The following is a 1,153,433-nucleotide window of genomic DNA, read 5'->3' as shown; positions in this document are numbered from 1 at the left end:
CTGGGGGAGCTGGGGGTGTTGACGACCGACAGGAGGCTCTGGCGTGGGCTGGTCCATGAAGTCACAAAGAGTCGGAAGCGACTGAATGAATAAACAACAAAACTTTCAAGTGTATTCCAGAACTTTCAGAATATGCTTTCTACAGTTTAGTTGCTGAAAAGGCTGGTTTTTGCATGTAAAAGAAAGAAATGGTTTTGGGAAAAACAAAAACATGGTTTCCTGAGCTTGAAAAGAAGGCATGGATGCCATGCTAAAGTGCTAATAGAAACTTTATTAAAAAGCTAATAAGGAAGCCTGAAATTCCAGGTAAGGTACGTCCGAATGAGATGGGGGTTATATCTATTTCTTGGAAATGGCTCACTTGCCTGGCCGCACTCTGAATATAAACATAGGACTGACTTTTGTGTTTGCCTCCTTCAAGCCAGTGGGAGTCTCGTTCCGCTTCAGACCTCCCCCAGAGGAGGCAAGCACAGCGCCACAGGCGCCAAATTTCCCCCGTCTTTTTCTTTCCATGCGCAGCAGTTTTGAGGAGATGAAGCTTATTCCAGAACACAGGGATCAGTCACCAGATAGTACATTCAGAGTTAAGGAACCTGTAGCAAAGGCTTACTACAAGATACTGTACATGAGAACACAGGACAGGTCAACCACCTACTGGAGTTTGTAGCATGCGATGGAATATAAATCACATCAGTAAACATTGTCTTCTGTCCCCTCTTGGGCCAAAGTGGTATGGTTCCACCCTGCACCAACCCAGTCATTTACAGAAGTAGGAGAGAGCATTGATGACATGATGGGAAGAGCCAGCCTTGGTCTGCCAGATCTTAAAGGCTCCTCTGACGGGGTTTCCTCATCCAACCTAGTGGACGTAATAATGTGAAGGACATAGAGAACGTTGTAGTAAGCCTGCTGTAGTAGTAGTAGTAGCTGGAGTAAGGCTGTTGTGATATCTGTTGAATGCTGCAGCAGTTAAAAGGTATCCTGTTACTGTTGAAGCTCAGGCACCAGTAGCTGATCTGAGGAGATGAAGGATATTCCAGGACACAGTGAACCATCCCCAGAAAGGCACTGCCACTACCCGCGGGCGCTGGAAGCTCTAAAGTCGCAAGGAAGCTTGTCGCAGAGGTTTACTACGAAATGTCTCACATTCTGAGCCATTTCTGACCTTGCAACGAATATGCGCCGGAGCGTCACAAGCAGAGTGGCCTTCAGGGCATACTGAATGGTCTTGAGCCTGACAAAAGAGAGAAGGAAGAGGAGGCCTGACAGAGATACTGAAAAGAAATAATATTCCATTCCACTGGGAAAAATCAGAGGGGGTGAGTTTTACTTTTCAAGAAAGAAGGTGCAAATTAAATTCAATACATAAAGTAAAAGATTTCCTGGAAAGACACAGAAGGGAACTAGAACAAAAGAAGACAAAAGAGAAAAAGATTCAGAGACAGGAGTCAGCTACGAATTCTAAGGAATATGAGGAGTTACTGGCGTGATGGTAATGAAATATACAACTTGGAATATAAATGGAGCTAACGCTCCACAAAAAAGGATTTTTTTTTCATTATTTTAAAAAAATTAAATCATGATATTTGTTTGCAAGAAACGCATATTAAAAAAAGAGGTAAAATATTTAGTGAACAAAAATTTAGGAAAAGAATTTGTAACAGCTAATGAGAAGAAAATAAATGGAATTGTATTATATGTGAAACCCTATCTGAAGCCAGATTTATTATTTTCGGATGAACAAGGAAGATTGAGTTAGAAATACAAGGGATCAAATGATTGGAGTGGGTGTACATGCCCCACATGAAAACAGAAATAATTTCCATGTGAAACTAATGGAGGAACTATACAGACACAAGCTGGATATTGATGGGGGACTGGAATGGGGTTACAATACCATTGTTAGATAGGAAATCAGGAAAAATTAAAAATAAGGGAAACTCCCAAAATCATTTTTTGAATTAATGGAAAATTTAACATTGGTGGATTCCTGGAGACATAAAAATGGATTAGTGAAGGATTATACATCCTATTCAGAAAGATTTAAATCTTTTTCAGGATTAGACATGATCTGGATTTCAAAGGATTTAGCAAATAAAATCTCTAAAGCTGAAATTTTACCAAAAACATTTTCAAATCACAATCCAGAAAATATAATAATTAGGTAAAATTTCAGAAATATTAAATGGAGATTGAATGAAAATATCTTAAAAAAAGAGGAAGTAGTGGAAGAGTGTAAAAATAAAGGAATTTTTTGAAATAAATTTGAATAATGAAGTGGACATTAGAACAGTTTGGGATGCCAGTAAGGCAGTAATGAGGGGACATTTTATATCTTTAAATCAAACGATTAAAAAATATCAACAAAAATTACAAATAATTATGAATCAGATTAAATTAAAGGAAAGAGAATTGCAGAAAAAACCCTCAGATGATAATTTATTATATCAAATTAAATTATTACAGCAACAAATTTCGCTGCTGACAACAAAGGAAATAGAAATGAAATTAAGATATGCAAATCAAAGACACTTGGATTTGCTAATAAACCAGGAAAATGGCTGGCTTATAAAATAAGGAAAGATAGGGAGTAGAAAATGATTATTAAAATCAGGGAAAATGATTATTAAAATCATGGAAAATAATGAAGACTTAGTCAATAATAAAAGAATCAAAAAAGCATTTTATAATTTTTTTTCACATTTATATGAAAAACAAGAAATTTCATTAGATAAAATTGAGGAATATTTAAATAAGCAAAATCTTCCCAAACTCTCCCAAACTCAACAAGTAATAATTAACAGTCCAATATCAAATCAGGAAATAATAGAAGCTATAAGGAAACTTAAAATAGGAAAAACACCGGGACCTGATGGTATATTAGCAGGATATTACAAACACTTTACAGAACAAATTATAAACCCATTTAGAGACTTATTGAATTCATTATAGATGGATCAAAAATACCAGAGACTGAAGCTAATATAACACTTATACCAAAAGAAGAAGACCCAACTCTAACCAAAAATTATAGACCAATATCATTGTTAAATAATGATTATAAATTTTTTACTTCAATATTAGCAGAAAGATTTAAAACAATCCTACAGTGAATTATTGATGAAGATCAAAGTGGTTTTTTATCAAAAAAAATTGAAAGATAATATACGAACCGTGATCGACATTTTGGAATATGCACATCATCATAACAAATGCCAAATAGCTTTAATATTTTTAGATGCTGAAAAAGCATTTGACAATTTGAATTGGTCTTTTATGATTAAAGTTTTAGAGAAAATGGAATTTGGGAAATCATTTGTGAAAGGGATTGAAGAAATATACTCAACACAGAGGTACATACCTTGTTTCTCTTCCTCTGCCAAATTCGATGTCAGTGTGTGTGTGTGTGTGTGTCTATAACTTGACTCAGAACCATATTGTTGCACACATTCCATTAATGGTATTAAAGAGCCTTTAGGTTGACAATAATATTGTACAATAATATTGGCAAATAATTTTAATTTCTGTTCTTGTATGGCTAGTTTGACTCCTGAATTTTTTTGTTTTTTGTTTTACATATTTGAATTGCCAGTTGTTTTAATGCCAGTAAAAAAGAAAGGAGGAGGGAGTTGGACTTTTGGCTTTTTGTTCTTTGTAAATACTCTGTATCCACTGAAGGTATTTGCAGCCACAACCCAATCATTTTTCAATACCGCAGACATAAAAAGCCACTCTGTATTGTCAAAGGCTTTTCCTATGTTAAGAAAAATTATGGCTGATTCTTAATATGTTTTCATTTATCTTGTTGATAACATTTAGAATATGTCTAATATTATTTCTCATATATCTCTTTGGAACAAAGCCAGTCTGATCCATATGTACCATTTTAATTAGGAAACTGTTTATTCTCTTTTTTAAATTGCCTCTTTAGCGTCATCTTTTGTTATAGCACTCTGATTTAAAACTTCTCTTGAGAGCCAGTTTGGTGTAGTGGTTAGGGCCCCAGGCTAGAAACCGGGAGACCCCGAGTTCTCATCCCACCTTAGGCTCAAAGCCAGTGGGTGACCGTGGGCTGGTCACTTTCATTCAGCCCTGGGAAGGATGTAAGGGCAAACCACTTCCGAAATCTTTCCAAGAAAACTGCAGGGACTTCTCTGGACAGTCTCCAGGAGTCAAGGCTGATTGAAGGCACCCCACCCCCGCAAAATAAAGGACTTCTCTTGGATGATTTTTGTAAGTTGTGTTTCAGCTGGGTGCTCTTCAATCTTTTCCAGATTAGATTCCAGTTCAAATAAATTTCTTAGAAGTTGCATCTTCTGAGGCATTCAGGATCAGGTGACTGCCCTCCAGGAATAAGGCAAAGAACCTTATCAAAACCTTCTTAAAGAGCATCGACCCTGAAATCTGCAGTGGGCAGCCAGATGTCTGCAACTGTTTCTGCCTGCCCAGTACATTCTGGCAGGGTGGGTGCACTCCAGGTCCCCTCCACTGTACATTGCCTTCTTGTGGGTCCAAGGAAGCATGCTTTCTCTGTTGTGGCCCCCACACTCTGGAACAGCCTCCCCCACAGACAAGGACAGCACCCTCACTCCTGGGGTTCCAGAAAGTTTTGAAAACCTGGCTCTGGTCCCAGGCCTGGGGTGGATGTTTATGATTTGTTTAAGACCCATTTTGTTTTGTTGATTATCAGATGACTTAAGCCTGGGCTGTCTATTTGATTTCACGTTTTTAGCTGTTTTTATGTTTTCTCTAGTTTTGTATGCCTCCCAGAGACCACTGGAGTTGGGCAGCCAATAAATATAACAACAACAACAATAGTCCTCACTTAGCGACAGCATCAAACAGCAACAGTTTGCAGTTACAACAGTGATGGAAAAGAAACTTTGCGGCCAATCCTGGCATCTACAACCTTTGCAGGTCCGTAAAGACAAGGAAAGCTGAAGGAAGGCTGCAAGCACAGTCTTGGTTTCTCTTACAAACTGCTTTGCTTAATGACTGGGTTGCCAATCCCCATTATGGTTGCTAAGCCAGGACTATCTGTACAACGTCCCCCCCGCCAGTCCTGTCATCTGAGATCATTGCTCTCTCCTGCAAATAGCTGCAGGGAAATCACAACCTCTCTGAGAATCTATGAGATGCCATACCAATCCCTACTTTGGCATAAATCATGGCTAAGGCTGTTTCCGGCTTGTACGCTTGCTGTCACTCAGTTCCTATGAGGCACATCACCTTAGGAGAAAAATGACCTGGCCAAGATGGTTCTGAGAACGCTCTCTCTACCCCACTCCTCCCCTCAATATGCGGTTAGGAGTTCAGATGACTCCTTGGCAAATCTAAGACTCAATCTCTTACACCCCTCTGCCTATCAAGAGGGCCAACGATAAGCCATCCCATGTTATTGGTGCAAAACATTCTTCCTCATCTACCTGGCCTTGAAGACCAATGGACGTCCCTTGCCTTCAGCGGGGAAGGTCTTCTGCTCATCCAGGTTAGAAAAACTCCCCAGCCCACTCACAGGGAAGCATTTTGTACATGGTAATTTATTTATCGTTTCCATTTTCAGGCCGCCTGGTTCCTTATTGACTCGGTGGCTTACAATTAAAAGGAGAAAAACAACACATATAGAAAAAGTCACAACCAACCAGAAGGTTAACTCAGTAACTGTAAAACAACAAGAACAGAACCCTTACTTACCAGACGTAAATGGAACTTTTTAAGCTTATAGTATTGTATCTGGGAAGAATGACAGAGAATCTATAACGTGTTCTCCACAGTTCAATCTCTAAATCCTCATTCATATAACAGCTGTGCTGGCTGAACATGAAATGGGCCAAACCAAGATCATCATAGGTGCTATTCCTGATTTCAAAATTGATGTCATTTCAAAATTTAGAAGAAAATAAAAGGCTTTTGGAATGAGCTAATTAGTTGTGGCAGAAGCTTCAATCAGCTAGTCTCTTCAAGGTTACATCATTATCCTCTTCAGGTGTCCATAATCCCAACAAGGGCTATTTGCAAGTCAAATGCGTCTTGCCACACTAACTGAGGCCTTTCAAGATGTGTACACTGACAAGTAAGGGGATGAACATAGGGGATGAACATAGGCATGGTCCCCTAAGGCACAATACAATAAAAGCAATAATGAGGTCAGTTCAGTTTGTTTATAGTTCAGGATCATTCATAAAAGTACATCAGATACGGCAAATATATGCGGCTTCTGGGGAAGATGGCCGACTGAAGACAGCTTCGCAGAGTAGTGGAGGCTGACGATTTGCAGCATAGGATAAGAGAGCCGAAGCAGATCAGTTCCCTTTGATCAAAGAGTAAGACAGAAGTTATAGACAGAGTGTTGGAAAGAAAATTAGATAATCTGGCTTTATTGGAATTGAAAGAGAAAGAATTTTGTTTGAGATTCAGCGCTGTTCCAGAGGTTTCAGATGAAGATATTAGAGAATGGATTATTAAAGTCTTGGTAAATTTTCTGGATTGGGAAGGGGAAAATATGGAGACAAAAACTGATAAAGCTTATAGAATAAATTCCAGATTTGCCATCACAAGAAATCTCCCAAGGGATATTTTGGTGCATTTTGTTAGAAAGAAGACAAGGGATCAAGTCCTGCAGCATCATTTTAATACAAGATTGAAAATGGATGATACAGATATAATTGTTTTGAAAGAGATTCTCATTAGAATTTTACATAAGAGAAGAGAATACACCTTCTTGGCTGAAAAATTAAAACAGAAAAAGATCCCATTTCGATGGGATCAATTGGAAGGTGTGATTTTTACTTTTAAACAGCAGAGATTTAGACTGAATTCTGTTCAGAAGGCGAGATAATGTTGAGAAACTTTCTAAACAAAGGTTCTATTTCATCCTTTGTTGCTTTGGTAATGAAGCTTGCATATCTCTGTCAAGGCCATTTCCTCTATTTCAACATCTTTCCCCCTTCATCCCAGCAAGTAAAAGTAATTTTAATAGCTTATCACCATTTCTAAATACAATATAATCTCTCTTCTCCCTATAGCTCATCTCTTGTAAAAAAACAAAACCCAAATGCTCTGTCAATCATTCTTTGTCAGCAAGGGCCATCAGATATAACTATTTTCCTCCTTTAGCCCCAATTAAGCAAGCTAACCTTGTATTCCTTCCCTGAGTTTTTAAAATATTCTTTAAGCCCTTCAAAAAGAATCCCCGAAGTAGTTTGCTGGTCATCTGTGTTTCATGGCAAAAATCTTTCAAAACTTTTAAAATATTTCTTTTGTATATCCAATAAGTAAAGTTTATTCTTTTGCTTGTCACTTCTAGCAAAGTTCTTCAAAACCTTAACAGAGCTCATTTGTATATCAAATAAGAAAAAATTATCCAAATCAAATTCCTGGTTTGATATCTGTATTATTTCTTTTAGGGAATAAGTAATCCATCAGATCCATTTGCATTACATTTCAGGGTAATTTCACAAACATCCATTGCAACTTGTTCTTGTTCTATATCTTCATTATAACACGCTATGTCCATCTTGTCAAGCAATTGATCCATTCTATCAAGAAGCTTAGCAGATAAATATTCAGAAACATGCAATATAGATTTCTGTTCTATATTCTTTATCCTCCAGCTCCCTCTAGTGTCCAACTTCAAGGTCTCCTTATCATGAAGAAGCCAAAGCAATTGCCATGTTCCCATGAGAAAATACCTTCTAATTAATTCAGAGTTATAATTCCAAATCCCACTGGCCCCGTAATCCATTGTTAACTTTCCAAAATCCATAAACTAAGCACCCTTTTTCTGCATAGTCCCAAAAAACCCATATATTTTCAAAGCTTTTAAAACCAAATTTACACCATCATTCTCTAGCGAGGAGGGAATTCACCCGATGAATATAGTAAAACCTTGCTGATCCAAAGAGTCTTAATCTCTCCAGTAAACAAACAAACAAACAAACAATCCAAAAAGTGATTAAGAAATGAGGCTCGGTCAAGCTTAATGTCCATAAGGCTGCTTTGTGAGTGTGAGCTTGATGAAATCCTGACCGCCAGCCACTTGGCTCACAAGCCAATCACAAAACGGCAGTTTCTGCAGTCTACTCATGAATAGCAGCAGTCTGGAGTTATGTGGATAACCTCAAGGATCTCTCCTTCTTCTGGAGAGATTTCATCAGTCCAGATCCAGCATCCAGCCGTGATTCTCCTCACAAAGCTGTCCTGTAATCAGCAGGATGTCAGCTTGCCATGGAACTCCAAGAAAGTTTCCATATGCACTTTGTACGTGATGAACTCTATTTAAATCTGCATTTAATTTCTAGGCTTTGAAAATGTCAAACCATGAAAAAAATGGAAAAGAGGGGAGCTCCCACCCCAAAAGCAGCCATCATTGCTCAGTCTATTTCATGTTGGTTTCATCTTCAAACTGAGTGAAAGAGATCCCAGCACCTTATTTATAAAAACAAAGTCTTTAGCCCTGTTGGTTCAACGCCATAGGAATCTATGGAGTACAAATCTGTTCACACACAATATGAAGTGTCTGAAAATTATACTATTTCTGGGTATTTCTGGGTAGAAGATTTCCAGTGCCAATTCTCATGCTTCAGCTGGGCACTGAGATGAAACAACACTGGAACTGAAAGATATTACAGTGAAAAGTGGCAGCGTCACAGGGATGATGTGATGGATGTACAGACAGGAAGTCAATGTCCATTGCCGAAGCAGTTTAGCAGTAGTTACAGTGAGCTAGCGTCATATCTGTGAAATGCTGCAGCAGTTAAAAAGTGTCTTGTTATGTTGAAGTCCAGGCACCAGTAGTTGATTTGAGGAGATGATGGTTATTCCAGGACATAGTGAACCGTCCCCAGAAGCGCACCATCAATACCTGAGGGAAGCTGGAAGCTCTAAAGTCGCGAAGAACCTTGTCGCAGAGGTTTACTACAAAACACCATACATTCTGAGCCATTTCTGACTTTGCAACGAATATGCGCCAGAGGATCACAAGCAGAGTGGCCTTCAGGGCATACTGGATGGTCTTGAGCCTGACAAAAGAGAGAAGAGAAGGAAGAGGAGCTGAAATATCAGCGCCAAATGGCTCACAACACAAAACAGATCAACCACCCGCTGGAATTCGTAGAGTGAGATGGAATATAAATCCACCCCACACCATCCCAGTCCTTTAGGGAAATAGGAGGGAGGGTGGATGACATGATCAGAAGAGTCAGCCTTGGTCTCCCAGATCTTAAAGACTCCTCTGACGGGGTTTCCCCATCCAACCTAGATAGGAGGCTTGATCAGTCCAGCTCCAGATATCAATTTCAGTTTCCACCCAGCACTTCCCATTCAAAATATTGTAAGACTGAATCTCATGGGAATAAAAACCACACCTATGTTATTATCTAAGTATCAGACAGGACGCATAGCTGGATAACGCAAGGAGCCCTGGATTAATTTACTTTTAATCATGTGTAACTATCAATCAGATTCAGCTCTTTTCCTGGCTCTGCCTGCTTCTTTGTCCTGGACTGCTCTTCTTTTGGAGGAAAGACCTCAAGACCTTGCTCTGAGCTATGTGTGGCTTTCAGCCCAGAAGTGTTTCATAGCCCTGCTTTGTGGTGACCAAACACCATTTCATTCCCTGAAAGCGTTCGGCCCCCAGGTAGTGGAAGTTACTGCAAAGGATGGTATGTGGCTTACTTTCTGAGATGCTGTTTGGCTGCAGGAATTCCAGCCATGTCTTCATTCAGCAGATACTTCTTAATTCCTAAGCAGTAATTTTGTATGTATTCTGACCAAGTCAGCTGACAGATGTCAAAGCAGAATAACTGGAATCAAGCGGGAAGAAGAATATCAAAGTTGGGTGGAAGGACTAATGGATTCTTGAAGTTACACTGAACTTTATATGAAATGACTTCTGAATAATACATTTTACTTTGGAGGAAAATTCCTCATTAGTCTAGCTGATCCCCATCAACCAGAGCAGGACTGTGGGCCTTGGGCATCCCTGCTTGTTCATATCTGAGGAACCAAAGTGCTGCACTGGGTTTTCTCCAAGGGCCTGCAGAGAGGAAGCCTGTTGTAAAGGAGGGAGGGAGTCTTTTCCCCTGGGGCCAACTTGCTCTGAGTCTGTTGGGCTCTGCCTTCAGCCCCTGGTTTTGCTGAGATGTGCTTCTGTGAAGCCTGAGCCCTTTGAACTGCTATTGGTGGGATCTGCTATTGGCTTGGCTCTCTGGGTCTGGAAGGGAGAGGCCTCCAGGAAGAGCTTCCCAGTTGCACTCTGTCTTTGCGTGGTTGCTCTGTTCAGTAATGCCGCTGAATGGATGTCACAGAAGTGGCGATTTGGGAGAGCTGAAGGCCATCTCACTGGCCTTCAGGAGGAGCTTTCTAGTTACAAGAGGACAGTGTGGATTTCTCAAGAACAAATCTCACCAGACCAACCTCATCTCGGTTTTCTTGGGCCCTTTTCTTAATACGAGAAGGGGTGGTGATCGCACAGCCATAAACGGCCGTGATCTGACTAGCGAGCAAGTGTGGGATGGATGGCAGAACCATTAACTGGAAGCCCAACTGGGTCAGAATCTAACTCATGGAATCCCCACCCAGGGTTCCTTATCGAATTGGGAAAAGGTATCAACTGGGGATCATAAGAATCAGTTCTGGCTCTGTACACTTCAACGTTTGTATTAACGATTTGGAAGCAGAGGCGTTATAGAGAGCCTGTTTGTCACATTTCCCGGTGATATAAAATTGGGTGGGATAATTACTGTAAGAGAGAAATATAACTGAAAGTGATCTCGTTAGATTGGAGGAATGGGCTGAAAACAGCAGAATGGTAATGACAGTTTTCACTGTCACTCCCAGAACACCCCAGGTCACCATGATCTCACCCAGAATAGGGCTTGCCCAGACTTGACCTAAAGTAGAAACCCTATAATCAGTATCAGTAATGGCAGACAGCTGATCAGAAATGGGCTTCAGGCAGTGCACGCTGTTCAGATCCTATTTTATCAGAAAAGTTCTACTTGGCCTTAACATTCAACTGGGTTTGATTCTAGACGTCTGAACACTCAAATGGCATTATACCAAGTGGGAATTGTTCATAAAACGTTCCAACGTGTCCTTGTCCCTGAATTCTGGGACGGGCCACTTGCATAGGGCTCTGAGGAAAGAGGTTCGCTTTTTGGAAATCAGTCTCAATCTAGCTTGAATACACATTTGAATGATTTAATTTTGATTGATGGAATCTGTGAGGAGGAGGTGGTTCAATAACATGCTTACGTTTTTGTCTTTTGGACTGAGCTCTTTCATTAACGTGTTCGTATTGTCGGAGCTCCAATCCCAGGAATGGCTAGTAAAATATTCAAGAAGACTCATGGTCTTGTTCAAGCGACTGAAAAGCTTCATCATCCTGAAAGACAGAATAGAGACCTCTCAAACAGATAGGATTATAGCATCACTCCTCAAAATGGCTGAGCAGAGGGTACTTTGCGGAATATGTTGGTGTCACGGTCCTCAAATATCTAAGGTGGGCTATCCTCTAGGAGTTCAGCTCAAGGCTTGGAGGCCTTTCCCAGAGGCATCTACAGACCCCTTTCTGATGGGACTGCTGGAGAACCAAGGAAGTCTTGTATCTTGAGGGCCACTGCCACCACCTACACATTAATTTGGTTAATTGCATTTTTATTTACAGTCATTTCTATTGTTTGTAAGTTGTTGGAGGATTATTATCCTGAAAGATGTGGAGGACTTTGTGGTGTATGTATTTACAACAATGACTAAAGTTGCAAATCAATCTTTCTTTGACCCTGTTCCTAATAAATCCCCGAAGTGGTCAAATCGGTGGAAAAGGGGATCCTCCTTGGAAAAAGATCTTCTGTATTCTTAAGGGCATGTTCCTTAAAATGGCCATCTTGACATTTTTGACACCATCGCCCGGCCAACAATGTATGCCCAGTCTCACCGTGGCTTCTTTCCAGTCAGCCGCAGATACACATCATAGAGAAAAGCAGGGGTTGTGTGACAGACAAATATCCAGTACTGATGGACCAAGGAGCTCGAGGTCAGGGTGGCTTCAGGTACTCTGAAGGGTTTCTCCAGTGGATTCTTTTCAAATGTATTTCTCGCATGAATTTCTGCACAATGGTGGAAAACAGAGACGTCCATCAAAGATGAAATCATATGGAAAGCATCCATGCAGAAGGATATTGCTTTGGTGATGGTGAAAGTCAAGCTAGATGGCCTGCCTGTCAGTGGCATCAGGTGAAGGGTCATGAAAAAAAGGGGCAGCACTTTGGTCATGGGGTGGCCGTCTTGGCTTATTAGACACGCACACCGCCAACATGATCACCCCTGCCTCCAGTGAGGTCATTCCAGACAAGAAGCTCACCCAGAAGTACTACTTGTAACTTTTTGCAGGGTTACATTAACAGAATCTTGCAAGTCTGAAAGCACATCTCTCCCTGTCAAATGTTTGACCAAGGAGCACTCTAACGACCCCTCCCACTTATGGAGAGCCATTGGCCCACCTTCCAGGGAAGCGGAGTTTGGGAGGCTAGAGTGGCATCTCCATTTCAGACTGAAGGCAATGCACAGAGGAATTTTGGTGAGCTGTTTCCTGGTGAGGAGCAGCCACGAAGAAGCAGCCCGATGCCTCTTCCAACTCCTGCCCCTTTCAGCCCTTGATGTTGGTAAAGGGTAACATAGCAGACAACATCTCTGTGCATTTGCTAGGTGAGAGCAGTAGGACATCTTCTCATTCTTGCATGGAGATGGAAGTCAGAAGAATCCCACACTGTGCTCTCTTACCCACAGTGAGAATGTGGGGTCTTGAAATCCCCGTGGATGAGGCAAGCTGTTAAGGCTCACTTCTAAAACCCACCCCAAAAAGTCTGGTGGAATTTTCTGGGCACCTTGCAAGAAAACTCACCCAAGTCTCCCCAGCAAAATGGGTTGAGGCCACCTGAGGTACAGTTGTAGATCAGTGGTGATTTGGGTCTGAGAAGAATGGAAATGAAAGACAACTCAGAATTCAGAAAATGCACCAGCTATATTAATATTATATTTGTTATAGGGGCATATAATTGGGAATATATACATGCAAAAATACAGCAAATTGGAGGTGCCCAACAGCAGGCCAAAAAGGATAAGATAATGGCTGCTGATTGAAACTCCACCATGCTGTATATGGCAGTCTCAACACACAAAAAAAGGGGCAGGTTGCTGGTCACAGCCATTTTCCTGGGATTCCACACCCTTGCTGGGTCTGACTCAACCTCTCCCATTCACACATGTGCCTCCCCTCCCCCCAATATGTCTCCCCAACATAAAGTCTCTTTTAGAGCCAGCAGAGTCCTTGAAAATGTGATTGCAGGCTTTGAGATGCAGGCTGAGCAGAACAAGAAGGACAAGAAGGCCTTCTCTTCCCAGCAGGGATTTCTCCTCCTGAAGCTATTCCTGGCTGCTTTAATACTGCTGACCATAAGCTGTGTTCAGGGGCTCCCCACAACATTGTCCAAAATGGCCGCATTTGCCTGTCCCCAGGAGAGAAACCCCAGCACTGAAAATTGTAAGTGGCTGGCTTCTCTCACAAGGCCATGGGAAGAAGTCAAGGAATGGTGCCTGAGATTGCATCACTGCCTGCAGGAGGCAGACGTCATTGTTGGCCTTTCATGAGGCTTTAAAGACCTGGATGACGATATGGGGAATTGAAACACTGGCAGCTCCTGACAACTCACAATCTTGAAATATCATTCTAGTTCCATAGAGGCCCTACCTTTGAACTGCAGTGTACCACCCAGCAGTGATGGTTAAGTTGACAGCAAGGTCTACTGGGATGATATCTGCTACTGCATCTGTGTTGCATTTTACAACCTGTAAAATCCCTTTTGCAGCCTAGGAAACAGAGAAGAAGCTAATTAACATATATAACCTGACTTCCTTATTTAGCATAGAGTTTGCGTACTCTGAGATTTGAATTCAGTAACAGTTGAATGGGATGGGATGAGTTCTCCTGAATTAAACTTGGAAGAAAACTTTAGGGACTTGTGGAACACCTCCCAAATGAGAAAACTGATGATATGATCTGGCTCGGATGAAATTAGAAACCAAAAAATTTCCAGTTGTCCCTCTTTCCAGAAAAATTTCCAGAAGCCCCGTCCTTCCCAACCTCAACAGCCGAGCAGAGCTGAGCCGAGCTGAGTAGAAAGACCCTGAGTTGGGTGGGTGGGTGCAAACCATACAGGGTGGCGGACCTTAGAAGAACAGGAGTTCAACTGACGTCTCCCATGATGCCTTGTGGTTCAGCACTTTCCACCTCTGCCCTCCCCAGAATCTGGGCTTCCACTGCTGTGGTGCATATACAGTAATGGTCAGTTCTGAGCTGTTGGGCTGGTCCAGGACTCACCAGGCATGGTGCACCTGCTTCTCAGTCAGCCTGGGCTATGCTCTGTCAGAATCACAAGACTCTGCCCTGGTCTCTTCAGCTGAGCTTCATGCTTTGCTTCCCATGTTTCCTGCCCCTAAGATTCAGGAGACCCGAGTCCTATTTTCATCTCTACCTACCGCAGTAAGGAAGCCACTTGTGCCATTGAAGTTGTCGACCCAACCCTGGAAAATGAAACACAGAAAAACAATTGTTGTGGAGTCTGTGGCATGTGTATATTAAGATTATGCAAGGCTCATTTCAGCCAGCTAAGGGGCAAAACCACCTTTCAGACTGGGAATCAAGATTCTCATTCAGAATTTTGCTGCTCACAGGATGATTGAGAAACTGTTAAAAGCAAGATACTGATACTTGCTAAGGGCTAACAAACCAGAAAGAATTTAGGGCTGCTAGCTCTTAGAACACGTGGGGCAGAGCTGCCATCTAAGTCTACCAGGGGAACTGGTTTCCTATACCTGAATTGCTGTGGCATGCTGTTCTTGTTGATTAGGCGGCTAGTATTAATTCATTAGCTCATAGTCTTTTAGGCTGGGTGGCTGCGAGCAAATATTGGTGTTCCACCCAAAGCACATGGAAGGGAAATGTGGCTGGCCAATATGGCTGTATGTCTCAGTAGCTTTGGCCATAAACTGTGAGAGGAAGTGGTTTTCTGTTACTTTCTCTTCTGAAAGTGCTCTGTAGTATTATTATTCACTTTACAGCCCAGTTTTTCTACTTAAGTGAGTCCTCAAGGTAGCTAACCAAATCTTGTAGATCATTCTGAGGAATCCACATAATGCAGTTAAATGTAGGAAGTATAGTTTGAGAAATGCCCAGTGTGTAGCTCTAGATGTGTGTTTCTGTAAAATGAAGCTTTATAGGTATAAATAATTGGAAGGGCTTGACTCTAAACAAGGGATTTTGTCATGTTTTCTGGACGAAGAGTAGACACATGTCCCTCTGTGCTGATTGCCTGTTTTTCAGTGTTGCAGTGGTGTCCATAAAACTAATCTAAGCCTTAAGGGTGAGGCCCACCTTGCTGAGGTTCTTTTGGAATCACGTGACCTCATAGCCTCCTGACCATGAGGCCAGACGATAGATCAACATCCATGAGCCTCAGCTTCAATCTCAGGAGGCAAGCCATAGCTTTAGAACTCACTGAAGGTGGCTTCTGCCAAAAGCATGAGAAAGGTATTCTTATTTCCTGGGATTGGCTCTAAACCAACCATTTTGGCAGAAATGGATGAGAGCCAAGCAACGGGAGAGCAAACATGCTTACTGGGAAGGGCTCCCGCCAACTGGCTCCCAGGATGGAGGGTCGGACGATGGCAACATTCAAGTCCCCTTTCTCCTGCTGAATCAGATGCTCGGTCAGAGCTTTGGAGAACGTGTAGGTGTTGGGCCAGTCTCCAATCAACTTGGGGGTGATTGCTTCAATGATGGACTCGTCCATCCACCTAACAGGATTTAAAAAAAAAAAAAAAAAAATATATATCCATGGAAAATAAAACTTTAACCATTGTTCTTACACATTTTTATCTATATATCCTTGGAAAAATTAACTTTCTGTGTTTGTGGCAGATTTTCTAATAAGCAGCTAAGTGAAAATCAATTTAAGAAGCCAAGAGTACACAGCCAAAGAGTTGCTCCCTTTTAAACAAGCGTTATTTCTGTGATATGCATACAAAAGGACTTTAATCCCACAGTGCTGGTCATCATCCTGGCTGTTTTTAAGTTCCCACTCAGACACCCTGTATGTCTTCCTGTTCATCTCAGACCTAACAGATATTCTTATATATCTCAGTGCAGAGCTATATTAATAATTTGACTATGTATAGGCTATGTTGTGTTGATTGATTTTTCAATCCTTTGATAGGTGAACTCACAAGAGATTTGTCTCTAGCAAAGAGGACAAAAAAACCAGTGTGGCTCAGAGGATGAGCTAGAGGAAAGTCACGAATTCTGAAAGACCCCACCCTCCCCCAGGAGAGACAGATGTCTTGGAAAATGTGATGGAGTTCTTCAACCAGAAAGAGTGCCAAGAGGCCACTTTTTAATTTTTTTTTTATTTTTAATGATTTTTATTAAAGTTTAAAATACAAAGATAACAAACCTAATACATACTAAGAAAAAAATTAAAAGTAAAAGAAAATGAAAAGTGCAGAGAAGAGAAGAAAAAAATGTGGAAAGAAAGAAAAGAAATGACTTTCCCCTCCATCAAGATAAGTACAAACAATCTCAGTAATGAACTTATCACCTTCTCTGGCATTTCAGCTAAAGTTCTCTTCTTCCCATATCTCATCTCCCATCTATAAACAAATTATAAAGCCTTGTCATTCAGTCTTAATCAGCTAAATTCCATTAAGAGTTATGAGAAATAATGTCAGAGGTTTGGCCTCAGAAGCCATAAAAGCCCCTTCTGATCCCTCTCCTCTGTCATGGGTTGTAAAGGAGGGAGGGGGGAAACTTGATTACTGTGAGTGAGAACCAGAGACGTCAGAGACATCACAGAGCCAGCAAGCTGATGCCACATGTTGTGGCTAAAGTGTTATCTGCAAACGGGCAGTGAAGAATGTTGCTGGGAATCATGTTGTAAAACTAACAGCAGCTGTAAATATTCAATTTCAAAAGAAGGCGGGAACTTGAGGCTGGTAAAAGAAGGGAACTCTCCCTTTTGAGAGAGATGGGTGATGATATAAATTTGAAGAATGAATGAATGAATAAATAAATGAATAAATAAATAAATAAATTTCAGTTACTTGAGTCTCTAGATGTAGATGGCGATGTTACTGTATCTTTCAATAAACGAAATACTTTACTGAGACCTCACCGGTTCCAGAGAGGTTTCTTACTACTGGGATATCTGAACCTACAATCCTCACAAATAACAACATCTATATTTTAACCTCAATCAAATAAGCCAACTTCATAATCCTTTCCTTTTAACACCATAGCTTATCACTTTCTCTGAAAATGCAAAAAAAAAAAACCCTCTTCTTCCCATATCTGATCTATAAAAAAAATCTTTAAAGCCTTGCCATTCAATCCTGGTCAAGAAAAAGCCATCTAAGAGCTACTAGAAAGAACAGCATATATATTTTTAACCTTGATCAAATAAGCAACTTTATGTTCCTTCGCTTTTAAAAATCTTGATGTTTATTCCCTTTAAATAGTATCCCAGAAGTTGATTTCTCTTCATTTTCTGTCTCTCAGGAACTCCTTCATGAGTATAACGCATTTCTTTTGTAAGTCCAAGATAAGAAAGTTGTCCAAGTAACTCTTCTGATTTATTATTTGTGTGTCTCTTTTAGTTATTAAGACATCAGCCAGTTTCATTTGTAACATCTTTTTCCATATTATTCTTGTATCTTGTCATTTTTAAATCCAAATTCAAAACAGCCTGGTTCTCAGTTGTATCCTCTTCTATCTCCTCTTTTAAACTCATTTTTATGGTAGCAGACAATCTAAAGAGAAATTTCTGAGTGCATTGTTGCCAAATATCCTTGAATTCTTCCAAAGTTAAAATACTTTTCTCCATTCTGTTATTAGTGGGTCTCTACTTTAATTATAATTTTTAGTTCTTTCTGGTTCTCTCTGTTGTCCAGTATCTTTATGCATATATTTTAGTATTAGATTTTCCATTACGTTCATTTATTTTATTGTATTTTCTATTTTGTTTTATATTGTCAACTGCCCAGTTTTAATTAGAAGTTGGGTGACAATGTAATCCAAATCAATCAATCAAGAGTACCCACCCCTGAGTGTGAGACAGGAGGTGGGTAGGAGTGGATGGGGTGCCCCCCCCCCATGACCAGTGAGAGAGGTGGTGGGGGCATAGTGAGTAAGTGGATGGGGGGCAGGTCCTAACAGCACCAAGAGCAGTAGCTGGTGTGCTGGGGGGCCTGCCATCACCAGGTGTTGATTGAGTATGGGAGGATGTGTGGGGGGAGGGGAACTTTGTGTCATCCCAGGGTGGCTGGTGGTTTGGGAATGGAGGCAAATGGACCTGGCAACTCTGGGGGCTACAGGGTGGGTTACACTATTGAGGTAGTGACGGGCCAGGGATATTATGACAGGAACCGGAGGGCAGGCCATCTTCGGGGAAGACGTCCCCAGTGTTTGTTACCAGTGGTATGTTCTAGCCCTCCGGGTTCATACCCATGCCCTGGACAGCAGATCCTTGAGGGCCCTGGTCTCCAGCTGCTGCTTTTGAACACCAGGTCAGTTAACAAGGCCCCCCTTATAAGTGATTTGATCACAGAGGAGGGGGCAGACCTGGTGTGTATCACTGAGACCTGGCTGGGCCAGGAAGGGGGGGGATAGCCCTTTCAGAAATGTGCCCAACCAGGTTTCAGGTGTGGCATCAGCCATGACACTGGGGCAGGGGTGGCAGTTGTCATCTGAGAGTCTCTAGTGGCCTTCAGGGGCAACGCTCCACAGGTGGCCGGTTGTGAGACCCTGTTCTTCAAGTTGGGTTCCCAAGAACAGTTGCAGGTGTTGCTGCTGTACCAGCCTCCCTGCTGCGTGGCAACCTCCCTGCCTGAGCTGCTAGAGGCTGTCTCGGGGCTGGTGGTAGAGTTCCCCAGGCTTATGGTCTTGGGGGACTTCAACCTGCCATCCCTGGGGCATGCCTTGGACGTGGCTTGGGAGTTCATGGCTACCATGGCAGCCATGGGCCTGTCCCAGATTATTTGGGACCCAACTCAAGACAGTGGCCTCATCTTGGTTTTTTTGCCAGAGCAATGGCAATGTGATCTAAGGGGAGATCTAGATCTGTCCCCATTGTCATGGTCAGACCATGCCCTGGTGGCCCTGAGATTCTCTTGTGCTGCCCCCCTCTGCAGGGAGGCAGGACCAATTCAGTTGGTCCACCCCCAGTGACATGAAGGACCTGGTAGGGTTTCAGAAGGAGCTGAGGGATTATACCTGGGGATCTGCTGCACAGTCCAGTGTAGGTCCTGGCTGCAACCTGGAATAGGGAGGTGGCTGGGGCCTTGGATGGGATCACGTTTATGCGGCCTCTCTTGCCCGATTCTACCCGACACTCCCTATGGTTCATGGAGGAGGTGCGGGTTTTGAAGAGGGTTAAGAGAAGCCTAGAGCACCACTGGAGGAAGACAAAGACCGAATCTAACCGAACACAGGCTAGAGCCACTATTAAGGTCTACCTTGTGGCGGTAAGAGTGGCGAAACGCCAATATTTCTCCGCTCTTATTGCGTCCACAGAATGCCACCCGACGGCCCTGTTTAAAATTACTTGATCTTTATTAGGTAAGGGGGGCTCAGTCCCCCACCCACAGGGCCATGTGGAGGAGTTTGCTGAGCATCTACAGGATAAAATCACTCAGATTCATTCCAAGTTGGACTCTAAGCATGGGGCAGAGTCTGAGGAGATGCTGAGGGAACCTACTTATCTGGGAACAGTTTGATCCTGTTGGGCCCAAGGAAGTGGACACGATCCTCCAGACTGTAAATGCCACATGTCACCTAGACCCATGCCCCTCCTGGCTGGTTAAGGCAGCCCGGGAGGTGACATGTGGTTGGGTCCAGGTGATGGTTAATGCATCCTTGAGAGAGGAGGTGGTTCTGGTTGCCTTTAAGGAGGTGCTGGTGCGTCCTCTCCTCAAGAAACCATCACTGGACCCTACTGTTCTGGACAATTCTCATCCAGTCTCCCACCTCCCCTTTTTGGGGAAGGTGGTTGAGAAAGTGGTGGCGTTACAACTTCAGAGGATTCTGGATGAAGCGGATTATCTAGACCCCTTTCAGTCAAGTTTCAGGCCGGGATATGGGACAGAGACTGCATTGGTCGCACTTATGGATGATCTCTGGCGGGAGCGGAATGGAGGCAGTGCATCCATCCTGGCTCTTCTGGATCTCTCAGCAGCCTTTACCACAGTATCCTTCTGGGGTGGCTCAGGGGTTTGCGGGTGGGCGGTGTAGTTTTGTGCTGGTTTACTTCCTTCCTCTGGGGCCGGTCCCCGTTGGTGGTGGTAGGAGATGAGAGATCTGACCCTCGACCTCTGCCACAGGGTTCGGTTCTCCCTCCACTCCTTTTCAACATCTACATGAAACCGCTGGGTGAGATCATCCCTCACCACGGGATGAGGTACCATCAGTATGCTGATGATACTCAGATATATATCCCTATCCTGGGTGAGGTAAGTGATGTGGTAGCTGCCCTTTCTCAGTGCCTGGGGGCTGTGGGGGTCTGGATGGGGAACAACAGGCTTCAGTTGAACCCTGGTAAGACGGAGTGGCTGTGGATTGATGGCTCCTCAGTATCCAGGAAGTTGTCATCTCTAGTTCTGGATGTGGTGGCACTGCCCCATTCAGAACCAGTGTGTAACTTGGGGGTCCTCCTGGACTCACGACTCCTGCTCAAAGAGCAGGTGGCAGTCGTGGCCAGGAGGGCCTTTGTGCAACTTCATGTTGTGTGCCAGTTATGCCCTTTCCTGGATCGAGATGTCCTCTGGACAGTCATTCATGCCCTGGTCATCCTCCACATAGACTATTGCAATGCGCAGTGATGAGTGCCCCAAGATCAGCACGTGACACCACTGCTGTGCAAGCTGCACTGGGTGCCAGTTTGCTTCTGGGTCCAATTCAAGGTGTTGGTTATGACCTTTAAAGCCCTACATGGCATGGGGCCAGGCCACCTGAGGGACCGTCTCATCCCCATAACATTGATCCATCCCACCCAGTCATGCAGAGAGGGCAATGCTATGGTTCCCGTTGGCAAGGGAGTTTCACTTGGTGGGATCCAGGAAGCGAGCCTTCTCTGCAGTGGCCCCCACCCTCTGGAACATTCTGCCCCCCGAAGTGAGGCAGGCCCCTTCACTCCCAACCTTCCGGAAGGGTCTGAAGACCTGGTTCTGCCGCCTCGCCTGGGATGGGAAGGGCAACAGCTCTTCCTGGGGGTGGCTGGTGACGTAAAGTTCTCCCTACTGAATGGAAATTTTCCCACTTGGATTTTATATTTATATTTTAGTATTGTAGACATTATTTTTGTAATTTTATGTGCTGAAGTTTTTAAAGGATTATTTTATTGTAAACTGCCCAGAGTCACCCTCTTTGCAGGGAGATGGCGGTAATAGAAATTTGAATAATAAAATCAATCAATCAATCTTCCTCAAGAGGTCTATAATGCAAAGAAAAGTGGGACGAAAGAGAAAAGGGGGATGATCTCTTTTGCAAGATCAATGGACTCAGTTACAAAGGCAATGAGATCTGAAGGATCAGGTTGGGGACAAAACAGATCCTCCACTTCAATATAAAAAGCAGATGATTGAGACTGATGATTCTTTTCCCTCTGAACAATTGTCTCAAATACATCAGACAATTGCTGGAGTTAATTATTATGCCTTGTGATTCTCTCTCTCTCTCTCTCTCTCTCTCTCTCGTGAGTCTCCCCCATCTCGTTACCATTTACGAGGAGGCAGACAGACAATTATGTCAGAAAGGATCACACATCAGATTCTTCTTATGGGGCATCTCCACAAAGATCGCACATTTTTGGGATCTCACTAGAACGAATCATCTCTCTCTTGGAAGGAAGTGCATGGGATGAGGCAATAAGTATTGCTTGAAAAATACTCCTACATCTCAGAGGAGGAAGGGTTGTTTCCATTACTCACGCCACCAGGTCCAAAAGCTTCTTTGGCTCCACAGGAACAGGATAGAGGGCCTCCTCTATGTGCCTCCGGTTACAGTTTGCGTAGGCAGTCGAAACGTGGATGAGGGCTTCCAGAGTCTTCATCTGGTGGGCCAGAGCCAGGAGCTGCTGGGTGCCCATGACGTTCAGGAGAAGGGCCTCCCTGCTCAAGAAAGCACAAGCAGCTAGGGTGGGCCCCAGCAGGTGTGAGAGCAGGTCCAAACCAGCCCTCTTTGCTCTCCCGAGAGCTGCTTCAGGCATCGGAGAGGAACACGGTTTCACAGAGGAAAAGCTGCGCTTCTGCGCTTGGGAATCTCTCCTCGCTGCAGAGAGTTCAACAGTATCTCGCTTGGTGTGGGGAAGGCCACCGGTGCAATGCACCTCGCCTTACAAGGGGTCTCTGCTAGTAGAATTGGAGAGGGCCCCGGCTTGGCTGAATTTACAGATTAGTGGACAAAATTAAGCACAACAGCATCATCAACTTGCCTCAGCCTACAGTGGAGACAAACCCCATCCAGCCCCTGGACCCCGATTTTCAGGGCCATTTGCCTTTTGGCAGCGGGAGAGTCAGAGCTCCCCCGTTGTTCCTAAAAGCCACATTTTCTGTTTCTATTTGGAGGACGCCTATGGGCAAAACTGGAATTACAGCCCTTTTGAACCTCCAGGACTGTTGCTATCAGCTCACTAGGTCTGAAGAACTACAAGAATAAAGTATCAGCAATGTTCTCTACAGGGTATCAGAGAGAAGCAGCAGTTTTCAGATGAAATGTTCCTCTGTTTCTTTGAAACTTCCCTCTGAGAATGTCTCGGGGAAAGGTCGGAGGGTTGTTGTGCCACAGCGGTGGCCTGCAGTGCCCCCAGGGAGAAAGCCAGGAGAATATACCTCAGGGGCTCGTCAAAGCGAACCGTCGCAGCACAATGGAAGATCATGTTGACCTCAGAGAGCAGCTCCTTGGTGTCTTCAGAAGAGATGGCCAGGTTGGGCTGGGTGAGCTCCGCACTGATGGGCTTAACCTTCTCATGGAAACTGGGCCATTCTTCGCGGACTCTGTCAAACACCTGGAGTGCAGCAGACAATATTCACTTATCAAAAGGAGGAAAATGCTCAGGTTCCTGATGCTGAAATTCACCAGGATTTAATTCATCTTTCATTTTTAACGGCAACATCAAGTGCTAGCAGATAGAGCCAAATGGCTGCTGAGCAGACTTTTGAAAGGTATGAATCAACTTTGGGTATAATTTTTTTAAAAATCCTTCTTACTCCTTTCTGAAAATTAACTGCTGACGTTGCCTCTGATTACTCAAGTTCAATAGCTGCATCTCTCACCCAACATTGATCATTAATACCTGATTATTTACTTCACGTTTAAAAGATCCAGTTAGAGAGCCAGTTTGGCCTAGTGGTTAAGGTGCTGTGCTAGAAACCAGGAGGCGGTGAGCTCTAGTCCCTCCTTAGGCATGAAAACCGGCTGGGTGGTCTTGGGCCAGTCCCTCTCTCTCAGCCCAACCCACCTCACAGGGTTGTTGTTATGGGGAAAATAGGAGGAGGAAGGAGTATGAGGTATGTTCGCCACATTGAGCTATTTATCAAAATAATAAAGGCAGGATAAAAATTAAAAAAAAAAACCACCTTTGTGATATTCCCTCAAAAGAATATCAAAAGCAGGGGAGAAGTTTAATTCAGAACAGTGAAACCAGCCAGACCATTTCCACAGTGACTGATTTCCGTACTGCCTTATTACGAAACCCGGACTGGTTGGCTGCCCAGGACTCCCGCTTGGCAGGGAGTTGGAGGGGAGCTCCTCTCGGTTCCCCACTCAGTCAAGAATCTGTGCTTGGCTGACCTGAGACGCCGAACAAGGAAGAAGGAAGGAAAGCCCTCCTACTGGTGGTGCCCTAAGAAGCTAGAGGGAAGATGAAAGGACAGGAGTTTGGAACCTTCCACTGCAAGGCTTGTGTTATGTTTGTCTTCCGGCTTTAAAGTACTCTGGGGTAGGTTTGTGGCATGCTCGTAGCAGTCTTGAAAGAAAGCTGTAAAGAAAAGACCACCGGGGTTTTCAATTTCTTTTGAGTGCAATGAAGGAGTCCCCATGACGTATCAAGCCCACTCACAATTCTTACTTCCTGCCGGTACACCTGGGAGCTGCAATGAACAGCTACTGCCAAATTTGCATCTCACACTAGCCCTTTTTAATTTCTATTTTATTCTATTTTCCATGCATTGATTGGCCTATTTACATTAACAGCTGTAGCTACTCACTTCACAGCATAATCTTGATTAAGTATTTTATATTAACACAGCTTCAATTAGCGTTATCTTAGCAAATAGTCTACTGTTTCCCATGGTGGTGTCATTGTCAAATTTTAATGTTAGATTTAGTAACATATGTTACTCAAGTTGTATCAGATAGCATTTAGATGATATAAGATAAGAGAGATGAAGCTCTTCATATTCCAAATGGGGAGTCTGCATGTCACTCTACCCCTGTTGATCTATCTTCCTGTGGCTGGCATCTATTAACCTATTTATGTTAATAGCCCACCAACTGCAGAAGGAAGCCCAGCAGTCTCCCAGCAGATGGCCTTCAGAGGCAGTCCCACTGCCAGCAAGGTGTTAGGTAGTCCAGACAAAAAGCACGCCCAGAAGTACTAGCTCTAACTTTATTGTAAGGTTACATTAACAGAACCCTGCAAATCTGGAAATACGTATCTCCCCTGCTCCCTTTACAGTCCAAGAAACGAGGAAGGGTCCCTTCTGAGACGTTTGCCATATCTCCATTCTTTCTGCGGGCTCAGCTGCCTCTTACCAGACTGTTGCCTAGTCTGTGGCTCTTCCTCCTGTTTCCCAAGGTCATTCCCACATACCATTACACAAGGCGACTAGCCATTAGTCCCCATGAATTGGTCCAACCCTTTTTTGAAGCCAGTGAAGCTGGGAGACAGTCCCACATCTCATACTAGTAAATGTCAAAGTTGAATTACGCATCGTCTGTCCTGATTCTTCCAGGAGTCAATGTCATGGGGTGACCTCTGGTTCTAATATTTTAGGAAGGGGAAAACAGCTTTTCCTTGTCCACTTTAACCATACCATCAGCAACTCCACAACTCTTTTTACCTTGCCTTTCTTTATGTTCCTCACCATCTCCTCATTCTCTACAACTCACATCTGTTTTGAGCCAAAAGGATAATTATTTGCATTTCTAATGTTTGTAGGTTAATCCCTTTAGCTCCTCTGTGCTATAAAGCAATAAGCTTATTTTGAAGTGTAAGAAAGCACTGGAATGGCATGAGTTCAGCCTCTGCTAAATGGGACTTAAAGATATATTTCTCATGATAATGGTTCATCAAGCAATGCCCCTTCCCCATCTGTTATTGTCTTCCAAACTCCCATCCAAACTATTTGGAGAACACTAGTTTGGGAAAAGATGATTTAAAACTTTTATCGCTGTTATATCATCTACTTGGGTTATAAGCAATTGGTTTACATTTTGAGGGGTGCTAAATCATTCAGCTTTGGAAGGAAAAGGGATTAATATCTGTACAGAAAAAGAATTAAATAACCTTGTTCAAGGAGCTTCTGAGATGTTATAAAAATTCTGACCCATTTTATCTGGACCGGAAAGACATTTATAGTTGTTTTTACTATGTTCCCTTTGATTTTCATTGCTTAAGCAAAACTCCAGTTTTCTGAAGGAATTATTCTTGTTCCTCACATCTTTCTTGTTGGGCTTGTTAACCTTGCAAGTATTGTAAAGGCATCAGCTCTGGGAAGTATGCTCCCCTTTTACTGCTTTGAGAAAAACAAAACACTCTTTCTACAAAGAAAAGATGAACAAACCACATATTAATTACAAGATGGCAATTCCTGGACACTTTCTCCCCACACCTCAAGGGTGTGGGTAATAATTTGCCGCTTTACTCCTATTCTGGAAGCACTTCTCGTCTATAATGGAGAAAAAACAATCGGCTGGATCAGACTACAGGTCTGAGTGAAGACATAAGTCTTCAGGTCGCACCTATGACAAAATGGTAGGTGTCTTGTGAGTATCAGGGGTGGTTGGGGATACATTCCTAAGAACAGGGGCCACCAGAAAGATGGTTGCCTGTGAGTATCTCCAAGGTAGCACTCTTATCAGGCATGGCATACTCTGAAGGATCCCATCATCCAGGTCTGTGGCAGCCAAGGTGACCTGCTAGGCATCCTGCCAAACCTTCTATCCACTTGAGAGTTAACTGGCAGTCGCTTCAGCAGAAGTGGAACCTCTGCCTGGTCAAATGCCCAATCAGCAAGATTCTATGCCAGATCAAGTCCTAGGATAGCCCAGCTTGAGCACGTTATAATATCTAAGTTGAACCTGCCCGGAAAAGCCATGGCTGGTTTTCAATTGTAATGAGGGCAGGCTTATGCCATGATCATCAGCCTGAGACTGGCCCAGGCTTTGGGCAGTCCATCAAAGGCTACACTTCACAGGTGGCAAAGCCAGGGTCCCTTCTGGGGAGCATTTCAGAACTCGTAAGGGGTGAAATGGATGACTTCAGCGACTCATGTTTCCTCCTAGCATCTTCTGCCTTTCTTGGGCACGCTTTGCTAACTGCTATCACACTCCTACTCCAAGGTCATCTCTCTGGTTTTCTGCAATCACAGACTGACCATCTATTGCACTTAAAAGCATCTACAAGAGCAACAACAAGGCATCCCAGCCCTCACCTTGGACTGGAACGCCAATACTTTGGAACAAGGCAGGAGCAATGAAAAAAAACTACATTTTATTTATTTATTTATATTTCAAATTCCATCACTGCCCATCTCCCTCAAAACATCTTCCCCATGAAATCATCCCTTGTTCACCTCTGCTATACCTGTCTGGAGAAACACAACAGAAACAACACCTATATTTTTTCTCCAACAGAGGTAAACTGCTTTCCCCAAAGATCCCTAGGAAAGGTCCTGTGGCGTGCGCGCACGTGCATGTCTGTGTGTGTGTGTGTGAGATGGGCCCACAGGAAGGGCCATATTTTCACCAGCTTCCAAAAAGCCATGAGGATGGGGGACACACAGTACGTGTTTCAGGGGGCCAGATCTTCCAGAGGAGCAGGGCTGCTCCAGAGAACAGGTTAAGTGTCCAAAGAGCCAGGAGTTGCAGAGGAATTGCTGTAAAGCCTGACCCAAACAATGAAAAATAAAAACCAAATATAAACTGCATGCCTTAGAATACAGATAGTCCTCACTTAACAGCCATTTGTTTAGCAACGGTTTGGACTTATGATGGTGTTGAAAAAGCCAACTTACAATTGGTACTCACCACAGCACCGAACACACAAGAACATGGTAACTCTTGCCGGCTTGGCAAAACCTTACCAGCTGCTCCCCATTTCTGCCCACCTTTGAATTCCCTACCTTGCATTTCAGCAGATTCTCCACTCGAGTTTGCATGGAACAGCCATCCTTGGGCCGCACAAGCACATAGACAGCTTTCACATCGTGGCAGGAGTGGAGAAGCTTTTCGACCAGGACTTTGCCCAAAAACCCAGTGGCGCCTGTCACCAGGACTGACTTTCCCCTGTAGTAAGCGCCAACCGAAGACATGGTACTCTTCATTTCCAAGCTCTTGATGGCAGGATCTAATGGGAAGATACAGAAAATTGCCACACTCAATGTTCAAATCTCCAGGAACATCCTTTGCAACAGCCCTACGATGAGCAGCACATCCGTATGGTCAGTTTGCTGAATTGTGTTGGTGCCTCTTCCGACTGTAAAACTGAGGGCTAGCCTATTGTGGCATAACTTCTGTTCATCAAATATGCATAACACTTTTGAACATTTAAGGAGAGAATCCTGTCAAACAACCAGTTTCTTGTGTATGTTTAAGATTCAGAAAATCTTAAAATTTGAATTGAAACCACAAACATTTTTATGAGGAATAATTCCAGAATGAAAAGTATCGCTATCTACTATGAGACATGCTGACAGCAGCAAGAACTAGTTTGGCCCAACCTTGGAAAAGTAAAACTTGGCTGATAGGGAGACCAAAACTGGGGAATGCCCAACAATGGGAAAATTGACCATATATCCTTAACTAAATTTAAGCAGCACTGGCTCCCCTTCATATGACACATCACAGAACAAGACAAGTTTAGACATTTAGAATATGGTTTCCAAGAAAAAGAGTTAAGAGACTAATAAAAAACAATAGATGAAACAATTTGAACAGATAAAGTACAAGCAACAATCTCCAAAGTTCAAAGAATAGTATGAACATTTAAGTAGTGGTTAGCGCTTGGGAAAAATGGAAACAATGTGCTATGTGATGGAGTTTTTAAAGGTTAATAAAAGAACTCCAAGCAGCTAAGAACAATCTTGCAGAGTAGAAGCATGAACCAAAAAAGAACTTGCACATTAAGCTTAATTTCGTTCAGAAATAAATTCAGTCTTCACACTGTAGTTAGATGAGGAAAAATAGAGATAGCTTACTTTTATTCAGTAGATCTGGATACAGGCAGGTTCACAGTAGAAAGCACTTAATCATCACTGGCTCTTTGTAGACACTTTCTATGTGGAATAGAAAGGGCAAGGAGCTGCATTGTGCAGCCCTCTGCTTGCATGTGTGCCAGAAGTGTAATGGAGACTGTTAATCCCCAAGCCCAAGAAGGAGGAGGAAGAGGAAATCAGGTGACCCATGTGACATCCCACAAGCACAATAGAGATGTGTTTGCTAGAGAGACCCCCTTATGCTTACGAGACAATGCTGAGTTGACCCCTGATAATTCCAACACTACGGAAAGTTCCTTCTTATGATGTTCCTCTATTTTCAAACTTCTATTTTTTATCTTGCATCCATTTTTTATCCTCAACTTGAAGAATCAAAAGTGATTAGATGCTTATGATGAAGTTTTTTTCAACGTAAAAAAGATCATAACCACAAAACTTCTGTGCTACTTTTTATTAGGCATTGGGGTGGTGGGGGGAGATGGCCCAAGCTGCTGTTGATGTGTTTTCCTATGCCTGGGGTGGCTGTTCTGGTCCTTGGATGCCAGGGATTGTATGACCAGGTTTTTGCATTTTGATCTTTGTACACCACCCAAAACCGTTACTGTGAGATTAATGGCCATATAAATCATGTAGTCAAAGAAAGATCATTTACTATTTGATTAAAATTTCTAGGCCACCCAACTTCAAATGCACACTGGAGAGCTTCATAAGATGAAAAAAAATTACAGTAAAAATGACAAACTTAAAACTCCATATAATAAAAACAAAATGTAATAAATATATCAGTATATTTTGAGTTCTGGGATTGCTCTTGCATTAAGAAATGACAGTATTACTTCAGCACACTGTTTACTGTTACTAAGCACATTATAAAAATTGTAAATCTACTCTAAAAATGGAAGGTTCTATCACACAATATGCTTTTATAATGGAACATAAAGATACATTGCTTTTTAAAAAATATTAAATAATATAACCTTAATGGTTACACACTAACATTTAGAAAGTTTACTTTCACAACTCAGGAAATGCAAACTACTTTTTTCATCTTTCTACATACAGTATCAAAATACAAAAAAAAAAAGTGTTTTTCCCACCCTCAGACCCGCTCCTGTGACTAATTTAAACATTTTGGTCTCTCTCGTTGTTTCTGCATTGCACAAACTACATTCCATGTCTAGAAAGCCTAATTTATTGGCATACTGGCATTCCCGGAAACAGGGCCAATAATATATAGATGCTATCATACACTAATTTATCTGGGTAATCAAAGCTACCTTTACCTCTTATTATAGGTAGAATAAAAACACAGCAAGCTTAGGTTCAGGTTTAGATGAACTTGGTGTTCTACCAGTGCCTGGCTTGATCGAGGCAGACTTCCACATCAACATTAGGCTTGTACAAATTGAGGCAGCCCTGGGGCCAGAGATTAGATTAGGAAGCAATAAAACATCTAAGAGATGGTCATACCAAAGCATTACCATGCAGTTGCCAAGAAAATCGCCCTGGTGGGTTTATTTGGTGAGCAAGTTGACTGAACAGAGACTTTTGGAATTTGCAAAACTGCTTGTCACCATGCCATGAAGGTCAAATTAGTACATTCTGCTAATTATATTCAAGAAAAAAAAACATTTGTTGCATCAATTAATTGATTTTAATTCAAGACTAGCATTCTTTGCTTTCATCAAATACTTAACCAGTTGCTACATGCACATTCTTTCACCTGGTCCCAAACCTGCATCCATTCATCAAGCCAAGCTTCAAGGGCACCTACAATCCATGTGACTGCCAAGACAAAGCAACGTGTCATCAACACTCATGCACACATGTGCACACACGCATGTGCACGCGCACACACACAGTCCAAATACAAGAGACTCTGAGGATTCATTCCATTTCTCCTTACAGTTCCCCCCACCACAATCCCAACACATCTGAGATCATTGCTCACACCTACAAGTAGCTGCAGGGAAATCACGACCTCTGTGAGAATCTTTGAGATGCCATACCAACCCCTACTTTGGCATAAATCATGGCTAAGTCTGTTTGCAGCTTCTACCCTTGCTGTCACTCAGTTCTTATGAGGCACGTCACCTTAGGAGAAAAATGACCTGGCCAAGATGGTTCTGAGAAGGGTCTCTCCACCCCACCCCTCAATATGCAGTTAGGAGTTCGGATGTCTCCCTGGCAAATCCAAGACTCAATCTCTTACACCCTTCTGCCTATCAAGAGGGCCAACGATAAGCCATCCCATGTTATTGGTGCAAAACATTCTTCCTCATCTACCTGGCCTTGAAGACCAATGGACGTCCCTTGCCTTCAGCAGGGAAGGTCTTCTGCTCATCCAGGTTAGAAAAACTCCCCAGCCCACTCACAGGGAAGCATTTTGTACATGGTAATTTATTTATCATTTCCATTTTCAGGCCTCCTGGTTCCTTATCGACTCGGTGGCTTACAATTAAAAGGAGAAAAACAACACATATAGAAAAAGTCACAACCAACCAGAAGGTTAACTCAATAACTGTAAAACAACAACAACACAAAGAACACAACCCTTACTTACCAGATGTAAGTGGATCTTTTTAAGCTTATAGTACTGTATCTGGGAAGAATGACAGAGAATCTATAACACACTCTCCAAAGTTCAATTTCTAAATCCCCATTTATATAACAGGTGTGCTGGCTGAACATGAAATGGGCCAAGCCAAGATCATCATAGGTGCTATTACTCTGATAATTACTGATTACAAAATCTCTGGAATGACAAAAGTTTGTTTTTTAAAAAAACAGGCTCATGGAATGGGCCGATTAGCCAATCAGTTGTAGTACAAGCTTTCATAAGCAAAATAATTATTCTAAGGAATCATCATTATTCTAAGGAATCTTCAGCTGTCAGTAATCTTTGAAATCCTGAACCTCAATTGATAGACAACCAAAGGAATTATGGAATGAAATTAAAGACATCATTAAGGATGAATGTGAAAAGAAAATGCCAGAAATGAAGAAAGAGAAGAAAGCAAACTGGATGTCAGAACAAACTGTGGAAATTGAAAAGAAGAGAAGACAAGCCAAAGCCAAGAAAAACAAAAATCTTAGAAAGGAACTTAACTAAGGGTTCAGAGAGTTGTTAGAGGAGACAAGAAGTATTACAGCAACATCTACAGTATAAAGACATTGAAGATGGAAACAGACAGGGAAAAACTAGGGAAATCTTTCGAAAGATCTCTGAATTCAGGAGGCGGTTTCAACCTTGAATTGGTATGCTGAAGGACACCAGTGGACAGATAGTAACTGATTCAAAGGAGATCAAACACAGATGGAAGGAGTATACTGAAACACCATACGGTAGAGATGTCAACATCCAAGATTCCTTAGAAGATATTCCTTCCTTACAAGAACCTCTAGTACCAGAAGGTGATGTCAGTTCAGCACTCTGGTCATCACCAAGTCGGAAGGCTGCAGGAACTGATGGAAGGAAGACCCATGAAATTGGGCAAGGCAGAGACAAGAAGAATCAGTAAATGTCTTAACCAAGCTATGGCAGCAAATCTGGAGAAGAACACAGTGGCCAACCGATTGGGAGAGGTCAGTATACATTCCAATACCAAAAACAGGAGACTTAACAGAGTGTGCAAACTATCATACAATATTCTTAGTTTCACATGCTAGGAAAATAATGCTTAGGATCATCCAGTTCTACACGGAAAAAGAGATGCCAGACGTTCAAACTGGCTTCAGAAAAGGCCAAGGAACATGAGACATTATTGCTGATGCACACTGAGAAAGCCAAAGAATACTAAAAAAGAAGTCAGTATGTGCTTAACTGATTATAGAAAAGCCTTTGATTGTGTTGATCATGTCAAGCTGTGGCAAGTGCTCAGAAACATGGGAATCCTAGAACATCTCATTGTCCTCATGAGAAACTTACATACAGGTCAGGATACCACAGTATTGACAGAACATGGTGACCCCAGGGTGGCGAAGGAGTGCGACAAGGCTGTATACTCTCCCTGTATTTATTCAACCTATATGCTGAATATACATTAAGGGGAGCTTGATTGGCAGAAGATGAGTGTGGTTTTAAAATTAGAGGAAGAAACATCAATAACTTACACTATGCTGATGATACTACACTGTTGGCTGAAAATGCAAAGATTTGCAAGCTCAAGTAATAATAGTCAAGGAGCACAACAAGAAAAATGGGACTAAAATTAATGCTGTGATGTGATTAAAGCTATAAAGATCAGAACCATGCAAGGCATGCTATTGCCTGTGACATTCTCTGGAAGTGAAAGTTGGACTTTGAAGAAGCCAGATAGGAAGAGAATTGATGCCTTTGAAGTTTGGAGTTGGAGAAGACTCCTGAGAATACCACGGACAGCCGAGAAAACAAACCGATGGATCACTGAACAAATCAGCCCAGAGCTCTCACTTGAGGCACAAATGACCAGGCTCAAATTATCTTACTAAGGACACATGATGTCAAGACTCGGCTCTCTGAAGGAGGCCCTAATGCTGGGAAGGAGGAAGGAAGGAAGGAAGGAAGGAAGGAAGGAAGGAAGGAAGGAAGGAAGGAAGGAGGAGGAGGGGGAGGAGATCAGCAACGTGGATGGACTCAGTTGTGCTGGTGATGGGTGCAGCATTAGAAGACCTGAAGTACCAGGTTGGGGACAGATCCTTCTAGTCAAAATTTATCTATGTGGTTACTAAGAGTCGACACCGAGTTGATGGCACATAATCAATCAATCAAAATATTTCAATATGCTGAAATTATTTCTGATTTTTTCAGATGCCAGTTTGTGTATTTTTTTTATTTGATTTAGATAGCCGCCATCTCGCTACATGTCCCTCTTTAAACTCTGGTGCAGAGGCATGGCTGGAAACCGCTCTGGTGCAAGAGAGAGCTCTTGCCAAAGGGATCACCTAGAGAGACAACGCATTTTTCAGAAGGGTGCCTCACTCTGTTTGAGACGGCATGGTCTTGCTCTCTTTCAGCCACGAGATGCAATCCAATGGCTGTGCAATGGCTGCTGCACAGGGGTCTGTGTGCAAAGCCCTTCTCTTTTTTTACACCCACAGTGCATGCAACTGAGGGCAGAGCTTTCATCGCACGGTGGCAGCTGCCATCTGGACCCGTTTGATCCCCCACCGGGGCTTTGGTTTGTTGTTTATTCGTTTAGTCGCTTCCGACTCTTCGTGACTTCATGGACCAGCCCACGCCAGAGCTTCCTGTCGGTCGTCAACACCCCCAGCTCCCCCAGGGACGAGTCCGTCACCTCTAGAATATCATCCATCCATCTTGCCCTTGGTCAGCCCCTCTTCCTTTTGCCTTCCACTCTCCCCAGCATCAGCATCTTCTCCAGGGTGTCCTGTCTTCTCATTATGTGGCCAAAGTACTTCAGTTTTGCCTTTAATATCATTCCCTCAAGCGAGCAGTCTGGCTTTAGGAATATTAGTGAGCTCATATCTAGGTGGTCTGTGGGTCTTGCCTAATCTCTTTAGTCTGATCCTAAATTGTGCAAGAAGAAGTTCGTGATCGGAACTACAGTCAGCTCCAGGTCTTGTTTTTACCGACTGTACAGGCGGGGGCTTAAGATAGTGCTCAGATTCCTTTAGGAGCACTGAGCTGCTCTACCGCCTCTGTCCCCCTTTGTTAATCTGATTAGCCTAATGCCGCCGTCGCCTTGAGTGATGGGCGGCCCTGTGAAACCGGAGCATGGGTGGGCGTTGAGCCAAGGTGTTCTGATGCCCTGGAGCTGGGCACAGACACACGCCTTCCTTGGGCTTAGCGGAGATCCTTCCCCAACTGCCTTACGACATGGGACTCAGAACAACATGAAAACAATACACTGCAATGAGTACTGTTAGCTCATCAACAGGACAACCGTGCTCAGAGAGACCAGGAATAAAATAAGGATGGATTGGTTGCTTAGTGCCATCAAGTCAGAGTCAATTCTTAGCGATCACACAGACGGATTTTCTTCAGGACGATCTGCCCCTGACGTGGCCTTTCAGATCTTCCAAGGGTGCCCCATCGCCACTTGGCTGCTGGTCCCCCTCTTCTTCTCTTCCCTTCCACCTTTCCCAGCATTGTGGACTTCTCAAGGGAGCTCGGTCTTTGTATAACTATCCTGTCTGAAGTAGGATAATTTGAACTGGAAAATAAGAATATTTTCATCCAATAAAACAACCAAACCTCTCTACTGACGAAACTATTGGTAGTGCAGGGGGGGTCCACAGGGTATGGTGAAAACAGTCGAGATGGTGGCTGTGGCAGTGTGATAGAAGCGCTGCCTGATTTTTATGTCTGTCACACATTGTTAACCATACCCTGTGGACACCACTGAGTAGAACACAGTTGTGGGGGATGAAGTCCATTTACGTCCACTGTCTCTAGCAAGAGTCTTCAAGCATACCATTGCACCATTCCAAATTCTGGAATTTAAAACTCTCTTGTCCGACTGGAAAAGGCCTTACAGTACTGGTTATAGGGAGGGAAGCTACTTCTTGCCATGCCTCACCACACAAATACACTCAAGAATAACCTTTTGCTAATGTTCAGTTGGATTTAGCATCCCTTGTAGGTTCACCTGTTCCGCCCAGCTCAAGGGTCTGTTAATGAGAAAGGGGACAGGGGATCAGGCTGGAAGCAACTGCACGGGACATCCTCAGGTTACAAAGACCAATCATCGCTTCAGCCAAAATTCCAAACCCACCACATGATAAACTTTCCAAAGGGGCCTAGAATCCTTCAGAATCTATTGATCACCAGGGCCTGAACATCATAGGAGAATCTGCAGTTTTGCAGAGGGGCATAGCTGCTGGGGAGTCTAAATCTCCACAGAAAGTCATTACTAAAAGTGATAATAAGAAAGGAATGTTGGAAATCTCTAGATTATTTTCCACCAACACAATAACAAAAAGCAGATTTAAACCTTAGTTCTCCCGTAGTGCAAGCACAGAATTTGAGGTTCCCCTGAATATCAAGACAATCTTCCCAGGAACCCACTTCTGAGCCCATTCCTGTTAGCTCAGAAGGATGCTGGTGGCAGATGAGAGGATGCATCAGGAGAATCCGTAGCCTGTCTGTGTTGGGATGGACCTATTGTTTGGTGGTAAGGATTAGGAAATGTTTAAGTAAATTGCTTCAGCGTTGCAGAGGACTGAACCAAGGAAATTATTGGTTCAGCTCCTCATGCAGAGGAACATACAGAGTTGCAGAGAGGGAAATAAGAGGTGTTTAGCTTCTGAACGTATAAGAAAAAAAATACTGTAATGTGGAATATTCAGGCAGTAACTACAGCAGAACTGTTCCAGCAAAGCACCGTCCCATGGTGAAAGTATGATGTGGTGTGGGGCTAATAGGTTGCTAAAGCAGGAAAAGAACAGAATAAACTAGAGTGTGAAGGCACAGAGCTCAATAGCTATGGAGTGATGCAGTACAATGAACAATCTAAGTAGATCCAAAAGTGGCATACAAAAAATTCATGATCAAAACATTCAGGGTTTTTTTGTGTGTGTGTGAATGGAACCACAATTGCTGTTCACTTAGGACAACAGCTGATGGATGGGAGGTTTGGATGCCAAAGACACACAAGACCAAGGAATGCTTTGGAAATCCTCCTGTGATTATTGTGTTCAGCTGAACAAAAGAGTTGAGGACCCCCATTTTTATTAAGTTATCTACATCCCAGGCCTGTGTGGTATGTCTGCCAGCTGCTGTTCATCAGACACGTTGATATGTTGCCATCACAGGAGGCTTTCTCCTGTAATTCATCTTGGGGAAATGTACAATGTTTCCCCAATCCAAGATCTTCTGTGAAGACATCTTGTGCACCTTTTATGTTGCTGCCAGGGAGAAAAAGGAAAGCTTTGGTTCAAAGGAAAACTCAGTGTGCAAGCTCAAACACTTCTATTGTGCATTAAGCACATCATGAAACTTCACAAAGATAAGTCCTACTTCCTAATTAACTTTCCTAAACAAAGTTTCACCAATCCCCTGCTGGCTTACTCTTTACAGCATTACCTGTTGGATTGGGAGGGATCTGGCAGACAAGGCTCTCTCCTGTTTAGTCATCTAATGACCGCCTTTACATCAATCATCCCAAGTTTATACATTCCAGAATTGGCCATTGCTACTGCTGGGGAAGGTGATGGCTGGGGAAGGCAACGGCAAACCACCCCGCTCTATAGTCTGCCAAGGAAAACTTCACGAAAGCAGCGTCCCCCAAAGGGCCAGACATGACTCGGTGCTGGCACAGGGGACCTTTTCACTGATCAAGGACAAGCAGAGAATGTCCTCACATGAGCATGGCAAGACCAAATGAGCAAGCTGGAACCCATTCCAATGGCTGAAATGTTCCTCTCCACTCAGCTGAATTTTCTCCACCCTTGATCAGATGCCAGGTTTAGCCTAAGTTGTGCCATGTTTATTTCAGACCAAGTCAGGTATTGTCCTATAAGCTGATGAAAGGTTTTGCCTAATTTGACCCCTATGTTTGCTTCCAGATATATTCATAAATGTAGAACTGCAGAAATTCAGACTGAAAGAAGGTGGCCAGATTGCGAATTATATCCGTTTATAGCACTTGTTTGTTAGATTTGTTCACTACAGCGGTGCCCTCAGGGTATGGTAAAAAAAGTCAAGGTGGAAGCCACAATGGTGCACTTGAAGCTCTGCCCAGTGGTGGCGCTTTAATCACACCATCATGGCTACCTTTTTGATTTTTTTGACCACATCCTGTCTAATTTGTTTAATTAGATTTGTATCTTGCTTTTCCTCCAGAAGCTCAAGGTGGTATACATTTGCCCTCCTTCTTCCTATTGGATTAAAAAAGAAGGGCTGGCCCCAAGCCATCTAGTGAGCTGGGGAATGGCTGAGGATAGTCTTCAACCTGGATTCCCCCAGCCTTAGTCCAGCAATGGTTCTCTTTCTGTCCATAAAACGTCAGGCAACTCAAATAAGAAGGGTGTTCAACATGCAACGAGGAGGTCCCTATTTCAGACTTTTGAGGGATATCAGTTAAGAAAGACATGCCCATATGTTAAGAAGTCATTTTTCCTCTTCTTTTCCTCTTCTTTTCCTCATCTGACCTCCCCTCTTCCACAGCAAGTTGCCTTATACCTTTACATTCTCTCTTAGTTTGAAAAATGATAGAAGAAAAAGAATTAATTTCTCTGTACCCTGTGATACAGCCCAGTCCAATTCATCCCCTCACCATGACCCTGTAATTAGTCATTACCTTTTGCAATAGCCCAAGATCCTGGGCATCTATTGGATGGGTCATGTCTGACCACCCTACGATATCTGATGAAATGAGGGTTGCAACCAGAAAGTTGGCTTATTAAAATAGGAGAAAATGCTGCAAGCATGCTATACAGTGTTAATCTCTGTACACACTAATTAGAAAGGAAAGGATCCAAAAACAACAACAACAACAACAAGTTATTTCAGGAAAATAATAAGAGATGTATGTTCATTGAGGAAAAATAAAAGTATGTGTAGAAAATAATGATGGGGAGAGAGTGAGAGAAAGTCTATTGGTCTTGTGAGTGAAGCGAATGAGAAGCCATGAAGTACAGAAGGACAGAAGACAAGATGCCTTGCAGACATCGTCCTTGATGGTTCCTTGATTAGGTTATTGTTTCTTCCCTGATCATTTATCTGTTTCTTGCTTATCTGGCTATTGGCTGCTCAGGAGAATGGACTCTGGGCTGTTTCCTTCCTTCCTTGACCTTTGGACAAGACCTTTGTCCTAGTGGTGATCTTCTTCTTCTTTTGTACCCAGATCAAACCTTAAGCTGCCAATATGATGCCACCTTCTTGGCTTTGTCACTGGCCAAAACCAAGTCATTTCCACTGCACGCTACTGGTAACAATCAGCAGGTCAGCAGGTGGGCCGGATTCGGTGTCTCTCCACATTCACACAGCGTCAGCAACCCCCACTTGAGCGTATTAGTCTTGCACTTAGGCATTCCAACCCTCAGCCTGTTCAGAGTCCTCCAAATGACATAAGGGAGGTCAAATCCCTCGGCCACGTTCTCCTCTGGGACCCTTCCTTGGTCAGAGATTTCTCTCCTCCACCCTCCAGTTCGGTTCTGCTCTTGCTTGCCCTCGAGAGCATTTGTTCTTGCCATGAAACTCTTCCCAGGTTTTAGTCAATGCATCTGAGGCTTGTGCCCATCCAGAGGGTGCCGGGGATCCTTCCCTCGTTTTGTTCACTCAGCATCTGCTGCTGCTTCTTCCCTGATCTTGGGCGGTGCAGTACCAACCAGGGGTGCATTTTCTCAACTGGTGCAGGTTTAAGGCACCCTGTCACTATTCGTACGGCTCCATTTGCGGTGATGTCAGCTTGTTTGGCGTGTGTAGACGCACTCCAGGCTGGAGCAGCGTACTCTGCTGCAGCGACCCTCAAGGCCAAAGCTGGTGTTCGTAACGTGGGTGGCCGGGCTCCCCACGTGTAATCTGTCAGTTTCCTAATAATGTCACTCCTCGCACAAACCTTGGCCTTGATGTTCCGGCAGTGCCGTCCAAAGGAAAGCGCTTGATCAAGTGTCACCCTGAGATACTTCGGTGTAGGGCAGTTCGGTAATTGGTTCCCTTGCTGTGTAACGTTCAGTTTAGCCCCGGAGTCTCAATTTCGAAGACAGAAAGTCCCCACTCGGGTCTTACTTGGAGTAGGCCTCAAATGATTAGGAGCGTAATATTGCCCTAATTTTTCAAGTGCTACAGGGAGTCTTCCAGCTACCTCACCAAAACGTGATCCTTGTGTAGCCACTGCTGTATCATCTGCGTAGATAAACAGTCGTGTGTTGTCGGGAACTGGTTGATCATCTGCATATACATTATATAATACCGGGGACAGTACGCTCCCTTGGGGCAGTCCCTTCTTCTGCAACCCCCGTCTCCTATTCTTTCCATTCAACGCCACACAGAATCCCCGATTCTGTGATAGACTGCCAATAACCCTCGTGAGCCCCCTGTCTCTGGTGAGACTATCTATCTTGCATAGCAGTATCCTATGATTAATGGTATCACACGCTGCAGTTCAGTCAATAAAAGCCACTCCAGTAATCGTCTTTCGTTCCTGGCCATCTTCAACATGCTGTGTAAGGTTAAGTATTTGGCCACAGCCTGACCTCCCCGGTCTGAAACCAGCTCGCTCCTGCATGATTTTTCCATCAATAGTACCCACAATTTGGGTAAGGATCATCCGTTCCGACACCTTGTAGAGATGGCAAAGGAGTGACAGCGGTCGATAGTTTTTCGGGACATCCGGGTCTTCACCAGGTTTCAGTAAAGTGGCAACTCTAGCCTGCCTCCACTGTTTGGGGATCTTAAACTCATCAGTACAATTATTCATCAACTGTAAAAGCCACTCCAGTGTACGAGGGCCGAATGTTTTATCTGCTCTGTTCTTATTTCATCTGTACCTGCTGCTTTATTTAGTTCCATATTCCTTATGGCGTTGCTCCAGTTCAGATATCACAAATAACAATCCCTCCCTTTGTTCCCCTGCTTGAATGACTTGTTCCCTTATCTTTTTCCTTTGTGTTTTCCCATTCTTCAGCAGCTGGCTGGCTACATGGTCTGCTGTTACACCAACATGCTTATTCTGACAGAAGTGGTTATGACAGAAGCAGCTTGTTGTTGTTTATTCATTCATGAATCGCATTTAGTCTGACCTCTCTGTCACGACTTTCCCACCTTGGGTGGCCCTTCACGGTTTAGCTCATGGCATCATTGAGGTGCTCAAGCTCCAGCACCATGACAAGGTAACGATCCTTTGCTGAAGGACAGAAGCAGCAGCAATATCCTAATCCAGGAACTGTCAAGGAAGAAACTGATGAGGTTGCCTAGCCTGGTAACAAGATGTCTGTAGGGAAACCGCCAAGCTGAGAGGGCAATCGGAATGCAAGAGAACTGATTAAATCACACTGCTTTGCCTACTGATTAGGGATTTGTCTGTATCTGGTGATGTATATCAGAACTGAGCACGCAGTTCATTGTCCTTTCCCTTTGTCTCACAATTATAAGAATATTTATCATTTTTATCATTTGTCGAAGGCTATGTAAGAGTTGGTTCCCAGACTGCTATATTATACACCCAGCTGCAAACATCCCTGTTATCATTCCTAGATCGTAGGAAATTTGCTAGAAAGAGAAACAGAAAGTCTCTCTCCTAATAAAGATGGGTGTATATCAGTTCTAAGCTGACAGTGGTTTGGCGGCTGGAATTCTTGTAACCTGATCCCATCCATCTCAATAAATCCTGTGAAAGAAAACTGAAAAATGGGTATAGCCCCTTTAAACTAAATGATAGACCGAATCTTGTTGAAACAACAGTGGCATTTCAAGAGCAGAGAGTAGGTGTGATGGTTGCCTTATTCAGAAAAAACACAGACTCACCAGCCAGGGCTAAGGATATCTGGTTTATTAAGAATAGAATGCAGACACGGAGAAAGACGGGAATGAGCACATGGTGTGCGAGGTAGCCGGTAAATACCCGCGGTGCGGACCTGATCCTTCCCCACCCCCCATTGTCCCAAAGTCCTGACCGACGGTGACCCTGGAGTCTCGATGGGCGATCAGGGGGCGATTCTGGGGTCTCGATGGGCGATCAGGGGGATTAGCACTGATTACCTCTGTCCTCTTCCTGTGTCCGGAGCAGGTGTGTCCCTCGTGGTAATGCAGAGATGTCAGGGAGATAGGATGATGGCTTCCTGGGTCAGGGCCAAGGTATGGCTCCTTTGTCCTTTATCTGTATTGTCTTTCAGTGCTTATGGGAATAGCACTGATTCTTTCCTCCCCCCTCCCCTCCACCGGAAAGGCATGTTCCCCGTTGTGATGTATGTATACATTGCAACAGGGGACATGACAGTAGGGATTTTCAGACTGCAATCTTTTACCTTTGAAGCTGATCAGGGATTCTTAAATTACGAGTTGTCAGAAGATGGCAGTGCAATAAAATGTCAGCCTTGTTTCATTCTCATCAAGTGACAAAACTTGTTTGTCCCAAACCATCACTGCTTCATATTAAACAATGTAACTCAAATAATCCTTCCAGCTAATAACCAAAGCTTTACTGATTATACAGTGTGGAAAACTACCCCAATGAAGAATTATTTCTGCAAAGCCGCCTCTACGCTATTAGGAAATGCAGGGTAATCTGTGACCTGGAATTATGAGTCAAGGTGTACATGTGATAATTAAGACATCACTAATGTCAGTTATGAAATACCTGAAGATGAAGAGTAACATCTGTTGAAGTCTAATGCTGGGAGACAAAGTATTAGTGAAATAACAATGAACAATCAGCAATTGTTGGAAATACTTTTTCTTCAGGGAGATATTCACCTCACTTTCCAGAACACTTCGTTGCATTTGTGTGTGAGTGCGTGTGTGTGTGTGTGTGTGTAAAAAGTCAAGACAGCAGGTGCAACCTTAGAGAAAAGATATTGACTAACTTTATGGGGAATTGGAACCTTTTGGACTTTTTTGCGTGAAACAGAAAAGAATGAAATTATGATAAACAGATTTGATGATTAATAATATTAGTTGGCAGTAGAAAAATGGATGTAATGTAACCTTAGAGAAAAAGCTTAATGTAAGTTTTACTTATGTCTGTTGTAAAAGGAGTTGGGAGTTATTCCTTTTTCTATTTCTCTTCTCTTCTTTTTCTTTTTTTTTCTGCACTTCTGTTCTCTTTCTGTCTTAGTTTCTGATAGATTTTATCTCTTTGTTTTAAAGTTTAATAAAGTTATTATAAAAAAAAGATAGCAGGCACAACCACGTGATTGAAGCCCCACCCCCTTTTTAAGTGTACCATGAGGCACATAAAATGGGGTGGGGCTTTGATTACATGGTTGTAGCCACCATCATGACTTTTTTGACTCCTTGTGGAAACCTCTGCTTCACTGCAAACGTTCTATTCAAGTGGAAAATAGGAGACCAGAGGAATGAAATTTCTTTCAAACGCCATGATATGATTACCAGTCACATTGGATGATGGCGTCGCTGTCTTCTTTGAGATTTGGATGTTGGATTGTTCCACATATCGGGAAGAAAGTTCTGTGCCAGGTGTAGAGAACCTAAAATGTTGCTCAGGGGGGTTATGACTGAAGCAGCATATAAGCATGGTGAAACAACTAAGTAAAAACAACATTTCCAACAGCTTCTCTCAGGCTGGCCAGTGGTGAAGAATTGTTAGGGAGAACCCTGGCGAGGAAGAAGGGGGCGCCTTCCAGGGGGAAAAACGCATGCACAGTGTGGAGGATCTTGGGCGCCCGGCCAGGAAGGTCAGGCAGGACCCACCTTAGAGTTTCTGGGAGTTTTCCCTTACAGCCTGCTAGTTTTGCTCAGTTTGGGAAGATTCTGTTGTATGGTAGAAACAATAAAGACTAGAGCTTCATTCCTGGCTCAGCATTGCTCCTTCGCCTTATCCCTGACAAGAATGAAGGTAGCTGAGCAACTTCTCTTGGTTCTCCCTCAGGGTAATGTTGTAACTCCCTCAAAGGTTACAGCATTACATCCATTTTCTCCCTCTGCTTTATGGTGTGATTTACAGACATCTGTCTTCAGCAAAGGATCGTTACCTTGTCGTGGTGCTGGAGCTTGAGCACCTCAATGATGCCATGAGCTAAACCGTGAAGGGCCACCCAAGACGGGAAGGTCATGACAGAGAGGTCAGACTAAATGCGATCCCTGGGGAAGGTAATGGCAACCCACCCCAGTATTCTTGCCGTGAAAACTAAATGGATCAGTACAACCAGAGATATGTCGGTATACCATCGGAAGGTGAGACCCCCAGGTCGGAAGATGGTCAAAATGCTACTGGGGAGGAACAGAGGATGAGCTCAACTAGCCCCAGACGTGATGACGCAGCTAGCTCAAAGCCGAAAGGACGGCTAGCGGCCGACGGTGCTGGTGGTGAACAGCGAATCCGATGTTCTAAGGATCAACACACCATTGGAACCTGGAATGTAAGATCTATGAGCCAGGGCAAATTGGATGTGGTTATTGGTGAGATGTCAAGATTAAAGATAGACATTTTGGGCGTCAGTGAACTGAAATGGACTGGAATGGGCCACTTCACATCAAATGACCACCAGATCTACTACTGCGGACAAGAGGACCACAGAAGAAATGGAGTAGCCTTCATAATTAATAGTAAAGTGGCTAAAGCAGTGCTTGGATACAACCCAAAAAACGACAGAATGATCTCAATTCGAATTCAGGGCAAGCCATCTAACATCACAGTGATCCAAATATACGCCCCAACCACAAATGCTGAAGAAGCTGAAGTAGAGCAGTTCTATGAGGATCTGCAGCACCTACTGGACAACACGCCTAAAAGAGATGTTATTTTCATCACAGGAGACTGGAATGCTAAGGTGGGCAGTCAAATGACACCTCGAATTACAGGTACGTATGGCCTGGGAGAACAAAATGAAGCAGGACATAGGCTGATAGAATGTTGCCAAGACAATTCACTCTGCATAACAAACACTCTCTTCCAACAACCTAAGAGACGGCTTTCTACATGGACTTCCCCAGATGGACAACACCGAAATCAGATTGATTACATCCTTTGCAGCCAAAGGTGGCGGACATCTGTACAGTCGGTAAAAACAAGGCCTGGAGCTGACTGTAGTTCAGATCACGAACTTCTTCTTGCACAATTTAGGATCAGACTAAAGAGATTAGGGAAGACCCACAGATCAGCTAGATATGAGCTCACTAATATTCCTAAGGAATATGCAGTGGAGGTGAAGAATCGATTTAAGGGACTGGACTTAGTAGATAGGGTCCCGGAAGAACTCTGGACAGAAGTTGGCAGCATTGTTCAGGAGGCGGCAACAAAATACATCCCAAAGAAAGAGAAAACCAAGAAGGCAAAATGGCTGTCTGCTGAGACACTAGAAGTAGCCCAAGAAAGAAGGAAAGCAAAAGGCAACAGTGATAGGGGGAGATATGCCCAATTAAATGCAAAATTCCAGAGGTTAGCCAGAAGAGATAAGGAATTATTTTTAAACAAGCAATGTGCGGAAGTGGAAGAAGACAATAGAATAGGAAGGACAAGAGACCTCTTCCAGAAAATTAGAAACATTGGAGGTAAATTCCAGGCCAAAATGGGTATGATCAAAAACAAAGATGGCAAGGACCTAACAGAAGAAGAAGAGATCAAGAAAAGGTGGCAAGAATATACAGAAGACCTGTATAGGAAGGATAACAATATCGGGGATAGCTTTGATGGTGTGGTCAGTGAGCTAGAGCCAGACATCCTGAAGAGTGAGGTTGAATGGGCCTTAAGAAGCATTGCTAATAACAAGGCAACAGGAGACGACGGCATCCCAGCTGAACTGTTCAAAATCTTGCGTGATGATGCTGTCAAGGTAATGCATGCTATATGCCAGCAAATTTGGAAAACACAAGAATGGCCATCAGACTGGAAAAAATCAACTTATATCCCCATACCAAAAAAGGGAAACACTAAAGAATGTTCAAACTATCGAACAGTGGCACTCATTTCACATGCCAGTAAGGTAATGCTCAAGATCCTGCAAGGTAGACTTCAGCAGTTCATGGAGCGAGAATTGCCAGATGTACAAGCTGGGTTTAGAAAAGGCAGAGGAACTAGAGACCAAATTGCCAATATCCACTGGATAATGGAAAAAGCCAGGGAGTTTCAGAAAAACATCTATTTCTGTTTTATTGACTATTCTAAAGCCTTTGACTGTGTGGACCATAATAAATTGTGGCAAGTTCTTAGTGGTATGGGGATACCAAGTCATCTTGTATGCCTCCTGAAGAATCTGTATAACGACCAAGTAGCAACAGTAAGAACAGACCACGGAACAACAGACTGGTTTAAGATTGGGAAAGGAGTACGGCAGGGCTGTATCCTCTCACCCTACCTATTCAACTTGTACGCAGAACACATCATGCGACAAGCTGGCCTTGAGGAATCCAAGGCTGGAGTTAAAATCTCTGGAAGAAACATTAACAATCTCAGATATGCAGATGATACCACTTTGATGGCTGAAAGCGAAGAGGAACTGAGGAGCCTTATGATGAAGGTGAAAGAAGAAAGTGCAAAAGCTGGCTTGCAGCTAAACCTCAAAAAAACCAAGATTATGGCAACCAGCTTGATTGATAACTGGCAAATAGAGGGAGAAAATGTAGAAGCAGTGAAAGACTTTGTATTCCTAGGTGTGAAGATTACTGCAGATGCTGACTGCAGTCAGGAAATCAGAAGACGCTTAATCCTTGGAAGAAGAGCAATGAAAAATCTCGATAAAATAGTTAAGAGCAGAGACATCACACTGACAACAAAGGTCCGCATAGTTAAAGCAATGGTGTTCCCCGTAGTAACATATGGCTGCGAGAGCTGGACCATAAGGAAGGCTGAGCGAAGGAAGATCGATGCTTTTGAACTGTGGTGTTGGAGGAAAATTCTGAGAGTGCCTTGGACTGCAAGAAGATCAAACCAGTCCATCCTCCAAGAAATAAAGCCAGACTGCTCACTTGAGGGAATGATATTAAAGGCCAAACTGAAATACTTTGGCCACATAATGAGAAGACAGGACACCCTGGAGAAGATGCTGATGCTAGGGAGAGTGGAAGGCAAAAGGAAGAGGGGCCGACCAAGGGCAAGGTGGATGGATGATATTCTAGAGGTGACGGAATCGTCCCTGAGGGAGCTGGGGGTGTTGACGACCGACAGGAAGCTCTGGCGTGGGCTGGTCCATGAAGTCACGAAGAGTCGGAAGCGACTAAACGAATAAACAACAAACAGACATCTGTAGTTTCTATCTTTTAGAATTTTGCCTGTCTTTATTATTTATATTCATTCTTAGAGCTTACCAAGGATCAATGCTAAAATTAAAAATTGAAAGAATTTCTAAGAGGCACAGTAATAACATGTTGCAACATGGCATCTCCTTTTTCCTGCAGCTAGCTAGCCACGTTCTTGAGGGTTTTCTTTATCTGTCATACCATATTCTAGTCCAGGGTTTCTCAGCCAGGGTTCTATGGCATCCTCGGGTTCCACAAGAGGTCACTAGGGGTTCCCTGGGAGATCACAATTTATTTGAAAAATTATCTCAAATTTGCTTCAGCAAAGGATCATTACCTTGTCGTGGTGCTGGAGCTTGAGCACCTCAATGATGCCATGAGCTACACCGTGAAGGGCCACCCAAGACGGGAAGGTCATGACAGAGAGGTCAGACTAAATGCGATCCCTGGGGAACGTAATGGCAACCCACCCCAGTATTCTTGCCGTGAAAACTAAATGGATCAGTACAACCAGAGATATGTCGGTATGCCATCGGAAGATGAGACCCTCAGGTCGGAAGATGGTCAGAATGCTACTGGGGAGGAACAGAGGATGAGTTCAACTAGCCCCAGACGTGATGACCCAGCTAGCTCAAAGCCGAAAGGACGGCTAGCGGCTGATGGTGCTGGTGGTGAACGGCGAATCCGATGTTCTAAGGATCAACACACCATTGGAACCTGGAATGTAAGATCTATGAGCCAGGGCAAACTGGATGTGGTTATTGGTGAGATGTCAAGATTAAACATAGACATTCTGGGCGTCAGTGAACTGAAATGGACTGGAATGGGCCACTTCACATCAAATGACCACCAGATCTACTACTGTGGACAAGAGGACCACAGAAGAAATGGAGTAGCCTTCATAATTAATAGTAAAGTGGCTAAAGCAGTGCTTGGATACAACCCAAAAAACGACAGAATGATCTCAATTCGAATTCAGGGCAAGCCATCTAACATCACAGTGATCCAAATATACGCCCCAACCACAAATGCTGAAGAAGCTGAAGTAGAGCAGTTCTATGAGGATCTGCAGCACCTACTGGACAACACGCCTAAAAGAGATGTTATTTTCATCACAGGAGACTGGAATGCTAAGGTGGGCAGTCAAATGACACCTCGAATTACAGGTACGTATGGCCTGGGAGAACAAAATGAAGCAGGACATAGGCTGATAGAATGTTGCCAAGACAATTCACTCTGCATAACAAACACTCTCTTCCAACAACCTAAGAGACGGCTTTCTACATGGACTTCCCCAGATGGACAACACCGAAATCAGATTGATTACATCCTTTGCAGCCAAAGGTGGCGGACATCTGTACAGTCGGTAAAACAAGGCCTGGAGCTGACTGTAGTTCAGATCACGAACTTCTTCTTGCACAATTTAGGATCAGACTAAAGAGATTAGGGAAGACCCACAGATCAGCTAGATATGAGCTCACTAATATTCCTAAGGAATATGCAGTGGAGGTGAAGAATCGATTTAAGGGACTGGACTTAGTAGATAGGGTCCCGGAAGAACTCTGGACAGAAGTTGGCAGCATTGTTCAGGAGGCGGCAACAAAATACATCCCAAAGAAAGAGAAAACCAAGAAGGCAAAATGGCTGTCTGCTGAGACACTAGAAGTAGCCCAAGAAAGAAGGAAAGCAAAAGGCAACAGTGATAGGGGGAGATATGCCCAATTAAATGCAAAATTCCAGAGGTTAGCCAGAAGAGATAAGGAATTATTTTTAAACAAGCAATGTGCGGAAGTGGAAGAAGACAATAGAATAGGAAGGACAAGAGACCTCTTCCAGAAAATTAGAAACATTGGAGGTAAATTCCAGGCCAAAATGGGTATGATCAAAAACAAAGATGGCAAGGACCTAACAGAAGAAGAAGAGATCAAGAAAAGGTGGCAAGAATATACAGAAGACCTGTATAGGAAGGATAACAATATCGGGGATAGCTTTGATGGTGTGGTCAGTGAGCTAGAGCCAGACATCCTGAAGAGTGAGGTTGAATGGGCCTTAAGAAGCATTGCTAATAACAAGGCAACAGGAGACGACGGCATCCCAGCTGAACTGTTCAAAATCTTGCGTGATGATGCTGTCAAGGTAATGCATGCTATATGCCAGCAAATTTGGAAAACACAAGAATGGCCATCAGACTGGAAAAAATCAACTTATATCCCCATACCAAAAAAGGGAAACACTAAAGAATGTTCAAACTATCGAACAGTGGCACTCATTTCACATGCCAGTAAGGTAATGCTCAAGATCCTGCAAGGTAGACTTCAGCAGTTCATGGAGCGAGAATTGCCAGATGTACAAGCTGGGTTTAGAAAAGGCAGAGGAACTAGAGACCAAATTGCCAATATCCACTGGATAATGGAAAAAGCCAGGGAGTTTCAGAAAAACATCTATTTCTGTTTTATTGACTATTCTAAAGCCTTTGACTGTGTGGACCATAATAAATTGTGGCAAGTTCTTAGTGGTATGGGGATACCAAGTCATCTTGTATGCCTCCTGAAGAATCTGTATAACGACCAAGTAGCAACAGTAAGAACAGACCACGGAACAACAGACTGGTTTAAGATTGGGAAAGGAGTACGGCAGGGCTGTATCCTCTCACCCTACCTATTCAACTTGTACGCAGAACACATCATGCGACAAGCTGGCCTTGAGGAATCCAAGGCTGGAGTTAAAATCTCTGGAAGAAACATTAACAATCTCAGATATGCAGATGATACCACTTTGATGGCTGAAAGCGAAGAGGAACTGAGGAGCCTTATGATGAAGGTGAAAGAAGAAAGTGCAAAAGCTGGCTTGCAGCTAAACCTCAAAAAAACCAAGATTATGGCAACCAGCTTGATTGATAACTGGCAAATAGAGGGAGAAAATGTAGAAGCAGTGAAAGACTTTGTATTCCTAGGTGCGAAGATTACTGCAGATGCTGACTGCAGTCAGGAAATCAGAAGACGCTTAATCCTTGGAAGAAGAGCAATGACAAATCTCGATAAAATAGTTAAGAGCAGAGACATCACACTGACAACAAAGGTCCGCATAGTTAAAGCAATGGTGTTCCCCGTAGTAACATATGGCTGCGAGAGCTGGACCATAAGGAAGGCTGAGCGAAGGAAGATCGATGCTTTTGAACTGTGGTGTTGGAGGAAAATTCTGAGAGTGCCTTGGACTGCAAGAAGATCAAACCAGTCCATCCTCCAAGAAATAAAGCCAGACTGCTCACTTGAGGGAATGATATTAAAGGCCAAACTGAAATACTTTGGCCACATAATGAGAAGACAGGACACCCTGGAGAAGATGCTGATGCTAGGGAGAGTGGAAGGCAAAAGGAAGAGGGGCCGACCAAGGGCAAGGTGGATGGATGATATTCTAGAGGTGACGGAATCGTCCCTGAGGGAGCTGGGGGTGTTGACGACCGACAGGAAGCTCTGGCGTGGGCTGGTCCATGAAGTCACGAAGAGTCGGAAGCGACTAAACGAATAAACAACAAACAGACATCTGTAGTTTCTATCTTTTAGAATTTTGCCTGTCTTTATTATTTATATTCATTCTTAGAGCTTACCAAGGATCAATGCTAAAATTAAAAATTGAAAGAATTTCTAAGAGGCACAGTAATAACATGTTGCAACATGGCATCTCCTTTTTCCTGCAGCTAGCTAGCCACGTTCTTGAGGGTTTTCTTTATCTGTCATACCATATTCTAGTCCAGGGTTTCTCAGCCAGGGTTCTATGGCATCCTCGGGTTCCACAAGAGGTCACTAGGGGTTCCCTGGGAGATCACAATTTATTTGAAAAATTATCTCAAATTTGCTTCAGCAAAGGATCATTACCTTGTCGTGGTGCTGGAGCTTGAGCACCTCAATGATGCCATGAGCTACACCGTGAAGGGCCACCCAAGACGGGAAGGTCATGACAGAGAGGTCAGACTAAATGCGATCCCTGGGGAACGTAATGGCAACCCACCCCAGTATTCTTGCCGTGAAAACTAAATGGATCAGTACAACCAGAGATATGTCGGTATGCCATCGGAAGATGAGACCCTCAGGTCGGAAGATGGTCAGAATGCTACTGGGGAGGAACAGAGGATGAGTTCAACTAGCCCCAGACGTGATGACCCAGCTAGCTCAAAGCCGAAAGGACGGCTAGCGGCTGATGGTGCTGGTGGTGAACGGCGAATCCGATGTTCTAAGGATCAACACACCATTGGAACCTGGAATGTAAGATCTATGAGCCAGGGCAAACTGGATGTGGTTATTGGTGAGATGTCAAGATTAAACATAGACATTCTGGGCGTCAGTGAACTGAAATGGACTGGAATGGGCCACTTCACATCAAATGACCACCAGATCTACTACTGTGGACAAGAGGACCACAGAAGAAATGGAGTAGCCTTCATAATTAATAGTAAAGTGGCTAAAGCAGTGCTTGGATACAACCCAAAAAACGACAGAATGATCTCAATTCGAATTCAGGGCAAGCCATCTAACATCACAGTGATCCAAATATACGCCCCAACCACAAATGCTGAAGAAGCTGAAGTAGAGCAGTTCTATGAGGATCTGCAGCACCTACTGGACAACACGCCTAAAAGAGATGTTATTTTCATCACAGGAGACTGGAATGCTAAGGTGGGCAGTCAAATGACACCTCGAATTACAGGTACGTATGGCCTGGGAGAACAAAATGAAGCAGGACATAGGCTGATAGAATGTTGCCAAGACAATTCACTCTGCATAACAAACACTCTCTTCCAACAACCTAAGAGACGGCTTTCTACATGGACTTCCCCAGATGGACAACACCGAAATCAGATTGATTACATCCTTTGCAGCCAAAGGTGGCGGACATCTGTACAGTCGGTAAAAACAAGGCCTGGAGCTGACTGTAGTTCAGATCACGAACTTCTTCTTGCACAATTTAGGATCAGACTAAAGAGATTAGGGAAGACCCACAGATCAGCTAGATATGAGCTCACTAATATTCCTAAGGAATATGCAGTGGAGGTGAAGAATCGATTTAAGGGACTGGACTTAGTAGATAGGGTCCCGGAAGAACTCTGGACAGAAGTTGGCAGCATTGTTCAGGAGGCGGCAACAAAATACATCCCAAAGAAAGAGAAAACCAAGAAGGCAAAATGGCTGTCTGCTGAGACACTAGAAGTAGCCCAAGAAAGAAGGAAAGCAAAAGGCAACAGTGATAGGGGGAGATATGCCCAATTAAATGCAAAATTCCAGAGGTTAGCCAGAAGAGATAAGGAATTATTTTTAAACAAGCAATGTGCGGAAGTGGAAGAAGACAATAGAATAGGAAGGACAAGAGACCTCTTCCAGAAAATTAGAAACATTGGAGGTAAATTCCAGGCCAAAATGGGTATGATCAAAAACAAAGATGGCAAGGACCTAACAGAAGAAGAAGAGATCAAGAAAAGGTGGCAAGAATATACAGAAGACCTGTATAGGAAGGATAACAATATCGGGGATAGCTTTGATGGTGTGGTCAGTGAGCTAGAGCCAGACATCCTGAAGAGTGAGGTTGAATGGGCCTTAAGAAGCATTGCTAATAACAAGGCAACAGGAGACGACGGCATCCCAGCTGAACTGTTCAAAATCTTGCGTGATGATGCTGTCAAGGTAATGCATGCTATATGCCAGCAAATTTGGAAAACACAAGAATGGCCATCAGACTGGAAAAAATCAACTTATATCCCCATACCAAAAAAGGGAAACACTAAAGAATGTTCAAACTATCGAACAGTGGCACTCATTTCACATGCCAGTAAGGTAATGCTCAAGATCCTGCAAGGTAGACTTCAGCAGTTCATGGAGCGAGAATTGCCAGATGTACAAGCTGGGTTTAGAAAAGGCAGAGGAACTAGAGACCAAATTGCCAATATCCACTGGATAATGGAAAAAGCCAGGGAGTTTCAGAAAAACATCTATTTCTGTTTTATTGACTATTCTAAAGCCTTTGACTGTGTGGACCATAATAAATTGTGGCAAGTTCTTAGTGGTATGGGGATACCAAGTCATCTTGTATGCCTCCTGAAGAATCTGTATAACGACCAAGTAGCAACAGTAAGAACAGACCACGGAACAACAGACTGGTTTAAGATTGGGAAAGGAGTACGGCAGGGCTGTATCCTCTCACCCTACCTATTCAACTTGTACGCAGAACACATCATGCGACAAGCTGGCCTTGAGGAATCCAAGGCTGGAGTTAAAATCTCTGGAAGAAACATTAACAATCTCAGATATGCAGATGATACCACTTTGATGGCTGAAAGCGAAGAGGAACTGAGGAGCCTTATGATGAAGGTGAAAGAAGAAAGTGCAAAAGCTGGCTTGCAGCTAAACCTCAAAAAAACCAAGATTATGGCAACCAGCTTGATTGATAACTGGCAAATAGAGGGAGAAAATGTAGAAGCAGTGAAAGACTTTGTATTCCTAGGTGCGAAGATTACTGCAGATGCTGACTGCAGTCAGGAAATCAGAAGACGCTTAATCCTTGGAAGAAGAGCAATGACAAATCTCGATAAAATAGTTAAGAGCAGAGACATCACACTGACAACAAAGGTCCGCATAGTTAAAGCAATGGTGTTCCCCGTAGTAACATATGGCTGCGAGAGCTGGACCATAAGGAAGGCTGAGCGAAGGAAGATCGATGCTTTTGAACTGTGGTGTTGGAGGAAAATTCTGAGAGTGCCTTGGACTGCAAGAAGATCAAACCAGTCCATCCTCCAAGAAATAAAGCCAGACTGCTCACTTGAGGGAATGATATTAAAGGCCAAACTGAAATACTTTGGCCACATAATGAGAAGACAGGACACCCTGGAGAAGATGCTGATGCTAGGGAGAGTGGAAGGCAAAAGGAAGAGGGGCCGACCAAGGGCAAGGTGGATGGATGATATTCTAGAGGTGACGGAATCGTCCCTGAGGGAGCTGGGGGTGTTGACGACCGACAGGAAGCTCTGGCGTGGGCTGGTCCATGAAGTCACGAAGAGTCGGAAGCGACTAAACGAATAAACAACAAACAGACATCTGTAGTTTCTATCTTTTAGAATTTTGCCTGTCTTTATTATTTATATTCATTCTTAGAGCTTACCAAGGATCAATGCTAAAATTAAAAATTGAAAGAATTTCTAAGAGGCACAGTAATAACATGTTGCAACATGGCATCTCCTTTTTCCTGCAGCTAGCTAGCCACGTTCTTGAGGGTTTTCTTTATCTGTCATACCATATTCTAGTCCAGGGTTTCTCAGCCAGGGTTCTATGGCATCCTCGGGTTCCACAAGAGGTCACTAGGGGTTCCCTGGGAGATCACAATTTATTTGAAAAATTATCTCAAATTTGCTTCAGCAAAGGATCATTACCTTGTCGTGGTGCTGGAGCTTGAGCACCTCAATGATGCCATGAGCTACACCGTGAAGGGCCACCCAAGACGGGAAGGTCATGACAGAGAGGTCAGACTAAATGCGATCCCTGGGGAACGTAATGGCAACCCACCCCAGTATTCTTGCCGTGAAAACTAAATGGATCAGTACAACCAGAGATATGTCGGTATGCCATCGGAAGATGAGACCCTCAGGTCGGAAGATGGTCAGAATGCTACTGGGGAGGAACAGAGGATGAGTTCAACTAGCCCCAGACGTGATGACCCAGCTAGCTCAAAGCCGAAAGGACGGCTAGCGGCTGATGGTGCTGGTGGTGAACGGCGAATCCGATGTTCTAAGGATCAACACACCATTGGAACCTGGAATGTAAGATCTATGAGCCAGGGCAAACTGGATGTGGTTATTGGTGAGATGTCAAGATTAAACATAGACATTCTGGGCGTCAGTGAACTGAAATGGACTGGAATGGGCCACTTCACATCAAATGACCACCAGATCTACTACTGTGGACAAGAGGACCACAGAAGAAATGGAGTAGCCTTCATAATTAATAGTAAAGTGGCTAAAGCAGTGCTTGGATACAACCCAAAAAACGACAGAATGATCTCAATTCGAATTCAGGGCAAGCCATCTAACATCACAGTGATCCAAATATACGCCCCAACCACAAATGCTGAAGAAGCTGAAGTAGAGCAGTTCTATGAGGATCTGCAGCACCTACTGGACAACACGCCTAAAAGAGATGTTATTTTCATCACAGGAGACTGGAATGCTAAGGTGGGCAGTCAAATGACACCTCGAATTACAGGTACGTATGGCCTGGGAGAACAAAATGAAGCAGGACATAGGCTGATAGAATGTTGCCAAGACAATTCACTCTGCATAACAAACACTCTCTTCCAACAACCTAAGAGACGGCTTTCTACATGGACTTCCCCAGATGGACAACACCGAAATCAGATTGATTACATCCTTTGCAGCCAAAGGTGGCGGACATCTGTACAGTCGGTAAAAACAAGGCCTGGAGCTGACTGTAGTTCAGATCACGAACTTCTTCTTGCACAATTTAGGATCAGACTAAAGAGATTAGGGAAGACCCACAGATCAGCTAGATATGAGCTCACTAATATTCCTAAGGAATATGCAGTGGAGGTGAAGAATCGATTTAAGGGACTGGACTTAGTAGATAGGGTCCCGGAAGAACTCTGGACAGAAGTTGGCAGCATTGTTCAGGAGGCGGCAACAAAATACATCCCAAAGAAAGAGAAAACCAAGAAGGCAAAATGGCTGTCTGCTGAGACACTAGAAGTAGCCCAAGAAAGAAGGAAAGCAAAAGGCAACAGTGATAGGGGGAGATATGCCCAATTAAATGCAAAATTCCAGAGGTTAGCCAGAAGAGATAAGGAATTATTTTTAAACAAGCAATGTGCGGAAGTGGAAGAAGACAATAGAATAGGAAGGACAAGAGACCTCTTCCAGAAAATTAGAAACATTGGAGGTAAATTCCAGGCCAAAATGGGTATGATCAAAAACAAAGATGGCAAGGACCTAACAGAAGAAGAAGAGATCAAGAAAAGGTGGCAAGAATATACAGAAGACCTGTATAGGAAGGATAACAATATCGGGGATAGCTTTGATGGTGTGGTCAGTGAGCTAGAGCCAGACATCCTGAAGAGTGAGGTTGAATGGGCCTTAAGAAGCATTGCTAATAACAAGGCAACAGGAGACGACGGCATCCCAGCTGAACTGTTCAAAATCTTGCGTGATGATGCTGTCAAGGTAATGCATGCTATATGCCAGCAAATTTGGAAAACACAAGAATGGCCATCAGACTGGAAAAAATCAACTTATATCCCCATACCAAAAAAGGGAAACACTAAAGAATGTTCAAACTATCGAACAGTGGCACTCATTTCACATGCCAGTAAGGTAATGCTCAAGATCCTGCAAGGTAGACTTCAGCAGTTCATGGAGCGAGAATTGCCAGATGTACAAGCTGGGTTTAGAAAAGGCAGAGGAACTAGAGACCAAATTGCCAATATCCACTGGATAATGGAAAAAGCCAGGGAGTTTCAGAAAAACATCTATTTCTGTTTTATTGACTATTCTAAAGCCTTTGACTGTGTGGACCATAATAAATTGTGGCAAGTTCTTAGTGGTATGGGGATACCAAGTCATCTTGTATGCCTCCTGAAGAATCTGTATAACGACCAAGTAGCAACAGTAAGAACAGACCACGGAACAACAGACTGGTTTAAGATTGGGAAAGGAGTACGGCAGGGCTGTATCCTCTCACCCTACCTATTCAACTTGTACGCAGAACACATCATGCGACAAGCTGGCCTTGAGGAATCCAAGGCTGGAGTTAAAATCTCTGGAAGAAACATTAACAATCTCAGATATGCAGATGATACCACTTTGATGGCTGAAAGCGAAGAGGAACTGAGGAGCCTTATGATGAAGGTGAAAGAAGAAAGTGCAAAAGCTGGCTTGCAGCTAAACCTCAAAAAAACCAAGATTATGGCAACCAGCTTGATTGATAACTGGCAAATAGAGGGAGAAAATGTAGAAGCAGTGAAAGACTTTGTATTCCTAGGTGCGAAGATTACTGCAGATGCTGACTGCAGTCAGGAAATCAGAAGACGCTTAATCCTTGGAAGAAGAGCAATGACAAATCTCGATAAAATAGTTAAGAGCAGAGACATCACACTGACAACAAAGGTCCGCATAGTTAAAGCAATGGTGTTCCCCGTAGTAACATATGGCTGCGAGAGCTGGACCATAAGGAAGGCTGAGCGAAGGAAGATCGATGCTTTTGAACTGTGGTGTTGGAGGAAAATTCTGAGAGTGCCTTGGACTGCAAGAAGATCAAACCAGTCCATCCTCCAAGAAATAAAGCCAGACTGCTCACTTGAGGGAATGATATTAAAGGCCAAACTGAAATACTTTGGCCACATAATGAGAAGACAGGACACCCTGGAGAAGATGCTGATGCTAGGGAGAGTGGAAGGCAAAAGGAAGAGGGGCCGACCAAGGGCAAGGTGGATGGATGATATTCTAGAGGTGACGGAATCGTCCCTGAGGGAGCTGGGGGTGTTGACGACCGACAGGAAGCTCTGGCGTGGGCTGGTCCATGAAGTCACGAAGAGTCGGAAGCGACTAAACGAATAAACAACAAACAGACATCTGTAGTTTCTATCTTTTAGAATTTTGCCTGTCTTTATTATTTATATTCATTCTTAGAGCTTACCAAGGATCAATGCTAAAATTAAAAATTGAAAGAATTTCTAAGAGGCACAGTAATAACATGTTGCAACATGGCATCTCCTTTTTCCTGCAGCTAGCTAGCCACGTTCTTGAGGGTTTTCTTTATCTGTCATACCATATTCTAGTCCAGGGTTTCTCAGCCAGGGTTCTATGGCATCCTCGGGTTCCACAAGAGGTCACTAGGGGTTCCCTGGGAGATCACAATTTATTTGAAAAATTATCTCAAATTTGCTTCAGCAAAGGATCATTACCTTGTCGTGGTGCTGGAGCTTGAGCACCTCAATGATGCCATGAGCTACACCGTGAAGGGCCACCCAAGACGGGAAGGTCATGACAGAGAGGTCAGACTAAATGCGATCCCTGGGGAACGTAATGGCAACCCACCCCAGTATTCTTGCCGTGAAAACTAAATGGATCAGTACAACCAGAGATATGTCGGTATGCCATCGGAAGATGAGACCCTCAGGTCGGAAGATGGTCAGAATGCTACTGGGGAGGAACAGAGGATGAGTTCAACTAGCCCCAGACGTGATGACCCAGCTAGCTCAAAGCCGAAAGGACGGCTAGCGGCTGATGGTGCTGGTGGTGAACGGCGAATCCGATGTTCTAAGGATCAACACACCATTGGAACCTGGAATGTAAGATCTATGAGCCAGGGCAAACTGGATGTGGTTATTGGTGAGATGTCAAGATTAAACATAGACATTCTGGGCGTCAGTGAACTGAAATGGACTGGAATGGGCCACTTCACATCAAATGACCACCAGATCTACTACTGTGGACAAGAGGACCACAGAAGAAATGGAGTAGCCTTCATAATTAATAGTAAAGTGGCTAAAGCAGTGCTTGGATACAACCCAAAAAACGACAGAATGATCTCAATTCGAATTCAGGGCAAGCCATCTAACATCACAGTGATCCAAATATACGCCCCAACCACAAATGCTGAAGAAGCTGAAGTAGAGCAGTTCTATGAGGATCTGCAGCACCTACTGGACAACACGCCTAAAAGAGATGTTATTTTCATCACAGGAGACTGGAATGCTAAGGTGGGCAGTCAAATGACACCTCGAATTACAGGTACGTATGGCCTGGGAGAACAAAATGAAGCAGGACATAGGCTGATAGAATGTTGCCAAGACAATTCACTCTGCATAACAAACACTCTCTTCCAACAACCTAAGAGACGGCTTTCTACATGGACTTCCCCAGATGGACAACACCGAAATCAGATTGATTACATCCTTTGCAGCCAAAGGTGGCGGACATCTGTACAGTCGGTAAAAACAAGGCCTGGAGCTGACTGTAGTTCAGATCACGAACTTCTTCTTGCACAATTTAGGATCAGACTAAAGAGATTAGGGAAGACCCACAGATCAGCTAGATATGAGCTCACTAATATTCCTAAGGAATATGCAGTGGAGGTGAAGAATCGATTTAAGGGACTGGACTTAGTAGATAGGGTCCCGGAAGAACTCTGGACAGAAGTTGGCAGCATTGTTCAGGAGGCGGCAACAAAATACATCCCAAAGAAAGAGAAAACCAAGAAGGCAAAATGGCTGTCTGCTGAGACACTAGAAGTAGCCCAAGAAAGAAGGAAAGCAAAAGGCAACAGTGATAGGGGGAGATATGCCCAATTAAATGCAAAATTCCAGAGGTTAGCCAGAAGAGATAAGGAATTATTTTTAAACAAGCAATGCGCGGAAGTGGAAGAAGACAATAGAATAGGAAGGACAAGAGACCTCTTCCAGAAAATTAGAAACATTGGAGGTAAATTCCAGGCCAAAATGGGTATGATCAAAAACAAAGATGGCAAGGACCTAACAGAAGAAGAAGAGATCAAGAAAAGGTGGTAAGAATATACAGAAGACCTGTATAGGAAGGATAACAATATCGGGGATAGCTTTGACAGTGTGGTCAGTGAGCTAGAGCCAGACATCCTGAAGAGTGAGGTTGAATGGGCCTTAAGAAGCATTGCTAATAACAAGGCAGCAGGAGACGACGGCATCCCAGCTGAACTGTTCAAAATCTTGCAAGATGATGCTGTCAAGGTAATGCATGCTATATGCCAGCAAATTTGGAAAACACAAGAATGGCCATCAGACTGGAAAAAATCAACTTATATCCCCATACCAAAAAAGGGAAACACTAAAGAATGTTCAAACTATCGAACAGTGGCACTCATTTCACATGCCAGTAAGGTAATGCTCAAGATCCTGCAAGGTAGACTTCAGCAGTTCATGGAGCGAGAATTGCCAGATGTACAAGCTGGGTTTAGAAAAGGCAGAGGAACTAGGGACCAAATTGCCAATATCCGCTGGATAATGGAAAAAGCCAGGGAGTTTCAGAAAAACATCTATTTCTTTTTTATTGACTATTCTAAAGCCTTTGACTATGTGGACCATAACAAATTGTGGCAAGTTCTTAGCGGTATGGGGATACCAAGTCATCTTGTCTGCCTCCTGAAGAATCTGTATAACGACCAAGTAGCAACAGTAAGAACAGACCACGGAACAACTGACTGGTTTAGGATTGGGAAAGGAGTACGGCAGGGCTGTATACTCTCACCCTACCTATTCAACTTGTATGCAGAACACATCATGCGACAAGCTGGCCTTGAGGAATCCAAGGCTGGAGTTAAAATCTCTGGAAGAAACATTAACAATCTCAGATATGCAGATAATACCACTTTGATGGCTGAAAGTGAAGAGGAACTGAGGAGCCTTATGATGAAGGTGAAAGAAGAAAGTGCAAAAGCTGGTTTGCAGCTAAACCTCAAAAAAACCAAGATTATGGCAACCAGCTTGATTGCTAACTGGCAAATAGAGGGAGAAAATGTAGAAGCAGTGAAAGACTTTGTATTCCTAGGTGCAAAGATTACTGCAGATGCTGACTGCAGTCAGGAAATCAGAAGACGCTTAATCCTTGGCAGAAGAGCAATGACAAATCTCGATCAAATAGTTAAGAGCAGAGACATCACACTGACAACAAAGGCCTGCATAGTTAAAGCAATGGTGTTCCCCGTAGTAACATATGGCTGCGAGAGCTGGACCATAAGGAAGGCTGAGCGAAGGAAGATCGATGCTTTTGAACTGTGGTGTTGGAGGAAAATTCTGAGAGTGCCTTGGACTGCCAGAAGATCAAACCAGTCCATCCTCCAGGAAATAAAGCCAGACTGCTCACTTGAGGGAATGATATTAAAGGCCAAACTGAAATACTTTGGCCACATAATGAGAAGACAGGACACCCTGGAGAAGATGCTGATGCTAGGGAGAGTGGAAGGCAAAAGGAAGAGGGGCCAACCAAGGGCAAGGTGGATGGATGATATTCTAGAGGTGACGGACTCGTCCCTGGGGGAGCTGGGGGTGTTGACGACCGACAGGAAGCTCTGGCGTGGGCTGGTCCATGAAGTCACGAAGAGTCGGAAGCAACTAAACGAATAAACAACAACAAACAACATCTCAAATTTGGGCAACTTCACATTAAAGAGGAAAGTTTCATTCTTTATTTTCAGTTTAAGAACACTGTTAGTGCACACAGGCAGGCCTACCCATGCAATGGATATAATAATTTTGTAACCTGTGGCCTCTATTTGAGCCTGAATGGGCAGGGGGTCCCCCAGGCCTGAAAAATATTTCAAGGGTTCCTCCAGGGTCAGAAAGTTGAGAAAGGCTGTTCTAGACTATCCCTGTATACTCAGTTGCCATCAGGCTATGATGGGGCTGGTTGATCCCTAGAATATTTTCCTGAAGGTTAGTTTTTTTTTTTAAAGATGTTTAAAAGTTTTTTTAAAAAAACTTCTTCAAACTTTGGTTTTCTCCCATCCATGCATATTGATCTCTCTTTCTCTTGTTTCCTAACAACTCATTCTGGCAATTCTGCTTACACTATTCAAGTTTGTTAGCAAACAGACTGATAATTTCAGAAAGGAGGACAAAAAATATAATGCTGGGAAAGATGGAATGAGAGAGAAGAGGAGGATCAGCAGCAAGGTGGATGGACACAGTTACAGTGGCGGTGGGGTCACTGTTGGAAGACCTGAAGAACCAGGTTAGGGACAGATCGTCCCAAAGAAAATCTATCTACACGGTCACTAAGAGGCAACAAAAACTTGATGGCACATAATCAATCAGTCAATTGATCAATCAATCAATCCAGAAGTCAGGCTGGAATGCAACTGACTCAAAGTACAGAGAATATGTTTGAAGGTAACCAGAAATATTTGATTTCCAGTGCCTGCAACTGCACAGCTATTCATAACAAGCTTGATTCCTGGATAAGTCGGTAAAAGTCTGCCACCTTATGGACATTATGGAGTTAGTTTCTTGGTGCTTCCAACTCCCCGTGAACATGAAGGCTGCATCTGTAGAATCCCAGAACTGTCAGAGGACCCTGCTGCTCTTTCCTTGTTAAAATTAGGGCGTCTCTAAATGTCTTGCCTGCATCTCTGGCAGGGAAGCTGAAATCTCAGAAGGAAAAGTGCTCAGCCCAGCTCACCCAAGTCCCTTGCTTTCTGACTCATGTTGTCAGCATGTATCCTTTCTCTTCTGGGCTGGTCTTGCTGTTTTCTCATGTTCCTTTTTTTGTTTTTAAAAAGGGTAGGCTTATAACTCCTCTGAGCCTACATTTCCTCTGAGCTGTGCCCATGTATGTGCACACATTACTCATCAAACTCATGCACAAGGTAAAAAGTCGAGGGCACACAGAATTAAGTTTCCCCCAAACAACAACAACAACAATAACAACAACACCTTTAGGTACCAACGAACTCCAGCCTCACGACTGGTGAGGCACAGACACAAGAATGGGCAGAGCTTCCATCCCATTGACATGGCCAGCATCACACCTTTTTTTTTACCCCCACAAAGGTTAAGCCCTATTGGTGCAAATTTTAGAGTTTTACTACCAGGATACCTCATGCTGCCATGATCTAGTAGAAAAGCCAAGAATGCGTTCTCTGTGTGTGAGTGTGTGTGTGAGAGAGAGGTGGGGGGGAGAATACAAGAATAAATTATAAGAGAAAAATGGTGGTGCATAAACAACTTGCCCATTTGAGTGAAGAAGAACAGTCTGTACAGGTTTGGTGAACAGGCATCTAACGTATCTTGAGCTTTTTGGAGGTCTACTTGGGCGTAACCCCCCCTCCACTCCTCCTCACATCTTTCCACTCTTTCCCTGTTTGTATGACTTTCCTGCCAGAAACCATAGGTCCCCCTCCTACACGTGTCAGTTAATTCTGGGTTCTAAGCACTTACCAAGAAGAACTTCCACCTCGGCCATCAAAAAGGAACAAAGCAGGATGGAGTCTGAGTAGGAAGGACACTTTGCAGGTGGGGTGCTCTCTGGGGGGTCTTCATGGAACTGACGCAGGCTCTTTTCCTGAGCTTTCAGGGTGAGGAGAGTCTATCAACATCACTTCTGGACAATTTTGCAAGAGCTAAGTACAGAAGTAGCATCAATTTCCATCCTACACCAAGGGGAAACATCACTAATGGCACTGCAAGTCAGTGAGCGATTCTGGAGCCTTAGTCAGAGCCAACTGCTCACTGGTGTTCTGGCACCATTGTCCCACACCAAGGAAGCTTCAGTCCTGCAACCAGCCTGCAAACTGGACTGAGCAGTTTCAGGACTTAGAAGCATATTTTTGCACCCACCCATCTTCCAGGGTTCTTCAGGAGAACCCGGAAGCTTCTCTCTTCTGATCCATGAAGTGTCCCAAGGTGGACAGTGGAAAGCATTCTCCCCACACTCTTTGGCAACCCTCCTCCAGTCCATCAGTCAGCTCTGCCAGAAGGGCAAACTTTCTGTGCACACTTGGCCACACTTGGTCTAAGGGCGTTTTGGGCAGGCCAGGACAATAACCACATTTGTACAATTTCAGGGACCCTGAACTTTAATTTAAATTAAATACAGCTGATCCAATTCCTCTCCAGCCATTATTTCATAACTGCCTGTTGTCCAAGTAAGGCTGATATGTTGGTGACAACTTTGGGGAGCTAACGTAAGCTTTCTGGAGTCTAGAGGGTACCACTTTTTAAATGCAGCCTTGGTCCCACGGGATGAATGGAATGGTTGGTGAGGATGATGGAATTTGCTGAGATGGCCAGACTGACTTCTCTGATTATAGAAAAGATAACTACATTTATTGCTGACTGGAAACCCCTGATGGACTTTTCGCATGAAACAGAAAAAAAATGAACTTATGATTTATGGTTTGGATGATTAGAAAGGATAGATTATAGAAAGAAGAGAGCCATGATGTAACTTTAAAGAAAGAGGTAAATTTATAATTATAACTGCTGTAAAGAAGATCGGAAGCTACTTCTTTGTATCTTTTTTCTCTCTTTTCTATTTTTCTTTTCTTTTTTCTTCCTTTCTTGCACTTTTAGCTTTCTCTTTGATTTCTTTCTTTTTCCTTTTTCTTCTTTACTTTATATTAGTTTGCATTAGTTTTTACCTTTGCTTTTAAAACTTCTAATAAAATTATTTTTTTAAAAAAAGGATGATCAAACTAGGCTGACTGGGGGTAAAAAATGCCAGCCACTGGGTATTTTCCATAGTTATATTATCCGATGAAATATTAAACAGCCGTGTCTTAATCACACCACCCACAGCTGACATCACAAATGCATTCTTTCCTAAACGGCTTCTTTATACATGCACATTCAGAATAAGACATAAGGGATTAAAAGAGGCCTAAATTGAAAGGTGCTGACTCCTCAGCACCTCATGGCTTACTAACCACAAGAGGGGAGCCAGGTGGAAACTGAGGATGGAGAACTTACTCTGTGCTTCCTCTCTACCTTCTCTTTGTCAGTGAGTTTGATCCTCTGAGGACACTTCCTCTTGCCTTTCTTCCAAGGTGTGCATGCACTTGCTCACACACACACACAGCACACACGCGCTTGGAACTTCTCCTGGTAGGATGCAGTTAGGTAGGTGCTGAGCTTTGCCTAGCCATATAATGTACAGCATTTCTGTCAGGCCCAGCCCACGAACAACACAGAAGCAATGCTGCCAGAGTTCCGTTCTTTATTAGCTCACACCGCATAGACAGAATCTTGCCAGATTCAACCTGTATGAGGTTATACAACCGAGTGGACGTACCCTGGGAGATTCTAGGGAGGGGCCATCCTAGATCTCTTCCTCTTCCCACGGCCCAACTCAGGACTGCGTTGTCTCTTGTCTGGCCCCCCTCCTTGGAATGTGCTCCTTCCTTCTGGAGAACCTGCTGTGTTACTGTAGTTCATCACGTCACCTCCTTCCTAGACACATTCAGGCCCACAACTAGGGTCTGTGTCACCCAGGGCAAACATGGATTCCGCGCCCATTTTGGCGCCCAACCCAGTGTTCATTTTGGCACCCCCCCCCAGCACTGCGCCTGGGGCACATGCCCCACTTGCTCCCCCCTCCAGTTGCGACCCTGGACACATTCCATCACAATTCAATTCCATCACAATTTTGTTACACTTAATATGCATATTTTAGTTCACCAATCCTTGCTCAGTCAGATTCCTGCTCTCAGAGTGCTTCCATCTTCACCATACCCACCTTAGATCTCAGCAAGAGTCCAACTCAACTGCATTTTGGAATTGCAGCTGTACCTGGCATCCTGAAGGAACAGGAGTTCCTTCTTGACATTCTTATCCCAGCCTCAATAATGCGAGGAATACTACGGTAATTTGTTGAGCAATTCTAATCAGGGTCCTTCTTCAAACCCGAAACCAGAACTTCTCACTTTTGACATACTTCCTGCCTGGCCACCAGTATTGTTGGCAGAAATTAAACATATCATACATTCTTTGAAATCCAAAAAGGTGCCTAGAGAAGAGTTTCTGCCTGCTGAGCTTTTTAAGTCACATACTGACTGGTGGCCTTCATTATTGGCAAGTCTGTTCTCTCATATAAACACCACCACCATATTCCTGTAGGATGGATACTTTCCATTACAGTCCCCTCTTCTTTTCATCGCATCCAAAATAGCTTGTCTTTTCTCTTGCCTCCTCTTTTTAAGTTCACTATTATGTTGTATAAAGCTTTGCTTGCATCTCAAACCATTCTTACAACTGTACCTTTATTACAATTATTTTCAAAAAACTCTTTTAATTTCTTTTTGCAATCCTCCACTATTGCTTCTTTCAGTAACAGCATTTCATTTAATCTCCATCTAATAGAACTGGGTTTCCGTTTAAAAACCAAACTCACTGGATTATGACCTGAAAAGGTATTTGGTAATATCTCTACTTTATGAAATGTAGTAGTCAAATTCTTTGAAATCCAGATCATATCTATTCTTGAAAAAGATCTTTGACTTTCAGAAAAATAAGTATACTCTTTTTAATTGCCATTTTTATGTCTCCATGGATCAACAAGCTCTAAATTATCCATCAGATAATAAAGAAAACCTTTTGGTAGTTGACTTTGTGTAATTTTAATATTTTTCTCAGAAATTCTGTCTACTTGAGGGGAGATCACTCCATTCCAATCTCCCATTAAATATCAATCTTCATAAGAAAAACCCATTAGTCTGTCCATAGGTCTTTTTTAGAACATTGCTTTATCCTCATTTGGGGCATAAATTCTCAATATCAGAGCCTTTAACCCCATGCAAATTAATTTCCACCCCAACATATCTACTATGCTCATCAGGCAATATAAGTTCTGGTTGTAGTTTGGGGTTTATATACAAAACAACTCTTTCTTTCTTTCTTTCTTTCTTTCTTTCATTCATTCATTCTTTCATTCCTGCTGAGATAAATTCTTCACCCAATTTTTTAATGTGAAATATTTTATATCCTTTTCTCTAATATGTGTTTCTTCTAAGCAAATTACGTCTTGTTTTAATTTTTTCATATAATGATTTTTTTTCTTTTTTGAGGAGCATTTACTCCACTTATATTCCACATTAAGCATTTGTAATCTGTGATCAGGCTGAAAATGCAGAAAAGTCAATCCCTGTAGCACCTAATTCAGTATCACCCCTTTCACTGTCCTGTTGCACCTGTAAAGGCTTCTGTGTAGTCTCATCTCATCCATTTGTACTGTCTCCAGTTTTCCTTTATTTTTTTCTAGAAATTCTCTCGCTTTCTGCACAGAATTCAGTCAAAACCTCTGGTATTTGAAAGTAAAAATTACTCCTCCCAGTCTGTCCCATTGAAATGGAATCTTTTTCTGTTTAAGTCTATCAGTCTTAGAAAGAAGTACTCTTTGCTCTCACACAGTATTCTAACCTGAAATTCTTTAAGCACAACTACATCTATATTATCAGTCTTCAATCCTGTATTAAAATGCTGCTGCAGAACTTGGTCTCTTGTCTTCTTCCTGACAAAGCACACCAGGACATTCTTTGGAAGTTTTTGTGATTTTGCAAATCTTGTATTTATTCTATAAACTTTATCTATTTCTGCCTCTGTATCCTCTTCATCTCATTCCAAAAAAAGAAAAAAGATAAAGATAAAGCTTTAATTACCTTTTCTCTAATGTCTTCACCAGAATCCTCTGGGATCGCTCTGAATCTCAAGCAAAATTTCTTCTCTCTCAACTCCAGTAATGCCAGATCATCCAAACCTCTTTCCATCTCTCTATTTATAACATCTGTCTTACTTCCCCAAATTTCCACTTTGTCATTAATTTATTTTGTATCTCCAGTCACTTGTTTTACAGAGTTTTCCATCTTCTTAATGTCTTCTTTCATCTCCTCTTTCATCTTTACAAGTCTTTCATCCATTCTCTCTTCAAAAGCTGTCAGTTTAGTATTAATTGATCAGACATCTTTTTACCCAACTCCTCAAACATTTTCTGAAGCAATTCTGTGTAATTCCTCTTTCTGCAGGTTGCTCTAACGATCCCCTCCTCCCTTCTCCTGTTTTTTGCTGCTTTTCTATTTATTTATTTATTTATTTATTTATTTATTTATTTATCTATCTATCTATCATATTTTTATCACCGCCCATCTCCCCCACGCGGGGGACCATTAGTTGCCATTCTAATGCCTTAATCCAAAAGTGAAAGTGTCTCAATTACAAAAGAGAAAGTAAAAAGCAGTCTCCCCCCCTTTTTTTCCTGTTTTGTCTTTCTGTGTCCTTAATACTTCCATCTCAAATGGCACTCTGTAGTTATAGTCACTGTCACAATCTGGCTCATATTATCTTTATCTTTGTTTTGTCTACACTCTTTCATGCTAAACAACTAACATTCCCACAAAGGTCAGGTCCATTTGTCTGTTTAATTCCAATATTTTAAAAAACGCTTTCACCAAGAATTAATCTTTCAAAATTACTGCCCCCTTTATCTGTTTTAAACTTTCTTACATCCAATTCTTGCTAAGCTTTTTGCTAAAAATTTAAGCCCTTTATAGTCTTTTTCTTTGTTTTCCTCCTTCTTTAGTCCAGAAAGAATGTTGTCTCACCTATTGGAATTCTCTTATCCTGCCGCTCAGAAAATATCTGTCTGTCTTACTTATCCTGAGACCTTCTTTGGATTGGAGGGTGGCAATATGGACACACTGAAGGATCCCAAAAACAGCCCACAGGAATTTAGATTGAACTGCCTCCAAAAGGCTTGTAGTTACAGGTCTGGCCACCGTGTACCATCTTGGCAATTGCTTTACTATGAAAGAACCTGAGAATCAGGACCATCTTTCTCTGGATAGCACATGGAATCTGCGCCTTCCCAGAAGACAAGGTCTGGAAAGCCACACCCATGTAGCTGAACATTTCATGGCCACCCACATTCCACTGAATGTTTAAATTGTTGGCAGAGTGCTAGAAAGCCTTTGTCCCAGGAGAGATCAGAAAAGTCACACACCAGGCATTTCTATAAAAATAATTTTATTTACAGAAAGCAAACATATTTAAAGGCTGTTTGCTGAGAGGAGAGATTTCTCTCAGCTGCAAGCCTACACAGAAGGGAAACTGAAACTAAAACAAGTCTAGGCAAGTTCCTCCCTTAGGCAATGCAACCATTAACACGTGAAAAGGGGACAATTAAATTCAACCTCTTCACCTGGCCCAAATGATTAGTTACCATAGTAACCTTAATCTGTAGTAGAAAAACATATTAACATAAATGAGACCATGGCTTTGGTCTCCAGATAATTTACAGCAAGCTTTTATTCAAAACATCAGGAAGCAACTGTGAGAAAGAATGGCTGCATCCTCTGCACACAGCAATGCAGGAAGCCATCCCATGGTCATTGCTGGGAGAGCAAAAACTAGGATTAGATCCTGCTTGGACCAATGAGTTGATTTCAACAAATGGGGGCAACTATACTCCCTTGCTTTAACTCATGTGTTTGTGTGTGGTTTGTTTGTTTGTTTGTTTAAGTGGGCATATAAAAAGATTCTGAGGGGTACAACTAACCCTCAAGCAGGTGTTGCCTGTGGCCCCCAAATAAAGCTGAGGAGCTGATGATCCACCACAGGCTTAGCATTCCATCCTCTCAGCCAAATGCTGTGGAATTAACCTTTGGCCAGTTGTCCCAAAGTCTGCTCTTTGTATGACTTTTTTTGCTAACCAGCTGGTCTCAGAGCTTCCAGCAAAAATGCAACTTGCATAAATTTAACTGCACTAAGTAGCAAATTGGCTGATAATCTGACAGGTCCACCTTATTCCCATTTTATATATGGGGTTGATAATTGTAGGTCCCCAATCATCAGGCATCTCCAAGGGCTGGTCAATGCTGATGTAAAGGAATGTCAAAACTGCCCCCCCCCCCAGTCACGGTTATTTTGATCAAATGGAGGTGAAATATATCCCCCTCCAGGTGCTTTCCCCACCTTAAAGTGTGATAGTTGTTTGTTTGTTTTTAATTATTATTTCAGTCAAAAGGACTAGAGGACATCTGGTAGGTCCATTAAATTTGGGTGTGTTGCCAGGTTCGAGGTAGGCTCTGCATTATGCATGGCTGGGGAACAAAATCCAAAAAATGGATCGGGACATAACTGTTGAGGTTTTCCTACTAATAGATTAAGACTGCTATTGTATCAAAGCATTTTGGCCAGGTGAAGGGGTTGTATTAGATTGTCTCCTCTCACGTGCTTCATGCAAATAGCCTGGGGGGAGGGGAGGAGCTGCCCGGACTTGTCTTCTCACTTCTTCTTTTTCTCTCTGCTGGAAATGTAGCTCAGCAAGGCTTGCTCCAAAGGGAGCTAAGTCCTTTAAATGTTTTGTTTTTGTTTTTGCTTTCTGTAAATAAATTATTTTTATAGAAATGCTTGGTGTGTGACTTTTTTGACCTCTCCTGGGCTAAAGGCTTTCCCAGCATCTGCCAACAATAACAGTCCACCCAGGAAGCATTTGTCTGTGGCCTTCCTGCTGAACTAAGTTGCATGGTGCTGACTGGTTATCTGGGGTCTTACAGAGTTTCATTGCTTGAGGAGGGAAGTCTGGTGGCTACTCAAAACTGGTCAAAACGTAGCTTTGACTTCCATCGTTGCAGTAGGCCAAGAACATGGGTCTTGGTTCCTGGGATAAGAACTTCTGGAGATGTGGAATCAACTTCTAGAATAGCTGAATGCCATGTCCACCGTTTCTGCTTTAAGACTTCAGAATGAAAAAGGAGTCACTTCTTTCGCATTCAAGGCGATAAACAGGTTGTGCCATGTTTTGTTCCAAATCTCTGCAAGTTTGCCCCCCTCTGCCATTGTCTGCCCATCAAGCTCACTTCTCCTCTTTGGCCCTGTTGCCACAAGCTCTGATACATTTCTCTGGTCAAAAATCAAAACGGTGGGTGTTTTCCTTCTGAAAATGCCTATTTCTTCACCCATGCTGCCCATCAGCACTCTAATTTCAGTAAATGTCTGCTTGAAGAGGGCCTACAACCTCTTCCACTTGTTGAAATGTTTGGCGGCTTTTCCATGGTTATTCAGAGTTGCTGAGCATATGCAGATGGCCTTTCGAGCATTTTTCATGAGCAAAGAGGTTTGCGGCAAAACTGGATTCACCGTCAAGATTTGCCGGTTCTGCAAAGAAGTCTTGGAAGAAAGAAGCTGCAGTGAGAAAAAGTGGTTTGCTATTCATAACAGATTCCCAACCGAAACACACATTCCCCAGTCCTGCACTCCCTTGCTCTGACTTCATGAGTCTATGATACAAGCGGAGCATCAGGACGTTGTTTTATGCAGACCTTCAGCTTGAATAATGCTTTTGCTTGCTGAAGATGGATATGCCTGAAAACATCTAAAGCAGGGGTTCTCAGCCAGGTTCTGTGGAACCCTCGGGTTCCCAGGAGGTCACAATTTATTTAAGAAGCTGTTTCAAATTTGGGCAACTTCACATTGAAGAGGTAAGTTTTGTTCTTTATCTTTAGTTTAAGAACACTGTTCACGCACATAGACAGGCCTACATGTGAAACAAATAGAATAATTTTGTAACTTCTGGCCTATACTTGAGCCTGAATGTGCAGGGGGTCCCCGAGGACTGAAGCATATTTGAAGGGTTCCTCCAGGGTCAAAAAGTTGAGAAAGGCTGGTCTAAAGGCTGCAGATTCAGCAAAATGTGTTAAAGTTTCTACTTCACTCAGCATTATCAGACAACTTTGTATTCTAAAATTACTGAAACATCAAGACAATTGAAATCTCCTCAGTGTGTCCGTGAGATTATTCTTTTTCTCATTCTCTGGTCAATTCACAACTGGTCTTAATTGTTACATTTGGGGCGGTGGGGGGAACATAATAAGATTTGCCATCTTCCCAGGGAAGAGGTGGAAAGACACAACAGTGTCTCTGCAAAACAGCAACCTAAGCTGTTGCTAAATTCACTAGAACTCCATGAGCAGAGCCAGACAGGGCATGAAAGAAATGCTAGAGACACCAGAATCTGGCTAGAAAACCAAACAGCTTAACTTTACATATCTTCTGCATAGAGCATAAGTGTGTAACGTTAAGCTGACCGGTCTTCTAGCCAAATTCTGTTACGCTGTATGCAGAAGATTTATGCTACTCTCCTTTTTCATTTTCATGTTAAACTATCTGACATATGGTTGATTTCCTGAATGTGCGACTATTTTGAGGCAAAAAAATGTGCAGAAGAAGAACGGAGCGTGCTCTTTTCCTTTCCATTGTTCAGAAGTGCTTTCCTTTGGTGAATGGAATTGTGAGCAGGCTGCTGGTTCTGAAAGTCAGTGAGGGCTGCTCAGCTGTTGTAGGCAACGGGCATTCAACTCCGTTCCTCTTTTTCTTGAATGCGGGAGAAGAGCTGGAAGTGTTGAATCAGCCTTGGCCCTTCTTTGCAGTGGAAAACAGCCAGAACAAATGAAGCTCAGTCCGGGCCAGATGGTGATACTGTGGATGAGTGGCATGGGTTAGCTGCCCTGAATAAGGTATCACACTTGCCAGACCAGGGATGGGCCATAGGACCTGGCTGGAGGGAAAAACATCCGCCAGGCGTCTCTCGGGGCCTGCAGGATGTCAATGGTCAGGAGCCAGGACACCCTCCTTTCCTGAAAACCTGCTTCCCGACCTCATGTAGCCCTTGGACATAAGGTGTGGCTTCCAGAGTGCCAGCTTGGGAACGCCAGCAGCAGCTGCCTAGGAGCCCCCTCGGCTTCCAAAGGGGGAAGGGGAGCGGGAGGGGGAGGCCTGCTTCCCATTTGGAGGGGAGGGGCTGATTCAAGCCCTGTGAAGCCTCCCCCAAAGGCCCTGCCCTGGATGGTGCCAAATGGCCACGGGAAATTATGACAAGAGTTTTGAACTCTGCCCAAATCAAAACACTTGCATTGGTAAATGTTAGTAATTCTGAGGAATGTTCACAGAGATGTGGTTCCTGGGGATTATTTCTAAGGAGGTAAATCTGTTTTGATGCAATAAAGCAAAAGTGATTAGGGGTCTTTAGGCACCATCTCTAAAGAGAGGAGGCCCAAAATGGGATTCCAGAATTTTCTGGGATCATTTGTGTGCTTAGCCATCCACGTCTTCTCTGTTCACAGACCGTGTCTTCCTCCAGGACCAATCCTGTTTAGGTGGCCCAAGCTGCTTTTCCACCCACAGTTGTACTTCCTGAGCAGCATCCAGGCATTTCTCTCCCTCGTTTGGAACTGGGCTGTAGCAGTGGAGCTGGGTTCAACCATGCCCTTTGGAAGGGGTGGTGGTTTTGGCCAACAGTAAGCTATTTACCTTTCTGCTTGGATGGCAGCTACTTTGGAACAAGATCTACAGACTGGATTTTCCACTGGAGGTGGGTAAGGATGGACTGAAAAGCTAATATCCAAAATAAGACAGGTCCTCCATTATTTGTAAGCGGGACTAATTACTCTTCGTGATTAATTGATTTCTGGGATCAAATTGAGCAGAATTTCCCTAGAACTCAAATCCTTGTGTGTGGTCCTTTCAAAGTAAGATTAAGCACTAAATCTGAAGGGACTTATTTGAAAATACTTTTCTGTCGCTAACAGTTACATATATCTACAGGCAGTCCTCAAGTTACAACCACTTGTTCAACAACTGTTCCAAGTTCTGACGGCACTGAATGAGGGGGACTTACAACTGGTCCATGAAGTTGCAGCTGTCATGGTGTCCCCGCAGTCATGTGATCATGATTTGGGCACTTGGCAACCAGCTCGCCCTTATGATGGCTGCAGAGTCCCATGGTCACGTGATTTCCATTTGCAACCTTCCCTGCTGGCTTCCTACATGCAAAGTCAATGAGGAGGCCAACAGGGAAGGTTGCCAGTTGCTCCTGCAAGTTGCTCCCACTGCTTTTTCTTCCAAGGAACCCCGCTATGGAGTACAAGATCCCAGAGATCTTGTACTTTGTAGTGCATGCCCTCCACAGCAGCCCCCTGCCAGCACTCTCTAGCACACACCTGCCTGCCCATGCTTGTACCATGCCATAGCACACCCTCCCTGCCCACACTCATGCTGCACCACAGCACCCCTCTGTCCGGCCGTCCTTGCGCTAGGCCGCAGCACCCGCCCCCTGCCTACCCACCCCCTGCAGCACCCCCTGGTTGCACTTGTGCTAGGCCGCAGCACCACCACCCCCCACAGACACCTGCCCACATTTGCACATTTGCACCCACCCCCTGCCTGGCCACACTCCATAGCACTCACCTGCCTGCTGGCCTGCTTGTGAGCCACCTAAGGAAAGGCTTGTTGTGACTGGGACATGCAACTTCTTACTGGGTTCCCCACTGACTTTGCTTGTTGGAAACCAGCAGGAAGTCACAAGTTGCGGTCACATGAGGTCCTTGGTTAATGACTTGTGATCCTTACTTAATGACAGCAATGGGGACTGCTGAGATTGCCGCTGCTAAGCAATGTGGTCCTGTGATGTCGCACTTTATGATTGCATTGCTTAGCAATGGAAATTCCAGTCCCAGTTGCTGTTGTGACCCAAGGACTACCTGTATATGGATGAGGTGGTGATTCCACCTACATTAGGCTGACCATACATCCCGTTTTGAATGGGACAGTCCCATTTTTTTAACATTTCCAGATCCCGTTGTTTTAATATAAATGTCCATTTTGTCCCATTTTCTTAAAAACCTTACTTAAAAATTTGAAAATTCCCACAAACCTGTCAGAATGCAGTCTGACTTTGGGTGGAAGGAGGGGGAGCTCAGCAGAAATGGCGGGAAAAAAGCCATAGAGCTCAACCCGCCAGGAAACCTAAAAAGAAAAAAACAGGATCAGCTGATAGGCGGTGATCAAAGGGCGAGCCGATTGGCTCCTGCCTTGAAATGGGGGGAAGAAAAGAACATAAAAGCACGGCCAGAGGAGGAACGGCTTGTTGGGGACACCCGTTCACTAGACTCTCCAGCCCAGCCTTGCCTCTCACAAACGGAGGAATCCAAAGATTCCCAGCCCGAGAAAACCGGGGAAGTTCCTGCCTGCCGATCTAGCCTGTCACCCAGCCCTGCCCTGTTTTGCCATCCCAGTGTCCCATTTTTGTCTCAAGGAAATATGGTCAGCCTAACCTACATTCTGTTAGAAGTTCTGGCAAATCCAGCATGCCTCATTTGCATGTGAATTAACATGTAAATTAAGTTGTCCCACAATGCAACTCTGAGGAAGCTGTTTTTTGCCACTCCAACTCCCTCTTTCTCTCTTCCTTCTTCTCCACCAGAAGCAAGCACACGGATGTGTGCTGCTCTCCTCCATTCGGGGCACCATGTGGTGGGCCTGGAATTCCCCTTTCTTCCATGCAGCTCTTGGCAGCTGTAGGGCTGAGAGTTTAGGGCAAAACTAAGTATTTAGAAAGGAAAGAAGAACAAAGGAACTTCATCTTTTCACCAAGACGGATGTAACAGAAGCAACAGTAAAGTCAGTAAGAATTCTTTTACTTATCTTAACCTAATATGTCTAAGCGTGTGATTCTTTATGCTTGGGAGGGCTGAATGTGTAAGAGCAATAATCTGTGTTTCTCTGGCATGCTCATTGAAGCTATCTAAGATAATTTTCTTTTTCTGTGCAGCTTCTCAGCTGCATTATAAGCTCTGTTCCACTTCAGTGGTTCTAGCAGGCCACTAAATTGGCTTCACATTCTACCCTAAAATCACTGGGCTTTGGGGTCCAAACAGATCAGAAAATGATTGCTTTATTAAAAATATGATTTTGAGTTCTCCATTTAATTGCCCTATAGTTTCTCTACATTAGGGGAAATGGCCATTTTAAGCCAAACAAATGCAATGTTATTTAGACAAGACTATGCGACTACCTAGCTGTCCTTTTCTTTTTCTAAGTTTATCTTCTTTTTAAAAAATAAAGTTGAAGTAGGAGAACAAGTTATCAATTTCTGCCTACGCAATAATTTTTTCACTGCTAATAGTCTTCAAACTGTCCTGTTCAGACTATGAGGTGGCCAGACAGGATTATTATCAAAACTACTCTTTATTAAGACAACTATTTACAACAATAAGTCCATGTGAGAGATGGGGTAAGACTGTTTCCGATCAAGACCACCCAGGCAACAATGGAAGACCAGGCAAGGTTGCAGGATCACACCGTGGCAGAACCGCAGGGCAGGATTCGCTGACCAGAGCTGTGGGACTGGATGATTCTAGGAAGTGTGGCAAGGCTGGAACTGAAGGCGAGAGTCCGCAATCTGGAACACCGACCCAACTGGACTGGCACCTGGAGGCTAGGCGAGACCGAACTGGAAACACTGGACAAGACTTGGCACTGCCATACATCAGAAACATCTCAGAAACCAACAGAGACTGTTACAACCGCATGGCATCACCATAGCATATAAACAAACTAAAGCTCTTCAAAACATATTAAGCAGCCCAAAATATGTCAGATGCCCCCCATCAAAGGTTTCACAGAAACCCTTATCAGAGCATCTCCCATCATTTCCTTCTCCAAGGAATGGAATCCGTGTCGCCAGATGGGAGGGGGAGTGAAGTTGGAGTGTGAAGTGGTTTATTATGGCTATGGAGGACATCAAGGACACGGGGTTGAGATATGCCAGGAATACCATCTGGATGGGAGGGGGGGTGAAATGGTTTCATGGGTAAGGGGACTAACTAAGAGAATGTAGTTTTTGAGTTAGGTTTGAGCGGGAAATCTTTATTCGCAGCTTGCCTTCTGTACCGTTCATTACGCTTCATTTAAACAGTTAAAGGAATCCTGACTGTGATTGTGTGAATGCTCGAATGATCAGGTGCTGACACAATAGCCCAAGAAGAAAAAACAGGAGTTATTTATAACATACAATGCAAAGACTGTAACAGCCACTATGTAGGACAGACAGGCAGAAGTCTAGCAGAGTGCATCCACGAACACCAACTGGCAGTCAGAAGACACAGTGAGAACTCCTTAATCTCACAGCACATGGACAGACTCAACCATAGTTTCAACTGGGAAACTGTGAGCACCCTAAACCAAGACAAATCCAAAAATGCCAGAGAATTCCTGGAAGCCTGGCACTCAGACAAAGCAGCCATCAACAGACACATAGAGGCAAACAACATTTACATACCTTTCAAAAGAGACAATAGAAAAGCCAAAAGACAGTACACTCCCTTGCCAGCAATCAACACCCAGATATGCAAAAATCAACACTAGGATTAACACCAGATGAACAATGAAACAGCACAATACACCCCAATCAAGGAACTGTTAACTCTGGCAGTCAACCAAGCAGCAAACAACAGCCCAGTCAAGGAACCCCCAAGGAGAGAACAACACCCCCACCAACACAAGCAGGGCAAGCCACCGGATATAAACTGAGAGCAAGGCCCACTCCCCCTTTGCGCTGAAGATGTTGCCTAGTCTGGCAATGAAACGTCTGCAAGAAAACAAGGCTCAGAGAGCAGCAAGGACTCCACAGTTCAACCCTGAGCTACAAATATTCGCTTTGATTGGTACCATTCATTTTTTGTTAGTTAACTTACTTTGAGGACACTTACCTCAAGTAAATACTACTTGTTTGATGATATCGACGTTCCCACCCAGAGACACTGGGGACTCCAAAATCTCTAAATGCTTTCTGTGTGTGTGTGTGTGTGTGTGTGTGTGTCTCCTCACAAAGGAAAAGGCTACTATTCATTGTCTTGCCTTTGTTATGGTGCTGAATATGGATTTTCTAATTTTGAATGGCTTTATTCAAAATTATACCACATCTTTGGGATTATTTTGATGACAAACAGACTGAAATTGCCAGTCCATCATCCATCCATCCATTCAGGGGTGTCCACAGGGTATGTTCAAAAAAGCCAGGATAGCAGCCATCCTGTGTCCCTCCCTCCCCCCGTCGCAGGTGACAGCCAAAGGTTTTGCTGTGGATCATGGCTTGTCCAAGGCTGAAACTTCATTTGAATCCAGGTGTTCCAGCCAAAAGGATTTACTGGATGATTCCAAAGAACCTGGGGTAAGAAGTATCTTAAAATGAATGTTTAAAACTGTTTTGTTCATTATGTAAAAACTCTGATTGGTCTATGGGCATTATAATGATATTTACCATCCCCTCCCACACAAATGCTATTGCAAGATTTTAGCAGTTTCTAAGATTTATTTTTAGCTGGCACAGCATTGTTTCCACAGTTGGTACTTGCCCATGTTTACTGAAATATGGTAAATATGGTCTTTGGCTGCAATCCTGCAGGAGACATCTGCAAAACCTGATCCCTTCTGGGGAAACACACACACACACACACATACAGGTTCTGCAAAAAGCACCCCTGTGCACATGACTGAACCTCCATCCTACGGGACAATTAGCTGTGGAGTTCCACAAAACCAGTTCGGGAAGGTTCATGCATTTTCCTGAGGAGTTTAAATTAAATCAGCAAGGCTGTCTAAATAGGGTAAAGTAATCTTGAGAGTGATGCTATGTGGAAAAAAGTATACATGTATATGTGGTGTATAGGGATGTATGTGTTCATGTGCACTTGCTTACACCTGTGAGTGTGCATGTGTGTGTGTGTGTAAGGGTTCTATGGCAGGGATTCAATGTTTTCTGGAGCAATACCTGTGCCACTGTCCTGTTCTCTGTACCCAACCGCTGTGTATTCAGTCCAGGGTGAAGAATTTAGAAAACATAATCTCACCCCTGAGCTTGTTGAGGACAAAGTCAGAAGAGATTCTTAACACATGTTGTTTCTCCCTTAAAATTAGATCTCTTTCTGTATCATCCCCCTGACGTCTCTGGAGGACACGAAGGTAACCTGAACATCTTTAGAAACAAATTGCCCAGTCTTTTAAATCTGCACTTTTCTGAATTATGCAGTGCAATTTGCCAATTAAAAAAATGTATGCGTAAAACTGCACAAACACTCCTACATTAGTTAGAAACAGGCATAGGTATATTACTGCAAAATATGTATGCATTTTTATGTAACTGTTCTTTTGAAAACCTCATTGAGAAAAACTGAGCTGAAGATTGGAAAAAGAAGAAGCTGAAACCAATATTGACAGATTTATTCAGTGTTCTAGACCAGGGCAAAGAAGGCATCAGCTGCCTCTGGGGGCACCTTCTACAGCTGCACAGAACAGAAGGAGCAGCCCCTTGCCTGGTGGAGAAAACCGGGGATGGGCATTTCAGCCATCTGAAGAGCATATTTCTGCATTTGATGCATCTACAGCCCATAATAAAAGTTCCTGCCAGGATGACATGCCAAGCAATCCCTCTTGGGTAAATATTCTAGGGCAGATGCTTTGTTCACCTTGGATGGTGGACCGGCCTGCTGATTGACTTCTTTGAACTGTATAGCTGAATGTTCCAGCATATCCATCATTCAAACACTCACCACTGTCACAGCAGGAAAAAACCATAGTGTGTAGCTGTATTTCAGAAAAAACAGATTGCTGTTATTTATTTTCTCATTGAGGGACCTTCTGTAAATAAGTAAGAACCTACTCAGTGTGAAAACTTTCATTCCAGTGAATATTGACCCTTGAAAGAGGATTCTGCTTTACACCGTCCCCCAATGTTATTTGCTTTCACTGCCAATAGAGGGCGATCTTGGCTCAGGAATCCTCCATGAACATCCTTCTTCAAGATAGGTGGTCCCGCTACCCAAATTCTAAGCAAGGTGAGCAGTAGCCTAATAAAACAGGGCAGCATTTCTTATTTTTCTTGTCCTACAAGGCAGAGGAACTATAGACATCCAAGATCAAGAGAAGGAACTGTGGAAAAAAAAACCTGCTTTGGAACTTCTAATTTAAGAGATGTTGGGCAGAGCCACACCAGTCATTAATGCTGCTTTTGATGAATTTTCTTTAAAGAAAGGAGAAGGAAAAGAGCATTTTTCTTCACTCACATTAAGCCCCCCACTTGCTACCAGAAGAATGACCAGAGGGAACATTTCAAGGTTAGGTTTCCAATCCAAATCATATCAGGACGGGAAGGTCCAAAGAATGCTGAACGCGAGAGGGTTCTGTTCCCCTTCCCCTCCTTTGTGGGGCCTGATGGAGTTGCTGCCAGCGCCTCTGCTTTCCCAGTGGAAGCGGGAACCTGATGGCCATGCCGCTCTATGAAGCTGTGGATGGCTTTGCTGTTCCTGCTCTCGCCCGAGAAAGCTGGGAAGGGGGGTCCCTCCAAGTGGCAAGAGAGAGGAGAAACAGGGAGTGACTGTTGCTTTCAGAGTTGTACACATTTGTACATTTGTAATCAGTCAAATATTCTGAAGTTGGTCCTGCCAAATATATAGGAGAACTCAAAACACTAGAGTTTTCTGACATGTTTCTAAATGAGAAAATACTTTATTTGAAGTTCATTGGAGGAAATGTCTGTACTAGAAAAAAACCTATTCAGAGATGCATTTTCTGCCAAAAATGGGCATGCCGGGAAATCTTTGTGATGTTTTGTCTCTGCTTAAACTTTAAAACATTGAGTTAGTTTAGAATTTCTTGAGAACATGATCCTGCTTTTCACAGATCAGATAGACATCTCGGCTGAGAGATAAGTTCACAGCAAGGACATGAACTTTGCTCCGCGACAGGAAGAACTGCAGCTTCATTATTTCAGGGCATGATTCTATTCTAACCCAAATAAGCCATAACTCCTGTGTTGCAGTAGTGACTAATTGTACCAGTTACCCATCTATGTGAAAAGACATAACTGAATTATGATTGTACCATCAGAAACTGCTAGAAACTAAATGTGAAATATTAAATGTAATCTTTTCACTACATATTAAATGAGGCATACTGTATCTGGGCTGCAAAACCTAGAAAGACCACTTAATGGTAGCAAAGGATTTTTGGAACCTGCCCCGAGGTGAGGCAGGCCCCTTCGCTCCCGACCTTCCGGAAGGGTTTGAAGACCTGGTTCTGCCGCCTCGCCTGGGATGGGAAGGGCAACAGGGGGTGGCTGGTGATGTAGAGTTCTCCCTACCGAATGGAAATTTCCCACTTGGATTCCATATTCCATATCACATCCCAGAGTCCCCTTTTCAGGGGAGATGGGCAGTGATGGAGATTTGAAATGTAAATAAAATAAATATTTAATATTTAATAAATAAATATTTAAAATTATTTATTATTTAGTATTGTAGGTGTTGATTTCAGTGATTTTATGATGTTGAGGTTTTAAGGAGAATTTTATTATAAACTGCCCAGAGTCCACCTTTTGAGGGGAGGTGGGTGGTAATAGAAATGTGAAAAATAAATAAATAAAGAAAGAAAGAAAGAAAGAAAGAAAGAAAGAAAGTCAAGATGGTGGCCATGACTGTGCAATCAAAGCTCTGCCTCCTTTTCACTTTGATTGCACCCACCATCTTGACTTGGTTGACCCCTGTGGTGGACAGCTCTGCAAAGCCCATACACCCATGCACCTGATGAAGTGTTCAAGGTTTGTCCATAAAAAACATGTTAAATATTTATCTGCTGCTACAAGGCCAGTTTGGCGTAGTGGTCAAGGCTTCAGGCTAGAAACCAGGAGACTGTGAGTTCTAGTCCTGCCTTGGGCACAATGCCAGCTGGATGACCTTGGGCCAGTCACTCTCTCTCAGCCCTGGGAAGCAGGCAATGGCAAACCACTTCTGAAATCTTGCCAAGAAAGCTGCAGGGACTTGTCCAGGTAGTTGCCAGGAGTCAACACTGATTTGAAGGCACACACAGACAAAAAACCACCTAGACTTTTTATTGTGTTTGCTACAAAAATAGCTTGAAACCTGCCCGTGAAAGTTCAGGATGCAGAGCCAACCGAATGGCCCTCCCTTGCCAAAGATGCCCCCTCCAGCTCTCAGCTTCTGTGGGGAGAGCAGAATTACACACAGTGACCCATTCTGTTTCTCCTGCAATTAGCTGAAGAGCGTACGGCACTGCCAGGTATTTTTAAATATTCTTTTTGGCAGAATCACCAGCTGGAAGATAGAAAGCATATACTGTGCACACAGAGAGGACCTTGCCAAAATCACGCACGTGGGAAAGAGGTCGTGGGCCAATGCTGTGATCCGACTTGGTCCCAGGGGTGGCTTTAGCAGGAGAAAAACTGGGCAGTCGCTCTGGGCTTGGCACGGCACCAGGAGGGTGACCTCATTACACTGTTGTGGTAATGAACGAGGGTGCAAGCCCAGCCATGTCTGAAGCTCAGCCCCAGGACAACCACCCCAGCTCAGGCTCAGCTGATCTGAAGAGAGGACAGGAGCCTTTTCAGAAATATTTTGGGGTTCCCTCCACTTTCAACCTCACCTCCTGCATTTCTCTGGGGCTGTTGTTGAGAAGAGGCAAAGCATAAGCTCACCTGCAATGTTAACCTCCCCAAGCCTTTTCCGCTTTCATTACCTGGTAGAATATGGAATAGAAATGCGCACTGGAGTGTCCTGGTTCAGGACACCGTGTATTTGATGTCCTTCAGATTCCGCTGTTTCTTTCTCCTCAAATTTCCTCCCAGGCCTGAAGAGACAGATGATCCTTGTAGACTTCAGCATGTTGGGCAGGAAGTGGTTTGTCTCATCTTGCAATTTCTGTTCTAAGGGCAACGTTTGCACCAGATCAGCATTGTGCCAGCCTCTTTGGACACCTTTACTTCCACCGGACAGCAGAGCCAACTAAATTCTGCCTCCACTGTGGGATACTTGAAACCTCTGCAAAGACCACTTTGCAGCCCAAATGCTGACCGTTAGGACGATGGTTTCTCCTTGGCAGGCATTCTCACGTCAAACTCTTCCCTTGCCCTCTGTTGAGCTTAAGGCACCACGGTTCCCTGCCAGCCTTTATCCATCCCTTTTAAAAGGAGCAGAGAAGTAGCGATAAAGACCCTTTTGTGGCCACCAGCTGAATTGTTCTGAAGTAGCCAAGGAAATCAACAGAAGAAGGATGAGAATGGGCCAAGAGAGGATGCTTGGCCAGATGCTGACCTTTGCACTCCCCAGTTGACCACCTAGAAAAAAACTCCTCTGGGCTTCTCTGGGTTTGGAGGAGGGTGGTGGCACCGGTAACCAGGACCCAGTTTGAAAATGTGTCTCAGGAGGGGGAAGAAATCATGTCTGCAAGGAAGTACCTTAAATATCAGTGCTCGTTTCCATTTCACAAAGCAGAGACAGGAAAAAAACACCTCTTTTTGTAGGGCAAAATACTGCTTACACATGTATATAATTTGCAAAAAAACGAAAGGATAGTCCTATGGAGCCAAAATGGGGTGGAGATGGGAAATTTCATGAAAACATTAATCTTGGCACTTTTTCATTGCATAAAGGTTGAGAAAAGGTTTGATACTCTGAATGATGCTTGAACATCTAGATCGGTGCCTCTCAACCACGGCAGCTTGAAGATGTTTGGACTTCAACTCCCAGAATTCCCCAGCCAGCATGCACACATCTTCAAGCTGCCAAGGTTGAGAGGCACCGATCTTGCTCATCCAAGTCTACTAAGAATGATCCAAGGCAAAGGCGTTTCATTTGCCCAGGGAGGCATCAATGCATCCCTAAGCATTCTGACAGTAGCAACATCTTCAAGCAGCGTCTCTATGGCTCTGGCTGCAGCAACTTAAGGAGAAAACACATTGGAACCAATGAGCTGGAAGACTGTTATCACAGCGAGGGCAATGTGATTACGCTGCGCTCAGACCAGTGAGAAGCTCAGAATCTGCTTGGTGCAAAATCGGCTGATCCATGAACTTCCCTGCCCTCCCCCTGCCATCGTAAGGCCCAGCTGTTCCTTTCCCCTCCCCCACAGTCTACTTCTTCATCAGTCTCTGATGGGAAGAGAAAGTCATTCAGATGAGAAAACTCAGCTGGCATTTCTTTCCTATTCCCCATACAGTGACCCACCTGTAGGAGGAGGAGTACCAGAAGTAATGGGAGTGAGGTCGATCTCCAAAACTAGTGATATACAAGGAAAAGCCATGGACAGGAGTTCAAGGGTGGTTGAGAATCCTTCTGCTGGGGGTGCAGAGCAAGGAGTTGCAACTCTCAAACCTTTTGCCATGGGCTAATGCAGGAGAGACCAGACATTGCTAACACAGTGGCATCTGCCCACATAAGGCCTTGCCGGTCCTTCCTGAAGCTCTTCTCAAATCCTATGCAAGCTCTTCATAAACACATGTTTAGCACCCTCTTGAAAGACCATGTTTTAAAAAGCAAGGTAGAACTAGTGCTCCACAGAAGGTTGATTAAAATTAGGAAAGGGAGTCAGGTCCTATCATCTGGGTGTTGATGGTTCTGTCATCAGTGATGGCTCTCCACCGTTCCTGCCAACAAGAAGTTTTGTGTGGCCATTCTCGCTACTGCTTTTATTACTTTGATTGGTGGCCTCTACTCTACTGGCTATTCTGGAATCCACCAGACAGACAGGTGGAGAAGGCAACTCACAACCTGCACTGTCATTCCCTTGCAGTATTAAAGGATGGAGCTCCCTATTTCCTCCAAACTCTTTTGTAAGTTTTCTGGTCACCCTTATCACCTCACTTAACCATGGTGCCAGTCCCAGTATGCCCAATTTACTCAACTGGGAAGGTGGGGGAAAGGATTGAGCAACTCTGTGGTGACCATCGTTTCTCCACATTCTCTGTCCATGTCTTCAAGATGTACAAGTTGAGAAGAACCTTAACTCTATCTTGCCCGCCTTCTGCTAAAGAAAAAACCTTAGAGTGAGCTGTTGTGAAGGCAGCAACGGCACCATCCTATATCACAGCTTAGTACAAATGAGGGCTTGGTTGGAAATCTTTGGGAATCACATCATTGTGCTCATGGATGTTCTTATCAAGAATTCTCATGGAAATGCAGCCATGAAGTCTAACAAGTTGTAACATTGGAATGTCCTTCCTTTTCTAAATCCCTCGTCCATTTCTGGAGAGAATCACAGCTATTAGGTGACAAATGGGTTCTCACGTTTCCTCTGGCATCTGTCAATTGCCTCTCCATCATGAGTCCTTTTTAGGAACTGATAATGAGAATCATACCCTATAGCAATGTTTCTCAACCTAGCAACTTGAAGATGTATGGACTTCAACTCCCAGAATTCCCCAACTGCCCTATAGACTACGGACCTCAGAAGCTTGATCATAATGAAATATTTCCTATGATTACATTAAACTTTTTTGTAAACTTCTCCATCTCTAAAAAATTATAATTTTCATATGTTCTCATAGAGTGTTTTTTGCCCTTTAATTTTTTTTTTAAAAATAGTACTAAACGCCAAAAGTTAAATTAAATAAACTGGCATTGTACCTAAAAGGGGATAAAAAAGACAAATTTGTGGTATAGTAAAAACTAACAAATGTATTAAGGCTCAAGCATTCATGGACTACAGTCCAAGGAGAGAAGATTTGGGAGGTAAGTCGGTAAGGGTTTAAACCTCACAAAGCTTAGCCTTTCCTTCAGGGATTCCCTGAACTGGACCATAGCTTGGGCAGAAGGAAAACGTAGTCTTCCTCTGTTTTTCAGATCTAAATCACTCCTACAACCTGTCACCTCTTCAGGGTAGACTAGACTAGAAAACCAAAGTTAAGAATGCTAATGCCACTTTTATTATAAAATTACAGTAGCAGAATCTTGGAAGTTTGAATGTGCTCCCCCTCCCTCCCTTTATCTTAATGAGAACTAGGGAAGGTCTTGTCTAGGATGCTTACATGGATTACACTTCTGGCCCAGACTCAGGTTTCTTTTATCTGGCTGTTGTCTTGGTAGCAGCTATTCCGCTTGTCCCTCAAGGTCATTCTGTCTGCCCATTACCGAACCTAAAGCCACTCCCTGCCCCCATGTGGGGTGGGGGAAAAAGAGGAGGGGAACAACAGAGATATGTATCATAAAAGCCAAGTCTTCTTTGAGTTGACTTCAACTCCTAGTGGCCTCAAGGACACTTCCATGGGGTTTTCTTGGCTTCAATACAGAAGTGGTTTCCCAACTTCTCAGTTTAGCCTACAGCCCTGCATTTCTCTGGTGGCCTCCCATCCAAATACTAATCAAGCCTAGCCCCATTTAGCTTCTGAGCCAAAATCATCTAGGAGCTCCCACTTGTCAAGGCATAGGACAGGTTCATAGTTCTGCTACTCTGGCCTTTAGCCTAATTGGATGCTTTGAATTTCTCCTAGAGATGCCTTGCACAGCAAGTGGGTTCGATAAATATTTCAGCTTACTAAGGAGATTAGGCATTGATTGATCACTTCTTTTTCATTCAGCAAATAAACAAATTAAAAATGCCACAATCTTCTTTTATCTTGCCAGAAGCTAGAAAGCAGCTTTTGACTTCCACATCCCTCAAATGTATTATGCAAAATTCAGAGAAATATCTATCATGAAACCAGATTACTCAAAAAAGCAGTGTACTAATGGGTTTGATAACTCTAGTTTTAGATGTATCACTGATTCCGAGGCCAATGTGGGCAACACTAGGTGTCCTGTGGAATGTGGAACCACACTCTAAAATAACCCAGAGAACACTAAATTACATGAGACGAGCAGAAATCTGGAAGGATGTGTTGAGCCCATTAGAGTTCCCTTTCCCCTTCTCATCTGTTCTGGCAAATGGATGTTTCATAAACATTTCCAAGCACCTTTGCAAACGAGCAGCATTACTTCAGTACTCAAACCCCAGGAGTTTGAGTATTGCCATTGGAAAATGGCCTTCTCTGCTTACTCCAAACATTTTATCCTGCTTATCAGATTGGGAGGAGGCCCAGAGCAACACCATTTGATGTGTGGTGGGTTTTGTGTTGATCTGTCCCCATAGATTTGCAGTGACTAGTGCCCTAGCAGATGATCCAACTGGCTTGACTTCTCACAAAGAGAAGCTTGGATGCAATCCGTCTTTCTTGCGTCTCGCCATGTTTCATAAAAATGCATTGTTTTAAAAAAGTGCAAGCAGCGATCAAGGCTGGTCTCAGAGATCTCATAGAGAGATTCAGAGCCAAAACAAACCAGCTGAACATAAAACATTTTCTTCATCTGATTCACCCCTAATCAACCATTCTTTGATATCACCGGGGGGAGGAAGGAGAACACACAGGGTGGGACCGCATCCTGTCTTCATTTCCCTGCTCTTTAGCCACGATTTCTGATTTCATGCCATTTAGACTCCTTTTTTCCTAATTGGTGGCCTCGACGTCTCATTTCTAGCCAGTTATCTTCAACACTCATTTTGGTAATTAGTCCTGACTAGGTCAACACCACCTCCCCACATTGACAGGCAGAGCTCAAGGTGTTTGGCTGCGGAGCCAAAAAGTGCCTCTGATGACCTCAGCAAAATGTCAGCTTTGGCTCAGAGTCCACCGGAGAAGTGTCCAGCACCAGCAGATGGACGCGGAGCCTCTCGCCTCGTCTAGCAACATGCTGTGTTTGGGCCTGTCTTGGCAGGGAGGGAGAGATTACTAATAGGGATTTTCCATCTCTGGTGGATGTGAACGGTTGCTCTCAGCTGCATGTTAAGCCCAGGTTAGGGTCTGCTTTGCTGCTGCTCCCATTGTTCAACTGACTCCATTGTGGCTGAGCAAGAAGTCAACCTCCTAATCCAGATACGGTAGTCCAAGCACAACGAAAGCCTTCCACCGCACCGGTTAGCTAAATGCCAGACCCAGTGGGAAAGCTTAGTTCACACGGCTTTTTGCCCCTGAAGCTGATGAAACAGAAGGAAGAAAATGAAGCAAAAGGAATTCAGAAACAGCTGGGCTGTTGTCAGGAAGATGCCTGTTGTCTTTGCCCACACATGGCCCTCAAAATAAGGGGTACTGTTTTAAAGTTGGATTGACAGGCCAAACAATGAGAGCCAGCTTACAAAATTGCCTCCTGCCCTCTGCAACCTCTCTTCTGAAGTCAGCGGTATCGGGCACAGGACGTGCGGGGCGTCCTTGTGGCTTGCCAGCTGAGACTCTTCGTGCAAAATAGTTCCCCTACCTTTCCCTTTTCTTCTCTTAGACTTTCAGTTTCTTTTGCTTGTCGCTGCTTTCCTTTTCTGCACTTTGCATAATGTTGCTTACCCCCAAAGCCAGGAGATTGATGAGTATGCGGGTAGTAGGTTATAGCTGCCATTACAGTGAATTATCTCACAGAAATGTCCCCAGTTTCTGCAGAGTTTGTAGGATGTTTATATGAATTGTAAGAGAAATGGACTGAAAACAATGGGATGAAATTTAGAAGCGGTACGTGCAAAGTCCTTCAGTTTGGAAAAACAAAAAACAAATGCAGAGGTACTAAATGAAGGGGTGGGTGCCTGTCTTGGTAATAGACCTTGTGAAAAAGATCTTAGAACAGAGTTTGATCCCAGGCTGAACATCTGCCAGCGGTGTGACATTCTTTGTTGTTGCCATGTGCCAGACACAGAGAAATGGATTTAAGTCACAGGTAAAGGTAAAGGTTTCCCTTGACATTAAGTCCAGTCGTGTCCGACTCTAGGGGGTGGTGCTCATCTCCGTTTCAAAGCCGAAGAGCTGGCGCTTGTCCGAAGACACTTCCGTGGTCATGTGGCCGGCAGGACTACACGGAATGCCGTTACCTGCCCACTGAAGCGGTGCCTATTAATCTACTCACATTTGCATGTTTTCGAACTGCTAGGTTGGCAGGAGCTGGGACTAGCAACGGGAGCTCACCCCGTCATGCGGATTCGAACCGCCGACCTTCTGATCGGCCAGCTCAGTGGTTTAACCCGCAGCGCCACTGCGTCCCTCTCCCCTTCATCCTAGGAATCTACAAATTATTGCAACATCAACTAAAGCTCTTCATGAGATTGTCCTTAGTGCATACGCACCAAATATCTGTTTACCAAATCACTGTCTTAAATATACATGACTTAAATACTAGATGTGCTCTTAAATTTTACAGGAAGCCCTTCTCATGCACTCAGATCAAGAACAGATCCTATTCCCCTCGGGTTTGAAAGCTAAGGTCCCATAAGGAACAAGTAACTGCATTCTTTTGGAGAAAAAATAAATAAAAGGTGACTGGATGCAGATAATTATGCATGAAATAGCTTCCCAGTCACAAAGACCATGGACATTTTAGGCCAAACGTTCTTCCCTTTTCCTCAGAACCAAAGAACTGGATTCAGGAATGCAAATATTTCCACTTGCAACTGGGAGTGGCTACCGTATCTCCATATTTTGAACATATTTTGGAAGGGAGGAGATGGAGACATAACTCCATTGTGTGTTCATAACAACTGCAATTATGTATATATTGCACATACAGGTATCATCATCATCATCATCATTCAGTTGTAGATCCACTCATAGCCATGGGCAATTACAGAGGGAGATCAGGATAATCAAGACGGTTGCTGGACCTGTGTGGGGGGTGGGGTGTCCATCACACAGTTGCTGCTGCCATCTTGACTTGTTCACAAATTCCACAGATGTCCCTGCTTATACTACTATGCATTTTATTTTTATGGCCACCAGTTGAAAATAAATATATCTTATGATGCCCAAAGTTAACAGAAATTGGTAAATTTTCAAGAAAACTGTTGTTTTCCTGTGCTGCCTTACTAATTTTAACAATTGTGGTAGCGTTAAACATAAAAAACGATTCCCTAATTAATATACACAGTTCAACTTTGCTTTCATTAGCAGTGATTCTAGCAAGTATGAACTAACTGATGATCATTTCCCAATCTTCTTGAGATATTTCATCCCTTGTATCTCCAAAAGGAGAATAATAAATGAGTCATATATTGAGCTTTACCTTGTTATTCTACTAATAATCCTTTTAGGGGATCAGATGTCATCTAAAGATCAGTTTATAAAAACACTGTAAAATTCAAGAGAAGATTTCTTTGGAAGTGTACAAATGTTTCTCAGATCTCTTCCATCTTTGTCCTAACGATTGATATAAATTTTGGTGTACCAATAGCATATTCTTGCATAATAAAACTTCTGTTTAACATCATAAAAATATTAATTTACCGCATTAACTGTCCAGATCAAACTTTCAATAAATTAGTCACTTATTGATCTTGAAAGTGGAAAATCATGTAATATATAACTGCCCATGAATACTGCCCAGAAACATTATTATATGTCTGCATTATTCCACTTGGTACCATCTCCTCAGGAAAACTGGTTGCTTTTTCCTGCATCTTCATTTCCGCTGAGCCCTGAGTGTGGCAGCGGATGTGGATATGATGCAGCTCTGTCATAATGTGCATGTTGTCATTTGGTCTCCCGCCCTGAACAGGAGTGTGGACTGAGGATTCTGAGATATCAGAGGGGCCAAGTTTCTTAGATCCTTTGGTTTGGGTGTCTGAGGTTCTGGAGGGCAGTGTCAGTCAAAATGGATCCACAAAGTCTCCATGAGATTAAAAATGCTGATTTGGGGTCTTGTCAAAAAGGTGGGGAAGTGTATCACTATAAACCTTCATTTTGCTGCCAAATTTCAGCAGCACAAACTTAAGGGACTCTGGAGGGCAGAAAATGGGGCTGGATCCAATTTAGAAGATAGGGGTCGCAGACCTCTGACTTATTCTTGTTTAGCAATTGCTTTAGAGGGCATGCAACCACTTGGACATCTAAGGACAGGGATATTTCTACAGGCCCTCTCAAGGTATTACATACATCTTGAGGAGTCCTTCTTGTGTCATGGACCCAGGAAGTAACTACCCACAGGCCCTTCCTGTTACCCAGATGTCCTCATACAAATGATACAACTGACACAAATTTCATAATTGCCATCATTGCATGATGACATCATTTGGTCTCATCATGGCTTCAAATGGATGCCTAGGGTTAGTATGAAAGCATCCTATGCCCAAATCCTCCTAAATCTTTGCTGGATTGGTTCTAATCTTCTGCAGATGCAAAAAAGAAAAAAAAAAGTACCAATTCTTGGCTATCCCCAATATCAAATAATGATCCCATTCTTGTGGATTATAATGAAGTCATGCATCAATTACGACATTGCTCTCCAAAGATCTGTGGGAGTTTACCCATTCAGGTCTCCTGGGCTCCATAGAATATCCAAATAAGGATACTCTGCCAGTATTTTATTTATTTTGCTAAAAGAAAAAGAAAGTTTCTAATTTGTATTTGGGACCAAACACACCACAAAAGTGTCTTATTACACTTGGTTGCCCAGTTCTAAATGCACAAAATCCGTCTTTTTTTTTAATTAATCGGACAGAACAAATGATATATTGTCTTTCATTATTACTGCCGCCCCTTCCATTTTTATCCTTTCCCATGAAGGATAAACTTTCTCCAGTTTCATCATTTCCAAACAAACAAATTATTCTCCAGTTTGCATAGAACTTTCTGGCAAAGATAAAGTCACCTAGAACTCGGGTGAGACATTAAGCCAAATTTAATGCGTGAGGTTGAAGAAAGATGCAAGATATCAAAATAGAGATCCTTTGCAGATTTCCCAAGACAGTCAAAGTCTGCAGTGATCAAAATGAAACTCAAAACATGGATCAGGTTGAGACCCAACCCACATTTAAGCCCTTCAGACATGCCAGTCTTTAGGACACTGGGAAAACATTCACCTGCAAGCAGACCTGCTTCTCAATCCCACATCACAGCCAATCCAATTGATATGATTGACCAACCCTCAATCACTTTATAGCAGTGTTTCTCAACCTTGGCCACTTTAAGATGTGTGGACTTCAACTCCCAGAATTCCTCAGCCAGCTATGCTATGCTGGCTGGGGAATTCTGGGAGTTGAAGTCCACACATCTTAAAGTGGCCAAGGTTGAGAAACAAAGCTTTATAGTTGATCCAGCTGCTGAAGGCTGCCATTTCCTGTTCTACTTTGCTTTTTGTCTTTTTCCTAAATCAGAGCAAAAAAAAAAAAAAATCAAGGAAGAATACACCATGGTATATCACCACAAACAGTTTGAAGTATGGCTGACCTACCTTCAACACATTCCTGCTTGTTACCACACTCCGTTGTGGCTGAGAAGATGAAGCTACAGAGATAAAGTGCTCAAGGCCATTTTTTCAGGGTCCCTCTAGCGTTTTGTTTCAACCTTAGGAGAGGTAAGGTTAGCTGATTCCACAGTCAGCAATTCCCACTGACTCAAGGAGTCAGCTTAACCTTCAGCATCTCTGGAATTTTTTAGGATTACATCCACCTCTTTAGCTGATTAATCCCCTTTATGAGTTGCTGTGACACACTGTCCCACCCCAGTTGAATCAGATAAGCACCCACAGTGGTGTTAACTCAGCACATTTAATCAGACCAATTAAAAGCTGGCAGATGCATTCACACTGCCTGCTAAATTTGGCGAGTTTTACATTTTCTGTGGCTTGGTACGTTGTATAAGCACAGCCAGTCTGGTTAATTCTATAAACACAGAGAATGGGCCACTTAATCCGCACGGGCAGCCTGTGGTCCTATTGCAGTATCCCTGCAGTCAACCTTGAAAAGGCAGTTTCTTGCCTCAGAACTGTCTGAATTTGGGCCTCTAGGAGATCTGAACAACTGAGCTTTAATCCTGAACTTTGCAGAGCTTATTCCACATCTTTTGTCTGGAGGAGGACATGACATTTATTTCCAGAATTCAAGTCCGTTGCAGGCTAAGACATACACTTTGGGGCACAAGAGAGAAAAAGAAAAGGGAAGAAATAACCAAGTATCCCACCCCCCATATATAGAATGGGGGGGGGGGGAGAGCTAGAACCATGACTTTTAAATTTAAAGAATTCCTCAGATTTATTTTTAATCAAATGGTGAGGTGGGGAGTGGGAAAGAGAAGACTGCAAGGCAGAAAAAGTCTGCTATGGCAGTAATTTGCTAGCAGATTCCATGACTGAAATAACAGTGATGATGATAAAATAAAGCCAGTAAATCAGAGAGTCATGGCTGTTTACATCAAAACACTTGATAAAAAACTGTCAGGATACAAAAGGTATCAAAATTAAACAATGCTTTGGGGAAGTAGATAAAAACGTCTCAATCATCCTTCATCCCTATTCATTGTCTATTGAACGAATAGAAAACAGGAGATGGGTAAGCAAACCGTTTAGCCTCATAAAGTGGGCAGAAGATGCTCTCAGCAATAGAGTGACTTTAGGGACCAGAAAAAGGCCGTTAAGTTTACAGGCAACCAGAATGTTGCAGGAAATCAATGTATAGCTGGTCTTTTCAGTGGGGAGGAGATGAGACTTACAAGATTGTAAACAGACATAAAATTCATTTCAGCAGTAGACAGTTCACTCAGCCAGCTTAAAACCTCAACTCATTCCCCCACCCCCAATAAGCTTCCTTAAGGTCTTTGCGATGGATCACAAAAAGCAGAGTTTGTACTGCATTTTTTTCCTATACCTTGAACCCATGCTTGCCAGTTGGGTTTTGAAGCCATTAGTGGACAGCTAGGACCACTGAATGGAGCAGAGCTTAACACAAAAGAGAAGGCATGCACAGAAAAAGAGTATTATCTAAAACAGCTTTAATGAGCATGTTAGAGAAATACAGGTTATTGCTCTTACACACTTAGTCCACCCAAGCATAAAGAATTACACACTTAGACAAAGTAGGTTCAAAAAGTAAGGAAAAAGAGTCTTATTGATTTATTTGGTTCAGTTACATCCATCTTCGGTAGAAAAATGATGTTTCTTTCTTTCTTCTGTTCCCTAACCTGAATTGAACTCTTAGCCCTCATTGCTGCTAAGAGCTGTAAGCAGAAAGGGGAAAAATCCTTCCCTAGGCCCATGCATGTGGCCAAGATGGAGGGAGCTATAAAAGCATGCTGCCTCCTTAGATGGTGGAAGGAGGAAGGAAGAGGAAGCAGGAGAGACGACAAACAGCTTCCTCAAGAAACAGGGAGAATTGCAATCCTAGAGCAGACTCATTCACATGCTAATGAGGCATGCTGATTTGCTGAGATCTCCAACAGGTTTATCATAAGCCAGGAATTTGTTTTTTCTTCCTTCACCCGCCAACCTCCCAGTGGGGTCAGAATTCTTTTCTTGCCAGCCTGTGTTCTTCCTGTATTCCTTCTCTCCTCCCCGCATCCCTCAAGATGACCTGTTTCCTTCTTTTATTCTCTAACTGTGAAAGTGGTTGTGGGATCCCTTCTCCTCCTCCTTGGGCAGCCAGCTATCCTGAATTTCTCTAGGAGAATTCTGTATGGGCAGGCTGTAGCTGGCACTACCGAAGCTGCTCCCCCAGAAGCGTGATTCTGCAACGTTGCTCCAGTCTCCAGGGAGAAGTGGAACAGTCGGGTCACCTCTGCACAAAGGGCAGGGGGGGCCTCTTCCGAAGCCCCTTCGGAGCACCCAGTCTAGTGATAGCCACGCTGCTGTTTCCCCAGCTGGACTACCACTTTGGTCTGAATCAGGCATCACCTCCCGTTCTTTCTCTTTAGACCCTAGGGACTAATTGCTCCAGCCATTCCCGCTTCACTTCTTGATCTTCCTGGTGGACCCCTCTACTGTCCCTCACACCAGCAAGGCTCTGCCTGTGGTCACTCAATCTATCCCAAAGATGGAAACTGGAGTAACCAACTGGGTCTGACTTCATGGATCACTTCATTTTGATATAAGATAATTATGGAATCCAATATCACCGCTGAACATGAGCATGAGCATGAGCATGAGCATGAGCATGAGCATGAGCATGAGCAAATGCTAAAAAGGTCTTATTTCTCTCTCTCTCTCTCACACAGACACACTTTTTGAATGAGGACAAGGAAGATCAGAGCTACTTGCTCTGTTTTAGGAGGGTAAAAGTCAATCCTGAATTGTCCCGAAGGACATCAGATGTGGTCTTCATCCTGAGTTGGGACCCAATTCGACTCTCTCTCCTTGGGAAGCCATAGGAGTGACTGACAGATGGAGAAGGCAAGGCTGCTGCTACGTTCCTATCTACACCCCTCCTCTCCCACCTCAGAACCATTTCAGACTAGTCTGGCTCCTTAGTAATGGGTGTCAAATGCTTCTGAGCCATTTCTCAGTCCACTTGCTATGAAGTCATTTCCACCACTGACATTTTGGCCAGCACAAAATTAGAAGATAATTTATACTCTTATGGAGTGAATGTACAGTTTTTTCCTCGAAGAGTTTCTTGCATTCCTAGCTTATCCCCAAATTCCCCTCTCTGCGCCATGGTTTACAGTTTGCTGCTAGGCAGCAACATGGAGGGAGCCTTCTCTGCCATGGCCTTGAGTGGAATGAGCCCTTGTGCTGACACGTTTGAAGCACCTTTATAAAGTGGACCTTCTCAATCTTGTGTCTTTTAATATAATACTTTTCTTCTTGGTTTTGCTATATTGTTAAAGTGCTTCAGTTTTCAGAAGTAGCAGGAGGAGTGGGTAAGATGAGGCCACAGCTCCTTTGGTCCACGGTTAAAGTGCTTTGAAGATTGCACTCATGCTCCAAGGAAGCCTGACCCACCAACCATGGACCACAACAGGTCCTTCTATGAACCTTCCAGTTTGCTTCAACTGCCCGAATGTTGGTAGACTGCAGTCAGGGCCAGTGGCTGGGCTGAATTTGGTAAGGCCCCAATTGTGCAGGCTTCACTGTGGTTCCAGTCACAGGGATTTCAGCCCATCAGAAGCCAGTGGGCCACAAGCTGCTGAACTGAGGGTTGTTTAAGGAATGGGAGGTTGAGGGAAGATGGTTCTCTGCCTGAAATGCCCTGCCTTTGAAAGACGGAAAGGTATTACGTTACAAGACAGGATTTTTGCCTTTCCACTTCCCTTCATGCACGTGAATATGATCCAGGTTACTTCTGACACAAGGCCTGAAGCTACCGCTCGCCAGAAGGAGACCTTTCCAAAAAAGCAATTGGTTAATGTAAGTAGTCAGGAATTACCCTTTTATGAGCTAAAGACAGGAGAAGGGGCAGAGGATGCAATTCTGCCCTGAAGCCAGTTTTAAGGAGGGGGACTGAGCTTGGTTTGGCCTACTGTCATCACACACACTCAGTCTTCACCTGTGAAGCCCTGTAGACGTTAGAAAAACGCCTGCCATCCAGAATGACACAGACAGCCATTATGCTCAGGCCCCATCCTTCAGGAGTGACAGTGTCATTCAAAGCATTAACACTGAGGGCAGAATTTACCTGCTTTCCTTCAAGCCCTTTTCTAGCCATGGAAACATGGGTGTATTGTTTTCGGTTCAGTGGACATTCGTAAGGGAGACGATGCTGGGAAACTGAAATGGGGAGAAGAGAAGAAATCTGCTTAGGGTTCACCCCGGAAGTGCCCAGATGGGTTCCAGAGGAGGAAAAGGCATTTGAGTGGCCTTCAAAAGACTAGATGTGATTTCATTTCTTGTTCTGCTGTCCAATTGCAGCACGTCAGAATACCCCAATTTTGGAAAAACAAATCGTTCCACACAACCGATTCTTCAATCCACTCTTAACTAAGATTCGAATCTTTTTGTGATAAAGTTTTGTGAATCAGTTTTGTGATAAAGGAAAAAACTGATACCCCTGCTTTTAGCTGTGGTGCTGTAAAAATAAGCACAAAATCAAGGAGTTTTTTTTTTTTTCCTCCTCAATAAAGACCCACTTCTGTAAAAGTCAGAAAGGAGTGCAACCCATTCTGATTTCCTTTGCTCGTTGGTCATAACACTTTGGCTCAGCAGAATGGAGGTCAGCATTCAGTGGTCAGAAATAGGTTGACAGACTGAGGCCTTTGGCAACTTACGCATCTGGCTCCTCAGAAGAACTGTTACACCAGGGGAATATTCACAGCACCTAGATTATCCTGATCTATTGATTAGGACATGTTTTAAAGACAATACATATTCTAAACAGCTTGAAGGTCACATAAGGAACATAATGCCATCTGTGACATGGAACTGTGGTAAATAAACTCTGTTTTTTTCTATGTTTGGTCTGCTGGAGATGATAGTCAGGGGTTATGGGACTCTTTTGTTTACAGGACAAAAGTTCAGAGGTCTTAGGGCTCAACAATAGCCGTTGTGCAAGAAGTGCATCAAGTCACATTATCTGCTTTCAAATAATCCAGCAGAAAGAACCATGAATGAGGGGCTGAAGAAAGAACATGAGGCAGTTTAGAAAGTAAGCTGAGCTATTTTCTTTGAATTCTTCTGCTGTACTTCATCCCACTAAAGCAAAGTCACTACCTGAAATCCACTGGGTAGGAAATTACATCTGGACATGCTATATCCTGGTGAGGTTACTAAGGTATGTGAGAAGCAGAAAAAGAACAACCGCCCTGCAACTGACTTAGAAGACACCTGCAGTCTAAGACTTTCAACTTCTGGAATAGAAATTTTGGGTTGTCAGGTTATCTTGCAGCCCCCATTTTCCCCCAGGGATGTTGCAAGAGACATTTATGCCACTGCCGCTAAAGCTCACCAGGCAGAGTGCTCTCACCATGGCAGTGGGGGCTGGTGCTATACATTGCCAGATGGGAAAGCCCCTCCTCTTTAGGGTGGGGTGCCAAGATGGGGTCCAGACCAAGATGAAAAGAAAGCACAAAATAAAACCACAGTATGGTCACTTATTTAGTGAATAGTGTCTTAGCAAGTGGCTGATGTTGCTGTGGATCAGAAGTTAATTAGAGGCTGGCCTGGTTAGTCCTTAGAGGGGAGACCACCAGGGGATCCCAATGCTTTAGGCTAGATTGGAAGTCGAAAAACATTCCATGGCAAACTATGGCCCAGGAAATGGCAAAGCCATACGCAGGGCTGTGTATACTTTGAGAATGACTTGAAGTATTTTGCACTTTGGAGGAGGACAGTATCCCTTTGCTATTCATTAACCAGCTGGATGTTTTTCAGGTTTCTTTGCAAACCAGGTGTGTGTCTGTGTGTGTGTGTGTGTCTGTGTGTGTGTGTCTGTGAGAGAAAGAGAGAATAGGTCAAGCCCACATTGGCCTTGGGCTCCTAAATATCTCAGGAGGCTCCTGGTGAAGATGCAAAAAGATACCTTCGGTACTTTCCCCCTGACTGGAATCACAACATGCTGAAGCTTGTATGGTTGTGTGAACCCACTGGCGTTGCAAAGTACGGTTTGTCGCTTAGCAGAAGTCCCTGTATGTGTATATATATGCCTGAACATTGCTTAGGGACGGGTCTGGCTTTTGTGGTCCTGGAAATGTCTGTGTCTTAAAGCCGCGCTGCGGAAGGAGAGGCAGTCGGTGGGCTTCTCTCCCTCCGGGAGATCCGCGGACTTCGCCAACCCCCCTGAGCTTCTTCCAGAATGAAGGCGACTCGATCTGAATCCCTGGGAGTGCTCGGTGTAGCTCGAGAAGCCGAAGTTCAGGGCCCTTTGGCTGCACGGTTCCCCCGAATCGCTAGCCGTGCTTGCGAAGACAGCCCAGCCGTGGACGGGCAGAGAGGCGGTCGCTGCACGAGCGGGCTGGGCGTCTCCGCGTCCCTCGCCCGGCGCCTCCAGCAGCCCTGCCCTTGGGGCGCAAGGAGCGGCACCTCGTCGCCGCCGCCGGAGCCCCTTCCTCGCTCCCACGGGCCGCCGGTCCACCGACCCGCTCCTGGCCCCGGCGCGTCCTGAAGAGGACGGGGCGCCCAAAGGAGCGCAAAGACGGCCCCGCCGCCCGGCCGCCCGCGGACCGGCGCGCCCCCTTCGGCCCGGCTCGTTCGCGGCTGCCCTGCCCGCCTGCCCGGGACCCACCTCGGAGAACTCCTGTTTGCTTTGGCCGTTCCTCCCGCCCTGGGCCACGCAGGCGAGCCGAGGGCGGAGCCGTGCCCAGAGCTTTTACAGAAACAGGAACACACGTTTTTCTGTTTCCAGAGAGGTTGCTTAAAATAACTCTGTTTCTAGAAAGTTGGAGCTGAAACTGTATCCCCCCCCCGCCCCCCTTGCTTTCTCTCCTGCTCTCTCATCTTTGGACTGTGCATAAAACGGACCCTTCACGCACAGGGAAATTGCTGTCCTTTCCACACAGCCCATCATGTCAGGCCCAGCACCGAACTCACGCTGACTGGCAGTAGCCGCCACCTCGGCTTTTCTGACCGTACCCAACGGACGCCCCTGCCGTCTGTCTCTCTGTCTGCCCAGGTGTAGGACTGGCTTCCCGAATGTTACCACCAAGCATTTCACTTGTCTCAATCCATCACTTTTTCAGTCAGGCTGAGATTTTTGTTGAAAAGCGGATGACAGCTTTAAGGAACAAAGTCCTCCAGGTTTCAGATTTTCTTTTCATTTGCTTCTAAGAATGAAGCAAATCTTAATAAGTATGTACTACAAAAAAAGTTACTTGCTTCTAAAAAGATAATTTCAATGGCTTTATTAATCTTTACATCCTCTTTTTAGAGAGGCCAGCATCTACCTTTTTCTTCGCATAATTATCATTTGTTTTGATTCTGTGGATCCTTTTCCCAGGATTGAGATACTGTCCTCCTGTTGCTTTCCACTTGTATCACTACGCTGGTATTTTCTTGAGATGTCTTGCAATTTTCCTTGGCATGTTCTAACAGGCTTATTAAAACTCAGAACAGTAAAAAGAAATGCTGTAGAATATGCAGAGAAATGTGTTCCTGGACAGAGGCAAATCTGAGTCCTTGCAGAAGGCAGGTGTTTTGGAACAACTATGCAGCATTCCCAGGCAGAGGAAGTGTGAAAGGAGCTGGATCTGCTGACGGACAGGGATTCTCTCAAAGGAGAGTCTTCCACATGATGCGCAGGTACACGGTGGGCGGAACCAGGTCCAAGAGCTGCACTTGTGAGGAGGCTCTGAGGGTCCTGGTAGACCTCCAGTTACGCATGATCCAGCAGTATGCTGCAGCTGCCAAAGGATCGATGCAGTCTTGGACTGGATCAATAGAGGTATGATGACCTCCCATCTGGACTACTGTAATGTGTTCTACATGGGGCTGCCCTTGAAGAGCATTTGGAAGCTTCAACTGGTGCAGAATGCAGCTGCACGGATCGTAAATGGTGTCGGGTACTCGACACATGTAACACCGCTGCTATGGGAGCTGCACTGGTTGCCGGTGTGCTTCCGAGTGCAATTCAAGGTGCTGGTGGTCACCTCTAAAGCCCTTCATGGCTTGGGACTGGGTTACCTGAGGGACCACCTTCTCCCAGTTGTTTCTGCCCATCCAATTCGGTCTGGCAGGTTGGGCGTGCTGCGGGTCCCGTCAGCCTGGGCATGTCGGTTGGCGGGAACTAGGAGGCTGCCTTCTCTTCCGTAGCGCCTGCCCTCTGGAACATCCTCCCTCCAGAGATCAGGATGGCCCTGACCCTGCTGGCCTTCCGTAAGGCCGTGAAGGCCTGGCTTTGTGCCAGGGCCTGGGGCCTGGAGCGTGTGGATGGTCCCATCTCTTGGCTGTATTAACATCCATGCATTGCTCACTTGGCAGCCATGTATATTTATTCTGTATTTATTTTATATTTTAACTGTTTTAATTGTAATTGTTTTAAATGTTTTATAGTTTTATTGTTGTAAGCCGCCCAGAGTCACTCGCTGAGATGGGCGGCTATAGAAATCAAATAAACAAACAAACAAACAAACAAACAAAGTCAGGATCACAGGAAGTGATCATTCTCCTCTCTGCTGCACTGGTCAGACCACACCTGGGGTAGTGTGTCCAGTTTTGGTCACCACATACAAGAAGAAGGCTGAGGACCTGGAAAGAGTGCGGAGAAGAGCAACAAAGGTGGTAGGAAGCTTGGAGGCCAAATCCTCTGAGGAATGGTTGAAATAGCTGGAAATCTTTAGCCTAAAGAAGAGAAGGCCAAGGGATGACACGATAGCAGTCTTCCAATACTTGTCACAGGGAACAGGGTGTGGATTTATTCTCTATAATATCCGTGGGTAGGACAAGAACCAGTGGTAGAAACTCTACAGAGAAAAATCCAAACTTGAAATCAGGAGGAATTTTCTGGGTAGGAAGCAGTGGAACATCCTCCATCACTGGAGGTTTTCAAGCAAAGCTTGGATCGCCGTTGCTCTGGGATGGTCTGAGGATCCCTGCCCCTTTAAGGTCCCTTCCAACCTTATGTTTCTGTAACTGATTCAATCACATTTATTGCAGTGTTGGATGTTGATCTCTTTATTACAATCCACTCCATGTGTTTCTTCCTTATTTTTTGGCACTGTATGTTGTGAAAAATTGTGGTCTGAGATTCGCTCGGTAGCAGCTGTTAGACTTGGCTTGGTGCATAATATAAAATTTGATTTCCCCCCCCCCCAAAACTACCTCACCTTTTAGTTCAATTCTGCTTAAGTGACTGATTGTGGAAATCTGTCCTCATTCAGAGGAATCTTTTCGATAGCTGTCCCTCTACATCAGCTCTGCCACATTCAGGTGTCTTGGCAGACGAGATTAGGACACTTTTCCTTCACACCAGTCATTTTCTGCTGTTGTTAAAGACCCTTTCCATTCAAAGCAGAAGAATTTTAAGGACTGAAGCTTGAAAACTCGTGTGTCCAACTCTGCAAAATTTGGCAAGCTTTCTTTTCTCACACGGGTCTGCAAAATTTTCATGTTATAAAATAAACAAGTTAGACTCCATATTAGACAACAGTTTGGTCTAGTGGCTAAGGTTCTGGGCTAGAAACCAGGAGACTGTGAGTTCCAGTCCCGCCTTAGGCACGAAAGCCGGCTGGGTGACCTTGGGCCAGTCCCTCTCCCTCAGCCCAACTCGCCTCACAGGGTTGTTGATGTGAGGAAAAGAGGAGAAGAAAGGAGTATTAGGTATGTTCCCCGCCTTGAGTTATTTATGAAAATAATAAAGGTGGGATAGAAACTAAATAAATAATAATAATAATAGTAACAATAACAGGAGGAATGCAGTTCCATTTTCCAAATTTTGCTTTGGATTTGGATAAAGGATTGACGCCTATACAAGTGATTAGGCTTGGAAGCTAAGCAGGGTTGGACCTGACCTGATTAATATTGGATGGGAGACCACCAGAGAATTCCAGACAAGTAAACTAGACTGGAAAGTAAAAAAAAAAAATCTTCAGAGAAGATAATGGCTAACCATTTACATACTGTTGCCAAGAAAATAACATGGGTGTGTTCATGAAACTGGGAGTCAAGCTCTTTATCTTAAAAAGTTGAAGCAAACTGTCTCAAATCCAGTACAGCTTAAAGTAAGACATTTCTAAAGCAGGCCATCCCTGCCCTATGTATTGTGTACCCCTAATTTTGAGTGAATTTCTTTCTGTCTCTAAAAATGTCAGAGGCCGAAGGCTTTTGTGATACGATACTCCATTCCTTGGAAATTATGGAAAATTTGATAAGCTTCCTAAAGCAGAATGGTTGTTCGTCTTGTTTCTCACGTCCCATTACACTCTCCTTTCCTGGCATTATATACCTTTTCCTCCTGCTAATTTTTTACTAGGGATTCCACGTGGCTGAATGTTTGATCGTGCACAGGGACAAGAAAACATTACGGATTCAAACGGAGGTCAGCAGGTGTACAACCATGGAGAGAATTGACTCAAACTGAGAAGATGTTAATGGAAAAGAAGGGAATTTGGGTGAGGTGTGTGTTTGTGAAGCTAAGGACAATCATCGAGGTAGGACTTTGGATGGCTAAGAGGCTGTAAGGGGCAGAATTTTATCAGGAGGACATACCAGCAAGTTCATTTATGTTCTGAGCTTTCCCTGCAAAATCTTTTCCTATTAAGCCAACCATATATGTCAAGATCTATCTCTGTTCCTAGGTTTTTGTTATGGCATCCAGCCATGGATGGACATTTTGGGGACAATCCAGCCTGAAATTAAACCACAAGCATAAATAGATGTAAACTAAGCAATACTTAACTGCCTCAGATATTACCATTAATAGAAGAAAATGCTATCCGCAAAACTCACAAATGGCCTTGGGAATCTGCAGAGGGTGGTCAAAAAAGGCATCCTTGAATTTTTTGACTCCCCCCCCCTGCCAAATGGCCCTATTTGGGATCCAGCAGTATTTTTTTCCCTGGGAGGGACTTGAATTCATGTAATATGATAATCCAGTGGCAAAACTGCAGATCTATAAAAAGGATTACGGTGAGTCTACCTGGTTATATATATTTTGAGTCACAGTACAGAAGGAAGGATTAAACTCTGCCTCCTCAGAGAAAAAATGACATCCAATTTTAGTACATCTATTAAAATGTGGGGGGGAATCTTCCTGAGCCCTCTCCCAGCCTGTTTGCCTTCTGTTCTAAAATATCCTGTGACTTTCTCCTTAAATAACATCATAACGCTCTGACCAGCATCTCACAAGGAGATATTTCTATCTTAAATTGCTGGAAAAGTGGGTGACCGGGCCACTAGAAAACACTTTCAGACAAGGGATGCCTGCTGTTCCTGGCAATGCTCTTGCTTCACGAGCGAGGGATCCTTTAGCCTTCAGCTACGAAAGCTGTCTCACCTCACTGCATTCCAGAAACAGAACTCTCCTAAGTTCTCCAGCCGGAGGAGAAAAAGGAAATAAGCATAGATTCTGCTGGGTAACTGCGTTGGGAGGTAAACCCTAAGCAGCCCCCTGCCACTGCAGAGATCATGGGTTATTTTATCCTACCCCAGAATGGCTTTCTTCCCCAACCCCTCCTTTTCAGGAAAAGCCACAGGTCTCACGCTGACAGATTGACTGTCTGACTGACTACAAGACGTTTATTAGGGGGAACCCTGGCTACGTTTGCCAAAGCCCGAGGCATCTAAGAACCTGTTGAAAAGTCCTGTTCGTGTGGCTCCACAGCCCATTTTTAAGCACAACAGAGACCCTGTCTATACCCAGCAGAGCAACTGAACCAAAGAAGTTTAGAACAACTAATGAAACTTTCAACAAGACTTCTGAAGCCACAGAGTCAGACAATTGCGGGAGTAACCTAGATTTACTGTGACAGCAAAACTGACCCAATAATGGCATCCAGGCAGAGAAGACTGAAGAAGGGGAGAAATTAAAAGGGCAAAAAAAAAAAAAAAAATATGAAATCAGAACTCATCTGCTTCCATGCCCCTGAGACAATTACTGCTAATTAGCTATGTCATGGCTTAGACTTTGATCTGACTGATATAGTGGTGGAGGTCAACCATGTAAAGAAGCTGGACAAAAGCTTTGATCCCCACTCTGAAAATCAGCTATCTCAAGGGAGCAATGCGTGATTTGCCTTAAATCTGGACTAGGAGGACTTAACCCTCCCTTGTCTACAGCATGTCCGGACCAACCTTCAGGCTTTCGGAGCAACATCTAGTTCATATGTTTTATAAACAAAAACATATTTTCATGCAATTATTCTGAACATGGATATAATATGTATCACAATGCACTTTGCCCTTGGAAAGTGCTGCCCCAATCAAAGACAGTGGCTTTGAATAAATTGTTTGGAGCATCTGCTGATATTCATTTACCACCTCTTGTTTCCATGCATTGCTGGCAACAAGCCCTCACAGCAATCAGTCTGTGGCCATAGGTGCCTGTACCTGAGAATTAGGAATAGGTTAACCCACTGTTATTCATCTTAAAGTTCCCAAGGTTGAGAAGCACTGGGTTAAACCTTTAAAATTTAAATCTATGGACCATTTTATCAAGCTCTCAAACATGCTTAATAATAAGATAGCCATGAACATGGAATAAGCAATTAAAATTATGTCTCAAGAGTGGTTAAGGTAGTCAGAATCAGAAGATACAGCCAATGCCAAGGAAAACAAGTAAGCCTTTAATTAAAATGAGAACACTCCACCTTGGAAGCCTCCCTTACGTCAGAGAGGAGAGATTATTTCACATTGCAGGCACCCCAACAGGAATCCTTTCCCTCATGACAGGAACATCGGCAGGACCTCCTTTCTGAAGGTTCGCACAGCAAAAGAGCTGTGTAAAGCCTTGTAAACATAAAGACAGGCATGGAAATTGGTCCGTAGTTAACCGAGAGCAAACCAGAGTAAGATGATCATGGGAAAAGAGTTAGGGTTAGGTTAATAAGATAGCCCAGAACATGGAGTAAGCAATTAAAATTTAGGGTTAACCCTAACCTTAACCCAGCTGAGCCTCACTGCTTCTCTTTTAACTGCGGCTTCCAAACCACTCTTGGATGAAACTTGTAGGAATAGGAGTCCCTCATGAAGGGAGACAAATTTCAGACCAATAGTCACTGAGTCTTTTGTTGGATCAGCCGTTTCATTTTCTAAAGAGAATCCTTAATCACGTCTTTATTCCTTGGATGAAGTATGCAGACAACACCACCTTTCTTGAGAGTCAGATGATGAAGTCTGGCAAGTTTCCAATGATTTTCTGCAAGGGCAGAAGTTACATCATGAGAGGCTTTTGGTTGTCGTCGTTTGTTCATTCAGTCGCTTCCGACTCGTCGTGACTTCGTGGACCAGCCCACGCCACAGCCTCCTGTTGGTCGTCAACACCCCCAGCTCCCGCAGGGACGAGTCAGACAAGATGCAAGGGCAGAAGTTACATCATGAGAGATTTTTGGTAGGTGAATATTATTCTGCAAAGTTTCAGCAAGATCCTGGGGGTACTTCTTGGATGTAATGGGAGATTTCACACTGGGGGGGCAGGGAAAAGGAAAGCCTTCCCCCTTCTTTATTGTAATCATTTGGGCAGATTATAGGGAATTAGCATAAATCCTGGATATGTGTTTATTTCTCGGCATTGTTTGCAGGCATCGAAAATGGGCCAATGGCAAAAAAAACAAAACAAAATAAAATCCACAAACACTAATCAGAAAAACTGGTACAAGGTTAAGGGAGCCATGATAGAAAATAGCTTCAAGCACTGGCATGTGTCTTGATTGGCATCCAAGCTCCTAAAATGCCAGGTAATCTGGGTAGACAAACATTATAAGTCTAGCATTTTCCAAGCAAGCATCCAGCGCCATACTCTTGGATCCCATGAACTCCAAGAGCATTTTTGCTCTTCTTGATCCTGAGAAAACCCCAGAAATCTAGAACAATCCGCTGTCTTATTAATTCAACTCTCTCCCTCCAAAGACCAACAAGCCCTGTTAAAATAATTAACCCCAACTAGAAGTTATTAAGTGCAATCACAAAACTCCTTGGCTCCTCTTTCTGTACCCCTTCACCATCCCAGTGTTATTCTTCCATGGGCTGCTAGGGCAGGAAGTATCCCTTTCCACAGCCACTCTGTACTTCTGTTTCCTTACACATTTCCAAAAGAGTAACCGAACTATGGAAGGGTATGACTCGACAGCTGATCTGCTTCTGAAGGGCCTTGTGTCAATTCACCATTGAAAGTCAGCTGAATTCAGATTGGACTTGGCTACACCCAGTCCATCTCTGTAGATCATCAAGACGTTGAAGATCCACTTGCACTTTTTGCATCCTAGAAGAGAGACAACTTTCAGAGACAGCCCATCCAAAGAGAAGGGCAAGCCCAACAGATTTTGGCTTGGGACTCTTTAATCCTCTCTAATTCTTTTTAATCCTCTCAAACTAACAAGCATGAGCAGAATAACTAGATTTTCTCTCTAGCCAGAAGGAAAAAGGCTATCCTCTATAAACATTGTTGAGTCCCTAGTATGATCTGGGGTACAGTACGTGGAACTGATGAAGCCCAGGATCAGATTCAGTGGATTCAAGGTTGAATAATGTCTTGCTTATTCACCCCATTTCCCCCTTGTGTTACTACTTTATATTTGGCTGTGCTGGATGGGTGTTGGGATGGAAGTTGGGGTCAAGAGCTGAACCTTGATAAGGATCGGGGGCGGGGGGAATCCCTCTTTAAAAGGCTGTTTAAATCCCATCTCTTTGCATACTATATATATTGCTGCAACTTCCTGGCTGTCCCCGTGGGCTTGGCCAATGGGACTAATTTTATCTTCTGCTTATCCCTTTGGCCAAATACCTATTCTCTCTTTGGCTACTGCAGCCGCTGCCTAGTGAGTGGAATGAATCTCACAATGCTTTTTATGCAAATGTAAGTGAAACCCTTTTACAGAATAGGAAAAAGGAGATTGAGCTTCCCCCATTCCTTCATGCAATCAATCATTTGTTGCCCAGCTCCCAAAAACCAGTTTTCTTCTAAGGCCAAGCCAGTGATATTGGAAGTGCCGTCCTCTCAGTTAGAACTCTGCTCCCCGCAGTCCTGCTGAAGGTTCTCCACTCTGACCGGCAGCAATTTTTCAGCTTTCATGTCAGAGAGTTTCTCATCCTTCCTTTTGGATGAAACACTTGAGAAACTGCATGTGGGGTCTTGCATACGTCCTGCCTTGGCTTGGGCTTTGACAGTGAGAATATGGCTGGAAGCCTGGACTTGCGGCGCGAGAGGGTTACAAGTGAAGAGAAGACCAACTGCACGGGGACCCAGTTGGGAGCTGAAGCACGCATTCACTCTCTGTCCCTGAACAGGTGCCCATTCAAGAATGCACAGTAATATGCTTATATATTAGGACTGACCTCAGTAAGAAACAGTGCAAACCGCCCAGAGTTGCTTAGAGTGAGGTGGGCGGTGACGAAATTTGAAATATAAATGAACAAATAAATAAATAAAGCAACCTTCCTTGATTGCTATAGAAAGTTGGCACACAGTAGGAAGGTTGTTCTGAGAGCCGATGTGATGGACCATCAGCGAAGCCTCCTTTTATTCCTACCACCCAGACTATACAACCGTGCCCTGACGTGACAAGCCGAGATTCACATGATTAAAATGGCTTCTCTGTCTGTCTATGACTAAATCTCAGGAGAAACAGAAAGGACATTTCATCCCTCCAACAACAGCAAACAAACACAAAATCAGAATGAATAGTGGAGTTTTACAACATGGGAGTTGGAAGTGGTCCATGCACGCTGGGACAAATTTTTGAAATTATTTTTCCAAATATATTTCCTGTGGTCCTTTTTCTGAATTCGGCTCATAAAGTGGATCCCTGGATTCAGATCCCAGGCAAACCAGAGTGCCCTTTTTCGGCAGGACTACTTGAGGCTCCTAGGATTTGGTTGTCCTTCTTCTTGGAGTCTCCACCAGCATGCATAATGTGGACATCTTGGATAGATGTTTGGAGGCCACCCCAATTTGCTCTCAATCCAGTATTCCACATAGATTTTGAAGAAGAAAGGGCAGCTTTTCCTACAAAATCTATTCAGAAAGCATGTCCCTATCTTTTCCAGTGAGGAGAAAGAGGTGGGTGGTAGCCATGGCAATTGACCAGCTATGAGACAGCAAATCTTTGGCGCAAAAGGTGCTGTATTTATTTACACAGTTTTACTGGTACATACACCCAAACACACATGCTTTCATGGAAATTCCTGGTATATGGCTGTATTAACTTTGGCTGAAGATTTGAAACTATTTTCAGAAGCTTTCATACATTGCAGGAAGTACCTTTTCTTTTTTTAAAATTTATGTTCGTTGTTATTTTATGTATTAATTTTATGTATTAAATAAACAGAGAGTACGTTTAGCTTCACTTCCCCCAAACTTTGTGCCAAGCAAAAAAAAAAAGTGGGGTGAAAGGAAGCACTGAAATATAACGATTTTAAAAGAAACCCTAGAACTGCCTTGTTCTTTCTAGAGAAACCCTCCATGTATCTCCAACAAAATCTTCTGGCTTGCAACATGGCCGAAAGAAAAGCAAACAAACGGAGCAAAGTTTAGACAGCAAGTGTCCACTGAGAGATTCAGATCTCACTGTCTTCATGAGTAATGAAGTGGCTGACCACACAGACTTGGAACACGTGTAACGCTCGCATAGCCCATGGGCTTCCAAGCAGGCCGCGCACAGCCTTGTGGAGATGCATTTGGCAGGGCTGGAGAATCAATTAGAGGGGCCTTCAAGGGAGACCAGTCATTTTAGTAACCCACCCACCAGCTCCCAAAAAAATCCACACAGAGGAATAGCCAACAAATCTTCTTTCCTTGTAACCAGAAGTGTATGTGGGCAGGAACTTTAGTATACAAACTTATTCATAGCATATGTCTGGGAAGAAATGGACCTTGCCCGTTCCCCATCTTGAGTTTTCAAATCATGGAACACCTTAATGAGTCCAAATTTAATTTCCAGCAGCAGTGTGGACTGGTAAATCTGAACTCAGCAGATTGAAATAAATTACCCTAACCTGAGTAGTCTGTGGTCTTTAAAAACAGGGGCCATTTTATTGAGAAACAATAAAAATATAGAACAGAAGGAATGCTAACAAGCACAGATGATTCCTCCTCCTCCTCCTCCTCCTCCTCCTCTTCCTCCTCCTTTACTGCTATTGTTTCCACCATCTTTGTCACAAAACTTAAAAGTATTCATAATCATTTGCATAAACAAAATTTCCTTCAACTGTAATATGCATGATTTCTTCATACAAGAACATAAAATTGCCTTCTAGATCCATCTGGTATTGATGTAGAGAAGACGGTTGTTCTCTGTAGGGGTTGCCCTTCTGAAACATCCAGGATGCCACTGAAGAGCGATAACAGACCTGGTGCCACCCAGAGACTAAATTCTAACAAAATCGTGTCAGAGGTCCAGATCCGGCTCCTCCATCACTACTCATTTCTCCCTGTTCAAGGACGTGGCGATGCTTTTGGGAAAAGTGGGAAGGACAAAAATGGGTCATCCATGCATGCTCTTCCCCATAAGGTTCACATGCTCACCGTGAATGAATAGGAGACTCATTTTGTTAAGAGAATTTGTTTTTCAGACTGTTGGTCTCTGACTACAAACAAACACATAAATAAATTGGAATTCATTTGAAGAAGTCTATTAGAAGAAAATAGACAAAAGGAAGGATCGTGTCTTTGGCTGCATCCAGTCTAAACCAGTTTAATGCTTCCTTAAAGGTATCACAGAAAGTTCACATAGCACAAAGTGTGGCCACGGGAACACAGTTGGAAGCAAACACGTTACACTTACTCTCTACCAGCTACAGTGGTTGCCAACGCTCTTCCCACCGTAGTTCAAAATTCTGGTCATGAGTGTCAAAGCCAGGAAGAGCTATAGCAAATTATCAGGTCATTTAAAATGGCAGCTGATAATATTTTCATCATAACTGAGGTTTCTGGGTAGAAAAATTCTCAATTAGAAAATCAGTGGGTTTTTGTTTGTTTTATAAATGTATGTATTTTATATATTATACAATTTATGAAACACACACACACACAATAGCTGCAAAATGCAGAAGTCTGGGGCTGCCCTCTTAGCATAATTTGTCCACCCACAACTTTCACTAGAAGGGCTTTTCTGGAAGAAATGCACATTTTTCAGAAGACTGTCAGCTTCACACTGAAAGCCTCAACATATCGCTGCTCCCTTCTTGTGGAACTGCAGACCAGTTTCCACTTTTCAGTGTAAAATACTCTTTAAATATCTTTTGAAGCATGCCAAAAGAAAATGTAAATAGGCCAGAAAGTAGTCCTGCGTGATGATCTTTCCAGACTGCTTTCTATATATTTTTTAAAAAGTTACTCTTTATCATGCTTTGAATAATTGGTGATGAGAGTAATTGGAGTACTTTGAGCATGTGCAGATTGCTACCACTTCCAGTCCCCAGTCCCTTAAAGCAGTGGAGAGACAGTCTCTGGTCACCTTTTTCGCTGACTTTGTAATGCTGAGAAGAAAGAATTGCTGCCTTGTCTTAAGGCAATGTAGTCCTGGAGGAACAAAAATTCCTTCCTTCCATACAAAAAGCAAACACAGTAACTTGCAAACTCTTGGACACAGCCAGTGCCCCAGAAATATGGACACCAGGGGCTTGTTTTGAACTTGCACAGAGACTTCATGCAAAAGTGCCTTTTGTTCAGATTCCAGCAATTCTCGGAAGTGAATGAGAACTCTTCACAGTTAACCTGCTGCAAAAGATTACGGGTAGTCCTTGACTTACGACCACAATTGGGACTGGAACTTCTGTCGCTAAATGAGGCAGTCATTAAACAAGTCAAACCCAATTTTATGACCTTTTCTGCCTTGGTTGTTAAAGGAATCACCACAATTGTTAAGTGAATCATGGGGTTGCTAAGTGAATTTGGCTTCCCCCATTGACTTTGCTTGTTGGAAACCAGCTGGGAAGGTCAGAGATGGTGATCACTTGACCCTGGGACGCTACAACTGTCATAAATACATGCCAGTTGCCAAGTGCCCGAATTTTGATCATGTGACTGCAGGGATGCTGCAATGGTTGTAAGCGCAAGGACCGGTTGCAAATAACTTTTCTCAGTGCCGTTATAATTTCGAATGGTTGCTAAATGAATGGTCATAAGTCGAGGACTGCCTGTATGTTATCATTTTGGGCTGAACTGTTACTATCTTCCTGATAAACATCTCCATCTTTCTGCAGTCTCTCTGCTTTTTGTGATCCTAATCTGAAAAAGGCTCGCAGGAGGCATTCTCCAGGGGTGTAATTAAAGCATGGGGCTCCAGGGAAGCAGTGGGCTGTTGGGGGAATGAGCCACCCACTGAAAGATGGGGCTCAACCTCCTTGTAACAACAATGTAAAAATCCAATCCCCACCAGTGATAATTTTGTCATTTTTTAAAATCAAAATGAGTATGAATTATAAAAACGGAAAAAAGAAGAGGATAATTTAAGGCAGTTTTAATTTTTTTTCTTGTGTTCGTGTTTTTCGTATTGGTTATCTTCAAATATGATTCTGTATTGGTGACTGCCACTGGATATATCCCAGAGAAGGCTTTGATGTTTTCTGATTTTCCTGCTCTTTTCTGGTTCTGAGTCAGTTATATCTGTGGACTCCTTTATCTAGGACAGCCTTTCCATCCTGGATCATCATTCTCTTTTGGGCTCAGACTATATGCCCGTTTTCATTTGCGGGTAAGGCAAGAAGGGATGTCCACAGGGTGGGATAAAAAAGCCAAAGATGGTGACCAGGACAGTGTGATCAATGCTCTGCCTGTTTTTTTTTTTTTTTTTAATGTACTCAGGACTACAGGCTAGACTAGAAACTTAAAAACTAAAGAAATCCAGCAAGAAGGCAGCAGGAAACCGCATCTCTGCTACGGTCAAGATCACGGTGTGGACATGTCCATGAAACTATCAGAGCAGAGCTTAGCTCAAAGGAGACTCAACATTTAAAAACAGTTTATAGGAAGTTTTCTCATTTGCTATTTACATCTTTCATTCTCTTTGTGAAAATGAAATTTGATTTAGCTTTGTAGTTGCACAATTTTATTACATCTTTAGATTTAGAGAATACATCAGTTTAGTGCCAGGATTAAACTTAAATTTTAAGAGGTTTTCCTATCTTCTGTCTTGTATTTTATTTCAAGCAATGTGATATATGTCAATAATTTTCTTTAGCAAGGATAGTCATCAAGGAAGATGAGTTTACACTTCCACATTTACAGGTTTATAATTGGTGTGTATTTTAGCATTTCTTAAAATTAGAAGACAGAGCTCCAGAGTTCAGTTTTTATCAGAGCTCTTCATATTAATTGCTTCCACTGAAATCTTAGTAAGTACAAATTTTATTCATGCAGGAACTGTATCTTATTTACTCAGGGATCTCTTCAGTTATCTAATGGGTTCCAAAAAACGATCTCCTGGAAAATAAAATATGAATTGCCTAATCAGTTGGGAGGAAGCTATCAAAGATACACCAAGTGTTGGCAATAAAGAAATAAAGGGTTAGAAAAGAAAGAAAAAGGAAGGCAACAGTGGGTCAATCCTCTATCATCTATCTATCCATCTATCCATCCAACTATTTTCTGTTTGTAAAACTTCACCTTTAAAATCTAGAAAAGTTGGAAATAACTTCCAGATCTTTTTTTTCTCCTCCCATTCCTCAACTGCCTATTTGTTAACATAAATATATAATATATATTAGTATGTTATTTCTTTTCAGGCTAAGCAACAGTACCCAAAAATACGATGGAGTAAGAAATGTTGTTTATTCGTTCAGTCGCTTCTGACTCTTCGTGACTTCGTGGACCAGCCCACGCCAGAGCTTCCTGTTGGTCGTCAACACCCTCAGCTCCCCCAGGGACGAGTCCGTCACCTCTAGAATATCATCCATCCACCTTGCCCTTGGTTGGCCCCTCTTCCTTTTGCCTTCCACTCTCCCCAGCATCAGCATCTTCTCCAGGGTGTCCTGTCTTCTCATGATGTGGCCAAAGTATTTCAGTTTTGCCTTTCATATCATTCCCTCAAGGGAGCAGTCTGGCTTTATTTCCTGGAGGATGGACTGGTTTGATCTTCTGGCAGTCCAAGGCACTCTCAGAATTTTCCTCCAACACCACAGTTCCAAAGCATCGATCTTCCTTCTCTCAGCCTTCCTTATGGTCCAGCTCTCGCAGCCATATGTTACTACGGGGAACGCCATTGCTTTAACTATGCGGACCTTTGTTGTCAGTAAGAAATAGTAAGAGGCAATAGTAAATGCATGAATAGACTTATGCTTTAACCACATTTTTAAAACAAACAAGACCATTTTTTACCACACATTCATTCATTCCTGGGTCTCTGAACGGCCCCATCACTTTTTCTGTACCCTCTCAACTGTTTCATACCCACCCGTTCATGACATCTATGCTGTTATCCCAACTATTTACAGTCATGAATCACCTTCATTCAGAATTTTGCACAATTTTCCCCAACTCACCTCCAGCAGTTCCATTATGCCGAAGCTATGGATTCCTACATTCACAGCTATCTAGAAGGCACCGATTCATGCGTACGTTTCTGATACACATTTATTTATTTATTAGATTTATTAGATTGATATTACTGCCCCTCTCCCTCAATGGGGGACTCATTAACCTTTCGATTTATAATTAAACTTACACTTTCACTTTTATGCATTTACATTAATACTTCCACACACAAGAACTGGCCACCTTTGTATTAATTTATTCTTTCGTCCTGTTCTCTTTTGTTCTTGTTTACATATTTTCTTCAAAGGGTTTAATAAAAAAAAGATCAGACCACCTTCATTCAAATTTATTACATTACTCTCCTTTCATGGACACACAGTGTCCCCTGTTTTTCTTTCATTTCTTTCTTGAGTTCATGCTTTTTACAATACACTCATCTTGCATCAAAATTTGCAAATTTCAACAATGCAAGATCATCACCAGACAGAATGTAGAGTGTAAGGAAGGTGACTTTGACAGGGATATGCAGGCCCCATTACCAAAATGGCAAGGAGTGAAACATGTCTGAAGTCCACAACAGACAAATAATATTTGGAAGAGGATCAGACAGACACCTCCCTAATTCACAGGAATATAAGAAGAGGAGGAGGAGATACAACACAACACAATCAGGCAGGGAATTTACAATTGTCAGCCCCACTAAGTAGACCAGACCAGGAAGTCAACGTCACAAGAAGGTTAACACAACTTGTATTGAGATTGGCTACAATAACAGAATCTTGCAAGTCTGGACCCCACGTTAAAAACCCATGGATAGATTTAGGGGGTCTGTGAACTTAGATGGGAAAAAACAGCTTTATTTTCACTAACCTCTAATTGAAATTTAGCTTTTCATTCAGTAATGTACATAGGCAACAAAGTATAGTCTCTGTACTCCAAAAATGTTTGTTAACTTCAATCAAAGCCAGTACCTAAAACTATTATGCCCCAAAAGAGTGAATTGTCTTGCTTTATTTATTTAGTAAATTTATATAGCCACACATCTCGTGTATGTGACCCTGGGTGGCTCCCACAATTTAAACAAAACCCTTAAAAACTATTAAAACAATTGTTACTGATTGGATGGATTAATAAAGGAGTACATATATTACTTAAGGGATGCGGTGGCGCTGCGGGTTAAACCGCTGAGCTGTCGATCGGAAGGTCGGCGGTTCGAAACCGCGCGGCGGGGTGAGCTCCCGTTGCTCGTCCCAGCTTCTGCACACCAAGCAGTTCGAAAACATGCAAATGTGAGTAGATTAATTGGTACCGCTTCGGCGGGAAGGTAACGGCGTTCCGTGAGTCATGCTGGCCACATGACCCGGAAGTGTCCTATGGACAACGCCGGCTCCAAGGCTTTGAAACGGAGATGAGCACCGCCCCCTAGAGTCGGACACGACTGGACTTTACGTCAAGGGAAACCTTTACCTTTACCTTTACATATATTACTATATTACGTTTTTTATTTTTTAATATTTTGATAACTGTATTTGAGCATAATTGGTTTTCTTTGCGAGAAAATCTATATCTATGTATTTTATGCATTTAAATCCATTTTTCTCAAGGGTCCCTTGGCACAATAAAGTTAAAAATCCCTGGTCTAGAGTATATTCAGTCAAACTGGAATAAGGAGACTAAATCGAAACCGAGACTATTTCAACGGAAAGCCATCCAGCCGCCATAACAAGACTTTCTCAAGCCTGCCTCAGACTTAGCCAGTAGAAATAAGGAACCTTGTCCCAGTTACTCTGTTTGGGCATTCAAACAGATCCTGACAGCTGGAGATTGCTTACCCCACCTCTTCTGGACCAGCACTCTTATTTCCTCATTTTGGAAAGAAGTAGTAATGAGCATCAAGTTGATCTTATCCTAGTCTGTTACATTTCTCAAGGCTATCATAGAGCAGGAGCCTTTGAAATGTAGCAAGAGAAGTTGATTAGTTGGTTTCACAGGGTGATAGTCCTTGCCAAACCAACGTATTGGATTACAGAGATGGAAACCCACCAGATACCTTGATGTTAACCGTTGTGCAAAGACCTTCTGAAGCTTGGAGCTCATGCTTTACTTAAAAATAGGGAGGGAATATTCATTTCTGAATGTCTGGCATGAGATTTAAGAGCCCTGGATAATTCATTATTCACTCCTTCAATGCCATTTTGCTGTTTTATTTTTTCTTACTTTATTTTGAGGCTTCCTCTATTCCTTTTTCATCATTCTTTTCCTTCGTTTCTTTCTTCCAGAAATCCAGAACAGACAATCAGCAGGTGTGAAAGTGATCTTGTATGTAAGGCACAAAAATGAACATGTAAGTGGCCTAAATAAAGGGGCAAAGGAAGTAAAGGAAATGAATGGTATTTGTTTTGCAATTATATAACTGGGAAGGGAACAGGGGATTTTTCTGGCAAAAGGAAATAATACTGATCCCAGATTTCACTCCCTGCCAAGTTGCAAGAACTGAGAGCCCCCAAGTGGGGACCCTGGGGTAGAAATATCTTCACAGAAAAGTCAAGATGGCAGTTGCCACCATGTGCTCAAAGCCCTGCCCGCTTTTATGTGAGATGTGGCTGCCATAGTAACTTTTTTGACTCCCTGCTGAGGACACCTAAGGGAGCCTGTCTAGATTGGAAGGGTCCAAAGCCCTCCCGACCGGTGGCAAACCAGCTGCTCTTCCTGGCTTCTGGCTCGTCAGCAGACAAGACTCTCAATTCAGCAGGGCCTCTGTGCTGCCCCTTGGACTTAAATTTGGTCTCTGCTCAAGCTGACAACATAGAGGCCAAGTGAAAACTGAAAGTGAGCTAAGGAGAGCAGCTGGGCAAAGCAAGACACAAAATATTTCTTTTGAAGATGATTCAGAAAGGAGCTGGTACCCCCAAGCCACATTAGGTTCTCCCTCTATCCTCTGACATGTGTCATACCAGTACTCAGAATTGTGCCTCGCTGTCTACTGCTCACAGGCCTTGTGATTCGGGGGCTACTGGCAGACGTGGTGAAATGGCAACCGCATGATGGTGGGTGGCCAAGCAGAGACACCGAGGGGCCCACCAGCTTCACCCTCTGTGCTCTCTCCTGCTCCTTGTCCCCAAGACCGGCTTCTTTTCCTTCTTGCTGCTGATGGCAGACGCCCTAACCAGACATTGCTGCAAATGTCCTTTCTCCTCCTGCCCTCTCCTTTGTTGCCTTTCAGCCATGAAGAACAAAGGAGGCTTGTTGCAAGGCCCCTGTCCGTGGAGAAGAGCATTCTGGTTTGTCTTCCTTTCATAATATTATGCACAGCTGGATGTAGCAAAAAGTTGGATAGAAACCCAGTAACCAGTCCAAGTTCTGATGTGCTGCACCAGTTAGGCCCTTTGCGTGCCTTTGGCATGTTAGAATTTTCCACCCCAAATTGCCAAACTGTAAACTTAGCAGGAAAAGAGTAATCATTTCATCTTACTTGAAAAAATGAGGAGAAGCACAACATCAGCGCAACACGATGCCTCAAGTGAGAGATAATCTGTAATTATAAGCAAGATCCTTGAATATTTCCTGCATTAACTCTTTCATGGACTAATCCTCTTAATTCCAGCCGTAGGGGAAGAAGATACCTAACTGTTTCGCAGTGGAAGGAATATAAAATCAATAGCAATATTCCCAAAATGCTAAAAATAATGTAACGTAGTCTGTTGACGTGGGGAACTTTAGTCTGTGGTGTTATCACAGTCTGAGCTACCCCTTAGCAGTGGACATCTGGTGGCCCCCGTCCTGTCTGCCTACGGGGAACTGCCCCGAATGAGCTCTTCCAGAGGGCATTTGGGCATCTCAGTTTGGTTAGAATTTGGTTTGGTTAATTTTATTGTATCCTGTCTTGTCATTAGTTTGTGGGTCTTTATACTTTTTGCTAACTGTGTATTGATCCTTGTGTAGTTTTATCTTGTAAACTGCTAAGAGTCCTTAATAACTTAATAAATACAGCAAATGCCAAGTCTCCTCTTTTCAGCATGCCACGCGGCTCCCCACTCTTCTCTTACCAACCAGCAGCCCTTCAGGGCTTTGTGCTTCCCTTGGACATGCTGGGGAAGATGTTAATTGCAACTGCTTTGGGGTGCTGCTCCGTGCAACATCCCACCATCACTTCAAAAGAAAGGGCTTCCGTACCCCAAGACTTCCCACTGAATATTCCCTCATTCATATGTAACAGTGATACAGGTGGTCCTCACTTAACAACCATTCATTTAATGATGGTCCAAAGTTACGAAGGTCTCGGAAAAAGTGCTCACCTGTACTCACACTTATGACCATTGCAAACCGCCACACCATCCCTGCGGTCATGTGATCACAATTCAGGTACTTGGCAGCCAGCTTGCATTTATGACCAGTCGCAGCACCCTGAAGTCACATGATTCGCGACCTTTTTTGCCAGTTTCTGGCAAAAAACGTCCATTGGGGAAGTTAGATTCACTTAACAACCACAGTGATTCACTTAATGACTGTCATAAAAATAGTTTTAGGATTGGGTCTGGTTATGTGGTGACTCACTTAATGATTGCACTGCTTAACAACAATTTTCCAGTCCCTTCTGTGCTCATAAAGTGAACACGACCTGTAACTGCCTTGCCCCTGTGTTTTTCATCTTTGCTAACTAGCCTCTGTTCATAGGCACTGAAAATAGACAAATAAATATGAAGTTTCCTATATAAAAGCAATTCTGCATGAGACAAAATCTGTTCTAAGGCGATGGATCTCTGACTCAATTATGCTAGACAATGTCCAGATTACCAGGAAACACACTGAGACAATGACTTGGTCTCTAATATTTATTAGTAGTACTTAACAAGAATCCTAACAAACTGAGGAAGCGTGGGAAAACCCAGCCATATAAACCCCAAAGGTTAAGGCGGTCCCGATCTGTGTCTCTTTGAATGGCTGAACAGTTCCTCAGTGCTACGCATGTGCTTGACAGTCTGGGTGGGAGCCCCCTGCTCGCCATCCTTACTCATGACAGACAATGGTGTCTGCAAGGGGTCGGAAAAGTCAAGATGGTGACTGCAATGTATGATGCATCATATATCATGGTATACATAAAACGGGGGGGGGGGCTTCGATCACATAGCTGTAGCCCCCACCTTCATTTTTACCCCCTCCCTGCAGACACCCCTGATGCTAAACAAGCATCATGTGTATGTGTAACTGTTGAACTTTACAATTAAATTGTGGGCCATTATCTGTCTCATTAACAGTTTGTGGATTACTGTGTCTTACCAAAAAATGGCTTGCAGTTTTCCAGTGATATGTCCAACACTGAAATTATGTTGCTTACAATTTTCTGCCTAATGAAAAAACAGTCTTAGGGGTACAGTGACTTCCTTAATACTCAAACACAGGCATACCAAATTTGACATGCAAAATTCCAGAAGCCCACAGGATGGCAGCAGTGACATACATTAACCTCTAAAGCTCTGCTGCTATCTAGTTGTTACCTGTATTTTAGCAGTCTAGGTGCAGTTTTCCTCTTTGAACAGAGAGGTTCCCACTGTAGGTTAACAGTCTAAGAAATAGTAATGGTTGCTTGATATAATAGTACCAGTTCTTCTGATATACCACATGGTCCCTTAGACACATCTCAACATCTTCATAAGGACCTGGTCAATAAATTGCAGTAAACATCTGTCATTTACCTTTTCAATATCTCATGAATGTGTTACAACATTTTCTAACTCAAAGACTCTAGAATTAAGACTCCTCTAAAATACAAATCCAATGGACATAGTATTTTCCTCAAATCAGTTTTCTTTTCCATTAACTCCAACGTGACTGGCAAGGTTGTATCCACTTTCCTTGTCAAAACAGTTCATTCCCACAACTGATCTGAGACAGGACCTAATTTCCTTAACCCATGGACGTGAGCCTCATCCATTTCTCCATCCGAATCCTTTTGAGCTCTAATAGATGACTGTAACCCTGCATCAGCCAGCATGCGTTTATTTCCAGACTGATAATGCAGTTCAAAATCATATGTTTGCAACTGAAAGAAGAACCTCTGTAATTGTGAAAGAATCTGTGCCAAGTTCCTGTTTTTTAATGCTGAACAAAGACTTGTGATCATTTTCTGCTGCTAAATGAAAACCATCTTAACAAGAACAACAAACTTTAACAGCAACAGTTACACTAATAATAATCAAAGATGAAGATAAAAACAGCATTGTAATTCAAGCAAGCAAGCAATGGTTCAGTGGTGGTTTCTTCAGAAACGGCCTCACCAGAGTCTCCTTTAATGGAAAGAGGAGTCTATGACCTCTTGGATCCAGTTGATCATTCCTTCCCAAGTACCTTGTCTAGATCATCAGACCTTAAAAACTGAAGTTCATCAAAAGGAATCTGCACACACATTGAACTGCTGGAACAGGCAGAGTCTAGGTTATGGCAAATGACACTCACAAAGGATCTGGCCAGCAGGTCACAGGAAGCTACCAAGGGCTGGCCCTCAAAAGGCCTCCAACGGTATCTGTTGGGTGACACTGAGAAGATTCACTGCTGCAGGAGGGAAAAACACTCTTTTTGGTCCCATCCCTACTACAAAGTAGGCTCTTTAAGAGGCTGTTATTATTGTTCAATTAGATTCAAGGTAAGTTTTCCCTACCTGTATTCTAGATCTATGATTATATGATGGGATGCAAATATTTACAATCAATCTGTCTAAGGGGGCTGAGATGATAAGAGTGTCAATAGAAGTGCTTAAAGACATACTCCTTTAAAAGGAGTGTTTAATTGTGATTATCTATGATGAATGCTTGGAAATGCCAAGGACTATCTGGCCATTATTTATGCAACCCTGCAACTGCCACCTAGAGCTGACATTGCTACTGAGCTGGTTCAAATTCTCTTCCCTTGCAAAGGCTAAAAGCTGTTGCATAGACAACTACTTCTGAAAAGTGAAGGAGGAATCAATTCTAATATCCATTCATCTTCTCTTCTACGCCAGACAACATTATCTTCAGTTAAGGTATTGTATGATTAACAAGGAAAAACATCCCCCTTTTCTCATGGACTTCAGATGGATGGAGAATTCTAAGAAATCTGTCACAATTTTGCACATTTCCTTATGAAATATTGCTTCAGTTAAAAATCTCAAAAGGATTCAATCAATTAACTTTTTCTTGTACTTCATGGAAACATACCTATTTTCTCCTGAAAAAAAAAAGGTTTTTAGTGAGTTTGTGATAAATTGTATAATCGGGGTTAAAATGTTTCCCCAGTTTTCAGATGAAGTATCTAAGACTTAAAGATCTTAGAAGATCTCATGTGGTAGAGAAGAAACCATATTTTTAAACCAGTATTCAAAATACCATGACTTCTCAGTCCCTCACCAAAACTGAAAACATGAAATCATGATGAATATTTCAATTAATTATACAGTCTGAGACAGCTTGTGTTCAAGTACTCTTCATCAAGTTAATTAAAACTGCTTGCCAATTTATAATTCAATTTACAATTTACAAAATTCTTTGCCATATTATTTGCCTTTCCCTTTCTTCTGAGGTGATGATTTATAACTACTCAATTACTAATACATTAGAAAACCAGTTATCACATAAATACACCTTTGTGATGCTTGTGGAGACTTGCACTACGTGGACTAGGGTTGTAGGAAGCATAAACAATAGCATCTCAGATTTCCTGGAAATAATTCCCCTCATTCAACTGGTTTACTAACTCTTGTGCCTCAATTTCCAGTGGAGCCCGAATATATTCTTTCTCTGCAAATATTTCATTTTAGAACCTCATTTCTAAAGGGGTTGGAATGGTTTTTCCATCTTCCTTTGACTTCATCTGCCTCTGCTAGATCTCTTTCATTTTTGCTCTTGAGCAGTCTTACCTTAATTATAAAATATCCTGTGATTTCTCTGATCTTAATAACAATTCTCATTCTTGTCCTGTTCTTGTTAATGTTCTTGACTGAGGTATCTTTCCCTGGTTTTTCTTGCTTTCTTGTATTCAGCCATCCTATGTCCTTCTCATTCCGCAAAGCTTCCCTGCAATCTTTCTCTGGTTATTAGGATAGCTTGTTCACAAAATTTCTTTCACAAACTAAGTGTACTGATGTTAAATTTATATTCTGATTGAATGTCCTTCAGGTTAAATCCTGTTGATACATCTACTCTCTTTATCTGATAAAACAACACATGAGCTGTTCCAAATCAGAATTGCCTTGGCTGGCTAGACTACACTTATCCACCTTTTGTTTCCTATTTTGTGGTTCATTTGATTCCCATGTTGCCCACCCAAAAATGTCCATGTCTGGAAACTGTGTTTATGTTCCTCAAAGCACAGTTTGGCAATTTAACCACTGCCCATCAAGTGGCTTCATACCTTGCAACAACAAAAGTCTCCTCACTTTGTAGAAAAGGGAAAGAAGTGGTGGGAAGGGAAAGCCATCCCAGCAATGTGACACTCTGCATGTGTTCCTCTCTTGTCCAAGAAAAGGGAGAAAATGCCTTGCCTACTGAGGGGGAGATGAGAAGCTGCAAAGCCAGCGTGCCACTTGCAGGACCCAAAACTCAGACCTGGGAACTGAGATGTAGCAAAGCCAGAACTCCCCCTGATGGTAATGTGGCCCACCCCAGGCTCTACGTAGCGACTTTGTTTCCAGATGAACTGTGGCTTCAGAGGGGAAATCAGTGGACCAAAAAAGGCAAGATGGCATCCACAACCGTGTCACTTAAGCCCGCCCACTCCATGTTTTAACCCAAATCACATGCGCAAGGCACATAGAAGAGGAATGGGGCTTCATCACACAGTCATGGCCATTTGAGTCCTCTTGCAGATATCCTAGGAATACAGAAGTGCCTTTGTGTTTTAGGAAGAGCACATTTCTTCTAATTTTGTCTACATCACTGTTTAGGGAAAAGCATTTCATTATTCTCTTCTAAATTTCCCTATAAAAGTAAAGCACTTTTCCCCCAGTCTTTCCAAATCCTTTAAAAGAGTTCTATCTGTATATTTGCTTCTGACCCCAATCAAACAATTCTCTTGCTTGCTTTTTGGCACATCTTGCTGAAGATTTTTTTTTTTTGACAACCTTAATTAATGGGATTGCCTGTCAGTCTGTCAAGTGCTATCAGGAATCAAAGAATGGCATATTAATAAGGGAGTTATGTTTGGTATGACAATACCCCCTCTTGATTCTGTTTTCTGTGCTGCAGCAGCTACAGACAAGGCAACTTAAAAGTAGAACAAATGACATTTGGCAAGTCAATTCAAACACGCTTGATTGAAATAGGAATCGTAATGGCAATGGCTGGAAAGATTGACACTGGCCAGTTAACATGAGGATTGATGGATAGCATCATCTGATATATTTCTATCCAGCTGTGACACTGTTTGACAATACCTGGAACTGTGGAATCTACTCAGTTCTGTTAAAAGAGGTCTGGGTGTGTGTGTGGAAAACCCCCCTCATAATGACAGCTGCAGTTGCAGCATCCCACTCTCCATCTTGACTGCCCCTGTCCCCAGCAGATGTCCCTGCCTGCTTGTTTCCCACATTCACTCTCTTCTGCAGGGCAACCCCCTGTACAGAGTTTAGCTTCCTTGTTAGCTGCGTGTGTGTGTGTGTGTGTGTATGGTGATTCCCAAACCACCTTTCACTTCCCAAACCCCAGGCAATCTCCATAAATAGGTAGAGAGATGTGCCTCCACAGTGAAAAAAGTTGACATCAGGATTTCTTCACATGTTATCCTAATAAAGCTTGAAAGTGCAAAGTCTCCAGTCCAATCTGAGGTCGCTGCTCAGGACAGGGGAAGAAGAAAGCATAAAGCCAAACACTCAGGAGTTGAAAATCCAGCTGAATGTCCTTCTGAGCATGAGAATGCAGAGCACTTCCCAAGCCAGGCAGCATCTGTTCCTGGAGTCCAAACTGTGCCCACACGGAGGATGCTACGATGTTGCTGCTGGAAGGAAACCGTGCCATTTCTGGTCCTGCTCTTGATATCTCATCCCTGAGCAAGCCCCTCAGTCCTGTGGTTATATCGAAGAGGGACCCTGTCCATGGGTACCTGCTCACACCAAGGGCTTCCCACGGCTGGGAGACTAAATGCACAGAACGCTCAAGCTGCTTTACTTTTTGGCAGAACAGGATGAAAATAGTGGAGAAAGTCACCTTTTGGAGAATTGTAACCCTGCCAAGTTTCAGTTGCATACTCTTTTTCTCTAATATATATTCAGAATAACACACACACACACACCTCTTTTAGGACAAAGATATCAGAGATAAGGAAAAAATGGCCTCCAACAGAGAACAAAGGGTCCATAGAAAAGTTGGGTGAATAAATCTGGAAGGTGACCTAGATTTAGAACTAAACAGAATCAAATAATCCATGGCACATTGGGAAGACTTGATCCTTGTGAAATCTGACTGGCCTTAGCAAGATGGCTTGAATTTCCTGCTTCTGATAAGTGGTTGGCAAGTTGGTTAGTCCTTTTTCCTTAGAAAAAGCCCCCTCAACCCTGGCTTTGATATGGTGCCAGTCTGGGCAGAGTACCCTGACCTCATTGATGACCACTGATTTGCCCTTGTGGGGAGCTTAGCTTTCCTGATTCTGATCCTTGGGTCTTCTGGGGTACCAGCAAGTCAAGCTTCATCTTTCCTAGGAAGGGCCCGTCATGACCAGCAAGAATTGGTTGGATGAGAGAAATGGTTTGCTGACAAAAGAGTGAGATCTTGGGCAACAGAGATGGGCAAATGATAGGAAAGCACCTTGGTTCCCCAGCCCTGTTTTTAGAACCTTTTCCCTACTCACTGACCATCAAGAGAGTGAAAGGCAGCTTTTTCAGAGTGTTGCTGAGCTCCCAGTGGTCCAACTAGCCTGGAAGCAGAGCAGTCCATGAGCACAAGAGAGCCATGTGGAAGCCGGTAGCCCCAGTTCAGAAGCTGAGAGCAGAGGAAGGGAAGGGAAGGGAACTCAACGCAAGAATGGCCTTACGCCTCAGAGAGCTGTGATAGGCAGATTAATGAGGTGATCAGATTCTTTGGCTGGGTGCTTCTGTCAAGGTCCTCCACCTTGTTACACCCCTCAGCTTCCATCAGGATTCTCCATATGTGGAGAAGAAGTTACAACATTGTCAAAATCTTCAAAGCCACAGAAAAGCCATCAAATCTGCAAAGGTCCTGATTTGACTCACTGCTTCGGAGTGAGTTTGCAAGTCTGCTTTGACTGGATTGAAGCTCTGCAAAACAAATCTCTCATTCAAAGCTTTGTGCAACCCGATTTGATTCCAGAAAGGTGCTTGAGAGCATTTCCTAAGGCCTGCCCCTGCAGCTTGGTGCTATAATGATTTTCCCATTCACATACCCACCCACAGCACGGGACTCTTGTCTGTCCACAATACCAGTCCAATTCCCACTTTTTTTAGTAAATAAAGCTACAGCTGCCACCGTTTTCAGGAACATGATTTTACTGTTGTTTATCTCCTGGAATTGTATCTCCTTCTCATGCCTGAAGAAAGCCAATCAGCATCTTGAGTTTTGCCCAGACTCACTGTTGTGGTCAGAAGAACTGCAAACACAAACTTTTCAACTGTAACTTGTACCAAGCCAAGGTAAGGAGAGCTAAGGAAAGAGGAGGGAAAGCTCTCCGAGAAGTTTTAGCTTCTGGGACGTTTCACCTCCCGTCTTCTGGGAATGTCTGCATCCAAGCAAATGTATTTCAGAGAAAACCATAACCAAGGCACCACATAAATAAAACAAAAATTCCACTAAGCTCCACTTTCTCCCTACGTTTAAATAAAGCATTGTGTTTCCTTCTAGGTTTTGCTCTTTTGGCTTCAGAAAATATCTTTTTAGCAATCACATTAACAAACTGTTTGGCTTTGAGCCATGCTGTCCTGTTCTTTAGAGCCTTCCCCTTCCTTTGGTATCAGTGAGTCATCAACAACAAAGTCAGGTCAGTTGGAATCCAAGCTCTCAGCCTGGCTGTATCCAGGTGGTCCTCATGCCTAGGACACTCTCTGGGAGTCCCAACAATCTTCTCAAGAGCAGAAGTTCCTATTCATCCATGTTCAACGGAGGTGGGAGGGAGAACCCTTATATTGGGACTGTCCTGGAAAATGAGAGCCCTAAATGATGTCGCGCACTTCACCTCAACCATGTGGGAATCTTGAAGGGCCTCCATTACATGATCGTGAGGTCAAGGCTAAATATGCACTGGGCTTACATTGTCCTTTCCAGTCACTCATTCTATTATCTGAGCACTCTCTCTCACTTAACATCAACTGAGTTATGATTAAATAAAAATCAACTGAGTTATGATTAAATAAAAATCAACTGAGATCTTAAATGAATAATGAATGAAAGCTGGGAAGAGGTTCCCTCCCATTCCCACACACCCACCCGGCAAATTGCAGGGTTGTACCAAGCCAACTGATACATCTCTGTCTTGCTGTAGACCTTGTAGGAGGAGAGCTGTGTTAGTCAATGGTAGCCAAAGATCAGGATTCTGTAGCCCCTTCGCAGACTAACACCTTTTATTAAAAGGCAGAAGCTTTTGTGGGATTATGCCTTTTAATAAAATGGGTTTACCAGATCAGGTGATACCAGACTCTCCTGACCACTCTGTCGTTCACAAGTGAGACGAGCACTGCCAGTAGTGGGCTGGTCCTTTCCTTGAGCTGCATGGCAGAGGCCTTTCTTCCTTTGACTTTTGCTTGGTGGATTTTCCTCTGAGTCTGACAACTCCCCTCCCTCTTGGGCATGGATGGCCACTTGGGTCTATTCTAGCTTGCCCTTCCCTAGTCAGCATCAGAAACAGAGTTTGAATGTGCTCTTAGCGGAAGTAGTGTTGACTTACAGGGGCTGCTGATGAAGCCCAATGCTCCTGTGAGCACTCAAAGTTAGTCCCATCGTTTTGGATCACCGCCTGCATGCAACCTAGGCAGTTTCATGTCCCAACCAGTCTGCTTGGCTCAGACTGCGAGGAGGAAGGAAAAGCCACTGCATTTTCCTCTTTTGTTATAAGAACCTGGGATGATTGATCACTCTCTGCAGAATGGAAACATGAAATTATTCAAATGAGACTTAATAAGGTGTAAACTGAACAGATTGCTCAATTTGTAATAAGTGTAAGCTCTTTTAAACAAAGCAATCATAAATTGCAACTCAGGCATCTTCTTTATTTTTGGTTTATCTGTTCTTTATCTGATTTCTTTTAAAACATGAAGTTGACTCCTGGTGTACATTTCATCTTTGATACAACAGTCTTTTGCAGATCTAGAACTCTGATGTCAGATGCAATTTATCACTTGCTTTTGATGTTGGGTTTGCAGCTAGGCAGCTGTGTTGGCCATTTATACCTTATAATCAACAAATATTGAGGAAATGATTCATTAATAGCCATCACCTATTCCTTGAAGGAAAAATATTACTTCTGGGCAACAAGAGGAGGACAATTTGGAAACTAGAATAGTTTTCCTTCTTACAGTATTAGAGCAGAGCAGTGTTTCCCAACCTTGGCAACTTTAAGGCACGTGGACTTCAACTCCCAGATTTCCCCAGCCAGCTTGAATTCATCAGTTCATGCTGGCTGTGGAATTCTTGGAGTTGAAGTCCACACATCTTAAAGTTGCCAAGGTTGAGAAATACTCTATTAGAGTATTACATCTGAGCAACACAAGGTGGTTGTTGTTTTGGCAATGGAACAAAAAACTGACATTCAGTCAAAAGTTGCAGGAATAATTTCCAGAAACAAGAGGTGATCTGTGGGCCAATCTGAGATTATATTGCCTGTCTCCCCTGTGGAGGGATGAAACAAGCTGCCCACAATAACAAAATATTTCTGTGTTCCTTTATGAAGACAGGTGCTTGAAAACAACTTCCAAGGAAATATTAAGATCTCTCTGAGACGGACTGTGGTTAAAGCTATCCCTGGGGCCTCTGGATCAAGACATCTTAATCCAAAAAGGGATAGGATACCTAATGTCTTTTAGAATGGATGTCCCCTGAGGATACAAATTAGGGGGGGATGCATTTTAAAGACCCCACCCCCATCCAGATGTGTGCAGTAGGAGCATCTTGATCAAGGACATAAATAGGAATAAATGAAGAGGCTGGAGATGTAGAAGGATCTTCCAAGGAGTTTATGGATTACTATGAGAAGTCCTTTATCTATATGGATGTGGCCAAGAGATAGTCTAAAGGATATCTGAACTGAAGGATGGAGTGTGCACAGGATAATTTTTATTATTGTCGTGGAGTTCAGGGAAATAGCTATGTGTAACAGGCTATTTTTGGAAAAATCATCTCAGTTCTAAAACTAAGCTGAGCCTGCCCAATTGTCAGGGCTGCCTGCACAGATTTTGACAAGGAGGAGCAGTTGGTGTTTCTTCAGGACCAGGACACTTGGAAGGCAGGGGACCCACAGTCAGGAAAGAGATGGATGGAGGTGAATGTGGGAATGAATGGATAGGAGGAGCTGCTAGGAGTTGGCCTATCTTTTATTTGAGCTTAGAGAGCAAAGACAACTCAGTAGCTGAGGTTGGAAGGAGCTGATTTGCCTTGGATGGTTACTTAAGCAGCATCTGTGGGGAGATGGCAGATGTAATCTGGCTAACGTGGCAGATGTAACCAAGCTTGTTGTCTAATCTCATTGTGGGTTGTGACTGAAAAAACTATCCCAGCCCTTCCTGAATCTTCACTGTGCAATTCTAGAGCCATGTTCTTCAAAACTTTTGAACATCTAGCATGTCTTTTCTGGCATGCCCCTTGAGGCAACTTTTAGGTGGTTGAATGTTTGAAATCTAGATGAACCTCATCCTGGGCCTCTTGTCAAAGAAAGACAAGGGAATGGCCATTTCATGAGGGGACTTTACTGGCAAAAATTCCTTACAATTAGGGTTTACATATTCTGGACAGGTTCTTCAGACACCCCATCGATCAAAAAGAAGTTTGCAGATATAATCATGGCAAGCAAAATACTCAGCTGAAGATTGAAATGAATCACTTTAGATTATGTAGCAACTAAAAGAAGAGCAAAGTGCTGGTAACATAAGCTAATTCCAAGAATAAAGTGGAGATCATGCTAAATAAGAATCACAAAGAAAACATGAACTCCAGAACTCTCCCCTAAGCCAAGGTCTTAAGATCTCACCTTGGAGATACAATGAGCATCTAGCCTCAAGAAGGGGTCCCAGACCACATAGGATTCCAGAAAAGGACTTCAAAAGATTTAATGACTCAAGTATAGGCAACAGAAGTATTAAAAAAAGAGAACAAATGTGTAATCATTTGTTAAAGAGAAATTCTGGGCATCCGGATTATCTGTGAAACTAGTTCACAGACAAAAGGAGACTAGAAACAAAATAGGGCTGTTAAGGATACACCATTAGTTTATAATTGTGCTCATTAAAGTTGACAGTTGGACTCTAGATTGGCCTTTGTATGTGGGCATGTAGCTGCAAGGTGTGTCTCTGAATTAGATATGCAATACATGCTTCTATTATCTTTGAGGGAAATTCCCTTTCTCCTGGAATGAAATCTGTGATGGTATTGCAGATACTCAAATAAAGCAACCAAAAATTATCCTGTGCACACTCCATCCTTCAGTTCAGATATCCTTTAGACTATCTCTTGGCCACATCCATATAGATAAAGGGCTTCTCATAGCAATCCATAAACTCCTTAGAAGGTCCTTCTGCATCTCCAGCCTCTTCATTTATTCCTATTTATGTCCTTTTTCTTCCTGTCAAAAAGCACCAAAGTCTTTCTCTAGAAAACCAGCACATCTGAATGCTTCTAGAGCAGGCTGGGGGTGAGGTGGTGCTTACTTGGACAATCTGTAGTAAATACCATTAATATTGTTTATGTTCTTCTTGGAGCTCACAAAAGCTATGAACATTCATTAATGGTCAGCTTATGGCCCTTTGGGGATTTCATTTTGGGATTATACTGGATCCCAAAGGAAAGTCAACAAAAATTAGGGGGAAAAAGGGACAGCTGGTTGCCATTTGGAGTTACCCAGGTTAAAATTAATCTCTCCTCTCTCTCTCTCTCTTGAACTATTGGCCTGTTCTGTCCACAATAACAAAACAGTAAGCACACGGAGAAAGACAAACTGTATTATAAGGTTCTCCAAATATGTTTGTATATATTAATTTCAGCTTATCAGATCCACTGACTGACCTCGGTAATTGAATAATTTCTCTTATTTTAATAACAGAGGCACACACCATTATGAATGTTTAACCTCCAAAGGTCTTTTTCCCAAGAAGTCTCTCAGCTAACAGAGAGGTAAAATAATGTTTCTAAATAAAGTCTTCCCCTAGGACGGCATCCTTGCTTGCCAAAGAAAGCTTAACAAAAAAAACTCCTTTTGTTTCTCTAGCAAATGTCCTTCCCAAGAAAAATACACCTGCAGTGATCAGTCTTTGCCACAGGACTGCACACATCTAAATTTTTGTAGCATGTTAATTCACCAACATGGGATGAAGAAACCTCTTGATAGGATGGGTAAATCACCAGGCTTCAGGAATCACTCTGGTTCACATCATGCATGCAACTTTTTGATGGCATTGCAACCTAACCAGGCACACCATGGGTATGGAAGTCCCAGGCTTATCTTTTTCATAGTGGTTGCAAAGGAAGGAAGGAAGGAGAAAAAGAGGAAGGAAGGGAGGAAGGGAGGGAGGGAGGAAGAGAAAGAGAGGGAGGGATGGAGGAGAAAAAGAGGAAGGAAGGGAGGGAGGAGGAAAGGAGGAAAGGAGGGACAGAGGAAGAGAGGGAGGGAGGGAGGGAGGAAGAGAAAGAGAGGGAGGGAGGGAGGAGAAAAAGAGGAAGGAAGGGAGGAAGGGAGGAGGAAGGGAGGGAGGGAGGAAGAGAAAGAGAGGGAGGGATGGAGGAGAAAAAGAGGAAGGAAGGGAGGAAGGGAGGGAGGAGGAAAGGAGGAAAGGAGGGACAGAGGAAGAGAGGGAGGGAGGGAGGGAGGAGAAAAAAAGGAAGGGAGGAAGGGAGGAGGAAGGGAGGGAGGGAGGGAGGCAACAGTGACTTGGACTGGTCATGTTAACTATTACCAAACTCATGGGACTTAACAAAATTCCATAAGCCAAGGAGAAGCTTCAGCCCCACAGAGACCACAAACTCTATTTCAACTCTGCAGGAAGTACAGAGGAAGTTCTTGAGAAGGAAGGAGTTGGAGAAACAAAGATAATTTTTTATTCTGATCTTTCATATTTTTTTTCCTTTTTCAGCTGGAGCATGAAGCAGAAATATTGGAAAATCCCCTTTAAGCCATCTGCACGTCCAGTTATGGCTACAAATACTTGGAAGGCCTTTAATCCAATTGCTCAAACCAACCTTAATATTGCTTAAATTGATTTGCACATTATCAAGATGTCAGCTGAGGTGCTGTTTTGACATTTTGAAAAACATAAAGGTAACGTAAACATGGGTAACCAATAAGTGTCAGGAAAAATGCTATTTTAAATAAATTAAACATTAAAAAAAACTAAAAAGGTGGTGGAGGGAAAAAGAAATACATCTAAGACCGCAGCCAGCCCCTGAATTAAAACTGGCCCTCAATGAGTAACATTATTATTAATGTACCTATCAATTATATTTTAATTAATCCATATAGCAATTCTTCTATGTTGTGCAGCTGCTGATGGGGCAGAGGGCTTAACCATTTACAAGTTCCTCCTACAGTGAGGGTGCAACTGGAACGTTATGCAAGGGGGGTGGGTGTCAAAAATCAAGACTGTGGCCGCAACCGCATGGTCAGAGCCCCACCTCTTTTTAATATGCACATTAAAAGGGTCTGTAGTTGCAGCCACCATCCTGACTTTTTTGACCTCCCTTGCCCTGAAGATGGCCTTGGTCTCATACATGTACCGGGAGATGAGAACCCATAGGGTTAGGGCCTGGATGCCAATTTCTGCCCATTAGCCTTTGCCACAGAAGATAAGGGTGTGAAGATAGACGTTATCATTCTCGCTGCCTTGTTTAGTGTTGCGAGAGCAGAGATAATTTCTTGCTCACCAAGTAAGCATCAACCGCTAGAGCTACATGGCAGTTGCTTGGTAGCCAGGATGCCCAACACTTTTTGCACTTAGGGCTACACCTGCCTTTGAGATGTGGTGTTCAGGGGGAACTGCCCTCCAAAAGCAACTGAATGAAGCCAGGGCAAAAACTGTCATCGATTTCACTTAGTTTACACTCAAATGTCACTAAAATAAAATATCATTAATATTATTTCTCTCTTACATTAAGCATGAGGATCATAGAATCCTGGAGTTGGAAGGGGGGCATTCCTGCTGTTGAGTCCATGCTTCTGCTCAGTGCAAAAATCCAAGATAAAACCTCCTTGATAGAGACCTGTCCAGCTTCTGCTTGGAGACGGCTGTTTAAGAGGAACCCACCATCCATTTGAATAAGGGGGATTCTGAGACCATGATTCCAGGGAACCTGTTTGTATTATTCCCTCTTTCCATCTCCTATTTTTGTTTGCTCCAGATCTTCATTAAGTTTTCTGCAGCTAAATTGACTTCTTCAGATCCCCCCCCCCCATTTGTATTCTTTCTTTAGGAGCTCCAACCCATTTCGAGCTCCTGTAGCAATTGGTTTCTCCTGCCATGAGATTCTACCTATCATTGATAAGAGTTTATTAAAAGTTCAAGATATGGGTTTGGCTAAACCTCAGTCTGTTCCTTTGGCACAAATGGTACCTTTGACTGTTGTATCCCAGTTGCAGGAATCACCCAACAAGTCTCTGTTTTACCAGTTAAATCCTATATGCCTACTTTTACTATTTCCTGCACGTTCAGCATAGTATATAAACAATGAAGGGTATGAACTTTATGAGCGAATGTTCTTTCTCATTTTGAGTGGTTTAAAAAGCCCATTTCAGCATTAGTCCCACCTTCTATGGAGCATAGATGTTTATCTGAGGTCTTCCCTTCAGGTTTTTCATCTCCACCCCTCAAAAGTATTCAATTTAAAGCTTGCCTGATGAAGCATGTCATGAAGCACATCATACATTGGCTTTTCCCCCTCCCCCAACTTATTTTTACTGGATCTTGTGAGGTGCAACCCAGCGGTGCCAGCAGTTCATCATCTACAGGTAGTCCTCACTTAACAACCACAATTAGAATTTTGGTTGCTAAGCAAAGTGGTCATTAAGAGAATCTGTCCCAATTTTATGACCTTTTTGCAGCGGCTGTTAAGCGAATCACTGTGGGCGGCAAGCAAACCATGTGGTCATTAAGTGAATCACATGGTTTCCCCATTGATTTTGCTTGCCAGAAGCTGTCTGGGAAGGTCAAAAATGGTGACCACATGACCACGGGATGCTGCGACAGTCATAAATGTGAACCAGTTGCCAAGTGCCCAAATCATGATCACATGACCATGGGGATGCTGTGATGGTTGTAAGTGTGAGGCATCATTTTTCTCAGCACTGTTGTAAGTCCGAACCATCACTAAACAAATGGTTGTTAAGTGAGGACTACCTGTATTAAATTCAGATCCAGACACCAAGTGTCTCTTGCTTAGCTGCCCGCTGACTTGCTTCTTCCCCTTTCTGGTCCTTGTCCACAGGTTGTCCCACCAAAGCCCCAGAGTCCTGAGCTTCTTTCTGAAAGGTTCAAAGTTCATCATAGTATTATTGTAGCTTATTATTTGCAGTTTTATCTGCCACCACATGTGTTAGCAGGTAGGGATAATTGTTAGTGGACCTGATAAGTCTGGTTTAAATATGTAATTTAATTAATGAATCTTAAGCCAAAAGTTCTTCAGCAAAGGATCATTACCTTGTCATGGTGCTGGAGCTTGAGCACCTCAATGATGCCATGAGCTAAACCGTGAAGGGCCACCCAAGATGGGAAGGTCATGACAGAGAGGTCAGACTAAATGCGATCCCTGGGGAAGGTAATGGCAACCCACCCCAGTATTCTTGCCGTGAAAACTAAATGGATCAGTATACCATCGGAAGATGAGACCCCCAGGTCGGAAGATGGTCAGAACACTACTGGGGAGGAACAGAGGATGAGTTCAACTAGCCCCAGACGTGATGACGCAGCTAGCTCAAAGCCGAAAGGATGGCTAGCGGCCGACGGTGCTGGTGGGAACGGCGAATCCGATGTTCTAAGGATCAACACGCCATTGGAACCTGGAATGTAAGATCTATGAGCCAGGGCAAATTGGATGTGGTTATTGGTGAGATGTCAAGATTAAAGAGAGACATTTTCGGCATCAGTGAACTGAAATGGACTGGAATGGGCCACTTCACATCAAATGACCACCAGATCTACTACTGTGGACAAGAGGACCACAGAAGAAATGGAGTAGCCTTCATAATTAATAGTCAAGTGGCTAAAGCAGTGCTTGGATACAATCCAAAAAACGATAGAATGATCTCAATTCGAATTCAGGGCAAGCCATCTAACATCACAGTGATCCAAATATATGCCCCAACCACAGATGCTGAAGAAGCTGAAGTAGAGCAGTTCTATGAGGATCTGCAGCACCTACTAGACAACACGCCTAAAAGAGATGTTATTTTCATCACAGGAGACTGGAATGCTAAGGTGGGCAGTCAAATGACACCTGGAATTATAGGTAAGCATGGCCTGGGAGAACAAAACGAAGCAGGACATAGGCTGATAGAATGTTGCCAAGACAACTCACTCTGCATAACAAACACTCTCTTCGAACAACCTAAGAGACGGCTTTATACATGGACTTCACCAGATGGACAACACCGAAATCAGATTGACTACATCCTTTGCAGCCAACAGTGGCGGACATCTGTACAGTCAGTAAAAACAAGACATGGAGCTGACCGTAGTTCAGATCACGAACTTCTTCTTGCACAATTTAGGATCAGACTAAAGAGATTAGGGAAGACCCACAGATCAGCTAGATATGAGCTCACTAATATTCCTAAGGAATATGCAGTGGAGGTGAAGAATAGATTTAAGGGACTGGACTTAGTAGATAGGGTCCCAGAAGTTCACAACATTGTTCAGGAGGCGGCAACAAAATACATCCCAAAGAAAGAGAAAACCAAGAAGGCAAAATGGCTGTCTGCTGAGACACTAGAAGTAGCCCAAGAAAGAAGGAAAGCAAAAGGCAACAGTGATAGGGGGGGATATGCCCAATTAAATACAAAAGTCCAGAGGTTAGCCAGAGGAGATAAGGAATTATTTTTAAACAAGCAATGTGTGGAAATGGAAGAAGACAATAGAATAGGAAGGACAAGAGACCTCTTCCACAAAATTAGAAACATCGGAGGTAAATTCCAGGCAAAAATGGGTATGATCAAAAACAAAGATGGCAAGGACCTAACAGAAGAAGAAGAGATCAAGAAAAGGTGGCAAGAATATACGGAAGACCTGTATAGGAAGGATAACAATATCGGGGATAGCTTTCACAGTGTGGTCAGTGAGCTAGAGCCAGACATCCTGAAGAGTGAGGTTGAATGGGCCTTGAGAAGAATTGCTAATAACAAGGCAGCAGGAGACAACGGCATCCCAGCTGAACTGTTCAAAATCTTGCAAGATGATGCTGTCAAGGTAATGCATGCGATATGCCAGCAAATTTGGAAAACACAAGAATGGCCATCAGATTGGAAAAAATCAACTTATATCCCCATACCAAAAAAGGGAAACACTAAAGAATGTTCAAACTATTGAACAGTGGCACTCATTTCACATGCCAGTAAGGTAATGCTCAAGATCCTGCAAGGTAGACTCCAGCATTTCATGGAGCGAGAATTGCCAGATGTACAAGCTGGGTTTAGGAAAGGCAGAGGAACTAGGGACCAAATTGCCAATATCTGCTGGATACTGGAAAAAGCCAGGGAGTTTCAGAAAAACATTTATTTCTGTTTTGTTGACTATTCTAAAGCCTTTGACTGTGTGGACCATAACAAACTGTGGCAAGTTCTTAGCGGTATGGGGATACCAAGTCATCTTGTCTGCCTCCTGAAGAATCTGTATAACGACCAAGTAGCAACAGTAAGAACAGACCATGGAAAAACAGACTGGTTTAAGATTGGGAAAGGAGTACGGCAGGGCTGTATACTCTCACCCTACCTATTCAACTTGTACGCAGAACACATCATGTGACAAGCTGGGCTTGAGGAATCCAAGGCTGGAGTTAAAATCGCTGGAAGAAACATTAACAATCTCAGATATGCAGATGATACCACTTTGATGGCTGAAAGCGAAGAGGAACTGAGGAGCCTTATGATGAAGGTGAAAGAAGAAAGTGCAAAAGCTGGCTTGCAGCTAAACCTCAAAAAAACCAAGATTATGGCAACCAGCTTGATTGATAACTGGCAAATAGAGGGAGAAAATGTAGAAGCAGTGAAAGACTTTGTATTTCTAGGTGCAAAGATTACTGCAGATGCTGACTGCAGTCAGGAAATCAGAAGACGCTTAATCCTTGGGAGAAGAGCAATGACAAATCTCGATAAAATAGTTAAGAGCAGAGACATCACACTGACAACAAAGGCCCGCATAGTTAAAGCAATGGTGTTCCCCGTAGTAACATATGGCTGCGAGAGCTGGACCATAAGGAAGGCTGAGCGAAGGAAGATACATGCTTTTGAACTGTGGTATTGGAGGAAAATTCTGAGAGTGCCTTGGACTGCAAGAAGATCAAACCGGTCCATCCTCCAGGAAATAAAGCCAGACTGCTCCCTTGAGGGAACAATATTAAAGGCAGAACTGAAATACTTTGGCCACATAATGAGAAGACAGGACACCCTGGAGGAGATGCTGATGCTGGGGAGAGTGGAGGGCAAAAGGAAGAGGGGCCGACCAAGGGCAAGGTGGATGGATGATATTCTAGAGGTGACGGACTTGTCCCTGGGGGAGCTGGGGGTGTTGACGACCGACAGGAAGCTCTGGCGTGGGCTGGTCCATGAAGTCATGAAGAGTCGGAAGCGACTAAACGAATAAACAACAACAAACAAGCCAAAAGTTATATGACTTGGGGGTGGATATTTTCAGATTTTGTTAGATTCAGATGCGGTATTTTTCTAGGTTAGTCAGAGAGCAGGGGGGATGTATCCCCTGAATGGAAGGGATTTCTGAAGAAGCACCAGCAGATGTTTAGCACTGTCCAAGTGAATATTCCTTGGGGTTGTTTTCTTATTAATTTAAATCTCAGCCCTAAACTGCTTCCTTGAATATCCCCAAGAAGTCACGCAGCCCTGCCTTAAAAAATGATTTAGGTGCTGTTGTTTACACTGGTTTCGAACTTGTCGAAGGCTGAAGAGCCTCACCTTGTATTGACTCCACCACACGTACGGCATCAATTAAGATGGTTATCTAACAAAGGAAGCATTGTTTTCAAGGCAGAGGGTTGCCCTGTGAAGCTGAATTCATAGTGCCTGAAGCCATTGAAGAAAACCTGTGTGCTTCATCGCTGGAACAAGCAATCAGCCTTTGCCTGAAGGGTTTGGCTGCACATGATTTATCTGCACAGCCCAGCCTCCTTTCATTAAAAGTTGTACATAATTTAAAAAAGCATTGTTTCCGCTACAAAATTTGACCAAGGGCTGCACAAATGCTGGCTCAATGTGCATCTTTCAGCTTCCCTATTATGAGCTCTGGAAAGAACACGTTGAACTGCAGGATGAAAAGTTACCATCTTTTAGTTAAAAGACAAGGAAGGGAATTCTCCATGGGCTGATGTGTTTGGTAGTAATGCCGTGATTATTGTATCTGGCTAAAATTTCATTTAACTTCTTTAACTCCAAAACTTGGTTCTCATATACTGTATCTCTAAACAGAATTATGAGGGTAGGTCACAAAGGTTAAAGACCTATTTGAATTAAGCTCAATTTCTGGTGACTTCATGAATTCATCTCAGCAGCTTTCTTGGCAGTGATATGGAAACCGTATGCCCCGACAAAAATCTGACCAAAGCCTCACGTCACAAAGAATTTGCCTAGAAAACTGATGGGAGAGACATATATTAGGGAGCACTAATACATCCTCCAATCAACCAATGAAAGTGGTCCAATAAACCATAGATCACAGACACACAATCCTTGTGTTCCCCTGACACACTGAACCACAAACTAGCCAACCATATTTTAGCTTAGCATGTTGTGCAGACCCAGACTGTATGGTTAATTTATTGATGGCTGTGTGAACCCAGAAAACCAGTCTAAGGTGTTAAATTGATCCCAGAAAATTCTCAGTGATTGGAAATACGCATGCACATATCTGATAGCCATTTTTGTTTATGACATCTCGAGTTTGAAACCAGTAGGCATTCAAAAACTGAAAATGATCTGGGTAGTAACACACAAATTTATCCTTTCATTTGGAACACAGAACCTCTAATGAAAAGCAGAAAGAGAGCCAAAAGTTAAGTGGGTGTAACCATTTAAAATCATCTAAAATCTTAAGCAGACTTTCCCTGGGGACTGAGTCCCAAACTTGCTGAAATGATCAAGGGAAGTATGGTCTTTCTGAATATTAGGCCACGTCCTGTGAAGTAAAAGAAGACTGTTGTGACAGTGCAACTCCTGGAAGCCATTTTTTTCTAGCCAGTCTAAGAAATCCCAGAGTCAGTGCTGATGACCTCTAGCAAAGTCTAGTCAGAATTACAACAGAGAGGAGGGAAAGATCTCCTCAACATCTGATAAAATGTTGCACTTGTTTCCTTTATCACAGAGCATTAGATTTATTTAATAACTTGACCTTGGTGGGACCCACTCTGTTCTCCAGCCCAACTACACTAACAGTAGCCTTGCACCATCCCTCACTGGAAAGCTGCAGAAGAAGAAAGTACATCTTCTCCCTCAAGTTCTGCAAGCTTTGGGTGAAGATACTAATCCATTCCTAGCTCAAGGCAAGAGTAACTAACCACATGCATGATTTCCCACATGTTGACCCTCACACCCCAGTTTTCAGTGCCCATGGCTTAACCTCTGTTTCTCAAGCCTTTCTAGTTAATTGAGTGGCCATTCATCCTCATGATTTTGAGGGACAGAAGAGGGTAAGGTGGCCAAAGGAATTCCACACAGTGAGAGAGCTTCACCTGCCCTGAAATTTATAGATGGAAGCTCCCAAATGATGAACTTGGGGTGAATTAATATAATGCAAGAGTAGCCTGATCTCCAAAACTGGAATAAATTGGTCCCTATATAGGAGAGGCAGCTGAAATGGAACTGCACACCTTTTCTCTGAAATAGATTCAGGGTAAGGAAAAGTTCTCTCTGATGGCTGAAAGGCAGAGTTTTCATCAGTCTGTTCTTATTTTATTACTGCTGCCTTTAAAAAAAATCTACCCTTACTGCTGTTTGATAATCATAAGGTGACATCAGCATGTACCGCTTTTTGCCAAGGAACAGAGCAAAAACAGCTCTCTGCACCCAAAAGGCTTATAGACAGACAGGGTTCAACACTTATGGAAACGGGATGAAATGCATGAAGCGAGGAAGCAGCCGGTATGGTAAAATGTCTCCTGTTGTGGGGAAAATAGGAGGAGGAGGGAGTATTAGGTAGGTTCGCCACCTTGAGCTATTTATAAAAATAATAAAGGCAGGATGGAAAATAAATAATAAAATAAAATAAAATAAAATAAAATAAGGAAGGAAGCTAAAATGTGAAACAAGTTAAATGCAAAGAATGAAACTTGATCCCTCTTTTATATCCATGATTATAACCAAGTGGAACCGAAGCTGACTTGAAAGAAGAGGGGAGACCTAAGCCTCCTTCCACACTTGCTTCACAAAATCCACAATGTCTTTTAAAAAAAAAAGGGGGAAAAACATCCACTGGCACCTAAGCAAGTTGGTGGGTGGAGGCTAGAAAAAGGGCAGATATGCTACATATTTAATGTGGTGTGCAGCTTAATCCTCAGAGAGAGACAAAGGCAATAGATATGGAATATAAGCTGTCCAGTTAGTGCATGATTTGGATTCCTTCCTTCCTTCCTTCCTTTCGATGAGGGCTAGACTTTAGGGCAAGATGGAGAGTTGTGAAAAATACATGGATTTATCTAAATGGTGATAAAGGAAGACAGGAAATCATTTCAGACATCTTTTTTCCCCCTGGATTTTGGTTCTTAGGAATACAAAATTAATGAAACAAGCAAACACACGCACTGCGGGAAAAGCACTGCCTGGCTTTTCTTTTTCCCTGCCCTTATAATGTTGAGAGGAGGTTAAATTCATTGGAAAATTTCAGTGAACAGCCTCTGAGGGTAGCAGCCGCGTGACAAGGAGGGAGAAAAATATATCAGTAGATGAGAAGGGAGATAGAAAAGAAAAAAGACCTATTGACAGATGGCTGACCCAGCAGGGACACCGCAAACAGCCAGGCTGGCTGCCGAATGATTCGATGCGAAAGTTTCTGTCTGCAGAGATCTATTTATGATGCATCTGCCTCTTATTCACCACAAGAATGGCACTGGAACTCTTTATCCATTTATCAAATTTGCATTCCGCCAATCGCATTCCAACTCACGGCAGCTAACAGCCATTTCAATGCCCACGGTTCATCTAAAAATATACCACCACAAGGATTACCTGGAAAATATAAACCTCAAAGCAGTGGTGCAAATAATAAATGACAAAACATTCACAGCGGCAGCACCACAATCATCTCAGTATCTTAGTACCTTACTTAACGTACAACATGGTAATACAATAATCCTTACACAGTTGCACAACAGCCTATCATTAAACAAACCAAAGGCAACGTGACATTCAGCGACCAAAAACCTTCTGGAATAATTCAGTCTTGATCACTTTCTGGAGACCTCTGTGGTGAGGGCTAATCTAATGTCCACAGTGTTGGAGCCATGATGGAGAACCATTGTTCCCTCATTTCAGCTGAGATTCCCTGGAGTGAATTTATGCATTTACTTTATCCCAACCTTTTTTCCAGAAGCTCAAGGAAATTTTCATGAGATTAATAATCTGTATTTACAAAATAGTTTGGGCCAAAAGAGAATGACTGGCCCAAGGTCACTAGGGAGGGTGGATCTGAATCCAGGTTCCCTAGTCCTGATTGGGCACCAGCCTAGCTTTCACCTGAAATCCACTGTACACTGTGGGAAGAGATTGAAACTTAGACATGGTTTAGCAAGCTGACCCAGGATTCCAGAGAAGTTTGCTTATTATAAGCAATGTTGAGGGGTCACTGAGGACCCCCTACTTGTTTTCTGGGAACTCTGCATTTATGGGGGCTAGGTAGGAACTTGACATAGTGAACTAAAGTGTGTTAACCTGGCACCCAGTCCATGCATCGAAGGGTACCCCTGCGAAGAAGCTTCTGGGTATGATTTGCTGTGCCCGACAATCAACAATTTGTCCAACTTCTTGACCAGTGTTTCCCTGAAGCCTTCAATGGACCCTTCTTGAATTGACAGGACCAGTGGTGCTCCCTGACTTTCTCAAACAATTGACTTGGCTTTCCTTGGGCCAATTTGGTGGCCAAGCTAGGTGAGAGAGCTGGCAGCAGAATGTCCTTGGTGGAAGTTTCTTATGTTGACCTCGAGAAACTGTGTTTGCAAATGAAAATTTAACAGAAACCTGACAATGTTTCTAAGTAGCTCTCCAACTCATCATCTAAGTGACTCTTTTGGTGGTCAGTCCAAGACAAGCATCCCTTTGAACACCAAGCTCGAGGAAGCTGCTTTGTGGCTGAGGATCAGTTAGGTGTGCGTCCAGGAGGAAGCGGCTTCTAGGCATGTATCCGTTGCCAGTCTCCCTTCTTAGGCCCAGGAGTGCATTTTTCCAGGCTTAGCTCCAACACATGAATTAGGGTAATGTTATTTCTGCTTTAATTTCAGGCACATCCAGGAGAGATCAAATGCTCCAACCCCATTGTCCTCATTTGCATCACTGAGCAGCTGGTCCCTTTTCTGTTCAAGGAAGAAGACTGGGTGGTGGCCCACTTCCTGTTTTATCCCGAGGGAGAGAAGAGGGCTGGCTGGATTGGGTCAGAAGGGGGTGAAGAGGGGATTTCCTTTAGGGCTGAAAGTCCTGCTCTGTCTCAGGTGTGCTCAGGAACTGGCTTCTGGTTTCTGCTTCCCCATCTGCCCTTTATATTAAGGCAGGGTTTCTCAACCTTGGCAAGTTTAAGATGTGTGGACTTCAACTCCCAGAATTCCCCAGCCAGCACACTGGACAATTCCTTGAAATTCTTTATAGCGATAATTTTTTAGCATGTCACTCACAATTCAGAGAATGCTCAGTAGTTCCTTGGGCTGCAGCAAGGTGCAGTCCTGGATCCTCTATTCTTCTATATGTTTTACTTGGATGAAGACGGGGAGGGATGCTTATGAGATCTGCAAATGGGACCAAATTGGATCTGGTGTGAATGCTGTGAAAGACAGAAATAAATTCAAAACAATCTCAAGAAGCTAGAAGAATGGGCTGAAAAGAACAGAATGCAGCTGCCAAGATTTTACTTTGGAAACAGAAATCACACATGTAGGGATAGGAGGTGGGAGGGGACTCTTGGCCTGGTAACAATCCTTGTGAAAAAGGACCCCTGCTCTGAGCAGGACTTGGTACCAAAGTGGTCCCTTCCTCTGAAGAGCGAGGGAGTTATCCAGAAATAGAGGTGCTCTTTCGATACAATCTCGTGGCTGGTAGACTTCCAGAGGAAGAAATGGCAGACCAGAGATGGCTCCATGAAAAGCAGAGCTACGCCACGGTGGAATGAAGAGCCAGCAAGTGGATCGACTCTTCAATAATTCCTCTCTGGACAAGGAGAGGACCTGAGATTGCCCACAAGAGCTCCAGACAGCTGCTCCTCGTGCGCAGACCGCAAGGTAGTGGCCTTTGGTGGGTTTAGAGCTCTAGGAGATGAGGGAAGAGCCATCTTGCTCAAACCACAGTCAGTGCCTTTGAAAGGACACTAAGTTTGCCTACTGTTATGGAAACTCCCTCTGAAGGGGGAGGTGATGTGCTGGATTTCAGTAATGCTGCTGGTCCTCAAGAAGGAGGGAACTGTCATGCGCTGCCTCCCCCTGAATAACATTCAGACACTGGTTTGCGAATCAGGCTCTGGTTTATTGCAGGGCAGGTACAGCGTTGGTAGAAAAAAGCTGAGAGTGACAGGAGCGCGCCGGTGCGGGGTTTAAATACCCCGCGCCGGTCAGCGCCCCCTCGCTCACGGTCACGTCACCCCCCTTTGTCCCATGCGTTGCCCTGCCGGTGGGTGAGGGTTTCCGGGATCGCCCATCATCAGGTTTCCATTCCTCTGCTGATTGCTTTCAGCTGGGCGATCCCCGTTGTATTGCCGCTGATGGCTTGGGTGGCTCCGTGATCCGTTTGGCTATTGTTTGTTGGCCGTTAGTCGTTGTGGGTTGATGGCTACTTAACTTGTACCCCTTCACCTATTTCCTTGTCATTGTCATGTGTGCCATTGCGCTGATGACTTTAGCTCAACGGCACTCATGACATACTGCCCCCTTTTCGAATAGTGTTCTCCCCCGGTTTTCTGGGTTTTCCCCGTGGAGCTGTCAAAACGCCACATTTTTTTTTTTTTTTCAAAGTTCCCGCCGGAGTAGTTGTTGCCCCTCCCTTCGCTCCTCCCTCTACCACGTGCCTTCCCAGGGTGTGTCCATGGTGCGCATGCTCGGGTCCTGACCTGGCGTGCGCATGCTCCAGCCACACCCTGTTTGTTTGGCTCAGTTCGGCGAGGCGAGAGGCGTGGCTGGTCGGATGCTTCTCAGCTCCAGGTAGGGCCCTTCTTTTCTTATTTAGAGTGCGTCGCCTTTGTTGTGGCTCCTGGGCGTTGCCCCCAGGTTGCCCTGTTGACTTGCTTGCCACTCCCCCGCGGCCGGGGGGCGGGGGGAGGGTGCTGGCGATCGTTTGTCACCACCCCGTGGGCCCGGGGCGGGGGGAGTGAGTCCCGGGGGGGGGAAGGTCCACCCAAGTCACGGGCTTGGGGGGGGCCCTTTCCCTTGGGGCACGGGAGGCGGGGGGGGGGCCTGCGGGGGGGGGTTTAGTTTTGCTGACCTTGGTTGCGGTTTGTCGGGGTATGCCCAGTGAAATTCTCTGGTCAGGTCAGGCGCGTTAACGTTGTGCGCCGCCACCCATTCCGGGTGGGGGAAGTGTTTCCACCTGACCAGGTAGTGTAGAGTTCCTCGTTGCTTGCGGGAGTCGAGAATGTCCCTTATCTCGAAGTGGTGTTGCCCGTCGATCATTAGCGGTGCGGGCTGTGGCGTGCTTGGGTGCCATCGGGAGGTGGTTGCCGGTTTTAGGAGGCTGGTGTGGAACACCGGGTGGAGTCTCCGGAGGTTGTGTGGCAGGTCCAGGCGTATTGCTACCGGGTTCACTATTTGCGTGACTCGGAACGGCCCGATGTACTTAGGCCCCAGTTTTTTCGAGGGTTGGGTTGACTTTAGGAACTTGGTGGATAGATAGGCCATATCCCCCGCCTGGAACGTCGGTTGTTGGCGCCGGTGCTTGTCGGCCTGCTCTTTGTAGGCAGCCTGTGCCTCCTTCAGCGCCGCCGTGATTACTGGCCATGCTTCTGCGATCTTCCGTCCCCAGTCGCTAGCGTCCACCTGGGGTTCCGGGGGTTGAGGTAGCTCCGGTATGGGGACGAAGTCGCGCCCCGAGACTACTTCGAACGGAGTTTTCCCCGTGCTCGTGTGGACGGCGTTGTTGTATGCGACTTCGGCGAACGGGAGCAGTTCAGCCCAGTCGTCTTGGTGGTAGTTGGTATAAGATCGTATAAATTGCTCTAAGGTGGCATTAAGAACCTCAGTGGCTCCGTCCGTCTGAGGGTGCCAAGCCGTAGATAGGGCCTGTTGGGTCCCCGTCAGCTTCAGGAAGGCCCGCCAGAATTTGGAGGTGAACTGTGTGCCCCTGTCGGTCACCACACGTGCGGGACATCCGTGTAGCCTGTACACGTGGATGAGGAAGAGTTTGGCTAGCTGTTGTGAGGATGGGACCGATGTGCAGGGGATGAAGTGGGCCTGCTTTGAGAAGTAGTCCTTCACCACCCAAATGGCCGTTTTCTTCTGGCTGGGTGGGAGGTCCACTATAAAATCCATAGAGATTTCCTCCCATGGGCGGGAGGGTTCTGCCACCCGTTGCAATAGCCCCGCGGGTTTGCCTGGTGCCCGTTTGGCCCTAGCGCACGTTGGGCAGGACGCCACGTAGGTTTTTACGTCTCGCCTGAGCGCGGGCCACCAGAATTGACGCCGTGTTAGGTGTAGGGTCTTGAGGAACCCAAAGTGTCCCGCTTGCTTGGCGTCGTGTGACCTATGCAAGATCGCCTGGCGTTGCGAGTCCGGGACGTAGATTCTGCCTTCCCCCCATGCCAGGTCTTGCGCCATTGTTACCTTGTTGGGGTTCGCCAGGAACCAGGGGTCGGTTTTGAGGGCGGCAGCGAGGTCCGTGCGCATTCCCCCTGGTAGTTGCGGTTGGCTTCTTTCCGTCGCCGGTTGTCCCGCCGTCGGCTGCGCCGTAGAGTCGAGCTGCCTCCGTGCGCCGCTTCGGGTGGTCACGGCCATCCCCAGTTGCGAGGCGGATAGGACCGTCCCAATGGTGTCTGGGGCGGGCTCTTCGTCTTGGGGCAGTCGGGAGAGGGCGTCGGCCAGGAAGTTCTTCTTGCCCGGCATGAACTTCAGCTGGAAATCAAAGCGGCTGAAGAATTGGGCCCATCGGACCTGTTTTGGGCTAAGGCGTCTAGGCGTTCGTAGGGCCTCGAGGTTCCGGTGGTCCGTCCAGACCTCGAATGGTTGGGTGGCTCCCTCGAGTAGGTGTCGCCAAGTCTCTAGTGCCGATTTCACCGCGAAGGCTTCTTTCTCCCAGACGTGCCATCGCCTCTCTGTCTCGGAGAACTTCCTTGACAGGTAGGCGCATGGTTTCAGGAGTCCCGTGGGGTCTTTCTGTAGCAGGATGGCTCCCAGGGAGAAGTCTGAGGCGTCGGCTTGGACCACGAACGGCCGTTCTGGGTCCGGGTGCGCGAGGATTGGCTCCGTAGTGAACAGCGCTTTCAGCTTGTTGAATGCGGTCTGGCACGTGGGAGTCCAATTCAGCACTGTGCCTGGGTTCTTGGCGCGTCGGGTGTCCCCCACCCCTTTGGTTTTGAGGAGGTCCGTTAAGGGGAGGGCTATCTCAGCGAACCCCCGGGCGAATGACCTGTAGAAATTCGCGAATCCCAGGAAGCTCTGTAGTTGCCGTCTGTTGCGGGGCCGCTCCCAGTTTAGCACCGCTTCGACTTTTGCGGGGTCCATTTCGATGCCGTCCCCGGAGATTCGATACCCCAGATAGTCTAGGCGCTCTTTGTGAAACTCGCACTTTGTAGGCTTTGCATAGAGCTGCGCCCTTCTGAGCTTGTCGAGGACTTGCCTGACTAGGGTTACATGTTCCTCGTGCGTTTTTGTGTAAATAAGGACGTCGTCGATGTAGACCAGGACCCCTTTAAACAGATGTTCATGCAGTACCTCATTGATGAGCTGCATGAACACCCCAGGGGCCCCCGCGAGTCCGAAGGGCAGTACCTTGTACTGGAAAGCGCCTAGGGGGCAGTTAAACGCCGTCTTCCATTCGTCCCCCTCCCTGATTCGGATGCGATAGTACGCCTCGCGAAGGTCCAATTTGGAAAAGACTTTGCCCGTGGACAGGTGGGCGAGCATGTCCTTCACCAGGGGTAAGGGGTATTTGTTGGACAGGGAAGCCGCGTTTAGGCCCCGGTAGTCGGTGCAGAGCCGTAGGGTCCCGTCTTTCTTCTCCCGGAATAAGACGGGGGCTCCGACCGGTGAGCATGCTGGCTCTATGAATCCCCTGTCTAGGTTTTTATCGATGAACTCCCGGAGGGTTGCCATCTCCTTCGGGGTCATCGAATAGATCTTTGGTCGAGGTAAGGGGACGTCGGGCAGTAGGTCGATCCGGCAATCCGTCTTGCGGTGGGGGGGTAGTTGGTCAGCCTCTGCCTCTCCGAAGACCTCGGAGAAGTCGGCGTATTGTTCTGGTAGGTCTGCTGTGGTAGCGGCGTTGTCTTGTGTGGTCGCCTCCGCTCGTCCTACCGTGGGGTTGCTTCTGCCAGCTGGGACTGGTGCTCGATACTCGCCGTCGCCGAATGTGAAGGTGCGGGTCGCCCAGTTGATCCGCGGGTTGTTTGTCGCGAGCCATGGCATCCCCAGGACTGCAATGGGCCGTCCGATGTGCGTGACTACGAACGATGTGCGCTCGGTGTGAGTGCCCATTTGCAGGGTGACCGGCTCGGTTTGTAGCGTGGCTGGTTTCCCTCCCGCTGTAGAGCCGTCCAGCTGGTGGAATGCCAGCGGCGTGGGGAGGGGGAAGCAGCGGAGGTCGAGTTTGGCGACTAGGTCGGGGTGGATGAGGTTTTTTGAGCACCCCGAGTCCACTAGTGCCGCGGCCGTGGTGGCTCCGTTGCCGGCAGAGAGTTGAATTGCTGCCAATATTACTGAGCTTTTGTCGTTTCGTTGAGGTGGTCCGCGTTGCTGTCCCACCGCCTGCCTCGCCACGCGTCTCAGAGCAGGCGGGGAGCATTTCCCGCCGGCTGGTCGGGGTCGGTATTGTCCTCTTCCCCCCAGTAAGCGTCCCAGCCCTTTCGGTGTCGCTGTGGCCACGGTCATTCGGCGGTGAGGCGGCGGCCCCGGGTTGGGTGGTTTGGGGCTAATTTTCGGGGTGGGCTTGGGCGCGCTGGTCGGCGGTCGGTTGGCGAAGCAATCCGCCGTCTTGTGCCCTAATTTGCCACACCTCCTGCAGGGCTCCCGGTTGAACTTCTTTTTTGGGTATATGGGGCCGGCCATCCCCCCGTGTGGTGCGGGTACCTTTTTCCCGGCATCGTTTGTGTCTTCCGTGGTTGTCATGAGGAAGGTGCGGTGCGCGTGTTCGGCTTTCCCCGCGAGGTGGATCCACCCGTGTAACGTTTCTGGGTCGTCGCGGTAGAGGGCCCATTGGAGAACGTCGCGGTTGAGCCCCCTTTTGAAGATTTCCAGCAGGGTGGTCTCGGACCAGTCGCTGACCTTCCCCGCGAGGGCTTTGAACTCCAGGGCGTAGTCAGGGACCGTGCGGGTGCCCTGTTTAAGTCTTTGGAGTGCGCTTTTCGCCCGTACTTTGGCTAGGGGGTCTTCGAAGTAGTTTTTCATCTCTTTGATGAAAGCAGGGAAGGTGGCGAGGGCGGGGGAGCTGGACTCGTACAGTTGGACGTACCAGTCCGCCGCCCTGTCTTGGAGTTTGATCGCCACGGCGGCGATCTTGTCGGCCTCGGAGTCATAGGAGTGTCCGTGCCTCCCCATGAACTCCCTAGCGTTGGTCACAAAAAACGAGAGTTTTGTGGGGGTCCCATCGAAGAAGATGGGGAAGTCCTTTGGGGCCCGGGCGTTTTGTGCGGCCCCGCCTCTCGCTTCTCGGGGTGTGGTGTCGGCCGCCTGTGCCGTCTGCTGGCCCTCCGCTGGCCCGTGTGGGTTCGATGCTTCGCTCGGGGTGTGGGCTTGTGCGGGGACGTCGTTGGGTGGCGCGGGGGGCATAAGCGCCTGGAGCATGGTCCGGAGTTCCGTCAGCTGAGCCCGCATGGCCGCGAGTTCAGCTCGTGCCTCCTCGTCCACAGCCCGCGCCGCCGCTGGGGCCGGTTCCGTTGGCGCGTCCTCGGGGGTGGGTTGCCGGCGGGGTTCGTCGTCCCTCTGCCGCGGGTCCGCTTCCTCCGCCGTCTGATGGGTGTCTCCGTCGTCCTCCTCCGTGTTGAGCGCCGTGGGGCTGTCGCTCCACGCCCGTTGCTGGGGTGCGATGTGGGGCGCGGGGTCCTCCGCTGGTTTCGGAAGTCGTGCTGCTCCCTCCCGCGGTCGGGTTGCCTCCGTCGCCATCTCCCCTTGGGGTTGGAGCTGAGGCTCGGGTCGGGTGGGGTGGGCGTCCATGGCTCCGGGAGTCCGCGGTGCCTCTGGCCTTGGTCGGTCCTCCTCTGTCTCTTGCCGCGCGGCTCGCCCTCCTTGCCCGCGCCGTTCCGGCCTCATCTTGCTGGTCTTCTCGCCGTCTACTCCTCCCGCGGCTCGTTGTCGTCCGGTGGGGCTCGGCGAGGCTGAGTTTATGACTCTCAGCTTTATGTCATGCGCTGCCTCCCCCTGAATAACATTCAGACACTGGTTTGCGAATCAGGCTCTGGTTTATTGCAGGGCAGGTACAGCGTTGGTAGAAAAAAGCTGAGAGTGACAGGAGCGCGCCGGTGCGGGGTTTAAATACCCCGCGCCGGTCAGCGCCCCCTCGCTCACGGTCACGTCACCCCCCTTTGTCCCATGCGTTGCCCTGCCGGTGGGTGAGGGTTTCCGGGATCGCCCATCATCAGGTTTCCATTCCTCTGCTGATTGCTTTCAGCTGGGCGATCCCCGTTGTATTGCCGCTGATGGCTTGGGTGGCTCCGTGATCCGTTTGGCTATTGTTTGTTGGCCGTTAGTCGTTGTGGGTTGATGGCTACTTAACTTGTACCCCTTCACCTATTTCCTTGTCATTGTCATGTGTGCCATTGCGCTGATGACTTTAGCTCAACGGCACTCATGACAGGAACACATTCCAAGGAGGGCAAGATAAAAGAAAACGAAGTCCAGAAATGGAATGTGGGGAAACTAACAGGTTCAGAATAGCCCCGCCCTAGAGCCTTCCCAAGTTATTTCCCCTCAGGTGAGGTAGAGTTGCTTGACTCTGGCAAGATTCTGTCTATATGGTGTGAGCAAATAAAGAACTTGCGTTTGGCTGCATTGACTCTTTGTCAATCTTGGGTTGGGCCTGACACATACTTCCCTTTCTAACCACTTTCGGAAATTGCTTTTTAACTGCTTCTCAGCTATTAGGAACCTTTGGATTGACAAGTTTGACAGCACTGGTTGAGTTTCCTTCAATCCTTAGGAAAGGAAGTTTTAATTACAAGTTTAGGAACTTAAATATACATACATACATACGTGGAATAAACAGCAAAAGGGTGATTAGAACTTTGATTTTAGAAAGTTACAGCTGGACTAAGGGTCCAGATAAATTTGAAATAAAATTTTGGAATTAATTATAAGGAATCCTTCCTGTGGAAAAATGCTTTTGTTCTGAATTTTTTTTAAAAAAAACACCTAAGATTTAAAAAATTGGACACTAGAGAGAACTTGAAGGAACTAAAGATTACAATTAAAGAAGAAGAACACATAAACTTGACTTACAATTACAGAATGTAGCAAAATATTCTAACTTTGGACATATTGAAGGATATTTTTGAACAATGGACCCAGAAGTTAATTTTAAGAGTGCCAACAGAGACATCTGCCTCTATGAAAGGCTGTGTCTAAAAGATGTTATGGAAGAGGAACAAGTTCTACCTGGTAAGATCGAGAGTGAGTTGAAAGTGGATTTACGAATGGCAGGCTGTAAGAATGACATGGAAAAAGATGTTACACTGGACAAAGAAACTGGCTGATGTCTTAATAATTAAAAGCAATATACAAACAATAAAGCAAGACAGTGACCTGGATAATCTTCCTATATTGGATTTACAAAAGAGACTTGTTAAAGTTTTGAAGAATCTTGTGAGAAGAGACAAAGAAAAAATGAAAAGAAATGCAGTTCTACAACGTTATTTGAATGGACTAAAGATTAAGATTGTTAGAAGTAAAAGGAAGGAATATAAAGTTGGTTTATTTGATCAAGGTTAAAATAGATATGTTGTTATTGCTGGTAACCCTATATGGACTTTTGCTGACACCAGGACTGAAATGACGATGCTTTGTGGATTTGTTTATAGATAAGAGATGGGATATAGAAGAAGAGATCATTTGTTGTATTTTAAGAGGAGGTGATAAGTTACTAAAATTATTTATACTTGTGATAAAGGTGGGAAGTCACTTCTTTATATGTTTCTTTTATTTTTCTTTACTATATTCTTACTTTTCTTTCATTTCTATTTCTATTTCTACTTTCTTTTCTGGACCTTCTACTCTTTCTTTTTTATTTCTCTATCTTTTTTTAGTTTGCATTTTGCATTAGTTTTTACTGTTGTAATTATAATCTTTAATACAATCACTATATATAGAAAAAGGTATAATATCATGGCGGGGAGCGGGTGGGCACTTTCAGCCTTCTTGTCCCCCATAAATACCACGGTTGGAATCTTAGATAAACTATCACACGTTTCTCTGTGACTAAGAGCCACTGAATCCAGGAGAACTTCTCCTCTAAGAGATTTGCATCAAAGGCCTGCTAAAATCACAATCTCCTCTCTGAACATTGCATTGTATTAAAAAGAAGAAGGAAAAACTCTTCCTCCCCTGTCTGTAATTTGGGACCTCTAGGAAGGAGCCCAATAAACAGGGATCACAGACCTACATCCAGCAAATGTTTAACCCTGAGAGTCCCTTTGAGGAATATAAAGCAACCCAGTCCAACCCATACTGAAAAATGGCATGGTTTGCAGAAGTCAGCCCCTTTTCTAAGCCAGACTGCATTCATGGAAACAGCCCAACGTGCACTTCTCTCTGTCCGTGCCCATGACACACAAACTCAAGGACTTGTGGGTGGCTTTCAGTTCTACAGGAGAAGTTGTTTTCTCCAGACCTCCCTACTCTGGACCCTTCTATATACCGGAGATGCTTTATGTCCCAACTCTACCTCTGATCTTGTTCAGGGGAGGCCATGTCACTCCTAGACCTTGGGAGATTAGTGGTTCTACTGCCCCGGCCTCCCGTCTCAGCCAACCTTCTTCTGGCCAAGCATGTGCAGAGAGAAAAAGCACAGTGTTGCTCCTTGTTAGCGTTCACCCCATCGTCTCCAGAAAGACTTCCTCACCTTATAAATCAGTTTTGTTCTGTAAGACTGTTGACCTACTACTTTTTAGAACGTCTCCAATAAATTACAATCTGCTGGAGTGGCAAAACCACCTCTGAAAGACATAATGAATGGACTGTGGGCCATTATGTGAAGAGGAAACAGGAAAGGTAATAATAAAATTCTGAAAAATTATACAATAACTTTGTACAGTGATGCTCTTCAGATATATAAATAGAACTGCTAAGCATAACATTTGCCTGCACTACGCTTGATCATGCCAAAATTCAATTCCATGTGTGTGGGGAGGGAGTGTCTCAGCTTTTTTCACCATGCATTTTACACATTTCTACTTGTCCTCCCCCCCCCCATGCCCTTCTCCTCTTCCTCCCCTTCCTCTCCTTCCAAAACTTCATTGCATTCACTTACAGGGCAGCGCACCAGATGATTACATTCTCACCACGGTTTAAGCCCCATAAATCACACTGCAGAAGTGCACCCGCTTCCAGTAAGACAACTGTGCGTGACGTTGGACCACACAGAACTAAGTCTACAAAATTGCCATTGACTCACAGAGCTTTCCTAGAGCACGTTCAGTTCCAAAGGCTCAACTCAGCTTTCCTTTCGTCATGCGCCCATGTAACAGGTCTCTGATTCATGACTATGGGAGGAAGCGACGGATGTTTGCTGACTTGCTGTCCCCACAAACGTAAGTACCTCTGTCTGCCTGTCTCATCTACAAATAAAAGCAACAGAATTCCCCCACACCAATAAAGATTTCTTCCTTTCACCTCTGAACTGTTAGAGAATGCCTCAATTATAGGAAAAAAACCTTTAAAAGGGCAATTTGGTAGCAAAGTACTTTAAAATAGGATTTACCAAAATTGACTTCGCTTCAGTCTCTTCTTATCCCCAGTCTATTCATGTTGGCTTAAACCGAAGATAAGCAGCACGGCGTTCCTGGGCACCACTGTGTCGGTAGGACCTTTCCATGGTACGTGTTCCACTTCATTTTGCGTCTGCAGGACATTCCTGAGATGGCTGCAGCTCGCAGCACTATTTGGAAGTGTGTTCTCCAGCCCAGGAAAAGACAAAGCTAAACTGGAGTGAGAGCAGAAACCTCACCCGTCTGATTCTGGTAAATTGTTGTTTGGGGTCTGGTCATGTTCGTTATGGCAGCCAATTTCTAAGGGGTCCCAAGCCCAAAATAATGTGGCTTTCCCCAGACCTGAAAAAGTGGAGGGATCTCTTGAGGTCGCATCAGTTATCAGCTGGGCTGTTGCATCACTTGAATTGACTTCTAGGACGATCTATATTCTCTCTAATCCAAAGCTCAGCAACAGCTACCAAGTTCATTTTTGTGGCCTCCACAAAATTGATCTTGTTTGCCGGTATGTTTCCCCCCCTAGAATTTGGCCAAAATCAGGAGCAAAATGGCATCCTTTCCATTCCATTCCCTAACTCCCTCCGCTCTGCTGTCCAAAGACCTTGATTCCACAAGTAAGTTATCACTTGCTATACGCCCTGCGGCCCTTGGAGCCTTGTTCTACGTTAAGGTGTCTCATCAATGCTCCCTCTCAGTCTATCTCAGCCTCTGGAGTCACAGTTACCCCCAGGAAACACAAGTTCGGTTCCAACTGAGATCGATGAGCACTTTATCTCAGGAAAGATAGCTTGGCCCAGTCTCCGTCAGATCATCTCCTATTGTGACTACAAAGGGCAATGCGTTCTGCACGGAGATGCCTTTGAAGATTATCCAGAAACCTTGCACAAAGCGGGGTTGAATGGGGCTGGCCAGGTGGAGAATTGATTTCTTGGTGCTCTCTGAGCTTGGTTGTCTTCCTGAAGACATTTCATTACCAGGCAAGGTAACACCATCGGTGTGAGGAGAGTGGAGTCTGCTGGCTGTTTACACATAATAGCTTGCCCTGCCAGCCTTGGTGTGGATGTGGCTTCCTTCCTGATGGATCCCTGAGTAGAGTATTGTCTCATAACCAAGCTTAGAGAGCACCAAGAACCCAATAGTTCAACCCTGAGCTGCATACATTGCCTTCCGTTGGAGTTTGAGTGTTATAGATGAGAACTGGCTCACAATCATTTTCAAAGGCAGTGACATCACATCGGCTGGACTGGGAAGCGTTTCCTGGCTTGGCAGCAAAGAGTAAGAATGGCCAGCATGTCCATGGGGCATACCTGAGCTCTGAACTCTTGCCGAGAAACCCTTCTTTTGAGGGATGGGGTCTTCTCAGTAGCGATGCTCCGGCTTGATGCCTGCCCTGGCTCATTTGGACCCCGAGGGAAGGCTTGTCCTCCTTGATGTTCTAAAGTGTAATCTTTTCATTAGTTCAATTTTATGCCTTGTTCCCCATTTGATGTTATATATATTGTTGTTGTCCTTTTTAATTGTGGGATTTTAATATGATTTTATTCTTGTGCTAGGACTAGCAGAAGAAAAGGTCCCATACAGAGAACACATTTATATATTAATGTGCATACTACTTTGCATTACACAGCATACTTTCCATATTAATTTGTATACCACTTCTAATTGCTTGGTCTTAACAGTTTCAGCCTGTATCTTTGGTTTGTTTGACTATTTCTTGCTTTCAGTTACATGGAAGAGGTGGGCTGCTATGCTCACTCACAGCCTGCTTCTGCCAACCCTCAACATATGCTCAAGTTTCCCATGCCAGGTCAGTCAGCTTGGTTTTGAGATCTCCTTTCTCCCAAGAAGGATACTTTGGAGGCCTTGAAGTTCTGGGCCAGTCCAGACTTCCCTCAGCACGTGATAGGCTACACTGTGATAAATTTTACAGGTAGTCCTTGACTTATGACCACAGTTGGGACCAGAACTTTGGTTGCTAAGTGAGGCAGTCATTAAGTGAGTAGCACCTGATTTTATGACCTTTTTTGCCATGGTGGTTAAGTGAATCCAGCTTCCCCCATTGACTTTTCTTGTTAGAAGCTGGCTGGGAAGGTTGCAAATGGTGATCACGTGACCATGGGACACTGCAACCATCGTAAATACATGCCGGTTGCCAAGTGTCTGAATTTTGATCACATGACTGCAGGGACATTGTGATGGTTGTAAGTACAAGGCCTGGTGGCAAGTCACTTTTTTCAGCGCTGTCGTAACTTTGAACAGTCGCTAAACAAATGTTCGTAAGTCAAGGGCTACCTGTAATACATAAAAGTTAGATGATTGTAACTAGAAGCTTCCCCCCTCCCCTGCCATAAAAATCAATGCACAAACTTTTGAGATCCCTGGCTTTTTGACCATTGCTCAGCCTCTTTAGCAGGACAATCTGGCTGAGATATACTCCCTCTTCCTCAGTGTCTGTTTTAACTCTCCCCTTCTATGCCAACATACCAATACCTACCAGGACTAAAATAAAATGTGGGATGCTTGCAGAAGAAGAAGAATGGTATGTGCAGTGTTATATTATTTACAATTATTTACACAGTATTGGAAAAGAAGCTAGTAATAAGAACTAATGACTTGCAGGAGGAGGAAGTGAAAAGGGGGGTGAGGATTAATCAAAGAAAAAGTCTAGTAATTAGTGCGTTCTGATGGGGAAGAAGGAGAGAAAGGGAACAGCTGAGAGGAGAATGGGAAGTAAGATAAGGGAGCTGGGTGATAGAAGATGAAGGCAGATTAGAAATGAGGATGCTAAAAAGATAAATTGGTTGCCAGGACTGCCTGCAGAGCATGGTAAATACATTCTTTACTGTACATCCAAGAATCAACACCACCTTCCACAGAAATAATTTGGTAAGTGCATTCAATAATAAAGTAAATTCCTGTAAAACAGAACAAAACATATTGAAATACAGCAGTTGAAAGCAGAGTTCATTGAAACTGTGTGTTAAAAGCCAGTCTGGCCTGGAACAGTTGCTACTTTGCATGGATGAGCAAGTTGTTTCAAACAAGAAAAGAGGAGGGCTACCCCACTCTGGGAGAGGGGGCCCATAATCGAGCCTCGGCCCCAGAGAAGATGCTCCACCATGAGCAGAATCCAGAGGGAAATAATGAGCAAGACCTTTCCAGCTGATTGGAACAGACAGGTTGGGTGATGCTGAGGGTGAAACTAAATGCTTCATCTAGCCAACCTTTACTCCCGCTGATTTCACAACCTCGTAGTTTCTTGGCAGCAACACAGAAATAGTTTGCCATCATTGCCTTCTGCCTGGATGTTTCCAGCGTCCCTGGGTTTTCTCATGGTTTCCCATCCAATTATTAACCAGGCCCAACCCAGCTGAGTTTCAGAGACAGATGAGGACAGCGGTCTTCTAAGCAGTGGAATAGATAGCTGGATAGATTTGAGAAGAAGGAGCAGGAGAAGGGGAAGGGGTCCATCGTCCACAAAACAGACAATGAAATAATCTGGGGACAATTACAAGCAGCCATTTCAAAGAAAACTGACAGGCTCTTTTTTACTAATTCCTCCTGCTGATCAAAAAGCAGTAACACAGGGTTGAACTATAGGATGAAATGTCTGCGAACGTTATTGGGAAAGTCAGTGGGGCTTACAAGTGCATGCAAATTGACGTGACGGGCAATGTTTTTCTGGATTATCTCCGTGCAGAGTACCATTTCATTTTTCCTTCTTTCCACGGTAAAATAATTAGGACCAAACCTTGCAATGTGAGAATCTAAGACGGTTAGGAGGAGCAGGGATGGAAGGGATGGTGGAAGGGGAGGAGGGAATCAGCAGAATCAAGATGGTGGCCACAACCACGTGATCAAAGTCCCACTCCTTCTTTCGTCTAGATTGCTTCCAGCGACTTTCCTTTCCTTGACACCTGATTTTGTGTCAGGCAATGTGGAGCCAAACCCATCAGGAGATGAACGAATGAGTGACAATGGCAGCTGTGTGAAGCTCGTTCTTACATGTTTCAAAACATGCCCTCAATTCCATTGCAATGCTAAAGGCCATGGAGGATGATCCAGTCTGGAAGTGATGATGGGGAATTTGCAGTGAGGGAGATTTTGCCCCACTTCATATAAAGAACCTTCTGTCTGAAACAGCTCCACCCTTCTTTGCTTCATCAAGATTTCCAAACAATGTGCTGTGCTCCAGCCTGAAGACTTTGGCAGAACATAGTAAAAGTACTGTTGCCCTATTCCTGGAATCCACAGATTAATAGCAACTAATATTCTGTTATCGCAAATTAATGATCAGTAAATTGGGTCCTTCTGACAGGCCTGACTTCAGAATGAGGCCGTGAAAGGGAAGAGATGAATGTATCCCTATAAATAGAAAGGCTTCACTCATCAATCTTCCTGCGTTAGCCCTCTTCCCTCTTGGTCCCATCACACAAGACATTTGCCTCAACATCTGAGTTACTGCTGTATGTTTGTAAGATATCTCTCAAGGTGCCTGTCAGTCAACCAGCCATGGCAAAATACCTTTTCCCCTTCAACTTGGTCAGATCCAGTGTGATGAAGGGGTTGGACAAGGATGGACAAGTTCCTCCTAACTTCCTGGGAGACATTGAGCCAGTCCTTCTATATCAGCTCAACCTACCTCAGGGGTTTTAGAAAAGGAGGGGGACAACTCCACAAAAGTGCCTTGAGTTCCTACTGTAAATCAGTGTTTCTCAACCTTGGCAACTTTAAGATGTGTGGACTTCAACTACCTAAGGGACCGTCTTCTCCCAGTTGTTTCTACCTGTCCAATTCGACCTGGCAGGTTGGATAGGCTACGGGTCCTGTTGGCCAGGGAGTGTCAGTTGGTGGGAACTAGGAGGCATGCCTTCTCAGCCTTAGCACCTGCCCTTTGGAACATTCTCCCTCCAGAGATCAGGATGGCCCCGACCCTGTTGGCTTTCATAAGGCCATGAAGACCTGGCTATGTGCCTGGGCCTGGGGCCCTGTGTGTGTGAATGGTCCCGTTTCTTGGTTATATTAACATCCGCACATTGCTTACTTGGCAGCCATGTTGTCATGAGTACAGATGGTGAGCAGGAGGGGGCCCCTATCCAGGGGGGAAAATGCAAGCGTAGTTTAATGGTTTTGAGCTGTCCTTCAAAGAAACTCAGAGCAGACCCGCCTTGACTTTGGGGGTTTATCTGTCTGGGTTTCCCACGCTCCTTCAGTTTGGTAGGATTTTTGTCTACTAGAGCAGTCAATAAATACCAGAGACTAATTCCTTGTCTCAGCATGGATTTTTGCTTAAGTTAGGACATCAATCTTACCAAACTCAAGGAGCATGGGAAACCCAGACAAACCCCAAAACTCAAGGCGGGTCTGCTCTGAGTTTCTTTGAAGGACAGTTCAAAGCCTCTAAACTATGCATGCATTTTCCCCCCTGGATAGGGGCCCCCTCCTGCTCACCATCCATACTCATGACACATGTACATTTATTTGGTATTTTGTTTTAATTGTAATTGTTTTAACTGTTTTATAGTTTTATTGTTGTAAGCCACCCAGAGTCACTTGCTGAGATGGGCGGCTATAGAAATTGAATAAACAAACAAACAAACAAACTCCCAGAATCCCCCAGCCAGCACTGGAAAATAACACAAAGAGATGGTGTGTGTCACTCTTTCTGTACTACAGAGGTTTTTAATTGCTGCACTAATGCAAACTATTGAATACAGCTAGTCCTCACTTAATGACCATTCATTTAGTGATGGTTCAGACTTACGACAGTGCTAAAAAAACCGACTTACAACTGGTGCTCACACTTACGACCATTGCAGCATCCCCACAGTCATGTGATCATGATTTGGGTGCTTGGCAACCGGTTTGCCTTTATGACTGTTACAGCAACCTGTGGTCATGTGATCACCATTTTCGACCTTCCTGGCTGGCTTCTGGCAAGTGAAATCAATGGGGAACTGCGTGATTCACTTAACAACCACATCGTTCACTTAGTGACAGCAGTGATTTGCTTAGTGACTGCTGCAGAAAAGGTTGTAAAATTGGGTTGGATTCACTTAATGACTGCTTAGCTTAGCAACCGAAATTCCAGTCTCAGTTGTGGTTCTTAAGCAAGGACTGCCTGTAATGGACTCACACACCTATATGGCTCTGGTGAAGCGACTCCAAGTCTGAGATGATCCCCACCCAACACTCTTCAGTTAAGTAGCGTCTTGGATTCCCAACTCCATGCAATGAGAAACCGCATCAAGAAATCCCCAGAAGAGTTAGTTACCAGTTTGAACAGGAAAATAACGGTGGTGGACACAAACTAAACAGCAGCTTCTGGCTTCTGGCTTCTCTAGTAACAAACGGCAGGGAGAAATGTGCATCTGTAATGTGGCCTTAGGTGGGCCATTCTCAACAGGGGGTGGATTGGGATTGGTTGAGCTTGAATGCCAAGGAGGCCTCATCCGGCCCAGACCTCCCAGTCAATGTCTGAGTCAAATGCCCTTTTCCCTATGCCTGCTGGGTTTCAGGAGGCAAAGCCTTTGTGAAGCATGGTTAAAGCAACACAGGGTATGTTGAAGTTATCTCTGTCTCTGAAAGATCTGTGCTGATATTCATATTGCCACCAACATGAACGTGTTGACTGCTTGCCAAGGTTCAGGCTTGCAGGCACCCTCAATGAGTCAGGATCCGCTCCAGCTGCACTGGGTCAGACCAGTAGCTGACGGTCCTTTGGGCCTACCAATACTGCAGCTCTTGTTATGTCGCTTTGCACATTTATTTCATAAGTTTTCAAAATGTGTTGATATATTGTTGATTCTGAGCTTTCCTCATTTATAAAATGAAGAAAGATGAGTGGACTTCAACTCCCAGCATGGCTGGCTGGGGAATTCTGGGAGTTGAAGTCCACTCATCTTAAAGTTGCTAAAGTTGAAAAACACTGACCTAGACCCACCTTACATCAGGAATCATCTTAAAGCAGGAATTTTTCTTGTCAAATGAAGTATCTCTGGTACTGATAAAGATGGGGAAAAGAAAGAGTAATTTTGTAAGGTCATTCTTAAAAAATCCCACATATTTTTAAAGGGCCTTTTTTCAAACATCCACATGGAAACTGAACGGAGCAGATCTGCTAATGAATAAAAGCAAAACAGACACAAACTGGAAGAAGATTGTTCTGACCTTTCTTGGATAAAAGACAGATCCCTTGAGGGATCTAGAGGAGATGGAGAAGAAGTTCTAGTTTGGAGAGAAGGAAGCATAGATCCAGAGAAGAACCATTACTGAACGCATCTGGGAATCCATTGGAGGAGGAGGAGAAAGAAGAGGAGAAACAACCAACCATTTGTCACAGTCCCTTTTTTATTCAACATATTCATCTCAGCAACCCTGCCCATCCCTTACTGTTTGTTTTTCAGCAAAGGGATTTTGCTTTTGGCCTGCCCAGATCTACCCCAGTCTTCCAAGCAATGGAACTCCAAGTTAGCCTGAAAGTTTCCAGTTCCTGAAGAAACCTGTTCATAAAGAGGGCTGGCATGGCAGTGCCCCTTCTAACCGACCTCAACATGGCCTCGCACACTACAATAATCTCTCTCTCTACCCTCCCGCCCTCCTTCCTTGCTAAGCAACCTTACTAGCCTGAGGATGCAACTGCGTGTGAGGTAAGCAGGTTTACACAAGCCCTGTGTGGGGGGTCTCCAGAAACACAGGCTGTTAACATGTCACGGGCTTGTTAGGGTGAAGGCTTTGAAGCACAGGTGTGCTTGCCTCTCGGTTGCTCACCTGCCAATTTTACCAGCTCAGCTGGCCAGCAGATCCTCCAGCGAGAGAGTTGGGACACAGCCACACAGGAGAGTCTCAGCGGTGGGAAAAGGAATCTTGACAATGGAGCCCTTCATGGATTCTTCAGGAGTGAAGCTGAGGAAGAAGCCAAGTTTATGCAGGGTTCTATCTTCTGCCCCATAAGTTGGAGTTGTGCCTTTTTGTTTACTGCAGAGATTCAGGAATGGATATTCAGAGGCTTCCTTCAGCTCTGGCCTACTTTTTCCTTTCTCTTACAATGGCATCTGCTAGAAAATATGTGCTCAGTTAGCACCATAATGCCTACCAAATTCACATTTCCTGAGTTAACAGGAAGGAAGGAAGGAAGGAAGGAAGGAAGGAAGGATCTGCTTTCTATCACACCTTTCCTCCAAGTGGGTCTCCTGTGCTCAAAACCAAGATCCTAAGTGCCATTTCCCCTTGAGATGCTACAGTTCCCAAGGATCTAGTAAGAAGAAATGTACTAACATTAACATTCTAATGGAGAGAGAAGAAAGAAAGAGGATGAAATAAATAAATATTAATATTTTTAAAATGTTTAACTGGGGATTTATTTTATTTTATTTTTAAATAACCATTATTAAAGTATTAACATTTTGTTGAAAGATGCCAGGGCAAAAATGAAAAAAATGCAAATTAATTATTTACCATTGAGGCAAAATCCTGACAGCTGTATTTTAGACATAATTAAATAAGAGGAAAGTATTTGGACTGACATTGTCCTAAGCTTCGTTACTGCAGTGATTTATATATTGACTTACTCTCTCATGAATCTACTGTGCTTGATTTCCCTCAGAACCTGTCTAGGACATGAGTTTGTTCATTTGTTTTTTACAAAGACTCTTGTCTCCACAAGTCCATCCTGGAGCTGGGAGAGAACCTTCCTTCTATCCAGCTGTTCTAACAGTCTGTCTTCAGGGTTCTCATGGTGTGATCATCAACTTGATATAGTTGTGGAGCAAAGGAAAACGAGCAAGAGGAAAACAAGGGTTATGAGAAATGAATGTAAGAACATCTATTAGACAGAGTTTCTATTTTACTGGAATATGAGGACTATGGCATTAAGCCCAAAGTTCCATGACAAACGGATTGTGAGAAGGAATTTGAAGGAGAAGGGAACGGTCTTTCTTCTGTGATTTACTTCAGACACCCTCTTGATCAAGAGCTTATTTTCAATGAATCATGGGTTTGTAGAATAAGCTGTAATAGCTCCCATGTAACAGTAAACAATAAACAATCATTTACAGTTCTGAATGCATGGTTCCCAAAATTCCTCTGGGTAAAAAGAAAAGAACAGAAGTAAATATCTGTATTTGTAGGATTCAGATGTAAGAATACAGATGTTTCCAGCTGCTCTCATATGGCGTCCTACCTGATTTCCCCCATTTTCTCCACCCCAAGCAGTTTTGAATTATCCTAGTGATTGAAATATAATCAAACATAACATTCTCCACCTTGGAGCATAGAACAAGAGGTGATCAAGAGAATATCTCATTCATAATCTGAGTTCAAGGCTCCACATTTCAGAATCTTAGGTGGGTGTTAAACTACACTGTGCAAACAAACCAAAATTTCTGATTATACAGTATTTAACAGCTTCGGTAATTTTGTAACTTTTCCTGGACTGTTGCTTAGCTTGATTGTTTTCCCAATAGGCTTGGCTAGAATTTTTATAGAGAAAAGCTATGCATATGTATCAGTGAATAGTTCAGCAAAACTCTTAACCCTTGCAACCTTGGCATTTGACCCATCCTACATGGGAAGAATACAAAGGATGTGTTATTTGAAAGTTCAGGCTAGTGCAATTACATGGCCACTGTCGCACCTTGGCTTTCGCTTAGGGCCAAGGAGAAAAAAGAAGCTGAAAGATTTGTAATGGTTGGGAGGGGCAGTTCTGTAAAAAGACAATAAGAATCAACCTCAGCATTTTTTGATTTAAGACAGATGGGGGTGGGGGTGGGAAGCATAAACAAACACAAACTTCTTGTAGAATAGTGAGTCAACACATCCACGGGAAGAGAAAGCTAATAGCATCATATTGTAACTTGGAACTGATAGCATGCTGTTTCTGGGTGCCAACTGTCTCACAGATACCTCACTTTGTGACTTATTTTCAATTATGAAAAACAGGAAGCAGGCAGGAGGTAAAGCAAAACACCTGCCTGTAGCAGGATCTCCCCCCTTCTAGAATGATGAACCCCAAATGGGCAGCCCAGGGCTTGCTTTGGAGAACATCCATCTGCTCAAGAAGTGAACAAAGTTAGGGAGTGGGAGGGCACCAAAACAGTCAAGACAACATGTGGTTGAAGATCTTCCCCTTGTTGATGCATGTCACGAGTGGCCCATGTAAAAAAGGGGTGTGGCTAAGATTGCACAGTTGCGCTGCCGTATTGACTGTATTTTAAATCCTCCCCCCTCACATGCCCTAGGCAGCCAGCAGCATTTCAATAAATTACTGCTCTGTAACTGGTTATGCCTTTCATGGTAAAGCTTGTATAAATGGGATCTGTTTTGTGAGAAGGCATGCTATACCTTTTCAAAAATCTCACATTTTTGGCCCTCTAGGGCCAAACATCTTAGAGTACCAGTGTCATCTCCATCAAGTCATACAGAGGTCCTAAAAAATGATGTGATGCCCCTTGACTTTGCCATAATTCAGAAATGGCCATTTTTCTGTAGGGCTGGACTCTTTCCTTGTCAACATGGGGCCATGGTGGGCAGGCAGTGGCATGGCTGAAGCTGGTTAGAGGATTTCTCTCATTTTCTTTTCCAAATTTTCCATTTTATTTCCACTGAAATTCTGCAACCCACAATTACTACTACCTCTGGGCCTTTGAAGTTCACATCCTGTCCTCTGTCCTAGTACAGGCTTTGGAGAACCAGGTTGTGCAGTGGACCACATTTAACAGAAGAGAACATCTGTAGCTCAGGGTTGGACTGTGGAGAACTTGGTGCTCTCTGAGCTTGGTTGTTTGCTTGCAGATGTTTCAATACCTGACTAGGTAAGCAGAGGCAACCTTAACAAACTATAGTCTAATGGATACTTGGAAAAAAAAGAGAAGGTAGCAACAACAGAAATAATGCTAACTGAACACAATTAAAGCAATTGTCTAAAATCAGTTAAGGCTACCATCTAAGCTGCTGATTAGATACCTGGGTGATCAACTTCCATTTCTTTTCTCCCAAGATCATGGAGGGTTCAATCAACTGCTGAAAAGCATATTCCACATTGGTAACCTCTTGCACAAAATTACTTCCCAGGACTCCTGGAGGGGAGAGTAGATGGGTCAAAGTCTGTAACGAATGGCTGCGCCCGGAGCCTCAAAACGCTTCACTGTGGAAAGTGCTAACAAGTTCCTAAAAGAGACGTAACTAACAGGTGTTTTGTTACTGTATCATTTGGAACACAGGACTACAGGCCTCTTTTCATGTGGTGAACAGTCCTGGCATACCCCTGCACCGGATCTGTGGTAGTCTGATATTATCCAAGGTTGTTCAAAACCCAGCGTCCTTCAGATGGAACGATGTCATCCTTGTGTTTTTATTGTTCTGCAGCCAGGCTTAATCAACTTGAAAGGATTATTTTGTTTACGCAAGAACATTCTCCAGATGCTTTCAGGGCTTCAGAGCTTTAAACCCCAGCCATTTACAACAGATACTTCCACAGAGGAAGTACGGGTGATTCTCTACAGTTTCTGCTCAGAAGTCCTTGCTTTTCAGCTCCTGAGAAAGGCAAAGAGGAAGAGGAGGAGGAGGAGGAGAAGTGAGGGAGAAGTGTTTGCCACAAAAATGATGGTTGACAAAGACATTTGTTGCCCTATCTTTGTGTGAAGGTTCTCCTGGATGAGTCTTTTATTATCTGATATCCCATTTGCTGAACTTTGCAGAGGGTCAATGACATCAGCTCATTGTCTTCCATTCACAGCATGTTTTTCCACTATTTCTTTCTGGCAAATTACCTCCATTGTGTGTTTTGACTGCTGCTGATAGGACTTTTCCAGCTGGAGGCTGTCTGGGCATTACTCTGGATAAGCCTCTTTTGAGTCACCTTCTTCTGTCATTAGTAAAGGTCAGGAAGTTGCAATACCAGGGCCAAACTACGTCTGGAACACAGACACGACTTGCTGTTCCAGGGATCCACTGCTGGAATTGTCTGGATTGGGCCATTTCAGGTGTGAGGTGGGGACAGAACTTGCCAGCAGCAAATGGAATGTTCTGAAGATCAGTGCTCCATTTTGCACACCCCTACCAGGAGGCATCCAAACATTTGGAGCATTCCAGAATACGTTTTGTCCAGTCACACTCAGGAATAAAGACAAGGAAGATACCTCAGCAGGACTTTCCCCCTTGGCCTGCCAGAGCTTTACTGAAGAGGAAGCAAAAGAGGCAAAGTGGGATTAAAAAAAAAATGCAAAGCAGAATTGATGAAGGCAGAAGGAGTCCCAACCGTGTTCAACTCTCTATAATCATCTGTATTAACCATCTGCTTTATTGCCAGTTATAGCAACATTTCTGCTATGTGGCAATATATAAGTAGAATACCTGAATAAATACATACATTTTACATTATTCTACATTACAGTAAGACTGTTTAACTTAGGGCTGTGCTTATTGCAGAACAGAGTGCACTGAAAGGACTTTCCATGGGCAGCAGTGCGTAGATGTGGAGCTCCTCCTTATAGAGGAAACCTGTAAGGAATCAGCGGTTCCTGGGCCAGACCAACTCTGTTAATATTGAGCAGGTACCTCCCAATCTCAAGGCCAGGATGAAAAGGGCCAACTTTACACAGATTCATCAAGACAGGAAGAGGGTTAGAAAGCACTGGAGAAAAGTTACAGGCTCTGCTTTCTCTGTCCTGCACAAAACAAGACCAGCATATGTCTAGGTCTAGGTCTGGCTTCACTCAGCTGTAAGTTAAATCCAGACTCTACTTTTCTTTAGGAAAGTCCTAAGAAGGTGGCCTTTTTCAGCAGGTCACAGAGTCAGGCAATTCATGACCCCACATTGATCCTGGGAGATTTCCTTCCCTGATATAATATATATCGTTTTTGTTGATGATTACGGTTTCCTTTTGCATTAAAGTTATGTATACTGTACATTGCCCAGATCTGCTTTCATGATCAAAGTAGCTGATGAATTGAACAAATCAATCAATCAATCCCTGCCTTCTATAAAGGAGCTAATCTAGCCATGCGGTGCCTCTGAGCTTCTGCCATAGGCAAATTCCTGACAATAGGACTGTCTGGAGAGCTGAGATTTATTGCCATGTATGGCAAAAGACCTGGCTGAAATTTCAAAATAGGTGCATTTGTAGAACCAGGTAGAACTAGCCTGTATATGAACTCTCTTCTAAGGTATAGGAAGGATCATCTGAAGCCCCTAATCCCATTTAATGCTGAGATGCTTCAAAAAGACCTATCTTTAGAATCCATTCATTCATTAATAAGAAGCCAGTTTAAAGATTGCTGTTTCTAATTTGTGGCTGGCATTAAGTACGTATAAGTTGAACCCACCCCACAGTCAGTTGTATTGAGGTAGGAAAACACGATGTTTGTGGCTGTACCAGTTCAGACTGTCCGTGGCTGTGAGAGCATGTCTGTTTTACCAATGAACTTGTTGTTGTTTATTCTCTTAGTTGCTTCTGACTCTTCGTGACTTCGTGGACCAGCCCACGCCAGAGCTTCCTGTCGGTCGTCAACACCCCCAGCTCCCCCAGGGACAAGTCTGTCACCTCTAGAATATCATCCATCCACCTTGCCCTTGGTCGGCCCCTCTTCCTTTTGCCCTCCACTCTCCCTAGCATCAGCATCTTCTCCAGGGTGTCCTGTCTTCTCATTATGTGGCCAAAGTATTTCAGTTTTGCCTTTAATATCATTCCCTCAAGTGAGCAGTCTGGCTTTATTTCCTGGAGGATGGACCGGTTTGATCTTCTTGCAGTCCAAGGCACTCTCAGAATTTTCCTCCAACACCACAGTACAAAAGCATCTACCTTCCTTCTCTCAGCCTTCCTTATGGTCCAGCTCTCGCAGCCATATGTTACTACGGAGAACACCATCGCTTTAACTATGCGGACCTTTGTTGTCAGTGTGATGTCTCTGCTCTTAACTATTTTATTGAGATTTGTCATTGCTCTTCTCCCAAGGATTAAGCATCTTCTGATTCCTGACTGCAGTCAGCATCTGCAGTAATCTTCGCACCCAGAAATACGAAGTCTTTCACTGCTTCTACATTTTCTCCCTCTATTTGCCAGTTATCAATCAAGCTGGTTGCCATAATCTTGGTTTTTTTGAGGTTTAGCTGCAAGCCAGCTTTTGCACTTTCTTCTTTCACCTTCATCATAAGGCTCCTCAGTTCCTCTTCGCTTTCAGCCATCAAAGTGGTATCATCTGTATATCTGAGATTGTTAATGTTTCTTCCAGCAATTTTAACTCCAGCCTTGGATTCCTCAAGCCCAGCATGTCGCATGATGTGTTCTGCATACAAGTTGAATAGGTAGGGTGAGAGTATACAGCCCTGCCATACTCCTTTCCCAATCTTAAACCAGTCCGTTGTTCCATGGTCTTTTCTTACTGTTGCTACTTGGTCGTTATACAGATTCTTCAGGAGGCAGACAAGATGACTTGGTATCCCCATACCACGGAGAACTTGCCACAATTTGTTATGGTCCACACAGTCAAAGGCTTTAGAATAGTCAATAAAACAGAAATAGATGTTTTTCTGAAACTCCCTGGCTTTTTCCATTATCCAGCAGATATTGGCAATTTGGTCCCTAGTTCCTCTGCCTTTTCTAAACCCAGCTTGTCCATCTGGCAATTCTCGCTCCATGAATTGCTGGAGTCTACCTTGCAGGATCTTGAGCATTACCTTACTGGCATGTGAAATGAGTGCCACTGTTCAATAGTTTGAACATTCTTTAGTGTTTCCCTTTTTTGGTATGGGGATATAAGTTGATTTTTTCCACTCTGATGGCCATTCTTGTGTTTTCCAAATTTGCTGGCATATAGCATGCATTACCTTGACAGCATCATCTTGAAAGATTTTGAACAGTTCAGCTGGGATGCCGTCGTCTCCTGCTGCCTTATTAGCAATGCTCCTTAAGGCCCATTCAACCTCACTCTTCAGGATGTCTGGCTCTAGCTCCCTGACCACACCGTCAAAGCTATCCCCGATATTGTTATCCTTCCTATACAGGTCTTCCGTAGATTCTTGCCACCTTTTCTTGATCTCTCCTTCTTCTGTTAGGTCCTTGCCATCTTTGTTTTTGATCGTACCCATTTTTGCCTGGAATTTACCTCCAATGTTTCTAATTTTCTGGAAGAGGCCTCTTGTCCTTCCTATTCTATTGTTTTCTTCCACTTCCGTGCATTGCTTGTTTAAAAATAATTCCTTATCTCTTCTGGCTAACCTCTGGAATTTTGCATTTAATTGGGCATATCTCCCCCTATCACTGTTGCCTTTTGCTTTCCTTCTTTCTTGGGCTACTTCTAGTGTCTCAGCAGACAGCCATTTTGCCTTCTTGGTTTTCTCTTTCTTTGGGATGTATTTTGTTGCCGCCTCCCGAACAATGTTGCGAACTTCTGTCCAGAGTTCTTCCGGGACCCTATCTACTAAGTCCAGTCCCTTAAATCTATTCTTCACCTCCACTGCATATTCCTTAGCAATATTAGTGAGCTCATATCTAGCTGATCTGTGGGTCTTCCCTAATCTCTTTAGTCTGATCCTAAATTGTGCAAGAAGAAGTTCGTGATCGGAACTACAGTCAGCTCCAGGTCTTGTCTTTACTGACTGTATAGATGTCCGCCACCGTTGGCTGCAAAGGATGTAGTCAATCTGATTTCGGTGTTGTCCATCTGGGGAAGTCCATGTATAAAGCCGTCTCTTAGGTTGTTGGAAGAGAGTGTTTGTTATGCAGAGTGAGTTGTCTTGGCAACATTCTATCAGCCTATGTCCTGCTTCGTTTTGTTCTCCCAGGCCGTGTTTACCTGTAATTCCAGGTGTCATTTGACTGCCCACCTTAGCATTCCAGTCTCCTGTGATGAAAATAACATCTCTTTTAGGCGTGTTGTCCAGGAGGTGCTGCAGATCCTCATAGAACTGCTCTACTTCAGCTTCTTCAGCATCTATGGTTGGGGCATATATTTGGATCACTGTGATGTTAGATGGCTTGCCCTGAATTTGAATTGAGATCATTCTATTGTTTTTTGGATTGTATCCAAGCACTGCTTTAGCCACTTTACTATTAATTATGAAGGCTACTCCATTTCTTCTGTGGTCCTCTTGTCCACAGTAGTAGATCTGGTGGTCATTTGATGTGAAGTGGCCCATTCCAGTCCATTTCAGTTCACTGATGCCCAAAATGTCTATCTTTAGTCTTGACATCTCACCAATAACCACATCCAATTTGCCCTGGCTCATAGATCTTACATTCCAGGTTCCAATGGCGTGTTGATCCTTAGAACATCGGATTCGCCGTTTACCACCAGCACCGTCGGCCGCTAGCCGTCCTTTCGGCTTTGAGCTAGCTGCATCATCACATCTGGGGCTAGTTGAACTCATCCTCTGTTCCTCCCCAGTAGCATTTTGACCATCTTCTGACCTGGGGGTCTCATCTTCCGATGGTATACCGACATAGCTCTGGTTGTACTGATCCATTTAGTTTTCATGGCAAGAATACTGGGGTGGGTTGCCATTACCTTCCCCAGGGATCGCATTTAGTCTGACCTCTCTGTCATGACCTTCCCGTCTTGGGTGGCCCTTCACGGTTTGCTCATGGCATCATTGAGGTGCTCAAGCTCCAGCACCACGACAAGGTAACGATCCTTTGCTGAAGACCAATGAGCTGCTCCTCCCTAATACAGAAGTAAAAAGAAAATTATAGAAAGAAAAGTCTAATGCCCAGAGATAAAGTAAAGCTGGATGCCTTCTCCTTGATGCTCTGAATCTCTACATTAATTAAGGCATAAAGGTTGTTGTGCGACTGTAATTCAGCCACACTCAACTGTGTGCAACTGCTTCTACCTGACTCTTCAGCTCTTCCCACCCTCTTTGCTTTTATGCTTGGATAACAGATCTAGTTTATTTATTTGCCAGAAATATTTTTACGATGCTTCTTACGTCAAAGAAATCTGAAGCTGTTTACAATATCAGAATAGAAACAGAATTTTGAAAATTCCATTAAGAGTCCAACGTTAGGGGAAGTGAATGGCTAGAGAAGGTTCATACATGGTGGTGTAGAGAGGCAGAGTAGTTTTGTGGAGAAGGTGTTGGACCAAGACCCAGGTTCCAAGTCCACTTTTAGCAATGGAACCGTGTTAGCTGATATTGGGCCAGTCACTTTCACCCAACTGACCACAAGGTGGTTGTTATGGGAGGAAATTGGCAGGAAGAAGCAGTATGTCCATCACCTTGATCTGCTGAGGATTATGTATTGATCAACCAAACAATAAATACAAGGAAATCTAAGTTTTTGAAGGACCTCACATCAGCATTACACCCTGCCATACTCCAGGGGGAAGTCATTCCACAGGACATGGTTCACTGAAGAGAACCCCCCCCCCCCCGTGTTTCCCCCAAGCAACAGTTGGTTTCTCGGTGGATCACTTCACCACATGCACCCCAAATTCAGAAAACGTGAGGTAAAGAGGGGAATGCTGTCTTGAAAGCATTGTTAACCAGGAGGCCTGAGGATTTTCCAGTACTCTTTTGATCCGTGAGAGGGAACTAGTGCTGTGGGAATGTTTTATATGGTATATTTATGGTGCTAGGAGTCTTTGGAAGTCGGTGGTATAGAAATCCTGCCAATAAATAAATAAATAAAGCTTTATTGTGTGTGCTTCTGCATGCAGTATGATCCTAAAGCTGCATCTTGATAAGAACAAACAAGCCTAGAGCCAAAGGGTAACATGAGTGTCCGTGGAGGGCAGACCATTCTGCCATTCCTTCAGGACTAGTTAACTGAATGCTTCTGCCAGGAGTGTCCGTCAGATCCAGCAGAATCCCAAATCCTAACACAAATTATCATTTACAGATGTCTGAACAGAAGAATGCAAATCTGAAGCCTCCTGAATTCATCTCTCTGGTGGTTCGTACTGCACAGAGAATGTGTCTGTAGAAATTGCCCAAGGCCAGGAAAGAGGAAAGGAAGGAGGGAGGTCCCTCCCTCCCTTCAAATTCAACTCACAGAGAGTAATTTCACCCAGTTCTCCCACCAGTTCACTGGTTTCTAAGGAACATCAGAAGCGATCGGATGGCATTTGTGAGCTCTGTGAGCGTGTTACGTCAGGGGGCTTGCGTGAAAGATACGAAATGTTTAAGTCTTTCTTTCCCCACTATTGCTGCATATTCATCACCCATTCACGGAATGATTGATTACAAGTATTTCTGTGTCACATCGGTTGGCTGAATCTAAGTGGCCTGCAAGTATTGTAAAACACAAAAGATACGTCAAAGCAAATGGCAATACCATCTGTAGGTGTGTCTAATCTATAAAATTACTATATTTGTCCCACTTAATCCATAAGATCCTAATAATATGCTTCCTAGATATCTAATTTAATGTATCCTTAATTCCCAAATGCCCGTCTTAACAGCTTTTTAAATATGGATTTCCTTCACTTTATGCAAGTTTGCTGTATGTGAATTTGCTATTATTCTAGTGATCATTTTCATCCATGGATTCACTCCGTGCAAACAACAACAGCGGCCCAAACACTACTATGTTATTTGCACCAGCACAGTCCATTTTCACCAAAGGTCCGGAAACACGCCAAGATTTCTTCCTGCCAAACCCCTTTCTGCCCTTACTTGCGCATTTACTATCCTGTTGTGTGGTCTTTCCAGTAGTGCATCCTCTCTCTCCAATGTGTCTCTACCTACCGTAGCTGCTCTTGTTACTGCGAAGTCAAAATGGCCACCAACACCTTGTTCAACCCTTTTATCCACAATGAAGAAGACAAAGGAGTCCTCTTAATGCTAGAAGCAAAGTTGGACATACTACATCAGGATTCCTCAACCTTGGCAACTCTAAGCTGTGCGGACTTCAACTCCCAGAATTCCCCAGCCAGCAAAGCTTAGAGTTGCCAAGGTTGAGGAACCCTGTACTACATCATGCTGAAGCTGGTGAAAGATCCTCAGCCCAAAGATGAGCTTTTTAACCTGGGCAAATGTACTACTTGCAACATAACGAATAATGCCAATAAAATCCATTGGGCCATGCTGCGTCTGCCTCTCTCTCAGCCATAATAACTGCGTGCATTAGAAATCTACTACCTTGCTTCATGCAAATTTGCCTTGTGAGAGCTTCTCAGGGATGGTAACCCTGAGTGAGGACAACCTGCCTGCCCCTAAAAAAACAGAACAAAATTAGCATAAAGGAAGCAAGAAAACAAAATTTATCTCCCCACATAACTACAGACACCCTTTACCCTTCTGAACTGCAACTTCTTGTACATTTATTTAGTTACAAAAGTCTATGTTGTCTGGTAGCTTATCAGAATAATGTACACAATTCTAGAGAAGATTGTAATGTTCCAACCCTGCATTAAAAGAAAAGGCTAAATCATTTAAAACACAAAAACTTTAACCCTAAATCTTGGGCAGGGGGCTGGCCTAGAAGACCTCCAAGGTCCCTTCCATGCTATGATAAACCAAATGGCTTCCATGCTGATATAAGGCAGAGAGGGCTGGTTTCCATACCACTGATTTGGGATTTGGACTTAAACCAATGACACATCCCAGTTTCAGTTACACCCATTAAAAGGGAGAGGAGCAGAATTACACATTTTATTTATGTAAAAATTCTGTTCTGCCTTTCTGGCAGCTGCACACTGCTCAGGATGACAGACTGATGAGGGACTTTCTGCACATTTTTGTGACTATTCTACTTGTTCCGGTCAAACGACTTCCCAGACTGAGCCACAAGGTCTCAGAAGAATTGGACTCCCATTCCCCTGAATATAAATAGATGCTTTGCACAACTCTGAACCTAGGATGAAGTGTGGATGAGGAGAAGCCCACCGCTAAACGGGTGGAGATCAGGATCGGGCCTGGCAAACATCTTGTCCTATTATTAACATTGGGACCCTTAATTCTGGCACCTGAGCACAGAAATGCATCAAAGCACCCAGTCAAGTAAAGATACAGCTGGGAGCTCACCTTGAAGATGCAGGTAAGCCTTTAGGAGCCTTGAATTGTTTCAGGCATCTTCTAAGGGACTCGAATCATTGTCACACAGCAACAATGTCCAACTCATAGACTGGGAACTAAGAGTCTGGAAGACAGGGAGGAAACAACAAAAACTTCACTAGACACATTTACAAAGTAAATGTAAATTCACAGAGTATGTTTTAGACTCCATGGGGCATCTGTCCATTTTCCACTCTAATAAACACATCTTGATAGCTTTCCCCTGTTCTCGTGCTAGGGGGAGCCAGGGTCCTGCGTCTTGAACTCAGATTATATTGACATTCCAAGCCACACCAGGCTCTTGCAACTGGTCTTCTACCCCATACCTGGTTGGATACCAAGCTCCCTCTGAACATTTGGCCTACGTCCCAAAGACCTAGTGTTATTCCTTCCTTGAGTAGAGAGAAGCTAATTACTCATTCTGCAGAATAACAGGAAACCCACAGGATTTCTTACAATGATGAAGATGAAATTTACCATCTGTGGAAGTTTTGGAACAGCAGTGGTCGACACAAGATTTCGGAAGGCCAATTTTTATAAGCTGAAGCCTATAAAACCTGTGTTCCACTGAGTCTAGGCTGAAGAAAAACTAAATTATCCATGTGTTCTAAAAACTTAAAAAAAAAACTTTCAAGTCATTGTGGAAGCAAACCTTTTCACCAATAAGCTATACTCTCTAGTTGTTAATTATTTACCTCAATTGTCCTCACATCCAATTTCAGTTTGTTTTGTTAAAATGATATTTGCTGCCCTAAAGACTAACAAATGTGCTTATGTGGTTTAATAGCAAAATACGTTGCTTTCCAACCATTATTGCAATTTTGATTGTAACATAAATCCACTTCAAGCAAAAATGTGCTAAACTTAACAATTCACTTCCAAATAACCATATATTGCACAGAGTGAGTTAGACTAGGCTAAAGCAATCGGAAGAAGTGATTAAACTTTATTTAATATGCTGGAGATGTTTGGGTGAGATACATCAGACCTTATCACCCAACCTTTCTTGACAGAGTGTTCCTCCAAGTTCAGAATACTAACTCTGATGTCCAGGTCTTGGTCTATTTAATGGAATCAGTGTGAAAAGGGACTTCACTGATGCAGGGTAGCAAAATTGAGAGTATGCTGCATGAGGGAAGGTTGTTTTGTACATTTATACATTTGTCCATGAAAGTTGTCACTGTTATTGAACTCCTTAGCCTTGCTGATTGTATCTCGTGTTGCCTCTAGGCTTATGTCTCACAGCAGCTTAACTTTGAAGACCATCTGAAGAGTTTTGGAATAACAGATACTTTGTAAACCTCAGAAAATGACCTGCTTTCTTCTCAGAACATGAAACAGCTTCATCAGAATACAATGCATGGCATTTATTTATTTACTCTGTTTATATACCTCTTTCCAAGGAAGTTGTAGCATTCACGGGTGGCACTCACACTAAGCTAACCATAATCATGTCCCAATGAAATAAGTTAGTTGCAACTAATTGTGTCATTGGTTTCCATGGTGCTTCTCAGAATAACTTAGACTGAATGCTACCCCATAATCCCAATGGGAAAAAAAAGACACATAATATTAAAAAAGCAACAAAAACAACAGAGCTGGATAATGGTCAAACCTTAAACCGATTAAAGGGTTGACTTGTTAAATTAAAGCTGCATTTTGATCTTAATGGTTCATCTTTTCTTTTCCATGAATATTTCTGGTTATCTCTTGCAGCACAGAGAAGAGATTTGATACATATGTTTGTTATATTAAGATAGCATTTGAGGGATCAAAACCTACAAGGAATTCACTGTCCATTTCTTCTGCTGAACATCAACAGTGATTCTTATTTTACTTCTTTTGCATGTAAAGAAATATATATATGCAGCCTATCCTTTTTATTGCTATGCTATAACATATTCTTTATGGTATATTTTTTATTTGTCCACCTTGGGTTCTATAATCTACCTTTACTCTTTACTAGAAAAAAAGAGAGAAAATGTAATGCATCAATAAAAGTAGGAAGCTAAGCTGGAACTATTTTTTTAATATTAATTTTTATTGAAGAAACTTTTTACAGAGTAAAAACAATACAAATTTAAAGAAGAAAAAGAAAAGGAAAGGAAAGTAAGTAAATAAATAAATAAGAAAAAAAGGAGAAAAGAAAGAAAAAGGAAAATATATATATATAAAGAAGCGGCTTCCGATCTTCTTTTCAGCAGTTATAAATGCATTTATATTTTATCCCTCTGTCCATAGTTATACTGTGGCTTCCTTCTATCCATATTCTACCCTTTCTAATCGTCAAACTCATAAATCATATTTTTTTTCTGTCTTTAGCAAAAGGTCCATCTAAGCTGGAACTATCTAGGCACTCCAAAATATCACAGATGAAATCCTAATGTTTCTTAACACTTTTTACACTGTAGATTGGCAGTCCTTTTGCCTGAAATAAATATTTGATTGGCTCAATGCTCTTTCCTTTAACTGGCCAGCTAAGGGATTGTAAAAGGGGCACCTGATTTGCTTCTGATGAGTTGGCAATGACTTTGGTCGCTCTTCAAAGACTGCAGCTACGACCCTGCCTATCTACACAGCGTTTCACCGCATCCCCCTCCTTCCTCCGTGGGAAGCCAAGAAACTCTCTGGTGTCGTATCCTCTCATGGAGCTTTTGAAGGATTCCCATGTGCTTTTCATAACAGGAGAACATTTGTTTCTATGCTTTATGTTCTTTCCACATTCGCTAGCCTGACTTTTGATGGGGGTGTATTGGAAGAGGACTACAAATACAGCAGACAGTTGTAGAAGCAGGCAGGTCTTTACACGCTGGCTGCTCTGTGCTCCGCCAGATCTCTGCTCCCGCAGCTTCGCAGGTCCAGGCTTGGGTTCTCCAAGCCACCTGCAATGGGGGGTTACGGGACCTCCCATACAGCGAGTCGTTAGCTGGCCCTTGGCCTGCAAAGCAAGACCATCCTCTCCTTCCCCCCACCTTGCTTCCCCCAGAAGGAAGAACTGCTTTTCTTATTGATTAGAGTTAATTAATTATAGGCAAGGAGCAGGCTGCCGAGAGGAGGAACAGGGAGCAAGCCTAATCTTAATTTTTTTAAAAATACTTTGGAGTCCTTGGTGCTCTTTGAGCTTGGTTGTTTGCTTGCAAACGTTTCATTGCCAGACTAGGTAACTGATGAACAGCTATGATGATGATGATGATGATGATGAAGAAGAAGAACAACAACATCAGCACTGATGATGTTACCTAGTCAGGTAATGAAACATCTGCAAGCCAACAACCAAGCACAGGGAACACCAAGGCCTCCACAGTTCAACCCTGAGCTACAGAGACTCTCTTCTATTAAAAATACTTTTCTGGACTCATTGATTTTACTGATATTATTTGCTGACATTCTAACTTTTTAAAAATATTGTTGTTACTCCTCCTCCCCACCACCCCAAAAATGCACATGCATACCACACAGCTACATTTAAAGAGTGGGATACAAATGGAATAAACAAACGACACTATTGTCAAGATCTCTGCAAAATTATCGGTTTGGGTTTAATGTTCTGCGCTATGCAGACACTGTGGCATATTCAAGAAGCCATGGTTATAATACACCATGGTTTAACCCAACATCTGAGCCCAGTTGTATCACAAAAAATTAATCTGGTTTGTAGTCCAGTACTGTATATATTTGAAAAAAACCCATAGGCAGGTGTATGACATGGCATTTTTCATCTTTATCTACTTCAGATCTCCCTTGTTAGCTGCACACTTCAACAATTTTCAGATCTCAACATGCCAACCAGTCTCATCCACTCAGCAAGTCAACATCTCCAAAGCAACTCTAAATATTTCAAATTCCCAGGAGATATGCCATTGCTCTCAAAGGCAGGAGAGACTGCAACTATTCTTAAGCAAAATGGTTGCAAAGGAAGATTCTCTGGGAAAATAACTGGGTATAAATCTCCTATATGTGGGGTCAGATATCTCAATGGCAATAATCCTCACTATAAGCCATTTAGGTTTTAGGAAGGAAATTTTATTAAGACGCTGTCCCTTGCCATTCAAAAACAGAAGTGAATGAGATTCCCTGGATCCCTCCCTCAAACTCATCACGTCTTCCCACCTTTCTTTTGAAATTGAATCCTTGCAACTGCTTTGGGTTTTACAACTCAGTTCCCAGGCTGCATTCTTCAGGTTGGTGTCAATTGTAGATAAGGCGATCACCAAAACAGTTCAGTCCCATCTCCGCTGTGTCTGCTGGCGATGTCTCTGTTCCCAAGCAGCAATCAATCCACCCCCCTCCCTCCTGCATATTTCATGACAGAGGAGAAGAACCAGAAACATTTTATGGTTTCTGGGACAAGCCTCTGACACTATAAGAAATTGGCCTCTATTTTCTTCTGATCTTACCATAAGGGTTAATCAGCTCACTGATGCAAAAAATGTCTCTATATCCCAGTGTTTCTCAACCTTGGGAACTTTAAGACGTGTGGATTTCAACTCCCAGAATTCTCCAGCCAGCCACATCTTAAAGTTCCCAAAGTTGAGAAACACTGGGATATCCTATTTAACAAATGTTCATAAATGGCCAGTTCAATATCTCTGGGTAACTCTCATTTTATCTATCTATCTATCTATCTATCTATCTATCTATCTATCTATCTATCTATCTATCTATCTCTATTCAGTTTATATGGATGCCCATCTCAAATACATAACTCTGGGCAGCTTATAACAATTTAAAAACTATATAAAAGAACAAAAGGACAATATAAAAACCATACTAGAAAAACATACAACACAATCAGCAGCCAAGGTATAAAAAAAAACCTACAGCAACAATCAACAAAACCACTGTATGGACTCTACCACATTTCCAGATCCCCAAATCATGTTTTTAAGATCTTACAAAAAGTGAGTAGGGTCACAAAATGGTCTATCATCAACCAAAGATTATACAATTATTAATTAATATATCAAATGAAAAAAAAAAATCAACAAGTTGAATCCAAATGACGTTAGCCAATTTTTTTTCATATTGAACTCAGCAGGATAAGCTAGTGCTAATTAACATAAGTTTCATTGATTTCAGTAGGATTAAAGCATTACTAATTAAGTATGGATCCAACATGTGGAATCGGGAATGTTCAATTTCTTAAGATTTATCTTTGCCACATACAGGACATGATCATTATGACTTTATTGCTCCTGCAGGATTATATTGCTCTATCCTGGAGCATTCTGGATCCACACAGAATGACTTCAGTATCAAAATGTGAGACAATTCTAGCCCATCTTCTGCCTGTTACTCAACAGAGCCAAACAGCTAGTGACAAGACCTACCTTCTTCGTAGGGCTCAAGGAATAAGGATTTTCTTCCCGTTAAATTAAGTGAAATGGAATTGTTTGAGTTCAATACATTCAAATTAAGAGAAAGAAGGCTCAGACGAAATGTTAGGAGGAATTCCCTGAGAGTAAGAGATGTCAAGCAATGGAAGAGTCTTCCTAGAACAGTGGTGGGATCTCTATTGCTGGAGGCTGGATGGCTCCCTACACAGAGGCTTGGACAAGTTGGCCTACAAGGTCCATTCAACTTATACATTCTATGAATTGATTGCAAGAAAAATGTGCATAAATTCAGAAAAACCAGGACTTTCCCATCCAACTTCTGTATTTTAATCTCCTTCCCCTCCCTTCCCAGCCCATTCTCATTCACAGAGTCCTCAAGCAAGTTCATAAAACATTGCCTTCATTTTCTAGTCAATAAAATTTAGAAGATCAGGCCTCTACACTGGACCATTGTGATTGTAAAGCAGTTTACACTGTTATGAAACTAATCCTAACGTTGAATTTCACAGATAAAAGTTTCCTTACTTTGACTACCAATAGTAGGCCCCAGAATGTCAGTGCCCAGAATATCTCTAGCATTTCAGTATATATTTTGGCTGCTCTGTGTTCAATTTTTCAATTAAGGATAGAAACAGCTTAGGTAAATTTGCCAAACCGGACAATAAGTTTCTTGTCCTTTAGGTGGATTTTTTTAAAATTTAAGCTTTACATTGATGTTAATGTTTTCCTTCAAGAAAAGGGTACTGGATATGGAATTAGGCCATACTGTGTTTACACAAAAGAACCTGACAATCTTATTTTTAGTAGAGCAGAAAGCAATGGTTAAAAAAAGTAATAGGAAGAGAAAATATTGTTTACTGAGAATGGTGGTGTTTTGTTGATCCTTCAGGAGACTGTTGATCAAGGAACATATTTTTGTAAATGTTTTGTCTATATTTATTTGGAAAATGAAATTCTGCTTCTGTTTCCAAATCTTAGCTTGGCTTGAGTTTTGGAGAGCTTTCTTCAGAGAAGGGTGGCTGAGCTTCTGTGCAACGCCAATTTCTGCAATCTGCAACCAGGGATACCAGGAGAAAACCCTGGGGATTGAGACTGTTCTGGAGGAGGTCTGTCCTGTCTACAGAATGAAGTGGTCAGCCACTTCTCACAGTGATATTTCTGAAAATATATACTTCTGTACAATATATTCTAACATTCCTGAAAGTGTATTTATCCCCAATATTTCAAGAAACCATGAGCAGATTTAAGTTAATAAAACTGTTTTCTGCTGTTTCTTCATCATGTTTAGAGCCATTATTTTAAAACTAATTAAAACTATGATTAAGGAGGTTTATATCTGATTTGAGGGAGACGGTTTGGTGTCATGGTTGAGACGCCAGACTAGAAACTGGGAGACGGTGAGTTCTAGTCCGGCCTTAGGCACAAAGCCAGCTGGGTGACCTTGGGCCGGTCACTTTCTCTCAGCCCCAGGAAGGAGGCAATGGTAAACCATTTCTGAAAAACCTTGCCAATAAAACTGCAGGGAGTTGAGAACAGGACACAACTGAATGGAGTTTTTTTTTTAAAAATCTGATTTAACTCCAGGACTTCAAACTTAGCTCTTTTATTAATTAATCTGAAATATATTGTTTTAATTCCAGTCCTTTTAGGAATCTCCTAGAGCAGCTTTTCTCAACCTTTTGACCTGGAGGAACCCTTGAAATAACTTTGAGGCCTCAGGGAACCCCTGTACATTCAGGTTCAAATATAGGCCAGAAGTTACAAAATTATTACATTCGTTTCATGGGTAGGCCTGTCTATATGCACCAACAGTGTCCTTAGACTAAAAATAAAGAATGAAACTTACCTCTTTATTGTGAAGTTGCCTGAATTCGAAATATTTTTTAAAATAAATCCATGGAACCCTGGTCGAGAAACCCTGTCTTAGAGACTCAATCATTTTAAATGTGTTTAATTTGACAAGAACTTTCTGTTTGAGCTGAAGAGAACCTTCGTATATGAAAAGACCTTATTACTTTCTACAACTGTCTCTTTACTGAACAGTTTGGAACCAAATGCCAAATCCATACCCATAGGAAGAGATGTCTTCTAATTGTAATTACACAAGAGTCTGAAGAATCTTTGCCTTGCTGAGCTCTTTAGGAATAATGATGATGAAAAAGGAATTATCATATTAGATAAAGTTGGGAGGGTAGTATGTTAATTAACAAAATGTTCTAATACATGGGGAAAAGGTCAGGAAAACACAGAATAATGCAGTAGATGTTAAACTTTCCAAACATCACTAAAAATTGAAAATCAGAAATCATATTATTTATTACTTATTTATTATTCAAATTTAATTACCACTCATCTCCCCCAAAAGAGGGACTTATCCTCCCCACTTCCAGTTATAAACCTATACATTGCTTTTAATTGTTCTTAAATCAGTCCATTCCATAGTCTATCTTTAGATGATTCTTTCTGGATTTTTTTTTGGGGGGGGACTTTCTTATTTAAATATTTTTTAGCACTGAAAATGGAGAAATCTGACCTTCTTCCATCACTAAACTATTCTGTGGCTGACAGCTATAAACTATATTTTACAGTTTCCACATTTGTGGCAGAAGCTTTGTTTCTACTAAGTAGAAAACCTGCTCTGGGTGGAATTTAGCCATATTTCCTGCAAAGGCAAATTTGTATGTCCAGAAAAATTTGAATATTGCATACATTAATAAAGTAAGAGGGCACTAGAAGAACCTGCTTCAGAGAGTTTCTAGAAAAAAGCAGAATAAATGCACAAAGAGAAACCAATATATTCCCCCTCCCCGAAAAATAATGTACAGTTTTGCATTTGTGACATTGCTACATTGGATGACAGGCTATAGGGCTATCATGGTTTGGTGGCTGTAGTTTTGAATTAGTTCTGGATTCTCACACCATGTTCAGCCATGAATGTAGTACAGTAATAATCATGCTTTATTGGATAACTATGCATTACTGAATAGGGCTCCCATATTAGGGCTGCAGTACTCCCATTGGCCACTAGATGGTTCTGTTTATCTCTTTGTTACCACCTAGTGGTGGTCCAGAGATAGCAGAAAAAATCTGGTATGGAATAAGCCACAGTTGGCTGAATTTGCACTAGGTCAGAAGCAAGAAACAAACTCCCTAAACAGGGTGACTTACCTTGTGCTGTGGACCAAGCCCCTGGAGAACCCTGAGCTTGCCATCATGTCTCAGCCTTACCTTTCTCACGGGGCTGCTGTGAGGGTTCAAGGGGCAAAGTAAACTCATGTTTGTCTTTAGGGAAGAGCTATGAAAAAATCACGATCTAGTTTCGATTCCTCTCTTTCATAACCAAGCAGTAACAGTTTGATTGCACGTGTTTCAGGAAACCATAATTGACAGATTTTTCCAGTGTTTTAGAGAATCGCAGTGAGGGGGTGGAACCGGCACAATATTAAGGGCAATTATTTTCGTTTTTCTTTCCAGGGAAGTCATAATGGAGCCTCTAGAAATTGTGCACCCATTCAGTGGGCAGAGAACTTGGTGGGATTGTTATTAGGATGTAGATATGACCCATCTTCTACTCTGTTCCACAGTGGCTGGTTAGGAATTGAGTCTGTCAACACAATGCTGTACATTGAGCACAACCCAGAAGGTATCTATGAAGGACTTCTCTCCTTCTCTCTCAGGGGTCCAGAGAAGAAGGAATTTCCTAGGACAGTCCTGTGTTCATCAGTGAAATGGAGAAGATCTGCTTCTCTCTGATCCCCTCCAGTACGCCCAGAAAAAAGGGTGCTTCTGGTCTGGCTTTTTTTTTTTGTCCCAGCAGACATCCCAAAGAGTCAGTCTTGGAAAGGAACGCCTTTCATGATCTCGGTCCACAGCATCTGATATTCACAGCAAAATTACTTTCATCTTGTCTCAACATTCCTATCTTGCTTGTTCTTCCGACCTCTCCGGAGACCTTTGCTGAGAGGCAGAGCATAGTCTCTGCCTAGGCAGGATCCCAGGTTTCATACATGACTCAAGATCCCTTGGAAAAGAGGTTCAGTGTACAATGTCAGAGACCCTGATTGTTCAGGGTGTGAGAAATACCAAGGAGCTGGAATTTATTTATTTATTATTTATTAGTCAAATGTATCTAGGGAAGTGAAACAGTATGTGTGTGTGTGTGTCTAAGTAAATAAAAACAAGCATTAAAAATATAAAAATCAACATTAAAAATGATTAAACAGGAATATATACAAACCCCAAGCAGAGAAAGAATGAGTAAACCCATCTCAATGGTGGAGCCATCTCAACAGATCCCTGTTCCCTGGGACCACCAGGCCTGGTGGCATAGTCAGGTCTTGAGGGACTCCCAGAATGTCAAAAGAGATTGAGCTGAGTGTCTTTTGAATACGCTGCAAGGGCAGCACCATATAAGGTGCATTACAGTAGTCCAATCTGGAGGCGACCAGGGCATCAATGACTGTGAGCAGAGCCTCCCAATCCAGGGACAGGCACAACTGGCGCACAAGACGAAGCTGTGCAAAGGCCCTCCTAGCCACAACTGCCACCTGCTCCTTGAGCAGGAGTCATGAGTCTAGAAGGACCCCCAGATTGCACACCGGGTCTGTCTGGGGCAGTGCCACCCCATCCAGCACCAAAGATGGCATAGTCCTAGAACCAGTAGGCCCCCAAACCCAGAGCCACTCAGTCTTGCCTGGGTTCAGCTGAAGCCTGTTGTTCCCCATCCAGACCCATCCAGACCATCAGAGCCTTCAGATACCGGGATAAGGTGTTGATGGCATCACTTAATTCACCAAGGGCAGAGATGTACAGTTGGGTATCATCAGCGTATTGATGATAGCGCACCCCATGGCGATGGATGAGCTCACCCAGCAGCCTCACGTAGATGCTAAATTGCTGGAGAGAAGATTGTATCTCTCACCAGGTGATAGAACACCATGCTCCACCCATGACAGTATCTCCCAAAATCTCTTCACTTTTGAAATAATGTTAAAGCAATTCAAATTCTCTTTCATCCAGCTGAAAGAGGGGGAAAAGAAACTACAAACTGGATAAAATGTATTTATTTCTCAGTCCAGCCTAATTCATGCACAAGCAAGTGATGAACCGCGCATATAACTGCCTTCAACATGAATTCTGAGTGCAATTCATATCACATGTCACTATGTATGATCCCACTGGCTGAATTTTATTGCTCAATTCCATTGGCTTCCCCCGTCCCTCGTTCTTGTCCCCGCTGTCAAAGCAAATTCTTTATGCACCTCCATTGAAAGAATTAAAGAGAATAAACAAAAATTACAACCACAGGAAGCCCTTTCAAAACCTCCTCTGTGTTATCATTTCAAGTTTTATTGTACCTAAGGAACAAATTTTAAATAAATAAAATGATTCCTTGGAATAACACTTTTCCAATTCACTTTGACAGAGTGAAGGAATGTTTAAAGTCAATCATGTTCACAAATGAATTTCTCAGAAGTACAAAAAACATTCATGAGTTCTGCGAATCAGACTGCATGGCTCAAGTTTATGAGCTATAAACTCTCTTCTTGGAGCTCTGAGAATGATACTTGACCCCCTAAACTATCGTTGGTTACAGTCTGGCTGGGAAATAAAGGATCCGGCTGAGAGACAGATTCATTTGCATCTTAGATGTCCTTGGTCCTGGCATGCCACGTCTGAAACCCGCAGCCAAGATATAAACCAGACCATATTTCTGCAATCAGAGAGGACATGTTCATTCATTGTTTCTCTATTTTACTTTATAGACTACATGGGCATGCTGTGTGTCCTGTTAAAAACTACATCTTCCACGTCTAAACATGAGCTTAATAGGCTTTTTCTTGTCCAAGTTTTATTGACACTTTAGCTGCATTAAGTCCATTACCTCATATTCTTTGGAAGCAACACTTCGGACCAATCAAAGAATGTCTCTTCTATTTCTAGAATTTGAACTACATTGATTCAAAAACCAGAGTATTTCTAAGATGATTTCGTTTTTAACAAGAATGCTTATCATTCCAAGTTTTTGGTCCTTCTTTCTTCTGGCGCACAAGAGGGAAGTTGGTTCTGGACACCTGTCCATCTAGGGGCTTTTCACAGGCATATGGCTGCCTAGATAATCTGGCCATCAGGTCCAGCACCAAAGATCTTCACAAAGGCTGTTTATACTATACATTTACCATAAAGTACCGCTGAACTTTCTATTTTAGTTCAGCTTTTTTGAATGTATTATTTGACTTTCATTCTTATTTTCTTCTCTCCTCAGAGATATGAAAGATAGAAGGGGTTATAAGAACTGAGGCAGTGTGATCATTTTAAGAGCCGTAGAGAAATGGAAGACTTGAAGACTTGGAAGCATAAGGACAGGGAGAGGGTTACACCTTTTCTTCCTTAAGTTTGTTCAGAAAAACTAGGAAAGTTATCAGCATTAAGGGGAAGAATGCTGTTAATTCAAGAAATGATGGGTGAACATTCTTGTGGAATGGAAAAGCAAATCAGGTAGCTAGGTGGATGAGAAAGGGAGGGAGGGAGGGAGGGAGGCTCACAGATGAAAGAAATGAAGAAAGAAGATTCAAGGTCATAAGATGCTGTAGAGTATCAACAAGTCATAGTATGCTGATCTGTATATTTTAACTTATGTGTCAAACTTAGGATCTGTAAGTTATAGTCCTCCTACAGAATGCAGTTCAAAACATGTTAAAACTCTTGACAAAATGTTGGCTTGCAGCATCATCGTGTCTTGCCTTTGAGATGTTTCTTTGATGGTGGCTGTGCTCCACCTGATTTTAAGATCCTCTGATGATCAGCCGACAGAGCCCCTCCTTCCTTCTTACCCCTTTTGATAAGAACACTCAAAATATGTTCCTGTTATAACTCAAATCTAGGTGCTGCTTTTTAAAGTTCAGGAGACCAAGATTCCCCTTCACTAGCAGGTCCGGTGTGCCAGGAATGGATAAGACGCATGCCAAAATCTACAGGCTCCTGGCCGTGGGTTGTGGCTTCATCCCGCTGAGGAGCAATAATTTGACACCTCTGAAACAGCAAGGCCTCAGACTCTGACAACGCGGCCTTGTTCTATATCCCCAAAGCCATTCAAATCCATTACAAAAAAATCAGAGTCAGCAACATCCACAGTAGATTCCCCCACCCCTCCACCTTAGCAGGTCACTCACCTCTCTGATGTGGGCTGAGAGATAGACTCTGTGGTATCACTGGTAAGTTTTTCATTTATTTTTCCATGCTTACCTTACCTACACAGAATGAAACCCTCTCTTTTTTTAGACGCCAGTCCAAATTATTCAAGAATACTTTTGACAGCTGCCAAGTAATTTAGAACGATGCCTTCTTAACACCTTCTCAAAACAGACCTGACACCTCAAAGTAGAAAAGCTCTCTCCCTTTGCCTCTAACTATTATATAGAAAGGCTAAACCTGACCAGAAGTATTCATTTCACGGGGGTGTGGTGGATTTCTCCCCCTAACCCCCTTGTGAGGCTTCACAAGATTTCAGATGAGAAGGCAGAGGCCCACTTACCTTGGTCCTCCATCAAGTTTAGCTGCTCTTTTGGCTCCTGAACCCCATCAGATGAAATAACAGGACATATGACGGTCCCATTAATGGATGGGGACCTGCTTTTTCTTTGACTTTGAAAGGCAAGATATGGAAACAGCTAGAAAGAAGGAGACTATCAGAGGTTCGTGCTATTATTGTGGATCCCCCCCCCCCATTCTGAACAAGATTATTTTTAAAAGAGATGGGAAACGAACTACCTACTACCCTTCCTGGACATCCTCATCAGCAGAGGGAAGGACGGCAAATTAGAAACACAAGTCTATCGGAAAATGACCCACACTAACCAAGTGCTCCATTGCCAATGCAACAACCCAACCGCCCACAAGAGGAGCTGCATGAGAACATTATTCAGACGAGCACAAATGCCAAGCAGCAACCCAGAACACCGGAAAGTGGAAACAGCCCACCCATACAGCATCTTCCAGCAAAATGGATACCTGCTCAACTTTATCAAAAAGTGCCTGACCACCCAACCCACCCAACAGGAGCTATGAAAAGGATAACACTGCCATACATCGGAAACATCTCAGAAACCACCAACAGACTTGTTACGACTGCATGGCATCACCACAGCACATAAACCAACTAAAACTCTTCAAAACATCTTAAGCAACCCAAAAGACCCAATAGCCCAAGAAGAAAAAACAGGAGTTATTTACAACATACAGTGCAGAGACTGTAACAGCCACTATGTAGGACAGACAGGCAGAAGACCGGCAGAGCGCATCCACAAACACCAACTGGCCATCAGAAGACATGATGAAAACTCCCTAATCTCACAACGCATGGACAGACTCAACCACAGTTTCACCTGGGAAATGGTGAGCATCCTAGGCCAAGCCAAGTCCAGAAACACTAGGGAATTCCTGGAAGCTGGGCATTCAGACAAATCAGCCATTGACAGACACCTAGAGATAAACCACATCTGCACACCATTCAAAAGAGAAAAGAACAAAGCTAGGAAGGAAACCAAAAGACCAGAACACATCCTCTCCAGCAGCCAACGCCCAGAGAAGCAGGGATTAACACCAGACAAACAATTGGGCAGAGAACAATGCCCCAATCAAGGAACCACCAAGGAGAACACCGCACCCTCACTCGCACTGGCAGGGCAAGCGACTGCGTGTAAACAGGGAGCAAACCCCACGCTCCCTCATACTGGTGATGTCGCCTAGTGGGCAATGAATCGTCTGCAAGCCAACAGCCAGGCTCAGAGAGCACCAAGATTCCACATATGGAAAATTATTTAAGAAAACAATAAGTGTGAATCATAGTGACTCCCCGATACCCCGCCCTCCATCCTCCATTTCTCAGCAGAGTTTCCTTTTCATGGATGCAGTAGGTGAGAGGGGCGGGTCTAGGAACAGTCCTGCGCTTGCAGGTGACCAAGGACTGGTTCTTGTGCTTGCACAGGGCGAGGAGCACCCAGGAGCAAATCAGTTCCCCAGAGGGAACTGCAGATTCTGGAGTGGCATCTCCACATCCTCACCCGCCTTCTCTACCTTCTCGTTCTTATTTCCTATTTACCTTGCTGGAATTTTACCTGCCCCCCTGCCTGACTGACTCCAACAAGCGTGGTTTTTAGCTGTCCCTTAGCAATGGGGTTGCTTTGTGCTCGTCACTCGCTTGTAAATTACTCTTCTCTAAGCATAGTCATAATTTGACCCTGTGCTGGATGCACTGCTGAGGTAAGTAGGTGGTACCCTCTGAACCGGGAAGGCCTCAGCAAATCAGAGGGTCAAACTGCAAAGCTCCAGGCAAGCTTGGGGGGCTGACACACTGGTTCGCAACCAAGTACAAGCTCTGCTCACACCTGGTTGGGTGTCAGGATGTGGTACCTTCCAGTGTATAGCAGAAGTGTATAGTGATGGGTTTTGTAGTATTAGCATTAGCAGGCTTGCAGTGGCATTTGGGCCTGGGAGAGGAAAGATTGTTGAGAGGGCCTGAGGACCTCCAAGGTCAGTGTGACTGGCTTATCAGGGCTCCTTAGCAAGGAATTGCAGCTGAGGTAGAGAACCGTTAGAAGTTAGGAAGAGAGCAGAGGACTGTTTGAAGTTAGAATGGAGTTTGACTGTTAGAAAATATCCAGCATATTAGGAGGGGCTGTGACAAGGGAGAACTTAGCTGTTAGAAACTGTAGGGAGAATCAGCAGTTAGGGAAGAGTTAGAGAAAGGGGGATTTTTATCATAGCTTTTGTGCACGCTTTTCTTCAGACTGATCTTTGACTTGGACTTGAACACCTTTATTAATAAAGAATTCATCTACCTCGCCTGTTGGCAAGTGGTTGTGAGAATCTGAATTAATAATTAAGACGCAGTTCATCACCTTGGGCGCACACTGCAGAAGTGACTCCGTACTGGAGGAATGGAGATGGCCCACAGAACTCAATCCACACACCGTGGTTCATCTGACCCCTTGCGAGCCTGAACTGAACGAAGCTGTGGCCAGGTTGTTCCTCAACAGCCCTCAGTTGTCGTGCTATGCATTCCGTACAGTCGGCCCGTCTTGCTCCAAGCCTTGCTAGGCACGGCCTGCGCGAGAGAGACATGGCTGCCACCAGTCAGTCTCAGCCTGTAACAGCTGTTGTGCTGTTGCGGTATATATGCAGGCAGGAGAGCTATGCCCAGGCAGCTCATCAACCCTGCTGCATTATGCTACTTCTTGAACTTTTGCTGTTTAGCCATTCATGATATGCTTCACGAAGCATCTGCCACATTCTTCAGGAACATCCAACACAGCTACCTCCACCATCTTTTACTTCTTCCTCCCCAACGCTCTGGGAATTTTGATTATGAATTTTGGTTTTAGACATGAGAGGTGTAGGATAAGTGGGAGGCCTTCGCCTTTCTGCCAGTGGGGTGGGGGTGCAGAGGGTTCGTATTTGGGGTTTTATTTTTGTAAGCCATCTGGAGTCACCATGAGTAAGCTGGACGCCACATCAATCTCTTTAATACAATAATAAATAACAAGTAAAGTAGCAATCCTTAACCTTTTCCTCTTGGGAAAATCTCAAAGTATACTTAGTTGTCACTTAATGAGAGCCGAAGCAGGAATAGGCCAGATGAACAGGGATCTAAATGGCAGAAATATACAGGCAAGCAGTATATTTCAGGATGGTTGAAAGAACTGTATGGAGGGAGGTAAGGTGTGTACCTTCCAAGGATTGAAGAAAGCATCACAGTATTTTCGACATTTGCAAAGAACTAGCATCTAATAATGGGCAAATAATTAATTCAAGAAGTAGCTACCGGCTTAGATATCCATAAAAGGACATCTAACTTGTTGTCATTTGAGCAAGTAAGCAAGCCACAATCTCAGATAAGGACACCTGCCTTCAGTCCTCCGTTTTTTGCTGATGTCATTCCAGCAAGTGGTCCAGCTGCAGAGGAATCTTCTGTAAAATCTCTCCCAAAGATTTCAGGCACTGGAGGTGTTTAATTATCTGAAATGGTACTATTATGGTCTGCCCAATGTGAGAACTGTCACTGGATTAGTGCAGCCAGTCCCTGTTAGAAGCCCGGTGATTTCATCGCAGAGGAAATGTTGAAACATGAGCGCAAGAACACACACTTGGCTTGCGGAAGATCCCAGATTCAACCCCAGCATCTCCAAGTTGAGTTAGGAAAGACGTCTTCTGCCTGAGAACTGCCATTAATCAGTGCAGTGAACTAGAGAGAGGGAGAGCTAAGTGCGTCTACAGTATCTCCTGGGTCCGTTGGATTTGCCCACTCCCACTCTTCTTTTTAGTTGCTTGGTGGCAACCCATTTACTGCTTGCTGTATTACATCACAAGTTCTATTCTTTTTAAAAATTATTTATGGCAACCCAGTGGTTGAGTGTAGGTAGCAGAATGAGCTATGTGATGGTGATGGATAAACAGCCAAATCAGAGCTTTTCATTCTAAGCTACAATTTGGCTCACAACTGCCAATGAGGTCACTTTTCTCAACATCATTAATCCAGCCCTTCCTTCAGCTATGCACCATATTGACACAGAATTATATTTTATCCAGATTAGTTAAAGCTCAAGGCATTTCAATACTGCAACCCAACCTTTCTCCTTTGAAAATCTTGTTGGATTCATGCTGGGCAACCGAGCTGCAGCGGAAAGAAGCTGTAAGTGCTTTTAAGGAATGCTGGCTCTCCTTGTATGCTCTGGCAGGCACCTGGGATGGAATGAAGCTGTCACCCTTTGGGAATGGAAATCACAGCCAACCTGAACAGAGCCAAAGCTGATCTTCCCTGGCTGCTTCTAAAACAAAGCACACCAATCTGGTCTCATTCCTAGAAAACCAGCAGCAACCAGGGATCTCTCGCCATTCTGCAGTGGATTCTGATGCTCACTTTTCAGAGCTGATTGTTTTCCTAAGGCATGGGGGCAGCCGTTTTAGCAGCTCTTGAATATTTTTATGCTAAATAAAATGACAGCCTTCTAGCCTGAACATAACATTTGCTCCCAACTCATCTTTTTTTTTTTTGCCATTTGATAAACCTTTCACTTTCCAGTTCTGATGACCTTGATGTGGGCCCACCTTTCCTGCAGAAAGGAGGAACTCTGTGCAAAACAAGGGCCAATGATGTTGAGGGTGGGGTCTGGGGAACAGGAAACCCTCTCTGAATCCCTGTCTTCCCTCAACCCCTCTTCCTGTCCAAAAGAGGAGAGGATCTTCCTCTCTCAGTACAGCAAGAGGAGAATCTTCTCTGTGTAGCTTGAAGTTCTGGGCCTTCTGATTCTTACTGATGATGGGCAGATATCACCAGGCCTTCCCTGAACCTGCAAGCGCAGGATTAGATCTCTGAGCTGGAGAACCCTATTCTGTGCCCCTACTGCGGAGAAGAAAATCCAGGAAAAAGGTAGAGTTGCAAGGGGTCATTGAGTCCATGGGGCCCAGCTCCCTGCTCCATCCAGGAGCCCAAATGAAAGCTTCCCAGACAAGCGCTTGTCTACCCTCTGATTGAGCACATCTAACAAAGCGATCGTAGTATCCCGTGTCAAACTGCTCTAAGTTTTTGGATGCTTTTTCCAAACACTGGTGGACTCTGTTGCCCTGGGACTTAAATCCATTATTCTATGTCCTGCATTCTGAAACATGAGAGAACAGGTCTTGATCCGTTTCTTTGTGACATTCTGCAAAGCTGAAGAGGGCAATTCCACCACCACCACCACCAGTGGTCCTTCCTCAAGACTATACATAACCAGCTCCTTCAACCTATCTTCCATGGTCTTAGTTTCTACATGCGGCCTAATTCCACTTTGCCCGACTGAGCATTCGCCATTCAGCCCTTACCCGACCCTTGTAAATACCGGGTTAAATGACCCTAGATTAACTTGACAAGTGAAGTTCTCCCAACGCCGATGAGCAGGGAATTCCGAGATATATGCCAACCCATCAATGGTTGTCTCTGCTGCTTTCCATGTGCACCAATCAATGACTCTTCTTGCTTCAGTGGTTCTGAACATGATCTGATGCTGAGCACAAATGCAGCAGAGAAACCCTTTTGTTTTCTCCTAGGGCCAAGAATCCATTTACATCACTCTTCCCTCTTCTGTGGAACTACTGACTAGAACTGAAGCCATTTAGTGGCCTGCTAGAACCACCAAAATGGAGCAGAGCTTAACACAGCTGAGAAGCTGTACCCAGAAAAAGAATATTATCTTAGATAGCTTCGATGAGCACATTAGAGAAACACAGGTTATTAATCTTACACACCCAGCCCTCCCAAGCATAAAGAATCACATGCTTAGAGTAGGTTAAGAAGTAAACAGAATATCTTACTGACTTTATTCTTGGTTCAGTAACATCCACGTTTGGTGGAAAAGATGAAGTTCCTTATTTCTTCTGTTCTTTCCTAAGACTCAATTCACCCTTAGCCCTCATTGCTGCTAAGGGTTGCATGGAGGATAGGGGCAGAATCCTTTTCTTAGGCCTGACCCCATGGCCCAAGATGGAGATATGGAGCAGCACATAGTCGTGTGCTTCACTCCCGGTGGAAGGAGGGAGAGAGAGAGAGAGGAAGTGGGAGTAGCAACAAACAGCTTCCTCTCACATAGAGAATTGCATCATGGGATCAGCTCATCTATATGCTAATTGAAGCATGCTGATTTGTTAACACTTCCAACACCCTTTCTCAAATCAGATTCATGCATCAACGCCTGCACAAGATTTAACTCACTTCATAGGCCTTGATAGACACCCTTTGCAAGTGGCTTTGTTAGGATGTCAGTGATCATGTTCTCTGAGGGACAATACTCCAAATTTATTAGTCCTGTCTCCTGTGCCTCTCTAATCGTGTGGTAACAAACATCCATGTGCTTGGTCTGCCCTCCCACCTTCTTTGATAGAGAGAGTCTTACACAACTTTGGTTGTCCTCAAAGACTCTTACTGGAGCAGGATCACTTACCCCCAGATCCTCAAGTAAATACTTGAGCCATTGTACCTCTGCACATGTCTCAGCCACTGAGACATACTCCGCTTCAGTAGTTGAGCCTGCCAATATAGTCTGCTTGTGACTAGACCAGCTCACAGCCCCTCGCCGAAACAAAAACACATTCCCACTGGTGGATTTGTGATCAGCTGCATCTTCTGCCCAATCTGCATCGGTGTACCCCACCAGTTCAGGAGAATCAGTTGCTGGCAGCTTAAGCTTCAGGTCTGCAGTCCCCTTCAGGTATCTTGCCACCTGCCTAACAGCTGTCCAGTCCCTCTGGGTGGGTGCGCTGGTCTTTCTGCAGAGGATCCCCACTGCAGTCTAAATATCTGGCCTTGTTGTGGTTGACAGATATAACAGCTTCCCAATGGCCTCTTGCTGCATTCTTGATCTTCATCTCTCTCTGTCTTTCTTAACAGAAAGATGGAAATGAACATAAATTTGAGAAGAATCAGTTTTCAGTGAGGTGACTAAAATTCCTCCGATCAATGGCAAAACTTTTCAACCATGTGGAGCGAAGGTGGGACTGGTGGTGCCAGCTCAAAGTCTACTGTTCTGTTAGCTCAAAAATAAGCAGCCAGTTCTTAGGATGGCTTTTATCCTTGTGCGCAGGGACATTCTGTGAGAGGAACCCTTCGCTGTCATTTGAAGGCGCCAACTTGGAAAAAAAACATGCTTGAACATTAAATTTCATTGCTTATCCACGTAGCGTTCAGAGGCATGCAGGAATTCAAAATATAATAGTGCTATAAACAAGAAAGCAGAACTTTGGGAACTAGCTCTGTCTGCAAATTGAGAATGAATTATTATTTTCATCCTACACTTTGAAAGGCGTGTAATATTCTCATACTACCAACATATATCAACAACATTTACCAACTAGGCATGAAACTAGAAGTGTTAATGCTTAAAAAAAATCCTGTGCTTGGCTAAAAAGAAAATAAGAAAGCGAACCGAAACCGTCAGGAAATTGTGATTCCTGCCCCACTGAAATGAAGGAGACTCCTGTCTGTCTCGTTTTTTAATTGGGAACATTTTCCATGGGATTGTGCCTTTGCTAAGCAAACTATCTGCCTTTTCAAAAATTGCACTCCTTTCATAAAAGACCATAATTTAATTTTTGATGGCAGGGTAGAAAATCTGTAAATCGAGAATGCTAATCTGAACAGCTTTGTACTTGGTGGCTCTGCACACCCCATCAGAGATGCTTGGATCACAGATTCCATGGATTCTCTCTGAAGTGCAACATCCACACTCACACAGGGATTTTTCCACCTAGATCCGGCAAATGGAAAAATTCTCAGGATACCTTAAGGCACCCAGTGTGCCCTTTAAAACCTCCCCAGTGCCCAAAAATGCAAAGGGCCCCCAAAAAGGGTAACTGTCCAACCCCAGCAACATCCTGAGGGCTCAGGGGGTCTCTAAAAGGGTGGTTAGAAAAGGGTGGCACTTAATAGGCTGTCCACAGAAGAAAGCACCTCTCCGCAGACACCAATCTCCACCTGGGGCTCGTTGCTAGGACTTTTCTTTCTAAGTGAGAAGAAAAAATGAACCCACGTTTGGTTGTACATCGAGGTTTTTCTTTCTAAGTGAGAAGAAAAAATGAACCCATGTTTGGTTGTACATCGAGACTTGTTCTTCTTCTCAGTAACAGGTTTGCTCCTTCAGCAGAGTCTCTGATAGCTAAGACTACAGAGTGCATGGTTAGGTAATTTGGGGCCACTGCTGAACTGCAACTCCCAGTGCCCCCAGCCAGAGAACCAAGGCGAAGGGATGGATTCTACAATATAGCCCGCCTTGGTTGGAACAGACTGCTTTGCCAATTTTAAAGGACTTGTGAAAAGAAAAGGCAAATAAAGACGCCACACCCAGAGCAAATCCTTCTAGGAATTTGCAAAGATTGGGACTGTAGTGTTTGGAAGTTGTTCCACAAGGACCTTCGTGGATGGATGTGCATGTGTCAAAAAAGTCAAGATGGCATCTGCCACTGTGTGTGTGAGCAAAGCCCCAACCTCTACAGCTTCCAGGTAGATTCAAGCGTCTTGCAGAAAATGTGGGAGGACATTAATGCTACTGCCAGGGAGCGGAACCTCTCCAGTAAGGATCTTGTGTGTCTGAGAGGCACGGAGGAGAAACAGCTGCTTTGTTTATACTCTTAGGAGCTTCAAAAGCTGTTCAGCAGATTTGCAAAATGTCTCCAAAGCTCTAGACAAAGCGGGTAATGAAGCTGTTTGAGATATCCTATTAGTCAAGCTAAACATGGAATGCAACCATATCAGAGGTGAGAAAGAAATGTTTGGAAAGGGAGAGATGGATGGAGAAATTCTAACTGCCACCTGGGTATGTAAACAAAAATAGTGGATCTTAAAGAAAAATAGATGACTTCATTTCCTATTTAATAATTTTATTAAAGGGTATAAATGTGTCAGATGTTCTGGATTCCTTCATAGTGAAAAAACTGTATCTTTAAACAGTCTGTGTTTGTTTCCTTTTTTGGCTGCCACCAGTTCAAATCTCTTGAAAGTACCATTTAATCCCAAGGGTTTATTTTCCTCTTGACTTAAATGCCATGAATTACAAGCATTCTGCATTAATTCCTAAGGCTGACACTAACATTGACATGATTTGGAAGATGGGAAGGGTGACATCCTGTTGTGCTCTGGATCCTCTTGGTGAATAAGCTTAATCTTCAGCCATTTTGGCTCCCCAGTGTAGCCAGAGTCTTTTCTGACCTCATTCGCCCCTTTCTCTTTCAGCCTGCTGCCATACTCCATGTTTGCAACTATAAATGTAGTTACTCACTCACTTCTTAGTCACACCATGCACACTTCCATTACTGGTTCAACACCATCACGAAGAAGACAAGAATGAATTCAAAAGCTTTGGTGCCATTTTGTAGCACCTTCCTCTCCTTGCTTTGAGAACTTTGATTGATTTCTTGCCCTTCATCCCCCCCCCAATGTGTCGATTGCCTCTCAGCCACGGTCTCATGAACACAAGATTAACAAGCTCTAACCCATCTCCCTTTCCAATAACATTGTACTCAACACCATGCAAAACTTAACTGTAATATAAAATGCAAAATTATAATTAAAACACAATAGCCAAACACTTAAAGGTGCAGCAAAATACTACTACTAATAATAAAAAAACAGCATCCATGTGTTCAAGTCTGCTTTAGCAAACAGCTCATAAAGTCAAATGCCTAACTTGGAAAAAATGTCATTGCTTACCTGCAAAAGGAGAAAAGATGCTATTCCTTACTATCTCTCTAGAACTGATGCTGATGGTGATGGGGTAGAAAGAAGGAACTGCTTTCTCAAGGACTTAAAACCCAGGACAGCTGATCTGGAGAATGTTTCAAACATTTTGGTCTCACCTGGTGAAGGACTTGAACCAATACCTGGAACTGTATCCAGGGAAGCAATTTAAACTATGGAGCTATTATTTACACTCCTTACATTACTCCCTTAATTCCACAGCATCTGAATTTTCTTGGTTGTAGATTTAATGACTAAAAGCAAGTTCAGGTGAACCTCCAACATTCAATTTTTGTAATGTTAAAAAGAGAGGGTTTTTTTTCCTTGAAGGATGTTGACATGCCAAAGGAATGCCTGCTCTCTGGGGAGAATGTAATGTTCTCTAAGTAAGGTAGTTTGTCATGGGGAAACAAGGATGTCCCTCATAGGACTTCTGTGGCTGGAGTGGTGGTTAAGGGAAAACTGCAGCACACTCTTGGAAGAAAACATGGGCCAGAGCTGATTTCATGGAATCATGGGGCAAAACCTAGGTCAGGGGCAGAAGCCACCTTGGCCTTTTCGCTGAGTAGGATGCAAGCTTAGCAGCCCTGAAGCTTTTGCTTCAATCAACAGAAGGCAGACACCAGGCCAATGAGATGCAGGGAGGCATTCATTAAGGACAGATAAAGGCCATTCCTGAGTTCCAGCCCATCTCCGTACATTGAAACGGCCATTTGACCCAAATTCCTTATCGGCATGTGAATGTATAAATCTCCATATTTATTTTATGCACAAGTTTCCTTTAAAAGGCTTATTCTCTTCAGTTTTTCTCTCCACAACTTTCTTCACAAAGTCCCTTCCATACCATTCTCACCTGAGTCTGCTTTAAAAAAAAATCCAAAAAGCAACTGACGGTGGGTTTTGGACACATTTCCCCAATATACTTGTTGCCTCCAACACCTTTCTTAATGAAATGCATTTTTACCCACATTTCCTAATCCATGCTTTTTTCCTTCTTTTGTGCAGAAAAGTTTCTTGATGTGCTGCTTAGCCTGCAAAAGGGTTTGGCCAATTCCACCTTAAAGTGAACTTGGTGGAAAAGCCCCTTAGAGACCTGGGACACCTCTCGCCTCCAAGTGATCTGCTTGGGGTCCAAAGCAAATTTGCTGCCTGCAGGTGTGATGGAAGAGGCTTTCTGAAATCAGCAGTCTCTGGGAATGAGGTTGAGGTCAACAGGCACTGTCCTCGGGGCCTGGCCAAAGCCATTATGTCATGCTCACTGTGACATCATCAAACAGAAATGACACCAATTATGCCATTTGTGTGAGATGTCCCTTGCCCTTCCTAGGGAGACCTATGGCCACCACTATTCCACTTAGGCCTTGTGGAGACAGAATACAGATGTGAAAAGAAGATGGAACTTATGAAATAAACGAAAGACATGTTTGCAAGCTGCCTGTTGCAATGAAAAAGGCAATCCACCTAATCTCCAGAACATATAGAATTTACTACTATTCATGGATTGCCATATTCAGATCCTCCCAAAAGCAGGCTGGGCTATTTCAGACCAGACCATGTTTTGGAGACCTAACAGAGCCTTGAATCCCATCCTTAGTAGAGGTGGGAGCAGCTGAGTGAGGACTTCTCGGCTGCTTCCTACCAACTGGCAAACAGCTGATTGAGCTGTTGTTTCTTCACCACAGTAAAGCTGAAGCAAAGACACCATCAGGGAAGAAGAAGGATACTTCCTTTCCAGTTGATTCCCTTGGTGAAAGTTCAGGGCACCATGCTAGATGGAAGGTAAAGACGTCCTTGAACTGGGCTTGACTCCTGGTGCATGTCCATAAGTTTTCCTTGGCACTCCTTGGAAGTGATTTGCTACTACTCCTTCTGGAATCTTTTTTCCTACTTCCCAATTTGTTTACAGCTCTGGGATTTGTTGATAGCCTCCTGTCCAAGTGCTAACTAAGTCCAATCCTGCTTAGCTTCCAAGTCCAAACAAGATCCACCAGCTGGTGCTACCTGCTGAAACAATTAAATAAAAACACTACTTATTTATTTCTACTACATTTTCTTATCTCACTAACCACTATATTCCCATGATGGTTGGTAATGAAACCATAAAACATAAGTCATAAACATATCAAAATAATGGCTAAAGTCATCCTTTTATTAATGAAAGCTTGACAAAGAAGCTCCTGGACATTACCTGAATCTGGGACAACAGAGAAAGACCCAAATGTGGAAACATCCTAAGCAGTCTATCTGATATTTCTGATGCTGGAGAGAGAATGAAGCCCTGAGCATAAATACACCCTGTTGGTAAAGAAAAAAGAAAAATAACATCAAATACAAAAGCTAGAACATGCTTAAAATGAGTGAACCAAAGAAATCTCAGGAACTGTCCCATGGCAGAGTTTTGAAGAGACAACGCTGAGTTTCTCATGGATCCTTGTGTTGCTAGACTGCTGTTTTGATCACTGGAACGGATGTCTCCTTGACGCCACCTGCCTGATGCTGTTTTTCATTTTCCATTTTCATTCAAAATGCTCATTAGGAAGACCCGCTACGGTTTTTGTAGATCTCTTAAAGATCAGGCTTAAGACAAGACATGAACCTCCTTAAGATATAGGCTTCATGTACTGTACTGTCCAAATGGGCTCCCTCTTCTTCTCACCGCACAAGCAGATGGTTCTTTGCATGGAAGCTGGTTGACTGAACAGGCTAAAGTTGTCAATAAATGGTACGATCCCCTAAAAATGGTTTGTTTACTGTTCCCAGCCTGTTGCCACCCAGATACTTGAGCTTTCATGGGAGGGAGGTGGGCCACACAGACCTCACCCCCTGTAGCCACACTTTGCTTGGTGAAGAGGCCCATTCTGAGGAGAGACGGCTTATCTCAAAGTGTGTATTTACCACACTTTGGTACCAGCACGTCTCTCTTCAGAGTGCGGTTCATAAGCCAGTGGAGGAAACCACACGCTGTTAAGACTAAACATTCTCCAGTAAGCCTCCATTAGCGTGAGCTGTGGAGAGGGCAGTTACTGATTTTTTCCAAATAAATAAAGCAAACAAGTTACTTCAGGAAGAAAAATCATAGCTCCGTGATTTATAACCATGTGCTGGTCTGCTGAGCATAGAATGAACCCAGTGAATCAGCTGTCACAGGCCACCCAAGAGGTCTGGTCTGCCTCCGATTCCTTACCTCATTCTAAGTGGTGTACAACCACCAGCAGTCGAGGCCGGTCCTGGCATCACTCGTGTGGGCAGATTCCTCGCAAGTTCCACTCATCTGCAGTTTTCCTCAACCTCCAGAATGGACAGCTATTAAGGAGGGAATATAGGGATCCTATTTACAGCCTTCTGGCACTGGGTGTAGAAAGAGAAATTGGAAAAATCCTCCTCCAAAATCAATGTTTGCTCTGCTGAGGGGCTCCTTAGGTGTACATTGGAAACCATTTCATCTATGGTGCACAGTTAAGTCACTCGAACGCTGGGCGTGCCAGCTAGTAGTAGTTCCTGGTCCAGAATCAACAGCCTCATGCACTGAGCCTTAGCAGATCCCCTGCACAAACAGATGGAAAATAGCAGGGGTGTCACAGCACCTGATGCATTATTCTTATGGGCAACATAACGGAAGGCAACTTAATCTCTTGGCCGGCTTCCTCTTACACTTCTGACGTAAAATATCAGTTGACCTCATGGAGTTCAAGGATGTTTGAGAGGCCTTTCTCCTGCTCTCACCCAAGCTGTAAGCATGGTGTGTACATATAATCTCAGGCAGTGTGAAAGGTCAAAGGAGGTTCTAAGGATTTGTTTTTCTCTTCCAGCCTTCACATCTTTGTCATGCTTGAAACAATGACAGAAACACACACCACTTGGCTTACTAGGGCTGCTGCCTTAACAGGAAACGCCCCCATTGCAACCTGGGTGTATGCATCAACCACACTTGGTTACCCATCTCGCATGAACAGAAATGATTTTCAAATGTCCACCAGGCATCCTTGGAATCCCTGGGAGATGGGGCTTGGCTTGGATGTTCTTCTCACTATCTGTCTGGTTTTAAACTCTTGAAACTAGCGACAGAAATGCGTAATTTTACATGTGATATCGTTTAGTATTATTATTTTTTATTTATAGGGTAGAACTTGAGGTCCGCTGGGCAACATTTGGCCGATGTCTTCCGCCTCCTGTTTCCAATAGCAAAATTCAAGAAGGCGCAAGAGAGAGTGGGAATTAGATCCTGGTTTTTTTTAACCAGATTTTTGTTTCTATTGTTGTTTGGGGGTGTTGCCCTCTCTCTTTCACCAAAAAAGCACCTCTGCGAAGCCTTGAAAATGCCACAGATAGTTCCTGGCTGAGGCGCTTGGGAGATGCAGGGAAGGGGTCAACGAAGTCATGATGGCAGCCACAACCATGAGATCAAAGCCCCATCTTTTTTTTTACAGGTGTTTGTATTGCTCAGTTTCTGGAAGAGGAAAATGCAGGGTCCAAGGGATTTTACATGTAATAAATGGATCACTCACACTTTTTCTTTTTTAACTCATGTCTTTATGTGCAATGGTCGGCTAGATGCTGTGAATTCCAGAAGTGGCTTTGAATATTGTTCTTTATACTGTCTTCCCCTCCCGCAAGATTTGATTTGTTCCAAACTTTAATTGTCACAAACAATTATCTCAAGCATTAGTGTTAGGATTGCCAGGACAGGATAAGGGGTCCAACTTCTTATTCAAGGGATGGCATGGCTGATGAGAAAGCTGTTGCTGGTGTGATGGTGGCTGTAGACCGATTTTTCCCAATGTGACAGTAACTTAAAGTTGGTGAATCTAGAGGCAGAAGACATTATTCCTCTTCTTAGATGTTATATAATGGTAATGTATTGCAAAGTAGCCCAGGTATTTTTTTTCCCAAGTGGAGGGAAAATAGGGCAATAATTAAATATACTTGGGTGACCACCTTCTTGAGATGGTCCTGCCCACCATCCAGCATTCAGTGTGCATTGGTCTAAGCCCACTGAAATGTGATATCTGAAATTTGATTCTACACAGCCATAAAGCAGGGCACTGGCTGTCGAATCTAGCTTTCCGAACATTCTACCTGCTGAGCCTTCCCACAAACCTCTGTTCCAGAGCCTTGGGTCTTGAAAATATGTTTGAAAGTGTGGGGTCATCTACAAGCAGGAGGAGGTCTCCTTCATACGATTTGGACTTTAGCATGGACAGTGGCGAGGGACTGTGAGATTTGTAGTCCAAAACATCTGCACTATGTTATATTTCTTATCCCTAGCCAAGAGAAATCTCAAAAACCTGACTAAGATTTCTAGTTGCCTGGAAGTTAAGAGACCTGATTAACTTCTTCCTTTCCTTTCCCAAGAAGTAGAATGAAGAAGATAAGATTCTGTAAATTATATGCGTGATGCAATCCTATTTTTTAATAGACTGTTTGTTTTAAAGGCTGTAGAAAACACAGCAAGGTCTGGCTCACTTGTTACTATCATCATTATCATTACATATATTGCTATATTTCATAATAACAGAATCTTCAACCAGTTGGAGAAAGAGAGCTCAATGTCATTGGCACATTGGTGACAACGAGCCCCAAAACTTCAGAAACTCAGCCCCATCTGAGAAGGCAAATTATTCATTCTTATACAACTGTTAATTTCACTCTGCAAGAAACTGCTGAAATCTTGGCCCTGAAGGGGATTTAAAAACTGCAGGTCCTTCAAGCAAAATGTTCTTCGTTAAACAAAGTACTGCAACGGGCTTTCATGCAGCAGCTCTCCTTCATTAAATGAGCTTTCAGGAAGGAGAGGCTACACAATTTACCAATTTTGGCAGAGATATAGTCTGTTAAAGTAGACTCTTAGGATCATCATCATCAGATGTAAAACAAAATTCACCAACATCAAAGAATATTAGGGCAGTCAGCTAAACCAATTTTTCTTGGTTGCCATTTCTTCTGACAACTGTTTTATACTTAAATGGCCCAGGGGTGTCTGCAGAGTATGGCAGAAAAGTCAAGATGGCAGCCATAATGGTGCAGTTGAAACTCTGCCATTTTTATATGTAGTGCATGTTAAAAAAAGTGGATCTTTGATCGCACCACATTGGCCACCATCTTTTTTTTTTTTAAATCACATCCTGGGGACACCCCTGAAGTGACCACAGACCTGAGTTTGTCATCAACTCTGCAACAAACAAAAATGCTACCATTTATAGCCCTCTAACTCAAGTATCAAAACAATTCTTATTGTCAGAGATAATGTTGGGCACATTCACTTGGTACATTGATGAGTACCCTTTGGCATGACTCTTAAAAATACAGGTTGGATGGTAACTCCAAGATGAGTGAACCAGATTGTTAGGACAAACTTTTTCCTTATCATCCATCTACCTATCATTTTATCTTTATCTTTCTTTACCAAAAACAAACACAAATAATTTTTTGGCAGAATATGCATTCTAAATTTACCAGTTTGTTCTATCTGGGAAAAACAAAACTCTGTGTCTGTGTATACACACATAAATAACATTATTATTGAAATTGGAGCAAATTCCAAAGCCTTGCTGTTTATTTCTGCAGAAGTAAGTTTAGAAATGCAACCTGTGTGTTCTCCAAACACCAATGAAACCTCAGAAACTTGTGATGCTTTTAACTCTGCCTGTTGGTTTTCAGACTCAGATATCATTTGCCAATATCTGTTTCCCCGCACTGTGACTCCCCTGAAGCCAGACTGGTGTCTCTGTAGAAATATTGTTTCACTGCATGGTGTTAAGATGAAGTGGCAATGTAAATTTTAGTCAGGTTCCTCTCAGTTGCCATCAAAATTTACACAGAAGCTCATGAGCACTTAACAGTCCATTAAAATCTAAGAGGCACTATTTTTTATTCTTGACAGAATGTATCAGTGGCAGTCCAAAAGGCCATTGATTTAGCATTGCACACATTGAACATAAAATACAGTCCTACAAGAATGCAGTTCAACAACAGATGGCCTTTTTCTAAATCATTGGCTGGGCACAGAAAACAGCAGAGATGGTTTGAAAGGTTACATGAAGAACACAAATTCCTACTTTTATGCATGGCACAGAGAGACTGCAAGTTGTTCTTAGCAGTTCTTAGAAAACAGCACAAGCCATAATCCTGTGCCGCTCTTGGCTGGCCCATGGAAACACCCCAAGACACTGTTGCCTTTTGGCTTGTTCCATGGGATGTGATGTCAGATGACTGGCATCCTTAAGAAGCCACAACTACAGCTGTGTAGTTGCAAAGAGGTATATGTGAATTATCACACACACACACACCCTTTGGTTCCTTCCTACCTTTGTTCTTTCTGCATTCCTTGAAACCTCCAGCTGCCCAGTTCAAAGTCAAGAAGATGCTTATTCAATAGATTGTGATGCTAAAATTTTCTAGTAAGTTTTAAAAAAAGAATCTCCAGTATATAAAACAGAGCAGTGTTTCTCAACCTTGGCAACTATAAGTTGTCTGGACTTCAACTCCCAGAATTCCCTAGCCAGCTATGCTGGCTGGGGAATTCTGGGAGTTGAAGTCCACACAGCTTTAAGTTGCCAAGATTGAGAAACACCGAAATAGAGAATCACTACCCTGCACATTTTTTAATCTTCCTACTTTATGCAGCTTAGCATGGAGCAATTCTTTACCAGCTAGTGTTTACTTCTTACCACAAATGCTGTCAGAAATCTATTTTAAAGTTCTTTTAATTAACTTTTCTGACTCTTAAACTGGAAGCAGCTGTAATGAAGTCATTCGTGACACAGAGAGTTCAGGTGCCAAACAAAAGACTGTAAACCAAATTCCATAACCATGTAATAATGATCAAACATTGACCAAAATAACATTTAAACATGTTGCTGTATTATTTTTTTACTTTATCTTTTTAATCCAGCAAGTGGGAAGACTGTTTCCCCCCCATCCATTTATTTAAAATTGCTCTATTATCCTGATCCTCTCTCGAACCAGACTTGACATTGTCTCAGTATCTGCATTGAAGAGACTGATCCAATGTTGGCTGTGCTGGGACTGTGGACTTCGGTCGTATGAATTAGATCCGTACATAAATCAACCCGCAAAAGAGTGTCAGTCCCACCCTACATCCCAGAATTATTTCTGCATGTGCTTACAATAATCCCAGTATCCTCATTGGTCCCAGCTGTAACATGACCACCGTTAAGCACAACACGTCGTAGCAGCCAATTTGATGTCTGCATTGCACTCAGAAAAGGATGCAATTCATTTAATTCCTCTTCAGTCTGATTGGCTTAATAACTGGCCATTAAGTTGTTAATAATTGGCAGGGTCCAGGAGGAGGGCCTTCTCTGCTATAGCTCCCGCCCTCTGGAACAAGCCACCCCCAGAGATAAGGCAAGCCCCCACGCTCCCGGCCTTCTGAAAGGGGCCCAAGACATGGCTGTGCCGCCTGGCTTGGGGTGGGAGGGGGGATAGTTTGTCGTGGGGGTGGCTGGCACCTTGACGCGGCCCCGGGAAATTTTAACAAGACTGTGATTTCGCCATCTTGGGTTTTAGATTTCATATTTTATAGGGTTTTTACTATATTGGTATATTTATATTTTATAATGTATTTTTAATTGATGTTAATTTTTACTGTTTTAATTTGTTTGTAAACTGCCCAGAGTCGTTTTTGAGATAGGCAGTGGAAAAATACAATAAACAAAATAATAAATAAATAAGTAACAGGGAGGCTAATTCCAACTCGGGGGCGGGGGCATGGGCAGCAGCAACTTTTGAAGAGTCTATCAGAATACCGTATACAATCCACCTTCCCTTAAGCTGAGAGACAGACAGATACAGAGATGAGAGAGAGGGAGAGGGAGAGGGAGAGAGAGATCTCAGCTAGACTGTATCATGTACAAAGGTTTACATGAATTCCACCACCCCATTTGGAAGAAGACAAATTTCTCTAATTTTTACACAATGTATACCCTGCGTAGTGTGTTTTTACTGATGTAGGCCAAGAAGAGGCTGTACATTATTAGTTTCATCCTGCACTGGGCCTCATCAGATGTAGGTAGTCAGATCTTACTCTACGATCCTATCTGGTCATGCGTGTCTGACGAGTCCCAGGACATGGCAAAACTGCTCACACGCTGCTTCCTGTAACCTGTAACATCCAGGGCAGGCTGATGGGGGAACCAATAATGTGGAGGAGAGGTTGCACTGGACAGGTCCAGGCCATCTGTCTGGGAAGCTCTACCTAATTTGTAAGGGCATATTCAAAATGGAGGGCTGATATTATGTAAACCAGCAAAGTTCAAGGAACTAAAACTGGAAATCTCAGTATCGTGTCTTTTCCTTGTAAAACTGTTTGGCATTACTATCTATACTTTGTCTACTTGTTTCTATTGTTGTCATTTTGCAGTTTCAAAAAGTGGTCTTCCAATGGTGTGTCTCTGAATTTCTCTAAAGACGAGCACTTGGTATATTTTGGCAGGCTAAGTCCACGCTCTAACTTGGGAGATGTTAGCAAGAATTTTCCATATATATTGGTGTGCAGTATTAGAGTTGTGTGTGGTCATGAGACAAATTCACCCCACAACTTTGTTGCTGCTGCAAATAAAGTTCTTACCTTTATTAGAGCCAACTGTCAAATTGGCATTTAAAATATCACAGCGGGAAGATAGAGTAGCCCAAGTATTTATGCTTCAACATTCTTGTGCCTCATTATTCACAAAGTACAATGGAAAAAATGGAAAAAATGTGGGGTTTATAAAGAAGTTGGAAATGCGCAGAATTACAGATGAAGAAAAATCCAAAACCGGCACATATTAAAATGTCTATTTCTTTAGAGACAGTTTGCAAATCAGAAAAATAGGCTGGTGGTTTCTGTTATTGCAGAAAATTATTCATCTCAAAACAATGCCATGAACGTAAAACACTCCCTGTAAAATAAATATGGCTCCAAGAGAGGTAAAATTGCACAGTTTTGTTTTCTACATGCAGCTTCAAGGACAGCTTCAGTACAGATCAGAACTATCAAAACTTTGGACTCCTTATAAAAGAAGGAGTTCTAAACTATCCATAACATTGCTATTTTACGATACAGTTTTATGGGTATCCATGTGATTCTTTTCTGGGAAGTACCAAAGTGGAAATCTAGATTATAACTGCAATTTGCACGCACAGCAGGTACCACTACAAAACATCTATCTGCTCTTCCTGCATGCTTCTGTGTTGTTGTTGTTGTTATTAATTTTATTGGCTGCCCAACTTCAGTGGCCTCTTATTTAGTGTCATAATGCCTTATGGGTGCGTTGGATGGTTCTAGCAACAACAACTTTTCCCTTAGTTAGACCACCGCACACAATTCGCCAGGAAAATCCAAATGTGGAAAGCTGGCTTGTGTGCAATCAGAGAGAAGCTCTGATCCCCAGAGAAGGCCATTCAAGAGTCCTGGTGATTAGCTCAGTGCTTCTGTAGGCTGCTGCCTTTCCCAGCCATCCCTGGAGGGGCCAGGGAAGGGCCCTCCCTCCCTCCCTCCCTCCCTCTGGAGGTCACTGACATCTCTTGGGCCTCTCCTTGAAGTGGAGAGCCAGGAAAAAAGAATGGAGTTTAGACTGACATGAAAAGTCATTCATCTTTTTTCCATCAGGCAACGTAAAACAATGTTTGCCTTTCACATGGCACAAAAGCTTTTGGAATAAGACGTTTAGCGCTGGAATTACAGTTTTTGCCCTAATAATAATAATAATAATAATAATATGCATAAAGCGGCAATCGTGGTCCCAGTGGTTATTGGCATATTGGGTGCCATTCCAAAAAACCTTGGACAGCAGTTGGAAAATCTGCTCATTGACAAAATTTCCATCTGTCCATCACAAAAGGCCACACTGCTTGGGTCCACAATTACACTACGCCGATTCATTACGACCTCCGAGTTTTTTGGGAAGGACTTGATGAGAATGAAGGCCAACACCAGCTAAAGAACTGGCAGCTGTGATTTCACGTTGTTGTGCAAATACTACTACTAATAATAATAATGTCATCAGTGAACCAATTCTGACAATTCCGGATGCTTGGTTTTCAACAGGTGAACCTGGGATTCTGCCTAATTAATCTGGGACTCAATCCTAAGCAGGGGAGGTTCAAGGGGGGAGGTCAAAAAGATATCAACATCCATAAGATCAAGCATGTAAAAAAGGGAAAGTCTGATTGCGCAGTCCATCATCTTGAAATTTTGATCCTCCAGCAGATGCCCGTCCCCAAGCCTGAGAAACCAGCAGTTTTTTTAAACCTTTTTACCGTACGTAGAACCTCACATCTTGGAGGAAACAGGAGAAGGTTGTCAACCAGGTAAGAAAGATGCAAATTTTCCAAAGGGTGAGTTCTGGAAAAATAGAAAGTGGGAGTCTTCTTCCTTTAAGCAGATAAATTATGGACCTACTGTATATACATGAAATTGTTCATTTTGACACTATAGTGAGGTGGCCAAATCCAGGAGTCTGCTAACTGCTAAAGACCATACAAGGTCTGAAGGAGTTGGGATGGGGGTGAAGCAAAGCACCACTGCTTCTAGAGACCACGCAGGTTTCTTTCCAACCGTTCCTGCTACCAAGTCCATCTCACAGAAGACTAGGTATTAGTGTGGTTACTATCATGGACATAAACTCCTGAGCTGCTCTGTTGAACAGCCTCAATGAAGATGTTGAAATGCAGGAGCAGGGTGAAATTCTATGCCACCATCTAGTTCCTCCCAACTAGCTCAGGGAGGGATACTGCACAAGACCTTCTGTTCCATCATCCTATTGCAACAGTTCACTGACCACCAGGAGACCGTTAGTTGGATCAGCCAAGCAGGGCTCTCTCTGACTGTCATACGATGTCTCTTGCTTGCCCAATGCAGCCTGCTCAGCACAGAGCAGGCTTGGCCGATGGAGCTCAGAGAGGGAAATTCTCTCCTCCCAGATCTCTGGGATGCACACCATGTTGATATTTTCATCCTGAGTTAACTCCTGGAGAGGTGTCTTATCAGCAACTCACCTGGCACAAAGTATTTAAAGCTAGAAGCATTAGAGGTGAATAGAGGCAAATATTAGAGCTACATCACTGGTGCCAAGAACATCTGGGTATAAAAATAGTAGATGAATCTCCAATCTTTGATCACGTAAAGACCTTACCTGGCATTTGAGTGAATTAATCTTAAAACTCCAGAATATTCTGAATGTTTCTCCTGCCTGGAATCTTCTTCTAACCTTAGTACCATTTAAGGAGGCTTTGCATGGGCTAGTAAAGACGTGCCCTAAGGCCAGAAGAGGGCCCAGAACATTTGCAGTGTATCCAAAGCATTTCAGCTGCCCATTTGTCAGCTGGAAACTCTAGCTAATGAAGTTTTAACCCAAGGTAATTTTCCTGGCAGCAGATTAAAAAAACCTACAATATTCGGGACAACAAAAAAACATCAGGATAACTCTTTCCCTCTGCTCCTTTATCTGCTGAAGATCTCTTGCTATGAAATGGATAGAGGAAAGGTGTACAGCAGTTGGACTGATGGTCGTCAAGCCAAACATCTCTTTCTACTGAGCATGGAAACTGATGTCTGGATACAGAGTGGGCACTTCTTGCCTTCCAGTCTTTCCAAAAGACTCAGCAGAAGAAGTTGGGCAAACACTAGGCCCCTCTTTGCTCCTCAAATGAATCCAAAAAACCCAACAGTCTTCTTCATAAGGAAACAAGCTATTGCTTTCTATGGGCATATATATACACTCACACATGCACACACACAAACACACTTCATACATACATTTATAAGGAAATGTATTGATGCTGAACCCAGGATTACTTGGCAAGGAACAATTTTCACGGTCATAAGCATAAAAACACTAAGTTGCTCAATTATTTCATCATGTAAATCATTAACATTTTATTGTGGATAATATATTGGTAAATGCAAGAAAAAAAATTAAAATTTATGCCCCAAAGTGAATAATTACATTACTATTAGCTCCTCTGTTCCTGTTACACCACTGCAAAAAAGCCATGGAAATTTCAGAGATGGTTCCATTTCTATAACTTGATTGCATCATTGAAGGCAGGGGTGGACATGCCATGCAGAGACCAACTTGCCCTCTTTGGCTCCAGTGTACCCTGAGATCCTGCCACTGGAATTCAACAACGGTGTGGCCAGTTCTTAGCAGCGTCTTTTATTGTGCAGAACAGCCCAAACTAAGAGCACAGATCGGAGTGCGTGCAAAAGCCACCCCCATCAAATTCCCCCAAATTCCCTCCAAATCACAAAAAGCCCAAAACATTCAACACCTCCCCACACCCCTGCAAAAATCACTGTGTCATCAGAAATCTGAAAAGATTTCATTAGACTGATTCTACAGTCTAAGGGACACCTTTGTCCTCACACGTCTTACAAATTTAGACCCACTAAATGGATTCCCCAAATCTGCTGCTGCTTTCAAGTACCTTTATTTCCTTTCATAAATTAAGGTGATAATCCTAACTTGCTTTCGTAAGAACAGCAGCATAGCAACTGAGCAAACCCTGGGTTTCCCAGCTAGGGGAAGATCTCAAGACAAAAAGCTTATGAAACTTGACAGACTTTTTTCAGGAAAAGGCACAAACTCAGAGGATGCAAAAAGCTGTTTTGGAACGGATACAAGTAAATAATACAGTGCTTCAATTCCAGCTGTCATCCAGACATCTCCGATTAGTGCTTCAAATTCGGATGACCTTATGCTCTACTTTTATTTCCGGCATTAAACATTCCTTTATTCCATTTGATAAATGCCAGTTGGGTATGACATAAATGATAACGGCAATGCTGCCTCCATGCAACATTGTGAAAAATAAGCTTAGGCTTGTTAATAACAGGTACACAAACTCTGTTGCTGGAAATTTGTTACCAACATTGTTTTACTGAGATTTGCCAGTTACTGCATTTCTTGTTACAACTGAGGGAACCGTTGCCACTCATGACCTGTGCCAAGATTTCACACAATCATTAGTTTTACAAGTGCCGCAGCATGATTCTGAACATCTAAACGAAGCAAAATTAGACCAGCGGATTGATCCGAGGGCTCCACCCAGTCTCCAGGGTCTGAGAGAAGTGATCGGTGTTATGGATTCTTTCCTTCTGCCTCTGCTCCTGTGGTTTCTTCCTGCAATAAACAGCTCAGCTGCTTCTGTGCGCAAGAGAGGAACAGTTCCAAACTGGACAGGCTACGCTGACGGATCACTTGATCCAGCTATCAGGACAGAAAAAGCATACATTAAGCAAAATGCTGTTAATTCCACAGAAACGCTCCTTTACTTAAGCATACTGCATGCGAATACTTAGGAATTTGATAATGCACAATGCCTAATATAACGTATCACAATTGGCTTAATTACTTCTGGCTCCAAATGTTAAAAGGTAAACCAAAACTGAGGCTGTTTTATTCACCATCTTAGGAAGAAGTAGTTTCCAATAATCTCTGGACCGGTGCTTCTCAACCTCAGCAACCTTAAGATGTGTGGACGTCAAGACCCAGAATTCCCTGTTCCCCATCACCAACACCTGACGCATCACATGGTATCATGCTTCTTAGGTAGAACTGCAAGTTAGTTTAATAAAATACTAGGGAAAAAATGCCTTTTCCGTCTCCTCCTCCTTCGACTTTTTTGTCTTTTTGCTACTGAATCCCCGCAACTGAGGGATCTCAGAACAAATCAAACAGTTTTCTTAGGTAAAATACATTCAATTCCAGGGATTCTTGGAGACGTTTCTCTTTGGGGTCATTAATAATTGTCCATAATAGAAAAACATACAATAAAGATCGTTAATAAAATGACTTTCCTCTCACTGAGCAAAACCACTGAGTTGTTTTGGGACGTTTTCACAGAGTGCCTGGACAACATTTTGGATTCAACGGATTGCTCTGAACCCTTTAATGCGCAGGTATCTTATTTTGCTGGAATATATGAAGGTACCAGGCTGAAACCATCTACGGGACCTTGCGTTTCAGGAGTTCAGTCTAAGTGGGAAGTTTAATTTCCTGGCTGAAACTGGGGGAGGCTCCTGGGCCCACGTCTATAATCCCCAGGTTAGATGCCCTAACCTTTGAGCAGCCTCGGTCATCTTAATCAAAGACAGCTGCAAGGTAGTACTGTCTGTATATATGAGAACAGTGAAAAAGATGGCCATGCCAATTAAAGACCTATTGCTTTCAATGGTAAATTATATTAATCTTAGTAGGAAATCTTGGCTAGAGGACAACAAGGTGCTGAGCCCTGAAAAGGGTGGCATTCCAAAGCTTTATTCAATACCAGATCTCTATTTATAAGTCTGACCTAGCTGTCCTTGGTTGATCTAGAAAGCAACGCAATGCAATGCAAAGCTGACCTAGTTAGCACTTAGATGGGAGTCCCAGAGCTATAGTCTAGACTGGGAAGTCAAAAGGAGGCAATGGCAAGCTAGTGTGATTGTACCAAGAACACTGCATGGATGAGTCCATGTTGTGGGTTGACCTCAGTGAGACTTCGGTTTTTAATAGTAGAGAAATATTATGTCAGTATCGGCTAATGCACTACATGTTGGACTTGTGGACCAGATGTCTGCCCTTGATTCTGTTCCCAGGGAAAGATATGGGAGGAACTAAACAATGTTTCACAGACACTTTAGTCTGAAATTTCTGTATTTAATTTCCTGACTATGCCAGGATCATATAATTCAAGTAAGATATGGCATGGGGAAGGCTAACCAATCTCACACCTGTCTCCATAGAAGGCCAGTAGTCCACTTCTAGTGAAGCTTTCTCTCAAAATTTGAGTGGGGGTGGGCTGTGCCCTGCTCTTTGTTCGCCCAAATGATTAAACGTGGATTTCCCCTTATCCTTGTACACGGCCAGTGCAATTCTTCTTTCACGATCCAAGTTGGGATTGAAGCAATTTGGAAGTTCATTGATGGTTGTCCAACTACCTAATCACCAGCTGAGCAAATTGTGCAGTCTTCCAAACTGATCACAGCGGAATTTCTTCTACACTGTGGTCCTTGTAGTCTAAGACATTAATGAAAATGTTGAAGAATTCCAGACAAATCTTGTGGCCCCTCACCTGATACATCATTCCAGTCTGATGAGCAACTTGTGATGACAGCAAAGAAGAGTTTTACAGCTAGCTGCAAATCTAGTTAAAGACATGACAACTAACCCACGTTTAAGTAGCTTTCTAGTCAAAACCTCAAATGCTATAGTACCTATAGTATTCCCACAATCTACTAAGGAAGTTATCCAATCAAATAAGATAAGGTTAGGCTGTTCAGACTTGTTCTTGACAAATCCATCCTGACTTTTAGTAACCACTGCATTGTTTTTACTTTATGATAATGCTCTGGAATTCATGTCAAAGCAACTTCTTTAAGGTTTCCCAAGTCTTTATTTTTCCCTTTCTTCAAGATAGGGGCAACTACCCTCCTACACTCATCCATTCTCTAGATGTTCTCAAAGAGAAAGGATGGAAGTTCACTCAGGCTAACAACAAATTCCTTCAGTAGCTGGGATGCACTTTACCTAGCCATAGAGGTCACTCAAGATCAGCAGGTATTCTGTCACTTTCCAATTTCTCCTTCTTGGCACAGTGAAATGAGTCACATGTTGAGAACATGATGGAAGTTTTTCAAGTGGTTGCTATCCGAAACAGGGTGTAGACTAGACTAAGGAAGGTGACCTTGATGGAAATATGCAGGAACCATTACCTAGGCACAAGAGTCCAGAAGTACTTGATAACATTCAGAAGTGGTTCAGATAGACACCTCCTTGATCCAATGGAGTAAGAGGAGGAGGAGGAGGTACAACACAATCAGATTTGCAAGTGTCTGTTATTATGGCCAATCTCAATAAAAGTAGGTCTAGCCTTTCCGTGCAGTTGGTTTCCTGGCTGGCTCTGCCTAGTGGGACTGACAGAGGAGGAGGAGGAAAAGAGGGCTACGACACTGTAGAAAGAGCAAGAACTTTGTGCAAAGCTGGAGAGCTGTTCTCCCCTTTGTCCCAGCAAAAAGATGGATTTATTTTATGGGGAGATGGAATGAATGGCAACTAGCACAGAGGCACGCACACACATACAGAATTGGTTTTCTTTCCAGAGTGAAAACAAAGGCAGGTATTTCACAATACGTCCTTTACAAAGAAGGATTATTTGGTTTTCCCAAAGGCATCAAATCAATTTATTTTCCAAGGAAACACAGTTATTTTACAAGGGGATCCCCACAGTGTTTCCTTTGCGTTTCCTGAAAAGGCATTTCTCAAAATATGTTATGCTACTTAAGACGGAAATAAAAGATGTTCCTAAAACTGTTTGAGATACCAATCTTTTATTTCAGTTTATTAGAATTTTGTAAGTTTGCCCAATTTAGTGGTCATTTTATTTACTTCGCCTTTAAAGAAGGAAAAGGAGTGATTTTGCAAATGTCCCTCCCCATGGCGGCCATTTTGTCCTGGTGCCCGTGCCATTTTCTCGCAATTTAAAACATGCCCTTGGGTTCCCAAAGAGTGGTATTTTTCAAATATTCTCCTCTAGGAGGTCTCTGCCAGCTCGACCTGTCTTCTAAACAACTTGTGCTCGTGTCTGGGGTTAGGATGGACTGGACGATCCCAGCAGTATGACCTGGACAGGTCCCGCCACATGGCCTTGTGCTGGTCAGCTGCAGAGAATGACTGCTAGCGACCAGCCAGGCAGCTTTAATGTCTGTGTGCTTTCTAGCACTAATTAGGTCACCGAATAACCTTTCATACTTTGCACTTAACCTTTCACGGCCAAGAGCCAGAAAGCTTCTTAATAGCAGATCAATCATTCACAGATGAATCTAAAAAATCTGTATAACCAAATGCCTTTCATAGATTAGTTGACGCGTAGAAAGGAGCCATCAAAGCAAATGAGCTGTTAGGAATTAGCCACATGCTTCAGGGGAAAGGCAGCGTCTAGTCTTTTTCCATGGGCCTCCACCTATTTGGTTGCAGACTGGGGAGCTGCATGTACAGCATTTTAGTTTTGAGGAAAAAGGTAAGTGCCTTTCTATATGTCAGTAGAAAAGGTAGGTATCTGTGCTTTAATCATTCAGGTACCATCTCAAGGACTCTAGTGGAGGGGGAACTTGCAGCTGTCCTTCTCACTTCCATTGCAGACCTCCAGTTAACGCATGTCCGTATGCTTGTTCTTTAAGTTCTGATACTGCAGGGTCTGCACAGTGCCCTCCTTCTGAATGCTCAGTGAGGGACCGCAGCACCGGTGAGGGAAGGAAATAATATTCATTAACTTCACTGCAGACACAACTTCATTCAGGAAATGTCAGGAAATACTACACAATGATTTGCCCTTTTATCTTGTTTTGCAGGGAAGCATGGGAAATGAAGTGCAAGGTTAACTTCAAGTGTGTAGGGATGGGGGAGAAAGAGAAGATTATTTATTAAATTTATTCGTTAAACAAATGTATATGGCCACTCAACACACGCACGGAATCACACAGGCTGGGCACTGCTACTCAAAGGAGAGTATTTTAAAACCGCTTGGCCGTACTTCCAGGGTGGCCACAGAGTACAGGGCCAGGGCATGCAGCCTTCAGCGAAGGGGAGAGGGTAATTAGACTGGATCATTCACCCAAAGAGCAGCACGTAGCTTTGCCCCCAGTTCACAATTCCCCCACAAGGAACATGATGTGACATGCTGGGAAATGCAGGATCGACGCAGCACTGGGACAATGCTACTGTAACATCATTTATGCCATTCCCCATATTTTTCTGGATATGAAACAAGCAATGCTCACTGCTCTATCGCTGTGTTAGTGATGCACAGCTCTGCCCAATGAGAGGGAGGCGCCAACTCATCCCACACAAGGACTTCCTATAAATCCCTTCTTTAATCTTCTGAGTTGACTTGGTTTTTCAAGCAAGAGCAAGCAGTGGCGTGAAAATGCCCTTAGAATCTCCACGTAAATGTTTCTTTAATCCCATGAAAACCACAAAACAGGCCTGGCTGAACAAGCAGGAAAGTGAGCTCAAGAGCTCTTCATGACCTTGTCTGCACTGTCGCTCTTGGCACTGATTGGCTGGTCATGAGGTCACACTCCAAATGGTTAAGTGACAAACCCTGACTTGTTCAGCTGTATCGGTTGGACCAATCTGTGTTTTGCGGCACTGAATGTTTATAGTGCTTTGATCAGAAGGAATTGATACTGATCTCCAGGAGTGCAGAGAGATTACACAGCTCTTTGCAAGAATTTAAGTTCCCAACGTTTAGCACACCAAGACTCCTATGTGCTAGTTATTTATTGTTTTTATTCTAAAGTATTTGGAGAGTGGGTAAAAGGTAGAACTATGGGAAAGACCTGCAAGAAGACGAGAGAAGATGTTCTCTAAAAGCACTTGAGATGCCACCACACTCTTCAGAGAAACTAAGAAATGGGTCTTTTAGCATGTTCTGGTATCCAGAGTTGAGCTTGAAGGATTACCCTTAACATGGAGAATATGAACTTACTTTCTGAAATAGTCTTTCCCCCTCCAATAAAAATGAACAAATGATAAAGGCATTTTAAAGGGAAATACAGTTGGTTCTCACGTAGCCTTTTTGAAACACTTGGAACACTCAGGCCTCCATTTGCACTGTAACAGCTACTTCAGGACTAGATTTTTAAAAAAACAACTTCGCATTTTTATTGTTCTTTATTGAACTGTTGGGTTGAACTGTAGGGTTCTTGGTGCCATCAATAAACACATAGAGATAAAGTTCATTTACACACCATTTAAAAGAGACAATCAAATGCCAAGCAAGGAAACGAACAGTGTAGAACGCATCTCCTCCAGCAGCCAACACACAGATAAGCAGAAAACCACCAGGGAAGAAACACTACCTAATCAAGGAACCATCAAGAGGAAGCCCCTTCCCCATCAAGACTGGCAGGGCAAGCTACTATATATAAACAGCCAGGAAACCTCACTCTCCTTCACAGTGATGATGCTACCTCGCTGGGTGCTGAAATGTTTCCAGGAAAACAACCAAGCTAGGAGAACATCAAAAACCCAATGATTTACCTTCCCTCCCACCTAAACTGTTACTTAGTTCTATCTGTGGTACAGGCACCACAGTTAAAAGCCGCATCTCCATCACATAGAGATGAACTCACTTTGCAGAGTGCTGCAAAATTCTGCAATTTAGATTTCAAGACCCTGCAGCACTCAGTGCAATTGGGGCAAATTTGGAAATGATCCTGTAGTGGAGTTGTCTACATCGCCATGCAACCATCCCAGGAGCTTGAATGCATCTTGAAGGGCTTAGAATGGGTGGAGAATATTATCCTGTGGAAGTAGCTATGCTATGTGAACTCTCTGCGCTAACAGCCGGTGCCTTCCAATTACAAGACTTAGATAATTGGAGTGTGTAGCTATTTTTTTTAAAACACTGTTGTGGGATTTGCAAAGGAAAGACCCTCCAGATTTACGTAGTTATGGAATTACATTTCTTCCCTCCTGGGTTTGCTGTTATAGCCGTGCCCTTGGGGAGATAAATCTGGAGCCTGACTAGACTCTGTTCAACAGTGCGGTTAAGTGTGGGTCTGCCAAGATGTTAAAACTTTTCAGGTACGTGGCTGCCTGTAAATCCATGTTCTATGCAGAACCAGCCCTCTGCTTAGCCTGTGGACTTAGCCCAGCTCATACTATATCCAGAGAGCAATCCAAAGTCATCTAGAAGCAGGATGAGATTGGGTCTCTTATTTTATTTAGCCAAAGAAAGCCAAGCCGTGGGACATTTGGGGTTTCTGCCATCGAATGTGCTTTGGACTATGCTACAAAAAGGAACATTAGAAGAAAAATACCCTTGGTTGCAATAATCTTGAATTCAGTGAGATTTGCAGGATCTCATCTGGATCTTTAGCACCCAGTAGAACTGGGGAGAAAATCCAAAGGAATAATTCAGGGATATTTATTAACCAAATGCCTATTTTTAAATTATTATAACTGTTATTTTTCTGCAGCTGTGAAAAGTGACAGTTTTTGTTTTGTTTTGAAATCTGGACTGAGTTTCATTCAGTTCTCCAAATCATTATAATAATGTGATAAGTCTCCACTTACATGATGGACCAATGGAAAATTATTTCTCAAAATATATTTTCCTAGGCAGCTCTTTCCACCTATTAACCTACACTAAATTAACAAACCCACTTAAAATCCACTAAATTTCAGAAACGATTCCATTCCCATTTTTTTGCTTAATATAATATTTCTGACTGGCAAGGGTTCCCAGTTAATTCCTTTCTCCTGCCCTCCTGTAACATTTTGCTATGGCTTCCCTTGGCCTCTTCTTGTCTACACAGAGCATCTTTTAATGGTCTGTAGCTCTTTACTTCCATAACGATAGCTGCGTGGCCAGAATCCGGGTGAACATGCATGGCAAATAATGACTGGAGCAGCCCTAAGAACAACGGGGGGAAAGCCAGCCATCCCAAGGGTGGATCTGAGGAACTCTTGATAAAGGCCACAGGAGAGGGAAACTGGTTCAGAAGTGAAGCCCCAAAGGATGGGCACAACCCCAAATAGCTGATGAGCAGGAACCTGCAGGACCTTTTGTGGCAGAAGCCTCCCCAGGGTTAGGGTTTGAGTGCTAATGCTGCTACCACGTATAAAGAAAAGCGTTAACACAGCACTGTTTAGAAAACCCAGTTCTTTTGACAAGGGATTGCAATGGGCTTAAGAGCAAAGCATTTAAAATTCAGGGAGTACTTTGAGGGGGTTGTGATTCCAGAATGCTATTTTGGAGCGTGTCGGGTCGCAACTGCAGCGCCTGTCTACAACTCTGTCCCCTGGATTTGAATTGAATTGGAAGCCCCCCCCCCCCGCGCCCCCCAAGGCCCTGGGAGTGCCTACTTGGATTTCTATTGATGAATTTAAGGATAGGCACCAGGCATCTGTGTATATGTGTTAAAAAGTCAAGATGGTGGCCATGCATATATGAAGCCCATGATGCATGTAAAAAAGTGGCATGGCTTCCCTGTCACAGGTGCGACTGCCATGTTGACTTTTTTGACACCTCCGCCTCCCCACGGATGCCCTAGATGGGCACCTGTCTAAGAACAGAACTGCTGAATTACATGTGACCTGTTTAGGGGGCTCACCTGTCCTGATCTTAATAGATGCTGGAAGGGGCTTGACAAGCAACTGAATGCCTACGCACACACATGCATGCGCGCGCACAGACACACACACACAAACTACCAGTGCTTCTACTTAAAGGAAATTCTGCAAAAGGATCCCTGACTTATCCCTGATTAGGCTAACAGGAGGGGGAAAACCAGGGGCAAAAATGTACAAATATGCTTTTGAAGTGTGTTCTCTTATTTGGTGAATGTTATTCAATTGTTGTTTTTTTAAAAATCACATTCTCCCATGAACATGATAAGACTGGGCTCATGAGGAGCAGCACTGAATATAGTAACTTTGCTTACAGTTGACACAAAGCTTGGCCCAGGGATGAAACTAAAATCTAGAGGCATGCTAAATAAATAAATAAGGAGGCCAAATGATCAGGGCGCGCATGGACTAAAAACAAAAATAAACAGAATTTTTTTTAGAAAGCTTTTGAAAGTTTTTTTTTAAAAAAACACTAAAGACCATAAGATACTCTCTACTTTTGTTAGGAGTTCTTCAGTTATATCAAGACAGAATCAGTGTTCATTCCAACTAATTTTGTTGCAAGGAAATAGATGGCCTTTTATTACAGGAAGTTGGTTGTCACAGGGAACAGGGAAAACATTTCCTTTCTGCCATTGCTCCTGAACGCTGAAAGCCTGCTTATGAAGGCTTCACCATTTAGAGCAGTGTTTCTCAACCTTGGTGACTTGAAGCTGTGCGGACTTCAACTTGAAGTCCACACGGCTTCAAGCTGCCAAGGCTGAGAAACACTGCTTTAGAGTGTTTTATTTGGTTTAATTAGTTTGTTCAGAAGATCATTCATGCTCTTCTGCCACTGGTCCATTTTAATGTTTGGTTGGCCAGCTTATCCCCTTTTTGATGTGCAAAACACTAGAAGGAAATTACCATGAACACTCAAGAAACATTTCATGCTAATTTGTAACGCACATCTTTATTCCTGGGGCAGATGCCCAAATTTCTGATCTATTTACTCACTCAAGTCAGCTGTCCTAAAAGGAAGGAGATGAATTACTCATAAAATGTACCCAGTCCATTCCAAGTGGCCTGGGGTTGATGAAAGGTTGATGGATGGAGATATTGCTGGGGAATGGTAGAGATACTGGCCATCTGGGGCTGGCACTCGCTTGGTGGCCAGCAGATGTCTTTGGACAGTTATAAGGAATGCCCATGGCTAGGAGTATCCATTCCCTGCAGGGGCCAGGCTCAACCCTTGAGACACGTTCCCACTCTTTCCTTTAGGGTTGCCATTACTATTATTTGTATCTTTGGCCCAAAGAGACAATGTGTGGAGCAGCTGTGGAAAGGCAAACCCCAGAATATATAAATTAGTCCAATAAATGTTGTGAGTCTAATTATTTGCAGACCTCAGTCAGAGATTACTTTGAACATTTCCAGCATTCTTTGATTTAATGGGTTTTGATGGTTTACCTGTTTGGAAATGATCCCTAGATTCTGATGTGCAGGGAGGGGAGACTATAGAGCATTATCTGAACAAATCATTGTTTTGTAATCACTTATGAGAACAATGAATTTTCACTGATGTGATTTAGGGATGATCTGCAAACTCTTTTCCCACTTTCCTGTGGCTTTTCCCAATGAGCCAATGTATTTCAGGAGCCATCCTATGTCATCAAGCCTTCCTCTAAATCCATTCTATTGCTGTATTCTGATCCGAAATTTAGTATGTGAGTTGCCCTAATTGCTGGTTGCGTTAACTACTTTCCTAATGTTCTCCATTTATTATTTGTTGATGTGATTTTATTCTGGAGGCCACACTGGGAAGCCTTTTGCCCTTAAAGGTATATTAAAGGTAGAGATGGATGAGTATTTATGCCACCTAGATAAACTGATGAGCCAGTACATGAAATCAGGCTGCAACATAACATGATTTGTCTGCATAGCCATGTGCTAATGAAAAGCATGCTGAGTCAAAAAAGAATTCTTAGCAAACAACAGAGAGGAACGAGAAATCTGTTGACATGAAATATTGGAACAGCCAGCAAGCAATAACCTGAAGCTTGATTAATGACTAATAATAATAATAATAATAATAATAATAATTGAGAAACTGCTTTGAAATGGAAAAGCTTTAATACGAACTGATAGGAAAAGATCAGGATTTGCATGACATTTAGAGCTGCTTTATTTTATTCTGACTTCTTACAAGGAGGAAGCCAAATGAAAATATCATATTGTTAGGAAGCCTCTTGCCAAAAAAGCATTATTTCTGTTTGAATGATGTTTTCAACTGAAAGAGGGAGGAGAAAGAAAGGGCTGTTTGTGCCCACAAAACTGATGGTCCAGAGAAGAACATGGCTGTCAGGCAGGGCCAGATGGGAGGCAACGCCCTTTCTGTGGAGGAGAGGAAGGAAAAGACAACAGAAGCAGAAGGACTCGCTGTCCCGCAAGACACAAGCCCTCGCTGGCATTGCCAACCCAGAAGAAATTGGGGGGGCTGGTTTCTCAGCCAGGCATTCCTTCCCCAGCAGCAAAGATGGCACAAAGGAAGGGTGCCAATGAGACTGGGTTGAACGGGACAGGGAACAGGGGTGGGGGGCAGGCCTGCAAGTAGGGTCTGTGTCACCCAGGGCAAACATGGATTCTGCGCCCATTTTGGTGCCCCCCTAGCACTCATTTTGGTGCCCCTCAGTGCGGCACCTGGGGCACATGCCCTGCTTGCTCCCCCCAGTTGCAGCCCTGGGGGGGGGGGCAACATTAGCTTGGCTCTATCACCCTCCTCCTGCAGGCAAGACCAAGGTCACCTCAGAAGGGTCAGGGCCTCACAGCCGTGTCCCCATCAAGGCAGGAAGTGGATCTGCACTTCTGGACACCTTCCCACCTTACGTGAATGTAATTTATTCGGTTTTGCTTCTTTAGGAAACCGAAATCCCTCCTTTAATGGCTCTGGGAAGCTTACAAGTTGTAGTAAAAATAGAACATATAAAACAAATAATCTAGAACAGTAGCGTTCAAAGGTTGGGGAAAATAAATGTTGGGGGCCTCCTGTCAAAGTGTAATAACAAGGAGACATTTCTTCCATTGTATGGATTGCGTTATGGAGCCAGTCAAATTAGTTGACAAATGTGTCAATTAGAAGAGAAGATATCTAGCTCAGGGCTCAGAGAGCACCAAGGACTCCACAAATTTACCCGTGATGGGATTTTAAAAACGACACCATTAATAACATTAATTTCTGCCCCCGGAGGTGAGACAGGTCCGCTCACTCCTGGACTTCTGGAGGAACCTAAAAACCTGGTTCTGCCGCCTCGCTTGGGGTGGGAGGAGCACCAGTTCATCTTGGGGGGGGCTAGTGTCATAGATCTCTCCCCAACAAACAAGATCTGCGCTGCTTGGATTTTATATTTTCTACCTATTTTATTTTTACTGATCCATTTATATTGTAATTTATATGTTTTAATTGTGATATTATTGTAAACCGCCCAGAGTCCCCTTTTCGGGAGAGATGGGCGGTGATAGAAATTTGAAAAATAAACAAACAAACAAACATAAGGGTGGGGTGAATTGGTTTGCAGTAGACACCCTTGGAATCTAAGTTCCGGATCTCCGTATGACGTGAAGAAGGCCGTTTTGTTTTCTCAGCCATGATTTGTGGCTTAGCATGCTGCAGGCAATCGTGGTTTATTTAATAAACCAGAGCTTAGCAAAAGCCCTGCTGGGGAGCTACTCAATCCAGGTGGAAGGCTGTGATTGCAGTTGGCCCAACTGCTCCTGAAAGGCCTTTGCCGCTGGTGGACCACCTTTCTGCCCACAGAGCAAACGGGCCCCCGGCTTTCAAGGGGAAGGGTGATGGAGCAACTCTCCCCTCCAGCAATCTTCGCTGTGCGGGGAGGCAGCCAGGGATGTGAGTGCCCAACGCTTCTTCTGAAGCGCAACAAGCAGGCAGAGGGTTAAGAAGAAACGTGTTTGAAGCACAGGCCAGGACTTCGGCCAGGCCAAAGAACACAAGTCACAGAGCCAAAAGGCATAAACAAAAGCAAAGTCAGGTATAAACCAAGTCAGAGTCCGCAAAACTTGTCCAAAGAGTTTTCGGCAGCTATTTGGGGAGGCATAACAAATGGATGTTATTTCCAGCAATGGGCTACTTCCAAATGGCAAGTTATATAACCCAGACGCCAATCCCCATTCCAGTCCAGCTGCCTTGCGTTTCCTTGGCTCAAAACACTGGTCTACTCCAGGGCAACAAGAACCCCAAAGAGACATTTCTTGCAACACCCCCTTTCTCTACTGACAAGTCTTTGGATTCTTGACCTGACCTCACCAGCACACCTGCAGGCATGGAGGGACTTCCGCAGGTCCTGGTTTCCCCCGTTTGCCCCGCTGGGCTTGGCTCCTGGCTACCAGACGTGTCATGAGTACTGATGGCGAGCAGGAGGGGGCCTCTATCCAGGCGGGAAAACGCATGCGCAGTACTGAGGAATTAAGCAGCCATTCAAAGAGACACAGATCAGACCCGCCTTGACTTTTGGGGTTTATCTGTCTGGGTTTTCCCCACGCTTCTTCAGTTTGTTACGATTTTCTGTCTAATGTAGCAGTAATAAAGCACTAGAGACCTATTCCTCATCTCAGCGTGGTTCCTGGCTGTTAGGACAAGAAGCTCCAAGGCCTCTCAGAAGTTCTTCTCCTTGGGGACTAGGGGGGAAATCAGTGTGAGACCAGCGATCTTTGTGTTAGGAAAATACAGGTCTGTATTAGGCAGGTCTGAGGCTTTTGTCAGACCAAGTTCAAGCAATCTTGGTGTTATCACTGTAGCATGGCAACGTTTTCCTACCTAACTCTACTAGTTTTGCCAGCTTTTTCTAAAGTCTCTATTGATGAATATAATATTGTAACATTAGATTGGTAGCTGAATGCAAGATGGCGTTGTGCATGTATTTATTCTCTGCGAGAATGCCTGATTCCCGGAACTCAGCCTGGATTGCAGATCTTATCAGTCATCATCTGTTCCAGAAAAACATGGGAATGATTTTTTTTTTAATTGGGTGGTTATTATTAGACAATTTTCCCCTTTGAGAAAGTGGGTCAATGAAACCAGTAAAAGACATCTGCTTTGAAGGATGGCAGGCAGAGACTAGGCTTGGCCCCAGGGCATCCACAAGCGATGCCAAGTGACCTCATGTGTAATTTGCATACTGAGATCATAATGTGTATGGCATCATTGTGGCTTCCAAAGATGCCCAGCCTCCATATGCTCTGAAGCACTTCATTGCACAACCCTTGTAGTCACTGATTCCCACTGTAGATAATTTTCTATGGAACTTACATGATTACCTTCAACAAACCCCTTTTCATCCTATTTCTCCAAAACATCCTATTTAGCGGCAAATTTCCTTTTATTTTTTAATGCCACTTTTCCTCAAATACGACATATTTTCATATAATGTTCCCAATATATACTTTAGCAATCTTAGCAGGTCATGCATTTCAAAGTAAAAATGTAGTTTATCCTTTAATTAGGATCCCTACTGACTTCTGGTTTTCCTTTGGACTTCATTCAAAAATCTGGTTTTGACTTCTACAGCCCTAAATAGCTTGGGACCAGAGTACGCAAAGGACAGTGTTCTCTGTGTGATGCAACATTGGCAATCCAATGCAGGATTCCCCTGGCTTTCCAAATCAGGTAGGAGAGGGCTGTTGAGGTTTTGGAACCCCATAATTAAAACCTCTGGGGGGGTTCTAAGGAAGATGGCTTCTAGGTTCTTACAGCTGTGTTATTTATTTTATTTTATTTTACATATTTTGACTTAGTTATCAATCGTGGTAGAATGAATCTATTAGCTAAGTGTCAAGAAATGTGCTGGGTGCTACCATGGATAGGACCCTCATATCAGATGTTACCACATGTACCTATAGCGGAGAAAACGTCTACCAAGAGACTCTGCAATCACCATGTGTGTGAAAAACATAAGCTATTTTATATTTCTGCTATCCAAATGAGCCCAGTTTTCATGCTTTCAAATAAGTGTGTAAAACCACCAAAATGCTAAAAAGCGTTCATTTTAATACTGGATATGTTCAGTTCTTACCCCATGTATATGGGAGTTCTACATCTCTTTCCATTCGTTGCAAACACTATCCCCTTTGTAGAATAATGTTGGCATTTCTCAATATTGTCATACTTGGCGATCTTAGAAAGGTCTTAGAAATATTTTTAGCTGCTTGCCATATGCCAACAAAAGATGCAATTAGTTCCTTTAATGACCACACAAAAACATTATTAATAAGATCATCTAGTTGCTATGAACATGTCGCAAGCAAAACAATGACTAGAGTCATAACTTCAGTGAAAGAAATTTGCAGGAGGAAAATGTTGACTCCGCCTGTACCCAAGAACTTTGCGTGTTCTGCACCACATTGGTAAGAAGTCCCCCCTCATCCGCTGGGAGACATTTTTTATAGGTTGCAGGTGGCTACAGGGGGTGGGAGAGAATGGGAATCTCTTTCCATGAAGGCGCTTAATTGATCCAAGGCTAAATCAAAATCAATGTGTCTTATTTAGCTACAAAGTGAGCAGCTATTATTCCAGAATATAACGCCTGTATTTTGCAACACCCTTGCTTAATTTTCTTAACCAAATGGAAACTTCATATTTTTCTGGTGGTGGAATGGAGTCCTTTCCATTAAGAAATGGGGCATGCTGGTGTTTTAAACCCATTCATAGGACATTTGTATCATCCTGCATTTTCTGGAAGACCAACAACATGATTCTGCTGTAAATCACTGGAGAGATAACCTGATGTTCCAGCAGCTTGTGTGCATCACTGAAACAGGAGATGGCTGATGCAGCTCTGTGTCTCACCAAACTTCCATTCTAGTGGTACACACCATAGTTGTTTCTTGTTCTCTTTGGTGTTAGCAAGTATGTCATTCAGAGATGAAGCTGTCAAAAGAGATCTCGGATCTCTGACACAATGGGCCAACTCTGCTCTGAAAAGGGAAGTAAGATCCTGAAAAAGTCACTGATGGACTAGGGATCAACTAGCTCCCTCCCTCCCTCTAAGATAGCTTTGTATATAGCAGAGAGAAGAACTGCATGCACTTCACCACAAAATATCTCAACAAACAAACAAACAAATAAATGGGGAACTCTTCTCAACATCTCCTTTTATAATGGATAACAACCAAAAACTAAAAAGGGAATGAATATATTTCCTGGAACAAAATAACTTCCTTTACCATTTCTGCAAAATGATTTTTAAAAAGGCATTATTAATGGCTGCCCAACAACAAAATATTTCCTTAACGCTGAAGGCTTGGCAACAGCCAAGCCTGAACATTTTCCAGAAATTCTGTGAAATATTTGTTAGTTTGGCGCTAACCAGCATAGAAGAACTTCAATTTTACACATAATTCTTAGTGATTGTAGAGAGTATATATAGCCCAGAGTCGGACCTTTCTGAGCTTGGTTTTTCAGTAGTAGGCATTTCCTTACCTGCCTAAGTAATCTTCGGCGCTATGACCTCCAAGACGTTTTAATATTCATTTCATTAATGCTATGTTCAGTGTCTACACGCACATACAAACACATGCATATCCATCATACTATTTCCTTTTGGGCAGCAATGTTGTACAGAGTGCAGAAAAAGAATATGAAATAGTATGCCAAAAAAGATTAGAGGCATGAGATAAAAAAGGGAAGAGGAAATATAATTAATTCTTATTTACACCAACACTTCTCCATACCTTTCTGTCCTTTGCAAACCATCCTTGTTCCTATCATGTTCATATAATGCTTCATACAACGCCTTTTGGTTCTTTCAACTTCTAATCTCTCTTTTTGAAGATCTCTTCAATTCTATTGTTTTTCCTCCTTCCTCTCAACCCATCCTCTTTCCTTCCTTCCTTCCTTCCTTCCTTCCTTCCTTCCTTCCTTCCTTCCTTCCTTCCTTCCTTCCTTCCTTCCTTCCTTCCTTCCTTCTCTCTCCATCCATCCATCCATCCATCCATCCATCCATCCATCCATCCACATTCTTTCCCATTTACTCCTATTACATTCCTAGTCACAATCTGATCACGGGATGGTGATCACAAGATGAATATTTATTTAATTATTGCATTTTTATATCAGCAATTCCCACCTCCATCACTCACTGTGGGGTTGTCAGCTGAAGTGTTCATGTGACAGTTCTTACTAACATGGAGAAGATGGAGACCAGCCTTAATTGTACTGTACCACATGAAGTATTCCCTGCTGATGGTGAGGAGAGTAATGGCCAGTTTTGGCACATTTTTGCCAGTATGCTACAGTTTTGCCCCACACACTCTCCTGCTATTCCATGCAAGCCAGGCTCTCTAACCCAGAGACACTTTGCAAGTCAAAATACAGTTTCTTGCATCCTGCCAACTGCAGTGTAATGACAAGATCAGGATATCAGATATACATTTGAGTTGAGACCCAGTGCAAAGTTAGCTAAATGCTACATCTGGTACCCCGATACTTCATTTTATCAAGAGTCGGCAATCTCTGGGCCACAAGCAGACCTGGTGTCCCCTTTGGGGACCACTGGAACTACCTCTGGTCACAGCTGCTAAAAAACGAGGGCACCATTTTGAAGTGAGGAACACTTCACCATGTATATTTTAGGTATGCCCTAAACTAGTCATAACACCAGTTAAAAATAAAGACTGCCACTTCCCAAGTTCCCTAAAACAATCTCCCATGCTCATGTGCAAACGGTTTCACATACTTGGGTCTCCACCCAGCCCAAAATGGCTCCCCTTGCATTCTATTAATATTTGCAGACTGCTTCATGAAACTGACCCGTATTTGTGTAATGCATTTCCTGTAATAACCATTCAAAATTATGATAATCACCAAAAAGGAAAGAGGAGAAGTCAATCCAATTGATTTTGCTGGTTGAGAATTACAGAACTTGAAGCTCAAGTTGGGAAACTAGGTTAGCCTGCCCCTCCTATTTTAAGCAGCTGTTTCCATCCAAACCACTTAAGTTTAAAAGCATCATTTAGGATCAGATGAACAACACAGTATCTTGACCAGAAGATGAATGTATTCCAAAGAAAATATGGAAGCAGCTATCTGGTTTATAGGACTGCAAAGATCATTTAATGAGACATTTCATGCTATTGTAATAAATGCTGAGATTGTGACTCCTTGGTTAGGTGTTCACTAATGTTCTTTATCAACTTGAAAAGACAATACACAGACATATAAGCAAGAAGTTGAATGCAAGCGTGCAGGATACAAGCTTTGTTTCTGTTGGAAATGCCAGGTGACTTTTGTCCTTGATGAAACTTGACATTTATGCTAGCACAGTATGTCGTATCTATGCAAGCCATCACTTTTACTTAATTTCTGATCAACATGTGGCAGATATTCACAGGATGCCTTTCAATGCTCGAACACCTACCCAACCAAGCCACTCAGCAATTTTAAGCAAAGCTTAAGCTAACTCTTCAAATAATTTCTCTCTAGCTCCAACACTGGGCCTCTGTTGCCTAAAGGTGACACTTACCCTTTTCTGCTCCTTGATGTATCCCATCAGTTCTTCCCGTGTTTGCTTTACGGCTTCTTCTACAGCTTTCTCACTTTTCCTTTGTTCTTCTAGGATTGCTGCTTTTACCATTTCCTAATATTTCAATATATATATATATATATTTTAAAAAAGAATAGTTAGGATGACAGTGTACTTATTTTGCTTCAAATTTTTCAGCACCACTCAGGCTATATACATTTTTTCCTCCCCATGAATACCTACTTCAGCACAGGGCTACTTCAGACTGTAATGTTTAGAACCAATCTATGCCTTCCTCCTTCGGTGCCCTCAATCTAGAACATTAAAAATATTTTTTAAAACTGATTGTTCCTTAAAAATGTTAAATCCAACAAACTCTTACTGGAAGTAACATGGGAAAAGATCTTTAAAAGGGAAAAAAGCCCTCCACCTTTTTATAAATAGGGTATTCTGCAAACAGAAGCATTCACAGAGGGGACAAATGATGTTGGGAAGGTCATTGGGGTGATGATGTATGGGACACCATCATGGCTTGCAAGGAGACCCATGCATGAAACTGCTCCTACTGAGGACTTGGGACATCAGAGGTGGGTGTTCTGAGACCTACTTGCATCCTTCATGCCTTTGAGAGCCTTAATGAAGCCACTGCCATTGCAAGGAGAGAGACTAACAGGAGAATAAGATATGTAGAAGTTTGGAGATCAGTCTGCAGAGCATAAATGGAATTGTCTTTAAGAATCATGTATGCAAGGAGAGTACCCCCTTTAAAGAAAAATCATGGACAGGACACCACCACCCAGAAGACTGAAAAAAGAAAATGCAGTTGTGGTGAACCCTCATGCAAGACCTCTCAGTGTTTGTACAGCTACTGAGTGTATCCTAATTCCAGTAATCACTGGGATTTCTTGACCATTATTAAAGAATCTTTATTCCCTGATCATGCACATCATTGATTATTTCTTAAATGCAGTGTAAGCATTTTGCAGGATGAATGGGAAAATTCACAAGAACAAACAAGAGTGAGGTCATAAGGCTGCAAACAAAAGAAAGGTGTGAAGAAATGGGATCAGTTGGAAAGCTGAAAATCTAGGCTCTAAGCTGCAAAGAAGGAGGTAACATGAACAGGGAGATCTCTAGGAGAATGGCTTCATTTCTGCAAGCTAAACCATTTGCTGGAAGGCTTATGATAGAAGGAACAGCTGGGGGAATGCCAAGGGAAGCCAAGCTGATCACCATCAGGGAGGCCTCCCCAAAGCCCTGACTTCTGAAGAGCACCACCAGGCCTTGAGAGAAGGCCTCCTCTACTGAAGGAGTCCTTGCCCGAGAGGATCAGGAAGGAACCTGAACAATCAGGCTTGCAAAGCAGCTGAGAGGAATGCTTTGCCAACTGTCTTCGTGCCCGCAAAGTGTTAAAGCAGCTGCATCTTTGCAAGGCCCACACGGCAGTCTTCAAAGAAGCAGCACCACCAGCCTTCCAAAGGATGCTTGAGGACGTTCTCTCAGACAGGGCCTTCTCAGCAATGGCCCCAACATTTCCTGGGGAAAGTGCTCCACCCCTCCCGTCAGTGTTCAGAAGAAAGAAAAGGAAGTGCTTTATTTGTTCATTTCCGCCAGTTGCTTACATTTGCATGAATTATTTGTGAGCTCTTGGTAGATCTTTCTTCTTCAAAAAGTGAACTATAAAAACAACCCCAATGATATTTTCTGAGAAATTCCAATGATCTAAATATAACGGCACATTTACTTTTCTTTTTAGGGAGCACTGTTTTTCTTTCTTTCAGCATCGCTGAATTAGGATGCAGATTGTTTTCAACATCTACATCATATGTTACTATAATTTTATACCATACAGATGGAGTAAACATTTAATATATACAAACAATAAGAATGTGGATTACATTTGTTGGGTACACGCTGTATTCTTTTCAGGGAGCAGCACACAAATGGTTTGAATGAAAAATAATCAAGTTGAAGGAAGAATCCACAAATGATTTATTCCCACAGTGCAAGAAATTGGCCTTTGCATTTAAAGGTCCATGTCAAATCTAAGCAAGATGCTAAAAATAGAAGAGAAAGAGTGGAATTTCACCAGCAGCCCGTCCCAGCTGCACAGCAGGAAAAGGCCATAGCAAGGAGCTTTCTGTATCTGGTATACGTATCATGAAACAGTAGAAGAAACACCATCATATTGCTGTAATCAGAACCCTTCTTACTCTAGGAAGTTTATTTTATTTTTATTTATTTCTTTGTTTTTATCCCGCCTGTATTATTTTGATAAATAGCTCAAGGCGGCGAACATACCACATACTCCTTCCTCCTCCTATTTTCCCCACAACAGCAGCCCTTTCAGGTGAGTGGGGCTGAGAGAGAGGGACTGGCCCAGGGTCACCCAGCCGGCTTTCAGGCCTCAGGCGGGACTAGAACTCTCATACCACACCTGATTGGCTGTTGGGCTGAGAGAGGGACTGGCCCAGGGTCACCCAGCCAGCTTCATGCCTAAGGCAGGACTAGAACTCACGGACTCCTGGCTTCTAGGCCAGCACCTTAACCACTAGACCAAACTGGTTTCTTTCAACTTTATTACATTCCAGAAAGACTAAGGAGACAATCAAAGGCTTTCCTTTGAATAAAATAGGCTTCTTTTTATAATTTGCTCCGATCCACCTGGATAACATATGTTTCAAATGGAAATCACAGCAAAGGAAACAAACAGTCTTTTGGAATTACATTATACATCTGCTGCAGATTCTACTCTCAAAAATGTTCCACACTCCCGTGGTGATCTAATATAATTTATCTTTGTCATCTTTATTTCTCCCCAAGGAATATATTCAATTTATTAAGTTAGCTAGCAAATGTGGATTTACCTAACAGGCAAGATATCTTTAGAGAAAGTAAAGGTGTGTTTTTTGTTTCAGCAGGGAAAAGGTTACAGACCTAGAAGTTTTAAGAGTTGATATGAGTCATTATACATGTTGGCTTTGTTAAATGTAACAATAAATTGTTGTTAATCATAGCCATGCCATTCCCCTATCTATTCTCCTCTGTCATAATTGGTAGAACTCTGTTCATAAGTTTTTGTTTCCATTCGAGATGAACAACAATTAAGGGTTATGTCCAAATCTAGATAAAAGTGGTTAGTCTTTCTTACGGCGGTCTGAAATAAACCATATTCAAATCATTATTATTACAGTCCCCCAAGGCTAGCAATAACTTTTTGAATCTGCTTGTGATAAAGAGAACTGTTGTGCATTGTCTCCTTGGAGCAAAAGAGCTGGCTAATTTAGGGGCATGACATTCTGCAGGGCTATATTCAAATGGTTAAGACATAAATTAAGGAGAGAATGCAGGACTGTCTAATGCCTCTAATACGAGGAATGGATAGAAATCTGATTTTTCTATCCCCATCTGACTTGATTAGAGGTTGAGTTCTACAATGGCTTGGGAAGAAACAGCAAGTGTTGGTTTATGGAACTTCAGCTCAGTTTTAACCATCTCTTGACCTAAAGAACTGAAGCTTGTTTTTTCGGTCAAATGTGTTGCTACACAATCCCTGCCCACCACGGAGCAGTCTGCTCTAAAACCGTGATGCTCCTTTCCAATAATACTCTTCACTCAGCCCATGCAAGGAATTTATTGCTGAAGAACCTGGTATGTCATTTCCCTGCAGCTCAGAAGAGACAGGGAGGATGAGCCAGGTATTGCCAATTATCTCTTCTTTTGAAGATAAGGACTATTGCGTTCTTTCCCCAAAAAGCAGGCAGGTAGCCTTGTGAATAATAAAAGTAAAAAGAACTGAAAACATCTTCCCACATTTGTCTAGGACAACAGAAGGAGAGATAATTACAAAACTTCCCCCAAATTCTGATAGCAATTTGCCAAAATATATCAATAGTATTGTGTTAAGATGGCATGTATAGGAAGATACTCTCTTTTCCTTTAAACAAAGTCTGTGTTGCATTTTTGCTTATTTTGATAGTTGACCCCACTTTTCCATAAAATTACTATTAGGGATGGGGATATTATTTTCCCAGAGAACTATGTGAATCATACAACAATCCTTCTCCACGGACAAAACTTTACAGCTTTGATATGACCATGTACAAAGAAAAACAGGGCATCGCCACACACGTTCCTTTCATTGACTCAGTGGGGTAAGGCAGTGTCTAATGAAGAAAAAGGAGAAGATCAATGTTCTGTAGGTAGATGAGCAGATGATGATTCTTATGCCTGCACTTCATAAATGTTGAGAAATCAGGATAGTCTCATAAGCTATTCAGTAACCATGAGCCGAAGATAAATTCACCCATAAGATATCCGGATTTGCTTCCATTTTCAATTAATTTCAGCATGCAGTTACCACCAAAATTAATTACAAAATGTTTTTAATCACTGATATTGGATTATTGCTCTACAGCTGATTCTGTAGTGTGAAACCATCAGAATCATTTGGGCATTAAAGCCCCATGCTTTAACCGCATGTGCTCATGGCTCTAAAGCAGGGCTGCAATGGGGGGTGGGGGCAAGAGGGGCATGTACCTCGGGCGCCGTGCTGGGGGGGCACCAAACTGAGCACTGGGTGGGTCCCAAAATGGGCACGGAATCCATGTTTGCCTCGGGTGACACAGACCCTAGTTGCGGGCCTGCTCTAAAGCCTTGAAAATTAAAGTGGAAATACAACTGATAAATCAAGAGACTGACCTGGACAATTATTTTTAATTGGCTTAACAAAAGCGGTTTGCTAAAGCCTCAAAAAGGCCTTTGGGATGAGAAAAAGAAAAACTTGAAAAGAGAGCAAATCCTACGACAACATCAGCATGGACTAAAGATCAAGGTTGTTAGAAGGAAGGAATATACAGTTGGTTTCTCGGACCAAGGTTAAAATAAGACATGTTTCTATAAAGCTCTGGTAACCCTTCATGGAATTTTTGCTGACACCAGGACTGAAAAGTTGATGATTTATGGATTTGCATATGGATGAGGGATGGTTATGGGAAGAAGAGATATTTGTTTGTAACCTTATAGGGGGTGAAGAGTTATTAAGTTTGTTTATACTTGTTGTGATGAAGATTGGAAGTCCCTTCTTTATATGTTTCTTTTCTTTTTCTTTCTTTGCACTTTTTATTCTTTCTATTTCTCCTTCTCTGAGTTTAGTTTGTATTTGTTTTTACTATTGTAATTAAAATCTTCAGCAAAAATTATTTTTGAAAAAGAGCATGTGCTCATGGACATTTTACCTTGGAAGAGACTGGGTTCCTTCAAACCAACTGAAGTTCCCTTTCAAATTTAGACTGACAGGAAGGGAAGTAGGGATAATAAAAAATACAAAGTGGAAAAGGAATGGCGATTGTGATGCAGGAAGTCCTGCTGGCAAACAGAAGCATTGTTCCATAAGCTACCAGGCATGTTTCTCAAGTTGGGTTCTACCAACATGCAGGGTCTGCCACTCTTGTACCACTCTCCCTGCCATACAGTAGCATCCTTGCCCAAACAACTCACGCTCATTTGTAAGTTGGCGGCGGGTGACCCCAGGCTTGTGATACTCTATGGTTTCAACCATTCTATGGTATGCCATCTTGGGAGTGAGGTCAGAAACAGTCTGGAAATTCATGGCCACCACAAGCTTATCCCAGGTGAGACCTGGATTTTGCCTTGGAGCAGCTGCAACATGACCTGAGACTGGGGAACGTTAACAGCTATCTTCCATTGGGGTCAGATTGCCTTGATTGCTAATGGAGCTGGTTGGTGCCACCAGGTCTGCCTCAGGTGCTTAATGGAACCACTCAGTTTCCAGAGGCACTTGGGAATTTTCTGAAACTTTCTGCCAAGGCCTTGGCTGCTAACTGGAAGAGAGAGGCAGCTGTAGTCCTAGGAGCATTGCACCCAAGTGACCCCTCCCCACCCACTCTCTGAGGGGAGCTGGCAAAATGGCAACGTATTACAGCTCTTCCTTCACGCTGGACAGCTGGTCCAGCAGTCTTTCTGGTATGCTCTAGGTCCTATTGCAGAAATATACACCAGAAGAGCAATGGCTGGGTTGCTGTGAGGGGTTTGCAGGGCATCTGGAGAATAAAATCACTCAGGTTGACTTGTAGTTAGGTGCCAGCTGGGCAAGTCCAACAAAGGTGAAAGAGGCATGATCTTGTGAGATGATCTGGGGTGAGTTTGAATCTATTGGTCCTGAACAAACAGAGAGGGTCCCCAGCTTTGCCTCCTGAGGATTGGATCCCTGCCCTTCCTGTTTGGTGAAAACCTCAGAGAGGTGACGAGAGTCTTGGTCAAAGGAATGGTGAAGGTATCCTTGAATGAGGGGTAGTTCTACTTTTCTTGAAATAGGCAGTGGACCAGTCTTCCCACCTTCCCTTTCTGGGGAAGATAGTGACAGGTAGTTGCACAGGGATCTGGTTAAAGCAGATTACCTGGACCCTTCCTAATCAGGGTTCAGGCCTGGGTATAGAACTGAGACCAAGTTGACTGCTATTACAGATGACCTGAGGTGGGAATGAGGCATGAGAATGCAACCTTGCAGGTCCTTCTAGATCTCTCAGCGGCTTTTAATATCAGCTTTCTCACATGCTTTTAGGGTTGAAAGTGGGGGATGCTCTTTTGTTCTTCTCCTCCTGCAGGGATTGTACAGACTCTGTTTGATCTATCCCATCCTGAAATACTTCATGACAAACAATTAATTACAAAAGAGGGATTTCTATCAGTCCCTTCTCAATATCTTAATTCTCTTCCACAGTCAGAAAAATCTGCAGTGAATTAATGGAGCCTTTTTAAGAGTTGTTGACATCGAAGCTCAAAGCGTTCCAAATACTGGACAGCTTGTCCACCATCAGCAGTGTTGACAGTTTGGACTGAAAGCCTCCAAGCCTCCATGATGAAAGACTTCAGCCACTTTTCAGCAACTATTTGAAGTACGCTCTTCATCTTCCATGTGAAATGAAGAGGTTATCTCATAACATGAAAAGTTACTCTTTTATAGCAGCCTATGGAAACTTGGATTAAACAACCAGCAACCAGCCAGTGCAGATGCAAGCTCTTTAACGGTAGAAGAAATGTCCTTTTTTATTGTTCTAGGAGTTTAGGACAGTTGACTTGCTAACAGTTTCAAACTACCTGCATAGGGGTTTCCAGCTGATTATGTCAAAACTAGCCATACAAAACTTCTTCTTAGGGGTTATGCACACTGGGATATTGTAAACTGTATTTATTTACAGTTGGTGACCAGCAAAGTAGATGCTGGAATAACCCATATCCGTCCCAACCTGAATATCCTCCAAATGTGTTGGATTTCAAGCTCCCAGGATTCCTTGCCAGCATAACCACTGCCTACACTGGCTAAGGATTTGGGGTGATATTACTTTCTATGGATGTTTAGACAGAGCTGTACTGTCTCAAGGTCAATTTAGAACCCTTTCAATTACTAGCTATGAATATATGAAAAATAAAGAGATTTTCTTAGGCTGTGGAATGGGATGAAAACAAAATGAAACAAATCACACACAAAAAAACAAGTTTGGAATCTAAAACTTCAAGAAGACAAACCTATTTCATGTTATCAAGCCCCTGGGCTGTCTACAGGGCAGTATAAGCATAGTTTTATTTTATAATAATGTTAAAAGATGACAGTATCTTAGCCTTATATTCATACCTAATTTCCCCTGAGCAACAGGCAATGGCCCTGAATTGTCTGAATCAGTTGGGGCAAACTGAATTTTCTAACAGGAAAGTTAAAATTCTAATGCAGATGAAAGAGAGGTGAGAAGAAAAAGTGGGTCTTACTCTATTTCATTTAGGGACAATAAAACTGAGTTCAGCGTTAGTTCAACGTTTGGCTTTACCCACTTTAAGGAGAATAAATCACTTTTAAAATGCAAACGTGTGGACACACACCAAGACACCTTTATCCGCTAATGAAAAGCAACTATCAAAAGCAGTGTTTCTCAGCCTTAAACCTTAGGAGCCCCTCATGACCGCTTGCAGAACCCGAGGTGCCACGGAACCCTGGTTGAGGAATGCTGGTCTGTATGTTCCACAGTCCAAACACCACGCCCTCAGTCCCCTAAGCTACCCCTAAGAGGGGGACTGGGGCACTATCTCTCTACCCTGACATGGATCCAGTCCAGGGGCCTCCAGCATCACAAGAACCCAGCTCACTGCCAAATACCAAATGCACCCAAGATATCAGTCCTCTCTCAATGTCTTGGCGCCACAGAGAACTAGATGCACAGATGGCCCAAGGGCACCAGACAGCGCAGTGAAAGAGAGGGCATACTGGGGATGTCAGCAGGAAGGGTGACTCCTGGGACAGACCTGCCCGTCTCCCTCCCTCCCTCTGCATAAGGATTTGAACAAATCTGAAGCTCTACACGCAATGCAACGTGAGTGATAACTAAGAACGTAAAATTCACTAACTTGCGAGCTCTGCCTTTCCCATTCCGCTGCTGCTTCTACCGCTTGAGCAATCTTCTCACGGTCTTTGACTCTCTCTGCTTGCCATAATTCTTTTTCCTGGTCATGCAGTTTTTTCATGTTTTCTCTTTCTGCTGTGACTGCTGCTAGAATGGCAGCCTGCAAGGCCTCTTTCTCAATCTGCCCATCAAAGAACAAAGTCACTGTGAATCTAAGTACGAACGTTTCAGCAGTTTAGGTAAGTATCCAAAATGGTGTTTATGATCCCTAAATGTCAGAGGTAGTTTTAAAAAAAAGCCCTCGAGTTTATTTAAGCTAATTCCGAAAACTGGATTCATTTTAGAAACTGAAAATATTGTTCTCTTTAGTATTTGATTTCCAGTTTCCATCTTTTTTTAAAACAGTTTTTTCAGAAGTCCTCTGAATGGAGCCTTTACACTGAACACTTCTGCTGTAAAAACCAGAGTAACAAATTATGAATATAAGCCAAAGATCGCTTCCCCTTATGGGCTGTAACACGTATATTCTCTGTTCATACAGTATGATATTCTTTTCTTTCTACCCCAAAATAACAGGGCAGGGACAGGAAATACTATCTTCAGCACAGCTGCTGGTTGCTGTATGATAAGGCCAAATGAGGGCACCTTTTTTCCTCGTCTCACTTTCTCACCTACAAAAAAGGAGAAAAGATGCCAGAGAAAGGCAGGAGGCACGGCTGGTGTTACATCAGGACCAGAAAGTGTCAAAGAAGAAATAAAAATAAAGTAAAATTTAACAAAAATGGCACAAGGCAATAATAAAGCTCGGCCTTAACTGCTTTATCAAAATAACTTCTTCTCAAAATATCCACCAGATAAAGCTTCACGGGATGGACACCAACCATCTAAAGCTCTCAGTGCTTATTACAATGACTGAATGGAAATAGAACAAGCTTTCATGTGTTTGCAGCACTTTGTGTTTTAGATCTGATGCAGTTTGGTAAGACAATGGGTACCAAGAAGAATAAGGACTCAGCGTGACAATAAAAAAAATCCCTCTCATTAACAATTCCAGATTTCAGGTATTTACTTGGTACGTGACCATCTTCTTCTCCTCCTTGAAACCCAAAGCAACAACATGAAATGGAGCTTCAAAAGGCCGCCCAGGGACAATTTCTGCATGCTAACGTACCTCTGCAGCTGCTGCCAAGGCCTCCTTATTACGTTCCCTTTCCTTCTCCATACAGTTTTCCAACATTTCCTAGAAATACAACAGAAAGTATTACAGCTTGTAAAAAATATCTTCCAAAGAATAGGTATCCACAGAACCCAGAGGTTTTGTGCATCGTGGCATCTTGATGCAGGCTCTGCCCCTTCCATCTTTGTGTGTGACATCACAACGCAACTACAGAAGAGGCAGAGCCTGTGTCACAACACACATTTCATCATTTGTTCATCAACTTGCTTCCCTCACAAACACTCACATGTTCCAAAGAACTTAGCTTGCATTTTCTTTCTCAGACATCTAAGCCTTCTTAAGAGGACACTTCATCCCTTCCACATAGCATAATCCAGAAGGGCCACAGCTGAGCACATCTGGACAACCAGCTGCTGGAGCAGAATTTGGTATCTAGGATGCTCAAATCTGAAGTCAGCTGAAGTGAGAGAGATGGAACCCACTGGCAGTCCAGGGATGAACCAGAACAGGAAAATGAAGTTTGGTCCCTTCCCTTGACAAGCCAGAACTAGGAGAAGTCCCCCTAGAAAATATTCTGGATGCTGTTTCAGAATTTTATGCTGAAGAACGATACACCCAGCTGTCCTGCCACAGAGCTGAGATCACAAGAAATATCTTTGCTTTAATGCTTATTTTATTAACGCTTCACCCCAATTTTATATGTAAGCTATTTTTGGAGGCCCTCTGCCCTAAAAGGCTGCCTAGAAATATTTATATCAATTAAAAATGATATAAGTAAATAATGATTGACGAGGTGAGATTATCCTGCAGGGGTGGGTATGCAAACCACTCCCTCCTTTGTTCTTAAAAAGAAAACTAAAGTGAAGGAAAAAGAGAATAAGATATAAAGGTGCAAAACTTCTTAATGGCAGAAATAAATTATACCATGTTAGCTTTTACAACTGCATCTTAACTGCTCCATCTCTACTTCTTCTCTTAGATAAATCCAATCTGGGGAAATCTACTTTCTCCCTTGAACCCTCTTTATGGTTCAAGGCCTTCTGCCCAGATGTGGTGTCTTCCTGAAAGAAAAGATAGCCTAATCTCTGAATGACTCTTCTTGGTTCTCAATGACACCCCATTTTCAATGGTGAAAGAGCTGCAGACCTTACAGTACCTTATATTCCTGCAATTGCTGCAACAAGGATTCTTTTGTTTTTTCTTCTAAGATTTTCTGCTCTTTTTCCAACATATCAAGCATCCTTTGATGCTAAAGGAAGGAAGAAAGGAAGGAAGATTACATTTATATAAATGACAGACAGCAAGTAAAACCAACTTCTGTGTTCTTCAAACTGGTTATATTCATGGGCATCCACTGGGGTGGCAGTGGGGGAAGTGACATCACACCTGTCAGGGCATCATCAGGCAGACGACAACCTGAAGTGTGTGATGTCATTGTGGCTTGTACTGAGATCTCTATGGTCCTATCAATTGGTTAGATAGAATATACTTGAAAAGCACAGTACAATCCTTGATGTGCAGTTTCCTCAAGGAATGGCTCCCCAACCTGCATGCCACCCCCAAGAAGGCCATTATACCTCAGGTAACAGTAGCAGGAAGGGATTTTGGAAATCAAATAGAGTCTTCAAGAAAATTTGGGTGAAGACAGACTCAGAGATTGGGAATGACCTTTCAAACAAAATGTCAGATCCCCCGATCAAAGGTTTCATAGAAACCCTTATCAGGGCATCTCCCATCATTTCATTCTCTCATGTTGCCTGATGGGAGGTGTGTGTGAAGTTGGAGTGTAGAGTGGTTTATTATGGCTATGGAGCACATCAAGGACACGGGGTTGAGATATGCCAGGAATACCATCTGGATGGGAGGAGGAGTGACATGGTTTCATGGGAAAGGGGACTAACTAAGGGGATGTAGTTTTAAATTAGGTTTGAGCGGGAAATCTTTATTCGCAGCTTGCCTTCTGTACCGTTCATTACACTTCATTAAAACAGTTAAAGGAATCCCAGCCTCTTGACTGTGCATGTGTGAATGCTCGAATGATCAGGTGCTGACACAAAACAATATCCCGTGAGAATCATGGGCAATTATCCCCTAGACCCACTCAAAGTCTTGGCAGTTGTCCTCTGAACCTACTGAGCTGGCCAAGCTTCAGAGGTAACCCTATCATGATTTCAAGTTGCAAAAATGGCTTTCTATTGCGTATGAAGATGCTCAGTCACCCACGTGGAGCCTCGTCTGTTTCAGGGCAAGGAAGTAGAGCTCTTTCCCCAGGGATGACCTGAGCAAAAAAAGTCTAAGGCAAGCATGAATGGATGGGACAGGATGAGATGGGACAACAGAGAGAGGAGGAGGGGATGGCAAATATTCCACTCTTCTACCTACGTGCCCTCTTGGGAGTCATGATCTCACATATATTCTTATTCCTGAACAGGATAGAAACAAGAGTCCACAAACATGGTTATCCTCATGCTTTTCCCCAAGACAACCAAGGCAGATATGGCCACAGCCAACACATCTGTGAAAATTACAACTGATGAGAACATCTGACTTCAAAATGTTAAGAAAAATGGAATGATTCCTAATTAGAAAAAAAAAAGCAACTTATCATTTTTAATCATGAAAACAGCCATTATAATAACTAACATATGGATCTTTTCAAATAGAAATTTATACCAGTATACATAACAAGTTCCATCTGCATGTCTCTTCAGGATGGACAAAAAAGAGAAAGCATGGTTGGTCCTAAAATGCATAAACTTTTTGAACAAGAGAGGTACCACAAAAGGTTTCCAGGATTCACTGGCTATGTTCCACAGAATAATTTATACAAGATTTAGCTGTATAGATTTATAGCTCGTGTTCTTCAAGAACAAATACTCTTCTTCAGGCCAAATTGCCCAAACAATTTATAAAATTATTTTGCCCCAGCCACTGCAGTCTTCACAAGATGAATTCTCTGAATTTAATTTCTAAAAAAAAGAATTTCCTAAGGTTTGGCTTAAAAACCTATAGGAGAAAGGGGAGAGTTTACTGTAATGAGTCAATATGTAGACAGAAACATTGGCTAAAGTAATTCCAACTCCTTATTCTATATAACACGTGTATAACAAGCCATATATTTGTTTGAAAATTGATAAAATGTCTTCCGGAGGAAGGAATGACGGACTGAAGATGGACCTTCACAGCATCCCATGGTCACATTTTTGACCTTCCTGGCTGGCTTCTGGCAAGCAAAATCAATGGGGAACCACATGATTCACTTAACCACCATGTGGTTCGCTTAACCACCTGTGGTGATTCACTTAACAACTGCCACAAAAATGGTCATAAAATTGGGTTGGAGACGTTTAATGACCACTTCGCTTAGCAACCAAAAATCTGGTCCCAATTATGGTCATTTAGTGCTACCTGTATTTGTGGTACCTCAGCATTTGTCTCTGATAGTGTCATATATCTCTTACTCCTTCCTGGGGTCCTGACAATTTGCTTAGGGGTGTTAGTGTGGAAATGTGCTTTGCACAGATACATCATTTTCATAAGATGCATTCCACCATTGCAAGGTAACTGCACAAGATATCAGACCAATATTTACATACATTTATTATCTTTTGAGTCCAAGTAAGTAAGAAGCGCATATTACTGGTAATGTGATTGACAAATGAGAAGATTATTTCTTTTCCTCCTGACAAGTATGAAATCATAAAATTACTAGGATAAAGGTATATAAGACTCAGGACTCCTACAATTTCTGGAATATGCCCTCATTTCTTCTCTGCAAAAGGCAGAAAAAATGGCATTCCTGTCTCAGCCCCCTCTTCATTATAGAAGATTGCCCTGCATACATACAAGTTAGGAAAACAACTTTCTCTTGTAGCGAGAGAGATTCTTTGCAAATTGTTTATTTGGCGTCTTTGTATATATTAAACTAACAGCATCCTCTTTTCAGTTAGAACAGCATCCAAGTATTGAAAGTGCATAAAGAAAAATAAGTCATTGGAAGTGGCCCATGCAAAATAAAATATAAGCACACCCTTTTTCTCAGAATCCGATCTTCAGATCATTTGATTTATGTTTCTTTCTAAACATTGCAATAAACTGGAAACAGATACATTAATTTGGGAATGCGTGTAGATAACGCCTAGAATTGTAACCCAAACACTCAAGGCACTTCACATATAGCCACTCAATAATCTTTAACTCTCCTTACAAAATGGGTAATATTTTGCCCCCATCCTGACCGACTGACCATTTTACAGGCAGGCTATGACATGAAATTGCACGATCCCATTTGCGCTGAGCATCAGACTGAAAATGCCAAACTCGTCCTGCATATTCTTCACAGTTAGATCCAATGAGTGGCTTCAGCATTGGAAACGTTTAGTGCAGTTTGAGAATGGCACATCATGTTCAGGGGCTTCTGCAGGGAGGGGGGGTCAAAAGAGTGGCCGCGATGGCATGTCCGTCCCCCCCTTTCCGTGTGTCACATGCCCAGCAGCCATCACAAGGGGGTGTGGCTTTGATTCCAGGGAAGCCAACACCTTGGCTTTTGTGACCTCACCCTCTTTTGCAGATGCCCTGGTTGTATCGCTTTTGGTCAGAGCAAACAAATTTTACAGGCAAAGGATTTCCACGGTAATACCATGACATTGGGACGGAAATTGTATTGTGTCTGAAGCTCTTAATTCTCAGCCTCTCTCACCCCGGAATGCAGGACCATTGGCAGGTTCTGCTGCAACCAATCCATCCATTCTGCCCTTCCCTTTTCTGCAGCCACTGAGTTCCTTAGCTTCTCTGGGAAGAGACCTCCTGTTTTCCCTACATTATTCCAGGGCACCTCTCACCTGAATGGAATAACAACCTCAGAGCAGACTATAGAGAGGTTGACAAGGCAGGATCACTCACACCTGCAGCACTATTCAGACCTACCGAGGGGTCCATAATCTGCTGTCCCACGTGCTTGCCCTCCACCCGCGCCCTAACCTCCCATCTGAGTGAACAACTTGCAGAGATAATTAGCCCCATGACCTCTGATGAAACTGGATGCAGCAGAAGAAAGGGCTTCCGTCGTCTGTATTGTCTGTTTCTGTTAGACGGAAGGGGCTCACAGAGAAGAGCTATTTTGTAAAAAAGACTCTCCAGAAGAGAGTCTTTTTCCAGGGCCAGACCTACCTACCTACCTACCTACCTACCTACCTATTTGGATTTTGTTACCGCCTATCTCCCCCAAAAGAGGGACACTGGGTGGTTTACAATAAAATTAATACAATAACAATACATGTTAAAATCCCATAGAAATAAAAAAACAAGTTACAAATATAAAATACAATATAAATAAACATAAAATCCAAGTGGCTCTAAAGATGCCAATCCGGTGGGAGGGGCTCTAAGGCGCAAACCACCCCCACGAATGGCTGCCCACCTTCCCGCCCCAAGAGAGATGGCAGAACCAAGTCTTCAGGGCCCTCCTGAAGGTCAGGAGCAAAGGGGCCTTCCTCACCTCCGGGGGCAAGATGTTCCAGAGGGCGGGGGCCACTGCAGAGAAGGCCCGCCTCCTGGACCCCGCCAGATGGAATTTTCTTGCAGACGGGGTCCATAACGTGCCCTCTCTGCGTGATCGGGTGGGGCAGGTTGATGTGATGGGGATGCTATATAAGAGATTCTGGCCCCTGCAGATGCCCCTGTTTATTTGTCCTCCACCTTCGCCTGGTGAGGATGAGACCCAGTGAGGTCTGCCCCTCTCCTGGCCGCTATTGCTGGCCAAAGTGAGGAAAGGCATAGTGCGACAAGGAGATCGCCTCCTCCTGTGGGAGAAGCTGCCATATTCTTACGGGCAACAGCTTTACATGGCTGATGTTTTCAGCAAAGCTGCATGCAGACCTAATTGCTAATTCAACCAGTAATTCCTGCCCTAAGGTATCTTTTTATACAGTAAACTGCACACAAAATAAGTAAAACAATAGCCATCGGTGCAGTTGAAAACTCCTACAGTTATGCTTGAAAAAGCAACAGATCCTAGCTCAGGAAGGATGAAAATTTAGGTGGAACAACTTTTGTCTATGGAAAAAAAAGAACAGGGAAAAAAAAAAGCTCTGAAGGACAAGTTTGCAAAAAGAAGCCCAAGACAAAAGTTCAGACACAGGTTACGTTTTTCCTGCTAGCGTTTCGAGCAACTGCTCCAGATGAAAATGTCTGATGTAGAGTCAAAGATAAATACAGCCCTGTGGTTTTCCTTGATTCTAGTTAAAAAAGAAAAAGAAAAATCTATTTCCTGGAATGTGAGTCAAAGAGAATAATGTAAATAGATCGAATCATGTTCATAAGCAGGTACGTTTTTTAAAAATGAAGTCTGTGTTCGAGGAATCGTGACAAAGCACTCAGAGACCCAGCTGTGAAGTCACACTATTTCAGAGAACCCAGAAGTAAACCCAACAAATCACCTGAATAGCTTCCTCAAATCCAGTCCATAAACTTCTGCAACCTGTGTTTACTGAGTTCCAAATAAACACAACAAAAATGATCTCCGTCAAAAATAATAGCTTCACTGGAAAGATTCGTGCCAAGAAGTGTTTTTAAAAAAGCACTTCTACAATTATATTTAATAAGTCCCCAGATTCTGTGCCTTAATCTCATTGGCCTGACGCATGTGTAACAGTCCATAACCTCAGATGTCCAGATCCAGAGTCATGATGATGGCACGTGCTCCATGACATCACCAGGGAACATGCATGATCATGTCACAGTGCATGTGGCATCAAGTTCTTCCTTAGCCCCCTTCCCATCACAAATGCCCCTGCTGGCATCTGATTGGCTGTTTCCCACAATTGAGCTTATCTTCTATCCTTGCTCCTGAAATGGAGACTAATATATCTCCATTTCAGTTTTGGAGTTAAAGTTTTCCCTAAAATGTAGACATATATCTTCACAAATTCTAATGAGTAAAAATATACTTTGCAAATCTTGATTTAAGATGGCTGTGGTTAGCAAATGTCTAGATATTAGACATGTCAGTGCAGAGGCAGAGAAGAGAAGGGACAGAGGATCTGCATAGAAAGCCTTATTTATTAAATCAGGCTCTGCTTGTCCACTAAAGCAGAAGGACTACAGGACTGATTGGCAGGAGCAGGTCCCTGGAGGCAGATCCTTCCAACTGATGGGATCAGACATGGAGGACCTGCTTTGGGTTCCTACTCGCTGGGCCAGGTAGTGGGGGACAATCAAGCGCCTCTATTGCGGGCAAGAGACAAGTGATGAGCCTCTTCTGAAGATGTAAAAAATGGGGAGGCTCTTATGGAAAAATAATTTGGTTTTCAAATTCACTCTGCTCCTAACTGTCTACTGGATCTGGGCCACATTTTGCTCTCAGGCCTTTAGGCAAGAAGCCTCACTACTCCACAATTGTGTAAGATGAGTTTTAGTTCATCTGAATCCCAAAGATGGTTTGCTCGCTGGAGTACTGGGTGGAAAGAACCAACATGGTACTAAGGAAGGTGACCCCAGGTTGTGGTCCTTCTGCTACACAGGGATATCCTGGATGCTGAGGTTCTGCTTTGCTCTGCTCTGCTCTCATAGTGTCATGAGTACGGATGGCGAGCAGGAGGGGGCCCCTATCCAGGGGGGAGAACGCATGTGTAGTACTGAGGAGTTGAGCAGCCATTCAGAGACACAGATCAGGCCCACCTTAACTTTTGGGGTTTATCTGTCTGGGTTTTTCCCACGCTTCTTCAGTTTGTTAGGATTTTCTGTCTAATGTAGCAGTAATAAAACACTAGAGACCTATTCCTTGTCTCAGCATGGTTCCTGGCTGTTAGGACACGTAGTGGGCTGAGGTGAACCCAAAAGAACAAAGTGGTGGAGAACGAGGGGAGGCAGCAGCTGCAGCCCTCCAAGTCACAAGGCCGGTTGATGAGGGAGGGGTCATCTCCCCAGAAGGAAGGGGAGGAAGACACGGTTCACAACAGCACCAAGTCTGGGACCCGGTTTCTACCTCCTTCTTAAAGAGACCAGTTAGAACAAAAAGACAGTTGGCGAGTACAGAAGTTCTGCTCACCGATGCATTATTTTGCTGGCATTTCCTGTTAGCCTTGAAACGGGAAGAAAAACTGCTTTGAAAAAGTGTATTTGCTTATAATTTCTTGGCTTTTGTAGCTCTGGACTGAAGCAGCAAATAGTGAAGGTCTGGTCTCTTCCTTTCAGTACAGCGACTGACTCGTGAAGACAATTTCAAGTATATATCATTTGTGGGTACCTCCAGACATTTTTCCAGTTGTCAGGCACTTCACAGAATAATTGCACTCCTGCAGAGTTACCATTCTTCAAAATTCTCACAGCAGTTATGGCCATTTTCATCCATTCTTTCCTGACACCAGCATTTATAAGCACTCATTTCACTTCTACTTTCGGCACATCACTATCATTCTTCAATCTCCACAATGCCCCTACCATTATTCACTCATTTCAGTCATTGCTTTCATTCTTAATTCTGATAACTCTGCTGAAAGCTCCTTGTTTAGTCTTTTCATCCACTTCCATTTTTTTTTAATCACCATTAAAAAGGCTTTGCATTTTCTTTGCCTCTTTTAATCTTCATCACCCCTGATCTCTTTGACAATTTCCCCAGGAACTATCTTTTCTTCCTGGTCAAACAGTGTAAGATACCTTCCTCTCATCCTCATAATTTGCAGCCATCATTTCCTTAGGTCTGATTTTCTTCACCCAAAGCCTCTTCCCCTTCATTCCACCAAGTATCCCTTTTCATGTTTCCCATTAGCATTTGTATAACTCCACATACTTCTTGGCACAGTATATAACCTCACTTTGATCCCTGCAATTTCTGTATCTACCTTCTATCAGAAAACTAATCCATCTCCTCATATCCTTTCGAACAAGACACACACTTCTTACAGTTGTTTTATTTTTACTTTATTTTCTTTTACATCTTTCCTTTTCTTTCATGTCCTCTTTTCCCCAGAGACCCAGTCTACCAAAACAAGGTCTGCTCCACATTCAGAACCTCTCATCAGCCTTACGTCCTTCACTAATTCTCTCAATCTTTCAGTGATCCTTTGGATTTACAGTTACTCATTTGCCATGTGTACATACGAACACATTTATGTCTAAACCATGTCTCTGAAACAAGCATACTTTTCTCTAAGCAGCTAGTCACTTAACAATCCCTGTTCCATTCATGCTTGGGTCTCCAAATAGCCACATCACTTTGTCTGTACCCTCTTGGCTGATTCCCACACATCCATTCAGGTCATTAATGCTTTCTGACCTGGACTATATTAATTCAGAATATTGCACACACATTTCCCCCAAATTCATCTCTGGTGCTTCCATTATTACCATTCACAGGAACTGTAACATGCAGCTATCGCCAATCTAGGAATTCCTATTTTCATACACACACAAACACACACCCCAAGAAGACATCAGTCCATACTTTCTCACTTACATTTAGCCCTTTGCTCATAATTAATCTTCCACTTTCATGTCCCTGCATGTATTCATGAACTCTGTAAGATCAGACCACCTTCATTCAGATGTCACATCCTCCCCTTTTCTCTTTATGGCACAGACACACAACCTATCTCCTCCCTCCCTCCCTTTTTCTCTCTCTCCCCTCCCTTCCTCTTCATTTATTTATATACCCCCTTTACTCTTTACTCCATCTGCATCCCAAGTTGCAATCTTCCATATGCCATGATCATCCCTGGATGTGCCCATTGATATGGACTTCTACTGGCTTCCGGTGGGAATGGCAAACTGAACAGCTGTGCCCACTGGTTCAGCAGGTGGAGCTGACAATGCGGTAATTTTTGGGGGCTCAGGCAGGTTTTCCTGAAGCCCAGAAATGTTCTCCGGATCAAGGAGAATACCTGGAATCACCCCATTTGTCCTCCAGATGGCTGCTTGCAGCCAGAAGATCGCAAATAGCGTTTCGCTTGCGACTGGTAAGAGCCAGCTGGGAGGCGGGGACTTCATCAATTTCCAAGCTGCACTGGAGCCTTAAAGGGACACTAAGACCGGCCACCCCATTTCTAAGTCACCAATTTGTATTTTTTTTTAAGTATATGTACCCCAAGAGAGGCTTTCTACAGTGAGGAGAAGCTGGTTCTCTTGGTGCTTAACATTATTTTTGGGATTACTTTTAAAAAAAAAATTATTTTGAGTTTTGGATTTTGTTTTCCTTCCAAAGGAAATTCCAAACATTGAGAGTAAACAATTGTCTTCCTGTTATTACTTTTGTTCTAAATTTGAAGATACTAGCATTTTCCTACACGTTGAATCAGCTGATTTGAACCTTCAACTTTCTGTTTTCACTTTCCCTTGAGAACTGTCTGCTATCTCACTCTTACTTTATGTAAACACACTTCGGAGCTCCCCCATATCTTTGACTTTCGCTGGTTAAGCTCCTGGGGGTGCCATGATCTACAACTTTCTGACTTTCACCAGGATTTTAAACAGGATTTCTTCTGACTTCTATCAAGCTTTTATGCAAGATATCCAGGACATTGTGGAAACTATGAGATCTAAACTGTGCCATCGGGTTGGGGATGTGGTGGATGGAACTGAGGAATTTAAGAGCGATAGGAAGGTATTTTTCAAGACTGAGATTGGGATTTTTATGGAGATGCTGGATGAAGATTGGATAATGGAGTTGGAGAAATCTAAGGGAGAGAGTGATCTGCAAGCCATAAGTAAAATCCATCTCCTGGTGGAATGCCATGAAAAGAACCTGGAATCTTTGAGGGGGGCAGCTGGCTGTCTGGTTCTCTCAAGAGGAAAGCTCTGCGCACGTTGTGGGGATATGTAACTGCTTCGGTTTATTCTGAAGTGGGATAAGGGTTGAAGAATGTTCATCTGGTTTGCTTTAAGGATTTGATTGATGTTATTTGCCTTTAAAGATTTGGATTTCCTGTTTTGAATTGGCTTTGTTTTTTGGGTTTATTAAGATTAAAATTATTAAAACTGTTGTATTAGGGTTAAAGAATGTTTATCTGGTTTGCTTTAAGGATTTGATTGATGTTATTCCATTTTAAAGGTATGGAATTACTGTTTTGAATTGTCTTTGTTTTTTGGGTTTATTAAGATTGGGATTATTAAAATGGTTGTACTATTAAGTATAATAGCAGGCAACTTATGTGTTTTTTAATTTGATTCTTATTATAGTAGACAGAAATGTATAGAATTGTGGTAGGAAGGGAATAATTAAATACGTTTTATCTTCTGGAGGGGAGAAAGATGTTTAGGAGGTTTATATGAACTTTTTTTTTTAAATTTTAAGGGGAGGAGTAACTGTACTTAGTGATTTTTATTATGCGTTAAAATGGAATGACTTATAGAAATAATGTGGTGTTTGGTTTTAATATAGAGTAAGAAATTATGGAAATTTTTGCATATCCTTGCTGTTAAAAGTCGGAAGCCACGTCTTTTTGTAAATTTGAAAAAAAAAAAATCTTGTGTTTCTGCACTTTTTAAGTTTTCCCCCCTTTCTTTGTAGTTTTTATTCTTCTCTTGAAACCTAAATAAAATTTACTATTAAAAAAAAAGATACCGACTTCTGCCACCCATCGTGGCTTTGGTCAATTGAAGTTTTTACGCAACGCCTTCTAAGAGGAAGGCTCGGTCACCGGCCACAGTCGCACCTGTGCCCTGAGGAAGGGCAGCGCCAGGGAGTCTGGGACACATTTTGCACATATTCCAAAGCACCCACTGCGGTTTTGTTTCTGGTTGCAATTCAAGGTGCTTGCATTTATTTACAAAGCCATCCGGCCTGGACGCGCCCTTTGCCTTGACTCCAGGTGTGTTCCTGAATCGTGACCCCGGATCCTTTTCCTGTACCACCCTGCTAATGCTCGAGGGCTGCGGGATTCAGCCGAATACAAGTCGAAGAAAGAAGTGAATGAGCACATCAATTCACTGCACAGGAGAAAACACAGGTAGACCCTGCAGGTAAAGGGGTAAAAGTAAATGGCTCTGCAGGTTTTCCTGCCCTGGGGAAGGGTCGGAAAACCCAGACAGCACCAAGCCTTCCTCTTTGCCTTTCGAAGGAGCAATTCTGCAAATAAACTCGGGCATTACCTGAGCATCGAGCAGCTCTTCACACTTCCGAGCCTGTTTCTCCACCGCAGAGACATGCTGCTTCTCCAAGGCCCCTTCCTGCTCCTGGACCACAGCCTTCAGGAGGGCCTGGAAGAAAGAGAAGAGCAGACAACCAGCCGAGGCCTGCCATTTTGCCCCCGACACATTTTCAGTGAACAGCAAAGTGCGCATGAGCAGAGCTGTCTATCCCAGAGTGCCCAGAGATTAAATCGAGGCCACTTTTAAGAGGGATGTTAATGAGTCTCATTGAAGTCTGCAGCCAGCGTGTTTGCTTCTCGGGTCCCTGGTGAAAATCCTCGATTGGAGGGATGAGTAACAGATAGGGAAAGTGAAGAGTTTTCGGCTAAGCTCCGCATCCAGTTTCCTGGGACCACCCAAGCTGAAACGGAGAGACTGGGTTCGCAGGAGGGGAGTCAGACATATTTCACTGGCTGACAAAACTCCACATCCTCTCAGCAGACGCGGCTGGATCCCAGGGGCCAGGCAGGATCTCCACAACCACAAGTCAAGTAAAAACAGATGGAAATTATGACTTATTTGAAAGTATAGAAGCTATGCCCCCAAAACGCTTCTCACTCCAACGCAGAGAGATCAGGAATCCAAACTGGAAACCTGAACGGCAGCAACCAACGAGCCCATTAAAAAAGTGCAAAAGATGAGAAAGTGTTTTAACTGTGCGTGGCTCAGAGGAGTTCCTGCACGGGGAAGTGGGGGAACCAGCCAGTGAGAGAGACAGCATGCAAACACCACATTCATACTGCACTCATCCATTTCCTCTGGCTGAGTGAAAGCTTTACCAGTTTCTCACCCGCTTTCCATGCCAATAGCATAGAATCTTATTTCTAAAACTCTATGTCACTGTTTCTCAACCCTGGCAACTTGAAGATGCGTGGACGTCAACTCCCAGAATTCACATGCTGGCTGGGGAATTCTGGGAGTTGATAGTCCACCCATCTTCAAGTTGCCAGGGCTGAGAAACACTGCTTTGTGTGATTCAGTCACATTCTCTCTTTCTAAAAGCTGTTGACAGATATAGCATGATGCACAAAAGCCAGTGTTTAAATGCACTGGAGGACAAAAGTGTTTGAAATTGCAATTACGCTACCCAAATTTTGATATGTGCAGGCATATAAGCAGAGCATTTAAAACAACTTACTACTATTTTTAATGGTACGTGTTGTTGGGAAGTTTTAAAGAAGGTTCTGAAATATACAAAATGCTTGGAACAAGCTTTTTCTCTTAAGTCATCAAGTCTGCAGATAGCATGCTATAACTGCAATCTATATATAAATATAAATATTATAATTCCTATTAATGTAGCTGAACAACTAGGATTAAACTACACTTCCTTTTTTTTGTACACACAATGGTAGTACTTGAAAAGGCAGAAACAATATCCTGATAACACTTCATTCTATATTATAAAGAATAAAGTAAAATATTATAGCATATAATTTAGGAGTAGAAATTAATGTAATTTGCAAACATCAATATTCTTAAGAAAGATGTTGTTAGTCTAAAACTAAGGGGAATTACATTAACATTTCAAAACAAGCCACAGCAATAAAAAAAATAACTGAAAGTTGGAAACTATTGTGACATTTCACAACTAAGCTGATTCTTCCATTTCATTTTTATTTGCATTATTATTTATTAAAAATACACTAATCCCATTTTCAAATTAGACATTTCCAAGGCTTTTGCCAATATTGAAGTGAAAGCCAATTTTTTAAAAAAAATACCCAGGATATGATAAGCCAAAAAACTTAAAAAAACACAAACACCCTGGAATAAAAACACAACAGCAATTTTAACAAATTAGGACCAGACATTTCTTTCCAATAAACACCAACTTCATGGTTAGGAATTTGTGCAAGGTCTCCTAACGTTGCTATGTACGGGCAGTCCCAATGTGAAACCGAACCAAGAAGAGTTATTTCATTACTATTGTGTCTTTCTGCTGTGGTGGGGCTCCAAGTGGTAGCCACAGAAGGGAGAACATCATGAGCTCAATCGGGGACCAGAACCGGACAGATTCCTCCAGCCAGGCTGGGCTGTTCTGGGCCAACAGCCATGGATCTGGGCCAATGTCAACAGTACCTTTCCTCACACCATGGAAAACAAATAAATCTAGTAACAGAAAAAGCTTTTTCTATTCTCAGATTAGAGCTAATGTCTTAGGACTGCGAGCATGTAACCATGGTCTTCAAAACCGAGTGCTCCCCCACGGCGGCTAACAGAACTTGTTTATAATCTTGCAGTTCGTAGCTGGGTTGTGGGGCCCTCTCAGCTAGCTTCCACTTGCCCACTGTAACCCTTAAGCCTTTGAGAAACTTCCCTTGTGCCTCTGGAGACTCTGAAGTGCTGGGAGAGGGGAACTGTACTAAGCAGCAAGTCCTCCATTGATGTAGATGAAAACCCAGCTGCAAAGAGGCATGTGTGTATGTAAGCATGTGTGTACACACATGAGAATAGTGAGTAAATGAGAATGTCCTGTTACGATAGGGTCTAAATCTACAGAACAGCCTCTTCCCCTGCACCCACTGCCCCTTCCCACTGCCACTGTATGTCTCCCAATCACTTGCTCCCAAGCTACGCGGCTCTCAGAATGAAAATATCCACCACCACCCCATCCCTAGGTCAGTTCTTAAGGGTGGGCCATTAGCTGACTGTTGGCATCCTCATGGTCATCTTGCCACAGGACTAGCCTATAAAGCAGGCCATGAGCTTCTTCCATGAGACACATAGCCACAATATTTCCCTAGCAAGATACAGGACAGTTGGCACACTTGGTTCTCTTCCAGAGAGAACATTTGGGCCAGGCGAGGTGACGCTGCAAGCCATCTTCCCAATTTGGGCTCTATAGAAGCATGTATTTTCAATCCTCGACTTTTTTATGGAACACGTATTTCAAATGATTAATAAAAAATACTTCTTTGACATAAGTTCTTTATATAACCCCAAATTAACAAGCGATGGAGGCCAAGAGGCATATGAAATTCAACCATAGAGAAATGGAGCTTAATATTTATCTCCTTCTGTTATTTTACATACTTCAATGGGAAAAGCTCTCTTCCCTTCACCCATCACGTCCTTTCACCATAACTCTCTTTCTCACTGATGAACATCCCTTTTGCTTCTAGCTGAAAGGCCAACGTTTTCCTTGTTCCTTTCCAAACCTGACTGAGGTGCTCCTTATCGGCCAATAACCTCCAGACTCTGCTGGATGAAGACCACTGATCAGAGTCTAAACAACCCTGTTTCTGTCCCTAACTCCTCTTTCACTGTTCTGTGTTTCCCTTTTGTCTCGTAGTTACCCACCGAAAACATTTATTTTACCTTCAGCTGCTGAGGCAATTCAACTAGACTACTGCCTCATCTCACCACAGATATACCCTGAAGATCAATGCAAGCCTTTGCGTGCACCCAGACACAGCTACATGTGTGCGGGCAAGCATGTAAATCCTGCTCCACAGCATTCCTCAGGCAATGCCACCATCCTGAATAAGGCTCTGTAAACAAATCCTGCAACAAGAAAAAAAATTGCCTCCAAAGCCAAGAGCACAACGAATGGATCGAGCCAAAGGCTTTTGCACTGCTGTTTCAGTGAATGTGTGAATTTTGAAAGATTATCACTAAGAGCCTGCCCATATTCCGTAACCTTATTTCCATGCACAGATGAAGATTGACATAAACCTTTAGCTATAGACCAAACTGAAGATGTAGGGTTGTCAGGCCAATTCGAACGTACCTTCCGTTTCTCTTCAGCAAGCTTTTCTGGTTGTGTTGAAGTTTAAGTAGCTTAAGATAGCTTCTTAGAAGAATTTGCACCAGGAGAGGCTCAGAAAGACATTTTTTTAAAAAAAAATTATTATTCTAATGCAATGTTTTTCCGAACTTGGCAACTTTAAGATGTGTGGACTTCTGGGAGTTGAAGTCCACACATCTTAAGGTTGCCAAGTTTGGAAAACACTGTTCTAATCCGTATGCAACAAGATACATCGCTTTCTTTTCTTCTACTCTTCTCCAATTCACTTTACTCCATAAACTATCTTTTACTGATGCTGGATTTCATTTTCATTTGCTGTCATCAAACCCTGGATATTTGGTTCAAACAGTAATTGTTTATCTCAACTCTGCTATGGTCCTGATTCAAATTTTCTGGAATTTATTACAGACTATTGTTTCTCAGAGTTTCCTTTTTCTTAAACTCACATTCTCAGGAGCTCTTGCGGGAAAACCCACTGACTTTCTGGGGTTCAGGAAACAGAATGCCATAAAAAGAAATCAGTGGAGTGCACTTTCCCTGGCATGGAAATTCTATAAAACTTCAGTTGCTTTTCTGCTGTAACTGATACCCTTTTATGCTAAGCATGAGCTACCTTCACATCCAGCAAGATTCTGACCACTTGGGAATGTCCACTTCTCAACAGATTTCTTTCTCCTCTTTGTAACAAGGATTTGGCAGCTGTAACTCTAATTTCATGGCAAATCCAATTCTGCATCCAAAGAAGAATAGCTAAATATGGCTAAATCTTTTTGTTTCTATTAATTCAATTCAATTTTACAATATTGCAATTCAGAACTATCATCTTGAACAGTGATTTGCTGTGATCCAATCCTCTTCTCTGGTACATTTGGTTTCCATTTTATCTTAACAGGAGGGAAAAGGAAGAGGTGGGAAAAACCAAGATGGAGATTGGCTAATTTTTGCTCTAGAGGTAACTCTGATAAACTTAACTTGGCCCAGGCTTAAATAACTTGGCTGTCAAAAATATAATTCTGCCAAGTTTTCAATCTCATACTTCAATCTATAGTTACATACCGGCTTACAGATAATAGAAAATAAACTAAAAGTTTGAAACTTTGTGTGAATTTTTAAAAAGCTGTCTTCTGATCAGTGTGCCAATATTATCAGGGAGCTGAAAATGCATTTATGCTGAGCACCATTAGAGAAGTTATTCATACCCAAACACTGCTCATCCTGCACAGGGGTCAAAGCACAATATTCCTGCCACCGAAAAGAGAATGCCTGGTACAGGGTGGGTACAGAACTGCCTCTTGAACTTGCAAGGGAAGTCTCCGATGTTCCAGGACAGATAACCAGTTTACCGCTCATAAGGGTATCTTCTAGAGAGAGGCTCAACGTCATTAGATCCACCATCAGCTCATACCAAATGGCATTATTTACCATCAGTTTCTAAAGGTCAATCTCCCTACACAAGGATTCTGGCACATCTCGGTCACTAAAGTCTTCCATTCTTGCATTCAGTATCAGTTTTGGGGGTGGGAGGTCAGCTCTTTATTTTTCTTTTATTGAAGTGCAGATGAAAATGCTAAAAACAAACCACAGATAAGATGACCTTAGACTACCCACAGCACTGTGCCATAGGTAAAGGTAAAGGTTTCCCTTGACGTGTCCGACTCTAGGGGGCGGTGCTCATCTCCGTTTCTAAGCCTTTAGAGCTGGCGTCCATAGGACACTTCCGGGTCATGTGGCCAGCATGACTCACGGAACGCCGTTACCTTCCCGCCGAAGCGGTACCTATTGATCTACTCACATTTGCATGTTTTCGAACTGCTAGGTGAGCAGGAGCTGGGACGAGCAACGGGAGCTCACCCCGCCGCGCGGTTTCGAACCGCCGACCTTCCGATCGACAGCTCAGCGGTTTAACCCGCAGCGCCACTGCGTCCCTGTGCCATACATACCCTCAAATCAGGACAGAAGACCATATCCAGGGTGAAATGTAGGAGTGGGGCAATGTAGCCTACCGCTCCCAATTTGTACCACCCCAAGGACCTGGGGCGATCATGCTGCCAAAATATGCAGGGAAAATAGTCATGTTTAGGACGGCCATATTTTTTTTTGCCTGTTTCGAAGATCCAAGTAGGTGTGAATATCTGCAGGGGAGGGAGTGACATCACAGCTATCATTCCATTTACATGATGATGTCATGACACCTTTGTCTAGACATCTGTGGATATAAGGCTAACCATATCACTGTCATTGTTAAAACCATCCGCCAAAAAGATTGGCGTTTTTTAGCCCCATCCATCTGATGTCAGCAGGACGCTCCTCTGCACTCTTAGGAGGCCAAAATGTTTCTGGTTTTCCAAAGTGCAGCCCATCACTCAAAGAAGCCCCTAGTTTTATAAGATATAGAGCACCCTTATATCCAACACTTTGAGACCCCTTACCCTAAGGATTTTCCACTCCACTTTGAGAACCGTTTTTTTAGAATGGTGGAAATGGAAGATCTCCAATCTGTCTGTAATTTCTGGAAAACAGCAAGTATAATTCAAGGAAGGGTTTTAAGAGCTCTGTCTTTGGCTTAGTCACTTGGTTTAATGAATGTTATTAAAACATTTTAGGAATGCTCCACTGCAGTCCGTGTTATTCCCCTCAATCCTAAATCACTCCTTAGGTTTTGGACGTTCCAAGATTACCATAAAAGTCTTCCCTGTTTGGTCAGTCTGACATTTTCTAAGGTGAGACCAGCTTTTCTGAATCTTTGTTTTCGAACACTGGCTGTACCTCATGTCTGATACCATCTCAGGCTGATGTAGATATTGTTCTTCACTTGCTGAGAAAGAAATGCTCCCATACTACATTTCCTTTTGTCCCAGAAGAATGGCCCCATTGTCCTTTTCCAACACAGTCATAAAAACACTCTGCTTACACCACAGTGACATTTTTAAGCAGCTGCTATTTAAAAGCAAATGTGTTTCTTTGGGGATGAAAGAAGGGGAAGGGTCTGAGGGTCCAGGAAAGGAGGTGTGACCTTCTTAAACTTCTGGATGGTTGGATGGTTGGTTTCTCAAGCCAGGCGTTCCCCATTCCGAAGTCAAACCCTTTCAGTGAAGTAGCACCTATGAATGATAGTCTCAAATTCTTGAAATGTCAAAACAGCTCTTCCAAAACAAATCTGCCAAGAAAACCTATCCTTTCCGACTAGTTCTAGGACTGAAGTTGGATGAAAACCTGTAATAGCCATATCAACCCAATCAATCCTTGAGCAGGAAGCAACATTAAAAAATTGGTAGACTTCAAAGCAGCTGCTAATAAGAACACTGTAAATATTGTACCTGAAAGGAGGTCCCCATGAAGAAGCCCAAGACTTGTAACACACATTCCAGACACAGAATAACAGGTTTAAGTTACAAAAAGCAGATTCTGAAAATAAGCAGTTTGGCAGTGGGACCAGGGACCTCGAGAGGTGGGCATCAGGGACATCACTGATGTTTTATTTTATTTATTTGCTTTACACTGCCCAACTCCCAGTGACTTTGGGCTGTTCACAGAGAAACACGCACAGAACAATACAACAATACAACAATAAAAGCAGCTCAAGGATGATGTGCATGGTGTGTGTGTGGGTGTGTGTGGACAATGGTCTGTCAAGGGTGCCTTAGCTTGGATTCTTGGGCTGGAAGGGCCCTTTCCCATTCTGTCATTCAAGGATTTTACAACTGATGGAAACCTCTTTGGTACTGTAGCCACATGTGTGTGATCTGCATAATGCAGAACACAACATTAGTTACAAAACAAGTCCATCACTGGACTTGAGATTCTCAGAATTCCATGTTCCTTAAAAGGGTCCTGCTTTGTCTCAGTCTCAGGGGAAAAAAAAACCCAGGGTGCTATTTCCTGTAGTTGGTTTTTATGTTAGTTTGGATGCCTGCACTAAGGAGGGGAGTGGGCCAATCACCTGTTCCTCCACCTCGTCTGGAGCTGAGAAGTAGAGGGAAAAATGGATCCAAACAGAAGTAGGTTCACCTTCACCCTAACCTCATGGACATTACAGTCTGACAAAATCATCTGTGAAAGACCAGATGCCACACTGCACCTAATGAGATATTTTATTCGGCTCAAAGAAGAAGCCAGTTAGGAATTAACTTGGCTAGCAGATTAAGGAGGAGGAAATCAACCGCATCTCTGATGTTAAACGCTGTAGAATAAAAGGAATTAAAATTAAAAAGACAAAGGTAACCAGGAACTTAAAATCTGTAGTAGGTAGTTGGATATATATATATATATATATAGATAGAGAGAGAGAGAGAGAGATGGAGATGGAGATGGAGATGGAGATGGAGATGGAGATGGAGATGGAGATGGAGATGGAGATGGAGATGGAGATGGAGATACATATGGAGGGAGGGAGGGAGAGAGCGAGAGAGAGATCCGTATGTTAAAAAAATAGCTTGCAACTGACTAAATGTAGTTCTTCACACCTTGATGAACAAAGATCAAATTCACCATCACAAGTTGTGGCGATGAATGACAGACAATACACTTTGGACAAGGATTAGCGACTTCATGAAATAATTGAATAGAACATCCATGTTCAAACATCAGGACAACTTAGAGCAGTTTCATGTACTTGCGAGATTCTAGAGACTGGTTACTGTCGGAAATTAAATATCTGTACAGTGCAGATGATTACTGTATTTCATATTTATCAGAGTTTGCTACCCTTTTAAAAAAGGAAATACATCTGAGATTTTGAAAAAACCAAAATACCCAGTCAAGGTCAAGTCTATCCGCCTAGAATAACCATAATTCATGGGAACGGGAAACAAGTTTTCGTTCACTGACAAATTTAACTCTTTATCCAAAATGCTGTAAACAACCATCTTCATTCAAAATAAACCAGCTCTTCACCACCAAGCAAGCAAAGCACGCTGTGAAAATTCACCCATACTATTTAATTTTCTAAAAAGCTGTATTAATTTTCGAGGGGGACAAAGCAAGGGTTAAAAAAAAGTTTATCCCAATAAACTCTCTTTTCAAAGTTCAGTTCTAAGAGGAATTCTGAGAAAGTAGGTCAATTAATTTTAATTTAATTTAATTTAATGCCCTGTTTTCAGGAAGGAAAATAAAATATCCGTATGGAATGCCAGCAAGGGAAAAGTCAGAAGCATCCCAAAATCCAAGATGGCGGCTGCCACGGTGCAATCAAAGCCCCGCCCCTTTTTATGTGGATCCCCCTCCCAGAACGCCCCCTGAGCACAGCTCAGCTTTTCTTTCAAGAAGAAAAAGGTTAAACAGCAGTGGAACTCAGTGGAACATTAGGAGCCTACCCACAAAACATTCTTAAAAGCTTTTTAAACACACCCAGTAACCAATAACTCAAACAAGTGTGACTCCTTTCTGGTTTAAACACTGCACTTCTAAATTACTTCTAGGAACAGAACAGCAGCAGAGAGACCAAAAGATAAGTCCAAAGATATTGATGCTATTTCTTCCATCAATTAATCTGTAATTATAAATCAAGCAGAAATCTTAAAAGCTGGACTTGAGCAGGACGTTCATCAATCTATAACCTTTAAGGAGGCACGCCAACTATTTAAGACTCTCCCTGCCGGATCCAAATAGCCACAAGGTACACGATGCAAAAGCCAGAACCGTTTTACAGCAGTTTGACCGTCTTGCCTTCCTCCACCCCTGGCACGACTTAACTGAAATTTCTCCAGAATTATTAGAGCAGCAACAGACATGCATAAGCATCTAAATCGATTAAATAGGGAGGCGGTTAATCGACTGTATCTATGCAGAGATTTGCAATTGGTGATGGGCATCCCAGTCCACAGAACCCAGCCTAGCTACAAAGAAGTAAGTTTATAGTGGCCAACCGTGGTTTTAATTCTGCCTGAAGCAGCCCAAAATGTCAGCTTGCATTCGTTGTCCCACACGGCATCGTCAGGAGGTCTTTTCACCAATGAACAGAAGAAGTAAAGCCATCTTCTTCTCCCCTTTGCTGGAAAAAGAAGAGTGTAAGTTGAATGTTGCCCAACAAACTACTAATCAGCAGTCCAGAACTGATAATCAGATGTAGATTCCTCCTTCCAGTCTTGGATGATAATTTTTTGGCTATCCCATGTGAGTGGAAAGTCCATAATTCTTGACGTCTTGATTGGTTCCAAAGATGCAGCCAAGAAGAGCGCAGGAAACAGAAAGGGGGGACTGTCTTGTGGATTCCACATCAAAAGCCCAAACTAACTGGAACGATCTTCCAAGTGGGGGCGAGGGGGTCAACAAAACCCGCCTTGTGCAATGCACGTGTGAAACCTTGTGCTAAGGTAAGTCTCTTATCTCTGACTGAGGGTGAAGTGGGATGACTTTGAGGTGGAAGCAGATACAGAGCTGAGCATATTTTAAGAAGGGTTTTTCTGTTATTTTTAGCAAATGCAAGTACAAATGAGCCAAACTGGGATTTTGTGTGTGTGTGTGTGTATGAGTGTGTGTGTGAACGAGTGTGTGTGTGTGTGTGAACTTGGTTTTAAGTGGGATAAATAAAAACAAGATGTTCACTTGAATTTTCTGAACTTTTTCCACTCTTATTTAGACATGTTACTAAAGCTTTTAGACATGTTAGTACTTTGAACTTCAGCTCAGCTAGTATTTCCTTTGGAAAATTCTTCACAAAAATTATTAATGATGGAAACGAAAGCCTTATGTGGAATAAAGCTATGAAAACAGCATCTTCTATACAAAGTAAGCCTAAAATGTGCCATTATAGTGGGTTCTGGATTTGGCATCAAGATGTTTCAAATGAAAGTATAGGTAGAATCCAAATAACTTCACAGCTGGTTTCATATATCCAAGGAGGCTTTGGACCAGGTTTATTGAACGTGAATGTCTTTCCCATCCCACATAACAATTTACTTTCAAGGGATTATGAAAAGGGACCCTACGGTTTATAGTGGAGTACGTATGTTCCTTATTGCTACAATGCATTCTCCATCCGAATCTTTCATACGCACCACGAGAGTTTCTTGTTCTGTCTTAGGCGACATACAGCAAGATTCCTTCCACATAATTGACTTGATTTGCTCCCTCATCATTTTCAAAGAAGAACCAGCAGTCAGGAAATACGCTGCAGACTGGCACTCGGTAGGACAGCCAGGAAGGCCTCGGAAAAGATATTCAAATGCCACGATGTCTCCCTGTCTACAAAGATCAGAATCACGCAAGCCACGGTGTTCCTTGTGACGCTCTATGGAAGCAAAAGTTGGGACTTTGAAGAAGCCAGATAGGAGGAGAATTGATGCCTTTGAAGTTTGGAGTTGGAGAAGACTCCTGAGAATACCACGGACAGCCGAGAAAACAAACCGATGGATCACTGAACAAACCAGCCCAGAGCTCTCACTCGAGGCACAAATGACCAGGCTCAAATTATTTTATTTTGGACATGTTATGTGAAGACCTGGCTCCCTTATGCGAAGTCCCTAATAGTGGGAAAGGTGGAAGGAAAGAGAAGACCAGCAGCAAGATGGACAGACTCAGTTACAGTTACAGTGCTGTGGTTGCTAAGAGTCAACACCAACTTGATGGTGCATAATCAATCAATCAATATTACATTATAAATGAAACTGATATAATACAGTAACAATAACGTTATATAAGACAGCCAGTTTGATGTAGTGGTTAAGGCACGGGACTAGAAACCGGGAGACCGTGTGTTCTAGTCCTGCCTTGGGCACGAAGCCAGCTGGGGGACCTTGGGCCAGTCACTCTCTCCCAGCCCTGAGAAGGGGGCAATGGCAAACCACTCCTGAAATCTTGCCAAGAAAACTGCAGGGACTTGTCTAGGCACTTACCAGGCAAAAACAAACAACAAACAAAAGCATTATATAACCAGAGATAAAACCCATTCAGCCATGTCCTGATTGTCCTCATGTTACATTCTGTACATAGGTGGAAATAAATATGTCAGTGAACTATATTAGCAGCAGTTTAGGATTTGTGTAGCATTGTAAGAGGAGAGCTGCCTTAGTGTGTGGTGGCAAAAAATCAGGAATGTAGTAGCACCTTTTCCGACTAACCAATTTTATTAAAAGGCATATGCTTTTGTGAGCTGACGTTCTGCAGCAAAGGATTATCTTCTGGACTTCTAAAGGCACCACCAAGGGTTCTTACATGTTCTACCTATAAGGACATGGTTCATAGGCAGAGCTGCAGGCATCAATGTAAAGGTGAGATACTGGCACCGGAAGGAGTGGTTTAAATTTCCCACATACTGAAATTATTTGGGACTAGCCAAAGGCGACATCCTGCCTTATCTGAAACAGAACCTGTCTACTGACTGTTAAAATAAAAAAGTACTCAGAACTACAAAAAAGAAATAACATACAATTCTCAACAGATCAACCTCCGAACAGTCACTCATGCCCTGGTTATCTCCCATATAGACTACTGTAATGCGCTCTACATGGGGCCACCCTTGAAAAATATCCGGAAGCTACAGCCGGTCCAGAATGCGGCTGCGCGGACAATCTTGGGTGCTCCAAGATTTGCACACATAACACCTTTGCTGCGTGAGCTGCACTGGGTCCCAGTTTGCTTCCGGGTCCAATTCAAGGTGTTGGTTATCACCTTTAAAGCCCTACATGGCATGGGATCGGGTTACCTGAGGGACCGCCTCTTCCCCATTACATCGACCCGCCCCACCCGGTCATGCAGGGGGGGCATGTTACGGGCCCCAGCTATAAAAGAATTCCATCTGGCGGGGTCCCGGAAGCGTGCTTTCTCTGCTGTAGCTCCCGCCCTTTGGAACATCCTCCCCCCAGAGGTGAGACAAGCTCCCTCGCTCCTGGACTTCCGCAAAAGATTAAAGACCTGGTTTTGTAGGCAGGCTTGGAACAGGAGGGCGAATAGTTACACCTGGGGATGGCTAGCGCCATGAAGTGATCCGGAGGGACCTACCACACTGAAGGTCTGATTAAGATCTCTTCGCCATGCAGATTTTATTATATTTTTATTGTATTTTTAATTGTAACGGTTTTATATTTTAATTTTGTTTTATTGTAAGCCGCCCAGAGTCCCCCGGTTGGGGAGAGATGGGCGGTGAATAAATTTATAAATAAATAAATAAATAAATAAATAAATAAATAAATAAATAAATAAATAAATAAATAAATAAAACCTTCGGTGGGGGGGTTACAAATGAAATCCAGCAAAGCAGGATGGGCTAGAACTTAGCAATGGAGATCAAATATACAGTATGTGACAGCTGGTCAAAGAGACATGGAAGAAGATGCACCAATGGGGCCTATCTGAAAGAGACAAAATATCCTGGACTCCATGCATTGATGCTAGAATCTCTGAGCCAAGATAAGGGAAGCATCTGACTGAATAACTTGATACTGAATGAGACCAAGGAAGGTGGATAAAAAGAGTCACTAGGATGAGACTATCCCTGGCAGCCCCAGTTTCAGACACACTGGCTGAGTCTACCTGGGCTTTCCCCATGTGGAAGCACAGTCTTGCAGTTGCCAGTCTGTTTCTCGCCTGCCCTCATCTGTAGGCAACCTCACCCTGCTTGGCTCCCAAACCATCATACTGTGCTACTGCTACTGCTGCTGCTGCTGGGCAACCTGCTTACAGATGAGGAGGTGGAAGCGGACTTTTGCAACAGCAGAATGATTGCCAGAGCGATCAAGCAGTGTATTACCCTAAATAACCTGGCAGGGTCCGCCAAAATCCAGTGCCAGCCCTGACTCCTCAATACAAACTCTTCAGACTAAGGCAGCGGGGGAATGTTCACTCAGAGAAGATTCTGCAAGGGCTCTCTCCAATAAATCATCTGAAGACTGGCAGCCCTCCCAAAGAATTACTGTGGACTGTTTTAATAATTTGGTACTGTATCATGAACAGGATGATAGGATGGAAAGAGTAAATAGGGGCATAACCAGAGCAGAATGTTCTGTACTGTTTCAACTATCTTGGTACAGTCATGATGAACGCATGTTTACCTCACGGAGGACCACATTTTTAAACAGATGGCCATAGAAATGAGCATCAGGATTCTGACATTGGCCTTAAAATTCAGGTAGCTCTTAGACACCCCTGTACCAGCTGACTGGCATTAAGGATCACAGCAGCACCAAATGCAACATGGAGTTCTGGGGTGGGAAGGGACCCGCAACCCCATTTCAAGCCTCCCCTTGACCACCACCTCTCTGGGTCACTGGTTCCATGGCCAAGCTCTTCTTATTGTTAGGAATTTTTTTCCAAATATCCCTGAAACTTAAATCCATTATTCTGGGTCCTATAATCTGGAACATGACAGAACAGATCTTGACCTTCTTCTGTGTGACATCCTTTCAGGTATTTGGAAAGTGTTACTGTGACCCCTGTGGCTTTTGTTCAGCTTGTCACACATCCAGGCTTCCTTAAGGTCTTAAAAAAAATGCTACAGAAAAGACTGGAATGGAGGTATGGGAAATGGCTGGCAGCTTAAGTGGAGCAGGCAGGTTGCTGGTTTTAGTAAGGCACAATGGGCTGGAAAACCTGGTTTGGACTGGACAGCGTTTGCACTGCTAAGGTGAGTCATTGGGCACAATCTGAAGAAGTGCACTGAAGACCAGAAGAGGGTGAAGAATGCCAAGGGAAGTAACTAACCACCAGAGAGGTGGAATGGGCTGTGAGAACAACCTTCAGGAACTGGAGGAAGAGCTGCAGCCAAGGCAGAGGCACCCTCAGAGTTGCAAAGTTCTGTTCCTGTCACCCTGAAATAAAAGAAGATTTAGTATTCGTGACTCTGGGGCTCCAGGGTAGTCGACTGCAGAGGGCTGACATCAATCTTGCAAATCTGAATGGGCCTCCCTTCTCCCTGCCTTTACCCTAAAGAGATCTAGGGAGGGTCAAGTCCGAGATATTTTCTCAAATTTCATTCCTGCTTTGGATTTCTCTTAACTGACCATTGCCTTGGCTGCAGCTCTTCCCCTATTCCTCAAGGTCATTCTCACAGCCCATTATAAGAGGACTTGTTGGGGTGCCAGAAGACGATGCAAAATAAGATTTGCTAAGCTACCAGCTAGAGAAAGGCCCATTGCCAGGTCATCTGAGAGAGAGAGAGAGAGAGAGAGGGAGAGGGAGAGGGAGAGGGAGAGGGAGAGAGAGAGATTGGCATTAACTTATTTATTAAATTTCATCACCGTCCATCTCCCTCAAAAGAGGGACTCTGGGCGGAGTCCAGACTCCTTAATCTTGTAAATCCTTCCTTAACTCTGGAATTAGGACATAGGCAGTGTAAATATATGTTACTCTTGTATCAAAACAGAGTATGGAAATCCAGCAATCACATTTTGGGTCAGAAGAGGAAGCACGCAGAGAAAATACACAGGGAGTCATTATTCTGTTCACAAAAACAAATGGATAGCCAGCATAGTAAAACCAAGATCGAAACTGTATGCTCTGACCACTGGATAGGACTGGGGCTATTTTTATGGGCAAGAAGAAAGCCTTGTAACTTCTCTCTAGAGATGAGCAAATGTGGCTATGGAGCAGGTCTGAGTTCAGCAGTGCTTGCAACTGGCAAAGGGCAAAGTTGATGGAAGTTGCTCCTGGGAAATGCCACTTCTAGACCATCCAAGAGAATACTGGAGTCAGTAAACTCCTCTTGAGGGAGAGTTGCACAGCTTGTAAAGATAACCAGAATCTCTAACCAATCGCACCTTTCCTCACATCGGGATTATGTTTTAACTTGTCCATTCCCAAAGTATGGCCAGATAGCAACTTTCTCCTTTGCATCCTCCTGAGATTAGAGAAAAGGCAGAGGAGAGCTGTATGACTCATCGCCTGATGTCCCTTCAGCTCAATTCCCAGATAACCATTCATGCAGATATGACACAGTGTGATTCCCCGCAGGCTGGAGGCCAAGTGGTGAAACAGCAGTTTCCCAGCATCACTTTCAATGATTTAGTCCTCAGGAATCAACAGAGCCAGTGCAAAAGCACACCATGGTCCATGCTACTGAAAAAACTATACTTTTGTTCTGCCCCATTCTCCACAATGATGACTAAAGCAGTTAAATGCCAGACTGTATAGACTCAAGCAATTAAGTTTGTACTGGTCAGTGACCATAATAAAAAGCTGGGCTAAATAGTTAGTTTTATTTCCCAAATCCCTGGGGTTCAGAAGTGACCACATGTTCAAAGTGGTCAGTATTCTTGCTCAATTTTTTACACCGAGAATTGAAAAAAGGACAGATTGGTCCAGGATTCTATCCCCAGTCCAATCCACCATCTTGGTGCAAGGGAAAACAGTCTTCTTCTGTAAAAGAAGATTGAAGTAGCAGGTGGTCAACTGGACCACTCCAGGTAAATCATTGCTATTTCCTGCAAAGTTTCTTCCTTTCCATTATTCTCAGCAGAAAGGTCATCTGCTAGATATCACTGAAAAAGTCTTTTACACTTACATTTTTTTACCATCTCCCTACAGAATCAGCTTTAGGGTTGTGGCTACAAAAACAAACAAACAAAATTCAAGTTGCTAGTTTGCCTCCCACAAGAAAGAAAACTATCCCACAATCGGAACAGATCTAGAAGCCAATTCAAACACTGGAAAATAACACAGCCGTTACCTTGAATTCCTCCACAATAATAGACAGGGCCTCATGTCCAGCTTTTCTTAAATCTTCCAGCTCAAGCTTATGTTTCTCCTAGAAGCAAATATATATAAAAGACAAAAATGAGGAAACATGGTCAAGCCGTCTTCCAGTCCACTAAATCCAGACAGGAGTCACAGACATTTCTATCTCGAACCAAGAGGCATAAGCATGACCAAGTCTTCTTCTGCTTCCAGGTCAAGTGTTTTAATTCTAAGATGGGAGGATAAGAGACACAGCTCCTGTTGGCTGCTGCTGGGGAAAGGTGGGGCTGAACCTACTTCATAGTCTGATCACGATCTCTCTTTCATGCCAGCTAGGACTTGGTGAAGACCAATGTGAACCATGGAGGAAAAATAGCTCATTAGATACCAGCCTTCCCCAGAGTTAGCAGAAGGCACACCTTATTCCCAAAGTAGATTTTAACCTTATAGGAAACTTAAAGAGACAAGGGACCCATGCCAACCCATCGCCGGAATCCCCCAGCTACTGCTGTTTGACCACGCAGTAAGGCTCCCAGCATGGGCATCCATAGGGAGATGGCTAAGAGGCTAGGGCAGTTTTTAAAGAAAGGCTTTTAGACACTGAAGCCCAGGATGAAAGAGGACTCATCACAAATTCTGTCCAAACTCAGTTTAACCATGTCAGGTGGAAACCAGCCAACCATATCCACACACTTGCATGGGATCTCTCCAGCCCAACGAAGGTTCTCCTTCAGAGCTAGATATAATACTCTACCCTCAGTGCTTTTAGAGGGCAGATTTAATAAAACCGCCATGATTAACCGAACCTGCCAGTGGTGATGGTTCTGTTGAGTCTATTCTCCACATGCTGCTGCACAGCTCCTTCTACAATGAGACCTGAAGAAGACTTATCTTCCTTCTCTTGCTACGGACACAAAATTACCCTGAGGAACTTTGTGTCAACTTCCTCTTATCAGACAAGAATAGTGCTATCACCTATAGTGTAGCAAAGTTCTGTATAGTTGCTGTGAATGTGCCCAAATAATTGACTCCTGCACATGACTGACATCCTCATACCTGATTCACTTTTCTTATGGCTGTGTGGATGGCTGGCGGGTTGATTTTCTCCTCTCTCTCTGCTGTATTCGGTTTATATGTGTTCTGTTTTTTTTGGTCACTGACCAAACTAGGTATTGTCATGCTTCAAAAGATGGAATGTGTGTTACAATACAAGCTTTGCCCTTTGCACTTGCATCTTGATATCCCATGCAAGTACGCAAGAGTGAGCTTGCATCATGAGATCTCAACACACCTCTTTTTTATTTTTATGAAACCTCAGCCTGCCAGGGACGCCCTGGCCCTAGATCTGCTTACAACACATCTGAAATTTTTTAGGCCTTCTGCAAGAGACCTCTTCTAGGAAGCTAATCACTGATCTCACACTTCAAAGGAAAAGTATCTTACTATTCCTTTCTTTCTGCTCAATGGTGGAAGTGCCAAGCCCTAAAACATAGCCACCAATAATGAAGGCAGAAGGTGGACTTGGGTGATAGCACAGTTCACTATTCAAAAGCCATTTCTTCAAGGCAACCCCATTTTTCTCCTCTGCAATACAGTGTGAGTCTCTATGTCAGATGGCTACTACATCTTCTGAAAATCCAAAATCCAAGAGGTTGTGACCTTACATACTGTAGGTGTTGTCCCAGACAATCTCAATGTTCTCAAGACCACTCAATGTGTCTCTAGTTTGACACCACAGAGTGTTTAGCATCTTATGGTCTTTTAATCTTACTTACACTCAACTAGATAGATGATGGATGGATGGACAGATAAATATTTATTTATTTATTTATTTTATGCTGCCCATGCCCTTTTATACCACTATGCTCCTTTGTCTTTCTTTATTACTGAATTCCTTCCCCGCACCTTATACTGGTCTATGATCATAATAAAAATTGATCATGACTACCAAGCACTTTTCAGGAAAAAAAAATTGTCTGCTCCCCTGAATTCGTCCAGGATTCTGAAGGACTCATCTCAGACAGGCCTTATTTCCTGATTCTGGTTCTTAATCTTTGGTTAGATATGCAGGTTCTGCCTGTTCTCATTACCCAGACCAGATCTTCACCAGGCCTAAACACTGGACACCCAAGTTGTACGTGAAGGACATCAAGATCTAGGTCATAAGAATCAGCAACTGCACAAAAGTGAGCTCAGTGCATAGGACAACTTCCTAATAGGAGGCTTAAATGTCTGCAATTTGGGAAAATAAGTAGTCAGAGCTGGTCTCCACCTTTCACTGGATTAACACAGTGCAGCGTAGTTCTCTGTTTATCAGGGAAGGCAAACATTCCTGAAAGGGTGTTGAGTGAATCATAATTAAAATGGCCACAGGGGGATTTATCTGACAGCTGCAATCTTGTAAAGCATTTGCTAAGGTTAGATCTAGGAAATCTCCATCCTGAAGCTTGGCTGTAAACATCATTAGAGATAATATGTGAGTCTGAGCAAAATTCCAAAGGCTGAGGTGATAATGAAATAATAAGCTGTCATGAGAGCTGTTAAAATAAAATTATTGAAGTTTAAGAGAAGACCCTTTATTAGAAAATCCTCATACTGCCAATCTTCGCTTTCTCGGGAGAAAGGAGCAATGTTTCCCTGACTGAGGCCTTCAACGGGTTATAAAACTTTCTTTGGCCCAAGAGCTGAAATCTCTTCTGACTTACTTTCTAGTGGCCAAAAGTGTCATCATGCCACCAGCTAAAATGGCACGTGTGGGATTAATCCAATTTATTCTTTCTCCTCCTCATCCCTGCCTCAAAACCCCTTGTATGGACATACTAATCTACCATGCACACAAAATCCCCATATACTTTTTCACACACAGCATGACATATATGCACCCAAAAGGCAAAGACTTTAAAAAAAGCTCCAAATAATTCCAGCTAAAGACTTTTATAGATAGTCAGAAACAATTAATCCTTCCCTACTGAATTTAAATAACCCCCAGATTGCTCATACAAGCTGCAATCAAGTCTGAAATGAAGTTTTTGTTTACTGCAATGGCTTGGGTGGGGGGGACAAAGTTTGGCAAATTTTTTAAGCTCAGCTTCTCAGTCCGAGAGGGTCTAATAGTTCAGTTTTGGTCCATTCATACTCTTGAAATCTTCAGAGATGCCCAGTGAAGAATCGTTTTGGGAAACTTCAATGAGACAATGAAGAACAACTTCTAGATTTCTTCTGTTATTAAGCAGCCTCTTATTTAAATCCTATCTAACAACTAAGGAAGTGACAATATTGTGGCTCTTAACGCCAAATTCAACAATATCAACCATAATCAATCTAATTAAGTATTTCATATTCCTCCCTGTCCAGTCCAGTCCAGAATGGCCTGAGCTACTCTCTCTAACTGATGCATAACTCAGTCTATATGATGCTTAAACATCATGATGTACAGTAGCTAAGTACAAAGGTTGCTTTCAAAGAAATCGCCCTACCTACTTGTGAAACTATTTTTACCAAGCAATTCAGCACTGGCCTGAAAAATACACTTTCTGCTGAGCAAGAAATCTTGGAAATGATTGTTAGCACAGCAATTTGCTGGAAGGAATTACAATCAATTATATGTGACGCACGAGGCTAACTCAAGGCTATTGTAAAAATGCAGCATGCCTCCAATTTAAGGAGAACTAAGTGTAACTGAAATAACTGCAATTCAGTATGTTCTAGATGTGAATGTGGAGGTTGGCAACACAGCCCTGTCAGGTACACATGTGCATGCCAGGACCCAATGTATACCCTTGCACACATGCACACAAACCTACTCCTTCTCTTGGGAAAGAAAGTGAAGTCACTAGCAACGGTATGGCAATTTCCTCTCCCTTCACCAAAAGGAAGGAACAACCATGGAATCCCACTCTTTCCTTGTGGTAAAGGGACTACAAACCATTATTTGCTGTTACGCATCAGGAAGACCTGCCCAGTACTAGTACCTCTGGGTAGTTACATGTGACACAGTATGTAAAAGCAACACCAGTCCCCTGTGCAGACATAATGGAGGCACGGGGGGAAAAATAATAATATACTGTAGTTTCAATTTGTAGAGAATATGTGAAGCTCAGGGTCAACCTATTGGGTTCTTGATGTCCTCTGAGCTTGGGTGTTTTTCTGAAGACGTCTCATTACCAAGCTAGGTAACATCCCTATCACGCTCCGATAATGTTGCTTAGTGTGGTAATGACAGATCTGCAGGAAAAGAACAATGTTCTCAGAGAACACCAAGAACTCAGCCTCGGTTTCTCAAAATATATCCTCCGTTCCCACTTAAGCTGACATTCCTCTCTTCAACAGAGGTGACTCTTCCAAGTGTACCCACAGCAGCTCTTCTAAATCTGTCCACAGAGGACTCTTTCCACAATAGTTGCAGTCACTTCACCTTGAGTCGCTTTGCCCCAGACAAAAACCAAAATACTGTTGGAAAATACCCATCGTTGTCATAGCAGACACAAAAACCCAGCTAGTCTTGACTAAGCAACCTTGATATGGACACTGAAATCTCCCAGCAACTTCTTACAGCTCAGCATCTGCACCCAGAATTAGGTCCTGGATGAGAGACTGTTCCCATCAAATGATCTGGAATGAAAAAAGAAGGGATCTTAAATCATTTAGGGAATACCTTTCTTGCCTTTTCCCTCCTTAGTTTTTCTCATTCACTGGAAACAATATTTTTCTTTGCACCATGGCAGCTGGTATAGCTCTCTCCACCAGAAGAGAATCAACTTTTCTAGATGTATCAAAGACAGCCGAAAACCGTTTTCCTGTTTCATGGCTCAAATCATTTAGTTGGGTCAGACCAGTTCTCCACAGTAGGTGCTAAATGGCTTCAGCAGCCAAATTCTTGTATCTGAATGGCTCTGCTACACTAGATCTGCTCCCCAATATCACATTTATCTGAAAGGAAAGCAACCCTAAATCTGAGACAATCTCTTTCATCTCCATTCAAGGGTAAAAAGATGGGGAGAAGGTACAAACTCAGAAAAAAATGCAGTGCAAGGCCCAGCTGGCCCCCAGCTCCAGCTGTCATCAGTGCTGAAGACACATGTGGGCCATCTGGACATACACATACAGCTCAATATACGACTTGCCAGAAGCCACACTCCAAGCCAGAACTACACCAGGACTTTCTTGTGTATATAAAACAACCACTGCTAATTAAAACTAATTGCCCGTAAAACAGAGTACAACAATTATAAAATCAGTTCTGTCTCACACCCAAACCACTCTCCCAAAGACACCAACAAATCTTCCTCCAGCAGAAACAGCAAAAAGAAAGGTGGATGGAGATGGATTAAGGGGCAGGTAAGGGAGGTGCAAAGCCGGATGGAAATGCAGCAATGGAAGAAATGGCTGAACAAAGGAGGACGGGGAAAAAGCATTTATTTATTCTTTTGATTTCTACTATGGCAAAAGCACAACGTAGCTAAGAAAACATGGAGAAAGGTCATGCAAACCTGCAGCCCCAGATCCTAATTACCATTAAAAATAATACTAATAGAGAATTCTCGCACACACACACACACACACACACACATACACAGGGCAATACAATCATGTAACAGGTAAAAGCTTTGAGGTCAAGAGCCTAACTATCCAAGGGGAACTTGAGCCAGCTTCTTATTCCATTTAAAAGCAAAAATAGTTGTCTCTGTATGAATGAGGGTGGACGACACTTCATTTGGTATGCCTTTTTCGTAAGGTTTTGTAAAATCCTCACCCATTTATGTCCCCTTCTTTATGCCATTTACTCCTATGATTCTTCTATGTCTTTTTCTACACCTTTTATCAACTGTATTCCTTTCTTGGGGTTTATGCCGGACAATGACCACAACAAAGATTGATCAGAATCAGATCTTGTCTAAAAGCCGCTGAAACAGGTCCACAAAATGAGTGTGGCTCAGCTATATCTTGAGCGGCAAAGCCACTGCTGTCTCCGTCAGTTTTCCCGGAAAATGAGCCTGGTTGTAACTGTAGAGCTCTCACACGTAAGTGTCAATTCCTTTTCATAATCATGAGACCAATCCTGCCCTAGCCAATTTAATCTGCCAGGAGGGCCAACAGTTGAATCAGCAGGTGGTAACGTTGACTGCCTACGTTCCCACATCTCCAAGATCTACAAGCTGAAAAGATTCCAAAGAACCGGATAAACGATACAGCCCTACTGCCTGCCCCTAAACTGAAACTCAAGACTGATCCGATCAATCCCAATCACAAAGAATGATCCAAATTGCCTCACAGCGAACCATCAAGGGTTCCAGCTGCCTCCCTCCTTTCTTTGCAGGGCTTACAAGCTGCTGCAGTCAGAACTGACTCTTGTTAGAGGAGATACCACATAGTATGGAAACGCAGTGCCGGCCTGCTCGGTGTAGATGCAGTGGAGGCAGAGAAGGGAGCCCTTTTCGCCGGTCTTGCTATAGCAAGATAAAACTTCCACTGGTGCTTCGGATGGGCTTCACTCCGGACTCAGCTGATCTGTTATCATCAACTGATGATGCTCCAACTGCTGTCCCACCTGCTTCAGATTCCTCAGTAAGCCACGGCACTGATCTGGCTATGCGGGGTGCCTATGAGCCTCAGCGTCAACTACCCTGAATGCCTCCAGATTTGGGACACTGACAGTACCACTAATTTCCCAAGTCAATCAGAAAAGCATCCAGATGCTCAGGGGGGACCACTTCAAGTGGCCCTCCACTTCTAAAGAGGTTATGCCAGCCATCAGTCAGAAGAAAGAGAGTCCCTCTTTAAGTGTTACAGAAAAACTTCAATCCACCAGGCAGACAGGGTTCTTTCCAAGTAACAACTGACCTCCAGAGTCATCCAGGTCTGCAAAATCTGCCCCTCTTTGCTCCTTCCTTCGTCTTCAACAATTTTTTAAACCCTTTTCAGGGAATGTAAGTGGACCCCACTCCTATGTTCACAGGCTCCTTATTTGGGAAGGAAGCCTCAGTGAATAAAGTTTGAGTGGAATGGAAACCTCAGCCCTGATCTTCTCCCTTTTCTGGAGCGGTGTAATGGGTCTGAGGCCCCTCTTTAATAGCCAGTTTTGTGTTGCGGGGCATCACGCAGCAGCACACCTTTGACAAAGAGAAATGTTCACTTCCACTACCTTTGCGCACACACCAGCCAACTTGCTTTCCTCCATGTGGAGTTCTCTTCTACTGCAACATTAGCCCTTCCTCCTCCTCCAAGCTGCCACCAATCTCCCGTCGCTCCTGCCAACTGTGGCTTATGTAGTTGTGGGAATGAATTGGCCGTTATCACATGGGCATCAGCCAAAGTGCTTCGTTTCCAGTACAGCCATGCTTATACTTGGTTGGGCAGACTGCTCCATGGAGCTGCCAAGAAGCTCCACACAATTTGGTTTTTGACCCAAAAATTCTTATTGAAACATTTCTGTTAATTACCACCCTTCTTCATCTCTGCTCAGTGTGACAAAACTACAGCTGTGTCAGAGGGACCACAGGAAAACCAGTGAAAATCCATCTCCTAAAACGTGGAAGAAGTGAGGTGGTATCACTTTTTTCCCATGCCACCCTCCTCCAAAAGACCAAGTTATGTTCACTGTTTTGTTTAACACAATATTGGACCTAAATACTGACAGATACGTTCAAAGTAATAAAGCAGTCTGTGTCAACAGGTTTCTGCTAGCAATTTCGTTGTGGTTAAGAGGGTGTATTAACTTTAAAGTGGTGTTGCTGAATCCTAAGGAATTCTGATAATCTCAAAAAGTAACAGAACAATCTAAGGTTGACATGTAGCTTTTAACTGAATGCTTATGCTTTTTAAAGCAATTTACAGCAAGTTGATGAATTTATGCACCTTCAGAGAACATTTATTAAAGATGCAAAAATGGATGTGTATTCAGATGTAAAGATGTGCAAATGAAGTTTAAAAATTAGTGGGTAGAGTGTGGTCTCCTGCAAAGAACTATTGATAAAAGATGTGAAAATGGCTGTTTGCTTTTGCCCACTTGGTTTTATGGAAGTGAGACTCATAATAGTAAGTTGAAAGCAGTGGGAATGGGATACATAGGAAGAATGTGTGATAAAACAAGAAGAGATAGGATCAAGGATACATGGGTGCTGAATGGATGAAGACCGAACTTAAGAGTGAGTGGCCGCTGTGAGAGAAGGATGTTGATAGCTTGGCCATGTAGAAAGAATGAATGAGAATCAAGTTGCAAAACATATGAAGGAAGAGTGATCGGTTGGAGTGGAAGGGAAAAACCAAGGAAGTCATGGTTGGATGGAATCAATGAGTTCCTTAAGGAGAGAGATGAGAAGTTTTTATGAAAACAATATAGAGGCAAGGATAGTTTGCAAGCATCAAAAGGTATGGAAATGTATAGTGAATGTATTGCAGCAAACTAATTTTAACTACATTTCTTCTTTTTCATATCTCAGGCCTTTAATTTGTCTTACTATTTCTTATTCTTTTTCTGCAATCTGTTTAACAACACTTACCCCCCACCCCCCAAGGGGACAGTGTGATGGGTATGGATGAATGTATATTTAATTTTGAAATTAGTGGGTGAAGCTATGTAACCAAAAGGAATTTCTTTCTATAAGAGCTGAAATATATACTCCAGCTGGAACACTGACAAAGAATTGTTTCCATTCCTATTCATCTTCTTTTAAAATCAAAATGAGTATTAACTGTAGTGATGCAAAAAACACCCACCCTCCTTTTATTATTCAATGTATTTGTTGCATATAAAGCCCAGATGTTCTACATGGGGGATCCTTCAATGCTATAGTTAGGCAATTAGCACCTTATGATGCTTGGGGTACTTTCACAGAGCTGGGGTTGTGAAACACAGCTCATATATATTGCTCTGAATTTTACTGAAAACACTGTACTTTTTCTTTCCAAGTTCAGACACATTCAAAAATGCTCAAGGCAGAAGATCCATCAATATTTTGTTGTCTAAAGAGGGAAGTATAACAAGCTCAGTATTATATTTATGCCAAGTAGACTATAGTTTGAAAAAGGTGATTCTAAATCTCTGTTGTAATAGAAGTGTTAGAAAAACAGACAAGTTGTTATTGTGCAATGGAAGATTAATAGATCTGTCAGCTGGGTATTAGAGCATTCTTACATTAACACAGTTTAAGTAGTGACAGAATGAAAATGTGTTGACAATCTGAAGCACTATCCAAATGATTACAGCCTATTGTTAAGAACTTTTATTAACCATTCAGCCATCAAGTTTGGGGGGTACGGGGGAAACTATTAATGCTTCTATCTTTCATCCAGGATTTTTCACGCTTTACATAACTCCCTCCCATCCACCCTCTCAGCAATTATTAAGGGGGAAAAAATACAAATATTTAAAAGTCCGTATTCAATATTTATACCCGCACTGACATCTGTACAGAGAAATCTGTTAGGAAAAATGCTGCAAAATGCATCCTCTGAGTACCACCTGGTCCGTAAGACTTGCGAGGAAGTTGGACTTGGAAGAGTTAGACCCCTTTCATAGGATGTGTTCAAGCCAACTCTCCAGGATGTTTTCATTTGGATGCCTGCACAGAGCAAGGGGCTGGATTCCAGGACCAAGTGGCCCTTTGGTGATTCACGGTAATTGAAGTTCCATGCTGTTATTCATTCTAATTTCCCACAATTTTTTTTTCCAAAAAAGCACAACCTATGTCCTTTCGTTGGTTCAGCAGCTTGTACTAGACTGCAGCCATGCCTGCAGTGATTGTCTTCTATTTCTGTCTCTATATACTTTACACAGAAAAGCAAAGTGTCTGACAAAAAAACCCTCATATATTTAGCTTTAAGAAAACATAATTCTAGGCTTTAATGTATCATCTGCATTGTAACCAAATCTTCATTTTTTAAGAGATTATTTTAAAGGGCAGAAGATAACTGAAATTCAAGATTAAACGCCTTCCTGAAATAAAAGAAGTAAGATCTGCTTTAAATTTTATCATAAATTTTAAAGTGGCTTTTAAGCTATAGTCTAATTTTATTCATTATGATTCTAGCTTGAGGAAGCCTCTGAAATAATTGCATCCATCTTGAGACTGTTAATATCCAAATGTTTATGGAAGAATAAATAACTTTCTACACTTAGAAGAATGAGTCAGAATATTACTGAACATTTAAGTGTCTAGACACCTAATCCTTCAGCTACTATTCAGTAACCCCAAAGTGGAAGAAATGGAATCGTGGCCATCACATTTACGAGAGAGATAATGCCAAACCTCGGAGGAAGGATGCAGTCCTTGGAAGACACATCTGCAGCCTCCGTCTCAAAAGAATAATATGGAGCTGATGAGTATCATCTATTCACTGAAAAAACCACTCGTCCGTAGCGGGTTAATCTGGAGGAGCCACAGCAATTAAATCAGCACAAGAAGAAGGGATCTGCCAACAACCCCAGAGTACGGGGGGTGGGCTGGGGTGGGGGGTTCCCCTGACTTCCCACTGGGAAATGCTCAGCAGGTGACACAACAACGAATACCCCGTTATGAGGATTTCAGCCTCTCAATATGTACTCTTATCCAGACAACAAATGTCACGAAGAAGAATATTTTATACAACTTTTATAAATGTACATATAGGCCACTTATAAACGTACATATAGGGCATTCAGAAAAGAAATCAAAGCTTGTTTTACCATTCTGCGGTTTCACAGCAAAAGAAGTAATATTAGAGATCTGCCCATGTCCATATTAAATACAATCAGCTGTCTTTCTAGGACATATCATGCAGGCATAAGGTTGCTTTTATGCACCTGGCTTAAATGGTTAGAAATATGCACACATTTAACTCAGACAAAACAGAAAACCCTGAAAGTGGTAGTCCGGGAGATTCAACATTAATTTAGTTTGACCAGTTTTATCATGATGTTTACGAAGAAACCTCACACACAAAAAGCAATTTCTTCTTGTGATTTTCACGGCAGTTTACCGGAGGTGATTATCTGGTTGCATTCCACTCCTTCCTGTGGACATGAGCCTTTCTGAAGGTGCTGGAATCCAGCAGGAAATGAAAACTGAATGGGTCTAAGGCATTTCCCAACAAGGGGGCACATTCTCCAAGGTCCTGTCCCAGCACTCCTGATCCAAGGCTTGCAGTGCTATCGTGCCTGAGATGTTGCTTCAAGGACCACAGATCTCCCTTTCCAAGGACAGAGAAAAAGAGGGGGATCTGCTCCAGGAAGGGGAGTTCATCTCAGATGGCGTCCTCCAGACCTGCTAGGACCGTTCCCAGCTCTTTCTGCCATAATGGCAAAAGAAAGGGGTGGTGGTCCTTGGAACCCGTTGATACAAATGAACTGAAGTCAGGCCAACTAATAGGATTGCTTTATGAATTCTGATCTGTTTTGTTCAATTCCATTCTTGCTGGTTGAGCAATAGTTCCAAGTGGTTCAAAGAACAATGTTGTAGAGTAAAATGGGAAAAGGGAGGACAAAGAATTGACTGCAAAACCCCCGGCAGAAAAACCGAATGAGAATGGGCAGGAGGGTATTATCATAAACATAAATCTGTCCAAATAAACAGCCAAAAGCAGTTTTAGTGACTAAAAAAGTAAATTTCCGCCCACTGGCACAGCATCATTCCAAGCTCTTCCATAACCTGTAAACGTTCCAGGAATCTCATCTACAAATTCACAGGCAGATATAGTAGATTTTTAACACTATTTTACATTATTCGCATTCTGTCTCCTCTATGTCTGCACCTAAAACCAGCCTAAATATTTTGTTAGAAGATGATATTCAACAGGATGCAAGTCATATTACTTAAAAAAAAAACATACATTCTCTAGTATTTTTACCCACAGAAATCACCTACCTCTAAGATGCACTTCCAAACTACCTTACCAAGCAGCTTGCATTCACCTCTACCAACCTACAGAAGTTTATCGTACGTACTTTAGTTAGTGAGGACCAATCTAGGTGTGATGCCAGCAGACCCGCTTTTCAAAATATGCATCCGCTGGCATCACAACCCTAAAGGGGCAGAAGAATAAAACAGGCAACAAATCCTTCCGCTTTCATGGTCTCCCCTACGGTGTCCCGCCCCTTCAGAAGGAGCCTTGCACCCGGATTGCCAACTCAAACTCCTGTAAGTGGGAATAAGACAGACCTGGACCTCAAGAGAGGAGCTGTTTCACCAAGTTCACCTCTTAAAATTTTCTCAGCTCAGCACACAATGGCAAGGAATAACTTCACAAGGACAATGTTTCAATGGTTCTTAAGCACTAAACAGTGTTTTGTTGACTGGAGACACAGGAACACACTAAAAGCTACATGATACTATGCCATTATACCCTTCAATAAAGTTAAACCCATAGCTGTTGAAGGGGTGGGGGGAGGCAGGGGGCAGAAATAGTGTCCAAACGGGTTGTGACATAAAGCCTGTTTAGGGAAGTGAAGAGCTTGTGTTGTGAGGGCACAATGCATGCTTTGTCATTTTGATGTCCGCATGGTTGGCAATGGGCACTGTGGCGGATTTCAGCAGTTCTGCTGGTTCTCCGGAAGGAGGGAGCACATTCCAAGGAGGTGGAGGGGATAAGCGGAGGCACAGTCCAGGAGGTGATGGTGGGGAAATGAAGAGGTCCAGGACGGCCCCGCCCCAGAGTCTCCCAGGTTATCTCCCCTCAGGTGAGGTAGAGCAGCTGGACTCTGGCAAGACTCTGTCTGTACGGTGTGAGCAAATAAAGAACTGGCGTTTGAATTGACTGATTCTTCGTCGTTCTTGGGCTGGGCTGGGCCTGGCCGACACTGATATGTAAAATAATACATTAAATATTTGGGGACGGCTAGCGCCCTAATGTGACTTCTGATGGACCTGCTATTCTCACGGTCTGATAAAGAACTCTCGCCCATCTGGATTCCACTACATTCTTATTTTTATTGTATTTATTGTATTTGTAACTGTTTTGGTTTTTAATTCTATTTTATTGTAAACCGCCCAGAGTCCCTCCTTGGGAGGGAGAGAAGCTGTGACAAAATTTGATAAATAAATAAATCCACAAAGCACTAGTTGGAATATGTGTACGTGTGTATCCATATATCTATATATTCCTTTTGGAGGACATGTTATAATCATTACACTTATTAGTTAAGAGCAACACTTGTTTGGGGCAGGGGGGAGTTAAATTACTTCAGTTTGCTGGCCTCTATAACCAAGCTGATTTGACTGGATTCAATTTGAAACTCTTATTTCTGATACAGTATGTTAATATCATGCCATAATCTAAAAAGAAGTTAAATGAGTTTTAATTAACCTTCCTCTTAACAACAGTGTGGTTGTTCCAATTAATTAAATGATATGCTTCTTGTAATTATTTCAAGCATTGGTAACTTTTATTTATGTATATGTAATCAATTAATTAATCAATTTAAAATGATAAGCCATGACTGTTAACTAATTGGTTACTCTCAACTCTCATTCCAATTAGTTTCTTGACAGAATCATCTTTTAATGTGCTAAATTCTCTTTCTGTGGCATTCATTCTCTCTCCTGATCCAATCCCTATATTGTATTGATTATAGGATAATAGCGACTGTGGGAGACGATGCGATTCTTAATTCTTTAATTCCTTTTAAAAACTTAAGCTCTCCCATGAAAATATGGTCCCTTAAAACTTTGTGTGGTTGGCTGTACCTTCTATATATTATCAGTTAGTAACTCAATGCCTGAATGCATGTGATTGTTTGGAATAAAGAAAGCCAGGGCTATTTTTATCCTAAATGTCAGCAAAGATGATGCTCTTCTGAATCATTTCTTACCATTGTTTCCTAATTACAACTGGGATATAATGAACTGTAAAAAGAATTCTTCCAGCTTCAAGATATGAAAAAAAATGAGGGGTGGCAGGAGTATAAAGAAGCATTTAAGGCTTCAAAATCAAATCCAGGATTTGAGTTTAATTCAAAAAAGGAGACAATGATTGCCAATTCTAAAAGAAAGTATTGCAACTATGTTTGAAAGAGAAGCCCAAACCACATAAGTTGCATTGTTTTTCAAGAACATGATCTTACTGAGATTCTAAATATATCGGTTTTGGAACCGGCTTCACAATTGAAAAGTTATAATTAAAATTTTCCAATGCTCGTTCTGGGGGATGCAGGCGGACTATGCAAGCGCATGGTAAATGTTGGAGACCCAGTGGCTGGAGTAAGTATGCATGACCAACTCCTATCAGAACGAGCCACGTCTGTGCAACTGATTAGCTGAGTCCGAAAAGGGGAGTTCCCACATCTGAAAAGGGTTCAGTGGGCGCTTCCCACAAGAACCCTGACTTAATCCTGCATGATTTGGGGCTCTGCATGAAACCGAGACATGTCCTGTCAGAGTGAGCATCTTCTGATCCTACTGCTCACAAGAAACTATTTTCCTTGTTCTTCCTTTATATAATGGACTACTTAGAACAACATTTCCCACATGTTCCTTTGGCCCGTAAAAACTAATTCCACCACAATGCGTTGGCTACGTCTCCACCAGCGTCCTGAGAGCTCTTGCCCTTTATGCTAATTGCAATATCCCAAAGACTCCTTCAGGGAGAGAGAACTGAGTACCTACAGTTTCATCTGGAATAAAACCACTGATTCCTGTTGGTTTTCTCTCAGCTATTCAGTGCCAGAGCCAGCTGTTTTCGCCGAAAGGAAGTTGCTGACAAGTCGTACAGTTGTACTTTTCAGCTCACTGGCTCTGTGGTCACAGGTGCTGGTCCTAGCACCAGAGGAGGCAAAACCAAATGGGTATCAAGAACTGGCTAAGTAAAGACGCCCTACATTCTACTTCCATGAAGAAAACAGTAACAAAGCTCCTAAGAGTCTGACTCGCTTCTCCATCTGGACTCAAGCTTCATTCTGAACACAAAAAATAAAAAACAAAAACAGAAGAAAAAGGACAAGAGCCTTAGCAATGAAGGCTAAACTAGGTGAAAGTAGGAGCTTTGACTAAGTTTTTGGATTAAAAGCAATCCATCTTTCACGGCCATGCTGTGGTAACTTTCTGATATGGATCCATCTCCATATTTCTCATTTCTGTGCTCATTTTGTTTTTCTATATCAAGAAATTGGTCCCCAAAGAAATTTTTAGTTCTCAATCGATTGATGGGACTTAAAAATTGACGTATGAACACAATAAACATACAGAAGGGATACAACCAGCACAAATTGCAAGGTAAACTGAGTAACAGATACTAATCAGATCAGCTGTGCCCCTTACTTCTTTTTTAACAAATGCATTTTATTTTCATAGAAAAAGGAGCAGGTAAGTGAGTACACAATGGTTCAAAAATATTGCCTCTTTGACCTTCTTGTACTCTTGATATTAAGAAACCCAGGACTAATTCTCTACAGAAAGCGACTGGCTGGTTCTCACTACTAACCCATCTGCATAGCATGAAAGTGCATCGGTTGATAGCACTTCCATGAAAATTCACTGAAAATAATCCATTCTGGTGGTCACTAGAAACCTTTTCTTTATTCTAACCCTGGTTAGCAGGACTGAATTATAGGGATGTACAAAAAGAAACGGAAATCTGACTGTCCTGAGAATTCTGGACAACAAAATGGTTGAATGTTCCTCCACAGCAGCCTTTTTCCACCTTTTGACCCCGGAGGAACCCTTGAAATATTTCTCAGGCCTTGGGGACCCCCTGCACATTCAGGCTCAAATAGAGGCCAGAAGTTACAAAATTATTGTATTCGTTTCCTGGGTGGGCCTGTCTATATGCACTAACAGTGTTCTTAAACTAAAAATAAAGAATGAAACTTTCCTCTTTAATGTGAAATTGCCTGAATTTGAAATAATTTTTTACATATTGTGATCTCCCAGGGAACCCGAGGGTGCCACAGAGCCCTGGTGGAGAAACCCTGCTCCGTAGGCACAATGGGAGCTCAGTACAAGCCATTAGGCCCACTGTCTCTCACCCTATGGGAAACAGAGCTGGATGAGTTGTCCATATTGACTGCCACCTCCTACCCAACTTTCAACAGAATTAGCCAAGGAGAACATTTTTAAAAACTTTTAGAAACAATGGAAGCAACGGTTAATTAGTTTTATTTTCTATTCAATAAACAGCAGTCAGTGGAATTCTTTTGTAATGGCTGCTTAGCTTTTCTGCAAGAAATCAGGCATTCCTGCATCTTTGTGCCTCTCTCTATTTCTCCCCAGGAGAAGCCTGGCAGCTTACACAACTGAAAGGCTTTAATTTCGATTCCTGCCTTGAGTAGAGAGTAAAACTTGATGGCATTAGGGATCACTTCCAGCTTTACAACTCTCTGGCACTGACTCCGCTAACTGGTCCTTTTATATAAGAGAGGAAAGGTAACTATATAATTAAAAAGTATGTAGAACTATTATGCTGATCATACATCTCCATAATATTCCAAGAAGAAAATAAGTAAAGGATCTCCAGCAAATTTGGGCTGCCAAGCATATTTTGAAGTCATGTCCTGCTCTTTCAAAACGGCTCCCACGGGGGCTGGTCCCCCTGATCTGCCGGACTCTGGCCACCACCACCCCATTTTCTCCTCCAATACAGACACTGTCCCTGTTTATCTTTTTTTTTTTATGCAAAAGAATCATATTTTTATTTTACTTTAAGTTGATTATAAAAACCAAGTACAAGGCAGATGCATTGCGGTGAGCATTTACATCAGCCGAAAGGCAGAGCATAAATTTAATATAAAAAATAAGAAAATAGGACACGTTACAACCCCCCAGAAAAAAACATGAGACTTATTTTACTGGCCCAATTAATTCAGAAACTGTGCAAAGCTCTGAAAATAGATAGAAAAATGAGTTTACAAAATTGATGACAGGTAGTAGTGTCATGAGTACAAGTAGGGAGGGAAAGAAATGCTAACTGTTAAATACAACTTTTGTTTCAGTTATAACTCTCTATGATTAGACACCTTTATTGATTATGCTGAGGCCTGTAAGTTACCAGAGCAATCAAGAATATCCTGGGGGGCGGGGGGGAGAGGATCTTAAAACATTACCTGGAGCTTGTTGTATATATCCTGATGTGAAATTAATTTATCCTCCTTTTCTTTCAGGAAATCGGTTTCCAAAGACCTGTACTTTTCCAAAAAATCTTCTAATTCCTAAAAAAAATATATGAATTATATTAAAATATATCTCTCTTCTCATTATGGGCTACACTTGCCACTCAGGGTCCAATTTGTAGTAAACCTAAAAGGAGTAACTAAAAACATCCTTTTTTTCCCACCTTGTTCCCCAAAGCGCTGACGGCTTCCAGTCCAGATACCAAAAGGAAGGCTGAGCCCAACTCACAGTGATGGAAGACTTGGGCTCACCAGCTCTGTCCACAACAACACACACAGCAACGGGTGATTCTGTAGACTTGCAGCTATACCTTTTTTATTCTCTCTTTTTCTTCATCTGCTGTTTTAAGTTTACTTTCCAGAGCTGAAGGGGTTTGCTGAAGGTGCTTTTCAGACTCATTTACTCTCGGTTTTATATCGGCTTCGTCATAATCAGCAGATGCTGCCCCCAGCTCTTCAGTCAAAGGAGGATCGATTGATAAGGGAACCTATTTTATGGGAGACATAAAATACTGAAATGCACAGATGTCAGACTTAACAATGTGGTGTTGTTTTCACAGAAACCTACTTCTAAGTCCTGTTTTATATTCTAGCACATCTGAACATAAGTATACTTTGATGATTCTCAAAAGCACCTACTAAATTATCTGTCTAAACAACTGTGCCACTGGCAAGCCCAAAAGGATTTTAGATCAGCCTTTCTCCATTCCTAATGATCCACGATAGCATTTTTTTCCAATCTCGGAAAACACTGAAAAGCAAAATAGTTAAGTAACTCAACTATTATTTCCTCTTTAAAGGGGAAATATCCAACTCTTCTTATCCACATTCAACTCCTTACCCTTCCCTTAAGCTGCGCTTTGATTTCTAGTAATTCTGTTCATGACAGGAAATGTTTTGGTTAACTTTAGATAGATTACAATCTAAGTTTCAATCCTGACAACCGGATTTGGGGCAACACAGTACCTCTGGCAAGATATTTGGGTCACTGCATCTTATACATGATTGTTTCTAAGTAGGTCCCACGAAACCCACAGCGATCTACTCACAAGTCAGTGGGTACATTCGAAAAATATCCTTTCGTGCATAAAAAATAAACACGAGATAATTTTACCTGCTCTTTAACATCAGCTGCACTTAAAGTATTGGGTGGCAGTTGAGCGTCTACTGGTACATCAGCCCCTGAAGAAACGAAGGAGGCTAAAGCCTGTTTCGGGAGCAGCTCAGCAGAAATAGTTGGCGATGCAAGAATTTCAGGCACTGTTGTAAAGAGCAAGTAACAGAAAGGAATGCAAGCAAAAGGAGAAGAAATTCAATAGACCTATGTTTTCCAAAGTTCATATCTTGCTGTGAAGCTAAAAATGATAACTTGGTTTACCAACCAAAGAAATTCAACAAACTACCATGAATTATAAGATAAATACAATACAAAGTTGCTTACTAAAACTGCTGTGAGAAAAGTTAGGATAAAAATAGGTTAGTTCTGCATGCATTTACTTACCAAAAATAGTTTACCATTTACATATACATAATTTTTTTCAATAAAACAGTACCAGTTCTCATGGTTTTCCCTAATGCAACGGCATGATAGCAAGAAAGAAAACACTGTTTCAAATTGTTTTATTTGTAAAACAAGGTTTGTCGTAAATATTCTCATAATACAATGCATCTTTTACGCATATATTTTGGCAAGCACATGAGATGAATAGAGATTCTTCATAAAAATAATTGTCTGCTTTTAATTTGAACGGGGAATTGTACATGATTCTAGTTGACACGTTTAACCTACAAATTATAGCAGGAAAGATATGAAAGCAAAATAAATGTAGAGTAAGAATTCTGTATGTGCTGCAGTTATGCTGATTTGAAAAATGGCTTAGGCAATATGCCAAACTGATATTGGTTAATTGGCGTCTACCCTGCACAACCCTGAGTGAATTTGCACAGCGTCTAGTTTTCTGCACATTCCATGCAGACAGAAGCATAAATTGCACTATAGTAAATCCATAGATCAAATCTCTACTCATTCCAAAATCAGACATTTTATTCCTGACCTTTCCTCCACTATATAGCATCTCACTAAGTTGTTGTAAAGATTGGGTAAGGCATCTCGAGAACCTAAGACAAATACTATGTAATTTCATACTTATGGGAAAAAATGCATTGTAATAACCCTTATTATAAGACGGCATTGATTGAAAACATTATTTTATTAAAGTATTTATAAACAGGAGAATTTCAGTTTACTTCTGAAATGGTCAAGATGATTGAGGGGCCTCACTCATCTTTCTGGTCATATGGCTATTCCAATCAGTTCCAGTGAAGAAACTCTAAGCACACTGGGTCTTTCAAAAACTAAAGAAAGGTCTAAGACAGTGTTTTTCAAACTTGGCGACTTTAAGATGTGTGGACTTCAATTCCTGGCTGGGGAATTCTGGGAGTTGAAGTCCACGCATCTTCAAGTTGCCAAGTTTGAAAATCACTGGTTTAAGATGTTTCTCCTAAACTAAGTAAACTAACCTATCTCCATCATTGTATATGTGAGTATGAAATAAAAAGCAGGGCTAATGTCCCCTAACTTCATTTGAGCATTTGCCCCATCATGGACTTTCTCAAATTCTGCATTCAGGGATGTGCCCCCATCAAGATTCTTGATGGGGGCAAATTCCACATTCTTTCCCTTCTCTGTGCTTGCGTTTTTCTACACAATGATTCCAAAATATGGAAGAGTTCCAAGGTATTTTGCAACTTTTTGATCCGGAACAGAGTAACACCAAATAAACAAGAATCATCAGAATTATTCCGCATTTGCATAAATGCCAGAGCCCAAGAAGAGCTGAAATGCATTCAGCTTTGAAGCTGCCTTGGGAGGGCGGGACCCACCACTGGAATGTAGAACCAAAGCAAGTTTAGTTATAAATACAAGGATTATGTGCACAAGGATGTATCATTGCACGCAAAAGTTTAGGTCCGGGGGTCAGATTGTATGTTTTAATACAGTAAATCCCTCGCTGAACAGAAGCTGGCACAACCTCTCCATGGCACACAGTTAAACCCAACATCTTTCTGCAAATTTAAATGCCTATTTAATGTTTCTGTGCTAATGCTTAGAGATTCAAGAGAAGAAACCAGTGAAAATGACAGGTGCAAAAGTTTGGACACCCTTTCAGGCAGTGATTTATAGCATCACCTTGGCAGAAATATCAGCCTAATGTTTCCTGAAGTCTTTCAGTTCTTGCCTGCGAGGTTTTTCCTACTCTTCCTTGCAGAAAATTTCTATTTCGGAAATAGTCTTCAATCTCCTTGCATCTATTGCCTGTTTGAGATCCTCCCACAGATTTTCAACAATATTCAAGTCTGGGGAGTGAAAAAGCCATTCCAAAATCTATCTTTCTTTCTCCCCAGACTTGAATATTGTTGATCTGCTGAAATACCCCAATCTCATTTTTCAACTTCAATTTCTTCACTGGCCAACGACTAGCATTATGTATAATTCAACATGTCGAACTGACCTGTTTGCTATGAAACCAGTTTGAACAGCAATATATACACTATGAAATACATAGTTAAATCTCTTTATAGTTTCAATAGATTTCTGGAAGATGAGATTCTAGAAAATACTAGAATCATTTAGTCATGCTTAGTGCTGAGGCATGGTTACTTGCTGGAAGGAAGAATGATCAGAGCTGACAACCATGAAGAGTTGCTGCAGGCAGTTCCCCCTTTCGCCTTCCAGAAGCCCATCTCTCACCCGAACCCTCACTTCTGAGATTTCTAATGCAAATAAACTTCGGGTTCATAATGAGTGAAGGGCCATATAAGCCCAGTAAATTAATAAATAATGCCTCCAAGGAATTCTTGGAGGGGATTACTTGTGTATGATCCCCCAAACCTGGTATCCTCCAGATATTTTGAACTTGGCCAAGTGGATCAGTGGAAAAGAACTGTGGGAGTTACAGATCCAAACATAGGGACGTCCCCAGTTTGCCTACCTTTTTGTTACTCAAAGTTTCACACAAGCACCGAACAGAGATCCAGAAGGCAGTTACATATTTTCATTTGTCAACAAGAATACGTCAAAAAGGACAGTATTTAAATAAGTTACAAAATGATTGCAAAGCTTATTTCAGAGGTAAACACAAAACCAGAGCAAGTACAGTATGAATTTATGATTACATTTATGGTTATTTGGTTTATATGTTGGATGCTCCAAATTGAGCAGTAGAGTAGTAGGAGAAATGCATAAGAAGCCAACAAAAAAATTTACTGATATTTCTCTATACCTGTGGAAAATGCTGCCCAAGGAATAGCGGGAGACGTTGTCTGGGGTTCACCGTTTCCATCTTTAAAAAAAATTTCTGCTGCCTGAAAGTGCAAGACATATTGTCAAACTAGGCATCACCTTTTCTTCACTCCGGTCTCATCAGATACATTATTAATTCCAAGAATTTCCAAGGAGTCCCACTCAGTCCCCAGGTGGGCGCGCATGGCTCCAGTGTGCCCAGCTACACTTCCCTTGGCAGCTCCCTGGCCCACCAGATTTCTAAACGTTTAGGTTAATAATCTGTGGGAAGCTTGCATGCTGAAAGCCGCTTCAAACATAAATCTCCTTTCCATGAATGTCCCTGGGGCCCCACGTCCCCCAAAGGCTGCAGTTACAGTGTCTGAGAAGAGGGCTCTTCACATATTCTTGGACTTCCAAACGTGTCTGTTAGCCTGAAGAGGGGAGGATTCCCGAATTATACTCCCCTGAGTTAGTTAAGGGCTGCCTTGGTCACTCCCCTTGATGTGACCATGCAGAAATGCCCCAACCACCAAAAAACACTTCCCTAAATCAAGCTAGATGTATAGAGCGGAACATGCTTTTTTCTCCGACTAACTGCTAAAATTTATCTGTATTTTTTACTTGGATTCAGCTAAATCCAATCTAGTTTTTTTTTCCCTCAGCCTACTTACATTTTGCAATGTAGCCACACACGCAGCCCTCACCTCCCCAGATGCTGGGCATGGCTACTTCATGGCACCATTTTTATATGATTTGACAGAAAGGCACTTTCACAACATTTAAACTTCTCCCGAGACTGCAGTTTGGCTGACGTCGTACTTCCCATAATCCTTTTTTAAGGAATGCGTTCATCCTTACTAATGTGATCCTAAGGAAAACAATCCCACCAAAATCTGCCCGGCACCTTCAGCAAACGAATTCACACAGGCTACAGTACATAATCAAATACTGTGACATCTTCCACCTCTGTTTTACTAGTGCATGAACATATGAAAGTGCACTGTTACTTTATCCTGATTGGTTGTTTATTTATGTCAAAAATATTTTCTTTCAATATTATATAAAAATGTGAAGTTTGGCATAACTTTACATTAAACATTGGCCCAACGGTCAGGAAATTTGCTCTCTTGGCGTGACTCCACCAACCAGTATAAACCAGCTTCCTGTATTCCTAACTTCTGGCATGCTCTTAGGAAAAAGGGGGAAAAAAAGATGAAATGCCACCCCCACAGAAAAATGTAGCACCAGTGACTCCGTAGAACGCAATCCTGGGTTGGGTCAAACAGGCCCGATTTCACATTTCCCTCTGCAGCCAGGATCTGAGACGCTGAAGGGCCTCAAGAAGACCCCCTTCGGGAAAAGCACCACCGTATCAGGACGCGGAAATCCAGGCTTTGACAAAATAGATCAGTTTTAAAACACAAAAATAAGCCAATTCGGTAAGGAGGGTGAAAAAGTATGAGCTAGTTTCAAACTCTGTGAAAACAATCACTTACTAAGTATTCCTCAGACACGCTTAAAATTCCTGGTCCAGTTCTGAACACTTGGAGAAATTTTACCTACTGATATTCAGAGAAGTAGTTGCTGAAAACGTCCCAAGGGCATTTCATGTATAAAATGTATTTCCTTGACCTTCTTAACAACTGGTAAAACCATAATAAGTTACACATATTAGAATTTTACACATTACAGATTACTCTGAATAATTTACACACAACTATCAGTTGCTCTGCTTTCAAATGTAGAGTGCTGGAGTGCCTTAAAGTAAAGGTAAAGTCCAGTCGAGTCCGACTCTAGGGAGCGGTGCTCATCTCCGTTTCTAAGCCTTAGAGCCGGCGTTGTCCGCAGACACTTCCGGGTCATGTGGCCAGCATGACGACACGGAACGCCGTTACCTTCCCGCCGAAGCGGTACCTATTGATCTACTCACATTTGCATGTTTTCGAACTGCTAGGTGAGCAGGAGCTGGGACGAGCAACGGGAGCTCACCCCGCCGCGCGGTTTCGAACCGCCGACCTTCCGATCGGCAGCTCAGTGGTTTAACCCGCAGCGCCACCACGTCCCCACGCGGTGGAGTGCCTTACATAGCTTTAATTCCTTTAAAATATCATCGGCCAACACTTAAATATTCCTACTTCCGTACCTCAAATCCTCCAAAGTAATCATCATCCATTTTTCAGGAATACCTAGAGAACAACATAAAATAAGAATTTATGTCTCCTTCCCGCTCATAAATTATTTTCTTCTATATATTAGAAATTTACAAGAAATTTACTTGGACTGGTCTATTATAGCTGCCTTCAAAACCTAGATTTAAAATAGTAACAATACAATTACTAATGAAGCACAGAATAATTGGGGCAAACAGAGGGACAGGCTACATCCTATGAACATTGCCTTCTTACTATTTTTTTATCCAGGTACTTAATAAAGCTATATTAAAAAAAAACAAAACAAAACAGGGCACTAGGATGGGTTCAGTATGTTCAAAGAAAAATATAGGGGAGGGACATCCCTTTCTTCTTCAAGTATCTTTAGATCTCTTTCTAAAGATGTTTCTCAACCATGGCAACTTTAACATATGTGAACTTAACACCCAGATGCGATGCTGGCTGGGGAATTCTGGGAGTTGAAGTCCACATATCTTAAAATTGCCAAGGTTGAGAAATGCTGCTTTAGATGCTAACAAAATGTAAATACGCCACTGAGTTCAGCTCGGCTCCTGGTGACTGCATCTATGCTCTCTCTCTTGCAGGGGTTAGAGAAATGTCTTGCCACATTTTCCCCAGACAGTCTCTTGACTTTCCAGTCTAGCCCACAGCCATTAATTTCCAGATAGCTGCCCATCCAAGCACTAACCAGGGCCCACCCTGTTTAGCTCCAGAGCCCAGACAAGGCTGGTCAAGTGCTACCAAGATCTCAACATTCCCATCTCCTTCTACCTCTTCCCAGAACCTTTCATTTCTAGACCCCTGGCCATCTTGACTGCCGTTCTCTGAACTGTCCCCCTTCCTCTGAACCCTCCTTCAAATACCGTGTGCAGAATCCTCATGATAAGGTCCAACCTATGCAGAATAAAAGAGAAGCATCTTTGCTATCATTTGGAAGCTCCTGTTGATGTAGTCTAAAGTGTCATTGGTCATTGATGCAGCTGGGCCACCTGTCGGATTCATATTCAGCTTGCAATTGACTACTATTCCACCATTTTTTGGTAAGTGTCATGTTCACCGTTTCTGTCCTAACAGCCAGGAAACACGCTGAGACAAGGAACTGGTCTCTAATATTTATTGCTAGTACTTAACAGGAATCCTAACATACTGAAGAAGCGTGGGAAAACCCAGACATATAACCCCCAAGGGTTAAGGCGGTCCCAATCTCTGTCTCTTTGAATGGCTGACCAATTCCTCAGTGCTACGCATGCGCTTGACAGTCTGGATGGGAGCCCCCTGCTCGCCATCCTTACTCATGACAGTTTCAATGTTAAACGTATATCGTAACGTTTTGCATGTCATTTTGCTGATGCGTGTTTAGGTTGGGAGGGGAGGAGGATTCTGTCTCCTGGGATGTTATCTGTATTCAGCTGGATTGGAATGTGTTTGGGTTATTTCGTATGTTCAAGGTTTTCTTCCCAGGACACCAGCAGCAATTGTCACCAGCACCTGCGGTGGGGAATTTGAAACGGTTGGGTGAGGGGAGGGATTACATTCGCACCGAGGGTTTTTAGTTTGTATTTGGCGCGCTTTTGCTCATTCTCAGCTTTCTCTGTATTTGCATACTATTCTTTAATAAATCAGATATCATTAAGTTCCTGCTTGTGAGTCTGAGTCTATTAGGGTAGGCAATCATTACAGTAAGGGTTAGAAACCAGGAGACCATGAGTTCTAGTCCCAAAGCCAGCTGGGGGACCTTGGGCCAGTCACACTTTCTCAGCCCTAGGAAGGAGGCAATGGCAAACCATTTCTGAAAAACCTCGCCAAGAAAACTGCAGAGACTTTTCCAGGCAGTCTCTGAGAATCAGACGTGATTGAATGGAACACACACACACACACACACACAAACATACACCCCCCCCCCACCACCTGCATATTTGATTTCAATTTCCTAAAGAAAGAACTTTACATTTGACTCAGTTAAATTATATTCTTTTATTTTCAGCCCATGTTTCAAGTGAATCAAGATAGTTTTGAACTAAATTTCTCTTTTTTGAGGTTAGGGTTATTTTAGGGTCAGCGGTTATTTCACCCAATTCTGTGTTATCTGCAAATTGTAAGCATTCCCTCCACTTCACCCTTTCCAGCTGAGCACACCTGGAGTACAATAACAACAATTATGGTTGTTAATTCTTCGTTAGCATCCTTCTATGACAACAGCTACGCCTCTTACCAAACACTAAAAACTTCATTGCTTTTAGGTAGATACTGAACTATCTAAAGGGCTGTCTGGATCAAGTTTAAGTACTATAAGTCAACTTTGTGGGGTTCTAATTAAAAACAAGATTCCCCTGAGTCAAAATTAACTTCTGAGGATTTCATAGACATGATAAGGAAGCAGTCTGATACCACTGTTTTTTCGGGATTTGGTTTTTAGCCTTCCTAGTCTAGTAAAAGTCTTGGATTCTCAGGGGTGCCCCATCCAAATATTATCCAGCCAACCCTGCTTAGCTTTCAAAATCAAAGTATGTGAGTCTGTAATCCAGCAAGAACTCTGTCTTTAATTTTTAATTAATTTTTAATTAATTTTATTTTTATTTTCAAGCAGGATTGGTTCTTGAAGGTGTTGTATTCTTAGGAGCACTCTCTAAATCCATAACTTAAAAATGTCTATCTTCTTTTTCTTGTTCTTCCTTAATGTCCAATTTTAAGAAACATACATAGCCACTAAAATAAGAGCTGATTATTCATACTTCTCTTGTCATTCATGTGTCCTAATCTTTTTTCATCGTCCTTAAATTCATCAGTGCTTCCCTCCCTCAGATTAAGCCTCTTTACTTCTTCTTTATTCTTAAGAAAACAAAATATTTGTGACCTTCACTTCTTTACCATCAACTCTAAGCTCACTAAAGATGCTGGTTTACAATACTTTTGCCTTCTTAATATTTAACATTAACCCAGATTTTCATTATGAACTCTTCAAAGCCTTTCTTTCTTTCTTTTGGTTAAACAAAATGGCATTGTTAGCCACAACGTATTATTTCTACAATTAAGGATTCTCAAGGTGAAAAATGTAATGATGCCAATTCAAAAAAATGAACACAAATTTTATAGCCAGCTCTCTAATGCTGACTCAACAGTTCCTATGAATGTGAAGATTTTTTAACACAATAAAATAATGACTGCATTATCATCATTATGGGAACAGACACTATTAAATCCATGAAAATAGGGAATGCCCCTGTTCCAGATGGTTTTCTTATAGAACAGGGTGTTTTGCTTCTATATTGCTAGAAGTATATAATATTACTTTGGTGAACTGTTCCTTTTTTGTAAGATTTTTTTCTAACAGTAATGTAGAAGCTGGGTAAAGGCCCAGCAGAGCACAAATCTATTTCCCAATTTCTTTGCTAAATGTACTATAGATACTTTTTTAAAATAGTACAGGTTAAAGTGGATTTCCTGTTTTTATTAGATAGCTCAAAATGTGAAAACTTAATCCATCAGGTAGAGTTATTATAAATGGAATTATTTCTTCATCCACTAACAGGGGTCAAGGATGTTCTGTCTCCTCTTTTATTTATCTGACTATCAAATTTGTCACCGCCCATCTCCTCTGACCGGAGGGACTCTGGGCGGTTTACGATATAGAATAAATATACAACAAAAATTCGAATAAATGTACGATAAAATTCTAATAAAATCCCATTAAAACTAAAACAATTTCTTAACTACCCCAGCTCATAAAATCCAGATGGCTATGATCTCTTCAATCATTATGTAGGAGGGGCACTTCAAGGCACCAGCCAACCCCAAGTGTGTCGATTCTCCTCCCTGCCCCAAGCCCGGTGGCAGAGCCAGGTCTTCAACTTCCTCCGGAAGGCTAGGAGTGATGGGTCTAATCTCACCTCCGGGGGCAAGATGTTCCAAAGGGCGGGCGCTACTGCCGAGAAGGCCCGCCTCCTGGACCCCGCCAGATGGAATTCTCTTATTGACGGGGTCCGCAGCATGCCCTCTCTGCATGAGCGGGTGGGACGGGCTGATGATACGGGGAAGAGGCAGTCCCTCAGGTAACCCAATCCCATGCCATGTAGGGCTTTAAAGATGATAGCCAACACCTTGAATTGGACCCGGAAGCAAACTGGTATCCAATGCAGCTCATGTAGCAAAGGTGTTATGCGCACCCTTCTAGGGGCGCCGGAAATAGCCCGCGCGGCTGCATTCTGGACCAGCTGAAGCTTCCGGATACTCTTCAAGGGTACTGTACTGGATAATTTTACTCATGCTTTTGAATTATTGGCTTGTTTTATTAGACAATTTGTTATAATTTGGGTGGCAAGAGCTGAATGCAAATTGTTATTGTATACAGATGTTTTGAGGCTTACTGATAATTATCAATGTACTTCACCTAAATTTATAGCTATTATACAATGGTTTGGTAAATTATCAAGTTGTTCAATTAATTGGAATAAACCCAATGTATTTCCAATTAGATCATAGGTGTCTATGAAATTTGGAAAAATTGGGGGTTTATTGTACCTTAAATGTCCTGGAATAATTTTTCCTAGAAAAAAAAATCTTCCTTTGTTGATTGAAATATTTTAAATTGTTTAAATCAGATCAATATTGATATAAGCAGGGAGGTGCAGGCATTCAGATGCAAAACAGAGAAGGTACAGTCCTTCAGCTCCAGGAGTCCCAGGAAAACACTCCTTTGAGTTTGGGAGGCCTTTCGGAGGGGGGGACAGGGCAGTGTCATGAGACCAATCCATCTCTTATTTCCTGTATCGCTAAAAAGAGAGGCTCTCAAATAAAACTTTGCTGTGGGCTGGTAATCTGCAGATTCTCTTTTTTCCTTGACATTTCTTCCTCTTTGCTGCCATGGCATAGTCTCTCTTTGCAGTGATTCCTTGTCCTGAAAGTTCCTCTCCAAAATTCTGGGGTTTTCTTTTTCAGTCTTGATTTCCATGTCTTCCTTGTACAGATCTTATTTTCTGACTGTATCTCCCTCAGTTCAATTATCTTTGGCACAACTCTTTGACTTCTAAGTTTAACCTGCACATCTGACCCCAATACACAACTGGTGTTCAGTGTGCGCCCAGCGTATATCTTGAGCCTGTTCAAGTTTTGATTATTCAAGTGGTTCCAAGTCGCCACAGCTTCTCATTCAGTTACACAGAAAGAATAATACATTTCACTTACACTCTTTAAATAATCCACCCCTTAGCAACCAACAAAGCACCAAAGTCTATTTACTTTAGTCACAGCGAAGAACCATTCTCTAGAACTACCCAATTTCTAAAAAATACCAATCAGATCTACATAGGTCTGACAGGGATTTCCTGAAAATAAATAATCCATCTTCAAGTCCACCCTTGGTTGTAGAAGCTGACTGAGTGACCGTTCCCTCTCGGATCAACCTGTACTGCCATCAGAAAATATGTACAAAGCCTTCTCCTCTTAACAACTAGCCAGTTTGGTCTAGTGGTTAAGGCAACTAGCTAGACACCAGGCGACTGAGCGTTCTAGTCCTGCCTTAGGCATGAAAGCTGGCTGGGTGATCCTGGCATGAAAGTGACCTGGGTGACCCTCTCTCTCAGCCCAACTCACCTCACAGGGTTGTTGTGGTGGGGAAAAGAGGAGGGAAGAGTATTTGGTATGTTCACTGCCTTGAGTTATTTATAAAAATAATAAAGGCAGGATAGAAAATAAATAAATAAATAAATAAATGAAGAAATAAATCTAATGAAGAAATAAAATCAACACTATCTAATTTGGAAGTGTACCCACCTACTAAGAAAATAGATAATGGTAAGCTGGAATGTGAGAGACAACATTTTAGGTAGATTAAAAGGGCGGCAGGAACACCACTTTGCTTTCCTATAAACAGTTTGTGTTTATTCATGACTTCTGTGGCAGATATATTTAAATAAGCAACTTCCCACCAGCTGCCACTTTATAAAAACACAGAGATATTCCGTCAAAATTCCAGATGTGCACACCATTCTTAAAAGAATGACTAGTCCTTATTTAGCAAATGAAAATAGATGCTTATTTCTTTTCAGAAACTTAAACTTGTTTTGTTAATTTCTATGAAAAAATATTTCAAAAGCCAAGAATTTCAGTGATAGGTGGCCTGCTGCTATGTACATTTACAACGAAGTCAATCATGGTAATAAACTTTAGGAAGATAAAATTAACTCAGAGAAACATATATGTTACTTACAAAATATCAGTAATTTCAAAAGCCTTATTAAATAAAAATTTGCCCAGATAGATTGTGACGTAACGTTAATATTATAAAGCTCTATATTTAGATTTTTAAAGCTAAATATAATAGAAGGAGCAATTTTATTGTAAGCCGCCCAGAGTCCCCCCGTTGGGGAGAGATGGGCAGTGAATAAATTTATAAATAAATAAATAAATTTTAAAGATACACAGAAAGCATTTAACCAAGTTGAATGGTCTTTTCAACTTGGCCAAGTATTCACTATTCAGTATTGATGTATGCTCTGAATTTAGAAAAATATTCCTTCTCAGTATCACAAGCCAATAATAAAACAGTTGTACTAACAATTAATTGCAAGCACAATTGTATCTTTAAAGAGAGAATAGAAAGGGATGCTCTTTCTTTTTACCTAAGTACTAAGACACTTGTAACCACTCACAACTCTCTTAACATTGGATCCTATCCTATAAAATACCCTCTTAAGAAATATGCAAGAAAGAGAGATGGATATTATTAAGTCACTTCAAACTGCATCTATTTTTCTCAATCTCTCAGACATTTCTGTATGGCATTACAAAATATTTAGGTCTATGCCTAACTGTGGATCTATTTTAACTGAGTCACTTTAACTAATTAAGAGGACTTAAATTAAATGGATACATTTAAGACTGACCCACATTTAGGGGTGATACTAAAAACATATAGTTAGGACCTAACAAAAACCAAAATAGGAATTTAATCGAGGATGATATTGGAAAGTATTAGGAAAACATGGCCCATAAAGTAACAAATGTATAGAAGATAATGAATTTTCCTGATAATATAGTTTGTCTTTTGGTTGTTTTGAAAGCTGTATTATTAAATATTTAAGAATTTTTAACATTCCTACTCACAATATATTTCACATAACCTTTAAAGGTTAAAAAGCACATTAAGCGCACATCGTGTGGTTAAAATGTATTCTTAACTATTAACAAATAGACAGCTTTGCTTTCTCTTAATGTAATAGTATGACTTAACTATGTGTAAAATTCTGCCTCAACCCCCTCATTAATATGTAACTATTTGTCTTATGAATTTCTGTTCTGTACCCATGTAAAATATTTTGCCAGTTAGTTGAAAAGTTTAATGAAAAGTTCAAAACGAATGACTTAATATATCTATTTTTTTTAAAAATTCCCCAAAATTGAAGTCAGCTGGACCAAGGAACTGAACAGTTAACAGAAGCTTAAAACCATCTAGAGGAAAAAGGAAAAAAATATATGGTTACAAAAGAAAAAGTAACAAGAATGCCTAAAGGAAAAGGAGAAAGTGTAGGCAATTACAGGACAAGTATATATATGAATATATTAAGAAGAAACAAGTGGAGCCTGGGACAACAGCATTGCCAGATTTGAAATGATGCATGTTGTTGTATTCGTGAGTACAATTTTGTAGGGTACTTCATTGGCTGGAAATTTAACTGGAGTTAAAAGCCACCATTTGGACAGCAAAGATGAACCTTGCCCCCACCCCCAAGGTCCAGTGGTGATCTAGTCCTCCATGGGACCCTCCCTTTCAGCAAAAAGGTCTAGGGAGGGGCAAAGTAAGTGCTTCATTTCCATGCTCATCTGGAAACTTCTGAAACATCTGAATGGCCTAGGCATTGAGTATCCACAAGATGGTTTGTTAATTTATGACATAATAATTTCATGGCTGAGTTACATTCTAATTCCCCTGCTGGCTGGGTAATTCTGGGAGTTGAAGTCTACACAGCTTAAAGTCACTGAGGTTGAAAAACACTGATGGAGAGTATGCTGTTGGTCTTCCATGCTCTCTTCTATCCATTCTGCCTCGCCTCTTTTTCCTCCACCCTACATTTTGGTTCTTAGGACGGCACCAACGTCCTCTTCTTCCAGCTCTTCTCCAGCAGGCCCACTGGCCGGTAGAACTCCTGACTGCTATTTGCACATCTCTGCCCTTCTGAACTTTTCTTCAAACACTCCACTGTTGATTCATTGGGCATTGATGGGTTCAGGAGGGGAGCCTCATCTCTCATTCCCCCCCACAAAAAAATTAACAAGCAATGGGACATTCAGAGGGACTTTCCATGCCTCTGAATGTTTCACAGCCCTGAACAGGCTATTTGGTCAGACAGTTCAGAAAAAGCCATAAATAGGTAATTAAGTGGCAGTAAACTTGTTATCTTCAAATATTTTTTAGGACAACCACGCTGATGGAAAATACGTAACTCAGTATTTTCTGTTGCTTCAGGGAGAACCTTAATGAGATTGGTATTTTGGAAGTAGAATGATACCTCATGATGGCTTGGGGGGGGGAAATGTAGCATCAGCACATGGAAAAAGAAAATCTTTCATATTCTTCAGTTTTCAAACAGGACCATTGTTGTAGCTACGACTGTATATAAAAACATTGGATTTTATGATTGAAAGTCATCATCCTTCCATCTGGAGACTGCCACAAAAATAAATAAATAAATAATTTTTCAAGAATAGGAGTCCATACCTTCACAGTTGAAATTTAAACCATGCAGATAGTTTGCACCTGTCCAGTATTTTAAATAATCACAACTTTTAAAAGAAATCAAGGCTAATACTGTGAGGAGATTTGGGACAGTCACTGGTGTAACTTCCTGAAACTTTAGAACAACTGAGCTGATAGTCCATCTTCCCAGTCTAAGTTCAGAATCGTTCTGGGATGGGGTCTTTCCCAGGATAAGGGCACCATCTTGTGGACACATAAGCTCACTGGGGGAGTGGTATCTGTAGAACCTACAGAGTTGGAATGAAGCACCTTTCTCGCTATCTTCAGAAAGTGGCGGAATACTTTGCTTTTCCACTCCTTCACAATGGTAACATTTTCTCTTCTGTCAAACAATGGCCTTTGCAGGTTCTGGACCACACTTAAAAACTGTAGGCTCACAATCGAAGTGACCCAATCAAGTTCTTCTTATCCAATTGGTGTTCCCACCAACATTCAGATACACAGGAATATCTAGATACAATGGAAACACCTGTACTATACAACAGTAAAAGGAATCACACAACCCTTCTGCATCTCCTGGAAAGAAGATTAATGATCTCAACACAAAAACAGTCAAGAATTTTTGGCTTCTACATCATTCTCCCACAAGAGCAGTCATGTAATCATGTACCATTTAATAAGCATGTATCTTCTCAGAAGGTGACTAGTGGCTTTGGAAAAAAAATATGCTGGAAGAGTCTGGATTTACTGGGCCACCCAGCACCAGGTCCAAAAAAAGGGAGATACATCATGCAAGGGATCAGCAACAGTTGGGACTTCTGCTCCGTAGGACTCCTCCCTTTTCAATGGTCACCAGCCATCTCATCAGGCTGTCACCAAAGAAGAGTTTCAAGACAGATTCTTTCCACAGATCAGGCTACAGGGTCAACCCTCTTTGACTGCTTCTCTCCACACCTGAGTCAAATGCAGAACTACTTGCTTGTTTTCTTCTGTCCTCCTTACCCAAGTGTCTTGTGCACTTCATACTGTTAGTCTTGGGCTGGAACATCTTATTTTTAGACATTTGGATAAGCGCCTCAGGATGTAAGCGCACAGGGCACTTTCTTAAATACTCTGAAAGAGAGTCCAGTTTGCCTGCAAGCAACACACTGCTCCTCTGCTGTTGTTGGTATGGAGTTTATGCTTTATGCTAAGTTTTTTTTCTGCACTTTGATAGGTTATAATTTTTTTAAAAAATCATTACGTGCCATCTTGACTTGGATTTCATCACAGAAAAGTGGGAAAGCTGCAAATAGGTATTATTTTCTTCAACCAAAAGATGGGGCAATAAAAAAGCATTAAAGGAAAAATAATATGTTTCTCAGACAAATACTGCTTTCCTCTTCCCATCCTCAGGTCCACAGATTTCACTCTTAAGATGTTGCTCTCTTTTTAAAAAAAAACTTGCCCAGGTAAATGGAAATGCATGGCTGCCTTTTTCAGACTAGGTTATTCTGTCATGGAGATAAGCATCCCCATGTCTCAGAATAGGGGGGGAAAAATGACACAAGTTTATAATGAAACTCAATGGTGCATTTTGATTTTCAGCAACACCAAACATGGGAAAAATAAGAATTGCCTGCTACAGAATAAAGTTACTTCTAGCAAGCTATCCTTCATCCCTTTACCAACTCCAGATGTTTCATAATTATTTACAGCTTAGGCTGGCTAAATATAGATCTAAATGTTATTTTGTGTGATTTGACATACATCAAAAAAAAAATCCCCCCAAGACTTTTAAATGCTACAGTTAATTCTAAGGGATATAAACTACAAGTAAAATAACTCTCAGTGACAGCAAACTTCTGCTTATTATAAAGAGCCTTAATAAAGAATTATTGCAGGACAGCAACAGAAGAAAGTGCTTGTTATAAATATGCTGATTTATACCTTGATACTTTTGAGGCATTTTTCTGCATTTCTGAAATATTTTAGGTAAGGAGAACCACAAAAGAGATCATCATCAACAACAGAGCTTAGTAAAACCAACCATCGCTCAATCATAGCATATATATCAAGCAATGTGTTTATCTTTTTTCTTTAAAAAAAAACACAGAACAGCACTTTTTTCCCTATTTTGCAGAAACTTAATTCGCAAAATGTAAACATTCTGTCCCAACAAGCTACATCAACTCTTGAGGTTCTTTCCTTTAAAAAAAAACAGTATCAAAATAGATCTTGAACAATGCAGAGATATGTACCAGCATTTTTAATCCCCCCCCCAATTAATAAATTACACAATTCTGGAAATACAATTGCATTCTGAACTGAAAAATTACCATTACAATAAATAAGACATGCGTCAGCATGAATTTATTCTAAGTTTTCAAGTACATGAACTAGGATCCAACATGACGCATATTTTTCTTAGCACATATTCTTAAGGGCATCCCTAACAGAATATTACATCAAAAGCATTTGTCCCCTTGAAATAGACAAGCTCGATTTTATCCACCCATCGGATTGATGAGATTTCCTTTACACACTTATGCACCTGGATAACAGGTAAATTACATGACATCTCAAAAAGGCCATTTCACAAATGGTCGCATAATTGCTGGGTCTAGACAGCTTGCGAGGTTGAAGAATCAAACACTAGCTGGAAGCAAGAAGGAAGGACGGCTGGAAACGCATCTGCGGCCGGCTAGTCTGGTGAGGTTAAGGCCCTGGAAGCATTGTAGATACAGAGGACGGGGAGCTTCGAGCTCTCAAAAGAGGCGGCAGATTCCGCCAGACAGGTCCAGCTATCAAGCCAATTATCTCCAGTCGAGCGCATCAGATGACAGACAGTCATTGCAAGGCAAACCAGTTCACTACTAGCTTGTTCTAACTAACAAATCCTGGTCTGGAAGAAAGTACCCGTGATAAGCCCCGATGAAGTTCATTTTTCTTCCTTTATTGTTCTTCCTGAACATGTGATGTCAAAGTCTTTGAAACTAGGCAGGATACAAGCCTAGCAAATAAAAAGATCAGATTAGGCCAAATCAAGTAGAACAGGTTGAGCCGGTCACATCCTGCCAACTACGTCATCTCAGTCAATAGGATCACCAACAGCTTTGTCAGGTCAAGTTCAGGCAGTTTGCGACTGGCTTCTTCTTAATGAGTCCATGCAGACTGCTTCCACCGCACTCAGACAGGAGCTGGAAAAAGTGTCACCTTCGAATACGACTGCAGTCAAAGGAGGCAATAAAAGTGCTTAGCAGAGCTTGGTCTTGCAGTGACTCTAGCCCTCCAGACTATAAAAGAGCAACAGGAGAGAGTCTGAGGTTGATGATACAGATGCATCCTCCGGGCTGGAAGGTATATAAGAGGACAATGAGGGATCCCTCAAAGCAGAATGATCTGTATCCCATCTGAATTAGATGACAGATGTGCTCTGAAGGACCGCTGTATGTGAGTGGCAGTGAAGAACACAGTTACACCAAGTTTTTCCTTGAGGCGAACAGACTTCAAAGATGGATCAAGCAATGGGTTTCCTATGGTTGGGAAATTTTATTTATTCAATTTATTATTTATTTATTCAATTTATATTGCCGCCCATCTCAAACTAGTGCCTCTGGGTGGCTAACAACAAACTCAAAATAAACTCTGGCTCAAAATAAACTTCAGGCTATGATGGACAAACTAATACATAGCAGATCTAGGTCTTCTATAACTGGAGACCACCCTTCTTTCTTAACCAATAATGTAAGTCCAAACATCCCCAAATTTCTGCCCTATGTAACCACTATGTAACCACTATCATACAGATAAGCTTTTATGGCTGGTCCTCAGAGATTCAGAACGGGGCCAGTGCAGAACAATCCAAAGCAGGGAATGTAGGAAAAAATTAATGGCATGCTCCTATGGTGAATGTCATTAATGGTGTGAGAAAAAAAATCAAGAGACAAGGATGATTCAGCTACCCCAAACTATCATCACAAATAGCACCTTGTGTCTCAAGAACCCTGTTCAAGCCACACCAGAAAATGATTAAGGAGAAGCCAACTGGACTGCTGTGGGGGACAATCTGGAGCAGGCTCTAAGTCTTCTAAGTAGAAAAGCCAAGAAGCAGGATTCAAGGATGGTGTTGCTTTCCTCATCAGTTCCTCAACTGTTGCCATTCAGTTTCCAGGCCCAGCACAGATCAGGTGCTGTACTGGATCCCGATAGAAAAAACTTGGTAACATCAGGAAAGAAAACCAAGAACTGCAATTCTATTAAGTCTAAGAGTTTTGGCTGATGAACTGTAGGGTACCGATATGACCTCCACTGGAGAACCACTGCCTTACACAGCAGACCCATGGAGGAGACAGAAGGAAAATATAGCACGCCTCTTAACCGCTGCATCACACTTAAACTGACAGACTCCCTGTTGTGCAATCCCAAAGGCTGCTGGTCATTTTTAGCATTCTTCATGCTCATGCAGATAATACAGGTATTTGTGAAACCCTGTGAAGATGAGCAAAGTCGTGCTTCTACCTCACCCTTTACCAAACATTTGTTCAATAATGTTTTCGTGGATAATTCAGGCTGCCTGCAAACCAAAAGGGTCCTCCCCAGGGTGCACCTTTAACCATATGGTAGTGGTGCCCCCAGGGAGGGCTATTAATTTTTGTAGAGGGGTGCTAACATAGACATACAATCTTATCAAATTATGGACTACGCATGAAAAAAAAGTGCTCAACAAGAAAGCAAAATACATGAGCTCCGAGTATAATCTGTTCTCTGCTGAATGAGTTTCCAACAGTCTTGTCTGCTGATGTAAAAAGAATTTCCAGTTGCACATCATTACTAAGAAAACCTTCAGATGCTTTGATCAGGAACAGGATGAACTGATCTTCTGGCAGCTGACTAATTAGCTGAGACGAACTAGGCTAATTCTAATAAATGAAGAGAACCTTGTCTCATATCCCTTGAACAACACTGACAATCTATTAGGAAATAATCTAAGGAAGAGCATATATGCACTCCAAAATATGATAGCAATTTGCATTCCAAGATTATGTAAGTGCTGGAGAAGAATATGACATTTCCAAAAAAAAAAAGTCAGAGCTGCAGATCGGTACTGGTGCTTCTCATAAGAAAAAAACTCAGGAAGAGTACTTGTTATGTACAATTAGGATATTAAGATAAATCTGCAAGCCTGATAAATTCTCAAGGGTATGGAACTTCTGAGAGACTTACAACTCTCTTCCACTGCCTGATCTTATTGGCGAAATGAAATATAGGGAGATCACACCACACAATCTCTGACACCAGAACAGCCTTGATGGCCTTTGCAGAAAGCAGATCAAGTACAGCACCCAAAATTCCTTGTTGTTTTCTTAGGGAATCTGGACATAGGAAGGGCATAGTCCAAACCTGCACATCAAAAAAACGCTCCTAGCATCAAAATGGAAGCATTCAATTAAACAATGATTTGGCTGGGAGGCAAAACAAAACTGGCCAGCCTCACACAATATATATGCATCTGATGCAACCCTTCTCAAAATCTTATTTACCACCTACTTAGAAAATGGGCTGTACATTACAATTTAAAATTCATATTCCTGGTCCAGAAGGCGTTTATCCGTTTGTTTAAAAATCTCAGCTGCATCTGTTAGCATCCATATTAGCTGATATGCAACTTGCCCTAAGAACTGGCCTTGTTTGATTATTTTACCATAAAAGGGGACCCCAGAATTTCTGGATGAGTTACATAGCAGCTATTCTGGGTAAAGTGACTGGAATGCATTAAAACTGGCATTATTTATTTACTTCTGTAAAGCCTCTTAATTCCAAAAGGGCTCTGAGCAGTTTACGTTAACAAAAATAATAATAAAAAGAATGAAAAGGAAAATAATTAGAAAACCCCAAAGCCAAGCATACAGGAAAACAGGTTTTGCTGAGGAAAAGTCTGCATGGCTTCTGGAAGTCAATGACACTTGTTAATCATGGTTTGCAAACCACAAACAGCAGATCTGCATATCACACTAAGCAAAAACAAACCACAAAACTCCGCATGATGTGTGAGCCCACTGTTCAAAGGGATGCACAACTTCTTTTCCAATGAATCTTTATTTTGGTCTTTGACCACTGTTAAGGCTTCATATAAACCTTACAGCTCTACTCTCAAAATTATCAGCTACAGCTTAAAAACAGCCTTTGCTTAGAAGTGGCACCAAGAACTAAAGAATTATAACAAGAAAAAAAAGGTTATATATACATACACACATAGACACACCGACTCTGAAAAATTCCTACTAACTTAAGAGGATCAGCATACAGAACCAGAGATTGACACTATGGTGGGTCAGCTCCATCCAGATGTAAGTGCTGCCCTACAGGACTTGACCACACTGTGAGTTTTGAAACATCCTTTTATTGTAAAAATTAGAAGACAGAGCAGGAAGTTTCTGTATGCTCCAGATTTAATAATATTTAAACAAATAATTAAATAATTTAAATTAATTTAAATAATATTTAAGACAGCGTTTCCCAACCTTGGCAACTTTAAGACATGTGGACGTAAACTCCCAGAATTCCCCAGCCAGCCTTGCTTGCTGGGGAATTCTGGGAGTTGGCGTCCACATGTCTTAAAGTTGCCAAGGTTGGGAAAAGCTGCATTAGAGCATCACAGCAACAATTAAGATCCTGAACCAGGGGAAGTATTAACCTGCAAGGACAGAAAGGCTGAATGGCACTGGGGAAGGCTGGATGCCACTGTAATTCATGCTCTTTTCTCTCATTTCATTTTCATTTATATTCTTCACAAACTTCCTACACTTTTTCTGCACTTAACAAAATGTTGCTTGTTTTGAAGGTGACCACGTGATGAGTGTGTGTGTGTGTGTGGGGCACCACTAGATCAACTCCATACAACTCAGAGTAAATAACAACAGTATATAAAATTGTAGCAGGTTAAAAACACAACAAACACAACCAAAAGCTTGAATAAATGAGTTGAAACTGAAAAAGGAGGCCATTCTAGAATCAAAGTGGGCGTGTTCAGGATTTTTCTACCAAGTCCCGGGCAAACGCGGAACCCCAAGAGGGCACCTCCCCTGGATGCCAACAAGCAGGCTGGTTGATAAGGCGAAAGGCGATGCGTTGGCGAGCTGGATCGCGGATTAAGGGTTGCATCAACACTAACATTTTGAGCGTGGCTCTGGGGGCATCCAGGCGGCTGAGCTGACCTTCCAGAGGAGTCCACTGACTTAAGGCTTCGAGGAGACGGTTCACAGGGGCCACTGTGTTGCACCCTCCCAACGACTGGCGCAGGGCACTTGCAGTGGCACCAAAGCCCTTCTGATTCGGGGTGGCCGTGTCTGGCTGCTCTGTCTGTCTTGGCCCTTTCCGCTTTCCAGCGCACAAGCTGAGCGCCCCTGGAAGGGGTGGGCAGCCCCCATCGCTCCTTTCCAAGGAAGGCGACTGGCAGGCCTTCTCTTCATCTTTCCCCCCCTTTCTGCAAGCAGGTTCAGAGGTGAAGAAGGCGCTCACCCATCTCCCCAAAGGCAGCCGTGCCCACCAGGCCCCACCACCACCTCCAGGGCCACAGGGGCTCGTGGAGGGCCGCGGGCACACTCAGGAGGCAGCTGCCCAGTCCGGAACTCTACCGTCCCTCCCCTCCCGCGGGCGACGGGGTCCCGCGCCCACCGCCCCCCGCGTCTCCTCCCAGAAGGCGCCCAGCCGGAGAGCAGCTGCCCAGCGGGCGATCCCCTGCCGGGCCCTCCGAGCGAGCGAGCGAGCAAGCAGGCGCGGCCGCCCGCCGCCCAGAAAAGGGGCCCCCGGGAGGCCAAGCGCCCTAGGCCGGCCGGGGAGGGCCGCCGCCGGCCAGCCGCCGCTCCGGCCCCGGGCCCGCCAGCAGGCCGAGCGGAGCCCCGGGCGGCGCCGGAGCGGGCAGGCGGCGCCCGGCTGAGCCGCCCTCCCGGCAGGCGGCAGGAGCGCGGGGCACCAAGTGGGCAGCCCGCGGGCAGCCGCCCGCCGCTGCCCCGAACGCCGCCCTCCCGGCCCCGGCCCCGGCCCCGGCAGAGGCGCTCCCTCCGCGCCGGGCTGCCCGGGGCCGGGGCCGGGGCCGGGGCCGGGGCGGGCGCTGGCCGTCCAGCCCGGGCGGGGCAGCCCCAGCCCCCCGAGCGGCAAGCGGGAGACCCCGCCCGGGGCCGCCCGGCCCGGCCGCCCCCGCCGCCCCGGAGAGCCCGGCCGCCTCCCGCGCTCGCGAGCTGCCGCCCCCGCCCCCGCCCGGAGACCCCCGCCCGCCCGCGCGCCGCCGCCCCCTTACCTGCCGCCACGCCTCCCGCCTCCCGGGCGCCTGCGCGGCGGCGGGGCCTATCAGCGCGCGGGGGGGGGGCGGCCGCGCGAGGCTCCACCTGCCCTCCCTCGCGGTGCCCCCCGAGGACATGTAGTCGCGCCCGCCCGCGGGGGGGGGGGCAGCAGCCTCGGAGCTGAGCGCGGGGCGCGGAACAGCCACCTCCGAGCCCTTCCCCAGCGCCTCTCCCGACCGACGCCTGCAAGGCAGAAGGGTGAAAGGGGGCGCGAAGGGGCGCCGGGGGTCATTTAGGCCGGTCTTTCTCAACCTGCGCAGCTTTCCGATGGACTGCAATTCCCACAATCCCCCAGCCAGCATGCACGGACTACAACTCCCAGAATTCCTCGGCCAAGACGGTGGCTGGGGAATTCTGGGAGTTGCAGGCCACCCATCTGAACATGGCCCGGGTTGAGAAACCCCGCCCGGGACAGGGTCCAGGGAGCGTCTCTGGCCATCCACCCTCCGTCCTCGCGTGAGAAACCGCCAGCTCAGCCGCAGCATCACCCCGAGGGTGCGCGCACCCCCGCCTTCCTTGCAGCCGCGGCGCCCGAGCTCCGCTGGGGGCGGGAGGGCCGCCGACCCCTGCCGGGACGCGCTCGGAGGATCCCTCTCCTGTCCTGGCACCTCCCTTTAACCACAGTTGCCCCAGACGGCCACCGGCCGAAGCCCTGGAAACGGAGAAGCTGTGCATCGGAGGGCAACTGAACAGGTGAAGAAAGAGGTGCAGAGAGACCCACCGCATCAGCCCAGTTGTTCTGGAAAGGCGGGCCAAGGAGGCAGAAGGACCCCGAATGTTAAGGGGATTTCGAGCGCATTCATTAAAAGCGCTGGGAGATGCAGGCCAGGAGGTGAAGGCAAGCAGAGAAGGCAGGAATCTCCAGCACAACAAAGACCAGAATTCCCTGCCAGCCTTGCTCCAAAATTAATCCCGACAGCGATATTGGCTGCAACTGAACTAGAACATTTAAACAAACAAATGGTGCAATCCTAGCTCTATCTATCTATCTATCTATCTATCTATCTATCTATCTATCTATCTATCTATCTATCTATCTATCTATCATCTCTTCTATCTCTATCATCTATCTGTCTGTCTATCACCTCTTCTATCATCTATCATCTATCTCTATCATCTATCCATCATCTCTTCTATCTATATCATCTATCACTTCCATCTATCATCTATCTATCTATCACCTCATCTATCATCTCTATTTCTATCATCTATCTACAGTTGTAATCGAAATTATTCAACCCCCATTGCAAATCAGGTTGATTGTCAAAATGGTACAGACTTCCAGCTGTTTGCAGTGAACAAATCAAACAAAAGCAATTGAAACAGCTCAACACAACGAATGCTTCAAGTGGAGTCCCCAAAGTCAACTGAAAATGCAACTTCGAATGACTTTTCCAGTCTCAAAATTATTCAACCCCTTCATGGCAAGCATCTTCAGTACTTAGCAGAGCACCCTTTTGCTGTTGTGACCTCCTGCAAGCGAGATGCATAGCCAGACACCAGCTTCTGGCAGCATTCCTGAGGAATCGTAGCCCATTCCTCATGAGCAATGGCCTCCAGTTCAGTCATAGTCTTGGGTTTGCGTGCTGCAACCGCCTTCTTCAAATCCCACCAGAGATTTTCTATGGGGTTCAAGTCAGGTGACTGTGATGGTCACTGTAGAATCTTCCAGGACTTCTTCTGCATCCAAGCCCTAGTGGAATTTGAGGTATGCTCGGGATCATTGTCCTGTTGGAAGGGCCAATGACGCCCAAGCTTCAGCGTCCTTACAGACGGCATGATGTCTTCTCCTAGGGCTTCCTGATACTTCAATGAACCCATCTTGCCGTCCACACGCTGCAGGTTTCCAGTGCCAGAGGATGCAAAGCAGCCCCAGAACATCACTGAGCTGCCACCATGCTTAACTGTAGGCAGCGTGTTCTTTTCAGAGTATACTAAACACGGAAGGTTTCCATGCCAGAACTCCAAGATGTACACCACTACTGACCCAAAAGCACAAGAAAACTCGGCTCCAATATGCTCAAGATCATATCAATAAGCCACAAGTTTTGGGATTCTGTTCCCTGGAGCAATGAAACAAAACTGGAACTTTTCGGCCTGATGGATCAGCGGTATGTCTGGAGGAAGAAGAATGAAGCATACGCCGAAAAGAACAGTTGGAAACTGTCTAAAGATTTTTTGTGTCTCAGAGGCCCACTGGATCCTGGCAAAAAAAGCTAGCAGTATGTTTGCCATATCCAAGTTGCCATTTAGAAAATGTGGGTTACAAAGATGCTGTTTTGAAATTGCTTCTGAAGACTTTCCAGAATAAGATACATGAAGTTCTCGGGGGGGAAAAAATTGAAGATATAAAGTTATCATAAAGACATGGTAATCCTTAGCTCTACACAGAAGCATCCGTAAATCAATGGTGTGATTTTTACTAATCATGCTACTAAGAAGGGCAGACTTTCCCAGGTTGGGAAGCACAATGGATCAGGCAGAGCTGTGGTGGCCAGAACCTTGGCACCGGAGCTGTGCCAGCCCTCCAGCGGAGAGAATGACAATAAAGCAAGATGAATAAAACAAGAAATTTCAGCAGACAGAAAATGTTCAAAAATATTCTGTATAGCAACTCTGGGCAACTCCAAGGATTGCATCGATAACTTACGTGCCCTTGACCTGGTGCCACTGTTGCTGCCCGGGTTCCTCACCAGGGTGCTCCACTAGAGGGCTGGTACAGCTCAGGTGCCAAGGTTCTGGCCACCACAGCTCTGCCCGATCCGTTGCACTTCCCAATCTGGAAGAGTCACCAGATGCACCTCCTCTCCACCGATACTGGCCAACGCATGCCAGGCCTGGTCTGAAGCCCCAGTCTGAAAGTCTAAAAGCCACAGAGCGGCTTCCATGCCTCCTGGCACCTCTGCAGATGGGTGTCTCCCCTCTGATCTTAGTTCCATTTCTGCAGCCCCCCAGCACACTCTGTTGGCACTCGCATCTGCACCCACACCTATGCAAACTGCGTCAACATTCTCAGCTCTGTTAGCCACAAGAACGCAGCAGACACCCCATGCAATTCCCTTGGGTATTCTCCACCCCCCACCTTTTTTTTTTTTTTGAAAAGAGACACTTTACCATTACCCCTTCTTTATGGAAATTCCAGGCTACCCTGGTTGACTGCACCGTCAGGATACCTAATGGATTTGGGTATCATGGAGGCCTGGTTCAGTTGCAGCTGCCCCATCAGTCTCTCCGGGTGATCCAAGGCCAGCTACTTTGTCATAGGTTTGATGTGAACATAAAATAAGTTGGATGCCAGAGCTGAATGGCTGGATGAACACATGGCCCTGTGCCATATTTGGTTGGGCTTGGTTTTGGCTTAGCATATTCTATGAACCCGGTCACTGTAGAGTATTAACTATGGTTTATGGCCTTCATGGGAGCCTGGCCAACTGTGGTTTATTCAGCATTAAGCCACAGTTAGTTGGCTTAGCACAATCCGTGATCACTGTCCACAGGGGCCATCTTGAGGGCCAAGCTAGATACTTTACGGGCGGCTTTTAGATTGGAACCTCCCGACAGTTCTAGATGGGAAGTGACTCAGTTTATAATGTGCTGCAAGGCCTTACATGGTAGTTACTCAGCTTCAGAGGGAGCTGTCATCCTGAGCCTCACTTTGTCCAAGCTCCGTGGGAGGAGAGCTGAAAGCAAGGACGTGGAATGAACACCCCACCCACCCATCCCGGTGGGAGGGTGGAGAAAGACCTTCACTGTCTTTGGATTCTGCCTTCGTTGCAACACGTCTTAGTCTCAGTGGCTGAATCCGTTCAATGCCTACCTCCTGAGGAGAATTTCCTAGCGGAGGATCAAGATTTCAAGTGCGTCCCTGTTTTCTATAAATGCATGGCATATGTCTGGGGAAACCAGGTATTGATATCGCCCAGCCGCTTCGCAGAGATCTTTCCCACCCAGGACTGGAATGCCGGCGGCCCCTGCAGCTGGATCTTGCATCATCCTGGAGGGTCCCAGAAACTTTAGGCAGGATAATGCCCTGTTTCTTCAGGGAACATTCTTGCTTCCCCCTGCAGAAACAGGGCACTTCCATATCGGCAAAAAGATACTAGGAGTCGGGGAGAAGGTAAGAGGCACAGCAGTGTTTGTGCTCTTTAAGCCCCATGAATCGGTTCAGACTCCTGGGAATCAGTGTTATGCCAACAGATGCGTGAATAGGCCTGGCTCACCTGCCTCAGTCAGCATAAACAGATGTGGGAATGCAATTCCAAACATTATCCCTTTTCCTGGGGTTTTATTGCCAGCGGACTGCACACGTTTAACACACCTCTTCAAGGAGTCCTGAATGATTTTCTTCCCCTGCCCGGCTGCAGAGGGGAGCCTGCAAGGAGGGCGTATCTGCCAGGGCTGTTTTCACAGGCCCACCCACACACATTGTGGCAGCCCAGGGGTGAAGTGAGGACAGGCTCCTACCCCAATTCAGCCATTGCATGTGACTTGTTTATTTATTTTAATGCAGATTTCTTTATTTCAGTTATTTGTTTCAGTCGGCAGCCAACCATCAAGGTGTACGAGTGGACCAGCTGACCAGGACTTGCTACGTCATCAGTGCGTGAGCTAGGAGGTTGCCCTCAGTTAGTGGCATGTGTGGCTTACTATGTTGTCCAGGCGCAGTTGCGTAATTATTGGGAAGTGCATTTTCCTTAACTAGTTACTAAGAAAACTCACTTTGGCTCAAGTTAAAATTACATAATGCAAGCCCTTTAATGTAATAAAATTTGTAAGGAATCTGGCATCTGTTTTGCTTTGGGAAAAGCACCCTAGGGGAAAGGTTGGAGAAATCTGGGCTCTCATGGGTGAAAGATTTATTACCTCGTAAGGTAGGCCACATCCAAACAGATAGATCTACTGAGTTTCCGTGTCAGTTTCCATTATTAATTTGTAATGCAATTGTAGTCAAGTCTGCTCCAGGCAAGCCTCAGGGCTTTCAAAGGGGTTTCTTCTCCAGTGATTAAGTTTACATGATCCAGCAGAAATGACACAAAGATGCTTCATTTTCCTATGGAAAACAGAATGCAACAGCAATCAACCCAAATTAATGGGCTACCTGTTTTTCAAGAGTGCTCTGAATCCACCAAGCTCCATGTACTACAGGTAGTCCTCACTTAATGACCACAATTGGGACTAGAATTTTGGTTGCTAAGCAAAGCGGTCATTAAGAGAATCTGACCCAATTTTACGACCTTTTTCCAGCAGTTGTTAAGTGAATCACCACGGGTGTTAAGCGAACCACATGGTTGTTAAGCAAATCACACGGTTCCCCATTGATTTTGCGTGCCAGAAGCTGGCCAGGAAGGTCGAATGTGTTGATCACATGACCACAGGATGCTGCAACAGTCATAAATGTGAACTGGTTGCCAAGGGCCCAAATTGTGATCACGTGACCATGGGGATGCTGCAACGGTTCGAAGTGTGAGAATCAGTTATAAGCTGTTTTTTTCAGCACCATCGTAAGTCTGAACCATCATTAAACAAATGGTTGTTAAGTGAGGACAACCTGTATGTAAGAGAGGCGTAATTCTAACTTCAACCTTCATGGTATTAGAATGTGATTTTGAAATGTGTAGTACAGATGTCAAATAGTTGTGTAATATTCAGGAATTCTCCAGAAGATAATCTCTCTTCAAAGGTGTTTGGAAAACAGGAGAGTGAATAATAGATCTTTCTTACAAAGACTCAGATGTAAGAAATGATTAGTATTTAAATCCAGGTATTTCACCTTAACAACTCAAAATAAGTGGTTCTTTCCTGCCTATGAAGTGGGCTGGATACCAGTGATACAGGACCCTAGTATTTTTCACCTAGGTCTTCCATCCTTTTGCCATGTTGATAGAATTATGTTCAGCCTTCAGAGCTCTGAACTGCACTGTGCATTTCTTCAGTCAGCCAGACGTTGAAGATTCAAGACGCCTGTGAGACGCCCAAGCCTTTGACTCCTGAAAAGCCTTCATAGCTGTAGCGGCCCATAGGAAAAAATGAACAACTCCATAACTGAATGTTATCTTCATTTATACTTCACGATACCTGAGAAGACTCAGTTCTGAAGGACAAGATACACATTCTTCCAGTAAATAAGACTGCAGTGACACAAAATGATTTGCAGGCTTTTGAATTCTCTCCATAAGGAAAGCTGTTATCAAAACGAGGCCAAACCAGTCCCAAGCTGGACACGGGATTGAGTGCTTCCCTCGGTACTGCAAATGAAAAATGTAGGTCTGCAGTGCCTCTTGAAAGTGATGGAGAACACCAGCCCATCGGGCTGGCAGAGAAGAGACGCAAAGGAACGTTGCAGTCCATATATAATTATCATAGCTCCTGGCAGCACCTACCAACACTTGGCTGATCTTGAAGAGACTAAGATGGATCATGCCTCATTAGTACTTAGATGGGAGACCACAGGAGAACCTAGGGCTGTGGCCTGGAAAGTTGGAAAGAACACAGCACACACACACACACACACACACATCAGAAGAAGGGAGTGGCAAACCACTTTCAAATAATTGCCAAGAAAGTTACATAGATGTGTCCACACAGTCACCAAGAGCTGGGTTCAGGTCAAAGAAGCCTTTACCTTTTTAGACAATTATTTTGGTTGGTGCACTAGGTATAAAATGCACAACTTTAAATTGTGTGGTGCTTGGAAGGAATCAGCCTGTCAAAATATACAGTTGCTCCTTACTTCATATCATATCCTTTCTTCTGGAGGTAGAATCCATCCTGGATGAGAAATTGCGGTACTTCCAAGGCACATAGAAAGCTCTCATAGCTATACTGGTCCATAGAGAAAAATCTGAAATTCTTAGTTAGATGCACTTGAGTGCACCTTATTATACCTGAAAAATCCTCAGGAATGAATAGGAGGGAGGATGGGTGGATGGATGGAGGAGGCAAATGTCATTTCTTCATAAAGGCATCGGTGGATTCCACAGCAGTCAGTCTAACTTCTTCTGGTAAAATTCTAGAGCAGATCACAGGGACTGATTTGTAAGCATCCTGAAACAATGCATGGACTTGTCAAGATCAAGTCTTCCCAGAACTACCTCATCCTACCTTCCTTGGGAGATCAGGAGGATGCCATGGCCACCTCATAACTTGATCTCAGGAATGCCCATGACAAAGTCCCAGTTATGACCCACTTAGTAAGCAAGTTAAGTGTAGGCTGGATGGGGTGTTCATTCAGTGGATCTGCAGCTGGCTCATCAACAGTTCCTCATTCTGTTGGATAAATGAGCCCTCAGGTAGGGCACCAGAGGATTTGGTTGTGTGCCTGGTATGCTTCAACCCTTTTGTCAGTATCTTGGACAGAGAGGTGGAGATGACAGATCCAATCTTCAGGTAACATAAAAGGATGCAAAATCAAAATAATGCTAAGATTGGAGAAAGGAGTGCAAAGAAAGACATGATCAATGGACAATGCATTCTTAGAGTGTCAACAACTCTTCAACAATGTCTCTTATTGGCCCATGGGAGAAGAAGAAAGATGGTTCAAGGAACCTGAGAATGGAAATAAATCAGGATTGAGCAACCCTGAAGTGTTCCCTGAAGTCCTTTTTTTGTGACCTGTGATCATAGCTGCTAAAACAGGTGGCATCATTGCCTGCTATTTTGAGGGAGAAAACACTAAAAAACAGTGGGTTTGAGGTCTACAATAGACTTAGCATAATTAAAAGAAAAAGGTTGAACTTGTCAAAAGAACTGCTGGGCATCGAAATGGCAAAGAGGCTTTGCTATACATTCTGTATCAGGGTAGATTACAGTCAATGAAAATGTGAATCCAGCGTATGGTGGTATGAAAGAAGGGGCAAATGCCATGCTAGAAATCATTTGGAGGGGGCTTAAGATGAAGCTTGAATATAAAAATAGAAATCTGTTTATTTTTCTTTCCCTTTTTGAATGGCTCCTAAGCCAAATGTGTGGTCTTCTTCCCTGAGTTTCTCAAACCATGAAAGAGATCATTGTGATTAAATTACAGGCTTCTGAAGACTATGTGATATGAAAATTTATCACCAAAACAATAGGGAGCAATGTTGCATTCCTTCCAGTTAGTCAAAGACCACTATTAATGATCTGCAGCCTGGCATTTGCATACAAACATAACAGGGCTGAAACAGGCACAGAAATATTTGGAGCCGAGGCCAAAAGACTCTGATTTTTTAAAAATAAAACTAAACAAGTAAGTTGCCAAGGATATCTGCTCTTGCACACTTTCCCTTACTAAGTCAGAAAGGTATTCTGTGTTGAGAAGCCTGGTAAAAAAATTGGACTTCCCCCCTTAGCTTTTTTGGCTGAGATGATCTCACAGGCAGTTTTGTAACATGCCTCTTCTCAGCATCCTGGAAAGCTCATTGAGATGGGTTACTAAGGCACTGCTCTAGGGCAGGGTTCTTCAACCTTGGCAACTTTAAGATGGGTGGACTTCAACTCGCAGAATTCCCAGCCAGCCTTTTCCCCACAAGAAACCTTTTCCTTGCACAGTCTTTGCTTTACATTCAGTTAAAATCCCATTACTGTACTGACCCGTTTTTTCCTCCCCACCAAAAAGGTTTCTCCCTTCCATGTTAAACCAAGAGGCTCCCTTTCCTTACAGCTCAAGTCCTGATGGTGTCTTTCAGAAGCTGACCTGTGTTGCACAATCAAGCTTTCTATACATGATGAAATCATGTACAGGTTTCCATTGCATGGTCCTGGCTGCCATCTTGACTTCTTCGACTCCCTCTGAAGATGTCCTGGCATGATTCCCATCTGTGTTCATGATTAGAGAAGAAGAAAAAGAAAAAAAAAACCCTTGCATCATTCAAAACATGGTAGAACATTTGCCACAATTTATCTCTGGAGAAGGCAAGGTTCAACCATAGTGTAGAAAGGGAGGCTCAGCTTAGTGAAGACAGCAGAGCTGAGTGATCCTCCAACCTTTTGTGGGTTAATCTGGACTGAACACACAGCATCTCCCCACCTACTAGTCAGCCCACAGCAATTCATAAAATCCCAGCAGGCCCCACCACTCCTGGCACTTCCTCTGTGGATCTCCTCTCTCTCCTTTCCCAGCTAAATATCTCACACATCCTGATACAACATCTCTCAGAAGTGTGTCTCTTGAGAAACTGACCCTTCACACAGACACCTCAGGAGGCTTGGAGAAGCCAAGAGTGGGCCCAAACCTCTATGACTCTCCTTCAGAGGCCAGCTGAAGTATGAACTTAGTCAGCTGCAGAGAGGAACAGCCTACATGACAAAAGCAGAGCCTTGGTTGAGCAGGATCTGGAAAGAGTCAGTTAACGAAACAAGAAGATGCAAGTCTAAAATTGCCAATTAGTCATCCAACAAGACAGATATGCTTGGGCGGTAGGCTCACTAGCCAAGTAGCAACACTGTTTTGTGTTCTAGAGCAGTGTTTCTCAACCTTGGCAAATTTAAGATGGGTGGACTTCAACTCCCAGGATTCCCCAGCCAGCATGGCTGGCTGGGGAATTCTGGGAGTTGAAGTCCATGCATCTTCAAGCTGCCAAGGTTGAGAAACACTGCTTTAGATGTTGAGAGATGCATCCTCTCCACTTAAGTACTGGCACCCCCTCAAACAGTGAGCGTGTAAATTACTTAATTTAATGCTGCGTCTTACTTGAGCATCGATCAGAGGTTCAGAGAAAAATTGCATTAGCCCTCTCCATGTGTCTTAGAATCCCAAAAGAGCTTGGACAAGGTCTAGCCAAATCTCCTGTGACATCCTGGGATCACTGAAACACTCGTTTATGATCTAGTGCTCCTTAGTCAGGTCCTGTCCACACAGTACAGTAAAAAATGTCAAGATGATGGCCACAAGAGTATGATCAAAGCTCTGATTGTATTTTAGGTGTATTGAACATGCAATGCACATTAAAAAAAAAAAAGCCAGAGGTTCAACTGCACCATCACAACAGCCGTATCTACTTTTTTAATCACATCCTGCAGACACCCGTGGACTGTTGCCCCAAGATTCCCCCATCATACTCCTTTGGAAACCTGTCATTTGCAAGGACTTTCAAGACTAGAAATGGTCTCTCAGAGATCATCCAGACTCAACTTTCCCCCAGTTACATTATGACAATGCTACCTGTCCAACTTGCTGTTTTAATACTTCAAAGCAAAGGGTGACAGTTTTAGAAAGAAGCAAATCTGAACTTAGTAAGAATAACATTGTCAAGCTTTCTGATGTGTTTAAAAGGAATCGTTTTATCACCATGGCTTGAGATGCTGGACAGCAATTTAGTATTCTTCCGGCAATTTTTCAACTCCCTTAACAACTCTTAAGAGCTTTTGTCAAACTCCTTATGCAAGTCCTAATAAATCATGTCAGCTGGCTTCGTTGTTGCTAAATTCCAACATTAAATTTAATCTAAATCAGAGAAATACCAGGAAGACTAATAAACTGTGTGTGATTTATTTGTTTTTTAGTGCTTGGCGATAGTTAACCTGATTCTGGGTCTGGCCTTTAGCCAGTCCTCTTCTTGTCAATGAAATGAATTGTGTTTTGAGACTAGATTCTTTAGAACACAGAATGATTTCTAGCCTGTAATATCTCTGATGCAAGTGAAAACCCTGTATAGTCTGTCTGATCTGTCTGGAAACTTTGTTTGTTGAATGAACAAAAAGGCAGAAGACTTTGGCAACTACAAGACACAGGGCCAGGTGTGAAGCAGGACTTCCTCACCCTTTTTCCATGTAAACATAAGCTTCTGTGTGCCCCATACTGCTAGTATTTTCTTCATTCTCTAAGCTGCCATTTGCTAGATAGCAAAGTAGAGTAGAACAGTAGAACAAAATAAGGATGCATTGAAGAGAAGACTGCCTCAACAGAGTCTCCTCCCAAGCTCTTGGTGAGATGCCTGGCAGAATATGGGCATAAACAGCAGAAGGGACTAACTGAAGTTCTTCTTCATGCCTTGCGTAGGACACAGCATCATGGTGTGTTGCCTAAATTTTGCACTATTCTTGCTGCAATACATTCAGCTGCTGCTGAACCCAGAAGACTGAACCCTTAAGCCCTCTAATGCTGTCTGCCTAGCCACCTGTTTTGATTTACAGAGGCCTATTCTCCAGTCTTTGGATTTGAGTAAGGTCTTACTCTAGTGAGTAAGAAGTGTGCACTGAGGATTCTGGGCAGGTGCATCAATTGTGCAAAGCCGTAACACCACCTTTGGCTTCGCCTGCTGAGCAAACCAAGTCATGGTGGTTTGTAAACTGTAGTTGGAAGCTTTGCATGCTGTAAGGAATTGTGACAACTTGAGTGGGAGACTTCCTTGGAATGTGCTAGATGATCCTCAAGGTTGTGCCAAAAGCTAGAGAACAGGAAGACACCATTTCAATAAACAAACAATGTATTTAAGGCATTTCTCAACATTTTGTCATTAAAATGGTCCATAAGCTGTAGAAGTATGTTGAACAGAAATCTATTCCAGAGATATTTTTTATGGAAAAGCCATCCGTTTCCTGAAGGTTGTCTTCTTTGTTCATCATAACCTTTCCATGAGGTGCATGAGAGATTCAGCACCTGAATGCACATCCTCTTGGCCACCACGAGTTCCTTATTTATTTCTCCCCTTTCTTCCCTGACTTAGAGGGAAAAATACCCAGTAGCTCAAGATAACTTCCTGATGTCATATTCTTGTACACTGACCCACCCAGGGCCTGACCTTCTCCCCTTGCAACCATGAACTTTTCCCCCGGAGGTGTGGGAAAAGGAACTTGCTTTTAGCATCTACTTCTCCTCCACCTATTTCCTTCTCCGTTTTCTTAAGCTTGCTTTCCCTGTTTCGCTGCCTCTCAACAATAGCTTTGTTTCCACAGCTGCACCGATTCTGTTTCTCAGGACTTTTCATTTTTGGAACTACCAGGGTGGGATTTATTCATTTGTTTAACTTGGAAAGGCCCGGCGTAATATTGCCGTCTGATAACAGATGGAATAAGCGGAGGTCACTTTACTTCTTTCTGAGTTTCCAACACTGTAAGCTTGATCATCCCATTGGAGACTTATATAACAGAATGTTTGCTGGGCAGATTGTGGACAGGAAGACTGAAAAAGTCAAATGTCTGGCAGAGACATTCTTCAAGGATCAAAATGGGCTAATAATACTCTTAAGACTAGGCTTGCAAATCTTGCTGCGGGCTTTGTTTGTTTGTTTATTTGTGCAATGCCCTTCTCACATACTTTGTGACTCTGGGTGGCTCACAAAGTTAAAACACAAAAAACAGTACAAAAAATAACTGAAATCATATAACACAAAACACATTAAAATAATAAAAATGATTAAAACTATAAAAAACATAATCTGCAAGAGTGCAATCCAATTTACTAACAATGTAGAGATATAGGAGGCCCCACATCATGAATCAAATGCTTAGTGCATTAGACAAGACCAGCTAATTGTGGTGAACCATAGTTAAGGAAAGAATCTATCTTCCAGACCAGGCATATTTGTCTGTTGTTTCTATCTATCAGTAAACAGCAACTCAGTCCTGGGAAAATGGAAAACATGAGAAAGAGGCTCAAAATTATTGCACCCTACAACAATAAAGTAGTTTTCCTATGATCCTTGTGATGCCTGTTTCCTGACTTGGCCTGGCAAAGGCCTGGCACCATCCACCATCAGCCTGGATAATGCCCATATTGCCTCAGGAGAGTGAGAAGGCCAGCACGATGTGAAGACAGGCGCATCTACAGGATCCGACACACATGTCAAAATCATGAAAGCATCATTGCCCTGCAAGCTCTGCTCCTTGCATGGGCACATGACATCATAACACACACACAAAAGGGGTGGAGCTTGCAAAGCAATGACCCCACACTGCTTTCAGGATTCAGCCCCCTTGACTCTCCCTGCGGATGCCTCTATCTGAAGAGCAGTTTGTTTAGAAAAGCAGAGGGGTGTCAGGGGCACTCTGCCATCGCTGCAGGCAAGGGGTGTGCATGTGTGTTGCTGAACACACAAGGATGCTAGTGGTGGGTATGGAGTCAGGTCACTGCTGCCCACGTGCCAATCAGCTGTTTGGCAGCTGGCAGCACAGCAGCAGTGAAGAGAAAATAATGTCCCTTCAAGTCAGTTTTGGCTCAGGGCACTAGCCCCTGCAGTTTTCTTGGCAGAAGTGACAGTTCCTTCTTCCCAGGGCTGAGAGAAGTGACTGGCCCATGGTCAGCCAGCTGGCTTTATGCCCCAGGCAGGCCTGGAACTCAGTGAAGAACAGCAGGTCCTACATAAATGGGAAAATGAACCAACCAAACCAAAGCAAGAGCAAAGAGATGAATTTGGTACCTTGGTAAGATGTTGGAAACATAGAGAAAATATCAAGATCTGCAAATGCTGATAAAAAGGTAATGGAGCGTATGGGATCTATTGCAAAGAATGCATGTTTGTGGAAAGAAGCCCAAAGGTGTAAGCACAGGGCAAGCATCTGCCCATTTTGTGGCATGGAAGTGAGAACGAGGGTGTACCAGGAGAGACATAAAAAAGTTAAGTTGGAGGCAGTGGGAATGGGGTACTTAAGAGGTGCGTAGTAAAGCAAGAAGAGCTGGGCCAAGAATGAATGGGGGACGAGGGAACAAAGGTGAAATACAAGACGGACCAGTGCAAAAGAAGCACTTTGAGGTTCTGTGATCCTATGGAGAGAATGAATGAGGGTCAGATCTCAAGATCATCCTATGAAGGAAGAGTGAATGGGTTGAGAGGGTGAGGAAGACTGAGAAAGCTGCACTTGAATGAGGCTGTTGAGACCCTGAAAAAGAGAGGTGAGAAACTGGAGGAACAAAATGAAGAACGTGTGGAATGAAGAAATGTAAATGAAATGAAAAAGCATATGAAGAACGAGGGATGTGATGGAAGCAAAGACAGAAGGGTGTGGGATTGTGTTAATGGAAAGGCGAGTCTCTGCATCTGCCTTTCCAGTTGAAAGGCTCTCGAGTGACATTTTGGTCTCTGGCTGCTCTGCTGCTACTGGGAGGAACTCAGAGATATCCCACGGAGTGGGAAAAGGGGGTTCATCGCCCACCTAAACACTTTTAAAAGTCCACTATTTTTTCATCGGCCTCAGCTGCTGGAACACAGAGCCAAAACATACATGTTTAAAATGTAACACACATTGATACGAGGAACCCGACTGCCTGTCTCCCTGCAGAGAGCTGACTCATGGCCAGAAAGCTAGAAGGAAAGGGCGCATTCCAGGCCCACCACCATTCTGCCTTTTACACAATCAAATTGAGTGGAAAAAAGTTAGTGGGTCAGACTGGTGTCTCCCTGGATATGAAATCAGGGAGGAGAGCTTTCCTGAACAGAAACCAGTGACAGTCTCCATGCAAAATGACACCCATATCATTCAATAAAAGAAAATAGGATGTGTCTTGTTTGAGAAGGACTTGATCAAAAGGAAAGCGCTTTCTTCTCAGTCGCTGATAGGGAGTAATGCTTTGGGATCAGGTGTCCTGCCATAAGATTTTTGTTCATTTCAGAAATCAGCTAACACTGGATTATTCTGTCTAACTAACTGGAGCAAGCCTGGTGGAGATACCCATTTCTGACATAAACTAATCATGGTGCCTGGAATAATTCCAAAATCTCAAGAGCTGGGAAAAGTTTCCACTTGGGAAGCATAGATTGACATTGCATTTACCTTTCTAAAAAAAAGTCACCTCGCATGGCCAGTTGATACCCATTTTTCAGCCAATTACTTTTCCAGGTTCTTTTTCATAAGTACCATCATTAACTTCAGCAAAGGATCGTTACCTTGTCATGGTGCTGGAGCTTGAGCACCTCAATGATGCCATGAGCTAAACCGTGAAGGGCCACCCAAGACGGGAAGGTCATGACAGAAAGGTCAGACTAAATGCGATCCCTGGGGAAGGTCATGGCAACCCACGCCAGTATTCTTGCCGTGAAAACTAAATGGATCAGTACAACCAGAGATATGTTGGTATACCATCGGAAGATGAGACCCCCAGGTCGGAAGATGGTCAAAATGCTACTGGGGAGGAACAGAGGATGAGCTCAACTAGCCCCAGACGTGATGACGCAGCTAGCTCAAAGCCGAAAGGACGGCTAACGGCCGACGGTGCTGGTGGTGAACGGCGAATCCGATGTTCTAAGGATCAACACACCATTGGAACCTGGAATGTAAGATCTATGAGCCAGGGCAAATTGGATGTGGTTATTGGTGAGATGTCAAGATTAAAGAGAGACATTTTGGGCGTCAGTGAACTGCAATGGACTGGAATGGGCCACTTCACATCAAATGACCACCAGATCTACTACTGTGGACAAGAGGACCACAGAAGAAATGGAGTAGCCTTCATAATTAATAGTAAAGTGGCTAAAGCAGTGCTTGGATACAACCCAAAAAACGACAGAATGATCCCAATTCGAATTCAGGGCAAGCCATCTAACATCACAGTGATCCAAATATACGCCCCAACCACAGATGCTGAAGAAGCTGAAGTAGAGCAGTTCTATGAGGATCTGCAGCACCTACTGGACAACACGCCTAAAAGAGATGTTATTTTCATCACGGGAGACTGGAATGCTAAGGTGGGCAGGCAAATGACACCTCGAATTACAGGTAAGTATGGCCTGGGAGAACAAAACGAACCAGGACATAGGCTGATAGAATTTTGCCAAGACAACTCACTCTGCATAACGAACACTCTCTTCCAACAACCTAAGAGACAGCTTTATACATGGACTTCACCAGATGGACAACACCAAAATCAGATTGACTACATCCTTCGCAGCCAAAGGTGGCAGACATCCCTACAGTCGGTAAAAACAAGACCTGGAGCTGACTGTAGTTCTGATCACAAACTTCTTCTTGCACAATTTAGGATCAGACTAAAGAGATTAGGGAAGACCCACAGATCAGCTAGATATGAGCTCACTAATAACCCTCAGGAATATGCAGTGGAGGTAAAGAATCGATTTAAGGGACTGGACTTAGTAGGTAGGGTCCCGGAAGAACTCTGGACAGAAGTTCGCAACATTGTTCAGGAGGCGGCAACAAAATACATCCCAAAGAAAGAGAAAACCAAGAAGGCAAAGTGGCTATCTGGTGAGACACTAGAAATAGCCCAAGAAAGAAGGAAAGCAAAAGGCAAGAGCGATAGGGGGAGATATGCCCAATTAAATGCAAAATTCCAGAGGTTAGCCAGAAGAGATAAGGAATTATTTTTAAACAAGCAATGCGTGGAAGTGGAAGAAGACAATAGAATAGGAAGGACAAGAGACCTCTTCCAGAAAATTAGAAACATCGGAGGTAAATTCCAGGCAAAAATGGGTATGATCAAAAACAAAGATGGCAAGGACCTAACAGAAGAAGGAGAGATCAAGAAAAGGTGGCAAGAATATACGGAAGACCTGTATAGGAAGGATAACAATATCGGGGATAGCTTTGACGGTGTGGTCAGTGAGCTAGAGCCAGACATCCTGAAGAGTGAGGTTGAATGGGCCTTAAGAAGCATTGCTAATAACAAGGCAGCAGGAGACGACGGCATCCCAGCTGAACTGTTCAAAATCTTGCGAGATGATGCTGTCAAGGTAATGCATGCTATATGCCAGCAAATTTGGAAAACACAGGAATGGCCATCAGATTGGAAAAAATCAACTTACATCCCCATACCAAAAAAGGGAAACACTAAAGAATGTTCAAACTATCGAACAGTGGCACTCATTTCACATGCCAGTAAGGTAATGCTCAAGGTCCTGCAAGGTAGACTTCAGCAATTCATGGAGCGAGAATTGCCAGATGTACAAGCTGGGTTTAGAAAAGGCAGAGGAACTAGGGACCAAATTGCCAATATCCGCTGGATAATGGAAAAAGCCAGGGAGTTTCAGAAAAACATCTATTTCTGTTTTATTGACTATTCTAAAGCCTTTGACTGTGTGGACCATAACAAATTGTGGCAAGTTCTTAGTGGTATGGGGATACCAAGTCATCTTGTCTGCCTCCTGAAGAATCTGTATAACGACCACGTAGCAACAGTAAGAACAGACCACGGAACAACGGACTGGTTTAAGATTGGGAAAGGAGTACGGCAGGGCTGTATTCTCTCACCCTACCTATTCAACTTGTACTCAGAACACAGCATACGACAAGCTGGGCTTGAGGAATCCAAGGCTGGAGTTAAAATCACTGGAAGAAACATTAACTATCTCAGATATACAATGATACCACTTTGATGGCTGAAAGCGAAGAGGAACTGAGGAGCCTTATTAAGAAGGTGAAAGAAGAAAGTGCAAAAGTTGGCTTGCAACTAAACCTCAAAAAAACCAAGATTATGGCAACCAGCTTGATCGATAACTGGCAAATAGAGGGAGAAAACGTAGAGGCAGTGAAAGACTTTGTATTTCTAGGTGCCAAGATTACTGCAGATGCTGACTGCAGTCAGGAAATCAGAAGACGCTTAATCCTTGGGAGAAGAGCAATGACAAATCTCGATAAAACAGTTAAGAGCAGAGACATCACACTGACAACAAAGGCCCGCATAGTTAAAGCAATGGTGTTCCCCATAGTAACATATGGCTGCGAGAGCTGGACCATAAGGAAGGCTGAGAGAAGGAAGATAGATGCTTTTGAACTGTGGTGTTGGAGGAAAATTCTGAGAGTGCCTTGGACTGCCAGAAGATCAAACCAGTCCATCCTCCAGGAAATGAAGCCAGACTGCTCACTTGAGGGAATGATATTCAAGGCAAAACTGAAATACTTTGGCCACACAATGAGAAGACAGGACACCCTGGAGAAGATGCTGATGCTAGGAAGAGTGGAGGGCAAAAGGAAGAGGGGCCGACCAAGGGCAAGGTGGATGGATGATATTCTAGAGGTGACGGACTTGTCCCTGGGGGAGCTGGGGGTGTTGACGACCGACAGGAGGCTCTGGCGTGGGCTGGTCCACGAAGTCACGAAGAGTCCGAAGCGACTGAATGAATAAACAACAAAACCATCATTAAGCCAGATAACCCCCATCCTACACCTCTGCATTTGACTTCTCTTTCATGGGTGAAGAAACTTGCATTGGTTCTGTTAAATCTAGGCAAAATTATAATTCAACATAATTATTGTTGAATAATAATTCAATAATTTTGAATTGTATTTTTGCCCTCTAGAGTATTAGTTAATCTACCCTATTTTGTGTCATCTACAGATTTGCTAGGCTTCTCTTGAATCTTTCCAGGGACTGATGTCAGATTGGTCTGTAGTTTGCTATTTCTTCCTCTGCCCCAATGTTTTCTTTCTTTTTTTTCTGAAGATAAGGACTGCATTTACCTTCCTCCCGTCATTTGCCATCCTCCAGGATTTCTCAGAGATCATATAGAAGGGTTCACCCAGACCGTCAGCTTCTTCCTTCTGTGCCCAAGAATGCCGTTCATCTGATTTAAACTTGTTCAAGGCAGGGAGATATTCCTGACTAGGTTTCCCAGGCATCAGTCTTGCTCTTCACAATTTCCTGATGAAACACGGAGCTTTGAGAATATCTAAAGAAGCTTTTCTGGTTAGTCTCAGCATCCTTCACTAACCTCAGCACATTCTTTCACTTTTCTGACACTTTCCTTATGGCAGACATTAACAGTATTGCTGGCCTAGTTGGATGGGTACTTTGAATCCCAGAAATTGGGGGCTTGCTGAACCAAAAACAATCCATATTTGAACAGAGTGCAACCTCTTTGCAGGCTGGTCCAGCTAATAACTTCTTCTATTGACCACGATGGATAATAAGCTCTTTTGTTTATTGTTAAACACATGTCCACGCCAACACAGTAAAAAAGACTCTGGGTGGCTTACATAGAAGAAACAAACATGTAGAACCACCATGTTTTAAATAAAAAATAAAAACTCTATTTAAACACACCAATACAAAAGTAAAACCATGAAAAATAAAGATGGCAACATCCGGGAAGGCTGTCCAAAACATCCCGGTCTTTAAAAGCTCCGAATAACCAGCAAAGCGGGAGCCAGCCAGACCTCCACCGCATCGGCTCTGCCACAGAAATGCAGGGCATCCTCACTTCAGCCACCCCAGACTTAAAACTGTAGGATGAATGCTCAGTCTAACAAAGTACTGGGAACGCACGAGGTGCATGGCAGTGGAAAACCATCTTAGGGTGGATAAAAAAGAGCGATGTGCCAAAGATCCAGGGGAAGATCGAAGGAAGGCTGTTGCATAACAGCATCAAGAGTCAGGATGGGGACTTTCATGATCAGTTAGATGCCTCCTCAAATTGTCTTCTGAATTGTGAGAATATGCCATGACAAGAGTGATGGTCTAATACTTTTAGGTTATAAAATAGGAGACAAAGAGGAGCACTTGGATAAGCCAGGAGAAGTGGGTACAGTGTGTAAGAATGTACACGAGTGGGTGAGAGTTTCCCGAATCTATATTTTCTGTTCTGTTCTGTTCTTTGCTGCTTTTTTAAAGATTTTTTTTTATCCTGCCTTTATTATTTTTATAAATAACTCAAGGCTGGGAATATACCTAATACTCCTTCCTCCACCTATTTTTGTTTGCTGTTTGTCAGACTTTTCCACACTGGGGAATCCTTCTGGAACCAAGGCAGCTTTTGGTAACTATCTGATTACTACTCATGATTTTGATAAACTTTGTTGAGTGTATCTTGTTGTTTCTGTTTTTGCCTGTATACTGTGTGCAGATCCCATTTTGGCTTATACTGATTTTCTGGTATTATGTTGTGAACCACACAGAGTCAGCTAGAGTTGAGTGGTGCCAAATCAAATCAAATCAAATCAAAAAATGCAGCCACATCACTGAAATCACTTTGCAATCTCCTGCCATTCCAAGATTCCTTTTCCCGAAGTACCATTACCAAGGGAGGTAGATCCATGACGTACGTACTTGCTTGATTGCTATGTCCTAAATAAAGGACTCTGTTCTTGTCAGTGTTCAGTTGCATTTTGCACTGCACTTTAGCCCATTCCCCCCAAAGGATTCTTGGGGATACTCATGCTGCCCACAACTCCCTACACAAAGAAGTTGGGACTGTGTTGTAACTCAGAGCAGAATTCCAAAATTAGCCAAGGTCATCCAAGGGTTATAAAAAATACACGCTTATATTTGCAGTGTTGGCAGCTCATTTGCGATGCTCATCCTGGACTTCACCTTTAGCTACCCAGACATTTATAATGAAGCTGAGAAAACAAGTTATTTCCTGATACATGGACATCAAATCTGAAAAAAGAAGGGTAAAGTGTGTATTATTATATATAACACCACTTTACAGTTGGTGTGTAAACTTTCATATCCTACAGAATATCTATAACAAAAGGGGCAGTAGGCTTTGCAGTTTTTTTTTAAAAAAAAGAAAATATAAACCACAGTAATTCTGAGGAAATAGGTTTCCTGTCTGCCTTGTTTTTCTGTTCACATCTAATTAAGTGCAGACTTTTGGCTGGTTGATCGTTTTTTCCACAGATATCAGAAAGTAAAGTTTACAAACTTAGGAAAGGACAAAAGGTGCTTGATAAGATGGGAGTCAGCTAAATACTAAATCCCAGGTGCATTCCTTTTTATGTCATAGTAAAAGTGTCACATAGAGCAGCATGGTGCTGTGAGGGCAATGGGATGTTCACTGGACTTCCATGTGGAGCCCCAAGCCACCCATATATATATATATTTTTTTTCATCCAAAAAAAATAAAAATAAAAATAAAGAAATGCCCACTTCTAATGTGATTGTGAAATCTTGAGATTTATGAGTTCTCCTAAAATTTCGTGAACTTTGTTCAAGGTTCCACACAAGGTTTGGCAAACTGGCATAAGAGCTTGCAAAATCTTGCAAAATTCCAGCATCTTTGCAGAAGGGTCTGGGTTCTACCACAGGAATCCCCAGAAGAAGACAAGATGGCATTGGGCGTTGGTGGATACCTTGGCACCCAGCTCCTTAGCATTCTTTCAGGAGATCTTACAAGACTTTAGCTTTACTGTATTAGGACTCAAGAGATGTTGGATGATAGCAAAGAGGATTAAATTTTAGCCAGGATATGCTTTCATGCCCCAAGGTACCCTTCTGCCACCCCTGGCATGTAGTCTTCCATTTTCACCAGCTTTGTTAAAATAACTAAGCTTCCTTGTGGAGCAAATGCAGAGTTCTTATATGGGAATAAGCAAAGAGGAATGGGTTGTTCCCCAGACTGATATGAGACATGGTGACTCCATAAAAGTATCCAAAGGAGCTCACATTTTTTTGTCCTCAATCCTTTGGATTGCTGAATCTGTGATGCTTTTCAGCTTTGTGGAAAATGTGTTGTTGTGTCTGAACTGACACCTGGTAACCGGAAAGGGATGTCTCAGATGACTCTTTGATTGGTATCAGATGACTCAACGGTGATGATGGATTATCTTGTTGAAATCACCCTGCAGTGCTGCAACCAATGAGTAAAATGCCTGCACTTATGAATCAGCTGCAATTAGTCACCCTCCAAGCTATGAGCCATTCTCATATGAAAAGGGATGGTGAAAACTAATGAAGGCAAGCTTTTCAAGCATTTTGGTGGGAATGCAGTGACCAGCTTGAAACTATTTTGGCCAGTGATTCAAGACGCTGCATTTTGTGGTCTGGTTCTAGATTTGTCTAAGCTTTCCAGTTTGGTTTTGATTCAGGTCAGTAAAAGTTCAGTAATGATTTAGCACCCATGAACCAAATGGTTCAACTTCAGTTCACATAAGAACGTGTTAATCTAAGACAGATTATAAGGATTATTTCTAAATGAGTTCAAAACTTACTGACGATTGCTGTTCACCCTCCATTCACATGGTTAAATGAACTTGTGTGCGTTCACATGCATAGTTACATATTACAATGAAAAAATATTTTCATGGAATTGGGGTGTACACAAAATAAATATATGCACTGTTTTTTCACCAGTGTGAGGAATAACTACTTATAAAATCTGACTGGGGAATGATTAGCTTCACTCAAACTCACTGGGGAAGGAATATCGGGGAAGAACCAGTGGTCTCACAGACAATGGACAGAGTTACCTCAAAAGAGTACCAAGTTCAAAAATTTGGTTTAATTAGCAATTTGTACTAAACCAGTGGGCAAACTAGTATGCCCACACCAATTTCTTGGTTTTTTATCTTTTTTATCTTTATCTTTTTATGTATATACAGTGTATTTGGGGGGGGGATGTTATTTCATGTCAAGATTTAGCTACCCAGAACCTCTGGGAATGGGTGGAACACAAGGAAAGTAAATAAATCAATAGATACTGCTAGATAGGGGTTATTCTAACATGCAGCAGGAAAAAAAGTGCCAAGGGAAAACTAGCTCTTTGGAATATGGGCCTGAGAAAAAAAATGAAAGGAAGGGAAAATGATGATTGTTCCCTATCAGTCTATGTTATAGGCATTTGGTTCTTTTCAGTGAATATTATATATCATTTTTCTTTTCTGTTTCTGTGATTGGAATCAATTATCTGACTAGCCAAAAGCAATGTTTCACTGTGTAAATTGTGTATCCGCAGCTATCTAAGAATGAAGAATTCTCTGTTATAATTCCACATGCCACACCTCCTTGCACATCAACATTTCCCTTGTTTCAAGACCATCAGCGACCGAATAGGAGAAACGCTGGTGCTTACGAGCTTCTGAAAAAGGTTCATCTGACCCACCCGCTCTCTTGCTTTTTACCGTCTTCAGTTTGTGCTCTCATTTTGTTATCTGATGCCCTAGAAATGTAGTGAAGAGCGCCCTATTGAGGTAAATATCAATCCAAAGATAGTCATTTTCTGACTCAGCTGAGATTCTGGTTATAGGTTTCAACAGGGCATTTGTGCTAATGAGATCCAGCAGCCGCACTCTGAGGGCCAGCCTTGTCCTAAGGGACCGGCCATGAGGTTGTGGCCATTCTGCACTCATGGGATAATGCAAGAAAATGGACAAATTGAGGTAATGTCATCTTGTGAACTTCACCGATGCTGTCAAATTAAGTCTTTTCTGGTTCTAGTGACAGTTCTGCCATAACAGTATCTGTCAACTGCCTCCAGGTTTGCTGGAGGTTGGAAAGTGGCACAAGGCTCTATTTAACCACTTCGCAAGGACCATCAACATCCCTGCTGTCAGAGGGAGGACAAGAAGCATTGAAGAATCCTAACAGACTAGTGATGTCTCTCACATCTACACATGCCCTTTGTTGCTTGCTGAGTTCCTTCAAGCACCACTCTTAACGGTTCCATCTTGAAACTCTTCTTTCAGTGCTAATACCTTGGACTTGACCAACACTGTCAGCTCCTCTATATCAGAGATGGTAAGCCCATCTCCTGCATCTGCTTCTAGTACCTACTAAAGACAATAAATACATCAGCTAGCAAACAACAGCCCATCTTCATCACCTCATGCTGCTTTCACGAAAAGGACTAGAAAATGCCAGGAACTCTAAGATGGAAAGAAAGATGAAGGCACTTTCTGGAGGGTTCCAAAGTTTTCCAGTTATCAACCCTGGTACATACAAGTTGCAGGGTTAAATGCCCAACTTCACTAACTATGTTATTTGAACAACGGACGCCACACCAGATCTTCAACAAAGGGATGAAAGATTCCTGAACATTACTCATCATTTTAAATTGGAAGATGCTCCAGAAGCTGGACTTCTCACATCGGTGGCCCGTGAGGATGCATGAATATAGGTCCAGCTGCTGTGGGTCCAGTTGTCTTGCTGTGTTCATCTTCCACTGAATTCAACACTATTTTTTGATCCATGACTAGAGAAAAAATACATATTTTTCATCACCATATTTTGTTTTGATTCTCACCATTGCATAATCAATTCTGCTTCAGAACTGATGACCAATGTATATTCAGTCAATTTCCTGATGAGGCTGCTTGATCAGCAATTTTAAAGAGGCATCCCTTATTTTTCTCAATCGTTACTGAATGAAGAATTTGAAAAATCTGAATCTACCTTAGAACACACTTTAAACAACATTGCAAGAAGCACCGGAGGGTCCCGACAGAAAATTTAAAGAAGATTGGTAAGCTAGAGGTAAAAGCTTCAGGCATAACCCTGAATAAAATGATGAATAAAATGATACATTTAGGCAAGAAATAGCATGTTCAAGAATATAGAATTGAAAATACAGAAAAGAAATAAGAATATTTTGAAATAACTATCAAAACTGCCAAGAAAGAAAATAGGATATTTGGGAATGAATCTTAAATATTTATATATAGTCAATGTATCACTGAGCCGGCAGTGCCCAGGCCATAGGAGAAAGTTTTACGAAAGCATCTGAAGCTGTAGGCAGCTGTCCCAGGCTGGCTGCCCCATGCTCAATTTCTCCACAGATCAGCCGCAGGAGATAGTGGGGGAGAGAATTTAACTGTGGGGTGGAGATTTGGCTCCAGAGCCCTGTTTCTTCTGCTTCCCATGAAGTCAATGCTTCCTTAGTTTTGCTCCCACGTGGGATAACAACCCTCTAGAAGAGCCCAGAGCCACAGTGACTGGTTCATGTTATGTACTGAACCATAAACTATGGTTCAGAAACCATAATGGCTGGGTTCACATGCTGCATCCACCCATAATGTGGTTTGCACTTGGGATGTTGTGTGATGCCAGCCATTCTGTCTAAGCAAAATTAATTATAATATGACATTTTAATAAAAGGTATGATTTGAGAGTCCTTTCTAAATTAACCATTTCTATTAGGAAAAAAAGAGGTTCCCCTGAATACTTTTTTTTTGGAAAAAAAAATAGCTTCTAAAATGAGAACATTCAGAACTTCCAGAATATTTTGAGTGTTTTTATGTCTTATTTTTTTCTTTTATTCTTCTATTAATTATGTTAAAAAAATTTCCTTAACTATGAAAGCATTTAATTCCTCTAACAAAAGAGTTGTAAAAAAGGTGGTCTTGTATTTTCTCCAGGAAAAGCTGTTTTTTATTTTATTATAAATTGAATTAAATTTAAAATTAAAATACCTTGTGGGGGGGAGGAAAATAGCATTAAAAATAACTACATGGTTACAGTTGGCTCAACAGCCCTTTCTCACGTATCGAGTTCTCTGCTTAACCCCCAACTCCCACAGAGGGCAGACCATGAGACAATCCCAATCCAGCATTAAACACATCCAACCCTTTATCACAAGGTTAAACGTTTCAAAAGCAAATAACAAGGCCCAGAGAGACATGAAGGATCTTGACCATGAAAACAAGAGTTGGGAGGTAGACCAGAAGCACATGGAGCTAGCTAGCAAAGTATCGTGAAGAACAGCTCAGGAGATTAAGGATCCTTCTTGGGTCAAGTTAAATGTGGATGGAGAAAGTCTATGAAAGACGACTAAAGATGACACCAGTGTCAATATTCGAAGGAGAAGTTGGAACAAAGGATGGAATAGTGGAGAATCTATGTAGCTCTGGGTCAACCTGTTGGACTCTTGGTGTTCTCCTGCAGATGTTTCATTACCAATCTAGGTAACATGGTCAGTGCTTTGACACAAGGGAGTTGGGTTTGCTGGCTTTTTAGGTGTGGTAGTTTGTCCTACCTGGTTTGATCAGGGTTATTGCTTCCCTGTTTCTGATTGGCTTACCTGGCTTGGGTCATCTTTGGTTGTTCTTGCCTACTGTACTAGTTCTCATTTGCCTAAGTGTTGATTGCTGAGAGTGTCATAAAAGAGGATGTGCCCCAAGTTGTTTGCTTCATTCTTTGTTGCTTTTTGAATAGTTTATGGACTGGGTTTACCTCTGTGTGTCTGTTAATGGCTGGTCTATCAGAATGCCAGGCTTTTAGGAATTCTGTTGCATTTTTGGATTTGACTTGGTCTAAAATGATTACAGTTTCCCACTTGAATTCATGGTGATATTTGTCTGTGTGTTGTGAGCCTGAAGAATTGTCATCATGTCTTCTGACCACCACTGATGTTCCTGGATGCCTTCTGCTAATCTCCTGCCTATCTCCCACAGAGCAGCTTTCATAGTCCTTGCAGGGTACGCCATAAATAACCCTCTTCTGTCTTCTATACATCTTGATTTTTTGTGTTTACTTAAAATGCTTTGGAGGGATTTCACTGGTTTGTGGGCTACTGCGATGCCTAGTGGTTGAAGTAATCTGCTGGTGGTTTCTGAGGTATTTCTGATGTATTGGAGAATTATTATTTTCATGGCTTGTGGTAGTTGGCTGTGGAAATGGTCTTTTCTATAAAGTTGCATGGGCACCCACTGTGTTGAAGGGCGCTGTAGAGATAGTATATTTCTTCTCTTTCAAGTTCTGGACTGCTGCTGGGTGTTTTTGCTCATCTGAACAGTGTTCTTATTCAGCCTTTTTGTGAGCAACTGGATTGTTGATCTGGGAGTGCAGCACTTGGTTTGTACCTACTGTTTTCTGATATACCAAAGTTTGCCATCTAGCAAAGATTCCAAAGCAACAGAAGATAATTCAGACCAATTCTGCTTGTCTGTTTGTTTGTCTGTTTATTGAGAAACTGTCTACCATCTAGTCCTTTAATTGCTCTGGATGGTTTACAAGATACAGCAAAGCCTTCGTAAGAACAACAGTGAAACATAATGAATATAGAACAGAAAAGCTGAAGCAGAAGCATTAAAAGAGCAGGAGAAGTACTTTGAACCCTTCTTCAATTGTGGTTAGCACTCCAGTGGCAATTTAAACCATGAGAGGGACTCAAAACCTCTAAATCACACAAGGTTTTGGTGACCTCACTGCAGGATCTTACAAAAACACAATAGCATGTGAAATCCCAAGTGAGACGGATAAAAATCTAATTCATTTTAAAAGGCATTTTAAGTTAATGGGAGATCATTCTGGAGGGGAATGGACTTGTGACCCTGGGCGCCATATTGCCACCAACTGTTCTGAGGACCAGCTTATGCTTAATTTGCACCTTAAGTGTGACCCTTATTCAGACAACCTCTTTTAGTCTGCACCAGAAGAATATGTTCCAGATGCCCCTGTTAATTCAGTCTGTTATTTAGACAGGGAAAACGCTACCCAATTATTTAAATATCAGCCTTAAATTTACATTCTGTATCACAAAGGTTATGTTTGCCTATATTCAGCCCTTTTCCTGACATTTGATTTTAAAGATAGCCAAAAGCAAAATGTTTAGGGAAATCAGCCTTCTTCCCACAAAATTTTAGAATAATGAGGTTAGCTAGTGAATATATGGCAGAAAATCAGCGTGGAGGAGGAAACAAGAACACAAAAGAAGTCAGATGCTTCCAGAAATCTCTCTGAGTTTCTCGACAGTTTATCTCCTCTTCTTGGGGATTTAATGGTTCAACTGTCTTACTGCCAGATTTCTTGCTTCTAGTGTTCTGGAAAAAAGCAAAACAGAATTTTTAAAAACTGCTGTTCAGCCAGGATGCTTGTCAAATCCTTGTCCCTTCATCTACTTCCTTGGCTGGTATTTCTTGGAGAATCATCTTCTTGGGAGACAGTGTTCATCCAGTTTTGAAGCACTTCTCTAAAACAGGGGTTGGGGGCTGTATCCAATCCCTCACCTGCCTAGTGGGTCAGAAAAGAGTGGGTACAGCTTAAGGTAGTGTTGCCATATCTGGCCTGCAATCATCCATATGACTACAAGATGGCAGCAAAGAGAAACAAACAACATCCCTCTTTGGTGCCATCTAGTGGTGGTCACATTTTTTTCCAGCCCAGACATGGAAGCTCTCCTTGAGGAGCTTCACTGGCAAAGTTAATCACAAGTAGGTCAATCCGTCACTTGTTCGCTAAATCGGTAGCAGTTAATGGACTGTGAGAATAGAACTCCTAAGGAAGTTCTTTGTCCTAATGGAGGACAATGGGTGCCAGATGGGAAAGTTGTACAGAAGGGAAGAAATGTATTTATTCCCAAGGTTACTTTTATGAGTTTGCAGAGAAAAAGCCTCCTCAGATTGCTTGTTCCTACGTCTCATCCTATTTCTTCCCTGTTAGGTTCAGGATCTTGAAAGGTTTTAAGTTGCCTAGGGTTAACTTGTAGGTGCAGTAAGTGCCTGTTCCTTAGCTACTGAATTAGAAAAATCAGTATCGTAAGATCCATGTGACCTTCCTTCCCAACCTTTAAACAAACCTGCACCAGAAAGGCACCGTGCTTTGGCATTCTGTGGATATCCCCCTCCCTCCCCCAGGAAACTTTGCCTAAGACTGGGTTTTCTAAGGCTACCCTGCAAAAATCGAAAATGACCATGAGATGTTAGCAAAAGGGTAGAGTTCCCATGTATACGTTCATATATTCACATAGTTTTGCATATGAATGAATGGATAGACAGACAGACAGACAGATCTTCATTTTGCCTGTTCAAGGTCTCTCACCATCTCTGATTGAAACATCGAAAGGATGTGTCACTTTCTGAACTTTGGGGCCTTCCCATTTTCCTTTCTCTAACCATGACTCGAAAAGAGAGGGGAGCACGCCACGCTTGGATGAAATGGGCCGAATGAAAGTGCTTGTGTATAGCATGCCTCTCTATCTTCAGGAGAGATCTATTCAGAGGCCTTGATCAAAGAAAAAGAATCACTGTTGGTGTGTCCATGAACATAAATATCAATAGCAGAGGAGTGCAAGTGGCTGGAAAATGAAGAAAAAAAATATTTTCATAGTTTTCCCCAGTTCCTGTCTTTCCAACAGATCTACTTCAGGTTGAGGTTTTCAAAGTCATTATTTATGTTCTGTCCTTAGGCAGGGGATTTCCTGAAAGAAAAATTACGGTTTCAAATGGTTTGTCAGAAATTCAAACTCAGGTGAATAAGCTCCTTCAGGCGGCAGTTTTTTAAAAAGACAACTGATGTATTAAAAGGCCTCATTAAGTCAGTCAGTCAGTTTGGAGGGCATGCCATTTTTGTTGCTGGGCACAGCTGCGCTGGAATACAGGAAATTGGCCTACAGTTCTGGGGTCTGTTCGCAAACGGAAAGTCAAAGCCCAAAGGAGCCAGGTCTGTTCCAGATGTTTTTGCAAAATCCAAGGCCAAGGAGAAGTGGTATTCTGATCCAAACCCCCTCATGACTTCAGGAGGAAGCACTAAAATCTTGCAGGATTTGGTGATGATCTCATGAAATGTTGGCCATTTCAAAAGTAAATGATTTTTTGTTTAATTGTAATAGCATCAGTCAGCGGGGTTGTCTTATTGATGCCACCACGGCTTATGAGAATGTCCACAAAAGCTTTCAGGAGCAATGAAATGGTGCCATCAAGTTAGGATTGGAAACTCAGGGGTGTCTGCAAGAGGGACTGCTGAGGTAAACTAACCAAAGAGCTCTTAGTCAGCTAACATGTAGACTGCAGGAGTAAAATTGGTGAAATAACATTAGAACACCTGGCTAGATACCAGAAATTATTAGAAATAATAATGGACAACAGAAATCAGAGGCCAGCAAAGGGAAGTTTTGTTTGAAGCAGCCAACTGCTCATCCTAACAGGGGAGGACATCTGGAGAGGGACTTTGGACTTAGGGAAGAGGTAGGATCATAGGGGAGGAGGTTTCCATTTGATCCTTTGTTGAAGGACTTTGCAGGATGGATGACAGCAGTCTGAATTGAACTCAGGAACAAAATGTAAGCCAGTGAAGTAAAACACCAGGATATATGGCACTTGCCATATTCTGTACCAACTGAACAAAGTAACTGGTTTGTTCATGATCAAAGTATGATAATGCCTCCCTCCTATGCATGCACACACATATGTATCTATTTCTTTAATGACACCATTAGATTTTCAAGATAGAAAGATAAAACTAACAAAAAGTAATGATTGAGATAGAAAGTAAAAAAGAAGAACAGAGTGAAAAAGAAGAGAAAGAACAAAGTCAAAAGTGCAGAAAAAGAAATACAGAAAAAAGAATGGCTCCAGACTTTCTTTGCAACAGAAACTCTTTCCCTAACTTTACAACATAACTTTCATTATTTCTGTTGTCCGTTATTATTTCTAATCATCAAATCCATATATCGTAATTTCATTTTTTTTTGTTTGTTTCACGCAAAAAGTCCACATGCACATCTATGTATCTAAAGGACACTTGTGCCTCAGGGGATCAAGAAGGCTGGAGAAGCATCTTCTCATCTGTGGGTTTGATTAAACAGGGGAGTACCACCTCTTTTAGAAGAAGGCGAACGCCCCCCCCACCCACCCACCCAAGCAGGCCGGCGATTCATTAGCAGGCTGAACTAAGCTTTGCTTTGCTGGCCCTGATCCAGGCCATTGCAGCATCCCGGCACTGATGAAGCATTTCCACTTCCTCAGTTGGAAGTGATGAAACTGCGATGACACCACTCTCTAATTCTATGAATGAGCTCACTCAGCTGTTTCATACAGGTGTTAGGCAATGTGAATCCCATAGTCTGAACACCAGAGAGATGAGAAGAAATCCCCTTCTGAAGCCACGTAGGCGTGGATCCATCACTAAGCTCTTGACTCAGCCAGCCTGTCCAGAAGGATCCCATGGTCAGACTTCCTCTTGGTTCTTAGCTGAATCGTAGAAGAATCAAACGCCTCCAGCAGAGATAGCAGCTACTCTATGCGTGAGGCAACCTTAGTGGTGCCTTCTAAAGGTGTATGTAAGCCTGCAATTAGGGCTAATCCAGCTACATACCTCAATTATTATACATCTTACGGCAGGGAAATGCAGTGAATCATCTTTTTCTCCCTAAACAGTTTCTGGACTGGTCTTAAATCTCTGATCACCTACCATTATTTTCCAGCCAACAAAATCATAGGCATACTATCACATTCATTCCTAGCCAGAAGAGATTGGCTCAGATGGCATCTCTAATGCTGAACAGTTAAAAATAAGACAGGTTTTAAGGCATTTCACACCTCTATGTTGTCCCCTGTAAGCAGGAGTGTCTGCCAGGAGGAGGGCACTAAAGAGTCAAGGTGGCAGCTATCTCTGTCCCACTGAAGCCCATGTAAAAATTGGCAGGACTTTGGTCATGCAGTCACCAACTTGAATTTTTGGACCTTGCCTTGCAGATACCATCTGCACACAAATTATGGGCCATGCTGACTTCTCTGCTTAGCTAATTCCACAAATGGGACTGTTGTCCCGTTTTACTTTTAGGTTAAACCCAAGTGAGCCGCCTCTTCTTCTAGCTGGTTATATATCTGTTGATACCAAAGCAGCCTTCCACAGGAAACAAATGAACCTTCCCAGTCTCAACCGCTCCCAGCTCTCTGCTTTGCTAGTTGCCTAGTGGAAAGTTGAACAAAGACAGAGGGGTGTTCATTCTCTCCTTGCGATAACAAGGGACCCCTTGCCCAGCTGTCTTGCTGCAAGGGCTTGGCTTCACGACTTCCGTTTTGTTGCAAGAGCTGGAGATAGCAGTTCTGACTAAGGAAGGGGATAAGACATCAACGCCGATACGTTGGAGTTCCATTCACAGCATTCAATAAGAGACAGACGAGAAGCCTGTCTATAGTTCTTTATTTCTCCTTCGCTTCACAATAATTGGAGCTATTTGATTCTCATTTACTGCAGGAAGAGACCAGGGGCATGTTGTTCTCTTCTGCTCAAAAGTACGGAAAGATCCATCCGAGAGAACAAAAGGCTACTATGGGGAATGGCTGCATATTGGCTCAGAGTAGAAGAAGGTGGAAATTTGAAATGGATACAGAGGTTGCTTGCGCCAGCAGGGCAAGGCTAAAGATGCCACGCTCTACTTCTGCACCACAGGCTTTCAGAGAGTTGGAGGCTGCTCTCAAAGAGAAGGGACTTGGGGTATCAACCAGCTTTGCTCAGTTTGATCTTCCTATCTATTGTTTTGAGTCACTGTTGCCTCCTGGCAACTGCCTGGACAAGTCCCTGCGGTTTTCTTGGCAAGATTTTCGAAAATGGTACTTCCTGGGGCTGAGAGGGAGTGACTGGCCCAAGGTTACCCAGCTGGCTTTGTGTCTAAGGTGGCACTAGAACGCACAGCCTCCTGGTTTCTAGCCTGGTGCCTTAACCACCACCTCAACCTGGCTCCCTTTGATCATTGATCTCCCAAAAAGTTACCTTCTCCTACAGTGGTGCTTAAAAGTTTGTGAACCCTTTGGGATGTTCAATATTTCTGCATATATATGACCTAACATGTGATCTGTCCTTTTGCCACACACAGATACGTGGCTTTGGATCATTTCCTCAATAAATAAACAAGCACAATGTTTTTAACTCATTTGTTTAACTGGGTTCTCCTTATCTAGTTTTAGGACTTGCATGGAGAGTCATATTTATGCAGAAATATTGAACGTTCACAAGGGTTCACAAACTGTTAAGCATCACTGTATATGGCGGCCTAGATTTCTGAATGGCACATATGTAAAGCTTCCCTTAGATAATTAATTGGACTCCATTGCTTTTTGAAACAAAAAATAGCCTGCCAATAATATGCATACCATTTGTCAACATACAGATCCTCATTTTTTTTCCTATCTCTGCATAACTCACATAGTTAAATGTGCTACATGGTTTGGAAACCTTCTAATTCAATTCCTTATGGACTTTTTGCATAATACAGAAAAAAAATGAACGTATGATTTATGATTTTGATGATTAGACAGGATAAATTATAGAAAGAAAAAAGACATGTTGTAACTTTAGAGAAAGAGGTAAATTTATAATTGTACTTATAACTGCTGTAAAGAAGATTGGAAGGTACTTCTTTGTATCTTTTTTCTTTCTTTTCTATTTTTCTTTTTTCTTTCTCTCTTGCACTTTAGCTTTCTCTTTGATTTCTTTCTCTTTTTTCTTCCTTACTTTATATTAGCTTGTATTCATTTTTATCTTCCTTTTTTAAACTTTTAAATGAAAACCTAATATGAAAGGAAGGAAGGAAGGAAGGAAGGAAGGAAGGAAGGAAGGAAGGAAGGACATTTTGCATTATTTCATATTCCACCCTTAATGGAAAGTAGACTTGAGATCCTGAAAGAACCAACACAACTTGTGTTATGAACACTCTTCCGCCTGCTCAAGATTATTCCTTCTTCCCATTACAGTTTAGCCTGAAGTGCCCTCTCCTAAATGGACAGCAGCCTCAAGACTGTAACATGGAAAGGGATACTTCAGAAGTGGAACACAAAACATATCCTGAGGTTGTGTTGACACTGAGTGGGGGATTGATAGAGAGCGACTTTGTCCATTTCTCCCTTCCAGAAAGAGTTGCCTGCCCATTCCGGCAACGGGCAGTGTAGGTAGCCCCTCAGTTTTGCCATCTGGTTGAACGCTGGCATGCTGAAAGATAGCTAATGGATAACAAAGCTTTGGGCAAGAACTAATTCTACGTCTCCCCTCTACCCAAGAACTTAAAAAGTGGACAAATGTAGGAAGGACTAACAGGTGAGTCCGCCAACGCAGGTGGCTATTGCAATCTCTTTCTTTATGGAATATATCATGCTCCTTCCTTTCAAAACATGGGAACAAATAGGCTGCTAATGTGTTTCATTATTAATTCATTTAATACATTAATTCATTTAATGTAACACCAGGAAATGAAAAGATTTTTTTAAAAATGCCAATTGTCAACATTTCCCCTTTTTATTTGCTGCTGCCCTCTTTCCCTAAGACTTTCATGAAAACTGAAGCTGGAGTCACACATCATCCTAAGCATAATGAGTTTGGTTTGGTTTTGGTTTGGCTTGTTATGCTCTTGTGGTCTGTAAACCATGATTTATGTCTTGGTATCCAGAGGAAAAAGCCAAAGGAGAAAAGAAAGGAGAGAAAAAATCTCTTTAAGCGTTCTTTGAAACAGAGACTGTTCTTGGACTTTGGTGTTGTCTTGCTGGATGCAAGAAGGTGACACTTTAGTTCTTCCCCCATCATTCAGCTCCTGGCCCTTCATCCTGCCAGCGCTGGCCCCAGAGATATAGAGGAGCTGCAGATAACAGTCAACAGCAGCACATCAAAAGACTATCACGACTCCTGGATATAAATGCCATGGCAACCGGGATGCTGTTGAAGGAAGCCAGAGGAACCCCCTTGAGGTGGCCACGCATGGTCTTTTCTTAAAAGAAGCTGCTCTGGGAGTAGGTGGAAACAGAGATGAGGTGTCCAGGATCACTGGGTGCCATGGTAAAGAAGAGCCAGCTCTGAGGCTTGAACAGCCCTCACCTCAAATGGCCATCAGCCCCCAGATACAGGGAAGAGGAAGAGAAGACAAGCAGGGCATCTAGTCTGAGATGCAAAGCACATGATCGTGAAGCGGCTTCACCCTTTCTCTGCTCAAGTGATGGGAATCCCTTCCTTTGGGTCCACCCCGCTGGTGCGCGGTTTTGCCTTCGCTGCAGAGGCTTTCCTGGAGACCTGAACTCCGTGTGATTCAGCATCTGGGTTTTGCAGACAGGCTCCTCTCCCCTTTGGAACAACAAGCAAATGCCCAGTGGAAATATGATTCTCGACCCTTTCATACACTTAGTCCTCAACTTACAACCATTCATTGAACAATAGTCTGAAGTTACGACGGCCTCAGAATGGGTGCTTTATGGCCTGTAAAGCACTTCCAAATGTTGAAAAATGTCTCACCATCTCCCACAGTCACATGATTGCATTTCGGGCGCTTGGCAACCGGCTCACATTTACAACCAGTTGCAGCATCCTTTGGTCACATTATTGCATTTTGCAACGTTTTTTGCCCTTTTCCAGCAAAAAATGCCTATTGGGGAAGCTGGATTCAATTAATGACCCGTGATTCACTTAACGACCATAGTAAAAATGGTTGTAAAATCAGGTCCGGTCTCGTGGTGACTTGGCTTACAACCAATTGTGGTCATAAGTCAAGGACTACCTGTATTCACTTTCTTCCTTTATTTAACTGAATGTGAAAAAATAGGTTGTTAATCTGATATCTGAAGCCACTGATCAGCCACCAATTGTGCAAAGGACAGGGAGTATGTTTCAGTTATTACTTTGTTTTCTTAACTTATGTACCATGTTCCTTGGCCTCAAAACCAGAGACTCATAAACCATCCATCTCCTTTGGCCTCCCCGTCCGGGATACGCAAATCTTTGGGTCTGGTGGGCCCATCTGAAACCTGTTGGAGTTGTTCTCGCAAAATGGCTCTCTTGGGGCAGGCTTCTCTTCTCAAAATGGCTGCCATAATAGGCCTGGTTAGTCCCAAGGTGACTTTAGATAGAAGCTAAACTCTCCATAACAGCCTGGGATGCTCCCAATCACTCGACTTACGTTTGTCTCTGTCGGGCAGATCGACACATTCCAAGCACAGTACCAACCTGCAGCCACACACCATTTTTATTTTCTGAAAATAGCAGCGCAGCCCATTCTTGTAAATAAAGATCATGCTAAGGAGTGACACTTTGCATCACGATGCTACCATTAAACGTTGTTGTCGCTGTTGTTATTGCTATTTACACAAAATCAGTGATCTGGTACTCTTGACTATCAGATCCTTCCCAAAAATCTAGGCTAGTTAAAAATATCATCATACTCTATGTGCTGTTCCAAGTATTGCAACTTTTGGTAATTGATAAATCGAGATTCTATCCATTCCTATTGCGTCCAACTGCTTTTCCAGATCTTTTGTTACACACCAAGAACTCCTGGCACCCGCACACCTTTCTTTTTCCACGTTCTCTCAAGTTCTACTTGAAGGTCCTTATAGTTCCCTATTTTTTCTAGTTCTTTCTCATTGACCCTTCTATCTCCAGCTACTGCAAGGCCAAATATCCATCTTTGTTTCTTTGTAACTACTGTCATGTCTGACTTATTGTGGGCAAAATATATTTTATTTGGAAATCCCACAGTACCTTAATCACTTTGCTCTTGACCACTTTTTCAATATTGTGTTTCCACCAACTCTTTGTTGCTGGTAAGTTGTAACTCTTACTAAGGTTCCAGTGAATTAAGTGACCACTTTATTGCATCGATCAAATCCTCTGTCTGCAGTCTTCTTCCATTCCCATACTAGGTGTTCAACAGCCTCTTCCTGTTCTTCCTTTGCATAACTGGCATATACTATCATACTGAACTTCCTTGATTACAGTTTTTGTTACATATGTGCATAGTGACTGTTCTTGAACCATTATCACCATCATTATTATTACCATTACTTTAAAACAGTAATGGTCATGAACCTGGCAAATGCCACAGGAACATTAGTGCACATGGCTTGAAGGTAGAACAATTGAATGGCTTTGATATTTTAACTTCATGACAGTATCATATTTGTTGATACTGATTTTTCAAACCTATCGGTCTTCCTTGTGTTCCAACTTGTTGCTGAGTGTAAAACCCCATCAGAAATGAGGGTGATATTTCCCTGGGTAATATATCAGAAATAGCAAAGCAGCAGCATCAATTACAAAAGAAGTGATACGGTAAAAAGAGTGTTTCAACCAGTAAACCTCCAATTTCTTTGTTCAGAAAGCAGACATTTGCCATTGTTCTAAAATGTCATAAGGGAACAAGTGTGGTGAGTCTCCATACAAGGTCTCATCTGTGATCCTCCCCTGCTCTTTTTCCCCTGCTCTTTTTCCAAGACACTTGCCCACCTCTTAGTAGGACTGTCGATAATAAAGGCTATGTCTTGCTTAAAATACCACGCCTAAAAATAAAGGCACCTTTTTAATGCCAGAAATCTTTCACACAAGTTATACCCGGCCAAGGAAACTGACTGAACTCCATCTGGGAAATGTGATCTAGCCAGGAAGAAGCCTTTGGCCAAGCCACCCATTTTATTCCAATCGCTTTAATTACCCCTCTTGTAGCTCTGCTTTGTCTTCTCTTCAACTGCTCCCATGCTGTTTTCTCTTCAGCTTTATGAGTCATTGTGGCAGTCATTTATGCACATCATATTTTTATGCTTAACATTAAATCTGATATCATGCTCAGTTGATTTCATGACCTAACATGAACAAACTGGCAAGGCTGTAATTGCTTCAAAAAGCGGTTGACAATAGCTTACATTTTACACATCCTGAGAGTTGAACAATGTGCGTCGCTGGAAACATTCCTGCCAAGTACAGAAACAGCTTCAGTTAACCCTCCAGCAGTATTTATTGTCAAGAACTTGTATAAGTTTCGGATGCATCTCTAATGGAGGGGCGCCCTGAAGGTTTATTTTTCATAACCCTTTAGCAATCCGTTTTTAAATTGAATTAATATGTCCCTTCAGAAGACAGAAGGTTGAGGAGATGCCTCTTTCATCAGAATAACTTTAACAGGATAATGTTTCATGGGTACAGCTTCAGTAGATGAAACCAAAAGCCACCAGACTCTAAGCACAGAAGTGGTGAAAAAGTCAGAAAAATACTTTCTTTGACTCTAAAGCAGCTCTTTACAAAGGAGATATGGATTTTTTCCACCTCAAAGTGTGATGGTGGACACCCTATTTAGATGGCTTTTAAAAGCAGTCTTTCAAATTCATGGCAGAGAAGGTTATCAATAAAGTTTAGTCATGATATTACTTGTTGGGTCAAAGATAGCGTATACTTAAATATCAGGTTTTGGAGAACTTCTCTGAAAGAATCCTTTTGCTTTTCTGTAAGCAACTTGTTTGATGATATAGGAATTAGGATGCCAGGCTAAATGGACTTTCCTAATAATATGTTGGGGTCAACACCCAGCACTCCTGGATAGGAAAAGGAAGACGGGTGACAGGGAATCAAGCCTGTGGTTCCACTTGAACAGGTACAGCAAAACTTAATTGGGAACAGTGGACAGAACCTATCTCCTGCAATGAACACCAAAACTGCCATGCCATTTACAATGGACACCTGGAGGAACTGGAATGCAGAGAATGCAAGCAAGCATTCGTCATCCACTTAAGTCATGACAGTTAAAGGTAAGTGAAAATCCAAGTTTCTTTTTTTTTCTTTTTCTTTTCTTTTAGCAAGACTCTTATACGCTCAAAGATGGAGGGATGCACGAAAATCCAAGTCTCTTTAAAGAAGGCAGTGTGGCAAGAGGGTGTGGAAGGTCTGAGATACAACTCGAAGTATAATTTTCATTCAGAAATACTCTGCTCATCGCCTCTTATTAAAAATGTTTTGAGGATGAACTTTTGCAACCTTTACAACAAGCAATTAATATTATTTTACAGAATGGAAAGATTCCTGACAGCTGGAAAGAGGTCAATATAGCATTAATACCTGAAGAGGCCCAGGACCTGACTTTAACAAGAAATTATTGACAGGCATCTTGAATAACGACTATGTGTTGTTTACAATGACTTTGGCTGAAAGGTTGAAAATAGTTTTACAGGATTATTATAGTATATAATATTACTATATTTTAAAACCCATTCAGTGTGGGTTTTTACCCACAGACAATCATGAGATAATATTAGAAAAGTGTTGGATATTCTGGAGTATTTGGAGCAACACAGTGAAAAGCAAGCCGTGTTGACCTTCTTAGCTGCAGAGAAGGCCTTTGATAATTTGAACTGGGTTTTCTTGTGTAGAGTTCTGGAAGATATTAACTCTGGAGATAATTTTATTAAATGGGTAAGACTGATTTATACCTTACAGAAAGCACAAATAATTGTTAATGGAGAATTAACAAAACCTTGTGAAATTCAAAAAAGGACAAGATAAGGATTCCTGCTGTCTCCACTCTTGTTCATTTTAGTTCTTGAGGTACTAAATGGAGACATAAGACAACATGAGAGAATCATGGGAGTAAAGATTAAAAAAGAAGCTTAGAAGTTAAGGGTATTTGCTGATGACCTGTTGATAGTTATGGAAGATCCATTAGAGGGGATAGAAACAGTAATGGGAAAATTAAAGTACCTTGGTGTGCTAGCAGGTTTTAAGGTTAATAATCAGAAGATGAAGAAAAATATGAAAATAGAAGATCAGATAGAATGGATGGAGAAAACTGGTTTTAAGATTGAGAAAAAAGTAAAATACCTGAGCATTACTAGGACAGATATGAATTGTTTGTTCTTTCAAAATAATTATTTTAAGACATGAAACGGAATTAAGAAGAACATGTTGATATGGAAGAAATTAAAATTGGCACTGTTGGGGAGAATTTCTGTGGTGAAAAATGAATGCTTTGCCTAGATTGATGTTTATGTTTCAGACAGTACCACTTTTGACAACTGATGTAACATTTAAACAGTGGCAAAAGGATATATCTAAATTTGTATGGCAAGGGAAAAAACCATGAGTTAAATATACGGTATTACAAGATGCAAGGGGGAAAGGATGATTGGGTTTACTAGATTTGAAATTGTATTTTGCAGCTTGTTGTTTGGTCTGGACAATGAAGTTAATGTGGATTTTAAAAACCATTTTATAAGACATGACATAGAGTGAATATAAGTAGATATAAACCCAGGCTGTGCTTGAAAACACTTCTATGGATCTCAGCAGAAGCAGCATTTTACAGAAGAGAAACAACAGGCAAAGACAAATGGTTAACGAACCAGGAATTATTGGAGAATCACCAAGGGGAATATTAAATTAAATCAAGAGAGCAACTAACGGCAGAAGGATATAGTTGTCAATGGTTTTTTCAATTTACCTTTATCAGAAAGATTTAAAATGAATAAAAAGACTTAAGGTATGGAGCAAAGTAAAGCAGAATCTGAAGTGCACTTGTGTACTGATGAACATGTAATTGCTAAAATGTATAAACTTTTGTTGAAAATTGAAATGGAAGAAGAACAGATTGAAGAATGCATGATAAAGTGGGCTAAGAATTTTGGTTATAATATACAGATGGATCAGTGGGAAAATATGTGGTCAAAAGGGTTGAAATTTGCATTACATTGACATTTACTATATTTTTTTCTTTGAATGTATTTCTTATAATATATTTAAATCTTTTAATAAAAACTATTTAAAAAAAAGTACTCTGCTCATCAAGACAGGGCCGGTTGCAGTTTAAAGATGTTGATGTTTGCTGATAGTTTTTGATTATATTTTTGATTGTTTATTTTCAGTTTCATTTTAGTTTTGTCCTAGTGTCCATGGGGATTAGGGGTGATTATACATATTGTAAAATAAAGGAACAGATAATGAAATTAACTGTCGGCTGTTATGTCTATGGTGTCATAGAATACAAGGGGTGGGTGGGAGATAGAGATGATAGAGGTAGATGATAGAGATGAAAGGGAAAGATATAGAAATAGATGATAGAGAGAGAAAAAACTGTGTTCATCCTTGTGTCTATGAGCATCTGACAAGCACTGTGCTAAAGTTTTCGTATTAATACTACCTGCATTCCACTTTAAAAAAAAACAGTACTTGCACAGTCTACATATATATTTTAAATTTAGACATTTATAACTCCATTTTCTTTCAGATGGTGACTGGAGTGCTAGTGCCCTAAGCAGCAAGTGGAGAAGTGAAAAGAAGTTCCCTTCCTAAGCCAACATCCTTAGGCCTGCAGACTCACAGGGAGGAGTTGGACCAGGCTGGTCCCTGGGAGATTTGGACTCTGCACTTTGACCCCTGAGTTGGAAGTGTGCAAACAGAAGGGCAAGCAAAGTCCGCTCACTCCCCGTGAGCATGTCTGTTCTCTGTGCATAAAGTGGTTGTGGGATTCTGAGCAGGGATAAGTTAACTGAAGAGAAGTTAGTTGGGAGTCCTAAGTCACTCCCCACCTATGAGAGCCAAGCCATGTGGTCACTCAAGCTGGGAATGTCCTCTTCTCACATGCCCACTTCACCAAGAAAGATGTGAATTTAATCTCATGGCCATGAACTTTTTTCTCATGCCCACATGCACCATGGATACCTGTGATGGCAAGAGAAATGATACCTGTCAAGGGACATGTTCCCCAATAATAATTCACCAAATTAACCCTGAGTTTAACTAAGATAAGGTTAACTAATTGAACAGGACTTTTACCGTTGTTTCCACACTCATGGAAATGAAGCAGTAAAGTTTTTTTCTTAAATTACCCAGTAATTTGTTTCCCTCTTTGATGTTAAAAAGCATAAATTAGATATCAGTAAAGATCCTTTCATCACACTCCTGGATTCCTTCCGTCAAGTTGCAACTTGGCTTTCCAACATACATATTAATATGGGAAAGCTTTGTTTACTTAGGACAAGTCTAGGCTTGTGTGGGGAAGCAATTAGGATGGGCGAGACTTTGGTAAAAAAGCACATTTCCATACACTTCCTAGCCAGAACAACACTGAACTTGCCTTTCTTATGTTTTTATTACTAAGCATCAGCAACACAGGGAGTCTTCAGAGACTTTCCGATGAAATGCACATAATGCAAGATGGGAGGCTGGTGGAAAACATTGGTTTGCAGACCATGTTTCTCTTCCGTGTGTTTTACAAGCCCATGCATCTGCTTTGGGCAGGGGCTGGAAACCCCTCCCACGTACCCACATCCACTTAACTTGAAAGGAGAGTTACCACGTTCCCCCTCCCCAAAATGAAACAGCAGGGAGGCAAATTGAAGGAAATTGGTTTTCTTAACTTCTGCGGATTACTAAAAACCAGCAACAATTGGGGTTGTTTGGATTATTATTTTTGTGTTTTTTAAGGTTTTTTAAAAGCCTTTTAAAAGCCTTTTAAAAAGTTTTTAATTTTTTTAGCTTTATATTGTTGTTTTTAATGGGCTTGGCTTAGATGCCAAAGCTTCAATCCCATCACAGCTAGAAACCATCAAGCCTTGCCCCCAGTCTCCAGTCTAACCGGCCTTTATAATCTGAATGCTTAATTGGCAAAGGGGGGACAACTCCGGAATGGGTCTTCTAAGTGTTCAGAGCTTGGGGAAAAACACCCAAGAGTGTTCTAAGAACAAAACAATTATACATTTACTATTCCAAGCCCAGGATGAACGGGGAACACTTCAGGATTGTAGAACGTGAGTCTCCCAGTGCAACAAGAGCCTTACTATCTTCTAAACTGCAATTGGTTGGTTGTGCAAAATTGTTTCGCTTCCAGCATCTGCCCATACAACTGATTCCCCTGGGGTGAAGACAGCCCCATTGCTGGAGAACAATTTTGGACCCCATGTGACTCCTTCAGGCTTTTGCTGGAGTGGCTGAGTTTCTGTTGGCCTCAGGCAAACCCACCCCCATCCCTTTCTTCCCATAATTAACGGTAATAGGACGTACCTTCCTTTTAATTAGTTCGAGTTGCAGCAGAGTAGGGCTGTCAGACAAAAGAGAGAGGAGGATATTCCCTCTGCTTTTTTGGTTAATATCCCACCTCCCGTTCCTCATCCCTCCCAGGTAATGCCCAATAAGGCCTATTGGTTTATTTCAGGGTCAGCACCTGCACACAATGAATGCATGCCAGGGTCCGGAGCCACACACAGATAAGCATTTAAGTTCTTCTAAGTGAAGGGTGATCTTCAAGGTTTTCCTCCTCCTCATTTTCAAATTGAGGACTAGCATCACTGCCTCCACCTCCCCAAAATCTAACCTTGATTTGAAGAAATGGAGAGGTCAGTTCATGAGCATTGTATAGACCAATGTTTCTCAGCCTTGGCCACTTGAAGATGTGTGGACTTCAACTCCCAGAATTCCCCAGCCAACCTTGCTGGCTGGGGAATTCTGGGAGTTGAAGTCTACACATCTTCAAGCGGCCAAGGTTGAGAAACACTGATATAGACAGATCTACTTGCAAGGAATTTTCTTTACAGGTAGGTAGCAAGGTCAAAGCCGTACAATTTGCATGCATTGCCCAAATACTGCTAAGTATAATGCAGCTGAGACTTCAGGTTGTAACTTGAAAATGCAAGAACTATGTTGTTTTGTTGCTTGTTGAGCTTGAGGATGTGTACACTGTAAGCATATTATCCTTGGTGATGAGCTGTCAGGTTGTATGCTAAATGCAAAGGCAATGTTTGTTTGCTTTCTTGAAAATTGCCAGCAGGTTGCCAAATGTGGAAGTGCGTACTGTGCTTATGCTTATGAAGAAGTCTCACCACAATTGAAAGAAAAGGATGTGTTTTTCTTCTTGTTATGTTGTTCCTGAAGTCTGTTGAAGTAAATCCATACCGGACTTTTGTGGTTCTTCCTGTGAGCAGGATACAATATAAAAGCATACTGAAACTGTTGGCCTTGGAAATTATTTTTTTAAGAAAATAAGACACTTGGCCAATTTTTCTATAGGCTGGGTGGTAGATAGCACTATGGTGAAACTGGATTTATTTGGTCAGAAGCAGCATAAAATTATTTTGGGAATAAAAATATATACTTTAAAATCAGATTGCCAATACTCCAAAATTATAAACATGGAGTTCTTATACTACTGTTATCTTATCTTTTCACCTAGGTTAGTGAACCAATCCATTATTATGTAACGTCTTAGTCACAGTGAAGGTTATTCTCTCGTTTATTTATAAACAAAATGTTATTTGATAGTAACATCACATAAACAATTGTTGTTGTTTATTTGTTTAGTCGCTTCCGACTCTTCGTGACTTCATGGATCAGCCCACGCCAGAGCTTCCTGTCGGTCGTCAACACCCCCAGCTCCCCCAGGGACGAGTCCGTCACCTCTAGAATATCATCCATCCACCTTGCCCTTGGTCAGCCCCTCTTCCTTTTGCCCTCCACTCTCCCTAGCATCAGCATCTTCTCCAGGGTGTCCTGTCTTCTCATTATGTGGCCAGAGTATTTCAGTTTTGCCTTTAATATCGTTCCCTCAAGTGAGCAGTCTGGCCTTATTTCCTGGAGGATGGATTGGTTTGATCTTCTTGCAGTCCAAGGTACTCTCAGAATTTTCATCTGAATCACAGTTCCAAAGCATCGATCTTCCTTCTCTCAGCCTTCCTTATGATCCAGCTCTTGCAGCCATATGTTACCACGGGGAACACCATTGCTTTAACTATGCGGACCTTTGTTGTCAGTGTGATGTCTCTGCTCTTAACTATTTTATCGAGATTTGTCATTGCTCTTCTCCCAAGGATTAAGCGTCTTCTGATTTCCTGACTGCAGTCAGCATCTGCAGTAATCTTCGCACCTAGAAATACAAAGTCTTTCACTGCTTCTACATTTTCTCCCTCTATTTGCCAGTTATCAATCAAGTTGGTTGCCATAATCTTGGTTTTTTTGAGGTTTAGCTGCAAGTCAGCTTTTGCACTTTCTTCTTTCACCTTCATCATAAGGCTCCTCAGTTCCTCTTCGCTTTCAGCCATCAAAGTGGTATCATCTGCATATCTGAGATTGTTAATGTTTCTTCCAGCGATTTTAACTCCAGCCTTGGATTCCTCAAGCCCAGCATGTCGCATGATGTGTTCTGCGTACAAATTGAATAGGTAGGGTGAGAGTATACAGCCCTGCCGTACTCCTTTCCCAATCTTAAACCAGTCCATTGTTCCGTGGTCTGTTCTTACCGTTGCTACTTGGTCGTTATACAGATTCTTCAGAAGGCATACAAGATGACTTGGTATCCCCATACCACTAAGAACTTGCCACAATTTGTTATGGTCCACACAGTCAAAGGCTTTAGAATAGTCAATAAACCAGAAATAGATCTTTTTCTGAAACACCCTGGCTTTCTCCATTATCCAGCGGATATTGGCAATTTGGTCCCTAGTTCCTCTGCCTTTTCTAAACCCTGCTTGTACATCTGGCAATTCTCGCTCCATGAATTGCTGAAGTCTCCCTTGGAGGATCTTGAGCTTTACCTTACTGGCATGTGAAATGAGTGCCACTGTTCAATAGTTTGAACATTCTTTAGTGTTTCCCTTTTTTGGTATGAGGATATAAGTTGATTTTTTCCAGTCTGATGGCCATTCTTGTGTTTTCCAAATTTGCTGGCATATAGCATGCATTACCTTGACAGCATCATCTTGCAAGATTTTGAACAGTTCAGCTGGGATGCCGTCGTCTCCTGCTGCCTTGTTATTAGCAATGCTCCTTAAGGCCCATTCAACCTCACTCTTCAGGATGTCTGGCTCTAGCTCACTGACCACACCGTCAAAGCTATCCCCGATATTGTTATCCTTCCTATACAGGTCTTCTGTATATTCCTGCCACCTTTTCTTGATCTCTTCTTCTTCTGTTAGGTCCTTGCCATCTTTGTTTTTGATCATGCCCATTTTTGCCTGGAATTTACCTCCGATGTTTCTAATTTTCTGGAAGAGGTCTCTTGTCCTTCCTATTCTATTGTCTTCTTCCACTTCCGCGCATTGCTTGTTTAAAAATAATTCCTTATCTCTTCTGGCTAACCTCTGGAATTTTGCATTTAATTGGGCATATCTCCCCCTATCGCTGTTGCCTTTTGCTTTCCTTCTTTCTTGGGCTACTTCTAGCGTCTCAGCAGACAGACATTTTGCCTTCTTGGTTTTCTTTTTCTTTGGGTTGTATTTTGTTGCCGCCTCCTGAACTATGTTGCGAACTTCTGTCCATAGTTCTTCTGGGACCCTATCTACTAAGTCCAGTCCCTTAAAACTATTCTTCACCTCCACTACATATTCCTTAGCAATATTAGTGAGCTCATATCTAGCTGATCTGTGGGTCTTGCCTAATCTCTTTAGTCTGATCTTAAATTGTGCAAGAAGAAGCTCGTGATCAGAACTACAGTCAGCTCCAGGTCTTGTTTTTACCGACTGTATAGTCGTCTGCCACCTTTGGCTGCAAAGGATGTAGTCAATCTGATTTCGGTGTTGTCCATCTGGGGAAGTCCACGTATAAAGCCGTCTCTTAGGTTGTTGGAAGAGAGTGTTTGTTATGCAGAGTGAGTTGTCTTGGCAAAATTCTATCAGCCTATGTCCTGCTTCGTTTTGTTCTCCCAGGCCATGTTTACCTGTAATTCCAGGTGTCATTTGACTGCCCACCTTAGCGTTCCAGTCTCCCGTGATGAAAATAACATCTCTTTTAGGCGTGTTGTCCAGTTGGTGCTGCAGATCCTCACAGAACTGCTCTACTTCAGCTTCTTCAGCATTTGTGGTTGGGGCGTATATTTGGATCACGGTGATGTTAGATGGCTTGCCCTGAATTCGAATTGAGATCATTCTTTCATTTTTGGGGTTGTATCCAAGCACTGCTTTAGCCACTTTCCTATTAATTATGAAGGCTACTCCATTTCTTCTGTGGTCCTCTTGTCCACAGTAGTAGATCTGGTGGTCATTTGATGTGAAGTGGCCCATTCCAGTCCATTTCAGTTCACTGACGCCCAGAATGTCTATCTTTAATCTTGACATCTCACCAATAACCACATCCAATTTGCCCTGGCTCATAGATCTTACATTCCAGGTTCCGATGGTGTGTTGATCCTTAGAACATCGGATTCGCCGTTCACCACCAGCACCGTCGGCCACTAGCCGTCCTTTCAGCTTTGAGCTAGCTGTGTCATCACGTCTGGGGCTAGTTGAACACATCCTCTGTTCCTCCCCAGTAGCATTTTGACCATCTTCTGACCTGGGGGTCTCATCTTCCGATGGTATACCGACATATCTCTGGTTGCACTGATCCATTTAGTTTTCACGGCAAGAATACTGGGGTGGGTTGCCATTACCTTCCCCAGGGATCGCATTTAGTCTGACCTCTCTGTCACGACTTTCCCACCTTGGGTGGCCCTTCACAGTTTAGCTCATGGCATCATTGAGGTGCTCAAGCTCCAGCACCACGACAAGGTAACGATCCTTTGCTGTAGATCACATAAACAATAGTAAATAGTAAATAGTAAAATCGCATAAACAATATTATAGGATTTTCTCCCTTTGGAGGTTCAGAACTCTGGGCTTATTTACAGAATGCTAATTTATTTTTTTCAATGTCCACCTTGTTTTCAATATACTGATTGGTTCCTTTCACTTTGGCTTTCCTTCGTCACACCATCACAAGCCCCCTACTCTCTTCTCACACCTCCTTCTCAAAGTTCTCTTAGCTTTCTTCCCCCTACCCTATACAAAAGTGTCTCATTAATTGCTTGCCAACTCCAGAAGAATGCAAGCAATCAACCAATTCACCACAACCCCCAGGATAGTTTACTCCCTCATCCAGTTTGGTGGCTCAGGGGTCCCAAATGAGGGGACAGGATGCTGGTTCTGAATGCCCTTTGTTCTCTAAAGGCTCAGTTTTGTTCCATGTGGAGCACAAGACATTCAAAGGACTTTGAGCACTTTGAGTTTCATCCCACTGTAACAGAGCTGACTTGCAACATTCCCACACTGCAACTGAAGTTTTTTGTTCTGAGTCTGGAACAATTTTTTTTTGTGTCATGTAGACCCCTATTGGCAGTCTCTCTGTCAATGAAATAGGCACCCCTCAATGTGCAAGATCACTTGTTCTGTGCAAGGCTCAGGAGGGCTTTTACGCTTGTCAATATTGTGTATTAAGAGAAAAGGCAGCCAGGCGGTTCTTTCCAGATACACAGTGGCTCTGCATGGAGGACTGAATCGCATTCAATGCAGCCCCTCTAGATTACGCTGGGGGATTAAATGCAGGCTAAGGAACTAAGGGACACGGTGGCGCTGCGAGTTAAACCGCTGAGCTGCTGAGCTTGCCGATCGGAAGGTTGGCGTTTCAAATCCGCGTGACGGGGTGAGCTCCCGTTGCTAGTCCCAGCTCCTGCCAACCTAGCAGTTCGAAAACATGCAAATGTGAGTAGATTAATAGGTACCGATTCGGCGGGCAGGCAATGGCGTTCTGTTTAGTCATGCCGGCCACATGACCACGGAAGTGTCTGCGGACAAACGCCGGCTCTTCGGCTTTGAAATAGAGATGAGCACCGCCCCCTAGAGTCGGACACGACTGGACTTAATGTCAAGGGAAACCTTTACCATTACTAAGGAACTAATATGGTACCTGGTTTTATATGGGCTGTCAACACAAATAAGGGCTTTCCTCATCAAGAACAGAGAGAGGAATGTAGAAAGAATGGTCCAAAAAGTCAAGGTGGTGGCCACAACAGTACAATCAAAACTCTACCTGTTTTTTGTAAGCAGTACAGCTGGTAGAAAGCAATGGCTGGATCTTCATGAAGATCAGGGCTGAGTTTTTGTGAATTATCCAGAGATGGACATTCAGATAAACTTCTGAGATGCAAAGTTTTTTTTTTAAGCCAACTTATTTTGAATACTGTGAACCATCCTCACTTTACTAAAGCTCATTTATTTTCTTGAGAAAGAAAGCTGAGAAAGTGCTGCACTTGGACAAGTTATCAAAAGCCACAAATGCAATTCACACCCTGCACTTTTGTTCCTAATTTGATTAATATTCTTTCTTTCTTTCTTTTTTCTTCTTTTTTTGGTATTCAGTTTGTAAAAAAGACAGGAGAGAAACTTTTCACAAAAGGAATAAAAGGTTGACTCACTTCACCTTTTAAAGGTAGCGTAAGCTTTTAAGCCCCCTAAATTCCTACAGGCGGCATTAAATATCTTAATGGGTTCAACTCCTGAATTAGCTGATGCTCCAGTAACCCCTTCTGGAATTATTTAAACTTAAATATCACCACCTTTATTACCTGGCTTGGAGAAGTGAGTTGGAAGGGTTGCTAATCAGGGTTCCAAAGGACAGCAGTTAAAACAGGAGCCAAGATTTCGATCCAACTACAGTCATTGAAATTACTCATGGAGAAGTTGTCCTCTCAATAATCCAGCCACCCAGTGGTCTTTCACTTTCCACAGCAGAGACATTTTAAAGAACAGCACCCCAAAGAATTTAGGCCAAACTCTTTCATGCTATTCCCTTTGCAGGAACAATTCAGTCAGATTTTCATCATCTAGGATCAGAGGAAGGGGGAATGAAATGCCAGTTTTCATTTAAGAAATCTACTGATTGAGGACTGTTCCTTCCCCTTTTGTCATCTTAAATTGATGTATTTGAACTTTTCTTGTAGAATCCTTGAATGGAAGGGTTGGTAGGGATTTAACAGATCATCTACCGCTATAGAATTTATTTATTTATTTATTTATCAAATTTCGCCACTGCCCATCTCTCCCTGACAGAATCCCTGACAGATGGTCATCCAGCCTCCATTTAAATATCTCCAGCAACATGGAGTCCACCACGTTGTGGAACAGCTCTTGCCATTAGGAAATTCTTCCTGATGTCCAACCATCAATTTAAACCCTCTGCTTGTTGCCTTGTCTTCTGGAACAACTCTGAACGTTCCTACCTCATCTTCCACATGACAGCCTTTCAGAGACCGGAAAGGATTGGTCATGACTCCTGCAGTCTTCTCCTGGCTAAACTTAACAAGCACCGCCAGTGGTTCCTCATGGGTTTTTTCTTCCAGGCCTCTTCTCATCTCGGTTGCTGTCCTCTGCTGACCTCCAGCTTGGCCTTCCTAGCACAGCCTACAGAGGGACGACGACTTCTCTTGATCTTGACCCTGGGCTTATCCAGAGAGCCCCTTTAATGCACTTTCCTCCCATCCTAGGTAGGCAAAAACGTAAATCAGCCTAAATTATGCTGACTCCCTGGCTGGGCTTTACAGCAGCTTGGCAATGAGGCTGGCTAGCCTTGCGGTCTTTACCATTGTACCGTTGGCAGCTTTATGGCAGCAACTGGTTCAGTTCCTTCCCTTCCCTTCCCTTCCCTTCCCTTCCCCAAGTAGGAAAACCAACCATCCATCACATCCCTGATCTTATACAGAGAGGATTTGGGAATCAACCCTTCATCTTATTTATTTATTTTGCAAAGAACAGCATGCTTCACACAACAGGAAGGTGGAGCATCTTAAGCCAGAGGGCAGGCAAGTGCCACCTAGCTGTGATGGTGCCCCAGTGTGGGACTAGACCTTTCCTGGTGAGATCAGCAAGCCACCACCTTATGCCCCCAACTGCTCTCCTGCTGTGCATCTGGGTGGGGCACTTTTTCATTGTTCTGGGCCACCAGCAAGCTGGCACCCTCCTTTTTCCTCCCTCCTTGGCGCTTTCATTCTCTCTATCTAGTTTGATTTTGCATCAGTGCTGCCCTCCCTCCTCAGATGTGTGAAGAAAGAAACAAGGCAGCCTCCTTTTTTGGTTCGTTTTCACCGGCTCAGAGAGGCACGTTCTCCATGGCTTGCTCCTTGCCCAGAATTGCCATGGGCCACAGACGAAGGTACATATTCTAACTGACAAGCCAAGATAACGGTCAAGATCTGAGAAAACCTTAGAAAAGGGCTGGATGCACAGATTAATTAAAAGGGGTCCCTTGTTTCACAGGCAATTAATGTTATTAAACTGACATTATATTAATTTGATTAATGTTTTAAAAAGCCTTGCTCTGTTTTGGAGTGTAGCATCTGGAAGGTACACAAGGTTGCATATATGTGCCCATAGTTGTGACACAAACCAATTAAGAAGAAACGCCCAACCTTCAAGGAGGAGAAAGCTGGGCATTGCGTAGGCCTTTGGTCTTCCTTTTGGGGTGGAGGTCTTGAGTTCAGGCTCATATCACTTAGTGTCAAAATGGTATTTTGAAACTTAACTGAAACTCATCGATTGTGTTCAACGCACTTAACTAAGTTGGATAAAGACTGAGGAATGGCGTTGGCACCACTTCCTAAATTTGGTTGCGTTTTTGGACGTTAGCATGTTTCAAAGACTCATCCCTTTTGGTTAGTTTAAGATTCAAAGTTTTGCACAAAGCCAGAAATTGAGTTAATCCAGTAACTCGATGGAGGGTATTGCATCAACACAGCCACTGTTTAAGATTAAGGAACATAAATTACGAGTCCAAAGTCAAAACCAAGAATGTCGGAGAAGTTCATTTGTTGGTGGTGAAGTGTTTTTGTTTGTCACTCCTAGGTACTCATGTATCAAAAGTCACACACTTCTAGAAAGAATGCAGATAACAGGTCTGTCTCAGCTCGAGTGCTTCTCTGGTCTGTCCAGTTTTCCTGAACTGCATTTATAAGAAACAAAGCTGGCTTCTGTAAGTCTTTCTTTGGAAACTCTCTAAGATCACTTTGTCCTTTGTCCCTTTTCCTCTGAATGCCTCTTTGGCATAAAGTTTTTTTGAGGAAATTACTCTTCAGAAAAATACCGTGTTTCTAGAAAAATTATATACAGTACTGCACACTATGCAATGTATTTTTATATATTCCCTTTCTCAGGTAATGGCGTTATGAAAGGAACTTTATTTTCCAAGTCCCTGATTTTAGATTGTGAAGCTAGCCTACCCCCTAGGACGGTGGGCAAGGTAAATCCCTTGTACAGATAATATTTCACGCAACCTGGTGAACATAAAGTAGGCTATGCTATGCTTCGCTGCAGGGTGTGGAAATTTATCTCTAGGTAGCAAACTCAGCCTGCTCTGTGCCAAATGACTGGCAACAGGAAACACCTATTTAAGGCCCTAAGTCTCCGAGCATGACTTTCCCATTATGGCTGCCGGATGCCACTATGTGCCAAGCGGATTAAACTCTGCAGACTTCCCCCAGTGCATAACACAGAATTCCTTATGCAAGAAGTAAAACAAGTTCAGAATTCATTCTGCTGCACTTTCATCTCTGATGGGTGATGATAAGACCCACTTTTTGTACACTGTGTATTCAATTACCTTGACTGAGGAGCCTTTTTGCACCGGACAGTTAATGGGAAGGTGGTGACAGAATGTCCTGGTGGGCATGTGGAAGACAGACGGTTGGGTTTCCAGTACAACTTCATTGCCTAGTGAAGGCAGAGTTGAATTTTTCCTCCCTGAAAGTAGCTTCAGAGTTAGGCTATTTCAGAAACTGAAATTCTGCACTCCTGGTAGAACTTCCAGCTTCTCTCTCCTCTGTGTCCTCTTTGTGAAAGTCATAGCTATTCCATAGTTCTTTGTGCTTAAAACAGAAGTAAGGCTGGGGTGCCTGCCTGAAATCCAGCTGTAGAAGTTGCACAGCAGCTCCCTTTATTTAATCCTACAGTCACTTTTAGAAGCAGGTATGATCTGAAAGTGCCTGCACACCATCTCATTCTCTTCCAGCCTGGGTGACAACCTACCAAGAGCTTAGTAAATCCCCTGTGTTTGCTCCATGCCCAGTCTAACAAAGCAAGCGGAAAACAACACACATCTTGGGTGGAAAACAACACACATCTTGAAACCTGGAGTCAACTCAGTTGTGCACTAAGTGGTACAGTCTTGAAATCGTTTCCTTTAGAGCCTTGGGGCATGTGCGTAGTGGGTGGGGAGGAATGGGTTTAATCCTCCCCATGAAGCCTTCTCTCTATAGCTTTCCTCAATTTATATGCCAAGCATTTCCTTGGCTTGTTTGCAACTTCAAAATTCTTTTCTTTTGCACAATTCATTTTTACTTCCATTTCTCTTATTGTTAACAAAGACAACTAGAATATAAATTGAGCAAAGTAAAAGAGAAAACAATGATATTAAAACCACAAGAGGGAAATACCATAACAGTTGGTAATTTAAAGATGCAAAAAATATTTCATCAATATTACTCTAAATTATATAAAGGAGAAGAAATTCCCCTGGCAAAGGAAGATAAATACTTAAAGAAGCAAAATTTACCGAAGATCACAATAAAACAGAAACAATTAATGAATGGACCTATAACAATAAGGGACATTTGTGAAGCTATAAAAAAGATTAAATTAAGGAAAGCGCCTGGACCAGATGGATTGCCAGCCTCTTATTATAAACATTTTGAAGATGAATTATTCCAACTGTTGCAAAACATGGTGCATTCTATTTTACAGACTGGAAAGATACCAGATTGTTGGGTAGAAGCTAATAAAGCATTAATACCTAAAGAAGGTTAAGATTTGACCTCACCCCAAAATTACCGTCCAATATCATTGCTGAATAATGATTATAAGTTGTTGATGATTTTAGCTAAGAGAATGAAGATGGTTTTACAGGACTTTATTCATGAAAATCAGTGTGGGTTTTTATCTAAAAGACAGCTGAGGGATAATATTAGAAACATTTTTCATAGTTTGGAATACTTGGAACAACATAATGAAAAGCAAGCAGCATTGATTTTTCTTGATGAGGAAAAGGCCTTTGACAATTTGAACTGGACCTTTTGTTTAAAATTTTGGAGGATATGAACTTTGGTGAGAATTTTATCAAATGTGTAAAATCAATTCACACTTCACAAAAGGCACAGATAATTGTGAATGGGATTAGCAAAACCTTGTAAGATACAGAAAGGAACTAGACAAGGATGCCCACTGTTGCCACTGCTATTTATTTTAGCTTTGGAAGTATTGAATAGAGATATAAGATGGAGTGAAGATGAAAAGAGAAACCTATAACCTATGGGCGTTTGCTGGTGATAATTTTGAAAGATCCTCTGGAAGGAATAGAAAAATTAATGGAAACTAATAGAAACGAACAGACTTTGGGGTATTAGCTGGCTTTAAAATTAATAAACAAAAGACAAAGATGTTAACAAAGAATATGAACATCGAAAGGATGGAAAATATAAGATGAGTCAAGAGAGCAACTGGGTGCAGAGGGATTTAGTTTTCAATGGGTTTCTATGGACAGTTAAGATTTAAAGTAGACAATAGGACAGTTGGAATTGAGCAGCTGAAGACAGAATTTGAAGTTGAACTATGTACAAACAATGAACATGTAATTGCTAAAATATATAAACTTTTGCTAAAATTTGAAACAGAAGAACAACAAGTGAGAGACTGTATGGTAAAATGGGCTAAGAACTTTGCATACAATAGACTGATGGAACAGTGGGAAAATACGTGATTAAAAGGACTGAAATTTACATTATGTTATAAGTTAAAAGAGAATTTTTATAAAATGATACATCATTGGTGTATGACCCCAGAAAAATTGTCTAGAATGTATGTATGAATGTACTTCAAATTTATGTTGGAAATGTGGACAGCATGAAGGGTCATGTTATCATGCCTGGTGGACTTGTTAAAAAGCCAGAAATTTCTGGGTTCAAATACATATAATGATGCAAAGAATTTTAAAGATCAACATTCAATTGAAACCAGATTTTTTCTTGCTGGGATTAATGGACAGCCAATTAGAAAAGGGCCATGGAGGATCAGTTTTAGGTATGATGACTGCTGCGAGACTATTATATGAGCAAAAATGGAAAGATTCCGAAATACCCGCAGCGGAGGAAGGGTTGGCGAAGATGGGGGAACCAGAAGAGATGGGAAAACTAACTTGTTTGCTTAGAGAAAGATCTCAACAGCTACATTTATCTGTGACTGGAAACCCCTTATGGACTTTTTGCTGAACAAAGAAAAAAAAAATGAAGATGAGAAAGGGTGGCTTAAGGAAAGAAGGAAATTATGATGTAACTTTAGAGAGAGAGGGCAAAATATAAATGTATGTATAACCACTGTCAAAAAGATCGAAAGTCACTTCTTTATAACTTTTCTTTTCCTTTCTTTTTTCTTTTTTTTCCACTCTTTACTGTTTTCCTTTGTTATCTTTATGATTTTTATTTTGTGAAAGTTTCTTCAATAAAAATTATTTTTAAAAAGAAAAGAAAAGAAACGCTCTCTCTATAGCTCCTGCATTAGGATTAAAAAAGTTGGTGACCACAATGAAGGGATCAAAGCCCCAGTGTCCTAACAGCCAGGAACCACGCTGAGACAGGGAATAGGTCTCTAGTGTTTTATTACTGCTACATAACAGGAAATCCTAACAAACTGAAGAAGCGTGGGAAAAACCCAGACAGATAAACCCCAAAGGTTAAGGCGGGTCTGATCTGTGTCTCTCTGAAAGGCCACCCAATTCCTCAATACTACGCATGCGCTTTACAGCCTGGATGGGAGCCCCCTGCTCGCCATCCTTACTCATGACACCCAGCTATTCTTTGCATGTGACACATGTAAAAATGGGGCGGGGCTTTAATGGCATGGCTGTGGCTGCTACCTGGACTTTTTTGACCCCGTCCCTGCGGTCATCCCTGCAACAGCACTGAAAGTCACAACACACCCATTTTTTCTTCAATTCCTCATGAATCCTATATTCTCACTGTCATAACAGTCATTTATTTCTTCCTGTTCCTGTGACTGTCAGCTAAGTACATACTGCTTAAATAGAGGACATGATGTTAGGAACCTCCCCCTTCATTTCCCTGTTGAAGTCCACTGCCAAAGTCCTACCTGCATTCTCACTGGTCTTGCTTTCTGGAAATGACCACCTTATATATCCTTCATAAAGCCACCTCTGCTTGCTCAGCAGGAAGCCATCAAGGACCAGTCAAGCACACAGCCGCCCTGGTCATTCATTCTTCTCCTGGCCCTTTCTTTTCCAATACTGAGTGACAGTTTTGACTGATAAAATGTAGGTTCCCAAATTTTATTCAACCTCATAAAAAGGAATTGTCTTATTAATGTAATTCCAGATAAGGTGAATGCAAAATGCTTAAAACACTCAAATATTTCATACCAGTAATTCATTTGACTTGTAAATATTAACACTACAATCTAAAAGAAAATGGAGCTTTCTACCAGCAGCCGAGGGACGCAGTGGCGCTGCGGGTTAAACCGCTGAGCTGCCGATCGGAAGGTCAGCGGTTCGAAACCGCGCGGCGGGGTGAGCTCCCGTTGCTCGTCCCAGCTCCTGCTCACCTAGCAGTTCGAAAACATGCAAATGTGAGTAGATCAATAGGTACCGCTTCGGCGGGAAGGTAACGGCGTTCCGAGTCGTCATGCTGGCCACATGACCCGGAAGTGTCTATGACAACGCCGGCTCCAAGGCTTAGAAACGGAGATGAGCACCGCCCCCTAGAGTCGGACACGACTGGACTTTACGTCAAAGGAAACCTTTACCTTTACCTTTACCAGCAGCCAGTTAGGTGCCATATGTAGGGAATAGATCAAGCCCTTTTGTAAGACCATGAAACAGTGAATTATACCTACAATAGAATGTGCTACCATGCTTGGAAACTCTGGCTTGTTTGTTCAGACTTGTGGTTCAAGCTTGCCTGCCTTAAAACAAGCCCTTTATATTGGTTTGGACTAAGTTGCTTTCAACACTGATACAGATCACTGTGGATAATTGATAACCAGCTTAAACTCCACGCATGACAGTTTATCTGCCATCTGGAGTTCTTAATTCCTGGTGAATGTTGTTTCTTGACCCACATCCCAGAAATACTATTTTAAAATTTTGCAAAAGAAAATATTTTCTTCCAAACTATTCACAGGGGAGAGATGTGTAATAGATACACAGTTTTCTGCAAGTCTCTTTTTCTGGTCCATTTGAACCCTTTCAAATATGAAATGGGCTGCCTTACTGATTCTGTGTACCCAAAATACTGTGTGATATTCAGGGCAGATGGTCTCAACCTTGAGAAGCTTTCTCCCATAAGTCCTTAAAAACAGCCTTGCTCACAAAGCAAGTTCACGGGGGAATTCTCATTTTAAATAGATAGACTGATGGGTTGAAATAGATAACACAATTCAAAATTCCTCTTGTATTTTGACATGTGCATCTCCATGTGCAAAAGGAGCTCTATTCATGGCCTACTTGCCTGTAGGCATTTCTGCAAAGAGTCACAGATTGTCAAGCTAGTCACATCCTCTGAGAAGAAAGGGTTGAGGAGAAGCTCAGATCTCAGTGCATAAAGATCATGGTGGGCTTCACCAGCACAACCCCGACCCTCTTGATACAGATATTTTTGTGACCTGCATGCAAGTAACATGAACAGGGGTATATATTAATTGTGTGTTTCTGTGTGTATCAGAGAAAGGCTGATTCTGTTGCAGTGCCAGCCATCTTGAACATATTACCCTCAAGATCCAACTGACCTGTCTCTGATGACATTTTGTAAAGCCCTAAATATGTGGCTGTTTTCCCAGGCACGGGGGTCAGGAAGTCAACTGGGCCTGTGAGATGGATGTGTTATATTGTTGTCCTCAGCTACCATTACGTTTATTTACTATTATCTGGTTGTATTTAAGTTTCTAATTTTGTTAGCTGCCCAGAGTAGCTGTTGCAATCAAAATGAAGAATTTTCTTAATTTTTATTTATTATTCAAATTTTGTTACCGCCCATCTCCCCCAAAAGAGGGGAGATAAATATACACAGGTAGAATCAATCAATTTTATAAAAAGGGTAGCTCCTTTTACAGGGATTTAATTTTAATTAGTAGCTCTTAATTCAATTAAAAGATTTATACCGTGATCCTACCCCCTTCTTTAAAGTATGGCTTCTGTAAGGTATGTATGCATAGGTGTGGTACATACACACACAAACACACACACAAGAAATGCATTACATACATATAATGTCACTGCTTGAGTGAGATGGGCAGTGACTACATTTGAAGTGTAAATAAATATATTTATTGGGATAGTGGAAATGTCTGGTAACTACATGGATATGGAAGTGGTGGGCCACTGACATCTTCCAGAAAGTATTTGGGTCAACCGTTTAAAGCAAATTCATGGTACACAGTTTGACCCATAATATTACAGTGGCATATTACTAGCCTGTAATCAGCTTCTACGCCAAGCAACTTTTGTAAACAGCGATGGATTTTGGTAACCTCAGTGCAGAACAGATGTGAATACTGTAATCTGAGTGAATTCAGTGGAGATTTAAAATACTATGAAAATATCATTTTGACCAACAGATTTGCATAAGGGAATAAACGTATTCATAATTAGCCATATGTTCATTAATGATATAAGACACCTTTTCTTACTCTTTTTCCCCTGCGAAGGAAGTAACGTAGTGGAGGCACTTTATGGAATATACTTTCATACTCATCACTGACAAAACGAATGTCAAGAATTAGTCAGCATCTTGGTGCATGGAAATCAGGGGCATCCAAGGGGATGGGGGATCGGATCTTCTGGTAACTGAGCTCTATCAAATGTTCAGTCTTTTCCTAATTTTAAATATTGGGTATGAAGTATTTATTTGAACAAACACAGCTTAACACAACTGACAATCTTCCTGCTTCAGCTTTTCAAAAAAATAAATAAATCAGAAGTATGGAAAGTAGTACAGAGGCCCTCTGTATTTGTGGGTTCTATTCCAGGGTGCAACTGGGTATAATTGTGTGCAGATAATGGGACTGTGAGGCTATGGACATGAGGGTGAGATTCTGGATTCCTGGAAAATAACCAAGAATGTAAAAGTAAAGTAAAGAGGTATAATGGCTGGCTGTCTCAAGTCTGTTTCAGTCTCTGAATTCAGTCTTTCTCAACCTTGGGAACTTTAAGATGTGTGGACTTCAACTCCCAGAATTCCCCAGTGAGCACACATCTTAAAATTCCAAGGATGAGAAACCCTGTCTCCATGCATCCTGACGAACAGAAAGCCAGATGCTCTGGATTTTCTCCTTCAAAAACCAGAAGTTCAAAATGTAGCAAACTGTGTGAAAATGCCCCAAACTCAAGGGGTATCAGTGTGACCAAGATATGGGCACAGTCCATGAGAAACATTAGGATGCAAAATTCCCTTTTAAAACAATCTAACCAAAAATCTAGATGTGAAAGGATTTTTATGGGTGAAAAGGGGAAATCAGGAAAAATAAAGAAAAGCCCCATTAGCCAGAATTCCAAACACAATCATTCAGACATAGTCATCAAGCATCTTTACATGTTACATGCTCAAGCAGCATTTTGCATTTCAGAACATGCAGTGTTTATCGCAAAGGAATAAATGGTCTCCTGCTTAATATTATTTGGCAAGATCTTTTGTTTTCTTCGTGGAGGACAATAGGCTAACCATTTTATAGACATTGTAAATAAGAGACAGACAGACTGATCACTGTTTAGCCCAATTCATTCTCTTCCAGTTTAACATTTGCGGCCTCTTCCCGCACTGAAATCTGGCACGCTATTCACTTTGCTTATCGTAAGTCACCTATACAGCTTTATGGTACATAAATATGATCAAGCCATACATTAATAAAAATAAATCAGGACAGACAAAAGGACCGAAGGCGGCTAGACAACATCCAGAAAACGAATTATTGGATTCAGCAGGCTAAAATTACCCGTAAGGTGGCAAAGAAAATGGGTTGGATGCCTCTTAAGTTTCAGTGGTTTTGTTACACAATCTCTTGCAGCTCTTCCCCTGTCAAAGACAGATTTCCATCCCCAGTACTGTAGCTCCTGCCTTCATTTTCATCTAAAATAGGTCCAGATTGATTCATTATTTTCAAAGTTGTGAGGGACAGTTTCCTCAAAGACTTCCCAAGCCGCTGGTGACCTTGGAGATGACCTTCCCAACCCTTTTCTGGTCCAGCTCAACTACACATCCATGTAGCTTTCTTGGAAACATGCCTCGCCCTGTATTTTTATTTGTTTTCTAAGCAAAATAAAGGTAAATAAATGAATTTAAAAACAAAACATGGAAGTAGCTTGCCAATGCCTTCTTCCAAGTTGTTTTTTTCCTTCCAAGCCCTAGGATTTTTTTATTGTCTTCCACTCAACTATTAACCAGGACTGATGCTGTTTAGGTTTTTGTAATCAGCCAAAGATTCACCATCTACTTAGCTTGCTAACAATGACACACCCACTCACAAAAGACAAGATGGCCAGGAACTGAAGCTTTCACAGCGCAAATAGCACGGACAATACAATAACATTACAACCATCATAGCAGTATGCCAGCTCTCGCAGAATAGAAAGGAACCTCCCTCTGTCCCAAACTGGCATGAAAGGTAAAGCAGGAAGGAGCCAGCTTGGAAGGAGATATTAGTTGTTCTGCATTGATACGAGATTCATGACCAACTCCCCCAGTTTCTCAAGCTGAGCTCATGGATTGCTTGGATTGTTCACTACTCAGCGCTCTTCTCCGGCTGAGAAAAAGAGGCCCTGCAACATGAGCCACGGAGCTCAACAATTCTAGATTGGCATGGCCAGAAGAATTCCTAGAAACCCAGCCTTCTGCTGTTTCACATCAGGCTCTAATCACTCACCTCAAGCACCCTGGATTGGAAAAAGATCCATCTCCTAGTTGTGGACCACACTTTAGAAATGTCTGCTTTGAAATAACAGATTGATTCACCTCTTTGGGCCAAGGTAAATATACAAGTCTTTGGAGAACCTGCCTTCAGAATTGAGCTTTTTACATACTGGAGAATCAAGGAGTCCACTAGCATCAAATTTACCCTGGCTGCTTTTTTAAGTAGCATGTAACTGACAATTAGAATTAAAGTATACTGTTTCCTTTGAGAATGTCAGTCAAGACAAGATTAAAATAAACATATATTTTAAATTCAGGAGGGCAAAAGCAAAATTAGGATGAGGTCTGGAAGAAAAGTAAAAACAAATAAATCTCTCAGATTTCCATGTGGGTGGATCATGGCCAGAGGCACCTTATTTCCTTCTCCTCCTCTGAAGGAAAAATGATAATCCCTTCTAAAAGCAAATAAATATCTCGGTGAAAATCAAGCTTAGGCATGCAAACACTGACCTAGACAAAGAGTTTCTGGTAAATTATGGTTTAACTGACTGTTGAATCAAGCCGGATGTTATTAACATGCTAGAGATACTGAGGTAATGTCAGAAGGAAGAGAATTAAGAATTTAACACCATGGATTAAAAAATAAAGAATAAGTAATAAGTAGATGTTGTGGTTTGATTGAACTGGTCCAATCTTCTACAGAAGTCTCTAAATTCTTCATACCCTAGTGTAATTTCTGGTATAGCCTTGGAGAAGAACCAACGTGCCTTTTTGCAACAAAAATGAAATTAATCAATAATAAATGCATTTCTCTTTCCCTCCAGCACACATAAATACTCAACTGACATTTGCAATGTAACATTATTCTGAAATCTTTGAAATTAAAGGAAATGGTAAGGTATCTTTCCCACCCATTGTCTCTTTAGCTGTAGAGACAAGAGAGAAGAGACACCTACTCATATCAGCTTCTTCCAAAACATAAAAAGCCAGATTTAGGGACTGATTAACATGGGCTTTCCACAAAATCATCCACATCCAAGCTATCTGGTCCTTATTCTGTATTGCAGAAGACGTCCCTGAGGTTCACCAGAGGATGATTGGCCAAAGGGGCAGACCAGCTTGTTGGTTCTTGAACCACTAGTCACACTGAAATGGTTTGATCTGAAGGTAAAAGGAAGGTGGTTTCTACACTAGGAATTCACCATTTAAAGTTGAAGACTACTTTCCCACTAGCAAAAGTAATCAGGGCTATATGTTGCTATAGGATGGTGGAGAGGAAGGATAGAAGGGGTGGGCTCAAACAAGAAGTGGCCACAAAAGCCCCTTTTTCTCCTTTCTCCTATATTTATTTATAGATACAATTGATACCGTTGCCCACCTCATAGTAATGTGACTGTGAGTGGTAAATAAAGCCTTAAAACCCAAAAAAACATAGAATTAACACAACCAGCAATCCACATAACATACATCCAAGGTCAGGGAAGAGTCATTCCCAGCTTGCAAACAGAAAAGATGGCAATAGAACCAATGAATAGAGCCCGCTTAACCTCTAGTCTAAATGCTGGAGGGAATAGCCTGGTCTTTAGAGCCTTTTCCCATTTAGTTGTCTTTTCCAGCTATGCCCTTTCATCATAAGAAGAAAGTGTCCCCTGGATAAGTGGGATCGCCATTTTTTCCATAGCCACACAGTTCCTTCCCTGGCTGGTTAATATCCGTTCAAATCCAGCACGTCCATACTTGCGTGCCCATCGTGCTGTTTCCTTTATGGGTTATACAAAGGGCAGAGATAGAGTGGAATGCTAAGGTGGAATGCTAAAGTGGAATGCTAAGGTGGGCAGTCAAATGACACCTGGAATTACAGGTAAGCATGGCCTGGGAGAACAAAATGAAGCAGGACATAGACGGATAGAATTTTGCCAAAACAATTCACTCTGCATAACAAACACTCTCTTCCAACAACCTAAGAGACGGCTTTATACATGGACTTCCCCAGATGGACAACACCGAAATCAGATTGACTACATCCTTTGCAGCCAACGGTGGCGGACATCTATACAGTCGGTAAAAACAAGACCTGGAGCTGACTGTAGTTCCGATCACGAACTTCTTCTTGCACAATTTAGGATCAGACTAAAGAGATTAGGGAAGACCCACAGATCAGCTAGATATGAGCTCACTAATATTCCTAAGGAATATGCAGGGGAGGTGAAGAATAGATTTAAGGGACTGGACTTAGTAGATGGGGTCCCGGAAGAACTATGGACAGAAGTTCGCAACATTGTTCAGGAGGCGGCAACAAAATACATCCCAAAGAAAGAGAAAACCAAGAAGGCAAAATGTCTGTCTGCTGAGACCCTAGAAGTAGCCCAAGAAAGAAGGAAAGCAAAAGGCAACAGCGATAGGGGGAGATATGCCCAATTAAATGCAAAATTCCAGAGGTTAGCCAGAAGAGATAAGGAATTATTTTTAAACAAGCAATGCGTGGAAGTGGAAGAAGACAATAGAATAGGAAGGACAAGAGACCTCTTCCAGAAAATTAGAAACATCGGAGGTAAATTCCAGGCCAAAATGGGTATGATCAAAAACAAAGATGGCAAGGACCTAACAGAAGAAGAAGAGATCAAGAAAAGGTGGGAAGAATATATGGAAGACCTGTAAAGGAAGGAAAACAATATCGGGGATAGCTTTGACGGTGTGGTCAGTGAGCTAGAGCCAGACATCCTGAAGAGTGAGGTTGAATGGGCCTTAAGAAGCATTGCTAATAACAAGGCAGCAGGAGACGATGGCATCCTAGCTGAACTGTTCAAAATCTTTCAAGATGATGCTGTCAAGGTAATGCATGCTATATGCCAGCAAATTTGGAAAACTCAAGAATGGCCATCAGAGTGGAAAAAATCAACTTATATCCCCATACCAAAAAAGGGGAACACTAAAGAATGTTCAAACTATCGAACAGTGGCACTCATTTCACATGCCAGTAAGGTAATGCTCAAGATCCTGCAAGGTAGACTTCAGCAGTTCATGGAGCAAGAATTGCCAGATGTACAAGCTGGGTTTAGAAAAGGCAGAGGAACTAGGGACCAAATTGCCAATATCTGCTGGATAATGGAAAAAGCCAGGGAGTTTCAGAAAAACATCTATTTCTGTTTTATTGACTATTCTAAAGCCTTTGACTGTGTGGACCATAACAAATTGTGGCAAGTTCTCCGTGGTATGGGGATACCAAGTCATCTTGTATGCCTCCTGAAGAATCTGTATAACGACCAAGTAACAACAGTAAGAACAGACCACGGAACAACGGACTGGTTTAAGATTGGGAAAGGAGTACGGCAGGGCTGTATACTCTCACCCTACCTATTCAACTTGTACGCAGAACACATCATGCGACATGCTGGGCTTGAGGAATCCAAGGCTGGAGTTAAAATCGCTGGAAGAAACATTAACAATCTCAGATATGCAGATGATACCACTTTGATGGCTGAAAGCGAAGAGGAACTGAGGAGCCTTATGATGAAGGTGAAAGAAGAAAGTGCAAAAGCTGGCTTGCAGCTAAACCTCAAAAAAACCAAGATTATGGCAACCAGCTTGATTGATAACTGGCAAATAGAGGGAGAAAACGTAGAAGCAGTGAAAGACTTTGTATTTCTAGGTGCGAAGATTACTGCAGATGCTGACTGCAGTCAGGAAATCAGAAGACGCTTAATCCTTGGGAGAAGAGCAATGACAAATCTCAATAAAATAGTTAAGAGCAGAGACATCACGCTGACAACAAAGGTCTGCATAGTTAAAGCAATGGTGTTCCCTGTAGTAACATATGGCTGCGAGAGCTGGACCATAAGGAAGGCTGAGCGAAGGAAGATCGATGCTTTTGAACTGTGGTGTTGGAGGAAAATTCTGAGAGTGCCTTGGACTGCCAGAAGATCCAACCAGTCCATCCTCCAGGAAATAAAGCCAGACTGCTCACTTGAGGGAATGATATTAAAGGCAAAACTGAAGTACTTTGGCCACATAATGAGAAGACAGGACACCCTGGAGGAGATGCTGATGCTAGGGAGAGTGGAGGGCAAAAGGAAGAGGGGCCGACCAAGGGCAAGGTGGATGGATGATATTCCAGAGGTGATGGACTCGTCCCTGGGGGAGCTGGGGGTGTTGACGACCGACAGGGAGCTCTGGCGTGGGCTGATCCATGAAGTCACGAAGAGTCGGAAGCGACTAAATGAATAAAGAACAAGAGATAGAGTAAGAAGTAATAAGCAGAAGAAATTAGTGGAAGGAGATGAGGAGTAAGGAAAGCTAACTGGACCTACTTTACACTGTTTGCTATACCTCCCCATACCTTTCTGCCCTTGCAAATCCCATCCCTTTGTCCCTTGAGTTTTGCTTTTTAAGCTTCTCAGCTCTTTCACTTTGAAGATCTCATGGAGTCCATCCATCCATGCCTTTCTTGGTCTTCCCCTCCCTCTCATTCAATCCATGTTCATTCACTGCGGATTCATTCACGACCTCTCCTCTTGTTGGACCACTCGTTTCTTAGAAGGCCTGTTCAGCTTCCGACTTTCCCTATCTTCAGCTCTCAATTCCACACTTAAAAAATGGGCAATAACATGCTCTTATACACAACCATTTTCATTTCTTTCAAGAAACATTGATTCCTTGCTGCAGACTACCTATTACCTTTTTATTAGCTTTTAGACTTAACCTTTTTCCATCTATTTTTTCATATTAAGAAAAAATTATTCCAAGGTACAGAAATCCAACCATTTTGCTCGTGATATATGCATAACTTACAAACATTATTTCATTTTCCCCTGTCAGACACAACTACCTCAGTTTTTGATACACAGAGTTTCCTGTTTACCCTCCTTGTGGCATCACACAGTCTGTCCAAGATTTATTGAAAATAATTTGGGTTCTCGGGGAGTGCCACAGCATTGTCTGCATAATAAAACCCCCAACCAGCTCTAATTTACAGTAAACATTCTGTACACATTTCTCTGTAAATAAATTAAACAGCCAAGGGGACAGCATGCACCTACTTCCTCAAAAATTCACACATAAACATGCACATGCATGGTTTAGGTCCACCTTATGACACTCTTACTGCCCTGAGCAACCAACCTTCAACTCCATATTTGCACAAAACATTCTAAAATTCAAGCCTATTAGCATCACCATTCTTTAAATTAGTAAATGTACAATACATTTCTCAGTCACCTTCCAAACAGCCAAAATTTGGTTTGCATTCCCCTGGCCAGCATAAAATTGTACTGCACTTCCCAAGTTTTCTTCATTGTCAGCTTTTGTACTCTCAGTCAGAATTCTTCTGCCAAACACTTTCCTGGGGATACTTTACAAACTAGGCATAGCCCTGTTATTTTTGCATTCACCCTTATTCCCTTTCCCTTTGTGGAACAGAATCTCAACATTGTTCTTCCGATCATCAGACACAGATGTTGTCTTCACACCCAGATTATCAAAGTTGCACAGCCCGCCAGTAAACAAACCACATCTACTGTATATTTCAACCTTTCTCCAATTACCCAGTCTGCCTTACCATTTTTCAACATTTTCACAGCATTTATTACTTCCTTTTCATCATTTTTTTCTTGATTGCTGACATCTAGAGCATTCCTTTTCCATTCGTCCTATTGCTATCATTCCAGTCCAGATGTCTAAAAGTCTTTCAGCAAACCCTCATTTCCGTCTCATCCCAAACCATTTCATTGCTTTCATTCTTAAACCCGTTCACTTTTCCATGTGTGCCTGTGAATGAAATTACACTTAAATCATGTGTCCAAAACAGACAGAACTATTTCTAAAGCAAGTGGTCATCAGAAAGTCTCCACTCACTCTGCTCCATTCTTGGACCCAGACTCACTCACCTGATTCCCACCCATCCGCTCAAGTCACCCAGCAGAATATTCTGCAGTGGGGATGGCAGAATGAAGGGCTTTGTTTTTTCGTTTTGCTTTCGTTGGTGAGGATACGTACTTCTACACAGTCCTAATGGGAGCTCAGGTCTATGTTCCTAATTTCCTACCATCTGAATTTGCACAGACAGAAGTGTTTTCTGTTCATCATGTAAAGAATGGGTCCCCCATACCCACTTTTTGGCAAAAAGGTTATTTATTCTTCAAACATATATCCCTTTTTTCTTTAAATAAGAACATTGTGGCTTAAGCCAGTTCTCTCAATCTTTCATCACAAACAATCACGTTTCACTCTCTGGCCATGTGGACGCGTGAGTAGACTTACGCCCAAACCACTTATTCAGCATGAACAGTCCTTTTTCTAGGGAGGGACTCCCTTAATTGCTGCTATTCTCACTTATTCTTGGGTCTCCAAATGGCCCAGCGATGTCTTCTGTGCATTCAGAGCTTCTTCCCATCCCATTCACAGAACCCTTTCTAATTCTCTTAGAAGATACACGGCTGCTCTCTAGCTAAATTAGGAGTAGCTTTTTCAGTTCTCACAATGATGCCCTTATTATCTGATAAAGATAGTTGCACTGTGAATCCTTTTACGTCCATGTAGGACTTATTAGTAAACAACAATGTGTGCGTGTGTGTATAAATATATCCAACTCCTAACAACTCTGGGCGGTTCACAACAATCAAAACAAAGCGATTACAATAAAGCTGAAAAAAGGAAAAAAGATAAAAGCTGGCAAGAATCGTACAGTCGGAAAAGACCTTGGAGGTTCGAACAGGCGGCTTCCAGGTCCCCTTCCAACCCTATAATTTTATGATGCTAAGAATGACAGGCCAGATGGAAATGCAGGAAGGGGTCTGGCTCTCCCTTAATGAAGTCCTGGGTAAAGAGCCAGGTTTTCACAGCTCTTCTAAACAGCAGCAGAGTGAGAGCTATCTGGATCTCAGGGGGAACCTCGTTCCAGACGGCAGACACCACTACAGAAATGGCATGCTTCCGGAGACCCAATAGATGACAATATTTAATCGAAGGAACCCCAAGCGTGACAGTCCTGCAAGAACAAATCAGCCGGTCAGATACTGTGGAGGCCAGTGGTCCCTCCAGTAACCAGGCCCTCTGCCATGTACCGTCTATCTCCTACATACCCTTCCTTGCTTGATCTAGTGGCACAGCTGAATCCTGGCCACCTGGGGACGCACTCAGGGCACAAGGCACATTCCCCAAGAGTCCTGGTGTTGTAGGAGACCATTTACAATGGTCACTGAGTCCAAGCGCTGCTCAGGGTAGGATTCCAAATTAAAGCATCCCAAACTGATGGCTGGTGAGTGAGCAGAAGCTCATCCCTCCCTTGAATTGGTTCCACCTTAATTGGTAACTGGTTTCATCTCCCTTAGGAAGTAGATGTTAGCAGGATTAGCACACCTATTTCCTTCCCTTGTTTAGGTCCCTTCAACCTCCTGAGCCCATGGGCCACACTGCCATATTGTGGCGGGGATATATTTAAGAAGAGAAGCCAAGCCAGCCTATGGAAATTACTGTGTGGGCACGAAGCGCATGGGCACTATCAGTTGAAGCACCCTGGCATTTTCCTTCATTCAGACTTCATTAAAGGTCCTTAAACAGCAGGAGACCACCCTTAAAGCTAATGGAAGCTTCATGCCAAATTAGTCCACAGACTTTGGTGAAGCTGCCAAAGCAGGGAAAGCTATGCCTGAGTTCATAAAGCAGATATTCACCACCCACAGAGAAGCCATCTATTCATGGATTTATTCTATTTATTTTGTTACATCGTATCAGGTAAAGTTCCTTCCTGAAACCTTGTGCTGCAGCTGAAATACCTACAAACAACACGTTCCGATTTAAGTGGGATTTCTGTTACAGTCATTAAAATCTTACTCTCCACAGCCTCATGGTGAACACGGCAACAGCTTTCCCTTCAGGAGCTTTAAAAATATTTTCTAAGTGATACAGTCGTAAAACGATTATAGCCTATTATTTGATGCCATCACTCAATGGCACAATGTCAGTGAACGCCCCTTCTAGGAAAACCCTTTGCATCTCCTACTGAGACCATGTTAGGTAGCACCTCTGGAGAAGAATGTTAATGACAAGAGCAGCTCTCCAAGAAATTAGGTCATCCGGATGGCAGTGGACCAGTGGTTTGGCTTGGCTATATGACAATTTCACATGCTGATGTTCTAATAGAATTTAAATACACAGTTGGAGACTGGGCATTAAAATACACACAGGATCCTCCCCGAGATGATCTGAGGTACCTCCTCTGGGAAGCTGGTAAGAGGTCTGGGTTGTCAGGAAGCCAAGATGAACATGGGTCTCTTCACTGGGGTTCAGCTGACAAAGGGGGCAGCGACTCAAGGGTGGGCTTAGGCAAGCAGCCATCACCCTATAACTCATGGAGTGAAAAAGAGCAAATCAGAATGAAGACAAACACAACTTTACTGTAGGCAGAGTTGCAGTCCAGAAAGGAATAGTGTCAGAACGCAACCTCAGAAAGGGGATCTAGGATTTTATTCTTCTGCTTTGTTTCATTTTCTAGCTGCAGACACACAATTGGGGAAGGCGATCCATGCAGGTACTTTGCATCTGGCTTTACATCTCCATGGAGAACTGGATGGTCAGCAGCCAAGAGGGCTGGAAAAGTCCTGCAGGCCGCTCTACATTGAATTGGCAGTGGCCAATATCTTCTGTGGAGGCAAAGTCCTCCAAAGTCTGGGCCCTCTTCTGAATAAACCTGGAAAGACAGGAACAATGGCAAGGGCAACTGCCCACTAGCATCCCCTTGCGAAACTCACAGTGTTCTATGCTGCTGACTTAAATGGTATCATCAACCATTTCTGCTGTGGCTCCTGCAGCTATCGGTTGACTAAATAGGCATGAAAGCCAACTGGGTGACCCTGGGCCAGTCACTCTCTCAGCCCAACTCACCTCACAGGGTGGTTGTTGTGGGGAAAATAGGAGGAGGAAGGAGTATTTCGCTGCCTTGAGTTATTTATAAAAATAATAAAAGGCCGGATAGAAAATAAACAGAAGGGAGGGAAGGAGGGTTGGTTTTTGGCTCCTCCTACAAAGCAGAATTCCCAGAAGTCTTAGGGTGATAATAGAAGACCTGTCTTTGCTTAACAAAACACATGGAAGCACAGAACACGTGTCTCCTTCAGTGTCTCTGAATGAGAAAATGGCTGAAGCCAATAAGATTACATACAATGACCATTAAAGGCTTAGTCACTTACCTGCACACACCACACGTATTGTTCAACATTTGACTCATAGCTTTTAACGTTCAGCTGAGAACAATGAAAAACCTTGCAGTTTGATTAGACTCAGTTCTAGCTGTGAGGTTGGGAAGTCAAGGAGTGAACACAGAGGTGTGTGGCCAGCTTTAAGACTCTTAGGTGCCAGATCTTAGGTAGCTGTTGCTAATTCTGTCTCGTTGATTGAACAACTCAAGTCACTCATGGGTGTCCAGGATATGCCATGATGATGCCGTTATGCACATGACACCACTTGCCTTCCACAGATACTTGTGAATTCACAGCTTGGAGATTCAAATGTTTAGCTATTCAGTCACTGGGGGAACCTTTGGATACTGTAAGTCTAAATCCAGCCTTTCTTACTGCCAGCATTAGCATGGTAATATTTTGGTCTGTAGGATTATTTTGTGACTTTTTTTTTTATGAAGTTCTTTTTTTGTATGCAGCTTTCAAAAGCATACTTTTTTCTTGGATGCATCTCTCACAAACAATGGGGTTTTGTTTAGATTTTTAATAGGGAAAGATAGGCATCAGCAGGTTTAATTCAGTCTCATTGACCAAGTTGTAAGAGATCTGTTGTGGCATTTCTCACAAACCTGCACTCATAGAAACCTGCAATAGATTTCTTTTCTTTCCCTAATCTTTGGCAAGAAATTATATCTCAGCTTTGTCTATGAGGCTGAAAAAGGAACTGAAATTTCTGAGCAGCCTGCTCAGAAGTGGAAGGGTGGAGTTATGAATTTTATAAGCTCAGAAACATTGTATAAATCATGGCAGTCATCATCATCAGCCAAGAGAGTGTCATGCATCAGGATCCAGCTGATATGGACATGATCCACTTGTCTATGATACAGCTCTGTGGTCCAGTAGATATGGACATGGCCATATGAGCCCATCAGTTGACCAGATCTAAAGCTTCTACCTAGGTTTCCACCACCATCTTTTATTATACTCAGGCTTCTTGGCCTACCCATAGAATTCAATAGCTGTATATTTTGAATGGCATTGAAATAAATTAAAGGCATCATTAGATTACTAAACTTGGGGGTCCTCCTGGACTCACGACTCCTGCCCAAAAAGCAGGTGGCAGTCGTGGCTAGGAGGGCCTTTGCACAACTTCAGGTTGTGCACCAGTTTTACGCCCTTTCCTGGATCGAGATGCCTTCCGGACAGTCACTCATGCCCTGGTCATCTCCCATATAGACTACTGCAATGCGCTCTACATGGGGCTACCCTTGAAGAGTATCCGGAAGCTTCAGTTGGTCCAAAATGCGGCTGCGCGAACAGTGATGAGTGCTCCAAGGTCAGCACATGTAACACCTCTACTGCGTGAGCTGCATTGGGTTCCAGTTTGCTTCCGGGTCCAATTCAAGGTGTCGGTTATCACCTTTAAAGCCCTACATGGCATGGGGCCAGGCTACCTGAGGGACCATCTCATCCCCATTACATCAACCCGTCCCACCCGATCATGCAGAGAGGGCATGTTGTGGACCCCATTTATAAGAGAATTTCATCTGGTGGGGTCCAGAAGGCAGGCCTTCTCTGCAGTGGCCCCGCCTTGTGGAACATTCTGCTCCCCGAGGTGAGGCAGGCCCCTTCGCTCCTGACCTTCCAGAGGGGCTTGAAGACCTGATTTTGCTGCCTTGCCTGGGATGGGAAGGGCAACAGCTCTTCCTGGGGGTGGCTGGTGATGTAGAGTCCCGACGGAATGGAAATCTCCCACTTGGATTTTATATTTATATTTTTATTATTTTAATATTGGTGATTTTATGATGTCAGGTTTTAAGGTGAATTTTATTGTAAACTGCCCAGAGTCCCCCTTTTAGGGGGAGATGGGTGGTGATAGAAATGTGAATAATAAATAAATGAAATAAAACAGATGCTGTATTCCACTTTTGCATCTGAAATGAATGTTTTATTTCTTATTGGGTGCCACAGTTGGAATGACTTTGGGATTCACTCAACTCCCTGAAAACAATATTCTCAAGCAATTAGGACTGTTAAATGCACTCCTGAAGTCCATAAATGAGGAAGTTCAGCAGGATCACAATTCAGGAACTTGTATCTTATTGAAAATGTGGCAATATTAGTCAGATATGGCTTATGTTTTTATGCCGGGCAGTTAAAGAAGAATATTTCACTGGTATTTTACCCCATAGACACTAAATAAATGTTTTGTCCTAACTTTCCTATATTTTGGGAAAAACTGATTCATCTGAGCTTCAAAACTATTAGAATAATTGATAATGGAAATAGAATAATTAATAATGGAAACGGAATCTAATAGTTTTGTAGCTCAGATGAATAAGAGGATTTTCCCAAAATATAGGAAAGTTAAGACAAAACATATATTTAGTCTCTATGGAGGCAATCCATGCAGATACTTTTTTCATTATTAATTATCCTAATAGTTTTAAAACTAATTTCAAAATTTCCCCCTAAATTATTTTTTTGTGTATGGTATTAAGTTTTGTCCTGACTAAGCAGGAACCACGCCGAGACAAGGAATAAGTCTCCAGTGTTTTATTACCGCTACAGTAGACAGAAAATCCTACCAAACTGAAGAAGCGTGGGAAACCCAGACAGATAAACCCCCAAAGTCAAGGCAGGTCTGTTCTGAGTTTCTTTGAAGGACAGCTCAAAGTCTCTAAACTACGCACGCGTTTTCCCCCCTGGATAGGGGCCCCCTCCTGCTCACCATCCGTGCTCATGACAAGTTTACTCCCAAAGACACAAACATTCTTATAATAAAACTAGTAGATACTACGAAACCTGCATCACAGGTTCCAAGATGGGCAGCTCTATAAATTGAAGGAAGGGAGGAAGGGAGGAAGAGAAAATAGTACTCATTTTGGGCAGTGTAATGGTTGCCTATTCTAAAACACTATCAGACTCAGGAGCAGGAATTCAAAGATATCTGATTTATTAAAGAATAGTATGCAGGATCACAAAGAAAGCTGAGAATGATGAAAGCGCGCCAAATTCAAACTAAAAACCCTCCGTGCAAACGAGATCCCTCCCCCCCATAGAATCTTCCCAAGTTCACAATCCCAGGTGCTGCGGGATGGTCTGCGGGAAAAGGCCTTGAGCAGAGAACATAACCCAAACACATTCCATTGTACTGATTTCACATACAGAGCTTGGTACAAGGTCTCACAGCAGCTCCCTCCCAAGCAGAAACGTGCGTCAGCGCCATGGCATGTGAAACGTTACGATGTATAAACTACATTGAATCAGTGAACATGACAGGCAGGGGAATGGCTAAGAAAAGCTTAAACCCTCATGATTCTAATATTATGTAACATTAAGAAGGCTAGCTGAAAAAACAATGTGTGGAATTGATCGCTAGAACTACATTATTTATTTCACATTCATTATACGATATATTCATTATCCTATTCCAGTTCAAAAGAGCCCGAGGGGCTCACATAAAATCTGAAAACCCTAATCCCCTAAAAACCACGAACTAAAAAGAGTTAATCATTTCACAATCTCAATCATTTGTGCTTGACTGGGTTATAGATCTTAATCATTTGTATGCAATTGATCTGCGTGTTCCATTTAATAAAAAAAGATATTGGGAAAGAGTGACTGAGGTGGACCAATAGCATTTGCAACTAACAGCTACAGAAGACCCCAAGGCATGGCTGAGTCTGAAGGGGTGCACACAAACTATATCTCAACTTTTCCTTTTTAGTATCAACCAAAAAACCCTCTTAGCTAAGAACGGAAAGGAGAGCTTAATTCATCATATGCAAGTCACCCTGCTCAGCTTACAGGCTTTCAGTGAACTTGGTTTATTGACTTCACAATAGAGAATGATCACTGGCAGACTTAACTCCCCTGATTAGAAAAGGGCAAGTGAGCTAAATTCACCTCTTATATGGAGTTCCTGCATGCGAGCAGCTAAAAATGGAAGCTTGCCCGTCTGCCTTCATGCCCTTCCACTCTGCCATTTAGGAGGTATGGCAGAAATATGGTTTCTTCTTCATGCCAATGTCCCAGTCTCTCAAAGTACTCTTTGTAAGTACTCTTTGAGCAGAACCAACTGAAAAAGCACTATTATCTCATGCCAAGGCCCTTATTAACCTGAACTTGCTGAGCCCAGGAAAGGCATATTTTCTTCAGACAGAGCAGCTGAAAGAGTGCTGATTGTCTTCCCTACAGGTACATTGCATTTCAGCTCCTGCTCACGCACGCGGTAGAGCACTTCAAGGAAATGGGACTTTGGATTCTCTGCAGGTAATGTTCCTGGTACCAAAGCTTCTCGTTAATGCTTGCCATGGAGTCTCAGTCAGAAAATTATGCTGTTCTCTTTTAATGTGAAGCTGGTGTACTGTAACATAAAGCTTTACACTCTGACCTCCATTTCATAGCTGTCCCAAAGAGGACCATTGAGTGAGAGGCTTCCAAACTATGCCGTGGAACCATAATGCTCCACAAAACTTGAACAGGTTTCTTAGGACTGAGGGCCAGGGACGAGGGGACCCTGACCACTGGGAAGTAAGCCTTAGTCCCTTTTGTAGAGGTTTTTTCCCTTTTGTCCCTTGTGAAGAGTCCACCCCCACCTTAAACGAACTCTCCACCAGGGACTAAGGGCTGGGAGATGAATCTTGAATGCACTCCCATTTCAATGTTGCTCTCCAGGATCATCAATAGCAATTTTTCTAAGGTACAGCAGAAAGGGTGGGGCTTGTCAGCTGACATTCAGAAGCCCCACCCCTCTTGATGAGGGATTCCAGGATATTTTAAAAAACAACCAACCAACCTGAAAAATGTTAAGAAGCTTGTAGATCCGTTGAGCTTGGTGATGCCTCTGCTTTCAAAGACCAGGACTGAGGCACCAGCTCCAAAACCCCTCTCCACGGAGAGGACATTCGTGTGTAGTGGGAACTTACCTGTCCATGGAGGAACTCTGGACAAGCCATTTTCACACCTGCTGCCCACATTGCTGTAATATCCAAGTTTAGAGGGATGCTTCCCTTCTCAGGAGCTACTGCACGTCCCGTAAAAGGCTATTTACTTTTGTAATTGCCAATGATTTAGATCAGGATTCCTCAACCTTGGCCACTCTAAGCTGTGCAGACTTCGACTCCCAGAATTCCCCAGCCAGCAAAGCTTAGAGTGGCCAAGGTTGAGGAACCCTGATTTAGATTAATCCTAGGCACTAATCCAGCTTCTGATGTATTCCATACAATTAGTAGAAAACAGGAACACCTCTTGAAATATTACGGTGCTACTACAGCGCCTCAAAGACTAATCAGTATTGATAATAGAGAGAGAGAACTACGAAGTTGTAAGAAAGAAGAGGATGGTGAAAGGAAAGGAGAGAACAAATTTCAGGTGTTTTTCCATGCTGCACAGCAAGAACGTCTATTTAGTCCTCTGTGGAATAATCCAGGCTCTCTCTCTTTTCCTTTAACCTTGCCCCCCTCCCCCCATAACGGCAGCTATGCAATAATAAATTGGCTAGTCCTGAAAGTACCAAAACCTCACTGTTGTTTTTCTCCTAATCCAGCCACCCTCTGGAAACTGGTCTCAACAAGAATGCGAAGCTGCTCTCCCAAATCCACGGCTGAATCACATGTAAAAGCCATCCAGGTTTCACTGGCTGCGTCCATTTGAGCAAGGGCACCAGCAATGTGATGGGAACATTCTCTGGGGCAGAAGATTCCTGGCATCTGAGAAAGGGGTAAGGACAGAATCTCTCCGAGAGCCAGAAATGCTGCTACTAGCCAGCATAGACCAAGGATGGGGCATTTGCGGTTATGGGCTACACATAGGCATTCAGCTCTTGTTCCATTGCCCCAGAACTACTCTAGGCCGTGCCACTAAAATTCAAGGGCACAATTGGCTGTGGTTGAAATTCAGCAGCAATTAAGTATCTTTAATGTATTGCAGGAGGACAGCTTGTTACTCCAGAGGAGCCCAAAATAAGGAGGAATCTGGTAGCACCTTTTCCAACTAACACGTGTTATTAAGGGGCACATGTTTGTGTGAACTGTGTGAGCCCCCTTCATCAAATGCATGGAATGGTTAATCTGATGTAGGACTTAAAAGTGGGATGTGCCAAGTTTAGATGGGGGGAGAAAAGATGGTTATGCCGATGCAGGTTACCTGTGAGACAGATTACAATGCCTTATCAATTTACAATTGTGACGTGCCAAAAAATTCACTGTGTTTTTTAGAGGGTAGCCTGAAACCTTCTGAGGTATGCAGGTTCTGCCATCACCAACTCTATGGTGCTGATGTAGTTTCATGTTCCAAAACACCTACCTGGAGATCCATCATCTGATGTCCTGTAAACGCTCTGATATTGCTTTCCCTTATTTTGAGGACTGATGTGAGATGAGTAGGGTGTGCTGACCTTTTGACCTTGGTGTCATTTTTGTGCCAAAATTCAAGGGAGTTAACTTGGGTGTCCATCCTAAAAAGTAGCACTGTGGGTTCCTGATGCACCTTGTCTTTTGTCTAGTTTGCCTAAGCACACTCAGAAGTCATAGGAAAGAACAGCAGAGTGGAGAACTGACAATTGAAAGACTCAGATGAGGCTAATAAGGACATCATTTCCACATCATTTCATGTGATATTAATCTCTAGGCCATACTCCATAGGCCATTAAAAAGGGTGATGCCAATATCAGTTAAAACTTTCATTTCAGTGATGCTGTGTTCTTTTGATCTTTAAATGCATACTTCCATTTCTTCCAGAGAAGCAACTTGGGCCAGTTAACTGCAAATATATTTTATGTTTTATTGCATTAAGTTTAACTAACAATAGAATGGGATGATGGAGAGGTAGAAGGCCCTTTTATGAGAAGGGTGTCATCTCAAAGGGATTAGAAAGCCATTTTTCCCCCAGCTCAGAGGCAGCAGAGGAAGAGGAACTGACCAATACATTGAAAGGATCCAAAATTAATTTCTAACTCATTTCTCCCTTTCCATTCCCAGTGGCCACCCTCCATTTCTTACTCTCCCTAGCACCTCCTACTTGCAAAGAGTCTGTCTAAGAAGGACTGATCTAGGGAGTTTAAAAGCTGGCAAAATTTACCTGGTACAGAACGTCAAAGACAACAGGGCCGTTTTCAAGCACACGCTCCAAGTCAATCCTATTTCACACAAGGCCCCTCGCAGATGCTTTAAGGTACCTTGATCAAGTTGGTGCCAGGAGAAGTCCTTTACAACTGTCAATGACCAGTATTCCACTTGAACATAGAAATTAAAACTTACAAAATAAATGAAGGTAAAAATAAGGACCAAATAATCAGAATGATTGGTTGCAGCAGGCTTTACAAATAAAACAAAATTTGGCCACATTCGAAGCTGAGTCATACTGCTTAGCTGTCAACAACTGTATACAAAATACATCTGAATGACTCAAAAATTCAGCTAATAAGATGGATATAAAACATAGCCATGCATTTTTATAGAATGGTGAAGTGGTCAAACAATACTGGGATTGTATTTTCAGCTGCCCATTCACTACAAGGGCAGATCTTAAAGAATCAGGGATTTTCCATTCCTTTCGGGGACAGCTGTTGGAATTGTGTTAAAAAGTGCTAGGGTTAATGCTCTCTCAAATTTGGGGGTGGATATTTGGTTTAAATATCTTCCTGGTCAAAAAAAAGGGGGGCGGGGGAGACTGGCTATTCAGACAACAACTCTAGGAAGGACCAATGTATCGAATTGCCTTCCTACATCCATAACATATTGTTTAAGGACTGACACTGCCTGTTTAGAGCTCTTCATCAGCAGTATGTCTTGTTAAAGGCCATAACTCTGCAGCTTCTGATAAACCAATCTTCTCCAAGTCTCCAGAACATCATTATTCTCCTGAGAACAATGAAACATATATGCTCACCCATATGCCTTGAAGAAAGGGCACTGCAACGGTGAGGAGAGGGGCTGCCCTCAAGGAAGAGGCGTGGGCTTATTTTTCTTTTGCCTCTTAAGATATGCAGCGTTGGGTCATGGAGGATGAGCATCTAAGTATCTCATCTCTGATTCGTCACCATCTAGCTTAGGCACCAGACAGAACCAATGCAATCTGCTTTTTGACTGGAACTTACCTTCTGCATCAAGGATGCTGTTCTTTTCCTTCTGCATCAAACCTGTCCTGATCCACTGTTTGAAAACACTTCCTACTCGTTTTGAGTGTCTTCAGCCATTGGCAAGATGTTAATTCTTAATTCAGCCTGCTTATTCAGATGCTCCACTAACTAGTCTTTATACAGAGCCTCAAATGTATTAGCTACCCCATGGTGATGACTAGGATGAATTGGAAAGTCATTGCAATGACAGCTGTCCAGAAATAGAGGTGAAATCTAGAATGTATGAAGGTGAATGTCAAGGTTTGTATGTTCCTTTAACCACTGTTTTTTGGTGGTTATAATTTTTCCAGAATTTGTTCAAGACACAGAGCTTTCTATACTCAATCACTGTTTGGAAACATTTTTTATTATTATTATTTCTACTTGGCTTTGAAGAAAAATCACAATTTACATGTGAAACTCCACCTTCCAACTCTGTCTACCCAGTCTAAGGTGAGCAAGATCCATGGTGGTCCCAAAGATGCCTTTTTATACTGTCAACATCAAAAGACAGATGGAGCTTGCTAATTCCTATTCTGGCCCCAGTGCTTTTCCACCCCTGAATACAAATTACATGCATGACTGATGACCAATCAGAGCTGACCCAGTGACCAAGTCAGGAAAACAAAATTCAGTTCATGTTTTCTTTATAATCCAAACAGCAAAAGGACTGACGTTTTATGTTCCTACAGTCCTGAAATGTAGAAACTCTGAAAGCCTCATTTTTCATCTGAAGAAGTTTTCTTGCAAGTCAGGCTGGTGACATCATAGGCTTCTCCATTAGGTTTTCTTGGCAATAAGAGAAAACTGTTGTTTCAGCTTCCTTCACCGACTAGCCAGTTACTAGAACGCTTACAGTCCTAGGATTTCTTAGCGGTTCCTCCTTCCAAATGTTAATTAGGTCCAGCCCCCTTTTTTGAGATCAGCCAAGACTGATTAGGTGATACCTTATCTACATTGTAGCCATGCCTTGTAGGGCCACTGTTCCCATCCGCTGTAGTCTGCCTTGCCAAGTTGTTACTGAACCCTGCAGTATAGTTAATCAGAAGTAATGATCTAAATAGCAGATAATAATTACTTACGTTTCAGTAGATAATCCTGGTGGTGTCCTGGGGCTTAGAGCCTAACATTAATTAGGGTTTTACTTTTACATTTTGTACTTCTCCAGACTGAAGAATTAAAAAAAGGGGTGGGGGTGTTTACTGCAGAAAAAACACAGCCTCCCTTGATATTTAATTATCTTTATGCCAATTTATAGATAAATACATAAAGGCTGGGGTAACAAAAATTAACAATGCAACCCTATATGTACCTACTTAGAGATGATTTTGTTTGGGGGGTAAAAGTATTTTCCACTAATGAGTACAGAATTTCAGTCTTAAGGGAAACTCGTTCAGCCCACTTCCAGGCATCCTCTTGTCTTCTCTGTTTCTTACACTGGATGCTCACCAATGTCTTTCACTGTCACCCGAGTGTCTCCAGTGCTGACCCCGGAATAACCCTGTCCAAAATGTAGTGGCAGATTGCCAAACATTGCAGATGCAATATCATATCAAATTCCACCAGAGACCAAAGGAAGAAGGTGCATTGAGCCTTCAGAATAAGAGCCTGCAAATGTTAAAAGGCAATGAAATAAGTAATCAATAAAAGTTACATTCTAGTGGCAGATTGGAGACTGGAGAGCTTAAACCCCTCTCTCAGAAGGCCTCTGAGACTACACTACCTCCTGTCTTGAGCTATAGCTTGGTAAGTACTGTTTCCTCTGCCTACCTTCCATAGGATTCTCCACTAACTTTGGCATGTTTCTGGGGGTCAGGTGGCATATACAGGAGGAGGAGGAGGCGGCGGTGGTGACAGAGATAGGGTTCCCACAGCCTGACAATTAAAAAAGTAAAGCATTAGAAAGAATGGTGGCATATATTCTATACTGCCACCTCCTGGCCTTTGAGGGTTGAGGCAAATCAGCCCCTCTTGTGGAGGTTGACCAATCTCACAAGAGATAAATAGAATCAAACTTATTAAAACAAAAACAAAAACTGAGAATGCAAGTGTTCCTTTTTCTCTTCAGATAACCTCATGTAAAACAATCAATGGCAAAGGAGATAAAAAGACAGAGCTCTTCAAAACCAGACAGGATGCAAAAAGAACCTTCGGTTGAAAAATATAAGGCTCAAAGGATAAGGAGCTGCTGCTAATACAGAAACAACTCTTGACATAAACAGGTGCCAATTTGCATAAAACACACAGGACTGAGCTTGTATAGAGAGCACAATCACCAAAAACAATAAATCAGACTTAAACAGGAAAATAAATTAAATTTAGTGCAGTTGTTAACATTTTCCAACTCCTCTGGCATATGGACAACCGTTGGAACAGGTGTTACCTGTGCCAATTTGTTACTTGGAAGATCCTTCTTCCTGCAAATCCCAACTTTAATCAGAGGTGGAGGAGAATCTTAGCTCTTGCCCTCTTTCCCACCCACCCCCATCCCAATTACAACATCTTGTTCCTTTTCACCTTGAATTCCCTCTCCTTTCTTCACCACCATCTCTGAAGTCCCTAGCCATTGAAACTAATATTTGTTATAAAGCTCAGCCTCCCTCCCAACCCCAAAATCTCTCTTATCAAGTATATTGATTTTCATCAATCACACGGTTATTAAAAGGGTTCCAAGTGGATCCAAGCAATGTGCCCAGCAACATGTTTCTTGTCACCCACCCAACTTCTGCCTTGCTTGTTTTGGATTCTGTTAGTTAAAAAGTTGAATGGAAAACATCCTGCAAAGCTAAGCACCAGCCTCAAGCATGGTGCCTTTATTTTCCAGGCATTCTTAAAAAGAAAAGAAAATATGAAATACGGCATGACTTCAGCTCTAGGCTTTGCTGCTTTTCAATAAAGGGGTGTTTTGTACCAGCCTGGCAAAAATCTGGTGAGATTGCCCACAACTAACTGTGTCACTGGTCATCAAAGTGGTAATCCTGGGCCTGTGCACACATTTCATTCTTCCCTGCACTGGTGCACATTAAGTCCAAAATGTACAGAAAGAAAGGGCATGAAAATATAAGCAGACCGATGCTGTTTTAGAGTCGGATTCTGTTAACAGGTTAAGCAATTGTGCAACAGAGCAAGCCTTGTGAAGGACCACCTCAGGCACGTCCGGCTTCTCAACCAACTCTGTAAAATGGGCACAGCGTAGGTAGACAATCGATCAGTGAAGAAGGCTTTAGGGCCATGAAAACCGAGGCAGAAAATCAGCAGCCTCAGAATGCTCTTTGGATCTACTGAGAATGCTAGAGAGCGGCACGCAGGTCAGCCAAAGCCTGCACTGTGGGGCAACATGGAGTAATTCAGGAGAGATTCTCCTTTCTCTGGGGCAGGCCAGGCAGGTCAGAACCCGCTCCATTCCAACTGGGGGCCTCCATGAATTTCCGCTCTGCATCTGTTTAGTCCAGTACTCAGGCATGTGGAAAAGTGGGGTGATGTGCGAGCTGCAGGGCAGGTGATGGATGGAGTCAAGGGACTCCCTTTGTAGGCCTAAAATCCTCCCCTGGGGGAAGGGAGGGGAATCTAGTGTCTGACAGATCTATGCCCAAATCAGAATGACCCTGACACCCCCAATTATTTGGGCCACTCGCAATTCCTTAGACAGTGACAAGATCTAGGAATTCAGGGGAATCTTCGTTTTATTTGCTGCACAGTAAGGCCATGGTGGGGACGCGGTGGCGCTGCGGGTTAAACCGCTGAGCTGCCGATCAGAAGGTCGGCGGTTCGAAACCGCGCGGCGGGGTGAGCTCCCGTTGCTACTCCCAGCTCCTGCTCACCTAGCAGTTCGAAAACATGCAAATGTGAGTAGATCAATAGGTACCACTTCGGTGGGAAGGTAACGGCGTTCCGTGTCGTCATGCTGGCCACATGACCCGGAAGTGTCTATGACAACGCCGGCTCCAAGGCTTTGAAACGGAGATGAGCACCGCCCCCTAGAGTCAGACACGACTGGACTTTACGTCAAGGGAAACCTTTACCTTTACCTAAGGCCATGCCACGTGGTTACCCAGGGAGTCCTGAGCACTTGCAAGCCACGGCCTAGGGCGAGATTGATGCCAGGGGGGAGACCAGCAGCAGGTTGTTTCTGCTGCCACCTGTAACCCCCGAGCAGCAGTCCCATCACCGTCTCCTCCAAAGACCCTCCCTCTTCCAGGAAGCCACTGAACCAAACTGCCTGAAATTGGACTGGGGTGCTCTCCTCTCTATGACCTGCTATGCCTGCAACTTTCTTACATTCTGTTCCACCAAAAGAAAGTTACAGGCTTTAAAAAATCAGTTTTAAAGGAATACAGCTCAAAAACTCAGCTGCCAACTCTGCTAAATTTAAAAGCCATGTTTCATGACGCTAAACCATGCGACAAGCAGGGTTCGTTTTCTTTTAGCCCTTCTTCATATCCAGGCATAGAAATGTCAGTTATTGTCGCAAATTTGAACTCAGGGAGTCTCAGCACCCCGATTTCTGGGAAGGGAGGGAGGGAGGAGGAAAGAAAGGGGGAGGGGAAGGAAGGAAGGAAGGAAGGAAGGAAGGAAGGAAGGAAGGAAGGAAGGAAGGAAGGAAGTGCTTGACTAAAGGAACTGAGCATGTTATGGTGAACATACCACCCTTTCAGAATGCAAAAGTAGCCTAAGACCTGTTCTCTCTTTAAGTTACAGGAAGGCAGAATATTCTGATTGGTCACAAGAAAAAAGTCATTTGCTGAGATGGGCAGCTATAGAAATCGAATGAATGAATGAATGAATGGCCCCATCCAATTTGATTAATTGGGGGTCTGAACCATCTTGGTCCCATCTAATCCATAACTGTTTTCATTTCCCCTTTTTTGAACTCCTGTATCAGATGAGAAGTCTGAAAGACCTCTGAAGGTCTTCAGGACAGCACAGCCACGAACAATCATCATCAAAGCGGTTGGAGATATTTATTATAAAATAAAGCTTAAATGCAAAAACCCTTTAAAAAATCTGCAGCTGTAAAAGCCGTCTTAACTTGCACAGTATCAAAGGAATTAAGCAATAAAAACAGCTGTAGCGGATGAAAAACAACCCAACCCATCAGCTTGCTCTACGGTTTCCTATAAAAGGCTTATACAGTGCCGTTTATAGAAGTGGGGAGCAGGCAAGTTAAATTCCCTGCGAGGGAGGATTTCAAACTGTTTTTCGGTGGAATCTATGATAAGCCACACACGCATCCACACACTTGGACTTGTGTCCAGAAATTGCAGGTGGTGCAAAATGCAGTATCCACTGATGCTTGTCCTAAAAGAGCAGCGCTGGCTACCAACCGCCAACAGAGCACAATTAAAGATGGCAGTGCTGGCCTTGAAACCCCTTGAGGCTCAGGGCGGTGGTTCTCAAACTTGGCAACTTTAAGACATGTGGACTTCAACTCCCAGAATTCCCCAGCCAGCTGTTGAAGTCCACATGTCTTAAAGTTGCCAAGTTTGAGAAACACTGGTTAGGGCTCCCAGGCTTTGAAATGCCTCTTCCTTGGAAGAATTGGCTTTCTCCTTTCCCAGGATTTAATAAAACAGTGAAAACTCTTTGCTTTTGCTTTTAATGGTATTACTAGTAATACCATTAAAATTTAATGGTAATACTAATGGTATTACGCTGCATCATTTTCTGTTCTTGCTGTGCTACACACAGCGAAAAACCATAGCATATGTTCAGTAGTAAAATGTTCAGTTACACTTATACCTTGCCTTTCCCTGCAACTAGGGGTGTCTGCAGAGGGGTCAAAAAGCTCAAGATGGAGGCCACAACCAGGCTTCTGGTCTATTCAATGGATGCTCATCTTTTGGTTCTTATTCTATGTCTTCACTCTATCATATGCTGCTCTGAATGGGTTACAGAAACCATGAAATAAATGGACTTTAAAAATATGCGCATTTGAAAGTTAAAGGAGTGTCTGATTTTTTTCAGAAGAGGAGGAGGACGGGGAGGAAGAAGAAGAAGAGAGAAAACATGCTTCACATTTGTATTCTTCTTTGAAAGTTATAAATAATTCCTGACCAAGATGTTCTCCTTAGTTGCTATTTCTGCTTCTGGCTCTTGATACATCGGAGAATCTGTATATTTGGCTGTCCCTTTGGCACTCGGAGCTCCAATATTCTAGATCAGCAAAAGCAGCATAAAGGAAGACATGAAGTAGGCTTCTGCATGCCAGAAGGAATACAAGTGGCCCCTTTCACAGCCTTAATGAAATCATTAATTATGTCAGCAACTCAAGCGATAGATCTCCAAGCGCTTCACACAGCCTTTGCTACCTTGGTATTTCCAAAGAAGGTCTTCTCACACAGATGTTGCTGACCACAAATAGCCCTACAGGTCCATAGATATATCATTCAATTGCTTTTTTTTTGCCTTTTCAAAAAAGAGCTCAGCTGGCATTCCAGCTCCCAAAAGTTGACGGGCTGATTGCATCCTGTGTTGGTGCCATGATGCAATCGAAGCTAGCTCCTTGGATCCCAAAATACACCACAAATGGCATTAATAAGATGATGCCTTCAATAGCCTGCTTTCATTTTAGTTAAAATTTACTCTGAGCTCCTTTCCAATATTTCAAGGTAGTCCATAGCACCTTCCAGCAGCATTTTTTCTTGATATAAACATTCACATATGTTTACCTTCTCGGAGACTTTGCTAAAAAAAGACATGGCTCTATATGTGTAAGCTAGTATCTGAACTTCCAGGCTGAGGAGGAATTCAGGGAAGGAATGTTTCCAGGAAGAGTGGGGAAAAAGCCAAGTCTATTTTCAATTACAAGGGGAGGTCAGTTCCATTGGCTGTTGTTTTTAACTCTACTGATTTATGGCAGAATATGACAATGCTCTTTCATTGTGTAGCACAGCCTTTGTCTCAGGTCCTTTCATCTAGGTTTTTATTTCCATCCAATGAGGATTCAGTTTAAAGTCCTCCTAATCAGACTCTCCAGGTTGTGGCCAAACACACTTTTACTTGTGAGGCACAGCCCACTCTTGTATCACAACCCATCATTGAGGTAACTCGGTTCATGGCCCCAGAAACCAATCTTGTCTGTCAACACCGTTATGAACTTGGACGTCCTACAATGCCAAGTCTGCCAGGATCTGAATACTATAGTTTATTGAACTATTATGTATCCCAGAAGGCCAAAGATGAAAAATAACCAGTGAACACAATTTATTACAAAGTATTCAAGGACAATAATATACGGGGAAATCAAATAAGAAGTTGGCAATTTAGCACAAAGAACATTTGCGGTTAGCATATGCGTCTATCAAATAGGAACCACAAGAGTAATAAGCTATGAGAATGTAGCATGTACAGTTCAGAAAGTTGCAGAGGAAATGGGCAAGGTTTTAAGGGGTATGTAGCAGATGGTTGAGCCTATAGAGTAGAAGGCTGAAGATTTTGGACCTCCTCTCCAGAAACCCTCTGAGTCTTCATACCTGGCCCTGTCTCCTGCTTTGTGGTATCACATTGGTGGTTCCTGCTGCCACCATCTATCTTCCAGAGAGAGATGGAATTTGCATAGCCTGTGATGCTTTTCTTGGCAATTAAAAAATAATAAAAAATGCAGTAGATGGAACAATGTCTCCAATCCAACTTCAAGGACATGTAACTTAAAGGCATGTGACTAGAAGATTCATCCCTTGGGCAGTTTCATCAAACTCATAAGAGATCAACAAAATCAAACTTTTTTTTTTAAGTGAACTGTAAAAACTCTTTTACGCTTCCAATATTAAAGTGCAAACATGCCCTGTTAAAGGAGAAAAATACAAAGCTGTCTCAGTAAAACAGCAGCTTCCAAATGAGTTAAAGAGTCAAAGTCTAAAATAAAATGCAATTCTTCTGTCAGACCAAAGGTGATGCAGGTGGGCTACAGGGTCTTCACAAAGAGATTGGACAATGATTTGATGATGGTGACGATATGACAAAAATATTCCAACGGAAAAGGATTATATTTGAAAAATACATTTGGAAGTATGAAAGAAAGCTTCAAGCATGCAGATCCCTAGGATGCACAGAGAAACAAAAATAATAAGACAGTGAGGTTTGACTTAGAATGATGCAGAAAAATAAATCAAGAACTTAATTTATTAAGAATTCCTGGCTAAATGTTCTTTCCTATTCTTTCATAAGAAGAACTCCTTGAAGTATTCGCTCTTCTGCTTAAATTTTCCTGGACGCCTCCCCTTCTAGGAAAGACCAAACATGGAGGGTTGTATTAGCTCTCTGCTTTCCCACCCCCAATTCACATCCTTTTCTGTTCTCTCCTTGGTCCTTAAAAACCCAGCCCCTTTCTGGGAATCTGACCCCAGACATGACCGAGACTCATGTCTCACTTGGACCAATTGTCTGGCATTTGCCTCCTGCACACCCACAGCGAAGGGATTCGGTTTACGGTGTTCAGCTGTAGAAGGCAGAGGCTGATGAGAAAAGCAGAGATAAATTCTTGCTGCAGCAACAAAAGCTCGAATGTTTTAGCTTATTTCCCCACCAGACAGGGAGATGAGCTTACAAAATGTAGCACTGGCACAGGTATCTGCTAAGGAGGAGCACATTTCCCACGGGCAGCATTCCCTTGGAAATGGAGAATAAAAGAGAAAACATTTCCAGACTGAAGAGGGAGAGGAGGAGGCAGAGAAGGAAAAGAACCGCCTTTCCTTTGCAGTCTGTTGCTGTTTGTGTGTACAGTTCTGGCCCCTGCAAGTCAGGGTTAGATGGATCTGCCAACAAGCTGAAGAGGAAGAAAGGTGGGGAGTCCTATCAATAGCTGCTTCCCATGGCCTTGGCTTCTTGAAGACACGTTGCTCCTGGAGCTGGGGTTTCAGACCAGTTGAGGGCTGGTCTAATTCTTCTTTGTTGGACTCCAAATCCAGTTGAACGGGTGAAGCCATCTGGCTCTTCCAGCTGTAAAATCCAACTCAGCAGAGCTGCTTCAGGGATCCAGGACAGCTCTGCTCCCCAAAACTAAAAAGGCAGTGTGCTGGAGGGGGGTGGGGTTGAGCCCCTGTAAGGCCCAGCTGTGCCACTGCCAGTGCAACTCAGAGAAGGATTCTGACAGCCTTGGCCCACTGGAGAGTCACTGGACGGGCTTGAGGTTGTACATCAGGAGTCTGACCTCAGATGGCTCAGAGAAGAGACCTGGTGCTGGCTGTCCTCCTCCGTAGTTCCCCTGAGACACCTCAGTTACTGATGGGGAAAACACACAAACTGAAGAGGAGATCTTAACCTCTCCATTGATAGGAGATTTCCGAGGCAGAGGTATTGCTAGCCCAGGTAGTCCCATGGGGGAAAAATGGGGGCAGAAGAAGTGGTTAGACAGAGGCCCCAAAAAGGAAAAAATTGGGGGCAGGGGACTCAGTTGGGCTTTAAACCTATTATGAAGAATTGGGTTGCCAGTAGGGCAGGGTTTCTCAACCAGGGTTCTGTGAGAGGTCACTGGGGGTTCCCTGGGAGATCATGATTTATTTAAAAGATTATTTCAAATTTAGACAACTTCACATTAAAGAGGTAAGTTTCGTTCTTTGTTTTCAGCTTAAGAACACTGAGTGCATATAGACAGGCCTACCCATCAAACCAACAGAATAATTTTGTAACTTCTGGCCTATATTAGAGCCTGAATGTGCCAGGGTTCCCCCAGGCCTGAAAAATATTTCAAGGGCTCCTCCAGGGTCAAAAGGTTGAGAAAGGCTTCTCTTGGGAGAGGTCCTGAAAAGGTTTTCCAGATCAAGATGATGGCCACAATCAGTATCCCACTTCTTTTTATTGTGTGTCAGGTGCTTCAAACACACGGTTGTGGCTGCCATCTTGACTTTATGGAAGTCCTGCTACAAATGTCCATGGATATAGGAATAAAAGTAAAGGCCATAGTTAGAGATTCAGAACCTAGTCAGTAAAAATAAATAAATAAAACAAACTACAGAAATAAGGTACCTTTGGAAACATAGGCATGTGGACTCTAAGTAAAGACACTAGAACTTAGAACATATTAATTAGTTTGGAATAGGGGTTTTATAGTAGAAGGTTTACAAGAATGTAGGATAAAACCAGAGAAGTAGAAAACTATCATAAAGCACATGCTTGTTCCATAAAAAAACAAGCTGACTTTGTACCTTCCTTAATGGAATAAAAACATACTTTTCCCCAATGGGAGTTGGCCTTTGTCCATCCTGAGACTCCCCTTGAACCTGCAGCGGTGTTCTTCTTTTCAGAAGGATGAGGGGCAGGCTGTGGACCCCGGGGAGGGCTGAGCGTCCTTTCCAAGTGCTGAAATTGAAGCTGCTCTTTGCTTTATTGTGTCTCCCCACATGTATTAGCAAGAAAGGGAAATGGTCAGGAGATTTTTTTTAATATAATTTTTATTGAAAACATTTTTAACAAGATGAAAACAATACAAGTATTAGAAAAGAAACAAAGAAAATAAGGAAGAATAGCAAACAGGTAAGAAAGATAATAGAAGGGAAGGAAAGGGATTATAAAGAAGCGGTTTCCGATCTTTTTGACAGAGGTTTTAAATGCATTTATATTTTACCCTCTCTAAGGTTACATCATACTTCCCTTCTTTCTATAGTCTACCCTTTCTAATCTTCAAACCCATAAATCATCACTTTGTTATTTTGTTCAGCAAAGATTCCATAAGAGGTTTTCCAGTCACTGATAAATTCAGCTGTTGAGATCTTTCTCTAAGCAAACAAGTTAGTTTTGCCATCTCTGCTGGTTCCCCCATCTTCGCCAACCCTTCCTCCACTGCGGGTATTTCAGAATCTTTCCACTTTTGCACATATAATAGTCTCGCAGCAGTCATCATACCTAAAACTGATCCTCCATGGCCCTTTTCTAATTGGCTGTCCATTAATCCCAGCAAGAAAAAAACTGGTTTCAATTGAATGTTGATCTTTAAAATTCTTTGCATCATTATATGTATTTGAACCCAGAAATTTCTGGCTTTTTAACAAGTCCACCAGGCATAACAACATGACCTTTCATGCTGTCCACATTTCCAACATAAATTTGAACTACCTTAATACATTCTAGACAATTTTTCTGGAGTCACAGACCAATGATACATCATTTTATAAAAGGTCTGTTTCAGGTGGTAACATAATTTAAATTCTAGGTGCTGGGCTAGAAAGCAGGAGACTGGGAGTTCTAGTCCCACCTCAGGCCTGAAAGCCAGCTGGGTGACCCTGGGCCAGTCACTCTCTCTCAGCCCAACTCGGTGCAATGTAGACCAGCCTCCTGGTGGTGCACCCCGGGCAACGTGACTTCTCACGGCTAAATAGTCTGCACATCCGGCTGCTGGACCTCACAAGGATTTCCCAGCAAGAAAAGCAGCATGAACACCGAACTGCTATGCCATACAATTTAATAATAGTAATTTAAATTTCAATCCTTTTAATCACATATTTTCCCACTGTTCCATCAGTCTATTGTGTCCAAAGTTCTTAGCCCACTTTATCATACAGACTTTGACTTGTTGTTCTTCCATTTCGAATTTTAGCAAAGTTTATACATTTTAGCAATTCCATGTTCAGCATTTGTAAAAACAAATGTATGTTGCTTCTTTGCAACAGAGTTTGAGAAGCCTCCATTGAATGCCCACATCCATATGTGCAACATCTGCATGGTATCATGCAAATGAGACTTATTTAATAATGCCTTTTTAAGCTCCTCAGGCCTTCCCAATTATGATTACAAATAATATTTTAGGAATTTTGTGGAATGTGATGTAGGTAGGACTGACCCCAGGGCCAAGGTTCTGAACTACTTTCAACAATGGGAGTTCCCAAGATGACTTTCAGCCCAGCCTATCACAGGATGATTGTTGTGGGGGAAAATTGGAGCCCCATGTAATGCACCTTCAGTTCCAGAATTAAAGGCAGGGTATACACCTGCACAAATGAAAGAACTTCATTTAAATCAAAGCAGATTACAAGATCAGTATCTTTTTTCTACAGAATGATATGGAGGTATCATAACTGAATATGGATAGTTAAGGTCTTCAGGTTTCTCAAGATGTCCTACATTTCATGCATCAGTACTTTGAAGTTTGCGTTTTCCTATTTTCCCCTTTATCAATCTCTACAATGCTATTATTGGGTGTGTGGCATTTTCTCTATGTGCGGCACCTCCAGAAGAAGGACAACCGTTGTACGGAAGAAAAACTGGGCTCCTGCAAGAGGCCAGGAAAACAGCACTGGAGAACTCAAATACACGTGACCCAGGCAAGGGCCCGACAGATGCTCTTTCATCTCTTGTGTATCCCACTCCATGTGTTGTGAAAGGGGGGAATAAGCTGTGCTGCTGGTGGTGTTTGTCCCACGTGATTGCAGGGTCCCCTTGTTTCGCATTGCACTCTTTTCATAGCAACCCCTTCAGTGCCTGATGCAGCAAAAGGGTTTCTTTTATTGCCCGGTTTCTCACTGATGCTGATTAGGGTTGAGGGGGAGCGACTCAACAAGTCCCCCCCCCCGACTCCACGGCTGAGGGGGAACTGGAACATGGGTCTCCCCACTCCTAACTCAGGGTCTTCACCCCTAGACCATGCTGGCTCTCTAGATGCATGTACATGCATCATATGGAACATATTGCATGCCTTTTCAAGAGGGAAAAAAGACAGGACGTAACAGAAAATTCCCCATGAAACCAAAAGGGAGTTTAGTGCCCACGAACCAGGCTCAGCTCGTTTTCAGATAGACCCTATTTTCAAGTCCCCCCAAAAGGAACAGTAAAAATATATAGCAACATTTGTAACATACACTATATAGCAAACAGGACAAACACTACGGAAATGCTCACTTGCCTGTGGAGTGACAGTGACTTAAAACCTTGTGTTAAATATTTATAGAAACTACAAACATTATCAAACATTTAAATTGACTGCTTGTTTGGTATTCCATGAACTTGAAAAAAGACTGAGAGTCTTAGGGAAGAACTAACATACACCCATGCCATCAACAATAAAAGGGGAACATTGTAAAAACACTCACTTGCTAATCAATTCCATCACTTAAAAACATTGCATTGTTATATGATATTTAGCCAAGCCAGTTTAAAAACACACTTAGCTTGTTTTCGCTTAACAAATCTAAAAAGGCCTTTTGGGGCTCAAAATATACACAAGCATACATTCATACTGATACAAAAACGCACTTGTCAGAGAGTTAAGTAATAAAATCCTTATTTAGAAAGTTATGAGCTCACGGTCTCAAAACAATATGCATTCTTGCACACAGACATTTCCCTAATCCAGTTAAAATACCTCCCTCCATATCTAAGCAAATTTGCTTTTTGCTTAAATGCTATAGTACGACAGACATAGAAAAATCAAGCAAAGCATACCTCTTGCCCTCCTAACCTAGTTGGAACCTGTTGCACTCAATTGCTAGAAAGAACAGCTGCTATAACCTGGGACGTTGATGAGTTGCACTTTCAACAAATGTTTCTTAAAGAGAAAGACTTAAGGTTCCAGCTGACAAGGGTATAAAATGTAAGTGGAAGAACATAGCATAAGTGTAGTAAAGAAGCAGGGTCTGTGATGTGTGTCTGTGTGTAAAACTTAATATAGCAGCCACATCTGTGTAATCAAAACCCTGTTCCTTTTTATATGCATCACACACACAACACACAACAGACTTCAGTTCCATTGCTGTGGATGCCATCCTGACTTTTTTGAATTTCCCCCATGGACATCCCTGCAGGGAGATCTCTAGTAATGTATCTGTGTATTTTCCAGAATTCATGAAATACCAAACAAGCAACATATTTTAATGTCTGTATAATGTTTTTCACATCTATAGCATTTAAGGCAACTTTTGAAGTCATTGTAAGTTTAAAAAGGGAGCATTTTTGTTACATCTCAATTTGTTTTTTCTTTTAGTGGCACTTGAAAAAGGTGTCTGTCAAGGCAAGAATCAAAGAGCTAGTTAAGCGAACAGACATTTTTCATTTGAACCCATCTCTGATGCAATTACACAGAACAATAAGCATCATTAGTTGACATGCAAATTGAGGTATGAGGTTAGCCTATTCGACTTTTCTCACAGTGCTCAAGAGAAAATGGCATTCCATAATCAACCTGTCTAAACCAGGTATTCTGTTATTAAAAGTGCTATTTTATTGAGGTACTCTTATTAACAAAGACTGATCCAAATTGTTTAATTAAAGCAGAGTATGTGGATTACTTTACCGGGGTTCAGATTAGCTTGGTTTTGTGCGTGTTTCTGTGTGTGTGAAAGAGAGAGAGAGAACACACCTGCCTGGTCTCCCTAGGCTGGAAGCTTCCTAAAACCAGTTCTTACAAGTTGATCATTTTATTTTATCCCCTTTACTTTTACTTTTTGTGACACGCATTTTAGACACATTAATGTGAACTTATTCAACATGACCCTCCCAAGACCATATAAAGAGAATGTACATTTATCCCAATCTTATGAGAGAGTTTGCAACTTAGAAAATGTGCCTTTTAGGAAAACTTCATGCAAAAAAGTGCATCTTGCCCAACTGCAGCTCAAGATCATAAACTGGATTCTCTCTGTTACAGATGTGTTGCATCAGTCCAAGAACACCTAGTGTGCCATCCCAACTCCAGAAAAATTCTGTTGAAATGGGGGGGGGGGAGATTTCTGATCTGAAGTCTCTTCTTTTCAATAAGTCAATCATGTTTTTTTACAGCCCCTGATCAAAACTGTGTGCAATTACATTGGGATGTAATTATAAAGCCTCTGTGAATCATGGTTATATAGCCCATCTCTAGGGACCATGGTATGGTCTGGCTCAAGAGACTGTAGTGGCACAGAACTTGTGCAAATAAATAGATATACAAATCAGTAAATCATTAAGGAATGTGGGGCTTCAAGAAGATTCAGGGCAGCCATTCTCACGAGATGGTAGGAAATTGTCAAAAGGCATCTGAGAAAAGGTGTGGAAAAGCTTGGCAGCTGATATCTAGGATTCTAGGCCTGTTTCATATCTTAAAATTGTATATACCTGTCTTGACATTGTGGTTGCCCGTGAACCTCACCCCACTCCCTAAAAAGGTAATAAAATCTAGAGCCAGAATGATACACAGAAGAAACACAAAGTGCTCTCCTCTTTCAAATTTCAAAATTGATTATAGTAATGAAAAAGATCATGGAGAGGCTAAATGAGGTAGCAGTGAATTCCCACGCATGCTGCTTAAAGAATGCAACTCACTTCCCAGAATGATTGCAAACAGAACAGCTCGTTCTGCCATACAACCACTGTCATCACCGATTATATCAGTTTATACTCTAGCCTTTGATGTTAAAAAATATTTCCGGCGAACAAGACTGGTAGGACTTGCATTATGCACTTCAAAAGCAAGACCAAGAAACCCTCACGTGGGTTAAGGCAGTTTCTCAACCTTGACCACTTGAAGATGTGTGGACTTCAACTCCCTATTTCATAACACTTATCCATATAACGCCTACATCTTATAGGTGGCAAGTATAACTAAGTCTTGAGCGAATGGACCATACATTTATCTTTCCAATGGTGCAATATCAGTCTTTTGGCCATAGTAAGGGCATGGAGAATCCATTTACATTGTCCAGTTGCCAAGTTCCATATATTAGGTATGTAATTCAGAAGAATATTACTCAGAAAATTTTAGCTTTTGTCACACAGTCATATTTATAGGATCCACTACTTTCCCATCTTCACTGCTCTCCAGGGATGTCCATGAGAGTCAAAACATCAAGACGTTGGACACAACCATGCAATTGAACCCCCCCCCCCCTTTACTTGCATCACACGTAAAAAACTGGCAGAGCTCCAATCGCACTATTGTGGTCACTGTCTTGAGCTTTTTGACCATATCCCGCAGACATCCCTGAGCACGACCTCAGTTTTACCCAACTGTTCTCATGCTATCCAATGCAAGCTAGGAGCTCTGATCTAAAGACTGTCTTCCAACCAACATACTGTACGACTACTGGCTACATCCCACCAGCTGGGAGGAAATGCATTGCACTGACAGTGACACACACACACTCAGGACGATTAACAGTTACGTTAGCTTGATTTCTATTATGGCTTTTGTTTTTGCTGAATGTTTGCAAGCTGCTCTAAAGATATCCTAATCTTTCTGAGATCAGCATTCTGTAAATCAGGGGCCACCCTGAGAATATCCACACTGCAGTAGCCAAGTTGGGTGGCAAAAGGACCTTTGGAAGATGGTCTCACAAGATGACCACAATATAGTCCTTCAGAGACCTTACTCCTCATGGTTCTTGCACCCTGCAGCCACTAAAAACCAAGAGACTTTCTTGAGTAGAGTAACACTCGGCACATGGTATTTGTTCTTCTAAGGCAGTGTTTCTCAATCTTGGGAACTTTAAGGTGTATGGACTTCAACTCACAGAATTCCCCGAGAAACACTGTTCTAAAGTCTTCTAAGTCTAAGAAGTCTAACGACTGAGTGAAATGCTAACAGTGTTGTGTTTAACATGACAGTGAAAAGCTAGAATTCAACTTCAGGAATTTGCTGTTTTAGTATAGGCACACACATGCATCCATTGTCATATGTACAACCTTGTCTGTATTACATGGTTTTAATTACTCTGGATTAAGGGCGGCCTTTTACTGCGTCTTTGCTTGCACAGACCTGACTTGGTTGAGAGAGACCAAGGATCTGCAAAGCTCCTTCCTGCTCCCAGCTGCTGTTTCCCAACAGTGGAATGTCAGAGGGTGAAGCAATTCGCTTCCCACCTGCTTTTCTGTGAGTTTATGCCAGTTCCTTCCTGCTAAGATGACAACCAAGGGAAGGTTGGTAAGGAAAGGGTCAAAGGCAATTAGACATTTGTGTTAAATACTGTCACACTTCTTTCATTGGGACAAGGACCAAAGGTTAACTGTAGGTTGAGTCAAGGCAACTGAATTTCTTTCTTTTTGGTTGAAACGTTTTGCTGCTTGTCCAAGCAGCTTCCTCAGTCTGGGCAAAGGTTGGTGAGGGGACCCCACATATGTCTTCCAGGGTGGCTGCATTGTCCCTCCACCTGAATGGCTTGTTAATTGTGCCATGGAGGTGTGGATTAACAAGCCCTTCAGGTGTAGGGACAATGCAGCCACCCTGGAGGACATATACTGGGTCCCCTCACCAACCTTTGCCCAGACTGAGGAAGCTGCTTGGACAAGCAGCAAAACGTTCCAACCAAAAAGAAAGAAATCCAGTTGCCTTGACTCAACCTACAGACAATTCCACCTGGATGACTAAAAATCTTCATTGGCATATGACCAAAGGTTAAGACATTGCTTCCCTGAAAATATCAGTTTTGGGAAGGAATTTGGAAGAAGAGAGAAAAGCGAAGTTCTGGGAAGAAATTCCAAGTGGGGTAGAATGGACACAGCCATTAGAAGGAGCAAGAGGTGCCTGCTGAGGCATAATAGGATACACCAAAGCTGGTGAAAATAAGGCCAAGAGAGATGGAAATAGCCACTTTTGGGTCCTCCGTGAATTCCTGAGTCACCAGAAGAATTTTTTTTTAAGATTATTTTTTTATCCCACCTTAATTATTTTTGTAAATAACTCAAGGTGGCGAACATGCCTATTACTCCTTCCTCCTCCTATTTTCCCCACACCAGCAACCCTGTGAGGTGAGTTGGGCTGAGAGAGGGCGACTGGCCCGAGGTCACCCAGCCGGCTTTCGTGCCTAAGGCGGGACTAGAGCTCCAAGATGGTACACAAATAAGAAAAGATCAGGGGGAAGCGTAAATGACTGCTTTAGACCACATATTGTCTCCCAGAGGGACCCTATGCATGTTCAGCAGCTGGTCCACGATGCCCATTTCGGAGCCTCCAAAGGTCGTTGCCTCCCAGGTGTCAGCCAGGGATGGGGTTACCAGGGAAGACATCTTCCCTCCAGGAACGACTGCCTGCGACCCGCCAGGCGAAAGAGCGTCCGTCTGCGGAGTGTCCTTGGGCGGTAGCCACCATGGACAGCTCACCGGGTCTCACCAGCTGGCCCCAGGCGCTCCCTCCCGCGCTCCGGAGCCGCGACGTTCTTCTTGTCCTTAATTCCTTTGGGGTTTTGCCAGGTCCACAGTCTACACAATAAGCGCCAACAGCACTCAGCGTGCAGCTGTACATCGAAGGAGCAGGTTTTCTGAACTGAATGATTGACACTTTGCCTTCCTCGAGATTGAAAGCCATTCATTAGAAGACTTGCGGAAGGTCTTTCCTTCCCCTTCCTTTCTTCCTTCTTCTTCCCCCTTTCTCCCTTCCTCTCTCCCTTCTTCCCTTCCTTTTCCTTCCTCCCTCCCTTCTTCCCTTCCTTTTCCTTCCTCCCCCCCCCTCCCTTCCCCCCCCCCACCTGTTTCTAGACATCCCACAAGAAAGTACGTCGCAGGGAAACGCTCCTTGCCGCAACAAACCACGCGGACGACCAGGTGAGGCTCCGGCAAACAGCCTGGCTCTTCCTCGCTGGGAAAGTGGCAACTAGTTTTACAATGCAAGGCAAGGCAGGGCAGAGGCTGCTCTCCTGTTTACAGGAATGAGGGGGGAAAACGGCCCGGCGAGAGAGCCCCTCCCTCGCGCCGCGATTGGCTGAACCTGGCAGGGTGCGCCGGGCCCGGGTTCCCCCTCTCAGGGCCGAGGCGAGGGGGTCGCCCAGCCAAGCCCCCCCGGCCGGGGTCCTATATACCCCGGGATCCCGCCCGGCTCCTCCAGTGCCTCCGAGAGCGAGCGGCGAGGCGCACCTGCCCTTCCCGCACAGCTTCCTAGCGAGAGAAAGGAGGGGAGAGGTCGCCCCGCCGGCGCGTTTGCTGACCCGCTGCGGAAGGATCCCTCCAGCCTCGGGGGCACCGCCCGGCCCTGCCCGGCGGAGTCCGAAGGGGCGAGCGAGCCAGGAGGAGGAGGCGGAGGAGGAGGGGCGGCCATGGAGAAGGTGAAGAGGGAGCGCGTCCCCAGGTGTTGCTTGCTGGTTTCCAGCTGCTCAGCGCCCCGAGGGCTGAGGCTGGGGGACGGGGTTCTTTTGGGAAAGTCTCTGCCCCGCAGCGCCAGGTGGCATGGATGGGGCGGAGGGCGGAGGGGTGAACGGGCGGGCGCAGCGAGGTGCCTGAGCGGCAAGCTGACGCCAGTCATTCGAGCAGGGAGCGGGGAGCACAGCCCCGGGGCGCCGTCCGTTGCCTTTGAGAACGGGGGACGAAGAGCTCCATCAACTCTGGCGGCCCGGCCGGCGGGGCCGCGGTCGGCCTTCCTTGCAGGGCGCTCGCCCCGGCCGGCCCGCCTGCGGCCGCATTCCCACAAGCAACAGGACGGGCAGACCGCCTCCCGTGTATCAGCAGCCAGCGCAGCCCCGTCCGCCCCCTCCAGCTTCGCGGGAGGCTGCGCGAGGGCGCACGACGCTCTTAGGGCAGAGGGGCCACGTCGCGTCTGCCCACGCCCCGGGAGATAGCCGAACCCGGAGAGAGACCTTCTTTGGTGAGGGGGGCCCGGGAGCGGCTCTCTCACGACAGTGCCCCCTGCCGCGATTCGCACACGACCGGAGCTGAGCTGATGGGCTGAGCGGGCACAAGCATCAAAGAAGGGGCCCTCCCGCCCTCGGCCTGACTGAGCAGCTGCGCAGTCTTGCCCGACCCCCGTCCGCATCTGGGGCAGACCGGCCCTTGGGCGGCCTTCCGTTTGCAAGGGCCGAGCCGGTTGGGCCGCCCCTGCGCCTTCTGTGGCTCCCAAGCGGGCAGCGGCGGGACGACTAGGCAACACTGGCTGGCAGCTCCTCAAGGTCGAAGTCTCCCCCCACCCCACCCCCGGACACCGGCGAAGGGCAGCCGGTGCCTCGGCGTGGCCTCGTGTCCCGCCTGGGCCTCGTCTCGGATGGCGCCCTGACCTGGACGTGACACCCTCAGGGTGGCTTCCAGATCGGCAGGGCGGGGGGGGGGGGGGGGTGCTTGGGCGGCTTTTCCAAACCAGACGAGCCTCCTGGAGGAATGCGGGGGGGGGGGGCGGAGATGAAGAGCCACCTGCTCCTTCCGGGCACTTTCTACAGGCGCGTGGGAAAATGACAGGAGGGGGTTCTGCCCGCCCCCGCCCCCCCCCATAACTGGACTTGCACTGAGCACTGCTTTTCCTTGGCGGGCGGGGACTCCTGGCTGGCAAGAGGGGTCCTGGGGCGCTTGGGCACGACGGGGCCGGGCAGGCGAGATGGGCCCTGACCACCACCACCTCCAGTAGGCGATCTGGTCCCTCTTGTGGCTTTGGACTTTGGTTCCCATGTGCCCCGACCAGGATGGGTAGGAGTAAGGGCTCAGGGGCGGGGGGATCCGATTCGTGGGCGGCCACATCGCCTCTCCCCGCCCGGTCCATCTGCGCGATTCGCACCTGGAGGGTGGGGCGGGCAGGCGGTGGGCTTGGGAGCTGCTACTCGGCTGCCTGGCGAGGCTTAAGCTGACGAGGGACCCCGGCACCCACCCCTCCTCCTTTGGGGCGACCCTCCCTGTCCCCAGCTTTGGCCTCCCGCTGCTGCGCTGGATTTCTGCGTGCGGGGAGTGGGCCTCAAACACCGAGCCCTGCTTAGCAGCCTCCCTCCCCACCCGCCTCTCAGAGGCAGCTGGGCGGTGAGTTGCAGGACCCGCCTCGCCCGCTCCGGGGCTCCGTTTCCCTCAGGGCCGCGGGTGGTCTCCCTCCCGGCCGCCAGTTCCCGGAGGAGGCGGCGGTGGGGCCGAGCGGGGTGGCTGCGCTTCTCCCGGCTTCCCAGGCTGGCCGCCGCCGCCGCCGCCGCCCCCTTCTCGTCCCGCGGCTGTCCAGGGCGGGGGGGGGGGAGGCTCTGGACCCGGGCATGATAGGGGTGGGGACCCCCTGCTGGCTGGAGGGTCCCGCTCCTCCTCCTGCTGCTCCGCCCCCTCCTCGAAGGGGCGTCCCGGCCTCCGCCGCGCCCCCACCCCGCGCCGCCTGGGCGGCTGGCTCGCCTTCGGGGGCGGGAGCGGCGCCTGGCGCCCTCCTCCCCAGCCCTCCCGCCCGCGCGCCCTGCCGCTCCACTCGCTCAGCGCCGCTTCTCCTCCGCAGGTCCCGCAGCTCCGCCGGAGAGCGACGATGTTCCCCGGACACCTCCAGCGGTGGAGCTTCGCCGTCTTCCTCCTGAGCTGCTGCCTCCCGTCGCACGGCCGGTCCCTAGAAGGAGGGCCGGGGAACGGCCGCCGCCTGTGAGTCGCGCTTTCGCTCCTTCGCCGTCCGGCCGCGGGGAGGGACTGGGGGCGCCCTCCGCCTGGGATGCCCCGCCGCCGCAGGAACGAGGGGCAGCCCCGGACTTTCTTTCTTTCTTTCTTTCTTTCTTTCTTTCTTTCTTTCTTTCTTTCTTTCTTTCTTTCTTTCTTTCTCAACGTGGGGAGTTCCTCCGCAGAAGCCTCGGAGCTTCTGTGCCCTTTCAGAGGAAGGCAGAGAAGAGGGTTTGGGGTAAACTGAGTCACGGAACTGGTAGCAGATGGTCCCTTCCAAAAACGCGCTGCGAACTTCTTGATCTTCTATTCGCCTTTTCTCTCTGTTCCCCCAATAAGAGATGCTTAACTTTTTAATTATGAAGGCCGTTAGCCATACCAGAATCTCTGGAGAAACTGCGAACGGAGAAAACACACCAACCCCCCCAACCCGCTTGTTTGCGGCGTGTCAAACGAACAATAGCTGTCCTTAAAGGACATGGGAGGTGTGTCAGAGAGAGAATGGAGGGAGTGTCAAAGCAGCCAGAGCCTCCCGTGTGCATGTTTACATGCGCTCAGAGATTGCATTTTTATTACAGACTCTCTTAGCAGGCACATTATAGACTTCTGGTGCTTAAAGACGGCCATAGGCACATTGGCCCAGATCCCAGAAATGTGGAGAGCGCTCTGGGAGAAAATACACAGCACTTAAGTCATCGCTCTCACCTTCATTTAGGGCTTGTGCCAGAGAGCCTTAAATGCTCGCGTTTGTGTTCAACCGGTGATCGGGAGAGACCAGGGCGGCATGAGCGAGACCATGAGAACAGACCCCCGGCTCCAAGTCGGGATGCTCAGGTGCCCCTCACTCCCACCGTCTAATAGCGATACAAATCGGATGACTGGAGAGCATGATTAACCACCCCGATCAATAACTCCGCCCTGCGGCTTTACCACACTGGTGGGTCCCGCGTTACAGAAGACCAGGATCCTACAAAGTCTCTGCTTGGGCTTAATTCTTCTTAGGTGATCCAGAATCTGGGTATAAAGTTACCGGCTTAGGAGGGAAAGACACAGACAGTCTCCGAAATGCAGAAAAAGTTAATCTTGAGCAGACTGTTCTTTGGAGACTGTGGTGCTCACTGTAACAATGCGGAAACTCCTCACTTGAATTTGCACCAATTCTCTCCCTCTAAATATTCTATGGGATCAGAATGAGGTCCACAGACTTCTGCATGGCCGATGCCACACTCTTCCAAAGCAGTAGTTCTCCCTTGCTTGACCTCCCCCCCCCCGCCCCCACTTCTCATACTGCTTGCAAATTTGCACTCCTTCCCTTTGCCTTCATACTGAAACCCACATGGGGAAGCAATGTTCCTGGACAGACCCAGCAGAAGTCAGACGTTGCCCGAAAGAACAGCTGTTCTGACTGCGGATGCGTAACTCAGCATCGGTCCGCCGGTCTCGGTCCCCAGGCAGTAACTTCCCAGCAAGGTCCCCGCTCTGGAAACAAAGAATAAATTGTAGAGGGAGGCGCAGCCTGAGCGAATGACCATGGAGGTGCAGAGGGCATTTTACAGATCGGTAGAGTTCCTCGGCATTCCTATCCTTGATATCCTTGAACGGGAGAGAGAGAAGGGACGCGGAGCGAAGCAACAGAGCGCGGGTTCTTTCGGGAGGATGAGGACAACGTTTTCCGTTGTAATTACGGGGCTCAAGATGCCGAGAGTGGCCACTGCCTAGTGATGGCTGGTTAACCAGTTCCCCTTTGGGGATTAGCAGTCTCACCCCACGACCGTGGTGATGATGTGGTGTACTTGAGAATGAATTACAGCTCTGTGAATGCGGCGTACAATGTATACAGTAATTTGTGTGAGTACTTTTGGGCAGCAAGAAGCCCTAAGCTCTCAACCCTTCCCTCGAAATTGCTCACCGCATGTTAGCATTGCATTAACTGCATCTGGTTTGGGGTCAGACTCCCTTTCATTACAGGCTGGAAAGGACCTCTAGTGGGTTAGCGAAACAATTCCAGACTCTTCAGTCTTCTGGGCACTATTTTTAGGAACCGTTTCTTCCACCCAGCAATCCACTCTGGGGATTAGGGTTGGATCAGAATTTTCATCCTCTCTCACTCCTTCCAGCTGCAGGAGACAGGGAAAATAAAACAGGAGGTGGATTTTAAAATGCAAAGTATAAAAGGCACTTGCCACAAGTTATCTTTTGCAGGTTGGCTGTCTTTAGTCCGGCATCTGTCCCACAGCAGATCTTGTTGGGCACCTTATTAGAAGCCTGTCTTCTCCTGTCTGAAAGAATGAGGTGCCTTTTCTCCTCTCACCAAAGTGGGAAAGAGATCCAGGGGCAAGGTTGGACGTGGTCTACTTAGTGAGGCTAGCACAGAGTCCCCACCCACCCCTTTGGACTCAGTCTCCCACCAGCTTCCCTTCAGGAATGGTTCTGAGGCCACCATCTTGACTGGAGCCATGGTGCGCTGATGCTACCTCCATCTTCCTGAAGATCCTTGATCCTGATGCAGAATATTCAGCTGCTAAACAGCGCCACCACTAGAATAGCTGGACCCAAGAACTTTCCATCTACCAAATAATCTCTTTCAAAGAACGTGCCTGTATAATATACATTGGCAAAACCTATCTCTTTGAGAATAGCACCAGGTGATGTGACATACATTCATCAAACAAGCCCAGATTTCCATACTAAGTAACAGAGAGATACTTGAATTCAGTTAGGTAGTTTAGTTTAATTTATATCTCACCTGACTCCCAAACAACTCTGGGTGGTTTACAACTAAAATTTGAGATTTTAATATATTCCCCACCGGTATTCTACTAACACAGTCAGATAGTCTATGTTAGTCCATAACTGAGAAACACACACCTGAGATTAGTCTGTTAACAACATTGTTTTCTCCCATTACTGAATTGATTGGTTGATTGGTTGATTGATTGATTGATGCCTCTGAGTCAGCCTTGACTCCTGGCAATTCCATGGGTGGGTCCATGGGGTTTCCTTGGGAAGTGGTTTGCCCTTGCCTCCTTCTTCCTGGGGCTGAGAGGGAGGGACCGGCCCAAGGTCACCCAGGTGGGTTTATGCCTAAAGCAGGACTAGAACTCCCAGTCTCCCAGTGTCTAGTCCAGTGACCTTAACCAGTACACTAAACTGCCTCTCATTATTGCATTTACGATCCCTCTTTAAAAAATTAGATTTATTTGCATGATTAGAGACCTCTATGAGATTAAAGGGCCTCTTGTGACAAAAACAGTTAATCCATTTCAAATTAAGTACATATCCATTATAGAATGACTTGACAGATGAGAAAAGTATGCTCATGGCAGAGAAGATCTCAAGTGGGCCTTAAGTACTATTTGGGGAAGAAAGAGAAAAATAAGAGTTGGGGTATCTGTATGCTCCATATGGTGTGGTGGTGGGGAATTTACAGGTCCATTCTAAGTTCAAAATAGCTGAGAATTCAGAACGTTGAGAAAGGAGGCATTAGCCTGCCAGTGCATTCTGGGAAAGATGAATAGGACTGTAATAGACTCTCTATAGACCATCTGATAAGTACAATGCAGAACAGGCTAAACTCCTACGGCACCAAAATACTCAGCTGGTCAAAATGCTGATCCATTCAAAGGAGAGAGTGGCAATCTTAATGGAATGAGCAGGGCATAGAGAAAGGATAGAGTGGCTGTCGCAGAAATGGAGTGGCTTAAGATACATTTTTAAGGGGTGGCTTTGAAGAGCTGGAATTCAATGAGAGAAAAGCTGTTCTAGATCAAGAGCTGATATAAGTCACTTGTGCATTTTTAAAGCTGCTGGTCTAGTGGATATGTAAGATGAACTGGAATGCATGAAGGGTGATGCTCCCCCAGTATAGCTGTTGCCGTTTTTAAGTTGGAAAACACACCCAACTGTGGTTGAGCTATTGCGCACCTATGAATGTGGTCACAGACATATTCCTGCTAGCTTTTACAAGGCATCTAACAGTATACTTCATTTTCACCCCAAAACATTTAAATGCTACCCCTTTTCACTGGAGGATATCAACCCTCTTTCCAGTCAGGTTGTCGGTCTAGCTCACGCCACAGACTTTAACCATCTTCAGCTAACCAGGACTGTGTCACGTTCCCTAGAGAGACGCCATCCATTTAAGCTGGACTGGCATTTTGCTGGACTGACCACTGACCATTGATCCCGACAGCTACAGGAGGGATTTTTTTTATGCTTGTCCTTCATGTGTTGTCTATAACCTTGTGATAATTTCCATGGATGAATGAGCAGTTAAATATAATATGAAAAACACATATAGTTTCTTGAACTGCTCAAAAGAGGTTATATGTCTCATCTCTGTAATTTGCACAATTCTGAAGGGGAGAATAATAATAATAATAATAATAATAATAATAATAATAATAATAATAATAATAATAATAATACAAAGAGACTGTCTCAGTGAGATTTCAAGTACAGTGCTTCCAGTTTATAGCTCTGTCTCTTGGCCATGAATGCTACATTTGGTCTAGGAAGCTCCTCAGATCAAATACTGAAAGCCAAGTTTTTGTAATCTTTAATACATCTTCAGACCCAAGGCTCCTTGTACATTAATTCACATTGCACCCTAATACTTGTCAAGCTATGCACCCCCAGTTGTTGGTATCAGCTGCTATTATAAGCCATAAGGGGCTTGTGTGGTAATAACACTGCTTTTGTTTCAGTAATCGGGACTGCCTTGGCTTTAAGAATATGTCCAGTTCTCAGTGACTTTTGAGATGATTTCATCCCATCCCTGATACCTTTCACTGAAGCCATGTTAGTCTGTGGTAGCCCAAAACCAGGAGGAGTCTGGCGTCCTTCAACATGTCCAAGATGTTAAGGGGTTATCCATTAGCTGAAAACCGATAGAGCAGAAACATCAGTGTCCTCACATAAATTCACACAGGGAACCCAACTCTATGAATGCCTTAGCGCATTCTGCTCTGGCAGACTGAAAGGACAGGTATCTGTGGCATCCACTGGAATAGCCTACAATCCCACCTTTTATTTTTTCCTGCAACTGACAATGCACCCACCTTACCCTGAGGGCCAAGCACACATATTCCCATCATTAATTATTTCTCAGGATCACCTGCTGGACCACAATATGTATTTTATGGACCACAGTTCCCTACCTTCCTTGTTCTTCCAGTATGGATTGATTTCAGAATGCCTGCTTAAGCCATTGCTTAACTATCCTAAAATTGAGAAAGCTCAAGCAAATCAAACCTGCCATGATGTAAACATCAGGAAGATGTTAAAGAGAAGAAAGGTCCCGAGAAGTCAGGTCTCCCACCAGCCTTGTCATTAATTAGAAACCCTGGTAGCCTTGAGTCCACACGTGGCTGATCTCAGACAGCAAAGCAGGGTTCAGCCTGGTGAGAACTTGGAGGAAGACCACTAAGAAAATCCAGAGTCGTAGGTTATACTGGGAAGTTGGAAAGGAAAGGCAACAGCAAAAGCCTTCTGTATCAAGAAAACTAAGGAGTCACAAGGAGTTGAGCCGAGCTTGAGGGAGTCTTTCCATTTAGTGATCAAGAGCCTGTCTGCCCAAACAGTGTACCCAGGAGTAGTCAATCACAGACCAGCTATGGGAGTGTTTCTCAACCTTGGTGAGTTTAAGATGGGTGGACTTCAACTCCCAGAATTCCCCAGCCAGCTCTGCTGTCTGGGGAATTCTGAGCGTTGAAGTCCACCCATCTTAAACTCACCAAGGTTGAGAAACATTGAGCTATGGAGGAAAAAACCTCCACAGCTAGGTGCATCAAGATGTGCTCAGCTTTGCTTGCTGTTTCCAGGAAAAAGCAAGAAAGGCATATTTTCAAGTCGTAAAAGAAAACTAACGTACCTGAAGTGTCCCTCTAGGTTTTTATGCCATGTGATGACTTTAGCGACTCCTCTATGTACAAATTTGGGGGCCTGGAAAACAACGCTATCACCTTACTTAGCAAAATGCCTTTTGATACCCTTGGCATCCCATGTGCTACAACATGCAGTGACCACTGCGGTCATAGAAGTTGACCATATTTACCCAAACACCTCTGATAGTTTGCATTTATCTGTTTCCTTGACCTTATGCATTTCTATGCATTTCTTTGGTGCATTGGAAAGTGACAAGGCAGATGTCTTCAAAGCTAATGCAAACAGCTCATTTCTGAAAGAGCCTCAAGACTGCTGAAGCATCGGTGTATCTACCGTAGCGGCCTGTCCTGGCGTTACTTTGAAGGCTCAGCAGCGGCTGTTGTGAGGAGTTTCCTCAGAAAGCTTAGGGTGTGGGAGAAGCTACATATTCTGAAAATTGGAGAGCGTTACATACGAAACAGCCAGGTTGCCAGGTGCACCAACGTGATCTTGGGCTCCAGTGGCAGATAATCTCGGTCCAACACTGTCCCCATAAACTTATTTTTTTCCATTAAGCAGGTGAGACCATGATCTGAAGGGTGCCCTTCCCCAATATCACAGCAATTATCCAGGGTTACTTCTGATCCTTCATCAGAAATGGGTCAAGTATCGGATAACTGGCAAACTATTTCGAATTCAGACTTTCTGTGACTGCAGGGAATAGCTAAGAAGGCGTGTGGACTGCAGAGGGAGGTGGAATATGCTGGCCTCTTTTGCTGCGGCGATTGTGCTGCAAAAAGAGAAAACTGGTTTTGCCAAAGTGGCTCAGCCACCTAATTTCCCTGTCCATTAATGTCTGGATTTGCTTTTTTTGAGCAGCAAAAGGACGGTCTCCGAATACCAACTGTTGCACGACAAAGGAAAGTCTTTGCAAGATATCCGAAGACGCAACTTCCTGCAAAACTTAATTGACGGGGTAAACACGGCCGAGATTCGAGCCGTATCGGAGGTCTCGCCGAACCCTAAGCCCGCGGTGCCTGCCAAAAGCTACACTCTCCGCTTCGGCACCGATGACGAAGGCAAGTACCTGACCCAGGAGACCAACAAAACCCAAACGTATAAGGAGCAGCCCCTGAAGACCCCCGGAAAGAAGAAGAAAGGGAAGCCGGGGAAACGCAAGGAGCAGGACAAGAAGAAGCGGCGGATTCGTTCGGCCTGGCTGGGCTCAACAGGGTCCGGCAGCGGAATGGACGTCTTGGGCGCTGCACTCGTCCAGACAAGGTAACACAGCTCCGCCCTCGGGCCCCTTTTCCAGAGGGGTCTGTGCAAAAGGTCAAGGGTCCTGCCATTCCTCTGTGGTAATTTTGCACCCAGGCTAGGCCCTCTCGTGTCCTTAGCTGAGTTGCTTTTAATCTCAGGAGAGAACGCGGCGGTGGGTTTCTCTATGTCATACCTGCTGATGCCATGAGGACTTGCTAGTTTAGTTCCAGCGTTGCTGCTGGAAAATGCTAAGGGCAGAGAAAGATGTTCCAGTCATGCAGGACAACAAAGAGCTTTCAAGGAATGAAGGCCTTGAGCGTGGCAGCTTTCCACCTACCACATCAGACCATTTTCTGAAATCATAATGAAACAAATTATTAGGCATACAGTAATGGACTTGAATACCTGGCTGGTTTTGTCCTCTAGCTAATCTCTGTGGACGTGTCCCTTGTGACAGTTCGAATCACACAGCAGTGCCAGCCTGTACCTTTCAGCTCGGACCCTTCCAGCTGTGTGAAATGCTCATGCGCTGGCCGGGATATCGAGCCTGTCGCTTGGGTACCTGCTGACTCTGTTCACGCATGAGGGATTTGGAATAACCTGCCAAATGCATTAAGCAGGAGAATCTTGCAGAGCTGAACTCATTTAAAGTGTAGCTGGTAATACTGTATTCAAAAGAGGCCACAGACCTTCTAACAGACTGGTCTCAGAGGTATTCAGCCACCATGAGAATATCTCTCAGCAGAGTAGGACCTCCCAGCGCTTCAAAGTGGTATTTAAGACAGGTATTTGAGAAAAAGATGGAATCAAGAACGATTCCATTTCTAACAAGTGGAATGTGGAATTTCTGCTCTCCAGATCTGATGCTGTTTTCATGACTCGGCAGGGGAGCATATTTCTGCACTAATCACACAACGGTTAGGAGAACATTTGCAAGGAGACACATTCTCAGTTTTGCTGCTTGATAGCCAGAGAGTTGCTTTACATCACTCTGCTTTCGTCTATTTAATACCTCAGCATTTTTCTTCAAATTGCTGATTTCGAAAGTAGTTCCATTATTTTCCAGCATTTTTTTAAAAGTCAAGATGTGACCTTAGTACAGAATGTCTTGGGGAAAACCCAGTTTTCAAAGGGATATTTAAGGTTCATGAAGGATATACAGAAATCTGGTGAGTGTCCTTTAAACACAGAGAAGAAAGAGTAGAAAATTCTAGCCTAGGAATGAAGAGTCAGGAAAGCTGAAATAGAAGGTTCGCAGGAGCATGTGTGTTTTTCGGAACCTACTTTGCAAACGCCATCAGATTTGTTGCAGCAGTACAACACATTGAATTGTTGCAACTCATGGCAAGTTCACAAAGTGCGTTCTTTTTCTCCAACTTCCTGGAAAGGCACAGCTGCAGCAGGGCACGTCCCTTGACTCTGGCACATTGCAATGGTACAGGACCATCTCTAGGGTTTTCTGCAGCTCTCCTAACAGTCAAGAAGTGTGTTTCCAAATGAAAGGATTGCACAAAGGGTGATTTATTAATTGGATCATGATCAGAATTCCTTAAGTAGGTAGACATAAAAAAAAGAGGCAGAGTTTCGATCACACTGTTGTGGCCACTATGTTGACAGTTTTGATCACATCCTACAGACACCCCTGTCCTTCAGCATCTTAGGGAACCAGGAAACTATGTAATTGGAATCTCAGATAAGATTCCACTACCAATTGGTGGTCATTATGGATTTTGAAGTCAAAGTGGTTGAATAACTTTTTACAACCCAAGCTACTATACTGCCACATTATTGTGGTACAAATAGGAATCCAATAAATACACCATGGTGTGAATGGGTCCATGATATTCTGTACCAGTAAAATGACAACCTATTGCCTAATTTCACAAAAATTCCACCTTCCCTTCACTAAGCCAGTTGCGCTTCATTCCTCGGAAGTCACATCTTGTGCCGTGCTGCTAATACAATCAAACCCACCAGTAATCTAATTCAATCCTTTAGTGGGGACGAAGGACGATAGAAACAGAAAACGGGTTGGAGCAGAGTTGCAGAGGATGAGAGAAAATAGCATGCCATTGACTGGATGCCAGATCTAAAAAGAAATGCCACTGATTCCATATGTTAACCTAAGAGGTATTTCAGAGCCTCTTTTGCAAGATGTGATTCTTAGGCTAGGGCTTGTTGGTTGGTTTATCAGATTCCTTTACCACCCAACTCGTATTGCGACGGCTCTATAAGCCGCAAACAGTACAAGGAAGACATAGTCTTCAAGGGCTGTTCCCCAAACGGGTAGAGGTGCTAGTGCTAGCTCTGAAATGCCTTCTGCTGGCAAAGAAGCCCTCCTCACACGGGCTGTCGTCATGAGAACCCAGTTCTCATGTGTTATGGGTACCTGATGTCCTTAGCCCAACATAGCTGCAATAGGGTTTTGCCTATTTGTTTACTTGTTTGTTTGTTTTTAATTAATTAATTTATTTTATTTGTCACATTTCTCTGCCGCCCGCCTTGTATTACAACGACTCTTTCGCTTAGTTATTCGTGTAAACTAAGAGTGCTGTATGTCAGCTCATGCCGAGTTAGTAAATTCCAAACCAGAGAGGAGGATCTTGTGATGTTTGTGAAAGTTGCTGCTAAGGCTTTTGAAAGTTTCCAGCAGAAAGGGAATTTCATTAATGTCACAGCTATCTGGAATGCCTCTTTATACGCCCTTGTTACATCGGCCAAGTACATTTACTCGTATCGTATATTTGCCAAAAATGCTAGTACTGTCAGGAGAGTAAACTATAGGTTTAATTTAGGAATCCCCCTGGCTTGGGCCAGATTAAATCCCAGCTCCATTCAAATCACTGAAGAAAAACAAGGCAAAAGCAAGGGGATTACAAATAACCTGAAGATTTATGATCTGCTGTTTCCTCCAACTTCCCATGGATTCCTAGATAAGAGATACCTTTGGAGGGTTGTGTCAAAATCCTGGGTATGCTTGGCACGATAACACAGTCCCTCAAACTACAATTAGATGTGACAGCCTAGGCCCTAGGTTGGTGGTTCATTGTTCTTAGCATAGATACCAAATGTTTATAAAAACATTGATATAATCTTAAGTCCTCTGTATCTCATCCACATCCTTAGAAGATCTTATTCAACCAGTTGCTTTAGTTCTCTCCCACAGTGAGAGTGGGAGTGTCTTCTCCATTCCTCAGTTGGTAAACCATGCATTGACCAACTAGCAATGGGAATAGGGCTACTAGGGTGGTCTGGAAGATGGGATTCCAGATGTGGAACATGCTGTTCTAAAATATACCCAATAAGAGTCACAGAAACTTCGAGCTGGAAGGGACCTTTGACTTCTTCTAGACCAACTGCCTCCTGCCCAGGGCAGGAATTCTCAGATCATCCCAGACAAATGGCTATCCAACCATGGCTTGAAAACCACCAGTGATGGAGCCAGCATGATGCTATGAGGCAGACTGTTCCACTACTTAATAGTTGTCATGGTCATGAAATTCCTCCTGACTGGAACTACCTCTGCAAAGCTTTCAGCTATTGCTTCTTGTCCTGCACTTGGGCACTACGAGAATAAATCTAGACCTTCCCTGTTGCAGCCCTTCAAGCACTGGAAGACTGCTCTATGTCTCTCCATAGTCTTGTCTTCTTTATGCTAAACCAGCCTTTCTCAATCTTCTGACCCTGGAGGAACCCTTGAAATATTTTTCAGGCCTCCGGGACCCCCTGCACATTCAGGCTCTAATATAGGCCAGAAGTAACAAAATTATTACATTCGTTTCATGGGTAGGCCTGTATATAGGCATTAACAGTGTTCTTAAACTGAAAATAAAGAATGAAACTTACCTCTTTAATGTGAAGTTGCCCACATTAGAAGTATTTTTTAAAATAAATCGTGATCTCCCAGGGAACCTCTAGGGACCTCTCATGGAACCCAAGGGTGCCACGGGACCTTGGTTGAGAAGCTCTGTGCTAAACATACCAATTCCTTTAACTATTCTTCACAGGATTCAGCCTCCAAGACTCTTACCAGTCAAATAGATATATTCTCAGTAGCCAGTCCTGGTAAACATAGATTACAAGATGCGACAGACTTTGAACTAGATAACATATGTATGATCAAGCAGAGAAAACAAAGCTCAACAAATATGCAGAGAACTTAGCAGCCTGGTTTACATTAGGCAAACGGATTTTTCACTTTGTAGCTATTTTTGCCCGCTGGTAGATTTAAGAGTATACTTTTAAATTAGCAGGTTTCTTTTTCCAGATGGCCTTGATCAAGATTCTTTGGTCCACATCTAATTTTAGTCTATCTTCAATGGAACATTATTAACTGGTGATCTAAAATGTGACCCATACTTAATTATTGTTTGTGAATGCCCATGTTTGTGCAATGTTCTTAACCAGATCAGTGAAAGATCTTGTGGCTGTATTGCACAACATGTTAAGCTTGGGTCTGTTTTTGTTTGTTAGTTGATTGACTGTGGAGTCCTGGGTGCTCTCTGAGCCTTGTTGTTTTCTTGCAGACGTTTCATCTTCAAGATGTTGCCTAGCCTGGCAATGAAACGTCTGCAAGAAAACAACAAGGCTCAGAGAGCACCCAGGACTCCACAGTTCAACCCTGAGCTACAAATATTCTCTTTGATTGGTAGTTGATTGATTATTGTACAAATGGAGGCCATTTCATTAGTTTACAGTTTAATGTAATGTGCCCAGAAACTGGGTGAATTCAGTAGCCAAGTTTAGCATGTTAATCCAAACATAGTCTATATGTAAATAAAAATTCAGCTACAAAGAATCAGCTTCTTAGATGTCTTCCATCGTACTTCGCATTACTAATTTTGTTGTGCTGACAGCCATGTACCCTAGAGACTGGGTAACATGAAATCCTTGGATTGATCCTACGTTGTCCATCAACTCTTCCAACAGACACAACCTGTTGACAAGACTATCAATGTGCCCAGTTTTTTGTATGGGAAAATAATAATTATTTCTCTCCCCCTTTCCTTTTGCTTTTCTTTGCAGGAGGCGTTGACATCCTCAGCTGAGATTTTTGGAAAACTTATTCCAGTGTTCTGTAATAGTGAACATATGGAAAGTATTTATTATCTGTAAATATTGTAAATGATTCAAAATAAAACCTTGGCCACAGATGGTTCTCCAAAACTGCACATTTGAACATTGTGAATATTGGGGGAAAATTTTGTACTTAGACAATTCCTGTTGTCACATTAACCATAATTTATTGTGTTGTATGATGTATTTATTTCCATGAACTTTTATCTTGGTGCTGCTGACTTTCTATATTTTTTTGTAACATAATGCACTTTAGATATACCTTATGTCTTATGTTGGTAAGACATAAATAAACTACTCCTGGTTTTGGATTGGATTTAATGAGTTGCCAAGGACAATTATACAAAAATGATTTTTCTTCCATGCATATATATAAAAAAAATGGCAGTATTTTCACAGATTGTTAAAAAGGAACACAAAGGCCTCCAATAAAATGTAATCTAATTAAAATAACATCATGACTCAGAAGGAAAAATGCGTCCTCTAGGATTTAATGACAAGGAACAATCATTTTCCCTTTACAACATCTGAAAATAGTCTTTAAACTTAACATGTTTACATTGGTTTCAGTTCCATTTTTCACATTAGCTTTTAGTTAAAAATCATTTACGATGCTTTTGCTCTGGCGCAAAAAAAGCAGGATGCTCTCTGCAGCCTTCCCTGGAAGCATCACCAACCGACCAGAGTTTTCCAAGGCAGGCCATAAGGGGCGGTGGGGGTGGGGGTGGGAGAAGCTGAGACTCCCCAGCCTCCGTCCAGCAACACAATTTGGTCTCAAAACAAAGGAGACAGTTGGAGTTTCATCTAAGCCAGGAACCCATAGCTCTCTTGGAACATGTGAGGTGGGCTTCTTAAAGACCTCCCATTAGAGAGAAATTTTTCCTCCTCATTGTAAGGTTCTTCGCAGATGTTGCTACTTCTCCTACCCAGAGGTAAACTACAACCATATATAAAATCTCTCTTTCCTTACAAATAACAAAAACAGAGGGGTGTAGCCAACTGTGTACCACAGGGAGACATTCTAGTAGTAACAACACAAAACTGGAGTCAACTGTAGACTTCAGAAGTTCGTGTTCATTTGAGGTTGTTTTCAACATGTTGTCAAGGGAAATGAAGGCGGTTTGCAGTATTTGAAGACGGGCATTCTTCCACTTGCACAAACACATCTGTGCCCTGAAGATTGTGCTACCAGGACTGCGGAATAAATGGCCGTTGTCTGGAATGTGTAGATTCATTTTAGAAGATGCAATTACTGCTGTCCCATCTTTGCATTAGGCACAATTTTTCTACATACTAAAGAAGAATACTAATAAAATGGTGAATCCAGAGGGGCTTCTGCAGGGGAGGGCCAAAAATCTCAAGAAGGCAGCCACCACTGCATGATTGCCCAGTCATAGCTGCCATTGTGACTTCTTACCATTCCCTGAGGATGCCCCGGTAATTGCCTTTAGGCTGGGTGAGTTTGAACTGAAGTTTAGGCAAATATCAGGGTTCTACCTGTTGTCTCTGTTAGCAATGTTCACACAACAATGCCCCTATTCTGTAGAGAGCTCACATTTCAAAGGGCTTCCCAGTGAGGACCTTCCAACTTCAAGGACTCATTTACTGGTCGTAAAATGGTGAGCCATTCTGCTCCAATTCCTGGTAGGATTTTCTTAATTGGAACCATGCAGTGGCCCCTTCTGGATCAGAATCCCTTTGGGCGTGGGTTGAGAATTCCCATATGTAAACTGGATTTAACATGAAAAATGTCATTGGTACCAAATGGACCAATGAATCCTTTGTACCCAAACAGGATGGAGAAAGGAAGGAAGGAAGGAAGGAAGGAAGGAAGGAAGGAAGGAAGGAAGGAAGGAGGGAGGGAGGGAGGGAGGGGGGAGGGGGAGGGGGAGGGGGAGGGGGGAGGGAGGGACAGACAAGGGAGGAAATATTAGACTTCCCCTCTCCATGCTGAGGTCCTGATCCATATTGGGTCACCATGTGATTACACCTAAGTAAATCACATCACATATGCCCAATTTGTTTCTGACCTAGCCAACCCTAAGCCTGGATGATGGTCGTATTTGGGGCGGATGTCTAAATCCATGACGATCTCAAGAATAGCACCAACTTGCTCAAGGCAGTAACTTAGCCTTGTATCTGGGATACACTGCACATTCCACAGCTTCAAAATGCTAACCTAATTATTCAACCAGAGGCAAAAGTGACTTCCAGGCCCACTCACACCCGCCCCCTGCCCCCTACCCCGACTTGCAGGTGCGCAGAAGCTTTGCTTAGTTCAACCACCAGCCAAAGTCTTCCAAGCAGACAATGTGTAATGTCAAAACAGGTTTAACACAGCACAATATGGTCAGGAATGAAGAGAATCCCAGAGTCTTTTAAGTGTACCTCATTTATGCTGAGACTTTATTTTGCTTCCGCCTGTTATACTGCTGGACTTAATTATCTTGGACTGATTCTGCTGCTGTAGGAAAAGTGACAAGGCTGTACGTTTAGTGATGCTTCTCTGCATTTCCCTTCCCTCGGTCCCCTCTGAAATATTTACAATTAAAGAGTTGTTACCAACACAAGTGCAATAAGTCTGCAATATTTACTTCTCTTGAGGGTGCCCCATACAATAACTCTTTAGCTTTGCTAGCATAAAACTGCCTTTTTGAAATATTTGGGGGGTTTCTCTCTCCTACGGTTCGTCTGCATTTTGCTAAAGGCTGGAGATAAACCTTTTTCTCTCTCTCCTGTCCCAGGCAGTAGCTAGACTGATTTTAGTTCCTATGCAGGATGATAAAGCAGTCTTATGCCAACTTTTCAAAGGCATGGGTTAGATTTTCATCCGAGATAATTCTCTGAACCTTCAGTACAGCCAAACACCCATTTTGAGAGAGTGAAAAAATACTTCTGATTTGAGGGCAACAGGAACCCCAGTGGCAGAAGCATTTAACACCACAACCTGGTAGACAGGGGGATGTAGGCTCTTTAATTTGCGGAAAGAAACACTTTTTCCTGCCAGGAAAGGGAGAAACGTAGCCAAAGGGACACTTGCTTTCCCCATCTGAAGAGCTTCACTCTTAGAAGATGAAGTGAGAGCCCTCGGTCCCACGCTCTACTCAGAAACAGCTCGTCAGCGCAGACCTCGTGGTCAGAAGGGAGCTAGTCCTGAGCCGTCACTCACACAACTCGGAAATAGACAGGTAATTCTGTGTCTGAAGATGGGAGTCTTCCTTCTTGCTCAGTACTGGGTATGGTTTCTTGCTGGGAGGAATGGCAGCCAGAACAAGAAGCCATCCAGGGATGCAACAGGCATTTCCTCCTTTGGCCTTTCAGAAGCCCGTGTTTCTCTTTTGACATTTCTGATGCAAGTAGAATTGTCAGTTAGAATTCATGATTGAAGCACCATATAAGCCCAGTAAATAAATAATAATGTCTCCAAGCAATTCTTGGAAAAGGATTACTTGCAAGTAGGTAGAAACATATAATCCCCTGCCACGGCAAGTATCAAAAGTTAAAAGTTGAGGCTGGATAAATCATCCTCTTTCTTTCTTTCTTTCTTTCTTGCTTGCTTGCTTGCTTGCTTGCTTGCTTGCTTGCTTGCTTTCCACTTCATTAGATTGGTCATTGTCCAAACAGGATACTTGACTCACTTGAGATATTTGGGAAGCTTTAAACATTTCCTTTCACTTAGAATTGAATTTTTCTTTTCATACAAAAGGAAAGTGGCAGATGTTTAAACATGATGGGTGTTGCCTTAAAAAAACAATGGCTGAACAAGATTAAATTATTGAAAACCCACTGAGCGTACTCGCTTGGGTCCAAGTTTATTTCAAACGTTGCTTTTCTATGAAATTTCTTCCCGTTCACACCCACCATCTGTTCAGGGAGCTACAGAAGTCTTGCAGAAGGGAAGATCTGAACAGTGTTCCAAAACTCCATCCCTGCTTTGATATTCTAGGGAAAAGGAAAGGGCTGTGCATCTCTTTCAGCACTAAAGTGAACTGAGGACAGCACTTCACGAACAACTGTTTTCAAAGTCCACGTGCATCGCGGAAACCCATTTTTAATTGGTTAAAATTTGTCTCCCACAAGCACCAGTAGGAAAAGTTGTAACTTCTTTGCTCAGTTTATTATTTGGAAATATATATTAAAGTTGTGGATTCCCCCTAAACTGACCGGTTCTTACTGATTCAATACGATTTACTTCAAAGGTGACTGAGCTGGTTTGCTGAGATCTTCTCAATTTGTTAGCGCACACAGAGAAAAGCAGTTTCCTGAACGTTTGCTATTTGTAATCTGCTTTAACTGACTGTAAAATTTGCAGTGCTGAGAGCTAGGCAGCCTGAGGCACAAGGAAAAAGAAATGCAATTTCGATCACGAGAAAGGGACTGAAAATGAAACAGCCGGACTGCAATGGCACTGTATAAATCCCATCTAAAAATTCTGACTTGGAGAAAGACACCAAGGTTAGAGCACTCCTTTTTAGTTTAGAAAAACATTAAGGAGTAGAGATGAACTTAAACATACTTATTGGTCACCTCTTGGCCTTGGTACCCCCTACGAGACATTTAAATTCGAATATATAAAAGAATATCAAAATAACACCATAGGTAATTAAAACAGAAGGAAAATAGTTTAAAAACAGAGAAGGAAGTTAAACAATTGGAGCTCACTAAAGCATCAGAATGTTCTGAAGAGGCTCCTTAAAATCAAGAAGAAAAGAAGGCCTTTCCAAGGAAGGAATTTCAGAATTACGTTGGTGTCACCGAAAAAGGCTTCTTCTGGTTCCCTCAAACCTAATCTTTGTTGGTTTGGGGACAGTCAAGAAAAGGTTCTCCAAAACCAAGGGTTAAGAATGGGAGAGTTCCATAGGAAGAGATCGTACTTTAATTTTTACTGTGTTTTTCCAAACCAGTAAACAAGAGCAATACTGTAATTAGAGTCTGCAAAAGTTTGAAATATCTTGTTATTTAAACATAAAACTCAGTGTCTGCAGAGCCATCCATGGTGGGTTGTGTGTGTGTGTCAAAAAAAGTCTAGATGATGACTGCAGCCGCGCAATTGAACACCTGACCTTTTTTTACATCTGTTGCATGCTTGACACATGTAAAAAAGGTGTGGCCACCATCTTGACTTTGTGACTCCCCCCTCCCTCCATGGATGTCCCTGGATGCTGATGAAAGGTGCTGGTACAAGTTCTCATGATATGGTGGGTTTATTTAAATGTGTGGCTGCTTTCTGCACAATCCTTCCAGCCCCAAAGGCTCACAGTTAATAAGGAGGAAAGAAGGTCCCACCACTAAGAAAGAATTGAACAGAAGCTTGGCACAAGCAGCTGGTGGACATTTCACCGTTCTTAGTAGGGAGAGCTTTCTTAGCAAAGCCCAGGATGATGCGCAGATACTGCCCAAGGCTTTGGAAGGAAGAAAGTAATTAATCCACAAGGCATGCGGTTTCTCTCTGTAAAAACTCCATGGATAGTTGATCATTTTAAAACTCAGAAACTGGGAAAGTATCAGAGCAGCGACATTGATTTACTTTGCCATGTCTGCACACAACAACATTGACCTGGGTAAGAAAACTCTAGAACTGATGGGATCTTTTCTCAGAAGCTTCTACTCTGAAGGGTCAGGATTTGAACCTCCCAAGGGATTCCAAGAAAGCCTGCCTCTTTGCCCCCAACCTCTTCAGCTCTTGTACTACCATCCACTCTAAAAAGCAGGGGAGCATTCCCACATTTCACCGCTGTGCTTCCATTGCCCACTTTCCGTGATTTCTTCTCCACTGTAAATTGGGCACCTTTCTTGGCCCTCCCCATTGAGGTAGCCCATCTCTCAGTTTTCTTCTCCTACTTGCCTTGAAAGCAGCCAATCTCTCCTGGTGGTCCTGGTGGAATTTCCCTGAGTGAACTGACTCAATCCAGGGTGTGGAGGACCTGACCAACTTTATCTGGTGTAGAAGTAAAACCGGCTGAATAGGTTCAGAAGAAAAGAACTGCCCCTCCACATTTCTCTAGAAGTATAACCCAAGTGCTGGAGGCCTACCCTTTACACAGAAGATACACAGCAAAAAGCAGAGGAAAGCTTCCTTCATTCTACCAGAGTCGAAGGCAACATGTACTGTATGTGGACCAGCTAATTAGCTGTGCTAGTACAACGTATAATGATACTGAGACCACTTCTGTAATTTCATGAAATGCATCTTCAGGGGAAGAAGCTCGGGACAGACAGCTCTGCTTCATTGGGTCTGTCAGGCATAGGCCAGTGTAGTATTTTCTATCACCCAGTCCTGTTGTCCCAGTAAGTCTACCCATAAAGTCCTCATTTATCTTGTCTGAGGCTTGACCGAGGTTTTGTTCCAGGGAAGGTGTGCAGTGCCCATCACCCAGCCCATAGGATGTTCTGAAATCACAACGCTGTCATTTCCTGACCACTCTAAACACCCACACGTGTTTGTTTTCTGCCAAGGAAGTATTTCCTGGCCAATGCTTAATTCAGTTCAAAATCCCAATTCTCCTTTTTCAGATCTCAGTCGTGGAAGAAAGGTGACCCGTTGCCTGTTTTTCAAGCTACTTTTGAACACGGGCTTAGCACTCTTCCGAAAGAGTGCTAAACCCACAGGACAAAGTAGCCAGAACAATGATTGACCAACGCAGGGGAGGGGAGGGGAGGGGAGGGGAAGGGAAGGGAAGGGAAGGGAAGGGAAGGGGGTTCTCTCTGAAGCAGCAGAGAGAGATGGAACTCAAGTGAAGTGCAAATAATTCATTTTAAGATGGCACCCACTTTTATGCTCCCCCCCCCTTTTTTTTTTTGCACAGGGAATTCTTTCTTTGTAGCCTACACATTCCAGCAGTTTGTAATGTGGCAGTTTTCCATCCTTCTCAGCCTGGAAAAGGTGACTGAGACAAAGAACTGTCTTTGATGGAAGCTATGCAGTGAACTTCCCACACAATGTGTTGGAAAGTATGCCCTCCCCTCTGAGCCTCTTTTGATCTATTTCCTGGACTCTTTCTTCCCACAGTTCAACTAATCTTTTCCTCTTCCTAATTGTCTGTGGAAAATATCCATTCATGAATGTTCTCCAGGGCCAGCCCTCCAAACAAACAGACACCCGCCCAAGTTATCTGGGAACATTTGACACAAGTCATCAGTTTAAAGATGCCTCTCCTGCAATGGACAGGTGCCCATCAGAGCCCAGGGTGTGCCCACATTTCAAGCTGTAGCTTTCACCACAGGGGTGGGTAGCTAAGTCCTGTGCTATCAGTCCTGGCAGAACCGGAAGGTTATTTTATTAGCACTGACCCTTGAGAAGATCATGAGATCACCATTTGATCTGTCATTGTCTTCCAGTTGGTCTGCAAGACTTAATAAAACAATGGAGACTCCGGTCCACAGGCATTTCTCTCCCTCTCTCCAAATATAGCTTTGCTGAATCATGGCCACAGGGGATAACTTTTAATTCAGGAGTCTTTAAATAAAATCCTTTCAGTTCAAGGCAATAACAAAGCAAATCCGGTCAGTTCATAAATAATGTTTGCTGAATAACCTCTCTTATTGTCTGCAATCAGTAGCAAGACCTAAGGAGATGGACAAAGTAAAATCATCATCATCATCATCATCATCATCATCATCATCACCATGCTTCAGGCTGACAACATCAAGCACACTGAAGTCAAGAAGAAGGTTAGTAGTGAATACATCAGAAGAGTGAAGAAGATCTTAACATTCGAGCTCAGTGGAGGAAATATCATTAAGTTGATTAACACCTGGGGAAGTCCAGTCATTAGGTATACAGCTGGAATAGTGGCCTGGACTCAAGCTGAACCAGAATACCTGGATAGGAAGACCAGAAAAATAATGACAATGAATCATGCCCTTCATCCACACAGCAACTTTGACAGACTCTTCTTACCAAGGAGCATAGAAGGGCATGGAATGTCGCAAGTACGCCAGACAGTTGAAAAAGAAAAAATGGCATTAGAAGAATCTCTGAAGGACAGTGAAGAAGAAGATGCACTGAAGCAAGTACACCATGAAGGCCTACTGAATACCGAAGAGACCAAACTGGCCTACAAGAAAGACCAAATGAAGATTAGAAAAGAGACATGACAAGGCAAAGTATTACATGGCCAGTACACAGAAAACCTAGCAGGCAAAGCAGATAACAAGACCCGGCAAGGGCTAAGAGCAGGAAAGTTGAAGAAAGAGGCAGAGGGGTTAATTAAAATTAATTACGCAAACAGTAAGTTGAAAACAGTAGACAAATTGCATATTATTTTTAAAAGATGGCAAGAGAGAAGAAACCAACAAACAGAAGTTGTTCATGCAATATTAATCCAGGTAAGATCTATGTGAAAACAGATGAGTTTCTTTACAGAATCCATGCTATTCTCAATTTTATCTTGAGTAACTTTTGTAGGAAGTTCCATGATGGATTAATTACTGACAGAAACTGACTGTGCGGTTAACAGGGCAAATTACTTATGACAAAGCAACACAATTTACTTCTCTGAGAACTTCCAACTCATTTACTCATTGAGTTCTTAATTCCTACAGGTTTGTCACCAGAAGGTAAGTACAATACGGCGTCTTGAAAGCTGCTAGTTAACTGATTCTTGCTAGCTATAGTTGGGTACCACCACGCAACAGGTGAGGCTAATCGTTTAGGAACTTCCTGTTGCTTCCTTCTATATGGAGACATGGTCCTTCAACATTCAGGATCTATGGAGTCCTTGGTGTTCTCTAAGCCTTGTTTTCTTGCAGACCTTTCTGAAAGAGAAAACAGCGAGGCTCAACCTTGTTCAACCCTGAGCTACAAATATTCTCTTCGATTCAGGATCTAACTAGGAGAAACATGAGGGTTTCTTGACTGTATAGCTAATCTCCTAGAATCATATGGGTCACTTCATCCAATACCATTCTCAGTCATGCACAGTGGTTGTGTAGCCTTCTGTTTACCTCTGCCCATGGGTAGCAAGGCATTCACAGAATCACCCGCCATGGTTTCTAACCCAGCTGATTTTTATCCTTATTTTTTGTTTTAAAAAACTCTCTTAATTAAATTAATGACAAGATGTTGTTGTTTATTCGTTTAGTCGCTTCCGACTCTTCGTGACTTCATGGACCAGCCCACGCCAGAGCTTCCTGTCGGTTGTCAACACCCCCAGCTCCCCCAGGGACGAGTCCGTCACCTCTAGAATATAATGACAAGATAGAACACCGCAAATAAAAACAAATCTTCTAGCATCTTCTTTACATGCAAGAATCCTTCTAAGGTGCATATGGGCACTTTTATGGGGGGAAATGTTGGGTTACTTGGAACCTGCCCACTTGCCAGAAAAGACGAAGATATATTCGCATACAGGAGTAGGGAAGCCACAAAGATGCCAAGGAGCAATTTCTCCAGAAAAGAGGCATTCTGTGGCTGGTCACATCCACACTAGCAACTATTTTGTCAACAGGCAAGATGCTTATGGGAGCTACTTTGTGACAGCACATATGACATGCTCTCCAAATGTACCATATTCCCTGGCCTTAAAAGTTGTGTCAGGAAGCTCTTCCCTATTAGGAAACGCTTGCAGAAAGGGATGGGCCAGTACATGAAATCCTCTTCCTTCCCAGATCTGTAACAGATATCATTAAATATGGAATGAGAGACCTGGAGGTCCCAGAAGGTGGTGCTGCAAATCTGTTGTTCTTTCCATGGAAGCTGTCCTGAAGAATGTTATAGGGACACACACATACTGGACCTACATTCCTGTATATTTTGGTGCCTTGTATTTTGCTTAGATTTTACTGAAAACCTTGGCTCAGAGTTCCTACATTATTTCCATTTTTCTTTGGGAGAATGTGGGGACCCGCCAGGAACAAAAGACATCCACTGCTATTGTTCAAGTATCTTTGCACTTATTGAATTAGCGAGAGATGTATTCTCTTCTTTGTTAATTAAATTGAAATGGTTCCCACAGAGATAGAAAAAAACGCAGTGTGTATTTAATTACAAGCCATCAACTTGCCAATAAAGCCATATGGGGAAACTGAATTGGCGGGTCTAGGGCCCTGATGGAAAAATAACCCAGTCACAAAGCCCATCCACTCTGCAAATGAGTGAGAAAGATCCACTTAGATAAATCTATTTATGTACAGGTATATGCAACATTTCTTGTTGTTTATTCGTTTAATCGCTTCCGACTCTTTGTGACTTCATGGACCAGCCCACGCCAGAGCTTCCTGTCGGTCGTCAAAACCCCCAGCTCCCCCAGGGACGAGTCCGTCACCTCTAGAACATCCATCCATCTTGCCCTTGATCAGCCCCTCTTCCTTTTGCCCTCCACTATCCCTAGTATCAGCATCTTCTCCAGGATGTCCTGTCTTCTCATTATGTGGCCAAAGTATTTCAGTTTTGCCTTTAATATCATTCCCTCAAGTGAGCAGTCTGGCTTTATTTCCTGGAGGATGGACTGGCTTGATCTTCTTGCAGTCCAAGGCACTCTCAGAATTTTCCTCCAACACCACAGTTCCAAAGCATCTATCTTCCTTCTCTCAGCCTTCCTTATGGTCCAGCTCTCACAGCCATATGTTACTGCAGGGAACGCCATTGCTTTAACTATGTGGACCTTTGTTGTCAGTGTGATGTCTCTGCAACATTTCTAGCCTTCTTTTAAGAACAAAACCCTTCTGAGGTGGCTTAACCAACGTTAAAACCAAAAGTTAGAGCATCCCTCCAAACTCCAATTGAATCATCTAACCTCTCCAGAGAAATTGGAATTCTGAGACTCAACAAACCCCAGCTGGCCAGGCATCCCAGAGCTATGGGGGCACTATCAAAAGGACCTTCTTCCTCTTAACAGGAGAAGTGAAAGGGCCTCCATTCCTCATTTTCAGTTGTGGGCAGGATGATACAGGGGGAAATGGTCATTCAAGTCTTTTGGCCCAAACTATTTAAGGCTTTCAGGTAGAAACTATTTGTGTCCTGGCATCCAACTATCTTGCAGTCATTGTCATTTGGACTCCTGTATCCTGCACCAGATGAGGCTTCCAGAACACCTTCACACACAACCCCGTGTAGGTTTTTCAGTCCCCTGGCTGGACCTGAATTTGCCTGCTCTGGACAAAACAAACATGCAAGTTGTATCTGGTTCTTCCATGACCTTGATTATTTCTTTGCTGCCAGGAAATGCCCAGAGGCTTTCCAATTATTCTAAGCCACATCCTGTGTGAGTCCTCCTACATTCGTCTTCCGGCCATCATCCCAAGTATTTCACCTCCACAAATCCACCTCTGGAATAGGAGCGTCATCCTGTATTAAGTTGGAAGGAGAGGGTGCCTCAAAGTAATAGTTTGGCTCAGTTCTGTGCTCCAAAAGCAATTGTTGAAAAAGGCAGGAAGCTCTAAAGGAGAAGACCTTCATAAACCCCATCCCTTCAAGAGCAGAGATAATACTGTAAGCTAGTTCTACAGGACCATCTCACCCACCCGCTCATGCAGAGAGGGCATGCTGCGGACCCCGTCTGAAAGAGAATTCCCTCTGGCGGGGTCCAGGAGGCGGGCCTTCTCTGCAGCAGCTCCCACCCTCTGGAACACCCTTCCCCCAGAAGTGAGGTTAACTCCCTCCCTCCTGGACTTCAGAAAACAGCTGAAGACCTGGTTTTGCCACCTTGCCAGGAGTGGGGAGGGGAAGAGCCATTCTTGGGGCTGGTTGGTTCCCTAGTTCTGCCAGGACTGGTTTTATTCCCTCATGGTTTGAATTAGATCCGCCGTGGCTTGGACTTTATTGCATTTTATACTGATTATTTGTAGTATTTATGATTTTATCGAAATTTTAAATAGTTTTTATTGTGAACTGCCCAGGGTCCCCCATGTGGGGGAGATGGGCAGTGATAAAAATCTGATAAGTAAGTAAGTAAGTAAATAAATAAATAATTCTGCCTACTCCAGCACTTATCTGCCCATGATAAAAGACACACTGAAGGCCCCTCTTCTACCACCTCATCCGCTGAGAGCATTGCCCTGGCACCCACATTCGTGTCGGCCTAGATGGCCTTGGGATGGGAGCTTCCAAATCTCAGCAGGAGTTATGGAGTTTGAAACAAAAAGTGCAGTGAACGACATGAAGGATGTAGCCATCAAGAGTGGTGACTTCTCAGGTTGCAGAGCTCATACAGATTCAAATGGAAAAGATAAATTATACAAAGGCAAAAAAGGGGTTTCTCTAGAATAACTGGAAGCCCTTCACCTTGTCCATGTCATGTCCACTCCACAGCCTGAAATGGTTTAGACTGGTGTTTCTCAACCTTGGCCACTTTAAGATGTGTGGACGTCAACTCCCAGAATTTCCCAGCCAGCAAAATGCTGGCTGGGGAGTTCTGCAAGTTGATATCCACACCTCTTAAGCTTGTCAAGGTTGAGAAACACTGGCTTAGTCAACTGGACTCACAAGCTGAGAGCTTCTGATGCTAAGTAGGAAGCAAGAGGATCACTACCATCCACCCACTGCCATTTTCTTTAAAATGGGAAGCGTAGCAAGGGCTGCCCTACCCCACCCCAACCCTAGAGCTGGATGAGGTCACGGAGCCTAAAGCTCTTGCTCAGTACAAGAATCCACATTCAAGCATCCCCAGAGAGACTTCTATGAAGGGGAGATCAACACCCTCTAGATCCATTGCGAAACTACTACCAAGGTTTTTTTCTCTATATATGCATTCCAAATCAGCTTGTAATTAAGATTATTAACCCTGTCCTGCCCTTTGGGATGATAAACAGCAGGAGTTGATCTTATTCTGTGTGAAACCCCTTCACCCAGTCTTCAAATATGCAGTCCTAAATATCCACTCTCTCCTGAATAGCTAAAATGCACCTTCCCTCAGTGTTTCCTTTAGAGCTTGTTCCCAGTCTCCTGAAGAGCCTTGTTGGGCTCATCTGAATGTATCCCAGGTTTGTGTAAAAAGAGACTCATTCCAAGAAAAAGATAGCTTGCAGTTTTATGGAGGAGGGCCACCATTGCACGTTCTCCTATCCAGGGGCATCTAATAGCCACAAATAAATATTTTATCTTGCAGTCAATCGATTTCAGATGCCAGCCCACTTAGCATCTTCATCGATGAGGGCCCTGCCTTAAGAAGAAAGATAAAAAGATGCCCCACCCCCCACCAGATCTGTACATCGTTTTTCCCTTGCAGGGACTTCTTCCCTTCAGTCACAAACCATTTTAGCAACCCCCCCCCCTTTTCTTTTAACCAACAAGGTGCATGTGTGTGGAGGTTTGGAGACACGTGCACTTACATGTAGGTATTGTCGAAAAAGAGCCACATTAGACTAGCCCAAAATCAGGAGTCCGGCTGCTGCTTTTCCAACTAGCCAAATTTTATTAAAAAGCAGAAGCTTTCATGAGACCTATGCATCATTCTACAGTAACCCCTCTATGCATCTGTTGTAAAAAGGTGACCTTGAAAAATCAATGCCACATCCTTCTGGCATCCTTCCTGGCTTGACCGTGTTACATACTCAAATCCCCCTTGTCGCTGAGCAAGAAAACCACATTAAGGCCTCCTTGAATGAGAAAGGAAAGAGTTAACATTCTCTCCAAAGTAAAGCCAGTTAACCTTCGTGAGGGCGCTGGACTCCTATGAGAATCCAAGATTGCTTTGGCTCCGTCAGTGAAACTGATGCCATCAGTTCCTGTGTGAAGGATACTTTCTAGGCATTCGTGTTAAATCCATCAGCGCAGCTGGTCTCTTTATTTCTCCCTTCAAATTCCCCAGTTTGTTTATGGCAGGTCTTTCCAAGATCTCCGGTGCCAACTGCACTAATTTGTTTTCCAGGGTAACAATCTGCGTGGAAAACAGGGGGAAGGAAGACGGCCGAATCCATTAAAGCTGAACAGCTGTACATCAAAAGCCCGTGGAAGCGGTCGGATTTCATCTTCTTCTCCCCCTTGCCCCCAGAGAGGGAGAGAGAAATGATTAGAAGAGCTGATTCAATAAGGGGGAAATACAGCAGCGAGAAAGAGGAAAATACAAGAGCTGAACTTGATGTGAAATGAGAAAACCATAAACTGGAGCTTCTGCAACTCCACAGCAGTCCCAGGGCAGCGCCTGCAATGTGCCATGTTAATATCCTCTTCTCCACACTCTGTCTCAGATAAAATTGCCTCCTATGGCTAATTGCTAGATCAGTATTTCCCACATCCAATCAAGTTTCATTTATGTATTTATTTATATTTTTGATGCTGCCCAACTCCAACCTACTCCAACACTGCATTAACTGTAATATTGGACCAACTCTGGTCCAACACTGTATTAAATGTAATGTTTAAGAACTGAATAAATTCTAGATCCTATAACATATAGCCTTTATGAAAAGAAAAAAAAGGAGGCACTCTGGGCGGTTTACAATAAGACACAATTAAAACAATGCAATATAAAACTATAGAGTAAATATAATACATAATAAAATATTCCAACAACCTAAGAGACGGCTTTATACATGGACTTCACCAGATGGACAACACCGAAATCAGATTGACTACATCCTTTGCAGCCAAAGGTGGCAGACAACTATACAGTCGGTAAAAACAAGACCTGGAGCTGACTGTAGTTCTGATCACGAACTTCTTCTTGCACAATTTAGGATCAGACTAAAGAGATTAGGGAAGACCCACATATCAGCTAGATATGAGCTCACTAATATTCCTAAGGAATATGTAGTGGAGGTGAAGAATCGATTTAAGGGACTGGACTTAGTAGATAGGGTCCCGGAAGAACTGTGGACAGAAGTTCGCAACATTGTTCAGGAGGCAGCAACAAAATACATCCCAAAGAAAGAGAAAACCAAGAAGGCAAAATGGCTGTCTGCTGAGACACTAGAAGTAGCCCAAGAAAGAAGGAAAGTAAAAGTAAATTCCAGGCAAAAATGGACATGATCAAAAACAAAGATGGCAAGGACCTAACAGAAGAAGAAGAGATCAAGGAAAGGTGGCAAGAATATACAGAAGACCTGTATAGGAAGGATAACAATATCGGGGATAGCGTTGACGGTGTGGTCAGGGAGCTAGAGCCAGACATCCTGAAGAGTGAGGTTGAATGGGCCTTAAGAAGCATTGCTAATAACAAGGCAGCAGGAGACGACGGCATCCCAGCTGAACTGTTCAAAATCTTGCAAGATGATGCTGTCAAGGTAATGCATGCTATATGCCAGCAAATTTGGAAAACACAAGAATGGCCATCAGACTGGAAAAAATCAACTTATATCCCCATACCAAAAAAGGGGAACACTAAATAATGTTCAAACTATCAAACAGTGGCACTCATTTCACATGCCAGTAAGGTAATGCTCAAGATCCTGCAAGGGAGACTTCAGCAATTCATGGAGCGAGAATTGCCAGATGTACAAGCTGGGTTTAGAAAAGGCAGAGGAACTAGGGACCAAATTGCCAATATCCGCTGGATAATGGAAAAAGCCAGGGAGTTTCAGAAAAACATCTATTTCTGTTTTATTGACTATTCTAAAGCCTTTGACTGTGTGGACCATAACAAATTGTGGCAAGTTCTTAGTGGTATGGGGATACCAAGTCATCTTGTCTGCCTCCTGAAGAATCTGTATAACGACCAAGTAGCAACAGTAAGAACAGACCACGGAACAATGGACTGGTTTAAGATTGAGAAAGGAGTACGGCAGGGCTGTATTCTCTCACCCTACCTATTCAACTTGTACGCAGAACACAGCATGTGACAGGCTGGGCTTGAGGAATCCAAGGCTGGAGTTAAAATTGCTGGAAGAAACATTAACAATCTCAGATATGCAGATGATACCACTTTGATGGCTGAAAGCGAAGAGGAACTGAGGAGCCTTATGATGAAGGTGAAAGAAGAAAGTGCAAAAGCTGGCTTGCAGCTAAACCTCAAAAAGACCAAGATTATGGCAACCAGCTTGATTGATAACTGGCAAATAGAGGGAGAAAATGTAGAAGCAGTGAAAGACTTTGTATTTCTAGGTGCGAAGATTACTGCAGATGCTGACTGCAGTCAGGAAATCAGAAGACGCTTAATCCTTGGGAGAAGAGCAATGACAAATCTCGATAAAATAGTTAAGAGCAGAGACATCACACTGACAACAAAGGTCCGCATAGTTAAAGCAATGGTGTTCCCTGTAGTAACATATGGCTGCGAGAGCTGGACCATAAGGAAGGCTGAGCGAAGGAAGATACATGCTTTTGAACTGTGGTGTTGGAGGAAAATTCTGAGAGCTCCTTGGACTGCAAGAAGATCCAATCAGTCCATCCTCCAGGAAATAAAGCCAGACTGCTCACTTGAGGGAATGATATTAAAGGCAAAACTGAAATACTTTGGCCACATCATGAGAAGACAGGACACCCTGGAGGAGATGCTGATGCCTAGGAGAGTGGAAGGCAAAAGGAAGAGGGGCCGACCAAGGGCAAGGTGGATGGATGATATTCTAGAGGTGACGGACTCGTCCCTGGGGGAGCTGGGGGTGTTCACGACTGACAGGAAGCTCTGGCGTGGGCTGGTCCATGAAGTCACGAAGAGTCGGAAGTGACTAAATGAATAAACAACATAATAAAATATAAATATGATGGAAACCAGATGGCTAAAAGTTCTCTATTAACCCGCAAGCAAAACAGGGCCATTCTAGGGAGCTAGCCATCCCCAGCAGTGACTATTCTCCCTCCCGCCCCAGGCACGGTGACGAAACCAGGTCTTCAATCGTTTGCGGAAGTCCAGGAGTGAAGGGGTCTGTCTCACCTCCGGGGGGAGAGTGTTCCAAAGGGCAGGGGCTACTGCAGAGAAGGCATGCTTCTGCGACCCTGCCAGATGGAACTCTTTAGCAGATGGGATCCGTAGCATGCCCTCTCTTCATGCCCAAGTGGGAAGGGTTGATGTAATGGGGACGAGACAGTCCCTCAGTTAGCCTGGTCCCATGCCATGTAGGGCTTCAAAGGTCATAACCAACACCTTGAATTGAACCTGGAAGCAAACTTCCCAGTGCAGGCACCCAGTGCACCTTGCACAGTAAAGGTGTTACACGTGCCACTCTTGGGGCACCTAGAATTACCCACGCAGCTGCGTTCTCAACCAGCTGTAGCTTCCGGATACTCTTCAAGGGTAGCCCCATGTAGAGAGCATTGCAGTAGTCTATATGGGCGATGACCAGGGCATGAGTGACTGTTCAAAGGGCCTCTCATTCCAGGAAGGGGCATAACAGGTGCACAACACAAAGTTGCACAAAGGCCCTCCTGGCCACGGCTGCCACCTGCTCTTCGAGCAGGAGCCGTGAATCCAAGAGGACCCCCAAGTTACGCACCGGGTCTGTCTGGGGCAGTGCAACCCCTTCCAGAACCAAAGATGACAATTTCCCGGAAGACGAGGACCCATTAATCCACAGCCACTCCATCTTACCAGGGGTCAGCCGCAGCCTGTTGTCCCCCATCCAGGCCCCCACAGCCCCCAGACACTCGGAGAGGGTGGTCACGGCATCACTTACTTCACCCGGGACAGAGATATATAACTGAGTATCATCAGCATATTGATGATACCTCACCCGATAGTGATGGATGATCTCGCCCAGTGGTTTCATGTAGATGTTGAAAAGGAGAGGAGGGAGAACCGAGCACAGACTGGTGAAGAGCAGGGAGCTTGGACTCATTTACCCATGCCCAGTTAATCCCTTTTAGCAGACTCAGCTGGACCAGATTACCAGTTCCTAGGTAACTCTTCCAATCTATGATGGTTTGCATTCTTCTCCTATTTATATTATGGTACTTATACTCAATTGTGTGTGTCTCTATGTAAAGTACATGTTGTGGAAAACCTTTTAATGTGACAGTTATCCAAGTTTATGCTCCAACAACTGATGCAGAAGAGGAGGTTGATGAGTTTTATAGTCAAGTTCAATCTGAAATCAACTGAACATGCAAGCAAGATGTGTTGCTTCTGGTTGGAAACTGGAATGCCAACACTGGGAATGTTAAGGAGGAAAATGTAGTTTGACTGCATGGTCTAGGAAACAGAAAGAGAATTCTGTACAGCACAGGTGCCAACATCCAGATACCTTTTTTTAATGTAATATTTATTAAAACCTTTTAAAAAGAAGATACAAACTAATACAAACTAATATAAAGTAAAGAAGAAAAGAGAAAGCAAAAAATGAAAGAAAAGAAAAAAGTTAAAGAAAAATAGAAAAGAAAGAAAAAAGATACAAAGCAGCAGCTTCTGATATTCTTCTCAGCAGTTATAAGTACAATTATATTTTAACCTCTCTCTCTAAAGTTACATCATAAGACTCTGCTTTCTATAATCTATCCCATCTAATCATCAAAACCATAAATCACAAATTCACTTTTTTTTATTTCTACACAAAAAGTCCTTAAGAGGTTTCCAGTCACCAATAAATGTAGATAGTGTATTTTCTCTAATCAACAAAGTCAGTTTATCCATCTCAGCAAGATCTGTCAATTTCACCAACCATTCCTCCATAGTGGGTAGTGTCAAATCTTTCCATCTCTGTGCACATAATAATCTTACTGCAGTAATCACATATTGGAATAATCTTGTATGGCTTTTTTCTAACTGTTTATCCATCAGTCCTAAAAGGAAAAGATATCCAAGATTCCTTAGAAGATATTCCTTCCTTACAAGAACCTCTAGTACCAGAAGATGATGTCAGATCAGCACTCTGGTCATTACCAAGTCGGAAGGCTGCAGGAACTGATGGAAGGAAGACCCATGAAATTGGGCAAGCAACAGAAGAAGAATCAGTAAATGTCTTAACCAGAATCTGTCAAGCTTCTGACCAAGCAATGCCTGCAAATCTGGAGAACAACACAGTGGCCAACTAATTGGAAAAGGTCAACCTACACTCCAATACCTACATCCAATGCAGATTAGAGCCCTATATGGAAAAAGACACACTAGATGTTGGAGCTAGCTTTAGAAGAGGCTGAGGAACAAGAAACATTATTGTTGATGCACGCTGGATAACAAAGAAAGCCAAAGAATACCAACTAAATCAGTATGTGCTTCACTGATTATAGAAGGATCCTTGACTGTGTAAACCATGTCAAGTTGTGAAATGTGCTTATACCTGGAAATATCAGAATGATGCAGGAAGGCATAGAGGGACTTTTTCCTGAGATACTGTACCCTACAGAAGTGAAAGTTGGACTTTGAAAAAGCAGGGTAGGAAGAGTATTGGCGCTCCTGAACTTTGATGTTGGAGAAGACTGCTGAGAATACCATGGACAGCCATGAAAACCAATGAATAATTGAACAAATCAACCCAGAGTTCTCACTAGAGGCACAAATGACCAGGGTCAGATTATCACATTTTGGACATATTATGTGAAGTTCTAGTTCTCTTGAGAAATCTATAATGCTAGGAAAGGGAGAAGGAAAGAGAAAAAGAGGGTGACCAGCAGCAAGGTGAATGGATTCAATTACAGAGGTGATGGATGACGTGAAGGATCTTCACTGGAAGATCTGAAGGACCAACTGGGGACAGATCATCTTGGAGAAAATCCATCTGCTGTATGTGGACAGATTCCTCCCTTCCCATTAATTCATTTTCAGCTGGGTTTTTTTTTTCCATTAAGAATGCTCTGCTAACTTTTAAATTCACAGACATGGACTCATTTCATAGAAAGCCTCCAAGTCATATTTAGAGAATTATTACAGAGCCGCAGACACACACAGACTTTCCTCTCTGTCTTGTTCAGCATCATCATATGTGATCTCTGAACTGATACGATTATGGCCAGCCTTTGCCAAACCAAAACCCAGAAATCCACACCACTCGTAGTTTCTGAATGTGTTTAGTGGTCAAGTGTTAACCGAGTTTGGTGCAATAAAGTCGAGACAAACGATTCTTTGGCAATTCAATTGCATAGCTGTGACTGCCATCTTAACTTTTTAGCCCCCTCCCACCCGTGAACGCCCTTCCTCCTCCTTCCTCCTCAGATGTTCTGCAGAACGGCTGCGTCTTTGCAAATGTCAAAAGTATTAAAAGGAAAGAATCCACTGGGCTTTTTGCTTTGGGTGTGGCATCTGAGTATACAGATATCTGGGGAATAATTTCTGCTGTTTGGTAGCTCGATATTTAACCAGCAGAGAATATATTTTACATTTGATGACTGACGGTCTGATTGTATTTGGCAAAAGGCACAACATCATTCTTTCTTATCTGAAAATGGATGACAGCTTAAGAGGGTTTTTATTAGATCCTTGCTAAAACTAAATAAATTCAGAGACGTCCAAATCTGAATTAATCAGACTTGAGCTATACTGTCAAATTTGTGTCATAATAGGCCAAACTGAATTCCTTCTTTGGAGATCAGTACTGAATCTGACTGCATTTATTGCCTCTAACTTCCTTTTGGGGATTATTATAATTTCTTGTAAGAGCTCCTGTTGAAAATGATATTGACTATTCAACTCCTGATTAGGTACTAATAGGGAATGGGTGATTTAATGAAAATATGCCATGGCTTTAGCAAGAGCACTAGCTTTTACTCCATTTCTACAACCAATTGAAATGCTATTTTTGATTCCTGGAGAGTTGAGGGTTCAGATGACCTAAAATGTCTTAAGGAGATTTTCTTCAGAAGGAGAATATTTGTGGTGAGAGCAATAGAATTGTTATGGGACACCTTTCTCAGGGAACTTCTCCTGTCAAATTCCTTCTTGACAGGAATTTTACTGCTAGGTGAAGAAGACCTTTTCAAAATACATTATCAAGGCTTTGGCTTGTACAACTATTTTATTTTGTCTGTCACAATTGGTTGTATTATTGTTCTATAATTTGATTTATCTGTCTCCAACAAGAACGTTATGGTAAATTGCTTTTCAGTCTTGTAGGGACCATAGAATCTTAGGGCTGGAAAAGGCCATGGAGTCTAACTTCCTGCTCACACCAGGAATCCAGATTCAAGCCTTCCAGATGCAGCCTCCACTTGAGGACATCCGGATGGCTCCAGTCTACAAGCATTTCTCCCAGTTCCTCACAGTAATGAATCACCAACTACAGTGGCTCTTCTCTTTATCTTCTTATAATGTATGCTGATCATTTTTTTTTAGCATAATTATGAGAGTGAGGCAATTTTATCTAGGAAGGCATGTGAAACAAAGGCAAAAAGAAGAAAAGAAAAGAACATGAGTAACTGAGGAGAGTGAAAACATGTTTAGTGCCAAGTAAACACTATCTGATTAGCAGGTTCTTCTCCAGATGATTTGGTAGATCCTGGACGACCATTGGACTGCAACACGGGACATGGAGATCGGGGTGGGATTTCCCAGTTTTCAGATTTCATAGAAACTGGAGTGCAGAGAAATGAAGAGTAACTTATTTCTATGTGTAAGTCCTGCCTTTCTGCTCTGTATTCTCCTTCCCCATTCCAGGTTGTCTCTGCTGCTTCCAGAAAGTTGGGTCTTTGCTTCATTCTTGTCCTTCATTGGATCCTCCCTCCAGATCTTGCCCAGTTCTTCCCTGTCTCTCTCTGTATCAACTTCTGCTCACCTGCCTCTACCAGTTCAACTTCACATTTCCAGTCCACCAAACTGAATTGTATACTATTTTTCAAAAATTACCTGATCGAGATTTAAGTGATTTATCAGTGGGGCAAGTATGTGAAGAGAAAATGCTTCACATAATGCTGGATTGGAAAATTAATTGGGAGCAACTCTTTATTCCTCCACAGCTTACTTTTGGGTAGAGTGTGATGCCGTGTTTTGAAACTTCATTTTAGTGCAAAAGTTTTCATTTATGCATGCTCTGCTAGAGCTCTATTGATTTGGAATACCCAGCTTCTGCACACAAGCCATGGTGTCTCTAACATCTGGGAAGGGCCCAAGATGCTTTACAGATTTACATTTTCCACGCCGTGGTGAATTTGGAGCCTGTACACAGCGAAGGCGGAATAAATGTTAACTTCAACATAAGCCTCTTGATCATTCATGTTTCAAATGGGGAAAGTTACTGGGAGAATGTGTGGAGCACATCATAAATCCAGGGATACAGGAACTCAGAAAGCTGCCTAAGGCACACACAGTCTGTTATAAAGGAAGTACTGTGCTTTAATATTATTTTCTGTTTAAAATCTACATGTGTGGTTTGGGACAAAGGCCTTTTGGTGTGGAAATCAGAAGGTCCAGTGTGGTTTTTCCACACCTTCTTGCCTCCTCCCCCACCCGCAAGGAAGAGATGTCCCAGGTCTCCCAATGCTTGGTAAGAACCCGTGGAAGAGACGTGCAGACAGGCAAAATGCAACTCTCTGGGAAACTTTGCTGGACTTACTCCCAGGGAAGCATACACAGGGCGGCAGCTTATATCAATTTTTTTAAAGCAAATAAAAATAAAAATAGGGCCTTTTGTCATGGTATTCATGTATTTTCTTTATGTGCTGCTGTTCTTCTCAAATGAGGCTTTCAGTCATGAAAGCCATGAGTCAACTTTTCAAGCGAAGTTCTTAAAACAGCAAACAGCTCGTGTACCTGCTCTGTCAAAACATCTCTTTTCTGGGATCTCTGGTGTCTTAAGTAGCTATTCCTAAATTGACAGAGTAGCTGCAGCCTTCCAACTTTCAGCTCAGGCGATTTCTGGAACAATAACGAATTCTGGAGTACTAGGGCTGTCGGTATCCATTTTGCTTAAGGGTATTTAAAATCTAAGCTTCTGCTCTTTCAACCTGGCTTGGTTCTCACTGCTTTGAGGCAATTTGAAGCCACTACCTCTCAGTCCCGCCATATCTGAGGAAAAGTCAAGATGATCATTGTGGGAGTTCCAGGAAAACAGGGCAATGCTCTTCTATTCAGCTCCCCAAAGGCTCATCAGAAGCAACCCACTGTGGTGGAAGTGGAATGAGGGAGATGTTTGCAAGCAAGGGAAAGGGTGGCCTTTGTTGGAATTCTCAGGGGTCAACTCAGCATTGTCTCATAAGCATAAGGGGGTCTCTCTAGCAAACACATCTCTATTGTGCTTGTGGGATGTCACATGGGTCACCTGATTTCCTCTTCCTCCTCCTCCTTGGGCTTGGGGATTAACAATCTCCATTACCCTTCTGGCACACATGCAAGCAGGAGGTGCTGCAGGAATGCAGCTCCTCCCCCTACCATCTCGCTTGCACGCAGACTTTCTATTTCCATCAAAAGTGTCTACAAAGAACCAGTGATGATTAAGTGCGTTCTACTGTGAATCTACTTGTATCCAGATCTACTGAATAAAAGTAAGCTAGCTCTTTTTTTCTTCATCTAACTACAGTGTGAAGTCTGAACTTATTTCTGAACGTAATTAAGCTTAATGTGCAAGTTCTCTTTTGGTTCACGCTTCTACTCTGCAAGATTGCTGTTTGCTGCTTGGAGTTCTTTCATTAACCTTTAAAAACCCCATCAGCCTTTAGGTCAGCTGAGCACATGATCTCCTGAACTCTCCAAGCTTCCCTCTTCCCTCTCTTCTGCCCTCAAAGCCTCAGTATCAGGTGAGAATGAGCTTGCAATGGTGAAGCAAGGCCAGATTTCACTCTTGGGAGGGAAAAATCTAATCCTATTATTTTGTCTGTGGGATATTGCACACCATTTAGAAGCTTGCAGTCTTAACTGTATATTAAGGCAGAAGACTGCCATGAGCACCACCCACCCCTACCAAATAGATGCCGTGGAGGTCATTCAGCCAAGGAAGTGAATACACAGCAGAGCCTGGCTTTCATTCCCAGATGCTGAATTACATAAGTGACTTCACATAGCACATCAGGCCCTCTCTGAGAGCAAGAGAGGCCTGGGCCCAAAATCATCATCATCATCATCATCATCATCATCATCATCATTTTCCCCTTCACAGACCACCACTTCACAATGGTGAGGGAGTCTTTATGCATCAGTGATAGCAGAAGGTGTGGTGTAGATAGCTTAGCTACTGGCAGGTTCAACCATGCCAGACAGGACTTTCTGGAGAGGCCAGGCGATGGGTGATTTAAATGTAAATGGTGGACACACGAAAGAAAAATTCCGTAACTGACTAGTCATCACCTGGGTCTGCAAGCACCGCATCTGGTCCTGTAGCTCCTGGGCATCAGTTAAGACACAGGTTACCAGGCTCAGCTAGTCCTGCTAGCAACTGGGGTGGCCAGCAAAGGAAAGGGAAAGGTCAACAGAAGAAAATTGAGCAATCATGAAAGGCTATTTCATATCATACCGTAAATCCAGGGGATTTCAAAAGAGAATGCTTGGAAACACAAATACCAGACTCAGAAATCAATGAACAGCAACATGGAATAATGAAGGCTTATCCTTTAGAGAAACGTTTTTACAGATACCAAATTGCAAGAATTGGAAAAACTAGCTGAGAACACAAATAATATTGACAACAACAAATGAAACTGAAGAGCCTCAAACAAATGACGTTTTTGAAGAGGAACATCAAATTTGATTAATTTCTGATTCAGATAAAAACGACCTTGTTGTGAAAACTTAGAGCAAAAGAATGTTGGACATCAGGTCCCTGGAAGAGAGATGCAACTGAGAGGAAAAACGGCTGAATATACAAAACAATTAAACTTCAGGGAAAGGCTTCCACCCTTGAAAAAGACAACTTGAAAAGTTCTGAAAGATGCAAATTTGATAGTACAAAATATTGAAACAAACACATTGGCTGAAACTAAACAACTAATTTATAGCGTGGTAGCAGCTATAATATCAAAGTTGGGATAAAATGCTAAAAAAACAAAAGCAATAACATTATTTATTTATTTATTTATTTATTAAACAAATTTAAAATCATGCTGGTTATCAAAAAGAAAACAGAAAGTTTATTTTTTGTAGCTCAGGAACAAGCATTGTAAACAAATGTGATGGAGTCAAGAGTTCAACGTACAACAAACAGCAGCCATTTTAAAGAAAAAGATGAAATTGTGGATCACGTAACGAGTGGATGCAAGAACACTGCTCAGACTGATTATCAACAACATCACGGTAGAATAGCCACTATGATCCTTTGGCCTCTGTGCCAAAATTATAATTTCTGGATTTCCCCAATGTGGTATAATCACATTTAAAAAGCTGCTGAAAATGACCTTAAAATTGCACAGCATTTTTGCATGCAAACCGATTGCCATCTATAACACAACACACCAGATATAACAACAATTGAAAGAAAGGAATAATTTTTGTAGATGTAGCAATACCCAGGGGCAGAATTGAGGAAAAAGAATTAGAAAAATGTACAACATACAGAGATCAATATAGGCAGATTAGGGAAAAGATCATGCAAAGTCATCTCTATAGTTAATGGCAGATTAGATGGGATAACAAACAGATTAAACATTTTTTTTACAGGAACTACATATTTTGGCTATGGCAATTGTGGATCCACAAAAACTACCTTGCTGAGCACATGTGATCTCTCAATAGATTACTTAGATCAGCTTTTCACATCTTTTTGACCCTGGAGGAACCCTTGAAATATTTTTCAGGCCTCGGGGAACCCCTGCACATTCAGGCTCAAGTATAGGCCGGAAGTCACAAAATTATTATATTTGTTTCCTGTGTAGGCCTGTTTGTATGCATGAACGGTGTTCTTAAACTAAAGAATGAAACTTACTTATTTAATGTGAAGTTGCCAGAATTTGAAATATTTTTTAAAATAAATTGTGATCTCCCAGGAACCCCTGGTGACCTCTCACGGAACCCTAGGGTGCCACAGAACCCTGGATTTAGGTAATTCCTAGGTTCCTGGCTAGAAGTCCAATTTCCAAGGAACACCAGCCAAAGATGCGGTTCATTTGGTTTGTTCTTTGTACTGTGTTATTATTTGATGAATAAAAACTTCATGAACAGTGCAGACTTTCATGACTGCTATTTATTCACTTTATTTATTTATCAAATTTATATAGCCACCCATCTCAAAGAAAGTGACTCTTTTTGTCACTTCTTCTGAGTAATTCCATGTGAGACAGTGAAGATGTGCTTACCCAACTTTATTTGATTGAGGTTTAATACTAAATAACAACATACTAAAAAAAGTGACTTGTAAATTGAGTATTTTTAAATTAAAGAAGAAAAAAACTAAACAGGGAACTTGGAGTAGGGAATCAGACGACTCTTCTCAGAAACATGTAAAACACACACACATCTGCAAACCAGTGGCTTTTATTTTAAAGGAAAAAAGGGGACAAGGAAAAGAAAAAGGAGAATCATCATCATCACCATCATGAAAAAACGAAAATTTACAGACATCATGAAACTGAATAAAATTGAATATGTGAGATACAAATTTTCAGAATAGCATTATGTTGGTTTTATGTAGCTAAATCTCTTAAGTTGTTTTAAAAACTGCAGGTAAAAACCAGAGGCTGAAGGCTTAAGACTATAATAACGTATACCGTAATTACATAAGAACAAGGCCATTTATCGAGAACATCCCCACTGCATTGTCCCCAGGCAGTTGGGAGGGTGTTCTCAGTACATCCCCCCATTGCCTTCTGGGGGGAGGCTAAAGGGCACGGTTTTGCTGCCCCAGTGGATGGTGTGTGCGCTAACAAAACAATCACAAGTATGATTAAGACAAGGCTGGGTGCATCGTCTGGGTGAGTGAGATTCAACCTGTTGTGGAGGAGTTGCACAACAGAGTAAAAATGCGGAAGGAAGGGAGGGAGGGAGGGAATGCAATTGAATGGCCCTTCCCCAGATGGGCACTGGACACTTTCCATTCTGATTCGGAGCATGGTGGAACCCGCCACCACCACATAAAAAGGGATGCAGCTGAGAAGAACTACCACCTGCCCTGTCTTCTCATCTCACGTAAAGTGGGGACTCTTGTAACGTTCTTACTGGTTGGGGAGATTCAGCCCTGGCAAGGTGGCATCTTCTGCTACTCTGCATAAGGCCTTGTGGGTCACCTTCAGCAACATGTGAATCGGGCCTCTGGAAACTGGGGCAAGAATGTGTGCAATGGTTGTTACAGGCATTGAAGTATTCAATTCACAGCACCCTAATGAAAGCATTTTCGAATTCTAATTATCCGTATAGAATTTATGTCAGAGGCAGCAACGGTCTTACGGTTCAGAGCCACGACTCGCTCTCTCACCGAGGCCCGCCACTAGGGTCTGCGTCACCCGGGGCAAACATGGATTCCGCACCCATTTTGGCACACACACCCCCAGCGTGGCGCCCAGGGCACATGCCCCGCTTGCCCCCCACCCCAGTTGCGGCCCTGCTCTCACCCAGCCAGAAGGCTGCAGGAAGAGGGGCAGCTGATTTTTTTTCAGCCAATTTGGGGAAGTTCAGGATCTTAAAGGTGGGGATGGAAGCAGGAAGCCTCAAAAATCTTATCCTCATGTTTTAATAGATTCCCCCCCCCCAGAAAATCTCTCAGATATCAATATCTAAAACCTTTGTTCAAACTATTTTACACAAGTTTATTTTTTGACAGATTTCGAATTCTCAACCATCTTATGTGACTTAAAAAGATACAGGTAGTCCTCACTTAATGACTATTCTTTTAGTGATGGTTCAGACTTACAACAGTGCTGAAAAAAACACTTACAACCGGTGCTCACACTTATGACCGTTGCAGTGTCCCTGCGGTCACATGATCACAATTTGGGCGCTTGGCAACCGGTTCGCATTTCTAACCATCGCAGCATCCCGTGGTCATGTGATCACCATTTTCGACCTTCCTGGCCGGCTTCTGGCAAGTGAAATCAATGGGGAACCGCATGATTTGCTTGACAACCACGTGGCTCGCATAATGACTGTGCTGATTTGCTTAATGACCTCTGCAAAAAAGGTCATAAAATCGGGTCAGATTCACTTAATGACCACTTCGCTTAGCAACCAAAATTCTGATCTCAGTTGTGGTTGTTAAGTGAGGGCTACCTTTATTATTTTCTTGCAATAGTGTTTTGAAAGGAATAACTTGCTTTATTATTCAGTCTGTTTGCTCTGGAGATACGGGTGTAGGTTTATCTGAAAACAGAGCGGTGGCGTTCCACTAGTAGGGAACGCTTCCATCCGCATTTGGTGCCCATGGCCCTTTACACGTGGCCCAAGCTCCTCCCTAGCAGTGTGAAATGTGGCACAGAGCCAACGGTGTGCAGGGACCAGAAATAGAAATAAAAACTCCACCTAATGTGATCATTAGTGAGTGTTTTGAACTGGCGAAAACCCACCCCTGGATGCTTTGCCAATCCAGACAGAGTTTATCAGATCTGGGTCTGCTAAAAGATGTGGCCGAGATGCTTAGTTCGCTCTGGCATTCCCTGCAGGCATGTTCCTTCTAGTAGGCGATGGAGGTCGATCCTCATCCTGTCCATGAATTCCCTGTAGCTTTTGCAGGACTTGAGTGCCGAGTTTAAGACGTCACACGCAGTCTCTTTCCCGTTTGAAGCCTTTGTACGAGCACTGCTTTTATGTGCCATTTAGAATGGCCACGGATCCCTTCGATAGTGTCATATGCCCATAAATCAAAATATGGTGTGGTATTTGTTTTCCTCCTCACCAAGATATCTCATGCTTCATTTACTTTTATCTACCCATAGTAAGGCTTCTCAGAGCGACATCTCTTCTAATCAAAACAAATACAAGTCTAAGGCTAAACCATATTATCTTTCTGCCATTTCTTTTTACAACTTTTCTTACAGGATTCTGTGAGAAACAACTTTAATCTCAACTTTTGACTCCAGAGGAAAGAACAATTAATTATTACAAAACAACTCTAATAGAAAGCAATGAAATAACCCAAATGTTATTCTTCTGAATCTTCCTTTTTAGGAATACCTATATACCTCCAAAGAACAGCAAGTTTAAAAATTCTCAAATTATTCTCTGGCATGATCAGAATCACAGACTGAAGAATGAATAGCTCATCTCCACAAGCCTGTAACTCATCTTTCCGAGGCTCTTAATTTCAGATTGTCCTCTCATATAAATTTAGGAATTCATAAAATAAATGCTCTCAGACTTGAGCATTTTGCATGATTCAACAGCTGAAAGAATGCACGCTCTTTCTCCCTCCCCACCCATATTCTTGCAGTTCTCTCTGTAGCTTTATTCATTTGCTTCTATCCATCTTTTCACTCATTCATTCTCAAAATGTTTACGCAATTTACCCCTTTTCTGAAAATAGTTTTGTGTTACATATGTTAATGGCATTACATGCTTAAACCCAGCATCTTCCTTACCATCAGCAAGGGACTACCTGCAGAATCCAGATTATTTACTTTGACCTTTTTTTTTCCCAACATGAAATTGGGTTTAACCGAAATGCCTCTCTGTCTCCCTTGACCTTGTGCATGGCATAAGGGACATATCATGCATTCCTTAATGTATGATGAAAAGCTCACATACTCTGCAACACTTGTTCTACTGCATACCCAGAGCATTGGGTTCAGATCAGGAGTATCCATGGGGTATGGTCAAAAAAGTCAAGATGGTGGCATGAGGTTGTGGACAAAACTCCATGGATGGACATAAAGAAAAGGCAAGCTTGATTGCACCACCATCTTGATTTTTTTGACTGCACCCTGCAGATACCTCTGAGTAAGATATAAAAGCCACCCCTGCAGGATTAAATTTGGGGACACCTAAGACTGCAAAGGAATAAACACTTGACTTGTATTTATCCCTTATCATAAAGCTGCTCCCTTTGCAAAAAAACCTATGATTTTAATTTAAAACAAATAGGATGACAAATGAATGTTGATTAGGCAGACAAGTAGGCATGTATGTATGTGTGTATGTATGTGTTTCACAGTGTTTACAACTGGTCTCAATCCCAAAGGGTTTTGAGTGACATACAAAAAACTACATTCATGCAATCAGCTACTCAAATTGGTACCTATTAGGCTGAAGGGGAAAGGATTTTGGAGGGGAAAGGGAATCAGGGACCTGCAAGGATGCCGAGGGAAAACAGGAACTCTGAATTTGGGCAGGGTGGTTTCCACTGGAGAGCCAGTCTGGTGTCACGGTTAAGGCCCCAGGCTAGAAACCGGGAGACGGTGAGTTCCAGTCCCACCTTGGACACAAAGCCAACTGTGTAACCTTGGGCCAGTCGCTCTCTCTCAGCCCCAGGAAGGAGGCAATGGCAAACCACTTCCAAAAAACCTTGCCAAAAAAATGGCAGGGACTTGTCCAGGCAGTCTCTGAAAATCAGACACGACTGAACAGATTGAAAAAAAAAAGATTCCCCTGGAGGATTGAGAGAGAAGTCAAGAATTGCAGCCTTTCTGCAGGTTTATCCATATCCAAAGAATACCCAAGAATGTTGGCTTATTTAGTGTCAAATAACACTAGCAAGCCAGGCCAGGCCATTCCCATTTCTAGGAATGGCCTTGGATCCCACATAATAACAATAAGGGAGAGTATTTGCAGGCTGGAATCTAGGCCTCGGGAACAAGGTAATGAACAGAGACCTTCCACAGAGCATCCTTGGGGAAGGGGGTCTAAAGGGCTGGTTTGGAGGGGGTGGGGGGAAAGATCTCACCCCTCTGTTTTGCTCAGAAACTGTTCTGTTCTGGCCTCGTCTTCTAATGCTGCCATTTTGTGAACAGGGACCTGCTGATGATCCTATGAACCCAGGACACCGTGCAACGTGCCTCACCAGCTTTGCAATTTCTAGATTATTAGTGGCAATGCTCGAAGAACCAAATTACGCCAGACATCAATGTTTTCTCTTTTTGTTTTTTCACCTGAGCTTGTCTAGATGCATGTTAATCTTTGCAAGGACGAGCATACAGAAATACCAGACGCTGCTTAGAAGTACTGGGTTTGTTTTTTTAAAGGTCTGTCTTGTAAGCAAACTTAAATAGACACTTTGGTGCCAAACCATGTCAGTCAAATTATTATTGGCTCAAGATGTACCTCGCACAAGCTGTTAAATTCTTTACCTGCAGCGGAGTGGCATTTGAAAAAAGGTGCAACATTCTTCTCTGAGTTGGACTCCTTTTTTGGTCTGTTTTCAAAGAAACTGCCTTCAGTCTCCTAACTGAGCCTCTACTGGGAAGAGCCAAGCCTCAACTCCCAAGGGACGTTGATTCCCTTCAAAAAATAGAAACTGATCCACTAGAGAGCCTGAATTAAAAAGCAATTCCAGGGATTCCCAGCAGAATGTAATCAAAATCCAAAGTAAATAAAAATAGGCCAACAGACATCTGTCCATGAATTTCTCTCTCTCTCTCTCTCTCTCACACGCACACACAGATGCTCACTCTATCCACTCTGCAATCCTGCCCCATTTTGTATGCAAGAGGCCTCGATTATTGGTGCAGCAATATCAAATTCATCAGCAATTATAAGGGAAGGAGAGAGATGGGAGTTTGGGTTGGTGGGTGCTGTGTCTGCGCGTGTTCCCTGACTGTTCTTCCCAATCCCCAGGAAGAGACCGTACCAATTTCAAAGCCGCTCCGAGCCCCTGTGTCCCCTCAAGGTCTGCAGCCTTGGAGAATGGAGCTGAATCGTTCCTGCTTCACCTTCAAGGTAGGGGCGGTGAGATGTGAAAGCAGTTTTTGTTTCTGATCCGCTTCTCTTCCTTTTTCAGATATGGTGGCACTGTTTTCCTCCCAGAAACGGTTTTGACTCACCTCTCCTTCCTTCTCCTGACCTTTATGTATTAGAAGAGGTTGGTGCCTCTCAGGAGTCCAGACCAAACAGCAAGGATGACACGGGTATTTATCACTTTAGGACTAAGCCTTCCCCCTTCCTTCCTTCCTTCCTTCCTTCCTTCCTTCCTTCCTTCCTTCCTTCCTTCCTTCCCTCCTTCCTGAGATTTAGGTTGCTGCAGGACCTGCAGCAGCTCAGAGCATCTGTCTGCAGCATCTCCAGTCAGCAGAAGTGACGATGTTCATGGATTACTTCCTCCAAACTGCTTCTGAGGGTTTGGGGGTGAAAGTTATGGTGGTGGGAAGCTGGACCTGTCTTGCAGCCTGCGCGGCACCCAGGAAGTCAGCCTGTTACCCCCCCTGCAGGGGGGGCTCTATTCCACAGGGAGGGTCTAGATAAAACTCAACTGGCTTTGGTATGAGGGATGCAGGGTTAGTGGCCCCTCATGCAGGGCCGCAACTAGGGGGTGCAAGTGGGGCATGTGCCCCGGGCGCCACGCTGGGGGGCACCAAAATGGGCGCAGAATCCATGTTCGCCCTGGGTAACACAAACCTAGTTGTGGCCCTGCCCTCACGGCTTTCCTCCAAGGGCAAAACATCTCAAACGGCTCCCCGATGGGTTATCGGTCTATCTTTCAGACTGTTTAAAGTCAACTTAGGCCACAGCAAATAAAATAAACCAAGCCACTTTACTATCTGCAGGCAATATTTAAAATATTCATTTGCATGTCTAAGTCCTCCTGAATACACTGTTTCATCCTCCCACTTTGAGATATTCCTGAAAGCAGGGAGTAAGCAGCAAAGAGAAGGACTGAAGGAAGCAACCTGACAAAGAGTGGCAAATTCTGTGCGTGCGTGTGTGTGTGTGTGTGCTGCAGTCCATATTTAACATTTTTGGGTATAATGAAGAGATAGTAGGTTCTTCAAGGTGATGATGATACAAGGCAGGATTTTCTGGATTTCTCCAGGGATGTGGAGGAGATTCCTCAAGCAGCGTTTCTCAACCTTGGCAGCTTTAAGATAGGTGGACTTCAACTCCGAGAATTCCCCAGCCAGATTCTTGGTTGAGAAGTATAATTTGTGAATTAAATGGGGATCCATCCTGTCTTTGGCTGCAGGCAAAGCATTTATAACAGACTTTGGTATGCTCAAGTTACCCTTTTCTGGAGTTCACGCATAACTGAAGCTTCTGAAGTAACTGAAGTGGGTGTTGGAACTAAGGAGATACTGTGGGTTGAAACAATAATTGATGAAGATGGGGGTGTGCTGGGAACTATTGAATGCAAATGCCCCAAGATGGCAACCATTCTGCCCAATTATCCCGGTATAGTTCACTGGGTATTTGAGGGATTACCCCAACATAGTTTTGAGACCCCCGCTCCAGCCACCAGACTGCAAACCAAGGGCAATTATTGAAATGATTTCAATATAAATTTAGCCATCAGTGAAAAATGCATTCCCTATTCAACGTCATCAAAGAAGAAGCCCATCCATCCTTGTCACCACCACCACCACCAATTTGCAGATGGTTCTGATGCTGATGGAATAAATTCTCCCTGCTCATCGTCTAAGCCACTACACCAAATACCAGCTCTGAAGTTGACCGCTTAAACCAAGAAAGCAAATAAACAGATTCTGCATGACCTCGTGCCAGCAGCACACATAACACACCCAACACACAATACGTTACAAAAGAGAGACGCAGAGCACGGACTCTCTCAATTAAACTGACAGCCTAATCTGAGAAGGCAGCAATGGACAAACCCTACTTCTCTTCAGGGTGCGGTAATTAGAGCTTCCTGTCTCCGGGCACAAATGACAGATGTCAGCTGGTAAGGTTGCCATAAAGCACCACCCCAACAGCCTTCATGAGGGCTTCCCCCTCAGATCTCAGGAGCCAAGTTCTATGAACTTTGCACCAAGCTGTCTGAGAGTGCCTTTCTGCCAGGGAAGGGAGCCAGAAGCCAGCTGGGTCCAAGTCGGGGGAGTGATCCTGGCCCAGGATCTTTGGAAACTTGCATTTAAGGAAGGGTTCCAACCAATTTCCCATTGGCATATACTCTTTCATCACTCAGTAGCCTCCCACCTCCCACGTGCTCTTCCTAGGCTGGTGTCTGAAGACTCCATCAGCCCTGAAAACTGGATGCAGGGCATGTTTGATGCTGTTTGTTAAGGTTATATCAAATTATTCATAAAAAAAGGAGTATAGAACATTTAGCTATGCCAATCACAGGATCCTATCCACTATGTGATAGCAAGTGGATCATAATCCTAGGATGAAGAACCATCTTGGTTTCCACAGGTCATTTATCTGGGGGTGGGGGTGGGGTGGGAAACCACCACTTGGGGAACTTCCTACAACAAGATACTGTATAATGATGCTCATTCAAGCTGATGATTTTACAAGATTAATGAAGTGTTTGGCAATGGCCAATAGTTATTAATTATGGGAATGAAGAAAGCCCCAATAATTGGTAGTGTGTTTTTATCGGGATTGAGCGAAGTCATTCATCCGTGAAAGCAGAAGCTAGGATTTGAAATGAGGAATCATGATCCAAAGACTCAAGTAAGAATTGGATTCAGGGAGGAAGCGAATGTCAAGACTAAAGGCAGAAGACAGGATAGAAAATCTGGGCAAAATACCTATTATTAAAAATGGTGTCAGTGCAGAAGGAGGCCCTTTGCTTCTGGACAAGCACAAGCCTCCAAACTGCTGAAAGCAAATTGCAAGGAATCATCGCGAATTCAAATCCCAACACGTGGGCAAAAGCCACAGGCTGCGTCTAACCGGTGGCTGATTCTGCTGTAGGGCAAGACTCCTTCATCGCAAGGTGGCCCAAATTCTCCCATCTTAACTGCACCAGGAGTAGATGCCACTCCCACTTTGCTGCATTCCTGGCTTATTACATGAAGCTCAGTGAGGTTTACCAAGCTTAGCTTGTAATCAGTTTATGCCTTGAAGGCAAAATTTCAATCAAAGACCAGGGCCAGGGAAGAGAGGCTTCCCAATCTGAGGATCTTACTCAATTGCTCACTGCCTGCAGCAGTAAATTCCAGAGGCTGATTAAATGCTGTGTCAAGAGGAACATGTTAGTCAGGCTTCCCCAAACGGGCGCCTTCAGGTGTGTTCCACCATCTCTAGAGAAGGTTGAACTGCATTTGAAGAACACCGCATGATTTGGACCCATGGAAGCCAATACTGGAAAACTAAAGCTGGGTTTGCCCAACAGCTGAGGCTACAATGTTGTTAGCTAGTTTGTGGCTCAGTGTGCTGTACACATCCAGGAAAGTGCGTTAATTCTGTAATCTGTGGTTCCGTTGACCATGGTTTAGCAGGTTTTGCAAATACAGCCTCTGTCATTTCCTGTCCCCTGTATAGTTTAGGCTACAGGAGATACGTGCACTCAGTGCCCTTGGCTTGTCTCATAAAAAGCAATGAGGGTCAGGTCTGCCTCATACTTGAATGGGGGCCAACAAGAAATCCCAGGACTGGAAAGTTGAAAAGCATCTTGGAAGATGGCAGTGGCCAACCAATTCAGTCTTGTTGCCATGAAAATTACATGAAGTCACTAGGAACTGCATTGGACTTGCCCTGTTGTGGCTGTTGCTTTTACATCATGTTAGCTACCTTCAACATTTTTGGTACATTTACTGTGTATGCCTTGCAAGTGATCTTTTCCCCTTTTTCAGAAGTTGTAACCCCACAGGTGGATATCAAACTTTGGTTGATGTAGTTAAGAAGAATGGAATATCATCAGATTGTATCCGGTAAATGCCTATGTCATGAGTAAGGATGGCGAGCAGGGGGCTCCCACCCAGACTGTCAAGCGCATGCGTAGCACTGAGGAACTGTTCAGCCATTCAAAGAGACACAGATCGGGACCGCCTTAACCTTTGGGGTTTATATGGCTGGGTTTTTCCCACGCTTCCTCAGTTTGTTAGGATTCTTGTTAAGTACTAGTAATAAAGATTAGAGACCGTCATTGTCTCAGTATGTTTCCTGGTAGTCAGGACATCCTATCACAGTCTCACAATAGGTTCCACTTCACACCTGTATATTCTTCAAAGTTCAGAACAGTTTTCTAAATACAAAATATTGAGTTGAGCTGTTCAGAAAAAGAGAAGCACCCGAAATTATATGAATTATATAATGGCACACTGCTACGATATAGGGTATGTGAATGGATGGATGGAAGGCAGGCAGGAAGGATGGATGGACAGAACAGAGCAAGGGTCAGATCAGATCAGATATTTCTATGATGAGGTAAATGAAGGTATATATTTTTCCAAATATATTTCAGGGGTATCTGCAGGGAGGAAGGGTAAAAAAGGCAAGAAAGTGGCCACAACTGACTGATTTTAGACACCCTTTTTTAAATGTGTCACACATGCAATGCTCATAAAAAAGGGGTGCAGTTTCAATCATGCAATCACCATCTTGACCTTTTTGATTCCCCCTGTGGACACCTGGTGTGTCTTTTCTAAACTCTGCTCTGTTTATTTCAGTTGGTCAGAGGTTAATTAGTGGTAGCAACGTTTCCTGTTTAAGATGAGGAGCTAAAAGTGACACATAAGAATGCACCACAAAATAAATATTACACTAAATGAAGTCCTTGGAAAAGATTGTCAAATGCAATGATGTGTATATACCTACAAAGATCAGAATAGTGCAAGCAACTGTATTCCCTGTGACATTCTATGGAAGCAAAAGTTGGACTTTGAATAAGCAAGATAGGAAGAGTATTGATCTCTTGAACTTAGGTGTTGGAGAAGACTCCTGAGAATATTGTGGACAGCTCAGAAAACAAACCAATGGTTCACTGAACAAATCAACCCAGAGTTCTAATTCGAGGCACAAATGACCAGGCTCAAATTATCCTACTTCGGTCATATTATGCAAAGACCTTCTCTTTGGAGAAGGCTCTGATGGTTGGAACTGTGGAAAGAAAGGGAAGAAGAGGATGACCAACAGCAAGGTGGATGGTCTTAGTTACAGTGGCAATGGGGGCACCACTGGAAGACTTGAAGAACCAGGTTAGGGACAGATCATAATGAAGAAAATTTATCAGTGTGGTCACTAAGAGATGACACTGACTTGATTTAGTGGTTGATCAATCAATCAACCACTAAATCAAGATACATGAAAAATAAGATATACACAATTTATGAAATTATGTATGTATGTATGTATGTATGTTGTAGTTCCATAATTAGAGGTTCACCCCCAAGAATATGAAATAGATTATTCAGTGGTTTTGATTTCTGTATGCAGGAACTATGACAACCGTCACTCATACCTAAGCATGGATTTCTTCATTCAGGAAGGTTTTTCTAGCTAAGTAGCACAAACCAGATTTTGAACTTCAATTGCTACTCAACACTTCTCCCTAGAAGTGACCTTCCACCAGGGAAGATACTGTCAGCTTCATGTCAAATCAAAGCAATCTTTGTTATGATCATAGACCAGCATAACGTCATGTCAGTATTTCCAGGAGAGAGAGAGAAGAAATAAAGAAATAGATAGTTTTTATCTAACAAGGAACGCTCACAGTAGTTCATCCACTGGAGGATAGGATTAAGGCTCAGCATTGCTTTTGTTCAAACAAAATACATGGATGGAATTCTAAAAGACATTTAAGCAATAACCATTTCTTTTTTGTACTACTTTACAAGTTCAAACATATTTCTGTAACACCGCTATTATGAGAACGGCCGAAAGCATTCCAGAGAAGGAGGGAGTAGACCATTGTTTTAGATATATTACAAGCTGAAAACATTTCCGTTTTCTGGGTTGCCAAATGGAAATAGAAATCTATGACAGCTGAAAGTCAGATTTTCTATGAGGGTTTAACCCCTTGAATTCTGTTCTCAGCATCACGATGTTAGAATCCTTCAGGGATCTTCTTTTGCTCTACTGTTCATTGCCTACTCTTTTTCCTTACTTATTTGTTGCATTTTTATCCTGCTCTTTAGCCCACAAGGTGCTCAGAGTGACTTCCATACAGTCAGAGAAATAAGACCATCCCTTGCCTTAGGCTTATAACCAAAAAGGCACGAGGCAAAACGAAAACTGGATGGGGAAGGAAGTGGAAGGGGGAAGCAAGTTCAGACACCAAATCTTAAAATTAAAGATTAGTTCTAAAATCATGACCAGCTGGATTCTGTTCAAGGAGAGGTAAACCTGGAGGCCTAAGGGGTTGTCTCCTTTTCCTGCTTCCCATTTTGCCTCCAGAGGAGAAATGGACAGACTCCGTTTTGCAGGAGGTGGTGAAATTTTAGACCAAGAGCTTCTAGTGAGCTCCACAGCTCCACACCTACATTGATGACTCTGGAGAAATGAATCACCATCATCATCATCATCAATCATGACACATTTGAATAATCTCCAAACTGAAGTGTATTTCCAACTGCAAAAAAAAAAAAGTAAGTTCTTTTATGGTAGGAGGAGAACTGTGTTGTCTATGGTGGCCAAAATCAGGAGCCTGGCTACACCTTTTCCAACTAACCCATTTTACAGAAGGACAGAAGGTTTCACGAGCTACAGCTCCCTTCATCAGATGCATAGAGGAGCTAGGCGGAGGGAGCTGCAGACTCTGCTCCTGTCAGACTCCTCCAGATTTTAAGCTCTTTTAACACCACATCTACTTCAACCAGCAACTTCATGATCATCCTTTACAAATCATTAGCAATGAATGCATGAAGGTCCTATAGTGGATATTCATGGTTAGCCTCACTTGTAACCATTTACGTGCACAATTAAACCAAAAAAAACCCCACACACACACAAGGAAAACACACATCTCATAAACAAACCTAGAAAGTCACACAGTACCAAATGTGCATATACAGATAAGTTAGATGTGTTCTACAATCCTGCAAATTCTCACGCTTTGTAGAAGGAAGGTGAGTGGAACAGCCCCATGCTTGAGCTGCCCAAAGGCCTGGCTAGGCAGCAATGATATTCAGGGATGCTTATGAAATTCTCTCCCTCTTAATTCTGGCCTCGTTTTTAAAGTTCTGAATTGCCTGTACTTGTCAGCAGAGAGTAGGCGTTTCCATGTTTTGTTATTTAATGTCCATCTTGGCAAAGACCAAGATACTAGCATTATTTGCAGTAATTTCATAGAATTGCAGGAGTCAGCTTCCTGCTCAGCACAAACAGCTCTCCAGCCCCCACCTAAACACACCCAATGAAGGACAGCCCACCCCCTCTCTGAATAAATGGTTGCATTGCTGTGCTCCTCTTACAATTAGGGTTTTTTCCCCCTCATATTCAACCAGATCCCTCCTTCTTCTAACTGAAATCCATTATTCCATGTCCAGGGATTTGGAATGAAAGAACAGATCTTGACCTTCTTCTGTGTGACACCATATCCTTCCATCGGTGATCTTCTCTAAAGGCTAGACTAAACCAGCTCCTTCAGCCTCTATTCATAGGTCGTAGCTGCAACATTCCTGATCAGCCTCATTGCTCTTCTCTGAACTTGATCTAGATCCTCTGACATCTAAGTGTGACATCCAAAACTGGACACATTATTCAAGATGGGGTTTGACCAACACACAATAAAGTAGAACTATCAGTTCTTGACATCTGGAAACCAAACCTCTGCCAATACAATCTAAAGTAGCGTTTGTTTTATGTATTTGTCTCTCTTTCAGTCTGTTATTTTTCACCCCCTTTCTTCATCATTTCAGGATCATTTTGAATTTTATTTCTGACTTTTGAGGTATTAGCTGTCTTGCTCAGTTCTGTGTCATTTGAAAGTTTTGTCAGAATCCCCTCCAGTGCTTCAACTAAGTCATTAATAAACAGGGCCCCAAAATGAATGTTGTGGTACTGGTTATCTCAATACAGTTTCACAAGGAACCACCAATGACACACTTTAAGCAATATTTTCAGCCTTGCTATGGATCTGCTTAATTGTCCTACCTTCCAGGACACACCTAATTATCTTGCTAATTGCATTAACATTAGTCCAAGTTTAGGCCAACCTTTCCACATTGTTTTCAAGATGCTTGCAAATCAATCCCTTTACGATTGCTCTAGCATGTCCATTTCCCCCGCAACCCCCCCCCAAAAAAAAACTATGCGGAAGCTACAGCCCAACATTTGCACTGGTACTAGGATTTCTCAAATACAGATATATATATAAAGATTCTGTCCTATCATCAGCTGATTCCTTCAATGTCCTAGGATGCAATTCATCTGGCCTTAGAGACAGTCAAAGTAATTTGATATTCCCCATTCTCTTTTTTTTTTCTTTCCATTCTCAAATGTCAATCCTGACTCTTCATTATGTTCTGTAGTGTTTCCTAGTGGAATCCATGCTTGCAGGAGCAATGCCTTCTCTTTGCTACTGTGTGGTCAGTAGATTTTGCCATCTTCATCAGGCAGAACATACTTAAAGATGCTGTTTTGTTGTTGTTAGTGTCCTTTGTCAACCACAGCTCATTCTGAGCTTTAATTTTCCTAACATTAGTTCTGTAGGCTTTGGGCTACCTATCGGTATTTTTCTTGAGTGACCTAGCACTCTTTCTGTTTGTTTGTTCGTTTGTTTGTGAAGCCCAACATACACATTTGACTAAATTCAGCTTTTCCTTCTCTTAGAATCAAAAACTTCAGTGTGGCATGGTCACTTTCCTCCAATGATCCAGCTACAGTAATTCCACTTCCAGTTTCTCAACTAAGTCTCCTGTATTGGTTTGGATCAAGAAAAGGAGAGTTGACCGTCTTGTGACTTCCTCTAATGCCTGAAGGGGGAACCTGTCAGTAAGACAAGTCAGGAATTCCCTGGAAGGACCAGCTTGACAGAATGTGTTTCCTGAGATGTGTCAGAATAATTAATGTCTCCATCACACCTCTTTGCAAGATCTGCCGTTTGCCTTTGGGAGGCATCACTGGCATCTCAGTAGGCACCAATGACAGGATGACTTTTATTAATTCTTCTGCTTATTTTTATCCAGAGGTTCTCTACAGTTTACCAGTTTCATTCATATGGATTTCCGAGCAGTTGTAGATATTTTAAAACACAATGCAACTCCTCCTCCCTTTCTATTGCCTTGTTACTTTTGAACAAACCATTTATGCCATTTATATTATTGCATCAGTTTCTAAGGTCACGAAAAGGCCCCAGCAATAAAACAAAGGGCATCCTGCAACTGCTATATTCCAATCAGGGGAGTCATCCCACCAGGTCTTTCTTATACTTCTTAAATCATAAGGAAGCTTCTCTTTTTTATTTCCCTTATACTGTATTGAGCATGAGTGCAGAGACAATTGAAGCCAGCCTTCATTCTGATTTTACGCTTTTTGCTCACTCAGTGAGTTCACAACCTTGAACTAGGCTTCCTAATATTCTTTTTACAGTTTCTGCTTGCTCAGCAGAAAGCAGTTAGTCACCCACAACAGGAAATCAAGAGCTACTCCGGAAGTAATTTTATGATCTTTTCACCCTTCAATATACAACCCAGCCGACACAAAGATTCTCCCGTCGCTCTTCTCCCTTGGTTGAACTCCCCAAGTAAACTCCTGTTAACCTTCCCTATTTAATTTCCTTATGTTCAACCTTATATTTTTTTTCTTTTCTATTCATGTGTATCAAAAAGGCAGAGGAAGGGGGGGAAAATAGAGTGCCTAGAAGGAAGTTCAAGCTATTACAATCTTCATGACTGCTTGCTCTAAATTTCAAAAAACAGCCTCACTAAATGGTTAGAAAGTGTAAAAAGTGTAGCCGTAAAACATTTTCTGCTTATTACTTCCAACGATTCCCCTATCAAACCACTTATTTATATTGCAGCTATCAACATTTCTGTTTCTGCTCTTCTCACCAGATATCAGCTGCGCTGTCTGAGATTCTGCAGTGCCAATAACAAAACAGGCGCCCTTGTCGACTTCCTTTTCTGTTATTCCTCAAGCTGTTTTCACAGGAGAACTATAATAAAACGTGTCCCGCTGTCAAGGGAAGCGAGGCAAAGCACAGAAAGTCAGATTGTTCAGAAGCTGATCTCTTCCCCCAAAAAGAGGCTTCAGCATTTTAAACAAGTCAGCTAAAAGAGAGACTTGACCGCATTACTGAACACTTTTTGGACCCCCCTCACAGATGTCCCTGGTGCAATAGGAAAGGTGGCGGGGGGTGGGGGAGGCTGCAAAAGATTGGAAAAACAGGCTTGATCTTGCTTTAAAATTTAGCCAAGGGTTCGTGCAATTCAAGCTAGGGCGTAAGATATGACGGACTTTTGCAACTTACTTGTACAAAACATATACAAAGGTTTCATTCTAGATTGAAAAGTATTTCTCTCCTCCCAACATTCTCCGGGAAGCTTCCAGTTTTTGGAAGTGTGTGGTTTTTATTGTAAAGGCTTGGTTCATTAACTCTCCCCGGGATTAAAATCGGCTGCTTTTGTTTGATGCTTTTATTTGTTTGAACGTTTCAATAAATATTGCATCCCATGGAACATTCTTCTCTGCTCCATCGGATACGGCTGAATTCACCGCGCACCGTGAAAAGCAGGCGCATGAGTGGTCCGCTGGAGGAAAAAATCTCTAACGGAGCACAGTTTGAGGCTTTGGCCGACAAACCCCAAAGAAGCGGGGCTCCGTTTTGGGGCCTTCCCATTTATTATGCTTCAAATTGCTTACCCAAAGGTCTTGCTGGGCAGACCTTCCTCTGGGGTATTACATTCTATATGCATGTTTTAAATAAACACCGTGTACTTTAGGAACACTTAGCACTAAGTGTATAAGCTGCTCTGAGGTTTACCCCATTGGAACCAGAAGGAAGTTAATTCATAATTCAGACATCAGCTCAGCTCCACGCCACAACCCTACAGCTGCCCACGAGACGCCCACTAATACCAAGAGTTGTAACATAACCTCAGCGTGGTTTCTACATTTACTGTGTAAACATCCACTTTAAGGAGGAACATGTTTGCCCATGGAAGCAGCCTATCGCTTTCAGAAGTGATTTCTGGAAGATGCTGTGGAGGGAAGATTCTTGGGGCTTCGTTTTGCCTGAGGCTGGGGATGCTGGGGGGGGGGTGGGCGGTCACTGAGAGGGTGGGAAAAACAACCCATTCTGCAAACTTTTAGGAGCAGGAATAGGAATCGGCTAATTCCCACAGTGCTTTGCCATGTAATAGGAGACAGTCTGAACCAGCTTCCTGCTCTTGGGCTCAGACCGTTATTCCGGCAGAGCTTCACCCTGAGCACCTGGCGGGGAGGGGAGGCTGTAAAAAAAGTCACTATATGGTCACAAGAAGAAAGGGACGAGCTTAAGAGGGCTGGTTGCGACTGCCATCTTGACCTCTAACGCTGTGCACACACACACACACCCCGCATCCTTCCTTCGTTAACCCAAGCAGAGGGGTGCACAGAGGAGCAACAGGGACAAACAAATCTGACGTCCAGAAGGAAGTATGTGGTGGCGGCATTTGCAAGAGTTCTGTGCGCACGTCAGGATTTGGTGCTGCCGTGGTTTGCTGCAGATGCCACTGAATCAAAGCAAGTCCTGTGATTCAGGCGTGTTTTAGGAAATACAGGGGCATTTTTACTCAGCCTGCAATTAGGGACTGAGCTTGTTACATGCACACTGAGTCAGGCTAATTGCACATCTACGTTAAGATTTGGGCAGCCACCGTATAATGGATACAAGAGTGAAGGAGTGTTTGCACTAGGCATGTTAGCCTTCAGCCTGATACTTACCTAAGAGTAAACCCCACTGGATATACTCAATATCTGTGTTCACACAACACTTAGTCACAGAATTCTCTGGGTTCACAAAACTCTCTACGGCTAACAACTGGCTGGCCAGTTCTTAGCTGAGTGGGCTGTGCAGACACACTCAAGAATCTTTGTTCATTAGCTATCTTTTCTTGTTTCTCCATATTTGTTACGCTGTATTTCAACTATGTATATTGAAGTTGAATAAATTTTTTAAAAAGGTTCCTTCTGGATAAGCTGCAGAGTTTGCAGAGCTAAAAAGGCGGTATACAAAGTCGCAGAATTGTGTGCTGCCCATAAGTATGCAGTAAAAAACAGAAGGACGATGTGCCATTGTGCAAATGAGAGGAACTAAGCGATTTACACAACGTCAGGACTTTGCAGGCAGCCAGGGAGGCGAATGACAGGAGAGTGTCATAAAATCTTCATACAAACGATGCAGCTTAGGTAATTACATCAGATGTCATGAGGCAAGTCAATAATAGCATCATTTGCAGGAAGACATCAGGACGACTTCTTACCCCCTTAGTCACTTGCTCACCCTTATTCCCCTGTGGACACTCCATCTTTAGGATGATTGTGGCTTTAAACAGATACCTAAACGTATAATTCAGATATCAAGGTTACTTCTTATTAATGCTTGGTCCAGCAAACTTTGAGTAAGTTTTCAGCTTCACTCCAAGGTGACTTTGTACTATAAAGACTCTCTAGCTGGGGTCATGTCTTGTATGAATACCCTAACCCAGTTAACCCAGAGGAAGATAGTTTTAGCCCCAAATAGTCCTTGGTTTCAGGTTAAACCCACTCCCGCTGTTTAGCCATGTCAACTGAACTCCTTACAGGAAGGTGAAATGTCTCCTCCTCATTTTGAAGACAGAAGTAAAGTCCTCAGGAGCATCCATCGCCTGTTCAGATGCCCCTGGGATAGCCCAGAAGGGGCCCCATGGAAGCGAAGCACCTTGAGAAATCTTTTCCCCCCTTACTCTTCCCCATAAGCCTGTTCTAGACTCACCACTTCCACGTGATTCCCATTTCAAAATGATGGGGAACAAAAATTCAGGAATGCAGTCAAAGGGGACTGGGAAGCCGCAGTTGCCTACCCTTGATCTAGATGCTCCCAGACACATTGTGCATGAAAAATGCGTGCACCTCATTTTAAATCCTCCCTTGATTCAAAAGCTAAATTCATAGGCAAGCCAGATTTCATAAAGTGTCAGTATGATTAAAAAGAAGCAAACTGAAACGATCCTGGAATTTTTTGAGTAGACGCTGTACGGCAGTGTTTCTCAGCCTTGGCCACTTTAAGGCATGTGGACTTCAACTCCCAGAAGGCTGGCTGGGGAATTCTGGGAGTTGAAGTCCACACGCCTTAAAGTGGCCAAGGCTGAGAAACACTGCCGTACGGTGACCACATCAGTCCATTTGCCTGATCAGATTCCAGTGTGGATTCTTTCCCCCCGTGGACACCTTTTCTGCTTTGCTCACAACTGCATGGTAACCGGAAGGGGTGGGGTGTGGAAACTGCCTCTGTGTGCTGCCTGGCTTCAGAGTAAACTGAACCCTAGAAATAGCTTTCTGACAGGATTCTAAGTCCAAAAACCACAAGAATGTGTGTTCCCTCTTACGGTATAGCTTGGCATAGAAGAAGCAATTGGTGTCATCTGGAAAGTTGCAGTGTTGGAACGAAAGTCCCCTTTTCGGTGATTTAGGGCTGCTTAAAATAGACAAGCTGCAAAGGCACCAAATGGTGTCCAAGGAAGCCCCACGCCATGCCCCCGGCTGCAGACAAAACGAGGCAGAGACATGGGTTTGAGGTGTTATTCTGAGAGAGAGCAAGCTTTCCAAATTAAGGGAAGTCTCAGCAGCAATGGAAAGGGAAGAGGGTGAGGGCTTTCCAAATGGATCTCCTGGGTGAGTTGGGCGGCTGCCCATTTTTTTTTTCCCCCTCAAGCCACAAGGAAGGTTGGCCGCTCTCCTTTGGCTGGGGCGGAGGCCAGGGGTGATTTGGGCCTGATGCACCTTCTGAGAGGGTTCCAGGCCCTCTCCGTTCTCTCGCAAATCCTTCATGTTAGGGTGTGCAGGACTTCTGAAGGAAGATGCCAGCTGGCCATTTTGCCTCCGCCTCCCCGCCTTCCGCCTCCCCTTTTCCACAGACAGCATGGATCAACAGTCCGGGGACGAGGAGTGTGTTGGGCCTTCAGTGGACACAGAACTCTCCGTTGCACTGCTGGGTGGGGCAGTGAGTTTCCAAATCCTCCTTCTCTACCTCAGCGTGTTTTGTTTTGTGGGTGTTTCTACAAACGGCTGATACTGTACTGCCATTCAGAGGACAGAGGGCACTGGTCTGCTTGCATACGGCTTCATTCCCCATTACTCTGTAAGAGATTAGGCTCCTAATCAGCATTTCTGCCAAGTGGATCACCCTTGACCTGAGCACAGATGATGGGAGCCTTGGACAGATAAGACTATCTGTGTCACAAACTTGCTGGTGTGACGGTTGTTCTCTTTTGCCCAGACAGCTTCTTTCACTAAGTGAGCAATTCTCAGCACACACTGTGGTGCTGAGTGAAGTGCGTTGCTTAGAAGACCAAACACTCCAAGCCTGTTGGGCCACAACGAAGCAGATTGGAACAGAACCTCTTTAGAAGGAATCTCCTTGCAGAAGACTAAATGAAAGGGGTCCAAGAACTCCAAACAGCTGTTATGGAGAATGTTGTGTCTCTGTATGATTTATGGGTTATCCTCGAGGCATTGCTGCAAGCAAAGTGCTTACCCTGTGTAAAGCCATCTGTTGTGTCTCTATATGAGTCCCTGCTCTACTCTCAATCTCTTCCAATCAGGAGGCATTCTATTTCAGTAAACTGGATGGAAACTCAGAAGCCTGGGTCCACATAGGTAGCTCATTCTACCCCCTGTTCCAGGTATCCCTTTATAGAGACAGATTCCAAGAACATTAAGTGGAGATGGCAGAAAAGAAGGCCATTAATGCTTAGGAAGGTGTAGTGAGAGATTATGGACCTGAGCAGCACATCCAGGATGGCACAGGAGAACTAGGGGTAGTTCGGTTCTTCAGAGAACTTTTCAAGTTGGATTGTGAAATGAGCTTGAACAATTCAACAACTAGATACTGTTTCCCATAATCCATTTCTTCAGGGCATTGCAGATCCATGTGAGACAAACAGAATCTCACTCTTTCCCGAAGAAATCATATTAGCTCCCCAAAGTGAATGCACTAACTTAAGCATCTCCCCACTGGTTTATCACACACCGGTGCTTGTGGATATCACTAGGTCAGCTGACAGAGCTGCTTCGGTGCTCTCGGCCCTTTATCGGAACGGATCTATTCTTGTGTTAACGGGGGACATTAAAGTGAGCCAACCAAGCCCCTGATCCTTTGAAGAGAATTGGAAAATAATCAGAACTCTGTGAAGGTTCCCTGATTCCTGTTCCAAGGTCATATCCAGTTCTCTGATCAAAGAGCACATTCAAGTTCTCTCATAAGCCCTTCCATCACAGTGGCCCTGCTAAAAGCCCTTATGCACCAAATAAAGCCTCCCCCATCTCCAAACAGTCCCATTTCTAGGTTCTTCCTCTTCCAGAGAAGATTCCTTCACTGCAAAGAGTATGTTTTGCATTTCCTTGTTTAAGTTCTATCCCATGATCAAGAAGGCTAAAGTGCCCTTCTCCCTCTGGCATCCCTAAAAGCAGTGAGATGGGTAAAAATGAACTGATTCATTCTCATTCCTAACATCCCAGAATCCTGGAATTGGAAGGGACCATTTAGGCCACTGAGCCCAATGCCAGAAGTCCAGATTCAAGTGTCCCCAACAAACAGCTGTCCAGCCACTGCTTGAGCACATCCAATGGAGAGCAACTCACTGTGTCTCTGGGGAAGTGACAAACTGCTCCCCCTGTTTTCTAACATGTAGTTGGAGCCTGCCTTCTCGTCAATTAATTCCATTGCCCCATGTCCTGCACATCTTCTTCTTTGTGAGATCCTCTCAGGTACCCCATTCTTCTTCAGTCTTCTCTTCTGAAGGTCAAACATGAATTCCTTCCCTCTGTACAAGACTTATTTTCTACTGCTCAGTCAACGTCGCTGCTCTTCTCCAAACCTGTTCTAGTTTCTCTGAAGCCGTCCTGGAACGTCGCATCCACCGTCTAGACAGCCAGACCTTTCCCAGCAACGCTATTTGTGTCATTCACATGCAGCAGTCTTCTTCTTCTACCTGTTCCTCTTCCATGGACTGAAAGGCTGGATGAGCTCCTTCGTGCTTCTTTCAGAGTCCATGGTTGTGTCTCTTCTTTGTAGTATCATTTGCCCCACCTTTCTGCCATATGCTAGTGGGCTTGACCTCTCGGATGTCCATCTCTTGTCCCTGCTCCTGGCAAGCGGCACATGTGAAGATCTGGCCAGACAATGCAGAGTCTGTGTCTTCATTGCTCAACTACCACAGCTCTTTTCTCTGCTTCTCACTGCCCTTTGGGGGTCCAGTCAGTCCCTTTCGTCTGCAAGAGCCTAAACTCTGAATTCCAGTGGCGCGGAATATCTTTTCTGCCTCTTGCTTTAGGGACAATGACCAGCAAAGTAGCTACAATACACAACACTGAAACAACACAACTCTAAAACAGCACACTTCTGGTTGTCATTCTCATGTTCTCAGCTTGCTCCTCTGTTTAATTCTCTTCCTTATTCAGAGCTGTTTTCATCTGCCCCATTTTTTCTTTTCCTTTTAATCTGATTACTCTTTATCCTCTCTGCAGTGTGGCCACTTTGTGCTTCCAAGCTTTTGCCTGTTTCTTCAAGCACTGTTACACACTTACACTTGCTGCAAGTGTTGTTTTCAGGTCACAATCACTGCAGGTCGCAGCTGCAGACTCATGCCCATTCAACTTTTCTTTATGTCTCAAGATTCAATCAAGCTCCTCCTCCTCCTCCTCCTCCTCGTCTTCCTCCTTCTCCTTCTCCTTCTCCTTTGCAGGTTAACCAAGCACCAACCTTGGTTCTGTTTACTCCTCCAGTCCTCTTGCTTTAGTTAAATGTGTAAAGTAGGTGTGTAATACATAAAAACACAGTGGCAAAAAAGGGACATGAAGGAAAATGAAGCATTCAGGCAGTGGTCTACAACAAAACGTCGCAGCATTGAGGGCTTCTGTTCATGGCCTAGTTAATCCATTCCTCTTCCACCCAGTGCTCTTGTGGTTTTTTTTTTCCTAGCAGTTCAGGATTTCATGCCAACTGAGCATCTCAATCCCTTCTTGGCCTCTTTCACTTTTTTTCCACTTCTGAATTTTGGCAGGGATGGTGGCACGATGTAGTGAAATGTGAGCCTAATCAAAGTTCTTCTCTGGAAGGGCCAACAGTAGCTGAGAGTGAGGCCTACCACTCAGCAAAGCAGATGAACGATGCATAGTCTCTGTATCTTCCTAATTCTGGATAAAACGAGCAATTGCCGTTTAACTGAGGGTTGTCATGCTCCCAGATCAAATGTTCCCAGAACATCTGATCCGACTCGCATGTATGAATGAAGTCAACACGTGTCGGGACTTGTGGGTCGGGAGAAGCGGGAGGGGGACACGCCAGGAGTGTGAAAGCATCTTGTTTGGACTACCTCTGGCATCCAGGGTCAAGCTGCCGAGCCGTTGGAGACACCTGCACAGGACTGAACGAGCTGGCACGAAAAGGGGGGGCTGCATACCGAAGAAGGGGGAGGGGGTTGAGTTCATTGGGCTGCTTAACTTGGGGAAAGCGCGGGAACTTCTATTTGCAACTTTTTCACTGTACTGCACACTACCCGCCATTAAAGAGATTTCTACTTAACCATGTATGAATCGAGTTTAATGGCGAGCTGAGTAGGGCAGTCATCACATAAAGTTGCAAATAAATGCCTGACTCTGCCTGGAGATGCAAGTACCCAAAAGAGAGTCCCGCTTCTATAAGCATGTCGAAGGGAACAGCTGGAGATCCAATTCCACTGATGGAGGAAGAGAGGACTCAGCTGATAGAACCAGAGGCGATGGCTGAACCAATGGCTGGATCTGAGGGAGATTCGGAAAGAGAAGGAGCTGTGGGAATCTCCCTCCCTCCACAACGTTGTACTGTGGAATTAGACATGGAACTAATTACTCTGGATGTCACGCAAGGTTCTAAAGCAGCCACATCTTGGCTTCAACCATCAGGCCACTGGATCTCAAGGGAGTGGAATGGACACCACCTGGAGATCAACGGTGAAGCACCCGAGCCTGGGAGGAAGGGCCAGAGGGTGAAGTCACATCGACTCCTCACCAGTCAACAGATGTGCGACCAAAGAGTGCAAGATCCAGTTCCGAGGACTCTGAAACTGAATGAAGAGCTATCCCGGAATCAAATGCAAAACTTAGAAGCTCAGGTAGCCTCCATGGAAACTATACTGCAGAACATCTCACTGTCATTGGATTGGGCTTTACACCAACCAGAGGCGGAATCCAGCATGTCATCCAAAAGATCAATGCCCAAGCCAATCCCAGGAGCAAGACAACCATCTCCAACATCGGGGACCAGGAAAAGCAGCTGGCCTTCTGTGACATGTGGAGAACCGCTGACAGGGCATGTAAGTCTTCCCCCCCAAAGGTCGACACCACGAGCTGCATGTAAAGTTTAACGGGGACCCCCAGCAATTGTCTTTCTTCACAACTAATGTGGAAGCCTACATGGAAGAGTTTGGGGACTATGTTTTAAATGCAAGAAAGATGGACATCAAGCCTCAGATTGCCCTCATGTGGGATTGGCCACAACCACAAACCCTGGGACTAAACCGGCGAAGTCCGCACCTGTCAAGCACAAGAGCACAGTGGCTAGTGTGACTGCCCACAAAGAGGAGTCCTTGCTGTTTTCGGAAGATTCCAGGAAGGACTCTGAAGATGAAACCCCCAACCGGCAGGTGCTTTGAAATGTGCCAACAGGCAGGTGGGGGACAATGGGCTCGAGGACCCACTCGTAAGAGATTATTGTTCAACATTGTTAGTGGGGGTTCAGTTAAAGAACTTAAGAACTAACCGCAAGGCTGACTTAACAGTCATGTTGGACTCGGGGTGCACAAGATGTTTAATTCATCCTGTTATAGTAAAGGGACTAGACCTAAATGTGAAGAAGCTAAAGCAACCCATAGTATTTACACAATTGGATGGATCAGAAGCCCACAGGAGTCCAGTGGAATATTATACAGAGACTGTAGCCATGAGGACAGGCAGCCATACAGAGACTTTACAGTTCATCATGGCGCCTATCACTAATTATGCCATGATTTTAGGGTTGCCATGGTTACGGAGCCAAAAACCCCATGTAGATTGGGAAGTGGGGAGCCTGAAATTCAAGGATGGATTTTATCCAGGTTTACCCCAAGAGTCTCTGGCCCGGAAAAGCGAATCTGCAGGCATCATGATCAAAGAGAGAGCCTCTCCTCCCACTGATCCCAATCCATTAATTCCAAGCCAATACAAAGAATTCACAGATGTATTTGATGAAAGAGTCAGACCAATTACCCCCCACCCCACAGAAAGATGGACTGTGCAATTGAAATTTGATCCAAATGCCAAACTCCCTAAACCCAAAGGGGTTTTAGTGTATCTGGGTGATACCTTAATCTATTCACAAAATGAACAAGAACACATTGAATTGGTTTAAAAGGTGTTAACCAAGCTTCATGACACTCAATTATACCCCAAATTGTCAAAATGTGAATTCCACAAAAAGGAACTGGATTATTTGAGCTACAGAGTATCCACTAAGGGAATAGAAATGGATCCTGCTAAGGTTCAGGACATTGTCGCATGTGAACCTCCGCTCATGCGCTGCCAATTGCAAAGTTTCCTAGGGTTTGCAAATTTCTATCACCAGTTCATCCCTAATTTTGCCCAAATTTCACTGCCTTTGACTGATTTGTTAAAAACCAGAGGGAGAGGGGAAACATGAAAGGTTACAAGTCCTGGGGCAAAGTTAAATTGGATGGCTGAATGCCAAACCACTTTGAGCATCTGAAGGCACTTTTCACAGCTGAGCCCATATTAAAACATCCTGATCCTGAACAACCGTTCATCATCCAGGCAGATGCATCAGATATGGCTGTGGGGGCAACACTCTTACAACGAGACCCCCAAGGGCCTTGTGCCCTTGTGCTTATTTGTCTTGTAAATTTACTGACACCGAGTGCAGATGGCATGTGTGACAGAAAGAAGCTTTCGTGTGAAATCAGCCCTTGTAACTTGGCAACACCTTTTAGAAGGAGCTCCACATCCACGTGAGGTATGGACAGATCATAAAAATTTGGAAGCTTTACGCACCCCCAGGAAAATAAATGCCAAGCAGCTTTAATGGGCTCAAATTTTCAGTCGATTTAATTTCACTCTAACTTAAATTTCTTGGCGGATGTGCTTTCTCACCTTCCCCAACACAACAGTCAACAAAAGGAGATTGTGGGTATGGTCTTTCCTTCTAAGCAGTTGGGTCTAGCCACCGTAATTCGCAGCCAAACTGCAGCTGAGAAAGTGAAAGTGCCGGGCAAATTGCAACAAGAGTTGCAAGTGGGCTCTCCAGTCTGATTCTTGGCTACAGACTAACACATCTACTTCGACTGAGCTGAATAGGCTGTGGTACTTTGCTGGCAAGCTGTATATCCCCGAACCTTTACATGCTAAAGTTTTACAACGGTCCCACGACAATAAAATGGCCAGTCATTTTGGTTTGTCAAAATCCTACATTTAGTACGCCGCCAATTCCGGTGGCCCGCTTTACGCACTGTGTCTAGCTGCCCCACTTGTGCCAGGTCCAAGAAAAAAGGAGGAAAGCCTCAAGGGCTCCTTCAGCCAGTAGCTGAGCCTTCCAGACCCTGGAAACAGATAGCCATGGACTTTATTGTTGACCTACCTGAGAGCAAGAACAAAACCGTCATTTGGGTTGTTATTGATCTATTTTCTAAACAAGCTCATTTCGTACCATGTACTAAGATCCCTACAGCCCTCCAACTCACCAAACTTTTCCTGCAAGATGTGTACCCCCTACACAGATGTCCTGAACATGTGATCTCAGACAATGGAATTCAATTCTCATAAAAATTTTGGAAATCCGCCCTTTTTGAAATTAATTGGCACCAAACCAGCTTTGAGCTCATCGAAACACTCTGCAGTCATCACTTACCATGTCATCATGGGAATGCAATATCGCCTCTTCTTTCTGAGCCACTTAGATTAATGGATGTGACTCTTGATTTTCAGAAAATATAACTGCATCTAGGAGAGATTTCTTTTAAAAATTACATTTCTTTAGAGAGAGAGGAAATTGAAAAGTCCGGCTTTTCAAGCAACACTAAATAAAGCAAAATGCTAATCCCAACAGAGAGAGACTTGTGGTGAGAGAATAATCTGAAAATCAACCGTCGATGGGTGGGGAAAGAGATGGAAGGCCAGGCAAACTTAGCCATAGGTATTCAGGTTAGAACACCAGCAAGGGAATCCCGGCCAAACAAGATTTGATCTCTACTCTTGTAGGGGGGGGGAACCGTAAACCTGGGTTTAAGGCTGCTCAAGTCAATATGTCATTTTGAAGGCTGCACATACAGCAGAGCCGATCTGGAACATTTGGAATCTAGACTAAACTTAAGAGAGGCAGGTTCTTAGATCCTTTCCTGGAGGTCTCCCCATCACTGGAGATGGTGACCCAAGTCAGGGATGAGTCCAACCCTCTCCCCAGAAAGATCTGGTTTAGGTCACATTTATTAACATTCTCGTGCCTTTTTCTCATCTCTGCTTTTTGTTTGGAAGTTAACTCACCAGGTTGTTGTTTTGCTATACTAATTTTAACTTGTTTTTTTTTTTAATTATGGAAACTAGTCTGGGAATCCGTATGGAAAGCTTGAGCACTAAATGTGTGAAATAAATAGAGTCAAGGGAAAGCCATGATCTCATATACGTTTGTGGTTCTCATGTTGCACCACTCACATGACCAGACTATCTTTCCTCTGGTGTGGCCAAGGTCCATGAAAGTCACAAGCGGGCAGTGATTTCCCCAAGACAGTTCACCCAGTTTCCTGCCTCATCAGTCTGCTGCTCCTGGCTCTTCAGCCCCGTTGTTTGTACTATTCCCTCAGTAGCTAAAGCAAGCGTCTCATCCTTGCCATGGCATTTTTAATACTGAGGACAATTTCCTTTTGAAACTCAACGTTGTCCCAAATTCTTCCTTTTCCTCCTTTAACTTATTCTAAAAGTCTTGACAACACAATTATACATCGCTAAACCTTCCTAACAGGTACATCTAACTTAAATTAAAGAGATGTAAATTAAAGAGTTCAGGCTAACTATTGTGCATTGAGTGAACGCATGGAGGAAATCGGCTGGTTTGACCTTTCTTTGATCCATGTGTTCCCCCACCCACCCACCCACCCAACCAATCCTCTTCAGAAATAAGGATATAAGAAAAGCTGCTAGATTTGAGAAAGCATCCTGCCGATCTCTGCTGCTTCTTACAGGGAGTGTCTAATGTTTGCATGAGGAGCGAGAAAGTCACACAAGGGTTTCCCAATGGAGGGAACTAATTACATGACTATTTAAGTGCTAGCAGATCTGCGGTGCAAAAAATGAGATGGCCGCTAGGGGGCAGCAAAGGGCTTTCTAAAGGCAGGTGGGGAGAGACATCTTGCCCTCCGTAGAGAGATGTTGCCATGTTCATCCGCCTGCATAGAAGAAGGACCGGGTTCCACCATTCAGGAGCAGGACTGCCTTGCCACTTTCCACAGAAGTGGGAGCAATTGTAGATGGTTGAGGGGGGTGCAGAGGCTCAGCTTCCCCTGCTTCCCTCCTGGTGATCTACTTCAGTTTTGAGGGAGGAAGATCTCGAGTCATCTTCAAAAGATAAAAGACCAGCAGGAAGAGACGAGGACACCTCCCTGCCTCAGATAAAGTGGCCTGAGGTCGACCTCACTGAGACAGACCCACACAGACTGGAGATAGAAGCAGAAAAGGGTTTCAGAGCTCTGGACACAGAGCAAACCTGGCGATGGGGACGTTTCTTCAGTGGCCAACCAGAGAGGAGGTCTCTCTGGGGTTTCATTGGGAGATCAAGAAATCCTAAGATTGCTTTAGCTCATTTCTTTCTTATTCTTTTCTTTTCTTTTCTTTTATTTAAATGCACAGTGTATCAACAGAACACACAGGAGCATGAAGTATGGTCTTGGACTGTGAAAATAAAAAAAATATAGTTGCAATCCTATACACAACATTTGTAGATAAGCACCCAGGAAGGGATGCAGTCGAGTGAAGCGTAGTGGGAGGGCGTCCTTTTCTGCAGCCATTAACTCAGCTGTGCATGGAAGTGCCGGGTGGAAGCAAGCGGAATGTCTTCCAGCCGTTCAGCAACAACCTGCTGCGTTTTGGGTGATGTTTTCTATTTGGCCCTGGAGCTCTTAAGCAGACAACCCCAGCACCCTGCAGGCACGGTGGGCCCATTGGCTAGTGAAAGCAGCAGTCCAACAGTTCAAAGCCAAGAATGCCTGTGTCTGGATCATGCCCAAAGCCTTGCCAGGCCAGCAACTGGCATCCCAGAGGGTCACCCAGAGGCCTCCAGAAGGCAGGGGGGCCTCCCTTCCTGGCTGCAGCTGCCTTCTAAGCAGGGGAACCCTGGGCCGTGGACAGCCCCGTGGTCCATGCCTTTGTCTGGCTCCTTTTTAAGCCCCCTTGAGTAAGTGGCCCTGACCACATCTGATGGCAGCCAAGGCCACAGTGTCCTCATGGGCTGTGCAAAGAACGACCTCCTCTTATCACTCCTGCAGTCCCCACGTTCTAACATGGCGAGACAGGGAAAGCCTCTTCCCTCACTTCAGATTTTCCGTACGGTGCGTGACTTTATACATCTCTGTCATGCCCTCACAGGCATCCAGGAGAAGCCCTGATGCCGTTACAAGCATCAGGATGTCCTCACCTCAATGAGGCAAGTCATGTCTTTTGCATGAATAACAAGACCTCTACCCAAATGGATTAGTGCATCAATAATACAACATGTGCGTCATTTGTGCAAATTCTGTAATTCATCTGATTTGCACAAATTACATAATTCACATCAGCTGTATAAATTATACAATTTGCAACATTTGTGTGATTCCACTATCTGCCTCATTTGTCTAATGATGTCCTGACATGTGTGGCATCACTTGCCATCCTCTTAACCTCCTGCCAAAACACATACATGTCTACTGTATGTCTATTATGCTATTTTTTTTAATCCGTTCAATTGTGTCCAATTCTCAGAGACTGCCTGGACAAATCCCTGCAGTTTTCTTGGCCAGGTTTTTCAGAAGTGGTTTGCCATTGCCTCCTCCCTAGGGCTGAGAGTGACTGGCTGGACTACAACTCACGGTCTCCCAGTTTCTAGCCTGATACCCTAACCACTGCACCAAACTGGCTCTTATTTTGCTATTATATCCCACTAAATCTTTTGTTCTGAAAGCTATTTATTTATTTATTCGTTATTCAAATTTAATTACCCTAACTATACCCAGTTCCTCTGTCTCTCCTGATACCCTTTATTTTCCAGTCCCCCAGTAGTTATTTTTGCCATCTTTGAGCCTGTTCCACCTTGTTCAAATCCTTAAACTATGGTTCCCAGACCTGAACCCAGGATTCAACATGGAATATAAGCAATGAAAAAATATAATGGAATTATTACTTCCTATGATTTGGAATGCTAGGGAGAGTGGAGGGCAAATGGAAGAGGGGCCGACCAAGGGCAAGATGGATGGATGATATTCTAGAGGTGATGGACTCATCCCTGGGGGAGCTGGGGGTGTTGACGACCGACAGGAAGCTCTGGCGTGGGCTGGTCCATGAAGTCACAAAGAGTTGGAAGTGACTAAACGAATAAACAACAATGATTTGGAAGCCATACTTCTATGGATGCCACCCCAAATTGTATCTGACTCACATTCAGTCTGCAAATAACTATTATTCCAAGACCTTTCTCACAGGTATCATTTTCAAACTAGGCATCTCCATCCAACATCTATGGATAGGAGATGTGAAGAACCTACATCTATCTCTGTGAAATTTATTTAAGTTCTTTTCAGCTCACTTCTCAAATCTATCAAGAGCATTTTAAATGTTATTTATTTCCTCTAGGGTATTAGCTGTTTGTGTCATTTACCTTCCCTCCCACTCCTCATCTATATTATTAGTGAATATGGTAAAGCACATGATGGAGGACTGAAGCTTGGAGAATCCCACTTGATGTTTTATATAAAAATATCCATGAGAGCTCTTTCAGTAAGATGTTCAAGCTATGTATCCCCTTAACTGTCATCCCATTGATTCCATGCTTTGCTAGAATTAGATTTTCATTGGATACTTTGCCAAATACTTTAATGCTATCAAGATATATTACATCTGTAGCATTTCCACAATCTATTACGGAAATTACCTATTCAAAAAACAAATAGTGGTGAAAGTGTATTCATCATGAGCAGTCAAAAGCCAATGATGCCTGGGGCTGAGATAGTGCCTGGGGGAACAACAGGGACCCCTCAAACCTCATGGCATTCTCGGTGATACCTATTGTTTACACTGGCAAACCTCTGCCAGCAGAGTGCCCTAAAATAGTCGTCTTAAAAGTTTGCAATTTCTATCCTCAGAATTGGAAGTTTTATCAAGTCTGCCATTTCTGAGTCTACCATATCAGATGTGACTCCAGCACATATCAGATTTTTACTAAAAACATCTGCTTTACAACAGCTTCTGCAACCTGCTCACTCTGGCTTTCCCACTCCTATAAAAAGGTTTTATCAATGGTGCCACAGGACCGATGCAGAGACTTCAGAACTTAGCTGGACAGCCCTGCCCCGCCCCAATGGTCCTGAGCACATTTTACAGCCCCATTTGGCGGTCATTTGTAAAAATCTGAGGACAGGACTACATTTTAAAAATTAAATTATAGATGCCAGTGGCACAACGCAGAAAGCCAGACTAAACTTCCACCATTTATTAAATAAATGTAACCTCAAGTATGCCAGGTTCATACTTTCCTGCTTAGTGAAACAAGCTGTGGTGGGTGACACTGCTGCCTTTAAAAGCCAGCAGCAAATCTCAAAGCAGGAAAATAAGAAGAGAAGAAAATCTGGAAATTCATTAGCGGTGCTATTTTTTAAAAAATTACCTTAATATATACAAAGCCACGTATTCAAGATGGGTGGCCATATAACTCTAATAAATAAATAAACAAACAAACAAACAAACAAAAATGGTACAAGGACTCTGACGGGTTGGGCAGGGAAAACGTTTCACTACAAGAAAGTCACACCAAGACCTTCTCCTGGGCAAGAAGAAGCTTGTGAAATGTCTGGTGCCGTGAATATAGAGATCTCCTGGGGAAGATTCCAGGAAGGACAGGGCAATAACAGGCTACCTACTGGAGAGTCAAGTGTCATCTGGCAACTTGTAAAAGATGTGCAAAGGAGAGCTTTCTAGGAAAGTGCTCCAGCCCTTAAGAAGAAAGACGCCCAAATCCTCTTCTGAATGGAGAGCGGGGCTGAACTCAGAGAAGTTCCAATTCGGTTTATTCCCACAAGGAACTGGATTCCCAACTCAAGAGATCTTCACCTTTACAGCTCTTGCTCTGTTGAGCATTTAAATATCCAGCTAATGGAGTTGGCTGCTGGGTTTGATCTAGGAGCATATTTGGAGGAGGGGTTTCAAGAACCGACTTTGGCCGCAGTCAGGAAAGATCAAGAACTTTTTGCTGGGACTCCAAAACAGCTCCAACAGCTGCCGAATTAACAATGCTGGGTTGCCATAAGAAAGAGAAATTACAGTGGAAACTAAGACATAAAAAGGCTGCCTAAAGCCTTGGATCCCAGATGAAAACCTGTTTGGGAGGCTCTGGGGCACTCACGGTGCAGCTGCTGGCAACTCCTTGCCATTTCAAGCTGCCGACTGTGTCAGCCCAGGAAAAGAGGCTCCAGCTGCAGATTCCTGCACTGGGCAGGAGGTTGAACTAGACGATCTCCGAGGTGCTTTCCAACCCTGTCCTTCTGTGTTTCTAGGAATCCAAAACACTCCACAGCCACAGTGTATAATCATTCCAAAGATATTAAAAATGCTACACACTAAAACATTGCCTAAGTGAAATGTTAACCCAATTCAGTATCAAAAATGGAACAGAAACTTTTTTTCCCCCAGACTATGGCATAGAGAAGAATAAGGCCTCTATGCTAATTCTGGAGTTGGTTGCTTAAAGGGCACTTTTTAAAACTGCAGGACTGGTTGAATCCCCCCCCCCCCTATCTATCTGGAACAAATCGACCAGCCTTTGAAAACGAAGCTGCTGGAACGCTGTGGGGTCAAGGGATGGAGAAGGCAACGTCTCAGACCTCCACTGTAACTTTAGTGCCAGAAACGAAGATGCATGAACAACGTGAGCTGTCTGGCGTGGGGCCTGGTGCCCTACAAGATCTCCAGGGTGGCTGAATCTGGAGGAAGGTCACGCCATGTCAACAGCCTCAGCATCAATGCTTCGCTTTTCCCCCAGTCAAAATATTTCACTGCGACTGGAGATCCCCGACAAGAAGATGCTGAATGGACAGGCAGTGAATGCTTGTTATGTCTCCCGGAATGGCTCTCTATCACAACAGGGTCACAGAAATCGGGTTGTCAGACCAGGCCACCCCCCACCCACCCCCCACCCACTCCAGATGCCTTGCATCCTCTGCGGCAGCATTTAGAAACCATCTCCAGGGGTGTCGAGCAGCCAGCACAGCCTGGAAGGTCCAGCATCTCATCCTGCATGTTGAGGGGAGGGGGGGGCTCACATTGCCAGGGGATTAATCAAATCCCCCTGATTGCTCACACCCAAAAAAAGAGCCAAACCCAAGAACCCCCCCCCCCTCAGGAGATTCTCCCCAAACTCACAAACACAGAGCCTTTAAGAAGAGCCACCTTCAGCCTCCTTGGAAAATTGTACATCGTACAACTAATGTGGTTGGGTCTGCGAGATTGTAGGAGGAGAGCTGTGTCAGTCGATGATGGCCCAAAGTCAGAAGATGTCTGTAGCACCCTTCCAGACTAACAAATGTGATTAAAAGGGAGGCACTTTTGTGAGTTTATGCCTTTTACTAAAACTTGGGCTGCCAGACTCCTCATATTTTGGGTGCAACTCCTTTTTGACTTCTGGTGCCTCCATGTCCCTCCAGTTTTCTTGGCAACTTTTCAGAAGTGGTTTGCCCTGGCCTCCTTCTTGCCAGGGCTGAGAGAGGGGGAATGGCCCAAGGGTACCCAACTGGCTTCAGATGTCCTCACTCCTAGTCCAAGGCCTGACCACTAGACCACCACCAGATGACAGTAAAGAGTTGAACTAATGCTTTTCTGCCATCTAGTGGCCATGGAGGGTTTTGCAGCTCAGATATGGCAACTCCAAATACTGCCCAAATCCAGTGGCTGTTTACATTTTTTTCTTCCCACTGTCACCAAACATGGATAATGTTGGGGCTAAAACCCAGAAGCCTCTGGACCAAATACTAACAGAACTGTGAGCACACAACTAAGTGGGTCAAGATGGCTCCTTCTCCAGGCATGTCTCAACCATCTGCAATTTGGGGGAAAGGATGCTTACCTACTGGAGAAGGGTACTGTAAGAATTTTTGGAATAAAATATTTCAGGCACCTACACAGGGCTGCATGTGTTGTGTACAGACCTCCTGTACTCCAGGGTGTGCGCAATGGACCTTAAATAAGGGCGGGGGTTTGGTCACACGGTCATGGCCACCAGCATGGAAGCCCTTTCCACAGCTGGAAATGAAAGGGGCAGGGACCGTATCATGTACAGCTGGACACAGGCTCTGGATTAGCAGCTTTGGAAAAGACGTGCTCCAGTTTGGCCTAGAGGCATCCATTCCAATGGGTTTCCTAACTGGAAGCAGACACAAAGGAAACATTTCTCCCTGCAGTATTTTCAAAACGAGGCCCCTCATGAAGTGTTTGTTTTTCCTTTTTTTTAATCGAGAAAAGCAGTCATCATCTGACTCCCAAAAGGCAGCCTCACCCTTCCTGGAAACTCTTCCCTCTTTCCAGCCTCTAAAGCCCCCTTGATCCCCCAGATATGGGCCTGCAACTCCCAGTGCTTCAGGTGAGTGATCCTCACTTTAATGAGGATATAAGGGTTTAAAAAAAAATACACAACCATAAGCTTACAATTATTATTTGTAAGACTTTGCATTTATTTATAGGATTATCCGAAATTAGTCAGGGAGTCACAGAATAAGGCGCTGCAAGGTCTGGTAGATCCTTGCCATTGACAGACAGTTTGGGCATCTCTAAGTCAAATGTCCATAGATTAACACTCTGGTCAATTCAACAAAAATATTGCTTCAACACACTGGATAGCAAGGCATCTTTTTAGGGGGCGGGGGAAACAGGGGATTGGACCTCTTGTGCCCTACTTCTCCCTAATCTCACATGTTAATTGTTTCTGGGAAGACCGACTGGTCACTTTCTTTCTGGAACTGCACTGACAACTAGCCAGAGGTTAAAAGAAATGGAAACCGCATGTTCTTACAACTGCAAAGACGGCAAGTACATAAATGTTCCTACAAGGCTAGAAGGGCATGCCTTCTCCGATGATTTTGCCTTATGCTGAAGAATTTAGTTCTTCTTCTGTTGAATGAACTTGCTAGCGCCAGGTGTCTCAACCAGAGAAATATTTTGAAATTTGATCTGCTTAAACTATTCCAATTTAATTATCTATTTTCCCATCTTCTAAAGTCGGGTAAATTGACTTATTATTATTAAATTTAATTATGATCCATGGCCAGCAAGACAGGTAAGCTAACCGAAACATAAATTAATTGGCTGGCATGATATGAACATACACATAAAACTGAGTAGGCTATGAGTGATGGATATTTTAATAATACTTCTTTTTGCAATTAATTTTTTTTAATGAAAAAGGATGATCTGAATTTTCTTTGTTTGCAAGAAGCTTGGTGAGCTGGGAAGATCTGAGGAAGGGATCACGAGGAGGAGATCTCAGGAGCCCTGCTAAAACCTTGACCATTTCAGCCACTGCTTTCTTAGCACAGTGGAGATGCTTGGTCCTAGGGCTGGTTTTTCACCCCCAGAACACTCAGAAGGTGGTTTCCAATTCACCCCAAAAGAAGAATGGGACTCCCGCATTGCGAAGCAGTGCAACATCTTTTCTGAAACCAAGTCACTGTTGCACCCCATGGACAACATAGACCCAGGCAGCAACTCATCCAAGGCAACTCCTGGATGAGATGACAGGAATGGAGGCCTTGAGATCCTGCTCATCTTTGTCCAAGACAGCCAGGCACAGACAGGCAACCTGCAAGAGCCGGAGTCCGCTTCGCCAGAAGATCTGAAGATGCATCCTCCTTTCTTCCGTTGAAGCTCAGCTTGCTCAATGTTCAGTGTACGCCTGATTGAATCCAAAGAGAATTACATCCTATGGGAAAAGGGCATTTATACAATTCGTTGGAAAAAAGTGCTGCAGGCAGAGGGAGGCAAGCAGGAGGAGAAATTCGAGCAGGAAAATGGGGCATGAAGTGCAGGAGGGGGCAGGATGGAGAAAGCTAAATGCGCATTCAGTCCTATGCAGTATCTTTCAACAACCTTTATGGCCGTTGCCTCGGCCCGCTCCTTTGTGTGTCTTTCCCCAAAAGCAGACTGTGATTTAAAAACAGGATGATGGAAGATTTTCAGAACCTACCTAAAAAGGGGAAGAGAAGTGGGGGGCGGGGAGCTTAAATGAAACGCACCCTTGTTCACTCACCCAGGCCAATGGTTATGTGGGGCAGAGGAAGCGGAGAGGGAGCGATCCCTCCACGCAGCTCAACAAAAACTGTGGATGTGTTTTCAATCGTTGGGTCCCAAGGAAGACTCGGGCATGACCTGCGTTTCAAACTAACGGGTGGGTGGCACGGACGGCATCTGCATCGTGTCCTGTCCTGGCACAGCTCCTCATGCATGCCCTTGCCTGCATTTGGTTGGCGCAAGCAAGCGCGGACGTGTTTTTCGCAGGCAGGATCGCTCACGCTTCCTAACCTCCCTCCGTTGGTAGCAGCCTCCCGCAGATCTGGGGATGAATTCATCCACTGGGAAGAACCACAACAGGGTGGGGTCCCTCAGTCACTGCCCAGGGAAGGAGAACCACCTGGAAAAAGTTCGAGGACATGCCTTGGCTGGCTTCATCCGTAATGCCTCAGCAGAGATAGGATTTCCCCCTATTTGCAGATACTCCGCTTCCTTTTACGGCCCCGCATCCCAGTTGCTACTGGGACATCGAGAAGAGTATTCCCACAAACCGGAGGCTGCGCGTTGCCACAGTCGGGGATGAGCCCCACTCCAGAAGCACCTTGATCCATCAAGGGGCTCTCCCGGCACAAAAGCACACGCAACTAATTCCCAGTTACCACTCCAAGGAACACAGGGCCGTGGGCTACGCCGAGAAGGTGGCAAGTCCTCCCAGAACAGAAAGGCAAGGAAAAGTCACAAGGACAGACATAAAGAGGGGAAAGGCTTTGATTGCACAGTTGTGGCTTCATCTTGCCTTTTTGAGACACTGCCCCCCCCCCCCCCGCGGTCGTGTTCATGAAGTTACCAGAAGAGGAGCTCAGCTCAGAGGAAACTCTACTCCTCCTCCTCTCTAAAATTGTTTTCAGTGCAACAGTGAAATTAAACGCACCTACGGAGGCCTGGCCACCACGCTGGTCACACCCCCAACTCTCTGCCCTGCAGGGATGTTTTGTAGGTTTTCTACCGCCTAGCTCCGGCCCTAGGTTCGAGGCTTACAGCTGAACTTTATAACGGGTTGGACTTGGACCCAAGGAAGGAGACCTAGATTCAAAACTTTGCTCTGGCCAACAGCAAAACAGTGCCTAACCTTGACTCAGATTTAGTAACAATATTTAAAATTCTCCTCTCTGGCATCACAGCTTCTTCTCTGCACTATGGTGGGGATTGGGAGCCATCTCCTGGCCATTATTGGAACGACAGGCACCTGTAACCCTTCTTGACCCAGGCTGGTGCCTTGCGCATGACCTTCCTTTTGCAAATGTGCTGTGCTTTAATTTGACACACTTTGGACAGCTTTAAAAGATTCTCCCAGGGAACAGCATGGCATATATTTGGCATATATGACATACATGCCTTGCAGGGAATACTAAGAATGATTTGTTATGGTATATTCTCTTGGTAAATATATGGTAAAATATAATCAATTCCTAACTCCATACTGCAATGGCACTTGGCAAAGTTCAAGTCTAGATTTAAACCAAGCAAGCGTTTATTGACCTTCTGTCATTCCCCCTTCTGAAGCCCTGTAGGTATAAGATTAAAAAGCGATCTTAACATTTGTCAGGAAATATGCCACACAGTAAATGTGGTCAGTTGCAAACAGAAAACTGATCAAGAGAGGACCAAATTGCTGGCTGTTCAGGGGCATCCATAGCGATAAGGGGAGGGGTTTGATTGCACAGTCAGAGGCACCATCTTGACTCTTTTGACCCTCCCACGGATGTTCCTGTGGTCATTTATGAGCCAGTTTAAAATGATCATTAGCTGTTGGTAGGCTTATCAAATGGTCACAAATGCTTGCCCAAGCAGGCTTTTCAAAACTTCTGGGTGAAATAAAAACACAGACGCACCAAACATTGAACGTCTAATGTGATCTCCTTGCCCTCCCACTGCATTTATGCCTCACGCACACAAACTCTGGGTCCTGTCTGGCTCTTAGATAATCTACCAGCACTTTTCACATCTGGGAGAAATAAACAGACACTTGTGTATGCTGAGAAGAGAATTACTGAAACTAGCAATCACCAGCTGAAGGAGCACACACTGCAACTGAGCCCATCAGCACTTCCATGGTGCTGCTGTGTGACGAAGAACCATAAATGGTTTGAGAGGGGAGCTAATTGCTGCAAGAATCATGAGTTTGTCTCACTCCTGGCCTTACAGCAAGGAAGGGGCTCTGCATCCTATCTGCATCTTCTGCAGCAAAGGGTTGAGTTGGATCACCAGAAAAACCCTCTACTGCATGATGGGCACCAGCTTCTCCAAAGAGGTGTGACGTTGACTTGGTTTCACCCTCACTTTGGATGACTTTGGAACTCTCAGAAAATGCAGAGGTCTCCAGAAGCCCATTGGTGCTCCCTCCAGCTCACCCACAGCCAAATGCAAATGTCCCCAGGAAGATTAAGACCACTTCACAAGTTCACCAGGAAGGCCACACTGACGGATCCACTTGGGGATCAGTGAGGGATTTAGGAGTAAGACATCCCAAAGACAATCCACACCTCCGTGGCACAATTAACAAGCCATTCAGGTGGAGGGACAATGCAGCCACCTGGAAGACGTATATGGGGTCCCCCCACCAGCCTTTGCCCAGACTGAAGAAGCTGCCTGGACAAGCAGCAAAATGTTCCAACCAAAAAGAAGGAAATCCAGTTGCCTTGACTCAACCTACAGAGCCAAATGCAAAGAAATGTTTATTTGCTGCCCCCACCCCCCGAGCCACCAGGGATCATGGAATATCCCTCTCCTGTCCTTCCACACCATAGAAACAAGGGGATCAAATCAAAAGACAAATTTCCTCCTGCCTTCCATGCTGGTCTGAGCAAAAACCATGGCCAGGAAGATCATCCAAGACCTTCCCAACCCACTGCCACCATCCCTGCTGCTGAATTTAAGAAAAGCTGAAGGTCAAAAGACAGCTTCCTGGCTGGAAGGAAAAGGGGAGCAGTTGGGAAGTCAGGCTGGGAAGCAGCTCCGAAGAGTGACTGAAATGTTGCAGTGAAAATACTAGCTTGTTCTGGTTTCACGTCACCAGCAGCAGAGCTACAAAGGAAACTTCAGCTTTTAAAGGCAGCCAGCATCACACAATTGCACAGATCTGAGCTGATTCTGAGCCAGCGCAAAACCTTCACGTGGAAGTGTCCTATAATTTCTATTGATCTTGCAAGTACGTGTCTGGCAAGTTGCTTGGAGCCACTTTAAGGCAATGACAGCCAGAGTCTTGGACGTGACAAAGGTCAAAAGCCTAAGAGGTCCAGCCTGTCTCAAGATGCCCAAATGGCCAGGAAACATCTTAGAAGAGCAAGCAAGGGTCACAGGTACGGAACAGCTTTGCCTGGCTGTTGATTTAGCTATCAAAAAGTTTTAGGCTGCGCCTCCACCTGCCTAGGCTTGGTGGATGAACGCAGGCATTAAAATAAGCTGCATTTCTTCCTTTCTCTGTTTTCCTCAGGCAGCTCCAATCATGGGCAGAAGACGTCGTATGCGTCGTGCATGCACAGAGGTTGCTGAAAAACCTTCCCATCGGCTACTGGAAAGAACAGAAGCAGCTGTGCTGCACGTGCAGTACCAAAGTAGGAACTTTTTCACCTATAGGAACTCCGGTTGAAGCTCCAACGGGGTGGAAAGTTAAGGTGAAGCTCTTTAAGAGAGACATCCAAGCCATCTCACGCTGGCCTCGTAAAGAATGACTGCCTGGAGCAGAAGCAAAACTGGACAATAAGGTGAAACTGAATCAACATCTCACACTGAGCTTTGATGTAAACAACCTCATTTGGTACGTTCTGTTAGAAAATATTGAGTACCCCGGTTCAAATAAAGCAACACTGCAAGTGCTTTGAGAATTGAGTATAAACAAGCCCCTAGTTCTCCACTCCTGGTCCTAGGGCCATAAAAGCGAGTGAGACGCTAATTCCTGCTGAGCGCAGCCTATAGGTTGGGTCGCAAACAACTGAAGCAACCTGCTTTTTGCAGACTGACCGCCTACTACAGAAGTGTGTCAAGCACTACCAATGGACTTGCCTCCTGGCCACTGGACTACAGCCAAGGGACTTATGCAATGCACACTTTTGCACTGGCCAACATCCTTGCAAAGCTCAACTAAGTAACAAGGGTTTTTCCCCATTTTGCAGCCTAAAGGCTCAATAGCTTAGCAACAATATATGCCCATCTATAACGCATGCTTTCATATTTTGAAACCTGCTTGAAAACCCTAACAGAACAAGCACAGGACAGCCCATTATTATTTGCAAAGCTAAACACCACTGAGCAGGGACGCGGTGGCGCTGCGGGTTAAACCGCTAAGCTGCCGATCGGAAGGTCGGCGGTTCGAAACCGCGCAGCGGGGTGAGCTCCCGTTGCTAGTCCCAGCTCCTGCTCACCTAGCAGTTCGAAAACATGCAAATGTGAGTAGATCAATAGGTACCGCTTCGGCGGGAAGGTAACGGCGTTCCGTGTCGTCATGCTGGCCACATGACTCGGAAGTGTCTATGACAACGCCGGCTCTAAGGCTTAGAAACGGAGATGAGCACCGCCCCCTAGAGTTGGACACGACTGGACTTTACGTCAAGGGAAACCTTTACCTTTACCTTTAAACACCACTGAATCATAAGAAATCGTAAGAAAGGGGAAAGCAATCAAAGGGGAAAGAAATCATAAGAAAGGGGGACAATCTTACGATTGTGTGACAAAAGCTAACATTTTCAGAAGGTAATATTCTTTTGAAGTATATACATACCTAGTACACGGAATGTGACAACTGGACAACGTAAACGGATTCTCCGTGCCCTTACTAGGGCCAAAAGACGGATATTGCAACACCGGAAAGAGAAATGCACGGTCCATTCGCTCACTCAGCGGATTGAAGACCTGGTACCGCTTGCCACTTAGGGCAGGATTGCCTAAAGACGCAGACTTCGTATTGCTAAGTATAACGAAACATGGGAGTCATTTATACAGAATACGGTAGTCATATAAATGTATTAGAAATATATATATATGCATCTGAATAATATTTGCATTAGATAAATATAATTGCCTATTGCTATAATGATCTATAATGCCAAGTTTTTTTTCTTTGTCCTTCTTCACATTTTTGTAATAGCACTTTAATGTTTTTTTCTTCTTCTTGATAGTGCATGTAACTTGATTATTATTTTAGCGTTTTTTCTTTTTATTAATTAAAAAGCAATATTTTTTTTTTAAAAATTCCCCTTTCAAAATAAGTGCGGACCCTCCTCCTTTCCTCAGCAACCTTCCATCGCCTTGTTATGCCCACCCAATGACTGAATCAATGCAAAAGATGAAGTTGAATTTGACAGACGCTTGAGGCTACGCAGAGTAAATAAAAACACACAAATGCATTTTGGGTACATTTTGAGCAGTTGACATTATGCAATGTGCTTCCATAATTTAAACATTTCACTTGACTGAAGCCGTATGCTGCTCTTACACAATCTCTGATTCTTCACAGTCACGATGGGTCATAAAAGAGGGGCTTATGAGTGTCCAGGAGCAGCTCAGTTCATATGATGTTACTGTGCAAACAACTGTTTAACCTGCGTCAGTCATGTCACAGTCATGTTCTTTGGCCTCTTTGAGACACACAAAATGTTAAAACAGCTTTTTGCCTTGGGCCTTGTGCTGGGGGGACCGGCTTTCAACACCACCTTTCAAGCACGCTGGTCTGAAAGAGGAGGGCGTTTCTCCCTAGTTTGTCTAATTACCAACAGTTGTAGTCTTAAAAATAGCATTTTAGATGAATATGCTTGTTGCCCCTCATGTATGAAAATACTCCAATTGCACCAACTGATTTTTACCATATATACTGTCTTTTATTTACTGAATGATGGATGAAGAGGTGGAGGAATGCCTACTTGCAGACAATACAGAATTGGTCAGGTAGCTTCTACCCTAGAAGGCAATTCAAAAGAGGTTAAAAAAAATGGAGTGAGCAAGCACAGGAATGGAACTGAAGAGAGAGAAATGCAAAATTGTGCGTTTAGGAATCAGGGGCTGAAGGGGCAGGAACAGCTTGCGAGTAATACTCACAGGAAAGGTCTTGCAAGAGTAGCTGACAGCAAACTGAATGTGATCCAGCAACGCAGCGGGGCTGCAGAGGAGGCAGAATGCAACTTCCGGCCCCACCAAGTTTCCAAATCACAGAAAGGAACGGCGTGACCCGATTCTGCTTTGGTCCGTCCCTCCTCAAGCGTGGTGTCCAGTTCTGGGCACCCCTTTTCCTCAAAACTGGAAAAGGTTCAGCGAAGGGCAGCGAAGATGACCAGGAATGACTGAGAAATGGGGAAAGTTTCGCTTTGAGGAAAGGCAACTGGGGGAGACACGATGCTACGCTTCAAATACCTTTCAGGGTGCCTCAGAGAAGACCCATCTGCCCTTCATAAAAAGAACAGTAGATTTAAGATGCCGAAAGGCAGACTGGTGTGGGGGGAAAGAACCTGCCAAAAGTAAAGAAGAAAGGTTAGGAAAACACTTCCTACTTTAAAGCAGTCTGAGGGTCTTCCATTTTGATTCCTGAACCAAGTTGGGGTGGGACTCCGGGGCCTCTCTGAAGAGGCTATGAGGTAAGAGACTAACGTTTTCTCTGCCACCCACACACAACAGTAGGAAGGTAATATGCTGTATTTCGTAGTCCTCGACTTACGATCATTCGCTTAACGACAGTTCAAAGTTATGACAGTGCTGAAAAAAGTGGCTTGCGACTCACATTTACAACCATTGCAGCGTCCCTGCAGTCACGTGACCAAATTCCAGGTGCTTGGCAACCAGCATGTATTTTTGACGGTTGCAGCGTCCAGGGGTCACGCAATTGCCGTTTGCAGGGGGCTTCCGACAAGCAAAGTCAATGGCGGAAGCCAGATTCACTTAACGTCTGTGATTCGCTTAACGACTGCAGCAAAAAAGGTTGTAAAAGTGGGCATGACTCACCTAATGATGGAAGTTCTGGTCCCAAATGTCATCGTAAGTCAAGGACTACCCGTATGTAAGGCAAGGCAAGGCAAGAAAAGATTAGAAACACCTGAAGTGGTATAAAGACCTTGAAGCCTGGCTATGGGTAGGCTTCTTCTCATGACACCTTAACCAGACATGAGGCTAAACTGTGATGAAAAAACAGAGGGGCATCAAAAGAGTCAAGATCGCAGCTGCAACCCGCATGCAATGCACATAAAAAAGGGGCGGGGCTTCAACTGCACAGTCGCGGCTGCATCTTGACTTTTTTGACCCAGATACACACATCTGTAGATGCCCCTGTTCAGGGTGCCTCCAGGTGCAAGGGAACCACCCACTGGGGCTTTGGTGGGAAGCCTCCCCATGGGTGCCTGGATAAGCCTCTGATCTGATCCTGCAGGGATCTTCTTGTGACTGTGCTAGATCGTGTTGTCCTCCACCCAAGCCAGTAACTCAGGATAACCTTTGACCAGGTGATATGAAACAGAACGTAGGAAGGCCCTGGCCAAGACGAATTCAAGCGCAACCCCCAGACAGCAACACCGAACACTGTTTCTCCCAGGACCTGAGCTGCAACTTCTCAGCTGAGACCCCCTTTTGGCGTAAGTAATGAGGTGAAGCCGCCCACCCATCGAAAACATCCCAGGGCTTAGCTCCAATGGCTTGCTGCTACTATTAGCAAAAGGAGGCCCTTCTCTGAGCTGCATCCTTGGTTAAGCCAGGCCTGTTCCTCACAAGCATGGATCAACTGTGCTCTTATCTACTTCGGTTCCGAGAAAAGTTAAAAGTTCTTGGACCATCATGGCAGCCATCAACTAACTCTTCCACTTTATATGTAGCAAGTCAATGGTTTTTCCCCAAGATCTCCCTGTTATGAGAGCATCTCCTGTTGCCCACCTAAAAATATTCTTTCTTTAGTCGCAGTAGAACATCAGGAGATCTGCTCATACCACCAAGTTGATGCTCCCTAAGGAGATCATGCACATGTGCATAACAAGGGGTAAAAATACTCTTAAGTAACCCCCTTGAACTGTGCACGAGAGGTGCTTTAAGTCAACAAAGCCTCAGTCGAAGCACCCTTTGAAATGCAGCACTGAAATCAAAGCGTGGCTCACGGCTGCAGCAGCAGAGCTGATCTATCAGCTGTTGCGGCACAGGTGCGAAAGGCGGTTTCCGCACAGGCCCTGAGGCAGCCAGAGACACGAAGTCGGCCCACTTCTGACCCCTGGATTCAAGGTCTCAAGGAGAAGCCGCTGCATTTCCCCAGCGACAGAGCGCCCTTGAAAAATTCACATTTGGGGTCCACCTCAAGGTGGCATCTCAAGGCAAAAAGCCTCACACAGGCTTACTGTACAACCAAGTTTAGTCGCAATTTTCACTCCCAAAATTAAGCACTCTTCTTTCACTCAAATCGTGTCATGGTCCCACTCATGTATCTTCACAACAGGATATCCCCTTCTATTTCCAAAGTAATTACTCCAGCCCTACCTCTGTTGGCTTCCAGGGATGTCAAGAAAAGTCAAGATATGGATGTATAAGACGGTGGGGCTTCAGTTACAGTTGCATCCACCACATTCTTCACATCACCGGTCAAAATAGCACCACTGGTGATGGGGTTTATTTACCCTACCCATCAAAATGGTTTGGAAAGAGAGGCTAGAAAAATATTCCAAATTTGATGTGAAATGATGCCATAAATATGAAACAGTAAATTTACTCACAATATCTTCCCTGTTGTTAAACAAGTTTCTCTGCATCAACAGCCTGCCTCCTGGGGTCTTGCAAACTCCTAATGTGCAAAGTCCTAATTTCAGCCTCACACCCCTTGTAATGAAGCAAGATTTGACACACATGCAAGCTGCATCTGTACACATTTATTCTTTGTCTCCTCTTACTCTGCTGCCTCACATTTTTGCTGCAGTTATATTTTGAGCATTATTAACTCAAACGTCCTGTAAAAGTGTTTGTGACTGTTCTGCAATGAATCAAATTCAGATCAGATCTGGAAAATACAAAGAAGAGATCAGCATGTTTTGTCCAAAGGTTGGGAAGTTTCTCAGTGATTCCCACCTGTCTGAAAATATATCGTATTTTAGGAAAACCCGGTGCTCCAAGCTCGTGGACCAGGTAATATCTCTGCTCAGGATGTAAATCCCATCGTTGTGCAAAGTGCAAGTCAAGTTAAGGCCCGATTTGGACGTGTATTCTCTGAGGTAGAGCCACTGCTTGGTAACCACGTTGTAAGCCTGCACAGTTAACAGACCCTCATTCTGACCAGACCTCTCATTTGAATCCAGGTAGTGGTTGCAGCCACCCACTATATAGATGGTCTCTTCTACCGATAACATTTGCTGCTTGCGAATGTGGATTCCACACGTTTCAAAGTTAGTCCACTTGTCAGAGATGGGACAGTATTCCAAGATATTCAGATTCCGGCCTGCAGTAGAGAAAAGAAACTTAATGCCAGCAGGGACCTGCAGAGATCCAAAATCTGGTTTGGAGCGTGGGCAAGTTCGGTGCATATATAGCACTGGCTGGAACACCTTGAAGCTGTTGTCCTCTACAGCTGACACATGACCCTGGGGAAAGACATGCTTGGTTTAAGGCAGTGTTGCTCAACCTCAGCAACTTTTAAGATGTGTGGCTGGGGGATTCTGGGAGTTGAACGCCACCCATCTTAAAGTTGCTGAGGTTGAGCAACACTGCTTTAAGGTGTTCCTAGCAGTTGCTGTGGGCACACTCGGGCAGCCATCTCTAATAACCACCAATGTGTTCAAGAATGCAAATTATGTATCTCATAAACCAGGGTTCCTCAACCTTGGCCACTCTAAGCTGTGTGGACTTCAACTCCCAGAATTCCTCAGCCAGCTTTGCTGGCTGGGGAATTCTGGGAGTTGAAGTCCACACAGCTTAGAGTGGCCAAGGTTGAGGAACCCTGTCATAAACCTTCAAAGATATTCACTCTCAAGGTGTTGAAAGGTCAATCCTTCTCATACATAAGTGATGAAGGCTTTTACAGCCAATATTGTGATAATCCCAACGTAGGTGAGAAGAATTTCCAAAACATTGCTTAAGACGTGCAATCGTTCTCCAGCTTGATCTTGCCTGCACCTAATGGCGTGCCCTTACAAGGGCGTGTGGCTATGCGAATGTCTACCATTCCTGCTGTTTTTACCTCTTGTGGTGTAGCCTCCCATGACATAAATCTTCTCCTTGCATTCACAGGCTGAGAATTCCACAAGGGGAGCTGGCAACGGTGCCACAAAGGTCCACCAGTCCTGCTCTGGATCGTAACACTCAACGCTGGAGAGAGACTGGCCCCCGACGGCGTACAATTTTCCACTCACGGCCAAGAGCTTAAAATTAGCCCTACGAAAAAGACACTTGGAGAGTTGAGGGTCAAGACACAAATATTTCCAGCATGATGTTTCATTTCAGCAACTTTATACCACAAGCGAAATGAATCTTGAATTTTATTCTTTTGTACCCAGCTGCCTCTGTGCGAGCTTTAGGAAGTTCTGCACAGGTTGACTTCTGAAGCAGGCCTACTGATTTCCACGGACTTTATACCCATATCATGTATGTGTGAAGCCCACAATCCTTTTTTTCTCCTCTTCTGCCTGCCTTCTTCAGGATTTGGGGTGAACATGAACCTAATCAAGAGGTCCTGAAACTAAATCATTGGGGCAAATGGAGACAACAGTTAAGGAAGAAGTCAAGGCTAAAACTCTTCCAGTGGAGTTGAGAGAATGCCTGGCAAACTGCTGAAACCAGCAGGAGATATTCTGGAGATAGATCTCTGTGGCTTTGGAGGTAGTTTGTGCTACAAGTAATGGGTGTGGACAACTAACCAGGTAGTTATTTACCTGGGGAGTAAATCATTCTCAGAGCTTCAGGGCTTGGCCTCCTTCTCTTGTGTGTCCTGCAGCTACCACCTCCTTGAGACCCCCGGCAATGTGGCCCTCCGTCTCTCTGCTTAGCGGGAAACTTCACCTCCTTCTCTGTCCCGCCAGCATCAGGGCACCATCTTTCCCTTCCTTGGTTCTGCTGGATGCCCTATGTTGGTTGACTCCTTCGCCCTACAGTTGGGCTGGTTTGAGTACTGAGGACTGAGCACCAGATGAAGGCATTCAAGGACCTCCCGCGCGGCCCCGGCGCAGCCCGGCCCGGCCCTTACCTGGGCTGGTTCAGGGAGGCCAGCGGGCGCCACTCGTTCAGCCAGGGGTTGTAGCGGTGCGCGGCCGCGATCTCCTGGCTGCCCGGCCGGTGGCCGCCCGCCACGAAGAGGTAGTTGTCCAGCGCGGCCGCGCCGGAGCCGCGCACCCGCAGCAGCTCGGCCGGCGGCTCGGCGGGCGGCAGCGGCTCCCAGCGCCGCGCGCCCTCCGCGTAGCGCAGCAGCGGCGGCCAGTTCGCGAAGGCGCCCAGCAGCAGCAGGGCGGGCCGGCCGCGAGCGCGGCGCTGGCGCAGCTGGCGCGCCAGGGCGGCGGGCGGCGCCTCGGGCCGGGCCAGCAGCTGGTGCAGGCGGCCGGCCATGAAGTCGAGGCAGGCGTCGCGCAGCTCGGGCAGCCCGAAGTCCCGCGCCAGGCGGTGCAGCTCCAGGCAGTTGGGCAGCCGCACCCGCGAGCGCAGCAGGCGCAGCAGCGGCGTCACCTGCAGGAAGGCGGCGGCCTCCACCAGCTCGGCCAGCGCGCCGGCCTCGGCGGGCTCCTCGGGCGCCAGCCGCGCCGTCTCGATGAAGCGCAGCACCCGCGCCAGTCCCGCCGCGCTCAGCCCGCCGCGCAGCTGCTGCACCTCCGGCCCGGCGCCCGCCGCCGCCGCCGCCGCCGCCGCCTCCCGCATGCCCGAGCGGTACAGGGCGCGGAAGAAGTCGCTCTGCTCGATCAGCCGCCGCTTGCGCACCGGCGGGAAGCGGCGCGCGCCCAGGCGGACCTCCACCACCTCCTCCTCCTCCGCCGCCCTCGCCTGCTCCGCCGCCGCGGCGCCCCCGCGCTCCTCGCCGGCCATCCCTCGGCCGCGAGCAGAGCGCCGGCGCGGGGCGGGGAGAGCGCGGGGGCGGACCCGGCCGCGCCGCTGCTCCGGCCGGGAAAGCCGTAAAAGGCGCGCCGCGGGAAGCGCCTGCGGCTGGGCCGGGGCGGGGCGCGGCGCCCGCCGAGAAGCCCTTCCGAGAAGGCAGAAGCCGCAGGGAAGCGCCGCCGGCCTCAAGCTTACCATTAAATCAGAGCCCCGCAGAGACCTCTTTTTACTGTACTTAAGTGACTTAATGATCACGGATCTGTTTCTTCTTATTCAAATTCCTTGTATGTCTAATCATACTTGGCCAATAAAGTGCTCTGTTCTGGTCTGTTCTATTCTTATGCTTAGAATCAAAAGACATTTTTAAAAATGGGTAAGAAATAGGTAACTAAGTTTCTAAATTTGTTTGTTTATTTGGGTCAATGGCCAGCAAAGTAGTAGACGCCTAAGAGCAGGCTTAAATACAGATAAAAGCAATGGCATCCTAAGGAGCTGCCGGCTACAATTTACATGCATAGAAAGTAAGCAAAATAAAACAAGACAAAGTAGGTACAATAATAATACAATTAAAAGAATAAAAGAATGTGAATCTATTCCTTAACATCGGTAGATAAGGTTCCTTTCCATTTGGGTAAAATTATACATTGTCTTAGCAGAGCCCCCATTTAGTCAAAGCCCACTCTCTTCCTAAAATGGCAAATTTCGTAGTTTACGAGTCTAATTCAGCATCACCTTTGCATTTTTAACCACTCTTTTCTTCTCTTGAGCCAGTGGCGATGTTTGGGATGGTGTTTGGGGGTGGGGGGAGCCCAGACATTGCTTGGTCCAGCTGAGTGGGAAGGGGATTTAGTCCTGACTGATCCTGACTGTGCTGGTAGACTCTGCAGTCTAATGGAGGCTCTGCTCCAGAAGGGCTACTCAGAACCTGCCTTTTCCAGGTCATAACCACGTTGACTCTTGGCTGGCTCTGAGTTTGCCCAGAGGCCTCCTGCAGCTGTGAAAGGCCCACTTCGGAGCTTTGAAAAACAGCAGAAACGTAGTTATTTATGAGATTTAAAGGACACCTAAATCTGTTAGGATTCTGGGTGGCTTACAGAAGAGAGCCAGTCTGGTGTTGTAATGATTGCCTTATCCCAACGAAGTCAGTCTCATCAGAGTTTAGTGAATAAAACTGATTTATTGAAAGGATAGTATGCAAATACGAAGAAAGCTGAGAATGAGCAAAAGCACACCAAATACAAACAAAAAACCCTCACCTCCAAGCCGATCCCCCCCCACACCCCACCATCGCAACCACCCCCTCCCAGGCCTGGCAAGCGTCACACATCTGCCTGGGAAAGTAACCTTGAATACATGTCATAACCCAAACACACATTCCTCCAGTGCAACAGAAAGATAACAGCCTGGCAGAGCTGAAATTCCCCCACCCCGCAGGTGATAGACACGGATCAGAGACATGACATGCGAAACGTTACGATGTATGCAACTCATTGGAACGATGAACATGACAGGTGTAGTGGTGAAGGCACCAGACTAGAAACCGGGAGACTGTGAGTTCCAGTCCCACCTTGGGCACCAAGCCAGCTGGGGGACCTTGGGCCAGCCACTCTCTCTCAGCCCAGGAAGGAGGCAATGGCAAACCATTTCCAAAAAACCTTGCCCAGAAAACTGCAGGGATTTGTCCAGGCAGTCTCCGAGAATCAGACATGATTGAACGGATTTTAAAAAAATCATCAGAAGAACATCGGGAGAAAATCAACAATTGGTTAAAGAGCAAAACATCCCACAAGGGGTCTACCACCCATTCTAATCCAAGGCCTGGGGACAGAGCCAGCTTTTAAGGGTGCACTTATTGTCCCGGTGGGACAAGGCTGCACAAATCTTGGGGGGCAAACGGTGTTCCAGAGGGCAGGCACCATGACAGGGTCTCACCAAGAGACAGCTTAATCGATGGGACCCAGAACGTGCTGACTCTGTCAGATTGTTTGGGACAGATGAAGCTATGGAGAAGAGGTGTCCTTCCAATAACCTGGCCCTAACTTTATAGACAATAACCAGCACCTTGAATTGCACTCAGAAGCCTGTCCATAACTGGTGCAGCTCACAAAGCTGAGGCGTTACATGGCTGTGCTGCGACACCCCTATACCTGTCCCTGCTGCCACATTCTGGACCAGCTGCAGCTTCTGAGTGGCCTTCAAGGGCAGCCTATGAAGAACGTGCCGCAGTAGTCTCATTGTGAGGTGTCCAAAGCATGAGTGTCTTAGGGGGCCTCCTGGTCTAGGGATGGACACAACTGGGGCACTAGATGGATTTGTGCAACATCTTATGTCCTCCCATTACAGCCAGCGCTATAACTGGGAAAGGAGATGATGGGGGTGGTTTTTCTCTACTGATAAAACAGAAGGAGCTAACCTTGCAAGCAAAGCTAAGTTCTGCTGAAGGACATAGCAAGGAGAAGACAAGTGGACCTGCTGGATGGGGAATATAAGCAATTGGAAGTGAAGCCTGCATTAAACCAAACCACTTTGCCTTCAGAAAGAGCTTCTTGCTGATTGGGACATGCCTAAGGGATGCTGAGATAAAAACCAACGTTTAACCAACTCCCATTCGTTACCTTCAGCTGCTAGTCCCTGGTCCAACTCTCCTACCTAAAAGTTCCTTCTGTGTGACTTCACAACTTGCACCAAAATGAAAGAACATCTCCCCAGGATTGCTGGTGCCAACCCACACTTGCTGCAGCTGTGCACTATCACCTTCTCACCATGTGCTTCTCCAGACGTGTACCTAAACGTGGCCTACATACCCCAGAAACCGATCATTTGTGGCAAATGTTGGCAAATTTACTGAAAGGTGAGCACCCAGACTAGTGCGTGCACACAATGCAGATACAAGAAGGTAGGTACATCAGATTTCTCTGGGGAAAATGAAGCTTTGTATGGGATGGGCTAGAAATGATAAATAATAAAAGGCAAGGCAACCACGAGCTAGGCAATGAAATGTAGGTGCCATAAATCACCCTGGGGAACTAGGTTTAGGAGCAAATGGGCAGAGCTGGCTTGCTTGCCTTGTGCCAAAGGGTGAACCACAATAAAGGACCAATAAAAGAACCGGAGTTAGGGAAAGTGGGTGTTCACGTTCCTGGGAGCCAAGAGGGGAAAAAAAGATAGCAGAGGAGAGAATAGGGGGAAAACCCCTGGTGGTTGCAGAGATGTCAACCCCGGGTAAGACTGATGGAGTATTGGGGAAATTACAGTTGTACGGAAAGGTTGATCAAAGCAGGTGGACACCAGGGTCCGAAGGGCTGGAAAAGCGGCCATTGGCTTCAAGGTGTTACGAACTCCAATACGCTGGATGTTTTAGGGATCCCGGATAATATGAAAAACAGCACAGACCCTGAGGAAGGTCAACAGAGAATAGGAGGCAACTACATTTCCCCTCTGTAGATGACAAGGAATGGGGGTGATCAGATCAATTAAAAAGCAGAGTAAATTAACATATAGAACGGACTTAGCAGCAGAACATAAATTTGGAGGCTACACTTGGTAGAAAAAGGAATTCTAGGAAGATAGTTTGGAAGAAATTGAGATCTCTCCCTGCTGTTTGTGCTGTCTTCCCTCAGAAACACTGTCTCCAGGCTCCACTGCCTTCTCCTTGGGCAAGGTAAAAGGTTAAAGGCTGCACATAAGAATGAGTTTGATGCAAAAAGGAGATGCCAGAGATCAATATGTGAAAGGAAGCCCAACTGTTTAAACAAAGGACTCCCTTCCGATTCAGTCAGAAACCCTGGAAGCACTAAAGGTCGCTCGTTAAAAGAGGCCATCCGGGTAAAGGTTCTTCCCCAGCCAACCAGGTCTCCATAACCCAGTCACAAAAGATTCCTTCCAAGGAGAACATTCCAAGCTAGGAGACAAAGCCACGGCCCCGCAGGGAACCCAGACGACCAGGGCAGGAAACACCAACAGCAGGGGGCCAAACCACAGAGCGCCCCCTCTCTGAAATCCGGGAAACGACGCTTTTCTCAAATTCCTAGGGGGCGGGAACACCCTTGCATAGCGATGGCCCAGCTCTCCGATATAAAGGGCTTATGGGGAAACACTGGCGTGGCCACCCTCCACAACACGCTTACTCTGCATTTTGTCTTCTCGGAGAATAACCTCCATCCTCTGTTCCAGCAACTGCCTGCGTCTTTTCATTCCCGGCTCGGGACGAAACCTTGCCCAAACCTCAGGGCTTCCCCAAGAGTGTTGGATGGAAGGGGAGAAGTCCTGACAGTCTAAAACACAATCGTTTTATATGTTTTGAGCATATCCATTACAAACATTAGAAACTGTTCTTATCTTGAGTTGCTAGGCTAAGTGGCTAAGTGACTGTCTGGTGGAAGAAACGGTCAGGAATCTGGCAGCACCCTTTCCGACTAACACGTTTATTAGAAGGCAGAAGCTTTTGCTATGCTGCTAAGGCCCCGTTGCATGTCTTGCAAATGAACTGATGTTCTTGAGGTCTGGTCCTAGCGCTCAGAGGCTGGGGGGTTCAGGAGAGGCAAGAAGAGACTTCCTGAAAACCAAGCAAAATAAAAACTAGACTGCAAACTAAAAAACAAAATCCCAGAAGAAGGTAAAACTTGGACTTAATTGACCACTTGGGAGAACAGCTATCCATTGAGTCAAATAATAATAATAATAATAATAATAATAATTTGCATAAATAGGTAATCACACAAATGTAATTATGCAAATTCTCCGGATTGCTTCAGAAATAACATGGTTTGGGGTGAAGCCTGAAGTCAACGTTTCTCTGTGGCGTAACAGAGGTCTGGAGGACCACATTTTCACTGTCTTTGCCAACCTCTTCCACAACGCAGCTGCAACGATGGAATCTTCAGGGCTGATTCAAGGACATGTTTGCATTTTTACTTAGCAAGAGGCAAGCTGTGAACAGCAGCTCAGAAGATTAATGGCAGTCAACTGCTTTTTCAACTTGGCTGAAATGCAATGTGCAAATATGGTAACCCAAGCAAAACCAAGGCCCTGAACGCGGGGATTTAAGGACTCTCCGCCTTCTGAACAACGACTTCAGAAGCTTAGTTGGTCCTAAAACGGGTCTTGGCCCTTTCCAATAATAAACATGTCAGTCCCTGAACAGAAGCCTGGACAACTTAATTGCCTTAATCTTCTTCTAATAAAAGCGAAGAAAGTGGAAAACAGAAGCAGTTGTTGAAATGATTTCAGTGACTGATACTAATCATGCAGCGTTTGGGTAGAAGGAATTGGCTTTCGTGAAGCCATTTTGTCTTCCAAGGGTCTAGATGAGATGTCTTTCTTTGCAGGGGGCTGGTTCTTAATCAGATCTTCACCCCAGAGCTTGGCAATAGGTGCAACTCTCCAGCTTCAGGTGTAAGGGTACTCAGCAGAAGGCCATCAGACACAACTTGGCCAGTTTAGACTCCTCATTGCTGACAAGAAGGAAGCCTTCTGGGCCCAGAGGATTGGCCTTCAGCAGTGCAAAGAAGTCCCAATCTAAACCCAAGGTTTTTCCTTCCATTTCTCCAAGGGGATGGATAATTGGTGGTTTGTTTGGCGGCTTTAGGCCCTCAGATACTGTATATTTATGTAATTGTCCCCTCTAGTCTGAGATCTGCTAGTTGCTGCCTCTCTGGATCCAGGTCTTACAGGGAGCTTCTCTGAAAGTGGAAATTGGGTTTCTTTGACTCATTCCCAGAGGCAGGCAATCACGCTCTTGTTTTTTCCCAATTAGCCCCCTTCCCTGACAGTTATGAGTCACTCTAAAGTGAGGATGGAGACTCAAGGAAGTCATGAACCCAGGCCTCTGAGTCCTGCCAAACCACAACATAAACCAGTTTTCTTTAAAAAAAAAAATAGACAATGGGGCTTCTACTACAATCCACCCACCAAATAATCTTTTTTGCAACAACCCTCCTCTAGCAGTAATACCCAACTGATCCTCTGAAACATTAAGATGATGCATCTGCCTTCTAATCAAAATCTTCAACAGCAGAGCATGAATCCCAAAATACACGACATACTCATAGCATCACAACAGGGAGCGAGAAGTGATTGTAGCAACTCAGTATGTATTAATACAGGGCCATGGCTTTACTGGGAAGGGAATCAGAGACTCCCCTGGGGTTGCATTCACCAGCGGACCTCCAGGCCACCGCCCTGAATGTGGCATCACAAGTACCTTGCTATCCTCGGGTTTCTTTTAGACACACGCTAGAGGAGGCCCGCATAGTTAAAGCAATGGTGTTCCCCGTAGTAACATATGGCTGCGAGAGCTGGACCATAAGGAAGGCTGAGAGAAGGAGGATAGATGCTTTGGAACTGTGGTGCTGGAGGAAAATTCTGAGAGTGCCTTGGACTGCAAGAAGATCAGACCAGTCCATCCTCCAGGAAATAAAGCCAGACTGCTCACTTGAGGGAATGATATTAAAGGCAAAACTGAAATACTTTGGCCACATAATGAGAAGACAGGACACCCCGGAGAAGATGCTGATGCTAGGGAGAGTGGAGGGCAAAAGGAAGAGGGGCCGACCAAGGGCAAGATGGACGGATGATCTTCTAGAGGTGACGGACTCGTCCCTGGGGGAGCTGGGGGTGTTGACGACCGACAGGGAGCTCTGGTGTGGGCTGGTCCAGGAAGTCACGAAGAGTCGGAAGCGACTGAACGAATAAACAACAAAGAGGAGATTTTAACCAGCCCGTGGTTAATCAAAAGGGCAGAACAACTTTTTCACTGGCCTAAAATGTGGACAGAATAAAATCATTACTACTAATACCAAGATACAAACTGCCAACTGAAGCAGTTATCAAAAGGCTGAAGAGAAACCAAAATTAGAAGGCAAGCAGAGCAGCAACCAAGCATCCACCCAGTGGGGGGAGATGGGCGGTGACAAATTTGATAAACAAATAAATACATAGTTGTAAAATCTCCTTTATTTACTCACTATATATTTTCATGCCCATAAAGGGTTCAAGCTCTGATGTTTCCTGTCATAAAGTCAAGTACTTCAGAGAGAATTCAGCTTCTCGTGACTTCACTTGATGATTTTTCTTGGGAATTGTATGGAAATGATTTGCCCTGTTTTCATCTAGGACGGCTTCAGAATTCCCAGTCTATCCACCAAGGGTTCCCTGGTGGTTTCCCATGCAAGTATTAACCAGATCCAACTGTGCTCAGCTTTTTGAGTTAGATCAAATCAGCTAGGTACCGGGCACTTCTTACCATAAAATAGAAGAGGACATTATTTCTGATATGTTGTAGCCAGCCAATTTGACATTTAAAAAAACAGATTGGTCTCAATAAAAATCTGGAGAACAAGGATTACTGACAGTAAGTCAAAATCATGGTGGGAATTCACCCATTCAAAAAAGCCCAGCCTGGCATGCCTCCTTGTTAAGCTTGCTAAATTCAGATGGTTCCCTTGAAGACGGTTCTTGCTTTCAGACCAAAGGTCATCAGGGACTTGCCCATGGTTCATATGCTTCCTAACTGAAGGGCCATTAGAACCACCAAGTCAGTGCAGGAACCCACATCCAAGCATTCCAGACTGTCCATCCTTTTGTAGAAGACTTCTTGTGAAGGGAAGTCCACCTCCTTTCGGCATCATGGATTCCACTGCCAAACTGCTCTTATGTTGAGAAGGGTTATTTTACATTCAGTCAGAATAAACTATGACATCCTTTAGGGCATCTGTAGGGCAATCTCCTATCCTCACCCCACTCCGGTCTTCTCACTGCTAATAACATTTCTGGCAGCGTTGCTCTCCCTTCATATGATGCCATGATCAGCCCCCTTGGCCTTCTCTCATCCTGTTCCAGTTTCTCAGAAGCCTTTGTCAAGTGGGATGCCCAGACTGAACCCAGAACTTGAGTGTTCAGATCAAGCTTGACATTCTACAAGTGAAGCAAACAGGATACCATACCATGTCTCCTTTTCCTACAGTCTTCAGTCACCTTGCTATCCTCGGGTTTCTTTTATGTGCCAGAAACTTTTTTAAAAAATACTGGTATAAACAAGAGGAGTGTCAGCAAAGGGGTAGAAGCTCTCTAAAGCTTACAGTATAAATATGGATGACAAGAAAAAAGAAACGAAATCCCTAGGGAGGGAATCATTTGGCCTCCTAGTGTGAGACTAGGCTGAAGCTGCCATTACCTAAAGATGGAGCAGACACCTACGCAGAGAGGACAAAAGCCAGGAATAATCTTGTCTGAAAGATCCCTTCAGGGAGGTAGATAAGAAGGAAGCAAACAAAGGGAAAATGTCACCTGAACCAGACGAAGGAAGTTGGGCCTGAGCACATGGAAACCCCCGCCCCAATCCCATCAACAGCTTCCACACTTGTGAAGCTGGACTTTTGGGGATAAAAGGGGTCCCAACGCCCGCCCACTCCTTGAGTCGCCTTTGGACCCAGACTTGGCGGCTGCCGTCCCTCTGGCTAGCGCCTGGCAGCCTGGCTGAGAAGGACATGGGTAAGTGTGGATGAGTGTGCGTGTGCGAAAGAGCAAAGGTACACTGCAACCAGTAAAGTTTTGCTGTTCCTTTAGACTCACTGGGTCTCCGTGTATTCCACGGAGGTGCCTCAGTGTTCGGTTGGAGGTGATCTGTACATGTCCCAGATGACTTCCTGGCCGTTGACCAGGGCTGCGGGTCTTGCCTGCTCAAGCCACACCTCTCTGGAAAACCCAGGCAGGAAGCCAGGGGGCTGACAAGATCCGCCTGCCTCAGCAGGCTGTGAGCGTGTGAGTGAGTGACCATGAGCCGAACCTGGGAGCTTGTGTGTGTAACACTAGCAGTTATTAGCAAGAGCTATTTGACGATTCTTATGCAGCTTTTGGGCTTTTAAAGAAATCTGTTTATTGCTTTTGAGATCAATAATATTTGAAACATCATGACCCATGTAGGCTCATTATCTTAGCAGCAAAAATCCCTGGAAAAGGAAGGTTAGCAGTTCTGGCAACAATCCATTTAAGTGGCTCAGTGAGGTAATCCTGACACTCTCCAGTCTGGAAAAAAACTGGGTGGATAATGGGATTGTGATTATGGTCCAGACATGTATAATGGAGAAAACTAAACCATCTGTGCATTTTCAAATGGGATTCTTGTTTTCATCTACTGCATGATAGTAGATTTACAGGGAAAATAGAACGTTGTTATTTTCTTGATTAGAATTTGGAAAACAATGTCTCAGACAACTGGAGCCCAAGACATTCTTCTGAACTGATCTGGAAGTCGCTAACCTGATTATATCAAATTCATGGTTCCTAGCAGCTGGGACATCCTGGGGCCATCACCGAGTTGGCTGCAATTATGTTTTATTCCTCTAAACAAGAGACCCTGTGCCTGCTGCCTCAAAGGACTCTTGCTGAAGATCAGTCCCAAGCAATTCTGGGGTACTTAATTTGGGGTTATATTAGTCCAAAGAGGATTTGAAGGACTGTTGGAAAATATTCAGGAAGAGTCTGTTTGTTTACAAAAGGAGAAAATGACTTAGATGCTGCATAGCATTTGACAGCCACAGAACCTGGTTTTTTTCTGGACATTTGTACCTTCTACTGTTTTCTCTTTTATGGTTGGGGTGGCAGACGGTTCTTTGACAACACACTTAAGGAAAGGAAGAAGCCATTCTATATCTATCGGAAAACATTCTTTCTGTTGTGATAAATTTTACCTCATGTTTTACAGTTCTTTCAAGCTTTTTCAGCAGTGTGCACCTATCAGATGGATTCTGTTTTTGTCGAACAAACACAGATAAAATTTTCAATTGCATTTACATTTTATTTATGTGTTACTCCTCACACCATCAGTAGGCTGGCTGAAAATAAAAGACGCAGAATATATGGTATAATTTCTGTGATTTCCTTTCACAGAAATTATGAAAGAGTAAATAACAGTTCTCCCTACCCTTTATCTCTTCAGCAAAGGATCGTTACCTTGTCGTGGTGCTGGAGCTTGAGCACCTCAATGATGCCATGAGCTAAACCGTGAAGGGCCACCCAAGACGGGAAGGTCATGACAGAGAGGTCAGACTAAATGCGATCCCTGGGGAAGGTAATGGCAACCCACCTCAGTATTCTTGCCGTGAAAACTAAATGGATCAGTACAACCAGAGATATGTCGGTATACCATCGGAAGATGAGACCCCCAGGTCGGAAGATGGTCAAAATGCTACTGGGGAGGAACAGAGGATGAGCTCAACTAGCCCCAGACGTGATGACGCAGCTAGCTCAAAGCCGAAAGGACGGCTAGCGGCCGACGGTGCTGGTGGTGAACGGCGAATCCGATGTTCTAAGGATCAACACACCATCGGAACCTGGAATGTAAGATCTATGAGCCAGGGCAAATTGGATGTGGTTATTGGTGAGATGTCAAGATTAAAGATAGACATTTTGGGCGTCAGTGAACTGAAATGGACTGGAATGGGCCACTTCACATCAAATGACCACCAGATCTACTACTGCGGACAAGAGGACCACAGAAGAAATGGAGTAGCCTTCATAATTAATAGTCAAGTGGCTAAAGCAGTGCTTGGATACAACCCAAAAAACGACAGAATGATCTCAATTCGAATTCAGGGCAAGCCATCTAACATCACAGTGATCCAAATATACGCCCCAACCACAAATGCTGAAGAAGCTGAAGTAGAGCAGTTCTATGAGGATCTGCAGCACCTACTGGACAACATGCCTAAAAGAGATGTTATTTTCATCACAGGAGACTGGAATGCTAAGGTGGGCAGTCAAATGACACCTCGAATTACAGGTAAGTATGGCCTGGGAGAACAAAACGAAGCAGGACACAGGCTGATAGAATTTTGCCAAGACAATTCACTCTGCATAACAAACACTCTCTTCCAACAACCTAAGAGACGGCTTTATACATGGACTTCACCAGATGGACAACACCGAAATCAGATTGATTACATCCTTTGCAGCCAAAGGTGGCGGACATCTGTACAGTCAGTAAAAACAAGGCCTGGAGCTGACTGTAGTTCAGATCACGAACTTCTTCTTGCACAATTTAGGATCAGACTAAAGAGATTAGGGAAGACCCACAGATCAGCTAGATATGAGCTCACTAATATTCCTAAGGAATATGCAGTGGAGGTGAAGAATAGATTTAAGGGACTGGACTTAGTAGATAGGGTCCCGGAAGAACTCTGGACAGAAGTTGGCAGCATTGTTCAGGAGGCGGCAACAAAATACATCCCAAAGAAAGAGAAAACCAAGAAGGCAAAATGGCTGTCTGCTGAGACACTAGAAGTAGCCCAAGAAAGAAGGAAAGCAAAAGGCAACAGTGATAGGGGGAGATATGCCCAATTAAATGCAAAATTCCAGAGGTTAGCCAGAAGAGATAAGGAATTATTTTTAAACAAGCAATGCGCGGAAGTGGAAGAAGACAATAGAATAGGAAGAACAAGAGACCTCTTCCAGAAAATTAGAAACATTGGAGGTAAATTCCAGGCAAAAATGGGTATGATCAAAAACAAAGATGGCAAGGACCTAACAGAAGAAGAAGAGATCAAGAAAAGGTGGCAAGAATATACAGAAAACCTGTATAGGAAGGATAACAATATCGGGGATAGCTTTGACAGTGTGGTCGGTGAGCTAGAGCCAGACATCCTGAAGAGTGAGGTTGAGTGGGCCTTAAGAAGCATTGCTAATAACAAGGCAACAGGAGACGACGGCATCCCAGCTGAACTGTTCAAAATCTTGCAAGATGATGCTGTCAAGGTAATGCATGCTATATGCCAGCAAATTTGGAAAACACAAGAATGGCCATCAGACTGGAAAAAATCAACTTATATCCCCATACCAAAAAAGGGAAACACTAAAGAATGTTCAAACTATCGAACAGTGGCACTCATTTCACATGCCAGTAAGGTAATGCTCAAGATCCTGCAAGGGAGACTTCAGCAATTCATGGAGCGAGAATTGCCAGATGTACAAGCTGGGTTTAGAAAAGGCAGAGGAACTAGGGACCAAATTGCCAATATCCGCTGGATAATGGAAAAAGCCAGGGAGTTTCAGAAAAACATCTATTTCTGTTTTATTGACTATTCTAAAGCCTTTGACTGTGTGGACCATAACAAATTGTGGCAAGTTCTTAGTGGTATGGGGATACCAAGTCATCTTGTATGCCTCCTGAAGAATCTGTATAACGACCAAGTAGCAACAGTAAGAACAGACCACGGAACAACAGACTGGTTTAAGATTGGGAAAGGAGTACGGCAGGGCTGTATACTCTCACCCTACCTATTCAACTTGTATGCAGAACACATCATGCGACAAGCTGGCCTTGAGGAATCCAAGGCTGGAGTTAAAATCTCTGGAAGAAACATTAACAATCTCAGATATGCAGATGATACCACTTTGATGGCTGAAAGTGAAGAGGAACTGAGGAGCCTTATGATGAAGGTGAAAGAAGAAAGTGCAAAAGCTGGTTTGCAGCTAAACCTCAAAAAAACCAAGATTATGGCAACCAGTTTGATTGATAACTGGCACATAGAGGGAGAAAATGTAGAAGCAGTGAAAGACTTTGTATTCCTAGGCGCAAAGATTACTGCAGATGCTGACTGCAGTCAGGAAATCAGAAGACGCTTAATCCTTGGAAGAAGAGCAATGACAAATCTCGATAAAATAGTTAAGAGCAGAGACATCACACTGACAACAAAGGCCCGCATAGTTAAAGCAATGGTGTTCCCCGTAGTAACATATGGCTGCGAGAGCTGGACCCTAAGGAAGGCTGAGCGAAGGAAGATCGATGCTTTTGAACTGTGGTGTTGGAGGAAAATTCTGAGAGTGCCTTGGACTGCAAGAAGATCCAACCAGTCCATCCTCCAGGAAATAAAGCCAGACTGCTCACTTGAGGGAACGATATTAAAGGCAAAACTGAAATACTTTGGCCACATCATGAGAAGACAGGACACCCTGGAGAAGATGCTGATGCTGGGGAGAGTGGAGGGCAAAAGGAAGAGGGGCCGACCAAGGGCAAGGTGGATGGATGATATTCTAGAGGTGACGGACTCGTCCCTGGGGGAGCTGGGGGTGTTGACGACCGACAGGAGGCTCTGGCGTGGGCTGGTCCATGAAGTCACGAAGAGTCGGAAGCGACTAAACGAATAAACAACAACAACTACCCTTTATCTAGACAGGCAGCTTTGATCTATCGATGAAAAGATACTATTTTGTGTACTCTGTCCCCTTTGCAAAATGCTCCCCAACTTTCCTGCTTGAAATGGACAACAGATATCCCACCCTGCAGGATCCATTTTCACTGTACATTTCAGTACATTGTGTTATAAAAGCTTGAGGAGTTTTTTAACTTAACAGATTTTAAAGATGTTAAGCTCAAACCCCAAGGATCCGGTTTCTATGCACTTTGGTAGGCTTCCGCTGCCTGCGGTTCTCTAAATTTCCTGTTCTGATTTTAAACATTCCAAAACGGTTTCAGCGTTTTGTTTTTCCCATGCAAACGGTGGAGGGGAGGCAGTCCTCTGGATTTCCCTAATAATATCACTCCAGAAATTGAACAATGTGAAAAACCTGCCTTCAGAATACGCATTGTATTTCCAGCTGAGGATCCAGTTCAGAAAACCCTACTTTATACCATTCTCTGAAGGCTAAATATGGTTTTCTTTTGATTAAAATCTTTTATAGGTCAAAACAGGTGATGACAGTACCAAGAAATCACAAAAATGCAGCGTAGCCATGGAGAAGGTGCTGGACTGGGAGTAGGAAATTTGGAAGTTGGTCAGCTGCAAACCCTACTACTTCCTAGGAAGGTATTTCCTAACATACATTACACACAGTATGGACATTTCCAACACCGTTCTTCATTGCAGACTGTTATTCTTCAAATGCACCCCTGTGGGGTGGGACGAAAATGATGTGCGTATTGAAAACTTTGGCAATACTGAAATTGAAATCCTAAAATGTCCCCCCCCCCATATTTGTTACAGAGCATTCCACCGACTCACATCCTGTTCCTTATACATCTCTTGGCATTCATGTTCAAAAGGTGTGCAGGTGCCTCTTCTCAAGTATTTCTAGGAGGTGAAAACCAAACCAACTTCTTTTCAAGAAAGAATCTTCCACGGATCACGGATCTCTGCCGTCACCACAGCAGAGAAAGGAAGTGTGTGTTCTTGGATCCTGGCTCTGTTACTCGATCCATGAGTCCAGTGAGCAGGTGGAATTTCTTCCTGCCTGCCTGCCTATCTCAAGGGAAGAGGCCCACGACAGTCCAAATTCAGAGTTTAATTGCAGAAACCCTTCTCTGAAGAAGCATCTTCTTTTGCCGGCTTGCTTTCTGAGAGGGCTGGGATGGCGTGGTGTTTGATTGCCTGGGATGGATCTCTCAGCACAGCACACCCACCCTATATTTGGCCAATTGTATGCTTGATTGGGCCCCATCAGCATTTCATTTTATAGAGTCTAGCTAGGACAGTGTTTCTCAACCTTGGCCACTTGAAGATGTGTGGACTTCAACTCCCAGAATTCCCCAGCCAGCATGGCTGGCTGGGGAATTCTGCGAGTTGAAGTCCACGCATCTTCAAGTGGCCAAGGTTGAGAAACACTGAGCAAGAATCTTCACAACACAACTGATTTATCGGGGATGAAGGTTTCCTGTGCCCTCACATCCCTTCCGTTGAATCCAACATCTGCCATATTCAGGGATCCACCATTAGTGGACATGGAGACTCAGTTCCCCTTGTGAGAACTCTTTTGAGAAAACATCTTTGGAATAACTGACCCTCTAAGATAATTAGAGGGCCAGTTGGCTTGGCTGTTTCACAATATCTGCACAATACATTTACTTCTTAGAGTATTCACAATTATGACTGTTTTTTGTTGCGGCAGGCAGGGGAATCACATAATTAAGGCCACCAAGATAGTTGCTCATTAGCATTAGAGTCAAGTATGTGATAAAGTCTTTAAATATCTGTTCTGTCAAGACACACCAGGCATTTCTAGCCATCCTAAACTGACTGGTTTTTCTGGGTGGATGTGGATGGGCTGGCCGGATGACATTTCTAAGTCACTAAATACTGAGGTTAAAATAGACTCCAAATGTCCATGTATCAAAACATCCCTGTCTGTTTCAAATCTTCACAAACAAAAGTGGCAGCAGGGGGCCTTGAGGCATGCAGTTTTCCCCTAAGGTAAACAGACATGTTGACATATAAGGAAAGAGTAAATTTTTTCATTTGGCTCCATTTTCCCTTGTCAAGGCCCCCTTGGAGGTCATCTTGAATTAAGACATCTGGATTTGAAATGTCAAAAACAATTCCAGATGTCCCATTCATTCTTTTCAATAGTATATGATGTGCCTCAACATAGTTCCTTAGCTTTTGTATAGTACGTAGTTATGAATATAATTCATTTTTCTTTTAATTAGTATGCCATAATAGTACACATGTAAGTACTTAACCCAGTGTTTCTCAACCTTGGCCACTTGAAGATGGGTGGACTTCAACTCCCAGAATTCCCCAGCCAGTTGCTGGCTGGGGAATTCTGGGAGTTGAAGTCCACCCATCTTCAAGTGGCCAAGCTTAGTTTCGGAGCAGCCTGGAGCACGAAAGTGGGCATCGTCTGCACCATCTTGAGAAAAATGCAGCTGGAGATCAAATCCAAATCAGAATTATATTCTATTGGCAACATAGTTTCAAAATTTAACAACTTTATTTACTTGTTTACTTACAAGGACCCAAGAACTCTAAATACCAAATTAAGGGAACACAGAAGATATAAAGAAACAATTTGGGTGTTAATTTGCATTTGCTGCAGTCCACAATTGCTGCATAAACTTGATAAACTGAGTGATCAATCAATCAATCAGTCAATTCCTAATAAGTGCCCTTCCAGTCTTTAAACTGGTCTCAGTGTATACCTTTCACCACATATAATAAAACTCCCACTATGATTTGCCAGTCTTTAACGTGTACCATTGCAAGTTCCATCTGATCCAGGGTACTTAGAGAGCTAAGAAACTCTTTTCCAATCCAGCCTCTTCCAATCCCTTCTCCCTCTCTCTATTGTCCCGTTTGGTCTCTTAGCTAGACAAGCTTTTACCCTAAGATTTTCTGGAGCTTCCTTGATTCCTTGCAGGGGTTTCTGTAGAGTATGGTCACATAAAAAGTGTGTGAATCTTCAATCACACCGCCATGGCCACCATCTCGGCTTTTTTGGCTATACCCTGTGGACACCCCTGATTCCTTGGGATCTTTCCTAGCTCTCCTCTCCTGACCTCCTGCCTTTCCTAGACCAGCTTCTTCTTGCTTTGCTTGACTACCACATTTGCCTAGAGAAACCCCTCTGTCAGGCAGACCCCGGGAGAAAGCATTTGACTCCGGTGAAGTACGTGAGCATAAAGCTGGCTTCCCAAAAGGCCATGGATGGACTTGGGGCAGATCAAAAGGAAAACCATTCAATGAAATATAAATAGATCTTGAGCTGCAGGGCCTGCAACCACTTTTCCAGTTCCTGCTGGGAAGCCACCTCCTGTGCAAGACTTTTGACAACCCTGGTCATGGGGGTGACGTTGGGACTCCCATGAGTTTTTACACTCTAAGGGAGTTGTCACACCCATAAATACATTTTTACCAAAAAGCTAGGTGTCTTCAAGAAAGCCATTTTTCTAATCCATGATCAGCCATGAAGTAAAATCTTACAGGTCCCCATTCCTTCCATTTTAACTCATTGTGCTATGGTGGTTTCTCTTTGCCCCTCTAAATCTATCCATTTTACTCTCCTGGGTCTTCAACCTTCTTATGTCCATCATTCACACTTCCATTCATTATTTGGTAATGTCCACGATTTCTCTCCTTCTGTGGTTCTGTTCACATAACACAGGTCTTACTCAACCCATTCAGCTACAAGCCATTGCTTACAAACCATACTGGTTGGGTTCACCCAACATGCTAACATACATTTCTGGAAAGCCTCCTTTATCCTGGCTCTTTTCTTATAGTTTAAGGTACTCCTTTCTGTGGGTCATGATGACATCCCACAGTCTCATGAGGTTGGCCAAGTCAGGCAAGTACCTAGGTTGAGGTTCAGCCTTCATTATTTGTGAATCACCTGGACCCTCTAAGCTGCAGATACTGGACCTAAAGTCTAAGAATACTGTTCTCAAAGAGGTTGACACAGGAAAGATGACACAGGAAAGGTAACAATCCAGAAGTCAAGATGGTGGCTTCAGGCATGTGGTTGTGGCTGCCATCTTGAAATTTTTGACTCTCTCCCTGGAGACACCCTTCTGGATGTCTGATCAGAAAAAAAGTATGCTGGTGGTGTGAAAAGATATATTAGAAAAACAACAGAGATAATATTTTGCTGGGAAGTATTAAAAGGTTATGGAATTTTGAAAAAAAACCTCCCTAGATATTTGTTATATAGTATTTCTAGGTGCGAAGATTACTGCAGATGCTGACTGCAGTCAGGAAATCAGAAGACGCTTAATCCTTGGGAGAAGAGCAATGACCGATCTCGATAAAATAGTTAAGAGCAGAGACATCACACTGACAACAAAGGTCCGCATAGTTAAAGCAATGGTGTTCCCCGTAGTAACATATGGCTGCGAGAGCTGGACCATAAGGAAGGCTGAGAGAAGGAAGATGGATGCTTTTGAACTGTGGTGTTGGAGGGAAATTCTGAGAGTGCCTTGGACTGCAAGAAGATCAAACCAGTCCATCCTCCAGGAAATAAAGCCAGATTGCTCACTTGAGGGAACGATATTAAAGGCCAAACTGAAATACTTTGGCCACATAATGAGAAGACAGGACACCCTGGAGGAGATGCTGATGCTAGGGAGAGTGGAAGGCAAAAGGAAGAGGGGCCGACCAAGGGCAAGGTGGATGGATGATATTCTGGAGGTGACGGACTCGTCCCTGGGGGAGCTGGGGATGTTGACGACCGACAGGAAGCTCTGGCGTGGGCTGGTCCACGAAGTCACGAAGAGTTGGAAGCGACTGAACGAATAAACAACATAGTATACACTAAAGGAGATGCAAAACCATGAATCTGGTTCTCCCTTCATTTTCTACTATTACTAATTGTGTGAAGACTCTGTAATAAAGGATACATCAGTAAATTACATTTTATTTTTACTTTTTAACGAAGGATTTTTCTGTGGTTCCAGGTATGGTCCTTGGCAGAAAAGGGGTTAATCACCAGGCATCCGATGTCAATAGAGCCGAACCTGCCATTTTCTCTCCATGCAAAGAGAGAATTTTTCTCTCTCTCCATTCATCTCGCAATCTGTTGCCCCGCTCTAAAGTCCTTTTATCAATCCTTAATCAGCGCTAGCTCAGACCTCCAAGCGGACCATGAAAAATACACAGAAATTTGCAAATAGTTCTTGGGTGTTTAAAACATTATAATGTAATCCTAGCTATTCTGTTTGGGTTTTTTCCCCCAACAAAATTTATTCTTATCCTTTTCCTTGGTGGAGAATAAGAAACATTTCCAAAGAATTCAGGTAAGAAACAAATACAATGCTCAGCTCGGTTGAGTTTTGCGATAGCTATAGCTTTGTGTGTGTGTGTGTGTGTGTGTGTGTTTTAATTACTTGATCCTCGTTATCTTCTGCCAACCCATTTTGTAGCCGAGTTGCTCCATGTTGCGATCAATCACATTTCAGGAAAATACCAGTGATTTATTGTTGTTCTTCTTGCTGTACCTCCAATGGAGCTTTGATAACACTTACAACTTCTCTTTGTCACTATTTTTACCTGTGTATACTTTTTGGCAAGTTGAGAATTACAAATCCGGAGAGAAACAAATATGAGTTACCGCTTTATTGCTGGACATGGCGGAAATGCTTGCAAATCTTAAAAGAGCTAAGTCTGAGTCATAGAAAGAAGATCTAGGGAGGCATACAATGAGTAAATCTGCCATTTATTTGTTTATTTTTATTTGTTTAAAAGCCTGAGTAGCATCCCTATAATCGAGTGTTTCTCAACCTTGGCAACTTTCAGATGTGTGGACCTCAACTTCCAGAATTCCCCACTATATGCTAGGCATTCTATGCAAAATAATGTTAACAACGGTCACAACACCAACAGACTCCTGGTCGGATCTGTTGTGCTCCTGAAACTATGAAAGTCTTCCGTTTCCAACATAAACGTTGCTCAGCATTGATGAGGATCATGAATCCCTGGTGTAGGAGAAAGGTCTGCGTCAGTCTTTAAAAATATTTTGTGACCTTTAAGAAGACGGCCTGGAACGATGGTCAAGGTGCCAGAAGCTAAGCTTATGAAGCAGGATTGAAGGAATTGGGGAAATTTAAGCTTGCAAAAAGAAGGTTGAGTGGGACTAGGGTACCACTCATTGAATATTTGATGGGGTGACACAACAGCTGTTCTTTCTCATCTAAGAATGCAGGATACAAAACAATGGTCTTAAGACACAGGAAACAGAGTCCAGTCGACTTTTAGGAGTAGTTTTTTAGTGGGATGATTGAGCAACTGCATAATTTTTAAACCAAGGCAAATAAGCTGCTAAGAACAAGACAAGTTTCAAAGGGGCCTTGAATGCCGATTTTCTAAAGCCTAAACCAAGAAGTTCTAGAATCGTTTTCACATCAGACCTAAAACACCACTGGCTTTTTAAAAAGTCACTAAGTGGGGAAATCTTCAGAAAGCTGCGCCCCCCACCTACACTAGGGATGCACGCACATTCCCTTTCAAGGGAGAAAGCTATTTGGTTTCTGGCCCAATGGTAATAATTGGAAATACTTTTTTATTCTACCAGGTGTCATCACGCTAACTCAAGATCCACCACATGAAGTCCAAGCAGCTGTGCAAAGATTGGGAATGATTATTCTGTGTGCTTGGAAACAGCTTCCTAATTCCGTGGAAAGTTAAGGTCGTCAGCTGCAAACAAGTTGTTTAGCCAGACAGCACTGAATTTCCTCCATTCAGCATTTGCTCTGCTTTGGAGAACAGACCTTTGCTAAGGAAATGTTACTGAGATGTTTCTGCTTGTGGCTGTTCCAGAAGTCCTTCTGCTTTTGGGCTGGGTGTGCAGATCAGAAGGCCTTTGCCCACCCACCACATTTTACAAAAACTGTTGGATCCGACGGTTCCCAGGCCTTTCAATTGACCTGGAGCACTCGCAGAAGCAAGGGGCCCACATCCTCAACACTTATGCTGCGTCCACCGCAGGACAGTGCAGCCGAGCCTGCTGCGTCCATAAGGATGGTAAGGTTTTATTTCCTTCTGTAAAGAATCAAGGGAATCCACATGAAAAACAAAATATTAGCCACTTGGGTTTATCTTTATTTAAGATATACGTTTTCCTACTCAAGAGCAAGGCTGGAAATCTTTGGCCCTCCAGGTGTTGTTTGATTCCAAATCCCATTGACCATGCTGGTCAACAATATCTGCTGGGCTCAGATTCCCTGGTCCTGCTCTAGCTTGACAAAGAAAGAGAACTCAGGATAGGGCTGTGGAGGAAAGAGAGATAGAAACATCAGGCCCTCCCCTGATCCCCCCCAACTCAAGGTGTCATTCCAGTGTCAACCCATTACTTCTCCCAACATAAACGAACAGTTGCTATTTCTTTGGGAAGTTGTCTAAAATCTTTGCATTGTAAAATTGGAAGGGGAGTCCCACCCCCTGCTCAGTGCAGGAATTCAAATTAAAACATCCCAGATAAGGGCAGAAAATGGCCAAATGTGCATGACGACATCATGTGAATGGGCAACGTACATACTTGGGTCAGACCCTGGGAGTTCTGGACTGCAGTGAGCTCTAACAGTTGAGTATCTGCACTAACTTCAGCTCCACTCTAGCAAGAAATGTGGCGATCCGGATTCCTCAGTTCTCTGTTTGGCAGACAATGTGGGTGTTGTCCTAGTGATTCACTTTTCCGCTATTTATTTATTTATTTATTTATTTAATTAATTAATTTTTATCCCACCTTTTTATAAATAACTCAAGGCGGCGAACATCCCTAATACTCCTTCCTCCTCCTCCTTTCCCCACAACAACAGCAACCCTGTGAGGTGGGCTGGGCTGAGAGAGAGGGACTGGCTTGAGGTCACCCAGCCAGCTTTTGTGCCTAAGGCAGGACTAGAACTCTCCTACCACGCCTGATTGGCTCTTGGGCTGAGAGAGGGGGACTGGCTTGAGGTCACCCAGCCAGCTTTTGTGCCTAAGGCAGGACTAGAACTCTCCTACCACGCCTGATTGGCTCTTGGGCTGAGAGAGGGGGACTGGCTTGAGGTCACCCAGCCGGCTTTTGTGCCTAAGGTGGGACTAGAACTCTCCTACCACGCCTGATTGGCTCTTGGGCTGAGAGAGGGGGACTGGCTTGAGGTCACCCAGCCAGCTTTTGTGCCTAAGGCGGGACTAGAACTCTCCTACCACGCCTGATTGGCTCTTGGGCTGAGAGAGAGGGACTGGCTTGAGGTCACCCAGCCGGCTTTTGTGCCTAAGGTGGGACTAGAACTCTCCTACCACGCCTGATTGGCTCTTGGGCTGAGAGAGGGGGACTGGCCCATGGTCACCCAGCCGGCTTTTGTGCCTAAGGCGGGACTAGAACTCTCCTACCATGCCTGATTGGCTCTTGGGCTGAGAGAGGGGGACTGGCTTGAGGTCACCCAGCCGGCTTTCATGCCTAAGGCGGGACTAGAACTCACAGCCTCCTGGTTTCTAGGCCAGCACCTTAACCACTAGACCAAACTGGCCCAGTTTCAAGTCTGGGCAAGTACCATAAAACTGTCCATCCTATACTAAAACTGAGCTCCATCAAGTGCCATATTTTGAGAGAACATATCTTTGTGGAGCATCAGAAATAGAAGACATTGCACATGTCCTGTTTCACTGTCAATTATATGCCTCAGCAAGGGCTCAGTACTTGACAGAACCATAGATTGGGACTCCAACAAAAGATGATCTCATTTCCCTCAGGGCACAAATATATATGTAGTCACTAGAACTGTTAAGTTTATAGTCAAGGCTGTCCAACAGAGAACACGTTTTATAGAACACATCACATTCACCTAAATACATACTGTCTTTGAATTTAATATTCCTCTTATTATTCACCTCTGCACTGTTTTTTATCCTCTACTATTTATCTTACTTTTTATCCTTACTTTATCTTACCTTACTATACTTTATCTATCTTATCTCGCCATAGCCTATTTTATCTCATTTTATTGTATCTTACTTTATTTCGTTTTACTGTATTTTATTGTGGCTGATGCCTATGCTTTGATACGGTCAATTGACCAATCAATAAAGTATACTACCTTATAGAGGGGAAGAACGGAGGACAGCAGAAAAAGCCAACGTAGCTACACCAAACGCTTGGTGAAGATCTGAAAACCAAGAAGAACAGATAGAAGAAACCAAAAAAGGCCAGGCCAGAAAGAAAAAGGCACAGAGAGGTAGCCCAGGACTGTAAAGTGGGGTTGGGAAAACAAAAGCTCGACGTGAGATGAGGCCATTGAAGGATGCCAAGAATTACTGGAGATGTTCAAACACAAGGCAAAGAAAATAGAGTACAAGCTAATTAGAGAAGTTGGCAAAAATGCTAGCCAGTATGAAAGAAAGGGTGCAGCGACTCTCCTCTTGTTTTTTAGTCTTCTTCAACAAAAAGGATGTGTTCCAACAGGCAACTGTGAAGAACAGCATGAAGGAGCAGGAATGGTGCTTGAAGTCGACAGACACATAGCCAGGGAATTCTTCTTTAATGTGGATGAGTTGAAATCTCCAGGACCAGATGAACCGCATCACAGGGAACTGGAAGAACTGACTGGTGCCCTGGCTGAACTTTTCAGCATTATCCTTGAGCAATCCTGGAGCTCTGGTGAAGTGCCAGATGGCCAGAGGACACACGTTGCCCCTATTTTCCAAAAGAGGGGGAAAAGAAGTCCAGCAGGCTTCATTAAAGATTTCTATGAAGAGATGGAAGAACGTTTATCAAATAGGATGGGACAGCTTAAATCTGTAGAAGATAGAAAATTTAAAAAAATGAACTTGGTAGGTTAGAGAAATGGCCTGATAGTAACAGTTACGTTTAACAGAGACAAAAGAAGAGGTAAATGCAATTTTAGGCTGAATCGACAGAAGTATAGTTTCCAATTCACAGTAGGTAACTGTTCCAATTTCTTCTGCTTTGGTCCCTACTTTGTCTGGTTCTAGGCTTCAGGAAGGATTCAGAGAATTGGAACAGCACCAGATGAGGACAAGGAAGATCACAGGGTTAGAACCAAAGTCCCACGGAGGGTGACTGAATAAGCTGGATATGTCTTGGCCTTGAGAAAAGGCTAATTTGGGGGGCGGGGGGGATAGGATAGCCTTCAGGGTCACACGGAAGAAGCCCAGGACCTGTTCTTATTCCAGGGTGCAGGGCACAGAATCCTGGATTTGTAGGAAGATAGGGTACAACTGAAGGGTAGGGAAATCGTCCCAGTATCTAACTTTTTTTCTCTAATAGCTCTCTGTAGTTAAGGGTGTTTTTGCTTTACTTAAAATACAGATGAGTTACAGACCAGAACAGGCTGTACAAGTAGTCCTCGCTTATTGGGACCAGAATTTCAGTTGCTAAGCAAAGCAGTCATTAAGCAGATCCAACCTGATTATACGACCTTTTTTGTAGCAGTCATTAAGCAAATCACCATGGCCATTAAGCAAACCAAGTGGTTGTTAAGCGAATCATGCAGTTCCCCATTGATTTTGCTTGCCAGAAGCTGGTTGGGAAGGTCGAAAATGGCGATCACATGACCATGGGATGCTGCGACGGTCATAAATGCAAACCGGTTGCCAAGGGCCCAAATCATGACTACATGACCATGGGGATGCTGCGATGGTTGTAAGTGTGAGCACCGGCTGTAAGTCGGTTTTTTCAGAACTGCCGTAAGTCTGAGCCATCACTAAATGAATGGTCATTAAGTGAGGACTACCTGTAATAGGATAAAGCGGTTCCCAAAATAATCTAGTACAGTACAATGTTCACAGAGTCCTGTGTTGCTAATGGTAAGAGCAGTTTGAAAATGGAACCGATAACCAAGAAAGCTTGTGGGCTCTTTAATTTCTCAACACATTTCCATCCAGGAGAGGGCTGTTTTTTCCTGTTGAAAGCGTTCTCCTGAGAGGGGCATTGGAAGTAAGTTTGGAATTATGAATGAAAGTATGATGCCTCACTGGCTTTCCCTATTGCAGTTTCCTTTCCACCTGCTTCCTGTTGTTATGACTGACGGCCGTCCCAACGCTCCGGTGCAAGAAAAGCTTTTTAAAGGTCTTCCGGGCCCCTCCGTTGCTTTCATCAGGCATAGTCTGATGGCCGCCAGAGCTGAACTTTCCAACAAAGAGCATTTCTCTTGCGTGGCTCAGCCTCTCATGCGTGCTGCGCGATATGAGCTAGCAGGACGAAGGGACTAGCTGAAATAGGAGCCGAAGGACCGAGCCCGTCCATTACTGGCGCGCTGATCCGGCACAAGAGAATCCCTGCTTTCATACGGTCAGGTAATCTGACACGTAATCCTGCCAGCATATATCCTGGCCTTGATATTTAGGCAAGCAAGTATGAAAACAGCAACTCATTAGAAAAATAATCTGCTTAATCCTTTTCGGCTGATTTTTGACTACGATTTGGTTGTGGAGAGAGAGATGCCTGGAGAATCATAGCTGTTAGCATTTACGTTTTCCAGCGGCTGAGCCATGAGTGTCACTCCTATCTGCACTGAGAGCACCACTGGCGGAATTATGCAGCCTGCTGCAATTCAGTCTCGGTGTCATTGTAACCTCATCACAATGATGACATTACAGATCGACTGTTGTAGGATTTGAATGTAAATCTGCTAAAGTTACTGAAGGATCCCCGTTCTGAGTTCACAGATTTACTCAAGAACAAAAGGGACCCAGGTCAGGATAAAGTTTCCCTTGAGCTCAGCTTGATCTCTGGTGACTCAACGGACTCATCCAAATTACTTTCTTGTCTTCCTCTGGGGCGTTTCTCCAACTGGCCAGTCTAGCCTACGGTTGATGGTCTCCCGTCCTGTGAGAGATCGTGGGGAGGATGGGAGGGCGTTTTGTTTAAACAGTGGGCAACTGGCCCCTGCCTTTAATTGTTGAGTTCTCTATTAGATTTGATTCAAATCAGTTCTATTATACTTTGGACGCATCATACGAAGACCCAGCTCTCTGGGAAAGGCTCTGATGCTGGGAAAGGTGGAAGGAAAGAGAAGAAGAGGACGACCAGCAGCCAGGGGGAGGGACTCAGTTGTAGTGGCGACGGGCGCACAGTTGTGAGACCTGAAGGACCAGGTTAAGGACAGATTGTCATGGAGAAAATCTATCTACGTGGTCGCTAAGAGTCAACATTGACTTAATGGCACATAATTGATCAATTGATCAATCAATCAATCAATCAATGCAAAGACCCAGCTCCCTGGAGAATTCTATAATGCTGGGAAAGGTGGAAGGAAAGAGAAGAAGAGGAGGTGGACGGACTTAGAGTGGTGATGGGGACACTGCATAGGCGGCAGCAGGACCCTTTGCTGCAGGCCAGCTTAAAGTTTTTCTGTTTCTCTGCTTTTTAGTTTCCTGTAACTTGGCTGTTTTCTACTACAAAACCGATATCCAGGATATGAACTGCATTCACATGTATTGCCCAGTGCTGGAAAGCTGCATAGTGAAACCTACAGGCAGCGTGGTCCTCTACAATATTACCCCAGGTAAGGCATTAGGGCACACTCAAGGAGAAAGTGATTTTGCCCATGGGCATAACTGAAACCCACTATTTTTTTTATTTTAAAAAAAGAACAACTCAGGACGGTAAAATTTTACAGTAGAGAAGCTGGGAGGGAGTACCAAGCATTTATTTATTTGTTTGTTTATTTTTCAGATTTTATCACTGCCCATCAGCCCCCAGAAAGGGGGACTCTGGGCAGTTTACTTAGTTGTCATCTCTGTGTAAACCACACCCTATAGTTAATAATAATAATTATTATTATACCATTTTATTATCCTTTGATTGCTGAGCTACAGGGTTTTAAGAAGAGTTTTACTCTAGAAAGTCACTTGCTTTTTTAGAAAGTGTCCAGGTATGAAGTCAGTGGAGATAAGCTTATAGACCAGATTATTATAGACCAGATTATTGAGAAGCGAATGGTACCTTCAGATGAGAGGAGACGAATTAAGCCTTTATTCTCTCTTGGGTTCTGTTTTCCCAGGGGTTGATCCTGATCTTCTTGTTTTTGAGAAGCTCTTGTCCAAAGATATAAACACCAGGTCTTCTTTTAATAAGTGGGAGAGGCATGGCGGGGCACGGGTTGCTGACCTAGAACCATACCAGGATGAACTCTCCTCCCCAAGATTCCTTCTCCTGGAGGCCTCCCCTCCCACAAGGGCCCCAAAGCCAGCGGTGGACAGGAGTACCAGGAGCTCAGCAGCAGATGCTTCCAACAGGAACTCACCCGTCACGTTTCTGGCGTTGGCTTCAGCGACGGACCATTCTGTGAAAGCAGTACAGGTTCTCCCAGAGAGGAACAGCACCACTTCCAACAATGCCAGGTCATCTCCTGTCTCTGTACTTGCACCCATCCAGGTGGCATCACTATCACCTGGCACGGTCCGTCCAAATAACAGCAAACACTCGAACGAAACCAAAGTCTATGGTGGAGGGAACAACAGTTCCAATGATGACGGCCAGCAGCCCACGCAGGAGGTGGCAGGAAGGGGGACCTGGTGGCTTCTGATCGTGCTCTGTTCTTCGTTGGCTTTCATGTGCTGCTGCTGCTGCTGCAGCATCTTTTTGGCCACAGGATGCTCCTGGAAAAAGAGAGGTCATTATAAACCAAGGCAAAAAGGAAGGTTAGCATCCAAACCATTCATAAAATACTCTGCCGTTAAAAATAGCTTTTAATGGTCAAACATGCCAAATTCAGCAGAAATGGAATGGAAGGACTGATATTCCAAGCAGGGGACGTGGACTAGTGGGGGCAGAAAGAAAAATGTAACTGTTTTAGCTTAGAGAGATTTAATCTATGTTGAATGGATGCTTAACCATTAAACTCGAATATTCTTATTACAGAATGGGGAGCAATTCCAGCTTGGAATCTTCAGAGCGTGAAACGGCTGGTTTGGCTATTCCTGTGAGGAAGGTGGGTTCAGGTATCCCAACAGTAAGAAATCTCTCTGGAACCAGTTGGGTCTCAGTAAAGTATTTCGTCTATTGAAAGTTACAGTACCATCGCCCTCTGCATCTAAGACTCGAGTAATTATATTTCCCCCTGTCCTCTTCTTTTATCAGACTCAAGCCGCTGCCTTTGTTTGAAATTGAATATTTACAACTGCCTTCGGTTTTACAGCATGGGCTTCAGCAACATTCTTCACTGCCTGTTGGCAGATAACACTTTAGCCACAGCATTCTGGCGTCAACCTGCTGAGTCTGTGAAGTTTCTAATTCTTGCTGGCTCTGTGATGTTTCCAGCTCTCTCTCACATCAATCAAGTCTCCCCCCTCCCTCCTTTACAACCCATGACAGCAGAAAAGGCCCAGAAGGGGGTTCTATGACTTCTGGGGCCAAACCTCTGACAATTCCCAGATCAGAGCAGAACCTCCACATTCACAGAATTTTGTTCCAATCATAGGAAAAAAAAAATCACTGGTTTCATACTGAATTCAAAACAAACCAATAACTAGGGAAGTGTATTTTTCATGTTTTTCAAGGGCTGTTCAAGTGAACCTGTTGTGCTGCTCTTTCGAGGGACTTCTGTGGCTGTTTTTTGTAGACACCCTGCAAAAAACCTAAATGAAACCATGCTTAGGCTGTGTGTAATGGGATTTGTTCCTTCATTCTTTTATAAAAATCATTCCCTTGGCCAATTTTTCAGTAGCTTGAGAAGTAGTTAGCAATTAGTCTAGACCAGTGTTTCTCAACCTTGGCAACTTGAAGATGTGTGGACTTCAACTCCCAGAATTCCCCAGTCAGCCATGTTGGCTGGGGAATTTTGGGAGTTGAAGTCCACACATCTTCAAGCTGCCAAGGTTGAGAAACACTGGTCTACGCTACCACTCCAGCCACTTCTGTGGCTAGAAAATTAAAATGAAGGAGTACAGGGCTTCTTCTTGGTGTCTGTTTCTCTTCTGTGGTAGAACATTCAGTACAGTTCAAGTTCCATTCCTCTGGACCATAGTCATGGGGCTCTTAAATGGGGCTCTTACTCTGATCTCAAATCTTTTCCATTTCATGCATGCCTTTCTTATCTCTGCTCAGCAGAGCCTCAACTCAGGTTTCTTTAGATATACTACTATAGTTATCTTCATTTTGCATCTTTGGAAGACTGAAGTTGCTTAAGCCCGTTAAGGGAGTCTGTGATTCGAGGCAAGATCTACTAAGTCAACCCTGATACACAGGCATTTATTGCAGGCTAAAAGCGTGTCAACACAATACTGATGTTCAAATCTTAAGTATCTTTTCCAGTTACTTATTTTGCAGGTAATGTGCAAATTGCAGTTGTCACTGCCCTGTTATAATCTTACAAGCTGTTTTACACAATTTCGTTTCTTCTGCACTGTCTATTCTTCAGTTTATTTCCAATGCTTGCAAGCAGCCTCCTCCAGAAGTGAATGCTAGCTTTTTCTTTTCTTTTTTCCTTTTCACAAACTGAGTTATATATTTCTCCTCCCCAAAGACACGGCATCTTTGCATGTAAAGGGTTAATTAGGGTTTATATATTATAATGTATTTCCATCATAATCATGTTGAATTCTGGCCATTACCGTAAGACAAGACTGACTGAGATAAGGCTATACATAAGCTGAAATTCTGAGCATGATTGTGTCTGTCTCGCACCTGGTTACGGCAAACATAAAGCTTTTTAGAATACTATTGCCTATTGCGAGGCATGACAGTTCTAGCTTCCACAGACAATATTTTTATACAGAAAACAGGCCCGTCTGATGTGAAATCTTAAAACGTGCAGGTTACTGGGTTAAAAGATTTTTCTTTAGTCTTTTCTTTCTTGGCAACCTGATGATTTAGAATAGGTAACATCTTCATTATACTTTGAAGTACCCCAAATTAAAAAGAAAAAGGGAGGGTCTGCAAATCTTGGGGAGGCATGCTTCACTTTGATGGAGTTTTGAATAAAGCCACTTAAAGAGCAAGGCAGAGCCATCACATGCTTTGCAAAACTGGCTTCTGTGGCTCTAGAGTAGCAACATCTGTTGGGCTGAAGCAGCCTGATCAATGTTGTCTTGATGCTCTTCAGAAGCAACACAGCTGCCTTCCTGGGAACTTTACTACATCAAGGCAGAACACCGTGTCTCAGTGAGGTGCAGGGACTACACACCAAACGCTTAAGACTTCCTGGTCTTAAATAAATACGTGTATTGGGGTAATTTGACAACCACGTAGCCCAGGTGGCAGAAATTCAGCAGGAAAATTGTGATGTAGACTTATGAATGCAGTAAGCTTCGTTCAGGGCCAAGAACCACTTCCCCGAAGGCACTGGAAGCATGTCCCAGGAAGCTTTCAGGCACTAACGTTCATTTTGGACCATTGGTGGAATCTCTGGCAATTGCTGTGCTCTAATTTCTAGGGATACATGACAAGAAACTTGCTGATAAATTTTACTTCTGCAGGCTTTTGAAATTATCTCATCTTGAATATCTGCAAAATCTTTACCTTTAGTTTCTAATGTTTTAGTTCTTTCTCCTTAGAAGCCATCAAGCGTTCCACACTAATTCTCAGCCACAACAATCATTACCTATTGGGTTTTGAAGGTCTGACATGAATTCTGTTCTTTCAGGACAAGGAGAAATAATAAAGAACAGAAAGGGCAATGGATGGTTAAGGATATTGGTATATGACTGGCTATCACAGTATTTCTTCACTTCCCTTGACTTTTGCACAAATCCTGGTAGTTCTGCAAAGTGAAATCAGACTTCAGTGAAACTAGATAATTTCCCGGATGAACTGAATTCTATAATGCTCAGAACTCCAAATTGCTGGAAAAAAGATTGGACGTCTATGATGTAGTTGGTTGATTTTTCTGGGTTAAATGTACTGGGAAGCCAGGGAAGAGGATGTCAAAGATGATCATCTTAATTTGCAACTGGATGTTACAAAAAATTTATTAGGAATATCTCCATCAGTACATACATAGCATTCCACAAAATAATTGCTTACATTACGAGCCATGCAGGTTTAACAGTCTCTTAACTGAATTTTTATACTCCAAAAGATTCTTCTCTGATTCTCCTTCATTTTTCAAGAGAACCATGGACTTTTTGTAGTCCTGAATCACCTCTAAGGCAAGAAGCGCCTCTCTGCTAATTTCTTCAGCTTTTTCAGCTGCTCTTATCCGGTGCAATGTCCTTAAAGCATTCTGCTCCGAAACACTGTTCTCCCAGACGTACTCGTCCATATCTGCTTCCGTAATGTCTTTTTCCCACGGTTCTGTTTTCTGGAAAACAGGACAAAAACAAGATCAGTGAAAAAACTGAGGATCAGCAGTGCAGTTACAGGTTAGGGTTTAGTTGTCAAACAGGCACCCAAACCCATCTTCCCTTGAGAATACTCTATGTGGCATATTCCCCTGCTTTCACTCCCCTTGACTTTAATCTTCTGTGCAAATCCTGGTGCTTCTGCAAAGCGTAATTAAGATTCCCAGGCCACCAGATAGCCGCAGAATGAACGGATACCTACAAAAGTCTGCACTTCTTTATGCATGCAAAAACTTAGTTTTGCCACTTGGTGGCAGTAAATGCTACGTTTTCATCTTCAGGACGGTGACTCCCTCCACTGAATTCACACTTTGGCCCTTTAAAAAACCACAAAGGTGAATTATTGCACAGTTTCCACACAGGATGGTGGTTTATGGTAGAATGGATGGGATTTTATCCTCTCATTTAATCTTATAGGATTGCTGGTAAGTTAAGTCAAAAAACAAGACCCACATATGCTGCCCTTGTGACAAAACAGAGGTTAACTGGTAAAAAAATCTGCATTTCTGTCAGGAAGAACCCACCTCTGACAGGGCTAACAACATACTGTTAGGAAGAAGTAACTAACAATCCAAGATCAGACTGAAACAGGCACTGATTCAAACTGCCTTAATGGAGAAAACAGTAACTTCCTCACAATCTATCAACCTGATACAATTTTAAAAAAAGAAATGCCTGAACAGATTATGGTTGCTGCCCGTGTTCTTAGGCTTTTTCACTTGAAAGTTCAAGTGAAAATGAATTAAAACACAATAAAAAATGTGTAACCTTCTTGGCTATGGTGAGCCTCCAATAATTTTAACCATTAAATCCTTCTGAGTTGTGAGTTCCTACTGGAGGTTACACGCCCCTTATTCGATTGCTATCCTCTTTTCTCCAAACTCTAAATGGAAGTCTTGCGTGAAGTCATTTGGAGCAATGTCTGAAGGGGACCAAGAAACTGAAGCTCTGCCCCGCTAAAAGGGAGGCACTGTTGGCTGATCTGGAATTGGTTTTCAATCTCTTACAAGATTGCATTCCTCTAAATGATCTTGCCTGACAGTGGACCATCACATGGTCTCCTAAGTTGTGCCAGTGAGATACCGATTCTGAGAAAGCTAGATCCTTCCATAATTTAGATCATGATCAAATCGGTTCCAACATTCAAAACTAACAATTCTGAATGTTACTGAGAAACTTAAAATACACCCATCCCTGAGATCACTGGTCTTTTTTTTTTTTTTTTCAAAGCACAGTTCAAAATCCATGTTCAATCTAGAAATGGAGGGGAGGAGGCATTTTAGGAAAACTCTTGGTACTTGAAGGAACTCAGCCCAACTCTACATTGCAGGATCTGTCCCAAGGCATTCACTGACAAAGCCAAACTTTATAACCTCCCAGCATAAGTAAAATCTAAAATACGTAGTTTGGATTTAGAATTTTGCTATGCACTTAAGTGATCTTGTTACTGTTTTGCCTAAGTTTGGATGCTCTTAAATTTGATTAATTTTTATGCTGCAGGTCCTGACAGGGCTGAATGACAGCATCCACTTATTCGAACAAATAAAAGTACTTGATTTAACGTTATAATAGCCTCTGAACATCCTTTCTATTTTTATTAAGTTTATAAATTTGGTGCCATGTAAAAAAAATACTCTTAATTATAAACCATGCATACAAGCGGTTCTTAAATGTAGAGAGTTCAGAAGAATGGAAGTGACTGAAAATTAACTTGGTAGGAGATAATTAGAAGTATAGGCATGATTGAGAAGAAGCAGGTATCTGGTCGGTTTTAGTCCACTAATTCATCCAGAAATGATGGTAAACAGACTAACAACAAGCTGTAAAAACTCTATTATAGCTCACTGTTCTTGACTGTCTTCTTGTATACCAGCCTAACCTCTGGATGGGATGGGTTCCGTCCCAGTGTTGGAGGCTGGGAGGGTCTGGATGGGAAAGAAGAGGCTGGGGCTCAACCCTTCAAGACAGAGTTGCTATGGGTCCTAGGTGCCCCATGGATCCAGGAAGTGCTTCCGTCTGTGGTTCTGGGGGGATTGCTCTGCCCCATTCAGACTCAGTGCGCAATCTGGGGATCAGCTTGGACTCACAGCTCCTGCCTGAAGAGCTGTGGCCAGAGGGGCCTTTGCACAACTGCATCTTGTGCACCATTCCTGGACCAGGAGGCCCTGCTCATGGTCACTCACACCTTAGTCATCTCCTGAGTGGACAACGGCAACACGCTTCTCATGGGGCTTCTCTGGAAGGTTCAGCTGGTCTCAAATGGAGCAGCCTGGGTAGCTACTAGCGCACCTCATTACGCTCATGCCACCCAGCTACTCCACAAGCTGCATGGCCTTCCAGGTGGGATTTGAGGTGCCAGTCCTCACCTTTAAAGCCCTGCCTGGCATAGGACTGGGTGCTGGCAGGACTGTCCCACATGCTCCCATAGGGAGGGCGTGCTCCTTTAGACACTGCCTCTCACAGGACCTAGGAAACGCCCTTCCCGTGCTCTGGAACGATCCCCCTGCCCCCCAAGATACGACCGGCCCCAACTTTGCTGGCCCTCAGGAAATTTGCTAAGGCCAGGCTTTTCCCGCAGGCACTGGGGGCCGGATGAGCAGCGTCCCCTTTTGGTTGTCTTAACTATCCTTCTTGGTGGCCATTTTCTATTTTATATGTTGGGTTGTTCTTTTTACACGTTGTGTAATTATTTTTCTTTTTGTTACTCTTTGTTTCTGTTGCACACTGCCCGCAATAAATATTGTGTCTATAAATCTATGCAATAAACAAACAAATAATTAACAATTTGCTTTCCATACAAGAGACCTCCAGCTGCTAAGCTCGCCAACTAGCAAGGCCGCTCAGAAAATACAGGTGTCCGTTCCTAACGACGAAGTCAGAATGACGAAATAAACATTATGGCATCATGATGCAAGCTGCATCCTGTCATTCTTGCGTCGTGACATCACACACCAGTACTAAGTCATAGAGTCTGGGTCATAAACACACGTCACCACGGCTCCAGCAACCCTGAGGGCAGAACAGCATCATTCCATTGCTAAGACAAGAGATGAGGAATCAGAAGGACGGATCTCCACTCCTTCCAAGAGATTGTGACCAGGGCAACCAAAGGGGTCTAATTTTAGGGATCATTCTGATCGATCTGTCACTGAGCTCAATCCTCCCACACACCCCGGCATTTTACGTGGCACATGCTTTACTCCATATAATGAATTTTATGACTAATCAATGATTTAAATGCCATCCTTTCTGTCTGTGTCCTACACTACTATCCAGTTAGGACAAATAACGACATTCTTAGGGTTGAACACCTCTGAAATTCAGAGAATAAAAGCAGAGACCGATTTAGAGTTGCCAAAAGGAATAAAAACGTGGTTTCCTTCTGAGGGATCACCTCTGATCGCGGAAAGAAAAACCAACGTGTCGCAGCAGCTCATTAATTTCTCATGAAATCAAAGACAATTACAACTGATGAGGTCATTAAGTATTCATGTGGAAGCTGAAAGGTAATAAAAGGGCAAGAGACTTGCGTGTACTCAGTACACACCAGGCACTCACATATCATATGCCCAAGTCTTCCATCACGAAGTAACACTAGAGCCAAGGACAGGTGTGCTCCTCTGGGATTAATGACCTCAACTGTTGAGCTTCCAGCGTAGAATCAGTGTGTGAATGCTACAGGAAGCTAAGCTGGCTACCGGGCCTTGGTAATGAGGGAAGCTCGTGATCTAAGCTTTGAAAACGCTAAAGCATTTAATTAGCATGGACGAATCCAATCCATAGTTGCAAGAAGCACCACTGAAGCAGTTCTGGTATTTACAGCAGCGGTTCTCACACCGCTTTCTTTCTAGGTGTCTGTGAATCTAGATCCCGTGACGGCAAGACCAGCCAGAGCATGCAGCGGCAGAGATCTCTCTCTGTGCAGTGTTCAAGCCCAGGGAAGGTGACGCCTTCCCAGGGCCCATTTCAGGGCTGCGTGGCCACTGCTCCTGTGGCTCAGAAGCCCTGCCTAAAAAACAGGAAGGTATGCATTTGCACAGACACGATCTCCCAGAATGAAGTTAACACCCGTGCTTTCCGCTCTGGGCGCTTTAGAAAGATGAAAGCTATTTCGCGGCATCAGGGCACCGCTATCCTATCTGTGAAAAAGAGAATCTGTAAGCACCGGCTTGCTGTGATTCTGTCTCCCGTCAATACGCAGAACCGATTCAACTAGGGAATAACATCTAACAATACATAATCAACAAGCCAATATTCTTACCCACGATTCATGGAATACAACAGTTAGAAGGTACATTGCATAATCATAGTTTTGCTTCCTTAAGGGACATCTGAAAAACAAGAAAAATATAATTATACCGAATTCCAGCATTTCCAACCAGCAACTGGAAAGCACCGAGTTAAGCAACCCCATGCTGCTGCATATGCACAACACGTTACCGGTAGTCCTCGATTTACAACCTTCATTTAACAACCGTTCAAAGTTATGACGGTGCTGAAAAAAGTGACTTACAACCTTGCACTTATGACTGTTGCAGCATCCCCGTGGTCACATGATCAAAATCTGGGCACTTGGCAGCCAGCATTTATTTACAATGGCTGCAGTGTCCCGGGGCCACCATTTGTGACCTTCGGGGGGGGGGGGGCTTCCAACAAGTCAATGGGGAAGCCAGATTCGCTTAACGACTGTGTGATTCGCTTAACAACCACAGTGATTCATTTAACTGCAGCAAAAAAGGTCCTAAAATTGGGTGCAACTCAATTAACGACCAGAACACTTAGCAATGGAAGTTCAAGTCCCAATTGTGGTCGTAAGTCGAGGACTACCTGTAGTTTGTTTACTAGTCTTAAAAAATTTTGAATCTGAAAATGGTGAACTGAAGCCACGTTTGTGCAGTTACAGTAGACTCTACTAGGTTACAAACCAAAATAATGTTACTCTTTGAATTTGGCAGAGCAGTTTTTAACTCCCAGGAAAACAGTTTAGCTGGGCAGAAAGGAGCACCGGCAGCTTGGGCCCACAGAACGGAAGGTTCTCCCATTACGTTACCTGTCTGTTGTGATAGTAACGGTACCTGTCTTCACACAGTACCTCTCTCCTACAAGTTTAATGAACTTCTTCCTTGCATGGTCATCCAAGTTTAGACTCAACAGTTTAACCTGGGGGGAAAAAAATCAAACTATTAGCAGGTTTGGTAGTAGAAGGCCCAAAGATTCACTGCGCTGAAACCCATAAAATATCTATTTCCAAATCAGTTAAGTGCTAACAGTTCCTCAGGGACGAACCGATCTGTGAAGAGATAAGCTTTTGGGGACAACTCATTAAGGTGTCCCAAGGCCACCTGCCATTTTTACTTATTTATTTGCTAATTATAAATCCCACCTTCTCTCTAGGACCACACTGTGCTCCCTTGTCCCTTTTGCACCCCACAGCAATCACCTTATGAGGTAGCTCGGGATGGTTATGTATTTATTTAATCAAATTTGTACACCGCCCAACTTCACTATGATTAAGGTATGACAGACCCAAGGTCACCAAACGAGCTTCCGCAGCCAAGGGCGGGCTTGACCGGGGGTCTCCAACACCCTAACAAGGAGACCACACTGACTTTTCAGAACATCTTGCTAATCCTAAAATCATGTTAAGGGACCCCCAGAGCAAAACCATCTGGTCACCTCTGGCCTTCAGAGGTGCAGAGCTGTTTCCAGAGATGTCTACGTAAAATAATGAAAGCAAAAAAAGGATTCATTTATATTCTAGAAGCTATTACTACAAGGAAGAAATCATGTGGTAATAGTTGAGGGGTAAATGCCTTTGTTTTACAATTACCTTTATTGATCTGCTATTTCATACATATAAAATGTATATCTAAAGTTTCAATTGTATATATCAAGCTATTCAGTGAAGCATTACCCATTTCCTTTAAATAACTCATTCTAAAACTTCAATTATCTGTACATATTTAATAATACTTGATTGATAACTGGCAAATAGAGGGAGAAAATGTAGAAGCAGTGAAAGACTTTGTATTCCTAGGTGCAAAGATTACTGCAGATGCTGACTGCAGTCAGGAAATCAGAAGACGCTTAATCCTTGGAAGAAGAGCAATGACAAATCTCGATAAAATAGTTAAGAGCAGAGACATCACACTGACAACAAAGGCTCGCATAGTTAAAGCAATGGTGTTCCCTGTAGTAACATATGGCTGCGAGAGCTGGACCATAAGGAAAGCTGAGCGAAGGAAGATCGATGCTTTTGAACTGTGGTGTTGGAGGAAAATTCTGAGAGTGCCTTAGACTGCCAGAAGATCAGACCAGTCCATCCTCCAGGAAATAAAGCCAGACTGCTCACTTGAGGGAATGATATTAAAGGCAAAACTGAAATACTTTGGCCACATAATGAGAAGACAGGACACCCTGGAGAAGATGCTGATGCTAGGGAGAGTGGAAGGCAAAAGGAAGAGGGGCCGACCAAGGGCAAGATGGATGGATGATATTCTAGAGGTGACGGACTCGTCCCTGGGGGAGCTGGGGGTGTTGACGACCAACAGGAAGCTCTGGCGTGGGCTGGTCCATGAAGTCACGAAGAGTCGGAAGCGACTAAACGAATAAACAACAACAATTTAATAATACACTGCTGATTAATTCACTTGTTATTGCACCCTTCTAAAAGAATTCTAGGGGAAAAAAAGACTTTTGTAGAGAACTGTTGTCCCTCCAAACTCCACCCTTCTCTAGTCCACCCTAGACACCAGCACTGAGCCTTTGTGTCTGCAACTCCTTTTCCAGGCAATACCAAAGGAAGGAGCTAAAAGGAGAAGGCAATGAAAGGAGGGAGGAAGGAGCTGGCGGGGCCTGCAGGTCAAAGGATCCAGGAGAGCCAAAGGCTCATCTGAATCAGCAAGAGCCTGAACCGAAAATTTATTTATTGACCAATCTGCCCCAATTATATCCTGCCATTCTGTCTGGGTTAAACATTGAAAGTGACGTCTCTGCTTGTGCTTCATTTGGTCTGCAGCATTTGTAACTTCTCGTTAGAACAACAAAAGATAGGAAGTTAAAATGCTGAAAACCAAAGGAAGCACCACCAGCAGCATCACTGACATTGAAAGACCCAAGAAAGGATGAAAAAGGGTCTGGAAAGCATTCCTGGGGATAAAGACATCCTGGTAGCTTTGCAGCGTGCAGGCTCTCTTTACTCATTCTTAAAAAGTAAAATGTTTATAAGCAACTTAAAAAGAGTCGGACAAACAGCTGAGGAGCAGCAAGAGAGGGGGCTGTGCCCCTTTTCAGCACAACACTTTCGGTATTCCCGGTCTGCCGCTGTCATGTTTACGTGCCTTTCAATCAAAGCAGCTGAACCCATTTTAGGAAACCGAATTCCCCTGCCCATTACTTACTTTCAGAGTCACCACTCTTGCTTTGGGATTGCGAAGAGATGGCCCCACTGAAACATAGTCTGTCGTGCTGGTTTCAATTGGGAAGTGCTGCAAACACTTCTCATCGCTATTCAAGGCTGACGGCCACTCTGTGCAGAAGTCTGAAGTGCCCACGAAGGGATAAAAGCACAGACGTAATTTTAACAACGGTCGTTATTACACAGAACCACAATCTACATTCACTAATACTAATTTCATCCCCAAGAAACCCTAATGCAACATACAAATACCTAATTGTTCAGGGGTCATAGACAGACTGAAAAGGAAATAATATATGTTCAGAGGACATTCTCTCTCTCTGTCTCTCTCTATATATATTATGCAGACCACTTTCTACCAAGGAACTGCACTATGACACTCAAAATGTGCTGTGCCAGCACAGTCTACAGCAGCTACACATCACATGGAGTTTCAAACACAGGGCATGAAACTGGTAGACATCTCAACCCTGAGTGACACTCGATCTCCATTCTAACAAAGGACACTTCGCATTTCTATCCCAAAAGACACTACTTTTAATGGAAGTCATTTATTAGGGATTCCTTTTTTAAAAATAGAAACAAAACAAAGGAGCTGTAAATGTAGTTTTTGAAGCAGCTGCATGAACTTTACAAATGACGAGTTTCTGTATATATGTTGCCATGCACTGCCAAGTACCCCTTTCAAATCCTTTGTATAAGCCCTAATATATTATACCCCTAAAAATCCTGTATTTGATTTAACATAATTCAGACCTTAAGAAGACCCAAAAATACTGGCATTTCTGCTAAGTTTCACTGTTGAAAAAAGTTTAAAACTGACCTTTCAGAGCAGCACAGTGTTTCTTGATGGCTGCTGGTGTCAGATGCAAGAAATTGGGAATCTGAAATAATTATGTCTCATTAGAATCAGCCAAGGTCAGTAAAATGAGCACCCGGCTTGCTGGGGAAGGGGACGGCTGGGGAAGGCAACGGCAAACCACCCCGCTCTATAGTCTGCCGAGAAAATGTCGCGAAAGCAGCGTCCCCCCAAAGGGTCAGACATGACCCGGTGCTGGCACAGGGGACCTTTCACCTTTCACACAGAATTAGCCAATATACAACTACTTCCCATCAGGAGTGGACTGGGCGGGGGGCAGGGTGTTGAACCGGTGCCTCTTTCCAGCTGCAGGCCCAATCTGTAGTCTTCCAGCAGACTCTGAATGAGCCCCATTAACGTCCCTCCTCCCACTTCCTGTTCTGTTGAAAGAACTGAATGGCCCGAGGGCCCGTCTTTTCACAATCTGGTTTCAGCTGGAGCAGGGTTTCTCAACCTCAGTGTCAGATCCCGCCCCCCATCAAAGGTTTTACAGAAACCTTTACCGGAGCATCTCCCATTATTTCCTTCTCCAAGGAATGGAATCCATGTTGCCAGATGGGAGGGGGAGTGAAGTTGGAGTGTGAAGTGGTTTATTATGGCTATGGAGGACATCAAGGACACGGGGTTGAGATATGCCAGGAATACCATCTGGATGGGAGGGGGGGTGAAATGGTTTCATGGGAAAGGGGACTAACTAAGAGAATGTAGTTTTTAAGTTAGGTTTGAGCGGGAAATCTTTATTCGCAGCTTGCCTTCTGTACCGTTCATTACGCTTCATTTAAACAGTTAAAGGAATCCCAGCCTCCTGACTATGATTGTGTGAATGCTCGAATGATCAGGTGCCGACACTCAGCCACTTTAAGATGTGTGGACTTCAGTTCCCATGACTAGCAGTCTCCTTTTGAAGCACGGAGCCTGATGTTTCCTGACACTTCCTAGGGGCTCACATTCTAAGGATATCAGCAGGATCCCTCCAGACCCTCCCAATATCCCAAGGAGCCACCTTACGGAATCAAATGGGCGATCTCCAGGTTTCCTCTTGATCTGAGGAAACTCTGCGTGCTCAGGGGCAAGGCTACTCCCAGCTGCCGGTTAATGCTTCAATGTTGCGCCTGCACTTCACAGACACGTCTTCAGTCTGCCACATCCTCCTCCGGAAGTTTGTTTCAGATTCTATTTCTCCTACAAGAATTCTAGGATAGGGTAGTTGACTACCCCTCTGGTCATCACAACAGAGGTTAAGCTGACTGAGTACAACTGGCCCAAAGTAACTCAGTGAGCTTCTGCAGCTGATTAGGGATTTACAGCTGGGTCTCCAGAGAACTAGTTAAAACTCACACAATACCAAGCATTTTTTCAATGTCTATTCAAGGAGAACCAGCTTCTTAACCATCTTGGCTGAGCTCCTGTTACAAATCCTCCAAAAAATCTGAAGAAAGGAACAGCTCTCCAGCTTTTCCCACCCAGGTAGAAGTACCTAGAATTCCAGATCATGGCCCAGAATGGTTAGTTACCCAAACTTGCTTACCACAAGCTTGCAGTTATCTTAGAGCCTGGAGAAAAGGGTATTTTTCACATAACTGAGTTTGTTCTGCCAAGGTCGCCAGTATGCCTCCCAGAAGACTCAGGATTTTGATATCAAAAGGATCAGGCTTGAATCTCACCTTCAAAAGTTCCAAGTTGCCTTCTTTCCCAGGAGCCACACCTCCTTTGACTGGGTAGCCCATCCGAAGAGGGAGGGGCACCGCAGAAGGTTTAAAAGAAGCTGCAGTTGGATAGACACTTGTCCAATCCTGGTCAGGCTCCATCTTCTCAGTCCTTTTAGTACTGCCCTAATGGACATTGCAGAACAAAAATCATGCTAAAACATTGATTCAAATATCTGCCTCGCCTACTTGCATATACATCAGCCATGGTTTCATTTTTAGTTGTGCTTTGAATACAATCTTCTTTTTTCCAGAACTGGCTAATTTTGTGATCATTAGCACTCAGTGTGCAAAGGACTCACAACCTTAGCACATCCCAGCAGGACAGCATCCTGTTTGGATTACCTGGTTGCAGCATAGGCATTTTGTGACTTGAACATTAGCATTGGGCACATTCCAATTGTGCTCTTGGGTCTCGTTGTTGTGATAAACTTATTTTGTAGTCTCCAGTCACCTCATGCGTGGGTCAAAACCCTAAGAAAGGGCAACCCAGTGACTTGGCCTGGCTAACAAAGCCTCCTAAAACTGGTGCTTGATTTTGTCAAGTGCAGTGTTAAGACTCATGGGGGAAAAACCTCTGATGATTTTGTTAAAATTCAAAAGAAAAAAAAGGCTCTTAAGAATGGAAGGAAATGTAATCTGGGTTGTTGTTTCAGACCCTGCTTATCTTCAGACTAAGCCTGTCCTCCCAGAAAGCATAATTTTAAAATTTTTGATAACATTTTTATTTTAATAATACCTTTTTATAATGATTATTTTTTATTTATTCGCCATTTCATCTCATGGTACGCCAGCCAGAGTGGCTTTGCGTGAGTTGGGTGGCCATATAAATACAATCAATCAATCAATAAAAGCAACATTAGAGTGGCTAGCGGTTCTCTTCGCCCCGTATTCTTCTGCACGCATTGAAATATGAATCCGTCTTCTGAAACTCCAGTGTATTTCTGGGGAGGGCTTTTCGAACCGGGGGGGGGGTGGAATCCAACATTTTAAAAAACCTGCAAAACTCATCTCAGCCCATTTTTCTGCGTCTGAAAGTGCATTTTGTACCACCCCTCCCCCAGGGTTTGGCCGGGGCTCCCCAACCGCCAACCAGGAAGGACCCCACGTTTAAAAGGCCAGCAGCTTCCCCGGGAGGGGGAGTGATGACGAGGGCAGCCACCTCCGCCCTTTGCGCCTGCGCCGTGACAGCCCAGCCACGGAAGCCCCCCCCCCCCCGAGAGGGCGCCCGGGCCTACGTAGATCGTCTCCTTCTGGGCTCGGAGTTCGGCCAGGCTCTGCTTCGGGGCGCCTCTTCGCTGCGGCTGCGCTGCGCCTGAAAGACAAACGGACGGGCTGGGCAGGGCAACGGGGCCCCTTTCCCCGCCACGCGGGAGGGAGGGAAGGAGGGAGCGAGCGAGCCAGCCTCTCTGCCACGCCGCCTGCCCACCTACCTCCCTGCGTCGAGTACCCGGCCGGGCTCGGCCGCCGCCGCCCGAGCGCCAAGCATCCCCGCCAGGCCAGCGCCATCTTTGCTCGGCGCAGAGTGGAGACGTAATCGCGGCTCCTGCGCAAGGAGATGACGCCAGCCTCGGGCGGACGCGCGCAGAGCAGGCCGTGGCGTCACGCGCTGCGCCTGCGCAGAGGCCTCGACGGGGCGTCCTCAGCCGCCATCCTGGGCAGGGAATTCTGGGAGTTGAAGTCCACACATCTACAGGTGGCCGAGGTTGAGAAATCCTGCGCTAATCCTCACAGAAAAGTAAATGGCGCTTCCCACATGTTGCTCATTGTACCTTTTTAATCAGAATTCTGCAAACCGCTTCTTGCTTAACAAGCAAAGCCTCCTGCAGGGTGTGCATTCATCCTGTTCTGTTTCCATCTGGGTAGGGGAACAGTAGCTCCCTTCCTCTAATTGTCAGGCACAGACACGACACACACACTCACACACGCGCGCGCATTAACCAGTTGCAAAGCCGCTTGTTAGTGGCCGCATCTCCGTTAACATCCGCAGACTGACTGACTGGTTATTCCAACGTTTCACAATTTTTATGACTTCCTTTTCATCAGTTTTTCTTAGACGCTGCCATTTATGGTGTTCAAATTCTGGTCTGTGACTGTAATAAAATTATTATTATTATTATTATTATTATTATTATTATTATTATTATTATTATGGCGTTCATTTTAATTCCACTCTTCCACATATCACAATTTTTTTCCAGTGCTCCTTCCTGCATCCTTCCAATCAGTTTCATTTCAAATAATTTCATTCCCTTCATTTTTAATTCCATTCCCTCTGCTGGAGGTTCACTCTTCCACCCAGATACAAGACCATTTTAAAAAAATGTTGGTCAGTATCGCTATGCATTATCCCTGCTTATTTTAATCTTAACCATTTCTCAGTGTCTTCGACCACGTTTTTTGTAGCTGTCTTTTCCCTCCCATAGTAATGTTATGGGATATCTCTCGGCCAGATAGCAGCTTGGACTGGAAGCAGTTAATCCCCCAAAGCAAATCTTTCTGAGTCCTGATTAGTAAGATGTGTGAGGAAGCAGGTTAAAATAACAACACAACAATTCCACCAGGGACTCTCCCTTCACCTGAGAAACATTTATATACATGGGGAGAGGGAAAGACAGGAAGACCCTCAGACAAACTAAGGCAGGGAGGTTCTGATTTTCTTCTGATGTGCCTTCCTCATCCACAGCCTCCTTCACTCACTCACTCACTCACTTGATGCAGCTCCCTTTCTCACACATGTGACTCTCCACTAGGCATCCTGTGTTCATCCTTCCCATTATCTTAATAACTTTGGTCTTATGATGCTTTTCATTCCCTCCCAAGCAGCTTCCACAGCTTCTTCCCTCACACTGCTTTCTTTTCATCCTGTTGGGAGTTTAATCCATCTCCTAATCCTTCTTCCTTCCATTGTGCACTTGTGAATCAGTTTATGTATAAAGCATTTTTTTTAATCTGTTCCATCGTGTCTGATTCTTGGAGACTGCCTGGACAAGCCCCTGCAGTTTTCTGGACAAGGTTTTTCAGAAGTGGTTTGCCATTTCCTCCTTCCTCGGGCTGAGAGAAAGTGACTGGCCCAAGGTCCCCCAGCTGGCTTCATGCCCAAGGTGGGACTGGAACTCACCATCTCCCAGTTTCTAGCCTGGTGCCTTCACCACTACACCAAACTGGCTTTCTTAAAGCAACCTTTTTCAAATCAGATACTCACCAATTATCATTTTCATTTTCTTATTTTGTATCATTCAATTACCATCTCGAAGCAACCCTATCATTTTTCTGGGCTATCTCATCTTGTTGGCACCCAAAAATTAATGGCACTTAATGTATTGGATCACATTTATTCAGAATCTTACAAAGTTTTCCCCAAAATTTCTGGCTAGTTCTTTCATTATCCCATTCTCTGGATGGTTCCATGCAACTCTCATCAATCTATGGATCCTAATTTCATAGACAACCTAGATGAGATCGATTCCAACAACATTATTTGCCAGTTTTGATACACAAGTACAAACAAAGCCCAGGTCAGCCCAAGCATGTTGTGAGGTTTCAGCCAGCTTCTGACTCAGAAAACAAAACTCTTTCTGAGTCAGAAGGGGAGACAGAAACTTACCAGGCAGAAACCGGGAAAGTAAAACCCAGAAGTGACTCAGCAGCACAGGAGAAGTTACAACAGCTGACTGGCCAGTCTTTGGAGGAGGATTTGAATCCTCCAATCAGCACACAGGAAAGACGTGCAGAAAAGCGTGCAAAGGAGAAGGCAGCCCGATTGACTGCAGATGGAAACAGGCACACAAAGGATCAGCGTAAAAGGCAGACACACAAAGAGCAAGCTGCCAGAGACAACTGATCCTTCAAGCTTGCAGCCCCAGCAAAAGAATCCCTACCTGCATCGGAAACCGCATCTGTAGCCAGAGGAGAATCAGAGCCTGCATCTCCTATCATTGAGGACCTACTCACTGCGCAAGCTGCCATAGAGGATCTTCTTCCTGCCGATTCTTGCAATCTCAGCCTCACATTCAGTTCCGGGCCTCGCCGCCGCCATTCTGCGCATTCCAAGAGCGTTCCCAGCCTTGTTCCTAGCTCTCAGCCTAATCCAGGATCTCCAGTCCAGCCTAGTCATGTGCCAAGTGTCCAGCCTTGCCCTAGATCTCCAGTCCGGTCATGCTCCAAGCTGTCAACCTAGTCCAGAATTTCCAGTCCAGTCCAGTCCTGCTCCTAGTTCTCCATCTTGTTTGGAATCCCTAGCCCAGACAATTCTGGTTTCAGGTTCCCAGCCTTGCCTTGAGTCTCTGGTCCAGCCCAGCCTAGCCTCCAGAACTAAGCCTTGTCCAGTGTTTCCAGTTCGGTCTCGCCTAGCCTCCAGGTGCCAGTCCAGTTGGGTCGGTGTTCCAGATTGCGGACTCTCGCCTTCAGCTCCAGCCTTGCCATGCTTCCTAGAATCATCCAGTCCCACAGCTCCGGTCAGCGAATCCTGCCCTGCGGTTCTGCCACGGTGTGATCCTGCAACCTTGCCAGGTCTTCCGTTGTTGCCTGGGTGGTCTTGATCGGAAACAGCCTTACCTCATCTATCACATGGACTTATTGTTGTAAATAGTTGTCTTAATAAAGAGTTGTTTTGATAATATTCCTGTCTGGCCGCCTCATAGTCTGAACAGGACACAAGTTCATGCTAAAACATAAGATATGACTGTTAATCGAGAGTGTACCTTGCAAGCTGACATAAGATTGCCTACATCTCTGGGATATTAGCATACACAAGAACATAATAGATCTGAATGGAAGTGGCTTGAATTTGTCACCTGCTAAGGAACATTTTTATGAATGGGAGGATCTCTGTCCTTCTGTTCCATCTCACCCAACTTTCAGAGGCTTTATAAATTAAAATGGAGAGAGCTAATCTCTAAAATCTCTGAAAGAATGGCAGGATGAAACTTCTTTAAAAAAGAAAGTTTAGTGTGTTTTTATGGATTTTTTTTTGTTGTGCACCACCTTGAGAAGTTATATTCCACAGGGTGATTTATCAGTCTTTTATATGAATAAATAATAAATATGTTTCCTATAATTGGAGTGTGAGGTACTTGTAGTAGGAGATTTTAAAAAGTGGCTGTTGAATAGGCTTGTAAAAAAAAGTACCTTTTCTTTCAATTCCCCTGTATAATTCATGATGAGAGTTTGCAACCTTCATATCATCAAAGGTTATGGGGAGCAGGATGTGTGCGTCTCCTTTTCAGCGCATTAGTAATGATTGAAGCCAACCTACCACGACCATACAAGGGCACTCAGTATAATTGGAAGGTGGAATCAAGTAACAGTTGAAGCCCAGCATACAAGAATTTATATTGTCTCATTATTTGAAACCTTTCCTACCATTGACACCGGATAGCTCTTCAATAAGAATCCACCTAATATTGCGAGCAGTAATTCTTATCTCCTTTTATCTGGTTCAATGGGGAACAAGTGTACAGTGCCTTCCATACACCAGTGTGTTTAGTTATTTATTTATTTTGAGGCATTTCGATTGACAGAATGATGAAATACAGTATTACGTTGAATTTAGAAACTCCCTAATCAGAGGATTAGTTTTAAATTAACGTCCCATTTTGTAAGCTTGGTGGTAGTAGCAAGTGATACAACCAGAAAATACTCAGATATTATTGACTTTTAATTTGGTTACTACGAGGGTGGATCAACATCGCTAAGTTTGAAATAGTCACAGTAGAATTGTAAAAGTTAGATCGAAGGGAGCCATAAAATACTGAGTTTTGAAGATGAGATTGACAGCAGAGTAATTCTGTAAAAGTAGACTCCTGGTGATTGTGTATGTTGCGCTTCCCCAATCTAGATTTGTTTTTTTTAAATTATTATTATTATTATCAAATTTATATGCCGCCCATCTCACCATAAAAGTGACTATTTTTGGAGTAGTGCCAACTGTTCAGTCCATCTGAGGTTTACTAACCAGCCTCCAACAGACCACGGTCCATCTTCAGCTGCCACTGGAGCTGCTTAATCCACATTGGCCATTGTTCCACCTTTGGCTACCAGCTGGCTCCTTCCTTACTCACCGTCTTTTTCCCAGAATCTTCTCTGATCTTAACAGATCCTCCTGGAAGTTTTCAAGACTTCATTCCTTGATGCCAACTTGGTATCTTCTCTACGAGAACTCCGTCCTATGAAAAGCCAAACTGTCTTCTGCACCCACGCCTTCTCAGCAGAGTGGAGCACAAAGCTGAAACAGAGGATTTGTCTTGATCTTCCAACAACCCCTCTGAGTTCACACAGGTGTGGGCCTGTGTCATGACCCCGTTGCAAGGCACAAAGAGCCTCACAACGTGGATCATGATCATTAAGGAAAAGGGGAAGGAGATAATTAAAACAGTGCTTAAACCAAGCACCCAAAACACCCACACCCATGGACTCATATACAGCTGAAAAGAAGGACTTCAGATAAGCAGCGATAAGCTGCACCTGGTGCCCTGGAGGACACACCGGAACCAAGAGGACAAGGAAAGACACCGGGAAAACACCCACACAGCCATCAAGGAGCCCATCAAGAGGGATTGGGGACAATGAAGGGTGGAGGAGCACGGGACCCCGCAAGAGGGTATAAACAGGGCGCCTCACCACCGCACCCCCGTTCCCGTTTTTCGTTCTGTCAGCCACCATTCCAATAAACCGGAAATCCTTAATACCTATTAAGTGAGTCCGTGCCTTATTGCGAAGCGAGACTGACCTTGACAGCCTGTATGATCAGCCAGCATCAAAATCATGGCGTCATGGGAGTTTTCCAGGAAATATGAGGACTGTAGGAAATGAAAACCATCCCAAATGGAGGCCATCATCAACCACTTCCATCCTGTTGCCAAGAAAGCTACATGAATGCTTCCATGAAGTCATCAGGAGTTGAACTGGATTCACAGCAGCCAGCTCAACTCCTGATTAAACAGAAATGTTTATGTGGAATTTCCCTTTGCATCATCTGATCCTAGCTGGAACGAGCTCTGCTAGATCTGCCCTGGTATATGCTGTGCTATATTGTCCCTGTAAACATTCCTGTTGAAACATGGGCAGCGGGGGTGTTATGCGTTCATTATATCCATGCTTGATTCCTGTCACAACCTCTTTGTGGGTCTGCCTTTAAACCAACTTGGAAACTCTGTGTAGCATGTAGCCACTTCTCACGGTGGTTCTACCTTGGCCGTGCTGGCCGGTGGGATGTTCCCATGGCCAACTCAAAGTGCTTCCTAGGCTGAAATGGATTTAAGAACTGTCTACAGCCGTCCTAATCTGTGGTGTGTGAGGTTCGTTAAGGATAGTGCTTAGGGCCTTCCTTAGACCCTAAGCAATTCCATTCCTAGTGAGTTACGGCTGGTCCATCTATAGTTTTTTTCTTTTAATTGCATTTGTTTCCTTAGTCTTTTAACTGAAATATTATCGTGTCTGCTTTTATCCTGTTTGCCTGGGAAACCAGAATGTCCTGGGCAGAATAAAAAACGTTGGAGGCTCATTGCTTGGAACAACCGGTGCAAAAATACTGTAGCTCCCTGCAAAACAGATACAATGGGGGATGTTTCTCTTTGCTCTGGAATGGATGGATGGACCTTCAGGGCTGCTGACTATTGCCTTGGTCTTGTTGCTCTCATGTGCACAGGAAGCACGGAAGCAGAGATGGCTGCTGTTCCTTGTACAGCTGCAGCAGCTGGAGCAAAACACATTGTCCATACAGGTAGTCCTTGCTTAACGACGACAACTGGGACCAGAATTTTGGTTACTAAGCAAAGCGGTCATTAAGCAAGTCCAACCTGATTTTATGACCTTTTTTGCTGCAGTCGTTAAGCAAATCTCTGAGGGCATTAAGTGAACCATGTGGTCATTAGGCAAATCACACAGTTCCCCATTGATTTTTGCTTGCCAGAAGCTGGCTGGGAAGGTTGAAAATGGCAATCATGTGACCATGGGATGCTGCGACAGACATAAATGTGAACTAAGCACTCAATTTTTTTCAGCTACCATGGGTGTGCCCAGCATTCAATTTTTTTTTTTTTTTTGGTCAAATCCTTGCTTTCTTTGCTAAGACCCCAGGTCTTTCCCATAACAGTTTTCGGAAATGTTCAAAAGGATCTTAGCATGGGATTTGTGATCACTCTGCAACCCCAAAGCTTCCCTGGCCAGCTAAACAAACAAAAAAGCAGTCATTAGCAGAATTAGAAATTACTATGTTTCAAAACTTTATTTCAGAAATATCATTGATTCCAAGTTTTAAGTTAACTTGGAATCAATGATATTTCTGAAACAGAGTTTTGAAACGTAGTAATTTCTAATTCTGCTAATGACTGCTTTTTTGTATTTGTTAATGATTGTTAAGAGCAGAGACATCACACTGACAACAAAGGCCCGCATAGTTAAAGCAATGGTGTTCCCCGTAGTAACATATGGCTGCGAGAGCTGGACCATAATGAAGGCTGAGCGAAGGAAGATGGATGCTTTGGAACTGTGGTGTTGGAGGAAAATTCTGAGAGTGCCTTGGACTGCCAGAAGATCGAACCAGTCCATCCTCCCGGAAATAAAGCCAGACTGCTCACTTGAGGGAATGATATTAAAGGCAAAACTGAAATACTTTGGCCACATCATGAGAAGACAGGACACCCTGGAGAAGGTGCTGATGCTAGGGAGAGTGGAGGGCAAAAGGAAGAGGGGCCAACCAAGGGCAAGGTGGATGGATGATGTTCTAGAGGTGATGGACTCGTCCCTGGGGGAGCTGGGGGTGTTGACGACCGACAGGAAGCTCTGGCGTGGGCTGGTCCACGAAGTCACAAAGAGTCGGAAGCGACTGAATGAATAAACAAGAACAAATGATTGTTCTAATTTAGTACCTCATCTCTTACATGTTGTCATGAGTAAGGATGGCGAGCAGGGGGCTCCCACCCAGACTGTCAAGCGCATGCGTATCACTGAGGAACTGTTCAGCCATTCAAAGAGACACAGATCGGGACCGCCTTAACCTTTGGGGGTTATATGGCTGGGTTTTCCCACGCTTCCTCAGTTTGTTAGGATTCTTGTTAAGTACTACTAATAAATATTAGAGACCAAGTCATTGTCTCAGTGTGTTTCCTGGTAATCAGGACACATGTGTTGCTCGATCTTCTATTTTTAACAGCGTGTCCATACTGAGAGTTGGTTACCACATCTCTTCCTTCTTAGCTGGTTAAATTTTGGTTCTGGAGAACAGATTTCCCACCCAAATGTTCTGTGGCTTATTGGGCATAGCAGCTAACACGGCAGGCTCTGTTACCATCACATTAGTAATCACTTGCAGTTGATCAGTGAAATATTTTTTTACCCAAGCACTCCGCCAAGGACCAAAGCCAGGGGGAACAGCTTCTGCAGGAGGAGTTTGATTTTAGCACTTACAAATTCCCTTTTGTCTAATATAATACGCAGTGCAGTATATAACCAACTATTTCATCAGTCACACCATGAAAATCCAGAATACTGAAGTATCTGTAATCAGTTAAAATTCTAACTGTTCAAAGCTTAGGAAAGCAATTCCGTCCATAATTCCTGTTTTAATCAGATGTTTTCAAGCAGTGTTAAACTGGAAAGCTACGCTCCACTACTTGAAACCCTTATGCAACAGAAAGCGATGAAGCCCCCACGCCAGGAAGCAGTATACCTGAAAACACAGGGCTGCTAACATTTTGGGGGGAAAAGCGCTCGGGATTCTTCAGCTTTCTATCCTAGGGCAGAGAGAAAGAGAAAGGAACAAGAGAGGACGTAGCAAGCAAACGCACACCGCCAACCCGGGACAAAAACAGCCCCACTTAACGCTTGTACAGTTGGGTCTTTCTTATTACACTCAAGGACTGATTAAGATCTTTTTGCCATTTAGATTTTATTATATTTGTCTTCTACTGTATTTTGTATTGGAATGGTTTTGAATTTTAATCCTGTTTCATTGTAAACCACCCAGAGTCCCCCCGTAGGGGTGAGATGGGCGGTGAATAAATTTATAAAGTAAATAAAACAAATACATTCTCAGCACAAAGGCTCCAAAACAGTCGGTGCCCTCTTTGTAACCGGCGGCTGAAGCTCAGGCAGGCACGAAACTTGGCAAAGTTCTGCCTACGTCTCAGTAGCTCTCCCTTTTAACCCTCAGCACTTTGCCAGACGGCACCAGCCAGGCTTGGCAGGCGCCACATCAGTCTTCCGAGGGAGGAAGAAGACGGTGTCCAGCCCGCTTGTCCTGAACTTGCCGGGTTAAAGGAGGTGCCAGCAGGAACTCGGAGATAAAGCCACATCAGCGCAGGCAGGCAGGCGCCCGCCCGGTGGGTTGTGAGCCAAGCAGAATCCAGCAAGGGGCAGGTAGGGGAGGTCCTCGGGATGGGCGAGGGAGGGACGCTCCCAGCCGGGGGTCAAGGCCAGAAAGCGCCCGGCCTTGGGTGATGCCAGATGGAGCAGAGAGAGAAAAAGCACCGCGCAACAGGAGGAGGTATGTTCCGGTGGCCAGGTGGTCCGGGGCTTTCTCTGTGTTCCCGTCAGGAGGATGAATTGCTGCGGCTGGTTCTGTGGGAAGACCCACCGCTCACACGGCCCTATCCATGCGGTCTGGGAGTAAAGCAAGCAACGTTCTGTTTGTTCCCTTGCAAATCCATCCTCCTGAAGCGGTAAATATTAAGGCAGGAAAAAATAGCTGCTTCTGTGTTCTTGCCTGAAATCTTGCCCTGCAGATGTAGCTGGAGCTATTTAGCACGTGCCGGTGACAAAAGGCGCAAGTCGAGTTGCAAGACGGAACAGTTTGAAACTTCTCAAAACAATTCTGTTTCATGCGGAACAAAATCCGGGAGTAAGCGTGTTTTGACAAGGGATTCCAGCCGGAAATTTTGTCTCGAAATCATCCCATCCCAGTCGAAGGAGGGAGAGATTAAGACTGAATTCAAAGTTAGTCACTCAGCAAAGATTGGACAGGTCACAGTTTAGGCACCAGTTTTAGTTGTGTTTTGAGATAAAATGTGTATTTTGTCATTACAATACAGTTAAATATTAATGGATTGGGATATATAAGGCAAAATAGTTTCCCAAAGAAAGAAAAAACATTTCTTGCAGTTTTGGGGGCAGGTGAGTAACGGGTCTGTTGGGGAAGGTGTTTGATATCTATTTAAGTTTTACTGATCTATAAAAGATTAATAGATCCTATTAGATCTGTGGATGTGGGAAAATGCTTCCTATCCTAATTGGATTGGATATAGAAACATTGTGCTAACAAAATGAATTGGAAGTCATCAGAAGCTGCATTTCATAATATATGAGTAATGTCAATTGTTTTATAGAGAGAGAGAGAGAAACTATATACCTTCGCAACAATTAATGCAGGGAGTACATGCCCAGAATATCTGTTATATATTTAGGTATACCTAGTTATATTTATATAAATATTTAAAATATTAGATACTTTTAAAGTAAGCATGTTATGCTTTGTTTTTTCTTAACCAGGTGGATCTGAGCCTAGATGCAGCAGCCTCGGTGCTCATATAAAATGTAAAATGACGTAGTGCCGCTGAAAGAGGGCTGAGTCGCTTTTTCAGTTTTAACATTGTGTGCAGGTTACCCTGCAGCAAAACCAAGTGGGCCACTGGATGTACACAGAGAAGGAACAGCTGTTTCCAGGTCCGGTGCCTCTTTGCTACATTAAGTTTGCCCTTCACTTAACCATCCTAGCTGTCTACTTGAACAAGGAGATATGTGGAACATGGTCTCTGACTGAACCCTTTGGTCCTTTGGAATTAAATCCTATTGGATATTCCATCTAATATACTTCGCTGGGCCACTCTAGGCATTAAGCAATATATTAATTTGCTATGAAAGTGTGGTAGATAATGTACAGATCACAATTCTTGTTGTAAATTGCTTTGGCAACTGGGCATCAATGCCTGTCCCTTTTTGAAGCTTTCATCGTTTCCTACCATCTACTGCTTTCACCTTCTATTACCTAAATATCTTCTTATGTTTTACTTCCAGCCTCCTGACAACAGATGACAGCTCTATTGGTGCTGCAGAAGAACTTGGTAAGAATGCGTGGTTGGAGACATCAAGGAGCAGCAGGGCTCTACAGTGCTTTTTATTGTCTACAGTATTGATCAGGGCGACTTGTCTGACTTCACTGCAGAATGTCCTATTCTAATGGTGAAACTGGTGGGCAGCCAAGCTATAACCTGTGCAACAGAATCCAACGTTCCAGTTCTCAGGTGGGAAATCTAAATGGCCCCAGAAAGGCCTCGAATTGGCTAGAAATGCGAACCAACTTAAACAATATGCAGTATTCTTCCGTGGCTCTGGATCCAGATTCATTGGTGACAAATGGATCAAAGATTCTTCCAAATCCTGAGGAGGACAATTCACAGGATTCTGCTTTCCAAATAACTAGTGAATCTATAGGACGCAATGAGGTTCAGCAAGCCTATACTGCTAAATGCTTTTATGGCCCATATTTAACAAAAACTAGCATGCAAGGAGATGTGTACAATTTCTTGGAGAGGCCTAGTGGATGGAAATGCTTCATTTATCATTTTACTGTGTAAGTACCCAGTTTTTACTTTCATATGAACGTATTTTTTAATCTTGTAAACAGTTTCTTAATTGCAAAGAAAGTGAAGCATCGATCTTACCTTACAAAATACTTTGTCCTTTAAGCATCAACCAAAGCAAAATGTCAGCAAATGATGCATATGTGAACTCTCAATCTGACTGGAAAATCTTACAGTCTTATCTAAAACTTTGGCTCGTCCAAATTCTTGTACTTGAAGATGAGTCTTCAAAATTGTTCGAATTTTGTTTTATATAAGAAATCTTGCTCACTCTAGAACCTATCATCTTAATTTTTTTCTTTTTATGGAGAGCTTAGTGGCTGAAAATGCGAATTATGATGGAAAAGATGCCAGATCTTTCCTCGGAGATCTTTCTAAGTGATCTCATTGAAACGTCTGTTCCCGTATGTTGGCATATGAGCCTTGATTTATGCATAGTGATCATTCTTACGTACAAAGCAGGCAGCTCTAGGGATTACTAGGAACTGTTTTGGATGCAGAAATCACCTAATAAATGCTGGGCACAGACCATAAGGGTTCTGCACCGAGAAACTACTTTTTTGCCAGATATGATTGAGCCTTCTTTGATTAAAGTCAGTATGCTGTGATTTAGCAGAGCTCTTGTTTTCAACTTGCACCATTTTGTAAGAGTTGTGGTTCTACCACTGTGGGTGTTGTGTACTTATGAAGGGTAATAGTGTCCTGTTCATAAATATGGGTGGATGCCAGTAGCTTTACTTTGGAAACTTAGTCTATTTCCTATATTGAGAAGTCTAATATCAGTTTTCTGCAGGTACTTATTGGACACCTACCTACAGTGCAGATGACTGAAGTAGGTCCAACATCCCCAGTTGAACAGACGTTTGGCTCTTGAGAGCTAGGAAAGATCTCAATCACAATGGTTTGGAGAGTTGTTCCTATGAGAGTAGGTCGGTCTAAGACGGAGACATTGAACATGTTGTTGTTTATCCATGGATATTGAACATAACTTGGGTAGAAATGGAAATGTGCCTCCCCAGTGTGCAGAATATTAGAACTGAGACCACAGTGTTTTCCCTCCATTATTAATGGATTTTAAAATATCGTTGGATCCTCTTTCAAGCATCACTTTCCTGAAGCATCTTATGTCATGTAAAACAATGTAGTAAAAACAACCAAAGCAACAATATACACAGCACAAAACAGATAACAGGGGCATGTAGATTTTTCTGAAAAGCTTGACCAAGTGGGAGAGGGTGGACTCAGGGGGGAAATGAGAAGACCCTCTGTTGCTAACCATCAAGAACAGGAGAGAGTTTGGAAGAAGGCGGTCTTTGAAGTATTTAAAATTTTAATGATTTAAGCCACGACTTGAGGATGGGTGTCCTAACAGCCAGGAACCACGCTGAGACGAGGAGTAGGTCTCTAGTGTTTATTGCTGCTACATAAGACAGAAAATCCTAACAAACTGAAGAAGCGTGGGGAAAACCCAGACAGATAAACCCCAAAAGTCAAGGCAGGTCTGTTCTGTGTCTCTTTGAATGGCTGCTTAATTCCTCAGTACTACGCATGCATTCTCCCCCCTGGACAGGGGCCCCCTCCTGCTCGCCATCCGTGCTCATGACAATGGGTTTGGAAACACAGCCAGTCATGAAGCTGGTTCATGGCATCACATGAACCAGCTTCAGCCTGAACCTCTGAATTAATTCCCTCTTCAGATTTACATCAATGTTGAAAGAGACAAGATGGGACCTCATGGATGCTCATAGGCCATGAGATGGGAAAAAACATCCACTGACACTTTCTTCAGCCATTCATCCAGGAAAGACCGAAACTGTCCAAGTCCAACCTAGAGATATAATCCAGGAAGATCATGGTTCATGACACTGAAAGTATAAGAAAACCAATAAGTCAATAAACCAATACTTATTATAACCAATAATAATAACCTATAGTGTAAGCTGTTCTCTGCACCAATCAATACCGTTCCTGTTCCGAAGCTAAGATTTAGACCACCGTGTACAGTAAGTGGTTTATCTCAATTGTCCAAGCATCATGCTCATCTTCAGGCCATGCAAGTTGAAAGACATGTCTAAGAACAGGACTAGAAGACATTTGTTCCCGTTCATATCTCTCAAGCAATGGTGTCTAAACTGGGACTGATATGAGTGACTTTATCTGCAAAATGTCCCTAGTAATGAGAACAGCCTTTTAAGAGGTCAGGTGTTGCATTCCTGGGCCTGCTTCCAAGAAGTCCTTCATCACCAAGGGGCCATGTTAAGCAGAGGCAGCACGTCAGAGATGCCACGGAGTAAGATTCAAAGATTCTTAAATGTATTTGGTTTTCTTGTTCCATTGCCCCCCGTTTCCTCAGAATGGTAGATTTGAGCCACGAACCTCTTTGTGATTATATTTCCAAGGCGTCTTATCCTAAGTGGGGCCTTGGCAGAACTGCTGGGCAATCTGCAAAACAACCCCTGAGAGATTTGGGGAAATTGTTGGGAACAGACCCTTAGATTCAGAGTAGTTTCTGACTCTGCATTAGCCTTCAAACTACGCAAGGACACAGCTCTCGGATCTGCCATGCCACAGGTATCTCAATTTTGACTGAAGTGCACATACAAGGTGTCCTATGTTAACACATGTGTTAGCGTGTGCGCTTCTTTAGAAATTAGTTTCGGTTTGTTCTACTCTGCGATCTCCATCATAACAATATTCACAAAACTACCACCTAAATATAATAAAACAACTGAATTAAAATCACCAGGCCCCAAATGACTTGAAAATGGTAGAAAAGTGAAGAATGGAAGATCTGTAAATAGCTCACTAATTCTTAAAAGATAAGAGGCCTGAAGTCCTACCTCAGGATATTTTGTATTTCAAAATAACATTTCATGACCTGACAATTTTTTCTTTTAAAAAAGAAATAGGATTTCTTGTTCTTTATACCAAATTGTCATAAAATGAGAAATGGAATGCAGTTGTTTTGCTGTGATTCAATGTTTTTGAAGAATTAGATCCAGGAGTTCTAATGTTGCTTATATGGGATTAAGCAATATCTTTTGGCTGTTGTTGTTGTTTATTCGTTTAGTCGCTTCTGACTCTTCGTGACTTCATAGACCAGCCCACGCCAGAGCTTCCTGTCGGTCGTCAACACCCCCAGCTCCCCCAGGGATGAATCCATCCATCTTGCCCTTGGTCGGCCCTCTTCCTTTTGCCCTCCACTCTCCCCAGCATCAGCACATTCTCCAGGCTGTCCTGTCTTCTCATTATGCGGCCAAAGTATTTCAGTTTTGCCTTTAGTATCATTCCCTCAAGTGAGCAGTCTGGCTTGATTTCCTGGAGGATGGACTGGTTTGATCTTCTTGCAGTCCAAGGCACTCTCAGAATTTTCCTCCAACACCACAGTTCAAAAGCATCCATCTTCCTTCGCTCAGCCTTCCTTATGGTCCAGCTCTCGCAGCCTGTTAACAGCCTGTTTGGCTGTTATTCCTTGGAAATTGGGTACAAAGCAATATGCTAAAGTTGCTTATTACAAAAAAAACAAACCAACAAACCCTATTCAGTTTCAAGCTAATCTGATTTTTGTATGTATGGACCTGGTTTGGACTCGCTGAAGTTAATTCAATGGAGTCTGAGCAAGGAGAAATATTGGATCCGGTGGCAGATAAAGGCTTAGGTCCCTCAAATTTCATCTCAGTGCAGGGCTGCAACTAGGGTCTGTGTCACCCAGGGCTAACATGGATTCCACGCCCATTTTGGCGCCCCCCAGCACTCATTTTGGTGCCCCCCCCCAGTGCGGTGCCCGGGGCACATGCCCCTCTTGCCCTCCCCTAGTTGTGGCCCTGTCTCAGTGTCCCGCCCAGTAGAAACTTATTAAACACTTAGAAAAGGATCTGAGTAGATAACATGCCTTAGATACTTTAAGGCACCTGTCTTCCAGTGTTAGGTTACGGAAGTAAACTCAACACTGAAACTTTGGGAAAAAAGAAAAGAAAAGAAAAACATAACTGACATAATACAAGGTAAGCATATACTTCTATCCAAATAAGACTTGCAGATTTAATGCGGAATGATTTCCGAAGAGTTCTTGCACTTCTAGTCAACTCATAGAATACAGAATAAAAAAAAAAATCTGTTCCATCTTCTTTAAATTTGGGGGTTGGATAATGATAATGGAAGCAGAGGGAAACACAAGAAGGGAGAGTCATATGCATCCTGGATTATAATTTAGCCTCAGCTGTAAGACATGCCTGTTTGGTCTGGTCCACAACCCGCAGCCTAAGCCAATCATGGCAATGCCTGAGCTTGGATGGAGCCATCTCCCCCTCCACAGCCATCTGGGGCAGGGCACCAAAATGAGCACTGGGGGGCGCTAAAATGGGTGCGGAATCCATGTTTGCCCTGGGTGACACAGACCCTAGTTGTGGGCCTGATCTGGGGGACAGATGGGGTGGGCAACTGCATGACAAAAGCCTCATCTGGAAGCCCCCCCCCCCCCCCATCCTGGTTGTTTCTGGCTGCCTGATGCCTCCTCTGCATGTGAGGGGCAGAGGAATGAATCTCTGGTCCTACCAGAGTCTGCACTCCACCTTTGCTTATTTTAAGTGCGTCTCTAAATCCTGACAGCCAGAAAGCAGGCACTGCGAAAAAGAAAACTACACCAGCAGCCTTAATTAGTGGGAAGATTTGAGGCTGAACTATTCCTGTGAAATAATAGATTTTATTTATTTAATTTAATTTAATTTAATTAATTTTCTATCCTGCCGTTATTATTTTTTTATAAATAACTCAAGGTGGCGAACATACCTAATAGTCCTTCCTCCCCCTATTTTCCCCACAACAACAGCCCTGTGGGGTGGGGTGGGCTGAGAGAGAGAGAGGGAGTGGCCCAAGATCACCCAGCCGGCTTTCAGGTCTAAGGTGGGACTACAACTCACAGCCTCCTGGTTTCTGGCCCGTTGCTTCTGATAGCAACTCCTTCTCCTACCACTATCCCTACCAAAGTTATACTTAGAATTAGAAACAATCAATTTAGCAAGGCCGGGGGGCTGGCTGAGTTAGGACAGGACACAGTTTCAAGGACTCTACTTGCCATGCACAATCTACAGCTGAAACAGGTTTCCCTTCTGTAGAGCTAAATTTGTGAATAATAGGAGACTTAGGGGATGAACATTCGAGGCTTCTTGATTTTTACATAGCAAAACCTAGAACAGAAGTATAAAAAGAAGGCAGACATAAAACTGCAAGCATCACAGTCTGTTCTCATTGGCTTTTGAGCATAAACATTTACTTATGGTACTGATTCATCTCTAGACTTACTTACATCTCCCACTGAATTTAAATGAACAGGGTGGAAGAAAGCATTTTAAGAGATGATAATAATTTATATGCTTTTTAGAGTGATTGGTGTCTTATCGCTGGCCATCCTCTCTATAAGCACCGTCTGATGGCCGAGGATTTACCAGTCTGGAAGAAAAAGGGCAGAGGGTGTTACATTTGGACAACATAATTCAACTGTTTAGGATATTTAAGATCCTAAAGATGCAGAAGTGCACAGGTTTGTGCGTAAGAAGAAAATTCTCTTAGCATTGTTTCTGACTTAACCCAAGTTTTCTCATCCAAGCACAAGAGAGAGGAATCCATAGGTTTGGAATAATCCCAATTTTTATGGAAGTCCATAAAAAAAAAGGCTTAGGCTAAGGGGCTAAAGAAAAGAAAATAACTTGATTGGGCATCCTCTCTGAGTGTGCATTGTTTGCATTTTTTTAAAAAAATCTGAATATTGTTTTTAAGAAATGGAATGGTTACGCGTCAAAAGAGGAACCAAGAAGAGAAATGTTGTACCAAGGAAGGGACAATGATTTACGCACATGTCCAAAAGTATCGGTGCTCCACCTTTTTCCCAAAGCATCCCAGTTTGCCATGAAAAAAGTTGAAATTGACACAAGTAAATGGCATCCACCATTCCTTATTCCACAGAGCAGACCCTTTGCTTTTGATGTATGACTTCATGTAAATAATAAAACAAACACTTGGCCAGATGTATGCCATGGCCCAGAGGTTCCCCATCCTGGCTTCCCGTCTCCCAAATGCACATCTTGCTATTATAATCAATGCAAACTTCCAAGTATATCAACAGGTTGCAAGACTGCTTAGCAATATTAAGTCAAGTACCATGGCTAGAGATGTAATAAAGATTTTTCCTCTTCAGCTCTTAGATGTAGCTTGTTTGCCACGAGTCCTAAAAGTGCAGCATCATTTACATTTAAGATTGATAATGCAGGTGTGTGCTTTTGTACTTCAAGTTTCTGTAATTAGAGGGAAAAAATAAACCTTTAAGGCAAGTTGTTACCCTGCCCAAGATTTCAGGATTTGGAGGTCATCTCTTCATAAATGACGCTTCCTTTCCTATGTATGGGAAGAAGTCTATAGGCAAAAAATATGCACAAAGCTGATACTACTAACTCCCGTATCACCCAAATAGGATATGGCTAATCAGACGTAAACCAATTCATTACTGGATTTTCCAGTGAAATGTGTTGTGGAGGAGAAATCCAGCTAAAAGAAACCTTGGTAGTCAAAACAAGTCAAGACATTGGATGAAACATGTTACCCTAGCAACTCTAATATTTCCATCACAATTAGTCTCGTGCACTATTTAATACCTTCATATCTTAAAGTATCCTTTAAGGAAATAAGCATGATCAAATATCACACAAAGTTTCCTAGCTGATCAATTATTCAAAAGGATTTCTTTCCAGAAATCCACAGAAGGGAGTTACACGCCCGACCTCCCCTTTCATTTTGTGTATGGATGTATGTGCCTAGATAAGGAGACGGAAATTGGTGTTGCCTCATTCAAAGTTAAGTTCTTTATCAATCAGATTTTGAATCAGAATAAAACAGTGTTGCAGTTAGGGAAAGAAAATAATTTTGTTTCAGTAAAAATAAATCTGTACACTCCTTCCTCCTCCTCCTCCTCTTTTCCTCACAACAACAACCCTGTGAGGTGAGTTGGGCTGAGAGAGAGGGACTGGCCCAGGGTCACCCAGCCGGCTTTCGTGATCTCACGAGATATATGCTGAATGTAATCTAAATACGTACGGCAATAAGATACAACCGTGGCTTCACAATTTTGAACGACTTTGGTGCTTCACATACCATTCCAACTGTTGCTTCCTGGTCATTATTATGTGGTCTGATAGACCATACTTTTAAGGATTGAAATCTATAGAATTTGAATGAATGTATATGTATATGTATATGTATATGTATATGTATATGTATATGTATATGTATATGTATATGTATATGTATATGTATATGTATATGTATATGTATATGTACAGTCTATGTGTATGTATGAATATGAGAGCCAGTTTGGTCTAGCGGTGAAGGCACCAGGCTAAAAACCGGTTGACTGCAAGTTCTAGTCCCTCCTTAGGCGCAAAGGCAGCTGGGGGAACTTGGGCCAGTCACTCTTTCTCAGCCCTAGGAAGGAGGCAATGGCAAACCACTTCTGAAAAACCTTGTCCAGAAAACTACAGGGGCTTGTCCAGGCAGTCTTCAAGAATCGGACACAACTGAACGGATTATGCACACGCACAAACTGCCCTTTGTGGTTGCTGGGAGGGTGAGGTGTTTTTAATTGCATTGATGTTTGAACTGGAGGATGTGGGTGCTCAATGCCACAGCTATCTTGGATACTGATATGCAAACCATTTAGGAAGCAACTTTGTACAATATTGCTCTGAGCTATTACTACTGCATGCTATCTTTGGTAGCAAGATATCTTAAATTACAAATTGAATTCTTAGAAACTCTATTAGGTGAAACCTTGACCCCAAAGTGCTATCTAAAAATACATTCTTAAAAAAAATGGATCAAGAATATTAAATTGAAACTAAACCTTGTATTTTTTTTAATCCATAATATCAAAGCTCAATTTCAGTAATTCTAAAAGGACTTTAAGATAATGACATGTAAAACTATTCAGTGGTGTCAATGAGGGCGTAGGCATTTGTTAGAAGCCACAACGACGTCACATGTGTCATGATGTCATTGCACAAATATTGCTGGTGAAAATTAGATAATTTGTATAATTTGTGCAATCCTGTCACATTGCATGTGACGTCTCTTCCCACCACATGGACACCCAGGATCAGGCCTTGTTGTGCTCTTTCACTAGCAGCCAAAAAATACTGGTTGAAATTAGGGCTTGGTTTGAAGTTTTGAGGTGGATCTGGTGGCTGAGTCAGTTTTCCTTTCCTCCCACATTTATGCTGTAGCTAGTGGGTGGTAGACCTGCCTTCTCTGTCCCTTCAGCTGGTGGACTGGCAGTATTCTGAGATCCAGGTCCACAGAATCAACACCCAATTTTAAAATGGAATATATCCATATATATTTAAATATAAATATATAATCAACAAAGTCTTGTGAGATTTGGATAAGATTCTACAAGACTTCATGATTAAATATTTTAATTACACATCCACATGGAGAGGAGAAAGAAAAGCCCTCTGGGTTGAGATAAGTGGCTGTTGTGAGGTCCAGCAGCCAGATGTGTAGACTATTTAGCCGTGACAAGTCACATTGCCAGGGGTACACCACGAGGAGGCTAGTCTGGCTGCGGGACCTCACAAGGATTTCCCAGCGAGAAAAAAAGCAGCATGAACACCAAACTGCTATGCCATACGATTAAAAAAAAAAAAGTGGCTGTTGCAACAGCCTCCTTCATTTCCAATCCAGTTCCAGGGCCAGGGAGTGGTGAAGGAGAAAGTGAAAACAAAACTATAGGCATTCCACAAAAGGATGTGTCTGTCTCCCTTGATGGCATCTGCTGGGAGGAGCACACCAGGTTGAAACTGATGCTGGAATAGCCCTGAGCCAAATGAGGTCTTTCATGGTAGGTACACAGTGGCCACCCACCACACATCAGGAGAGTACTGGCCAACCTGGCATTATATTGGTTAGCCCACAATATAGAGGAGACCATAATTAAAAATAACCAAGTGATTGCCCAAGTATGTGATGGTTGCCCTTATTCCAATAAAGCACAGACTCACTAGCCAGGGCTAAGGATTTCCGGTTTATTGCGAATAGAATGCATACACTGAGAAAGACGGGAATGAGCACATGGCGTGCGAGGTAGCCTGTAAATACCCGCGGTGCGGACGTGGTCCTTCCCCACCCCCATTGCCCCAAAGTCCTGCCCAATGGTGAACCCGGAGTCTTGATGGGCGATCAGGGGCGATTCTGGAGCCTCGATGGGCGATCAGGGGGATTAGCGCCGATTACTTCTGTCCTCTTCCTGTGTCCGGAGCAGGTGTGTCCCCCGTGGTAATGCAGAGATGTCAGGGAGATAGGATGATGGCTTCCCGGGTCAGGGCAAAGGTATGTTTCCTTTGTCCTTTGTCTTGTATTGTCTTTCGGTGCTTACGGGATTAGCCCTGATTCTTTCCTTCCCCTTCCTCTAAATCGGTAAGGCATGTTCCCCGTTGTGATGTATGTATACATCGCAACGGGGGACATGACAAAGTATCACGCAGGAGGCTGTCCTGCTCCAAATCTCTGGCTATAAAGAGAGCTTTTGCAACCAGAAATTGAAAAATGTCTCTATAGTATGTCCTTATAAGAGATATGTTGTATACATGTTGACCAACACAAACCCTTCTTGAAGATGGGGCATTCTTATCTTTAGTGAAATGTAGCTTAATATATTCCTCTTCTCAGCCAGATATGTTTTTCCATCACGTCAGTTGTGTGCAGGTTGCGTGGGGCAGTTTTGTGGGTGCAGATAATTGGCATGTGAATGAAGCCTTTGGTCACGTCTTTGGATAGATGCATAGACAGGTTCAAGTCTTTATGTCTATTGACTGTGGCTCAGTCGGAGTGCCAGACTTCTAAGCATTCTTCAAAATTTTTACTCTTTCTCAGTTGAAGTTACGCTCTTGGCTGTCTGAGCAGAGGGAGATTAGGGATGTAGCAACATGTCTTTTGACTGCTAGTTTGTGCTGCATTCCCCCTAATCTTCTGCTGTCTCTAGTTGTGCTCTGGAGTTGTTGTTGCTGTTTATTTGTTTAGTTGCTTCCAACTCTTCGTGACTTCGTGGACCAGCCTACGCCAGAGCTTCCTGTCGGTCGTCAACACCCCCAGCTCCCCCAGGGACAGTCCATCACCTCTAGAATATCATCCATCCCCCTTGCCCTTGGTCGGCCCCTCTTCCGTTTGCCCTCCACTCTCCCTAGCATCAGCATCTTCTCCAGGGTGTCCTTTCTCCATTATCCAGCAGATATTGGCAATTTGGTCTCTAGTTCCTCTGCCTTTTCTAAAGCCAGCTTGTACATCTGGCAATTCTCGCTCCATGAACTGCTGAAGTCTACCTTGCAGGATCTTGAGCATTACCTTACTGGCATGTGAAATGAGTGCCACTGTTCGATAGTTGGAACATTCTTTAGTGTTTCCCTTTTTCGGTATGGGGATATAAGTTGATTTTTTCCAATCTGATGGCCATTCTTGTGTTTTCCAAATTTGCTGGCATATAGCATGCATTACCTTGACAGCATCATCTCGCAAGATTTTGAACAGTTCAGCTGGGATGCCGTCGTCTCCTGCTGCCTTCTTATTAGCAATGCTTCTTCAGGCCCATTCAACCTCACTCTTCAGGATGTCTGGCTCTAGCTCACTGACCACACCGTCAAAGCTATCCCCGATATTGTTATCCTTCCTATACAGGTCTTCTGTATATTCTTGCCACCTTTTCTTGATCTCTTCTTCTTCTGTTAGGTCCTTGCCATCTTTGTTTTTGATCATACCCATTTTTGCCTGGAATTTACCTCCAATGTTTCTAATTTTCTGGAAGAGGTCTCTTGTCCTTCTTATTCTATTGTCTTCTTCCACTTACGCGCATTTCTTGTTTAAAAATGATTCCTTATCTCTTCTGGCTAACCGCTGGAATTTTGCATTTAATTGGGCATATCTCCCCCTATCACTGTTGCCTTTTGCTTTCCTTCTTTCTTGGGCTACTTCTAGTGTCTCAGCAGACAGCCATTTTGCCTTCTCGGTTTTCCCTTTCTTTGGGATGTATTTTGTTGCCACCTCCTGGGCAATGTTGCGAACTTCTGTCCATAGTTCTTCCGGGACCCCATCTACTAAGTCCAGTCCCTTCAATCTATTCTTCACCTCCATTGCATATTCCTTAGGAATATTAGTGAGCTCATATCTAGCTGATCTGTGGGTCTTCCCTAATCTCTTTAGTCTGATCCTAAATTGTGCAAGAAGAAGTTCATGATCGGAACTACAGTCAGCTCCAGGTCTTGTTTTTACCGACTGTATAGATGTCCGCCACCTTTGGCTGCAAAGGATGTAGTCAATGTGATTTCGGTGTTGTCCATCTGGTGAAGTCCATGTATAAAGCCGTCTCTTAGGTTGTTCGAAGAGAGTGTTTGTTATGCAGAGTGAGTTGTCTTGGCAAAATTCTATCAGCCTATGCCCTGCTTCGTTTTGTTCTCCCAGGCCATGTTTACCTGTAATTCCAGGTGTCATTTGACTGCCCACCTTAGCATTCCAGTCTCCCGTGATGAAAATAACATCTCTTTTAGGCGTGTTGTCTAGTAGGTGCTGCAGATCCTCATAGAACTGCTCTACTTCAGCTTCTTCAGCATCTGTGGTTGGGGCATATATTTGGATCACTGTGATGTTAGATGGCTTGCCCTGAATTCGAATTGAGATCATTCTACCTTTTTTTGGATTGTATCCAAGCACTGCTTTAGCCACTTGACTATTAATTATGAAGGCTACTCCATTTTTTCTGTGGTCCTCTTGTCCACAGTAGTAGATCTGGTGGTCATCTGATGTGAAGTGGCCCATTCCAGTCCATTTCAGTTCACTGACGCCCAGAATGTCTATCTTTAATCTTGACATCTCACCAGTAACCACATCCAATTTGCCCTGGCTCATAGATCTTACATTCCAGGTTCCAATGGTGTGTTGATCCTTAGAACATCGGATTCGCCGTTCACCACCAGCACCGTCGGCCGCTAGCCGTCCTTTCGGCTTTGAGCTAGCTGTGTCATCACGTCTGGGGCTAGTTGAGCTCATCCTCTGTTCCTCCCCAGTAGCATTTTGACCATCTTCCGACCTGGGGGTCTCATCTTCCGATGGTATACCGACATATCTCTGGTTGTACTGATCCATTTAGTTTTCACGGCAAGAATACTGAGGTGGGTTGCCATTACCTTCCCCAGGGATCGCATTTAGTCTGACCTCTCTGTCATGACCTTCCCGTCTTGGGTGGCCCTTCACGGTTTAGCTCATGGCATCATTGAAGTGCTCAAGCTCCAGCACCACGACAAGGTAACGATCCTTTGCTGAAGTCTGGAGTTGTGCTGAGAGTATTTGCATTTTATTTTGGATGTGACTCCTGCTTTGTCTTCTTCCGGTGCTGGGTCTTTTGTCTTATTCAGACTTTGCTCAGTGAATTTGATCGCAACGGTCAAGAGACAAAAACCAAAGAAACCCCCCCAGAACCCGCCCCCCCAGAACCTCTCTTGAGGTTTGGAATGATGTAAACTTGGAACAGGGCTATGAAAGGGGTTCTTAGTTTGTGTTATAATTCCCACCTATGGCATGTTTATGCAATTAATGTTACAGCCTTCCATTAAGATTGGTATAGGCAGCCACATTTTAAACCAATCACTTCAGAGACCATCCAAAGCACAAGGATAATCTGTCACTAAGATAACCAAATGGGGGATTAGAAATTAGGATCAAGGAAAATTGAATTGTTGGGTTTAATCTGGGGATCACAGCTGGTTTGCAAAAAAGAGAGAACAAATCCCAGGCCACATCAAACTCAGAACTATAATTTTCACATGACAAAATTCAAGTTTATGAAGACTGTCCTGATCATTTTAATGTTACTCCAGATTCTTATAACAATTTCTTTCTCTACAGAACAAAGCCTTTTTTGATTTTTTTGATATAAGACAAAGAATATGGGCAAATGTTAGAGAGATGAGATGTGTATACATATACACACACACTTATTATATAGAGAGATAGATACATAGATATAATTTTGACAATACACACACACACACACACACAAATATATATGTTGCATTTGTTTATTTAAATTACCTGTAGAGCTGCCCACCTCACAGCAGTGACTCTAGGCAGTGTGCAAAGATTAAAACCACCACCAGAACGTATAACCCATGATGCCCTGGTTAAAACAACAACAGCCAAAACCAGAAGCAGAGTTCACCTTATCTCTTGGCCCAAATGCCTGGGGAACAGCAAAATCTCAAGTCAGAAGTACCAGCGTTAGCATAGATTTTTTTTTTTTTTTTAAATCATGGAAAAGGGATGGAAACAGGAGATCATCCAAATCTCCCACTTAGGTGCCTACCATACATTTCTGCAGAGAGGTATACAGCAAGGTGGAGAGATTAGGATTTAGAAACAATAACACTTCAGTAATGCTTCTCCTCTCTCTGACAAATATCTATGTATTTGGCTTAAGGCTATAGAATTCTCTCTCCTTTTTTAAAAAATCCTGTTTTTCTTGGTGAAAAGCCATTCAGCAGCCAAGGTCTAGTATCCTCAGCTGAAAAAAAGAGGGGAGGGTACCAGATGCTAGAAGCCCCTTCAAGACGATTGCATCCAAGTCTCCCGAGCTGAAGCAGAACACAGTCTGACAATCAGCATTCAAAAACGCTGCCTCTTTCTGCCAATTCTCTAAAACGCTGAGAAATCAGTTGGCAGGGAGACATGAGAGAAATTGAAGATACACTAGAAAGCATGCATAGCTCAGGGTGTGTGGGTGGTGTGAGATTCTCTGAGCGAGGTTCAGCGGTTGCAAACATTTCATGACCGTACTTGGTAACTCCATCTGTGCAAGAGATGCGGGGAAGTGAGGTCTGTTGATGGGTAAGTGTTAGACAAATGGCTCCACCTTCTTCTATGGCTTACAATATGTTTATGCTTAAAAGAGGAGAAAACTTCATATTTTTAAAGTAAATTACTGCTCTTTGGTCATCATTTCTTTTGTTTTGTTCCTATAGATTTCTACTGGTGCTGATTTGTTTAATTTTCAGTGTTCTGTCTACTATAGAACATTATGCGGAATTTGCCACTGGAACACTGTTTTGGATGGTAAGTGAAATCAGTGGAAATTATCGTAAGATTTCTCTGTAAAGTTGGAGTCTTTTATACTATTGTTGGGATAAGGCCCTTTGAACTGTACGTGCTAATTTATATTTCAGTCTGGATCACAGTCTCAAAAACAAAGTCTATAAGAATATTAATATCAATGTTATGCATCCTCTCCCTACACCAGCATTTCTCAACCTTGCAACTTTAAGATAGATGGACTTCAACTCCCAGAATTCTACCTATCTTAAGTTGCCAAGGTTGAGAAATGCTGCCCTATACCACGGGAGAAGAAGACAACTTTATCCCCAGTTGAGCTTTCTGTTTTTGTCAAAAATCACTCTTGTCCATACTTTTTTGGAAGAGCATCCAGTTTTTCATATTTTTACACTTAGATTAACTTGACCCCTCCACCAAAATAATTACTTTTATAAACTTTTCTATTTACAGTTGTTTCGCATTGTGGTACTATTGATCATTCATTATAATTTTTAATGTATTTGAATTGCAACCTCAAATGTTCGAAATAGGCTATCAAAGACATTTCCTCCAAGCAAAATTTATTTATTATCCACATTTGGATTTTAACAGCTCAGTGCTGGCACACTGGATGCCCTCAGAGGAACAATATAATTACATACTTTTATCATTACATAATTATGAGCAGAGAGAAAAAGAAACACACCAAGCATCTCAGCGTGCCAAATGTTCCTGTTTTATTATTATATTCCTTGATGCAATTCTCCTTGATGAGAAACGCCATTTTGCCAGGATGGCTGGTGTGGCTCTAGGAATTATTGGGGAAAACTTGTGCCCCCCAGTGTGCCAAGAACAGGCGTGGAAGTTGGGGGCTTGGGGCTGGCAAGGACGGAAGGGGCTGTTCCTGCATCGGGCCACTTTTTAATATAAAATGTTTTCTTAATGGTTGATGTAAATGCAATATGTAAAAAAGAAAAAAGCATTATTGTTTCTGATTTTAGGAAATTGTCCTGGTGGTGTTTTTTGGAGCTGAATATGTGGTGAGGCTCTGGTCTGCTGGTTGCCGAAGCAAATATGTTGGAATTAAAGGAAGAATACGTTTTGCCAGGAAGCCGATATCAATAATAGGTGAGCGTTTCTTTAAAATAACCTTCCAGTTGTCTAGTGCAGTGTTTCTCAACCGTGGCAACTTTAAGAGGTGTGGACTTCAACTCCCAGAATCCCCCAGCTAGCCATGGCTGGCTGGGGGATTCTGGGAGTTGAAGCCCACACCTCTTAAAGTTGCCGAGGTTGAGAAACACTGGTCTTGTGTATTAAGAGCAAGAAGTTTGTTCAAATTTGAGGGGTGTTATTACTATCCTAATGCCTTCCTGCTTTACCTCTGTCCATGATTATGAATTTTCCAGGAGACCTAAGAAAGTTGCCTCTTTTCCGCACCAGTTCTCCCTCCCTTGTGCAACAGGGAGATAATCATGCTGCCCTGTCTTTAATGCTGTCACTTTTTTTACCAAGGGGTGCAGAACAGTTGTAAAGTCAGATGCTTTGTGAAGGCCACGTCCTGGGCAAAGTGCAAAGTGGGTTCTAGAGGTGGTGCAGCAGAAACAGTTTTTAAAACATTCAGTCCAGGAACTGCATAAAACAGAGCGTAACAATGTTCAGCTTAAGAGATTTTAGAATTGAAAAATAATATTAAATACATTTTAATATGATTTTCCCACTGTGCAAATACGTCAAGACTGAGGCTACGCTACGTGTTTTGTTGGATTCTTGATGGAATCAGAACATCTAAAGTGCCTGTACAGTGGTGGTAAAAATTAAAGGGCAGAATTGTATTGATGAGCTAAACTCTTCCTCACTGGCTGTTCCTTCCTAGTAAAACCATTTTTGGTCAATCCAGATCCTTTTCCCAGTGAATTAATTTGAACCTGAAATTCTTCTTGAAATAAAAGCAGACAAGGTAAGAGGCAGGAGTGTCTACAGGGTATGATCAAAAAAGTCAAGATGGTGGCCACAACATACAATCAACACTCGACCCGTTTTTTATGTACATCACTGATAACAGATGGGCAAAGCTGAACTTCCACCACCACAGCTGCCATCTTGATTGTTTTTCCCACATCCTTGGACACCTCTGATAAATGTTTTGAGGAGGAAAGGAGCATAGATGATATCTACTCAAGACTGCATCAGCAGAGAGAGTGAAATCATGCAGACCTGATGGGGAACATAAGACACAGTGGAGGCTCCTTCAGGATTGCATAGTAGGTATAGTCTAAGAAGATAAACCGAGGACAAGAAATATCATACAACAGGTTCAGAGGGGACTGATGTAGAGGGTTGTTGAGGCACAGATATCAAAGTGTTAAGGTGAGCAAAACTCTGGGTTCTGAGCACTAAGTCATCCCAAAAGTCATTTCCATCATTATGCTGTCATCTGCCTGAGGCTTTTATACTGTAATGGACTGGCCATTGACTAAGGTCATCACTACAGTCTGACACTTCAGCAAAGGATCGTTACCTTGTCGTGGTGCTGGAGCTTGAGCACCTCAATGATGCCATGAGCTAAACCGCAAAGGGCCACCCAAGACGGGAAGGTCATGACAGAGAGGTCAGACTAAATGCGATCCCTGGGGAAGGTCATGGCAACCCACCCCAGTATTCTTGCCGTGAAAACTAAATGGATCAGTGCAACCAGAGATATGTCGGTATACCATCGGAAGATGAGACCCCCAGGTCGGAAGATGGTCAAAATGCTACTGGGGAGGAACAGAGGATGAGTTCAACTAGCCCCAGACATGATGATGCAGCCAGCTCAAAGCCGAAAGGACGGCTAGCGGCCGACGGTGCTGGTGGTGAATGGCGAATCCGATGTTCTAAGGATCAACACGCCATTGGAACCTGGAATGTAAGATCTATGAGCCAGGGCAAATTGGATGTGGTTATTGGTGAGATGTCAAGGTTAAAGACAGACATTTTGGGCATCAGTGAACTGAAATGGACTGGAATGGGCCACTTCACATCAAATGACCACCAGATCTACTACTGTGGACAAGAGGACTACAGAAGAAATGGAGTAGCCTTCATAATTAATAGTAAAGTGGCTAAAGCAGTGCTTGGATACAATCCAAAAAATGATAGTATGATCTCAATTTCAATTCAGGGCAAGCCATCTAATATCACAGTGATCCAAATATATGCCCCAGCCACAGATGCTGAAGAAGCTGAAATAGATCAGTTCTGTGAGGATCTGCAGCACCTACTGGACAACACGCCTAAAAGAGATGTTATTTTCATCACGGGAGACTGGAATGCTAAGGTGGGCAGTCAAATGACACCTGGAATTACAGGTAAACATGGCCTGGGAGAACAAAACGAAGCAGGACATAGGCTGATAGAATTTTGCCAAGACAACTCACTCTGCATAACAAACACTCTCTTCCAACAACCTAAGAGACGGCTTTATACATGGACTTCACCAGATGGACAACACCGAAATCACATTGACTACATCCTTTGCAGCCAAAGGTGGCGGACATCTATACAGTCGGTAAAAACAAGACCTGGAGCTGACTGTAGTTCCGATCATGAACTTCTTCTTGCACAATTTAGGATCAGACTAAAGAGATTAGGGAAGACCCACAGATCAGCTAGATATGAGCTCACTAATATTCCTAAGGAATATGCAGTGGAGGTGAAGAATAGATTGAAGGGACTGGACTTAGTAGATAGGGTCCCGGAAGAACTATGGACAGAAGTTCGCAGCATTGTCCAGGAGGTGGCAACAAAATACATCCCAAAGAAAGAGAAAACCAAGAAGGCAAAATGGCTGTCTGCTGAGACACTAGAAGTAGCCCAAGAAAGAAGGAAAGCAAAAGGCAACAGTGATAGGGGGAGATATGCCCAAATAAATGCAAAATTCCAGAGGTTAGCCAGAAGAGATAAGGAATTATTTTTAAACAAGCAATGCGCGGAAGTGGAAGAAGACAATAGAATAGGAAGGACAAGAGACCTCTTCCAGAAAATTAGAAACATCGGAGGTAAATTCCAGGCCAAAATGGGTATGATCAAAAACAAAGATGGCAAGGACCTAACAGAAGAAGAAGAGATCAAGAAAAGGTGGCAAGAATACACAGAAGACCTGTATAGGAAGGATAACAATATCGGGGATAGCTTTGACGGTGTGGTCAGGGAGCTAGAGCCAGACATCCTAAAGAGTGAGGTTGAATGGGCCTGAAGAAGCATTGCTAATAAGAAGGCAGCAGGAGATGATGGCATCCCAGCTAAACTGTTCAAAATGTTACAAGATGATGCTGTCAAGGTAATGCATGCTATATGCCAGTAAATTTGGAAAACACAAGAATGGCCATCAGATTGGAAAAAATCAACTTATATCCCCATACCAAAAAAGGGGAACACTAAAGAATGTTCAAACTATCGAACAGTGGCACTCATTTCACATGCCAGTAAGGTAATGCTCAAGATCCTGCAAGGTAGACTTCAGCAGTTCATGGAGCGAAAATTGCCAGATGTACAAGCTGGCTTTAGAAAAGGCAGAGGAACTAGAGACCAAATTGCCAATATCCGCTGGATAATGGAAAAAGCCAGGGAGTTTCAGAAAAACATCTATTTCTGTTTTATTGACTATTCTAAAGCCTTTGACTGTGTGGACCATAACAAATTGTGGCAAGTTCTTTGTCTATCATCTTGTCTGCCTCCTGAAGAATCTGTATAACGACCAAGTAGCAACAGTAAGAACAGACCACGGAACAACGGACTGGTTTAAGATTGGGAAAGGAGTACGGCAGGGCTGTATACTCTCACCCTACCTATTCAACTTGTATGCAGAACACATCATGCGACAAGCTGGGCTTGAGAAATCCAAGGCTGGAGTTAAAATCTCTGGAAGAAACATTAACAATCTCAGATATGCAGATGATACCACTTTGATGGCTGAAAGTGAAGAGGAACTGAGGAGCCTTATCATGAAGGTGAAAGAAGAAAGTGCAAAAGCTGGCTTGCAGCTAAACCTCAAAAAAACCAAGATTATGGCAACCAGCTTGATTGATAACTGGCAAATAGAGGGAGAAAATGTAGAAGCAGTGAAAGACTTTGTATTCCTAGGTGCGAAGATTACTGCAGATGCTGACTGCAGTCAGGAAATCAGAAGACGCTTAATCCTTGGGAGAAGAGCAATGGCAAATCTCGATAAAATAGTTAAGAGCAGAGACATCACACTGACAACAAAGGCCCGCATAGTTAAAGCAATGGTGTTCCCTGTAGTAACATATGGCTGCGAGAGCTGGACCATAAGGAAGGCTGAGCGAAGGAAGATAGATGCTTTTGAACTGTGGTGTTGGAGGAAAATTCTGAGAGTGCCTTGGACTGCAAGAAGATCCAACCAGTCCATCCTCCAGGAAATAAAGCCAGACTGCTCACTTGAGGGAATGATATTAAAGGCAAAACTGAAATACTTTGGCCACATCATGAGAAGACAGGACACCCTGGAGAAGATGCTGATGCTGGGGAGAGTGGAGGGCAAAAGGAAGAGGGGCCTACCAAGGGCAAGGTGGATGGATGATATTCTAGAGGTGACGGACTTGTCCCTGGGGGAGCCGGGGGTGTTGACAACCGACAGGGAGCTCTGGCGTGGGCTGGTCCATGAAGTCACGAAGAGTCGGAAGCGACTAAACGAATAAACAACAAACACAGTCTGACAGGCCATTGTTCTGGCCACATAGACTTGTAGTCCTGTGTCATTCTGTTTGCTGGTCCCCAGCCCTACACCAATGATCATGTCATGGATCTGGAAGTTGCAAGGTTAGCTCAACATCAGAGGGATGTGTTATTCTCGCGGGTGGAGTGGACATGCTCTGCATTTGACTCTCCCCTGATATTGGGTCTTTTGGACAGAGGCTGAATAATAGATCTATGTTCTCAGCAGACACTTTCCCTTCTCTAAGAAGGACTCATCTAACAGATTCAACCATCCATCCATCCCTCCAGAATAGGAAGTCAGTTGCCCTCCCATGATGCAATTTTGTCTTCTTCACAATTTGTTTCTTCTTGTTGCAAATTACTAATAGTTAAATGTTTGACTACAACTTTTCAGAGTATTTCAAAGTCTTAAAATATATTACCTTGTAATCCTTACTACCACCGTATAAGGTGGACCAATATTTATTTCTTTGTTTGTTTCTTCATTAGATGTATACTCACCACTATCCACAGACTCTCAGGAGTTAGCAATAGCTACATGGCAATCAACAGTTCAATAAAAGAACAATAAAATACTTATACTGGAGTAACTGAGATAGTAGCTCTAAGCTAGGATGACTATTCAAAGAACATGTAAAAATTCCTTCATAATACTAATTCTCAGAAATAATCAAAGCTTGTTTTATAGAAGGTTTTCTTTTCATGAACGGTGCTAAAGCATATAAACTGTTTTACTATCTGTTTATCAACAGATCTCATCGTTGTGATAGCTTCAATTATTGTTCTGAGTGTGGGATCAAACGGACAAGTGTTTGCTACATCTGCAATAAGGTATGTGATACAGTTTTAGTAGATTATTTAAAAATATCCTGCTGCTCAACTTTGAGTTGATTTAAATCTTGCCTACATGCATACATTCTGATTGCTATATCATGGTTGTTGTGATTTTCTATGAATAAAAAACTATCAAAGGACAGATTTGTGGTGCCTTAGAATCCTACTTCAGAATATACACTAGAATATAAAAGTAGAGAGAGATTTTTTTTAAAAAATAGGAAAACCATATGATTCTTTCCATGGTATTTCCTTTGGCCTAGTTACACATATTCTTCCTTTCTCAACCCGGGTTCTGTGGAGCCCTCAGTTTCCACGAGAGGTCACCAGGGGTTCCCTGGGAGATCACAATTTATTTTAAAAATTATTTCAAATTTGGGCAACTTCACATTAAAGAGGTAACTTTCATTCTTTATTTTCAGTTTAAGGACACTGTTAATGCATATATACAAGCCTAGCCATGAAACGAATAGAATAATTTTGTAACTTCTGGCGTATCTTTGAGCCTGAATGTGCAGGGGGTCCCCCAGGCCTGGAAAATATTTCAAGGGTTCCTCCAGGGTCAAAAGGTTGAGAAAGGCTGCAGTAGGGTCTTCAGGCAGAAAGCCTTTCCAGACATAGGAATTTTGTGTAGTGATTTGAAATAAATAAATGAAAATGAGGATAGGAGCAGAAGAGGAGAAGGAGTAGAACTGCTTGAAAAAGTGCCCTTTGATTATTTCCTTCTATTTTATCTGCCATTCTCTTGTAATCCATACCAAGGATTGAGAGGTCAGTGTCTCTGAGTATCTATAAAAGGAAGTGAGAGATGTGCATAAGGTTTTCAGCTGGACCATTTACAATCTGAAATACTCCATTTCAAACTTAAACCCCCCCATTTCAAGTCGAAAGTGTCTCAAAATGTGCCCCTAGTGTTTGAAGCAGCCTGTTTTGCTCTTGAAATATCTTCTTGGCACTCTCAGGGGGCATCTCAAGTTTGAACCGAGTCTTTAAAATTCAGTGTGGCTCATATTCTAAACGTTTGGCATATCCCTAAAATTAACACTCCAAAAACCTGTGATCGGATTCTACAATGAAGTGGTGGGTAAGTAATTATCAGGCCTGACTCTACATATAAATAGGTCAGGGTGTATATTACTGATGAGTAGGACCAGAAAAAGCACTAGCAGGAAGATTGCAGGGCTTGGTAACCACCGGTGATGGGCGTAACAGGCCCAGAACGAACCCCACAGCTTTGACCTGGAACTGGAAGAAGGGTCAGGAGAAGACAAAGAACAGCACTGTAGATTTCAGAAAGCAATGATTTTTCTCAGTCTCCATCTCCTTAGCTTCTTATCAAAACAAAGAGAGAGATAAAAAATATTTATTCTTTTTCCTGCAAATAAAAACGTCTTCATTATTGCACCTATCGTTGTTATTGTTTTCCTATACCAGGGATTCTCAAACTTTGCAGTACCTCAACCCCCTTAATTATATTGTTGGTCCCAAATTAGGGATTAGCTGGATTTTGTCCGGTGCGATTCCCAATAACACAGGACGTGAGAATTCTTTAGCAGCTACTCGTTTACTTCAGACAGTCTGTAACAAAGGAGGACCTCTCTTGAAGGCAGAGAGGCCCCGAGCTCAGGCAAAACAACAACTTATATAGGGTTTTACAGCAGGAAACAAAGGTATTAAATTCTGTCATTGGCTAGTCTCTCTTGCACCTGTGCAGAAGGCTTACACACTACATGTTATTCCATAATAATCCTTAGCATGTTGCATGTTTTTCTAAAATCTCCTCCCCTGGGCGTGTTCCTTAGTATTATAATGAACTTTTAGGATACACTAGGTTAAATGGTGGGCTCGTTACTATGGTGATTAATGACTTCTTGACTACTTAGACATTTGTATCATCACTTTCCAAGTAAACCAGCATCATTAGACCACTTTGGGACTTTCCATCCTGACAGGTACAATGTACAATAATACTGCAGAACATTTCAGGGCTTTCCAGCTCACCCAGGTGCAACGCTCTGCTTTATATCAGGTTTACCACATCCTCCAGAAGCTTTGCTTGCATGCATTGCTTGGCTCTGCTCAACATATTTCCTAGCATATTTCTTAAGCTTTTATGTCCTAAATAATCCTGGACAGGCCATGAGCTATAAATGTCTTGTTCCCAGAAGGGCAAGAGGTCCACTTGCAAATGTTCAGCCAGCATGGGGAATTCTGGGAATTGAAGCTTAAAGTTGCCAAGGTTGAGAAACTCTGCTCTGGGGGATTGCAACACATGGACTGAGAACACTCACCCTATAAAAGGGAGAGTTAGCTAGAGCGAATGCAAAGACTACGGTGGGATCGGTTTCGTAAGTGTACCCAGGAAGGTGTTTGGCAAAAACCTGATCAAAAAGCTGTGAGAGATGATCGTGAGCAAATCTTGGCAACTGCAGTCCAGTGTAGTGCAGCGCAAGGGTGTGGAGGCTGTGATGTTGCACTCTGGCAAGTGCATTGAGAACAGTGTGAAGGTGAGAAAGGTTGCTGTTGGTTTGTTGACTTAGAGAAAGGTATGATAAAGCGAAAGGCCTGAATGATGGCATGTTTTGCATGAATTTGGAATTAAAAGTTGGCTGTTGAAAGTTGGTTGCTGATAAGAGTGAAGGTTTTTCTTTTGTTTAGTTTGTTTAGTTTCTTTGTTTTGTGCCTTTGAGTCACTGCTGACTCCTGGCGACTGCCTGGACCAGTCCCTGCAGTTTTCTTGGCCATGTTTTTCAGAAGTGGTTTGCCATTGCCTCCTTCCCAGGGCTGAGAAAATGGGACTGGCTCAGGGTCACCCCGCTGGCTTCGTGCCCAAGGCGGGACCAAAACTCACCCTCTCCCGGTTTCTAGCCTGGGACCTTCACCACAACACAAAACTGGCTCTAAGAGTGATATATGATGGAACAAAACATTGTATGAGGATAAATGAAGTGCTTAGTGAATGGTCCATGTCTGAATATGTGATATTTTCTTAGGTTTTTAACATATTTATAGACACACATCTAAAGAATCTTGTGGTGTCCTCAGAGGGGTGTTGGTTGGGGATGTGAACGTAGATGTACTTTTGTATGCAGATGTTGTTGTGTTATCTGAAAACTGGAATGATTTGCAGCAAATGTTCAGACTGTATAAGATCATGAGGAGAAAGGATACAAACACTGATCTATCAAAGACCCAGCTTTCAGTGTTTGAAAATGGACTGAATAATGGTAAACTGCAAATTTTGAGCAAGGGTGGTTCGCAAGGATATGTGGAGGTAGATTAGGTAAAATGGATTTAACTGTGTTTCTTATCTGATGCCTGAGTTTCTTTGGCTTACTGTGCCTTACTCCCATTCTGCACTTTGCATAACCCCCCCAAAAAGAATAGTGTGGTGGGTATGCACATACCGCGCGTATCAGCACAAGTGCCAGCTTCCCTGATCCCTCCTAATTCCAGCTGTTGACAGATGAAGAACTCCAGTCCCAATCTTCATCTGCGTTTTCTCTCCCAATGCTTATTTAAGGGGAATCCGGTTTCTGCAGATACTTCGCATGCTTCATGTAGACCGACAAGGTGGCACTTGGAGACTCCTGGGGTCCGTGGTTTTCATACATCGCCAGGTAGTGTGCATGAACAGATCATTATATATATATATATATATCTGACAGCCTCCTTTGACATTACGGAACTTTCATCATCACATCAAGTACAGCAAAAACAGCAGGGAAAAAGGAGTTGTTATGTGAACGTAGCATTTGAGTTACTGCTTGGAGGAGTTACCCTTGGGACCGAAGCCCAATGTCCTGACTAAGCAGGAACCACACCGAGACGAGGAATGAGCCTCTAGTGTTTTATTACTGCTACATTAGACAGAAAATCCTACCAAACTGAAAGAGCGTGGGAAACCCAGACAGATAAACCCCCAAAGTCAAGGCGGATCTGTTCTGAGTTTCTTTGAAGGACAGCTCAAAGCCTCTAAACTACGCGTGTGTTTTCCCCCCTGGATAGGGGCCCCCTCCTGCTCGCCACCCGTGCTCATGACACCCAAGTTACATATTGTTGCTCCTAAAATGCATATTATTGATTATTATTTGTCTTAGCTATAGGAGCCGACTTAGACAGTTCTTGAATCAATGCTAATTGTGGTTCACCAGGAGACATCCGTTACATCAAATGATGCAGTCATTTTCTCTACAGAGACGGTCAAGAGACAAGAACATTAAATATTAAAGATATTATTTTTAAAAAGTATTATAAAGTTGTTAAGCGAACGTAATATTGCTACTGTGTCCAAACATGCAAGCTATCAGTAAGTAATTCAGTGTTGCTCCTCTTAGGAACTCATAACTACCCTGTACATTGGATTCTTGGGGCTAATTTTCTCATCGTATTTTGTCTACCTTGCCGAGAAAGATGCAGTGGATGAGGAGGGACAAACTGGGTTTTCCAGCTATGCTGATGCTCTCTGGTGGGGTGTGGTAAGTCTTGCTCTCCGGAAGGTGTAGTTATTTGCATCAGAGCCTTGGAGGAGACATGGAAGCTGTGTGGTTCCTGGAAACTATGCATTTGATTAAAGAGGGAGGTATTACTAGACACAGGATACCATGACTTTGCAGCATCCTGCTGACATTTTGTTAGCTCAGATGAGGCTTTTCCTGGAACCAGGCAGCTAGCATCTTTTCAGCTTTGGACCTGAACAGGTGCACATCACTAATATACTGTCCTGCACAATTGTTCTCCCTAAATGAAAATCTTCAAAAGTGAGAATTGGATCCTTTTAATGGAAAGCAGTGTTTCTCAGCCTTGGGAGCTTTAAGACATGTGGATTTCAACAGGCTGGCTGGGGAATTCTGGGAGTTGAAGTCCACACGTCTTAAAGTTCCCAAGGCTGAGAAAGACTGCACTAGAGGAACCCATATGAAACAATCTGTAGTGTTAGGCGTGGATGAAAAGCAGTGCTTCCAAATCATTCAGTTTGGAAGTTAGATCTGAAGACTTTGCAATAAAAATTAAGCTTTCGCTACGTAAGTTATGATTCAGTCTAATGGAATTAACATGCAAAGTTGATCTGTCACTGCTATGATTAATTATAACTGAAGAGAATTTCCATGTTCAGAAGCTCTGAGCAGAGTAAGTATAAACTATGTGGGTTTCTTGAGAGCATTTGTGTGCCTGCAATTGGAAAAAGGATGTGGGGAGTAGACAACCTTGGATTTCATTCTTTTTAATTCTTTTTAATCACCACTATCGGTCTGGGAAATATAAATTACCATTAATTTATGGCAAATTTGTGTTGATATCACTATTTATTGGATAAATAAGGCTCCACATTTCCTGACATAACCCTCACCTGATTGTTCATAAACAAATATAAGCAAATGAAAGTGGCTAAAGCAAGAGAAAGAAATCAAATATTAAAATATGCAGGAATACAATATATAAAGCTGGTCCTCCTCATCTAGTTGTAATGACCCTGGTTATGTTTTCTGCCCTACTAATTGCAAAGAATTATAGAATGATTAAACCAACAGTTCAAATGTTGATGTGTGCTCAGGGTAAGCATCAGAGTTCCATAAATTTTAACCAGAGTTACTGCGGCTAATTTTTCAATCCCTCCCTCTGTTGGTCTTTTTCCTCAATCTTCTCCCCAAAGAGAAGGTGAAAAGGTGATTATTTCAAGGGAACATTTGGCATTTTTTTCAAATGAGGTATTTGTCTTCGTAGGTGACAACCTTTAGCAGTTACAGAGCAGTTCAACCACCAATAACCTGCATTTATTTGGTGTCTCCTACGGTACTTAGATATCACCCAAAACACAGGCTCAAGGTTTATGTATGTGCGTGGGTGTGTGAATGTATGCACGTATATGCCAGGCAAATTGCCCCCTTTCTCCTCCGCTGCATAGGTGACAGTGACGACCATTGGCTACGGGGATAAAGTGCCACAGACATGGATTGGCAAGACGATCGCATCCTGTTTCTCTGTGTTTGCAATCTCGTTCTTTGCTCTGCCTGCGGTGAGTGGGGATAGGATGCAACGAGGCAATGCTTTCTGATTTTGAGACTCTTCATCTACATAAATGTTCAGCTTATGCAGGGTGCCTGAAACTCGGGTGCTTGTGGGGGGAAACCTGTAAAAAAAGTCAAGATGGCGGCCACAAACATTCCAACGAAGCCCTGCCCCTTTTTATGCACTTCAGACAAATGAGGATTAGTTTGTTTGTTTATTCTGTTTACAAGCTGCCTAACTGCAAAGCAGCTCAAGGCAACATGCGAAAAATTTAAAAATGCTTGAGTAAACCCAGCAAAACGTAACCAATAATAATAAAGGAACAACAGAAGACCATGTCAGAGGTTAAAGGTTTCTTTTTAAAAAAAAAGAATGGCTTCTTTTGGTTTTCAGGGGATCCTGGGATCAGGATTTGCCCTCAAAGTACAGCAGAAACAGCGCCAGAAACATTTCAACAGGCAGATTCCTGCAGCGGCATCTCTAATTCAGGTAAATGTGGAATCATAATCGATTGAACCGTAAGAAGGGAATGACAAAGAGAGAAACTGCTGGGCTGAAATGTCATTTCCATTTGTGACCAGTGGGGGAGTGGGGAGAGCCGAGGATTCCGGTGAAATCGTTGCGCTCTCATGTTGGAAAAGTAAAATAAATAAATGCAAACAAAACTGCTTGCGTTGGGCATGTTATGAACTAGCAAGGCCCCCTTTTGCACCCTGCAGACTTTGTGGAGGAGTTACGCAGCAGAGAAACCGCACGGCTGCCTGGCCACCTGGAAAATCTACATTACGTCGGCTCAGAACCCCAAGAAAACAGCAGCACCATCCAGCCCAAATCTCAGAAAACAGGTCAGAAGGAGCTTTTTTAGTTATTTACATTTATAAGCCACTTTTCCTCAGGTGAGAAACCCGTGTTTTATCCTCACAACTCTACTACAATAGCAGGCCAAGGGATATATTTCTTTACGTAATGAATCAAACACACAAAAAAGGAAGAGTATTTAGATAGACAGACAGATGTGCATATAGGTAGGTAGAGTTGAGATAGATAGACATAGAGATAGAGAGATTTCTGTTAACGGGGCTTTCTCCTGCATTTCTCCCAAACTCTGTTTAGAATTCCATGCTTTATTTAACCCACGTTATATAGACAGAGATATAGAGATGGAGATGGAGATAGAGATAATTTCTCATCTATGCACATAAAGTTTTACAGAACAGTTTCAAAAAGGGTTTCACTCTCATTGTCCATCCATAATCTATGTCAGTAAGCAATCCATTCATACTTCACAAATATCAGGTTTCCAATCCAATGAGTAACGGGGGTCAACAATTTATCTCTCCAACACGGAAGGACTAGCCTCTTTGCAGTAAGAAGGGCACGCAGAGAATCCACTTCCACTGTCCATCTTTATGAAATAGGTGAGTTATTGAAAAGAGTATTGGCATTTGAAAAAGTTAAAACCAGTCTCCAAGTCAGGCTCATATATATGAAGACTTCTTCCCAGAAGAAGACAGTTTTAAGATGTACCAGGAACAAGTCTTTGAGTGAAGCGTTTTTTCTCATTGAATTTCCAACAATACAGTGATCTACGTATTGCTTTTCTGTACAAATACGACTGGGTCAAATAAATCCTAAATACACCCCTTGATTCTTCTCTGTCTCCAAACTGAGAGCATGCATCTTTCAACAAAAGTATTTTGGATTCTGACCTACTTGAATGGGACTCCAATATCCAGGCAGGTGAGGTTGGCATCATCGCAAACGTTTCTACCTGCATTATGGTTTTGCTTCTAACTCTCAGGGATGTTACTGACATATCTTTGTTTTCCAACAAAATTTCCACAAAATAAATTTATAAGAAAAAAATGTCATAGAAATCAGTACCTGTTTAAAAAAAACACGCAGTACTCTTTGAAAACCTGATTTGTTTTTAAGGGTCCTTATAACTTTGTTTTTGGGGGCAGAACATGGTCAAATTTTCACTGATGATAGCCTTGGGGTGAGATGCCACATATACAGCAATGAAGCTTCAGCTGAACCCCTTTTTAACCATCAGACTGTAAGGAAGCAGTAAATGTCATCCGAGGTTCAATAATGAGAAGGCAGACTAAGATTAAATCCAGACAAAATCAAGTTTCTGTTGGTCACAAAAATTCTGGCTCAAGATTTGGGATTCAATCCTTTGTTGAATGGGTTGTGATCCAGCTGAAAGATGAAGTTTGTAGTTTGGAAGTCCCCCTGATGTTGCTTTCTTCTGGATTTCATGCTGGTGGAAGAGGCCAGGAGTCCTTCTGGAGAACATCTTTCCTGGGTGAATTTGATTTGGCCACAGTTCCCTATCAGTGGGAACTGCAATGTGTTCTAAGTGGCCTAACTCTGAAGAATGTGCAGAAGTGACATAATGCAGTTGATATATCAGATCAAGAACACCTTACTAGACTGAAATAATCTGCATAGATCGGCAGTTGCCTTGTGGGTTCAGTTTAACAGCTTTATGCTAACAGGACTTTCTCTTGTATTTCTCCCAAACTCTGTTCAGAATTCCATGCTTTATTTAACCCACATTGCAATTATGCAAATGTAATTTTTTTATTACTTATTCCAGTTATACTTTTTCTAAAAACTGCTCCTGGCATTTAACATTATAAAATAAAATGTTCCAGTTTAAGAAAAGGTGAGGGGGAAAAAAATCAGCAAACGCTAGTTGCTGCCTATGAGCTTTATTTGAATACCAGGAATTTGAATAATGGCAAGGCATGTGAAGATTTGTTTAGAGAGCTCTAAATTACAACAGATTTGGGTATCTATCAGTTTTTGACTAATACGACGTTTTCAAAATTCTGTAACCGGCATAACCTTGTCCTGAACTTGGAGGTTCAGACTGCACCACAATATTTGAGTTTTCTGCTTTGTTTCAGAGTAAAAGATATAAGAGAAAAGGAAAACCTGGGCGTGATAATGGTTCCACATCTATAAATCCAGGAGACACGGCATTACCTGTTCCCCAAATTACTTACGACCACGTTGATGATCAAGAAGACAAGAAAGAATTGAATTTCTACCTTGATGAACCTGGAGGTAACGTGTGACTGTCCCTTTTTGACTTAGTACTTCTTGGATCTGGAAAAGAAACACAACTGCATGAATGAATTGGGGACTGGTGCCGCTGGAAGTAGCCTGACATCTGTGTGTGACACACATAAAAAACAGGGGGAGCTTCAATCACACTGTCACAGCCATAATTTTGATTATTTTGACCATACCTTGTGGACACCCCTGGGTGTGGCACCTACACACTTGCATGTTCCAAAGGATTTTCCCAGTTGAATCACAAGCATGTCACAGTTCACATGAGCTTGTAGTCTACCCAACTTTATTGGCCTGCAAGCATAAGAAACAATATTGAAATATTCCAATAGTTTCCTTGATAAATTTAAAAACAGGATTTTGAAAAAATAACACAAATGTGAGCAAGATGGAATTCTTTACCCTGGTGCTTTATTGTTAGTGGAATAGCCCTTATTTCCAGCTCAAACAAAACTGAGATTCCTCCTGGGATTTCAGCATGGAGTCAGCTTTTGTGAAATTATATCCAGATGAAAACTTAACAGCTTAGTGTGGCATTAGGGAACCTTCCTTACTGGAAGCTGTGCCCTGATCCTGAAGTTTAGGTATGAAAGAACAAAAGAAAAGTGAAAAACTATTCTGAAATTTATCCATTTATTTTATTTATCAGATTCAGAGAGCCACCCAACTCTGCCGACTCTGCATGATGTCCAACATTAAAAATGGCATGCACCAAAATAAAACAAACAAACAAATAATGTAGCTCCAGAAGAAAAAAAACATTCAACTAACATATAAAATCCAAAATGAGGAGTATTTCACTGAGACTCTTTTGCTGGAAAAGGACTCCAGTCGGTAGAACGGGGGTGCTTTCTGCATATTCAGCAGAATCCCATGATTCTTCTTCTTTTGGTGCCATATCCTCATGGCAGGCATCAGGGCTAGTTGTTCTTTTGAAGTTTTTTGGGCCCTTGGACATCCAGTGTCTGTTGGGGACTGAGAGCTGTTGGATAATTGTTTTCAGCCATTACTAATTTCCTTGGGGAAACGAAGCTTGATGGCCTTCCCTTCCTTCAACACCATTGATACCTTACTGAAGGAACATGTTTCATCCCCGCCATTGCATGCCATTACAGCTCTTCCCAACTTGGTTTTCTACCTGTAATTGCTCCTGGTACAACAGCTGCCTTCTGACATGGAGGTGCATCTTTGCCGGTGCCACCACTGTGTGCCAGGTCACAACTTGGATATGTGTAGCATGTTTGCCAGCTGCATCACGGTCCCCTGTTATTAAATTCCATCAGTGCTGCCTCTAATGGTCCACCCTGCTTATTTGACATTGCTTATAACACAGCTAACCATTATGTCTAATGTTTGTGCCACTACCCACAACTTGGCAGACACACCTGTTTGCGTACAGCTCAGACACGCATAAAAAAGGGGCAGTTCTTCAATCACATGCTTGTGGCTGCCATCTTGATGTTTCTGAACCCCTATTCCCCTGCAGGCGCCCCTGGCTCAGCCTCAGGAGCTATTTCCATGGCTTTAGAAACCTAATGCAATCTTGTTCAGGATCCTACTAAGAGCAGAGCAGGCTGAGAATCCTGCTTATTGTTTTCTTATTTCCTCTTTGTTATCCTGCTTACTTATTGGAATAAATCAGTGTTTCTCAACCTCAGCAACATGCTGACTGGGGGAATTCTGGGAATTGAAGTCCACACATCTTAATGTTGTTGCTGAGGTTGAGAAACACTGGAATAGATGTTCTGTCCTAAATATTTCTCCCTGCAGGTAAAAAAAGGAGCGGGAGAAGCTGAAAAAAAGGGCCAGAAAGGAGATGGCTGAGCAGGTTCTCTTCTATTCCCAAATGAGGATGTCTTATTCTGGCCCTGTTGATTCCAACATCCAGTTAGATAAATATGTGAAGGTCTGACATGTTGTGCCACTAGGTGCACTTCCAGAAGACCCCAAATCTCCCCCCATCTCTTTTACAGTCTGAGAAGTTAGGGAGGTTCGTTTCTGAGTCTCTTGCTTTACCCACTATCCAACTGTGGGCTCCACCCGCTCTTATCTGATCATTCCCTAGGCAGCATCTCTTCCCCCGTCTCCCAAAGTCATTCCTGCATACCATTACATATATTTTTGTATTTTACTGATATTTCTGCTTTGGATGTTGCTGTTGCTTTTGTCTGTCACTTAGGGTTGCCTCGACTGAAGCTGTCCATAAATCCCAAATCAATAAATCAATAAAAGTATTGTCCCTCAGGGATTAATTGATTAATCATGCTTGCCTCTTATAGCTCTCCTATTCAAGCAGTGCTAACATGATGACCCTGCCTTGCTTGCTTCAGCCTTTAGACCAGCCTTTCTCAACCCTTTGGCCCTGGAGGAACCCTTGAAATATTTCTCAGGTCTGGGGAACCCCTGCACATTCAGGCTCAGATATAGGCCAGAAGTTACAAAATTATTGTATTCGTTTCCTGGGTGGGCCTGTCTATATGCATTAACAGCGTTCTTAAACTAAACATGAAGAATGAAACTTATCTCTTTAATGTGAAGCTGCCTGAATTTGAAATTAATTTTTTAAATAAATTGTGATCTCCCAGGAAACCCATAGTGACCTCTCGCAGAACCCTAGGGTGCCACGGAACCCTGGTTGAGGATCCCTGCTTTAGACCATCTCCTCCTGTGGCAAAGGGAGAGCCACCAAGGTGTTACTCTAAAGGTGGCAGGTGTCCTCTTGGGTTCTTTTTCTGACAGTGGGGGATAGGCAGGTGAGGGGCGCAGTTTAGCCCCTTTGCTGATAAACTGTGATGGCTGATCTGATGTAGAGGAAACTCAGTTTCTTTTGACTGATGTGGTCCCTGAAGTATTCAGGAAGGTAGCTAGGTTTTGTGCAATCGCTTCTTCTACCAGGAGATTAAAAATTTAGAAACCTTGCTATGTTTGTTATGTTTATCCTTCCTACACCAGATATAGAACTAGGCATTTTTTAAAAAATGTCTGAAGTAAAATAAAATACTCTTTTACCTGCTATCTATGGATCTGAATGTTTTATCACAGTGATATATGCATATACCATTTTATGTTGCAATAAGTTATGTTATGTTATTGTTCTATCTTTTCCTTTACTTTTTGCCTGTTCTTACTTTGAAACTTGCATTGTTATTGCCATTTAGTCTCAGATTATAAATAAAGTTCAGACAATCAATCAGTCCTGTGGAGCTTTACGTCTAGTAGTTAAAATAGAGCTTTCCAAAACCACATCATGAATTGGGGTCCTCTATCAGAAATGAGAGCATTGAGTAAATAGTTTCAGAAAAGTTTTTGAATAGGGAACAATCTTGCTCTACAAATAGGTAGGAGCACTATCAGGAAAGAAAGAGGGGCAGAATCATTTTGTAAAATTTTCTCAATAAATTCCTTTAGGCAACTCTACTTTTGATGTCGAGTAACAGTATGTTGCAAGAATCTGAACATTAGGAATAAGATTGATAATGCAGGCATGGAACTGATTGCATGGGCAGGTCTGTGCTTCCTATTTTCCAATTCTTTCAGCACTGCCCACGTATTTGGCAAGCATGATAGGAAGAGGAACTCCCACTGTGGGGTGATGAGAGATGGGGATTTTAGGCCCTGCAGGCTCGAGTCTGGCATCCTGCAAGATCAAAGGTGACATCATTTTGGTCTCAGTGAACTTGAATGTAGCAGAGAAGCTAAATGAAGTCCAAGGACTGTTTATGATTTATGATCACACATGGTGATGTGCTGTTTCATGGGTGCTAAATGTAAAGTCCAGCTTTCAATAAACTCAGCCCTAATAGAAGTTTGGGCAGAGTATATTTGCATGATATGGAGGATTCAGTAAAGCTACTATGGCACCATTATCTACTGAAGGCCTGCAGTTGTATTTCAGGGCAAGTCTGGGTCCATAGGACAATAGGAAGAACTAAATATCAGTGTGTAAACCCACATGTCTGGTTACACTCAATTTCCTGTTGCCTCATCTGCTGAATCTTCACCTCTTGACAATCCAGAGTTAGGGCATTTAGGACATCTCTTTGCAAAATGCCCCCTTCTCCAGAAATAGGACATTGAGTTGATGCTTCAAAAGCAGGATTCTTTGCATGGATGAAATGTCCAACTTCTCCACAGTATAAGCATGAGCGCTGTGCGCACTGGCACGATTCTTCTTGGACAGACGATAAATCTTTACTGGCTCTGGCTGCATGGGGTCAGCTTTTGAAGTCTCAGATGCATAAGTGGTGGAAAAGAGGAAGACATGAAAGAAAATAGCAGTAGTCCCCATCCATATGCTGTTGCAGCTCCTTCACTCTTCCACTGAGTCTCCGCGGTGCCCAGACAAATGAGTCCATCTTCCATCTAATATTTCCTGTTTAAGCTGGTCAGTTGAGCATCTTCTATTCCAGCCCACATCTTGAGCTAACAGTTGAAAGTCAACAATATACTTCCACACCAAGCATTCATCCCGCGGGAGGCAACAACTTTTGTGGTGGAAGGACATTTGCTTCACTGGATCAGTGATGTTATCTATCAGGCATCCTGCAAAGTTATAATAGTTATCCAAGTCTGGGCTGTTCTGAACAAGAAGTGGCTGGGGTAGGGAGGGTGTTGTTCATTCTGCAGCTGTTTCTGACCTTAGGCCAATCCTAAATGTGACTTGAGATCCTTCCTTGGGAAACTGTTCCAGGCTTAGGATCATATATAATTTACATTTATCAAAGAAGGTAGTAAGATGGCTTGCATTCCTATCATATTAACCAAGACAGAAAGTGGGTAATGGAATTGGAGACTGTGACTCATCCATCTTGGGCTGGTTGTGGCAGATTCTACAAGATAGAAGACACAGAGAGAGAGAGAGAGAGAGAGAGAGAGAGAGAGAGAGAGAGAGAGAGAGAGAGAAGACCTCCCTACTGCAGAAATCATAACTTGTGAAAATCGTGAACTTTTCTGATGAAAGCTTTATTTTTTTTCCTAATTGAAGGACAATTTGAAAGTTTTTACGCAGATTGCTCACAGTGTCATAGCTGGGGTTGCTTTTGGCACGATGGAATAATCCTCCCACCCAGGATCAGTTTAGAAAGAGCTAAGCTCTCTTCAGGGCTCCTTCTGAACACCTTGCATCCTTCTTCCTCCATTAGGTCTTACACGGATGTTCAAGCAAACAGGTAGGTTGAAAAAAACATTGTGAATACACAAGTAACTTTGAACGAGCAAATAATTCTCAATGATAGAGACCTTAGCTTAATAAAATATATATTTTTCCACTGATAGAATATCCACTTTTTTCTTTGCATTCTCTATATTCAATGCTTTAAGGCACCTAACCAAAAGAATATTAAGAATCTAAGTATACTATTTAATACAACATTAGGGTTGACTGTCCCACATTCTAAAATTATTTGCTTAAGACTGTTGTCTATTTTACTTTGTTTTGCTTATTATTTTTTTTTAATGGCTAGTTTGTAGACACTTGAAGTACAGGTTCATTCTAAAGGAAATTTACACAGGGCACAGCGGTTCAGTAAAATAGCAGGCAAAAAACTGCAAAGATTTTTATATTCTGATTTGGGTCTCTCTCTATAGTCAGCAGTGCCATCGTAACATCTGATCACCTTACAGGGAAGCAGAGATGGGGCTGCAGAATTACATGCTCAGTAATCAATTAAATATTATTTTATTTGTTTATTTATTTATTTAGATCTTTTTTATCTCGCCGTTATTATTTTTATAAATAACTCAAGGCAGCGAACATACCTAATACTCCTTCCTCCTCCAATGAGGGGGGTGAGGTGGGTTGGGCTGAGAGAGAATGACCAGCCCAAGGTCACCCAGCCGGCTTTCGTGCCTAAGGCGGGACTAGAACTCTCCTACCACGCCTGACTGGCTCTTGGGCTGAGAAGGAGGGACTGGCCCAAGGTCACCCAGCCGGCTTTCGTGCCTAAGGCGGGACTAGAACTCTCCTACCACGCCTGACTGGCTCTTGGGCTGAGAAGGAGGGACTGGCCCAAGGTCACCCAGCCGGCTTTCGTGCCTAAGGCGGGACTAGAACTCTCCTACCATGCCTGACTGGCTCTTGGGCTGAGAAGGAGGGACTGGCCCAAGATCACCCAGCCGGCTTTCGTGCCTAAGGTGGGACTAGAACTCACAGTCTGCTGAATGAAGAAAGTCTAATGGAAAGTAAAAATATGCAAGGGAGACTCTTTAAGCAGTTAGATCTCAGCAATGCCCTAATGATGGATGCCTTTTTGGCCATTACCAGAAAGATGCCTTATGAGAGATTTCATGGAAGTAGTCTTGATTTTACTGGGCTTGGAACACACAAGAACACACAACTTAACGAATTGTGGTAGAGAAAATTCCTACCATGGTGAATGGAAGACTCCAGCGTCCTTTTGAGTAAAGCACTACAGCAGAATATGTGTATCTGAAGACTCAGTGCCGGCTGAACATAAAGGCTGCTCTAATGGGAAAGTGCATGGGGTTGTTAGAGAAGAAGGTTGAAGGAGATGGCCGGTGACAGAGGACAATCAAGTGAAGCCTGCAGGATTACCCTGTGGAAACCAGCTCCCCCACCCTCCTAGGCTGCCTGGCCTGGACTCAGCTCATTGTCCAGGCAGAGAAGACAGCTGGTTCCTCAAGCTGGAAAAGCTTCTCGGAGGGAGGGGAGGAAGGAGGAGGAGGAAGGAAGGAGTTGCTTACATGCCCACTGCTGGAAGGAGTTGCTTACATGCCCACTGCTGAGCCCTGAAGACTTACCAAGCATGTTGGCATGAGAGCTGGAGCGCAAGCCTCAAATTGCTGCTGCCAGATCAGATGACCTCCTTGGTTAAGCCTTTTATAGTGGTACTTTGAGTTCTTCGTTTAGACTACAAAGGCTCAAGAGTCTTGTCTGGTTTTCAGCCCCTTCCCCTGGATGGACTGGGGAGAAGAAACTTCAGCAGGTTCCCTGCACCTTTGGAGAGTCCAGAGTTGGCTCGTGTCCACCAGGGTCTCTGCTACACCAACAAATGCATTTCAGTTCCGAAAGCTTCAGTTGATAAACTCTATTTCATGAGAACTCCTAAAAGGAAAATCTTCTCCCATCTGTCTAAATGATTTCAAAACAAATGCCTCCCAGTGGTCACTGGGGACTGTGAGATAGTGTAAAAAGGAAAAGGCATGTTGAGGAATTTGACCTCACTGGCTGCGGACATAAGAATGCAAGTATTAAAGTATTAATGAAGGGTTGATGTATGTTCCCTTTCTAAGACATTGCATCTTTACCTCCTTAATTTAGTCAAGAAGCATTTGGAAAGCAACAGTGGTGGGATGTCGAGAGCCAGCAGTTTCACTGAGGACGTGGACCTCGCTGCTGAAGAGGCCCTTCTGCCTGCTGTGACAGACGTCTCACAGTAAGTCTAGCTGTTACGTTTCCTTCTTAGGATTTTTTCTTCAGACTCTGTGGATGCTTTGTATTTGTCTGAATGCAAAGTTGGAGGGCCAGCCTTTGAGTCTGTATTGCTTATCAGTAGCCAGTGGATGGATTATGTCTTAGGTGGGCAACCTTTGCAAGTGGGAGCATACTTGGAATTTTGGGAGCGTGTTGTAGACGCACTCACAACATCGCTTGCACAGGAAGGAAGAAGTGTCTGCCTACTCACTCAATAGCTGCCATGTTGGGCATAAGGTAAAGTCTCTGAGTCAACCTCAACTCCTGTTGATGGTCCATAAATGGCCAGTCTCAACAACCACATCAAAAATTACCAGGATGCTCTCAGCAATCCCTTTTGTGGCACCCAGAAACATTCCATACAATGGCCAACTTCCTAGGTTTCATGGGAGGTGTCATTTCCCCCCCCCGCCCGAAAAAGTCAAATTGGTATGGTAGAACCTGGAGGTCTGTAAAGGAGGTAGTAGTAGAAACCTGCCATAACTCTAGATACCAACCAAACACAAACTCATGCAAAAAAATTATTTTTGCCTGTTTTCTGTAGTTCTGCATGCATTTATATTTTGTTCTAAGTTAAATTAAGTTCATACACAATTGTGATGGAATGTGAGGGTGACCTTGGAAGACAGGGAGAAGAGATGCCTCCTAGTCAGATAAAAGAGAAAGGAGCTTGCAAGGGAGTAATGGTCAGAGAAAGAAATTTAGGAAGGGCCTGCCCTGACCACTCAGGCAGTAAATAGAGAGGGCGGGAGATCTGAACTTCCAGACTTGCAAGATTCTGAAAATGTAGCCTTACAATAAAGTAGAATTAGCTCATCTAGCCTTGTTTCCTGTCTGGTTTACCTGGGAGGGCTGACATCAATATAATTTGGTCAGAGAATAATAGACTGGAATCTTGGGATGACATTGAACTAAACTCAGAGAATTGTAATCACCCCCTTTTCCATTTTTACTAACTCCCAGCTTAAGCTAGTGGTTTCCAAAATGGCTGCTTCAAAATTAGTCAAAAGTTTCCTCCAGTTCACGGTATTGATCAATTCTGCACTTGGTCACTCAGCCACGATTCTTTGTAAGATAAGGTAAAGAAATCTGATGAATATTCGATAGAACCTCAGTGCTTCTCTCGTCCTTGGATCATGGTGATGAACATAATTAGCAATATTTACAATCTTCATAGTGCTCACTGGGGGCACCTGCGGGGTAGTCAAAGAAGTCAAGATGGCAGCCACAGTTGTTCTATCAATGCCATGCCCTCTTTTATGCAGTGCAATTTTATACATCCATATGTGTTCTGCTCATGATCCCCAGGCCTGAAAGGGTAGCGTATCCTTCTGTAAATCAGAATTTTCTACCCAATGGGTAGAAGGTACCCATCCAGTTCTACCGCTTGCATTTTAAGGTGCTTAGAATTTTACTTATTTATCCAGCTGGAACATGTATTTCTCCAACTTACGTGAGGTAACAGTCTTTGATTTTTATTTTAGCATTAGGAGGATCATTTATGTAGCAGAGAGGAAACTTTCCATACTTTGAAACGGGGAGCAAATCGCACTAATTCTAGGATTCAGCACCACAGATGGAAAGATTCCTATGCCCTAAAACTTAGTTTAAGAACTGTTTTATGTAGAACATTCCCAAAATAATGCAAAGCACATTTTTACGGGTTGAGTTTTCTGCACTGGTTGGTAAAGAGGCATGAAGGGTATTGCTCCATTTTGACAGTTGGACGTTAGAGGGTGCTCTGTCATAATAAAATGCTCCGATGTTCTCCAGCTGTTCACCATTCAGCAAATGTGCCTGTAACAAATGTGTATTTTGAGCCAAGAACTGTAGAATGAGTGGGTGAGGTTATTCTAGCAGTCGAATTTAGTGTTAGGTTAGACCACTTCTTTTGTCACCAGTGCTGTTTTAATAGAACTAAACACTCCGTCGGCAGTACTTGCCGGGAGCAGATGCAAATAACTAACAAACATTTCAACAGTTTAATGTATTTGGGGCACATAATTAGTTTAGTATGCAAATTGGATGCTCTGGATTGGACAACTGGACCATAGGTTTCCTTTTTTATATATATATAGGAATTTTATTAAGTTTCAGGCAAAGATAAAAGCTACGAAAAAACAAAAAAACTACAAAAAAAGAGAAAAAAACTGAAAAGGTGTGAAAACACCAGAGAAAATTTTTTCAAAGCTACAGAAAGATGTGACTTCCAGAAAAAAAAAGAAAGAAAAATTCATATATAGACCATAGGTTTCCGAAGGGCACCACACATGTCTTTATACTGTTTCAACTCTCTGGGAGGTTTATGGAAAGTTCACAGCAGTTGTCTGAGTACCAACAAGGTGTCCAAGTTCTTTATTCTGTAGGTTTACAAGAAAAGTGTTTGTATATGGATTTGGACCATCTCAGATTAATCCTATGATTGTCACAAAAGATTTACATATTGGTAATACCGTTTGGACGCATTCCTTGGGTATAAGATAGCTGTTTCTCCTTCATCAGGAGGTTCCTTGGTACACAGGAGGACATAAACTTCTACAATAAAATAAATATTTATATTTTATATCTATCTACTAGAGCAATATTGAGTTTCTAGATCTTGCAAAACGTTGATGATATTTCCAAGTATAGAAGATAACTAGAATTGTTCATCTCATTCTCTAGAGATGGAGCTTCTCATGTTCAAACAAGGTATCCAAAGTAGGACCTTCTCTCCTTCTGCTGCCTTCCATCTGCACAAGTGAAGAACATACTGCTATTCAGTTAGGCCTCTGTTAAAGTCCCAAATTCCTTCATTGCTTTCTATGGGCAGCCTTCAAGTGCCTGAGGATCTTCTTTAGGATTTCAGCAAGTGTTGTCCATTGTCTGTGTCCCTTTTCTTCTATAGTGTTGAGCTTGTCAATATTCAAGCATCCATCTTTCTAAAAATGCCCTCTGTCCATCTGTGGCTCTGTTGTTTAAAGCCACTGAGACTTGGAGGTGCTGGCACTGGGTCAAAGCATTGTGGTATGTGTTTCACTCCAAAGGCAACAGGCTGTTGCTAGCTGGATCCTTGGCAGACCAAGACAGAAAGTGATAGGGCTTCTCTTAATGGCACACAGGGCAAGTTATTTCTAACTGCTGGAATCCAGCCATCATTACACACATGGATCCCTGGATATCTATTTTAGATTTTTATTCAAGGTTTTGAACAGATCTGTGCGGCTTCAAACAAGCCAGGGAACTTAACTGCTTTTCACTGTATCTTCTATCATTGATCTTTGTTTTATAGATTTACATGGAATTGTCATTCTCTACATGGCTCCATACTGGCTAGAGTTCAGGGGTGTCTGCAAGGGATAATAAAAAAAAGTCAAGAGGGTGTTTATAATGGTGCGATTGAAGCTCTGCCCCTTTTTTAGTTGTGTTGCATATTTTTGCGTCCACATTCCCTCAATATACAAACCTTTGTTGCTGTTTTTGAATGGAGAACTGTAACACAACATTCAAAGATATTTGAATGTTAAATGATGACTGACTCTAGGTTCATGGTTTAAAACTGTGACAATAGATAAGTTCATCTTAAAATATAATAGCTAATAAAGAATATGATGTGAAGTAGAACAAATTAAGACAAGTGAAAACACATGAAGATGTCCATTAACTGTGAAAAGCCTGGAAGAAGAGATACAAGTTTGGCTAGTGGTCTGAAGGAGAAGAGAGTGGGCCAAATCCAATGTCCAAGGGACTGCGTTCCACAATCTCAGAATCAGTCAGGAAAGAACTGTCAAAGAAGCCATCTTCTGAGAGTGGGGGTGTCTCCAGATTTTCAGAGCCGTGTCATTTTGGGTGGGAGTTAGGGTCCCCAAATCAGACCCAAACCATTTAGGGCTCTGAGGTCAAAGGGCATCTTAAAGTAAGCATGATAAGCATCTGGAAACCAGCACTGGTCTTTCAGTGGAAGCACTTTGTGGTTGGAGAAGTGGTGGTGTTTTCCAAGCTCTATTTTTGAACCTTTCCCAAAGATGACCTTGGCACCTGGGAATCCAGAGTATGTTCAAGCTGAATTCAGTTCTAGATTGATTTGATTCTATAGTTTCATTGTAAATGGTAATGAGATTTATGGCATATGGAATCATAAACTCATCAAGTTGGGAGGGACTTTAGAGATCATCCAACCCACACTTCTGCTCAGTGCACTTCCACTAGAGCAGTGTTTCTCAACCTTGACAACTTTAAGATGCGTGGACCAACTCCCAGAATTCCTCAGCCAGGAAATTCAAGACACCAAAAAAGTTTTGAATCAAATATTTTAGTTGTTTATTTTTCTCAAAGAAACAAATAAATAAGCAGTAACAATGATACACTGGTGTACAGAAGGCCAATGAAATACCCAACCCCAACCCCAGAATATTTCATGGAGAATAAAAATATAGCAAAATGCATTAAATATATTCCTGTTGAAGAAGACAAATAAGGAACTTCTACCAGCTTGCATCAGTTACCTAGAACTGTTCAAGATGGCTTTCTTACCTGTCTCAAAAGATGATGACATTGGACCCTCTTTTTTCATTTAAATTTAACAAATTCTTCACATTTAAAATCAATGTCTGTGTAGCTCTTCATAGAGGGGCTGAGGAATGTGCAGTGGGCTAGATGCTACTTTCATCCAGTTGTACACTTCAGAGTACCATTTTACCTTTCAGAACAAGGATCTGCAGAAGTCTAGATGCTAGTAATACTGGATAAACAGGACAAAACAATTGAGACAAGATATACAGGACCTCCTGGTCAGTCTGTATCAGGGAACAGGTATTCAACATAAGCTCGAGGGCTTTCCCTCTCCCTGAAGACCCAGGCGTGCAAGTACGGATGTGTCCCTGAATCTGAACTTTTGATGACAGCCAGTACCTGACATTTATTAATTAATTGATTGATTTGCTATATTCTGCCTTTTTATTCAGGAGTTCAAGGTGGTGTACATATATAGTGCTCTCTTCTAGTTTTAGTCAACTGGCCCCAAATCACTCAGAAGGTGGACTAGAACCCGGGCCTCCCTGGTGTCAGTTCAGCGTTTAGCCACTACATCACACTGACTTTGTGTCAGCTGGTCCAGAATTCAGTGGTGCCCTCCGTGGCATAGGACCCAGCTACTTGAGGGACTTCGTTAGTACTGTATATGCCTAGCCACTTTGACCTGACAGGGTGGGTGCCCGCTGGGTCCCTTCAATGCTATCTCTGGGTACTCTGGAAGCGCATCTTCTCTATAGCAGTGCCTGTCCTCCGGGATGAGTGTCCCACAAGATCCCCCCACCCAGCTAGTGTTCTGGAGGGCCTGGCTCTTCACCCAGCCCTTTGGTGAGGATGGGTGTAGCCCACTGAGTTGCTGCACAAGTTTGCCATCTTTGCTTTCTGTCTTACCTTTTTTTATGGCTGCATTGTTTTATCATTTTGTAGTTCTACTGTTTCCTTGTCAAGCACCCAGAGCTGCTGGGAGTCTGGTGGTGTACACATTAGATAAATGAGTAAATAAATAAACTGCATCCACACCTCCAGAAATCAGATCTGACATGCCTCGCTGACAGCCTTTTTGTCCATGTCTTAGTTGCAGTCTTCTGGACTATAATATAATATATTCAGCTGCGCACTTGGATGAAGGGAGGGCCGGTCAGCCTGACCTCAGGATTCTCCTTGCTTTGATCCTCAGACTTACGTGTCCGTTCCACCTGCCTTGCTTACGTGCAAGACTGCAGTATCAGGTGAAAGCTCTGTCACATTCAAAGAGCTTCTTCAACTGCAGCTGACTAAAATAAAAATCCTGGGTACCAAAGAGCCAAAGACATTGGGAGGCGGGCAGCATATAAATGTAATTCGTTGTTGTTGTTGTTTTCTAAAGGGTGAGAAGGTGTGAAGGCATCCTGTTTTTAGCCAAACAAAAGAATCCGAGGGAGAGGGCTTACTTGGAGCTATCCAAGGTCCTGTTTCTTGCTGCTTTCTGTCTTAACAAGCTTGCTCTCTCTTTTATGCCCTTTGAGCATCAAGTAGACTAAAGGACAAGATCATCTCTGTTCATCGAGTAGGATGCAAACCCTAACAGCCAAGAAATCAGCTCTGGTAATGAAATAAGGCCTTGAGAAAATGTATCTCCTCAGTGTCAGTTACAAGGTACTTGTGTTGTACCTACTGGACCCTAACCCCATCTCCTAGGGGTCCAAGCAGCCTTCCAGAAAAGTTCAGTAACTACCTAGACTTGTTTTCCCAGATTTTTGGCAAAAAAAAAAAAAAACAGATGTAAATGCCTAGTAGCCTGGAAGCTTCAGCATCCCATGGCATCTGAATATGTGTATTGATTGATTGATTGATTGATTGATTGATTGATGTGCCATCAAGTTGGTGTTGACTCTCAGCAACCAAATAGGCAGACCTTCTTCAGGAGGAGCATATGTTTTGGGGTAGCTTATTGAAAGAAAATAAAACCAAGAGGGCTAATCTTTTGGGAGTAAAAAGGTTTTCTTTGAGATCCCTCAGGACAAAAATGTGTCTAATTGTAATAGTTTATATCATGAATTGAAATCAGCACTCACTGACTAATTTCAGGAGGACTTGGGAAACCCTGTTTGAGATGAGTTAGTGCATGTGAATATTTTGGCAACCATAATAAACCATAAACCATGGAAACAGTCACATCTAGAACCTTTCCCCAAGATCAAGAACTGGATATTTGGGAAACTGTGCTCCCAGCTATCAACCAGTGAAAAAATTATGGGCCTGGTTCAGATGGACCTGACAGCAAATATTGTGTGACTAACTTGGGAGAACTCTTCAGTTCATAAAGAATAGCTACATTTCTTCATTTGATATCTGAATGGACCCATCCAAGGTTGAAGCCCTTCTGATTTGGTAAACACCCAAGTGTGCAAAGGATGCCCAGTGCACAAAGGCTTCATGCCTGATGAGCTGGATCTCCAATCACTGCTGTCATCACTTCTGCAATTCTAATGGCTCAAAGGGGTTTCAACAGTTCAAATGGTATTTGGGCTACAAAAATTCAGATGAGCAGCAAAGAGTCCTTCCTTGAGGGGGAGATGGGTGGTGATAAATCTGACAAATAAATAAATAGAAAAAAGAGTTTTGCAGCCCCGATAGGAAGAGTCTAAGAAGAGGAGGAGGAAGAGGAGGAGGAGGAGATGCTTCTTCAGGACCAGGACCCACAGGACATGGGAGAATCCCTACACCTGTCAGGAAGGAGTTTGAAGTGAATTCCTCTTCGAGAACAGGAACTGGTGAAGAGAATCTATCAGAATTCATGGCCCCTATCTCCAGCCCTCAACCACACAGAAAACTAAGACTCAGGAATGAAGGCATAATGGAAGGTTGAGGCATTCAAGTCTACCCTTTGAAACACTGCATACGTGGTCAATACCAATTTCATTCCCTTTCTTCAGTTTTAATAGATATGGGATTTTAGAGGATAATTATGGTAGCAAGGGTGGGTTTGCAATATATCTCTGCGGCCCTTCCCCCAAAAGTGTTGTGATTCTGCTGGCTTGAAATAAACTTCTGTGAAGACAGGAACTAGGGAAAACATTAAAAATGAGAGATTTCATCAGATCTGCCAAATGGGATGAACAGGGAAATTGCTCCCACCCTCCTCTAGAGTTAGTATATATTTTGGCACAGGGGTCTTGCTGTGGTTAATTGAGATGAATGAAGTATATGTTGGTTAATGAGAGATCATAAGGTTGTGTAGCAATGGTGTGCCATTAAACTATACACCAAGTGGTTGTCCTATTTATTATCTAGTTGCAGCACATCTCTGTGGTTGAGTGAAAAATGAGCTGGCATAACTGAAAGCATATTGTTCAGTTCCAGGTTTCTTTCTCTTGTTTAGTTTTTCATTATCCATGTTTAACATCCTTCCTGAATGTAAAGGATTAACCAGTATTTTGTTGTTCAGCAAATGCTAAATTTGGGTAAAATACTGTGTCCTGTGAGTAGTTGTGCAAGGATAATTGAACTTGCATGATTGATTGATTATATGCCATCAAGTCATTGCTGACTCTTACTGATTTTTAGTGATCTGTCCCCAACCTGGTCCTTCAGGTCCCCCAACAGTGCACTTATTGCCATTGTAACTGAGTTCCTCCCCCTTGCTGCTGGTTGTCCTCTTCTTCTCTTTCCTTCCATCTTTCCCAGCATCAGAGCCTGCTGCAGAGAGCTGGGTCTTTTCATAATGTGTCCTTAGTCAGATAATTTGATCCTGGTCATTTGTGCCTTGAGGGAGAACTCTGGATTGATTTGTTTGATGATCCATTTGTTTGTTTTCTTGGCTGTCCACAGTCTTCTCAGAAGTCTTCTCCAACCCCTAAGTTCACAAGCACCAATATTCTTCCTATCCTGCTTCTTCAGAGTCCAACTTTGGCCTCCAGAGAACATCACAGGGATACCATGGTTTCCATGATTCTCAGCTTTGTACGTATGGACACATAACAGCATCTGAATATATTTTCCAAGCCCTCCATGGCTGTTTTACCAAGTGCTAGTTAGCCGAGCAAATCTCATTTTTATCTACCTTCTCAATTAAATTCTTATTATTAAATTATTCTTATACTCACTTTTCAACATGCACCACATTTAACCTTGAAAGAGTATTTCTGTTTCTCTTTAGTGAAGGCCACATGCCTTGGATCAGTTTCTGCTGATACATGGCTCGGTATTTCATTTTTTTTCCACAAAGAGCAGAGAGCCAGAGGTTCCTGCATTCTGCCAGGAGTGAGGATAATCCTCCAGAGAACTGCAATAGGGGTCTTTCATTCTTTCTGTTTTCTTCATTAACTAAATTAAAAGAACTTATGGCAACTACAGATATGTGCAAATGTTTACTTGACTGCCATCACTCAATTACTTAATTAACCTGTAAATTAGTAAAAAAAATCTTGTGATTTTGGTTTTTATGATATTTATTATAGGTTTTTAATATTTTTATCTGTAGCTATATTATTGTCTTTATTTGATAGTTATATGCTGCCCACAGTGGCCTCTGGTGAGATGAGTGGCTATATACATTGGATTAATAAATAAATAAATAAAATTGGATTAGTAAATCCAAAGCCTTTGCCCCAAACTGGCCTAATGTAGAAGGATTACCTCCTCCAGGACTTATCAGTCAATTAGATTACTCCCAGGTCTCTCTCTCTCTCTCTCTCTCTCTCTCTCTGTTCATTCGATTATACCTATTTGTCTCCTGGGATCTGGTCTTTGTATTATTCCACTAATCCAATTGATCCTTTTGTCCTGCTTCATCCTGAGCCTGGCCATTGGCTTTTTTTGTCTCCCAGATAATTTCTCAAGATCCTTTCCACTCAGGTGGCAGCCTGTTTTTTAAGTCCCTGAGTAATTTCTTCTTTTACTTCAACCACCTTCTCACCTTGTTTGTCCACAGAAATTGAGCACCCTGGGTGGTCATATGCAAATGATACTGTTTGTTGATTAAAAAAGAACCTTAAATTATTGGTCTCATTTCATGAATATATGAGTTTATTGATGATACATTGAAAGATGTCGCTAATTAGAATCAAAGGTGATATCTCATGTCCTTGCCATTTTCCTTCCGTGTCCCACTGTGTGCTAGCTGGTGATGACTCTGCTTTAGCACAAGTTCTAATTAGTTTTGAATCACTGTTTGGGAACCGTCTTTTCACTGTACAGGTTTAGACGTTTTCATTGCAAGTGTGTTTGGGCTGTTTTCTGTGACTAACAGGCAGCGCAATATCTGTTTATTAACATATGTAGGATGAAACTACCTGTCCCATCAAGAGGTCCCCAGGGCCTGTGAATGCTTCCTGTTCTCCTCAGTTTCTTTCTCTTACTTCATAAATACCTAAAACTTGCCTTGATGAGTTAGACCAGCCGCATCATCTCCTCTGGTTCCCAGTGAGAACACTATAAGGCTGTAATTTAACTTCTGTATAATTCTGCCCACTAATTACCTGAACAATACTGTGTTGATTTCTGTCTTTATTGCTTTTCTGACCCCACCAATGACTAGACTGAAATGATTTATTCATAAGTACTGTTACACTTTTATGAATACAGCTTAATTATTGTTGTTAAGCATCTTGTTCTCTTCCCTACTTTCTTAAAGATTCTGGGATAGCATTCCTGACTAGTTTATTAAAAAAAATGTTCTCCCTTTTCATATACATGTAATATTCCCAAAGTGAGGATCAAATTAGGATTAAAACCATTCAACCACCCAACAAAGACAAGAATAGCAAGCAGTAGAGGTTAAATGGATAGTCTGGCCAAATCATTATGTTTTCTGTTGGCACTGAAAGTTGGCAAGGCTGTGTGCCAACCGTAACTCAAACAGAAAGGAATTCCAGAGTGCAGGCCCTTATCTCAATAATGTCCTTGTTTTGTGGCTCTATGTTGGTTTCCTGCCAGTGTGGCATCATCAAGGGGCATTCCTGCCAGATTGTAATGGCCAGACTGGCACCTAAGAAGAACACAATCCCCCGGGGGCCCACTAAGCTGTGAAGGGGCATACATCTCAACAGCACCAATTTCATTGCAGTTCCTTCAGATCAGATGCATACTTTCATAATCAATTGGCTTTTCAGCAATTTAAGGGCATCATTGCATGCCAACTATAGATTCCAGGACAAACTCTTATGCAGATCCACATAGAGTGCATTATGTTAATCAGATCTTCCATTTATTATAAGTGCATGGATCAGTGTAATGGTTTGGAAGAGACCAATTTAGCAAGCCTGCCAGAACCCCTCACAGAAATTATGTCCCTAATTAGCCTTTTTGCAGCTTCCAGTCAATACATATAAGCACGTACATTTTTGCTAAAGCTTTATATCAAAGGGATCTTGACAAAAGTCATAATTCAATCACTCAGGCTTTAAAAATGGGCATATGTGAACTGGCAGATATAGAGAGGAGGAAATGATGCAAAGGAACTCAAAGCCACAGCAAACTGTGTATGTTCAGAATTTGTGTTTGTACAGAATTTGAACCAAAGAATGTAACAGTTGACTTTTCTCCATGTATCATATCTACTTAAGAATTATGGTAGTACAATCCAGAGGTCCAAAACTCTGTTGTGAAATTAGAATTTTTTAAAAAAAATATTTCCAAGAAGTTCAATGTAAGTTTTGTATATTCAGTACTTCTTCCCTGGATGTGTTCTCTGGGATTGAAAAAGCAAGAGATGTGCAGTTGTGCAGCTGTGTATGTGATGCACAACAAAGCAGAAACAGGCTGGGCTCTGATCTCAGGGTAGGATGATACACAATCAACCTTTTAAAAAGATGTCACTGAATTAGATGGAGCAAAAACAGATCCTATAGTTCAGTGTTTTGTTTCAAGAAAAAGCTATATATCTAGACCAGTGTTTCTCAACCTTGGCAACTTTAAGAAGCCTGGACTTCAGCTTCCAGAATTCCCTGGCCAGCATGGGAGTTGAAGCCCAGACTTCTTAAAGTTGCCAAGGTTGAGAAATACTGGTCTAGATGATTTGTGTGTGAAAGAAAGGCTCTATCTTCTATCTATTGCCATGGGTCTATTTGCATTTCTCTTTCAGCCTTCCTTGTTGTCTTGCCCAGCATTTTCTCTTTAGAGATGTGCTGGCATTCCATGCAAGTGGCTATGTCTTTCTGGAAATTTAGACCTGGGTCCTCCTGCAGAGCACAGAATGCTGGGCCACAATTTCCATCAAGTGCATGGGTGTCACAGTGGCACTCAGCGTGTTCTTCCCACAATGTGTTTTCCTCTCTGTCCAGAAGCTGCCTGAGTAGAATGAAACAAAAGACTTTGCTGGGGGCTGAAAGGCGCGTCATGCCTTTCCACTTCTCCTTACCCTTTTTGGACAATTTGATAATCACCCTTTTTCTCCCCTCGTCTGGGACCCGCACATTTTGCCAGCATTTAACAGCCTTGTTAATTCCTGCACCATGCTGTTCCTATCACGCTTGAGTAGTTCTGTTGTGCTTTGGCCTAAACCATGGGATTTGTTATTCCTTAAAGTTCTCAATGCTTGCTCAGTTTCCCTGGCGGTGATTACGCCCAGGCCTGCATTCAGTTTGCCAGAGAGACTGGGAGCACTAGAATTATACGTTACAGTTGAACTTGGCTGATTCGGTGTCTCTTTGAAAAGCTCCACTTTTGTTCTTCCTTATTGAGCAAAATCTTCTCATTCTTGTCTTTGATAAGAGCCTTGGCATCACTTTTTGCTCAAGTTAATTCTAGATAACGTGATGAGTGCCTTCATTAACACTTTTATCTGCCACTGCTTGTGCTTCAGCTCCTTTAATCTTCCAACCCACTTTTTTTTTCTCAACTTGGCAACTTCCCCTGCATTTATGGTCTAATGTTTGCTACCTGACCATGGCTTCCCAGCTGCTCACTTGGTAACTTGGCCTGATCTCTTTGGTGTTTCACAGATTTCCATTCATCAATTAATTCCCAGGTTTGGTCTTGTATCCAGAATTCCTTTGGTATTTCTCTCCATCCTATCCTTTCCTCTGCACTCTGGGCTACTCTTCGTTTGAACCATATCCACTGATATTCAAGCTGTCTTCACACTGCCATTGTTGAAACCCGTTTTCAGGTCTGACTTTGTATTCTCCAGCAATAAGGTGATCGCTTAGCTTCTCAGTAACGTATGGATGAATCAGGTAATGTTCCTGTCTCCTCTTCAGTTTGAGTCTAATGCCATCAGGAGGTGATGGTCTGCTCTGTGATATGCTTTTACATCTAGAAGTGCTGGTCACCATCCTCTGCTAATGCAGCAATAGTCCTTTTAAGTCTTGGTGGCTCCTTCAGGTGACTGCCATATTGTCTTGTGGATATTTCTATGTGCAAAACAAGTCTTTTCAATGCAAAGGTTATTGATGCTGCAGAATAACAGCAGGCATTATTTTTGCTTGCTTGTCTTGCTGATCTGTATGGACCAGCCATGTGTTCCCATCCTTGTCTGTAGTTGCCTATTTGTTCATTCATATTCCCAATGAGTAATATAATACCATGATTGGGAATATCATTGACCAACGTCTTGCAACTGTTCTTAGAAAGCATCTTTTTCAGCTTCATCTGTATCCTCGGTTGGTGCATGTGATGCTTAGATAACCATTGTCTTCCATGCCTTGATTGGAATCTCACTGTGATGTTAATTCATTCCATTCAGTCAGGGCCTTTTTGCTTCCTTGCTCAACAGCAATCATATACTATGTGCATGCTGTTCATCACTCCCAGAAAACAAAGCAGTAGTCTGTCAATTCCTGTCCACCTCATCTCACTAATAACCAGGATTTAAGTTTGATAGCTGTCAAATTCCCAAAGTAGTTGCCTTTTGCATACTTCCACACTTTCCCTTTCCCAGTTTTGGTGATGGTTTTGGCACTTAGAATCCAACCCTGAACCTCGTTGTGACTTCCATCCATCATCATCTTAGGGGTTGAGATGATATCTTTGTGCTGAGCTTGTGTGTGTATATGTGTGTGTGTGTGTCTATAATCTCTCTTTTTCTGTAGCAGTTTCAGTCTTTATTGGCCAGGTTGGTAGCCCTCCTTTCTCATCTGAGCTTTAGACTAGCAATGGTGGAACAATTTGAAAACATATTGTCCCTGAATTTCACTGATTGTGTAAACTCATATTTGCTCTGATGAAAAATTCATTTATTTATTTTATTTATCAAATTTATATAGCTGCCCAACTCACAAGAAGTGACTCTGGGCAGCATACAGCCAAGAAAAAGTATAAAACAATAAACACGTCAAACACAAGTCATATTAAAAAAAATGTTCAAAGCATGCTAGGTAAAACTGTGTACAGAAATGAATATGTTTGGGATATTATCAAGCTGATGTAGAGGTGAAAAGACAGATGTTGCTGCCATGCAGTAAAAATTAATCTCATCCTGGGAATAAGAGAGACAGTTTGGTCTAGTGGTTAAGACTGCAGGGTAGAAACCAGGCAACTGTGAGTTCTAGTCCCACCTTAGGGATGAAAGCCAGCTGGGGGACTTTGGGCCAGTCCCTCTCAGCCTACAATGTCAGGCTCGGGTGACAAGCTGGTCAGTCAATTTCTGTTGCAACCAACAGATCAACATTCGGTTGACCTGAACAAGTGGACCCTGCACCTGTGGGAAAAACACTAGGAAGAAAAAAAATCCTGGGGGTGGAGGTCTCTCTTCATGTTATGCAAATCTGCCCAGAGCTCAATCCACTTTGCATCACCCAGTCCTGAAATCATTTTGACTTATAGGGGCATTTCTCAATTATTGGCTTAGAGAATAGCACAAAGACGGTATTATGTGTCTAGTCAAAACAGGCTGAAAGAGATTCTGGAACTCATCCAAGGGGGTTGAGCTTTTATTTACCATACATCCAAAGCTTCAGTTTATCCTCTTTTATACCAGGCAGTGAATATTGTCCCTCAAACACATGCTGCATTTGTCGTTAGCTATGACTTAATTTCTTTGTTTTTCTTTACAGACATTTGCATAACTTCTGAATATTCAGTTTCACATCATTTTAATATTCAAAGGGGAGTATTTCTTCCCCTAACAATGTCCCTCCCTGTGTCATCTGTCCTGGAATGAGGATTCTTGGTTTGGATCTCAGCTGTTGCGAGTTCAATTCCTTCTGCAATTCTGCAATGAGTCCAAGTAGATCTAGAAACTGCTGTGCAGCTTATTTTTAATTCGGATACTGTTTTAGGCATCCCACAAGAAAATGCATAGCCCCTCTGGATATCTGTCACTTGTGCTTGTGTGAGAATGCAACTTTGGGCTAGTCTTTTAAAGACAGCTCCCTTGATGTGTAAAGGCTACATAGAAACCACTGCAGAAAACATGTTGTGCAGCAATGCAGGTAAGAGATGTGGAAACAGGCCATGGTTCACCTATGCTGGCTTTCTGGCCAGAATATGGAACACCCACCCCATGGGGACTGTTGTCAAGTCTCTCACTCCACAGAAACTGTGTTGCTTTGCCCATACCTACTTACCTCCCTTCCCTCCCTCCTAATTTCTACACCCCAAACATGAGGCTTTGAACAAATGTATATATGTAAGACAACCCTAAAAACCCTAAAACTATAAAACTCATCATCCAACACAGGGCAACAACTGCAAGTAAGATCAAAAGGCCCAGCAAGAAAAAGAGGATTGTTTATCTTTCCCTATGGAATATGAAAAGGAGGGAGGACTTTCTGTTAGGGTTCTTGCATAAGGCTGGGACAGCCACATAAAAGGGAAGGAGGTTCTGGTCCCTGGTTCACAAGAATTCACCCTCTTCCCAACTTGAATGTGCAGGATAGACGGATTCTCTACTGAACAAGTTGTACCTCTGAAGAGTCCTGGTGGGATCAGCACCAGCTTGCCCATTCCTCAACCTTTCTCTCTGAGGGGAAAGATGTAGGCACATCACAGGAGCACCAGCTGGCAGGGTTGGCTCCGTTTGTCTGACGTCCAAAGAGAAAAACAGGATGAGGCTTCAGTTCATCCTGCAGGAGGAAATTGGCCCAGTGGTTTCCCAATGTCCCAAAACAAGGAATCAGCTTTGGAGAAGGATCAGTACCCTCCTTTCCAAAGTCCTACCTCTCTGAGATCATTCAAGCCGCCCGGTAATGTAAGGGATTGAGTGCGGCTCCCCACTCAGAATCCATTCCCTGCCCTGCTTCTCATCCTTGCTGTAAAATGGCAAAGCTTCAAACTTGTCTGATTAAGGGTGGTGTTACCACTGCTTTTTCTCATATCTATTAATAAGCGTCTGTTTCCAGTTTGGGCACTTCATCCGGAGCGCTTAAAAAACATTTGTCCTGTGAGTCATAAATGGTTTCTCATGCTAAGAGGCCTCTGAGCTGGTGTCGGAGCTGTTCAGTCTGCCAGCTGCTGCCAGGAGGCCTCCTCTTCCATCCGTATTTCCCATTTGCTGTGGCTTCAGCAGTCAAGAATGACGAAGCAGCAGCATCTGCAGTGACCTTCTTCACGGCTGAAGTGTTGGCAGCTGATCAGTTGTGATCGTGAGAAACAAATGAGGAGATTTCCCCCAAAGGCTGTCATAGGTGTCAAAACCTATGTTACCTGGCTTGCTTGCTAGACATGTGTCTTAATCAGCTCTAAAACACACGTGAAAAGAGAGCCTTAATGCTGGCAATAGCACAGCTTGGAAAATTTGTGAATGCCAGGGGATTCATTTATCAATCACACACATCCACTCAAAATCAAAATGTGCCCAATATGGCTTTGGGGAAGGACTAGCAAACTGCAGGGAAACAGTTAGCTTGTGAGCTACCAATCAGCCCATGGAGGCCAAACATAAAAGGCGACTGATTCATTCTAGATCATGCAAATCCCACCCAGCAGCTGGATTTAGAAGCATGAAAGTGAAGCCAGAACTCTCTGAATGCTCAACCGATGGGACACAGCCTTGACAAGGACTGTCAGCAGATCAAATTAAGGACACCCAAGGTAAGGTTCTTGAGGTTCACGGCAATAAAAACCGATACCACCCTGTGTATTTTAATGAGGGAGATTAAGAGTTTTGCTCTTGCCCCAGCCAAGCTATTGCGTGATGTCACTGTTGCAAAACCGATGGCTTTGAGGGGATGAAAGAGTCCAAAGTCAACACAGACATCTCAAGCACTTGTAAAGGTGCAATTTCCTGTCTTTCTCAGTTCTCCTCATAGTTTGGTATAAATTCTAATTCAGTAAGAATTTTTTGAGGCGCCTGGTAAAATAGAGGAGTCTTCCTGGAATTTGAAAAAAATGTAGGAAGGTCTAGAGGAAAAGGAGTTTAGTTGTAGGGCTATCAGGAAGAGACAGCACTAAAGGGGATGGACTTCAAGCAAAATATGTTTAAAATAGATATATCAATCAAGATTTCTATAAATTGCACTTACAGATATACATAATAGTATTGAATATTCTCGTCTTGAAAATATTTTCCCAGCCATCCATTCAACCAGGGGTTTTCTGACTTTTTCAGGCCAAGGAAACTCCTGTCTGATCAAGAGACAAAGCTCTAGTGACAGAAAGTTCATGGGTCAAGTGAACTTTTTGCCCATCATTTTGCATGAAACAGCATCAAGGTCTCACAGAACCCTAAGGTTCTGTTGGACACAGATTGAAAGACCTGCCTTAAACCATCTAAAAACCAGGAAATAGAGATTCTAAACTACAGGGATGACAGTAGGCTTCTTGCAGACATCTGGAGCTGCCAAGTAGGAATGGGAACAGTTACCACAGAGTCTTCCCCAGCCCTCTCTGTAATCCATGCCTAAACTTGCGTTCTTGGTTGTTCAAGCAGTCAACTCTCCTGCACTGAGTAGCTGTCCTGCAGCCAGCCAGGGGGTCTGGTGGATTCCTTAAGTCAGATCTGTGAGCCCTTCAGGATAGACCAAGTCAGGAAACAGACCCCCAAAGAAATATTATAACTCTATTTTATTGCTTTGGAGCGTAATAACTCTCAGCCCTTCAAGGCTGACCAGGAAACAGACTCCACAAGAAGATCAGAATTGAGATAGGCTCTAGTGACAGAATCTTGCAAACCTGACTGTATTTTCCTTTCCCTCCCTCTTCTACCCCAGGGAGTCAGGGAAGATCCCTTCTGAGCCTCTTCCTGTTGATGTAACAGTCTCTGAATAGATTCTTCAAGGTCTCCCTAAAATAACAGAATCTTGGAAGCCTGACAGTGTTTCTCTTACCATCCTTCGTCTACTAAAGAAAATCAAGGTGGACCCATCTTGAGTTTCTTCCCCTCCCTCTTGTCCTGCTGGGCTAAGTCGATGATTTTGCAATGGCAGCTGCTGCCTACTTTCTTCAAAGCTATCTCGGTGCTGCTCTGCACTATCTGGGGCATCTTATCTCCCAGAGGTCATACTCAGGGTCAATCCCGAGTAATTGCTGGGTTTTTTAGCTGAATTGCTTGGGTGTGCCAGTGGGCTCTTATTGAGATATACAGATTATGACTAAGTAAACCCCTCTTTACTTAGTATAGCCAAAAGCATGGTGGCACCTTATCTCCATTAAATTATACTAGGGAGCGTTCTGTTCCCTAGAAGTAGTTAGTTGAAACCTTTCCACAGTATGGAAAGCAGATGCTTGGTACGAACATCTGGCTTCTTCAGCTCTTTCTATAGTGAATATATTCTCTCTGTTTCTGCTCTATAATAAAGACTTCAAAGACCACAGGAAGGATTATGTCTAGGGTGGTTAGATATTTCAAGTGGAGGATCTGCTTAATAAGATTTAGTACAAGGGATTTCAAATCCTCTTCTTGGTACAAATAAATCATTTCATTTTTAATCTGTTGCTATACAGACCCTTGTGTTGTGTTGTGCCACGAAATACCAGCTTCAGTTGCTAACTCAGATTTCACTTTTTTTTTTTAATTGCAGATTTCCTTCCAACTGCATTTCTTACCTGATTTCATATCCCAAATTATCTGCTTTTGTTTCTGGAGTAGGATCAATACATTAGCACTTGCTTCCTGCTTTTTTCTTCCAAGTGTGCTGTGCTGCACATTCATTGTTTTTTGTAGTTTTCAGTTTCTGTTTTTCTTTTTCTACAGATTACCAGTATCCTGAGCAATTCAGTGTATTTAAAGCATAAAGATGGAATTTTGATTTTGTTGAAAACTTATCAGGATTTATTTTTGAACTGAAACCTAATGAATCCACATACACGTTTATTGAAATGGAAATAAGGAAAAAGGAAAATAAAGTCCTAATAAGTAAATAGAGTGTTCTACCTATCAAGAAATCATAGAAAAACACAATAGAAATCTAATTATCCCAACTTTTATGTGGCTTTGGTAGAGGAGCATCCAGATAATATAAATTTTATATTATTTCTTTAATTTGAAAGAAAGCTGTTTGTGTGTGTGTGTGTGTGTGTGTGTGTATTCTCTTGTGACAAAAATGGGATGGCAGAAACTGAGAGTATAATGTGTATATCGGTCTTTCTCAACCTTCTGACCCTGGAGGAATATTTTCCACGCCATGGGGAACCTGCACATTTAGGCTCAAATATAGGCCAGAAGTTACAGAATGTATTATATTCGTTTCATGGGTAGGCCTGTCTATAGGCATTAACCGTGTTCTTAAACTAAAAATAGAGAAGGAAACTTACCTCTTTAATGTGACGTTGCCCGGATTTGAAATATTTTTTTAAATGAATCATGATCTCCCAGGGAACCCCTGGTGACCTCTTGTGGAACCCCAGGGTGCCACAGACCCCTGGTTGAGAAACCCTGGTGTGTGTAGTATCTGCTTCTATGACAATAAATAAAACTTCACAAACACGCAAGTACCACGATCCAGAATTTGGATCTATTCTGAAGCTAACTAAAAACGATGGAATAAATAAATGTGTTAGTAGAATCCTGTTCCCCTTTGAAAGATGGAATAAGCACAATAAATGAGTTACTATGAAGTACCTTTTACTTCACAATAATCCATCATATCTTTCTTGGAAATGCTAGTGGGACCTAATGAATTTGTACTTCAAAGGTTAATTTTGTATGGAATATTAATTTCCTTATGCCAATGCATAAACAGTTCTTGGAACAGCTAAAGGCCTACCTGCAAGTAATTAAGAGCATGCGTGTGGGGAGGATGAAATTTATGCAATAAATACTCCTTAAACAAATCATCATGAAAATAGAGTTGTTATGAGGCATTAAATCTGTTGTTAGTTTTCAACAAGAATGAATTTAAAGTAAAAGAGAAACCTAAGAGAGAGAAAAAATACAGTATTACGGAAACTCAGGATGTTACATGATACACCATTCCTTTCTTGCTCACATAAGGTTCTAATTAATTTTTACATACTTTAAATATTGGCTTTGAATTATAAAACTGTATGCAATTGGGACTTTGAGATCATTCACAAAAACATTGCTTTGAGTATTCCTTCATTCTGAATAATAATGGATAATTTGTTGTTTTTGTTAAGAGTAAATAGTTTTTTTTAAGTATTTAACTTTGAAAGTTGCGAATCTGTTGCATATGCCACCTCAATATATTCAATATATTTTAACAGTCAATTCTTTGGGAGGGGATATCTAACACAGTTTCTTTCATTTATAACATCGATAAAAATACTTCACTCATCCATGACTCCAATTTTGCCGGATTCTTTATTATACAAAAGGTAATGATCAATTTTTCCAGGAATGCAGTTTTCTCTACGTTTGCACACCAATATTCCAAAGTTGCCCCATTCCACTCCTAGCTACTGTATGGCAAGCGTCCCTCAAAAAATAACCTGCAAATAGTGTTTTTGTTCTTTATTCGTTCAGTCGCTTCCGACTCTTCGTGACTTCATGGACCAGCCCACACCAGAGCTTCCTGTTGGTTGTCAACATCCCCAGCTCCCCCAGGGACGAGTCCGTCACCTCTAGAATATCATCCATCCACCTTGCCCTTGGTTGGCCCCTCTTCCTTTTGCCCTCCACTCTCCCTAGCATCAGCATCTTCTCCAGGGTGTCCTGTCTTCTCATTATGTGGCCAAAGTATTTCAGTTTTGCCTTTAATATCATTCCCGCAAGTGAGCAGTCTGGCTTTATTTCCTGGAGGATGGACTGGTTTGATCTTCTTGCAGTCCAAGGCACTCTCAGAATTTTCCTCTGAACCACAGTTCAAAAGCATCTATCTTCCTTCTCTCAGCCTTCCTTATGGTCCAGCTCTCACAGCCATGTGTTACTATGGGGAACACCATTGCTTTAGCTATGCGGACCTTTGTTGTCAGTGTGATGTCTCTGCTCTTGACTATTTTACTGAGATTTGTCATTGCTCTTCTCCCAAAGATTAAGCGTCTTCTGATTTCCTGACTGCAGTCAGCATCTGCAGTAATCTTCACACCTAGGAATACAAAGTCTTTCACTGCTTCTACATTTTCTCCCTCTATTTGCCAGTTATCGATCAAGCTGGTTGCCATAATCTTGGTTTTTTTGAGGTTTAGCTGCAAGCCAGCTTTTGCACTTTCTTCTTTCACCTTCATCATAAGGCTCCTCAGTTCCTCTTCACTTTCAGCCATCAAAGTGGTATCATCTGCATATCTGAGATTGTTAATGTTTCCTCCAGAGATTTTAACTCCAGCCTTGGATTCCTCAAGCCCAGCATGTCGCATGATGTGTTCTGCGTACAAGTTGAATAGGTAGGGTGAGCGTATACAGCCCTGCCGTACTCCTTTCCCAATCTTAAACCAGTCCGTTGTTCCGTGGTCTGTTCTTACTGTTGCTACTTGGTCGTTATACAGATTCTTCAGGAGGCAGACAAGATAACTTGGTATCCCCATACCGCTAAGAACTTGCCACAATTTGTTATGGTCCACACAGTCAAAGGCTTTAGAATAGTCAACAAAACAGAAATAGATGTTTTTCTGAAACTCCCTGGCTTTCTCCATTATCCAGCAGATATTGGCAATTTGGTCCCTAGTTCCTCTGCCTTTTCTAAACCCAGCTTGTACATCTGGCAATTCCTGTGGTCTCAGAGAATCACAGTACTTATCAATCACATTCTGCATAGATGAACACTTTCTCTTTTGAGTGGTCCTCCAAAAACCACTCAAAAGAGAAAGCATTCATCTGTGCAGAATGTGATTGATAAGCTCCATGAATTGCTGAAGTCTACCTTGCAGGATCTTGAGCATTACCTTACTGGCATGTGAAATAAGTTCCACTTATTTCACATGCCAGTAAATGGAGTACATCCAATATTTATATATTGCCAATTATCAAAACTCTAGGCAATTCACCCACATAGTACCTTAATACATAATTCAAATCCTCAGGGTCTATAAGTTAAAATTAATGTTTCGAAGTCATATTTAAGGGGACAAAAATGTTTAGCAGTGCAAAGTCAGGAGTCCTTTCAATTTTCTGATCAGCTATTCAACTTCTTAGAAAACTTGGTTCCAAAAAGTCCTTGCTTTACCACATGTTCACCAAAACAGAAATATGTTCCTGTATTTCTGCATCTTCTCTAGCAATTCAAAGAGAGTATGCACTATTTTGTTTCATGTATGGCAATAAAATCTTAGCCTCTTTTCCATTTTTTTTAATGCAAATGTTGGAGCATTCTTGTTTTATACCTGCTACCTTCTCTCTGTTACGAAGCATTTCAGATTCTGTCTGAACAGTTTTTCCCCTCTGTAATATTTAAAATAGCCCATCCATTAATATATTTACCTCTAACAACCGATCCCATGCTTCCCACCTCATTCATGGACTCATCTGGCAAGGCTGTTATTTCTTGAAGACAGTTCTACAGGTTTTCTACTGACTGGGAGTTGAACAAATTTTTGCCAATAATGTAATATTAACTTTCTGTTGCAGAATATATGGGAAGCGTTCCCCACTGTAATGAACACTTAAGTAGTCATCTGCAATGTTTATTTAGCCTGTATGTGCCAAAGATACTTACAGGTTAAACCAGCTGAAACAAGTAGATGATCCACCAGGGAATACACTTGGTACTATGTAAAGCTATACTCATTACTAAACTCTTCATCCATACATTAATGTAAACTCAAATAATATTTTAAATATTCTATTGAGCTAATTGAATGCATACTTTTTGTGAGAAACTGCAACTTCTACTGCTTTAGAATTGTAATTCAGATCACTCCCCCGGCCCCCACACCCAAAAGTAATTTTACCTCTGCAGTTAATTTTATGTACAACTTGAGCCTGAAATAATTAAAGTCTCATTCAAAAATCCTTTTAAAAAGATATAAATACATTGTCATGCTTAAGACTCTCTACTGTACTTTCAAAGGATGTATGGCTATCAAGAATAGTAGCTACCCCACTAGACTTAAAGAGCCTTTTGCCTCAAGTTGTTCTCCAGATCAATGGTGTTTTAACAAAAAAAAAATCCTTCCAATTTGCTTTATAACTCTGCAACATTATCAAATGTAATTGATTAAATTAATTTAAATATGGAGTCTTTCTTTTGTATTTCAGAACATTTGTTAAGCCTTTTACTTCAATGTCACAATTTTAACCTCTGCCATTGCTCATCTATGCCTCCGTTTCCTTCCCTTCCAGTAAAGGTATGTGGGAATGACCCTGGGAGACAGGAAGAAGAGCAGCAGACTAGGGAACAGTCAGATAAGAGGCAGCTGAGCCAGCAGAAGGAATGGGGGCATGGCAAGCATCTCAGAAGGGACCCTCCCTAGTTTCTTGGACTGTAAAGGTGATGGGGAAGAGGTGTATTTCCAGACCTTCAAGAGTCTGTTAATATAACCTTGCAATAAAGTTAGTTAAATCTTACTCCCAGCTTTCGAGATTTTGAAATTAATTAGGGCTCAGATTAGGGAATAAATCCTCAAGTACTACATAAATGCAGATCTAACCCTTCATATTATACGGTGATATGATAGCCTTTATTTATTAGTACGCTTTATCCATCTTTAAAAAGTATTTATTTGTATTTATTTTAGAGCTTAGTTATTATTTATTTTATATTTTTCTACCACCCCAGTCATAAGACTGGGCAGTGCACAAGAAGGAAAATACAACAAAACAAAAAAGATAATATCATCCCCTTAAAACATCATCGTACAAATAAGACAGCAGTCACCCACAATCACCCAATGGGTCACAGGCCCTGGTGGAACAAGATAGCCTTCAAGACCTTCTGGAACAGTGGGAGGATCAGGGCCAAGTGCATTTCTGGGGACAGCACATTCCAAAATGTGGAGTACCTTCCCACTTATCTCTAAACATCGCAGTTACTTGGTATGTAGTTACATAGTTATACCCCTTTCCTTTTCTTTCCTCCCCTTCTTTTTAATTTTTAATTAATTTATTTAGAGCACCGTATGCCTAATCTGTTAAGAGTTGAGGTTGTTTACAGAAATATCATTAAAACAGAACTTAAAGCAATTGACCAAGTATGTTTTAAACCCCTTCTTGATATGTGATAAGGAGAGTTTCAACTCTAAGGACAGCTTGTTGCATTGACAAAGCAGAATTAATCCTGGATGGCAAACACATGCATGAGGGAACCTGCCTGATTATCCAAGACTGAAGGATCAGCTGTACAGGGCCCTGTAAGTAGCTTGGTCCTAGGCCATGTAAGGCTTTAAGCACCACGCGAGCCTCTTGGATTGGGCTCAGAAGACAATCCAAGTCATTCCCCATGCTGCACCATTCCAGGTCAGTTGCAGTTTCCAGACCATCTTCAAGGGCTGCCCCACAAAGATCGCATCACAGTAATCCAACCTGAAAGCTACCAGGGCATGAAGTCTCTCTCCTCCAGGTCAAGACATCTAGAAGGGAAGGTCCTCCTGCCTATACGGCAGAGTGCTGAATCAAGAGTGCCCCCAAATGGTGAAGCTGATCCTTAGAAGGAATGAAATCTCATCCATAACAGGCATAGCCCCTGAATTGTAGCCCCCCAAATCAGCACCCCGCTGCCTTGTCTTCATTAAGTTTCACTTTGTTCTCCCATGCCACTCCATTTCAGCCTGGAGACACTTAGAAGCCCTGGAGATGTCCCACCTTGAGTTTGGGATAAGTATACCTGAGCACCTTCAGCAGGTAGATGACAACGAGCTCCAGACCTGGGAATGATCCTTCCCAAGGGTTTCATGTACATGTCAAATAGCACAGGAGACATAATAGGACCTCATGGAGATCCTGCTTTATCCAACATTTGTTTAGATTAGCAGTGAGATTCCAGTGCAGGTGTGGTATAGTGGAGTTCCCTTAAACTTTCTGAGACAGTCTGAATGCAGCTGAGTAAATGTGTTGAGAAATTATTCCAACAGACTTTAATAGAAGACAACAAAACCTCAGCGCTCCTTTTCTAAAAAGGTTGTAAGCTGTTCGGAATTTATTTTACCCGCGTTGACAGAAGTGGGAGATTGAGGGGCTGGGGAAAGGAAATGAGGAAGCGGGTGGATTTGTAAGCCTAATCTTAAATGTCATGCAATAAAAAGTGCTCATCGGCATGATGACGAGGAGTGATTTATCTCCCAGCTCACAGCTGTCTCAGTTGCTGCCTTCATCTGATCCTAAAGCCATAAATAACTTCCACGGCTTTGATGTGGAAGGTTCAGAACTCAGAAGGCTTTGATGTTCGTTTGAAGTCGATCACATAAAAGGGACAGTGTATTGTGTCCTTTTTCATTCAAGGGGACGGCGCATGTGGAAGGAAGGACAGAAGTCACTGGAGTATGTTCTGCAGCCTTTTCACAAGCGCAAAATCAGTTTTGGAATCCCCGGTTTGTCATACCAAAAATACAACACTGAAGCAACCAAGTGTTTTGCTTTTCTAAATTACTTCCTCAAGTGACAGCACCGTAAATATCCACAGAAGAGAAAAATCCATTTGGAACAACTGTAAAATGGATGGGTTTGTTACCATTTAAAGCCCTTTACTAATTATTCCGCTGTATAATGGCATTCACCTTGCAATAAGGGTTAAAGTCGAGAGTTCTCAAGGATTTTCCAACTATGTAGCTTCAGGGAATCATTTGCAATTCTCCTTGACTTGTCGGCTGAGAAATCCCCAAGGAGATGCTGTGGAAATCTTGTGCACTGGATGTTCAGGGGCCTCAGTTAGTGGTGTGTGATCTACTGAGCTGGGGTGGATTTTTTTTTAAATGCAATATTTTCCATGTTATTCTTTTAGAGGATTTTTCCCCTGCCTTAATTTAACTTGTAACATAATAAGTGAAGGAAAATTAGGAAACTGGATAAAACAGTGCTCCAGTCTAAAATGAAACTTGAAACTAGCCCATCTCTCATATAGAGCTAAGTAATATATGCTTTGGGGTGTCATGTCTTGAAATATTATAAATATTTTCAGATGCTTGTACATCTTTATTGTTTGTTTTACTTTCCTTATGGAATCTAGGGGACATCTGCCAAATACACAAGCTAGGTCAAGGTCTTGGCCAATTGTATGGGCAGAGAACAAAGCCAATGTAAATACCACAAATTCTTGCAGTAGGGACAGTCCGTTGTGATGCTTGTAATCAATCAAGAGTAGAAATAAACAACTATGACATGTCCAGGCTACTCCAAGGATTTATTAGGCAAAGCAGTGTTTTGGTTTTGTTCTGTTTTTTGTTAAGTGTGGGTGTTAACTTACTTGTAAATGTTGTAGTGCAAAAGGAAGCTTGAAATGGTGGAGAAATTAGCTTTACTTTATATAGTTTGGGAAAATGAATGAAAAGGAAATGTCCAGCTATGTGCTTTGTTTCGTAATGATACTGAAAATAACCAATCAAATAATAGTTTCTCATTCAACAACAATAATTTCTTATTTAAGAAGCAAGAGAGCAGAAGTGATACCAGAAGCTTTTTTCAACCTGGCCCAGAAGAAAGACACTATTTCTAGAATCCGGGGCCATTTTGCTCTTTCATTTTGTTTTAATGCTGCTTTTATTGCCAGAAGTAAGTTCCTGGCTGGAAGCAAAACAGAGAGCGAACACCATAGCCACAGTGTGTGCGAGGCCCTTTTTATCTCTCCTGTTTTAATCTTGTGGTATCAGAGGTAGGTTATTCATAACAGAATGCCATTTTTTTTTGTTTCAAATGTGGTTTTATCTGATGCCAGCCTCCCTTTGGAAGCAATAGCACTATTACAAAGGCATATTTTTCCAGATCATCATCCTAAACTCTTGTAATAGGAATCTTTGATGGTTAATGCTCAAAGTATGTTCATGTATCTTTGCATCTACTATGTGTCTCTTGTCCTGTTCAATCATTTCAGCCACACTGCTTATCATCTGTTGTCGTATGTTCAAGCGGGTGCCTTTGACTTTAGCACTTGTAGCCAGGTTGCTGGATTATTATTATTATTAATTATTATTATTGTTTCACAGAAGGGGGTATCATATTATCCTAGCTTCCAGCCCGGAGGGTTTGTATCCCAAAGTATTTTTTTAGATAAATATCTCGATCTGTAGCCTAGTTCCGCTTGTACTGGAGGGGATAACACACCGAGGAATTAAAATTGTAGTGACTGCCAGCAGCATGATCCTGGCTAAATAAAGTTTCACTTCCTGAGCTGAGAATTTCCACCAGAGAGAAAACGTATTTGACAGAATGAATTAGCTGTCCATCCCGGTTATAGTGTTCTTCAGTGGTAGAGTTCAAAGTACGTTGTTTGCACTGAATATTGCATTCTTGGTCCTGATGGAACTTTTTAAGGAGGAAGGGGAAATAATAGATTTATCTGCCCTCCAATAAAATTGACCCCAAATTACACAATAAAGTGACAAGCTAATGAAAACAATGCAGGAGACATTGGCCTACAACTGCTTAGGATGCAATGAAATGAATAGTGCATCAGTTGCATGTACATCAAGGATCTTTCTGTCCAGATCAGTCCAAGGCCATTTCTCCTTCCCACAGAACATCCAGGAAATAGGTGTCAGAAATTCTCTATGGCCACACCATTTACACACGCAGAGATCTACACAGACCAAACTTCAGAAATTTGCTACAGATATTCCTTACACTGGGGCTCTTCCTTTGCAGCAATAGTCACCCCGTTATTTTCCAAAACAGAATAGGTATAGGCCCTTTCAAAAATGAAGAGCAACCTTTTTCAAAGGACCCTAGTTTGAAAAACCTGCACCCCTTTCAGTCAAATTGGCTGTGCTTCAGCCTTTGTGGCTGTCTAGTTTTCTACAAGTGAAATTCCATTTCTGCTGAAAAGCAAAACGTTTATAGCCATTTGAGGTTTTCCCATGGGACTCAGAGAAACAGGCTCCTGAACTGGGGGGTGGGTCAGGTCCAACTACCTTTGGGGCATCCTAGAGTTGGACCGACTGTCCCCAAAGCCCTGGTGGTCCACTTCACTTATCTCAAAATGCAGCAAACAGACCCTGCTCCCTCTGGAGCAGATGCTGCTGTCCATTCCTGGTATTTACGCACACACACACTTTGGTCCCTTCCTTAACTTTTAAGGCTGCAGAACCCTGGGTTTCTGACACGAAGTGTGACATTTTTTCAAATGTATGTTTGAGAGTAGGGCAGAGAAAATGAAAGAGGAAGGCACTTGGATAATGCCTAATTATCAGTGAATGCCATAAAGGTATAAAATTATTCTTTGGTGGCATGGCTCAAATCTTCTACAAATTGCCTTTACAAGTTGAGCCAAGGCGGTAAACATTTGCCTCCTCTCTTGGTCTCTCAGCATCCCGAGTTTTCTACATTTCTGTCACAGCCTTCAAAAATCGGATGCACGTTGCGATGAGAGTGATGGGTAGTGTAGTCCAACACTTCTGGACTGCTTTGGTTTGGGAAGGTTGGCTTATCATGTCACGTGTGTCAGCTTTATTTATTTTTTTTCTAACTTAAAACTTGAAACATAGCCTTTTCTCGTAAGGTAAGGTCATTTTTTGCATTTTTTGCTTTTGCTTTTTTTTTCCAGCTTCATTTTACGGGTGTGTATTTGACATGGGGAGACAAGAAATTAATGTAAGACACAAAAGCAAGCCAATTCCGAGGGTGTATCTTCGTCCGTCCCCCCCCCGCCCCCCCATCTGTAGCCAACGCTGGCCTCCCACGTTTTTTTCAAAGTTCATTCTGGATTTGTATTTGTATTTTGGGATTAGGAGTCATATGTTGACACACATGGAGTAGCGATTCAAAATTAATGCTAACATAATACAGCAGAAAGAGACCACCCAGTTAATGTCAGGATTTCTGGGTGGCCTTACTTGACACTGTTTCTTTCTCTGGTAATCCCCCATTCTTAAAATTGCTACCAAGTAACTTCTCAAGAGACTCTGGTCAGGATGACCCAGAAGAAAGAGCTGAGGTTTCCACTTCAAAGCCACCCCAGGGTGTGTCTAAAAAGGAGGGAACATAGCAAATATCTCTGAACCTCTGTTCACCTCCCATCTGTCAAAGTGAGGCTGACTGGGTTTAAAAAACGGTAATAATAGTCGTTTTCTGAATAATAGCTTCAGAAGCAACACTCTCTGTATTGGGTTCTCCAACTACGATCTTGCCTTTCTGCAACCGTACAATGTTCTGGCATAGATTTAACTACTCAAGTACTGCTGACTAGCCACACTTTTCACACCCTCTGAGATGTCTTTGTGTTGATGCTATTTTTTTCCCCATGTTTGAAAAGGGAAAGCAAAGTGCAGTAACTTCGATCAATGGCTGCTTCAAATTTCTTTGGAAACAGTGAGTGTTGGGGCGGGGTGGAGGTGGGTGGGCAGTGACCATGCTATGTATTTAGGTAGAGAACAGAGGGATGACTCCTGCCCCTCTGCTTGAGTTCACTGTTTCTTGATACCCACAGTAAGAACAGTCCAACTCAACCCCAAATGCATTTCCATTGGACTCAGAAGAGATGGCTGCTGGAAAGTCTGGTCATCTGGAAGTGCCGGCCAAGGTGTGCAGAAAAGGGCACAGACTATGCTTTTCGAGAAAAGTAGTTTTAAAAGCAGATCAGTAAGAGTAACAAATGTCAAAGGGTCTTGGTGCAATGGCCAGTTTCCCGTGTCCAACCTTCATTCAGTTACAGGATATCAGATATACACATAAAAGGGGTGGGGCTTGAATCACATTGCAGCTGCTGTCTTGACTTTTTTTTGACACCCCCTTCTCCTTCAGAGATGCCCCTGGTAGTGGACCAGGAAGAGACCAGTGCCTGACCCAGTATGAGATGCTTTACACATAAAAAGTTAGATCTAAATATTTGCTGTCTGGATTACACACTATACCCATCACCCTGTTCTCTTTCAGGGTAATCGCTGCTATGCAAAATGCAGAAATAAGTAAAAATAGTAGGCCAAAGAAATTAAAGACATGAAAAAGAAAAGAGAAGATAGCTAAATTTTGTTCATACCAGTATCCTTCACCCTTACTGTTCCTGGAAACCATGCTTGCTTCCACCACATCCACTCAGTTCTTCGTATGTTGCTTTTAGTTCTTCAAACTTTCACATCTCAGTTTTTTCAAGATCTCCTTGACACAACTGGCTTCCTAAAGAGGAATAATGTTTGACTCAGTAAACCAAACATGAGTAATTTCCCCCTTTCTCCTCATCTCTGCCTCCAACTACATCCTGTTTCCTTTGATTCCATAGAATTGAAATGAGAGCCACAGGGAACTATCTGCATAATTCTACCCATTCATTTCTATAGACCTGACCTGGGCTCTGTTGCTTAGCATGATTCACACATTAACTGAACATGTGGGAGTTTCAATTGTCACAAATATAGGTACTTAAAAGAAGTCATGATGCTGGTACATATATCATGACATCATCAAGCCAATGACATAAATTTCGACTCATTTGCAAGGACCAGGAAGGAACCAGACCAACCGGTCAGCTCCAGTGGTGGGTCCTCACGTTGATATTCCTGATAAGACACAACAACCCAGACATGGGAAGTAACTGCCTTAGTTAGTTCTTCCATCTGACAGCTTCCTTTGTTTATAAATCAGCTTTGGAGACATGAGGCAGAATAAAGACATAGTCACTTCAGGATCTGAAAATTCCACTCTTTCTACTGGAAACTTGAAGCACATCCGCAATGGGATCTTCATGAAATCTGCCTGGGTCTTACTCATTAGTTAGTTGTTTCTCCTGCTTAGTTCCCTAGATGGGATACCAATTTTTGTCAAAAAGCATCAGATGATGTAAGCAAAGAAAAGTAAGCAACCTGGTTGGAAGGAAGGGTCTGAGAATGAAATAGCTGTGGATGCGATGAATGAATTACCAACTCCTGTAGGCAAAGGACTGGGAAAGAACAGCGCAGCTCAAAACAGGAGGACCAGAAGGCAAGTTAGTGGCTTCAGCAAGGTAGACCTATCAATGCCACATTCACTGGGACACCATACGGTTAACTGCGTTACGGAAAGTTTTCTGAAGGCTCCTGTATGTGGCACCCCTTGAAAATAGACGCTGCTACTTGTTATTAGAAAGCTAATATGACAACATCCTTTCCTGTCTGCCAGCCTGGGAGTTACGTTACTCTGGCAGTAACTTCAGCTTTTCTGCTCCTGTCTGAGTCATTTAAAGATACCAGCATGGGACTTTTAATACTGTGTTTTATGATTCCGTGTCTGGCCTAAAGGCATAATGACATTTTTCATTCTTCTTGACTTTTTTTTAAATCAGCCACAGATGCCTAATTCTTGAAGAAACACTAGAGAGGAAATAAATTTATCCAGCATCATGTATAATTTGAACCTAGGATAGCAGGTATACCTTCCTGTTAAACCGTGAAGACTTAGCGCCTTGGTTTCCGCTGGCCTGAACTGGAGAGAGAACAATAGAAAGGAAGTACCTTAAGATATTCGTCCAGGCTAGGAAAATTTTATTGTGTTGCATATTAAGATGGCCTCACAAATACGTCTTCACACATCCACAGTTCATTTTGGACTTAGCACTGGACTGCTGTGCATTCAACCCGAGCAGCTTCCCCAGTCTCTTGAAAAGGGAGCCTCATGAATTGATGCAAGGAAATGGTTTCCCTCAGTCTCTGCCTTCTATGGTCAATCTAACCACAACCAGTTCCTATAGATACACCTGGTGGATTTTTTGTGTGTGGCCTACAGGTAGTCCTCACTTAAGGACCACAATTGGGACCAGCATTTCAGTTGCTAAGCAAATCTGACCCAATTTTACAACCTTTTTTTGCAGTGGTCATTAAGTGAATCACTGCAGGTTTTAAGCGAACCACATGGTCATTAAGTGAATCACATGGTTTCCCCATTGATTTTGCTTGTCAGAAGCCAGCCAGGAAGGGCAAAAATGGAGATCACGTGACCACGAGACATTGCTACAGTCATAAATGCAAACTGGTTGCCAAGCACCCAAATCGTGTTCCTGTGACTGTGGGGACACTGCGACAGTTGTAAGTGTAAGGACCAGCTGTAAGTCAATTTTTTCAGCACCGTCGTAAGTCCGAACCATCACTAAACAAATGGTTGTTAAGTGAGGACTACCTGTACTGAAACTTTCTGAATGGATTATGGAATCAGAGAATTTGCAGACAGGGAACACGCAAACATGACTCCCAACAACTAGAAATGATTTAGAGTTCCTCTGTGCACTGAAGAATGAATCATTTCACCGCATTTTCTTACAGTTCTGGAAGAAGTGGGTATTATTATAGGCTGAAGCGTTGGTAAGGGGCTAACCTGCTTGTGAAGCAAAGAGCTTCTATAAGTCAAAACACAAATATCACCCACACAAGGCAGAAACTAGCTGCTTCCAAGCAGACGCTTGATCCCTTTTCATGGACATCTGCAGGGGAAACAGAGGACCACAGATGATGACACCAGCATTGGGCAAACACCACAACTAACTTGCTTGCATTAGATCTACACAGGGGTGTCTGGAGAGTGTGGTGAAAAAGTCAAGATGGTGCCCCTGTGTGCATTTTCAACCCTCTGTGCATTTGCAACTATCTGGTCCCCATGGGCTCTTGTACTGCCCCCACATATTTGAAAGATGAGACCTGCTCAATCTTGGGGCCACCTATGCTCCAGGAGTGGAGCAAATTAATTGGACAAATGTGTGATGGGCAGAAAGAGAGTAGATTTTAGAGCAAGGAATTTTAAAACAGGAGAACTTCTAAGAGGTCCATAAAGGTGCCCTTTTTTAATGATTATTACTTGGATCTCATTACATTTTATATTTATATTTATTGATACTGATATTTATTGATGAATGACATTATTTATGGTTTTATTGAATTTTAAACTGTTTTATTGTGAACCGCCCAGAGTCCCCTGTATGGGGAAGATGGGCAGTGATAAAAATATGATTGATAAATAAATAAATAATCAATCATGTAAATGTGCTGCTTTATATCTTAAGTTTGGCTACATATTTATTATTAGGAAGGGGTAAAACTGCTGAAAGCCTTTTATTATGTGTTAAACAGAATCAGGCCCAAAGGAAGCATCTGTGCAATTAATTCTTTTAAACTTTCTATATAGAAGGAAATTATTCAGATACTGTGAGAGATAAATTAACTGTCAAAAGCCCAGCACAATAAATTATCAAACAGGTAACTGGATATTTGCACAGGACGAAGACCCAGAAAAGTACCTAAAGCAAATTCATTTAGAAATAAGACAGAGGACTTATTTAGCTTCTACACTGAAGCCGTTCTGAAATCCTCAGTTTGGGCCCCTTGAACTTGCTTAGCTGCTTTTCAAAGAAATTTGTGTAATTACAAAATTGACCTCCCACCACCTGTTACAGCTCAGTTGGTGTCTGGTTACTAGGATGAGCCTCAAAAGCATCTGGTCGGCTTGCTCTTGTTTTCTGGTGTGTACATGTTATATCACAATTATTCTTCATGAAACACTCCTCAGTAACAAAGAGAGGGGCACCTTTGTTGCCGTTTATGAAACTAGAGTCGAGCCAGATTTCATACAAGTCATTTTTCTGAATGAGTTTTCTTTGGGTTTGAGTTTTCCTTTCTCCTGTACCCTGGAAAATTACTTGCAGAATTTTCTCCCAATAGTCTCCATGGCCACGGCTACTGTAATTCCCCCGGGAATGTTCTGATGGAATGTTGGAAGGTGGCTAGGTTGCCATCATGGCCAAGAAACCAATGACCTTGGGAAAAGCAGCAAACATTTAAGCTGCTGCCACTGCTAAGATGAACCCCACCCCCAAAAAACAAAAAAATCAGTTGGGGAATTTGATGAGATATTCCTCTAATTTCTCTGCCTGTGAGTGCATTTCATGCAACAACTTACCCATATGCATAAAGCGGAGTATCCAGACTGACATTGAAAAGAATAACCTGTAGATTGTTATTCTTTTTTTAATGGTTCTATTTTATTTTAACAGATGAAAAGGATTTTTGTTTGACCATCACTGCAGTTGTGATGCTCTATCTGTTACCCTGCCCACAAAGCACTTGTGATACACAACCACTGGCTTAAATAATGAGCGAATGATGGAGCTGTTCCAATTTCCCAAGTATTCTGCCACTCAAAACTCACCCACCCCCAGCCTTATGGTTCCTGCTGTGGGAGAGAAGATGTGGGCATTCTCCTCCCCATCATTCTTCATTGCAAAACTGCAGCCTCTTGCAGCTGTTGTTGGCTTAACCGTCAGGGGAAACGTGTGCACCTCTCTCATGCTGAGGCTCCAGTTAAATGGCTGGACTTCAGGATAGTTCCCTTATGAGAAGACTTTCATAGCTCTGAGCAAGTACTTCCATGGCTCTGTAGAACTTAAGTCTACTGCACAGAACACTGGGACGCAGTGTAAGCTATAGCCGTGACGTTCACACATTGTTTATCTAATTTAGATGCAGTATAAAACAATAAGCAAAGTAAGAAATGAGTGAATGAAGGATACAGAGATGTATCTGGTGGCAGATGCTGAAAACTCCGGGATCAACATGAATGACCCAACCTTACAAGTTTCAGCCTGCTTTCAACTCAGTACTTTCTGACGGTGACTGCAACTGAGCAGACCTGAGCAACTCACCTTTGAGATGCTCACCTTTGAGAAGACCTGAGTGGAACCTTGAATACATTTGGCATGCAGAAAAAGAGAGATGGACATTAGTCACGTTCTTGTCTGAGGACTGCCCAAACATCCCCAAGGAATGTCAGACCTCTCCAGAAAAGACGTTGCTGGACCTCGACTAGAGGTTCCAATTTAGAAGTGATTCAGAGGATTAAACAAGGGTCTCATCTGCTTCTGTAGTTTCACATGATCCAGCATCTCTCTGGAAGAATTCTTTACCTACACAACCACCACTTTTATCAGCAAAGGGGCTGGTTTAAATGCCCTGTAAAACCACGCATTGAGATGACCACTTCTTCCCATGTTGTATTATCCAGTTCTTCTCCAAAGACGGACGGACACAACATGGTAATTGACTGCAGTAGGGAGTCATTCTGGCACATTCTTCCACTGGGAGGGAGGGAATGAGGAAATCGCCCCCATAGAGACAAGTGGCTGGATTTCTTTTCTTTTTTTTCCAAGTTGATTAAAAGCAGTGGGTAGATCCCACTGAAGGTCACTCCATCAGGATCAAAGGAAGCTTTTAATTGTTTAATGAATATATTTCTCACGACACATTAATAGTTTTCTCACAGCAGACCGATTGGAAATTACTCTGCTAAAGAATTCTCTGCCAGGACTCCACGGTACCCTCCTTTCTGTCTGTGTCTAGCTTGTTCTAATTTGTTGTTTTAACCTTCTGTCCTTGAGCAAGAGCCATGCAGCAACCTTTGTTAGCAGAAGACCAACAGAAGTTACATTCTGTATGGCAACTGTATTGCCACAGGCTTTATTATTTCACACTGGTGTCTGCTGAGGTAAGACAACTGTCCCAGAATGGGAAAGCAATGGACATAGCATGGAAACTACCTAATTATATTGCTGAAACTGGATGATTAGTGTCTTAGCCCACGTTCTTTAACTAAATCTCTGTTTTTCCTGCTGTAGTCATAACACAAGAGGGCTTCCGGTTAGTTGTAACCTTGACTCTGCGCTGAGATTGAATTGAATTGACAGCTAACTTGATTTTTTGCAGTTATTGTGGGGAATCAAGTAAGGATAGATTTACAGTCATTCTTAGGAAAGTTCCGGGCTTCCCAGCTTTTATTTTCTGAAAAGTCATGCCCCCTGCTAGAGTGATTTCAGGGAGAAGCTGGAATCAATAATGAGGGATAACCATAGAATCAATGTGTAGGGTTGACAATGGTTCTGGCTTTCTGCTGCAAGCTTTATTCATATGGCAATTGTCACAGGATAACTAGGACAAGGAAAAATGTAGTTCTTCTGGAACCTGCCAGGGGATACATCTTGTGCATCTTCCAACTTCAGGGTTCTAGAAACTAAAATATGGAGCAAAAACTGCAGTACAGAACCGCAACTGGTGGGGGGGGGGCAACCAGGGCATGTGCCCCGGGCGCTGCGCTGGTGGGGTGCCAAAATGAGTGCTGGGGGAGGGTGCCAAAATGGGCGTGGAATCCATGTTTGCCTCCGGTGACACAGACCCTAGCTGCGGCCCTGCTGCAGTACCCCCATTCTTTTTTTAGGGAAATAGTATCTTTCTTTTAACGATGATTGGAGCAATCCCAGTGTGCAAAAGATAATTCAAGTTCTACATTTAAGCCACGGATGAGAATATCTTCTGTGGTTAGAAATGACTGCCATCCCACTGAAAACAGTTCAAAACTCTAGGATTTCACTGTAGCAGCAACTGGGTAATAATGATTCCCCACCAGAACAAAATCAAAGGCCAGCATTTACAATCCCTTTAATTGGAGTCCTCTTTTCAATTTTGTTTTATGAAAAATAAAATTACTCCACCAAGGGACACTCAGAATTCTGTCCTCATCATCCCTGGTTCAGGAGATGAGGCAGGAACTGCATGGAGGGAGCATGCAAGTGACTCCTATGCAGCTGTACCCATTGGGTTGGAGAGACCTGGGACATGGCTGTCTAGGGACCACGGCACCCCTCTTTTATTGCCTGGTAAGTCTGGTCGAGGACAGGCTTGAAGCTGATTCCAACAACAGTGCAGTTTTTAAGGAAGAATGTGCTGGCATGCATATATCTAGATTTTAATGAGGCAGCTTCATTCTTTCTTTGCTCCAGAGCTTCCCACCCCTAACGCAACCCCCACAATTAATTGAATAATGTTGGACAAGGGAAACGATATGAAGGCTCACTGTCTGTCTGTCACCTCACAGCTTCCAGCTCCAAGGTGATAAATTCTGTGGTGATAAAAGAAGAATCCATCCAATTTAACCCAATTATTAGAGAATCAGATTTAATTCTGTGCCCAAAGATCAGGTGAGTTTAGCCTCTCTTGCTAGGAAGTCTTGTGGAACAGATCAAGACAACTGCCAGAGAAGTGGATAATGCTGTATGAGGAGAAAGCCGACAGTATTTGCTAGACATTAATCTGACTGAACAGCCAATTACACCTCCATGCTCTTTGTTTAAACACTTCACAACTACAAAAAAAACTCTCCTAGGATGATAGCAGATATCTTCTTCAAAGACACTCTGTTTTAAGAATTTCCTCTGCTTTTTAGGAGAGCCACAATACTGATGTGTGGAGTTGGTTAACATAATGTAGTTTGTGATTTCACAGCGTAGACTTCTTTCTTTCCAGAGTTCAGATTTTCCCATGGGAACATTACATCAGCTCTTTCCAAGTTTTATGTGTTTATCCTGGGTGGGAGAAATATTGCAAAACACTGACTTGGGAAATATGTGGACTGATTATGGATGTTTGTCCAAATAATAATGATGATTTGACACCAGGCAAAACTGTAGCGAGAAAATTCTTTTGGCATTTGTCTTTCTGTACTTCTTTCCAAGTTTTATTTCCCCCTTTTCTTTTTGAAGAAGTGATAAAATAGTAGGGGGTGGTATTTAGGTGATTTCAGAATATTTGAGGAAACGTTTAGAAGCAGAACTGAGGAGAAATGAGCATTTCATTTCAAAATTGGTTCTATTTACTCATTTTGACCATCTGCTTTAGAATGTGAAATTTTACCTCAAAATGTAAATGATGAATTATTTACTTCAGAGCTGGTGAATGTCATTTTGGGCACTGTCTCCTGGAGAAGTGTGTAGGTGACTTTCAGAAGGGAGCCAGAGACTACCTTTTTGAGAATGGATATTTGGGGGTTACCATGACACAGTGAATCTGCTGTCAGTTTCCTTTTCTGTAGCTTTATTACTTTTTAGTGGTTTCTTTGTTTTAGAGTCCGTAACTGTATTTTAAGATAAAACCCCAGGAAATATACAGTCTCCTTCAAAATCCAAACAAACACTGAGTGACTCAAATTAAAACAGCATCCGCCTAACATCCTAAGTTCCAAACTCATTCTCTGAAGACTTCTGCTGTCCATTAAAATTAAGAAGCAGGAGAATTGACAGAACCTGTTGTTTCTTGCCCCAAAGTCTAGCAGAGCTTCTGGTGATGTTGATCGCAAACTGGGTGAGGCTGAACTGGCTCCTTGAAAGCCTTGGACTCAAATGGATTAGAGCTTTAAAGGCTCCAGAACCAAGACTTTCAAAGGAAACTTGACCAACAGTACAGATGCTAACCTGTGATGTGAGCCAATACATCAGACAGGATATATTCATAATTAAAACAAACTCCATTCAGGCAAAAATGGGTTCCTCATATATGACACATTACACAGCAAGGCAAATTCGGACACTCGGAATATGGTGTTTAGGAAAAGAGTTAAGAGACTGTTCAGAAACAATAGATGAAATTACTTAAAAAGATACTAGCAATAACCTTCAATATTTGACATTCAAAGTACAGCGGAAATGTTCAGGTAGTGGCTAGCAGTTAGGGAAATACAGCAAAGGGGGGGAAAAAACTTACCAGAAGGGTCTTTTTTTTCCCCATAATGTTTTTACCTATGTTTTATTAATAGTTCTTTATCTTAGCTCACTTTTGTATCAGCTGAAAAGCTTGTCCATTATGAAACAGGCTACTATCTCTCTCAGATCAGTGGGTGTTAGAAAGGACTGTGCCCTAGAATACAAAAATAGCAGCAGTTTATACAGTTACGAAAGAAAGTCTTGCAACAACATGTAGCAGATTTTGATTTTAGAATATATCTCCCCATAATATTTTGGAAAAAATCCTCTAGAGAAAATGAGCAGCTGGAATAATTTGGACTGAGATGTTTTATGCTAGATGGCAAAAGATGCCATTTTAAAGGTGGAAAGAGAATCATTTAAGGATTTTGTTATTGCTTTGTGTACTTTAACTCTGATTTTTGTTTTATTTTATTTACTAAGTTTACAGTCATAGACCAAAGAAGAATGGATTTTTTATAGACTGCTGAAGCAAATAGCAGTAATTTAAAAAATGGAGGTAAGAGGCAAAGAGAAAAAAGAGGTTGGGTGGGAAGGAAGAAGCAAAAAGAGGTTCATAATCCAGCATAGGAGATGAGCTGTGTTAATTTATGGGAGCGAAAAATTAGAAGGAGCACCTCTTCTGACAATAATTATTATTGTTATTGCTATTGTTGTGTGAGAGTCAGTAACAATTAACTTTATTAAAAGGCTCATGAAAGCCTATGCCTTTTTAAAAAAATTGTTAGTCAGAAAGCTGCTACCGTGGTCCTCCTGAATGTTTTGCTTGCCATGGCACAAAATTTCTCAACTTTTTTGTTTAAGAGGAAAATCTGACTGGGACCAGCCTGAACATGGCTTACAGAGTTGGACAAGGTTTCACCAAGGTGAAGTGACGTTTCATCTCTATTGTTTTGTAAAGCTCTCTGAAAACCTTCTGCTTAATTTCAGTGGCGGGTTTTTCAAAACCTGGCATGTGGTTAAGAGCCCCCAGTGGACTGAGATTCTGCAGGGAGCCAGATCAGAAGTTGATTTATCAGCCAGGGTGAGCTGGGCTGGAGACTCAGCCCAAACCCTTATTTCAGCCACTATTTCAGCCAGCAGAGTCTCATTCAGCCCTCATGGACCTCAAAAATTTCAACTGGACTGATTCTAACGCAGATGTTGCCTTATGGCAGTGTTTCTCAACCTTGGCAGCTTTAAGATGGGTGGACTTCAACTCCCAGAATTCCCCAGCCAGCATGGCTGGCTGGGGAATTCTGGGAGTTGAAGTCTACCCATCTTAAAGCTGCCAAGGTTGAGAAATGCTGCCTTAGAGGCTCAGAACTGTGTGTCATGCAGGAGAAGCCTGGCCACCTTTGTTCTGAATAGTTTAACTGGATCAATTATTGCCTTCATCACTGTCAAATTTTATGATAGAGTTGTGCCCATATTGAGTGGTGACTATGATTTAATTGTGTCTTTTTTTACAAAAACGATTCGCTAAAAAAAAAAAGTCTGATCTTTAGCTATTTCTTCCTTTGGAATGGTACAAAAAATAATTTTAGTTTTTGAGAACATGCTCCAGGACTGACCTAAAGGCAGATCTCTTCAGTCCTACAGCCTTTGTCTATTCAGGCTGTAACTGGCACGTGCATAATTTAAGAATATTTTATTTTAGTCTTAGCCTTTTATCAGCAGCAGCCTTTTGATTTGCTAATACAGTTTTGCAAAAATGACTGCTTAATCAGTGAAGGCTGCAGTTATTTCCCTGGGTTGCTCTTTCAGACACACGGAAAAGGAAATCACCATTCAAAAGCATCCCATGGAATCAGCCAGGACCACACATTCCAACAGTTGCAGTAATTATTTCTTACTAAGAGCTTATTCAATGTTAAACCCAATTAAGTCTTAGCTAAAAAAACTGTTGTAAATCGAAAGTTCAACTTTTGATCCAAATACATAGCAATTTTTTACATCAGTTTTATGAATGATCACTTATTGATAGCAACCAAGTCAATGGAAGATGTGATCTGGACTGACACTTCTTTGTGCCTACAGAAAAATAATTGTGAGGATCCTGGGGAATCAGGAGACCAAAAAATGTGGCAGAAGAACAAAAAATGATCTCCTGGGTTATAAATGTTTTAAATACTTTCAGAAGAATCAATAGCCCACATTTTCCCGCTTACGTTCTCAACATTACATAATGTTCATTGCTGGTCCACGACTGTAATAAACTTCAGCTAACTTCATTAATCTTCAGCAAAGGATCGTTACCTTGTCGTGGTGCTGGAGCTTGAGCACCTCAATGATGCCATGAGCTAAACCGTGAAGGGCCACCCAAGACGGGAAGGTCATGACAGAGAGGTCAGACTAAATGCGATCCCTGGGGAAGGTAATGGCAACCCACCTCAGTATTCTTGCCGTGAAAACTAAATGGATCAGTACAACCAGAGATATGTCGGTGTACCATCGGAAGATGAGACCCCCAGGTCGGAAGATGGTCAAAATGCTACTGGGGAGGAACAGAGGATGAGCTCAACTAGCCCCAGACGTGATGACGCAGCTAGCTCAAAGCCGAAAGGACGGCTAGCGGCCGACGGTGCTGGCGGTGAACGGCGAATCCGATGTTCTAAGGATCAACACACCACTGGAACCTGTAAGATCTATGAGCCAGGGCAAATTGGATGTGGTTATTGGTGAGATGTCAAGATTAAAGATAGACTTTCTGGGCATCAGTGAACTGAAATGGACTGGAATGGGCCACTTCACATCAAATGACCACCAGATCTACTACTGTGGACAAGAGGACCACAGAAGAAATGGAGTAGCCTTCATAATTAATAGTAAAGTGGCTAAAGCAGTGCTTGGATACAACCCAAAAAACGACAGAATGATCTCAATTCGAATTCAGGGCAAGCCATCTAACATCACAGTGATCCAAATATATGCCCCAACCACAAATTCTGAAGAAGCTGAAGTAGAGCAGTTCTATGAGGATCTGCAGCACCTACTGGACAACACGCCTAAAAGAGATGTTATTTTCATCACAGGAGACTGGAATGCTAAGGTGGGCAGTCAAATGACATCTCGAATTACAGGTAAGTATGGCCTGGGAGAACAAAACGAAGCAGGACATAGGCTGATAGAATTTTGCCAAGACAATTCACTCTGCATAACAAACACTCTCTTCCAACAACCTAAGAGACGGCTTTATACATGGACTTCACCAGATGGACAACACCGAAATCAGATTGATTACATCCTTTGCAGCCAAAGGTGACGGACATCTGTACAGTCGGTAAAAACAAGGCCTGGAGCTGACTGTAGTTCAGATCACGAACTTCTTCTTGCACAATTTAGGATCAGACTAAAGAGATTAGGGAAGACCCACAGATCAGCTAGATATGAGCTCACTAATATTCCTAAGGAATATGCAGTGGAGGTGAAGAATAGATTTAAGGGACTGGACTTAGTAGATAGGGTCCCGGAAGAACTCTGGACAGAAGTTCGCAACATGGTTCAGGAGGCGGCAACAAAATACATCCCAAAGAAAGAGAAAACCAAGAAGGCAAAATGGCTGTCTGCTGAGACACTAGAAGTAGCCCAAGAAAGAAGGAAAGCAAAAGGCAACAGTGATAGGGCGAGATATGCCCAATTAAATGCAAAATTCCAGAGGTTAGCCAGAAGAGATAAGAAATTATTTTTAAACAAGCAATGCGCGGAAGTGGAAGAAGACAATAGAATAGGAAGGACAAGAGACCTCTTCCAGAAAATTAGAAACATCGGAGGTAAATTCCAGGCCAAAATGGGCATGATCAAAAACAAAGATGGCAAGAACCTAACAGAAGAAGAAGAGATCAAGAAAAGGTGGCAAGAATATAGGAAGGATAACAATATCGGGGATAGCTTTGACGGTGTGGTCGGTGAGCTAGAGCCAGACATCCTGAAGAGTGAGGTTGAGTGGGCCTTAAGAAGCATTGCTAATAAGAAGGCAGCAGGAGACAACGGCATCCCAGCTGAACTGTTCAAAATCTTGCAAGATGATGCTGTCAAGGTAATGCATGCTATATGCCAGCAAATTTGGAAAACACAAGAATGGCCATCAGATTGGAAAAACTCAACTTATATCCCCATACCAAAAAAGGGGAACACTAAAGAATGTTCAAACTATCGAACAGTGGCACTCATTTCACATGCCAGTAAGGTAATGCTCAAGATCCTTCAAGGTAGACTTCAGCAGTTCATGGAGCGAGAATTTCCAGATGTACAAGCTGGCTTTAGAAAAGGCAGAGGAACTAGAGACCAAATTGCCAATATCCGCTGGATAATGGAAAAAGCCAGGGAGTTTCAGAAAAACATATATTTCTGTTTTATTGACTATTCTAAAGCCTTTGACTGTGTGGACCATAACAAATTGTGGCAAGTTCTTAGTGGTATGGGGATACCAAGTCATCTTGTCTGCCTCCTGAAGAATCTGTATAACGACCAAGTAGCAACAGTAAGAACAGACCACGGAACAACGGACTGGTTTCAGATTGGGAAAGGAGTACGGCAGGGCTGTATACTCTCACCCTACCTATTCAACTTGTATGCAGAACACATCATGCGACAAGCTGGGCTTGAGGAATCCAAGGCTGGAGTTAAAATCTCTGGAAGAAACATTAACAATCTCAGATATGCAGATGATACCACTTTGATGGCTGAAAGTGAAGAGGAACTGAGGAGCCTTATGATGAAGGTGAAAGAAGAAAGTGCAAAAGCTGGCTTGCAGCTAAACCTCAAAAAAACCAAGATTATGGCAACCAGCTTGATTGAGAACTGGCAAATAGAGGGAGAAAATGTAGAAGCAGTGAAAGACTTTGTATTCCTAGGTGCAAAGATCACTGCAGATGCTGACTGCAGTCAGGAAATCAGAAAATGCTTAATCCTTGGGAGAAGAGCAATGACAAATCTCGATAAAATAGTTAAGAGCAGAGACATCACACTGACAACAAAGGTCCGCATAGTTAAAGCAATGGTGTTCCCCGTAGTAACATATGGCTGCGAGAGCTGGACCATAAGGAAGGCTGAGCAAAGGAAGATGGATGCTTTTGAACTGTGGTGTTGGAGGAACATTCTGAGAGTGCCTTGGACTGCAAGAAGATCCAACCGGTCCATCCTCCAGGAAATAAAGCCAGACTGCTCACTTGAGGGAATGATAATAAAGGCCAAACTGAAATACTTTAGCCACATAATGAGAAGACAGGACACCCTGGAGAAGATGCTGATGCTGGGGAGAGTGGAAGGCAAAAGGAAGAGGGGCCGACCAAGGGCAAGATGGATGGATGATATTCTAGAGGTGACGGACTTGTCCCTGGGGGAGCTGGGGGTGTTGACGACTGACAGGAAGCTCTGGCGTGGGCTGGTCCATGAAGTCACGAAGAGTCGGAAGCGACTGAACAAATAAACAACAACAAACTTCATTAATGTAATACTCATTAATTGTGTGATGATGTCACGATGCGTGTGACATCACTATTCCCTGGTTGATGAGTGCTGAAAGCATCAATCCTCTGCTTCCGTTTTTTCCCTTGATTTTTTGTTCTGACTGTGACTGTGAATATTCATAAAGTTTCCCATCTTGGCTTTAATTTCAAATTCAGAATTTGAGTTTATGTTTGGAACACTTCTCTCAGCATAATTATTTGCATATTTTCATGGCTTTGATAAAGGAGCCTCCATCGGTTGTAAAAGAACTACACCCACTGCAATGCACAACTATCTAGATACTGGAGGGGCGTTAGATGCTAAATGCCATTGCTTGTCGTGAACAGGACCAAGAACAGTGCAAGGCAGCTATTCAATTCAGGAACCATTTCTATATTGAAGCAGTCCTGTTAAGAGGAAATGAAATTGTATTTACAGCCAACGTATAGCTATCAAGGACGCTCGACGATCTAAGGCAGCGTTTCTCAACCGTGGCAACTTTAAGGTGTGTGGCCTCCAACCCAGCATGGCTGGCTGGGGAATTCTGGGAGTTGAAGGCCACATGTCTTGAAGTTGCCAAGGTCGAGAAAGGCTGATCTAGGGCAAAGCTAACACCCTTTCTGTGTTTTTCACCACTAGAGTAAAGCAAAGTTATTTCTTCGTTGCTGCCTGGTACTTGAACGGTTTGGTCCCAGATTCAGTTAATTTCAGTTCAAATAACAATGCTATTGAAATATTATGGGGTGATCATTCTCAGGCAGTGATTTCCTTTGGACTGCAATAGTGTCCAGTGTGTATATTCCAAGGGGATGTTTGGATGGCCAATTTGGACATAATTAATTTATATTTTGTTCTGTGGTTGATTCTTTAGCCGGTTGCAGACTTTTCACCAGCATCCTGACCATGGTTTTGGGCTAATGCTGGTGCATCAATTACCCTGAATATGGTATTACTTCTATACTCAATTTGTCCACTGACCATAGATACATACCTCATTTTGCCGTCCCTTGCTAGGGGACTGACCCTCCTCCTTTATCTGGGCTTGGGACAGGCTGCAGTTGCCTGCAAACGGAGTGATGCTGTGGCTAAAGATAAGTTCTTGGAGAGGACACGGCAGTCTCTCTTCTTAAATGCACTTCATGGGGTAGACTTTTATGAGGATTGCCCCTATCTGGAGAGCAGATGGAACTGGCCTTGTCCATACCTCATATTCCCTGTCCTGCCTGAGCAGTGGGTGCTTTTCTGCTTGTCTGCAGAGGGAATGTCTGACTCCTGTGTCCAAGACAGCAGCCCAGTAGTCCAGATATTCAACAGGCTTCCCATTGGCGAGGCAACTAAATTATGGCCAAAGCATTAATTAGCTGGCAGAGGCTCATAAAAGAAACCATCTTAAGCTTTCTTCAGAGACCACCGTGCTCACTCAAGTTTTTAAAAAAGGTTTCACCCCACTTCTACAAAGGCCAGAGGAGATCTGTTAGGCAAAAGAATTAATCAAGATCACAGAAAAGGGCTTGACTCTAGAGCAGCATTTCTCAACCTTGGCAGTTTGAAGACGTGTGGCCTTCAACTCCCAGACCTGAACAGCAGGGAGATCAGCAGGAAGGGTCTCTGCGAGGGCTGCCCTGTTTCTTCTCCAGGCTTCATGTGGAAATGAGTAACTGAAGGATGCCCGTGCAATCACTTACTTAGGAATATTGAACATATTCTGTTGGGCTTCTTAGAATTATCCTCAGGAATTTTAACTTTGGAGGAAAGATTTGGAAGGAGCCTTTTAAAAACGGAATGGACAACATATTTGTTGCAGTAACAGGGACACTTTTTATGCATTGTTACTAAAGGTACAAACTACATGTGAAAGGAACAAAAACACACCTCTCAACCTCCTGTCTGCATTACAATGCCACTAGTTGTGGGTGGGTTGTTGGGGGCGGTGTGTTTACCATTACATGTTTCAAAAGTAGCACTTCTAAGATGAAGCTCCAAGTGCCACCCATTTTAATTCTGATGTAGGGAAGAAGCACACTCCGCTGTCAGAGTTTGGAAACATTGCTTTGATCCATCTTGAGTATGCTCCAGAAACTGCATAGTGCCCATTGTTGTAAATCACCTATAAACTGGCCTGACTTGTTTCCATCTAGAAAGCTGAAACCCACAGCACATGCAGATAAACAAGCTAATGTTAAAATCATTATTCTTCAGGATTAAAAAAAAAAAGTCCAATTCATTCCGCATTCTCCCAATTTAGCTTTCAAGAGCCCAAGTCCCTATTCATAAACACTCCATTCTGCTCCGCGGGGAGCTGAGACAGACCCAATCTCAGAGACTTCAAACAAGCAGTGTGCAATTTACCGCAGTCTGCTCTGCTGCCTCACTTCCCTTCCTTTATCTCACATTGTTATTCCCTCTACACAGATGTACAGGGGGTGGAATCTGTCAGGCACACACTCAGCAGGCAACGGGAAAGCGGAGACCTCGGGCGTCGGAGCCCTTAAGCCTGTGCACGTGGCCTCAGATAGCAAGACATGCATCGCTTGGCTGCACTCTTTCTGATCCTTCCTTTGATAGATGAAACTATTTTGTGATGCTTTAGCCGGGGCAGAGCATTGCAAGGTGCCATAGCACAATTTTCTTCAGAATATGTCTCTTGCTAGTCAAGGCACTTCCCAGATAAACGTGCAGAGGATGGCAGCTTTTAGGAATAGAATTCAATCATTTCTTCTCCCTTCTTAGCTATTCTTTTATTTACTCCTACCCCAGAGTGTCACAGATATCCATGCAGTAGGCTAGTTAAGTCAAACTGGCTGATTGAATTCTTACTTTATGTAGCATGCATGATTGCAATCAGTGCCAATCTGTGCCCATGAAAGTGTGAAATATTCACTATTGTTGCACTGGGAGGGGTCAGGGGTACATGGAGTATATTCTTTACCTGCAGAATATCCAGGTTCAGTTCCTGGCCTCTGTGCTTCAAGGATTTCAGATGTGAGGGCAGAAGAGGTGTTTGGAAAGCCACTGCCAATCCCAATGGACAATAATGGATTAGAAGATGGGTCTCTAACCCTTGAACACATGGATACCTCCCCACCTTTGGAATTAGGGAAGGTCTCATAGGTTCCACCACAAGGGACTCTCCTACTCACAGAATGGGTGCCTCTGTGGGTGCAGTCACATTTGAGAGAGAGAGAGAGAGAGAAAAAAAAAAAAAACATCCTGGCTAGGTTAAAGTATGATTATCTTTATCAATGCAAGCTCAGAACTTACCTGGCTAAACTTCCAAAGCCAAGTAATTAAGATGAAAGTTCCTTTATTAGGGGGGTTGCTAATGACTCTGCTTGTATCTGGTTTCTTTGAATTTCTTACTTACAGGAAAACAAACAAGTATAGAAAAAGCCCTCCCAAACACCTTGGTGATCAATGCAAATTTGTGAATTTACTGTAGATAAATCAGTTGGGTCAGACCTCCCAAATTCTGTGATACTCTAAACATATGCAAATATGGATCAGGCTAATATGCTTTTTTTTTCCCGGTATACCTCTGAAGATAAACGTCCATTTCCAAAGTTGTAGTTGGAATACCTTTCTTCTACATAATCACCGAAGCTAGAATTTTGTTTATTGTTTTTGTTTTTAATGGAAATGTCCAGCGAAATCCAGAATTTTGAAATATGATTGCTAGTATACTGGTTAAAAATATGCTTACCTTTAAAACAAAAATTGTAAAAGCCTCTGAACTGTAAGCACTTAGCTTGTTTTCTTCAAAAGCTCATTCCTGGTCCTGTGTCAACATTTGAGGGTTCTACTTTTAATAATCAGGATAGATTAACAGTTTCCTGATGCTCATTCATGCTCATTAGAAAATCTTGTGTCAGAAAGAACTGATGGAAATGTCCGATGCCTGTAATTATGCCGTAACAGCAGTCTCCGAAGACCCTACTTTGAGAGGTTTCTCATTTTCCAATTTCTTTGTTAATCTTCTTGTTTCTTCTACATTAGGTTGAGCTCTTATCTTAGGAAGATCAGAAACTGTAATTGCATACAGACCCTCTCCTGACAAGAGAATAAAACAGAAAGGTCACTTGAGTTCACGGCTCATCCTAGTTTAGGAAGAAAATGTTATCTTCACGGCTCATCCTAGTTTAGGAAGATAACCTTTTAGACATGGTTGCAGAATCTAGCAGGTTTTGCCCCCATTCCTTTGTTTTTGGATCCTTCAAAAACTCTTTATATAAAAACCCTTCCAGAAATACACATGAGAAAGAAGTATTTTGACCTGGGCTTCAAACCACTACCATAGTACAAAGGGTACACCAACTAGCCTATCACAATTTATCATTCTAAATCTTCCCCAGCCTGCCTTTCTAAAATCTTTGCAACTGAATCTTGAACTTCCTCTTTAAAAAAAAAATTACACAGGCATTCTTTCTCTTTCCCTCTGTATTTGCACACTTAAGCATAATGCATGATGCCTTATGTGGGTATGGTTAAAGGTCTGCCTGATTCTGGATGACGTGACTGGTTCAGCTTCATTGATTGGCATTTGCTTTGCTTTGATTGATTAGCTAGTTTGAGGTCTCACTCAATTCACTCACAAGGTGCTTTGAAGCCTATGAAGAAATGGTTGAATGGAAATAGTTTAAATGTTTACTGGGACTTGACTATTTTATTTCTTATTTCTTTCCCTCTTCTTTTTTATTCGCTTCTCCTTTTTGTAATCCAGTTTTGCAGATGTGTAGATTTCCTTTGTAGATGTGTAGAATCAAGCTGCTGAAGAGGGATCTTTAAGGCCTAAGGTGTGCTGTACACTAATGGTAGGTGGGAATGACCTTGGAGCTAGGGGAAGAGATGCTGCCAAGGGAACTATCAGATAAGAGAGGTCATAGCCCACAGCTGGATAGTGGGTGGGGCAAGAGGCTCAAAAGGGACACTCCCTAGTTTCTTGGGCTGTAAAGGGGATGGTGGGGAGAAATGTACTTTCAGACTTGCAAACAGGCAGAGCTTGGATCATACCGTAATGGCTGCTTGACATTTTTGACCCCACCCTGCCAATATCTCTGACCCAGTACCAGCAGCTTCACTGGTACCATTTCCCATTGGTGAGTCAACTAAATTATGGTCAAAGCATTAATTAGTTAGCAGAGGTTCATAAAAGAAGCCATCTTAAGCTTTGTTCAGAGACCAATGTGCTCACCCAGGTTTTAAAAAAGGGTTCACCCCACTCAAGAGTTAGCCACAGTTGTACTCTGTTGAGGGTTGGGGATCAATCAGCTGGAATCTTATCTTGCTGGCAGCATAACGGAAATTGGCAACATTGATTGGAAAGCAGAATTTGTATGTAGAAGGTATCAGAATGACTTGGGTATTTTACTGGGTGAGGGGGACTGCCAGTGAGAAGGTCATCTCCTGGGCCCAACCCCCTTGGTCTCTCAAGGAACAGGTGCCCACCGCTTAACTCTAGGGAAAGAATTGGAGAAAAGAGTCATGAAGAAAACAAGGGTCCAAGTCATAGGTGTTACTCTGCTAAACTGGTTATTGCCCTCTGTTCTGCAGTTTCTAAGTCCTCTTGAAGGGGAGCTCCAAGTAAAGTGAATTACAGTAGTCTAACTGAGAAATGGCAAGAACATACGTTTTTCAACACTGCATGGTCCAGGAAACAGTACAACTGGTGGATCAACTGAAGATTGTCCTGGTTAAAGACTGCCCTGGCTGTGGCCTCTCCCCGCTACTCTAAGCAGGTGGCCAGAAGAACCAGACTGTGTACCAGCTTATTGCAGGGAAATACAATCCCATCCACAAGCCTCTGTTTCATCATTCACAATGCTCAGGTTTGACAGAGCACCATGGAGTCCTTGTCCTGAGCTCCAAGCTCTCGCAGTCAAGGTCTTTTCTTTCCTCGTACCCATGCCCATGATATAATGCGTAAACGCAAGTTTGTAAGGGAGCAATCACTTGGGGCGTGGATTTGTCGACTGTTGCAAATGCTCTGACGGTTTGAGAAGCCTTTGGCTATTGGCTAACGTGGCCGCGTGGAAGTGTCCATGGTCATGGAGAGGGAAATCTCCCAATACAGTTGGGAGAAGTCCAGACTTGAGTGTTAATTTGCACCTCCCACTTACTGAAAACAAGCAGGGAGATGGTTGGAGAACAAGTTACAGAACTGAAAACCCAAGGATGCACACAACTTCGCAGTATGAATCCAAGAAGAAAGGTCAAAGGTTTTAGGCTTCAACACAGAGAGCAAAGGGGCACCAACATCCTCATGAGATTCTTCAAGTGTCTCTCTAGAATTCCAGACCTCATTTCCTCTGCTCTGTGGCTATTTTGATCAGGAGTTTTGTCTGCTGCCTCTTGAAATAGATAAATCATGTAACCGGCCAGATAAGGTGCATTCCATATAACCACTTGCATTACTCTTTCCTGTCTACAGCTCGGTTTAAATTTGCAATTCTGAAAGCATATCCAAGGCAGAAATAGCATGGCAGCCCTACAAGAAGAAAATCAATATTTTGGCTGGAGTTTCTCACCATCCTGAGCCCTCACCTCCTGAAGGAGGTGTGTCCTGGGCCATTGACAGGAGAGCAAGCCCAGTGTCCAATCAGGGCAAAACCGATGTCTTGCGTGTGCAGTTACCGGACCCTGGCTGCTTCAACAACTTTTGGTTTTTTAAATTTAAGTATTTAAATTTGAAAAATATTTGAATTATGAGAGCATTCTAGCACAACACAAAACGAACTGCTTTAATGCTTACTCCAAAATGAAAACGCTATCTCTAAGGGAGTTTCTGCAAGCTAAAAATACAAACCATACATCTAGTTAAGAGAGGCAATATTGTATATGCCTGCTTTGATTACATTCCTGAAAGATTAAAAAAAAAGTAACCAAACCAAATGCTCTCAAAATAGACAGCCACTAGATGGCAGCAGAAGCTAGACTTTATTGTCCCCTGTTGCTGCCACCTAGCAGTCATTTGGAGTTTTGCAACACAGATGTGGTGAACCTACAGTAAGTATACACTGGATCTATATTTTGAATATATCTAACAGCAGCTTGGAATTTCTTGTTCCCTTTTCTCAACTGAAATAGCTTTGATACCTTTGTTCTCGCCTGCAGGCAGTGTGATCTCCTATTCATTTCAATCATTTGGGCCAGTTTTGTTTGCATTATAATATTTGTCATATTTTGTGCACGTTTGCACAAAAGTTACTAGCCCACAGACACTTTTTCCTCTTTGAGGTAGGATCAGGTCCTGTGTTTTCCAGCTGTAACTGGCTTTGGACTTCCTGTGACTAGCCCCCTAGGAAGCAGGTTGGGGGAAGACAAGGCCATGAGTTCAACTATTTACTTATTTCAAATGCATATTTACTGCTTCTTATTTTAAAATTTATGAAGTATACAGTAAAAAATCAGTATTTAAAACAATGAATGAGCACAACTGAAATATATTAAATATAATTAAATACATTAAAATATGTATAGACTGCAATAAGGAATAAAATAACAAACCCATAAGATAGAAGAAAATTGGAATATAATCTCTCTGTATGTGTGTGTGTATGTATGTGTGTGTGTATGTATGTATGTATGTATGTGTATATATATATATATATATATAAAGAGAGTGAGAGAGAGCAGTGTTTCTCAACCTTGGCAACTCCCCTTGGCAACTTTGGCAATTCCCCAGCCAGCCTACGTGGCTGGGGAATTCTGGGAGTTGAAGTCCACACCTCTTAAAGTTGCCAAGGTTGAGAAACACTGATAGATATAGCTAGCTAGCTAGAGAAGGACAAACTGCCACCCCTGGGTTAAAAAAGCATACAATTCAATACTTCCCATCTACTTAATCATTTTACCTCTCAGTTACCTTAAAAATTGCAGTTCTGCAGACATATTTGGCAAGAGTCTGAGAGCCTAAAAGCTGGGCTGAAATGAATAGGGGTCCATGACCTACGGTTTTGGTGGCTTACATTAACTGGTAGTTAAGATGGGGGACAGGAATCAGAGCTCTAGAAGTTAAGCCAAAGCCAGCCAGCCCTGTTCTGTATTGGCTGGTCAGATAACTGGGTGAGCTTGAGAGAAGGGCGTTCAGTAGAAGACAGAGAGGGAGTTCAGCAGAAGAAAAGCATATGGACTTGCAGGCTTGATAAATATAGTTTGGGTCGTATCACTTCCTCCTTGTAAACTAAAACAGACTGCTTTCCTTTGTGAATCCTTCCTTCTGGTTGTTTCTTGGGTAAAATGAATTTAGTACATGATCTCCCTGGAAATTCCCCCCATCTGGTTCTCCTTCCCTCATTTGATACAGGAATAATAAATTCATTGTTTTGTATCCACAATGGCACTGTTCACGCTCCAGGGGGGAAGTATCTGTAGACTTGGAATAATCCCAAAGATTGCATGCATACAAAAGCATTTAGAAAAGGAAAAGTCTTAAGGGTGGAGATCTCAGAGAATACGGAGAATGGCTAGAGTTAATGCTGGCTGACAGTGACCTTCAGGTGCCACAAAAACACCCTTACCCAACTGGCATCTGGAGATGATCAAGAAAATGGAGAGGGACCACACAGAGAGACCTCGAGCTTTATACCCCAAAGTCCTCCCTCTTCAAGCCCATGCTTTTGTTGGGGGAGCTAGTCAAATCCCAAGTCATTTGCTGAACATTTCAATAGGGCTTCAGTTGAGGGGATTTTGATAAGCCTGTTTTCAGCCTGTGAATTTACTGAAAAGTACATTCACGTTCTAGCCAGTTCCCAAGACTTAAAGAGGTCTGGAAAAGTGCTGTGATTTAGAGGTGGCCTGACAGAGCTCAGAAATCATAGGTTCATGATCAGTATGAAATGAAAGTATTAAAGTTACAGTCAAAACACAGAAGCCAGGGGTACGACTAGATATTGGTGGTTTGGAGGCTGGTGGCCTGGTAGGTGTTGAGTGGGAATTCTACTGTTCACTGTCACCTGTCCCTGGGACTATAGGAAATCCAGCTAACAGTGACAATGTCTTACACAAAAGTTAAGGAAGGAGTCAGAGAAACTTAGTTGGTACTTCCTGATTCTTCTAAAGGAGTACATCAGATTCAGCAGTAAAACTTCCTCAGGTCAAGGTTGACTCTTGAGGACTTCATGGATCCATACCTGTTTTGTTACTTTGGAAACAATGTGAATGTCTTCCTCTGCCTTCTTCTGGGATGTTTTTCCCCCTTCCAGTCTAGCTTACAGATAGAATTCATTGTGGTTTGCCCTCCATGTACTAACCTGGTCCAACTCTGCTTACTTTTCCAAGGTCAGCCAAGATCAGTTAGTTAATGCCACCTAGACTGATCCATTCAGCTGAGGCTGTGAGGCTGATTCACAGGCTCAGGAGACGGATTGGTCAAAGTAGAGTTCCTCCAAAACACAAATCTAGTGGTCCAGAAATGGCATTGTGTATTTGGATCAAAGGTCGAAGTTCTTTGCAAAACTTGAATATTTCTCCCCAAAGATTTCAGGATTCTCTCTATGCATTTTAGCTGCACTGTGTTAAGTGCAGACCAAATTGAGTGTCCAGGAAACGGACACTTGAGTGGAGGAAAATCATAGTTTATAGCAGCAGTGACCATAGGGGAAGGGGTCAAAAAAGTCAAAAGTTGGGTGGCTAATAAATTCAAATAAACAAATAAAATAAAATGGTGCTCATGACTGCATAATCAAAGCCCTGCCCCTTTTGTACATTCATGTATATTCTACCAAGATAAGCAGAGTGGATGAACATTTATTATACTGATTAGGTAGAGGGTACACAGAAGGTCTTCAGCAAAGGATCGTTACCTTGTCGTGGTCCTGGAGCTTGAGCACCTCAATGATGCCATGAGCTAAACCGTGAAGGGCCACCCAAGACGGGAAGGTCATGACAGAGAGGTCAGACTAAATGCGATCCCTGGGGAAGGTAATGGCAACCCACCCCAGTATTCTTGCCGTGAAAACTCAATGGATCAGTACAACCAGAGATATGTCAGTATACCATCGGAAGATGAGACCCCCAGGTCGGAAGATGGTCAAAATGCTACTGGGGAGGAACAGAGGATGGGTTCAACTAGCCCCAGACGTGATGAGGCAGCTAGCACAAAGCCGAAAGGACGGCTAGCGGCCGACGGTGCTGGTGGTGAACGGCGAATCCGATGTTCTAAGGATCAACACACCATTGGAGCCTGGAATGTAAGATCTATGAGCCAGGGCAAATTGAATGTGGTTATTGGTGAGATGTCAAGATTAAAGATAGACATTTTGGGCATCAGTGAACTGAAATGGACTGGAATGGGCCACTTCATATTAAATGACCACCAGATCTACTACTGTGGACAAGAGGATCACAGAAGAAATGGAGTAGCCTTCATAATTAATAGTAAAGTGGCTAAAGCAATGCTTGGATACAATCCAAAAAACGATAGAATGATCTCAATTCGAATTCAGGACAAGCCATCTAACATCACAGTGATCCAAATATACGCCCCAACCACAGATGCTGAAGAAGCTGAAGTAGAGTAGTTCTATGAGGATCTGCAGCACCTACTGGACAACACACCTAAAAGAGACATTGTTTTCCTCACAGGAGGCTGAAATGCTAAGGTGGGCAGTCAAATGACACCTGGTATTACAGGTAAGCGTGGCCTGGGAGAACAAAACGAAGCAGGACATAGGCTGATAGAATTTTGCCAAGACAACTCAATGTGCATAACAAACACTCTCTTCCAACAACCTAGGAGACAGCTTTATGCATGGACTTCACCAGATGGACAACACCGAAATCACATTGACTACATCCTTTGCAGCCAAAGGTGGTGGACATCTATACAGTCAATAAAAACAAGACCTGGAGCTGACTGTAGTTCTGATCACAAACTTCTTCTTGCACAATTTTGGATCAGACTAAAGAGATTAGGGAAGACCCACAGATCAGCTAGATATGAGCTCACTAATATTCCTAAGGAATATGCAGTGGAGGTGAAGAATAGATTTAAGGGACTGGACTTAGTAGATGGGGTCCCGGAAGAACTCTGGACAGAAGTTCGCAACATTGTTCAGGAGGCGGCAACAAAATACATCCCAAAGAAAGAGAAAACCAAGAAGGCAAAATGGCTGTCTGCTGAGACACTAGAAGTAGCCCAAGAAAGAAGGAAAGCAAAAGGCAACAGTGATAGGGGGAGATATGCCCAATTAAATGCAAAATTCCAGAGGTTAGCCAGAAGAGATAAGGAATTATTTTTAAACAACCAATGCGTGGAAGTGGAAGAAGACAATAGAATAGGAAGGACAAGAGACCTCTTCCAAAAAATTAGAAACATCGGAGGTAAATTCCAGGCCAAAATGGGCATGATCAAAAACAAAGATGGCAAGGACCTAACAGAAGAAGAAGAGATCAAGAAAAGGTGGCAAGAATATACAGAAGACCTGTATAGGAAGGATAACAATATTGGGGATAGCTTTGACGGTGTGGTCAGTGAGCTAGAGCCAGACATCCTGAAGAGTGAGGTTGAATGGGCCTTGAGAAGCATCGCTAATAACAAGGCAGCAGGAGATGATGGCATCCCAGCTGAACTGTTCAAAATCTTGCAAGATGATGCTGTCAAGGTAATGCATGCTATATGCCAGCAAATTTGGAAAACACAAGAATGGCCATCAGATTGGAAAAAATCAACTTATATCCCCATACCAAAAAAGGGAAACACTAAAGAATGTTCAAACTATCGAACAGTGGCACTCATTTCACATGCCAGTAAGGTAATGCTCAAGATCCTGCAAGGGAGACTTCAGCAATTCATGGAGCGAGAATTGCCAGATGTACAAGCTGGGTTTAGAAAAGGCAGAGGAACTAGGGACCAAATTGCCAATATCCGCTGGATAATGGAAAAAGCCAGGGAGTTTCAGAAAAACATCTATTTCTGTTTTGTTGACTATTCTAAAGCCTTTGACTGTGTGGACCATAACAAATTGTGGCAAGTTCTTAGTGGTATGGGGATACCAAGTCATCTTGTATGCCTCCTGAAGAATCTGTATAACGACCAAGTAGCAACAGTAAGAACAGACCACGGAACAACGGACTGGTTTCAGATTGGGAAAGGAGTACGGCAGGGCTGTATACTCTCACCCTACCTATTCAACTTGTATGCAGAACACATCATGCGACAAGCTGGGCTTGAGGAATCCAAGGCTGGAGTTAAAATCTCTGGAAGAAACATTAACAATCTCAGATATGCAGATGATACCACTTTGATGGCTGAAAGCGAAGAGGAACTGAGGAGCCTTATGATGAAGGTGAAAGAAGAAAGTGCAAAAGCTGGCTTGCAGCTAAACCTCAAAAAAACCAAGATTATGGCAACCAGCTTGATTGATAACTGGCAAATAGAGGGAGAAAATGTAGAAGCAGTGAAAGACTTTGTATTCCTAGGTGCGAAGATTACTGCAGATGCTGACTGCAGTCAGGAAATCAGAAGACGCTTAATCCTTGGGAGAAGAGCAATGACCAATCTCGATAAAATAGTTAAGAGCAGAGACATCACACTGACAACAAAGGTCCGCATAGTTAAAGCAATGGTGTTCATTAACATATGGCTGCGAGAGCTGGACCATGGGGAAGGCTGAGCAAAGGGAGATAGATGCTTTTGAACTGTGGTGTTGGAGGAAAATTGTGAGAGTGCCTTGGACTGCAAGAAGATCCAACCGGTCCATCCTCCAGGAAATAAAGCCAGACTGCTCACTTGAGGGAACGATATTAAAGGCAAAACTGAAGTACTTTGGCCACATAATGAGAAGACAGGACACCCTGGAGAAGATGCTGATGCTGGGGAGAGTGGAGGGCAAAAGGAAGAGGGCCGACCAAGGGCAAGGTGGATGGATGATATTCCAGAGGTGATGGACTCGTCCCTGGGGGAGCTGGGGGTGTTGACGACCGACAGGGAGCTCTAGCGTGGGCTGATCCATGAAGTCACGAAGAGTCGGAAGCGACTGAACGAATAAACAACACAGAAGGTGCCTCCTCAAAGATTGTGAGATTTTCTTTTTAAGCTAAAATATTGTGCTATCTCACAATCGGGCATGCCCTGGGCAATGGCAAATTTGTCCCACCAGCTAATCCTTTGCACACCAGACCAAACCAAACCAAAGAAACCAAGAAATGGTTCAAGGCCAATGTTAACAATGATCTCAGTAAACATGGAAGGCTTTTCTAGTTCTAAGAGTATTTTACTATTGGGTTTGTGCCATAAATATAAATGTGATATTCTTCTGGTTCAGGGAACACATCGTGGAGTAGCAAAAAGCAGACCCAAAGCGGCTGGAATGGAACTGGTGACCGAGAGGCCACGCAATCGGTGTGGGAGTGCAGTGTCTGATAGGCCCGGTCTCAGTATCGTATCAACTGCATTGAGAAGTAAATTTCAGTTGTAATGAGCCAGGTAATTTTATGTATGATCAAATAAATGTTATTATTGGAGATTTTAATTGTCATAGGGAGACTTGGGGGTATGATCAGACCAACGGAGATGGTGAACAACTAGTCACCTGGGCAGATAATAATGACTTGCAACTTATTGATGACCCGAAATTGCCTGCATCTTTAATAGTGGCAGATGGAGGAGGGGATATAATCCAGATAACGTCTTTGTTAGTAAGAAGATCGCAGCACGGTGCGCGAAAATTGTTGATGATCTGATCCGGCGCGCCCAGCATAGACCCATTATGTGTGTAGTAAAGGCTGCAGTGATACCCCAGGAGGAACCTTTTCGCAGATGTTTTAATTTTAAGAAGGCTAAATGGATGAATTTTTGAGAACAACTGGAAAAAGAGGTGGGAAAGATTTCACCACACCTGGATAAATATGATGAATTTGTGCATCTTGTGAAAGTAATATCAAAAATATCCTGAGAGGATGTCGTACTCAATACATCCAGGGTCTGACTGATGACACCAAACCCCTGTTGAATAGGTAGCAGGTGCTTTACAACCAGGACCCATTTCGGGAGGATACAGTCGAAGCAAGGGAACAGCTGATGCAAGCACCAGCTGAAAGTCAAAACTCACGCTGGTGTGCATTAGTTGAGAATCTTGACATGAAGCAGAACATCAGACGAGCCTGGAAACTACTTAAAACCTTAGGCGATGAACCAACTCAACTACAGAATAAGCATGTTGGTGTAACAGCAGACCATGTAGCCAGCCAGCTGCTGAAGAATGGGAAAACACAAAGGAAAAAGATAAGGGAACAAGTCATTCAAGCAGGGGAACAAAGGGAGGGATTGTTATTTGTGATATCTGAACTGGAGCAACGCCATAAGGAATATGGAACTAAATAAAGCAGCAGGTACAGATGAAATAAGAACAGAGCAGATAAAACAGTTCGGCCCTCGTACACTGGAGTGGCTTTTACAGTTGATGAATAATTGTACTGATGAGTTTAAGATCCCCAAACAGTGGAGGCAGGCTAGAGTTGCCACTTTACTGAAACCTGGTGAAGACCCGGATGTCCCGAAAAACTATCGACCGCTGTCACTCCTTTGCCATCTCTACAAGGTGTCGGAACGGATGATCCTTACCCGAATTGTGGGTACTATTGATGGAAAAATCATGCAGGAGCGAGCTGGTTTCAGACTGGGGAGGTCAGGCTGTGGCCAAATACTTAACCTTACACAATATGTTGAAGACGGCCAGGAACAAAAGACGATTACTGGAGTGGCTTTTATTGACTGAACTGCAGCATGTGATACCGTTAATCATAGGATACTGCTACGCAAGATAGATAGTCTCACCAGGGACAGGGGGCTCACAAAGGGTTATTGGCAGTCTATCACAGAATCGGGGATTCTGTGTGGCTTTGAATGGAAAGAACAGGAGACGGGGGTTGCAGAAGAAGGGACTGCCCCAAGGGAGCGTACTGTCCCCGGTATTATATAATGTATATGCAGATGATCAACCAGTTCCCGACAACACACGACTGTTTATCTACGCAGATGATACAGCAGTGGCTACACAAGGATCACGTTTTGGTGAGGTAGCTGGAAGACTCCCTGTAGCACTTGAAAAATTAGGGCAATATTACGCTCCTAATCATTTGAGGCCTACTCCAAGTAAGGCCCGAGTGGGCACTTTCTGTCTTCGAAATTGAGACTCTGGGGCTAAACTGGACGTTACACAGCAAGGGAACCGATTACCGAACTGCCCTACACCGAAGTATCTCAGGGTGACACTTGATCGAGTGCTTTCCTTTGGACGGCACTGCCGGAACATCAAGGCCAAGGTTAGTGCGAGGAGTGACATTATTAGGAAACTGACAGATTACATGTGGGGAGCCCGGCCACCCACGTTACGAACACCAGCTTTGGCCTTGAGGGTCGCTGCAGCAGAGTACGCTGCTCCAGCCTGGAGTGCGTCTACACACGCCAAACAAGCTGACATCACCGCAAATGGAGCCGTACGAATAGTGACAGGGTGCCTTAAACCTGCACCAGTTGAGAAAATGCACCCCCTGGTTGGTACTGCACCGCCCAAGATCAGGGAAGAAGCAGCAGCAGATGCTGAGTGAACAAAACGAGGGAAGGATCCCCGGCACCCTCTGGATGGGCACGAGCCTCAGATGCATTGACTAAAACCTGGGAAGAGTTTCATGGCAAGAACAAATGCTCTCGAGGGCAAGCAAGAGCAGAACCGAACTGGAGGGTGGAGGAGAGAAATCCCTGACCAAGGAAGGGTCCCAGAGGAGAACATGGCCGAGGGATTTGACCTCCCTTATGTCATTTGGAGGACTCTGAACAGGCTGGGGGTTGGAATGCCTAAGTGCAAGACTAATACGCTCAAGTGGGGGTTGCTGAATGTGGAGAGACACCGAATCCGGCCCACCTGCTGACCTGCTGATTGTTACCAGTAGCGTGCAGTGGAAATGACTTGTTTTTGACCAATGACAAAGCCAAGAAGGTGGCCTCATGTTGGCAGCTTAAGGTCTGATCTGGGTACGAAAGAAGAAGTAGAGAGAATGACTAAAGAAAGCTCTTTTAAGCATCCTCGATAGTGCTCATGGTTTTGTCTTTACTGACGTATTACTTTAGAAATGAGTAATATTTATTGGCTTGCAATTTCGGTGGTTAGGTGGTGTTATCTGCCTGCCTAGACACGTGACTGTTGATTGTAATTTAAATCGATGTATAACTTTGGTTACAGAACTGACTTTACACCAAGGACAAATGCTGCCCTATTCCAAATATTTAACACTGTGAAGATAGAAGCTCCCTTTCACTTGGCTGCACTGTAGGGTTCAGCCACAGTATTTATGTAAGTGGAAAGAATTCTACTAATTTGGGATTCATCAGCTCAAGGTGAAAGTTTTATCTCTTTTAAATCAGTATAAAATTCATTTCCCTGCCGCATAGTTTGGGGAAGACATAAATTAGAACGTTGTTCTCTGGTCTACAGAGGAAGATATTTTGCTATAAATGTATTTGTTTGAACAAGAATTTTGGGCAGGTTTACACGCCGTCTTCAGAACTGACCCTTTAATTACACTGGCTAATATTTATAGACATGGTCCCAGGCAAGTTGAAAATACTTCTATGGTGAATCCATTGGACAGTGTTCCTTTACTCTTAGGCAAGGAGGGAACCTTGTGGTAGCTGGCGGAGGGCGCACACAGCGTCTTTGCAGGTACAACAGTAGGGTGATGATGCGAAGGAGGGAGACCATGTCACAGGGAGCAGGCTAAGATTCTGTTTTCTGTTTTAATTTGAAGGCACACCAGGGTTTCCTTTGTTTTTAATGCGCATTAAACCAACTTAAACCTGGTGAAATGGTGCCTGTGCAGTCATGAAGAATTGGGAAACATCACCCTTTGAGGTGGACCAGGTCAGGAACTATATGAACTGCTGGAACTTTATTGTGGTAGCCGATAATGGAATCTTGAAAGCCTGACAGATTCTCTCCCTCTTATACTAAAGAGAATCAAGGCATCTTGAGTTTTCTCCTCACCCTTCCTGTCAGTCTGGGCTTAACCGATGTTTAAATAGCAGCTGCTGAATTCCTTCTTCAAGGTTGTCTCCATGTTTCTCTACAAGAGCAACTGAACAAATAAACAACAAACCTATGTTATGGCTTACACTATGTGTGTGTTCTACCTTAAAATGGCCTTTTTGGGCAATCATTTTCAGCAATGCTTCTGGGGGTGGGGGTGTCTAAAGCCAAAATGGTGGTTGGAGAATAACTGCAAACCCAGGAATTGTGGTTACCTACCTGTGCTGCATGACAACAATTTCCAAACTGCTGGCCTTCTGAGAGAAAAATGCTGGGCTTGAGCTCAGATGAGCCCAAAGCATACCCCCAAGAGACATCTGCTTCTTTGGTTTGATCTGGTCTCCTTCCAGTCCACCTCCTCTGAGCCCAAGGGAGTTAATCTCTGATTGAGGTTAATCTCTGATTGAATGTCCTGTGAATCACAATCCTAGAAAAAGGTGTTAAGCCACTCTGTTCTAGATTTATACTATTTTCCCTCCTCCTAATCAGGCCTGGATGAGGAATGCTTTCAGAAGCAATCATTCCTCTGAGATTATGAGATTATCAAAATTTGGAGAACCATTCATAGAAGAGCTGTGGCCTGGGTTTTGCTTGATTTTGGGGTTTGGGAAGAATTGTATGGATGGGGATGGGAGTGTTTGCCTTACGGAGGTCAAGCTCACCCATTCACACCCTTAAAACTACCACAAGGGGGCAAGTGGTGTCATGCACATCATGGCATCACCAGACAAATGATGCAAATTGGGTAACGTTGCCAATTGCACAATGATGTCACAGCACACATGTTGTCTTTATGGCTTTGACCAGATGCCCATGCCTATAGTCTGGGTTCAGGTGTCAGGCTCAGCCTAATCAGTCATGGATTAGTATGTCCTGTGGAGCAGATCTGGTTGTGTAAGAATTAGGCAAGCCAACAGGACGATTTCTGTTAATCAGCTGCTGCACAGTGGGAGCAAGAGGACCGATGAAAATGTATGTGGCTGATAACTTTTGAGAATGTATTTATTGGCTTCATTCACTGTCCCAAGTCATGGTTTCTTTAATCACGCTTTGTTGAAAGAACCACAATTGTTTGAGTTTACACAGAGTGCCAAGCCAACTAGTTTTGGCAATAAAAGCTTCCTGATGCCTCTAGAAGGGATCCCTAATTAGATAAATACAGTTTAAGCTTTTAAATTTGAAAAGTGGCTGAACTATTACCACCTACTTTCATAAGACTTCAGCTTTTGTTTATTTGTTTAGTTACTTATTTGCACCTGCAGCAGGAGGAAACACATGGCCAGCCTTCTATGGGTTCGTAAGTAAAGAACTGGTTAATGCCTGAATGGGGGATCGCCAGAAAACCCCAGGACATAAAGTGAGATTGGGTGGCTGAAAGATCTTCCTGAAAAAAAGCAGGGTCAAAACACTTCTTGACTCTTGCCAGGAAAACAATCTGAACATCTCCATGGAGCTGCCAAGAGTTGAGGGTGATTCAAGGGAGACCTTACCTGTACTGCATGAAAAGATTGCCAACCACTGCCATAAATCATGGTTTACAAAACACAGGGTCAGGACTCACACTGGATGTCAAATCCCGAACAAGCAAACTTCGTAGCTTAAAAATTCAGTAATCTTCAAGAAGAAACAAAGTCCAGCAAAGGATGTTTTCTTCTTAAGTGTCCCAACATTTCCCCCGATATTGACTCATATCTATTAAAAGTTGATGAATGGTCAGAGAAAGCTCCATTTCAAAAGCCATCAGGATGCAAGCGCTGGGAAGAGTTTGCATTCATGGTGACGTCTCCTACTTCCCAGGACATGCCAGAGGTCATGAAAAGAGTTGGCTTAATCAAAAGGAAGAGCTGCTTTGAGTTGCGAAGACTGATCCACAGGGAAGGCTGTTCACCAAAGCCGTGGGATGGAGAACTCTGCCCTTGGCTGCTGTAGAGGGACCAGAGGGCTTAGGGCGGCAGCTTGTCCAAAGACATGGGCCATGATGGCCTCTGAGTGCAGAATGCCTTCTGCTTCCCACCTTAAAACATTTTCAGTCTGAGCAACAGCAGTCTTGATTCTCTACTCTCAGGACTCAGCTAACAGAAATTGGGAAATGCTGCCCTAAAATGATTCCAAAGGAGAAAAATATAAAGAGGGAGATGCGCTATATCAGAGTTCCTCAACCAGGGTTCCATGGCATCCTTGGATTCCACGAGAGGTCACTGGGGGTTCTCTGGGAGATCACAATTTATTTGGAAAATTATTTCAAATTCAGGCAACTTCACATTAAATTATTTCATATTCATTAAACTCCAAATTTCATTCTTTGTTTTTAGTTTAAGAACACTGTTAATGCATATATACAGGCCTACCCAGGAAATGAATATAATAATTTTCTAACTTCCGGCCTCTGTTTGAGCCTGAATATGCAGGGGGTCCCCCAAGCCTGAAAAATATTTCAAGGGTTTCTCCAGGGTCAGAAGGCTGAGAAAGGCAGGATTTTTTTTTTTATTTAAAAATATTTTAAAGTGTGTGCATTCTTTATTTTTTCCCAGGTTAACAGAAACCCATCGTGCGGCTGTCAAGGTTATAAGGAGGATGCAGTATTTTGTAGCTCGAAGGAAATTTCAGGTAATGGAGGCCAGAATTAGCAGAATAATTCTGAAGCAGACTGAAAACAACAAAACAGAAAGGGAAAGTGCAACTGTCTTCCACCCCTCCCCCACAGATGTACACCAGGGTGTACCTGGGAAAACCCAGGAGCATCCAAGGCTGTGGTCAAAAAAGTCAACATGCAATGCTTCAATCGCATATGCTCAGACACCCCTGAGCAGGCCCCTCACCTTCTAATCTGGTCCTGTTCCAACAACCATCAACCTGAGCACAAAACCTTTGCACCGTAGCATCACCATGCACATGCCACTATTATGCCTTTGGATCCTGATGTATGTTGAGGAGTACGAATCCCAGCATTTTTGTGATGATATTGTCAGGAATTGTCAGGGATAAGGCGAAGGAGCAACGCTAAGCCAGGAATGAAGCTCTAGTCTTTATTGTTTCTACCATACAACAGAATCTTGCCAAACTGAGCAAAACTAGCAGGCTGTAAGGGAAACCCCCCAGAAACTCTAAGGCGGGTCCTGCCTGACCTTCTTGGCCGAGCACCCAAGGTCTTCCACACTGTGTGCGCGTTTTTCCCCCTGGAAGGCGCCCCCTCCTTCCGCGCCAGCCATCTCCATAACATGAATGGGTCATTGTCACAGACCTGTCATATTCCTCCTTGTGCATGCCTGTGCATTTGCACAGGAAGGGGGTATTCACAAAAATGCCCAGCATCCACAGGTGTGGAGTGGAGCAAGTGAGGTCACGTACATCATGCCAATGACAAGAATGATGTCATTTGTGCAATGAGGTCCTAATGCATTTGGCGCCATTGTGTCTTGTAGCGGATGACATTCAGTCTCAGTACTCAGTCCACCAGCCAATCAGCACCCGGCCGAGGAGCCAGGCCGCAACAGGATATTAATGTATGGCCTGACCGCCTGCCCCTGCAACTGAGAGGCAAGAAAAAATAAGAGCTGCTGCCAAGTGGTGGGGGGTGATAGGTCACATGGAACCTCTGGACAATGTGAAGATGAAGACCTCAGATGGCAGGCATAAGCGCAGGCACTGAGCAGAAGCCATGTTCGTATCACAATGACATCACATGTGCCAAGACATCTCTGTAGATGTTGCAAGTTACATGCCTTGACCCACCAATGTAAAACACGGTTTTCCTCCAGCTTCCCCTTTTAAGGGGAGCTGGCATTCAAGGACATCCTAGGTGGAACTGAGGAAAGAGGAGCAAAGCTTCTGCCTGGCGACTTGTGGCAGCTGGGCAATTTTTTCACATCCATGGGTAATTAGTATAAATTTTCAGACCCAAGGAAAGGCCATAAGGCCAGCAGTCATATGAAAGTAAAACAAGTAAAAATGAAAAAGTGTAAGGCTAAAAAGAAAAGGAATTAGTATTAATTTTCAGACCCAAGGAAAGGTGGATAATGCATAGGAAGGTGCAGATCTGGGCAACCAGAAAGACATATCTGAATGATGCATCACAGCATCCTTGTAGTTCCAAGGTGCATGGACGCTGCACTTCTGTCCTCTGGACAGGGTAAATAAAAGTCATTCAGGATTCCTGTAAAGAGAGCAACAAAAGTTGCACATGGCTCAAGGCCTCTCCTGAGCCATCTTCACAAGGACGTACATGTTATTATAGGGGAATATTTTGGAGAGCCTCCAACAGGACAGTGGAAGCCCATCGGGCGGCCTGGCCAAAGTGAAGAGCAATGAAATTCCAAGTCTGTGGCCCATGAGAGGTAAGAGGTTGGCCCACACGCATTTGAAAAGAACCCACATGTTGCAAGATGGGAGCCAAACTTCACTTAATTTGAAATCAGTGCCTCAAATATGCGGTTTAAGGATACTGGCATTTTCAAAGCCAACAAGAGTCCAAGAGAAGGGAGTGAAGCTTGCCCATAACTTTTTCCAGCCAGAATGACTTAAAGTGACCTAGGAACAAAGATAACTGTAGCCAAAGGTTAGAAAGATGATACCAAGCTCTCATATCCATGGAGACCAACCTTGTCCCCAAATGAAGTGCACCATTTTTAATGCATCTTGGAAATGCAAATAAGGTGCTAACAAAGTTAGACTGAATGGCTTCAATGATGTCAAAGTTTCTGAAAGAATTGGACATGGAAGAGGATCTGGGAGGTGACCTAGGCTAGCAATCCTTACCAGATATTTAAAAAATGATCCCTCCAGAATAGTGTGGCCTAGGACAGCCCTCCAAGATATTTATAAATTCACACCTGCTCAGTGGCCTCCCCAGTCATTTGCCATTATTGAAATTTGGGATAATTTCATGCAAATACCACAATTGTATATTACACATTTTTCTTTAGAGCAGAAAAGCTGTGAGGCCCTTCTCATTCCCACCCAGAAGATAGACAGGATCGCAACATGATCTGCATATAAGAAAGCTGGGGACAGAGGGCGGGGTGCTAATGCTGGGGGAGGGGGGTGATGAACGGGGACAGAGAAAGCCTGGGTGATGGGGTTGACCTACAAGGTAAAAAGTAGCAGAGCTATGCATGACATGTGAAAAAAGGAATGTGAGTTCAGTTGTGTGGTATGGCCACCACCTTGATTTTTCTGACACCTCACACCCCCACAGACACTCCTGCCATTAAGAATTCAGATGGTCAGACTTTTCTCCCATGGCGTTTTTGGCCCTCCTTCTGTAAGACGGACCCATCTGCTTCTCAGCTCAGCTCCTCTTTTATGCTAATTGCTGTGAGTTGCTGGATCTAGGATCTAGGATTACTTTCTTCCTCCTTCTATCATGATTTTGTATTTCCTGCCATTAGCTTTTAAATAACCAGAAGGGTAAATTTTCCACTAGCAGGGAAAAGAAGGAGGCTAATGTCCCAGAAAGTCACTTCAGGTTGAGAAGGGGATATTTTGCATAAAGACATCACAGAAATAAATAGATGGACAGGTAGAAATACCAAGATGGCTTGCTCCATGGGACAATGATATCACATTCAGCATTGTTTTCAATGTTTACACATTTTCTAAGTTTAGACCCTTTCAACCTGAAATTAAGTCACACTAAGATCAACAAATACCTCAATTTTGAATTATTTCTTGCCATATTTCCTCCCCCCCCCCCGCCCCCCATCCCAAGTTCATCTCCCTGGTATCTTTAGCTGATATTTTGGCTTTTCAAAAATTGTCCCTTCTGCCTTGTACCTTACTTTGTTCTGCCAAATTATTGACTTAGTTTGTGGAGGGAGGGGAAGGGGAAAGAAGAAAGAAGGGAAGGAGAAGGGTGGGAGGGAGGGAGGGAGGTGAGAAGGAAGAAAAGGGAAAGAAGAAAGGGAAGGGAAGGGAGGGGAGGGGAAGAGGAAGGGGAAGGGAAGGGAAGAGAAAGAAGAAAGAAGGGAAGGGGGAAGGGAGGGGAAAGTTGTTTACTTCTTCCAAAATTATGACCCACAACAACAGAAGTGTATACTGTGATGTCTCTGTCAAAGAAAGCGGATGGTGAGCGGGTCCGCCCTCCTTTCCCAATCCTGGGTAGGGCTTTTTCCTCGTGGGAATCATCTGCAGCCAGACTTTCACCTTGCACTGAGTGAGTGTGCCACTGACTTCAGATGCAATCTGGTTTTGTTGTAGTCCTCGATTTTCCGATGTTTATGCTTAAAAAGAGCTGCTCAGAAAATGAGTGAGAGGAGAGGTGCCAACTCCGTGCCCTCCCCTCCCCTCCATGGCTTTCATTCCTGTTATTTATGGGTTGACTAATTCTAAGCCTTTGCCTGGGCTCGGCCACTTTTCATTTTGCATTACTTAACTGCATAAATCTTTAATTCTGCACGAACAAAGGGAGGTTTGGAAAATTAAACTTTATTGGGAAAGGAGAAAATTAATTATGCATTTGGATAGCCCTTTTTTCCCAGTTTTGTTTTCAAAAGCTTTGTAAACATCTAGGCTCTGAGCCATTGCGATTCAATAGTGAGAACCCAAAAAGCAGATCTGGAGCGTAACAGGGCCCCCAGAGCCCCCTGCCAGTCAATCCAGAGTGGGCCTGGCAGAGCTGCCCTGCCAGGGAGACAATGGCCGGCTTTTTTCTGGCCAGAAGGGAGGATGTGTCAGCGTCTGTCAGCGGCGAAGTAGGAAAAGAACAAAAAGTAATCATTTTTCAGCTTTTGAAAATGGAAGGATAACCAACCTCTTGCCAAGCACAGCCAGGATCCTGCCAAGGAGGCCCTGCTGAAGACCAGCTAAAGAAGCTTTTCTTTCTCTTCTGGGTGTTTCTTTCTTTCTTTCTTTCTTTCTTTCTTTCTTTCTTTCTTTCTTTCTTTCTTTCTTTCTTTCTTTCGTCTCCCCTGATTTGTTTGTCCCCTCTCCTTTTATCCACCATTTCTAGGATCCCATGGCTGAACTCCAAGCATGACTCTATCCCACACTGGTGGTGCTTAATGCATGCTAATAGTTAGCCGAGCCTGTGGCCGAGGGGAAGCAAACAGCCCAGCTAATGACCTGTTGTTAGTTATTTTTCAATTACCGGGTTTTACAGGGGTACCTGCTCCCCCTTCCTCCTTCTCTCTTGAACCCTGGCCAAAAAAGAGACCTAACTAGCCCTAGATTCCCTACTGAGCTTATGCAGATTCCCAACCACCAAAAGCCCAGTTAGTCTCCACTCACCATTCCTTCCCTGTGTTTACTCCATTAATAGTAGCATTGTCATGGAAATTCACCAGGTTGAGTTCTTCTTTTTAGTGCTCAGTCTCAGCCAACCCCACTGGCCCTTGAAGTCTGGGCAGCAATGCTGTCTGATTGCAAATTAAAATTAGGAGTTTGTTTCAGAGCTGTTTTGCCCCTCGGCCAGCAGCCCCAGACTGGTTTGCTTCCCTGTGGGCCATCCCAGGCTCTATGCAGATGGAAAGTCTTAAAACCGTCTGCAAGTTGATGATCATCTGAGACATTTTTAGTATGTGCTAAGTACTAAAAGAGTATTTTTGATCCTCTCTTTTGATAAAGAGACCTCTGCTTGGCTCCTCGCTGGCCCCCAGGGATTCCTTGATGGTCCCCCTGCTTCTAAGCCAGGGAGGGAAAAGTGGTTTTTCTCTAGAGGCCACACTTTTAATTATCTCTTTGCAGCCTCCAAGGGTCACAGGGGCAGGAATGGCAATGTAGTAGCATCACTAGAGGCTGGAGAGCCCATTTTTCAGGGTTTTTCCCCCTCTTGGGAAAAAAAGGTTCACCAAGACTTCCCTCCCTCCCATCCAGCTCCCCAAAATGCTATGAACAATCGTACTTCCAATAATCAGCAACCTGCTGCTTATTTTCAGCAGCGTAATCTTTCAGGACTTCCGGGAAGTGCCAAAGGGAGTGTGGGACACTCCTGTGGCTCAGGGATTTGGGATGCCCACAGATGGCACTAGGAACCAAGATCCAACTTACTTATTTACATAAGTAACGTCCATGGCCACCCATCTGGCGGCAACTCTGGGAGGCTGGCAGTAATGCGACTGCAACAGTACAAACAGCTGAAAACAGTGGCAGTGACAATCAATGTTTAATGCACTAGAAGCCCAAATAAAGCCTTTGACTCCTTCAAGGGGGCAGACCACAAGAGGGCTTGCCTAACCATCCAGCCCCAAGCCTGGAGGGGAAAGCCAGGCCTTTAATGCCTGACAAAAGTCTAGCAGGGTTGGGGACATCTGGACCTTGGGGGCTGCTATCCACAGGGCCAGTGCCGTCACAGAGAAGGCATGTCTCTTGGTTCCCACCGGATGACCCTCCATAATAGATGGGACCTTCTGGCCCTGGGGTGGTGCTGTGTGCAGAGACAATCAAAGACAGGTGGTCTGGCAGACAGCCTGGCCCTGTGCCCTTGGGCTTCCTAGGTGGCCACCAGACCCTTGAATTGTACCTGGAAGCTCACTGGAAGTCCATGCAGCTCTTAGAGCAGAGGCGTTACATGAACATCCCAGGAGTTAGCAGAGGACAGGATGGTCCCTGCAGTTTTTGGAAAGAGATGCGCCGCGCAAAGTCTCTTTTCTGTGCCTGAGATAGGCTGAGGTCAGAATGAGCAATGAGAGAACTGGTGCATGTGCTTCAAGCTTTGGGAGAAGGGAAGCAGAAGGAGAAGGAGAAGGAGAAGGAGAAGTCAACCTATATATAACAAATCTTGGGGCAGGAAAAAGAGAAGTGGCAAGGAAGGGAAAGGGAAAGGGAAAGGGAAGCCAGCCTTCATGAAACAGATAGTTCAGGGGTAAGAATGAAGAACTGGAGCACCTTCCACCCACCTGGTCCTGATGCTCAAGGACAGGTGGACGATGAGAAGGAAGAGTCATTGCAACATGAGATGGGCACTGAAGAAATATGATAAATAAATAAATAAATAATATAGGGGACCCTCGCAATAGCTGGTGCCAGTGCTTTGGGACTCAATCATCCCTAATTTACTCAATTTTTATTTTATGTTTTATGCTGTTTTACTATATTTTCTTAATTCTTCTTTCTCCAGCATTTAACTCTTGTTTCTTTTACATTTTCTATGACTGTTATATTGTCTTTCTTGGAGTTGGCCATTGTTTCTGAGATTCATTTCCTCATTTGTTTTACTTTGCTGGTCACTGATCATAATTACAAAAATAAAATCTACTCCGGCTCTGAAACCAATTTTTCTTGTCCAGAAGATGGCAGAGTGACCACTTTCCTTTTGATTGATTTTGGACGCTTCTACTGTGGTAAACCAATCTGCAAAGAATACTTCTTAAGAAGTTCAAGACCATCTTTGATATGGGACAAGATACGAGAAAAGGAATCTCTGCCTTCCCAAACAGCTCTTGGTTTCCCTAAAATAAACCCTTTGCCTTTTCATTGAAATCTTACTTTCCTTTTGGCCTCCTACAACAACGAAAATCCTGCTTTCTAGACACCTGGAACAGACTGGCCTTCTGGTTAACAGCAAGAGGTGAATTAGAAAATCCTAAATGTTATGTTTGCCACCAACTCACCAGGAGGCATCTTCTTCTGACCTCCTTCATACTTTAAAGCACCATATAAACTGTTCAGGGTGGCCATATTAATATTAATATTCTGTGTGGTTCAAGTGCAGGAAATGAAATAGGGCATCCCTTCCCTTATGCATTTTTAAGTTTATTCTTTCTATCTTCTCCCCAGCAAGCTCGGAAGCCTTACGATGTCCGCGATGTCATTGAACAATACTCTCAAGGGCACCTCAATATGATGGTTAGGATAAAAGAACTCCAAAGAAGGTAAGTTACGGTCTCCATTCAAGGGCAGACAGCCTGGGACCCTTCTGATGTTCTGGATGATGCTGTCACTTTCTCCTGCCCTTGACCACGCTAAGGATGATGGCCATGGAAATTCTGAAGATCAGAGCATTCCAGGTTGCCTTCATCTTCTGAGCGAAAAGAAGGCGCTCTCTGCGGGAGTTTAGCTCTGGCCCTGAAAGTGGAGAGGAGAAATGGGGGCTCAGTCCTGGAAAGTCCAAGGTGGGACATAGCCTCAGAACAGCCCCACTTGGACCTGGTGGTCCTTAAAAAGGGGCAGGCTTTCAAGAATCTGTCAATAGACTCCACAACAGAAAAGTGACATCGCTAGAATGTGGGGTCTGTTTCCTGACCTAGCCTACCTCAAAGGGCTGGCAAGCTCCTTAGTGTCTTCAAGGGGGTTTTGCACCCAAAAAGAAAGGGTTTTGAAAACACTGGGCACAGTAGTTATAGGCAAGGTGTTAAATTACAACATTAGGCCCTGTCCTGTAGAGAAGAGGATGGGAACTGGCTCTTGCTCAGGACTAGATCCAAGCTGGCCACTTGCCTGCGTGGCCAGGTCAGGGCCCCACAAGCCCCCTCCTCACCTCACCCTCCTTCCGCAAAGGGAGGCGGTGCTTTCTGAGTCCTGTTGCTGGACGAAGCCAGGATTACTGTTGGTCTGCCAGGTCTTCCACAGTCAACTTGAGCAAGAGAAAGCAACGAAAGCAACGAGCAACAACAAAGCTGCTGCTCCCATGGCTCCTGGCTCCCTCCGGCAGAGGGGTTAGTGCTAGGCTGTTTTCTTGGATCTCCCTTCCCGGACCGCAGCTGGCAAGGCAAGGCAATGTGGCAGCATCGCAGCCAGGGACCGCGGGAGCAGCCGCCCACCTGCCTCCTCACTGCCGACCTCGCGACCAGATCGGTGACACCAACTTTTAACACCTTTACCAACTCTGTACCCAGGCAGTGCTGCCTCCTCTCATCTTAAGTATATTTCAGCTGACCAGTCATGACCAGAGCCAGCATCAGAGCCAAATAAAATTATCTGCTTATTACAATCCACAGGAAAAAATAGAGATGAAATCTGTCTCCTGGATCAGATTTAGCTCACTTGGTATACATCATATAAATATGATTGACATCTTTTCTTTTCTTTTCTTTTAAGTCTCAGACCTATTTGAACTCTGCTGAATTAAAATCTTTCTTCACCTTTTCTAGGCTGGACCACTCCCTGGGGAAGCCTGGCCTCTTTCTCCCAGGTACAGAACTAACTATTGCATCAGCTATTGAGTTCTTTTGGGTACAGGCAGTCCCTGACTTACAACACAGCTGGGACTGGAACTTCCATTGCTAAGCGAAGTGGTTGTTAAGTGAGTCACACCCAATTTTATGACCTTTTTTGCTGTGGTCATTAAGCAAATCACCATGGTCATTAAACAAATCTGGCTTCCCCCATTGACTTTGCTTGTCGGAAGCTGGCTGGGAAGGTTGCAAATGGCAATCACGTGACCCTGGAACGCTGCAACCATCATAAGTGCAAGTCGGTTGCCAAGTGCCTGAATTTTGATCATATGACCACAGGGAGGCTGCAACTGTCATAAGTGCAAGGACTGGTTGTAAGTCAATTTTTTCAGTGCCGTCATAATTTCAAACAATCGCTAAACAAATGGTTGTAAGTCAAGGACTATGGATTAAAAAAAAGTCTATATTCTAGCTGTAACAATATTGGCAATAAGCTTTTTGTAACCTTCAAATTATCTCACAATTAGCTGCAGTTCAAGCAGGTTTCCTCAGTCTTTTCACAAAATTCTTCTCTTCTTTATTTAGAAAAAGGGGTAGACAAAGGATACTACACAATGGGAGCCAGACTGATCAGACTGGAGGATAAGGTAAGGTCTTTTTAAAAATGCTATTTTTGCTGGCCAATTTCCAGAAACATTCTGTGATCAGTGTGGCCATCAGTCTGCATCCTTTACTCAACATTTGAGCCAAAGCAATTTACTAGTTCTGAGAAATTTGTAAAATATATACAGATTACATGGGGACAGTTTTCATTTAAACACCATCTTAATGTATTAACCTTGAGTAATGTAAAGATGTGTTCGGCATTTAAGGTTTGTTCTGAAACTCAAAGCATTGAATGAACTCTAACTGCCTTTTGCTTCCAAGGTGACTACAATTGTTACAGCTTAATTAGCTGCTATGGAGGTGCTATCTGAGAGTTGATTTTAATCTGTGGAAAATATTGTCCATGGGAAATCAAAATAGTGGTCCTGAACAAGTGTACAAGATTCTGCTGTATATTAATGAAAGGGGAATGGATATTGGTTATTTTTTGTTCTAAAGCAGGGTTCTCCAAAGAGGCCAATATCAACCCCCCTGCCCAGTGTTGGTGGGACTATCCAAGGGATTGATAAATGGCTGGGGGTCAACAGGTGGTCGATGAATGGTGATAGGTCAATTGGGGCCAATTAATCTTTTGGGGTCTCTGTAGAGCAACACGCCCGTCCCCAGTGGCTAGCAGCAAGACAGTGTTACCTAAAGTTGGATGGTCAGCGGCCAGCAAGAGCAGCCTTGAGTTGTCTCTATTAGTAGTAGTCGTAGTCGTTGTAGTACTATTAGTTAAAATAGTATTTATTAAATTATTTTCATATAATGTTTGGATGTTGATGAACAATCTGAAACTTCATGAAGGGGTCAATGAGCTGAAGAGTTTGAGGACCCTCATCCTGAAGAGTGTGGAAAACAGCGGAACGATGGACTATCAGTGTTTAAGTCATATACCCTTAATTTATAGGGTTCTACTGTCTCTCAAGGGAAAATTTTTTTAAAAAAAATCCAGATGGTTGTTGTAAAACCATGCAATCTGAGACCTGCCCACTATTTTTGTTCGGGTCATGGCCACCATCTTGACTTTCGATCCCACCCCCATGAGCACCCCATGTCTCCTTTGATCAAACATATTTTGTAAGCATTTGTGGGGCTTCTAAGAAACAGATACGAGTTTTGCAGAGCTTTGGAAAAAATAATGGGTCAATTTCCTGTACAATCTGCCTGGAAAATATTTTCAGGCTGCAGGCAGGGTCGGTGTAAATTCTTACTGAAAAAATGTAACCCACCCTGCCAAACAGTGCAATTTGCAAGACATAAAAGATGAACACCTGAGTTGTATGTCCTTATCCCCCCACCTGCTAAAACAGGTCCCAATCCACTGAATTTCTCTTGGGCAAGCACTGCTGAAATGAACCAGAGATATCAGAAATACCAAAACATTAGGATTTATTACTTAAGAAGAGTAGCAGAAACAGGACCTTCCGTTTTTCCACTCTCCAATTTCTCCAAAGTGCTTTGTACTCAGTCCGAAACACATCTGTGCTTCTGCCAGTTTTGGACACTGAAAAGAGGTGGGGAACAAGGTGAAACAGGAGTCTGTGCCTCCTGGAGACAAAAATTGCCCTTCCCTCCATAGCGCCTCTTTGGGTTCTGACAGCTCATGAAATACAGACATTCTATCCAGAAAGAAGGGAAATATCTTGCTGCCCCCCTCCCCATGTTTCCAGCATCTGCTGAAGATCTTTGGACCATTTCTCCCAACATGTGACTTGTCTGAATGAAGAAGGTAGAACCAAGGATGGTGGCATGGCACCAGAGGTGAGCAGCCAGGGAGTTTGGAACAGTATAATTTGGCTGGGTTTGTTTCTACGTGGAAACCACTTTTGGACTTTTTGCTTGTAACTGAAAAAAATGAATTTTCGGTTTTCGGTTTTGATGATTAGGTTGTTATAGTTTATAGAAAAAATGATTATTATGGTTAGCATTAGAGTAAGAGGATAATGTATTATGTATTTGTTGTATCTGTGCTGGAGAAGGTCGGAAGACACTTCTTTCGTATTTCTTTCTATCTATTTCTGCACTACTTAGTTTATCTTTTTTTTCTTTTAGCCTTTCTTCAGTCTTTTTCTATGTTCTTGTATTTTATCTATATTCTGAAACTTCATTAATTTATTTTTTTAAAAAAAGGAATGGCAGCAACCAGGGTTAGAAGCAAAAAGGAAAAGTCTAGTAAACTAACTGGAGGGCTTGAAGTAAGTTGAGTGATAAAGGATGCGTCTAATACAGTCCGGCCCCTTACAGGGTTAAGGTGTCGCCTGTGAAATCTTCTAGAATCTTCTGATGGGCTTCCATAAATGGGAAACACAAACATCTACAAGGGAGAGGGGGTGTCAAAAAAGTCAAGAAGGGTGTGTGTATTTATTTATTTATTTATTTCTCTCTCAGATTTCATCACCGCCCATCTCCCCCAAAAGAGAGACTCTTTGGTGTATGCAAAAAGGGGCGGGCTTTGATCCCGGCCACCATCTTCACTTTACTATCTTGACTTCTTTGATAACAGGCACACAAGCATCACGTGGACATCTCTGGAAACGGAGGAGTTATGATTTCTCTTTTGCGGCAATTAAGCAGGACGTGCCCTGAGAATGGAGGTGTCTTTCACGTGGACACAAGACCCTTATAAAATATTTTTTAAAAAAACACTTATTTTTATTACACTGTTTCTACTGTTAGGCCCATCATTTAATTTGTGTAACTTATTTAGTAGGAACTTTTTAAAAAATGGGATCTGAACGTTCAAGTCCTCTATAGCAGTGCTTCTCAACTGCCGCAACTTTAAGATGGGTGGACTTCAACTCCCAGAATTCCCCAGCCAGCATTATTTTAGCAAAAATAAATTCTAAGAGAGATGGAAATTGACAAATGAGTGTATGTGTATGATAATAAGTTGGATTAAAAAAATACCTATTATTTTTCATAATTCTATGGCAATCTGTTCTGCTATAGCTATAATTGACATGTATAGTAATAAAACTCGTTTCAAATGTATAGATTATGTAAACATGAAGAAGCTACGTGATAGCATCTAAAATGAGCAAAAATGCTGAGAAACGCAGAGCAGTAAATTTGAAGCCTTCAGGGCATGATCACAGTTTCAGGGCAAGTCACAGTGAAATGACTTCCATAAATATATACTTCACTGCTGGGTGAATCAGTGTTTTATTTTTAGTAACAGGTAGTCAGACTGGAAAAGCAGAGTATTGAGAAGGATACAGACACACTCTTTTTGGGGCTATGATGCCCTGGGAGTGTTATACTACTAAAACTAAGTGTATCTTAAGGTAGGATAAGAATACATCGTCTTCTACATCCCATATAATTTTCATTTCTCCATTTGGGTCATGGATTACTAGTACGACACTGGTTTACGCGATGACCATAACTGGGACCATGTTGGATCTACCTTAGCTGGAACAGATTTCCTATGGTGGGAAGAAGAATGGCTTCAAACTTTATTTACAGGTCAAGACCAACCTTTAAAAATACCTCAAATACAGCATACAAAGCATACAAATATAAGACAGGCCTGATAGTAATATACAAATGTGTGCATTGGACAGAAATTTTCCTCCTGACCCCACCCCCCAAAAAGCAGGAGAAACCCCTAAATTGATATGAATTGAGTTAATGATTGCAGGTTAAGAGTTGTAAAATAAGGCATTCCATCTGTAAAATGAAGTGCACAGATTAATTTCTTGAACATATAAACATGCCTAGAACTCTGTAGTGCTTTGGGTTCAGAGCCAAAAGGTGCTTCAGAGCGTCTAGGGTTAGGGTTTCTCAACCTCGGCCACTTTAAGCTGTGTGGACTTCAACTCCCAGCATGGCTGGCTGGGGAATTCTGGGAGTTGAAGTCCACACAGCTTAAAGTGGCCGAGGTGGACACACATTGATCTAGGGACATGCAACTCTTTCAAAACAGCCTTGTCTTTTCCCAAGGTGATGCCTCTGCCTTCCATGGGCTGTAGCTTAATTTCGTCATCCATTTAACAAATGAGTCAAAGAGCTAATGGGATCATATTCATAGTCTTGATGCTAATGCTGCACACAACTTTTGTGTTTCATGCCTTTCTAAGCCCCCCGGTCTCCTCTCTGCAAAATCTTTGGTCTCCTTTCTGATTTTTATTGAGATATTTTCAAACAGAGAAAGACATTTGGTTAAAACATTTGAAAATTGCCACCCAACCAATATTGCCTCCAGATTTTGAATGGCTTGACTCACTGATTGACTAATTGTGGGGGTATAAAATCTGGGTTTTTCCCTCTATATTTATTAGATATCATTTGAGTAGATGTCACAAATTATACACCATATTTTCTGGGGTTTACAGTATAAATGTGAGTCCCAATATATAGTCCCAATATGTTAGAATAATTGACCCTTTTTGTTGTTAAATGTTTATAGGTTTTTATATGTTCAGTCTTGTAGATTATTTTTAAAAGACCAAAGGTTCTGTTCATTTGTATAGGTTAATGGGTTTTTGAAGGACCGCAGACGTAGTCATTTGGCTTAGTTTTATAGATTTTAAGTCCTATCTTATTTATATTTGCCTTTTTTAATTGTTCTGTATTGTATTATATGCTGGTCATTGACTGAATAAAGTTTCTTCTTCTTGACCAGGACATCCCAGATTTAGAATTTATCCAAGTCCCAGTTTATGCTTTGATTTTGAAATGGATTTATCATTTATGCAAAAGTCAAAGAAACCCTATTAAACCTGCCTCAACGGCATATCGATTAACAAAATGACCTTAACTTTCCATTGCTGTGCAGTCAGCAATTCAGCTAAAACATTGGCCTTGCCTTCTCTCTTTTGAGCAACTGGTCCCTTTGGCCCATTTAAAGGTGTTGCCCTTTGCAGTGACGTAGGGTAGACTTCCTGGGGTCCAGACGATGCATGGCTATCTCTATACTTTTCTGAATCTGCTGAGTTAGTGGCAAATGTACAATTGTACGTTCTTTCTACCAGGATCCCCCATTTTAACACAGCGCCTCTTCTTCTAAACAAATATCCAGGTAAACCAGATACCGTTTACGTCCATTTTGTTTTACATCACCCAGACACTACCCATAAGGTAACAAAATTTGCCCCTGGGACTGTGACTATTATGAATCAAGTGGGCTTACTGGTGAACCGGTTTTGATGCTGGAAATGGATATATCATTTATTCTTCATTAGCAAATAAATGGAACATTTGATACACACAGTTTTGCCTAATCTTTCTACCGCACAATATTTTCTTTAAAATACTTTGTCTCCTCAGACTCAAAACAAAAACACCTTGTTGTGGTGATGCCCAAACTGTGGTATTTCTTTCCTGAGAAATTTGTTCTGGCCTACTTTTTAGGCATTAGGATAAATAGATAAATTCATGGAGGTAAGGTGGGCTTTTAGGAAAGGAGGAGCAGAGTGCGTTTATTTTATGGCTGTTTTGCTGTTCTTTTTCATGCTGTTTAAGCATTGTTGTATTTTGTTGTCTATTTGGAAGTTTATGCCATTTAATTCTTTTAATATATTAGCTGCCTAAATTTCTGCTAAGAAAAATCCAGGCTTCTAACATGAAGATAAATTATTTTTTGTGTCCACGGTTGTTGTTTTGTTGTTATTGTTATTACTAGACTAAAAACTCATCTGTTTTTTTCCTACTGTGCATATTATTAAATATTTAAAAAGTATAAACTTAGCATAACTTTTTCATGGTCTACGATATAGAATTAACCGTCATTCTGCATTCATAAAATGGAAGTCCTGTTATCTTCTTTAAAAACAGAAATAATGAGCTAGATTTAGTTCGTCTGTTTTGAAAAACCGGGACTGAGATGGTAAATTTTTGACCTAAATACTTTGTGTCAGATGAAGTTGTCTTAGAAATCTGGTTCAGGAATTATTTCACTGAGATCCATCAAATGCATTCAGCAGGCAACCAAGCTTTATTGGTATACTCACACAGTCCTATATAAATACTATATATAAGGGCTGTTTTATTACTGGACAAGGATGAATGTGGTCTGCTTTATGTACTGTAGGCATTTGCTATAATGAGCCTGCTTACATGAATACAAAACCATGGAAAGGCATTAAAATGTCAGGATTATGTCAATTCATCCTGAAGGGAATCTTTCGCTTTCAGTTATAGCCCAGAAATAGCTCAGAAATTACACTGCTCATTCATGAATTTCATACTTAAGTGGCTGTTTCCAAAAATGTCCTGGCGGGTGGGGAGGTGAGCTGGTTTTGCTTGGCTGCAGGTCTGCAGCTGTCCTGTGTTCATTCGGTTTGGCTCCAGCCACAAAATGCTACAGACTGAAATAACTTCTTATAACATTGACATCTGCCTGGAGAGAAGAAGAAGGGACCAAGTCAGCCAGGGCCTTCTCTGTACCTCCAGCAAAGCAAAGTGATAGAACGAGGCAGGGGGTCCATGCGGGGGGCACAGAACCATTTCCTGTGCGTGTAATGGGAGAGAGAAACTCTTTAGCCTCCTCCAGGGTGTCAGAAGGTATGGTCAGGATGGTGCCACACTGGTGCAATTGAAACTCCCCCATAAAAAAATGGGCAGGTCTTTGATCATGCTGTTGTGGCCACCATTTTTACTTTTTGGGCCATACCTCTGGACACTCCTGGCCTGCTCAGTACTTTCAAGAAGTATAGGTCTGGGTGAGGTCTTGGAAATCCTTGAGGGTTGAAGAGGTTCTTCCCTGTAAGGGGCCAGCCAGGTCAGAAAATAGGAATATTATTGGTACGTATTTCCTTGCAATTCATGGCCATGCAACCTTTCTGGGGAACTTAACTATATGGCTGGTATCACTGGCAGCCACCAGGACTTTGTTGTTGTTTATTCGTTTAGTTGCTTCCGACTCTTCGTGACTTCATGGAACAGCCCACACCAGAGCTTCCTGTCAGTCGTCAACACCCCCAGCTCCCCCAGGGACAAATCCATCACCTCTAGAATATCATCCATCCATCTTGCCCTTGGTCGGCCCCTCTTCCTTTTGCCTTCCACTCTCCCTAGCATCAGCATCTTCTCCAGGCTGTCCTGTCTCCTCATTATGTGGCCAAAGTATTTCAGTTTTGCCTTTAATATCATTCCCTCAAGTGAGCAGTCTGTCTTTATTTCCTGGAGGATGGAGTGGTTTGATCTTCTTGCAGTCCAAGCACTCTCAGAATTTTCCTCCAACACCACAGTTCCAAAGCATCGATCTTCCTTCGCTCAGCCTTCCTTATGGTCCAGCTCTTGCAGCCATATGTTACTACGGAGAATACCATTGCTTTAACTATGCGGACCTTTGTTGTCAGTGTGATGTCTCTGCTCTTAACTATTTTATCGAGATTTGTCATTGCTCTTCCCCCAAGGATTAAGGGTCTTCTGATTTCCTGACTGCAGTCAGCATCTGCAGTAATCTTCGCACCTAGAAATACAAAGTCTTTCACTGCTTCTACATTTTCTCCCTCTATTTGCCAGTTATCAATCAAGCTGGTTGCCATAATCTTGGTCTTTTTGAGGTTTAGCTGCAAGCCAGCTTTTGCACTTTCTTCTTTCACCTTCATCATAAGGCTCCTCAGTTCCTCTTCGCTTTCAGCCATCAAAGTGGTATCATCTGCATATCTGAGATTGTTAATGTATCTTCCAGCAATTTTAACTCCAGCCTTGGATTCCTCAAGCCCAATATGTCGCATGATGTGTTCTGCGTACAAGTTGAATAGGTAGGGTGAGCGTATACAGCCCTGCCATACTCCTTTCCCAATCTTAAACCAGTCCATTGTTCCGTGGTCTGTTCTTACTGTTGCTACTTGGTCGTTATACAGATTCCTCAGGAGGCATACAAAGTGACTTGGTATCCCCATATCGCTAAGAACTTGCCACAATTTGTTATGGTCCACACAGTCAAAGGCTTTAGAATAGTCAATAAAACAGAAATAGATGTTTTTCTGAAACTCCCTGGCTTTTTCCATTATCCAGCGGATATTGGCAATTTGGTCCCTAGTTCCTCTGCCTTTTCTAAACCCAGCTTGTACATCTGGCAATTCTCGCTCCATGAACTGCTGAAGTCTACCTTGAAGGATCTTGAGCATTACCTTACTGGCATGTGAAATGAGTGCCACTGTTCGATAGTTTGAACATTCTTTAGTGTTCCCCTTTTTTGGTATGGGGATATAAGTTGATTTTTTCCAATCTGATGGCCATTCTTGTGTTTTCCAAATTGGCTGGCATATAGCATGCATTACCTTGACAGCATCATCTTGCAAGATTTTGAACAGTTCAGCTGGGATGCCATCATCTCCTGCTGCCTTGTTATTAGCGATGCTTCTCAAGGCCCATTCAACCTCACTCTTCAGGATGTCTGGCTCTAGCTCACTGACCACACCGTCAAAGCTATCCCCGATATTGTTATCCTTCCTATACAGGTCTTCTGTATATTCTTGCCACCTTTTCTTGATCTCTTCTTCTTCTGTTAGGTCCTTGCCATCTTTGTTTTTGATCATACCCATTTTTGCCTGGAATTTACCTCCAATGTTTCTAATTTTCTGGAAGAGGTCTCTTGTCCTTCCTATTCTATTGTCTTCTTCCACTTCCACGCATTGGTTGTTTAAAAATAATTCCTTATCTCTTCTGGCTAACCTCTGGAATTTTGCATTTAATTGGGCATATCTCCCCCTATCACTGTTGCCTTTTGCTTTCCTTCTTTCTTGGGCTACTTCTAGTGTCTCAGCAGACAGCCATTTTGCCTTCTTGGTTTTCTCTTTCTTTGGGATGTATTTTGTTGCCGCCTCCTGAACAATGTTGCGAACTTCTGTCCAGAGTTCTTCCGGGACCCCATCTACTAAGTCCAGTCCCTTAAATCTATTCTTCACCTCCACTGCATATTCCTTAGGAATATTAGTGAGCTCATATCTAGCTGATCTGTGGGTCTTCCCTAATCTCTTTAGTCTGATCCTAAATTGTGCAAGAAGAAGTTCATGATCTGAACTACAGTCAGCTCCAGGTCTTGTTTTTACCGACTGTATAGATGTCCGCCACCTTTGGCTGCAAAGGATGTAGTTAATCTGACTTCGGTGTTGTCCATCTGGTGAAGTCCATGTATAAAGCCATCTCTTAGGTTGTTGGAAGAGAGTGTTCGTTATGCAGAGTGAGTTGTCTTGGCAACATTCTATCAGCCTATGTCTTGCTTCGTTTTGTTCTCCCAGGCCATACTTACCTGTAATTCCAGGTGTCATTTGACTGCCCACCTTAGCATTCCAGTCTCCCGTGATGAAAATAACATCTCTTTTAGGCGTATTGTCCAGTAGGTGCTGCAGATCCTCATAGAACTACTCTACTTCAGCTTCTTCAGCATTTGTGGTTGGGGCGTATATTTGGATGACTGTGATGTTAGATGGCTTGTCCTGAATTTGAATTGAGATCATTCTGTCATTTTTTGGATTGTATCCAAGCACTGCTTTAGCCACTTTACTATTAATTATGAAGGCTACTCCATTTCTTCTGTGGTCCTCTTGTCCACAGTAGTAGATCTGGTGGTCATTTGATGTGAAGTGGCCCATTCCAGTCCATTTCAGTTCACTGACGCCCAAATGTCTATCTTTAATCTTGACATCTCACTAATAACCACATCCAATTTGCCCTGGCTCATAGATCTTACATTCCAGGTTCCAGTGGTGTGTTGATCCTTAGAACATCGGATTCGCCGTTCACCACCAGCACCGTCGGCCGCTAGCCGTCCTTTCGGCTTTGAGCTAGCTGCGTCATCACGTCTGGGGCTAGTTGAACTCATCCTCTGTTCCTCCCCGGTAGCATTTTGACCATCTTCCGACCTGGGGGTCTCATCTTCCGATGGTATACCAACATATCTCTGGTTGTACTGATCCATTGAGTTTTCACGGCAAGAATACTGGGGTGGGTTGCCATTACGTTCCCCAGGGATCGCATTTAGTCTGACGTCTCTGTCATGACCTTCCCGTCTTGGGTGGCCCTTCACGGTTTAGCTCATGGCATCACTGAGGTGCTCAAGCTCCAGCACCACAACAAGGTAACGATCCTTTGCTGAAGGCCACCAGGACTGGGGGGTGGAAATATCACAGTGGCCAGAACTGTGAAATTGGCATCCTGCTCCTTTTTAGATGCGTTGCCTGTGTGGTTCATGTAAAAAGGGGAGGGGGTTCACTCATGGTTGTGGTGACCATCTTGACCTTTTTGACACAGACATATGTGTGAAGCATCCTTGTTTGATACAATGAACGCCTTTAACAAGATGGTGGAGCATCCCTCTCTCTCACACACTTGCTTACACACAGACATGTATTTGTTGCATATCTAATTCCTTTTTTGTTTAAACCAAAGCTTTTTCAATAAAGAAAATGTTAATACTTTTACCTGTGTGGGTTAACCTTTGCTTAGGTTCCTTACATTATCGGCATTAATCCATCTTCTTCGATCACACCACTGCGTTAGACCTCTCTTCTGTTCAAGATGTAGTATTTTACGCTAGTATTATATAGAGAATTACAATAGAGCTTTTAAATCTTTTGATGAATTAATTCTGTCATTTTTTTTTAATAAAGACACATTTATACATTTAAGTATGAAATGGAGACTATCTTAAAGTATAGCAGTACTGTTTCTTAAATGAAACGTATAATCCTGGGTCTTCATTTTACTCCTGGAGAATATCCAGTTCCTGAAGGCTTTTTAGACCAGGGATAGTAAATAAGATGCAGTTCTAAGTTGAACAGCTGAAATGCAAACCTGTGGCTTAAACCAAAATTTCCCAACCATAAGATGCAGATTAATTTTGATGCAAATGTTTTTGTAATACCTACGGCTTTGTGTCCTCTGCTTTGAGCAAATCCCCCCACTAGAATCTAACGTGACATTAAGGACCACCTCAGAAGGAGCTGAAGAAGTCAAGATGGCTGGCAGAATCACACTCCAGCCCTTTTTTACAGGCATCACACAACATGTGTAAAATAGGGGCAGAGTTTGATCATGCCGTCACAGCCACCACCTTGGCTTTTTGGACAGACAAACACCCATGGACACCCCTATATGATATACAGCGTATTTGTGAGCAGGAGGATTTCAAAGAAGACATTTTGCATAATCCAGAATTCTGATTAGGAGGCGTAGAGCTGAGGTGGATTGCAGCTGCCTAAAATCAGACCTTTACTCCCTATTGGAAAGCCCAGAGGTCCAACATCTGGCCCTCCCTATTCTCTTCTATAAATTCCACGCACTTCAAAATCAGCACGTAAGCGAGAAAGAATGGATGTTCCTGATACTGTTTGTATTACTGATACCAGTGGCAGTAGCTATCCAATTTCTGGGGGCATCCCTACAAGGCAGCTTACAGTAAACTGTTTTTCCATATGCAAAGAAAACTGTTTTCGGTTAAGATTTAGATTCTCTAATTAGGACATCCTTCTGCAGCCTGAAATGGTATAGTCCAAACCTGAGTTTACCAACTCAGTGGAAAGTAGGTTTCTAGCTGAATAATGACTCTGAACCTCAGATTTGTTTTTTACAAGTTTTTCTCCCCTACAAAGAAAAGTCATGGTTTTGGTGATGTCTGTGGCCATGGTTTGTACAGAATTAGAATAATTACATAGAGGAGATTCAAACTGAGGACAAGCAATTTGGTGAAATTTGGTGAAAAGTTTGAGGAAGGGAAAGGGCTGAGTTGAGCCAAAAGAAAAGTCTGGGAAGGGAAGGGAAGAGGAAGGGAAGGGAAGGGAAGGGAAGGGAAGGGAAGGGAAGGGAAGGGAAGGGAAGGGAAGGGAAGGGAAGGGAAGGGAAGGGAGGAAGATCGAAGCTCTTGATATCTTGGGACAAGCATATGGAATGCAGATCCAGACCAAACTATTGATTGCTTTGCCCATAAAAAGGCAGGTTGTGTTTTAAGAATAAAGAGGAAAGAGAAGGAAGGCTGAATTAGAAAGGAAAGAAATACAGATATTATCTATGAAGCAATGAAGAATGGGGTGCTTCCTCTGGTTGGCTGTGATCTGTAGAAAAGGTTTGAACTTGAATTGTGGGGTGAAATAGGGAAGTCGAGGGCGCTGTTCCTTGCGGATTAGATACAGTATCTACAGCCAGGGTAGCCCTTAGAGCACGCGATGGTCCTTGTCTACAAGCATCCAGAGAGCAAGGCAGTGGGAGACTGAGGGCGATCTGCCCCCCACCCCTTGGGGCGGTACTGAAAAAGGAAGTCTCCTTGAACCCAAACTGCTGTGTTTGGCAAATGCACTGGCTAGGAGCAAATTGCCTTGCTACTGTACAGCAAACTGGCTGGCCTGGGAATGAACTGATTTCTAACTACAAATGTCTCCTTTTAAAGAAATGGTCTTATGGGCAGCTTGTCTTCCTGCCCCGCTTTCCCCTCAAAATAGGGAACATAGGAAGCACTGCTGTTCCAGCCACAGTGCAGACAAGAGGGGGAAAGGTAGACAAATCTCTAAATTTAATGGGTGGCTATAATGAGTTTGCCAGTAAGATTGCCAGAGCTCTGGACATCATGTTTTATTTCCCTGGGTCAGCCCTAAGCTCTCCATCAGATTTTCTTTCTAGAGGACATTGGGAACAAGTCAATAAACATATCTACCCATTTCGATGCCAATTGACATTTCTCAATCATAATCCCTATGAAGTTCTAGGGTGGGCAGATCAGGCTCAGTCAGGGAGAAAGAATACCAAAGTCATACTCCTACGTCAAACTCAATTTTTCATAGACGAAATTAAGAGTATTCCTTAATATATGTCCTGATCCTTCCCACCTAAAGAAAAAAGATGGCATAACTGGGGCGATCCACCTTAGAAGTACACTAGCTAATCATGTCTAGCTTATTCATGCCTGATAAAGAACTCTTGCCCATCTGGATTCCATCACATTCTTACTTTTATTGTATTTATTGTATTTATAACGGTTTTGGTTTTTAATTCTATTTTATTGTAAACCACGCAGAGTCCCTCCTTGGGAGGGAGTGTCATGCGCTGCCTCCCCCTGAATAACATTCAGACACTGTCTTGCGAATCAGGCTCTGGTTTATTGCAGGGCAGGTACAGCGTTGGTAGAAAAAAGCTGAGAGTGACAGGAGCGCGCCGGTGCGGGGTTTAAATACCCCGCGCCGGTCAGCGCCCCCTCGCTCACGGTCACGTCACCCCCCTTTGTCCCATGCGTTGCCCTGCCGGTGGGTGAGGGTTTCCGGGATCGCCCATCATCAGGTTTCCATTCTTCTGCTGATTGCTTTCAGCTGGGCGATCCCCGTTGTATTGCCGCTGATGGTTTGGGTGGCTCCGTGATTCATTTGGCTATTGTTTGTTGGCCGTTAGTCGTTGTAGGTTGATGGCTACTTAACTTGTACCCCTTCACCTATTTCCTTGTCATTGTCATGAGTGCCATTGCGCTGATGACTTTAGCTCAACGGCACTCATGACAGGGAGATGGGCGGTGATAAAATCTGATAAATAAATAAAATAAAAGTGAGTGAAAAGAATGAAGATATGAAGGAGTATTCCTGGTTGTTGGGTCAGGAAATGTATTGCCCTAGCAAGCAAGTCCAAAGATTCAGTAGATTAATCTCACAAAGGATCACTCTGTAGAGAAGGGCAACACCAGGGTTTGCAGGTAAGGTACATCCTCGACTGAGATACGCAAAGCAGTGACATGGGTGATCCCATAAATCTTCATTTCCTCTGGTTGTACAAAGACAGTAGTTGATCTTTCTCCTGCGAAAGAAATCTTTTCAGTTAGCCCCACCTCTCTGTTGACTGAACAGAAAATTGCAACTTAACATGAAGAGCGGACTTGATCTATTTTTGGTTGTTTTAGGGTGGAGTTCTATTTGCCTTAACTCATTTGCATTAGTTAATTAGGGTCTATTCTGAGTTGTTCCTATGTCTGTTTTAAATCCTCAATTTTTTGTCCAATTATTGGATGAAGTTCTGCTGCTTGAACAAGTCCTCTTTTCAAATTGGATTAAAGTTGTGTGTTTTTTTCTTGTGGAAATAAGAGGTAATCCTTTCCTGGATCCATTCTCCACTGACCGGAAGAGGTAACAATAAGCCTACATTTCCATTCAACTTTAAGATAATTAATTATATTACAAAACCATTACAAAACCATAATCAGAGAGTATCAGTACAATCAGAGAGCTGTCATTATGTCACTCCTCTGCACAGCCTCATGGTACTACAGTTAGCAGTTTGCTCCTACATAATCCATCCCTGTGGTGGAGAAACATCTGTCCAAGCTACAAAATGTAACGATAAACCTTGAAAGGATAAAATGGTAAACTGGCAGGTTTCCTGCTGCGGCCACTGTTGTTTCTTGTGTCTCCACTGCTTAATGCCTCTTGACGGCGAGTCCCAAACACTACCAAGAATTTGACTGCGGCAACGGAAGACTCATTCTTTCAACAGACCATTGCAAAAATCTGACCACATTCGGGTCAGATGAATCTGCTAGAGTCTTCTTGTTCTGTCAAAATGTATACCACTCAAGAGTATATAATAATATACTTTATTCTGCTCAATGTACTAAAACTGCCCTTAGCGTGTGAATCCATTATTTAGGGCAATGTCTAACACCATGTAGTCTTCGATGATCAGGAGGACCAGTCATGAATTCCTCCATTCATTGTAGTGGACCCTAATAAATCTTCAGTAAGGCATCAACACTAGTGAAAGGGAAGTCTTATTTCTGTTTTGTGGGCCTTCTCAGAGGTGCCATCCTCTTCCTGGAACAACTTGTCCTCATATATAAGCACTACCTTCTCCCTAATGAATTTTCGTAAAGTGGAAACCTCGCTCTGAGAAGGAACGTTGAGTTTTTAGGATATATCCCTGCTGTTAGCACCATGTTAATGTATGCTGCTTGTTATTAGTCAAATAAATAAATAAATACATGGATAAATAGTTAAATGTCAAGAATAATATTACCGTGCAAGACGTTGCCTGTTTTTTCTGTATTTTAACTCATTTAGCCGTAGCAGTCTTCTTATCCTGTGACTCTACCTTTGCTCCAGGCCTTTCATTTGAGATAGCCTAACTGGATATTTGTGCTGATTATACTCTTCTACTTGGTATCAGAAAGTAGGGATTAAATGCTCTTAAAACAATGCTGAGGATTGCTGAGAGAATTGTTACCAGCCTCGCTCTGAAAGATTGGCCCTATCCAGGGGTGCTTGAAATGGTTCCGCAAACACTTAAGGAAGAGGTAATATCTCAGGGGCTTCATAAGCCCATTATCCCTCCCCTTCCTTCTGCATCTAGCTTAACCTTGAATTCGCAGTTGGACGTAAGCTTCCTTCCCTTACCGAAGCCCTGAAAGAGCCTGGCTGCATTAAGAATTTCTAAATGGTGGGGTTCTTTGAACTCAAAAGGAGATATCTTTCTAAAATCCTGTATTTAAGGCTGCTCCCTCTCCATGTAACCAGCATAACTTCTTACAAGTCATTTTGGTTTTCTAGCATCTCTCTAAAACCCAAAGACTGCCTTAAGGGAAGACTCAAATCAAGTGGGGAGAAAGGTTCCAACCCTAATTTTATCCCTCCTGGCTAGGGAAATGAAATCCCGGTTGGCGTCAAATCTTGGAGGAAGCCACATTTAGCTCGGGTGGTGTGTGGGTGGGAGAGCATGCAGTATGTGCTGCTTTTCCTCCGACTCAGTTAATTTCCTGGTCGAGCTCCATTTCTAAATATAGCCTTTCACGTTTTATATAGGAATGTTTGCCTATACAAGGTAAACACCTTCTTGCAAGCCTCCTTTTAACGGGCAATTATTGACTTTTGAAATATATTTGGTTTCTTTTTATTTATGAGAACTAATCAGGTGGAAAAAATTAACTGTGGCTGTTACTTTTTTGGCACACTCCATTTATTTTTCATGAGGGCAGCTTAAGTGGTGCATTGCTTTTAAATGTTGCAGGAAAACGGGTGAAGACTCTGCAAAAGTTACCAGTTCTTGGTTTTAAAAATGTAGATGACACTGTGATCTGTTTTCCAGCCTAGGGACTGAGAAAACTGGAAGATGACAAATTCAGATCTTGCTTTACAGATTGCTGCATGCTCTCAATGAATGGATAAGTGCAGTTAAATTGAGCATTTAAGAATAGATTGAAAACAGGCCACCTAATTGGGAGAAAGCTGTTTTTTGCCCCCAGTGAAGCATTTCGGATTGCAAAAGGCAGCCATGTCACTTTTCTATAGCGAAACAAAAGACTTCTGACACTTTAAGGACTAACAGATTTATGCTGGCTTAAACATTTGTGGTCAGGAATACTTTTAGTCTGACAAGCTTTAGTCCGTTAAGATTTATGATGCTGTAAACCTGTTAGCATTTAAAGTGTGAAAAGGTGCCTTGTTATTTCAGCGCTCAGTGATTCTTAAGCAATATTGCAAGCAACCCTGATTTGGACTTTTTAAAGTGTGCGTTTCACCCAAGTGAGTTTTTTTCGTCTGTGGGATGCTAAATTGTGTGCTTTAAATGTTTGTGTATCTTACACTCATGATTTGGGGGACTGAAATAAAGTTGCACACAAATCAGGTTTTGGGGTTTCCAGTCAAGCTTTAATTCAGAAACTAAAAAGGGGTGTGGGGGGGAGAAAGATAAGGAAAATTCTGGTTTTAAAACCTTCCTGTAAAAGTTAGCTGTTGATTACCAATTATTACAAATACTTTGCAGTTTTCTTCTGTACAGATGGCATTTTTATATGGAGGAGTGTCCACAGAGTGGAATTAAAAAGTCAAGATGGTGGCCGTGGCTGGGCCATGAAAGCCCCACCCCTTTTTAAGGGCATGGGAGGGTTTTAAGAAGGGGTGGGGCTTCTATCCACTATTGACTTTTGTGTCCCCACCCCACCCCCAATGGACTGATGCTTTTATAAATTTGGTAGTTGAATGATAAGAGTCCTATTTTCCCACATGGTTGTGGGAAACGCAGCATTAAGTCTGAAAAAGTAAACTACCCCTGGAGATGTCTGCCCAAACTGGGACTGGGACTGAGATGCAAGCATAGGCTAAGGCTGCCCAGGAGGGCAAATCAGCCAGCTGGCCTGGGTTGAAGTGTTGAGATCCGGAGGCAGAGCAAGAAGAAAGGATATAAGAAGGCAGGTCGGAGGTCGGTGAGTTGTTTCCAACAAGGAAACCAGACGTGGGCAAAAGAGACCAGACACAGGAGCGGCCCCATTAAAGGTGCTGGTGCCTTGCTTCTCAAGGAACCAAGCAGAACACCTATGCTTGGCTCCCAACATGCCTTCAGACTGGGAACTGTGCCAGGATTGGGCCCCTCAAGGGCACCTGACCCCTTCCACACCTGCTCCTGCTGATTGCCAGCTGGGTCACCCTCAGTGGTTGATTGCTTTGCAATTCTGAGGTGGCCTTTGGCTGGATCAGGGCCCTCGAGAGGAAGACACCTCCAAGGAACATACCGTAAAGTTCTCTTTTTGATGGCCTTCTACTTCAATAAGGTAGGAATAAGAGCTTCTTCTCGTTATGAAAGGCAGTTCCTTATGCAACAGCTTCCAGGGAATGGTTCTGTCTTGATTTTGCATCCAGAGAAGATGTGGCGCAGGCTAAACTCTTATCAGGAGCATCAGCTTCTTCAATCATGACACTGTTGATGAGGGACCCTTGGAGACAGAGAGCCAGGCCACTTTCCTAAGGAGTTCCATGATTGCCTTGGATTCCTACTGGGCCTTGAGAAAGTTGGAACAACAGCATTCTGAGAGAGGCCCTCCTTAGACAAGACTTTCCAAACAGTATGTGGACGTCATCAGATGTGACCTTTGGCAGAATCTCTTGCCATGCAGAAGCCTATCCTCAGAGGCATCTTAGAGGGATACTGTTGCCCTCCTGTCTTCTCTGGAGAAAACACAAACAAGAATTTTGTACAGAAAGTCCTGTCCTCTGGAGAATAAAGAGGGTGTCCAAGATACCCATTTCAGTATCTCTTCCAGATGGCATGAGCTTGTTGTATTATCAATTGGCAGCCCACACGATCTTGAGTAGGAATTGGTTTGAACTAGTAAAAGTTAATTTCTAAAAAATCTGACACATGTTTATTCTTTCTGCGTTTGTTCCGAAATATATACAGAACCATGTTGAAATTCTGATGACGCAGTGCGTAGGACAACAGCACCACCCCATTGCCATAAGTAGGACTGTCAGAGGGTGGAATGATGGAATTGACATTTTGCCTTGTGGTTGTATGATTTGGGACACCTACAGTAAGAAACTGACATAATCAAGAATGCACCCAATAAGAACATTGCCATCCTTGATTTATCCCCCTAAAGTCATCGGCTGCTCTCTCAGATCCTGCACAGAGCTAAATCTCTCCGCAACGTGGCCAAGCTTTCAGAGTGGAATCAGTTAAGACTGGCTGTTAAGAGGCCTTGGCTCAGCTGGTCCAGTTTACTCCAGTCGTAATAGGCTGCTGTCTCTCTCCTCTTAGGAACCGTGGTTTTGGCAGTGACGTCCCCCCCACTGTGGGAGATAAGGCCATTTCTACCATGTCATTGACCAGAGGCAGCCACAGAACATTAGAAGGGCTCCTCACTGTCGAAGCTGGGCTGTCTTAAAACACTACGGTCAGCCTGCTCCCAAGCAGACTGATATTATCTCATTAGTGGTGGCATTTTCTGCAGACGGTAGAACAAGGGCATCATTAACACAAGAGAGAGGACGACAGAAACGTTTACTGCATATTTGTATTTCTGTCTATTATACAGTAGATCTCAAATTCATGTTAAGAGAACGCCATTATTAGAGTCCAGGTTTTAAAAAGTGTGCAAAGCTGAGAATATTCAAGCATTCTTCATGGGGCAAGATGATTTTTAGAACATCAAGGAAAAGGTGGAGAGGAAAAACGTGCTTGGCCTGTCTTTCATGGCTGCGTAGGGTTGCAGTCCTAGAGAAAAGTCTGCACCAAGCGCTTCCCAACTTTTGTGGGGCAGAGGTCAAAAAACGCATTACCCCTCCCCAGTTTGTAATCTGTGTCCATTCTATACACAAAGTCTTTGGTGGGTGAAAAACCTATCAACTAGGTTGTCTTTAACAGAGCAGGTTAAAAAAGAACGAAAACCCAGTTGAGTGACTATGTGCTGGAAGAGGGATAAATTAATGCTCTCACTGTGGGCTAGTTTTTGCAAGTCATCTAAAAATCAAAAGTTGCTGTATAAACCCACATGGAAAAGGGAAAAAAAAACCACTTATGTTTAAGGCATTATCTTCCATTCAAAAATTCAGGATTAAAAAATAGCATGAAGTGTTTTAAGAACACTGCATCAGGCACAATAGTAAAAGCATGCCAAAAAACAGAAGAATAAAGTAGAAATGCAGGAGAGGCCCAGATCAGCACTCAGTTCCATTCTTACTTAGAATGTCAGAATCTCCTGCAAATGCTGACAGAATCCTGTCAGGTGGAGATGTGGGTTTGGGATCCCACGAAGACTTTAGTAACAGAGAGCCGTACATTTCCTCTAACTTAGATCATCTCTGTGGAACCGCAAACGTCATACGAAAATACCTGCCTTTGAAAGCACCAGTATGGGTTGCCATGTAAAATGTAGCTGAAACCAGACCATATTTTGCAGAAACTCATCAAATATTAGTGCAACTAAAATTAGCTAAGTATAAGATGATGGTACTTTACCAAACTGGTGAGCAAAAGTAAACATATTCCTGCCTTTCTGTTCAGGGTAGTGATTAGAAAGCATTGGCATGAGAAGAGAAGCAGGACCCCCCATTTTCTTTTCCTCCAGTAAATCTGGTGAGCCCAGTTCTATTTTGGAGAGGGGTTCTGGCCAATCAAAATTCTTGACTGGCTTCTGTGCAAAGCCTTCTCCTCTGATCCCTACCCAAGCAGATGGTTAAATCTGATGACTAGTAGCCATTCACAAACCATTAGTGCTCAACCGAATAAGTATCTTCATGTGCTCAGATTTTGCAGAGTAAACATTCTTAGCGCAGAATGGAGTGGTAATCTGCAGTCCAGGTGCACCCATTCAGGCCCCTTTTTTCTGCCACCTGGGGCCTTCCAAGATCATGGTGCTGAAATATTGGGCTACCTAACTTTCACAGACCCTCTCTGCAAAAGGAGGTGGGGGAATGCTATGCCTCCCAAGCATCATTATGATGAAGAACTTCATAACAGCTTGTGGTGGCTGAATTTAGGTCAGTTTTTAAAAAGGAGGTCCCCAGCTGCAAAAATATTGCCTCCTCCTGAACATGAACCTGAACCTGAACGAAGTAATAGCTGCAGTAGCAGCCGTTGTTGTTGTTGCTTCATGATAATCAAGAAACTGGGGATTAAGCTGAATACCCCTTCCAGAAATAATTATGGGTTTCAGATCAATCCAAATGATTTCCTAGGGCTTCCCTCTTACTCTGTCAGTCTTGAGAACTAAATTTTCTGGAGTAGTAAAAAGAGAGTAATATTTTCAGTCTCAGTGGTCTAAAGAAGACATGGATGATTTAGCCGGATCTTTCCCGAACAGAAGGTCTCTCATTCTTTTGTGATACTAGGTCAAGAGGAGCTTCTCACTGTGGACATTGTAGGATGTGTCAGTCTGTGGTAGCCAAAAATCAGGAGAAGTCTGATAGGGCCTTTCCTGGCTAAGAAATTTTATGAAAAGTGAAGGCTCAAGAGCCTTTCTGAAGAGGGGCTACCAGATTTCTTCTGATTTTAGGTCAAGAGAGGAGAGCTGTCCTAGCCTGTCCTTTTTAGGTTTCCCTGTGCTAGATATAAGGAAAGGAGGAGGAGTTAGCAATGCTCTCGCTAAGACATTAGAACATAAGAACTGCCCTGTTGGATCAGGTCAAGGCCCATCTTATTCTGCTGCTTATGGAAGCCAACCAGATGCCTTTGAGGAGCTCACAAGCAGGAAATGGAGACATGTCCTTCTCAAACCATTGCTTTCCTGCAACTGGCGTTAGAAGTAACACCGTGTCAAGACCAGCAGTCCTTGACAGACTTGCCCTCCATGAATTGGGAAAAATCAAAGCTAGAATTATGTCTCAAATATCTTTGGAGATGCATCTAGAAGAGCATCATCATGTCGTCTAGTCTTTTTCAATCGTGGGATTTCATTTCTGGCAGTCTGTGGGGGAGAGTGTTCACCCTAAAAGGAAACGTAAAAGTATTTTAAATAAATTATAATGAAATGATCACAACTATACGTGAGGTTGAGACAGTCCTTCAGATGCTAAGGCATCTTGTTTAGCATTAGGTCTTCAGTAGGAGCCTGGCGCACAATTTTTAAAGAGTCACCACACAAGTTGGATCGAACAATGGCGGTGTTTGGCCCATATCAAACCCTTCCTCCTTGTTTTCTCGAATCTTGGCTCTTTCATAATTGCCACTGAACGAGAGGAATTCCTCCTCCTGTTTACTTTTTGCTTCATGCTTTAAAGCTGAATCACTGGGACATTTGCATGAAAAGAAATGTCAAATGTTAGTCATTTGTTGTTGGTTAACTAACAAAGAAAAGAAAAGGCTGTTTTTTGCAGACACGCAGTGTTTCCAGTCTTTGCAAAGATCTACTGTTCTTAGACAGGTTTGAGGGCTGGTTATAATTACTCAGTGAGTGGTCTACCTATTCAAAGGCTCGGGAGTAATTTCAAATAGAAAATGCTACCTTTGAATGGGCAAGTCAATCGATTTCCATTCCATGTTACTCATGTCTGTTCAGAGATAGCCACAGGGTGAGGTCAAAAAAGTCAAGATGGTGTGCGCGATGGTGCGATCAAAGCTTCACCCATTTTTCATGTGTGTTACACATAAAAAGCCAGCAGAGCTTTCATTGCACTGTTGCATCTGCCATCTTGATTTATTTTACCACACCCGACGGATGCCCAGGCATCTGTTGGTTAAACTTCCACCCCACCTTTCATCCAGAAGTTCAAAACAGCATACAGGGCACACTCCATTCTTACCCCCAACAACCCTGTAAGATAGATGGGCCTACAAAAGAGTGGCCAACTCGAAGCCACCCTGAGAACCTCCATGTCTGAGGGTGGCCTTGAAACTTCTCCCCCATTCCAAGCCCAACACTCATTCCATCCTTTTGGCACATTGATCTAAAACTGATTAGATTTCCAAACCTCGTATCTTAAAATACACAATTTTCTTTCCTAGCATGACATTCTAAGCATATTTTACACCATTTTTGTAACGAGTCTGAAGGCCAGTGGATTGCTAAGTATTGATTCAACTGCTGGAAGTGAGTCTGCTCAGTTCCTTTCCAAATTTATACAAATTTAATTCTCAAGCATTTCTGTAAGGAGAAGGGATTCTGCTGCTATGAACCACTTAGGAGAAGTGAGAGGGAAGAAAGATTTTTATTTCCAGCTGCAAAATTCTGGTGTAAACAGTTGTTGAGTTTTTGCTTCTTTATTTAAGCAGACAAGGTTTATATTTCTGCCTAAAATGACAATTGCATAGACAGAGGCGTTCTGTTAATCTATTAGGAATTACCAATTTAGTACACCTAAAAATGGATACAAAATTTGAATAAAACAAGAGGATTCTTCAAACTTTCTGTTTATATCAATTTTTCAACCACTGCTATTTCTCACTCTTTTAAATATTTTTTTATTCCTAGTGTTTTTCCCGCATGTGCAGGGTCCATACCCCTGAAAAAATGTATTTTAGTTTTCCTGTAGTAGATCTGGAAACTAAGAAAAAAAATAAATTATTTTCTTACATTTCAATATTTTATTAATCTGGGGGGTGGGGGAGAGAATAATAATGAAACGACAATAGAATTACTTAACCAAGTGTTGATGATGAAGTGTTTCTCCAAATTTCCTCAAAAACACTCAATCAAAACATATAATTAAATGGGTGCTGAAATGGGGACATGTACCAAATGGTTATCAGTACCTGTTTGAGCACAACCATAAAAACTGATTAAATGATGCACTGGTGAGGTGATGTGGTAACAATTATTATTTTTATGGTCAGTTTCTGACTATTTTATATGGGGTTTCAATGAAATGAAGTTCAGATCCCAAGTCTTCCTCCTATTGCCTTTAAAGACATTCAAGAGAAGCTCTTGCATTTAACATACAAGTTTCTGAAGTGGTTCCTTCAGTTTTCAATGATGGGAATATTATTACATTTATTTCATTTGAAAACAAGCTGGAATCTGTGACCCAATCTTCCACAATATTTTGTGTGAAGTGATCTTTTTTGAAATGAGATTTTTGTCTCTGAACTATTGTGGAAGAACATTGCCTTCCTATCTTTAATCCAAGGATATGAACAGAGGTAATTTTTGCATCTCACCTGACATCAACATAGGTTTTACCAAATGATTATGATGAAAATCAAAACTTCCAGTTGTGCTGTCTTAATGTTTGAGATGGAAGGAAGGGTAAAAGTCCATTTATATTGGATAGGCAGTGTACCAAATATCTTAATGCAATGTTTGACAGTTGTTTTTGCAGAATAGTTCTGCTAGCATTAACATTTCACTTAACATATGAAACTTAATAATAAAGCATGAATATAACCATCTCAGACACAATGTCTTGGTTAAGTGAAATCTAAAGGTTTGGCTTCTATTCTTTTTCAGGAGAATGGGTTTACGAACCATTTCCCTCTTTTCCAGCTGTCACTAACTGAAGCATCTTCAGTTAGTACTTTGTAATTACTTTTTGGGAAATAAAATAGTTCCATAGAGAGAAGGAGATTTTAAAAGAAAAATGAGAGTTATAATAATAGGAAATGAAATATATGTTCAACTTACAGTCGTATATTTGTGGAGTTAAATAACAGTTTGGACAGAAAACTCCTGAGTCACAAATTGGTCAACAACATCCAGCAGTGATGGTTGGATTCCGTTGCTCTTTGATATTTTTTTAGGTTCAGGGGTGTCCATTGGGGAGGGGATCAAAAAAGCCGAGATGGTGGGTGCAACTGTGTGGTTGAAGTCCCCCTTCTTTTTCATCACAGGACAGAAGATACCTTCTTGTCCAGATTCTGTTGGGTTTGAAATAAATAAACAGCTAAACAGAGTTGTTATATGAATAAGTGAGTACAAATGCTGATTAATGTCATCAGTCAGCCTTTATTTTCTTGAAGGGCTTATTTTAAGGAGCAAAGGGAGACAAAGGACCTCTGTTGCCCCACCCCTTTTATGTTTACATTGAATTTTAAAGTGAATCCAGGAGACCAATCTTTTGCTGAGGTCAGCTCTGAATTCACATACATAGACATGTGTGCGCACACACACATACACACATTAATAGCACTGTAGTTATTGATCGGCTTTCCAAAAGCAAAGGTAGAGTCTGCCAAATAGTAGAATTTAGTTTGCAAACTCTTGTGCAATATAAAAAGGAATGGGTTGAGTTACTTTCAGCTGTTGTGGGTAAACAAGCAGCAAAAGAAAGACGACAGTGTTCAGGGGAATCCCGTTGGACGACCTCTTTCACTTTTGTCCTTCCCTTGAGAAATTCCTGGGTCGATTTTGTAATAAACAGCAGGAAGGGCCCAATTTTCTGCACCTGGGGCCTTGTTTGTCTGCACTTTTCTATAGGTGAATGGGCACCCAGAACACAGAAAGGAAGTGAATTCAATAGCTCAGTTTAAAAACTCTGCATGCCAATGGGCAAACGCTCAGGTGAAACTGCCTCAACGCTAAGTCCTTAACAAGCTATGCAGATAGCAATTCACAGAAAGGAAGGAAGAGGCTTAATCTCACTTCAGGACAACTTTCCCTATTAACTTCTTCATTAGTCTGCAAGCCCAGTTGGTTTCTCCTTCAGTCCATTGTTAAAAACTAACTAACTAACTAACCTTCTTCCTAGCAAGTGAGTGCCCTTCTCTGGCTAAGTAATTGAACTTGTTGGAGACAAGTATCTCAGAACACTTTTGTTAGTCATCAGTGGTCTCCTCCAGGCAGATGTAAGACTCAGCCTCCTCCTAAAAGGGGAAGTCCAACCAGGAAACACGCATGGAGCTCAAAGGGGTAGCTGTTGGAGAGAGCCAAGAAGATGACTTTGACAGAAATATGCAGGAACTGTTCCCTAGGCAAAAGGGGCAGAAACTTATTTCAGGTCTAGAATTGTGATAGAACATTCAGAAGCAGCTCATGCAGACGCCTCCCTGATTCACCGGAGTATAAGAAGGAGAAGGAGGTCCAGCATAATTAGACTTGCAAGATTCTATTATTAGAGTCAATCTCAATAAAGGTAGTTTTAGCCTTTCTTGGAGTTGATTTCCTGCCCTGATCTACCTAGTTGATCTGACAGCAGCTGAACTATTTTGAAAAGGGAAATTTTCATTTCATGGACATTAATATTGCTATATTTTAACAAAAGGAAGTCCCTTGTCACTGGTATGTCTGACCACTTGGGTTAAAATTTGTCACTCTCACCAAACTTTACACATTTACACAATCTCTAGTGATAGGGCAACAGGCAATAACAACAGTAGTGTAAGAGCTCGATTTCAGGAAGACTGAGGTATATAATGAGAGGTGACTCCCTGCCCTGCTGTTTCAGTGTTGAAATTCCTGACATTCAGGCAGATGTGCTATTGGGAAAGTCAAGGCTCTGAAGAAATGTGAGAAGCTGTGATTTGTCGTTATTTCTCATTTTTATTTATTACGGTTTCAACTGCTCTTAGTGGTCCTGCTGGTAAACTCTGCTTACATATATTGATACTCTGCTTTTCACTAATGCAACACCGGTGCCTTTTCAGTGACCTTAAGAAATCAGGTTGGTGAGGTTGTGAGGAAACAGACACTCAGCTGCAGTGCCTCCCTGTTGGTTTGTCAGGGACAGCCCCAGGAATAGAAGGGGACACTGGAAAGAGGTATGTAAGTTAGGGATCACCTAACTCCCATAACAGCCATAAATTGTTATGATTAGGCCAACCATACGTCCCATTTTGAACGGGACAGTCCCATTTTTTTAACATGTCCAGACCATCCCATCGTTTTAATATAAATGTCCATATTGTCCTGTTTTCTAAAAAAACTTACTTAAAAATGTGAAAGTTCCTGCGAACCTGTCAGAATGCGGTCTGACTTTGGGTAGAACAAGGGGGAGCTCAGCCGAAATGGCAGGAAAAAAGCCGCAGAGCTCAACCCGGCAGGAAACCTAAAAAGGAAAAAACAGGATTGGCTGATAGGCAGTGATCAAAGGGCAGCCGATCAGCTCCCGCCTTGAAAGGATGGGAAGAAAAGAACGTAAAAGCATGGCCAGAGGAGGAACGGCTGGTCAGGGACAACCTTTCACTAGACCCTCCAGCCCAGCCTTGCCTCTTGCAAATGGAGGAATCCGAAGATTCCCAGCCCAAGAAAACCAGAGAAGTTCCTGCCTGCCGATCCAGCCCGTCGCCCAGCCCTGCCCTGTTTTGCCATCCCAGTGTCCCGTTTTTGTCTCAAGGAAATATGGTCAGCCTAGTTATGATAGTCAAAGGAAAGTAGGCCAAGCACTAAAAATGAGACAGGTGAGGAAGTAGGACCTTCCACTGCTACATTTATTGCCCAGAATATACATATTTTGAGGATGGGGGTTGATTTTAATATGAATTGATATGAGTCCTACAGGAAAAGGTATTTTATGGAATCACATTGCAATAGCAGTCTAAACAAAGGAGACCACCAGATGCATAGACCAGAGTGACAGACCATCTTCCCTGCTCCACCGACAACAGTTCACCCCTGGGCATGAGAGGAGTCATTCCCAGCCTTAATATACTCTGGTTTCTCTTCAGATCGTGTAAACCTTTCGCCTTTTACTCAAGATTTCTGTGGAGAGGAACATTCATGAGTTTTGTACTAATTTTTTGAGGAATTAGCCACCCAGAGTCCCTCTTTTGGGGGAGATGGGCGGTAATAAAATTTGAATAACAAACAAACAAACAAACAAGCAAATAAATAAAATAATACAGGAGAGCACCTTTCAGCTGAAAATTTCAGGGTCCATACTTGTTGCAGATCCTTGAACTGTGGTTCGCTTCCAAATTCCCCATCACCTTGAACCAACTAGACCAGCCTTTCTCAGCCTTCTGACCCTGGAGGAACCCTTGAAATGTTTTTCAGGCCTGGGGGAACCCCTGCACATTCAGGCTCAAAGATATGCCAGAAGTTACAAAATTATTCTATTCATTTCCTGGGTGGGCCTGTCTATATGCATGAACAGTGTTCTTAAACTAAAAATAAAGAATGAAACTTTCCTCTTGAATGTGAAGTTCCTGAATTTAAAATAATTTTTTAAATAAATTGTGATCTCCCAGGGGACCCCTAGGGACCTCTCACGGAACCCTAGGATGCCGTGGGACACTGGTTGAGGAACCCTGAGCTAGACCCTTTATTCTGGTTTGGATGGGGAATTCCACAACTTGCAACCACCAGGCATGAGTTGTGCCTTCCAGCTAGTTCTCGTACAGATGAGAACTCTGCTCCTAGGACTAAGTGCTGTCATAGGATCCTGTAGGATTGCCTCCTTTTCTGATGAGTCCTCTACAGTTTTGTGGCTCCAAACAAGTCTGGTTTGGAAGAACCCAAAGTCTGCCATGTTCTTCTTAAAGGCTCATAGAAAAATCAGTAGATTTAGCTTTGCCTGGAAGACATGTGTTTTGGTAGGATTTATTCTAAGGTTAGCAGTTTAGGCGCATGGAGTAAAGTGGCAACACAGAGGGTGCTTAAGTGCTCACGCTTCAGCAGATGGTGCTGTTCGCTCTTTGTCAATAATTGATTCATATAATGCAGGGGGGGAGGGGGTGTTACTTATAAGGAAGGACCAGAGAACACCCATTTTCTACCAAGCCAATTAATTCCTGCTGTCTTAGCAGAAACCATTAATGTTAATTGTTTTATCCCTACCTAGATCTTTGTATTTAGTCAAGTTTTAGTTTCGTGTAAAATTTTTGGCTATTTGGTTTTTCGATTAGGGAATGTTTTAATAGAAAGGCGAAGTTGTTCCAAAATGGCACAATTATTAAACAGGAAGGAGGAGGAGGAGGAGGAGGAAAAAGGACAATATGGTCATGTAGCAAAAGGGCTCTAGTAAATCAAATCAGTTAAGTGAATAATTTAGAAATGCAGCAATGCTATTTAAGCATTCTAAATGAAAAAGAGCTGAAATGAACTCAGTGTACTGTATTGAGTTCATGAAGGGATAGTTTCCAGAAATATCCACAGGTGGATCAAAAAAAAGTCAAAATGGTGGAGATGACCGCATGATTGAAGCCCTATCCCACTGCCATCTTGACTTTGGGACAACCCTGTCAGTTTCACTTCTGATCCCAGGAGCATTCCCTTTTTTTCCTCCGTATCCTTGAATGGTTACCATTCCTTGGGAAGATTTTTCCACCCTTTCCTGCTGCATTAAAAACTGTCATCTGAAACACTTCCATTTGGAGGCCTTTATAATATCCATGAGGTTTATTTTCAAGCAAAATCTCTTTCAAATCAAGTCAGAAAATGTCCGTTCACTTATGAAGTGCATTGCAGCCGAGAGGGGGACTCTTTTCTTCATGTAATTAGCTAGGCTGTTATTGAAAAATAACGTTTTCAGATGCAGGAGATGGACTCCTGGCATCTGCAGAAGTCATTCCTCCCCATGAAGGAGTCAGTTGCTTCCCCTCTCTTTTGGAGGGAGTAAGTGAACCCTAGGTTTGAAGATGGAAAAGTCAACTTACCTTGATTAGTATCTTATCTTATATTTTTAAGTTTCCACTTGCAAATGTCAGAAGAACTCTCCTCATCTTTCATTTCTAGTAATTAATGATGACTTGGCCATGTTGTATGTATGCATTGTAAGTTTAGGTAATAATGACTGAGAAGATCACCACGAAAGAAGGAACAGCAGAATCCAACTTTTAGGGCAACGCTGTGTTCAGACTCTTATTGAAGAAGAAAAGGGCAGAAGGATGTAGATCCCCCTCCAGCCCAATCAGAGAAGGGAGAGATCACTTTATATCTGTCTTTACTGCCCCTTTTCTTCTCATGCTTGCAAATAAGGGTGCAAAATCTATCCTGTTATTTCCTTTTGCATAGCAAAGATTGATCCACTGACCATGGAGTGAGACATGATCAAGTAGAAAGGGGGCTAGGAGACTGTTGTTTCAGCTTGTGAGCAGGGACATCCACAGGGGGTGTCAAGGAAGTTAAGATGGTGGCCGTGACCATGTGATCAATGCTCCATACCCTCTTTACATGTGCTGTGTAGGTAAATGGGTGGGTCTTTGATTGCATAGTTGTAACCACCATCTTGACTTTTTTGACACCACCCTGTGAACACCGCCGCCTCTCCTGTTGAGTCTGTACATGAGACAGGGCTCACGAAAGACAGTAAAGAAGAAAGAAGGTGGGAGGGACTGAAAGTCAACAGGGTCCCCACACTACTGGAGGGAGATTCCTGTCCATGGGAGCCATGGCATCTTCTAAGAGAAACTCAGCAAAAAGGACTTCTCTTCCAGCGCTGCCCGTCGGTACAGTCACCCATGTTTCTGGGAGTATCTCAATATCATCTGCCTCACAATTTTATTTGGAGGCTCAGATGTGATAAACCTCTGTCTATACCCCCACCCCACCTGCCAGGCTTTCTCAACGAAGACCATGAAGACTATCAAGCCCAACATAACCAGCTCAGCTCTGGTTGACCAAGAACCGGGAACGAGTAAGGTTTGAAGAATGGAGATTCTAATCTGAGGAAGCCCATCCCATGACTCTAGGCTGAGCTAACACCAGCTGGTTCCACATGGGGTACATGCTGGCAGCTGTTCAGTGGCAGCCTCAAGCCGTCAGTGCTTTTGATTTAATGGCATTTTGGACACCATATGTCACCTTCTTGGCAGCACCATGCTGGGAAATTTTCCATTATGTCTCCATGCTGACTGATTTCAGCCCAGAGTAAAAGCCATTTGATAGTGTATATCAGACATACATTATGGAGCACGTGGATGGCCTCACTCTTTCATTCTTGGCTAAGCACTTGACACAGTCTTAGCTTCTCATATTTTGACAGCAAGATCCAGGTGGCTCTGTTTATTTCAGGGAATGGAAAAAGCAGCTCCGCTTTTGAGTGAGCAGTTGCAATCCAATCTTCTGGGGCTGGCTTCCATTACTAATCCAAATTCACTTGGGTGTGCACCTGGCATACAGTTAAAGCTCCCGACACTGCTGAAAGCTGCAAGAGGAAAACACCAGGGAGATGCAGAATGTCAGGCCACAGAACTCTCGCTGCCCACAGAAGTGTTATCTGCATTACCCTTTTTGTAAGAAGGAGGAAGAGAAGGAGAAGGAGAAGGCTCTTTTTGAAGCAAAACCTTAGCAAAGAATAAACTTCTTAATTATGATACGGTTTTCTCTTCTCCTTCTTTCTTCTTGCCCATTTGGTTATGGTGAATCCCAAGAGGCTTGTGGATTAAAAGCAAGGGCTGGTTTGTAAAGAAACTTGCTGTTGATGGATTAGGGCAGTGTGCCGGCCGTAACCCGATCCATAGTGTGCGTTCATCCATTTGAAGTAAAATACTCTGACTTGCTTTACGCTTCCTCCCGCTCTTTGCCGTTCAGCTGGTGAAACTTAACACCGCCTGAGGTTTTATTGCAGCTTGCAGTTCACCAACAATGTGGGTCGTGCTGTGAAAAATATAGCTATAAATCACAGCTAGGGATACAGTAGAGCGCTCGCCTTTTTAAAGGGCTATATTCCAAAACCGTAACTAAACGAACGCGTGTCGTGTGTGAGATATGTATCTAGAGGGAAGCAGTACAGCTGCCCACTTTTGAAAAGGGCAACTTGATTGTAGCTCTGATTTTAATTTAAAAAAAAAAACCTGCTGAAGTTTGATTAGGTGCTTCATACATAGACTGATTTGAGATAATGAACCTCCCAAGAAAATTGTATGCTTCAGTTCTCATAGATAATATCATGGTTTGTGAAAAAAGGAAATGATGAATGTATAATATTGCAGGAGCCAATCTGCAAGTGAAGTCCAGAGATTAATGCACAGCTTGTGAACATGCAGATTCCATTCCTGAATATTATATTGAGTGACAAAAATAGGGGAGTATTGGTGTTGAAATAGGAGCCATCTTCCTGGGTGAGGCAAAAGATCCCTCTAACCCCTACCAGGGTTGGCTTTCAGTTGGGAATGGTCTTGGCTGACCTGGCAGTGAATGTGCTTTGAGCAGGAATGCACACCTGGGGCCTTGCAAATTTCCCCACATGCCTCAGAATTACACCAGATCAGAGGCAGGGTGGAAAATTATATAGCTGTTGGCCTGGCTGGAAAATAAAATTGAAGGTCTGTAGGAACATCAGGTTTCAGCTTTGGAAGTTGCCTCAGAGGGCCAAAACCCTAACCTTGCATTTAGTACAACAGTGCACCTCCAACTTAGCAGGAACCCACCTTCTTTCCTCCTCTGTGTTTGCACTTGGCAACTATCCAGAATCTGGTGAACTTGGTAGTGTGGTGAAGATGGGTGATATCAGATCTGATGTATAAAGCTGGGTCAGACCCATCACTTGTGCCAGTATTACAGTGAGTTTAGCAAAAATTTATTGCAATTAAAATTCCCCCCCAAAACATTTTGTGAGCAGTCAAAGCTCATTTGAAGAAGGTGTCTGGGAGAAAGGGATAGCAAAACCACTGGGAAGGATAACCATGCAGTTCTGCCAGGATATCCAGGCACAGAAGTTCGGTTTTGAAAACACTTCAACATTTCCCAACATGAGAATTCATATCTAGGTAAAACCTTGTTTTGTTTTGTTTTAAATCATTATCCAATTTCATGAATAGAGGGTATTTTGACTGCCACAGCAACTGCCGAAGGTCTAGCATTCACAATTGTTCCATGCTTTCAAGCCACCATTCAGGTTTTCAGCCTTACATTTTCAAGGCTTGATAATGGTTAGTGGAAAAGTCAGGCTAAAGCTTTGGATGCTACAGACTCATCTTCTAAAGCGAGCAATCAAAATTCAGTAGCAAAACTCTCATTTATGGCAGCACAGGTTAACCTGGAAATTACTTTTTCTGAAAACGATCAGCCATTCTTTAATGTTCAAGATGATATACGTTAAAATGCTCCTCAACACCGGAGGCCATGGTGGCTGCAACCACACAGTTAAAGACCCACCTCCTTTTTCCATGCATTGATCATAAAATCTCAACTCAAATGTCAAATGCCTTGTCTAACCAAAAATGCAGTGTCACTAAAATGTCACTCGATGACATTTTAAACATGTTCTGGGCCAATAAGTGGAACTGTTAGAAAGATCACAAGCCTTCTTGCCATGAGAAGTCAACATGTTCTTCAGTGGAGGCTTACATTCCTTGGCCATGAGTAGATAAAAGTCTCTCCCCATCAAAATTAGGCAAACTGTCATTCCCAGTTGAAACGGTTGCCACTTGCAGCCCTCCCATACACAAACAACCCTTCAGCGAAATTGTCAGCACCTGATTGAGCCAAGGGTATCCTCTATGGCAGTGTTTCTCCACCTGGGCAGCTTAAAGATGTGTGGACTTCAACTCCCAGAATTCCCCAGCCAGCATGGGGAATTCTGGGAGTTGAAGTCCACACATCTTTAAGCTGCCCAGGTGGAGAAACACTGCTCTAGGGACAATGTTCAAGAAACCAGATATCCCTCAGCAGACTTTAGGAACCCTTGCAAGAATTTCAGAGCAACAAAGAGAATGGAATGGGTGGAGGTAGCTAAGACTTCATCATTTTTATGCTGATGTTTTTTTGATGAACTGAGAGAAACTTTTCCCCTGAACCAAAAACAGTTGCATTCTTAGAGCAAATTTCAGAGCCAGGCAGTGTCCTGAAAACTTAATGTGCTTGTTTACTGTACATCACAATCAGGGACCAGTCAGTGCAACAAGCAGAAGTACAACGACTAGGCGTAGCCACAGGGTATGGGCAAAACAGTCAAGATGGCGACTGCAACAGTGTGATGTCCATGAAAAACTGGCGGAGCTTCAATTGCATCCTTGCAGTTGTCATCTTGAATTTCTTGATCATACCCTGCAGACACCCCTGACAAAAATGCTCGACAACAACAAATAAAACATACAATTCATTATCAAACTAGAGAATGTGAGGACTAAATAAGCTTTCTAAAAAATATTACTTGTCTGTGGCCTAAAATTAAATAAAATTGTTGTTAGTATGCTCCTAAAACAAACTAAAATAACAGGTCACTTACTATTGAGAGCCTGCTGAGCACATTTACGTAGTCAAAAAAGAATAAATTTATCTCTGGTGGTTACCAAGGGACCAAAACAGCAAAAGCCCTAATAAGATTATCAGATCAGATTTTTAAAGAGGAAGTAGAAGCATTTTAAGCATGAATTGCGGAATGTTTCTTCTGTTCTCCCACAATAAAAAGATAAGCAGCTTAATTGAGGGCCCTGTGCTCCCCCAGGAGAAACACGTGGCCTGTTCATCATTCATTCATTCTCTTCTGAAGTTCTGCCTTGTTAACCTGATTAGAAATGGAAGAATGGCAAAGAGGAGAGGAGAGGAAAGGAGCTCTTTTGCAAATACCCTGATTTAAGATTCCTGGTCCAAATGCCATCATTGTTGGGGGTGCGTTTTGTTACTGTAGCTGGGATTTGCAAGACCTTAATCGCTGTATTAGGTAAGGCCCTCTTTATTACCATCACTTGCTGTACGTTAAATGTGCAGCATTCCACAATGAAAGTACTTGGCAAAGCCTTGTTCTCAGTCTGGGAGAGAATTAAAGTTTTCCAAGAAAACATTGGGAAGCAGAAGAAGAAGCAGAAGGATGCAAGACAGGGGCATCTGTAGAGTGGGGAGGGGTGTCAAAAAAGTCAAGATGTGATCAAAGCCCCACCCCTTTTTACACACACACCTGCCCATGATGTGAGGATTGGTGAGATTTTGCTTGAGGCCAAAGAAAGACAGTAAGTGTGTTGTTTATTCCATGTGGACAGAAAAATAGGAACCAATGTAATTAATGGGCATGAACATCCTCCGTCTCCTTCTCTGTGAGTCAGTGTTGATTCCTGGTGACTACCTGGAATAGTCCCCAAAGTTTTCCTGGCAAGATTTCAGAAGTGGTTTGCCCTTGCTGCTTCTTCATAGGGCTGAGAGAAAGTAACCACCCAAGGTCACCCAGCTGGATTTGTACCTAAGGTGGGACTAGAACTCACGGTCTCCCGGTTTCTAGCCTGGGACCTTCACCACGACACCAGACTGGCTCTCCTTATAAGCAAACTTGCTCATCCTGTCAAATTCCTGGGTTCAAATATCTGTTTGCATTCATCTGCATCTAACACTTGGTGAAATGCTCCCAATCCACTGACGAAACTGATTTTGCTAGCCGAATCTGGTTGAATCCTTTGCTCAGTGTCCATTGTCCTAACTTCAGCTGGAGCTGATAAGCCATGAAGCAGGATGCAGAGTGGATCTGTTTCAAAATGGCAGACCGTTCATTCTCTAGGTCTCATCCCACTTGTCTGGTCTCAGAAGTTCAGCCAGGTCAGGCTAATTAATACTTGGGTTGGGGATCCCCTGGGGATTCCCAAAATGAGAAGGCACTGTCAAACCACTTCTACTCCATAGCAAAGAAAACTGCTCTCCCTTTGTTTACAAAGTTCTTAGGCAGTGTACCAATCAAATGGAGGTTATTATGCAAAAGAAATCACATATATTAACAAAATAAACCTTATAAATTAATGATTGTAATTAATTAATAGTAAGAACCATAATACAGATTCTTCCCACCGTGAGAAGAGAGCCAACCCACCCTCCTCTTCAGACTCCGTGCCTGCAGGTGGACAGATCTTGACAGGGACATAGCCTCTTTGCTGGAGTACCAGTATGGCTCACAGTGATTCAGCATTCGATTTCACTGCTTTGCCTCATGCTCCTGGGCCTTCTCCTTCATCTACAGTTTGCAAGATCGTACATATGAGTTTCTCCTTCTCGCTCCTCCAGGGGTTAGCTTCGTGGTGAGATGGCTTGGCAGGCCCACCTGCTTGGAACTCGTTCAACGGGGAGGTGTTGTAGTTAAGTCTCTGCTTGCTCTAGGAATTACATTCACTTGGTCAGTGTGGGATTTTTATCTTCTACCACTGAAGCCATCGTCTTAGTCTGTGTGAGGTTTTGTTGTGCTGCATAGCTTCTATGGCAGGGGATAATAACTTTCTTCACTTAATAAAGTTCTCAGGATGATAAAGAATGAGAAAAATAAGGCTTTGGTTTATTAATAAAATGCTAGGCTAATCTGTTCGGCATAGCGACTTTTTTCTCCTAAGTTCCTTCTTCCTCCTTAGGGCTGAAGCATCAAAGGAAATATGTCTGGGAAACATCCATCACTGCTCGATATTATGAGTATTATAGATGTCGAGCCTCCTCTTCATTTTAACGGTGGTTGTTCTTTTGATGGATGTTGTTGTTTAGCCCTTGTTCAGATCTGTATGAGAACAAGAAAATCTTGACCTGAGATTCTTTTTGATTCAGCAGGGATCCTTGATATCAACCATCAAAGGAAACCTTTGATCTTTCAACTGTCTTTTAGTGCTCTGTGGCCTAATGCGGATTTTTTTTTTTTTTAGGAAAACTTGCTTACATTAAAGCTTCAATTCATCTCTCAGCAAAAAGATAATCAGAGCCTCAAAGTTACTATGGGGGGATTTATTTTTATTAATAACAAAGGGGTAGCTTTGGTTGTTGCTGCTGTTGTTGTTTTCAGGGACTGAGAGAAAATTAGTGCATGACTTTTTACATCTGCAAGAGGGAACACAGTTACTGCATGCTTTTATTTAGATAAGAAGCTGCATAACTATCTTATTAATGCCTTGCTCCAAATTTTGGGCAGATTAAAAAAGGCCTCTTTCAGTGCCCCCCCCCCCCACTGCATTTTCAGATCTTCTGAAGAGCTGCAATCATGGTGTAACAATTATTGCAATGATGCAGTAATAAAGTACTGTTATTGCATTATGCCACGGGCACATAAAACCATGACTCAATCCTAAAATGGCTTATTCAGAAATTAGTCCAGAAATGCTTTGGATAAGATACTTCTGGGTTGCGGACATCAGTTGTCACAATGCACTTCTGTTTATAAGAAATAGGGACTGTTTTTCAAGCTTTCAGATGATCAGCATCTTCTCTGTCCTCACTGCAGCATTCTGGAAGTCTTGGTGTGGGCATCACCTGAATGCTTTCAAGCTTTCAATTCTTTTATTTCGTTCAATCAGGGAGGAAGCACAGATCTCTCTCCCTACCCCCTGCCCCACCCCAATATCTCAAGATATCAGAGGAATAGAAACATTTGCATAAAGATTGGGTGATTTCAGAGCTGGTGCTGTCTACATCAGATCAATTCAGATGCCATTGGCTATTTGAATCAAGCTTCTATTTGCAGTGGGACGTTCTTAATGGCATTACATTTATGCTTAGGAACTCTGCAATGGGCTGGCTCAGTCCTATCCTTCAGAAATACGGTTCCAAACTAGGTTAAGAATATTTGTGCTTCCTTGGCCTTATAATAAACTTCTTTAAAAATCTGTGAATGTGAAAGAATGCTGATTGTGATTGCTTCCACAAAATCAAGTCAAGTCATTGGTCAAAAGTTTAGTTTTTTTAAAATGAACAGCCTGGAAGACATGAAGGAAATATGAAAAAAGGGGATGCGTGTAACCTGAGGATCAATATGGGTTGCTACTATGACGGTTTATATATATATATACAATATCAAGGGAGGACAGGTTGTCTGAGAGTCAGAAGTTGTGGTATTAGAAAATGTGGGTGCATCAAAGATAGCAGTTTATTATCCACCCCTCTAAGTAGTAGTTCTCTATTGAAATGTTGGGCAGATCGTACATCAGAAAGTATGACAGGGCTGTTGGCTGGTTTTGTAGCCAAAGGTTTGGGTCACCTTGAAGGTTAATGGTTTTTCTGTAGCATCAGCTTTCCAGGGTCAGAGAAATCTCTTCATCAAATGCAGCAGCTTCATAAGCTCTTCAGCAGACAACAGACAACCTCTTAATCATCTTTGGCTGTTTAATGATCCCCTGTTCTTGCAATGGCGTGGGGTGGGGGTTGGTGTCAAAATACAGTAGACGTGGGAACATCTGGAATTTTTCAGTGAGATGATTCAAGGTCAAACTCATTAAAAATAGTACACTGAGACTTACCTTTTAGCCCATTTTCATGCAATTTGATTTCCCACTACTAGGCTGACTGCATTTCAAGGTTTGGGCTCTTCTGTGTGCCTCTTGAAGGATGTTCTACATGTTATGCAGAATGCAGGAAAGGACTTAGAAATAGTAAGCCGATGAAATGTCATAATGTGAAATGAGGAAGAGAACAGAAAATATAGTTAAATGTGGAGTCCTTGGTGCTCTCTGAGCATTGTTGTTTTCTTACAGACGTTTCATTGCCAGACTAGGCAACATCTTCAGATGTTGCCTAGTCTGGCAATGAAACGTCTGCAAGAAAACAACAAGGTTCAGAGAGCACCAAGGACTCCACAGTTCAACCCTGAGCTACAAATATTTGCTTCGATTGATATAGCTAAATCTAGCTTACGCCAGCACCATTCATGATGCTTCTGCATAGCTTTCTACCCTTGCAAACTTTCTTTGCTTCCATCATGTCAACTCAATGCTTCACAGCATGCCTTTTGCTCTTTAAGCTTCTCATCTCAGCCTTCTTGAGAATCTCATCAACTCCATACAATCTCCTTTCAACTCATTCACTTTTCTTTCATATATTTGTTTCAGACATCTTAGGAGGACAGCCATGTTAGTCTACGGTGGCTAAAAATCAGTAGTCTGGTAGCACCTTTTGCAACAAGCAAATCTTATTGAAAAGTATAAGCTCCTTCTCAGTTATATATTGGTTCTGCAGTTCAATCCTCTAAATGGCCAAATTATCTCAACGTGCTTCTTTTATACTGGACATTCACTTTTGTATTCCACCCAACTTCACTCAACACCTATTCATTCTTAACACTCTTTCTTCTTATATTATCACAAACATACACATTGTCATTACATGCTACTTCTACTCTCCCAAGATGTGCAAATTCATCTACTTGCTCTGGTTTTTCACTATTGCTGTTGTTCACTTCATTTTCCCTGTCAAACATAACTACTTTGGTCTTCAATCCATTATCTTTTAGATCCATTCTCCTTGTATCATCAAAGCTATCTATCACCTCCCACAGATCTTTTGGTTCTCTGCCAGCAACATTGCATCTTCTGCTTACTTTTATAAGTGCACATCCACATCCCCAATGAATATGTTTCTAATACCAGTAGAAGTGTCCCTTATACATTTACCTATCAATATATTAAACAACCAGGGTACACATCACACATCTGTGTTTTATTCATTGCTGCATGCTGAATCACTTGGTAAACCATCTATTCATTTTCATACATGCTTTACTTCCATCATAAACCATTCTTCTCATATTCAGCAACCAACCTTTATTGATTCCATAATTCAAGCTTATTCATTGTATGCTTTCTTTAAATCACAAAATGCACCGTAAGTTTTCTTTTTCACAATCATATATTTGTCACTGAGAAATGCCCAGAGTGGAGCCACTCTCCATTTTCTAAATATTGCTCATTGCCACCTCTAACACCCATTTGATCAGAATTCTATGAAACCTTTTGCAGACACATTTTAATCCTCCAGCTGATTTTCTGGATTCTCATTTATATGAGGAATAATAGTGACATTCACAGATGCAGTCCTCATAGGCAGCCCAAACAGACACAAAGCCACTTCATAAGCAAACCACATCTATGTTTTAACATTTCCCCAGTTACACCATCTACACCTGCAGCCTTATTATTTTTCAGTGTTTTCACTGTGTTTTTCCCCTTCACCATCATCATTTTTTTCTTGGACATTTAAAATATTCATTTCAATTTCACCTTTGACTTATCACTTAAATTCCCATACAGTTCCCCAAAATACTCCTCCGGTTGTCCCTTACTTCAGTTCCATTATTGAGGAACTACAGGCTACTCAGTCTGAAACCATTACTTAGAAAGATTGTAGAGCAGAGAATCAATCTGATTTAGTACTGGCCCCTCCATAATGTTTTTGTTAATCAACTGGTGTGATGACTGGAACACTCGTCTTCCCATTTAATTACGACTCATGAGCTTTTGCTTAGAAATCTATTTTAATGGTGTGAAGCATTCAGTACAGAGAAAAAGTTGCGAATGAAAATTCCTGCATGTTTCTACAATTAAAAATATCAGTAAAGCCAAATTCCCCCCCCCCACTGCCCCCTTTGGTATGCACCCCCGCTTCTCGTGCCAGCAGATGACTGTAACGGTTCTCTGGGGATGACCTTGGTGCTGGAAGATAGTCCAAACAAGATGATTCACACTCCAAGCATGCTCCCCCTCCTGGCTGGTTGACTAGCAGGTTGACACACGTTGCACCAAAATGGATGCAAGTACAATAACATTTGATCAAGGAGCATGACAACTGGATGAAAAGCTGGAGAGAACACTTAACATGTTTGCAGATGACATAATGATGGGTGAGTACCTTGTAAGCCAACTGCCGGCTGGAAATGCTCCTTGAAACATCCCCCCCCCCTCTTTTTTTTGGTCTGCTTTCTGCTTTTTTGCTCCTGGGTCTCCCCTCCTCCTTCTGATGCCTTGGATGTAATGAGGGAGAACAGCTTTCCAGGATCCATTCCTTATCTATATGGGAGAGATAGATATCTGCAGCAATTGTGATAGGCTCTAAATAAATTAATTTTGCTTTAGGACACTATTGATATCTGTACAAGACAACGATACATGCAGTGGTCAAGGAGAGATACAGAGGCTAAAGGATAACCAATACTAAATGTCTTCATCCTTTGTTTTTATCCTGGAACATGATCCTGTCTACTTCATGTGCATGAGATTCATGAAGTAGACATTCAGAAAACACGACAATGGGTATTCCTTACTTTTATATCCAGCTTCTGAGTTTCGGGGGGTAAGAATTCTTGGAGGTAGAAGACATTAATTTGGGGAAAATGTCTACTTTCAAGGCATCTGCTTGATCATTCCTAGAGACAAATTGCAAGTAGGACATCTGTGGAGAGAAGGGGGGTTAAAAAAAAAGTTTAGACAGCAGCCACAACCATGCCATCAAAGCACCACCCATTTTTTTCATGTATCACGTGTACAACACATGTAAAAAGAGAGCAAGGCTTCAATCATGTGGTCACGGCCACCAGCTAGACTTTTCTGACTCCCTTGCAGATGTCCCTGGTTCTTGACCAAACCCATTTTGATTTAAAGAGAGAGAGAGAGAGAGAATGAAAGAGGGCGCTAGGAGGGCGCTTCTCTTAACTTCTCTTTTAATTATGGGATGCCTGTCTGAGAGCTAATAATAATCTGAGAACGAACTGACTATAAAGGTTGGACAAATGTGACATCTTCAAGATGGGCTACTCTGCGTGCAATTTGGGAAAAACATTCGCCTGCCCTAGTTATTAAAAACTTGTCTGCAGACATGAGGGCAGTAACCTGAGTGGAGCCAGCCCGTCCACGACCTTGCCTGCCCTGTGGAGAATGAAGTAATCACACCCCACAACCGATTCTACCCACTGCAAACCAAACCCCACCGCTCTGGTTTCGTCGCCTGCAAGCTCTGTTGCTGGCTTGGGTGCAAAGCTATCGCCAACAGCTATGACCAAAGAGCTGGATTTTTAGATAAAATTTTTAGGAGCTTCTTCGGGATTTACAGATCGTGTTTTATCCAAACCCAAAAGAGTTTATTTCAATACATTTGCTATCGGCTACGTGTGCAGTTGATTTCAACTAGAGTTGAAAAAGGTTTTCTTCCTTGGAATTCAGGCGTTGCAACAGAATTAGATGATAAAGTTATAAATTGACGTTTATAATTTTCTATTGTGAATTATATAGCTCAGTTGTTTAATGCTACTGTGATTTGGCCTTCAAATAAAGTCTAGATTCACACGTCGCTCTGAGCTGCAGTGGCCTGGTTCACACACAGTGCTAAGCCATCAACTATGGTTTGTACTTGTGGCTCAGAATTTATCCCTGGGCAACAAGACGAAGGCCTCTGTCGAACTGTAATGCCTTGTGGACTGGCAAGTGAATATGAGGACAGGCAGAAATGTATGGAAATGTTCACTGTCTGGCCACAGGGAAAAAGTATCATGGACCAATGTAAAACTTGGAACCTGGCACCTGGTTGCCTTCTTTGGGACCTCTTCTCAGTCTTCTAAAGATTAAAACTGAGATCAGATTCTACTCTGTGTCCAGATTAAAGTCCTCTTTTCAACTTTGGAGGCAGGAAACTGCTCCAAGCTAAGGCCCCAAGTACTGTATTTTGATTTTGCTCTATAATCAAAATATATAGTAAAATCAATCAATTCACAGTTTGAGAAGTTCTGCTCTGGAGTTCCTATATATAATCATTTTTGATCCCGGGCTCTGTTTCCAGTTTAATGCTACATGTCTTCTCCAAAAAGAAAAAAGGGGAAAAAAGTTCTGGATCTGTTTGTTGCACCCTCCCAGTTTCCATACATGATTCCTTGATGGCTTGCAAACAACCGGGAGCACAAGCCATTCTCTTTTCAGATTCCTATCTGCAGTATGGGAAGGATGCAGCACTATCTAAGCATGAGATGACAAGAAGTTGTAGACTGGAATATCCCATTTCAGATGAGAGATAACATCTCTGAATGCTCCCCACATGAATAACCCTTCAGATAAAAAGCAGAGCCAGCACTGGACAAAAGTCAAACCTATTCGTTGTATTCAGGGAGTCTCTTCTGTGTTTGGTTACTCCAGTCTACCATGAGATTCTGCAGCATGTATAGACAAGGCTGCCAAACAGATTGCCTTGCAGATGGTTATGCAAGTAATTGAGATAATAAAGTTTTCCAACCACTTTCTCATCCATTTTCCCAAGCTGTTATTATAATGCACATGTCAAGGAATTCATAATACTTGCAAGCTAGGTTTATTTTTTTCAGTTCTGGGCTGATATGCTTAGATAATCTCGGGCACGTCTCTATTTATAAGTCAACAGCAGTGTTTTCAACCTTGGCAACTTTAAGATGCGTATCACTTTCCTGGGCTGAAGTGAGAGTAAGACACCTAAGCAAAGCAGAGGAGCTGGAAGGCCGGGGGAGAGAGAGAAATCCCCCCCTTGAGAATGGGTCACGGCCTGCGTGCCCCGCCTCTCGTCCCTGTGTCTTTGAAAGGAACAGGGGTTGTTCTTTGATGGGGACTGTGAAGCAAAAGAGATGAAAAAACACGGGACAGTTTAGATTTCATCCAGTTGGCCCATAGATGTGACCTGTGGTGATGGGAGGCAACAGGGCTGTTGTTGCTGTTGTTTGGAAAGACCTCATCATCACGGCTGATTGCAAAATTTTGAAACGCTAGTAGAATCTTGAATCTTCCCCTGGAAGAAATTAACTATATTTATCTGCAACATACGTACCGGTAAGGGCAGAAGCAAGATTTTCCCATGCTAAATCTTTCTACAGCAAGAGGGTGGGATGTACCCTCTGCCTTGCATCAGAATTTTCCCAGGATGGGATCTTGTTGAGTCTTGTCAGAGCCTGGGTGGGGTTGGCGAAGCACATGGTAACATCGCACTTCACACACCTAGCGCCCTGGGAATGTTTTTCTGCAGGAATCGGTTACTGCGCGAAATAAGCTTAAGTAACATTCCCACAGCAAATTATAGTGAAATTATCATACTTTTATGCCAGAGGGTGGTTACTTTTTTCCCAAGTACATAGGCACGTATTTTAATGCCCTTATAATTGTATTGATTTCCATTTATAAAATAATTTACAGTTCTCATTCAAGGTAGACACCCCAAATAACTTCAGTGGCCAATTAATTCAAGTATAAGTGTAAGTATGATATGATTCAGCTAAAATCATCTACCTTCTTCTATTCATGATCACAATTTGCAAATCAGTCTAACGTTGTGAGGAGCTTCATTTTAAATCTAAAAAGGGGTTTCAACATGAATAAGCAGAGGTTTTGTGGGTATTTGCAGGGGAGGCAAGCCATGTCACACGCTTTATGACATTGTCATACAAACAACTGGAATTATATAACTTGTGTCATGACATCACAATGACATCACAATGCAGAAGAAGGCATGGCAACTTGTACTCAACCCGTAAGGGGTCTTCAGGAGGCTACTAGCAAGGGTCTTAGAAACTTACTGTATGTTTATAAGGAAAAGTCCTTTGGAAGTAAATGTCATCTCTCCAAACTTCTAGACCAGTGTTTCTCAACCTTGGCAACTTCAAGCTGTGTGGACTTCACCTCCCAGAATTCCCCAGCCAGCATGGCTGGCTGGGCAATTCTGGAAGTTGAAGTCCACCCATCTTAAAGTGGCCAAGGTTGAGAAACACTGGTCTAGACTTTGCAAAGCAGTCAACAAGAGAAGAGGGGGATCAAACAGACATTGGATAAGAAGACAGGCAGCCTCATGGATTGGGGGTTGCTGAAAGAAACAAAAACAGGAACCGAGACCGAGACCGAGACTGAGACAGGAATAGACGGTCAGTTTTCATGTGTGAGACATTTACAAGGGAAGGCTCTCCAGGGACCCATTTGGGACCAGTGATTTTTCCCTTGTCTGTGATGGATCTGGAATTAGGGGTGGCCACCTTTGCTACATATATCAAATTGTCCAGGGTGGTAAAATGGAAAAAGCTTTCTCCAGACTCAGCAAAGAGGCCTTAAAACAACAAATACAGTTTAATATAAACAACTGGAAATGATGCTCGTTGACTGTAAACATTCAAATTTCATACATGCCTGAATGGAGTCTGAGCTGGCTGACCAGGAAGGGACTATGGAGTCGTGTGGGCAGCTAAATGAAACTGCCAACCCAGTTTGTGGCTGCTGCAGAAAAGGTGCACTCTGTGCCAAGAATAGTAAAAAAAAAAAAAGGGAACTAAAAATAAAACTGTCTATAGTCATGTCATTATATAACTGTATGGTGCAATTGCCCTTGCACTGCCATGAACAATTCCAGTCACTACATCTCACAAAGGTGGTTGTGATTCCAAATTATCAGATTATTATTATTATTATTATAAATGCAATATAATTATACTGTTAAAAGTAACAGCACAACACCAAGCGACCGGACTGATCCCACGTACCCATCTCAGATACATCTCCCAATCTGCTTCACTCCTCAGACATACATTTTGAAAGGCATCTTTTTAAAAGCTTCCTAATATTAAGAATAAAGTTTTGGTCCTTAAGTTTTTCTTGTTACTGTTATTGCAGGCTTGATTCTATGAGTTATTTTTGTGTTTTGGTTTTATTAAGGTTGTGCGTTAAATTTACTTATCTGCTTATTTTTCTTACCATGGATATGTTACTGTTTTTTATCTTATACACAGATGGGAGTCTGAATGATTTGGCAACATGTATTTATTATTATTATTATTAACAATAACAATATAAAATAGAAGCAATAATCTAAAAGCAAGTGTCCTGTGTTAAGCTCTCTCATGCAGTGAATAAACTTGAGTGAAAGAACCAACAAAGCCAGGCTTCCTGCATGCCTTGATAGGCAGGATTTCTGGAAGTGATAAAATGCCATTGCCTTCCCATGTTACTGTGAGAGCCCATCACATTATTCAGCCCTCCTCAACCCTCCACCTTTCACCGTATATAGAAGGAAAAGCTGGAACACTACTTCCAAAAAGCCAGGAATCCATTGGGTCTTTGAATCAGTGTACAGCAATCTGAAGGAACTTTACCAGTGGCTTGCTCAAATACTTATATATTACCTCTGATAAACCTTGGAGAATAGGTAAAATGCCAGAAGACTGGATAAAGGTAAATGGGCCTATCTCCAAAAGAAGGAAGTGGAGGATATGAACACTTACAGCCTATTCTGTATCAATACCTGGCAAGATTCTGGAAAAGTTCAGAAATGATCAGTCTGTAAGTTCCTTGTATCCAGTACAGGCTAGTGAAAACCAATTATTGAAACCTAACTTTATCTCATTTTTTAATTGGGAGTGATTAGTAGACTGTGGGAATGCTCTCTCTCTCTCTCTCTCTCTCTCTCTCTCTCTATATATATATATATATATATATATATATATAATTTAACTTCATTTCTGCCAAGCATTTGACAGAATACTCATACCTGTAGTCTAGCTCAAAAATCATCCTGAAAGATTACAATTCCACCTTGTGAGTTCCTCCCAAATTATAATGAGAGGCATCACAAGGTTTTTCAGTATCACTGCTAATGATTTAAATGAAGGGGTGGATGGAATGTTTATCAGATTTGCAGATGACATAAAACTGAGTGGGAATACTAATACTATAGAGTGCGTCCTTCAAAACATATCAAATTCAAACAAACTGTTGAATATAACAGAATGAAATTTAACAGAGACACAACACTTCAGAAACAGAAATCTGAATGACAGGCGGCGATGCCCAGGTTATGAAAAAGTATTGGAATAGTAGTTGAGTATAAACTAAATATCAATCGGTGGTGTGATAAGACTTCAAAAGGAAAATGTACTATTAGGCTGCATCAGCAGATGTAATAATTTTTCTTTGTTTTGTTGCTCAGAGACAGCCTACGTACAGGGCACCAGACTGTAAGAAAGATTTCGAGAAACTGGAACAGGTTCAAAGAAAGGTAACAAGGATGATCAGGGGACAAGAAACTAAGTCCTGTGTACAGAGATTGAGGGAACCCACCACCTTCCTTGGTCATTGGTTCCATTGTCAGACTGCTCCATTATGAAATTGGTTCTGGCATTCAAAAGGAATCTGCTTTCTGTAACTTAAATCCATTCTTTCATATCCTGTACCCTGAAAGAACAGAGGAAAATTCTGGATCTTCTTTGTGGCATCCCTAAATGTATTTGAAGAAAGCTGTCACATTTCCACTTGCTCTTCTTAAGGTTAGAAGCACATGGATCGAGACTCAGCCATTCCTCTTTTTCTTAATACACTAAGTTACTTATTCAAATAACATTTGGCCAATTCTTCATTAGCTCTGTGGACATCCATCTCTGTTTTGACACCCAACCATTATTCCAGGAGGAACTGTTCTTTCCCGCTTCAAAGTCACAGATGGTGGTAATTTTCTACCATCTAGCAACACTGCCAAGGTTGCTGCAGTGCTGATTATTTTTGTTTCCTGTAGTTTTTTTACAGTGATTGATTTCACCCTTTTTCGTTCACTGGTGCAGTTGAGTGAGATTCTAAGAAAACCTTTGTCTAACCAACATGACCAGTTTGGCTCAGAAGATAGTTATGATTTTTACCTAAAGCCATCACATGATTCTGAAAAGGAATGGAATTTGTCCATATAGTCAGAAGATCGATGTGGGCTAAATGAAGTTCTTCTCCACAAACCACAAGCCTTCAGCTTTCTGACTACTGCTACCAGCCTTCCTCTTCACTCAGCCTAAAACACATTTCCCATCAAAACTGCAGCAGAAAGGAAGGACAGGGACAACTTATTTTCACAGCTCTTCCACTTGATCTCAGACTAGCCACAGCAACCTGAACCAAGAGCACCTCCCTCATAAGTCATTTGAGGGAACATTTCCCCACCCTAGAAGTAACTGCCAAAATAGCAGAAATTTACAACCCCTGCAGAGGAAATGCTATCCATGCTTGTTATTTATCCAGAGACATTTATATTTACTTGATTGATTGATTGATTTAGCCACCCATCCTAAATCATATAAACCTGTATTTATCTAAAGAAGTTTATGTTTGTTTATTTATTTATCTGTTTGCTTGCTTGATATAGTCACCCTTCTTATATAATATAACCCTGGGTGGCTAACAATGATCAAAATTATATAATATAATATACATTAAAAATGTAAACAAATTACATTCCATCACATCCTCACATATCTTGTTGCTGAAAGGCTTTTCAGGTTTTTCCCTCAGACTTAAAGTTGAGGATATAAATCTCTCCCACCCAGCCATGTTCCAAAAGTGGTTAACCCCACCTACTTGATGAAGCCTCGGGTCAGAGGTAGGCTGACCATACGTCCCATTTTGAACGGGACAGTCCCATTTTTTTCATATTTCCAGAGCATCCCGTCATTGTAATATAAATGTCCATTTTGTCCCGTTTTCTAAAAAAACTTACTTAAAAATGTGAAAGTTCCCACGAACCTGTCAGAATGCAGTCTGACTTTGGGTGGAAGGACGGGGAACTCAGCAGAAATGGCAGGAAAAAAGCTGCAGAGCTTAACCCGGTGGGAAACCTAAAAAGAAAAAAAAAGGATCAGCTGATAGGTGGTGATCAAAGGGCAGCTGATCGGCTCCCACCTTGAAAGCATGGGAAGAAAAGAATGTAAAAGCACGGCCAGAGGAGGAATGGCTTGTCAGGGACACCCGTTCACTAGACTCCCCAGCCCAGCCTTGCGTCTCGCAAACGAAGGAATCCGAAGATTCCCAGCCCAAGAAAACCGGAGAAGTTCCTGCCTGCCGATCCAGCCCGTCGCCCAGCCTTGCCCCATTTTGCCATCCCAATGTCCCGTTTTTGTCTGAAGGAAATATGGTCAGCCTAGTCAGAGGTCTTCTGGAAGGCCCTCCCCACTTCAGATAGGAGAGTGGTATTAGTGTTAAAAAAGTCACATGTCTCTAGTTCCCAAGGCTCTAGTGAGTCCTGCAAAGGCATTTTTTGGAATAGCCGAGTTTCCTGGGAAGCATTTTCATGGCTCTGTAACAGGGGCCCTGAAATGCCAGCAGTTTCTGGGGCTTGATAAGTTCCATTCCACGCAGGTTGGCTTATCAGACGCAGAGGGCTTTGCAGCTGCACATGGAGTTTCAGCCATCACACTTCCTCCCCGTTTTGTTTGACATGCTGCATCTGCTAGCTGAGTGGTTTTCCAAACCTATCCTTGATGGTTCACTGACTTTTAAGTACGTGGCAGAAATGCCAGCTACATGGGTCAGAATTGCCCTTGGATCTTGGTTGCCTGAGAAAATAAAAAGTGAATTATCTATAAAGGATAAGGAATTCTCACAAGCTGCTTAAAAGTAAATGGAACCCTAATTGTTTTATGGTACCATTAACTCCAAACTTTTCAACATCATTAACTATGGAATGAAAATGCTACCAGTGTTCAGGGCTATAAATTAAGCTAAGAAACCCCTTCTGTTTACTGAAACAGTAAGGAAGGCTGCCAAGAAAGACTTTTAAAAAGAGAAAGAGAATGAAGCAAATGATTTGAAGTACATCTATACTTTTTTCTGATGAGGGAGAAACAAAAGTTCTCAGGACATTAATATTCACCCAGGGCAGCAGAGATTTGGGTTTTTAGCAGGGACCGAAAACACACCAGGGGAGGTGCCCCCCAAATTTCAGATTAAACATGCCTGAGAAAGACCATTTGTTAGCCAGAATCTCAGCACATGGGGCTGATGTTCTCAGAGAGTTTGCTGAGGTCTGTATGGGGAAGGCAATCTTCTGAGTCTTGAGGTCTCCATGTTGTAGGCCTTAAGTCTGGCTCAATGACCGATATGCAGCCTGAACGGTTTCTTTAGCACTGTCTCATATGTGCCTCACTGGGTGACCCTCTCTAGTCCCCTTACAGATAGTCCCACTGGTTACCTGACCACAGCGTCAACTTCTGAGCCAAGGTGAAGAACATTATGGTCTTCTAAATGCAAGGGGACAATGCCTGAACTACAAAGGCCAAGTGATCCTGTCCAAGAAAGCATCCAGAATAATGCTAGATGCTCCAGGGGTGACTTAGGTTTTTAAGAGCTGAGCATGGGAGGTGCCCCTTCCCAAAACTTGGTTTGGTTTTTTCTGATATACTCCACAACGGAGGTCATAGCTGGGAATTTCTCACCTGTGGCATCTGCCTTGTCAGGGTTCAATTGCAGTCATGAAAAACTGTTTACACTTTACTGAGTTATAAAACCAGAGTATGATTCTTGATCTGCCACCTGATTGGGGTGACCTTCCTTCCTTCCTTCCTTCCTTCCTTCTTTCCTCCCTCCCTCCCTCCCTCCCTCCCTCCCTCCCTCCCTTCCTCCCTCCCTCCCTCCCTCCCTTCCTTCCTTCCTTCCTTCCTTCCTTCTTTCCTTCCTTCCTTCCTTCCTTCCTTCCTTCCTTCCTTCCTTCCTTCCCTCCTTCCTTCCTTCCTTCCTTCCTTCCTTCCTTCCTTCCTCCCTCCCTCCCTCCCTCCCTCCCTCCCTCCCTTCCTTCCTTCCTTCCTTCCTTCCTTCTTTCCTCCCTCCCTCCCTCCCTCCCTCCCTCCCTCCCTCCCTCCCTCCCTCCCTCCCTCCCTTCCTTCCTTCCTTCCTCTGTGTATATTTGTCTTATGTTGGCTACTATAACATTTTTATACACATTTGTTTTTTGTTTTTTGAAATGCAACCACTTTCCCTTCTTGGCTCCCTGGTAGCTTGATTCCACGCCCCCACCTCCAGCATGGCTGAAAAGCTTCCCTGGATTCCACGTGTGGAAAAAGTCCTTGCCAGATCAGATATATTCTACCGCATCTGGGAGATACTGCCTTTTTCTTAAAGAGTAGATCATTGGACGTTTGCACTGGGCAAATCTGTGGATTTATCGCCTGGCACCCTGTCCTGTATTTGAATGAGCCACATGCCATGAGCGTGTTCAGGTGGGAAAAAGAAAAGCCACCGCTTTGGTTTTGGGTGGCGCCTGCTTAGGAAGATGGGGGTTTGGCTGGGGTAGGGAAGGGAAACTGATGACCTGATCTGAGCACAAATCCCACTTAAAACGGTTACCCAGCTGAAACCAAAAATCCTTCCTGTGTGTTAACAAAACAGATGAAACCCAAGTATTGCTAAAACGGTTTTAAAATTAAGAACAACGTTTTTGTTCCCTTTTGCCAGTGTGGATTGTTGCCTAAATTTCAAAATTTGCTTCTTAATAGGAGAGAGAAATTAACGACCCCTAGACTGAATCTGGCCATTTAGCATCACAGATCATAAAATTCCAGAGTTGGAAGGGATCACGGAGCCCTCCCTCTGCTCAGCACTGGAACCCAAATCCCAGACAGTTGGCTATCCAGGCCCCTCGGGAACACCTCCAAAGTAGAGGAACCTACCACCTCTCGGAGTAATTGATTAGGGAGTAACTTTCTCACATTCAAGTAGACTCTGCTTTCATGTAACTTAAACCCATGTCCTGCGTTCTGGCACTAGAGAGAACAGGTCTCAGCCTTCTTCTGTGTGAGATCCTTTCAGATGTTTGAAGAGTGCTACCATGTTCCTTCTCTGTGGTCTCTTCTCAAGGCTAAACATGCTCAGCTCCTTAATCTCTTTTCACAGGATTTACTCTATAGTCCCCCCATCATCTTCACTGCCCTTCTCTGGACCTGTTCTGGCATCTCTGAATCCTTCTTGAGATGCAATGCACAGACCATCACACAGTACCTGAGGCACCAGTTCCTATCACTTTTGGAGGCCTTAATAAACATCGTGCCGCATGGTCCAGATGTGGTAGGAAAGAGAGGGACACTTGGGTTAAGCCTGGGACGTAAATGGGCTTAGCTGCATCGGGCACAGCAAATCGCTTTTCAGAGAGAATCTCTATAGCTCAGGGTTGAACTGTGGAGTCCTTGGTGCTCTCTGAGCTGGGTGGTTTTCTTGCAGTGACCAGTGCAGAATAGAGTAGAACAATTTCCCCTGTCATTTTGAAGGCCTACTTCTCAGTGACTCTCTAAAGTACTTTGGTTTTCAGTGCCTCACCAAAAGGCAACGCTGTTGGGGTGGACATTAGGGGGAGATGTTTTTCCAAAGAGCAGGTGCATCAGCTGAAAAACAGTGCCCGTGAGCCTCCATTACATCACTTCCCGAAATGGGGAGCTACGGGCAGGTTCTCTCGGGGCACCCAATCTGGGAGGGTCAAAACCAGTCAGAACAGGCAGTCCTCTGCTGCCAAGCCACGTAAGGCTTTAAACTTCAAAGACAGCACTTGGAATCACACTTGGAAGACAGTGCAGGACTTGACTCTTGTGTCGGCAAGGACCTGCCGGCCACTGGACCGCTGCATGCTGGAACAGTTGAAGCTTGCAGATAGCCTTCCAGGGCAGCCCCATGCGGAGTGCATTGCAATATTCCAAGCAACTGGTGATGAGGGTGTGAGTTAGTGTCCAACTCCATGGCCTCTTTGAATTGTGCTAAGTAGAGTCTTTGCGTTCGTTCAGTCCTGGGCACAGATTCTCTCAGATTTAGTCCCATGTCAAAGGACATGGAACCGTACCTTTAGAGTGGTGATTCAGCACCTTGGGGCAAGGGATCCACTGGCCACTTGTGCTGTAGATTACATGTCCTTGAAGAGAAGCCAGATCCCCCTTCAAAGATACCAGGCATGATCACGTACGGAAGTTGGAGGAACTCGGGAGTGTTTCAAAGTTAGCGAGTTCTGCATCCAGGTTCAGAAATGGAAGGACATTTGATCCAATCTAAAGACGACAGCCAGGGCTTTCCAACTCTGAGGCCGGCAAGGAAGCAGAAGGGAGAATGCAGAGATTTCCTCCTTTGACTGTGGCTCACGGGGTCCACCAGGGTCCATCAGACTCTGCCCAGATGCTCCAGTTCTCTACCACCTTCTTTGCAAATGAGGAAGGGCCATGTTATACAGACGCATTGCACCAAGTCTGGATTCAGAAGCAAGCCAAATCCTCGACGTCCCGAGAATTCCCTGCCCATCGATAACTAGGATTAGTCCGATGAATTTTCGTCTTCCTGGACCATTTAACAGCTTCTGGCACTTAGGTGTTTTTTACAGCACATGCCAAAAAGGGTGGGGTTGAAATTGCACAGCCACAGCCACCATCTTGACTTCTTTAACCCCCCAATGCCCCGTCAGTATCCTCTTTCAAAAGGAAGGGAAGGACCTTGAACCTGCACAGGTCCACTACTAGCAGTTCAACGGTGGCCTGAGCAAGATGCCAGCTTATCCCATTCGGCGGAACCATAAGCTCTCTTCCACTTTTCCTCTTTCTTCTCTGCTTTTACTTTCCATTCGTGAGGGCCCAACACTCTAGAAAACTATTGCTGGGTGAAATGAAGTTTTAAACTGGCAGTGTTGAGAAACTGGACTGCAAAGAGTGTTCTTTTTTTGTTCCTTGAATATTTGGAATTTTCACAACCAACCTTCTTGCTTTGTAGTATACAGTTAGTCCTCACTTAATGACCATTCATTTAGTGATAGTTCAGACTTACTGGTGTTCACATGACCCTCGCAGCGTCCCCATGGCCACATGATCACAATTTGGGCACTTGGCAAATGGTTCACATTTATGACCGTCGCAGCATCCCATGGTCACGTGATCACCATTTTCGACCTTCCCGGCTGGCTTCTGGCAAGTAAAATCAATGAGGAACCATATGATTCGCTTAATGACCATGTGGTTCACTTAACAGCTGTGGTGATTCACTTAATGATTGCCACAAAAAAGGTAGTAAAATCAGTTTGGATTTCCTTAATGACCGCTTTGCTTAGCAACCAAAATTCCAGTCTCAGCTGTGATTGTTAAGTATCCACAGAGCTATCTGACAAGCAAACTACACCATTGTTGTTGTTGTTGTTGCTGCTGTTGCCTTTATTTCTTCTAACACACAAGACCTTTCAATTCTTTATCTTAGAGCTAATGTTGGCGTTACATAAATGTGCATCAGAAAAGGTGCATCTGAACATTATGATTTAAAAACAGTTGGGCATTGTGATCTAATCTCTGTAGCCAAAGCTGAGATTTACCCCAGGAGCTGATCTGCATCTAGAAGCCTACCAGATTTGGTTTAAATTGGTTCAGCAGGAATTAATTGGTGCAGGATCAGATCTTGACAGTTGAGGGATCTCAGCAGAAGAGGACCAAGTGGGTTTCAAAGAACAGGCACAGAGAGAGGCCCAGTGGGAACACAAAACGGGGAGGGGAGAGGTTGGTAAGGACTCTCGGCAGCAAAGTTCTGGGGAGGAGGGCCCTCCTTTGCATGGCAGCCGAGCTGATGATGCAGAAAGAGGTGGAGCCCCGTCCCCTTTAGATCCTTCTAAAATGCAAATAAACATAGTTTGCAAACATCTTTTTAAAGCTAGGGCTGCTTCTTTGGTATAAAAATAGTTCAGCCAAAGATTTAGCTGTTTTGGTCCTTAGCCAGTTCTTGATTATTGTTGTTTGTATTTATCTTTTTTTTTAATGGTTTTCCTGTTGTTCCAGATGAATTCTCGTAAATATTTATCCCCTGCACTTGTTGCAAGCGTATCCTCTGCTCTCCCGGGAATGGTTAAATTCCAGCTGTGCAAAGATGTTCAGCCTTTAAAAAAACGGCTGCAGCTTTCAGCGCCGTTACATGAAAAGAAGAGGGGAGCCAGGTGGCCGGCTTCAAAAGGAGGCTGGGTTCAGCTCTGCTGCTCCTGGAGCTGCGAGATGTTTGGTTTGGCTCTGGCTGAAAAGCTACATGGAGAATTTCAGACAAATAAAGGGGGACGTTTTGTCCCCTGAATACCCTGCTTTCACTGCCTGTGGGTAGTGAGATTGTCATAGCTCACAATGGCATCCCCCCCTTTTATTAGTTTAAATTTAATTTAAATTTTACTGATTTCCTCTAAAGCTGACAATGTCTAAGAGACTGAATCAGCAAGACCACGATACGGGGCAGTTCCGCCCTGAAGTTGTTTGAAGATGCGCCACTTTCAAATCAAGCCAAGGTCTTCGTCCATCTTGCAGGACCCTTGTGGAGTTACCAAAGCAAGATGCTGAAAACGACCCAAAGTGCTATAGAATACAGACGGTATTTATTATAACTATACATACACGTAGAATTTCATTTACAGAATGAAATCAAAAGCTTCCCATGAGAGCAGTATCCACAGGGGGGGGTCAAAAAAATTCAAGATGATGGCCACAACTGCGTGATCAAACCTCACTCCTGTTTTATATGTGTCATGTGCATGACACACATGAAAGGGGGTAAGGCTTTGTCCGCACAGTTGCAACCACCATCCCGACATTTTTACCCCCACTGCATGAGATTTTATATATATATATACATACATACATAGATAGATGTATGTATGTATATATGTATTTGTGTATATATTTGTATATATTATTGCATATTATATCTATATTATTGCAATATATATATTATATTATATTATATTATATTATATTATATTATATTATATTATATTATATTATATTATATTATATTATATTATATTTATATCAGTGTTTTATATTACCCACCTTCTGGATGGCTTGTAGTCTCACCTAAAAATGGGGAGGGAGTTCTACACTCAGTTCCAGCCCTGGACCTCACCCAAGTCAGAGCACAGATTTCCAGAGACCCCCAAGCCATCTGCTTTCTCAACCTGGGACTCACCAGAGGAGGTGACAGTCAGTCAGAAGGAATGGATGGGAAAGAGATGGCATTCTAGGAAAGAGGTCAGGATGAACAGCCTGAAGGAACTCATTGGAATGCCAGAACAGGCCAGAAGATGTTGCTCAGAGGACACTCTTTGCAGGCATTACTGAAAAGCAGGCCAGAAATTCTGCAGTGAAATGTCATGATGAATCAATGCCACTTGGTTGACTTCTCCATGAAAACAGATGGATTTCTTGAGTGTCATTCAGACCCTTGAAATTAAGGAGATCTGAATGAGGGTCAGTTAAGAAGCCAGGCTCCCCTTGATGGGAGTGTTCCAAAATGGTATCACTGGGCCTAGAAACTGCTGAAGGCCCTTGTTGAGGAGCAGGGCTTGAAACCAGGGTCTCACAGGCTCTAGTCTAGACAAAGCCAGAAGCATCCAGGGCCCTCAAAAGCCACCACTTCCTATCACTTCTGGAGACCGTAATAAACATTTTGCTGCATGGTCCAGATGTGGTGGGAAAGAGAGGAACATTTGGTTTAAGTCTGGGTTTAGCTGCACTGGGCAGAGCAAATCACTTTTCAGCAATTCTTTCACCATTCTTTATTCTCATTGTTTTGAAATTAGATTGGTCTCCAAACTAGCTTTCAAAGCACCAAACAAACTCAGCAGATTCTTTGGACAGAACCCCAGCATTCCTTGAGCACAAACTCCTTCTTAGATTATTCCTGGATGTCAGTATATCTCTCATCATAAAAATTAGACTTTATACTTCATCATGGAATAATCTTTTTGGCATAGGCGCATAATCTACATTTCACATATGTAGTACGGAATTACTTTCACAAGCACTCCACAGGCAGTCCTAAGGGGAAAAATCAGCTGGCTTTTAATACAAAAATATCACCACCAGCTTCTCCACACCTGAGAGAAAGCACTGTATAACCCTACATCTGTGTGAAAGGGAACACAGTTCCCATTCCTGTCACCCTGTCTTGACCCCCTCCACTTTCTGAAGGACAAGTCCCGGAGCAGAGACCCTGCTGAATGAGCAAAGGCATGATCTGGATTGTACAACGATGGTACAATGCTCTGGCAGATAGAGTGCTGTTCACTTTTCCTCCCAATGTGCAAAGTGAGGGAACAAAGTGGATTGCAAGTGAGGGAGCAGAGCATTAGAGCTGTCGATTGGAACAGGTTTTATCTGCTGTAATACTCAGAACAGCCCAGGATGAAAGAAGAATCAGATGCCAACCGGTTGCTCATTAAGGTGGGAAACCTATCTCTGGGTTGCAGGTGACTGGGTCATATGACAGAATGCTTCCTTGTCTAAAAAATAAGCAAAGAAAAACAGAAAAATCATACCCAGGAAGGGATTTTGCACAACAGTCTTTCCTGGTTGTGGAAAGATTGTATGGTCTATATAGTGTACAAGGATTTTTTTCTTTAAAGCGGAAGTTCATGTCAGTATCCTGACCCACTGATACATCTAAAGTGGTAGAACTTAGATACTGATTTTTCCCATGGCAATGAGAAACCAGATGAATATCTGAGGACAATTTTATATCCTGCCAGAGCTTTACACAGGTAGTTTTTAATCAGTCTTTGGCAACACGCAAAAGTCCCTTCCGGCTTCCCATGCCTGTTTGCATCATTTTCCAGGCATTCATTTGGAAAGAAGACTCTCCCAAGTTAGAGTATCCATGCTTCCTGGGCATGCAGTGATCCGGGCCAGATCACCAGATCTGAATAGGACTCAAATGCCATCTGGATCTAGTTGGAATAAACAGTGGGACTAATCATGTAATGAAGCTGAATCAGGAAGATGAAGCAGTGTGCCAGATTGGATCAAAAAAAGGGTCAAGGGTCTTGTTGCATGGTCAGTGGGTCTGACCTTCCCTGGCACATTCAGTTCCTCTTCTACCAACAGAGGGGCAACCTGTAAGGAATACTTATTTATTTATATTTATATTTCAAATTTTGTCACCGCCCATCTCCCTCAAAAGAGGGACTCTGGGCGGTTTGCAGTAAAACTAAAGCTAAATACAGATTAAAATACAATAAAAACAGTACCTCTTCAATTAAAATAAAAACATAAATATAAAATATTCTCAATCCACCTTCTGATTGAATGAGCAGAGGATTTTTTTGTAAACACTGCTTATTTCTTTGGGGACTATTTCATCCCTTCTGCCTCTGTAGTGCCTTGAAAATTCCTTTTATCATCCATTGACGACATGTCATGAGCCTGATGGGAGAACATTCATCATAGTAGCAAATGAAGCCATTTCTTCCATCTCAGTCTTCTCCGACTGCAGCTGTCTGTTAAAGACCAAAATATCCAGCTTATCACAGTACAGTACAATACAGTCAGGTAAGAACAAGAGGAAAAACAGGAAATTAAAGAATTATTGACGTTAGAATGGGGTTCTTTTTAATTAAATTAAAAGTCAGAGGATGTAGAAGACAAAACTGCACATATTAAAACAATCAGAATAAATAGACTATTAAAAATGAATATGAATTAGCTTAGGGAGAGCAAGTTAACAAGACTGCCATAGAATTAATTGTCTTCCAGGAGTAGTGATTGAAGAAATTTGGCAACCTTTCTTTTTTTTTTTTCATGAAATCTTTATTAATTTATTTAATAAACATAGAATTACATACAAACAATTATATCTTACAATATAAAAAAGAAGAGGAGAGAGGGAAAAAGAAAGAAAAAAGGGAAATTTTATATATATATAAAAATAAAAAAGAGGGGGGGGGGATAAGATGAAAAATAAATAGATAGATAGATAGATAGATAGATAGATAGATAGATAGATAGATAGAAAGATTAGGGTTTCCAACTTTCTAGACGGTACAGCTTAGTATCCTAGCGTGTTATTATTTTTTTCCTTAATTCTCTAAATTGCCTTCATTAATTCTAATAAGAGATTAAACAATTAAGTAATTTGCTATATATATACTGTATATTCATATTAACTTTTTGAGTCCATTCCACATATTTGAAAAAAGGTGTCCAGTCCTTTTGAAAATCTTCCATATTTTTATCGTTTAGTTGGTCTGTCAGTTTTGCCATTAAGAAATTGGGCAACCTTTCTAAAGAGCTTTCCTTAAGCTGTCGGGGAATCAAAGAAACTCCTCATCTGACTTTGTGTGACTATGAGTCAGAAGAAGAGTTATTAATTCAGGGCAATGTTGTTGTGATCATCAACAATGTAAGGATCAACTGAAAAAGTATTGTGAACTTTTCACAATATCTGGATTCTGGATCCCAGTAGAGGCTTAGTTACATGTAGGAGCCTGTAGGAGCTATGACAGATATATATATCTATATATTTTTACCAGAACTGGCCAGTCTGATTGTCTAAGCAAATTTGGACAAATCAGCAGTGGTATCCTAAATCACTTATCAACCCCTCTGGTATAGGTATATTTGGGACCATGGTGAAGACCACTTCACGGTGCTAGAAGGACCCTACTGCATCTTTTCCAACCCTTCAAAAGGAGTGGAATGGAAGGTTTAGTGATCCCAACAGTAACTACTACCTCTCATATTGATTCCTGCTGACCCTCTAGTTTAGCCCCGTTCTCTAGATAACTAGAGTTGGGGTGCCTGATTCCAGCCGTCAGAACCAGCCATACCCGCTTCTAGCAAACAGTGAAAACGATGGAAGGAAGGAAGCAGGGGCATCTGCCCGCTCAAGTTCTTTGTATGAGAAGATATTCCCTTGACCCCAAACACAGCGGTGTATGCCTTAACAGAGCAGATGGCCATACCATTGACCATTACTGAAGTCTTATGTGGCGGAGATGGAGGGGGCAGACCACAGTCCCACTTGGCACAGGCCCTAAGAAAGCAATGTGCATGTTTTTCCTTCCCTGTCTACGATTTTTTATTTTTATGCCTCATAAAATAAGGCACACTTGAAACGTGGCTATACTCTTTAATGTCTCTGAAACGTGCAGCGTCTGCCAGAGAGAAACATTGCAAAATTACATATAGAGTTTTGGTTGACTCAGAAATCCCTTTACATCATTCCTAGCTATTGGGATGTGGTCGCACTTGTAACCAAGAGATCGCTTTTCTTCCAGACAACGTCCTCTCTAGCACAGGAAGACTCAGCCTGGGGCATTTCGCCAGCCAGAGATGAGAGGCGTTTGCATGGACCAAATCAAGAAAGCCATGCTGGAAAATCAAACGGAAACGACATATAATCAGATGCTGTACATGTGTCACTTTCCAAAGACTAAAAATAGGACTTTCCATAAATATCCAGGAAGGAGGGTTGAGTCTAAAATGATTCCATTTGACTAGATGAAGACTGAAAAAAATCAAAATGACCTTACAAGTGTTTTATGTAATAATATACTGTATATCCTTTTCTCCTTTAATCCTGAAACTGTTCCATTCCAACTCATTCATTCCAGTGGGAGACTGCAAAAGAAAACAGTTTTTAAAATACTAATCCAAGACCGGCACCAGGAGTGTCCACAGGGGAGGATCCAAAGAGCCAAGAGAGGGACTGCAAGTGTAGTGATCAAAGCTGCACCCTTTTTTTAACATGTGTCAGTCCTGGCATCACATGAACCCTCTACTTCACACCAGCCAGCTGTCTGGTCACCACATTTTGTAACAGGTGCAGTTTCAAGGATAGCCCAGTTTACGGTGAATTGCGGTGGGCATGAGGGCGGTAACCAAGGCATGGATAACCACTGTCAAATCTGAGCAGCTCAGGAAGGGCCCCAGCTGATTCACCAGCCATAGAGGTGCAAACGTGCCACTTGCCAAGCCACCCTGCCAGCGCATCTTGCCTGTGGCGACCCCAGTGACAGCTGAGAGTCAGAAGCCTCTCCCGTACGGTGAACTTCTTTCCTTGGGAGGGCAACCCATCCAATAGGTAGGCTTCCCCATGATGATCTGTCCCTAACCTGGTCCTTCAGGTCTCACAACGGTGCCCCCCTCGCTACTGGTCATCCTCTACTTCTCTTCCCTTCCACCTTTCCCAGCAGTAGAGCCTTCTCCAGAGAGCATAATGTGTCCGAAGTGAGGTTATTCAAGCCTGGTCATTTGTGCCTCAAGTGGAAACTCTGGCTTGATTTGCTTGAAATTAGGCTTGCAAACCTATCCAAGACCCAAAGAGCCTCCAGACAGGACACTGGGTCAGTACATTGGCAGTGTCACCTGCCCCCCCCCCCCAGGGATGAGATGAACGGATGATTAACCTCACCCAGCCATTGCGTGTAGGTGTTAAACAGAAGGGGTGAGAGCATCAAACCCTGAAGCCTCCCACAAGTGAGGGCCTGTGGGCATAATCGCTCCCCTCCTGTGAATGCTGACTGGGAAGAGGTCCAGAAGTACAGTATCAAAAGCTGCTGAGGCACGAAGGAACAGAAAGATGGATGCAGGATGCACCGCTGCCCTCCTGGCTCTGCCACAGGTCATCAGCAAGAGTGATCAATACAAGAGAGAGAGAATTTTTTCCTGGCTGATATTCTCTCCTATATTCTCCCTTGCAACACTGCATTTTTAAAGCAGTATGTTTGTGGTCTTACATTATTGCTACAGGAGCTCTTACTTATGATACTTAAGCAACTAGTCCCTTGCTAAGGAGGAAATGAAGAAAAACAACACCTAAATAAAGGCATCAGGACCCCAGGAAAAGGTGAAACAGCTATTGCTGCGTTCATGTTCTTGAATGAAAGCCCCATATTGAAAGGACCCAGATGCCCTGCCCAGTTTTCATTCCTTCTCACCCAACACAAACAGAGGAATTCTGGACCTGAGCTGGCTCTACTCCTCATTGTTTATAAAACATATCAGTGAAAAGCAATCAAAGAAATGACTTTTCAAAATAGACCCCACATGGTTTTAAATACTGAGGCTTGTTTGTGTTGGAAGTTCTGGCAAATCCAGCATGCCTCATTGGCATGTGAATTAGCATGTAAATTGAGTTGTCCCACAATGCAACTCTGAGGAAGCTGTTTGTTGCCACTCCCTCTCACTCTCTTCCTTCCTCCACCCAGGGAGAAGCAAGCATGCTGCTCTGCTCTCCATTCATCAGGGGCATGTGCTCGGGCCTTGATGAAGGATTCTGCCCCTTTCTTCTACACAGTCCTTGGCAGCAAAATAGGGCTGAGGGTTTAGGGCAAAACTAAGTACTTAGAAAGAAAAGAAGAACAAAGGAACTTCATCTTTTCCACCAAGATGGATGTAGCAGAAGCAACAATAAAGTCAGTAAGAATTCTTTTACTTATCTTAACCTAATCTGTCTAAGCATGTGATTCTTTATGCTTGGGAGGGCTGAGTGTGTAAGATCAATAACCTGTATTTCTCTTGCATGCTCATTGAAGCTATCTAAGATAATTTTCTTTTTCTGTGGACAGTTTCGCAGCTGTGTTAAGCGCTGCTTCATTTCAGTGGTTCTAGCAGGCCACTAAATTGGCTTCAGTTTGAAGGGATTTGGGGAAGACAGATGCTGCCGATGGTCCCTTGAAGTTCAGAGCAGCAAAATTTCTGTCTTTGGGCAGAAAATGTTTCTTCCCTTCTTGGGACCCTTGTGCAGAGTAAAGGTGGATGCATTTGGGAAGCAGCAGGATTTGGCGCAGGTTTGGGTTCCTGACAAAATCCTTAACTGCCCCCCACCCCGCAAGTAGAAGCAACATTAAAAAAAAAAATGTGGAGCTCCTTCTATACCATTCAGTTAATGACAATAATGCTTTACAGGTGTTTCCTTTAACTCAGTGATTATACCCTGGGACTTTTTTTTTTCCAACCCACCATTTGAGGCTTTGTGCCATTTATCATATTTAAATTATAACTTAAAGGTGTATCCTGTTTACCCTGTCATAATTATAACCTGGACAAAACAAGAGATTCTGGATACTTTCCAGCCTATTGTAGTCTATCAAAAGGGAACGTGACATGTTAGGAAGTCGAAACGGATAGCCCAGAATCAGTGGCACAAGTGACAAGGGCTCGACACGAGACTGGCTTTTCTATAGATCGAAGAGATGCCTTTTATCCACCTGGAACAATGTCTTTTTAAAAAGGGAAGGTGCCTCTGCAAGGGTCAACCATCTAGCTGATAGATAATTTCTTCAATACAAATTATGTTTGTTCTGATCCCTTTAAAAATTCTTCTGAGTTTAACCATAATCTTAAATCTTCTTTTTAGCTAACTCAGTTGTTCTCATCCTTGGTCCCTTTAAGATATGTGGACTTCAACTCCCAGAATTCCCCAGCCAGCCATGCTGGCTGGAGAATTCTGGGAGTTGAAGTCCACATATCTTAAAGGGGCCAAGGGTGAGAACAACTGAGTTAGGCAGTGGGGTGGAAAGAGCAGCTGATTAAACCTTGTGCATGTCATATTATGGAGGGTGTGGATTTGGAAATCTCCACTTTAAATTACATCTCTGCTATTTCTCTATCTGTCTGGCTGACATGCAGCTTCCACCATACAACCAGTTCTAAGGGGTGTTCATTCCAATCCGATAGCAATTAAAATATAATAACATCATATGCCCCCCCCCAAATGATGTAACAAATAACACAATATATAAATGAAAGAGTTTGGAGTTCTTAAGCAGTCTTTTACCAGCAACTTTTCATCTGCAATGGGGCAGTGGTGCAATGGGCACACACGCGCTCTTGCTGAAGTGATCCTTCCTTTGAGGGCGATGTCCCATCCCTGTCTCAGTAATGCGCACCAGCTGAGCCCCCTCATTCTCAATCAAATAATGGATGTTTAGGATGTTGTTAGTATCATAGATCTCTCCCCAACAAACAAGATCTGCGCGGCTTGGATTTTATATTTTATATCTATTTTATTTTTTACCGATCTATTTATGTTGTGATTTATGTGTTTTAATTCTGATTTTATCGTAAACCCCCCAGAGTCCCCTTTTCGGGAGAGATGGGCAGTGATAGAAATTTGAAAAAAAATAAAATAAATACATTAGGGGTGGCTCTGACATTCAGCAAGGTGCCCCACATCACGACGACCCTTCATTTGTCTGAAGATGCCTCTCACCAGGCCCTGTCTGCCTCCATTGACAAACCGGCTGGTCCAAGGCGCAGTGGTCCTGAGGGCGCCCCGGCCTCTGACCGCCTTCACTTACAAGGCATATCCTGAGTCCCTGTTACCCAAACATAACTCCAGCTCCAGTAAGGGTTAGGCAAAGTACATCCGTGGATGGATGGATGGATGGATGGATGAAAAGAGAGAAGAAAAGAAGGTCCAGGCCCAAGGAAGCAGAGCGAAGCAAGAGATTTAGCCTCTCCCTGCTGCTGTCCCTCACTAAATTCATACCCTACTGTCCACAGGGCACTCCTTCCTCCAATATTTCCTGTAAAAACAGCCCTGTAAAGTAGGCTAAAAAGTCAGAATGACAGATTGCTTTGAATCACTGAAGGTTCAGGAGGATAGGAGGTGGTTTTCTGAGAACATTTTCAAGGAACATTGGAGAAATTGTGAATTTTTAAAGAGAAAATTGCCGCAAGAACAAACCCTGTCGGAGATCTCTTGGAAAGAGATCCAGCAGTTTAATGTTATATGCATATGCTCAGGATGCTGTTGCTTTGTACTCTGTATAAACTCAGGAGTACTTCTTTGCTGCTATGACTTCATGTCAATTTGTTCCGAGTCAAAGGTGTGGAGGAGAAAAAATGAAGATAATCCAACACAGAAGGACAGAAAACAGGCTGGGCTCATATTTGACCCAGTCTGACAGTGGGAGTTACCTTTGTGGCTTGCACTGTCCCTCCCCACCTCTTTCTCTCTAGAGCCATCCACAAGGGTGGGATCAAAAAAGTCAAGCTAGTGGCTGCAACCAGGCAATCGCAGCCTTGTCTCTTTTTATGTGGTGCACAATCCAGCAATTTGACTTTTTTTACCTCCAACTGACCAATAATCTTAGTCTGAGCTGTTCAGATGCAGTGATAGTTTCCTTTTGCAGAAATAACCATGTACAGGATAGTTCAATAAACACAACTGTATAGGATAGTCAGCAGAATGGGTATCAGCATGTTCTATACGCTTCTGTGCAGTTAAATGTTCCTTCATCAGACTTCTGAAAAGCCAATCGGCAGTCCTAACAAATTGGTTTCGCAGCAGAAACAGTTCCTGCAATGGCAGCAATAAATAACTGCTCTGGATTGTTGTGGCTTTCACTGCATTTCCTGCTGGGTTTTGTGTGAACCTGTATAATTTTGGTTCCTAAGGTTATTGGTCAATAATTATAGGGCCAAACTAGATGATTAGAATCCAGGTGTTGGCTAACATCCAAAAATGGCAAGGGTAAAGACAGTTTGGGAGGAAGAAACTGGGGCTACCCCACTCTTTCTCCATCTGCTGCCTCTCCCTTCCTCTGATTTTTTTCCCCAACTAAATCTGGGGAAATAAGGCGAAGGAAAGGCGACGAGCAGAAAAGCTGCAGATGGGAAAGAGTTACGTGCCTCCGCCTTGCTTCCCACTTTTGCAGCATCAAGTCCCGTCTCAGGTTTTAGTTGTTTGAAGGAGACCCCAATCTCCTCCCATATTTCTGGGACACTCACAGTTGGTGCCCACATTTCCCTTAAAGGGGGGTCGCACATTTTGCAACTCACTAAGCTCAGCCCCACCAGAGAAGGTGGCCCTCTCTTTTCCAAAATGTACAGAGCATCTACTCGCTCATTGTACACAGCTGGAGCACGGTGTTCCCCGACTAGGCAGACCTTCTTCATTACAAGAGATCTGCTACTAGCAGCTGTGAAAAGGTAGATGATGATGATGATGATGATGATGATGATGATGATGATGATGATGGAGATAAGAGAGAGAGAGAGAGAGAGATTCTATATTGGATATATATTGGATATCGATGAATATTGAGTAATTCAATATTGGTCTAATTCATTATGTTTTTCCCAGGAAATCCCTATTATTAGTCTGTTATGAGAAAAGTGTTGCTAACATTTGGATTTATTCTTCAGTTTCACCAGACACGATTTTCATCTTCAACCTCCTCTTTGACTTTACTTCTTTACATGCTGACTTTTGAATGAGCAGGTCCACCAGAGAAAGAATTTTATTATTTTCCTTGAGCCGGTTACATTTAGATGAACTGGCACGTTAGAAAACCTAACTGCAAGATACTGAAGAAAATCCAAAATCCTGCCATCCATAATAAATTATTATTCCTGGGAAAGAAATGACATCCTTAATGCTTTCTTCTCATAACCACTCGCTGGGACTGACCTGAATGTTTGTGAAGCATTTCAGTTTTTAAAAAAGTCCAGATTATATATGCAAGGTATGCATAAAATCATGCTTCTCTGCAAAATGGTTATCTGCTTTTTAAGACCATGACATGGAAGAAATGTCCAACAACCTTAAATTCTCCTTGGGCAAGTCCTACTTTTTGAGCATTAGAACTTAATATATTTAACAGTCTATATTAGTGCCAAACCATCAGTGTCCTTGAAAGACAGTGAAGTGATGCATGGAAAGACAAAAACCTGCATTTTACCAAGGCTGATTTTTCCCTCTGTCTATTCCAAATGGTCTGTGTTAATCCACTTCAACTCTCCAGAGCAGTGTTTCTCAACCTTGGTGACTTTTAAGATGTGGGCATTTTGCTGGCTGGGGAATTCTGAGAGTTGACATCCCCACATCTTAAAGTCACCAAGGTTGAGAAATACTGCTCCAGAGCCTCAAGAAGTGAGTGGTTTAAATGTCTACCACTGGATGCTTTCAATTAGAAATGTTAGGGGTTAAGTTTGAGTTTTATTCATGCAAAGCATTTAGCTATGATGCTCAGCCCATCACTCAAGTGACGCAAACACACAAAACAGGAGATAGAATCATGATGCAAACACAGTTATGGAATAACACGACCTGACTTGTGATAGGAAACAAGCCACAAATATAGTGATATTTTTCTAAATTGGAAGATTTAAAAAAAAAACCACAGCAGGAACAGGGCACTGACTTCCAGAATTTCTATGAAATCAGAGGAAAAATTCCAGAGCTATCTAGAGATTGCCCAACCTCTCATCAGAATTTAATCTGGTGCTCTAGAAATTGCTTTTCTCATTCTCAGTCTGTCCAGGAGTAATCTGCTCCTACTTGTTATGAGCATGATTTGGGGAAGCTCGTTCTCACCCAGACAAATTTCTTCGTTTCATGGGCGGGGGGGAAATCCCCCTTCTCAATTTGTCTAGATCTCTTTCTTCCTGGTCAACGAATGCTTCAGCATTTCTCTAGATGTCGTTTCTTCTCCCTTTCTTCCGCCCCTTCTCCCTTTCTGTCTTTTTTCTTTCACTTGGCAGTCTAGCAGAGATTCGTATGGTTAATGCAGCCTTCCATGTTGTCATACAAGCAGCAATTTGTGGCAAAGGGCAGAGAGCATAGAAGTTGGTGTTAGCCAATCACCATCTTGTTCTGCCCCCTCTCTAGAAGAAATCTGTGCAGATAAAGTCGGCCAAGACATGACTGTGTGGAATGTATTCCAAGACTCCAGAGGGAGGAACAGCTGACTGGCCATCAGCATAAAGACCAAATCTTTCCTTTCCTTTCCCTTCCCTTCCCTTCCCTTCCAATGGTCTCCTGGCTGCCACCTCAGATGACAGTGATCCCTGGATCTCCATAGCTGCGTTACCAACCTTGCTGTGAATCTGGTAACAGCTGTCAGAGGTTTCTCGTTCTGCATTTTTATTTTCCGTCTTTGGACTATAGCAACTGCTTGTTCAAGATGGTGCCCCAGCACTTCCAAAGGTCTCTCCTACCTCAGTCTTCAGTTGGCCCACTGAGTAGCCCAATCAGTCCCCAAGAGACGGGGACTCTACCATCTCATCAGCCCTCCGTAAGGCTGCACCTGGAGTCAGCATGGGTGGATTGCCCACAAGAATCACCATTGAGGACAGATCTGTGGATCACTGGATCCAATCCTCTTTTTCTCTTCCAATTCCATTAAAGTTTTTCTGTTTGTTTTTTGTTTTTGTTAGGAGGTGCCAAAAGAGTTTTCATGCCGCCCCCTCTTTTGGCACAGCTGCATGGCACCATCATTTGCAGAACAAAAGCAGTTTGAGGGGGGGTTTTGTCTTTGTCAGAACCATATGGGTTAACCAGGTCTACTGCAACTGGAGCGAGCAAACACTTCTAACTGGTCACACTGGATCCAGGCTTTCTGAGATAACCTTACTGATTTTGACTCTGCTGGAACTACATTAACACAGAGAGAAAACAGGATCAGATTTTTATGCCACCTTTCCCTCTTACTGAATCCATTCAGAGTAAACAGCTAACTATTTCATAGCTGACTTTACATTAAAATGTGTGACTTAATTTGAAGAATTGCTTCCCCTATTCAATATTTGATTTTTCATTACTTTATTTTCGGTAGCACATCCTTAGCCGCGAAGGCCATGGATTCATAACTGCCTCCTCTGTTCTATTTCAGTGGAATCCACGTGGCTTCCAGACTGAGGGCTCCTGGTGTTAGCATCAAATGACAGAGCAGCTGCCTTAGCTTCCCCTCCCTGACAGATTTTCTGTGGTAAGAAAAAAAGGTAGAACAACTGGTGGGAAAACAGGGGAAGCTTTAAAAAGAATATGAGGTTGTCCAGATTCCCCATAAAATTCCATGAAGGAGGCTGGGCAACTGGACTGGTTGAGACATGTGGAGTCCTAATGCAACGCCAGGCTTGAAGCCTACAAACAGCCCTTAGTTAACACTGCAGAAGGATTCCTGGAAGAAGGAGAAGGAGAAGGAGAAGGAGAAGGAGAAGGGGAGGAGAGGAGGAGGAGGAGGAGGAGCCATGTGCTTTAGAGAAATAGCCCTTTGCACTGACAAAACGATATGGCACTCTCCACCCTGCAGCAGAATCCTGCTTAGGAGAGTGACCTCTTGGCCTTATCTGCCCGTTAGCTAAGACAGAGCTGTGTTAGCCCATAAGTGGCCCTGGCCCCCTAAACCCCCTTCGCCTGATGTGCTACTAGACAGTGCCCCAAAACTAGTCGGCCAAAGGTGAACGCAATGGGAAGATGGCCCTTAATCTTACTTACAGTCTTGGAAGTCCTGCATAAAATCCTGCTTCCCTTGTGGAAAAGTCTTTTTACAATGCTGCCCACAGGCATTTTACTTCTAGTAGGCAATATTATCCAACGCTGCTCCAGATGGTGCTGTGAACAAAGGACAGAAATATTTTCTCAGAGTGCAATCTCAGTTGTTTACTCAGAAGTGTGCTGAAGTGTGTTTAGGTTGGCATCTTTAGAAGGGAGGGAGAGCTACCATGTTTCCATGTATTATTTACAACTATTCTGCCAGTGAGATAGTGGGGAATATTTTAAAAAACCTAGGGCGTAAAAGCATTTTTCACTGTTGTTTGTCCGTCATCATCGATGAAGACCTCGGCACCATTAGTCACATTAAAACTAAATGTGGTGTGTCCGAAGATAACTGCTCAGGCCAATTTGAGCACAGAATGTCCTGGCACATGTTGGGCAAAGGTGTGGACACTGCAGTTGTTGTACTGATGGCTCTAGATTTGCGCAGCTCACACTTACATTGTTCCTCCGCAGTGCGCCTCACTTCATAAGCTTGACAGCCCTCATGGGTGAAGCCATGCCAGGGAGGGTGATTTTGTGCCAATGTTTCCTAGGTGGTTGTGTCTATGTCAAGCAATTTCAGGGAGGCCTTTAATGCATCTCTGAAACGTTTCTTCTGTCTTCCATGTGAGCATTTTCCAGCAGAGAGTTCCCCAGAAAGGAGCTGCTTGGGGATGCGCTCGTCTGACCGGCCCACCAGGCCTGTGCTCTCATCAGCAGTGTGTGGACTGATGGTAGACCTGCTCTAGAGAGAACTTCAGCATCTGGAACTTTATCTTGCCATCTGATGCCTAATATTCTGCAAAGACAAGTCACATGGAAATGGTTAATCTGTCTTGCATGCCTTCGATACACAGTCCACGTTTCACTGGCATGCAGAAGGGCAGTAAGTACCACAGTCCTGTAGACCTTCAATTTTGTTGCTGCACGAATTCCTCAACGTTCCCACATAGTGGAGCGCAGTCTACCGAAGGCAGAACTTGCCTTTGCTATTCTGCCGTTGACTTCTGCATCAATGGTCAGTACTTGGGAGAGGGCACTTCCAAGGTAATTGAACTGGTCCACTCCCTGAAGTGTCTGCCTTTTGAGGTAATTGTTTTATTATAATAATTTGAATAATTTGATGTACTTTACCCATCAAAAGGCATTTTTAATTACAGAGCCCCTGATTGGGGAATTAAATGTAAGGACGTAAAGAACAATGGTTTCTCTAGTTCCCCATTCAGTTCCCAGTGTGCCTCATCAGAAATCTATGAGAGTGATTGGAGGTTTCCAGGGCCCCATGAATGCAATGGCCCAGCTGTTCCCAGCAACTCTTGTTCAAAGGCACGCTGCCCCAGTTCTGCATATCAAATATAGTCCTTGTGAGCAGCAGCCACCAAAGATGTCCGGTGCTGGTAGGAAGGACTCAGAATGAGCCATGGAGGCTATTGAGTTCAACCCCAGTAGCAGGGATCCAAATTCAAGTATCCCAGACAGAGGAGATGAAAACCCACCTCTCTGAGTCATTGGTTCTACTATCAAAATCTGTTACTGTTAAAAAGTCTTGTTCCTAAGGTGCCATCTGGATCCACCCCTTCAACTTAATGGTTTGATTTCACATTGGACTCTCTGGAACGAGAGACTGCTTTTGACGTTCTTCAGAGTGACCTCCTTCAGGTATATGAAGAGGGCTGTCCTGTTCCCCCTTAGTCTTTTCTTCTCTGGGGCAAGTACTCCCAATTCCTTCCATTTCTCTTTATACGACTGTTTCTAGTTCCCTGAACAACCCTGTTTCTCTGAACCAGCTTCTCTTAAATTTGGGAACCAGAAGAGGACCCATGTACAAGATGGGGGTCTGGCCCAAACAGAATAAAGTAGAACTATTCCCACCCATGATTTAAAAAATACATACTTCTGTTTAGGCAGCCTAAAATTGCAATTGCCTTTTTTCCTAAGTTACATCGCTCTGCTGGCTCATATTTATTTGCAATTAACTCTGTTCCAAGATCTTTTTCACAAGTATCATTAGTAAGACAGGGATCCCCCATCCCAACTTGTGCATTTAATTTCAGTTTCACAGGGAAGAACTTTGCTGTTGTCTCTGTTAAAATTGATTCTTTTTTTTTCAGCCAGTCTCCCTAAAATGGTTTCACGTGGTATTTCTGTCTTCTAGAATTTTAGCTAATGTTGTGTCATCTGCAAATTTTATTCTGTATTGTTAGTATCAGGTCAAGGACAGCTGATCCTTCTGATCTTCCACCTGTCCTGTTCAGACTATGCACCAGACAGATTCTCAATGAATATTCTTTATTAAATAACTATTTACAATAATCAAGTCCTTGATATGCGAAAACTGGGTGAAACAAGCCCAACTGGGTCACAGCAAGGCAGGGAACAGGACCTTCCACTGGAAAGGTTGACTGGATCCAACCGGAACACAAGGCTGGAGGCAACAGTTCTTGAACTGGAACAGTATGGGTCGGTAGTGACGCTGAATCACTGGCTCAACGGACCCGGAAGCAGAACTACGAGCGGCAGACAGGAATGAGCTGAGGGCTTAGAACAGGATTCAAACTCGGAACAAGGCTAGACCCAGCTGAGGGTTCTGGACTAGGCTGGGTACTCTGAACTGGAGACTTGGAGCAAAGCTTGGAACTAGGAACTAGGCTGGACTCGGCTGGAAGCCCCGGACTAAGCTGGCAACCAGATCCTGAACATGATAGGTGTGAAATTCCTGAACCCAGCAAAGCATACAAAGTGTGGGTTCGCAGGAGTGAAGGAAAATGGCGGAGCTGGAATGTCAAGGCTTGCCCACACTGCTGAGGAGATCGGGAGTTTCACAGCTGGAAGCAAGGCAAAGGCTGCCGGGCACGGCTGACGCTGATTCCTCGCGGGGAGCAGATGCAGGATTCGATTCGTCTTCGGAGTGGAGCTCAAGCGCTGGTTCCTCTTCAGCCACAGACGCCACCTCCGACGCCAGTAAGGTCTCTTCTCCTGAAGCTGCAGGCTTGGAGCATCGGTTGTCTCCAGCAGCCTGCTCTCCGCGTGGCTGCCTTTTATCCCGATCTTTGGTGCGCTTGGAGTCTCCTGCAGCCAATCGGGCTGCCTTCTCCTTCACGCGCTTTTCAGCCTGTCTCTGGCACGTGCTGATCGGTGTATTCAAATCCCCCTCCAGATCATGCCCAGTCCACGATGTGGATTCTTCTTGCTCAGCTGAGTCATGCTCCAGTTCCAGCCCAGTAAGTTTCCAATTCCTCCTCTGACTCAGAAATAGTTTCACTTTCTGAGTCGGAGGCAAGCTTGGTTCTGACACTGCCATTCCTGAAAGAGAAAGTTGTCAGCACAACAAGCCAGGAATTTCCTGGAAGAGCCAAGGTTGGCCGAGTTTGTCTCCCAACTAGTGCTGGTATAATTGATGTTCCCCCATCACTCCTACTTCATCTTTGAAAGTCCTACAATTGGCATTAGTTGATGATAGAAGAAGCCAACAGTAGGATTCCTTGTATTCATTCCTCCGTTTATTTTAACCCAGAAGTTCTCTACAAGATCTCCAAATTCAGTTCCTTGGATTTCTGAACAGGATTTCTAAGTAAAAGTGTATATTTTTAACATACAGCACAATTCTTTCTCCCTTTCTACTGTTTTTATTCCGTTTGGGTAACCTACAGCCTTGCTAAAGTCCAGTCATGAGAGTCATCCCTCCAGGTCTCTGTTAAGCCTATTATATCACATTTGCTTTCCTGTACTAAGAATTCACACTCACCTTGTTTATTTCCCATAATCTTAGCATCAATGTGTAGACAATTAAGGCCATGAACTTTATGAGCCAGTGTTCTTCCTGATTTTCTTTTCTGACATGGTTAAAGGGGCCTTCTAAAGCCAAGCTTCTCTCTCCTGTTCTGCACAAGCTTTTAACTTGAAGCCAATTTCGTGGCCTGCTAGAACCACTGAAATGGAGCAGAGCTTATAACACAGCTGAGAAGCTGGCACAGAAAAAGAAAATTAGCTTAGATAGCTTCAATGAGCATGTCAAGGAAACACAGGTTATTAATCTTACACACTCAGCCCTCCCAAGCATAAAGAGTCATACGCTTAGACAGATTAGGTTAAGATAAGTAAAAGAATTCTTACTGACTTTATTGTTGCTTCTGTTACATCCATCTTGGTGAAAAGATGAAGTTCCTTTGTTCTTCTTTTCTTTCTAAATACTTAGTTTGCCCTAAACTCTCAGCCCTACAGATGCCAAGAGGTGTGTGATAGAAAGGGGCAGAATCCTTCATCAAGGCCCGAGCACATGGCCCTGATGAATGGAGAGCAGAGCAGCATGCTTGCTTCTCCCTGGGTGGAAGAAGGGGAAAGAGAGAAAAAGGGAGTGGGAGTGGCAACAAACAGCTTCCTCAGAGTTGCATTGTGGGATGACTCAATTTACATGCTAATTCACATGCTAATGAGGCATGCTGGATTTGCCAGGACTTCCAACATAACTGACATATTTCCTTCAACAGTCTCAATGGCAGAAAAGGAGGTGTGTGATGGTTGCCTTATTCAGAAAAAACACAGACTCACCAGCCAGGGCTCAGGATATCTGGTTTATTAAGAATAGAATGCAGACACGGAGAAAGACGGGAATGAGCACATGACGTGCGAGGTAGCCGGTAAATACCCGCGGTGCGGACCTGATCCTTCCCCACCCCCCATTGTCCCAAAGTCCTGACTGACGGTGAACCCGGAGTCTCGATGGGTGATCAGGGGGCAATTCCGGAGTCTCGATGGGCGATCAGGGGGATTAGTGCTGATTACCTCTGTCCTCTTCCTGTGTCCGGAGCAGGTGTGTCCCCCATGGTAATGCAGAGATGTCAGGGAGATAGGATGATGGCTTCCCAGGTCAGGGCAAAGGTATGGCTCCTTTGTCCTTTATCTGTATTGTCTTTCAGTGCTTATGAGATTAGCACTGATTCTTTCCTCCCCACTCCCCTTCACTGGAAAGGCATGTTCCCCGTTGTGATGTATGTATACATCGCAACGGGGGACATGACGAGGTGCATCTGTAGGGTTTTCAGGGAATCACCAAGAGGCGGTGTCAGAAGGTTATGCAACTTGCTTGCCAGTTGGCCCAAGTCTACATCTGCTCAGGATACAGAATTTAGGGTGCAGGTTTCAAGTACTGAGACCAAAGAAGGAAAAAACCCACCAAGTACATATTTTGCAGTAGTAAACAAAATTTCTCTCATCTATATATTCGTGCCTTTCTGTACAATGCATGCCTGTCTTAACAATAAGAAGCAATTTGGAAATTTTGCATATAAACTGGTATATGCAGTCCACCTTTCAAACTAATCTTCCGATTGAGTCTCCCTGCAGTAAAACACTTTATAAATATGGAAAGGGAGAGAGTGATTCTCCAAAGGGTATTCTTCAATCCTTGTAGGATTTTTATTTGTTGGTTTGGGGTTTCTTGTCTGTTTTTTTTGCTGTTATACCAAAATCCATATCTGCTGTCCTTCTGTGAGTTTCCAAACCATTGGGATAGAATTTAAAAACAAAATAAAACAAAATATAGATTTTTTTTCCCAAGCATCTACCAAAAGAAGAGAAGATTCTCCTGACAATAGGAAGGTAGATCCTGCTGTAAGCCACCTTGTGCTTCTAGGGGAAAGGCAGCATATAAATCTAACCAACAAATAAATAAATAAAATAGCCACACTAAAATAACAGCCATGTACATCTGTCACCACTTGCAACAAAGAACTTTAAGTGCCTTTATGTATGACCATGGCCACCTCCCCTCTTCCTTTTTCTAAAGTGAAAACTGCTCATTCTTTCTACATCCTTATCTTCATCTAACAGATGCATTTCTTGTGAAAATGCAGTGTGAGTCCTGAGTTTCTTGAGGGAGGGAGGGATTTGTTTTCTTTTGTACGACCCTGTTCCAAGCCACAACATTCCAAGCAACATAATAAAGAAGCATATATATTCACCCAAAATATTAATATTAACAAAATTTGACAAATAATCAATATAAATGTGTTAGTGTATTGAATCTGGATAAATCCCCCATGACTCACTAAGGGGAAAAAAGTATTTTTTAAAAAACAATGAAGCACAGAAAGCAAGCAAGACAAAATAAATATTAAGCCTCAAGGCAAAGGTCCACCTACAGTATTCAAAATAAAACAACGCTCTGAAAAACTCATCAGACAAAAATCAAAGCAGAGCAAAATCTGACCAGCCCTTTCTTCCATTCATGTGGCTGTGAGTCCGCCTTCTCCTACATCCAAAGCAGCCAAGTCCTTTCACATAAAAAAAAAAATTGGAGTGCTGGCTCTCCACAGTACAGAAAGCATTTCCACACCCTTCTAAATTTTCTTTATGCACAAAGTTCAGACGAAGCTCAATCAAGGCCATCTAGAAGGTCCTCTACAACTTGGCCTTTGTAGATTTTTTTCCAGTGTACTATGATTTGTCCCTGCAAAACAGAGTTGTGTAGGTATGTCAGTTGAGTGTCTTGAATATTTCTTTCCCTGGCTAGCTCTTGGACTTGGGAGAAGTTAAATCTGCCCTCCCAGATAGCAGAGAAAAGAAAAATCATTATTTGAGTCTTATCAGGGCCCCAGGCATGTTCACCCTGCTCTTGAACAGGCCCATGTTTTTTTCCTGAGTTGTAAATCTCCAGAACTGGATGATAAATGGCTGAGAATATTATTCTTGTTCCATGAGAGTGGGTGGGATGGGGACTAGAATACAACGCGTCAGTGGGTGGAAGGTTAAAAAAGGTCAAAATGGTAGCCGTGACCATGGACCTTTGTTTAATAAAAATTGTTAGGTGCTACTGGATTCATTCTGATTTTTAGTTACCACAGCCTAACACAGCTGTCCTCCTACATTATCTCAGCCAAGAAACCCTTGACAAAATCACCCTGATGTCCTTTCCCCCTATTTTCAGCAAAGCACCCCAAAGTTATGTTGATCCTGCAGACTTGTACCTCCAAACATATAAGTTTGGTTTGTAACTTTGCCTAACGTTTTGTAAAACTGTTGTAGCAGTTTCAGAGGTAACCATTCTGGTTGGAATTGTATCAAATGGTATTTAAAATATACCTATCTCATTCTTCCTGATTCACCAACTATGGTTTGTTTGTTGGTTCATGAATACTTTAGGAAAATGGCAGTACCATCATCACTGGAGTGGTGGAGTCTTTTTCTGGGGATGTAGATCAGTGTTTCTCGACCTTGGCAACTTTCAGACGTGCGGACTTCAACTCCCAGAATTCCCCAGCCAGCATGGCTGGCTGGGGAATTCTGGGAGTTGAAGTCTGCACATCTTAAAGTTGCCACGGTTGCGAAACACTGGGGTAGAGGTTAAGGCACCATGCTAGAAACTGGGAGATCTAGTCCTGCCTTAAGCACTAAGCCAGCTGGGTGATTTGGGGCCAGTCCTTCTCTCTCAGCCCCAGGAAGAAGAAGGCCAGCGCAAACCACTTCCAAAAATCTTGCCAAGAAATCTGCAGAGACTTGTCCAGGCAGTCGGCAGGAGTCAACACTCAAGGTGCGCATACGCTCAAAAGGCAATCTATAAGGTAGTTCCAAGACCAACCAAAACAAATGGTTTTATTCGTTCTAATGATGAAAACAAGAACGTGTTGGTTGTGCCGACAATATGAGCAGAAGTGATGGGCCTCCTTTTTCTGGAGCTGGCCCATGGGGTGAAGAAGGTCAGACCTGGGTAAGGGAAGTTCACTTGTTAATAAGTCTGGAGCAAATATTTCTGTCTCTTGATTTTCAAAGCAAAAACAGGATTTGGGATCAAAGGAAAAGGGTTTTTCCCATGTTCTTTATTTGAAACTTTAGCCCTGTCTCAAATTTGTCCTTTCTCCCAATAGCTGCTACTTCAGTTGCCCTTTTCCCCTGGTTGGACGTTCTTTCCTCTTCTACTAATGTAGACCATTTTGGCCAAGATCCCAAAGTAGACATTATGGAGCCTGAGCACTGACGACTCAAGCCACCTCAGCAGCACACCAACCAGACCACTCATCCTCCGGATCCCTCCCACTGCTGTGGGAGGAAGTGTGGCAGAGGTCGCTCTCCAGTCACAGAACAAAGGACTGGGGTGGGCAGGGTTCCTTCAAGGGCAGGGGCAGCAGTCATGATCTCAGGGAGGTCCACAGGTGATCCCTTGAAGCCCCTCGTAAGAATGCATGACGATGTGAAGTGTGCATGACGTACACGCTGTCCATGCTCCTTTGTTCCCATGCACATCCACCCCAATCCTACACCACTCATACAAGGTATGGAGGAAAGTGATTGTCACATGAGAATTTTAATGCCATTTAAGACAGACAAAATGGCAGGTATATAGAAGAGCCTAAAATGCAAGAGCGTGCGCAGAACAATTCAACAAATGCGGGTGTATCGTAAGAATGTGCAGGAGAGGAAAATGCACACAAACCAGGAATATATTAGAGAACTTTGGGGGATAGCTACCATTTACTATGGAGAAATTATATGAAAGCAATGCACGCCCTGTAAAGTTTATACACTGGGAGAAAAGAGAATATGTAGAAGCCATTTTGGAAGAGCACCGTAATGCGTTCTCAAAATTCCTAATGTGCCTGCTAGCCAAAAGCTTTGGGGCACGCCAGCCATCTTCCACAGCCGGCAAACGTACTCCTAAATGCCACGAGTCCTCATCTGTCCTCCCAAACACATGACTAGGATAAAGTCAGTTCAGAATGTAGGCAGCAGTTTTTTTATCTGTCGCCCAAGTGAACTGAGTCAAAGAAAGAACAGGTCACAACTGGGGTGAATAGCAACATCCATCCGCTGACCTTGAGCATTGTTGTTCAAGGTTAGTGACGTCAGTTCAGAACAAGGGCAGAGATACTGCCAGGGTCTTGAAAGGACCTGCTTCTACAAGCGGCCATAAAGTCCCTCCAGGGCCGGGCAAGGGACGGTAGGATCTTTCTTCCTGCAAATCCTCCATTCTCTTAGGAGCTAGAATCCCTCTTCTATCTTCCAGATTCCAGATTCTGGGATCCCCAGATCCAACAGAAAGAAAGGATCAGCAATGGCTTTATCACATGGACAAACTCCACCTGATCTAGCAAGAAAACTGGTAGAAATAATTTTGAAACCTAACTGCCACTCTGGCCGTGTCATCTTTAAATTGCTTTGTTCCACTACTTCTGTCTGATCTCTCCCCTGCTGGTGGCTCTTCAAAAACTCAATACTTAGGAGACCGGGAAAGGATAATAATTAGAAGAGATCAGAGATAGATGGTAAATATTTCTGCTTACGTCTTTGTCCATCCAAACCAAAAATAACAGTATCTCCCTCTTCCCTCCCCCACCAAAAAATCAGATTTCTCAAGTCTCTTTTTGATTGCTTGAAAAACAAGCAAACACATCTTTCAAAGGATGTGTAAAGCTGAAATTATTTTTGAGTTGAACTACGGAGGGCTCCTCTCCAAACATACACTTACGTTTGTGTGTGTGTGTATGTGTGTGTTTTACATTTATGGATTTGCAAAATAATCTTCAAAAGGTTTAAGCAACGCTGAAATAAACAGGATTTGTTTTAAGTCTTTCCAGTCCCTGCCTTCCCTTTCTTGCCCCTTTGCACCTGTTGAGATGGTTCTACAGTAGGATAATAAACAGGCCCCAGGAGCAGCTTCAGCTGTTAGGAATGGAAAATAAAACCATCGTTTGTGAAGAACAGAGGATCCCCTCCCCGTCCCAGCCCGTTGGCCGAGTGAAATCCAGTCCTTGAAATTGCTGCATGCCCACCCATTTCTGCATCCAGGTCCCAAAAGCAAAAATGTGGACGTGCTGGGCCCATTCATTTTATCTCTGAGTTAACAGGGACGTGACAATGTATGGATCCATTCCAAGTTGGACTCCAAGCGTGAGACAGAGTCTGGGGAGATACCCAGGGAACGTACTTACCCAGTTATCTGGGAAGAGTTTGATGCTGTTGAACCCAAGGAAGTGGACAGGATCCTCCGGACTGTAAAAACCACCACTTGCCAATTAGACCCATGTCCCTCCTGGCTGGTGAAGGCAGCCCGGGAGGTGACATGTGGTTGGGTCCAGGCAATGGTGAATTCATCCCTGAGAGAGGGGGTGTTTCCAGCAGTCTTCAAGGAAGTGCTGGTGCGCCCCCTCCTCAAGAAACCATCCCCGAACCCTATCATTCTGGACAATTTTCACCCAATCTCCCACCTCCCGTTTCTGGGGAAGGTGGTTGAGAAAGTGGTGGCGTTACAACTCCAGAGGATTCTGGAGGAAACGGATTATCTAGACCCCTTCCAGTCAGCTTTCAGACCCGGTTATGGGACAGAAACAGCTTTGGTCACGCTTATGGATGACCTCTGGTGGGAGCGGGATGGAGGGAGTGCATCCATCCTGGCTCTTCTGGACCTCTCAGCGGCTTTCGATACCATCGACCATGGTATCCTTTTGGGGGGTTGGGGGTGGGCGACGTAGTCCTGCACTGGTTCACCTCCTTCCTCCAGGGCCGGTCCCAGTTGGTGGTGATGGGGGGGGGGGAGAGATCTGACCCTCGACCCCTCCATTGTGGGGCGCTGCAGGGTTCGGTTTTCCCTCCACTCCTTTTTAACAACTACATGAAACTCCTGGCCAAGATCATCCGTCACCACGGGATGAGGTGTCATCAATATGCTGATGATACCCAATTATACAGCTCCATCCCGGGTGAGGTGAGTGATGCTGTGACTGCCCTTTCCAGGTGCCTGGGGGCTGTGGGGGTCTGGATGGGGAACAACAAGCTTCAGCTGAACCCTGGTAAGATGGAGTGGCTGTGAGTTAAGAGCTCTTCTGTATCCAGGACTTTGTCATCTTTGGTTCTGGATGGGGTCGCACTGCCCCAGACAGATCCGGTGCATAACTTGGGGGTCCTCCTGGACTCACGACTCCTGCCCGAAGAGCAGGTGGCAGCCGTGGCCAGGAGGGCCTTTGCTCAACTTGGTGTTGTTCGCCAGTGACACCCCTTCCTGGAACGAGAGGCCCTTCGAACAGTCACTCACGCCCTGGTCATCTCCCATGTAGACTATTGTAATGCACTGTACATGGGGCTACCCTTGAAGAGTATCCGGAAGCTACAGCTGGTCCAGAATGCAGCCACGTGGGTAATTCTAGGTGCCCCTAGATCGGCGCATATAACACCTTTGCTGCGTGAGCTGCACTGGGTGCCAGTTTGCTTCCGGGTCCAATTCAAGGTGTTGGTTATGACCTTTAAAGCCCTACATGGCATGGGACCAGAGTACCTGAGGGACCGTCTCGTCCCCGTCACATCAACCCATCCCACCTGGGCATGTAGAGAGGGCATGCTACGGATCCCATCTGCTAGAGAGTTCCATCTGGTGGGGTTGCGGAAGTGTACCTTCTCTGCAGTAGCACCTGCCCTTTGGAACATTCTCTCCCCGAGCTGAGGCAGGTCCCCTCACTCCTGGACTTCCAAAAAAATTAAAAACCTGGTTTTGTCAACATGCCTGGGGCGGGAAAGAGAATAGTTCCTCTTGGGGATGGTTAGCCCCGTAGAATTGCCCTGTTTTGCTTGCGGACAGAGAGAATACCATGGCCATCTGGATTTTACTATATTTTAACATATTTATATTTTACTGTTATTGATATTATTGTATAGTATTTTTATTATATTATGGTTAAGTGTTTTTACTGTAAACCGCCCAGACTCCCTCCTTGTGGGGGAGATGGGCAGTGATAAATTTGATAAATTAAGTAAATAAATAAATGCACGAGAGATCCTCCATCTTGTGCTGCAGTTAATTTGGCAAATAGACCAGTTCAAGAAGACAGACTGAAGCCTACTCTCCAGAAGGAAATTCCCCAGTCACGCATTAACTCTGTGGAACATTCCCAAACATGTAAAATCCAGAGCAATGTCTGCAAGGAAGGGGGTCAAAAAAGTCAAAGTTGTCTCATCAAGTGGCAGGGTTTCAATCACATGGATGTGGCCACCAACTTGACATTTTTGACCCTTCTGCCAACACCCTTGGTGACAGGATGACCTGAATGGCATGAGAATGCTGCTGCTGTTATTCTGGGGTGGAGGAACAGGGTAGAAAGTGGGCCTGGAAGTTGCTTTTCCTTCAGAATTAAAAAGGGAACAGTAAGATCAACTCCTGGTAATTTCATGGGTCTACGTGTAATTTTCTCGGCAAAAATATGGAAGTGGCTTGTTGCTGTGTTCTTCCACAATCTTTTTAAACTTCCCAGTGTAGTCTACATTGTGGGAGTGCCTGGTGGTCTCTCATCTAAACACTAATGAGGTCAACATCAAGCAAAGAAATTTGAATACATTGAAACCTTGTTTTGTACTGGAATAGTTGAGAAGAGAGGGTGTCCATTATTCCCAGAAGGGAATCAAGTAAATCAAGAAGGACATCATTGCAGTGATAACATTATGCAATGATGCAAACGGATGCAAATGATGTCACTTGGATGTTATTGCAATAATTATGCAAATTGCAATGTGCCTATGAGATTATGCAAATGAGATTGATCAGCTGTGAGTTCTGTTGCATCAAGGTCTGGAAAATCCAATTGTTTGATAAATTAAACAAATACGTGCTTCAGCGTGGCAAATGTCTGCAAAAGCCCTTCCCGCTCTCTGTGGCTCTTTCCAGTTTCACAACTTAGCAGGGGAAGAATGACTTAAAAGTGGCCTGTGGGGAGCATATCCAACAGAGAATTGCCTCTCCCATGCAAGCCTTCCCTTTCAGTCCTCTCCACATTAGCTTCTGGAAGCCAGATGCACTGCAGATCTGCCCCTTTGACGCCTGGAGGAGAGCGGTGGCGTTAAAGCGAGCTGTGGCTGGTGGAAATATCATCCTTCCATGGCAAATGGTCTTGTGTGTGGCTGGACCTGCAGGGGTGTCCCCAGAGTATGATCAAAAAAGTCAAGAGGGTGGCTGCAATGGTGCAATCAAAGGTCCACCTCTTTTTCGTGGGTTTCTCACGTAAAGACAAGCCGAGCTTCAATCACACTGCTGTGCTCACCCCCTCGACTTCTTTGACCATTCCTTAGGGACACCCCCGCTTGAAGGGTTCTGAAGCCCGTTTGCCCAACCGTCCAACAGCCGAAAGGACAACTGCCAACAGCACATGTGCTGCGTCGCCCACCAAAACACACCGAGGTATTTCAGGGGCATTAAAGTGTGAGACATTTGTTGCAACAACTGGAGCAGTCCTGCGGTATGGTATGTCTAAAGGATGTGTCATGTGCTTAACGCTGTATTCCCTGATGACAGCAATGTTGCAAAAGCCAGATAGGGGGAGGAGGAGGAGGAGGAGGAGGAGGAGGAAGGTGGTTTCAGTGGCAACCTGCTGATTAAGAGTCATCAACAGATTAACTTGTTTGGGGGGAGAAAAAGGATCAAGCCTTGGAGCCAGAGCTACAAAACTAGCAATTTCTGTGTCTGTGGCAAAACCCTACACTCCCATTTAGCAAATGAGTGCTGGGGGTGGGGATGACATTGATTGCGGAGCTTTGAAAATGCTGCTGCCAGAGTTCTCAGACCTCGCTGCTCGCAGCCTCTGAGAAAAAGAAAAAAGTGGCCAGCTGCTCCTGCAGGCTGGCCTCACAGACTTCCAAACGTCTCTTCCCTCAGTGGCCGGTGGGGGAGAGGGAGAATTTCCCTGCATCCAGCTAGAAACTCAGGGCCAGACCACCAGGCCAGCCAAGAAGGTCAAGACCACAGCAGCAACCACATGAGTGAAGACCTGCCCCTTCTTATGCACGTGGTGCGTGCAGAAAAGAGGCGGGGACTTGTTGGCACAGTTGAGGCCACCATGTTGACTTTTTCAAACCCGTCCCCCTTGAAGCCCCCTGGCTCCAATCCTACTTATTCCCATCAGAAGAGACCGGAGGTCACCTGAACCCCCTTTGGTTCTTGTTTCTTGTTTCACAGAGGCTGGATAGTCATCTACCGTTGGGCATTCTGGTCTTTCAAGGTCCTCATTTGAATATGCTTTGCAATGATTTCAACAGTTTTGTCATCGAAGGGCGGAGCGCAAGGAAAGGACTGATCAACGAATACCTATTATTACCCCGCCTCGGCCTCTCCTGTCCTGCTTTCTGTTCGTTTCCGGAAAGATGGTTTGATTTCCCCTGATTTCATTGTTTCTTATAAAAAAGCAAAACCCACAAGTTAAAAATTAGACACAAACAACAACAACAAAGCTTGGCTGAAATCCAAGAAAGAGGGAACGTAAAGGTCAATGGAACTTATTCTTATTTTACTGTGCGCTGTAACAGAGGGTTCCCCCTCCTCCCTGCCAGTGAGCAAGTGCTCTGACCTTTCCACTTTCGCTGATATTTTTCATTGCAGCATGCTCCCACCAAGTAGTTAATCTTATTCCTTCCATGGTTTCCATAGCCTGCCCCGATCTGCAGACCCTGAAAGGCATCCAATACAGAAATACAGAACAAAAGGACATACAGCGTACACACAGAAATATACACCGTATACACATTCATTAGAACAAAAGAATGGTTAGGTTGCATGGCTAAAACAGCCTGACCAATTTTCTGAGCCTGCTGGTTGGTTTAGTTATTATCGGCAACCGAGAACGGTGGTTGTTACTTTGAGAGCAGAGTCCCAACTCCTTTCGTAGTTATTGCATTGTCCTTACTTGATGTTGAAGATGCATTTACGAGTCACCACGAATGGCTCACAAGCCTGCTGAAGGGGAGGTCCCACCTATCATGGGGTGCTGAACATCGAGATCCCTTTAATCTGAGCCCCATCTCTTTCCAGATGCAAATCCCAGTGCTTTGGATCTTCTGATTCAGTTCTTCCATGCTTCCTTCAGGTCCTTTTTGACCCTAATCTTCCTTCTCGGGAACTTTGCTACTTCTCCTTCTCCTACTAGTATTTATTGCACTTATGACAGAAGCAGAAGGAAAATAAACCGCAAAAGAAGTTCCTTCTCTGGGACTAAGTTGTGGTTGTTTTTGACTCCACCCTTTTCCTCTCCCGGTGGACAGAGCCAACAACTGTGAGCTTCTCGGAGAAGGTTTGGTGAAACCTTTTTCATCTTTCCAAATATAAATATTTGTCTTTTTTCAAAGCTCTAAAAATAAATAGTTTGGCTGTGCAGTTGGAGAGTTTCAAATCGTTGGGAAGGAGCATGCCCAGCTCCAGTATTTGTAGGGGCCGCTTCTGCAGCTGCAGCCAAGCAAACATCTGGCCTTGATGCTGGCTTTCCTAACTGACCTCCCTTTAAATAAAGAAGGTCTACCTTCCCCTGAGCTGCCTTTAATCTTGTGTTCTGGTGGTAGCTCCATTCTGTCATCCTAGACTGGGACCAGCACCTCCCAACAAATAATCAGGCATCAGTGGAAGAAGGTGATGCATGTGAAAACTTTCCTTTTCAACAAACCAAGCAGGTTGTCCCCCAGATTGCCGCAGGGTCAGAAGTACATCAGGTCCAAACCAATTTTGGTGGTCACAGCAGCCTTGGAACTCCTGATTGATTGATTGATTGATTATGTACCATCAGTCAGTGTCAACTTTTAGCAACCTCATAGATTTTCTCCATGATGATCTGTCCCTAACCTGGTCCTTCAGGCCTTCCAACGGTGCCCCCATTGCCACTTTAACTGAGTCCAACCCCCTTGCTGCTGGTCATCCTCTTCTTTTCTTTCCTTTCCTTCCGGCTTTCCCAGCATCAGAGCCTTCCCCAGAGAGCTGGGTCTTTACATAATGTATCCAAAGTAGGATAACCTGAGCCTGGTCATTTGGGCCTCAAGTGAGAACTCTGGGTTGACTTGTTTGATGATTCCTTGGTTTGTTTTCTTGGCTGTCCATGGTATTCTCAGGAGTCTTCTCTATCAGGAACTCCTGATAGAAAAGACATATTGATGATATAATATTAATATTAATATTGACATATTGATGGCATTGGTCTCACTTATGGATGACCTTTGGCGGGAGCAGAATGGAGGCAGTGCATCCATCCTTGCTCTCCTTGACCTCTCAGCAGCTTTCAATACCATCGACCATGGTATCCTTCTGGACTGACTCAGGGAGTTGGGGATGGGCGGCGTGGTTCTGTGCTGGTTCACCACCTTCCTCCAGGGCTGGTCCCAATCGGTGGTGATAGGAGAGGAGAGATCCGACCCTTGACCCCTCCATTGTGGGGTGCCGCAGGGTTCGGTACTCTCTCCGCTCCTTTTCAACATCAACATGAAACTGCTGGGTGAGATCATCTGTCTCCACGGAATGAGGTATCATCAGTATGCCAATGATACCCAATTATACATCTCCATCCTGGGTGAGGTAAGTGATGCAGTGACTGCCCTTTCCAGGTGCCTGGGGGCTGTGGGGGCCTGGATGGGGAACAACAGGCTTCAGCTGAACCCTGGTAAGATGGAGTGGCTGTGGATTAATGGCCCCTCAGCTTCCGGGAATTTGTCATCTTTGGTTCTGGATGGGGTTGCACTGCCCCAGACAGACCCGGTGTGTAACTTGGGGGTCCTCCTGGACTCACAACTCCTGCTTGAAGAACAGGTGGCAGTCGTGGCCAGAAGGGCCTTTGCACAGCTACATGCTGTGCACCAGTTACGCCCCTTCCTGGATCAGAAGTCCCTCCAAACGGTCACTCATGCTGTTGTTATCTCCCACATAGACTATTGCAATGTGCTCTACATGGGGCTACCCTTGAAGAGTATCCGGAAGCTTCAGCTGGCCCAGAACACAGCCGCGTGGGTTATTTTTGGTGCCCTTAGAGTGGCAGACATAACACCTCTACCACGCGAGCTGCACTGGGTACCGGTCTGCTTCCGGGTCCAATTCAAGGTGTTGGTTATCACCTTTAAAGCCCTGCATGGCATGGGACCAGGGTACCTGAGGGACCGTCTCGTCCCCGTCACATCAACCCATCCCACCCGGTCAGGCAGAGAGGGCATGTTGTGGACCCCGTTGGTAAGAGAATGTTGTTTGGCAGGGTCCAGGAGGCCGGCCTTCTCTGTAGTGGCTCCTGCCCTGTGGAACACGCTGCCCCTGGAGGTGAGGCTGGCTCCATCGCTCCCGGCCTCCCGGGGGAACCTGAAGTCTTGGCTCTGCCATCTTGCTTGGGGCGGAGAGGGGAGTAGCTCCATGTGGGGACGGCTGGCAGCCTAGAGTGCTCCTCACATACACGGACTGCATTAGATCCTGCCACTTGGACTTTATTTTTACTCCTATCTTATCTTTATAGTTATGTCTTAATGGTGCTTATATTTTTATATATTGTATTATATTTTATATTTATTGTTTTAATCAATTGCTTTCGTTGTAAACCGCCCAGAGTCCCTCTGGTGGGAGGAGATGGGCGGTGACAAATTTGATAGAGAGAGAGAGGGAGAGGGAGAGGGAGAGAGAGGGAGATTCCTTTCCTAAATTAATATCAAAGGCACATTTTTAGGGATATCTGAAGAGAATAGTCAGAAAAGTCAACATGACACCACAATGGTGTGATCAAAGCTCCATGTTTTTTAGGTGTGACCATACTGTGAGGACACCTCTGGTTTCATTGCTAAATTCCACTGAGACCCCAAAGTAGTAGGAGGATAGAATTACCCAAGAATATATGCTATACGGTTACTTACTCATGAAAGTAGTCACTTTCATAATACCTTTTCAAAACAATTTTAAATGTGCTCTTCACAGTAATTACCAGCATTTATGATTCTGCTGCCATTTTTCCCTTCCTAAAGATTATTTTCTTTTCCACTATCTGATCCCAACCCATCAGGGGTCACATCAAAAACATGACAATATTATTACTCCATTAACCAAACAGTCTTCATTATGAGTATAATAACAGCTTCAGCGTCTAAACTGGTTTGTCTGATACTAAGAAGGTATACCTGTGCTAGCTGTGATTTATTTTATTTTATTTAACTTTAACTTTTATTTCTATGTTATTTATGCTAATTAAGACTGCTCAGTGGATGAAATAGCTTCATTTCCTTGCATTTCACTGTGAACAGATAAAGCTAAATGCTACTGAAAACAATGCCTGGTGCCCTGACGAGGGCTTCTTTGAGAAGGGGTCCAAAAAATCAAGATGGGGGCCATGATCACATGGTTGTGACTGCCGTCCTGCTTCTTTTGATCCACCTTCCCCCAGGACAACTGTGTGTACTAGTCACATAGATAATTCAGAGCCAGCAAAGCCTACTCAGTGTGACGAAGTGAGTGTTCGATTAGGTGCCATCACATCAGTGCCAACTCTGAGTGACCACATGGGTGGGCCGTCTCCAGGACCGTCTGTGCCCACCCTGTTGCTATTCTGTGTAATGCTCTCTAAACTGCCAATCCTGAAAGCAGAACTTCATCCTGCATTATTATCCCACCATGAGAAAGCTTTCCCCAATTTTGCGTATTGCCTTCTTTATCATCCTGTCAAGTCTGCACTTTATTCTGCAGAAGCATTTATTTGGGAGTTAATAACATTTTTCTGCTCAGGGGCAGTCAAAATGAGACATACATCTAAGGGCTCCCTCTCTCCTCCAAATCAAAAAAATTACAGTGGGGAATTTTTGCTCTTCATGTGCTTTAGGAAATATCCCATTCAACAACCTGAGAGAGGATTTTACACAAGCTGAAGGGAGACTATCCAATTTGTCCCAGCCATTAGGAAACATGTCACAGTGAGGCTTAATTAACATTATATTTAATGTGTCAACTAAAACTGTGGTCTAGCTTTGTTCACAGAAGACTTCAATGTTGCCTTGTTTTTGCTGTCTACCGTATTGAGTTCCTGTGTGAACTTCCCATGCTGGGAATCGATGGGAGACCAATAACTTTCATGTTTTCAGAACAGGGTTGGCTGCAGGAGAGGTCAAAACTGTTCAGAGGGAGCTGCAACCATGATTAAATTTCTGCCCCTCTTTCTGTGTGTCGTGCATGAGATGCAGGGTAAAAAGGGGCAAGTCTGGGAATGCTTCCACCTTAATTTTTTTTACCCCTCCTCCTGTGGACACTCTGGGCTGAAGAAACCACTCTTCTGCTTCTCCCAGAATGGTAAGAGGACCCGATAACCCCAGCACTGAATACTACATACACTTCTGGCCCGCAGCCTCCCTCCTGAGACTAACTTTGAATTTCATACCTTTCAGCTAAAACATCCACCAAAACATTAAACTTCTCTGCTTCTTCCTCATCTCCTTGCAGACACTTGAGCGATGTTGGCTGGTCTTCCTAAAAGTATCAGGATCATCATGGATCTGGGGACTGTTCTGGTGGGGATGGCCTGATCTAGGACTATGGTTTGGTCTCCTTTTTCTACTTTTTGGGAGGGAAACCTTTAAGAGAATCAGAAGGCCCCTCCCCATTTCTCTAAGAAGGTCAACAGTCTCTCTTCTGAAAAGAGCTTCCTGGAAGTCAAAAGAGTAAGGGGGTTCAGGGAATGGCAAACAACATCTTGAAGAAAAATTCTCATGGTCAACTCCCTCTCCTGTCCTTAGCAAAATCATGTAGCCGTATCTGAATGTAGCCATGATGCTCACCTCTAGGGGCAGTTCCACCGTGGCACCATTTTCAAAACATGTTGAACCCGGCTTTGCAGGCTCTTCACCCCTCTGGAACTTGGCATGTAAGAACAGGTGGGGAATTCAGTGAGCCAAGCAAGGCTCTCCCCCAGGATTACAATAAAAGAGTGCAAAGCCCATAAATGACATGGTGCCCCTGCCCCAAAACTCATAATTGACATGATGCTCCTGCCCCAAAAGGCTGTAGGTTCTATCTTTACTTCACACCCAAAAGAAAAGAAAATTAACTGCTAACCCAAACCACATTTCCCGAATATATTGCACGTGTCTGAATTTTTGCAAAACAAATCAGAGCAATTGCTGTAACGGGACCACTGTCCTAAGCCACCATTCCCCTGCTGCATTTGAAGGACATGTTTAGCTGTGTTGATAACTTGCTGGCAATTCTGCAACTAGCAGCTTTTTCTAGTAGATGCAACCGTGGTCGCATTTTTCTGCAGTGGCTGGTGTGGAGCCTGGGGGGAAATGAGTTAAATGGGACCAGAAAACAAATGCTGAAGGTTACCTCCCAAGGCTGAGGAGATCGTGCACAACCTGTAAAAATCCAGACAACTACTAAACCCCTGTAAATGGTGGTCATCCAGTTTTTTGCAGGCTGGATCCGAAGGGCTGAGGGGATAGTGGTAGTTCTGGAACAGCAGGCAATGCCCTCATTATCTGCACAAAAGGGAAAGAAATGTGATTGCTATCACCTCTTCCCTGGCATCTCCTCAGGCAGCCCTTTGAAAGCAACTTAGCATGAAGTTTAACAGCAGGCTGACCCTCTGCAGAAGAGAAGAGGGAAACAGGGTTTTGTCAATGATGCGGCTCTGTTTTAGAAGTGGAATCAGCAGGGTCATGTGCATAGAGGAAGAGGAGGAGGAGGGGAGGAAGAGGAATGATTCCTCTGAAGGGGAGCTGTGTAGACATCAAGTCAGCTGGAATCCAAGAGCTGGGAAGGGACAGTGGCATGGGGTGCTACAAGGTTTCCCACCAACATGAAAAGAGGTCTGCAAAGGTGTAGCATCATAAATGGCATTGCACCTTTTCTGCTATTTTGGATACACTGCAAGTAAGCTAGTGCAGTGCTGATCCCTATTAATCTGTCTCACATTTTCTCTTGACATAGTCTCCAATCCAGTGTTTCTCAACCTTGACAGCTTTAAGATGGGTGGACTTCACCTCCCAGAATTCCCCAGCCAGCTATGTTGCTAAGTTGCTACGGTTGAGAAACACTGCTTCAATCATAATAGAAGTCATTGCAGTCTTTTGAGATAAAAATATTGCAGGGTATAAACTGTTACAAGTAGACATCTGAACATTAAAAGCAAATTTGGAAGCAAAGCCTTTATAACTTCCTGCACTGAAATCTTTTGCAAAATTGTTCCATATTATTCCAGCTTCTCCCATCCCTCTCTCCTATATGGATTGCTTAAGAACAGGAAAACAGCTAGTGCTGAGTCAGGTCAAGGTAAGACTTTTGTTCCAAAATATTAATATTATTAAGGTAAAGGTTTCCCTTGACATTAAGTCCAGTCGTGTCTGACTCTAGGGGGCGGTGCTCATCTCCATTTCAAAGCTGAAGAGCCGGCGTTTGTCCGAAGACACTTCCGTGGTCATGTGGCCAGCATGACTACACGGAACGCCGTTACCTGCCTGCCGAGGTGGTACCTATTAATCTACTCACATTTGCATGTTTTCAAACTGCTAGGTTGGCAGGAGCTGGGACTAGCAACGGGAGCTCACCCCGTCACGCGGATTCAAACCGCTGACCTTCCGATCGACAAGCTCAGCAGCTCAGCGGTTTAACCCGCAGCGCCACCGCGTCCCTATTAATATTATTACTTTTTATTTTAATCTTCTCCCATGGATATTTTATAGTTTTCCTTGCGTGGGTTTTGTTAACATTAAGAGCCTGTCAGCTGAAATGGGTACAAAACTAACAAGTAAATCAATATTCATGTAATGCCCAGTTAGAAAATAATACCAATGAACAATATGTGAAGTCATTGGTATTTTGTATACATTCAGTGACTTAGATCTGAATCCAAATATTTTTTCTGTAACAGAAAATCCTTTCTTCTCTGTGATTTAACCATCTGAAAAGGCGAGGTGGGAAGGCAGAATTACATCATTAAATAATTTTGATGGTTTGGGACATCATTCATGAATTCAGATTACCTGGAGTAATTGGGTTGAGTTATTAATGAACCAGAAAGAACTGGTCTGTAAAACCAATATAGAAAAAAAGATTTTAAGAAACATCCTTATTTAGAAACATTATTTTAAGAAACATCCTTATCCTATCCCTGCCAAAGATTTCCAGCATGGCTGATTTGTTATATGATTGCCTTCTGATCAATGAGCTTATAGACAGATACATTGGGACAACACACTATGCCAGAATTCACAATGTGACAACCAAACAAATGTTTATATGGATGTTAGTTACTCCCATTGTCTTTGGTACTTATTCATGGAGGTGAGGATTGGCATAAAACACCAAAGGGCCTGGTGGTAGTGGGGGCGGGGGGTGTCAGAATTAGTATTTGGAAAAACATGCTTCCTACAAAAATACAGTGTGAAAATCTTTCTGGTGTTTCTCAAATCAGTGCTGAAAATGGTTAGTGGCAACTTTACAGTCACATCTGAATGACACTGTAACTACCTCCCAAAGTCACTGGGAGGTGGGTGGCATATTTTTGTTGTTTATCCGTTTAGTCGCTTCCGACTCTTCGTGACTTTGTGGACCAGCCCACACCAGAGCTCCCTGTCGGTCGTCAACACCCCCAGCTCCCCCAGGGACGAGTCTGTCACCTCTAGAATATCATCCATCCATCTTGCCCTTGGTCGGCCCCTCTTCCTTTTGCCTTCCACTCTCCCTAGCATCAGCATCTTCTCCAGGGTGTCCTGTCTTCTCATTATGTGGCCAAAGTACTTCAGTTTTGCCTTTAATATCGTTCCCTCAAGTGAGCAGTCTGGCTTTATTTCCGGGAGGATGGACTGGTTCGATCTTCTTGCAGTCCAAGGCACTCTCAGGATTTTCCTCCAACACCACAGTTCAAAAGCATCGATCTTCCTTCGCTCCGCCTTCCTTATGGTCCAGCTCTCGCAGCCATATGTTACTATGGGGAACACCATTGCTTTAACTATGCGGACCTTTGTTGTCAGTGTGAGGTCTCTGCTCTTGACTATTTTATCGAGATTTGTCATTGCTCTTCTCCCAAGGATTAAGTGTCTTCTGATTTCCTGACTGCAGTCAGCATCCACAGTAATCTTCGCACCTAGAAATACAAAGTCTTTCACTGCTTCTACATTTTCTCCCTCTATTTGCCAATTATCAATCAAGCTGGTTGCCATAATCTTGGTTTTTTTGAGGTTTAGCTGCAAGCCAGCTTTTGAGCTTTCTTCTTTCACCTTCATCATAAGGCTCCTCAGTTCCTCTTCGCTTTCAGCCATCAAAGTGGTATCATCTGCATATCTGAGATCGTTAATGTTTCTTCCAGCGATTTTAACTCCAGCCTTGGATTCCTCAAGCCCAGCATGTTGCATGATGTGTTCTGCATACAAGTTGAATAGGTAGGGTGAGAGTATACAGCCCTGCCGTACTCCTTTCCCAATCTTAAACCAGTCCGTTGTTCCGTGGTCTGTTCTTACTGTTGCTACTTGGTCGTTATACAGATTCTTCAGGAGGCAGACAAGGTGACTTGGTATCCCCATACCACTAAGAACTTGCCACAATTTGTTATGGTCCACACAGTCAAAGGCTTTAGAATAGTCAATAAAACAGAAATAGATGCTTTTCTGAAACTCCCTGGTTTTTTCCATTATCCATCGGATATTGGCAATTTGGTCCCTAGTTCCTCTGCCTTTTCTAAACCCAGCTTGTACATCTGGCAATTCTCGCTCCATGAATTGCTGAAGTCTACCTTGCAGGATCTTGAGCATTACCTTACTGGCATGTGAAATGAGTGCCACTGTTCGATAGTGTGAACATTCTTTAGTGTTTCCCTTTTTTGGTATGGGGATGTAAGTTGATTTTTTCCAGTCTGATGGCCATTCCTGTGTTTTCCAAATTTACTGGCATATAGCATGCATAGGGACGCGGTGGCGCTGCGGGTTAAACCGCTGAGCTGTCGATCGGAAGGTCGGCGGTTCGAAACCGTGCGGCGGGGTGAGCTCCCGTTGTTAATCCCAGCTCCTGCTCACCTAGCAGTTCGAAAACATGCAAATGTGAGTAGATCAATAGGTACCGCTTCGGCGGGAAGGTAACGGCGTTCTGTGTCGTCATGCTGGCCACATGACCCAGAAGTGTCCTATGGACAACGCCGGCTCCAAGGCTTAGAAACAGAGATGAGCACCGCCCCCTAGAGTCGGATTCGACTGGACTTTACGTCAAGGGAAACCTTTACCTTTACCTTAGCATGCATTACCTTGACAGCATCATCTCGCAAGATTTTGAGCAGTTCAGCTGGGATGCCGTCGTTTCCTGCTGCCTTGTTATTAGCAATGCTTCTTAAGGCCCAGTCAACCTCACTCTTCAGGATGTCTGGCTCTAGCTCACCGACCACACCGTCAAAGCTATCCCTGATATTGTTATCCTTCCTATACAGGTCTTCTGTATATTCTTGCCACCTTTTCTTGATCTCTTCTTCTTCTGTTAGGTCCTTGCCATCTTTGTTTTTGATCATACCCATTTTGGCCTGGAATTTATCTCCGATGTTTCTAATTTTCTGGAAGAGGTCTCTTGTCCTTCCTATTCTATTGTCTTCTTCCACGTCCACACATTGCTTGTTCAAAAATAATTCCTTATCTCTTCTGGCTAACCTCTGGAATTTTGCATTAATTGGGTGTATCTCACCCTATCACTGTTGCCTTTTGCTTTCCTTCTTTCTTGGGCTACTTCTAGTGTCTCAGCAGACAGCCATTTTGCCTTCTTGGTTTTCTCTTTCTTTGGGATGTATTTTGTTGCCGCCTCTTGAACAATGTTGCGAACTTCTGTCCAGAGTTCTTCCGGGACCCTATCTACTAAGTCCAGTCCCTTAAATCTATTCTTCACCTCCACTGCATATTCCTTAGGAATATTAGTGAGCTCATATCTAGCTGATCTGTGGGTCTTCCCTAATCTCTTTAGTCTGATCCTAAATTGCGCAAGAAGAAGTTCGTGATCTGAACTACAGTCAGCTCCAGGCCTTGTTTTTACCGACTGTACAGATGTCCGCCACCTTTGGCTGCAAAGGATGTAGTCAATCTGATTTCGGTGTTGTCCATCTGGGGAAGTCCATGTATAAAGCCGTCTCTTAGGTTGTTGGAAGAGAGTGTTTGTTATGCACATTGAGTTGTCTTGGCAAAATTCTATCAGCCTATGTCCTGCTTCGTTTTGTTCTCCCAGGCCATGCTTACCTGTAATTCCAGGTGTCATTTGACTGCCCACCTTAGCATTCCAGTCTCCCGTGATGAAAATAACATCTCTTTTAGGCATATTGTCCAGTAGGTGCTGCAGATCCTCACAGAACTGCTCTACTTCAGCTTCTTCAGCATCTGTGGTTGGGTGTATATTTGGATCACTGTGATGTTAGATGGCTTGCCCTGAATTCGAATTGAGATCATTCTATCGTTTTTTGGGTTGTATCCAAGCACTGCTTTAGCCACTTTACTATTAATTATGAAGGCTACTCCATTTCTTCTGTAGTCCTCTTGTCCACAGTAGTAGATCTGGTGGTCATTTGATGTGAAGTGGCCCATTCCAGTCCATTTCAGTTCACTGACGCCCAAAATGTCTATCTTTAATCTTGACATCTCACCAATAACCACATCCAATTTGCCCTGGCTCATAGATCTTACATTCCAGGTTCCAATGGTGTGTTGATCCTTAGAACATCGGATTCGCCGTTCACCACCAGCACCGTCGGCCGCTAGCCGTCCTTTCGGCTTTGAGCTAGCTGCGTCATCACGTCTGGGGCTAGTTGAGCTCATCCTCTGTTCCTCAACAGTAGCATTTTGACCATCTTCCGACCTGGGGGTCTCATCTTCCGATGGTATACCAACATATCTCTGGTTGTACTGATCCATTTAGTTTTCACGGCAAGAATACTGGGGTGGGTTGCCATGACCTTCCCCAGGGATCGCATTTAGTCTGACCTCTCTGTCATGACCTTCCCGTCTTGGGTGGCCCTTCACGGTTTAGCTCATGGCATCATTGAGGTGCTCAAGCTCCGTCACCACAACAAGGTAACGATCCTTTGCTGAAGGGGTGGCATATAAATTTAATAAATTATTATTATTAATTATTTCCACCTTCCCTGGCAACTTAGGGAATTTCCACACAAAGCCTTTGTACCACTCTAAAATGAACTCTGAATTATGTGATCGCAGAATGTTGTCTTTATTCTGATGATTTATTTCTGACTCAGTTATGATGTATCTGAAATCTGACAGTGACTTTTCCCTTTGAAATGTTGAATCTCTGCTGAGTGTGTGGACAGGCCATTTTCTCAGGAGCGGGAACTTTTGCCTCATCCCACTCATGGCTCTTGACCTCATGCTGTCAAAGAGAAAAATGGTGGCCTGGCAGCTTAGCTTCTCCCCCGCATAGCAATCACTCATTTCTTTTCATGTACAGCCACAGAAGCAAAACAAAAAATGTGGAGGGCATGTCTTCTTTCCCTCTTGTGGGGCAGAGGGGATTTCTAGCAACTTAATTTTCATTACTCTTATTGATCAGCAGATTGGTGCTCTCGGTGATTCAAGGCTGGAAGACATAAATATGAGCATGTGTCTCTTTCAAAAGAAACTGGAGAGCAGAACTAGTGGCAATGTGAAATTGTTTGGGAAAACTTATCTGGAACCTCTCTGCATTAGGAATCTGGTAGGAAAATATGACCAGAGAGTACGCATATATAAAATTTAGCCTGTGGATTTATTCCCCTGAATTTTGCATAGATTTTTAATTAGCTTTTCCTTCCCACTCAAAGAAATCCTATCAAGTTACTGATTAAACTGAGGATGATAGGCTGCACAGTAGAAATCACAGATCCATAACTTGTGAGATCTTTTACATAAGAAATATGGATCTATGGGATCTCATGATTTTTATTCCAAAGCAACTCTGAAACTGCAAATCAGAACCTGTCTTGTTACACTAGATTTCTAAGGAGGCCTACAATACAGTATCCCACTGAATGCCATGGAGCTGAGGAGTGCACTGTTAAAGAGGAGCAATTTCACTGGAATTATTCTGTAGCTTACAAAGAGTGCTGCATAAAGATTCAGCTCCTATTTTATTCTATTATTCACCAGTACCCCTTTCCTGTTTAAGACTTTCATTGAAGGTAATTGAAGGAGGCCGAAGATATCAATACATCACTATTTCCAGATATTTTTATTACATCATATCTTTTTTAAATATATGGCCCATGTGAAAATGTTGCCTCCTACATGCCTGTTAACTACTAATTGAGCAAATAGTAGGATACTTTAAAATTAATTAGTATTAATGACAATAATAATATTTTCATAGTTGTAGTTACATGAGAAAGGTGAAAGGTCCCCTGTGCCAGCACCGGGTCATGTCTGACCCTTTGGGGGGATGCTGCTATAGAGCGGAGTGGTTTGCCGTTGCCTTCCCCAGCCATCCCCTTCCCCAGCAAGCCGGGTGCTCATTTTCCCGACCTCGGAAGGATGGGGGGCTGAGTCGACCTGAGCCGGCTGCCCGAGAGAGAATCCGGCTTCCGCTGGGATCGAACCCGGGTCGTGGGGAGAGTTTCGGTTGCAGAACTGCCGCCCACCCCTTTGTGCCACACGAGGCTTTCCATATTCCATATTCCTGGAGAAAATCTATATCACTGTTTCTCAACCTTGGCAACTTTAAGATGTGTGGACTTCCGGACAGAGGTGAAATTGGAGTAGACGTCTTATTTTACTTTGTTCTCAGGCACATGGTGTGCTTTACTTCAGAGTGCATATTTCAATACTTAATGCTGTATATGTTTCACTTTGGGGAGGGAGGGAGGTCCCTAGAATCTCTGCATCAGCCAATCACATCAAATCTCATACAGTATGTTACAGGTGGAAAGAAAGTCAAAAGTGCCAGGAGAGAGAACCGGGGGGGAGGGGATGGATCTCTTTCTGGGCATGCATGCTGATTTGTGTGTGCAAGGGACTTTCTGCACACGTACATTTGCTTCCATGTGTGAGATTTTTTCACACATGCTTTCATTCTTCCCAAATAAAGTTGTAAGGAAAGGTCTCATATTTGTTCTGGTTGTTAGCTCCAAGATAATAATTCAGAATTTTTTAGTTTAGAAAAACCAGTATTTTTTAAAGCTTAAGTTATTTGAGGATAAACTAATATTTGATTAAGGTAAAATAGATCAATAAATAAGCAGTCGTGTTTTGTAGCAATGGCAACTATATCTGTGAGAGAAACATCATTCTTTTTTATGATTAAAACCTTTTCTATCCAACTCACTTTTCAAGCATTAGTTAAATCTGTCATCTTCTCATAGTAAAAAGAGATTTATTGTGTTGCCTTTCCGGATGTGTGATCCAAGAGACATAAATCTGTGAAGCGTGCGCTGAAACAATGAATGAAAGTTCTGCAGTCTTCATAAGGTCCCGGAGGTGTCTGCAGGGTACGGTCCAAAACATTGGCCAACTGAACCATTACGGCCACCTGCCTGGCTTTTTGGACCTGATCCTGCAGACGCCCTTGAAGGCCCCTCATCCAAACAGCCCTGGCCGATCTCGAAAGCTATGCAGATTCAGATCTGGTTACTACCTTGGAGAGGACATCACCGTGAAATCCCAGGATGCCACACTAGATTGCAAGCTCAGAGAACATTCTAGAAGAAGGTCGCACAAGCTATATCTGTCTTGGTGGGGAGGTAGCTGTGCAGTTATCAAGGGAATCATTAGGTATTACCATTAAATTCAAATAGGATGTACCATCCTTGAAGACACATTATCCTTCTTTCATGAGGAAAATTCCTCATCTTTATGGCTATATTGTCTGCAGGGCTGTTGGGGGGGGTCAAAAAAGTCAAGATGAGGGCTATGAACACCCCTTTTTATCTGCATCGTGCACACCACCTTGACTTTTTTAACATCCCCCTTGGTGCCCCTGATTATTTGTATTCAGAAAAGGCTGTTATCGTTGTAGGGCTTAAGAATCAAACATATTTGCTGTGTTTTGAACAGGTCCAGGGTGGTGAAGGAAATGAGATATTTATCTTTCCACCATGACTCCATTGCCCAGATACCAGGCCCAGGTGAGGCAGGTGGAAAAGAGAGATAAGGTTGTGAGAATGGGAGTTGCTCTGCAGATGACTTGTTTTTATGTTGGATTATGAATTTATGAATTATTAGCATTTGATACTTTTATGTCATCCTTTCACAAGGCATCTTGACTCACTAGGCAGCTTACACAGTTCTTATAGGGCAAAAACATAATACAATAAAACGTTATTTCAAAAGTAAAATCCAGCAGTACCTGAAATTTTCCTATGCAGCAAATTAATTAATCACAGGCCAGAATATTGAGGGTGGTGGGAAATCAGTCAGTTATTTTCTGGATCAATCCGAGGCAGGCCCACTGGAAGCTGTTCGTCTTCTCTTCCTTCTGTATAGTACTGCACGTACTGTATTTCAGCTAACATTGTCAGGGCTAATGTGTGGTTTATATGCAAGGATGTACAAATAGAATGTATTCTTTAAATAACTTTAATCAATTAACGCATATAGATTAACCAACTCATTTTGCACTTGTCTACATGTTTACCCGGTGTAAGGCACATTGAATTCAACTGGACCTACTCTTAGATAAGTACAGAATTATTTTAACTTGGTGGCAGTCCTGTTCTTTAAAGGAAAACATGCACATGACTATTAATCGTGGAAAAATGTTCATTTTTAAGCCCAGGCAGAGGTCTTTTCCCCTCCGTTTCCCCCCCAAGGAGATACCTTTGCTAACAAATGGCAATGGCTGATGGGGGAGGAAACAGGATTCTTGCGTGTCTGAATTTAAACAGGAAAGGTAGATGGAAACCAAAACAAATGGAACTATGTTTTTTTTTTTAAAGTTCCTATGATCCAGGTCACCAGAGTCCTCACACCTCACCTAAGAATGGGTGGGTCTGTTTGGGAGAAAGGAAGAGAGAGCAGGGAAATGATGGCAAATCATAGATAAGTTTGGTGGAATGAAAATAAACAAGAACGAGCAGGAAACTCAAACAAGATAATCACATGGATGAAAGGTTGCCTTTCCCTCCTCCCTGTCTCCCCATTTCTATAGGTCAGAGAAGCTACTCCTTCATGACAATCCATGTGGAAAGAAAGAGTGGAATCTTGATCTCCATAGCATTTTAAATGTATGATATTTGAAATTCCATTTGGCTTCTTTCTCTGGTCAATTATTGCATTTTATTTACATGATAGGATCAGGCCAAGGCCACCTTAGTCCAACATTTCATTTCTTCCACTGGCCAACCAGGTGCCTCTGGGGAGCTTCCCAGCAGGAGATAGAAACCAACCCATCTCCCACAGTTGTTCTCCTGCAATTGGTATTTGGAGATGTGCTTCCCCCACCCTAGAGGTACCATTGAGTCTTCAAGACTGAGTGCCTTTGACAGACTTGTCCTTCATGAACTTATCCCAACCCCTTTTAAGTCCTCCAAATTAAAAGCCATCACAATGTCTTGTGGATGTTATGACAGTTTCACAGGACAAGTGCCACCACCAAGGGTGGATGGTGGGTCTGAGAAGTCAGAGCCAGACATTTAACATTTAAGGTTTCCATCTACAGTTAACAAAGGATGGAGCCACTGCCACTTGGCATCACAAATGCAGATGGCCACCGAAGAGATCTGGAGTCACACCTTCAGAAAGGCTCTTGGGCTTGTATGGTTCTACTCTCTGGCCCAGCCCGATCCTAGTATTGCTAGGACAAGTCAGGGCAAAGATGGAGCTTCTTTTAATTGGCCATTACCTTCTTATTGCTCAACTGTGTAACAGTACACAGCTATCTTCAGATAACTCACAACTCATTTTCTGAGGTTCAACTATCTCAGTTAATACAACATAAGGCAGTAATATCCATTTTAGAGATGACCTATGTTAGCCCTGAATTTACAGAGACACCATGGCCAGAAATTAACAGAGTTGTAGGAGTTGTCATCTCAACCCATGGGGGGGGGGGCAAGATTGAGGAAATGGTCTTTACGGTGGAGAAATTATGTATTTTATGAGGTTGATGTTTTTAATCCTGTGTTTCATCATTCTGTGAACCAATCAAAACCTACAGAAACTCAGCAACACAGAAACCTCATAAGAACAAGGAGAGCAATATATAACAGTATTTACAACACTTCTCAGATGCTTTGTGAATGTGATTTGTAATAAAGGAGAAAAACTGCTCTTGGATCAGCTTCTACCTCATATGGTAGCACCAATCTCTGTCAATTGAAGAAGTGAAATGAAAAGTTCTCCTAAGTCACGTTCCTTCCTGTTCTTCTCCTTCTCCCTCTCTTCAGCTCAGTCTGATACTCAAATGGACAGAGTGGCTCTGTACTCATGATCTTCTTGTAAATTGAAAAATAATTAAAATAAGTACTGAGCAGATGCCCGGAGACATGTATAAAACTGAAACTTCAGAGCCAGAAGGTGTTGAAATGACCTGAAAAGGGCAGGCCAAATGGCAAATTAAAATGTGGTGCCAGGTCATGCTTGAAGTGGGCCTTAGTCAGTTCTTCATCTGTAAGTTGGGGAGAAATAATTACTGCTGTAGTGTGAAAGCATAGGGAGATGTAAGTTGCATGTATTTGTTTAATTCATTATTAGATTTATGCTCCCCCTTTTCTCTAAGAGCTCAAGTATTCCATCCTTCATTTTTCCTTACAGCAACTATCATCTCAGATCACCCAAAATCAAGTGAGGACTTGAGGTTAAGTCTCACCAATACCAGTCCAACACCTTCCCCATCCCCACTTTGTTTTATTAGGTACTTATTTAATGACGGCTAACTCCCAATGGAGAACTTAGAGTGTTATGAACAGTATAGACTCTTTCCAAGAACTGGGTCATGACTTTTCAAAATTAGGAAATAGAAATGTGACACTCCTTACTTTAGATCCAGACATACAGACAATGACTTTTCTGTAGGATATCTAATAGCCTTTTCTATTCTTTTTCATATGGCTTCAGTTTTCAACTTCATCCTGTGAGGAATACTACTGAAACATATTCCACTGTTGCTCCGATTCCTAATTTCCTTCCTTCCTTCTGAAAACACAGCTGATACGATCTTTGTGAAATTATTTCTGGGATTTGTTCTTTTTCCACTTTACCTAGAAAGCAGAAGAAATGTATATTGGTTGATAAAGCATGTTGACATTCAAATGGCCTGCCTGGGTGCTGAACTAGCTGGAAAAACTTGGGACTTTTGTAAGTGGTGCACTCCTGGAAAAGATTGCCATGTCACCTGATGGCTATTCTTTCTAGGCAGAGAGTTTTCCTCTCTGAGAAAAGCTTTCACTGAGTAAGAGATCAGGGCTGAAAGTTGAAGAATCTGTATCAGAAGCATTTATTCCAGGCTCTAGGACCTGCCTAGAGTATCATGCAACAATTGATATTTGCAAGGGCTTTCCTTTTAAAAAAGTAGTGGAAGCTCAAGAAAAATTCCCTGAAATGTCAGATCTCAGCCTTGTGTCTCCCTGCTATAAGTTCTCACTGCCCCCACAGCTGTGTAAGCATCCAGCACCTCAGAGTCAGGAAAAAGATGGCTCTGAGGTCACAGCCTTGACCTCTGCCCAGGATTAGTGAGGCCTCCAGGTTCTCACATGAGGACTTCTGCCCAGGCAAGCGGGAACAGAGAGGAACAGCTAGCAGAGGAAGCCGGCTGACAAACAGATGAGTTGGAGGACAGAAAGAAGGAAATGCAGAAGGTGAAATGGTTGTGTTTTTCAGCCACCATGCTGGAAGGAAAGGAGGAGGTATTTAACAGACAATTTAGAAAAACGGTGATTGAAACCTTGAAGAAGAGCCCAAGGAGATATAGTACCAGATTTGTTGCTGGTACTAACCTGTAGTGAGTTTAACCCTTCAAGCATAATTCCATGAATCTCCTCTTACTGCTGGCCACGATTACTCTCAAAAGGTTCTTGCTGAGTGCCCAAGGAGGTGTTAGGAGGGAAACCAAGCCAATATCGTAGTAAGTGGACTATTGATAACTAAGACTATAGTGTATTTACTACATGTTTTACAGCCAAAGTATGTATGCCACGTGGTGTTTTAAAGCAAAAAAGCACATTCCTGCAAAGGGGGTAATTTCTGCTGTTGTTGAGGCCCCCAAAGAAAGAGGGTTTATTCTGTGACTTTAGTTTCAGTCATCTGTGGATCCCCTGGGTCTGTCTGTGCCAACTGTCATCTGGTGGAGTGTTAATTCAGTTGCAGTGACTCATGTGGCTGACTGTACATGCAGCTCGGCTATTCACAGCAGTCCTAAGCCACATGTCTCTACCCGACACTCTTCTGGAAATATGCTTGGTCCTTGTTCCTGGGGTGGTTCTCCACCGCTATGTGGGGCCGCTGTTTCATCTTTCTCTTTCAGTGCTACGGGTGGCAGGACCCCAGAGGAAAGGCTTCTCCAAGATTCTTCCCCACATGCATATTCTTCCTGTGGAAAATCTGGAATTGCTGGAATACTGGGGAAATCAATTAGGGCTTCCCCCCACACCTTTTGGAATGACGGAAAAGCTCTGAAGATGAAGTTTTACTTACCCACAAATTATAGAATGGATATTTACACATTAGTAATACAGTAAGCCTTATAAATATTGTAGAATTCTGTGGTTTTAGCATTTATAGTATTTCGAAAGTCCTTAATAGTGTCCCTATATGAGATAGTTTACATTTAAATAATGTATTTTCTTTTGTTCACTACAAAATATTTGGGGAGGGGATTGCAATTTACACTTCTCTCACTAATGTTTGGTATATCCACAGTTTTGCTTGTCAGAATTTAAAACTAGTATTTTCTTTTAATGCAAGTCTCTCTGAGAGTAGGTCCATCATATAGGGCAGGTCTTACTTTTGAATAAAGATATAAGCTACCTTAAGAAGGATTTTATCTTAACATCTACCTAGAAAAAATATTTTCCGCACAATTCTTACAAATATGTCCAATGGACATAACAGGTATTAATTTATGAATACTGCATAGGTTCTTAAAGTAACAATATAAGCTTAAGTTTCATGCAGGTTTTATGCAGGGGTGTCAGCGGGGGGGAGCAGTGTTAAAAATGGGTGGGGCTTCAACTGCTCAGTCACAGATACCATCTTGACTTTTTTGACCCCCTCCCATGGATGCTCCTGGTTTCATGCAAAAGTAAGCATCTTTGTCCTTTTGGGCAGAATTTTCATTTTGCCCCTTCGCAGAAAAAAATAAACCCTTAAAAATCCTGGTTTTTATCATGGCTTTGAAATTGCCAGAAAATACACAGTGGGGCTTTTCTCAATGTGACAATTAATGCCTAATGTTGGAAAATGTGTTCTGATGTATTTCACATTATTTCACCCTTTGTCTGGGATTACAATTAGCTAAAATGTTCATTTGACTGAATCTATAAAAGGAATTAGCTACCAGGTATTATGACAGCCAGTTTGGTCTAGTGGTGAAGGCCCCAGGCAAGAAACCAGGAGACGGTGAGTTCTAGTCCCGCCTTGGACACGAAGGCAGCTGTGTAACCTTGGGCCAGTTACTTTCTCTCAGCCCCAGGAAGGAAGAAATGGCAAACTACTTCCAAATTACCTTGCCAAGGAAACGGCAGGGACTTGTCCAGGCAATCTCCAAGAATTGGACATGATTGAATGGATTTACAAAAAAACAAACAGATATTACAGTGAAAATATTTTCAGTGGTTAACAAATGTTTACCAGGATAATCATCTGATTTTTAATGGAATGATTGTGTTTAAACTATCACAGTCCACAGACTCAGTGGAGAAGTTATTTTGTTCCTTTGCAGGAAATGTGATCCAATTTGCAGTTGTTTCTTGTTTGAAATGTACTCCATAAAACAAGTTCATAGGAAATTTAGCACTGGAATCAGTTCCTGGTTTGGGGCATAATTGACATATGGCCGATGAGCAAAGTAACAGACCATGTGCCTTTTGGTTTTCCAACAGGTCACCCAGATTGACCAAAAGTTAAATGACATCATGGATGGTCTTCAGACTCAGTTTGGGAAGCTGTCACCAGCGCAGGCTTCCTCTTCAGCTAAGTGATTACAGTCCTCATCAGATTCTGAACCAGAAGAAGTACACTCATCCGAACAGTATTTGCCTCCTTTTCCCATTTCAAAAGTTACAAAAGTTGATGTTGAGATCCCTAAAGTGCAACAGATTGAATGGCTCCCTGAAGAAGACTGAGATGAAACTGACCCCATGGACCATCCAGTTTAAGCCATGTTCCTTCTTTATCCTCACTTCATGCATCATGAGATGGAGTCAACAAGTTGTAGAAGAGTTGGGAAGAAGACAGAAGGCTTTCTCCCCGCTCTAAGACTTGATCACCTCTGTCTCCTAGGATAAATTTTTGGACAGGGAAGCCTCTGGAGCACCATCTTCTCATCTGGATGCCCTACTTCTAGGGAAAGAAATGCTGTCTTCGGCCAGATTCATGCTGATATGTGTGCTACAGGGTCGAGCTCTGGCATCAAAACGAGGTGCCTGCTGCCTTAGCACAGAGTTTCAGATTGACACCTCTTACTCCTACTGGAAGGTAACTTTGACACAATTACCAAGTGAATCATTAACAGGTTTCCTGAAGTCCTCAACAGTTTTGCTATTTCATGCTTCTATATGGATTGAACCATTCATAGGATTAAGAACCAGGAGTGTTTCTAACAAATATAAATATACCATCAGAAGCGAGGAAGGAACTTGTACAAACCTTCTTTAACCTTTACAAATGTGCCCCTTTCTTCCTTCCATAATGTTGAGTGTTTCTTCCTGTTTAATAGCCGCACTATATAGGAATTTTCCTTTTCCGTTAATAAATAAATAAATAAATAAATAAATTGGGTTTTAAAAAATTAAGAGCAATAAACTGGTGCAAACAAACTATATCAATATCGATCTCCTATTTCAGTGTTATACAGATGTACAAGCATTAGGATAAATAATCAACAAGCTATAGGATAAATCATCCGTATCTGATAGAAATTTTTTAAAAAGAAAACATTTTCAAAAGAGTGTGGAACATTCCATATACAGATGTTCAGCAATATTTATTTATGCCTTTATTATTTTGTTTGTTTTACTTATTTGGGTCGTTTTGTTGACAGTCCAGCCATTCTGTGTGTCCATGAGAGGCATCTGGGAGCCATTCATGAGCCAACCCCTCTGAGATACCTTGCAAGACAGCTGAGCAACCTCTTCTCATTGCAGCGACCGCTGGAAGGACTTTGAAGTGGGGGGAAAGGACAGGCAAACTGAACACATTTTTATAGCTGTAGGTAGTACTGAGGGCTTTTTTAAAGTTAGTTTGGAAGAGAAACCCCAGTGTGCAAAACCTGTGCCTTTGTTTTAACTGGCATTTCTGTCCTGTATTCTGGCATCGTGTGGGATTCTTACAGAACGGACTCACATCACTGTTGTGCTTCATGCTGGCTCCTACAATCCCTGGCTCTGTCAGCCTTTCAAAGGAGGCAAACCATCCACAATCACAAAAGCGGTATTTTTTTAGAATTGTGCACCGTAGACTTCTCAGATAAATGCCAACAAAAATCTGGCTCAGGTTCATCGTGTTTATACAGGTTGACCACTTAAGCCAACTGCATATCGTGTTCACCAATAAAACAGCAATTTAGTTCAGATTTAAGTGGATAAGAATCATTGTGCAATGCAGACATTGAGCATTGTTATGTTTCCTTTATCCAGCAGTAACAGAATTCAGCCTAGCTCGTGCACTCTGCTCCCGGCTGAGAAGGCCAGCATAAATGAGTGAGCGCTGCACATTTGCTATGACGTTGCCTTGGCTGTTCATGAGCATTCAGTTTTTTGTGCCTTCAACGCTGACTTAAATCATCATTGGTATGCTGGTAGGGGGAATGGTGTTTTGCTTCAGGGATACAAGAGGCCGGAGCTGAGAAAGGAAGCACATTATTTTACAGAAGACTGAACACCCTGCAGTATCTCCAGTTAAATCATTCCAGGTTGGCAGGGTTTGAGAAGACTTGAGGATCTCCTCCCAGAATCAACACAGCTGGGCAACACAGACCATGAATCTCAGCACATGGCAGTTCCTTACTTGCATTGCAGTCACAGCTCCCATGAGGTAGGCTGCCTTGCTGAAGTGGGCAGACTTGCCCTGTTGCAATTGGTTATCTCATTTCTCCATGCGCTACTGCATAAAGGTTGTGGTCTTCAAGGAATTCTCTTCTGCCTTGTTGTAATCGCAAGGACTGCCTTCTTATTTTTCCACGCTTGTCCCCTCCCCTTTTCCAAAAGCTATCCTTATAAGAAAGGGGTAAGGAAATGGAAACAGGAACTAGTCTCTTTTTTCAAATCTGGTTACTCTCTGAGTGCCTGATCTTTAATGCTTTCCTGCCACACGGTCCAGCTGGAGAGTCCAGAGATGAATCGTATAACATGGTTGAACTCAGCGGCTTCCTATCTGTTGCATCCGGTGCCTTGGAAATGACTGCCAAGCATTAAATAATGCTTTACCTGGCCATGGTTTTAAAAAGGAGCACTCCAACATTGCCACGGCCCTTCCCCATGGCTTTTCCCTCCCTACCCCAACCCTCAGGATTTTGGAAGGCCCATTATAACTCAGGTCTGAACTTCAGGAAGTCCCCAGATTCCAGCACTACTTATTTCCTCCAAACAGTGTCAGGCACTACTTAGAGGATATGCAAATTCTGTGTGGCGCATTGAGGAATCTATGGCAGCGCTGCAGGAGAGTTCAGGAAAGAACATTATTTTGCTGAAAAGAATGGTGTAAATAGACATTACAATTAACCAACTTTTTGGAATTTTTTAATTATATGTTGAATGAATGTGTACATGATTCTTTGAAATGTCCATGTCGAATTGTTTATATAACAGAATACAATTTGTCTTATATATCCAAAAAGAATTTAAATGTCCCATTGCTGGGAAATATTGTAAATAGCCATCTCGCTTGCAAAGATTTTGTCTATTAAAGACCCCCTCAGTATTTTTACAGATTTGCCCAACTTGTTGTCATGCCCATTCATCCCTCAATGATCTCAGCATCAAATGATAACTTGCCTGTGTTATCACAAGTGTCATCCTTGATTGTTGGCTTCTATTGGAGACAGATAATAATAACCTTCCAGATTAGAATTCTGTCCCTAATGAAACAGTTACATGTATAAAGAGCTATTCTCTCATGAAAACTCTAATTAAAACTTGAAAATCCTTAGATGTCGCCTTCTTACCATTAATGTATGGCTTTTAGATATCATTGTGGGGGGGCCACAATCTGGACACATGTTCCTCTTTTTTCTCCTGTGCTTTCTTCAGGCTACAAATGTGGTGTGGCCATTTTTCAGTGGTGCCCCCATCTCCACTATAACTGAGTCCCTCCACCTCGCTGCTGGTTGTCCCATTCTTCTCTTTCTTTCTACTTTTCCCAGAAGGCATCAAAGCCGCCTCCAAAGAGCTGGATCTTCACATACTGTGTCCCAAGTAGGATAATCTGAGCTTCGAGTAAGAACTCTGGGTTGATTTATTTGATGATCCATGTTGTTTACCCAGAGTTTAATCTCCCATCAGTGAGAGATGTTTTTCAAGCATAAATAAAATGCCAAGACCCTGTGAGATTCCAGCCAGCCTCTGACTCAGAAAACAAAACTCTTTCTGAGTCACAGAGGGAAATAGAAACTTACCGGGCTGAAACCTGGAAAGCGAAACCCAGAGATGAGTCAGCAACAAGGGAAGAGTCACAGACACTGATTGGCCAGTCTTCGGAGGAGGATCTGAATCCTCCAATCAGCGTGCACCAACGATGGGCAGAAAAGCACGTGAAGGAAAAGGCAGCCCGATTGGCTGCAGAAGGGAATAGGCATGCAAAAGATCGGCATAAAAGGCAGACGTGCGAAGAGCAAGCTGCCAGAGACAACCGACCCTTCGAGCTCACAGTTCCAGCAGAAGAGTCCTTACCCGTGTCAGAAACCTCATCTGTAGCTGGAGGGGAATCAGCGCCAGTGTTTCCTATCGGAGAGGACTTGGATCCTGCATCTGCTGCCACCGAGGGTCTTCTCCTCACTGGACCCAGCAACCTCAGCCTCACATCCAGCTTTGGACCTCTGCGTCCTCCTTGTGTGTGTTCCAGGCACGCTTCCAGACTTGCTTTGAGCTTCCAGCCGTGTCCAGGGTCTCCAGTCCAGTCTCGTCATGTCCCAAGTCCTCAGCTGTGCCTCGAGTCTCCAGTTCAGCCTTGCCATGCTTCTAGCTCCCAGCCTTGTCCAAAGTCTCCAGTACAGCTTCATTGTGCCTTTGATCTCCAGCCTTGCCTTGGAACTTCAGCCCAGTCTTGCCGCACCCCAGTTGCACAACATTGTTCTGGAGTTTCACACCTAGTTTGTTGTGCATGAGGTTTGCAAACTTGTCTAGAACCTGTGATCCAGTCCTGTCATGGCTTGAGTCCTGTGCCTAGTCCAGAACTTCCAGTCCAGTCTTGTTGTGTGCCTAGCTTCCAGCCCCACCAGGAACCCTCAACCGAGTCCAGCCTTGTTTGAGTCCTCAGCCTTGTTCCGAGTCTCTAGTCCAGAGTCTCCAGCCCAGCCTGAGTCACCGAGTCCAGTCCAGTCCTGTCGTTAGAACCACGCCTTGTCCAGTGGGCTCCATTCTGCCTCACCCAGCGTGCTGGTGCCAGCCTAGTTCAAGTGGTGTCCCAGTTTGTGGGCATTCGATCCCAGTTCCAGTAGTGCCATGCGCCCTAGCTGCTCCCAGCCTACCAGCCTCCGTCAGTGAATCCTGCTTCTCTGTTTTACTACCACCTCCCCCTGCAACCTCGCCGGTTTCCTTGTTGCTACCCAGTTGGTCCTGATCGAAACCAGTCTACCTCCTGATTCTAAGGACTTATTTATTGTAAATAGTTATCTAATAAAGAGTATTTTTTGATATTAAATCTGCCTGGCCACCTCACAGTCTGAACAGGACAGACCCCACCTCCTAGCCTTTTCTTCTCCAAGGCAGAAGGGAGAAGTTTGCTCTAGGAACAGAAAATGTAACTGCAGCAGAACATTGGATTTCTGACAGCCTTTCAGTGCAAAACAGCCCTGAAAGAGAATCCAGATTGTTATGTCCTATCCTGAGCATCAGGGGAATCTGTGGAGAGGCCAAAAAAAAAAAAAATCAATATGGTCTCCATATCCATGGGACCGAAGCCTCGCCCCCTTTTTATGTGCATTGCACATGCGACACGTTGAAAGGAGGTGAGGCTTTGCTCTCATGGGTGTGGCACCATCTTGCTTTTTTGACCTCCTTCCATAGGTACCTCTACTGGCACAATGTTCCCCTGAAGTGCTTCTCCATCATGCACAGTTACTTTATTCAATTAGAAAAGAAAGGAGACGTGCAGAGGAGATGAAACAAAGCCACGATGCTGATTTGGCAGGGCAGGCCAAAGGCAAATTCCTGTCACTGTCATGATTTTTTAAATTTATCTTCCCCTTTCTCTTCTCTGGTGTTTATTCATGTGCAAGGACCAACATCACTCCTCCAGCGCTGCAGCAGTGAAATGAATCCTGCAGCAATTCAAGTTGGCTCTGAGCATCTTCTCCCAAGTGTGAGAAACCTGTGGCCACCCAGGACCATTTCAGACTGCAGGTGGAGCTCAGCAGAAGGATTCAGTCTTCCCACAGACAGTGCAACCTTCCGTTCGCTGAACGCTGAATCCCAGGTAAATGTCCCTAACTCAGCCTTCTCTCAGGGAAGGAATTCCTTTTTTAAAATGTCAAAGGAATCTTTTGATATGCAGAAGCATTCAATTAGACAAATCCCATTTGCATGTACATTCCAGGTACAGGATGGTGTTCATCAAGAGATGTAGAATGTTGTCTACATATGAAGACCACTCAGCAAAAGTTGGACTCTTTCCACTTCCCACCAGCAGCAGCAGGCCAGGGTCCAAAGTCAAATGTACCCAGCAAGTCCTTTTGTCTTGGAAGCTTCAACGAAGTTCAACGCACTGGCACATTTTTGACAAAACTTCTCATAGGAGGCTTCCTGGCCACCAAATCTGAAGCCTTTTTAGACCTAAGAAAACGTTTTATTTGTCCAGGCTTTTGAGATATTCTGATTTATTTTTATCATTATTTTAAGGCTGAGCATACTACCCTCCTGCTTTTCTAAATATTCATTAAAAATAAAATTCTTTTTATTTTTGTGCACGTTCACTGCTGCTTCAAAAGTGTTTCAGAAGGGAAACTCTCGACTGTAATCCCTTAAAATAGAGACAGGAGATTGCATACAAGGATCTGTCCTAAACCAAAATGAAAAAATTCCTGTCTGTTGACAGAAGAGGCTTCTGTGTGCTCTGAAGTTGATGAGACCAGCAGCACCTCGACTGTAATATCAAAAGAAGATGATTGATAAGAATTAGGGATTTGTTCTTTTTAAATTTGGGGTGAAAAATCAGAGGTTCTAAAACTTGAATTTCCAAACACACAACAGGTATCTGAGAAGATAAGCCATCATTCCCAACCCACTTGCTTAGGAATTTTAGCTAGTCTGAATTCCCAATTTTCACATGTGCAACTCCATGACACATGTCCCTTCATCATTTTGATGTTATTGTGGTTAGAAAGAGATCCCTAAAACCAAGTGTCTGCTGAAGGGGGTTGCTATTTTTTTGTGCATGCAATCCTATAAGCACTTTCCTGAGAGAAAGCCACTTTAAATGCAATGGACTTGATTTCTGAGTGGAGTTCCAGGTCTATTACCTACAGGGTTGGCATGGGGGCAGAGTCAAAAAGGTCAGATTGGCAGCTGCAACTGTGCAATGCACATTTTAGAAGAGACAAGGTGTTAGTCCTGTGGTCACCAGCACCATCTTGACTCCACCCCAAGGACATCCCAGTTTCCAGGGTACTGAATTCAGTATGTCCCGACTGTGTATAAATATCACAACAGCCCGTAGGCAGAGAGACAATGGCGGGCCCCAAGTCATCTAGTGACTGTGTGGTGACATTCAAACCACAACATTGCCCTGGCTCTCAATGGCCCAGTCCTGTCAACAGCTAGCTAAGGAAGAGACCCGGGACCCCTGCCCTGCCATCCAGAATTTCAGCTCTGTTCTAATCCTTTCTCTGCCCAGTTGCTGTCAGCAACTGACAGCTGATGATTAAAGCCCTGGAGAGGGTCTCCAGCAGGTGATTTACTAACAGCTGTGCCAGGCGACAAAACGGAGAAGATCAAGGGTCACCACCCAATAGATCCAACTAATGAATTCCAAGGCAGGGTTTAATTAAAGCAAGCTGCCCTGAGCTTTTTACTGATGATGTGTGCAGGCGCGCGCGCACACACACACACAGATTGCCTATAGATATACCTGTGCCCAGCCCTGGTGCACAATGTTTTCTATTTTCCCTGCATCTAGACATTTATCTTGACTAGTCTCCCTTCCCCCACCTGCTGCGCAGACACACCAGCACACCAGTTCTTCACAGGGGCTGTGGTCAAGACACACTGGAATCTCACCCTGAAAAGCAGGCCAACAGGTGGTGGCTATCTCTCAGCAGATCAAATTAGCTGGGGTCATTTGTCTTTATCAGCTGTCTGGATTTGGATCAGGTCTAACAAAAGTTATTAACCGTTGGAAGTGTTGGGATGTGTGTTGGTTGGGGGATTCTAAGCTGGGAATTGAGGCATTCAGGGAGAGATGGTGGAACAAGTGTTCTTCACTGATGATGCAAATCACTCTATGTAATTTGGGTCAGTTGCACGATGCAACTGATGGACATGACATAATTTGCATGTGTGCGTCACATCGTCATGGCTTCTCCTGGCTGCCTATGGACCAAGAGGCACTGGAAAAACCTCCTTTTTCTTCTCCATTCTGTAACCAGGAATCCTGTCCCCTTCTCACTGCTTCAGAAATTTGATCTGAAGCCCTCCAAATCCTACCAGCTTTTCTGATTGTGCAGAATCTCACAGGAAGGTGGTCAGATTCTATAGCTGGTGTCCAAAGAACAGGGCGGGGGGTTGCTATCTCTGCATTTGGTACCACATGACTTCCACTTCTGTGTGGATATAGATGCCAAGGGAAACTTAGAAGAAATTCTGTTGGCCTTCTAAACGTCATAAGCTGGAGCTCAGGACACGCTCTTTGGGAGCTGGCCCTGAAAAGTTTGATAAACTGCCCATCGGCCACAAAAATCACTTTTCATTGAAAAAGACTCTCCTAGCAGAGAGGTCCCCAATGTCTTCTGGCTGTTGAGCCCTTCTGAGATTTTGAGGACAGGCTGTGGAGACCCTCGCAGAATGGCTGTCCATCTCCAAAATCTGGATGACAGGGGATAGGAAAGATTTTATTATACCTTAGGGCCAGTGGCGTCCAAGGGTCAGGGCTTCAGTTTTGCTGCTGCATTTTGCCTTTTCACACGCACACAGAGAGAGAGAGAGAGAGAGAGAGAGATGCCACTGGTAGGCAGATCTCAGAACATCCTGGTCAGGCTTTTTATGCGTTTAAATTAGACTTTTGTACTAACTGCAGAAATACAACATATAGCAGGGTCTGTCTGTGGCCAGACTGAGTTTATTCACAGGAGAAAAAGGACACCAATGGGAGAGAAGATGGTGGTTTATAAAATGATTTCTAGTATGAAAAGAGGGGGCAGAATATCTTTCTTAATATTGGACCTGTTTCACCCAGTGAAGCTGAAGTTCAAAGCAAAAGTGTTCTAAACAGAACACAGTTAGCTAAATAAACTTACTTCATTGTTTGTTTTTATGTGTTCATTACTGGATTGACACTCCTACCTTCCCACCTATTTAGGCTGACCATACGTCCCATTTTGAATGGAACAGTCCCATTTTTTTTAGCATTTCCAGACCATCTCATCATTTTAATATAAATGTCCATTTTGTCCCATTTTCTTAAAAACCTTACTAAAAATTTTGAAAGTTCCCGTGAACCTGTCAGAATGCAATCTGACTTTGAGTGGAAGGAGGGGGAGCTCAGCAGAAATGGCGGGGAAAAAGCCTCAGAGCTCAACCCGCGGGAAACCTGAAAAGAAAAACACAGGATCAGCTGATAGGCGGTGATCAAAGGGCGAGCCGATCAGCTCCTGCCTTGAAACAGCGGGAAGAAAAGAATGTCAAAGCAGGAGGCATGGCTGGTCGGGGACAACCTTTCACTAGACCCTCCAGCCCAGCCTTGCCTCTCGCAAACGGAGGAATCCGAAGATTCCCAGCCCAAGAAAACCGGAGAAGTTCCTGCCTGCCGATCCAGCCCATCGCCCAGCCCTGCCCCGTTTTGCCACCCAATGTCCTGCTTTTGTCTCAAGGAAATACGGTCAGCCTACATCTATTCTACAACCATTGTGAGTCTCCTAGCTTCCCAACCAGTTGGATGCATTTCTGTCATGCTCACAGTGACTGTAAAATTGCCATAAATTGGACTGAGCTTTACCTTTGGAGGTTTTTAAGAAGACGCTGAACAGCCACCTTGCAAGGATGGTTTAACTGGTTCTCCTGTCCATTGCAGAGGGTTGAAACTGAAGGTTTGTGGTCCTTTCCAACTCCACAATCCTTTGACTTAGTGCTGCAGCCACGGCTCCCCCTTGTCCCCTGCTGAGCCCTCCAGATTTGCTAAGCTACAATTTCTCTAATTCCAAGAGGCCGCTGCATTTTTTGTTGTGGAAAGCTGAGGCAGACTGTGGTCTGCTGATGACGAGAGGCAGTACTTGCAGAAGCTACCAGGCTACACAAAGTGAGGAAACAAATGGTTGATACAGCGAAGCATCTCATGGGAAATCACGGAATCTAGAAATCACCATGGGTAAGATTCATTAGGACCATTAGAACATACGCATCTCTTCTGAACTTTGAACTGTGGTCTTAAGTCGACCAACATAGGCTCTCCTGCTCAACAGGCTCCTAATCAATCAAGAATAATACTTTAGGTGCTAATTGTTGTCCTCTGAGCTTATTGCTTTCATATATCTAATTTTAATGGGTAACTGCTGGTTAAAAGCTGATTCATGCATTCCCAAGCGGCAAGAAAACATGCCGTTAAAAAAGCGCATGGTCTCCTTCTGCAACGTAACCCTTTGAACGACCAGGGCTTTCTCTGAGCCCGTTCCACTCAGCGTGCCTCAGTGAGTCTGGCGTTCATAAGGCAAAGAATCTGTGGCTTAATCCCAATCTCCTGAAGAACCATACCCTGGGAGAAGCAGGGTCCCTTAAGAGAAGCTTTGAAATGGGACATTTCTCAGTTCCCTCACTGAGTGATCACACATCCACAGTTCCCCAGTGAGGGAACCACAGTCAAACCTGAAAACCATCCCCTTTCAACGTTTCTTTTGGTTGCCTTCATCTTATCTTAAGCATGTGCAGGAGCTGGTTTGTTACACTTCATTGTTCCTGGCTTTGACTCAGCCATGTCTGCTCCTCAGTAAAGTGGACCTGTCTGCTCCCTTCTGATGACCAATGACAGTGAAGGCCAAATTGTATTGACACAGGTATCCAAAACCATACCTAGACACAGTAGCTTTAAAAGGCACAACCCTTCATGCCTCACGTTCTACTACTGCTTGCCCTGGTTTTTAGCCTCTGTTCAAGCAGAGTGTGCAAGAATCAGTCCAAGGTTGAATTCTAGGAATCCTAGGCTGAGTTCTCTAATGCCATCTCTTCTGAGATGAGCCCAACTCATCAGTTTCATACATACATTCAGATAGCTTTCTTGACCATCATGTGCCATTGCCTTCTTTCCAGCCTGTAACCTGGGATTCCCCTGATGGTCTTCCATCTGAGCCCTAGCCTAGCTTAGGTCCTGAGCACAGACAAGATGGGGCAGATGCTGCCATTTCTTGAGGCTTCAGTTCTCTTAAGGAAGGAAGAAACAAATGCACTTATGCAGCCAATGGATAAGACAACACTGGGCTCTTTCTCCTTGGTGAGTGAGTGACTGATTGATTGATTACAGTTTAGGTGCCTGTCAAGTGTAAGTGGGTGCCTCACACTTTTAAAAAAGGTAGAAATAGTAAAAGTAAAGAGACAGATCATAAGTACCCAGAAGGAAGACTATGACAAACAAGCATTTTCTGGCATGGACATGAGTTCATGAGAGTTCAGCCATAAGATCTGCCATCTGTGGCCTGTTTTCTGTTCCAACCCATTTTCTGCCATTTGGTCCTGTTCATCTCTAGGCCCTTCTTTGAGTTTGGCTGTCTGAGATTTGGCCAAAACACTCGCTACTGAATTGTGGCAGAAGGGAGAATTGTTTACATGTATGGGGAGCAATGATAGTCACTGCACTTAATTAATTTAATGAATTACTTTAAATTAATCTTTGTTGTTGCCCTAGTCTTGCTCCTCTTGATGACTTGGACAAAGAGAGCAGCCCTGACTTGCCAAAAGCCAAGTGTTCTCCAATGGAGAACTCACCATTACTGCAAACCAATGCTCAGATGAATGACATGTTCATTTAAATGTGGCTCAATCCCAGAGAAGTGATACAAGATGGCTCTGTCTGTGCCTTTGGTCTTCCTGAAGTCTTCCATGGGCCCTCTGGCCAGTCCTCCAATGCTCTTGTGCTTGACTGTAAAAGCAGAAGAACAGAAAGTGGCTGGCTAACCTTTCCCCTTCTAGCTCTTGGCGGTTCAAAACTGCTCTCTCAAGTTGCCTGCTCACAAACATTCCTAAGCAAAGCCTCTTGAGCAAGAAGTGACAGAATGATGTGTGTCATTTTTCCTCCACAAGCTTCCTTTGGTGCAGAAACCCTACATTAGGAAAGGATACACATTCTTGATATTGTGACCATTTATTTTCTCCTCTAGTTGACTCAATCATTTTATCAGTCTGAGCATCTTGGGCATTTCCTGTGATGTTCATATAGACCCATGGAAAAAATGGGCATTCCTGAGGAAGGATGATCAGACTAAAATGACCTCATGCTAGCAGACTTTGGAAGCAACGTTCCTGGGATGGAAAAGTCTGCCCATCAGGTCATGCGGGTGCAAGAAAGCCAAGCAGGGACTGCCACGGAGTCAAAAAAGTGAAGATGATGGCCAAGACAGCACAATCAAAGCCCTGTCCCTTTTTTTACAAGAGACAGAACACAAAGCAGATAAAAAATAAGTGGGCTTTGATCACCTAGCAATGGTCCCTGTTCAGACTTCCCTGGTGAATTCATAGATCAGTCCTGCAGGAATGGGAATCTATGAGGCCCCAGACCATCATTAACCCTCTCGCCAAACAAGAGCCTCCTTGATGACCATCTTTCAGTCAGCCTATCTATTTATCACAATTTATTTTAAAAAGTAATCACTTTTTATTTAAAATCCATCACAATTTATTTTTTAAAAAAAAATTCAAATTCAGGCAACTTCACATTGAAGAGGAAAGTTTCATTCTTTATTTTTAGTTTAGGAACACTGTTAATGCATCTATACAGGCCTACCCATGAAACGAATATAATAATTTTGTGACGTCTGGACTGTATTTGAGCCTGAATGCGCAGGGGTTCCCCCAGGCCTGAGAAACATTTCAAGGGCTCCTCCGGGGCCAGAAGGCTGAGAAAGGCTGTCCCAGGCACCCCCAGTGACCTCTTACAAACCCCTGGTTGTTCTAATCTACTTAATGAAAATACCACCAACCCACTCTTTTCCTTTTTAATCAGTCCCTTGTTCATGGATGAGAGGTGCCTCTAGGTTACGGACAAGTGCAACAGGAGTACGTTAAATTATTCCACCTTTTCTCGCAAAACCACAAGGGCATAACCTCTTAGCCTGAAGCGTTAATGTTAAGATTGTCAAATGAACAATGCATTTGCTGGTGGAACAGAAGAGGTGCATCCCAATGAAATGAAAGTAATGGATGTGTAAAAGACATACATTTTGGGCAAAACTCATGCAAAGGGAGAAAGTGGGCCTTATTCTGGCTAAATCAAAGTGTGATGCAAAATAGAAAACGCTGCTAATTAAATCATGGGAAACAAAAGCAAGAAATGGGAAAACTTACACGGACTTTTTGGTGAAAGAAGAAAAGATTGAATGGATGCTTTCTGGATTCGATGATGAAAAAGGGCCAAAGAGGATGTGGAAAAGAATAAGATAATAATTACTCGATAGAAGGAAGATGAAAGGCATAATTTGTTTTCTTCTCTTTTCATTCCTTTCCTTTCTTTTTTTCTTTTTCTTGCTTTCTATTTTGTTTTGTTTGTATACATTTACTGTTGAAAAATTCATATATATATATATATATATATACACACACACACACACACACACACACACAGTATGTATATACATTTGTGTGTGTGTGTGTGAATATATATCAGCTCGGGTGACCCTGGCATCATTATAAGCAGCTATCCAAAGTGAAGGTTTGTAATCAAATGTCCCTCCCTTTTCCTTTTACCACAAGCTCCTTTACGGGAAGAAGTGACTTGGCTGGGGGGGGGTCACTCCTTTCAAAATATAGACAATGGCAGTACAGCAGTTACTACCATTGCAAGCAGTGAAATTCTCTCAATCCTGAAATCACATTAATACTACAATTCTCTCTGTGATAAGCTGCTATTAATAAGTTTCAAGCCTGGGTTACATGATTCATTTCACTTCTCGGCCCCAGCTTTCCAACCCCCCTCCCCCCCACAAACACACACACACACACAACAGCCTAGCAGACTTAACAGTTGTACTTTCTACATTTTTCAGAGGCTGAAAGCTGTTGAATGCTGTCATTGTCCCAGTGAGAACACTGAGGCTGGTACCAGCCTTTTGCAAGCCGCTTTGACTCTTGCAGCCTGAATGACAAGGAACGGAGGCCTTCGTAAATTATATGTGACAGCTCGCAAAGGTTTGTAATCAAATGTCCCGCCCTTTTCCTTTATACCACAAGCTCCTTTATGGTCAGAAGTGACTTGGGGGTGGGGGGTCACGTGGGCATGTGGGTCTCTTGATGACTAAGCATAGTAGGTTGCAGATGTCCAGATGTGATCTTTTGGAAAAGCATTGCACTGGAGGCAATATTCGGTGATAGGAACATTATTCCAGAGACATCTGCGTCATCAGCTTGGAAACAGGGTGCTAGTGTCGATCAGGACGTCATGAAGCTTCAACCCAATTTTATGAGTCCTTTGCAAGCAAGCAGATCAGGCCTCTGGGAAGACTGACTGGTCTCTCACCCAGCAGTCTACTAAGTGGAGAAGGAGGGGGGAGAAAGCACAGTACCCACAAAACAGAACCAGAGAGGGTGGTCCCACACCAACGGTCCCTGCCCCCACCTGCCAGGGCTGGTTTCAGCCCTGCCTGAGTATGTGAAGCTTCCAAATGTATTAAGCCCAGGAAGCAAACCTGTTACCCCTTCTCTTCTAGAAACCTATACTTTAGGGAGAAAATATTATTTATAAGCATTGGTGGCAAGGAAAGCCTAGCTCTGCCTTTTGTGTGCAGCTTAGTAGTTATTGCTTCCACCTCCCTTCTTCCTGGGGCATGCCTTTATGCTTTGTCTTGCCCGCTAAACTCAGTCTGTGTAAGAAAGAGAGTTCCCATATCCTGTGTGCCTTACCCATAAGTAAAAGGGGAAATAGAAGGGAAATAAACTCTACAGCACCATCTCCTGACTCTGCAACACTGAGATGTTGGACTAGGGAGAGCAGGTCCTCCTCTCCCTCTGCCTTTCTGTCAATCTCACAAGACAAAAAAAGAATCAAACTTTTTTTACAAGAAATGAAAAGAGGCAATGAAAATGCATTTTTAAGGTTAAATCACATCATACGAAATATATTCTCCTGAGATCCATGCAGCTCCCACCCTGATGGCATTCTAGGAGGCCTTGAAGACCTGGCTCTTCTCCTAGGCCTTGGGTTGGGGTGGAGGAAGCCCCTGGTCATATGCGTTTATTGCATATTTTGGTATGGAGTGGCCAGACCCCATCTTGTCTATCTAGTTTGTATTGTGGTTCTGTGTAAAATTAAAGCTTTAATGCTTACAATGTGGAGTGGGCAGAGGACTGGTGGTTGCCACAAGAGGTACTCAGGGTGCATTGAAGAGCTGTTCGGTGGGCCAAAATGAAAGAAATCATATTATGGCGAAGGAACTGTTCCACATGACTCAAATTGTGGCCAAACATGACCTTCCAACTTCTTTCCTCTGCCGTGTGCCATCATGTTGCCTTCTGCTCATCCCCAGCCCATGAGTGAGACTGGCTTCAGGCACCCTCACTTGTTCTGGTGTAAAGCAGCGTTTCCCCTCTTCCCTGAACCCTTCCATCTCCTCCAGCTATCAATGTACCATTGGTAGGATCTACTGGGCTTTGCCACCCATTACCTTGAAGGGAAGTAGAGCCTCCCAGAATCAGCAGCGGCAGGAGAAGGATCCGCAATGGCACTGCCTATTTAAGGCTGATTTGGTTCCTGCTGACTGAAGAAAGAGTGCAGAGCACTTCAGCTCAAACCTGGGGAATGGCCTTCATGCAACGAGTGAATCCAGTCTATGAGTTCGGCCAACAATATTCCCTGGAGGTGGCCTCTTTCTTTTTCCCTTTCTCATTCCGAATTCACAAACCAAGTCATGACAGAGATCTCAATTTAGGACAGGGGTGTTTGCAGGGGCCCCACATGCACGACACACTTTAGAAAGGGGTGGGGCTTCAATTGTGCAGACCATTTTTTTTTACCCTTCACCCTACCATGGACACCTCTTGATCTGAACTACAAGCTTCAGTTTAAAAGCTTTTGTTTAGCTTTCATGCAGTGAATGTGAATTATATAGAACAAATTGTGAATCACAGAAAACACCTTTTCTCTAGAGCAGGGTTTCTCAACCAGGGTTCCGTGGCACCCTACCGTTCCATGAGAGGTCCCTAGGGGTTCCCTGGGAGATCACAATTTATTTAAAAAATTATTTCAAATTCAGGCAACTTCACATTAAAGAGGAAAGTTTCATTCTTTATTTTTAGTTGAAGAACACTGTTCATGCATATACATAGGCCTACCCATGAAGCGAATATAATAATTTTGTAACTTCTGGCCTATATTTGAGCCTGGATGTGCAGGAGGTCCCCCAGGCCTGAGAAACATTTCAAGGGTTCCTCCGGGGTCAGAAGTTTGAGAAAGGCTGTGTTTCTTCCCAGGAGCTTCCAAACTCCTGGGAAGCGCTGAAGGTAACTTCATCTGAAGAGAGGCATTTGCACCAGGGAATCAGTGGACAGGTGAGAGAATGGCTTAACCTGGAACTGTAAAGGTTTTGAAGTTCCTTCTCCTGAAGCCAATCTTCTGGCCAGCAAGGACAAGAAAGGAAAAAAAGGGTACTTTCACACACCCCACTTTCCACCCCCCAACACCTCAAGGCTGGTGGTCAAATGCCTTTCCAGTGCATGTAAGAAGGTCTTCCATTGGTGGGCAGGGTGCCATCCTGACTTTTTAACCTCCCCTGCATGTGAGTGAACGCCAGGCGCAGGGTGTGGCAAGAGTTCCCATCAGGAGGCACAGACCACCACATGTTCTGCAGAGCTGCAGCTCCGTTGCAGAAGAAAAGATCAGCGTGGGTTCAGGTTTCGGATAAACCTGCGCAGAATGAAACCATTTGGCTCTCAGATGCCGCCAGTGCCGTGGGACTGCCAGGGGTCCAGAGCTGGTTCTGAACTGGTGCAAAACCCTTGTGGGAGAGGGCTCAAATTACAGTTAGCATGGAAAGGGTGAGTAGCCAGAGGAAGAGTTAAATTACCTACAGGTCCACCCTGAGTAACCCACTACGGCAGTGTTTCTCAACCTTGGCAACTTTAAGAGGGGTGGACTTCAACTCCCAGAATTCCCCAGCCAGATATGGGAATTCTGGGAGTTGAAGTCCACCCCTCTTAAAGTTGCTGAGGTTGAGAACCACTGCACCAAGGTGTCAATCTCTCATTTCCTCCTTGGCCCTCCCTTCATGACTCACTCTTCCAAGTTTTTCTGAATTGTTTACTTGCTAGGAACGCACAGCAGGTAGTCTCCTCCTCCCCCTCCTCCCATCCATGTGTTACAAGCACTTGTCTGGCTTTTGCAAAAGAAAAAAAAATCTGAGCAATTGCTAAGAGGAAAAGTAATTGTTGCATAGAAAAGCTTGATGATGAAAGGACAGCAGGGGGCTATTTCCACAACTGGGGGCTTCTCCATGTAGCAGTAACAGAGGGGAGCTGCTGCAGAGATCCCAACAGGACCTGAAACTTGGGAGAGGGCTGGTCATGTTGTCAGAAAGGAGACTGCTCACAAGCCCTTTAGAACAACCCATGCAATGTGGACTTGCTTTAATGTGTGGGCATCCCATATACTGTGAACCTTTAGGAAATATAATACATATTATTACCCAAAGGGAATAGCTCAGCTTCCATGTTACAGGTCAGGTGCAAACCGGAGAGCTCTTCAAAAGCATGTTCTGCCCAAAGTTCATGGCCAAAGAGTCCGGTGGTCCACTAGACTGTGCCACGCCCTCAGGCTCAGGGCCCCCAAAGCTTGCACCCCAATAATGGTGCTTTAGGTGCCACTAAGCTCTTGGTGGCTTTGGCAGCGTCCAGTGGGGTGTCTGCAGGGGGGAAGTCCAAACTCTGCTGGTCATAGCACAGCTGTTGTCTAGAGCGGCCTTTGAATCCATACCATCTATCCAGGCCAAATATCCTCCTCGTTTGGAACATTGTATAAGTTCTCCGTCCAGTTAGACTGGTCTGCCAGAGCCCTTCTGTACCAGTCCAGGGCAGCTGTTCCAATGCCAGGAATTCTTCCCTCTCTGACTATTCTTTTTGACGCTGCCAGGGGAGCTCCGATTTCAGCAAAGAATTTGATGGTTGCCTGGTAAGGGTATAATTCATAATAGAAGCTTTGTTCTAAAAACACTTCAAACTTCCGAAAGCTCCTTCAAGGGCTGCAGCTTACTGGTTTTCAATTCATTACGCTGAAGTTGTTATTATAAATTGTACCAATTCTAGGCGGATCCTATTATTTGGGGCGGCTAAGATCCTTTGCCGAATATATGAGTTTGTTTAAGAAGTCCCAGTGGCTTTGATTTTAGCACATTCTGGCATTTAAAAAGTAAAGAGAAGTAAAACAAGACTTCAGTGACTTCTGAACAACCAGCTCCGTGTGTGTGTGTGTGTGTGTGTGTGTGTGTGTGTAATGAGTATCTTAAGAGGTTCATGGTCTCAAGGTCACAAGATTACAATCCTTTTACATTCAACTTCTAATCTCAGGGTCCTTACTTATTACAGAAGGTGGGGGGTTGCTTTTGCCCTTTTACAAAAGGCAGCGCTTAGTCTGGCAGAACAACAACCCTAGTAAAGAGTTGGGGTTGAAATGCAAGATGGCTCCACAAGCACACAGCCGGCATCTCTGCCCTTCAGTGGCTTCTCCCTCTCATTCTCTGGGGCAAATCCAAACATTTGCTTAGGAATGGAGCTGGGAGCAAAGGATGACTTTCTGTCTCTTCCTGTGTCGTTGCTTGTGTGCTTGGAACGGGCAGATGATTTGGAGAGCATCAGCAAGATGTTATTCCCAAGACCATCTCCTGAATATGGTGGTTGTGATTCTCATGACGATTCTCATTTTGGAAGCATGCGTAGCCATAGTATGGTCCTCATTCTGGGCTCCTTTCAAGGGTGTCTACAGGGTATGGTAAACAACAGTCAAGAGGGCAGCCCAATGGGGTAATTGAAGTTGGGCCTGTTTTTCATGTGTGGACACCCCTGCCCTGTCTCACCCATTTGTGGAGAGTTGTCCTCAATGTGTCACCTGAACCCAATGCCAAAATAAGCCTCACATTGTCTATGTAGGAAGTTGGGGTCTCATGGCAAGTCACTTCCCAGGTGCTGAACCCCAAAAGAGGGCAGGCGGGAGGGAGGGAGGAAGGGAGGAAGGGAGGAAGGAAGGAAGGAAGGAAGGATGGAAGGAAGGAAGGCGGACACAGGGGTGGAAGGCAGGAAGGCAGGCAGGCAGGCTTTAGCCAGTTGAGAAACAGAAGACTTACACACAAGATTTTTTAAAGTTGCTACCACCACCATCGGTGATCCCACTATTTTCTCTGAGCTTTTCTTAGAAATACCCAGAGAAAGGCTACATTTTATTTCTTCTCTTTTCTCATTGCCAACAACTTCATCAGGATCCCTAAAAGAGAGAGGATCACACTACAGCCCAAGGCCTCCAGGAAGTTGGTTAAATATATGCTATATATTTAGAATATAAAACATGTCTGAGCTGAATTATCACTGTAAATTCTTTCTATCCTCCTGGTCAAATTGGGTGATTGCTTCATCTTTATTTAGTCACCAATTCAGCAAATGAGATCTATAGATATATACCAAGGGGTCTCTGTGGGGAGGCAAGTGACAAAATCTGTATTGCAACACAAACTCCACCCTTACATACCTCTATGAAATATCACAACACAAGCGCAAAAGGGTGGTGCATGGGTCAAGATATTTCAACCCACGTTTCATCATTTTGGCATCATGAACATGAGGAACAGGACACCTATGTTGAGGATGGAGGATGGGAGATGTTGGGAATACTGTAGTAGGGTTATAGCCTTGCTTAGTTAAGGCCACCAGATCCGGGGTGTAAAACTCTCGGTGACCAGCAGCTGGCAGCCAAGAGGCAGAGCTTCACATTCTATTGAAACTCAACCACCCTGTGCCCAGTTCTCATCGCTATAGTACAAGAAGGATGCTGAGGAATTGGAAAGAGTGCAGAGAAGATCAACAAAGATGGTGGGGGTCTTGGGGGCTAAATCCTACGAAGAACGGTGAAAAGAAGTGGGTATTGTTCAGCCTAAAGAAGAGATGGCTGAGGGGAGACATGATAGCAGTCTCCCAATCCTTCACGGGATGTCCCAGGGAAGATGGTGGGATTTATACTCCACAGTGTCTCCATAGTAGGACAAGACCCAATGGGTGGAAGCTTTACAGAGAAGATCCAAGCTCAAAATAAGGAGGAATTTCCTGACCACGGGAGCCATGAAGCAGCGGAACAGCCTCCCTCCTGGAGTCGTGGGGCTCCATCGCTGGAGGTTTTCAAGCAAAGGTTAGACAGCCATTTGTCTGGGACGGTTTGAGGATTCCTGCCCTGGGCAGGGGGTTGGATTGAAAGACCTCCAAGGTCCCTTCCAACCCTAGGATTGATTCTATTATTGATTCCTCCTTCAGGTCTGTGAGGATCTTCTGTCCCCTGCAAGGAGAAATTGGGCATAGGATGCTCCAGCAAGGTGTTCATTTAAGCCATTCATATCCCATTTTTGCTCTAAGAAATGAGGCTTATAAAAAAAAAAGTTGTGAAGGATAAAAGCCCCTTAATTAAAAGTAGCAGCAGCAGCAACGAAAAAGTTAACAACCAAGAACTCAAATTAAACATGGACCAATGCCTAAATTAGAGGAAATGTCTACAGTATTACAAAGAATTCATGATTTTCTTTAACCCAGTGTAAAATAAATGAAAAGTAAAGTCTCCTTCGAGTTCTGCTCGACTTCCGGTCCACAAAGCCTTCTAGCATCATCATGGAAGCAGAAGGCTGTTAACGGACAGACATATACAACTGGTGTTCAGGCAACCTGGTGAATCTAGAGCAGGGTAGGTAGGGCTGCAATTGAGGCGTGTCGTTTTGACACTTGGAGCCTAGCCAGGACACTAGGGCCAAACACCTGCAGTGTTGCAAAAGCTGGCATGAGAGCAGCTAATAGAAGGAAATCCAAGCTGTTTTCTCCCTTCCCATTACAGATCCAAGCTTTTAATGGCACTTGTTCCACTAGATTTATTTTATTTTATTTTATTTTATTTTATTTTATTTATCAAATTTTATCACCGCCCATCTCCCACCCAAGGAGGGACTCTGGGCGGTTTACAGTACAATAGATTTGCAACTTCGGAGTGAATATTTAAAACTCTAGCGTTTGAACCAGATCCACAGATGGGAAAGGGGTGGGTGGACAGATGCCCATAAAATGGGCAGAGCTTGAATCACCCCATCATGGCCACCATCTTGACTTTTTTGACCACACCGTGCAGATTAGAGTTCCTTTTCCTGCATGGAGGTTATTCATTGATCAGGCACATTGTATTGTGTGGAGCTCAAGCTGGGAGGTATGGCAGGGATTTCTCTGATGGCAGGTAGATGGCATTAAGCCAGGAAATATCAGAACGATATGCTGAGCCTCGTCTCGGATGTCAGCAGATCCGCACTCCAGGCTGGAAGATCCCTGAGATACCCATAATCAGCATCCCTGAAGTCTGTTTGCTGGTTTGTCTTGAACTGCACGATCGTTTCAAACTGATACAATTCAAGCTCCACCCTCACAGTTTGGGTGGACAAACTGTAGCCACGCGCTGAGATCCCAAGTGAATTAAATCCTCAGAAATTAGAATGCCACCCCATTTCACTTTTACAAAACTGTAAGGAGACTGATCTTCTGTTTTTTTATGTCTAATCAATCTTTAGCCTCAGCTGAAGCCTCCAAAAGAAGGAGGAGAAGAGGAGAAGGAGCAACATGGTCCATCTAGCACTGCTGCACTATCTTAAGCAGCTGGTTGTTCCACCTGCCTAAGCCATCTAAAAATGCTTCCTGGTCAGCCTTCAGGTTGGCTGGCAGACCCTGAGCTTCCTTTTCTCCAAGGCACCTCAACCTGTCCCCATGCTGTTTCCCCTTCTGTGACACTGGTGGCCTTCCTGGGGCACTTCCAGCATTGGCAGCATGCTTCCATGCTGCCTCGGGAGCCATCTGTTCCCATGAAATGGGATTCCAGTGGCTTTTTCCTAGCTCTTCTCCAGTTCCCTGGCCATGCCTCCAAGCTCTTGGGCACCAGTGGGCTTCCTGCAACTAAAACCTTGCTTGGGAAAGGAAGGAGGAACCGGTGGATGAAAAGAGGGCAACCACAGTCAATTGGTTGCAGAAGGCCCAACTGCTCCAACGGGCCGTTCTTCTTCCAGTGCACAGCAACATCCACCCAGCTTCTGGGTCCCTCCTCCATTCCTGCCCAGATGGCTCCTTGGTTAGGAGAGGGTTTTGGGTCTCCCATCCAGACCTGAACAACCTTCCCAGCACTGCTGCCAACCCCATCTTTGCCTTGGGGTCGCAAGGCTCATCCTTCAGTCCCACAAAAGAGCTGCAGACATTTGTCCAGCTTCCACATCACACTTCGCAACAGGAGAATTTGCCTGAGAAGAGCAGAGAAGTTGGATCTTTGGGCATTCCACCCACATGTTCCTGGGCTATTCACCCCCGTGCAAGGATGTCAAAATACGCCATAGGGCAGGCACAGCATTGCAGTCAAAGGCCTGACTCTTGAACATCAGGGGGCAGTAAAGAAAATGGGTGGGGCTACCAACAGAAGCTCACAGCCAACCTTGTGAAATGTTTCTCTCTCTCACACACACACACACACAATTCCTTAGTAGGCCCTGAACCACATAAGGCTTTAGAGGTAACAACCAGCATGTTTCAGAAAGACGGCATTTGTGATTCCCTGATAATATAAACCAGATATACCTCTCCAATTACGACCATTTGGTATTATAGGCAACCTGAAATGGAGTTAAATATATCCGAATGTGATTTAGCATTTTCTTTGTACATTAAGGCAGATTACAACTGCCAGCGCCTAATTTTATCTGGCACCATCCTTTTTCCAGATCCTAACAGTGCAAACTCTGTTTAATTTATCAAAGGAATTAACTCTACTGCACGATAGGTCAGAAAACACTGAACATTGGTGATACTGACTTGTCAAATGACTTCTTAATTCCCCCAATACGTTACAGGTAGTCCTCATTTAGTGACTGCTCGCAGTTATGATGGTGATGAGCAAGTAACCTTGCAATCAGTCCTTGCATTTATGATCTTCACAGGTCTGTAAAGCAAAGCAAAGCTGAAGGAAGATCGTAAGCACAGTTGCAGTTTCACTTAGCGACCGCTTTGCTTAATGACCAAGTTGCTGGTCCCAATTGTGGTTGCTAAACGAGGACAACCTGTACTACCAATATGTTTCTGAAATATTCTGAAAATTTCACCTAAAAGGCTTGCTCTCAATTTTTTCCATTATAAACACCCGTTAGAGGAAGGAGATGAGGACTAAATGTACGTATATAAATCAGACTTAAAAACACCCAGTCTGATCTGATCTACTGATGGCCACCACAGCAGATGCTGAAACCTTCTGTTCTTATCATGGTAAAACCCTCTTGAAGTAGAAATCAACATGTGGCAATTATGCAGAGATGTAGATTCCTTAGCCATTGTAAGCAAGGATTTTCCATTGCTGCCTTCGGGATGGGGGTTCCACTTCCCAGTCTAGGCCTCAGCTCAGGGATTTCCTGCCCGCCTCCCATCCAAGTACTAACCTGGCCCAACCCTGCTTAGCTTCCTGACAAGGATCAACCAGATGCTGCCACTTAGTACAACTTCCGCTCTTCTGCTAATACAGTAACATTTATGACAAATGTTCAGATGTACAAACTTGATGGTCTTTATGGAGCTGACCAAGCAGCAAACTGAAGGATGATAATGTAAAGGTAGGAGTTTTTCTGAAGTCCTCTTGGCAGCTTCAGTTTATATAGGTTTGGCTGGCCAAGCTCCTGGTTAGTAACAGTCACTAGAAAAAGTTACTGGAATGCTTAGACAGACATAATTGTCCTTCTCATTTGGAGGCTTGATATTTCTACACAAACCTGCCCAGGGATGCACCCACCAGGGCTGTTTGCAGGGTATGGTCAAAAAAGTCAATATGGCGACTACAGTGGTGGAATGGAAGCTCTGGTTTTTATGTGCATCCCATGTTCTCCTGGCAGAGCTTCAATCGCACCATCAGGGCCACCATCTTGACTTTTTTGACCATGCCCTATACCACCCTAGTCACCCACCCCTCTGGGTGTCCTAGTTGTCAGAAGTAAGACAAATGCTGAATGTGCTTGGGCACATTCACAGCAGTCTCTCCCCAGAGGGACCCTCCAAGCACCTTCATTGTTCAGAAGTCAATGCTATTTATTTATGTTGGTTGTATCTCATCTTTTTCTATTTATTATTGGAAGAATAAAATAAATAAAATAATATAAAATAAGGAAATAGCTAGGCAGCTTTGAATGATCCCAGAAGCTAAGCAGGGTTGAACCTGGGCAAATCTCAGGCTTGTAGGTTTGACTCAAAGGTTAGGGCAAGCCATTTCTATATTGTTGTCAAAAATCCCTATAAGGGGAGCCCTTAGTGTTACCTTTCCTGTATGTAAGTTGACTTTCATCCTTCATTAAAGGCAGTACATTCCCTGTCAGGACTCTGCTTTTCTTCTCCCATATTTTCATCTTTCACCACCTATCATGGCTTCATCTCAGTGATAATATGAAATAAAGCATATCCGATGTCTCAAACTGAGAAGCTGGGCTGTTTTCCCAAGTAAGATTCAAGATTGCTAGATAAATACAATTTTCTGGAAATGGTGTGGCTGGTGTAATGGAGGTGCAGGATACGGTTCCGGAGTCCTCCTGGCTGCGGAGGGATTTCTGTACTCCAACAGGTGAGGAACATCCCACCTCCTTCGAGAAAGGAAGGAGAGAATTCTGGGTGGTGGCAAGGAAGAGGCTCCCCATCACAAACCACTGTTCCCAATGTCCTCTAACCATCTGGGGGTGTGGGGGAATCCGAGCCCACTACCGCTTTGTCTTTCTCACCCCACATTTCTGGCCTTCCAGCCCTGTGAAGGGAAATGGAACTTGGGGACAAGAGCATGAGAAATGTGGGAGGTGCAGGATGGTTTGGCCTCTCTCCAGCGGGCCTGCCAGTCCTCGTCTGTAAAAGAGCCCCTCTGCAACCCCTCGTTGTCTTGGCCGACATAGACTGGAAAACCCAAGGGGGACCTAGTTTAGCCATGAGTTAAGGATCAGGGCCAGGAGCCAGGGGGAAGAACAAGTGAGCCGAAAGCCCTCCATTCCTCATGCGCAGGGGGAGGTTTGCCAGTTTCACTGCCTGCTCTGCTTGACTCCCTTCTTGCTGACCGCCTCCTCTTCCTCCTCCTCGTCTCTGGGCACCCTCCTCAGAGGGAGCGCCAGGAGCAGTGAAAGGGCTCTCTCTGGCCCCTGGTTGAATACAGGTCCATTGATCAGGAGGAAGACCACGTAAATGTTTTTTGAGCTCCCTCCCTGCCCCCAGCCGCCTCCTGCCAGCTCGCCCGAGCACCCGTGAAGATAATGAATCACTGTTTGGGCTCTATAAATGACAGAAATTATTCCCATCCTGGTGGCTTAGACCATGGTCTGTGGGCATCCAGAGCAAGCAAGCTGCTTTTCTTCTCTCCCTCCGACTGCTCTATTTATGCCTGGGAAACGTTGATGTGGGAATCCCACAGAAAGGCCCGCGGTGTGTGAAGTACAGCTCCAGCACGTCGTAGCCGCCCTGCTCCAAGGCCGATGCCGCCCAAGTGATGCGGGTGGGGGGGAGTGTTGCTGACCATCTCAAGAGCCCCAGACCCCAGATGAATGTACAGCTTAACAAGAAACACCACGGTCAGTTTCTTTGAAAAAGGAGGGATTTGAAGAAGGGTTGAAATGAAGCATGCTTTAATAATGCTCTTTATTTTCCCTGATGACCATATCAGTTTTACATTTCTATTGGGGGGGGTCAGAAAACTGAAGACAGCGGCCATGTTTGCATCATCAAAACCCAGTCCTTTTTATGGGCATCGCCAATTACGCGATTGTGGTCACCTTCTTGACTTTTTTCGACCCCTGCTGTAGATATAAAGCTGTTCCTTCTGTTTGGGCAGGAACAGAAGGAAAAAAGAAGAAGGAAGGAAAAGAAAAGAGTGCAATATGAAGTGTGGAAAAAGTAGAGCATGAAGGAATAAAAGGTCAGTCAGAAAAAAGAAGGCTGGCTGCCTGCTTGGTCCAACACCATTATAAGGATTGATGTGATCTGCTCGGTTGCCTGGTGCACTTTGATGGAAAATCTCCAGAAAGCTAACATATGGTTATTTCCTGGTCTGCTACGTAGCTTCCCAGCAGCAGCATCCAGGGAAGGGGGTAGTTAAGATATACGCACATATAAAAGGGCAGGGCTTCAATCACACTGCCACAACTGCCATCCTGCCTTTCTTCACACACACACACACACACATACACACAAACACACACACACACACAGCATAGGTACTGCCGCTTTCCACCTTCTTTTTCCTGAGTAGGGATGTCCACAGGAGGGTCAAGATGGCAGCCACAATCATGCATTCAATGCCCCACCCTTTTTTTACATGTGTAAATTCAATGCGCCTTGTGGCAGCCATCTTGACTTTTTTGACCCCACCTCCCTGCAGACACTCCCTGTTTCTGGGCAGGCTTATTGCTATATGAAAATAAGCACTCGGTCTGGCCAATTTGCTTCTCCCTCCATCTTGCCTGCCATGAACCACTTCTAAGCAGATCGTCCTAGCAACTCCTGGCCTGGCTCGGTTCCCCAAGGTCCCCATTTGATCATCCTCCTTTAAGCCATTAAGGTGGCGCATCTGCCCTCAAAATAAAACACAGCAAAATGAAATTAACCCTAATGAAGACCACATTGCTAAGGGCAGCCGGGAACCCAATTTAAAAAAGTAAATGCCAAAACACTGGAAGGGGCCATGGTGCGGGGGGGGGGGGGGGATGAAGGACTGAAAGGATCCGAGAATGCCCAAGGACATAAATAAACGGCATTGTAAGTCACTTTACGATACAGCTGGTGTGGGGGGGTCCAAAGAGAAGTGGGCCAGCTGACTGATTTTTTTTGTATGATGCTTTTAATCAATACATAAAGGGCTTGGAAACTGGCAAAGCCAAGCATCGGTTCTCACAACAGCCTTTCTTTCTAACCAGCCTTTGCGCTCCGTCTCCCAAGGGGAAGAACACTAGGAAGATTGTAGTCAAACAGTCTGGGGGGGGTCTCTTTCCAGGCCGAGGAAGGTGTTAGAGAAGGAGCTGACCACAAAGTTACCAAGAAGTCATCCAAGAAGTCAAGAAGGAACAAGTTAATCAATCTGTGATCTTCAGGAGTGGAAGGAAGAGCGAGGCCATGGCAAGGAACAGCTTCCGAGTCCAAGATCAGTCAGATCCAGAGGAAGATCACCGAAGTCCAAATTATACCTTGTTTCCACTGGGCTGGTTAGGAATTGAAGGTCACAGACGTCCAGTTCAGCCTTGCTGAAGATGCAAAGCAACTCACAGGTAGACCTCAAGGACCTCTTCCATGCAACCTTTGGGCTCCAGATGACCACTAGATGGCAGGAAATATTTAAAGTTGCCAGAATCTCGTTGGTGCCATCTAATAGTTGGCTGGACATTTGCAGCCAGATCCAGTAGCCTTGTGCCCCCTGGCAGTAATGTGCCCAAACATCTTTGGAGGATCTTCATTTTAGATTCACACCCCACTATTCTTTCAACAGCTCATCTACAAAGGGAGATTCTGGAGTCATAGAGCTTCATTTTCCCTCCCTCCCTGCTGTAGTCTGGACTGTCAAGATCACAGTTGCTTTTCCCCAAAATGAGCTATCTGGGGATGCCCCATAAGCTTTCTTAGAAAGCAAAAGCAGGGGGTGGAAGTGGAACAGACCCCAAATAAGATGAGCTGGTAGAAGGGGAGATGGTGAGGAGGAATATTTTGGCTAATTTTACATTAGCTTACGTTATGCCTCATTTCATAGAAGCAGAGAATAATTCTTGATTGTTTGAGAGAAGGTGGAGCTGAAACCAGTCAAACAGGTCTGGCTGGCTGATCATCACTCAGGGGAAAGGCAGAGAACTGGTGGGAGTGTTTTCAGGGAGAAGGCCACCTTTTCCCCCATCCCTTGTCCTCTGGAATCTGCTGGGGTGGTTGTGAATTTAGGGCTGCAGAAATCTGGATGACCATTGGATGGAAGCCAAGAGTCAGAAATTGCCAGTTCTTCCCTAGGAGGGGTCTGGATTGGTAGTCCTATGTGAACTGGGGAGGTGGTGGCATAATATATTTAGTATCTCTGCAGTTTCACAGATGCTTGATCTATACGTTTGTAAAGAAACACAGGCATTTCAAAGCAACATCCTGCATGTCTAGAGTTAAAAAGAAAATTGTGCGAACGGCCCTAGGACATATAAAAACAGATGATCAGAAACCAAAATATGAAGGGATTCCCAAAAGAAAAGAAAAAAATCCCCCCCCCCCTTTAAAAACTGCATCATGAAATCTAAACATGTTCTTTGACCACAAAATGTGGTTGGTGGAGAGAAGAAACAAAAGACTCAGAACAAACTGCATATTTGTATAAGCGGTTATAGGGCATGCTCACCAAATTATCCCAGTCTGGGATTTTTATCTTATTTGACATTTTTTTCCATACCCTAATTACCTCTTTGGGAGAAAGTTAGCTGAGAAGGCAGCCCTGGGCCACCATTCTTGGTTGCTGAAGTCAAGTCAAGCACCACTCTTCCGAGTGTGCAAATGCAGCTCAAGAACGTGTCATCATGTCCTCCACAAGGTCACTGGGGGCCAAAATACTGCATGAGGAGACACTGACAAGGTCAAAATCCTGGCCTTCAAGGATGGGAAAGTAGCATGTCTCTTTACAGAGGACTTGCAGGGGACCTAAAATGTGCCAGATGACCTTCTACGAGCACTCTCCATCGCTCTTCAGAAAGCAGCCACCAAATGTGGTTCGGATGATACCTGAACGAGCTGCAGAGCGCCTTCAAAAAATTCTGAACAACAGTAACATGGTAGTTGGTGGTCTTTTCAGCGGTCTGCACCAAAACCATTTTACTACCACCTTGGGCTGGGCACGGAAACAAACGGAGAGCCAGTACAGATCAAAGCAGACTTACTGCTCTGAATAAGTAACTATTTATCAAAATGAGGCTATCTTGGGCAAACTGATTTGGGTTCATAAATTGACAATAAATGTTAAGGTATTTGATATAATTCTATTTTTACTTCAGGAAGGAGGGAAAATGCTTGTGGATTTTTTTCGTTTCTTTGTTTTAGAGCTGTGTTTCTCAAGCTTGGCCACTGGAAGATGTGTCGACTTCAACTCCCAGAATTCCCCAGCCAGCCATGCTGGGAACTGAAGTCCACAGACCTTCCAGTGGCCAAGGTTGAGAAACACTAGTTTAGAGCTTAGCTGGTATATCCTGAGTTAGCTGGGCAAAGGGGTAGATGTATTGCTGTGTTTTGGGGGCAAAATGTCTTCAGCATCTCTGCCCAATTGCCAGCTGTGATTCCAAAGTGCATCTTCAGGGACATCCCCACATGATCATCTTACCATACTAGTGTCCCAGAGCTCTGCCCAGGCCAGTGGCCAAATCTGGATTCCCCTCATATTTACAACTTGCCCCCTCCCTGGAGCAAATCTGGTTCCAGCCTTCCGAGGTAATCCTCCAAGAGAGATCGCCATTCCTGGGACAGATTTTCTATTGACCAAACGGACAATGTGATCAGGAACCTTTTCCCCCCTCCTGCTGAGGACCACTCTGGACGGAACAGTGACCTTATGGCACCAACTAGGATTGTTGGCCCATTTCTGCCCTTTTGGGGTCCTGGGGAGGATTTCCTTAGATTTTATGGGAGCATTAACCCTTACCTCATTTTCTCCTGGAACCTGATGAGGACATCTGCAATTATTCCCAGGTTTCTTGTCATGGGATTTCAGTAGCATAAAAGGAGGGGTGATGCTGTGGGAGAAGCGAGTATGGGTGTCCAATCTTTGGATTAACAGAGCCTCTGTAATCCTGGATTAATTGGCTATTAATTGTTGCCTTCTGTACACCCTTGGCCTGAAGCAGCTTGACGAATTTCATCAATGAATAAATAAGGGCATTGGTTAAATATTTCACTGCCTTCTTAGAGTCAGGAGAAAAGCAGTGGGACATCATGAAGCATCTGCAAACTCCCAGAAGACCTTTCACAAAGATGTCATAAATGTTGAAAAGCAACAAAGTAGGCCCTCGTGGGATTTCATGGACCTCTTAGAAGCATCTAAGAAACTTCCTAATTAAACTGGGCCATTTCCTACTTCAGAACTGGGTAGTGGTGCCCAATCAGAATCCCAGCATGGTGACTCCCGGGGCCCCTGCCTGCCTGAGAAAAGAGGAGTTTCACTTCATGTCAGCACATGGGCAACATTAAAAACCACCCCAACCAGAATGGGGACTTCTGGTCGGCAACATCAGAGCTTCAGTGATAGAGGAATCTATCCCTCTTTTGTCAAGGCAGATATTCAGAGATGCCTCCTTAATATCCTGCTGATTGAATGAGAAGCAGGAGTTCGCCCATCTTTGCTTCCAAGGGCTAATAGGCTCTCCACTCAACCTCCCAACTCTGAGAAGTGGGAATCATTATACTTTACTGATGGAGAAGTGAATGGGAGGCGGCTTGCTTAAAATCTCCTACCAAGTAGTCCAGGTTGGACTCTAACGTAGACCTCACAAGTAGCAAAGGATCTGAGCCAAGGGGACCACACAAGTTGGCAAGAGGAGGATCTACCAGACAGATCTCCCACAGGTATGTAGGCTGGTTTTTGTTGTTGTTGTTAAGTTAGGGGAGGAAGGAGGAGGAAGAGGGTGGCCAACTTAACATGGTTTTAAATGAAAATAAGCTTGAAGCAAAAGTAGGTAAGAATCTTTTTCTCTAATATGCTTCCTTTCTTAATGCAAGGGGGCTTTGCTGGTTTTCAACTGAGTATGTGTAGCAGCCCCAATAAGGCTCCATCACATAATGATTCTTGTAATGTCAAGGACCCAGAACTGATATTAAGTCAGGAATATTTATTTATTCTAAAATAGAATTATCTTGAGTTTTAATCCATGCAGGCTCTGATGGCCTTCTAAGAGGTGAAACTACTCAAGGAGTATTTTGGCAAGGTTAATTTTAAAGATACTGCATATATACTACGGCTCTGCATAGCACTTCAGATCTGATACCAGAATGCTGCTTTGGAGCAGTGAGAGGGCGGGGCATCCCTGGAGGGACTGAAGTTGGCAAGCTGATGTGTGACTGAGAACCTGCTCCTTTCGTATGTGCAAGGGATGGCCAGCCTCTACGCTGCCTAGTTCTAAACATCAACATCAGCAGCAAGAACTATAGCCAGATGCAAGCAGGGTCCTCCCCCAACTGATCATGGCACACAGATTAGGTGGTCTTGAATAGCTTTTTGATAGACTCGTGTCAGTGGCTTGAATTGGGCCTGGTAGCTCACAGGCTTTCAGTGAAGACTTTTAAGGAGCCATGTGCTGTGACCCACTTTGCTGCTGTACTTAACATTCAAGTTGTTGGGTCTTCCAGGCTATTTCCAAAAGCTGCTATGTGTAGAGCATGTTGCGATGACCATTTCATAAGGTTCTCAGGGCACACACCACTGAAGCTAGGCAATCCTGGTCCAGGTAGCATTGTGCCTGGCTCACCAACCAAAGTTAGACATGGCCATTTTCTCTAGTGGAATCCAAGAAGAGCACAAGCTATGGACCTGTTCTTCAGAAGGAAGAAAGCTTCATCCAGAAGCTTTCTCATTCCCAGGCCTGAGGGCCACTTGTCCACAGCATCTCCATCTTATATGGATTCACCTTCAGTTTATTAGCCTGCATCCTGTTCTTCATTTGCCAATTACTCATACCTAAATCTTCAGATGACCACTTCCAGCACCTCCAGGTAGATGTTGAGCCGATGAGGTGACAGAAGAGGACTCTGCTGTCCAAACATACGGCCAAACAGAAATCTCCCATTGCTACTATAAGATGGTGCTACCCAGTGCTCCCAAATTCCTAACCCACTGAACTATTTCAGCAGTAGCTTAAGGTCAAAAGGGACTTTGAAGCTAGGAGAATATAAATGTCAGCACTTCCTGTGTCTGACAAAGTAAAAGAATCAGGACAACGAAGGACACAGTGAGGCCTGAAACACAACTCAAGTGGGTCTGAGAAAATAGCTTCTTCCAAGCAGGTCTACAGTTGTTTTGCCATTTGCCATTCCCTCTAGCCCGGTGTCTCTCAACCGTGGCAGCCTGAAGATGGGTGAACTTCAACTCTCCTCTGCTGGCTGGGGAATTTTGGGAGTTGAAGTCCACCCCTCTTCAAGTTGCCACAATTGGGAAGCACTGCTCTAGCTCAAGGAAGAATGCCTGCAAGTGGGTGATAGTTGTCCAGTGATTATGTCTTCAGGAGTGGTCACTCTTGGAGACTGGTAGAGATAAGCCCTTTAGATCCAGAGGCATTAATTTCTCCCTGCTAGACCTTAACAGCTGCAATGAAGAAGAAGTAATTGTTCAGATTCCACAAGGGTCTAGTCCATTTCCTCAGGCTTCAATAACTGAAAGAGATTCCACACATTCTGCCCCAGTGTCACCCCTTCCCCTAATTTTAACACGTTAAATATTATTTGCAGCCTCTAATTTGGAAAAGATGCCAGCAACTTTATTCTAATGGTTTTGCTCATGTGTTACAATGTGCTCCTGAGAGGTAACTGAGTCTGCCTCTGGGGTAGAGCTTCAGTAGCTCTTGAGAGTGCCAGTAAGTAGTGGCAAGCTTTCTTTGCCAGGATCATTGCATGTGGTTGGCACAGTTATGCTCACCAATGCTCTGTCACATTCACTGCAAGATTTATGCCACCAGTGAATTTATGCCACACATTCACATCCTTGCCCAGAGCTCTGAGAAAAACAAGGAGGATTCCAGGCTTCCTATAATCAGAAAAGTGGTTCAGGAACAGGAGTGTCAACCACCCTTCTGACCACAGCCCTAACAAAATGGCCAACTATGGCAACCTGGGAAATCCCTCAAATTATTCAGGAATTCCTCAGCTCCCATATGTTTCCAGCATCAGGCCTTCTTAGCAGGTCTCCCCCCTTGCAGCAGACCTCAGCTCAAATATCACCAAGAAATTATTCATCCATGAGAATGGGGTGACTTACACCCTACCAACCACTGATATACTTCTAATCCATCCCACCCCCGAAGAGAGACCAGGAACATGTCCTTCAACAAGTGTTAGGCTGATGATGATCTCCGACAGCCCTGTGGTTGTTATGGCAGCCATAAAACCCATGATGTTTCCACTAGCGCAGGAAGACTTCATAGCAAGTTGGTCCAGACCCTTGCAGGCAACTCCCAGATGTAGGGTCTTTGGTGAGACAAAGAGAATTGTGATTGATGGTTGCAGCCACAGGTTGCAGCACCCTCTCCAACGTGCAGCTGCTATGCCAAGCTTCACAGTCTTGGGTCAGGTTTGGCTAGCCCAAGTTTAGCCAGGCAGGTTTCAGTGATGTAAACCAGATCAACCTTTCATCCGTGAGAATTGACTTACTCCAGATTGACCTGCTTTTGACTAACAGTATGACAAAGTGAGAGGAAAGGACCACATCTTTGTTCCCTTGATGGCTTCCCCATCTCACTTTGCCAGAGACTGTCCCCAGGACCACCCATGCAAGGTCCACTACAGATGACCCAGCTGTGAGCCATGGGTCACCCACTCTTACAGTATCCCCTCGTAGAGATTTCAGGATATTCAGTGGAGTCAGCTCCAGCGTTCACCAGCCAAGGAGACAGGCCTGTCCGCAGAGGAGGACCGAAGGAGTCCAGATGGCTAGAGCCACAAGATCTAAGCCCCACCCCTGTAAAAGGAAAAGGGCCTCGGTCATGCAAGCATAGGCACCCTCTGGACGTTTTTGTCCTGCCCAGTGGATGCCCCTATGAACACATCTCTTGTGCCACTTCATGTCCCCTGAAATTTGTAAAAAAACGGCACTTTTGGCTCGAAACCGAAGGTGAAAGAGAGCATGTATCCAGAGCACACCCTGTGAAGACAGTTTCACAACCGATAACAGCTTCCTATTTTTCACTCCAAGCAATTTTCTCCCCTGACCAGCATTTGACCTATTGGAATCTAAATGGTTGGGCTGGCCCAGTGTAGCGTGAAGCTGTCAGCAAAAGTTGGCTTGCGAGAGCTTGTTGGGAATCGCATCACTGATTCACGATGAAGGTGTTCGTTCCCACCAAAAGCCCAATGCCTGCTCATTTGGAGATGGTTTACACCAGTGTTTCTCAGCCTTGGCCACTTTAAGGGGTGTGGATTTCAGCTCCCAGAATGTCCACACAGCTTAAAGTGGCCAAGGTTGAGAAACACCGGTTTATGCTGAAGACACTGGAGGACCGTCTGCTTCTGCAGTGCTCTGCATGCCCCCCAGGCCCATGCTGCACTCCCCAGAACACCCCAGACTGTGTTGCGGCACCACGACAATAAAGCCACAAAGGTGTGCCCGTTAATTGGCTCCTGTCCGTGCCAAAGTGGCAGCATTTCTTTGTTAAGCCTAGTGACACTCAAGGGACCTGTTCACAGCTTACACACAGACAGACCCACGCAAACACCCACGCACTCCTCAGAAAGAAAAACTAAAACCTCCTGTCAGGAGACATGGCCCTCAGACGCTGACTTGCTCTTTTTGTTTTTTTAATCACCAAAACTGCACCCTTTGCCTGGGGGAAAAAATCCACCACTTTTAAATAAACAGGCTCATTGTCAGGCAGAAAGGAATAGGTAGTTTAAAGAAAGCCCAGAATGTAAACCACGCAGAACTGATTTCTCTTTCTATATTTGTTATTGCTGTTTCCATTTTTGTGGGGTTTCCCACTTAATAAATCCTAGTATTCCCACTTCTTGTCCGTCCCAAGGAACGTCCTCATTTTACCACCCAGAGCCCAGCAAGGGGGCAGCCGCGATCTTGAGAAGCAAAGGGGCAGGCTGGGCCTCTGCAGCTGGAAGCTGGACCAGCAACTCAAAAACAGTCATTTTAAAAATCCTGGTGGAAGAGAAGCACTAATGGCTTCTCCCGATTCCCAAGAAAAGGAATCTCAAAGGAGACTTTACTGAAGCCTATTCCTCAAGGAGGGGTCAGGGGTGTCCACAGGGAGGGGGGTGAAGATGGCGGCCAGATCCATGCCATCAAAGGCTTTGGCCACGTGGTTCTGGCCACCATCTCAATTTTTTCTAGCCCTGGAGGAGATAAAACTGTGCCTGCTTCTGACCAAGAGCTCCAAACCAACTGGACAGTGCCTTTCTACCTCGCGTGGCATCATACTGAGGTTGGGGCAACCTTTGGGCTTAACGTACAAGTGGGTTTTCCTCTTTTGAAATTAAAGAAGGAAGACAGCTGCTAACTTCAGTAGTTACCAAGGCCACGTTTCAGGGAATCAACTGCTTTTTGGTGCACACTGTGTTCCGCCTAGGACCAGGCTGAACTGGCCCTTTCTCCCCCTGTGCCCTCTTCAGTTCTGGAGTAAAACTGGGTCCTTCCTTCCCTCCTCAACCCCCCCTTTTTTTTGCCGGTTGCTTGAGAGTGCTGGTTTTTTTCCGGTTTGATTTTTGTGCCGGTTGCTTGAGTTCCATTTAACTGAGAGTCTACCGTACGTGTCTTCCACTCCTTGGAATCCACAGGATCCAAGCGTAACAGACAGGAGAGAAATTGTCCACGAATAAGAAGGATGTTTTCTTACCATTCTGTACAGAGCAGCTGGTTTGGGACAGGCGTTCCCTGACCTCGGAAAAACAGGGACACATCAAGATTTTGTGGAACAAGAACCTCAGGTCATGATAGAATTGGATTGCCCGTTCTCTTCTTTAATCCCTTCCCACTGAGGTTTGTTCTACAATTCAGCTTTCCCAATCCAGATGTGGTCCTTCTATGTCAGCATTTTTCCAACTTGGCCACTTGAAGAGGTGTCCACTTCAACTCCCAGAATTCTCCAGCCAGCAATTGTGGGAGTTGAAGTCCACCCATCTGAAAGTGGCCAAGTTGGAAACACACTGTCCTACGTAGACTTTGACTCCAGAATTCTCAGGAGAACCCATCCTGGCTGAGGCATTCTGGATGCTGAAGTCTACAAAGAGGGATATGAAGGCCAATCCATACAGTGAAAGCTCCTTTTTCATCTGTCTTTTTCAGCGTGGCTGGCACAGCCCCATCCATGCCATGGGTCCGGGGAAACAGACTGCACCAACGCTTCATAGAGGATATTGAATTGCAACCAGTATGTTGCCTCTCTCATTTCTCTGCGACAAAATAAAAATCTGTTCTAATGATCTGCCTCGGATGTCAGGTATTAACTGGATCTGGAGGGGTGTCCACAGGGCATGGTCAAAAGGTCAAGATGGCAGCCACAACAGTGTTGTGTTATATTTTTTATGTCCAACATGTGATGACAGCTGCAGGATGTGTAAAAAGGGGTGTGGCTTCAATTGTGTGCTTATGGCCACCATCTTGGCTTTTTTGACCCAACCACCCCCAATGGAGGCCCCTGTATCATTTAGTGCCACTTTCAAGAGCTGAAAATCAGGACCTCCCCACCTGTTTGGTCTGCCAGTTCACTGAAGGAAGTAGAAGGGAAAGAAATCCATTGCCGTGATGCATATCTCTGCAGCTATAAATGCTTTGAAATTTATTTGCTCCAGTTGTTTTAGTTTCCCAATGCTCTAATGGCCTGATTAAGCCTCTTGCTGTTTCTCTAGGTCGGCATAATAGGCAGAAGGGAGATTGCATCTCCTGAGAAATATCTAGGTAGATCTGCAATAACAATAGAAGCCGTAAAATGCTTCTGCCTTCCCACCAGATAACAGAAATAGACTTTTGTGATTGGAGCAAGGCAGCATGGTGCTGGTGGGTCAAAAGGACCTTCAAACATCTTCTTTCTTGCCCTCCAAGTTCTCTGCCCCCCCCCAAAAAGATTTTTGAAAAGTTTCTTTTTATTTTACTTTTGAGTTAAGCAGAAAATTGCTATGATGCAAGAAATGGGAAGGATGGCTCCCAGCCACCAACCAGGTGCCCACCACAGCTCTGGCGTCATTTTCCCACTAAATGCCCCAGAAGCATTCTTAGAAAATTAAACAGTGGGGGGCTGCGGTGCAATGCTTGGCTTGGAAGGGTGCCCATCTGTCCAGGAAAAGAAGCAAAGGACAAAGGTAAGCTGATGGGGTGGAGAACATCTTGGGAGGCCAGGAGGAGGCTGGGAGACGTCGCAGCTGTTCATCTTCTGGGAAATGATCTTAAAAATGGCAATAGAATCAAAATACACATGAAACAGTTGGAGAACAAGCATAAAATACAAGAAAAGGCCACCAGTAGGACTGTAATGATGGCCAAAGGCTCAGCTTCCCCCTCCCCCAAAGGCTTTTGAACGTACAAGCAGGCTGGTCTCAGGAAGACCTCTTTTGGGGCCACCCTCAGTAACTGAGATGGTGCAACTCTGAAGACCCTTGGCAGGGGCTACCAAGCCTTTATGGAAGCCCCTTCCTGATGCTCTTAATGTACCTATGGAGCACCGAATCTACCTAAACCCCAAAGCAATTCTTTCCAAGCATAATTCTCACAGAGTTCTCTTTAGCAAAAGAAGAGTCACAAGTATTCCAGCATCTCCACTGTTTTCCCTTGAGGACCAGCATGGCCCCAACAGAGATGTCTGCTGGGGAGCGGGGTCAAAGCAGGGAAAGTGGCAGCCATGATGGGGTTTGGGGCTTCCTTCCTCTGAGCTTTCCTATGATCTGGTGAGGAGGTGGGCCTCTTCCCTGGTAATGGAGAAACATGCGCCTGCCTCTGCACTTAAGGTCTCCTGAATCTTCAGAAACCTTGTATGCCATTCCATGGGCCCAAGCAGATTGTCCTCCCATGAAAGGCCGTGTTGCTCAGGCTTTGGCGCTGCAGGTCAGGGCAAGGAATGGCTGCAGCTCTCCTCGTGTCCTAGCCGGGGGAAGACAGGAATGGGATGCAACCGCAAAACCCCTCTTCAAGGCATGGAGCCTTGAGACAACAGATGGGGCAGCAGCCTTCTCAGTCTCTCTCTCGGGTGTCTGCCAGGCATGATCAAAAAAGTCAAGATAGTGGCCACAACAGTGCAATCAAAGCTCTGCCTGGCACCACCGCCGCCATCTTAACTCTTTGGGCAACACCCCGCGGGCACCCCTGTTTGGAGTAGTGAAGCTTCTTCTCTGTCACAGGTTTCCATGGCGAACCCCCAAGTGCTTGTTCTTGTTTGCATTATTGGCAAAACTGTAATTACATTTGCAAGCCCAGATGACAAGACCTTGCCATTGGGGTGAGCCCTGCCCTACTTGAGGCAAATATGGGCACTTGGTGGGGATGGGGTTCCTTTAAGTTTTGATTCTTTTAAAAAAGAAGTGCCCACCCATTTAAATAGACCACGGAATTGAATTGTATTTGCAGACATGACTGTTTTCTCTGTGAGACTCCCTCCAAAAAGGGATGCCTTTTAAGAAACTTGGTTGGTCAGAAAACGGTGCCACCAGACTCCAGATAGATGCAGGTTATTTATTGGCAACAAATCTTGACAGCTTTCCAGGGGTTCTGAGTGCCACTTTGGTGGTCCGGTAGAAACCAGGAGACCAAAGGGAGCTGGTGCTTCTTTAGGAACAAAAGCCAGCTAGGTGACTTAGGGCAGCCATTCTCTCTAAGTCAACCCACCTCACAGGGTTGTTGTTGTGGGGGAAACTGGAGCATAAGAGCGGGGAGGCAGGGTATCTTGTGGGTCCCATCAATGAGGGAGGAACAGCTGGCAGGACCAAGAAGAAAGGCCTTCTCCATGTTGGCTCCCTCCCTATGGAATATCCTTCCCCTGTAGATAAGATTGGCCCCCACCTTGATACTTTTCCAGGAGGCGCTGAAGACGTGTTCTGTCAGCGGGCCTGGGGACCCCAGGCCAGCACAGAGCCGATTCAGTGGTCAGTTTAGAGCGGTGTTTCTCAACCTTGGCCACGTGAAGATGTGTGGACTTCCAACTCCCAGAATTCCCCAGCCAGCCAATTCTGACTTAGAGTATGTCTGTTGCTGCCAGGGGGGCAGGGAAGTCTATTAGTTTTATTATTATTATTATCATTATTATTATTATTATTATTATTATTGGTTTTAACTCTGTAAGCCACCCAGAGTCACTGTGTGTGAGTTGAGCAGCTATATAAATTTGCTTAATAAATAAATAAATAAACAAAATAATGCACACCACTTTGCATTGTACAAAATAGGGATATAGAGAAAATAAACACAAGGACAGTCAAATTATTCAACTCCGCTAGGTTCAATGGTTAACTGTATTAATATACAAAATTCAAAAAAAAATTTTTTAATGCTGCCTTAAGCGGTACAAAATAAAGGCAGGATATAAATCTAATAATAAATTGTTAATTTTCTTAAAGTCTGTGTCTGCTATATGTCAGTGAGGAATGGCAAGATAGAAGCCAGCACTGTAGAGAAGGGACTTTGCAGAAAACTATCAAAATTACACAATAAGAGGTCTAGCAGATTTTCTGCTAGGCAGCATCAAAAGTTATTTGGGTCTGGAAGGGAAAAGACTGTAGGAATGTTACAGTGGATTCCAGCAGGACAAGAGAAAGAGTTTCATTAAAAGAAGTTGAAACTTGAAGAGTTAATACCAAAGAAGCATCCCAGATCTAGCTGAACTTGGAAGTGCACGAGGACAACTTAACTCTATTCCTTTAAATCATTCTGTGTTGTGAAGATGACGACAAAAGGATTTTATTTATTTATTGTGTTTTATCATCATTGTTTTATGTGATTTTAATGTTTATGTTTTATGTGGGATTTTATTGTAAACCTCCCAGAGTCCCTCTTCTGGGGGAGATGGGTGGTGGCTAAATCTGAGTGAGTGAGTGAGTGAGTGAGTAATTAATAAAAGACAAATCCCAACCGCCTTTTATCCTAGAATGAAAAAAAGGGATAACATTTAGAGTGAACACATTTCTGAAGGGTTTTTTTTTTTTTTTTTGCATGACAGATGGGGGCAGAATTGCATATGAAATTCTTGACGGCGTGCAGCAAATTTTGAGGAAACATTATGCATAATAAAATATAATAAAAATAGCAGAATCAGCCAAAATGAGGAAAAAGGCTGCCGCAAAGCCATTTTCTTTCCAACAGCATGAAGAGCTGGTGTAGCGGGGGAGGTCACAAAAAAGTCGAGATAATGAGCTGTGACGGTATGATTGAAATCCTACCCCCTTTTATGTAAGTTACATGGGCGACATCTGTAAAAAGGGGAGGGGCTTCAACTGCAGTCCGGGCAGCCACCTTGAATCTTCTGACACGCCTGCACACACACCCAAACTGCACAGAAAGTGTAACATTTGAGCGGGGCTCTGAATGCCGTAGTCGAGTGTGAGTGTGAGTGTGAGGAGGGAGGCTGAATGTGTGCAGCGAGGACCATTCTTCAGGCTGTAGGTAAAATTAAATTCCTGGGGTCCTTGTGGGGGCATAATAAACTGGCTAAAACCCCCAAATTTGGCTGCTTCATGGCTGGCTGGGGAATCCTGGGAGTTGAAGTCCACCCATTTTAAAGTTGTTGAGGTTGAGAAATGCTCCCCCAGAAGCTTCCTGCATCGTCCCATTTTTGAAGATAGGAACAACCTTGACCCTTCTTTATCTCCAGATCTGTTCTTCAGGATTTCTCAAAGAGAAAGAGAAATCAGAAGGTCCCTGGGATGCAGTTAATCTGTCCTGGAGATTTAACTCCTTCTCATCCCTGAGGCTTCCTGACCCTTCCACCTGCCCTCCACAGTTGCCTGGTGGAACACACATTCCTTGGGGAGAAATAAAAAGGAGTTTTTCCTTGCCTTGCTTCCTGCCAGCATTTTGTCCTCTTTCCCCCTTGTCTTTCCCCTTCAAACACGCCTGAAGCCCTTTGTGTTCTCACCAAGGTTAGCTCGGTATTGGGGTGAGGGGAGAGTCCCATTCCGGTCTCCTCCTCCCCAGTTAAACCTACTTCCTCCCTGGTTCTAATAGGTCAGGTCAGAATGCTGAAGATGGTGTGTGATGTGGGGCTCCAAGCTCCATCAATTGCCTGCATGAGATGGGCTCCACCAGGCTGACCTGCTGCTTGTAGGAAGAAAGTAATGGAGAACAGGGGCTTGATTCAGGTGATCTTTACCCCCACCCCACCCCAACGTAATTTTGGAAGATCCACCACTTTGGAGTGCTCTTTGAAATGCAATCCATGTTCGTTTCTCTCTAAATGGAACCAATCTCCAGATACTCTCTTGGCTCCACCTGGAGAGACGCCCTTGGAGGAAAACAGGGCACCGTCCAGACCTCAAAGGAGATGCCCCAAGGCACAGGCTACAAGTCTGAACTGCAGGAAATGGCTTCTCCCTTCTGCTTTCCAGGCGGCGCCATGACCGTGGTTTTCCCCCAGAAATAGATCAGAGCAAGATTAAAGAAGGCAGTTTCAAAGGCAGGAGGAGGAAAGCAGACAAAGAGGCTTCTTTAATTACTGCACCAGAGGAATCCTCCATCCTGTGCCTGCCACTCCCTGCCCTTAGGAAAGTCTCCCTTGGCCGGAGCAAGACTCCCACACCGACAGCAGGTTAATTCAAGGCAATACTGGAAGAGAGGCATCTGGGGAGACATGCAGCCCTCCCTCCCTTCCTTCCTTCCTTCCTTCCTCACTGCAACCTGATCCTAGGCAAGTTTGCACAGAACGAAGCCCCGCTGAGACCTTATGGCGTCTCACCCCCAAGCACACAATTTCAGTAAGGCCCAGAGATGTAGCTGTGGGATCCCACTTGTGGTTAAATTTAAGAAAAAGTTTGTTAGTGCCGAGAACTCCCGAGGCTGGTGTTGCTGGAATAAAATTAGGGGAAGCCCCCATTTTCTGGAGCTGAGACATGGAGGGATGATGATGATGATGATAACAATAACAATAACAACAAAACAACACCAACACCACCTGGGGAATACATAGGAGATTTAAAGAAGGAACTGTTTATTTCATGGTAAGTTTGAGAAATTCATTACTTTGTATTTTTTTTGCTCAGTAAGTCTAGCAAATACTACATTGTGATAAGCTCTAGTTTTGTCTTTTAGCCCAGCCTTGGGAGAAAACTAGGGGAGGCCCCTGTGCACGCAGACTTGAGCAGGAGGAATAATAATAACTGAACACACAGAAATTTAAAGCAGGAACTTCCTGCTTCGTATTTCAGTCTTGAAAGCACCGGCTCTGCTTTGTTGTGCTCAAATCCAGAATAAATGCTGCTGCTTCTGGTCATCTTTGTTCCAGGACCTTTACAATCATTTTTGAGATCCTTTGTTGTTTCCAGTGGTCCCCCCCACCCCAAGCCCCAAGCCCATCACCTCTTCTGGGAAGGATCTTTCCTCAGAATAGGATCAGTCTCTTTCAGTTTTCCAGCTCCAGACAGCCTTGGGCTTCCCCTGTGACCGTCTTCATGGTATTTTAATTTTATTTATCATATTTTTATTACTGCCCATCTCCCCCACTCGGGGACCCTGGGGGAGCTCTATTTATTTCCTGCCCTGGGGCTTCTCAGTGTATGTTTGAGGGAGTTCACTGAGTTATGCCAGAAAGCGGGGACCTTGTCTTGCCCCACTTCTGGATTCCCTTGTCATAAAAACTTTTTTTTTTAACGTTACCTGCTAAAGCTCTTGAATATACAAAACACCCAGGAACCAAATCCCAGAAAGATTAGAATTGGCAAACTGCAGATCATAGGGAATTAGTAAGTGAAGAGACGGGCCTTGAGAGCAGCGTTGAAGCCTTCCACCAGTGATTTCTATCCACCTGGCCTGGATTTGGGAAGTGCCTTTCCTGCGTTTGACAATACCTCATTCAGCAAATTCTTAATGGCTCCTTAGCCACATACACCCACTCTATTTTCTTTGCTTAACGCAGTTTCTCGACCTTTGTGGCTTGAAGATGGGTGGCCAGGGAATTCTGGGAGTTGAACCTTCAAGCCACCAAGGTTGAGAAACACTGGCTTAATGTCTCTTGCAGTTATCAGAATCAAGAAAACAGCCATGGACAAGTGATTGCATCCGCCCCCGTTGAGATTGCTTGATCAAAGTCCTGCCTTTAAAACAAAAACTTTCCCCTTGTCCCGAAAGCTGCTTTTGGTCATTAAAGGGGGGCGGGGTATCCCCTTCCAGACACTTCTGAACTACAACTCCCAGCATTCCTTACCACTGGCCCCATTGGCTGGGGCTGATGGGCCCTGTAGTCTTACAACATCTGGACACAGAGACCCCTCCCCTCCTTTTCAGGATCTGTGAAAAAGGGGTTCTCTCTGCCTCTTTCCTCGGGGAGGAGATGAGCACAGGGAAGTCGACGCGCTTCGGGGGCGGCCATCTGTCTTCCAGCTAGGAGATCTTCTGCCCCGGAGAGGAACGAGGAGAACGGAGGGCAGAGGCGAGAAGGGAGCGCCCGGGATGCGGAGGGCGGGTGGAAGGGAGAAAAGGAGGGCTATTTATGGCCCGGGTTTGTGGCTGTGTTCATCTTGTCTTGGAATCCACGCCGTCCGGGATCTTCGCCACAGCCAGAGCTCAGCACCGAAGCGCTTTCCTCCCGCCTTTAGGAGCTCGCCAGGTAGCGAGAGGAGGCCGGGCGCGGCGCGCCACCCGCAGCCCGAGTCCCGCCGCCGTCCCGCCGATCTGCGCACGGACGGGGCCTCCGGCGTAAGTGCAGCCGGCGGGGGTGGGGGCGTCGGGACTGAGAAGGCCCCCAGCGAGGGGCTGCTGAGCCGCGGCGGAAAGCGGGGCGGGGGCGGGGGGTGCGGAGCCGAGGCCGAACTGCCCCCCCGCGCACCCACGGGCGGCTCAGCCTCCGCGGGGGGGGGGGGGGCGGCGCCGGGAAAAATTCAAACTGCGGGCTCCGCCAATGGGCGCGAAGGCAGGCCCCGCGGGGGCGGGGTGGGAGCCGCACCCTCGGCCGTTGCGGCCTCCCTTCGCGGGCGGGGGGCGCCGCCGAGCCACCTTAAGCGGGGCCGCCGCCGATGGCCGCCCCTCCCCCCGCCCCCGCCCGCCGCAGTTTGGCTACGGCCGCTCCGGCGCCCGAGGGAGGACCGGGCGGGGCCCCTGCGAGCAGCGCCCCGGGCCGAAGGGCATCGCCTGCCAGCCGGCCCCCGAGGCGCGGGAGGGCCGGGCCGGCGCGGCGGAGGGGCCGGAGGGGGCGGGCGGCGAACGCCTCGCGACCGGGGGGGCCGCGGGGTCTCGGTCCAGCGGGGGCGAGGAGGGCCGGGCGGCGGCGGCGTTGCCCGCGCCCCGCTGCCTTCTCCGGGGAGGGGAGCCGCTGCGCCTAGGCTGCTGCGGGGCGAGCCGGGGAGGGGGCGCTGCCTGCCTGCCTGCCTGCCTGCGGGGGCGCCTCTTCCTTCGCCGCGGCCGCGCCAGAGGACTCCGCGGCGGGCTCCCCGGGCGAGCCGTGCCGCCCCGCGCGACGGGGAAGCCTCCGAGGCCGCGGAGAGTTGGGCGGGGCCGGCCCCGCGGCCTCCGGGGACTGCCGGCCGGGGGAGCAGGACTCGGACTGTCTCCCCTGCCGGCGCCGTGGCGGGAGGCCCGCCCGGAGACGCTCGGCTCCCCCGGCTCAGCCGGGCTGGGGCTCCGGGACCCGCCGCCCTCGAGTCGCACCTCACCCTTTTGCGCTGCTGCTTTAAACCTGACTTTCAATGTAGGGATTGTTTTCAGCCTTGGTGGACTTCCCCGCGACGGTTCCGCGGGAGGCGCGCCCTCCTTCCTTTCCCGATTGCGCTGCCGGGAGGAAGACCGCGACGACGAGACGGGGAGGAAGCGCGAGGGCTGCGGTTTCTCGACTCAGCGATTCCAGCCTTTCTCCCAGCAGGGGCGATTGGGGCCGCCATCTTGACTTTTCTGACCACCCCCTGCAAGCTTCCCTGCCTCCGAGGGCCAAGGACGCTGCGCACCCCCACCCCCAATAATCCTGGGTGAGAGGAAGGGTGGTCTGAGCAAGATAAAAGGGCTAAGGACACCCAGGACGTTTCAGGACCAAATGTTGTGAGATGTCCTTATTCTCAGGCCATCAAAGCCGCTGCTGCAGGGACAGTTCTGCAGAGGAAGCCCCATGGAAGGGGCCCCTCGTGGGCCCAGCCAGTATCAGACAGCAGGGAAGGTTGCCTGGATGGCCTTGCTGGGGCAGCCTCCCGCCCTTTTTTTTTTTTTTTTAGAAGGACGGATGGTGTGCGGAGCTGCAGCCCAACACTGAGCCAGGATTTCCTGTTTTATCCTCTGGATTTTGTGCAGGGGGGATGTGGATGTTTTTCTCTCCTTTTAAGCACAATCCAACAATGCTTGCTGGTTTCCATGGTATATAATATAACAGAAAATGAAAAACATCCATGGCATGACTAGGAGATAACATCATAAAACCTTAGAAGTGAAAACAATAATAAACAAAAAAAAATAAAAATTAAAGATGATGCTGTCCTCAAGCAAGGAGAACATCCTTCAGTGTGACTGTTTTCAACATCTTCCTGAACAAGGAGGGGGCCAGCCTGATCTCCGGCAGGGAGCTATTCCAAAGCATTGGCACCATCACAGGAAAGCAGCGTCCTCCAGCTTCAGCCCCCACCTCCTCTCAACTGTGAAACTGAAAGTAATTTCTTCCTAAAGGATCTAGTGGGTTGGGTGGGTTCTGGTTGGAGCAGGTGGCCTTGCAGGTACCCGGTTCCAAGCCGTGAAGGGTGTTGTAGGTCAGTCCCAGCACCTCAAATTACCAGAAACCAAGTGGCAGAATCAGTGGCAGCACTCCCAAGCTGCCAAGGAGTACGTGGGTTGCTGTGTTCTAGACTAGCTGCAGTTTCCCAGAAGTCTTTAAGGGCAGCCCCATACAAAGAACACTGCAGTAGTCTAACCAGGTGGCAGAGGGCAAGAGTTAACCATAAGCCAATCCAGCTGCACCAGGCAGGGCAGGGCCGGGCCACAGCTGGAAAACGAGAAGCTGGGCCTAGGCTGGTCTGGCCACTGTTCAGGTAGGAGCTGTGAGTCCAGAACGACCCCCAAGTGATGGGCTTGCTCCTTCACGGGTGGTGCCTGTCCACTGAGGGACAACCCTAATGACGAAAGAGAACATTGATGCATCAACAGTAACTCCATCCTACTTGGGATCAACTTCATCCTGTTCTTCCACTGAGAATCTATCTTACGGATGGGGTGATGGTATATGTACCCTTGCCCCTGACTTCATATGGATGTTAAAGAGCAGGGGAGAGAGGACCAACCTCTGCGACTCCTCACACATCCAGAGGCACTCCTCTGTGGCTATGGCAGACTGAAACTGCCCACGAAGGAGGAGGAGGGACTGTGCAGAACAGAGCCTCCTATCCCCTATTTTGCAGTCCAGGCCCAGCACGATGGGATGGGGGATGTTATCAAAGGCTCCTGAGGGATCTAAGAGCAGGAGATGCACACTCACCCTCCAGGTGCCAACCACATGGAGCTGCCTTTGAAGACCACTTAGAAGCTGCCACTGGTCCAGAATTTGGCAGCGCAGGCAGTTTTGGGCACACCTCAGTACCACTCATATTGCACCACTTCTGCAGGCTGTGCTGGTTACCAGCAGGTGCAATTCAAGGTGCTGGTTGTCACCTATAAGGCTCAGTGATGGCATGGGGCCAGATTATTTGCAGAACTGCATTCTCCAGTTGTTTGATCCGGCAGGGTAGGCATGCTGCAGATCCCATCCATCTGCCAGGACCCATGAAGTGGGCTTTCTTGGCCCCAACACACACAGCCCAAGATGCCCTGGTGACATTTCATAAGTCCTTGAAAACGTGGCTATTCCCTCAGATGTGGGCCTGCAGGTTGAGTGAGCCGGTTGTGGCTTTTTCTTGGCGTGACTGTGCTTATGTGATTTGAGAGAGATTGTCCTCAGGTGCCGCTGTGCTGTTATTGTGTCATTCTTGTTTCTTACGCTTGTTTTGTTGGCTTTAATCCTATGTTCACCGCCCAGAGTCACAATTGCAAGATGAGTGGCTATATACTGTAAAGTGATAAAACAACAGACAAGCAAGCCCAGTTCATCCAGGAGAGCAACCAAGCCAGTCTGTCCTGTCTCCAGGCCTGAACCCAGACTAAAAGTGGTCCAAATGACCCACTTCTTCTAGGTGCTGGAAGGGGAGATTGGAGACAGGCAATAGTTATCCAACACTGCTGAGTCCAGGGGAGGCCTCTTCCGAAGGGGACACACCACAACTTCCTTCAAGGCTGCTGGTTGGTTGCTCACGTCCCCATAAAGAGGTGCTGATGGCCAACCAGATCCAAGTGGTCATTGCCTCCACGTGCCCCTGCAAGAAACAGGGCAGGCAGAGGTCCAAAGAACAAATAATGGGACCAGCAAGACATCACCCTGACAATTTCCTCAAAAATCACAGCCAGATAATATAACAAGATGAGGCTCTTGTCCCCAGCAAGATTCTGCCATGTGGAGACAAAAGACTACAGCGAATCTGAGCAACTTTGTTGGCAAAATGATATGCAAATTGATCACAGCAGGCAGGTGGGACATCTCAAGACTAGTCACCTTAACGCTGCTGGATGACGGCCCACCAACAAGGGAGGAGATCTAGGTGCAATCAGCCTCCGTTATCACCACAATGTAGGCCTGAACATGGGCATGCGCAGTATGTTAAGTCTCTGGTTTTGTGAGCACAGCCAGTATAGTTGTTTATGGGTGGCATTTCAGTGTGTCATAAGGACAGAGACCAATGTGTGCAAACTTAGGCAATTAGGTTAATTCAGTAAACCATGGCTTGCTTTGTTGGGCCACCACAACCATCACGTTTCCCATCTCAGACTGGTGGGAATTTTTGATACTATCTTTTTCAGCCAGGGTGGACAGAAGGAGCTCAGGGGCTGGGGTTTAGTTATAGGACCTCAAGGTGTCTCCACTTCAGCAGGAACAAAGATTGAAAACGTGCGTAACTTCCTTCATCAGTAGATGGGCCTGTTCTATACTGTTCCTCCAGGATAAGTCTCACGAATTTACGCACCGTTCAATCGCTTTCACACATCTAGGGAGAAAACCTGGGAAGGGATTCCACTAAGGGCCTGTTTCAAGTATTCTTATGAACCTCTTGTGCTGACTCCAACGTCCAGGGAGGGCTGAGCCTGAGGCAACCATTTCTTTCTTAACCTGCTGGCAAAGGAGGTGAGTTGGGCCTATGAAACTTTACACGCCTGTCGGACTCTACGGATCACTTTGCTAAATTAAACCCACAGAAGGGAAGGCCCTGTGACAAGTCAGCCACTCTTCCCAAGCTTCTATTTGTTCGTCAGACTGATAGTCTCTCGGCTGGTTCAGGAGTTCAAGGCAGCCTGTTTGGCGCTGAGAGAGAAGGACCAGACCAGCGTCCCCCTGGGATCTTGCCCGGCTGAGGCGGGGCTAGAACCTGGATTTCCCTGTACTTTCACTACTAAACCAAGCTGTGCTGCTTGGATTTTCTGCCCCCCAAATCTAGAGTGAGCTTTTGTCAGAAAGCCATTGCTGACACAACTTACTAAGAATATCATGTTTTTGAATACATTTTTGGATAAGGAGTTGGGAATTGTGTCATATTAAAATTTGCGATGCCAGAAAAACTGGTTCTTGACTTGGAAATAGAAACCTGGGGGGTCAGCTTGCTCTGACTCCCAAAATGTCATTGTTAACTCTGGGATGATGGGGGGAGAGTTAGGAGATAGTCGGTCCCCTTTTATGCGCTTGTGTGCAGCAACATTAAGGAGATGTGCAGCTCCCCAGGGCAGCTTCCTTGGCAGTCGTGTGGAATTATGGCCAATGCCCTTTTTCCAAACTGTTGTTTTGACTTCCCTATCAAGCCTAGAGTGCCAGGACTTCTGGGTGGTCTCCCATCCAAGTCTGATTCGGCTTCCCTTTTGGAGATCAGCCAAGGTTGGCAGAATACAGCCACTGGCATTCAGTTTTTCCAAGCCTCCAGGAGGGGGGGAATTCTCTTGCTGAGGGAATTCTGATCTGGCTGCTGCTGGGTGGCTGTCCCATTTGATGACTGGGAGCAGAAATGTCTCTTCAAGGCAAGGCCAGCTTGGGGGGGGGGGATGGGTGTTGCCAGTGTGTGTAAGAGACAGGCTCCCTTCCCTGCCTGGCACAACTGCCCACACGCAGGGGAGTAATGGAGGAGGCTCCTAAAGGGGGTGGGGCTGGGCTGGGCTGAGCTGAACCACTTCAGCCTTCCAAGTGGGTGATGCCATTGCTGAGCGTGTCAGAAGCCCAGCCTGCTCCCTGTAGCGTTGCCAGGCATTCTTGCATTTTACAGAATGCAACTTGCAACAGTTAAAGGTGTATCTGAGCCCGTGCAAATATGCATGTGCACGCACACACCACACACCCTGGAAGCTGAAGCAAAAGTCCGTGATTGCACCACTGCCGAGCCGCTCTGGGGCTGGCTGGCCTCATCCCCTGCAGGCTTGGAAAAATGCCATTCTCGGCTGAGATGCGTACCTGCTGATTGATCGGCTCCTGGGGGGTCTCTGAGCCAGACTGGTCCCCTGCCCAGCCTTTCCCCCTTTGGGTGGGAAAAAGCAGCCAAGGGGGAGAAATGGGGTGAGGCAGGGCTTCGCCTGGGGCCCTAGGAAACTCTGTGAGGGAGGGAGCCAGGGTGATTTTCCAATAAAAGCCTCATCTGGAGTATCCTCGGGGTGGCATTTCTCTGGGTGAAACAGCCCACAAGTTGGCACGCGAGGGTCCCCAAACCTCTTCTCTGCAACAAGAGATCCTGCTGAGGGTAAGGAGCAAGGTGTGGGCCGCAGGTTGCAGAATGAGCAGGGAAGAAGCCATGAAGAAGCTGATCAAGAGGGAGCTCCTGATTTCCCCTCCTCACCACTCTTTAGGCCAGCCTTTCTCAACTTTTTGAGCCTGGAGAAACCCTTGAAATATTTTCCAGGCCTTGGGGACCCCCTGCACATTCAGGCTCAAATAGAGGCCAGAAGTCACAAAATTATTACATTTGTTTCCTGTGTAAGCCTGTATATATGTATTAAACTAAAAATAAAGAATGAAGCTTACCTCTTTAATGTGAAGTTGCTCAAATTTGAAACACTCTTTTAAATAAATCATGATCACCCAGGGAACTCCTAGTGACCTCTCGCAGAACCTGAGTGTGCCACAGAACCCTGGTTTAGAAACCCTGGTTTAGGCTTTATTTTCAGCCCAATGTTGCATTATCCAGTTGTCTCTCCCCTTCGGTAAATCTCTTTACAAAGCAGGAGGTGCCATTTCCTTAACTGGGGTCCAAAAACAGAAGCAAAAGGAGAGAATAGCTTTCTCTAACTACCTGTTTTTGTCTGGCTTCCAAAACAGGAAGTTTCTCTCTCTGAAGGGGGGAAAAAAGCATGAGATAGAGGGTGTTACCTACAGGTGCAAAATGCTTGTGCTATCCACATTTCTCTTCCTTCTTGATCCTCCATGCTTTGTGGTAAATTTGACACAGTTGGGTGCCTCAGGCTGGGAAATTATTTCCAAAGTGTAGCAGCTTTCTAAGTTGCGAATTCAGGAGGCAAAAAATACAGTACTGATATTATGTTAAGCTAGAGATATGCATCTGGCCTACTTATTTGGAAATAAACTGCTACAGTTGCAGAGTTTTTACTAGAGGAGAGTCTGTGCTTTTAACTCAGCTCCTGATTCAGTTTTTTTTTTTAAAAAAACAACTCTAGAAAGCAATTGTCCTTGATACACTGAAAATCCACCTTGTGAGAGGGCCAATGGTTGTGCTTTCGTCCTTCTAACTAAATTCAGGGGAGTGAGGGTAGTTGTGAGAATAAACACATAATTCATTGACTGCTGCAGAAATTTAACATGTTCCAGAAAGTCGAATCATAAAGAAACCACAAAATTCTTTTACGGGGCAAGTAGCTTGTACAATTCCAGCGACTTTTAAAGGTGCAATGGAGCATGCCTCAATTTTTTAATACAACTCCCTAATGCTCCTAATTTGGGGAGTAGCTGCCATTACCACTGCAAAACCTGTTTCTAAGTTGAAGTGGTTGTCTTTTAATTTTAAAAAAATCTCAGTAAAATCTCTCCCCCACTCCTGCCACAGGCAGCAGACATGATGAACAAGGAACACAGTTCACTGGCCCACTCTAAACCTTGTTGAAATGAACATGGTTATGCACAGCTCATTCAGATAGCTGTGCACAAAGCTTCCCATGGAATCAGCTAGACACATCTCGCATTCTACAAGCCGCCGTTAGCCTGGGCATGCTGGCCGTACATCATGGGACTTGAAGCCCAACATATCAAAAAGGCACCAATTTGGGGAACCCTCATGTTGGGTTTGCCTTATAGTATTCACAATGCCCCAATTCTGCTGCATGAGTTGACAATTGCGGTCAAGAATGACAGGAATGCTTTACAGGTAGTCCTCGCTTAACAACCACAATTGGGACATGCATTTTGGTTGCTAAGTGAAGCAGTCATTAAGCAAACCTGACCCAATTTTATGACCTTTTTACTGCAGTCATTAAGTGAACCATGTGGTCATTAAGTGAACCATGCCGTTTCCCATTGATTTTGCTGGCCAGAAGCTGGCCAGGAACATCAAAAATGGCAATCATGTGACCACATGACACTGCAATGGTGATAAATGTGAGCCAGTTGCCAAGCTCTCAAACTGTGATCGTGTGACCACGGGGACACCGCAACAATTGTGTGAAGATCAGTCGTAAGTCTGGTTGTTAAGTGAGGACTACCTATACCTGCTTTATTTCTGCATGGAAGGGTAGCCCTTACACACCATCTTGGCCTCCAGAGAAGGAGGTCTTACTGGGAATGTTCAACCAAAACATCCCACAAGTAGGATCAGTGGAGATCTATAATAAACCATGCAAGAAATGTGGGAACAGCCATGCCCATTGATGCAAAATATTTAACAGGGTTGAATGGGATTTTTTAAAAACTACATACAGAATTGTACTTCACTATCACGTTCCTCTAGAGCAGTTTCTCAACCTTGGCAGCTTGGAGATGTGTTCTAGTCCTGCCTTGGTCCTGAAAGCTGGCTGGGTGACCTTGGGCCAGTCACTCTCTCAGCCCAAGAGCCAATCAGGGGTGGTAGGAGAGTTCTAGTCCCGCCTTAGGCACGAAAGCCAGCTGGGTGACCTTGGCCAGTCCCTCTCTCTCAGCCCAGCCCACCTCACAGGGTTGTTGTTGTGGGGAAAAGAGGAGGAGGAAGGAGTATTTGATATGTTCACCGCCTTGAGTTATTTACAAAAATAAGAAAGGCAGGATAGAAAATAAACAAACAAACTCCCAGAATTCCCCAACCAGCCATGCAATTCTGGGAGTTGAAGTCCACGCATACGCTCTAGACTTACGTTCTGAAAAATAGTCATAGATTGCTGTGAAGGCAAGTCATTTTAACCCACCTGCACTCTTTTCCTGTCAGTGATATTTGGAAGGGGAAAAACACTCTTTACTTGACAGAAGAAAATCCTTAATGTATAGATTTGCAAAGCAGGCAAATGGCTCCAAAAAGATTTACAAAACACACAAAGGCAGTTTACCTGTTTATACATGGCAGTCTTCTTTATTGATTGCTTGATGTAAAATGGTATCACTTGGCAACTGATTTTTTGCACATTACAAAAAAAATTGAACTGGCTCAGTCTGCAATCATTTAAGCACAGCCATATTAATTAACAAAACAAACTCCCCACAGAGGCTAACAACAACAACAAAAATCCCCGACCAAACAGAGCATTTACAGATGCACAAAACCACACGTCACTTTGGCCTTCTGGGAAAATATCTTCTAGATTAAAAAATCTTTCAACATAAATAAGTTACTATAATTTCTCAGTGTCTTTACAGTTATGTACACAGGTACATTTCAAAACTTTTTTTAAAAATGTAAAAAATACTGTTTCCTTTTCGTTCACCCACTCAATGAATGCCAGAAAAGTGAGCAAAGCGTTTGGAGTTCAAGAATTTATTAATTTCTCCTCTACGCTGTGTGTTGGGCAGGACTTTTTAAAAGTAACATTTTAGGAGGCAAAAAAAAAAAACCCCAATGAGAAAATGCCCCTTAAAAGAGTTCCAGGGCAGAGCTCTTTTGCAGCTCCACAAAGGACCCAGGGCTCCCACGCCGAACTTTGGACCACAATCTCAGGATCTCCCTGCACCCCATCAGAAATAAGGTGCTTCCCCAAAGCCCCCGTCTCTTGTAGTGAGGTCAGCACAAACGTTTCACGGATTGTGTCCTTGACACACAAATTTCTCCAGCTGGTTCCATCAACCTGCCAGAACCATGGCTATATGCTGGTTTCTTTTATCACCTTGGACTTCCACACACAAAAAGGGCAATATTTCTTTAATAAACACCTCTGCTTCTCCCTACGGTTTGGAAGCAGATTTTGAACCCATCACCTTTTATTATCTCCACCACTTTCACAAAACGAATGAAATCCCCCCCAAACACCCCTACCCCCAAATGGGGAGGGAGGTTTATGTGCTACATAATCTAAAGACTATTTACACAGGTTGTACAAAGAAGCAAATGAGGAAAAGCCTAACTGCAGAATGCTACATCCACTGCTTTAAGAGGCAGGCCTTTTAAGACTGCCTGGTTTAGTGTTACTCCATTGCAAGTTGTTTCTTTTCAGCGCTGTAACAAGTTCCCCATCCCATGGAGAATCAGAGATACCTATTCATTCATTCATTCATTCATCCATCCATCCATACATGTATATGTGCACGTATGAATGCAAGCGCTGGATCGTCTTGGCTTCATCTGCCTCCTCCAAATAACAAGGAAACGAATTTTCGTAATTCTGAAATGAAGGAGGAGAAAAGGCATCAGTGATTGACGCGACAAGTCCTAGTCTCATTGTTATTAGAGCATCTCAATGCAACTGCTGTCAAAACATCCTGCAGTTACAGCCAGAGCAGCCGGCCACTAAGCATCGGCTGACAGGCGGCGTTAGAATCAGCCCAGCAGTCCAGCCTGATTTATTTTGTTTGTTCGTTTGTTTGTTTGTCTGGTTTGTCCCCACCCATCTCCTCCCGTCAGGGGACTCTGGGCGGTTTACAGATTTGCATTATGCCAGCTTTTAGAATCTCGTTTCTGTGTTTAAAAAGTTTTTGGCTTTTCAGAAAACCTGTAGACACTGCCATTTTCATCACTACATTCACATAACCAGCTTAATTGGTTTCCCAAAGTGGTCAAGGTGTACACGTGCCCAGAATAAATACGGCAATCCAAATGACCGCGTTTACCCAACGCTTTTAAAGCCACAAACCTCTAACAGAGACCAGCGTTAACTGACTCGCCTGCCGCACAAATTCCTCTAAGTGTGTTGCCGTCTGCCAACAGCCAATCTGGTTGTGTTCTCTCTCTCTCTCTCTCATGCCATTTTATAAGATCTTCACCAAAACCACGACAACCCCATTTCCAAAGATTTCATAACGTACATCTTGGCTAAGGAGGGATCTAGTCAGTCTGCCCCAACCAGGTTTCCATCTGAAAGCTGACAGAATTATCTGCAAATGGGAAACTGCTCAGACGGGGCTAAATTTTGTGCAGCCCTGTTATTTTCCGGGAGGCGTTCAAGGCAGATACAAACCCTGCCTTTGCTCTCTCTGCCGTGATTGGTCCACTCAAAAGCTTTCATTTCCCTTTCAAATGTTCAAGTAAACAGTCAGTAGTAGTTAACTTGAACACGTGTCCCTGCTCATCCCAACAGCCCAGGAGCGTCCCAAGTACTGAGTTCCAAGCTGAAAGCTCATTCTATTGATTTGGAAATCAGATCTGCCAAGATTCTTACACCATTCCTGCTCTGGAAAATTCTACCCAGAACGCCTGTCCTTAATGAAGAGATTCTGCTCGACTTTCAGCTATTCAGTTTACTACCACGAAGAATATAGCCCAAACATGCTTGCTATTCATTTCCACAAGACTTATCCCTAGGTAAAGAAAAGTCTGGACAAAAAGCATTTCAAATGACATACACAATGCACAGAAGTTAAATAAGAAAGAGAAGATAATTGTTTCATTAAAAAAGGAAAGCCTTTCGTGCACACGGACTTGAGTACCAAACTGTTGTTTTTTTTTGAAAGACAGATTAAAAAGTAAAGAAAACCTAAAATAACTCTACACTGCCACTTTACTAAAACTGTATCACATTCCATCCTAGGCAGATGTATTCTCAAGTAAATTCCAGTGTCCAAGTAGAGCTTTTAAGTAAGCAAACACAAGTTTGTCACCTAAGCTAGAATTACTGATTTTCCTCTTAAAAGCCATTTCTTTACTCACGAGTAAGCCTTGATTAGACAGCAAGCTTGCTTAAAATCACAAAAACTCCACACCTCAGCCAATAAAACTGCATGGACCAATTCCAAAGATTTGCCAACAAACTTAATGGATACAAAACATGCAAGATAATGAAGCATTTCCAAAAGTGATCCCTTCTGAACAGGAAACCCACCTCTGCAACAATTTACGTCTGACACCGCTTCGGACCAGATTGCTTCTTCGGCGTTTGTTCCTCTGAGCTGGCCACTGAAGGATCTTCAGAAGGATCTTCAGAAATATCTTCGGTTGTGTTGGTGTTGGCTCTTTTGCTTTGCGGGGAAGAATCTAAGAGGGGAGGGTTAAAGAAAAAAGCCAGGAAGCAGGGTATTAAAAACATTTACCGGGGGATCAATTATGCTCTAAAGGAAGGCAACAGAAAAAGCACCTTACAGAAGGGAGTCCTTGAATCATCTGCCACCGGTAGAAAATACAGAGCACCCTGACTACAGCCGCCGCTCTTCTGCTTAGGACTATCTGAAGCTAAGCCCGTTCCGAGAGGGCGGACGGCTCAAGGGGCCCGACGGCCGACCTGCCCCACCTGGACTTCCAAAAGGACCGAGATCTGGCCCCTGAGCCCCGCGGGCCGGGGGCCGCCCCGTGCAATTCCCCAGGACCTCCGGTGGGCAAGGCGGTCGCCCGGAGAGGGGGAGCCCCGAGCGGCGGCCCCGGCGGAGGGACCCCAAAGCCTCCGCGACTCGCTCCCACGCAAGCAGCGCCGGCGCGGGAGTCGAAGGGCAAACTGCGTCCTTGCAGCGCGAAGCCGGCGGAGGAGGACCCGGCGAGCCGGGAGAGCGGATGTTTTGCCAGGGCTCCCGGCCGGCCGGAGCCTTCGGGTGGCGAAGCAGCCTGCCCGGCCAAACTGCCGGGCCCCATTCTCCGGGCCACGGAGGGGCGAGTTCCGCAGGCCTCCCGGCCCAGGCCAGCGGCGCCGGGACGAGGGACGAGGGCAGGAGGGGGCGAGAAAGGTACGTTACCGTCCGCGGCAGGTCGCTTCCTCGGGCCGCAGCTCAGGGCGAGCGCGGCCCCGTCCGGCTCCGGCGCGGCCGGTCCCTGAGCGCAGCGAAGCCCCCGCGGCGGCGGCGGCGGGCAGTCGCCGTTGACCTCCAGGCGCCGCTCCCGGCCGTCGGCCCCGGCCCCGCCGAGCCGCGGGGGGCGGCTGTAGAAGTCGGGCAGCGCGGCCCGGCCCAGCGCCTGCCACTCGAAGCGGCCCTCCAGGGGCTGCCCGCGCCGAAAGTCGAAGTTCCACCGCCGCCGGCTGGCCTCCTCCAGCTGGCGGCTCTGCTGCCGCCACTCGCGGGCCAGCTCCTGGTGGTCGACAGGGCCGAAGAGGCTGCGGCACGCCGAGGGCTTGGGCGCGTCCGCCGGCCGGCCCTCCATCCGCTCCAGGGTCGGGCTCCCATTCGAGACGCGCACCTTCGACATGGCCCGCCGCGCGGCCGGCCGCGGCGCTAGGGTGGCGGCGGCGGCGGCGGCGGGCGAGCTCCCCGGCGCCCCGCGCGGGGCGAGGGCGGCGGGCGGCCTTTCCGCGGGGCCGGCTCGGGGAAGCGCCTCTCGGGCGGGCAGCGCGTAGCGGCTCCGCTCGCCGGCGCCTCGCATAAGCCGGGCCGGGCCGCGCGGGCGCCCGGCGGTGGAGCGCTGAGCGCGGCTCCGAGCCCAGCCGCGGGGGGCCGCCGGGGAGCGCCGCCGCCGGAGCGCTCTCCGCCGGTCCGGGGGGCGGCGGCGGCGGCGAAAGGCGAGCGGCGGCCAGACGCCCGAGCCCGGCGGGGGGAGGACCCGGCTTGCCCCGGCGGCGCACGGAAGAAGCCGGGCAGGGCGGGCCGCCGCGGCGGGGAAGGAGCCCCGAGGAAAGGAGGGCGGGCGGGCGGACGGCGCGAGCGAGCGAGCCAGCCTTCGTCTGCCCCCCTGCCCAATATGGCGATTGAGAGGAGGCTGGCGGAGAGGCGGATGATTGACACGGCCCGTCTATTTAAATAGAGGCGGCGCGCCATTGGCCCGGGGAGTGGGCGCCGCCCCGGCGCAACGCTCGCCGCTCGCCCCCGCCCGGCCGGCTTTAAAGGTGGCCCGGCGGCCGCGGGGGCGCGCGCCGGAGTCGCCCGGAGCTGCCCTCCCCCGGGCGCCCGCCGGACGGACGGACGGATGGACGGCCTGACCAAACGGGCCCCGCCGGGTGGCCTCCCTCGCTGGCCGCCCGCGCCCAGCCCGCGGGCCCGGGGCGCTTGTTCTCCTTGGGGCGTCGGCGAGGAGGCGGGGCCCCGGGCTCTCCGCGTTGCTCGGCGCTGCGGCCGGCGAAGCAGGTGGGTGAGACGGGAGCCCCAGAGCCGGGGGCGCCCCTCGGCCCCTCCCCGCCCCCCCCCCGCCCGCGGGCCCCGCCGCCGTCCGCCTGGCCTCTCGGGGGGCAGGGCGGCCCGGCTCCTGGAGGGCTAGAACAGCCCGTCCCGTCCCGGGGAGGCTGCCCGCTGCCCCTCTGCGGGATTCCCGCTTCAGGATTTCTCTGCTGATTTTGCGGGGGGCTTCGCGCTTGACGGCCCCGGACTGTCTGCTTCCGGAGGAGATTGCATGCTGTGTAACTGTAGATTTTGTGCGGCTTGTTTGTTTTCTTCTTCATGTGGGGTACAACCCCAAGCTAGGATTGGTGGCTTAGTGTCCTGTGGAGCCAGAAAATTAATTTCTATTCCCCAAACTGTCATTAAGGCTTCCTCTGCCACGGGGACCCTGCTTCTGCTTTGCTCCTTCTTCATCTAAGCCAGGGGATGTGTCTAAGACAGTGTTTCTCAACCTGGGCAACTTTCAGATGTGTGGACTTCAACTCCCAGAATTCCCCAGCCAGCAAAGCTGAAAGTTGCCCAGGTTGAGAAACACTCATCTAAGATCTTCTCTAGCTAGAAGGAAGCCAAAGGGAAACCACATGTGGCCCAGCCTCCCCACTTTGCTTGTCGGGGTCCAGTCCCAGCAGAGGGAGGAAAGGCGGTTACATTTTAACTTCCTTGCTTGCAAAAATTTTTTCCTTTCTTTGCCGGTATAGTGAAAGGAGGACACCCTGTTTCCACTTTGTGGAAACAGATGCCAGCGTTTCAGAGAGGACGGATTGGGGGAAGAAGCTGATCAAAATGCATTTGTGCACATTCATGTGCTCCTTTTACACCTAGGTAGACCATGGGCCTACACTGTGGAGGCTTCACACCTATTGGTTACTCTTGGGTGTCATCTGTTGGACCTCTGTTAGTCTCTAGACAAATGCTACATTAGGTGATGTTTTCTATGGGTCAGGAAGTCATCAAAGATAATAGACCACTCCTAAAATATATATCTGACAATGACAATATATCAAAGTGGTAAAGAGCGTCTGCCTTTTAGGATCAACCATCAACAGTAAAGACAAAGAATACGCTGCAGACTGACACTTGGTGGAGCAGCCTTGAAGGCCTCGGAAAAAATATTCAAATGCTGTGATTTGTCTCTGCCCACAAAGATCAGAACAATGCAGGGAATGGTATTACTTGTGGCACTCTATGGAAGCAAAAGTTGGGACTTTGAAGAAGCAGGATAGAAAGAGCATTGATGCTTTTGAACTTTGGTGTTGGAGAAGACTCCTGAGAAGACTGTGGACAGCCAAGAAAACAAACCAATGGATCATCAAACAAATTGATCCAGAGTTTCCACTTGAAGCACAAATGACCAGGCTCAGATTACCCTACTTTGGACACATTATGCAAAGACCTAGCTCTTTGGAGAAGGCTCTAGTGGAAAAGGTGTGAAGAAAGGGAAGAAGAGGACAACCAGCAGCAAGGTGGATGGTCTCAGTTACAGTGGCGATGGGGGCACCGTTGGAAGACCTGAAGGATTAGGTTAGAGATGGATCCTCCTGGAGAAAATCTATCTGTGGTTGCTAATAATTGACACCAATTTGATGGCACGTAATCAATATATATATTTTCTGCTGGGGGGATATAACTTAACACAATCTTCAAGTAGATAGGAAAATGTTGAGAAACCCAGCGTGTTCCTAATGCGTGAGATGACTCATTTAAATCTGTTGCATTTGGACGGGAGGTGTCAGATTCCTCCGATCAAAGCGAGGTAGGAGGTAGCCCCCTACAAAGGACAAGGCCTCCGTCTTGACAACCCATATGAGCACCTGAGCCTCCTTCTGTCCCACTGCCCAAGGACATCTGGCTAGACTGGGGGAACTGGGTAAGGGCCACCAATAAAGGCCATGAGGGTGTTGAGCCCAAGCAGGGCAATCTTTTAAGAAGCGACCCTACCCCTAAGTGAATTCCTGTATTTTCCATGTGCCTTTGTTGGTTGCTTGAAAATAAGCTTCAGCAACTGGATTGCTGTGATCAGCATCATTATTCAAAGAAAAGTATATATTTTGCCCTAGCCTGAACTCTTATTTAGCATTTCTTGTGAAAAACGCATTTTGCTCATTTAATAATTCATGTCTTGCCATTTTAGTTGTGAATTGATTTGGCACAGCCTTTTGCCCCCAAAAGGTGGGATTAAAGTGTCTCTGGTGGATAACTTCAGTGGTGCATCCATACATGCAGGTCATAATGTGATATTGTAAGTGATAAAGCAACCAAACGCTGCTACCAATAACCTGAGAAATGAACTAGGTGATGTTTCACAGCTTTTCTCAGTCTGTGAGTCCGAGGCTGCAGTTGGAATCAACGTCATTCCAAATTCTCCTTGCTTCTTCATGCATCCAGTTGGCAGATTAAGAGAGGAGTTGTAAGCCATGAGTGTCCTAACAGCCAGGAACCACGCTGAGACAAGGAACAGGTCTCTAGTGTTTTATTGCTGCTACGTAACAGGAAAACCCTAACAAACTGAAGAAGCGTGGGAAAAACCCAGACAGATAAACCCCAAAGGTTAAGGCGGGCCCGATCTGTGTCTCCTGGAATGGCTACCTAATTCCTCAGTGCTACGCATGCGCTTTACAGCCTGGATGGGAGCCCCCTGCTCGCCATCCTTACTCATGACAATGAGAGTGTAATGCCATTAGCAAGCTGTTTTAAAAAGGGCTTTTGTATTTGGGCTGCAGACCTTTGGATGACTGCTAGAGGGCAGCAGAGAGTTAGGGTCCCTGTGGCTCCTCACTGCCACCTCAAGGCCATCCCAGTGTTTGCAGCCAATCATTTAGGGCATCCCTTTCAAGAGGTTGATTATTTTCAAATGATTTCTCGTGTTAATCGTGTTTTCTTCCCACGTTTTTTTTTTCTTTTGCAACAGTTGTTCTGTGCTATACCTGCCGCTGGAGCTAGTCATGAAGGTTTTCTAACCTTCTCAAGTGGGCCCTGGGAGTGGAAGCCTTCAGAAGGACTGATGTAAGACATTGCATGCATGTAACTGCGCAGGCACTGGCAGGATGGGACATGAGGACTAGCAACGTTCATTGCAGCTGCAGAAGCTTGTGAGAAAGAGGTCTAAGGTGACAAGTGGCTCAGAGGTCTGTGGATATTAACCATCCAAGTCTGTTTAACAGTGTACTTTTTTCCTGTCCTGAAGGCAGATAAGAGGATCCATGAAATTAAAACTCACCATGAGATTTTAATTAAAATCTTTGCCTTGCCTTGCAGGCCAGGAAGCCAGCTTTAGCGAGCTTGTTACTGCTGCTGCTGCTGCAGGGATAAGAAGAAAGTGATTGACACCTGGTGCCCCATTTGAAAACATCCTTCCTATTCTTTGATCATGTCTTTCCAAGAAGTTATTGAAATAAAATCCTAGTGCTTTACATTCTGGTCAGACACTCACTGATCTGGAAAAAAGCCCCCTTGTATTCAGTGAAATTTAAGTCCAATGGGTTCACTATAAAGCAAAATTTGTCATGTTGCTTTCCTTGCTTGCATCACAGTGGATGAATTTGCAAAGTGCTAATCCAGTCCCTGTGCTGTCACTATTGGAGGTGGCCACACACCGCCATCCTGGAGTTGAGGCCACTGGCATATGGTGCTTCCAGCCGGTGATCATAGTGAGACAGTGCTCAGCCCCTTGGGAACTTCACTGTAGGCTTCCTCACCCATCGGTGTGGTACAGCAGGGAGAGATCGTACATGGGTTCAGGATGAGCGTCCTTGATGTTCTTATGACGCTCTGTTCACTGAAATCCCGACCAGCTGTAAGGATCTGGACGGAGCAGAGCAAGCTAAGATGGAATCCTAAGATGGAATTGTTTGTCCACAGCATTGAAGAAACCTTTGAATTTCCAGTAGTTACTCTGGACAGGATTGTGGTCCCCACAAAGGAGATGGTTTGTGACTTGGGGGGTTCTCCAGCTTCAATTGTAGATGGAGGCTGTGGTTGGGGAGCTTTCACCCTGCTCCATTTGTGTACCAGTTATGACCCTTCTTGGATCAGGATGAACTCACCTCAGTGACTCATGCCCTGATCACCACCTTGCTGGGCTACTGTAATGTGCTGTATGTGGCACTGCCTTTGGGGATACAATGCTTCAGACTCTGGACAGGTCAGCCTTGACAAGTGGGAATAAGCCCTCTTCTGAAGGTGCCACATTGGTCACCAGTAGAACTCTGGGCCAAATTCAAAATGGTGGTGGCCACCTTTAAAGCCACTGGTTGACTGACTGGATTTGTTAAGGCCGCCCAACTCCAAAAAGACACTGGGTGGCAGTTACAGTACAGTCCCAGGATTTAGCAGGCAACACCTTGCCAAAATTGAATCTGCCCGTCTAGTGAGTCATCTTCAGAGGGCCGCCGCCTCAAGTCATTCACGGATATGGCCAGACAGCAGACCTCCTCAGTGGTGGCCCCTGTTTAATGAACATTACCCACCTTGGGGCACAGACAGCCCCTATTCTGTAAGTATTTCCAAAACAGGGCAAAGCAGCATTGTCCCAATGACCATTTGGCCCTTAAACTGAGCGAACAGCACCTTTTACCTATCACGTTTTGCAATGGATTTTGTTTGTTTTATTATCTACAGTTGTTACTTATATCTATTTTTAATGTATCTTTCAGACTTCATTGTACCTTGCCCAGAGTCCACAGGGCAGTCTTCTAATGTTGCAAAATAAATAATGGAAACTTAGTCAGAGGCTGCCCTTTTGGAGAACACAATTGTCCACCTCCCTCCTCCATGTCTGCCAGTATCCCATCAACAAGAGGGTCGTGGAGGGGGTCTAATGCACATGAAAGGGGGCAGGGCTTCGACTGCATGTTCACCAACACCATCATGATTTTTCTGGCGCACACACACATCTGTAGAGTCCCAGCCATCAGCCTTGTGCCAAGAGAATGAACACCGCATCAAATGCGCCTTCTCTTGGCGGCCAGGCAAACCCCCAAGGGTGTGGCTTTGGCGACATGTCCCATGCAGGCAGCAAAATACCTTGCTTATTCTCCATTTTGCCACTTGGGTTGCACTGCCCAGCTCAACAGGAAGAGAATGCTTTGACTGGAAATTCACCTGAGGCCTTTGGGCCTTTCCTTGGCTCAGGAGTGACCAGGTTTCTGAATCTGAACAGCACACCGGACCTGGAAAAGCACACTCTGTGAATGTGCTGGACTGGACTGGCTCCGGACCAGGGCCCAATGCCTCACGGGATAATTAGTTGCTCCTTACCCTGAACTGGGCTGTATTATGCAGATCCAGAAGAAAGATCGACTCTCCCTTTTGGCCCTGATAAAGTTGCTTAACACACCCTCCAGAAGCGGCATTGCTCCAAGCACTTTCTCTCTCTTCTATACACACAGACCAAAGTGGTGGGGCCAACACTGGGTTTATCCCGTTTGGATCTGTGATTTCCCCCCCCTTCTCAAAACTGCCCAGCAAATCACAGATAGGAAGCATAAGGACAGTCCAGCCAACAATCCTAATGCCACCAGAGTAGGCTCAGGCCTCTGTGTGCCCTTGGCTGACCAGGTAAGGATCTCAGCCAGGAGCATTCTGCGCATCACCTGATCCATGTTTTAGGATGTGCTGCTGGGGACGAAAACAATTCAGAACTAACAACTTAGAGATTTGCTTCCCTCGTTGGGCGGTTTGTGCAAAGCCAGTCACCTCTTGAAGGGGAAGTCCCTTGTTGCTCAAACAGTTGCAGCCTGAATGAAAAGATAAAACTGTCTGGTTTGAAACACTTGTAATCTGGACTCTGGAACGCTCAGCGAGAGACATGCCCCAGCTTTCACGTTCATGGCTCTGCTACTCGTACATCCAGAACATCTGATTCTCAGTACTGCTAGGGGAACAAGTGGAACAAAACTGTTTCTCCTTGCCTGGAGGATACTTGGAGTTAGTCCCCACTGAGGGGCTCATATCTAAAAAGGAAGCAATGCACTGCAAGCTCACTGCGCAGATGCATCTCACCTGAACAGCCCATGCAATGTGTACGAAGGGTAGTTTTTTTTCCCCTCTGTGGTACAAAGGTTTGTGCAAGGTGGAAAATTAATGAGGCGCTTTGCCATACCTGAACATGAAGCAACGACCTGCTGCACCTCACTGAAGCCCTTGTGTTGCGGTGCTGGCCTCCAGAGAACAGAGTTCCCAGAAACACAAGCAGGACGATGCAAAGCAACGCGGCACCTTTACTATGCTCTCCAAAATTGGATGACTTCCAGAAGTAGCTTCAACAGAGTGTTTTCCTCAGAGCATCAGGAGCAAAACACCACTGTGAAGCTTTGCACAGTCCTAATAGCTGGCTGGGGAATTCTGGGAGTTGAAGTCCACACACCTTAAAGTCGCCCAGGTTGAGGAACCCTGGTCTGGAGGGTCCAGCATCCTTTATCTCCGAGGTCCTAAAATGCACCTTGTGCAACTAAATGACAACCATGCGTTCTTCCAGGTTGTGGAACCTGATGAAGTTGCACACAGAAGTGCCTAATGCAGTTTGCAGGAGGAGCAGGTGAAGACCAAAAGATTCCATTTGTTGTATCCCAAGTTTATACTCCAAACACATGCCACAAACACAGCAGAGGCCTGCAAGCAAGGGGAGATCAGCTTGCCATCTCATGTTGCTTTTTATTTTAATAAGCTCAGGAGCTCCATGACCCAACCGCAGATTGCGTGGATAGGCATATATTGCAAAAATGCCCTCTCCAAAGCAAATAAAACTGATTTCCCACTTCCAACTTGCTTCTCACCTGGTTGAGGAGAAGGGGGGTAGGCAATGTGGCAAAATGGGCTGTATGGCTTTAAAAGCACTCCTGTTGGTAAGAGGTATGGTGTTTCAGGATTTGAACATATCACTTGGTAGCGTGTGCAGATCACACCACTGGGGGGCGGGGAATTGAAGTAGTAAGAAGCCGCAGAATAAGGTAGAATCAATTTCTTCAGGAAGAGAAGCTATGGAGCATGTGTGGGACACTCCATGTGTCCCAGAAACTACTACTATTTTTAAATTCCACCTTTATTTTGTCCAACAGAAGGCAGCACATACAGATAGTCCTCGCTTAACAACCACAATTGGGCCCAGAATTTCGGTTGCTAAGTGAAGTGGTAATTAAGCAAATCTGACACAATTTTATGACCTGTTTTGCAGCAGTCATTAAGCAAATCACAGGCATTAAGTGAACCAAGTGGCTGTTAAGTGAATCACGTGGTTCCCCATTGATTTTGCTTGCCAGAAGCTGGCCGGGAAGGTTGAAAATGGCGATCAGGTGACCACAAGATGCTGCAATGGTCATAAATGCAAACTGGTTGCCAGCACCCAAATCGTGATCGTGGGACACTGCGACAGTTGTGTGAGGTCCAGTCGTAAGTCAGTTTTTTCAGCTCCATCTTAAGTCCAAACCATCACTAAACAAACAGTTGTTAAGTGAGGACTACCTGTATAAGCTCCACGGTCCTATTTTTCTCAATAACGACCCTGTGAGTTGGGTTGACTGAGAGAGAGGGGCTGGCAGCCCAAAGTCACCCAGCTAGCTTTCTTGCCTAAGGCAGGACTAGAACTCGCAATCTCCCGGCTTCTAGTCTAGCACTACACTACTTTAACCACTACACCAAATTGGCTCACTAGTATGGATTTGTCCCCAGTTCACTGGATTCCTTCATCTGTCTGTCCTAGATTCAAAGAGGGAGCCAACACCATCAAATGGAAGCAAACAGTTTGTTTTGTAATTGAATTCAGCTTTGCCCCTGCTGAAGTCCAGCGAACTCCCTCCCCATCTTGAGATACCAGAATGTTTGCAAGCCAATGCGCATTTGGCTGAGCCTTCCCGGGATCTGCTTTTCTCTGCAGGAGAAGAGTGTTCTCTCTGTGGCCAAGCATCCAAAGGGCAGAGCAGACCAGGAAGTCCTGGAAATAGGGAGGGGGTGGAGTTGCCAGCCCAGCTCGTATTTCAGTCAAGGTACGGCTAGTCCAAGGGCAGGCACACGGGCCCGAGCCGTAGGATTTGCATAACTGTTGGAACACACAGGTGGGCACAAACCACTATTTAAACATGATCAGGAGAGTTCTGCCAGCCGCTAATGGGAACTTCATCACTGGCTGTCTGCCACCAACAAACTTGTGAATGGATCTAATCTGCTTTGCTCTTTTTTCCATGTTAATAAAGAGAGATTAACATCTGAACAGCTGGATTAAAATTCAAAGCAAAATCAAATGCCTGCCCTTACATCTGAATGTCCTTCAAACTAAACGACAGCTCGCCTTTCCCCATCTTTTGGTTTTCCATGTTTAATTATTGGCTTTAAAAAGCTCTGGTTTGGGGAACTAAGGAGCCCACGATGTGCAATCAATATCTCTCTTCTCACACGCTTGTATATGCACACATGTGTTCTCTTCACCCGGGACGAAAGCCTCTGTTTTGAAAGCAGCGGCGATGGAGAATTTTTCAGGATCAAAGCCAAGATGCAGGAGAGAATCGGCGTCTTTTCTAAGTATGGAGAATTGAGGATGACAGTTGCAGCCAGAGGTGGCTGTGTGCTTTTTGGACAAAGCGAGCAGCTCGGACACAATGCGCTTGCCTCAGGATGGAAAGCTGCTTATGTGTTTGGCTGATGTAAAAAGGAAAAATCCAGCTCTGTACGCCATCAGGCCAGGCCTGGGAGCTTGCCCCGGGGCTGACACTTCACAAGAAGAATGCACAGAGTTCACATCAGCTGTGGTGTGATGGTGAGGCATTTCCAGGCCCAGTTCAATGGGCAGACAAGAACCAGAGCAGTGTTTTTCAACGCTGGCAACTTTCAGATGAGTGGACTTCAACTCCCAGAATTCCCCAGCCAGCATAGCTGGGATTCTGGGAGTTGAAGTCCACCCATCTGAAAGTTGCCAAACTTGAGAAATACTGAGCTAGAGATTTGCAGTCTTTGTTTAATTTGCAAATATACCAGTTTGGCAGGGAGATTTACAATTGCCTTTTTCTGAAGGTGTGCTTTTTTTAAAACAACAACAGCCACGAAAAAACCCCTCTGAGATCTCTTGTTTGTTTTACAGCATTATTTATTCAATTTGACTTTGGCGCCGCCCAGCTTCCAGCTGCGGGGCTCCCAGTATAAAAACATCAGAAATGCATCAAAATAAATAGAAGTACGAGTCAGGGGAAAACCAAAATGGCAGTCCAGACAACTGACATCCCAACACGTGTAACATACGACCGACGTATCTAACCAGGCCACCCACCGCAAGGCCTGGGAGATCAGCCTGTCTTTAAGGAAGAGCCAACTAGGTGGGACTCTCCTGCTTTCCTAGATCAGCCACTGTGCCTTGATGCTGCCTGTCCCCAAATTCTGTGCCCTGTTGTTGTTGTTATTCTTCAATAACAATAACAGTTTATTTGTCTGACCCATAGCATTATCCCTCTTAGACACTGCACTGAATTTGCCTGTATTTGCAGTCTGCCTTTCATTCTGTTTTGTACTCAACCCCACCCCCATTTTTTAAAAAATCTTTCTGTTCCTTGCCTCTCATTTTTTTTTGTCTGGACTGAATCATCTTTATCACGTGAATTGTTCTCGGAGAGTCTGCTTGGTGTTAGACCAGACTTTCTCAAACTTCTGACCCCGGAGGAGCCCTTGAAATGTTTCTCAGGCCTGGGGGAACCCCTGCACATTCAGGCTCAAATACAGGCCAGACGTTACAAAACGATTCTATTCGTTTCCTGGGTATAGATGCATGAACAGTGTTCTTAAACTGAAAATCAAGAATGAGACTTACTTCTTTAATGTGAATTTGCCCAAATTTGAAATAATTTTTTAAATAAAACATGATCTCCCAGGGAACCCCTAGGGACCTCTGGCGGAACTCAAGGGCGCCATGGAACCCTGGTCGAGAAACCCTGGGTTAGACTGTTACATTTACAGCGTAGGCTTTCTGTCCCGTTATATTCAAAATAGCAATCACTCTAACACACACACACACACTGTTCTTTTTCTTTTTTTTAAGATGCACAATCAGCGCTTAACAAGCTGTTCCCAGAAGCGGCTGACTTTGCTGATGAGCCTTTGCAACAACCCATGGCCCCGAACAGCAAGCGGTGTAGAGAATGAAGGTGCTTGCATCTGGTCAAGTTTTAAAACATTTGAGTGTTTTTTTCTGTTTGAGGTGGATCTTTTCTGCATCAACTCAGCACAACTCAGCCCCCTACGCTGGACAATTTGAGGCTGCCCAGCGGCCTATTCCCATTCCAACTAGCTCTGTCTTAAAAAAGTGTAAGGAAAAGAGTTAAAAAATGGATTACTGCCTAAGACCAACAATATACTGGAATCTTTCTCCCACGGCCATCTGCTCCTCTGCTGCCATCATTGGAAGGCTCCGATTTTTTTTCCCCACCGCTTTCGCAAATAAAGCTGTTTTGATTGGCTGGTTTTATTTTTCTCTCTTTTTAAAAGGGCTGCTGCTGTTTTAGCTACCTCTTAGCTGCTCTGTTGTATTCTAATTCTGTGTTTATTGCACTTATTGGACCCCATTGGCTGTTTTAACTGTAGCACAAGCAAGTGTGATCAGATGGACTATAGGCATCAGCAGCAAAGTCCCGGTAAACCAGGGTTCTCCAAAGTGGCCAATATTTATCTCCAAGGTTCAATGGGACTATCCATTGTTGTTGTTTTTGTTGTTATGTCCACTACTATTAGTTCAAGTAGTATTTATTAAATTGTTTTCATATAATAAATGTTTGGGACTCAACCATCTAAAATTTCATGAAGGGGTCGGTGAGATGAAGGGTTTGGGGACCCCCACTGTAAACCTTCTGGCACATAGGACCCACCAGATGGTGTCTGCACATCCCCAAACTAAGTAAAAATCAAAACATTTAAAATGGGTGGGATCTTGGAAGATCAGCAATTTGCACATGATCTTGGTTTTCCTATTTGAAACCTTGTAAGAGAGAAGACCAATATCTCAATGTCTTTTACGTTGGAGCGAAGCTATCACATCTAACATGGTTTTGCGCTCACTTGAGATATTGCCCACTCTTCTTAAAATATTTCTTTTGGCCCCAGCACCTTCACCGCCCACAGGCTGGGATCCACTGGAAAGGAGGAGACATCGCAGCATGTGTGAAGTTATCTGCAGCCTTCTTGGCGTTTATTCCAGCAGAGTCCAGAAGCAAAAGAGGTCCTCTGCGCACAGGCAAACTTCAGGCCCCATCATTCAAGGAAAGGCCCTGATACTGGGACCAATGTTCAAAGCACTTGAAGACCAGTTGAGTTGCAGAGGCTTCTGAAGCTTTGGTTCTGGGGGTTGAAGTCCACACGTCTGAAAGTTGCCAGGGTTGAGAAACGCTGATCTATGGGTCTTGCTTACTGTCAGCTCGCTCTCCGATCCCGATCCCAGTTGGTTTCAGTCACTGCGTCTCACACTTTACCAGAGGCTAACTGGCTGTACAACGAGTCAGCGATGAGAGAAATACTACAGCGCCCACAAAACGGGGGTATAGCAGCCACGTAGCATTAGAAGGCAGCATCTTAGCTTCAATAATTGAAGACACAACGTATTTCCCAAATCCTGCTTGACGCTGCAATAAAGCCTTGGCTGAATATGACAGGTGGTGGTGGAGCAGCTTGCCTTTTGTAGTCCCCCCGCCCCACCCCGCCCAGGGAAGCCAAGCATTTTGCATTTTCTCCCCATCTTTCTAGTTTGTTCTTCCCCTTTTCATCTTTTACTCCCTTCATAGATTGGCATGAACAAATGAAAGAAAAGAATGTTTAACGGCCCAGCCTGCAAACGTTCTCAAGCAAAATGGCTTGGTCTGAGATGGTTTGACTTAGCAACCTTAGAAAAATGGTGACAGTCGTAGCTGGGCCTGAAAACACAGAGCAAAATGTAATGTATCTGGAAGAACCAGGCCAAGTGGGAGGCTGCATAAAACCTTGATCATTTATTCATTTATTCCTCAGTTAGTGAGCTTGTGACATTAGTCCTAATCAGGCCTGGGGCGTGATTCGTGTTCGCATATGCCATCCAGGCTGCCCAGTTTTTCAGGCTAAATTCCCATATTTTTAAGAGCAGCTTCACAGTCTGAAAAGCAGCTTTTGCTACCACTCAAGTTTTATCTGATCTCTACTGGACATCCCATTGTTCTCAAGTGCAACTCCAGATCAAGAGGCGGCTGGGAGCACCTTTTCAGACTAACCCAAAAAAGGTTGTGCTGCAGCCGCAAAACTTAGGCCTTCTAATAAAAAGTGTTAGTCTGAAAAGGTGCTCCCAGCCACTGCCTGATCGTTGGCTACCCTAGACTAACAAGGTCTCTTACTACAATCCGTAGATATGCCTTTAACAACCACTCCGTCTGAGTAATAGTCTTTGCTTAACAACCACAACTGGGACTGGAAATTTGGTGCCTATGTGAAGCAGTCGTTAAGTGAATCCGACCCGATTTTGCAACCTTTTTTGCAGTGGTCCTTAAGTGAATCACTGTGGGCATTAAGCGAGCCACGTGGTCGTAAAGGAATCACATGGTTCTCCATTGATTTTGCTTGCCAGAAGCTGGCCAGGAAGGTAAAAAATGGCGATCACATGACCACGGGACACTGTGACAGTCATAAATGCAAACTGGCTGCCCAGTGCCCAAATTGTGATCACGTGACCGCAGGGGCACTGCAACTGTCACAAGTGTGAGGATCAGTCACAAGTCGTGTTTTCAGCACCATCGTAAGTCTGAACTGTCACTAAATGCATGGTTGTTAAGTGAGGACTACCTGTACCTCTCCTGCAGGGTTAACCGGGAAGGATAGAGAAAGTGATCGAAGGGGTATGAGAAACCACACAGGGCAAAATCTGGCACACGCAGGGCAGGGAACATGCAGATCAAAGGTTCTGATGTACAAATCTTTATTGCATATTGATTTAAAGAAAGCATCAGAGAAAATGAACAGGCTTGACATAAGGAGTATTTTGCTCAAATATGGCATTGAGGATTGGTTGTTGAACGTGATAACAGCAGTATGTGATGGAAACAGAGTGTGCGTGAGCATAAACAATAGGCTTAGGGCTGCACGTTGAGCCGGGAGCCAGAGGAGCAGCAGCACTGCCCGTGTACCAGGGCACGGTAGGGGACCTGGGGATGGCAGAAGAAGTAACCTGGAGGCAGTAGGAGTGGGGCATTGAAGAGGCGCCTGCGGGTCAAGAAGGAATGGCTGACGAATGACTGGGGACTGAATTTAAACGGGGTGACCAGCACGGAAGAAATAGGCTGAGGTGGACTGGCCACAGAAAAAGGTTGAACGGGGACTGAACTGCAGAACAAATAGATGAAGAAAGACAGAGTGGGTGGAGAGGAAGGGGAAGACCGCGGAAATTGTGCTTGGGGAGAGTTGATGAGACTTGAAAAAGGGAGAAAGGGGAAGTTCAGAGTGCCAACAGCCGGGTCCAAACCTTGTCCTCCTGGACAAGGCAGGAGTCTTCATACCATCTCGGACAAACAGTTGTCCAACCTTTTCTTGAAGACCTCCAGCGATGGAGCACCCACCACTCCGGGAGGCCAGCCTTCCGCTGCTTCGCAGTTCTCGCTGTCGGGAAATTCCTCCTTGTTCCCTGGCTGGGTCTCCCTCTGAGGAGCTTCCACCCGTGGCTCCTTGTCCCACCCTCGGGTGCTGCGGAGAATAGATCGACGCCCTCTTCCCACCTCATCTCGTGCCTTTAATGTGTTTGGCATGCTCCTTGCGCCTTGTTTCCATTCTACAGATCATGGTTTGCCATGAAAGGGAACAGCACGATGGGGATGCTTGTTCTATACGCATGTGTGCCCCGGCGACCAGCTTCGGACCATAGAGAGAGACACGGAAGACACTATTTCTTTGCTACTGGGTAGGGATCTTTCCTGGCTCTACCCCCCCGCCCCCCGCCAAGCGCCTGCTGTAGCTTTGTAGAGTGAGCATGGCCGGGGCTGCACCGATCGGACGGCAGCAAAGAGACACAGAGAATGTCCCACCCTCAGGTGGCTGTCTGGATTCTTCTAGTTGCAAAGCTCTTCCTGCATGCAGCAAAATATTTGGGCCCTGAGAGCCGCCTCCTGCGTTGTTCTTCCTCTGTTCTACCTTGTTGCTGTCGCCTAAATTCTCAGGGCAAGAAATAATGGCCCTGGCGATTTTTAGTCAGTAGAAATGCATGATTTTCAATGATATGCTCTAGGGTAATAGGTACGAGTGCTAAGCACAGATGTCAATCCCCGTGCTTGTTTATATGCCCTTCTGTAACATCATTTGCAAAATGGGATGTCCTTTATAGTCCCCAATCCCCTCTGAAGGTTATCCTAGTTCCAAAGACGCTTAATGAAGGACAAGCGTCGCTTATCGTACTGACTGGAGACAAGCCGACACAAGTCATTTCCACAACATCTCTCTGCACAAAAGTGAAAACTCTCGGTTGAGATGGCTGCATGGATACAGCCATGTAGTTGTTCTTGGCAAGAATTTGGAAGTGGTTTGCCACTGCCGTCTTCCAGGACTTTTTTTTTTTAAATTTCTCTCTAGCATACAACCCTTGGAATTCCTGAAGGTCTCCCATCCACCTACAGTCTAGTTAGCTTTCCAGATGAACCACGGCCACGTAGGTGCTGCCCCCTGCTGTAATTTGGTGCCCACCAGCAAAAAGGCTGTGCAAAGCGTCAAGGGAGGGGCTTTCCAAAGTGGACTAGTGCTACTTTGCGCAGCGTCGGGGTCTTTCAGAAGCCCAAGGAGAAGCAGAGTCTGCACACCTAAGCTGAGAACCCCTCTCGAAGCAGCAGATTTGAAAGCCCTGCAAAGGGACGTGGCTGCTTTAATGCTTCAAAGAGATATTCTGCGGTGCCCATTAGCTTTGCACAGCCCTAAGCAGCAAGAAACCGGTTGGTGTGGTATATTTAGAGATTAATAACAATTACTCTTATGCTCTTGCTTTACATACCCATGATTTTGTAGGATGGGGGTAGAAGGGAGTTGGAAAGATTGTTATAGCTTCATAAGGACTCTTGCTGCGTGGGGTTTTCCAGCAAAGCCAAATCAGCTTCAATTTGTTTCAGCCGTAGCAGATTGGCAGTGCGGTGGGAGAACACCACAGTCAACTCTCTCGATTCTGGGGGCTAATTCAAAGACGTAGGTCCTTCTCTGTGGGGATGTGGCCTGCCCTGTTCGTCATGGAATGGATATGGCTGCAGCTAATAAAAGGGCAGCACCAGAAAAGTCTACTGTGAAATAAATCCCATTGAGTTGAATTGATTTTGATTGATCATGTGCCATAGTCGGCGTCAACCACATCCATGGATTTTCTCCACAACCATCTGTCCTCAACCTGATCTTTAAGGTCTTCCAGAAGTGCACCTACCACCCCTGTAATTGAGCATCCACTTTGCTACTGATATTATTATTATTATTATTATTATTATTATTATTATTATTATTATTAAACTGAGAACTTGCTCTTAAACGCTGAGCAGCTAAAGCTAACGGAGGAAAGAATGAAGTAAGATTGCTAAATAGAAAATTTCAAAGGGCAGCTTGAAAAGATAAGGAAAAATATTATGATGAAATATGCAAAGACCTAGAGCTAGAAAATCAAAGAGGAAGAACACAATCAGCATTTCTCAAGCTGAAAGAGCTGACGAGAAAATTCAAGCCCCAAGTTGCTATCCTTAAAGGTTCTATGGGCAATACATTAAATGATGCGGGTAGTATTAAGAGAAGATGGAAGGAATATACAGAAGCAGTGTATAATGTTCAGCTATTTCAGTCTATTTTAACTAGTTAAGTGTGTAAAATTTTAAGAATATACTAGATATGAGATATAAAACATGGAAACTACATTGCAACTCTGTTATATATATAGATAAGATTATAAAGAGTTTACAAAGGGATGCAAGACATTACAAAGGTTGGCCCCTCTTGGTGCGTCAAATCTTCATTGCTGCGGCACAGAACCTGGCCACCTGCGCTGTAACTGTAGAATTCTCGTCTATGAGCAGCAATTGCATAAACTCAGGGTCTGTATGTCCAGGACGTTTAATAATCAGCAGTGAAATGCATTTAATACGAATGTCTTTGTAAAAGGCACAGTGCAAAAGGACATGGTCTATAGTTTCGACCTCCCCTGAGTCACATGGACAAAGTCTTGCGGGCAATGGGATTTTTTTGCATTTGCCCTCCAGTACTGCAGAAGGGAGAGCGTGGCAGCAAGCTAAGGAAAGGCTCTCCAGTGGGTGGGGATTTTGAGTTGCTCAAGGTAGCTGGCGGCAGAAGCAATGTATTTTTTATGCGCAGGAGACAGGAACAGTGGGGCCTTCCTTATGTCTTCTTGCCTCTCTCTGTCCTTTACCCTTTGTTCTAACTCTAGCTTTGCTCAACTGAAGTCCGTCTTGAGGAGAATAGCTGGAGAGTATCCTAGCTTTAATAGGTTTGCATTAATGGCCTTGATCCATGAAGATTGGAAATTGTCTTGAAAAATAAGAGGTGCAAGGCCTTTGGGATATAGTTTAAACTTTAGCCAGAGGATAAGAGAGGCTAGGCGCACTCTAGACTCAACCCTAACCATGCCAGTTTCAAGCCGTAAGTGTGCGTTTGACACGCGTCTAGGCATCTGAACTAACGCTCTAATAAATTTGGCTTGTGCTTTTTCCAGTGGTGTGAAACATGAGGGGGAGGGGCCTACTAAAGTCCGGTATAGAAGTTGGGCTAATGATTTGGCCCAAAAGAGTTTAAGTGCCGCTGGGACATAAGATCCCCCCTTTACATCGAAAAAAATTTAGGGTAACGTTGGCCGACTGTTGTCCAATGGCTGCAGCATACTCGCAGTGAGCCTTCCTCGAACCTGTAGTATGAATGACTATACCTAGGTACTTAAAACTGGTCACTTGCTCTATTTTGTGTTCACAGATAGTCCATGTCATGTTCACTGTTTCGATGTGCACTGTACATCGTAACATTTCACATGCCATGGCGCTGACGTGTGTTTCTGTTGGGAGGGAGCTGCTGTGAAACCTTGTGCCAAGCTCTGTATCTGTGTTCGTTTCAATGGAAGGTGTTTGGGTTATGTGCTCGGCTCAAGGACTTTTCCCAGGGACCATCAGAAGCCGTTAGGAGCACCTGGGATTGTGAGCCTGGGAAGAGTCTACGGGGGGAGGGATCTCATTTGCACCGAGGGTTTTTAGTTTGCATTTGGCGCGCTTTCATCATTCTCAGCTTTCTTTGTGATCCTGCATACTATTCTTTAATAAATCAGGTATCTTTGCATTCCTGCTCCTGAGTCTGAGAGTGTTTTAGAATAGGCATTCATTACAGTCCATGAGATACGTTTTGATCTGTTTGTAAGAGCCATTATCTTGGTTTTCTGATCGTTTATTTCCAGCTTCTCGCTGCCACAATAGTGAACCAAGGATTTCAGAGCTCTTTTAAGTCCTACAGGGGTTCTGGATAGGACTACAGCATCATCTGCGTAGAGTGGAGTAGCAATTCTGTGATCTCCTAACCTGGGAGGATGAAATTCTGGCTTGTTTAAGCAGTTCGCCAAATTATTGATGTAGACGTTGAAGAATGGGGGGGGGGGCAAAATACAACCTTGTTTCACCTCCTTTTGGACTTTTACCGGCTTTGAGAGAGCCCCTTGCCTGTTACACTTAATCTTAAGGGTTGTGTTAGTGTGCAGGGCACGAATTAGATGGAGAAGCCCACGAGCGATTGATGTTGCTTCTAGCTTGTCCCAAAGTCTGTTTCTAGAAACTGAATCAAAGGCTGCCTTCAGGTCTATGAAGGCAGCATACAAGGCTGTTGTTTTATTCGACGAGTATTTTTCAATTAAAGGCTGTAGAATCACGTATTGTTCAATAGTGCCTCTACCTTCTCTAACCCTGCCTGTTCATCAGCTATCAGGTTTCCCTGCTCCAGCCAGTCCTTCTATTTTTCATATAGGTGTTTGGCATAAAGCTTACTGATTATACTTAATAGGCTTATTGGCCTATAGGTTGCAGGGTCATCCCTTGCTCCTCCTGGACTACAATTGCCACACCCCAGTCCTCAGGTATCTGTCTGGTGGAGTCAATGAAGGTGAAGAGCGATGCTAAGATTGGGGTCCACCACCCTGTTATTTAATATTTTGGGGGGTATGAGGTCAGCTCCCAGGGCCTTCCTCTTTCTGAGTTGTCCTATAAGCAACTTAATTTCATGTGCTGTTACGGGGGGCCATTCAAGTAGATCTTTCTTCATTTTCAATGCTGTTTGGTTAGAAGACTCTTTGTACGTCCTCTGGAAATGTAGTTCTCAAGCTTCAGGGGGTATATAAGAGTCTATTAAGGTGGGGGTTCTATGCATATGATTAGATATTATCTGCCAGAAGAGAGAGGGATTCCTTAGCTTTGCTGCTTCAATTAATCGTTTCCATGTAGCTACTGAGTCTTTTTTCTTCTTCTCTGCCACTAAGCGTTTATACTGCTTTTTAAGAGTGAGTAGAGGTTTAAGGCTCTCTGTATTTTTATTTTTATTGTTATCTCCTATCTGCGATTTATATAGCTGGTAAGTGGAAGTGAGGGCTTTCTTAGCATCCATGCATTATTTGTCAAACCATGGCTTCGATATATTTATGGGCCTTTGGGGTAAGGAAGTAGAGTCATAAGCTAATAAGGGGTGTAAATTTTGTATTAGCGTTTTGTACAAATTCAAAGGATCTTGGGTGAGCTTGGTTGTTATGAAGGCTGATAGACAATTCTGCATATTATCCTCTGCCAGCATCTTCTTCAGCTTTTGGTCAGGCTGCAAAGTCCATTTGACTTGGCATCTTGCTTGGCCAGCTAAAGAAATGGCAGGGTTAAACTGAGCTTCAGGCTCTGCTGACTAGAAGACCTCAGATGCAGACAGAGTGGGAGGTGATCACTATCAAAGTAAGCTAATACTTTGAAATTCTCCATGTATAGTAATACATTTTTGGTGACTAACATATAGTCTATAGTGCTTGTTTTTGCTCCTGCCATAAATGTAAATTCTCCAGGATGGTCCCCATTAATGGAGCCATTTAGTGTGAAGAGATGGAATTTGTTCAGCATTTTTGCAAGACATAGTCCTGCATAGTTGGAAATATTGTCTTTGCACAGTCACATGGGGAGGATGGATGATCAAGAACCATCAGTACTGAAGGAAGAAGTTCAAGCTGCACTGAAGGCATTGGCGAAAAACAAGGCTCCGGGAATTGATGGATTATCAGTTGAGATATTTCAACAATCAGATGCAGCAGTGGAAGCACTTACCCTTCTATGTCAAGAAGTCTGGAAGACAACGACCTGGCCAACTGACTGGAGGCGATCCATATTCATGCCCATTCCAAAGAAAGGAATGAATGAATAACTTTATTGATTAGTCAATTGACCATATCAACCAAAGAAAGGAGATACAACAGAATGTGGAAATTATCAAACAATTTCGTTGATTTCACATGCTAGCAAAATTTTGCTGAAAATAATTCAACAACGTTTGCAGCCTTACATCGATAGAGAACTACCAGAAGTCCAGGCTGGATTTAGAAGAGGACGTGGTACGAGAGATATCACTGCTGATATCAGATGGATCTTGGCTGAATGTAAAGAATACAAGAAAGATGTTTACCTCTGTTTCATTGATTATGCAAAGGCATTTGACTGTGTGGACCATAACAAGTTATGGCTAATATTACGAAGAATGGGAATTCCAGAGCACTTAATTGTACTCATGTGGAACCTGTACACAGATCAGGAGGCAGTCGTTAGAACAGAAAATGGTGACACTGAGTGGTTCACAATTGGAAAAGGTGTGTGGCAGGATTGTTTACTTTCACCCTACTTATTCAATATGTATGCTGAATAAATAATTCAAGAAGCAGGAATGTACGAAGAAGAACGGGGTATCAGAATTGGTGGAAGACTCATTAACAAACTGGGATATGCAGATGATACAATTTTGCTTGCTGGAAATGAAGAAGACTTGAAGTACTTGCTGATGAAGATCAAAGACTGTAGTCAGCAATACGGACCACGCCTGAATGTGAAGAAGACGAAGATACCCACAAATGGACCAATAAACAATGTCACAATAAATGGAGAAGAAATTGAAGTAGTCAACAATTTCAGTCTACTCCGATCAACGATCAATGCAAAGGGAAGTAGTAAACAAGAAATCAAATGATGTATTGCTCTGGGAAAATCTGCCATCAAAGACCTACCTAAAGTTTTCAGAAGTAAAGACGTCAGTTTGAAAACAAAGGTGCGTCTAACTCACACCATAGTCTTCTCGATTGCCACATATGGCTGTGAAAGCTGGACATTAAAAAAGGAAGATAGAAGAAGAATTGATGCATTCGAATTGTGGTGTTGGCCAAGATTATTGAAAATACCATGGGCTGCCAGAAGAACAAACAAATCAGTTTTAGAAGAAATACCACCAGACTATTCCCTAGAGGTGAAGATAACTAGGCTTAGACTCTCATACTTTGGGCACATCGTCAGGAAAGACCGATCTCTTGAAAAGGACATCACGCTTGGTAAAGTCAAGGGCAGCGGAAAAAAGGAAGACCTTCAATGCGATGGATTGATACAATTACCACAACAATGGATGCGAACTTTGGAACAGCCAGGCATATGGTGCAAGACAAAACAGCATTTCATACATAGGGTCTCCATGAGTCATAAATGACTCAACGGCAACTAACAACAACAACAACAGATAAGCAAATATCAGGCTGTAATTCAGATGTGACTTTTGGGTGGACCTAATTCAGGCTTTCCCCCTGCAAATCCCTTATTCTAGAACAGCATCAGGAAGTTAACTAAAGCATTTGTTTTCCCTGGCTGGATGATTGTAAGGTTTGATTGCTATTTCTTTAAAAACAAGTGGGGGAGAAATTGTGCTGAGAGGACTGTTTGAACTTTGAGGACAGGCTAATCTTACTGCAGCACAATGAGATTCGTAAGCCCTTCCCTGCCCCAGTTTGCTGGTAAACAAGGATCGCCAAGGGTTTAAATTACATTCAGGCGGGTCAATTCGGCACTTGTTTTTCTCCTGTTCTCCAACTGGGAACTCCTCTGGGAGTGTGGGGGGGTGGTGGTGTTGCAACTTTCTGGCAGCATTTCCCCAAATACAATTCTTGAGGTTCCCAAGTGATGAGACGGTCGGAAAGCAATGCCTTTTTGGCACAAGGCGCACATCCGTGGAAGGGACACAGGCTTTCTTTTTGAGATCTGAAATGAAAACACCCTGTCCCAGAAGTTACTTTTCCTGAAATGTTAAAGTGCACAAAATCAGATGATGCCTGGAGGTGGGAGGGGGGAGGACTCAAAAACCAGATTTTGTTTAAGGAAGACTATCGTAGGAGCTTGCTGCTTTATCTTTATTCACTAATTAATTTAAAAGATTTCCTGGAGCAATCGTGTTGGTTCAGCATAGAGCAGCGTTTCTCAACCTCGGCAGCTTTAAGATGTGTGGACTTCAACTCCCAGAATTCCCCAGCCAGCTATGCTATGCTGGCTGGGGAATTCTGGGAGTTGAAGTCCACACATCTTAAAGCTGCCGAGGTTGAGAAACACTGGCATAAAGGAACAGCATTGCCACCACATCTAAGTCAAGATGGCAATCATGACATGCATAAAAAGGGTCAGGGCTCTGAACACATGGTCACAACTGCCATCCTGACTTTTTGGACTCCCTCCCCGGATGCTCCTGGTTCTGCCCTTGGCAGCCCCCTTGTCTTCCCATGATGCCCCCCTCTTCAGCCAGCCCAGCTGCAGCACAGCCCCAAATGCAGAATGCTCTTGCCATTTGCAAGGCTGGCGCTCTGCCAGACGGTAGGGCACTCTGTTTTTCCATTCTCGGGAACTCTTGCCCCACCCTGCTTCCAACCCACTGAAATCAGAGCTTTCTTGCGTAGATTTCCTAGCAATATTTTTCAGTCAGCTTGATTTTAATCCTTCCAGTCAGTTTGTAGTCCGTTTCACAATCCCTGGCTTCATGTCCCCAGCCCCTTATAATTGAAACGCCCTGCTTGCCTGCCTGCTCCCATGTGTTGTTATTCTTGCCCAGCACACAGACACAGCTTTACACCATTGCCTATGGTCACGAATGCAGCTGTTGGGGAAAGACCCTGGCTATGTCAGGCAGTGATCACACCGCTTAATAGGGACTGAATATGCAGGAAGGATGACTCTTAATATCTAGGTACCTTTCACTTCATACCAATAGCACTGTGTTGCTCTGTTGTGTTTTCTAGTGGCCAAATGCACATAGCATGTCCCAAAAACAGTGGTGGACACAGCCATTCATCTTCCCCTTTTCTTCATTACTCCAGGAACTGCCGTTGGACAGCCCTGGAAGACCATGTTTTTTTCACTCTCCTGTTGATTGTCTGGAAGGAACAGAAAGGAAGCCAGCTGCACAGCAAAACACTTCGGAGGCATTGCGCAAAAGGGCTCTACGATTCTGCTGTTAGGATGATGCCAGGGGAAACCCATTCCCCAGGCCACCTCCTTCACCACCAGCCGCATGTTTAGAGGAAGGAAAGAGTTGCTGATTCAGCTTCTTTTTCATTATTCTTCCTTTTCTGTGCACAGAAAGTCTTTACAAGGCTTCTGTTTGGGTGTAGTTTGGTGCTTCATGTTTATGAGGTTTATTGCTTTCATTTAAAACAAATGCATACAGGTAGTCCTCACTTAACAACCATTCATTTAGTGATGGTTTGGACTGACGACGGTGCTGAAAAAACTGACTTACAACCAGTCCTCACACTTATGACCATTGCAGCATCCTGTGGTCACATGATCGTCATTTTCTACTTTCTCTGACAAGCAAATCAATGGGGTACTACGCAATTCGCTTAATGACCATGTGGTTTGCTTAACAACTGTGGTGATTCACTTAATGCCCACCACAAAAAAGGTTGTAAAATTGGGTCAGATTCACTTAATGACCTCTTCACTTAGCAACCAAAATTCCAATTGTGGTTGTTGAGTGAGGACTACCTGCACTGCTCACTTCCGACAGATTTCAGGACAATTAAGGCATACAATTCTAAATGGGCTTAGTATAGCATAAAGTTCATTGAACCCAGAGACAGACCACCAGAGACCTGCAGAGGGATGTCCTGATGAGTCCTAAACTTCATGCAAATCTTCCTCTTGATTTTAATGCTTATCCTCTTCTCCGCACATTATGGTTGGGGAGGAATCAGAACCTTAACTATTCTAGTGATATAGGATTAAGAGGAAAAAGCTGGAAAACAAAGAGTTGGCCCTAAAAGGCCAGTTCCGAGACAGATTTCTCACTCCCCGCTCGCCTTCCAGAATATGCAGTGCAGATTCCAGAAAGGAATGCTGTTGTTTCATTTACTGGATTTATACAGCAATTCCTGTTGAAGCAAATACTCAGGACGACTCATTTTTAGCTTGAAGTGTCAGCCTTACCGAAAGAGAGAGCAGCATATTTATGAGACCTGCCCTGCCAAGCTAATACGTTGGCAGCATCTCCTGTGAGATATTGGGCAATGGAAAAACAAAGTAGGATCCTTGATCAGCACCCATCCCCCCGGAATATATTCTGTTTCTCTTGTTCCACCACCAAGATTATCCTCGTCCCTTCTTGGTAGAGAGACAGAAAGTAGATGATCTCCATGGACAGACAGGAAATGGCAGGGTGGTCCCACAATGACCTGAGAGACTTGGCTTAGCTGTGGGCAAAGCTGTAAGGCTGGAATCAGGCATTGGGTTTAGGCTGGGAAGGAATTTGACGAGGGGCAATTGAATTAACTTGAACCGATTTTTTTTTCATTTTTACTTTAATCTGGGATTTTGCTGAGGGTGTTTCTTAGTCCAAAACCAAGGCAACGGTCACTGGCTTCTCCCCATTAAGACAGACCTTCTTGACTTTCTTTGGGTAAGATGAAGGTCTTCTGTAGCTTTCTTTAAAAGCCTGGTGGGCTTTCTTCTTCAGTTGAGATTTTAGAAATGTTGGGATCCCTTTGAATCGGCCTCTCCAAAACTTTAGCCAATGGGTTTGCGAGAAAATTGAGCTAATCGTTCCACAGATTAGAAGCTGACAGGCATTCTGCAAATCTTCTGGGGATAAATTGGCATTCCTACCAGCCCTTTGTGAAAAGATTGGTGCCATTTTGCTGCGAGGAGTTGCATGGCGGGGTCCAGCTGGGATTTATGACAGCCCTTTTAGGTCTCTCCTTCTTTCGGACACTCCTGCATTGCTGCAAACGTGGAGTCTACCAGAAAGTTGCAGTCAGGTCAGGGGGCTGACACAGAACGCTTAGGGTGAGGTGGGTGAGCAAAGAGTAAGAAGCTAGAGAGAGAATGGATGCAAGGACTGGAGGAAAAGGAAGCCAGCATGTAAACACAGGCGTTCTAAAGAGTGCAGGAACAAGAACGTGGGGCTCTTGAATTCCAGCTATACATCTGGGTCCTTGAGGTATATTTATAACTAGCATTTCCTGTGTCCCTTCTCTGTTTTAGCTCACGCTGTCACCCTCCCCAGTGCCTGTCAGCCAGGGCCACAACTGGGGCGGGGGGCAAGCGGGGCATTTCCCCTGGGCACCGTGCTGGGGAGGCACCAAAATGAGCGCTGGGGGGCGCCAAAATGGGCGTTGAATCTATGTTTGCCCCGGGTGACACAGACCCTGGTTGCGGGCCTGCTGTCAGCTGTTTTGGGATTCCCTGGCAGATGCTGAGGCCTGCCTCTGTCCTGGCCCTTGTGGTTGGAAGGAGTGGCATGTAGATGCAGTAGATCAGCATTCTTCAACCTTGACAACTTTCGGATGGGTGGACGTCTACTCCCAGAATTCCCCAGCCAGCATGGCTGGCTGGGGAATTCTGGGAGTTGACGTCCACCCATCCGAAAGTTGCCAAGGTTGAGAAACACTGCAGTAGAGTAGCCTACACGCGTTCAAAGAGAAACAAAATCCACTTTGACTCAGCCGTTGACCTGACTCTGCAGAGACCCACAAGCCCCTTCTCGCTTATGCTTCTGGATCAGCTCTATAAGTCGAGCAGGGATGCTCTTTCAGGGCAGGCCTGATCTTTCTATCAGCACCACCCTTCCCCACCCACCTCAACATATAATCAGGAAAAACCAGTTTTCAAGTGGCGTGTATTAACTGAACAAAAACAGCAGGTTTTAAATTCCTTGGGGCATGTTTCTGTTTCGATGAAAAGAAGCACGCCGAGAAGGAATGCCGTATCCATTCTCTTCTCCCCGGCTGCTGGTGCACCTGTTCTTCAGCCAGCTGTGGAGCAAGGATGCAAGCAAGGAACACAGCCTCCTGAGGGTCAGGAAAGCTACATTTCTCCTCCTCCCATCTGACTTCGGACCCTGGATTTAACGTGCTTTTGTTACCTGCTTGGAATCCACGTGGAGAGAAATCCTGTGCTGGAACTTGTTGGGAGGAACTCAACTGAACTCTTCCCCCAGTTTCCAAAACAAAGGTGCTGTAAGCATTACCCACCCTGTGGTGAACGAATGTGCAAAAACACATTCCTTGAACCACCTGTGCTTCATTAAATCCTAAACTGGAAGGGGCAAGTCCCACCCCCTTGCCTAGGGCAGGAAGAATGAAAGCTTCCCAGATAGAAGATGGTCTAGCGTGCTTGACCACGCCCAATGAAAGAAGCCCCCCATCTCTCTGGGTCATTAGACCCATCACCAGGAGAGTCTGTCAGGAGGGGTTCCAGAAAGTCAAGATGGCAGCCACAGCCAGGTGATCAAAGCCCCACCCTTTTTTATATGCATTGCGGGGTTTGACCACACATTTGTGGGCACCACCTTGACTTTTTGGAACCCTCTGGGGACACCCCTGCCCATCATCAAACTGTTCTTTGCTGTTAGGGCATTTTTCTCACTTTCAGCCAGTATCTGCAGCCCTGGGACTCCAGGCCATTCTTCCATGTCCTCCACCCTGGCTGGGTAATCCACTATGTGGATTCAACACAAGAGACACAACTGAGCAGTCAAAGCCCTGCCCCCTTTTAACCATTTTTGCAAGTGTCGCACGCATCTAAAAAGGGACAAGACTCTGCACTCATCCCAGTTACCATTCTGAAGCCAGCAACCATCAGCGCAGACACCCCACCCCACCCCTCTTTATCCTAGAAAGAGAGAAAACAGGGCTTGACTTTCTGTGGGACCCCTCTTCGGGTCCTGGAAGGGAGCCATCCGGTCCACCCTTCTTCACCTTTTTCCAGTCTAAACGTGTCCCGTTCCTGCAATTTCTAGCTCTTATTTTATCCTTGTATGATCCTCTTTTTTGCTTTTTGCTGAGTCCTTCTCAATGAAATATAAAGAGGAATAAAGTCTACTTTATGTGCTGATCTGTGCCACAAATCCAGAGGGCTGCATCCAGGGGCTGGCGGTAAAGAAACGGGGGGGGGGGACGAGTTGGAGCAAAGCAGTTGTTGGGGAAGGGAGGGCCCTCCACCCTGTTGTTTATGTGTTCCTAACGCCTTCCTTGTCCAAAATCACCAGGGCTTGGCTTGGCTTGGTCTTCAGTGTGGTTCTCAGATCATAAGGGCCCCCTAGCGATCAGATGACACCATGACCAAGGGGTTGCAGCTTGGTACCACTGGCCATTAACTCTAGGGCCCCGTCCACTCACAGAGTTTTCCTTTCAAGACAGCCATTCTCTCTGAAACTTGCAAGCCCCCCTCCTAAAGAAACCACACAAACATTTGGTTACGCACTGGCCTGCTCAGTTTCTCCCCTTCTCTCTTTGATTTTTAGGGCTTTCAGGAAGAATCACAAGGAAGGCGAGAGATGGGGAATAATCAGTGGCAAGTGGCCCAAGGACCCAGATCTAGGGGGTCAGAAATGTCAAAACAGCCACCACAACGGTGCGACCAAGCTCTGCCTGTTTTGTGCGTACTCAGCATGAGGATTCTGGACTGGCCGGGCCATCTGTTATATTTATTTCACCCTTTTGGTATATCACCCTAATGCAGTGATCCTCAGCCTTCATGACTCTAAGATGAGTGGACTTCAGCTCCCAGAATTCTCCAGCCAGCATGGGGAATTCTGGGAGTTGAAGTCCACACATGATAAGAGTTGCAAAGGTTGAGAAACACTGCCCTAATATATAGGTAATACCCAGCAAAGAAATGCAGAACCTCATGTAATTCTTCAATACATTTCAGTAATAAGAATCCAATAATAAGAATGAATTAAGTGTTAACTTCTCATTAACGTGAGAACCCAACTTCACTTTGGGCCCGTCAGAAGAAAACCATCGTCAGTGCAGGTACGGCTCCTCCCACCGGGGGATAAAATCACAACAAATGTGTTTTCATGTTATTCCAACTGTGATACATCGTTCAAACACGCAAAAATATCATACCTTGAGTAGAAGTTATTTTTCTTTTTGTCCTTAACCTGAATATTAGTTTCTGATATGGAGTGTCGGTTCTGATGGCGCCACCAACCCATTTCATTAAAGCTTGCTGAGAGAAAGACATTCTAGATAGCTGCAGAACTGCCAGATCTGGGCTGCTAAAATTTGGATGGCAGCAAAGGACTTCGTGTATCTCTCTGCTGCCATCTGGTGATTGTCTGGATTTTTGTAGCCCTAAACATTTGCCATTTAGAAGGCACTCAGAATAATCAGGTATTTTCTGACCTTGCCTTCTAGTTCCTTTTTTATATCTAGCAGATTGTAATTTTTGTGACTTTCTGCACTTGATTTTTGAGCTGCAATCTCTTTTTTCATTCTTCTACTCTTTCATCGTTGCTTTCAGCTCCATTCCCTGCTATTTCATGCTGCTCTCTCGATGCGCGGCCCAGAAGCTCAGAGCTGCCAGACCAGCAAAATAGTCTGGAGGCAATTTGTCTAGCTGCCCTGTGCTGCTTTTAAAACAAAGACAAAAGGGGCGAATATTTAAAACTGCCCAGTGTGAATAAGTCCCAGCTTTCCGCGTATAGGTCAAAGAAGTTTATTTCGTACTGCAAACACCAGGCGTCAGTCTAAACTTCAGAGGACGGGGAGAAAGTGAAGCTGACTTCAAAAGAGACCCAGAGACAGATGCCTGCCGCGTCTTTTCTGCCGCAAGGATTCATTTCTTAAATGTGTTTGAAAGAGGAAAATATTCTGCTTCGGTCTTCCTTCCTAAATTCAATTCCCCAAATCCCCAGCCAGGATGGGACCTGAATCCAACAAGCCAGTGTTTCTCAACCTTGGCGACTTAAGGGGTGAGGACTTCAACTCCCAGAATTCCCCAGCCAGCATGTTCACGCTACGGTACAGACCAAGAGGGGGCAATTTGCTCTAGGCAGGTGGACTCTCTCTTCTTTTCAACAAAATCCTCCACAAATTCTGATGAGCAGGCTACCTAGGTGTGACGTGACAATAAAGTGGATCCATAAGCAACTCAAAGGTCACAGACGGAGTTCTGGCTGATGGTTTGTTACCCAAGGGTGGTGGGGTGTCGCAGGATTCGCTCCTGGGGTCTGTACACTTCATCTGTATGAATGGCTTGGAGAAAGAGGTAGAGGACATGGACCCTGCAGAGGGTACAAATGAACTGCACCACGTGAAATTTTACAGGGACAAACGCCGAAGTCAAAGGCAGAAGTGTGGGATGGGGGTTACCTAGTTTGGAAATGATACTTGTGCAGAAGATCTTGGAATGGTGCTAGATCACGCAGTGTATCCGAGCCGGTTGTGTTATGTGGCTGTCACAAAAGCAAATGTAATTAGGCTTCATTAGCAGAAGGGTAACTTCCAAATCACGGGGAATAATTGTTCTGCTTCATTCTCTGCCGATGAAACCCCACCTCGAGTTCTATGTCCTGATCTGGCTCCACGTTTTAGACTTTTTTCCCCTCAAGGATCCCTGTTGTGTGCCTTACAAGCTCCAAGACATGTAACAGTTTTTCTATGAAAGGGGCTAAATCAAAATGTTCCCCATCACAAATATCTTTAGCCAATGCCCTCCATTTTCTGGCTAACTCCAAGGTTGCATTGTGACACAGACCACAGACCATCTGGCATGATTTCAGACCCCTCCCGGGATCAGCCCTGCAGGTCACATGAAAGGCTCCAGAGAGTCATGACACAAATCAACTACGTTTACAATAAGAGAACTGCTTCCTTCTTGAAGTACCTGCGTGTATGTTGCAGGGTGGAGGGACAGAAGGGTGCAATGTCTTTGTTGATTGACGGTTGCCTGCCAGAACATCCCGGTGCCTTCAGAGTAACATTCTGACAGGGCAAATTTCAAAGTTCTTGAAATTTCCAAAAATGACACTTTACAGCACTGTTGTCAGGATGTGGGATCCTGCCAGCAGAAAGATGGGGCATGTAGGCAAGAGGGCGTCAGATGTGGGACGAGGAGAAGGAGTGCCAGATGAAGCAGGGGCTGTGTCTAGGGTGCAGCAGAAGGGACCATCAAATTGCCAATTGCCCACAGTCAACAGAAGCTGGGAAAAGCAAGACTGGTCTTTCTGTAAGAATCCTGATCCTTGCTATTAATGCAGAAGTTCTTAAACACAAGGCATCGTAGCATATGAAAGAAATCTTTATTAATACGAAGTGATCAGTTTCAGTTCAAAGACCAGTCTGGCCAAAAGCCCGCCAATATAGATACAAAAAGCCCCATTGCCCCTCCTTATTTCTAGAAGCTTTCTACATTACCTACTGGCAGCTACACATTCTTTCTAATGGCTCTGATAATGCAGGTCAGTTGGCTTTGAAGTACAAGCACTGTCACCTCAGCCATCAACAATTGCCTACCCACTTCTACCCAAGTATGCTAGTGATCCACTACATGCCCCATCTTTCTGCTGGCAGGATCCCACATCCTGACAAGTGTGTTCACACTACATTACAAACCAAGAGGGGGGCAATTTAAAACTTCACAGGCAGGCCCCTTCTTCTAAGCTTCCATGGAATGTGCTTATGAAAGGTTGTCATCAAGAGATGGAACATCTCAGACCTTAACAATAGTACTCAACACAAGACCAAAACCATTATCACACAACAAATACTTTGATGCAATCTGCAGCAGGTTTTTTCTTATACTCAAGTCTGGAAGAAAAAGTCAAATAATGTTATGCTTGTAATACTGACATCCTAAATCATAATTAATATTAATAGAATACTTCTTTCTCTATTTCCAACTCTCTAAGTTATCTAAATAATAGAATGTCAGTAACTTTCAATTAATATTGTATTAACATCATTGTATCAAAACAATACAATGTATTATAAAAACATAATAAAAGGGGGGGAAAGATATGGAACATCTTGACCCATCTTAGTTTGTCCAGTGCAGTGTTCCTCAACCTTGGCAACTTTAAGATATGTGGACTTCAACTCCCAGAATTCCCCAGCCAGCATAAAGTTAAAGTTGCCAAGGTTGAGGAACACTGGTGTGTCTTAGTCTTTCTATCAGATCCTTCTCCCTTCAACCTTGTTCCAGGAAGAACTGAAAGAGCTGTGCTTCAGATCATCCTGCCCAAAGGCCAGAAATACAGAACAAAACTCCTACCAGTCCTTGAAACAGAAGCCGCAGTTGTACAACTGGACCGTCGTGCACCTGGGTAAGATTTAAAGGAGGAGATTAAACCAGTGAAGGCAATTCTCTACATGAAATACAGGGAAATATATGGGAAACAATGGTTGGCCACAATCACCCAATGTTCCACATCAGATCAGTACAGCTAATCTAGTCACTGGTTTTCTCCTTGAATCAACCCTTAGGTTTCTGCACAGAGTGCAATTGAAGACAAATAATCTTGGCCTCCTGTTTGGATATTGTTAGGCAGACTCCCCTTGTTCCTTCTTTTTCTTCAGTTTTATAAGCGATGGATGCTAAGTGAAAGGCAAGCCCTTTGAGGAAATGGTTGCTTTGCTCAGTCGAGCCAAGTGCTCCCTCTAGCCAGCCAGCCAGTCAAAAATCGCCTGGTGGCTCAGCCAACCTTCTCCAGAACCTCCGGTGGAATGATAAAAGTGTAGCCTAGTTTCACCGGTCACTCGATTGTATCAATGGGATTATTATGGGGGAAGCTCCTGGGGGAAACAAAAGCTTCATGGTTCTCAGCATAGGGCCAACTGAACCAGATGCTGCAGGGGTCACCCTTCTGCCATAGCAAAGATTATGGGTTTGTTTCACACAGCGACCCAGCCTGCTGGTCCTCCACCCCATCTTCATGGTTGTCTTCAGAGATGGGGGGGCAGGGAGCAGCAGCAGCAGCAGCAGCGGGTCCTCCTCCATGATTTTTTTTCTTTCTTTTTTCTTTCCAGCTGCAGGACTTGCAAGTGACTCAGACTATCCAAAAAACTCTTGGCTGAATATCACAAAGTGGGGGGGGGGGGGACTGAAAACAGAGGGGGGAAAGCCACAGGCTTTGGGCTCTGCAGGAGAAAGAAGGTTGCAATAGGGCAGCCACAGCCCGTCCTCCCTTCCCTCTTTCCAGTCCGAGATCCTCTTGTTATTTCTGGCTTCATGGTGCTTCTGGATGTTCCGGGAGGACAGGCTGGTTCAGCAGAGGACAATTCTTTCGAAAGCACAGCCCCCAGGGTGGGTGGGTGGCTCCTCCCAGCCTCCTTCCTCCTGCTCCCAGCAGTGGTAAAATATTTCCTACCGCTGGCCTGACCTGCATTTTCAAAGGTGGGGCAGCCTCACAGTTATCGATGCCCTACATTCTACGTTTCCATTTCTTCTAAAAAGTTGACAGCCATGAATTAGGAAATGTCTAATCAGGAAGAAAAAAACAGGCAGGCAGATTTGAGGTGTTTATTTTTATTGGTTAGGTCAGTGTTTCTCAACGGTGGCAACTTCAAGTTGTGCGGACTTCAACTCCCAGAATTCTGGAGCTGGTCCACACAGCTTCAAGTTGCCAAGGCTGAAGGAAAACTGGGTTAGGTTATAACTTACCTTTGCTCAAGGAGCTCAAAGAAGCTTGGGGTGGGGGGAGTCTCTCTTCCATTTTACAACCCCATGGGAGGTCTGCAAGCTAGGGGGTGTCACGGCCGCCCTCCTCAGTTCTTTACATCCCCCTGCAGATGTTCTTGCAAGTCTGTGAGGTAGTTTGGGCTAGGTTGAGATAGACTTGAGATGGTTGAGATAGCCTTCAACCTGGTTTTCCCAACCCTGGTCCAACACAAATTTTGTTCCCCCCAGATGGTTCAGAGCATGGACAGACCACCTTCTGAATTATGGCACAGATGGGGGAGTTTGAGAACATTATGGGGCACTTGCACGAAGTTACTGCTCAGGGGGATGGCTGCCCATTGTCCAAATGACCTACATAGTGCCCATGGCCATTCACGAAATGCCTTTGAATCAGAAGGCCAAAGGGCAAAACAATAGTCATCCCCGAGAATGAGGAAGAGGAAGTTTGCTGCGCCGTGAGTTTCCAGCTCCTGGTGAAGCATCTTTCCACCAGCTGGGAATGGCCTCTCAGAATCTCCATGTGGAAAATGATGATCTTTGGTGACGTATCTTCTAGGAAAAAAGCTCTCTGACCATGGTGGGGTCACTGGAAGGACTTCCAGGCCAGCGCCAGTGTCACTGCTCAGCACCTTCCCAGACCCTTAAAACCATTCCCACAATCACAAACCATCTGTAATTGTTTTCACACTGCAGCTGGGAGAACCCTGGGTGTGCCCACCAATGGGAATGTCTGCATGGGTGTGCAAAAACTGGTACCTAGCCAGTGTCTCACCCTTTCCCTTCCTTCCTTGCCCCACTTTGCTGGGGTTTGTGACAGGGAAAAAGAAATTAAAAGTTGTTCAGAGCTATCTCTGCTCTGTTGAGGGCCCCACTTAGCAAAGCCCTGCTGGCCTTTCAGGAGGCCTTCCAGACCTGGCTGTGTGCCTGCGCCTGGGGTCCAGAGGAGGAGAAGGGCCCCACTTCCTGGTTTTGCTGACAGCAACAGATTATAGTATCTCTTGGCTGCCATTTGTATTCAATTTGTTTTTGTACTGTGTTTAATTGTTTAGTTTTTATGATTGTTCGCCACCCAGAGTCGCTGGTTTGAGATGGGTGGCTATAAAAATTTGAATGAATGAATGAATGAACGGTGGGGAAAGAGGAGAATTGAAGGGATAGATTGTGGGGAAAGGGTCAGCCCCCCTCCAGCTTTGTGAATTTCCAGATGTTGCATTTGTGCCAAGCGAGAAATAAATTTGCCACCGTGGCACGGAATCAGAAAGTTCTGGTGCTGATCCAGGAGCAACACCAAATTCCCGTGCGGAGCTGGGCTAAGGCTGCTTCAGCCTAAGGCAGAAATAGACAGAAGTTACCTCTGATTGTGCTCAGGTGAAAAAGGCTAGGAGTCACAGGAGGAGGGTGTGTTGTGGGTTTAAGCTCAAAACACATTTCTGGGCTTGGAGTTCTTTCAAACGAAGGGTCTGTCTTTGTATGCAGCTTCTGGTGGTGGATCACAGTGTCCTGGCTGGTCTGTGCAAGCGCTAACCCTCCACCACCACCCTCCTCTCTGCACCCTGAAAGTGCACTGCAGGGGTTTCCCTGGATGACTAATCAAACACTTCCAGAGACTTGCAGGGAAGAGCTAAGACCAAACAAACAACTTGAACATGTGGGGAAATTGTCCCATTGCAACCAGCCAGTTCCACACAGAGGCTTCCTTAATGGAGAGGAAGGGGCAGGTGTCACACAAGTCAAATGTTCTTCGAGCTGGAAGAAAGGGCAGCCAGAAGTCTTTGGAGCTTCGACATGGAGCTGAACCCTGGAGGGGGGAAGTTCCTTGTCTCTAGTCTGCTGAAACAACTGATACTGCCTGCAGACAAGCAGATAGGCCTTCACCTTGCTAACCCACCATGGATTATGAGCAACACATGGATCACAGAGCAGTCACCACCACCACCACCACCCACCCACCCTTCCTTCAAGGAAGTCGGAGACCTTCTGGAATTCTTTCCAGAGCAGCTCTGCTCTGGGCCCCACGACCAGCGGTGGGGGGCCTTCAACAAGGCACAACCAGTGGCATTCCGAGCCATTCTCGATGGCCTCTCCCATAGCGGTGCCCTAGAGGGGAGGTGCTTAGCCACACCACACGGGGCTCCCTTCTGCTTGGTTTTCAGAGAACTGTCCCGCTGGTGGACAGACAGAAAGCGTCTGGAGCTCCTTTATCTCATTTTTTTCCAAATTCCTCTGAGTCGAAGGAAATAAAGACCACCAAAGATATTTCAGGTTGCCTATATCCAGAGCCCCAACCAAGGGCTCCTCCCTCAGGGTTAACTATATGTTACACTGCAGTCGCACTCCATTTTCTCCAATAGCTGATTTTCTACAGCAAAGGGTTTTTGGCTGCAGGGAAATGCTTTGTCCTTTCTGCCCACCTTTTAATCCACCAGGAGCTCCAGAGAGATGGTGACCATCCGGTCTGATACTTTTTCTGAACCTTGTTTTTTGCAGAGTGGCCAACCACATGCCTCTTGGGAGCACAAACCTCTTCTAGTGCCTTCTTCCTAAGCCTGGTCTCATCCTTTCACTTCTTGTCTAGTCCTCACCTTTTGTTCTTGCTGGAAGTCCTGGCAAATCCGGCATGCCTCATTTGCATGTGAATTAACATGTAAATTGAGTTGTCCCACAATGCAACTCTGAGAAAGCCATTTGTTGCCACTCCCACTTCCTTTCCATCTCTCTTCTTTCTCCTCCACCAGAAGCAAGCACGTGGATGTGTGCTGCTCTCCTCCATTCTGGGCACCATGTGGTGGGCCTGGAATTCCCCTTTCTTCCATGCAGCTCTTGGCAGCTGTAGGGCTGAGAGTTTAGGGCAAGACTAAGTATTTAGAAAGGAAAGAAGAACAAAGGAACTTCATCTTTTCACCAAGATGGATGTAACAGAAGCAACAATAAAGTCAGTAAGAATTCTTTTACTTATCTTAGCCTAATCTGTCTAAGTGTGTGATTCTTTATGCTTGGGAGGGCTGAGTGTGTAAGATCAATAACTGTGTTTCTCTGCCATGCTCATTGAAGCTATCTAAGATAATTTTCTTTTTCTGTGCCAGCTTCTCAGCTGCGTTATAAGCTCTGCTCCATTTCAGTGGTTCTAGCAGGCCACTAAACTGGCTTCAGTTCCAACACCTGCGGTCTCTCCTAGTGCTGAAGCTTAAACTCATAAAGTTGTGAGTGACCTCAAGACCATAATTTGGCCCACAGCCATTCCTCTTCCTTGTTTTTTGGTCACAAGGCTGAAAGCGCAAACCAGGGTGCCCACAAGATGGCAGTCATGACTTTTCACTCAAGCCCCACCCCACCCTTTCCACGGCACAGATAAAAAAGGAGTGGGGCTTTGATGAATTAGTCATGACCACCATCTTGACTTTTTTTACACACACGCCCCCAGTATGGACATCTCTCCCAGCATTGCTTCAACAGTTCCCAGACCTCCCCAGGACTGCTTCTTTTTTGCATGGGGGGGGCCATGGGGGAGCAAAATTTCACCTCTTAGAACTCCAGAAGGGGCCTTGGCCATCCCACCATAGCTGCGCACCCCAGTTGAATGACTACTATATTTCTAACCTCAAGAGGTAGTAAAGTGATCCATGGTTTAGCACAATGTTAGATTGAGATCATGGGTTGGCATGATTATAGGTAAAGGTAAACGTTTCCCTTGACATTAAGTCCAGTCGTGTCCAGCTCTAGGGGGCGGTGCTCATCTCCGTTTCAAAGCCGAAGAGCCGGCGTTTGTCCGTAGACACTTCCGTGGTCATGTGGCCGGCATGACTAAATGGAACGCCGTTACCTGCCCGCCAAAGCGGTGCCTATTAATCTACTCACATTTGCATGTTTTCGAACTGCTAGGTTGGCAGGAGCTGGGACTAGCAACGGGAGCTCACCCCGTCACGCGGATTCGAACCGCCGACCTTCCGATCGGCAAGCTCAGCAGCTCAGCGGTTTAACCCGCAGCGCCACCGCGTCCTTGGCATGATTATACTTCACCATAAAGTATAAACTATTACACTTTATGGTGAAAACCTATTTCTAAAACATAAGAGAATAGTGAACAGTAGAAGGGATGGCATGATCACCCTGCTGAAACCTTATTTGTAGTATTGACAAGGAGGGTGGCTGAAGAAGCCGTCGCTGAGGAGAGGAAACGAGTTTATTTTGTCTAGTCTGAATAAATCAAAGGAAGTTTGGTGATTATAAGCAGAGTTAAAATGGCCGCTTAAGTTCTGAACCTTCGTTCTTCTTTGGGAGACCGCAGAAAACCTGTGCAAATAACAGATCTTCAAGAAGCGGCCAGCAACTGTGTCTTTGATAACAATTGTGAAATTGTTATCCTACAGAAAGGAAACACCTGTCATCTGATCTCACAGTGTTGTCTTAGAACCTTCTATGTTTCTCAGCCTTGGCAACTTTAAGAGGCGTGGACTTCAACTCCCAGAATTCCCCAGCCAGCATGGCTGGCTGGGGAATTCTGGGAGTTGAAGTCCACGCCTCTTAAAGTTGCCAAGGTTGAGAAACACTGGTCTATGTAATACACTGAAGTCTGAAGTGTAACATAAATAATGTCCTTTCTTTTTAAGGTCAAGACTGAATCCCTGGGGTGGGCGTAACAAGGGCTGCATGTATTTATTTTATTTTGAAAATTTATGTAGCCACCCATCTTAAATACATAACTCTCTAGGTGGTGAACAATTTTACAAAAACAATTGTAAAAATTCAAGGGAAAAAATAAATAACTGAGGCACTTCACAACAATTCTATAAAACACAGACGTACATCAGGCTTCCCTGACATCCTGGCATTTATTCTTTGGGAAAAAACAAGTTTTAATAGCCTTCCTGAAGACCATGAGGTTCACGGTCTTCTGAATTTCAGGGGGGAGGCTGTTCACCTGTCACCATAAGCACAACTTGATTGCATTTCACTTCATACTTCCAGTTATGTATATAATAAACTCCCATGCTGCCAGATGTAAGGTGAGTCCTCAGGTCTTGAGAAGACAGCTGATGCTCTGAAGCAGAGGGCATGGAAAGACTCTGACTTAGCCATAAAATAACTCTACAGATAGATGTTACCCAACAGCTGTCTTTAAGACAATGATGGCTGAACCCAATGATCTGGAGGAATGACTTTTTCTCCCCCAAATGGCACCCCACTGAAAGACAGTAAGAACGCATTAAGAAGATGGAGCCATAGCTCTTTCCTAGAAGAAGCTACCAGGACGTCATGGTGCCATCGCACCAACGATGCAACTTAAGCAGTTTGTGACAATCCGAGCTTTGTGACAAACGGTCACAAGTTACGTAATATAATTGGCATGAGGATGGTCTCCTGAAGGTGCCCTCTTCTTATATTTCTCTAAGGTGTCCTTGGCCTGCACTTTGCAGAGGAGAATCATCTCTATATGATGGGTCTTCAGGAAACCAACTGTTGAGAGGCCAGTCTGTTTCCCTTGCACAATAGAGCATGGCCGTGTCCAGAAGGAGCTTCAAGCATCCTTTCTTACACCATGAGTGTGGGACAAGCAATTGGTCTGAGAATGCTGCTCTGCACACTGCCTCTAAGAAATAAATCGATTTGGTATAAAATTAATATCATGATGCTGTTGGCAGGATTTGCACACTGCGCCAGTAACACCTAGACCACTGTTTCTCAACCTCAGCAACTTGAAGATGTGTGGACTTCAACTCCCAGAATTCGGGCTGAGGAATTCTGGGAGTTGAAGTCCACACATCTTCAAGTTGCTGAGGTTGAGAAACACTGGTCTAGAAAATAACCAGCTTGATGCACATTAAAAAGGAATACATCACGGTCACCATCTTTACTTTTTTACCCTCCCTATGGATGCCTCTCGCTCTGCTGCTGCTTCAGAGGAAATGGAGAAAATCGGTTTTGCAAAAGGAGGAACTGGGGTCTTCCTTCCCCTGGCTCCATTGCTTCTACGCTGCCCCAAAGGGAGATTTCCCGGGAAGGGAAGGTCAAGGAAGGGGGCCCGGTCAGGGGCCCTGCTCCCCCTTCGGGAGGGGGCACCTGCCAGTTGAAGGAGGGGAAAGTGAGGATGCTTGCTGGGGCGGGCCAGGCAGCACCAGAAGCCAGGTGGAAGGCATGGCTCACCTTGGCATGCCCCCCATGCACCGAAGAGAGCCAAACAGAACTGGTGCAGTCAAAGACGCAGAAGGATAGGCGTGCAAAGGGTTAGCAAGAAGGTCATGATTCATGGCTCAGAATCTGACAAGGCGGGCAGGGGGGCTGCCTCTTCATGTGCTTCGTGCCAAACCCATGACGACACAGAGCGAAACTCCATTGCTAACTGCCACATTCCTGAATGTCTGGGCAACAGAAGCAGGGCTAATGAATGCCCAGCCAGTCTCGTCGGCCCTGTTTTGCTTCATACGCAATGACCGTCTTACTGCTTCCTGCTCATAGAAGTGCCTGCGCCAAGGTCTTCCCTCACCACACCACCCGGTCCCAGGCTCTGGTGGGCCTCTTCTCCTGCCCCCCCCCCCCATCAGCACCATCCAGACAGCAACCAATTACTGTGGTGGGGGAATTGGGAAAATGCCTGGTTGACAAATGCCACCCTGATTATCTTTCTAGCATCACAAACCATGGAGGGTTTTTCAGAGCTACATAAGGAATGGCACCTTTGCAGCAGGGTGACTTCCTCTCAGGACAATTGTTCCCCTCCCTCTCTCTTTCCGACAAACAGACACAGCCAAAGGGACAGGTATTGCACAGGTGTGGGGGTGGGATAGACAGGAATTTTATTTTCTCTTTCTGTAATACGTAGCAGAGCCAGCACCTTCTACTGGTTAGAGCAGTGTTTCTCAGCCTGGGCAACTTTAAGACGTGTGGACTTCAACTCCCAGAATTCCCCAGCCACTGGGTTAGAGTGGCTAAACCCTAGGAGTAGGTACCTCTAAATTTCAAGTCACTTCCAGCCACAGAAACTCCTTGAGCGATTTGGGCCAGCTGCCGTCCATCACCCCAGCCTACCTCACAGGGTTGCTGTTGCAAACATGAAAAGGGGGGTGGCAAAAGGGAGCCATGGTGTCACACATTTCATGACATCATCATTTATTTATTTATCTATTTATCAAGTTTCGGCACCGCCCATCTCCCTCAAAAGAGGGACTCTGGGTGGTTTACCGTAAAGCTAAACAAGATTAAAATACAATAAAAACAAGCTATCTTAAATAAAATATAAATATAAAATAGCAACCAAGATGGCAATATGACATGGCTTATATCAAGTGCCTATGAATGCAGCAGACATCAAGCCACCACCAATAAATAAATAATCCTGCAAATGTCTTCGAGATCCCCTCAATCAGCTGTCAAAACCCCTTACCTTTGGACCCTTCCATACCCAGTATCTACAGTCTGTAAAGTGGGAATGTGCAGATTCTGGGCCACCCAGCATTCCTCGCCCCCTGGAACCAAAGCCGGGATTTCTGGAGGGCGGGGAGGGTGGTGGGTGGGATGATAGGGAGAACCTCTTCCCTAAATGCAGCCTGGAAGAAGAGGCAGTCCCTGCCTCAGGTATCTTCTTGCAACTGACATACATCTTCACGACGACTTCTGTGCTGCACGTACCACTGAGATACGCCGGGGGGACGTGCAATCTCCCCCACACCCACAAATCAACTTTCCTATCTAGCTACTTTTGTTCTGAAGGAGGATTAATAATTTTCCATTTGATTTCCAACCCTTTTCATCAAAATCTTGTGCCAGTCAGTGGTGGTCCTGATCTGAACCGGACAAATTCCCCTTTGCCGACTGTTTTCCCCCAACTGGGGATCGGTGATGTCAACTTATACTGGCAGTAACAACAGCAACACGAAATCCGGATGTTCCCAACCCGCCCCGAGCTTGTTCTCTGCGCCTCACCTGGTCCAGTTCCGCCTCCTGCGGCTGGCGCGACGCCTGGCGAAACCGCCGCCCCCCCCCCCTCCTGCGAGCGCGTCGCTGTGTGTTTTTGGCTCCCTGCTTTGCTTTATTTGGCAAAAGTTTCCCAGCCGGGGGGGGGGGCGGGGAGCGAGTCACGTTGCAAGTCCACGTGCCACCGGGGCTTGGCCCGGAGCCCGGAGTGGGAAAGTTAATCAGGCGCGGAGCGAAGGAACAACTCCGGCCGGGGGCGGGGAGGAAACGCGAGCGAGCGAGCGAGGCGGCCGGGCCCGCCCCGCCCCTCCCCTCCGCCCGAGGACCGCGAGGGGAAGGCGCCCACGGCTCGGCGCGCCCCGCGAAATTTGAAAGCGGCCGGGCTCCCTGCTCCGCTCCCGGCGCGGCGAGGCTCCTCGGCGCAGGGAGCGGCCCCGGCCCCGGCGGCGGCGGCGGCGGCGAGGGGGGGCGCGGCGTGGAGGTGAGGAGCCCCTTTCGCACGCAGGCGGGGGCGGCCCCGCGGTGGAGGGAAGGGTGACCCGGCGCGCCGGCTCCTGCCCCCGCAGGACGGGTCTGGGGACCGGGGCTGCCTTCGGGGACAGCTGGAGTGCGGGGTGGGGGTGAGGCTGGCTCCCGGAGCCGGGAGGGTGGCGCCGGCGCCGGCGGGGTTCGCTCCTCTGCTCTCGGCCAGGGCAGCGGTCAGTGCGAGGGGGCGCCGGGATGGCCGCGCAGCGACACCGCGGGGTTCCGCCAGCCCTTCCCGGATTGCAGAAGTGGAGCTGCAACCTTGACCGGAAGATGCTGCGTTTCCCAAGGGCCCGGAATACTGGCCTGCTCAGTGGGGATGGCCTTGGTCCTGGGCTGTGGGGGAGGGCTCTTTGCCTGTCTTGTGATCTGACATCATTTGCTTGGGCCATACAGGTAGTCCTCAACAACCACTCGTTTAGTGATGGCTCAGAGTTATGATGGTGCTAAAAAAACCAACTTGCAAGTGGTCCTCACACTTACAACCATTGCAGCGTCCTGCAGTCACATGATTGCCATTTTGCTTCTGGCAAGCGAAATCAATGGAAAACAGCCTGATTCACTTAACCACGTGATTCGCTTAATACCCACGGTGATTCACTTAAAGACCACCACAAAAAGGTTGTAGAATCAGGTCGGATTTGCTTAATGACCACTTTGTTTAGCAACCAAAATTCCAGTCCCAATTGTGGTTGTTAAGTGATGACTAGTCACCTGTACTCATTTAAATAAACCTGCAGGAAGATCTTTTTCTGCAGCTTGAGTGTCAGTGCTGCACCCTTAGGAAAGTGGAACCAAAACTGGGTCCAAGGCTTCAAGCGGGGTGTCTGCAGGGTGTGGTCAAAAAGGTCAAGATGGCAGCCTCAATGGTGCAATCAAAGCTCTGCCTGTTTCTGTTGGTAAAATCAGGCACAGCTTTGATCTCACCATCCCGGCCACCATCTTGCCTTTTTTACACACCCTGCAGACACTCATGAGCCCCAGTCCTCGGATCTGCCCCCTCATTAGAAGAACCCCCAAATACAGTCTTGGATGATGTTGCCAAGGAGCACCAGGCCAGCTTCCCGTTGGGTGCATTTGAACTCTTGTTATGTGTGATCTCACCATTTTATATTTGCTGGCAGCACATTTGTGTTGACAAGTTCGTAGCTGAAGGATCCTAAGATCTGCTACTACAGCAAAGAACAATGTCAAGATGGATCCTGGCTGCATGATGGTAAAGATCTTAAAGCAGTGTTCCTCCACCTCAGCAACTTGAAGCTGTGTGGACTTCAACTCCCAGAATTCCCCAGCCAGCGCATGCTGGCTGGGGGATTCTGGGAGTTGAAGTCCACACAGCTTCAAGTTGCTGAGGTGGAGGAACACTGCATTAAAGACTTCCTCAAGACAAGTTTGGCTTCTGTGGACAGCATTCCTCCAGTTTTCCTTCATCCCAGTTTAGCCAAAGGTGACATTGGTGTGCCTTGGCATCTGCTTCCGCCTCATATAATTTTCTCCCAAATACTGCTCCTTACCGTGAAATTGTATTGTGTTCAGAAAATTCACTGACTTCAGTGCTATTTAATCTCCTTTAAATGAATAGAAAAAGTCAGTTTTATGCAGTGGATAAAGGTGCTAGACTAGGAACTTTGGGGGGGGGGGGATCGGTGGGAGCCATGATTTCTAGTCCCACCTTAGGCCCAAAGCCAGCTGGGTGACCTTGGGCCAGTCATTCTCTCTCAGCCCTAGGAAGGAGGCAATGGCAAACCACTTCAGAAACCTTGCCAAGAAAAGTGCAGCTTTGCTGGCTGAGGAATTCTGGGAGTTGAAGTCCACACGCCTTAAAGTTGCCCACTTTGAGAAACACTGTGCTAGACTCTGCAGATCCAGGTGGGGTTCCTCTGGATCCCTTCTCACCTCAACCTGCTGCTGATTATTTATTTATCACATTTGTCACCGTGATTACATGGACCACAGCCACATCTGGATCTTAGCTGCAGTATGCAGCAATTTGCAACTGTCTTTAAAAAAACTTCCCAATCGAGCTACGACTCCAAGATTTCCAGACAGTCCCACATCAAGGACAGGCCTGACTCTGCTGAGCTTTTGCAAGATCAGCTGAGGTTAGCTAGCTGCTGCCCCCTGGTGAGACCACAGAGTCCCCTCTTTGAAGAGGGCAGTTTAAGAAGACTTTCTGAGTGACCCGGGAAGCTGATGCCTCCAAACGTCTGAATCTTGCTTCCCAAGCAGCGTGACTAATACAGGAAGTCCTTGCTTAATAACCATTCGTTTAGTGACAGTTCAGACTTATAACAGTGCTGGAAAAACCGACTTACAATTGGTCCTCACACTTACAGTTGTCGCAGCATCCCTGCAGTTACGTGATCACGATTTGGGCCCTTGGCAACCGGTTCGCATTTATGACCATTGCAGCATCCCATGGTCACATGATCACCATTTTCGACCTTCCCAGCCAGCTTCTGGCAAGCAAAATCAATGGGGAGCTGCCTGATTCACTTAATGTCCATGTGGTTTGTTTAATGCCTATGGTGATTTGCTTAACAACTGCCACAAAAAAGGTTGTAAAATTGGGTTGGATTTGCTTAATGACCACTTTGCTTAGCAACTGAAAGTCTGGTCCCAACTGTGGTCGTTAAGCAAGGACTACCTGTAACTGGGAATTGTAGGAGCGGAAATCCAACAGATCTGGATGCCACTGGTTGGAGAAGGCTGATCAGAGCCCAAATAAATCTTTTGCAGTCAGCTGTTCTTCAAGAGGAAAGACAAGTATGGTCCCGCACATCATGACATCAAGATGGGCGTGACATCATTATGGCTTCTCATAAACCCCCCTGGAAAGCAGACTATCCAAGTGTCAGACCACTCCTCCGGCTAGATCCAAAGGTCAAGCCAACCCCAATTTCAACTCAGTGCCCTTATTTAAAAATCCCGCAGAGAGGTGCCAGAAAGGGTCAGCTGTGGTCCAAATCAAACAACCCAGAGACAAACACGGATCAGATTTCATGACTTCCACTTCCTTGAAGCTTCAGGCTTTGATTATCCTCACCTGGGGATTTCCTGCAGGTTCTTGAGAACGCAGCTGGTTGGCCAATAGGGGTTCTCTAGGAAGGAGACGTTGCTTCCAAGACAGGAGACCCAGATTGACCTATCACTGCCTTGGATGGCCTGTCCAGGGGCTTTCCAGGTGATTCCTCCCATTCCTGTTTCGCACAAGGTTCCAAGCAATGGAGGCAAATCAGTGGGAGGTGGGTTCCATTAGGCTGGAGGCTGGGCACCCCGCCTGGACACAGCCCTCCCCCAGAGGAATGGTCTCCAAGTAATGGAGGGTCATCTCCAGCCCCCCCAGGTAGACGGCAGTAAATTCTTATTGTAACCAGAATGAAGCCAGCGAGGGGGGTAAGTAAGTCGCGTTTTGTCTGGAAGGGAGTTGTGCCTGGCACCACCCCGGCAAATAAAAGTTTCAGGGTTCGCCACTCCTGGGAGCCAGGCAATTTTCCTGCTGTTGGGAGCCTTCTCTGTCGCCTGGGAGAAGGTGGTGGGCACCGTGTCAGTTACTGTTACTGCTCTAGTGCTCCAGCTGTGCCAATGTTGTGGCAGCCCCAGAGCAATGAAGTGGAGAGGAGAGAGGAGCCGTGTCTTGCTAGATCGGTGTTCCTCAATGTTGGCCACTTTAAGGCGCGTGGACCAAGTCCCAGAATTCGCCAGCCAACATATGCTGGCTGGGGAATTCTGGGAGTTGAAGTCCACGCGCCTTAAAGTGGCCAACATTGAGGAACACAGTGCAAGATTGTGCAGGGCCAGGTGGGGCTTCTCTGGATGCCTATTGTTGTCGGTAGACAACAAGCTCAACAGCAGAAGACAGAAAAAGGCACAATTACATCTTCCTCCGCAACACACTTCTTTCTGTGTGTAATCCCTGAAAAGGGAAACGGTTTGCTTGACCCACTGATGCCAGGCTCCTGAATCTCACACTAGCCTAGCCAGCCAACCCAGCCAGCGTGGTTAGGATACAAGCCTGGTTAGTTTATGGCTTTGCTGGGAACACATGAGAAAATGTGCCTTGGAAATCTGGGTTCCATCAAATACTCCACAATGGGTGAATTGGTCAGGGTGGCTATCTGGGAAGGCAACGTTCCAGGGTGGATTTTTGTCCTGGGCTCTTCTGGTTTTTCCTGGATTCCATCTGGATATTAAGAAAAATGCAGTATTGATCAGGGGACAGTGCTTAGATATTGCCCCCACTTATCTTTGACAAATCCCACGGCTTCTGGCATCACTTGGATCCTGGAAGGACCCTGCCCAGTGCTCTCCATTACCCGAACTGACCTCTGTAACATTTGTAGATCTGGCGCCTTTGGGCACAAAAATAGAACAAAAACTGTTTTGTGCACTGGTGGTGTCAACATTCATTAGGAATGCTGGCTGGGGAATTCTGGGAGATGAAGTCCACGCATCTTAAAGTTGCCAAGGTTGAGAAACTGCCTTAGATATGATGGCTCACTGTGGTGGGCAGACCAGTGAGCCTTTTGCAACTACTTTTAGGACCCCGTGTAAAATGGGGCAGCCCCAGAAATCTCAAATCCACCTGGTTGCGCCCTGGTGCTTATGGCCCCGTTTATGCCCTTGGATGTGCTTTGTTGTAACTGGATAGTGTTTTCAGGTGGACACCGCACACAAGTCACACACGGAGGTGTTGGTTTTAGGGGGATCCCGTTCCAAATGTCTGTGGGAGGCAGACTCGCTTGCTGCAGGTCGGAAGCTCTGCCCAGTCCTGCAGCTGAGCTGGGCCTCCGTGCAGGACTCAGTGCCTCCCCCACCCCACCCCACCCCGGCTGCCTGAGCGGGTGGCCCAGGGGGATGGGAGGCCGCCAGGACTGGGAAGGTGAAAAAGGCCTCGTTGATGCTATTGCTAAAAAAAGCCTACAAGTGGTCCCCAGGGGTGCAGCACGCCCGGAAAGAAACTGTCCCCTGGTCCCCCATCCCGAATCCTGCTCTTTCCCCCAGAAGCACCGGCTCTCCCCGCCCCACTCCCGCCGAAAGCAACACCCCTGCACCCATCGCGGGCTGCGGGCCGGGGAGGGCTCCGCGGCGTCCTTCCCGGGCTGCCTGGAAGGGCTGTGCGCCCGGGCGACCCTGGAGTGCCTCTCGCCCGCCGGGGTTCCCGGGGGCGGGCAGTTTCCCGCCGCGAGAGCCGCGACTTAAAGGGCTGCGTGCTTCTGCAGCTGCCGCACCCGACTCTGGAAGCGCCGCTGGCCGCCGCGCAGGCTCTCGCTCCCGGCCCTTCCGCAGCGCGGGGCGCACGGAGAAGCGCCTCGCCTCGCCGGTCCCAGCCCGACTGCTGCGGAGGCGCCTGCCGTGGCCCGGATGGGGGAAGGGGGGCAGCCCCGCTGAGCTTGCCTGGCTCCGGAAAAGCTCCTTTCCTCCCTGGATGGGAGACCACCGGGAAGTGCCGGAGGGCGGCTAGGCGGGGAAGCCGGGAAGGACGACCCCAATGCGCATCGCCGCGGGTTCCGCCAGAGCCCCCAGACATAGTTTCGGCTGGACCGTTGCGGGTTGGTTGAACCAGGAGCAGGGAGGGCCAGGTGGGATGGGGTCCAGCCTCAGGCTCAATACGGTACTTAATTTTCCATTTGTGGATCAAAGAAACCCTTATTTATTTATTTATTTATTTATTTATCGAATTTCGTCACCGCCCATCTCCCTCAAAAGAGGGTCTCAGGGCAGCTTACAATAAAAATAAAACGTCAGGTGCCTTGCTTGTTTGTTCCTGGCAGGGCTCTGCTCCCCGACGCGCTCTTGAGCGCCAGGCAGCCGGGCGAGAGGATGGCGCTGAGCACCGCGAAGGCAGCCCCCGCCCGGAGGAACCTTTTCGGGCCGGTGGACCACGACCACCTGCAGCAGGAGCTCCAGAGAGCGATGAGCTCTGGCTTGGAACAGGCGAAGCAGCGGTGGAACTTCGACTTCTTCCGGGAAAGGCCCACCGCGGGTCCCCTCCAGTGGGAAGAGCTGCGGGGCCACGAGGTCCCTGCCTTCTACCACACCTGCGTGGCCAGGGAGGCCCGCCACCCGCTGCAGCCCCTGAACAGGGCCGGGGACAGAGACGCGAAAGCGCACCTCCTCGGCAGAGAGGTGGACCGGGCCGGGCCAGCCAGGAAGGGGGCGGCGAAGAAGCGACGGCAGACCTACGTGACGGGTACGTGGGGTGGAATTTTCAGCTCAGGCAGGTCAGATCCAGGGCACGAGGAAGGCAAAGCCAAGACGTTGCCCGGCAGGCTAAAAAGGTGGTGGTGTTGGGAGTCACCTGGGACAGCCACAGGGAAGCCTGTCCCGGAACAGCCTACGCTTTAAAAAGGAGCCCTGAAAATTAAGATGTTGACGCCTGGCCAGCGAGCCAGTTTGGTGTTGTGGTTAAGGGATCGGTCTAGAAACTGAGAGACTGTGAGTTCCAGTCCCACCTTGGGCACCAAGCCAGCTGGGTGACCTTGGGCCAGTCGCTCTCTCTCAGCCCCAGGAAAGAGGCAATGGCAAGCCATTTCCAAAAAACCTGGCCAAGAAAACTTCAGGGGCTTGTCCAGGCAGTCTCCGAGAATTGGAAACAATTGAACGGATTAAAAAAAAAAAAAGCCTGGCCACGGCGAGGTCCTTGGGGCGGATTCTAACCCTGACTCTGCACAGGGAGGGGAATTAGGGCTATTTTACACCCCATCAAGGCTGTAAAACTCCAGATCATCAGGAGAGCAGCAAAGAGGTTCCTCTGCTTCCTCAACCTCTTTTCTGCCACCTGGGGCTTGTGTCGGGTTTTGCAGCACATAACGATAGCCCTACCGAAGCCCACCTAGTAGGACACAAACCCTGCTGATCGCTTTGATAGGCCGTCTGAATTATTCACATGGAGAACCGCGGTTCCCACGTTATCTGATGACAATGACCCAAGTCAAAGCCAAATGTCAGAAAAGCACATAGAAAAACCTACATATACATATACATATACATATATGCTGCAGAGATAAAAAAGAACTGAACCGATGAGCTGACTTCAGGTTATACTGTTTGGGACCCTTCTCTCTGCCATACCCTGAGATTTGCCTTCAAAAGAAATTCAGGTGATCTTGTCATATTGGTCAGATAGAAGGCAGGTAGCAGAAGGCAGGCAGTCTGTTGTTGTTTATTCGTTTAGTCGCTTCCGACTCTTCGTGACTTCATGGACCAGCCCACGCCAGAGCTTCCTGTCGGTCGTCAACACCCCCAGCTCCCCCAGGGACGAGTCCGTCACCTCTAGAATATCATCCATCCATCTTGCCCTTGGTCGGCCCCTCTTCCTTTTGCCTTCCACTCTCCCTAGCATCAGCATGGGAGTCTACCTGGATATTTTATTGAAGGGGATATATACAGTCTAAGCAATAGGTGTCCATGGGTAAGTCAAAAAAGTCAAGATGGTGGCCACGGCTGCACACTCAAAGCTCCATGCCTTTTTTACATGCAACCTTTTTCAAAAAGTTCTTTTTTATATCTCTTTTTTATATGCATGTGCAGAAAGGGGCTTAAGTCGTACAGTTGCAGCTTGACTTTTTGACTTTTTTGACCCCACTCCTCTCCCTGCGGACCCTCTGGGTGGGAGACAAGTGGTTTCTCTAAGGCAGACTAATTTTCTAAGTGCAGGATTGTGATTGGGGGTTGGTTTTATTGGGGGTTCTGAAACATGTCAGTGCACATCTGGGCTTTGAACCCTCCAAAATGCTGCCACCTCCTTTTTCGTAAGGTTTCCACCCTCTTTGAGAGCAGCTGTGCCCACTCCGGAGAACTGTTTCCATGTATCGTTTCTTGTTATTACTTGTTGGTTTCGGTTTTTTTGCAGATTATTATGCAACGAAGAAGCAGATCAGAAAAGATATGCAAACACCTGTAAAGAAATTGCCCTTCTGAGCTGGAGCATCATATGGTGGATCTCTTCCCAGACTTTTTTTTTTTAAAGGAACTGCCAAGCTTATACAACATTTCAAAATGATATATTCAGATAACTAACACTTTGTAGCTTCACACAGAAGAACAGTGAAAGTGGGATTAGTTATTAAACTCTTATTAAAATGCAGTCAAGCCAAATAAACGAAATAGCTCGGGGAACCTTTAAAAAAACCTGATCCTCAAGGAAGAAACAGACTAATTGTAGCAACAATCACAGTTCAGAAAGAATTGCTTATCTGAAAATGGCCAGCAGAAGTGTTTAAAATACTGATGAACAAATTGTGAGCAGCATTCTACTTACCAAGTTGTTGTTTTTTTACTTATTTAATATATTAGGTTTCATCTCAGTGTGAAAAGCAAAAATGTTTTACCAGCTTAGTGAATTTAAGTTTTAAAAATGGAATCAGCATTCCTGTTTCTCAGTTTGCATCCAATTCACATGAGCACTCCGCCTCTTCACTTTCCATCCAGATGCGACCTATGTTACCATTTACTACAGGAGTGCAACACACACAAAAAGGGTGGGGCTTCATCACACAATCGCCAGCACTGCCTTGACTTTTCTTACACACAGACACTGCAGATGTGTCTCGCATCTGGAAAGCCCCAGGCAAATGTGTTTATCAGCCTGTTTGACTTCCAGAAGTCCTTTGTCCTATAGACTAGATTTCTTCCCATAACAATGTGTCTCGGCTTCAGTAGATGGATTTTATTTATCTTCCTGGAGAATATGTGTTTAATCATATACATGGTGTTGTGGGCTTCAGATCTAGTGGAGCTGGACTTAAAGTGAAGCAGTATAGACCTGGCCATATAGAAGGGTTGAAATGCTTCATTCCCAATTTGGCTAAGTCAATATTAACTAGGAATTGGCTACATTCAGTTGCACCCAGGAAAAACAGCAGATGTACCTCAGATTGAACCCTGAATCCTACATCATATATTCTGGGCTACATTTTGTCACGAGATCACTGGTTTTGGCAGTGTGACATGATGGTACTATTTTATAATATCTGTGTTTTTAGATCACTTGGTGTACAATGTGTGTGGATGGGTGGATCCTATGCATCCCAGACTTCTGCGAAAATCTGGATGACTGCTAGATGTCAACAAAGAGACTCAGAAACCTTCACCTCTTTCCTGCCATGTCCTGGTCATTCAGATCTAGTAGCTCTAGTTTTATGAAAATCTTTGTTACTGTAGCTCCCATAGAATGTTGTATAAAAAAGATAAGATAAAAAAAGGACCGGTAAGTAAACCGGCATTGTACAGATTATATCTTCTGGGAATAGATGTCATTCATCTGTCCTGTGTTCTTTCAGAATTTTTTTTTTTTAATGCTTAAAATTTTATGTAGGAACAAAATGGGCTCTTCCAGATGGCTGAGTGAGTGTGCGTTCCACCAGTCCTTGAGCAGGCAAAAAACCAGGGCAGCGCAGTTAGCATTGCCCCCAGAGTCAATCCCTCTTCTGCCCCCAGAAACAAAGCCAGTGAATGGTGCTGTCCTGATTTATTCAAACCAAGTTAAGGAAAGTTATTGGTGGATTCCTTGGCTGTGTTTCTCTTCCTTCCGAGTGTCACTTGCTGGCAGGAAACCAGTCACCCTCTGTAATGATTGCCTATTCTAAACACCATCAGACTCATGAGCAGGATCACAAAGATATCTGATTTATTAAAGAACAGCATGCAGGATCACAAAGAAAGCTGAGAATGATGAAAGCGCACCAAATGCAAACTAAAAACCCTCGGTGCAAATGAGATCCCTCCCCCCGTAGAATATTCTTGAGTCCACAATCCCAGGTGCTCCTAATGGCTTCTGATGGTCTGCGGGAAAAGGCCTTGAACAGAGCACATAACCCAAACGCATTCCATTGAAATGAACACAGATACAGAGCTTGGCACAAGGTCTCACAGCAGCTCCCTCCCAACAGAAACGCGCGTCAGCACCATGGCATGTGAAACGTTACGATGTACAGTGCACATTGAAACAGTGAACATGACACCCACCTCAACTTGGGCTGGGCACGGATGGGAGAGGGTGGGTGGTTGCTTAGAATGGCCAGCTTAGCCACCTGTCCAGTGGCCCAAAGGACAAGTGGCAGCTGCTAAGAGTGAAGTAGGAGAGATGTCCATCACACCGGCTATTTTTGAATAGCGCTTTTCTAAAAGTGTGCCAAACCCACGCTCAGAAACAGCCCAGGTGACAGGCAGACAGCCCTGGGGAGCATAGGATAAAGCGGGAGGGAGTGATCTATAACACGTGAGCTCCCTCAGTGCTGCAAGTGAATGATAGTTCTGGAGTGACCAAGAAATCCAGTTGTCATCTCTTGGTCAGCGCCACCCAGAAGAAGCTGGTAGACAGCCATTGGGAACACGCCATGGTGATTGGTCCATATGGAAGCAACAGGCATCACCACAGCATCTGTGGCCAGAAAAAAATGCATGTGCAGCTACTTTGCTTCATTCCTGGTCCCAGCAGAAGGGTTTGTGGGCATACACTGCAAGACAGGGACAACTTTAGGCTGACTTTGAAACAGCCATGTGAACCTTCCAGTGGATGCAGCTGCTTTAATGCTTCCAAAAGAGAGGTTTCCTTTGCACTAACATTGCTTTGGGAAGGACTTCCTTCCCGGGCTTTATGTAGCTCTCCTCTACACACCTAAGGCAGCATTTGTAGATGAGCCAGAGGTTCTTGGTTCTTCGGGTCTTGTTCAATTAAGAAGCATGAAACCTGTCGAAACCAACTGCTGTCCAGGGAGGCAGGAAGGAGAATTGTTCAAGTAACATCTATTGCATGTACCAAGTCTTTTAAGACTTTTACACGGGTTGGGATTATGCTTGGCGTTGTTAGAGACACTGTTTACAACATGATAGCTACCAATGGTTATCTACTCTGACATTTTCTCTTTTCATTAGTGGATGGATGGGATTATTCCAGTTGCTGTAATCCAGTGTTTTTCAACCTTGTCCCCTTAATGGAGGGCTAAATATATGAAGCGTGTGATCTGAGCTCAGCTTCAACCCGTGGGAAGCGGAAGGCATCATCCATCCACTGTTGAGCAAAATTCACCACCCAACCTCCGTTGTGGATCAGATCACTATGGGATTACTAAAGCCCCAAAGTTAGCAAAGCTTCTCGTAATGTTTGAAGAGACGGCTATTATACAAGAACAAGCAAGTGCATTTCCAAAATTTACTGTATTCTACTGCCATGGGGATGGCTGTATTAATTCTGTAGTAAAGAACTCCAGTTAATGTTTGTGGGTGATAGATATCATTTGGTTATGACCTGTGGATGTTTTCAGTGTTTTCAATAACGTTCAGATTTCTCCAGTGTTGTATTGAAACTGATTTGTAGTCTATCGGGAAGCCTCTCGGCATTTTGGCATTTGACACCAAATTGCCAATTTTTATTTTTGTAGTTTTAGTTTTTGCCAACAACACATCCCAAATTATAAAATAATAATCAATCAATAATCAATCAATCAACCCAAGGTGGAGGCCAGTTACATTTAACTAGGGATGTAGCTTCAGTGACATAAAACAGTATTATTAGAATGGTATTCAGTGATCTTCTACGTGCCGTGAGGAAGGGGGATTTACGGAGAGGTAGGTCGATCCCTCTTGGTGGCTTTCAGCACCACGGAAACAGATCTGGAAGCAAAGAACCAAGTCTTGGATCAGCCATTGGTTTCCCTGGATGCTTTTAAATGGAGGTGGGCCACTGTCTAGGACGCTTCAATCTGAATTGGTGTCCTGAGCAAAGGGGTGGACTTTATAGCCTCAAGGCTGCCCTCCAACTCTAGGACTCCACAGGGGAAAGCTGAGAGAGTCCCAACCTCTCTCCAAGCACTGAGATGGCTTGGTTCTTCCACAGCAGTGTCAACAATCAATTTTTAAAAATTATGAGTGGGACATCCTGGAACTGTAGCCTCTAGACTGCCAAAATTAAATTTGTCTTTGTCAGTGGGAATCTCTGCATCTGAAATTATTTAAACAAAATACATCTACCATATGAACAGAGTGTGTAACTATGAAGCCAAATCACTCCTACCCCCCCAGTTGAATGAATTTTTGGATTCACCCTTCCCATGGAAAACAAAAAACCCTTAAATCACTCAGTGTTGTCCTAGAGAAGCTGTGCGGTCCCCTGAGGCTCTTCTGAGATTCCTTCATTGTTCATGTATGAATAGATTCATCCTTCTGATTCCTAATAGCCCTTGACTGGCTCAGGACTGATCGCGGCTAGAAATAACTGGGCAACTCCACCCCTCCTTGGGATTGCCACTGACAGCTGAGGTCCCAGGAGCTCTCCCTGACCACAGATCTGCTGGTCTAGGGAGATGAAACCCCATCCGTAGCCAACTAATCCCCAGTCCAAGGGCTTGGTTTCCAAGTGACTCACAGCACCTCCATCTCGTCTGGGTCTGATTCAAGCCTGTTCTCTTCCATCTAGCCTACTACCAAGTTTAGACAACATTCAGAGGAATCAGTTGCTTCCTTGGGGATGGACAGCAAAGCAGAATTTGGTGTTAGCATATTGATGGTACCTCACTCCAGAGTTTTGGATGCCCTCTCCCACCAATGTCATGTCAACAAGATGAAGTCTCCTGTGGGACATCATCTCAAGCCTATGGCCTAGGTCAGCGTTTCTCAACCTTGGCAGCTTGAAGATGTGTGGACTTCAACTCCCAGAATTCCCCAGCCAGAAACACTGGCCTAGATCCTCAGCAGTATCTTCTGGAGGTGAACCAACAAGAAAGACTCCCTCTTGATTCCCAGTGTAGGTCCTTCACCCAAGTGACTAAAGCAGTTTCAATCCCATATCCTGGCTGAGAACCCAGTTGAAATGGGTGCACCTAATCATATCCTCCAGATGGGTCTAGAATTGCAGTCACCCCTCTCTTACCTGTGGCCCTCACCTTCTCAGTGAAACCTATCCTACACATTTAATTTTAGATCTGAATACGACAGGCCATGGCTCTGAATATTGCTTCAGTGCTTTCCACTTGCTTTGAGATAGGGGGTTATGAATTAAATACGCTTCTGTAGGTCAGCTAACCGAAAGATTTAGAGCATTAACTTGGCAGTTGTAAACATTTGTAACCCCAGATGACCTACTCATTTCTGACACCGCCCAAGTTCTTGGCATTTTTTCAAATGTCCTGGCAAAAACTTCAGACATCCGCAGCAGTGAAGTGCCAACGGATTGTTTTGTCTGTAGATGTGGCAGAGAGATTAGGAAAGTAAGAATTGGCTGCCGTGTTAATATGTTCCTAACAAAATATGAAACTCCACACCTTCTCCTTCAGTAACTTGCCAGATGTAGATTTCTGGAAAATAATGCTGCTTCCCAGGATACTGTTTGTCTTCCTAGCCTCTTGTCTCTGCCCTTACACAATTTTCAGATGTTTGCCAAAGCAGGAATGATCAGATTTGTCTTAGAATGATAGCCACAAAGGATGGAGTTCTAGGCCATATTGTCAGCCAAAAAACAAATAATCAAGTCTCAATTGTACCTCTGTAATAAGCTTCAGAGAAAAATAAGGCATTGATGATCTTCTAAAGAAGCATGTACCACATCTCCAAAACCAATCTTTGAATAAAGTCAAAATTCACTTCTGGTGACTACTTTATATGGGGCAATTGGAAAATGGGCAATGCTACACCACTTTTTAGAAAAGGGATCAAGTGGAGGTCCAGGAAATTCCAGCAGCTTAGAAACTGGTCCCAATAAATTGGCTGACAGCATTATTAAAGCCAAATTATTAAGTCTACAAAAGCAATCACTGTCTCACAAATCATCTACAGGGCAGGGCAGGGCAGGGCAGGGAGGATAAATGAGAAGGGGAAGAAAGCGGAGGGAGGAAGGAAGATGAGGAGGGGAGGGGAGGGAAGAAGGAAGGAAGGAAGGAAGGAAGGAAGGAAGGAAGGAAGGAAGGAAGGAAGGAAGGAAGGAAGGAAGGAAGGAAGGAAGGAAGATTGGAAGAGTAGGGGAGGGCAGGAGGGCAGGGCAGGGCAGGGCAGGGCAGGGCAGGGCAGGGCAAGGAAGGAAGGAAGGAAGGAAGGAAGGAAGGAAGGAAGGAAGGAAGGAAGGAAGGAAGGAAGGAAGGAAGGAAGGAAGGAAGTTAAATGAGAAGGGGAAGAAAGGGGGAGGGAGGGAGGAAGGAAGGAAGATGAGAAGGGGAAGGAAGGGAAGGGAAAGAAGAGAGAAGGGGAGGGGAGGGAAGTCTATTCCTAACTTCAAGGGAGTAGATTTGCTGCGGTTGAATCAGATAGCTCAAATAGTAACCTGCCATCATCTCTATAGAATGTCTCCACTGAGAAGCCACCCAGCTAGGTCAAACCGTTCAGGGAACATTGCCATGTCCCTGTTCAGGAAGGGAAGCTCGGCAACACTGAGGTGGAATGAACGATGCAAGTGAGGATTCCTCTGCAGGGTCACTCAGAGCTGCCCAGGATACCTCGACTGGGCATCCAAGGGCGGTTTGATTGCATGAGTCACTGAGGGGATGCGGGGGCCGATCTGTTCATTTTGCATTTTACATAAACACTGAAGCATTTTCCCCCCTTTTTGAGCAACTGTCACAGTTCCAGAGCCTAGGAAAAGGAAACCTGTACACCATTATCCCCGTCTGCCTCCGATTCTGGAGTGCAATGTTTAAAATAAATCCTTTTTTTTTTTAATCTTGCTTGATGGTGGCTCCTCATTTCAAGGAGGACATTGCAGAGAAGGAACAGGAACCAAATGAGAGGACTTGATCCCTTAGGAAAGGGGACAGTATTTAAACATTCTAAGATAGAAAATTAATAAACGAAGAAAATAAATCAATGAGGAGGAGGAGGAAAGTGTTATAAGAAAATAATAGATCACTGAAGCAAGAATGGGCCCCATACATACAATATATTACACAGCACAGCAAATACACACTTCCAGTTTGGTTTCTAAGGGGACCTAAGGGTTTATAAACACCACAAATTAGCAGAAGCACAAAAAGGGGGAAATTGAAAACAACTTCTTCCCTTTTTTAAAAACTTTTTTTCTTGTTTATTTTGTTTTGTCTATGTTTTTTTTATTTTTCTTTCACAGGCACAAACAATAATAAGCAACAATACAGTGGAGACTGTATCTAAATAGTATAATGTTATTATTTATGTCTTATAATACAATAAAACAACTTTTAAAAGAAAATAATTAATATTACATAACTTAGAGCAGTTTGCAATGGTTTTAAAATGGTTTTTAAAAAATTTCAGGTAAAACTAATACAATCTACACAGTATAAATATATATATACATAAAAAGAAAAAAATTAAAAGTACAGAAAAAGAGGAAAAAAAGAAAAGAAAAAGAAGAAACCTCCCCCTTCATGCCCAGCAAGATTACAGGAAATTAAATAAATAAATAAACCCAACCATCTCTTCATCCTGTATCTCACCCACTTCTCTATAAAGGTTTAACCAATCTTTAAAACCTCATCACTCCATCTTAACCAGCAAAAGTCCATTTAGGGTTATCAGAAGTAACAGCATAACTATTACAAACTATATCTAATGGGCCCAGTTTGAATCCTTCCTTTTACATCTCCTTTTCTATTTAAACAAGTCCCCCCCATCCTCTCTCTTCAAATAAACAAAACCTTTAAAACGTCGTCATCCAATCCCAGTCAACGAAAATACATTAAAACATTACCGAAGACAACAACCCATTTATTTTAGCCTTGATCAAGTAAACCAATTTTATATTCTTTCTTCTTTCTCCCAAGAATCTTCAGACTCCTCAATGTCCCAACATCTGCTTTCTTCTTATATTCTCCTTGTCTCTTTTCCCAGAACCATCTAACAAGCCCCTTTTGTAATTCCAGTATAAAAAGGTTATCCACATCACTGTCCATATTCTCACTGTCTTTTCTCACAAAATTGTTAACAACTTCAGCAAGTTCGTTTTGTAAAGCCAATACAAAGAGGCTATCCACATCACTCTTCTGGTTTAATATTTATGTTCCTTTTTCCATTGTTAAATCATCACCTGGTTCCACGTGTAAATCCAATGTTTCACCTTTTGTGTATCCACTATTTCATCTTTTTCCTCTTTCTCATAGGGTGTTATCTTTAAATCCATATTCAAATCAATTTCCGTTTTATTCAGTAGAACTTGTTCCTTTTCAATGACATCAACTTTTTCTATCATAGCAGGTAACTTTAAAATTGTTTCCCAAGCCCAAAAGTCATAGATCTCCCTTAACGAATCCACTGGTATATTTATTTCCTTCTGGTGCCCTCTAGTGCCCAAACTTCAAAGTCATCTTATCAGTTCCAGATGTAAACATGGAAAGTTTCAGGGAAGGATTCTTACAGTCAATTTCAAAGTTCTAATTCCAGTCCATCTGAACCTTTTGTCTGTTTAAAACTTTCTAAAATCAGCACCACAATCACCCTTTTGCTGTATATTCCAAAAAAAAAAATTTCTTGCAAAACTTTAATCTTGTAATTAAAACTGCTTTTTTTAAAGGATTGAAGAAAAACTCACCCAGTGAATGCAATCAGACTTGCAGTTGTGAAGGTTCTCAATCTTTAAAAAGCAGTAGGGAAAAAAAGTAAATTCCAAAGTGATTAAGAAGTGAGGTTTGGCTGAACCCTTAGTCCATAAAAAGGCTCCATTAACGACTATGAGCTCGGTGGAATCCTGCAACTCCCAATTGTTTGCAAGTGACTGCAAAAAATGTCAGTTTCTGCCATCTACTCACAAAAAAAAAACAAAAAAACAGCAGTCCAGAGTATATATGGACGATCTCAAGATCCCTCCTTTCTCTGAAGAGATTTCAGTGTCCCGGATCCAGCATCCGGCGGCCATTTTCATCCATAACGTCTCCCAATTTCCGCAAGATGTCAGTTCGCCATTTCCCCACCCCTAATCCTCTCTGATGACTTAGACCAGTATTTCTCAACCTCAGTAACTTTAAGATGTGTGGAGGTATTTTCTCCCATTCTCATATTACTAGACCACTATATCATCCGATGAAGTTGGATGGTGGGGGGCGGGGGGAAGGAAAGATAAATAAAAAGAAATAGGGCTTCACCATGGAAGAGACTGTGGAAGTTTCTACCTGGATAGCTTTAAAGGGGATTAGGCACATTTGTGGAGGACAGCTGTCAAGATCTTCTCTAGAATAGCAACAGATCTCCTGCCAGCAGTTGCTGGGATCATAAACTTCTCCAATGTGCTATGATGACAATACTTTCCTGCTCCCCTGTGGTTACATCACTGAACAGTGCTTCTGTCTTGGTCCACGACCAACCCACCCAACGGATGGTTTTTCATACTGCCCTGCAAGCTGACTGATTAATGATTGCCAGGCTTCTAACCAGGCACAGCAATAAATCTCGCTTGTTCAGACACTCAACCCCATGTGCAGAAACATCAGCAGGAGTTGACAGATGTGATGCAGCTAAACAGTTGCTTTACTGCAGACAAGGTAGGAGCTGTGTGTGCCCTGGTTTGCCTTCCGCAGAAGGCAGAAATCAAAGCCTTATATACCATGTTTCTGTTCCAAGGTTTCAGTACTAGGCCTTTTCCTCTGCCCTTTCAGTTCAGTGGAAATCTGGCCATTCTCTCCACAGCCTTGAGACCGAAGGCATTTGCCCAGAGTTGACATAACGGTTCTCCTGGGCTGAGGACCCTAGTTCCTTCCTTGCCAGCTTCATTCCTTACAATGATTGTCCTTGTCCTCCATCTGTAATTCATTTTTCCCTTGCCTTTGAGTGTGCAAAGATCCCAAGACTGCCCTAAAGCCTCATTTCATTCCTACTTCCAACTTCTGCAGAAAGACAAAAGGAACAGAAACTTTCCAAACCTGGGAAGGTCTTCAGAGATGATCTCTGAGCGTGGTTGAGGGCAAGTAGCAAGAGTATGATCTAATGATCTCCAAAGAGCTGGAGTGGATCATTTCCACCATCTCAATGCCCACACCAAGGATTACATTCCAAATGGGTACAACCAAGACCCAAAGTATGTTGGGCCATTTTTAATTAATAAAAACTATCTATAATTAATTATCTCCAGAAAGTTGAACAATGGTACGAGTGGACTTTTGGTGACATACACGGACAGAAGAACTCAAATATTGGGCTGCACATTTGTTGATCAAGAAAGGGGGTGTCAGTGGAATTTTCAGGTGATGCTTCATAATGGTCATCTGGTTATCCTCTGGCTATCAGTAACAGTGATGCCACATCATGTTGAAGGAGACAAAACTGTCTGAAACCCTCCCGTTTCCCCCATCACCTGCCACCTCCCCTTCACTTGCCCACCCACTTCCATCATACTCTTTCATTGCCACCTTACTGCCCACTCCAACCCATCCTCCACCAGCATCTTTCAGGTTTCTCCAGTCCACCTGCTGTGGAGGTAATAAACTCAAGGCCTGGAACAGAATGTTCTCACCTAGGCTGTACAAAAGATCCAGCAAGCTTGACAGGGAATGAAAAAAGGGGGAAAAAAATCTGCAGTCAGATTACTAGGCGTGCTCAGTTTAGGCACACCAGCATTTGTTAGCTTCTCCTATTTAATATCACAACAAAACAGGACACAACTTCTGGACATCTGCCCCTTATCTCAAAATGACTACGCCTTTTTTCTACCTGCAGCAGAGAGAAAAATCGGAGCTTCTGATTCTGTGGGTCACCAAGAGTCACACCTGGGTGGCAGAGGAACTGCACTCAAAACGAAAACTTCATGGAAAGAGGTAGCAAATTAGTAGCCGATGCCATTTTTAATGGAAGGATGTTCACCCACAACACTGGATACAGTATGTGTTAAAATCCTTTCTTAGCAAGAATAGCATCGCGAAATGTGCAGTCACGGGCGAATCCCCCGAAATTAGATGTATTAAAGCTGAGAATAAACCTGAAATGCAAATGCTGTCGATGGGATAATTCAGGGTCTGAACAGTTGTCTTTTATATTGCAGTCGATACAGAGAGGCGCAGATGCAGATAAATATAGGTACAGATTACTGCAAAACAAGAGAAATCCAGGCAACCTTTCACACAGGTGTTCAACAGTTCTGTGGAAACACAGACTGAAACCACTACAAAATTATGATCGTGCCAAAAGCTCCAAAACTCCTTCACCAAGGAAACTGGGTTTGTCTGAGTTCCAAAGAGAGCCTATAGATGGACTGAAATGAATCTAGGTAATACTTTTACCCGGGAAAAGAGGGAAGCCACCATATACTTGAGAACAAACATAGAATATAGGACCATCAACGTCCTGTTCTGATCAATCTCTTTTCTCGGCAAAGGTCAGGGATACCACGAAGTCTAAACTTCCCTAAATATTTTTTTTTCTGTCCTTGAGAAAGGAATTATTGCAGGAAAAAACCAGGCCCCACTCGTACCAACAGGGCGATCAGAGCTGTTTCTGGCAAAGAGGCTGGAAGCACGCAGAGCAACTGGGGGACCCCGACGTGTGTCCAGCCAAGGTACCCTGAGGCCCTCACGCCGGAAAAGATTGACTGCAGGAATTCCAGGTGGGGTAGCACATCCTTATCTGTTTATTTATTAGTTCAGTTTATCTGGCCACCAATCTCAAATGAACGGGCAGCTAAGAATGTTGAAAAATATCAAAACAGGAAGACAGAAAAAATGAAGGAAAAACATGACACGCTTGCATAAAACAGCAGCCAGGGTCAAAACAGATCCATCAGTAACAATTAATCCAATGAGTGGATGGGGTCAACCCCACCTCCTGACCCCCAGGCCTGGTGACAGAACAAGGTCTTAAGGCCTTACGGAAGGCCTGGAGGGTCAGGGCCAATCTACATTTTGGGGAAATGGTGTTCCAAAGGGTGGGTGCCATGACAGAAAAGGCCACACCAGAAGACACTCCTTAATGGATGGGACCTGGAGTATGCCTCTTCTATTGGGTCTAATGGACATGTAGACTTGATCAGGGAGCTGCAGTCCCACAGATAACCCGGACCCACATCAGGAAGGGCTCTATGGGTTACAACCAGCATCTTCAGTTGCAACCAGAACACACTGGCAACCAATGCCACTTGCCGAACAGGGGTGTAACACGCACCAGTCAAGGAGCGCACGTAACTACACTCACCATTGAATTTTGCACCAATTGTTTGTGGTTCATTCTGAGGTTAGGGTTACCTTCAAATTGCTTTTGAGGGAAGTGGATGTGTGGAAATGCCTTAGGTTTTTTTGTTTGTTTGTTTGTTTAAACTTCTGAAATGCAGTTTCCATGAAGACTAAATGTTCTGTGACTAGAGATCATATATGGTAAGATTCACACGTCCCTCATCTCTGCTACGAGACAGGACTATTATTTACATGCACATAATTTTATCTAGATGCCTCCCATTATGTACTGTGTGCCAGTGACATAGTCATTACGTCTACTTCATGGGTGGGAATGAGAAAAGCATTTAGGGCACTAGCTTTATTTTGCACAGAACAAAAAGTATCACTATATTATCAGAAAACTAAAAGTCCTAGTTTTTGCCTGACACTGTCATAAGATTCACAAATGTCAAATAAATGGGACTCTAACTGAACAGGTGCGCACCTATAAATACCATGGCGTGCAGTTCCATGCTTCCTTATCCTGGAATGCCCTTTTTTTTTTACCAGGCAGGCACACCTCATCAGCTATTGCAAGATTCTACCATTCAAAAGGAGCCCATTAAGGTCTTTCAAGCCAAGGTAGTCCCTCAGCATCTCTACGGCTCCCAGATTTGCTCCTTTGCAAAGCTTGATATTAGTGAAACCGTTCAAAATAAGTTCATTAGAGCCATATTGATGGTACCAAAAGTTATCAAAAGTGCCATCCTACGGGTAGAAACAGGTACAGTTTCGTTGGATGCCAGGTTTCTCCTTCTCACCTCCTGGCTAAAGTTAATTCTACTTCTTATAGGTCTAGCCCCATTAGCATTTAGAGATCATTTTAAATCATCGTGGCTAAAAAAAACTCTAGATAAAATTCAGTTGCTGGGCTTCTCTATGGAAAGTCTGTGCTCATTACGTTTTGATAATGCTAGAACCACCTGTAAACAACCAATCTGGGATATAGATCTCCAAACAAATTTAAGTAAGGTGCTGTAGGTAGTCCTTGCTTAATGACCACAATTGGGACCGGAATTTTGGTTGCTAAGTAAAGCTGTCGTTAAGCGAATCTGACCCGATTTTACGACCTTTTTGTGGTGGTCGTTAAGTGAATCACCATGGGCATTAAGCAAACCATGTGGTTGCTAAAAGAATTACACAGTTGCCCATTGATTTTGCTTGCCAGAAGCCATCCTGGAAGGTCAAAAATGGTGATCACATGACCACAGGATGCTTTGATGGTCATAAAGGCAAACCGTTTGCCAAGTGCCCAACTCGTGATCACATGACTGCGGGGATGCTGAGACAGTCGTAAGTGTGAGGACCAGTTATCAGTTGGTCATTTCAGCACCGTCGTAAGTCCAAACCATCAGTAAACAAATGGTTGTTAAGTGAGGACTACCTGTACACCCCAATATTTGTCAATTTCTTCCAAAAGGGTTTGTTCCAGCCTCCTATTTATCATCCATTACAATTTTGAAATTTCATAAGGCCTTGACCTTAGCCAGGCTGGACGCACTGCCCTCAGGGGTCCTTTTTGGACGTTTCAAGGGTGCTCCTATGCACCTTCGACTATGTCCATGTGGTAACGGCTGAGTAGAAACCCTAAGCCACATGCTGTTATATTGTTCCCTATGTAAGGATTCTAGACAGACCCTTATATAGCCAATTTTGAAGAAATTTCCTGGCAGGGAGAGTGACTTCTATCTAACGCTACTTCTTTCGGACAAGGACTCAAAAATATTCTCACAAGTTGCCCAATTTTGTGCTACCATCTGCACGATATGCCGCACCATTACTTAGGTTTAGAATTTCTTAAAATAGTATTTCATTTTGATTTATTTTAATATTTTTATTCTTAATTATTTTTAGACCCTATCATACTTACTGTTTTTCTGTTTTTATACACACACACACACACACACACACTGTGTGTGTGTGTGTGTGTGTGTATACATACATACATTACTGTTATTACCAGATATTTTGGTTGCATCTGGCCTTAGGGCTGTAATAAGCTTGATCTGATTATGCTGCATACTGTTTGCAAAATAAACCCTTTTATGCAAACATCTGATGGTTATCTTTTTCAAGGACAGTTTCTTGCTGTTACAATTTTACTTTAGAAACAAACCTGGGTCTCCCTATCTGCCACATTTTGCCCAATTTAAAGAGAACCATCTTCAAAACAAGAAGGCAGGTTTCCCAAGCAAACAGTGAAAAATCACAATGGTCCAAAGCAGGGTTCCTCAACCTCGGCAACTTTAAGGTGTGTGGACTTCAACTCCCATGCTGGCTGGGGAATTCTGGGAGTTGAAGTCCACACACCTTAAAGTTGCCGAGGTTGAGGAACATTTGTCCAAAGCATAATAATTGTGAAAAGAGTCATAGAACTGGCTTCTGCTCTGGATCTTTTGATCTGCCTTGAGAAAGAAATCTTAATGCAAGACAGTCTCTCCCTTAGCAATTCGATCATCTTCTCTTGACAGGGAGATCTTAGCAATGAAGGAAACAACTTTTGCTAGCATTACAACTTGTTATGCTTCATATTATTTTTATTAGTAGTAGTACAGTTGTAGTAATATGCTCTGCCTGCTTTTCTATTCTCAACACACACGTACCGCAGACTAACAAAGTTCTTTCAACATTCATAAAGCCAGAAGCCAGGAACAATTAATTTCTCTGATTTAAACAAAGAATCTAACAACAATGATTTCCTGGTTCTCAATCTCTTTGATGGTTTCATGTAAGAATTTCAGTATTACATTCAGGTCTGTTATTTCTATGGCAGCTTATTCCCAGCCCCTTTCTCATCTAGCTCTAAGAGCTGGCTTGCAATAGAAATACAAAGAGCAAGAGTTTCCTGTAAAATATTGAGATTTTACAGGCCTTGACTGAACTCTGTTGTCTGGTTCTGACTTCTGCAGTTGGTGTCGCAGCATCATTGCACTTTGCACATATTTAATCACTTTGCTGTTCTAATGGTTAGGAACAGATGCCTATATAGGGTACCACAAGCTGGCAATATCTTAGCTAGTCCCCAAGTGCCCTATGCATGTTCCATGTTCAAAGCTAATATCATGGTGCTAGGAGAAAAGGAAGACATTTCTTCACAGCTATGCCTGGTCCCACTTCCTCAGGGTTTGGGGAACCTATGGAAGCAATCTCTGTCACCGGGCTTTTAACTGATTAGTGGATTTTACTACTCTAAAGCATTGTTTTAATGGACCACTGGGGCAAAGATGTGTCTGTCAAATCCAAATGTCTGTTAAATCCTAATTGGTTGTCCATTGCATCATGTAATTGATACTGTTAGGACATTTGCCTCAATTTATGTCAATCATGTAATCATTATACAGTAAATTGAGGCAAATGACATAAAAGCATCAATTATTTCATAACATCAATTGTTCAGACAGTCTCCAATAAAAGAACAATCAATACATCTGTAATTTTGCAGGTGAAGTCCAAATACAAATTTGGTCCGTTGCTGTCATGAGTAAGGATGGCGAGCAGGGGGCCCCCATCCAGACTGTTAAGCGCATGCGTAGCACTGAGGAATTGGTGAGCCATTCCAAGAGGCACAGATTGGGACCGCCTTAACCTGCGGGGTTTATATGGCTGGTTTTCCCACATTTGTTCAGTTTGTTAGGATTACTGTTGTGTATTATCAATAAAACATTAGAGACCAGTTCCCTGTCTCAGAGTGTTTCCTGGGAGTCAGGACAGTTACATCCTCAGTCTGCTAAATGAAGGTCTGTTAAACTGAGGGTGCTGTGTATTAATTCTTGTCTTGATCTGAATTTATATTTTTGAATATAATATTTATATAATATTTATATGTTTAACGTAATAATTACTAAAGCAAATCAATCAAAAAGAGTAGTTGCAGGTAAAATCAATCCAATCCAGAAAAGAGGATGTAACTTAAACTTACAACTTTTTTAAATAATCAGGTCTGGGGAAGGGTAACTCCTTCTGACAAAGTAAATCAGAGTGGAATATGAATTGTTTAATTTTTCCCCACCCAAGGACCTTAGTGGGTAGAGATGTTTGTGAATTCAAAGTGCAGGTCTCTAACCATCATTGATCGTTACATTTAATGAATTATCCTGGGTGACAGCATCTTGACATGGAGTGTGCCTCTGAAAAAACCCTTGACTGGGTTTGAACCTGGGTAGAAAGACCTCCTCCTCTTTCAGAGCTCCCAAGCTGATCAAACAGGAGTGGGAAACACTCCCTCATGTGTCCCTCAAGCTGCGCGGGGAAAGCACATCTGCTTGACTGCAGTGTATGTCCAGCTTTTATCTGTCATACATGACTTAGGCAAAACGAAGGTTTCTCAAGACCAGGCAACGGGAATATCCTTGCAACGTCAGCCATACATATGTCCTTGGTAATTGTAGGACGCCAAAGAAGACCTCTGAAAAGGGTTGACTTTTTAAAGATGGGCTAGTGAGGATGAAGTGAGCCCTTCCAGAACAAGAGAAAGCGAAGAGGCTGAACTGGGCGTAGGCCAAACTTTCAGAGTCTAGGAGGCAAGCCATTCGCAAAAAAAAGGGCCTTACGTGGAACCCTGCTTCAGAAATCCTGTTTTACTGAATCTAGGGAAATGCCATCCCCTCGCCCTTCCTGGTTGTTCTCTCTTCTTTCCCCTCCCCCACTTAATAATCATCAGGGGGCCCAGGGTGACTGTTGCAGAAGAGAATAATCCCCTTCAACAATCACTCGGCTCCATGGCAACCAGGACGTCAGCATGAGACGGCAGCTGGATGCCATCTGAATTTCTCTTTCCTCGGGATCGGAAGCATTTGAGGTGAGCAGGGACGGAGCCCGGCGTGGGAGATGAGATGCAAAACCATGGCCGGGAGGGAGCGTTTCCCCTCATGGAGGCGGCAAAGGTAAGGGGTGAGGTAGGTAAAGAGAGTTTTGTTGGAGGGGGGAGGCAGTTCTTGGTGCATTTTCCTTCCTTTCGGCCCCGGCTCTGCCCGGGGAAGGGGCTCATGGCGCGTCCCAAGAGGAGCAACAGTTTGGGAATCCAGAGAGCCGCTGAACGGCCATCCTTTGGAGCTCAGCTGCTGTCCATGGTGCTGCACGTCCCCTCATTTTCCTATGGCAAAAATGACTTCCAACATGGAGGGCGGGGGGGGGATTGGCCAATCTCCCCCCTCACTTCTTACAGGCAAGCCCCCCCCAAGACCGATGAACATAGGCAGGTATATCTGAGGGCTGGCTGGTTAATGCAAAGGGCTTTCTCTTGAATAGCAAGCAGGCTTTTTTTTTTAAAGAAATGGTAAGCGGGGGGGGGGGAGCTTTAATTGTTAGGTTCTGGGGAGGGAGCCACGTGACTCATTTCCCGTGTGATCCGTTTTAGGAGTTTGAAGGGGGTGTCGGCACTGAGTTCTGAGCAAAGCCTCTGTTTGTCTTTCCAGGGAAAGAAGGAAGTACATGTTTGACTTTCATTTAACCCCCAGTGAATTAACATCCAGATGTGGAGCAACGGTGAACATTGGAGCTGCTCTCCAAAATGAGGTTTGTCCTTGCAACCAAAGTTCTCAATGGGGAACTTTGCTGAATTCCGGATTATGCTTAGAAACAGGTAGGATTCATTCTGTGTTCTCCCTTTTGGGAAGCAGGTGATTGGATCAGGGGAAAACATTCAGATTTTAATTTTAATATTCATTTTCTTTGAGCCTTGCTAGTGTGCAGATATGATCAACAGTAGATATTTAAATACAAAATGAAAGCAGTCAAGCTATCACCCTCCCTTTTAAACACCAGTTATTTTTGTCATCAGTATGTACAGCCACTGGTGTGGTTTCTTCCTGACTTGTGTAGAAAGTGAGGTTCTATCTAGGTTTGGGGTTATGTAGTTTGCAAGCACAGGATCAAAACTCTGGCACCTCAGGCATTTCTTGTAGCAAGTCTGGAAAGGAGGTTTGTGCAAAAGGGTGGACCTAGTCAAAAGACACAGCGTTGGTGCTAATAGACCAACAGTCTGGATTCATGCATTTGTTCAATGCTGTGACTGCATGCTATGGAACACAGCAGTATGCAGATCTGCAGGACTGATGATTTGCACCAAACATTTAACAGTTAATTACTCCTAAATGTAAAAGCAAAATCAAAAATAAATGAGGAATCTCTTAAGCAGTACGTCCACAGAATGTTGGGATCAGGAGAAAGTAGAAAGAACTAATGCCATAGATCTTGCAAGACAAGGGGTGACAGAAATCAGATCTGGATTAGGTTTTCAACTGTTGATGAAGAATTCTGGACTAGAAAGACTTTGGTCTGGTCCCAAAAGACAACTTCTATTTCTTAACTATTACTCTGATCTTTTAAAAAAAATCCCAACTATATATTGATGCTTTTAATGTTTTATAAAAACATACAAACAAACAAAAAATTGACTCAAAGATCTACAGCTCAGCTCTTTGTTGACTTCACTGGGACAGATCACTTAGAAGTAGAATTAAAATGATAAAAGCATCTGTGAAATGACCTTGAATCCAGCCATATTCTCTTGTGAAACCTCAACTCTGCAGAAGGGGCCTCCATTGAGCCAACTTTAAGCTTGATCTCCTAAAAAAGACTGGCTAAGCCAGGGCTGAAATTTGGCTGGATGAAACATCTCTCTGCTTGGCAAGACCTCAGCAGAACTCTTTGGACAGCCAACCATGCATGACTTGTCTAGCCTCCAGGCCAAAACTCAACTTTTCAACACATGACACAGCATGGTCAGATAAAAGTCTTTATTGGATGCTAGGAAGAAGCCACTAACATATTAGTTGATTGGCCTCTGTCCATGTGAGGGTACAATTCCCTTTTTATACCTGCTTTAGTTTAATTCCAGTGCTTCCTTCTTAGCCTTCCCATGCTGAGTTTCAGCATCTTTCTACCCTGCCCTACTCAGCCTTGAAGCTGGTCAACTCTTGTCTGTTGACACAACTGACATCTCTGCCCTGAGAAACTCATGCAATTTTCCCTTTTGCCAGAACTGATTTCTCCAAATATTCTTTTAAGTGTTTGTATACCTAAGTACTTTAGACAGAGGAATATTTGGAACCAATTTAATTAGTTTTCCATTCAAATTTCAAGGAACCAGTTAAATAATCTAACTTCTTTATTGGTCTGGAACCATAAATGATTTGATTTGATCTGATGGAACTTCAAGGATGTGCATAGAGTACACTGCCATTCTCAGTTTTAGAGTTGGCACTTAGTACATCATTGAGAAATTTTAATTCACAGTATGTTTGGAAAAAAAATACAATTAAAGCAGGCAAATTCCTTTACAGAGATGCAATGCTTGGAAAACACCCAGTGAAAAATTCTTGATCCTGCACATACTTAATTTATGGGGTATGCAGCTCTAAGATGTTCATTGACTTAGCTGATTTTAAAAGGAGATCAGAAACAAATTAATGAAGGAAAAGGCTGTCCGTGGTTAATGCATGAGGGAGAAGACACAGTTTTGCCCCTGTCCCCCTCTTGAGTTTCTCACTGGCCTCTGACGGCTCTTGTGAGCAGGAGGGGGACTTTGGTCTGACCCAGAACAGCACTGCCCCTCCACATTCAGAGCAGAATAGAGGAAAAGGCATTGACTTGGCATCTTTTTGAAGGCTCTCTAGGAAGGCAAGAAAAGCTTTGGTTCTGAATGTCAAATGCCTCAAAATGTTGCAAACATGGAAAAGTATGTACATTATATGGGGATGCTGCCAAAATAAACCACATGCACACCCAAGACAAACCAGACTGGATCAGGGAAGTTTTTCAGGATATTGCAAGCACTGAGTAGATGCTGAAATTCAAACTGGCCACAGACTTTTTTCCTTCTTCCCTCAGTCCAGCTCAAAGGGGAAAACTGCATGCAAAGGAGAAAGGAACTCTGTCTTTTGTTCATGTCCATAACAACAAAAAATCTTGTTGGAATTATCAGGGGTCAACTCAGCATTGTCCCATAAGCATAAGGGGGTGTAATGGTTGCCTATCCCAAACACTCAGACTCACAAGAGGTTACTTAAATGAAATCTGATTAGGGAAATTATGGCAGATACAGAGAAAGCTGAGAATGACTAAAAGCGTGCCAAATACAAACTAAAAACCCTCGGCTCCAAACGTAATCCCTCCCCCCTACCAGCCATAGCAACCACCCCCCTCCCAGGTGCTGGTAACCGTTTTCCACACATCCTGGGAAAGCAACCTTGAACACATGAGATAACCCAAACACATTCCAACCCAGCGGCCAACAGATAACAACTCCCTGACGAGGAATCCTCCTCTCCCCCGAGATCAAACACGTATCAGGCAAATGACATGCGAAACGTTACGATGTACCAAGCACATTGAAATGGTGAACATGACAGGGGGTCTTTCTAGTAAACACATCTCTATTGTGCTTGTGGGACGTCACATGGGTCACCTGATTTCCACTTCCTCCTCCTTCTTGGGTTTGGGGATTAACAATCTCCATTTTACCTCTTGGGCACACCTGCAAGCAGGAGGTGCTGCAGAATGCAGCTCTCGTCCTTTCATCTCACTTGCACGCAGACTTTCTGTTTCCATAGAAAGTGTCTACAAAGAACCATTGATAAATAAGTGCTTTCTACTATGAAGCTACTTGTATCCAGATCTATTGAATAAATGGAAGCTATCTTTTTTTCTCTCTCTCTTTCATCTAACTACTTTGTGAAGACTGAATTATTTTCTGAACGTAATTAAGCTTAATGTGCAAGTTTTGGTTCACGCTTCTACTTTGCAAGATTGTTGTTAGCTCCTTGGAGTTATTTTATTAACCTTTAAAAACTCCATCAGGATTGTGCAGTCTAGCCAACCTGTGGCTACTGAGAGCCATTGGACTGTGGGAGGATATACATGCAATCCATAAATAAATAAGCATTTAGGTTTTTTTCTCTTCCCATCCTAGCCTTCCACCCAGGGGCTTCCTGGTGGCCTGCTTCCCCATCCAAGTTTGGCCCTATTTAGCTTTTTTGGTGGGGGGGACTGTCAAAACTTCTGCTGAATTTGACCTCATTTTCCCCACACACACTGAAATATTTGCATTCTGCCCCAGGGTGCATGCAGCCCCCATTCTTGGCAAGGACTCCTCCAGTAACAGCCATCCCCCTTTTCGACACCCTCATCCCTGGGTCAGTTCTGGGAGGACCCAGCTGGCCATTGGAATACAGATATGTGATCTTCAGCATGTTGTTGTTTATTCATTTAGTCGCTTCTGACTCTTCGTGACTTCATGGACCAGCCCACGCCAGAGCCTCCTGTCGGTCGTCAACACCCCCAGCTCCCCCAGGGACGAGTCTGTCACCTCTAGAATATCATCCATCCACCTTGCCCTTGGTCAGCCCCTCTTCCTTTTGCCCTCCACTCTCCCTAGCATCAGCACCTTCTTCAGGGTGTCCTGTCTTCTCATTATGTGGCCAAAGTATTTCAGTTTTGCCTTTAATATCATTCCCTCAAGTGAGCAGTCTGGCTTTATTTCCTGGAGTATGGACTGGTTTGATCTTCTTGCAGTCCAAGGCACGCTCAGAATTTTCCTCCAACACCACAGTTCAAAAGCATCCATCTTCCTTCGCTCAGCCTTCCTTATGGTCCAGCTCTCACAGCCATATGTTACTACAGGGAACACCATTGCTTTAACTATGCGGGCCTTTGTTGTCAGTGTGATGTCTCTGCTCTTAACTATTTTATCGAGATTTGTCATTGCTCTTCTCCCAAGGATTAAGCGTCTTCTGATTTCCTGACTGCAGTCAGCATCTGCAGTAATCTTCGCACCTAGAAATACAAAGTCTTTCACTGCTTCTACATTTTCTCCCTCTATTTGCCAGTTATCAATCAAGCTGGTTGCCATAATCTTGGTCTTTTTGAGGTTTAGCTGCAGGCCAGCTTTTGCACTTTCTTCTTTCACCTTCATCATAAGGCTCCTCAGTTCCTCTTCGCTTTCAGCCATCAAAGTGGTATCATCTGCATATCTGAGATCGTTAATGTTTCTTCCAGCGATTTTAACTCCAGCCTTGGATTCCTCAAGCCCAGCATGTCGCATGATGTGTTCTGCCTACAAGCTGAATAGGTAGGGTGAGAGGATACAGCCCTGCCGTACTCCGATCTTTAGCATATGAAGCTCAATTTCAGCATCGGATGTTTGACAGTTCTTGACTGCTATTCAGTGTTAGGCTGCCAGATTTAATTAAAGCCCTGCACAATTTCCTCTCTGCTCCCTGTGAGCCAACCCATGCTAGGAAATCTGAAGTGCTCTGCTTGTGCAATTTCATTTTCCAAAATGGAGTGCTGAAACTAAGAAAGCTGCTAAATATTGGGTATCTTCCGGGAGATTCAGACATTTAGCGCCGAGCATGACTGTAAAATAAGCTACAGTTCAAAAAGAAAGATGACCTAGAAAAAAAGAATGTCCCTTGCATCATCTGACCAGCTGAACTGCAATGCCCATAAACGTGCATTTTGTTGTGAGATGGGAGTCCAACTGCTTAAAAGATTGTCAGTTCACATGGCTGTTTATATCAGACATGAAATCACGCAGTTCTTCTGCAGGCACCAGAAGGAGAAAGGGGAAGAGGTGAGTGAATTGTGGCATACCATGAACAGTGATTTGGATCCAGAGTTGGTCATAATTACAGATATTCCTCTAAAATCAACAGGACCCTTGATCAGGGTCTTCTCCATCAAGTTCAAAAGGTTTGCTCTGGCATAACTATCTCTGAATCCAAGGCAATTTCATTTTTTAAGGATAGTAATTAAATTGGGCTGCAATCTGTAGTAGGGGGAGGGGGGAGTCAGTGAAACCAAGATGCAGGATTAAATAATCCAGATTTATTATATGGGGATGCTGCCAAAATAAACCACATGCACACCCAAGACAAACCAGACTGGATCAGGGAAGTTTTTCAGGATATTGCAAGCACTGAGTAGATGCTGAAATTCAAACTGGCCACAGACTTTTTTCCTTCTTCCCTCAGTCCAGCTCAAAGGGGAAAACTGCATGCAAAGGAGAAAGGAACTCTGTCTTTTGTTCATGTCCATAACAACAAAAAATCTTGTTGGAATTATCAGGGGTCAACTCAGCATTGTCCCATAAGCATAAGGGGGTGTAATGGTTGCCTATCCCAAACACTCAGACTCACAAGAGGTTACTTAAATGAAATCTGATTAGGGAAATTATGGCAGATACAGAGAAAGCTGAGAATGACTAAAAGCGTGCCAAATACAAACTAAAAACCCTCGGCTCCAAACGTAATCCCTCCCCCCTACCAGCCATAGCAACCACCCCCCTCCCAGGTGCTGGTAACCGTTTTCCACACATCCTGGGAAAGCAACCTTGAACACATGAGATAACCCAAACACATTCCAACCCAGCGGCCAACAGATAACAACTCCCTGACGAGGAATCCTCCTCTCCCCCGAGATCAAACACGTATCAGGCAAATGACATGCGAAACGTTACGATGTACCAAGCACATTGAAATGGTGAACATGACAGGGGGTCTTTCTAGTAAACACATCTCTATTGTGCTTGTGGGACGTCACATGGGTCACCTGATTTCCACTTCCTCCTCCTTCTTGGGTTTGGGGATTAACAATCTCCATTTTACCTCTTGGGCACACCTGCAAGCAGGAGGTGCTGCAGAATGCAGCTCTCGTCCTTTCATCTCACTTGCACGCAGACTTTCTGTTTCCATAGAAAGTGTCTACAAAGAACCATTGATAAATAAGTGCTTTCTACTATGAAGCTACTTGTATCCAGATCTATTGAATAAATGGAAGCTATCTTTTTTTCTCTCTCTCTTTCATCTAACTACTTTGTGAAGACTGAATTATTTTCTGAACGTAATTAAGCTTAATGTGCAAGTTTTGGTTCACGCTTCTACTTTGCAAGATTGTTGTTAGCTCCTTGGAGTTATTTTATTAACCTTTAAAAACTCCATCAGGATTGTGCAGTCTAGCCAACCTGTGGCTACTGAGAGCCATTGGACTGTGGGAGGATATACATGCAATCCATAAATAAATAAGCATTTAGGTTTTTTTCTCTTCCCATCCTAGCCTTCCACCCAGGGGCTTCCTGGTGGCCTGCTTCCCCATCCAAGTTTGGCCCTATTTAGCTTTTTTGGTGGGGGGGACTGTCAAAACTTCTGCTGAATTTGACCTCATTTTCCCCACACACACTGAAATATTTGCATTCTGCCCCAGGGTGCATGCAGCCCCCATTCTTGGCAAGGACTCCTCCAGTAACAGCCATCCCCCTTTTCGACACCCTCATCCCTGGGTCAGTTCTGGGAGGACCCAGCTGGCCATTGGAATACAGATATGTGATCTTCAGCATGTTGTTGTTTATTCATTTAGTCGCTTCTGACTCTTCGTGACTTCATGGACCAGCCCACGCCAGAGCCTCCTGTCGGTCGTCAACACCCCCAGCTCCCCCAGGGACGAGTCTGTCACCTCTAGAATATCATCCATCCACCTTGCCCTTGGTCAGCCCCTCTTCCTTTTGCCCTCCACTCTCCCTAGCATCAGCACCTTCTTCAGGGTGTCCTGTCTTCTCATTATGTGGCCAAAGTATTTCAGTTTTGCCTTTAATATCATTCCCTCAAGTGAGCAGTCTGGCTTTATTTCCTGGAGTATGGACTGGTTTGATCTTCTTGCAGTCCAAGGCACGCTCAGAATTTTCCTCCAACACCACAGTTCAAAAGCATCCATCTTCCTTCGCTCAGCCTTCCTTATGGTCCAGCTCTCACAGCCATATGTTACTACAGGGAACACCATTGCTTTAACTATGCGGGCCTTTGTTGTCAGTGTGATGTCTCTGCTCTTAACTATTTTATCGAGATTTGTCATTGCTCTTCTCCCAAGGATTAAGCGTCTTCTGATTTCCTGACTGCAGTCAGCATCTGCAGTAATCTTCGCACCTAGAAATACAAAGTCTTTCACTGCTTCTACATTTTCTCCCTCTATTTGCCAGTTATCAATCAAGCTGGTTGCCATAATCTTGGTCTTTTTGAGGTTTAGCTGCAGGCCAGCTTTTGCACTTTCTTCTTTCACCTTCATCATAAGGCTCCTCAGTTCCTCTTCGCTTTCAGCCATCAAAGTGGTATCATCTGCATATCTGAGATCGTTAATGTTTCTTCCAGCGATTTTAACTCCAGCCTTGGATTCCTCAAGCCCAGCATGTCGCATGATGTGTTCTGCCTACAAGCTGAATAGGTAGGGTGAGAGGATACAGCCCTGCCGTACTCCGATCTTTAGCATATGAAGCTCAATTTCAGCATCGGATGTTTGACAGTTCTTGACTGCTATTCAGTGTTAGGCTGCCAGATTTAATTAAAGCCCTGCACAATTTCCTCTCTGCTCCCTGTGAGCCAACCCATGCTAGGAAATCTGAAGTGCTCTGCTTGTGCAATTTCATTTTCCAAAATGGAGTGCTGAAACTAAGAAAGCTGCTAAATATTGGGTATCTTCCGGGAGATTCAGACATTTAGCGCCGAGCATGACTGTAAAATAAGCTACAGTTCAAAAAGAAAGATGACCTAGAAAAAAAGAATGTCCCTTGCATCATCTGACCAGCTGAACTGCAATGCCCATAAACGTGCATTTTGTTGTGAGATGGGAGTCCAACTGCTTAAAAGATTGTCAGTTCACATGGCTGTTTATATCAGACATGAAATCACGCAGTTCTTCTGCAGGCACCAGAAGGAGAAAGGGGAAGAGGTGAGTGAATTGTGGCATACCATGAACAGTGATTTGGATCCAGAGTTGGTCATAATTACAGATATTCCTCTAAAATCAACAGGACCCTTGATCAGGGTCTTCTCCATCAAGTTCAAAAGGTTTGCTCTGGCATAACTATCTCTGAATCCAAGGCAATTTCATTTTTTAAGGATAGTAATTAAATTGGGCTGCAATCTGTAGTAGGGGGAGGGGGGAGTCAGTGAAACCAAGATGCAGGATTAAATAATCCAGATTTATTATATGGGGATGCTGCCAAAATAAACCACATGCACACCCAAGACAAACCAGACTGGATCAGGGAAGTCTTTCAGGATATTGCAAGCACTGAGTAGATGCTGGAATTCAAACTGGCCACAGACCTTTTTCCTTCTTCCCTCAGTCCAGCTCAAAGGGGAAAACTGCATGTAAAGGAGAAAGGAACTCTGTCTTTTGTTCATGTCCATAACAACACAAAATCTTGTTGGAATTATCAGGGGTCAACTCAGCATTGTCCCATAAACATAAGGGGGTCATTCTAGTAAACACATCTCTATTGTGCTTGTGGGACGTCACATGGGTCACCTGATTTCCACTTCCTCCTCCTTCTTGGGTTTGGGGATTAACAATCTCCATTTTACCTCTTGGGAACACCTGCAAGCAGGAGGTGCTGCAGAATGCAGCTCTCATCCTTTCATCTCGCTTGCATGCAGACATTTCTATTCCACATAGAATAGAAATTTCTGCAAAGAACCAGTGATGAATGAGTGCTTTCTACTATGAATCTACTTGTATCCAGATCTACTGAATAAAAGTAAGCTATCTCTATTTTTCCTCATCTAACTACAGTGTGAAGACTGAATTATTTTCTGAACGTAATTAAGCTTAAGGTGCAAGTTTTGGTTCACGCTTCTACTTTGCAAGATTGTTGTTAGCTGCTTGGAGTTCTTTTATTAACCTTTTAAAAACTCCATCAAATCTAAGGTTACACCCCTTACTATGCAACCCGCTGCCAAATCAAGCTTCCATCAGCTTATTCAGGTTGGGATAAGGAATTTTACAGAAACACCAATACTCTGATCCCATTCATTCCAAGCTCATCTGACCTGTTTCTTTGAATTATAAATCTGGCATGTCCAGAGTTAGGTCAAGCATCAGTCTAGAGCAAGGTTTCTCAGCCTGAGCAACTTTAAGATGGGTGGACTTCAACTCCCAGCCAGCATGGCTGGCTGGGGAATTCTGGGAGTTGCAGTCCACCCATCTTAAAGTTGCTCAGGTTGAGAAACCCTGGTCTAGAAATCAGTTGCATAAGGAAGTAGAATAAACCAATACTGGTTCATGCTCCAAGAAAAAGAAATCCAAGGGATCCAATCCAAAGGATCCAGGAGGCCAAGCAGGAAGAGATCCAGGAGGTGAGTTGACAGATAGCAATAGCAACACAGCTGGGCTGAGATTAGTCTCACACCAGCACTGGTCTCCTGCTAATTTAAGGCTTCTTTGCTCCTGAGAACTAAGCCAGAGAAGTGGCTCTTGAGTTGGGGGGGGGGGTCTTCCCAGGGAGATTTTCCCACCCTGAAACACCCCAGCAGGGGCCAGCCTGGGACGTAGAGGGCTATGAACCCCCAGATGGACCAGCAATCCTGGGCCCGGCTTCTCTCTTGAGGATTCCTTCAGGGGGCGGTCGTGGGGGTGCAGCCCAATCCATTTTTTCAGATCTGTAATCCCACTCATCTGCTCTTTTGCAGAAAATAAGAGAGTCACTGCACCCTAAACTGTTGTTTATGTACACCCTCCAGTTACTGTGCACGCACTCCTGGACCAGGTTAATCCATCATGTAACATGAAGACCAAGTGACGATTATTGCTGGCCTTTTTCTCCTAAAATGACTGACTGGATCTTTCTTCCCATACAGTCCTCTAAGGGAAGACGGACTATGCTGCTCTCCAAAGACATGGATCCCCACACCACTCATCTCCTCACCCCACCCTCAGGCCTCCTGCGACAGAGCCACCCTGAGGCAGGAACCTCGAACCCTTTGGGAAGCCACGAGGCCGCTGCCTTGTCCAAGGAACCTGGGTTGGAGGGCAACAGTACCGCTTTGCAGTATGGGTTGATGCCTGGAGAAATTGTTATCGCCAGCTTGCTCTGGGGTGTGTTGTGGTTATTCTCTGTCTTCGGAAACTCCCTGGTTTGCCTCGTCATCTACCGGAGCAGAAGGACCCAGTCGACCACCAATTATTTTGTGGTTTCCATGGCCTGCGCAGACTTGCTGATTAGCGTCGGGTGCACCCCGTTTGTACTGTTCCAGTTAGCCTCCGACCGATGGACTTTTGGGAGCATGATGTGCAAGGCAATAAGGTATTTTCAGTATCTCACCCCTGGGGTTCAAATTTATGTCTTGCTGTCCATCTGCATTGACAGGTTCTACACTATTGTCTACCCGCTAAGTTTCAAAGTGACGAGGGAAAAGGCTAAGAAAATGATTGCGGCATCTTGGATCTTCAACGCGGCCTTGATGTCTCCAGCTTTCATCTGGGGGGGCTTGGACAGAGACAATCACTGCAGATTCTTCCCCCCCTATTCTTGGGACAGGACTGTTTACAGTATCATTCACGTGTTAGTAGCCTTTCTGATTCCATCGGTTCTCATCATCCTCTTTTACCAAAAAGTAATCAAGCACATTTGGAGGATCGGCACCGAGGGCAGAACAGTCCGGAGGACCATGAATGTTGTCCCCAGGACAAAAGTGAAAACAATCAAAATGTTCCTGATGCTAAATGCTCTCTTTCTCCTCTCATGGCTCCCATTTTATGTGGTTCAGCTTTGGCACCCACTTGAGACAGACCGTAGGAGAAACTCCCTGGTTTTTTTGACGGTGACTTGGATATCGTTTAGTTCCTCAGCCTTGAAACCCACGTTGTATTCGGCGTACAATGCCAACTTCAGGAGGGGGATCAAGGAGACTTTCTGCATGTCCTCCATGAAATGTTATCGGAGTAACGCATACACCATCACGGCCAGCTCCAAGGTGGCCAAAAAAAATTACGTGGGGATCTCAGAAATCCCTGCTGCACCAAAAACTGTTTCCAAAGACTCCATATATGATTCTTTCAATAGAGAAGCAAAAGAGAAAAAACTTGCCTGGCCTATTAATTCTAACCCACCAAATACATTTGTGTAATTAATGCCAGTCCTTTCAAATGCTTTATGCTACCACTCCTTCTACGTGAAGGATTCCATGCAATTTAGCAGGGAGAATAAATGTTTTGTTTCATTGAATCCACTTACTTTATCCTACACTGCCTTGTCTTAAAGCTACAGACCTCTTTAGAATAATTGTTTCAGGAGGAACAGACAGTACCTTCGACCTTTCACGCTCTCTGCATTTGAACTCCTTTTGCCAAACCTGGCCAACTTATGCAGATCAGGCCAGTATGTAGAAAGTAAGAAGTGGATCCATTAGAAATTTTGTGATTTTCACACCTGAACACTGGGTTTGTGTGTTCCAAGCATCCCTATTTTCAGAAATCTGCACCTGGTAAAATATTGAGAGGCACGCCAATGTATCCTAGTACAATGTGGTTTTATTCCGCCCCCCCCCCCGATCTGTAGAAGTTAGATCCAAATAGAGAAGAGAATCGTTTTATTGTGTATAAGCAGAGATACACAATGGTGGCCAGAAAATGCCGGTTTGTGGTTTCTGCTTCTTACCATCCATAATTACTTTTGTTGGAGCATTAGCAGTTGTCCTAACAGAAACCAGGTCCACCACAGTGGATCCTAAGACCTGCAGATTTTCATGCGTGCAGGGGTGCTCACAGCTGAGAAGGCTGATCTCCTCCTGAGTCAGGTCCCAGTCAGGCCAGTATTAACTTATCATCAAGGGCAACAGCATTTAATCAATGTGCGCGCTGTAGTATATTTTCATTTAAAATGGCTGCTAGTCAAATGCAGCCAACTTATTCAATAAGTGTAACTATGGAGTAGAGGGAGAAAAGCCATGCGCTGGCGTTTCACAGCTTCACGTGTGAAATTTCACCACTGTGGAGATGCCCTTTTACCCAGCCAGAACTTGTGCATTTAGACATTCCTGTGAGCACTTCTGGAGCGCTTTTGTGGCTGGTTTAACAACACTTCAGAGTCAAGAAGTAGGTGTGCGGCACAACACCATGCACATCAGTATGTCATTGAGCAAATGAATTGTGTAATGTGCAGCAAATTACTCAATTTGTGTCATTTGTGCAGCAACATCATGGTATGGGTGATGTCACTCCCCCTGTCCCATAGACACCCATGGAAGATAATGCTCAGGCCTTCGGCAATATGTACTAATTTGGGGTGTACCCCAGTCTAAAGATTTAGTCCACGGTCAGACTGGGAAAATCAGAAAACAGCTCAATTCACTGGATTTATTTTCAGGCCTCCTTATTCCACTTGGCAGCCCAAATCTGAATCACCACTGAGTGCCATTTGAAATCAATAAACAGCCTTATTATTGTAAATTTAACATAATTCAATGAAATGTGCTAGGTCAGAAAAGTCTGGTTTTTTGCCACATGACAACTCCCAAGATTTTTAAGGGGAAGTCAAGGCAGTTAAGCTGGCATTAACTAACTTTTTTTCCCCCTTTGCACAGTCCCCAGATCCCTCTCTGTAATGACTTGATGATCAAATAACTTCTAATTCTAAGGCTAGAAAAATAAAATGGAAGCCAGAAATAGGCATAACGCCTCCCAAACTGACGGAATACCAGAAAATCCCCATCAAACCCATTTTGCCTCCCTTCACACTCAGTGAGAGGCTCAAGACTGTTGAGCACTGCTCTTGACTGCTCGAAGACTCCTCAGCCCTGGAGGAACCCTATTTTTCCCAAAAATCTTCTCCGATGGCATGTTGCCATTAGCAACAGGCAGAAAAAGACTCCCATTGTCTCTTCCCAATTCTTCAGGTTAACTTCAATTTGACCTGCTGCATAAATGCATTTGGGGGTGAACGTATATGCTTTGCAGCACTCTCTGGCTAAGGGCTGGCTAGCTCCCATCAACATCTCCCGGACCCTTCAGTGCTGTGATTCCCAACTTGCTCCTGTTTCAGAAGCAGTGATTTTTCAGCTTCTCCAGAGTCCCTTGCTGTCTTCAGGGCATGCCCTCTTTCAGCCTCTTCCACCCAGTCAACAGCTGAAAAGGTCCACTGAAGTCTTCCAAGTAGCGCAAGATGCCCAATTAAGGCATCCCTGACAGATGGCTGCCTAGCCTCCACATCAATGAATCCAGCACCTCTCTGGGTCATTGGTTCCTCTGTCAAACAAGTCTCATGCTGTTGGGAAGCATTCAACTGTACCTCAAGAGCATGATTTCCCCACCTGCTCTTGTGGTCTTCTGTGTGAGGCCTTTTTCAGGTATTGGAAACACACACACACACACCATTCTCTCTTCTCATGGCTAGGAAGACAGGAGACAAAACACCCATTTCTCCCTGCAACATCCCTGTAGCCCAACTGTTATCCAAAGGCACCATGAGTCAAGAACCAACGGCAAAGGTGCAGCTCTGAAGTGCCTGAAGAAGTGCTTCACTAAGATCGTTCTGCTAGAATTAGACCCATTTCTCAGAAAACCTTCCCCAAGAACCAGAAAGAGGCTGGGAATCAGGAAGTCTACCTGAAAAGGAGTCAGAGGGCTGAGCTTTGATAGCTGGTTAAGATCACTGTGATCTACTGCTATTAAGAAAGGATATGCACCTTCTTATACCTGGGGAAGCTCGGCCATGGACCAGGAGGTGGGTACAGGAAGATATTTCACGTTTCTGAGATCAAAGGCACAAATCAAAGGTAGGTTTTGCAAGGAATTAAGTAAAGGCTAAGCTCCTTACCACTGCAACAGTCTTCTTTATCATTACATCCCAGGCAAAGGAGTGTCCGGTGCTGATAAAGTTGCGAACATTATTAGCACCAGAATGGGCTTCTACCAGTTAGGAATTTTCCTGTCCCTGTAAAATTGTGACTCCCTTAGCACAGCAGACCATTTAAAGGAAGACCCAAGGTCAAACACCCTTTCAGTTATAAAATTATTTGAATGGCCGTACTAGATTTTAATCCTATGTTTCATTCATGAGTTCAAGGGACATGGCATTCTTCCTCCCGTCTTTCCAAAAAAGTTTTAAAAAAAACTCCTCCAAGAAGGCAGTGGGGAGCAACTTCCATGATGTTCTCAAGAAAATGGCACAGAAGGATCCCAAAGCCATCAGGAATCAGGCTCCACTCGAAGGAGGCTTACTCCTTGTTTGGAACAGGACAAGCTCCAGGTTGGCACCAGAACCCCCATTACTAGAAGAGATTGCAGGACGGGAGCGATGGGTCTACAGTTCCACCCCCACCAGCAGAACGCAAACGTTGGCAGAATTCTAGGCTGATGTCTGTTCTTAGTGCTGTATAAAAACAAGCGAGCCCCCAGCCTTCTCTTCTACAACCATCAGCCCCACCTGCCTCCCCCAGAGTCCCTGAAGAGCAGCGAAAGACCAAAACCCCCCTCAGGCCTTCCAGAAATATTGGCCTTGTTCAGATGGAGGATTAAACCCTGGCTTTGCAAAGCTGAGGCCAGCATCCCACAGCCTCGGACTCCAAAGCAGGCTTGCAAGGAAGAATTCACTGTTTTCTTTAGCTTTTACAAATGCTGCAATTTACTGTTTATTCCTTTTAGCAGCTGGAGGCTTGGCCTCACAGTGTGAAGAAGGAAGAGTGAACAGTTTACCCACATGCCAGTGAGATGGCTGAAAATCACAATCTTCCATACAGAAAGAAAGCTTTCATTAAAATAACAGTTTTGCTGTAAGACATGCAAACAAGGTACATTCATACTTTTTCTGGCAACTGGGTATGATGATGGTTGGTGAAAAGTCCTTCCTTCAACCCTGACCTCTTTCAGTAACCCTTTTAATAAAGGACAGCCAAGGCTTTGTTACATCCACTTTAATACAAAAGGACACACTTGGGTCTCACAATAATTTAAGTATTTTGTCCCCCGCAGCAAAACACACACAGCATTAGGTTGCAAGTTTCCAATATTTCCCCCTTTCCAACACACAATTCTACAGGCACAACGATCCCATGGAACCGGAGGCGTGAGAAGTCCTGAAGGCTCCGTTCACTTGCTAGCCCTTCTCCACAAACTCCCAGGCCCTTCCCACCCTTTTATGCCAGACGTAAACCGCTTGCCCCGTTACCAAGAGGGACGGTAAGGCGAGGGAAATGGGCAAGCTGCTTCTGTTCCTCTCTCTCTCTAGCCAGATAGGTGGGGGCATCTTCCCTATCAAACTGCTCCACGACTGCACTGAGCAAAAAGAAAAAAGACTACAGTACTCTTGACACGTCACTCCTATTAACAAGCAGCTCTAAGCAAAGACACAAGCTTAGGAAACAGAAACTGACCACAACGCTTTGCTGCTGAAGAGTGATTTCACTGCTGCTCAAATGACCTGTTCACCTACTGATGAAGCCTTGAACTGAGCAGTGAAAGAAGAAACGAATTCAAATAGCCCACTCCACCCACAGCGAGCTAGCCTGCGCTGAGGAAGGAGCAGCAGCGTCACAGCGACACGCTTGACTGTGAACAGGGTGGCCTGCGAATGCAACTGCTGTAAAAGAGGGGCCGTCTCACCAAAGCGTCTCACAGGCGCAGCCTCGCCCATCCTAGTAAGCTGGACCGGTGTCTTCCCCCCAAGCGGCGGGCAGAGCCCCTTTGCTTAAGGCAAGAACATCCTGTCATCTGAAGGATTTCAGCATTCACAACTTGAGGCTGAGACACAGGACTCAAGGATTTCACAATTCACAACTAGATCTAAACCCCACTAGCTCAGAAACCACGGAAGAGAAAGGGGAAGGCGAGGACATATTGGCCATCCACAGTGGGATATATCCGCATGCAGTAGATCAGTGTTTTTCAAACTTGGCAACTTTAAGATCCATGTACTTCAACTCCCAGAATTCTCATCAAAGGCCATGCTGGTTGGGGAATTCTGGGATTTGAGGTCCAAGTATCATTTGAAGTCCAAGTTTGAAGAACACTGCACTATATATATCCAATGCAGAACAGGCTACCTCTTGAATAATAAAACTCTATTTCTTTACTGCATAGTATTTTCCTTAAATAAATGCTACATGAGTAATGAAAACAAAATCAGAAGCACAATTATAGACCTTGACACAACTGAGGAGAGTTTGGAGGCCCTAGCCTCAGGAACGAAGCTCTGCTCCTTTTTCTCAGCCACTTCTACCCACAAAATCAGCCCCAGAGTTTCTGTTACATTTTGGAACAGACTCGGGGTTGGTATCACCCTGGGCCTTTCTTTCTCTGCTTCAGCAGATATTCCTGCACACACACCACACATATTGGCTTCTTAAACCAAAGTGGATTAAAAAGATTTACTTCTGCCCTCTTGCTGTTAGGTTCATTTTGAAAGTCAGCTCAAACTCCAACTGCAGAACAGCCAAATCCGCGATGGGCAAAACAACCAAGGATGGGCGCCTTTGCATTAAATCCACAGATTACTGTTTTTTAAAAAAAATCAGCTTGTTTTTTAAATATGGGCTTCAGTCTGCTTGGACTGACCTTCACCCTGGAAGAGAAAAGAAACATATTTGTACATTAGAGTCTCATGTGGTCAACCCTCAAGCAGGGTTTTTTTATGGCCAACTAAGACATGTACGGGACACAATCTTGCCCAGGTATCTGCACATGGGCTGGGCGGAAGAGGCAAGAGAAGGTGCACGGCACGTAGTGGGTGGCCTATCAGCTTTCGCTCAGGGCCAGTGAGCTGCATCGGGCTTCCAAATAATATGCTCTCTTATGGACAAATGCATGCAGCTCTAGCCCACCAGGACCACACACAGCCTTTATAAAATGTTGATGTCTGCACTTTTTTGGGGTGGGGGTTAAGTTGGCCACAGCAGATGAAAGTGTCTGGCAACCTCATCCGAGGTCAGAAACTAAGCAGGGTCATGCCTCATTGGGCCTTGGATGGGAGATCACCAGGAAGTCCCAGGGCTGCTGTTTAGACGGGACCTCAAAAAACATTCCAGAAGGCAAAGAAAGACCACTTCCCTATATTGCCACCAAGAAAACAGCCTGGATGTGTCCACAAACTCCCCAGGACCCAAGCTGGACTTGATCCACGTCTAGCAGGAGACATGCAACCCCCGGGTGAAAAGCCTCTGGGCATGCATGGAACAGGGAACAGGCAGACTGCCTCAAGATGATTAGTGGGTAGATGGACACAAGATGCATCCAAAAGCACTAAGGAAGTGGGATCTGCCTATGTCAGCCCATGTGAGAAACGGGATCTTATGTCCACGGCACACCCAGGAACGCCAGAGACCGAAGTGGGAGGATATGTCCCAGGAAGAGCCTCAGTTCACCCAGATGGTAAGAAAGGGCATCATTCAGCTTCTTGTTATATACTGAGCAAGCCTGGCGGGGCGGCACCAAGTGGGGTGCTCTGGCACTGGAACATTCTCAGCCTGACTGACACCATTCCAGAAGTACAAGGGCTGGGACAGAAAGCAGCTTGTTGTTCTAGGCCAGTGTTTCCCAACCGTCACAACTTTAAGATGTGCGGACTTCAACTCCCAGAATCCCACAGACCTTGCAGTTGCTAAGGTTGAAGAAACACTGGTCTAGAGAAAGGAAACTTAAGTTCCCATGCCCGTTACCGTGGCATGCGTTGCAAAGGCAGACCAATGATACCAACGGCAATGCTCCCTACACTCAAGACCTCCAAGGAGGTCTGGAAAGAGCTTTAACCCAGCCAGACTACTGGTCTAAACAGCCTCCCCCCTTGACCACAGCTGGGTTGCAGCCACAGGACAACCATTTCCTACGAACCAGATCATGACAAGGATTTTGGGTTGGGGGTGTTTTTTGTTTTTTGTCTTTGGCACACTGCCTGCCTCTGTCCACGGCCATAATGAAGTTAAGAATTGCGTAAACCAGAACTCACAAGAACCACGGCTATTGGCGTCCCCCTTTACGGCTTTGGCCATCTTGCCCACATTCTGCTGAGGTTTACTTTGCTCTTCTCCGCTCAGGAGGGCTTTAATTTCAGAGGGGATTTTCCCTTGATCCATTGCCATGCACCACTGCTTGTACTGAAGGACAAAGACGTAACACAAAATAAACATTAAATAGTATTCTAATATTTTAGAACTTTGAGATTCCCAGGATCTTAGAGGACATGTATCGATCCCTCATACAAGCTTGGAATAAATTATACTTCTGCCGAAATAAATCCTGGGTTCAGCATTTTGCACAACCTCAGGAGCTATAAGAGCAAGATTCCAGGCAAGGATTCAGTATCCTGCAAAGTTCTGTGCTCTTCCTTAAAGCAAACAGAAGGAACAAGGAAACATGTCAGAGTGCAAATGTTGAAGAAGGAAATATGTAAAGAAGTATGCAAACCTGCGTAGTATCTGCAGGCAGCAACCTTCTGCTTTTTCTGACACTGAGTATCAACTACCATCATCCAGGATCTTTGAAGCTCAAGCAGGCACAACCTGAAAATCAAGGGGCCTCCCTCCAGCTTTCTGGCTCAACACGTCTCTTCTGTTTTCAATAAATCCTATCCAGCCTTCCAGAAACAGTTCTCCAAGCCACTTGCACGGTAAAAATGGACAACATCGACAAACTAAAACTTCTGCCCTAGTATCACGTGTTCTTCCTTGAGCAGGTTTCACGAAAGCCTCAGTGACCAAAATAGTTCTCAGCAGCTCCCCGCTTTCAGATGCCCCCGCACCAGCTGTCAGAGGCACCGGGGGATACCGGCCACAGGGCACACAAGGCGCACCACAAACGGAGCTGCCGAGCTCCACACCTAGTGCACCACAGGGGCAGGGCTCCTCCTCATTCCCCCACATGCCATCAATGGCTCCAGCTGCCTGAACCTTGGGCCAAAAATGTCAAGGGTCCCTCAGACCTCTAGAGCGGTGGCGATTGTTACCTATGATTATGGTGCACAAGCAGCAGAAAAAGTTCGCTGATGTAACAGTTGGTGGGAGCTCTGTTTAGGCAAATCACCTGGGGGTGGATTGTGGGTATGTACCACTGGCCCCCCAACAAAGCAAGAGAAATAGATGCCGTGTTCGCAAGCCAGGTGGCCAAGGCATCCAGGAAGCACACCCGGGGCTTAATGGGGGATTTCAACTAGCCTGACATCAACTGGGAAGCAAACTTTGTGGCAACCAGTTGCATCCCAGTAAGAAAACCCAGAAACTTTTTTTCAAGGTTTCTTGCCCACATCAAGAAGGGAAGGGAAGGGAAGGAAATGGGAAAGAGGAGGAGATTACCATTTCCAGTTCTTCTCTAAGAGCACAGATGGCTCTTTCTCGGCTTGAAACCAGCTCTTCCAGATACTGGTACCTCAGTTTCTTCCTCGCTCTGCATTCCCTCGCGCTCTGCCGGCTTCTCTCGAGTTTGGCTTTCAAATCTATTTTAGCTGGTTTACGGCCCCGTTTACCTGGTTTCTTCACTTTGCCACCACCTACCTGGAAAAAAGGTAATACGGTCTGTTGTAAAGGATGTATGCACACAGCTTTCCCTGGAATGGCTGCTATGAAAAAAGACTGAGAGTTAGAAATCAGCTGTGAGGGAGACAAAATCTAGTGATGAGCCAGCCTTGCTTGAAACGTAAACCTTTTATTCCAGCTAAATCTAGACCAGTGTTTCTCAGTCTCAGCAACTTTAAGCTGTGTGGACTTCAACTCCCAGAATTCCCCAGCTGGAGTTGAAGTCCACACAGCTTAAAGTTGCTGAGACTGAGAAACACTGGTCTAGACCAAGACCCTAGATTTTTTCCGAATCTTTTGCCTCTATTATTTGACATTCAGAGTACAGGCGCACCACATGTGGCATCTAGATGATCCCAAACAATATTATCGATACTCATATGTGAAGGCAAGCAGCAACTTTAATTCAACTGGACTCTTCCCTTCCCCTGTGGGAACAATCCTGGAAGTTTTGTTCGTTTGAGTTTAACCAATATTTATAGTAGGTAAAGGTAAAGGTTTCCCTTGACATTAAGTCCAGTCGTGTCCGGCTCTAGGGGGCGGTGCTCATCTCCGTTTCAAAGCCGAAGAGCTGGCGCTTGTCCGAAGACACTTCCATGGTCATGTGGCCAGCATGACTACACGGAACGCCGTTACCTGCCTGCTGAAGCGGTGCCTATTAATCGACTCACATTTGCATGTTTTCGAACTGCTAGGTTGGCAGGAGCTGGGACTAGCAACGGGCGCTCACCCCGTCACGCAGATTCGAACCGCCAACCTTCCGATCGGCAAGCTCAGCAGCTCAACCCGCAGCGCCACCGCGTCCCCACAATATTTATAGTACTTTTATTTATAATTGTTTACATTGCTTATAAGTCACTTTGGAAGGGAGAACTGTTACAGTAGATAATAAATAAACGATTAGGACTAAGTTGATTCATCTAGGCCCTGAATCAGAGCACTGAAAGAAAGATATCATGTATGGGAGGACCTTGGAAGTATCCTCACTGTAATCTATCAACAAATACCAAATTGTCTCCAAAACTGAGTACTGGAAAAACCAGATTTGAAAGTTTGATGCAAAGTCTGCCTGTAACCAATGATCCTAACCTAGAAGTATTAAAACAGCTGTTCACTTTACAACCAGTTCACTTTACAAAATGCTGTGGCTTATTAATACATTATATACATATCTGAAATCTCAAAACCATTAATTACTGTAATCAAAACCAGAAAATTATTTTGCACCAGTCACTTAGCAATTGTTTTTAAACTGTGATACAATACTTTGCGGTTCTAAAAGTTCTAATTTTGGTAAATTAATTAGCACGAACATTTTTAAAAAAATACGTTCTACCTATTATGTTACATAATCCAACTTTTTCAGGGAGAAACCACCCTGAGAATTTGTTATTGACATCTCTGACCATATTCCACCTTGCTGAGAAGAAAACTGCATAAATGCATCCATGAACTCACAGGGAAAACCGCTTTTAATGTTTAGACAGCCAAGTGATGAAGTGAAAGGTCCCCTGTACCAGCACCGGGTCATGTCTGACCCTTTGAGGGGAAGGCCGCTTTCGCGACGTTTTCTCGGCAGACTATAGAGCAGGGTGGTTTGCCGTTGCCTTCCCCAGCCGTCCCCTTCCCCAGCAAGCCGGGTGCTCGTTTTCCCGACCTCGGAAGGATGGGGGGCTGAGTCGCCCTGAGCCGGCTGCCCGAGAGAGAATCCGGCTTCCGCTGGGACCGAACCCGGGTCATGGGGAGAGTTTCGGTTGCAGAACTGCTGCCTGCCACTCTGCACCACACAAGGCTGTCCTTAGACAGCCATACATATTAGCAAATTTGTATATTCTGCATAGTAAAGCTACAGGCATGCTTCCCAAACAAAATCCATAATTAGATATTGGAAGTGCATAGATGATCCCAGTAGCCTGGTCAAAAAAACTGTAATAAAATAGGTGAAATGCTTTTAATTGATATTACATACATTTCCAAAATCATCACACTGTCTCCCAAAAACAACTTTACCTAATCCACAGTTGACCATTTCCAAGACACCTTTCCTTCCCCTGATTTTAATAACCAGCCCACCAGTTTTAAGATCAGTAATAAATGATTGAAGCCATGATGACGATCTCAAACAACACCTAAGGAGGATCTGAAATGGTATTTGGATGGGGATGGGAGGCCACCCAGAAGGCCTTGAAGGCAACAGCCGACCACTTCCCTGCTGTTGTCACAAAATCAGCATGGTCAGGATGTAGTATCATTATTATTATTATTATTATTATTATTATTAATTGCCTGAAGTGGTGCAGATTCTGGTGGCCTCTGTGTGAAACCTGAGCAGTTAGGCATGATTAGTCTCTGGATGGGAAGCCACCAGGAAATCAAAGACACATCCTCGAAGAAGGGAAGGGCCAAAAGGAGCCAAGGAAGCTGCACAAAGTCTTCTGACTCAACTGGAGAGGATATTTATCCCTTTTTAAAAAGGGAATTAATTTTTTTTCCCACAAAACCAAGGGGATCACAGAAGAAAGGCCGAAAGGCGGCTTCTAGCACACAGAGTCACTCCTCCCAGGTGGGAAAGCCAGTTTGCTGCTCGCGAGGCAGAGCCAGCCCGCTCAGTCCTTGGACGGGGCACCACCAAGAAACCCCAGGGCTGGCCAGGAGGAGGAGGCCAGCTGGGCCCTTCGCTTTTCCCGGGGACGGGGCCGAGCCGGTCAAAACCGAGGCAAGAAGGGCCTGGGGCGGTTTGGACGGGAGACCACCAGGAAACCCCAGGGCCAAGGCACCCGGAAGAAGGCAGCAGCCCTTCGCAAGGCCTTCCCCCACCCCGGCAGCCCCTCTGAGCCCGCTCACCTTGCCCTCGTCCATCAGGCCGCTGGGAGGCCCCGCGCCGTGGCCGCCGCCCGCTAATCTGGGTCCGGGCGCCGAGGAGACCCGCGCGCTCCCTCCATGGCAGGCCGCCGGCTGCTTCCCGTCTCCAGGACACGGCCGCCCGCGCGGAGGCGGCTCGGAGCATCTCGGGAACTGTAGTTCCGCGCCCTCCCCCTCGGCCAGAAAGAGGAGGGCACTTCCGCAAACGGACTACAACTCCCAGGAAGCAGTCGTGAATGACGTAGAAGTTTGCGGCCGCGGGGAGAGCCACATAGGGAGGAGTCCGGGAAGGAGAGCGATGGACCGTAAACTCACGAATATGGACCATAGATCTAGAATGGTTTAGAATGATGCAGGGAAATCATTGGCCAGAAATCCCAGGAGATGATGGCGCAGTCCGGTCTGGAATGATCGCATCCCCCCTCATTCCTCTAAAAGAGGCAGAACGACCCCAGCAGCTTTTATCACAAGCTGTTTATTAGATCTATACATTTCTTCCAGGAGGGGGTGCAACGCAGTCTCTCCTGCATGTTTTCTCCACCACCACCCTGTAGGGCTGCAACCATCAGACCGCCACTAGAGGGCAGCCAAAAGATGCCCATAACTCCTGATGCCCTCTAGTGGCCGTCGGGATGGCTGCAGCTCAGAGAGTGCCGTCCTACTGAAGCTTGGAGTCCAGTCAAGGGGCCTCACCCCAGCCTGTTGTTGTAAGTTAAAGGGGGCTTATGGGGATGTCCTCAGGGGGTGTCAAAAAAGTCCAGATGGAGGCTGCAACTCTGCAAGCAAAGTCCCACCTCTTTTTATGTGTGTTGCAAGAGAGATTTAAAAGAAGCAAGACTTGGATCATGGGGATGCCATCTGGATGACCCGGAGCCCACTCCAGAGCCAACCTTGGGCTTTGGTAGCCATTTGTAAGTCCCTCCTGAGCCAAATTAATTAAGAGTGTTAATTAAGCTGGGCCTTTTTCTGAGACTTCTGCATTGGCATCCAGTACCGTGAAAGACCGGTGCTGCAATCTGACGGGCTCTTCTCCAGGAATAATTCCCACTAAACCAATGTTTTTCAAACTTGGCAACTTGATGATGGGTGGACTTCAACTACCAGGCATGATAAAATGACCCTTCATGTGGTCCACATTTCCAACATAAATTTGAAGTACCTTTATACATTCTGGACAATGTTTCTGGAGTCATATACCAATGGTACATTATTTTGTAAAAATTATCTTTTAGGTTATAACATAATGTGAATTTCAATCCTTTCAACCACATGTTTCCCACTGTTCCAACAATATATTATGTCCAAAATTCTTAGCCCATTTTATCATACACTCTTTCACTTATTCGCCCTCCATTTCAAATTTCAGCAAGAGTTTATACATTTTGGCAATTACATATTCATCATTTGTACATAATTCAGCTTCAAATTCTGTCTTTTGTTGCTCAATTCCAAATGTCCTGTTATCTACCTTGAATCTTTCTCTTAGCTATGCATATGAAAACTATTGAAAACTAAATCTCTCTACAGCCAGTTGCTCTCTTGATTTCATCATATATTCTCCATGTTCCTGTTCTAACAACTCTTGATAAGTTAACCATTTTTCTTTACCAGCTGCTTCTTTCCTGTAAAATGCTTCTTGTGCTGAGGCCCACAAAGGCATTTTCAGGCACAGTCTGGGTTTATATCTGTTCCATATTCTCAATATGGCACTTCTGACATAGTGATTTTTAAAATCTACATTAACCTTAACTTTGTTGTACCTTAGAAAACCATGCCATCTAAACCTCAGACTGTGCTCTTCTAAGTCTAAAATTCTTTTTTTATTCTGTAGCACCCACTCTTTCATCCAAACCAAACAGCTGGCTGCAAAATACAGTTTTAAATCAGGAATCCCAGTCCTTGTTCCTTTGCATCTTGTAACACCTTATATTTAACCCTTGGCTTTTTCCCTTGCCATACAAACCTAGAAATATCTTTCTGTCATTGCTTGAATGGTACATTGGTTGTCAAAATAGGTGTTATTTGAAACAAAAACATCCTTCTAGGCAATACATCCATTTTTATTACAGAGATTCTCCCCAGCAGTGACAATTGTAGTTCCTCTTATCTTAACATGTCCTTCTATCACTGCTCCCTTTAACAGACAGATAGGCAGGTTTTGTCAGCCAGAGCTGCTCTCCATTATTAATTTTTTAGATATATATAATGAAAGCCCAAGGTCCTCTGAGTGGTACAGGGGAACCATGCCCAGGAACACACTGGTACAGCCAACATTTTCAGTCTGTTCTCTGTGTGATATTGGGGTCAAAATGGTTGTGCTTTAGTCCTTATTTTAGAGAGAAAGAGAGAGAGAGAGCTCGGGAGAGAGAGATCCCGGCTGATGGCTGTGATCTTGGCATAATCTTGGGCCACTGAAAGAACTGCAGCTAGGACATCACTGCTTTAACGCAAGGACAACTCAGCCACATCTTGTCTGGGGGTTTATGGCTTTACTGTCAAATATCTCGATGGGTTAAAATGTCCTGGAAGAAACCTGAACACTCCGCAAAGACATCACCAGGATCACCAGGGAACTGGGAGAGGAACATTGGCTGTAAGGAAGCATGAAGTGACCACACTGTTGATAAAATTCAATGCTACGGTGGAATCTGGAACTAGAACTGAGCCCTGCAACATTTGGGGCTTCCGTGGTCCTGTAGCGGCAATAGACATTTCTGACCTGCAAACCACACAGCATTGCTGCCACCGATCATGGCAGCTGCAGAGGTGCGGAGAAAAAGGTGGGTGGGTCATGAGAAATTCATCAAATGCTTGCACTTAAGTCAGACATGAGAAGCTGTCAGTCCTTTAGGAGCTGGCTTTGTGGGGGGCATTGTTCATTCTCCAAAGAGACCCAGCCAGGCTGCAGCTGAAAGCTGCTGGATTGTCTTGCTTTGTGGTGTTCTGGAGAGATTTTCTTCCTTTGGCCTACGCAGAGAAGTATGCCTAGATATGCATACCTACGACAGCCAGAAAATCCATTGTGGTTTATGAATGGCCCATTCAGACTCAGGACTTGGTGTGTGTGTGTGTGTGTGTGTGTGCGCGCGCGCGCGCTCGGTCTGGAAATCAGAAGGCAAGCTATGCCTCACAACCCTGTTCCTGGTTCTCCTTGAGACCTGAAAACAGCTCCAGCACAGCCTTAAGCTCTTTAGATGTCCTACAGGTTATGCATACTCAACGTTTTGTGCATACGCAACGTTTTGTGAAAGAAGAATCGACTCGGAGCTGGGCTTGACTCCGGCCACATCCGTGGAATTTTCCGAGCAGCGGCTTAGAAGGGATTTCCCTGTGCTTCCTTCCAGGGTGCTTTTCAACTTCCCAGTCTAACCTTTGGCCCTGGGACTTCCTTGTGGTCTCCCATTCAATTACAAACCAGATCCAACCTGGCTTACCTTTTGGAGAATGCCCCTGATGGAGACCAATCTGCCAATCATCCTGTTCCCATTCACATTTACTGCCCCAAGATTTATCCCCTACTCCTGAGGCCCCAAATCCATTCTCCCCTTTGCTATAACTTGACTCCTACCTTTCCTGGGTTTTTTCTCTTTTCATTCAATAAAAGGGAGGGGGGTACGTTAGCACAGGCAGGGGACAGTTCACATCCCTTCATGATCCATGAATCTCCCCTGCTCCTGCCGAATTTGAAAAGAGGTCTGATGACAAACTGGATGGCAGTTAAGATAAACCCAGATTGATTTGGACATAACAGAGCAGTTGATGATGCCATAAGTATATACAAGACCTGGACAATATTTCTGGGAAAAGATGATCCCTCTTCTCTAGCTTCACTATGAAATTTTATTCAATCAATTATGATGTTGTAGCAGATTCATTTCTGGATCCAAGTCTGTGTTTTTCATTTACATTTGTCCCTTCCAAGCGTCCTCCAAAAAGTTCAAGGTGCCTCCCTTAGTTCTCCTCTTCGTCATTTTGTTCTCATGATGATTCTGTGCAGTAGGTTAAGCTGAGAGACATTGGCTGTGTTCACACATTTTACTAAGCTGTCGTTTCGTTAACTGGTTTGCTGAATAAGCTGCAGTTAGCTGGGTTTGGACAACATGCTAAGCCAAACCCCCAACAGACTGCCTTAGGGCTTAACGTGTTGCCTGAGCCAACTTCAGGCCCTCCTCCCCCAACAGCAATGCAGGGGGTTGCTTTAGACTCAGAGTGAAAGATTGAAGAAACATTTAATTAAGAAATTACTGCCAAAGTTGCCTGGGGAGTAGTCTGAACACTTGAAAAGCTACACATATATTAACATTATTAGTTATAGCCTATGTTAAACAAGCAAAGAAACAAACAAGGAGCAGCCACTGATGGCCTTGGCAAATTTGAAAATAAGGTCAAAACCAAATATGGGCATTCAGAGGAACTGACTAACAACCCCACGCTGAACCACCCTTTGCTCTCCCTATTTTCCCACCTCTGGGCACAGAGATGCTAAATCATAAATACAAGTTCAGATGTGCAACTCTAGCTGTTAAAGACCAAAGAAATTGCTTTTCCGCTTTCGTTTAACACATCCAGGGAAGAGATAAAGTTTTTTCTGGCACATCTCTCTCCTTGGAGCAAAGCTACTCATTAACCAAAGACCTTGTTGCTACAATATCTGGGGTATAAACATTAATCAGTGAAGCAGTGAACTACATCACTGGCTTTTGACCTTTCAGATGGAACCGTAGGGGAGATAATGGTTGCCTGTCTGTCGCGCCAACGCAGAGTGGCTCATCTCATTCCTCCTGTAAACGTAGGGAGCTGCCTTTTGGGGTCCCTACGTTGCAGTATCGTCTACTCCAGCAACGGACGAGGTTTGGTTCAGGCCGCCAGACAACATTGGTGGTTCCCAATAAACACGTGAATTAGTTAATGGAAAGTCCAGAGCAGCTGGACCAAGAGGCGATTGCTCCCAATAGCTCAGGCCCCATCACGTGGCGTTACGAGGAAGAAGGCTAGCTGGTGAGGTAGCATATTGAACAAACCCAGCTGCTGTAGGGTGGACATCCTGGTTTATGGTGGTGCAAATGTAGCCCATTCCAATCAATATATTAAGCAAACTGTAGCTGCGGTTGTCAGTCACCTGTGTGGTGGCGAGAAGATCCAAACTTCCAGTCTGGGGTGAGATGAACAATGGCAATAATTCATCCCACAGGAGCCTGCATGAGAGAGGAGCCACAGGAATGGGATCAGAGGGAGTTGGACTTTCTTCCACTACCTTGTTGTTCCCATGACAACAGACTTGGGAGCAGTGAAAACAGTCCACCTGGAACAACCCATTTTGCATCTCTTTCTTCCTCCTATCTCTTGGCCTGGGGAGAGCAAGGAGGAGATAAATAGAGATTGACCCCTTTCCTCATCTCCTCCTGGAGATGTCTGGGTTGGGATCCTGGGTTGGGATGACATAATTAGACCATAGTTCAAGCCAGTGTTTCTCAACCTCGGGGACTTTAAGATGTGTGGACTTCAACTCCCAGAATTCTCCAGCCAGCATGGCCAAAAACCTGCTCAGATGTAACACCAGGAGTTGAATTTGGCTGAAGGGCATCTTCTCAGTGAAGGAAAGAATTCTTATACTCCAGCAGCATTCACAAATCACTGCAAGCCGGGATGTGATTGGTTTAGCTCTTGGTGAAGCATGAATCCCACTGTCATAAGAATAAACCGTTTAGAATGAAGTGGTTATGAAGAATGATCCATGGCCCACGACGTCAGGAAAGATGGAAGCTGCACGTGGGTCTGTTTCCAAATGCTCTGGTGGACTGTCCCCCTCCAGGGTTCTCAAGAGGCAGGGGAAACTAGCTTAATAGGAAGTGCCACTGTATTTGTATCCTTTTCTCCATAAACAAAGCAAAGATGTCCTTGGAATGTCAGGCAGATGCAACAGATCCATGAATTAAACTTCCTACAAAACCAGACAGTTATGCTATACCTGTGGTAGTATCAGACATGCCTCAAGAATCAGGTTTAACTTCTGGGATGGTGTTAGACGCAACCCAGTCTCTGGAGGCCCCAGTGGCACTGAGATCTGCAGAAACCAAAGAGGCTGGTAGCTTCTATTTTGTTTGCACGAACCATCAAGCTTCACCCCACCCCTAAAGCTTGTGCAAAAGACATCTACTTGGCTTTCTAAATTTCCATGTAGGAATCCTCACATATGGATCCTCACACCTTTAGGAGAAATTCCCGTTCATTATTTTAATATATACTGTAAATTGCTTGCTGGGAAATTGTGGGAGTTGAAGTCCACACAGCTTGAAGTTGCCAAGGTTGAGAAACACTGGTGTAAAGTGGATCATTTCCACAATGACATCATGACATGCCTGATGATGTCACTCGCCTCCCTGCAGACACCCTGCCCCCATCTGTGACCAGTCCACCTGCTTATTTGATAACCATTAGGAAGATTTTCTGGGTAGCATCTCCATCGCATTTCTTCCCAAGGCTTCTAGCCAGGTATCAACATTTAGAAACCCATCCAAATGCACACAGTAAAAGAAAATAACACAAGAAAATAACATGATCCCATCGCTGCTTGGCTCTGCTCTTGAATGACGGCTCAAAAAAATGGTTTTATAACTCTTCCAGAAAATATTTAGGCTGGAACTGTGATGGGTCTCTAGGGGAGGGAGCCACACAAATATGGAATAGCCATTAAAAATGCCTTTTTAGTCCTTGCGCATGGATTGTGTCGGCTAGGGAATTCTGGGTGTTGAAGTCCACACATCTTAAAGTTGCTGAAGTTGAGAAACATAGTCCTAGATAATTTTTGACCCTCCCCACCCCTAGCCTTTATACGTTGGATTTCCTGGTGGTTTCCCATTCAAGTTCTAATTAGGTCTGATCCTGCTTAGCTTTTCAAAATCAGCTGAAGCCAGCTTGATGCTGCTGTCTGTCCTGGCTACACAAACTTAGGCTACAAGGAAATAGTCATGAACAGCTGAAAGAAAAAGGAGGAGAAATGCTCTGTTCTTGCTGCTTTGTCAATCCTTGCTAATTTGAAACATGGCCTGTTTTTTTTAATGCTGCCCAGATTTTCAATAGCTTTATTAATGAAACCTAGATCTTGAAATGTGCTCTGAATATGCAAAGTCCTATCCATAAGTCATATAATTTGAAAATGCTTAATAGCCTTGTGTGAAACGTTCCAAGCTCAACAACTACCACGCTTAGGTTGGCCATTTTGTGTGCATTGTGCTTGGAACAAAATGCTTCATGTTCCAGAAGATTATTCTGAACTCAGGACCTAATGGGGCATTCTGTTCTATGTTGCTCTATTCCCACTTCCCATGGTTGGCTTTCATTGTTGTTGTTCCTCTTGTTTCTGTGATGTTCCTTTGACCCACGGAGATCTGGAAAGGCTATTAGCCAGTAAAACAAGAGGCACAGGAGTAGACACAAGTGTACAAGTCAATTAAGCATATATTGCATGGTTGGTGAACTTCCTGCTGTTCCAAAACTCTTTACTAAAGGAAAGTTAAATGTTGATTATTGTAATGTAATGTTCTTGCCTCTTTGTGTCCTCTGTGTTGCACTTTTTTTTTCAGGTGGGCTGCCCAATGCAAAACATGTACACCTTTCTTATGCATTACAGAGAGTGTGGCAAATTGTTGAGCTACCTGTTGTTAAATACAAAACTGTTACTTTGGTTGCTTGTTGAGCTTCATAAGCAAGTTGCAAAATGCAAAAAACAATGATTATACAGATTTATTAGGAAAAAGCCTTGAATTGGCAATTAGAGAACTGTTCTTTGTTTTCCATCAAAAAGCGTGTGCGGGCTGATCGAGGGAACATGTTTCTTCCATACAACTAAACCAAAATGTAGTTTGCCTGTTGAAATTGTGGCTAGCTCAACCAGACTTGATTATGCAAGCGTGTGTCAATGCAGTCTTTAAGTCAAATGGGTAAAGGGTTAGGTTGGCCCAAGATAGTTTAGGACCTTGAGCAAAGGGAGGTAAGTTTCACGGAGAAACTGACAGGACCCGAAGGATGGGTCCTATTTCCAGGCTGGCGACATGGGGCGGTCCCTGCGCCGCATCTGAAGCAGCAAAGGCATCCAGAAGGTGCTCTGTGAGCAGCTCCTGGCCTGCACCATCACCAGGTCTTCCACTGGGGGTCTTGGGAGGGCAGACACCGTTTGGCAGCTCCCTTAAGAAACAAGGATTAGTCTCTACCTCTTGGCATAGGATGATCCTGGGATGCAAAATGGGTCTCCCACCTTTTGTGGACAGGGCTAAAACACAGGACCCGTTTTACTTTTGTGTGAGGGGGCTAGCAAGTTATGGGGCAAAGTCTCCCCAGTGTCCTGCTGTGGGGTGCGCATGCCGGGCAAGAAGTCAAGACGACGGCCATGGCTGCGCAATCAAAGCCATGCCAGGGCACGCCTTCCTGACTTTTCTGACCCCTTGTCCCTACTGGCCCCACCACCTTTCGGAGGCCGGGTGAGGCCGGCCGGAGCCCACTTTTTGGGCTCTGAGCCTCCGGCCCGGGAGTGGGGCCCGGCGGGGCTCCAGGGGAGGCGCGCTTGCAGCGGAGAGGGCCGGGTGCGGCCGGACCCCAAAGCAGAGACCGGCTGGCGAAGGACCGGGGGGGGGGGGGCTCCGTTCGTGCAGAGCCTCGCAGGCGCGCAGAGCGGGGGGGCCTTTCTCCTCGCCCCCCCGCCGCGTCCCGGGCGCCCCCGGCTGCTCTCGCGCGCTTCCGGGGGGGCGGCGGGCGGCGGAGACAAAGGGTCGGGGCGCGGAGGGGGCGTGACCTCGCCTCGGGGGCCCGGCCGCGGAGGGGAGGCGGGGAGGAGGGGGAGGGGCCCCTCCGCTCCCCGCCCGGCCGCGCTCAGTCCCGGGATTGGTTTCGGGTGACGCCACCGCTTTATTTTTACCCCGATGACCTCATCGCCGCCTGCCGCGGCCCCCCCGCGCCGCCTCCTTCCTGCCCGCCTTCAGCCGAGGCTGCAGCCGGGCTCGCCGCCTCCCAGCCGGGCAGCAGCACCAGCGCGCCGCCGCCGCCGCCGCCGCCCCGCCGAGCCCCCGCTCGGCCGCGCCTCCTGCCCGGGAGCCCCGCGGGGCACGGTAGGTGCGGGCCGGGGTGCGAGGCGGCTCCCGCGGCGGGTGCGCTCCGCTGCCGCTCCCGCGGGGGCCCGAGCCGGGCTGTCAAGCGCGGCGCCGCTCGGGGGTCGGCCGGCGCCGGGCTCGGGCGGGGGCGCCGCCGCGAGGGGCCCGCGCGCCCAGCCCTGCCCGCCCCCCCTCCTCCCCCCCGGCGCGCGCCGGAGGCTTTTGCGCCCGGAGAGAGGAGCCCGCCGCCGCCGCCCGCGTGTCTGCTGCGGAAGGGGGCTTCCGAGATGGCGCGGTGGGGGGGCAGGTCCCCCGTGGCCGGATCGAGGCTTTGGCCCCCGGGCCGAAGGATGCTGCCTGCAGGTACGCGCCCGCCCCCGGATCCCCGCTGGATTCGGGGAATCGCCCGGGACGACGCCCGGGAGCGAGGCTGCCCCCTGCGGGAGGCGCGGTGGGCGCCCCGCTGCCCCCCCCCCCCCCGAGGCAGCCCCGGGCCTTTCGGGGAGGACCCTGGTCGGAAAACCCGCGTCTCGCCTGCCACCCCCCCCCCCGCCCCCCAGTGATCCTGCTGGCCGTCCATCATTCCTGGAGAAAGAACAGGTCTTCACGTAATTTGAATTAGGCGCTGCATGAAGCCCATTTCATTAAGTGAATATTTAGAAAGGTTGACATTGGTTGTATGGTTTCGCACTCTGTTTCTGGGCTGTTGTGTTGTCGTTAATGGATTAGTTGATAATTAGTTGGTAATCCTCTGCAGGCTTATTTTGCCTGCTGATACTTCGTTGGGTAAGGTATGTGGCAATTCTATTGCCTAAACTGATCAACAAACAAATATTTTGTTTTGTAACTATAATAAGATACTTTTACAAAGAAAGTACAAAGTCGCACTTATAAAAGCCTCAGTTCTCAGCCTAAGCATATTTGGGGGGGGACTATGTTCTGTTGAACTGCTGTGTTCAGGATTGTGAAAAAGGTAACACCAGTGGATGAAAGTCTTGCGAACCCACAATTCTGACTGAGCGGGGACTGAAAGAAGCTTTTTGTGTATTTGTGGCATGTGAGGATTTACCTTGATGGCTACAGGATTGTTTGAAACCATGCTCTAAAAATCAGTATTTATTTTAACGTAGTGGGCATTCTTGGTTTCTAAACTGATTTGCTTGCTAGCATAAATGTGTGCTTGTGTGTGTGTACGCCTTTGCGTCGGTGTTGACTCTTGCAACTGCCTGGACAAGTCCCTGCAGTTTTCTTGGAAGTGGTTTGCCATTGCCTCCTTCCGAGGGCTGAGAGAGAACGGCTGGCCCAAGGTCACCCAGCTGGCTTCGTGCCTAGGGTGGGACTAGAACTCACCATCTCCCAGTTTCTAGCCTGGCGCCTTAACCACGAGACCAAACTGGCTCTCTCCTGTCACAATAGAAATGCCATTATTATTTTTTTAAAAGAATGAACACATGCTTGTAGCAAATGTTTCAGTCGGTCTTCACTCAAAGGGACTCACATCAATTCACATCCGTGGATGTAATGACTGAGAAAGGGGATAACATACATACTTTTGTGATCATGGTAACTGGCTGTACTCATGTATACTACTCATGCTTCCTCTGATGATTCTCCTTGCCCATTAATGGTGTGCTGATATCCTAAATCAGTGTTTCTCAACCTCAGCCACTTTAAGATGTGTGGACTTCAACTCCCAGAATTCCCCAGCCAGCAAAGCTGGCTGGGGAATTCTGGGAGTTGAAGTCCACACATCTTAAAGTGGCTGAGGTTGAGAAACACTGTCCTCCCAACACTGGGAGGGCATGCTGCAGGTGATGGCAAAGGAGGACCTTGCGTGTGGTGATCAGCAGACCCAGAGAGGAAGAGAAGATTAATGTTTAAGGAGCGTAAGGAAGAGAATTGCTCGCAGGTGCAGAAGAATCCATTTGCTCCAGTTGCCCCATGTTTGTTCAGATGAAGGGGCTTCCTTAGAAGTAGCCAAAGTCATAACTGCCTTGGGGGCTGCTTCTTCTGACCTCCCACCTGATGCAGGAAATCCAACCTTGAGCATCAGTGGAAAAAGTTTCATGGAGTAGCCTCTGCTGAAATAAAAAAAGGCCGGCTCAGGTGAGTTCCCCTTGGAACTGAATTGTCATCCAACCGAAGCTGTTCGTATACTTCGTCTAATGTTCATCTGAATTCTAACAAACCTCAAAATTCGCTTTCCTGGGTGCAGGAAGACTCCGCTATTGTTCTGTATAATAAATTCCTGAGGTGACGGGGGCTGAATGAGATGATCTCCAAGTCCCTCCCAACTGGCCCCTACACGTTCACCCTTTTCCCTATTTATTTCTTCCGTAGGCTTGCTGTGTAAGAAGTGTGTTCCTCATCATACTCCTTGGCCCATTTAGAGCCGTTCCAAATTGCCAGCTTAGGTTAAACCACAGGACTCAGAATTAGATGCAGAATTCCAGGTGAAGATGGGGTAGGATAGAATAAAGGGGAACCATCAGTTCTTCTGCTTGGAAACTTAGTTTTATAAGTGGTGTCCAAATATTGCGTAATCTTGTTTTGCAGCAGCGGCATCTCGTAAACTCACGTACAGCAATCAGCTAAGATCCTGGAATGCTTTTCATATCGCCCATTTACTGTTAGGACAGCTTTCCCCATTCCTAATGTGCTGTTTGTAATTTGAGGAAGACAAAGTGCAGAATTTTGCCTTTTTCTTGTTTAATTCCACTCTGTTAACTCCCACCTAGTTTTTTATTCTGTTGTATATTTCATCTTCTGACTTACAAACTTTGCAATAGTTTTAGGCCAACTGCAACTCTGAATAGGATCCTCTTGATTATTATTATTTGGAAGAGTCTCACACCTGTCAAGGTTCCTTTATTTTATTTTATTTATTTTCTATCCCACCTTTACTATTTTTATAAGTAACTCAAGGCGGGGAACATACCTAATACTCCTTCCTCCTCCTCTTTTCCCCACAACAACCCTGTGAGGTGGGTTGGGCTGAGAGAGAGGGACTGGCCTGAAGCCACCCAGCCGGCTTTCGTGCCTAAGGCGGGACTAGAACTCACAGCCTCCTGGTTTCTAGCCCGGCACTTTAACCACTGGACCAAACTGGCTTTTTGATGAGGAGTCATTCAGAAGCATCCTTTGAGGACCTATTTCCAACCAGCCCCAAACTTACTGCAATTAATAAGCATTTATCAGTTTGCCACTCAAAATACCATGGGTATCAGGTGCTTCCTTATCAGATGCACCCTTGAAATCAAAAGTATTTCAGCAATGGTCTCACACTGCAGTAAAGAAAATTGATTTTTAAATAAGAGGGAGGGAAGATTAGTTTCATAGGATTTATTACTGACAAATCTCTACTTGTTCTGATTTCTGCTAAACATAGGTCACTACCAAGATGCTTATACTGTAAATTTAGAGAAGTTTTGGTAACAAAAGGACTGCTAGAACTTTGTAAACACACCATAAAGTATGGCATGTGGAAATTATTCCAGATGTTTTGATCCAAGCTGAAACCATCTCATTTTCTACTTGTTTTTATAAATAGTCATTTCCTGTGTTGCTTAAGCCACTGTTGGTAGCCACAACTACCTAAACTTAGCTGATCCCCCAAAAGGTAAGATGAGTTAAACCTAGTTAGTCCTTGGATGGGAGACCACTAGGAAACCCTCGGTCTAGCCCAATGTTTCTCAAGCTTGACAATTCGAAGATGTGTGGACTTCAACTTCCAGAATTCCCCAGCCAGTCCACACATCTTCAAGTTGCCAAGGTTGAGAAATACTGGTCTAGCCCATAGCACTGGAAGTTGGAGGAATGCCATGGAGGAAAGTGTTGACAAGCCGTCTCCATATTGCTGCCAAGAAAAAAAAATACTTGGTTTTCTTCAGGTGGTCACAAGACAGTGAGCTTACCTCAAGGGAGCCTTTACCATCTTAGCTCATAATCACCTCCCACCATCTTTATCTGTATCTCGTGGCTTATGGTGAGTAAACCTGGATTGCAGGTGACCCTGCAGCAAGATGGAAATTTAGAGATTGACCTTCCTGGTTATTAGCCGGGCAGTGAATAACTTAGCATTGGGTATGCTTAGCCCTGTGGCCAGGTCTAAGGTATCTCCCAGTTGGCTATTCCTGTTTGTGAACTTAATGGGAACAGATTATATTATGATACCAGAAGGGCCGACTGAGGGTTCCTGAATTTGCTTCTTTAAACTTCAAGGCTGTAGCCTGTTCTGCAGGATCATAAGCATTAACTCTGACAGATAAATGGCCTAGCTAACCAAATGACAGGTAGACAGATGCTTACAAAAGGATCTAAAAAGTTAAGTAATAAACTGTAAGGAAAGTAAGAAAAATCATTTAATGCATATTAAGGAGTATAAGAAATACGGTTTCAAATTACAGGTAGTCCTCAACTTATGACCATTCATTTAGCAACCATTCCAAGTTACAACAGTGCTGAAAAAGTGATTTATGACCGATCCTCACACTTATGACCATCACAGCGTCCCTGTGGTCACGTGATCAACATTCAGGCACTTGGCAACTGCCGTGTATTTATGACGGTTGCTGTGTCCTGGGGTCATGTGATTGCCATTTGCAACCTTCCCAGCTGGCTTCTGAGAAGCAGTGTCAATGGGGGAAGCTGGATACACTTAATGACAGTGGCAAAAAAGGTCTCAAAATCAGGCATGGCTCACTTAACAACTGCCTTGCTTAGTGACAGAAGTTCTGGTCCCAACTGTGGTTGTAAGTCGAGGACTACCTGCAGTTGTTACCAGAGAATAATAATATCTGGACTCATGGCTGTTTGGGATTATGCCCAGACAAGCATAACGTACAAATTCACAGGATACTCTTTTCTCCACAAAGGCTCATTGTCCACCTTGTCCCTGTCAGCTCACTGATCCTCACATTCACAAACCCACACCAAGTCTGGTGCCTGGAACAGCTTTTACCAGGTACAACTACAGGAGAGTCAATGATTGCTTGGCACTTTCTGCAAAACATTTCAGGCGCTCCAAGCATTCCCTTCACAAGCACCAGCGGGCTTTCAGTGCCAGAAGGCAGAGGACCGCTCTTCCAAGGGATGCACGATTTCATACCTCATGAAATGGAAGAAAACAAAAGTCTCAGAGAGTGGAGGCTGAAAAGCGACGGGCGCCAGGGTCTGGGCCTGCCTCGGGTTCCCAGCTACGGCATTCGAGCAGCTAAAGGCGGAGAAGAGCCGCAAACGCCGGCAACGCCTCGCTTAGGAAGGGCTCCCTCGAACGAGGCAGAGGCTGGAGGGGCTGTGGATGCTCCTGCTGCTGCTGCTGCTCCTCGTTTCCCTCCGGGTAGGAAGGCAGGAGGAAAGACATGCTGCACCGACTGAAGGAGGGTCACCCCGATCTCGATGGAGGAGCTGCATTGACGGTGGTCCTGTCCGTCAGCGTCACAGAGCTCCTGCTATCGAATGAATAAGTATTTCAGATAAAAGTGGAGTCTCCTGCTCTCTACGTTGCTTTTTCCCTCTGAGGGAAGGGGAGAGAAGATCGGGCTAGATCAGATTTGTTAAACTGGGGGGAAAAAGACTTAAAAGCAGTTTAAAAAAAAAAAAAAAGATAGAAAGCAGTTAATCTCCAGAGCTCATTTCTACAGGACCTGCACAAGCCCAAACACTTCTCTGTGTGTGTGTTTTAAAGGCTGGCAGAGGAATACAAGTCTGGAAATACAAACGTAACCCAAACTGGGCAGGGCGGGAATTGTCATGCTACGGTTTGCCTGAATTTGCTTCTTTCAAAACGCTGGACGGGTTTTGTCCACAATCCGGCTCAGCGGCCCGAGCTCTCAACGGCTGAGATTCCCAAACCCAGGATCGCAACCTTTTATCTTTGCTATGTCCAACCAGATTAAGTTCAGAATTCTATTTTATTTTATTTATTTAAAAAAAAATTGAGTAGGAGACCACAGGTTTTCTTTGCTTAATGATCACAATTGGGACCAGAATTTTGGTTGCTAAGCGAAGTGGTCATTAAGCGAATCCAACCCAATTTTATGACCTTTTTTGCAGTAGTTGTTAAGCGAATCACTGTGGGTGTTAAGAAAACCACATCATCATTAGGCAAATTGAACCTGATTTTATGACCTTTTTTGTGGCAGTCGTTAAGTGAATCATCATGGGTGTTAAGTGAACCATGTGGTTGTTAAGGAAATCATGTGTTTCACTATTGATTTTGCTTGCCAGAAGCTGGTCAGGAAGGTCAAAAATGGTGATTACATGACCATGGGAACCTGCAACAGTCATAAATGCAAACCAGTTGCCAAGAGCCCAAATCCTGATCATGTGACTGCAGGGATGCTGTGATAGTCATAAGTGTGAGGACTGGTCGTAAGTTAGTTTTTCCAGCACCATCGTAAGTCCAAACCATCACTAAATGAATAATTTATGAAGCCAGTTTGGTCTGGTGGTTAAGGCAACGGGCTAGAAACCAGGACCCCGTGAGTTCTCGTCCCGCCTTAGGCACGAAAGCCGGCTGGGTGACCTCGGGCCAGCCACTCTCTCTCAGCCCGACCACCTCACAGGGTTGTTGTTGTGGGGAAAAGAGGAGGAGGAAGGAGTATTAGGTATGTTCACTGCCTTGAGTTATTTGTAAAAATAATAAAGGCAGGATAAAAATTAAAAATTGTTGAGCAAGGACTACCTGTAAGTAAGTTTTCCTAATTGTTGGTTAAAGGAACAGTGCTATGACCACGCAGTCAAAGCCTCGCCCTCCTTCTACGTGTATCACGCGTGGGATGCGTGTAAGGAAGGGGCAGGGCTTCTCTCACATGGTTGGGGCCATCATGCTGACTTTTTTTCCCCACTTCTACCACGTCATCGCCTTTTCACTCGCCTCTCTTCTTCCACCTTCTCTTTCAAAGACATAAATAAACGAATGACTGTCGGGCATAATTTGTAGTTAGTGGATTTTAAGAGTTGAGGGTTTTTTGTACATATTACGTTCCTCTTTCAGTTCCGCTGTCCTGAGTCCATAGCAGGGTTTCTCGACCTTGGCAACGGGAAGAGGGGTGGATGACAACTCCCAGAATTCCCCAACCAGCAAAGTTGACGTCCACCCCTCTTCCCGTCGCCAAGGTCGAGACACGCTGGTCCACAGTAATCTCAGGTTGCAAATAGTCTGAGTAACCAATCTCTGTGTAAGTGGCACGTTACAGCGGAAGCACAGATAACATGCTTGTCTCCATAGGCGTTTGGTAGAAACCATCCTGATGTCACACGTGTCATGATGTCATTTGTGCAACAACACCATGATGTCCCTGGCCCTCCCTTGCTTGATCGATGACTGAAACCAGTGCATTCAGCAGACCTTTGCATACAGGATTCGTCACAGAGGTTCCCGTCCTGTAGGAGGGCTTCCAGAGAGCAACCCACCTGCAGGTTTGTCGTGGCCAGTAACCTATGAAGAGTTTGATGTGGAGTCTACAGCCTTCTTGTAAAAAGTTCCTTTTTTAAGACAGGCTACAACAAAACTGGGCTGATTTTCTGCTCTTTTGGTGATCATCCCCTCCAGGCTGTGCACACTCCCTTTATGCTCTCTTTTGGGAAAGGATATCCTCTTTTCTCGAGTGGCCGTAACCCATCCGCGTCTGAGGCAGAAGGCAGGAACGGAGCTCGTGGCCTTGCGAGAGGGCAGCCCGTGTTTTTCTTGTGCTTCATTTGTGGTTTGTTGCCGAGCCAAGAGTGACCTACTCAGAGTTGGCTCTGGCTGGCCTGGCAGCACTCCATTTTGGGTCTCCGTGAAAGGCTCTTTCGTGGTAAACCGAGTGGAGCTGCAGAGAGGGGGTGAAAATTGTAATTAATTACCGAAGTGAGGTGAGCATGACATGCTCCAAAAAAGTGCCACCTCTGAGTGTTTCCTCCTGATAGGGAGTCACAGAGGTTGATCTCAACCATAAGAAGGTAGCCAAACTGTGGTGGCCACAATTCTTGTCCGGTGAATTTGTCAGAAAGCCAACTGGGAGGGCACATTTGAAAGGACCCATTCCAGGGTGAAAGAAGATCAGATTGTGCTAACTTTGGGCCAACTTTATACAAGCTTTTACTAACTTTATACTTTGCAAGCTGAGGCATTTTCTGAGTAAATTACTGGAATGTAACCTTAAACGTTGTGCTATCTCGGCATTGATAGACTGCCTTGTAAAAAGCATGGGCCCAGGCGAATTCAAACAGCAACCCTTTGAGAGCTAAGTTAAAATAGCCTTCAAAGATTCCTTCCTCTTGTTAAGAGAGCTCCCTCTTCATTTACAAACTGACCTAATTGTAGGATTTGCTATTTGTCTTCTCTTTGTCATACATCTGTGGGTTACATCAAGCCCAGAAGTGTCTCAGCTGTCAGGTTTTATCAATCCCCCCTTTTTTCCCCAGCGTAGATGAAAACTGAGTGGTTTTAAATGAAACCATTTTTAGTGATTTAATTCTTCTGTCAGCTGAGCATCTCTTTAACTAAATCCTTAATCCTTTTTTCCGCCCAAGTCAATAGCGAAGAGTTATAAAATGTAAAGTCTCTTTCAAGCTGAGCTCAACTCCTGATAATGTCATGGATGTTCCCATGGAGTTTTCTTGGCAGAAGTACAAAGGTGGTTTGGGATTTTTTTTTTACTTCTCCGTCTAACCTAGATCCTGGGATTTCCTGGTGGTCTCCCATCCAAGTCCTAACCAGATCCAACTCTGCTTAGCTTTTGTGCCCAGACAAGGGCAACCAGATGCTAAGGGATTCTGTGCTCCTATAACATAAACCATAGATTGTGAGTACTATCCAAAGCATACTTTTGAACATCAATTACAAATGGCATTGGTTTTATTTTTTCTTCAAGCACAAATCCTGGTCAGTGTTGTTTTCCATTCCCCAAATCCAAAATTTGAACAAAGGCGTTTTAGAAGATACAAACACTGAAAGCAAAGATGTTACAAGAAATCACTTTGGGGAAACAATTTTTATTCAAAAACTTCAGGATATAAGTATCTTAAATAACAACAGTATTTAATCAACCTGGAAAATAATATGACCAAAAGAGTAGGGTGCTTTTGCTTGTTATTTCCATTGTGAAAACTGAATTATAGAGTATTGGTGTCTCCCAAGGTTTACTGTGAAGTTTCAGTGTTTTCTTAGCAACAGCTGATTTTTCACAAGATCGTGTTTTCAACTGAGCAAAGACCCGGGAGAACCAGTGAAGAATGCTTTAGGGGACAACTCACTTTTCCCCAGTGTGTGTTGCAGACAAATGTGAACTTTCAACCCGTCACTTTCTGCTCCCAAAGAAAAATCTGAGAAAGAGCTGGGTCATAGTTTTCCACTCACTGCTGAGCTACTTAAATGCAAGCCAAATTGACTGATAGTATGGCTGAAGGGACCACCCTCGTCAGTGTCTGCTGTCCTTCACATGGAGTGAGAAGATTGAGGTTGAAGGCCTCCTTTGCTGCAAGGTTCTTCCAACATACAGTAGTGCAAGAAAAGGTCCGGTGAAGTTTTTGTTGTTCAAAAGGAGAGGTTAGGAGGCGAGGATTCAAGATCCTCTGCCCTCTGAGGCACCTTCAGCCCATTCCCACCCCATTTTGATGTCTAAAACATTGTCCACTAACCCTTTTCGTTCCACCTGTCCTGGTTGTGTTGCCTCTCTCTGACCACCTCTGGCATCGGGTGCACCTCACTGTTCCACTTGTTCATCACAAACAGGTCAGAATCTGCTGAAGAGTCTTCTTTGGTTAAGAAGCAGCCACATACATATTTTAAGGGTAGGCTCTGGATCCAGAGCACCCTTCCCTCCCCCGAGCCAGTTTACATACTCGGCTGTTAGTCACCCCTAAGCAGTATCGATGCTTATGACCCGGCCTTTGCAGCCAGTCACACAATGTACACTAGTCGAGAGTAATGGCTTTGTAATGTGGGCTTCATCACAGTTGCCTCAAAAACTGATTATGTGGGCATAGTCTTCTGGCATGACTCAAGTGTCTCCTCCTTCTTCAGCAATGCTTAAAATCTAACCCTCTTTGTATTGGTGTGGCAGGACTTTTCAGTAGAATGTGTCTGTGTCAGATCTGGGTATGAGGAAATGCCGAGTGACTCTTTTACCTGTTCTAATATGGGTAATTAAATTACGTTTAAAAGAAGTCTGGACTTTGTGCTTGCGTCTGAGTTACGTAAATAGTTCACGAGCAGTGTGCAATGGGTTATCGAAGCCACCCCTGCTTTCAAAATAACTGATGTTTGTGGCCCCGTGCAATGCCATTTTGGCAATTCCCAAAGGCGTGGCCTTCGTTTACTCGAAAAGTTAGAATACAGCATCTGTACACTTCTTCTTCAGGGAGGGGATCTGGGAAATATCCTCAGACAGCTGAAATATTTCCTGGGTATCCATGAAATGGGTATTTGCTGCACAGTCAGAATTACATGGGTAGTAAAGTCAATAGAGGTACTTAAGTGTCAAAGGCTGTCGCTGGTAAGAATCAGAGGGCAGTAGCGTTAGCACATTTCCATCAATGCCAAGGTGACTGTTCAATAGCAGTTTAGAAGTTTCCTGCCACATTCTCTCCGCGTACCACCATGCAACAAATATACTGAGGAGCTTCAGCAGAGATCCTACAAGGTTCTACTGTATATCTGGGGTTTGTGCCTGGAATGCGTTGTATCTTTCAGGGCAGAGGGCCACTGGGTTTTAGATCTTAAGATGGGAATGAGTTGTTTAAATCAGCCATTATGCAAATATGATGCACAGAGGGCCGAAACTAAGATGAGCGACAAGATTGTGTATGTTTGTGTGTGTGCCAAACGGGGAGCAAAGAGAAGCCCGTGTTCCCAGCTTTTACCTGAAACAATGTCCTCTACTTCCATCTCAGTGTCCAAGTTGCTAACTAGCTGTAGATTACAACCAATTCAACAAATCAGTATTCTGTGCATGGAGTTTTGCAGAGACCCTCCTGCTTGAACAGTGCGTTGTCTTATGTAAATAGTGATGGCTGGAAATCATTAAAACAATTTTCTAAAGTATATTAAGGCTCCATTTAACAGGGTAGAGTTTTGCATTTTTCTTTATTAGGAATTTTGTGGTGCATCCTAAGCCTTTGGTCTCTGTTCATTGGATACAAATTCACGAGTCTTCTCTTTTGAAATCTTTCTGCTTTCCATAATAATTCTGGGAACTGAATGTTAAGATTGAAATCAGACCTAATGGCACGTTAAATGACCCGATTGTGACACAGTTTAGAAATAAGTGGTGAAGTCATTTAGTGATTAGTTCCTTCTTGTCATTTGCGCTAAAATACTACATGTGTCTCTGTTCTGTCATCACCTTCATTTATTACTAGGTAATGAAAATTCCCAAGACATTTTGCAATCGCCTGGTTATTTCCACACCCCTTCCTGCTGTTTCTTATTGTATGCAAAAGGAGAAAATCTTAGCATTCTACCTCCCTCCTTTAATTACGCTCATTCATGGCCCACAGCTTCCTCTTTCAAATGGGTTTGCATCTGTTTAGAACTGTGAAACTTTCATAATCATTTTTGCTCTAAGATTCTTGCCTAATTTATTTGTTTGTTTATAATTTCAAATTTCGTCCCCACCCATCTCACTCAAAGAGTGACTCTGGGTGGTTATTCCGTTCTGGATCTACTATTTTAAGGGATTTGTGTTTGTTTTTAACCAGCAAAGAAATAGTGCCATTAGGGGCAAACAGAGGAGGCTTTGCCCAAATCCAAAACTGGAATAAGTCTTTAGGCCAGCGTTTCTCAACCTTGGCCACTTGAAGGTGGGTGGACGTCAAGTCCCTTGCTGGCTGGGGAATTCTGGGAGCTGAAGTCCACCCACCTTCAAGTGGCCAAGGTTGAGAAACGCTGCTTTAGGCAGATGCTAGCAGCGGGGTCCCTGCGTATGGGGGGTGTTACGACTGGTGCGATCAGGCAGTTGAAACCCTGACCTGTTTTTCTCTTCATGGCTCGTGTTGCCCCTGCCACCAAGCTAAACACACGTGGCTTCCCCCAAATCCATAAACAGAAAGTGAAAGAAGAAGAATTTTTACAAGGCTGCTGTGAAATTTCCCCTCCCAAGCCTGTTTTTTGAGTCATAGCTCCCGTGCAGGGAGACAAGTGAATGCTCCTTAAAGCAATAGGTTGGGGCAAGTCAAGTGAGGTCCTCTGATTGAACAGGACTTTGCTTTCAATGTGGGCTAAGGATTTTTTGACCTCGCCTCTCCCCAGTTGTGAGTTCCAGAGGAGAGCCGTTTTTATTACACTTCCCATGTCAAGTGAGAGAATCATAGAACGTAAGAGTTGAAAGGGCTCTTGAGATCATCAAGTTCAACCCCGGCATTATACAGAATTGTAGCTGAAATCCTATTGAACGCAATGGAACTTCTCTGATGAAAACAAATACAGTATTTCAATTAGCGAATTCCAGGTAGGCATTGGATCACGTAAACGTAGGCTTGGCTTAGTAAGGAATCAGTTCTGGGGGTAGGGTGGGGTGGGGTGGGGTGGAGGGAGGAAGTCACACCAGGAATATCTCTTGGCTTTCTTAGAAGTAAAATTTCGTTCAGAGGCAAGTAATTGATGCTTGAATCAAACTGGGACATCTCCAGGCCCTAATCACAAAGGACCCGAAGACCACTAAAGCTGCCACAGCCACATTTCATTGTCCCAGATTCATCAGCCTACATAAAACTCCAGATTTTAAATCTAGATTCCATAGAGCAATGAGTTGCTTGTGGGATTAATGTTGACAAGAAACCAGTGTAATTCCCTTGAAGCTGCTGTGTTAACTATACAAAGAAGCAACAGGGCAATCTCTTTCTCGAGAAATGAAGCCTTATTAGGTGAGACATGTTCCAACATGAGGCTGGTAGCACAACACTGAAAGAACAATGAGTTCTCGACTGGAAATTGAACAAATCTCTTCTTCTGCTTTAATTTTTTTAAAACTTCTGAGGATAGCTTGGAGACAGTTCCGCCAGAGTTCTTTCCGTGAGAAAATTAAGTTCAGTTCGGAAAGTGAAATTAGCTTGGATTAATTGTGCCTGGATTGTGCCCAGTTTTTAAGTCCTTGTTTTCCTTTCACTCTTATTCTTATATAGGCTATTGTTAGCGTAGCTCTTAAGACCAGAACGTCAATCCACGTTCCCTGGTGGGACGGATGTGTGCTCTAGGTCACGTCCAAAGTGGGTCTTCCCTGTCCCTGCCTCTGCTGGGTCATTGTGATCAAGGGGCAGAACGGGAGAAGCAGCGAGCCGAGGCTGGGGAGAGCAGGGTCTAATATTCCCACCAGCCTTGGATTAAAGTTTGGAATTTCCAAAAAGCTGCAAGAAGTCCAGCAGAACTGAAGCAGAGGAACAGATGACATTCAGATAGTGCTGTTTCTGAAGAAATCAGTAAGCCATTCAGCCGGAAATTGCATGAGGTTTAATTTATTTTTATTTGTTTTGTGCAAGTCAGGTCTGTCTCTGTATCTCCTTATATAAGTTATAGAATTGGGTGTTTAAACTTCACCCTTCAATCCATCAATCAGGCTATACATTAAGATACCAAACTTTCTCTAGAATTTCCTCATATACTGTAATGTTAATTTGAAACATCTAACCAGTCTCCTTTTATGGAGACTTTAGGGCAAAGACTAAGCCATTGGTGGATCTCAACCATCTCCTTAGTGCATTTTTTTTGGTAAGTTTATTTTGATCTGCTGAACAGCTTTGTAATCGGTCTCCTTTACCACTGCATGTTGGCATTTTTAAATATTTAAAAGAATTTTTACTATGTATCTATTATTCTTTTTAAATGAAATTTGATTTACTTTATCTTGTGTGAGATTGATTTGTCTCTCACAGAGAAGCAGAGAAGGGCTGTGTCCTCTAGCTACACCCCTCTGCACTACAAGACCAGTGTAATGACTGCCTATTCAAAATCACCATCAGACTCACACAGGGCTTTCATGGATATCTGATTTAATAATGAATAGTATGCAGGATCACAAGCAAAGCTGAGAATAGTGAAAGCGCGGGATTTCTCCCAGTAAAAACCCTGGCAGTGTCCAGTCCCTCCCCCCAAAGTCAGCACAATTCCATGCCCTGCAGGTGCCCCTAACGGTTCCTGCCGGTCTGCAGGAAACGCCCTTGACCAGGCGAGATAACCCAAACATGCATTCCTCATTCTTCCCTCCTCGCACTGCAGCCTGGTGCAAGGAACAGGAGCAGCCCCCTCCCGTACAGTGACTCGTGTCAGCCCCATGGCATGGGAACCTGTTACGATGTTTTCCAGGAACATTGGGACAGGGACTATGACAACCAGCAGGGTGCACTCTTGTTGTTATTTGCTTTTTCATCACCAGAAAAGCACCGTGGGGTATGAGAGCTGCACCTCTCACATACCTTGGAGTTAGGGGGAGAATTTCAGGTAAGGCAGCCCTAGAAAAATAAGTGGTAGCAGGTAGCGACTACTGCAGAATAGGTGCCAGATCCAGAGGGCTTTGGGGAGAAGAGATTTGAGGCCTTTGTTTGCATAATCTGTGGCAGGAAGATAAAATAAGCCTCTGCTTATGTGATTATTCTCTACCTCTTGGTGGGAAGTGGCACCAGTATGTTGGCTTGCATGGGAATCTTTAGGTCAAGATCGTAACTTGCACAGAGCAGTGTGAGTATGCCCGGGATAAGAGGAGGCTTTAAGTGTACTTGGGATGTACTGACCAAAATGTGCTGATGGGGGTGGTACAGGCAGTCCTCACTTAACAACCATCTATTTAGTGGTGGTTCAGACTTATGACGGTGCTGAAAAATCTGACTTGTGATTGGTCCTCACGTGACCGTTGCAGCGTCCCCATGGTCACATGAGAACAAGTTGGGCGCTTGGCAACTGGTTCGCATTTATGACCATCACAGTGTCCCAATCGCCATTTTCAACCTTCCCAGCCAGTTTCTGGCAAGCAAAAACAATTGGGAACCATGTGATTCATTTAAAAACCACATGGTTCGCTTAATGCTCACGGTGATTTGGGCACAAAACGACCACCACAAAAAGGACGTAAAATCAGGTCAGATTCGCTTAATGACTGCTTTGCTTAGCAACTAAAATTCCAGTCCCAATTGTGGTCGTTAAGTGAGGACAATCTGTAGATACTGTTCTTGTTGCCTGCAGCACAGGTGTGACTGGGTAACCTATTTTACACCCTCTTTGTCTTACTAGAAAATATTTTGTGAAAACCTCTGTTGACCAGAGCCACAATGGGTGGAGGATGGTGTGGCTGATGGCTGGATTTTAGCAAGATAATGTTAGCATTCAGCAGACAGATATTTGAAGGTATGTTTGGCAAATCCTGTTGATATTTAAGGACCAACATTTTTGGACAATATCCTTTGTTCACTCTTGGAGGAAAAGCTATTAACCAAACCAGACGTGGCGTCTTCGGTAATACAATCTTTTTTAAATTGATGTTTTTCTTCATTAATCATTATTTGTATACTTTTAATTTCATACTAGGACCTCTTTTTAAACACAGCCTGTCTTGAACTGCTCTTATAATGCTTCAAAGACTTCAGATCTTCCCACTCTGTCTCTTGGTTCCATCGTTCTGCCTTTCCCCTTCTTCCCTACAGCGAGTGAGAAAATGAGACAATATTGGAAATCGATAAAGCTGCTCTGGTGTTAAGTCATATTTTAGTCCAAGTAAAAACAGCTTCTGGTCCCTTTAGGTGAAAGTATTTATTTATTGAATATACTACTAGCTTCAACTAATTCTCAGCAGTTTGCAGTCATAAAATTAACACAACAAAAAAAATAATACAGTAAAATAATAAAATACAATGTGGTAAACCCCTCACCCCCACCACACACGCACACACAAACCCCCCAGAACCTCTGACAACTACAGAATTCTTTAGGCTTGCAGTTGCCAAAGATTTGTTTCTAAGGTCTTTCTGAACGATGCCAGGAGAGGTACAGCCAGATCTTCAGTGAGGGATGATTCCATGGGGGGAGGGGGCCCATGACAGAAAAACATAGACCCCAACACTTTTCAGCTCTTGAGAGTGGGGTGCCCCATGCGTCCTACCCCATGGGATGAGCGTGTAGGAGAGGCAGTTTCCAGCTAGAGAAGGTGGAAGTCCCGAAGATACCTTGGTGCCAAGCCATGTAGGGCCGTAAGTGTTAAAATCAGCCCTTTCAATTCTACCTGGACGCCTAGGATAGCCAGCGCAATGTTTGCGACACCAGTGCTATGTGGCTGTGGTGTCTCTTACCTGTCAGCATGGGGGCTGCTGCCTTTTGCCCCAAGTGCAGCTCCTGGGTGGCCTTCAAAGGCAGCTCCACTGCAGTCGTCTATACAGGGGATATGGGTCACTGTCAGTAGGTCATCCTGCACTGGTGCAGCTCTCCTGAGGCTTCCCAACTGTAGCTGTTATTTCAGGAGAACACCCAAATCAAGGATCTGATTGTCTGAGGATAAAAACCATGCATGTAAATAGTTTCTTCTGGCAGGTGAGTCCCTTCCCCAGATCAAAAAGTCTTCCGCCAAGGGGCTTTTCTCTGAATGTTTCCAGGGAGTTCTGAAAAACCAAGATCTAGTTATGGTTTTTATTTTCTCCGAATGATGAAAGGAACACAGTAGGAAGTTGAAGCCAGTGGTTTAGCATCTCGAGTGCAAGGATCTGTGGGGATGAGGCAGGGACCCTTGTATCTGTAGAACGGCACAAGGGTTTCCTTGACTTCACATTTCTGCCAAACCAAAAGCCCTTCAAGAGCACATGAAGGAGGAGTATCTGTGTGCAAAAGCAGGAAGAAGAAGTTGTTTTTGTGCTAAGACAAAACCAACGATTTAAGAAGCTTTCAAGAGACCCAAAGGAGGATCTAAAAATGCACCATCAGAAACTCATGATGATGATTGTGAAGAGTTCCTTTCTTAATCAGGTTATGTTTTCCATTAATCTGATGAAGATTAGCTTGGTTTTTTAAAAACTTTTTTGCTCTCTGTAAATCTTTTGCAACAAGCTATGGCTATAGACAGAATAAATCTACTTGGTCTAAGACCAATCTTCCTGGGCAAGTTATGGTGAATCTCAAAATCATACTGAAGGTCGCATAGTGGTTTGTTACCAAATAGGAGGAAGCTATCAAGAGGGGTGCCACAAGGATCAGTTCTTACTTTTATTAGTGACTTGGGTGAAGAGGTGGAGGTAACACAAAATTAGGTGGGATAGCTAATGGTTTAGAAGACGGGGGAAAAATGGAGAAATTCACAGAAAATTAGGGAATCAAATTTAACAGACACGAGTTCTTCACTTAGGAAACAACAATCAAATGAGCAGGTACGGGATGCGGGATACCTGGCTTAATGATGGTCCTTGTGAAAAAGATCTTGGAATAATAGTTGGTCGCAAAATGAATATGAGCCAGCGGTGTGGTGTGGCTACCAAAAAAGAGCAAGTTCAGTTTTGGGCTGCACCGACAGAAGTGTACTTTCCAATTCATGGGAAATAATTCTTCTGCTTTGGTCTGACCATCCTCGACTATGTCCAGTTATGAGCACAACATTTTATGATTAATTCAGACAAACTGAAAGAGGTTCAGAGAATGAGGATGAACAGAAGGCTAGAAGATGAAGCTTAGGAAGAGAGACTGAAGGAGCTGAGTTTGTTTAGCCTGAGAAAATCTGACTGAGGGGAATAACTCACAGGGTGCCCCTTGGCCATCCCGAAAGATGCACACGGAAAAATGGATTGAATTGACAGCAAGGCAGATTTCAGGTGAACGTTAGAGAAAATTTCCAACCCAGAAGAACAGTTCAAGCGTGGAATCAGAAAGTGGTGGGCTCCTCTGCCTTGGAGGCATTTGGGCAGAAGTTGGACAGCCATCTGTTTCAGAGGTTTGAGCAGGGATGCCTGCTATGATCAGAGGGCTGGGCTTAATGGCCTCAGTGGTTCCTTCCAACTCTGTGACTGCATGTGATTCCACTGAATTCTGCATTCTTTGAGCTGTCCTCCTACCTTGATCATAAACTACAGCAGCAAATACGTAGTAAGCACATCCTTGGACGGTGTTTCACCAAATTCCCCAGCATCGCTGCCCTGGATGAGAACATTTGTCGCCCAAAGTTGTCGCATGCATCCTGGTGTGCTTCTGTCTTTGTAGGCTTATTTTGCTGTTGCTTGGCTTGTGCTTGGTGGAATTTAGCCCACCCCTGGGTTAGGGTTAGGGTGAGAAAAATATGTTTTCCTTCTGATTTACTCATACCTTGCTTGTATAAATATGAGTTTCCAGAAGGATGGCGGCTTGACTTAATTCCCAGCAGCTGTTTTAAGCCAATGAGCGCCGACTATTGCCTGTAACAGTGTCCTCCTTTGAGGGCCGAAGCTGACCAGGTGGGGGCCCCAGAGAGAGAGGCCACTGGGTAACCATCCACGGAGCACATGCCCTGCAACATCCAGTCTGCAGAAAGGGCGGCCAAGAATCTGTGGGCTGGAGATCTGGGCTGGAGGGAGAGCCCAGGGCTTAAACTCTGGCGCTCACCCACAGACACTCGCTTGGCTTCCTTCTTGTATTCTTCAATAGTTGCCCAGATTGGATGTCTTCTAAATTGTGGACAGGCTTTGAGGTAGCTCTGCTTGCAGGGTCTGCAGGAGTGGCTGGGTGGGCCAATGATCTGAAGAGTGACGACTCGAAACTAAGAATAGGAAGCCTTGTAAAACATTCCACTCGGAGGGTTATTTTTAGGATTGGTGGTGGCAAATGTTCACTCTTTGCTTTCACTTTTTACTGTCAGTATCTGAAAAAATTGAGAGAGGTGATTGGTCCTGGAAGTCCTGGGTAAAGAGGATGGAAAGGGTAGGTGCAAAACTGGGATTTGAACGATGCGGTGAAGGCAGAAGAGTGGCAGATTCTCCCTAGGGCTTTGCAGAGAGGCCAAGCAGCGTGGTAAACATTGACAACAGGGCAAAATGGTATGTTTTTATGTACAGAGTTAAGTGCAAGGGAGATTAAGGATGGAGTTGGTATAAATTGGACTTTTTGGAATGCGGATGTGGCAGCCAAACTTGTCTGTTCAAAAAAGCTCTTTGATACATAGATCTGCAAACCTGGGTCTGGTTACCCCAAAAAGCAGGTGGTATCTCCGGAATGGATGGGACCCTTTTACACGCTGGTTTGTTGGATGCAAAAGATGCCACGCCCGTCCCTATTTAATTTTCTTTCTTCAGTGTTTGTTGGTTCAATTAAAAGCAATTGAAAAAGAAACTTTAGGTGCATTAATGTGCCTCTTTTTGCTCTCTGGATGATGGTAAATTGCATTGCTATTTTTAGGTGGTTTGCTGCCAAATAGGGGTGTCCAGGAAGGTCAAAAAAGTCAAGATGGTGGTTGTGCCCACATTATCAAAGCATGTGATATGGGATGCTGATTCATTCTGTCTGGCTGTTTGAATCTTTTCAGCCCCACTGACGTCATGGACTCCCTTTCTTCTAAGAATTTTAAAAATTAAAATGTTTCCCATTTTTACTGTGGCTGCAAACAAATAATAATAATAATAATAATTTGACATCTTCCAAATTAATGTTGGAAAGTTTCCTGAGCCATTTTCAAAGCAATCAGAACATAAAGTCAAAGGTTATTTATTTGGAAACCATTTTATGCTTATAGGATATCTTCCAGTCAAAGGACAGCATTCTTGAGGCCCTGCAGCGTGCATTAATTGGACTCCAGTTTCATTTGAGCTTGTAGGAATTCTGGGATGGATTCAGATCAATGGTGCTGTTCGTAAAGGGGCATTTGGAACTTCGTCTTCTGCTTACAGACAGAGATAAAAATATGATAGTATTATGCTTAAATTGGCTAATAACATGCCAAAGATGGTTAGTTCTATGATCCCAGGAAGTAGCTTTGCTTGGTGGGCACTGCTTCCCAACCTGGCCACCTCTGGCGATTAAATCAGAGCTTTTCAATCATTCTGCTCTGAAGTTACCCTTTTCAGCCAAATGATGCAATCCTGGGCATTTGCCGAGGACCTTCTTGGGCTCCTGGCCGGTTCTCGCAGACATCATTGTTGGAAAGAAGTCAGGAATGACAGAAGACAGCTAGTCCTCTTCCAGCTGTGCCTTGGGGGGAAAAAACAGCTGTGACAGTCAAAGGGTCTTTTAGAAAAATTCACACGATATTTAAACAGACTATTCAATACAGCTCTGAACCTGCTTCTGTTGAAAAATGCTGTGGCTTTACAACCTAAGTGTTACTTTCTACATCTCTTCTTTAAAATACATTGAAAAAGGTTTCATTCCTCCTGATTCATTTACATCTGGCATTTGGGATGGAGTGTAAAAAAAAATGTGTGTAAAAACGAGCAGGGCTTAAAACATATGACCACCATCTTGACTTTTTTACTTCCTGCTGCAGATGTACTGTAGATGCTTCACTGTGCACAGAAGGAGACCCCTGACCTGGGAGGCACCCCTTTTAATCAATACTTTATTTGGAAGTGGCATTAGAGGAGATCCCACATTTAAGTACAGTGAGGTCCTCCTTTTATAGATACGCATTTTCAGAGCAGGTGAAGGAATTACATCAATAACCCAAGTCCCAGAGAGCAAGATATTGGTCCAAAAAGATCTTGGAAGGCTAGAAAAATGTCTCTGGTTTATTTATTACAGGTAGACCTTGTTTAGCAACTGCCTCATTTAGCGCCCGTTTGCAGTTACGATGGTATTGAAAAAATAACTTTGTGACCAGTCTTTGCATTTACGACCTTTGCAGGTCTGTAAAGCAAAGGAAAGCTGAAGTTAGGTCGTAAACACAGTCGCGGTTTCATGTAGCAACTACTTTGCTTGGCTCAGCCTTGATAGCACCCTTGTGGCCCCATCTTGACTTTTTTGGCCATGCCCTCCAGACACCCCTGACTTTTGTTTTTAGCTGTGTGGCCTGTAAAAAAAGGTGCCAGTTTAACAAGCTAATTATTTTTTTTCTCCTGTTTTCAACTGGCCAGTCCTAAACACCCGTCCTTTATCCATCCCCAGCAATGGTTAACTCCGGTTTTCTGCTCTCTGTAGGTAAAACAGCAGCTTTTTTGAGGATTTAGGAAGGGCTCTTAGTTCCAACGATCTTGACTAGTGAAAGCTCATTCGGTTCCAGAAAGCGGTACATAAAACATGAGGGAAGCCTCAGTCCATTTTGCTAATTTCAGAAGGTGGCTCCATCCGAAGGAAGTTGCAGCTCTCCTCAAAGTTTCATGACTGGCAAAATGCCTGTTGTTATACGTGGAAGATGCAGGTGGCTTTATATATTCTATTTGTAGAGAAATGTCAGTGTCGCTTCTAGAACTCCAAATTCCTATCCCTGGAGGTTGTCCCACTGGGTGTGATGGCTGCAGAGCGGGTTTTGCTCTTGCAGCAATGTAGGAGGAGAGCCATGCTGGTCAACAGTAGCCAGAAAGAGTCTTCTAGTAGCCCATTTTCCGGCTCATCAATTTTATGAAAAGGCATAAGATTTTGCAAGCTTCAGTTCCCTTCCTTAGATGCACAGAGGGGCTAGACTGGTGCGCAGACCTCACAAAAGCTTCTGCCTTTTTAATAAAAGGCTGTTAGTCTGAAAAGGGGCTCCAGATTCCTTCTTACAGCAAGTGTCCCCAGGTGCTGGCCTTTGCTTCCACCTTTCCAGCTGAAGAATGAATGGCAAGCATTATCAAGTTTAGGAGAGATGCCATCACACACACTTCTGGGTGGTGCCAGAGAAAAGTAGCATCCATTCTTATCTGTCCCACCTCTCCCCCCCCCCCCCCCCCCCGTTCTACAGGTTTGGACTGGAAGACCAAGATCCTTGAATCCAGGGCTTCCACTAAGCATCCTGGCAGGAGGGCATGAATTATTGTTTACAACAGAAAGAAAGAGGAGGTTCGTGGCATTGTTATTGCAACAACGGGGTGTGTGTGTTAAGGGGAGGTAGGGTTGTGATTTGCAGAGCCTCATCACCCTCCTGTCTGTTTTTGTTTCCTTTCCGTCTGCCTCTCGTCCGTACAGGCTCCTGGGCCGCTCTCAGACCAGGGATGGGGGAACAAAGATAGAGAATGAGGTAATGGCAGGACCATCTGAGAAGCATCTTTTGTTTGAGTGTGAAATGGCGACTCCGTGGCCCAAGATGAATTGGTCGTGAGGGGCGTCTTTGTACAGCACGGCCGGAGGAGGCATTTCTCTCTGGAGGACCCTCTGAAGAGAAAATGGGTCTCCCTTTCCTCTTGCCAGTCCCCACCAAGATGACCTCATTCATTTGGAGGACAATGGAGGGTCTGGGCCTTTGAGTTCATAGCCATCACCTCATCTTCTTCGCGGGGGCCGCAGACTGAAAAGCAAAGCAAGCTAGCTCGAGTTCAGCGTCTGTCGTTGTCATGGCTGGTGAGATGAATGGCACTCGACTCGTGACCGGGGAGAGGCTGGTGGCTTGGCTGGAAAGCGGCATGGAAAAATTGCTCCTGATCGACAGCCGTCCCTTTGTGGAATACAACATGTCACACATCCTGGAGGCCATCAGCATCAACTGCTCCAAACTCATGAAGCGCAGGTTGCAGCAGGACAAGGTGCTGATCACCGAACTTATTCAGCATTCAGCGAAACAGAAGGTAAAGCTCTGGCAAGCAGAGGGTGGGTCTTCCTCTGGAAGCGCGTTTGTATGCGAAGGGCAGAACTGGGAATGGCAAGAGCAGCTCGGGAAATGCTGCTGCCCAGGCATTACTGGTGATGCCCCTGAGATCCTTCACACCTTGTTTCCCCTTCCAGCCACGAGCAGAATTAAGAGCTTTCTTGGTACCAGTCTTATTGCGATCGTGGCTAACAACAGTTTGCTATCAGTCCTGAAGAATGTGGCTGCAACAGAAATGTAAAGTAAACACCGTTGGAAGGAAGAGTCTGTTGCTTTCTGAACTAAAACAGCCGCAAGGATGAGCAACCTTCCTTTTTTCACTTTAAAAAAGGTTCAAATCAGGTTAAGCTGATCGCAGCTTGTGGTGATGCTGACACAAACATCAGCGTCCAGCAGAAGACACAGTGACGCATGCGACCTTGGTTGACCTCTTGCTCCCCTGAGGATGCTTGCGGATGCCCATCTCAAACAGAGTCAAAGGTGGGGTGGGGGTGGCAGAGAAATTTGTCTTGGAGCATATGAAATCCGATTCCAGCCTCTCAGGCAGAGTTGACAAATCAGGCCCTCAAAGACCAATTTGCTTCATTTTAACCCATGTTTTGTTTTGGCCACGATGGGCTGAATTAGTCATAATTGTCTGAGATCATACATTGTCTCGCTGTGAGCTATCCCAAACACAGTGATTTGGTTCACGTCAAGCTAAGCCAAAGCCCAGCAGTTGCCAGATTTAGTGTGGTGTGTAAATCTGGCCTATATTTCACTTAATTAATTCGTTATATTTACATCCCCCATTCTGTTTGGTTTGTGCACTCAAGGCAGCTAACGTTTAATTGAATACAGAATTCAAAACAGTAAAAAATAAAAGGCATAAATTAAAACCAATGTAAACCCCAATCGTCATGCATCTCCTGTATTGCTCGGAATTTGCCAAATAGTAAATATGGTTCTGCTTCACTTTCAGTGTTTCAAAATGATCAAGTTATGGTCTCCAAATGTACATTCTGAAAGCTATTAGTCTCCTGAATAATCTCGCTTTCCTTTTGAATGCTGTTGCATGTTCCAAGGCTCAGTGTAGCAATTCATTATCCTTGGATTACAGGTAGTCCTAATTTAACAATGGTAAACGGGATGGGAATTTCTGTCGCTAAACGACACGGTTGTATGGTGCAACATCATGTGACTGCACTGCTTAGTGACAGGAATTCTGGCACTTCTGGTTGCTGTCCTTAAGCGCAATGTCACGTGGTCGCCATTTGCGATCTCCTGCCAGCTTTCCCAATGACTGCTTGTGGGAAGCTGGCAGGGCATGTTGGAAATTGTGATCATGTGACCGCGGGGATGTTGCAACAGCCGGAAATCCGAGGACCGCGGGGATGTTGTTCAGCACTGTTGTAAGTTTGAATGCTCACTAAACAAGTCGTCGTTAAGTAAGGATTACCTGTATATAGAAAGCTTTTACTGCTCTCCAAGGAAATCAATGACTAAGTTTGCCCATTGCAGTAAACCCAGGATCCTCAGTCCTTTTGCACTTGTAGGAACATGTCACTGGGCACTCTCACAAAATGGTGGCTCTGGTGGCCTTGGGCAATGACAAGATACCCTTTTACCAGAAGGCAAACAAGTCACATTCTTCTCCCCACCCTTGGAAGGTCCCCCAAATGTTTTCCACCACCTCAGTTTAATCTTTTTTATTTGGTGGGAATGACAGGGGCATTTATTTAGCATCCTTCCTAAAGCAGATGTAAGGGGCCTGCTTCATTTTTAAAAAATTAGTATAATTTAAATGTGTAGATGGGGAGAGCCTGGGGGGCTCCAAGGGAGAGTCCCTGGGGTCAGTGGCCCCCTTCTGAGTATCCAGACCATAATGTCATCTTAGCACAGCTTTGCAACTCATGAGCACAGCTGTTACGACTTTGTGCAAGATGCAAGTCCGACCAATCTTAGCTTAGTTAACTAACTATAGTTAATAAAATGGTGGTTTAGAACTCAACGTTGGCCTAGTATTAAAAAGGGATATGCAGGCACTTTATCTGTTGAATGCTCTCTTCGTTTCCTGTATAAACTGTGCTGCCCATCTGTTCCTAAATATGTTCGTTGTCGCATAAAATTGTAAAGCAGCTGCAGGATTTGCATTTCTTTTAGTTGTGCATGGTACTTAAACATATTATGAAAGAGCAGAACAAGATAAAAAGCAGTGCAGAGAACAGCAGAATAGACAAGATGAAAATCCAAAGGGGTCTGCAGGGTGTGGTGAGGATGGTGGTCACAGTGGCCCAAGCAAAGCTCTGCCTGTTTTGTACGTGCATCGATCTTTTCGACCACACCCCTCGGACAGCCGGGTTTCACAGCAACTGTCAGCGCAGCATGAAATCACAAACATTAAGTAGCAATAAAATGTTGTTGACAAGAAATACTGTAATTTTTTTTCTTTTAAATGCCTGGGAACATGAAACAGTCTCTAGCTGGTGTCAACAATGATTATACATCTCAGTTATTATATAGTCCAAAACCCAAAAAGCAGGACAAGAACTGGCCAGTTTTCCAGGTAAATCTCCAGCGATGACACGCCATGAGATAATGAAAGTTTTGGACCATGTCTTTGAGCGTCGCTCCTGGCACTGCACTCCCAGCCACAAGGCCTTGTGCCTTGGTTTTATCTTTCCCTCTGTAATGCATTATTTTGTGTTGAGAAAGAAGTCCGAAATGGGGAAGCACGGGGGATTGTACAGACCCCTTGAAACAACCCTGGTTTGCGACAGGAGATCTGCACAGGAGTGGTGTCATGGGGAAGAACCACAGCAATGCAAAATCTGCACTAAACTGAAAACCTTGATTATTTCTTGTATTGTCTCAATGACTTGTCCTAGGTGGAAATCGATGGCAAACAGGAAGTCGTGGTGTATGATCAAAGCTCGGCAGATGTGGCTTCCGTCCCCCCTGAATCTTTTCTGAGTCTTCTGCTGAGAAAACTGGAGAAGAGCTTCAGCTCTGTCCACTTACTTGCAGGTAGGAATCATGGAGAACACGCGGGCAGGATGCACGTAGGCGAGCGTGGGTCGTACCAAAGAACAAGCGTGCATAAATTCTGGCACCAACATTGTTTTGCAAAGGCTTTCTGAAGGTGTGTCCTCTCTGTCCCTTGTCAAATTGAAGAAAACGCTAAGTGTAGTGAAGTAGAGTGTTATAGCAGCACAGAAAGAAACCGAAAGGGATCTGTTTTGGTATCGGATGCGGCAGAGAGAAGCCTGGACTGGCTTTTCATATTTTGTTGTTCTACCCTACAAGAATAAAGCCACATTCCTGGAATCCCTGGAATCATGTCCGCTTTTTGACCTGGCACACCTCGAAGGGCTGACATCGATCGTGAAGGCCTGTCTGCTGCCCTGAATGAAAAATACCAATCCATTTGAACTTGCCAAATACTTTTGGATGGGGCGCCTCCAGGAAAATGGCTTGCATCGTCCCCTGTTTGACACAGCTTTATTCGTACCTTTTGTTAATCTGCTTTGGTCTCATACAACACCAAAAAAGATTGAACTCATTCGTGTGCAAGTCAGGCATATTTGCATAACTTTTTATTGAGTTTAAATGATTTCTTCCACCACATTTATGTTTTGGTATAATTTATTCTCTATGTATTCTTTTGACTTGTATCTCACCTTTTGAACACTGCAGTGATGACACTTTAAAGCAAATAGCTTAGCTTCACTTCAAATCATGCATGCCATAAAATAATGCATTAATAAAATGGAAGATATGTAATAAAATGTAAAATAATACATTAATAAAATGGAAGATAATAGACTGTTCCAACCTATAGGTTGGATAATGTCCGTAATGTCCAATTATCAGTTGCAATAGAACAGTAAATAATAATAATAATAATAATAATAATAATGCAAAATCTTATATATTATACAAGTCAGGATAATAACCCGTTAAAAAACACATTTGGTTGCGGAAGCATTTGTAAATTTTGGCAGTGGCTTGGGCAAAACCTGCTAACCTCCATGCAGTGGCCATCTTCCGCATTTTTAGTAGGAATTCAGTTTTATTCTAAATCTGACCACAACACTTTTCTTTTCAGAATTGCTTCCAAGTATATGTTATATGCAGTGGGTTAAGGTGGGCCATGAAGTTGGTGGTGAGGGATATTCTCTAAACCAGCCTTCTCACCGGGGCAGACCCATTGGGAGTGTGAGATGGTGTTTGATGCATGTGTAATCTTGTTAGTGCTCATTGGAGAGAAGGTTGAGTAATTAATTTCAAATATTGTTCACATTCAGTATTGGATTTTATTATTGCATGCCAAGCGGTAAGTTAATAAAACTAATAAAAACTGATGAAACAAGAGATCCGTCGCAACTATCCAGGTGGGCAGCCTGGAATTATGACAGATTGAGTGAGGCATTCCTAAAAAAGGGTCTCCTTGGGTGGGTCTGTGAATTCTGAAGCCCCCCCAAGGTTTGTCCTTCTTATTCTGTTTATCATACACGGCAATGAAGGTCCAAGTTCCATGGCAGAAATGCTATTCAGCCATGTTTTTGAGCTGATTTTTGCAGATGTAAGGGTTGCCAGCTATTGCAGTTGCAGGCTGGATATCAGAAAAAGGTGAATGTCAGGAAAGACACCCGGCTGCTTACAGTGAATAAAGATTTATTAAACAGTCCCTTACAGCACTAGAGATTCAACCCCTGAACACATCAAGGTGAGCCTGGATTGTGGTGAGGACGAGGTGGGCAGTCCATGGACGTGAATCACCCAGGGGTTGTTTTCGTTGGGCAAGTTTTATAGACCTTCAACCTCTTTCTCTGCCCACCTCCCAGGTGCTTAGTTTAAGCATCAGGAAGGGAGGGTTACATATTAACATGGATTAAGCATCTCGCAGTAATTGGGCACCTGCTAAGACAAAAGAGGGAAATAATTGTCTAATGGCTGCTAGAACAGAACATTTGTCATCTTGCGGTCCCTGAGAGTAAATAGGAAAGGCTGGCTTGTCTAAGCACCCCCTCTTAAAAAATGCAGGTCAATCACAGGACAATAAGGGCCAAGTAACTGAGTCTGCGGCTGAAAGCTGGAAGCGTCAGCTTTGTTCTCCTCACTCCATTTTTAGCCCCCTTAGAATCACGGTAGACTTTTCTTTATAGCCAGATAGTCCAGATTCAGTGGCCCTTTGCCAAAGATCGGATGGTGCTGCCACAGTACTTTTTTTTAATCTTTCCCTGAATATGCCACAGCCTCCTACACCTGCGTCACTCTCCTTTCCCATTACTTTATGAACCAGACAAAGTTGTTCTGTGCTCACAGTTGTGGAAAAAAACCTAGAAAAACTGGTGGTTGGGGAGCCAGGGAAAAAAAGTGACAGCTGCCAGGATTTGAGGATAGCATTTTTTCCTTTTAAAAAATATTGGGCGAACTATTACAGGAAAAAAAAAATCGATCTTTGTCTGTCTCTCTTCAGATTGTGCTAACTCTGCTGAAAGTTTTTGGTTTTTTTTTAATGTCAATTTAATGTCAATTAACGTAATGTGAAAAAAAACCTGCAGTGTCAACAACTGTTATCTTTTTAGTCCAAGGTTGGCATGTAAAAAGGGTCAACTATTACCCAAGTGCTGTATAGATTAAAAGGCTGTAAGAAATTAAACATCAGTAACATTTCATTTCCTCCTTGAATGCCCTGAAAGCGGGAGAGACTCCATCATGGGCGGGCACTTGATATTCTTCCCTTCAAAAGGTTTTAAGGCACAGATTAACGAAATCGCATGGCCCGAGCTTTGTGTACAGTCTTTCTTCAGCTCTTATCTCTTAGCGTTATCTCAGCAAGTTGATGACAAACTCTTAAAGTGTTTGAGTTCAGGGGTCACTGAGCTATACAAAAGGCAGTGGGTGGGGAAGGTCCAAGGGTTCCCCATGCCTTGGAAAACAAAGTGCAAAGTATTTTAGGAGCACAGTGGAGAAAGGAATATGGTGGGTGAGAAAGGAGCGTGGTTTGTTAAATGACCTTTTCCTAATATTCACACAATTATCTGCTTGGTCCAGACTGCTGTTCAGTCTAGATTTTCTCCAGCACAGAAACATGCAAATGAAGGTGGTCTGGCCTTCGAATAAGGGTGGTAATACAGACTGAACTTCATCAAATTTGAAGTTATTTGTCCATAGTTGATGTTTACCTTTTACTTGATCTCCCTACTCCTAGTCCAACGTCTAAACCACACCACCAGTTAGACTCAGATCAATTAGATGAACTCCTCTGTGATATTTTAACCCGTAGAAGAAATTTAGATAGACGTTACGTTTCAATCAACCCTCTTGTGACTTTTGACGGAAGAATCTGGACCTATCTTTCGGCTTTTATTTTATGTCAGTGGTCACAACTTTACTGAAAGAAAATCTTTTGAAGGGTCGGTATGGAAGAGTTAGCCCAGAAAGAATCAGATTGTAAATCTCTCTGCTGGAACGAAGGGCCTAAAGTAATGGGGAAAGGCCATGCATCATTCTTGAGTCGAAGAGGAAGATATCAGCTGTGTAGCCTGTGTAAAATCTAATGTTTATTTAAACCAAGTGAAACTTGGGTCACTCAGAAAAACTAGCATGACCTCAGTTAGGTTCCAAGAATTTGGCTATTAAAAGATTGAAAGGTGAGTAATGGTGGGATCTTGATTCAGATCCCTTATGGCTGATTAGAGATTGGCAAATGTTTCTTGGCTAATTAAGAGTATCCTTTTCAATCCCCTAACTCAGTGTTTCTCAACCTCAGCAACTTTAAGATGTGTGGACAGCAACTCCCGGAATTCCCCAGCCAGCCATGCTGGCTGGGGAATTCTGGGAGTTGAAGTCCACACTTCTTAAAGCAGCCAAGGTTGAGAAACACTGCCCTAACTAATGAGAATATGTAGCAATTGAAAGCTTGGAATTTTCTGCTCATTGGTGGGCTCTTAAGTTTTTCCATGAGATGAAATTGAAATTAGCTCTGAACTCAACAAAGGCAGAGTAGGCTGAAGTTTTAGGCCGCAAGACATAATTTTTGACCAGATGCCATTATAGAAGTCGCCAGCTTTTAGTGGAGAGATTGCCTGTAAGTCTACCTTGTTCCTTCTCTGATGACTTTTCCTGAGGCAGATAGTCCTGAAACTCCCACCAGATGTTCCTAGCATATAACTTGCTCATTATATTCTGGAGACTAAGAGGCCTAGAGTTAGCAGGGTCAGCCCTGTGACTTTTTACGTATAGAATAAGAAGAATAGCTGTGCCTCAGTCCCTGGGCAGTTTTGACAAAGTATTTCAAAAGCACATCAAGCTCACCTTCCACTCCTCCCAAATCAGCATTAATTTTAACAAATTCTGCCAGGACCATCCCAGTGTTCAATCATGTTTTTATTTCAGGAATTCAGGAGTAAAATCAAAATGTGATGCTTGTGCTGGAATGACTGAAAATAAGCTTCCTAGGGTCCTATGGGAGAGATATGACAGGCCAGATGAAATATAACCGGGCTAAGGAGACCCAAGGTGGTTTGCCAAAACCTGGCTGTATCTCTGCAATCCACATACACACACACAAAATTAATGGCTTCCATAAGTTCTGGATATCAGCCTGTTTTGTCCTTCAAGAGAGATTTATAATTTCTTTTCAGATCTTGTAGCTCTTGATGGAGAACACCCTTTTTGCTTCAGTGCCAAGTCCAAACAATTCATGGAGATAGAAGTCCCCGGGGTCTCCTGCACGCTCCTGTTCTTATACACATTTCTGTAGATTCTGACTGAGGGCATTTATTTATTTAAATGGTTTATATTTTAATGATCAGTTATGAAGTTGTCTAAAAAAAATGTTGTATTGCCCTCATCCAAATTAAGCCATTCTGGGATGCTTCCACACACCTGAATTTTTCACCCAGCCCAACAGGTCCAGCAACAAGCAAGGGATTCTCTCTGGCCTTTTGGATTTAGGGATTTTGGAAATAGGTGAGAGAGTGGCCATTTTCCATGGGTTATCAGAGTGAGGCTCAGCTTTAAAGAGCAAACATGATTAATCATGTGAGAAATCAACAAATAAGGGTGAACAATTTGGTTCCAGACCAGAATGTAAATTCTCCTAAAGGACCCACCTCCACAACGTCATTTTGAATTCTTAGACTGAGCTGATTTGACCACGTTCAGTATCCTTAATGGTAGGCTTGGCCATGCCCAGAGTGCCTTATGATGATAAGCAGCCAGGGCTAAACCATTGGTCCCTACTTGGGCTTAGATCGCCTTCTAAATTAGATGCATGGAAGAATATAATAGTTGGCAGTGTTTATCTTTAGTTCACTACCTAAACATTTGATCTGTGAATGCATACATTGTGGGCATCAATATAAATAAAAGAAGGGTTTAATCTTCAGGAGCAATGTCAGTACCCAGTGAACATGAAAGGACACCTGAATAGCCACAGGACCATCAACGCCCCTAGACCACTCCTGGTCTTTCCCCTTTCTCGTTAGAGGAGACATTAGTTCAACATAAGCAGTCTTTATGAAACATCAAGTTTGGATAAATATTTAGTGAAAGAAGAATCAGCATTCTTAACCAATCAAAATTCCACAAGATAAAGTAGTTATCACATTAATACGCTGAACATCCATCAAGTTGGTTAGAGACGGTTATTTCTGTAGCTGTCAGCACCTTCGGGAGCATGTTGCTAGAGAGAGCAAAAGTGTGATTGTCAATGGAAATGATCTGTTGGGGGAGATTTTCCAGATGCTTGTTCCTTCTTACTTGAATCCTGCTTGCTTGTCCACATCAGCTGATGTGTTTTCCCCAAAGAGTCTTTTATCAGAACAGGTTGAGGTGGATCTCAGCTAAATTACCTGTCCACTCAAAGTCATTCCTTTTCATTTAGATGCACCTGATCATCTGTGGCTGGTCTTGGGTGTGTCAGCAATTAAGGTGAGCAATCGACTTTTTGAATGGATGTTTCTGCCTACAGGCCCAAGTCCTACTCAAGCCTGACCTTGGTAGAAGATTGGAGCCTCCTGTCCGGTGGAAGGCAGGACTTAATTTCCTTCTGTGATAGCAGACTTTCTGCTGTTTGTTTGAGGAGACAGAGTTTTTGAGGATTGAGCTTATCTCCTTCTATACCATCTGTGACAAGTTTTTAATGACTTCAATCTTTTTCTCTTCTGAATCTTTATTAGTATTGATTTCCCTTCCCTCTGTTGGGGAGAAGAACATTAGCCTGGTTGAGAGTGTTATTTCTCGTGTTTTCATCCATTTGTCTTACCTGACTTGTGAGACTACACAGTGTTTGCCCTTCCTCTCTGTGATAGAAGTTGTTTGTGTTGTTGGAGTCTCAACAAATAGCTCTTCATCTGAAACATCATATGTGGAATTGATTGAAAAATAACAATGTTCTCTTATATCCATTCCAACTGGACAGCCAGGTGAATTCTTCCAGTCTATCAAGGAGAATTTGGGACCTTGGAAGTTGACATTTAAGTAGCATTTTATCATGTCATTTCCCTTTGTTGATATTATTCACTGCTGTTTTCAAGATCCCTGTTTGTGTTAAAAAGAGCAATAATTCCTCTGGTGCATTGTTACTGACATTAAGAGACTTGCCTTGGCTTAGGAGAATGTAATGGTTTCACATGTGATTCTCAATTTTTTTTTATACAGTGTGTGTGTGTATAAATATAAATTCTTCCTGGCTTGCTCTGGGACAGTTTCCATTACTTCCAAGGCAAAGGAATTTATCTCTATCTGGTCCCCCTTTGCCTGCTTCGCTAACAGCTCCTAATCCCCCAGTTCTGTCCTGACATCTCAGTTGAAGATTTAAGTTAATCCATTACAGTACATTAATAGCCAAGAATTGGTTATAAATTGATTCCACCATGTAGGCAAGGAAGGAGGAACATTTAGCCACTCAGTCTAAGCCAGGCAAAGAAGGAGGGGTCTATCTTCACTTCCTAAATCATTATGAACATCATTAAAAACATTACAAGCATTTTGACTGCTGCCTTCACTTATCCTCTTCCCTTCAGTTTTTCCAACAAGCAAGTTGAACTTTTGGGTGGGTAAAGAAGCTTTAGTGACTTCACCTCATAAAACTGGTTGTTGAAAGCAGATTCTCCTGTTCTGGGCCCTTGGAAGCCCCTTTACCTGAACATCTCCTGCCTAATATTTCAGCATCTGTAGGCTTTTTTTTAGTTTTGAACACTTTGGTCAACACCAAATGTCTGCTGGCTTCCCTTTCTGGACAGGAAGATGTGGAAACTATGTGAACTGGCATCAGTGATCTGGCTGTGGCGTAGTTTGGATGCGTTTTGCAAAAACAAAGACGTTGAAACAAAATGCCCTGAGACACATCGCAGTGTTTTTGATTTGGGGAAACATCTCTTCATTTTGGTTGGGGTGGGAAATGACTGGAACTGCTTTTAAAAATTCAAAACATCTGTGTGCAGTACCTAGAGCAAAAGATGATGATTATTTTTTCATTCTCTACCGTTGAACTCCTTAGTCTCTTTCTCCTCTGAATTGTTTATTTCTTTCATGAGTAATGGAGAGCAATAATCAAGTTATCTACTTTATTCACTTAAGAAATGAACTCTTTCAGTTGTGCTGAGTATTTCACACCAAGTATATTTTCACAGATTTTCAAACGCTTATTAACATGAAAGTATAATTAAAGCCTATTTTAAACTTGGCCAGTTGGTGACTGCAGAAGTAACATTTGAGTCATGCTAGTAAAGATTGATTTAATTTATTAATACTAATATGAATCCTTATTGCTGATATGATGTGTGTGTGTGTGTGTGCATGTGTTGGGCCTAAAGTCATTCTAGAGCACCTGAGATACCACATTTGTTAGGGTGTATATTTATTTCTTCTTTCTAAACAGCATCTCCTTAGAAGGACCTCCTGTTGCATTGGGAGAGTCTGCAGGGTATGGTCAAGAAAGTCAAGATGAACAGCCATGATGGTGCAAGCAAAGCTCCAGCCATTTTTAATGTGCATTGGGTTTAATTGACGCTCTTTAATTAGTTGAATATTCAGCTAAAATAATAACACCAGGGTCTATTTTGTTTCCAGTGGGTCAGGGTTCTCTGGAGAGATCAAAAAAGTCAAGATGGTGGTCACAGGTATGTGATTGAAGCCCCACCTTTTTTTTTACACCATCATGACTACCATCTTGACCTTTTTGGCTATATCTTGTGGACACCACTGTGTTGCATGGTAGGATTTGTAGCAATGGGAAAAGTCAGGCTCCAAGGAAATCGGTTGAGACACCCACGGTGACTCTGCGGAAGAGTGTCCTCCATTTGTGAGGTATGCTTTGTAAGACTCAAGGCAGTTAATGTGATTACTTGACATGAATATATTTATTTCCCTCTTAACATGTGAACAATTGAAAATCAAAATGAGAATTTGTGGGCAAAGGAATAGAGAAGACTCTGTAATCTGTCTGTTACAAGTTTCATCACAAATTTTTACTTTTAGGGTTGATTCAGGAAGTAGTCAGCTGGTGTGAATGACAGTTTTTATGGGCTGCATGTCCCTGTGCAGCCCCATTCCAAAAATGCACACATCTTGATGAAGCAAAGGAGAGCAGGCCAACGGCACGCATGACAGAAGACAGGAGAAAGAATTGGGGTCAACATTCTTGGCCAACACAATAACTTGATTTTTAGCCACATCAGGAGCACCCAGTGGGGGTCGAAAAAGTCAAGAGGCAGCCACGACTGTGTGATGGAAACCGCGCCCCTTTATTATGTGCATCATACAAGCAATGCGCATTAAAAAGGGGTAGAGCTTCAGTTGCGTATTCATGGCTCCTATCATGACTTTTTTGGCCACCCCTCACAGGTACCCCATAACCAGTGGAAATAGAATAAGCCTAGAAGTTATTATATTAGCTGAATATTCAACTAATCAAGGTTTTACTTTCTTAAGGGTGTGGCAAACTTCAGCCATGATACAGAACTGTGTTTTTGTTCAACCTTGGCAACTTGAAGCTGTGTGGACCTCAGCTTCCAGAATTAAGGTTGCCGACGTTGAGAAACACTGATATAGAATCCCCGTATGGCTTGCTTCCCTGAATTGTTCTTTGCCATATGAAATGCCACCTCCCCAAAGGAAAGCCAGTGTGGCACAGGGACCATCTCCATAAATGCTGAGGTTTTCAATGGAGCTGTTCCTTTATCCCCAGATGGGAGATAGTCACACAATCAAGGTCTGGATAGAGGTCAGTAGAGATTTTGGGTGTGTAGGTTGGGCAAAAAAGTCTGTTTTCCTTAAGTGTCAGTTTCAGTTAGTGGTTTAGGGGGCAGAAAAGGAGGAAAAGGTGACAACGGATGCAAATGGGTACCCCTTTTTTCCTCCCATGCTGTTCCCAAGAGATCAATGCTGCCAGTTTCACGCTGTTGAGACTTCCTTGAAGGACAGTGAATGGGTCTTAAACTAGCCCTGGTATGTACATACAGTCGGAGGAAAATCTTGGGCTTTAATCAGAGTGAGGCTTTGAAAACAACCCCCCCCCCCAACTTTTCTGCCCATTCTTAACAGCCAGATCATTAAATACTTGGAAGCCCATGAGCCCGGATTGTGTGTGCAAAACTGTGTGTGCAAAGTTACAGGAGGTGTTTGGTTTCTTCAGAACAAAAGCAACTGGAACTTCCTTCACCACAAATGGCTTTTGGCGCCTTGAGTTGGTTTCATGAAAGATCCCTTGGAGAATTGTAGCCACGAGTAATAAACTGAACAAGCCAGCGCTGGAAACGCGGCGTGCTGCATTAACATAGGGAAATATTCAAGAACCACCAACTAAATGAAACAGCTGGAAGCCGGTTAGTGACAGACTACAGGCCCACGAATTAAAAAAAGAAATCTCCATTTTACAAGCTGATAAAGGGGATTGAGGATATTCTTAGACCTCCCAAGTCTAGGTTCTGCTCCTGAACAAAACGGTAAGAAATAGCTTGACAAAAAGGACAGACGTTCAGCCATGTTGATGATGTTATTTAGCATCATCTGCTTGATGGAAAATCAGGTATCTACAGTAACACGCCACCTTCCATACCATCCTCCCTCTGCCATTTAAAGCTTGGCATTTGCCTCTGCAAAAGTCAATTCTCCTTTAAGTCAAGTTCCACTCTTGACAACTTCATGACCATAGCTGTGCAGTTTTGTTGTGTTGTGCTTTAGTTAATTTTAGTAATTTGTATGTACTTTGATCCCAGCAACTAATAGGATAGTGATACTGGTCACCATTCTGTGCCTGCTGATGCTTTCTGAATAATACGATGTTAAAAAGACAAGGAAACTGACGAATTTGCACTATTGCTTTCCATGATAAAAATTAAAATGAAAAACGTTGAAGCCGCAAACTTTAATTAACAGGTTGATTGGTAGATGAGGAGCAATAAAGGTGGATCCCTAACAAAGTGGAAGGTGTGTGGATGCATGAGTGGTAACTGGGTGAAAGAATGGCTAAGTCTGTAGTTCTAAGCAGGGTTTATTCATTTAATATATTTCTATGGTTTTTCCTGTGCTGAACATCTCGGAGAGTAGCACCCCATCAGAAAGATGAGCCAAATAAGTTGGGGGTGTTGCAGAAGTCATCCGTGTCATTGGAGATCTGAGTGACTTCCGTGGTCGTCAGAACTCCTGCAGTAGGCCAATTGAGGAGGATAGGAATAGCCTAGCCAATGGGTCTAACTTTGTGGTCTAGAATGAGGGCAGCAGGCTTCTGAGTAGAGTGCGTGACCATGCTCATGTACCACCTCCATGGAAGCAGCCATCCTGACAACCACTTAGCTACCAAGCGTGATAGAAAGATTGGCTTCTGAAGTAGAAGGCCTGCCAGGATCTCTTAAGGGATGGCCTGTGCTGTTACAAACTTGGACAATGGCTAAGAGCATCAGAGGAGTTTCAACAGTGAGCCCATGTCTGACAGGGGGTCATCTTGTAGAATTATCTCTACCTTGCAAGGGGGAGTCAAAACATCAAGATGGGGGCTGCCATCAAAGCCCTGCACCTTTTTTAACATGGCTGTGAAAGTTGCTGTGATGGAATGTGAGGGTGACCTTGGAAGACAGGGAAAAGAGATGCTGCCTAGGGAACGATCAGATAAACAAGAAAGGAATCCACGACAGATTAATGGGCAAAGGAAGAAACTTAGGAAGGACCCGCCCTGACCACCCAGGTGGTAAATAGGGAGGCCGGGAGATCTGTACTTTCAGACTTGCAAGATTCTGTTAATGTAGCCTTACAATAAACTAGCATTAGTTCATCTTACTGTGTTTCCTGTCTGGTTTACCTGGGAGGGCTGACATCAATCTTGCAAGTCTGAAAGTACAAATCTCCCAGGATAGTTTTGGCTTGTAGGACAAATTGTGAGTCTTAGACTTTGCTACAGCCCTTCCTCCACACCCACAAATTCAGAACTATTCACTGTGGGGCTAAAGCATTTTTAAAGTCTAGAATGTCCAGATAACATTTGGAAGTGGCTCAGGCAGACACCTCCCTGATTCACTGAAGTATGAGGAGGGGGAGGAGGACAAGCACAATCAGCCTTGCAAGATTCTGCTATTGTAGCCAATCTCAATAAAAGTAGTTTCAGCCTTCCCACGGAATTGATTCCATGGTCTGGTCTACCTCGTGGGACTGAGAAGTCCTAAACTGTAAATCTTAATGACTGATTTTTTAAACAAGCTAGCTTCCTTTGATGGGTTATGAAGCTGTCTTGTTTTAATAAAGTATACTTCAGGTTAACTACAGCTTAGGGGTTGGACATAATGCTAAACTGTGATTATGCTGAAATGAATATAGAAGCTTCTAAACTCCGCATGACTTTGCTGGTTGAGCAAAAGGCAGGAAGTGGGCTTGCTTAAGGCTCATCCAATCGGTGTTTACTTGTCATGGTAGACTACCATTCCGGAAAAAAATTGGATGCTTCGTTTTTTCCATTTCACTTTTCCTGCCAGTATGAACAGCCGAACGAACCTCATAAATGCCGTTCACTGTTGATTGACTGAGATGGGTAAAACAAGAACTTTGATTTGCTCTCCTCCCGAGAAACCAGCGTCAGAAGCTATGATCTTGAGTAGGAGGTCATGGTAAGCTAATCCTAGAGAAGGTCTTTGTGGTTTGTTTAGTTCCTTCTGACGACAGGAAGGACCACAAGCTTGGCCTCCCAATTAAGGACCATGATTTTCCATCGTAAGCAAACACAGCCAAAATATTTCAAAATGTTTTGAAATTTTGGTCATAATGTCAGGCAGATTTAGGGTCTTGTTTTTCCAGTGACTCTCCATGGCACTGTCATCTCCCAGCTTTTCCTTTTTGTTTGGATGGTAACTCTGATGAGCACACTTTGAGTCTCTGGAGAGCCATAATTAGGCCAAACCAGAAGAAACTGGATTGTTGCACACTGTGGTAGATGGGAGTATCTGTCAATGCCTACAGTATCACTAAACTGGAAGGGGAAAATGTTGCTCAGTTGTTCCTAACTCTTTTTGAGCTGCTACCCATCATTTCATCAGAGATGCTTGTCACTAACTGCTGCTTTTATCTTCTTGTAAGGTTGTGTTGGTCTCAACAATGATGGTACCTACCCACCTTGTCTTTGTCTTTCAATGGCTTTTGATTTTTCTTTTTCTCTTTTAATAAGAACTTTATTAAATTTCAAACAAAGACAAAAGCTACAGAAAATCAAAAAACTACAAAGAAAAAAAGAAAGAACTAAAGAAGTGGGAAAACACAAAAGAAAAATTTTTAGAAATTACAAAAAGAGGTGACTTCCGACTTTTAACAGCAAGGATATACAACAATTTTCCATAATCAATCCCTTACTCTATATTAAACCAAAATCACATTATTTCTATAAATCATTCCATTGGCACAATATAAAAATCACTAAATGCAATTGCTCCCTCCCCTTGTATTAAAAGAAAAAGAAAAAATAAATAAACCTCCTAATCAACTCCACCCCCCAATATAACATTTTATTTATTTATTTTATTTTATTTTCTATCCCGCCTTTATTATTTTTATAAATAACTCAAGGTGGCAAACATCCCTAACGCTCCTTCCTCCTCCTATTTTCCCCACAACAACAACCCTGCGAGGTGGGTTGGGCTGAGAGATAGGGACTGGCCCAAGGAAACCCAGCCAGCTTTCAAGCCTAAGGCGGGACTAGAACTCACAGTCGCCTGGTTTCTAGCCTGTTGCCTTAACCACCAGACCAAACTGGCTCTAATTTAATTATTTCCTTCCTACAACGGCTTTCAATTTTTCGAAGCACCGGGTCTTTTTCAGAGTCTCTTGCCTTCACATTATGTGTTCAAAATACGTAAGCTTGAGCTTTGCTCTTAGGGCTTCTGGAGAGCTATCTGCTTTTATTTTATCTACTACTTGTTCTTGTTTGGTCCAATGTATTCTCAGCAATATACTCCAGCATCACATTTAAAAATCATCAGTTGTTCCTCACTCAGCCTTTCGGCTTCCACAGCCATGTATCACAGCTGGAAGAACCAAGGCTTGACAATGTGGATCTTTGCCGTCAGTGTGATGTTTCTGTACGTCGATATTTTGTCTAGATCTGCCTTAGTCTTTGTCCCAAGGAGCAGACGTCTTTTTATTTCATGGCTGCAGTCACCATCCCTATACATTTGTGAGCCTAAGAGATACAGTCTGCTACCTCTACCCTTCCTCTCTATTTACAATGGATTGGCATTGGACATAATCTTAGTCTGCTTGGGAAAAATATTAGGCAGCAAACCAGCTTTTGCACTGTCTTATTTTGTCCTTCAACAAGAGATTCCTTAAGGCTTCCTCACTTCCAGCCATCAAAGCGCAATCATCTGCAGAGCTGAGGTGGTTAATACGTCTTACAACGTTTTAAGTTCCAACTCCTCTTCCTTCTCGTCCAACACGTCTCATGACATAGAGCACATTGTACAACCTTGGGGCGCTCCTTTGCCAGTTGTGGTTATTTAATGATGGGTAATATCTGCAATTACAGAGGGATGAGAGGGAATATAGCGTGTGTGGTCCGGCAGCAGCTATAGTTATGAGTTCCAGCTTGGCTCTTCTGTTGTGATGTAAGAGTTTGAGGTTAGCCCATGGGGCCTAAATGGGCTTTGAACCTCTTTCTTACTATTTCTTTAAATATTTGATCATGAACAGAGAAGTGAATGCAATACACGATTGAACTATAATAATTTGAATTTTATGGCCAATACAGGTTTTCTGCCATCCCCCCCACTCCCTCATGCGCGCACACCCACACACACAGACTTTTGTACAATTGGTTTAACCCTCACTGTTTCTGTATTTTAATTACGCATTTTCAGCGGTTTGCTAACCCAGCCGTGTTGTGATTGGAGTTGAGTTCTCATGTTAACCCAGAGGGTGGGCATGATAGGTTGATAAATAATCTTGATGTCTTTGAAGTAACATTGCAAAGTAGGTTCCGTTACCGGATTGCAGAGGATTGCAGAGGAACGGTGGAAAAAAATCACTTTTATTTGATCAGAAGTTACCATCATTTCTTTAAGTTTAATTAATACCCTTAAAAATATTCAGTGTCCCCACCCAAAAATTATAACCATAGACTCCTAGAGTGATGGTGTGTCCTCTTTTAATGGTTCTTTTTCTGATGGTGTAGCTGGGGAATTCTGGAAGTTGAAGTCCACACATCATAAAGTGGCCAAGTTTGAAAAACATGGGCGCAGTATCTCAGCGGTTCTGGTGTTCTCTTCTGCTTTCATTGACTCAGAGGACCAATATAATCGATCAGACTTTATTTAGCAGTGACATTGTGTGTAGTAAAGTTGTTTCTCTTTAAAGGGTACGTAAACCAAATGCCTCCCCCATTCTTATTTACAAAATGATTTTGTTATAATAGCCTGTCTTTGTTCTTTCATATATCTCCATATCCTTTCCCTTTCACTGGACCCCTGCCTCTCTCCAAACCCTTTTTCCAGCTGCTTTCCGTGGGGCCCATTAACCCATTACTTGCATTGTACCAGAGCAGCAAGCAGGCATTTCAACACAAAATGGTTTGCTTGCCTTAAGAAGGAATTTCTGGCACATCTTTTCACTATTCTGCCATGTTGGCCAAGCTTGGCCTGTAGGTATGCACTGCTCCAAATCACATCCTACGTTGCCGTTGCACAATACACTAAAAGCAAAGGCTTGTGTGGTAGACAACGTTGCACCAGTAAACTGGATGGACTGAAAGGGCTGTTAAGGAGGCCAGATGCAGGAGCTGTGTTTCAATATAGGCCTTTTCTGTGACCATGGCTTCAAGCACAAATGCATTGGATGTAAGAGCGGAGGCCTTCGGCAAAACACGGGGCGCACGCTTCTCCTTACAGAAGAGGGTTTTGATTTCATAGGATTCAGTAGCTGCTTTTCCTCCACCAAAAGCAGAAATTTGCAAAGACAAAAGAAGTGGAAGAGAATCACTCCAAAATCTGCTGTTAGGGTTGGCCTCATTGTTGAATCCCCAGGTCTGCCCTGATTTCTCTTATCTATTCTTCCTGTTCGTTCCCTGCATGTACACGAAGGATGCTACCGAAGAGCATCTCTATAATTTCTCTTGTAGAGTGACCTTCTTACGTTCACGCAAGGAGATTTCAGCCATTCACGTGACTATGAACTTTAAAAAAATATTTCATGATTCATCACATTATTTCTCTACGATGATGATGGTGGTGATGATGATGAAGGGTTTGATCATTCTGATATACTAGGAAGAACCTGTTGTTTCAAAAATTCTCTGCTTCATTTTGTAGGCCCTAAGCTTGAATAGCAGTTCAAGGCTGTCAGAATCTCATGCTTGTAAAAAAAAGTAGTTTTGTAAATATTTGCATATAAGTCTGAGCTGGTTGCCAATAGACTTCTAAATCCTAGAAAAGTTGGGATGTACAGAAGTGAATCTACATGTGTGTGCATACATAGATGCATGGGACAAGCCATAACAACATTGTGGGCATCAAAATGTTACACAATTTGTGTCATATGCCCGGTGACTTCATAACAGAAGTGCCGGTTGAGTATTTATTCTCCTGCAGAGGTATGGAACTTGCAGTGTATGTCTGCACATCAAAAAATGTTGCACAGTTGTAAAGAATTTGGGAAGCTGGCCGTTGACAGACAAGCTAAGGTTGTTCAAAGGAGAAGAGAACCAAAGCCTCCTTGAATTATATGAAGCACTGAATTTTCCAGTTAGAAGGACTTTTCAAGAACTTCTTGTTGAGGTACCAAGGACCTCCATTTATATTTGGGAAGAATTTTGCTCTGTCTTGGTGTAACAGCGATTCCCTGGGGAAGGTATTCTGTATGGTTTCCCTTTTTCAGTTGCACTGAAAATAAAAGCAAAAAGCGTGTTGGGAGAAAAACCACTGAGGCCACCTTGAACTTCATTAGGCAAGTTAGGGGAGTGATTTGAGGTGGCTGTTGCTGTTATGACTCGAACTGAAAATGGGAACTTGTGCACTTATTTCTTTCAGGTGGATTTGCTGAATTTTCCAACTGTTTCCCTGGCCTTTGTGAAGGAAAATCTATTCTGGTGCCTTCCTGCATTTCTCAGCCTTGCTTACCAGTCTCCAACACAGGCCCCACCCGGATTCTTCCCCATCTGTTTCTGGGGTGCCAAAGAGACGTCCTCAACAAGGTGGGCAGGAAATGGGGTGGGAGAGATCACAGCGCATTTGAGCCCGACAGCAAAACAGGGCAGTGCAAGGCTTCCTAACCAGTCCCCGTTGGCAAATTGAGGCCATCCTTGATTAGGGATAGAAAAGCCCAGAAAAAGTGGTACAGAACTGGCTTATGCTTGGGACTGCCCCTCCTGGAGGACCTCTGCTGCCCCACTCAATCTAATAGGATGGGCACCCCTTGGATCCCATCCCCGAAACAGTGTAATCTGGTGGGGCCCAGACAGCATACCTTCTCATTAGTGGTGCCTGTCCTTTGGAATGATCTCCTCCCCTGCACCCCACCCCCCCGTGTTAATTTGGCCCCTACTCAGGTGGTCTTTTGGAAGGCTTTAAAAACATGGCCGTTTCCCCAAGCATTGTGGCTAGGATGAGTAAGCTCCCATCGCAGGAGGGTAGGAATGTGAGCAGCTCAAAAGAAAACCACGCTAAAAGTAGTATTAATCATCAGGTATTAGTGGTGTGGTTTTATTTTAGTTTTATTTGTTTATTTGGAAGCCTCCCTCCAGTTTCATTACTTGAGTTGGGCAGCAATATAGGTAAAGGTTTCCCTTGACGTAAAGTCCAGTCGAATCCGACTCTAGGGGATTCATCTCCGTTTCTAAGCCTTGGAGCCGGCGTAGTCATAGACACTTCCAGGTCATGTGGCCAGCATGACGACTCGGAACGCCGTTACCTTCCCGCCGAAGCGGTACCTATTGATCTACTCACATTTGCATGTTTTCGAACTGCTAGGTGAGCAGGAGCTAGGACGAGCAATGGGAGCTCACCCCGCCGTGCAGTGTCGAACCGCCGACCTTCCGATCGGCAGCTCAGCGGTTTAACCCGCAGCGCCACCGCGTCCCAGGGCAGCAATATAAATCCCATAAATAAATACACCTAGAAGTTTGATGAAAAATGCTTCCTCTCCCCCTTCCGCCCCTCAAGTGGCCTTTGTTGGTGATTACTGTGGCTTTTTCTGAAGAAAAAGAGAAAAAGGAAAGTAAAATGGATGCAAGTTAGACAGGGAGATTGGAAACCAAAACAGAAACTATCCCAAAAGGAGACAGCAGCAGACTACATCTGGATTGTTATCAAGATGACAACATGGACGCACCCCACTTGGACCTCAGGAGTCAAGCTCAAGAGACACTAGGTTGTTACTGAAGCTGAAAACAAGAGAGGGCAATCTGATAAGTATATAAAAGTTTCTGGAAAAAATGGCTTTTTCACACTGCTACTCACATTAAGGGCAGCATAAAATCTTGATTCTCCAGATCTCCATTCAGATTTCAGATGCTTTTTATTTTTTTCAGATGCCTCCATTTCCGAAACAGTTTGAATGTACACTATTTCTGTCAGTGTACATCACAGGTGTAATTACATTTATGTAAACTGAACCAGAAAAAAATGTAAATTATGGATTTGGGGCAGTCATGGACACTCCTTGCCCCCAAACAGTCTGTTGAAGCATGCTTTTAGGGCATTCTTTTTCTTGTGCTGGCTTTGCTAACCTCTGGGGTGCTCCCTTCTTTTTGCAGGAGCTGATGCAACAGAACGAGATTGGCTATGTGTTAAATGCCAGCAATACGTGTCCCAAACCAGACTTCATCCCAGAATCCCACTTCTTAAGGGTGCCGGTGAACGACAGCTTCTGTGAGAAAATCTTTCCTTGGCTGGACAAGTCTGTGGACTTCATAGGTAAAAATCTGAGTTGACGTGGGGTCTCTTTACAACCCCAGGAATGCGTTTCCATCCAATGATTTTGGGGAGGTGTCTAGGTATTGTGAAAGAGCAATCACAGGAGCAACACCAGGGGCATCCACGGAGGGTCCGACGCCGAGATGGCAGCTGCAACTACGTGATCAAAGCCACAGCCCCTCTTTAAGGGTGTGAATTGGGTGGTGGTAGTGCCAGCTTGACTTTCTGGCCCCTCCTGCAGAGGCCCCTGGTGCAGCAGGCAAGCAAGCATGCCACAAGGATTAGGGAAGGGCAATGCCTTTGGAGTGCCCAGGAGCACAGAGTGGCGCCTGCTTACCAACTCCTTAAATCAGCAGCGTCTCTCCCTGCCTGGGATCACGTGGCTGCTCTCCGTAATCGCTGAGCTGCCGCGTGATCCTGGGAAAAGACATGCTTGGGTTTAGGAGTGGCTCACAAGTGCTGTGCGTGTGCCCTGAGAAGGGTCTTCTCAAATCCAAAGGATCTGCAAAGTATACGGATTATTTTTTGAACATGCCAAGTTCCTCCTCCTCCTCCAAATTCAGCTATTTTCTCAAGGAAGTTCTTAGAACCAGTCTGCAAAAGTGTCATATAAGGATAAGCACAGGGGCGTCCATCATCTTGACTTTCTTGACCACACCCTGCAAACACCCCTGGATAAGCAGGAGCTTCAGCCTAGGCCGTGTTCCCACCATCCCTTTGCTGAGACTGAGGGGCACGGGGTGTTTCAAATTTGGGGTGAAGCACCAGGAATAAGTCCGGCCCGCTCTATTCTTGATGAAGTCTCTGTCTAAGATGATGGGAAGGTTGCCTTGTGTCAGCTCTACATTGAAAGTATAGTTAAACTGGCACAGAGTTTGGCCAAATGAAGGTGTCTGTGTTGTATTCCTGCTGACGCCTGCCATTTAAGGAAAGGCAGAGAGATCACAGAACTGTGGGGTTGGGAAAGACCTTGCAGGTCTTCTAGTCCAGCCCCCTGCCTGGGGCAGGAAACCTCGTAATGTTCCATTGCTTGAGAGCTTAATGTTGGCAGCCACTGAAATTGGACCCTGGGCCACCATCTGGTTAGCCTAAGCCAGTGTTTTTCAACCTCGGCAACTTTAAGATGGGTGGACCAATTCCCAGAATTCCCCAGCCAACTGGGGAATTCTGGGTGTTGAAGTCGACCCATCTTAAAGTTCCCGAGGTTGAGAAACACTGCATGAGCCAATCTTTTTGTTTTACGAAGCTATTATTAGTTGGAGAAGAAACATGGAAAAGTACAGGTAGTCCTCAACTTACGACCACAATTGGGACTGGAACTTCCGTTGCTAAGTGAGATGGTTGTTAAGTGAGTAGCACCCCATTTTATGACCTTTTTGCCATGATCATTAAGTGAATCCGGCTTACCCCATTGACTTTGCTTGTCGTAAGCCAGCTGGGAAGGTTGCAAATAGTGATCACATGACCCCGGGATGTTGCAATCATTGTAAGAGTGAGTTGGTTGAGAAGTGCCTGAATTTTGATCACATGACTGCAGGGACACTGTGATGACTGTAAGTACAAGGACCTTTTTTCCACCCCCATTGTAAGTTTGAATGGTTGCTAAATGTATGGTCGTAAGTCGAGGACTACCTGTAGAGAGTAAGAAGGAATAGCAGAAAGACGCCAACCTCTCCTCACTCCCAAGGGCCTGGATTGGCTTCCTATATTGTATGTAATATTTAATCACGGCCTGTGTTAATTGCCCATTTGTTTTCACCTTCCCAGCTTTGCCCCTTATTGGAAGCTCTGAGAACAGCTTCTCCACTTATATTTGGTCTTGCAAATCAGATTTGGAGCCAGCGTGAGCCTATGCAGTTCAGCCCTGTGGACAGTAATTCATAATAATAAAGACATTTTTAAAGACATCTGAAAAAAACACTGATTCGACACAAGATGTAACTGCCCTTAGCCACTGACCTTAAAAAACAGTTGTTTTAAATGAAGTGCTTCGGTTGTTGAAATAGTCCCCGTCTCTCTCTCTCTCTCTCTCTTTCTGACTCCCACCCCACAACACAGAACAAGGATGATTCTGACTGCCTGTGTGCCAGGGCGTCTGATTTTCCTCTTCTTTAGCACATCATGAGACTGATTTCTGTCTCCTTTTGCTTGCCACAGAAAGAGCAAAAGCCTCCAATGGCTGCGTCCTAGTCCACTGCTTGGCTGGAATATCGCGTTCGGCCACGATCGCCATTGCGTACATAATGAAAAGGATGGATATGACCCTAGATGAGGCCTACAGGTAAGGGAACGAACTCTTTCCATCCTGGAGAACCTCAGCCTGGGAGGTTGGATGTAAACACTTCCAGCACGATGGCTGGAAATGACTTCCGTGGGGTTAGGGCAGGTCAGCCGCAGAGGACCTGGGCCGGATGGAGCAGAAGGGAGTCCCCTTTTCCCATTCATTAAAGTGGTAGAATCTTGAATCATGGGAACATCTGGTGGACTGCAGCTCAGATTTGTAACTTGCCCTGCTGCGCCTTCATTTATTTATTGCGTACGTATCTCACTGCAGTCAGCTTGGCTTGCATGAAAGAAAAACAATTGAAAACATCCACCGTACAATTCGTAAATGTAAAATCAATTTTGATGGCACTAAAAATGACAACTCGGGGAAAATCCAAGAAAAAAATGTCCCTGCACAGCTTAAATTATTCTCTGGAACAACTCAATCCTTAACAACTTCTGCTGATTCCAGGAAGACTAGATTTTTTTTCCAACCACTTGCCTTTCAGATGTGAGGGTAGTTTTGGATTCTCTGAGAATATAGTAAGAGAAGCAAATTGAGAGGAAAATCTCAATGTGAAATTCAGGATCGCCTTCCTGTTGGGCAAAGAACCGCAGTGGTGGTTTTACACTTAGCTAGTAAGAGAGCTGCCTCCCTTTCAAAGCAAAACAAAACAAAATTGTGCTGATTGGAGACAGAATTTGACTGTGAATTCATTTCTAGTTTTAATAAAGCCTATTTCTGCCCCAGATTATATGCAGATTATACGCAGTGTAATATATTTGGGGTCAAGGGGCCAGGCTTCCCTTTTCTGCCATAATTCCTCATCCTTCCCTTATGGCTGTGACATTGGAATGCACAAAAATGTTTAAGAAGTATGTAAAATCAAAGATCTATCATGTCGTAATGTATGTAATATTTCCCATGTACATCAGTATAAAGGATGGATGGACAATAGATAGATTGATAGATGATAGATAGAAATGTGAAAGCAGCTGTGCTTAACAGAGAAGGAATACCTTGGTAAATGCTAAATGATACCCGAAAGAGTGGTTTTGAGGAAGGATTGCAGAGCAAAGAACCATGCATGGAATTGGCAGGAAGGAAGGTTATTATCTGAGGGAGCAGGACATACGTGGCTGGCCAGAGGTGACTTTGCTTCATCTGGGGGGGGGGGTGCTCTGCACAACGGGTCACCTTAGATCGCCTTGGAAAGTAATGCTCATGGCCCAGCCAGCCAACCTCAGGGAATGAGTTGCAAGCACCATCCAAGGCTGAGGGCAAGGCTGAGTGGCTGAATTCCCTTTTCTTTTCGAAATTCCATTCAGATTTGTGAAAGAGAAGAGGCCGACCATTTCTCCTAACTTCAACTTTCTCGGTCAACTCCTGGACTTTGAAAAGAAAATAAAGCGCCAGGGTGGCACAAGCGGGCTCGTCGGCAAACTCAAGCGTTTGCATTTGGAAAACGGCAGCAGCCACGGAGCCGGCAGCGGGCCCCCCACCGTCCTGCGGGCCCCTCCTCAGCCCTGCGCCTCCTCTACCTCAGAGACTGTGGAGCAGAAGCCCCTGGAGCCAGGGGACCCGCCAGCTCCCCCCCTGCCCTCTGGAGAGGGCAGCTCCTGGGCACCGGGCAGGACCGGGTCGAACGTCTCCTCTGACAGAGTTGAAGACAGCAACAGGTTGAAGCGGTCGTTCTCCTTGGACATCAAGTCTGTCTCTTGTACCACAAGCAGCGCTTGCGTTGGCACTTCGGGACAGGGGTGTCCCTCCTTGGAGGACACGTTAGAGTACTACAAGCACTCGGCCAGCTTGGAAGGGGGCAGCAAGTTATGCCAGTTCTCTCCTGTCCAGGAGGTTTCGGAACAGACGCCCGAGGGCAGTCCGGACGAGGAACACACCAGGGTCCCGGAGAAGTCCCTCAAGGGCCGGCAGCCAGACGGCCAGAGCAAGCGTCAGCACCTGGGGCGGACTGCGGGTCCCGCTCAGAGGTCACCTTGGTACCCACTGCACCGAAGCGGCAGCATGGAGGATAACTACAGAACCAACTTCCTCTTTGGCCTTTCCACCAGTCAGCAGCATCTGGCCAAGTCTGCAGCCGGGCTGGGTCTCAAAGGCTGGCATTCAGACATCTTACCTCCTCAGGCTTCGGCAGCGTCCCTGACCGGCAGCTGGTATTTCACGACGGATCCCTCTCATTTTTATCCCACTTCAGCCCTGTACGGGAGGAGCACCACTTACTCGGCCTTTAGCTGTAGTCAGCTGCCCACAGGATGTGAGCAAACTCACGGCGTGCGCAGGAGAGAAAAACACGGGGAACGGGGTGACTCACGCAGAAGCTGGCATGAGGAGAGCTCCTTCGAGAAGCAGTTCAAGCGAAGGAGCTGCCAGATGGAATCTGGGGAGAGTATCATGTCGGAGAACCGGTCCCGGGAGGAACTTGGGAAGATGGGCAGCCAGTCTAGCTTTTCAGGCAGCATGGAGATTATTGAAGTATCTTGACTTTCTCTTCTGTGATTCTACATCCCCTCCTTCCCAATTCTCTGTAAAATAATTCCCTGTAAATCTGAAATTTCAGGATACTGTTCAGCTTCAGTACGGAGGAAATGAACAAAATTGAGTGTGTGCGCGCGTGCAGATATACAGGCACATGAGTGTATTCGAGAGAGATTAAATGGTAAATTTCATTTTTGCAATGGACAATCAGCTCTTTTCTTGCCTTGCTTGTCCTCATCACCTTGAGGCAGGAAATGCAGCTATTTCCCCAAGTTCCCCTAACCATGAAGCCGTGACAGGCAAAGTTGCACATCCTTATTGTCTTTAATGAATCAGCCTTTATTAAGCAGACGTGTTTGGTTCTACTGAAGTTTTGATTGAACGCAGAGTTTGCGCTGTCAGCTGGGTTTTTCCTCCCCAAGAAACGTGTCTTAATGGGAGCCGAGACAGACGTTGAGACAGATGTTCTATTTGCACAACCACTCCATGTCAGAAATCTGCTTAAGTTGCATGAATGTCACATTAGCAGACAAGTTTCATTAGATTGCATAGTCAGCATCTCAAAATGAGAAACCGGAACAGACCTTTTCAGGTTCTGGATGTGCTGCTAATTGTTGATGAGGACTACTGTGTAGACTGCAAGCTGTTCCACATGCACGTTCTCATGTTTACGTCTTTGGATGCCATCAAAGATGGCATTAATATTTAAGGTACACAATACGCCTGCCACTGAGACCTACCTGTGCTGTTATGCAGATGCCTGAAGTGTGTCTAGGAAACTTAAACCCCCCTCACCCGTCTACCAATGACATCTACCCGGGAAGAGCCCAACTTCCATGATCCAAGCCCACAAAGCATGATCCTGTTTCTAGGCCCAGGCACTGGCACGTCAAGCAGGAACGCAAAAAAGAGGGAACTGGTTTGGTGGCCTGGTTTGTTTGCTCCCTGTTCTGTTGAAGACTCTGATAGGGATGCATAAGAGGGATTCTATTCCATCACACCTCCAACGGGTACAGGTGGAGTGTAAAGCACATACAACAGGAGTAAACAATTTTGAGTGGCATGTTTGAAGCTCAGGATGGTAAACTGAAAGGTATCAATTTACCACCGAGCTTCAAAACATACCACTCAAAATTTGCTAGTATTGTCAGTGGTCCTCTGCCGTCCCGCTTCAGATGAAACGTTCTCGTGCGAGGTCTCTCCCGTGGCTTTTGTCCCAGTAGAGGAGATAACTGCTTGTTCGTTTGAAACTCCACACAGGAGGACCGGTGTTATTCACAGAGAAACAGAATACGACAGGCCAGCATTTGGCTAACTGGTTTAAAAGACATACAGCTGTGAAGGGGATGCCCTCAAAGGGCTTCATCTTTCTCCCCAACCCTTTTTAAGCATCCATTTTCTACTGATTTAGAAACTGTAAAGTTTTCTTCTATCCAACCTGCAAGCTGTTGCGTGCTGAAAAGAGGGAAGAGTAGCACCTCCACCATGTTTCTCTTGATAGAACAAAGATTTTATCCAGGTTGCACCCAAGGCCTGCGCTGCAGGCGTACTGTCTTCTCAATCCCGTCTGTCTGTGTCAAACCCCCAAGGACTCTTGAATCTTCCTTCAGCTCCCACATTTATAGGCTTCTGGAAGAAGCAGCCTGTGTTTAATGGCACTGACATCGGATTCCTCCGTAACGTTAACCATACAGAACATGCTGTTCTACGTGGGGAGAAGTCACGTCAACACAGCCTAACCTTTTGCCGGTCCTGCAAAGAGACAGTTGAGAACTGGTGCGATCAGTGAACAGGGAAATATTCAGGTCAAACCTTACTCCCCATCAGGAAGCTGTTAGTTTTGTAAGAAAAGCTACAGCAATATTGAAACGTTACGAACTTGCACCTCCTTAGTTTACAACGTCCGTGATTTCCATATTGCATGTTTTGTTAATTGGATTCTCTACCCTCACTACAGGTTGCTTTCCCTGTAACATTCCCATTTAAGAGAGCTGCAATATCAACTGACCCCATGATTTAAGGGGTAAATTATCTGTATTTACTTAATTTATCATATATAGCTCATCACTCAAAATTGGAAACACCTATCAGTGTCTCTAGAGAGGACACAGGACTTCAGATCCAGTTCACTGAGGAACACTCGTTTATGAGTGAAAATAGAGGGGGGGGGAATGAGAAAACAGTAGAAGATTTCCAAGCCATTTCCTTGCAACACTCAGCAGAGACAACCAGAAGAAAGGAGGCAGATGCCAGATTATTTTGCATGTTTATTAATAAATATGTCAAGTAATGACCATACACTGTTCAGAGGAGGAAGTAACTCACTGCAAGACAAAAAACAAGCGATGACAAAACTGTATTTTCAGCGAAGGAAAATACACACTGTGCCCAGATCATCCTCTGCAGAGCTGTCAAGAAACTACTTCAATATCATCCTCCCTTCCGTATTTTATTTTTCCAGATCTCAAATTAACCCCTTCTGGTGCCCTTACAACATTCCCAAGGAACTCCCTCGGGGTGACTATGAGACCCCAACCATTTCTGCTCTCACAGCGGAGGTGGATCTTGTGGACCCCCTAATGGGAACTGACTGCAGCCCAGAACTGCATTCACGGGCCGCGACAGATGGCTGCAGCGACAGGGTGGCAGGAGAGCCGGCTGCTTCTCCGCTGGACTTTTGCCAGTGAGTTTCCAAATCCCATGCCACACACCCAGAAAGCCACCTGCAGTTCACTGTCTACCCCACCGCCCAAATTTGGACTAAAGCAAGCGATGTCTTTAGGAATCCTGGATATGCTTCTATCGAGACACAGCTATTGGCTGGTAAGTATGGAGAACAGTGCATCCCCAGACTGATACAGAGCTTGAGGACGTGTATTGCAGCCGAATGAATGGAAGTGGTACACAAGTCCATATGGGATTTGCACTATTCCTGCATAGGAATCTGCACCTCGCTGCTGTCTCTGGATCACGACTGTTTCATGTACCCAGAGAAATCAGCACTGAAAGCCTCAACCACGCCCAGCGGTTTCTGCATTGCAAGGCTGGTGACCCATCGGGCACCTAAGAGAACCCTGTGCCAGGTATATGGGGGGTGGGGGGTGGCATTAGCACTTCTAAGACCCTTGCAGCCTCAAAGTGATCTTTAGCAAGCCCAGTAAGAGCCAGCATGTTAGCATAAATCAGATACATTGAGGCTTTGTGAAAATATGGCTGAAATAGGAAATCTAAACATCTAAAAATTTTATTTCATACTTTAAATGGCTATAGTGGGTTTTATTGACAAGAACCATGGAGTGAGTTTGTATTAAGCAAACGAGGTTGGTTTTACAAAATAAGAAAATGGGTGTCACAATGTTCTGCTAGAAAAAAACTAGCTGTTTATAATACTGCTGCCAAAGGATATATAACCAACTTAGGTGATACACATTTTTGTTAGAAACATCAACTTTTAACAAGTATGTTTTTCTAAATATATCTTTGGCATATTAAAGCCCAACAAGTCAACTCAAAGTATGCTCTTAACTGTTATTTCTTGACTAGAATTGTTATACAATAAAATATGGATGCAGTTTTATTGCATTTAATATGTATTCATTTTTTAAAAGATGGCTTAGGTTTTGGAAATAAAGCAATCGAAAGAGAACTTTTAACAGAGAAGTGTAGCCAGAAGTTACAGACTTTCAGAATTACAGCTAAGTCTTTTCCTAATGATTAGAACAGACTTTTTAAAATAAAAATTAAAATGCCTCTGTAATCAACTTTGTATAACTTTTACTTAAATGTGTCTGTTACTTTTTCAAATAGGGCTCTTAGGAATTCCCAATAACAACAAACAAGTTATTAAAATGATCTAAAACGAAGAAACTGCATCACACTAGAATAGCAAATGGTTCCTTTTTTGTAACAAAAAAGAAGGAAAACAGTGGTACGCTATCAAACGTCCAAAACTGTCAGCCCGAAACCTTGCGGGAGGAAAAGCTTGGCAATCGGCTTTGACAGCCCAACGATGGACAACAGCGAGAGGACCAGATGCCACGTTATGTCCTCCGACCAGAGCTTCCAGCCTGCACATGGAATCATGTCGGGGCGAGAGTTCACCAGAATTCTTTTAATTGCCTTGGAAGACGGCCGCAGCACTGACACTCGATTCAACCACTCGAAGGGATTCTGCGCCTTTTCGCTTCCGTACGGTCCCTTCCAGTTATTTTCAAGAGGACTTGTGCTTCTACCTACGAAAGGAATTGTGCTTCCTCAAGGAAGCGCTATGGCCAGGTCTGGCCACCCCCAATTCCAGGTAGCCCCGGATCAAGCCAAACTGACCTGGGCTTGAGAGCTGCTTCCTGGTGATGGGACTTCATGCTACTGGGTGGAAGGACATCTGCCTGAGGGGGTCTGGGCAGGGAAAGGGGTGGATCAAATTGTTAAGAGAACAGCAGTGGCCTGCCCCTGTATGCTTCACTTGCCTCCACAGCAAGGGCACCGTCGTCTTCGGAGCGCAAGAATCTGCGTTCCCACACCTTACTGAGGAAATGATAGTATTAAAAGCTCCGAGGGACAGACGCTCAATGGCTTGGAATCTGCCAATTAATTGTCCAGAGGCTGCTCCCCAATTAAATACTCTTTTCTCAGACAAAAGGCAAAAGCGACTCTACGTGTTTTTCTCTCGAGACTGAGAGGTCGTGGCGTTCTCAGGTCGTGCCAGTCCTGAAATCTGATCGTCTGTGTAGCAGAGAAAACGATGCAGAGGAATGAAATGCGACATTCCTCCAACAGAATACAGAGATGAATTCAAGCACAGTATTTTTCATGCCAGGCCAGTATATCAATCTGGGTGAATATCTGGGAAGGGCAGTTTACAGTAAGGATAAAAATGGGGAGGATCCACTTCTGCTTTTGTGGCAAGAGCCACTAAGGTATGATTGAAGTATATTGATGTTAAATGTGAGCTCTTCTGACACAGCTTCCCAAAGCACATGTAATTTTAGCTTTAATGACGAGAAAAGCATCACCAACACAGATCTAAAAATGCAGAGGAAGAAAGAGAAATCGAAAGTAGCCAGGGCAGGCTCTGCCTCTGAATTACCTTGGGGGCAGGGGGAAGACCCCTCCAATTGCCATGAGGTAAATAAAATAAGACATTCCCAGGCACAACACTTTTCCAGCTTCCTTTGGACCCAAACTAAAAATAGCTTCTATTTCTAATAAAACGGAATTCTATTAGCAATCTTGGCAACTCAAGGAGACCACATGGATTCGGAAACGGGAGCAAAAGCAAAGCCAGCCTGACCCGTCCCTTCAACGGGAGGCCTGGGCTGCCTCGCCCTGACAGTGACATAACTCAAGCAGTCGTGCATTTAATAGCCCCATAAACTAAGGAGTAATTTAAGCACACAACCAGATTGCATGGGGAGGGAAGTCCGCTAGGCCTCAAAAAGGAAATTCATCCCACACAAGCTGCATTATGTTATGTAAGTGGGGCGACGAAGGCTCCTTCTGGCTTTGCCCATTTCCCTATAAACTGCAAAAAGCCCACGCGGCATCACAAGGGACCTAATACCTTCCTTGCAGACAGATCTGGCCTTTCTTCCCTAAAAGCCCTGCTAGTGGGCTAATTAGCAGGTTCTCTGAAGACATGATCCAGTGAAAAAGGAAGCAGTGGTTTTCACAGTGTAGAATGGGAAAGCAGTGATTTTACAGATATTTATTAGGAATTACTCAGCAAGGGGATAGTTAATGAACAAAGACCTCTGAAAGTGGACCCCTGTCCACTACCTGTAATCTTTTCTTGAAAGGCCAGGGAATGTTAGCTGTGCCAACATTTACAAGGCAGGCCATGGTGAGACCTAAGAGGTTTGTCCCAGATTCTGTGCGAGTTGACTGTATGCCCTCAACAATGGTTTTAAAACGTCCAAGTTGTCCAGTAAGAAACCCAGGCGCCTTAATCTCAAACTCTCTGCAGAAGACCCCGGGGCAGCTGCACACAAGGGAAAGCCAGCACCAGCGGCAAAGCTTCTGCAGGACGTCTGCCCCTGAGAACCCAGGAACTGTTGCCACCCAGTTGGGAAAGGCCGGCCTCAGTAGATGCCTCTGGCATTGACGAGAATTCAAAAGTTCCTCGGCAAGCCCTGGAGGTCGCAAGGTCTCCTGGAGGCAAACAGTTAAATACCGCTGTAGAAGGATGGGAAGACCGAGATCTCAGGTCGGCTAAAAACACTTTGCTGAGCGAGGGCGGTCCCAGCAAACGGATGAAAGCTGTGACAGGTAGCCAAACGTCCATCCTGGATAGTGTGTCCTTCTGAGTAGCTGTGTTCCCGGTCAGTCCGAGGGGCTCTTCCACTCAGGGGAAGCTATAACTTGAGTTCCCTGTCCGGCTTCATCCCAAAAGGCTCCAGCCGCTCGCTTTCGGGCAGCAGGCTGTTCAGCCTCTCCATCAGAGGGACGGTCAGGTCGATGCCCATCTGGACGCGGCGGAGGATGGCGGACATCTCATTGACTTTCTGGATCTGCTCGGCATACTTGGCGTACCTTTTCTGGCGCTCCTGCATTAAAGCGTAAAGGGTTTCTACGGAGAGATCCATCTGTTTAAAAAACAGGAACGGATTAGTAACATCCCTTTCCTGAGAAGGACGGGTTCCTTTCTTTCTTCAGCTGGCATGGCCACCCAGCCCATAAAACAACTCTAGGAGGCTTGTGAAAGACCGCCCTGGCAATCACCACCACCATGAACAGAGCCCATCCCTGCAATTCTCTACATGGGGATGACCCCAAAGACCATCCAGAAATTACCATGATCCAGAATGCAGCACAGCATACACAGACTGCCCGCGTTACACCACCACTGCACGAGCCGCACAGGCTTCCAGTTTCTCTCCAGGTGCAACTCAAGGGGCTGGTTCTCACCTTCAAAGCTCCAACTGGCACGGGACGGGTTTATCTGTGGGAGTGCCTCTTCCTGAGAGGATCTGCCTGCCCCACCGGGTCACAGAGGGTGGACGCACCCCAGCTCCCTTCCCCTGCATGTTGCCATCTAGTGGGACCCGGACGGTATGCCTTCTCAGCAGTGGTCCTTCGGACTACCCTTCCCCCAGGATCCTGCAGGCCCCTACCTGGCCTTCTGAAAAACCATGAAGGTCTGGCTTTTCCCACAAGCACTGGGGCAATGTCTGGCTGGAGCCCAGGAAAGTTGTCTCTTGGATGCAAGGGGTGAGTTGTTTTGGAAGCGTGGGGAGTTTTCAATTTGGTTTTACACATTTTATTGTTTTATCATTCTTTGAAATCTGCCTAGGTTTAGGGTGCATAAGATGGGCAGCTATGTAAGTCTTTTAAACAAACAAACAAACAAACAAACTCCCTTGCTGAGTATCTGTGTGGTATTCAAAGTAGCAACTTTTAAAAAGCTACTAGAGTACAGGTAAGGATATGGCCATCAGTACATATAACGCTGCTCTCAATCTATTGCCTTTCCCCTTCCTTTCACTCATTGTAAGCTCTTTGGAACAGAGACCTTTCCGCTTTTTAGCTCTCGAATCACTGTTTAAGAATAGAGGAGGCGGCAATAGAAAGAAACTCTCACTTTGCTCACTTTTGTGCCTTAAAATATAACTTACAGGCTTATTTTATATAAAAAGATGAAATATGAAAGTACGTGATAGAGGCAAAAATACTACACCCTAAACTTTTAAAAGTAGAACACGCAATTCATTATCTTTTCACAAGAAACCATTTCTTGTTATTAGTTCTAGGTTCAACACATTTTTTAAAAAAATGTTGAGCTGGATTCCTAAGTAGCAGCTGGAAGACAGAACACCTTCCCCTCAAAAATCCACATAAACAGCCCAGCTTCCAAAGAAAGCTTAAAATCTTCAAGTAACCTTGTTAAACATACTGGCCTGTTCTTCTGCAACTTCTGCTAATCTAGACACTACATTACAATTGGAGCTACACAGGCGCACGTCAAAAGCATCCCTTTTAGAGACCTTTAGAGCAAAATTTTTCAAACTTGGCAACTTTAAGATGGGTGGACAGGTGAATTCTGGGAGCTGAAGTCCACCCATCTTAAGATTGCCAACTTTGAAAAACCCTGCTTTAGAGCATGAAATCCCGATGTAAGTCATTGTTTCAAGCATGCCAGAATGCAACAGTTCAATAGAATCTATTGTTCCGGAACGCAGGACTCAACCCACGGAGATGAAACTGGCAGCTTCTCCCGGAAACAGGTATCTCCGCTGGGTCCGACAGCAAAAAAACTGGGACGCAACCTCACTGGGCAAAGACCCCACCTCTCCTGTAGAGGCTTGTCTGACGGAAGCAAGGCCAGAGCACAAAAATAGGACTGAATGCAGTAAGCAGTCTTTCGGGTTAACTAATGAGTTGATGTAATGGTTGCCCTACCCAAATACTCAGACTCACAAGAAGGTGCTAAATGAATTCTGATTTATTAGGGAACTTAGGACAAATACAGAGAAAGCTGAGAATGAGCAAAACGCGCCAAATACAAACTTAAAACCCTCCGTGCAAACAGACCCCGCCTCCCTGCCAGCAGCACCGCCCGTCCCAGGTGCTGGCAACCGTCAGTACCGCTAGCCTGGGAAAGTAACCTTGAACACAAGAGATAACCCAAATACATTCCAAAAGCACAGCCAAAAGATAAACCCCTCTCATCCTCCCGTGAAAGATGAAACACGCATCCAGCTAATGACATGCGAAACGTTACGATGTATCAAAGACATTGAAACGGCGAACATGATAGTGAGATCCTCTGATCATCTACACTTGTCGCTTGCAGTGTGAAAATTACTAACTGAAATTAGGGGCATTATTTTTAAGTAGGAGAAGAAAAAGGCAACAGCCACGTCACTCTATGTAACAAAGAACCAAAGCCATCGATCTACTCATTCATGGTTGTTACCTTTCCTTTCTATCTATGTGGTTGCAAGGAGTCGAGAAAGATTTGATGGCAGATAATCCATCAATCAATCAACCTTTCCTTTCACTAGCAGGATTTTCCAGCTGTTGCTATAAAAATTACTGTTTTCTGAACAATCATCATATTTAATCTTCCCCAGCCCGCACTTCCAAAAGTTGCAATCAATTCTAACCTTACCAGAATATTTTTCCCTGGCCCTTTTAGTCTTCCAGAAAGCTGTAAAGGTTGGCTTTACCCCCAGGTGCCGGGACAGGGCCAGATCAGAGCGGTGCTTCGCAGTCTTGGCAACTTTAAGCATGGCTGGCTGGGGAATTCTGGGAGCTGAAGTCCAGGCATCCTAAAGTTGCCGGAGTTGAGAAAGCCCGGATTGTACGATGAATCGGCGATTGTGGGCCAGGGCCCTGCTTTTCTTGGGCCTGTAATTGTTGCGAACTGCCCAGAATTGTGTTCTACAAGACGGATGGTCATATAACTCTTATAAAGAAGTAAGTTTTCCTTATGTTGGTTTTTCCCATTAGAACTCCAAGCAACTTATTTATTACTTATCAAAATGTTATTTTTTATTAGCAAACATCTCAGCGCGGCTAGCTACATCCATTGTGCTCTTTTGGAAAAAGGGTTGCTTGCCATTTTTTCAACACTACTTCTGCTGACAATACTGCAAGCCAATCCAAAAAAGCCAGCCCTGGGTTACGAATTCTGTGGACCTCTTCCCTTTGCAATCGTCGGTAAACTTGGGGCTATATTTTAGTAAATGCCATAGCTGGCAAAAATAATCAGAACAATCTTAATGTACAGCCTGAATTCTATGCAGATAGACAGACAAACAGATATTCAGATTATTTCAAAAACACCCTAAACTGTACAATGACAATAATTGATAATTTCACGATATCCTCAACATACACTCAATTTGTTGAAAACTGCATTAGCCTTCCCCAATCTGGTCCTCTCTGTTGCTCTGGAAACAGAGAAAACTAATGATTTATTGTTTCTCACTGTTTATTAAAGCACTTTTAAGAATACAAATCCAATCCAGAGTTTCACCTGTTTGATATTTATAACCAACTCACAGCAGGCCAAGTTCCTGCTCCCGCTATTTAAATTGGGGCAGTCAACAATCTCGCCGCCAAGCCCAATGAAGTCACACTTTGCTGCTCATGGGAAGTCATCCAGCCTCCAACGAACAGAGGGCTTATGATCTCAAACAAAACCATCTGCCTTACGTGCCAAGTATATAAGATCAGACTTCCTCCACCCGACGCCCTACACCATCTAGCAACTCTGCACATAAAACTGACACCATACAGAGAGCGCTATCTTGCATTGTACACGTTCCCTTACATGTGGAACGGCTCGTGATTCTTGCACAAGCAGAGTTCTGCATAACCCATAATAAGCAATTTTTCAACCCCAGGAATCGGACGTACCCACCTTGAGATGTACTCTCCCTTCCCTGTGTGTGGAACTATGCAATGGAATGGCTATGCACATATCCACACCAGGAAATGTACAACAACAAAGAGTAAACATATTTCACAGACAACTCTCAGAGGCTCCTGACCAGGTGTACACAGGTAATTCGGTCACTTTCTCATCCGTTGCTGTTAAGTGAAAAAACAGGACAGAAAGTTTATGAAATTGACAGGAATCTCTCCACTTATTAAACAAAATAGTATTATGGCTTCTCTACATGAACAATGTCTCTCTGCAAGATGGGGTGGTGCTGCCTGTCTTGAAGGAGGTGGGGGTGCACCCCCTTCTCAAGAGGCCATCCTTAGACCCCAAAGCGCTGAATAACTCTCACCTGCAACCTTCCCTTTTTCGTGCCAAGGCAGCAGCACTGAAGACAGCGTTGGCCATGCTTGGGGATGACCCTAGGCAGCTTGGGACAGGGGGAGTTCAGCTGTCCTGGCTCTCCGGGAAGCTCTGGATGCCTTCAACCATGGCACCCTTCTGGACTGTCTCTGGGACTGGGAGCGGGAGGCACTGTGTCACAGCGGCTCTCCTCCTTTCTCTGTGGCTGGTTCCAGTCAGGAGGCGGGGGGGGGGGGGGAGAGATCCAGCCCCAGGCCCCTGCGACGTGGGGTGCTCAGGTCCCTCACTGTTCCTCTTTAACATCTGCATGAAACCGCTAGTGAAGATCACTTGACAGCACGGAGTGCAGTATCATCGGCGTGCGGATCATTCCCAGTTACACATCTCCACCTTGGGTGGGACAGGCGAGGCTGTTGGGTGCTGACTCAGTGCCTAGAGGCTGTGAGGGTCTGGACAGGGAGGAACCAGCTCTGACTCAACCATAGCAACACGGAGTGGCTGTGGGTTTTTGTCCCTCCAGGGCCTGGTGATGTGCTATCTTTGATTCTCGACAGGGTTGCGCTTCCCCGGACACAGTCGGTGTGCAACTGGGGGTCCTCCTGAGCTTGCAGCTCCTGCTTGAACAGATGGCAACCACCTCTTTTTTCTGCATCTTTCTCAACAACAAATGCAGAAAAAAGAGGTGGTTGCCATCTGCTCAATGTCATGACCTCGTTGCAAGGCACAAAGAGCCTCACAACGTGGATCATGATCATTAAGGAAAAGAGGAAGGAGATAATCAAACCAGAGATTAACACAAGCACCCAAAAGCACCCACACCCATGGACCCATAGGCAGCTGAAAAGAAAGACGTCAGAGGAATGAAGATAAGACGCACCTGGTGCCCCGGAGGACACAACCGTCGCAGGGAGACAAAAGAAGACACCGGGGAAAACGCCCAGGCAGCCATCAAGGGTCCCATCAAGAGGGATCGGGGCAAAGAGGGGTGGGGAAGCCCGGGGCAATACAGGTGGGTATAAAAGGGGCACCCCCACACCACCTACCCCGTTCCCGTTTTTCGTTCTGTCAGCTATCATTCCAATAAACCAGAAATCCTTAATACCCATTAAGTGAGTCTGTGTCTTATTGCGAAGCGAGGCTGGCCCTGACACTCAAGCAGGAGCTGCAAGCTCAGGAGGACCCTCAGTTGCACACCGGCTGTGTCCGGGGAAGCGCAACCCTGTCGAGAATCAAAGATAGCACATCACCAGGCCCTGGAGGAACAAAAACCCACAGCCACTCCGTGTTGTCATTGGATTTTTATACAGGATCCCCCAAGTGTCTGTTAAACATGCATGGACTTCCTTGGCTTGGAGGTACGTGGACTCAAGCTTGGTCTCTGAAGGTTCCACCCTCTTCCAAGAAGATAAGCCCCCGTTCTTACTCTAGCCCAAGACGCTGCTTTTCATGAACTCTGGAGGAGGCGGGTTCTCCAGGAGAAAAAAATAGGAAGCAATTTTCCAAGAGAAAATTGGATAGAATATAGAGAGACATTATACATTTTCTATATCCTAGTATTAGAAGCCTATAATTTCCCAGTTCCTCCGCTTCCGATAATAACAGCACATTAGTCATCCTCAGAAATCCTAGATGCAGACCCAGCTGGAAAGCTGGTATATATAGTGATCATTTATCATTAAAGCAAATGTTGGGTTTATTCCAGCACATCAGGATGACTAATCCTTGTTTTGCTCCCAAGCACGCAATTTGTCAAGAACTGTCTTCGTTCTCATTCTGGTTTTTTCCATACAACGTACCTTCTCGACAATTTCAGAAATCAAGTTCAGTTGATATAAGCCGGCTTGACATGAATTACTTTGTTTCAAACTTTAAAAAAAGTTTATATAACATTTATTATTCGTTTTTGCGAACTTGTGCTTTTTGTTTATTTACATTAATCACATTTACCCAGTGAGCTGGCAGAGGATTTCTTTTTTCCCCCTGAAGAGAGTAGTTCATGACAATTTGATTCGCAGGCAAAGAACACAGGAATTTAACCAAGGTTCATATTTTCTTCCAAGGTATGCAAAAAAAAAAAGTGTAGAGAAGGGAAGGGCTTAAACGCTTCCCTATTCCAGATTCTTCCCCCTCCCTGCTCCCCACACACACACCATGCATACAGCGTTGTGAGTGGGGCAGTAGATTGGGGCAGCTTTCCTGGGATTTCATCACCAAGAGAAAAAGAGAGAAAGACTGCATTTGCTCAAGCTATGTGACTTCATATTCATATGGCCCAGTTCCCAGTGGAAGCTAAGCCACAATAACAACATGCACGTCATGACACCATCGGGCAATGACACAATGTCTGTAATTTGCCTCACTTGTGTGACACAACTGATGCAAACTGGGTAATGCATATCACTTGCAAGATAACATGGGTGAAGTCCCTTTCTGCAGGTATTAAATCTGTATATATAATCAGGACACCAAACAAAGCCCATTGTTTTTCCATTTATGAAGATGCCACAATTAGCACCAACTTAAAAGAGCCATGCCTACCTTACTGTTTCTTTTCTACTTCAAAATAATTAAAATAGCGTTTGAAAAATATAGTGATGAGGGACTTCCAGAGGAAGAAATGGCAGACTGAAGACTGCTCTGTGAAAAGTGGAGAGAACAACTGTGGCAAAGGAAGAGCCGGCGAGTGGATCAACTCTTCGATAATTCCTCTCTGGACAAGGAGGGGACTCAAGATTGCCCACAAGTGCTTCAGACAGCTGCTCCTCGTGCGGGGACTGCAAAATAATGGTCTCTGGAGGGTTTAGAGTTCTGGGAGACGAGGATCTTGCTCAAAATGCAGTTGACCCCTTTGAAAGAACACCGAGTTCGCATAGTTCCCTTTCTAATCACTTTCAGAAATTGCTTGTTAACTACTTCTCAGCTAGTAGGAACCTTTAGATCGACAAGTTTGACAGCACCGGATGAGTTTCCCTTCAATCCTCAGCGAAAGAAAGTTTTAATTACAAGTTTTTTCCTATACTGGATTTACAAAAGAGGCTTGTTAAAGTTTTGAAGAATCTCATGAGAAGGGACAAAGAAAAAATGAAAAGAAATCAAGTTCTAGGACATTATTTGAAGGGACTAAAGATCAAGACTGTTAGAAGTAAAAGGAAGGTTTACTTGATCTAGGCTAAAATAGATATGTTGTTATCTCTGGTAACCCTTAATGGACTTTTGCTGACCAGGACTGAATGACAAAGCTTTAAGGATTTGTTTATAGATAAGATGAGATGAGATATGGGAAGAAGAGATCATTTGTCGTATTTTAAGAGAAGATGGTAAGTCGCTAAAATTGTTTATACTTGTGATGAGAAATCCCTTCTTTATACTGTATATTTCTTTTCTTTTTCTTTACTATATTCTTACTTTTCTTTCTTTTCTATTTTTCTATTTTCCTTTTTTCTTTTCTGCACCTTCAACTCTTTTTATTCTTCTATGTTTCCTTTAGTTTGTAATAGTTTTTACTATTGTAATTAAAGTATAATCTTTATATAGATATATATATATGAAAATACGGTGATTAGTGGCTTCTTAAGCTACTCAGGAGCTTTCCGCCTGATTAACTGTTCAGACTCCGAAGGCTGAACTGGTACCCATGACAGAAGAGAAAGGATTTTAGTGCTGAAACAAACTGCTATTAGAAAATGGATTCCTAGAAGAGCTGAAGTATCAGAATGAGGAAGCTGCCAAAGAAGGAAGTCATATCTTTCCTTCAGACTTTTATTTTGCAACTTAAGATTTTTAAAAAATGAGGAAAATATTTGGCTGTGTATAGTCAGTCTTTCCCCAGGGCTAGAATGAAAGCATGACAGCAACAAGGTTATACAAGCCGGGATTCCTTATTTATCAGGCCTCTTACGAAACTGCCCAAGATGACGGCAAATCTTTATTTTACATCAGAACAAACATGCATTGCGCTTCTGAAAAATGCATCAATCCTCCTTTATTCTTTATTTTTGGAATTTATATGTCACTCCTGAAAACAGAGTTTTCCCAAGGCAGTCTTCACCAATCTATAAGTCAACTATTTTTCAAATTAAAGCAGCAACTGAAATGCAAATATAAAAGCAGAGAGCGCAAATCTGCCAATATTGCTGCAGATAATAAAGGTATCAAAGAGTCTAGGCAAATAAAAATGTTCTCTTGGTGGAATGACAGCAAATTCACCCTTTGAATTCAACTGACATTCACAATTCCAGTAATCCAGAGAGACTGAGCACCACACCAGACGTTATGGCTTCAAAACACAGCCTAATCTCTTAATTATGTCAAAGTAACATCTTAATTATTCTAGAAGAGAGATAAACCCTACAAAACCTCTTGGACGAGTGGGCAGCTGAGAGTGTCACTCTCAGGAGCCCGGAGCGCCCCCTAATCTACCACCACCCACCTCAGAGGCAGCTTTCAAAAACAGTTTACAAACTATTTGCTTTCTCTCTGACGGCACCTGCTTTTCTGTTCCTTTCCCATTTCAGTTATACAAATAATTGGCCCCGCTAGAGATTAATTTAATTCCAAAAAGTTTCTAGATTTTATCTGAATCAGCACTGCATCAACTGGTATGACGCAAGCATTCTGAGTCATCGACATCTAAGGTACAGTTGCACCTTGTGTGGTTAGCTACTCCACTGTTCTGCTGATTTAAAAAAAAAAAGGATTTTCTAAAGGCAAGCGTTTGCCGCTCAATTAGACTTATGCCATAAAGTAACTATGGTCATCTCACAGATACATCCACTGTTTAAGCAGCGACACAAGCAATGACTCAAAGTTGTTCTGCATGGAAAAGTACAAAAAGCTTAAGCAACCAGCTGAAGAAATTGGCATTTAAATGTTTACAGATCCTTTTAAAAGGAAAAACACACACACTCATTTTAAACCAACATTCATGCACCCCACGGTTACATCTTTCTAGTAGTGTGCATTTTCTACTAGCTCAACGGTCTAACAACTAAAGCCAGCTTTCCTCCACCTAGTGCCCCAAAGCCATGATGGCTGAGGGTGACAGAATTGTAGTCTGATACATCTGAAGGAAACAAGTGATGTAAACTTGAATACCACTCACGGTAAACGGATTCTCCCTACGCCCAACGGCCTTGCTAACTGTCCAAGACGAACGTCTGTAAATGCGCTTTCTTCTAATCACGTTACCCACACATAAAAGCTGCTTTGTTCTGCCGCAAAAAGGCCTTGAACAAACTCATCACTTTCTGGAAGTTCCACCAAAGCATTCTGGAGGGAACAATGCTCAGCAGAAACAAAACCCAAAACATCTTTCTTGTGCTGGTTTCAGCCAAAACCAGAGACCAGCCAGGCACTCCAGAGTGATTTTTCAGGGATGCAGAGACCCCTCAAAATGTATAGCGCCTACCCTGCCCTCATTCCCCTGAGCCACTGTTGCTGAGGTCCCTAGGTTTTCCCCACTCTTATCCTCCCACCCCTCGCACCAGTACTTCTGCCCAGAACCACCACGTTTCCATCTGTATTTGGAACAACGGATTTCGTTCCCTATCCAGATCAACATACAAACCATACAAGCCGGTTCAGTGCACGCAACAAAATTTGTGCGTGAATCATTCTGCACTTCTCCACCATGAGATGTTGCAGCCACTGCCACTGGACCCCCGCCCCAGACACAGCACATTCCGCACCTCTTTGATCCGCTTGACTAAAGCATTCTGGTCAAAGGCAACTGCTTCTGCGCACTGGTGAAGGTGGTCCTGGTACCGGAGACACAGCTGTAGAACTTGCTGGGAATCCAGCTTCTCTAGTCTGAAGTTGGTAGGAGACATTTGCCCGCTGAGAAGACCTAGACAGGATGGGGGAGAAACACAGTGTAATTACTGACACTGCCAATAATCAAAAGATGAGAAAGGGAAACCAAAATTTCCAAATGCCATCTGCCTGCAAGGTAAAGTCATTTAAAACAGTGTTTCTCAACCTTGTCAGCTTGAAGATGTGTGGACTTCAACTCCCAGAATTCCCCGGCCAGCAGGTTGGCTGGGAAATTCCAGGAGTCGAAGTCCACCCATCTTAACGTGGCCAAGGTTGAGAAATGCTGACTTAAAGCATTGCTATAGGGTAACCTAGTAGGGACGCGGTGGCGCTGCGGGTTAAACCGCTGAGCTGTCGATCGGAAGGTCGGCGGTTCGAAACCGCGCGGCGGGGTGAGCTCCCGTTGCTCGTCCCAGCTTCTGCACACCAAGCAGTTCGAAAACATGCAAATGTGAGTAGATTAATTGGTACCGCTTCGGCGGGAAGGTAACGGCGTTCCGTGAGTCATGCTGGCCACATGACCCGGAAGTGTCCTATGGACAACGCCGGCTCCATGGCTTAGAAACGGAGATGAGCACCGCCCCCTAGAGTCGGACACGACTGGACTTTACGTCAAGGGAAACCTTTACCTTTACCTTTTATAGGGTAACCTAGACAGGAACTGTACTTTAGCAGAACATCTTGCATGGATAGTGCAAGGCAGTGATAATTTTAATGCCTTCTGAATCTGCATTCATTAAAGAGAGACACACCGTACTGTACAGTAATGGGGCCTAATCAACAGACCAGGGGGCTCCTGCTTTCAGTGGAAGGACAGAGAGTGGGACGTAACCTCTTCCATGTGACACATATAGGGGAAAGTGGGCTGAAAAAGGCTGGATGGGGGTGGCTGCTTCTGCCTCAACCAAGTCCCAGAGATCCCTTCCCTGTCTAACTGAAGACCAGAGGAAGCCCTGGCATCATGTCTGGAAGGTCTGGCTTTTGGTGTTGCTGATTTTTTTTAAATGGGGAGAAGTCAAGGATGGGAATGAGGAGAACAGATTGCAGGAAGACAAATCATTTCCAGACCCACCCTAAAACCCCACCGTCACTACCACAATGTGAAAAACAGCTCCAAATCATGGTAACTTTTAGTACCAAAATGGCTATTTCAGGCTATTTTTCAAAGTTTCTGGGAGGTTTTAAAGGCAGAAATGGAAGATGTATGTCTCCCAGAAGCCTCCCATTTCTACTCCCACCCTTAATTTGGGGAGGGAAAAAATACTCCCCCACATTTTAGCAATGCAGGTTTGGAATGGGGGCGGGGGAACAGATGCTTCAAAGAGTTTCTGGCATAGTTGAACCAGGAGCCTAACAAAATTGATACAGTGGTGTTTATTTATGCAGCATATTGAAGATATAAAAGCCCTTGAAGAAGGAATCAGTTCAAACCACACATTGGGTTTCATTCATTTAAACAGACTGTCTTCATTTGCCCCTTGCAGTTCTGTCCCTATTTATTAACTTACATTTCTAATATTTATTATGGAGTGGAAGCAACACTACAGTAAAATTATTTTTTCCGAGTTCATCTTTCTGGCTGAAAATCAAGGAGTCACCCCAGAGCCACCCAACACTTTGAAAAGGCCCTCCTATTCCAACAGCTTTTCTGAAAAACTGTGTAACCAATGGAAGTCCCAGGAAAACGTCTCCAAAACCGGACCAAACTGTAAAAAGCCATCTGATAACACGCAGCTGAAGTACGTTGGTTCCATGGAGCCTGAGTCCACCCACAAACTGTTTTTATTTAGAGACAATTTACAGTAAGTACCATGACTATTGTACAAGCATGATTATTTTGACAAGCCTGACCTGAGTCGGCTGCAACTGCTGAGGCACTGGCCAGTTTGCTGTCACCAACTTTTATTTAGAACTATCTAACTGCACTTCTTCAGCAAAGGATCATTACCTTGTCATGGTGCTGGAGCTTGAGCACCTCAATGATGCCATGAGCTAAACCGTGAAGGGCCACCCAAGACGGGAAGGTCATGACAGAGAGGTCAGACTAAATGCGATCCCTGGGGAAGGTAATAGCAACCCACCCCAGTATTCTTGCCGTGAAAACTAAATGGATCAGTACAACCAGAGATATGTCGGTATGCCATCGGAAGATGAGACCCCCAGGTCGGAAGATGGTCAAAATGCTACTGGGGAGGAACAGAGGATGAGTTCAACTAGCCCCAGACGTGATGACGCAGCTAGCTCAAAGCCAAAAGGACAGCTAGCGGCCGACGGTGCTGGTGGTGAACGGCAAATCCGATGTTCTAAGGATCAACAGGCCATTGGAACCTGGAATGTAAGATCTATGAGCCAGGGCAAATTGGATGTGGTTATTGGTGAGATGTCAAGGTTAAAGATAGACATTTTGGGCATCAGTGAACTGAAATGGACTGGAATGGGCCACTTCACATCAAATGACCACCAGATCTACTACTGTGGACAAGAGGACCACAGAAGAAATGGAGTAGCCTTCATAATTAATAGTAAAGTGGCTAAAACACTGCTTGGATACAATCCAAAAAAAGGTAGAATGATCTCAATTCGAATTCAGGGCAAGCCATCTAACATCACAGTGATCCAAATATACGCCCCAACCACAGATGCTGAAGAAGCTGAAGTAGAGCAGTTCTATGAGGATCTGCAGCACCAACTGGACAACACGCCTAAAAGAGATGTTATTATCATCACGGGAGACTGGAATGCTAAGGTGGGCAGTCAAATGACACCTCGAATTACAGGTAAGCATGGCCTGGGAGAACAAAACGAAGCAGGACATAGGCTGATAGAATTTTGCCAAGACAACTCACTCTGCATAACAAACACTCTCTTCGAACAACCTAAGAGACGGCTTTATACATGGACTTCACCAGATGGACAACACCGAAATCAGATTGACTACATCCTTTGCAGCCAACGGTGGCGGACATCTATACAGTCGGTAAAAACAAGACCTGGAGCTGACTGTAGTTTCGATCACGAACTTCTTCTTGCACGATTTAGGATCAGACTAAAGAGATTAGGGAAGACCCGCAGATCAGCTAGATATGAGCTCACTAATATTCCTAAGGAATATGCAGTGGAGGTGAAGAATAGATTTAAGGGACTGGACTTAGTAGATAGGGTCCCGGAAGAACTCTGGACAGAAGTTCGCAGCATTGTTCAGGAGGCGGCAACAAAATACATCCCAAAGAAAGAGAAAACCAAGAAGGCAAAATGGCTGTCTGCTGAGACACTAGAAGTAGCCCAAGAAAGAAGGAAAGCAAAAGGCAACAGTGATAGGGGGAGATATGCCCAATTAAATGCAAAATTCCAGAGGTTAGCCAGAAGAGATATGGAATTATTTTTAAACAAGCAATGCGTGAAAGTGGAAGAAGACAATAGAATAGGAAGGACAAGAGACCTCTTCCAGAAAATTAGAACCATCAGAGGTAAATTCCAGGCAAAAATGGGTATGATCAAAAACAAAGATGGCAAGGACCTAACAGAAGAAGAAGAGATCAAGAAAAGGTGGCAAGAATATACAGAAGACCTGTATAGGAAGGATAACAATATCGGGGATAGCTTTGACGGTGTGGTCAGTGAGCTAGAGCCAGACAACCTGAAGAGTGAGGTTGAATGGGCCTTAAGAAGCATTGCTAATAACAAGGCAGCAGGAGACGACGGCATCCCAGCTGAACTGTTCAAAATCTTGCATGATGATGCTGTCAAGGTAATGCATGCTATATGCCAGCAAATTTGGAAAACACAAGAATGGCCATCAGACTGGAAAAAATCAACTTATATCCCCATACCAAAAAAGGGGAACACTAAAGAATGTTCACACTATCGAACAGTGGCACTCATTTCACATGCCAGTAAGGTAATGCTCAAGATCCTGCAAGGGAGACTTCAGCAATTCATGGAGCGAGAATTGCCAGATGTACAAGCTGGGTTTAGAAAAGGCAGAGGAACTAGGGACCAAATTGTCAATATCCGCTGGATAATGGAAAAAGCCAGGGAGTTTCAGAAAAACATCTATTTCTGTTTTGTTGACTATTCTAAAGCCTTTGACTGTGTGGACCATAACAAATTGTGGCAAGTTCTTAGTGGTATGGGGATACCAAGTCATTTTGTATGCCTCCTGAAGAACGACCAAGTAGCAACAGTAAGAACAGACCATGGAACAACGGACTGGTTTAAGGTTGGGAAAGGAGTACGGCAGGGCTGTATACTCTCACCCTACCTATTCAACTTGTACGCAGAACACATCATGTGACATGCTGGGCTTGAGGAATCCAAGGCTGGAGTTAAAATCGCTGGAAGAAACATTAACAATCTCAGATATGCAGATGATACCACTTTGATGGCTGAAAGCGAAGAGGAACTGAGGAGCCTTATGATGAAGGTGAAAGAAGAAAGTGCAAAAGCTGGCCTGCAGCTAAACCTCAAAAAAACCAAGATTATGGCAACCAGCTGGATTGATAACTGGCAAATAGAGAGAGAAAATGTAGAAGCAGTTGAAAGACTTTGTATTTCTAAGTGCGAAGATTACTGCAGATGCTGACTGCAGTCAGGAAATCAGAAGACGCTTAATCCTTGGGAGAAGAGCAATGACAAATCTAGATAAAATAGTTAAGAGCAGAGACATCACACTGACAACAAAGGTCTGCATAGTTAAAGCAATGGTGTTCCCTGTAGTAAGATATGGCTGTGAGAGCTGGACCATAAGGAAGGCTGAGAGAAGGAAGATAGACGCTTTTGAACTGTGGTGTTGGAGGAAAGTTCTGAGCGTGCCTTGGACTGCAAGAAGATCAAACCAGTCCATACTCCAGGAAATAAAGCCAGACTGCTCACTTGAGGGAATGATATTAAAGGCAAAACTGAAATACTCTGGCCACATAATGAGAAGACAGGACACCCTGGAGAAGGTGCTGATGCTAGGGAGAGTGGAGGGCAAAAGGAAGAGGGGCCGATCAAGGGCAAGGTGGATGGATGATATTCTAGAGGTGACGGACTCGTCCCTGGGGGAGCTGGGGGTGTTGACGACCGACAGGAGGCTCTGGCGTGGGCTGGTCCATGAAGTCACGAAGAGTCAGAAGCGACTAAACGAATGAACAACAACCGCATTTCAGGAGTGAACCATGCCTGTAAGCCCAGTCATCATGTATGAATGGGCACTCTATTTCTTTTCCTCAGGTCTGTTAGTGAATCGCCTCCCTCCCTGACCTAGTCTTCCTTTGCTATTTTCCTCCAGGAATTTAAATATTTTAACTACATATCATTCCTTAATCACTTTGTCACGGTGCAAGACATCATGATCCGGTCCGATCACTCATGACTGATTCCACCTGAGATATCATTGAAGGGTCTTAGGAAACTTCAGCTATTCTATAAACCAAGTATAGTAAGTGTTTATTATTGCATCTATGCTGTCCACCTCTTCACATCGAATGTCAATTCAAAGGTCTGTCCGAGTCTTTAGTGCGCCTTAGGTAGGTTATCTTCCGAGCAATTTTCTTTCACTAAGTGTTACCTACACACCCCCTTCCACTGGGGCTGTGCTTATGTTCTTCCAAGGTCTTAGGTTTGGAGAACAGACAACAAAGGGCAGAGTTTTTTCATTCTTCCTTCTTCAGTTTTAAAATGTCCTCTTAACAGAAGGCTTATTAGTTTCAATTCCTAACAGCCTTCAGGGCTTTTCAATTTTAATCCACAAATTCATACCAGCTCTGCTCAAGCTGGTCCAAAAATCAGGTCCCATTTCCAAGCTGGGATGTTTCAGGTTTAGAAAGCACAGGACAAGCTGATGTTTTGTTTTGCTTCTATGCTTCCAGCTGTTCCCTTATAAAGAAGCAGAGAGCTGCTCAAACTGGAAATGTCCCAGAAACGACCCAGCCAATGTCATTTGGTTTCCCAGTGATACACTTTCAACAAAGGACCTGCAATACCTAACCTCTTCGTGTTTCACATCTGCCTGCAGAAGTAAAACCCAACCATGATATGTGACCATGGAGTTGCTGTTCTTCTCTGTGGTATATCGAGCTCATCTGCGTCAACAAATGTCTCGTTTGTAAGGAAGTGACCACCTTCCCAGCTTTGTTCCAGCATCTTGGAAAAAGGTCTGATGACCAGATTAGCCCATGAAAAGGTCAACACTGTCTATCTCTTAAGAGAATTCAGTTGATCTAAATGTTCAGAATTCTCTGATACTACTGTGCAGGTAGTCCTTGCTTAACAACCATTCATTTAGTGACAGTTCAGACTTACAACAGTGCTGAAGAAACCAACTTGCAACCGGTCCTCACACTTATGACCATCACAGTGTCCCCCACAGCCATGTGATCACGATTTGGGTGCTTGGCAACCAGTTCCCATTTATGACCATCATGGCGTCCTGTGGTCACAGGATTGCCACTTTCGACCTTCTGGCCAGCTTCTGGCAAGGAAAATCAATAGGGAACCACGCGACTCACTTAACAACCATGTGGTTCACTTAACAAGTACTGCAAAAAAAAGGGTCATAATATCAGGTTGGATTCACTTAGCAACTGAAATTCTGATTCCAATTGTGGTAGTTAAGCGAGGACTACCTGTACTCTGTACCGATATGGAGCTGCTATTTTACCCCCGTGCAAATGCATCAGGAAATTAAAAGCTGTAAAATGCAGAGAAGCCCTGCAGTAACAATTACTCCTTTTTATAGTGTTATCATACAGTCAATATCTGCCGCTGAGAAGGAAAGCTGGCAGGTATGCCATGCGCTGTGCAATTACCTGGCCATTACAGTTAAGGACAAAAGCAGACCAAGGTTGCCAAACACTACCCTATCGTGTTTTCCACTTGCCTCCACTGACAGGACATTGTCCAATTATGTTAACACTCCTTTTTATAGTGTTATCATACAGTCAATATCTGCCGCTGAGAAGATATAGCTGCTTCTCCACCAAAAAGTAAACCTCAAAGCAGCTATGGGATAAAGTAAGTCAGTGGGTGAGGCCCTCCGGCTTCCGGGAGAGGAGTCTCTAAACCAGCATTCCTCAGCCGTGGCAACTTCAAGCTGCATGGACTTTAGCTCCCAGAATTCCCCAGCCAGCATGGCTGGCTGGGGAGTTCTGGGAGCTGAAGTCCACCCACCTTAAAGTTGCCACGGTTGAGAAACACTGCTGTAGAGTATTACGCATGCGGTCGGTGCGTGATCGGATTCTGTGTGCCTGATCGTAAACTACTGGGCTCTTACTCCAAGGGATAGAAGCAAGAGAGGAACGATCAGGCCACCTGGTGATCGGACAGCCGCAGTGACGACGGAATTAGGCTCGATTACAGCAAGCCACCAGAGCGGTGCCTACTTCAGTACATCTTACTTCCAGAAGATCAGAATGCTACACAGTTCTTTCCTGTTTTTCAAAACAAAGAAACAGATGCACTCTTAGGATTAGTAGAGGGAGAGGATTCACAACACCCCACAGACAGTGTCCCCTCTGCTTCTGGTGCTGAGTAAATAGCTTGGGGGGCTCCTTCAAACGGAATACACTATAAGAAAGAACAAGCTGTGGAAGGCAAAGGTGTATGTTGGAAGCTATGGAGAAGGCAGGCTAATTTTTTTTCCTCTTTCTTTGCTCTGATTTAAGAAGAGCTCAGCTACAGAAGATGGCAGCAGAGCGGAGGACAATGGCTTTTTAAAAGGACAGCTCCCACCTACCCAGACTATCTTTAAAATCCCCCCCACTCTACACTTCAGAGGAATTTGGCAGGGGTTCAGTCCTGCACATGTGTCTAGCGTCCTCTCACTTAGCTTGGTTCTTGTTTATGAAGTTCCAGCAGTTTTCATTCTCAGGGTCCCACCACAGAGTGAAAAGCATTCCACCATCTGTTGAACGCATAACTGATCCATTTGAAAAGAATAAACACTGGAAGGCAAAAGATACAGCCAAGAGTCTTTGGATTCTGGTGGAACAGAAATGTGAAAAATGAATAAATGAATAAATAAAACAAATAATTCAACCATGCCAATGTATTCTGAAAATCCACTTCTGTCATAGATTGTCAGGGTAGGACTACAATACCCGCAAATGTGTACAAGGGCAATTTAACTTGATTAGCAAGTATTGCTCATTCAGGCAAAACAACTATTTGATCCTGCTAATAGAGATGGGTGCATTTAGAGTGATTTCCAAGATCAAGGACACCAGAATGGATTCAGACTTCAGCCCTGATTAAAATACCGTTTATTTGGATAAGCAGGAAATCCCTACATTCTTAGCTGCCATATCCGTTCATTATTTCCTGTCAAGACACGACTGCAGTTGAACTGCTTTTCAAATTCTTCTCATCTATGTTAACCAAGCATAAAAGTCATATCATTTATGTGCTTAAGAGGGACAGAGCAGGAACACCCAATTATCTCAGGCTACTTCCTTCACTTGGCTGTTTCTCTCTCCAATTATCGGCCATCTTATCAGCAGCTTAAAACTTGAATCTGAGATTTCCCTGAAACTTCCCTGTAACATCTACTTCTTCTACCTCCAATCTGAGGGGGGGAAGGGGGGGAGCTGAATGCCTTCCAAATTAGAATGTGCAGTACAATGATGATACTGTGAGGATGCTCCAGATATCTGGATGAACCAGTCCTTCTGTCAATAACACAGACAAAAAAAGAATTGTCACAGACTGAAGACTTGCTCCCAATGTGACAACTCAGCCAAATGGCCAGGTCTTCAATGAACCATAATATTGTAAAGGATATGGTAAAACACACAACCATCACCACATATAATATTCTAGGCCCTCTCTGCTATGTTCCAACTTTCTATGTACTTGTTTGTACATAAGTAAAAAATAAACTACATCACATTTTCCAGATTTCATGAGGGAGAACATCAAAAATCCCACAGCATATATTCAGGTCAAAACACTGTTAAAAATCCCTTTCTTTTTAGCACATTTTCAAGCCATGTTGGAAAATGGCAGCCCAAACTGTTATTTGTTAAAGGTGGTCAAATGCTGGTGTGGCTAGTCCCAAACTGCCCGCTTGATTTGATCATGGTGACACAGCAAACCAGAAAGACCAGCCTGACAAGGAGATACAGGGATATCATCCCACTTTGTTAATAGTACCCAACAAGCTGCCATCAGCTAAGAGAAATGAAAGAAATGGCACGGTTAAGCCAGGAGGCAGAATTAGGAATATCTCCTTTGTTTTCTACTTCTGAGATAAAAGCAAATCGGAAGAGCTTTAAAAATAACCAATCCCACTGACATTCAAGGTTTTCATAAATACTGATTAAAAATAAGACCTTGATCTTTACACAATTTGATAATAGTAACAGCATAACCAAATGATCACATTACTTTTAGGGACAGGTTCTTTGGAAAGAAGCTGATATTTAAGAATAAAATAATTTTGCTACATTGCAAGTCACAGTTTAACATATATGTGAATTACTTCAGTTACAGATTGTTCGTTGGAAAATGTGATTAACCACTCAATCTTTGGCTCAAAATAAAGCTGCTTCATTCTTTTAAAGTATATTTTCCCAGCATACATTGAGTTGCAATGATATTCCAAGTGGGGGAGAGAGAGACTGGAATTCCACACAAAGGAGCCAGGAAGAGGATGGGGTCAAGCACATAGATGTTGAGTTTCAGATCAACAGACCTGCTTGTGAGATTGCCGGAAACCCTCCTCTAAGCACCCTGGGATGGACCAACCTAAGGGTCCAACCTCCATTACGGAGGTTTGGAGCACCTGTGATAAACAGCGTAACAATGAACTGATCTGGCCATGGCAAAGGATGTCCTCCATATTCATACTGCATCTCATCTGCTCCAAAGTCAAGACCAAATCCAAACCAAATCCCAACACAAAGACAGCCTGTGTATATTGGGACTATAATTATAAGCAACAACCCCATGCTTACCATGGAGGCCATGAACCCAAAGGTATGCTGGATCTCCCCTGGGACATGGAAGTTGAAATCATCCATGACCAAAGGCCTCCAGAACATCATTATCAGTCTTCAGATTATATCTAGGAGCTTGTAAAGGGTTCTTCACAAGCAGTAGGAAGATGGTCCACCATCAGCAGCCCCAGTTTGTCCTTACAGCTAAATTCCACATAAAGGCACATGCAACCAGTTGCCCTTGAGGTAGTGTTCCTTGCAACTACTAGTGTCCTAACAGCCAGGAACCACGCTGAGACGAGGAGTAGGTCTCTAGTGTTTATTGCTGCTACATAAGACAGAAAATCCTAACAAACTGAAGAAGCGTGGGGAAAACCCAGACAGATAAACCCCAAAAGTCAAGGTGGGTCTGTTCTGTGTCTCTTTGAATGGCTGCTCAACTCCTCACTACTGCGCATGCATTTTCCCCCCTGGATAGGGGCCCCCTCCTGCTCGCCATCAGCACTCATGACAACTAGTCTCGCTGTGGCTACACCACCTCCACAAACATGGTGTGGTTAGAACACAGTTCGATAAAATCAGAGAATAAATTTAGCATTTGTTACTTCTGACTGCATGATCTTTATGTTAGTATCACATTATTAACAGTATTAAAGCTATAATAAATTGGACAAAGTATTTTTAAATGCAGTAATGAAAACCGAGACATTCAAAGCACACTGGGAAAAGTTCCATATTTGGAAAGAGAATTTTTGTCAGTAACATATTTAACAGAAAAAGGATTTTTGATTACATTTAAAGGAGATGAATGTACTATTCAGGATGAGTCAGAAGCATATGAAAATAAACATTTGTATTGATGATATACAATAAAAGACAATGCAGACCTCTCTGCAAGTAACAAGGGAGTGAAATCATTCATATTTGTCCATATTTGTCATCACTGAGAAACAGGCGCTCAGAAGGAATAGCGAAATAACAAATACAAGAGTTAATGAAGGGTCTGTTTGAACTGGAGTGAGTTACAAATATTGTAAAAATAAATAAAATCTCAAGATATGCTCAGAAATGATGAGATGTGAATGCTGTAACTTAGCTAAAGCAAGATACACACATTACTGTCTAAACAAATCTCTTGATCTTAAGCGTGCTGATACACATGCAGAACTAACATTTCCAGTTAAAACAGACAAACACAGTGATTTTTATTGATGATCGTTCCAAAATTACAGGTTCGTATTTTATACTGCTGTAATCTATGCCAACCCCCACTGCTTTCCATAAATAGCAACATAAAAACTTGTACTAAAATAATAAAATAAAAATAAAAAGGGAATAATTACGATGTAATAATGCACTCAGTGACATTTCTCAATCTCAAATAAGATCCAGAACAATTCAGTTTTCACCAATTTCTGAAAGGCCAAGAATGAGGGTGCTAATCTGACATCGAGATGGAAGCTGTTCCAAAGTTTAGGGCCCCAACTGAAAAGCATTGGTATGCCCCACCCTCCACCTTTCACCTCAGGAACTTGGAGAACCCCCAGATATTTTGCCAGGGCACAGATTCTGGGAAGATCAGATGGGTTACTTCTATGTGGAGAAGGTACCCCCACAGATTCCTGAGCATCAAGCCATACAGGGCTTTCTAAGTTAAAACCAGGACTCTAAACGGCTCCTGGAAACCTACTCATACCGCCACTGTAATACTGCATGTGTATTATATTTAGAACAGACAACGATGGTGAATTTAGAGAAAGAAGAATTGAAAACATTTAAAAATCACATGGAATACCAGAATGGTGCACACCCTCGAGGGCAAAATGGAGTAGCTGAAAGGAAGTACTGTATATAGTACCGCATTAACAGAAATTACAAATATTAATTCTGGCTCACCTAAAAAAGCCCTGGGTTTAGGCAAGAATGACATATAAAGCCAATTCAAATCCTTCTCAGCTCCAATGAGTTCTTGGTTCAAACCACACAGTCCAATGACAATCCAATGAATGTACATCAACTTTCCCAGAGAATTTTTTCACTCCGCCAGAGTTTCCCATTTGAATGCTTCTCTCACAACCCAGTAGATAGTTCATTCTCACTTATCATTTAGAACTTTCTATCTCTTTCTGGTCTGTGCTTAGAGCAGGGTTTCTCAACCAGGGTTCCATGGCACCCTAGGGTTCCGCGAGAGGTCACTAGGGGTTCCCTGAGAGATCACGATTTGCAGATATTTCTGAACTTCAATTCCCAAGAGCTGAGGTAGCAAACAATGGGGAGAGAGGCTTGGTGCTAAGCAAGTGTAAACCATTTGGTTGTGAACCACTTCAAGCAGGAAATGTAACAAAATTCCCTGTTTCATGCATAAAATGGGAAGTTTTGAGTATTTTGACAGTCTTTCAAGCTTTAACTAGGGTGTTTTAAGCCTGCATGGCTGCTTCAAGACCCTTTTAAAATACTCTAAACAATCTGTTTCGCACTCAAATAATCAATTTAGCATTTGAGGTTGGGTCTTTTGCAAAATTTCATGAAGTCTCATGCTTGAAGTGGTTCAAAAGGAAACATTTTGCACACCTTACTGAATATTTCAGATTAGCAACATCTGGAGGACCATGGCTTCCCCAAGACTGATTTAGATTAAGGCACAGCTACCCACAACTAGAAATTAATGCAAGCAGCAAAGAGCTGTGGCACCTGATAATTTAACCTAAAATGCCCTTTCATTCAGGTTTTAGTAGGAAAATGTGGAGCAGACTGGGAGACTTCCATTTAGACAGCACAACAAACAGTAGTTTTTAAATTATAATGCTTTAACTACCCCTTCAAGTTTCATCATCATTTGTGACAAACCCCTAAAGCATCCCTTCAACGTCTGGCTACTTTCTATACTGCACAGCAAGACAACTGGATTTGCTATCAGATGTACACTCATTAAGGAATTAAATTCCACCCCAGCTCATCAGTTGGGGGTACCTGTTCAATGCATGTACTTTTTAAAAGATGCAAAGTCATAATTTGCACTTCACAGTTGGGATCCAGAGAACTACTCCAGACATAATCTTAGAGTTGTCTGAGTTTAGGATATTATTGATTAGTCTCTCTTGCAGTCCTCCATTAAAATTTGCTAATGGAAAAGTCTCTCTTTAAAAAACCTGCTTGTTTGAGGTTACTGGGTTGTACAAGAAATGGAAACTCCAAATCCCTTTAACATGCATGAAATTAGCTGTGTATTTCTGGGACTTCAACCTGTATTTTTAACATCTTCAGTTTCACACACAGAACCGCAGATCTACTACACATATCTGTAAAGCCAAGTCACAAATGGGAACAGCTGTGTGAAAACATCACTCTACACAAATGCCTTGATCCATGCTAGTAGAGCATTTGTATCCCACTGCTGTGCTACAATGAAAACACTGTCCAACCGTGCCTTTTATCAATCAAATAATCGCAACAAACAGAATGCCTAGCAAAGCAAGTAACTCTTGTGAATGATGGGTATACCTAGAAACCCTGTTTCTATGGATTGTGCTTGCCCCATCTGGAACAGAGGAAAACATCTGGGATAGACAACATGAAGAAAGACAATTGTGGCTATACTTATGGCAGATGGGCGCTACCGTGGATGGGATTCCATCCATCTGCCAGCCGCCCACCCTTCCCATGGGTTATCATTGGTTACAAAACGAAATGCAGAACAGCCAGGAGTCCAGAGACTTAGGCGATGGCTTGCTCAAGGATACACGGACTTTCCAAAAAGAGTTATGCAACCGTAAACAGGGAACTCTGGGACATGCGCTGTTGCAAATCTTGGAGAACACCAAAAGCATCCTCACACTGTAACGATTTACGTCCTTCTGATTTTGTAAATAAAAATGGCTTTAGATATGTACACACACACACATTCATACCCAAGTAAAATATATTTACAACCACTGTGCACTTGACCCAGTTTCCTTTTACTTCCCCCTTACCTCTACTTGACGCCACTTCTCCTATTGTGCTGTTTGTGTGGAAAAAACAGGCCTGCTCTTGCCAAGAGTGACCTCAGCTCATACTTATTCAGTGATACGCAGGAGAATTTCACTCTAACAAACACTTGCAAAGTTCCAAAGCCCCAAGGTTATTGGCGGCCTTTTGCCGTTTGCACTAGTGGCTTGTTTCCTCCTAATCCCTGGTGGCTACAGATACACAGAACTGTTATCGAAAATTTTAAAAGACATTCCCTTGGTGACAATGCCACCAATAACCTGGAGGCTTTGGATCTCTCAAGCGTCACTCCTCTTTCTACAGAAAAATCTTGATGTTGACGCTTCTTTCGTTAGGAAAATGTAGAACTGAAGCAAAAACAGAAAGCCCAAAATATTGTGCAATGTTAATCCTGAGATCGCCTTCCCCTGCTGACAGTCACAAAGAGTAGGAAGGCCAAAGAAGCAAAACCAAAAAGAACGACCCCAATTCTTCTGCATATTTAAATAGTTACCAAGATTTTTAAAATGGCACAATGACAACCAAGGTAGAGAAAAGGTCACAGTAGATCAATGACCAACGAGAGCCTCAGCACACTCCAAATTTGTTGAAAGCCACCCAGTCTCAAAATTGGCCATGTCCAAGTTAGGCTGCATCACCTTCTAAATCAGCAGGAGTATAGTCATGGGAAAAGCAGGGTGGCCTCAACACTTCACAAATGTTTCAAATAATCACATTGAGCTTTCATTAAAGAAAATGTCTAGAATCCTGAAAAACACACACAGGCAGGATCTGATCAACTGCTCAGAAGACAGCAAATGCAACCTCAGTTTACTGCTATGATGGGCTGCTCCACAACAAGTGGTTTCAGGGAGGGTGGTCAGAGATCCCATGCAAATCCCTACTTGATCTTCAAGTTAGCAGCTTAGCCATCCAATCTCAAAAAACACTCTTCAGCTAGCCAATTCCAAGCACCCCGTCCCAAGCTACGGATCAACCGACTGGAGTTCCTGCAGAACACCACCCGTGATGCCTACTGCCAGCATTCTCTCCCCCAAAGGCATGGTCTTTACAACAATCCGTAAACAATCAGTAATCAACTAGTAGCAAGGAGCCTCTCTGATATTTTGATTGACTCTCCAGAAGCAATCTATCAATCCCTTTCTTCTAGCCCAGCGTTTCTCAACCTGCGCAACTTTGAGAGGTGTGGGCTTCAATTCCTAGAAAATTTAGCAATGATCATGCTGGCTGGGGAATTCTGGGAGTTGAAGTCCACATAACTTAAAGTTGCCCAGGTTGGGAAACACTGTTCTAGTCCATCCTGACTTCAAGTCTCAGAACAAAAGTGTCTTTTGAACTTGTCTGAAACTGCCCTTGAATCTAGGCATGTAGCTTCTCATAGGACCTCCTGCTGCTCTGCTACTCTGGAACCCTGTTCCCTTAAAGCACTGTTTCTCAACCTTGGGAACTTTCAGAACCCATCTTAAAGTTCTCAAGGTTGAGACACACTGCCTTAAACACTACTCAAGATTCGTTTGACTCTTCTGCTCTGACTTTACTTGCACTTGCTCCAGTGGGGTCTCCATGCCAAGACTCCACTTTCCTCCCATCAAACTACTTCCCAATCTTGTGTGACCTGAGAAATCTGCACTGCCTTGTCTAGCTGGGGAGGGGGGACTATTTGGACTTCAGAAATGGGCGAATACGATAATCTAATCCACGATGTCTTCCTCATTTCCATGGGCTGTTTAAAGCAAGATGAGGACAATTCTTCACTTGGACAAAAGGATGTTCACCCTCCCTGTCATAAATCTTGCTCCTTCCTATTCATCTGTGGGCTCTGAGGATCTTTTCCAAGCCTCTGGCAAATGCTTCCCATCCCTTTAAACATTCGCTTTTCTTGGAAGCTCTCCAACTGAGCTACTATGCACCAGAGCGGAGGAAACAGTGCCACCTCCTGGATTTAGTGTTAATCTTCCATACTTCCATATTTTGCAGTATTTGTCAAAATGTTTCACTAGAGCTGGCAAAGAGCTATGTATTGAAAAAGGTGAGTAATACAAGAATGGTACTCCAGGAGGTAACATATCCCCTTTGCTTTAAGATAGTGGAAAGTATTTGGAGCCTCCAATTACTTCCTGTACTCACGATACTAAAATGTGGCCTTGGGACTTCTGACTATCTTAAAATGAAGCTCTCTACTACACAAATAACAGGCAGGACAGGTGGAACACCATGAGGTGGGGGTGATCTTAAGCCATTCGCTGCTTGTCCAAACTGGCTTCTCAAGGTAGGCTTCTACCAGCAGCAATGGAAATGCTTGAGAAATATTGAAAAGCAACAGCAGCTCTGAAAAGCCATTTTTCCCAGACCAGTGCCCAGGAGATGAAAAGCTAATTTTTCCTTCATTGTTTGCTACAGGCAAGAGACTCAGGAAGGACATACAGGTGGTCCTCACTTAACAACCATTCATTTAGTGACAGTTTGTACTTACAACAGTGTTGGAAAAAACCGACTTATAACCAGTCCTCACACTTATGACCATTGTAGTGTTCCCCCCGGTCACGTGATCATGATTTGGGCGCATGGCAACAAGTTCACATTTATGACTGTCACAGCATCCTGTGGTTATGTGATCACCATTTTCGACCTTCCCGGCTAGTTTCTGGCAAGCAAAATCAATGGGGTACCACGTGATTTGCTTAACAACCACATGGTTTGCTTAATGCCCATGGAGATTTGCTTAGCAACCGCTGCAAAAAAGGTCATAAAATTGGGTCAGATTTGCTTAATGACCACTTTGCTTAGCAACCGAAATTCCGGTCTCAAGTGTGGTCGTTAAGCGAGGACTACCTGTATTAACAAAAACATGCATTCATGCAGTTAAGGCTACTTCAGTTCTTCCTGCAGTACTGCTTGATCAAAGGCTCACATACGTGGGGTGGATGATGTTGACATGCTTCACCCATTTGCAACTGCCTCTAACCACAATCAGCAAAGAGCTGGCTGACACTAGATAATTGCCTCCCATGTAACATTTTCGCTGTTTACAACCGAACAACTGTACCCAAAGGCCTAACCTCACAAAACTGAATGAGGCATAGAATTCACCAAGCATGGATCAATCTAGAATAGGAAAAGAATTTCACCAGACTTCCAGAAACACATTTCTTGATACTGATCTCAGGATACTGACTCTGTGTTGAATGCCTTGCTTGCTATTTCCAGTTTCATACTTCATCTGTAGCCCCTTCCTTATCAGCAGGGGCAGCAATAAATCTCGATTCACAGATAGTCAACCCCATATTTACTTATAGCAGAAGCTCACTGACAAGGCTCAGCCAGAGAAGATGCTTCATTGCAGACAAGACAGCAGCCGCACCCTTGCAGAATGGGCACCTACTGCTGAACGTAGAACTCAAAGGGAAATCTTGCTTTCTCCCCTCTGGTGTTTTAATTTTAGGTCTTTTCTGCCTGCTTTTTCAAGTTGCCCAAAATTTAGCCATTCCCTTTTCAGCCTAGAGATCAGGAGCCAGTGCAGATTCTGTCTTGCCCGAGAAGCTCTGATTCCCACTTTGTCAGCTTCAGCTCCCAAATGTCTCTCACCAGCACAATAATGGGAAGCCTCAGCTTCTGGATATGAAGACTAAAAGCTGCTTCAGAGCATGAGGGACCCTTCGCATAGCACCAGACTTCAATCCTTTAAAACACCTGCAACTATTCCTGGGATTGCACAGCGGTAGCACCATCACAGAAAAAGTAATATTTGGGTTGAATGGTGGCAGAGAGGTGCTACATGTGCACCTCCATGTGCTTAAAAGACAGCTCAACCAACAACAGCCACCAACCTGTGTTCTTCCCCCCTTTCTGCATTTAGGCAGCTCAACCAATCATTGCCAAAGACTTCAGCCCCCCAAAGAGACAAATGTTTTCAAACTTTTCTCCATCAATTTGTCAGGCAATTGTTTTTATTCAAAACCATGAAGTATAAACAGTGCAGGACACGTTGGATTCAAGTTCTAACTGCCTTGATTTGTTTTAGCAGAAACATGAAACAAAAGCTGACAAAGGTTAGGACAGCACACACAGGCATTCACAAGGCATCTGGAAACTACCCCTTTAATTACAGTACGGAAACTATCCTCTCCCTGCCATCAGTCATGCCAGTAACATTTGAGGTCATTAATGATGCTGGGAAGGAGAGTGGACTTTTTTTTTAAGGGATTTAGGCAAGAGCTAATGCTGCCCCCAGCATCACATTATGTGTTGGATGGAAAAAAACAGCAGATGCCTGCATAGAAAAGACTGTTCTCCATTCAAGACTAGATAAACATAAACCTGATGGCAATTTTTCAAATACTTCCACCACACTGTCTATGGACATGAAATCTGTGTTAAACTCACTCTTTCCGGAAGGTATGCTTTTACACATCTTTAGTGACTACTATTAAGGAACTTCAAATCCAGATTTGAATGAGCATGCTCAACACCATGCCCAATCTAATCTAGTAAATCATTTATGCAGTTATCTGACACTACCCTATACTTTCGTAGCTATCATTTGTTTTTATTTTAACAATTCTTTAAAGATCAAAAATGATCTCTGTCATGTTCATCGTTTCAATGTGTTTGTACATCGTAACGGTTCGCATGCCAGAGTGTTGACGCGCGTTCCTGGCTGGGAGGGTGCTGCTGATAAACCTTGTACTGAAAGCTGTATCTCTCTGTGCCAAGCAGGAATGTGTTTGGGTTATCTTTTTAATGTCAAGGTCTTTTTGCCCGTTGATCAGCAGAGCTCGTTAGGAGCACCTGGGAACGTGGGGTTGAGATGATTGAAGGGGGGGGTGGGACGCTGTTTGTAACGGGGCTATTTAGTTTGACTTTAGGTGCGCTTTTCTCATTCTCAGCTTTCTTTCTGTTTGCACTCTATTCTAAATAAAATCAGAACTTAAACTTTGATTTTGAGTCTGAGCATTTTATTTGGGTACAGGCATTCATTACATAAAGCTGAGAATCCTTTTAAAGAAATACCTCGCTAGTCTCTTACCAATAAATTTTTCTTGCGAAAGAAGAAGTTAGCGATGGCAGAATCAAGACAGGAGTCCACGGGGTTTGGGGAGGCGACCAGACAGCTCCTCAAGTCGGCATTTCTAAGCCGGGACCCGAGCCCCCTCCCATCCCACCTTGCACGCTACCCGAGAGAGTCCTGCTCCAGCCCAGAGTTGGAGGAGCCGATGGAAGGGGAGGAGACAGAAGAGCCTGTAACAACTGGTTCCCCTCCCCCGGAGATGATGTGGGATACGATGGGAGACCCCAGGCCGGGGACGTCTCACACCTTGTGGAGGCTTCGGTACCCCCTGACTCCCGAGAGGGAGTCTACCACAGCGACAGCAAGACAACAACCTGAGGCACCGAGGCTGGATGAGTCAATCACACCTGAAAGAATAAGGGTCATCGAATCGAAGATCGAGTCTATTAATACATGCTGAGATCCATTTTGTCAGCTGTGGGGGCCCCGGTAAGAGGAGAGGGGAGTCCAGGTGCCAATCTACCCCCCGCCCCCCTCCCCCGCCACAAGCACCCAGAGGGCGCGGACGGCCACGAGATTCATCCCCGGCGCAGCGTGGTCCCACACCTGCATCGGGGGGACACCTGTTCATCCGGCAGTTGCAGCTGCATCAGCTGGGGGGGTCGCCAAAGACTTTCCCATTAAATTTGACGGTGACTCTACAAAGTTGTCCTTCTTCCTCACCAACGCTACGAGCTATATGGAGCAATTTGAACATGGTTTCACATCTCAGAAGGCGAAAATCGCGGCGGTGGCCACGAAGCTTAAAGGCAGAGCTGCTGACTGGTATGTACAGTTAACTGAGGCGAAAGCCCCGGCGCTTGGCGCTTTTGACACTTTTTTGGCCGCCTTGAGACGGTACTTTGAAGATCCCCTTGCTAAGGCTAGGGCTAAGGAGGCTCTTAAGGAGCTCGTTCAGGGGCAGAAGTTAGTGGCTGACTATGCCCTGGAATTCAAAGTATTGGCGGGTAAAGTACCTGAATGGTCTGAAGCTACTTTGGTGGCAGATTTAAGGACGGGCTCAATCGAGAGGTGTTGAAATGGGCGCTGGGCAGAGATGATCCGGACTCACTTCAAGATTGGATCTGTCTCGCCAGTAAGGCTGAACATGCCCAGCATACCTATATGCAAGCCAGAAGGGGCGACAAGCCTCCCTCAGGTGGAAAGGGCCGGAGACAGGGATCCGTCACGGCGTGGGATGATGAGAAGCAGCGGCGTTTTGCCCGTGGGCAATGCATCAAATGTGGCAAGACCAGTCACCGGGCTGCGGAGTGCCAGAAGGGCAAAACTGCAGAACGCCCATCGAAAGCACCGCAGAAGACACCTAACCCTCCCCGTCGGCTGACGGGGGCCAAGGCATCAGCGGAGGAGGAGGAAGATGTCTACCTCACGGGAGACGCTCTTACTGCCCTCGAGCAACCAGCGGGAAACGACTTCCACCTGTCTTAAGCAGCGCCGCTGGACAGGTGGTGGAGAATGGGCGCAAAAACAACATGGTGAGTGCTGACTGCCCCATCCTAGCTGTAAAGATCAAGTTGGGCTCCCGCTCCAGAACCGTCGAAGTCTGGGCTTTGATCGACTCAGGGTGTTCCAGATGTTTAATCCACCCCGACTTAGTGGCCGCGTTGGAGCTGCCTTGTTTCCCCCTTCAGCAGTCGTTGGTTTTTCAACAGTTGGATGGTTCCATGGCGGGGGGGGGGGGGGCAGCCACCCAGTTCACTGGGGACATAACACTGCAGATGGGTAGTCACATGGAAGTCCTGAAATTCATTGTGACACCGGTGGGTAACCCGCTTGTGGTGCTGGGTATCCCCTGGCTGACTTGCCGCAACCCATACATTAACTGGAAAAAACATACTATTACGTTTGACAATGGGTTTTACCAGGCTCCTGTGCCGGGGAAATCCATCACTGTGGGGGTGGGGCGTGCTGAAATTGTCAATCCCCAGCCTCCCAGTCTGCCCATTGAAGGTCTGCCTGCCCGATACCAGGACTTTGCGGATGTCTTCAGGGAAGTGGAAGCAGACCAATTACCCCCCCACCGCAAAACTGACTGTGCCATAGAACTTCTTCCAGACGTTCCATTGCCCAAACCAAAAATCTATGCGATGACCCAGAAAGAACTGGCCACATTACGGGAGTTCATTGATAAAAACCTTGCAAGAGGTTTCATCGAACCGGCTAACTCGCCGGTTGGGGCTCCCGTGTTGTTCCGCAAAAAGAAGGATGGCACCCTTAGACTTTGCACAGACTATCGCGGGTTAAATTCAGTCTCAATTTCCAACAAGTACCCTTTGCCTCTTGTAAAAGACATGTTAGCACATTTGTGTACTGGTAAAGTCTTTTCCAAACTTGACCTGCGCGAAGCATACTACCGCATTCGGGAGGGGGATGAGTGGAAAACAGCATTTAACTGTCCATTGGGTTCGTTTCAGTATAAAGTCCTCCCTTTTGGTTTGGCAGGGGCCCCAGGTGTTTTCATGCAACTTATTAATGAAGTGTTACATGATCATTTGTTTAAGGGGTTCTTGGTTTATTTGGATGATGTGCTCATCTATACCAAAACGGAGAAGGAACATGAACGGCTCGTCAGACAAGTCCTGACCAAGCTCAGGAAAGCTAAGCTTTATGCAAAGCTTTCTAAATGTGAATTTCATAAGACTCAACTGGATTACTTGGGGTACAGGGTCTCTGATAAAGGTATTGAAATGGATCCTGCAAAGGTTCAGGCCGTTCTCAGCTGGGAACGCCCTCGAACTCGACGTCAACTTCAGAGTTTTATGGGGTTCGTCAACTTTTACCGGTCCTTTGTCCAGGGGTTCACGGAGATTGCGCTACACCTCACCGATTTGTTGCGCACCAAGGGGCTTGGGGAGACGCGCAAGGTTAAAAACCCAGGGGCTGTGCTCAACTGGACTCCTGCCTGCCAGGCTGCTTTTGATAAGTTAAAATCTCTGTTTACGGCTGAGCCCATTTTGTCCCACCCTGACCCTGAACGACCCTTTGTGGTCCAGGTTGATGCATCTGATTTTTCTATTGGAGCAGTTTTGTTGCAAAAGGATTCCGCAGGGCTCTTAAAGCCGTGTGCCTATCTCTCCTGTAAGTTTTCTGAAACAGAGCGGCGCTGGCATGTTTTGGAGAAGGAGGCTTTTGTTGTTAAGGCTGCGTTAGAAGCCTGGTGCCACATTTTGGAGGGGGCGACTTGCCCTTTCGAGGTTTGGACGGATCACCGCAACCTCGAGGCACTCCGCATGCCTAGGAGTCTCAGCCCAAAGCAGATCCGCTGGGCTCAGTTTTTTAGCCGCTTCGATTTCCAGCTCAAATTTATCCCAGGGAAGAAAAACTTTTTGGCTGATGCTCTCTCCCATTTGCCGCAGGTCGCGGAACCGGTCTCCGATGTCATTGGCACTGTGCTCACTGAACCTCAATTGGGTTTAGTGGTGGTCACCCGGAGCCGGGCTCGTGGGCAGCCTCTTTTCCCCTCGCAAGTGGTTCCGGCAGGGAGCCCTTCGGGGCGCAGGCAACCTCAAATGCCTGGTCGGTTGCGCGCTGATTTTGTCTCCGCTTTGAAATCTGATCCCTGGCTCCTTGCTAATCCTGACAAGGTTTCTTTTGAGCACGACCTGGCTTGGGTAGGTGACCACCTGTACGTCCCTGTATCTCAAAGGGCTGCTGTGCTGGCCCGTTCGCATGACAGCAAGCAAGCTGGTCATTTTGGGTTTCTCAAGTCCCTCCATTTAATCCGGCGACAAATTTTGGCGGCCCTCCTTGCGGAGGGACGTGAAGGATTATGTTGCTTCTTGCCCTGTCTGTGCTATGTCTAAAAGACAGTCTGGTAAGCCTCAGGGACTTCTTCAACCTGTGGCTGACCCCTCTCGTCCTTGGGATGAGATTTCTATGGATTTTATTGTGGATTTGCCCCCCAGTCAAAAGGAAACTGTCATTTGGGTGGTCAAAGATTATTTCTCTAAGCAAGCCCACTTCATTCCCTGTGCGCCCATTCCCTCGGCGCAGCAGCTTGCCAAGCTCTTCCTGGTGCATGTCTACCGCCCACACGGATGCCCCTCTCGTTTGGTGACCAACAGAGGGACACAATTTACCTCAAGGTTCTGGCAGGCTTTTTTGAAGCTTATTGGTACTGAGCAGGCGCTGTCAACCTCTTCGCATCCCCAGACAGACAGATCTACTGAGATCCTTAATGCCACCCTTGAGCAGTTTCTCAGATCTTATATTAATTACCACCAGGATGATTGGGCTGATTTGCTCCCTTTCGCAGAGGTTGCGTACAACAATGCTGTGCACCAAAGCACTGGTCAAACCCCCTTTCGGGTTGTTTCGGGGCGGGATTTTGTTCCCATTCCCGAATTTCCCCAGCCTCCTACCCCAGCTGTTTCTGCCTGTGATTGGGGTACTCAGCTCGCTGATTCGTGGCCAGCCATTAAGCGGGCTCTCACTGATGCTCATAAACAGCTTCTCATAAACTCCACGCTGACAAGCACCGGGCCTACTGCTTTCAAAACTCAACAGTTTCCTCTTCCCCAAATCTGCCGTTTCCTTGTGTTTCATAACATTCCTCTTTTTCCTCTTCTCTAGTCGCCTTTCTTGTAGGCTGTTGAGTCAATCTGTGGCATGAACTTCGGATATTCTCTTACCTTTCAACAGAGGCTGAAAAGTGGGGATTTCCTGCAGTTTTATCACATCTGGGTCGCTGCTGACGTTCCGCGATGCCTGGGTCCCCTGGGCCACCACCACAATATCATCCATTTTAGCTCGTTGCTTGGCTGGTGAAGGGGATGCTGAGAAAAGTACAGAAAGCCAACACTGTAACCATCACTTCCCCTTAATCTGGAATTTCTTTTTGGTGCCTTCAAGTCAGGGCTGACTCCTGGCAACTGCCTGGACTGGTCCCTGCAGTTTTCTTGGCAAGACTTGGTTTGCCATTGCCTCCTTCCTAGGGCGGAGAGGGAGTGACTGGCCCACGGTCCCCCAGCTGGCTTCCATGCTTAAGGTTGGAGACCAACTCCTGCCTTCTAGCCTGATGCCTTAACCACTGCACCAAACTGGCTCTCTTAATCTAGCATCCCAATTAAATAAAAAAGCAAAGCACAAACATGAGCCAAAATGATCCATGTAAATAAAATGTAAATAAAATAATTCACTGGAAAAGCACATTTTTCATTACATGATCCAATGGCTTCAAACTAGGCTCCAGTGTTTCTTAATCTCAGCCGCTTTAAGATGGGTGGACTTCAACTCCCAGAATTCTCCCAGCCGGCATATGCTGGCTGGGGAACTCTGGGAGCTGAAGTCCACCCATCTTAAAGCGGCTGAGATTGAGAAACACTGCTCCACACTATCCCCCTCTCTGGCATCCAAGGGACGATCCGCGTTCGGCCGCTCTCTGTCTACCTGCGGCCCTTCAAGAAAGGGGCCGTGGCCTCCGGTGAGCAGCCGGGAAGAGCCCGGCGCGGGCTGCGAGAGCCTCGGGCTCCAGCGAGGAGAAAGAGGGGAGGCCCAGCTGCGAGGATCCCTCTCGAAACCCAGGCCTCGGGGCTCCCCTCTGCTCCGCCCGCGCGGGAGCGCCCACCTGCCGCGGGGTCGTGAGGGCGGCCCTCCGCCTCGGCGCTCTGCTCGGACCCCATCGCCAGGCAACGGCAGGATCACGTCATCACCGCGCGACCCGGCGCCGCCCGCCCAGAAAGGCTCCCAGGCGGCGCCGGCCACGCCCCCTCGCCCGCGCGGCGCTTCCGCTTCCGGTCGGGAGGCTGCGGGATTTTGGGGGGGGCGCTGCACGGTTCCGTGCGCAGCTAGGAAGGGCGGCTGCGGGCTCGTTCAGGAAGCGGCCGTTGCTTCTGGGACCAGGTGTGGCGCACGGGGCGTGGGCGCTATCCCGAAAACCCTCCCTCGGGTCGGGTGACGGGTTGCCCGGCCCGCCCCCCCGCCCGGGCAGAGGAAGGAGCCGCGGGAGCAGCGCAGGGGTGAGCCTGGGCACGGAGGTAGAGGGGCACGGGAGGCGGCGGGCACCAGGGGCGGGGGGAAGAGGGAGTCAGTGGGGAGCAGCGGGGCAAGGAGCGGGCAGGAGGCACGAGGGGTTACGGCGATCGGGGCAAGAGGGGCGGGGGGCTCTCCCCCAGCAAGCGGGTGTCGCTCCTGCCCCTCCCTGCCCGCCACCCTCTTCCTTTGGTTGCTCACGCAGCGCAGACCGGGCAGCCTGCTCCCGCCAGAGCCTTGACTTGTGCAGGATTCCGGATTTCCAGTTCGTGGCTCAGGATGGCGCGCTGCTGCGCTACAAAGCCCGTGGCCCATTCTTCGGATTAGCGGGTTCTGGCTCTCCTCGGGGTCCGTCTGTGTGCACAGCAAAAGCGGGTAGACCGGTGCTTTTCGACCTTGGCAGCTTTAGGATGGGTGGACTCCAGCTCCCAGAATTCCCCAGCCAGCACCTGTGGACTTCAAGTCCCAGGGGAATCATGCAGCTCTGAATGCGTGTCCCCCCTCCCGCCCTGCCTTTATCTACAAGAGAGCTAGGGAGGGTCAAGTCAGAGACACTTTCTCAAATCCCATTCCTGCTCTGGACTCAGATTTCTCTTATCTGACCCTCCTCTCGGTTGCAGCTCTTCCTCAGGGTTATTGCTACTGCCCATGACAATGTCTTTTGGCTTCCTTGACGGGCTTCTCAGCCTCCCTTCAGAGGATGTGAGTGCCTAAGACAGAAAGCTTTAGACCTCCCTCTAACTGTGCAGGCTTTCAGGGTCACACAGGACTTCAGCTTCCCTGACCTGATCAGAGGTCTAACCCTTCACAGCCAATATGAAGTGGTTCTGGCAGATCCTGGTTTAAGACCAGCCTCAACCCCGGAAGCTGTGTTGATCCCCTTGGTCCAGTCACTTTTTCTCAGCCCAGTTTTTCCATAGAGTAAGCTGTAGGGAAAAATAGTTGGAAAGAAGCATTGCACACAACACTTTCGCATCTAATGAATATATCACTGTGATTCTAAATGCTTCAGAGTTCTTTGCACAGCCCGCTATTTCTCCTTTCTTTTTCAATTTTTTTTCCAGTGGTAGGCTGTGATGGATTCTGGCGCTGCCGCTGGTTCGGGGTGCGGGGGACACATTCCAGACTGTTAAGAGGCTTCGCAGCCCAGACTCTGTTGCGGGGAAGGTTAAGAGGTTCAAGGTAGCTCCGCCCTAGAGCCGGTCTGGGTTATTTTCCCTTAGGTTGGTTGAGTAGCCTTAATCTGGCAAGACTCTGTCCATAGGTGAGAACAATAAAGGACTGGAGTTGGAGATACCGGCTCAGCGTGGTTCTTGGCCTGGTTTCCTGACATAGGCTCTGAATTGTAAAGGTCTTCCCCCCCACCCCTCCAACTATTACAAGGAAGTACATTGCATAGTCACAGCCGGGGCAAGTCAAGCCTGTGGCTGGGGCAGGCTTAACATGGGAGTAGGTGTCGCTGGATGTCTGAAAGGGCCGGACCCAGTAGAGAGTCCGCTGCCAGGTCCCAGAGGTCTTTGTCTTTTAGCAGTCGAGGAGAGAGGGCCCCGAGCAAGAACTCTTGTGAAGGCTAGCAGGGGGGGGCAGCGAAGAGGAAACATGCCCCTCTCCGTGCGTTAGAGTGACTTGGCTCAGCTTAGTTACGTATCATTGAGTTGACTCCTCGGGATTGCTACAGGCAAAGGCTCTTTGCCATGACTCGCCTGCAGCAAAAACTTGCAGCTCTTCCAAGGACAATCCTGTAACCTCTTGCGTCTCACCCCAGCTTTAACCTCTCCTCTATTTTCTTCTAGTCCATCATCCCCTTGCCTCACACACCCAAAGCATGCAAGTTTCTGTGTGTTGACCTTCTGTTTGCCGGTTGTTACGTCAGCTAAGCAGCGAGTCTTTACCGATTGTCCTCGCGTAACGACCATTCATTTCGTGATGGTTCGGACTTAGGATGGTGCTGAAAGAACCAGCTTATGACCGGAACTCACACTTACAACCATTGCAGCGTCACTGTGTCACGTGCTAACAATTTGGGTGCTTGGCAACCGGTTCACATTTATGACTGTCGCAGCGTCCCGTGGTCACCTGATTTCTATTTTCGACCTTTCCAGCCAGCTTCTGGGAAGCAATGGGGAACCTCATGATTCACTTAACAGCCACGGGGTTCGCTTAACAGCCGTGGTGATTCGCTTAACAGCCGCCACAAAAAATGTCATAAAATCGGGTTGGCTTTGCTTAATGACTGCTTGGCTTAGCAACTGAAATTCCGGTCCCAATTGTAGTCGTAGGTGAGGACTACCTGTATTCGGTCCACAGCTGGTTGATTGGTCTTTGCTGCACTTCATGGTAGTCTCCAGATGACTCAGTTCAACACTGTTGGTCCTCTTTCTCTTTCTCCTTGTCCAGCTTCCACAGTTGTACATTACCCCAGGAAAGACCACTGCTTCAAATGTTCTGGCCTTTGTCCTTCTCCTGTGCCACCTTGTTTGTGTTGCCATTGCCTTCCTGTTTAGGATTAGCCTCTGTTTGCTTCTGCAGCGCCCTGGAAATCTTTATCAAGTTTGAGCCCCAGACCAGAAAACTGTCTGTCACTGACATATGGCATTGTGAATTTGCTAATCCTGTTGCTTGGCGCTGACAGGACGGTCCTAATTCTACCATAATTCTGCTGTAGTCAATAAAGTGAAAGTAAGCCTCTTCCTCAAATGTCCTTCCTCTCTCTGTTACGAATTTTGTGATAGTTGTCTGGTCTCCTGTCCTTTGGCCTGCTTAAAAACCTGCCTGTTCATTTGACCTTTTCCCCCTTCTCATACGGCTCTGTTCTTTACTGTAATATTTTGAAGCAAAACTGCATTTGTATGATGCACTTGTGCAGTGGTTCAATATTTACACATTTTTTGCGTTGATAGATATTTTCCAGCCTCTGAGCATCCAGACTTTCCTTTTTTCCCTTAAACTGGTTTCTTATCAACGTAGCCTATTAGGGAAAGTCGCTTTACGCCCCAATTAGTCACACCACCTGCTGTTCTGTGGCAGGTACCTGCTGACACACCCAGTGTTCTGTCTCATGATTCAGAACAGGATTATTTTGCTGCAGGGCGTTCTGCCTAGCGGGCTTTCTAACGCAGAGCGAGTTAGGTTTGATTGAGGGCCGCTTGAGGGTTTTCTGTTACTGGTAAGGTTCCTTTAGCTTATGCGAGGGTGACCCCGGATCCTCTGTGGCTGCTTTTAGTAGCCCACATCAGACTCAGTTGAGTGGCAGCGAGTGGAATAATTTTTCCCAACAAGCTTGTTGAAAAATCTCCAGATTTGCAGCACTCTTTCAGGGTTCTTTAAATTATCCCTCCAGTGGTTGTTTTCTATAATCAAACATAAATAAAGTATATGAACACAGTTCTGCAGATCATTTTACGTACATACATACATACATACATACATATTTTAAACCATGCAGGAGAGAAAAGTGTACAGAGAAGGGAAATTCAGCATATCAGATTTGATTTTGAAAAGGTGTTGCTTTGGACCCAGCTGCAACTCTCTAAAGCAGCCGCATCTTTCCCTTGGGTCGCACAACTGGGAAAGACACAGCAGCTTCAAAGAACTGCAGATGGTGCGTTCTGAAGCACCTTTTTGAAGCTGAATCCAGAGCACTCCAAGTCCTAACTTGAGAAACCCTCCCTCTTTCTTTGCTTTGCCAGCTGCACAGCAGGAAGGTGTGAGACAAAGTCCCTGTTTGGCCTCTCCGGGTCTTCCGAGGGGTTGGGAATCTCTGCATTAGTCTAAACATGTGAGGTGGGGAAAGACCAGCACAACTCCACACCACGAGTTTTAGGTATCACAACCCTTGGCCTCTGGCATCAGGCCCCTCCTTCCTAATGGCTATTCCACTGTTGTGGCTGACCTCCTTCATTGAAATGACTTCTCAAAGGGCGTGATAAACAGACACAAATGTGGTGGAAGCCCTAATTGTGTTTTGCACACCTCATCTCTCTTAGTCAAAGAACTTCAAATAACACGGCCATCTTGGAAACCCGTATCGTGAGCCGAAAGGTCTTGGAGGGGACAAGAGACCCCCAGAAAGCTCCTCACAGTTGAGAGGGGGAAATGGCTGTCCAGACCACATGGCGCTTGGCCTGCCTGTCAGCAGTGCTGTTTTCTCTCATGGCAAAACCATCCCAGACCCAAAGATGTTCCTCCGAGCAGACGGAGGACATCACGATCGATATCCCGGCGGCCTTTTCCAAAGGCATCCGGGGGACGGATCCAATCCATGCACCCTCTTGGGAAGCCTGTGTGAACGCTTGCTGCTTGGAAAAAATAGCAGGTAAGAAGCCCAGACTTGGGGCGGGGTGATGTTCTAGGCTTGGGAGAGTCTCCTGGATCTTTAATGGACACTCAAGTCCAGTTGCATACGACAGGGTTTATTTCCAAATAACTGGCAGAGTTCACAGATTGCAATAATGAGGGTTGTTTGGTTTGCATTAGTGAGTTGCGCGGAGCGCCCGCTGCTGTTGCACGCAGGCCAGGATCAATGGCTTGGCCACCCCTTGTAGACCCTGTGCATATTCAGAAGAGAGCTCTAAATCTTGCACCCAGAACAAAGATTGGCCAGAACCCCGGAGCTCCATAAAAATTCACCTCCTCCTGTGTGCGCTGGCATCCTAAGGGAGCCCATTCCACCACTACCCTTCCTTGGGGTTGGGGAGTCATCCCACAGGCCAGAAGGGGCTGTCAGGAGCAGGGGACTGCAGTGTGGAAGCCAATACCTTCTCAGGCTTTTCCAGATAGGTTGGACTCCTGCTCCCAGGATTAATGCATTTCTGGATTCCTATCTGGATGGCACCGGGTGGGGAGATCCGACCTAAGTAAATCTGACCCAGAAAATCCCCGGCTAAAAAGACAGGCTGAAGGTGGCTGTCCCTCCTCTCGGCTCTTCTGTGTACCTTGCACAGCTGCGTTTTTGCCACTGATCCGGCTACCACCGCTGTGCCCGTTTGCTCTGCCAGCCTTTAGCACAGGCTGCCTCCACCCACTTCCACTCTGCTCCCATTTTCTTCTTGAAAAACACAAGGTCCTCATCCAGGGTACTGGGGTCAGCCTCTTGGATTTCATTTTCTCACCTACATAGCCTCCTTGGGGTCCTGAACAAATTCCTTGCTATTCAGTCTAAATTTCCCCACAGGGTTATTAGGAGAATAGAAGGGGAGGGGAGCACACGGACTGCTCAGCACTCCTTGGGAGGATGGTGTAGAAAATTTTTGTTCTTGAAATTAAAAGTTTGGTGAGAAGAAAGGAAGACCATTTCCCGCATCCCTTTCTCTGTAAGAATAAAAGTTGGAATTACAGGTGGTCCTTGTTTAGTGACCACAGTGGGAAACAACGTTGGCCATTAAGCAAAGCAGTTGCTAAGTGAAACCAGGACTGTGCTTATGATCTCACTTCAGCTTTCCTTTGCTTTACAATCATCATAAATGCAAGGATTGGTTGCAAAGTTACTTTGTCATCACCGTCATAACTGTGAATGGTCACTAAATGAGGCGGTCGCTAAACAAGGACTGCCTGTATAGGCAGGGGTGAATGTCTGCCAAACATGCTGACTAAGACAATGACAAGTCTTGACATCGTACAGGGGTTGAACAGCCATATCTGGGGCGTGTTAGGTGGGGGTGGGGCACTCTACATTTCTCTATTTTTGGGAACTCCCCCTCTTCACATAGAAAACTCAAATGTTATGGAAGACATAACCCTCTATTTTTAAAATATATATTATTTTTTCCTGTATGGAGAAGCGTGCAAAACATTTTGAATTCAAAGTGTACTGAGCACCAGACATTTCAAATTCTAAACGCCTTGCCCACTTCTGAGGGGCACCTCCCATTTGTGATCGCCACCCGCTCTCCCTGCACTGGCACAGCTTCATCGCCTCAGTGGGAACTAAATTTGGAAAAGAGATTTTGGGGACCGACCGTCAGCCTGGAGTTCCAAGTTGATCATAAAGCAACCAGATGCAAAACTTGCTGTTAAAGCAAGTTTTAATTTCTGTCTTGTGTTTTTGTGTGTTTTCTAGCTGATAAGACATGCAACTACGTAGTCTTTAACACCAAAATGAAAGGCCGTTCTCCAAATTGCTATCGGTTTTATTATCCTGCCAAAGAAACCTGTCCAGTGAAACGGGCGTTAGGACTGATGACATTCAGAATAATAGAAGGTAAATGGAAAAAAAAAATCCACTGATTGACCAGTTAATTTGTAATTTCTAGGAAATTGTAATATACTTAAAGAGCTCCGTTAGATTCTCCAAACAGTTTTCAGCATAGCTTACTTTTATATTTAAGAGAATCTGTAAGTAAAAGTTTGCAGTCGTACCTTCAGAAATGGAGAGTAGCAAATGTTACTATAAAAGATACTTTTTCCTTTCCCCTCACACTCCAGAAAAATACTTTTTCCCAAAATGGAGCCTGCTGTGATTTGAAATGATATCGTAGGAAAACAGTCGTATTTTCTTCAGAGCTGCTATTCTATTCATTCGCTAGTTGTGTATCAATTTAATGAATGGGTGACTATTTTAAGCCAGTGGCATCCTTACTTGACGGTGATTGACTGATTTAGTTTTTATCCACCGTTCTGTTCCTTTTCGCAAAGCGAGCTGTATATATATTTGAATTAACAGCACAACGAAGGATCTGTTACTGAAGAGAATCTCTGGATGGATTCTTTTAATAGAATGTAATCTATAAATATGGATGCGAAGAATCTCATCTTTATCAGAATTCCTTCTTAAACTGATTGATGATTGTTCAACACCTATTACTGCTAAATTGAGTTGGGGTGGGGGGTTCCTTTCCCCAGGACTAACGTGCCAGGTTTCTGTTTAAGTACCGAAACCTTCCGAATTATTACAGAAGCACGCTTGATAGTTGCAGCAAACGGGTGACTCTTGGTTCATGAACCAACTTTAGCAGGAACGTTCTGTAAAATGAGATATTCCAAGAGATTTTATGGCTTCATGCATTTCCAACTCACCTGCCAAAGTCTACGGCCCTTAGATTTCTGGGGGGGGAAAGCTTTCAGAGTCATTTTTTTTAAGCTAGGTATGGTTTCGCTGACATGTGAGTAAACGGGGGGAGGCTGCAAGTTTCCAAACGCACGGTAATCTTGTAATGGTTTAAGGCCCATTCATGATGGCTTCTTGATGCGTCTTGAGTTTTTGAGTCGAGGTATAGAGAATATTTATTTTTATTTATTTAATTATATATCAGATTTGTCACCGCCCATCTCCTCCCACCAGAGGGACTCTGGGCGGTTTACAACGAAAGCAATTGATTAAAACAATAAATATAAAATATAATACAATATATAAAAATATAAGCACCATTAAGACATAACTATAAAGATAAGATAGGAGTAAAAATAAAGTCCAAGTGGCAGGATCTAATGCAGTCCGTGTATGTGAGGAGCACTCTAGGCTGCCAGCCGTCCCCACATGGAGCTACTCCCCTCTCCGCCCCAAGCAAGATGGCAGAGCCAAGACTTCAGGTTCCCCCGGGAGGCCGGGAGCGATGGAGCCAGCCTCACCTCCAGGGGCAGCGTGTTCCACAGGGCAGGAGCCACTACAGAGAAGGCCGGCCTCCTGGACCCTGCCAAACAACATTCTCTTACCAACGGGGTCCACAACATGCCCTCTCTGCCTGACCGGGTGGGATGGGTTGATGTGACGGGGACAAGACGGTCCCTCAGGTACCCTGGTCCCATGCCATGCAGGGCTTTAAAGGTGATAACCAACACCTTGAATTGGACCCGGAAGCAGACCGGTACCCAGTGCAGCTCGCGTGGTAGAGGTGTTATGTCTGCCACTCTAAGGGCACCAAAAATAACCCACGCGGCTGTGTTCTGGGCCAGCTGAAGCTTCCGGATACTCTTCAAGGGTAGCCCCATGTAGAGCACATTACAGTAGTCTATATGGGAGATGACCAGGGCATGAGTGACCGTTCGAAGGGCCTCTCGCTCCAGGAAGGGGTGTAACTGGCACACAACACAAAGTTGCACAAAGGGCCTCCTAGCCACGACCACCACCTGCTCTTCGAGCAGGAGTCGTGAGTCCAGGAGGACCCCCAGGTTACCCACCGGGTCTGTCTGGGCAGTGCAACCCCATCCAGAACCAAAGATGACAAAGTCCCGGAAACCGAGGGGCCATTAACCCACAGCCACTCCGTCTTACCAGGGTTCAGCTGAAGCCTGTTGTTCCCCATCCAGACCCCCACAGCCCCCAGGCACTCGGAAAGGGTGGCCGCAGCCTCACTTACTCCAGGATGGAGATATATAACAGTATCATCAACATATTGATGATACCTCATCCCATGGTGAAGGATGATCTCACCCAGCGGTTTCATGTAGATGTTGAATAGGAGAGGAGAGAGAACCGAACCCTGCGGCACCCCACAATGGAGGGGTCAAGGGTCAGATCTCTCCCCCCCCATCACCACCGACTGGGACCGGCCCTGGAGGAAGGAGGTGAACCAGCGCAGAACTACACCGCCCACCCCCACCCCCCTGAGCCACCCCAAAAGGATACCATGGTCGATGGTATCGAAAGCCGCTGAGAGGTCAAGAAGGGCCAGGATGGATGCACTGCCTCCATCCCGCTCCAGCCAGAGATCAACCATAAGTGCGACCAATGCAGTTTCTGTCCCATAACCGGGTCTGAAAGCTGACTGGAAGGGGTCTAGATAATCCGTTTCATCCAGAATCCTCTGGAGTTGTAATGCCACCGCTTTCTCTACCACCTTCCCCAGAAACGGGAGGTGGGAGACTGGGCGAAAATTGTCCAGAATGAAAGGGTCCAGGGATGGTTTCATATCTCTTCCTTTTCTTTTTTAGGCAAAGAGATATCCAAATCACCTCTTTCCTTAAACAGACTTCCTCATCCCACAGTAAAAGGAAGTCTGGTGTCCCCGAAAGCGGCTGGGTTTGACCTTGCAAGTACGCCGGGCGGTCTGGATTCTTTGCCTAGGGCCTCTAAGAAAGAGGAAGTCTTTGGCCCTGCAGGGCCCCCCTTAGAGAAGGTGGATGGACCCTCCCAGCATCCCAAGGCTGGACGGACAAACAGCATGGAGATCTTTGGCTCTTCACTGGTACCTGAAACCAGCAGTGCTGCTAACACCGTCCAGCGACCGACTCCTGTTAAACTGACCCTTGCCCGCCTTGGCTCTCAGGCCAGCAGGACTGTTGGTGCTGCAGCCGTTCGCATTCCTGCCAGCCACGTCCCGCTTTCCTCCCCTTATGCCAGAAAGACTGAGGGGGCAACCCTTCAGCCAGGAATGGCCACTCTTCCCCAGCCACTGCTCCCTTCCAAAACTCGGCCTCGGAATTCCAGCTCGTCGTCATCCACTCGACCTGCTCCAATTTCATCTGCTCCTGTACGCAATTCTGGTCTCAGTAATGGGCAACTTGGCTTAGAAGGCCAAAGCCCTGACGCCAATCCAGGCAGGAAAGATGCCCCTTGGTGGAGCGACCAGAGCATCCTTCTCACTGCCCTGTTTTTTGGGGTGCTGTTTTTCCTCTTAGCCGTGCTGCTGTTAGGGGGGAAGATGCTAGAGTCGCTCCAGCGGCAGCACTACACGAGGCTGGACTACTTGATCAACGACATGTATGCCAACATGTGACAAAGGGGGACTTGGAGACCCCTCGGTGGTCGGTGTGGAACTGGTTGGCCATCTGTAGCCTTCAGGAGAAAGGAGGTGGGTTGGATTCGCCATGGCAGATGATGCGAGGTGCAGCGTTCCACCGGCTTCCTAATGTTTTGCTCTCTTCCGTGATCTCTTTCCTTGTTGGTGATACGCATCACGTGGTGGTAGCCCACTGACCCTCCTTCCTACCTTGGAAATTGTGCAGAAATTTGGAGCATAACCCTGCTCACTTGAAGAGACCATCCATAGTTCCCTTTTGGGAAGACGGGCGTCCATCAGGGCCTCTGACTCCAGAAGGGAGCGGGGGGACTCGGTAGCCAACCACGCATCTTTCTTCCTTTCCTCTGTTAAAGCTCTGGCCTGAGGAAGATCTGCCAGGGAGGAAGACCCTTGTGGTTAAAAAGGCAGGACACTGATTCAGTCTGCCAACAGGGTATTCGCGTCCTGGCGTTTGGAGTGCCACCCTGCATACACAAATCATTTAGCGCAAGCAACACATGGCAAGAGTGTTCGTTAGTGCCAGCCCTTCAGGTTGGCCAGATTAGGAAACACACCATAACGATTACTACCTTATAGTTAATAGGGTATAACAACAGAATCTTGATAGCCTGGTAGAGTTTCCCTCTCCCCACTTCTTATACCCAAGAGCAGCTGGGGAATTCTGGGAGTTGAAGTCCACCCATCTTAAAGTTGCCAAGGTTGAGAAACACTGCCCAAGAGAGTCAAGGAGGGGTGATCTTGAGTTTCTTTCTCATCCTGTCCTGTCTTTCTGGCCTGAGGTTTCCCTAATGGGTGCCACATACCTTTTTCAAGGCTGTCTCTGCACTCTTCTATACAGGCAGTCCTTGCTTAATGACCACAATTGAGACCAGAATTTTGGTTGCTAAGCAAAGCGGTCATTAAGTGAATCCAACCCAATTTTATGACCTTTTTTGCAGTGGTTGTTAAGCGAATCACTGTGGGCATTAAGCGAACCACGTGGTCATTAAGCAAGTCATGCATTGACTTTGCTTGCCAGAAGCCAGCCAGGAAGGTTGAAAATGGCAATCATGTGACCATGGGATGCTGCAGTGGTCATAAATGCAAACTGGTTGCCAAGCGCCCAAATCGTGATCACGTGACCACAGGGACACTGCAATGGTCATAAGTGCAACCAGTCGTAAGTCATTTTTTCAACACCGTTGTAAGTCTGAACTGTCACTAAAGGAATGATTGTTAAGTGAGGACTACCTGTAGTTGGTTTATGCCACCTAACAAACTCCTAAGTGCAAAATTTGGATCTGACAAAACATGATCTTATTCAGCTTTCTGCTCCGGAATCAGCTCTGCTGTCACGTTTCTGACCTGTGTTCCAAGCTGACTCGTGTTCAGTGGCTGAGCCAGTTTAAATTTTTTAACTCAGTTGTAGTGTAACCCAAACAACAACAAACCCAGTTCTTCTGTTTAGGATAATGAAGTTGCTTTTTGATTGGGAGTAATTCAGTCCCAACATCTCCCAACTGCAGCACTTCAGCTGGAGATGCGTCCTGTCTTCAGGTCCTTAAAGAGGGAAGGGGCTCGCCAGCTTTGCTGGTTCCCCTTCAGGTTAAGTGCTGGGATGGTTTTGCCTCAAGCTGGGCAGATGCACACCGCCTGTGGATTCCACTGAAAAACAGCTGGGTTTGAACAGGATCTTTTTGCCTAGTTTGTGTGGAAGAGGTTAGGGTGAAACTGACCAGACTTCTGTCTGTTTCCCCCTTTTCTTGGGCCATTTCCCTTTCAGTCTTGTTTGGGAGACTGGACAAGTCCCTGCAGTTTGATGTTGCCTCCTTCCTAGGTCTGTGAGAGAGTGACTGGGCCAAGGTCACCCAGCTGGCTTTGTGCCCAAGGCAGGACTAGAACTCATGGTCTCCTGGTTTCTAGCCTGGTGCCTTCACCACTACACCAGACTGGTCCAAGCACAGGGAATGGGGGTGAAATTGGCCAGACATCTGTCTGTTTCCCCCTTTTCTTGGGCCAGCCTACAAAGCCCCTAATGTGGGGCTGTCAGTTGTTTACAATCTCATTTTCCCTTCTATGGAATAAGGACTTGCCTTATCTTAGGGCTAACCGGATGGAGCTACAAAAATCAGGAATGGCCACTAGATGGTGACAGAAGGAAGCGTTCTCTGTATCTCTTTGTGGCCCCCTAGTGTTTACACGGATTCTTGCAGCCAAATATGGTAGCCCTATTTTCTGACTACTGTTTTTCTCTGGGAAGGGATTCTACTGTCAATTATTTAAGCAATAATAAAGAGTTTGAAGTCATTTGAAATGTTTAAAATAAAACCAAGCAGCGTTTGAACAGTCATCCCCTCTTTGAAAAGTTGTGCTTATATTGCATTTTGTGATTGGTTTGAAACAGATCCCACAGTCCTTTGAATCTTCTGAATGGAGTGTTGCTTGTCAGGAGCTGTTACCTACAGTGCCCAAATTGTTGATGCAAATTATGACATTTGGAAGAGGCTACCAAGCATCTTCTGGTTCCTTTGTGCCTAAGGTGGGACTGGAACTCAAAGTCTCTTTGGTCTCTAGCCTGCTGGCTTTAACCACTGCACCAACCCCCTGTATTAATAGTGCTTTAATTTATGTATTAATTTTGTGAATAGATGGATGCAGGGGAGGTCAGATAATTCAGATCGGTGGCCTTGCCCCTGCGCTGTCCATTAAACGAGATAGCCTTTGATCCCAGGGGTGCCACCCCCATCTTCAGTGTTTTTAACACCCCCTTCATGGATGTTCCTGGAGGATGGATGGGTAGATGGCAATCGATTAGCTCACCTGCAGAATTGGGAAACTGCTCTGCATACATCAGGTGACACTTCACCTGCATAAGTGGCCACCCAAAGCCTTTTCTCCATGTGCAAAGGATTGTACAGTACCTGCATCAGGCTAATTTATGACTCTATTTCTATTCACAATTGAGGAGAGGATGGACTGGGCTCACGGGGGCTTTGCATTGGCTATGTTCTCCCTGCCCCTGCCCCTCAGCGGTTGGAAAAAAAGGAAGCAGCCTGGGGAGGTGTTTGACAGCAGCTCGATTTCCACAAATGGCTTGTCACAGCACAGAGATAAGAATCACCTGCTAATGGCTGTAGTGCCAATTGCTATCAAGGACGCTTTGGAACAAGGAACTTTTTTTTAAGAAATGGCAGCACTACTGAAGACTGGAGTTTTAAGGAGTGTTTGGCAGGAAATGCCAGGCCTCATTCATTAAAAAAAAAAAAAAAACATGCAGGATTTTTCTTGTGGCCAACTGAATTTGCTACAGTACCACAAACACACTGCTTAGTTTAACCCCTTTGACAAATGCCAGTAGCCAAAAATAAGCAAGAAGACAGCAGTGCTGCTCCAGGACAGAGGGGAAAAAAATCACAACTAGGAAAGTTAAAGGAAAGCACAATCGAACATAAAGTAGAGCATCTTGTCGAAAGTATTTGATTCCGATGAAAGTTATTCCTGAAGGCAGTTTGAAAATTCGTGATGCTACAAATGAACACTAGAGGGCAGCAAAGATTAAAAAGACTGTAAAAGATTTTAAACTCCAGTTCCCGGCAATGGGGCATCTCCCCACTTGCTTCTCCCCATCCCACAAATGGGCCTGGCGACCCTGTGAAGTTGCCTTCATCCCTCCCCATGGTTCTGTTTGCAACAGAAGTGCTTGAAACTTAAAAATGGAGCAGCAATGAACAATCCCATCCATAGAATGCTGATGAACATCCATTAAAGCAGTGTTTCTCAACCTTGGCAACTTTAAGATGGGTGGGCCTCAACAAGTCGAAGTCCATCCATCTTAAAGTTGCCAAGGTTGAGAAACACTGCATTAAAGCCAAGTAGTAGAGGCAAGTTTCTACAGCCATTTAAAATATTTCAAGAAAACATTTTGGAGTTAAGGGAAACTATATAACTGGATGTGAAATAATGATTATTTCCTAGAGGCTGAGTCAGGCACAAGTGTTTGCACGCGATGCACATAAAAATGGGGCTTTTATAACACAGTTGAGACCACCATCTTCGTATTTTTTTTGACAACCAGCAGATGCCCCTGGCTCTCTTTATTAAAGTCCCCCTTTTTCCCCCCAAAATTGGTGAACGGCAGCTCAGTTTCCTTTAGGATCAAGAACTCCCAGATTACGAGGTCTGTCGCTCTTGATATTCCTACTATTTCAACTTTCTGAATTAAATGTTCCCCATATCAAATCGAGGACAGCTGATCCTCCTGCGGAGAGAGTTGTGAACCACCGAACCTAGGCGTTTCGTGGAAGGAATTTCCCGGCAGTGTCTCCCAGCAGATGGTGAAGTAATTAAAGTTCCCCATCACGAGAGTTTTGTGTTTCTAGAAGAAATGCATGGCTGGGAGGGTGATACGAAACACGAACAATAATACTGCTTTTCTTCATTCCTCCCCTTACTTGAATCCAGATGTTTTCTACTGCGGTCCCAAGTCTGTTGATTATGATTTCTGAGCAGGAGTAGGTATTTTTAACATGCAGCACAGCACTTTCTACTCTTGTTCCTTTCCATAGAATGTATTGCTGTCTTCCTATTTTGGAGTCACCCCACCAGGTCTCTGTTAAATGACATTTGCTTTTCTCTACTAAGAGTTCAAGCCTATTCTCAGGGTACAGAACATAAAGGCCGTGGACTTTATGAGCCTCTGTTCTTCCCATTTTTCACTGAGTAGTTTCAAAGACCATTTTTATTCCAGAGTAACTCCTGATCAGCAGCTGAAACTGAACTCCATGGGACACGTTAGTTACAATTTCCGGTAAATCCCACTGATTTCAAGGGGACTCAAGCACAACTGATTTAGCATGGGTCCACCCCAAGGGATATTTTCCTTTTTGTTCTTTTAAAAGTTGTGATTTCTCTCCAGTCTTAAGCCTGTCTGTCCTCTGGATCCTTTAAGATGCTAGTTTTCCACTCTTGTGAGTCCAGAGCACCCAGCCAAAAGGATGTTATCTGTTGCATTCCTACACTGTTTCCTTGGCCTTATCTGTTTCCAGTAAGCCTAGATTTAAGGATAAGGAGAATTATCAGATAATTGGTTCATGCAGTGAGTTTGATTGGATCTTTCAATCCTTCCTGAGGAAAAGACACACTCTTAATCCAAGCCTAGGCACCGCATTATCCAAGGATTACGATGCCAGCTTTGCCTCCTAATTGCCCAAGAAACACCCAGTGACACACTCTACGCTAAAGACCTTCCAAGCATTACATCATTTTGCTAAGCCCTAGCATTTAGCCGTTCATTACCTCCAAACAATGTCAAATAACATTATTATTAGATTTCATGATTCTCAGTTTCTGATTAGTTTAAAGGTAGCGTTTATAGGGGACCATAGAAGGAATGTCTTCAGATGCTTCTGATTATCCTACAAGTTTGTTTCTTTCCTTAGAGTCATTGAGTCAATGTTCATTCACATGACACGTTACCTCCAAAAGGTCGGTTAAGGAGAAGCTGCTCACACTTCAGCCCTCTTCCCCCTCCACAAATGGGTTAAGAGGTGTGATCTGTCCATCTGTGTTGTCTGAATATTAAACAGCTGCTATTTATGGCTTTCGCTAACCAGAACTTGCAGCCTGCAATAAGCCTGGGTTGCTCTCCGGTTTGTAGCAACCGAAAATGGCAGCCATGTCAGTAATCCTCAAACCTTAGCGAACCACCAGTGTGCAAGGGCCCTGTGCCCTTCCCTGCTTGCAAGACAAGCTTTTTTTCTTTTTGACTTCCTGTGTAAATGCAGGCTGACTGCCTGGACAAGTCCCTGCAGTTTTCTTGGCAAAGTTTTTCAGAAGTGGTTTGCCATTACCTCCTTCCAAGGGCTGAGAGAGAGTGACTGGCCCAGGGTCACCCAGCTGGTTTTGTGCCTAAGGCGGGACCAAAACTCATAGTCTCCCAGTTTCTAGCCTGGTGCCTTAACCACTACACCGAACAGGCTCTCGTTTCCGGTTAATTCATGGCAATGGAGCCCTATCTTTCTGTGTACGGTGGCTGAACGGAATGATCTTTAACCCATTGGACATTGATATTCTACAGCATGATGGATAGGAACATTACACAGATGTGGCAGAATTAATGGGAAGATATCATGATGAAAAGGACGCGGTGGCGCTGCGGGTTAAACCGCTGAGCTGTCGATCGGAAGGTCGGCGGTTCGAAACCGCGCGGCGGGGTGAGCTCCCGTTGTTAATCCCAGCTCCTGCACACCAAGCAGTTCGAAAACATGCAAATGTGAGTAGATTAATTGGTACCGCTTCGGCGGGAAGGTAACGGCGTTCCGTGAGTCATGCTGGCCACATGACCCGGAAGTGTCCTATGGACAACGCCGGCTCCAAGGCTTTGAAACGGAGATGAGCACCGCCCCCTAGAGTCGGACACGACTGGACTTTATGTCAAGGGAAACCTTTACCTTTACCTTTTTATCATCATGATGAGAGAGCCAGTTTGGTCTAGCAGTGAAGGCACCAGGAGACGGTGAGTTCTAGTTCTGCTTTAGGCACAAAGCCAGCTGGGTGACCCTGGGCCAGCCCCTCTCTCTCTCAGCCCTGGGAAGGAGGAGGCCAGGGCAACCCACCTCCAAAAACATCGCCAAGAAAACAGCAGGGACTTGTCCATGTGGTTGCCAGGAGTTGAAGGCTCACATAAACCCCATCAGCACAGTAACTGTTATACAGCGGTGGGTGGGGGAATTGAACAAGCAACTGAACAAATTACCTTGGCCAGGAGCATCTGTGGGGGTGAGGGTACCAAAAATGTCAAGGTGGAGATCACAACTGCAGCTGAAACTCCACCCCTTTTTAATGTGCACTGCCTATACAACACATGTAACAGGTTTCAGGCTGCCGTGACTACAGTGGCAAAAACCATACGTTAATTGCTTGGTGAGGGCTTGAAAAAAAAAGTATGTTGCTGCAAGAATGCCGAATTACATTAAGCCAAGAGACCTCAAACTGAGCCTAGTGGAGAATTGCCCAAGGTGTGTCAGGCGGCAGAAAAAAGGGTTTGAGGGTGTGAGTTTGCCTGTATTTGCATTATCTCCAGAAACTCTGAACTGATCCCGGGGGAACAAAAGGGGCCTGCAATGTGTGCATTTCCTAAGGCTTATGGTGAAAGGGGTTGGAGATAACACTCCTGTTGTTACCACACACAGGAAGACTCATATTGTGATAGAAGTCAGCAAGGGGAGCTGAACACTTGAAGGCCTTTGCAATTTTGGAAATCCAGTTCATAGGTTACATTTGAAAGGGGACACATTTCCTCCCTGCGTGGGTCACAGTTACCACCAAATCCAGGGCTGGAAGAAATATGTAGAAAATCGGATAGAGCTATCGTGATTTGGCTTAAATACGCTAAGTTTCTTTGCACTAAAACATTCTATAGGAGCAGATTCACTACAGTGAAGTTCCAGGAGCAGCAGGATTCACATCTGAACTCAACCAGTAGGTATGCTGACTTTTATTACACAACGATTCTGTGGAGTCCTTGGTGCTCTCTGAGCCTTGTTGTTTTCTTGCAGACGTTTCATTGCCAGACTGGGCAACATCTTCAGTGCAAAGGGGGAGTGGGCCTTGTCCTCCACAGTATGTCAACTGAGAGCAGGGCCCACTCCCTCTTCACACTGAAGATGTTGCCTAGTCTGGCAATGAAACGTCTGCAGGAAAACAACAAGGCTCAGAGAGCACCGGGGACTCCACAGTTCAACCCTGAGCTACAAATACAGATATTCTCTTCAACTGGTAACACAGCTATTCTCCTGATTGCACCACCGAGGTGGCACACTGAAGACTGACTTAATTACGTGATGTCAGTTCTGACATAAGAAGAGGCTAATCATAGGGGACAGATCTTCAGCTTTGACACAGGCCTGGGTGCGGGCCTCCAGTCTTCATCTTTGTGGAAAGTTGAGAAATTATTTGGCAATGCAAGAAGGGTTGGAAACAAGGGGAAATTGTCTGTATGCACATCCTCAAACTGAGCAGTGTACCAGAACAGATGTTATAGCTGCAGACATAACAGCACAGTTAAATGAAGCTTCCCATATTAAAATGGTTGCTTCAGATGAGAATACGCGTAGTCCAAGAGGCTGTATTTAAGCCTTTGATGCATCATTCAACAAAGACGCCTCTGTTATGCTCAGGTTTTCTGCTAGATAAATCAGCTTGGCCTTCTCCCCTTTCCTCAAATCCAGCCATTATGAAAGCTTATGGTACTCAGGAATTAAAAACTGGAGAAATCCAGATTTTCTTAGGTTTCATTGATCACACACACAATTTCATATCCAGATGAGATTAAGAGGAGGAGGAGGCAGGCTGAAGGAGGAATTTCCCAATTGTAAATGCTGATAAGCAGTGGAACAGCCTGCCGAGGGCAGTGATGGAAATGGGAACGCAGGAACTCTTGCATAATTTGAATGGATCCTCTTAATGCACAGGGAGACATTTCTGTGGCTGGTCATCTTTGAGAAAAGGAATTACAAAAACCAATTTCATCACGAAACAGCCAAGTAAGAATTCATTACAAGAGGAATTAAGGAGAGACCAAAGGGGTTTATGGCTGTGGATGTTAACCAGCTCATTAATGCAAGAAAGTCAGGATCATATCTAGCTTTCCTTGTTAAAGATCACAATAGTATTATTGGATCTGTTTTTAGTTTATTATAAACTGCCCAGAGTCACTTCGAGCAGTGATGAATTTGAAAAATAAATAAATAAATGGGGAATCTCCACCATCTTTCATTTCTCTTTTTGCCATTTCTCCTTCCCAACAGACAGTGTGCACGTCTGTCTGTGAATGCACATACTGTACATACTTTCCCTAGGAATATGCTCCAGGCATCTCATGCAATGGATTGTAATGTCTTTGTTATAGTTGCCCAACTCCTATGGACCCTGGGTGGCATACAACCCCCACCCCCAAAAATCCATAAAAACAGATAAAACATGAAACCACACAGATCCATTCATGTGATTGCCAGCAATAGAATGTTTAAGTATGTTTTGAAATGCACATAAAAATGGGGCAGGACTTTTAGCGATTGTTCACAACACCTCCTTGGCTTTTTTTGGACCCCTGCATGCTTCTGTTCCCTAGAAAGATGCTGTTATATTTTGTAGAGCTTTAGTACTAGGATTTTCCACTTTTCACGAGACGTTACAAATTGCTGATTAAATATTCCCTGTCTTCCTGCAAGCACTAGGACTGAAAAATCACAAAAAAAATTTCCAATGCTTTATTTGGAGATACATTGGAGAAGAAGGAGAAAGAGCAGAAATGCATGGTTTAAAGGGGAAATCTCCCAATAAATCCAGATGAAATAGGGAGTTTGTGCTCTGCAAACCTCAACTTTTTTTTACGACTGTTGTAAGGAGCAAAACAAGGAGGCCTGAAAACTAGCTTACCTTATCCAAGTTTCATCACTTCTTATCTTGGAGGTTTGCGCTACAGAAGGGCCTGGTCTTACAGGAAAAAAATTCTTAAGAATTACAGCACTTTAAAGTGGAACCAAGTATCTATAACAGTGTTTCTCAACTTTGGCCACTTTAAGATGTATGGACTTCAACTCCCAGCGTTCTCCCCATGGCTGGCTGGGGAACTCTGGGAGTTGAAGTCCACACATCTTAAAGTGGCCAAGGTTGAGAAACACTGATCTAGAATGTCCTCTCAGTGGACATCTTCAAACAGAGACAGTACCACCTCATGTTGGGGACCCTATAGGCAGGGAAGTTTGCAGGGAGAGTGGTCAAAAAAGTCAAGATGGTGGCCACAACCCTGCAATCAAAACCTTACCCCTTATGTTCATGGTTGTAATGGTACGTGGGAATGACCTTGGGAGGCAGGAGGAAAAGCCACAGCCAGGGGAACTGTCTGATAAAGGCAGCTGAGCCTGCAACAGGAATGGGGCGTGGCAAATGTCTCAGGAGGGACCCTCCCTAGTTTCTTGGGCTGTAAAGATGAGGGGGGAGAGAGCTACTTTCAGACTTGCAAGATTCTGTTAATGTATCCTTACAATAAAGCAGAATTAGTCCGCCTGGTTGTGCTTCCTGTCTGGACCTGCTAGGCTGACAATGGTCGGGACCATCACTTGACTTTTTGACCTTCAAGATACCCCAGGCTGTAGGCTTCTTGCTGAAGGAAGGTGTCTGGTCTAGGCGTGCTCCAACGATTCCATGAATTCTACGGTGGATCTGTTACAATTCTGTACTGTTATCCATTCCCCGATAACAAGAACCCTAGATAACGCCACGTTCTCTGGAGGAATCTGCCTTTGGAAACTGCCCTGTATGGAGAACTCAGTCTGAGTGGGACGGGGTATCGTTCCTGTTATACCACAGTTGTTTTTAGGAAGCTGATGGTTTCCAGTGGCAGGGTTTGGATACCTTAACCGTTCGTTCTTTCCTATGCGCACCTTCACCTACGAAGGGCCAGGCGTTTTGGCATAAGGGTGCCTCGTTGGTCTCCTCCCCTAAAATGTTAAGAAAGAGGTCTGGAGCAGGAGAAGCATCCACCTTGGTGCACTCGATCCGATGCTGCTGATTAAGAAAAGAATATAAAGCTAAAGCCAGGTCCGGATCTGTAGCTGGACTTAAAACAATCTCTTTATTTAAACTCTTGCTTTAAATAAAAGCCTTTACGGAAGGTAAGAATTGACCATTAGGGTTCCCTTTACTCGTAAAATATATTTCCACAATTTCTTTTCCCCATAGAAGAAAATGAACAGTTTCAGCCTTCCAACATACGGTGCTTCAAATTTTACCCTCCACCCTCCCACGCAGAGTTTCAAAATTGCTCCGGAAAGTAAGAAAAGGAGGTAGACAATGAGGAGAAGGCAACTGCCAAGGTCCAGCCAGCATTTTCCTTGCATGACGGAAGCCTGCAGAACTGATTTTTTTCCCCCTTTGCAGAGGTTGGTCCAGAACATAAAAACAGAAATGTTTCCAGGACGTTTAAGGTGCCTTTTGACCTCTTCTGATCTGCAAAGCGGAGCATTCATCTTCACGCCTAGATGCAGAAATTTGTTCTTCTGAACCTACAATTAGGAAAAATATTCCAGAACGTGTGTCATTTATTCTCACCTTTATGCCAGCATAAACAAACTTTAATACGCGGCCATCTCCATCTCATTCTTTCGTTTTCAAAGGCGCAATGCAGTGTTTTGGAATGTGCGCTGCACAACACACAAGAGGTTTCTAAGTAGAAAGACCTTTGCAACTGCTGTGGTTTCAAAGGATCTGCATGGCAAGCTAATGGGGTCCATCTGCAGAGTATTTCGCAAACTGAAAGAAAATAACGTTTCAGGGTTTGGTGCTTAAAACATGATTCCCTTACAACAAAAGCATGTTTTGTCAACGAACACTCAAGTGCTCCCAAAAGGTAAAAAAAACAACCCTTAAGTTTTCCAGATGTCTTGACGTTTTAAACAAATAGTTTAGCTCTTGAAAAACAGTTGTCTGCCCTATGGATAACCCAGCATAAGCTTCTGGCCAAAATTTCTCTCTCGTTTTCCAAGCTAATCTATTTCTGAGGGTCAGTTCCACGACCCTTACATGACATCACAATAACTGGACGCTGTTCAGATGGGAAGAGTTTCCAGGAGGGGGGGGAAGGGGAGGGGGGCTGCTTAACCCTTTATCAGCCTGTACTCTCCCCACCGAACTCCCAGTTATCAGTTGTAGACTCATGGTAGCTGTGAACGTGGCTCTCACAGCAAATTAGCCAGACACATTTTAGCCTAGCACTTTGGCAGAAGCCAAAAATCCGAGCTAATTGAATCAAATCAACCTTTACTGCCATTGTTAACCAGCATACGGAGTTAACTGAATAAGCTATGACTTGGTTAACCATGGGCTTGGCATGTGCAGACCCAGCCAGCTTGTGGAAGCCACTGGGAGTCATTCCAACAACGATGTTTCCTTTGCCTGTACTGTGCCGCGCAGGTTGGGTGAACGAACGCTGTAGCTGTTCTTCACGTTCAACAGTTAACTTAGCTGTGGTTTATTCAATTGACCCAGTTTTCTGGGTTCCCCTGCCTGAACCACAAACAAAACATTATCAGCCGAATCTGCACAACACTCTTGGTTAAAATGTGATTGGGCAGTTTATGACTGCGCAGACATACTGTGAGGGCACCACCCCAAAACTCAGGGGGCCAACCTGCACATCTAGCTACTGTACTGCAGACTGGATCCCCTCCTGCAGCGTCATATATGATCCCACCACATGGTATCATGTGCCCATCTATGTCCTGCCTGTCCTCAGAGCATTCTGATGCTCGCTGTTTCAGTCGCATTGATGTCCCTGCACTGCTGTGTCCTGCACCTTCTAACTGAGCAAGTCACATCACCTTCCAGTTAGGCCTAACTCCTGCTGACATCTCTGCAGCTGCTTTTTCTCGGCGGGTTTTTGAGTCCACCCTAGTCTCTGGGCCTGGGCTTTCCTGAAACTTCCTGTCCACGGAAAAGCCAGATTCAGTTACGCTCAGCTTTCTTGAGACCAGCCAAGGCAGGCTGGGGCTGCCACCTGAGCAGAGTCAAAGACAGGCTCCCTTGGCTAACACTGAGGTCTCGGGAATGTCACGGACCTTTCTTGGCAATGCCTTCTCCGTCTCTCCTCGGAAGACTGTTTAGTTCCCTGTCTCGCCTGCAGTTCTGTGCGGAGACAGCTCTTGCTAGCAGGAACGGTTTTCAAGCTGCAGAATCTGCTTTGCGTTCTTTCCCCACCTTCATCCCTAGCCCCAGGGGATCCTGGGGTACTTTTTATTGCTTACCTATGTAACAGTGCAGCTGTGCAGAAACACAAACGTTTTCTAAATTGGCATCAGTCACGCCTGTGAAGGGGAGGGGCGTTTTATGTGCAAAGCACATCAGAAAGGAGCAGGGCTTCAACCATGCAGCCATGCACAATCACTATCTTGACTTCTCTGACCCCACCCCATTGGCATTCCTGCGTAACTGTCAAGAGGGAATTGCAGTTACTGGACTTTTTAAAAGCAGCGTTACCTTCTGTTTCTTCTCCAGAAGATACACTGACCACCAATGGGAAGACCCGCAGGATTTCTTCAATTGTGCCTGCTTCTTCTGCTATTAGGACACCATACAGTGCGTTCACAAGACACACTCCTGGTTAATTGACCCGTTTACTAAACTCACTCACTTATCTCTCTCTGCCAACTTATGGAGACATAAACTAGTGGCAGGGGCTAACGTCCGCACAACCGTAATGGGCAGAAGGCGTAGCCTCGAGGGACAGGAGGAAGGGCTGCAGCCACGCCAATGGCCAGAGAAGAGAAATCGGAGTCCAAAGCAGGGATGTAATTGGGGAAAGCCTCTCTGACTTGACCCGCCCTCGTTCTCTTGAATGTGAAGGCAGGGAGGGGAGAGGCGCATCCAGACTTGCAAGGATCTGTTACTGTAACCTAATAATAAAAGCAGTATTAGCATTCATGACTTTGGTTTCTGGTCTGGTCAGGTCTGTCTTGAAACACTGACAACCTGCTGGTCTAAAGCGCAACTGTCTGTGTTTCCGAGGGTTGTGTTAAGAGAGACATTGTATCATCAATAAAAAAGCAAAACAACGGCTGATCCCCAGCAAACTCATTTATCTCCCTTGCTTATCCCTTCCAAGCAGGGATGTGGCCCATAAAATGAGTGGAGCTTGGATTGCACCACCGCGGCCACCAACTTGACTTTTTTGAGCACGGTCTGCAGATACCCCTGCTCCCAGGGAATTCTGAAGAATGGTTAGGCCAAGATGCCCCCACTGCAAGAGAGCGTTTGGGGACCTTAGGCATAAAAGTTCCATTTCCCTGCAATTCTTTTAATACATCAAGGTCTTTTTTTAGCTTTTGAGTGAGCAGACTCAACAGAATGTGTCTTGCTGCTGAGAAAATATGCTCTTAAATTACATAAATACAACCGAGTTGTGTGTTCTGTGATATAAATGATACATTTATCAACATAAAAAGTGCAAAATAAATTCAGGTTTAATGAAAGGTATGGTAGGCCCAATTTTTATTACATAAAACTCCATATTGCAGGGTAACATCCTTTTTTTAGAATGACAATTCTTTTACGGAATAACATGTTTCTTGGCAATTTCTGTTGGGCAAAAGAACCAAGCCAGAAATATTTCTTCCTCCACTAAGATTCTCCACCTTCCCATCGTCTCTAACCCCAGCAGAGTATCTTATTTCAGATATTAATTATGGAGGGTTAAGAGATTATGGATTGAAGGTGCAATCCTAAATACTTTCTCCTCCTGTAGGCCCAGCCCAAGTCAGCAACTCCCTGTTCAGTCAGATTTAATCTTGCACTCTCAATTTGGGGTGCTGACAGGCTCCCTCTATTGGAGTGCCGGGAAGTACCAGGGGCTGCAGCCGCGCATCTGGGTCGGTTTTGCACAAGGTGTGAAAAATTGGCCACCTTCCTTAAACTGATTCTTGACACGGAGCTACACCGGCGAGAAACCCAGATTGGTTACAGCCTGAACTTGCTTGGCTGACCTCTACTCTTCCCAGCCGAGTTCCCTCTTGTTCGACGAGCCGTGATTCCCCCCCGCCCCCGGTCTTCTGGGCTCACACGACGCAGGAACCATACCCGGATCTCCCTCTGGGCTCGTTCAGGAGCGACGGCGGTCCAGAGTGCCGTGGGCACACTCCTGGCCCAACGCGCATCAGTCAACCGCCGCCCGGCCCTGTGCGCTGCGCAAAGCCGTGCGCGGTCCGCTGCGCGTGGGAACGCGGGCGATGGGGCGAACGAGCAGACCTGAGTTTCGGCGGGCGATCTCAGTCCAGCCCGGCAGCGCCGGAAAGCGGGTCTGCCGAAGGACAAAGCGGACAAAGCGCTCCTCCGCGGCGGCCGTTCGCCAGCCCCCGGGAAGAGGGGGGGCGCCCGGCCGGCGCCCGGGCAGCTCCGCCGCGGACCCTCCCGGGGAGCCTCGCGGGGCGGCCGGCCGAGGCCAGCGCGGGCGCCCCGCCGCCCCGCATCCCTCCGGCGCGGCCGGGCGCGGGGGGGGGGCGGCGCTCACCGGGCGGGAGCGGGGCCGCCCCGAAAATAGTTCCGGCCAGGCCGGTCCAGCGCGGCGCGCACGCAGCCGAGGCCTCGTCACCGCTTTCGGAGGGGGGGCAAAGGAGTCCCTCCGGAATGCGGCAGGGGCGGCTCCAGGCGCGTCCCCGGGAGCGGGAGGGGGCGCGGCGCGAGCGGCCTGAGCTCTCCCGCGCCGTCGGAGCCTCTCTCGGGGGGACGGGGGGCGCCGCCGCCGCGCGTCGGTGGAGGCGGCTGCGAGACGAGGCGGCGGAGGGGCGGGGGGGGAGGCGGGGCGGGCGCCTGCCTGCCTGCCTGCGCGAGCCGGGAGGGAGCCGAGCCAGGGCGGAGGCGGGATGCGCCCCTGCGCCGCGCCGGGGTCCCAGCCGGCCGGGGAGGGAGCGGCCGCCTGAGGAGCGGGGAGCGCGGAAGGCGGGCGAGCGGCGCGGCGGGGCGGGGCCGCCGCCTCGACCCCCGCCTTGGCTGCAGGCGGCGGCGGCGGCGGCAGCGGCGATGGAGGGCCGGGGCCGCGTCCCCTGCCCGCGCCGGGCGCCCGCGGCCAAGTAGCCGCCCGGGCAGCGCCGCCTCCGCCCTCGCGCCCGCCCGGCCCTCCGCGGCCCCCTCGGAAGCATGAGCGGGCGGCAGAGGAGCCGCCGCCGCCGCCGCCGCCCTCGGCCGCCGCTGGCCCCGTCCTCGGCCCCCGGGTCTCCGCCGCCGCCGCCGCGCCGCCGGTGAGGGCCGGCCGCGCGAGGAAGATGGGCGGCGCCGTCCTGCGGAGCCTGCTGGTCTGCGGCGTGTGCGCCCTGGCGAGAGGTGAGCGGGGCCGGCTCGGGCCGCCCGGGCGCGGCGGGGAGCGGGAGAGACACAAAGGCGCGCCGCGGCTGCCCTGCCCGCGCCCCCCCCCTCCCCGCCGCTCCGCGGGTTGACGGGGTTGCCGCGGCTGCCGCCGCCCGGACGGGCTCCCCGCGGGTCTGTCCCCGGCCCTGTCGCTCGCGAGGAAGCGCCTCCGCCCGCCCGCCCGCCCGCCCGGCGCGCGAGGCACGGGGGCGCGGCGAGGGCGCGGGGGGCGCCCGGCCTGGCCCGGCCCGGCTGCTGGGGGCGGAGGGGCCTCTGCCCGGGCAGCGGCGCGCGGGGAGTCGGACGCCCGGCCCGGCTGAGGTCCTCGCCGGCCCCGCGCTCCCTTCGGCGGCGACGGGCGAAGCCGTGGCTTGCTTCGGACTCCCCCCGCCCGCCGTCCGAAGTGCCTCGAAATCGGGGCTGCCGAGAACGCCGCTGGCCGGCGCGATCCGAACGCGTGCAGCCTTTATCCGTTGCAGGGCGTTTTAAATCGGGAGTCGCAGCCGGCCCTCGTTTGGGGCGAGGAGGAGCGGCTGCCGCGATGGCAGGAGAGACGGACGCGTAGTTTCGGGGCCCGTCTGGAATCGCGCTCCCAGCTGACCCGGGGAAGAAAGTGGGCTCAAGGAGGCTTGATCCAAAGTGGCTCAGTCCCTTTATCGGTATCCCACGCTTCTTCTGGTAGTTCCGAATGGGACGCATCGGATGCCGGCGGTGGCTGGAACTTCCTCACAGTATGATGGGAGGAAAGAAACACAGCTTGTTTTGCTGTGTGTGCCTGTATCGGCCTTGAAAATCCCCCTTTCGGGGGTCTTTTCTTTTGGATGAACTTTCAGAGGTTGATGGGGATTGGAGAGTCCCAGAAAGTCAGCGGGTAATAATGGGGAAAATATTTTCCTGTTCCAGGCGTGTTTGCCAGATAGTCCGTTTTCCTATAGAAATCCCGTGCGTGCTTAGATCCGTGGCAGAGCATCGCATTTTCTACTTGAAGAGTTAATCAGAGAGAGGAGGGAAAGGAACGTTTGCAGGAACTTTTCGCCTGCAAAAAATCCAGTCTTGCTATAAATAATCAGATTAAGGTGCAGCCAGAGCAGATGCGGAAGATTCAACATGGTCTGCAACAAAGTGCTTTAAATTTTTTTAGACGTTCAGCTGTGTACTTCCATATTTCTGTGAAGCTTCGTAAATCTCTGCCATTTATGAGAAAAAAATGGTTAGTTTATAATCCACACTGCATTTTATTTCTTTTTCCCATTTTAATGCTAGAAATAGAATTTGGAACAATCACCAATAACTTTCCTGCTGAAATTTAATTGGAATTAATGGAGGTGGCATGGAAGAGCTGTTCTTTCATGGAGAAGAAAGCAGAATTGGGCTTCCTGTCCAGGACTTACTGAAATGAACGTAGTTGTCCAAAAGCTGCCTTCTCCTCCTGTAGACCTAATTAAAAATTAAAGCAGTCCAGTCCTAGATCTTGGTAAATGATGGAATGAAGAAGGTGGTGGAATAGCATATCCTTTTGACCCTCCCCCCCAGTGTTTGCAAAAATGCCAGCACATCGAGGACACGTGGGGCATGCCCTCACATCCGCTGTAAAGGTCCACCCTCTGAAATGAGTGGGGCCAGAACGTAGCACAAAATTACTCTAGTGAAGGTGGCGCAGAAGGGACTTCTATGGGATGTAGAAGGATTAATACCCTTATCTCTTCAGAGATCACTTAGGGTACATCCAGATGGCCACATTAAAGTGTGGTCCCCATCTCCATGAACTGGCAGGGTAGTGGTCAAACCTGATCGCGTCTCAGAAACGGAGCCAAAAATGGGTGCTGTGCTTCCTGTTTTAATGCGGAACAAGGTCAAGGAAATGGTTGATGGTTTTCCTTGGCTTCATCTTCCCTCCTGATAAGTGTTGCCTGCTGGTGGGGAAAGCAAGCAGTGTTACGTGGGGGTGGGGGTCCTTGGATGGGTAACAATCAAGCATCCCAGCTAGCAGGTCACAGCACAGAACTGCTGTGTGCCTGTGACTTCTCGGTCAAGTTACTTCTGAACAGGGTTCTGGTGCTTTTCTGGAAGAGTGCTAAACCTGTGCTAAACTGTCTCCTACCTGTTGTTGTTAGGTCTACCTTTCCTCCTGTTACTTTCCCACCATCTCTTGCATCCTTTTTAGCAGAAGCTGTGGAAACTCGGTAATGTGCATGATGGGGACAGGACCGGCCATGCACAGCTGGCAGAACCAACATTGGGATGGTTTCAGTTGACCTTCCGTGCAACATGGGATTTAGGTTTTCTCAAGACCTGTTTCTATACGCACAGGTTTATCCTCTTTCAAAGGCGTTCCTTTTCAAGGAGCCCATGGTAGCCCTAAAAACATCATGGAAAGCATCAGTCGGGCTTTATACAGGCAATGTCACTAGGGAAGCCAGAGATAGAGCGTGCCCACAGCAGCATAAGGTGGGCAAAAGAAACTGGGCAGACCTCACCCCTTGCTGCGTTACCAACTACCTCATTGGTGAAGCATGTCCATGCTTCATCATGGACCATGATCATGGATCATGTCCATGGCAAAGACCTTTGTCCGCAGAAGTGGGAGAATGTTGTTTGGAACCCCTAAAGATGACTTTAAGCCGCCTCAGCTGTTGGTTGGACTTGAGAAGAAGAGAAGGTCATGAGGATGTCCAGTCTAAAAATGGGTAGTGAGTTTAGTTCTGGGCCTGGAGAGTTGTATTCCGTGTCTTTGGTTGGAACTGGCTGTGAGCTAAGGAAGAAGAGAACTTGGGTTGTGATGGTAAAGTGTGTTTTGTATGCCCTTGAAATAATAGTGACAAAGCTCGGCCCTTTAGATCAATGCTTCTCAACCTTGGCAGCTTGAAGATGTGTGGACTTCAACTCCCGGAATTCCCCAGCCAGCATGGCTGGCTGGGGAATTCTGGGAGTTGAAGTCCACACATCTTCAAGCTGCCAAGGTTGAGAAACAGTGCTTTAGATTAATGAAAATGTCATTTTCTTCTCTTGCTGAGAAGCAGGCACTACTGCTGACGCTGTTGAGAGCATTGGCGGAGAAGCCAAATAGTGTGTATATTTGGCTGTCGTAGGATGGGGAGCCATCTACCCCCAGCAGCTCATTACCAGGTGATATAAATTTGGCAGAGCCTTACCTTATGTGGAATACATGTGAAGCATCCTCCTCCAGCAATACAATTTGTTGCCAGCGGTGTATGTGATACGTTGCACAGGTGTGTGGCCTCTTTGGTGATTTGGATTCAAAGGGGAGAAGATGCTGTGGAGTTCCTTGAAGCAGCCTGGGTTTTTCTGGGAGTGCACAGCCGCCCTCCTCAGCTGCAGGACGAGCCTAGGAAAAGAGTGGGTGCTCTGTGGGTATCCACACATGCTCTGAAGTACCTTTTCCCTTTCAACCCATAGTGTTGCACAGGGATTATTTCTATCTTCTAATTGCTAAATTGGTGTATTGATTCATAAACAGCCAGTGTAGTAGAGTGGTTACAGTACTTCTATGAGACTGGGGCTGCCTTTCTCAACCTCTTGACCCTGGAGGACCCCTTGAAATGTTTTTCAGGCCTTGGGGAACCCCTGCACATTCGGGCTCCAATAGAGGCCAGAAGTTTACAAAATTAATATATTTGTTTCCTGTGTAGGCCTGTATATGTGCATTAACAGTGTTCTTAAACTAAAAATAAAGAAGGAAACTTAACTCTGTAATGTGAAGTTGCCTGAATTTGAAATAATTTTTAAAAATCGTGATCTCCCAGGGAACCCCTAGTGGCCTCTCTCGTAACCCTGGGGTGCCACGGAACCCTGGTTGAGGAACCCTGGACTGGAGAGATCTGGCTTCAGTTTTCCATTGTGTATGAGGCTTGCTGGGAAAATGTGAACCAGCTATTAGTGATTCATTGTGCCATCTCTCTGGGTGATGCTCAGTCTGGCTAGGGAAGGATTCCTGGTTCAAGCATTATGTGGAGGAATACTGGGCCACTAAAATGGCCTAGCCTAACAGCCTGATTTTGTATGTGTTTACTTGAAGGAGAGCACAGCGGGTTTCAGTGCGTCTTGTCCAAAGCTTCATTCTTTAGTGCTCCTTGTAAATTTTGGGAGACTCATTCTGTTGGCAAAACAATTTGCATCTCCTGAGAGACTTAACAAGTTTGTTGTTATGGCATCTCATGACGTGGGCTAAGTTTGGGAAAAACGCTGTTAGCCTCCCTGATGCCTCAAGAAAAGTTCCTTGGTTCTCCTTTGCATAAATACTAGGGCGAAACGGGGTTACTGATATGGGAGCAGGCGCGAGATCCAGCTTTATACTTGCTAGGTGATATATAAATGAAGTAGAGGATGCTCCTTAAAGTTGGTAGTGTAAAGGCAATTTTTTTTTCTTTAAAAGCCAGTGTTTTTTTCTGTTTCATATGCTGTTCAGCAACAAACCTGGGATTTCCAATCATCAGAAAGCCAGCCTAGGTCTTTCTGTCTTGCCTGCTCAATATGTGTTTGTTCAAAGACACGTATATCCCATTCATAGTTTTGAATGACTTAAGAAAATTAAAGGTTAAGATACTTTTTTTTAATAGTCCAATAGAACATAGCAGAAAAATAATTTTCCTACTGCTCTTTAAAAAGTCCTGCAACAATTCAGAGTAATTAGATAATTCCTCCTCCTCCTTTTTGCAATCTATTCAGGGCTGTTATGTCATTCTGAGAAGTTTCTGTAGGAAGTGAAATATGGGAAGTTTCGCAGCTGGAATGCGCAAGCCAGCTTGGGACCGTTTGCCATCTTTACCTTTTTTCCTCTTCGTCCAAATGTTGCTCATGCAGAGTATTCAGAGGCCACCAACAACTCATAAATCATCCTTGTAAAGCATTTTTCCTATGAGCAGTGGAGCCATGATGCCAGGCAAGGACTGGAAGAAACAAAGGGCGTTTTGTATAACTGTGCCTCAGAGGTAGATGCTGTACAAGGAGTGGGGGCTTGTGGCTATGAAGAAGGAGAGTTAGGCTTCATTCTTGAGGCAAAACCATGTAAGAAGTTGCTTAGAAGAGAAAGAGGATGAACATTTTCTTCAACTTTTGCTTGGTAATGTCACTTCGGTTTTCTTTCTACCGCATGCCACGTCATTTTTAAAAAACATTATTAAGGGCAAACAATTAGAAACCAATTATAATATGGCAGCTGTGATAAATATCAACAGTAAAAATATAATCAGTTTACACAGAGAAAACTCAATTTTTGTTTTTGTTTGAGTTTAGTACTGCTGTAAGGGTTTTAATGGAAAGGCAAAGTATGCATCTGCTAAATCACTTTCTGCAATTGTATTTTCTTTAAAAAATATATATTCTGATTTTCAGGTTCAAAAAATCAGGAGGAGGTAAACAACAGTTAGGAGCCAACAATATAACTTCAACGAAAGAGCAGTAACATAAAGACGGAATTACTATTCTACTCAAAGCAAAATAACTAAAGTAGGAAAACGTGCCATTCATTTGAAACTTTAGGATAGTGCTTTTCATATTTGTCAACTTTCAGATGTGTGGATTTCAACTCCCAGAATTCACCAGCCAGAATTATGGGAGTTGAAGTCCACAGATCTTAAAGTTGCTAAGGTTGAAAAACACTTCTTTAGGAGAATAACTTGGTTCTCTCTGGTGCTTAAATGTTAGGGAAGTGGGTTTCAGTGGCATATTGTAAAATCTTTTCTCCGTCAGTTAACAAAAATGCCACCAGTTGTCATCCATTTAGACTTAGAAGTCAGGGGTGTGCAGAGAAGAAAAACCTTGGCTAAAGAGTTTAGAGTATCATGCGAAATTCTTGGTTCCCATTTCTGAGACTTGTTTACATGAAACCCTAGATAAATTGGATCTATGCATTTTAGTGAAGAGAATGTCCCTGAATTACATCAGGACCTGTTGATTCAGACACAAAATAGTGAAACCACTTCCATATACAGATTTTCTTTACTTGAAAGGAAGCACTTATTCAAACCAAGGCCTTTGTATTGACCCTTGAATTCCTTGAAAAGGCATCCTTTGAGTGTTGTTGGAGAGAAGCTCATAAGGTTTCCCACGGAATCCCTCCAGTTTCCTTCTGGATTGTATGTGACTTCTCCCTAGCAGGCTAGACTGGAAACATTAACAGGCACACAATGATCCAACTTCTTGATAGGAATTTTATATAGTAATTTTACCACAGAATGGCCAAGATGCTATTATGAAAAAATATCCTGCAGCCACCGGGTATCAGGAATGCGTCCTTTATCTAGTAAGCTCGGGGTTCCATTTTTGTATCTCTTTCTCCTTCCTGTGCTGTGAAAAGGGCTGGCTGGTCCTCTCTCTTGTGGGCAGGAGGTCCGGTTTCCATCTGTCTCTCAATTTGGTGACGGCTAAATCTGATACCAGGCTGTTTTCCTCTAACCGTGTGAGGGAAAACTCTTAAAATGTAGCAGATCAGTAAAGCGAGGTAGCTGTAAAAGACTTGTGCGTGCTCCGGGAAGACCACATTTGAAATGAAGTGTGAATGTGATCTAGTTCAAGAAAACAGTGAGTTAACCTAGAAGGATTTGGGTATTTTATTCTTAGAGCCTCGTGTGGCACAGAGGGGCAGGCGGCAGTTCTGCAACCGAAACTCTCCCTGCGACCTGAGTTCGGTCCCAGCGGAAGCCGGATTCTCTCTCGGGCAGCCGGCTCAGGTCGACTCAGCCCCCCATCCTTCTGAGGTCGGGAAAACGAGCACCCGGCTTGCTGGGGAAGGTGACAGCTGGGGAAGGCAATGGCAAACCACCCCGCTCTATAGTCTGCCGAGAAAACGTCGCAAAAGCAGCATCCCCCCAAAGGGTCAGACGTGACCCGGTGCTGGCACAGGGGACCTTCACCTTCGCCTTCTTAAACCTTACAGTGATGCCTGGAATCTACGTGTAAACTTATGCAACAACAACAACAACAACAACAAGAATTTGCAGCTTCAGGTTGAGAGGATGAGCTGCTGTTTGCTTACATAGCTTCACCTAACAGGCAGGCTCAGATAAATTTGTAGAGTTAACATAATCATATCGTGGGGTAATAAAAATAGCCTTGATTAAATAGAAAGGATAAGCTTCTGAGAGGCTGTCTGGGGAGACTGTTTATGTTCTTTTGTAATGTTGAATCTTCATTTTATTGCTCATGAGGAATACAGTCTCATAAATCCCAACTTTATTACATTTAAAAATTATGCAAAAGTAACAGTCATTACCACTTAAAGGAATCTCTCTCTTGTCTCTTGATTTTCCCTTCTGAGGATTGACTTCTGAGCAGAAGTTTTTTTGCAGAAACGTTCCTATGCTTTGCATTTCCTCTTTTAGATAGTAGAATTAGGATTGATCAAGAGGCTTGTTGGGGGAAGATGCAGCCAAGAATGTGAATAATGCAGAAATGCCACTAACAGCCACTTGCTGATACCACACAGTAGTCAAGTGGGAATTTTTTAGGCATTGTGGAGTTCTCTCCACAAGCAGTTTTTAACCTGTGTTTTGTGGATTGGACCATAATGAATAGGGTTGCATGCAACACTGAGCCACAAACAAATGTATTATGGCTCAGTACAATCTGTGAATCTGGTCTTTGCAAATTAAGTATCGTGGCCATGGTTGAAATGGATTTGTTTCTCATAGTTCTTATGCTTCAGTTGAAAGTATTTCTGAATGAGTTGTTTAATATAATAACAGTTCTGCTGCATCAAACCAGCAGTCTTGTGTCATCTTAGAGGTTAACGCTTTACAGCGGTCGTTGTAGGAGGACAGCCACGTTAGTCTAAGCCAGGAGGAGTTTCTGACTAACACATTTTATTGAAAGGCAAAAGTTTTCATGAGCTGCAGTGCATTTCATCAGAAGCGTCTCATGCCAGCTCTTGCCTTTTAATAAACTTCACAGTGATGTGGGTTGTTGTAAACCTAGCAGTTGAGTTGTCTCAAGTGTTGACCCTGTTTGTTTTGGTGAAAGTGTGGTTTCTTGGACATTTCAAAGTATTACATGCCTCACAAAAAGCAGATATTAGATCTATATAAAGCATGCTTATCTTACCCTCAGGGTGTTGATTTAACAGGTCCTGCATATCTCTCTGCCCAGTTCAAACCATCTTATTCCTTAAATAAGGATGCAAGCTGCTTAAAGTCCCAAAACCAAAGGGCCATAAAAGCATTCATTATAAATAATTTACTAGTTGCCACCTTGGCCAACCTGACATCCCCAACATATTGGACTACATCTTACATCATCTCTTAAGCAGTAAACTGGCTGGTGGTGATGACCGTGTGATCCAACAGATTTGGGGTGCACCAAGTTCATAAAGGGTTACCTAATGAACATGAGTCCCTCTACAACCCCTGCATGACATATTTCTATCACCTTGGCATCCTAATTCTGCTGGTTGTGACATAGTGTCATGCGCTGCCTATCTCTGAATAACGTTCAGACACTGGTTTGCGAATCAGGCTCTGGTTTATTTGCAGGGCAGGTACAGCGTTGGTAGAAAAAAGCTGAGAGTGACAGGAGCGCGCCGGTGCGGGGTTTAAATACCCCGCGCCGGTCAGCGCCCCCTCGCTCACGGTCACGTCACCCCCCTTTTGTCCCATGCGTTGCCCTGCCGGTGGGTGAGGGTTTCCGGGATCGCCCATCATCAGGTTTCCATTCCTCTGCTGATTGCTTTCAGCTGGGCGATCCCCGTTGTATTGCCGCTGATGGTTTGGGTGGCTCCGTGATTCATTTGGCTATTGTTTGTTGGCCGTTAGTCGTTGTAGGTTGATGGCCACTTAACTTGTACCCCTTCACCTATTTCCTTGTCATTGTCATGTGTGCCATTGCGCTGATGACTTTAGCTCAACGGCACTCATGACATACTGCCCCCTTTTCGAATAGTGTTCTCCCCCGGTTTTCTGGGTTTTCCCCGTGGAGCTGTCAAAACGCCACATTTTTTTTTTTTTTTTTTCAAAGTTCCCGCCGGAGTAGTTGTCGCCCCTCCCTTTGCTCCTCCCTCTACCACGTGCCTTCCCAGGGTGTGTCCATGGTGCGCATGCTCGGGTTCTGACCTGGCGTGCGCATGCTCCAACCACACCCTGTTTGTTTGGCTCAGTTCGGCGAGGCGAGAGGCGTGGCTGGTCGGGTGCTTCTCAGCTCCAGGTAGGGCCCTTCTTTTCTTATTTAGAGTGCGTCGCCTTTGTTGTGTCTCCTGGGCGTTGCCCCCAGGTTGCCCTGTTGACTTGCTTGCCACTCCCCCGCGGCCGGGGGGGCGGGGGGAGGGTGCTGGCGATCGTTTGTCACCACCCCGTGGGCCCGGGGCGGGGGGAGTGAGTCCCGGGGGGGGGAAGGTCCACCCAAGTCGCGGGCTTGGGGGGGGCCCTTTCCCTTGGGGCACGGGAGGCGGGGGGGGCCTGCGGGGGGGGGTTTGGTTTTGCTGACCTTGGTTGCGGTTTGTCGGGGTATGCCCGGTGAAATGCTCTGGTCAGGTCAGGCGCGTTAACGTTGTGCGCCGCCACCCATTCCGGGTGGGGGAAGTGTTTCCACCTGACCAGATAGTGTAGAGTTCCTCGTTGCTTGCGGGAGTCGAGGATGTCCCTTATCTCGAAGTGGTGTTGCCCGTCGATCATTAGCGGTGCGGGCTGTGGCGTGCTTGGGTGCCATCGGGAGGTGGTTGCCGGTTTTAGGAGGCTGGTGTGGAACACCGGGTGGAGTCTCCGGAGGTTGTGTGGCAGGTCCAGGCGTATTGCTACCGGGTTCACTATTTGCGTGACTCGGAACGGCCCGATGTACTTAGGCCCCAGTTTTTTCGAGGGTTGGGTTGACTTTAGGAACTTGGTGGATAGATAGGCCATATCCCCCGCCTGGAACGTCGGTTGTTGGCGCCGGTGCTTGTCGGCCTGCTCTTTGTAAGCAGCCTGTGCCTCCTTCAGCGCCGCCGTGATTACTGGCCATGCTTCCGCGATCTTCCGTCCCCAGTCGCTGGCGTCCACCTGGGGTTCCGGGGGTTGAGGTAGCTCCGGTATGGGGACGAAGTCGCGCCCCGAGACTACTTCGAACGGAGTTTTCCCCGTGCTCGTGTGGACGGCGTTGTTGTATGCGACTTCGGCGAACGGGAGCAGTTCAGCCCAGTCGTCTTGGTGGTAGTTCGTATATGATCGTATAAATTGTTCTAAGGTGGCATTAAGAACCTCAGTGGCTCCGTCCGTCTGAGGATGCCAAGCCGTAGATAGGGCCTGTTGGGTCCCCGTCAGCTTCAGGAAGGCCCGCCAGAATTTGGAGGTGAACTGTGTGCCCCTGTCGGTCACCACACGTGCGGGACATCCGTGTAGCCTGTACACGTGGATGAGGAAGAGTTTGGCTAGCTGTTGTGAGGATGGGACCGACGTGCAGGGGATGAAGTGGGCCTGCTTTGAGAAGTAGTCCTTCACCACCCAAATGGCCGTTTTCTTCTGGCTGGGTGGGAGGTCCACTATAAAATCCATAGAGATTTCCTCCCATGGGCGGGAGGGTTCTGCCACCCGTTGCAATAGCCCCGCGGGTTTGCCTGGTGCCCGTTTGGCCCTAGCGCACGTTGGGCAGGACGCCACGTAGGTTTTTACGTCTCGCCTGAGCGCGGGCCACCAGAATTGGCGCCGTGTTAGGTGTAGGGTCTTGAGGAACCCAAAGTGTCCCGCTTGCTTGGCGTCGTGTGACCTATGCAAGATCGCCTGGCGTTGCGAGTCCGGGACGTAGATTCTGCCTTCCCCCCATGCCAGGTCTTGCGCCATCGTTACCTTGTCGGGGTTCGCCAGGAACCAGGGGTCGGTTTTGAGGGCGGCGGCGAGATCCGTGCGCATTCCCCCTGGTAGTTGCGGTTGGCTTCTTTCCGTCGCCGGTTGTCCCGCCGTCGGCTGCGCCGTAGCGTCGAGCTGCCTCCGTGCGCCGCTTCGGGTGGTCACGGCCATCCCCAGTTGCGAGGCGGATAGGACCGTCCCAATGGTGTCTGGGGCGGGCTCTTCGTCTTGGGGCAGTCGGGAGAGGGCGTCGGCCAGGAAGTTCTTCTTGCCCGGCATGAACTTCAGCTGGAAATCAAAGCGGCTGAAGAATTGGGCCCATCGGACCTGTTTTGGGCTAAGGCGTCTGGGCGTTCGTAGGGCCTCGAGGTTCCGGTGGTCCGTCCAGACCTCGAATGGTTGGGTGGCTCCCTCGAGTAGGTGTCGCCATGTCTCTAGTGCCGATTTCACCGCGAAGGCTTCTTTCTCCCAGACTTGCCATCGCCTCTCTGTCTCGGAGAACTTCCTTGACAGGTAGGCGCATGGTTTCAGGAGCCCCGTGGAGTCTTTCTGTAGCAGGATGGCTCCCAGGGAGAAGTCTGAGGCGTCGGCTTGGACCACGAACGGCCGTTCTGGGTCCGGGTGCGCGAGGATTGGCTCCGTAGTGAACAGCGCTTTCAGCTTGTCGAATGCGGTCTGGCACGCGGGAGTCCAATTCAGCACTGTGTCTGGGTTCTTGGCGCGTCGGGTGTCCCCCACCCCTTTGGTTTTGAGGAGGTCCGTTAAGGGGAGGGCTATCTCAGCGAACCCCCGGGCGAATGACCTGTAGAAATTCGCGAATCCCAGGAAGCTCTGTAGTTGCCGTCTGTTGCGGGGCCGCTCCCAGTTTAGCACCGCTTCGACTTTTGCGGGGTCCATTTCGATGCCGTCCCCGGAGATTCGATACCCCAAATAGTCTAGGCGCTCTTTGTGAAACTCGCACTTTGTAGGCTTCGCATAGAGCTGCGCCCTTCTGAGCTTGTCGAGGACTTGCCTGACTAAGGTTACGTGTTCCTCGTGTGTTTTTGTGTAAATAAGGACGTCGTCGATGTAGACCAGGACCCCTTTAAACAGGTGTTCATGCAGTACCTCATTGATGAGCTGCATGAACACCCCAGGGGCCCCCGCGAGTCCGAAGGGCAGTACCTTGTACTGGAAAGCGCCTAGGGGGCAGTTAAAGGCCGTCTTCCATTCGTCCCCCTCCCTGATTCGGATGCGATAGTACGCCTCGCGAAGGTCCAATTTGGAAAAGACTTTGCCCGTGGACAGGTGGGCGAGCATGTCCTTCACCAGGGGTAAGGGGTATTTGTTGGACAGGGAAGCCGCGTTTAGGCCCCGGTAGTCGGTGCAGAGCCGTAGGGTCCCGTCTTTCTTCTCCCGGAATAAGACGGGGGCTCCGACCGGTGAGCATGCTGGCTCTATGAATCCCCTGTCTAGGTTTTTATCGATGAACTCCCGGAGGGTTGCCATCTCCTTCGGGGTCATCGAATAGATTTTTGGTCGAGGTAAGGGGACGTCGGGCAGTAGGTCGATCCGGCAATCCGTCTTGCGGTGGGGGGGTAGTTGGTCAGCCTCTGCCTCTCCGAAGACCTCGGAGAAGTCGGCGTATTGTTCTGGTAGGTCTGCTGTGTTAGCGGCGTTGTCTTGTGTGGTCGCCTCCGCTCGTCCTACCGTGGGGTTGCTTTTGCCGGCTGGAACTGGTGCTCGATACTCGCCGTCGCCGAACGTGAAGGTGCGGGTCGCCCAGTTGATCCGCGGGTTGTTTGTCGCGAGCCATGGCATCCCCAGGACTGCAATGGGCCGTCCGATGTGCGTGACTACGAACGATGTGCGCTCAGTGTGAGTGCCCATTTGCAGGGTGACCGGCTCGGTTTGTAGCGTGGCTGGTTTCCCTCCCGCTGTAGAGCCGTCCAGCTGGTGGAATGCCAGCGGCGTGGGGAGGGGGAAGCAGCGGAGGTCGAGTTTGGCGACTAGGTCGGGGTGGATGAGGTTTTTTGAGCACCCCGAGTCCACTAGTGCCGCGGCCGTGGTGGCTCCGTTGCCGGTAGAGAGTTGAATTGCTGCCAATATTACGGAGCTTTTGTCGTTTCGTTGAGGTGGTCCGCGTTGCTGTCCCACCGCCTGCCTCGCCACGCGTCTCAGGGCAGGCGGGGAGCATTTCCCGCCGGCTGGTCGGGGTCGGTATTGTCCTCTTCCCCCCAGTAAGCGTCCCAGCCCTCTTTCGGTGTCGCTGTGGCCACGGTCATTCGGCGGTGAGGCGGCGGCCCCGGGTTGGGTGGTTTGGGGCTAATTTTCGGGGTGGGCTTGGGCGCGCTGGTCGGCGGTCGGTTGGCGAAGCAATCCGCCGTCTTGTGCCCTAATTTGCCACACCTCCCGCAGGGCTCCCGGTTGAACTTCTTTTTAGGGTATATGGGGCCGGCCATCCCCCCGTGTGGTGCGGGTACCTTTTTCCCGGCATCGTTTGTGTCTTCCGTGGTTGTCATGAGGAAGGTGCGGTGCGCGTGTTCGGCTTTCCCCGCGAGGTGGATCCACCCGTGTAACGTTTCTGGGTCGTCGCGGTAGAGGGCCCATTGGAGAACGTCGCGGTTGAGCCCCCTTTTGAAGATTTCCAGCAGGGTGGTCTCGGACCAGTCGCTGACCTTCCCCGCGAGGGCTTTGAACTCCAGGGCGTAGTCAGGGACCGTGCGGGTGCCCTGTTTAAGTCTTTGGAGTGCGCTTTTCGCCCGTACTTTGGCTAGGGGGTCTTCGAAGTAGTTTTTCATCTCTTTGATGAAAGCAGGGAAGGTGGCGAGGGCGGGGGAGCTGGACTCGTACAGTTGGACGTACCAGTCCGCCGCCCTGTCTTGGAGTTTGATCGCCACGGCGGCGATCTTGTCGGCCTCGGAGTCATAGGAGTGTCCGTGCCTCCCCATGAACTCCCTAGCGTTGGTCACAAAAAACGAGAGTTTTGTGGGGGTCCCATCGAAGAAGATGGGGAAGTCCTTTGGGGCCCGGGCGTTTTGTGCGGCCCCGCCTCTCGCTTCTCGGGGTGTGGTGTCGGCCGCCTGTGCCGTCTGCTGGCCCTCCGCTGGCCCGTGTGGGTTCGATGCTTCGCTCGGGGTGTGGGCTTGTGCGGGGACGTCGTTGGGTGGCGCGGGGGGCATAAGCGCCTGGAGCATGGTCCGGAGTTCCGTCAGCTGAGCCCGCATGGCCGCGAGTTCAGCTCGTGCCTCCTCGTCCACAGCCCGCGCCGCCGCTGGGGCCGGTTCCGTTGGCGCGTCCTCGGGGGTGGGTTGCCGGCGGGGTTCATCGTCCCTCTGCCGCGGGTCCGCTTCCTCCGCCGTCTGATGGGTGTCTCCGTCGTCCTCCTCCGTGTTGAGCGCCGTGGGGCTGTCGCTCCACGCCCGTTGCTGGGGTGCGATGTGGGGCGCGGGGTCCTCCGCTGGTTTCGGAAGTCGTGCTGCTCCCTCCGGAGTTCCGTCAGCCGAGCCCGCATGGCCGCGAGTTCAGCTCGTGCCTCCTCGTCCACAGCCCGCGCCGCCGCTGGGGCCGGTTCCGTTGGCGCGTCCTCGGGGGTCGGGTTGCCTCCGTCGCCATCTCCCCTTGGGGTTGGAGCTGAGGCTCGGGTCGGGTGGGGTGGGCGTCCATGGCTCCGGGAGTCCGCGGTGCCTCTGGCCTTGGTCGGTTCTCCTCTGTCTCTTGCCGCGCGGCTCGCCCTCCTTGCCCGCGCCGTTCCGGCCTCATCTTGCTGGTCTTCTCGCCGTCTACTCCTCCCGCGGCTCGTTGTCGTCCGGTGGGGCTCGGCGAGGCTGAGTTTATGACTCTCAGCTTTATGTCATGCGCTGCCTATCTCTGAATAACGTTCAGACACTGGTTTGCGAATCAGGCTCTGGTTTATTGCAGGGCAGGTACAGCGTTGGTAGAAAAAAGCTGAGAGTGACAGGAGCGCGCCGGTGCGGGGTTTAAATACCCCGCGCCGGTCAGCGCCCCCTCGCTCACGGTCACGTCACCCCCCTTTTGTCCCATGCGTTGCCCTGCCGGTGGGTGAGGGTTTCCGGGATCGCCCATCATCAGGTTTCCATTCCTCTGCTGATTGCTTTCAGCTGGGCGATCCCCGTTGTATTGCCGCTGATGGTTTGGGTGGCTCCGTGATTCATTTGGCTATTGTTTGTTGGCCGTTAGTCGTTGTAGGTTGATGGCCACTTAACTTGTACCCCTTCACCTATTTCCTTGTCATTGTCATGTGTGCCATTGCGCTGATGACTTTAGCTCAACGGCACTCATGACACATAGATATGATTTGAACAAGGCTGTTCTGTGTATATTTATTTAGAAATAAATCCCACTATATTGGATGGTGGTTACTCTTCGGTAAGCATTCATAAAATTGCAGTCTTGAAGTGCTCAGTTGAATTGGGTGCTGTTTATTACTTCTGTGCAAGACAATATTTGAGGAGCATTGGAGGTGTGGGACCCTGCAGTCCGTGGACTTGACCGGGTTCTCAGATTGCTTTGTGAAATGTGGGTTCAGCTTAGAATATTGTGTTGCTCCAGCCATTGTTGTTTTAAAAAATGGAGTTATGGCTTAGTGGGTTATGTAAATCCCACAAATTCTGTTTGTTCATCCAATCGTGGTTAACAAAATCATGACGTAGTGTAATGTTTTAAGTCATCCGGTGTTTTGTGGAGAAGCAAATTTTCCGCAATAAGCTGAGAGGCTCCAGCATTTTTTCCCGGTAGCTCACCACCAGCATGACTAGATGCAGAGTCAGAACCCTGATTTATCATGTGTTTGTTTTCATGTGTTTTCTTTCCTGCTTCTTCAAATGCGGTAAAAAAGAGTTGTAAAAATGTCCTCAACACAAAGCTAGGGCTTAGCAGTAGAGGCTGTTCAGACTTTATACAAGCAATTACAACTCTCTTCCTTAAGTCAAGAGTTGTAAATGCCTATAAAAACTAAGCGCAAATGCATGAAACTGAATTTCCTCAGACACCCCTTATTTCCATGGTGGTATCGCCTTCCATTTTGTTTGTGTTCTTTATTCGTTCAGTCGCTTCCGACTCTTCGTGACTTCATGGACCAGGCCATGCCAGAGCTTCCTGTTGGTCGTCAACACCCCCAGCTCCCCCAGGGACGAGTCCGTCACCTCTAGAATATCATCCATCCACCTTGCCCTTGGTCGGCCCCTCTTCCTTTTGCCCTCCACCCTCCCTAGCATCAGCATCTTCTCCAGCCATTTTGTTTACCTTTCCATATTTGAAATGTAGATTGTAAACAATTTGGGACAAGGACCTATTTCTTGTTTTGATCAGTCTTGGCCTTAGGCTTGCAGAGTTGACTGGAGTAAATAAATATAATCTTGTGCAGGTAGTCCTCACTTAACAACCACATTTGGGGCTGGAATTTCAGTTGCTAAGTGAGATGGTCATTAAGCAAATCCAACCTAATTTTACGATTTTTTTGCAGCAGTCATTAAGTGAATCACTATGGGGGTTAAGCAAACCACATGGCGGATAAGTGAATCATGCAGTTCCCCATTGATTTTGCTTGCCAGAAGCCATCTGGAAAGGTAAAAAATGGCGATCACGTGACCATGGGACGCCCCAATGGTCATAAATGCGAACCAGTTGCCAACTGCCCAAATCATCACGTGACCGTGGGGACACTGCAACAGCCGTAAGTGTGAGGACCGGTCGCAAGTAGTTTTTTCCAACACCATCGTAAGTCCGAACCATCACTAAAGAATGGTTGTTAAGTGAGGACTACCTGTATTGAGGCTGGTCCTGCATTAGTCATCTCCTTTCCGTGATTTCTGTTATGTGTATTCCAAGGAATTGAACTTTCTGAGCATCTGAAGTCCCTTGAAACACCTTTTCCTCTTACAGCCAGGCTGTGCCATCAACTCTTGTGTTTTCATGATCTTCCGTTCTCATTATTTATGTTGAATATGTATCCAGTTTTGCTGCTACAAGTCTCCCTTCCTACTTCCTTTATAGAAGGGGAATGTAAGAGCAACCCGCAGCTAGAATAATACATAAATAAATAAATCTGAGCTTTCTAGTTTTCATCTGGAGAATGCTAGAAACAGGACTGGAAATAAGACAAGCTGCGGACGATACTTTTGCTGAACTTTTGGGATAACAGTTGTATGAGATGAAGTCTTTCAGTGCTGCAATCTTGCTTGTATTCAGTGGGTTGCTGTAAGAGAAGCTACCATTCTGTACATATATTGTTGAAATTTTCAAAAAATATTGATAATTGAAGATCTGGCCATTGCAGCACTGATCTGCTGTAAAAATCTCGGAAGATCTCAGTCTGACCCGTCCATAACTTGAATGCTCGAGTGAAGAATTACGGCGGTTCTGAGTATTTTGCTAGTGGCTTTTTAGGTTACAAAGAACCGTCTTCTAAAAATCTTTTAATGTAAACCAGGGAAAGCTAAAGAGGCTAGATACATTCATCTTGATGTGGTTTGTATGTCTGAACTGTGTGTTCTCAGACAGTTCTGTTTTACTTAGGAAGCTGGGATGAAACAGACTACAGAGTCTGTGGGGTGTGAACCAGCTGTACTTTCCTTACAAGGACTTCCTCACAAGGTGGACCTTGGAAGAATGTGGGGAAACCTTTTTTTATGTTGTTTGAGTGGGAAAAGAGAGAGAGTTCTTTCTCCTGGGACATACAGTCTGGTTGGTTTTGCTGGCTTTGTTCCTCACCTACGGATTTCAATTGATCTTGAAGGATCTCCTTCTACTTCTCAGCTGTCATCTCCTTCCCTGCAAAGACATGGCTACCTAATCTTAACCTTCCGCCCAGGGCACTAACCCCAAGAGTTGTAAAAATGTCCTCATCACAAATCTGGGGCTTAGCAGTAGAAGCGGTTCAGACTTTATACACATGCATGTCTCTGAGAACCATCTTCGAGATATGTCTCAAAACAGTTTTCCCAACGGATGCTCAAAACCTTCATCACCCTTTTATTTAACTTACAGTATTTGATGAAGATGTCTCTGCAGCATGGAATGGGCTTTTCCCTCTATGGTTTTAATGTATTCTTTGCATGTATACTCTTTGGTTAAGTGTAACATTATTTTTGCTTGCTTGTTTTCGGTCTTTGACAAACAAGAATGTTTAGTCTGCAGGATGCTAATATTCAGTGCTGGGCATGCAATAAGGACATTTTTCCTTGAGTGTGAAAAACTTGAAAGCTAATGAGAAGTGGGATGAATTAACAAAATGTTAGCAAGAAGGGTGCAGTAAAGCAGGAATAAAAGAATGAGAGAATAAGCAATTAAAGGGGTGGAGAAGAGAACAAGGGCCAGAGATTGAATAAAATGTTGAATGAAGCGCAGGGAGAAGTGCAGTAATGATGGTTTCCTAGGTAGAACAAATGAATTGAAACATTTTGGGAAGTTCTAAAACATCCCCCAAATTTCTGCTTCCTTATTTGATTTACGTTTGGTAGTGTCATATGGACATACCTTGTATAAGCTAAAATGTTCTTCAGGTATGGAGTCCTTGGTGCTCTCTGAGCTTGGTTGTGGCTGGCAGACATTTCATTACCCAACTGGGAAACATCATCAGTACTAGTGGGTGTGGGGTCTGCTCCCTGTTTGCACGCAGTAGCTCGCCCTGCCAGTGTTGGTGGGGGTCTGGTTTTCTCCTTGGTGGTTCCTTGATTGGGGCATTGTTCTCTGCTTGGTTGTTCGTCTGGTGTTAATCCCTGCTTCTCTGGGTGTTGGCTGCTGGAGAGGGTGTGTTCTAGTCTTTTTGTTTCCTTCTTAGCTTTTTTCTTGTCCCTTTTGAATGGTCTGTAAAAGTGATTTACCTCTATGTGTCTGTTGATGGCTGCTTTGTCTGAGTGCCAGGCTTCCAGGAATTCTCTGGCGTTTTTGGACTTGGTCTAGGATGCTCACCGTTTCCCAGGTGAAACTGTGGTTGAGTCTTTCCACGTGTGGTGAGATTAAGGAGTTCTCACCGTGTCTTCTGACTGCCAGTTGGTGTTTGTGGATGTGCATTGCTAGTCTTCTGCCTGTCTGTCCTACACAGTGGCTGTTACAATCCTCGCATTTTGTGTTGTTGATGACTCCTGTTTTTTCTTCTTGGGTATATAGGATTACATTCTTTCTATCAAATATTTGAATGCAAATGTGGACACAATGTTAAATATGGGAGGTTTAACCAGGTTCCTTACAATGAAAGTACTTGTATTTTTGGAGCTCCAGAGATAGAAAACATCCCGTAGTGCACATATTATTTGACCGTCAACTGTATGGGAAAGACAGATCAGTGTCTTGGATCACACATTTAGACAAACAACCTGTTGGGATCCTTGTATTAAAATAACATATTTCATGTGTGGTCGAAATCCAAATATTACATATAACACAGCCTTTCATCTGAACAAAACAGGTCAATTAAGATCTGCATGTGTGGATCTGATTGGGGTAAATTGTAGAGCTGTCACAGAAATATGATCTGCATCTCCTTTTATTTCTGCCTTTTACTCTATTTTGTAACACGTAATCATCTTATTAATGTTCTGTATTTTGTATTCTGATATGGCCTAATGGATAATCAACATGTTGTTGTTGTTGTTAGTGGTAATCTACAATTAGATTCAGAGTCGAAGACTGGTGGAAACTTAGTAATTCAAGTCCTAATCAAGGACCTAAGAATTATTAAGGAGGCGTCTGAGGATATAGGCAGTTCCAGGCAAGGTGACTTTTTTGTAAAATTAGGGCGTTCAGGTCCGATAGATTCAAAATTTCCCAATATCAAGGAGGTCCTTTAGGTATTCCTCCAAGGATTCCAGTCACAATTAGTGTAACAGCGGATTTCTTTTTCCATAGACATTCAACTTCGGTCTGCAAGTCCTGGTATTTCATGATTTTTTTCTAATGCTTTTCCTCAATCCTAGTGTCACCTGGTATAGCAGCATCGGTGAACCAGAGTTTCTTCTTTTCAATGACTGTTATATCAGGCATGTTATAAACAAGGTGCCTTGTGCTGTTTGGATTGTAAAGTCCCGTAAGATCTAACCCACTCATTTTCCAAAACTTGATGGTCCCAGTGGTTCTCACTACATTCAAATCCAAACCCCTGGTAAAGTTTCCAGTGAATAATTTTGTCGGCTCAGTCATGACGCTGCTCATAGTCAGTTTGTGAAATTTTGCTGCAGCCACTGATCAAATGGTTATTACTATTATTATTATTATTATTATTATTATTATTATTAAATGCAAATGAGATATTAAGATTTGTCATACTCCATAGCTTAATGGGACTAGAAAATCTTCTTCTGTTCATGCTTCTAAGGAAACCCTGTTTGAACCAGACTTGCTAAGGGGTGGAAGGGAGACATACTGTATACTATTACAATGTGCTCTCTGTGGGGCTGCCCTTAAAGACTGCTCAGAAAAGTTGCAGCTGGTCCAGAATGCAGCAGCTCAAATAGTTATGGATACACCTTCATTTCCCCAAGTAGCACTTCTACTTTGAGAGTGGCACTGGTTACCAGTTGGCTCCCAGGTGCAATTCAAGGTGCTGGTAGCTACCTTTATAACTTAGGACCTGGATATCTATGAGACCACCTGCTCCCAATGGTCCTTGCCTCCCCACTTAGGAAGAACAGGACCTCTCAGAATTCTCTCTCTTAAAATATATAATCTACAAGTTTCTTGGAGATGGGCCTTCTTGATTGTCAGACCAGCATTCCCGCAAAGAATCAGCCTGCCCCAGTTACTGGGATTCAGGAAAGCTATTAAAACCCAGCTATTTTCACAGACCTTTGAAATGACCTTAGAGGGATTTCTCTTGTGTAAGAATATATGATTATATGGGGTTATAATTCCTCAGTGTAGGAATAGTTAATTTTTTTTTATTGTTGGTTATTTCAGTCATGGTAGTAAGTTGCTCAGAGTTGGTTGATGATTGGAATGGCATGTAAGCTTAATATACTATAAATTAATATTACTCCCAGTGGCTCAAGGAAACACTCATACCCAGGTGATCAAGTAATAAAGCCATTCAAAAAATAGTTGTCTGTCATTTGGGCCACAGATAAGAGACATAGGAGGCATATGTGGGAGGTAGGGAAGTGGATGATGTGTTTGAGGAACTAGCTATTGTTGACTATAACTAATTAAGAATTGACATGCTGGGGGAGAATTGATGTGGTGTGCAGATTATGCTAACCCACAATGTGATCTGCTTACTTTTGGCCTAGTGTGATGCACAGAAGGGATCAGTGAATGAACCAAAATTTAAAACTACAATTGGTTGGTGGCTGAGGTTAGATTCATGCATCATCCCATTTTTTTTATCCATGGAATTTTGAATAAGTCCTGGTTCACACATGACATTATGCCATAAACCAAGGCTTGTACCCTAAAATTCCTGAACTTGCACACAACTCCAGGCCGAAAGTAAATAAACCACTTCCTGAGAATAGCCCATATCTTAATGTGTTGTGAGAATGCAGATTTAACTTTCTGATATATTTTCCTCACCTGAACTATAATCAGAAGTATAAGATCCACGCATATTCAGTGTCCATGAAATTACTCTTTGAATTTTTGATAGATGTTCCCCTCTGAATTTGTCTCATCCTGTTTTAAGACCATTTTTAAGGATTGTTACATCTTCTACCAGAAAACTGCGTATACTTCTTGTGTGCGACATACTGTGTTATAACTGGTGCCAGAAAACTCTGTTAGGTGAATTACACCTTGAAATATTTTGGTTGTCCTTGGTGTCAGTCAACTTAATTATATTTTTTGAATTTTATTTGCAGACTTGTTGCAGTGCTAAAGTGAAACACTTAAGTTACGGTGTTTGCAGAAGCATGTTAGCCAAGAAATACTAATATTAGAAGTTAAACTTACTGGTGACATGATATGGGGTTTTTTAAATGACTGGAAGCTTGACTATAATGTGTTTCTCTTCCTCCCAAGCATCCCCACTGTTGCTTTATGCAAACCGGCGTGATCTTCGGCTGGTGGATGCTGCAGATGTGACTGAGAATGCTACAGTTGTGGTGGGTGGCCTGGAAGATGCTGCTGCGCTGGACTTTGTCTTCATCCGTGGTTTGATATACTGGAGCGACGTCAGTGAAGAAGCCATTAAACGCACAGAATTCAACGAATCCGGGCATGTGCAAAACGTTGTTGTTTCTGGGCTCTTGTCACCTGATGGGCTAGCTTGTGATTGGCTGGGTGAAAAACTGTACTGGACAGATTCTGAAACGAACCGGATTGAAGTTTCCAATTTAGATGGATCTTTGCGGAAAGTTTTGTTCTGGCAAGAACTGGATCAACCGAGAGCAATTGCGTTAGATCCTGCAAGAGGGTAGGTCCATTTCTTTATCTGGGCAGGGCAACTTTTTCCAGCTCAGTAGAGACTTCTGAGCAAAGGGGACATGTCAAAACTGATGCTCTGCTGGATCAACATTTGAAAACTTTAATTATGCTGTAATACAGTCTGTCTTCCTAGGAATTCCTGCTTGTATACCTTGAAGATTGTAGGCTAGGCCGGGAAGTTGAAGGAAAATACTGTGGTGGCAATCCCTGTCCATTATGTTACCCAGAAAACCTCATGGGTTCAGCAAGCCTGACTTGAGGGGGCCCTTAATTTTATGACCTGAAAAGTGCTTAATTTTCCAGCAACCAAGAATAAGAAGTTAAATGATTCAGTCCCAATTATTATCCACCCTGGATGCCAGATGTCCTCGTGTCTGTAGAGTGTGAGTTTCCTTGGCAGATCGATCAAAACAAAGGTGTTCTGTAACAGCTGCCTAAGAGGTGCTTGCTGTCTTCTTCATCTCTTTAAAAGGCCTACCCGATATGCTACGTACTCTGTGAAGAGATGCCTCCTTTTTTTGAGAGACGAATACCTTCTGATTGCAAATTCATTGTTTTGTTTCACTGCAAAGCTGGCTGTTCCCCATATGGTTTTAATTGTAACTCATAAACCCAGTGTGAGCTATAAGATTTAAGGTCTTCCTTGAAACTGGTCATTCAAGTGTTGCCAACAGCTCATTAGTAATATTTTCTGAGCTTTCTTCATTTCGTTTTCCTTATATCTTCACCTTGGTGTCACTTTGACACGGAAGACTCTTGGCAGGTGAAATGTCAGGCTAGTTAAATGCAACTGTATTTTATGGATTTTTTTTTAAAAAGTGGGTGAATTTGTATGTTGAATCAGAATGATGAGGTCTGCTAACTGCTCATGTCTGGATTATCACCCAAACCTCTTGCTTGGGAGCAAATTCCCTAGGCATATGTTGAACTTGTTTTCAAGTAAACACAAAGAAGACTGAAAAAGCTTTTCATTGGATATTCATTTCAGCTTTGCAGTAGCTGATGGTATGCAGTGCATTGCTGTGTTAAAGTCATCTTTGCTTCTGAATTTAGAATCCAAATGATCATTGCTGGGAATTTAACAATACGTGGAGACTCAATTATTTCCTAGAGATATGCCTAACTTGCATGCTGAATTGCCAGCTACTGGAAGGCCATTGACAGGGAAATTTTGGAGTGTCTGTTCATCATTTCAGTTGCTCATAAAATGAGCAAGAGTTGATTTTTAAGTCATTACTCATGGAAAAGAGAATGATTAACTCTTCTTTGACACGATGTGGTAGGGAAGGAATATCAAATGGCAGCTTAGCTCTGGATAATATTTACTGGGTAAGAACAGGAAAGAATAATTGCTTATGATGTCTGGTTGTTCATTTCCCAGAGGAAGGGACGTTGGATGTTTGTTGAACTGGACTTTGGGGACCCTTCAGCAGAACCGTTATGTAGATTTTACTCTTCCATTTCATTTAAAGAATTTTTATCTAGAGTTTCAGGCAAAAAGGCTTTCCTACAATCATTGGAAGTCAGGAGTTGTAAGCCTAGTTTGGAATTCTTGTGAAGGAACCAGTATGTCAGATTGATGTAGTAACCTCTTGGTTTCTAGTTAATTTAAGAACTGGTGCAAACTGGCTTTAGGTGTAAACGATATCTAATCTGGTTTGTTCATAAGAAGCCAAGATTGCCTTGCATTAAGTAAGGGAAAGATGCTTGTAGCCAGCATAGCATTCAGTGGGGAGTGGGTGTTGATTGTAAAGAGTGTGCCCTAAATGGCTCTCTTGGTCTCTGCTGTATGCCTAGCAAAGAAGGGAGAGTTTAGAATTATTCTACTACACATTTGGTTTGAGAGAATCTGATCTGAAAAATTGGATTTTTTTGTAGGAGGTGGCATGGTCTGCATCTGTGCGCTGTGTCCATGGTGGTTGTATCGTTATGATGTCTTTTTTCAAATAATAAACTGGCTGCTTTTCATGAAGGAAAAGATGAGGGGGGCGGCTGTTGATTGGTTTAGTAATGACTGAACGACTGACTAGTAGTAGTTTATTTAAGAAAACATGTATAAGCAACCCATCATTCAGAGCAAAATGTGAAGCAGCTATATTAGCCCTTTGTGTATCAATTCAGTTTTTAAAAGGGTTTAGCATACCGACTGGCAACCAGCCTGCATTTAACTGTTAGGAATGCTGCTTCTCTTAACATTCAATCTGAATTTGCTTTCCTTTTAACTTCAATCCATTATTTTGTGTCCTGCAGTCTGAAATGGTGGAGGACAGGTCTTGTTCTTCATCTGTAAGACATCGTTCCCCCATCGGTCATCTCTCAAGGCTAAACGAAACCAGTTCCTTCAGCCTCTTTGTAGGCCTTAATTTCTACTCCCCTGATCATCCTCAATGCCCTTTTTCTGAACTTTCCCTGTTTCTCTGAATCCTTCTGGAACTGTGAGGTCTAAGCAATATGGGATAAAGTGTAACAGCCCCTTAATGGAATTATTTATTTATCACATTTGTACCTGCTGCCATTGTAGTATATAAGAGGCGGGTTTCTCTTGATGCAGCCTAAAGACTGTGTTACACCCTGACTCATACTTAGTTTGCATTTAACTACTGCTGTATTCCAAGATATTTTGCACAAGTTTTATTCTCAAACCAGGTGCCCCCCATCTTATGTCAGTACATGAGATTTCTGTCTCCTAAATGAAGAACTTTGACTGGTCTCTGTGAAGTTTCATTCTGTTCCATAGGAAACCATTGTACTCCACGGAGATTCAATTTTTAAAAGAAATCAGTATTAACACAGCCCTTCCATATTTATACAGCAAAACCCAGTAATCTCAACAGTAATCTTTTTGGGTAGCAGTTCCCAGTCCGAAACGTAAAGCTTAACTGGCAAGAAATGCACTGGGATTTCTTTAATTCTTAATTCAAAAAATTTAAAACAATCTCTTTGCTCAATTTTCAGCACTTTGTGTGGTAGATCGTATGAACCACAGTATTACATAATCTGCTCAGCAGATTCAGGCAGCCGATTTTGACATGCATTTCTGTGCAGACTGCAGTAAACATCCCCAAATCAGCAAAGCAACAGAATTAAGGCAAGTTTCGCATTTTTAAATGCAGTCTGAAGGTTCCATAATCAGGAAGGCACCACATTGGCTTGCGGTGAATGGCTTTGCAGGTCCACTTTGGGCGACCTTTGGTAGCTTATTGATAATCATGTTTCCAGAGTGCTTTTGAACAGGAAGATGATTCCAGCCTTTTGCCGAACCAGGTCCAGAATCAGTGCTAGACTTAGCAGCCTGTGTGAACAGTGTCACCAGCGGGACTTCTGTGTCTTTTCTTCACAAGAGAATTTGTCTTCAGCGCTCCTTTTTTTCAGGCTCCTCTTCGCTTGACCGTAGTTGACTCTGGTCCCTCTGCCATATTGGCTTCCTAGAAGTGGGTTCCTCTCACTGTTTTTTCAGAAAGCAAGGGGAGTTTCCCCCATCCCCATGTTTTTCTGGGGGTATCAGAGAGAATTTTAAAATAACACCCCTACCCAAGAGAGAGGCAGTCCCGAGTGATGCTAGAAGTGTGCCAGGACGCACATCCCTCACAGACCAACCCCACTGTCCAGTCCAGACTGAGAACAGAGATAATGAACAATACATCTAACTGGTATCTTTCTTCTCTTTACATGCTTACAATGTATTTGGGGGGGAAAGTGGACATAACCTGTTTTTCCCATTCCTTTTTTTTTTTTTTAAATCCCAGGTTCATGTACTGGACGGACTGGGGAGAAATGCCAAAGATAGAACGTGCCGGGATGGATGGTTCAAGCCGTTCAGTAATCATCAATGTGGACATTTATTGGCCAAACGGGTTAACCCTGGATTATGAAGAACAGAAGCTGTATTGGGCAGACGCTAAGCTGAACTTCATTCACAGATCAAATCTGGATGGAACACACAGGTACGAATTAAGGCGGGCACTTTGAAGGAAATCTGCGTTGTTACCTTAAACAGAGGCAAGGATATCAGCCAATCAGTGCCCATGATTGTTCTGCTGTCATTTTATTTCATGGATTGTTGGATGTTTAGAATGATACTCTGTTTTTATCTGCAGAAAGAAGATAGGACAGTTAATTTGCTAAGAATTTCCAAAGGGAACTTCTTAATCGTTTGATTCAGGGAAGATCAAATGAGAATGAGATTATCGGAGTCCTCATTACTGGCAAGACTGTATTCTTACCTTTTCACGAAGGTGGTGTTACCTTGCAAAATGTTTGTGTGCATACCTACACGAGAAGAGACAGGGAGATGAAGCTCGAAGACCTTTATTTAGGCAGGGCTGGGAGGAATAGAGAGGAGCTGAGTTGAACTGGCTTAGCTGTGACCCTCATCTTCCTCCCTGTGGGAAATTGAGAGCTGGGAAATGCTGGGCCATCTTTCCCAGTAAGCTTCTTCCTGCAAAATTATTGGAGGCTTTGAGTACCCTAACCCTAACCCTATGGGACGCGGTGGCGCTGCGGGCTAAACCGCTGCGCTGCTGAGCTTGCCGATCGGAAGGTCGGCAGTTGGAATCCGCGCGACGGGGTGAGCTCCCGTTGCTCGTCCCAGCTCCTGCCCACCTAGCAGTTCGAAAACATGCAAATGTGAGTAGATCAATAGGTACCGCTTCGGCGGGAAGGTAACGGTGTTCCGTGTCATCATGCCGGCCACATGACCACGGACGGGTCTATGGACAACGCCGGCTCTAACGGCTTAGAAACGGAGATGAGCACCACCCCCTAGAGTCGGACGCGACTGGACTTTACGTCAAGGGAAACCTTTACCTTTACCTTGAGTATCTAAGCAGCTGTAGTTTTCTTAACACTTTTTGTTCTCCAACCACATCAGCCCATTTTTTAAGTTTCCCAGCTTCTGAGATCTGCCCAACATTTTCCCCTACACTGTAGGATTTGTGGTTCTTATCAGTAGGAGGTATGTCACCAAACAAGGACATCTTCTCCAGTTTGGCCACCTTTGCTGGCAGGGCCATCCCCCACCTCTGTCCTAAGTGGAGAAGGAGTTGGAATGTAATCCCCAGCCCTCTTTGGCAGCCCTTTAAAATTTTCAGAGTCCTACTGAGAAAGATGCAATGACAATGTGAGCTCAGAAGTAAAATCAGCACTGGTATAGAACAGGAGCTTCAAGGAGACACAATTAGTGGGGACGGAGGAAGGGTGGTGTGTGAGATAAGACTAGAAAAAGTAAATGCTGTAGGTGCATTTGAACAATGTACCCTCTTTATAAGAGGTTGGGGCTGCCTGTAGGTAATAGAAGAGCATTGCATGAAACAGTAGCCAGGCAAAAGTTGGGATTTTGCGGCAAAATAGTGAGTCTTCCTGTAATGAAGAGTTTTGAAGCCTATGGTAGTGAAGAGGATTGACTGCCAACTTTCTTGCTGCAACTGTATGCATTCTTTTGGGTTGAAACGCAGCATTTTGAACAGTAAAAGCTTTGCTTGATCCCTAATGAAGAGCTGTCAAAGGCTGCCCTTGCAAGCCTTCTAGGGAACTGAGAGATGTCATTTTATATCCACTGATTGGTCTGAATGTTATTATTGGGATATTCCTGCTTTGAGAATGGGTTTTAACCATGAAAAGCTGGTATCTGGGAAACAAGCGAATGAAACACTGTGTTTAATATATGCTTTTATATTTTTTGTTTATTTTGCACGCCTTGTGGAATTCTTTGAACTGGGGGTAAATTACGATCGTGAATATTACGTGTGGGATAATTATAGACGCAGCCGTTCAAAAACATTTTAAGCATTTATGAAGTCATTTGTTTAAAGTGCACTGAAATATAGAAATGTTTACCGCTATGAAATGTCTTCGCATGGTACAATTTTCAGTCCTTGGTAGTGTCAGTCTATAGGAGAAGGGAAAAAGAAATGTTTGTCTTAATAAATGGTCTCTATCAATATTGTCCCTTCCCTAACAGAGCTGTGACGTAGAGTTGAGCAAGGGTTACCCATAATGTGGTCTTCTTCTAATTGGATCTGACCACGTGTAGAACACACAATGGTAGTGTACACAATTACAAATAGCAGGCTGGGGAAGCTTCCTCTCCTAATTAGGAAACCACCACCCTTGGCGTATCTGTGGTTTTGCTCGGTTGGTTTGTGATAGCTGATACCGCTTTTTGAACTGTCAGTTGGAGTCACCCAAGTACGCTTAATGGGACTCACCATGGTTATTTATGTTTGCTCGGTTTTTTAAAGTGAGCTCAGAAAAACCACTGGATGCATGTGGCCTGGGTTTCCAGAATAATAATTTTGAAAAATCTGTTTTCTTTGAGGTCACTCTAGGCAACAGCCCAGGGTGTTTTAGAAGTACTTGTCTGAGTGTCTAAATTCAGTGCCAAGAAAAGTGCTCTTTTCGTCTACAACTAAATCTCACTTCTGTAGTTTTCAGTCCTTTTTAGGATATAACTATATTAAAAACATTTTACAGTCTTCTACATATTAAGAGATAATTATTTGTAAGCTTGTCTTGAACTCCTGTCTTCCTGAAGACTTGTGTAGCTCTGCTGTTGTGCGTTTTTGCAGCTGTATGAACCATTTTTGGCTGATGTCTGAACCTCCCATTATTTTCATATTGACCCTACCGGCCACTGAGTTTTGCTGTAAAGACAGATGCAAAAGAACAGGATGGAAAATGGATGTCCAGCCATTCAGCAACTGTACCCAAGTCGCTTCATTGAAGACCCTTATTTTAAAATCCGATCAAAGATGAATATAAATGAAAATAGTGTGGGCACCATTGCTCTCAAGTTACTCATTTGAAACAGAAAGAGTAAGAAAAAGTATTTACAGTACATGTAACCCAATTGAATTCTGCTATTTATTATGCTTCATAGTAGTTACTAAATTGGATGTAAAATGAAAGCATATACAGGTAGTCCTTACTTAATGACAATTAATTTAGCAATGGTTTGGACTTACAACAGTGCTGAAAAACCAACTTGCGACCAGCCCTTGCACTTATGGCCGTCGCAGTGTCCCCGTGGTTATGTCATTACAATTCAGGTGCTTGGCAACTGGTTTGCATTTACAACCATCGCAGCATCCCATGGCCATGTGATCACCATTTTCTATCTTCCCATCCAGCTTCTGGCAAGCAAAATCAACGGGGAACCACACAATTCGGTTAATGACCATGTGGTTTGCTTAACACCCATGGTGATTCGCTTAATGACCACCGCAAAAGTCGTAAAATCGGGTCGGATTTGCATAAGGACCACTTTGCTTGGCAACTGAAATTCCAGTCTCAATTGCGGTTGTTAAGTGAGGACTACTTGTAATTTGGATGAAAAAATACAGTTCCCAGTCTCTCAGATGGGACTTGTACTGGCAGAATTCTGGTTCCTCTGGTCTAATTTCCAGTTTATCTAATTAAGAAGCCATGCTTCATAATTTTATACAATAACTTGTCTGCTCTTACATTAAATGCTATACACTGCTGTATATTAAGTATTGCTGGATTGATCGATTATGTGCAATTGTTGTTGACACATAGATTTTCTCCATGATGACCTGTCCCTAATCTGGTCCTTCAGCCACTGTAACCGAGCCCATCTACCTTGCTGCTGTTCTTCTTCTCTTTCCTTCCACCTTTCCCAGCATCAGAGTCTCCTTCAGAGAGTTGGGTCTTCACATAATGTGTCCTTAGTAGGATCATTTGTGCCTCGAGTGAGAACTCCGGGTTGATTTGCTCAATGATCCATCGGTTTGTTTTCTTGGCTGCCCATGATATTCTCAGAAGTCTTCTCCAACATCTAAGTTCACAAGCATCAATATTCTTCCTATCCTGCTTCTTCAAAGTCCCAACTTTTGCTTCCATAGAGTATCACAGGGAACACCACGGCTTGCACAGTTCTGATCTTTGTAGACAGGGACACATCACAGCATCTGAATATCTTTTCCAAGGCCTTCATGGCTGCTCTACCAAGTGCTAGTCTGCAGCGTATTTCCTGACTGCTTGTTCCTTTATTGTTGATGGTTGATCCTAAAAGGCAGCTCTCCACCACTTCAGTATCTTCATTGCCAATTCTAAGGCTGGTTGTATTGCTGGATTCTCATATTTTATTATCTTACCATGAAACAGTGAAACCTTGAATGTCTCATGTTGGTCTGAAGGACGCATTCTAATGCAAGCAGAGTTTTGCTGGATTAATGGCTTTATCAGAAATACAGATTAGTTAAAATTAATGGTGTAATTGCCAGAGTTGTAAAGAACCAGGACTATTCATTCTGTAAATAGATACTGTTACACTTTTAATATAAAGCAGTTCCTGGGGGTTAATGAGGGAATGCTGAAAAACAGTGGAATAGATTCTGGTAGGTTGTAGGAAAAGGAAGAAAGGAAGAATTCTGATTTTAGAATCTTAGTTCTTTTTTTTTCTTCAGTTAAGCCCTTGATCAGTAGACAGATATCTATTAAAGACTGGCTTATACACTTCAGCAAGATACTCTGGAATTATTTCTTAGCTCCCTGACCAAAATCTCTTTCAGATATTGGATTTTTGCCTGCTTAATGTATGAGATTAAGGATTTTATTACAAGTCTTTCAGGCAGTAAAACACCAAGACAGGAAATACTGTCTCCAGAAATGGTCCTTTTTCTCATTAGTGGGGCAAAACAGTAGTTTAAACTTTTTCTGACTAATGGCAGAATCTGTTTAAGACACTGTTCCTCTCAAAATAGTGGTGATCCAGATCCAGTCAGCTACTGATTAGTAAGTCTTCTGGACATCTCTTCCCAGTTGTATCTCTGAGCAAATTGGGATGCTTGGAAGAAATAAAATTCACTATATTTCCAAAATAAGGTGGCTGTAGAAAGGAATAAAAAGGCAGTAATGGTGGCTCTTGAGCTATCCTGCCAAGACGGTGTTGATAATGCTAAGCCTTACGCAGTATTTATGACTCGGCAATGGCATCCAACTCAACAGATAGAAATAAGTTGTGGCAAAAGTCCTACCATCCTTGCTGTCCAGCCTGTTTCTTCTCATTGTCATTTGGGTACAGACTTTCGTCCCTTTGCTTGGCTCTGGTTATTTCTCTTGTCTTCACCAATGGTGCCTCCTACAGCTGGGACAAAGGAAAGGACCTCTGTGTCCTTTTCAGGCACAATCATGTTCACACAAGAGGATGTGGCTCCTAAAACTGCCCCAGACCCAAGCCACTTAAACTCTGAAGTTTTGCCAAACTTGGAATTGTGTCCAGAAAAAAATCTGGTAACCAGTTTAGTCCCTGAAATATGATTCTGCCTGTGTGCAATCCCAGCTTCCTAGCTCTTACATTCTAGATCAGTTGCTGTTTCTTAAGATTGTTTTTCAAAGTGGTTGCCTCATATACGGCATGTTAATTGGGATGTGATTAAGTCATGCATCTGTGGCCAAGTCGGACCTCAGTAGGAACAGATAGAGTTGTTGCACCAGCTTAATCTGAGCCACTACCTGAGCCTCCAGGTGCAAAGCTGAATCCGAAAGTAACTCCAGCCTGTGAACCCAATTCTTCCAAGGTACTACCACCACCACATGCAAAAGAGGCTGAACTCTGTTTCGAGAGGACACCTGATTACTGATCAGGAACAGCTCTGTCTTGCTTGGACTGAGTCTCAATTTTTGAACCTCATCGAACCCATTGCTGACCAGCAGAAGAAAGATAAATGGAGCTGTCTTTCATCTGCATGTTGATGGCAGATTTCACATACATGTCAAGTAACATGGGATACAAGATCTTGTCCTCACAATGGTGCCTCCTCCACTGTTGGGAAGTAGAAAAGGACCTCTGTATCAGATCCCTGAGGATCAGTAGTGTACAAGAACTAAACATGAGGTCCTTCTTTGCCATCATCTGAAACCAACTTTTCAGAACTACTATAAAACCATAAAACCATTTCCAACACTGATTAAGGTTTTCATAGTTTTCTAAGTCATAGGCCAACGAGTAGTTTGCTGCTGAGTTCTTCTTGAAGCAAGTATGTAAGTTGAAAGAATGTCATAAAACTGTTAGTCCTGTGGTAGGAATAGTCTTTCCTTTGAGATGGACATCTTTGGCAATGTCACAGAAATGAATTGTTGTTGTCTTCTCCTGGGATGTTGTTTTTGAGTTCCCAGCCTTGCTGATAACCCTGGAATCCTCAGATGGATCTTGTCAGCCCCTCTAGGTAGACCAGACCAAGAAGTCAACTCCACAGGAGGACTTTAACTACTTTTATTGAGATTAGCTATAAGAGAACTTTGCAAGCCAGATTGTGCTGCACCTGCTCCAGTGAATTAGGAAGGAATCTGCCTGAACCACTTCTGAATGTTACCTTGTTTTTCTGGACTTAAAAGATGTTTCAGCTCCTTCAGGTAACAGTTCTTGCATAGTTCTGGCAAGGCCTCTTCAGGTCTGGATCCAGATTCTGACTAGGGGCTCCACTGCATAACTTACTCAATAGCCAAGGCTATTTAGGTGTTGCACACTGTAGAGGCAGTGTGATACAAACATTGATGCAAAAATTGCAGAATTTTAGGGAGGAAGAAAGGAAAGGAGATTTGAGGGGATCAAGATATGGAGGAAGAGAAATCTTCTTTGTATCTGAAATATTATTTGCAAATAAATCCCACATCTTATATTAGTTTTATAATGCCAGAATACAGGCATCCAGGTTTTACTTATAACTCAACTTCTGCATGGGATAGAACTGGATGGGCAGTTGTGAATGATTTTGTGAGGTCCCCTCTGAAATACTTGTTTGTGCTTAATTGTTTCAGCAAATTTAACGGTTCTTTTCATTTCCTGACTTTGTGAAAAACTGTACAGTGACTTAGAAGTTCCAGCTATTGAGTGCCTGGTATGTGTGCATGTACGCATGGATTTATTTAATTTGATTTATTCAACCACCCTACCCCAAGGCCTGGGAGAACTTTCTAGAATGGCAGTAGGGCAGCAGTCACATGGGGGAATCTCATTCCAGAGGGCAGGCATCATGACAGAGAAGACGAGTTTCTGGGCTCCCAGTAGGTGACATGGTTTAATTGAAGGGACCTGGGTTAGGGTTAATTGAAGGGACCCAACCCTGTTGGATTGAACTGGCTTGGTTGGTACGACAGGAGATAGATGGTCTCTCAAATAACTAGGCCCTATGCCATGTTATAGGTCAGAATCAGCACCTTGAATTGCAACCACAAGTGTACTGGTAGCCAGTGCAGATTGCAAAGCAGAAGTGTTACATGGGCATACCAAGGCATGCCAATCACTGCCTGTGCCATTGCATTTTGGATCAGTTGAAGCTTCTGAGTGGTCTTCAAGGGAAGCTCCATATAGAGCATGTTGCAGTAGTCAAGCCTTGAGGTGACATAGGGCATGAGTGACTGCCTGTAGGGCTCCTGATCTAGGAAAAGGTGCAATTGGCACACCAGATGAAGTTGTGAAAAGGCCTCCCTGGCCCCAGCTTCCACCTGTTCATTGAGCAGGAGCTGTCCTAACAGTCAGGATCCACGCTGAGACGAGGAATAAGTCTCTAGTGTTTTATTACTGCTGCATTAGACAAAATCCTAACAAACTGAAGAAGCATGGGAAAAACCCAGACAGATAAACCCCAAAAGTCAAGGCAGGTCTGTTCTGCGTCTCTTTGAATGGCTGCTCAACTCCTCACTACTATGCATGCGTTTTCCCCCCTGGATAGGGGCCCCCTCCTGCTCGCCATCCGTGCTCATGACAGGAGCTGTGAGTTGAGTAATACACCTAGACTGAGCACCACTCTTGAATGGGGCAGTGCTAACCCATCCAAGGTCAAAGATGGAACGTCTCCAGATCTAGGTGGCCGTAACATCCATAGCCACTCGGCCTTGCAGGACTGAGTCAGACAGTTCCTCCCCATAGAAACCTGTCAGTGTCCAGGCCCTGGGACCGAACCTGTTTACTTATTTGCTCCAGTGGTGCCATAATTCTACAGTAATGATACGCAGTAATCTAATTGCCCAAAAGAGAAACTGAGAAATGTCAGAATATTGCCTAAAGAGAAGTCATAAACTGAGAACACTGAGTATAGTCTGCTTCAGAAGCAGTAGGCAGGGGGGTCATTTATGTTATATTAAACCAAGATTTTTTTTTCTCCCAAAGCGTGTGGGGGAAAAGTGTTCCAAGTTTTTCTTTTTCTCGGAGTGAACAAGTGCATTTTTTACATTGTTATTTGACAATACTGAATTCCAGCAGGACTGAAATGCAGGGCCTGCTAAAGAAGAATAACCAGTCCGTTTCTCCTCATTTTACCTTGCAGGAACAGCCCTAATTAATAGTTAACCCATTCCTGGTGGAAATGCAGTTTACTTTATAGTCTCCGGGGGAACATTCTTGCTAACACGATGAGGTTTTTTGGAAGCCTGTGTATGTTGGAGAATGGAATAATATTTCAGAGGCTGCTCACCATTTAGTGCCATACTCTTTATGAATATTTGCACTCAAATAGCTGTGATTAATACAAATCAGTGCTTTGGGGGAGAAAAAGTAAAAGCAACTTCTGTTTGGAGATACAAGGATAATAATAGTAGGGATTTATATATTTTAAAATAACACATACGCTTTTAAAAGTCCAATAGAGCACAATGCTAAACATAACTTAAATAACCAACAGGTTTAAAAAATATTCTATATTCCTACCTCTAACAGAGCATTAGAGGTAGGAAGATAGAGCATTTTTTAAACCCGTTGGTATTTAAGTTATGTTCAGCATTAGATGATGTTCTTTTGTTAATATTGAAACATAACTGGCTTATAAATGGAAGGATGTAGCAGGTTCTTATGGATGAAATGTGCCTGGAACACTCTCATTTCAGGCACATCATTGCACAGACTTAAATTCAGAACTCAGCAAAGTTTATTTGCAAATAAGCACGCGTACAATTAGGCTGTCCCTAACCTGGAAGGAAGAAAGAGTTTGACTGGATTAAATCTTTGATGTTTTACTGAACTCTATTAAATCTACTTCTAGTTATTTTCCCTTTTAAAACACAACGTCCCACACAGTGTGATTTCTTTCCAGTAGTTGCATACGACTGTCTGGTGGCCACTCTCTCTTCTGTATACATCTTCTGCAAACATTCTGCTGAATCAGCACTTGGTTTTAAGCAGAGGCTAGAAATCTGTTTCCTGTATCCATGCTCTAAAATCCACCTGTGGCCTACGCAGGGGGCGTGTGGGATTACCCCATGGGATTAATTTATATGGGTTTGTCCTGGTTATGGTAATGCATTATTGTGGCTTTGCAAGCCAACCGACGCCCTTCGTTACTGGTGTAAATTTACTGGGTCTACTGGTACACCAATCTGTTTCCTCGTTATTACTGCGCAAATTGCATTAAACAAAATTTTAAGGCTTAAATGTGAAATGTTCCATCAGATTCATGAATTCTTTGAATTCATTTGGAGGCTAATACTCTGTCTGAAAATTAGTTAAAAGGAAGGCGTTCAGGTTTCTCAGCTATTTCAATTCATGGATATGGATTGCAAATTTCACAGTCCTGTTCTGATTTCAAGGCGGTGCGGTAGGAGTGGGGGGGAGGTTTGACAAGGGTCTAAAAAGCTGGTCTTTCCTAGATCCAGGGAGATGGCTTACAGTGCAATACACATGTTACTTATTTCCAGGCAAGCTGTGATCAAAGGATCCCTCCCACATCCTTTTGCTCTGACACTATTTGGTGACACGCTGTATTGGACCGATTGGACAACTCGGTCCATCTTGGCCTGCAACAAATACACTGGACAGAACCTGCGTGAAATACATTCCAACATCTTCTCCCCCATGGACATCCACGTCTTTAGCCAACAGCGGCAGCCCAGTGGTGAGTTTCACTTGCTTTTCCCGGAATGCCCTAGCTGGGACGTCTCATTCATTTTGCAGATTTTGCAGACCTTCACGCGTATGGTTTGTACAGCGGTAGGTACGTAGCCATTGTGCTGATCTTTTTTGGATTAGGCAGCATTTGTGTGGTTGAAGAAGAGGATTAAGAAGTAGCAAGCAAAAGAAATTAAAGACTTAACGAAGAAAAAACAAAGGAAATATATCTAAATTTAGTTTATGCTAAGTGTAGTTGTTCACTCCATTTTTCTTGTCAAACTCAAAGACCAAATTTATTCATTTATTTTATTTTATTTTATTTTATATTCCGCCTTCATTATTTTTATAAGTAACTCAAGGTGGCAAACATACCTAATACTCCTTCCTCCTCCTATTTTCCCCACAACAACAGCAACCCTGTGAGGTGGGTTGGGCTGAGAGAGGGGGACTGGCCTGAGGTCACCCAGCCGGCTTTCGTGCCTCAGGTGGGACCAGAACTCACAGACTCCTGATTTCTAGCCCATTTCCTTAACCACTAGGCCAAACTGGCTCTAATACTTTGGTCTTTAATATATTGATTTTTAAATCTGCTCCTCATTTGAATCAAAGAATCTAATGTTAGCTGCAAGTGATTTGCAGCCAACAGCACAACATTTTCTGCATACAAAAGTACGTGTGTGTTCTCATCACCAGATGGGTCCATCAGCACCGACCTCTGTCACCAATCATGGCTTTGCTCAATCAGTCCTTTCTCATACTGCTCTCCAGTAAGACAGTGAAGTTGAGGTGCTGCTTACAGCTTTCCCTGCCATAACAGTTCTGGTGAGCTTGGGGCACCGTCTGGCCAGGGTTCCATAAGTACAATCAAAACCCAATTTTACTCTTAAGCATCTCATGTTTTTCTATGCAAGCCACAACTCTTAGCTAGAGACCACTTTAGAAATCAGCATCCCACCATCTTTAGGGTACTTGCATATAGTAAGGATGCAATTTGGAAAGGTATGACTTAGAAGTATGTTCTGAGAAAAAATACTTGTTTGCACACTTACCTTCATGAGTAAAGGGTATCTTATGATATGTGCTATTTAAAATGGCAACTATTATTTTTATTGACAAGAGATGGATGGTTTCTTAAATGGTGGTTTGTACTTCCTCTTCTTTTGACTTACAGGTTCTGCTTCTGAAGCCCTTGACACTAGTGATCCTGAGCGTAAAAAGCAAAACTCAGACAATTAGTTCAGAATCAGATTTCCCTGTTCATTTGGAAGTTCAAACTGAAAGAGGATTTCTAACTGTAGTTACCACAATAACATAGAATAACATAACCTTTGAATTTAATTGTGTTATATTTTAACACAGCCTAGAACGTTACTTTGGCTAGACCAGTGTTGTATAGAACTTTAAATTCTTTTGTAAGAGTGCCAAACTTTCGCATAAGATAGAACCCACCTTTTCTGCTAGTTAATGCTAACAATAAATCAAAGCTTATTTGTAAGTTACTATTTCAACTTACAAGGCTGCCCAACTCTCAGTGATTCTGGGCGGCACACAGATTGAAAACAAACCCGGTGGGCCGGCTGACTGAAGTGGTATTCCACAACTGGTTGTGTTTTGAACAGATCAATTCATCAAAGCACTGCATTTTCCCTCTCCTGGGTATGTGCTGGGTGTGCGTAGGGGTGTATAAATAACTAGCCAACCAGGAAAGGAAAGGAAAGAGTAAATATTGTCGAAAGTAGGTAGTTTTCACAAAATGCTTTCCACAGGCCAAAGAGAGCTTACTACTGCTGATAGGAAGAATTGCTCCAAATCCTTCCCCTGACTCTAAATTTGTGGAGAACCTTCAAGAACACAGGGCAGCGTAGTGAGATTTCCAAGGGCTGCGAGGGGTATCTCTGTGACAAGACTGACATTCTTTTTCCAGATGGATGATTTTAAGGCTCATAAATGGATGAGCACTGCATACCCATTGCTTAAACATCCATTTTGATCTTTAAGTTACAGAGCAAATGCCCCAAATTGCACTGCCGTAAATCAGCCATTTTGCCATCGAATTTTGACTGGCCTATGTGGGAGCCAGAGATGGGGCTGTGGGTGCCTTTCCCTCTGCTCCTGGAGAAAGATAACTCTAGAGGAAAATTAAAATTCAGAGGGTAAATAATGTCTATAGGTAAACTAATTTACCCCCCAAGTCTCTGCTGAGTGAGAGCTGAGTTAGTACACTTGCCACCCTTCCTGTGAAACCTTGTGGTAAGGGAATGCAGGAAGATGACTTAGATAAAATCACCATAAAAATGAGGCATTGAAAGGGTTAAAAGTTGTGCATTGAATTTAACAGAGGAAAGGGGAAAAGAGCTTAGACACCATATAAAGAAAGGTGACCATGTAAGTTTCTCCCTGCTTATTGGTAGATTTGAAAATTCCAGGTAGAACTTAAAAGTTTACTTGTGGCCTATCCACAAATGCACAAGAGACTCTTTCTTTCCAAGTAGCGCTACTGACAGTTGAGTCTTTCCTGCAGGAACCTTTTCTGTTCTTTCCAAATGCATCTTTTCTCTTATAGGTAGTCCTTGACTTATGACCGTTTGTTTAATGACGGTCCGAAGTTATGACAGCATTGGAATGGGTGCTTTACAGCCTGTAAACGTTGCACCACCACCCCACGGTCACATGATTGCATTTCAGGCGCTTGGCAACCGGCTTGCATTTAAGACCGGTTCAAGCATCCTGCAGTCACGTGATTGCGTTTTGCGACATTTCTTGCCATTTTCCAGCAAAAAAATCTCATTGGGCAAGCTGGATTCTCTTAACAACTGTGGTGATTCACTTAATGACCACCGTAAAATGATCATAAAATCGGGTACGGTCACATGGTGATTCAACTTACGACTGCAATGACTTAGGATGGAAATTCTGGTCCCAATTGTGGCCATATGTCAAGGACTACCTGTAGCTGGTCTCCAGGAGTAGAGATGGCGCTGATCCTGCCTATACTTACAGGAAGCCAGAGGGAGCCAATTTTCCCATGGACTGATAGGGGTTCTACACTGTGTCTTCTTTCTCATCTGTTTTCCTTTGCACATCCATGCACAGGTCCACTTTACATAAATGTCCACCCACGTAGTTCAGATACTACATGCAATACAGGCTCCCTTGGACTGCTGCTGAGTGTGCTCGACACCCATGCTTATTTTGTCTTTCGCACTTCCAACTCTTGGTACGGCAGGTTTGCAACTAACGGGGAGACTGTTCTGTGCTTTCTGTATTTGACAGCTACAACCCCCTGCAGGAATAATAATGGTGGTTGTTCCCATCTGTGTTTGATGTCTCCCATCAAGCCCTTTTATCGGTGTGCGTGTCCCACAGGCGTGAAACTCCTTGAGAACAAGAAGACTTGCAAAGATGGTGAGTTTCAGTTGGACGTAAGCACTAAGTCAAAAATGTCAGAAATACCAAGATGCTGATTGTGACCATGTGATTGTAGCCCCATCCCCTTTGTACATGCACCACAACACACCTGCCGCTAAGTAATCCAACGGGAAGGTTTGATAGGTGTGTGAAACCTCAGTGGCAATTTTCCCTGACCAAGAATGGCTGTAGCTGGTGAATTGGCCCAAACCAGTAAAAATACTCATCTAGGATGCCTTGAACGCCTGATGAAGCTGAAGTGGGAAAAGGCATTTCCTCTGCTAACATCTCACCTGTCATTCAGTCGCCTGCAGAACACAACTTTGAGGAACAAAACTGTGGTTCGTTCAACTTGTCCTCCACATGCCACTTCCTGAACAAGTCAATTAACTTCATTTTTTGACTTGTTTAAAGCAAACAGAAAGATGAAATTGAAGATAGTAAGCTCAACTGTGCAGGGCTGTATTTTAACATTTTCCTCAGGGGAAAAATACACCTCTGCCATCCATCAACCATTTCATTGCTGTAATTATACCAAAATCTCCCCCCCCCTAAACTGAGTAAAAATCAAGGAAAAGATGTATAAGTGGTAAATTATTTGAAACAGATGTTAATTTTCTGCAAGGGTTCTAACATGCCAATTTTTAAACATCAGTTCAGACTGCACAGGCCCTCTGATAGTTATCTTTTATTCTGTAACATATTAGAGTGTAGTATTCAGAAGAAGTTTGAAAGCCAGGAAATATTGTGGGAAATTTATAGCATTTATATTACTTGACCCCAAATTGGTGCAGCAAAGGTGAATCTGGCTGACCTCACCAGAGTACTTTCCATGACAACTATTTTTTTGGGGGGGGGGAGGGTCTTCTCAATTTATAGAAGAGAGAAATCTTTTTGTAGGTCTCCTGTTTTTAATTCACTCCTTGAAGGCCCAGTGGTCCTTCACTTTCTGTTTCCAGCAATTCCAAAAATCTTTAGGGAAGCAGATTGCATAAAATCTGTGGTAAGTGACTTTTATGGTTGACACAATTGTCTGGCCACACAGATTTATTGCCTGTCTTGATCAGGGTCACTTCACAGAGGGGGAGAGCAATGAACAAACTCCTGCTTCCTCCCCACCAACCCCACCCAGTGACTCTGCTTGCAGGTTGCTAATTTTCCACAATGGAAAATCAGTTGTTCTGAGCAGGATTGCAGGATGGGAGCGGGAAATATCCTTGCTGCTTCCTTCCTCCTAGGAATGTTGCTTAAGATCGCCGGCACCTTAGCAGTGGGACACCAAGCATCTGCTCCTACCAGCCAGTTGATGCGCTTGGTAAATGGCTCGGCTGGGTAATCTGGCCACAGGGAGGGAATGATGAGCTTTCTCCCACCAGACCCACCTTGCAAAGTTCATGTGAAGTGGTTCCTTTCCTGCTTTTGTTAACATTTTCCCACCGTTCAGGAGCACTGGATTCATTGATCGTGGGCTAATCATTGGTTACACGTGGTGTCCCTGTGAGATCTAAGTATCATGAAATTCCTGCATATCTTCAACCAAGAGTAAGGGGCTGGCTTCAGAACTGATCAGTGCTTTTATTTTAATTTTTTGGTTTCATCTGCGCAGGAGCCACAGAGTTGCTACTGCTGGCCCGAAGGACTGATTTGAGACTGATCTCCCTGGATACTCCAGATTTCACTGATACCGTGCTGCAGCTGGAAGACATTCGGCACGCCATTGCTATTGACTATGACCCTGTTGAGGGGTATATTTATTGGACAGATGATGAAGTGAGGGCCATTAGGCGTTCTTTCCTCGATGGCTCAGCTAGCCAGTTTGTCGTACAGGCACAAATTGCACACCCTGATGGCATCGCTGTAGACTGGGTTGCCCGAAATCTCTACTGGACAGATACAGGGACAGACCGCATTGAAGTCACAAGGCTTAATGGGACCATGAGGAAGATCTTGATCTCAGAAGACCTGGAAGAGCCTAGAGCTATAGTTTTGGATCCTATGATTGGGTAAGGCTCATATTTTTATTATAAAGGTTTTAAAAATTAAGAATTACCATATATTTGGAGTCAAATCTGTTGTCCATTCCTGCTTTCCCTGATTCAGAAATAATGAATCTCAATTATTTACTCTCTGACTATAAATGATTTCTTGCTGCTGTTCTCACTTTTAGAGCACTTAAACCAGGATGCCTTGTGACCAATGTGCCCTTAAGGGCTTTCCATCTTGTTCTAGAATAGCGCATATTCCAAAGGAGCATGTCCTGCTCATGTGGCTACTTCCTCCAAGCTGAGGTTTGAGCTTTGTGTAATCCTGAATAAGAACAGCGGTCCATTGAGATCCTTCGATCTTTTATATGCATGTTTCCTGATTGGATTTACAAGCTAAAATTGTAATGAGAAACTTAGGTAGGTACTAAACTGAAGATTAGGGTTCAGAAAAAGCCCCCTCCAGAAGCAGCTGAAACTTCTTGTAGGATTTCCTTAGTTGTTGATCAGGCTGTGCTAGATTGGTTGAAACTGTAACGAAGACCAGAAATGTGCAGTTCATCTGCTTGATCTCAGCATCTTGTCCCCCAAGTCATTGCCACGGTGTTTCATTAGGCATTTCCTTGATTATGAGATGCTTGTTGTGAGATACCGTGAGCCCATTTTAATACCGACTTTTCCCCTTCTTAAAGTATTGAGCCAAGGCAGTTTTTTAAAATCGCTTTCCTTTTGCGTTATTCTTTTTTCAGTCCATGGGTTATAGCAGTGTTTCTCGACCTTGGCCACTTTAAGATGCGTGGACTTCAACTCCCAGAGTTCCCCAGCATGGCTGGCTGGGGAGTTCTGGAAGTCGAAGTCCACACCTCTGAAAGTTGCCAAGGTCGAGAAACCCTGGATTATAGGGTGAAGAACATTTTAGCTCCTCGTGGATTCATCAGCTTTGAAGCATCAGCCTTTTTTCTTCTAATCACTCTTACACATTTAAAAAAGGGGAAGAGAGAATGATGGTCCTTGGGAAAACTTCTCCGGCCCATAGATGGGGGCGATCTAATGTTGGACGTGGTCCATGTTTCTAAAATATTATTGATGAGACAGCAGTTTGCCATGGGAGTTCAACCAGACAGTGTCGCAGATTTAAGTAAAAATAATTTCAGCTGCAGGAAGTACCGGCCGTGTGCCAAATTTAGGACAGTCGAGCCTCCCCTCCCTCACCCCATCAGCACAGAGATTGTGCGGCCCATGTTTTATTCCATCTTTACCCTTTTCCTTTTAGCTACATGTACTGGACCGACTGGGGAGAGATTCCCAAGATTGAGAGAGCTGCCTTGGATGGTTCTGACCGAGTTGTCTTGGTAAATACCTCGCTTGGTTGGCCAAATGGATTGGCGCTGGATTACGCTGAAAACATGATGTACTGGGGAGACGCCAAGACAGACAAAATCGAGGTTTGTTGCTTCCATTTCTCTTCCTTGACCCCGAATCCGGAGTGCTTCCCTGAGATGTGCTATTTGCGCCACTAGCTCAGTTCATGTTCTTGGTGAGAAATGAATTGCAGTGTCTTAGTGAGCTAAGCAGATTTTGGAACCAGAATCCATACTTGTTTGGTTTAGGTATTAATAGTTTGTGCTGATGTTCTCCAAGGCTTTTAATCACGAACCAACTCGCCTCTGCCTGTTGAATCGGATGTGAAAGATTAGGGAGTCAGAATGATCTCGTGACAATACTGAGCAAATTGCTGGGCAAAGCCTCCAAGTTTGGAAGCACCTCGTTTTCAGCCGCTGCCACGGCTGTGCCGTTTTTTAATAGCTCGGGTTTCCAGTTCTCAGCTGAGCAGCTTCGTATTCCTTATACTCTTTGCTGTTCTGATGTTTCAAGACTAGCAGCCAAACCCCATATTGACTTGCAGATCTTTTCAGTAGACGTGGGCAAGCTTCCCTGAAACAAGTTTTAGACAGACAGACAGACAGACAGACAGACAGTATTCTTTGGACGGCTGAAGTAAAATCTCTCAGGAGATTCATTCCCACCACCATATCAATGGAGAGCTCCATCAATTCCCGAAGGGCAAAGGAAGAACGACAGCCTTCAGATCTTGCATGGACCTTTGAGACTCCCTGAAGCTTTTTTCTAAGTCAGCCCAGAGACTTCCTTCCTCCCTCAAGGTCCCTTCCTGTCTTTCAGAAATTTGTAAGGTAGCTCCTTGGAGATTATACTATTACACTCCAAACAATCAGCTTACCTTTACTGCCCCGTCCTTATTTCCATTCCTGTGTTTGATTCGGAGCTGTTTACATGCCACACCAGTAAGGAAGTGTGACGTCTTCCATTTATCCGGGTACTTCTGGCATCATGGCTGCGCCCAGGTGCTTGAAGATGGGTGACCAGAGTCTAACCTATATGAGTGTGTGAGACACAGCCATGCTGATAAGTAAATACATGAAGGATCTTTAAAACGGGATATATGACTGGGTTTTTAAAAAATCTGAACCACTTTGTTACGGTTGGAGACGAAGCAGTTCAGAGAATGAAAAGGGTGCGCTTGCAGCTATCTCAGATATTGGAATGCCAAATGTCGGAAGCTACTGCTGTTTCTTGGCAACGATAATCAAACGTTGTTACCCAGAGAATTAAATACCTCAGTGTTAGTTGCTCAGCGCAGGTTGCAGGTGTTTGCTCTGTGCTTTAGTAAGTATCTACAGTTGCCCTGCCTGAGAAATTAACATAAAGGATCAAAAATCAAGAACAGATTGATTGAAGTTTGATACTTATTTATTCCATCTTCTCCTTATCACAAGTTGTAGTGCAGAGTGCAAAGTAATCCAGTCTCTTTCTGGATTTTTTTTCAAAAGACAGATGATTGGTTGTTCTGTTTCTGGTCATTCTTTGGAATATCTATCCTGTTTTTGAAATAAAAATAGTGGGGAGGAAGCATCCACTGTTTTAAATTAAATTATATTAGCAAACCCACTGGCCCAGTAGTATTTTTTGTATATACGAAGAAGTAAAATGTTTCTTCTGTTTTGCTTCTGTGTTTGCAAAGAAGGAAAATGACTGTTTTTATTTCATTTATCCTACAGTGACTGTGTAATATTTACTGTATAAATTTCTACTCTTATTTTACTTCATTGGCTGATGTCATAATCCGTGAGCTGTGTCCCAGTGGGGAGGGAAGTGGTAGAAAATAAATAGGAATATTAAAGGTAATTTTGCATTGTTTGGTTCTTAAAGAAATACTTTCCAAACAGTGGTAAGTGATACCCATTCTTAACATGCCGATAACAAACAGAACAAAAACACGAACATTTTGGAGCGTATAAAACGACATCAACTCTTAAAAAGGCTTCCAATTCAAAAGGTGTGCAGGTGTGTATTTTTTTCACGGAGCATTTTTCAGGTGATACTTTTGTAGCATCACCAGGGAAAGAATGAAGTCTGTTGCAAAACCTGACATTGCATCTGAGATTTTTGCCCCCCTCTTGCTTGTGTGTGTGTTTCTTTTTTCAAGCTTGCTGATTCATGATGCGCTGTTGCACATTCCCCAGATAATGAAGCCTCTGCAGGGACTAATGGAGATTGGCAGGAGTCTCAGCAGGAAGCTTTTGTTCCCAATTTATCTGGCAGCTGCAGCCTCTGCTGAGGGGGGTGGAAGAGAAGAAGGAAGGCTGCCCTTCAGGGCTTCCTTCTTTATCTCAGTCAGTTTTCTCCACTTTATCTCAACAGTTTTGTGCATGAATTGGTTGGCTGTTTATCGACAGGGACGGTTTCTCGCCAGCTTCCATTCTTTCTCCTGTCATGCCACGAGGTTGAAAATGTATGATCCGCTTTGCTTGGTTGGGATTACATATTTATTTTCTGCCCTGAGATGAAATTGGATGGGGCGGGGTGGGCATGAAATCACCGACACGACGGGTTCAGTTCAGAACCTCTGGCGCAGATGGACCCATTGGAGGTGTTTTGCACCCATTTAGACCAGTCTGCATCCTTGCAGCTGGGTCTCCGTGAGTTTTCCTTTTGATCTTCCCGTTTCTTATTCTTCTGTCATCCTGTGAAGGTTGAAAGACAGCCCAACACCACCTGTGGTGAGCTTTGGGGCAGCCATATTCCTAACCATGGTCTGGTCATTTTCAGGGTGTGGAACACAATCCTCCTCCTTCCTCCTTTAAGAGTCCAAGGCAGGAGAAGATTCCAGAGCGGTCTTTATATTTGCTTTTGGGGATGGTGGAGTGAAGCGTACCTCGTTCCTTTCCTGCGCAGGAATTTTGGGAAAATGTTGCCCTAACCTTGGACTTCATTTCCTCTCTCCGAGGCATATGTTATAAACTGTGCAAATTGCACGCAGGCTTTTATCATGCCTTAGACTTGCTGTTCTGTTCCTCCTTTCCTTGCACCACTTTCTAAAAGAGGAGTGAAACATGAGAGGCCAGGGAAGTTGACCAAGTGCCAAACTGGGAGCAGACTTGTATACTTGGCCTAGAAGGGAGCCAGGCCTTGAGCAGTGAGGGAAGAATGCAGACGAAATAGATCTCCCCCATTTGCTGATTACTGTAATTCCAGGCTGGTCAAACCATTCCGAAACATCCTAATGAATTTTGATACGGCGTGTGTGCCCGAGGCCCTGATTTCACAGCCCTTTCTAGAAACGCCTCGAAGTCTGCTTCCAGGCAAAAGTTAATAATGTCCTATAAGTGCATTTTCCTCTAGAGTAAGATTTACTGAAACCAGTAGTGCCTGTGACAATTGCTGGATGTTAACGTCATATAGGACTTTAAAATACCTTGGAATGGGGGAAGATCAATTCCATCTATTATGGGTGAAAGGCAGGTCAGACTTAACCTGCACAATACTTATTTCAGATAGTTGTCATTAATTTCCACCCTTGTCCTTTTTACAGTTTTTCACCAGTTGGATTCACATAGGTTTGCGTGCACACAACTTCTCTTCATGCACACACACAAGAGGCAGCTGCACAATTTGTGTTCCTTTTCTTAATCAGGCAAAACTGAGGAAATTTTTTCTTTAGTTTCCTTTGCACTTCTGGTGAGGTCTTGCTGTAGTTTCTTGAAGCTTTAAATTGCACGAAGCAAAATGTCCAACTTAAAATTATTTCTGTGGTCCACTCATGCAGAGATGTCTAAAATGAAGGAATAGATATTCTGAGTAAGGATGGTGGTGATCGTGGCTGAACCTTGGTACATTTCAATCTAGGGAAACGACAGTTTGTGGCGGACGGTACCTGGGCCAAAAACTCTGGAGTTAGATTTCCCTTCTGATTCCTTGCACAGGAATCTGGAAAAGCTGTGCCCTTCCGTAAAAGCAGATCATAGCTAATTAAGCAAAAGAGATTCTTCATGAATTTACTTTTAAAATACAGACTGAGTGGAGGATTCTGCAAAACTTGAGTAGCAGCTACTGGCTGAAGTAGGACGGAGTAAACTGAACTAAGAATCACGATATAGTTTGAAGTGTTCTCCATCTTTTACGAACGTGCAATATGAGTTTTGGCTGAACTGCTTCTGTGCTGCGAACCTCAAGTCTCCTGCAGAGATTCCATGTTTTCAGCCCCTCCATTTTTGAGAACTTGACAGCTGTAATTCTCTCGGACTTCTCTGGCACTTTCCCATTTACATGCAGAGAAGTGCAATGGCACTCTGGGGCTTCATGTGCCGAGTTCGAAAACACGGATGGAATACAGTCCAAAATACCTGCTAAGCGTGCTACTTTCTTGGCAGGCATCTTGGAATACTAGTATTCCCTTCTCATCTTCTGTTGGGATTGATGCTGGTTGGCCTCCATAGAACAGATCTGTTCGTATGTGCTTCCAACTTTAATGTAAGACGCACCACCCCTCTGCAGCTCGGTGGGAGTGAGTCACCTTGTGGTTCAGACACCCATCCCAACCCGGATCTCTGAATACGTCTCCCACAATCAAGAGGTGGAAGCACCTCCTTCACCAAAGAGTTGAGTATTCAGCCTCCAAGGGATGGGACTTTTTAAGTGAGGTTTTTACCCATTTAAGGAATGGTCAGTCTGGAGAGAGCAGTTATTCCCTTTCTTAGGTTCTCCAGGTGAGCCACTTGGAGCTTAGAAAATCAAACTCATTTTTCGAGAGGGAGGAAGGAGTTGCACAAATAACTTCCCTTGAGCTTCTGTGTGCCGGGCAGGCAGTTGTACACAGTGCAAAAGGTTTGGGATTCAAAATGCTTTGTTTCAAGTGAAGAACTGCTGTTTGAACTGAGGGAGGCAGTTCTGATTGTTGGGGAAGCGTTTTGAAACTCTGCTTCAAGCTGAAAGGCTTCCAAAATAAGGGAAAAGCTCATTTTGTGTCCAAAACAGTGCATGTCAGAAGCACTTTCCCACCCCCCGTGGTAGGTCTGAATCTCCATGCAGCACCCTGGACAGGAGAAGCATCCTGCTGGTTTTCTGCTCTTTCAGTTGTTTTTCCTGCATGTTGGTTTACCTTTCAAGCTAAGCTTTTTGAGTATTGGAGGTAGATGGAAGTTTTGTTTTCGTATCGTTTCGTTTTTGTACTTTTGCTGTTCTGGTCTGTTGTATTTTCCTTTAATAAGTTGTTTTGGAGTTGTAAGCCGCCCAGAGTCATCTGGGAATTGGGCAGCCTATAAATAAAACAAATAAGTAGGAAGTACTGATTGCCCTGCAGGGGCCTCTGTGGGGGGTGGGTAGACTAAAAAAGGCAAGATGGCAACCACACATAAAAAGGGGCAGTGCTTCAATCTTGGCTGCCATCTTGACTTCTCTGACCTCCTTCTGGATGCCCCTACTGCTAAAATTGAGTCGGCTTTAGTTTCTTGGTCATTGGGACTCTTCCAGTCCCTGTTAATGCTTTATGGAGCTGGACATTGTACAGGTAGTCCTTGCTTAACTACCACAATTGGGACCAGAATTTTGGTTGCTAAGTGAAGTGGTCATTAAGTGAATCTGACCCGATTTTACGACCTTTTTGTGACAGTCTTTAAGCGAATCACTGTGGGTATTAAGCAAACTACACAGTCAGTAAGTGAATTACATGGTTCCCGGTTGATTTTGCTTGCCAGAAGCCAGCCGGGAAGGTCAAAAATGGTGATCATGTGACCATGGGATTCTACAATGTCATAAATGTGAATCGGTTTCCAGGTGTCCAAATCATGATCACTTGACAGTTGTAAGTGTGGGGATTGGTCATGAGTCTGTTTTTTCCAGCAATGTTGTTAAGTCCGAACTGTCACTAAATGAATGGTTGTTAAGTGAGGACTACCTGTATGAGAGTGTGTGAGAAAAGAATAATTTCAGTAAAAGCCTATACAGGAACAATAAAAAGACTGTGGTATTACTTGCAGAATGACTGGCAGGGATTTTTTCCCCCCTGCTGTTAAGAGATGCATGACTGTAAGAGTCGGTCAGAGTTTTTGTATGTTGGTTGCCCTGCGAACCTGAGTTGGCATTCTCTTCTTTGCTTGCCAGTATCTTCTGAAGCAGGACACCTGCGTGCCTGGAGCTTGGTCACCCTGGTGTGTGATGTGGGAAGCCACCTATGCTTATTGTTGTTGTTTTATCCTTGCAGTTAAAGAGCCCTCTTAGGCCGTGAAATCAGCCCCAAACCCTAGAGAGACTGGCTAGAGTTCAGAAGGGTTTCTTGCCCACTGACCTTAGGGTTACTTTTCTTCAAGATGCAGCCTTGCCTCGTAAAACTATTGACAATGTAGGGCTTTCAGCAGGAATGTACTGAATTGTGCTGAAATGTTCTTCCCTTGCCTTGCTTTCTCCTCTTCTCAAATACTCTGTGAGGAGCCAGGAATTTTGCCAGACAGGACCTCTATTTAAAGAATATGAAATACGGTCTCAGGAGTCAGGGTAAGAACGAGCAGCTGTTACTTGTAGCCTGTTCTCATTTCCTTTCGTCAGTCAACATTCCCTACTTGTGAATTAATTTTTACTTAAACCATGTTTCAATTTTAAAAAGGGGGTCTTTGCATCCGAAGGACTTACTGCGGAAGGTACTCGGTCCTCTTGCAAGGCTGGTGCAGCTTGATCATCACTTCCGGTGTTCTGCGGAGCCACTTAGCTGAAGTAGCCTGCAAACGTGCTACTTTCTTGGCAGGCATCTTGAAATATTAGTGCTCCCTTCTCTTCTTTAGTTGGGATTGATGCGTTCTAGGTGAGAGGCAGATCCTTTCATAGCAGAAACCCGTGTCTATTTAAATAAGGAATATGGCTATAAACCCAGTACATGTAAATCTAAAAAAGTATGGCAAATTCTGTATACAGTCGGAGAACCCAATAGAAGAGAATCTCTGTAGCTCAGGGTTGAACTGTGGAGTCCCTGGTGCTCTCTGAGCCTTGTTTTCTTGCAGACGTTTCATTACCCGACTAGGGAACATCATCAGTGCGAGGGAGGGTGGGGTCTGCTCCCTGTTTCTATACAGTGTATAGTAGCTTATATATAGTAGTGACGATGTATAAACTATGTATATATCGTTGATCCAGCATTTCAACAGAAGTCCCGATCTCACTCTTAGAAGAGGCATTTCTGTTGCTGTTAAATTCCTCAGTTTCATCCCCAACATCCCCAACCAGGTGACACATTTTAGACCTCATGTTTTCTACCACGTCCTGAATGCCTTGCATAAAAACCTGGTAGGAATCAGAAAGGATGTGTTTAAAATCTCAGTGGAAGCCAGAGAAAGACGGTTTAAGGTCCTCCATGTCTCACGCTGTAGATTATGGCACCCCGCAGGAGCTTAACCAGCGAAAGTTGGAGATGTGAAAGGATTCCGGAATGTGTTTGCAGAAGCGAAAGTGAGATACGCAGACAGTTCCCCAGGGAAAGTAGAAGCGGAAAACTGAAAGTTCAAAACAGCCGATTCAGTGTGTAGGAAAATGCTAATATCTTCAAATTTAGTACAAAAATAATAACAGGGAGACAGTTATTTACTCTCAATCCTCCTTAATATTTGGATGGAAAGCAAAGTCCAAAGCTTAAAAAGTTTTAAAAAAAATTAATCCCCAAAATAACAACAAGCACCAAGAGAACCCGCTTCTCCTTGCTGTAGAAAGCCTCTCTTAGGATACACATACTTAAAAGAAAAATAAATGGGGTGATTTAGAAAGGAGGTGGCTGGTCCTAGTGTCTCTTTAAGGTTACAGCATGGCTTGGGAAATGGGGACGTCCCAGCCTCCCGGCTGCACCTACCAGTCGAGCGCGAAAGCTGTTTGCGATCTTCTGGCTGCAAGCAACAGTCCAGAGGACAGAGGGGGTGATTCCAGATGTTCTCCTTTTTCCAGAAAAACACTCCTGGGCTTCAGAAAAAGCCTGCCTGAGCCCCCCAAAATGGCCGCATTGTCGGTTCTACCCACTGAGCCCATGGGCACAGCTGTTCAGTCTGCCATGTCCCCACCGGAAGTCCATGCGATCACCATTTTTGACCTTCCTGGCCGGCTTCTGGCAACCATAATCAATGGGGGACCACATGGTTCACTTAACACCCATGGTGATTTGCTTAACGACTGCAGCAAAAAAGTCATAAAATCAGATTCACTTAATGGATTCACTTAATGACCGCTTCGCTTAGCAACCAAAATTCTGGTCCCAGTTGTGGTAGTTAAGCGAGGACTTGTTTATTCGTTCAGTCGCTTCCGACTCTTCGTGACTTCGTGGACCAGACCACGCCAGAGCTTCCTGTCGGTCGTCAACACCCCCAGCTCCCCCAGGGACGAGTCCCTCACCTCTAGAATATCATCCATCCACTTTGCCCTTGGTCGGCCCCTCTTCCTTTTGCCTTCCATCAGCATCTCCTCCAGGGTGTCCTGTCTTCTCATTATGTGGCCAAAGTATTTCAGTTTTGCCTTTAATATTGTTCCCTCAAGTGAGCAGTCTGGCTTTATTTCCTGGAGGATGGACTGGTCTGATCTTCTTGCATCCAAGGCGCTCTCAGAATTTTCCAGGACTACCTGTATTTTATTACTGAATGTGTCCCTTGCCTTTTTGTTTCCTCCAACGCTTTAACACTCAAGCAAGTCAAGCTGTAACCTGGTGTTCCACAGAGTGTTTCAGCAGACAGCAGTGCGGGAAGAGGATTCCTGACTCCCCTCTCAGCCAGTCTGTGAACCATGCCAGGTCAGCACTTGCATCGAAGAGGAAGTCACAGATAATGAATGTCTTGGCAAGCAGCTGGACTGGGATAAAGGCGCAGGAACGTTTGGCTGGAGTGTGCCCCTCTCTGTCCCCTGGACTTCCTCAGTTAGACTGCACTCTGCAAGAAGGGAGCCCAGCCAGGACCGCCCCTCCTTTCTCTGCGGCAGCCAGGTCGCGGCCTCCCACCACATCTGCCAGGTGTTGCTGTAGTGCTTGGCCCCAGACCAGATGCTGCTCCACACTCGCCGACCCTCCCCCTAATGCGTCCCAGACGTTCAGACCAAAGAAGCAGTTGCAGAGCACAAAGAGAAGCCGGTCTGCCTACGGCTGAGTTCAAGCCTGCCCTCGGGGTCCCCCCGCCAGGTCCGTCCCCCCCGAGGGCAGTGGCTCTTTTGCCCAGGAAGATGGGCTTGGATCTGCCACCTGGTTTTGGTGGACCACTCATCCCATAGCGGAAGGCTTGCTGGGTGGAGAGAATTTTATTCTTTTCCTTACGAATATTACATATTTTTTAATCTGGTCAGCAGTGTCCGATTCTTGGAGACTGCCCGGGCCAGTCACTGCAGCTTTCTTGGCAGGCGTTTTGGAAGTGGCTTGCCGTTGCCTCCTTCCTAGGGCTGAGAGAGAGTGACTGGCCCAAGGTCCCCCAGCTGGCTTCGTGCCCAAGGCGGGACTGGAACTCAGGGTCTCCCGGTTTCTAGCCTGATGCTTTAAGTACTACACCAAACTGGCTCTCCTTATGAAAAAAAGTAACTAAAATGAGAATAGAGGGCAGGAGAGGCTAAAGTATCTGCCCAGTTGTTCTCTGAAATAAGTTGTAGGAACTCCAATGTGGGCTCAGCTATAGCCGACCTCATTCTGGAAATCTGTATCTAGGATCGTTTCTCTAACGATCCTTTTGGCTGGTGTGTTTTCCAAAAGAAGCAGTCGCTCAACTGGCAAGCCATAATGGAAGTGGCAATTTGTAGTTTTTTTTAATGTAGTTCTCACTTAATGACCGTTTGTTTAGTGACAGCTCAGACTTAAGACAGTGCTGAAAAAGCCAGCTTAACAACCGTTGCTCGCAACTTAATGGCTGTTGCAGCATCCCTGTGGTCACATGATCACAATTTGGGTGCTTGGCAACAGTTTGCATTTATGACTTGCAGCATCTTGTGGTCACACGATGGCCATTTTCGACCTTCCTGGCCGGTTTTTGGGAAGCAAAATCAATGAGGAACTGTGTGATTCGCTTAATGACCACTGCAAAAAAGGTAATAAAATCAGGTCAGATTTGCTTAATGACTCCTTTGCTTAGCAACCCAAATTCCGGTCTTTATTGTGGTCATTAAGTGAGGACTACCTATATGATTTCAGTAGGTTTTTACATCTGTCATAATTCCAGGTTAGTAATTGGTGTCATTTTAGAAAAATAAAATTGGACTAATAGAATTTACCTTAAATCTTCCTCATCTTGTGATTGGGATATTTTTCTCTACCTATGTTGGAGACACATTTTTGCGTCTGTCCTGATTCTTTTTACATATACAGTATATATAATTTGTATTAAGAATTTTGATTACAATAGTAAAAAGTAATACAAACTAAACTTAGAGAAGGAGAAGAGAAAAAAAGAATAAAAAGTGCAGGAACAAAAAGAATAAAAAGAAACAAATATAATAAAGAAAAAGAAAAATATACAAAGAAGTGACTTCCAACCTTCATCACGACAAGTATAAACAAATTTAGTAACTCTTCTCCACGTATATGGTTACAAACAGATATCTCTTCTTCCCATAACCCATCCTTTATCTATATGCAAATCCATAAAACATCAACTTTTCAATCCTGGTGTCAGCAAAAAGTCCATAAATGGCTGCCAAAACTTTGCAAAAAAAAAAAAAAAAAGTATTATTTTAACCTTGATCAAATAAACCAACTTTATTTTCCTTCCTTTTACTTCTAACAGTCTTAATCTTTAATTCAATGAAATATTGTTGTAGGATTTGATTTCTTTTCAATTCTTCTTTATCCCGTCACACAGATTTCTTCAAGGCTTTAACAAGCCTCTTTTGTATGTCTAATAAAAAAACATTTTCCAGGTCATTCTCTTGATTTATCATTTGTATTTCCCTTTTAATTTTTAAAACATTTAAAAAGTTTCTTTTGTATATCCAGTAAAGTGTCCTTTTCCAAATCATTCTCTTGGCCTGTCATTTGTACTTCCACATTCAGTACTTTCTCTGTCTTGTCTGATAAAACTTGTCCCACGTCTGTCATTCCTTCATTAACCTCTTTTGGACATAGATTCTCTGTAGAAGCAGACATCATTACTGACACTGTGCATACCGTAGCTACTGATTTCTGGCCCCGTTCTTCAAAGATTTCCTGTAATGTTTCCAGTGTTACAACATTTTGTGTCATTTTATAGCTCACAGTATTAACCAACATCAAGAACAGGCTTGTGTGTGTGTGTGTGCGCTTTCCTTCTGCTTAGAATCTTTCTGAAATCATAAAGTAATTTATCTTTGTTATGACTTAAAATAACCAGCATAGCCAAAATAAGTCTGTTTCCCACAAGAAGCTATTTATTTTTATAGTCGATATCAAAATCTTACAGTAAAAGTCAATATTCCAAATTTATCTGGACCCTTAACCTTGCTGAAGCTGGCAAGACAGGAACCAGCATGGCTCACTCCAGAAGGGACTTCTGAATAAACAATGGAAAAAGTGCCTCTCACATTCAAGGATGGAAGAATGATGTCTCAAAGTCCATTGGCTTGAAAGGGTGGGAGGAAGATACCTGGGACTGAAATCCTGAGTCGGACTTACATGGAGGGCTTCAGTGTTCCACAGTATGGATATCTTCATTTTCTTCCCTTCAGTAGCGCAGTTTATCTTGCTACGCTGAGTCTGTTTCTGCCGTTAGCTAGTGCCTGACTACAGAGCTGAGACTTAATGCCATGCCTGGGGTGAAGTCTTATAGTTTCCAGTTGGGTGTAATGGAATTTGTAGAAGGAAAAGTGACCAAAGGAGGCTGTTCGACAGAAGTTAAGACTAAAAGTGAATGCAGAAGCTTACATTTTAATTTGTTGAGGCGCAGCTTGAGATTTATTGACCTGCATTGTCTGATAGCAATTGCATTGTGCAGAAACTGAGTTTAAGCAGTCAAACCCATCTTGTGACTGTGTGTGTGTGTATTTGCACTTGTGAAGGTCATGAACACCGATGGGACCAGCAGAAGAGTCCTTGTGGAGGACAAGCTGCCTCACATCTTTGGCTTCACCCTGCTGGGGGACTATATTTATTGGACAGACTGGCAGAGGCGAAGTATTGAGCGGGTTCATAAGCGGACAGCAGAAAGGGAGATCATAATTGACCAGCTGCCTGATCTCATGGGCCTCAAGGCTACAAATGTCCACCAGATCATTGGTGAGTGTCTTAAACCTCTGATTCCTCACCTGTAAACCAAAGAGATTGTTTTGTGAACATTTGCATACATTTAGATACCCTAACCACAAGAATATGGGACCCTGAATTTCATGTCAAGGAATTTATGAGGATTTGAAAATTCTCAATATAGACCCTTTAGATCAGTGTTTCTCAACCTTGGCAGCTTGAAGATGTGTGGACTTCAACTCCCAGAATTCCCCAAGCAGCTGTGCTGGCTGGGGAATTCTGGGAGTTGAAGTCCACACATCTTCAAGTTGCCAAGTAGAGAAACATTGCTTTAGATAATGTTTAAAATGGACATTGTTCAACATGGGTGTGGACCCTCTACTGAATTTGTGCATTAACTGTTCAATCCCAAAGGAGCTAGGATTTAAAATGAAGTTGACTTGTTGAATTTATTTATTAGTCAACATTACATCCACATGGAAAAGTGACCTAGCAAGTCCTCGTAAGTTCAGTGGGTAGGCTAATTGTATGGTGCTTGTGAAATGGTTAACTGCTGGGAAGGACAGTCGAGCACGCCAGATTGTGTCCCTGGAAAAGCTGTGATCCCACAGGCCTGCTTGGTCAAGTCAACTCAGACATTTTGTAGTCCAAGATCACCCATTTCCAAAGGTGATGAGTTTGGCTCTTGGTCTCCATCTGTCCCAGCCTATAAACATCAGACAAGATGCTCATTCTCATTCCCAGCCAGAGCATCAACCCAAGGCATTCAGATGTTACTAGCACTCTTGGGCTTACAGCACCAGATAACCTTGTCAAGTTTAGTTGGCTGAAAAGTGTGTTGCTGAAGTGCCAGCAAAGTAGGCTGTTATCAGCTCCAGACACACTTCTTTCCTTCTCTCATCCCTTCACACATCAGAAACACTCTGTTAATTTTGGGTGGCTGAGCGGTGAGTAGTAATAGCAAATCAGAGGAGAACAAAATGAACTTTTTAACAACTTTAGTTATATTTTTGGAATACGGTCCCAAGCAGCAATACACATAAAGCAGTTTAGGGAGACTGAAATGTGAGCTCTTTGTCCAGTGTTGTGCAGTAAAGTCCCCCCCCAAAGTCATCAAGGTACAGATCCCAATTGAGTGGGCAGCTCCAGCGAGGACCCAATGAAGGACAGAGGTGGTATGGAAGCTGAGAGGACCACTTGCCAGCAATACAGCAAATGTTGGAAACCCGCTGGCTTGTGCCTCAGTCCCACCCTCTTACCTTTTCTCGGGCTCCTACTTAGTCCTGCATCTCTGTGTTCGAGTTCTCTTATTCGTGATCATCCACAGCCAGCCAGCTTCTTGTCCCATGGCTGGTCCAGACAGATTAAACAACCAGGATGGAGGTCTTGGTCATCTTGTTTAGAAGTCTTGGACTCTTGCTTAGCATGCCTTCAGATCTGTCCATTTCAGGATGTTGCCCACGTTTCACCTTATCAGACATTTTCTTTATCTGGCCATTTATCGAGATACAGTACTTCATCCTGAGATCGTCCCATATCTCGGTCCCTGATTTGTTGGGTGGTGTGACGCAACATGTAGCATAACTCCTAAACAGGCCAACAACAGGCTCTATTAGTAGCCCATTCCTGGGTCAATGAAGTGTCACGCAGTCAAAACACAAAACAATTACAGCATGGATTTCACACAGTACAAGGAAATACAAAGACGTTCCTTTTGGATCTTAGCAGCAGCTTGTCTCTGATTCTGTCAAGTCCATGATATCAGTTTTACCCATTTAGCTGTGGAGAAAGGTTAGGGTTAGGGTTACATATTTAATCTGGGGGCAGGGTAGTGAGAATCAGTTGTTACTTGCAGCTTGAAGTGCTCCGTTCCCGGGGATGGGGAGTATCTGTATGGAGAGCCGTGTTTCCCCGTTTTCTGACTGGCTCGGTTACCTGTGGAGCAGTGCTAAAGGTTTTGCTTCTGCTTTCATAGGTACAAACCCTTGCGCGGAATCCAACGGGGGTTGCAGCCACCTCTGCTTGTATCGGCCCCAAGGATTGTGCTGCGCCTGCCCCATCGGCCTGGAACTCCTGAGTGACGCGAAGACCTGCATTGTCCCAGAAGCCTTCCTGCTGTTTTCCCGGAGAGCAGACATCAGGCGAATCTCTCTGGAGACGAACAACAATAACGTTGCTATTCCACTCACAGGCGTCAAAGAAGCCTCTGCCCTGGATTTCGACGTGACCGACAACCGCATATATTGGACAGACATCTCGTTGAAGGTAGCGCAGGCGTAGTCTCGACAGTGGTTGGCCTCTGGCTTAAGGCAGTACGTGGACCTCTCCCGCGTTTTGCTAAGTTGAGTCGAGAGAACTTTAGGAAGCTGGACTAGCCCAGCCCAGTCTCTGTTCTTGGAGCAACACGGTAGAGTCCGAATGCTGGCGATGTCCACGCGTCTTCTCTTCTCTCTCCTCTTCCCAGCCGGGCAGCCCCGCTTTGCTTTGCTAATGCGTGTTAGTGGCGTCGTTCCAAAGAAGAGAGCAGAGAATGTGTCTGGATTCCCTGCTGCAATAAATAGGGGATCTCAGAAATAGCCATATCCTCTAGATACGGTTCGCTGACTTTGACTTTCCTGACCTTTGCTGACTTTGACTTTGCTGGCTGGTGAATGCTGGGAGTTGAAGTCCACGCAGCTTAAAGTTGCTGAGGTTGAGAAACACAGCTCTAGAAGGCAAAGCTCCCTCCCTAACTGACTACACAGGTAGTCCTCACTTAATGACCATTTGTTTAGTGATGGTTCAGACTTAAGACAGTGCTGGAAAAAACAACTTACAGCTGGTGCTCACACTTACAACCGTTGCAGCGTCCCCGCAGTCACGTGTTCACAATTTGAGCACTGGACAATCGGTTTGCATTTATGACTGTCGCAGCATCTTATGGTCACGTGATTGCCATTTTTTACCTTCCCGGCCAGCTTCTGGCAAGCAAAATCAATAGGGAACCATGTGATTCGCTTAACAGCCATGTGGTTCGCTTAACAGCCGTGATTCGCTTAATGACCACTGCAAAAAGGTCATAAAATTGGGTCAGATTCGCTTAATGACTGTTTTGCTTAGCAACTGAAATTCTGGTCTTAGTTGTGGTCGTTAAGCAAGGCCTACCTGTACCTTCCCTAACATGGTGACCCCCAGATACATTGGGACTGCAGTTCACACAATTCATAGCCACCCTGGAAGCCATGCTGCCTGGGGAATCCTGGGAGTTGCAGTCCCAGGATATCTGGAAGGACCCAGGTGGGAGAAGGCTGGACTGGGCCAAGAAGGACGCGCAGGTTGCCAGCTGGCTGTAAATAGAGCTGTGCAACAACTGTAAGGGGATACCTGCTCATTGTCTTGAAAGCTGGTTAAAAAGTGTTTTTAAACGTAGACTGAAGCGAAACTCCAGTTCTCATCTAGAGAATCAGCAAAAGGAGGTCCCTGTGCTGGGCATTCCCAGGGGAAGAATCTTTGTTACCCTATGACAGACCAAGAACTACTTGACCAGAGCACCCTTGCCTTGTCTGTCATCACCCCTTGTCATATATTCTGATGGGCAGCCCTGGGACCTACACTGTCATGCCCCCTCTTTCTCTTCCTTGCAGACCATCAGTCGGGCGTTCATGAATGGAAGTGCTCTGGAACACGTGGTCGAGTTTGGGTTAGATTATCCGGAGGGCATGGCTGTGGATTGGTTAGGGAAGAACCTCTACTGGGCGGATACAGGGACAAACCGGATCGAAGTGTCGAAGCTGGATGGGCAGCATCGCCAGGTTCTGGTCTGGAAGGATCTTGACAGTCCTCGGGCACTAGCTCTGGATCCTGCTGAAGGGTGAGCGGCTTGTTTAATTCCTCGCCTTGAGCAATTAAAGTAAAGTTTTAATCTGTTTTATGAAGTCTGAGAAACCAGCCCTGAAAAATCAGTAAGACAGTGTAAGATAGCTACTCGTTTGAGCTGGTTTGTGCAATTGGGCAGCAATACGTCTATAAACAGTGGTATTGGCAATAATTTCCAGCCTGCATTTCTACAGCAATCTGCTGAGAGCTGCCTCTGTTTTGCAGAAGTGCCCTCTACAGTAGCGATCTACCTTGTTGATTCACGTGTAACGCTGGCCTAGCTCTGAATCAAATAGTCCCAAGCGTTTTGGTGATTACAGCTACAGAAAAAGATCAATACAATCCATTATTTGCTTGGAAGAACAAATTGCCTACGCCAGGGCTGATTCCAAGGAATCAATAGGTCAACAAAGTCAGGATGATAAACTGAGGATGCAGTACCACACTGGATTTTAAAATTTAAGTCTGCTATTTTTCTTAGCTATTTTATCATTTAAATGTGTGACGTATTCACATGTGCATAGAAGTCCACTGAATTGGCCAGTCGATGCAAGTGCACCAAATTGGTTTAAAATTCAATTCAAAGTTTTACACAAATAAGCAGATACAGAGATGATCTTGTACACCCAGGTTGCTTTCTGCAGACAAGCATTAAGTCCCTCCTACAGTGAAGATACAAAGCTACTGATTACCTAAAAACAATGTAAATTATTGTTTAGAATTATATCAGTCTGGAATATAAAAGGGTAGTGTAAAAATACCAATATGTTTGTTTCAGACAAAATGATGAAAAAGGAAATGGGTGGCCTTTAACAAAAATACTGTGCTGCTCAGTTTGCATAGCTTCCCCTTGTTGACAACAAGGTAGAGCTACAGGCTCAACTTAACATTGTGGAATTGGTCCAAGTAGGAAAGCAAATACTTTAGAGAACGAGTTGCTACTGTTTTACTCATTTGCCTTGCCCTGTAGAAAATGAAATATATTCTGCAGTACTGTATTATGTGCCTATCTTCCAGAACCCTTTACTCTCAATACTAGTTTGGGCAGTTGTTATCTTGTCTGTAAGATGCATAAAAGTTGAATATTACTAAATAATGAGAGATAAATCTCAACTCATAGATGCAGTGGGGCAACTTTCCAAAAGGTTCCACCCTTGGAAAGTTCTGCCGTTGGAAAGCCGCCACCATGAGTGGCAGGCAGAGAGCCCCAAAACACGGTTTCTGGAGGTGGAACAGAGGTGAATTTTCTCCTGGATCTCAGTTCACTCTGCCCCCATCCCAAAAAAGGATCTCTTCTTCTTGTGCATAACTGGAAAGAAGAACGGTTGGAAAGAGAGAAGATTCACCAGGCTGAGTGAACCAGCAGCTCTTTAGTTAAGAGAGCAGACCTACCACGTCGTTCTTTCCCAACTTCACTTAAGACTCATTGAAGAAGAGAGAGGTTGCAACATACTAATATTGTTCTATTACATCTTATTACTGTGCCATATATTACCCAAGACAGTAAACAATAATGGACTACATTTGGTAGATTTGTTAAATTGCAATAAGACGCTTTGAAATCTCGATCAGCAGATACAGCATATTGTTCACCTTGTGCTATTGCCTTATTCATACATACAGTATATTTCAAAAACTCTGTTTAACTTGATGTACATGCAGTTACTTCAGTATATTAACATTTTGCAAGCTTCCAAATCTGCCACGTCGCACACTTAGCCACTTAGTGGTGATGCTTACGGTTGGTGGCTACAGCCTCAGAAAGGAAATGGGTGACTGTATTCTGTTTGGAAATGCAGCCTGTCATTTCAATAAGTTATGAGGCTACTGCTGTATCCCTTCAGACGTTCTGTTTATAATTGTGTGGACTGTGTATATATATTTGCCTTTCTCTTGTCATGTACTCATCATACGCTATACACATACACACTGTGTGTGTGTATGAGTGTGTATATTTCAACAGCAGTATTCCCTTGCAACAGCCTTGTGAAATCAATTCATTCCCAAGATAGAGAATACCTTGGATGAATCATGATTTGAAGATAAGATCTCCCTGGTCCAAATCCAAATTCCAGAGTTCTTAGTGCCATGCCTATGGACACCGTCCTTGGCACCTGCAAGCCTCCCATTGCAGTGTTATCTTCTAAAGAAAGATCTTTAAGATATAGGTAATCTTCAGCTTGTGACCATAATTGAGACTGGAGCTCCTGTTACTAAGCGAGTTAGTCATTAAGTGAGTCACGCCTGATTTTACAATCTTTTTTGCCATGGTCATTAAGCGAATCACTGCAGTGGTTAACTGAATCACACAGTCGTTAAATGAATCCAGCATCCCCCATTGACTTTGCTTGTCAGAAGCCAGCTGGGATGGTCGCGAATAGCAATCATGTGACCCCAGGACACTGCAACCGTCGTAAATACATGCTGGTTGCCAAGTCCCTGAATTTTGATCATGTGACATTGCGACGGTCGTAAGTGCAAGGACCAGTCATAAGTCACTTTTTCCAGCACCGTTGTAACTTTGAACGGTCGCTAAGTGAATGTCGTAAGTCTAGGACTACCTGTATATCTTTAAAAGAAATAAAGGAGAACTTTTTTTTTTATGAATTTTTATTTATTTTTAAAAAGATATTTTAAAACATGTTCTTAAGCATCAACTTCCAGCCTCATCCTTATTTCTAGTAATGGCTCAGGACTTCACAAGGTGTCTGTGTGTCATCTTAGGAAATTTAAATGGTGGGTGCCCAGCTATGATCAAAGGTAGTTGGAGTTGTCATTTTGCCTTTCCAAGAATTGAGGATGGTAAGTTAGTCTGAGACAGTTAGGTACTTACTGATCTTTATGCCTGAAAGAATATAAAGTTGACTTTCCAATTTATGGCGTAAAAGGAAAATGATTTAGAACTCTTGTTCAAAATAGTAAGTTTGAGTTTTATCACTCAGGTTTTTTCTACCCCTCCTCCTTTGTGCATCTTTATGAGGTAAACATGGAATGTCTGATGTGTCTTTAGGTTCATGTACTGGACCGAATGGGGTGGGAAGCCCAAAATTGATAGAGCAGCCATGGACGGCAGCGAGCGTGGTACGTTGGTGCCAAACGTGGGGCGAGCAAATGGTCTGACAATTGATTACGTTAAAAGAAGGTTGTATTGGACTGACTTGGATACCAACTTGATTGAATCTTCAAATATGCTGGGTGAGTTTTGCTTGGCTGGGGGTATCAGCTAACATTCCTCGTTCAGCCAGGATCTTGTAGGTTGTGGGTGTGCTTTCAAAACAAACAAAAGTGCTAATGGAATAATAAATAAATAATACAGGTTTAAATTCATGTATCAGTGTTATCCAGATATTAACCGTGTGCTCTGAAAGGACAACTGAGTCTATAAACAATCCGTATAGTAAAATTAAAAGTGAGGAGGAAGAGAGAGAAGGAAAATGCCTGAAAATTGGTATAATAATCAGAGACAACTCAGGAAAATTTCAAAATCCTCTTTCCTAACATCTTAACAGGATTTTTTTAATGGCTTGGAAAGCACTTCTGGCCTTCTCTTCTAATCCCCCTAATAGGATTATGCAGGGCTGCTACTTGATCCAGTTCTCCATTTTCATCCAAAATTATTATCTGGCCCTCTGCTCAGAGGAATGCAGGCTTTGGAAGAGAACTTGCTTCTTCGGTCTCACCCAGAAAGAAGAACTGGTTATTTACCTAAAACCGACGTTTTAGGATCCTCTCTGGTCATCTGTGCTAGCCAATATCTATACGATGTTGCTGGGAAACGTCATCTGAAGCATTGGAGTGAGGAACCATCTGGATGCTGATAGCATCAAGCTCTGCTGCTCTTTGCCATCCATCTCTACGGGAATCAGTTGCTTCCTTGGCGATGGTTGGCAAAGGGCAGTCGAGCCCCAGACTTACAATGGGCTGGATGAAGGAGAACAGGGTGAACTAAATCCAGGCAATAGACAGAAATGGTTGCTCAGCAGGAAACTATCCTTAAAGACGGATTCTTCCTGTTTGGATGGGGTTGCCCTCCTGCTGAAAACGTACGTGGACAATTTTGCAGTGCTGTTTTTGGAGGCTGAAGGGGTAAAACAAATACCTGAATAACTATCAAACCGAGGTCTTCAAACTGCCAAGGCCCCTGAACTCAAGTCGGCTTCCCTAAGAGCTGGCTTGGGTGTTTGCAGGTGCTGGCTCATGAGTTATCTTAATCAGCACTAGGAAGTAACTAACCACAAAGCTGACCCGTGCTGACCTCCACTTTGCTAACTCTGTATTCTCACTGTAAGCAGAAAATCTAGCCCATGCTATCAGAAATAAGATGATCGGCATTTGACATCGTTGCTGGTCAGCATTTATTATACGACTGTTTAAAGGTTGTGTGTACCCTCCTTAAGTGGGCAGAACCTTGTATTCTGTCCTCAGCGCTATTTAAATAAATGTGGCTCAGGTAGACTGTGTGGTCCTGTGGAATTTTCCCCTTTGGGTGTCCATTGCAAGGAGGATGGTGCCTGTATTGGAAAATTCTGTCTTGGTTGCCAGGTGCTGATGGGGTGGGGCACAATTTAAGGGGTCGTGAGAGGCTGTTTTTCCTGTTGGAGTTAAGAGATGCAGGGGAGGGCTTTCTGAAGTGCACTGCCTCCCTCCAGCTGGTCAGAAGCTGCCTTTCCTGTATCTCCTCCTCAGTCTTCTCCTCCCAAGCTTCTCAGGGCCTTCCATTGTTCTTCATACAATTTAATGACTTCTTGTCGTTCCCATTTGATTTCATATTAACCACCTCAAGCACTCAAAATTGGCAGAAAGGTGAAAAAAGTGAACAGACTTTAGTGGTTCTGGACATTGGTTTAATGGCACAGTGAATTTGTCAAGTCTACCCCTTCTACATGTTAGATAGCCGTAGATGCGTAAAGACTAGTGCTGTTTGGACATTGAGCAAAATACACAAATTAACACACAAAATAAAAGCAGATTCAGACAGAACCCTTGCACACTGTCTCCTAGAAGTGGGAAATGGAACTATATCATCAGAAAAAAATGCAACATTTTGCAATTATGATTCCTGGCAGTTCAAGAAATGAGATAATGGAAATGTACCCTAAGCTAACCTTTTTCACAGATGCCACAGTCTGAATAGCGGCAGGGCCAGGACAAAAACTACATTAGATTAAATTTAAAAACAGTTTGGGGCCACACTGTCCCCAAGAAGACTCTCCCCAGGCTCCAGTGTCTGAACTCTTCAGAGTGATCCAGGGCTTCTCCACTGTGGGGCCCCCTTAAGAAACTCCTTCTCCCTGCAGGCGCGCCCGTTGACAGGCTAATGCCTTTTTGGCACTAGCTAAGACATTTTTCTGGCTCAGCTGATGGCCAAAAGATAAGCAAGATTGGACCTGACAGTGTTTGGATGGGAGCCCACGAGGGACTCTTAGGGCTTGGAAGATAGAAAAGCATCTCAGGGGAAGGCAGTGCCAAACCACTTCCATACTGTTGCCAGGAAAACAATATACAGGCAGTCCTTGATTTACTACCACAATTGGAGCTGGAATTTCCATCATAAGTCGTTGCGGTCGTAAGTCGACTCACCGTGTGACCATTTTTACAACCATTTTTACGACAGTCGTTAAGTGAATCACAGGTCATTAAGCAAATCACCGTGGCCATTAAGCAAATCCAGCTTCCCCAATGGGCGTTTTTTGCTGGAAAACGCGATCATGTGACTGCGGGACCCTGCGACCGATCGTAAATGCGAGCTGGCTACAAGCTCCCAAAATGCGGTCATGTGACCACAGGGGTGTTGCCATGTTTCGTGATGCTAGGAAGTGCTTTACAGGCCATAAAGCACCCATTCCAAGGCCACTGAAACTTCAGACCGTCGTTAAACTAACAGTCATAAGTCAAGGACTACCTGTAGATGTGTCCTTCACCCCTTGCATTTCCTAGTGACCTCCTGGTGAGAGTGATGCAGGTCTTAGTATTTTTCAGACACCACCAAGATTGCCTGAGCCAGGCAACCTAAATTTTAGGCTTCTTTTATGAAGGAGATAAGCTGACTTTTATATTTATGATTAAAGATAGATTATATTTTCTACACCTCTCTTCTAGCCACTGAATACTTCACATATTTTCCCCTCCGATAAGGTGAGGGGTTTGGGCCATTTTGTGTTTTATTTACAAGTTTTGCAATATTCCAAGCTGTAGATAGGGATAAGCAGAGTGTTGGAGGGAGGGCATTAATAGCAACACGGACAATTTCCCCGGTGTTGGGTGGGACGTCTAGTGATCTTCCACCCTTCGTTCTCTTCATTCCCTTCCCCACACCCAGGCCTTGACCGTGATGTTATCGCAGATGATTTACCACACCCCTTCGGCCTGACTCAATACCAGGATTACATCTACTGGACGGACTGGAGCCGGCGTAGCATTGAGCGGGCCAACAAGACCAGTGGGCAGAATCGGACCATCATCCAAAATCACCTGGATTACGTGATGGACATCCTTGTCTTCCATTCGTCCCGGCAGGCAGGCTGGAATGAATGTGCTTCCAGTAACGGGCATTGCTCCCATCTCTGCCTGGCAGTGCCCGTAGGCGGTTTTGTCTGTGGATGCCCTGCTCATTATTCCTTGAACCCCGACAACAGAACGTGTAGCGGTAAGCCATGAACGCGGACAGTGGGATTAATTTAGAGGGATGTTTCAAACGCAGAGGAATCGTGGCTCTGTGGCAGAAACCAGAATATGCCAGAATATGCTGGTTCAGACAAGATTTTTACTTCAGCTATTTGATTTTGCTTACGTGGCTTTACAATTCTGTATTTTTTGTCTAGCTGCATTCCTAGATGTTCATACTTAATCCTAGATAAATTGAGGCCAGTGTTTTTATACTTGTACTCAGATAAGAGAGTTGAAAGAGACTGCGGCTATTTTTATTTCTACTCATAAACTACGCATCTGCTTCTCAAATCCGTAGGGTCTAGAGAAGATGGAAGGCTCCTGAGAGGCTCACCTGTAGGATTGTGTGTTTCTTCATTCCTTGGATGTGGATTGTTTACCCATTAATTGCTGTTCTTAATGTGGCTGAGTATTGCCTGGGAACAGTTACTAACTAGACTTGCCAACCAGATTTGGGCATCTTAACCTATGGGCCTAAAAAGTAATTTCTGTTTTTGAAGATAGCATTACCATTTCTGTACTCCTTCATAAAGAACATCCATCTGAAGAATAGCTTTGAATAGTACCTTCTTTTCTCTAACCTCTTTCTGTGAGCATTATAATTGGTATTTTTTCATAAATGAAGGCAGTCCTTTGATTGCAGCAGTCCTTTCATTCTGTGGCACACTTTGGAATATTTTGAGAGTTATGATCAAAACTTCTTCAGCCTAAAGATAACTCACACTTTCTTCTTAAGCTCCCACAAGTTTCTTGCTCTTCAGTCAGAAGAATGCAATCAGTCGTATGGTGATCGATGAGTTGCAGAGTCCGGATATCATCCTTCCAATCCACAGCCTCAGAAACGTTCGGGCCATCGACTATGACCCACTGGAGAAGCAGCTTTACTGGATCGACTCTCGGCAAAACATTATCAGGAAATCACAAGAGGACGGCAGTCAGGTATCTAAACGAGGGCTGTTCGGTTTTGCGAAGAGAGACAGCAACTCTTGTCTTACTGGATCAATGTTTTGAACACTTCGTAAACGCGGCCTCTTGTGTGATAGAATCTGCTGGTTATTAAACTGATAGATAGATGATCAGTTGAGAATAGTAGGAACATCTTAATTTTGGGTAGAGGAGGCGGATTTAGTGTCGAGTTTAGGTAGACCTCAGTTTTGTGGGTAAAGATTCAGTCAAAAAGCATGAACGTTTTAAGGATATATGAATAAAGCCCATCGTAGCTCACCAAGTATGGTATTCAAGAGGTCTTTGTTTAAATGTGTCCTTGTGGTGTATGTTTATAGTTTTTTGGCTTCCTGAAAAGTGGACATGGGGGTCAAGCCAATTTCTGAATTTTTAAACCATGGGTTCTGAATGCACAATTTCAATTTCTTTTTGGTACTCAAATGTTCAGGGATGAGCTGAAAAATCTGAATTAAAAATAAGGCATGCTTTTTCCAGACAATTATTTTACTTCCTACGTTCATACTATAAATGTAGAGGATCTCAGAAAACTCTTCACAAATTACAACAACAGGCAGAAATAGGGATCGTGGCTGGACATGTCTCTGGAGGTTAACCCGCGGTATCTGTTATGGGAATACAACATTTTTTTAAACTAATCATTTTATTGCTGTTTTAAAAATGAAATACAGCAAAAACAGTGTACACAAAACAAAAACAGTAGTGTAAACATATCCAACAAATTAGTTATTCTTATAAAACCAAAACAAAATGGAAAAAAAAAACCAAACCAGGGAAAAACTCTAAAAAAAATAACATTAAATTGATATATCATCTAAAAATATCCCTTATTCATGTAACAGGGCATCAGATCACACATAAAGATTGTTTATTCCTGTTAAATATTATGAAATCTATACCAAAGGGAAACGTGTTGTGCCATTTTTTGGATTAGTAGAAAAATCCTTTCCAGAAATTAGGGAAGTTCCACAGTTTTTAAAAGTTAGTCTTTGCTATCCAGTGCACTGTAATAGTACTGCATATGGTCCTCTTGACTATTCCTGTGCCAAATATAACCAAAATTTCTCAAAAACTGTCAGGTTCAATGATTTTGGAATATAATTCAAAGCAACCTTGACTTAACTTGGAAACATTGACCCGTGCATCTCCTTACATGTGTTGCAATCATGGAAAGACCCCCGAACCTCTCAAGCTCCCAGTTTTAGATGTTGTGGTTGAGACAGAAGAAGAGAGTGGTCCTCAAGCATCTGTTTTGGCACAGGCTGTAACTAGAGTGAAGGAGCCTTGTGACTTCTAATTATTCTGAAGTCCTTTTTTCCTTTTATGTTGCTATCACTCTTACTAACTCTTGTTTGTTGAAGGAAAATGGAAAATAATAATAAACTTTAGTGTCATTCTCCACCACTGACCATTGTACATGCTAACTGGTGGGACTGTCTAAAATATTTTTCAGGGTACCAGGCTGAGAATGGCAGAATTGTATAATTTGTCCCATACTGAGTAGCTTCTGTGTCAAGTTTTAATTTCTTTCTGATGGGCTCCTTGAAACAACCTGTATCTTACACCTTCATTCCAGAGTTTTACAGTTGTGATGAGTCCTGTTCCCAACCAAAATCCAGATATCCAGCCATATGATCTGAGTATTGATATCTACAGCCGTTACATTTACTGGACTTGCGAAGCCACAAACGTCATCAACGTCACACGCCTGGATGGACGGCTGATGGGTGTGGTGTTGAAAGGTGAACAGGATCGGCCTAGAGCAATTGTTGTGAATCCAGAGAAAGGGTAAGTGGGTTGCAGGGTGGAAAACACGTGCTTAAAAGTTCAAACATTCCAGCTCCAGATCCTTTTATTCCTTGACCTTTTCCTGGTCTTGTTTTCTGCTGGGCCACATCAACCATTTTTTGATGAATGCTTTAAAGAAAATCTGTATCAAGATAAATCCTGTGCTGATAACACTCAAATTCTAAAATGTGTGTTAGCTAAACAAATAAAACACTGTTGTATGCCTTTAATGGTTGTGCATGTTTTAGTTCAGATGTGTAAATCGCAAGGAAAAGCAAGGAGCAACTCAAGGAATTGATGCTACTCTGTTGACTTCTGGAAACTTCTTGAAGCATCAGCATTTAGGAAGCCAGGAGAGGGAGAAGGGAAATGATGAATGAAAAATTAAAGCCCTTTTGATCCCTCTCCAGATTGGTCAGACATAACATAATGGGAGTTATTGTTCATTATTTTTCTAAGTTGCTCAACAGCTACCATCCTGTGGTGATACTAATCAGTTTAAACCAGTGTTTTTCGAACTTGCCAACTTTAAGATGTGCGGCCTTCAACTCTCAGAATTCCCCAGCCAGCATGGGAGTTGAAGGTCACACATCTTAAAGTTGCCAAGTTTGAAAAACACTTGATTTAACCTGTATTACACAAAGTAAAATAGTGTCCAAGGCAACATACAGTAAACAAGTTAAAATCAGTGGTGCAATAATTGTAATAAATACAGTGCATATAATTGAAGTAATAATAGAGAGATGTGAAATTGTTTTTAAAATGTCAAAGAGCATCTTAAAGATGTCTTCACTTTTTTAAGCTAAAGGACTATATAGCACAGATGTGCAAGCAGTGTGTGCAATACAGGTAAAATAAATGAATAGGAGAACCCTCTATAAAACAAGCAGCTTCTTAATCTTTGTAGAAACAGTATAAAATAAAATGTTTAGGAACTATTTGGCCCCATGTTTTTGTAAACAACTGTATCTGCTTTTAAAAAAATCTTCTCCCTGCTAGAAAGGGAAGGAGAAGAAAATCTGAGCAGTTGTTGGGTTTTTAAGCTCTAGTTAATGAAATGTACTTTATTAATGAGAGCTTAAAATTATGTATGCAGTCATAATTAACAGATTAAGATATTAACTGCTTTTTAACATGCAGCTTTTCTGATCATGTTTTTCTAAGAAACCAACGCAATTATTTTTTAAAAAAGAAAATCGAAATCAAAGTATATCTTGTTTCAAACTTTGGACGGTAATTAACTGATACCATCAAAACATGTAGTTTTGGAAAATTTGAAGCAAACTTCCTTATTTTTTAATTTTAAATAAAATAAAAAGTTGAGTTCCATGTTGTTTCTTTGACAATGGTGTGGAATTGCCTTTTTCCAGGACCTTTATTCAACCCCGAGCCTCAGATTTTCTGGTGGCCTCTCATCCAAGTACTCACCACATTTAGCTATTTCAAAGTCAGCTGCTTCCTGCCACCTGCTGTGGCTTTTTGCTTAGTATTCTCTTAACTGAATCCGTGTGCAGTCATAACAATATTGAATCTGCCAATTTAGTTGGGGAACAGAATAGGAAAGACCATCTATGAAATCTCTTGGTTTTCTTTCGTTTTGCAGGTACATGTATTTCACCAACCTCCAAGAGAGGTCTTCTCCTAAGATAGAAAGGGCAGCACTAGATGGAACCGAACGAGAGGTCCTCTTTTCCAGCGGGCTGAGTAAACCCGTTGCCTTGGCCATTGACAGCCACTTGGGGAAGTTATTCTGGGCAGATTCTGACCTGCGGAGAATTGAGAGCAGTGATCTTTCAGGTAGGATAAGGGCCCTTTGCTTTCAATTAACCCCTAATTAATAGCCTTCTTTGTACCTTCTTTTCCCAAATCAAACCATGTTGCAAACTGCTTTTTAGGAATGTTGTATTTTTCAGTGTTTTTTCCTTTTATATTTTCACTTATCCTTGTGACGCAGAAGTTCCTAGACTGAGCCATGTTCTTACTGCTCTAAGAACGCAAAGGCACTGAGCTAGATCAGACCTTGTATGCAGCCCAGCAGTGTCCTGTCCCTCATTATGGTGTAACTGCAGCTTCTCCATGGATGATTCCTAGTTACCATTGTAACATCTTGCGTGTTCCATGTAATTTTTTTTTTAACCTGGGTTCAAATTGGTGCAGCGCCTATTATAGAGACAATAGGTAAGTGCACTGGTCTCCTGCACAATGACCACGTGTGTGTGTGTGTTCTGATGCAGAGGTTGAGACAGTGTCCCTTGTGTTGTTAAGCTGACCAGAATAGTTGCCCAGGATAACCATGGCCTCTGGTGCTCATAAACCCAGTTGTTAGAAATGTTAGCTGTCCTTCTGATCAAGGGGTTACCAACTTCCTTCTGCAACTTGGGCAAGCGCTAAAAATGTTGTCCAGTTTCCACCAACAATGTGGCTTGCAGAAGTCACTGGGCACCCTCTTTTCATTATTAATTGTTTCAGGTTTGGTTTTCCTGTATTTCAGATCTTGTGCCTGTGTTTTACTGGTTTGGGACCATAAATAAAGAAGTCCTGCCCCGTGATGGAGGGTTTACAGAAACCTCGGTTTCTAGTGACGCCAACTAGAGCGGTAGAAACAACTCCTGAGCGTTCTAGGGCCAGGGTGGGATTCTCTGGCTTGGACCCCACAGAATGGACCCCCTGCTGTGGAAGTCCCACCACCTTGTGACTGCAAGTGCCATTGATTGTCTTCTCGAGCAAACTGGGTGATCGCAGGCAGCATTCTTGAATCTGCTTCTCCTGTTTCCAGTGGTCGTCATCCAGGACAAGTTCAGAGAAAAAAGGATGCTGCATTCCTTACTGCCACATGTTGCACGTCAAGGTCTAGGCTTCCGTAAAAACTGAGTGTGGCTGTAGAACTGTCCATTGCTCCAGGCTGCCTCTGGGGTAACTTGCCTGCTCTGTAATTGCAGGATTTTGTTCAATGTCAGGGTTCTTACACCACACTTTTCCACTATCTAAACCCAAACTTAGCCTCGCCTTGAATGTTGTAGGGAGCCAGCCAGTCTTCCTGAAACTGAAATGATCTGCACTGGTACTAGGAAACCCAGAGAGAAGGTGCCTGGAAGATTGAACTGAATTGTCAATTGCAAGTGGTGTTCAGTTCTACCTTAGTTTTCTCCTCCTGGTCCCAGGAAGGCTTTTCCTAATAGTGTACAGAGGCAGTTTGGGTGATCTTAAACAAACTGATGCTTAATCCAGATAGGGTTGTGCTTTCCTGGAAGACCAGATTCGCAGCTCTCTGGTAGAGTATGAGGACCTTCAGGAGGAGGTAGGGCCAACTTGCAGTTTTCATGCCTAGGATGGGGAGAAAGTCTTCAGACTGGCCCTGCTTTGTGCTGAGAAAACTTGATCTGTGGAGTCCTTGGTGCAAGGTCCACTCCCTGTTCGCACTGAAGATGTTGCCTAGTCTGGCAATGAAACGTCTGCAAGAAAAAAACAAGGCTCCACAGTTCAACCCTGAGCTACAAATACTCGCTTCGATTGGTAAAACTTGGTCTGTTCTGCTCTCTGTTCCCCCAACATAGAAAAGGAGGTAACATGTGGGCAACGTTCAGAGAATTGAGAAGCCAGCTGAGATTGAAAGCTCTTCTGCTCACCAGCATGTATGTACTTGTTTGGAAAGGGGAAGAGCAACAGAAATTTTAGTGGGTTCAGGACTCTGACATCATCTGTGCACTTCATCATTTCTCCTGTGAGCAGAACACTGAGTTAAGTCTTCTTAAGCCCAAATGTGGAGGACCTATAGTTCGCTAAATATTGCTAAGTTTCAGCTCCCAATACCTTCACAGTGCTGGCACCCTGCCCTTTACTTACCTGTAGTACTTCAACAAAGGATCGTTACCTTGTCGTGGTGCTGGAGCTTGAGCACCTCAATGATGCCATGAGCTAAACCGTGAAGGGCCACCCAAGACGGGAAGGTCATGACAGAGAGGTCAGACTAAATGCGATCCCTGGGGAAGGTAATGGCAACCCACCCCAGTATTCTTGCCGTGAAAACTAAATGGATCAGTACAACCAGAGATAGGTCGGTATACCATCGGAAGATGAGACCCCCAGGTCGGAAGATGGTCAAATGCTACCGGAGAGGAACAGAGGATGAGTTCAACTAGCCCCAGACGTGATGACGCAGCTAGCTCAAAGCCGAAAGGACGGCTAGCGGCCGACGGTGCTGGTGGTGAACGGCGAATCCGATGTTCTAAGGATCAACACACCATTGGAACCTGGAATGTGAGATCTATGAGCCAGGGCAAATTGGATGTGGTTATTGGTGAGATGTCAAGATTAAAGATAGACATTTTGGGCATCAGTGAACTGAAATGGACTGGAATGGGCCACTTCACATCAAATGACCACCTGATCTACTACTGTGGACAAGAGGACCACAGAAGAAATGGAGTAGCCTTCATAATTAATAGTCAAGTGGCTAAAGCAGTGCTTGGATACAATCCAAAAAAAGGTAGAATGATCTCAATTCGAATTCAGGGCAAGCCATCTAACACCACAGTGATCCAAATATACGCCCCAACCACAGATGCTGAAGAAGCTGAAGTAGAGCGGTTCTATGAGGATCTGCAGCACCTACTGGACAACACGCCTAAAAGAGATGTTATTTTCATCACGGGAGACTGGAATGCTAAGGTGGGCAGTCAAATGACACCTGGAATTACAGGTAAGTATGGCCTGGGAGAAAAAAACGAAGCAGGACATAGGTTGATAGAATTTTGCCAAGACAATTCACTCTGCATAAGAAACACTCTCTTCCAACAACCTAAGAGACGGCTTTATACATGGACTTCACCAGATGGACAACACCGAAGTCAGATTGACTACATCCTTTGCAGCCAAAGGTGGCGGACATCTGTACAGTCGGTAAAAACAAGACCTGGAGCTGACTGTAGTTCCGATCACGAACTACTTCTTGCACAATTTAGGATCAGACTAAAGAGATTAGGGAAGACCCACAGATCAGCTAGATATGAGCTCACTAATATTCCTAAGGAATATGCAGTGGAGGTGAAGAATAGATTTAAGGGACTGGACTTAGTAGATGGGGTCCCGGAAGAACTCTGGACAGAAGTTCGCAACATTGTTCAGGAGGCGGCAACAAAATACATCCCAAAGAAAGAGAAAACCAAGAAGGCAAAATGGCTGTCTGCTGAGACACTAGAAGTAGCCCAAGAAAGAAGGAAAGCAAAAGACAACAGTGATAGGGGGAGATATGCCCAATTAAATGCAAAATTCCAGAGGTTAGCCAGAAGAGATAAGGAATTATTTTTAAACAAGCAATGCGCGGAAGTGGAAGAAGACAATAGAATAGGAAGGACAAGAGACCTCTTCCAGAAAATTAGAAACATTGGAGGTAAATTCCAGGCCAAAATGGGTATGATCAAAAACAAAGATGGCAAGGACCTAACAGAAGAAGAAGAGATCAAGAAAAGGTGGCAAGAATATACGGAAGACCTGTATAGGAAGGATAACAATATCGGGGATAGCTTTGGTGGTGTGGTCAGTGAGCTAGAGCCAGACATCCTGAAGAGTGAGGTTGAATGGGCCTTGAGAAGAATTGCTAATAACAAGGCAGCAGGAGACGACGGCATCCCAGCTGAACTGTTCAAAATCTTGCAAGATGATGCTGTCAAGGTATGCATGCTATATGCCAGCAAATTTGGAAAACACAAGAATGGCCATCAGATTGGAAAAAATCAACTTATATCCCCATACCAAAAAAGGGAAACACTAAAGAATGTTCAAACTATCGAACAGTGGCACTCATTTCACATGCCAGTAAGGTAATGCTCAAGATCCTGCAAGGTAGACTTCAGCAGTTCATGGAGCGAGAATTTCCAGATGTACAAGCTGGGTTTAGAAAAGGCAGAGGAACTAGAGACCAAATTGCCAATATCCACTGGATAATGGAAAAAGCCAGGGAGTTTCAGAAAAACATCTATTTCTGTTTTATTGACTATTCTAAAGCCTTTGACTATGTGGACCATAACAAATTGTGGCAAGTTCTTAGTGGTATGGGGATACCAAGTCATCTTGTCTGCCTCCTGAAGAATCTGTATAAGGACCAAGTAGCAACAGTAAGAACAGATCACTGAACAACGGGCTGGTTTAAGATTGGGAAAGGAGTACAGCAGGGCTGTATACTCTCACCCTACCTATTCAACCTGTATGCAGAACACATCATGCGACAAGCTGGGCTTGAGGAATCCAAGGCTGGAGTTAAAATCGCTGGAAGAAACATTAACAATCTCAGATATGCAGATGATATCACTTTGATGGCTGAAAGCGAAGAGGAACTGAGGAGCCTTATGATGAAGGTGAAAGAAGAAAGTGCAAAAGCTGGCCTGCAGCTAAACCTCAAAAAAACCAAGATTATGGCAACCAGCTTGATTGATAACTGGCAAATAGAGGGAGAAAATGTAGAAGCAGTGAAAGACTTTGTATTTCTGGGTGCGAAGATTACTGCAGATGCTGACTGCAGTCAGGAAATCAGAAGACGCTTAATCCTTGGGAGAAGAGCAATGACCAATCTCGATAAAATAGTTAAGAGCAGAGACATCACACTGACAACAAAGGTCCGCATAGTTAAAGCAATGGTGTTCCCCGTAGTAACATATGGCTGCGAGAGCTGGACCATAAGGAAGGCTGAGAGAAGGAAGATGGATGCTTTTGAACTGTGGTGTTGGAGGAAAATTCTGAGAGTGCCTTGGACTGCAAGAAGATCCAACCAGTCCATCCTCCAGGAAATAAAGCCAGACTGCTCACTTGAGGGAATGATATTAAAGGCAAAACTGAAATACTTTGGCCGCATAATGAGAAGACAGGACACCCTGGAGAAGGTGCTGATGCTGGGGAGAGTGGAGGGCAAAAGGAAGAGGGGCCGACCAGGCAAAGTGGATGGATGATATTCTAGAGGTGACGGACTTGTCCCTGGGGGAGCTGGGGGTGTTGACGACCGACAGGGAGCTCTGGCGTGGGCGGGTCCATGAAGTCACGAAGAGTCGGAAACGACTAAACGAATAAACAACAAAGTACTCCCCACCCCTGCTTTCCTTACAGAGAGTGATTTATATTCAGCCCCAGAACATTTTTGCTACAGCTCCTGGTCTCCTCTTTTTTTCTGTGTGAAGGAGCACATTTGGGAGTCGTGATTGGGGTTTCTGGAAGACTTTCACTCTGTGGTTAGAAAATTATTTCTTGTGGTTTGGTTTGATGAGAGTTAGAGAACTTTACAGCTATACTGGTGAAACCATAGCTTGGTTTTCCTTTCACAAAACGCTCCCTCTTCCATCAGTACCAGTCTAGGAAGTTGGGATCTCCTCTCCAATAGATGTGTCAGAATTACAAACCGGTTTCCCTTCTTGGTTAGGAGTGGCCCCAGTGATTCTTCAAGTGCCCCCAATTCTACCCAGAGTAGAAGATACTATAGAATAAGACAATTCCTGGAATTTGGAGGGGGACACTTCTGGACCGTGCTCTGTCTGTAGAAGGTCAGTGTTGATAGTAGCAAGAATGTCTTTATCAGACCATCAGGTGAGATGGAAGCTGACCCTTTTTCACACATGTTCTCATCATGGCCTGGCCAGCATGCTGCAGTGGTCCCGCCTTTTGAGAAAGCAGAGACTTCACTTGTTTCAGTTTTTTAGATTGGTTGTTTCTGAGCTCAGTTTAGAACATTGATTTTTAACGTTCTAAAAACATGGTCTTTGGGGGGGGGGTTGCCTCTTCCCATATGAAACTTTGGTATCAACCTTGCAACATCTGCTTTGGCTCCATCAGAATGACAGGCGTTGCTAGAAAGGATCCTTTTTCCCAGGGGTGATCGCATATCTCAAAACAGGTGTGGTTTCATTCAGATGGGCTTTAGACCCACGTTAAACATACCTATCTTCCACTCTCCGTTGATACGCATGCTAACCAACTAAATCAGTTTTTATGGTTTGTAGTCTGTGATAGCTTTGATGGCCCCGAATCTGACTAGTCCATTTTTAAACCCATAGACGGTATGCTTTGCACCTTGTGACTGGATGTCCCATCAATTCAATACCTCTTATGCAAATCGCATTTTCACTGCGTTGGAACATATGGCTATCAGCTGCAGAGATGTTGCATTATTAGAGGACAAGAGAAACTTTTTGTAATTCTTTCATGTTTCCAAACATAAACTTGGAGCATTTGACATTTGTTTACAGCTGTTGTGCATTTCACTGAGCTCATTAGCATCATGGCTTAGTCATCCCACACTAAGACTTAGTCACAGCATCTGTGAAGTTAAAGACATTCTTTTTGTTCATTTCCCCCTTTTCCCCCCCATTTTATTTCAAAGGTGCAAATCGGATAGTATTGGAAGATTCCAACATACTGCAGCCTATCGGACTGACCGTATTTGAAAAATGGCTTTACTGGATTGATCGCCATCAACAGATGATTGAGAAAATTGACATGACTCGCCAGGAGGGACGCACAAAGGTCCAGGCTCGGATTGCTCAGCTCAGTGACATCCATGCCGTTAAAGAACTCAACATGCTGGAGTACCGTAAGTGTCTCGCCATATCTGAAGGAAGGACTTTTCTTCTTCAAGGTTACCTCTCGTAAAACAGCTGCCCTGTGATTTATTAGCTGGGGAATTCTGGGAGTGGAAGTCCACACATCTTAAAGTTGCCAAGCCTGGGAAACACTGGTCTAAAGGCTTCTGATGCTTAGTTAGAAGACTGCCATTTACAGTAGACCCCCTGCAAAAGCGTTAGATTTGCAGCTTATTTTTATTGCCTAACTTTCTTTGGAAGGAAAGTGTGCCAGTAAGTTTCTGAAATGACAGGATAACCGTCTTAAGCCTGTGGGGATCCCACACTGACCCTAGAATCTTCTTAGAGATGCGATTGTGCAGAGAGGGCTTCACATTTCTGGAAGATACCAGAACGTTGAAAAGGAGTTCTGATGCTAAGGGTTGCCCTTCTAGCTTAAATTATTTGTACTTTCCAAAGACCTACTGATACTGGAGAGGCAGCTGATTGTCATGGAGATTTTCAGCCACCTGTGGTTTCCGAGAAGGCGTCTTGGAAGCCATGCTTCCCTGATTAAAAACAGATGTTTGATGTGTAAAATACCATTTGTGAATGCTGTTCCTCTTTCAGGACAGCACCCCTGTGCCCAAGATAATGGTGGTTGCTCTCACATCTGCATTATAAAAAGCGATGGAACTACCAGGTGTTCCTGCCCCATTCATCTGGTCCTGCTCGAAGACGAACTTTCCTGTGGAGGTAAGACTTCCTTTTAAAAGGTGTTCTTCGTTTGTGTAGAAATTAGTCCCTCCGACAAGGAGAGGGGTGCCTTTCTCCTTTTCTGTTTTTATCGCACGTTATGTGTGTGAGCATTCTCTACTGATGTTCAGAAGTCCACATTGTTGCCATCCGAATTCTGCAAATTTTAGGGCAATAGATGAAGTGCGGTGGGTGCCTTTGGGCCAAGCCTTGCTTTGCGGGCGCCTCCTTCACTGGGTGGGCGTTGAGATGCAGTGAGCCGGGGCTGCTGTGTGCCTCCCACTGAGCTCCTGGAGAAAAGGAAGGATTGAAATGGAATGATATTAATGCCCGTTGGGTGACTTTTCTTACTGGCATGATTTGTTTGGGATTTGTTAGTCCCAAGAAAGGGAAGAGAGTGATTCCCGGCCCGGCCGTTGGAGTGTTCAGTCATCCGTTGCTTTGGCTTCTGACCCTCCACAAGTTGCGGCTCACAGATTTTTTGGAGCGTGTGTTTGCATTCATGGGGTGTAGAAAATGGCTCTTGCTAAAGTCTTAAAGTGGATGTTTCTCTTGAAACAGTGGTGATCCTGCGGTATGCGCAGTAGGGATTAATAACAGATTTGTGTCGTCACAAAGACGAACCTGTTTCCGCTGCTTTGATCATAGACCCCAGTTGACTTGGGCAGGTGGTTTTGGCATCTGTTTGGGTCATGAAAGGGACTGTGTGTGATGACTGCAGCACCCAAACCCTCATTAACCACGACTCCTAAGTGATTACTTAGACGTCTTTTAACGGTGTGAAGCCTTCAGTACAGAGGAAAGTTGCGAGTGGAAAAGCCCACGCTTCCCCCCACTACGCATCTTCAGTGATTTCAAATTTCCCCTCCCCCCTCAGGTATGCACCCTCCCTCTTGTGCCAGTTGCGGTAGGTTTCTGCAGCTGTCTTCAGCAGCTCTCTGCCAAACGACCTTGGGAGTCGGGAGTCGTCAATAAAGATGATTTCTCTCTCCAGCCGTGTGCCCCCACCCTCGTGTTCAGCCCGCAAGGTGTACACGTGTACGCTGGAACATGCATGTGAGCCAGTTCAGATGCTCTGAGAACATTGGACTTGGGAGTGTGACCCTGTGATCTCCACCAATTTCTACAGTGAGAAATTGGTTAGTCTTTAACGTGCTACCGGATGGTTCTTTCTGCCAAGGTCTGGCACAGCAACTCCTCTGAAAGCAGATGGGAGTCTGTCTTTTCCCTTCTGTGCCAATGTGGCCATTCTGTTTGTACCCTGATGCACAGCTATTGTTCGCAGAGCCGTTGTTTACGGGCAGAGAGAGTCCAATCAGTGCGCGGTTCAAAGAAATACCTAATTTATATTTTCCAAAAATGTAATTCCAGCTTCCTCAGAGATATTTGCTGCTTGCTCAGACAGCTACTTAACTCTTCCCCCCCTCAACAGAGCCTCCGACATGCTCCCCACAGCAGTTCACGTGTCACACGGGAGAGATTGACTGCATCCCTGTTGCCTGGCGCTGCGATGGGTTCACAGAGTGTGAAGATGCCAGTGATGAGAAGAATTGCCCAGTGTGCTCTGATTCTCAGTTCCAGTGTGAGAGCGGGCAGTGCATTGATGCCACCCTACAGTGCAATGGAGAACCAAATTGTCAGGATAACTCAGACGAAAAGAAATGTGAAGGTATTCATGTTTCTGACTGAAACAGGAAGGATGTTGGGGCAGCTGCCCAAACCCACAAGGAAGGTGGTGCTCACAGAGTTCCTTGAGCTAGATTTCTTGGAAAAGAAAGGGGTGGGATTACAAGAATTCCAGCAACTAATTGGGTAATAGATGAGAACCAGTTTGGTGTGGTGGTGAAGGCACCAGGCTAGAAACCGGGAGACTGTGAGTTCTAGTCACGACCTGGGCACGAAGCCAGCTGGGTGACCTTGGGCCAGTCACTTTCTCTCAGCCCTGGGAAGGAGGCAATGGCAAACCACTTCCGAAAATCTTGCCAGCAAAACTGCAGGGCAGACTGTCCAGGCAGTCTCCAAGCATTGGACACAATTGAACAGACCTTTTCTTTTTTTTTTTAGAAAAAAATTGAGTAATCAATTAATGATTTGAAGTTCAACTGAAATGTGTTGCCCACATATTTAGGAATGTCAACCCATAAATATTTAAAAGAAAATGCTTTCAGATTTTAATTCTCGATGGTTCCTTTCATATATTTTGTATTGTCATGGGGGTGTTTACAGACAGGTTCTGACTTAGAGAAAGGAATACTTAAATGTGCTAGTTTACCAAAATTTGTGACAAGGTTTGTATCTCTAAAAGGATGAGCAGATTCAGTACAATGGTGCAGTACCATAATTTTTTAAAAAATGGTATTTTACCATGTGTGCCATTAATTACTAATCCTCATAGGTCCAATCTCTTATTTCCTTGGCTAGAGTTACTCATTTTTCTCTCCCCATTCTGCTTCTTTAACCTTTCCAGGACTCTCCCCCCAACCCTCATGTTCAGCTTTAAGTAGCATGGAATAGGGCAGGATCAAGGCTTCTGATATTTCCAGCAAGACTTTAAAAAGAAGCAAATTGTTTGTTAGTGGCCCCCTCTGGGGGTTCAGAATGCCCCATTGCAAATAAATAGAGAGGAAGCAGCCAGATCAACTCAAGATGGGTTGGTTTTGTTTATCTTTGTTCCAGTGACATCTGGGTTAGGTTATTTCTGCAATAGCTTGGAAGCTTTATCTGTACAGTGTGTTCCAGGAGCTGCTAGTTGGGAAGACCATTTGCGTTGGTTGGCCGGGTTGTCCGCAGAGAGAGTAACCATGCAGTTTTGGCCAGCATCTTCACTTTTGTGCTGCTCGGCAGTACAATTCTGGTCTTGTTTGTAATGCTGGCATTAGCGAAGAGGTGTAAGTTACTGTGGTGCCCGTTTCATGCTGAATAAGCCATCTACAACTTCTAAATCCCTTTCTTGCCCTCCTGTTGAAGCCATTAGGTGCTCAGCAAAGAAGGATGAAGCTTTTCCATGGTGGTTTCCTGCTGGTGGAATCCTATTCCAGCTAATGCCCATCAGGACCCATCCTTGCTAGTTTTCAGACTGGGACTAAGACATCCTTGTTTTCACTTATTAATTACCATTTGCAAAGCTTGTTATCTAGTTTACATATTTAATTTGACCAGATTGTGGCTTTGTTTTGTTGACTTTACCCTTCATTGTGCATTTCCCTGGGAGCGTTGACCTTAAAACAGCAAGTTGCAAATCTTTAAATAAGGCAAACAGTAATAAATGTGGTCCAAAGTTAGGAACTTACTTATTTTTCAATTTTCTATTGCCGCCCATCTCCCCCAAGAGAGGGGGACTCTGGGCAGTTTACAATAAAATCAGAGTTAAAACCATAAAATACAAATTACAATGTATGAACTTGTTTTGCTTTGGCCTAAAACTGTCACTGATGCTGTCCGTTGTCTGTGTCTTTATGCTGAATGCTTAACTTGCAATTGTAAATATTCCTCTCCTCAATTAATGGTGGCTTCACTTTCCCTCCTCCAGTACTTTGCCTAACTGATCAATTCCAGTGTGCTAGTGGTCAGTGCATCGGGAAGAACAAGAAATGTGATCACAGCCTGGACTGCAGTGATAATTCCGATGAACAGGGCTGCTGTAAGTATCGCGATACGTTTTTGTTCCTTGTTTTTGTTCCATTGCCTTTTATTTTGTTGTAAGCTGCTGGGAGTCAGAATTATTCAGCAGCGTGCAATATTAAGTGAATGACAAAATTTGCTTTGCTGCATTGCAGACTTAGCCGAAACCTTCATGTTCTGATGGTGCGCTGCTGTGTGCAGCCAGACACGGCATGTTCAGAGTGACTTGTTCTCTCTAATTCAGCTTTAATCTGTATAGCACGTGGAGGGCTGCTCATGGGTGAAAACACCCAGCTTTGCTACTCAATTTTATGGGAAGTATCAACGTAGGGAAACAGGTCAATTACTTCAGGATGCTTTTCCACTTCTCATTAACGTAACTGGGCAGGTTTCAGAAGACGTTAAGAAGTACGGAAGTTCTACAGGGCTGTCGTCTCTCTTTCTTGAGTTTGATTTTCCTCCTTCCTTTTAGACATGACTGAAGAACCAGCCCCACCCGCCACCAATACAATAGGCTCCATCATTGGTGTGATTCTTACCGTTTTTGTCGTTGGCGCTATGTACTTCGTTTGCCAGAGAGTGCTGTGCCCGCGCATGAAGGGAGATGGGGAAACAATGACCAACGACTACGTTGTTCATGGACCGTCTTCTGTTCCTCTGGGTTACGTGCCTCACCCAAGCTCCCTTTCTGGATCTCTTCCAGGTCAGACTTGGACACCATCTTTTCTTCCTAGATAGACCAATGAACATTTGCTGATGTGTGTCAACCAGAGTTTGTATTTATTTATTTACTTACTTATTAAACAGATTTACAAGGCCACCCAACTCACACATGGTGACTCCAGGTGGCTTACAGTACCTTTTTGCACTTGATGCAGAGAATACTGTGTGTTTTAAGGTAGACATAACAACCTGGTGAGCAGATATTCCAAGAAAGCCATCAGTGATGCAACAGAATCATCAAATAAATCATAGAGCAAATAAATATTTTAAGGAACTTTTTTTAAGAGACACGCTTCCATTGAGCTAAGCTCCTGATAACCTCACGTGATGCTACCTTTATTGATCCTCACCCTGCCTGAAAAGTTGCCTTTCTCCACTTTTTCCTCTTCATCCAAGTTTTAAAAAATAGTTCTAACAGTGGTCCTTTGCAGAGCCCAGCAGAATAAAGATCCAGACGCCTCCAGCCAGGAGACTCTAATTGTTACAATGATGTGTCATGAACAAAGATAATTTGCCAGATTTTTGCACAGTGTGCACATATTGCAGCCATTTTTGTCTGCTGTTTGTTGTGAATTTATTATGACCCCTGATAGCGTTTTATTGGCTGTCAAGATTTGCCCTGAGTTTTCATCCTCATTCTTCAAGCGAAATGCCAGTCGTAAACAGTGCCCAAAAGCGCTCTGTGTGGTCTGTCCGTCTGTCTCTGGAATGGAGGGAAGAGGGATCCAAGGGTGTCCACCCCAGCTTCAGATGGAAATGAAATACTGAGCGGAAGATGAGCTCAGAAATCGCCCGGGAAAGAGGCCACCCCTGCAGGCTGCAGAAGCTGCGGGTCCTGATGTACTCTTGATACTGTAACTCTCACTGTTAATTGGAAAGGAAAGGAGAGCAAAGCAAAATCAGTTTGGAAAATGCTGATGAAGGCAGCAGGGCAGGAGGCCAGCCGAGCATTCTGCTAGTTAAGAAAATACCCAGCGTGCCTCGAAGTCTCATAGAAGGTGTGCGGAAGAGTGTCTCCCATTTCGGGAGGCAGTTGGGGCCAGAAGTGCATCGATCACATCTCTCCCTTAGTGTGTAAAGGATTAGAGCGGTGGGCAGACCGACTCCTCAGGCACATCTTTTTGGAGTCTCAGGTTCTCCCCTTCCCCAGGATACCTCCCGTCACACTGGTCCTGGGAGGTACACCTATACCTGCCCTGCTTTGCTCCTCACCAAGTCTGCCCTGTAGGCCCAGAATATTCCACCACAGGCGGAGCTGTTTTGCAGCGCTGGTCTTGCTTGTCCCCTCCATGCTCCTGGTATTTGGAACTGACCCTGTGAAGAAATGCGTAATGTGGGAGGAGGAATTCCTCTGAATGGCCCCTGCCTCATCCTGGTCATAAAGTCAACAGGACTGCTGTTAAATTGGGTTGAACATGCTTAAATAAACACCTTTTCCTGCAAGTGCTTAACTGGATTTCTTTGGCTTTTAGGAATGTCCCGTGGTAAATCTGTGATCAGTTCACTTAGCATCATGGCAGGAAGCAGTGGGCCACCATACGATCGAGCTCACGTCACCGGGGCCTCTTCCAGCAGCTCTTCAAGCATCAAAGGAGCCTACTTCCCTCCGGTAAGAGACTCCTTTGGTATCTAAATCCAGAAGATTTGCGCTCAACACAAACAAAAGCAATTCAGTTCAGTATAGTTGACGGAACCACGTGAATAAAACGGGAGAAAACGTGGGCCTGGTTTGTGTCGTGTCAGAAATGCAGGAAATAGAAAGGGGGAGAATATTAATTAAAAGTTAAAAAGTTAAAAACATTTAATAAAAATATAACATTTATATAACTGTAGCCCAGTATCTAGTTAAAGCAATGGTGTTCCCTGTAGTAACATATGGCTGTGAGAGCTGGACCATAAGGAAGGCTGAGCGAAGGAAGATCGATGCTTTTGAACTGTGGTGTTGGAGGAAAATTCTGAGAGTGCCTTGGACTGCAAGAAGATCAAACCGGTCCATCCTCCAGGAAATAAAGCCAGACTGCTCACTTGAGGGAATGATATTAAAGGCAAAACTGAAATACTTTGGCCGCATAATGAGAAGACAGGACACCCTGGAGAAGATGCTGATGCTAGGGAGAGTGGAAGGCAAAAGGAAGAGGGGCCGACCAAGGGCAAGGCGGATGGATGATATTCTAGAGGTGACGGACTCGTCCCTGGGGGAGCTGGGGGTGTTGATGACCGACAGGGAGCTCTGGCGTGGGCTGGTCCACGAAGTCACGAAGAGTCAGAAGCGACTGAACGAATAAACAACAAGCCCAGTATCAGGCCACATTGATGGTAGAGGTGCTTCCGACCAATAAGTCACTCCGTGTGCCTGTCGGTCCCAGAGGGCACTGTAAGAGATGGGTAGTTGTTTGAATATTGCCGCATTCGCAGCAAATACCCCTGCCCTCAGGGAGAACCCCCCAATTTCCCATGTAATCTTTAGTTCTGGCCAAACCAGTTGCGCAGTCTGTTTAAACATCTCTAGTGGAAAGTAGGGATTTGCCAAATTGCCCTGTCCTGTTTCTCTTCATGGGCAGCAGTGTATGATGGAGTGCACATTCTCATTCTTTACACTGTTTCACAAACACATTCTACTTGTTTTTTTAATCTCAGTTCCCTCCCTTCTCCCAGACCAATGAAATACAGAATTTTAAAATTTTAAAAAGCCCACCCTGAAACAGTAACGAGCAGAGGGCACCATCCATACATCTTGGTGGAAACTTGACAGCCATTTTCATGGCCTCCCAGTTAGGTCTTGCAGAAGGAAGACTTCTGACCTCTCGGTCAGAGAAACAGCTAAAGTGCCTTTCCCCCTTGTTCTTTGGTTTGGGGTTGTGCCAGGAAAGTTACCACAGTATGTCTTGTTTGTGTGTGCTTTCAAAAAGCGCAAATCAGATGGTTTGCTTAAAATTGCAGGAAAAAATGAAATCCTCAGGCATCCCCGTGGGAAGGGCAGTGCGGCACACATATTGCGGCATCTGTTGGCCAATGTGGAAACTCCAACTTGATTCTCGGGATCTACTGGAGCAATTGAGGGGGATGCTGGCTAATATAAAATGTTTAATTTGTACTGAAAGAGGGTTTTTGGCTGTGGTGAAATTACCTTAATAAAATATTCTCTTGGCCAGATTAAATTTTGTTTATGAAGAATGGGTGCTTCAAGAAGGAAGGGTAGAAAATAAATATAATGAATAAAATAGAAGTAAAGAACATTTTTGGCATTTGTTTTAATGTTGTTTGAAGGAAAGTACTATAAGAAAGGTTATCATGGGACTTGAGAATGAACAGCTATAATTGCTGATGTGTTTTGTTTTATTCTCTATACACCGCTTTGGGACTTAAGCAGAAGAGGGATTTATGAAGATATTAAATAAATATTTCCCTTAAGGAAGCAATGCCGGCTGAAAGGAACAGGGACATAGAGTACAAATTGATCTGGAGGTGGTCAGAAGCCAAGTGGGAAACACGGCTTGTAGTCATACCAGGGGGAAAGAAATCTGGATTTAAATGAGATGAACTAAAAGAAAATACCTCTACGGTTAGCACTGTACTGTATGTAACAGGCTAGTTCAGTATTCAGTACGGGTGGCCTTCATGGTGTGGCAGAAAATATTTCCTTGGCACAGTATTGTGGTTCCTTTAAAGCTGACACTCCCTCTGTTCTCCTTTAAAGATCTTGAACCCTCCTCCGTCACCAGCCACAGAGGACTCTCGTTACACAATGGAATTTGGCTATTCTTCGAACAGCCCTTCTACCCACCGATCATACAGGTAACCCCACACAGCGTCCCCAGTCTGAGTTTTGTGCTACTTGCGGGTTATTTCCTGACTGGTCTGCAGCAGATATTTGTGTTGTGTCTGGAGAAAAGAAGGGCCACATTGCCAGGGTTTCTCTTGCATGCATGGAATTCTTCTTGCTTGATTGCTGGGAGACAGACCTGGTTCACCAACCATGAAAGTACGAAGGGGTCCTCTGATTCTAAAAGCCTGCTTGATAGAGGACACACGGGGAATCATCTGGAGCTACTCTCTGTAAGAGGAAGTCAGTCCAAAAGGCCTTTGATCTTCGGTGGCCGCAGATGACACATCACGTGGCTCCAGATGACCTGCGGCTGCTTTTGGGGGTTGACACTTACGTGCCTCTTAATGTTTTCTGCCCAGTTACAGGCCCTACAGCTACCGTCATTTCGCACCCCCCACTACGCCATGCAGCACAGATGTTTGGGACAGCGACTACGCACCCAGCCGCCGGGCAATGGCAGTGGGGGGCAAAGGCTATGCCAGCGACCTCAACTACGATTCTGAGCCCACGCCACCACCTCCGACGCCACGCAGCCAGTACTTGTCGGCCGAGGAGAACTGCGAAAGCTGCCCGCCCTCCCCGTACACGGAACGGAGCTACACACACCACCTCTACCCACCGCCACCTTCTCCTTGCACTGATTCCTCATGAGAGATGCCCTCCCCCATGACTGCTTCCAGCTCAGCTGTGTAAATAGTGCGGCCCCTGCCAAGGACGCGCGGGCGAGGCCTCCCGTGTACAGTCAGGCTATCTGAAACGGGGAGGCCGCCTTTAGTAGAGGGGGGGGAGGGGGGGAGGGAGTGAAGAGGTTATTTATATATTTTCCTAAAACAGATGGCTGCTTTGTGACATAAGAAATTTTTAAAGTTTGTATACAAAGTTTTTTTTAATTATTATTTTTCCAAACGGAACACAAGAAGATGCCTTAAATCGGTGAAGGGACTGAGTGTGGAAGGAAACGGAAGGACCAGGAGATGTTGCTGTTCAATGAGCCAAATATCAAAAAGAAGACAAAGAAGAAGAAAGTTTGGTTTGTTTTTTTTAAGGAAAAAGAATGACAGGACAGTCATCACAAAGCAGCATTTAAAAATACCTGCAAAGAGCTGAGTACCTTAATGTTTCTAACTCTGATGGGCCAACAATTAAATTAAACTTGAAGAAAGCTGTTGGGACAGGTCACTGACAGCACACCAAGGGCTTTGTTTTCTACAAGAACGGAGCACTAAAAACAGTCATGCTCAGCACACTTCTGAACATTTCTTGAATTCTCACCTTTTGAATTGTCCCAGATGTGCTGTGTTGCCAGCTCTTTGCCCCTGTTTCTAAGTCCCACCATCGTGTGGCGTGTACTTTTGTCCAAGGCTGGAGAAAGGCGGCGTAGCTGGATCCAAAGTGGGCAGGGATGCTTCAGAGCCAGAGCGCGGGCACCTTCTCTCACCACCCAGCAGCAGCTCCCTAAGGAAGCAGAGCCTTCTGCTGACCTTGGAGCTCCAGGAAAGCACATGCTTGAGTTACGGCGCCGGCAACAGCGTGGGTCAGCCTTGCCGCACCCTCTTGGCCCCCTCCCCCCTAACTCAGCCAGGTGCCTTCCTGAGCCTGTGGGGATCCCGTGCGAGCCCAGGAAGATGCGTGGCTTCTCTGCGAAGCAGCCAGCCCATAGAGAGAAGCTGCCCTAGCTGCGTCTGAAGCAACTCACCTCACCAGCGCAAGGCTGCACGCCTTTACTTTTTTTAGTGGGGAGGCTGTTCGCTTGGTGCTTGCACCTCAGGACTTGCTTGCCGTGAGATGGGGAACAGGTCCAGCTGAGCTAGGCCATGCACACGCCTCCTCGGACACAAGATACAACCTCTTGCGGGATTGGAAAAGTCACCCAGCTCAATGCACAGGAGGTGGTGTGCTCTCTTTATCTTCAAAAAAGAGGACTTTTGCTTCTGTTGCCAATATTTTCTTCTGTTGCTACAGGAGAGGGGCAGACTTACTGCTGAGGTCACTGCTTCTCTCTCACCGTGAGTAGAGTCCTGGGGTCCGAGCCCTCGATGAGTGGCTGGTTGTGAGAATGTGTGCGTGTGCTTACGGGCATGTGCGAGAAATGCTTTTCGTTTCTTCCTGCCAGTACAGTTGGATTAGTTCTCCTGCCAGGTCAGTAATGTTTTCAGACTTGAGACAAAGGTAATCACATCTGAAAAACATTTCTCCCTGTTTCTCAGTAGGCTTCAGTGCCCCCAAAGAGGTGCCCTGTTTCTTTTATCACACAATCAAAGAATAAAACATATCGGTGGCATATTTATTAAAACTAATGTTGGATTCTTAGTTTAATGTAAAGGAAAATGTATATTCTTGCAGTACTTTCAGTGACTGTATGTGCACTGAATCGCCATGTACGACTTGTATTTCAAATCATGCTATTTTTCTTTATTAAGCAACGTGCGAATGCTTTTTTTAGACTGGATGCATCCTTGATTGGAAATGCTGCTTCTCACTGGGGCCGCGTCGGTCCAGCTGAGGCCAGTCCTTGCGGTGTGTGGCTCCAACATGCTGCTTCCTGCAGTCCGGCAGAAATTCAGTTCTTAAGCCTGAACCACTGTGAATGCCTGTTTTGAACCTCTTCTTTGTCAAAGTATTTTCTTAGCTCTGTATGTTGTTGATTTTTGTAATCTCCTCTGTGATAAAAAGAGCTGGCTAGTTTGTCTTCATTACATGTTACCGGAAAATGGGTGAGAAATTCTCCAACCCAGCAGTTCCCTCATTGCAGTTTGCAGCTTTTTTGTTATGCAGATGTGGAACAGCTGAATCTTTTATTAAGGGCACTCTGAATTGCAAACTTTGGGACTGAAGAGGATACAGAGGTTTTAGACAGTTCCTGGGGAATGTCATTGCTTTCACACTGTGCTGATTTATGGCCACTTTGTGTTTTCTGAATTTGAGACACGTGTCTTCAGACCCATCTGGATGCATATATACACAGTGGTATATCCAGTTGCACCCCTTGCTGTGTTGCGTAGGGATGTGTAGACTTTCAAAAACCAGTTTATTTCTGATGTCTGCATTGTTCAGCTTGAGAATTTTTCCCTGAGAAAGTATATCTTAAATACTCATTTTAAACAGAAGAGAATTTTTTAAAAAAAATATACCTGGGGGTCAAGGGTCCTCTTCCGTCTCCAGTCACTTATGAAAAAGCTAGTCCAGTTACAATGAGTGTGAGCTCCTGAAAGGGCTTCTCCGGTTTGCTGCTCCTGATGTGTCATGATGACTTGACTGACACCGAGTCACACAGACTCAGTCATATGGACTTCCAGGAATTCTCAAAACAACAGAGGGAAAATATCTGCAAAGATCCCCCAAGGTATTAAAGGTTGTTGAAGGTTAAAGCTGGGAGAGCACCTGTTTTAAACATTAATGCATATCCTCAGCTGCCCTCTCTAGATACTGGGGCTTCTGTGTGTGCGTGTGTTGTGGGGCAAGGAGGAAACGGTCAAAGCCTAATGTGACTTGGTTTGCACCTATCAAACCTTCCGTTGTGGAGTGAGGCTCTAGTTCACTTCCAGAACCAAATTTTGAGGTGAAAAAGTTCCTTGACCACCTCAACCTGAACTTCTCAGGCCCCCATACATGTCTTCTGTGTTTCAGGGGATTTTTGTACTAACCTGCTCAATGTTATGTTTTCATCTGTTCTTGGCAATCGTGGCACTTAGAAGTCTCTTCAAAATCGACAGTGCCTGAAGATGACAAGGTGGTTTCAAAAGAAATCTCTCCTTGAATTTCCATTACAAGTGACCTGAACTGGAAGCAGACTTTATTAGGATCAGTGAAATTTTCTTCTAGACAATGTGTACAAGAAGCAGCACCCACATTTCTGGACACAGTCTTTGAATTCAGGGGAAAGTTTTGACAAGTTTCAGACCCTATTAAGTTTGAGAGCTCTGTGTGACTCTTTAGGCCAGTGTTTTTTTTTCAAACTTGGCAACTTTAAGATGTGTGGACTTCGAGTCCCATAATTCCCCAGACAGCATGCTGGCTAGGGAATTCTGGGAGTTGAAGTCCAACATCTTAAAGCTGCCAAGGTTGAGAAACACTGCTTTAGTCCAAAAGATACAGGGTCACCTGAAACACGAGGTGTGTTAAGCAGTGCTGGTGAGAATTAATTTCTCCCTGTTGTATATCTCTTTAAACGTGCACCATTCTGATTGAATTGGCGTGAATGAACTTGCAGTGGCGAATGCAGAATTCTGCATTGTCAGCCCAGGAATGTGCTTGTGTTAGTAGCAATCTTTTCTCTTGCCAGAGTGTCTCTGTGCCACCTTCTCCTATAAGGTGGCTGAGCTTATATAAAAATATTTCTGTGAGAGACCTTGGCATTCTCCTCTCCTTTGCGAATGGATTAGAGTTAACTCCTTGCTTTCGGGTGAGAGAGACCCATCAAATGTCAGTGGTGCACCCAAGGCACGTCTTAGAAAGAGCTGTTGGCTTCGGCTTCTATCAGCCGTTGCCTTGACTCTCACCAAGGATCTCCAAAACCTGTTTAATGTGTTTGTGAACCAGAAATTGCCCCCACTGAGGCAAAGGATTCCCAAGGATTAGTTGTTGTTCAGATGGCTCCATGCAAGTGTAATGGAACGCTATCTTTCTTACAGGTTTGATTTGCAAATCGAAATATGTTTCCTCCACACCTCCATTTTCCTGTTTTTCTTGTTTCTCACAATAGCGATTTCCTCCCAGCAGGCTGCCGAGCCCTATAGCAGATACATTCCAGTGGTAGAGAACATCAGTAGCCCAGACTTGAGTTGTTGGGTTCTTGGTCTCATCCAGCTAGGACACACCATCAGTGCACAGCCAAGCTCAGAGAACCCATAAGAACCCAACAGTAGATTCATTCTCAGACTTTTAAGGAAGACAAGCATCAGGAGAGACCTGCTAACCCTTTGCAACAACAACAATGAATTTTATTGATTTGTCTGATCATATCAAAAGCTATAAAACCAACATACCATGTTTTGAATGTGGATGAGCATGTGTCTCCTTCCATTTTTTCCACCCCTCCTTGAAAATCTTCAATTGGCCACAGGCCCATAGTTTTAGTTGCGTGCATCAAATTTATGATAGCTGCAGGTCCATAGGCAAGGAAAGCTGTCGGTCTTCATTTCAACATTTTGCATCTCCTCCTCTTTTGGATTCTAAAAAGTGATTTTGCTTTGGGGAACACACAAAGCTAGGAAAACTAGTTTTAGGAAGCATTGTGGCTGACTTTAAAATGCTCTTTCTTGAAATAGACCCCTCCCCAAGAAAAACAATATTTCTTTTTAAAAGGCTTAGAATTATTATTTTTAATGGCTTTAAATAAATATGACCTGTAAAAATCCATCAAAACGTGGTGACAACATTGCTAGCTTTTACTTAAGGGTTTTAAATGTGTCAAATCCTTTTATAGTATGAAAGGAATAGTTAAACATCTTGACCACCGGTTAAATCTGTATAAAGGAATGGATTTTATTATATTTTTTAAAAGGAAAATGCAGTGTCTCAACATACATCCCAATACAGGCAGGGTAAGAAGGTAAATTCCCAATCAAATCTATTAAGTAGCACCTCATAGGGTTTGTAAAGAATGTTTTTGTTCTTCCTGTTTCTCGCTGAATGGGACTAAAAAGGAGGGTCTGAATTTTACACTGAAGTTTTCATAAGCTTCGGATACTGGTTAATTTGATCCCAAGGACCACTTTTGTATTGTAATTACTATCAGCCAAGGTTGTCCAAGGAAATTGCTATAGAGAAATCCCTTCAGCTGCAGGAAGGAAGGAGTCACAGCCGAGGATGTCAAAGAGAAATTGAAATTGGTGGTTTATACCAGTCTCCTCCCTGTCCCCAGCCCAACATGAAAAAGGGGTCTGGGTCTTCCCATTCAATTGTGCCATTTTAATTTTTTTAGCCAATCTGGGGGAAATGGTGAGGAAGCTCTGAGCAAAGGAATTGCTGTGAGCTGAAGCAGGTCTTGTTTCTAAGTGAAGGATCCTGTGCTGCTTTTTAACCTTTGAATGTTCTTGCTTTGTTTTTGTAACTTTTAAACTTTGTTACTTTTTTTTTAACGTGGCTAATACGTTCATAAATGTCTGTGTGATGGTGCTTTGCAAGGATATATGATGACGGCCAACATTTGGTCAGCCCAGCTCACTCGATTCGCTAATGTTTGTACTGTAAAATAAAGAATGTTTTACTTGCAAGCTGTACATAATTCTTGTACAAAGTTCCCCGTCCTTTTCTTTTTCATTTATTACTATAAATGGAGTTGTAATAAATAAATTGATTTTTTTAATAATACATTTGGTCAGAACATCTACTCAGGGCATTGATGGCATGATGGGCTTGGATTTAAGCTAATGATGTGTAATGAGTATCTCGGCAGAAACTATATGGTGTACATAGAAAAATGGCAAGGATTCAGTTGCACGCTTGCTTGCAGCCACCATCTTGACTTTGTCATGCACACATGCAGCCCGCACACACAAACTCCACAGCTTTTCTGAAAACTTTAATAGGAAGGAAAAATCCACTGAAAAGGGGCACCAAGGAGAACCTCATTTCTCTTTATGGGAGGGGGTCATGGCCAGGGCACACTGCTTCCAAGATGGTTTCCTTTCAAGAACTCCATGCGCATCAAGATTATTTGCAATGCACAGCCTGCTTGCTTAATTCTAAAACAGAAGATCTAAACCAAAATTGTAATGTTTTTAATGATGAACGGGCACTCAAAACTAGAAATCAAAAACACAAGTACTGTATCCCAGTACGTTTCAAGTTCTGGAGGTCAACGCTATGGCAATCGAGAGGTATAAACAGCAGCTCTAAAAAATTAAAACACCCACGCCGATGCAGCAGTGGAGGAAAATCAGTCCAGAGAGAATTTAGAAAATTTGCCAGCCTTTCGTAGCTGGCAGAGCTTGTATTCTTCCCTTAAGGGGCTAGTTTTGAAAAGCTGCTCCTGCTGCTCAGGATCCTCTTCTCCAGCTGGGGTAGGAAAGTAGGGGAAGAAGGGGGCCTTCGGACTCGCTGACCCCAAACCACGTGGGGCTTTGTTAACAGCAGTGCAAGGTCTAGCAAAAGTTGAGAGGAAGAGGAAGCGCACCGGTCTCATAAGAGAGAACAGCTGTTTCTGGCCAGCACAGTTGGTCACCATGTTGGTGCCTTCAGACAACCTTCAAGGACAGCCTCATGGTCTTCAGTTTTGGTGACCACCCTAGGGCAGTGTTCCTCAGCCTCAGCGACTTTAAGGTGTGTGGACTTCAACTCCCAGAATTCCCCAACTTAAAGTCACTGAGGTTGAGGAACTCTGCCCTAGGGAGTCGACACAAGGTTGGCATGGTAGTCTTCTCCGGCACAGCCCTGACTCCCGCCTACTCCAATACCCTCCCCACGAAAAAGCTGTAGGCAACAATCGTTACACACTCAGGCTGCATATTTTTGTGCTGCTTCGTAAGTGATGATAAAAAAATTAAGCCACCGCTAGACGCTAATTTTGCCAACCACATGAGCAGCAAGAGAAACCATAGAGCAAAAATAGAGGTCTACTCGAATGTAAGGATGGCATCCAGAGGAAAAGGCTTCCCTATTTGCACAACTAGCTGCTCCGCAGTCTTTTTCGGGTGTTTAACATTGGGGCGTGGGTGTGGCTGTGTGTACCGTATGTGTGTGTATGTGCTGCCTTGTACGCACACGTGAATATATTCCACCATGTCTTAATGTGTTTATACTGTTGGCTATTTCTTTTTGGAGTGAGTGATTTGCCAGTAAACACATCTTATTTTGCTGATTTGGGGAGGGCTGTTACAAATCTGTCAAGGATGTGGGATGCGATTTGGCCACTGGCTGGGGAATTCTGGAAGTTGAAGTCCACCCGTCTTAAAGTTGCCCAGGCTGAGAAACACTGCTATGAAATGCATGCATGGACCAATAACTCCCCGGGTTATTTTTTTCTGCAACAGACCCATGCAGTTTAAACTTACATTCGGTACTTCACATGCCAGTGCCTGTTACGAGAAGGAGCAGAAATGAAGATCAGAACCTGGGAGGAGGGTCAGGCGTGTTCCAGGGAACTGAAACCAAAGTGGGAAGAGGAGGGTCGAAAAGTCCCGGCAAAGCGTTTCAGCAAAGGCAGCATGTGCTGGGCTGTCACTTTTTACCCCCAAATGGATGTGTTCCCTTGGCAGTTCCAATAGTTACAGCATATTAAATGAAATAACAGCTATGTCACGGGCTTCCTTGGATTGGATTGGCTTGGATAAAGGAGCCATCATCAAAACAAGCAAGCGTAGCTGGAACCGGGCTGAATTTGGTACGTTGTGGCAGGGAGGAAGGATCGAGCAATCCTAGCACATGCCAGATTTTTTTCTTCAGTCTCCAAAATTGAATATCCACCAGAAAATAATTTTACTCAAGCACAATAAGATTTGGGCAATCTTCAATTAAACTTCTACATCACTTTTGGGAGAAACGTACTCAAGTGCGATAGTAAAGAATACCTGCAGTTCAAGGCTAGCATCTTGTGTTATACTCTGGGCTACGTTTTGGGGCTGTAAACTTTTTATTGACATGCCAAGTAATATCATCAGTGCAGGAGACATGGGGAAGTCAGGTTTCTTGGGTGGCAAGCGTTAGAGGCATCTTTCTACCATACATGATTGGTGGGAAGCAGTTTATTTGTATGTGAATGAAGCCTTTGATCATGTCTTTGAATAGGCCCATAGATAGGTTTTAAGTCTACAGGTAGTCCTCATTTAACAACCACAATTGGGACTAGAATTTTGGTCACTAAGAGATGCAGTCATTAAGCAAATCCAACCTGATTTTACAGCCTTTTCTGGAGCGGTCATTAAGTGAATCTGCAGTTCTCCATTGATTTTGCTTGCTGGAAGCCAGCTGGGAAGGTCAAAAATGGCAATCATGTGACCACGCAATGCTGCAGTGGTCATAAGTGCAAGGACTAGTCATAAGTCTTTTTTTTTAGTGCTGTTATAAGTACGAACCATCACTAAATGAATGGTTGTTAAGCAAGGACTACCTGTATATGCCTGTTGGTTGTGGCTTGGTCAGAGTCCCTGTAAGGTTTGAGCCTGCTTCTGACTCTGAGAATGAAACTTATTCGGAGTCAGAAAGGGAAAACAAAACCTATCAGGAAGGACTTGCAGAATCAAAACTGGGAGGTGACTCAGCAGAACGGGAGAAATTGCAGGCACTGATTGGACAAACTCCAGAGGGAAATTTGAAGCCTCCAATCAGTGCTCAAGAGAGGACAGCAGAGAAGCGCACGAAAGAAAAAGAAGCCTGATTGGCTGCTAATGGGAAACGGCATGAAAAGGAGTGAATAAAAAGGCAGGCATGCCAAGAGCAAGCTGCCGGAGACAATCAATCCTTCAAGCTCACAGCCCCCGCAGAAGAGTCCCTACCTGCATCAGAAACCTCACCTGTAGCCAGCGTGGACCAGCGCCAGTGCCTTCTGCCCTCATGGAATCGCCTTCTGCACAGGTTGCTCCAGTAGAGCCTCTCCCTGCTGTCCCTGCTGAGCACAGCCTCGCGTCCAGCTCCAAGCCTTGTCATGTCGCTCCTGCATGATCCGGGTGTGCCTCCAGATCTCAGCCTTGCCTAGACGCTCCAGCCCAGTCTAGCCTAGTCTCCAGATTCAAGCCTTGATTCTACGCTCCAGTCCAGTCCAGCCTTGTCTCCAGATCTGAGCCTCGCCTAGACGCTCCAGCCAAGTCCAGTCTCATCTCCAGAACCAAGCCCTGCCTAGATACTCCAGCCAAGCCTTGTCTAGCCTCTGCGTTCCAGCCTGATCGAGACTGCATGCCAGGATACCAGCCTGAGTGTTCAGCCTCTTGCTTCCACACACTCTAGCTCCTTCCAGTCTTGCAGCTTCAGTCAGAGGATTGGCTGAGTTCTGCCTTGCTGTCTTGCCAGTCTTGTTGGAATTATCAGGGATCAACTCAGCATTGTCTCATAAGCATAAGGGTGTAATGATTGCCTATCCCAATAGACTCAGACTCACAAGCAGGTACTTAATGATATCTGATTTATTAGAAGAATAGTATGCAAATACAGAGAAAGCTGAGAATGAGTAAAAGCGCACCAAATACAAACTAAAAACCCTCGGCTCAAAACGTAATCACTCCCCTCGCCCTGCCGTTGCAAACTCCCCCCCCCCCCCAGGTGCTGGTAACCGTTTCTACTGATGTCCTGGGAAAGTAACCTTGAACACATGAGATAACCCAAACACATTCCAACCCAGCAGCCAACGGATAACAACTCCCCGAGATGGAATCCTCCTCCCTTCCCAGATGAAACACGTATCAGCAAAATGACATGCGAAACGTTACGATGTACCAGCAACATTGGAATGGCGAACATGACATACCGCCCCCCCCCCAAAAAAAATACTAAGGAGCAGGTTTCATAGGATAAGCCAGATGAAGGTAAAGGTAAAGGTTTCCCTTGACGTAAAGTCCAGTCGTGTCCGACTCTAGGGGGCGGTGCTCATCTCCGTTTCAAAGCCTTGGAGCCGGCGTTGTCCATAGGACACTTCCGGGTCATGTGGCCAGCATGACTCACGGAACGCCGTTACCTTCCCGCCGAAGCGGTACCAATTAATCTACTCACATTTGCATGTTTTCGAACTGCTTGGTGTGCAGAAGCTGGGACGAGCAACGGGAGCTCACCCCGCCGCGCGGTTTCGAACCGCCGACCTTCCGATCGACAGCTCAGCGGTTTAACCCGCAGCGCCACCGCGTCCCTTAAGCCAGATGAAAGCTCCTAACTAAAACAGGAGATTGAATATCGCGGGCAGCCACCCACTCAGGGTGGGGGAAATGCTTCCAGCAAATGAGGTACTGCAAGGTGCCATGAAGCCTGCAAGAATCAAGGACCTCCTTCACTTCAAAATGTTGTTGTCCGTCAATCATGATTGGAGCAGGAGGTGTAGGTTGCAGATGCCACCGATCAGAGTGGTTGACAGGCTTGAGCAAGCTGCAATGAAAAACAGGGTGTAAACATCTAAGATTGTGTGGCAAATCCAATTTAAATGTGACAGGGTTCACAACTCCCACAATGGGAAAAGGACCAACAAACTTAGGAGCCAATTTTTTCGAGGGCTGAGGAGACTTAATGAACTTGGTGGAAAGGTAGACCTTATCACCAACTTTAAAAGTAGGTTGAAGGGCCCGTCTCTTATCAGCATGCAGTTTATAGGCGGACTGGGCATCTGCCAACGCTCGTTGAATTACTGGCCAGGAATCAGCCAGGTGCGCAGCCCAGTTAGAAGCAGAACAGGGCGGTGTAGTGGGTTGAGGCAGATCAGGAATGGGAACAAAATCCCGGCCAAAAACAGTACGGAAAGGGATGAGTCCTGTGCTCTGATGGACAGCGTTGTTGTAAGCCACTTCAGCAAAAGGCAGGAGATCAACCCAATTGTCCTGCTGATAGTTGACAAACGCTCGCAAAAATTGTTCAAGGGTCGAATTAAGAGCCTCTGTAGATCCGTCAGTCTCCAGATGCGATGCAGTGGATAATGCTTGCTTAGTGCCCACCAGCTTTAAAAATGCCCTCCAAAACTGAGAAGTAAACTGTGTTCCGTGGTCTGTGACCAAGCAGGAGGGGCTCCCGTGAATCCTGTAGATGTGGACTAGGAATAGACAGGCTAATTGCTGAGCAGACGGAATGGAGGCACATGGAATGAAATGGGCTTGTTTAGAAAACTAGTCCTTCACCACACAAATCACAGTCTTTCTCTGACTAGGAGGCAAATCAACAATAAAATCCATGGTGATCTCCTCCCAAGGACGGGAGGGACTGGCCACCGGCTGTAGCAAGCCTTGCGGTTTGCCCCCCTTCCGTTTTGACATAGCACAGACAGGACACGAAGCAACATAGTCTTTGACATCATGTCTCAATGTAGGCCACCAGAATTGCTGGCGCACCAGGTGTAAGGTTTTCACAAAGCCAAAATGACCAGCCACCTTATCATCATGAGATCTACTCAAAATCTCCCTTCGCAAACTGTCAGGGACATAGAGGCGGTTCTGCTTCCATGCGAAGCCTCGGTCAAATGTAACATTGTCTCTATTCGCTTGCAACCAAGTGTCAGATTTCAGTTCTGAGAGAAACTGTTGTTGCAATTGCGAGGGAATGGACGTTCTTCCCCCAGCCGGTGAAACTGAATCTGAGGGCAGCTGCGCACGAGTCTGACTGCAAGTGACAGCTTGCAATCCCAACTGGGGTTCCATCCACAGTGTACCCACAACATCAGGCGACTGGACCGAATCCTGGGGCAGGCGGGAAAGCGCATCAGCCAGGGAGTTTTTCTTGCCTGGAATGAACCTCAACTTGAAATCAAGGCGACTGAAAAATTGAGCCCAACAGATCTGCTTAGGACTGAGCTTACGGGGCGTGCTGAGCGCTTCCAAATTCTTATGGTCAGTCCAAACCTCAAAAGGACATTTGGCCCCCTCTAAGAGGTGGCGCCATGCATCCAAAGCAGCCTTGACTGCAAAAGCCTCTTTTTCCCAAACATGCCATCGCCTTTCCGTCTCAGAAAATTTGCAGGACAAATACGCACAGGGCTTCAGGCAGCCCGCAGCATCCGCCTGCAACAAGAGCGCTCCAATGGAGAAATCGGAAGCATCCACTTGAACCACAAAGGGTCTAGTGGGATCAGGGTGTTGCAGAATAGGTTCAGCAGTGAACAGGCTTTTGAGTTTGTCGAAAGCCAACTGGCATTCAGGTGTCCAATTGAGCAATGCTCCCGGGTTCTTCACCTTCCATGTGTCCCCCAGCCCCTTTGCACATAATAAATCAGTGAGAGGCAATGCAATTTCTGCGAAGCTCTGGATGAACTGGCGATAATAGTTGGAAAAGCCAAGAAAACTCTGGAGCTGCCTGCAAGTACGCGGGCGCTCCCACTCCAAAATAGCTTGAATCTTCGCAGGGTCCATTTCAATACCTTTGTCTGAAATTCTGTACCCCAAGTAGTCAAGCTGAGTCTTATGAAACTCACACTTAGAAAGTTTAGCATAAAGCTCAGCCTTTCTCAGTTTGCTAAGCACCTGTTTCACCAAGCTCTCATGTTCTTCCACCGTTTCAGTATAAATCAAAACATCATCCAAATAGACCAATACCCCTTTGAACAAATGCTCATGTAACACTTCATTGATCAATTGCATAAACACCCCGGGTGCCCCCGCCAAACCAAGCGGCAAAACCTTGTACTGGAAAGAGCCCAGAGGACAATTGAAAGCAGTCTTCCACTCATCCCCCTCCCGTATACGGATACGGAAATATGCTTCCCTCAAATCCAGCTCAGAGAAGATTTTCCCCTTGGCCAGATGTGCTAACATGTCTTTTATAGGATATTTGTTTAATATTGAAACCGCATTTAATCCGCGGTAATCTGTACAAAGTCTCAATGTCCCATCCTTCTTTGCTCGAAACAAAACAGGGGCGCCCACTGGTGAATTTGCTGGTTCAATAAAACCCCTGGCCAAGTTTTTGTCCACAGACTCCCGCAGCACCGCCAGTTCCTTTTGTGTCATGGCATAGATTTTTAGTTTGGGCAGTTGTGCATCTGGGACCAACTCTATTGCACAGTCAGTTTTTCGATGAGGTGGGAGTTGGCCCGCCTCCTTCTCACCAAACACATCTGCAAAACTTTGGTATTGCTCCGGCAAGCCCTCCAGTGGGGTGGCAGCGAAATGCGGGGTTGCTGCCGCCGCCCTCCCCACTGCAGCCTGTGGAACGTCGTCCTCCCCAGGGGCTTGATAGAAACCATCCCCAAAAGTCAAAGTCCTGTGCACCCAATTTATATATGGGTTTTGCTGGACCAACCAAGGAATCCCCGGAATGACTAAAGGACCCCCCACAGGTGCCACTACAAATGGCAGCCCCTCACGGTGGCTGCCCATTTGCAATACCACCATGCCCGTGAAATGGGTGACTGGTTTCCCCCCCGCCATGGAACCATCCAGCTGGGTGAAAATCATGGGACGTTGTAGTGGAAAGCTGGGCAACTCCAAAGCAGTCACCACGTCAGGGTGCATCAAGCAATGCGAACACCCTGAATCGATCAAAGCCCACACTTCAACAGTTCTTGTGCGGGAGCCTAACTTCACTTTAACGGTCAGTGTGGGATAGTTGGCACTCACCGAAATATGGTTGCACCCTTCCTCTACCACCTGCCCAGAGGCGCCCTTTAAAGCAGGTGGCTGGCGTTTCCCGCCGGCTGGAGTATATCGGGCTCCCCCTCGTCCCCGAAGTAGGGAATTTCCTCCACTTCAGTCTCCTCCAAAGCCGCCTTCATTTTCCTGGGTAAAGAGGGAGATTTCCCCGACGACTTTCCCGGACGGTCCTCGGTCTTTCCTTTCGGGCACGCCGCCGCTCGGTGACCTTCCTTCCCACATCGGAGGCATTGACCCTTCGCATAGCGGCGCTCTCTCTCCTCTTCCCAAGCACGTTGGCCAGACTTTCCAGTGGGTGCAGCAGTGCGGGAACCCTTGCTGAGCCTAGCAAATCTCAACACCTTCCGGTGAGCAAAAGTTTCATGAGCATGCTCAGCCTTCCCTGCCAGCTGTATCCACTCATATAGGGAATCCGGGTCGTCTCGGCCAAGCGACCACCTTAGGACCTCCATATTCAGACCGTCCTTAAAAAGTTCTATTAATGTGGATTGGGACCAATCCTCAACCTTCCCAGCCAGAGCCTTAAATTCCAGAGTGTAGTCTGCCACCGATCGTGGTCCCTGGCACAGCTCCCTCAGTGCCTGTTTTGCTCTTTCCTTAGCTAACGGGTCTTCAAAGTGTAATTTTAGCGCCCACAGGAATTCCTCGAACTCCTCCAGCTCAGGGGCCTCCGATTGACATAACTGCACGTACCAATCGCCCGGCCGCCCCTTGAGCTTAGTGGCAATGGCATTAATCTTGGCTATTTCTGAGCGGAAACACTGTTCCCATTCGTCCATATAACTCCTTGCATTAGTAAGGAAAAACGACAGCTTAGTTGGATCTCCATCAAATTTAACGGTAAAGTCCCTTAACCCCACTCCGGGCGGTCCCTTCGCCACAGCTGGACGGTCGGGCTTCCTCCTAGCCCCCAGGGATCTCTGCTCTTGAGGAGGGGACCTTGAAATTCTCACCCTCAGTGCTCTTACTTCCTCTCGGTGCTGGGTCCTACTCCTTTCCTCTGGGGAAGGTGGGGGCGAAGGAGTCAAATACCTATGACTGGACTCCTCTCTCCTCCTCTCCCGTGGACCCCAGTCCATGGACATTTTCCGAAACATAAATTCTAAGGACTCCAATTTAGCCTCCACCAGTTTTATACGATCAGGGGTTTGGGAATCCTCCTTTCTCTCTTGCCTCACCACGGTTGGGGACAACGGGTATCGCTGCTTCCAAGACGTTCTTGACGTCCCTGGTAGGGTTCCCTGTGTCTCATCCCAGGTGATTAACTCGCCTGGTGACTCGCCGGTCGGATCAGGGGCTCTTTTACCTCCAACCTCCTCACCTCCTGGGCTGAAGCTCGACCCCTCCCGAACTTCTGAAGTCTCTCGAGGAGGGACTCTCTCCGTTCTTATTACTGTAGAGTCGGGTTCCCCCTCGCTCGATTCTTCACTTTCCATGGTTTGGGGATTTGGTTTGCTCATCGCTAGCACTTCCCCTCACAAAATAAATCTGGAAAGGGGCTAACGGAAAATTTTTTTGGATTCTCAGCTTTATGTAATGGTTGCCTATCCCAATAGACTCAGACTCACAAGCAGGAACTTAATGATATCTGATTTATTAAAGAATAGTATGCAAATACAGAGAAAGCTGAGAATGAGCAAAAGCGCGCCAAATACAAACTAAAAACCCTCGGTGCGAACATAATTCCTCCCCTCACCCTGCCGTTGCAAACTCCCCCCCCCCCAGGTGCTGGTAACCGTTTCTGCTGATGTCCTGGGAAAGGAACCTTGAACACACGAGATAACCCAAACACATTCCAATCCAGCAGCCAACAGATAACAACCTCACGAAATGGAATCCTCCTCCCTTCCCAGATGAAACATGTATCAGCAAAATGACATGTGAAACGTTACGATGTACCAGCAACATTGGAACGGCGAACATGACAAAGGGGGTCACTCTAGCAAATCGCATCTCTATTGTGCTTGTGGGATGTCATGTGGGTCACCTGATTTCCTCTTCCTCCTCCTCCTTGGGCTTGGGGATTAACAATCTCCATTACCTCGTGGGCAGACATGCAAGCAGGAGGTGCTGCGTGCAGCTCCTCCCCCTACCATCTCACCTGCACACAGACATTTCTATTCCACATAGAAATGTGTCTACAAAGAACCAGTGATGATTAAGTGCGTTCTACTGTGGATCTACTTGTATCCAGATCTACTGAATAAAAGTAAGCTAGCTCTTTTTTTCTTCATCTAACTACAGTGTGAAGACTGAACTTATTTCTGAACGTAATTAAGCTTAAGGTGCAAGTTCCCTTTTTTGGTCCACGCTTCTACTCTGCAAGATTGCTGTTTGCTGCTTGGAGTTCTTTCATTAACCTTTAAGAACCACATCACGTCTGACCCTGCAGTGTTGCCTGTGTGTCCTTTGCCATCTGGTTGGACTTGATTTGAACTACATATTCTAATCTATGGCAGAACTTTTACTATTGTAAGTAGTTTATTCAATAAAGAATTTTATTAGTACTCTGCCTGGCCGTCTCATAGTCTGAACAGGACGGTGCCATTCTTCTAAGAATTCTCTTGGCTTTTTCAATCCAGCTTGTTCCAATAATGAAGTTATGCCCTAGCTGTCTGCGTGGAGGGAGATTAGTAAACTTCCAGTGCTTACAGATGTGTTCTAGTCTTCTGCCTGGTGTGTCCCCTGTAGTGGTGTTCACCATTTCTGCATTCTGTTTTCCTTGGTGAACACCAAAACTTACTTAAGGCTCTACCTTGCTGTTTACAGGACGTTGCTAAAAGTTTGCCCTGCCTCACTTCCGATAGCACAAGATATTTGTCAACTTCTTAAAGTATTACCTTAAACATGCATGTTCTTACGCACATTTCCACTGAACTCAGGAACACATCATTCTTAGCCTCACCAATAACTGTGCTGTACAGCTTATAAAAGATTTATTCCATTTACGTAGCAAAGCCACACTTAAAGTGGGTTGCTTGCTCTTCTCTTTTTCAGGGGTTTCTTTGGGTCCAAAAAGTCAAGATGGCGGCCACAATCATGCGATCAAAGCATTGCGACGCACACAAAGAGAGCAGGGCTCTGATTGCACAGTCGTGGCCAACTTTTTGGATACCTTTCCTGCAGACACCTCTGTCATTTTTCAAGAGAGCTGTGGGCTCTGGAGAAAGCAGAAATTTTTTCTCCAGCTGGATCCGAGACTCCCTTAAATTCTAATTTTACCACAGGGGCAGCACCAAAGCCGACTTTGACTGATGCCAAAAATTAAGCAGGGCTAATATCTGGATGGACGATGCCTGGGGATCCAGAGAGGCCAGCGTGAACGAGAGAAATGGCAAGCTATTTCCGTAATGCTGCCAAGAAAATTGCAGGTATACTTTCAGCAGGGGTCAAGCTCAGCTGAACAGCATCCGTATCTTTGTTCAGAAATGAATGAGTTGACTCGGGGGTTATTTTAAGGAAGTAACAGCATGTATTAAAGGAGACAATTGTACCCCCCAGCATGGAACAGGAAGCAGCATGCACTCACGGGATGCAAGCTCTGCAGACAGATGGGCAGAGTCAGAGATACTGAAAGCCCTTGGCAGCCCACGGTGGGTTTTTAAAAGGTAGGATGGGAAAGGGGGACAGGCTTCCACATTCTCTTCACCCTGGGGAGAATTCCCTGCCTTTCCTTTGCCAGGTGCACACAGCATTCAACCCCTCCTGGATGCTTTCTATAAGAACAGTCTCCCTTAGTGTCCACTTTCACTTGCAAAAGCAGCACACTGGGATAGATTTAATTCTCATCATCATCGTTGTTGTTCTTAGCGTTTGGCCCACTGGGCTTGTCTGGTACTCACAAGAAAAGCTATAAGTGCACGATGGGATGTTTTGTGTTTCCGCCAGTTTGTCACGGGCCTGATGCTCATCAGGGCTGAGAGGGAGGGACTGGCCCAAGGTTACCCAGCTGGCTTCATGCTAAGGAGCACCAGAACCTGCATCTCCTGCTGTTGGTCCAGCAGCTTCACCACTAGACCACCTGGGCTCTTGGACTAAGAGGGAGGGATTGGCCCCCAATCCCCCACTGAGACTCTGTGGCTGAGGGGGAACAAGAACCCAGGTCCTCCCCGTCTTAGTCCAGCACCTTCACCACTAGGCCATGCTGGCGCTCTCAATTATTGTCATTACTGTGTCACTTATATGAGAAACCGATCACATTTTTAACACTAACCCCCCCCCCCCAAAGAAAGTATTCAGAACAATGAATCCACTGCAGTTGCCTCAGCTTACTTTGAAGATGGAGCCTTACTACTCAGAGACGTAATACAGGAAGCCACACATTAAGGCATCGCGGGTGGGGTGGCGATGCACAGCCACAACAGACTTTTTATAAGAAACCATCAGAATAAAAAAAAAAAGGCTGAGAAATGCAACAGCATTGGAGAGATCTTATCTTTAGTACCAGAATTCAGGTTTTTTTGCCTGAGGACTGAGACCTCTTCACAGAATGGGTAGAAGTGATTTTTTTCCTCCAAATCATAAAATGGGGCTCTGATCAGCTGGTAAATCCTGCAGTTACAAAGTTATGAAAAAGCCCTGAAAAGCTTGATTCGGTATGCCGCTGCAGGGGGAAAAGGCTAATTCAACGTAGCAGTATTAAGAAAATAAGAGAAACATTGTTGGAAGTATTGAAATGCTTTTAGGTATCTCTCTCCTAGCTTTTTTTTTTTTTTTTGAGACTCTTCAAATACCTAATTATTAGGACAACGATCAACACTGCTTTAAAACCAAGAATGCAATGTTCATCTTGGAGGGAAATCGAAGGGATTGTCAACCGGATTCCAGACTTGTTTGCTAGAATTTAAAATACCAAGGAAGGAAGAACTCAGCTCACCCCAAACAGCAACTAAAGAAGAAAATGCAGAGGAGAATGGAAGTCACTTGTTTTATTGTTTTATTGATTAGGTACCTGTAAATCAATAGCCGTGGCTTAAACTAATTTTGCCTCTTAGGGTTAACCACTTTCAGATCCAGATCCAGGCATACTGTCAACAGTACACCTTCTTCGGCCAAAGTCATTGTATTATTTTCTATTTATGCTTGTACCAACCCTCCCAAGGAAAGGCACCGAGAGATTTGTCCAACTAAAAAATACAGCATCTGGTACGTTAAGCCGAAGAGCAAGAAGGCAAGCAGCAGTTTATGAGCTATACCGCTAACACCCCCAGGGAAAGAGGGAGGGAGGTCCAAAAAAGTCAAGAGGGGGCTGCCATCTTGTCTTTTTGGACCCCCACCCCCTGGACACCCCCAGGAAAAGGAGATCATGGAAGCCCAAGGTTTGTCTTCAGATGCCTGGCACAGGGCAGCCATCATTCTTGCCCTAAAGCTCTCATCCAGACCGTAGAAGCAAGGATGAGTTGCATGCTTCACTTAGACCCAGAAGCCAAAGCTCGAAATAAATAGCTTCATTCCAGCTTCATTCCATTAATAATAGCTTCTGGGCCCTCTGATAATAAAGGTACATGGGTCTTTCATCTCCTGCTCATGTGGAGCAGGACGAAGACAGCGTCAGCCATTGCAGACCCTGGTCTTTGTCCCACGACATCCTAGTGCTGCAGTTGTTAGTCTTATGATTCTGTGTAGCATCATCTACAAGTATTGGAGGCCATCATGAAAGTGACCAAGCCTTGGCTTTTTTTCCTCTCACTTCCCAATCACTTGCTCCATATTAATCAACACTCTTGAAGAAGATCTCCTTTCATCATTCATTCTTCCTGGTCTGGTAATCCTAAAGCTTTTCCCTGGAAATGAAGGAGAAATTGGATCAATGGGATTATAACTCTTTCCAGGTTTCTTGCAAGATCATGGAAAGTACCCAGCCAGAAGCTTCAATTGCACATCAACAAATGCTTCTCAACTGATAGGTTATCATGAACCATCTTGTAGATAAGCTACAAGTGACCTGTGACCTAACTGGAAATGGAGGGCTGAAGGAAAGCATCAATGTCATCTAAGAACTTCCTGTCCCCCAGGAACCTGCTTTCCCATTGTGGTGGGCAACCAACTCTTCTGAGCAGGACTGATCCCTGATCCCTGAGAGGGGATGGGAAGCCAGAGTCCCTCCCAGTGAGAAAAGGACAACTGACACTGGGAGGGAAGGGCAGCCCTGAGGCTTCTTCTCAGTGAAGACCATCCCTGAAGCTGCTAAGCCTCCATTCAAGGGCTGTTGGGGAATAGGAGGAAGGTAGGAACCAAGACCAGCAGTGGTATAGCCATCCTGAGCAGCATGGACCCTTTCTTCTGAGCTGCAGTGACGAAGGGCTGCTTCAGGAACATTCTCCTCATCTTGCTTCTCCCCAGGATAAACATACGCATGAGGAGAAGGGAGAGCGCAAGGCCCTTGGGTTCCCTTTGTGATACGCCTTCTAAAATTCTCTTAGATGAATGTAATACACAGAACCCATTTTCATACAGGTGCCAAGAAAAGCTGGAGACGCTGTACCAAGTTCTTCCCCGGGCTCTCCCTGGCCTGAAAGGAACGTTCTAAGGATGCTAACATGAAATGAATGTTCTTCTTAAGAGAGGGAGAAAAACTGCAATGGCAGAGTGGAATGTGGTGATATGTGCCATGCTGAGAAGAGCATGGGCTCTCTTCAGCTCAGCCACAGCTCCTAATACTCTGTTGAGTAAATATGAAGCCACCAGGTGCCTGGCCTTCCCCCTTTCAGTCTTGCAGCATAGCTACACTGCAACTCTGTGCTACAAGCAATGGATTAACCACAGTTTAATCCTCGGGATCCCCAGATGTGGTCCTGGGGTCTCAGAAACTGTGCTGATATACGCTTGTCCTAACTAGAAGCTCTTAAAATCTCCTCCTCCTCGAGCTCATGCTGCAGACTGACCATTCTTGGAGTTCCCTGAGAACAGTCCATTGTTCAGTTCATTGATTGACATTCTCCTTGAATGACCTCATGAAAACAAATGCAGTTCCAGGACTAACATTGATGAAAGCACTGATTTCCCTTAGAAGTTGATGCCCTTAGTTAGGGACTGCAGAGTACCCAAATGTAACTGTCTCTCTCAAAGAAGGCAACAGGCAGCAGCCTCCAGGAACACATGGCTCAAGATCATTTAGACCAGTCTTTCTTGACCCTGGCAATTTTAAATGTGTGGACTTCAACTCCCAGAATTCCCAGATGAGCATGGCTGGCTGGGGAATTCTGGAAGTTGAAGTCCACACATCTTCAAGCTGCTAAGGTTGAGAAATACTGATTTAGACAGTGAAATCTCTTACCCATCCCCCTTGGCTTTGGATCCAAGGGCTGAAGTTTTCCTGCAGGTACTTTGTTCCAAAGCCTAGCATCAGGCTCATGGGGTGGCTGTCCATTGCAGTGAGTCTGGTTGTGGCTTCCATCATCAATGCAACTTTGATGCTCTTAACCTGATCCTCAGAGTTCCCTGTGGAATCTATGGGTGTCTCCTCAAAGTACTGGTCAATCACTCTCCTGAAGAAAGCATAGGAGGTTATCATATCCCTGATGCGCTGCCAAAAAGTCTTATTCTTTTGCGTCTGGAAGAGGAAAGAGAAGACACTGATACATTAGCCAGTGCAAACGGACAACATCCTCCACAAGTTGTCTAGGTCAGCTTTCGTTTTCTTTTTCAAAATTGTGTTCCGTGGAAGCCAGCAAGAACTCCTCAAGAACTTGATGGGACTGCATGAGAGACTAAGGGCCAAAAAAGAGCACATACCCAATCACTCAAACTGTGCCTCTTGATAAGGGATGCCGGGATTTTTAAAAACCTTTCTGCAGCCTGAAAACATTTGAAAATCCCTAGTCTACATGACTTTATGCCTGAGGAAGATCTGAGCCCTCAGGTTCATCTCAGGTTCCACGTTTGTATCAGATTTATGTCCTATTTCTGCCGGAGCTTAAAATGGCTTACTTAGGGCTCTCTCCATATTTTATTCCACCCTCACCCATAAGTTAGACTGTTTGATGCCCCGCTCCTAATAAGGGTGGACTTTTTTGACAGTTCCATGGCTATTCCAAAGACTTCAACGAGGTTTACTCCCAGGTAAGTGTGTCTAGGACTATAGACTCTGTGACTTTTTGAAATCACCTTTTGAATGTAGGTCTGTGAAAATACTTCCAGGGGCTCTAATAGCCGAAAAATCACACAACAGAACTTTGGAAAAATATGGTGCTCAACACAGACAAGGTGTAAGGGCTTATTTCAGAGATGACCAATTTTTGCATTCTTGGGGGATTTTTCTCTTTGATAGGCCAAGGTTGGAGAATCTAATGAAGCTCCCAACTGCTCCTGCCTTTTCTGAATTCAAGGGGAGGGCTTGGAAGAAGGTTACACCTGGCTGACTCCATGCCCCAAATTGTAAATGAAGAAAAACAAAGGAGTGAAATGAAAGTTTCTGCAGTTAATTTGAAGACCAGACCATTGGAGTCATTGGTTACCGCTTCCTGAAGCTCATCTCCTGACTTCCGTAACAAGGCAACGATTGCATCGATTATCTTTTCTTTGTTATCTGGTAAAAAGATAAAAAAAACTAGCTCGTTTTCTTTTCTTAACACAGGAAGTAAAATAACAAAGCTCTTGGACAAAGGCTTTTGCAAGCTGTCACTAGTAATGAGTGACTGATTGATTAGGTGCCATCACATCATTTTTGACTCCTAGCGACCACATAGATCAGTGTTTCTCAACTTTGGCAACTTTAAGATGTGTGGACTTGAACTCCCAGAATTCCCCAGCCAGCCAATTCTGGGACTTGACGTCCACATGTCTTAAAGTTGCCCAGGTTGAAACGCACCGGTCTCTACAATTGAAAACCACAGCTGCCGCCGCCGCCGCCTCCTTAAATAATACAGATTTCTCCTCTCTACAAGAGGAGTTGGGTTCTGTGTGTGTGTGTTCATGCTCCACCTCTTCGTCACCCCAACCAGCTGGCAAATGAGCATGGATGTATATTCTTGCCAGCCCCTCCCTCCCAGGTCCTTTAATGTAGCTGCTTCAAATAGCTAAGCCGGATGGCCTCTACTGGGCAGTGCTGCTGAGCCAGCCACGGCTTGGAAACAAAGATCTAGAAGTCCCTCCATGGCCAGTTCAGCAATAGCCTGAGAAATCTCTTGCCATGTGCACGTGCTGTGAATATTGCTCGTGTTCAAGAGCCCATGGTGAAATATTGTGGAGAACGGTTGTGTTGAAATGGGTTGAACTGCTGTGAGGCAGTGCAGAAAGCGAGTTTGAGCATCTTCTAGAACTTGTGTCCAAGTGGGAATCTTCTGCAGCCCCCGTGTGGAAAAGGGACTGTGGACGTCCATGACCAGGAAATCAATATGAAGACATTCCCCCCAAGATAGAAGTTCAAAACAGATGTGCTGCAGTGCCACGAAGGAAAACCACTTTACCTATTCCATCATCACCACCCTGGTTGCTGACCCAGCCACCATCTTCTTCTAGACTCAATGTACGTTCCACCACTTGGGAGCTCTTTCTTCCAGGGGGAAATTTGGAATGATCCACTATTTCCGCAAGTCTCTCTACCAAATGAGAGATCTCCGAGTCATCTAAGAAAGCAAAACAAAATCAAGAGTGGAATAATTCCATTAAACAATCTCCCTTCAGCGAATGCATTAGTCAGGAACATGCAATCTGTTGCATCACCAAAAGATACAGTTAGTTCTTAGGGCAGAAAAATGCACAGCTGCCATTTTCTAATCCAGTTTGGCTCCACCACCGCAGTGTTTTGGAGGGGAAGGAGAACGGCCCACGACGATTAAAGAAGAAATCTGTCATACGGTTGCAACGGCCAGCTCCAAACCATTATGTCTTTGATGGGCAGGCATCATTCACCCACCGTTATCATCCGTTCGTTCCTCTCTTTTTTTCTTACCACAGAAAATCCAAACTTCATTTGAGAATGGTGAAGAGGAACATTCTTTTTAAAAGAAAGTTGTGTCCATATTTTACATTTTAAAATCAGACAATAAGCACAATACCATTGCTATTGCAAAGGATATATTGAGTATGTGCTAACCTGCTGTAGGCATAGATGGTCAATACCTTGTTACTCACATAGGGGTGTCGCAAAAGTGTGGTCAAAAACATCAGGATGGCCACTGCAATGATGTCATTGAAGCTCCACCTGGTTTTGTTGTACAAAAAAGACCAGCAGAGCCTCAATCACACATTGCAGTGGCCATCTTGACCTTTTTGACCATGCCTTGTGGACATACCTGACTCTACACCAAAATTATACCCTTAGTGTGTGGGGGCGGTCTGTGTGTGGACCTAGAAACATGCCAAGAACATCATAACACTTCGAGACGTGAACTGAACAACCATACCCAATGCCATTCTGGTTTACAATGGGTTAGCAGGTAAATTGCTGTCCAGCAGCATTTCACTTCAGCTCCCACAGACTTGGGATTGTGGGAAAGGAAATCACATCTGGATTGTTTTGAGTTCTGCGTGGTTTATTTATATGATGTGAGATACTTCCAGGGGATGTGAGGATGAGACAGACAGAGTTCACATGAGTTTTCAAAATTTTAATCTATTTACCCTCTTTTGGAGTATCATCTCCAAAGCAAATTATTTATGAAACTTCATCTTGGCTTGCTCAGAGGGAGGACAGAGTAAGAGAAATAGAAAGCCTGATCTGAAACCCCTGGAAATCAACTGAGTTACAGTCCTGTATTGGAGTACCTGAAGGCTAAATCAAACATGTGGGCTTTAGCAATCCATTTGAAGATTACAGCGGAACACAGAAATTGGGAGGCTGCAAAATTTGGTACCTAAACTAGGCTGTGCTCCAGAAATAGCATAAAGAAAGAACTTGCCATTTCAAACTATGCTTTTAAAGCTTTGTAGAGCTTCTGCAAGCACTTACTGAAAGCTGCTGACAAACTCAGGCCCTAAAACCCTGGTCCTCGCTAGAGATGGCTACGAGCAAAAGGCATTGTGCCCAGTAACTGAAGATGTTGATGAGCACATGAAATCTCAAAAACAGTCAAGAATTACTATTTCTCCAGAGGTGTAACCCCAGTAAACTCTGGTGACCAAGGCAGTGATGCAAAATTAAATGGAAAGGGTTAGCAAAAGTATGTTCGTTCCAAGAATCTGAGAACAATATTGAAATAGTTGATATTAAAAGAGTTACAGGTAGTCCTTGCTTAATGACAACTGGGACCGGAATTTCAGTTGCTAAGTGAAGCGGTCATTAAGTGAATCTGACCTTTTATTACTTTTGCAGCAGTTGTTAAGTGAATCACCGTGGGCGTTAAGCAAACCACATGGTTGTTAAGTGAACCATGCAGTTACCCATTGATCTTGCTTGCCAGAAACCTGCCAGGAAGGTCAAAAATGGCAATCACATGACCATGGGGCGCTGCAGCGGTCATAAATGCAGACTGGTTGTCAAGCGCCCAAATTGTAATCGTGTGACTGCCGGGGATGCTGCGATGGTCATAAGTGTGAGAACTGGTCGTACGTCATTTTTTTCAACACCACTGTACTTCCGAACCATCACTAAGCGAATGGTTGTTAAACGAGGACTACCTGTAATGACCTTGATTGGCTTCGCTGTCTAAACTGTTACCAGGAACAAGTTCTGGGAAGTTTGCCTTCAAGAAAGGTTCTTATGCTACCAAAACTAATCCAGCGTTTGCTGCCCGACTTATAGGAAACCTACTTTGCCCATCCGGTAAACTTCCAGGCTCCTCCGGCCACGCAGAACTGGTGTTGGTAGGCTCCTGCTCTAGGAACATCGTTCGGATCCTGACATCTCTTCCTTGTGGCCTGACATCTCTTCCTTGTGGCCTTAGACAAGAAGGCATGCAAAGGGATTTCCAGCTGCTCTTTGCCTTCATCTCCTTCGCCGCCTTCTTCTTCTTCTTCTTCTTCTTCACCTTCTTCTGGTCCTTGTTTTGGGCAGGCGGTTTGTGGTCTATCGGAGAAATTTCTGGAAGGGTGACCTCGTCCTTGGCTAGACTGCCGGCTGGCATGATCGCTCTACTTTCTTCCTCAGCTTTGGCTTCTCTTTCTAGCAGTTGCCCGTACTTGCTCGCGGACAGTCGCCGCTGCGAGTAGGCCCTAAGGAGCCTGTACTCCATGCTGGTTCTGTCTGTATCCTCCAGAGGGATTTCCTCCATGTCGGTCAAGCTCTTCTTGTGCTTGTTGCTCGTCCCACAATATCCACCAGGCCCTTGCACACTGCAGCAAAATAAAAAAATCCAAGTCAGTTCTAAGTTTTTTACACACTTCCTTCTTTTTTACCCTTTTATTTTTATTCTGAGCTGAGGAATGTAAGGAACATTCGGAGATGTCAAGACAAGGAACGGTAGCAGCCAGTACTGTTTTCAGTCCAACACCCAAGTGCAAGGGCGGTTTTAAAAAGGCCAAAATGGCATCTCCAAGTGGTTTGGTATTTAAAAAGAAAGGGGGTGGTGGTGGAGGCTTCAATCACACGGTTGCAGCCACCATCTTGACTTTTTTGACCCCTCCCCACAGACTCCCCAGCAGTATGGACTATAGAAGGAGAACTCTGCCAGACTTTGGTGGCCAAAAATCAGAAGGGGCCAAGTAGCACCTTTTCCGACTAACACATTTTATCAAAGCTCACAAAAGCTTCTACCTTTTAGTAAGATGTGTTAGTTGGGAAAGGTGCTACTCAACTCCTCATTTTTGGTCAGATGTACGAATGTCTTTCTTATTAGGCATTTGCTGCATCCTCTATTTCAGAATTTTCCCAACTTGGCAACTTTAAGATGTGTGGACTTCCACTCCCAGAATTCCCCAGCCAGCACACTGGTTTTCATCCACCACAATCAAGCCAGCTGCCTTTAAATCTATTTTAGCCCATTTACTCCTAATGATAAGCCACGATTCCTGGCCTATTGTGGATCAGTACTTTCCTACCACATTTTCCCCATTTCCTTCCACTTTAAGACTCCCACTTGCATACACTCTTAAACAGAAAAGGAAAAATGCCCAGAACAGTGGTCTACCACTTCTCCAAAAGCCAAGATTTGGTGACAAACAATAATTCATGATTTGTTACCAAAGTGTGTTTGGGAGCAAGAAGTCAGACAGATGGACAAGTGAGGAAGAGATCTCTTTGCATAGGGCTGAAGGTCCCAGTCCTGCTTAAATGCCAACCATCATTATCTTCTGTTACATTTTGAATGTTTTCAGGTTTAAATGAGAATAAAAAGGAAGGGGGGAAAAGGAGTTGCCCAGGACGTTACATATTTTATAACCTGGTAAAAGGACAGGCTGAAACTTGTAATGAACGTTTGCAAAGAGAGTGCAGGAAAACATTTTTTTACATTTTTTTAAGTCGCTAGAACTGCCTGTCCTCAAAGGCATGGGCTGCAGGACACCAGCAGGCTGGCCTGAGAGGACGAGGGGGAGGAGGAGGCCTGTGAAACAATGGGCTTTCTTTGGGAATTTAGAAGACCCTCAGCAGCTATTGCACAGGCTGAAACCGAGCAGTGGGGGAATTTGTCCAGGTCCAGCTGTCCACTGATATCTGCCATCCCCAGACTCGGCCCCTCTGCATTTGCCAATTTGGATTTTCAAGAACTGAAGCTGATGACCCCAGGTGTCTGGGGTGGGCATGGAGGGGGTCAAAAAAGTTAAGCCACGGGGGCTGCCCTCTTGAATTTTTGAGTCCCCTCCCATGGATAACCCTGCCTGAAGGACGTCCAACTGGGCAAAGCTTTAATTCCATTACGATCCACTCTTTGCAAAATGATAATGAAGAGATCTATTCTAAACATTTCAAAGTGCTTCAAGAGCTGACCTGGGCAACTGATTGTCTGTCTGTCTGTCTGTCTGTCTGTCTTCTCCCTGCCCATCTCCTCCCGTTGGGGGATTCTGGGCGGTTTACAATAATCGATTAAAAACAACCACCATAAAATACACAGTATAAAAATACAATAATAAATAATATAAATAAAGGTAAAAATAAAGAATCCAGGTGGTGAAGAATCTAAAACAGTCCAAGTGTGGGAGGGGTGGTCTATAGCAACCATCCCCATGTAGATCTATTCCCCTCTCTACCAAATGAGAGATCTCTGAGTCATCTAAGAAAGCCAAACAAAATCAAGAGTGGAATAATTCCATTAAACAATATAAAAAAATATCTATCACAATAGGATAAAAAGGAGGTTTTCAAATGTAGATCACGCCTTTAGCCACAAACTCATGTCATGACAATTCTAATAGCGGGGTGGGGGGTGGTAAAAAAAGGGGCGATGTTCAGTCGTGAGCTGTAAGATATCGCTGGTATTAACCCTATGTCTGAATTCTCATGCTGGGAATATCTGGGAAAGACAAGCTGGCTTCAGATTTCCATTTGGGTCAGATTAAATATGACCCCAAACACTTAGGAGTGTTTTAAGTGGAACAGATTGAGATCAGATGGTCTCTCCCTTGCATTCCATCTCAAATCAGAGTCAATTTTGAACCTGCAGGCATCCCTGAAGTTTCAATTATTTCTTCAGTTACAATTATCTTTTAAAATGTATTACTCAGCAAGAGAAGTCACACTCTTGACCACTGCTTCTCAATCTTGGGAACTTTAAGACGTGTGGACTTCAACTCCCAGAATTCCCCAGCCAGCACAGCTGACTGGGGAATTCTGGGAGTTGAAGTCCACACACCTTAAAGGTCCCAAGGATGAGAAACACTGCTCTTGACAAATGATGAGAAATTCTGTCCTCTTGCACAGCACGGTATTTTTCAAACTCTGATTCAGGTCTGGGTTATGTTTCCAGGACACATCTGTGGTCATCTGGGAAAAAAGACTGTCATAGGTGATGTCAAAGTCTGTCACGTTCCCCGTTTCAATGTTCTGTTAACATCGTAACGTTTCACATGTCAAACCGTTTCTCCGTGTATTCCCGGCTTGCTCATTGCTGGTATTTTCCGTTCGTGCTCTGTTCTTTGTTTTGGGACTTTGGAATGTATGTTTGGGTTTGCAATCCTATTCAAGGTTACTTTCCCAGGCGCGTGTAACGGTTGCTAGCACCTGGGAGGGGGTGGTTGCTGACGGGTGCTTGGGGCGGGGCTGGATTGAAGGCAAGGCTTTTAAGTTTGTATTTGGCGCGCTTTTGCTCATTCTCAGCTTTCTCTGTATTTGCATACTATCCCTTTAATAAATCAGTTATCGTTAAGCCCGAGCTTGTGAGGCTGAGTATTTGGGATTAGGCAACCATTACAAAGTCCTCCAGTCTCTCGCTGTTGGGAGCCATGCATTTATTTCAAGAAGTTCAGTGAGTTCATCACCCGTTATATTTTCTCCTTATTCACCCATTTCCACCTTATTCAGGATGGGAAAACTCTAATTCTCTTCTCTTTGCAAACAACAGAAATAAGATCCACAAAAAAGGCAAACGCTCAGCTTCTCTGAAATTTGGCACACAACAGGGATGGCTGTCACAGCAGATTTCACCACCTTTCGTGCCCACCCAACCAGTTAAAGGCAGCTGAATCAAACAAAAGCGTAAACCGATTTGTGGTTTTACATGGAAATAAAGGTCTGCTTTTCCAAACAGCCCACCTTCAAGCTGGTGTGGAAATATCGGTCCATCTGGTAAATTTAATATACCTAATATCTCCATACATTCCAAATCATGATCCTGGGCACCAAATTAAAAAAAAATCTGCTTCGGCTAGGATGCTCATCGCAAGGAGCACAATACGGCACTCCTGAAAAGCCTAGGAAACCCCCGTTTTCAGAAATGCCCAAAGCTCCCCGTCCTCTGTCTGTTCATTCTGATCTCCTGGCTTTCGTTTGATAGAAGCTGACATGAAATTGCTAGCAAAGTATTCCTAGGGTAAATAGTAGCTTGTTTATTTTGGGCGTATCAGCCTTCTTGCACTTGTTCTCTGACCTGAGATATCTGCTAGACCATCTGTTCAAAGTACAAAAAGTAACTTCTGCCCGTTTGCATATGTGACATAAGTGACTGGTCATACTTCACTCTGCTTCTTGTTTCTGAGAAATCAAATGCCTTCCAGTCATTTCTTCTACATACAGTTGCCAACTACTTTTCTGACAGTGCTCCTCTGGCTTTAAGCAGCTCTTTCCAGCTTATATAATTTCAATAGCCACCAAGAAGCTGTTTTCTGTTACTTCTGTTTACTTTTAACGGGGACGGGGAGGCTGGTGTGAGATAAGAAGACTTGTGGAGTCCCCGGTGCTCTCTGAGCTTGGCTGTGGGCTTGCAGATGTTTCATTACCCGACTAGGGAACATCATCAGTGCACTGAAGATGTTGCCTAGTCAGGGAATGAAACATCTGCAAGCCCACAACCGAGCTCAGAGAGCACCAGGGACTCCCATTGTTCAACCCTGAGCTCCAGAGATTCTCTTCTATTGATAAGAAGACTTGGCAGAGGTTAGGGATGTTGCGTGGCATCCCATCGGCTTCTCCCAGATGCCTACTGGTAGGGTTCTCCTGTAAGGATGCCCGCTTCCTTCTTAGAGATATTTTCCACCAGCCCAGGAACCCAAGTTGTCTGGGAAGATTCCAAGTTAAAACATCAAAACATTACAAGAATAAAAAAGACCCAAGGCTTGAGTAAGTGCCACAGGAAAGGATATGCAGCTAAAATGATAAATCAATGGAGAATCAGCTCAGAAATGCAGCCTTCATTTAAGGCAATAACTTTCTTCAGAAAGTTTCAGTTTCATTTCTTCAGAAACCCTTTGAGAAGTCATCCAGCAGCAGTGCCAGAATTTTACAGGGAGACTTGATGTCATCTTTCTTCTTCTCTTCCCGGAAAAAATGGCAAAAGGCCGTAGCTACATCATCCCTTTCCACTGCCAGGAACATCAACCCCAGGTTTTGCAAAAGAATCTTTCAGCAACATTTTAGCCCATTTGCCACCTGTGCTCAAGATGACGTCCTATAGTAGGAGCAGTCAAATCAAATCTTTGTGATGGTCAAAGACCAGCATAGATTAGGACCAGAACATCCAGCGAAGGTCTGGAAACACCGTGCATTGCTGGATCATTTTGAAACACCTCCAGGATTTACCCAAACATCCTCAAGCAGAAATTAAACAGCACCCAAGACTAAGTCCGTCTGACGTGGCTTGAATTCAAATGACGTGCTGGCACCAGACATTGCTGGATCACTTGGAATACCACCAAGGGTTTTCATTCCTCAGCAGGGCCGGATGTGGTTTTGCTTGGTAACGTAAGTATAAGAAAATTCCCAATAGGATATCTACCATCCAGGATTAAACAAACCTAACATTCAGATTTAGCTCTTCATTATTAATAATTTGAATAATTTACCTTCAGATTTTAGTGCCCAAACAGTCCTGAAGAAGGCTTTTCCTGGTCTTCCCTATTGGTCTGCCTATGAAATTAATAAATGGTTAGAGATCATTAAAACCGAATGTCCCCTGTTGCAGCTGTGCATCCAACGGCGAATGCAGGGAATTCAAATAAAGAAGTTGAACAGCTTTCACTTCCTCATCAGGTTCATGCAGTCAAAGTTTAAAGGGTGGAGTTACTCAAGCATGCTCAGGCAGAAATTAAACAGCACCCAAGACAAAGTCCGTCTGACCCGCCTTGAAATCAGAGGGCATCCCAGCACTAGACACGAGCATTTCTGGAAAAGACATGGGAAAAGCACCGCATTCAGTCCCTGGGGTTACACCCAAAGCCCTTGTAAATCTAGACTTCAGTCAATAAAGAGGCATTAGGCCAATCTGTCAGTTTCCTAGTTCTGAATTCCCCTAAATAAAACTTAAATACAAGCCGTGTAGGATGTATCTAAGTTTATTCAATGAGAAGCAGCATCGAGAAGCGATTCAACGTCACAATTAACTCTTGGGGGGCAGTTCAGCAGCTTAAGGCTTTCCCCCCCAAACCACACAAACAGCACTTCCCCCCCTTTCTTCTACATTCCCCCTATCCCCCCCCCCCTCGCGCGGCCGTTGAAGTCTCTCTAACAAGCCCCAAAGTTTCACCTTGGTAGGTTTTCTTGTCTTCTCATCTTTTACCGGCTGCAACAGAAAGCAAAGCCCATTTGGTGCACGTGGGCTTTCTCCCTCTAATTCATGGCAGGGTGGAAACTTTGATTTATGGTAGCTTGCAAAGATTCCACTCTGACATTATCTTTGACTTCCTAAAGATTCCTAAAGAGTGGAATCTTTGCAAGCTACCACAAACTTTGACAACCCTAAAGAGTGTTGGTTCACTGATGCAGTCCTGACATCTAGTGGGCATAATCTCTCTCTCTCTCTCTCTCTCTATCTGCAATTAAACCCTAATTAATTGCAAAGTGGTTGTGCAGAAAGCACTTGATCCAGTTTAGAAGTCTGACCTGGACTTCTGGAAATAACTGATTCAGTTTGGGTCTGTCTAGGGGGACTCTACTCTGATTTAATCCCCAGATATGGATGAACTTCAGCAAAACAGAGTTCCTAGCATGGGAAAACAGAAATGCCTCTAACTCAGTTGTTTTTCACCAGAATAGGGAGCCTTTTCAGAAATGCTAAACCTAGAAGTGTGCCAAATGTTACAGAATTCGTTGTACAGATTTTGAAGCAATGTTTCTTTCACCTATGATATCTATTTTAAGTGCCTTTCTCTTGTGATAGAATGTCATGACTTTTGCAACAGCGGACCGTGGAATAAGAATAATCATATTAAATTTCAGCCAGGCAAAGCAGAGGATTTATTATTGTTCTTTTGATGGCAGCATGTAAAAAGGTCATCCCTGATTAGTCCTGGGATGAGAAGCCACCATGAAAAGCTGAAAACACACCCTGGAAAAAGTCAAGGGCAAACCATTTCTGTTTTTTTGGTCTATCAGTTCAGTCGTGTCCGACTCTGGGTTGCTCTGTGGATCAACGCTTTCCCTGCCTGTCCATCTCTTACAGCTTCCTTTAGTTCCATCCAAGTCATTCCAGCGTCCCTTCTGATGGTGTCAGGCCAGTGAGTCTGAGGGCAGCCCCGTCTTCTTTTGCCACTGACCAGTCCCAGCAGAACTGTCTTTTCGAGGGAGTCGGCTCGCATAACATGACCGAAGTATGACCGTTTTTGTTTGGTGATCTTGGCTTCCAGCGATATTTTTGGTTTGACTCTGTCTAGGACTTCCCTGTTGGCAGTCTTCGCTGTCCATGAGATGCGTAGTAGTCATCTCCAGCACCACAATTCGAATGCATCTCTCTTTCTCCTGCCTGCCTTCCTCAAAGTCCAAGTTTCACAACCATATTGGAAATATGATTGTATTAGCTAGTCTGCATTTGGTTGGGAGGCTGACATCTTGATTCTTCCAGACGTTATTTATACTAGTCATTTCTGTATTGTTGCCCAAACCTGCATGGGCTGGTACTTGGAGTCACCAGGTTCAAATTTCACAGGAAAGGGCCTTTCCTGTTTGCTTTTAGTAAAGAAAGGAGATATTTGTAAGGAACGAAGTTCTCTTTTTTGACTGGGGTGGAGTTGAATGTGAAAGGTTGAGGCAGAAATGTAAGGAATGCAATTATTATCTCTCAGTCCATTGTTAGGCCAGATCAGACAGCTAATGGAATTCATATAACATCGTGCACAACCACTCAGGACAAGTTCAAGTGGTAGAACAAAGGACTTCTATGCCATCATAAGAAATGAGTGACCAGTGATAGCTGGATCTGATCTGGGTGCAATCCTGTGACTTGCAAAAGTTTGTCCCCGTTTGCTTTGTTATACTATTTTACATAAACTGGAAGACAGCTTCATTGGGGCACAGAAGTGGAATGGAGTGGGTTGAGACCTTTCTCCTCCACCTGAGATCAATGAAAATTGGTTCCCATCAGCCAATCAAGTTCTGGAACGTTAGGGTCTAACTCCCTGATTTTATCTGAGAGGCATATCAAGCTGTGGCCCTTTGCCTAGCCTGCAACTGTCAAGTCCTTAAAGTTATGATGAGGTATGACAAGCAAATTATCTTAATACACTCTAAGGACAGGCCTGAACTGGAAAAGAGGTGAGAAGTCCTGGATAAAAATACTGCATTACTTCCACTCCTCTTAGAGATGTCCAGAGGAGCAACACACATAAAAACAGGCAGAGCAGCTGCCATCTTGACCATTTTTTACCATGCCCTGGGGGAATCCCTCAGTCCTGTAGAGGAAGAAATATATCTGCTTCCTCTTGCTACTCTTTTGTAGGCATAAAATAGGCCAGACCATTCCTGCAGACCAAAACAAAAGAGGTAAATCTCAACCTGATTTTGTTGGCCAAATTCACGAGACTTGGTTGGTTATATTAAGATCTGGACACCCTTCAAATGCTAGTTACTCTTTGAATTCACCATCTTTAAAATAGCTGAAAGGCTGAATTTCTAACTCAGAATAATTGCTTTTGTAGCTTAGTTAATAAACTAAATCTAATATATTGAAGACTGATGAGCAATTGAGAGAAAGAGAGGCCATATGCATTTTTCCAAAAAGATACTTAGTGTTTGGGCAGAGTACCACAAATAGGACTGGGGATTCCCCTTCTAATTCACTACAAATCTTAGCAGGAAAGTTTACTCAAAGAAGTAATAAATACGTGTGAGCCTCAAAGCAAACAGAGAATTATTAAACAAAGAAATAACATTTTAATTCAAGACCAACTTGAGGATTCTCCATTTTCCTACTGGATAAATGCATTCTTTTAATTAGCGACACTTTTTTGGAATCCTTGATATGGAAAATCTGACTATTATGTTTTCCAATCACAGGGAAAAACCTGTCGGGATGTAGACAACACATGAATTTATAAAATTTTTCATCCAGATCCTAACCTCATATACCTTTTAGACAAATTAGCTCATTTCAGTATATATTTAAAAAAAACAACCAATAAATTCATTGGCATCTTTATTAAAACAATCCTGGCAACCTTTCATGGAAATTTGGAAGACTAATTCCTTTTAATGGAGTTCAGCAGCCCACTGGAACTCCCAAATGCTGCAAGAGAAAAACACATGTGGGTCTTGCAAATCAATGAATCTAGTACAAATTCCTTTTCCTCTTCTCCAGAAGGGTGAACATTTTAGACTGGCTTAGCACTGGCTGACCTCAAAAGGACAACTAGCGTCCAGATCTCATTAACACTCGGAGGGAAGACAATGAGGGATCCCCAAGGCTGAAGGCTAGAATGGAAACTTGTAAGAGCATCCTGGAAAAAGGCCACGGCAACCACATGCAAAGGAGTTTTGCCAAAGGAAGCCATGGGGATGTGTCCATGTGTCTACTGGGAGCTGAGCTTGACTCTAAGCAAGCTTTACCTTGCTTTTACTTTATCTAGTATTACTACTAGATTTCCACAAGCCTCAGGGGTTGCCAATATGCAAGATTTGCAGGGTGGGGGTATCTAAGCACTTGCTAACTCACACTCAATGGGTCAAAACTGTACAATCCTATGCTTAGCTGAAAGAAATCAACAATGGGTAAAAAGTATCATCCTGTACTAATTCAACCCTTGTTCACTCAATTATATTTGGGTTCTGCCCTCCCTCAGTGACCATGGGAGATGTGGGGGGGGGGGTGTCAGAAAAAATCAAGATGGTGGCCACATCCCCTTTTTACATGCCTCGCAACTGCCCTCTTGACTCCAGTGGAAAGAGAAATTAAATTGTTAATTTGATCCTATCCATAGTTACTTGCAAAGAAAGTCTTGTTCTGGTCCCTGACTGAAATAAATAAATGTGTGGTGCAACGGCCCATGAAGAAGCAGCATTAACATGTCTTCTCAACGATCATTCCTTTTGAGTCCAGTGGCACCTCCTCCCTAGAAAATTAGGATTGCCCCCTATTTTTTTTTTTCTGTACAGAAAAAAAATCTTTTCCATGGATGTCCCTGTACAGGGAAAAAAAAAATAGGGGGCAATCCTAATTTTCTAGGGAGGAGGTGCCACTGGACTCAAAAGGAATGATCGTTGAGAAGACATGTTAATGCTGCTTCTTCATGGGCCGTTGCACCACACATTTATTTATTTCAGTCAGGGACCAGAACAAGACTTTCTTTGCAAATAACTATGGATAGGATCAAATTAACAATTTAATTTCTCTTTCCACTGGAACAGAAGTGGCAGCAAAAACAAGAGAGAGTGCCTGAAGAACTAACATACATTTGTAGCAATTTGGTACACATTTTCAGAGGGCCTTCCTCTTTGGTGAGAACAGACCTGCAGTTTCACAGACTTACAAAAAGGTTTTCTTTAACAGTTGGTGAAGTTTGTGCTGCTGAAAACAACTGGATTTTAAAATATTGTATTTTCAAGGTATTCTCCTGCCTAGATGTTGTTCAAGTACAAATCTGCTTAGTTTTAAAAGGAAAAAGATGAACAGTGGGGTCTATTTAAAAAGAAAAGCTCAGGGCTTCAACTATGCAGTCGTGGCCACCATCTTGACTTTTTTGACACTCCCTGTGGACCCCCTGCATACTAAGTAAATGAAAAATGAGGCCAATCCCCCTTGGGAAACATCCCTAACTTTGCATGTGGATTGACAGGAGGCACTAAGCAGGACCTGAGTCACTTGAGGCAGTTCAGTCAGAAGGAAGATCAAATTCCTGATTGCCAACGTACTCGAGTCTGTGGTGCGTAAACATCTGGCGTACTGCTCTCATCTCAAACACATTGTGCAGAGAGACGGAAAAAATCTAGACGAGCCCTATCCAAGCAGTCAAGGAGTTGAACACTTCTTCATGAAAAGCTGGAGCCTTGACTGTAATTGATATGCTTCTGAAAATAGCCACACTGGGCAAAGAGCATCAGTAGACACAGAGCATTGATGTGGGATGTTGACAGCTCAGAAGACAGTGATCTCCCTGATGCCTTTGTCTTTAACGCAGAGGAACCCAGGTCCTGATCTTCTGCGTGCCTGCGGACAGGCTACTGTGCAGAAAGCAACTCCCAGGTCCCTTGTCCCTCCACTTACTCATTTTTTATATGTGTACCCCAACTCTCAGCCCAGAACTGAGATCTAAAGAGGCTGTGTTCTTCTTTAAACTTTGGAGACACTGCCTGCCACCAGATGGCAATCCATTCGCACATCCCAGTTCTCAGATCCCACGCAGTCTGGGCTTTAGGAAACTTTTGAACAGTCGCTATCAGATCTGGGCTGCAAAAAAACCAGTTTTCTGTATTTCCCTTGTTTCCATTTGGTGGTCATCTGGATTTCTGCAGCCCAGCACTGGTTACTCTGACCCAGCATTTTTCAAAATTGGCAATTTGGAAGATGTGTAGACTTCAACTCCCAGAATTCTCCAGCCAGCTTGCTGGCTGGGGAATTCTGGGAGTTAAAGTCCACACATTTAAAAATTGCCAAGGTTGGAAAAACTATGCTCTAACCCTAACTCACCCCTCCCCCGGCCATTCAAGGGATGAAGATTAGAACGAGGTCAAATACAGAGGATCTGATTTTAAAAAATTCTAGCTTGCAATTACCAAAATCAGCTCTCCTCTCCATGTTTGCCTGATCCTGAAGTGAGCCTAGCTTTCTGAATTCCTTGCTCTTCATTTATATTGTTATATTATTCAATAATACCTGACTTCTTATTTTTATTTTTCTGCTGCCAATACCTCTCTGAACCAACATGCTGCAAACCCACAGAGGCAGAATAGGCTAGCCCAGTGTTTCTCAACCTTGGCCATTTTAAGCTGTGTGGACTTCAACTCCCAGAATTCCCCAGCCAGCAAGCTGAGTTGAAGTCCACTCAGCTTAAAATGGCTAAGGTTGAGAAACACTGGGCTAGAGTGCTAGGCGTGGGGTTGGTAAATCTGGGTTCCAGTTCCTGCTTCAGGAGGGAAGAACATTGGCTGTTGAGTCTCACCTGTTTCATATACCTGAAAGAGATGCATTATGTTCATCACCACACTGAAGAGAGATGGGGACCACCAGGAGATTAAGTAAATATTTGCAGCCTGTTTTTAAAATTTTCCCCATGTTTTTATGAGTTTTACACCCCTATTCTGACAAGAAGAATACAGACTGGAAACCAAAACCCAGCCCTTCTGGTTCTTGTGATTGCAATGGGAATTATTGTGTGTTTTTATAGCTTCCTTCTGAAAATTTTTGAAGGCTGATCCTTACCCATCTCCTAGACTCTGTAGGAAAGTTGAAGAGAAGACAACATTCAAGCTTCTTTTATGCACACATTGCCTTACTTAGCAAGACCTGCCTGTGATAGATTTTGAATAACTGGGGATTGTTTTTCCTTTCCCCCCAATTTTGCTTCTGTTACAAGGTTGAAACTTCTATCAAGTTGTACTTACATAATTTGCTGTAGCTTCTGAGCTTCTCCAGAGCCTCCCTTGAAGACACCCATCTCCCTTTTTCCTCCCTGGCCCAGCTGCAGGCTGTCCAATCAAGTCAAGGTGGACAAGGTTTTTTTCAGCCTTGTTTTCCCCTCCTCCCCCCAGATGACCAAAATGGAGGATGTGAAGCTTTGGTGGGTCTCCTTCTTCCTTAGCAACTGGTGAAATGTCAGCTGTAGTGAAGACAGGCAAGAGACATACTGGATCCAGTTTCCTTCTAAGCTGTGGAGAACTCTTAAAAACGTGATAGGTGTGTAATTCATGTCTTGGATGGTGGACCCTAAAAAAAATGGTTAAGGAAGTTGACAGAAGGAAACTTTCCCATCCCTTCTCCAACAGTCTGCCAAATTAGGACAATTAAGAGCTCCCCACCCTTTCTGACTTGGGAGTGAGGAAGAAATATACAAGTTGTTAATGACAGGGTTGCCACACTCTTTCAAAAAACTGCAAATGTGTCTTTCACAGCAGCAGACATTAATTAGACGGTGCTTTTTCTATTGCTTTGTCTCCAGGCCAGAAAAAACTTCCCTGTTACTGCTCTGCATCTCCGGAAGTCATTGAATCAGGGGATGGGCCATAGTGCTCCTCTAGGTGATGCTGGGCTTTAAACTTTAGGAACCCTCCATGCTGAGCAACCCAAGGGTGGCTAAGGGAAGGGCAGCAGCTGTGAGTGAAAAGCAAAATGCTGGTGGTCATCTAGCTGCAGAGCCCCACCCTGACGTGCAACTCACTCTATTGGGGGCAACCATAGGAAGCCTCAACACAGATCAGTAGACGGGACTCCAATGGGGGAAGCAGATGGAGGAGTCAGTCCACCTGGTAATCTGATTTGGAGCAGAGCTTCCAACTTCATCACCCAGCCCACGGGCTTGGCCCCAAACAGCTGGGGGTGGGGAGAGGAACAGATGGCCAAATAGCACCTTTTGCGTGGGAGTTGAAGTCCAGCTTCCGGGAGTTGAAGTCCACACATCTTAATGTTGTCAAGGATGGGAAACACTGGTCTGTCCAGACTGTCTTTATGTAGCGATATTGGGCCAGGCAGTAGGATTTGCTTCCATGGGATGTTGGCATGGCTCTTTCCCTCTGCAAGGTTTTAGATGCAAAAACCTCAGGCTGCTGCCAGACCTATCCCACTCCCACAGAATAGATTAATTCTGACTTCACCTGGACTTGGGTGCAAAGCACATGAGTTGATGAAGCAGGACAAATACAGCCTAGGGCAACCATATTGGGGCTGCAGAATCCAAGGCTACCACTTGAGGGCTGCAAAGAGATCCAGAATGCTCTCTTGGTCACCATCTAGAGGCTGTAAAGGATGTTTGCATCCCAGAGTCTTTTGGAGTGGGATGGCTATAAGAAATCTAATAAATACATATGATAGCTCTGGTATAGAGAGGTGGCAGGGAGCAAGTGGTGCTCAGATAGTCAAGATGGCAGCCACGTGAATCAAAGCTTGCCTGTCATGTTCACCGTTTCAATGTTCCTGGTACATCGTAACGTTTCGCATGTCATTTACCTGATACGTGTTTGATCTCGGAAGGGAGGAGGATTCCATCTCGGGGAGTCGTTATCTGTTGGCTGCTGGTTTGGAATGTGTTTGGGTTATCTCATGTGTTCAAGGTTGCTTTACCAGGATCAGTAGAAAACGGTTACCAGCACCTGGGAGGGGGGAGTTTGCTACGGCCAGGCAAGGGGAGGGATTACGTTTTGAGCCAAGGGTTTTTAGTTTGTATTTGGCGTGCTTTTACTCATTCTCAGCTTTCTCTGTATTTGCATACTATTCTTACAATAAATCAGATATCATTAAGTTCCTGCTTGTGAGTCTGACTCTGTTAGGATAAGCAATCATTACATAAAGCTCTTTTCCCCCTGGAGCAACCTTGGAATTTCCAGATGCTCGACGGAGAAAGTTAATTTTCTATGGAAAGGCCCTGCTCCTTTGGCTGTCTGATCATAGGACCAGAAAGGACTTTTATTTCATTTGATCTGATGGCTCAATTGTTAATAATAATAATGATTAAGAGATTTTACCAAGGTTAGAAAAAAAAACAACATTCTGAATAGTTACCTTCAGCCATTGTCAACAACTGGGAAAGCTTTGGCCAAATCTATTCTCTGAGATTGTTTGGATTAATCCTGTTTCCTCAGTGTCAGGAGTTATAGTTGTATGGATGGGATCCCACACTCTTTGCCCATCTCTTCATGAGTGATGCTGAAGAGCAGTTTCTCTAGAGTAACACCTCCACACGGTTCCTTCCCCCAAATCTGAGCATGAACTAATTTTCACAAGGCCTGGCACTGAGGATTCAGATGATGGGATTGTTCAAACACGGCTGAACATCTGGCTCCTTTTCAAACAGCTGGACTGTTTCCTACTCAAGGGTGTCCTGGGTGGGTCAAAAAACTCAAGACGATGGCCAGACTCATGCAATCAAACCTACCCCTTTTTACATGCCTCATGTGCTCAATACATGTAAAAAAAGAACAAGGTTTTGATCAGACAGCCCTGGCTGCTCCCTTGACTCTTTTGACCCCCACCCCACCCCACCGACACCCCTGATTAAGATGCACTTGTCTTTGGTTAAACTGAGAAGAGAAGGAGGAGTGGAACAGAAATTTGGCTCATAGGCTTGTTCACAACACGTTGGGAAGTGTTCCATTAACAATTCCAGTAGGCCAAATTGGGACAAAATTCAGACAGGTTCTGGCAAATAGACTCCATTCCTTAGAAACAGCAAAGGTTTGATTCTAAGGAATCTCACAATTCTCATGTTCTAAGGAAACAGCAGAATATCCTCCCAACATGCTTTCTAGCAGCTTGACTTAAGCTTCTTGGGTCTCAACCCAACCGATTTCACAGCCGACGCTGTAGTTTTAGGAGGCCTGTGCTACTTAAATGATTTCCGCAAAAGGAAATGTGTATGGAGGAAGTCTGAATTTTAGCTGCGTCCGACTCAGTGGGAAACAGTTTCCTCCACCGACCTCCCGCTTTGGGGGAAGCTTGGCCAGCGAGTCCTGGATGGAACAGCTGCAGTTTAAAGACTCTGCCACTTGGATTTGATATGGATTTTTTTTACATTAATCACCAGGGAGATGGGATGCCCGCAAAGAGCTGGCAAGAGACAGATGGGGGTGGAAGCAGGAAGGTTTGGGGGGGGGGGTCGAGTACAGCTGCTGTGAATGTCGTTTCACAGCTCTGTCATGTGGGTCGGCGAGAAGAAAGAGAGGAACGCCAGAGTGGTCGTGCCCCTTGACTTTGGGAGAGGACATTTAATAGTCCCCTCCTCTCTTCCATCCATGTTTGAAGCCCAAGGAATTAATGTACCAGTGGAAAATTTATTCTTCCAGCAGGTGGCAGAAAGTAGCTGAAACTGACCTTAGCTGATCTCAGAAAAGCTAAGCAAGGTTGGACTTGCTTAACGCTTGGATGAAAATCCCAGGGCTATAAGGTAGACTGGGAAGTTGAAGAAACTGGTCACAAGGTTGCAGTGGCGAGCCCTTTCATACCATGGCCATGAAATTGCATGGATGTATCTACAGTGTAACAAGGAGTTGAGCTGGGCTCAAGGGAGATGTTGCCTTTATTATATTTTAAAGGGAGTTCAAGGTTTACCCAGATGGGGCCTCTAGGAAACCCCACCAATACGCTTAAAACAGAGCAAATGCAAACCACAACTCTGCATGGGTCCTGTGTAACTGTATCTCAAAACGGCTTGCCTAATGGGAATTGCATTTTGAGGAAGGTGTGAGGATGGAAACAAATTTTAAGTGTGGTTGGTGTAGGTTGAACACACACTTTGGAATGCATTTTCAGGGTGGGGAATACGATTTCAGAGCTCCTCCATCACATTAAAGCTACATTAGATGCTCCCTGAAGGCTGTTCAGTGAATTTAGGAATGAGCTGAGAATTGTACAAGCAGTGGATTCCTAGCTCACAACAAATTACCCTCTGAGGGGACCCTGCTGCCGAAATACTTTTATTTCATTGCACCAAATTACATTTGGTGTAATTTCCATTGAGTTCAAGGGGGATTATAGCCAGTTGTGTGGGTATAGAATGGTAGGCAGACAGGACAATGCCATCTGCTGTCTCCGAGTGGACCAATGTCAGGACCCCTGGGATGCTCTACTTGTGCTCTGGGGAAAAAAGAGGAAAGGGATGTAATCTTTCCAATTTCACCCCCTGCTCAGTTGACCTGGGTCATGGAGCTTCAAAGCCTTTAAGCCAGCATTCCCTTTATAGGACCTGCTAGGCTGGCTGAAGGTCAGGAGCCAAGAGAACCGGAGAGAAAAGAGTTCTACCCAATAGTCAAATAGCTGCTGTAACCGAGTCCATCCATGGATCATCCTCTTCTTCTCCTTCCTTCCACCTTTCCCAGCATCAAAGCCTTCTCCAGAGAGCTGGGTCTTTGCATAATGTACCCAAAGTAGGATACTTTAAGCCTGGCCATTTGTGCCTCGAGTGAGAACTCTGGATTTATTTATTTATTTATTCGTGTCAGAAGCATCACAATTAAAATAAGGCCTACTGTAAAACATAGAATTTAAAATAGAAAATAGAAAAGTTAAAATATATAAAAGTTAAACAGATCTTGCCCAGAAACTGACAACATTAATTGCGTTCTGTTGCGCTGTCATGAAGTCCTCAAATGTGCATTGATCGGGGCACAGAGGACAAGTGTAGATGTGTGTTGTCGTCTGCATGTCTCCACAGTCACAAAGGGCAGAGGCCACCGGACAGCCCCGTTTGTTCAGAGTATCTCTGGATCTTGTTATGCCCGTGCACAGTCTGTTCAATGATTTCCATACACCCCAACTTTCACCAGACCCAGGTGCCAGCTGGGTTGATCAACTCTGGATTGATTTGCTTGATACATTTGTTTGGGGGTTTTTTTTCCCTCGATGGGATTCTCAGGAGTCTTCTCCAACACCAAAGTTCAAACGCGTCAATTTCCTTCCCTGCTTCTTCAAAGTCCAACTTCCGCTTCCATAGAGCATCACAATGCTTGCGCTGCTCTCATCTTTGCTGGTATAGACACATCATGGCATCTGAATCTCTCTTCCAAGCCTTCATGGCTACCCTACCAAGTGCTAGTCTGTGGCATATTTCTTAGCTGCTGGTTCCACAGAGCGCTAACCTTTTCAGCTGAAACCAAGTTTCGAGCAGTTCCCTTTTGTACTGCAGCTGGGCCAGATGTAAATCACTAGCCTAGCCCTCCACTGACTAGAAGACATCATTGTGGAAGAAATCACAAGGGTATCATATGTGGCCTGATGTCATAATGGAACTGAGGCAAATTAAATCATTTGCACAAAGATGCTGTGACCTATCTGGTGTTGCTGGCTCTCCTACAGAGAT

General features: G+C 44.1%; 16 protein-coding genes, 1 long non-coding RNA gene and 1 other non-coding gene across 21 annotated transcripts; 10 read left to right on the top strand and 8 right to left on the bottom strand.

Moving 5' to 3' along the window:
• Positions 1-1,074: 1,074 nt before the first annotated feature.
• Positions 1,075-27,657, bottom strand: FAR2 (fatty acyl-CoA reductase 2). Its single transcript, XM_063309375.1, has 13 exons — positions 27,451-27,657; positions 22,936-23,111; positions 22,036-22,215; positions 15,678-15,855; positions 14,539-14,583; positions 13,751-13,869; positions 12,905-12,972; positions 11,939-12,110; positions 11,257-11,386; positions 9,676-9,803; positions 8,864-9,020; positions 1,366-1,403; positions 1,075-1,234 (listed from the first exon to the last, which is right to left on the bottom strand). Exons 1-13 carry the CDS (start codon positions 27,649-27,651, stop codon positions 1,075-1,077), a joined length of 1,752 nt encoding a protein of 583 aa, XP_063165445.1. The 5' UTR covers positions 27,652-27,657.
• Positions 27,658-206,322: 178,665 nt separating this feature from the next.
• CCDC91 (coiled-coil domain containing 91) lies at positions 206,323-303,754 on the bottom strand. 2 transcript variants are annotated; one of them, XM_063308359.1, is made up of 13 exons: positions 303,669-303,754; positions 286,671-286,713; positions 284,526-284,607; positions 281,357-281,502; positions 280,554-280,730; positions 280,177-280,281; positions 263,161-263,238; positions 246,773-246,880; positions 235,845-235,937; positions 234,683-234,751; positions 233,516-233,692; positions 225,098-225,211; positions 206,323-207,677 (listed from the first exon to the last, which is right to left on the bottom strand). In XM_063308359.1, exons 2-13 carry the CDS (start codon positions 286,698-286,700, stop codon positions 207,549-207,551), a joined length of 1,308 nt encoding a protein of 435 aa, XP_063164429.1. In that variant the 5' UTR covers positions 286,701-286,713; positions 303,669-303,754; the 3' UTR covers positions 206,323-207,548. The 2 variants fall into 2 exon arrangements, with proteins under 2 accessions (XP_063164429.1, XP_063164428.1); XM_063308358.1 differs by lacking the exon at positions 303,669-303,754 and having other exon boundaries at positions 286,671-286,981.
• A 38,286-nt stretch (positions 303,755-342,040) lies between these two features.
• On the top strand, positions 342,041-960,475 carry DUSP16 (dual specificity phosphatase 16). 2 transcript variants are annotated; one of them, XM_063308336.1, is made up of 8 exons: positions 908,096-908,155; positions 929,926-930,023; positions 930,150-930,745; positions 933,633-933,771; positions 950,256-950,419; positions 951,980-952,139; positions 954,297-954,420; positions 955,734-960,475. In XM_063308336.1, exons 3-8 carry the CDS (start codon positions 930,515-930,517, stop codon positions 956,902-956,904), a joined length of 1,989 nt encoding a protein of 662 aa, XP_063164406.1. In that variant the 5' UTR covers positions 908,096-908,155; positions 929,926-930,023; positions 930,150-930,514; the 3' UTR covers positions 956,905-960,475. The 2 variants fall into 2 exon arrangements, with proteins under 2 accessions (XP_063164407.1, XP_063164406.1); XM_063308337.1 differs by lacking the exons at positions 908,096-908,155; positions 929,926-930,023 and adding an exon at positions 342,041-342,058 and having other exon boundaries at positions 930,486-930,745.
• Positions 401,713-414,399, top strand: PTHLH (parathyroid hormone like hormone). Of its 2 annotated transcripts, XM_063309225.1 has the most exons (3): positions 401,713-401,858; positions 408,615-409,016; positions 414,021-414,399. In XM_063309225.1, the coding sequence occupies exons 1-3, from the start codon at positions 401,749-401,751 to the stop codon at positions 414,028-414,030; spliced, it is 522 nt and encodes a 173-aa protein (XP_063165295.1). In that variant the 5' UTR covers positions 401,713-401,748; the 3' UTR covers positions 414,031-414,399. The 2 variants fall into 2 exon arrangements, with proteins under 2 accessions (XP_063165295.1, XP_063165297.1); XM_063309227.1 differs by lacking the exon at positions 414,021-414,399 and having other exon boundaries at positions 408,615-409,020.
• On the bottom strand, positions 485,065-488,368 carry KLHL42 (kelch like family member 42). Its single transcript, XM_063309374.1, has 3 exons — positions 487,335-488,368; positions 486,333-486,526; positions 485,065-485,594 (listed from the first exon to the last, which is right to left on the bottom strand). Exons 1-3 carry the CDS (start codon positions 488,366-488,368, stop codon positions 485,149-485,151), a joined length of 1,674 nt encoding a protein of 557 aa, XP_063165444.1. The 3' UTR covers positions 485,065-485,148.
• Positions 508,164-515,479, top strand: MANSC4 (MANSC domain containing 4). The gene is made up of 4 exons (XM_063309373.1): positions 508,164-508,392; positions 513,744-513,878; positions 514,377-514,870; positions 515,456-515,479. Exons 1-4 carry the CDS (start codon positions 508,164-508,166, stop codon positions 515,477-515,479), a joined length of 882 nt encoding a protein of 293 aa, XP_063165443.1.
• On the bottom strand, positions 518,266-530,162 carry MRPS35 (mitochondrial ribosomal protein S35). Its single transcript, XM_063308325.1, has 8 exons — positions 530,071-530,162; positions 529,876-529,952; positions 528,596-528,763; positions 526,896-526,956; positions 526,056-526,195; positions 523,706-523,815; positions 522,917-522,986; positions 518,266-518,615 (listed from the first exon to the last, which is right to left on the bottom strand). Exons 1-8 carry the CDS (start codon positions 530,144-530,146, stop codon positions 518,340-518,342), a joined length of 978 nt encoding a protein of 325 aa, XP_063164395.1. The 5' UTR covers positions 530,147-530,162; the 3' UTR covers positions 518,266-518,339.
• On the top strand, positions 540,799-753,117 carry LOC134501531 (potassium voltage-gated channel subfamily KQT member 1-like). Its single transcript, XM_063309372.1, has 17 exons — positions 540,799-541,205; positions 555,264-555,354; positions 556,332-556,458; positions 561,798-561,876; positions 565,403-565,499; positions 566,217-566,357; positions 567,785-567,895; positions 568,282-568,377; positions 568,608-568,733; positions 570,807-570,966; positions 576,117-576,143; positions 578,255-578,369; positions 641,711-641,786; positions 648,891-648,985; positions 650,204-650,244; positions 650,813-650,874; positions 753,019-753,117. The coding sequence occupies exons 1-17, from the start codon at positions 540,799-540,801 to the stop codon at positions 753,115-753,117; spliced, it is 1,950 nt and encodes a 649-aa protein (XP_063165442.1).
• On the top strand, positions 677,580-677,696 carry LOC134501689 (U5 spliceosomal RNA). Its single transcript, XR_010068375.1, has one exon. It is a non-coding gene; the product is annotated as a U5 spliceosomal RNA (small nuclear RNA).
• CDKN1B (cyclin dependent kinase inhibitor 1B) lies at positions 805,353-809,597 on the bottom strand. The gene is made up of 3 exons (XM_063308323.1): positions 809,118-809,597; positions 808,277-808,428; positions 805,353-806,623 (listed from the first exon to the last, which is right to left on the bottom strand). The coding sequence occupies exons 1-2, from the start codon at positions 809,563-809,565 to the stop codon at positions 808,289-808,291; spliced, it is 588 nt and encodes a 195-aa protein (XP_063164393.1). The 5' UTR covers positions 809,566-809,597; the 3' UTR covers positions 805,353-806,623; positions 808,277-808,288.
• On the top strand, positions 810,448-813,879 carry LOC134500866 (uncharacterized). Its single transcript, XR_010068300.1, has 2 exons — positions 810,448-811,988; positions 813,376-813,879. It is a non-coding gene; the product is annotated as an uncharacterized LOC134500866 (long non-coding RNA).
• On the top strand, positions 856,618-859,846 carry LOC134501422 (cyclin-dependent kinase inhibitor 1-like). Its single transcript, XM_063309224.1, has 2 exons — positions 856,618-857,024; positions 858,687-859,846. Exons 1-2 carry the CDS (start codon positions 856,655-856,657, stop codon positions 858,752-858,754), a joined length of 438 nt encoding a protein of 145 aa, XP_063165294.1. The 5' UTR covers positions 856,618-856,654; the 3' UTR covers positions 858,755-859,846.
• On the top strand, positions 886,568-887,843 carry GPR19 (G protein-coupled receptor 19). The gene has a single exon (XM_063309223.1). The coding sequence runs from the start codon at positions 886,575-886,577 to the stop codon at positions 887,820-887,822; it is 1,248 nt and encodes a 415-aa protein (XP_063165293.1). The 5' UTR covers positions 886,568-886,574; the 3' UTR covers positions 887,823-887,843.
• On the bottom strand, positions 891,591-899,196 carry CREBL2 (cAMP responsive element binding protein like 2). Its single transcript, XM_063308322.1, has 4 exons — positions 899,037-899,196; positions 895,974-896,171; positions 894,632-894,779; positions 891,591-893,251 (listed from the first exon to the last, which is right to left on the bottom strand). The coding sequence occupies exons 1-4, from the start codon at positions 899,049-899,051 to the stop codon at positions 893,247-893,249; spliced, it is 366 nt and encodes a 121-aa protein (XP_063164392.1). The 5' UTR covers positions 899,052-899,196; the 3' UTR covers positions 891,591-893,246.
• BORCS5 (BLOC-1 related complex subunit 5) lies at positions 959,155-998,102 on the bottom strand. The gene is made up of 4 exons (XM_063308353.1): positions 997,995-998,102; positions 997,060-997,203; positions 973,333-973,490; positions 959,155-963,479 (listed from the first exon to the last, which is right to left on the bottom strand). The coding sequence occupies exons 1-4, from the start codon at positions 998,047-998,049 to the stop codon at positions 963,249-963,251; spliced, it is 588 nt and encodes a 195-aa protein (XP_063164423.1). The 5' UTR covers positions 998,050-998,102; the 3' UTR covers positions 959,155-963,248.
• Positions 998,103-998,206: 104 nt separating this feature from the next.
• MANSC1 (MANSC domain containing 1) lies at positions 998,207-1,010,361 on the top strand. Its single transcript, XM_063308350.1, has 4 exons — positions 998,207-998,403; positions 1,002,385-1,002,713; positions 1,004,457-1,004,597; positions 1,007,267-1,010,361. Exons 2-4 carry the CDS (start codon positions 1,002,494-1,002,496, stop codon positions 1,008,049-1,008,051), a joined length of 1,146 nt encoding a protein of 381 aa, XP_063164420.1. The 5' UTR covers positions 998,207-998,403; positions 1,002,385-1,002,493; the 3' UTR covers positions 1,008,052-1,010,361.
• A 13,274-nt stretch (positions 1,010,362-1,023,635) lies between these two features.
• On the top strand, positions 1,023,636-1,115,773 carry LRP6 (LDL receptor related protein 6). Its single transcript, XM_063308326.1, has 23 exons — positions 1,023,636-1,023,924; positions 1,045,665-1,046,058; positions 1,049,816-1,050,013; positions 1,059,720-1,059,916; positions 1,063,186-1,063,317; positions 1,064,927-1,065,323; positions 1,066,576-1,066,747; positions 1,078,626-1,078,842; positions 1,080,785-1,081,074; positions 1,082,433-1,082,659; positions 1,085,675-1,085,859; positions 1,088,984-1,089,310; positions 1,090,067-1,090,269; positions 1,091,870-1,092,081; positions 1,093,685-1,093,878; positions 1,100,444-1,100,653; positions 1,101,252-1,101,377; positions 1,102,810-1,103,046; positions 1,104,907-1,105,017; positions 1,105,471-1,105,701; positions 1,107,194-1,107,330; positions 1,109,419-1,109,516; positions 1,109,907-1,115,773. The coding sequence occupies exons 1-23, from the start codon at positions 1,023,867-1,023,869 to the stop codon at positions 1,110,196-1,110,198; spliced, it is 4,845 nt and encodes a 1,614-aa protein (XP_063164396.1). The 5' UTR covers positions 1,023,636-1,023,866; the 3' UTR covers positions 1,110,199-1,115,773.
• Positions 1,115,774-1,129,334: 13,561 nt separating this feature from the next.
• Positions 1,129,335-1,141,226, bottom strand: BCL2L14 (BCL2 like 14). Its single transcript, XM_063309371.1, has 6 exons — positions 1,141,068-1,141,226; positions 1,135,450-1,135,970; positions 1,133,165-1,133,323; positions 1,132,214-1,132,404; positions 1,131,034-1,131,309; positions 1,129,335-1,129,540 (listed from the first exon to the last, which is right to left on the bottom strand). The coding sequence occupies exons 2-6, from the start codon at positions 1,135,907-1,135,909 to the stop codon at positions 1,129,505-1,129,507; spliced, it is 1,122 nt and encodes a 373-aa protein (XP_063165441.1). The 5' UTR covers positions 1,135,910-1,135,970; positions 1,141,068-1,141,226; the 3' UTR covers positions 1,129,335-1,129,504.
• Between the last annotated feature and the right edge of the window lie 12,207 nt (positions 1,141,227-1,153,433).

The sequence above is a fragment of the Candoia aspera genome, chromosome 7, assembly GCF_035149785.1.
Source record: "Candoia aspera isolate rCanAsp1 chromosome 7, rCanAsp1.hap2, whole genome shotgun sequence".
Taxonomy (NCBI): domain Eukaryota; kingdom Metazoa; phylum Chordata; class Lepidosauria; order Squamata; family Boidae; genus Candoia; species Candoia aspera.
Note: the sequence above shows the minus strand (reverse complement) of the source record. Positions and strands in the feature narration are given on the sequence as shown.

What these genes read in the sequence shown, in the direction of transcription:
- KLHL42 (XM_063309374.1), bottom strand. Translation starts at nt 488,368, where the DNA reads ATGGTAAGCTTGAGGCCGGCGGCGCTTCCCTGCGGCTTCTGCCTTCTC. An exon ending in GCCTCCCTGAACCAGCCCAG is followed by an intron (nt 486,527 to 487,334) that starts GTAAGGGCCGGG and finishes TCTTTTTCGTAG; the next exon opens with GGCTAATTTTAAGCTCTTGG. An exon ending in GGGAGGCTACACCACAAGAG is followed by an intron (nt 485,595 to 486,332) that starts GTAAAAACAGCA and finishes TCTCTACTGCAG; the next exon opens with GCCGGAATCTGAATATCTTG.
- MANSC4 (XM_063309373.1), top strand. Translation starts at nt 508,164, where the DNA reads ATGTTTCTGCTTGTGGCTGTTCCAGAAGTCCTTCTGCTTTTGGGCTGG. An exon ending in CTGCTGCGTCCATAAGGATG is followed by an intron (nt 508,393 to 513,743) that starts GTAAGGTTTTAT and finishes TCTGCTTTTTAG; the next exon opens with TTTCCTGTAACTTGGCTGTT. An exon ending in GCCAGCAGCCCACGCAGGAG is followed by an intron (nt 514,871 to 515,455) that starts GTGGCAGGAAGG and finishes TTCTTTTATCAG; the next exon opens with ACTCAAGCCGCTGCCTTTGT.
- DUSP16 (XM_063308337.1), top strand. Translation starts at nt 930,515, where the DNA reads ATGGCTGGTGAGATGAATGGCACTCGACTCGTGACCGGGGAGAGGCTG. An exon ending in AAAGAGACGTCCTCAACAAG is followed by an intron (nt 950,420 to 951,979) that starts GTGGGCAGGAAA and finishes TTCTTTTTGCAG; the next exon opens with GAGCTGATGCAACAGAACGA. An exon ending in CAAGTCTGTGGACTTCATAG is followed by an intron (nt 952,140 to 954,296) that starts GTAAAAATCTGA and finishes TGCTTGCCACAG; the next exon opens with AAAGAGCAAAAGCCTCCAAT.
- CCDC91 (XM_063308359.1), bottom strand. Translation starts at nt 286,700, where the DNA reads ATGGATGATGATTACTTTGGAGGATTTGAG. An exon ending in TTGGGCAGCATTTTCCACAG is followed by an intron (nt 281,503 to 284,525) that starts GTATAGAGAAAT and finishes TCTTTACAACAG; the next exon opens with TGCCTGAAATTCTTGCATCG. An exon ending in ACATCAAGGAGCAGAAAAGG is followed by an intron (nt 207,678 to 225,097) that starts GTAAGTGTCACC and finishes CTGTCCTGATAG; the next exon opens with CTGGATCAAGTGATCCGTCA.
- GPR19 (XM_063309223.1), top strand. Translation starts at nt 886,575, where the DNA reads ATGCTGCTCTCCAAAGACATGGATCCCCACACCACTCATCTCCTCACC.
- PTHLH (XM_063309225.1), top strand. Translation starts at nt 401,749, where the DNA reads ATGTTCCCCGGACACCTCCAGCGGTGGAGCTTCGCCGTCTTCCTCCTG. An exon ending in CCGGGGAACGGCCGCCGCCT is followed by an intron (nt 401,859 to 408,614) that starts GTGAGTCGCGCT and finishes TTTTTTGAGCAG; the next exon opens with CAAAAGGACGGTCTCCGAAT.
- FAR2 (XM_063309375.1), bottom strand. Translation starts at nt 27,651, where the DNA reads ATGAAGAGTACCATGTCTTCGGTTGGCGCTTACTACAGGGGAAAGTCA. An exon ending in GTTGGCGGGAGCCCTTCCCA is followed by an intron (nt 14,584 to 15,677) that starts GTAAGCATGTTT and finishes TTCATTTTCCAG; the next exon opens with GGTTGGGTCGACAACTTCAA. An exon ending in ATTTTGCTGGGGAGACTTGG is followed by an intron (nt 12,111 to 12,904) that starts GTGAGTTTTCTT and finishes ACCATTGTGCAG; the next exon opens with AAATTCATGCGAGAAATACA.
- LOC134501422 (XM_063309224.1), top strand. Translation starts at nt 856,655, where the DNA reads ATGGCGCTGAGCACCGCGAAGGCAGCCCCCGCCCGGAGGAACCTTTTC. An exon ending in ACGGCAGACCTACGTGACGG is followed by an intron (nt 857,025 to 858,686) that starts GTACGTGGGGTG and finishes GTTTTTTTGCAG; the next exon opens with ATTATTATGCAACGAAGAAG.
- LOC134501531 (XM_063309372.1), top strand. Translation starts at nt 540,799, where the DNA reads ATGTCCTATTCTAATGGTGAAACTGGTGGGCAGCCAAGCTATAACCTG. An exon ending in CGTTCTTTGCTCTGCCTGCG is followed by an intron (nt 567,896 to 568,281) that starts GTGAGTGGGGAT and finishes TTTGGTTTTCAG; the next exon opens with GGGATCCTGGGATCAGGATT. An exon ending in CTACCTTGATGAACCTGGAG is followed by an intron (nt 570,967 to 576,116) that starts GTAACGTGTGAC and finishes TTCCTCCATTAG; the next exon opens with GTCTTACACGGATGTTCAAG.
- MANSC1 (XM_063308350.1), top strand. Translation starts at nt 1,002,494, where the DNA reads ATGGCTGTCCAGACCACATGGCGCTTGGCCTGCCTGTCAGCAGTGCTG. An exon ending in CTGCTTGGAAAAAATAGCAG is followed by an intron (nt 1,002,714 to 1,004,456) that starts GTAAGAAGCCCA and finishes TGTGTTTTCTAG; the next exon opens with CTGATAAGACATGCAACTAC. An exon ending in GACATTCAGAATAATAGAAG is followed by an intron (nt 1,004,598 to 1,007,266) that starts GTAAATGGAAAA and finishes TTTCTTTTTTAG; the next exon opens with GCAAAGAGATATCCAAATCA.
- CDKN1B (XM_063308323.1), bottom strand. Translation starts at nt 809,565, where the DNA reads ATGTCGAAGGTGCGCGTCTCGAATGGGAGCCCGACCCTGGAGCGGATG. An exon ending in GAAGCGACCTGCCGCGGACG is followed by an intron (nt 808,429 to 809,117) that starts GTAACGTACCTT and finishes CTCCCCTCTTAG; the next exon opens with ATTCTTCCCCGCAAAGCAAA.
- MRPS35 (XM_063308325.1), bottom strand. Translation starts at nt 530,146, where the DNA reads ATGGCGCTGGCCTGGCGGGGATGCTTGGCGCTCGGGCGGCGGCGGCCG. An exon ending in GCAACTTGGAACTTTTGAAG is followed by an intron (nt 526,957 to 528,595) that starts GTGAGATTCAAG and finishes TAATTATTTCAG; the next exon opens with ATTCCCAATTTCTTGCATCT. An exon ending in TTGTATTCCATGAATCGTGG is followed by an intron (nt 518,616 to 522,916) that starts GTAAGAATATTG and finishes CCTGTTTTCCAG; the next exon opens with AAAACAGAACCGTGGGAAAA.
- BORCS5 (XM_063308353.1), bottom strand. Translation starts at nt 998,049, where the DNA reads ATGGGGTCCGAGCAGAGCGCCGAGGCGGAGGGCCGCCCTCACGACCCC. An exon ending in TTTTCAGCCTCTGTTGAAAG is followed by an intron (nt 973,491 to 997,059) that starts GTAAGAGAATAT and finishes CATCCTGTCTAG; the next exon opens with GTCTTCTCAGCGGGCAAATG. An exon ending in TAGTCAAGCGGATCAAAGAG is followed by an intron (nt 963,480 to 973,332) that starts GTGCGGAATGTG and finishes TTTTTTAAACAG; the next exon opens with ATGGATCTCTCCGTAGAAAC.
- LRP6 (XM_063308326.1), top strand. Translation starts at nt 1,023,867, where the DNA reads ATGGGCGGCGCCGTCCTGCGGAGCCTGCTGGTCTGCGGCGTGTGCGCC. An exon ending in AATCTGGATGGAACACACAG is followed by an intron (nt 1,050,014 to 1,059,719) that starts GTACGAATTAAG and finishes ACTTATTTCCAG; the next exon opens with GCAAGCTGTGATCAAAGGAT. An exon ending in CCAAGACAGACAAAATCGAG is followed by an intron (nt 1,066,748 to 1,078,625) that starts GTTTGTTGCTTC and finishes GCACTTGTGAAG; the next exon opens with GTCATGAACACCGATGGGAC.
- CREBL2 (XM_063308322.1), bottom strand. An exon ending in TTAGAGAAGAACTGGAAATG is followed by an intron (nt 894,780 to 895,973) that starts GTAATCTCCTCC and finishes TTTGTCCTTCAG; the next exon opens with TACAAGCAGTGGTGCATGGC.
- BCL2L14 (XM_063309371.1), bottom strand. Translation starts at nt 1,135,909, where the DNA reads ATGGAGGAAATCCCTCTGGAGGATACAGACAGAACCAGCATGGAGTAC. An exon ending in AAGTTTACCGGATGGGCAAA is followed by an intron (nt 1,133,324 to 1,135,449) that starts GTAGGTTTCCTA and finishes TTGCTTTCTTAG; the next exon opens with ATGACTCGGAGATCTCTCAT. An exon ending in GAGATGAGCTTCAGGAAGCG is followed by an intron (nt 1,131,310 to 1,132,213) that starts GTAACCAATGAC and finishes TTCCTCTTCCAG; the next exon opens with ACGCAAAAGAATAAGACTTT.